Source organism: Taudactylus pleione, unplaced genomic scaffold, assembly GCF_031769625.1.
Source record: "Taudactylus pleione unplaced genomic scaffold, aTauple2 ptg000018l, whole genome shotgun sequence".
Classification (NCBI taxonomy): domain Eukaryota; kingdom Metazoa; phylum Chordata; class Amphibia; order Anura; family Myobatrachidae; genus Taudactylus; species Taudactylus pleione.
Window position 1 is genome coordinate 10,805,593 of NW_028284420.1, and position 996,908 is coordinate 11,802,500.

General features: G+C 44.3%; 5 protein-coding genes and 1 pseudogene across 12 annotated transcripts; 3 read left to right on the forward strand and 3 right to left on the reverse strand.

Annotated features, from left to right (window-relative positions):
* The first annotated feature begins 19,316 nt into the window (after positions 1–19,316).
* PHACTR3 (phosphatase and actin regulator 3) lies at positions 19,317–238,446 on the forward strand. 6 transcript variants are annotated; one of them, XM_088482751.1, is made up of 14 exons: positions 19,640–19,689; positions 87,170–87,313; positions 88,333–88,494; positions 91,987–92,064; positions 99,009–99,194; positions 113,007–113,192; positions 115,928–116,192; positions 120,615–120,859; positions 126,952–127,105; positions 231,534–231,589; positions 234,886–234,947; positions 235,383–235,523; positions 236,147–236,223; positions 237,938–238,446. In XM_088482751.1, exons 3-14 carry the CDS (start codon positions 88,338–88,340, stop codon positions 237,951–237,953), a joined length of 1,623 nt encoding a protein of 540 aa, XP_088338877.1. In that variant the 5' UTR covers positions 19,640–19,689; positions 87,170–87,313; positions 88,333–88,337; the 3' UTR covers positions 237,954–238,446. The 6 variants fall into 6 exon arrangements, with proteins under 6 accessions (XP_088338901.1, XP_088338871.1, XP_088338894.1 ...); XM_088482745.1 differs by lacking the exon at positions 87,170–87,313 and having other exon boundaries at positions 19,318–19,689; XM_088482746.1 differs by lacking the exons at positions 19,640–19,689; positions 87,170–87,313 and adding an exon at positions 21,300–21,386.
* Positions 238,447–242,369: 3,923 nt separating this feature from the next.
* On the reverse strand, positions 242,370–699,840 carry SYCP2 (synaptonemal complex protein 2). The gene is made up of 44 exons (XM_088482789.1): positions 699,655–699,840; positions 697,646–697,692; positions 697,315–697,446; positions 680,337–680,465; positions 680,118–680,222; positions 638,167–638,191; positions 637,993–638,078; positions 637,172–637,260; positions 618,718–618,752; positions 616,975–617,117; positions 616,820–616,872; positions 578,955–579,000; positions 578,745–578,846; positions 578,579–578,639; positions 576,893–577,041; positions 576,707–576,781; positions 575,677–575,832; positions 570,025–570,124; positions 534,677–534,801; positions 534,531–534,600; positions 534,361–534,418; positions 512,883–512,989; positions 446,875–447,257; positions 438,886–439,010; positions 411,169–411,205; positions 401,507–401,580; positions 399,431–399,488; positions 399,159–399,214; positions 387,985–388,033; positions 385,524–385,692; positions 385,364–385,419; positions 380,485–380,658; positions 344,883–345,081; positions 319,758–320,002; positions 312,752–312,895; positions 311,481–311,568; positions 296,033–296,197; positions 288,370–288,485; positions 247,085–247,179; positions 246,908–247,007; positions 246,561–246,619; positions 246,404–246,482; positions 245,284–245,340; positions 242,370–242,505 (listed from the first exon to the last, which is right to left on the reverse strand). Exons 2-44 carry the CDS (start codon positions 697,667–697,669, stop codon positions 242,434–242,436), a joined length of 4,470 nt encoding a protein of 1,489 aa, XP_088338915.1. The 5' UTR covers positions 697,670–697,692; positions 699,655–699,840; the 3' UTR covers positions 242,370–242,433.
* Positions 547,846–547,963, reverse strand: LOC148540670 (5S ribosomal RNA; annotated as a pseudogene).
* Positions 699,841–726,004: 26,164 nt separating the features above from the next.
* PPP1R3D (protein phosphatase 1 regulatory subunit 3D) lies at positions 726,005–729,551 on the reverse strand. Its single transcript, XM_088482802.1, has one exon. The coding sequence runs from the start codon at positions 729,118–729,120 to the stop codon at positions 728,218–728,220; it is 903 nt and encodes a 300-aa protein (XP_088338928.1). The 5' UTR covers positions 729,121–729,551; the 3' UTR covers positions 726,005–728,217.
* Positions 729,552–730,170: 619 nt separating this feature from the next.
* Positions 730,171–737,177, forward strand: FAM217B (family with sequence similarity 217 member B). Its single transcript, XM_088482814.1, is given in 6 exon segments — positions 730,171–730,415; positions 733,006–733,110; positions 733,207–733,248; positions 733,649–733,731; positions 734,682–735,721; positions 735,724–737,177. Coding segments are annotated over 6 exon segments (1,386 nt in total). The 5' UTR covers positions 730,171–730,382; the 3' UTR covers positions 735,807–737,177.
* Positions 737,178–800,243: 63,066 nt separating this feature from the next.
* CDH26 (cadherin 26) lies at positions 800,244–962,412 on the forward strand. 3 transcript variants are annotated; one of them, XM_088442571.1, is made up of 20 exons: positions 800,244–800,497; positions 904,177–904,236; positions 914,676–914,792; positions 915,549–915,707; positions 920,604–920,751; positions 921,443–921,609; positions 924,787–924,915; positions 925,543–925,728; positions 933,346–933,617; positions 933,933–934,075; positions 940,470–940,700; positions 944,149–944,367; positions 944,448–944,575; positions 946,454–946,513; positions 948,809–948,877; positions 948,976–949,044; positions 949,896–949,958; positions 950,203–950,265; positions 954,043–954,138; positions 960,923–962,412. In XM_088442571.1, the coding sequence occupies exons 1-20, from the start codon at positions 800,459–800,461 to the stop codon at positions 961,106–961,108; spliced, it is 2,604 nt and encodes an 867-aa protein (XP_088298697.1). In that variant the 5' UTR covers positions 800,244–800,458; the 3' UTR covers positions 961,109–962,412. The 3 variants fall into 3 exon arrangements, with proteins under 3 accessions (XP_088298697.1, XP_088298713.1, XP_088298708.1); XM_088442587.1 differs by having other exon boundaries at positions 954,055–954,138; XM_088442582.1 differs by having other exon boundaries at positions 946,457–946,513.
* Positions 962,413–996,908: the final 34,496 nt, after the last annotated feature.

The following is a 996,908-nucleotide window of genomic DNA, read 5'->3' on the forward strand; positions in this document are numbered from 1 at the left end:
TCCTCGAGCCAAATGGAGCCTTCTGCTCCATCCCCACCACTGATTACTCACCTGACCTCCCGGCAGAGCTGTTCCCTAGTCCCCTCATCAGTGTCACGGATGTGATGAGGGGACTCGGGAGCCGCTCTCCACTGTATGACTGTGCTGCTGCATGCAGTAGATCTCAGATGTGGCAGCTGTGCTCCCATCCGGGAACAGGTGGCACTGGACACCTGTCCTCTGTCATCCCTCTCTTAATCCGGCTGTGCCTCATTACACAATCTCCCAGTGATTGCATGCTGAACATTATTATTACCTAGCAAGAAGGATGGGTCACATCCAGGGGAGTTTCAAGAGAGGACGGGGGCCGTGTTATGTCTCCGTCATGGGCCCCCTCCTCACTGAGCGCAGCACCGCACTGATAGTCTCTGCCCAGACTCTGCTAGAGTGTGCCCAGATTCTATAGTGCATGCGCAGGCCATTTTCCCTGTACTGCGCATGCACAAAAACGACGGGAAAATGGCCGCGGTGGCCATTTTCCAGGCATTTTCACAGCGCTGACATCGGCACTGATGTGGGACTCCGGAAAGGTATGTATAATATGGGTGCAAGGTGTGCGGTGCGGGCCCCCCCTGGACCCAGGGGCCTGTGTGCACTACACACCCTGCACCCATTATAAATACGCCCCTGGTCACATCTTACATAGCTTCATTTACTGCTGGCATATCTTAGCTTGTAACTTCAATAATATGCACATGTAGCAGTCTGTAGCTGGGTTGATGCACTCGATCCAAGTTGGCAGAAGGACCTTTGACGCATTTTCTCATAGCGCAGGGTAAAACGGAGTCCTGTGTTACAATGCAAACCCTCTCCCCACCCCCGCAGCTCCTCCCCCTGTAGTGTACACTCCTGCCCTCTCCCCCCGCCTCCCCCCCGGGTGAGGGGGTGCTGGAGAGGATTGCTGTATGGGAGAGAGGTGATGGGTGGTGTTGGTTGCCTCTGTGATTTGTGCTGCTGGGTGATTGGTGCTATGCTGGGAGACAGGGAGAAAGGTGCTGGGTCAGAGGGGTAACTGACCTAGCGGTGGTACAGCCAGTACATATCACCGATCTGGGCCCTCTGCAATGAAGGTGCCCGCAGCAGGCAGCAGTATAACGAGTCTGACTGACACATTTTATGCGGTTCACTTCTATGCTGCGGGCCGTTACAGAGGAGGATGCCTGGATAGTTGTGTGGTTTGTGCATTTAGCACATGTATCTTTAACAATAGAAAATAAGCCATAAACCAATGTGTTATTTTTGGTGTCCCTGTATAAACATTAAGCTTGGTGGTGGGATTATTTGCTAGGGGATAACAACAAAAATGTTGCCTAGGGCATCAAATTACTTAGGGCCAGCTCTAAACACCAAGGATGCATCTAGGGGTCTGAGCACCCCAGGCAAGGACACTGGTGCCCCCCGCCCATGTAACTCCAGGCTCCCCTGTGTCACTCCTTGCCCATCCTGTGTCACTCTAGACTCCCTCTGTGTCACTCCAGGGCCCCATGTGTCAATGAAGACCTCCTCTGTGTCTCTCCAGGCTACCCCTGAGTCTCTCCAGGTTCCCCCTGTGTCATTCCTGGCCCATCCTGTGTCTTTCCAGGTTCCCCCTGTGTCTCTTCATACTCTCTTGTGTCACTCCATGCTCCCCAGGTCCCCTTTATGTCACTCCGTGTCTCAGAGAGACACATAGGAGCCTGAAGAAATACAGAGCGGTGACATGGGGAGCCTGAACAAGCACAGGGGTATATTCACTAAAGTGCGGGTTTATAGAAGTGAAGGTGTTGCCTAAAACAACCAACCAGATTCTAGCTATTATCTTCTAGATGGTGCTAGATAAATAAGTAGAATCTAATTGCTTGCTAAGAGCAACATCTCCACTTCTAAAAAAACAGCACTTCAGTAAATACACCCATGTCTGTTCAGGCTCCCCATGTCACCGCTCTGTTTCTTCAGGCTCTCCTGTGTCTTTCCGAGGCCTCCTGTGTTACTCCAGCCCCTTACATCCCTTTCTTTATACTGCCCCATCCTCATTTTCATTATACTGCTCCCATGTCCGCCTTTTCTTTATTCTGCCCCCATGTCCACATTATCTTTATACTGCCCCCCAGTCTTTATAATGTCCCTTTGCCTGTATTTTCTGTATATTGCTTCACTAGTATGTTCGTTGTTGACTTCATCACCCCCTATTTTTCTTTTTGTGCCCCATACATATTCCCCCATTTTTATTGTGTCACTTTCCCCCAAAACCCTTTTCAGGATGTTATTACCAGCCCCCCCTTTCTTGTTAGCATTATGTGTCTGCTCCACATATGTTCTCCCATCCATGTACCGCATTGTGCCTCCCCATGTAATTTTCACTCACCACGCAAAATACTAAGCCTGCATTCTTCTCCTGACGCCTCTGTCAGGCAGCATTGCATCCTTAGATTTCTCCTGGGAGCCTGGGACCGGCTCTTCTGTCTGCTGATGCCAAATGGGAGAGGACACCAGACATTTTTAATAAGGCTAAGCTCTGCCAGGGCAATGGCGGGTGGCAATCTGCCACTAGAGAGAAGTATGTGGGACAAGAGAGAGGGGACCATAAGGATTATGTGGACAGTGGGCCAGCTCTGACCCTGTAGTCAAATACCCTCAGTTTCCAACGGGATGTTGTCAGCTTTCGGCACCAGAATCCCGACCGCTGGCACCTCGAAGATATCATGCATTAGAGGGAGGGTTACGGGTGCAGGGTTAGGCATTAGGGGGAGGGTTAGAGTTAGGCACTAGGGGGGAGGGTTAGGTTTAGGGTGCAGGGAGAGGGAGGTTAGGTTTAGACACCGAGGAGGGAGTGTTAGGTGTGTAGGGTGCGGGGAGGTTAGGTTTGGCACTAGGGGGAAGGTTAGGTTTAGTCACCGGGGTGGTGGGTTAGGGGTAAGGGGTAGTCTTCACTGTCGGGATTCTGACTATCGGGATGCCGCTGTCAGAATGCTGACCAGCGTCATCTCGACCGCCGGGATCTCATACCCAACCCTTTTATCGGCACCCCCCATTGAGTCAGCCTCCGGGAGTCATGCCCCACCATTGTTATGCCTCTGGGGAGGACTCCTCTGGCTGCGGGTGGCATCTTTGGGCGGCACCCCCCTCCCCTCGATTGGTGCCCCAGGCGAGTGCCATCCTGGCCAAGTGGTAGATACACCTCTGCTGAGCACACCCCCATTTTGTAGAATGGTGCCAGTCTCCATCCCCCAAACGCAGCAGCTTGTCAATCATGCTACAGCTAAGGGTGGACTATGAGCTATCACACAGGACCCGTTCTGCACATCCGCAGACCGCAAACATCGGATAGGTACATAAATCATCAGGTTTAAGTACATATCTGAATCAGTTCCATTATCCACATATGGTGGCAAAATAAAATGGGAATCTTACCAAGTTTCTTTAGCGTATATGTGAAAGATTTCTGGACTGCACACCCTTAATATATATATATATATATGATGGGAGGTGCTACCTGATGAGACAAATTGCAGGCACAAAAACAGACAAATCTCAGGTGCACAACTCCAAATTATTAATAATATATAAATGCAATAAAATTTTGCAATCAATAGAGGTTTTTAGCATAATCTTGGCCAAGGTTATGGGCCTACCCACCTTATCCAGGTAACCTCTGTAGGGTAGGTCCCTAACATACTACGATTCAAATCCAGAGCGCGGGACACCCCCAAACTAGCCCAGCTAAGCCGCCCCAGGGCACCGCCTTAGTAAGAAAAGTGCAGTGTGAAAGAGATAGTTAGGAGCAGCTACTGCTGCATATAAAGAATGAAAATAAAAAGTGAGGTACATATATAATAAACAAACAGTGAAGGGTTAAAATGTGTTATAACAGAAAAAAAAAAGTTTCTTTAGCTACAGAACCTAATCATTTTACTGCGTCAGTAAGTACTGTAAATGCATATATCTGCAATCAAAATCCAGATTGGCTTCATTCTAAGTAAAACATAACTCGTTTAGTGTGCACTAGGTCACGTCTATTTTTTTATTTTGTTTTTGCAGACTGCTTCCAGTGACAAACTGTTATGTAATACAATATAATATCTCTGAGGAACAGTGTTTGCGGATATCTGTAACGCTCCTAAGTGAGATGCGCCATTTGCATGCACCTTCGAGGTAGGTTGGCTGTCCAGAAATTCCTTTAATGGGTCATGCTTTCATCTCATGCTTCCCTTTGAGATATGGTTGCTGAGCACAACCTTTAATACATATGATCTTCACCTCTGCCGGGCTTCCACTGTTGGGATTTGAACCGCAGGCCGCAATACCTACTACACCCCGTACATTGTGTCCCTGATTTTTAATATACAAGTATATAATACTAATTAAGATATTATCAATTAAAGAGCAGATCTTAAAACCAGTGTAGCATCTTGTGTCAGCATGCACAAATATTTTATTAACGGCTTTATAGTAAATATGTGTTAAAGCAACCATATCTCGAAGGGGGTGTAATAGGAATTAGCCTGACAGCGGAAGCCCAGTGAAGATCCCTACTGCTAATTAGGTAAGTATCGCTAACCTAATTCCTTACCATAACCCTAACCCTCCCTTAGAGGCGCCTAACCCTAACCTCCCCCCCAAGTGCCTAACCCTAACCCTCCTCTAAGTGCCTAAACCTAACCTCCCCTTCCCCACAGCCTAAACCTGTCTTCCGGGGGGGTGCCTAACCCTAACCCCCCTTCCCCTAGCCTAAACCTAACCCTCCTGGGGGGGTGGCTAACCCTAAGTCCCCCCGGGAGCCCTAAAACCTAACCCTCCCCCCCGGCTATCCGCGCCTGGCTTACCTTCGTTCGGTATGCCGGGTGTCAGGCTCCCGGCGTAGGTCTAATGACAGGCGGTGGGATTTCGACACTTGTCATTAGTAATTAGTACCCTGTCGGGATTAGACAGTCGGGAAGCAGGCGGTCGGCATTTAGACCGTCGGCTTCCTGACTACATCCCCAATGTACAAACAGTGATTAGAATTGCTGGCTCAACACAACCCTGGGGCCATGAGTTCAATTCCTGACTAGGGCCGTATCTATGTGGAGTTTGTATGTTCTTTCCATGTTTGGTGAGTTTCCTGCAGGTGCACCGGTTTTCTCCTACAATGCACCCTTTGAACTATTGAGATAAAATCTGATGGTAGCATATTGGATCTTTTCATTGAATGAGATACAAATGTAGGGAAACTGAGGGTTAAAGATGGCTGCAGAATTTGATCTTCTAGAAGGTGCTAGATAAATAAGTAGAATCTGATTGGTTGCCATGGGCAACATCTCCACTTCTATAAACACGCACTTTAGTAAATATCCCCCTAGGTTCTCTCACCCTTAGAGAGGGAGACTTGTTTAGTTAGAACCAGCCAGGCTAGGATTTTTTTGTTAATTTTGCTACACAAATAAAACTAGCTATGGATACTTGTACCAAGACCCTGGACTGGTGTGATAATGATTGGCTGCTGCATGCAGAGTGTATCCATTTTCCCCAGGAAACAGCACTCCTTAATTAACCTGATCTTGCGACAATATAATGTGACTGTGGTGATTCTATGCCCATTTAAGCTTGACAGAGCCTATCAGTTTCTATGGGTCCAAATCCATTCTGTACATATTTCTGTCTTCATTAGTACAGTGTTAGGCATATGTTTTAATCTATGCGGATTCCTTATCGCCGCAATTCATGGCAATAAGGAAACCTTATTCACCTAAAAGTATTATTACTGAGTCCCCAGGATGGGCTCCTATCCTATCAGATTGTCCATGATCACTTTGCTCTTTGTTTCAGCCAGCTGTGCATGCACTGACATCTGGTGACACGTGCAAGCAGACAGAAGTGGGGAAAACTGTGGAGTGCACCCCATGGGCTAGAACGGACTAGCAGCTAGCTGCCGGGGCAAAGCTTGGTAAATCAGGCAGCTTTGCAGCCTCCATAGAAACTTATGGGGGCCACAGCTGCAGTCGGAAATGGAGGGACCGAGGCAGATTTGTAGATTGGGCACCTTAATGCTGAAGTCTGCTTGAGTTCTGAGAGATTCGCACCAGAACAGAGAGTGAGAGAGAGACCAAATGACTGGAATGTGAGGTTGGAGCAGGATGTTGCTAGGATGAAATGCACATGACTCAAGATTTTAGTGTGTGGATACTCACCAAAAATACACCGAGAGGCTTTCCAGACTACACCTCGTATTTCAGACCTGAGGGTAGTCAAAAGCAATAAAACCAGGAGCAAACAAGTCTGCTAATGTCACTACAGCTATATAGAAATAAAATCAGAGTGATGGTGAATACATACGGACAGATAAAAAGGACGATAAAAATGATAACGATATAGTTTATCGCTTGACGCCGGACCGAACGAGGGAAGTCCGGGGTGCCCTTAGTGTTAGCCGTGAGGGGGGAGGAAGGGTTAGCTTTAGTCATCCCTGGGGGGACTTAGGGTTAGGCACCCCTTTGGGAGGGTTAGGCTAGAGGAAGGGGGGGTTAGGGTTATGCGCCACTGGGGGGAGATTAGGGTAAGGCACCCCCCCCCCAGGAGGGTTAGGTTTAGGGTGTGGGAAGGGGGGGGTTAGTAATAGTACTTACCTGCCCCAGTTGGAATCTTCATCCTGTAGTCGGTATTTGAACCGGCAGCTAAACAGCCGCCGGCATTTCAATACCATTCCCTGCAGAACAGTGCCTGAAAAGTAGTGACTGTCCCACCAAAATTGGGGTATTTGAGGGGTAGTCCCACTACCAAACCGCAGCAAACGCTGCTAACAGTTTGTGGGTCTTTTTAAGGGGGCTGTTCCCTGCCACTCTCTCTTCAACTCCATTACATATTCTTGCAGCCTTTGCTGCACAGGGCAGTCTTGCACTTATGTAAGCTTTGCCAGGAGGCACCTTGTTTATTTGCCCCCACCTTTTTTTTAGCATTCTCCAATGACCAAACGACCATCGATGCGTGGGCACGGATGGTCAATATCGATATTGACCATCGCCCATGCATGCAGGCCAACTGGTCGATATTGAGTGATCTCCTCACTTGCAGGTGTGTGAGTTCTTCTGCCAAGTGTTGAGTTCCAAATATGACTGTTGGGATATTGTGATTATTATTCCCAAGTGAAGAGAAGAGACGCCATGATTTAAATTGTTAAATTACTAAAAGCAGCCACATGATTTGTGCTGGAGAGATGGGAATATTGGAAAGCTGTAAATAAAATAAATCTACCACTTGTATCTTATCCATAAAATATTGTCCTACTGCTTAGTAGAACACACTCCTACCACCCCCACAAACAGATAATAAACATATATTTATTAATTGTATAACCCCTATTTAGATTGATTTTAAGTAAGACATTTTCCGATCGTATAATGACCCTTTGAACTATTGAATTATAATCTGATGGTAGCATACACTTGGATCTTTTCATTAAATGAGATACAAATGTAGGGAAACTGAGGGTTAAAGATGGCTGCAGAGTTTGATCACAGGTCGGGTTATTGAGTAACTCTTGCAGCAGGATAATGGGCTGCACTCAATCACTCCTTGGGGGGCACTCAATCATTAGCTTGTGATCAATAGACTGGAGGCAGCTTTGCACACTTAGCTTATGTTCAAAGAAACCTTTGTTTATCATGCAGTTATGTTATAAATTAATTATTAAAATGTTTCACCATATTTTACGAAGTCTTCTCCAGTGTCAATACTGGGAACAGCTATTAACCCGTAGATGTCTATAGCCACCTGTACAGGGACCAACATTAGATTTCTTGATAGAGAAAGATAGAGAAACTTTACTAAACATTCTATCTCCCATCAGCCTTCTCTTTAATGTCATTTTCTTAACCAAGGTAATCTTATTACACCATGCTGTAAATTGAGGCCTACTTGCCTATTCTCCTGAAACATCCAGAAGACTATCAAATCTATGCTGGCTCTACTGGACTCTGGAAGGAGCAGGCAGTGGACGGAGTTAAAGCACCAACCACTGAGCTCCTAACTGTCATTTTTCAAACTGAGGGCTCTATGTACTAAGCAGTGATAAGAGACAGAGTGAAAAGTGATAAGTCTGTGATAAGGTGCCAGCCAATTAGCTCCCAACTGTCATCTCACAGGCTGTGTTTGAAAAATGACAGTTGGGAGCTGATTGGCTGGCACCTTATCACAGACTTATCACTTTTCACTCTGTCTCTTATCACTGCTTAGTACATAGACCCCATAGCCTGTAAAGTGACAGTTAGGAGCTGAAAGGTTGACACTTTAACGCCATCCACTTTATCTCTCTCCATGGCTTAATCTTCAGATGTTACTGAAAACAATATCGCCACAGTCACACAGGATGAAATAACTCACATTACCATCCCCTACACTAGGCACAACTATTTGCATCTCCCAACCATTCCATTAATCAGTGGTTAACATATAGTTAGGCTGCATAGTTGTTTTTGGGGTTCTTTACTCTCAACTGGTGTCACATTATCACCTCCATTCAATTAGCTTAAGAAAACCTCCCAACATTCTGAAGCCTGTAGTCAGGACCATCTTTGTGCGCCTTCGGCACGTGCATGATCAATGGCATGGCCTTGTGACACAGGACATGTCCGTGCATCATGCCCCTGTTACATGTTACTCTGCTTGGCTCTCTCTGCCCTACTCAGCAATGGGAACGTGATGTAGTTAAATGACCGGCGGACGCGATGCCGCCGATTAAAACCTCGATGGCTAATGCCCGACGGGGGATTTAAGATAGGCGTCAAAATACCCACCCCTATCTCCAACGCCATAACACAGAAGGACGCCGGACCGAACTAGGGAAGTCTGGGGTGCCCTTAGTGTTAGCTGGGGCGGGGGGGAGGGTTAGCTTTAGGCACCCCTGTGGGGGCTTAGGGTTAGGCACTCCCCGAGGAGGGTTAGGCTAGAGGAAGGGGGGGTTAGGGTTAGGCGCCACTGGGGGGAGTTTAGGGTTAGGCACCCCCCCCCAGAAGGGTTAGGTTTAGAGTTTGGGAAGGGGAGGGTTAGGATTAGGCACTCCCCGGGAGTTTTAGGGTTAGGCACCTCTAAGGGAGGGTTAGGGTTAGGGGGGAGGGGAGGTTAATAGTACTTACCTGCCCCAGTCGGGATCTTCATCCTGTCGGGCATCCGCAGTTGGTATTTGAATCGGCAGCTAAACAGCCGCCAGCATTTCAATACCATTCCCTGAGGAACAGTGCCTGAAAAGTAGTTACTATCCCACCAAAATTGGGGTACTTGAGGGGTAGTCCCACTACCAAACTGCAGCAAACGCCCCTAACAGTTTGTGGGTCTTTTTAAGGGGGCTCTTCCCTGCCACTCTCTCTTCAACTCTATTACATATTCCTGCAGCCTTTGCTGCACAGGACAGTCTTGTACTTATGTATGCTTTGCCAGGAGGCACCTTGTTTATTTGTGCTCCCTCTCCTCTTCATGACTATCAGGGTTATTCCCCAATTAATTTCTGAAGAATGGGAGCTCTCCAACAGGCAAACTGATTGTAGGGGCTACCACTGGCTTCTGGCTGCATGCCTCTCCCAAATTCTGGAGTCCTCGTTGGATGAGGAACACTCTGCCACTGCCTCCATGCTCAATGCAGACAGGTAAGCTGAGTAGGCAGTTTCTAGGACTTGCCGGAGCTCAGTAAGAGGTCTAACCTCTGAAATGCACTAATGCGCATGTGCAGCATCTCCGCTGGTCTTTCTCCCTGGTATTCATGCTGCTTACACGTGACTCTAAAACTCTCCAACATACTAGCTATACAGACCCTATACAAACACTGCAAGTACACTATATCACTAACGCCATAGTGTGTGGGTATATAGCTAAAATCCACCGATGCATTTACCGCTCAGACGCCCTGTGCACTACATTGCTCAGTGCTACCCTGAAGCTCCAGGCTGTTTCTACATGCTACTATTATTCTTGTCATATTCCTCTGTCTTATGCTACTTTAGAGGTGTCACCAGGGAGGTGCGAGGTGTGTGGGCCGCACCGAGTGACACCATCCGAGGGAGTGACACCAAAAAAGCAGAGCTGCTCTGCTATTTTGGTGACACCACCTTGGATAGTGTCACCCAGGGCCGTAGCTAGGGTAGTGCGACCAGTGCCGTGGCACAGGGTACCGCAAGGCAGGGGACGCTGTTTGGGCCTGTCAATTTTCCTGTTTATTATCATTCTCACTTGTAGCTTCCTCTTCTTTTATCCCCAGCATCTCCTGACCTCCCCTATCTCTTCCCTGGCCCTTCCCCATGAGGCCATGGCCCTTTTTCAGGTGCACTATCTTATGTCCCTATTTAAAAATTAGAGGGGGGGGGGACACCAATGCTCTCTCTGGCACAGGGCACCAAAAAGTCTAGTTATGGCCCTGGTGCACCAAGCAGAGCTGCAACGGTGATCAATGACGTGTTCATGTGAATGTCATCCACACTGTGCTGTGGGAGGCTGGTGTCTTCCCAGCAGCTCACAGAGCACAAATCAGGGATGTAGCCTCATGGGTACAAGGCCACGGCTCCTTTTCACATGTACAACTGGTCTGGAGGTGCTGTATCAGGTGTTACCACCCGTTGTGATGCCTCTGGCTACTTGATGTTCTACCTGGTTCAATAAACCTCAGAACTGGTTAAGCTGTACCACTTGTGGACTAACTGCCACTAGCACCAAACACCTAAGCAACATACTCAACGTCTTATATACTTTGGTCAAGTGTATTCCCTTCTGGTGGGTAAATTATCTGAAGGACTACTACATTTTGGAACCACTGGTGTGCATCGTACTGTTACACAGTTCTGCTAAGTTTTTATAAGCCCAGCAGTATCAATGTAATAGGCTCTGGATCCCATACTCTGGATATACCTACTGATACTTTGCTAATAGTCTTGCTGTCCAAGAAATACAACCACTTGCTCTCTAATAGCAGGAAACCCAAGTATATACTCTAGTGCCCACATGATGCACATTGGAGCTCCACAGGTCAATTTTGCACCCTGCTGCATGTCTATTCATGGTGATATGGCTAGTATACATCACTGCCAGCACAAGTTTTGTGAGGCCCCCATCTCAATTCATAATGCCTCCCATTCACTTCTGGCCTGAAGTCACCGGGACCTGGGAAAACTTAGTACCACCACCACTTGCGTTACACTTCTATTGCATGCTATTACACAGGATTGTGAAGGTTGATTTCTACTGCATGGCAGCGCCTTTACATAAACAATGTTTTGCAAAAGGATATATAGCCCACAAACCATGCCTTGTGAGGCAAGTATATATACATATACATATATCTAATTATATATATATATATATATATATATATATATATATATATATACATTACCTGTGTGCAACAGTTTACATGGGTGCGACAACACATTATTTATTGCATATTATGTATATTAATAAGAATGTACTACACATAAAATTACACATTTCACAGATCTGGGATCTAACAATTACAAAGTCTTGTGTACCAATTCCCACAGTTCGTGAAATTTCACTGGTGGCAGCAGGTCCTGGACGTGTATGTAAAAGTGTCTGCAGTAGATGGACCAGACATCCTGTGCCATAGAGGCCTACTTCGACTCAAAACATCTGTGAGCACTAACTTACAAAGTTGGATATAGCATCTGTTAAGGCGCACATCCACTACCCGTTTAAAATGAGCGATTGAACTATAAGGATATCGTTCAATTGTTCATTAATCGTTCGCAAATCGTTCATTAAAATGTCGAAAACGACCAGTGATGCACGCTCCCGCTGGTCGTTTTTGACATCTATCATCGCTCGAACATGCTGGTCAATCTGCCGATGATGACAGATTGGTCATGTTCGGGGATGAGGGAGGGTGCCTACACCGAACGACTGATCGTTCAGTGTAGGCACAGCACAGACTGTGAAACGACTGCACAATTACAATGTCGTAATCGTGCAGTCGTTTTTTGGTCTGCTAGTGGATGTGCCCCTTTAGGGGTCATCTCTGACTGCTGAATCAAGTTTCAAAATATTGTTATAATAAACATAGATAACACATACTGTATACAAGCTCATTATTATTTAATGAAGTGTGTGTAGTCCATCCACGTTCTGCTTCAAACATCTCAATACTAAACTCAACAAAGCCACTACTGGAGGTGATTTAGCTGAATGAGTGTTCAGCACATCCAATACTGCCTCATTATCTGAGCTGAATAACATCTGTTTATCCTACAGATAAATACTATGCAACTCCAGTGCTACCAAGGGCAGAAACTGTTCTAGTAGAACTACATTGCTGGCCAGACCAGCTCTTATATAACCTAGTGGCCCCACTCTCCACACCATTTTTCGTCAAAACAAGCTCTTAACCCCACACTAAATGCTGTGTCTGTAAACAGTTGCAGCTAAGAAATTTAAATCCATTCCTCTCTGTGCTATGAATATCCATTATATTCCTTCACAAAATAAAAAAAAATCTTTTTCCAGTTCAATGAATTGCTGAGGCCAGACTACACCACTTATAGTTGATATGCCATGTCTGCGAAGGACAGCCCATGGGCATAATCCTACCTGCAAAAGCTAATTGGCCAAGAGTGACTGCATTTGCCTATGAGTGATTATTACTATTTATTTTATGGCTAACAAGGCCCAAACAAGTATGCTGAAATATACAATTTCTGGTCTGACAATTGCTTCTACATTTCATAACCATAGTTAAGTCCACCATTATCTCTGGTGCTAGTCCGAAATCTCTAGATACATCTTGGAACTTACACATGCTGTTTGTGGTACAGAGGGCCATGTAGAAAGAAGTTATCCAATTAATGGCACATCCTAGTTTTGCCACCTCATCCCTTTAATAAGGGACACATATGAATTACACAGATCCTGTGGCTGGCTGACTTTGATTCCCTATGTCACCTAGTCTTAATCAGCCACAGAACCTGTGCAATTCATATATAGTCCCTTATTAAAGGGATGTTCTGGCAACCCTATGCATATACTTGTCACGCATCTGGGTCCGGGTCCCTGTTACCGGGTCCATTGGGGTCACTTTATTGCCATTTCTGTGCCTGCTGGCCACCTGCGGCATCCTTGAGACCTGTTGTCACTCATCTATAAATGTGCAGTTCCTGCTGCTCTGCATCATGGGCGCCATCATCTTGGACAGTATCACATGATTCACTCTGACAAAGCAGTCCCCAGCAACTCTGGTCACATGACTTATCCAACCTATCATTTCTAAGGGTGTCCTATTTAACGTAGGAATTGCCATTGGCATTCCAAATAAAATGGGATACATCTTCTAGAATCACCAGTCGCTATCACCCTTTATGGCTCACCCAGTCCAGATTGGGAGCTAGAGGTTGTTCATGCTGACCTACCTTTGCTTGTGACTGTGGGCCTGATTCAGCAAGGAAAGCAAGTGAGAGAACGCACGCACTCGGCAGATGTTTTCGCACTGCGCATGCATCACACTGTGCGTTGCGCAAACTAGCAAGTGCAATCGCTTAAGGGTACGCAGACTATACACAGGGTGTACGCAGACTCTTCCGATATTGATTGACAGGAAGTACCGTTTGTGGGTGGTGACGGGGGGGTGGTTGGGCGAATGCAGGCGTGCCTCTGCATTGGGACGCCATTATAGGGGTGTGCATTTATTTATTTTTTTTGCATTATATTTTTTATTGAAGACCATAACAAAAATACAAACACTAATTCTTTCACATATGCAAATATCAATTGAAAACCTGACAACGGAATCAGCATTTGACATATCCATATAATTGAAATTGTTACACAATATGGTCGTATTTTCCAACTAACAGGGGTATTCAATATGGGAGCGATAACATAGTTTTTGCGTTAATATCGCACTTTTGACGTCATTATCGCAGGTTTGACTTTTACACCGTATTCAATTTCAAAGACTTATCGCAGTTTTGAAAAGTCTTTGATAAAAAACGGGGATAAATTTTCACCATGGAATAGGTGTCGAAAAAAAGTGCAGAATTGGGGTTTAGGGGTGCAGGCTTAAAAAAAATAGCCTGCACCCCTGGGAATGACATTTAAAAAAGAACTGCGTCAAAAAAAGTAGAAAAAAATAAAAATAGGGACACCCCAAAAAATGTATTTAAAAATTGGGGTGAAAAAAAAAATGGGAAAAAATTGTTTAACAATAGGGAAATAGGTTCAGGGCTATTCTGCATGTATGCGGCAGGTGTTTTCTACAATAGAATTATAGCGGCAGGTGCACAAATGCAGAATTTAAAAAAAATTACTTTAGGGACATAAAAATATGCTTGTACCCATTTTCATGTACCCCAAATTTGATGGGACCACTTAAAAAAATGAAAAAAATAACCTAAGTGCTCTTCTGCATCACTTCTTCAATGTCGGGAAAAAAACACCTGCTGCGGCTATTTAAATCCCCGACTTTCAATTGAAGGCTAAAACGGGGGTACCCATAGTGTTCCCCCATGTTTTTACTACTTTAGGGGGGTCTTACAATTTTTTTAAGGAAAAATTAGTAACTACGGAAATCCAACTTCGGAGTTTCCCGTTTTCGTTAATTTTATATTGCGGGAGCGCGCCCGATACTTTAACGCAGGTAAAAACTGATATGAAATGTTAACTTCGACAGTGAAATTAACGTTTCATTGAATACCCTCCTAAATCTTTATCAAACACAGTTGCATCAGAATAAATGAAATATAAAAAATAATAAAAAAATTAAATGAAAAATGAAAAATAAAAGATACACAAAGGAAGAAGAAAAGGAAAGGAGCCTCTTACCATATCGTAAGACTACTAGGTCTGATCCTTTATTTTAATGTGTTATTAAATATATCCCCTGAGCCTGTTGTGCGCTTCTTTAATTAAGACTAAGCATTTTATAGTGGTCTGATTCCTTATACTTCAACCAGGGATGCCAAGTCACAGTAAAATTATTACTCCTGTCTGAGTGGGCTAAAATCAAATCATCCATAGTCATATAGTGATTAAGACGTGTACACCACTCCGACATGGAGGGGGCCAGCCTGGATCTCCAATGAACAGGGATCACAGCTTTGGACGCACTTAATATATAACGGAGTAGCGACTTTTTAAAATATGCATAGGGCTTCCGAACAAGTTCAAAAGCCAAAAGCTAGGGCATGAAGGCAAATCCTCATGGAGAATAAGATTTGCCGTTTCAATTACTTTGTCCCAAAAGGGTCTAATAGAAGAGCATTCCCACCAGATGTGTAAAGGTGTTCCTATTTCTGTCTCACACCTCCAACAAATGCTAGGAACTCCTGGATACATCTTAGAAAGCTGGCTAGGGCAACGGTACCAGCGTGTGAGGATCTTATAATGTGTCTCCATAGTTAACGCATTTGCGGATGCAGCAAAAGTATTTCTAAAAATCTCCGGCCAATCATCCTCCCCTATTAATCCCCCTAAATCCAATTCCAAATCATAAATAAATTTTGGTTTACCAGAAAAAAGCCTTTCAATTAACAGAGTATAAATATGGGACAGCGGGTGCATTGGGGATCCCTGAACTACACACATATTCTCGAACGGAGTATTACCCCTCCCATAAGTTTTAAGAAGTCCTAGAGTCGAGAGGAAATGTTTTATCTGCAAATATTTCCAAATCTCGCTGTTTGGTAAAGCCCATCTAGCTTGAATAGAGGGAAAACTCATGATTTCCGAACCTTCAAATTGTTGGTTGATTTTGAGAATCCCCTGTGACTTCCACAATCTAAATGAGTTTGCTGGGATCCCCGGCGGAAAAGCCGGATTACCAAATAGAGGTGTTAAAGGGGAAGGGGTGGGGGAAAGAAGGGGAAGTGAAGGGGTGTGCATTATTAATTCAGTGTGGCGGCATACGCAGCCAGATGACTCGATGCACGCAGGAAGTGGCCAAAATCCTGCGCCAAGTCAGGTTATCCTGACTTGTGTCTGGGTCCGATGGTTCTCAATGTTACCGATGTTTGTACTATCCTGCGTGCTGATTGAGCATTGAGTTAAGGGAGATGGACAGCACTATCTATTGCTGGGTGTCTGCATCCTTGTGCTGTGGATGCCGTGTGTATGCATTAATTAGCATATATTCGCAGCGCCCGGTCCGTGCAATCTCTCACATGCGTCCCTTGCTGAATCAGGCCCAGTATTCCATAGCACAGCTGTGAAACCAGCCATTCTAGAACTTTCTCCTGCAAAACCTCTTTCACCGTCTCCAAAGCCATATCCAATGTATTCCCAGCCTGCTTAATAATCTCACTTCCTGATACATTGTTTTGGGATCTTACTGCACTGAGTAGTAGAAGCAGCAACTCATCTCTTTTCCTGCTTCTCAGTCTCACTGCTTATCATACCAATTAGCCCTTGCAGTACTAACTACACACCACTGTATTCCAACAGGGGACCAGTATACTATACTGGGACTGCATGTGTATTGTGCATGTAGAGTATAGATCGACCATATCTGTATATATACCGTATGTGGAGAGTATAATCTATTACTGTGCTATGCAACACTGCAGAGTATAGTCAGGGCAGATGCAGTGTACACTCTGGTGTCCTTTATCTATAGGGCTCAAACATAGAGGGACTAATTCAGAGGTGGACGCTAATGCAGCCATAACTGCAACTTATTTGCAAATGCTAGATTCAGTCTTCCTCTTGTGTACTAAGGTGCGCTGGAATTTGCAAGTCCTGAGACTCCCACTTTCCATCGCACATCATTGTGTTCACCATCAACACTTGCACCAGCCTATAGCAGACGCAGTGTTTCCTCCTGAGTTCTGTCTAAGCATGGCCTCTGTGGCTGCGGCTCTGCATCTAAGAAGTTTTGTCACTTACACGGCCATGACACTCCCATTACACGCCTATGCAACAGATTTTTTTTTCCATTCATTTCAGGCCACTTCCCAGAAACCGCCCATGGTTTTACATTGCCATTTCTAACACCAGCAGTTCTGTACCCAACAGCGCATTTATGAGTACACTCTGTGTAACCCATGCACATAGGGCTTTCAGAATAATTTGTGCATGCGCAGCAGTAAATAGTCGCTCAACTATGTAAACATTAGCATTGCGTGGAACTTAGAATCAAGCCCAGTGTTCAGCCCACATTACCCTCTGCCTCAGCTTGTTCAATCCAGAACTAGATGCAGAGGAAATTATAACAAAATAAATGATCCCTTATAAATAGTACCACAGAACTAAATGTCCAAATGCATGCACCTAAATACAGATTGTTCTGCTAATACTCATTCATATGTGCTTTCTTGATTGTATCAATATATACAAAAGATGGGTTTCCAACTGCAGATCACATTGATTGGCTTGTTCATGCTTTTTTAAGCTGGGTACACACTGAGATGATGTCGGCACGATATGTCGTTTCCGGGTAAATCGGAGCGACATATCGGCCTTATCGCCAGGGGCATATCTATAATAGGTGCAGGGTGTCCCGGGCCCACGGGGGCCCCGCACCCATATTATTTACAACTCACCTGTCCGTGGTCCAGTGTCGGGTGTCAGCGCTGCAGAGAACACCGGAAAATGTCTGACGCGGCCATTTTCCCAGCGTTCTGCGCATGCGCAGTAGACTCTGGGCACACTCTAGTGCTGAGAGTCTACTGCTTCTGCGGTGGCTGGCCAGCCGCGTCAGTCGGCTGCCGGAAAGGAGGGGGCCCTGCACGGGGAATGAACACGGGCCCCCTCCTCTCTTAAAACTACCCTGCTTATCACTCAGTGTGTACGGCCATTATGCGCGCTCCCGTGGCCACTTGCGACATTGTCTGGTCGGCCGTGCTGCAAGTCCAACCAGACAATACGGCAAGCAGACCCATTGCAGGTAATGTAGGACGTAACGAGGTATCGTTCCATCATTCATTACCTTGTTCTGATGTGTACCCATGATCCGATATGTCGGCCCGACTCAGTGTGTACCCAGCTATACAGATTTTGTAAGTTGTTACATTGTTCTATTATTGTAGCCATTTATTTGTGTCATCAGTCACTATCACTGACACAAATGCTGGTCTCTAGCAACAATTGTAGCCAATGCATTTATCACAGTAGATCTGTGTGGTGTTCATGTTTAACTTAAAGTGCCCACACACATACCGATCTGCACACGATCCCACGATGTGTGCGATTTCCCCTGAACTCTCCCCCGGCAGCTCCCCGGCAGCTCCTACACACGATTAGTAGGAGTAAAAAGCATAAGATCTATCGTGCTGCTTAACTTTTTTTTTTTTTCCCCAGTGCATTTTGTCCCAGATTGTCAGATCTGCCCTACTGCACGGCAGATCTGACGATGCGATGTGCGACCAGCGGGGACGCGCATCGCATCGTGATCGTGAGTTAGGACTCACGATTTCCTCACGATTTGGCCATATTTTACACGATCTGTCGTCACGATTCGTCGGAATCAGCCAGATCGTGTAAAATATCGCTATGTGTGTGGGCACCTTTACTGTATTTGTATCCAATGTAGTGATCACATCTGCTCTACAGTATGTCGCAGGAAAATTGTTTGGAGAGACCAGATTTTGTGTTATACTTTGTATGTTAGGACAAGGAAAACGACAACTCTACCTGGTGATTAAAGAAACATAAGTGAGTACACAAAGGAAAGCCAGACAGACAAATAAACTGGTCTATTAACATTACATGAGGGCACATACTGTACACACCATAAGTCATCTGAACTTTGAAACACCCTTTACCTGTATAGACTTCTTGCAGGGTAAATGCTTTACATTTTTTATTTTGTATACAGTATATGAAGCACAAGTATCACTGTGAAAAAATAATAATAGTGTTGAATACATAGGTTTCTTCTAAAATGTAAAGACATGCATTGCACAGAGCTCATTGTCAGGTCTCCTCTATCCATATGCAGATTGTGCCATACACATGCAGTACGTCCCTGCAGTACTTCTGTATAAAGCATATACACTGTACACTCAGGTAACTGCAGCAGACAATTAATGTACAATCAGCTTCACTCTCTGCAGTCTGTGCATACAGTATGCTGTGCACAGCACAGACAGGAGAGCTTTGTGCAGAATACTGTAACTACAGTATGTACCATCCAGAGAGCACGTAACAATGCACTCCGAATATAACCCGTTGGAGGGCGTGTCATAGAGGATTACTGGGGACTAGGACGCATCACATTAAATGTTCTGTCTTCTGTTGCAGTGCAGGTATTTCTTCTGATGGGCACCGCTGACGTCAGCATGGTGCATCCCTCTCGCAAGGGATGATGGTAAAATCCCAATGTTTTCTGCCACTGCTTTAGGGAGAACATTGAAGGGGAGGATTTTGGGAGGGGGACCTGGTGTCTCCCAGGCCTGACTGGATGATGTGCAACGGTTTATGGAGCTCCAGATGATGCAGGGATCTCAATTTGCTGCCGAAGGTAGATTCCAAGTGATATGCACACAGTGAAGTGATGCCTACGATCCTTCTCTGGATTGGATATAACTAGCTCAGCTAAACCTTTTTTTTAATGCAACCTGCTCAAGTGTCAGCGCACCTGAAGGCTCATGGCAACATCACAGGAGCTCCACGGGTCATTTCTGCCGAGAGGGAGATCCCACAGTGACCCCAATATCATCCACAGTGACCCCTGCACTCCCACAGACCCTGGTTCCGAGTCAGAAGATTACACAGGTATTGCACAAAGCCCGGGGGTTGCCTGCTGCCTAGATATGTGGAGAAGGGGGGTGTGTATGGGGGGAGGTGTGCTCCTTTTACCATTGGAGAGCTTGGTCTGAATGGGTTAATATAATCTGTGACATCACTATTGCTGAGTTTTCATTTTACAGCAGCTTAGTCAGATTCTGAATGAAATCAGCCATTATTAATTGCACAATTCAGATAATCCCACCCACACTTCCAAGTACAGTGTATATAGTCTTTCTATATATAATACTATACTCTTTCCTCTTATTACACGTCATTAATGGAAGAACATAGCACGGTATTTTTTTGTTCTGTCGTTTTAGTTGTGTGCTTTATTATGTCTATCCTGATTGTAGTATGATGTTGTATTGAGTAGTTTATGTATGGTCATACTTATGTGACTGTTGTAATAGTGCTAAACAGGATATTACAGCAATACCAAATGCTTTGCTCTGAATACTCATTTTAGGAAGTGAAAAAAATAGTATTTCTAAGTAGGGAGAGGAAAGATGTTTAAAACATGAACCATAATTTTATATATTGTTGCAGATTGGTGAGGAAGGAGAGCAAGGGTTATAATTATATCAGTCTATTATATCAGATTTTGGGTCAGTAAGCAGGGGGCTATTGTACAGTGTATGATTAGCAGTGCATGCTAATTTATTTTCTGTAGGAAATTTTGAATGCTCCACATGTAAATGAGGGGTCATCGTAATAATGTGGTAGGCATGCTTCCCGTGTATTTGCTAATCACAGATTGCAGGTTTGCTACATTTACATGAGATGCTGTAATGGAACAGGGGGGTGTGGGTGTCATCTCTATGGAAACGGGTACAAGCCGAGTAATAATTACACCCCTTGAAATGTCTCCTAGCCGGGCAGCAATTGGCATTGGAGACGGTAAGAAGTATGCTGGGCTGTCACATGTGCCCACTACGATTAGTGTGTTGATGATACCTGTGTTAGAGAGTGCACATGTAGCTGCTTCCCTGTGGATCCAATCAGCAATGTGCAGGCTGTCAGCACTGTCACTGGATTGTCTGTAGCCTTTGGTGATCATCTCGTAGTTTTGGATGGGGGAAAGGTTTGTGTGCTGCTGTACAATGCACAATAGGCACTACGCCTGGCTACAAGCCACAGCATGATTATGTATAGCTATATGACTGTCAGTCTGCCAGCATAAGTGACAGTCACAGTGGCGGATCAGAAAGGGGTGGTGTTAGGTACTATACAATATAATGACCACATAAGTCCCCTCCCATGTAATGTATTGCCACTTCCTATGTCATAAGCCTGCAGCAGCAGCGACTCCATTGTCCTGCTGTGATCTGGTCGCAGCGCTCACTAATTAAACATAGTAAACAAGAAGAGTATTTTTTATATTTGCCCTGTGTTCATAAGATAATTATCTCCCCTTACACATACATAAGACGTTAGGATGTGACACTGTCTGTCAAGAAGGTGCCCACTCAGCTAGTTTTGCTGCTTCTACTAGTGGGGGATGGATGCTGTCAGCTAGGACCTCCAATGAGATCACCTGATGTCACAGCAGCACCAGCAGCAGCAGCATCTCCCAAACTGCTGCTTCTTTGTCAGGAGAAATTCCATTGCTGAGTGAGCTCCAGCCTGTGCTCCTGCACAAAGAACAAAGGCAGAGGGGACTGCACTAGGCAACGTCATGCCAGGTGATTATACTGTGGTGGTGGTTATTATTATTATTTGTTAACATGGTGCACAACTAATTTATCAGTGACTATATTATTATTTAGTAGAGTGTATAACTACCCCATTTACTACAGTGTCACAATATTATTATCTACCAGGGTGCATAACCAATTCTCTGTAATGCAGGGTACATACTTGGCTGACAGATCAGTCGTCTTGCCAACCGATTTGGTAAATATGTGCCTGTGCATACACACTTACCAATCAGCTGGCTGATATGTCTGACCAGAGGAAACAGTGTGCACGTCATTTTAACTGCTTCCTGTGGCCAGCATATGGGTTGTTGCTCGGTTGTGTGTACACAATGGCAGATGTGAACGATATATCTGCAAGATATATCGCATCTGCTATGCAGTAATGCCGATGCGATATATATGTGAATGATGTCGTTCACAGATATATCGGGTGTGCACACGAGCCGACGGACAGGGCGATATATATCATTCAATGGCTGTACGAACAATATATCGTCCAGTGTGTACCCAGCATAAGGTGACAGTATCATTATTGTTTTATTATTTACCATTCGCTGTCACCTGAACATAACATTATTCTTTATCAGAGTGCATAACACATTCACTGCCAAGTGACTTATAGTTTACTAGGATGCAAAACCCATTCACTTCCAGGTGAATCAACATACCTATTACCATGGTACATAACCAATTCACTGTCAGGTGTCCATACAAATATTAATTTTCAATGTTCATAACCAGTTCACTGCCACTATATTATTTTTTAAAATAGGTTCTTGTACTTGCAGGTGTCTATATTTCATTTACCCGATGGATAACACTCACTGCCATGTGATTGTATATCTATATAATAAGCTAGAAAGAGTGTATATCGATCTGTCTGTTTGTCCTTTATGCTTGACAAGTGTTTTGGACCTAGCTCCACCAAATTTGGCATGGTGGCGTAGTTTGACCAGGATTAGGTTTTTGCCTAGGTTTGAACTTCATCAGGGCTGCACACTGTCACATAATCCCTAAAAATGGGGACACTCTTAAATTACACAGGTTCCGGCACTGGCTCCAGTGTAAACTGGCAGTCTGTCAAAAGCCTATGTGAAAACTATAGAAGTATAATTTTACCTCACAGTCTGAGCAAGTATCAAACTTTATGACTCATGCAAGTTCATATTAAATCCAAACAATTTGTTTAAACAACAGTTTTTGTTGATTTTCCGGCATTTGGGAGCAAATTGCTGATTGTCATTTACGTGCGTATGTACCTTTAGTCTTTTTTTAAAGTGACCATATATATTAGTCAGCCCTCTGTGTTTGCATGCAAGGGCGTAACTAGAATTTTGTGGGCCACATAGCAAGATCTTAAAAGGCCCCCCCCCAGAGGTAAAAAAAACACATACATTTGCCCCCAGAAAGAGCCCATTCAGGTTATGCCACACAGTAATACCTATTATACATATTATGTCACGCAGTAGTAGTGCCCCTTATACATTATGCCACACAGGTTGTGAGGGAAAAACCTCCGCACAGGATTAGGTGGACAATAAAAAATGGTTATATGTAGTGAACCAACGGTACAAAGAAAGCAAAGTAATAAACTGAGATTGTGGAACAATTATCAATGTTGGTGGTGCTCCCCAGAATCAAAAATTACATCAGATACAGGCATTGTGTTCTCTGCCAAAGAGCAGAAAAAAGAGAGAGATTCCTTTGTGGGGTCACTCTTGTCAAATATAATAAAGTAGTTAAAGTTGTTAAAACATAACTTTTAATAGTTCAATTTAAGATTTTATATGCAGCATAAATCCTTAAGGTAATAATTCCTGTATAACAAATGTATCCAAAGCTTCATAATTGTAACTGGTTTGTATATTTTGAACCAGATATATTCCTAGTATGTACAATGATACCAGAAAAAATCATATGTAATAAGGTAATCAAACACTCTATGGTGCTCTTTGAGACACAATAGAATCACTCCAATTAATAATATGTAACTTAATCTTGGAGACTGACCTCAAAAGTAAAGAGAAGAAAAAGACTCAGAATTATTGAGAAGTATATTAGGAAATAAAATTGCAAATAAATCTGTCTATTATGATCCTGTGGGGGATAAAGAACCAACCTACCATTTCAATCATAACAATACATCAATTGTTCTAGATCATATATAGTAACAAACATAAATAAGCAAGCAAAAAGGGTTATACACTGCAGTCTCCTACGTAGAGATTATCATGTGGGATATTCACAGTATAATAACCAATAGAATTGAAAAAAACCCCAGCAAATCCCTCGAATGTACAGTTCAAGCAGTGTATGTACAGAATAATAAATCACATAAGAATCCCCCCACCTATTATGTGAGTCTAACTAGCAGAAGTGTCCTTCTTTTTCTATATTTCTGCCCTGGAACAACTGCCATAAATTCTCTCATCTATCATCCACTGTCCCTACGACACATGATCAGAAAGCAGAAACTCTTGGCAGAATAGTACAGGATATCTCTGCTTTTTTATTTAAACAAATCAACACTGCTGACACCCGGGCCAACCTCGGTGGCCACCTTGTTTGCGTAACTGGGTGCAGGGGGAGCGGCGGGCCACAGATGCAGCTCGGGCACCATAGCAGCCGCACCCCTTGCACCAATGGTAGTTACGCCACTGTTCGCATGCATGTTTGCAAACAGTGGGGTACTTTTCAGGATTAATGGAATGGGGTTATATTATAGGTGAAGAAAATGTAAACAAATAAAGGCTGCAGGTGTACTTCAGGGTCCAGTCTTTAACACCGGGTATCCCAAATATTATTATTATTTACCATGGCATAACTTATTTAATACCAGGTGGCTGTATATTATTATTTTCCTTAGAGCATAACTTATTTTCTACCAGGTGGTTCTATAATATTATTAACCAGGATGCACACACTGCAAGTTGACTATATTATTATATTCTGAGGTACATGGCTCATTAACCACCAGGTCACTCTATTAACATTTACCAGGTTACTTAACACATTTTTGTCAGGCGACTATATATAGTGACTATGTAGGGTTCACCGCTGTCACAAGACTCAGAGTACCGCCTCTTTCCTTGCTGTATATATATATATATATATATATATATATATATAGTAGCTGTGGTCCATCACTCACACCTTATATCTTGTAATTTGCTGGAGTGGGTGACCCAAAGATAAAGGATATCACCTCTACTATACGTATAGATAAAGGCACTCGCCAGACTTTTGAAGTCAAAAACATACTTTAAGCTTTATTAGCATGCATATAATTCATAGTGCCAACGTTTCGGTTCCACTCCGGAACTTTTGTCAAGCAAGGCTTCATAAGAATACAAAAGACTTTGGAGCTGAAAAAGTGTGTGTGTGCATGCTGGCATTTCTTTGTCAAGCCTGGATAAAAGAGCAAACTTTTAACTTTGATAAAATAGCATCCATGTTTTTGGGGACAAAGGCGAAAGTGTATTATACATGATGTATTGATTTGAAAAAAATCTCCAACAGTAATCTGACATTAGTTTTATGTATTTAGGGAGACATTGTGGGGCCCATTTATCAAAGTTAATTTGAGGTAAATTTCCCGGAAAACACCTGCGAAACATTCCCGATTTTTGGCCCCAGCAGCTAACGCTATCTGAAGATAGCATTAGCCGTGTTAGTCTATGGGGACTTACCGCATTTCAGCCGGCGGAGGGATCTCCCAGATCCCTCCGCCGGCAATGGGCGCCGCTCATGTGCAGTCCGCGGGACTGCGCATGCGCAGCAGTCCCGCATGCACTCCGGCCACATCGCAGGGACGGGCTCCTTGCATGTGCCGTCTCCCTGCATGTGCCGGATAGTACATTCAGCCGGTATGATCGCATTTTGCAATGCGATCATGTGCGGTACTGGATGCCCTGATCGCATTGCAAAATGCGATAATTAATAAATGGGCCCCTGTGTCTGATAGTGTAGGGAGTGTACACACCCACATGGCACTGACCACACATACACAGCACTGGTCACACTTCTCACAATAGCCATTGATAATTTTCAGCCGCAGGCCCACTTGGGCCTTAAGCTGGGTACACACCTATACAATCACACATTCGATGCGACGGTTCGATCGACAATGTTCCCATTCGGAAGTGCCGATCACAGTCCCGATACGCGCATACACACATATACAATCCAAGGTGCGACCTTCCATACCGCACTGCCGAAATGTCGCAGGCAAATGATTGTACCAGCGTACACATTTTCCCGATTTCAGGCTGCGCTCACAGTGGGTATACCTAAAATTAGCATAATGGGCAGGAAGGGGGTGTGATTATGAGACCAAAACAAGCCTACGTGAACATTTTCAGAGCTATTATTATTATTATTAAAGGAAGGATGTATGCTTGTGTCCACTATCAATTGCAGTACAACACAGCCCAGCAAGTTGTGGAACTAAACTATCCAGCAAGCCAAGCCTTGCAGTATAGCTGGTGGGGTAAAGGTATTAAGGTAAAGGAAGGATATATGCTTGTGTCCACTATCAATTACAGTACTACACAGCCCAGCAAGTTGTGGAACTACACTTTCCAGCAAGTCAAGAATTGCAGTATAGGTGGTGGGGTCAGGGGCGCCAAGAGGGAGGGGGAGCGGGTACAGATTACCCGCGCCCGGGCTTCCTGAGGGGCCCGGTGGGGGCCCGGGTCAGGCGCCACTCCCCCCTCCTCACAGCAGCCCAGCACACAGCGTGTGCTGAGCTGCAGTTGGAGACTGCTGTGGCTGCTGAGCAGCAGCCACAGCAGTCTCCTATGCCTGTGCGGGGGAGCGATCACACTGATCGCGCCCCCCCTGGCTTTGCGCCGGGCTGACTGGGCTCAGAGCGCCCCCCCTCCCCAGCGCGCGCTGCAAATCTTTTTTTTTGTTTCTCGGCAAGGGGGCATGGCCACGCCTCCCGCGATTAGGCCACACCCCCTATTACCGGGGCCCGCCACGGCTCTTGGCGGGCCTGGGTGGGGTAAAGGTATTAAGGTAAAGGAAGGATGTATGCTTGTGTCCACTATCAATTGCAGTATTACACAGCCCAGGAAGTTGTGGAACTACTCTGTCCAGCAAGCCAAGCCTTGCAGTATAGGTGGTGGGGTAAAGGTTTTAAGGTAAAGGAAGGACGTATGCAGGGGTGGATTGGGAATTTAAAGTGGCCCTGGAAATAATCCTGTCAGTGGCCCTATGTGCGCCAAAGGCGTGCGCCCCGAAAAAGTGGGTGTGGCTTTGATGCAAGGGGCGTGTCATTGTGTGAAATGCCATGCCTGCAAGCTACTCTCCTTGTTTTCATCATGCTGGGGGCATGCCCACCGCTCCAAGAGCAGATGGATATGCCCCCAGCCCCTCTCTGCAGTGAATAAACACAGCGAGCATGTGAATGAGTATTCTCTTACCTTTATGATTTCTCTGCAACAGGGAACCTCTGAAGAAAATGATCCTTCCTGGACAAGCCGTGTCTTGGTTCAGTATTCACTACTCATGCAGGAAATCACATGGTCTGGAAGCCGCCTGTTTGCATAGGAATAAAGCCAATGTCTTCAACATGCAACAGAGGTTCAATCAGATAATACATAGTAACATGCGTTTTGGTTCAGGACAAAATAGAAGTTTCCCTGATAAAACAAATATATATAAAATATATTTGCTAATTTTGTATAATTTATAATATCAATAATATGGTTTCTTTAGAATTGTGTCTTACTGAAGCTTACCATTTCCCAGCCTTTTCTTTTAAACCTACCAGTGGTCCTACCTGTGAGTCTCCAGCACCATCCCCCCTGGGTCTCTCCAGCTCCTTTCCCGTGGATCTCTCTCTAGTACAATCCCCCATGTGTCTTTCAAGCACCATCACTGTGTCTCTCCTGGACCATCCCCATGACTCTCCTCTGTGCCCTCAGTGCCATCTACCCAGGACCCCCAGTGCCATTTCCCCAGGACCCCTAGTGCCATTTGACAGGGCCACCTGCGCCATCTCCCCACTACCCCTAGTGCCATGTCCCAGGACCCCAACACCATTTCCCCAGTGCCCTAATATATTACACTGTGACCCACAGTCACCTCTCAGAGGGCTCTATTTACTACAATCCGCATATTGAATGCGTATTGTAGTGTGATATTACCGAGTGAATTCGCATTGCGAATTCAGGCAATATCACAGGGATTTACTACAAATCCCTTACAGGGACAGAGCTTGCGATAAAGCTCTGTCCCTGCAAATCCCCTTCGGAGCCTTAGCACGGTATTTTCGCAAAAAATACTGTGATTAAGTGCCCGCGCATGCGCCGACCGGTCGCCGCTGCTACCCCCCCTCCGGCGCTAAGCCCCGCCCCCCGTGATCGCGGAGCCCCTGCGACCCCCCCTCTCCCCCCTGCGACCACCTTCTCTCCAGATCACCGGTCCCAGGAGTCAGGTAAGTACATTTTTTTTTTACTATTTTTTTTTCTTTTTTTACCATTAATCAGCTTGCTGTCTGTTTAGACCACACAGCTGATTACTGGGACTGACTCCCGGCTCTGCTCATCCCGTTAGAGCAGGGCAGGAGTCCGGTAACCGGGGAGACCTCCAGGTGGCGTTATTATCACAGGGCTTTCCCCGGTATTTTTTCACATTTTATTTTTAGTAACTCTGGTTGGATCACATTTCCCATTACAATTATGGGAAATGCGATCTGCTTTACTAAAAATAAGTGATAATTAGGGGTTGGAGTAGAATTTTACGAATTCTACTCCAATTGCCCTGTAATAACTGTAGGTCATACTAAAATAATGTGAAAAGGGTGTGAAAACACCCTTTTTCACATTATTTTAGTAAAAATAATGTTGATAAATAGAGCCCAGAATATCATCTCATTATATACTCGTACACTGTCCCACAGTAACTTGCTCCTGTATCACCCACAGTAGGTGCCACCCCCCCTGCCCCTATATAACCCTCAGTTAGTGCCCTCCTGGCCCTGTTTCACCTGCAATAAGTGCCCCCTGCTCCTATATATCACCTGCAGAAAGTGCCACCTGCTCCTATATCACCCGCAGAAAGTGCCCCTGTTCCTATATCACCCGCAGAAAGTGTTACCTGCTCCTATACCACCCACAGAAAGTGCCCCCTGCCCCTGTATCATCCACAATTAGTGTCCCCCTGCTCACGTATCATCCACACTTAATGCCCCTATGCCCGTTTCACCCAGTTAGTGCCCCTGCATCACCCACAATTGGGCCGGGTAACAGGGGGCGTGTCCTAATCGCGCGAGGCGTGGCCAAGCCCCCTTCAGGGGGTGCTCTGAGCCCCCTCCGCCTGGCGCAAAGCCAGAGGGGGCGCGATCAGTGTGATTGCACCACCCCACAGGCATAGGAGACTGCTGTGGCTGCTGCTCAGCAGCCACGAGCAGTCCCCCACTGCAGCTCAGCACACGCTGTGTGCTGGGCTGCTGTGAGGGAGGGGGGCGGCGTTGGACCTGGGCCCCCTCCAGGCCCCTCAGGAAGCCTGGGCCTGGGTAATTTGTACCCGCTCCCCCCCCCCTCTCGGTGCCCCTTCCTCCACCATGATGCTGTTGCGTGCTGACCCGGCTCCACCCACCTCCGGCCTCCTTCTTGCTGCTGTCGGAGCTGGACTGCTCCGTTCTCCACCAATTGCTGCTGCGCTCAGAGCCCGGCTCCACCTGCCTCCCACACTGTCACACGCAGCCCCGCCTCCCACGCTGTGATACGTGGCCCCCCTCCCACTCTGTCATCCACGGCCCCACTGACTTGTCTGTTTGTTTTTAATAGAAACTAAAGTTAAAGAATACAAACTGGCTGGTAGGCGGCCCCACAGTGTGTTGGCCCACTGGGAATATTCCCGCCAAATTTAATGGCCAATCTGGCCCTGGACGTATGCTTGTGTCCACAATCAAGTAGGTGGTGGGGTAAAGGGGAATAAAATTGAGAATATGTATATGAAGAGGAGAGAAGCACACAGAATGATTCCTGAACGTATGGAGTTTAAGTATGCACGCCCAGAGAGGCAGCCCCAGGTTTGGTGTACAATAGCACGAACGGTCGCACGAATGGTCGAAGGTGCATACACATAACACTTTCGGTACGACCATGCCCCGTTGAATCGGATGAAAATTAAACTGCACAGAAGATGCAATCCGTCGATTCGACCAGTTTTCATTCAAAACAGGATCGATCGTGCATACACATCCTTTCTATATCAAACGAACAGATCGAAATAAAAAGAACGGCCTTACGATTGTATAGGTGTGTACTCAGCTTAAATCCTGTTCTGCAAATATAAATATTTTGGTTAATTCCAGCGGTCGAAATCACTAAAGATGCAGTGGCTTTAAAAAATTACACCCCCATTTGTTCATTTTATCCTATTGCTCACTGCATGTTGCCATATCTCTGATAAAAATATAAATAAAAAATAAGCAGACCTAGCAGATGCAAGCTAGGTTTCATAGAGATGACCCGGATATGGTGGAGTAGCAGCTGGTAGGTTCATAGGTAAGAAGAGACTGCTGTTTGTTGATCAATGCCACATTTTTTCTCCTAGCACCTTAGGCGGCCACGTAGGTATGTCTGCCCTGAACATGAGCTTTGGACATGGTATCATTTTATTCACAGCCGTAATAAAAGTTTTTTTGTATGCCAGTTAATATTTTAGTGGTCAAAGTGGGAATTCAGAAGTGCTGTTATGGTAATTTTAAGTGAATCTAGGTACCCAGAATCTCTATGGATTTTGATAGTGTGATAGAGAAATGTTCTATAACATTTATCACAATGGGTATCTTTCCCCCCGCCGCAGGTTCCTAATGGGATACTAGTGTTTGTGCTAAGTGTGGGTCTTGTGATGCAACCTTTATACATTGTATGTGGGATTGTCCCCTTATATATAGATTTTGGTCATCGGTCAACAGATTTGCATCCAGGTGTCTAGTTAATTATCTTCCGCTATCGGCGGAGTGGGCAATTTTGGGTATTCTGCCACGGTCTATTTCAGGTAGGAGAGATAGTAAAAAACTATTATTGGTTATATCAGAGGTGGCTCGTAAATGTATATTAGGTATGTGGACCCATGCAGATCCCCCATCTGTTTCTTTATTCCGGGCTAAACTATTTTTTGTTTTCCAAATGGATTGGCTAAAGCCCACTCTGCATAAGGAGACTAAGGCCCCCATTTACTAACGAGTTTTATCACCAAAACGAGTGATACATTTCACTGTGTATGATAAATGGTGATCCAGCCAATCAGCTCCCAACTGTTATTTTTCAAACAGTTGACAGTTCAGACCTGATTGGCTGGAGCACCATTTATCATACACAGTGAAATTTATCACTCGTTTTGGTGATAAAACTCGTTAATAAATGAGGCCCTAAGATGGCTTATGTTTTCTAGCTGTGGGAGGGTTTTATAGACTCCTTTATGTTGGCCTTAAGACGCCAAATCTATTTGTGCTTCCGTAGTACTTCTTGGTATGAAACCCGGATTTTACTGGGTGATCCGCCCATTTCTTTTCCTGTTACAGGCTGAGGTGGGATCTATTTCTTTTTGGGTCTCCTTTCCCTTTTTTTTAATTGGTAAATATTTAGGGGGCTGTGCTTGCCATGTTTAGACTGCTTTTGCTATTATGAGCCTTTTTTTGTTTTTGCCTTTTGATGGAAATATTTTTCTATTACCATATTGTATTATTTAGATATTGATACCAGGCTTGGCGACAATCTGGCTGCCTCTTCTGGCAGGAGGCAGCCAGCTCGGCAAAGCAAGAAGGGCGTTACACGGTTTTGTGGCATGACCGCGCAATCATGGCCCCGCCCCTGCTACACAATACCGAGATTACTGGCACTGTGTAGCTGGGGGCAGGGCCACAATGACGCGATTCAGCGCAAATCGCGTAATCAGTTCCCTCCGGGCCGGCCACCTAAGCCAGGTGAAAGAGGACGCCAGCGGGGTTTGCGGGGGGTGGTGCCAGCCGGGAGATTTGCCCACTCTTCCGGGGGGCCCGGGAGCGACACCCCATTTTCAGGAGGCTCCCGACCATTTCGGTTGGAAGAGTAGGCAAGCAAGTATAATTGATACCCTTAATGGGCCTATGTTCTAATTATTATTTAATTTGTTTTATGATATATGATGTGTAATGTATTATTGCTCTGGTGAATAAAAGAAATGTTAAAAAAAAAAAAATTTTAGATGCTTTTTAACAATCTGTAATCGGGAAAAAAACATTAAACATTATGTGAGGCTGTCACCTTCTGTCTCCCATGTTCTACTGTGTTCAATTAAGTCTCCTAAGTGTCGCTCACCCACTCCCTTATGTCTCCTGAGTTACTTTTTCTCCAATATCTCCCATGTACCTTCATCTCTCTCATCTCATCTTTGTGTACTCACATATTCACTTATATCTTTTGTGTCCCTTCGAATTCCAATTAGAATTCTTCCGTGTTTCTCTATTTCATCCGTGTTTCTTCCATGTAACCCTTCTTTCCCTTAAATATTTATTTTGGCCCAGTTGGGTTGGGGAAACCCCTTTTTTGCTATTTGTGGCACAAAATACTTACAAACTGGTTTACAAAATGACAGTCAGTGAATAAGAATGTTTTCATTACTTAAATGTTGCTGCCACGTTGTGTTATTCTGCTTTGTACTGTTTTGTATCAGCTAATGGTCCTGATTCAGAGGTAGATGTAGTGTAGTTAAGTTTATGTTTTGCTACTGCGCATGCACGCTAAGTCACTGCAACCCTTACTGCGCACGCATGAACCAAGGTGTGCGATGCCGTAACACAGTTGCATATGACATCATTATTACTTGAGTCGGTATCTGCGATCCCTGGGCTTTTATGGGTGGAGACTGAAAGGTGACCTAAAGTCCTCGCACAGTGAGGTTTCATGGGCGTGTTATGGCAGTGTCATGGGTGTATTTCTGCAGCAATGCCACCTCAGTGGCCATATTCAAGAAAGTTACAAGGGAAACTGCTCCAGACAGGGGCTGCTCAATGAGCCAATGTTGCAACTGGTGGTGGGTCTACGGTGGAGAAATCAGATCCATTATCAGCTTTGAAGTCTTGGTTCTGTTTTACATTAGTTATGCCAGAATGCATTGTCATGTATTTATTATATTTGGTGGCACTGTAGGCAAAATATTGCTTTTTCAACGTTTAATGAGAAATATTTTATATAAGATATAAAATATAAGAACATACCTCAGTACTAGATACTTGTCTACTGGAAGACTCACAAATTTCTGTGAACTCTCCCCGACTCTGACGAGAGTAGATCACACTTCCGAATGGCACTCACTTGACCATTGAAGTGGGAGTTCTGGGGGTTTGGAGAAAGATGCGTTTCACTGTGAATTGCGCATGCCCAGTCGCAGCAGCTTACTCTGTCCTCCCTGGTCGCCAGCATGTATGTATGTTTGTGTGTGTGTGTGTTTTCATGTGTGGGTGTGATTGTGATATATTTCAAAAAATATATATATATTTGATATATATGTGTGTGTGTGTGTGTGTATGTGTGCTTGTGTGAATGCATGTGTAGGTGTGATTGTGATATATTTAAAAAAATATATACAGTATATATTTGATATATATAGCTAACTATATATATATATATATATATATATATATCAGTCTTAATGCTATGACAGCATTTGTTCTACATTTAAAGTCCCTTGAGTAGCGCCTACTTTTGTTGTTTTATTCATATATATATCAGTATACACATGGACCCCTCCCCTGTAAATCCTATACTTACCCCTGCAAGTGGCCCCAATTTTCTGGAGACCAGAATTCACTAAGGGGGCAGTACGCTCGCAAGCGGGTCGATGTTCCCCACTGCGCATGCGCACGACGGAGGGAGCTCCGTCGTGCGCATGTGCGAGACCCGGGGAGCGACGTGTTTTCCATCGCTCCGAGTCTCGCACCAAAGGGGGCGTGCTGTCGATGTTGATTGACAGCACGCCCCCTTTGGTGGGCGTGCCTGCCAGACGGAGGCGTTCCCATGGGAACGCCTACCGTCTGAAGCCGGCCCCACTGACATCACTAGTGATGTCAGTGGGAGTGATTTTGGCTCTGATAGAGCCAAAATCACTCCAGGGCTTGTGGCAGGGAGACCCTACCGCAGGGTCTCCGTCGCAAGTCCGATGGCCGCGATGGTCAAGACCATCGCGACCATCTTTTTGGCCACTCGCATATGCTGTGGGTGGTCACCCACAGCTATGTGAGCGACCAGGAGGCCGCTCCATTTTCATGGAGGAGGGCCCTGATTCAGAGCGAGCGCTCTGGTCAGAGCGTTCAGCTCTGAATCAGGCCCTAAGACCTGTGTGTCTTCCACTATGGCTTGTGCATTGGAGACAACTTTGTTTGTGAGTTGCTCACAAATATGTGAGTTAAGCCAGCCATATACTGAACAATAACCGTTCCAAATTTTCAGTGTCTGTGAATGAATGATAATTGTTTAATGCTGCAACCGTCAGACAAATAGTTGGGATTGTTTGATTTGACTATCCAACATGTTAGATAATCTAGATCATCGTTTGGGCAATTTCACTAATTGATTGTGTCCAACCATATACATTATTAAGCATGCAAAATGTTTTCATTGCTAATGCTGGGCATACACTATACAATTATCTGTCAGATATCTGTCCAATCTGGCTGGTTGGAATGAAAATCTGGTAATGTATGGGAGCAAATGACAATCGACCATTTGCTCACAAACACTGGAAAACAGACAAATTGGTTAAAACACATGAATTTAACCAATTTAAACAATTTTTTTTTGTCTGTTTTCCAGTGTTTAAGACCATATGATCGACTGTCATTTGCTCCCATACATTACCAGATTTTCATTCCAACCAGCCAGATTGGACAGATATCTGATAGATAATTGTATAGTGTATGCCCAGCATTAGCCCGTTATCCCTGTTGGTCTAATTGTCTCCTTTGCGTAGTGAAGCACTAGAGAAGTGGTGGGGTAAAAGCACTGGTGGCATACTATTATATACCAGTCCACATCGACCACTGATTTTACCTAAATTATCAAAATAATGTATATCTTTTTAGTGGAATCAAGCTCAGAGTATGTATGTTGAAGTTTGGTTCTTATATGTGAGCCTATATGTGGATGCCCCAATTCTCGGGGTTAGGACACTTTTTCAGTTTTCACGAATGGTATCTGATATAGCATTGTAGACTGAACATTTTATATTGTTAGAAATTCTGTAAATAACATAGTTTTACATCTTAAACTATGAGCCCAGTGGCAAATGTATTATTTGATAAGCCTAACATTAGTTATTTTATAGGCATTTAACATTTACTGTATTGTATAGTGAGCCAGCCCAAGTAATGATGCATTGTCTTGTCTAGTATTGCCTGGATTATGCAAGGAGTCTACTACCAAATAACCTATGTTCCCACAATTCCCATGGATTTGCACTAAAGTGTATTAGTTTATAGAGTGAAATTGTAGCATTTGCAGAATTACAGAAGTTGACAGAATTAGTTAAGTGGCAGCAGTCAGTGGCACATCCAGGGGCAGTTGACGATTGACAAGGTCTCTGTCTAGCATCTATCCCTGTACTTAATAAAAGAACAAGTTGCTATTAGGCAAACAGCCGGTGGCACTGTTGTTAGAACAGAAGGTGTATGCATACTAAGAAAGCCATGTGCTCTTTCTCTCAAAGCAGCTCATCCCTCTGCCTCTAGTCAAGATGTGTGATTTAAATGCAGACATGCTTAGTGATTTGTTGACACTTGAAGTGACACTCACAAGCCTGTTTCTACTGCCTCCTAAGCAATCAGAAGCTCAGACCCCAGTCTTAACACATGTGCAGAGCAGGTCCCAGGCAATTTGATTAAGTCAGGAAAGGAAGAATATACTGTGTTGGGGGGATTAAGGGGCATATTTATCTCAGTCTGCAAATCAGATGCAGTTGTGATGTGATGATGTCACCTAAATTTGCATTGCGACTTTAGGAAATTTCGCACGAGTGTATTAAAATTTGCATGCAGGGACAGAGCGTGCGAGAAAGCTCTGTCCTGGCGATGAGTCCGCATCAGGCTTTCACAAAAGGCTGATCACTAAAGTCATCACTTAAGGGGGCACACTCTGCACATGCCTAGTAAGACAATGCAGAGTGTGGAGACGAGCATGTAGCATGTGTCGGATAGGACACTGGCTGCATGCATTTATAATAGCACAACAAATGGTAGAAAAACTACCCAGCTCCCGGCGCTATTTAGTTAATTATACTTAGAAGGTACATAACAAACTAGCAGCATGTGTGGGAAGCCAAGTGTCATGCTTAAGAAATACACAATATACAACAATAAAATGGTACACAGCGCTTTGTTTTAGCCCAATAAATGACAGAGAATAAATTGGTCTAAAATATGCTTTATATAATTAGGCAATAGTAAGCTGACACAATCTAATAACACAATGTGCAATTTTGATATATTCAGTACCTCTCACATGCAAAAATATACCTGATCAATTTATGAATGATAGCAATGTTGCGCAATAAAATATGCAATATTTAAACATATGTTTATTGGTTTTTCAAATAGAAATAACATATATCAAATAAAGCAGACATACATGTTAGGAGAAGAAAGAGAAATAATCTCTTGCATTTGTTTCTTGGTTAGAGCAAAGTACAATAATCAATTGACTATGTTATATATACGCTTACATTCCAACATGTATATCATAATCAAATATATTGTAAGTATATAGTATGGGGGAGACATCGACAAGGGAAAGAAGGGGAGGTTAAGGAAAAACAAACAAAATCAAAAACAAGGAAGGAAGACATTAAACATAGTCAAAGTATGTCTAGTCAGATTTCTTGAGTTTCTTCATTTGGAGCAGTCGAGGCATTCCTGCCTAATTGTCGAAGCAAGAACCATTCGGTACTCTCAAAACCCCTAAACACATCGGTTTGTGTGTCTGGGTCTAGCGTATCTATAAAGACTCCCCATTTACAGTAGAAACGCAAAATCCCAGTCTCTACTTCTGGGATAGAGGAGTATCGATCAAAATACATCAGCTGAAGTAGGATTTGTTTCACCTCGGAGAGAGAAGGTTTGGATCTAAAAATCCAATGTCTTAAAATCACTTTTTTTGCTACCGTTATTGCGATAGTGAGAAATGGTATTAGATGTGTAATAGCTGACCTAGAGACCCAGGAAGTAAAGTTAACAAACAAAAGTGCTATTAGGTCAGGGGTAAGCTTCAAGTCAAATAATCCATTAAAATATGAGATGAGCTTGTTCCAAAGTTTCTTTATCACCCCGCATTCCCATAAACAATGTATAAATGTTGCCCTGGAGTGAGCACACTTCTTACAGACTCCAGATTCGGAGGGAACCATAAATGAACGTTGATGAGGAGCAATGTATGCTCTGTTAATAACTTTAATATGTATTTCTTGTAATGAGGATGAGTTTAAAATTCTCAATGTGTTATCAATCCTATGAAGCAAAACATTCTCAGAGTCAACAACAGCCAAATCCGAGCTCCAAACTTCTATTGATTTACTCCAAATTTTTGGAAATAAAGCGGTAATCAGCTCTTTATATAAGCTGCTAATTTTATAAGTCATTTTGGTCGCAAGCCTAATCAGTAACATCAAGACGTCTGGACTCCCCGGGGTCTCAAAGGGGGGGGGGGGTATTGATTGTACGAAGTGTCTGATCTGGAGAAAATTGAAGAAACAAGATTGGGGAAGATCAACCCTATCTCTTAATTCTGAAAAAGTAAATAAACTGCCCCCAGGATCAAACACATCTGTTGTCGAACGTATCCCCTTAGTTTTCAGACGAAGGAAGGACGCATTTTCCATGGCTGGTCTAAATTGTGGGTTTCCCCAAAAAGGGATATAATCCGAGTGTCTAGGATTACGTTTAAGAATTTTATTAATCGCCCACCATGCTAAATAAGTGTCGTGAAACATTATGTTTTGTAAAATATTCGGGGGTATACTTTTCTTGGGAGAATGTAATAACGCTCCCGGAGAGTAAGGGGATAAGAGGGCACAGTCTATGGGGGAACATGTATAGATGTTGCGATTGAGTAGCCAGTCTAGAATATACCTAAAATGAATAGCATTAGTAAACTGAGTCAAATCCGGGAAATTTAGCCCGCCCTGTGTTTTCAAAGATCGTAATTTATAAGACGCTATCCTAGTTTTTTTTTTTGACCATATAAATTTATTAAACAATTTAGAGAGGAACAAGGTATCTGTTCTAGTTAACCTAATAGGGAGCATTTGGAGAACATATGAAATTTTCGGGAAAATTACAGTTTTTATTAAAGCTACCCTTCCCAACAGCGAAAGAGGTAATAACATCCATCTATCTAACATGTTACTTATTGTTTGAATTAAAGGGGAATAGTTTAGAGAATATAACTTAGAAAGATTTTCCGAGATCTGAATTCCCAAATACTTAATATGGGTCGACAAGATTTTAAATTGTGTTAGCGAGGGATTTTGCGATATAGAGGGTATATCACCTGAAATAATCAACAGCTCTGACTTGGAAACGTTTATTTTATATCCTGAGAATATGCCAAAATCCGAAATTATGGACATAATTATAGGAAGAGTTATGGATGGGGACGACAAAAAAAGCAACATGTCGTCCGCAAAAAGGGCAACTCTCAGATCAATGTTACCCACCATTAAACCCCTAAACATGGGAGAGTTACGCAGTGCAATTGCAAGTGGTTCAAGAGCAATTGCGAACAATAATGGCGATAGTGGACAGCCCTGTCGGGTACCTCTTTTAATGTGAAAAGGGTTTGATATATACCCACTTAGAGCAATCTGAGAGCTAGGATTGGTGTAGAGTGTTTTAAGTGTTCCTATGAATTTGTCCTCAAAACCAAATATTCTCAAAGTTTCAAATAGATGAGGCCACAAGACCATATCGAAGGCCTTCTCGGCGTCTAATGATAATATTGCCTTATCCAATAAATCCTTCGAAGTATTTGCAGCTATAATAGTTGACAAGACTCTGCGGATGTTAACCACCGAGTGTCTGCCAACTATGAAGCCAGTTTGGTCTTCATGGATCACTAAGGGCAGGGCCTGTTTCAGACGCTCTGTGATTATTTTAGTTAAGATTTTGTAATCTAAGTTTAAAAGCGATATGGGTCTATAAGAGCCTGGATCACTTAGGTCTCGATCCGGCTTTGGTAACACCTTGAGAGTCAGGCAGACTCTCATTGGCTGGCTGCTATTACAAACATGTATGTTTGTAAACTGTGTAGGGCAGACCACTCTCACTGCGGTCTGCCCTACACTTGTTGGGACCGGGGGACTTGTCCACCCCTTGGCTACTGGTGGTACTGCCGGGCGGCGCCCCCCCTTTGGTCAGCGCCCCTGGCGAGTGCCATCCTGGCCAATGGGTAGATACGCCCCTGGAAGAAAATACTTAAATTTCCCTAAATCTGCAGGGCCAGAAAGAAAATTTTCCCATAAGTCCCTGCAGGATCTTGAAACTCCGCCCATTCTCTGTCCCTACTTTGCGGTGACTGCCGATTGTAAGTACATCTCCAGCCTATCAAAACTGCCTAAATTGATTGACTTGTGTACACAGGCTTTATATTAGTCTGTATACAATTATATTTATGTGATTTTATATTTAAAATGTACTTATAAATTTTAAATATAAATAGCACATAAATATAAATGTATACAGACTAATATAAAGCCTGTGTACACATGTCAATCAATTTAGGCAGTTTTGACAGACTCTAGTCAGACTTACCTGTCGGCGGTCACCGCAAAGCAGGGACGGAGACTATTTGAAAGAGCATTCACAAAAGAAGAATCAGAAGGTATTGTTTTCGGAATCCCGAAAACAATCCCCTCTGTAACATCGCAGGGACAGCATGTTAACGCAACCGCTGTCCCTGCACTAAAAAATGCTGAATAGCTGACATAAAATGTAATAATAGATAAAAAAATCGTGACGATGTTGCCCGATAATATTCTGAGCAACATCCTCACTGTTGCTGAATAGACCCCTAAGTACCGCTGCATTTATGTCCACATGATTCCGATGTGAATTGAAATGCCAGGCCCCTGAACCGTAATGTTCCACAAAAAAAAGCTTCTTTCTATTACTGTTGTTAGACCATACTTCTGATAAAGCTTTTCAGGGAGATTGGAGAAGCAACACTTATGAGCACAGCGATAAAGTGGACGTGTACTGCTACATCTGAGAGGGGAAGCCAACAGTCGCAATGCTGACTACCGGCTTCCCGACTGTCTAATCCCGGCAAGGTTCAAATGACAGGCGTCGAAATCATGACACCAGTCATTAGACCTACACTGGGAGCCCAACACCCGGCTTACCGATCGAAGGTTAGGGGCTCCCAGGGGTGACTTCGGGTTAGGCACCCCTGGGAGGTTAAGTTTAGGCTAGGGGAAGGGGGGTTAGGCACCCCCGGGGGAGGTTAAGGTTAGGCCCCCCCCCCCCCCCCGGGAGACTTAGGGTTAGGCTGCGGGGAAGGGGGGGTTAGGTTTAGGCACTTAGAGGGGGGTAAGGGTTAGGCACCCCTAAGGGAGGGTTAGGGTAGGGGGAATTAGATTAGCTATACTTACCTTAATGGACGATCGGTATTTCCACCTCTGCCGGGCTGCCGCTGTCGGAATTAGAACCGCCGGCCATGCTGATTCCTCTGAAAGGGGTGTCATGAAATTCACTTTCATCCAAATGTAAACAAGTCCCAAAGCAGTCAGTAAAATCTACTTGTTAATGCAAACACACTGATACTTTCAAGAAACTGCATGTAACCATAGGGATCATTGGGCCTGATTCAGCAAGGATCGCAAATGCAAAGCTGCACGCAGGCAGCTGCTACTAGTCTGGCCGTCGCTGGCTGGTTCCCTGCACCTGCGCAATTAATCTGGCAGGCGCCGGGACTAGCGCATGAACGGCGGTGGCGCCACGCATGCGCATAACACTGGCTTCTGGAGACTGCATTATTTGCAGCCCCGAGAAGCTCTGTAGAGCTGCCCGAAAGAGCAGCGGTTTCCAATGGAAGCCGCTCTTTGCTAATCGCGGTCTGGAATGGCAGTCCCAGCAGTAGGCCACACCTCCCCCTGGGGCTGCCTGTCCTGTGCATGACTGGCAGGTGAGGCTTCCAATGGGAAGCCACCTCCAGTCACAGTGCAGCACACTGGCTCACTGAAATGGAGGACTTTACGGGGGGAGCTGCAGCCTTGCAGACCCCAGGTAAAATCCGCCACTGCATTTGAATGTATACATCTCTGCTTTACATATACATATAAACATATAAAAGCTACATAATGATGGTAAGGTGCAATCAGGGAGATTGCTACTATTCAGGGAGTCTCACTGACAATCAGGGAGAGTTGGCAAGTACAGTATGTGGTAGATCCATGCACTAGCCTTGGAGGTTGCACATGCCCAAAAGAAAATGCAGAAATCTCTAGTTCAATGAAACACCTTTGAATTAAATAGAAGTATGTTTATGAATACAGTTCACAAATGCTTGTCTATGAAGTTGCTTGGTTGCGATTCACCATACCTATGCAGCTTCGCCGCAGACTATTCTCCAGATAATTTTAAATGCACTTGTCATTGATCTTTCATTACAGTCCAGTGTCTGTGCATGATTTATTCCTCTTTCTGTTGCCGTCTCTCCTAGGAGAACTAGTACAGTAAGTGCTGGCTGTAGACTGTAAATACAGCTGGTCAGCTTGATGCTAAACCACTGCTTGGGTGCAGAGAGAATACCGATGGGCTATAGCTCATTTGTATTATATTGCATCTATTCTAAATAGGTACTGAAATGTTTATGAATTCATTCATTCATTCTTATCTGTGTAAATAAAGAAACATTACATTGCTCACAACTAGCAGAATATACCACTATAAAAGGACTCTCAAACTTGTCACAATAAATTCCTATCACTGCTTTTCTAAGTTGGATATTTTGAAAGAGACAATCAGGTTGCAGAGGGTTGGCCAGCAGTTAGAATCTGATGGGCATCTACGGCAATTTGGAATGCCAAAATACAGTATTAACTAAGCATTGGTTTAGGAGCTTCTTTGCAAATCACCAGTGATGTCCATTGGTTTCTAAACCCTGATCCGACCAGTGCAATCCCACCTCCAAAACGGGGCAAAAATTATGGGAATTAGATCTATATGGATCCATGGAACCTTTTCTATCTTTTTTTTTTAATGTTAAAAAGTAAAAAAAATACATGTGCCCCATCCCCCTTTGATATTGATCACTAGAACCAAGGCTTTGAAGTCTAGCATGTTGGTGCAAAATTGGGATGAGGAAAAAGCATGGGGTTCCCGCGGTTTTCAACTAACCGACTGTCAAAAACCACTGGACCATGGCGCCTACTTACCGGCTCCCTCCTTCTCTTACAGCAGGGTTTGTCAATCTAAGGCTCCTCTCTGCCGATGCCTGCCAGCGGCTGCTGCCTCAGCATCTAACCCTTGCTCTGCACTACAATGCTTCACATATACAAGTGTGCATTCAGTTACTCTCTAAAGTTTACAAGTGATTTTACATCTCTCACCAATCTCAGCGGCCATTTTGCCTTACAGCTATTCTTGCTGAACACCAGGGTGCTCGTTAGACTCCACACGTCTAGACTAGCAGTGTAAAATAAGTGCAGATTAGGACAAGAGTCCACTACAAATCCTAATGTCATGATACCAACACTATACTTTACTAACCAGTGCTGGTGACACTATAGCAGTGGGGACACATGGGAAATGAGGAAGGGTAAACAATTTTGTTCCTGTGCTGATAGCACTAGGGCTATTCTACACCCCCTTTGGACTGTGCACGTGGGGTTAAAAAATATGGTTTAAAAACAGAAATAATATTATATTCCACTCTGTGGAGAACCACAAGTGTTAGTATGCACTGGCAGACTGTGCCCGCTGAAACCTGCTGTAAACCTGTATAAAAAAAATTATAGGCCTCCCCCCACATCCCCATCTTTATTTATTTATAACATCCATAGAGAATGGTCCTTTTTTTCCAAATAGGCATCCACGAACTTGAAGAAAAAAAAAAACATATGGAGCCCATCGTGAATGATAGGTTACAAACAGTCATCCCATAGAACTCAATGGAGTGCTCAGATTGGTCAGAGTATGGCTGCTCTTGCCTGGAAATTGTCATAATCATGCCTAAATTACCACGTCTTGGATGGAAAGCAGCACATAAGACAGAGGTGGATTAAGAGAGGAGAGGGCCCGTGTGCAGGCTCCGTCCAGACCCCTCCTCTATGACTTTGTGCCAGAGTCTACTGCGTATGTGCAGGTCTCTGGGACATGGTATTCGTGCGCCACTCTCAAATCTTTTTTGACCCAATCACTGTAATAAAAACCTACTGATCTGTTAAGGTTATCCACCAACAGGTAGCCTTGGATACTTTGTAATCACAGAGAACTGTTCACTTATTCTAGGGCAACAACAATAAACAGCTGAGAATTATGGTACAGAGAGATGACCAATAAATTAGAACTGAAAGAAAAAATAAAAATGTACTTATTTAGTTACATTTTTAGGAGGGCCTGGGGAAATCAATACATGAAAATCATCTGAAGATTAGAACATTCCCTTTAAGTTTCCTTAGTAAATATCATGTCTAATTCTACCTCTATTCTCAGCTTCCAAAAAATATCCTGATACCTGGGTTAGCAGTTAAAGGACCAATGACAACCTAGTAATTTACAATGGGATTATCTCCCTAGCATATGAAATACTAATACAGACTCATTAAATCTGCTCTCTGCACATTAAATTTAAATACATGTAATTACTTATATTGCTACCAAATATAAAACTTGATAAATAGATATCAGTTACAGTACATGTCTGATACTGTATATCCATGATGGGCAAAGTAATACAGTTCAGTAATAAGATTACACAATATATTTAATAAAACAGGACATATTGATGTAAGTTAAAATGTTGTTACAAGTTATAACAAGCAAATCTAACAATAAAACAGGAGTTGGGGGCCACAAGTGAAGGTTCCGTATTTTCCATATCACTGTTGTATAGACACTGAAGTGCCAAAAGTCAAGTGCCTAGTATTGTGTAGAACCCCCTCTAGCCTGGTGAAGTGCAGCAACTCAACGTTGGATCGATTTCAGAAGTGTACGGAAGACCTCTGGAGAGATGTTGACCCATGCCATTTGGATAGCTTCCTACAGCTTCCTGATATTTGTAGGTGCAGGATCCTGGGTGCGAATGGACCTCTCTACCATGTCTCATAAATGCTCGAAAGGTTTCATGTCGGGCGAATTTGGTGGCCACACCATTCATCAGAACTCTCCAGAATGCTCCTTGAACCAATTCTGGACAACCGATAACACAGTGCATTACCATCGTTGTGGGGGTACATGATGTCACACTCATGACACTTAAAACCACTATGCCTGTCCAGGGTAGCACTGAGGTCCGCTCGCGCTGTACATCAATCTAGGATAGCACAGAGGTCCGCTCATGCTGCACATCGCTACCGGCTGGTGCTGAGATCTACTCCTGCCCCGTCTGCTCAGTGTCCTGTCACTGAGCATGGAGATGCCTCTCCGCAGTCACTTACTTACAGTGTGTCTCCCCAGCATGATGGTATACAAACTACATGCCAGAGTTCCCTCCAGGACAACAGTATGGGCGCTGCCATGATGGATTCTGTCACCTGACTCTAGTGCTGCTCCCAGACCTGCTGATCGCAGCATCCAATCACTGGGGATCCTCACCTATAAATTCCATTTCCTGACTGGCCTCTGTTGCCAGTACAATATCGCTTCTTGGTGAAGTTACAGCTCAGTACTGAGCTCCCAGGTACTCTGTATCTGAACGGTCCCAGGGCCTGATTCAGCAAGGATCGCTATTCTGCTAATACGCACGCTACGCAGTTGCTAATATCAGCGGTGAAATGCAAATGCTTGCAATCGCATTGCGATCACAGCCTAACATAAGGACGCCCACTTCCCCATACTCACATCTGTATACTTGGGCAACATATCGAATAAATCGGTAACATCGTGTAACATTTCACCCATACGAACAGTTAAGGCAGGTCAGAACTCACTAAGGAATTGCTAACTTCAGCGAACGCTATGAGGCCTCAGGCTGCATATGGCCACGAAGTGGATACTTTATGCATGCCCCTGCAGCGGATTCTCGCATTAGCACAAGCTAGTAAGTATGCTGCCGCGGCTATATGAAAAAGGGGCCACCAAAGCATCTGACTCAGATTCAGCCCCAATATAACAATGTTATATGACTAGAATTTTTTTATTATTACATGTAAACATCATATTATATAGTTCTACATATTATTGTCAATGTCCTAATCCTTAAATTTAGAATAATCCTTAAAAATGTATAATAATTATTGAATATGATCTCTTTATTCATATTTGAAATCTTGGACACTGTATTTCATCAATAATTGCATAGCTTTAAAATAACACACTGGAATGGGATTGAAATACCGGCGGCTGTAAATCCTGACAGCGGAGGTAAGTAATTAACCCTCCCCTCTCCCTCCTTTAGGGTTGCCTAATCCTAATCCCCCCTCCCCGCGCCCTAACCCTAAATCCCCCCGGGAGGGGTCCCTAAACCTAACCCCCATCCCCGGCTACATCGCTACACCCCCGATCGGTCTGGCGTCCTGTCTGGGTCCCGGTGTTGGGATTAACATATGCGTCGTTATTTCAACGCCTATGTTAAATCCCTTGCCGGCATTGTAGCGTTGGATGGCCGTCGGTCTCATAACTACATCCTGCCAATATACTGTACCACTGTTTAAGAATTTCTGAATAATGGGAGAAGGCTATATACTAATACATTTTAAGAAGCCCGAGAATATGTCACCTCTTATTCCAGTAGTGATTTTGTTTTGTTTTTATTACTATTGGGGCAACTTCTCCATTTGGAAACACTCTTTACTGTGACACTAAAAAAACAAACAGTATAAATGAGGGCAGCACTAGTAGCTAGATCAAGAATAGCTAGCCCCTACACTATAACAATAGAGACACCAAAGAAATATTACTGCTAAATGCAGAGCATAACTACTGTGGGTGCAGTGGCTACTACGGGTCCGGGACTACCTACTGCATAACCGGATGTTTGATTAACAGCGCCATTTTGCCGGATGGCTGCGGCTACCGGGTCCGGACGCGGCGGTTGGACAGGCGTGATGACGTCACTATTTGTACAGCGTAGCAGAGGGAAGGTCTATATAAAAACGGCCATCGCGGAGCTTCGTTCACTGTCACTGACTGCACTCACTGGTAACGTTGGATTTTGTTGACACGTCCTCACTGTCCATGGACCCCCTGGCTGAAGGCTAAACCATTTATACTGTAATATTATATAGTGTCATATGCAGTTGTTAACAATGGGGTATAAAGCGTGAATCATACAAGCTGTACATATTTTGAAGCAATCAGTAGTTTTCAGATAGACATCACCACGTTGTTACTTTAGTTCTGTCTGATGGAAGCCTTATAATATCAGGGAGTGTCTCTGTAATTGTGTTATCATCTTGGCTTCCCATACAAATGTTGCAGAGAAGTTAAGGATTAGCATTTATCCATGCTATCAGATGGTGGGAAACAGATCTATTTATGCTCTAATGGGTATGGTTTTACACTGTTACAGCAAGATCCAACACTGTATATGCAGACGTATAACATATATATGTAGGTGGAAATCCTATGTGGCTTTACATTTGCTTAGCTGTATCTAGTGCTAAGTATATAAAAAAATAAATCAAAACCCACCATTCTTTGGGCGCAATTCAATTGATTTTGCGGCCCGCATCTCCCGTCTAAAGTGACAGGAGATTGCGGACTGCTATGCAATTGTGCCAGCTTTTCACGCTGATCGCGCCCATAGAGGTGAGGTTTAGCCGCGTAAAGCAGCTAAACCCGACCAAAGTGCTGGGCGCGATCGCGAAAAGTGATGTTTGGGCGCCCAAACATGTCACTCTTCGCACATTTCAGCTCTCATCCCCTTGGGGCTGCGAGCTGAAATGTAGCGCTTGGCAGCTGATCGCGCCCGACAGGAGCAAGAATAGAATAGCTCCATCGGGTGCGTTAGGGGCTGGAAAGAATTGAATTCCGCCCTTTGAAGGATTTTCTTCCTCCCCCACTCGCCTTGCAACACTGTACAGAGCAGCAACTGAACAAATATAGGATAACCAATCTATATAGTGCTTCTTAGCAGCGAAGGTCCACATCCAACAAATGAACAGTGCTACCCTTCAAGTTCAGAAATCCAACCACGTGTCAAGGTTTAAAGTGCAAATGCTTACATAGAGCTTACATATAAACCGTATTGTAAAAACACGTAAAGGTTTCTTTAGAAATCCAAACCTCGAGCGTCCTTTTCATATAGGAGATGGAACCCCAGGATTTTCTTTTCTCTGGACCTAGTGGGACTATAAATCTGTCAGGTAGTAGATGCCACTAGTCACTTGTACCAACGCATTTTGACGCAACGGTCATATTTGTCAAGCATCCTTGATAAGAAACCTTTACGTGTATTTACAAGATGGTAAATATAGCAAAGACTATACTGATATGTATTGGTCAATATATACTGTACAGAGCAGCGTTTAGAGACCTTGGGCCATATTTACAAAGTGGCCATTTCTCAGTGGGTTGTAGCTAAAAATGTTAAGCGGCACTAACATTCAGTGTTCATGCTTTACACTGAATGTTAGTGCTGCTTTACATTTTCAGCTCCGACGCGCCGAGAAACTGGCGCTTTGTAAATAGCCCCTCGTTCAGTTTGTTATGGGGGGGGGTGACATTATTCCTGTGGGCTTATTTTTGCTGTTAGGGTTTGATCAGTAGCATTTGTTTACTCTGTACTTGGGTCATTCTACATTCTTCCCCAGGCTTTTTGTTTTCAAAGGCTGTCAAACAGATACCATTTATATTAGTGTTTTTTTTTGGTTAAAAAATGTAATGGAAAAAATTTCTTAAATTTATAGAACAGCACGGTGACAGCAGGTGTGGGTAAAAGCCGGAAACATAGTAAATGCATTGAAAAAGCCGTAAACCATGTAATGTGTATTGAAAAAGCCGGAAATCTTATTAAATGCATTGAAAAAGCCAGAAACCACATTAAATGTATTGAAAAAGTCGTAAAATCATATTAAGGGCCATATCCAATTAGTTGTGAAAAGCTGCGGTTTGACAAAAAGTTTTCACTTGTGAAAACTTTTCACCAAAAATGCGTATCGTGCTATCCTATTAGCCGCGGCTTTTTGCTCAAGCGAAATTTGCGCAGCTAAAAGCAGAAAATAGTTTTCACCATCTCAGAGCAGGTGAAAAAATATACAAAACCCTTATTTTGTGCTAAAAATGTGGGGGCTTGGTTCAGAACCCTTTGGACCCTCCCTAATGACTAAGCAAAAATATTTTTTTAATTAACTTAATTTCCCATAATAATGACGTCATTTTGGGGGTCAAAATTTAAAAAGCATTAGAAAATGGGTTTTAAGTAGTGTGGTAGGTATTTTGGGGGCTGTATGGATGGGAAAAGTGTTTTTTGGGATTGCAGATGGCTGCAGCCTGACACAAAAATATATTAGTACCCAGTTTTATGTACCCCTAATATAACTGCAGCATTTATTTTGCCCAATAAACTTGCTTTCCATAATTTTTCCGCTGTTAAAGAAAAATTAACAAATAACAGCCATTTGACTCAATTTAAAAACTAAACTATTACCCAATGTTAATTTACCTTTTTTGGGGGATACAGGCACATTTCCCAATTTCAGGCACGGTTTTTGCCGTATTTTTTTTAAGGCAAATGCTGCATTGCGTTTTTTGTAATAGGATTGCCCGAAAACCTGCATATGCGATAGCAGCGAAAAGTGACACATTCGAGCGAAGGGTGGAAAAAGCTTGCACATGCGAAAACGTAACCATGTATGATTTCCGGCTTTTCTAACACATTTACTATTATTTCCGGCTTTTCTAATACATTTACTATGATTCCGGCTTTTTCAATACATTTACTATAGATTTCCGGCTTTTTCAATACATTTACAATGATTTCCGGCTTTTTCAATACATTTACTATAGATTTCTGGATTTTCTAATACATTTACTATGATTTCCGGCTTTTCTAATACATTTACTATAGATTTCCGGCTTTTCTAATACACTTACTATGTTTCCGGCTTTTACCCTCTTCCGTAGAAATATAATTGGGGGTCACCAATACCAGTATGTATTCCTATATCGTTATTGTTCCAAAATGTCCTGCTCAATGTAATATGTAAATAATGAGATCCAGTAGCTTACTACAATTCAATAACTGATATACCGTGATCTCAACGGCAGATGAAGGAGTCTTCCAACGTGAGCTTGTGCTTGTGGATGGAAACTCACACTTCATGCAGTAGGTCTATATACAGTACAGCGTCAGACTGGGAGATCATTAACTATCCATGTTGGCTCATTTGCAGACTGATGTGACGATATGTAGTGGAGTGATTTCTGTTAGTTCATCATAATGCACAATTTCCTCATTATTATGAAATATTCCTAATAATGTAGCATATTACTACTCTTATGTGACATTACTGATTCTTAGTAAATTGAACTCACCACAAAATGACTGTATCTACTCTGTATTATATTTAGAGGTATTTCAGCCCTAGTCATATGTGTTCACATAATGATGTCCAATCTCTTATTTCTGTATTAGTAGCTGTATCCTGATTTAGTCTCGCACGGTCATCAGTATTGTTGAATTTGAAATAAAAATAAGACCGAGCCATATCAAAATTAATTGAGGCCCTAGGCATAGTAGAATACCTGTGCCCTTTCCTCTGATCTCAACAGTGCTTTCTACATATGCTTATGACATTAATCATAGTGTAATAGCAGTTATTATACTAATATTGCATTACTCCCAAATTGAATATGTGACCTTTGCCAGGAAATTGATTTATGCCTCCCTTACCCATAAATTGATTATGTTGTTGCTGTCATCAAACTATATACTACCATACAAATCCCCTGTCACGTTTGAGTTAGGGAGTTCTCCTACTGAGGAGCTGGAAGTCAAGGTCCCGGTTGGTGAAAAAACCGTAGACGAGGGGCCTGGATATATGTCCTCATCCACACGTACCGGATGTTGGCGACACCTGACCAAAGGTGCGGAGTCTAGCCTGCTGGGAGGTATTCACCAGTGACCTCTCCAATTGGGATTTGGTTTAAACTTCACCCAGCAAGCAGGTCGCATCCCAGTATCCGGTACACGTGGGAAATGGAGGAACACAATTACAGGAGAATGTAACTTTGAATATAGCACTGGAAGATATCCTGAATTCTCACACTAAAGATACAGCACTGGCACACTAGAAAAGCACTTCGGAGTTAGTACATATATAGCGTATTGAGTACGCACACTGCAGACTCAGATGCAACACGGGCACATGGGAATGTCACTTTGGAGTTATATTCAGATGGCGTATGGAGTATACACGCTGTGGATTCAGACACAGCGCTGGCACAGGAGAATGGCACTTCAGAGTTGTACTCAGATGGTGCATGGAGTATACACGCCGTGGACCCAGACGCAGCGCTGGCACAGTAGAATGACACTTCAGAATTGTACTCAGATGGTGTATGGAGAACGCAGGCTGTGGACCCAGACGCAGCGCTGGCACAGGAGAATGACACTTCAGTGTTGTACTCAGATGGTGTATGCAGTACACATGTTGTGAGTAAAACACAAGGAGTAGCCCATGAAAAAGAGTATGGAACCTGGAATGCTGCAACGGCAAGAATGCACTGGAGGTAACGACGTTGTACAGGCAACTTCCTGTTGTCCAGAGCCCAGCTAAATGCCCTAAGGTAGCGGTCCATTGGAGGACAGTGTCAGCTGACAACGACCAAGCTACCATTGGGTAAAGTGCCAGTCAGGTGATGAAGACTGTCATGGCTGCGCCCGCAGGAATCAAGCAGTCCCTAGGCATAATCCTCAGCACGTCACCCGCTGCTGCACTTGGCGTCTGACCGCTCGAGAAATCAGGGGAAGCCGCCGCTGGGGTGAGTAACAGCCGATCCTAGGCCGCAACCTGACATCCCCTTATTATTCCTTCATGTTCTCCCTACTTCTCATTTGGTGACTGCAGGCAAGGGGAGTGGCAAAAAGTGAACAACAAAAATCAGTTTTCAAAATATTCTCAATATGTATTTTTCTAAATAAAATAGCGGTTTTGTTCTAGAGGGAAAAATGTAAATATAAAAGTAGCTTGTGCTGGATATGAAGAGATTAAATAAAAGACGTGAAAGGGAAGGAAGGTATGGGCTATTAGTAATGGATAGGCGAAGGAGAATGGAGAATGGGGAGGTATATGGAGAAGGTGGCGTAAGAGTAATAAAACAGAGTCAATTTTGATTTTAGCTCTCCGTCTTGTGAGAGCTAGGAGGACCAAATGCTGGTGAATTATGTAGTTAAGATCTTCATGTTGGATTCTTCTAATGTGTTTTAGGTGGTAGGTATGCTATTTGGAGTTGCAGTGGTTGATGAGGGTTTCACTTCTTTCCAGTGCACAGCTATGTGGCAGTTAGAGGCATTTAGGATGCTGCAGTCAATATCTTAGGTATGTTTGGGATAGGCCTAGGCAAGAGTGTGAATGAATAAGCAGGGAGCTTTCGCTCTTCATTATTGTCAGCCACATCAGACCAATAAGACTTTCTTCTAGTCTCCAAACTTTCAAGCGGCCCTTGAAAACTTAACCACCCACATAACCTCCATTTGCTATTTTACCCAATTATCTCCCCTCTACACAGTTCACACAAAACTTACAGTATATATGTTTACGCTTTCTACACTTGCATGCTTATCCCAGGCCAACATTGCTGTGTGACCTGATCATATAGCCCACTGGAACCTTTTACTTTTGCAAATTGGCTTGACCTACTGTATAGGAAATATGTAGCAATTATCTTCATGTATCAAATGCCTACTTCGCCATAGATTGTAATCTTGTGAGCAGGCCCTCTTTTTTTCTTTGTCTGCCTGTTATTACCCATTCTCATTTTATTGCTGTTTGCTATATGGGTGGCCGCCATATAGCCTCATCCCCTCTGTCCTGCCCACCCATCTCCCTCTCATCTCTGTCCTGCCCACCCATCTCCCTCTCTCATCTCTGTCCTGTCCACCCATCTCCCTGTCTCATCTCTGTCCTTCCCACCCATCTCCCTCTCTCATCTCTGTCCTGCCCACCCATCTCCCTATCTTATCTCTGTCCTTCCCACCCATCTCCCTCTCTCATCTCTGTCCTCCCACCCATCTCCCTCTCTCTGTCTTGCCTATCCACCTCCTCACTATAATCTGTCCCCCACTGCGCATGAGGAGGAGGCGTGAGATAAGCCTTGCTAAAAGCACCTCTGTCAATCAACTAGGCGCCAGTCGTGAGCCAATTGGAGCTCCAATCAGCAGCGGCTGCCAATCCGCGAGCTCTGATTGGCTCGCGCATGGCGCCAGATTTGTATGACAGCGGGGCTGCACTGAGTGCCGTGGGCTGTTGCGGCTGCCTGCTGATGTGGGCACGGGGGGCCTGGCGGCTGGTGAGGTCTGCTTAGGGCCGGCAACAGAAGTGTTGGGGCCCAGCACAACAATGTCTTTGAGGGACCCCCCTCGACAGAAAAGTGTGTGTGCGCTCGTGTGCTTCGTACCAACTGCAGCCATGAAGGTGGGAGGACCCAGCAGCAGCGTTCTCGGCCCATGCAAGGGCCAGCTGCCGCCTCTCCATCCCGGTGCTGTTTCTTCACCCGACAGTGTGCAGTGCAGGCAGCTCCAAGCATAGTAAGGTAGGGAGAGTCTCTCATCACCTGGCAGCAATGTCACATACCGGGGTGTTACCATCCACACTTGGAGGGGCCCCTAAAACATTGGGGCCCGGGACAGGAGTACCCTTAGTACCCCTCTGTCGCTGGGTCTGCTAGAGGGACAAAGTTAGGTAAAAGGCTGCTGAGGAGGGGGAATGCATAATGTATAAGAGGCATTACGGCTTGGTATAATTTGTAAGGGGTATTAATGCGTGGCATAATGTGTAAAGGCCGGGCACTGGTGTGAGGCATAATGTGTAAAGGGCATTAATGTGCGACAACGTGTAAAGGCCGGGAATGGCTGTGTGGCATAATATGTAATGGGTATTACTGCATGGCATAATATGTAAAGACCGGGCACTGCTGTAATGGCCCATACACACGGGTCGATCAGACAACTATCAGATATTGTCTGATCGACCAGCATGTGCTGGATGATCGTTATCGAACATCCAGCACATGCAGCATTCCCCAAACGACTTAACGCGTTGATCGCGGGTCGCTATATTAAACAGGCTAACCTGGTCAATATAGACTAGGTTGACCTGCATGCATGGGTGATGGTCGTTATCGATATTGATCATCCGTGCCCGCGCATCGACCGTCGTTTGGTCGTTGAAAGGGGTTATATTCCAGTCGATATAAACGATCGAATGATAAACTATATCGTTATCGTTTATATCGACCAGAATATCTGACCGTATGTACGCACCATAAGGCATAATGTGTAAAGGGCATTAATGTGTGGCATAATGTGTAAAGGCCGGGCACTGCTGTGAGGCATAATGTGTAAAGGGCATTAATGTGCAGCATAATGTGTAAAGGCCGGGCATGGCTATATGGCATAATTTGTAATGGGTATTACTGCATGGCATAATGTGTAAAGACTGGGCATTAATGTAAGGCATAATGTGTAAAGGCCGGGCTTGGCTGTGTGGCATAATTTGTAAGGGGTATTACTGCATGGCATATTGTGTAAAGACCGGGCATTACTGTGTGACATAATGTGTAAAGACCGGGCATTACTGTGTGGCATAATGTGTGAAGGGCATTACTGCATGGCATAAATGTGTAAAAGGCGTTACTGCGTGGCATTAATGTGTTATAAGGGGAACTACTGTGTGACATAACGTGAATAAGGCCTACTATACAGTGAAAAGCTAAAACAGCCATCCCCACTTGTGGGCCGCAGTGACCGGCGTGGGATGGCATGTATTCACACTGCAGAAGAGCTTGAGGGCAGCCGAGCATCTCCTTGAATGCAGGGCACGCCCCCTACAGTGATGAAAAGGGGACGCATCTCAAGGACACATCCCCTTTTCTAAATGACCACACCCCTTTTTCGGGCGCACCCCAGAGGTGCGCAGAGTGTCCCTTTCTGGAAGGCGCCCCTGCCTGCCCTAACAAGACTAGGGCATTGCAGCAGATATCTGGAATACTTGCTGTGCTCTCCTGTACATACATCCTGGTAGTTTGTAATATTTATATACCACCTCAGAAAATGATTGCCTTCTAGGATATACCAGATATATCCTTTGATAAATATACCTCTTATTACCTAAAGCGTTATTCATAGGCTAACCATACTATCCCTTTAAAACGGGACACTCATGAATTAATTACACAGGTTCTGTGGCTGGCTGACTTCAAGCCTGGATTTCACCTGGTTTTAATGGGCCACAGAACCTGTGTAATCCATAAGTGTCCCAGTTTAAAGGGATGATATGGTAAGCCTACTTATTCACTATGGGTTTTGTGTACAGACAAGTCATATCACCTGTAAGATCATGGAGGCATTAAACGTGCATTTAAAAGGCATGTGGGGATATCTGATGCTTTTGGGGGTATCAGATGGGCATTTTAGGGGCATATGGGGATGTGTGGTGGCATGTGGGGAGGTCTGAGAGGCATATAAGGAGCTCTATGATGGGACCCAGAAATGGTCAGGTAGGACCCAATTTTTGTAAAGTGGAGGGTCCCTGGGACCCACATATTTTGTCACTCAGTGCGATCACTGGAGATAGGGGCCGGCTGCAGGAGAAGAGAGGCTGTGTGTGTTCGGGAGTGTAGGAGGATCGCTCCATCTCCATCAATGGACACAAAAGAACTGGACTAGAGCGCAACATGCGCACTTGGTTAATGACACACACATGCTCACATTATAATGCGTGTGCCCATGTTATGACCTGTGCATCATTACATGAGCGTGCACATCATTATGCAAGTGTGTATCATTACACAAGTGCGCATCGCACATTAGTCAAGTTCTGCTCTGTCCGTTGAGGAAAGTGGGTAGATCCTCTTACACTTCCAAACACATCAGAAGAGATGGTGGTGTTTGCGGCTTGGGCAGATTACATTATTGGCCTGGAGGCTGAAGTTTAAGACTAGAAGGCAGACCAATCAGTGACATTGGCCGGGAGTGCTGTGTAGTGGCCTGGAGGCTGGTAAGGCGGCGGGCACTATGGGCCTGATTCGGGTTGCTTCGCAAGGCTGCGTTTGCACGCAGCCGGACGATGTTTGCGTTCTGCACATGCGTATGCATCACAGTGCGCGTGCGTGAACCAACTGCTGCGATCGGGAATCGATTGCAGTAAGCACGCAGTCCCATGACACAGTGATTAACAGGAAGTGACCGTTTGGGGAGTGGAGAGGGGGGGTGGTCGGACGAACGCAGACGTGCCTGTGCGTTTTAATGCCATTACAGGGGCGTGCATAATTAAGCCCCTGCGATTGTACACGTAGCCAGAGATCTAGTTGGCGACGGGAAGTTTAGCAGTTTGTGCGGCAGGTCATGGTCAACCACAACTGTGCGTATGGGTTCGATGTTACTCCATGTTACCAATGTTTTTGCTGACTTACGGATGCATGTCATGGGAAGTGGGCGGCTGTATGCGATTTAATTCATTAGCATATTTTCACAGCGAGCGGGTGCGTGCGAACGAACGCAGCCTTGCAAACCAACCTGAATCAGGCCCTGTGTGTCTTTCTCTGCAGCTGCCACTAAGAGCTCTGATGGGGGACAGGGCCTTTAGCTCATAGCTGTGGAGACAGAAGTTAAGGGCAATATATAATAGATGATGATAATTATTGAGAGGGCAACAGTACAGACAGACGGAATGGCTTACTGCAGTGCAGTGGATGCACCATGGAAAGCTATTTAGTTTTGAGGGATGTACTATGAATGAAATAAAAAGTGAAAACCAAATAATACACCCTTTAGCAACCAAACCCATCCTGAAATCAACTATTAAACCCATAAATTAGGCAGGCCGAGAGGTAGAATACAAGCAGAAATAATAAAAGCTAAAAAAGGAAAATAGCATCTTTTCCCCCAACGCGACTGTGTCTTTATGTTAATACTGCAGCCCATGGACTTCATACAGAAATGCCCACCGGCTGTGGCGCTAATCCACCGGTGTGTGTATTAAGATGCACCATCGGCGCACCATTGAATATTGCACTAGCCCTATGGAGGGACTGATTATTATCCGTCTGGACATGGAACTGTGGAAAAAGACGCAGTCGCTGACCGTGACACGCCCGCTTCTGGCTAGCCACCCCTCCTCTGTTATACCACTCAGACACACCCACTGAAATTGCCTCTCTCTGCATCCAAATTTGTTCCGTGGCTCCCGATAGGAACCATCAGGATGCATGTGAGGACTGAAAACATCGACCACTGGCGTGCGGCATCGTCAATGCATCCACCACTAAATCAGGCCCATAATAATAATTTGAATGTTTGCAGTTGTGGGTGCTGCTCTGGATTTTCATTCAAATGAACGTGGAATACAATTACAATGTCATACCACAAATGGAAAGATCTATTATCAGGAACCCTTTAGCTAACTCTCTACCAGCCCCTGTCTTAATTCAGGTCCTGTGACATTTGTCAACTCCTAACATCATTTATCAACCCATGCAGAGGAAGTAATATTCCTTCTATTTCACATGCTACTTTATAGCACATTTACATTAATTCATTAATAGTTGGAAGATGAGAGGGAACACTATGAAAATGACATAAAGATATGAATTTATGTGTAATTATCACCAGCTCAGGTCACAGTGGGGTTCTTGTATTATTAATTGTCTTTTTATGATTTGAGAGAGCTACAGCTGATATTCATACTGTGAAACTGAGACACAAATACACCAATAAATCTGGTAAATAATGTAAAGACTAACATGCAGCTGAAATTAATTAAAACATAACAATACAATGAAAGTACACTATCAACACCAGAATGCCACAAATTGCTTAAACTTGAAAATAAATTATTCTGATTAGATACAGATGGCATGTTATTTATTCTATTAAAGAACTTCAAAGTAATCTGAAACACTAGATGCTGCATTGGAAGTGCCTAGGGTGGATAAACTGTATGCAGAACCATACCTCTTCATTGATCAAATTTGTTAGATAAAGGTGCTGTTTACTGTATATTGCATAAAGAGAATGGCACACGTACCTCTGCACATTATACATGTATGTTCGCAGTGAGTAAGGTCTGGAAATGGGGCGCACGCAAACACGAAAATACTTTGTCTTATGCATTTTGATCACATCTACATTTATTACCGAAGGGGCAGAATGTGAAGGGGCTTTCTCATGTAGGCAAAGGTCAGGAAATCCATGTTCTCTTATTCAGACTGAATGTAGACAAATGCATAGGAGGCGTATGTTCGCACCTAGTATAGGGTGGGTGCAAATACTCAGTGATGATGATGACGTAGCAAACCATGTGCATATACTACACCATACTTGCAGCCCCCGATGGGAGAGTCACTGAGGGGGCTTCTCTCTCCAAAAATGCTCTTATTGGATTTGTGTCATCATGGCTTTACCCACTGCAGTTTAAATACGCAATTTGTGTCATTTTGCAGCAGAGGGTGGGGCTACATGTCATCATGGCCCCACCCCCTGCCATTAAAACATGCATTTGACAGTGGTGGCAGGGTTAAGATGATTCCATTCAATCTGACTTGCGTCATCTAACCTCCGGACTGCCCACTTCAGTCAGGAAGTTGGAGAAACCGTGAGATTGGCAAAATGTGGAACTCTCATAGACCTTCTGGGAGAGTTGGCAAGTATGTAATACACATGGATATGCGTACAGCTTTGTAGCTTTGTATGAATATGGGCGTATTTTCCATGCATGTTTCTTTTGAGTAATCTACTCCCAATTTACTTCTCATGGGGCCCATACATCAGTAATCACAGAAACAATAACAATTCTCCAATACACCATGCTCTCATACATTGCCGATATGTTTCAGTGATTTGCACATCTTTTTCATCCCAAGATCAGACCTGTGAATATTAAAAGTGCCATTTCACTATTAACTAGTCTGCAAATCGACTGACTGATACCATACACTACCAATCTACGGCCTCGATTGGTCGGTCAAATCCAACATGTTGAACAACTTGATTCACCGATTCTGACACTTTTTGGTAGGAATTGGTGAACCCCATATTTTGCCAATTTGTTTACACAATCATCTGCAAAACGCAGAATTGCCCCAATTGATTGCTGATGTATTGGGCCTCAGTCAGCAAGGAACACAGATGCTAATACGCATGCAATCGGTCGATGTTTGTGATCTGCGCATGCATCGCAGTGCGCGAACTAGCAATAACAATCGGAACTGTGATTGCAGAGGCTACGCAGACCCAGAGCAGAGTGAATGACAGGAAGTGCCGTTTGTCGGTGGTGACGGGGTGGTGGTCGGGCAAACACAAGCGTGCCAGTGTGTTGGGACGGCATTGCGGGGGAGTGCATAGATTATCCACTGCGTGGCAATATGCAGCCAAAGCACTGACAGCGTGCGTGGATGTTATCAGTTTCTGAGTAAGGTCAGGGCTTGTGCAAGTGTGCATATGAGTCCGATGTTACCGATTGTTTTGCTATGTTGCTTTAGTACATGGATGTGAATAAGGGGAAGTGGGCGTCCTTATGTCAGGCTGCGTATGCTATGTGAATGCAAACATTTAAATAGCACTGCTGATATTAGCAACTGCGGTGCATGCGTATAAGTAGAATTGCGATCCGTAGAGAATTCACAGTCCCATTGATCTACAGCAGAGGTTCTCAAACTCTGGGGGTCATTCAGACCCGGTCGCAAGCACCGATGTGCTCGCAAACGGGTCGATGGGTAGCCCTGCGCACGCGCAGCGGCCGCACTGCGCGTGCACAAGCCCCGGAGCGAGAGAGAAACTCGCTCCGGAGCTCGCTACAAAAGGGGCGGCTGTCGATGTTGATCGACATCTCGCCCCTTTTTGTAGGCGGGCCGGGGGGGTGGTTTCCAAAACGGAGGCGTTCCTTAAGGCTGTGATGTCAGTGGGGAGCTTCCTGCTCCATCAGAGCAGAAAGCTCCCTGGGGCTTGCAAGTGCCCAGACCCAACCTTAGGGTCTGGTCGCAAGCCCTAGCTGTGGGTGGTAACCCACAGCTTAGCTTGCGACCAGGAGGCCGCACCAAAAAAAAAGAAGCGCCCGCCCTCATTCAGAGAGAGTGATAGCTTCTTGCGACCGCCTCTGAATGAGGTCCTCTGTCCTCAGACCCCACACAGTTCACATTTTGTAGGTCACCCAGCAGGTTCACAGGTGTAGTCATTACTCCCTGACACATTTTAAAATTTCCACTCTGATGGAGCTAATTATTTCACTTGTGATTCTGTTGAAGAGACCTGGAAAACATGCACTGTTTGGGGTCCTGAGGACCGAGTTTAAAAACCTGTGATCTACAGATACATACATAGTCATAATACATAAATTGCTAAACTCAAAAGGAAATAAAAAAGCAGACATTTGGAATCACATACAGTATAGCATATCCAATTAAATTATATAAAGCTGAGAGATATTAACTGTTGACATATTTTATTAACAATTCTGTATTACAATGTAAGGCCCATCGCACTCTGCTTTATGAATGGGCTGTAACACAGAAAAAGGTTGGGGTGCATATACATTTAATTATTACAGATGCCATGCCAATATGATTAAAGTAATTTATAAAAAAAATATATATCTACAAGGAGGCACTTTTGTATGTTTTGTAATGAAATTAGATTTTTTTTATTTTTTTTATTCTTAGAATAGTTAGATAATGCATAAGTTGCAGTTTTTATAGGTTATGAACAGTTGCAGATGTTACCTAGATGCTGCAGGGCTGCATCTGCCCAGTAAAATCCTCCACCTCAGTGAGCCAGTTGTAGTCCGTGTCTGTACTGGCTATATTCTGTGATTGGCAGTGGCATCCCATTGCAATCGCTACCTGACAGTCATCTGCGTAACTACCGTAGGTGCAAGGGGTACAGCTGCTATGGAGCACAGAGCTTAGGGGGGTCCATCCTCCTTGTCAAAGTTACATGTGTTATATATATTTTTCACCAATGGGTGGTACATAGGGGCTCTTTTGGTATGGGGCCTTCAAATACCTGCTGCCAGTCACACAGAAGACAGGCAGCCCCAGTAGGAGGTGTTTTATCCCACTGGAAATGCCAGTCCAGACTGTGATTAGCAGAGATCGTACTTCCAGTGCAATGCCGCTCTTCTGCCTGTCAGGTAGCTGTACATGGCTTCTAGGGGCTGAAGCCGATACAGTCCCTAGAAGCCGTTGTTTCGTGCATGTGCGGTGCCACCGTAGCTTGTGCGCATGCGCCAGTCGTGGCACTTGCCAGATCCATTGCACATGTGCCGGGACATTCTGCCCTTCACCTTTGCCAGTGGCAGCCCCCTCATCCAAGAGGGTAGGATCCGCTGCTGGTTTTACCAGAATGGGCAAGCAGGGCATTGCTTAGGACAGCACTGTTCAGTAAACTAGACTTGAGCCTTCTGCAGCAATGTTCAGGAAACTAGATTGGTACCTAGGTCATCAAACTAACTTCAAAGAAATCTGAAACAACACCATTCTGACTCAAATACCCCTTTTCCAGCGCCGCAAAAACCTGGGTTATTGCCGTGTCAACCCTGGTTGTGGCTCAGTGGAAAAGGCTCCTATGAAAAAAATCCCGGGTCTGGGTGATTGGGTGTTTGGGTGAAATCGGAAGGTGTCTGTGACAGCTGTCACCAGGGAGGGAGAAATGACAGCCTCCCAGTATGGTCCGGACCGTTTTTACTCCATCCCCGCTTCTTACATTGAGGCTGTATGGTATGAGTATAGGGCAACATTGTGCAGAAAGGTTGGGACGACTCTGGTGCAGCCCTGTTTAGGAAAGTAGGCACAAGTCTAGGGCAGCACTCTGTAGTAAATTGGACACAAGCCTAGGGCAGCAGCCACAATTATTTTTTTTCTCTGATTTCTATACTTCCTAGTAAAAGTAATATACTGGAGGGGTATTATATACAGGCCTTGAATTTGCCTCTTACCTATGGCCCTCATTCAGAGCCGTTCGCTATTTGCGGTCGTTCGTTCAAAAACAAGGGGTGGCTATTCAAATGATCCGTTCGCAAATTGCAGTCTGTTCACACCTCTAAGTCTGAACGAGCGAGCAAAACATACGCTCGTTTATTTGTTAAAAACGCCCCCTGGCCGCTCGCACCATACGTCATGTCCGCTATTTATTTGATTAATCGAGTACATCGACCAGCGTATGAACTGCTCGCTATTCTTGTGGTTGGTGTTTGCTACCACAAATTTGCGAGCAGTTCTGGCTATAAAATAACCCAGTGACGTGGTCAATGACGCTGCTGTATTAATTATGCACACCCATAATACGCCCGTTTTGACCTTTAAGCACGCCTGCGTTCGGATCTCCACTCCCCATTTTCAAGCACCTTCCCCTGTTACCACCCACATACGCCACATTCTGTCACTCAAAATAGCAGGCACTCGCTATATAGCGTACAAACGATTTTTGGCCGCACTGACTGGTTCGCGCATGCGTACTAAAAACCGTACGCATGCGCAGATGTGCAAACATCGCTCGGAACGAGCGTACTGCCGCTAACGAGCGGCTCTGAATGAGGGCCTATATTCCTAAATTATGGCTTTTTTCCTACTGAGTATAAAATATGTTTATTATAAGGCTAAAGGTTATTCAATCAAATTTGATAACAACTGCCTCTATTCATATGCCTGGTTTTATACATGTCTTCATCAGTTCTAGGTACAAACTGTCTGTCTAAAAGCATGCATCTTGGCCCTACTGCACTTTACATTGCCTTATGTGAACATAGGCTATGTGAGAATGCCCCTTTACAGGCCAGTTGCACCACTGAGCCACAAGGGGAGATGCGATTGGATTGTATATGACTCTGCATCGCCAGTAGTTGCATACGCTTGGTCCCTGAGCATACCCTGGGGGATATGTATCAAGCCTTGTAGAGAGACATGTGCCTCTCCTTCCCTTACTCATACTATTATCTACTCCTAACTCCCGACAGGGGCACCTAACACTTGGTTGCTAACGCCCTGCTGCTTAGTAGTGTTATGATTGCTAATGCAGCAATGTTTATAAACCATATTTGCTCATTTCTTTATGTACTTTGTAAGGCGCTGCGAACCCTTGTGGCACCATATAAATGAAGGATAATAATAATAAAGAGCAATAAAGTACCAACCAATCAGCTCCTAACTGCAATTTTTCAAATATGGGGAGATGTATGAAAGGGGGTGGCTATCAGGCTATCATGCAGCAGCGATAGCTGTTAAAATCTATAGCTGCAGGCTGCAGCTGTCGGAAATATCAGTGCCACTGACCGTTTATACATCTGCCTGCACATCGGCACCCTATCTTTAAATAGGAGTACCGATAATGACGGGAGCATAGCAGGCCTGTCATTCTGCTTGCTTCCCTGCATTACTACATGCAGTGAAGCGGTAACTGCAGCACTTAATGTGTGTAGTTACCGTTTTCCCCCTATTGCTCCTTCTTACATATCCTCCACAGCCTGTAAAGTGACAGTTAGGAGCTGATTGGTTGGCACTTTATCTCTCTCCAAGACTTGATGCATCTCATCCCCCAAGAGTGGGAACACACAAGATACAAATGGACTTGCGTTGAACTCTGTATCAGCTTCAATGTGCTTCTTAAATATAGACTTATATAATGCTGTATGTGATATACAATAGATAAAACTACATTACACAAATTACCTGGATTTCCAGGAAAGGCGAACAGATAACATAAGACATTTATATGCCATGTTCTCTGTGTCCAGAATGAGAGAACATGGGATTTTGGCTAGCACGTCGTTGCACTCATGAGGAACAAGGGCTGAGGCCATGTGATGCACTGCAGGAGTTATTTGGCTAATGATAAAAGGTTGTCCAGAGATGCATGGATAAGAGATGATTCCTCTCTAGTAAGACAATCACAGATTGGGCGTCTGGAAGCGTTATTTTGGCTGCAGTCCTCTCCGTACAGAATTCTGCAGCACTGAGCTGACAGCCCCGTGAAATAAATTATTCTGCAGGATGGGACGACCGCTGCAACTGTCTAAACATCAACGAGCTGCTGCGCGCTGGAGGCTGTAACGCTGGCTGATCTGCTGCTCTGTCCTGCTTTCCAGGATGCATAGGCCTGATTGATTGGATTGCTTGGCAGCTGTCACAAGATCAACACAGGGGTTTCCTCATGATGCCCCTGGGGATATCTACATTCAGCTTGTGCCATTCTGGAGAGCTGCAAATGTCTTACTGAGGTTAGTGCTAGGGTAATGCAATACACATGTTATATGTGCATATTGTCAGATCAAATCTATGAAATCCAGATGATGTATTACTGCTAGTGGAGGACACACAGATTGCATGATATACTAACACTCAAGAGGAAGGGAGATAAGATGCACAGCCTTCTATAGCATCTAGGTCAGTGCTCCACAAGCCTGGGATCATCTACGCACTGCTGAACTGGTATATGTTATAAAGGCAATGAGAATTATTATCCTTGCTGCAATACTGAAACCCAGCTGCATAATTCGAACATCGTTTATATTTCTGGGCATTGGAAAAACATAAAAAGGGTAACTTACAGCATTGGCCTGCCCTCTGTTTAGATTTCAATTCGGGGTGACGAGCGCTAGCAAAATGGGTCTCTTGTAAAAAAATAACGTCGCCTTGGAGTTGGCGAAGAGTATGGAACAGGGTGGATCGACGTTGTGGGCTGTTCAAACCTCTAACGTTAAATGTGATGAGTTTGGTGGTCATGGGGGTGTGTATAAAATGGTTATCAAGTAGTGGTCAAAAGAGAGTAGGTGAGTAGTGTACCAGAAAGTCCGGACTTCGGTCTCAGGGAAAGAAGAAAAAAAGAGAAGGGGGAAGAAAAGGAGAGAAGAAGAGTAACGGGGAAGGCCCCGTCCTTGTGGTCAGACCCACGGAAGTAATTGGCTAAAAAGCCTAGAATGTCCGAGGCCGGTCATATGTCCGCTTGGGGGTGAGTGGTCAGAGGTGCCAAAGGAGTGGCACTAATCTACAAGGATATAGTAAGGTGGAGAATAAGCTCCAGGTGTGAATCGATAGCAAAGATGACACGAGAACAACACGGTGAGTTAGGGGAAGGGGAAAGCAATATAACCACCACTGGGAGGGTGGTTAGGAGAGGTCGGTGAATAATACAGTTGTTTAAGAGAAGGGGAGAGAAAGGGTGAGGGGAGGGGGGGGGACAACCTACAGAGGCCATATAAAAATGGTGTGGTCGATAAGGCAAAAATGGAGTACAATAGAAATAATAAAGCTCTATAACAGTAAGTACAACAATAAAGCATTCTGCCTATTTGCAGCAGCAATTTAAAATAAACATAGCAGTAGACAAAACAATAAGTATTCCTAGGAGCCACATTTATAATTAAAATACTATATGGAAGGGCATTAGCCAGGATAGGTCAAAAAAATTGTCCGTCATCAAAATATACAAGTTTGACAGCATAGAGCTTTTATGAGAAATTCTAGAAAAATAGACACGGCAGATAATAAAATTTGATGTCCCGTAGGGACATCAGTGGCAGAATAGTATACCTCCGATCTACAGTATATATTGCCCCAGAACTCATAAAAATAATTGGGATAAGGCTATGGGGGATATTTGAAGTAACACGTTAAGGGGATAACTGACTCCATAAGAGAGCAGCGAATCTAAGAAATATAGTGGTTTACACAGGAAGACATGGTAACTGAAATAAAAAACATTATTTCTAGAATATAACGAAATAAAATATTGCAAAACTAGAAATATAACCTGAGAACTGCATCAGTAATATGAATTCTTGAAACGTGATGAATTTTAGAGTCCAATAAAAGGACCTAGTTCCCAAGTAGGGAAAAGTATTAGATAGCAGAGAGGGAGCGGTAGATAAGTCAGGTCACTGCGGAAGGATTAGGGCTATCGCTAACTGTATGCCAAGTATTCTTCGAGGCTCGTTGAGGTAGGGGCCCCACATCCTTAGTCGGGGGTCCGGGGACCTTTGAGGGTGAGGGCCTCATATCGCTCTTAGGAGGAACATTTGTGGTGGGAGGATCAGGGAAAGGGAGGTGTAATTGAGAGAGTAGACGTAGGGCTTCATCTGGAGACCTTGCAGTGAGAAATTTGTCTCCCGATCGAACCTGCAGACTGAAGGGGAAGCCCCAGCGATAGCAGACGCTGTGGTCACGTAGTATTCTGGTAATGTCCTTCATGTCACGTCGTTTTGATAAGGTGAGAGGAGAGAGATCCTGAAAGATTAACAGCTTAGCACCTTCAAAGGCAATATCTGGGGAACGTCTGGCCTGGGAGCAAACCTGATCTTTCGCCTTAAAATAGTGGAAATGGAGAATTACGTCTCGGCGACTCAGATGTTTGGGAGCGAGGTCGGAGGGCCCGGTGAGCTCTGTCGAGGAGGAGCATATCATCCGGAATGGTAAGGGCAAGGGAGCGGAAGAGCCGTAGGAGATAATCTTCGAGATGGGCAGGCTCCACGGACTCAGGGATATTACGAATCCTGATGTTATTTCTTCGCCCCCTGTTATCAAGGTCCTCCTGTTTGTCAGCGAGCAACACAAAGTCCCGAGTCAGTTGGATATTATCTTGTTCAGACATCTGTTGGAAATTGATAATCTCTTCTTGTTTTCTCTCAAGAGCATCCACACGGGAACCTATGTCAGTAATTTCAGACTGGAGGCCGGAGATTGCCTTGTGGACTTCGTCATGAATTGTTTGACGAAAACTACGCATCTCAGTGAGAATTGCAGCAATATCTGCTTTGGTAGATGGGGCCGCTAGGTCATCTGCCTCCGATTCGACATAAGAAGCACCACCCAGAGACCGGGTAGAGGGAGGTCTTTGAGAGTCATTGACCTGGTTTGCTTTAAAATAGGACACAAGGCCTTGAGAGCCCGATTTTTTATTTCTAGGCATATTGACGAAGAGGGACATAGGGTATAGGAACACGTAGGGAGGAGGTCGGGAGCGGTTGTAACTTCTTGTGAGCAGAGCACACCTGGAGGTCGTATGGTTGGAATTATCCCATTATATAGCGGATCTGATTAGCTCTACAGCATATTTGGTAGTTGCAGATGGGATGCAATCGTAGACAGTGGCCACTAGGTGGGGCTTCAGCACAAGAGAACCATCTGGAAATATTCTGCAAGGCAGCTAATATTACTATGAGAGACCAGGTGGAAAGCTGCTTCTTGCAATAATTATAAAATATATGTGTAGAAAGAGTGGTCTCCAATTTAGCTTTGCAATACAGACCTTAGTAGAGGCAGTCCTGGTCTGGTATATGACTATCCCCAGGGGAGGGTTGCAGAGCTTCTAGGAGGAGGTATGCAGCTGGAACAGCAGGGAGCAGGAAGCCCGGGCCACCAGTATGAGCGCCACTGGGAGGATCTGCAAGGGGGCAAGAGGTGGAGATAATACGCCCGCTAACCACTGCTACTCAGCCGGACCCAGCCAGGAGCGGCAGCAGGAGCTCCAGGGCGCGAAGGCGTCAGGCGCCGACTGCAGCACTCTGTGAGGAGGGAGGATGGAGACGCGGCTGTGAGGTCCCGCGGCATCCAGCCGTGGCCGCGAGCAGGAAGGCCAGTCACCTCGCCGGCGGCGCAGATCCGGACACAGATGCCACTCCAAGTCAGGTGAGGAGGCCGTAATGCGCGGGGTAATGGCGTCGGGAGGCTCCTAATGCAGGCCTCTGGTGTGGGGTAGCGGGATGAGACGCCGTCAGGGGGTCCCACAAATGCACTCAATAGGACCCCTGTGTCCTCAGCGGGGCTCTGGGCGGTAGAGGTTGGTGATTTTGTCCCCCAAGATTAGCAGGGGAATCCACTTGGAGATGCTGGGTGTGGAGCTCTATGGAAAGCACCCACCATCTTAGGCCACCAAGCCACGCCCCCGCCTGCCCTCTGTTTAGATATATAAAAACAGACTGAAACTTCATAACTGTGCTTCAAGGTTGCTTGTAATATCTGGGTTGGGTACGGGATGCTGGTGGTCACAATACCAACAGTGGCATCCCGACAGTCTGAATCCCCAACTAGGTAAGTCCCATAACCCTACCCCCGCATCCTAACCCTCCCCCCACTCCGCAGCCTAACCCTCCCCCTAACCCTAATATCGTCAGGATTCTGGCGCTTGGATTCCAACTGCTGTTGGGATTCCGGCGCCGGTATTCTGAGTGCCGGCATGCCGACCACCGGGATGCTAACTACATCCCGTAATATTTATATATATCTATTTACATGTGGGGGTAAGAACTGATCTCTGTCATGAATTTATGAAGAGTTAATAGCAAATAAAATAAAAAAAACATGCTGCACTGCAGGTTGGACAGACTTAAAATGTTCAGTGATATTTATAGTTGGGAAGGAGCGTGTCATAGCTTTTATTTTTTCTAACAATATTTTTATTGAGACAGAGATTTAGATACAAACGTGTATGCAGGATGCACACAATAGCACAGTATACATAGTTGATGGCTAACAACTCAACATATTAGTATACAAATACATAAATCACAATAGATGTCATAACTGAACAATATTTTGTTAATTTGTAATTATAATATAATAAGGAGCACACAGATGCCGAAAAAGAATAGAATGAATAGAAATAAATCATTATGAGAAATATATGAAAGTTATATGAAGTATGAAGAGGAAGGAAATAGGGGGAGGGAGAGAAGGAAAAAGTGGGGGAAGGGTGAGAAGAGCAGCAGAGCCGGAACACCAGGGGGGGGCACCGCATCCCCCAGTAGCCAGACACACCTGGTAGATACCATCAGGTAAAAAAACGTATATCTCATGTCTAAGATTGGGCAGCCGCACGGGTAACGTGACCTTCGCCATTGTGTTGAACTAAAACATCTATATATCATGTCTCTAATATCACTATTTTGAGAGGCTATATATCTCTCCCATACGGTGAAAAACTTTTTAACTCGAAATTCTTTCTGGAGGGAGGCCTCCGTCCAGTCCAATTTAAAAATACAAAACAATTTTTCCTCAAATAATTTAAAAGAAGATGGGAGTGGGGATATCCATTGCTGCAGGATACTCTTGCGGGCCACATTGGATATTATGGTGAGGATTTTCCTGTTTTCTGAAGGTGGATATTGACTTGACCCCAAGGAGCCCAGAACGCTCATTCAGGGGTTAGTATAAATGACTGGGTATAATGGAGATGTATGTAGTCAGTGATTTTTGCCCAAAACGACTGGATATGGGTACAACTCCAGAGACAATGAAAAAGTATAGCGGGAGATTGGCCACACTTAGGGCAAGAGAAAGAATCCGACAACCCCACCACACTCGCCCGAGAGGGGGAAACAAATCCCCTATAGAATTATTTGTATATAATTTCTCTGTATGTGGTTGCCGGTAAAGTGCTCAATGAGTATGAGAGAGTGGTTATAATATCTGATACTTGAAGGTGTGGAAATTGTTCCTGCCATGTCGATATGCCCGTGTGATGTGGTTTAGAGAAGCAAGGTGAGCGAGCCAGTGAATAGAAATGGGAGATCATTTTAGACGTTTGGTCTGATCTAAGAAATGATGGATCCAAGCCGTTGGACCAATCATCATCACTCAAATTTTGTATAGACGTGGTTGCATAGTGTTGTGATGTGTGTCCTAGCTTAAACACCTGGCGTGGGCGCATCAGATGCGTCCACGCCGGGCTAGGCTTTACCTGACATGGTCGCATCTTCAGCGGCTGCTGGCCCGAGCTCACCCAGATGGCACCACGGTGGTCGCAGCAACATCTCCTCAACCCTCCTCCTGCTGGTCGTGTGTCAGAAAGGGGGAAATCCTAAACGGATCACCCACCTGCGGCTGCATGAAGAGTCTTCCTGCACTTGAGCTCAAGAGGATTAGGAAAGCTGCAGCTTCCCTTCTCTCCCCTGGCTACGGTCACTGCTGGGGGGGCAGCTGGGATGACCTGGGCTGCTAACTGCACTGCAGCAAGCCCGCCTCCCCCTGCCCTCTCGCCCTCCCTGCCAGCAGTCATGGGTGACCTTAAGATTGCCCCCTGCTGCTGGCTGCTCTTGCAGTACTATGAAGTCCTGTAAGAAGTGTATGTAATAAAAAATTTTTATAAGTTAAAAAAAAAGTTTAATATATATATATATATATATATATATATATAATCATAATTAACTAAAACTTTCCCAAAAATTTCCAAAATTTGTTGATATTTTTTTTAATGATCAATTCATGTATATAATATCTATTTAACTCTTATTCAGTATACCAAATTGGCTTATGTGTTCATTAAATTCTACTGAATCAGGTTTATAAAGCTATTATTTACATAATCTGATAATAAAAAAAATCAACAATTTTCAGGTCATTTTTTGGAAAAAAAATATTAGCCAGTTAAGGAGGGCCGTATTCAATTAGAAGAGAAAAGTCCGTTTTGGCGATACTTTTTTGCCGATGACGTCATTTTCGCCGGTTTCAACTTATCCCCATATTCAATTCCAAATGCTTTTCGCCTAGGCGGAAAGTCCATGCAATGGACCCAGCGAAAAAGTTTCGCCTATGAATAGCAGGCGGGAAAAAGTGCAGCATTGGGGTTTTGGGGTGCAAACGTGAGAAAACCACCCAGCACCCTTTGGACAGTCCCACAAAGGTAAACTGTGTCTAAAAATAATTAAGAACTCCCAAAAAAGTACTTTAATTTTGGGGGTAAAAACCCCCCAAAAGTTGGGGTACAAAGTTAAAAACTAGCGAAATAGACTCCAGGGGGGTCCCCAAGTATGCGGCAGGTGTTACTAGTATTGCAGGTGGTTGCCGCAGGTGGATTTTCCACGTTTTTTAAAACGTCACATTAGCAACTTAAAAATATGCTAGCACCCATTTTCATGTACCCCAAATTTGATGGGACTAGTTATTTTCTCCAAAAAGAAACTACAAAATGCTATTCTTCACCACTTTTTAAAACACGCAAAATAGCACCTATTGAGACCATTTAAAATGGGCAAATACCTTCAGCAGGGCTATTCGGGGGTTTCCAGAGTGATCCCCCATGTCAGTGCATCTTTAATGGGTAGTCAGGCTGATTTCCCCAAAACTGACAGAACTTTTCGCCAATTTAAGTTTTGCCGGGTCCTGTTTTTGCTGATTTGGAATTGAGAACGGGGATAAGCAGGGATGAGTGCAATACTTTTTCGCACCCAAAACCAGCGATGACGGCGAAAAGTCCGGCAACTGACTTTTCGCTTTTAATTGAATACGGGCCTGAGTAGTTAATTCCTAATTACGGTGTAAAAACAAAGCTGTCCAGTATTTGTTCACTACATGCAAAGGCAGGTCATATTTTCCCAGCATGCAAAAAAATAAATAATGCGTATTCACAACTTGCATAGCAACATGGTTTCAAATGACTCCTTTCAGCCGACACCAATCAGGGGGTGTGGCCGCAGCTAGTCAAATGCATACGCAGCAGAAGCGGTTCCAGGTGCTGAGGTAGGAGCCTGAGTGTAACTAAAAGCGGTTCCAATCACCGCTGAAAGGAGCTTGGTGGTGGCAGCTTCAGTAAATGCCCACGGCGCAGTGGGCGGAGTCAGTGACAGGCGGTCACTGACGGTGAGTGGGAGTCCGAAAGTGCTAACCCGTGACCAGGGCCGGTCTAGATGAAAGGCGTCCAGTCACAATGCTAATGCCTTCCAAAGCACAGCTGAGAGTAGGAACGCCCACTGCTGCTTTCTCATATCTGTCTGACAACGTACAACAGTGTAAACATTGGTAACATTGAGGCAGAGCAGGCAGCCGAGCTGCATATGCGGCAAGTATGGCCAGCCACAAACACTGCATTTCTCCTAACATCCAGAGAGCTCTCACGCTGTGATGGAGATTGCAATAGCTAATTTATGCATGCCCGTGAAACGGCGTTTAAACGGTCAGACATGCCTGCGTTTGCCTAGCCACCCCCGTTACCTCCCCCAAGTGTCACTCACTTTGGTGCAATTGCAAAACAATCGCTGCACATGTGCAGTGCGGCTGATACACACGCGCAATGGCAAACAATCAGTCTGAGTAATAATCACCATTGTGTACATCTCTGAATCAGGCCTTGTGTCCATTGCATAAGATGTGGGGTTCAGAACTGTGTCTCACATGTGTCCCCTGTACTACATATGCGTAATGAGATGTGAGATTCAGAGCCATGTTCTTTGTACAATATAATGTCTATCTAATAAGATATGAGGTTCAGAGCCGTGTTCCTTGTACTACATATATGTAATGAGATGAGAGGTTCAGAGCAATGGGCCTGATTCAGAGCCCATTGCGGTAGGAAAAACCAACCAAAAGAATAGCGAGCAGTTCATACGCTGGTCGATGTACTCGATTAATCTAATAAATAGCGGACATGACGTAGGATGCGAGCGGCCAGGGGGCGTAGTTTCCCAAAAAACGACCGCAAGTTTTGTTCGCTCGTTTAGACATAGAGGCGTGAACAGACCGCAAAGAGCGAACGGTTCATTTGAATAGCCACCCCTTTTTTCTGAACGAGCGAGCGCAAATAGCGTCCGGCTCTGAATCAGGCCCAGTGTTCCCTCTACTACATATATCTAATGGTATGTTAGGTACAGAGCCGTGTTCTCTGTACAATATATATCTAATGAGATGTCAGGGTCAGAGCCGTGTTTCCTGTACTACGTACATACATATAATGAGACTTGAGATTCAGAGCTGTGCTCTCTGTACTATATATATATTTAATAAGATGTGAGATTTTCAGACCCATGCTCCTTGTACTATATATATCTAATAAGATATGAGGTTCAGAGCCTTGTTCCTTGTACTACATATATGTAATTAAATGAGAGGTTCAGAGCAATGTTCCCTATATTACATATATATAATGAGATGTGAAGTTCAGAACTGGGGTTTATGTGCTACATATATCTATTATCTAATGGGATTTGTGGTTGAGAACTGTGGGGGTCATTCAGACCCGCTCGCGAGCGCAAGACGCTCACAAGCGGGTCGATGGTGCCGAATTGCACATGCGCACGACGGAGGGAGCTCCGTCGTGCGCATGCGCGAGACCCGAATAACGACGGCCAAGCTGTCGTTATGGGTCTTGCACTAAAGGGGGCGTGCTGTCGATGGTGAGTGACAGCACGCCCCCTTTGGTGGGCGTGCCGGGGGCGTGGCTGCCAGACGGAGGCGTTCCCATGGGAACGCCTACCATCTGAGGCCGGCCCCACTGACATCACTAGTGATGTCAGTGGGAGTGATTTTGGCTCTGATAGAGCCAAAATCACTCCAGGGCTTGCGGTCACCGAGACCCTACCGCAGGGTCTCGTCGCAAGCCCGATGGTCGCGATGGTCTTGACCATCGCGACCATCATCATGGACGCTCGCTATAGCTGTGGGTGGTAACCCACAGCTATGCGAGCGTCCATGAGGCCGCTCCAAGTTGAGGGAGGAGGGCCCTGATTCAGAGCGAGCGCTCTGGTCAGAGCGTCCGGCTCTGAATCAGGCCCTGTGTTCCCTGTACTACATATATCTAATGAGACATGATATTCAGAGTCCCATAATTATATACTCTATATATAAATGAGATGTGAAGATCAGAGATGTGTTCCTTGTACTACATATATATAATGAGATGTGAGGTTCAGAACCAGGTTCAATGTGCTACATACTGTGTATCTAATGAGATTTGTGTTTCAAACGTGTTCCCTGTGCTACATGTAGTACACTCGAGTGCGTGCAGAAGCTGGAGAGGATATAAGCACCTGGTCTTTTTATGGAAGCAAAGTGGGCTGTAATTGGTTAGTCTGTTCTAGGGGGCGGAGCTGATTTGTGTGCTAGGTTGTCAGGGCGGTAGCTAGCCAATCAGTAGCTCTTGGTAGGAGGGTTTCAGTTTTGATTTATATTATTATTATGCTGGTCGAGGATCCATCTTCCTCTTTCCAGTTTTGTGATCCCTTCCACCCACCCAACAGAGTTGGTTTGCGTTATACAGTGTTCTCCCCAGAAATTTTTTCCAGCTGGGTGGCATCCAAAAGTAGCCGGGTGGGCGCGCTGGGAAAAGGGGTATCTCCAAGACCAATCCAACCCGACATGTCTTAGGCTGCTCCCCCACTGGCTCTCAGTTAAAAGTCCCCATTATGCAGTGCCCCCTGTATTTGTGCCTTTTATACAGTGCCCCCTGTAGTTTTCCCCTTTATGCATTGCCCCCTGTAGTTTAGCTTTGCCCTTATGCAGTGCCCCCTGGCTGAAGTAGTGCCCCTATTTGGTGCCCGCAGACTGGTCCCTTATGTAGTGCCCCCAGGCTTAAATAGTGCCCCCAGGCTGGCCCCTTATGCAATGCCCCAGGTTTAAAGTGTCCCTTATGCAGTGCCCCCAGGCTGGCCCCTTATGCAGTGCCCCCAGGCTGGCCCCTTATGCAGTGCCCCAGGCTTAAATAGTGCCCCCAGGCTGGCTCCTTTATGCAGTGCCCCCAGGCTGGCCCCTTTATGCAGTGCCCCCAGGCTGGCCCCTTTATGCAGTGCCCCCAGGCTGGCCCCTTTATGCAGTGCCCCCAATTATGTGCGCGCTGGGAAAGGGGTATCTCCAAGACCAATCCAGCCCGACATGTCTCAGGCTGCTCCCCCACTGGCTCTCAGTCAAAAGTGACCATTATGCAGTGCCCCCTGTATTTGTGCCCTTTATGCATTGCCCCCTGTAGTTTAGCTTTGCCCTTATGCAGTGTCCCCTGGCTGAAGTAGTGCCCCAATGTAGTGCGCGCAGACTGGTCCCCTTATGTAGTGCCCCTAGGCTTAAATAGTGCCCCCAGGCTGGCCCCTTATGCAATGCCCCCAGGTTTAAAGTGTCCCTTATGCAGTGCCCCCAGGCTGGCTCCTTATGCAGTACCCCCAGGCTGGCTCCTTATGCAGTGCCCCCAGGCTGGCCCCTTATGCAGTGCCCCCAGGCTTAAATAATGCCATCAGGCTGGCCCCTTTATGCAGTGCCCCCAGGCTGGCCCCTTTATGCAGTGCCCCCAGGCTGGCCCCTTTATGCAGTGCCCCCAGGCTTGCCCCTTTATGTAGTGCCCCCAGGCTTGCCCCTTTATGCAGTGCCCCCAGGCTGGCCCCTTTATGTAGTGCCCCCAGACTTAAATAGTGCCCCCAGACTGGTCCCGGTCTCAGCACTTACCTTTACTTGCTGGCCACTCTCCCGCTTGCCGCTGCTGCGCGCTGACTGGATCTAACTAGATCCAGCAGGCGGCGGGGCAGGCTCCTCACGTCGCGGGTGACGTCATGACGTCACCCGCGCAGTGCATCACTGGGAACGCTGGCCTCTGAAGTGATCAGAGGTTTCTTTAGCCTCCGGTCACTTCAGAGGCCAGCGTTCCATAGCGGGGGTCGACGGGGAAAAGTGCCGGGTGGCAGGCTGTTTCTGCCGGGCAATGCGCCCGCAGAAAAAAGCCTGGGGAGAACACTGAGTTATATATACATTTATTTAATTTAGAATGCGTTGGAATATTTTATTGTTCTCTGTGCTCCTCGGCAGCTCAATTTCTGCACAACTGGCCTTGACTAGCCTTTTCCCTAAGGTAGCCGCGAGTCGGTCACTACCATAAAGGGGGTACCAGGTCTCCATCTCATGAAGGGACCAGTACTGGGCCAATTGGGAGAAGTGAACTGTTACCTGTACTACATATATCTAATGAGACATGATATTCAGAGCTGTGTTCCCATAATTATATACTGTATATCTAATGAGATGTGAAGATCAGAGCTGTGTTCCTTGTACTACATACAGTATATCTAATGAGATGTGAGGTTCAGAACCAGGTTCCATGTGCTACGGTACATACTGTGTATCTAATGAGATTTGTTGTTCAAATGTGTTCCCTGTGCTACATATATCATTATCTAATGAGATGTCAGGTTCAGAGCCGTGTTCCCAGTACTATAATGAGATGTTAGGTTCAGAGCTGTGTTCCCAGTACTATAATGAGATGTTAGGTTCAGAGCCGTGTTCCCAGTACTATAATGAGATGTTAGGTTCAGAGCTGTGTTCCTTGTACTACATATATGTAAAATGTGAGGTTCAGAGCATTGTTCCCTATACTACATAGATCTAATGAGGTTCAGAACTGGGTTCCATGTGCTACATATATCTATTATCTATGAGTTTTGTGGTTGAGAACTGTGTGCCCTGTACTATATATATATATATCTAATGAGACATGATATTCAAAGGCGTGTTCCCATAATTATATACTGTATATCTAAATGATATGTGAAGATCAGAGCGTTCCTTGTACTACATATATCTAATGAGATGTGAGGTTCAGAACCATAGTCCATGTACTGTGAATCTAAATAAATTTGTGTTTCAAATGTGTTCCCTGTGCTACATATATCATTTTCTAATGAGATGTCAGGTTCAGAGCTGTGTTACTTGTACTACATATATCTAATGAGACGTAAGATTCAGAGCCATGTTCAATGTACTATATATATCTAATGAGACGTAAGAGTAAGAGCCATGTTCCATGTACTACATATATCTAATGAGACGTAAGATTCAGAGCCATGTTCCATGTACTACATATATCTAATGAGACGTAAGATTCAGAGCCATGTTCAATGTACTATATATATCTAATGAGACGTAAGAGTAAGAGCCATGTTCCATGTACTACATATATCTAATGAGACGTAAGATTCAGAGCCATGTTCAATGTACTATATATATCTAATGAGACGTAAGAGTAAGAGCCATGTTCAATGTACTATATATATCTAATGAGACGTAAGAGTAAGAGCCATGTTCCATGTACTACATATATCTAATGAGACGTAAGATTCAAAGCCATGTTCAATGTACTATATATATCTAATGAGACGTAAGAGTAAGAGCCATGTTCAATGTACTATATATATCTAATGAGACGTAAGAGTAAGAGCCATGTTCCATGTACTACATATATCTAATGAGACGTAAGATTCAGAGCCATGTTCCCTGTGCTACATATATCATTATCTAATGAGATGTGAGGTTCAGAGCTGAGTTCTTTGTACTACATATATGTAATGCATACATGTCAACTCTTCCTCATTGTCAGGGAGACTCCCTGAAATAGTGGCAATCTCCCTGTCTCCCTGAAGAGTACAGCAATCTCCCTGATTGCATCTTACCCCCATTATGAAGCGGTTATAGTAAAAAAAACCAGAGATATATACATTCAAATGGGATCATTAGTATAATTTGCCTGCATTGGTTATAAGTCACAAGGATCCCTATGATTACATACAGTTAGGTGCATAAATATTGGCACATTGACAGAATTTTCATATTTTGGCCTCTATTCACCACCACAATGGCTTTGAAATGAAACAAACAAGATGTGCTTTAACTGCAGACTTTCAGATTTAATTTGAAGGTAATTACATCCAAATCAGGTGAACAGTGTAGGAATTACAACGGTGACAATAAATAAATGACAACCATTCAATGCGCTTTTTTATAATCATAATTAGATTCTAATATGACAGGAAATCTGCGTCGGACTCGTCCCTGTTTTCGGGGACGCTGGCCGGCCCCACCCACTCTCCGACCCCAAACGGCTGTAGCCTGTCAATCAGGCTGCAGCTTACACATTCTATTTCAATATTCGTTTAGAATTATTCCCAAAAATATTTTGCGTGCTTTCAAATAGTTTTTTATAGCTTATCTGATCTGTTTAAAGGAATTCCATCTTTATAACCCAGTGGATAAATATCTTCCTTCTCTCTGCAATAATAGCCCAGCACCAAAATTACCACAGTTTTTCGGCATAGTGTAGTATATGGGTATTTATTGTATACTAGATACAAGACTGAAAACTTCTACATAATATTAGTAAGCCATATTACATAGTTACTGAACTGCTCTTGTAGAGGTTCCCAAACGCCGTCCTCAGGCTCCCCAACAGTTCAAGTTTTAGAGATATCCATGGTTAAGCACTAAGAAATTCGACTCCTAAGGGAGTGAAAATGTCTAAAATGTTTCTTGCCCCTGTGCAATGTCCTGCCTGATTGACTAATCGTGGCTGTAGCACAGTTCATATTCAGACACCAACTGTCATCCCAAGTGCTGCCAATCATCACTGGCAGTTGGTGTGGCTCTCCTATTTGCATAGTGAGGGAAGGGAATGTGTTACTACAGAGGTGAGAGAGGAAAATGTGTTACAACAGCAGTTAGAGGTGAGGGAGGGGAATGTCAAATTTGTTACTACGGGGTGATGGAGGGGAATGTTACAACACGGACGAGGGGGGGAATGTGTTACTACAGGGGTGAGTCGGGGTAATGTGTTACTACAGAGGTGAGGGAGCTGCATGTGTTATTACAGAGGTGAGGTAGGAGAATAAGTTACTACAGGTGTGAGTGTAATGTCTTATAACAGGTGTGAGGGAGGGTTTGTATTTCTACAGTGGGGGGGAATGTCGAATGTGTTACAACACGGGGTGAGGGAGGGAAATGTGTTTCTACAGAGGTGAGAGAGTGGAATGTGCTAGTACACAGGTATGGGAGGGTAATGTCTTACTATCGTAGTGACGGAGGGAATGCATTACTATAGAGGTGAAGGATTAATGTGTTACAGGAGTGGTGAGGTTGAAATGGAAACAGTAAATATCTAAGGTCTACCCGGGTGAAACCGGGTACATCAGCTAGTGTATAAATATATATGTCATCTATTTAGATTGTCATATGACAATCTAAATAGATGGCCGCTTTGGCTCCACCAACATGACAGACACCCGCCGCGGCCCGGCCTTTGTATGACCTGGAGGAAGAGGTAAGAGGCGTGGATCAAGAGGAGCAGCAGGGAAGAAGCAGACAAGAAGAAGCTGAAGAAGAAGGAAACAATGTAAGTAAAAAAAAAGCGCGGAGGGAGGGTGGTGGTGGGGGGGGGTTGCGGTGTGAGGTGGTGAAAAAAAGTCTGGGCAGCAGGACAGGCACTGGATTTACTGACTTGGGTGTGTGAGGTGGTGAAAAAAATTGGCTGGGCGGGGGGTGGGATGATGCTGCGTGAGATGGTGATAAAAAAAGGGTGGGCAGCAGGACAGACTGGATTTAATGATGGGAGGGGAGTGAGACGGTGAAAGAAAAATGGCTGGGCAGCAGGACAGACACTGGATTTACTGACTGGGGGTGAGTGAGGTGGTGAAAATTGAAGGCTGAGTTTGTGTCATATGTTGAGGTGTGGGGTGCCAGAAATTGGGAGGGGTGCCAAAGCATATTCTTGCACCTGGGCCCACCACTCTCTAGTTCCGCCACTGCACAAATAGGAGGCGGTATGATTTACCGCCGGACCCCTGCCTGGTGGTTGGAATCCCGACACCAGGAGGCCGGCAGAGGAGGAAATCCCGATCGTCGAAGGTAAGTATTAGTTAACCTATTTCTGACCCCCTAACCCTCCTTTAGGGTGCCTAACCATAACCTTCGCCCGCAGTGCCTAACCCTAATCCCCCCTGTAAGTGCCTAAACCTTACCCCCCCTTCCCCACCGCCTAAACCTAAATCCCCCAGGGGGGTGCCTAACCCTAAGTCCCCCCCGGGGGTGCCTAACCCCCCCCCCCCAGCGGCTGTCTGCAGCGGCGCCCGGCATCACATCGATCAGGATGCTGGGCACCGGTCTCCCGGCGTCGGTAAAATGACAGGCGTCTACATTTAGACGCCTGTGATTTAACCCTCGCCGGGATAAAACAGTCGGGAAGCCGGCTGTCGGGATTACGTCCGCCGGCTTCCCGACTGCATACCCACAAATATATGATATTATTCATAGCAGTTTTCATTTAATGTTTTTAGATGTAATCATGCAGATTTCTGTAAAATATGGACTCCGGGCCTGATTCAGGATGGATTACAATTGCCATCGCAGCTGAGTAATCGCACGCAATGATTCTACGAAAATATGCTAATGTCTGCCACTGCTCAGTCAGCATAGAGACGCCCACTACTGCCTTCTCACATCCGTAATACCTTGCGTATACATTGGTAACATCAGAGAAAATTGGCCCGTCACGCACAATTACAGCAGGTCTAACCTGTCTCAGAATTTGCATGGCTCGTCGCACGCAGTGAGTACTCCGGCTACATAGGCGATCGCAGTGGCTAATTTATGCACGCCCATGCAACGGCGTTCAAACGGACAGGTACGCCTGCATTTCTGCATACAACTTCCCCATCACCACCCCCAAACGCTCACGGCCTGACACTCATTCTGCGATGGATGTCACAATGGATCCGTAATCTAGTGCGATCAATGTGCACGCGCCATGCGCAACAATCGGCGATCTGCATACGCGGTTGCAATTGCAATCCATGCTGATTCAGCCCCTCAGTTTGGAACATTTTCTTGATGTAAATAGAAATCTGATGACATATGGATTATCATGTTTAGGGGTATCAGGTTGTTCCCCAGGGATTAAAGTGTGCAGGAACGGGGTGGAACTGAGGGCCTGATTTAGACCCGCTCGCGAGCGCTGAGCGCTCACAAGCGGGTCGATACTGCCCAAGTGCGCATGCGCACGACAGAGGTGGCTCCGTCTTGCGCATGCGCGAGACCCGAATAACGATGGCCAAGCCGTCGTTATGGGTCTCACACCAAAGGGGGCGTGCTGTCGATGGTGATTGGCGTGGCTGCCCAGACGGAGGCGTTCCCATGGGAACGCCTACCGTCTGGGGCCGGCCCCACTGACATCACTAGTGATGTCAGTGGGAGTGCTTTTGGCTCTGATAGAGCCAAAAGCACTCCAGGGCTTGTGGCAGCAAGACCCTACCGCAGGGTCTCGTCGCAGGCCCGATGGTCAAGACCATCGCGACCATCATTTTGGCCGCTCGCTATAGCTGTGGGTGGTCACCCACAGCTATGCGAGCGGCCAGGAGGCCGCTCCAAAAAGGAGGAGGGACGGCCCTGATTCAGAGCGAGCGCTCTGTCAGAGCTTCCGGCTCTGAATCAGGGCCTGAGTTCCGTCACCTCTAATGGTATTCCCTGCACAGAAGTCCCACAGACAGAGAGCCACTCTTTGTCTGCCTGGGGAGTTTCAATTTCTTCAGAGGTCTCTCATTTCAGAGAAACCAGCATATAGGTAAGGGAAGAATCAAGCGAAGGCAATATATAGGGGTTTCAGAAAAACATTAGGCATCCAAGTGACATAGGCTAGTTTGTGGGCACAGCAGAAAAATAACACTGATGATATAGAGCTTTTTTTCCTTTTTAAGTGATCTAACATTGTAGTCAGCTGATGGCAGGAGTGCTAATGAAAAAAAAAAAAGCATCTAAAATGTATTTCACACTGTCATAGCCCCAAAAACTTCTTCGCGGCCCCAGGCCCTCCGCCAGTCACTTTACAGATTCCTATACACAATAGTGTGCGTGTACAGAACAGTTTTCACACTTGTTTTGGCCTGTCAGACTACCATGGCAGGAGGGTGGGGAGTAGACGGTGGGGGAAATCAAATAAGAACTTGGTAGGTGGGTATTTTACCCTCGTGTCTAGAGGGGAGAGCAACCTCTCTAGAGTTATTTTATCACTTACAAGTTTTTCTATAACTATTCAAGCATGCAGATCTAAAAGACCTAGTTAAATCATTTCACTGCTTTTTTTTTATTTAAAAAGGCCCCATATAGTATATACTGTACTTAATTTAAGAATTTTTGATGAATTTATGAATAAGAAACTTCAGTCCTAGGGCTGCCATGAAAAACAATGCTGATACTCTAGAGGGTTGGGTATGGGATGCCGGTTCTCGGGATCCAAGCTATCAGAATCACGGTGCCGGCATCCCTGTCGGTAGGTAGCCTAACCCTACCCCTAACCCTCCCTTCCCACAGCCTAAATTTTAGATGTAGTCAAGAAACCAGCCGTCGAAATGCTGATCGCCGGCTTCCCGACTGTCAAATCGCGGCATCGGACTACTGACAGGTGTCGAAATCCCGATGCCTATCATTATCCACCCACCGAAATCCCGATGCCCGACATACCAAACGTAGATAAGTCGGGCGTCGCGAGCGGACAGCTATGCGGGGGGGTTTAGGTTTAGTCGCCTCGGGGGGACTTAGGGTTAGGCACCCCCCCGGGAGGGTTAGGGTTAGGCTAGTGGAATGGGGGTTAGGGTTAGGCACCCCCGGGGGAAGGTTAGGGTTAGGCACCTCCCCCCGGGAGGGTTAGGATTAGGGTGTGGGGAGGGGGGGTTAGGTTTAGGCACTCCTGGGGGAAGGTTAGGGTTAGGCACCCCTAAGGGAAGGTTAAGGGGGGAGAAGGTTAGGGATAGCTTACTTACCGTCGGGATTTGAACCGCCGGGCTCACGTCCGCCGGTCATTCATACCAATCCCCCTAAATTTACCCCCTTCCCTTCCTAGTTCCTACACCTAACCTCCTTCCCCCACAGCTTAAACCTAACCCTCCCCCCCTAGTGCCGAACCCTCCCCTTTAGTGTCTAACCCTAACCCCTCTACTTACTGTCGGGATGCCGGTGCTGGGATTCTGACTGGTGTTGGGATTCCGCCATCAGCATTCTGAGCGCCGGCAGCCCAACAGCCAGGATTGAAATTACACCCCATTGTAGGGCACTGTGATTCCGGAAAGTTTGGGAAACACTAAGGTAGAAACTCCACAAGCACTGAAAACAACATGTTATGCCTTCTAAAGGGGCTATAGAATGGATTTCAATGATTTAAGTAATATTGTGGAAAAGTGTGGTGTGGTTCAACTGGGCGCTTCTTCTGAGCAAGCCCTCAAAGACTAGAGTTTCCCTAGGGACAGATAGAAAAAAGAGTGGGGATGTCCAAGAGATGGCACTACTCAGTGTTCAACACGGGAAGATGGTGTGTGAGAATATACACATAGATAACTCAGTGCAAATTTGTATGGTTTTCATAAAAGTTTAACATTTATTATTATACAAGCACAATCTGATGTATATGTACAAATATTTAGGGAGTGGACATGAAATCTAGACCACATATAACATATACAAAAGTATACAAATTACTAGAAATCCCTCCAATAGGTAAGAAACATATGCTATATGGCGATAGCATATGGGTTGATACTAAACGTGGAGTGGTATAAAAACTGAATAAAACGAATGCCTAAAAATGGTGCTCAATGGCACATGAGTCTTTATACAGATAAAAATAATATGAAAGTCGATGGTATCCTACCCGTCTGGTTGAGGAGGAGCCGTAGGTGTAAGAAAAATGTAGAGGCTTAATGTGCCCGTACACGGTGCGATTTGCAAACGATCCTATGTCATATGCAGTGTCCCTTGAACTCTCTGCGACAGCTGAAGTGATTGATGTGCAGCAAAAGCTGCACGATTTTCACCCAATCTATTGGGCACGATCTAATGATTTGCATATTCATTAGATCGAGTGTGATATGACACAGATGCAGGCTCGGATATGGGAGATCCTTGCTACATGCATCTGTGTCATTGACCGAGAAGCACAGACGGGATCAGTGAGACCCGTCTGTGCTGCTGTGCATTTCAGTGACACAGATGCACGCACGGACCAGGGAGATCCATGCTACATGCATCTGTGTCATTGAACAGAAGCATGGACGGGATCAGTGAGACCCGTCTGTGCTGCTGTGGTTAAAAAATAAAAATTATTCATGTGTAAAAAAAAAATGGGTTGCCCCCCCCCACCCCCCCGAAAGAGCAACCAGCCCCCGACTTTTAGTGACCCAGTGCTGGTTGTGCTTAAATATAAATACAGGGGACAAATGACGTAGGGGTCCCCCGTATTTAGGCACAACCAGCTCCGGGCTAGTCAGAACCAGCCCTGGTTGCCAAAATACAGGAGACAAACAATGTAAGGGTCCCCCGTATTTTGCGCAAATAGCACTGGGCTATGATCCGGTTCTGGAAATACAGGGGGAAAAAATGAGTAGGGCCCCCCTGTATTATCCAGAACCAGCACCAGACTTTTTGTAGCGGGGGGGGCTAATACCACAGCTAGGAGAGCCCTTTCACCTGGTCCCCCAGCAGAAGCATTAACCATGACTGCTAGTCAGCCCAGGCCGGGGATCCCTGGGGAGCTGGGGACCCCATTAAAGGGGTCCTCGTCTCCAGGGCACACCAGGCCTAGGCTGATGGCCCGGGGAAATCCCCGTCACCCCTGGGCGGTGGGTGCCGGGTTGATTATGTAGTGTAGTGCATTTGAAAGTGTTGAAAATATTGCTGAACTGCAGGTCCCAGCAAGTCTCCCCCGCATGCTGTTACTTGGAAAAGCAAAAGTACCAGCATGCGGGGCATTACGGGCCCGCTGGTACCTGTAGTTCCACAGCAAAAGAAATATTAAAATTAACACAGGACACACACCGTACAAAGTATAAGTTTATTAAACACATGCACTCACACATGTACACACACAGGAACACATGCTCACCTGTGTATCCCTGTAGCCATCAGTCAACCGGGCCGAATATTCAAAGTCTTAAAGAGTGTGTGGGCTGCAACAAAAAAAAGTATGCAATTTTGAAAGGCTTATTATTAATAAAAAATCAATGCAGTGCCCCCTGTAGTAGTGCCTCTTATGCAATGCCCCATGAATTTGTGAGCTTTATGCAATGCTCCTTATGCTGTGCCCCATTAATGCCCCTTATGTTGTGCCCCCAGTAATGTCCCTAGTAGTGCCCCCAGTAATGCCCCTTCTGCAGAGCCCCTTACGTTGTGCCCCCAGTAATGCCCCTTATGCTGTGCCCACTCCCAGTATAGAACAGGCCCCACTCACCTGTGCAGTGCTTATCTTTATTCACGATGGCCGCTGGGCACCTCTCTAGTCCACGCCATCTTCACTCCTACAGTCCCGCATAGACGCTGACGCTGACTGGATCTAATTAGATCCAGAGCGGCAGACGCAGGCTCCTCTCATCGTGGGTGACGTCATGACGTCACCCGCGCACTGCCTCACTGGGAACGCTGGCCTCTGAAGCAATCAGAGGCTTCTGATCGCTTCAGAGACCAGCGTTGCCAGCTTTAAATAGAGTAAACACTACCCGATCGGAGCTCAGCTCCGATCGTGGCAGGGGTGTGGGCCGCATATTATATATATGTGGGCCCACACGGTCGGGCCTCATAAAATGTTTATTCGGGCCACATGCCTCTCAGCCAATGAGCGGTTCTCACCATTGAAGTCAATGATGAGAACCATGAAAGTAACCTCAAGTAATCAACCCGGCACCCACCACCCAGGGGTGACAGGGATAGCCCGGGCTATCAGCCTAGGCCTGGAGAGCAGGACCCCTTTATTGGGGGTTGCCCAGGGATCCCGGCCTGGGCTGACTAGTGGTCAGGGTTAATGCTTTGGCTGGGGGGCCCGGTGAAAGGGCTCACCTGGCTGTGGCATTAGCCCATCCTGCTAGAAAAAGTCTGTTGCTGGCTCTGGATAATACAGGGGGACCCTACTCATTTTTTCTCCCTGTATTTCCAGAATCAGGACTGGATCAGAGCTCAGTGCTGGTTGCGCAAAATACGGGGGACCTCTATGTCATTTGTCCCCCGTATTCTGACTAGCCCGGTGCTGGTTGTGCTTAAATACAGGGGACCCCTACGTCGTTTTTGTCCCCTGTATTTAAGCACAACCAGCACTGGGTCACTAAAAGCCCGCGGCTGGTTGCTCTTTGGGGGGGTGGCCATGCCGTTTTTTTCCTTTTTTTTTTTACACAGGAATCATTTTTTAACCACAGCAGCACAGATGGGTCTCACTGATCCCATCCGTGCTTCTGTGCCAATGACACAGATGCATGTAGCACGGATCTCCCTGGTCGGTGCGTGCATTTGTGTAATTGAAATACACAGCAGCACAGATGGGTCTCACTGATCCCGTCCTTGCTTCTCTGTCATTGACACAGATGCATGTAGCATTGATCTTCCTGGTCTGTGCTACATGCATCTGTATCGTGCATGACATCTTTCCGTGTGCACACACACGGAACAATGTCATTCAATTCGTAGAGGATAGGTCGATATCTTCCTGCAGGTTCAGTTGATCTGCGACGAAGATGTACGAAGGCGGGGGTGCACATCGGCATCGATATCATGCCCACACATGGCACTTTTAACACGATTGGTCTTTCCAATTGATCGAAAACGGACAAATCGTGTAAAAAATATCACCGTGTATGGGCACTTTTAGCCTTGAAGAAGAGACCAAAGTGTCTCGAAACACGTCGGCAGTCTACACCTGTGCCTTTTGGAGAACTCATCATTCATCTTTATTGGATTCCCCCCCGCTGGGTATAGCTTTGGAACCTATGTAGGGTATACCCGGGTACTCTGCATTCTTCTTACGCCACGGACGCCGTCGGACCCTCCCGCACCCCCAGGTATTATACACACACCTGCCCCTCGCTCCGTCTATCCCCAGCTTTTTTTTTTAAACTAGAAAGTCAGTTTTTTCAAAAAGGTTACCAAATGGTAATTTTTTTTATTATTACATTATGTAATTAATAGCTATATAAACTTTGTTTAACATTTTTCGACAATCTTGGGAATGTTTTTTTGAAATAATATTAGCCAGTTTAGTAGTTAATGTTTTTTCTACTCATGCTTGAATAAAAGTGCTGTTATGGCAGACAACATAATTTTTACCACAGCCTCTGACCAACTGCACATGCTGGAACTTGTAGTTCCACAACAGCTAGCCAGGGGTCACTGTACTCTTCTCTGAGGTAGAGTCTATAAACCTGGGTAAAAAGGGCACACACAATTCATATTGCTTCTGTAATTTGCTGTGAAATACAGCACTCTGTACAGACTTACTCTCCAGACATCCAGCCATAGATTTAATGGACGCTTCTGTTAGTTGTTTCAGGGCTGTTACATTATTAATACCACAGCTGTGCATTGTTTAAAATCTGCTGAGTTTTATTTCATCCTCTTTGTGACAGATGAGCATGTTATTAAATAGAAAAGCTTTAGCCTTTTAACACTAGTGGTTTTCTAAAATCGATGACCAATCTCCGACACATAAATAGAGAAAATATTGTAGCCTCAAGCCTTTTTAACTCATGTATTATCCGCACCACTGATGGCTGTCAAATCGCATGAACAGGTAGACAGACTATGGATGACTGAGAGATTATGAATGACAGCTGGGGGTAGGCTCTATACTGTATGTTGGTAAAGAGGAAGTGATGACATTTTCAGATCTGTTGCTGTGTAAATGATCTTTAACACAGTAGTGTAAACTGTCTTTTATTTCATACTCTTATTTACTGAACAGTGAAATATCAGTTCTAGTGCAATCCAATAACTCTGTAGGACCACCCTAATTATATAAACATTGCAGTTTTCATCTCAAATACTGCTTGGTTTAACTTTATTAATGTCTTGAAATGGAGGGTATATTGGGACCGTCTTTATTAATTGTGTCATCTTTGTGTGTTTGACTTTATGTAGTATTACGTTTGTATTGTACAGTATTATGTTTGTATTACATTTTCTTGAGGGAATCCTACAAAACTGCTTTCATTCAAACATTTAGCTGCAGGATACAAAACGGTATCCCAGTTGTAGTATACAACTGGACTGATATTCACCATTTCAGTTAGCAATGCCCATCACATTTTTCATGATCGTTCAATGCAATAATTGTAAATATGGATAAAATGTAATAGATGTTTAATATGTAAATATTTTAAAGATTTGAAGACTTTTGGTCTCACCATTGCTCATGCTTATGCTATAATTATATCTAGGTGCAAATGTCAAAGTAAATCCAGTGTGCACGGGCAAAGCAACACCAGATGAGTTTAAAATCTAGGCTTCATTTGTTTGTGGGTGGACTTTATATTTACCCATTATTGGGCCTGTTTTTCAGTTGGATGTATGACCTGTTACAGGTGCAAATAGTGCGTTTTATAATAGAGTGCATGCGCAGAAGCACGCTAACGCATTTTTGCATAATTCGGTCTCACTGGCCTGAAACTTAGCAGAAACTGGGTGGCAACATGACTCGTGGCAGTGTCAGGGTTGTGTAGCTAAAGCTCTGTGGTATTCTGAGTCGCACACACGTAGAAGGGAATTTCAGAGGGATCTCTTGCCCTTAGCATGGAGTTGGTACGAGTGCAGATACTAATGATGGCGGTTGCAGCGGTTAGCATAAAATCAGAGGGCTGCATGGCTTCCCACGTGAAGAAGCATATTAGCTGAATGGAATCAGGATAAGCATAAAGCAGTAAATCAGGCTACCGCGGCTCCACGTAAAACTAGTTATTTTGTGTAACTCAGGATCAGGCCCAATGTGTTTACAATACAAAGTCTATTGTCACATTAGGAGATTGGATTTTAAACTTGCCCTGTGCTGTTTTGTCTTGTTTCCTTTTCTTGATTGTTTACCAGACTCAAGACCTCTGCATTCACCTTGTTGCATGGCATTAAGATTATTTCCACCATTCCAGAGCCCTGCTTTCCTCTTTCTTTATAGATCTAGATGCAAGGATGTCTTTGAGAGGTCTCTAGAGCTATATAAGAGAGGTTGTGATCTATTACTCCTTTTCTGAGCAGCCAGACAGGTGAAGGTGACGCTGCTATAGACCCTGTGAGGAAGCGGAAATCCTGCACAAAACATGTAAGGGGCTGGACGTGTCCTCTAAATATACCACATCCCATATCACCATAATAGCACATGATTTGCTTCCAGTAATGGGCACCTGTTTCCTAATACTATTGAAGAGTTAAAGACTCCTGTTTATGCATATTGATAAGCTGTTTTCTAATTTACAATTTGAGTGTATTTTCTATAATCTTAATTTACCATTACTTCTAAATTTTATATCTGTATGCCACTGATATATCTCAAGAACTGCAAAAAATCTAACTGTAGCAAAAAAAATATGGCATCTTGACATAACATCCTCCCTGCAATCCTAAAGCTCAAGTATAATTCCAGCTTTTCAGTGGAAATCTCTTTATTCCTCCTATATTCCCCTTACTTACACTGTGGGAGTGCCTTTTCTGTGAGCCCCATCCTCAACACTGTAAGAGTCCCTGAAGACACCCAAGCCTACACGAGGCCTAATGTTGAGTAGGCTGCAAGCAGATTCCCATTTTGGTCCATCCATCTGCTCCTTTTCTATTCACTAAGACCCCTTGTCTTGTGCATCAGTGGCTCAATATGGTGTGATGGTTATAGGAAATGGGACCAACACATTGCTCTGTGTGTGTCCTACTAAAGATTCTTTGTTGGGGCCTGATTTTCTTTAGGTACCTCTATCTACAATAAAGATAAGGGATAGCAAGGGCAGTGTGGTTTCTCTTTCCCCCTTGAAGATGGAATTATCCCTTAAGATTGAGGAATGCACAAAGGATACTGTAAGGTGTTTCTGTTTTGTTTAATTATTAAAGACCTACAATGTTGCCTAGCTCATAATTAAATTGCTTATTCCTCACTTTGACACTTAACATTGTGGAAGGATTTCAATTACGGCGATATTGCAGAAAATGTTAATAAATCCTCACACATATGCCACACTGTGGCAGGAGTGTGGCCCACGGTGAGTATATGATCAGGCTGCATTCTCCAAGTATTAGGGTGGTGTATCGTATTAATGCTATGGTTTCTTTTTCCTCCCTTGTTTTGCCACACAGAGGAGATGGCTCAGTCCCCAGCCCTGCGTACAGAGTATCTGATGTCTGGGATGCGAACTCCCCCTGCTAGGAGGAATAGCAAGCTGGCAACGCTGGGCAGGATTTTCAAACCCTGGAAGTGGAGGAAAAAGAAAAGTGAAAAGCTGAAGCAGTCATCTGCAGGTAGGAGTGAGACTACCCCTTGTATCTCTAATGTCATACCTAGGGAAGCTTAGCATACAGTAGAAGGAGGGTAGTTTTCCCCTGGGCTTTTCTTTTAAAAAATAGCAAAGTTCTTTTTGGCAGCTGCAGTAAACTATCAAATCCTTTTTTGAGTAGCTTGTGATTTTAGGAGAGGCTGATGCCCCGCAGTGATTCAGAGATAGAGGTGTAAAAAACATAAATTTACAATCTGCTTTATACCCATCTCTCACTGACGACTGCACAGCGGTCTCCTGGGGAACGTATGATACAGGCCAAGAGTATAGATCATATGGAGAGCTAATCCCTGAAGGAGAAGCTGATCCCCCGCAGTGAATAGGGACTGAGGTAAAACATTACATTTACTTGGTAGTATTCCTATTGATGACTACACAACAATCTTTGTGGGGAAACGTGTGCTAGACGCTCGAGAGCGGAGACCGCACGGAAGCAATCCCTATGGGGAAAGGCAGACACCCTGCATTTGCTAAAGAGATGAAATACCACCATCAATTTTAACAGGTGCCTGTGAGTTAGAGATATTAATTCTGATTGATTTCAATTTTATGAATAAATACTGTTATATATTGTACACCTTGGATCTAGGCTATTATTAACACCATATTGAAATATATACACAACAAGGTTGAATATTTGAGCGCATTTTTCCTTTTAAAGTATTGTGGTTTTATAGCTGAAGAAACAGTATGCTGGGACATCTGGTTCTGCAAGATCTGGCAAGACATGTCAATTTCTACTGATCTCAGTAAACACAATAGCTCCCATTTGGCTGTGTAGCTATTTGCTGGGTCTCATTGGTCAATCTAAGAAGAAGCTTATTAGAAAAAAAAATTAAAAAACTTATTGAGACTTACTGAATGTAAAATATCGTGTTATAATATTAACTTTTTTACAGTTTATTTTCGTAGACATTGACAGCAATTATTTGCAGTATGGGGATATGTTAGACACTGCTGGCTATTGATAAATATGATTATTATATTCTTTTTTTGCCATTGATACTCATGTAAGCCAATTCCAGACCCCCTTCATAAAGCCACATTAATTTACATAATTAACCTCAGATTAAACCACTATGCATTATACGTTCCGTAATTTGTTAGATCAAATATTGGTAGACCTAGTGTGTACCCGTGTATGACAACAGATGTATAAATAGGGGCCTTCACAGAAAAGATGCACTGTATGATCGTATTCTTTCTGATTTATCATTAGTCCTGCTTTTATTTCCTTATAACTCTCAAATAATACATGTAAAGAGTGAGTTCTGACGTCAGTTTCAATGTTAATTAAGTCAATTTGGCTTTTATAAGATAATTCACAGTTTTGGCTGAAACATTCTAGCTCCATGTTGCTCCTACAGGCAGTATGTTGCTGGTGGACAATATTGCCTGCCTAAAAACAACAACAACAACAACAACAACTTATAACTGCTTGACATAAGCAAGGAGAATCCAGAGATATTTTACCAATTCTCCTTGCTCCAACACCCTGCAATTGGGAGTGTACAGTAACGACAGATGTCTCAGTGGGCAAGCGGAAGATATTGGGGAACCCTCTATATATCCTGGGAGTGACATTTTGGACCTGGGTTACAATTAGGATACTTCACCCAAAACTGAATATCAATCATTCTCCATTTACGTTGTAAAAGGTATCTAAATATCTTATAACAATTATACATTGAAGACATACCTCTCAATTGTCCTGGAGGTAATCAAGGCCAAAAAGGGGCAAAGCCATACTACGTTGAGGGGCGTGTGTGTGGAGCATGCCTTGTGGGGCAGCATATTGGCAAAGTGGTTAGTATTGATGTCTCACAGCTGTGGTGTTATGAGTTTGATTCCTGACCAGGACCTATTTGTGTGGGGTTTGCATGATTTGCCTGTGAGTGCCAGGGTTTCTTCTGGGTGCTTCAGTTTCCCTTCCACAATACAAAAGATTAGGCCTCCCCCAATGCACCTCTCCTACAGACACCTCTAAATTGATGTGTGCACTAGAGGCACCTGCTCAATGTGTTGATGTTTATTATAATAAAACACTTATAAGGAGATACCTTGCAACTAAAACACACATTCACAAACGGACAACCTATTTGATGAGGTTAAACTCTATCCAGATATGTGTAATCAATACTGGAATATAGCTGTAAAATCCAGTGCATATTTGCATATAAATCAATATAATAAGATAAAATGTACATTATAGTGGCTCTTCATTTTCACTCCTGTTGGTTATTGCATTGTAATGGGATGTCTGTGGGAATGCAGAAAGCTGGCCAGCCAGCGTTTGCTACACCAGTCAGTTAATCTCATTTATGCTGTGTCACATGGTAGTTCATGTTATATGTTATTTTTCTAGCTGCATCCTCTCACAAAATGTGTTTTGTGTGCAGGGGTGTATCTAGGGGTCCGAGTGTAAGGGACTGGCACCCGCCCTGTGGTACTCCGCCCCCCCCGTGGTACTCCATGCCCCCCATGTGTCACTCCGCCCCCCCCCCCCTGTGTCACTCCGAGCACCCTTTATGTCACTCCAGGTCCCCTCTGTGAGACTCAAGGCCTCCTACCTGTGCCTTTCCAGGGCCCCGTGTCACTCCAGCCCCTTTCATTCCTCCGGCTCCAGCTCAGTTACTTACCTTACCTTATTTTCTTCTGGCTGCTGCTCCTCTTTGCGCTGGCCCGTGGTTCCTTGGTCACGAGGGGACACTTTTGGCCCCCCATTTGGATCCTTGCTCCTCCCCTTTTGGTCGTGGGTAACGTGGGTGTGACCTCAGAGGTCCTCTGCAGCCTCCAATACTAGAACTAACCATGGTTCCTCTGTTTCTCAGTGGTGCAGCGCAGCGTGACATCATGATATCACTCGCACTGCGCCGCAGTAACAATAACAAAAACTTTATTGAGCCAAATGGGGCCTGTGAATCGGCCCAGTGGGGGAAGGGATAACTCCCCTGGCCGTGGGTGGCACCGCCGGGCTGCTCCCACTCTCAACGGCCGGCACCCCTGGCCAGTGCCATCCTGGCCAAGGGGTAACGTCCCTTTGTGTGTGTGTTGTTCAACAATAATACTAAAAATAAATACATCTGAATGCAAAACTATTTATACTTTGCAATCACTTTTAAAATAATACCACCCTTAATGTAATGTGATGTGTGACCCATGTTCCAATTGTGTGTTCAAAGACACAGCACTGTGCAAACAAATAAATGGAATATATAAATGAAGAAATTGGTGGTACAAATTGGGTTCAAGGATTTAATCCATTTAAGTACTCTGCAAATAAATGTTTACTTGGACCTGTCTATAACATTTCCATGTATAAAATAATATTTTATCTGGAAACTTAAGATTTGGTAAAATATTATTTACTAACAAAGAAGCACCACAGAAATAACATGGTATTTTGTACTGGATCTGAATGGATATATACCTAATGGGTAATTGCTTCTGCTTCCAGGCCTGGAGAAGAAAATCAGCACCAGACAAAGCCGAGATGATCTCATCAAGAAGGGGTTGTTAGAGATTATAGAGAAAGGTAAGAGTTGTCTCCATGATCCATTCATGTTGGCTGAGCCGACTTAGTGATAATTTATTAATCTGTCATATTTCCATCATTATTAGCCATACACAATACAATAAGAGTCGACATAATAAAGTGCACTCGCCATCTAAAACAGTGGAGGTCAGTAAACAAGTACAAGCCATGCCGGTGCAGTGCAACACTAGGTGTGGACATGCTGAGCACCCAGGGTTTATGAAAATAAATCTAGATTTACAGCCAAGTGCATAGATTTGTGAAGGCAATGTCTGTGCAAGCTAAAGGGAGGGTTGATGTGCCTTATGGTATTTTAGTAAAGTGTGCAGTAGGCACACCAGTGCACTTTATTTTATGTACCAATGCAGAAGTTAGATTTCCTTCTATATCTTTATCTGCACGATTGCATCTAATAAGTACAGTTAGCTAAAGGCAGAGGTTCCTAAACTGTTTTGAATCACCGCGCCCTAGAGTATCAGCATTGTTTTCACGTCACCCTAAGCCAAAAGTTTCTTATTGAGAAATTCAGAAAAAAATGTTTTAAAGTGAAGTAAATTGTGCTCCCGCGTCATCCCTAGGCTCAGTTATGTAGTAGGTGACAGGTTTGCACTTCTGTTTCTCCACATATTTACATTACACTGACCATAAAAATGTTGATTTGGTGCTGGACCACCAACCTGAGGCACCCCTGCAAGTGTCCCGAGGCACCCCATGGTGCCGCGGCGCACAGGTTGGGAACCACTGGCCAAAGGGATACAACGGGCGCTTTTATAGGGACATTCCATGCCGTGAAAGGGGGCATTTCTCCAGTTCTATTTTAAGTACTTGAATGTTGTACCAAGTCACAGCTGGTAGTCTTCAGGTTTCATCCTATAAGTTTAATGGGACTCATTCTGTGCCTTCAGTTGGGAGCACATTTCCAGATATAATAATAATAATAATAATGATATTTACAAAGCACTTTACTCCTAATAGGACTCAAAGTGCTATACATTTGCCTTTACAGCACAAAGTACAAAACAAGCTTAACAAGGGACATTAGTGAAATGCTTGGGTGAATAGGGGAGTCTTGAGTCTATTTTTGAAAGATTCTAGAGTGGAGGCTTCTCGAACTTTGCGGGGAAGCGAGTTCCATAGAGTCAAAGCCACAAAGCTGAAAGCTCAACCCCCAAATTAATTCAGAGAAATTTTAGGTACTGTTAATAGTCCTTCGTCAACGGATCGCAATAATCAGGTGAGACTGTAAGGGATCAGAAGCTGCTTCAAGTACTTTGGGCCCTGGTCATGTAGGGCTTTGATAGTCAGTAAGTCAATCTTGAAAATAAATCGCCATCTTACAGGCAGCCAGTGAAGTGAATAGAGAATGGGTGTTATGTGGCTGGAATGGGGCTGGTTGGTTAATAGCCTGGCATCTGCATTTTATACCATCTGCAAGCGGTGCAAATCTTTGCTGGGAGACCCAGGTGGAGGCACTGCAGTAGTTTAGGCATAATGATATAAATGCGTGTATGACTTTAGGCAGATCTTTGGAGGGAATTAAGGGCTTGATTCTGGCTATGTTCCTCAGATGAAAGAATAAAGATTTCCTTGTGGTGGATACCTGCTGTTTAAGTGTCAAGCACTATCCAGGACAACACCAAGATTCCACACATGTTGAGTGTTTTGTAGTTCTGAACTTTCAAGAATAAGTTCTGTTAGTTGGCTATGCTGCAGTCTTGCCCTGTGACTAATCATGAGGACCTCTGTTTTATCAGAGTTCAGTCGCAGCCAACTGGCACTCATCCACTTCTGGAGTTCAGCTAGGCAGCCATTTAGGGTTGTCATTGGGTTCTCACTACCTGGAGCAAAGGACAGGTACAGTTGTATATTGTCCTCATAGTAGTGGTAGACCAGGCCATGACGTCTGATTATTCACCCAGTGGTAACATGTATACTGCAAAAAGCATGGGAGATAGTATAGAACCCTGTGGGACACCGCATTGAAGTGGCACTGATGACAGAAGAAACTCTCTTTGACTTGCCGGTGACAAATGATTTGAACCACCCAGTCCACAGAAATTTTTTTAGAACTCAATTAGAATCCCATGGACCACAGTATCAAATGTTGCAGAGAGATCCACAAGGATTAAGTTTGAACAATCCCATGGACCACAGTATCAAATGTTGCAGAGAGATCCACAAGGATTAAGTTTGAATAGTCACCTCTGTCTCCTGCTATCAAAATATCATTATCACATATACCAGGGCTGTTTCAGTGCTGTGTCTTCTCCTGAATCCTGACTGGAATGGACATATATATCATGGCTTGACAGGCGGGTTTCTAGTTGAGTTGCCACTGCTGTCTCAATAACCTTTCCTAGAAAGGGAAGGTTTCATACCGGTCTGTAGTTGGTCATGCAGTCGTGGTCTAAAATAGGTTATTTAAGAAGTAGTCTATCAATTGCTTATTTTAGTGGTTCAGGAAAAATGCCTGTCTGCAACGAACATTGAACTATTTTAGCAAATACATGGCCAATCATGTCCATACACCCTATTAGTAACTTGGTTGAGGCAGGGTCCAGATCACAGGTGGTGGGACGCAACCTTCGGGTAATTTTAGCAATGTCTTTTACATCCATTATGTCAAAGCTGTTCCATGGAGACAGGTGGCTTACCTTGGCAGGCTTGGCAGTTTGGCACTCCTTTGATAGTTTGGCACTCCTTTGATGGCACTGTGGGGATTCCAGCCCGGATGGAGGATAATTTATGTGCAAAGAATTTTGCAAACTCTGAGCAATGTTATAAAAAGTACCACACACACAAAACTGACAGCTGTAATAAATAAAGATAGCCCCGATATTCCCTCACTCACATGATTAATACATTAATGATGGATAAACCGAGCATTATTTTATGAGAAAAAATAGAAAGGTTTGTCTAATTAAAAGTGTGTGTAGGACGGGTACTTTGATTGTATAAGATTGAAGTGTGAGGTGACGTTTGCACATATACAGTGTGCATTTAGAATACTTTCCTCCTCTTCACGGACCTAGGCACACATTTAGATTGCATAGGTTACTTCTATGACTGGAGGGTAGATGCAAATATTGATGTGTTCTGGGCATATATACATGGCTTACTGTGTGTAAGTCAGGGGAGCACTTTACCATTTATTTACTCTCTGTAGTGCATGAGAGACTTAATTGTTCAGACTAATCCGCACAAGCACAACATTTAGATATTTTATGGTAGTTTATGAAGTGCAGTAAAATTCAGAGTCGTGGGTTCACTCAAGTAAAGACGTATTTACTTGTGCTTACGGTTACGCCTGTGTGCACGCTTCCACTGAACAAAAGTGTGCCTAATGGAAGCAGCTGGTTTGTGACAGTAGTTGCCATTTTGGCTTTAAGCAATGCTCTACTGTTGTAGAGTCTGAATATGCTATGTGCAGATTGTAGTGACTGCCTTATGAGGAAAGTGTGCTTTATGCTTTAGAGCAATATAAGGTACTGTAGAAAGGGGCGGAGGGTTGGGTTATTATTTTAAGGAAAAAAAAGACACCACATTTTGGCTGCTAGGAGGCAACAGAAGTATAATTTCTGTAAAGTCAATTTTCAACTGGAATCAAAATACTTCTTATGATATGTAAAATTATAGCTGTACATCGGGGAAGGGACGGCGACGGGCAGAGTCCTAGGAAATGGGGGTGGACTTTAGAGCAGACAAAAATGGCAGACATCATCGTCGGGTTTCAGTTGACACTGAAACACGACGGGTACTCTTTTTTTTTTTTTTTATACAGCAATATGCCGTCGATAATGGTTGGTTTTCAGTTGGTTTAGAACCAAAACTGACGCATAGTAAATGTACCCCAAAATGTGTTCTCTGTATAACCATTGACTACGCTAATGCATCTAATAGTCCCATGCAGGGTGCTGTAGGACAGTTGGATCCACCAAAGATTTCCCTGCTACCCTGGTGGGCCTTTTATGACCTTGCTGGACGTTTTCTCTATGCTGCATCTTTAACATAAGCCTTTTTAATTTGAAAACAATTCCCTGTTATACGCAGCTACGGCATACTGCAGTTTTTGCTGCCATGGCTCTAGGAAGAATATATCTTCCAAACGGATTGGGCATGAATAGCCGGTGGCTGAATTGCCGCCTGCTCAAATCTGGATGCCGGAAGCTCAAAGTACCCAAACCCTCCCCCCCTAACCCTAACACTCTCTTGGTGGTGCCTAACCCTAACCTACACTGGTGGTACTTAACCCTAACCCCCCCTTCCCACACCCTAAACCTAACCCTCCCTGTGGGGTGCCTACCCCTAACCCCCCATCCCTGCAGCATAATCCTAACCCTCCCCATGGGGGCCTAACCCTAATCTCCTCCTGGGGGGCCCTAAACCTAACTTCCCCGGGCTAAGGCGGGGGTTGGGATGCCGACATTGGTATCCTGATGCCTTCGGGATAACGACGTCGGCCTTATGCTGGGTGTCAGGATTCCAGTGTCGGTATAAGGACGCTCCGGGATCCCGTCCACCGGCATTTTGAACGTATCACTTTCCCAACAGCTCATCTCAGCCTTGGTGATGGCTAACAAGCCCTTACTCCAAAATATTTCCGAGTGGCACAGGTGAATCACATATGTCTGAATATACTGTAGTTTGAGGACTAACCCACCAGTAAAAGCACTAACACTTCCGAGACATTTATATGCCTTTAAACACATTTCTGAAAGCATCTAAAAGTCTATTTTTTAAACATTCCAACTGTTTTTATTCATTGCAGATATTAGATTATTTTCTTTCTACAGACTTCTAGTTCAGCTTCAGTTCATAAACATGTAATCACAGTAACTACAAAGACAATTAACATTTTCAATTAAAAGAAATGTGCAAATCCCACAGAGTTTTACAGTCACGCTGCTCCAATTATTTACTGCTGTTCTGTTACTGAAACTCATGGATTTTACGTGGGAGCGTTTAGAATCCAGTTTTCTATCAATCGCCCACCTGGAACTGCATGATCTCCTAGTTTAGGTTCCATGTCACTTCATGGCTTGTCTGTGTATTCTTCTAGGCAGATACTGTCCTCTTGTGGTGAAAAGTGAGATGTAATGATCATCAAAATTTGCTGCAGTTTGTAGATGGGTTGTTTTCATACTGTGGAGAAGCTATTAAAGGGAAATATATGCCACTCTAAAAACATTGTATTCTACATTTGCAAGATGAGGAAATAGCAGCCACATTGGAGTATAATTTGCTGGTTGTGGAGTGCATTCTTGTACATGTCCTTGGTATCACTAGAAGGGACAAAGACACGTATAGAACTATAGATATACAGAAACCTCCCTTGAAAATATATATATAAATATATATACAGTATACACACACATTTATAATTTATAGCATTCTTACACATACTTTCAGAATACTCCAGGCAAGGTATTGAACACCAACCCTCCACTATCATATTCATACCTGAGCTTGTGAGCTATCAGCCATGGTGTGATGTGTGTCCACCCTGTAATTCAATGACTTCCTCCTTATTTAAAACACACATTTCTCAGCATTGTCATACCCAGTACTTGAACTCACAGCCTCATACATCACTGTCAGAAACGTAATACATGGATCTTTTTGCATCTGCATAGGCAGACTGGTAATTGCAGAAAGTCTGGTAATTCTAATTATATGGAGCTGCAATGGTTTTAATTTGACCATTACAACTAGCCTCATATAGTTAGTATTACATGACTGTCTTCAAGTTGGGGAAGTGGCTACCTCACCCAACTTATCCATGGTGGTCACTGATCATATCCTTTATGCTTTAGAGATGTACAATAACAGTCAGACTGGATATGTACAGTGTCATGTTATGTACCATTAGAAAAAGTTTGTAGTACAAATTATATGTAAGTTATTTACCACATGCAACCTTCCCATATGAGGGTGACAGAATCCTTACATCACTAGTCTGCACTGTTGGCTGGGGGCCCTGCTCTGTTTTATTTCTCAGTCTTTGGCTTTCTGGTCACATCCTAGCACTTCCTGTCACATGGCGATCTTTCATCACAAAGATAATCATATGAATGGACACGCTCACCACTTCTTAAATATTGTGTGCTGATGTGAATATTTTGATGATCTAATTGGCTACAGATTACGTTATCCCTACGTACTTCAAAACTAGTGAAATAATGAACAAGCATGAGATGAAGAAAGTATTCACTATGTGTATTCTGACTCTTGTCAACGCAACATTAAAAACCACCCAGGAGACCTGACTTTTCCTTAACTCTTTACCATGCAGTGGTGGAACTATTTCCACTACTGGGTGTGCAGCTGCAATGGGGACAAGTGGTGGGGGGCCCAGCAATGCGTGATCCCCCGTCCGAGGCCATTGCTCAGCTCTCACAAGCACGCATTGCTGTACATATCTTGGAAATACTTCTGAGAGCAGAGCAGTTGCATAGGGGGGCGGAACAGCTTCCATGGGTATGTATAGGTAAAAAACAATTCCCATCCAGTGTCAACATATCTGTAGCATCTCATGGTGTGTCAGTAGTCCATATTTGAGCATTGTAAAATGGCCCTATTCAAATTAACTTTAATTACAAGTTCCAGCATGCCCCTTTAGTCTTAAAGCTAATTGTTTTCTCCTTACAGTTACATAATAACTGTAGACTGTTCCTGAACCTCTGATGTTCCTGCACCCGGTTTATCACAATCATTATAAAATTTGTGTGCTGAACTTAGTGTATAGCAAATTCTAATTCTACGTATATATTTTTTCACATTTTTGTTATGCCATAATGGTCTAATTAAATATTTACTATGTTTCTGCACTACAATGCTAGCTTTTTCTTATTCCACTATAGTTCTCCTTTGAAACATTATCATTGACCAATATTCCACCATTTACGATGGTCATTCACTACAGATAAAACCAACTGATTTTTCAGATCCTGAACCTAAAGTGTGTCCAGTAGAAGATGCCACAAGAGAGAGCCTCGGAGACTCACCACCCCCAAGCCAGGCACCTTCACCTTCCCCTGAAGAGACACTGCAAGAATCTTCTACAGCAGCCATAGGGAATGTCAGCTCCTTGGGCGAAGACCGTCAAATAGAGCAGACAGAAGAGGAAGAAGGTATCGCACTTTAGAGATTATTGGGATCAGCAATTCATCTAATTTTCATTAAGAGAGATTAGGAATCAAAGACTGGGATTTCAGATAGAACCAATCAACATTCTATGTACACAGTTGTTGATTCAGTAGTATAAATCAAACTTGCAATCTACAGTATTATCTAAAAATGTCTGTAATTTGTGTAGTTACATTTTTTTATCATCTGCTGCAGTATGGAAATTAGAGCGGTTGAGAGATTAAGATAAGTAAAAACAAACAAGACACCTTTCATTAGCTGTGGGGAGAGGATAGAAAAGTCAGTACTTATTTATTTACTGATAACTATGATCTAGAAAAAGAAGACTTATGTGCGTGATAGGCTTTGGAAGCTAATGTGAGTAGCTCTCCTGTGTAGCAGCTCTGTCTTGAGCTTGTTCCTGGGCCTTTAGCTGCTTTATATCATGGTGTATTTATATCTTCCTGATCACAAAGTCATCTGGAAGCAGGAAATGTATTAAAATTTATAAGCCTTTACTTATATAGCGCCAGTATATTCCATTGCACTTTTCAATTTGGGACAAAACAATAATAAAACAAAACTGGGTAATAACAAACAGACAAAGAGGTAAGAGGGCCCTGCTCTCAAGCTTGCAATCTTTAAGATGGTTTAGTGTCCCAGCCATCACAAGGATCAGCCTTAGTCAACACGTAACTATTTTAGATTGAAAAAAAAAAAGTTGTACCCACTGCATGCTGATGTGCTCACTAATACAGACCTTGATGTCAGCTTGGAAAAATGACTTTTAATGATACAGGCTGCATTTACAGTGAGTGACATTACCAAAGACCTGGCCTCTATGGGCAGAAGTGATATCTTAGAGACTACCTATGAGAATTAGCACCCAGATAATGCTGTATTAAGCATCAGCTCACAGAGGGGGAGCATAGCTACAGGCAGATGGCTCTATGCAGTATGTGGAATATTTGGACAACAGAGCTACGATGAATAACATCCAAATCCACAACTTTTCTTAGAGAATTCCTGAATAACAGAAGTTTCTCCTACGGTACATATTTCCTGCCGTTACTACTGAATAGAGAGGGTGAGTCCGCTTGGGATAGAGCAGACCTGGGAGATAACTCGTGAGATGTTGTGATTAGATTGCACTACTATGCTACTAAAGATGCTATCTGAAAGTGCCCGGAAAGAGCTTCGTATTAATTATAAAACTGCCAGTGTCTACTCAATCTCATCAGTGTGGGATCATCACCTCATCAGCTGAAGACACACTAGCCTTTCCCAGGAGAATCCAGACGTGCAGCCGATTTGGAATTCAGCCAGAGCATCTTGCTCGGGAAGCAAATCTACTGCCTCTCCATCATTATCTCCGGAGCAGAGTGGTTGACCGCATTATTTATCTGATAATGGATAAATAGATGTGAGCTTTAAGGATTACGTTTCATTATTGATATTTTTTTTTGGCAGTTCAACTGAACTGTCCACTACTCCTCCCTTTTTTATTTTCTTTGTACTGCTTTTGGCCAGGACAGCTGTGACTTCCAGTGTGTGGTGTTGTGGATACAGCAGTCACCAATGCAATCCCATGGTTTGCTACAGTATAATGCTGGACAACGAAAAAAATGTCTTTCTTGGATTGCTGATGATGTTATTGGAAGAAGATAGCTTGTTTTTGTTTTACAACCAAGGACTGGACTACACTCTTCTGTAATATGTTTTTTTTTTGTTCTAAGAACTTAGAGCTCCATGTTGCTCAGGAAGTTTATTTCGGCAAAGGGTGGATGTTGCTATGAATGTGACCCTTATACTAAAGTATTACTGCTATTTCTGAAATCAGGACTAAAGGTTACAGTTTGCCACTGTGAATATCCTATTTTATTCTGTTAAAGGCTATAATATGACTAAAAAAATGTGTTTTAATAATATAGTACACTAAATGTTGATTATGGTTGCAACTAACTCATTTTAAAGTTTTGTCCATTTTTTTTTCAATAGGCAATGTTTCAGGAATGTTTGCTGTGACTTGAGGACTAAGCAGAGAGCAGGGCCCATGCTTGATAATAAAAAAAAACTGCCCTTTGCTTTGTGCAGTGTTATCCAAGATGAGGATAATAGATGATACAGATGTGTCCTCCTCCATCTAGCCTCAATACGCCATGCAGGGCGATATGAGTGAGCCGTCTAAGTTGCAATGTGAGGCAACTAGGACGCACCAGGAGACTGTGCTGATTAATATGATATGTGACACTTGTATATCTGTGTCCGACTGAGACTGCAAACAGAATTTGCCGTGGAAAAAAGCTCTTTTTTGCAAATTGGGAATTTACTATCATTAAATTCGGGTGATTTCTTCATCTTTTGGTGTTGAAATTGGGTGGTTTAATGCCACAAATTCGTCCGTTTTAAACAATATAAATTATATCACCATCGGCTCATATCGGAAGTACTTTTCACTTATTTCTGCCTAAATCGGGAATTTACGATTATTCATTTTGCTAAAGCCGGGCGTTTTACACTCAAATCGGGGACTCAATAGAAGTTTTAAATGCACCACCTCCTGAGCTGCGAGTTGTCATCCAACATACACAAATCCGAGAGATTTGTGTATGTTTATTAATGGAAAGTGTGTTGTATGGTTTAATTTTTAAAACAAAATGACGTAGGGTCCCTCCCCAGAAGCATAACCAGCCCCGGACTTGTCAGCCTGTCCTGGTACCTAAAATTACGGGGAACAAAACGAGTAGGGTTCCACCGGAATTTAGTTACCAGCACCAGGCTGCAGGGCCAATTCTGGTTTTGATGACGGGGAAAAATGCGTAGGGGTCCCCCTATAATTCCCATGAGCTGTCATTTGCGTACTGTAACTACATGCATCAACATGTAGTTAGTGAGTCCATGGTCCATAATGGATTTCTGTGGAGAACATCGTGGGACAAAAACTAACTATTTATTTTACAGTGGAGATACAGGTGCTGCACGTCAGCTGGCACTTGTAGTTCAAAAAGTGCAAAATGGCAGGCATGCTTGCACCTGTAGTTCCATGGTAAAATACAATAGTCACACTTTATTTGGTCCCCCATTACCCCCATACCCACCGCTCCAGGGGTATGAGAAAGAGCCCCAGGTTTCAGCCTAAGCCTGGGGTGCTCGAGATCCCTGGCTTGGGCTGACCGACCATGGGTCCTAATGCTTTGGACCAGGAGCCCCGTGATTGGGTCTCCTGGCTGTGGCATTGCACCCCGGTCGGTTGGGTCTGGTGCTGGTTTTAAATATAGGGGGTACCTCAACGCATTTTTTTTTCGCCTATATTTAAAATCAGCACTGGCCCTGCAGCCAGGTGCTAGTTCTTAAATTATGGTGAAAACTTACTCGTTTTGTTCCCCGTAATTCTGGGAACCAGGACTGGCTGACTGGTTAGCCTTTTGGGGGGGGGCCCACGTTGATTTTTTTGAAAAAAATAACCATTACGATATTTAAAAAAAAAAACAAGCAGCCTGCACATATTTCACTGATATGTGCAGCCTATTTGTTTGGTAGAGAAATTCGGCCGGTTAAATGGGGACTTCAAAACGGACAGGATTGACCAAATAAACCATCAATCAAACGGTATGCAGTCGGGATGCCGACAGTCTAAATGCCGACTGTCGGCGTCCCGACAGTCTAATCCCGGCAAGGGTCTAATGACAGGCGTCGATATCCCGAGGCCTATCATTTTACCTACGCCGGGAGCCCGGTGCCAGGGATCCCGATCGAAGGTAAGCTGGCCGCTGGGCACGGACAGCCGCGGGGGGGAGGGTTAGGTTAGGGGCTCCCGGGGGGGACTTAGGGTTAGGCACCCCACCCCGGGAGGGTTAGGGTTAGGCTAGGGGAAGGGAGGGTTAGGGTTAGGCACCCCCGGGTGGAGGCTAGGGTTAGGCACCCCCGGGAGACTTAGGGTTAGGCTACGGGGAAGGGGGGGTTAGGTTTAGGCACTTAGAGGGGGGTTAGGGTTAGGCACTTGGGGGGAGGTTAGGGTTAGGCACCCCTAAGGGAGGGTTAGAGGTGTTAGAAAGGTTAGCGATACTTACCTTATTTTACGATCAGGATTTTCACCCTTGCCGGGCTGTCGGGATTCCAATCAAAACGATCCTGTCAAAATTGGGACCTTGGTAAATTCCCGATTTTAAAAGTGAAAAAAACGGCCGTTTTGAATCGATCCAGTCCGATTTGAAAATCAGGACAAATCGATACCAACAATCTTAATAAATGTACCCCTAATACAGTGATTTCAACCTTTTTCAAACCGTGGCACACTACGCAAGATTTAAAAATTGCCAAGGCACACCATCCGGAGATGCGGCGTGCGCGACCTATGAAAAAACACACTACATTGGCTCCCACATAAAAAAAACACACTACATTGGCCTCCACAGGAAAAAAACACTCTACACTGGCCTCCACATGAATAGAACACACAGCATTGGCACCCACAGGAATAAAATGAACATACCTTGGCCCCCAAAGAAAAAATAACATTGGCTCCCACAGGAATAAAATGCCCCCACAAAAACAAAAAAAACCCCAAAACATTGCTCCTCTCAGGAAAAAACAATCACATCGATAGGCCCCACAGAATAAATCTAAAACACATTCACACAAATAAATGAAAACATTGTCTGACCTCACAGAAAATATCATCCACATACCTGTCAGTGCAGAGCTGTCAGCAGGGTGCAAGCATGCAGGCGAGCAGGAGAGCAGTCTGTCTGTCCTGCGGGGCGGGCATGGTGGTCAGGTGAGTCAGTGACCGGGCTGTCTTGCGCATCGGGTATGGCGGGCGGGCTGGCTGACAATGCGCGTGCGTGACCTGTGATGTCACAACGCCGCATCCATGCAGGTCACGGCCCGGGCACGCCTGAGTCTCCCAGAGGAGCTCAGCGGCAGCACTGCCCGGTTCACAGATCTGCAATGTGACCGGTGTCCCTGTCCACCGTTCCTGACCGTGCTGCGGCACACCTCACAACTGCCCACGGCACACTACAGCGGTTAAAAACCGCTGCCCTAATATATATGCAAGTGTCACATATCAAATTTATCAGCACAGTCTCCTGGTGCATCCCAGATACATCACATTGAGACGTAGATGCATTTTTTTGGCAACTGGCGCATTCTAGTCGCATCACATTGCGACTTAGACGCTAAAAAATATGCCTGGCGCTAGCAGAGTCTCACGGGACCAGGCGCGCCAAGAGGAGCTGTTTGACACGACTGCAGAAAAGCCAAGTGGGGACACATCTGTACACTTGTTACTGTTAAACTATATGGGTCTATTATTATTACTGTGAATACATACACTCAGTTAATTAGACATACTTTTTTCATTCCTCATCATCACATATATAATATTTACATACTTATGAAGGTTATAATTATAAATATTGCATAAGTTTACCATGCAGTGCATTGGAATCCTAAACCTTCCACCCTTCACTATAAATCACCACAAAAGAGCGAAGGACAGACTACTTTGAAAGAGTGTACTCCCTTCTTTCAAATATGATTTCTTCCCCATTTTTAAAGTTATATGGGGATGTGTATCATTATTATTTAAAACAATATCCTCTCCAAACTATTTTTCTTATTTACATAATAGAGTAAGATAGGATCCCCTGTGCGACTCGATGGGGGATCCGATGTCCGACATATCGGGCGATCCCCACACACGGAGCGATCGGGTGGCCGACAGGCCGATATGCCGGCTCCCCCACCTGCATAGCGCTGCTTGGGATCGCACATCGCATCCCCAGATCAACTGAACCTGCAGTAAGATCTGGGGATGCGATGTACGAACAGTGTATCATACCGTGTATGGGCTCTGGGCCTGATTCAGACCCGCTCGCTAGATGCGGCTGCTCGCTTCCAGCGTATGGAAATTCAGCTAAGTGTGACGTCAAGGCAGCCGCTCGCACGGCAAGGCATAAACACGCCCACTATGTCTTGGCGAGCGATCACTTTGTGTTTACAGATGTCCACCAGCCTGTCTTTATCCGCCCACTAGTGTACGTCATTTCCAGGAAGTATATACAACCATCGGTACATCGGGTACCATCGGATCTGATCGCAGAGCTTGCGGTTGACTGTACCCTACCGCAAGCACTGCGAGCAGTTCAGTGTAAAAAACAACGAGGTGCATGTACGCTGCCTGTTAATTATGCACGCCTCTGAAACTACTTTGAAACACTCTAGCACGCCTGCGTCCGCAACTCCACTCCCCCGTTACTACTGCCCTGCCTCTGTTACCACCCACAAACGACCTCTCCTTTCACTCATTCCACTGGGCTGTCTTTGCAGGGCGAGCGAGCACATTCTGATCGCTCGTACTAGTTTGCGATCTACACGCATGCGCACATTAGCGAACATCGTCTGCAACGAGCGGCCGCTTGCTAGCGAGCGGGTCTGAATCAGGCCCTCTGTCCGATATCATGCCCATATATGGTACGATAGAGCAGCCAAATTGTACCTATCCATCAGATTGGCACCTTTAAGATGCCCATCCACTAGCAGACATGAAAACAACTGCACGATTACGACATTGTAATGGTGCAGTCGTTTTGTCAGTCTGTGATGAGCCTGCACTGAACGAGCAGTCATTTAGTGCAGGCTCATCAATCATCTGCAAACATGCTCAACCTGACGTCATCGTCAGGTTGACCAGCATGTTTGCACGATGATAGATGTCTAAACGACCAGCGGGCACCCGCATCGCTGGTCGTTTTGGACATTTTTGCAAACGATTTGCAAACGATTCATGAACGATTGAACGATAGTTATCGTTCAATCGCTCAACTTAATCGTCTAGTGGATGGGCACCTTTACTCTATTCTCAAATCTGAATCAGGCCCAAAGTTCTCTTTCCCTACATAGTGTACTCATTGGGGTCCCTTTGGCAGCTCTGTCGATGCCCGTCCCAGCACAATCCATTTTATGGGCTGAAACAGCTATTCAATTAAGTAGAGCTTAGAATGCATCTGATTGGATGTGCTGCAACATTCTGCAGCTTGTCCAATCAGGTGCATCACTACAACCAATATAAACACCCTTCAAAAAGTCTTAGATCTAGGAGGCACCCTCTTTATTTTACTAGATACAGGGAGTTAATATTCTCCTTTTTTTAACCACCAGTATTTTCTCCACCATCTCTATGACATGGAACTGTTCTATAGTATAATAACCAGTACTGGTCTTATCATAATTTTCTACATATCTTGTAAGTTTCCTTTTTACTTTCCTTTTACAAAGTAACAGAACTGAGCCCTCCAGCAAGTCACACAATACTTTTAGATTATATTCTGTCTTATGCTCAGAAATCCTCAAGGACTTTCCTTTCCACCTGACTAACCCAGCCTTGTAATTATCCACATTAATCATTTTGTGTGTAACTCATAGGGCGCCCTGGGCTAGTCACACATCAAATGACAACAGCCTGTAAGATCTTAAGAGGAAATAGTTTTCTCACAGCCCACTTGAGAAAAGGGGAAAGGAACTGATCTTTTTTACGCTGGGTAATTTGTCTATATATTTAATCATGATAACTGGCTCCGGCCTGATGTGAGCACGCAATACTTGTGTACACAAATATTAGAGCATATTTATTAAGCAATGCACAGCTCCTTCCCTGGAAAAATGTCTGCTTTTCAGAAATAAGGACACTGAATTTGTAGAATCACGGGACCTAATAAGTGTCTCTACCTCAGAAAAAAAGATGATATATCAGAGGGGGTTTCTGGGTGCTCAGAACCCCCCCCTGCGTGTGCCACTGTACTGTAGCTGAACATTGCTAGGAATCTCCAGCATGGGCAATCCTATTTAACGAAACAACTATGGTACAAGTACTGCCATTGTCCACTGATAACTAATAATAATGCTTTATTAAAATAAAGTTCTTTTTTTTCTTAAAGTAACATGGAAAAAATAGTTTTAATTTTAATATTTTTAAAACTATTAATTTTATTAAACAAAGTGTAACTGCGCAGGTGTAGATGTCTCCGAGACTGGCTGGCAATTGGTTAGTGTATTCTTACTGCTGTGAGGCAGTATCGCCAAGAGACTGAGCTACTTTCATTGATACATATAAATAAATACACCCCATGGTACATTTGGTTACATGAACAACATGAACAAGTATTTGTTACACCTAGGGGTAAATTTACTAAGATTTGAGTCGGATCGAGTTTTTTTTTTTTTTCAATTCGATTAGCATCGCCGAAACTCGGGTGAATTGAGGCTCCTGAAACTCACAAATTTACTAAGAAGTGAGTTTGGCTGAGAGTGAGTTGGCCGATGGTGAAGCAGATCGAGATATCTCCCCCGAGTAGCAAGCTTTGAAGGGGATTACTCACCCGAGATTGCAGTGTCTTTTCTCTGCCTAAAACTCTCCCGAACAAGCAGCCTGCACATATCAGTGAGATATGTGAAGGCTGCTTGTGTTGTACTTGTAAAAAAAAAAGGGTTAAATCTTTAAAAAAATATGACGTAGGGTCCAACCCCAAAAGCATAACCAGCCCGGGGCTGAGCAGCCAGTCCTGGTTCCTAAAATGACAGGGAAAATAACGTGTAGGGTTCCCCCTAATTTAGGAACCAGCACCTGGCTGCAGGGCCAGTCCTGGTTTTAAATATAGGGGGAAAAATGCGTAGGGGGTCCCCTATATTTAAAACTAGCACCGGACCCAAACCGACCGGGGTGTAATGCCACAGCCAGCAGACTCTTATCACCGAGTCTCCATGGCCAAAGCATTAACACCCCAAGCCGGTCAGCCCAAGCCGGAGATCTCAGGGGAGGTGGGGACCCCCCCAAGAAGGGGTTCCCCCTTTCCCAAAACCCCAGGCTTAGGCTGAAGCCCGGGGCTCTTCTCTGCACCCCTGGGCTGTGGGTACGGGGGTAATAATGGTGAAAATAGTTAAAAACTAATGTATTTTACAGTGATACTACAGGTGCCAGCATGCCTGCCCATTGGCACTTGTGGAACTACAAGTGCCAACAGGCCGCCGGCACCCGTACCCCCACTGTAAAATAAATAGAATAGTTAACCACAGTACACACACTCAACGTATACAGTATAACTTTAATACATACACCCACTCACACATACTTACCTGCTACCAGATGTTCACGTCTGCTTCTCCACGTCCACGTCTCCACGTCTCCACGTCTCCATGTTCACGTCTGCGTCTGCTTCTCCATGTAGAATCCAATGGGAGTACCTGGAATAAAGATCCCATACTCACCTACATCCTGGCGCCGGTCTCCGTAGTGGGGGGGGGGGGTCCCCACCTCCTCTGAGATCCCCGGCTTGGACTGACCAGCTTGGGATGTGAATGCTTGGTCGCGGAGACCCGGTGATAGGGTCGCCTGGCTGTGGCATTACAGCCCGGTCGGTTTGGGTCCAGTGCTGGTTTTAAATATAGGAGGACCCCTACGCATTTTTCCCCCTATATTTAAAGCCCCGCAGCCAGGTGCTGGTTCCTAAATTACAGGGGAACCCTACTCGTTTTTCCCCCCCGTAATTTTAAGGACCAGGACTGGCTGAGCAGCCGGGAGCTGGTTATGCTTTTGGGGGGGGGACCCTATGTCATAATTAACCCTTTATTTACTATTTACAAACAGAAACATACATGGATCACACTGATCTGTATATGTTTCGCATCTCACAGGAAGGTGAATTGATTTCACAAATTTTTACAGGAGTATTGTCTGTTCTCATGAGAGTTTAGAAACTCTCATCTTGGTAAATTCCTGAATCCTGTCTTCACTAGTGAAAAGTTACTCGAGTTTGGCCGATGGTGAAGTGAAGAGAATTTGCTAACTCTTCAGAAGTTTCCTGTAGCAAAGGAAATTTCTCTCTCGAGTTTGAAAAAAAATGCCTAAACTCTCCAGAGTTTGCAAACTCGACCAAACTCGAATCTTAGTAAATTTACCCCTTAGCCTCAATCGCTCAGTGCACCTTTAAATATTCTGCATTTCAATAGTGTTGTTATTAAGTGGGTAGGGTAGGTTCATGCAATCCGGTTTATGCAACACAGCTCAGGATACGGATTGTACCGCTTGACATAAACGTGTGCTCGGTCTGCATGTATACATACATACATACTTGTGAAAGGTGAGGTGTTGTGATGTTATGTGTAAATATGTAAAACAAAAAAAGTGTATTTGGCCGCCTCTACTATGAAAAACTGCACGTGTCTGAAGAAAAATATAAGAAAAATAGGTATAGAAAGTGCCACAAAACATCAAATACAGCTACAGTACATGCAAACGAATCTAGCACACCAATAAACAATTTCTTACACTAAAGGCAAGGGGCGTGGGGACTTTCCTGCCAAAATCGGGACAGTTGGGAGTAATGCTTTTTGGGGCTCCGAGCCAATTAACCGTAAACTAAAAAAACATATCACGTAAGTACTGCAGTCAGTAAACCAATGTCCACAGTATGAAAAATAAAGATGCTGCAGATAGAAATCATCAGTAATCTGGTTGTTAGTAATTGCTGCATGCACAGAGATGTTAGTCACACAGGTGACAGTGTATTGAACAGTGATCTGATAAGTCTCTCACCCACTCTTAGTCCAGTATGTCGCCTTTTGATTATCCAGCTTGTGCTTCGGAAGCCTGGCACTATATGTAGCTCAGAAGCGCTGTCTCAATGCGGCTGTAGTTATAGATGCAGAAGTGCCAGGGCCGTAGCTAGGGTAGTGCGGCCGGTGCCATCGCACAGGGCACCACAGGTCAGGGGGCGCTGTTTGGGCCTGTCATATTTCTGTTTATTATCATTCTCACTTGTAGCTTCCTCTTCTTTTATCCCCAGCATCTCCTGCCCCCCCCCCTATCTCTTCCCTGGCCCTTCCCCATAAGGCCATGGCCCTTTTTTGCGTGCATTATGTCCCTTTGAAAATGAGGGGGCGCCAATGCTCTTTCTGGCACAGGGCACCAAAAAGTCTAGTTATGGCTCTGAGAAGTGCTATCTAGCAGCATGCGCACTGTGGGCGGAATGTGTCCCAAATGCAGAGTGGAGCCGCCGATGGTGGTGGAGAGAATCATGGCTGTAGAAACTGCAATTGCTGGGTGCAGGTCAGCTACAGCCAATAAAACTTAGCCTGATTCTGTACCTGCCTCAGGGGTAATGGCCGTGTCTTCTGTCCACCAGAGAATGCTTCAGGAAACCTCTGCCCCAACACATCTAATCTTTTAACTCAACCATTATAAACCACACAATGTTTGTTGCCAAAACCACAAAGGTATTTTTATTTATATTAACTACTAGCGCCCCGGCTTCGCAAGGGAGCAATTCTGAATTTACAGCGATAGTCTGTTTTAACCAAGGTCTTACAAACTTGCCTTGGCATAAGTCATTTTTCCCCCGACGTCAGCACGAAAAGATTTAGTTTTGGCGTGACACGCAAAAGGGCCACGTAAAGGTGTCCATGAGAATAACAGTCTCCATTTAGGTTAATTTCAGCCACGTTAAGTGTCTGTCCCTGTGCCTTATTTATTGTCATACCAAAGCAGACTCTTACTGGGAATTGGATTGATTTGAAATGAAAGAGTCGTTTTTCACATAAATGAAATATAAACGGTAAAAAATGGCAAACACTGAAATTTTGTATCAGTAAACAGGGCTTACATCAATTTTTCTGGAGAAACCGGATAATACTGTACCTATCAATCTCTACATGGTATATAATAAAGTCCATTGTGATATATCTGTAACGGTTTAGGCACAGTAAGCCAAGAAAGCTGCATCAGGCAAAAGAAATCAGTCAATACACATGAAACAAATCTCTGGCATAGTTATTCACAAGGCAATATTGATCTTTAGCATGAATCTTCAAATATGTAACACAGAAAATGGAATAGAAGAGAATGTAGACAAAGAACCAAATTGTAGCAACAATCGACACACACAATTTCCACCAATGACTCCCTAAACTCCAAAACCACAAAACAGTCCCTTAATCTTTATTATCCTTCCTATACGGGGCAGCCAGATTGGCATAGCAGGGGGTGTGTCTGGTATTTGGGGGCAGAGGGGTCGTGGCCATGCAATAGCATCATTTTGGCCCCGCCCCCGCTACACAATGTCGAGATTACCGCCCCCCGCTGCAGGGGGTTCTCTTATAACCACGGAGGGGTCGGTGGCCACCAGGAGGCTTGCCTGCCTTTCCGGAGGGCCGGGAGAGGCCCAATTGGGAGGGTAGACAAGTATGCCATTAGGCTGATTAGGCTACAGCCGAGGGCGCCAGGATTTGTGGGTTTCCTCTGAGGTGGTAGCCAGAGAATTAAATGGAGGTCTAATTAATTCCATGCTGGTGGTGACTGCAGTACTTAACTAAAGAAACTTTAAAAGCCGCTGGCTGCAGCACTGTCCAGAGACGTTGTTGAGTGGAAAGACTTGCAGTTCTCAAAATGACTGCCAGATGGATGTGCCAACGTGACTATACTGATATTCCTTACATGTACTATGAAAAACTCTACCTGATGCACATTGTGCTACAGTGCCATCTTTAGAGTCTTCCACTAAAAATCATCTTGTCTGGGCAGATAAATATTAAGGGGCATATGTATCATTATTCACAAAAGAGACCTGTCATTTTCAGACTTTTTAATGCCTGTTATCACGTCTCTGATTTAGATTTTTTGTTTCGCAATATGTGTCAATGTTGAGCTGGCTTAAATGCAAATGCGATAAACTATAGTTTTTGCTATTTTTTTTCCTGTATTTTTTGCATTGTTGTCATATCTGACTTTAGGCAAATGCCATAACAGTGTGATTTCTGTTCATGTGCTAAGCTTGGCATATTGGCGTAAGTACCAGTTTGTGTCCAGTCCTCCCTGCTATATATATATATATATATATCACAGAGAAGCACTTGAGATCCGTAGCACTCGTGCGTATGTTCGCAAAGATGTATATGCAGCCTGGGACACGTGAAGACTCACTGGATGTGGCCGTATACGAAGCTGCATGCAACTCAGACCCTAAAACAATAATTAATGTTACTTATTGGATAGATAAATACTTGCTTTAGTAATGTGACAGAAATATTACATACAGTATTACCTATAAGTTAAGCATGCACACATACTATGTCTCACGTTCCACCAATAAAGTCATGTATACATAATGGCTATTTGGTGTGCTTAAAATAAATATATATCCATTTCTTCAAAAACATTTCCACTAAACATACGGTTAATTATGAGAGGGCCTTAATCCTGTAACATTTATACAACGACATGCATGTTTGTTGTATGCCAGTTTGGTTTATATTGCTATCGTTTTATCTTTTTCTTGTCTTTTAAATTAGTATGCTTTTCACCACATTATTGTAATGTTTATAATAAGCTAAATTAAGTGATTATATTAATTTAAAAATATTGTTCTTTTGTCAGGTTCCAAGGATAAGTATGTATTCCTGCAATAAGGAATTTTGTAGAGGATTTTAGGATATACCTACGGTGACAAGGAGCTTAGTGGACAGTGATGACCAAGGGCCTATTTACTAATTAGTGTGACATATATGGTATACTGTATGCATTAAGTTATTTCCATTTAACTTATTCCCTAGTTTAACCATTTGATTGTTCAAAATCCCTCCCTGCCATTTCATCCCCTACCTTTCATCACCACAGTGTAGTGTTGGAGATACTAGAAGGACATCACGAAGTAGTGATACTGATAAGGGGATGTCTTACATTTAATTTATAGTATGCCCGTCTCTAATGTTAGAGAACAGCACCCCTGCCTGCTTCTCATGCTCCCATGTATCCATGATCTCAGGAAAAGCTCAGATGCTGTTGGAAGAAGAGCTGAAGGACTCTGTGGAGAAGACATTACAAGCCTTACTGCTCACTGAATCTCTGGAATCCCCCACATTGGAGAGAAACACAACTCTAATCAACAACACTCCACTACTTCCAATGCCCCAGCCAAAGGGATCTTCTTGGGGGAACCAGTGTGTGGCAGGTATTGAAGCCTCTTATGTGTCACCCCGAAAAACCACCTGATTCAATATGTTACATTAATCAGGGGTGCCAAAACTTTCATATTTTCATATTCTCCATCAATGTCTCATTCTACAAATATTATACATTTCTGTAAAAATAAGTTTGCATTCATTAAGCTTTGTGCCTATATTTAAAATTACTTCCAACTCTGCATCGGCCCATGGGGTAAAATCTACTAGCCGTGAGGGGGGGCGAGTTGCTGCTGCGTAGAAATGGCAGCAGCGGCACCCTAATTCGCCCTCCTCACGGCCTGATATCACTCCGGACTCGCAGATAAGTCTCAAGGTACTGTAAGTGCCACATATAGCCGTGCTTACTCACAAGGCAAGGGAACTAATGACTAATAGGATTGACCCCGTCATTTTCTGTTAGTGAATCCTGTGTTACAGTAGGTGCTCCTTCTCTCCTTCACCCTTTTTACATCTTAGCTCTTCCAATTTGTATAGATAGAAAATTAAACACTGATAATATTTTTTCTGTTTTATTAGTTTTTTATACTTATATTCGTGTTAAATTATTGAGCATTTTGTATTACTCATTTATACTGTGTGTTATTTCAGAAATAAAGAAAGCAGCCGAATAACTAGTGTAATAACCTTTTTACACCAAATTCCCAGGTCCAGCCCGGGTCACTGAACATGGGTTTTAAACCGTTTACACACCGCACGCTGGACCCGGGTTATTGCCGGGGCTTCTCCTCTGCCGGCGCTTGGAGATGAAATCACCTACAAGTGCCGTGAGCCAGCTGTTCCTATGCTGTGAAATGACCCGGGTCACTTGTTTACACTGCCCCGTAACTTCGGTCCAACCCTGCTTGCTACCTGGGTTGGATTGCTGGGTCACTGGACCTGGGTTATTTTCCGGGGACCCATTTACACTGAGCCACAACCTGGGTTGATACGGCAATACCCTGGGTTATTTGGCTAGTGTAAAAGGGGTATTAGTTGACTAAGGGCCTGATTCAGCAAGGAACACTGGCCCTGATTCAGAGCCGGACGCTCTGACCAGAGCGCTCGCTCTGAATCAGGGCCCACCTCCATAATAATGGAGCGTCCTCCTGGACGCTCCTATAGCTGTGGGTCACCACCCACAGCCTATACGAGCGTGCAGGATGATGGTCGCGATGGTCTTGACCATTGCGACCATCGCCAATGCGAGCAGAAGCCTGCGGTTGAGTTTCTCAACCGCAAGGCCAGGAGTGATTTTGGCTCTATCAGAGCCAAAATCACTCCCACTGACATCACTAGTGATGTCAGTGGTGCCGGCTTCTGACGGTAGGCGTTCCCTTGGGAATGCCTACGTCTGGCAGGCACGCCCACCAAAGGGGGCGTGCTGTCAATCAACAGTCCTTCGCTCGTCGCGTCTCGCGCATGCACACGGCGGAGCTCCCTCCGTCGTGCGCATGCGCAATGCAGACCATCGACCCACTTGCGAGCGGACAGCCGCTCGCGAGTGGGTCTGAATCAGGCCCGCAGTTGCTAATATGCATGCAATCGGTCGATTAATTCTCACTGCACATGCATATGTATTGCAGTGCGCGAGCCAGACGCTGTGGTCAGAACTGCGTACACAGAGGCTACGCAGACATGACAGAGTGATTGACAGGAAGTGCCATTTGTGGGTGGTGACGGTGGGGGGGCGCATGAACGCAGGCGTGCCAGTGCATTTTAACACCGTTGCATGGGCGTGCATAATTTAGCCACTGTGATACCAGACGCCTCTTGAGGTCTCATAGCGAGCGCAGAAGTTAGCAATTTCTGAGTGAGGTCTGGGCTTCCTTAACTGTGCATATGGGTCCGATGTTACTCAATGTTACCAATTGTTTCGCTATGTTGCCCTACTATACGGATGTAAGTAAACGGAAGTGGGCGTACTTATGTCAGGCTGCGTATGCAATGTGAATGCACACATTTAAATAGCACCGCTGATATTAGCAACTGCGGTGCGTGCATATAAGCAGAATTGCGTTCTGTAGTGATTCAGGCCCTAAGACTGACGTAAGACTTTTGGGGTATTATCAAAGCTTGGAGAGTGATACATTTGTAAGCGATAAAGTACTAACCAATCAGCTTCTAACTTGTTTGGTACTTTATCTCTCACAATTTTATCTCTCTCCAGGCTTTGATAAATACCCGCCGGAAGGACAACCACTGTTTCCTTTTTACCATTCTCCTTTTAACTTCCTTTTCTTTATGTCTTTCTCTTTCTCCTGTCTGCCTGATTTCCATTTGTATCATTTCATCTCCTTTTTTTTCCCTTGGATTCTGTCCATTCATCCTGGTGTACCAGAATTTTCTAACACTTTCCATCTTCCGATTCCTGTTCATCTTTATCTCCTTGTTTGCCTATCATTCCTATTACTTTGCACTGACTTTCCTTTTTTTTCAATGCTCTCCTCTCCATCATACTCCTCCCCATCACACGCATCTCTTCTTACATAAGGTTTAGGTTATCATATATCTGTATTAAAGGAAGTACATCTGTAAAAGGGGAAGCAAGGTTTCCATAGGTGAACTTGCAGTAGGATCATTAATCTTGAGAATATTTTCCCAACCATGTATAATATAGAAACATGCCTTTGCCAGAAATTCTGTTTTAGAAATAAAGAGTCTTGCTTTGTTAAACTATTTTCTATGTAGTCTCATAACTAAGCAATTACTAACATTCAACCTATCTTCTCTGCTCTCCCAACAGGTGTAGAAATTAAAGACATCACCTCCCCTCCCGCCAGCATTATGAAGAATTCTGCCCCTATTGGCTCCTCCCATATCTCAGGACACACCAATCTCTTCCAGCCGTCTGGCCAGAAAGCCACGGAAAACAACAATCAAGTTGTGAGGGGGCAGACCCCCACCCCAACAGGCTCTCCTCACCTGCCTGCCATGCATATGCCTTTACCCCCCAGCCGAGTCATTGAGGAGCTCCATCGGGCGCTGGCTACAAAACATCGCCAAGACAGGTAAATATATAAAATGCAGCATAGGGCATTTTCAGGAAGGTCAAGCAGGGCTTACAACCAATACAATTTCCATGTAAATATTCATGGAGTGAAGTCGCTCTGTTTCATATTAGAAAATCACCCTTGATCTCGAGTCTTTATTTGTATAGTGAAGCTGGTGTAACATTGGTCGATATTTCTGGGGAGAATTGCTGTCATTTTGGATGGTGATAATGTGAAACATAAAGTTCTATTTATCTCCAGTCTGGTGGGTCCCTTGTAAGTTCCAATGCCTCACTCAAAGAGGCAGTGATGTTGTTGATGTCCCTGAATGGTAAGTTGATGGGAGAGAGGCATCAGTCTCCAATAGCAACACTGCTTTGGTTTGAAGAAAATGTGCATTAGTGGTATAAAGGGTGGCAGCACATAGCTAGCAGGGCCGTAGCTAGGGTAGTGCGGCCGGTGCCATTGCACAGGGCACTACAGGTCAGGGGGCGCTGTTTGAGCCTGTCAAATTTATGTTTATTATCATTCTCACTTGTAGCTTCCTCTTATTTCAACCCCAGCATCTCCTGGCCCTTCCCCATGAGGCCATTCCCCTTTATTGGGTGCCTTATGTCCCTTTAAAAAATGAGGGGGGCGCCAATGCTCTTTCTGGCACAGGGCACCAAAAAATCTAGCTACAGCTCTGATGGCTAGTGTATCCTTTGGGGCACATGCTGGGTTGTGGGTATGGCAGGACTAAGATAAGGACTTTCTATTTTATCTTATCACCCAATAATAATTTTCAGGACTTTTTTCATTTTTTTTTCTATATACTGGATGAGTTTCACTTCCCACCTGGCATTGTGGCCTATATTGCTTGTTATCACCAGTCTCTGTACTCAATGAACGCATGTTTCATACTGAAAGGATAACATGAAGTTAGGAGGGAAGGGCCAGGTGGAGGACATAAGATTGTGCTGCAGGTGAAATCAATTTTGCAAGATGCTAATGTAGCTCATGTTACCACCATCACCACCACCACGCGGCAGGGAGGAGAGAGGCATTACGCTGACATCAGCACATGACGCCGCAGTGTCTGGTGACTCTCTGGCTCTGCTAGAATGGCGGTAATTGGGAGATCGCCAGTCACTCCTATATTCAGCAACTTCTGAAGTCAAAATGTTCTCATTATTTACATTCAAATAAATGGGTAATGTATTGGTGTAATATAGAAAAGTGCATAAAGACAACTTCAGTAGTGTATAAAGACATTGTCCACTTTATATACTGACTCATCCCCCGACTGCAGCCAAGAGCTGTACCGCATTCTGTATGTCAATACGGGTGCTGCAGCTTACAGAGCCAGATGACTCACTCCATGCAGTCTGATTCATTGCAACAGAGTGATGAATCCTGCACTGATTGTTTTCACATAAACAGAGTGATCCCGCTATGTTATAGGTAACTGCATTGTTCCCAGGGGAGGCTCCTCCCCGCTGCAATGGGACATAGGACAAGCCATCTGAAATCAAGTAGCACTTTGCTATGCCCTCTTTTTATTGCTTTTTGCCAATGTAAACAGTTTTTCTCTGTCACTGGAAAGCATTATCTTAGGAGTCTTAATTGTCCAATAGTCTCTTCATATATCTGACATTAGGAGGAATAATGTGAGAAGCAGAATAGGAGCTAGGCGAGTCTGGCAAGCAGTTCCATCTCCTTTCTCCTGTCACCAGTGATGCTCCTCTAGGTGCTAACATGCAATAAATACGTTGGACCAAGTCTATTATGCAAGGAGCAGCTTATAACTTTCATCCCTTCCCTGTATATTCTGCTCTAAGTACCTGCTTCTCACTTATTATCTGAGGCACTGAGCAGAAGCTCGTTGTATGCTTTATAATGCTGAACTGGTCACAGATTTGACCTGCTCCGCACTGGTAGTGAATACACCTGGGCTATGCCAAGTAATCATTATCAGCAGCAGCATGCATTTGCACCTGCCATATTGCACCTCCTACTAGGTGTATATGTGTGTTTCTTCAGGCCTGCCTGGCCCGCATTTTTGTGAACACGCCTCTTACTGTACTCGGCATGCACTTGCACTTTCTTTTCCTTCCCCATTCAGTCTCTCCAGGCATAAGGAAGTTTAGCTGCCAGATGGCACAAGTCTGCAGTCACACAGGTGCCTGTGTTTTCTTGTGGACATGTGCAGTTTGTGCTACACAAACTGTCATAAGTTCAACTCTGCATCAGGCCCACGGTACTCAGACACATTGAGAGTCTATAAGTATATCTTGATTTATTCACTGATTGCATGGAATTCAGTCTGGTTAATTGAACTTCCCCTGAAATCAACAGAGGCTGGTACTACCATTATGAGAAGCTAAGCTGGCATCTGGAGGCTCCTCAAGCACTGAGTGGCCAATGTAGAGTTGAATGCAAGTCGGATGTTGTTGCACCGTTTTGCTTACACTCATTGTTGCCTACATTCCATCGCCACGTTAACATCCAGTTACGCATCTTCACCCGCAAGTTGAGAAGTGATTGAGTTGCATGTGATGTATTTACATAGTGTCACGGCCAGGGTATTTCAGCATGGCACTAGGCGGGTGTTACCTGTGAGGTCGTTGTGGCGCGGGCTGTCTGGTGGCGGAGCTGGTGTCTGGCGGGGGGCTTTGGCTACGCGCGTCGTTGTGCGGCCCTGTTGTCACTCTGCGCTGGTGAGGCCTGGCGGCGTCTCCGTTCCGTTTGGCATGGGCGCCGCCATCTTGCCTTCTGGCCATGTGATGCGGCTGGCCAATCCTGGTGAGTCACATGTTCCCTCCGGCCAGTAACAGCACGGCATGGGGTATTTAGGAAGGGTCAGTGCCTTCCTTCTTTGCCAGTGCAACGTGTATCTCAGCCTAGCTGAGAGGGAGTTCTCTGTGCTTTCCTGTTCCTGTGAATTCGCTGTCTGCCAGTCTGCCTGTCAGCTCCTAGCTCCCACTGGACTACCCCGCTTCCTCCATCACCCTTGCCCATACCTGAGTGCCTGAGCCTGCTGACATCCTGCGCTTCAGTTCACTACCTGTATACCTGGTTTGATTATTTTCAGTTTCACTACCTGCACACCTGGACAGCTTTAATTGTTTCTACTTGGACATTAACCCTTTTACTCCCACCACAGAACTCTTGTGCACATTTATATATTCCTGGACTTTTATTTACTGCCATTATATGTCTACTCAAGCACTTATTAAAAATTCTAGTTTTATTTTCAAATCTGCTTCTGTGATCGCTCCTGCTACCACCCCGGGTCCACAAACAACCCAGAACATCACACATACATGTTTGACTTCAGGACATGTGCAGTAGGAAAACATTCTGCTGCATTCAAAGCAGCAATACTTATCCGGTATCCGGTCAGCATGCCGACATTTTCCAAGTTTTGATAGTCAGAATGTTGACATGGACATTAGGGCCCGTATTCAGTTAGACACGAAAAGTCAGAAACCTTTCGCCTATTGCACTTTCCGCCGCATTTGCCTGTTTGGGACGCAGATTCGCGGCATGCACGTCCCCACGATTCGCCACTTCAATTGCAGAACAGGCGAAAACGCTAAATATGGCGAATGCATAACGGGCGGAAAGAATGACAGAAAACAATATTTTTCGTGGAAAATAAATAGTTCAGTCAAATTTGGGCTACTTGAAAATGGGTGCTAGCATATTTTTGTTTCTACAGTGTACTTTTAAAAAAATTTGAAAAATCCACCTGCTGCACGCACCTGTAATTCTAAAATCACCTGTCCCATCCATACAGACCAACAAGAAACCAATTTCGCTACTTTTTATTCTTGTCCCCCTACTTTTTTTATTTTCGCACCAAAAATTGTCTTTTTTGGGGTGTTCAGAGGTAATTTTTATTTTTTTTGGCTGATTTGTCCTTTGAGGGGGGTATCCAAAGGGTTCTGAATCAATTCCCCACATTTGCACCCCAAAATAGAGTTTAGCGGCAATAGGCTAAACTTTTTCGGCTTTTCGCGTCTAATTGAATAGGTCAGCAAACAATATGTCGACATTCACAAATGGTTTAAATGTGACACCAGAATGTCTTTTTTTTTTTGCATATTTTAGCCTAACCCCTAAACCTTACAAGAATACAAAAATATACTGTCAATATTTTGGTGACAATATTCTGACCGGATACCGGTGAGGGACTCGCTTCATTCAGGAATAGGAGAAAGGGATTTATTTATTTATTTTAAAAAGTGTAATTAATGAGCTTCTTATTGTATTTCTAACAGAACTCATAATGTTTGTCTGCAAAGATAAGCTTAATTCAAGAATTTATATAACCTTTCCAAATAGCCCATTGTGGTTTAAAACTCAGAAGACATTTGCAGCCGTTACAATGAACAGATGGCGGCATAAGTAGGAGCCTCAGTATGGAACTGTGACAACTTTGCTATTGTTTTCCAGCTTTCATAGTCGAGAAGTTAAAGCTTCTCCAAAGAAGAGGGTGGAATTCCGAACATCTCGGACCTCTAGCATTGAGAAGAGCAGGGAAGGCTTTATTAATTCCCTTTTTGGTGACTCTGAGAATAGATGTGGGTCTGTGAAGGAAGCAGAGGAAAATAAAGAAAACTTGATCAGGGATTCCAGCCATAAAGACAACGTGCTGTTATATGAGGATGAAGATGAACTAAACAGCTCAGTAATCTCTGGTAAGAAGTCAGGAACTGTATTGTAGTATGTGAAGAACATCTTGTGGGGAATTCAGTCCAGCATTCCAGTTATTAAACTGATGCTTCCTCCGGCTTATAGCGCTTACTTGGTAATACACTTTGATAAGGCATGAACCGGTGCAGATGAACTTTTCATGGTGGGGATGATGCAGAATTGGATGCAAAATTACCATCATTTATGGTGAAAAACAAAACACACACAAATAGCATATTTCCACCTATATGCTGAGCATACACATATTTATTTATTTTTAACCAGTTATTTAAATAGCGCACACATATTTCGCAGCACTGTACAGAGAATATCTTACCATTCACATCAGTCCCTGCACCAGTGGAGCTTACACTCTATATTCCCTACCACATGCTCACCAGGGTCAATTTTGTGGGAGCCAATTAACCTACCAGTATATTTTTGGAGTGTGGGAGGAAACCGGAGTACCCGGAGGAAACCCACGCAAGCACAGGGAGAATATACAAACTCCACACAGCTAGTGCTGTAGTGGGAATCGAACCCATGACCTCAGTACTGTGAGGTAGTAACGCTAACCATTACACCATCTGTGTTGAGATGGGTATGTCTTCACATCGGCAGCATATACAGTACACCTTTACATCAGGCATAAATCACATACACCATGTATTTGTTTTGCTTGCAAAATACATATTGGCTATTAGGCATCAATGAAAACCTCTGTAGTACATCACAATCTTCTCTCTTGATTACATCAAGATACGCTACCCTAGCTTTTGTAGTGCTCACTGCACCAGCCAAGTGTGGCCATCTTCCTGATTTATCCTGGAAAATGGCCCCATCTTGTGGACAAAAAACAGATAGCTTTCACTTCAATAAAATTGTGTCCAATTTATATTATTACTATTGTTATAATTATATATTTATATACAGCGTTGTACAGAGAATATTTGTCCATACCCCATTAGAGCTTACAATGTAAGTTTCTTTTACACACAAGCACACACATACACATACAAGTATTTTTTTTCTTTTAAGTATTGGAGGAAATCTGGAGTACCTAGCGGAAACCAATGCAAACATACAAACTCCACATACATAGAGCCCTAGTAACTTATGACCCCATCAGTCAACATGAAAATAAGAAAAATAAATTATATTTTCCTAGATCTAGTAAAGTAAATATATTGACTAAAGCCTAAAAATGAATCTGGGTCATGCGCCTGAGCTATTGTTCATGACACAGTTTGTACACAGGCTTTCCTGCGAAAATGTTGCTGATATAGGGGCATATTCAATTAGGTGCATATTCTTTTCGCATGCTGGACTTCTCACCAATATCGCTGGTTTTCCATGTGAAAAAGTATCATGCTCGTCCCTGCTTATCCCCGTATTCAATTAGAAAATGGCGAAAATGGGACCCAGCGAATTCGAACCTGGCGAAAAGTCCTGTCAGATTTGGGGAAATCAGCTTGACACCCCCCAAAAGATGCCCTGACATTGGGGATCACTATAGATACCCCCGAATAAGCCTGCTGAAGGTATTTGGGGTTACATAAATTCTCTCAATAGCTGCTAATTAGTGTCTTTGCAGAAGTGGTGAAGAATAGCATTTAGCAGGGTTTTTTGCAGAAAATAAATAGTCCCAGCAAATTTGGGGTACATGAAAATGGGTGCTAGCATATTTTAAAGTTGTTAAAGTGAAGTTTTAAAAAACCTAAAAAATCCACCTTCCGCAAACACCTGCAAACTTAAAAACACCTGGGGCATACTTGGGGACCCCCTGGAGTCTATTTTGCTAGTTATTAAGTTTGTCTCCCAACTTTGTACTTTTTCACCCCCTTTTTTCAAACTCATTTGTGTTCTTAAGTTTTATTTAAACATTTTTTGACACAGTTTACCTTTGGGGGGCTGTCTCAAGGGTGCAGGGTGGTTTCCGCAAGTTTGTACCCCAAAACCGCAATTCTGCACTTTTTTTCAACAGCTTTCATAGCCGAATCTTTTTCGCCGATTCCAATGCATTGACTTTCCGCACCGGCAAAAAGACTTTGGAATTGAATATGGGGCTAAGTTTTCGACTGGCGAAATGACATCACCAGCGATACTTTTCCACAGAAACGGGCTTTTCGCACCTAATTGAATACGGCCCATAGTCTTGGTATGTCAATTATTCAGCTCATGCAATAGAGAGATCTGGCTGGTCAACTGTTCAAAAGTTGGAAGACCAGCACCAATTGATCGGAGTGACCAAATGGAAAATAGTGATATGTAATATCATAGTTTCATGGTCATACTGTATTTGCCAACTTGGCTAGCACAAAATGAAGCTTATAAAACAGTAGAAGACAGTCAAAATGAGTCTCTTGGTGCACCTAGATTATCATAACTTGAGGACAAGTGATCTGTATACTAATTTAAGGCATCTGGAAGAACATATTGCATGACTTATGAACTGAATGTTTTTCTATTTCCTAAGAGAAGTGTTTTAAACCTAGTAAACACCTCACTACAAAAAAGTGGCAGGAATAAGGCTGTCATAGAGATAAGTGATGTGCCTGCAGAGCTACTGTATACATTTTGAAGAGTGTAACATGGTACAATATTGATTTTTGATGATCGATTTATACTGCAACAGAAATTCTATAAGCATTGATTTTATGTAAATGTTCCACTCTTTGCTGCATTCCTTTAAATCCAGAGTGTATACCACTGATATAAATAATTCATTTATTCACTTGTACACACATGGAAAAGGGTGAGATGGCCATATGTAACACTCTTTTATTGTAGATTGAAATTCGAAAACAGAATAGTCTGATTCTGAGCCCCTTTTGGCCCAATTTTTCTCTGACTCACTTTTCTGCTTCAGAAATGATCACTCTGTATGAATACCTATTTATTATTAGGTGACAATGTGCAACCTACTGTAGCAGAATTCTGATTAAAATAACAGTTACAGTAATTTCATCAGTTTTTTATTTTTCATTTTTAACAAGCAAAAACAGTCCAAAAATGTAAATAAGTTCAGCTGTTGATTAAATATTAAAGTGACAATATTTGTCTTTTATGTTTACACTGGTCATGTACAGAAGTTTTTTTTAAGGTAAGAGAATGGTGCAGTTTCCATTGTTCTAGAGGGAATTGGTATGAAATACCGATAGTTGGGATCCTGGTGGTCAGAATCCCGACGCCGGGTTCCCGACAGGGTTAACATACCGACACTTGTTGGTCGGTATGCTAACCCTCCCCCTTCCCTAACCCTAACCCTTCCTCCCTCTCTGGTGCCTGAACATAACCTCCCCCCCAGTGCTTAAACCTAACTTCTCCCTCCCCGCACCCTAAACTTAACCCTCCCAACTTAGTGCCTAACCCTAATTCTCCCCCTAGTACCTAACCCTAACCCTCCCCCAACCCCGTTACTTACCTTTGGCATCCCGGCGGTCGGGATGCCGGCACCAGGATTCTGACCTGTGTTGTTATTCTGGCGCCGGTAATGTAAGCATACCTGCTAGAGGTATCAGAAAGACTAAGGGCATGATTCAGAGATGGACGGAATTGCAGAGCTGCACACAAGTTGCTGTGCAATTCCGTCCATCTAAAATTCAAATGCAGCAGGAGATAAGCTGTAGTAAACAGACACCTCCTTACTGCATCTACGATCCCAGCGCTGTGACCGAGGTTGCAGCCTGGGATCTGGTTGCCCCTTTGTCGAGATTGCAGCAGCCGAAGCTTATCGCAGCCTGCCCGGGTTGTGGCAGCTAGCGAGACCAGGAAATCTGTGTCCACTGGCGCAGACCCTGGCTCGTCCCTCCCGGAAAACTGGGCCCGTCCCTGTTTCTGGGAATGCTGCCCAGGAACGCCAGTGCTCCGCCCCCAAATGCTGTTGCATGTCAATCACGCTGAAGCTTGGTAGGGCCTACGGGAGAGATCGCGGGATCCGTTCTGCACATGAGCAGAAAGAGTCCTTCGCATGCGCAGACCACTCACCATCGGAGATGTACACTAACCATCTTGTTTAGCGTACATCTCTGAATCAAGCCTTAAGCTCACCCCTTGTCTGAGAGTAGAGGTTGGCACCAGTCATTTGAGCCAGCAACTATTTTCCCACTCTGATCCATTTGGTACATCTACATGAAGACAACTCATAATTTATATAGTAACCAAGGTAAGAAAAAAGACAGAAGTCTGTCAAGTTAAGAATATTTAGCCCTTGAACTGTAGACCAAGAAAAGGACAAAGCAGCATCCCAATTAGATAGCTGCCAATATAACATTATGGTGTATTTTAAAATAAAAACCTCCTTGACCCAATTCTATCGCTCTTTGTATGCATCCCAATGTATTATTAACCTTTGAGCAGCTACCTGACATTGGCCACTCTGGTTACTGTCTGAATCCTTCTCCATCTCTTATTTCTCCATATGTCTATCTTCCTGTGTGTATTGTTATCACAGTCTAGGTGCTTTCATGTTTATCTATGTAAAACGTCATCTGATATTTTTCTGCCCAACTTTCCTATTTCTCTAAACCTTTCTATAATGAGTTAATATCCTTTTGGTGTTGATAGCCCTACATAGTTTTGCAGCATCTGCAAATGTGGACAGCTTTTCCTTATTATATCAAACTCAAGCAGATGTAAGGGCCACCCAACTGCATTTGGCCAAGGACTGCATTACTTATAAAGTAAAAAAGTGCTCCCCCACCTTCCCTTATATCTATAGTTTTAGTGATTTTGACCCATTTTATGTCCTCCACCTCCACTTTAATATTTTTTTTTAGATGATTTAGCGCCATTTTCCCCAGACTTCCATTTACTCAATATTTTGTTACTCATGTCCCCTTCCTCCATCCTACCCCATGCACCTAAAATTTTTATTCTAGACGTATTCTCTAGTTCCCCATCCCCTCTCCTTGCATTCTGATGGGCAGCCGGTGTGTCTTTTATTGTGCCAGGTGCTTCTGTCAAAAATGTTTTCACAGAGGCACCTAGCAAGGATAATCGCTGCACACCTCCTGGTCCACATGTCTGAGACCCCTGCTCTTGGCCATATGCAAGGTCATGAATATTAATAGGACAGCATGTAATACTAAACTGTGGTCCACCATTAGTAAATAATAATAGCCCATTCTGCATATGTTTAATTTCTGATGAGTTTCCTTTACTTAAATCTGCTTTCTCAGGGGTCTATTTACTAAGCAGCGTTAGGAGACAGAGTGAAAAGTGATAAGGTGCCAGCCAATCAGCTCCCAACTGTCATTTTTCAAACACAGCTTGTGAGATGACAGTTGGGAGCTGATTGGCTGGCACCTTATCACTTTTCACTCGGTCTCCTAACACTGCTTAGTAAATAGACCCCTCAGTGTGTAAAAATCACCCTTCCCACCACTTCCCTTGCCAGAGGCCTGTATGCTGCTCCATGCAGCAGTTTTACCCAGAGGTACATCATTTGTTTTGCAGCCGTGCCCAAAAGTGGTAACTGTATGATAATGTGGATTGTTTGGATAGGATCAATTTAAAGGCTATTACAACAAGATGAGTTATTGTATACATTATTAATAGAGAAGTAATTGAGATGTCAGTGATGGGTTAGGTGATAAATATGTACAATCTTGATAGATTGGTTCACACTTGGAATGAACCATGGCAGAAAGGCCATAGAGAATGTTTGTAAAAACCATCACTTTATTACAATCCAATTATAAATTCACTAAAATAACAGAACAAGCACAGGAACGCTGGTATGCTAGATAGAAAATGTGTAGTGCTTCAATAATCACATATAGTGATTTCAGATTATGCCGTAATTAGCTCAAATAAAAGCGAAACAGTCTGTAGGTGAGATTGTGTCTCAGCACTGATCGTATTCACACATTAAATGCCATGTAGGCAAAATCATTGACCGAGAAGGCCGCCATTTAAATGGCATAAACATGAGACTGCGCCCTAGAAGTGAAATATCTTAAATTTTAAATGTAATTACATTTTTAATACCATATTGGTTATCTGCTTGCGTCTAAAGTTTATGAATTAGTTTATTGAAACAAATCATGAATGAAAGAATTTCCGCTGGAAATAAATTGTACTCCGCCATTTTTAGGGACTTTACCAAGAAAATACAAAAAGGAACTGCTAGCGGTTAAATTGAGAAACAGACCCAGCAAGCAAGAACTGGAAGACAGGAACATCTTCCCTCAGAGGACAGATGAGGAAAGACAGATGATCAGACAGCAAATTGAAATCAAGCTTTCAAAGTAAGTGCGGAGAGGTCTGGGGAGAGTTGTATGCGCTTGGAACATATTGATAAGTGTGTCTCTGAGGTTGGAAGCTGCCAGACTGCACATGAGTAGGCATTCATTGAGATGTATGGATAATTATAATTTAAGCGATTATTCATGAGGATCACCCAGACCAGCACTTGGCAGGTATTTAAGTAGTGATTAGTGTCACAGTGTTAATGGAGCTAGTAATACATTTATTAATAGATATGCATGACCTACACATTAAATATGTTGGTCATAATTTAATATCACAAATAAAAAAAACATATATACATATGTATACATATAAACACCATTACTCTACACATAGCACAGTATATCTGTCTTTAGAATTTTGACTGGGTAACCTATGGCAGCTTCCACATCAGAGTTCTAAAGCCCAGTGTCGCTGTATTTCCTGCTATTGCAAAATTCCATTGGTTTTATATATAACAGCCAAATTAAAATGCATCTTTGGCTATTATGAGTTTGTTTAATGATAGTTCTCCAAAGGTTTAATGCGGGCTGAATAATTATATGTAACTATTTAGCCTGAATGAATTGATTTTGGCAATAGTTTGCTACTAGCAGTTCTATGAATTTATCTTGGTGACATAAAAGAGTAGGCGGGTCAGACAAATATCTCATTGGCAGATAGAAATTACAGTATGATCAAATTGGGACCCTAAAACTGATGTAACAATTTGCATTAATCAATGTCACTGTCCCTTTTTAGTAATAATATCTGAGTTCCTTTAACAATTGAAAATCTATTGTTTCATCTAAAAAAATACTAAATGAATGGATTCAATGCGCTGTACATTAATCTCCATTGGAAGATGTCAACACTACGTTGCTGCAATGTCTATTCATGATTATTTCCAAAGAGTTTGCTTTTCATGTTATGGCAAGATCTAGCGGGACTGTTTTATCACCTGGGTCTGGGGCTTCAACTCTGTTTCCTGCCTTGTTGAGCTGGCTTTGAGTAAGGACCCTTGAATAACAAAGATGGCTGTGATGGAACCTGCCCTGGTAGCTCTTGTTATTGTTTCTGTGTAGGCTAAGTCAGTGGTTCCCAGTCTGGGTACCGTGGCACCATGAGGTGCCTCGGGGCACTTGCAGGGGTGCCACGGGTTGGTGGTCCAGGACCAAATCTAATTATTATTTATGGTCAATGTGATAGGTAAAACTAGTGCTGGTGTCTGCCAATCATAAAATATGTGTACAAACAAAAGTGCAACCCTGGCCATCACCACATAACTGACTCTAAGGAAAGGTAGTAAGCAAAATTTACTTCATTTCATAATTTTTCCTTCTTTCTCAATAAGGAACTTTTGGTCTAGGGGTTCCGTGAAAACAAATCTGAAATTGTAGGGCGTCATGATTCAAGAAAGTGTAGGAACCACTGGGTTAAGTACTAAGCCCTAACGTGTATTCCCATTTATTGCACTTTTCATTAGTTAGTAAGTGCATATAAAGGGCAATAAAATTGTAAAGAGTAACTGCTATCCTTTACACTATTGTCGTCTAAAATGTTATAATACAGGACGCTTTATTAATAGATCGAGCTAATTCACATGGACAAAGTCCATAAAATGGATGACAAAGACAAGCCTAAAGCATGGTTTAGTTTTCATGAGCTCTTCTCCATTCCTCCAGCACATGTGAGAATGCTCCTTCAAAGATGATTCCTCTTTTTTCATGTTACAAACTGACCTCACTCATGTGTATAACAGTGCATTGACAGGCTCCACAGCAAGAGCAGAGCGGGGTACTTTTCTGAGTATGCTCGCACTGGCATAAGCGCACACTGTACACATGCACCTGCACAGAAGAAGCCTCTCAAAAGAACTGTGAGTTGAAGCTGTGGCTTTTTAAGGGACGGGGATGTGACATTGCCAGGCCCATATTGTCATACTCCCATTATCAAATGCAAGGTAACCACATCTGACCAGTAGCCTCCATTGGAGACCACTATAATATGTACAGCCCAATCTGGTGGCTAATATATACAGTACACACTCTGGTTACTAATATACAATATAGACCTCACTCTGAAGGGTGTGATGCAGTAGAGCCCCCAACCGATGAAGCCCACCAATAAGAAGGGTACAGCATTATCATTTTCAAGAGTAGATTTTATTGTGAGAGCCTATGTGTAAAATGTATAGAATCCATCTTTTTGCTATTTTGGAAAGTTGAAGTAATACTAAAGGAAATACCACAGTGTATTTCTTGGTGGTAGGTTTAAAAAAAATACACAGTTTTTGGGCAATTTTGGGTACATTGGACGATATTCAATTGATTTAGCGCGCCCAAACGGGTCACTTTTCACGCATTTCAACTCACACGCCTGTGGGGACTGCGAGCTAAAATGCTGGTGCAGGCAGCTGATCGTGCTCGACAGGAGCAACAATTGAATAGCTCCATCAGGCGTGAGGGGGGGTTGAAACAATTGAATTCCGCCCATTGTGTTTGCCGTATGAGGGGAAAAAAATCAAACTATTGCTATTTTCTGGAAATTCAAAGAGCAAGTGATAATTTGTCTGGATACAGCCTAAATAATGACTGGTATTGGTGTTGGAATGTGACCAACCCAAAAAGTGACAAAATACTGTAGGCTCAGCAGTGACTGGGCTATACATAGAAAATTAGTCATTTTGGACTGAGTTTGAATTACTTTTTTATCTGTAGATGCGGAAAGAAAGAGGACTGTGGCTCCGCAAAGGAGAATGGGGCTGACACCTAAAATGTTGAAAAAAGCATTTGGGGAAATACTGGGCAAGACTTGAGTGGCGAGGGATAAGCTGATATCTATGATCTATAACGATATCGTTCAACAATAAATTGTTCATATCGTTAATTTTTATGCAGTGAACGACCAATGAGTGACCAACAATGCGGATTCCCGCGTAGACAATAACGATATCTATGGTCGCCTGTACATGCAGGCCAACTTGGACGATCTCATCAAGATTTGCATGTTCAGAGATGTGGCAGGATGACTTCACTAAAACATATCTATCATAGATATCTTTCAGAGTGTACACCCAATATCGTTTGCCCTGCACTACAGAAAAGTTGTGCAGATTGTACCGTGTGTATGCAGCTTTAGATGCACATTTATAGAATGACAATTTGAACATGTCCCCTTAGAAGTCAGGGGAGAAAATTCAGATGACCCTCTCCCATTAAGGTGTCCTCAGTTTTAGCCTATCTTTTTAGTTCTGGCTTGGTATGTTAGAAAATATGTGAGCACACTAGTACTATATCGGGAATACGGGTGAACCTATGCCTCTGAGGTTGTGGCTTTAAGCTTCATCTTCAAATTTGCGGGGATTTCTTACTTATCATCATACATTTGTTACATTGAGTTGGCAAGAAGTGGAGATATATGCCAAGAAATAGAAGTGTTTGAGAAAAACATAGCATTATGTATATTATGGTCATTTTAACTGCATTAAGTCTACTCACCCAGGAAATGTAGAGTGTGCTCTGAGGCTGCTATATCTTATTGAATGTCTAAGTTGTGGAGTGATTTTCATCTGAAACAGCTTGAAATATTTTTTGGTAGTAGTGGTTTCTCTTAAGAGGGGCATCCACTAAACGATTTTAGTAGGTGATTGAACGATAACGACATAGTTATCGTTCAATCGTTTAAAAGCCCCCACCTCTCTCAGCCAATGAACGCTCAGATACGGCTCTATAAAGGCAGAAGCCGCATCTGAGCGTTTCATTCGGGAGATATCAACCATCCTGGTTGGTATCAGTTGCGTGGATCACGATTTTCATTGTTTTTGTTTTCTGAAGACCTTGGATGCCTACTTTGGACAAGGGGACCACTCCTGGTAATGTAGGTGAGTATGTGCCACTGCCTGTCTGCATCGACGGAGCTGCCGGGGGGACACACTCGCAACTGTTTGCAGTTCGCATGGGGTCCCCGACTACAGAGACCACTGTCACTAAAAAGGGGGTTCCACATGCTCCTGCTTGCAGTGCGCATTGCAGTCCCCCACTAGTCAAGCCGCTACTGGCAGCAGAGGCAGCTACGTGATTATTTCCCTGGCTACCCAACTAGCGGGGTAGCCAGGTTCACATAATTGGCGGTGTACTGGGGCAGCCAAGTGGCATCTCTGTGTGAGGTCTCCCTCACACAGCGCGCTTCCATATCCAAGTTAAGCGCCATAGCGGAGGGGGGGTAGAGCCTAGCTCCGGAGTCCTGTTCCTTCCTCCCAGCGGCCTCAGCGCTTCTCTGAAGCGTGCTGGCGGCCATTACACGGAGGACACTGACTGCTGCAATAGAAATAGCTGCTGCATGAACACTGACAGCCTGATCTAAACTGTGAGTGAACAGTGGGGTTTAGGCTTGTCAGGAGAGCATTTATGGCAGAAAGGAACTACTTTCATTTCAGTGGTTACTTGTTATCAATGCCTAGCGTTTTTTAGCACTGCTCGGAGCGCTGTTTGGGCAAGTGTGTTACTCCTTATCTAAGCCCTTCTCTCCTGCCTCTCTATATCTCAGTCTCTACCTGTTGACTTTTTACATTACACTATCTCAGTCTCTACCTGTTGACTTTTTCCACTACACTTTACTGTTGATTGTGTGGGGTCTGTATGTACCATGGCTGGAAGGGGCTCTAAGGTGTCTCAAAAGTTTACACAGGGGCAGTCATCTAACTCCCTATTGTGTGACAATTGTGATCCTGAACAACAATCTTCACGGATTTCAGATCCGCCTTCCTGGTCGGCGCAGTTTGCATCTGTTATGTCGCATCTCTCTGCTGAGTTGGAGGATTCTGAGAAGGAGAGAGAAGCTTCCAGGTTAGCTACTCTAGGGGAAACGGCATGGGCGTGGTCCTTAGCTAAATCGATAGAAGGGATCACAAAAGCCATGGCTTCTTCCCATGCCACGGCAAAGGGACCCTCTCCACAGGCCTCAAAAAAGAGACTGTTACCCTCAGTCCTCCAGTCGGACGACTCAGAGGAGGAGGGTATGCCAGTTTTAGAAGAGGGCCAATATGCTCCAGATTAGCCTGGAGAGCTCCAGGAGGAGCCTGAGCCTGTGTCCGAAGGGATAGAGACGTTAATTTCTGCAATCCTCCAGGTATTGCAGATAAAGGAAGAGGACAAGGGTTCTGCCCGGCAGTCTTTCTTTTTAAAGAAACAAAGACAAGCTGCTGCTTTTTCCAACTTCAGAAGAACTGGATTCTCTTCTGATTTCAGCTTGGGAACATCCGGATAAAAGATTTCATATGTCCCGCGGCTATTATCTTCTTATACTTTTCCTGCAGATAGATCCTTCGGTCTCGCGTCTTCCTGGAGCCACGACTTTGAAGGAGAAATCAGACAGGAGATTAGAGAATACTGTCAAGTCCATTTATACAGCTGCAGGTGTAACTCTGCGTCCTGCGATTGTAGGCTGCTGGACTAGCAAAGCTATTGAGCTTTGGGCAAGACAATTGGCTGATGGGATGAGAGACCAGCTACCGGTGGAGGAACTTATTCCTTTAGCAGAGCATATAGGTGAACCTGCAGCTTATCTTGGAGAGTCGTCCAAAGACGTTTGCAATCTTTCCTCCGAACATCAGCTCTGGTGGTTTCAGAGCGCAGAGCGCTTTGGCTTAAACAATAGCAGGTGGATGCAGAATCAAAGAAAGCTGTGGAAGCTCTTCCCTTTATCGGAAAGGTCTTATTTGGAGTGGAACTAGATACATTTATTTCTCAGGCTACTGGGGGTAAATCCACTTATCTTCTTTCTGCGGCTCCGCCTCATAGAAGATCTTACTCTGGACCCTCGTTTTGGTCCTTTCATGCCCCGGAACATTCCCAGGGTCGCTTCAGTGGAAGACCTACAACTTCCCGTGGTTCCAGAGGACGTGGCAGAACTGCAACAACATCTACATAACAGGAGGCTAAGTCAACTAACAAACCTAGTGCATGAAGGGCTTCCCTCTCACCTGGTGGACCCCAGAGTGGGAGAACGTCTTTGGGACTTCAGAGAAGTATGGATGAAATCTTGTACGGACACTTGGGTTTGAGACCTCATCATCCACGGATACAAGGTCGATTTTCAGTTTCAGCCTCCCCCTCAGTTTTTCACCACCGGTTTGCCAGTTTTCTACGACAGGAGTGTCGTATTACAAGAGGCAATAGACAAACTTCTATCCGCATGTGTTTTGGTTCATGTTCACAAGTCTCAGACCGGACAGAGGGCCTGATTCAGACCCGCTCGCAAGCGCATAGCGATCGCAAGCGGGTCGGTGGTGGCCCAGTGCACACGTGCGAGCCCCGGAGCGAGTGGAAAAAGCACTCACTCCGTGGCTAACTACAAAAGGGGCGACTGTCAATGTTGATCGACAGCTCGCCCCATTTTGGAGGCGTGGTGGGGGGGTGGCTTCACAAACGGAGGCGTTCCCATGCGAACGCCTGCCGTTTGTGGGCGGCCCCACTGACATCACCAGTGATGTCAGTGGGAGAGCTTCCGGCTCTATTAGAGCCAGAAGCTCTCTGGGGCTTGCGGCCACGAGACCCTACCACAAGGGTCTCGTCGCAAGCCCGATGGTCGCTGATGGTCTTGACCATCGCGACCATCATCCTGGCCGCTCACAATAGCCGCTCCAAAAAAATAAAAAACGCCCTGATTCAGAGCGAGCACTCTTTCAGAGCGTCCATCTCTGAATCAGGCCCAGAGTCTCTATTCTTGTTTGTTTGTTATTTCGAAGCCGGACCGCTCGGTCAGACCTATTCTGAACTTGAAGGATCTCAGGGGGTCATTCAGACCCGCTCGCGAGGGAAGTTCGCTTGCAAGCGGGTCGATGTTTGGCGAATGCGCACGACGGAGGGAGCTCCGTCGTGCGCATGCGTGAGACCCGGCGAGCAACGAGAAATACGTCGCTCGGGGTCTCGCACCAAAGGGGGCATGCTGTCGATGGTGACTGACAGCACGCCCCCTTTGGTGGGCGTGCCGGGGGCGTGGCGGCCAGACGGAGGCGTTCCCATGGGAACGCCTACCATCTGAGTCCGGCCCCACTGACATCGGTAATGATGTCAGTGGGAGTGACTTTGGCTCTGATAGAGCCAAAATCACTCCTGGGCTTGTGGCAGCGAGACCCTACCGCAGGGTCTCGTTGCAAGCCCGATGGTCGCGATGGTCTTTGACCATCGCGACCATCATCATGGACGCTCGCATAAGCTGTGGGTGGTAACCCACAGCTATGCGAGCGTCCATGAGGACTCTCCAAAAACAGGTAGGAGGGCCCTGATTCAGAGCGAGCGCTCTGGTCAGAGCGTTCAGCTCTGAATCAGGCCCTCAATCCCTACTTGAAGATATTCAAGTTCAAGATGGAGTCCCTTGAGTCGGTTATTGCAGGACTGAAGGAAGCCGGATTCATGGTATCTCTAGATATCAAGGACTCCTACCTTCACATCCCTATCTGACCACCTCATCAGCCGTTTCTGAGGTTCGCCATTCGGAACTCACATTTCCAGTTTCAGGCCTTACCCTTCGGCTTGTCATCAGCCCCCAGGGTACTCATGAAGGTCATGGCAGTGATGAAGGGGTCTCTTTCAGCAACAAGGGATCATGATTGTCCCTTACCTAGACGATCTCCTGCTGAAGGCTCACTCTAGAGAACAATTATTGCTGAACATGGCTGTGACTCACAAACTTCTCGTAAGTCATGGGTGGATCTTGAATTTCCCCAAGTCTCATCTGCATCCGAAACAGAGACTCCGGTTTCTGGGAATGATCCTGGACACACTATGTCAGCGGGTTTTACTTCCTCAGGAAAAGGCAACCTCCATTCAGGAAATGGTGAGGACGGTTCTTTGACATCGTCAGGTATCGGTACATGTCTGCAATCGACTTCTGGGAAAGATGGTGGCGGCATTCGAGGCGATTCCTTACGGACGTTTTCACTCCAGACCGTTCAACTCGACCTCCTCTCCCAGTGGTCAGGATCCCATCTTTTCCTTCACCAACGCGTGAGATTTTGTCCCAGAACTCAGATTTCCCTTGTCTGGTGGCTGAACTTAGAACACCTATTGGAGGGCAAGAGATTCGGAGTGTGGAATTGCACTCTCCTCACCACGGACGTGAGCCTGAGAGGATGGGGGTCTGTGATTCAGAAACAACACTTCCAGGGCCGCTGGACCTCACAGGAAGCGAGCCTGCCGATAAATATCTTGGAATTACAGGCAGTGTTCTACGTTCTTCAGCTAGCACATCACCTGTTGCAGGGCCGAGCAGTCAGAGTTTAGTCAGACAATGCCACTGCAGTGGCGTACATAAATCAACAGGGCGGCACCCGAAATCGGATGGCAGTGAAAGAAGTAAGCTGCATCCTGATCTGGGCAGAAAAGTTTGCACTGGCGATTTCAGCAATCTTCATAGCAGGTTTCGACAACTGGGAGGCAGATTACCTCAGCCTACAGGACGTGCACCCAGGGGAATGGTCGCTCCATCCTCAGGTGTTTCAACAACTTGTCCACTTGTAGACCTCATGGCATCCAGACAAAATCATCAACTAACTGTTCTCGGATGAGAGACCCCGAGGCAGTGGCAGTGGACGCACTGTCAACACCTTGGAGGTTCCAATTTGTCTGTCCATACCCACCTTTTCCCCTCCTCCTTTGGATTCTACAACGCATCAAAAGGGAGAGGTGCAAGGTTCTCTTAGTGGCTCCGGATTGGCCTCGCAGAGCTAGGTATTCCAACCTACGTCATCTACTGATCGACGATCCGTGGCTCCTACCTCTGAGAGACGATCTTTTACTACAGGTTCCGTTAGTCTATCCAGACTTAAAGTGGCTACGTTTGATGGTGTGGCTGTTGAAAGGAGCCATCCTACGTCGGAAAGGGATCCCATCCAGGGTACTCCCTACTATGCTTAGAGCGCGGAATGAACTTACTTCAAAAGACTACCACCGTATTTGGAAAGCCTACGTTTCATGGTGTGAACGACGGGGGTCGTCTCCTATACAGTAGCGTCACAAAGGGGGTGCGGGCCGCCCCCGGGTGTCACCCGCCGAGGGGTGACACCAAGGTGCAGACTCCCTCTCAGTGACCGGAGCCGGGTGCTGCACTGTATAATTAAGTGCAGCACTCGGCTCCTCACACTGTGAGGGAGACAGCCGTCACTGCAACCTCTGGCAACCCCCCCTGCCTCCAGCCTCCCAGTGATAACGGGACCGGGGGTTTGGCCGCAAGGACATGCCCCTTCCCGTGAGGTCACTGCCCTTAATGCCCTTCACCGAGGCCACTACCCCGGCCCGCGAGGCCCTTTTGGTGCCGCTTGGCTTTGACGCGCAACACAGCGTCCCTCCCTGCACTGGGTGACATCGTGGGGAGGGACACCACTGCTCCTATAGTTTTCAAACTGACCAAGCTCCTACTATTTCTGCAAGTAGGCTTCTCAGCCGGTCTACGTCTGGGTTCACTCAGAGTTCAAATTTCGTCTCTGTCTGTATTTTTCCAGAAGAAGCTGGCCTTAATTCTGACCTTTTATTACAGGGGGTTGTCCGTTTACAGCCTCCCTTTGTTCCTCCTATGGCTCCATGGGATCTGGGTCTGGTCCTTTCCTTTTTGCAGTCTTCTCGGTTCGAACCTCTGGATCTGTGGAGCTAAAATACCTTTCATGGAAGGTGGTACTTCTTCTTGCGCTGGCCTCAGCCAGATGGGTGTCGGAACTTGGGGCTCTATTCTGCCGTCCTCCGTACTTGGTTTTTCACTTGGTTAGGGCGGAACTCTGTATGAAAATGGACTTCCTTCCCAAAGTGGTTTCAGCTTTCCATATCAACCAACGTCTCGTTGTACCGGTTCTTCCTCAGGATTCACCGGCTTCAAGATCCTTAGATGTTGTTCGAGTTCTTCGGATCTATGTGGATAGAACTGCAGCTATACGTAAGACGGATGCTCTGTTTGTCTTGTATGATGCTGCCCATCCTGATTGGCCAACCTTCAAGCAGGCACTTGCACATTGGATTCGTCTGACTATTAGTCAGGCATATGTGGCTTCCTCAAGAGAGCCTCAGTCTCTATTACAGCGCACGCCACTCGCTCAGTGAGTGCCTCGTGGGCGGCTGCTCGCGGGGTTTCCATGGAGTTACTTTGCCGAGCGGCCACTTGGTCAGGCCAGCATTCTTTTATTTGTTTTTACAAATTTGACATGTTTGCGGCCTCGGCAGCTCAGTATGGCCGTGCTGTTTTGCAGGGTTCTCCGGCCCGTGATGGGAGCTCTGGGACGTCCCCACTGTCATGAAGTCTCCAGTGTCCCCTAGTGGATGAAGGAGAAAATTGCATAGGGGATACTGGACCCTCACCCTGTTCTGTTCCTTCCTGCCATAGTTGTATCATTATCTATTATGACTGTTTAAGGTTTTCCTTGGTTTACGGTTATTCCAATCTTTCTACACTTCCGTGTTGTAATTATGTGTACTCGTTTCACCTCCTCCTCTTCCGTTTGTTTTTTCCAGCTCTCCTTGGGCACAGTTTCCTATGACTGAGCTTGGAGGGGGGTATAGAGGGGGAGGATTAGTCACATTTTTAAAATGTAAAGTGCCAGCTCCCACTTAGCACACGTCTATACCCCACTGTCATGAAGTCTCCAGTGTCCCCTATGGAATCGGAGAAAGGGATTAATTGGTAAGTACCAAAATCCTTTTTTTTTTTTTTTAAGTATCCCCCTTATGTAGGGTACAGCAGCAGATAGCTCCTATTTTCGGTCAGCAGAGCAGTCCTATCGTTCCCATTAGGCTGATTTAGCAGGGTGCCGCACCCTGCCCGATTCCAAAATGGCAAACTGTGCCCTGCCCTTAATTTGTTAATAGAGTTAATAAAATAGCAGATTAAGACGCATATTTTAAGTAAAAGTTGCAAGGCGTGGTTAAATTGCAAAGTTTGTGGCGCTCCAAATAGCCCAGTTTTAAGCATAAGTGTACACATCTATACCTTTCCATTTCTCTTCAATAATAGCCGCTTGTACATGCTCAACCTAATAGACAGTAATGAGCAGTAGCTATGCCAGGTACGATCCTGAAAGTAAAGTGATCAAGAGCTCGTGTCCCTGCAAGACTTTTTTAATACATTGACACAATCAATAATATTCTATTGCTGTGATATGCACCAATAAAAAAAAGAGTCTTATACGGGCTAAAATGAGGCCTATTGTAAATCGGCCCCTAAACATGGTACTGGGGAATAAGAAAACATAATGGACACTGGCCCTCATTCAGAGCCGCTCGTTAGCGGCAGTACGCTCGTTCCGAGCGATGTTTGCACATCTGCGCATGCGTACGGTTTTTAGTACGCATGCGCGAACCAGTCAGTGCGGCCGAAAATCGTTGGTACGCAATATAGCGAGGGCCTGCTATTTTGAGTGACAGAATGAGGCGTATGTGGGTGGTAACAGGGGAAGGTGCTTGAAAATGGGGAGTGGAGATCCGAACGCAGGCGTGCTTAAAGGTCAAAACGGGCGTTTTATGGGTGTGCATATTTAAAACAGCAGCGTCATTGACCACGTCACTGGGTTATTTTATAGCCAGAACTGCTCGCAAATTTGTGGTAGCAAACACCAACCACAAGAATAGCGAGCAGTTCATACGCTGGTCGATGTACTCGATTAATCTAATAAATAGCGGACATGACGTAGGATGCGAGCGGCCAGGGGGCGTTTTTAACAAATAAACGAGCGTATGTTTTGCTCGCTCGTTCAGACTTAGAGGTGTGAACAGACTGCAATGTGCGTACGGATCATTTGAATAGCCACCCCTTGTTTTTAAACGAGCGACCACAAATAGCGAACGGCTCTGAATCAGGCCCACTGTACAGTATTAATGATGTGATAATAATTAAATATAACAGGAGAATTTAAACATGTAATGGAGCACAAACTGTATAAATAAAAGTACAGAACACCTAATGATTGCTACATTAGCCATTTTTAAAAACAACAAGATAAAAATAGCAAATTGTTCCTTTTTTGCAGTAGCAAATTGTCCCTTGTGGATTGCAGAGATCTCCCATCTGCAGTTACTGATTGGATCTAAATCTACAGTTTGACGTCTGTTCCTGGTGGCATGTCCTTGCTGATAGTACATTGACTGACCCACAAGGTGGGCCTGGTATCTCGGGGTGGCTAGCGGCACTACTGGAAATAATAATCTATTGATCCTTTAGTTATATTGCTGTTTAGCAAAGATGATATCGTTGAATGTTATCACTGGATGTAATAAGATTGTTTCTACATTTTGTTTTTCTCACCATCGAGGCCAAATGTTGTGTCCCCATCCACCACCACATTTCATACACAAAAATTGTTGAATCAATTCAGTCATTAATGTGACAATATTTTTTTTTTATGTTAGTAGCAGGTCTAAGTAAGCCAAAAGATATGCAATAATATAATGAAGTTAAGAGACTGTCTGCCCCCTTGCAACTTGACCTTGGATAGAGCATTTTATGTGTCCTTTCCATATTCAGCCCTGAATGTAGCCATCTTATTTAGATTTTTCTGATTGAATTTGAGAATGAGAAAATCAGCATCTGCATCATCCAGATATTATCGCTGAAATCACCAGTATCCCTAATAAAAGAACATAGGAGCTGATTCAGAGCCGCTCGCTAGATGCGATCGCTCGCACGATGTGTATGCAAATAGCGTAGGCAGTGCAGCATTAGCACGCCCAGTATTTCTTAGAGAGCGATCACATAGTGTATGCAGACACGCACCAGCCTGTCTTAAGACGCCCGCTTGTGCACATCATGTCCAGGAAGTGTATGCAACCATCGGTACATCGGATGCTATCGCAGCGCTTGAGGTTGACCATACCCTTCCACAAGCACTGCGAGCGCTTCAGTGTAAAAACAAGCCAGGTGATATGTACTATGATGTTGTCTTTTAATTATGCGCACCTCTAAAACACCGTTGAGATGCTCAGGCACGCCTGCGTTTGCACCTCCACTTCCCCGTTTTTAATGGCCAGCGCTTGTTACCACCTACAAACGGCTTCCCCTGTCAATCACTCTGCTGGGCTGTCTATGCGCAGCGAGCGAGTGCATTGTGAACTTTCACTAAGGTATGCGCACTGCGATACATACGCACAATACATACACACTGCATACCATTGGCAGCAGTGAGCGTTTGCATCTTAGCTAGCGGGTCTGAATGAGCTCCATAGTGCGATAATACTGAGCAGAGCAGAGAAACAAACTATACTGTTGGCTTTAACATAGAACCAATTGCTAATACAATTGCATGCCTAGTAGTAGAGACAGTTGTCTTGTGGATTTCTGGAAATGTATAGAACTGCTTAACTTATCTTAGTTATAACTGTTTGCTTTGTTTGGGGCTAACCCTAACCCTCCCGGTAGGGTGCCTAGCCCGAAGTCCCCCCGGGGGTCCCTAAAGCTAACCATCCCCCCATGGGCGACTACACGCCAAGACACCCGGCTTACCTTCATTGGGGATGCCAGGTGTCGGGATTTAGTAGTGGGGCTAATGATAGGCATCGGGATTTCTACACCTATCTTTAGTCCCATGTCGGGATGTGGGTGTTGGGATATCGGCGGGCGGGATAGCGGTATCCTGACTGCATCCCATCATGAAAGGGCACACTCCTAGGTATTTTTCCCATTGCACAGAACACCGCACCTGTGCATGAATCACATAATATCTACACTATTCTACCCTCCCGCTCTACCTATTATACTTGCTGCTCTTTAGTTGGGGGTGTGTCTGTCAGTGGGAAGGAGCAAGGCAATTCTGCGCAGAAATGGGCGTTTCTGGGCGGCAACAATGAAATTGCAAGGAAATGCCTCATCTCACACTAGTGTCATGGGAGTGTAGGACGACTTCCATGCATGTTCATAGCATGTGGTCGGAGATAGCACACCTGTATAGATCTCTAGCACCCTATATGGGTTGGGTGCATGTCTATAAAATATTTGGGCGTATTCTCGCATAAGCACAAGGAAATAGAATGCCACAGCCAAACGCAAAAGCGTCCGCATATTCCTCAGAATCTGGCACACTAGCTGCAGCAGTAGAGGGCGCTGTGGAGCAGCGGCACTGCCTTAGTGCTAACCCTAAATCCCCCCCGTGGTGTCTAACCTTAACCCCCCCTCCCCCTAAACCTACTCTCCCCTAACAGCTCCCGACAGCCGGCTTACCTGCGTTCAGTATGCCGGGCGTCGGGATTTTGTCGTGGGGCTAATGATAGGCGTCGGGATTTAGACACCTATCTTTAGTCCCATGCCGGGCTTTCATTGTCGACATTCTGGTGGTCGGCATTCCGGCCTCCGGCATCCTGACTACATCCCGTTGCGGGTTGGGTATGAAAGTTATAGAGACAGCAGTGCTGCATTTCCTTCTAAAATGTAACCTAACTTTAAGTAATGAGTTTAAAAGTCAGGACATACTGTATACTCGTGAGCTGCATTCATACAGTAGTTTGGGCTGAGAATGGTATACTACTGCAGTAAGACATAAATAATCATTTTTGTTGTGACCTGCTTTTCGGGGTGATGAATATGTGCAGGAGATTATTGTGGTGTTAAATATGTCTATATATTATGCTCGAGAACAGTAGCGATAAGTGACTTTATTACTATTATTATTATTATTATTACTGTTATTCAACATTCTATATCTTTATTCTATGTGAACCTTGCACAGCTGTATGGGAGAATTATGCTCTGCATGCATTGTTATGCAGCAACACACATTAGGTTTGAATCGTGGCTGCTTGTTCCTAAGCAACAGAAACATTGGTACATTTAAGAGCTTGGCCTTTTTGGCAGTGTTTCACAATATTGCTTCTGATGTGCTCAGTGAGAGCATTTCCTTGTACAGGCCAGGCAAAGCTGTTTTGTTGTCTCGTGTTATTTAGAGAAAATCTAATTTTTATTCATTGCAATTCAGACTAAGGGCCTGATTCAGAGCCGCTCGTAAGCGGACGCTCGTTCGTTCCGAGCGATGTTAGCCCAACTGCGCATGCGTACGGATCGTTATACACATGCGCTAACCAGTCAGTGCGGCCGAAATTCATGTGCTCGCAAAATAGCGAATGCCTGCTATTTTGAGTGACAGAAAGAGGCGTATGTGGGTGGTAACAGGGGAAGGTGCTTGAAAATGGGGAGTGGAAATCAGAACGCAGGCGTGCTAAAAGGTCAAAACGGGCGTTTTATGGGTGTGCATATTTAAAACAGCAGCGTCATTGACCACGTCAGTGGGTTATTTTATAGTCAGAACTGCTCGCAAAATTGTGGTAGCAAACACCAACCCCAAGAATAGCGAGCAGTTCATACCCTTGTCGATGTACTCGATTAATCTAATAAATAGCGGACATGACGTAGGATGCGAGCGGCCAGGGGGCGTATTTTTCCAAAAAACGAACGCAAGTTTTGCTCGCTCGTTCAGACATAGAGGCGTGAACAGACTGCAAACAGCGAACGGTTCATTTGAATAGCCACCCCTTGTTTTAGAACGAACGACCGCAAATAGCGAGTGGCTCTGAATGAGGGCCTAAGATTCTGAGGGGCAGATGTACTAAGCTCTGGACAGTGATAAATTGGAGAGTGATAAACGACCAACCAATCAGCTCCTAACTGTCATTTTTCAAACACAAGGCTCTATGTACTAAGCTTTGGAAAGAGACAAAGTGGACGGAGATAAAGTACCAGCCAATCAGCTCCTAACTGTCATTTTTCAAACACAGCCTGTGACATGGCAGTTTGGAGCTGAGTGGTTAGTACTTTATCTCCATCCAAGGCTTAGTAAATAGACCCCACAGCCTGTAGCATAACAGTTAGGAGCTGAGTGGCTGGTACTTTATCACTCTCTAATTTATAACTTTCCATAGCATATTACATCTCCCACTCAGTATTTTGGACAAGGCATCAGTCTGAGATTTTTCCTCCAGTTTCAATCACATTGGAGGAGTTTTGCTTTGAGTGGACAATCAGGCTACAGTTGGGTTCGGGTTTGCTTGTTTGCCGTTTCAAAACCAATGACAATCAAATGAAATTTAATTAGAGTGATTTATTCCAAAATTGAAACCAGCATCCAGGTTATCACAGTACACATCTTTCTAAGAGCTAAAGCCAGTCAGACACATCATATCAATTTTTCACAACTCCCAAAATTGATTGTTATTATCTATTAACAGTTATTTATATAGCACATTCATATTCCACAGCACTTTACAGAGAATATTTGGCTATTCATGTCAGTCCCTTACCACATATACACCCAAATACACTAGGGTTTGTTTGTTTATTTTTTATTTAATTTTTATTTTTGGGGGGGGGAGGGGGCGGAGGGTACCAATTAATCTACCAGTATATTTTTGGATTGTGGGAGGAAACTGGAGTACCTGGATGGAACCCATGAAAGCAGGATATACTGTAAAAACTCCACACAGTTAGTGATGTGGTGGGAATTGAATCCAAGACCTCAGTGCTGTGAGGGAGTACTGCTAAACATTACACCAATGGTGCTGAATGTTGTGGAACAAGGACAAGTGCTACAGAAATGTGGTGTTGATCCTCTTAATGCCCCCCTCCTATTCCCCTCTCATGAAAACACAGTTTGTATGCAGCGCACAGCTTGATTGGTGTGCGTGGCATCCAGGGCTGGTGCTACCATTAGACAGCTTTACGTGGCTGCCTAGGGGCGCTGCCCACTGGAGGGCGCCACTGAGTCCACAAAATAGCAAGAATATCTCTTTCAGTCCCTGCCGGATCTACTGATAACCAAGGCTGATGCACTTGTGTGTGTGTTAGATTTTGGGGCACATGTGTGGCATATGTATTAGGGGCATTGTATAGCATAATTCATGTGGCATACAATACATTTTGTGCACAGTTGTGTGACATATGTATTGGATGTGTAGCAGAATTATGAATTGGGAATACAGCTGTGTGGCATATAATGAATTTGTGGCACAGATATATGACATATTATGAATTGGGTAAAGTGTTATGATACAGAGTATAATTTTGGGGCTCTGCTCTGTGGCATATTAGTTGGGGCATTTCTTTATAGTATATTATGAATTTGGGACACTGCTGTGTGGCATATAATAAATTGGCATCAGTAATGTGTGGCATAGTATTGGAGGGAGCAGGGGAGGTAGATGAAATGTTGCTTAGGGAGCCCAGACAGCTTGCACCGTCCCTGGTGGCACTAAATCATTGCTTTGCATATATTACCTTCCTCACTACCTGCCAGAAGTTGTCCCAATAGAGAAGGAGGGACAAAACCATGACATTTTCCCTCATCTAAAGTGGGACAGTTCGGAGGTAGGCTTGTGCCTCTGTCTCCATATTGTCTCTATATCCTAGTGAATTAATAGGCTGAATATTTTATTGATATTTTATTTCTGTGTGTTCATTTGCTAAATGTTAGATACTGCAGTTTGTGCTGTGTTAATGAAAGGCTTATTTTGTTCAGCTGTTTACAACCTTGGATTGATAGCTGCTGTTCTCACCATGCCGTCTGTACCCACACGGGATGCAGGTATATAGTGGGCATAGAAACTAGACATAATGGAGACCATGAACCTTGAGAGATGAGAATGAAAATATGGCAGGACGGAGATGAAAGCAGCGGTGGGAGGAAAGTTTAGTAAGCATGGATTTAAATTCTCTGTGCTACACCATATGTTCTCCCACGCTATCCACATACTGTAACGCTCCATGGCTCAAGCCCCCACAGCATCTCTGCTTTATAAATAAAGATAATTATTTCAGAACTGATTATACTGAATTCAAATAGTTATTAATATCAAATAGTAAAGTATTAATGTCTCTACACACCTACTCCCCTAGAGCCCCTCCTTAAGTGTGCGTTCCACAGACCCGGGTCTGAACTAATCCTAAACCATCACCTGGTAGGCTAATGGGGATGTTAATTTGCTACCTACACAGAAACCTCTTCTTTACATAATCATATCTCATAACATTCATCCTGTTATATTATGCATTATCCCCTGCAGCATCACCCCAATATACTGCACCCAATTATGCTAACTTTTTCTCAAGGCCCACACCATGTTCCTGTAAGCATTACCACTTTTTGATCTGTGGACTTTGGCAGTCCAACAAATGAGGGACTATTTGGACGTATATATAACCTGGGTGGGTTAGTATGTTGTGGCTTTGCCGATCTGCTGCTGCCGATGGGTGGTTTGTGGAGTTCTGGTTCTTTATGACAATGGGTTATTGAATCGCGGTGCATGCAAGGTTAGGGTACCTGTAGTGTGGGGGAAGGGGTGGGGAATGAGGTGATATGTGTTCCTACTTTCTATTGTGGAGTTCTGGTTCTTTATGACAATGGGTTATTGAATCGCGGTTCATGCAAGGTTAGGGTACCTGTAGTGTGGGGGAAGGGGTGGGGAATGAGGTGATATGTGTTCCTACTTTCTATTGTGGAGTTCTGGTTCTTTATGACAATGTGTTGTTGAATCGCGGTGCATGCAAGGTTAGGGTACCTGTAGTGTAGGGGAAGGGGTGGGGAATGAGGTGATATGTGTTCCCACTTTCTATTGTGGAGTTCAAAACAAAAAGTTGGGGGAGATGTGTTAAAAGGAGGAGTAAAGGGAGGGCAATGATATTATGAACATAGAAACATTGTTAGGAAATGGGGAAAATGTTACTGATATATTATGAGCATGGAAACATGTTAGGAAATGGGAGAATGTTACTGATATATGTTATGTACTAGCTTGCGAGAGACAGAGATAAAAGTCACAGGTATATTAAGTTCACCCTATAAGTAATTCTAATTTTTTTGATCTAAAGGAAGGCAGTACAACCAGTCTGACAGTGTACATCCTGACAGAGAGACTTAAATTATTCCCTGACCCCCAACATGGAAATCAGATACATCCCTGCACCCTCATTCTAACCTTTACTAATTATAACTGCTTGTACATTACTACTGTAGGAAAGAGTTTTACATTTTTAGATTCATTTTAAAGTCTGTTTGAATTTGCCATCACCATCCAGTGTGGTATGACATTTGAAGCTTATTCACCCTTGCAGTAAAGAATACCTTTCTGTGCTAGTGGTGAAATCATTATTCCTACATTCAATAAGTCCACTGTATGTTCTTTGTAAGTAAAGTTTGTTTCCAAATCTTTGTATTGACCATGAAGAAAAGAATACTTATTATTTATGTTACATCTAGTGCATCTTTTCTCCCATTGTACAATTAAATAACTTCACTTTAGAGCTTAAGGGGTCTATTTACTAAGCTGTGTTAGGAGAAGTGAAAAGTGAAGAGTGATAAGGTGCCAGCCAATCAGCTCCTAACTGTCATCTCACAGGCTGTGTTTGCAAAATGACAGTTGGGAGCTGATTGGCTGGCACCTTATCACTTTTCACTCTTCACTTCTCCAAACACTGCTTAGTAAATAGACCCCTAAGTCTTCCCTCTATGACTGTTGTTGACTGTATCTGAACCTTCTCAATGTACATATTTGAGATGTGGTCCTTTTAGTGGCTTATAAAATGGTAATACTTTGCTTCACATGCATAATTAGTTTTGCCCATTTTTATTCCATTAAATGAGTATGCTTGACAAAGTAAACCTAGATTGTAGTCTGTTGGTACGAATACTTTAGCACAGTTTTAGGTGATTTCAGTATAGGCTTAATAATGTTGGTAATGGAAGCAAGGAGGGGAAGACAATGAACAAAGAAAGACAGACTGTCCAGGTAGGGCTGCACGTAACCGGATGCAGGTATAACATGCACTGAGTTCAGAGCTGGTGTTGCATATCCACATGAATTATCATCACCAAGCTTAGACTGAAAGCAGAGACAGTGATTACAAAAGAGGCAGACAGTCAGGGCCAGTGGCGTAACTAGGGTATTTGGAGCCCAGGGCAAATTTGAAAAGGGAGCCCCCCCCCACCCCAACATCCCGAGCTGTGGTCACTTAAAAATGGGGCGTGTCAACATGACACACCCCTTTATTTTCACGCTGAACATTCCTATCCATATGCACCTTAACCCCAGTAGTACCCCTTATACAGTACCCTCAGTATGCAGTTGTGGTCCCTCTTATGCAGGCCCATAGTAGTGCCCCTTATACAGTATCCCCAGTAGTGGTCCCCCTTATACAGCCCCCAATTAGTTCCCCTTACTCAGTACCCCCAGTAGTGGCCCCCCCAAATGCAGTGCCCCACGTAGTGTTCCCCCTTATGCAGTGCCCCCAGTAGCAGTCCCCACAATGCAGTGCGCTCAATAGCGGTATCCCCTTATGCAGTGCCCTTTATATGGTGCCCCCAGTAGTAGTCCCCCCCCTATGCAGTGCCCTTTATATAGTGCCCCCAGCAGTAGTCCCCCCCATGCAGTTTTCCCAGTAGTGGTCCCCTTATGCAGGCACCCTGTAGTGATCCCCCCTATCCAGTGCCCCCTGTAGTGGCCCTTCCTATTATTGCCCCCAGTAGTGGTCCCCCGAGTGCAGTGCCTCTTGTAGTAGGCCCCTTTTATAATGCCCCCAGTGGTAGTTCCCCCCCAAGTAGTAGTCCCCAGTAGAGTAGGTCCTCCCAATGGCGCCTCCAGTAGTAGCCACCCCTCCCCCAGTAGAGGTCCTCCCAGTAGTAGCCACCCCTCCCCCAGTAGAGGTCCCCCCAGTGGTAGCCACCCCTCCCCCAGTAGAGGTCCCCCCAGTAGTAGCCACCCCTCCCCCAGTAGAGGTCCCCCCAGTAGTAGCCACCCTCCTCCCCCGTTGTGCAGATAGGTTTAAAAAAAATAAATATATATATATATATATATATATATACAATAGAACAAACCGGCACTCCGTGTTAGCTTGCTATATACCTTGCCTGGGTGCCCTCCTCGGGGGTTGTTATCCTCCGTAACAGATAGAACAGAATACAGACGGCGGCACTCACAGGTCTTTCACTTCAATTAATGCACAAGACTCCTTAAGTCATATTCCAACGTTTCAATCTCATTTATTCGAGATTTTCCTCAGGGATCAAGAATAAAGTCACCAAACATGCATTTATATAACTTAAGACAAACACTCACCCATGTGCAGCACCAACTGAGGCCGGCTTCGGGGGAGGTGACGTCATCAGACCGCGTCTCGCTTACGACACGCATGACGTTCTCACACACCGGGCGGCGTCCAGTAACCAAGGTGATTAACCCATCACCACCTACACAGAATAAACAACCAGAGACGAACAACAGCTAACAGATAAAACTCCTGACATAATGTGCTCTGACAATCAATGTGCATAACAATGTAAAACATAATTAATGGCCTTCATTATAAGCCTATACTATCAAAGTAAAGCAACAAAATGTCACGCAGGAGGAATCACGGAACATATGAGGAGAAGAAGACAATAGAAAGGTAAGGAGGTCAGAGCTGTATTTGAATGAACCACCCGAAGATCGGGAATGAATGAAGAAAATATGTCTAACAGACCGGTGATGCATGAAGTTTAAAGAACAGACAAGTAGAGAGGAGATTATGGAGCATAAAGCACTACAGACAGCATGAAACAATCACACACAGAATAAACTGAAATGTTATATAAGTACATAGAGAAAATAAAGAAAACTCCCTAGTGGATACCACAAGAGCCCCGCTGTATCAAGGGAATAGAAGGTATATAGCTTATCACAATCCCACATGGTTACTGGACGCCGCCCGGTGTGTGAGAACGTCATGCGTGTCGAAAGCGAGACGCGGTCTGATGACGTCACCTCCCCCGGAGCCGGCCTCAGTTGGAGCTGCACATGGGTGAGTGTTTGTCTTAAGTTATATAAATGCATGTTTGGTGACTTTATTCTTGATCCCTGAGGAAAATCTCGAATAAATGAGATTGAAACGTTGGAATATGACTTAAGGAGTCTTGTGCATTAATTGAAGTGGAAGACCTGTGAGTGCCGCCGTCTGTATTCTGTTATATATATATATATATATATATATATATATATATATAAATATACTTACCTGAATTTCTGCTCCTGGTCCTGGTCGCGACGCCACTCCCGCCCGGGATGGCGCGCTCAGCATAATGGGACAGACGTCATGACGTCAGTCCCATTACCCACTGCAGGAGCCGGACGGAAGTCCGGCTCTTGCAGTGGGTGCTGCAGCAGTCAATGAGAGTCTATCTGACTCTCATTGGCTGCTGTTTAACACACGCATCGCCGCCAGCACTGGCGGCGATGCGTGTGTTATGCACAGCCTGAGCCCGCCTCCTGGAGCTATTGGGCAAGCGCTTAGGGGGAGGGAACGGGCTCAGGCGTGCAGCACAGGACCGGCGCTGGAAGCCTAGCGCCGGTCCTGTGTAAATGTGTAGCGCTGACCGCACTCTTTGCGGTCGGCGCTACACTGGCTAACTAGGGCGGGCCGGTACCGTGGCCGGCGGCGCCCCCCCGCGCCGCCGGTCCAACGGCACCCAGGGCACGCACCCCGCTCGCCCTGCCCTAGTTACGCCACTGGTCAGGGCTGCTGACAAACAATGGATGTCAGGGCAGGCAGTGTTCCAACATGGTCAAATAATCAGCCAGGAGTCTCTACACAGAAAACAGAACACCCTGGATACAGCAGACCCTTAAGCTGCAATGGGCATTACAGATAATTATCTTTTATTTATGAGGCGCCACAAGGGTTTTGTACCGCCTTACAGAGTGGACGGAATAATCTCAACAAATAAACAATAATATGTGTAGTTATTACCCCAGGTGCATAGCTCTAAGTTTATCTACATAATACTTTCTCCGCAATGTTATGGTTTTGTTGACCATTTTGCCTTAATCGTTCTGTAACAAGTCACTATCCTGCTGTTTGATAATAACTCTAAATAAATTAATGGACTAAAACATTGAATTAAGACACCTCATTTTCTAGATCTTATTCAAGTTAATAATAAAATTATTAAACAGGACAGGGCCCATTAATTATTCCTGTTGTATATCACTAATAACTGTAGCCCAGTCTGCATATGTTCCATTTATAAATAACCTTTGTCTTTTATTCTTCAGACAGTTTTCTCTGTACTTATGTAACAAGTTTGTATGTGGTACAGTATCTAATCCAAATCTATTGTATGAATTGCACTTGAAACAGGAGACTATCTTCAGCGCTGCGAAGGGTACTTTATAGATCAAAACTTCATTGTGGCACTTCCACTATGCAAAAAGTACCCCCTTTTTCTCCATAAATGGGAGCTGAGCAATATGGGACTGTCAGAGGTAGTGTCAGTACTTAAGATATAAGTGGTCAAACACCCTCTCACCCAAACATGAAATATGGGCTGAAATTGGCAAATAAGGGATGACCCAACACAACCTTGATAATCAATAATCAAATGATGTATTCGTTAGATTAATGGCATCATATTACAACTCACTATTTTCATGGATAAACGAAATGTAAAAATAACAAAATTGTTTTCACTATTCTAGACAACAATGGTTAGAGGAATATTTTAAAACACAAATTTAAAAATCGCTTAAAAATACAGTAACACAAGCTAAAAATCAGGCTTAAAAATACAGCATAAAAGAAAATTTAAATTCTCACTTAAACCTGCAATGCGTTTCATAGCAGCTGGCAGCTTCCTGTGATGAATGTGCCATTGCACTGCCAAGATCCAGTTTGAAATTGACCTCTGTCATGATAGTCTGTCGTCATACTGGCACACCCTCAGGCTACCTGTACCTCTCTGTGTACCTGTATTTACTGTATTTATGAACAACTTCTGTACCAAGTCAGCGCTTACTGGAACACCCATCGTCTTTTCCCCCGTCACAATACCATAGATATAGGAAGTATGATCAGACTGAGGGAAATACGTGAATAAGAATAATGATGTATATTTAATCAAAAATCGTTCAGGAGCAGAGCTATATTTCTTTTCTATCTTCCTCTTTATCGTCTACAATTACTTTTGCTATTTTATCATGTAATAGCCCAATTTTGTATTTTTGGTATTATAAATGTAAATATTTGGGGATTAGATTCTCTTTTCTATGCAATCTGTTTTTCTGTAATTACGAATGTGGTTTTTCTCTTTCAAAATTGTACGTTTCACTAAGGAGCTGGTGATCTATTAAAGGGCAAAAACCCTACTGCCAGCAGAAATGGGTGTTTTCACCAGTGATTCGGTTTACATGGGGAAGTCTATTACTGTAACAAGTATTGCAGAAATACGCAGATTCCTATGTATGTGGTAAAATGTGAGAGGACTATCTCCCCTGGATAATGACCTTCTATAGTCCATGACCTTCAAGCCTGTTGCTTTATGTTGTGCTGTTTAGTCACACTACTGTATATTGAAGGTTCTTTAAAGATCAGACGGCTATCTTAGCATGCGACACGTGAAACAGGACAGTCTCCTCATGTGCCCCCATCCATTTAAAAAAGAACAAAAACGTGAGCATGTGACATATTCTGAAAGCAAATGCTATAATTTGATTAGACATCAGCATGATGCTTCTACAGTATATCCAGCTCCCACGTGGATACCAGACTCCTATGGATCCTCTGCATTAATCTTTCAGTGACATTGATCATTTGAAGTTCTATGTAGATTTTAGAAACACACCATCAAACACTGTTTATAAATATTTGATGTCCGCAGACCATTTATCAAGGGCTAGACACATGTCTGATACGAACAAGGGACACGGGTCTACCAAGGAACTTTTTCCTTGTGCTTTATCAATAGCTAAGCAACTAAAGAGCATTTATTGGAACTGGAAGTTCACTCATATGCAACAATAGTCCACTAACATACATCACAAAATAACGATAATATATATTTAAAATGTTCTCTTCTTCCCCATAAAAATGTGGCGAAATACACAAAGTATTCTCACACTTTATACACAGAGATCTCATAGTATTAACCTCACTACCTCCAGCAGAGGCATTAACGTAGCTTGGTATTTAGAATAATTACATGTGAAAAGCAGTCAGAGAATGGAATACGGTATTTTAGAAGATGTTTGCTCCTGCGAATGATCAACATTATATATGATTTAAGTGACATTATGGATGCGCTTTTGCATTTGTTTGCTATGAAGCCTAATGCAGATTGCAGGATATAAAATGCGCAGGCAATTTATTGTGTATGGAGTAATTGTGTCTGCCGGTTAAAATCGACACACACAGACGCACAGGCGTTCTGCCTGGAATATAAAGTGCTCTGCCAGGAATACTTTCAAGAGCACACTGACTTCACACTGTACTCATGCAAAGTTCTTAAGGGTCTCTCCAGACTTTGACCAAATTAAAGAGAGCTAGTTTCTAGGTCAGGTGTGACATGTATTCACCATGCAGTTTAACTCCCGTTCTTGAGCTTCCAGGTGCATATATACAGATGCGCCCAGTTACACTGTGGCTGTTTGCACCACAAACTTGCGCACGCATTGCACCATGCAAATCCCCGTGACTGCATACGCCATGCTACGCAATGGCACGCACTGCGATCGCACCATGCATTCCTATGGAGGTGCGCCCCCATACGCAGTGCACGTATTCGCTCACGAATGCGCATCTCGCGCTATGCGTGGCGCGATTCGCTCCACCATAGGCAACAACATAGTTGGGCATCTCTGTACATTAAAAGACAAACTTTTATGAAAATGTAAATTGACAAAGCATTTTTAATTGTCACCCCGTCTGCTATTGAAATCCTGAAATGGTGGTAGCAATATTACACCCCGCTGACAGGTACTATTGCTTTCCTTCATAAATATGTAGTAATAAAATAACTTTCCCTGGCTTTGTATGGGGAAGCTATATTTCAGGAGAGCCCCTGTGATGGCCATCACCAGCAATATCCAGTGATAGCAAAGAAGGTGAATTGATAAATATGCCACTTAGAGAAGAGTTTCCCAAACTCCACTATTACAGACCAGGTTTTAAGGATATCCAAGCTTGAGCACAAGTGACTTAATTAGTACCTCAGTGAATTTGATTTAACCATCTGGACTCAGCATGAAAATCCTTAAAACCTGGACTGTAAATGTCAGAGTTTGTGAAACTCTGCCTTAAAGTGTTTTCTTTTGAATGGATATGTTTTTAATTGCATGTGAAAGAATATGTAAAAGGACTGAGAAAGGGAGCTATTGGTGTCAGAAACATGACTCTAGGTAATATAATTTGGGGACAGAATAGAGACTGTATATTATGATGCCTACATAGATCATACTCATTTAGAAAAATCAGATGTTTTAAATACAAAGGGGGGTATTCAATTTTGAGCAAAAAGTCCGTGGTTGACTTTTCGCTCCACATTGGAGGTTTTCCGGGGATAAAGTATTGGGCGCGTACCCGCGTTATCCCCGTATTCAATTAGAAATCAAGAAAAATGGGTACCGGCGGAAAGGTATCGTCAAAAAACTGGAATTTTCGGGAAATGTTCCAGGGACCCCCCTAAAGATGTCTAGACATGGGGGATCACTATGGGTACCCCCATTTTTACCTGCTGAAGGAAGTCGGGTTTCTTTTTTTTATTTTTAAATCTGATAGTTTTTTATAAAATTTTCCAGAGTTCAAAATTAAAACAGTACAGAAACAAAAACCATTACATTTGTTAATAAACACAATGGTATGTAAATAATAAAAGATATTTATACAAATATCAATAAATGCGTGGATTCGTTCTTAGATACATAAATATCCCCGTATCAGTCTTACAATACTATAAATCAGAATATATAAAAAAATTACAGAGAAAAATAAAGTGTGGCATATATATATATATATATATTACCATAAAGGGACAGATATCTGGAATAACAGTAAATATTTCCAGTACAAAAGCATAGACAAGTCTATCCTATTCCACCGATAGTATATAAATTATGATCAGAGATGACTCTCCCTTGATGATAATGAGTTGAGTCTAACCACCGTGCCCATATGTCAAAATATCTTTTCTCTGATTTCCTAGCCACATATACATACTTCTCATGAGCAGCGACTGCATTAACCAATGAAATCCACATCGCTAAGTCTGGGCCATATGTCGCCATCCACAGTCATGCTATACACACTTTGGCAAGCATGCAGAGATTAATAACGTAACGTTTGGTACATATATCTACTATTTCATCATCTTTTACAGCCAGTATACATGTTAGAGGGGTAAATATATCCTGAGGTATGCCCGTGGAAACAATGATACAAAATACATCTTTCCAAAAAGAATTAACTAAAGGGCAAGTCTGTAATAAATGCCAAAAAGTTCCTTCAGACTGCATTTAGGGCAGTTCGAATCCAGCCTTCCCCCTATTTTTAGCAACCGTTCAGGTGTCATATATACCCTATGGACTAAAAATAATTGAATCTGCTGGTATCTCACAGCTGTGGTGGCTAACCTGGGACTAGCTAAGGCTTCTTTCCATACATCTTCAGCAATTACCCCTATATCAGCTTCCCATTTCAGCTTAATAGTTAGCAAATCAGTAGAATGATGCATATCCAATAAATTAGAACAAATCCCTGAAATCTAATGTCTAGAACCAGCAGATTGTAGTAGATCTTTAACAGGGGACTCCGATATAACCAGAGAGGCATCTGCGAATTGGGCACCAATAGCTATTAAAAAAATGTTTTGGGTATATTGAACTCTTGCTGGAGTTGCTGGAAGGACTTCAGAATCCCTGTATGATACAATTGTCCAAGCGACACCACCCTCCACCTACCCCAAACCTCTCTAACTTGCAGCAAAGAAAATTAAGTCCGCGAGCATTAGAAAGGGGAGTATCTGGGTCAAGGCCTTCTGCTTGCATTATACGCGAGACCTGCCTCCAAATAAGAATGGCCTGTCTAACCAGTGGGATATTAACTACCTGTAAATTATCACTTAAAAGTAATTGACAAGGCGAAAGCCCCGATGAAGATTTCACCAACAAGAGGGCAGGTAATGATTCAGGTGCATTATTATTGACCCATTCATATAGATGCGTTAATTGTGCAACATAATAATAAAATTTGAATAGGGGAAGCGCCATACCTCCTAAATCACAAGACCTAGTGAGAGTGTCAAACTTGATTCTAACTCTTTTATTAACCCAGAGCAATGATGACAATAGTCCATCTATCTGCTTAAATACCTTCTGAGGAATATATGTCGGGGAGTGCTGGAGCACATACAAAAGCTTGGGCTGCAAAACCATTTTGACAAGATTAATTCTGCCCGATAAGGACAAAGGTAATTTACCCCATACAGAAACATTAGATCTGAGATAGTCTACCTGCGGAGTATAATTCTGCGCTATATAATGTTGGGGAGCATTGGATATCCAAACCCCCAAATATTTGAACGAATCCACCCATTTCAGAGCCACAAGGGGATTAATAGGGAAGGCACCTTTGATGGGAAGAATACACGATTTATTCCAATTGATCAATAATCCTGAATACTGGCCAAATAAATAATATCCAGGACCTTAGTCATAGAGATGTCATATTTTGTAATAAAAAGTAATATGTCGTCAGCATATAGTGCAATTTTATCAATTCGAGAGCCCAACCGGAATCCAAAAATATCAGGACTAGATCTAATAAGACACGCTAGAGGTTCTATGGCTATAGCAAATAGAGTGGGAGAGAGTGGGCAGCCCTGTCGGGTTCCTCTAAATAATGGGAAACATAAGGAGATAAAGCCATTCACAGATACCGTTGCCATTGGATTTGAATATAATATTTTGACCCACTTGACAAAACTTGGACCAATGCCAAAGCAGTCCATAGTCTCCCACAATAACGCCCATTCCACAGAATCAAACGCCTTGGCGGCATCTAGCGATACAATAATAGAGGTCTGAGCATCCTCATGGGAGACCTGCAACTGAGTAAACAAACGACGGAGATTAATCGGGGTGGACTTACCCAACATGAAGCCCGTCTGATCGGAGTGAATCAACTGGGTTATATGGTGATTAATTCTAGCTGCCAGGACTTTTGCAAGTATTTTAACGTCCGTGGGGAGAAGGGATATGGGGCGATAAGGTCAGTCCGTGTAGGATCTTTACCTGGTTTCGGTAAAACAACTATTAGTGCCTCTGACATGGAACTCGGAAGGGTGTTACTATCATAAATTTTATTAAACAGCTCAAGCAGACGGGGCCCATAAAAGGTTTTATGCTTTTTATATAACTCCAGAGGAATCCCGTAAACCCCCGGAGCCTTTCCATTGGGAAAAGAATTTATAGCCAATTCAATTTCGTCAAGAGTTATAGGGGAGTCAAGAAACTCTCCTGCCTCTAGGGAAAGTGTCGGGAGAGATATATTCTGCAAAAAGGTACGCAGTTCCTGTTGAGTACAAACTAATTTACAACTGTAAAGTTGTTGGTAACATCTTACAAACTCCGCTGCTATATAGGGAGTCTGCACATGAGTGACATTGTCGGAGCCAACTATTTCCAGCACCGTATTTGACGAACATTCAGCTCAGGCCAGATGGGCCAAGTAAGATCCAGGTCTATCACCAGATGCATAAAACAAATGTGAATTAAATAATAATTGATATTGTGTCTTAGCCATTAAAGAGTCCTTCCATGCCTTCTGAGCAGCTAACCAAGCCTCTCTATTTGAATCTGAATTATCAGAGATGTAAGCTATTTCTAAGGATCTGCAAGAAGCTTCCAGTTCCAACTCATGTATTTTATAAAAAGATTTCAGGCCAGCTACTCTCTGAATTAGAGTCCCTCTAAGGAATGATTTAAAGGTATCTCATAAGATAGAAACAAAGGTGGTGCCACTATTTAGCTCAAAAAATGTATTCCAAGTGGCTTCTAGCTCCACACCTATGCTCATACGAGTCAGCCAGAACTGATTGAGCTTCCAAAAAGGTTGGCCCCATTGTCTCTCTAAGTTCAAAATAACCGTCAGTGGGGAATGATCGGAAATACCCTTAGTTTCATAATGAACCTTAAGAACCCTCGGAAACAGGTTGCACGTGGGCAATGCCAGATCAATCCTATTGAAGGAATGTCTAAATCTTCCATTAACGTGTTCATTTTAAACATTTTATAAACTGCTGTATTTATGGTAATATATCCTGTTCAGGCTCCATTGCATTTACCCTGGTACCTAGGACTCCTGTTGGTGGAATTGCAATCAGACTGGTTCCGTTCTGCACATCTGGTGGAGTTGCCCTAAACTCCAACCATTCTGGAAAGGGTAACGTCCCTGGCCTCCCCGATCCTTAATCTGCAGATTTCACATGATCCATATAATTGATTCTTGCTTTTCCTCTACCTGTTCCAGACTTCTGCAAAGATGCCCTCAAACTATGTAGATATATTATGAGTGCTATTATAATCACTGCTGCCTGGCAGATTGCCTCTCCCCCACTATTTCCTAAGTGGAGTACATTACGAGCTTCCTGCAGAACACCGCCATATCTTTTCTTAAAGTGTGGGCCCCTTGGACCTCGAGGTTTAACCAGCCTAAAGGCCCCCATACATCAGCAATTGATTGCAGCAATCCTGCAATTTGCAATCGATTGTGTATAAAAAATCTTTCCCTTTTTCAATCGATTGCAGATTGCAGAATTGCCACAATCGATTGAAAAAGGGAAAGATTTTTATACACAATCGATTGCAAATTGCACGATTGCTGCAATCAATTGCTGATGTATGGGGGCCTTAAGATGTGGGGTTTTCATGGCATCAACTTCCAATGGAGCTTTTCTTGTTCTGCTGTTACCTGCATGGACAACCTACCTCCCTCTTTCTCCCCTTCTGGTAACACATTGACAAAAGGTGCACGGCTACTTCATATCTGTGTTTATATTATTGATATAAGGTTACTTCTCATTGTTACATGATATTCAACTGCTTCTGTTAACTTGTAACCTACTGTTAATATTGTTTCGGTGCATTCAATAAATAATAAAAAAAAGGTAAAAATTTGTATTAAAGTATATTATTAATTTGTAAAACACATGCAAAACAAAATATATTTGCATGTGAATAAATTAAAACAAAAATAATAAACACTGAATATTCAACCAAAAAATAAACACTGCAAACTGAAGAACCATACATGTATTAACATTGCGTGTGCATTCTAGTATCTATAAATTCAGATACAGACAGCGCCATTTGACATTCCCCCCGCTATGTTTATATGCTGGCAAATACTTCATAAAGGTTTGTCAGATATAATCTCTAGGTGTGCAGTAAGATATATACTTTTATATATACCCTTGTAGCCGCAGGCCTCAATTTTATGCTCCCCGCTGTCATTAATCCATATTTGTCTGTATTCAGCCATAAAGCTCATCGGGGGTGGCTGATTTGCAGCCTAACTATTTGACAGACACCCTCAAGCCTCAGAGGGAATTCGATTTCCATCTAAGCTATTTTGAGAATAGGGCCTAGAAATATGATTTGGAGAACTCCCTGTGGGGAGGACTCCATAATCCTTCTTTGCTCACTATGCAAATTCCAAATATTGCTGGGGGAATCCTCCAGTCGCTGGGGCACAGTGTCAGATATATGCAGTTCCTACTTCTTCACAGTTTTTGTATTGATCAGTGGAAAATGCAGCAGGAATGGAAAGTTTAGGATTAACCCCATAACTTCTAGAAAGCTGGACCTGGATCTGTAGCCATAGACAAATATTATGTGCTCATAAGTGATATCATTTATCAGTTACTTGTCTCATTATACCTGGGTAAGTAAGATTAAGGGCCTGATTCAGATATGTATGTAAGTCCTATAGTTTATGTACATATCAGATGGTGGGGCATCCAGGCATGTGGAGAACGAGTTCTGCAATTACGGTAGTAATCCGCCCTGAGCCGCAGCCTGATTGACAGGCTGGTGGCCATGGAGGGGGCGGCGCTGGGCTGCGTTCCTGGACATGCCCCCATTTCCTAGGACTGCCGAGGCCAGGGTCTGTGTCGTAGGGTGCAGATTTCCTGTCTCACAAGTGGCCAGGAGATGGGCAGGCTGAGTAAGCTTCTGCTTACGCAGTCTGAGCAAGTGCTTACGCAGTCTGGCCAAGGCAGCAACCATCACAACTGATGGTCACAATGGTAATCCTATGCAGAGTCTACGGACGCTGCACTCGGATCGCAGATGCATGCAGGAGGTGTCTATTTCCTACAGGCACCTCCTGCTGCATTAGCATATTAGCTGTACAGTATTGCACAGGCACTTCCTTGCGGCTGTACAATATCGTCCACATCTGAATCATCATAAGTTTGTATATGTATTATACATGTCTACTTTTTTTTATCTCCTTATCCATGAGATCCAAGTGGTACACCACCATCATCGCCCCACCCCCTGCTGAGCAATGATGTAGCATTTTAAAGTGTAATGATGTAATTCACTGCCAATTTCATTGGAGAAAAGCGTAACATAAGTAAGCATGATCTGCTCTGATATGTGAGTCTCCTAGATGTTCTAGGAGAATAGGCAAGTAAGACATGTATAAAGTCCCGTCTTGGACCAGTATAATTTACTTTTACATCTGTGCAGAATAAAATTTAATTGAACTCCCTGGATGGCATTTACGCCTCTAGATCTGGGGGTCTCAACCCTAATTCTCAAATACCACCAACAGGTCATGTTTTGCAGTTTTCTTTAATGATGCACAGGTGAGTTGCGCTACATTGCTGGGTAATTTTCCCACCTGCTGCCACAGACAGAAATGTCAAAACACAGGACGGGATGTATTAACGGGGAAAATGCGGTAAAAACTCTGAAAATTCAGTTTTCAGGGGTTTTACCGCATTTTCCATATGTACAAAGCACTTGAATGCGATACATTCCTGTGCTTCGTCTTGTGGATAATGCCACCTTCAGGTGGGGTTACCCAATTGAAGCCTATGGGATATGGGACGCTCCCCCTTGAGAGGACACTCCCCTCCCATCACCCCCCCACTGCACGCGCAGAAGGATGCCAGAGAGACTTCTGGGTGTTAAACCTGGAAGTCTCTCTGTCCTGAGCCATCGCAAAGGACAGCTCTTATTGGGAGAGTACATATCCCCGCTAATTGAATAGGTCCTGCGTGGCAGTTAGTCACGGGGCAAACGCCTCGGCTAATTGAATAAGTCCCTAAATAGCCCCCAACTATCCTTATTTCATCAGGTAGAGTGTTGATTAAAGGGGTATGTCCCACGAACCCTACATTCAGAGCCGTTTTCCCAATTTTCAGAACATTATTCTGCACAGCACATCAGTACTGAGCTGGTATACGCTCATCTATAACTGCTGTGTGCGCCACTGCAAATGAGAGTTTAGGGAAGGTTGTGAGAAATAGAGTTGACCTAATACTACAGAAGTACTAGGCAAACCCCTGATAGTGTGCTCACATTCCAATGATATGTCCCTTCCCTGTATAAGTGGGTGTATGCTACAACCACTTACTGGTGTTTACCTATGATCTAGGGTTACCACCTGCCCGGGATTACTCTGGAAAGTTCTGAAATCAGCTACGCTGCCTAATGTCTGTTGGTTGTGTACGGGTGGTGTCCAGGAATCCCGCAACAGGGCGGGTGCAGCGCCAGTGATGTCACTGTCAGTGCGTCACCGGCTTGCCGCCTCTTCTGCTCCAGCCCACTGCCTAGACTGACTCTTCCTCTCTATGCTGATATCAGGTGCAACCACAGGTAGATGTGCCTGACCAGGGGTGGTGGGGGCAAGTGTTCTGGTCCAGAGTGTTGGGCCTGGGAGACAGACCTCCAGAAAATATGCAAAAGGCTCTGTATGGAAATGTCACAGAGAGAGAAGACCTCTATTCCTACTGGGAAGATTTTCCTTGGGGATCAAGCAGATATTCTTATGAAAATATTAATTAAACACAAAAAACACATATAGCGTATATTGTTAGATGAAATTAACCCCCAGGTGACAATCCAGAACAGGATTATCCCTTCTTGCAGGATTAGTTTTTTCACTTGTTCAGTTTATAATCCCTTCCAAAATCGAACCTGAAATCCCCAATAAAATCGAATGCAAAATTGAACTCAACTTTCTCATTACCTCCTATTGGGCCAAATGTATCACATGCACACTACATAACTGGGGGAAAAATTGGAAACACTTGTGCACACTCTAGAAAAGTGAGAGTGTTTTATATTTTTTTCATAAATATAATATGCTCATCTTAAATAGATATAAATATATATATATATATATATATATATATATATATATTAGGGATGTGCAGGCTCGGATAGGTTCGAGTTTGCACGTGGAGTTCGGATTTTTCCCTCCAAAAAAACGGAACTCAGAACGAGGCAAAACGTCATCTTACATGGACGAACATCATCATTCCTGGACTAGGGAGCCTCCTAGGTTAGCAGGCTCCCTGGAAAACCAGGTCCAACGTTATGTTCAGAGATGGAAATTGTTGGAACCTCCTGTGACCTCTACTAATTGTGTCATTCATACTTTCTTATGGGAAGGGGAATAGTACAATAGATCTGATTGGTAGTGATTGGTTGACCATGTGGCCAATCAGGAGACTGCAATACTATGCTCTGTGCTGGACAACTCAGCCATCACTGCAGAGGAATGCCCAGTGCACATAGTTCTGCAGTGCAACAGGCAGCTATCAGCAGGCATCACTGTGTACTGTAGCAACTGCCCAGTGCCCACTGTATACTGGAATATATATCTACCCATAACTTGATATGCAATGTAATGCTCTGCCTAGTTCCCACTCTCTTCTGGAATATATCTTTGCTCACACATCACTGTGTAATGTAATGGACCATATATAGCGGATGACTGAGATAGGGGTGAGTGTGACTGCACCTGCGCCATACGTAGGTGGTGACTGCTCCAGAGTTGCCTACCCTCCCGATTTTCGCGGGAGTCTCCCGAATAAAGGTGGGAGCTCCCGCTACCCCGTAAAGTAGGTTGAATCCCCCACATTCCCTCTGCCCTGTGTAAAAATCCGGACTGCACATGCGCGAGTCCGGAGGTAAAGGGGGCGGGGCCCGAGCTTAAGACGCAGGGGCGTACTCACCGGGTGCAGGGAGGCAGGAGTGTGGCTGCTGCTGGCCGGGAGGTCTCCTGGGCACGCCTTCCCCTGCTCACAGACCGCTGCTGGGAGAGACTGATGCTCCCAGCGTTCCCTGGCCAGCCTGTGATGACAGAGGACGGAGGACGGAGGAGCCGACACCAGAGGAGCTGCCTGGGACTGTGAGTGTTAGAGCTCACTGCAGCTCTTGCCAAATGTATAACTCATGTCAGTGCCATGGGGGAGGGAGGGAGATCTATTACTGTGTGTTTGTATGTGTGTGTGTAGTAATGTGATGTGTGTGTGTGTAGTAATGTGATGTATGTGTGTGGTTAGTAATGTGATGTATGTGTTTGTGTGTAGTAATGTGATGTATGTGTGTGCGTGTAGTAATTTGATGTATGTGTGTAGTAATGTGATGTATGTGTGTGTAGTAATGTGATGTATGTGTAGTAATGTGATGTATGTGTGACTGTGTGTGTGGGGGTGAAATCTTCATATGATGTGTGTGACTTTAGCCATCGGGAATTAGACCGGCAGCATCCTGGCTGTCGGTCTAATAACTACATCCCACCATCATATAGTCAACAAGTACCAAAAGAAAAGTATTAAGTATGATTTACAAAGTAGACATTTAAATAAGTTTAATCTACTTTAAAAAAACTAATTTCAAACATATAATAACTAGTATAACAAACCTGACATATGCCTCAGTCTCTGCCCCTGATTGGCGCCGTTCTCTCTATGTCTGGCTTCATCCCCCTCTCTGCTGACCCTTCCCCTCCCATCGGCAAATGCCACAGGAGGCATCTAGTGGAAAAAGACGCCTACTGCTGGCATCTCAGATCCGAGGACTGCGTCCATACATTGCGACCATCATTTGCAGCCTAAGGCTATGCAGAATGACCACCTCATCTCCGTGGCCAGTAAATCTGCACTCACACAATGAAAATTACACTCCTCCTTTTTGGGAAACGGTCCCCAACTTCACAGGGTAAGATCTGAACATGTGCAGTGTGGCTTCTGTGCATGCGCATATATCAAACAATCGGAGATGTACGTGAACATCAGAGTTCTGTACATATCTGAATTAGACCCTAATATCTTTATTGCTGCAATAAACAGCAATACAGATTGTTTGTTTGCATCAATTATTAATAAATAGACCCCCTTACTCATCTCTAGAAAACAATTATCTTAAGACCAGGAGAGAGTCCACTAAGTTCTGTTCAATTACCTCACAGGGATGTAGTTGGTATCCCGGCGGTCGGGATGCCAGCAGTCGGAATCCCGGCACCACCATACCGACCACTGACATCCCAGCGATAAGTATTAGGGTTAGGGAAAGACACTAAGGGGAGGGTTAGGGTGGGGGGCGGTTAGGGCTAGGCTGCAGTGGAGGGCAGAGGGTTAGGTTTAGGCTCCAGGAGGGGACAGTTAGGGTACTTACCAAGAAGTATCAGCATTGTCACCCATTCGGGATTCAGGCATTGGGATTCTCAGCGCCGGTAATCTGTGCGCTGGGATCCCGTACTCGACCCGTAAAGTTATTACAGAGTGCCAGATGGACTTTTCCAATGATTAGTCCCTGTTTGGGCAATAGTTCTGAGTAAGCTTAGGCTTACTGAGATGGCTGATGCTGCAAATATCACGACCGATGGTCGTAATGTTGATCTCATCCTGCATCTTCAGACGCAGGCATCAGATCTGAGATGCCGTCAGGAGGCGTCTTTTCCCTTCAAGCGCCTCCTGCAGGCATAAGTATATTTTTGCACAGCAGCTGTGTCCAAAGAGGCTAATTTTAACATGATCTGCAGGCTATAGGTTAATAATACCGTATCCTGATACACAGCCTCATTAACGCATGTCCTTTTGAGCAGTGACAACAAACGTACTGACATCATACAGTCTCATACACTGTATATGAACAAAGATACCAAGACCAGACACAAATGATGTAAAGCAATTAAATGTGCTAATATGTAATTTCTTTAAATAAAACGTCTTCAGACAAACTTTCTGACATATTCACGTAATTACTTAATCTACGTCTTGTCAACAGCCGGCACATAGAATGACAGGTTAACACCTCAAACTGAGCTGTGTGCGTATCTCCTGTCTGCTTTGATGCCTGACTTTACTCAAATGACATAATTAGCAGAATCTCAGGAACAAAACTGGGCACATGTTCATATTAATGAACCAGATGGGAGAGGAATGATTCGCTGTTTTCACTTGTACTTGGCCAGTATCTTAGAACAGATTATCACTCTCATTATATGAGCACATTAGATCAAGAATTAGCTCAGGCCTTATAATGGAAGCATGGCTGTATTGAGGCAAACCAGGCTGCTATACCAATATGTTTTATTTCTTCAGGGTCTATAGGGCTCCACAGGGAAACCTTGGGGTGTAGGTGGTACTTGGAGGACCGGACACCAACAGCAAAGCTTTTTGAATCCCAGGATACTCCGATCCTTCCCCCTATACCCCGCCCACAGCCTGAGGGCAACTCAGTCTCGTTGGTGTCCAGCAGGAGCTGGATCACCATTAGAACAGTGGGGCTGCTATTAAGCAGCCCAAGCTTTATTTTTATGAATTATTTAAATTTTTGTACTTCAGGGTCCATAGGGTATCCACAGGATACCTTGGGGTATAGGTGTGACGTCAGTCATCGGGCACCATAGAGTTAAGCTTTCAGCCTCCCAGGATGCACTAGGGTCCCCCTCCTATACCCCGCCCCCGAGCCAAGGCACCTCAGTTTCGTTTGGTGCCCGGCCGGAGTCGGGTGCACCTGTTGGAGTGGGGGCTAGAAGAGCCCCTGAAGCTTTTCTTCATGCAGCTGTGGCTGCACATCTGGATGTACAGCATGGACAGTCAGTCCTGACGTCCATGCTGTCTTCCCTACACCCCCGCCGGTACCAGAACGCCGGTACCGATCCGGGGATGCTGGTGAGCATCTGGGGTCACAGCTAGCGGTGACCCTAGATGTTCCGGACCATGGCCGGATTCAAGGAGGACAGCAAGGTAAGCAGCGGGGTCCCGCGGTGGGTCCCCGCTGTTACATGGTCCAGAGTCCCCAGGCAGGGGGCTCCCTGGGGACTGGCTGCAGCGTGGAGCCAGGTAAGAACCTGCGCTTCCACTACCCCCCTGGGACAGCGGACCGCAGCAGAGCGGTAGCGCTGCGGCGTCCCGGGGGTTAAATGCATGCCAGGGGAGTGCGCCTTCCCTGTCTCACAGCCATCGCCTCCCCCGCTGCACACAGCCCTCTCTGCACACTGTCGACTGGTCCTGTAGCAGCGCTACTCCCCCAGGCCAGCCTCCTCTCTGCTCCTCGGCGGCCATCTTTCCTGAACGCATGGTGAACGCTGCTGGAAGCACTGGACGGAAGCATCGTGGTCTGGGTCCCCCCGCATACCTCTCCTCCACTGTGGCAGGTCTGTGTATGCAGCGCTGTGTCCTACCAGGCCCTGTGTCTGCGTAGTTGAGTGATCAGCGCTGTTAGTGCAGGAATTGATTTTTCTTTGCATTGTATGTGACTGTGCTAGCGCTGCTGCCTGTAACTTTTCTTCTGACTGTCAGCTTTATTACTGTCCCTGTCCTTTCTGCTAAGCCCTTGCGGTGCGGTGCTGCAGGGTGGTCTCTCGCCTATTTAATATATAATTAGTGAGAGGGGTCACATACTTGGTGCCATCATGTCTGAAAGTGATTTTCCTCTCCGGCTACAGTGTACTACGTGTAAAGTACCGTTAGCGGAGGGGGAGGGTAGTGCGGAGGGCCTCTGCCGGCAGTGTTTGTCAATGACGCGGCCTATTACGGTTACAGCACCGGTACAGGAGCCGCTCTGGGCTTGTTTCACTCAGGCGCTTACGACCTTAGTGGGCCAGTTAGCTCCGCAGCCCGCGTTTACGCAGATGGGTTTGTCCCAGCAGTCAGTGGTGTCGTCACCCAAGCAGGGTTTCCCACGACAATTGGTGGTACCCCACAGTCTCCCTATTTCCCCGCTCCCGGTTTCTCAGGAGCCAGCGTGGGTTAACTCCCTGACGAGTTCTGTACAGCACTTGTCGGATGTGTTGCAAGGGGAGTCTGTGATGCGGCCACATAAACGGCCGGTGGCGTCTGTGTTGGCTCCTTATGAGGATGACGAAGGGACGTCTGATGATGGGGAGATTCTGGATCCTTACGATCAGGAACCTCTCCATACTAAGGACGCTGACGCTAAGTCCAAAGTATATATTCCTGGACTTATTCGGGCAGTCCGCACAGCCTTGGTGATTGAGGACGAAGTTCCCCCAGCGGCTAAATCCAAGTATGCCTTTTTTAAAGATGTGAAGGGCGATGCCACAGTCTTTCCTCTTTCGGGTCAGTTAGTGGACCATTTAGAGGAGGCGTGGAAACAGCCTGGCAAACGTTACCAGCCGCAAAGGCGCCTGGCGGTGGCTTATCCATTCGCGGATAATTATTTTGCAAAGTGGGAATCCCCTCCACAAGTGGATTCTCACGTGACCCGTCTTGTCCGTAGTGCCACATTGCCGATGCCATCCATGTCCTCCCTTAAGGATGCTACGGACCGCAAGGTGGAGATCTGCCTGAAGTCCGCTTATTCCCTTGCAGGGGGGGCAGCACGGCCGGCTATGGACATTTGCTGGGTTGCCAGAGCGATGGAGCGCTGGGCGGATTCATTAGAGGCGTCTTTTGATTCCGACTGTCCGGCCGATCAGGCGGAGTTGATTGGTAATCTCCGTGATTCGGCCACTTATATCCACGAGGCGGCCTTAGACATTAGTACCCTGGTGTCTCGAATTTTTTAAGCAGCGGTGGCTGCTCGTCACACCTTGTGGTTGCGATCATGGAAGGCGGACGCTGATTCCAAAAAGGGTTTGGAGGCATTGCCATTAACTGGAGAAGTTCTCTTCGGTCCGGATCTGGACAAGATTGTGGCCACGCTGGCGGCAGCCAAATTGGCATGTCTCCCGTCGGCCGCTGCTCCTTCTGGTTCTGGACCATCGTCCTTTCGGTCTTATAGGGCCCAGGGCAGGCCCAAACCACAGTCTTTTCCTCGACAGGCTGGTCCTAAGAAATCGGCCAAGCCCCGGAAGCAGGCATGGAGTACCAGACGTCCGGCCCCTAAGCCAGATGACAAGCCTGCGGCCTGACGGTCCGGGCCTCCCTTTAGGGGATCCCAAAGTGGGAGGCCGCCTGCTGCAGTTCGCCCGGTGTTGGTCGGTTACCACGACAGACACTTGGGTTCTGGAGGTGGTCTCCCAAGGGTACGCCCTCTCTTTCCGGCACAGACCCCCGGCTCGATTCTTCACCACGAGCCTACCATCAGACCAGAACAAGGCCACGGAGCTGCGGAAGGTCTTGCACACTATGCTCCAGGCTGGAGTTATAGTGCCTGTTCCATTCTCCCAGAGGGGCCAGGGTTTCTATTCAAATCTTTTTTTGGTGCAGAAACCCAATGGGTCGTATCGTCCGATTCTAAACCTCAAAGCTCTCAACAAGTCTTTGCGGGTGCCGAAGTTTCGGATGGAGACCCTACGGTCCATCATTCTGGCGCTGGAACCTGGGGACTACATGGTGTCATTGGACATACAGGACGCTTACCTGCATGTCCCTATTCTTTCGCGCCATCAACAGTTCCTCAGGTTTGCAATCCGCAGCGACCACTTCCAGTTTCGGACGTTACCTTTTGGTCTGGCGACAGCATCACGTGTGTTCACCAAGGTGATGGCGGTCATGGCGGCTTCTCTGCGGCTGCAGGGAGTCCGTATGTTGCCGTACTTGGACAACCTTTTATTAGTGGCAGGATCTCCCGAGCTCCTTCTACGCCACTTGGACCTGACCATTGCACTACTGCAACGGCACGGCTGGTTAATCAACTGGCAGAAGTCCACTCTAATCCCGTCTCGGCGGATTCTGGACCTCGGAGCCTTATTGGACTCAGGACAGCAAAGGATCTTTGTGACGGGGGAAAAGATCTCTGCTTTACAGTCGAGGGTGCGCAGTTGTCTGCACAGCCGCCGGGTGTCTCTACACTCGGCGATGAGGTTACTGGGCTCCATGGTGTCGGTGTTCGACATGGTGGAATATGCCCAGTTTCACTCCAGACCTCTGCAGCACCTGATCCTGTCCAAGTGGAACGGGCTGCCTCAGTCTCTGAAGTCCCAAACGATTGTGCTCACCCCGGAGGTTCGCCTGTCCCTTGCCTGGTGGTTACAGACGACCCATCTCAGCAAGGGACGTCCGTTCTGGGTTCCAAATTGGGTCCTGTTGACAACGGACGCCAGTCTTCGGGGCTGGGGAGCAGTTTCGGGTCCACACTTGTTCCAGGGCAGGTGGACGCCGACAGAAGCAGAGCTTCCAATCATTATCTTGGAACTCCGTGCGGTCTTCAATGCTCTCCGGCAGGCACATCGGGTTCTCCAGGGTCGTCTGGTACAGGTCCAGTCGGACAATGCTACCACCGTGGCCTACATAAACAGGGAAGGAGGAACCCGAAGTCGGGCGGCTCTCGTGGAGGTCTCTCGGATCCTGGTATGGGCGGAGCGCAATCTTCTGGCCATATCAGCGGTCTTCATCCCGGGAGTGCTAAATTGGGAGGCGGACTTTCTAAGTCGCCAGGACATTCATCCGGGGGAATGGTCCCTGCACCCGGACATTTTTCAACTGCTGGTGGACAGATGGGGTCTCCAGAGATCGACCTCATGGCGTCCCGGCACAACAACAAGTTGCTGGTGTACGGGTCTCGCACAAGAGACGAAGGGGCGTCTCTGGTGGATGCTCTGTCCGTCCGGTGGACGTTCCGGTTCGCATACCTGTTTCCTTCGATTTCCCTTCTTCCACGGGTAATCCGGAAATTCAAACAGGAAGGAGGGACGCTCCTGTTGATAGCTCCCGCGTAGCCCAGACGGCACTGGTTCTCAGACCTTCAAGGTCTGTCCGTGGACAGTCCTATGCGGTTGCCGCTACGACCGGACCTTCTGTCACAGGGTCCCTGTCTTCACCCGGACCTGACTCGGCTGTCTTTGACGGCGTGGCTGTTGAGACAGCCATGCTGAGGTCCAGGGGGTTTTCCAGCTCTGTGGTGCGTACCATGTTACGAGCTCGGAAGCCGTCTTCCGCGAGGATATACCATCGCGTGTGGCATACGTTCTTCCAGTGGTGTCGACCGAGAGGTTATGCACCGCGGGAATTTCGTCTGTCTCGGATACTCGCCTTCCTACAAGCGGGACTAGATCATGGGCTTCGCCTTGCTTCTTTGAAGGTACAGGTTTCGGCCCTGTCTGTCTGGTTTCACCGTAGGATTGCTACAATCCCGGATGTGCGCACCTTTATGCAAGGTGTTCTCCGCATTCAGCCGCCCTTTGTTCCACCTGTGGCGCCTTGGAATTTGGCTGTGGTCCTGAGGGCTCTCCAGGGACCGCCGTTTGAACCACTGGGCTCAGTGGATCTTAAATGGCTTCGGCCAGACGTGTTTCTGATTTAGGGGCTCTCTCTTGTAGACCCCCTTTCTTGATTTTTCATGGGAACAGGGCAGTGCTCCGCACTCGACCTGAATTTCTTCCCAAAGTTGTTTCCCAGTTTCATGTTAACGAGGAAATAGTTGTTCCGGCCTTTAACTCATCTGGTCTTTCAGTGGGTGAGGCCACTTTGGATGTTGTGCGGGCCTTAAGGACTTATGTTGACCGCACTTCTTCCTTTAGGAAGTCGGACGCCTTGTTTGTCCTCTATGGCTTCCGTAAAAAGGGTTGGCCTGCTTCAAAGCAAACTTTGGCAGCCTGGATCCGTATGGCTATTTCTGAAGCTTATCTTCATGAAGGTCTGCCGGTTCCTCCTTCTGTGAAGGCTCATTCCACTAGGTCTGTGGGTCCTTCGTGGGCAGCTCGACGTGGTGCCTCTGCAGTCCAGATCTGCAAGGCTGCTACGTGGTCTTCTGTCCATACCTTCGTGAGGTATTACAGGTTTGACACCTTCGCCTCTCAGGATGCTTCCTTCGGGCGGCAGATTCTCCTTTCAGCACAGGAGCGTCCCCACCCTTAAAGGATACTGCTTTGGGACATCCCCAAGGTATCCTGTGGATACCCTATGGACCCTGAAGTAGAAAATATGAGATATGGTAAGAACTTACCTTTGTTATCTCTATTTCTACGAAGTCCATAGGGTTCCACAGGACTCCCGCCCTGTCGCACCTGTGCTGCAGATGGGCTTTGCTCTGGTCACCGGTTTTTCCATCTCCCTCTGGTGAGAATGTGATTCTTGTGTGTGTCCAGATCTTTTTTCTCTCTCTTCCTTCTCCTCCTCTGGCCTATGGCTTGGTAACTAACTGAGGTGCCTTGGCTCGGGGGCGGGGTATAGGAGGGGGACCCTAGTGCATCCTGGAAGGCTGAAAGCTTAACTCTATGGTGCCCGATGACTGACGTCACACCTATACCCCAAGGTATCCTGTGGAACCCTATGGACTTCGTAGAAATAGAGATAACAAAGGTAAGTTCTTACCATATCTCATATTTTTTCATAATAGAGCAAGCAGTGTTAGACAGTCCTATGGACATATGCACTGCTGCTCCATCACCCCTCCGCGGCGCTGTGACTCCAGCCCTCGGCTAGGTACTCTCGGCGGGGCTCTGGGGGGACCTAGCTAGCAGGGCTCCTTGGACCACAGACTGCGTACTCTAGGGGACAGGTCTATGCGCAGTCTTACCTCTGGTCTCAGGAGACAGCCCGGAGGCGCTGATGTTGACACTGGTTTGTCCGGGACTCCACTAGATACCCAGGGTATAATATACTGGCACAGGGGACAGAAGGTACTAAGGCCAGGGACCCGGTGGTTGATGTCAGCTCAGGGCGCCATTCCACTACGGTATTGCCGGCTCTGAGCTACAGTACTCCTCCCTCACCCTCCGCCACCTTTCTTTCATTATAACCTTGGAATATTGAGGTATAGCTGGTTCATTGTGCCTCACATCTACCTATATTTGTGAGGGCTATCACATACTGTTGTATATCTGTGTTGCGCCCTACAATGTGACAGATTGTTTGCTGCAATTATCCTTGCAGCTATGTCTAGCAAAGGCAAGAATAACAAGCAGCCTGCTGCTCCCACTCTGGTGTCTTGCAAGTCCTGTTTAGCAGGCTTAGCTTCAGAGGATATCTTTCAAGATGGTCTATGTGCATCTTGTTATATGGCACCTGGCCCCTCAGCCCCTGCATCCTCTCCTCAGGACCCCCCCATGGCTTCTTTTTCACAGGTGTTGGAAAAAATTGTGGACCACCTAGCGGTTGCTGTGGTAGATCCCTCTATTGGATGGACACAGCAGGAACTCCCTGCGAATCCTTTTCCTCCCCCATGGGTAGATGTACTTTCTATCTCAGTGCAGAGCGCTGTCAGCTACCTCTACAGCCTTTCAACAAATGCTGCAAAAGGAGAGACCCTTAGTGTGCTGTGTTATCTTCACAGTCCACACAGCTATCAGATTCTGAGTTATCATCTGGGGAGGCAGAAGACGCAGGCCTCTGTCACTCTGACTTCCCCTCAGGAGAGGAGGAGCCCCCCTCTAAATTAAATTTACCTGCACTTGTGAGAGCTGTAAAATCTGTTCTTCAAATAGAAGAGGCAGAACCCACTTCTAGGGCAAAGAGCCACTACTTAAGCGCCAGAAGATAGTTTTGCCAGAGTTTCCTCACTCGGATCAGCTATTTGATCACATGTGTGAAGCCTGGAATATGCCTAGTAAAAAGTTTCAGCTGCCTAAATGCTTGATTTCTTTTTCCCTCTTCCAGCTACTGATTGCACTAAATGGGAAGTTCCCCCTGTAGTGGATTCCCACGTAACACGCCTAGTTAAGAATGCTACTTTACATATCCACACTGCAACCTACTTAAAGGAGACTACGGATAGAAGTATAGTCTATATACTATCTTACAGGAGCTATTACTTGTCCTGCCAGGGCTACCGCCTGGGTGGTAACAGCCAATGAGAGTTGAGCAGAGGCCCTAGAAGATACATTTCCCTCTGATGCTTCGAGGGAACAGCTGTCCTACATATCTCACATTAGAATAGCAGCCTCCTATTTAGGAGAGGCGGCTTTGGATACTTGTCTCCTAGCTTCCAAGGCATCTACTACTTCCGTGGTAGCCCGCCGTATTATTTGGCTTCGCTCAGCAGATTCAGACTCTAAAAAGACTTTGGAACCTCTGTCTTATTCTGGGGAGATCCTGTTTGGCCCAGAATTGGAAAAAAATGTGACTACCTTGGCAGCTTCCAAGACAGCGTTTTTACCCTCTGCATCTGCTACGAAGCCTAGGATGTCATCATTTTGGTCCTTTCATCCCCAATGAAAAGCTAAAGGTCAGTCCTTTCCACGACAGTCAGCATCCACTAAGGCCTCCAAGCCTAGGACCAAATAGACCTGGGCAAGAAGACGTCCATCTACCAAATCTGAGGACAAGCCTTCAGCTTGTTTATCAGGGTTCCCAGGTTTTGTATGGAAACCCTACGCTTTATTGTCCTGGCTATGGAGCCTGGGGACTCTATGGTGTCTCTGGACATTCAGGACGCTTATCTACATGTACCTATAGCGCCTTCTAATCAGCAGTTTCTCTGGTTTGCTGTCCTACAGCAACATTACCAATTTCAAGCACTGCCTTTTGGGCTTTCTACAGCTCCTTGGGTCTTTACCAAGATCATGGCAGTTATGGCAGCCTATCTTCGTCGTCAGGGGATCAGACTGCTCCCATACTTGGGCGATCTCTTGTTATTAGCAAGCTTCCCAGAAATTCTTCACCGTCATCTACAAGTAACCATTGTCTTCCTACAATCGCACGGTTGACTGATCAACTGGAAAAAGTCTTCCCTGACCCCTTCTCAAAGAATGGTACATCTAGGATCCTTCCAGGACTTTCAGGCTCAAATAATCTTCCTGACAGCTAAGGATACTGGCTATATACCTTCCTACCTATACCTTCTAAAACCTTCCTATAACCTCTAAGATTTACGCTATTTGCTTACGCAGTCATACAGTAAAATGAAGACCTTAGACCTTGAACATGTGTTTCCAAAGCACAAAGTATTATTCAACCAAAGTACAGATAATACACGCTGTGATCTAAGTACAATTTAGCGCAAAGAAATTATACAGACCCAAGATACAGTCATACATACTCAAGCGCTCTGGGACCAGATTCCGGCATCAGCAAGAGACCTCCGTCAATCAGCAATCAGCAGAATAGACTAGAAACCCAGGGTCAGAGCACACATATTTATACCCCCCCAGAAATAAGCTGAACAAAAGAGAGGTCTTGTTACGATTCCATTGGCTCTCCTTCACGGTGCGTTTGTTACAAGGCACTTAACAGGTTGATTTAATTGGCCACAGTCCAGCCTCCAACAGCTGGTTGCCTTCGTTTTCCCACCTCATGCAAATCTAGACTGTTGGTTTTACAAAGTACATTTTGGTTCTTTATGTATTTACGGTCCATAAGTTGCGAACGCATGTTCCGATCTTCACACCGATGATACCAGAAAGCTGTGGATCAGTATAATACCAAACACGGTTTATGTATCATGTATTAAACCTTAGATATCAAATAGTCTTTATTTCACAGCATTTGTAATAAATGAATAAAACTTGGATCTTTTACTTTATAGCTATGGAACCTTTTGTATAAGTGTGCATTATGTAAGTATTAGGGATATGAGAAAAGACGCTAGTTAGGTTTATCTGATTTGGGGCAGATGTGCACGCATGCAGCTAATAAACAGCGTTCGCATGCAGGATATTGTGCATTCCCTACTGTGCGTCATGTTAGCAGCGCAACTGTGCGTAGTGTGCGGTGTTTATGCATGAGATTCTATTTATGATGGATTTAACATATATATATATATATACACACATATCTCATTTCTTACTAACAGTTTCAAACTGAAATGCAAATCTGTTATGGGCAGTGAGCTTCACTTCTCAAACAAGGTGGAGACGCTCAGATGTGAAGCTGGGGCCATTCTGTCTGGGAGTGAGACTAAAACCTGTTTAGGATTCAGACAAATTCAGTTGTGTAGATCAATGTCTGGGTTATATTACAATTGCCACAACTATACTTGTCTATATACAGGGATTCCCAATTTGTATGTAAAACACTCACAGTATTCTGGTGTATTGTCTATTCTATTTACTTTTCTCAGGAGGCTGTTTTTCTATTTGTTTTGTTATTTCTCTATGCAAGGTTGTCCCCAGAATGGGCCTGTCATGGCTTCTAAAAAAATTATCAAAAACATTGCCATCTGTACTGAGCTCATGAGTTGTAACTTAAAATGGCTCTGGTCGCGAAATGGCGTCTTGCAGATTCTTGTTTCTAAAATGGAGTCTAGCTGCCATTCACAATATGGCGTCACGCACGCTAATTTTTTACGCTGATTCCGTCTCAGCCACTAATCCAGCTTCGACAGTCCACCCTTTGATAGCTAACAACATGCTATCACATCCTGATGTTAAAATTAATTTTAGGCATACATACATATATTCTTTTATGTTATTATGGGATGGCATAAGGTGGTTCTTAATCCATTAATAATGTGTCTCTAGGAGGGGACATAAAACTACCATTATACGCACACCGCGGACCTTGAGAGATCATGTGAAAGATGTGGGGATGCACCAGTCCTATAAAGGAAGTCTTGAGGGGGATCAGGGACTTAAATTATTTGAGATGTCTGAAAATAAAATTTTAATAATAATACATTTAATGCACGTCTAAACATAATACATTATATGATGGTATTCCCAAGTTCAGGGTTGTAATGCAGTTCTATAATTACCTCAGTATTCATATTGTCATTACTGACCACCATCATAATTTCGTTCCTTCGTTTTACCTTATTCTTACATTTTCCACACTTCAGCACAATAGGAGCACACCGGACACATATGCCAATTACTATGATGATGACCAGTATAAGGATCAGGAAGTTACCTACGCTTGCGATCATTTCCTGGGTCCATTTACCTAGGCCTGAGAACCATTTTACAGGGTTCAACCATGACACCCATTCCTCTACCTTTTCCTCTACTTCAGCCACTGAAGCATTATGGTTCTTCCGAAATTCCCATTTCAGCTGCAGAATTTCATCCATCTTTCGATCTATTACCTCTTTGGGATCGCTGGTATCATTGGTGAAATAAGTGCAACACTTCACTCCAAATTGGGTGGCCAAGGTTACGCAATATCCTCCAGTGACAGCGGTTAAATAATTTAACTCTAGTCTGTGTTGCACCAGTTCTTTCTTGTACGCTTGCAATTCTCTATATGTATACCTGAAAGTGTCATCATACATCTCGGTGATATTATCTATCAATTTAGCAAGATCCTGAATATATCTAAAATTTAGTGTACCCCAAGCGATCCTGGTGGGATCCAATGCTACTAAAACTTGAAAGCCAGTTGTCTCACTAATTAACTGAGTGGCTTTATGCAAGTCACCAGGTATCATATTTCTTTTGCCTCTGTGTTCATACTGTGTGTGAAGATATGGATGGTGTGTTTTTATGAATACCGAGCATTTCAACATGTGTGAGGGTCATAACCTCTGGGACTACTCTTCCCAGGTAACACAAACCTTCGGAACTCAAGGAGAGCCATTTATATGCTTTTCTTCCACATATAAAATATACATTATCGGGGAGAACATAAGGGATAGAATGTATCATTATCATTAAACACATTTCCCTTGCAAAAAGTCCTATTTCAGGCTCTTCTATCTGGTACATACAAGTTTCTGGTTGTATTATCTTAGCACAATATCCATCTGGTACCTTACCAATAATTTTTTTGGTGGTAACGATACCTAAAGCTTCTCCCATTAGATTTAATCGAGCGTAACAGATCATGATTCGTAGATTCATTATCAGCTCTCAGTGAGAAGGTCATCGTCTGATTATTCCCTGTCACTTCCCAATTCCCTGGTTTATTGGGGTTGGTTATGTTCAAACACAGAAGTGATCTATCTGCTTGGAATTGATATAATTTGAAATGAGGTGGTTTGGATGAGAGGAAGTTTCCGTCCAAGGTTTTCCCTTTTTGCAATTCTAAAATTTCCGTGATATTCAGCAGAAATGGCACCAACCCTACATTATGTTGACCCTGTGGCACATGTGAGCACACCCAACAATCACTTTGATTTAAAACTTTGCCTATCATACTATGATAATCCTCTAAAGGATACCCACCCCAGTACGGGTTATATTTAGGTTGGCACCTTTGGATACAGTTCTCATCAACTAGGTACCCACAAAACTCACAAATACAGGAATCTTCAAACGATAAACCTCCACACCGTTCCCGAGTATCCGAAATAACAGCTCTTTTAACAATTACAGTACTAAGATTGGTCAAACACTTCCCTGATTGGCATAGCACTCCTCCTGACTCCACTCCATCAGCGCTGCCATCAGCTCCCATCTCCTTTATCGGTCCCCCGTCACAGAAACCGGACATTCCCGAACCAACCAGGATGGTGAACACTCTAGAAGAGAATATGAAAATGAACACAGCAGGCCAGTCCATTGTCACAACAAAGACCTGCAAATTTCTTTTAGTTCAGGTATCTCACTACGACCTTTTCAATCCTCCCGGAACAAGCTTGCGATCGACAGGTCCACGTTATCAGCCTTGTCTTCGCCTTGTTTCTCCACCGGTTGGTTGACCTTTTTGCAGTGAGTGGAATGGACACAGGTATCTCTCTCAGCAACCTTCATAGATGTAGTACTTGTCAGCAGCACCTGGTACGGACCTTCCCATCAATCAGTCAAACAACCTGAACGCAAGAAATTTCTGATCATAACATATTCTCCTGGTGCAACATCATGACAGTTAGTTTCAGGCATATCATGGGACAACAATTTCAGTTTCTGCTGTTGCTGTTTTAACTGTTTACTCATTGATAAAAGATACTTTACAGTTATCTCGTTGTTACTCTTCAAGTCTTCCTGTGGACTTATAATCAAATGAGGTTGTCTACCAAACAGTGTTTCAAAGGGGGACAGATTTAGAGGTGGTCTAGGAGTGGTCCTTATACTATGGAGGACCAACGGTAATGCTTCAGGCCTTCCTAGTCCAGTCTCTGCCATGATTTTACTTAACTTATTTTTAATAGTCCTGTTCATCCTCTCTACCTTGGCGCTGGCCTGCGGTCGGTAGGGGGCGTGAAGTCGACTATTGATACCCATCAGTTTACACATATTTTGAAAAACATCACCTGTGAAATGGGTACCCCTGTCACTCTCAATAATTTTAGGGATACCATATCTGCATACAAATTCCTGTACTATTTTCTTGGCAGTAAACGCAGCAGTATTAGTGGCCACTGGGTAGGCCTCGACCCAGTTAGAAAATACGTCAGTACACACTAATACATACTTGAGATTCCTGCAGGGTTGTAATTGGATGAAATCAATTTGTATTACCTGGAAAGGTCCATCAGTCGGTGGAATTTGGGATGGTTCGGTAGGGATCGCTTTCCCTATGTTCTTCCTCAAGCAGGTCAGACAGGACATTGCTCTCTTTTCTGCTTGTGAAGAAAAACCCGGTGCGCACAAGTATGCTTTCACCAATTTGCACATACCTTGCTTTCCCAGATGAGTCAGACCGTGTGCTGCCTCAGCCAGGCTGGGGTAATATGCTTTGGGCTACTGGCTTACCTTGTGCGTCCCTCCAGAGCCCGGAGGACTCTTGCCCACATCCCTTGGACTTCCAGATGGACTTTTCCTGGATTGAACACAAATTTTGCATCTCAATTAGTTTCAGCATATCAATTGTTTGGAAAGACAATTTGTTCTGTTGGTAAAACCATTTTTAACCCTGCTGCCCATTTTGCAGCTTCATCGGCTCTGTTGTTGCCTAATGACACCGGGTCACTCTCACATGTATGGGCTTTGCACTTAATTACTGCCACCGTTTTGGGCAGTTGGATTGCTTTTAAAAGATGTTTTATGTGTCTGGAATGTGCAACTGGTGTGCCTGCTGCTGTCATAAAATTTCTCAGATGCCATAGAGCTCCAAAATCGTGCACGACTCCGAACGCGTTCCTAGAGTCAGTGTAAATGTTAGCAGATTTGCCTGCTGCCAATTCGCACGCTCTTCTTAGTGCTACTAACTCTGCCACCTGGGCTGAGTGAGGAGGACCAAGAGGTTCAGCTTCTATGATGTCTGTGTCATTTACAACAGCATAACCTGTACATAACTCACCTGTCTCTGTTTGTCTATGACAACTCCCATCCGTGTAAAATGTCACATCCACATTCTCTAATGGTGTGTCACGTATGTCAGGTCTAGCAGTAAAGGTCTGATTCAGATATTCCATACAACCGTGTGTATCATTATGTCTGCTGAACTCACTTCCCGCCAGCAACCCATCTCCTTCCACCCTTTGTACATCATGTTGTACATATGGTAAATACGTTGCTGGATTCAGCGTACTGCATCGTTTAACAGTGATGTTTGCAGGTGCAATTAGAGCTAGTTCCCATTTGGTAAACCTAGCTGAAGAGACGTGTCTGGTTTGGGCAGAGTTCAGCAGAGCAGATACAGCGTGGGGAGTGTAGACAATCATATCATGGCCCAATACTATGTCCTCACTTTTACTCACCAATAGAGCTGTCGCTGCTACACTTCTTAAACATGTTGTAAGTGATTTTGCTACAGTGTCCAATTGGGCACTGTAGTATGCTACGGGCCTGCTGGCATCACCATGTTTTTGTGTGAGGACACCTGCAGCACAACCATCGGCTTCCGTACAATACAAATCAAGGGGTTTTTCATAATCAGGTATTCCCAATGCAGGTGCTTTTGTCAGACTATCCTTAAGATTGCTCTGATTCCTCTGTGTGTATGACATGGTCGGGCTTTCAGGAAGAGACTAAGAGCTTTATTCAGAGGCGGCCGTACGGTCTACGACCGCACGGCCGCCTCGATGTTTGTCTAGTGCGCATGCGCACGAGAGAGCCGGCTCCTTCGTGCGCATGTGTGAGACACGCTACGACCGACAGCGTCGAGATGTCGATGTTGATTGACAGCTCGCCCTGTTTGGAAGGTGGGCCGGGAGGGTGGCAGCCCAAACGGAGGCGTTCCCATGGGAACGCCTGCCATTTGGGGGAGGTCCCACTGACATCACTAGTGATGTCAGTGGAGAGCTTCCGGCTCTGACAGAGCCAGAAGCTCTCCGGGGCTTACGACAAGTGAGACCCTACCCTAGGGTCTCGTCGTAAGCCCCGATGGTCGCGATGGTCAATGACCATCGCGACCATCACCCTAGCGGTTGTTAGAGCTGTGGGTGTTAACCCACAGCCTAACGACCGAAACAGAGGCGGCCGGTCAGGATGCAAGCGGCCGCCCAGTTTCTGAGGGACCGCTTGCATCCTCCGACCGCCTCTGAATGAGGGCCTAAGTCCTGTAAAGGCAAGGTCAGAATAGAAAAACCTGGGATCCACATTCTAGAGTATCCACACATTCCCAAGAAGGTACAAATTTGCTGTTGGTTCTGTGGCAGTGTCATGTTCTGTATGGCCTGGATTCTGTCATTTGTGAAATGTCGTAACCCCTGAGTTAGGCAGTGTCCCAGATACTTTACTCTGGATTGGCACAGCTGTAGTTTGTCCTTAGCAACCTTATGTCCTGTGTGCGAGAGGTGAAGCAACAAAAGTTTAGTATCATTTAAACATGACATAAACGAATCAGAACATAGCAATAAATCGTCCACATATTGGATTAGAACAGACCCATTGGCAGGTTGAAAAGATTGTAAACAGTCGTGGAAGGCCTGGGAGAAGATACTGGGGCTGTCTATGAAACCCTGGGGCAATCGTGTCTATGTATATTGTACACCCCTATATGTGAAAACGAAAAGGTACTGACAGTCAGGATGAAGAGGTACAGAGAAGAAAGCAGAACAGAGGTCAATGACAGTGAAATGGGTTGCATTTGGTGGGATCTGCATAAGAATGACAGCTGGATTTGGCACTACATGAAATTGGCTTTCTACCACTTTATTAACACCTCTATGGTCTTGTACCAGCCTGTAACCCCTCCCACAACTCTTTTTCACCGGGAAGATGGGACTGTTGGCTACACTAGCTGAACGAACTAAAATTCCCTGTTGTAATAATCGTTCAATTATTGGATAAACTCCTAATTCTACCTCCTGTTTTAGTGGGTACTGAGGAATTTTTGGAGCTTGCCTACCGCTTTTTAAGTTTACCATTACGGGGCTTAGGTTTGCCATTAATCCAGTGTCCTGTCCGTCCTTGGTCCAAAGTGAATCTGGAATTTGGGATAACATTTGATCTACCTGAGATGGATTTCCATTTACACTGGTAGAGTGGTACATTATCCTTTGGGGAGTGTCAAACATATCCCTCACCTCGTGCGTAACTCTCTCTGGGATATCTAGAAATACACCGTCAGGGGTGCAATATATGACACATCCCATCTTACATAACAAATCTCTTCCCAGTAGGTTAGTAGGAGCTGCAGCAGCCAGAAGGAAAGAATGCCTGGTATGCAATGGCCCGATAGTAACCTCTGTGGATTTTGTTAAAGGATAATGTTGCACTTTACCCGTTACGCCCATTGCTGGTACTGTCTTGTTGGTTACCTGTAAATTAACGGGAGATTTTATCACTGACCTGGTCGCCCCTGTGTCTACAAGAAAAGGATATTTAGTACCAGCTACATCAACCATCATGACCGGCTCTTCCCTAGTACTTCCCGTTAACCTGACTATCTGTAGACTACAGGTATGACCTGACCCCTAGCGTTGGCTCCCACTCTCCAATAAAGCATTAACGGCCACGATTGGAGCTGGTGCCTGTTGGACAGTTGCTGGTCTCTGTGAATATCCCTTATGGGGATATACAGGTTTTCCCTGATATGGGGGTCCTACCCTTTTTGCCGTACAGTTTCTACTTACATGTCCTGGCTGGTTACAATTAAAACACGTTCGTGGATTGGATGAAGAAAAGGGTTGTTGTGCGAGTTGTGCAGGAGGAAGAGGTGGTGGGTGTGGGTAAGGACATTGAGGGAAAGGATATGATTGCGGATATGTAGTTTGTGGATAGTATGGGACTTTTGGTTGTGCAGGGTAAGTGGGATAGGGTTGGTATGGGACTAGTGAGGGCGTGTAACTGTTCAGGTGCAGGTGTGGGTGCAGGTGTATCTGCTGGCTGTGATGTTACCGTCATTCCTTCCAGAGCTTGAATACTGACAGCCATTAGTTTCTCGCTGTGGGTCTCTCTCTTCTTTGAGATGTTATCATGTTCTGTGGCGGATTCTATGAGGGTATCTATTGTTACTCCCCTCCAGCCAGGCTGTGAGGTCTGAACCCGAGTTTTTAGGTTCTCTTTAAGGCCAACCATGAGTATGGTGACAATCATACCCCTGTGGTGAATGCTATCTTTAATATCCTCTAACCCAGTGTACTGGGTGATAGCCTGCAGAGGCCGGTCGCAATAATCTTCTGCAGATTCACTCTCCTTTTGCTTTATGGTGAAAATTTTGTTCCAGTTAACTATTACTGGAAAATATATACCCAATTGAGTTATAATGCGGGAAATATTACCTTGGTTTACTTGGTCTGTTAAAGGAACGTCACCATCCAATACACAATCCGTGATAAATTTTGTCACGTCGATATTGCGTGGTAGACAGGCCCTTAACACCACCCGCCAATCTTTATTGGTGGGCTCATGAGAACTACCCAAATTTCTCAAAAATTTTTGACATTTGGCTAATTCCTTTTTGAGATCGGGGAAATCATTTATGATGGAATTTAGCTCTGCTCTTGTCCAAAGACAATGCATTACCACATCCCTTGTAGGTACAACTCCGTTCGCGTCCGCATTCCCATTCGGAACAGTGATTGTCCGAATGGGATGCAGACCGGCCGCAGTGCTACCTTTGACCTTATTACCTGGCTGGGGGTTTAGTCTGTTGCTGCAACGTATAGTATTAACAACTTCTTCCACGGGCGCAGAGGAGTTTAACAATTCCCATGCTGTTACAGATGGAGATGGTGGCACCACTTGAGCTTGTCGTGGTGTCGCATCTAACATGTGCACAGCATGGGAAACGGCAGACATAACAATAGGCTCATCACCCACATTTTCTTTATGGTTACTTAAGAGAGGGTACAAGTTGCTTGTTACATTTTTATGAGTTTTTTTCATGACTGTATGCACCTCCATCCACATAAGGTGGCAGTGGTGCACGTGAACTACTGGCAATACCTTCCGCAACGCTACCTTGCCGCACGTGTGCACCATTTTGCGGCTCGCACGCATTGCAATACAGCACCGCAGGTGTATTTGCTGGCAATGCGCTCGCAACGCTAGTTTGTGTCGCTTGCACATTTTTAAGCCATGCATCCTATTCATGCTGCCACAATTTTAAACATTCATAATATTTTACTTTTTTCTCTCGAGAACGCATCAGAATGATGTGATCCCGGACATTATTCAATACATCTTTATCAAAACTACCAATCCTGGGAAACGGTCTATCACTCTTCATCGTTATTTTAAACCATACGTCCCAATACCTTATTGCATAAGCACCGTACTTAGTATGCATAATACGACGGGCCGATCCAAGCGGCGCTTCCATAAGCAGCACATCATTGTCTAACATTTCTATTGTTTGCGTGGCTCCCATCTTGGGACAACTCCCACGTTTTTCAATAAAAATTTAAACTGGTGAAAGACAATTAAGATAATTTCACTTACCTGCGGACGCCTTTGAAAAAGGGTGTATCCGCATACCCTATGGAGGACTTCTAGACGCTTCCACTCACCTACGGAAGTAAAGGCCGCTTCCGCTCAGCAATCCCTTTTTGACTACCTTTCAACTGCTAGGGGGCAGCAAAGTACCCTTTGTGTTCCAGTTGATTTTGTCCACCCTCCCACCAGCTCACAATCAGAATTTAACCAAAATTATGCAGTTCAATTATAGTGTTCAAATAAGCCTAACAGATCACACACATTGATTACTGAATGCTATAATCACGCTGGGGCCGAACCCTAACAAAACTAACAACCCATACACCTGCTTTGTGTAAAGTAAACGGTAAGCTGCTACCGAGTCACTAGGCCAACTCCTGCGCCTAGCACTTAAGGGTCCTAAGATACCCTTAACATTTAGGTCCCGTATTACACCCTAAACAAATACTCACTGATACACACTTTTTTCCTGCGCAGAAAAATACACGTTAACCCAGATATTAGCAACAATTGATAATGTAAACTCAATGTCTTTGGTGGCAGCACAACCGGAAAATGCATATACGCTATTGTGCAACTAGTCGCATACATAATGATGCGACTACCACACAACCGTATGACGTACCATTAGCTGCGTACGCAAAAGTGTGTCCCTATTGTGCGCAAAAATGCGACTTAGCCGCGTGCGCAATACTGCGACACCCCTTTTAATCGCAAAATACTATCAACAAAGGAAAACAAACTTCTTCCTCTCTTGTCCCTGGATTCTAGTCAGCGTTTCTTGGTCACACGATAACGGGTAGCGATCTTTCAGCACCGAATGGTTGCAGGTAAGACTGCTTGTAGCCACTATCCACCCTTTGCTGAGATATAGATATCCGTGTATATATCGTGTGATTAGGTACGTGACTTCACTATGAGCCCCCAACTAAGGATACTGGCTATATACCTTCCTACCTATACCTTCTAAAACCTGCCTATAACCTCTAAGATTTACGCTATTTGCGCACGCAGTCATACAGTAAAATAAAGACCTTAGACCTTGAACATGTTTCCAAAGCACAAAGTGTTATTCAACCAAAGTACAGATGATACACACTGTGATCTAAGTACAATTTAGCGCAAAGAAATTATACAGACCCAAGATACAGTCATACATAAGCAAGCGCTCTGGGACCAGATTCCGGCATCAGCAAGAGACCTCCGTCAATCAGCAATCAGCAGAATAGACTAGAAATCCAGGGTCAGTGCACACATATTTATACCCCCCCAGAAATAAGCTGAACAAAAGAGAGGTCTTGTTGCGATTCCATTGGCTCTCCTTCACGGTGCGTTTGTTACAAGGCACTTAACAGGTTGATTCAAATGGCCACAGTCCAGCCTCCAACAGCTGGTTGCCTTCGTTTTCCCACCTCATGCAAATCTAGACTGTTGGTTTTACAAAGTACATTTTGGTTCTTTATGTATTTACGGTCCATAAGTTGCGAACGCATGTTCCGATCTTCACACTGATGATACCAGAACGCTGTGGATAAAGTGCAGATCAGTATAATACCAAACACGGTTTATTTATCATGTATTAAACCTTAGATACCAAATAGTCTTTATTTCTACATCATGGTCCATAGGGTATCCACAGGATACCTTGGGGTATAGGCGATGGCGGCAGACATCCAGGCACCACAGAGTTAAAAACTTCTCCATCCTCCCAGGATGCACTGGGGTCCCTCTCCTATACCCCGCCCCCGAGCCTCAGGCACTCAGTTTTCGTCGGTGCCTGGCCGAAGTCGGATGCACCGTACAGAGTGGGGGTCTGCAGGCCCCTGAAGTTCTTCAATGTAGCTGTGGCTGCACATCTAACGAGCAGGCAACATGGACAGTCTGTACTGACGTCCATGTTGTCGCTCCTACACCCCGCTGGTACCAGAACGCCGGTACTGATCCGGGGATGCTGGTGGGTGACTGGGGTCACAGCTAGCGGTGGCCCCGGTTACCCGTACTGTGGCCGGATTTACGGGGGTTCAGGTAAGCGGCAAGGTCCCGCAGTGGGTCCCAGCCGAATAGCACAGTCCTTAGTCCCCAGGCAGGTGGCTCCCTGGGGACTGGCTGCAGTGTGGAACCAGGCTACTGATCGCCTGCGCTTTCCGCTACCCCCTGGGACTGAGGACTGGACAGAAACAGTAAATGTCCAGCGTCCCAGGGGTTAAATGCATGCCAGGGGAGCGAGCTTTCCCTGCTAAGCAGCCTGCGCCTCCCCCGCTGCACACGGCCTCTCCACAAGGTGGTTAGGCAGCTGCATACTCTCCGCCCCCGGACCAGCGCTCCCACTGCTCCACGGTGGCCATTTTAATATATGTGGCAAACACTGCTGGAAGCTGTTAACGCGGGCATCGTGGTCTGGGTCCCCCTGCATACCTCTCCTCCGGTGCAAGGTCAGTGTATGCAGCGCTGTTTCCTACCAGTCTGAGGTCTGGTTAGTTGATGAAGCGCAGATACTTCAGGGTTTTCAATATTCTGCATTGTATGTGACTTTGGGCTAGCGCTGCTGTCTGTTACTTTCACTTTCACATACTGTCAGCTATTTTCCCTATCCCTGTTTTTCTTCTCTGCTAACAAGCCCTTGCGGTGCGGTGTTGCAAGGGGGATTTATACCTCACTATACAACTTGTTGTGAAGTGCGGTGGTCACATACAGCTCCAGGTCACACACTCAGTATGTCTGACAGTGAGCATGATTTCCCCATTCCGCCTCAGTGTACTGTATGCAAGGTACCATTGGCAGAGGGTGATGGTAACTCTGATGGATTATGTAAGGCGTGCCTGTGGTGGCACGGCCGATTTCTGTCACTACACCTGTGCAGGAGCTACCATGGGCTTGTTTTGCTGCGGCACTTACTATCCTGGTGGGCCAGTTAACGACAACCTCTGCGTGTCCCCAGATGGGGGTCTCACAGCAGTCTATGGTGTTGTCCCCTATGCAGGAGTTTCCTAAACAGTTAATCGTACCTCAGAGTTTCCCGTTGTCGCCCCCTCAGGTCATCCATGAACCTGCGTGGGCTAATTCACTGTCTACCTCAGTACAACAGCTGTCAGAGGTGTTACAGGGCTAGTCGTCTGTGCGGGCGCAGAAGCGTCTGCTGTAACCTCATCAAGATCAGGATGCTGTGACGACAGATGATGGCTCATACGTGCGGTGCGCACGGCCTTGGTTATTGAGCATGGTGCTCCTCCTGTAGCTAAATCAAAATATGCGTTTTTCAAGGATATTAAAAGTGATACTACAGTGTTTCCCCTATCTGATCAGCTAGTGGATCATTTAGAGGAGGCGTGGAAAACGCCGGGTAAGCGTTACCAGTCCCCTAGACGGTTTGCGGTGGCATACCCTTTTGCAGATAATTATTTTGCAAAATGTAATAACCCGCCACAAGTGGATTTACACGTCTAGTAAAGAGTGCTACGTTGCCTATGCCCTCTATGTCCTCCTTAAAGGATCCAACGGATCGCAGGGTAGAAATATTCCCTTGCAGGAGGCGTGTCCAGGCCAGCTTTGGCCGTGTGCTGGGTGGCAAGAGCTATGGAGCACTGGGCTGATACCTTGGAGGCATCCCTGGACCCAGACTCGTCACCTGAACAGGTGCTGTTGGTGGGTAATTTAAGGGACTCAGCTACCTACATTAATGAGGCAGCTTTAGATATGGGCTTCATGGCATCCAAGATCTCCTTGGCAGCAGTGGCGGCTCACCGTATCCTGTGGCTGCGTTCTTGGAAGGCGGATGCTGATTCCAAAAAGGGCCTATAGAACGCAGAACAGACCCAGGGTACAGTCCTTTCCTAGGAGGACTGCCACCAAGAAACCTGCAAAGCCCAGGACGCAGGCCCGGAGTTCCAGACGACCCACTCCCAAGTCCGATGACAAACCTTCGGCCTGACGGGACGGGCCTCTCTTTGGGGGACCTCAAAGTGGGAGGCAGACTTCTGAAATTCGCCCAAAAAGCTGGTGTCTGACCACTTTAGACACATGGGTCGGAGAAGTGGTCTCTCAGGGGTACGCCCTCTCCTTCCGCAATTGGCCTCCCCGCCGGTTTTTCACCACGGGCCTTCCGTCCAATCAGGACAAGGCCCAGGAACTCAAGAAGGTAATGCACTCGATGCTCCAGAATGGAGTTATAGTGCCAGTTCCTTTGTCTCAGAAGGGATTGGGGTATTACTCCAATCTTTTTCTGGTGCAGAAACCCAATGGGTCCTACCGGCCAATACTCAACCTCAAATCCCTCAACAAATTTCTGAGGGTTCCTCGGTTCAGGATGGAGACCCTGCATTCCATTATTTTAGCAGTGGAACCTGGGGATTTCATGGTGTCGCTGGATATTCAGGATGCTTACCTGCATATCCCTACTGTCCCAGCACACCAGTGCTTCCTCAGATTTGCAGTGGTCAAGGACCACTTCCAGTTTCAGGCTCTGCCCTTCGGTTTGGCTACAGCACCTCGGGTGTTCACCAAAGTTATGGCCGTTATGGCAGCTCACCTGCGGTTGCAGGGAGTCCGCCTGTTACCTTATCTGGATGATCTCCTGTTACTGGCGGAGTCCTCAGAGAAACTTCAGCACCATCTGCAACTGACAGTCTCTGTATTGCAGTCTCGTGGCTGGCTGATAAATTGGAAGAAGTCCTCCCTGGTACCATCTCAGAGGATGCTCCATCTAGGAGCTCTGTTGGATTCCCAACATCAGAGGATCTTGGTGACGGGAGAAGAGATCTCTGCGTTACATGCAAAGGTCCGTCTTTGCCTGCAGAGTCGCCGGGTGTCTATTCACTCGGCAATGAGGTTACTGGGACCCATGGTATCCATGTTCGACATGGTGGAGGTTGCCCAGTTTTACTCGAGACCTCTGCAGAAGCTGATCCTCTCCAGATGGAATGGGTCGCCCCAAAGGATAAAGACACAGACTATGGTGCTTTCCCCGAAGGTGCGATTATCTCTGGCCTGGTGGCTACAGACGGTTCACCTGAACAAGGGGCGCCCCTTTTGTATCGCAGACTGGGCCCTTCTGACGACGAATGCCAGTCTCCGGGGCTGGGGTGCGGTGATGGGTCCACACTTCTTTCAGGGAAGGTGGACATCGGTAGAAGCTGCTCTTCCAATAAACATATTGGAACTGCGGGCAGTATTCAAGGCTCTCCAGCAAGCAAGACAGGTCTTGCAGGGAAAACCTTTGCAGGTACAGTCGGACAACGCCACCACGGTGGCATACATAAACCGCCAAGGAGGGACTCGCAGTCAGGCGGCTCTGACAGAGGTGTCCCGCATTCTAGTATGGGCGGAAAAGCATCTCACCGCAATATCAGCAGTGTTCATACCAGGAGTTCTCCACTGGGAAGCAGACTTTCTCAGCAATCAAGACGTGCATCCAGGAGATTGGTCTCTTCACCAGGAAGTGTATCAGCTACTGGTGAACAAGTGAGGCCTTCCAGAGATAGATCTCCATGGCCTCACGACACGACAACAAACTGCCGATGTTCGGGTCAAGAACAAGAGACGCAAAGGCTTGTCTAGTGGCTGCTCTGGCGGTCAAGTGGACCTTCCAGTATGCGTACCTCTTCCCTCCGTTCTCCCTTCTTCCTCGAGTGATACGCAAATTCATGCAAGAAGGCGGCATGCTACTGCTGATTGATCCAGCGTGGCCCAGGCGGCACTGGTACACGGATCTTCAGGGTCTCTCAGTGGACAGTCCGCTGTTGTTGCCTCAACATCAGGACCTGCTGTCTCAGAGTCCTTGCCTTCATCCAGACCTGAATCGGCTGTCTTTGACGGCGGGGCTATTTAGACTGCCCTCTTGAGGTCCAGAAGTTTCTCCAGCTCTGTGGTCAACATCATGCTGAGAGCTTGGAAGCCTTCATCTACCAAAATCTACCATAGAGTGTGGCGGGCTTTCTTCCAGTGGTGTCGCACTAGAGGTTATGCTCCTCAGGTGTTCAGATTGTCCAGGGTTCTGGCCTTCCTACAGGCGGGTTTAGACCAGGGTCTACGCCTAGCTTCCCTGAAAGTACAGGTGTCTGCACTTTCAGTGTGGTTTCATCGTAGGATTGTTATGCTTCCTGATGTCCGCACCTTTATGCAAGGGATGCTTCTTATTCAGCCTCCCTTTGTTCCACCTGTGGCACCATGGGATCTGGCTGTGGTCTTGAAGACTCTTCAAGGACCGCCATTTGAACCACTGGGCTCAGTGGATTTGAAATGGCTACCCATTCAGACTGTATTCCTTCTGCCTACTGCTTCGGCCAGAAGTGTTTCAGAATTGGGAGCTCTCTCATGCAGTCCTCCATTTCTAATTTTTCATAGACACAGGGCTGTGCTGCGCACTCGTCCTGGGTTTCTTCCAAAGGTGGTATCTAGTTTCCATATCAACGAGGAAATTATTGTACCATAGTTTACTTCACTGGACCTTTCGGTTGGTGAGGCCACCTTGGCTGTAGTGCGGGCCTTGAAAATCTATGTGGACCGCACTTCTGTCTATAGCAAGTCAGACTCTTTGTTTGTCCTTTATGGCTTCCATAAAAGAGGTTGGCCTGCCACTAAACAAACATTGGCAGGATGGTTTCGACTGGCTATCTCTGAAGCTTTTGCTCACGAGGGCATTCCTGTTCCATCTTCTGTTAAGGCTCATTCCACTAGGTCTGTGGGTCCTTCGTGGGCAGCTCGATGTGGCGCCTCAGCTGTTCAGCTTTGCAAGGCGGCCACGTGGTCATCTGTCCATACATTCGTACGGTATTATGCTTTTGATACCTACGCCTCTCAGGATGCTTCCTTTGGGCGACGGATTCTCCTCTCAGCACAGGAGCGTCCCCACCCTTGAAGGATACTGCTTTGGGACATCCCCAAGGTATCCTGTGGATACCCTATGGACCCTGATGTAGAAAATATGAGATATGGTAAGAACTTACCTTTGTTATCTCTATTTCTACGAAGTCCATAGGGTTCCACAGGACTCCCGCCCTGTCGCACCTGTACTGCAGATGGGCTGTGGTTCTGGTCACCGGTTTTTCTGTCTCCCTCTGGTGAGAATGTGATTCTTGTGTGTTCCAGACTTTCTTCTCTCTCTCTATTTATCCTCCTCTGGCCTATGGCTTGTGACGAAACTGAGTGCTTGAGGCTCGGGGGCGGATATAGGAGAGGTTTTTAACTCTGTGGTGCCTGGATGTCTGCCGCCATCGCCTATACCCCAAGGTATCCTGTGGAACCCTATGGACTTCGTAGAAATAAAGATAACAAAGGTAAGTTCTTACCATATCTCATATTTTCACAGCTTTTGTAATGAATAAAACTTTTACTGAGATATAATAAAGAGATGTTTTTAAGAAGACTGGTGAGTGCTACCCCCCCCTTTTTTTCTATTCTATATATATATATATATATATATATATATACACATATCTCATTCCTTACTAATAGTTTCAAACTGCAACTGCAAATCTGTTATGGGCAGTGAGCTTCACATCTCAAACAAGGTGGAGACCCCCAGTTGTGAAGCTGGGGCCATTCTGTCTGGGAGTGAAACTAAAAGCTATTTAGGATTCAGACAAATTCATTGTAGATCAATGTCTGGGTTATATTACAATTGCCACAACTATACTTGTCTATATACAGGGATTCCCAATTTGTATGTAAAACACTCACAGTATTCTGGTGTATTGTCTATTCTATTTACTTTTCTCAGGAGGCTGTTTTTCTATTTGTTTTGTTATTTCTCTATGCAAGGTTGTCCCCAGAATGGGCCTGTCATGGCTTCTAAAAAGATTATCAAAAACATTGCCATCTGTACTTAGCTCGTGAGTTGTAACTTAAAATGGCGCTGGTCGCAAAATGGCGTCTTGCAGATTCTTGTTTCTAAAATGGAGTCTAGCTGCCATTCGCAAGATGGTGTCGCGCACACTAATTTTTTACGCTGATTCCGTCTCAGCCACTAATCCAGCTTCGACACAGCAGACAAAATCTCTGTATTACAGCACGGAGTGTCCACCTTCGACATGGTGGAGTTCGCACAGTTTCACTCCAGGCCCCTACAACACCTGTTCATCTCTAGGTGGAACGGGCTCGCTTCATCTGCTCAGATTCCAGACGATGGGACTCTCCCCGGAGGGTCGCCTGTCCATATCCTGGTGGCTACAGACGTCCCACCTAAACAAGGGTCTCTACTTATGGTTCCCGGGCTTGGCACTCCTCACCACGGACGCAAGCCTCCACTGGTGAGGCGCAGTGACTGGCCAGCATTCCTTCCAAGGATGCTGGACTCCAGCCGAGGCGATCTTACCAATCAACGTCCTGGAACTCCGAGCCATTTACAAAGCCCTCACTTTGGCTCAGGATATTCTACAGGGCAAGCTAGTACAAGTGCAGTCCGACAATGCCACGGCAGTGGCCTACCTCAATCACCAAGGAGGCACTCAAAGTCGGTCAGCATTGGCAGAAGTGTCCCGCATTCTCACATGGGCCGAACGCTATCTCCAAGCCATCTCTGCAGTGTTCATCCCAGATATTCTCAATTGGGAGGCGGATTTCCTCAGCCTTCACGACGTGCATGCAGGGGAGTGATCTCTCAATCCAGAAGTCTTTCATCTCCTGGTGGACAAATGGGGTCTACCGGACGTGGACCTCATGGCCTCATGACACAACTACAAGCTTCCAGTGTACGGGGCCAGGATGAGGGACCCTGACGTAGCTGTCGTTGATGCATTATCTGTGAAGTGGATCTTCTAATGGGCATACCTCTCTCCTCCAGTCTCTCTTCTGCTTCGAGTTCTTCGGAAGTTCAAGCAAGAAGGGGGCACGTTCCTGTTAGTAGCTCAGGCTTGGCCCAGACACCATTGGTACTCCGATCTTCAAAGTCTCACCATAGACATTCCTCTCCAACTTCCTCTATGACCAGACCTGTTGTCTCAGGGTCCCTGTTCTAGAAACATCCCACCTATGGTCAAAACACGTAAACCGGCCTCTGTCAGGATTTATCACCGGGTGTGGCATACATCTTTCCAGTGGTGTGCTACTAGAAACTATGACCCTCAGGTTATTAGGGTTTCTATAATCCTTGCCTTTCTTCAAGCTGGATTGTATCTTGGACTCTAGCCTCTCTGAACGTACACATCTCTACTCTGTCCATCTGGTTCAAGCGCAGAATTGCTCCTCTACCGGATGTTCACACCTTCCTGCAAGGTGTTCTACGAATACAACCTCCCTTTGTCCCTCCTGTGGCTTCGTGGGATTTGCCAGTGGTTCTCCATGCACTTCAGGAACCTCCATTCGAACCCCTGGATTCAGTAGATGTCAAATAGCTCACTGCGAAGACTTTGTTTCTGGCTATAGAATCTGCCCGTAGGGTATCGGATTTAGGGGCGCTTTCCTGTTGCTCCCCATTTCTAATCTTTCATCCAGATAGGGCTGTTCTTCAAACGCGCCCTGGTTTCCTTCCCAAGGTGGTCTCTCATTTCCACCTCAATGAGGAAATTGTGGTTCCGGCCTATCAATCACCATACCTCTCCGCAGGTGAGGCCTCTTTGGATGTAGTTCGTGCTCTGAGGATCTACGTGAACCATACTAGTGCCCTCAGGGAATCGGACTCCCTCTTTGTACTATATGGATTCCACAAGAAGGGTTGGCCATCTAATAAACAGACTCTGACCAGATGGCTTCGCATGACTATCTCACAGGCTTACACGCAGACTGGCCTTCCTGTTCCAGCTACAGTATCTGCTCATTCTACTCGCTCTGTGGGTCCCTCGTGGCCAGCCTGCCGTGGTGCGTCTGCTGAACAACTATGCAAGGCGGCCACGTGGTTTTCTGTCCACACCTTTTTTATGTTCTATGCCTTTGATACATTTGCCTCTCAGGATGCTTCCTTCGGGCGCCGGGTTCTCCTCTAAGCTCAGGAGTGTCCCCGCCCTTGAACAACTACATCCTATTGTCTCCCTATGGAGCTGTATGGACCCTGAAGAAAAAAAAAGGAGAGTTATGGTACAATTTACCCTTGTTAATGCTCTTTCTTTGAAGTCCATAAAGTCCACAGGGCACCCGCCCTGACGCACATGGCTTCTATGGGTTTCTTCTCTTGGTCGCTTGTTTCCTTCTTTGTGTGATTCTTCAGTATACCAGTCTTCCTTCTCTCCTATCCTGCTCCTGCCTTGGTCTTGTTAACAAAACTGAGTTGCCTTCAGGCTGTGGGTGGGGTGTAGGGGAAAGGACCGGAGTATCCTGGGATTGAAAAAAGCTTTGCTGTTGGTGTCCGGTCCTCCAAGTACACTTACACCCCATTGTCTCCCTTTGGACCCTATGGACTTTGAAGAAAGAGAGTTAACAAGGGTAAGTTTTACCATAACTCTCCTTAAGTCTGCCTGTGCTGCATATGCAATATATTTTATGAGTTGGTTACGTTGGTTTTTATGTCGTTATATGCTGCATTTGAGTTCATAGCACTACTTGTAGTTATCCTTCATCTTCCCTGTAGTCAATTACTGTAGGTCATAGTATCACAAAGTATATCAGAAGATGAGTGTGTTGACTTGTCCACAGGTGAATTTGCTAATGAGAGCAGAACTGCATGTGACAGATGTGAGGAAGGGAATGGAGGCAAGCAGAAAGCCAACGACTGAGAGCTTAATATTGGAAGGAGCTGGGTCTAGAAAATATCATGTAAGGTTCCTAACATTTGATCTGGTAGGATTTGTGCTGTCAAAACACCGTAATATAGATTGTGTGTGGTGTTGTAAAAAAAATGTTCTTTTTGGGGAGAGCATTAATTGGGGATTTAGAATGCTGCAGAGAACACTTCTGACAGGAAATTGTCAAATACATTTATGTAAAGGCAAATAGAGTAAATAAGTGTAGGATCCTGAGGTTAACATTAGTGTAATAGTATTCTGGATCTGTTATTCGATGGAATGCGAGCATATCGCAGTGTGACAATTATTGGTTGCCTCAGACATGGCACTGTTGTTGAGATCTTGGTAGTTATCCTGGTCCTCCTTGCTGGTAGGGTGAGGTGGCTAACACACAGCAGGCCAGAGGCACAGTGTGTTGTGCTGTACCTGGGGGTGTTTGGTACTGAGCTGGGGCCTGTCATTCGGAGCACACTGTTACCCATATTGGCCACTTCCCAAGCCACTTGGAAAAAGGCTGTGATGTTCTGACTTGACATCCTGGTCCTACAGCTTAGTGGAGAGGACGATGACCGGCGGTTTGGGAGACAGGAGCGAGGTGTATTGTGCTGTCTCCGGCAGGCATGCTGGGCTGGATGTATGTGTGTTTGGTTCTGCGCACACTGTACTCTGGCTCCTTTAACCATTCAGAGTTGGGAATAGAGTAAGAAAGAGCAAGTAACTGTGCATTGTGGTCAAAACCATGTTGCACTGCAGGTGGGGCAGTCGTAAAATGTGCTAAGAGATTTAGACTTGGGAGGGGCGTGACCAAACTGAAATCTGTATTGCAGTGTAACAATAAAGCTGTTCAGCATTTGTGGGCTACATGCAAAAGCAGCCAGTATTTACCCCACATGCAAAATATTGTATGTATTTGCACCCCTTGCATTGTAACATGGTTTGTCCAGATACACAGTTACTTTCTGATTCTTACTCTAATCCCAGTTCTGAATCAGGCCCAGAGTACACTAGGCTACTGACTACCACTTTGGTGTAGGACATCACTGAGAGAATGGAAATCGGCAATTGATAGTTTACCAGTGATGGTTAATAGTTTTGCCATCATTGGCGGAAGTTCAATGGTTCTCCGCCATAAATGGTAGAAAGTGTGGAGATGTTTGTATTTCCACCGACACGGGGACACTGCATAGCTCCACCACTTCAATGCACTCTACATAGCCCCACTCTCCTTCCCTGACCACCACCTGCCATGTCCAGCCTCCCACTCAGTCAGGGCTGCTGCCGTAATGGTCATTGACAGTGTAAACCATTGATGATTTCCTGTCGATGGTTTTCTGCCATCAATGTTATTCACTAATGGCACCATCGATGGTCATCCCTAAATGGGGCCACCCCACCATGGGGATAGCTTCCCTAAAGAAGAGTGAGCAGGGTTTGGCGCGTTTCCCGGGGGATCGGAACACTTGGACAGATGATCCCCCCACCCAGTGCACTGTGCCTAGACAGTACCTGATTGGATAAGTGTTGTGGAATTGGTTTGGGATGCATTGTGCCTGTGCTCCAAGGTAGAGATACTGTATTTAGAAGAAGCTTTAGGAACAGAGAATTTTCCATAGATGGAAAGAGGGATAAAAAAAATAACCAGGTTGTTGTTTTTTTTTGCCTTTTGAATGATTGCCCATTTGAAACATTGGGAACTTTTACCACACTTCTCTCCAAAAGCCTTGTCTCTCTCCAGGAGCATATATCTTCATTCCTTACCATTATTTCATCTTCACTAATTCCATCCTTTCTAATCTGCAATTATGAACTGTTTTTTTCTCTTACCTCTCTCATAGGCCTACAGTACAGTACCTAAGCTGAATAAACCTCATCCGTTTCCTCCCCCTGTTCTTCTCATGACTGCTGGTGACATTTCACCCAGCGCCTGACCCTGTGCATTGCCCACTATCTACCTACACTCCTCGTTCCTCACCAAAACTTCCCATCCACCTCATGTATCACTCCCTCCAATCTTATCCACATCTCTCCACAATCCTTACACCTCTAGTCCTCTGCACTCTGGAATGTTACATCCATGATAAAATAGTAGGGGGCTTTCGTCAGCCTGGCATGGTACTTGTTTCCCCTGTGTCCACTGTTATTTACCTGGTGCATATGCTGCCCAGCTGAAATCACTTTGAGGGAGTATGTGTGCCCATCTGTTTGGAGCAGGCACATACAGTGTAGTGACTGACATGAAGTTGCTGTTTTATTCACCACTATTGTGCCTGATTATAGCTCACATACTGTACTATTGTTTTGAATAACAGCCCCCTCACTGATATTCCAGAGCTACTAATAGCCACAGGTCGCATATTATTCCCCTGGGCTGCTGCGGTGATAGTTATGCCATTCCAGCATCAGGCCTGGTAGCAGCTGCACCACCTGCTTCTACAGTCATTCTGCCTATGGCCCCGTGGGTCCTTGTGCTACTTTTAATATTCATAAAGTGTTCTCAGCTCTATGTTCTTTTTCAACTTCTTAAAAATGTTAATTCTTAATAATCCACCACTTCTGAAAAGAAGAATAGTCGGGTTCAATTTAAGCAATACAGTATATAGAAATGTTCCGCTGCCAAGTGAATATTCTTCCTCCACTTAGCACCATTTGTGTAGCGTCTGCACGGCACATTCTCAATTGTTACTGAGCATTTTACACATTAGCCGGCCTCAGGTGGGGGCGTCTGAATGGTTTTCTGTCTTCTCAGCATGAATATATATTACTTACAGCTTGTTGTGTTGAAGCTGCGGTTTGACGACGTCGGTACAAAGTGTCCTGTGTACGAGATGTGTGAAGAAGACGCTGATCTCACTGTGGTGATTAGAGTTGTCAATCCTACTATTGAAATATCACATCTGGGGGCTGATTCAGAGGCATCTTTTGACGTAACGCGACTGATTATCTTTGCTAATGTTGCTGCCGCTGGGATTCGTACAGACACTCCAACCAGCTGCAGCGCTAATTGGCAGCTGTTCGCATCAAGTCGTAACCTCAGATGCATTGGCGCACCATTGGAGATTGCATCAGCCCTATTATAGCAGGTGCAATTTCTCTGCCTGCATCTGGGTAGTCAGCCCCTCTTACCACCCAGAAACGCCCACTGAAATTGCATTTCTCTGTGTCTAAAGGGTCTATGTACTAAGCAGTGATAAGAGACACAGTGAAAAGTGATAAGTAAGTGATAAGGTGCCAGCCAATCAGCTCCCAGCTGCCATCTCACAGGCTGTGTTTGAAAAATGACAGTTGGGAGCTGATTGGCTGGTGATATCACTTCCTTATCACTTTTCACTCTGTATTTTATCACTGCTTAGTACATAGATCCCTAAATTTGTTCTGCAGCTCTGGACGGTAACCACCAGGACACATGCCGCAAAGCAATCTGTATGCATGCATAGACTGAAAACATCGCCCACTAGCGTGTGACATCAACAGTGAGTGGACCTCTAAATCAGGCCCCTACAGTTTCATAGGCAAATGCAGGGGGGGTTTCCGGCTGCCTGGAAACCCCCCTTCCCAGCCCACACCATGACCACAATAGAATAGAATTTTACTAGTGAGTACTGCATCTTCTTCTCAGTATCACAAATGAAATAATTAGCACAATCTTTTAACATGTATCAGCCAGTAATAAATAACCTGTGCACCAACTAGGAGATCTGGAAACCATGCACTGTTAGGGATGTACTGCTATAGAGCCCAATATGTACATATATGTCCAGAGGAGTGCTAGGTTATTATGCTGCTCCCCCAGACTCCCAGACTCTCTCCAATACTCTGGAATGGTGCCCATATCTAAAATAAAAACATTCAGCTCAGGCAAGATGGGCCTACTACCACATCTAATGGCTTACTGTGATCACTGGTCCTGTATATGCTGGAATTATGACACACAATATACTTTGTATGACGCATATTAAAGCTGGATAAGTGCTAATTCTGCCATATTCATGGACTGGCCACACTCACTCTAAAATCAAGCATTTGGAAACCCCCCTCTAGAAATCCTGCGTTTGCCACTGAGTTTACTATCACACTCTTTAAACCTGCTCTAATAGTGTACACTAAATAGTGAACAATCCACTTAAATTTTTTTATGCCTGTAAAAATTATGTCATAATGGAATACAGCTTTCCGATTATTCAGTTAAGGAAGAATGATATAATCTCACAGGATAGGAGACTAGAAATCACCCATCAAGAAATATGCAGTAAATAATAATGTTAGATTAGAGCAGTGTTTTTCAAACTCAGGGCCTGATTCATCTTAGGACGGAATTGCAAAGCTGCACGCAAGCAGCTTTGCAATTCCGTCCTTGCAATTATGGTAATGCAGCAGGAGGCATCAGCGTGCTAAGTGACCCACGGGGTCACGGAAGCCAGCCGCCGCAGATCAGAGAAAGAGGCCAGGAAATCTCCGTCAGCCAACGTAGATCCTGGCCTCTTCCCTCCCCTCCAAATGCATTGACACACCTCCGTTTCGGAAAACGGAGGCGTCGCCACACCATCCTGACCATAAATGGCAGCAGACTGTCAATCACTGACAGTCTGCTGCCGCTATGCGTGCGAACATGCGGAACCATACTGCACATGCGCAGTACGGGTCAGGCGCCTGCGCAGATTCCCGCACATCTGGAATTTGCGTTCAGCAGTGCACTGCTGAATCAGGCTATCAGTGTTGCGTGTTTCCAAGGTATCCTCAGGAATAATTAGTACCACCTGTCGATCTATTGTGTTAGTCAATTAACACTCCTGTGCTCCAGCTAAGTTGGTCTGGAAAACATGCACTGTCAGGATTCCATGAGGACAGTGTTTAAGAAACACTGGATTATATCATAATTTAACGACAATCAGATCTGACATAGGCGTGAGGGGAGAAATATATATATATTTGCCCTGTGCTGGGACTGGATTATCACACCACAATGACTGATGTGCCACATGTTGGCATCCACCCCTCTATTGTTCCAAATTTTCCTTTTGAGTCTGGGGGCCTAATTCAGAGGTGGACGCAGTTGCAGCCGCGCCTGCGTCTTTTGGCTGCTGACACTGCATCTTTATGAAAATGCTGCGGCCGATGGTCTTCCTATTGAGACACCCACCGGCTGTGGCGCTAAGGTGGCGCTGTGTGTTTTAAGACCCAGCATCAATCACACCATAGGTGGCTTCATTGAAGATTACACCAGCCCTATGGAGGAGCAGAATCTCCATCTGAACATGGCCACCTGCGTCAGTGTAACTGCATCTTTAGTGACACGTCTGTGACTGGCCAGCCATGTTACCTCCCACAAACAACCACTAAAATCCCCAGCTCTTAAGTCCAAATTTGTTTTGCATCTCTCTGCAGTAACCATCAGGACGCAGTGCAACTCGGAGCAAGCTTACAGTATAGCCCTGAGCCTGAGTTACAAATCTCAGTGGATAGAAGTCCCCATTGGCTATTATGTGCCTGATTGGTTTTCATTATAAACTAAAAGAGCAGTAACCTTGTTACTTATATAAAGAACTACTTGTACAAAACTAGGAAAATGTGTACAAATCAGAGAGAGCCCTGACTCACTCTTGTCATGTAAGTTACAAGGCCAAAATGTTTGTTCTCTATTAATCATGACTTCTGAGATGTCTGCTAAGAACATGGACAGAAATAACTTTCCAGAGCTTATCAGAATCATTTGAAGTGATAGTATGGGAAGTCATTTCCCATGCACAGCATACTACCATCTCCTGTAAGTCAGTCATACAGCAATGTAGTCCACATCTCCTGGTCTGTCATACAGCAATGTAGTCCACATCTCCTGGTCTGTCATACAGCAATGTAGTCCACATCTCCTGGTCTGTCATACAGCAATGTAGTCCACATCTCCTGGTCTGTCATACAGCAATGTAGTCCACATCTCCTGGTCTGTCATACAGCAATGTAGTCCACGTCTCCTGGTCTGAAATGGCTGAAAAAGAACAAGAGTTTGCAGTCAGCTACATATGTAAATACAATGTCAAACATCTAAAGTTCTGTCAATGTGTGAAAACCTTTACAAATATGTGTTTGGTTTTTATAATTTAGTTTTTATAATTTTTTATGTCATGCACATTTCAGATTAAGTTAACTTTTTATAAATCATATCTAATCCTCTTTGTATTAGGAAACATTGTAATGATCTCTATATATCCTCCTGATAGTCTTAAAAATATGGCACTTTGAAAACCTTCTACATGGGACTTTATGTAAAGGCTTCAAGACACCAGACCTTTTTGTTCAGCTGTTTTCAGAGGGTTTAAGTTTGGGTTCTATTTAACAAGTGAGTACCGCAGCAGTTATCTATAACAGTCCCTCTGTTTACAGTCACGGACGAGAATGCGCATTTAGCAAGTGGCAGTATTGTGATGGCGCAAGTCATCACTTATCTGTTTGTCAGGACAAGCTCTTCGAAAATTGCCCCATAAAATAACATCTGCGATATGCAGCTATAAAAAGTAGTCGTTATCGTAACAAAATTGTAAGGGTCATAAATTGGCCACTATACTTCACCTCTCTTTTACACCGCAGATGACACATCCTGTCATTGGTTAAAATAGCTCAAGTAGAGATATAAGTAGAAATAGTTGGATCTACCAAATAAACTTAACTTGAGACCCTGGTGGCCCTTTCTCAAAGCCATGTAATTACACACAACCACAAGAGATCTTCCACATAACAGCACACTACACCTGCGGTTCCACACCCCAAATTGCTTAATCAGTGGTTTACTAAACCATTGCAGTAATGTGTCCATCCCACTGTCCAAGTCCCCTAGTACCTAATTGTGTTCCTGGACCTGGTGTCCAAAATTACAAGAATATTAGCATTCATAATGAATATAGTTTATGTCCATTAGGTGTAATGATTTTATATTTTTAAACTTGTTACCTTAGGGCAGTATGTATTGTCTGAGAATAAACAAAATCAACTACAGTCGTGCGTGGACAAGTTTAAGATGTGTCATTATTGTAAAGTAATTAGAAAAACAGCAGAAAGTTTTTTCACCAAAGTACAATAATTGCGCATTTTAATATTCAATGATGAGGATTTTTCCCCATGTGTAATAGCAGCATTTCATTTCAGCTTATTACACTGAACAGCATTACTGGAACTGGGTAATAATAGAAATCACGATGTTTATTTTACTACATTTACTTACCAGGACACAATACTGACATGCTGTGATGTTACCTCCTGCTCAGCCAGTAATAGGTCAGTAATATTCCTTCTAAACCGCATGGACAATATGGAAACATAACGACATCCATTCTCTCCAATAGCCCACTCTCTACATGAAATAAAAGTAAAGCATTTCTGATGGAATCTGGTAGCTGCATTGCGGTTACTATGCTGTGCTTTTTGTGTAACAGATCTCACACCAACGCTTCCTCCTTGTGATCTCCCAGTTCCCTCACCATGGGGTAAGCCTCACATACATGAGACCAGCTCCTCACATGGCTCCACAGTTACTCGGAAACAACTCTAGTTATCACACTACTGTATTCTATGAAGCCGAAATTTAGAACACAACACACCTATACCAAATTTACATACAATGAATTTACAATACCTGTTTTAATGTCATCTTTTTGAAGGATATAATTTTCTTCTATTACCATTTGACACATTGTTTATATAGAATGTATGTCAATAATAATGCATTTTTTTTGATAGTGGTAGTGAATATATATATATATATATATATATATATATATATTGAAATATATTATCGTGGATGACCTGTCCAGTCTCTGTTATGTGAAGTAGGACCTGCTCCAGCCGCAGTGACGCAGATGGGACAGACCAGGAGGGGAGAGTCCTGCAGCACCAGCACAGGGTATATATAGCAGATTGGGGATGGGGATGGTGGGACCCGGGTCCATATTACAACAGTATATAATATTTAAGAAACCTTACTATTCATCATTCAAGTCTAACTCCTACGTTTTTTGACAGCTCGGGCAGATGTAAATGAAAGTGTCTTCTTGACTGTAGTTTCTCCAGCAAGTGTATGAGGAGTTGGGGTAGATTGTGTGTATTTAAATAATAGTATATATATATATATGTGTATATATCCATGAGGTGGCTGATAGACCGTTTGAGATGTTCAGGAGTATAAAGATTACTCTTTGGGGTAAATTTACCAAGATTCGAGTATGATCGGGGTCTTTTTTTTCAACTCGATTTGCATCGCCGAAACTCAGATGATTTGAGGCTCCTGAAACTCACAAATTTACAAAGAAGTGAGTTTAGCTGAGAGTAGCAAGTAGCAAGTTTTGAAGGATATTACTCACCCGAGATTGTAGTGTCTTCTCTCTGCAAAACTCTCCTGAGCAAGCAGCCTTCACATATCAATGAGATATGTGAAGGTTGATTGTGTGTTGTCGCTGTAAAAAACAGATTAAATGTAAAAAAAAAAATTATGTAGGGTCCCCCCCAAATAGCATAACCAGCCAGTCCTGCTTCCTAAAATTATAAGGGAAAAAAGTGTAGGGTTCCACCGTAATTTAGGAACCAGCACCTGGCTGTAGGGCCAGTCCTGGTTTTAAATATAGGGGAAAAAATGCGTAGGGGTCCCCCTATATTTAAAACCAGCACCAGACCCAAACTGACCGGCACTTGCACCCCAAGCCGGTCACCCAAAGCCTGGGATCTCAGGAGAGGTGGGGACCCACCCCCCAAAAAAGGGGTCCCCCCTCTCCTGAAACCCCAGGCTAAGTCTGAAGCCCGGGGCTCTTCCCCACAACCCTGGGCTGTGGGTACGAGGGTAATAATGTGGTAAATAGTTGAAAACTATTGTATTTTACAGTGGATCTACAAGTGCCAGCATACCTGCCCTTTTGCACTTGTGGAACTACAAGTGCCAGCAGGTGGCCGGCACCCGTACTTCCACTGTAAAATAAATAGTTAAAAAAAACACAGTACACACACACCGTCTAAAGTAAAACTTTATTACACACCTACCTCACTCACACATACTTACCTTTTCCAGCTGGTCTGTCCCCTTGTCCCCGTAGAATCCGTTTGGAGTACCTGAAAAAAAAATCTTATACTCATCTCCATCCTCGCGCTAGTCTCCTTAGCATCCAGGGCTCTTGGCAAAATAAAAAACAGAACCCGATCCATATACTTACATTAGCGATGTATGTGTGTGACCACATACACCGCTAACCGGCTTCTGACTGATCAGTGTGAACTGTCAGGAGCCGCCAGCCCAGAGGTGTGGGGTTTCGAGGGAAGGGGGACCCTTTTTTGGGGGGGGTCCTCACCTCCCTTGAGATCCCCGGCTTGGCTTGAGCAACTTGAGGTGAGAATGCTTTGGCCCTGGAGACCCAGTAATAGGGTCTCTGGGCTGTGGCATTACATTATTACCCTTGTACCTACAGCCCAGGGGTGTGTGGAAGAGCCCTGGGCTTCAGCCCAAGCCTGGGGTTTCGAGGGAAGGGGGACCCCTTCTTGGGGGGGGGGTGCTTGGGGTGCAAATGCTTTGGCCATGGAGACCCGGAGATAGGGCCTCCTGGCTGTGGCATTACACCCCGGTCAGTTTGGGTCCGGTGCTGGTTTTAAATATAGGGGGGCCTCTATGCATTTTTTCCCCCCTATATTTAAAACCAGGACTGGTTCCTAAATTACAGGGAAACTCTACTTGTTTTGTTCTCCGTAATTTTAAGAACCAGGACTGGCTGAACAGTTAGGGGATGGTTATGCTTTTGGGGGGGGACCCTATGTAATTTTTTTTATTAATTTAACCCTTTTTTTTTACTATTTTTAGGCAGAAACATACATGGATCACACTGTTCTGTGTATGTTTCTGCCAAACTCACAGCTCACAGGCAGGTGAATTTAACAAATTTTTACAGGAGTGTTGTCCGTTCTCATGAGAGTTTATAAACTCTCATCTTGGTAAATTCCCAAATCCTATCTTCACTAGTGAAAAGTTACTCGAGTTTAGCCGATGGTGAAGTGAAGAGAGTTTGCTAACTCTCCAGTATTTTCCTGTAGCAAAGTCCCGAGTTTGTCATTAGTAAATTTGCGAGTGGAAAAAAATGCCCAAACTCTCCAGAGATTGCTAACTCGACCAAACTTGAATCTTAATAAATTTACCCTCTAGAGTGCAGTAGTGTACATCAAGGGGGCATGATGGCACCATAAAGGATTTGCTGCATCTTGGCCATTTTGCACTTCACAAAGACCTTTGTGTTTTTCAGCTATTAAAAAATTATTCCAGGCAGAATTATTATGGTAATGATGATTTTGTGGCAATATAATATTATCCTTTAGCTCCAGAAGCCCATAAAATAAAAATAGATGAGGAGAATGCTAATTAGTATATAGATTAAGATAACTAATACTGTACTGTTGATCAACACTGAAATATAGTAACATTGTGAGGTATATTACCTTTGAACAAAAATGGTCAAGGAATCCTGTACGACTAGCTATGCACTCTTCTGTCATTTTATTCTGTGGGAGCTGGATGAGAGTGGCTGCGCTCATGCAACAGGTCCTTATGGCTCCTCATCTTCTTGATGTGTGAGAGGCATAGCTGGGGACAAGTGTAGGAGGTAGGAAGCCGAGCACAGGAGTAGGAGATGGGGAGCTGGGGACAGGAGTAGGAGGTGGGGAGCCGGGGACAGGAGTAGGAGGTGGGGAGCTGGGAACAGGAGTAGGAGGTAGGGAACCAGGAACAGGTGTAGTAGGTGAGAAGTGGGGGAAAGGAGTAGGAGGTGGGGAGCCGGTGATAGGTGTAGGTGGTGGGAAGTCAGGGACCTGAGTAGGAGGTGGGAAGCCAGGAATAGGAGAAGGAGGTGAGGAGCTGGTAACAGGAGGAATTGGGGAGGGGAGCTGGGAGCAGGAGGAGTAGGCAGGGACAGGAGAAGGGGCTGGGTGCCACTGGGTATTAGAGGGCCGTAACTAGACTTTTTGGTGCCCTGTGCCAGAGAGAGCATTGGCGCCCCCCCCCCCCTCCATTTTTTTAACTAGGGACATAAGATAGTGCACCTGAAAAAGGCCATGGCCTCATGGGGAAGGGCAGGGGAAGAGATAGGGGAGGCCAGGAATTGCTGGGGATAAAAGAAGAGGAAGCTACAATTAGAATGATAATAAACAGGAAAATTGGCAGGCCCAAACAGCTCTTCCTGCCCTGCAGTGCCTTGGGTCGCACCATCCTAATTACGGCCCTGATAGAGGGGGTGAGCAGCCACATACAGAGGAGGTGGAGAGGAGCTGGGGATAAGAGGAGTAGGCAGGAACAGGAGAAGGAGCTGGGTTCCAGATGTTAGATGTTAAGGGAAGCCACATACAGGAGGGGGAGCTAGGAACAGGAAGAGTAGGCAGGGACAGGAGAAAGGGCTGGGTGCCTCCTGTATTAAAGGGGGTGAGGAGCCACGTACAGGAGAAGGTGAAGGGAGCTGGGGACAAGAGGATTAGGCAGGGCCAGCAGAAGGAGCTGGGTGATACTGGGTATTAGGAATGGAGAGGTGGGGATTAGAGGCAGAAAGCCAGGGACTACTGGAGGCCAGGTGCACTGCGGTACTCTCATCCTCATTCGCAGCAGACACCTGGCTGGCTATTCCGAAACAGGCTAACACTTTAGGCTATGGCCGTGCTGTGCTCAGGCAGGGGAGAAGAGAGACTTGGGGCAGAGCCATAGCGGAGGGAAAGGTAGGGGGTTATTGGTTGATTTGGCATGCGGGACTCAGGGGCCAGGCAGCAGGATCTGGGCTGACAGGGGGCCGTTACCTTGATTTGTAAGGGGCGGGTCTGGACGCCGCAGTGCTGCACGGGCAGATGTCATACTGACTAACACAGTCTTCCCAATGGATCTTTACTGTGCATGTCGCTGGCGCGGCCGGCCCAAAGTGCTGAAAATGGGACCGGCCCGGGAGGCATCTGTCACCCTGTCTCCCGACCCAGCCCGCCTCTGCTTATATACAAGGAGCTTTATGGAGCCACAGTAAAGGTGTATTGAAAACAAATCATACCCACATTTCATCTGATGTTATCATAGGCTTTTTTACTTGCCGTTTGATAGGTTATGTTTTAAATTTAATATAAATACTAGGGATGTGCAGGCTCGGATTTACTCGGTTCTTATCGCCACTTTACCGCAAGTTCAGATTTATTATATTGGCTATCCAAAACACATGATAGGCGATAGCCAATAAAATGCTGTTTTGAGATCCGAGTAAATCCGAGCCTGCACATCCCTAATAAATACCCCAAACTAAAATTGAGAATGAGCTGTTTATTTCATTTACAACATCCAGTTGCTGTACCTTTTACCCATATTGCTTTCTGTTGTTATATAGTACTCTGTTTGAAAACATACCTTGTAACATGATTTGTTTGATGTTTTTGGATATGTTTAGTTATACACTTCCACACTCTAGAGCCGCCTTTACATTTTTCTGCTTAGACTGATATATGTCTCCCAAATGTATCTTTCAGCATGATAAATCAAATATAATATTATTCCGTACATGTTTTGTGGCCTTATGTAAAAGCTGTGTTTTCAAGAGTCAGTAAACACTAGACAAAAGTACTTTATTGTTATTTCCCTTGTTACTTTGTAGTACTTACAGAGAAGCTCTTATCATAGCTTTGGACACTTACATTTATAGCAGTTGGGAACACTCAAATATTACAAATGTACTGGTGAAGTAAAAGAACATATTAACAAGAAAAGTGTACATAACAGTTGCTTATATCTGTGTACTGCACATTACTCATCATTAGTCCATAGTTTACTAGGTGGATCAGAATACTGAAACATTAGCTATCTCTTTTACTGTCCTAAGGAGTCTAATATGAAAGCTCTTTCTTTTGACTATGGACCTGATTCACTACGGATCGCTATTCTGCTTATACGCACGCAACGCAGTTGGAAATATCAGCAACAATCGGTAAGATCGAGTAACACCAGACCCATAAGCACAGTTAAGGCAGGTCAGACCTCACTCAGGAATTGCAAACTTCAGCGCACACTATGAGGCCTCAGGCTGCGTATGTTATCGCAGTGGCTAATTTATGCACGCCCATGCAACGCTGTTGAAACGCACTGGCATGCCTGACCACCCCTCCGTCACCACCCACAAACGGCACTTCCTGTCAATCACTCTGCCATGGGTCTGCGTAGCCTCTGCGATCGCTATACTGATCGCAGTGGCTAGTTCGCGCATGTGCACTGCGATGCATGAGCAGTACGCAACAATCTGCCGATTTTGTGGGTATAAGCAACTGCGTTCCTTGCTGAATCAGGCCCTATTTAATTTAACTCAGTGTTTCCCAAATCCACTATTCACACACAACCAACAGCTCATGTTCTCAGGATATCTTTAATTATGCATAGGTGAATTTCAGTCTACTTGGTAGGCTCAATAATTATCCTGTTTTCACAGACAGAAATCCTCAAAACATGAGCTGTTGTTGGTGTTTGAGGACCGGATTTGAGAGACACTGGTTTAGTTCTGCTTTCTAAAGTTATCTTCTAATACTATGGGGAGAATTCAATTAGCCACAATAAATTATCAGGGTGAACAAAGGTGGTAGCCTTGGGCTTTAACTCCCAGAGCTATTGAATTAACAGCCCTTTTTTCTCGCCCGATAAATGATCTATTATCAGGCGTTAATATATAGAATTCGGGAAAAGTTCCCGGACCTATGTGTTACTCACTGTGTGCGCCTGATACCAGACTAATTTTTGCATATATCTGCTCAGACCTGCAAAGAAATAGGTGTAAATGCAATGCTGTGGGCTAACTTCGGGGCTACTTGGATAGCCCCAGGGGATCAATTAGCCCACGGCAAATTACCACAGGTAACTGAATTCCCCCCCATGATACATTTCATTACAGCAGACCTTGTTTATTTACCAACCTTTGAAAAACACTTTTAAACGAAAGGGGAATATCCACCTCCAACACCACTATCAGTCAGGGGCTGGCTGGCAACTTTTAGCCTGGGGGGCAAATGCATGCAGGCGGCCCTTGCAGAGGAGTAGCGTGTAGCCAGGGTGCCCGAAGAACGTGCGTGCTCAAGTGTTTCAGGGAGGAGGCGGGTCCATATGGGATTAATGTAAGGTAAAAATAAAGATTAGGGGCAGCCCCCTGTCGTAGTGCCCCCATGTGCTACAGGAGATAACACCCTTATGCAGGCCTCCAGTAGTGCCCCCAGTAGTGATCCCCCCCTATGCAGTGCCCCTTGTGCCCCCAGTAGTGGTCCCCCCTGTTCAGTGCCCCTTGTACCCCCAGTAGTAAGCCCCTTATATAGTGCCCCCAATAGTGGTACCCCCTATGCAGTGCCCCCAGTAGCAGTCCACCCCCCCATGCAGTGCCCCCAATAGTGGTAACCCTTATGCAATGTCCCTTAAATAGTGGCCCCAGTTGTAGTCTCCCCCCTATGCAGTACCCCCAGTATTGCCCTATATATAGAGCCCCCAGCAGTGGTCCCTCGCAGTGCCTCTCCCTATGTAGTGCCCCTAGTAGTAGTCCCCTCCCCCCTATGCAGTGCCCCTAGTAGTCCCCTCCCCTTGTAGTGCCCCCAGTAGTAGTAGTCCCCCCTTGTAGTTCCCCCAGTAGTAGTAGTCCCCCCCTTGTAGTGCCCCCAGTAGTAGTAGTCCCCCCCCCTTGTAGTGCCCCCAGTAGTAATCCACCCCCCTGGTAGTGCCCCCAGTAGTAGTAGTCCCCCCTTGTAGTTCCACCAGTAGTAGTAGTCCCCCCCTTGTAGTGCCCCCAGTAGTAGTAGTCCCCCCCCTTGTAGTGCCACCATAGACGTCCCCCTGGTAGTGCCCCCATAGTAATCCCCCTGGTAGTGCCCCCATAGTAATCCCCCCTGGTAGTGCCCCCATAGTAATCCTCCCCTTGGTAGTGCCCCCATAGTAATCCCCCCCCCTTGGTAGTGCCCCCATAGTAATCCCCCCCCCTTGGTAGTGCCCCCATAGTAATCCCCCCCTTGGTAGTGCCCCCATAGTAATCCCCCCCTTGGTAGTGCCCCCATAGTAATCCCCCCCCCTTGGTAGTGCCCCCATAGTAATCCCCCCCTTGGTAGTGCCCCCCCCCCCAGTAGAGACTTGAAAAAAATAAAAACACTTACCTGAAACTCCCGCTCCTGGTCCCGACGCTTCCACCGGCTCCTCTGGCCGCTTTGCATTATGGGAGAGACGTCGTCATGACGACGTCTCTCCCATTACCCACTGCGGGAGCCGGAAGATGGCTCCCGCAGTGGGAGCAGCAGCAGCCGATGAGAGTCTGACAGACTCTCAGCGACTGCTGATTACAGCAAACACACAGCTGCCGGCTCCGGCGGCTGTGTGTTTGTGCTGTGTAGCGCTGACCGGACTCCGTCCGGTCAGCGCTACACATGCGGTGCAGTCTGTGTCACAGTGACACAGACTGCATGGCCCGCTGCCCGCATGACGCTGCGGCCCGGGGGGCACATGGCACCATGCCCCCCGGCCCAGCCCTGTTACATCATATTCTGCTGCTCATCACAGTCACATATATCCTATGGACCCATATCTTCTAATAATGCTAGTTCTATGGTGTTACGACAGTGTAAAATGATAGGCATTTGAAAGCCTCGTTTCATTAAAACCATTTTGTCCCCACTACCACCTTTTATCTCACACCTGCCACTCAGTTTGTTTATTGAATAAAAAATATTGTTAAAATCCAGGATTGTACATTTTTTATTGACCAGCTGCTAATCATAGTTTGCTGTAACCTACCGTATATATTCACTAAAGGAAATACAACATAAATGCAGTAACTACGAGGAGTGGTTATTAAATAATGAGACTGTACTTCATCAGACTGTTTGAGTTAATAGAGACCTTGGACTATCCCAAAATAGTTTAGCATGTTTCACCCCTCTCGCACAGATAGTTTGCTGTCACACAGGTTTCGAAGAAGTTGTGTTTTTCCTGTGCATTGTAAAAATGCTTAGTTTAAAAGTAGAGCAACTTGTTAACTTAAAATTTTATTTAAATTGATCAAAACGCCCACCAAATCTTTCCATATGCTAACCGAGGCTTATGGGGCACATTGTGTATCACGTGCACGTGTGTTTGAGTTGCACAAAAGATTTAGTGATGGTCATGAGCATGTTGAAGATAATGAATGTCCCGGAAGGCCTTGCACATCAAAAATCAAATGAAAATGTGGACAAAATTGAGAAAATTGTTTGAATTGACTGTCAACTCAGTATCCAAATAATAGCAGAAATGGTGAACATCGACAAAGAAACTGATAGGCAAGTTTTGCTTTAAGATGATAAAAGTTTGGGTCAAGGTTGTTCCAAGGCTTCTCGTTACCGAACAGAAAGAAAATAGAAAGCGAATTTGTACATACATTTCGGAACTCAAGCGGATTCGATTTTTTAGATAACGTTATGACCTGTGATCAAATATGGATCTTCCAGTAAGATCCTGATATAAAACGCCAGTCATGTCAAAGCGAAACCAAATTCAAAGACATATTAATTGTTTTCTTTGATATTAACGGTGTTATTTTGTAAGACTGAGTACCAAAAGGTGCAACAGGGAATCAACATTACTACAAAAATGTTCTAGCAACTATGCGGGAAAGAATCAGAAAAAAAGGCCATAGTTGTGGAAGAATGGTTTCATCCTCCTTCAGGACAACAGTCAAAGAGAGCTGTTTTACAGCAACTGAAAAGAGTTTAACACTTTGCCAGAGGTGACAAGTCATCCCAGTTCCAAGACCCTCCTTCTATCCTCCTTGCCCCCGCGGATCAAGACAACTCTTTCTCCCTCATCCTTTTACTAAGAAGGATGTTCTGGCTCTCCATTCCATCATTAAGGAATTTAAAGATTCTCTGGAAACTAAGCTTGATAAAGCTTATCAAATATCTCATCTCTGGCTTCCAGGACTTCTGAACTGGAGTCCTGATAGGACAGCCTTCAGAAAGCTCAGAATGAAACTACCAGACTTGGACTATATTGTCAGTGAACTTTCCAACCTCTGCACTAAAAATGAGGTCCTAACAGACCGGGAGCAAAAGAATAATATTCGTACTGTACCCCTAATATAGTCAATTGTCCCGAATGCACTGGAATCCTACCAGAACAATCTGTTTTCATTCCTGTTCCTGGTCCCATCTGCTGCTCTACAGTGAGTTCATTATGCCCTTTGGCCTAAACCTTGGGATAATGAACCTCAGCATAATGGGCCTAATTCAGAGATGTGTGCTAACCCAATGATTAGCGCACAACTCTGACTGTGCCAGTCTGCGCCGGCGCAAGACCTGAACTGCGCATCTACTGTGTGTTCGCACACTGAGTGGCAGCAGACTGTCGTTGATTGACAGTCTGCTGCCATTTCTAGGTGGGGAGGCGTCGGCGACTCCACTTTCCCAAATGGAGGCATGTTGCTGCCATTTGGGGGGAGGGAAGAGGCCAGGATCTCCGTCGACTGATGGAGATTTCCTGGCCTCTTTTGAGCAACTGCGTTCACTGGCTTGAGTGACAGAGTCGGCAGAAGATCACACAGATGTTCCGATGCTGCGTCCATAGACACAGCTTGGAACAGTAATGCAGTAGGAGGCGTGACACCTCTTGCTGCATTATCATAATAGTGCTATCATAGTTGCTACCATGGTAGCAGCTGTCATAGCTATAGCGTGGGACTTTGAATCACCCCCAATGTCATCATGAAATTCCTCAGTTAGAAAAATAAACTTGTTCAGGCTCAAATAAGAGGTAAACCCCATGTAGTCTTTGATAATGTCAAGCTCCAGTTCTTTAAGGACCTTGCTCCTGTGGCAATCATTAAACAAAGAGAACTTCTGGACTTAACCAAGGCCCTTCGATATTGGGGCAAATGCTGGCGCTGTGATATACACACATATATATACAAGCGTTGCATGTCAAATTAATCAGTGCAGTCTAGTTAAACTGTCTGTCCCATCTGATTGCGACTAAGACATATTTTCTAGCAAAAAATACATTTGGCACAAGCTGAGTTCCACGGGACCTGGCGTGCCGATAAGGGCTGTTTGGCGTTACTTCAGCAATAGTGTATGAGGACACATTTTTAAGTAACAAGTTGCCCTTTGTTCAGCATTCTATTTTTACAGACTTGGATAGATGGTTTATAATTGTGACTGGCAAGCTGGGATGTTTGGACATTACTATTGCTAGTATTAATGATCTCAAAACACAGGCCAGCAGCATCGCAGTGCGCATGTGCAAACTAGCCACTGCGATCGGAACAGCCACCGAGTGATTGACCCAGAGTGATTGACAGGAATTTCCCTTTTGTGGGTGGTGACGGAGGGTGGTCGAACGAACGCAGTCGTGCCAGGGCGTTTCAACAGTGTTGCATGGGCTTGTATAAATTAGCCACTATGATACCACACGCAGCCTGAGGCCTCATAGCATGCGCTGATGTAAGTCATTAGTGAGTGAGGTCTGACCTGCCTTAACTGTGCGTGTGGGTCTGATGTTACTGATTACTTCGCTATGTTGCCCGAGCACACGGATGTGAGTAAGGGGAAGTGGGTGTCCTTATGTTAGGCTGCGATCACATTGCCAATGCAGACATGCAAATCACCGCTGATATTAGTAACTGCTTTGCGTGCGTATAAGCAAAATAGCTATCCGTAGTGAATCCCGCCCTGAAATAATAATTAAGTCATCTGTGCTCAAGTATGGCTATCCTTAAAACCTGGACTGTTAGTGTGCCTTGAGGATTGTGGTTGGGAACCCCTGGTCTAGACACTATAAGTTCTTCCCTCCCTACCTCTTTCATGAACTGTTCCTCTATGGACGGCTATCAGTATATAAGGTCAACCATGATATCCTTTTCATCTCCCAGAGCCTTTTAAAAAATACTACAGTTAAACTTTGACCTAACATGTTGGAAGGACTCCATTAAGTACCTTGAAGTCCAAATAACTAAAACTATGTTCAGCTACATTATATATGACTAATTATCCCCCCTTGTTTAAGTTAATTGAGCAGGATCTATTACCCTGGAGGAAGTATTTTATATCCTGGATGAGCCGTATAAATGCAATAAAGATGAATTTTCTTCTCAAACTTCTGTACTTTTTTCAAGCGCGCCCTGTTGCAGTGCCAACTCGGGTACTCACTCAATTTTCCTATTGCTAATTTATCTGGAACAATAAAAAAAACCACATACTGTACCTAGGGATATCTTGGCTAAGAGATCGATTGAAGGGGACCTGGGTCTACCTATGATTTCTAAATATTATCATGCCTCCTGCCTCAGTCAACTGGTTGCCTGGCATTCCTGAGTGGCACTAAATGCTGGGTGGATTTGGAAAGTGGTCTTGGAGGGGTAGACTCAGCCTGTTACTTACCCTGGCTTTTACACATAGACCTTTGTCTGCCCTTCAGGTCCCCACGATCACCCTCACACTTTTCACCTGGGATAGCTTCAACAAAAATGATGCACTTTCCAAATATCCCTCCCCTTAAACTCCTCTATGGTATCTTTCATCCTGGTCAGTCATCCTCCATGGTGTCTCTGTAAACTTCAGTCGGCATTAAATGTTTCCGGCACATTGTTGATAAGTTCGCTCCGTAATCATTTGCGGATATTCAAGACAGATATCATCTTCCTCAGTCTTAATACGCATACACACTTAATGATATGCTCCTTGAGCGATATCGTAAAGTGTTTTCCCTGCACTGCCGGGCTCAATGACGTTAACGATATTTAGCATACACACTGAACGATATCGTTAACGATATTGTTCAGTGATGGCACCCTCCCTCATCCCCGTACTTGCAGAACCTGACGATATCGTCAGGTTGCCCTGCAATTATGGGCGATGAAAGACATCGTTAACGATCCGTGGGAGTGCACCTCATTAACGATGTCTCGCATACATACTGGACGATATTGAACACTATGAATGATAACGATATCGTTATCGTTCATATCGTCCAACTTATTGTCTAGTGTGTATGTGGCTTTATACCAATAACTACACATTCAACATTTTGTATGCGCCTTGCTTCCTGATGCCCTCTCCTCTCGCAACCCTTCACAGATGGAGTGACTCTGTATGTACCGACCCAATTATAGGGGAACAGTGTCCTACCTATACCATTTCATCATATTGTTATTGGAGTCCTCTCCCTTAGCCACCCACCAACTTTCTTGGGAAATGGACTTGGGCTCTGTCCTGGGTAGCAATACATGGGATGTGATTATAACTGCTATATCTAAATACTCTCTTAGTGTGGCCATTAAAGAGAACGCAAAGTATTTACCAGGTGCCTACACCAAATGTACTATACAATACAGGATTTGGTTAGTGTAGAAAATGGAACATATAACTAGTCTTCAAAACAATACAGTGGACAAGTCTCATGCTGTCTGGTCTCATTTCATAACGTGACTCTTCCTGGATAGACTCCCAATCTTGTAACCACATTACCCTTGTTTGCCCCCCCCCACCCACCCACCAGGACACATACTGTATTTTCAGTTTTAATTTATTTTATTTTCATCTTTACAATTTTAATTTATTCTTTTTCTTGCCCTACAGTATTTATACAGTAATTGTAGTAATTATTTTGTCCATTTCTTTTATAGGATTAACTGCCACAGTGTACATTTATTTATGAATTAAAATTGTCTTAATATTTATTTCATTTAGATTGTTTTCTGTTGTTGAATTTTATTTCGTTTTTTTCAGTAACACAATGCTCCTTTATTCCCTGTATCCTGGTGCCAGTACTTTTGCAGTTACTCTGATTTGATGTTTGGAAGAATTGGCAAATTTCATTTTAGTACATTTTGGCTGCAGAGCGACAGTTATTTTATGTTCTTTTTCGGATACTGACATTTCTGAGCACCACATCATTGTTTTTTTTCCCATTCTCGCTGTACACCTCCTCCATTGGGAATCTCATCATCTACTTCTCCTTCCCTGACCACTCTCCCTCCATCCTCATAAATCTAAATGCCTATCTGCCATCTCCTCCTAGATGTCCCAGAGCTTTCTGAAACATGCCCAAGTGTGAAGTCATTGTTTTCCTCTTTTCCAGATCTATCTCCATGGCATCCCGGATTCCCCTCTCTCCTCCGCTCCCCACATTAGGCCATATCTCAGTCTACCCGCTAGCAGTTCTGTAACATATCCAGGATCCAGCACTTCCTTATCTCTGATACCACCAAAACTGCTGGACCTGAACTCATGATTTCCTGTGTAAACCACTGTATCCTCCACCTTTCTGGCCTTTCTCTCACTCTCCTCTCCTCACTTTAATCCATCCTTACCACAGCTGCTTGTCTCATTTTTCTCTCTCGCCATATGATATCTGCCTCCCTCCTGTGCATTCTGCTTTACTAGCCCTCTGTTGACCCTCAAAATCCAGTTCAAGTTCTTCGCTCTCATACAAAGTTCTTAATCACTCCTTCCACAGCTATATCTATAACCTTCTGTCTGTCCACACTCCCTCCTGCTCCCTCTCTTATTGCCACCTCACCTCAACACTGGTTGCTTCCTCCCACGCCTGCTACCAACATTTCTCCCACAGAAACCCCCTTCTCTTGAACTCAATCCCTAACCTACGCATACTCTCTGCCGGTCTCCCCAGCTTTAAACGTGCCATTAAAATAAACCATTTTTGCCTTCCAGCCCTTCTCTTAACTACTCACTCTCTTAACCCCTCCCACCTTGTTTCCTTCCCAGTTCACCCCTCCCTATAGTATGTAAGCTCTGAAGCAGGGCCCTCTTTCCTCTTGTTGTCCCCTCATGTTCATGCTACTCGTGTTCCTTGTTGCTTGTCTCATTTTCTCCTAGTGCTCATTTTGTTGGCTTATCCATATGATGGGTACAGGATTGTCGAGAGACGTTTTGCGTCCCCCTCCCCCACTGCAACTCTTTACTGCCTCGTCCTACAAACCACAGTGCCCCTGTACTCATCCCTCCCTGTTACGGCTTTACCATAATGTTTTGTATTCCCGATACTGCATGTACTTATGCACTGTTTAGCTGTTACGTGTTGTACTCATGCGGTTACTTGTTTTATGTTTACCCCATACCTAATAAAGACTATAGTAATTACTAGAGATGTGCGGGTTCAGTTTTACTCAGATCTTTTTGCCACATTATCGCAAGTTCGGATTAGTTTGGATTTATCTTATTGGCTATCCAAAACACGCAAGAGCCGGATAGCCAATAAGATAAATCCAAACTAATCCGAACTTGCGCTAATGTGGCGAAAAGATCTGAGTAAAACCAAACCCGCACATCTCTAGTAATTACACATAACATGTAGAAATATATAAATGTTGTTTTGTAGCTGGTCAATATTAGAAAACTACCAAGCAACACAAGGCCTGAAATGTGCATTCTCCAGCATGTTTGCCTTAGCTGTGTAATGCAATAAACACATTTCACTGCAGGTGATTCCAGTCCATCATTATTTTTGATATTTGTTGATGTCCTGCACAAGGCATAGGTGTTTCCATATGGTAGCAAAACTATATACATATCATTAATGTGCAAGGCATATGCTGCGGTATATAAAATGAATAGTATGGACATACTCTTTGTATATAATGTGCATGAAACAGTCTGTGCTTATGTTAAGTGTCCTGGGGTATGGATTGTGGTTTTATGTTATAACATTTTTAGAATGTGGAGCCTTTTACTTTTACTAGAGAATTCATAACCGAATCACAAAACTCCAATATGTTTTATTCCATAAACCATAGCATCATGTACCTGCTTGAATACAAATAGCAAGATACAGTATCAAGGGACGCATGGGGAGGGGTCTTAATGAATGTAAGGGAAGCCCCAGAACACACTCTCCTGCATACTGTTGGCTATATATCCTGCCTAACAACAGCATCTCTGCTTCTTGCTGTTACAGGGAGAATCCAGGGTTCAGCCAATCAGCAGACTCTCATTATTGACAGATGATTTAACTCTTTCACTGCTGGAACTATGCCTATATGCAAATAAACATCACCTCATTAAACATTGTAGGCTATCTTACACATTTTCTCTATTATTCGAATTTTTAAAGGATGAAATAAAAAAGAAAAACCATTTTTTATCTGGTCTATTTTTGACAGTATATGGACTGTTTAATAGATCTGCCTATCTAATATTTATATATTTATCTATCTCATAACTTTCACATTATCTACCTGTCACATATATTATCTATCTATCTATCGCATATACTGTACATATATAGCTATAAAAACAAATGACATCCAATGACCGGAAAGAGAAGTAAAGATGGCCCTACAATCTAAGGGATTGGGGGACCACTTGATAGTGTAGATATAGTGTCCTAGTCTATATCACATCTATAGGTCTGATATGGTTTTGTATGCATACCAGATGGTCTACGTACAAATCCGATGGCTCTGAGTCTGCCCGGGACCTATCCTGCGCATGTGCAGAATGGGACCATCGTGATCACTAGGAGTCCCTTCTTAGCCGCAACATGATTGATATGTTGCAGGGGTTGGGGGCGTGTTGTCCCCAGTTTGTAGGCATGTCGAGCTGAGACTCTGTGTCGGGGGACGCAGATTTCCGGAACGTGGCAGAGGGGTCCCGACGGCCAAGCTGAGTAAGCTTCAGATTGCGCAGAGTGACTGAGGGCAGCAACCAGCACAACCAATGATTGCGATGGTGATATGAAGCAGAGTCTATGGACACTGCACTCGGAACGCAGAGGCGTACAGGAGGCGTTTATTTCCTACAGGCACCTCCTGCATTTTAGTTTGACAGTATTGTACAGCAGCTACCCTGTGTCTGTGCAATACTGTCCACATCAGAATACAGTAAGGTTTATCTTTGGGGGAAGAGCCTTAAATCTGCTGAAGGAGTAAAAAAAAACTGTCACCGACTTAAGCTTCCCCATACTTTTTATATTTATTTAGAGAATTATCACATCTCTTTATTTAATGCAATAATTTAAATAAAAAGTAGTTTTGATTCTCTGAAACGTTGCTCCTAAGCCTTCACTATATTTAAGATAAGATCTCAGCAAGTCCTATATGAGATCCTGCTTCTTTTCTTTATATTTCCTTGAATGAAATCAGCAACTGAAAGGACGATACCTCGGAATACTTTGGAATTCTGGTTTGTTAATAGAATCTCCATTTGAGTCTGAGTGTTTGTCTCAGTGATTGGAAAAGACTTGCTAACCACCGCATAGTAAATCTATCCCTGTGCACAGAAACGCTGCTGTTTATCCGGGCGCACACTTATTGAGTCTTACTACTAGATCTGCTCCGCGAGGGAACTCAGGTCCTCAGCCCTTGCAGCAGCAGATGATGGGACCAAAGAAAAGGTAATCTCCTGCACTACAGAAAATAGCAAACACAAACTGACCTACCTACAGTATGATAGTGATAGGAAAAAGACACAGATGGAAAAAGAGCTACATTATATACCATCCGGGAGCATTATTTATATATGGACACAGGAGTCTGAAATGCACATGATTACAACAGTGAAAAAGACACTTCAGTCAGACCTGCAATCTAGTAGTCTCAGAGTCCAATGTACTACTAACTCTTTAACATGGTTGAACCTAGAAATGTCATTTCCCTTTTACCAAGAAGTTGCAGAAGTCTTCTCATTAAAAGTACATGCTTCTCATCATCACATCGTTTATAAGAAGGTACAAAACTGTACAGCATCAGACAGTTGGTGTAACAATCATAGATAGAAACAGACCAAAACCATATGAGGTTCACGTATAAGGTGCAGACATAAGAGGGTACGGAGAGCCCTGCCCCTGACAGTTATATTCTAAACGCTCAGTTTCCAAAACGTCAAAGAATGTAAAATTCTAATCATGCTGCTGGGAGAAAAATGCTCTATGGCCCCCTCATTGTCTTGTCCCATAAAATGCAGGTTTTTCCATGCTGTGCATAAAAAGGATTATCTTATATCTGAGCCTAGTCTATGCTCAGCTTGGGATTCCACAATTCAGTTCCTCCTTTAGGTCACCAATACGGTTATGTATAAATTTGATGCATGTTGTTTAAGATTGGATTTATTTGCTCTGAAACAGGCAGAAGTGGTTTGTACAGGGCAAGAGGTGTGCTAGATGCATGATATGCACTTTTCGTAATTGCCCTTAATGACTAGAACCCTTTTGCTAGAATTTAAATTTAATAGTTGGCTTTGAGGAATCTAGATTAAACACAAAAATGTCTGAACAGGTCTGTCCTAATGGGCTTAGGGCCTGATTCAGAGCTTGACGCTCTGACCAGAGCGCTCGCTCTGAATCAGAGCCGTCCCAGCTAATGTGGCCGTCACAGCTTATGCGAGCGGCCAAAAAGATGGTCGCGATGGTCAAAGACCATCGCGACCATCGGGCTTGCGACGAGACCCTGCGGTAGGGTCTCGCTTCCGCAAGCCCAGGAGTGATTTTGGCTCTATCAGAGCCAAAATTACTCCCACTGACATCATTACTGATGTCAGTGGGGCCGGACTCAGACGGTAGGCGTTCCCATGGGTAACGCCTCCGTCTGGCAGTCATGCCCCCAGCACGCCCACCAAAGGGGGCGTGCTGTCAATCAACATCGACAGCACGCCCCCTTTGGTGCGAGAGCCGGAGCGACGGAGAGCCCTTCGCTATCCGGGTCTCGCGCATGCGCACGACGGAGCTCCCTCCGTCGTGCGCATGCGCAGTGGGGCAACATCGACCCGTTTGCGAGCGTCCTTTGCTCGCGAACGGGTCTGAATGACCCCCTAAGATCATGTTGATGCAACCAGTAAATGAAATGTAACTTTTTGTACCAAATAGATGATGAAAGGACTTTAAATATTTGACGGTATGCTGGAATTGGGTGAGGATTTGGATGTTTGATGTATACATTTTAAGGAGGAGTAGTTTGTGATTTAATTTATTGATAATTTAACCAATATGTTAAAGGTGTCTAGATCCAGGATGATCTGCTTCAGCAGTGTCCACATAGGAACTGTAATGGTTCAAAAAGCAGAGTGCAGCCATTTTAGTGGCGGTGACATGAGACACTTCCCCAGCCTGCGAATGACCAATACACACAGCATATCTAGGCAGAGAAATCTACCGGGTCACCGGGTGTGACACGCCCCCTAAACGGTCAGGACACGTTTGCGTTCCTTGCCACCACTCCCAGTTACCTCCCCCAAACGCTCCCTGTCTGTCAATTAAACTGAGAGTAAATTGCCGCTGCGCGTGACTACAGTAAATGTACCTTGGCACATTCGCAGTGTGACCTAGACGCATTCACGGTTTACTGATAATCGCTAAACTCCGTACAACACTGAATCAGCCCCATTGACGGTGACTAATGTAGACAGTAATATCTATTCTAACTGGCACTATTTATATATAGTTGTTCTGGTGAGCAGAATCTCTAGATGCCTCTAATTTATAAAGCAGTACATGGTGAAAGTACGCTGCCGCACTCAATGCTTTATTTGCTGAAAAACACTATGTACAAGGTATTTTCTTTGTCTCACCGATGTTTGTACACACAATGTACGTGAGCTTTTGCTGAAGGATGGGAAGTCTTTGTGCTGGCTCAGTGTGTCCCTCTGGAGCACTCTCCTTGCACTGCTGCTTTTTAGCTTCAGATATGTAAGCCATCCAAGGGTCCATACTAAGTATTCTGTAATTAACTGTGTTACACTGCCGCAGATACCTACCTGATCAGGGAGCTATATTGAATAATAATACTTTACAACAACTAAGGCATGACTTCTTAAAAGAATGCCTGAGCTGCAGAGCTTGCATTCTAACAGCTGAATTACTGTTCAGTGTTTGTGGTTCAAGTATAACCTAAATCTGTACAGTAAGTGATATTTATGTAGGGTATGACATCTACTATATGCATATTTATGGGTCATAAAGATTCATGTCCACAATGAACAGCCATGCGATGTGCCTGAGCATTGAGCTTTGGAAAGCAGGTACGATAATCCATTGCAGAAAGTTAAAGGGCGCCCTCCAAAACACAGCTGAATGGTGGCTGGCAGCTATCCTAGGGGTCCGCCACCACCCAAAAGCCACAAAGCCAAATTGATAAATAATAGCGCCAATAGCCTATCCCAGACCAAAGAGAGAGAGAGTACAAATATAGCATAACAACAAATGTATTTATAGTAAAAAGGATAAATGCATTAATAAGCAATTTTCTCAAAAGGGATCATAATAATCCTGTACTTATATCATATAAAGTGCAATACCATCATTTAAAAAACTCAGGGTCTCATTCAGACCCAGGGTCTCATTCAGCTCCATCGTGCGCATGCGCAAGACCCGAATAACGATGGCCAAGCCGTCGTTATGGGTCTCGCAAAAAAAGGGGGCGTGCTGTCAATGGTGATTGACAGCACGCCCCCTTTGATGGGCTGGCCGGGGGCGTGGCTGCCCAGACGGAGGCATACCCATGGGAACGCCTACCGTCTGGGGCCGGCCCCACTGACATCACCAGTGATGTCAGTGGGAGTGCTTTTGGCTCTGATAGAGCCAAAAGCACTCCAGGGCTTGCGGCAATGAGACCCTACCGCAAGGGTCTCGTCGCAAGCCCGATGGTCGCGATGGTCTTGACCATCGCGACCATCATTTTGGCCGCTCGCTATAGCTGTGGGTGGGTGACCCACATCTATGCGAGTGGCCAGGAGGCCGCTCTTAAATTCAGAGGGACGGCCCTGATTCAGAGCGAGCGCTCTGTCAGAGCGTCCGGCTCTGAATCAGGGCCTCTGACCTTTAGTTCTTTCCATAGATTTTCAATTGGATTCAAGTCAGGTGATTGGCTGGGCCATTCTAGCAGCTTTATATTCTTCCTCTGAAACCAATTGAGAGTGTCCTTGCCTGAGAGTTTGGGATAATTTTCTTGCTGAAATGTCCACCCTCGTTTCATCTTCAGCATCCTGGTAGATGACAGCAGATTTTTATCAAGAATGTCTCAGTACATTTTTCCATTCATCCTTCCTTCAATCACATGAAGAATGCCAGTACCATATGCTGAAAAACAGCCCCACACTATGATGTTCCCACATCCAAACTTCACTGTTGGTATGGTGTTTTTGGGGTGATGTGCAGTGCCATTTCTCCTCCAAACATGAAGCGTATTATGGTATCCAAAGTAAAATTTTGGTCTCATCTGACCAGACTATATTCTTTATAGGAAGGGGCTCTAGACTGCACACCCTAATAGTAATGAAAGGTGCCATCATGCTGAGATTTTAAAATAATATACACAGAAAACAGAGTTGCAGATGCACTATGCGATCATTACTGTTCACATTTAAATGTATTTTGCAATTAAATATAATTTCAGAGGTAGTTAGCATATCACTGGACAATGATACGGGCCTGCCCACCATCGTCAAGGTCACCTCATTGAGCAGGTCCCTAACACTCTGGGGTTCACATCTGGGATGCAGGGCACCCCAATAGATAGCCCAGCCAAAGACCTCCCCAGGGCATCACACAAAAAAAAGTGACAATGAAGTGTTATAAAGTATCAGGTGTGTAAAGTAGCTAATAAGTGTTAAAATAGGGACACATCTGGGACTCAGGGCTGTCTTTTGGGCTCGAAAAAGGCTACAGTGGTAGCCGAAACGCGTTGCTGCTCTCATACATAGTTTTTTTGGGTACTCTACCTTCATGGTTAACTATCCGCTACCCTCCTACAAGAAGCCACTGACTGTTCTCCTTATTACTGGCGTTAATTTCTGTACTGCTAGGATACCGCTGAGACAGAGGCAGGGCCCTATAATGGAGTGAGTACACGTGGTCACGTTGATTGCTGATCACCTCCTGCTTGTACTCCACGCCGCAAGCCACACAGAGATGGAAGCCACCTGTCACACTAGCAGTGTTCAGCTGCTCCGTCAGGTTCACTACAAGGACGGAGATCAGCTTTTAACTACGGAGCCACCACAAGTCGCTGCTTGGCTGTCGGGCACCTTAATGCCATTTGTATTTCATCCCACGTTAACCGGCTGGACAGTGACGGGAGCCATTTGTGAATGCTATTTCCCAGTTTATCCAGGTAATCCTCTGTGCCAAGCTGATCCACCCACAGGTACAATATATACCTTATCCATCAAAGTGCTATATATGGGACTGTCACATATTAACTGGACTTAATTCAAAATATACGTCTGGAATGCGATATACCGATTGAGTATCTACTAATAATAAAGCTCATTTCAATCATCGTGACAGGCATAATTAAACTGCTACTAATATTCATCATCTACAGGGATAGTTGCAAATCAATACAGACATTTGTTTCTGTTTACCAGAGAATCCCCAAATAATCTTTATATCCTTGGATATAGTATCCATTACATGGCTTTTTACTATCACAGTCTGGAATTGTTTACACATAATAGTTTTTATGTTGCAATTTGTATCTGGCTATTGGGATACAAATCTTTTTATAGGAGTCTGATCAACTCAGTTATATTCAATGTGATACTTATGTGTTCCATTATAGACATGCATATGAGGCAATAGAAGAGTTATATGTTATTGTTTTTGTATATTTACGCTAATTGTCTATCATTCTCTTATAAACTCCAATTTAAGGTGCAATAAATTATGATTTTTATTCTACTTTTATATGTGTTATTACCTTATGTCCCAACATAAGTATTAGAGCGCAGTTTATAAAAATATGTTTTGTATCCGTTAGTGAGGTTGACAATCACCTCCTTTTTACTGCTGCATTAATATTTGATCTTCCTGCTTGATTAGCACTAGGTTATATGTGTGTGCTCATGAGTTTTGTGTGACCAAAATCACAGATTTACTAAGAATCGTGTTTGCCTATTTTGATCCGATGGTGATACTAATCGTGTTGTATCATGTGCAAGTTCAGTTATATTGGCCCCTTCACAACAGAGAAAAAGTAAAATAGATTCCGGCAGTAATTGAACCACTTGTTATTTTCAATTTTCATAAGTGGGATTTAGGGCTATTTGAATATATTATGTTGGTGTACAGCCATGGCCAAAAGTTTTGAGAATGACACAAGTATTGTTTTTCACAAAGTTAACTGCTTCAGTGTTTTTAGACCTTTTTGTCAGCTGTTACTATGTTATACTGAAGTAAAATTACAAGCATTTCCTAAGTGTCAAAGGCTTTTATTGACAATTACATAAAGTTTATGCAGAGTCAATCTTTGCAGTGTTGACCCTTCTTTTTTGATTGACAGCAATTTGCCCTGGCATGCTGTCAATCAAATTCTGGACCACATACTGACTGATGACCGCCCATTCTTGCCTAATCAATGCTTGGAGTTTGTCAGATTTTGTGGGTTTTTGTTTGTCCACCCGCCTCTTGAGGATCGACCACAAATTCTCAATAGGATTAAGGTCTGGGGAGTTCCCATATAATCCCATAGCAGGGGTACTCACATCACGGGATTCCCCTTCCCAAATTATTATCCAGCCCCAATCTGGTCACCTAAGCCCTGGGTTTCCCCAGAAAGTCGGTCCCCCCTCACGATGACACCCCAGGACTATTCCCTGTACCCCTGGTGGTGGCGAGTGCGGGGTTAATGGGGTAAATATAGTATTTAATATTGTTTTCCCCAATGGGATTACAGGTCACAGCTAGCCTGCCCCGGCATGGCGGCACTTTGAGAACCTCAAGTGTCACCATATCCTGACAGTAAGGGTTGGTGGCACCTGTACCCCTACTGTGAAGAAAATATACTGTGTCCCCGTACTGTTCTTTTTAAAATATTTTGTTCACAGTGGAGGTACAGGTGCCACCAGGCCCTTACTGTCCGTACATGGTGGCACTTGTGGCTCTCCAAGTGCAGCCATGCCAGGGCAGACTTGCTGGGACCTAGTAGCCCCACTATAAAGAATAATATTAATTATTATCTTTAACCCATTATCTCTGACCCACCGCCACCAGGAGTGCAGGGACATGTCTTCTAATAGCCTGGGCAAGCAAGTTTTTCTTTGCAATGTTGATTTTTATTGCATTTTTGTTTCACTGCTCTTTTTCTTTGTTATTTATTATATTTTTTGTCCTCATAATCAAACCAATGCAACCACCCCCAATTCATATTTGTGTAAAGCAACAGACTAAAATGTTATTACCATTTTCATATTAGTTTTTATCAGTGCTTCAAATGGCACAAAAACTTATGAAACAAGATCTAGTGTGTCCATCACCTGGGAAGGACAATAATCAGAACCTGTCCTACCACGTTTCATGTGCCCCATTATCCTTTAGTCTAGAATTCAGTGGAAAGCAGCTCTCATACTAAAGCAGTGGGTGAAATAGACAGCGAATGGTTGTCAGGGGTAATGTCTGAGGAAGCAGAATAACTACGCACATTTCCAGCCGTGTCAATTCTTCTTTGGATATTGTGGGTTTCCATAAATAAACCTTTTTCGTAAAGATAATAGTTCTTCTACAAATAAACTGATAAATATAGATATGCGACTCATGATGTGCATATTGAGTTTTGAAAATTAGTATTTATCTCTTTTCTTTTAGTATAAAAATAATTTTCGAGAAATATAACATCGTAAGCTTTTCAGATGTTGTCACAGAGCTTTAAATAGTCTTCTAATTCAGATCCCTCAGACTACTTGTCACAAGACTCTGACTCCCTTTGTTACATTATATCATCTATCTAAGAGCTGTCACCCTATTTAATGGCTCTTTTTCTTAAGCCATTATTAAGCTACTTGAACTTGACGCTTCATGTGTCTAGTAAGGACTCTCTTCCAGCAATCACAGTTGGGAATAGAGTAAGATATAGTAAGTAACTGTGCATCTTGGTAAAACCATGCTGCACTGCAGGTGGGGCAGATGTAAAATGCACTGAGAGATTTAGATTTGAGAGGGGTTTGTCCAAACGGACATCTAAATAGCAGTGTAAGAATTAAGCTGTCCAGCATTTGTGGGCTACATGCAAAAGTACAAAAAAAGACAGATCACAGGTGCACAACTCCAAATTACTAATTATATATAAATACATTTTGCAATGACATTTTGCAATAAATAATCATGGCCAAGGTTATTGGCCTACCCACCATATCCAGGTAACCTTTGTAGGGTAGGTCCCTAACATACTGGGGTTCAAATCCAGGGCGCAGGACACCTCCAAATCAGCTTAGCTGAGCCACCCCAGGGCTTCGCTCCAATTACTTCTTCCCATATACTCTAATTAGTGTGCATGAGACACCTTCAGCCTGGAGTAGCACACCTAGGACTTTTTCCCATATACATGCAAGCAAGGTATATATTTGCACCCCTTGCATTGCAACATCGTTTGTCCAGGTCCACAGTTACTAGCTATATGTTACTCTATTCCCACAACTAGGATGGCCATTGTTGTGGTTACCATCAATGGCAAAATAGCAAGTGGCCATCGATGGTAACCAACTATGCAATGGATAACCATTAATGGTTTCACCAACCGATGGTCATCCCTGTTCTTTGACTGACTGGCCCATGGGCCATTCAGAACCAGGGTGTGGGGCTCCATGGGTGTCAGGGTTGAAGCTATGCTCCGTGTCCCGGCACCTTATAAAAAAAGAAAGAAAAACATTTGGTTATGCTGTTCCATCTATGGAGGAAAACCATCTGCTTCTCCCCTATCAATGGTAAGAACATTCAACATTGACCATAAACCATCGATGATTATGAATCATCGATGGTCGATGGCCAATCCTATCCAAAGCTGAATCAGGCCCACAGTAAGCTGTTGGCCCTGCATATGTCTGATGTATTACATACACAGCACTTTGTATGAGGCAGACTATAGCTTGTTATGTACTACAGATGTGTCCTCATACATCTAGACTCAAGACGCCACGCAGCACGACTTGCCTGGTGTGAGTGAGCCGTCAGGTCCCATGCTACTCTGCTAGTGTTGGGCGTCTTTTTTTGCTTAACATATGATTAGTCGCAAGGCGATGTGACTAGGACGTACCAGCAGACTTTGCTGATTAATTTGATATGTGACAATTGTATATATGTGTGCACCTGAGTCTGTATATGAACCACAACGGAACTTGGAATAAAAAAAGCTGTGGCCGCTACATTGTAGCACTACTTATACAGATTCAGAGACTCAGTCGCACACAGATATACAAGTGTTGCATATCAAAATAATATGCATCGTCTGCTGATGCGTCTTAGTCACATCACATTGCAACTTAGGCACAATTGTGGCAAAAAAAATTGGGCAAAAAATATACCTGGCGCTAGTAGAGTTTTACAGGCGTACTGCTGTCTCCATAAAATGTATGGGGACAATGCAGTCATGACATTTAGCAGTAGTAATTTGGCAGCAGTAGGGCAGTACCCTACATAAGCTGAATTTGGCACCATTCCAGAATCCAAATCTCTGCTTTATGGAGCATTGGAGCAAGTCCGGGAGTCTATGAGACTGGTTGAAGAACCTAGCACCAGTCCTGGACATATATTTGGACATTGGTCACCTTATACACTGGCTAGTGTAATACACTATTAATAATTACTACTATAAATCATACATACTTAATTTCCCAAAATCAATCCTCATGCATGTTTTACATATCTCCTAGTAATTGCAAGGATGTATGTAGTGAAATCATGTTATATACTTCTGCTATTGTGGTCATTATATGAGCCACTGCCTGGGGAAGGAGTTTTCTGTGCACCTGGAACCCTCCCCCTGCGTTTGCCATGCATCCATATTAGTAATAAAGCATTTTATGAAAATTGCAAAATAAATATTAACCTACTTTTAAATAAACATTTTTATTGTGATCAGCATTTAAGAGAGGTTTTTGCTTTGTCAGCATGCTATATATACTCAAGATATGTGTCTCATATACAGTAGAGGTGTGCACTCCCTTCATGTTACCTCACATTTCTATTGCCTGACACATAGACATCTTGTATGAACAGATTCCCTGACACAGTTCTTGTTTTGCTGTCTTAATCTATAGTGTCTGAGGTTACCATGGTAACATCATAGATTGCAATCGGCTCAAGGGGACATCCATGTTAATCCATGCTGCTCTTAATATCACAGATCGTATCCAGGGAAATTATATAACCTCCTCACCCTGAGATGATCAGGAAAACTGATGGTAAATGTTTAAGTCCTTCCCTCTAACAGCAAACTACTGTATACATTGCAGATCAGACGGTCTATAGTCAATTGATCACAACAAATCCTGACAGTAGCATGCTGCTCTATGGGTTTATCCTGAAATATTGGTGGTTCTGGGGTCTAGCAGGTTACCCTTCAGAGAGAGTGATGCCTCTACTGATTGTTATTTTACAAAGATGCTATAGAGTATGTCATTATATGTGCAGGCGCCCTCCCCCCCTGCATAGGAACACACACAGCTACAAGTGCAGTCACGACGCTTAATCTCCTGCTCTTCACATGCTTTTACTGAGAGATTTGTAGTATTCAGTCATGTTCTGCTGGGTGGGAAAGAAAGGAGAACATTGTTTATGGCTCAGATCTCTTGATTGGAACCAAATATGAAACAGTAAGACGTTAATTACTGAATACACATTTGACATAAATCAGGGGGATTAAAAAGCATTGGAATACCCAGGTAAAACCATTGCTTTTACTAATCCTGCTAATGTAAGACTATATTGTCATTAGTAATTCTCTACCAGAGATTACACAGATTTTGCTGAAAACAATACAGTGTGCAAGTCTTATAATGGCCACGTGAAAGGTGAGAATATCAACTTAACCTTACCAAAATATTATTATGTTGTCCAGTCTGTCTGACAACATTATGGGGCTCATGTAGATTTGGAGTCAAAAGTAATTTGCCTTTATTCCCACTAAAATTGCTTTTGTTTCAAATGTACATGCATGCTAATATTCATACATATCCATTCCTATACCGACTAGGGCACATTTTGCGCTAATGACCCTTTGCATTTAGAAGGGGCAAGATTAGGGGGCTTGGTGTAGTAAGGACATACTATGCTATCTATAAAAGGACACATATGTGCCTCTCAGGAGATGGATCACGTGCACGTGCTCGACCTCTGGTGCAATATGCTGTTTATGCTATTACTGATGTATTGTGGCTATGCAAACTAATTTAAATATTAAAGTGATATTTAAAATGTATCCACAGCAATAAATAGATTCTCATTTGTTATTTTTTTAAGAGAGAGCGATGGACATATGTGTTGCTTAATGAAGATTTAAATTTTATCTTTGCATCTTGTTTCATTTTACATGGTAAATACAACTTTATTAGCTATTAATAACACTGTCCCATACTTGCCGACTTTATGGCTCCCCCCCCCCCCCCCCACCGGTAGGGGCAGCCAGTTCGGCACAGTAGGGGGCGTGATAGCGGCATAGGTGGACAGCGTGGGTACATGGTGGTGCAATCGCATTATTATGGCCCCGCCTCCACTATGCAGTGCCGAGATTACAGGCATTGCAAAGCGGGGCAGGGCTACGATGAGGCGCAGATCGCATCATCACCACCCCCCTTTCCAGGCAGCCCACTTTTGCTCTGTAAGTGGGCAGCTGTGGAGGCACTCCATTAGGCATCCCAGACCAATTGCCAACCCTCTGTGAAGTTTTCAACTAAATCCATCCAGTGGAAGACCCAGAACGTGCTCCCCGGGTCAAAGTTCTGCCCAGCATACACCAATGGGAGGTCCGACCAGGACCTCAACCCCCCTAGTATGTCTTTTGGGATCCAATGTTACCACTCTGTGAAATTTTTGTTCAAAATCCATCTATTGGAAGGCTCAGAAAAGGCTCCCCGGGTCAAAGTTCTGCCACCGTACACCAAAGGGAGGTCCGACAGGGACCCTAACCCCCTAAGACATGGCCAGGATCCAAATGGACCACCTCACATCGGTTTCATCCCAATCGGTGCAGGGGTGTCTGAATGCATAACCAGACAAACAAACAGACCAATTCATTTTATACACAAGATTATGTATGAATTATGTGCTGTAATTTTAGTATCTACAACTATCAGTGTCATGCCATATCTCCTGATGTAAACCAGGCAGACATACTGCTGTTCTCTCCTGGAGTAAAGCAGGCACATAGTCTACCCTTACTGAGTTGCACGCACCTTGAAATTGATTTTCACTATAACTATATCACTATGATACAGTTAAGGCGCACATCCACATGCTGATAACACTGAGCGATTGCACGAATACGACATCGTAATCGTTCAACCGCTCAGTAATCGTGCACAAAGTCGGAAACGTCCAGCGATGCGCAGTCCTGCTGGTCATTTCTGACATCAATCATCGGGTGAACATGCCGGTCAATCTGTCAATAACGACACATTGGGTATGTTCACAGATGATGAAGGGTAGAACGATCAATCGTTCAGTGTAGGCACAACACAGACTGTGAAACGACTGCACGATTACAATGTCGTAACCGTGCAGTCGTTTGGTCTGCTAGTGAATGTGTAGCATAAGACGCAATTTCTATCCAACTTAGCATGAGCCACATGCACACAAACACACACTGGGCCTGATTCAGACGCGCTCGCAAGCGGGTCGATGTTGCCCAAGTGCGCATGCGCACGACGGAGGCGGCTCCGTCGTGCGCATGCGCGAGACCCGAATAACGACGGCCGAACCGTCTTTATGGGTCTCACACCAAAGGGGGCATGCTGTACATGGTGATTGACAGCACGCCCCCTTTGGTGGGCGTGCCGGGGGCATGGCTGCCCAGACGGAGGCGTTCCCATGGGAACGCCTACCGTCTGGGGCCGGCCCCACTGACATCACTAGTGATGTCAGTGGGAGTGCTTTTGGCTCTGATAGAGCCAAAATCACTCCAGGGCTTGCGGCAGCGAGACCCTACCGCAAGGGTCTTGTCGCAAGCCCGATGGTCGCGATGGTCTTGACCATCGCAACCATCATTTTGGCCGCTCGCTATAGCTGTGGGTGGTCACCCACAGCTATGCAAGCGGCCAGGAGGCCGCTCCAAAAAGTAGGACGGACGGCCCTGATTCAGAGCGAGCGCTCTGTCAGAGCATCCGGCTCTGAATCAGGGCCACTGTACCTATCCTAATAACTCACTTGCATGCTTTCTATGTTAATTCTACCATCTAACAACTTCAAACTATAGAAGCATAAAGAAAATATCCACGTTGTGGACTTAATGTGTACATTTCTGCATTATACTTTAGCATTAAGCTGGAAATGGAAGCACAGTACAGCAATACATATTATATAGAAGTCTTTTCTAACGGGTAACATGTAAATATATTTGTTAATAATCCAAGGATTACAATGTTGCTTTTTCCTAAAAGTAGTGTAGTATGACTGTAATTTATGCCCTGCTCATGTAGCTGATGAGATGTGTTTATAGCAGGTTTCATATCAGTAAAATAAATTCAACTTTTTTGATCATACCCGTTTCTTATTATACAAACTCTCAGTGTATAAAATGTATACTTTAGAAATATCGCAGTGCATTAATGAAAAATACTATTTAATACACAATGATAATGATCAGTTAAAGATTACTGTATCTGATAATATATTTAGTCAGAAAGACATTCAGTAAATGGGTTAACAGTTTGTACTAGTCTGAAAGTCATAATTATATTGAATAATCTGAAGAAGACGATTTGTGCTGTGTGTGACTTTTGTGTGTACAGTACAGTGAAGGGAGGGGGAGTAATAGTAGGGGAAAGCCTCATTTATTATGTGTGCAGCTTGCTGATTGGTTAGGCAGTGCAGGTGGGAGTGACCGAGTCGCTGTATAGAAGGCTTGCCTGTATCAGTGCTGGGAACACCACACAGCACTAAGCAGTTTCTGTACATGGGGAATCCAAGAGAAGATCTCTGCTCCTGATTACTCGCTGCACCTGTAGCACAAGCATCACTCTACACATCTTCTCAAGGCTTCAGCCATCCAGCAGAACTGTTTATTTCTAACAACTATCCTGTGCATGAAAGACCTCTATCTACAAGCATGGTACAAAACGTGATTCTGGTGTTTTTCCGCAGGCGACTGAGCCAAAGACCAGCTGTAGAAGAACTAGAAAGAAGGAATATTTTAAAACGTGAGTATTTATTGTGTTTTAATGTGCTTTGTGTTATTGTATTAAGCATATCAAATTAGCTGTCAGTTTTAGCATGTACTGTACTCTAAATGTAGAGTTGTAGGGATGTAAGATGGGAAGCTAACCTGACTCTAGGCCTGAAGAAATTATGGATATCTATGCACCAGTTGCAGTGTTTGGGATGTGTGCCCTGTGTCATAGCAGGGTTCGGTAGATTTGGAGTAAGTAGGATGTGGTCTGCACTGAGCCTCCATTCTAAAGGGGCCTATCCATTAGCAGATGTTTTTCTGAACGATGAAAGACAAAAGATATCTATTGAAAATTCCGGTGGCTGTGCTGAAAGATATCTGTCATGTACATGACAGATTTTTGCAAAAGACGAACGATGAACGATATTGCATGACCTCATTCAGGGAGTGGATTTTTTTCTCTCCAGTGCTTTGTAGCTGCTGTTAATATCGTTCGTCGTTTACCGCATATAAACTGCCAGATATTTCTAATATCTGGCAGCGATATGCGATAATTGACCAACATGTTGGAGAGACGAAAGATGAAATTTATCGGCAGTGGGAGTGCGCTTCTGTCATCGATAAGAGCCTATCCATTAGCAGATAAACTGAACAATATATCGTTCAATCGTTCAATTTATCTGCTAATGGATAGGCCCCTTAATCAGATGCTTATAAGAAGCAACATGACAGGACCTTGCTTTATCGCAAATGTAGGCATGAAACTGTCGAAGAAACAGTGAAATGTCAGAAAATAACAACAGGTCCTAGATGCATGTCAATCCAATGTTAATGAAGTGTCTGCCAACCCAAATCATCTACAATTTGCTGTATCAAGACACCTCACTACTATTCTTGCATTGAAATTCAGTGGTACTCTTAGCTATTTAAATGGGGTTTACAAACTAAAAGCTTTGCAGAATCAAATAAGTACATATAGTTGGTGAGATTTTATAAATTATCTTTTTTTAATGAAATCATACAAGTACTGGGGATTATTCCCCAATTCAGCACTTTCAGGTCTCTTCTATGAGGTTTCCTTCTTATTTGCACCTGTTTGAATGAGGTTTTGTTTTGACAGCTATCCACAGCCATGTGCCCTATGACCTCTCCATGCAAACTGAAACTTGTATTAATTCACAATGCCAAGCTATAAAGCTGGAAAGCAACATTGCCCCTGGCTAATCCTGAAAGTGGTATTCCCCTATTAACAGACACTGTGTATTCACAAAGGAATCTGGCCTTTGCAGTGTGAAACTCAATGCTATTCCAAGTGGTATATTAATAATATCTAAATTACTTCTTGTGACATTTCATTAATATTGTAGCACTGACTTGTTCAAGATGAATTGTCATTTAAATGTACAGGAAAGAAGAATCCTTGCTAAAAAATTTTTGTTTTTGGTTCCGTTTAAATTCAACTTTTAAGTCATGTGCCATATTAAGTAAACTAATAATTAACTACGTCTGTTAACAACTACTTCTAGTTAGAAAACAGAAATTCTTAGTATTATCAAATTGATTATGCAAAATAATAATAGCTGGTTAAAAATCCACAGACGCTGCATCATGAGAGTCAGGGAAAAGCCTTAGAAATACACACACACTATCTCTCGCTGTTTTGATTGTTGTCTCAAACTGCCACAATTACCAATGTCTATGCTATGTGCTGTTATGTGAATTTCAGGAATGAGCCTAGTACACACACGGTTACTCATTGCTCTGATCTTACAGGTGGTAATAGATATGATGTGAGAAGCACTACACTTGCTGCCTACATAGAAATACTGAGTAGACACAGCATACCACACAGACAGATGCACAGCTTTCTAGGCACATCTATAATAAAACCACAACACAATTTACAAAATGATATATGCCAAGGGCTGAGCCAGCTGTCCCTGGTAGGGGGTAATTGTCCACAGAAACAAATACACACTCATATTACAAAATAATTAATGGCAGAAATGATCAAGCAAATAAATCATGAGGTTCATCATAACGTATGTAGAATGTATGCATGCATCCTGCTCATCTATTGCTCAATAATGGGGAAGAGTGTATATATAATTTTCTAACAATTTATTAATCTGATGTTATTAACTGGCAAAACGTGGTGTTATTATGATGTTATTAGCATGATGGATTGTGCAAATATGTTTTGTAATTTTCATCAGATAATAGTTTTTATATTGTAAAATATGCCCAAAAAGTTTCAGGTAGAATATGATCTAGCTGCTATGGGTTAGACCACATTCGTGCAAAAGTATCTGAATAATAGATAAACTGAATTATGTGAATCTTACAATGTGTCATTTGTTCACTAATAAAAGTGTCTGGTAAATAGAGTCCAACCCCCACTGCATGTTGTCACAGTAGATAGATTTGAGATAAACTCTGGTGATGGGCACCTGGGTGTTTTTATACTCGCATAACAGTGTGGCATTTCAGGGGGGTTCCCCAAGCTCAATTCCTGAACATAGTATCCCCAGATAACTTGATACAGCCCTCGTAACACTGACCTAAATCTTTATTTAGCTAACTGCTCTAAAAATAGAAATCTCGTTTACTACCATTCTGTGAGAAATAATGAATTCCACCCACCAGCACTGCAGCAGAGCTATTTTCAGCTGCTGTGCAGAGGCGTTCCGTGGAATCTTAATGCTGTTACAGCCATGAGCAGAGTCTCCAAGGAAAAGTCCTTGCAAGATAAACCAGTGCTCAGGTCAAAGGCCAGTCATCATCTGATACGGTCTCTGCCGTGTTTTTTTTCTGATTCTGTAGTTGTTTTCATGTATCAATATACACTTTAATCCACATGGTGATGAAACGCTATAATAAGTAATCTGTGTAAAAAAAAGTGAATTGTGCTTTTTGCTCATAACAGACCATAACACAAGATGTGAAAGGTCATATAGTACAGGCTGTAGGCTTGGGTGGGCTGCCTTTGTACAGTACATTGCACTGAATGCCGCAGTCATGGTGATGAACATAAAAACTCTCTTTAATTGGTCACTTGATGTAATGAGAAATGCCATTCGGAAACTGCTGTTAAGTACAGGAATACGTAATAAATCCAAAAAGTCTGCTCTGCTCCAAGTCAGCGCATATGGAGTTAAACCAAGAGATAGTTCAGAAAGTGTCTCCTGTAACACTCAGCCAATTAAACTATGCCTATTATTCATGCACATTAGATATGGAGAACAGTTTTCTATTCCTAGATACAGATTGGTATAGACACTTGACATGAGACCAAGAACTTACACCATGTATCTTTTAATTTCACAGAAAGAAATGACCAGACAGAACAAGAAGAAAGAAGGGAAATCAAGCAGAGGTTAACCAGAAAGGTGAGTGATCCGGCTTCCTTATGAAACCAGGCGCATTTGGGAATACTTAAATGAAGGACTCTTTAATACCTCCTTCCCAAGTAGTAGAACTCAGGGTGTCACAATTGCCACTGCCAACACTGCTCTTTGGCTAAGACCATCTCTGTTCCTGGTCAGTCAGCTGCACTTAAATTGGGCACAGTTTACTTTCACCTTCACCTAGGTGTTAGCCTGGGAAAAATATTGGGGCAGCATTGGCAGTATCGGGTTTCCATGCATGGACTTCTACTAGCTGGAGGCTTATTGGGAAACATGACCTGTAGTTCCCATAATAGCATAGTGGAAAAAAGACGATACTATAACCCATAGCAGCCAATATACAACACTTGTAATACTGATGCCATACTTTAAAGGAACTTTCATTGAAATGTTTATATTTTTTTTTTTATCATATAGCTGAATCAACGGCCGACTGTAGATGAACTAAGAGAGCGGAAAATCCTGATACGATTTAGTGATTATGTGGAGGTGGCGAAAGCTCAGGATTATGATAGGAGAGCAGACAAACCATGGACGAGATTATCTGCAGCAGATAAGGTACCAGTAATATGATGTAACAAACAAATGTGTATTAGACATTGTGCAAGTCACGATAACATGAACTGATGCTAATGCCATTCTATATGAAGCTGTAGGGAGGAGGATTCATAAAGCAGGCATTCTAGTGATTTAAAAAATAGACTATTACATACAATTGATTTAAGCATATTTAAATACATGGGATTAGCATGTATAATTACAATATAATATGAAAGTAGACAAGTTGTGGCCCTTTAGCTGTCAGTTGGCTGTGCCTGATATAACTTATCAGATATAGTCGCATATATCTTGTAAATAAAGCTTTAAGAAGGCTAACATAAAAAACAAATCTATTTAATACATTCATTTTGTTTGTGTTTTTCCCCCCATCAAAAATTGTAATGACCACTTATCTGCAACTACTAATTCACATATATTACACTGGCAAAGTACTGTAAGTAGTTTGTCATTGTGTGGACATTCAGCAGAGGGGATGATCATATGCAGGGTCTCTCTGTTACAAAGCCTGTAGTGGACAGTAATATGCAGGGTCTCTCTGTAGTGGACAGTAATATGCTGGCACCTGTATGGGTTAGTTTGTTGCTCTATTTGCTAACAGTGCTCTGTTTTTATATTTTTAGGCTGCAATACGAAAAGAACTTAATGAGTATAAGAGCAATGAGATGGAAGTACACGCCTCAAGTAAACACTTGACCAGGTTTGTATAATATAGATTGGCATAAGACCTGGAAGTGAGAGTGTTTATATAATGTACAGTTAGAGAACGAGCAAAGTTTTATAAAGAAATGGTATGGATGAGAAACGAACATCTTACAGCTTAGAAAACAGTAACAGACAATACGATGGCATGAAGAAACCAATGGCTGCACAGATTAATGCCAAATACATTTCTTCATTGACTTTTTGAATATTTTATACAATCTCATGATAAGCGCAAATTTGTCTAATGCATTTGTTATTATTATTATTATTATTATTATTATTGTAAGCCAATACCACATGCGCTTGGAATTTAAGGATACATGGACCAACTGCAACAAAACACCTATAATGCAATTTTTGGCTAACAAATTGTATAGTAATGATGGCATGTGTTATCTATAACACACTTAATGATTTAGAGATAAACTAGCCCAGAGAAGTACCTTAGTGATGTCCCTGGTTACTAGCTAAATGATTGGCTGCTTTCTTATGAATTTTAATTCAGTCCAAAAAATGCCTGCCTTCACTTTATGTAGGAAACAGGTTCTTTTCAAAATACAAGTCACTATCTGCAATTTATTCAGTAACTTGATCAAATACATTTTATGAGAAATGGTAGAAAATGGCTTTTTCCCACATATGATATGTACCCCAGACTTCCTGTTTATTGAACAAAGCAATAAGTAATTACCAGCTGGTAATGTCAATGCACAAAGCAACTGGATGTTTTTGAGCTAGATACTAGCACTTGAGTACTTACAGCATTAAGCTTTGTTAGCGCACTATGAAGTCAATCCAATTAGGTGCGAATTTCGAGATGCTATTTTCTCTTCTAATTCACATAGCGAATTCATTTTGCAATCCAATTAGCAACTCGCACTGATCAGTCAGACTGAATTTGCATTTTTCCATCCGCACCTCCCTGAGGCAGAGAGATGGAAAGGAAAATCTTTATTTTAAGGTAAAAATGTCGGGACACTGAACTCCTTGGAACCGCCCCCCCCCAATGACTAATTAGGCAACTGGAAGCTTAATGAGTCCAATAATTTCATGTAATTTTTTGTGGTAACAAAAAAAAAATTCCCTCAGATTACCCCCAAATCAACTTTTTCGTTAGTTTACGCAACCCAAATGTAATTGCAATATTTTTTAAATTGAAATCTATTTTTTTTTATTTAAAAAAAAAAAAAGAAAAAAATGTTCAAGGTACCCTCTAAGTACCCCCAAATCACCTTTTTTTCCTACTTTTTTTTTATTAAACGAAAAAAGTTGGTTTTTGATATTTTTAAAAAATAAAGCACAAATCAGCCATTTGACACCATTTATATACCTACAGTACCATCCTAATGCCCACAAACAGCCTTCTATGCGGTCCTGCTAACGAAATGATCAATTTTGGAGGGTCCAGGATGGTCTCCCCACTTTTTCATGCACTTGTCTCAAATCTCATTTGGTAGTTAATTTGCAAATCTCCGCTGCAAGTAGTGCGAATAGGCATTTTTAATTGGATTGGAGAATTCTCGGGAGCGCACATCGATGCATAGTCTGCGGGTTTCAAGAAGCAAACTCGCTACTTGCTGTTCGCACCTAATTGGATTGACCCTTATAGCTCTGTATTTTTTGTTGTTATTGTAATCTTTCAATATAATACATTTGTTATCAGTTTACATGTTAAGTATTTTAAATACACCTGTTATTTTTATTTCTAGGTATCATAGACCGTAAAATGTTTTGTTTGGAAAAAGTATGGTCCTACTTTGCAGTTAACCACTGAACATGTTCCACGAGGAGCAATGGCGTTCAGTTGTGAAGTTGAGCGCTTGGCGCTCTGATATTGAGAGTGGCTGTGAGCAATATGGAGGGATTGTCTGCTACTCTTCCTAAAATGGGATGGAATCGCAATGAGTTCAAAGCACGTGTCTGGAGACTGATCAGCCCCAAACAGGGAGAGAATCCAGCTCAAGGATACACATGAAAAACAAAGTGGGTGTCGCTGATAGACACTGGATGGAAACTTTTATGAAGCTGTATTTTGCAGCGAGATGCTGTGCATGGTGACATCATAATGGACACACGGCCAGCACATATTTCAGTATTACATTGACATGTCGCCTAATCACACTTTCTTTGTAACTCTTACAGATCATGCCTCGGCAAAATATTTTCATGTTTTATATTTTATTTCTTTTTTAAAAGATGTCTTAAAAACTGTTACATTTTCCTGGTTAAGCTAATCTTATTAAAAAAATGAAAAGCTTCTGAAAATGTTGACCTGAGTGTTTGTATATACAGTGGTGGCATAAATCAACTAGATATCCCCCACATAATATAGAGAGGTGTAGAGTGCTGGGAGTAAAGTGTAATACGTGACATACTGTGTATGTGCCAAAGGGGTGACGAGTTGTTGTTTCATGTCATTTGCCTTTATATTTGTATAGTGCTTAATAGTTCTTTGGTAAAAACTGGCATTAATGGTCACACTGTAACATAAACAGGAACTAAGACTAAGGCCAACCATTCCTCTGGTATGTGGATAACAGTGTAAGTAAGTGGTTCCCAAACTGTGTGCCATGGCACCCTGGGGTGCCTCGGGGCACTTGCCATGAAGCCACGGGTTTGTTGTCAAGGACCAAATCAAATTATTTATGGTCAGTATGATAGGCAAAACCAATGCTGGTGGCTGCCAATCATAGAATATGTGGACAAACAAGAACAACCATGTCCATCACCACATAACTGACTATAATGACATATAAGCATAATTTACTTTGTTTAATAATTTTTGCAGAATTTCTCAATAAGAAACTTTTGGCCTAGGGGTGACATGAAAAAAACGCTAATAGGGTTCCGTGATCCAAGAAAGTTTGGGAACCACTGATGTAAGTGAATAAAACAGCTGAACATTCAGAACAGGCTGATTACAGTTTAACATTAATGACTACAGTCACTTTAAGTGGTTCTTTTTGGAAAAAAAGCATGTGTTGAACAGTGAGATGTACAGGCAGGAAGTGCTTAATGCTTTTTTCAGGGTCAGGCTGGCATGTCTACTCTCTGTTTGCTGCACTGGATTCTGAAGTGGCTGCTCACGGAAGTAATTTTCAAGTTCTTTGAATAGTTCACCATTGTACCAGTTATCTTTGGTGTGGATTGATGTCGGCTCCTTTGAAATGGGTTGGGTATGGGATCCCGACAGTCGGGATGCCACCAGTCAGAATACCAACAGCGGCATTCCGACAGAATCCAGACACTAGAATGTAAGCTTCCCAACACTAACCCTTATCCCTAACCCTCCCTCCCCGGAGCCTAAACCTAACCTACCCTCCTAATGCCTAAACCAAACCTCCCACTACCAGCACCCTAAACCTAACCCTCCACCTAGTGCCTTACCCTAACCGACCCCTAACACCCAATACTTACCTTCGGGATGCTGGGTGTCAGGATTCCGGCGCCGGTATTTAGACCGTCGGCATCCCACACGCCGGGATGCTGACTACATCTCCTTTGAATCATGTAGTAATTTTGACATTTCTTATATTTTTTATCTGTCAGAAATGTGTATTTTTGTCAGTGAGGTAGTGATGCTTTTCTGTGATAAATACTGTATTATTGTTTACACTTGTGGAGTGATACAGCTGTGGCTTTGGAATGAGGTAGTGATGACAGTGGGAAGTCGATCAGGTGTGTGGTTACGCTGGAAGGTGTGCGGTCGTTGGGAAGTAATGCACGGACATGTGATCTAGTGTCTCCATTATCTCACACCATTATATATATATATATATATATATATATATACACACATACAGTATATATAGTTCAGAGAAAAGGGCACTCACCAGGTTTCTTTATATATAGAAAGCAGACATTTATTTCTTACTTGATGCATGACAAAAAAATTTTCTTTTCTCTCAAACGTTTTCGGACTGCTTCAGTCCTTCCATCAGGAGACATATCACCAAGCCATATGCAGCATATACACCACACACCAGCAGCAGTGTGAAACCTGTGAGTGCCCTTTTCTCTAAACTTTCTATACATAGCACCTTCACAATAGGGTGTGTGAGGATACCCCAGTCGCTGGAGTATTATTTGAGATGTGAGTGCTACCTATATCTGGATATATATATATATATATATATTAGCTGGTGGCCTGCCACCAAATCCACACCTGCTGGCTGCTGATGGCACACAGGGGAGGCGAAAGGCTGCTGGAGGGACACGGGGAGGTGAGTTGCTGGGGAGATGGGCATAATATGTAAAATGCATTACTGTGTGGCATAATATTATAAGGGGCATTACTGTGTGGCATATTATGTAAGGGGCACTACTGTGTAGTGAAAGGGGCATTACTGTGTGGCATAATGTATAAGGGCACTATTACTGCATGACGAAATGTGTATAAGGGGTACTACTGTGGCATAACCAGAATGGGCTTTGTGTGGCATAACATGAATAAGCTTTGTGTAAGGGACAACTGTATGGTTTTTTTTTACCTCTGGAGGGGGCCTTTTAAGATTTTGCTATGTGGCCCACAAAGTTCAAACACAGAGGGCTGACTAATACATATGGTCACTTTAAAAGGACTAACTCTGGATTTAATATGAACTTGCATGAGCCATAAAGTTTGACACTTGCTCAGATTGTGAGGTTAAAAGGATACTTTTCTAGCTTTCACACAGGTTTTTGGCAGACTGACCATTTCTACTTGAACCTGTGTAATTTAAGTGTGTCCCCATTTTTAGGGATTGTGTGACAGTGTGTGGCCCTGACGAAGTTCAAACCATAGCAAAAACCTAATTCTGGTCAAACTACACCACCCTGCCAAATTTAGTGGAGCTAGGCCAAAACTTTGGCAGTGCATAAAGGACAAACAGACACGCTTTTATGTTTATTATATAGATATATACATGCTATATTATATATAATATATAGCTAAATAGAAAATATCTCAAGATGTTAATTTTTACTATCAATTAAACATCCTGGGCAGTACATGTCAGACTGTACTTAACGGAATGAAAAGTATTGAAAATTCAAGCATTGCTACCAACGGAATCGGTATGACATACCGCCGAACCTAAGTCCGGTGGATGAAATACCGATACAGGAAGTCCGGCACATGAAGATCCAGACGGTGCCTGGTAAGTATCCTAACCCTCCCCTCTCTCCCCCCCCCAACCCTCTCTTAGGGGTGCCTAACTCTAACCTCCCCCCTGAGTGCCTAACCCTAACCTCCCCACAGAGGTGCCTAAACCTAACCCCCGCTCCCTAAACCTACTTCTCCCAGTGGGGTGCCTAACCCTAACCTCCCTTCGGGGGTGCTTGACCCTAACCCCCCCTTCCCCTAGCCTAACCCACCTAGTCCCTAAACCTAACCACCACCCCCCGCGGATAACCTAACAGGTCCCAACGTCTGGCTTACCTATGTTCAGTATACTGGGTGTCGGGATTTCGGCGTGGGGCTGATGATAGGCGTCGTTATTCAGACGCCTATCATTAGTCCCATGCTGGGATTTCACAGTCGGGAAGCTGGCAGTCGGCATTTCGACCGCCGGCTTCCTAACTACATACCCTACCAACAAATGTAATGGAAGTAAATAATAGTGCATTCCGGGAATAATCATATCACATAAATGCAAGCCATTGTCATTACTTAGTCTAAACAACATGGTCATGTTCTTGTGATCTATGTATAATGAAACCAAATTATATTTAGAAAATATACACAAACTTTCAAATAAAGAGAGATATAATATACAAAAGTCAGTAGTAATTAGGTCTAAAGTTTAATTTCAAGGATCTCTGATGACAAGTGAATATTGCCTACATTGCCTACTGTACATACTTGTTGGAAAGGGACAGAAAACTGATGTTCATTACTACATGAAATCTGTTTTTATTTGTAAACAATTTAATTGGAACAAGAATCCTTATAAACTATATTTCCAGTAGGGTTGTAAAGGAACATGGCTTGCAATGCAGTATCAATCAATGCATAAAAGGTGTTTTCAATTTATACACATCTTAAAGAAAATACTGGTAAGTTATACTAAAAGTACACTTTTCTAATTAACAATAATGAGCAAAATCAACAAAAAAGACAAGAATGAAACAAAAATCTATCATTAGTGGATAAAACTGCACACATTCTGCTTGTTTAGAACCTTGACATGTCATTGCATTTCTAGCACAATATACTGTATTGGTTTTAAAAGGGACCTGCTCCTGTCATGAAGAGAGATTGAAGTCCCCTTCGTACACTGAGAAGTTCCTCTTCTTGCTGTTACAAAGTAAAGGAAATATACGTGTCTCATTATTTATAGCTGACAAATTTCAATTTCAATTATCTTTGGCTGGCAGAATTTTACCATAACCTGTTCCATCCCAATAATTTTAGTAGTAGTTAGCTTGGCACCATTTTGCTTGGAGACCCACTATTCACTGTAATGAACACCAAATTCTGAACAAACAGCCCCACATTGCTTCATGCAAGTGGCCAAAACGAATGTTTTGTCTGAATGCAATTCAAAGAGGAGCAATGAATATGCTAGAAGAACTAAGGGACTGACACAGAGTTGAATATATGCCCATTTGTGAAGCATATTTTGCTTTACTTTGCAGTGCTCATATTCAGAACTGGGCCCATACAAGTACATGCAATACAGAGTTGTACACATATCCATTGTATTCCATCTAGACAAAGTTCAGTCAGGGTGTACAAGCAAATGCAAGGAATGTAAACTGGGGCATATGGTAGGTGCGTACACACTGATGATTATGATGACTAGTAGTAAGGTGTATGCATCTTGAGATGCATACAACTCTGCATATGGGGGAATATACACAGTTTTTTAGTGCATACTTTTCAGCAGTATAAAACCAACTTTGCATCATGTTCCTAATCTGCATATATACTCAGTGGTAGAGGGTCCCGCAGTTTTGGTAGTTTTGTGATCTGGCTTAATGACCAGATCTGCAATTCTGGGGCCAGCATTGCTACTTTTTTAAACCACTCTAAAAATGTTTCAGGCTGGCTTATTACAATAAGGGGTAGATTTACTAAAGCTTCTGAAACAGACAAATGGAGGTGTTGGACCTGACATGGGGCATAGCCAGAACTTTGTGAGTCCATTAATAACATTTTGAAGGGGGCCCATCCCAATGCTTCTAGAGAGATACCTCTGTCCACAGTCGTTCATTTTATGCCCCAGTATTGCCCTAGTTAATTTTATGCACCATACAGTAATAGTGACCTAGTTTAATTCTCCATAGTAGTGCCCTAGTTCACATTATACCACAGTGCCATAAGTTCATATATGACACACTGTACTGCTGCCAGTACACATGCCACACAGTGGGAATTGACCAACCAGCTACTCATTGAGGGGGATACTTCCTAATGTAGGAAATTCCACTTTGAGTGGTGATCTTCTTAATTTAGGCCCACTATCCCTTTCTGGGACAGTCCTAATCTCGTAGCTCAGTTCCCATCCCCCATCTTCACAAATGCTGTAAACAAGGAGAAACCTAGTCTCTGACAGTGCTGGGCTTACAGATTAGCTCAGCTGTGTCTGTGAACATGAAACAGGAGTGTGGGAGATGGATCTTATCAGTGTGAAACTTTAATGAGAGGGAGAGATCACTGAGTCCCCTTTTCAGGCCTGGGCAATGGACCAGACAAAATTTCTTAGAAATTTCTAGAACTTGGTAGACAACTATATGAGCTCATTCTAGGGCCCCATAGCAATAGCACCTCTTGCATCCACTGTAGCTACGCCCATGTCCATGACAACCAATGAGCTTCTAGCTATCATTTCTCTATTAACTTCTAGAACGTGATAGACAGAATCTTCTTGGTTGCTATGGATAACACTTGACTGTTTACGAAGCTTTAGTAAATCTACCCCATAATGTGATCTATTGCATAGTTTCAATGATCTAAACAGAGGGAAATAAATCATATTAAACAATGCCTGAACTTGTTGGGAAAGCTTCCCCACCAGAAGAGTGTAATGAGCATGTGGTGGCATTGTCTTAAGCATAATGGCTGTGCCTTCGACTTTACCTCAGATTTGCAACCAGAAGACTATAGCGACGTCTTACATATACAGGCGTAGATGATGTGAGGCTGGCTTAATCTCTGAGCAGTTTCTACATTGGCAGCTACAGGGGCGTTTTAAGAGGAGGGGGCAGTGTGCAGCCTCCGTTTGGGCCCCCTCCTCTCTTACAGCACACAGGGTGCAGTAGATTCTGACTTAATGACAGAATCTACTGCACATGCGCAGGTCTCCGGAAAAAGGCGCCTGCACCTTATTCCCGGAGACCTCTTTGTTGTGCATGCGTGAGTCACAGGGAAAATGGCCGCCACCATGTACCCTGTGATTTTTGCTGCTCTGCAGAGCAACACTCTGAAGAGGGCAGAGAGGTAAGTATAAACAAATCTGGGTGCAGTGTGGGATCCCCAGGATCCAGGGGCCCGTGTGCACCACACACCCTACACTCACTATAAATACGCCCCTGGGCAGCTGCACCTGAATGTCCCTATGTTCCAGATTCTACCTCACACATTTGTTTCAAAATATTTCTTAGAGAGCTGTTACAACAACACCCTGTCATTGTGTAGATAATAAAGTGTTTCAAATGCAACTGTCAATTCACTGTGCCTGGATAAATGGGCATGAGTTAAAACGTATTCAGATAGTCATGTAACATTCTAGCATTTCGCACACTGACTATTAATCACTCAATATGGTCACTCACTTGTGCATACAAGAAAAAAGCTATTAGGCGCCACCTAGAGGAAAAGTGTTGGTGATGGGATCATTTAATTTGAAGGTCGTTATTCAAACCACATACAAGAAGAATAATATGGTGTTTTTTTTATAGCACATGTCATATTCCTCGGAATACAATAGATTTATTTTGCAATGACATTACATCTACAAGCAGTGACTGGAGGAATACAGCGGTATATTTCCTCTGCACAATGGGTAGTAAAAGTGTGCTACAAGTTTATTATTATTACTAACGAACAAATATTTCACATTGAGGAAATTACCATTTCTTTCAAAAGTCGTTCTTGGACGGTCCTCATATTCTCTTTCATGATATGCATCTATGTAAAGAAAAATAATACAATAGTATTACAATTTGTAATAAGCCCTGTCTCTCCCATGTACACAGCTAAATACATTTTATTTATAGGAACAATTATTAACTAACCAATAGGCTATAATGATAAAGGCACGAAAATATCATAAATGAAGCAAAATCAGAGTGGACAAAAAAAATAATTGGGAAATAGACTAATAATGTTACATAATTTCAGAAAGTGTGTTGAAATGGCAATGACAGGAAGTTCATGGAGTATTTAGCAACCAAATTGCACAGTACACATACAGGGAAATGTAATAAATATGTTCAAAATAGCAATCAATCAGTATCTGCAAGATGCATTTTTATTCTGTGTTAATGAATTGCTTAAAGTGCTATGTATAGACATGGGTAGTTTGTAATGGGTGCATGGGCTGGCTTCTTAGATTGTCCTCACATTAGTACTTTGGAGGCGGTCCACTACCTGTAGATTCCACCTTATGCTCAATTCAGCAGGATCCCAGTATATTTAATTAGTGGGAGCCTCTGCTGGACAGTCTTATGAATCACCTATTTAGGGTGAGAGAGGAAGCCTGCTGAATTAAATACCGTTGGTGATAAAAGAGGTAGGGAACGCCACCAAAGTATTAGTATGGCAAAACATTGAGGTCGTGTTTAAAAAATTTTAATATTGCAAGGAGCAAAACCCTTCTAAAAATCCTAGTATTCTATTTTATTATTACTTATATATTGACATACATTTATAGAATTGTGTTCTATATTTCCATAAGAAAATATCCCTTTGATTAATTGCTTTTAATTTTGTATATTCCAAAAATCTTTCTCCTAGGGTTTTTCCATAGCAGCACCTTGTCACATAGTGCTGCTTCCTATACAGAACATGACACAAATAAGCTGCTATTAAAAACAGTAGGATATTCCTTGAGGTAACCCGCACACCATACGATTCAATGGATCCCTAGTACACTGTGAACAGGTGTTTGTTTGGACATTGACTACATTTTCACATTTAAAGGAAGTGGAGTTTGAGAGTTATTTTTAGTGGTATATATAGTGTTACATACTTCAGAGTTATAAATCTTCTCTTCATAGTCAGTACTGTGGGAAACATTCTTTTGAAATGAAGCCTTGAGACAATGCATCCTAAAATTAGACCATATTAGTATAGTTAGTGGTGGAAAATACTTAAACCTTTACACCACAGCATGGAAGCTTACTTACCTTCTTTGTTCATTTTTGTGATAGAAGCTTAACGTTTGTGTCTGTTTGTTCCAGAAATTCTAAAAGAAATAAATAAATGAAGGATGAAAAGCTGCTGATATGACCAGAGGTCTCATCTTATCACTGTAGTGGCATATTGACAAAAGTGGATGTGGGTTATGGAGGAGAGAGATCTGTTTTTTTCTTTTTTTACCATAGAGGTTATGTGAACATATTTATCTATAATCTTACATTATTAGCTTGTGTAAGCAGAACCAGGAAAATAATACAATGCCAGCTTTTCCGTTAATGGATGCATACGAAAGTGGATGCGTATGAGGGTATTTACTTTTTAAAATATTTCTTACTGTGAATTCTTTTTCCATCTGTTTTAGAGTCTGGGAATCTTTTTCAAAGCTCTCGAACTCTTCTAACACAGTCTGTTGAAATAATTCCAGATGCGTAGTTCTAGAGCAGGGAGAGTGGAAATGAGCTTTACAGTCCTGTACTCAGCGCAGAGAAAAAGGCCCCAGGCCAGAACTAACCTGCATTCCTTTACTTGGACATCCATTGAGGTCAGGTGTTTCTGAGCGGACTTCAGTGAATGCTTTGTGAAGCAATCCATTTTTTTGGAACGATTCTGAAACAATTCAAGAAATTTAATGTCTTTAATATAGATTTTAAAATCAATAAATTAGAATGGCTCAGTGGTACTGGGTCATAGTTGATCATAAAGGGAGTCTATTGTGCTAAGCTGTTTCCCATGTAAAGCTCTCAACACTTAGAGCCGGATTCAATTAGAGACGAAAAGCCGCGATCGGCGAAAAAGTTTTGCCTATTTGCGTCTTTTCTCCAAATTCAATTCCGGGACCAATTCGCCTAAGCGGAAAATCAATGCACTGAAACAAGCGGAAAAGTTTCTCCAATGAATGGCAGGGTGCAAATGTGGGGGATTGTTTCAGAACCCTTTGGACACCCCCTGTATGGGGTCTGTATGGATGGGACAGGTGTTTTTAGAATTGCAGGTGCATGCAGCAGGTGGATTTTTCACATTTTTTAAAAGTGCACTTTAGAGACACAAAAATATGCTAGCACACATTTTCAAGTACCCCAAATTTGACTGGACTATTTTCCGGAAAGTACAATAGGCGAAAAGTGTCCGACTTTTTGAGTCTAATTGAATACAGTCCATAGTCAGAATCATTTACCAGTGGATACTACTGTTCAGATTATGCAAAGATGGTGCAAAACCAAATTAAATAATTTATCTAATTGCTTAAACTTTGCAAAGTGTTGCATTTATATTTCACATTATAATGAATTGGAGATTTTAATTAGAATTTTGTATTTTTCATGATCAAGTTTTTGTTTCCGTTGCCTGGCAGAAAATGTTTCTCATCTCTGTGCTAAGAATGCAAATTATTCCAACAGTAGAGATGGGGAATTCCCTCAGGGCATCTCTTCATCAATTAACATTTTGTCATATATACGTTTCAATACATATCTCTGGACTAAATCTCATTTTTGTGTATCATAATCAGAGAAAAACATATTTAAATATATCCGATGCACTTATTACTTTTATTTTACAGTATCACTATAATAAAAGAACAGTTAAAAATAATCTATTGAAAAGATTACAATACATTGTTTTAATCTGTCACACCTTCAGCTACTGTCACTATAATGTGCCTACTTCTGCTGTGCGCTGTGAACCCTGACTCAGGATCACTTTGTACTGTCCTTGTTCTGAGCTACTGTAATAGCCTGAGCTCTGAGGGACTAGCTTGGCGTACATTACTAGGTGCTGTTTGCCCATACCTGTAGTATGGGTGCTGTACCAGGACTGTCAGCATTATAAATGGCATGATACCTCACATGAAGATCATTAGCAAGGGTGTGGAAGCAAGATGCTAATGTCATAAGTGCTTTCACTGCACTAAACACTACTTTCGCATCAGTCCCTGAGAGAATACTGTATAATAAGAGAATCCCGTGTTGTGTTCTAATCTCTCTTGGTGATGTTTTCACATCTCAGTGACTGCAGTGAACTTAATAAACATCTTTGCAACCTCATCAACTATTTGATTAATTATTTGGCGGGTACACAGAACATAAAATTAAAATTATGCATTTTCAGCATTACATGTGTTACAGAAAGTGTAAAAGCACTTTTGCTATAAAAAAAATAACACAAATAAACAAAATGTGATCTCTCCAAAATAGGCTACTAAAATGCCTGCACATTTTCAAGGCACAAGAATGAATGTTGCTGAAAGGATATGTGATATATGATGTATACAGATAGAGCTAACTAGAGTGGTGCGGCCAGTGCGCCCGCACAGAGTGCACATGCCCTGTGGGCGGAACCAATGCTCTTTCTATAAAAGCTCTTTATAGTGTTGTCATGGTGATGGGGTGCACTCTGATGACGCTCCGGTCGGACTGAATTGGTCCTATCGTGATGACGTCATTATCACTGTGGAAGGTCTCATGTCTGGCAGACGGCATCCACATGGTGCTGATACACTTAGTGTAGGTGCTGATACACTATAATGTTTGTTAGACCTGACGAAAGTGCCACATTAATAAAAAGGGCACGGAAACGTTGTCACTCATGCCGTTGATCCTGTGATTATTGTGAGCCAGGAGTGCTGCATCGTCTGGTGGAGTATAGTTGTTTATTTATGTGCAGGCACCCGGCCTAGAATTTTTTTTTTTAAGGGAGAGCCGGACTCTTGTGTAGTTGTTATCTTGTATATATATGTGTATATATATATATATTAGGGGTGTGCACCGGCCACTTTTCGTGTTTTGGTTTTGGATCTGGATCTTTCTTCGTGTTTTGGATCTGGATTGGTTTTGCCAAAACCACCCTTCCGTGTTTTGGGTTCTGAGTTTTGTGTTTTGGATCTGTATTTTTTTGAAAAAAAGCATAAAAACAGCTAAAATCACAGAATTTGTAGGTTTTTCTGCTCCTATGCTATTATTAACCTCAATAACCTCAATAACCTTAATTTCCACTAATTTCCAGTCTATTCTGAACACCTCACACCTCACAATAGTGTTTTTATGTCCAAAAGGTTGCACCGAGGTAGCTGGATGACTATGCTAAGCGACACGAGTGGGCGGCACAAACACGTGACCCATCTAGGCGTGAAACTGCAGTGGCAGACAGGATGGCAGTTTGAAAAACTAGGCCCCAAACAGTACATAATGCAAAGAAAAAAAAGAGGTGCTAGATGGAATTGTCCTTGGGCCCTCCCACCCACCCTTATGTTGTATAAACAGGACATGCACACTTTAACAAACCAATCATTTCAGCGCCAGGGTCTGCCACACAACTGTGGCTGAAATGATTGGTTCGTTTGGGCCCCCACAAAACAAGCTGGCAATTAATCTGTCCCTGCACAAACTGGCTCTATGGAGGCAAGATGTCATCCTCATCCACCGATTCCTCACCCTCTTCAGTGTGTACATCCTCATCCTCACAGAGTATTAATTCGTCCCCGCTGGAACTACAGGTCCCTCTGTACGTTCTGGAGGCTGGTCTCCCTGGAAGAGTTGATAATTCATTTTATGAACATCATCTTCTCCACATTTTGTGGAAGCAACCTCCTACGCCTTTCGCTGACAAGGTTCCCGGCTGCACTAAACACTCTTTCGGAGTACACACTGGAGGGGGGACAACTCAGGTAAAATAGAGCCAGTTTGTACAGGGACCTCCAAATTGCTTCTTTTTCCTGCCAGTACAGGTACGGACTGTCTGACATGCCTACTTGGATGCTGTCACCGATGTAATCCTTTAACAGACAGACGCACGCTTGTCGCTGCTGCTTTGAGGATGCAAGTGCGGCTACAGCCCACACAATTCACAAAGACAGAAAAAAGAAGAATATTTTTATTGTTTGTGTAGCACACTTTGAGGGTGTCACCACCCTTTAACAGACAGACGCACGCTTGTCGCTGCTGCTTTAAGGATGCAGGTGCGGCTACAGCCCACACATTTCACAAAGACCGGAAAAAAAGAACAATATTTTAATTGTTTGTGTAGCACACTTTGAGGGTGTCACCACCCTTTAACAGACAGACGCACGCTTGTCGCTGCTGCTTTAAGGATGCAGGTGCGGCTACAGCCCACAGAATTCACAAAGACAGAAAAAAGAAGAAGAATATTTTTATTGTTTGTGTAGCACACTTTGAGGGTGTCACCACCCTTTAACAGACAGACGCACGCTTGTCGCTGCTGCTTTGAGGATGCAAGTGCGGCTACATCGCACACAAGTCACAAACACATTAAAAAAATAGATTTTTTATTTTTTGGAGCACTTTGAGAGTTGCACCACCCTTTAACAGACAGACGCACGCTTGTCGCTGCTGCTTTGAGGATGCAAGTGCGGCTACAGCCCACACAATTCACAAAGACAGGAAAAAAAAGAACAATATTTTTATTGTTTGTGTAGCACACTTTGAGGGTGTCACCACCCTTTAACAGACAGACGCACGCTTGTCACTGCTGCTTTAAGGATGCAGGTGCGGCTACAGCCCACACATTTCACAAAGACCAAAAAAAAAAGAACAATATTTTTATTGTTTGTGTAGCACACTTTGAGGGTGTCACCACCCTTTAACAGACAGACGCACACTTGTCGCTGCTGCTTTGAGGATGCAGGTGGAATCTAGACTGGATTTGGAACCGGGGACACACTACCTCCATCAATTGTCTAAATCCCACTGCACTAATGGCGGATACCGGACGCACGTCTAACACCAACATAGCAGTCAAGGCCTCAGTTATACGTTTTGCTTTAGGATGACTGCTGTCGTACTTCATCCTCATCGCTAGGGACTGTCGGAGGGTCAATTGTTTAGTAAAAGTAGTGATGTTCCTACTACCTCTCTGGGATGATGAACAACTCCCAGCAGCAGCAATAGCACTAGGAGGAAGTGGTTCTTGATCTTTCCCTATTATATTATTATCGGAGAAAGTTTGGTCCTCCATTTATGTTATATTGATATATACGTGCGGCTAAAGCGCACACAAACACAGAAAATATTTTTTTATTTTTGCTGGAGAGTAGTGCACTTTGAGGGTTACACCACCCTTTAAGAAATGAGCCAGCCGGCTCTTTACTTATGGGACACAGGCGCACGCTTGGCGCTGCTCCTTTGTTGATGCACGTGTAGCCACAGTGCACACAAGTCACAAACACAGAAAACATTTTTTTTTTTTGGTTTGGAGTGTACTTTGGGGGTTACAGCACCCTTTAACGGTCAAGCCAGCCGGCCCTTTACTTATGACACAGGCGCACGCTTGGCACTACTTTGTTGATGCACGTGCGGCTACTGCGCACACAATTCACAAACACAGAAAATAATGTTTTTTTTGGTTTGGACTGGAGTGTACTTTGTGGGTTACAGCACCCTTTAATGGTCAAGCCAGCCGGCCCTTTACTTATGACACAGGTGCACGCTTGGCACTACTTTGTTGATGCACGTGCGGCTACTGCACACACAATTCACAAACACAGAAAATAATTTTTTTTTGGGTTTGGACTGGAGTGTGCTTTGGGGGTTACAGCACCCTTTAACGGTCAAGCCAGCCGGCCCTTTACTTATGACACAGGCGCACGCTTGGCACTACTTTGTTGATGCACGTGCGGCTACTGCGCACACAATTCACAAACACAGAAAATAATTTTTTTTTTTGGTTTGGACTGGAGTGTACTTTGGGGGTTACAGCACCCTTTAACGGTCAAGCCAGCTGGCCCTTTCCTTATGACACAGGCGCACACTTGGCACTACTTTGTTGATGCACGTGCGGCTACTGCGCATACAATTCACAAACACAGAAAATAATTTTTTTTTTTGGTTTGGACTGGAGTGTACTTTGGGGGTTACAGCACCCTTTAACGGTCAAGCCAGCTGGCCCTTTACTTATGACACAGGCGCACGCTTGGCACTACTTTGTTGATGCACGTGCGGCTACTGCGCACACAATTCACAAACACAGAAAATATATATTTTTTGGGTTTGGACTGGAGTGTACTTTGGGGGTTACAGCACCCTTTAACGGTCAAGCCAGCCGGCCCTTTACTTATGACACAGGCGCACGCTTGGCACTACTTTGTTGATGCACGTGCGGCTACTGCGCACACAATTCACAAACACAGAAAATATTTTTTTTTTTGGTTTGGACTGGAGTGTACTTTGGGGGTTACAGCACCCTTTAACGGTCAAGCCAGCCGGCCCTTTACTTATGACACAGGCGCACGCTTGGCACTACTTTGTTGATGCACGTGCGGCTACTGCGCACACAATTCACAAACACAGAAAATAATTTTTTTTTTGGTTTGGACTGGAGTGTACTTTGGGGGTTACAGCACCCTTTAACGGTCAAGCCAGCCGGCCCTTTACTTATGACACAGGCGCACGCTTGGCACTACTTTGTTGATGCACGTGCGGCTACTGCGCACACAATTCACAAACACAGAAAATAATGTTTTTTTTTGTTTGGACTGGAGTGTACTTTGTGGGTTACAGCACCCTTTAATGGTCAAGCCAGCCGGCCCTTTACTTATGACACAGGCGCACGCTTGGCACTACTTTGTTGATGCACGTGCGGCTACTGCGCACACAATTCACAAACACAGAAAATAATTTTTTTTTTGGTTTGGACTGGAGTGTGCTTTGGGGGTTACAGCACCCTTTAACGGTCAAGCCAGCCGGCCCTTTACTTATGACACAGGCGCACGCTTGGCACTACTTTGTTGATGCACGTGCGGCTACTGCGCACACAATTCACAAACACAGAAAATAATTTTTTTTTTTGGTTTGGACTGGAGTGTACTTTGGGGGTTACAGCACCCTTTAACGGTCAAGCCAGCTGGCCCTTTACTTATGACACAGGCGCACGCTTGGCACTACTTTGTTGATGCACGTGCGGCTACTGCGCACACAATTCACAAACACAGAAAATAATTTTTTTTTTTGGTTTGGACTGGAGTGTACTTTGGGGGTTACAGCACCCTTTAACGGTCAAGCCAGCCGGCCCTTTACTTATGACACAGGCGCACGCTTGGCACTACTTTGTTGATGCACGTGCGGCTACTGCGCACACAATTCACAAACACAGAAAATATATATTTTTTTGGTTTGGACTGGAGTGTACTTTGGGGGTTACAGCACCCTTTAACGGTCAAGCCAGCCGGCCCTTTACTTATGACACAGGCGCACGCTTGGCACTACTTTGTTGATGCACGTGCGGCTACTGCGCACACAATTCACAAACACAGAAAATAATTTTTTTTTTGGTTTGGACTGGAGTGTACTTTGGGGGTTACAGCACCCTTTAACGGTCAAGCCAGCCGGCCCTTTACTTATGACACAGGCGCACGCTTGGCACTACTTTGTTGATGCACGTGCGGCTACTGCGCACACAATTCACAAACACAGAAAATAATTTTTTTTTTGGTTTGGACTGGAGTGTACTTTGGGGGTTACAGCACCCTTTAACGGTCAAGCCAGCCGGCCCTTTACTTATGACACAGGCGCACGCTTGGCACTACTTTGTTGATGCACGTGCGGCTACTGCGCACACAATTCACAAACACAGAAAATATTTTTTTTTTTGGTTTGGACTGGAGTGTACTTTGGGGGTTACAGCACCCTTTAACGGTCAAGCCAGCCGGCCCTTTACTTATGACACAGGCGCACGCTTGGCACTACTTTGTTGATGCACGTGCGGCTACTGCGCACACAATTCACAAACACAGAAAATAATTTTTTGGGGGGTTTGGACTGGAGTGTACTTTGGGGGTTACAGCACCCTTTAACGGTCAAGCCAGCCGGCCCTTTACTTATGACACAGGCGCACGCTTGGCACTACTTTATTGATGCACGTGCGGCTACTGCGCACACAATTCACAAACACAGAAAATAATTTTTTTTGGGGTTTGGACTGGAGTGTACTTTGGGGGTTACAGCACCCTTTAACGGTCAAGCCAGCCGGCCCTTTACTTATGACACAGGCGCACGCTTGGCACTACTTTGTTGATGCACGTGCGGCTACTGCGCACACAATTCACAAACACAGAAAATCATTTTTTTTTTTGGTTTGGACTGGAGTGTACTTTGGGGTTACAGCACCCTTTAACGGTCAAGCCAGCTGGCCCTTTACTTATGACACAGGCGCACGCTTGGCACTACTTTGTTGATGCACGTGCGGCTACTGCACACACAATTCATAAACACACAAAAAATATAATTTTTTTAGCACTTGGGGGGAGCACCCCTGATGGACAGAGCACCCCCTGGACAACACTACAGCACCCCTTTAGGACTGGGACACTGCACAGGACTTTGGAGTGGACACAGCCCCTATGGAGAACTGACTGCACAACACAGTCCAGCCAGCCCCTATGGACTTTGAAGTAGTGGACACAGCCCCTATTAACAACAGCAGCACAGCTCAACACAGCCAGCCCCTATGGACTTTGAAGTAGTGGACAACAGCAGCACAGCGCAGCACAGCACAACACTACTCTGCACTACACTACACTACACTACACAGCCCAGCCAGCCCTAACTCCCACCCTCCCTCTTCACTCTCCACAGCCGAGTGAGAAAATGGCGCCGACGCGGGTACCTTATATAGGTTCCAAAACCCGCGAGACTCGGAAGGCGGGATGATGACGTTATGCCTCGATTTCAGATCCGAGTCAGGCGGGAAAAGTCGAGCCTGACTCGGATCTGCCTCGGATCGGGGGGGCTCGGGGGGGGTTCGGATTTCAGAAATCCGAACCCGCTCACCCCTAATATATATATATACATATACATACACACACACACACACTATTGTTCAAAAGTTTGGGGTCACCCAGACAATTTTCGTGTTTTACATGAAAACTGACTTATCAAATGAGTTGCAAAATGAATAGAACACATAGGCCCTCATTCAGAGCCGTTCGCTATTTGCGTTCGTTCGTTCAAAAACAAGGGGTGGTTATGCAAATGATCCGTTCGCACATTGCAGTCTGTTCACACCTCTAAGTCTGAACGAGCGAGCAAAACATACGCTCTTTTATTTCATAAAAACGCCCCCTGGCCGCTCGCACCATACGTCATGTCCGCTATTTATTAGATTAATCGAGTACATCGAACAGGATATGAACTGCTCGCTATTCTTGTGGTTGGTTTTTTCAACCGCTATTTTGCGAGCAGTTCTGAGTTAAAAAAAACCAAGTGACGTGGTCATTGACGCTGCTATATTAATTATGCACACCCATAAAACGCCCGTTTTGACCTTTAAGCACGCCTGCGAACGGATCTCCACTCCCCGTTTTCAAGCACCTTCCCCTGTTACCACCCACATACGCCTCATTCTGTCACTCAAAATAGCAGGCACTCGCTATATTGCGTACAAATGATTTTCGGCCGCACTGACTGGTTCGCGCATGCGTACTAAAAACCGTACGCATGCGCAGATGTGCGAACATCGCTCGGAACGAGCGTACTGCCGCTAGCGAGTGGCTCTGAATGAGGGCCATAGTCAAGACATTGGCAAGGTTAGGGATAAAGGGCCTGATTCAGACCCACTCGCGAGCGGCTGTCCGCTCGCAAGTGGGTCGATGTTATGCACTGAGCATGCGCACGACGGAGGGAGCTCCGTCGTGCGCATGCGCCAGACGCGACGAGCGAAGGAAAGTCCTTCGCTCGTTGTGTCCGATCAAAGGGGGCGTGCTGTCAATGTTGATTGACAGCACGCCCCCTTTGGTGGGCGTGCCGGGGGCGTGCCTCCCTGACGGGGGCGTTCCCACGGGAACGCCTCCCGTCAGAAGCCGGCCCACTGACATCACTAGTGATGGCAGTGGGAGTGATTTTGGCTCTGATAGAGCCAAAATCACTCCGGAGCTTGCGGTTGAAAACCTCAACCGCAGGCTCCGGCTCGCAATTTCGATGGTCGCGATGGTCTCGACCATCGCGGCCATCAAAAAGCACGCTCGTATAGCCTGTGGGTGGTGACCCACAGCTATACGAGCGTCCAGGAGGACGCTCCATGAAAATGGAGCCCGGCCCTCATTCAGAGCGTGCGCTCTGCTCAGAGCGTATGGCTCTGAATGAGGGCCAATGTTTTTTATTTGAAATAATAATTTTCTCCTTCAAACTTTGCTTTCGTCAAAGAATGCTCCTTTTGCAGCAATTACAGCATTGCAGACCTTTGACATTCTAGCTGTTAATTTGTTGAGGTAATCTGAAGAAATTTCACCCCACGTTTCCTGAAGCACCTCCCACAAGTTGGATTGGCTTGATGGGGCACTTCTTGCGTACCATACGGTCAAGCTGCTCCCACAACAGCTCAATTGGGTTGAGATCTGGTGACTGTGCTGGCCGCTCCATTACAGACAGAATACCAGCTGCCTGCTTCTTCCCTATATAGTTTTTGCATAATTTGGTGGTGTGCTTTGGGTCATTGTCCTGTTGGAGGTGGAAATTGGCTCTAATCAAGCGCTGTCCACAGGGTATGGCACGGCGTTGCAAAATGGAGTGATAGCCTTCCTTATTCAAAATCCCTTTTACCTTGTACAAATCTTCCACTTTACCAGCACCAAAGCAGCCCCAGACCATCACATTACCTCCACAATGCTTGACAGATGGCGTCAGGCACTCTTCCAGCATCTTTTCACTTGTTCTGTGTCTCACAAATGTTCTTCTGTGTGATCCAAACACCTCAAACTTCGATTCGTCTGTCCATAACACTTTTTTCCAATCTTCCTATGTCCAATGTCTGTGTTCTTTTGCCCATATTAATCTTTTCCTTTTATTGGCCAGTCTCAGATATGGCTTTTTCTTGCCACTCTGCCTAGAAGGCCAGCATCCCGGAGTCGCCTCTTCACTGTAGACATTGACACTGGCGGTTTGCAGGTACCATTTAATGAAGCTGCCAGTTGAGGACTTGTGAGGCGTCTATTTCTCAAACTAGAGACTCTAATGTACTTGTCTTCTTGCACGATTGTGCACCGGGACCTCCCACTTCTCTTTCTACACTGGTTAGAGCCTGTTTGTGCTGTTCTCTGAAGGGAGTAGTACACACCGTTGTAGGAAATGTTCAGTTTCTTGGCAATTTCTCGCATGGAATAGCCTTTTCTAAGAACAGACTGTCAAGTTTCACATGAAAGTTCTCTTTTTCTGGCTATTTGGAGAGTATAATCAAACCCACAAATGTGATGCTCCAGATACTCAACTAGCTCAAAGGAAGGCCAGTTTTATAGCTCCTCTAACGAGCAAACCTTTGTTCAGCTGTGCTAACATAATTGCACAATGGTTTTCAAATAATCCATTAGTCTTCTAACATGATTAGCAAACACAATGTACCATTAGAACACTGGAGTGATGGTTGCTGGAAATGGGCCTCTATACACCTATATAGATATTCCTTTAAAAACCAGACGTTTGCAGCTAGTATAGTCATTTACCACATTAACAATGTATAGAGTGTATTTCTGATTCATTTACTGTTATCTTCATTGGAAAAACAGTGCTTTTCTTTCAAAAATAAGGAAATTTCGAATTGACCCCAAACTTTTGAACGGTAGTGTGTATGTGTGTATATATATATATATATATATATATATATATATATATAGTAAATGGAGATGGCACTCACCAGTATAATGCAGCTTATTTATTCCAAAAAAGTCATTAGTAGGCTTACATACAGGTAGCGACGTTTCGGTCCCCAAGTGGACCTTTTTCAAGCAATCAAGCCTTTACTTGCATAATGGCAAACGGGTATGACTCCCCTCAGCGTAAGATCCTAATTACCTGGTGCCCGCCTCGCCCTTAAATACCGTCCTCATGGTGCTCTTGCCGCTTGTACAGTGACACTTTGCTGTAATAAGTGTTAGCCCTAGGATCGCTAAAAGGGCGTGGCCAGTAGTTGCCCTGTATCATAGTCTGAGCTCATATACTTTACTTACGCTGATCACCTGATAGGAAGCAAGGTGACTTCCGGGTGATGCGTTCCACCGCGTGTGGACTAATCCAGCATTGTCAGCTGGATATCACATGTCCGGAAGTGGAGCGACTTCCGGGTGATGCGTTCCACCGGGTGGAACGCACGCGATGTGTGAGCGGCAAGAGCACCATGAGGATGGTATTTAAGGGCGAGGCGGGCACCAGGTAAGTAGGATCTTACGCTGAGGGGAGTCATACCCGTTTGCCATTATGCAAGTAAAGGCTTGATTGCTTGAAAAAGGTCCACTTGGGGACCGAAACGTCGCTACCTGTATGTAAGCCTACTAATGACTTTTTTGGAATAAATAAGCTGCATTATACTGGTGAGTGCCATCTCCATTTACTATATATTTGATGAAGAGCCCTGGACCCAGGAGGAACAGCTGGTGTGCACCCCATTGCTGTATTGATGTTTGATGTGAGTGCTGGACATTGGACTTCTATATATATATATATATATATATATATATATATATATATATAATATATATAAATCCAAAGTCCAAGAATAGACAATCCGCACACCTTTTTCAAATTCGAATAATTGTATTCATATTTGTAATCCAATATATATATGCCAACAAATCACATTGAATAAAGTGTCATAGTGCAAAAAGTGCCATTTGAAAGAGAGACAGAGTACTTATCCAGTCACATATGAGGATTTGTGGCAGAGGACCGGCAGCAATACGCCCGACAGCCGTTTCGGTGCTAACAAGCACCTTCTTCCAAGGGCAGCGCAATAATACTGAATCCCTACAGGGTTCAAGTACCTGTTCGGTCACCTGTCACCACTCCCACAATCACTGATCACCAATCCCCACTCTGCACTCACCTGTAACCTAAGGTGCAGCATCGTCACCAACCCACGGCAGCTGCTCCGGCTCACCACTAAGTGAAACCGGAAGCAGCGTCCGCACACCTATTACGCGTGCGTCTCACACAGACCACGTGTGAGTTCCACATAGGGAACATCCTCCCACAGTGGAGCGCACATCCGCATCCAGTGCGTTCCACACATAGAAAAAAGGTTGTCTCCGGAACGCATAAGTCAAAACTAGTAGCAATTAAATCATATTACATGACTTGTCCAAATAACCATTGGTTGAGGAGACCGATGCTGCAACCTCACAACATCAGGGTACCGGGGAATCAGTGAATGTGAAAAGACAAACAAACATAAATCCTCTTATATATACATAATGCATGTTGATACATTAACTCAGATTATATCAGTTCACTATAAGATCATTCGACTAGAGAAAACATGTCAAACGCAATTCCTCATTGAGACCAATGGTGGAAACAGATTGAAGATCATAAATCCATCTACTTTCACGTTGCAACAGAGTTTTATTGCGATCACCTCCTCGTTTAAACGGCGGAATGTAGTCAATGGGCATGACTTTAAAATCAAAAGGGTTATGACCCATTTCAACTAAATGCTTTGCCACAGGTGGAGTGTTACCATCGATTTTTACAAACGCTTTCTTTATCGAGGAACGGTGAAGTGCCATCCTTTGCTTTAGCATGCGGATAGTTTTCCCGATGTAAAACCGATCACATGGGCACTTAATCATGTACACCACGTATTTGCTCTCACAGGTTAAACAATGTTTAATTTTATATGACCTATTGGTCCTTGGATCTATAAACGCATGTTGTTAAGACTCCCACACAAGGCTACAACTCCTTCAAACTTTCGGCATCATAGATGATCTTCCTGAGGCCTTACGGAAACAGATTGACTTTCCCAGTCTTTCCGCACCCACTTCAGAATAGTCTACAGCTTGACAACTCCCTACACTGGATGTTATACACATAACTATGCCTTTGAGATAACGAACTTGCCATTATATACTGTGTACCATTTGGTATTGTATTTCTAAGTTCCGATTATATGCTTTCTTCATCATCATACGATGATCTACTTACAGTGTTTTATATATGCCATTGTTTGTTACTAAATACCTGTTAACTCTATATATATGTCTCTTTATAATACACTTTAAGTAGTGCGAAATACAATATATAGGCTTATCCTTAGGTCACACTTTATATAATTGAACGACAACCTAATTATACTGTATTGCATATACAATTGTTTGACATTGCATTTGTTGACACTATCTAAATATTTACTCTTATGCTACACTCTTTAGTTAACTCCACTTTGTGCTTTATTAATGTTTTCTATGTGTTTTTATGTATTCAAGAGTACAAAGTTATGTTTGTTTCATTTCATTTTAATATGTCTGTTGTCACTAAGCCATCATTTTTATTTCTTTATTTATTCTATTTTTATTTATTCTATATTCTTTAAGGCGAGTCGTTATTCTGTCACACTTGATGTTCTATTTTATTTGTTCCTTTCAGGAGCTCCCACACTATGCCCTCTCACCACTTGGTCACCATTCACAACAACACCCCCTAATGCTTTTTCTTCTCTATTTCCTACTGAGCTTGTGCCACGCTCCCCTCTGAAAGGAGTGTCTCCACGACACCTTCCCTTTCCGTGATAGACCCAGCCTTTTCTTAGGAACGGGTCCTCTACCTCCCCTTATTCTCTTTTCTTTTTCATATGTTTTTTATTATATCTCCTTTTTGCTCCCATCTTTTTCTATCCACCAGTCGGTGTGTGTCCCCATATCTCTTTTCTGCTCAAACCTCTTTTATTCACCATGAAATTAAACATCCTTACTCTTAATGTCAATGGCCTCAACTCCCCTACTAAACGTACCATGGCTATCAAATATTTCTCACGCCGCAAGCCTGACATTGTCATGCTGCAAGAGACCCACCTAAAAGCCCCCCATCCTTCCTTAACATGTAAACAATATCCCCATTTTTATTATTCTTCCATGTCAGCCAAACGTAGAGGCACTGCTATCATGTTACACCGTGACCTTCCTATTGTTATCCAGGATTCCATCACTGATCTACACGGTCCCTTCATCATACTTACCGGCAGTGGCGTCACAAGGGGGGTGCGGGGGGTGCGGCCCGCAACGGGTGTCACCCTTCAAGGGGGTGACACCAAAAACAGCAGCACACACACCCGTGGGCTGCACCCCACCCACAGAGACGTCTGCCCCCTTCCCCGGCACCACCGCCGATCATGGCCTTGAACGCCGCCGCTGCCGGGGATCACTTCATTCCCTCACCGCAGCCGGCGTCCAGAGCCACACATAGGCACAAAGCACAGAGTATCTCTCTGTGCCTGTGTGTGGGTCCGGACGCCGGTCGCGGTGACGTCATCAAGCATGCGGCAAGCCGAGAAGACGAGGAGCGCGCCCGGACACCTCACTGCAAACCAGCCTGGACATCTTCAAGAAAGGTAAGTAGTAATGCACAGTGGAGGAGGCACAGCATAAGGGGCATTATTGGGGGCATTCTGGGGCTACTGCATAGGGGCACTACTGGGGGTACTTTATAGAGGGCACAGTATAAGGGCACTACTGGGGGCACATCATATGGGGCACTACTGGGGGTAATGTAAAGGGGGCACAGTAAAAGGGCACTACTGGGGGCACTGCATAAGGGGAGCTCCTGGGATAGTCTATAAGGGGCACTACTGGGAGTATTGTATAAGGCGCACTGCATAAGAGCACTACTAGGGGTACTGTATAAGGGGGCACTACTGGAGGAGGTATTGCATAAGGGCACTACTGGGGGTACTGTATAAGGGGGCACTACTGTCTGGATGCACTAATGGAGGTATTGCATAAGAGCACTACTGGGGGTACTGTATAAGGGCACTGCATAAGGGGCACTACTGGGGGTATTGTATAAGGGGCACTGCATAAGAGTAGCTACTGGGGGTATTGTATAAGGGGCACTACTGATGGCACTGCATAAGGGGGCACTACTGGGGGCACAGCGTAAGGGGCTCTAATACAGGAGGCATTGCAAAATGGGCTTTAATATAGGAGGCATTGCATAAAGGGCTATAATACAGGGGGCATTGCATAATGGGCTCTAATACAGGGGGCATTGCATATTGGGCACAACTATAGGGGGCACTACTAAAGGGGGAACTGCATAATGGGCACAGCTACAGGGGGCATTGCATAAGGAGCACTACTACAGGTGGCATTGAATAATGGGCACTACTACTGTGGGCATTGTATAAGGGGCACTACTACTGTTGGCATTGTGTATAAGTGTCAATAATGTGGGTGTTGTGTAAAATGGGCACTACTGTGTGCCAGAACATAAATAAGGGACACTACTTGATGGTGTAATGTGACTCAGGAGCACTATGTGCGGTGTAATGTGGATACGATTGTGCTACTGTGTGACATAATTTGAATTGGGGATAGTATTGTGTGACCATGCCCCTTTCTTTCGAGATCACGCCCCTTTTTTGTGGCACAGGCCTTAGGCGCACGCTGTCCTTTTTTTGATAAATCGTCGGGGGAGAGGGGGGAGGGGGTTGTTCCACCACGTCTCAAGGACCAATTTAAGCACTGCTACCCAGAATATCGGGCGTGGCATCATCACGCCCGCCGGGTGTGCCTTGCATTCTGGGAGGAGCACAGTGTGACTGCTAGACTGGTAAGGGGGCAGAGTTCGCGGACCTGCGCACCTTTGTCCCAACTTTTTTTTTGTGGAGGGGGGTGTCACTGTGCATTACAGCACCGGGTGACACCAACCCTAGTGACGCCTCTGCTTACCGGCACTTATAATCAAACCACCATTATACTTGCCTCCGTTTATGACCCAAATGTGCAGCAGGGTTCCCTATACTCCTCTTTCTTTAGCCAAATAGCTCGTCTTCCAAAGTGTCTTACAATTATAGGAGGTGACTTTAACACCACTCTCAATCCCTCCCTGGATAGATCCCGCAGAGGTGCCTCCCTCCCAGCCCATGCTAATCTTTCAAAAAGTCTCCATTCACAGCTTTCTCTCCATGATCTCTATGACACATGATGGGTCTTATACCCCTCAGCAAGAGGTTATACTCACTATTCCCCTCCCACGAATTATACATGCGCATTGATTATTTCTTTGTAGACCGTGCATCCACTCAGAAACTCCTCAGGGCTCAAACACTCCCCATTTCTTGGTCCAACCACTCGGCAGTGGAAATACAAGTAACCGTCCCATAATCGCCAAGTCCCACCCCTCAATGGCGTTGCAATGACTCATTATTGTTTAAAAATCCAACTTAGATTACCTCAAAAAAGCCCTGACCGACTATTATACCATCAACGCCACTCCTGACATAGCTCCCTCTACCCTCTGGGAGGCCCATAAAGATACTATCCGTGGACACCTTATTAGTATGTCAGCTGCCCAACGGAAAGCTGAAATTGCAAGTATCTCGGAACTTGAACATGCTCTCGCTTCCTTGACTCAACTCCATCAATGTAAACCAAAGAAACGTACATATTTGAAAATTCTAGCTACCAAAGGCCAACTTTCACAAATTCTATCTAAAAAAGCTGCAAACACACTTCTTTGGGTCCGACAACGGTTTTATGAGAGATCCAATAAAGCAGACTCACTTTTAGTGCACAGGCTCCGTGCCAAACGCACCCGTAATCGTATACATGCCTTGAAGTGTCAAGATGGTTCCATTACCCATGACCCGCAAGAGATGGCTAAACAATTTCGCAACTTTTATGCATCACTCTATAACCTCTCATCTACTCTCACTAATACCCCCCATCGGGATATTATATTCACCAGTACCTAAGCTCTTGCTCTCTTCCTAAATTGTCTATGGCTCAACTTACCGCACTTAGGCCTGATTCAGACCCGCTCGCAAGCGCTATGCGCTCGCGTACAGGTAGATGTTAGGCCACTGCGCATGCGCACGCCGGAGCCGGCTCCGACGTGCGCATGCGCGAGATCCGGCTAGCAACGGGCGCTCCGTCGCTCTGGGTCTCACACCAAAAGGGGGCGGCTGTCGATTTTGATCGACAGCTCACACAGTTTTGGAGGCGCGGCGTGGGGGTGGCTTCACAAACGGAGGCATTCCCATGCGAACGCCTGCCGTTTGTGGGTGGCCCCACTGACATCACCAGTGATGTCAGTGGGAGAGCTTCCAGCTCTATTAGAGCCAGAAGCTCTCTGGGGCTTGCAGCCACGAGACCCTACCATTGACTTGACCATCGCGACCATCATCCTAGCTGCTCACAATAGCCGTGGGTGGTCACCCACAGCTATACGAGCAGCCAGGAGGCCGCTCCCGGAAAAAAAAAAAAAAAACGCCCTGAGTCAAAGCGAGCGCTCTTTCAGAGCATCCGACTCTGAATCAGGGCCTTAATTCCCCCATTACAGAAGAAGAAATAACTGAGGCCATTAAGCAGCTCTGTCGCAATGCTGCACCAGGTCCAAATGGTTTTACTAGTCTCTATTACAAAAAGCTATCTGAGCATCTACTCCCTATGCTTCAATCATTATTTAACTCACTTTTAGAGGGTAATTTGCTTGGAGAAGCCACCACCAGAGCTAACCTTATTGTGATCCCTAAACCGGATTGTGACCCTCTGGAAATGGGTAATTATAGACCGATCTCCCTTCTAAACGTTGACATAAAATTGTTTGCCAAAATACTAGCTATCTGTTTGGCTCCACTCTTACCCTCCCTGGTTCATCTGGACCACGTGGTGTCTATCCCCAAAAGACAAGCTGCAGACAATACTCATCGTCATTGATCTTATTCACCTCACACAGAAACGCTCTTTGTCGGCACTGGTGGTGGCTCTCGATGCCGAAAAAGCCTTTGATAGAGTAGCCTGGCATTTTATACATCAAACCCTTCTCTGTAATGGCATCTCCTCATTATACCGTAATCCCTCTGCTTTGGTACTGGTGAATGGCCTATCCTCTGAAGATTTCACCATCGGCAATGGCACATGTCTAGGATGTCCACTTTCTCCCCTCCTATTTGCTCTGGTGATGGAACCACTAGCTGACAAAATCCAATTAAACAACATCTCAGGTGTCACCGTTGGTAGATTGGATCACAAATATATGCTGACGATGTGATCCTGACTTTAACTGACCCTCAACACTCACTTCCCAGCTTATTTGAAGAAATAGATACCTATGGCCGATACTCTAACTACAAAATCAATGCCGACAAATCTGAAATATTGGATCTTAATATTCCCTTAGCAGACGTCACATTTCTCCAGCAACATTACACATTCTGATGGCAGCCTCACAAACTTAAATACTTAGGGGTTTATCTCAGAATTATATGCAGCCAACTTCCCTCGGTTGTTTTCCTCTATCAGAGCTGATCTCTCTGTCTGGTAAAAACAATTCATATCTTGGTTCGGTCACATGGCAGCAGTTAAAATGAACATTTTACCCTGTCTTCATCTTTGGCAGACACTTCCGATATCTATCCCTGTGAAGACACTGAGACACCTTCAAAGAAACCTCTTAGATTTTATCTGAGTGGAAAAAAACCACGGGTCAAGCTGCGCCTCCTTCAGAAACACCATACATCCGGAGGTGTTGGGGTTCCTGACCTCATCAAATATTTTCGGGCGGTGCATCTTGTATACAGTGGCACGCCCCTCCCGCACAAAGGGTTTGGACTACTATAGAGGCTGATATTTTATCGGTCTATTCCCCATCCAGCACTCTATGGTGCTCACCTATAAATCGCTCTACTTCCGTTACTTTGTTGCCGACTGTCCATTTCACTATACGCATATGGGACTTTTGTACTAAATTTTATAGTTTTCGCTCTCTCCATCCCTTACTAACCCCCCTCTGGAACAACCCTGCATTTCCCCCTGGTATCAGTCACCGTTTATTCCATTCCTGGACCTGTCAGTACATTCTCTTTCCTCTCGATATTGCTCCATTGCGTACCTTTCCTGATTTTGCTAGTATACAGACTCGGTTCTCCATCCCACATAAAGTTTTTTATCAATACCTTGAAATTAGCCATTTCTATCACTCCCTCTCGACAAACTCTCCACCCATCACTTGTCTTCTCATAGAATCTTTATGAAGGCACTCTCGAGCCTCTAGAGGTCTTATCTCAACCATTTATAAGTTGCTACTATCACACAACCCAACCTCCAAAGGAGCCCATGAGCTATCCTGGGAACGTGACACAGGCGAGGCTTTGGACCTCATTCAGAGGCGGTCGCAAGAAGCGATCGCTCTCTCTGAATGAGGGCGGGCGCTTCTTGTTTTTTGGTGCGGCCTGCTGGTCACAAGCTAAGCTGTGGGTTACCACCCACAGCTTAGCTAGCGACCAGGGTGATGGTCGCGATGGTGATCACCATTCCGACCATCGGGGCTTGCGACCAGACCCTAAGGTTGGGTCTGGGCACTCGCAAGCCCCAGGGAGCTTTCTGCTGTAATGGAGCAGGAAGCTCCCCACTGACATCACTGATGATGTCAGTGCGGCCGCCCACAAAACGGTAGGCGTTCATTAAGGAACGCCTCCGTTTTGGAAACCACCCCCGCGGCCCGCCTACAAAAAGGGGCAAGCTGTCAATCAACATCGACAGCCGCCCCTTTTGTAGCGAGCTCCGGAGCGAGAGAGTTTCTCTCTCGCTCCAGGGCTTGCTTACGCGCAGTGCGGCTACTGAGCGTGCGCAGGGCTACCTATCGTCCCGGTTGCGAGCACATCGGTGCTTGCGACCGGGTCTGAATGACCCCCTTTGACCTCTGAGGAGTGGTCCGAAATTAGGTTGGAGATTGCCAAGAGCTCCATATCTGTAAGAATAAAGGAAAACACTTACAAACTCTAGTTTCGTTGGTACATGGTTCCTACCTGTCTACACGCAATTTATACTTCCACTTCAGATTTATGTTGGCGCTTATGTGGTCAACAAGGAACCTTGCTGCACATTTGGTGGTCCTGCTCTCACATTCAACCCTTCTGGAGAAAACTTCATGACTCAATTAAGTCTATTACTGGCATTTCAATGCCTAACTCTCCGCTTCACTCTTTGTTATCCCGGCCCATACCACAGGCTCCATGCCCACTTCAAAAGCTAATAAAACATATTCTGAATGCAGATAAATGTCACATAGCCTCCAAATGGAAATCACCCTCTCATCTACTATTAATGTGATCTGGTCAGTTTACAGAATGGAAAGGATCACCTCTGTATTACACCCCAAGCCACCTAATCAAGGTCTGGACACCATGGACCATTCACTTTGAGGCTGAAGCCCCATTAAACACGATTTAGCTCTTTGATTGTTTGTTCTGGATATTTGGACTGTGGCGACTCACATCGACTGGCCCCCTCTACCCTCCTTTCCCCCCTCTCTATATCTTCACCCCTGCTCTCTTCCTATTCCACACTAATCACCCTCCATCTTTACATAGTTTTTGTTTTTAGGTCAGCAATAAGATTACCGCTATATTTGAGGGATTTTCCTCAGTCACTCTAGCCATTCACTTATTCACATCTTCTATTTGTGTATTACTCTCTATTTTGGATTATTTCTCAGTTTTATTGTGCCATACTGGCCTTTTTGCAGCTTATGTTGTATTTTACATGTAATTTTGTATACTGTGTTAAAAAAATATATATCTTTCAATAAACAAATTATTAACAAAAAAAAAAAGTTATGCACAGGGGACGTGAAGCCTCCTGCTGCATTACCATATCTGTAAAGGATCGCAATTGCAAGGCTGCCTGAGTGCAGCTTTGCAATTACTATCCTTACAGAATCAGGCCCTGTGTTAGTTGATAGAAGATGTGAGGCTAGGCAAAAGAGCTAAGGTGAAAAGACATTGGGCCTGATTCAGACCCACTCGCGAGCGGCTGTCCGCTCGCAAGTGGGTCGATGTTATGCACTGAGCATGCGCACGACGGAGGGAGCTCCGTCGTGCGCATGCGCCAGACGCGACGAGCGAAGGAAAGTCCTTCGCTCGTTGTATCCGATCAAAGGGGGCGTGCTGTCAATGTTGATTGACAGCACGCCCCCTTTGGTGTGCGTGCCGGGGGCGTGCCTCCCTGACGGGGGCGTTCCCACGGGAACGCCTCCCATCAGAAGCTGGCCCACTGACATCACTAGTGATGTCAGTGGGAGTGATTTTGGCTCTGATAGAGCCAAAATCACTGAGGAGCTTGCGGTTGAAAACCTCAACCGCAGGCTCCGGCTCGCAAATTCGATGGTCGCGATGGTCTCGACCATCGCGGCCATCACAAAGCACGCTCGTATAGCCTGTGGGTGGTGACCCACAGCTATACGAGCGTCCAGGAGGACGCTCCATGAAAATGGAGCCCGGCCCTCATTCAGAGCGTGCGCTCTGCTCAGAGCGTACGGCTCTGAATGAGGGCCATTATTTCATAGTGTAAAGAGGTAAACTGACACTGGAACAGATTCAGTATGCCTTCAGATGTTTGTGAAAACCTGCAGTGAGCAAACCAAGGGCCTGATTCAGAGCCGCTCGTAAGCGGCCGCTCGTTCGCTCCGAGCGATGTTTGCCCAACTGCGCATGCGTACGGATCGTTATACGCGTGCGCGGACCAGTCAGTGTGGTCGAAATTTATGTGCTCGCAAAATAGCGAATGCCTGATAATTTGACTGACAGAAAGAGGCGTATGTGGGTGGTAACAGGGGAAGGTGCTTGAAAACGGGGAGTGGAGATCCGAACGCAGGCGTGCTTAAAGGTCAAAACAGGCGTTTTATGGGTGTGCATAATTAAAACAGCAGCGTCATTGACCACGTCACTGGGTTATTTTATAGCCAGAACTGCTCGCAAAATTGTGGTAGCAAAAACCAACCACAAGAATAGCGAGCAGTTCATACCCTGGTCGATGTACTCGATTAATCTAATAAACAGCGGACATGACGTAGGATGCGAGCGGCCAGGGGGCGTAGTTTCCCAAAAAACGACCGCAAGTTTTGTACGCTCGTTCAGACCTAGAGGCGTGAACAGACCGCAAAGAGCGAATGGTTCATTTGAATAGCCACCCCTATTTTCTGGACGAGCGAGCGCTAATTGCGTCCGGCTCTGAATCAGGCCCAAAGTTCAGTGATGACAGCAGATGCTTGAAGAGAAGAGATTTTGATTAAACTTTGTCCATATATTGTTTAGGTTTTTGAGAGTTTGAAGTTAGAGTATTCTCTTCTGTTTCACTTCGGGTTAACGCTGAAATTATTTATAAAGTTTAAAATCCATCCAGTGGAAGGCCTAGAACAGGTTCCCCAGGTTACACCAACAGGAGGTCCAACTGGGACCTCAACCCCCTAAGCATGTGTTCTGGGATCCAATGTTAACACTCTGTGAAGTGTTCATCTAAATCCATCAAGTGGAAGGCTCAGAACAGGCCAAAGTTTTGCTCAGCATACACCAACGGGAGGTCCGACAGGGGATGCCGGCTTTCGGGTTCCCGGAAGTCAAAACCCTGACACCGGCATACAAACGGTTAAGATACCGACACCTGTCAGTAGGTATCCTAACCCTTCTCCTACCCCTAACCCTCCCCGCCCACTAACCGTGCCTAACTCTAACCATCCCCCTAGTGCCTAACCCTAACCCTCCCCCCTAACCCCGCTACTTACCTTCGGATTGCCGGCAGTCAGGCTCTACTCACCGTTGGTCCCGAATGCTGGCAAAATGGTGTGGGTTGATGGGGTTGGTGGTTATAGTATTTTCCTTGTGTTTCACTTCCGAGCCCCTACAGAAGCCTGGGTAATTTGTAGCCGCTGACCCCTCTCAGTTCCCTATTCTAATTCGCATTTATTTATACAACCATACTGCACAGATCTTTACAATTTGGAGAAATAGTAATACAGGAAAATAAGTAAAATAAGACAGGGTAATATGCCGTAATACAGAAAAAGAGGTAGGAGGACCCACGTAGCCAGGGCCGTCTCTTCCATTGGGCTTTTTGGGCAGCTGCCCAAGGGCCTGAAGCTTCAAGGGGCCTGCCAGCTCCCCTGCAGCTGTGGCCAGTTTGTGTTTTTTTTTTTTAATCACTGTGTTCCGATCCACCAGATGCCTGCCCCAATGGCACTTCGATTTGCACAGACAGACCTGGAACTTGCTGATAGAAGTATGTCTATGTCTGTAGTCAGTACAGTCAATGGCTGTACAGTGGGAGAGTGGCTTGAACACTGCAAGTGCATGGCTGCAGGAGTCACACAGCCACATACTCCGGAGCCCTGCAGTGCCGCCCGCCTACCCTGTATAACGCTGTGTTAGATCTGAAATTCTGCTGCTCTCAGGGCTGGATGGCCCTTGACTGCTGCTGCTCCTGGGTTGCTGCTGGATGGAACTTCTTCGGTCTCCGCTCCCTCTGTGCTTCTCCTCCCGATTTCCGACCTCCTCACTTGATTGATGCTGCTCCTGGCTCTCATAGGGCTGCGGGTGGGCAGTCCCTGCTCCCCCCCCTCCTCTCCTCTCGACTGTTGATACGCCCCTGGGAAGGAGATTGGTGACAGCGGCTGCAATGGATCAGCAGCAGGAAGCACGATCAGTAATAGAGAAGGGCCAGGGCATTGCAGAGGCATGGACATTGCAGAGGCATGCCGTGGGTGGACAGAGGAGGCTGGCTGTGCCTTTCAGACTACATCGCACTGGGCAACGGTACTGTCAGTTTCCTGTGGAGGCCTAAAATATGTGTGTGTTTCCTGTGGGGGCCTATGTGTGTGTGTGTTTCCTGTGGGGGCCTACTGTATGTGTGTGTTTCCTGTGGGGGCCAACTGTATGTGTGTTTCCTGTGGGGGTCTGTGTGTGTGTGTATTTCCTGTGGGGGCCTACTGTGTGTGTGTTTCCTGTGGGGGCCTATGTGTTTGTGTGTGTTTCCTGTGGGGGCCTACTGTATGTTTGTTTCCTGTGGGGGCCTATGTGTGTGTGTGTTTCCTGTGGGAGCCTGTGTGTGTGTGTCTCCTGTGGGGGCCTATGTGTGTGTGTGTTTCCTGTGGGGGCCTATGTGTGTGTGTGTTTCCTGTGGGGGCCTATGTGTACGTGTGTTTCCTGTGGGGGCCTATGTGTGTGTGTTTCTCATACCCCCACTTCAAAATTTCCACTTCGACCAATGTATGTATATGTATATACAGTCAGGTGCATAAATATTGGGACAGTGACAGAATTTTCATATTTTAGCCTCTATTCACCACCACAATGGCTTTGAAATGAAACAAACAAGATGTCCTTTAACTGCAGACTTTCAGATTTAATTTGAGGGTAATTACTTCCAAATCAGGTGAACAGTGTAGGAATTACAACGGTTTCTATATGTGCCTCCCACTTTTTAAGGGGCCAAAAGTAATGGGACAAACTAAACAATCCTAAATCTAACTTTCACTTTTTAATACTTTGTTGCAAATCCTTTGCAGGCAATTACAGCCTGAAGTCTGGAACGCATAGACATTACCAGACGCTGGGTTTCATTCCTGGTGATGCTCTGCCAGGCCTCTACTGCAGTTCCTGCTTGTTCTTGGGGCGTTTTCCCTTCAGTTTTGTCTTCATCAAGTGAAATGCATGCTCAATCGGATTCAGGTCAGGGGTTTGACTTGGCCATTGCATAACATTCCACTTTTTAGCCTTCAAAAAAACTCTGGTTGCTTTTGCAGTATGCTTCGGGTCATTGTCCATCTGCACTGTGAAGCACAGTCCAATGAGTTCTGAAGTATTTGACTGAATATGAGCATATAATATTGCCCAAAACACTTCAGAATTCATTCTGCTGCTTTTGTCAGCAGTCACATCATCAATAAATACAAGGGAACCAGTTCCACTGGCAGCCATACATGTCCACGCCATGACACTACCACCACCATGCTTCACTGATGAGGTGGTATGTTTTAGATCATGAGCAGTTCCTTTCCTTCTCCATACTCTTCTCTTCCCATCACTCTGGTGCAAGTTGATCATTGTCTCATCTGTCCATATGATGTTGTTCCAGAACTGTAATGGCTTTTTTAGATGTTGTTTGGCAAACTCTAATCTGGTCTTCCTGTTTTTGTGGGTCACCAATGGTTTACATCTTGTGGTGAACCCTCTATATTCACTCTTGTGAAGTCTTCTCTTGATTGTTGACTGACACATATACACCTACCTCCTGGAGAGTGTTCTTGATTTGGCCAACAGTTGTGAAGGGGTTTTTTTCACCAGGGAAATAATTCTTCTGTCATCCACCACAGTTGTTTTCCGTGGTCTTCCGGGTCTGTTGGTGTTGCTGAGCTCTCCGGTGCATTCTTTCTTTTTAAGAATGTTCCAAACAGTTGATTTGGCCACACCTAATGTTTTTGCTATCTCTCTGATGGGTTTGTTTTGATTTTTCAGCCTACTGATGGCTTGCTTCACTGATAGTGACAGCTCTTTGGATCTCATATTGAGAGTCGACAGCAACTGATTCCAAATGCAAATGTTACACCTAGAATCAACTCCAGACCTTTTACCTGTTTAATTGATAATGAAATAACAAGGGAATAGCCCACACCTGTCCATGAAATAGCTTTTGAGTTGATAGTCCCATTACTTTTGGCCCCTTAAAAAGTGGGAGGCACATATAGAACCCGTTGTAATTCCTACACCGTTCACCTGATTTGGATGTAATTACCCTCAAATTAAATCTGAAAGTCTGCAGTTTAAGCACATCTTGTTTGTTTAATTTCAAAGCCATTGTGGTGGTGAATAGAGGCCAAAATATGAAAATTCTGTCAATGTCCCAATATTTATGCACCTGACTATATATATAACAGAAAAATAGGGGTGTACTCACCAGTCTTCACAAAAAGTTTTCTTTATTCCAAAGTTAAAAAAAACTATTACAACATTAACAGGATCAACGTTTCGGTCCTATCTGTGGACCTTTGTCAAAATGTATATATATTGTGACACAGTCGGGATAGGAGTCCCCCTCCTAGGGTAGACGGACTCCCTCTTTACACACACCGCAGTCGGAGAAACAGGACACAATTCTGGGGTTCTCGTACAAGTTGGTCGGAGCCAGTCTTTATTGTGCCAGGTACATAAATAAAACAAAACAAACAAAATCCTAACCCGTCTGGGTTCTAACTAGACAGTAAGTTCCCTCACACTACACTAAACAAAAGTTCCCTCACAGAACACTAAACAAAATCCCCGTCCACAGTACCTTCTGGTTTACAGCCAAGAGTGTCTCCGAGCAAGGTAACCTGCGGCCTGCTCTCCCAGGTATGAGACACTCAGCTACAACTGAACACAGCTTAAATCAGCCAGTTCCAGGTGTAAGCCCTAATGATCCTGCTACCAGGCCGAAAGGCCCAAAACCTGGAGTGGCCTGTGGATGGAGCCCTCCCTCTCCTCACATCCACACCCCCAGGACCCAAACCAGCTTTTCCAAAAGCCAATACTCTGGTCTGTTTACAAAACAGACTTCTCCTGGGGGTTTTTAGAACACATAGGCCAAAAATCTAGGACAAACGTACCTGCCATTGACCAATTTACCAGTGCTTCTATCACTATATATATATATATATATATATATACACACATATACACAAATAATTTCGGTGCTAGGCCAGTGCATGACAATGTGAAATAAAACAATAATAATAAAAATAAAGAACACCCTATATGGGTATAAGTCTTTTGAAAAAGTCCGTGTTTCGTGCCTAGAAAAATCCACTCGAATTGGACGGCCAAAGCTCCTTGTTGTCAAGCACACCAACTCCTTCAATCTAAAAAATACCAAAAAACAAGGGCGCCTCCTAGGGCAATAACTGTGAAACACCAAAAATGTGTGAAGAGGGCTAAGAGTGAACCCGCACCATGTGCATCAGAGTAAGCCAGCTTAACTCGTGTCCTTTGTGAAGATCCTCATAAGGTCACTGACATCAGTAGTGTTTTTCACAGTTTTAATGGCAATCCAAAAATATAAAAATAGACATACCTAGTGTAAAACTGTTTAAAATTTCAGAGCTTCAATATTGCAAAATGAATGCCCGTACATTAGAGATAGTAAAAAACAGCTTATCTGAGAATCAGCATACAGTAAAGTACCCAACGCCTTTCGTCCAGGTGGAACTCTGTCCTCTCCTCTAGACTTTCTCAGGGGTAATGATTACAGATAAGCTGTTTTTTACTATCTGTAATGTACGGGCATTCATTTTGCAATATACATATATATATATATATATATATATATACACATACACACCTACCTATACAAATGCCCAGCCTGTCCCTGAAGGAGTACTGAACACTGCTCAAAACTGATATCAGTAAAGGGACAGTTAGTCAAGATTTAGAGAAGAGAAGGGGTTAGGGAGCATGGTTCTGCACAGTATATGGGGGGTGATTCAGAGACGGACGCAGTTACAGTAGCGTCTGCGACTTTTGTCACAGCTGCTACAGCATCTTTATTTTAATGCAGCGGCCAATGGGCAATCTATTGAGACACCCCCCAGCAGCAATGTGAATCCGCTGATATGCGAACAATAATGCATATCAGCCTCGCCAACAGATATTGCACCTGCCTATAATCAGCGCAACTGCTTCTTTAGATCCAGTCACCAGCACGTCTCCGTCTGTTAGCCACCCTCCCAGTTACCACACAGAAAAGCCTACCGAAATTGCATGGATCTCCATGCAATTTAATTGGTACGTATGCGCAGTTATCCTTGATACTTTTCCTGCGTCCGACTCAGTCACCCCCATAGTGTTGAGATACAATATAATTGGTGGGAACCCCACATTTGTTAGATAGAACTAATTTACTTTAACAAAGGTATATTTTTTTTATATTTAAACTGATTTTGTTGAAAGTACTACTAAATGTAAAGGTTTCATTTTATTGACCATTTAAATTTTTTTCCCGTGAATTGGTAGGTAGGGGCCCCAGTGCATTGCTTTGCCCAGGGCCCACACTGCTGTTAAGACAGCCCTGCATGTTAAGATTACAATACATAAAATGTTGGAGATATTTTGAGACAAGGGAAGGGATGTATAGAATGTTGGTGCCTTTTCATAATGGACTGTATATTATATGCAATAATAGTAAATGTGAATAAATACATACAACTAAAGGATGGAGCAGAGTGGCAGAGCAGAGCTGCAATAGAAGAAAAGTAATCTAGACACTGCATTCAAAATACAGTATATTGTAGGGGTGAAATTCTGGTTAGAGGAAGCTTAGTACAAAGGGAATTGCAATGGTCAATATCGACCGGAGTTTATGATTGTAATAAAGTATTTGCAGCTTCTTGTTTGAGATGAATGTGGATGTTTCGCAGTTCTGAGTCAAATGGTGATAACCAGGCAGCGAGCATAAGCCCTATTGTGCTGTCAACAGAAATAGAGATGTCAGATATGCAGCTTCTGCTGAATGTTAGAAAAATTTACTTAACATTGGCCAACAAAGTTGGTGAGAGATCTGGAGAAATAGATACATTTGGGGATCGTCCTCATAGAGGTGATATTGAAATCCAAAGCAGCTTATTAGTTTTGAAAGATAAGTGAAACAGATAGAGAAGAGTAGATATCCTAAGACTGACCATAGTGGTACTTGTGGATCTCCAACTCAGGGAATGCAGAAAGGACACACCCACAGAAATAAACACTGAAATAGTGGTTTGATAGTAGGATGAGAAAAGTCACACGAAAACCTAAGGAACGCAGTGTTTATGAGTGGTTGACATTGTCTAATGTAGAAATGAGGTGAGCTACTAGAGGGCTTTAGATTTAGCAGTGAGCAAATCTTGGACCACTCTACTGTAGTCAGTACAGTCTTTGTGGAATAAATGCCTGATTGAATAAAGAGGTCCAAAATATTGTGTGAGGAGAGAAAACTTGTGAGTTGACTGTAAATGAGCCTCTGAAGAAGCTTGGAGGAGCAGATGGAATGGGAGTTTGGATCCAAATTTATTTAAAAGAAATTACTTGAATAATGTTGGAAATATACCAGTGGAGAGAGATACCATATATCATTTAGGCTGGGATGAACATAGGAGATAGCAATAAACTGATTTGTGAGGTAATAGGGTCAGTTAAGAGGCAGTAAAGTAAGGTGAAAAGACAAGGGTAGATACTCGCTCTTCATTTCTGTGATCAAATAAAGAGACGTTACAGTAATGGTGCATGAAAGGAACTCACGGAAAAGTCCCATTTTATATTGAATCGTGTCAATATGGTAATAATAGTGGTCAAAGAAGTTACCATAGTATGGAAGGGTTGAGAAGAAATTAAAAAGCATTATGCATGAATTTCTGGGTTAAAAGACTAAACAGAGATGGGAAAGTGAAGTATATTCATGTGGCTGTGTACAGAGATTTTCAGTAGAAGTAATAGATAAAGAAGCAATATATTTAAGAATCATGGGAGGTACAAAACTTGTGCCATTGATATTTTATGTTGTGGGTGAGTTTTTGAAAACAAATTGTTTCTTTAGTGTACCATAGCTGAGATCTCAATAAGAAGGGACGTCTGGAACCATTGGAATAAGAGCTGTTATTAAGATGTGGGACTACCAGATCAGGAGAGTCTAAAAATTGGGAAGAGAAGTTGTTGCAGAAAGTTGAAAAGTTATTGAAAATTAACAGAACTAAGATGTTTGAACTTTGAATATGCTTGGTAGAGAGCCAAGAAATTTTAAATGGTGAAGGAGAGGTTGCGGGTAATGGTTTCAGAGAGGAAAAGGACTGTTAAATAAATCAGAAGATCAACAAAGTGTGCAAAAGAGATCAAAGCAATGATTTGCTGGGAGAAAAGGATGAAGGAGACTGTGGCTCATTAGTAATTGGGATGTGGAATTATGTTGAATTGGTAATTAGTACACATAAGAAGTTTATGTCATATTTGAGACCTGACTTGTAACTATCTGTTTCAGGTCAAATCAAATTGATAATAGGTAAAGTTCAATTAGCATTTTTCTTTTTCACTTAATTTTTTCGCATTACACAAGGCAAGATCTCCAATGCCTAATTTAATGTTCAGAGAGATTCGTCACTTCAGGCAAATGTAGCACAAAGAAGTGGAATGTTTAATTAAATCTTCTTATGATTGCTGTATTGGACTATAAAACCACAATTGCAATGCAGATGATATACGCTTTGAGAAAAATTACACATATCGAAATGCGCCACGGTACATGTTCCAGCTGGACTATAAGAGAATATGTTTCCATCTGCAAATACAAATATCTATGTTCCAATTGCAATAAATAGCCCCATTTAAAAGCCCTCAATGATCCTGTACCCATCATCAGATAGTGTCATAGTCACTGAAGGTGAGAAGGAGACAAAAGAGAAGGGGCACTGGTCAGGATAGTGCCAGGGAATGGACAAGATGATAGAGGGCCCAATCTGAGAGCTTACATTCTAAAGCAAAAATTAAATGAAGTAAATTGTGCTTATATGTTACCATTAGATTCGGTTATGTGATGGTTGACAGGGCTGCGCTTCTTTTTGTCCACATATTTTTTGATTGACAGTCATTGCACTGGTATTGCCTATTACACTGCTTAGATCAGTTTGGGAACAACTGTTCTAAGCAATGAAAAGTCTCAGTGGAGAACCTGGAGAATAATCAAAAAATAACATATACTTATTCTACAAAGTTTCAAGAAAACAAAACAGTTGAATCAAGTTAATGCCTGCTATACAGTAGCTCATTAAATTGGATCTTAACACTCATATTGCCACAGTGTATTGGAATTGTAGCAGTAAGTGTTGCAGTAATGCTGTTATACTTCCGTTTGCGTATTAAAAGTTAATGAGACAAGTTCATCCATTTGATAATTTTAAAGTATTATTATAGGAATATAGAATAGACAATTATATAGTATTATTAGCACGTCTGATTCGTTACATATATGTGTATAGCATGTGTTTAAATATATTTTTTGTGTGCGCATTTATATGTTTTCTTATATACTGTATGTGCATATGTGGGTAGTACTATTTTTTGAAAGGTGTATGGATCCTGCATATCCCAAAGTGTATTGACCTGGAATAGATGTTTTGCCTTTGTAGAGACACACTGTTGCAGTTGCCTTAATCTATGGAGAATTAATTAAACCTGTCACCACTAATTGATAGTGCTATTTAACTGGAACCAGTTAGACCACAAGCTACCTTTGCCTTTTGAGAAAGCCTCCCAGTTAGGAGAAACGCGTTAAGGATACAGAAGGAGTTTGTTTAACTTATACTCTATAGACCTGGGAATCGGTGTATCCCCTCGTGTACCTTGGGCGCTTAGCAAAGAGGGTGTATACCATCCTATCTGAGGGTGAGAACACAGCCGTCACACTCAGGACTTTGCAGCTCTGATTACCTTTCACTCAAACAGATCTATTGCGGACACCGCTCTCAGAGAGTGTACATCTTTACAGCTGAGGGTGAGAATCAAGACGCCGCGCATAGGACACTCTTGCTCTGTTTATCCTTCACCATGAACAGATCCACTTTGTCAGAGACGCCGGGTATTTGCTGGAGCACGCTGGGTCTCCTGACAGAGAGCCGCACAGTGTGCTTATTGTACACAGGTATTCTGGACGCTGCAGCTCATCTACTTACCCAGTATAAATTCATGAGGAGCTGGGCTATCTATAGTTATCCACTGACCCAGGACTGTGAGTATATGGAATCCATATAGGAGGTTCATTTTTCAATTTAGTTATCATAGACTTGTCTCATTGGTACTTTTAATATGCAAACGGAAGTGTAACAATATTACTGCTACACTTACAATACACTGTGGCAATGAGTGTTTCGATTATTCTCCAGGTTCTCCACTGAGACTTTTCATTGCTTAGATGTTTTATATGTGCATGCACAATTTTTAGGAAATGTATTTTATTATTGTTATATTGTGATTAAAACAAGATATTCAATCTCTATACTGTTTGTGTCCATCAAGCGCCACCTTATATTATTCTTTGTGTTGCTTTATTGTTAGAGGATTGCCGAAGCATCTCATATAGGTGTGCAGCATTTGACACTCTTAAATTTATTATACACCACTGCTGGCGCCAGGTCATTATTATCTTTTGTCACTTAACTGACATATTTTTTGTCAAAATAGCACAGAAATTATATTTAAAAAAAATAAAAATAATAAGGTTTAAGAAGTACTTTTTAAAATATATTTAAATATTTGATATAAAAAAATATACATCGGTTGATGTTCTGCATCCCCCCAAACCCCTTGTCCATAGGCCCCCAACAACAAGAAAATATTTTAAAGGCCTGCATAACCCCCCCCTTCCACCCCAGGGCCACAAGATGCTCCCGCCCCACCCCCACCCCGTTACCCCTCCTTTCCTTGCCCCGACCCCTCTCATTTGCAGGACGCAGCGGAGCGTGGGGCAGGGAGGACTGATCATCAGTCCCCTTGCTGCAGCTGATCTCTGCACACGCAGAGATCAACATACTGCTGCTCGGGGGGAACTATATTCCCCATCTTGCACTGTTACTATCGGCGCATGCCCCCCGGAGCGCAGTTCGCACGGCATTCTGGGGGGCAATTCTGGCAGTGATGTTCACTGCAGGGGGTCCATGGAGACAGAGGAGATTCACTCTACAATTGTGCAGAACGGATGTCCTCTGCTAAAGTCAGGGGACAGAGCGGGCTGGTGTGGTTCCATGTAATGCGACCTTGCCAGATGAACACTTCTAGCTCCGTTCGGTTTACCTGCAGCCACGCCAGTTAAGTGGTTAATTGTATAAATTTTCATTCTGTGCAATAGTTCTTTCGGAAATATTGCAGCCAACTATGTATATTTATGTAACTTCTCCTAGGAAAATATACGTACATAACAGGTTGCAAAAAACAAAAGAAAGAAAAAGGGGGCGTCTTGCAGGACAGTAGTTTCCTGTTCATGAATATTTGTTAAATGCACACTCTTTCGAAATGCAAAAATGACTGTTGTTACTGAGAGAGCATAGTTTCAAAAACAGGTTGTCGAACATAAAGTGAAAAACAAACAACCAATGAATACCCCTGGTGCAGTGTCCCTCACAGATGACGTCAGAATGCATATACAAAATTTTAACAAAAGCTGCAAGTTATTGAAAAAAAGGGAAAAGAATTTCTAATAACAATAAAAGATTATAACTGGTGCTGCAGCAAAAAGTCACTGTATAACTACTTAGAAGTTCCTAACTTATATTACATAAATGTATTCCTTGTACACCTATAGACAAATAAAAAATTACATATATGTATTCCTTGTATACCTATAGACAAGTACAAAAATGAGTGTACAAATGTTGCATCATATTAAAAATCACAAAAAGCAACTAGTGGCATCATATTCACTCTTTGCATAGATCAATTTATGGCTCTCACACATAGTATTGGACCGGGGCATGAAGGGTCCATCAGAAAATACAATGGTGGGGGCGTGGCTTGCTGGCTGAACAGAGCAGACGTGATCCCCTGCAGCTCCTCACATTTCCTTTAAACATACCTGCTTTCTGCTGGACCCCGCTGCTTTTCTTGGTCCTCTCTGCCAAGTTGGACCACCTGCAGCCCTCCTGGCCTCCTGTCCGGACCCTGAGAACGTTTTGCGGCCCCGGAGTGACCGAGGCCTACACCACCTCCAGAAGCCCCGGCCTGGATTTTGGAGCTCCACGGACTGGAGCAGTCGCGGTTGCCGCTGGACAGAGCCGCGACCCCTCTGCACCCTTCAGACCCTCGCTGGCTGCTGGGACCCAGGGGGCCCCCAGGCATACATGCAAACGGACCCGCGAATCGCTGGAGGCGGCCATCTTCTCACAACTTCCCCGGCCCTGTGACCCTCACTGCAGCTCCCTCACTCCCCAGCGCTGACAGGGGATCCAGAGGCTACCCAGGAAATCAAATCACATATAACTAGTAGCCCTATGTAAGGCCAGCCTACACTACAGGGCACACTGGCCATCTCTTATCTGCGCTGACTGCCTCCCTCCTGCTGGATTTGGTCCCCCACTGACGGGCTACTCCCTCGCCATCTGCTGTGGCTGGGACTTTGCTGCTTACCACAAATTGAACCCCTTGCCGCCCCTGTGAAATCTCCCTGCATGGGACACCCCTCCTGTCATCTAAGTGGTACCCATCACGCCAATCTGCAAGCCTGCTGTGTCACACTTCACTATTCCTGAGCTGGCAGTGTGCCCCTACCCTGCACACTCCCTCCTACCTCACCTGAGCCTCTGTCCCCTCGACTGCCTCTGACTCCCAGTACAGCACCTGCGCTGGTTTATCTTAAGTCTCTAATCTGCTGGACCCTGGCTCCTACTGAGAGATTGATAAAATATATTGTTTACACTCCATCCTGACAGCTACAACATGTACTATGTGAAACCTCACCCCCTCCCACCCCTAATTAGTACAAGTGGAGTTTCCTATTTTTTAAATTTTATCCCCTTTTCTATACCCACATTCATAATGCCTAGAACGAAGAAACCCCTTGCAGGAGACCTTACAACATACCTCACGAAACCTAAAGCCCTGTCTGATGCTAAAGATATTGCACCAGAATCAGCTCCTGACCACTGTAACTCGGAATCAAAAGAAGACGACCTCTCTCCCATTACTCTCAGGGACTTTCTTGTACTGTTCAAAGAACTCAAAGATGTGAAAAAGTCTGTTCAGGCTCTTCCTACCATGCAAACAGAAATTTATGCTATAGGTTCTAGAACAGACTGGTGGTATCAAGAGGTGGTTACATCCCAGCAATCTTACGACACCCACCTCACACAGCTACACCAAGATGTTGCTCAGCTTCAAAAAGGCCAAGAAGACCAAGATAACAGGGCCTGACTTAACAACATCCGCATCAAAAGAATCCCTGAAGAAGTCGAGCTCCCCCACCTTGAGCTCTATCTCAAAGGCCTGTTCATGCAACTCTCTCCCTCCACTCCGGAAGATCACCTGCTCCTAGACCAAGCCCATCGTACGCTAAAACTGTGCTCTCAATCTGCTTCTCAAATTCAAGATGTTATACTACGTATGCATTACTTTACAGCCAAGGAGACTATAATGAGAGAAGTTCGCAAGCTCCATTCGGTCACCTTTAGGGATGCTACTCTCCAGATCTTTCAGGATGTTTCCCCTTTGACTCTTGCTAAACGTAGGGACTTTAAGCCTCTTACCACCCTGCTTCGCCACCATAACATAAGATGCCATTGGGGTTACCCCTTTCACATTCTAAAATGGCACCAGAACCAACTACATACGGCTCGGTCTCTCCTTGAAGCTCAACCTCTTCTTTCAACACTGGGTATATCCGAAGAGCTTGTCCCTACATCGGCCGCCAACCCCCCCGAAAGATCTCGAAAAGCCGACTTGACACCCCCCTCGATCTGAATGGTCTACTATTCCTGCGTCTTCCACTCTGATCCCTGAAACCTGAGATGCTCTAAAAGGTTTATTGTTGCATTATTTCTGTGTTTCACGATGGGGCCCCTCCATTTGTGAGGACCTCCCCCATTATGAATATTTTATATTATAGTCTCACTATTTGTACCTGGAATTCATCTAGCCTATTTTTGATATTTTTATAGAAGTTTATGTAATTATGTTTTGATGAAGCTCCATTACAATGAGTATAAGAAATATCTATACATGTTTATATCTTAATTGTTCGCTCATTACAGCCTTACTGAGACTCTGTTGAATTGTTTATATGTATAAGTCCATGAATATACAAATATTGTTTATTAATCTGTATTTCAGCTGTGTTTGGGATGATTTATCCCTCGATTTATTGCCATTTCTCGGTTATTATTTTTTATGTTGTTGTTTCTCTTGTATTTTATTTATTTTTATTTTTTCCCATTTATATGTTCCCCTTCTTATATTGTCTTCCATTTTTGCACAATATTGGCTCACCTATATTTTCTCCTACCTTTTGTAGCTTCCTTCCCTTTTTTTTATTTTCTTTCCCTATACTCCAGATGTACGATATAACACTTTTTTCTTCCTGTATATTTATTATATTTAGGGCTTGTGGGAGAGCCCTACATATTCTTTTTTTCTGCCCTCTCTATGATATCACTATGGATATGCAGCCCACTTCTGCTGCGCCCCCCACAGGGTCATGTACCCATCAGCTGACCTATGTGCTTTATTAGTGCATAGTTCCCCTCCCCTCTGTCAGCAACCATGGCCTTGGACTCTTGTGCCATTTGGCTGACCTACCCTCCTTTTCCCTCACCGGTGGCCCTTTCTTCTCAAACAGGACAACCCCCTCCTTCCTATGTGCCTGATGACGTGTCACTTTTGCTTACTTCTCCATCTTCAATTGTTTTTTTTCTAGCTTTCCTCTCGACCATCGCGCATGGGTCTTAAGGTACTTTCCTTCAACGTGAAGGGCCTCAACAGCCCCCAAAAGCGTAGCAAACTCTTTACCACTCTTAATTTGTATAAAGGAGATTTAGTGTTTCTCCAAGAAACCCATTTTTTGCTAAATCTCCATCCAGAACTTCGCTCTAAATCCTATCCCAACACATATCATGCTTGCGACTCTTGGCAGAAAAAACGAGGAGTTGCTATCCTTTTGCCGGTCACCTCACTTTTGAAATGATTGACTCTTATGAAGATAAAGAGTGCCGTTTCCTTAGTCTTGTGGGAAATCTCAACAATACTCTCTGTACCATTGTTAATATATATCCCGCTAACCAGGCCCAGCCAGCTTTTTTTCACTAGACTAGATAGCCTCCTCTCTCGTAAACGGCAGGGCTCTCTTATTGTATCTGGTGATTTTAATGCAGTACTGAACCCCTCACTAGATAGGTCTACCTCGGGGACCACTAACTCCAACAGAGCAGATCTCCATAACTCCAAGGCGCTGCTTGATCTCATGAAGTCCCAGCTTCTCTATGATTCCTGGTGGGTTTGAGAGCCCCTTACTCTGGACTACATCTTTTTCTTCCCTGTACACAACTCCTATTCCCATATAGACATGATCCTGCTCAGCCACGACCTAGCCCTACAACTTGTGGATGTTCGTGTCCATCCTTTGATATGGTCTGATCACGCTCCTGTTTCAGCTGACCTCTCTAGTATCACTGAACGTACTCGTCCAACGACATGGAGCTTAAATGATACTATCCTTCATTCTCGCGATATGATTATCCGTCTCAATACCCTTCTTACGGATTATTTTCAATTAAATGCTCTCCCAGACACTTCTCCCTCCACTCTCTGGTTGGCCCATAAAGCTTTTCTACGGGGACATCTGATTAGTATAGCTTCCAAAGCTAAAAAAGATTTTCTAACCCGTACTATCTCCCTCTCCATCCGCCTCCAACAACTAGATCACAACATAAACAGTTCCCTAGCTCTTCCCTTCAACAAGAACTTCTTTCTGTTCAACACTCTCTCACTCTCCTTTTTTCCCAACACACAGCTAAACCTCTAAAATGGTTGCTCCAAACCTTTTATGAAAAGGGAGATAAGGCTGATAAGATTCTGGCATCTAGGCTCCATATGACACAAACCCATAGAAACATTTTCATGATTAAAAATTCCAATAATCACCTTCTTCACGACCCGACAGCTATTCGCTCTGAATTTCAGAGCTTCTATAACAATTTGTACAACCTACACTCTGCCTCATCCCCTACTTCTGTCCCACCCTCTGAGACGGCAATTCAAGAATTTCTTTCCGCTGCCAATCTTCCTCAGCTATCTCATGAAGCACTTCGGGGTTTGAGTGAGGAGATCTTAGAAGAGGAAATCATAATTTCAATTAAACAACAGAAATCTGGCAAGTCAATTGGACCTGACGTCTTTACAGCTGCATTCTATAAAATATTCATGGAGCATTTGGTTCCCAACCTGCACTCCCTTTTTAATACTGTTTTACAGGGGGGGTCTCCTTTCCTGCGGATATGCTAGAGGCCAGAATTGTCGTGGTACCTAAGGAGGGTAAGGACCCGCCCAATTGTGCTAGTTATAGGCCTATTTCCCTACTCAATCTAGATATTAAAATATATGCTAAAATTTTAGCCAATAGACTCAACTAGGTCCTTCCCTCCTTGGTCCATTATGATCAGGTCGGCTTTGTGCTGGGTCGTCAGGCTCGGGATAATATCCGTAGGACCATAGACTTAATCCATACCATAAATTCTAAGAGATCCCCAGCTGTTGTCCTTTCTCTCGATGCTGAAAAAGCATTCGATAGGATCTTCTGGACCTTTATGTCCCAAACCCTATGATCATTTGGGATATTGGGAGACTTCCTGACTGGTGTCATGGTCCTCTATTCCACTCCCTCTGCTACTGCTTCCATCAACGGAATCCCCTCCAACCGTTTCCTTATTTCAAATGGCACCAGACAAGGCTGCCCTCTGTCCCCTTTGATCTTCGCCCTAGTAATAGAACCTCTGGCCTCCCTCGTCCGACTAAACCCTAACATCCAAGGAGTGCAGGTTGGGAATTCATCTTCCAAAAATGCTGACAACATTCTGCTTACCCTCACTCAGCCCCGGATATCTTTACCCAACCTTTACAAATTATTAGACCGTTATGGTGTGCTCTCCGGATATAAAATAAATTTTTCAAAATCTGAGGCCATGCCCCTCCATATTCCCCACCAGGATGTTGAGGCTCTTAAATCCTCCCATAGTTTTAAATGGCAACATAGAAAAATTAAATACCTTGGGGTCTTTCTGACATCCAGTTATGATCTTTTATATTTTCCCCAACTTTTTACAAAACTACAAGCGGATCTGACTTCTTGGAAATGGCTTATACTCTCGTGGCTGGGCAGGATCATCACAGTGAAAATGAATATTCTCCCCAAATGGCTCTACCTTTTCCAAACCCTCGAAGTGGCAGTTCCCCTTACCCTCCTTCAAAACCTTCCGAAATTTGTCAACCGTTGTATTTGGAATGGTAAACCCCCTCGGCTATCTTCGTCCATCCTTAAAAAAACCTATTTCCAAAGGAGGTAGAGGTCTCCCGGATTTTAAGCTCTGCTATCTAGCTTCTCACTTTTCCCAAATAGTTTCCTCCTACTCCCCCCATGGAACGTCCTCCTGGCTTGATATTGAATCTAGCTATATCAATTCCCCAGACTTATCTTCTCTATGGGGCCTACAAAAGAAACACCATCCTCCTCCCTCTAACCTTCCTCCAACACTAAAATTCCTCCTGCACATATGGGTCTTATACTCACTTAAATTTGATATTACCACTTCTATATCCCCCTTACACCCATATGGTGTAACCCCAATTTCCCCCCAGGTTTACATGTGACCAGCATGAAGTCGTGGATAACAGTGTCCCTCAAATTTCCTGTTGATTTTTGTTCATAAGGGCTCTGTCTCTCTCAGACTTACAACTGCAATGTCCATCTCAACCTCTAAATCTCTTTGAATATTTCCAAATACGAAATTTTTTAGGCTCCCTACCACAGTCCAAACTTCTCCGCGACCTCACTCCTTTTGAGCGACTCTGCAAATATTGCCCTATGTCCAAAGGGATGATCTCTCAAATATACGGCATCCTCATTGACACTGCTCTGCCTACTAATACTAATAATCCCCATGAATCCTCTTGGGAGATAGATCTTGGCCCTCCACCTGACGAAGAGGCTTGGGACGACATGAGACTGGCAATTGCTAAAACCTCTATCTCTACCCGCCTTAAAGAAACTTCCTACAAATTGTATTATCGTTGGTACTATACCCCAGTACGGCTCTCCCATATGTTCCCTTCTGCCTCACCCCTCTGTGGCCTCCGAGGTACCCTAACCCATATCTCGTGGATCTGCTCGGCTCTTGAGCCTTTTTGGACCTCGGTTCTGCTCTTCTTAACACTGTTTTTGGAGACTCGATTCCAAAAAACCCATGGACCTTCCTTTTAAGTTACCTCCCTCCTGATCTCAGCAACCGCTCTGTTAAATTGTTGTCTCACATTTTAGTTGCTGCTAGAAGTTTGATTGCCCGTAACTGGAAAAACCCTCTTCCACCAACCCTCTCTGCCCTAAAATCACAAATCCGACATATAGCGGAAATGGAAAATATTATTTACTATCTTCATGATAGAGGCCACATGTTCTCTCAAGTTTGGGCTCCATGGATCTGAAACGACAACGCTTCGCTGCCTCTGCTCCCTGCGCTTACTACCCATGTGTGATTCATGCGCGGTGGTCGAGTCTGCACTCCCCAATTCGACTTCCCTATGCAAACCTCCCTAATTATCTGAATATTCTTCTCTCCCGTTCTCCAAATGGCACATTTTTCTTTCTACCTTATAATGCCTCTTGCACAGCATTTGGCATTTTCTATGATATTTTGCTTCCTTTGATAGTCCTGTTCCCATCCCCCCAATACCCTCCCACCCCCTCTATTGACCCCCCCATATGCTTATTGCTACTTATTTTAATGGCTCATTTACATTGTTTATTATATCTGTGTTTTTCTATGTTACTTCTTTATGAGTTTATTAAATAAAGAATAAAAAATAAAAAATGCAATGGTAGCGGCCCAAGCTAAATGGGAGTGGTCAGTCCCCAGAGGGGCTGTGGCCAGCTACTACAGAAGGATATGGCCAACAATTAGAGGACATGCAAAGAACAGGGCCCCTTTATAAAGAAAGGGACAAGAGTGTGTCAGAACCACCCACTTTGATTGGCAGGAGAGCTAATCTTGGTGTAGTTTCCATAGAAATAAACCAAACACCCAAGTTCATCCATGATCCTGCTCCAGCCCTAGAGGACGATTTCCCATGTACACCTGCAGGTCAGTGCGACCCTGTTTATTGTACACAAAATATAAAGAGCAAAAAACATATTGGAAAACAAGCACAAAGTACAAAGGCAAAAACAAGCACAAAGTACAAAGGCAATCAGAAATGGGATTACCCTCAAATGGAGCTCAAACCCTAGGAAAACTCATGGCAGGCAAGACACACCACAGATTTTGTATGTGCATAAAAACATACAAATACCTGTATTTTTCTGGTGAATTCCTTACTGATTTTTTGGCACATCATACCAACGTTGGAGTCACTCCCATCTATTGTGGACAAATCATTTCCAGACACAGTGGACACACTTTCTGAAACTTAACATACACAGAAAAGACACAAGTACAAAAATAATTATTAATAATTTGCTACTACATCTACAGTATGTATTCTCTGGTAAGCTTTAGATATACAGTAATGTATTTAGGTAGTTTAATATAGACACTCCTTACCAGTACACTGCACATTTACTCAGTACTCTGCATACATACTTTTACTAGGGCAATACCTTATATCAACTAAACAGTAAATGGGGATCATTTTTCATGTGGCACAGTGTGAAGACCATTTCTTCTTATGACTTTACATGGTTGCTGTGGTGGCTTGAAGCTGGTATTTACAATCTACAGATTGTAAATACCAGCTTCAAGCAGATACACAAATCTATCTGCCTACACCAGACCCTTTCATTCTTCTTGTCCCTCAACAGGCATGTGTGAAAAAGAAAAGAAAAAATACATCCAGACCTTATCCACTCATCACTCAAGCAATCTCCATCAATAGACTTCCCTATCACAGTTAGTGATACAGATTTTCACCCTGTTCCTCATGCTTGGTGTACTGTACAGTATATGAAGCAAGGGGCTAAGACTACCTAAGAAGGAAGTAAAAGCTTAAACAATAAAACATTGTTTTTGGAATGGGACCCATAGAGTTAGCCTGGTTAGCAGGAGAGTGAATGAAGTTTGGGCCCTTGATCATTTGACTTCTCATAGGCTGGTGTCTCAGTATAATATGGAGCATGATGGAGTGCCGGTAATACTAGTGGTAGTCTACAGGGTACTCAGAACTGGAGCCTGATACAGAGAATTCAGACCTGGAGAACCACGGGGGGGGGAAGGGTTAGGTTTAGGGCTCCCGGGGGGGACTTAGGGTTAGGCACCCCCCCGGGAGGGTTAGGGTTAGGCTAGGGGGAGGGAGGGTTAGGGTTAGGCACCCCCGGGGGGGACTTAGGGTTAGGCACTTAGAGGGGAGATTAGGGTTAGGCACTTGGGGGGGGAAGTTAGGGTTAGGCACCCCTAAGGAGGGTTAGGGGGGTTAGGTTAGTGGATACTTACCTATCCACGATCGGGATTTCCAGCGTTGTCGGGCTTCCGCTGCGTCGCACTCTGCTCCTGTCGGGCTGCCGCTGACGGGAATCATACCCATTCCCCGGCTACAGACGCCCACTGCTGCTTTCTCCCATCCGTCCACTGTTGCTCTTCTGTTTAAACATGGGTACGATCAACGCATATCGTTCACTCACGCAGCATTTACACCAGGTCTGACCTGCCGCAGACACTACAAGTCTCTACGCATGCAATGGGCTCTCAAGCTGCGTATGCAATTGCAGTAGCTAATTTATGCACGCCCAAGCAATGGTGTTCAAATGGGTAGGCACGCCTGCATTTTTCCTACCACTCCCCCAGCACCACCCCCAAACACTCACAGCCTGTCACTCACTTTGAGATGGATTCTTCTGTGCGTGCATAATCGCAGAGCGATAGCAGCGCAGTGCAGCTTATACGCATGAGCAATGGCTAAAGCTGGGCATCCACTATACAGTTTTCAGTCAGATATCTGTCCAATCTGGCTCGTTGGAATGAAAACCTGGTAATGTATGGGTGCAAATGACAGTCGATTATATGGTTTTAAACACTGAATAGAGGACAAAAAAAATTGTTCAAATTGGTTAAATTTGTGTGTTTTAACCAATTTGTCTGAACAACCATTTTTGGCTATTTTCCAGTGTTTGTGAGCAAATGGACGATTGTCATTTGCTCCCATACATTACCAAGTTTTCATTCCAACCAGCCAGATTGGACAGATATCTGACAGAAAACAAGAGATATGGTAAGACCTTACCTTTCTTATCTCTGGGCCTGATTCAGAGTTGGGAATAGAGAGAGAGATAGCACTTAAAAGTGTACCTGGACAAACCATGTTGCAATGCAAGGGGTGTAAATACATATATTTTTTTTGCATGTAGGGTAAATACTGGCTGATTTTACATGTAGCCCGCAAATACTGCACAGCTTTATTATTACTCTACAATTTAGATGTCAGTTTGGACACCTCCTTCCCAAATCTAAATCTCTCTGCACATTTTAAATCTGCCCCACCTGCAGTGCAACATAGTTTCACCAAGATGATCAGTTGAGAGAGATATATCTCTCTATTCCCAACTCTGAATCAGGCCCTCTATTCTACGAAGTCCATAGGGATCCACAGGAGATCTTGGGGTATAGGTTGATGACGCAGTCATTGGGCACCTTAATAGTTAAGTCTGTGCTCCCAGGATGCACCGGGCCTCTCTCCTATACCCCGCCCCCAGGCCAAGGCACCTCAGTTATGTAACAAGCCAATGGTCAGAGGAGGAGAAGAGAGAAGGAAGAAATTCTGGAACACACAAGTATCACATTCTCACATTCAGAAGGAGACGGAAAAACCGGTGACCAGAACACAGCCCATCTGCAGCACAGGTGCGACAGGGTGGGAGTCCTGTGGAGATAACAAAGGCAAGGTCTTACCATATCTCTTATTTTCTACTGCAGGGTCCATAGGGCCCCACAGGAGACCTTGGGGATGTCCCAAAGCAGTCTCCTTAAGGGTGGGGACGCTCCTGTGCAGAAAGGAGAATCTGCCGCCCGAAGGAAGCATCCTGAGAGGCTAAGGTATCAAATACATAATACCTTAAAAAGGTATGGACAGAAGACCATGTGGCCGCCTTGCACAGCTGAACAGTCGAGGCGCCATGGGCGAGCTGCCCATGAAGAAACCACAGACCGAGTAGAATGAGCCTTAACAGAGGCCACACCAGGAAGGCTCTCATGAATGTAAGCCTCTTAAATTGCCAAGCGACACCATCCTGTCAAAGTCTGCTTAGTGGCAGGCCATCCCTTCTTACAGAAACCATAAAGGACAAACAATGAGTACGACTTCTGTAATTAATTGGTACGGTCAACATAAATCCTTAGAGGACGTAAAACATCCAAGGAAGCCTCACCAGTTGAGAGATCTGGGGAATTAAAGGCCGGCACTATAATTTCCTCATTAATGTGGAAACTAGATACCACCTTAGGTAGAAAATCAGGGTGAGTCCGAAGCACCGCCTTGTCCCTATGAAAAATCAGAAAGGGAGGATGACATGAGAGAGACCCCAAATCTGACACCCTTCTGGCCGAAGCAATGGCCACAAAAAAAGCAGTCTTAGCTGTAAGCCATTTTAAATCCACTGAGCCCAGTGGTTCAAATGGCGGTCCTTGGGGAGCCCTAAGGACCACAGCCAAATCCCAAGGAGGCACAGGTGGGACAAAGGGAGGCTGGATGTGAAGTACATCTTGCATAAAGATGTGTATATCAGGATGAGTAGCAATCCGACGCTGAAACCACACTGACAGGGCAGAAACCTGAGAAGCAAGGCGAAGACCGTGATCTAAGCCTGCCTGTAGGAAAGCCAAAACCCTGGATATTCCAAATACCTGAGGATCATAACCTCTGGGACGACACCATTCAAAGAAGGTGTGCCACACTCTGTGATAAATTCTTGCAGAAGCAGGCTTGCTAGCTCTGAGCATGGTGTTAACCACAGAGCTGGAAAGACCCCTGGACCTTAAGAGGGCAGTCTCAACAGCCACGCCGTCAAAGACAGATGACTCAGGTCCCGGTAATGGCAAGGACCTTGGGACAACAGGTCCGGACGCTGAGGCAACAGCATCGGAGTGTCTATGGAGAGACTCAGAAGATCTGAGTACCAGTGACGTCTGGGCCACGCTGGAGCCACCAGCAGCAGCGTGCCTCCTTCTTGCTTGAATTTTCGAATCACTCGAGAAAGAAGGGAGAATGGAGGGAACAGGTACGCGAACTGGAAGGTCCAATTGACCGACAGAGCATCTACCAGCAGAGTCCCCACGTCTCTTGTCCTTGACCCGTAAACTGGCAACTTGTGGTTGTGTCAGGATGCCATGAGGTCTATTTCGGGAAGGCCCCACCTGTCCACTAGGAGTTGAAACACTTCCTAGTGAAGAGACCATTCCCCTGGGTGCACGTCTTGACGGCTGAGGAAGTCCACTTCCCAGTTGAGCACTCCCGGAATGAACACTGCCGAGATGGCTGGGAGATTGCAGACCACCCAAGTCAGGATGCGGGACACTTCCACTAGTGCCGCCTGACTTCGAGTGCCTCCTTGGTGGTTTATGTAGGCCACTGTGGTGGCGTTGTCTGACTGGACTTGCACGGGTTTTCCGTGAACCATGAGCCTTGCTTGCTGAAGAGCTCTTAGAACCTTCCTGAGTTCCAACATGTTTATTGGAAGAACAGACTCCTCTATTGTCCACCTTCCCTGGAAGAAGTGTGGACCTGTCACTGTACCCCAATCCCGGGGACAGGCGTCCATTGTCAGGAGGACCCACTCCGGGATCCAAAAGGGGCAGCCCTTGGTAAGGTGACTTGTGTGAAGCCACCAAGTCAGAGACAGACACACCTCTGGAGACAGTACCAATGTCTGAGTTCGTATCCGGCATGGAGATCTGTCCCACCTGGAAAGGATCAGAGTCTGTAGAGGCCGGGAATGAAACTGGCCATACTCCACCATGTCGAATGTCGACACCATGGAGCCCAGTAACTGCATTGCCGAGTGAATCGACACCTGGCGATGAAAATCAGTCAGACAGCGCTAGCATCAGAAACATACAATGCACTATTTTGCACCTTAATCAACTACTAGACCTACAGTTAATCAACTACTAGACCTACAGTCTAGTAGGAACAGTGCTACATACACTGACCTGCTGGAGGAGAGGTATGTACAGGGACCCAGGCTCCGCAGTTCCCGGTAAGACCAGTGTCTTATGCACATAAAATGGCTGCTGGAGGACTCAGAGGAGGCGTGCCTCAGGGAGGAGAGCTACCTGCAACTGCCAGATCTCAGTGGAAATGCGCGCAGTGCAGCGGGTGAGGGGCCGGATGTGCCTTACAGGTGAAGGCCCGCTCCCCTGGCGTGCTGTTAACCCCTGGTATGCCACAACGTCCGCACGTTGTGGCATACCAGGGATAGGGGGCACGTTGTGGCCCCCTATCCCTGGTGGTCTAGTGGCAGAGCAGGCACTGTGCCTGGTGCCACATGCAGCCGCTTCCCATGGGGTCCCCATCACTGGGAAGTTAAACAGACTGTGAGGTCAGTGGGCGCCCACCGCGGATGCCAGCTGCTTACCTGAACGTCCCCCGTGAAGTCCGGCCGCAGTCCTGGGCGTCTGGGGGTCTTTGCTAGCCAAAACCCCCAGACACCCGCAGCGATCCCTAGCGCAATGCCAGCGTCTCGGCGCCGGCAGGGTGTTGGAGTGGCAGCATGGGCTTCTGCTGGACAGCCCATGCTGACCACTCTGCAGGAAAAAACTATTTTATGGGGCTGATACGCAGCCCCTCTTGAAGTGAACCGACTCCGGCCGGACACCTACAAAACGCAGGTGCCTTGGCCTGGGGGCGGGGTCAAGGAGAGGGGCCCGGTGCATCCTGGGAGCTGAGGCTTAACTATTGAGGTGCCCGACGACTGCGTCATCAACCTATACCCCAAGGTCTCCTGTGGAGCCCTATGGAGCCTGCAGTAAAAAATTGCATAGTGAATGCCCAGCTTCACAATCACTCGATATGCGTACATAGTTGCATTTGCAAACACTGCTGAATTAGGTCCAGAGTCTGCAGCAGAATACACTTGTTATATGCAGATAATAGAAGTTTGGAACAGCAACAGAATGCACTAAGCAAAGCAGATACTGTAACTGAAGTCTGAAGCAGAAACGACAGAACTGCAGCCAGGATACTAATCTCAGGGAGAATAGTGTTCTCCTGGCAATGAGCAGTTCTCAGTTTAAATAGGACAACCTGTGCACTGATAGGGTGACTGCATCATGTGACCTGATTAAATGAAGATTGGTTTGCTTGGAAGGGTCATGTGATACAGTGCCAGATGGACACACACATGAAGCCGAACAGCAGGAACTGCATGTTTGTAGATGAGTGACACAGGTCTCAGGGATGGTGTAGGCAGCCAGTGGGGACACAGATGGCAGTGACATGACACCGCCATACCCAGTAGTGGGTGCTAAGACCACTAAGACCATGATGTGTGACAGTACCCATTCCCTTATGAGTGGTCACTGGACACTTAACATGGGCTTTAGCTCGGAACTTCAGGTGGAATTTATGAACCAGTCCTGGAGCGTGTACGTCGGAGTCCTTAATACGGGCCCTCCCTTCTAAGGTCGTAACCCATCCAAACAATGAGATATTTGAGGTTGCCATATCTGAAATGGGAGTCTAAGATGTTCTGGACTTTGTATTCTTCCCTGTGTTGAAACTAGTTCTCAAGATAGCCTTGGTTGGGAGAATTGGTTTAAAATCAGAGTCTTCAGAAGGGAAATGTGGAATTGGGTACCCGGAGATATGGACGTAACTGCAACTTATAAGAACTGGGTTAATGACCTGAGTGATGCTGAATGACTTGAAGATGTGGGAAGAAACCCCCATCAGAGGTTACGGGTAGACAGCCAGACTGTCTACAGGCCACAGGCTGGGAATGGCTCACTGTTTCCCACCGGCTTGTGTTTTGTAGCGTTGGGATGCTTTCAGTAGAGAGGCTCATACTTGTTGCCAGCTTTTAGCAAAGTTTCAGAGGGCTAAATTGGAAGCTGGAACGGGAGTTGTAGGTAGTGGAGTGAATGCTTGTACCCTAGAGTGCAGACCATATAAAGTGTGAAATTGGGTTTTTGCAGGGGACTCGTGGTAATTATTATTGTGTGTGAATCTGCCCAATTATCCTGAGAGGAGGAACTGTATAGTCGGAGGAAGGTCTCCAGATCCTGATTAACTTGTTCAGTCTGGCCGGTGGACTGCGGATGGTGAACTGATGAGAAGTTGAGCTTAATCTGGAGAACCTTGCAGAGAGATCGCCAGAATTTGGCTACAAACTGAACTGATACATTTTCCTTGAGGCATCCATGGAGTCGGGATACCTCCTTGACAAAAAGTTGGGCCAGTACTGAAGCTGATGAGAAACCATGAAGAGGAACAAAGTGGGCCATCTTAGAAAACTGGTCTACTATGACCCATATTGTGGTGAATTTATTGGTAGAACACATATCGGTCACAAAATCAGTGAAGGTACACGTAACAATTGGAACAGGCAGAGACAGAAGTTAACCCGCAAGAGACTGCCTGGAGACTTAAGAACCTGTAAGAAATGAATGCAGCTGACCAGCAGGTGCTCTCTGGGAAAGCGCTCATTATAGATACACCACTGTTGCTGTTTATAAATTGACCTGCGCTGTCCTTGGAACAGAGGGTGTTTTTATTTAAAGACATATACTGGTACTAGCTGCACATGCACATTTTTCTGGCGGTACATGGAACCGCAACAACCTTTAATATAAGGCCACAATAATGACACAACATGTGAAATATTACTGCTAACAGTTTACATAGATCTTAATTATGTGGCAGGATTTTAGCATGTGTAAATAAACCCTGATAATTATAAAATACAATATGATCAGCATGGGGACAGATTAAAAGTAGAATTTGGACGGATCTGCAACAAGTGTCTACTCACCTCTAGTCTCCTTTTTATCTGTAGATGAAAATAACCTACGAGGAAGTAGCTTTATTTTCTTGGCTTTCACTTCATGGCTTCTTCTTTCTGCATCAATGTCCTCATGTTGGCTACTTCCTTTGTTAAAGAGTTTGAGGTATGACATGGTGTTATTTAATGTGGCGCCTGTATTTAGTGATAATAGGGTTAAAAAAATATAAATTTCTTATTCTTATAACACATTATTGGTAAATAATTTCTGAAAACCCTACGGTGCATGTGTTACACAGAATGTATGTAAAAAGGTGATGGACACTCCTGGGGAGTGAATGGGAGGCAGCTAGTAGCGCACACAAAAATGTACCATTCAGTGGGCTTATTATGGGAGTGTCACAGGTGTGTCAATGAAAGCGGCTGCATTTACAAACGCAAAGTCGCAAGCCTAGGAGGCCATGGTCAGCCAGAGAAACTGCACCTGCCACAAGGATGGTGCAGGTTTCGACGGTGTGACCGATGATGGCATATAAGGATGCATCAATTGGTATTATAGCATGCATGGACAGTAAAAGTGGGTATCTCATTCAAGTGAACGGATGTACACAAGTTTGTAGGGCATTTGCATAAACTTGTAGACAGGTGACTGCCAATAGACGCTGCTGAGTGCGACTTAACTATTCAAGGTGAGGTTAGACAATGTGTAACCTTGTTATGTGCACATACATAATTTCATTGTGCGAAGTTTGGACAGAGGTGTTTGTTATGTGATAATGTGAATAATCAGATAGCAGATTTTAAGTTGTCTATTATTTGCTGGCATGTTATTATATTGTATTTGACTTTTTATCAACTAAATAGGAGATGGCCCAGCAAACAGTGGGCCTGATTCAGAGATGGACGGAATTGCAGAGCCGCACACAAGCGGCTGTGCAATTCCGTCCATATAAAATGCTAATGCAGCAGGAGGTGTCTGTAGGAAACAGAAACATCCTTGCTGCATCTGCGTTCCCAGCTGTGCGACCGAGGTCGCAACCTGGTATCACCATCGCAACCGTCGGTCGCGATGGTTGCTCCTTTGGCTAGGGTGCAGAAGCTGAAGCTTACTGCAGCCTGACAGGGTCCTGGTCACTTGCGAGGCCAGGAAATCTACTTCCAACGACGCAGACCCTGGCCTCGTCCATTCCGGAAAACACTTCCGGGAACCATGGCCAGCCACGCCCAAGCATGTCAATCATGCTGCGGTATGGGGGGGGGGGGAGGTTTGAGAGCAAGATCGCAGGACCCGTTCTGCACATGCGCAGACCCCCAAGTATCGGAGATGTGTGCCATCAGGTTAGCATACATCTCTGAATCAGGCCTAATATATTTAACTCAAATATCTAGTAGGTTGTATATGGTTCAAATTATGGTTGTTTTGTTTCAGTTTAGTATTTAGCCTGATTGTAATTATGTATTATATAATATAATATGATTTGATTGTAAACAATTAGCTCCATAGCTTACATTTTGAACTACACTTTGGACAACAATTTAAAGACTGTCAGCTTATCAAAAGCTGTGAAAGGTGTGGCTGCTACTTAATTTGTACCATTGATTCTTTTTCGAAGAGGAGCAGAAATATTATTATTATTATTTACTTTCTTACACTATTGGATTCTTGGTAACCTAATTACATGCTGCTTAATTACATGTAACACATACCTGAAAAATTGAAAACTTACAGGTTAAATGTAACCTGTTACCTACATTATGTGTTTTTATAATATCATACTTACCTACTTTTCTACTTTTAGTATTTTCTTCCTGGGAGATGTCTGGAGGGAATGGGTATGTAATGCCAGCTATCGGGATGCCTCCTGTCAGAATACAGACAGCGGCATCCTGATGGTTGGTATCTCAGCTAAGTATACTTACCCTACCACCCCTTCTTGTGGCCTAACCCTCCCCCCCACCCCACACCCTAACCCTTCCTGTTAGTGCCTAAACCTAACTCCCCCTTCATGCCTTAACCTAACCCTCCCTCCTTAGTGCCTAAACCTAACCCCCCCTTCATGCCTTAACCTAACCCTCCCTCCTTAGTGCCTAAACCTAACCCCCCCTTCATGCCTTAACCTAACCCTCCGCCCTTAGTGCCTAACCATAACCCCCCAAAACCTAACCCTAATCCTGCTACGCTCCCTAAACCTAACCCTCCCCACCACAGCTAATGCTAAGGGCGCTCCGGACTTACCACGTTCGGTCTGGCGTCCTTCGGCGCTCCAGCGTCGGGATTAAGATAAGCCTCGGTATTTCGACGAATATCTTAAGTCCCTTGTCAGGATTTCAGTGTAGGTATTGAGACCGGCAGCATCACGGTCACATAACTACATCCCGTCCGGAGAGCATACACAGCTGGCCACTTTGGCTTACTATGTCATTAGGCCCCACCCCCATCACTTACTATGACATGAGGCCCTGCACCATAACTGCAAATTGCGGCGAATCACGGGAGCATGAAGGGGCGTGGCTAAATGATGCATTTTTGTGTCATTTAGCCCTGCCCTCTCCATATGGAGCCACGATTTGCAGCGAATATGCGGCAGTTCCTGGCAATTATCTCCCCATCCTGCCCACTAGGAGATCCACTTGAATGGGAGTGAATGGGAGGCAGCTAGTAGCGCAATTCCGTCCATATAAAATGCTAGTAGTAGTGGGCTATTGAGTCTGATATTATGACAGTTATTCACATGGGATCATATTAATGTATATTTGTCTGCCATGTGTTATATAAAAAAAATTATGTATCTGTAGTTATTTTCTCAAAAAAATATCCCTGAAGCACTTTATTTACAGTATATTTGGGCATTATGCTGGTTAGCCACAAGATGTCCCTGTTTCTCTGATTTGTGAAGATATCAATTTTCCTATGACTTTTGTTTACTAGTATAGCCATGTTGAAAACTACACAAGGATTACAATGTAATCTGAGTTTTGTAGACGAAACAAAATTCATAGCAAAACATAATTGTATACTGAGACTGTTTTCCCAAAAGTTTGATTAGCAAATGTTTTAGCCTTATTGAATGACACAACAGTCCTGAGGAAAAAGCTTGTGAACTATTTACCTATATGCCTGCACTAATCTGACCTAACATTTAGTCTAATCATTATCACTTAGGACCTTAATTGCAATTTGTGATTTTTTAAAAAAAAAGTCTAATCTGCCAAACTCAAGTTGAGGCTCCCTCCTCTTGCCTGCAACTCCTTCCCCTTGTTGTGCCTTGCGGAGTTGAGATTGGATTGTGACTGGAGGCCAAAATGCTAAAAATTGCAGCACACAATAGAAATATATTGAAGTTAAAGGCCAGACTGTGCTCCTAATAAATACCCAAGTGACTTGGAGCATCAGAATTGCTCCGTGAATCAAAAGCAATTTTTTAGTTCCCTTTCATTTTAACACTTATGTGTGCAGCATCTCTCCCTACACAATTGTGCATGAAGCACTGTTTGGGCTATATTTACAAAAGCTGCTACTTCTCGGTGGGTTGGAACAGAAATTTTACAGTGGCACAGGGCCAGGGGTGTTCGACCTGTGCAGTCGCACAGGGGCGCCACCCATAGAGGGTGCACCCCTCCTCAACATCCCGATTTAATCGGGCCAGTACTGTCCATCTGTTCCACCCGTGGGCCAAAGTGCCGAACCCCCAGAGTGTAAATGGATGCTGCACGCATGCCGGGGGCGGGTCTAGACTGTTGTATTAGGGGGGGGCGAGTTAATGATTAATTCCGCCCCCCCCTCACAGCAAGCCGCTGCCCCCCTGCGGCAACCCCCCTCCCCCACTTTACTTTCACTTACCTCTGCTGCTCCAGTGATGTTTTCCCTCCGGGCTTCGGTCAGCTGCTCTCCCATCCTGCACTGTGACCCAGTCAGCTGTTTAATGCAGCAGCTGACCAGGGTCACAGTGCAGGAGCCGGGAGACCAGCTGACTGGAGGGAGGACATCACCGGAGTCAAGATCTTCGGTCCCTGGACAGATGTAAGTTGTTTTTTTGTTTTTTTAGCAGTGATCAGCATGTGGTCTGTTTAGACCACACAGCTGATCACAGGGTTTGAGGAGCCGGCTGTGATTGCTTCCTCCCCGGCTCCCGGGTCAGGTGACAGCCTGTCACTGACACATCCCCCTAACTGGGAGACAGGAGCTCCGATCACAGCACAGCCCAGCCATTATCATCTCTCTCCTCTGAACTTAATGATGCAGAGGAGAGAGGTGATAATGGTTGGACAAACTGTGCTGAAATCGCCCCCCCCCCTGGATCCGCCACTGGCGCATGCGTGCGGCATTCATTCACTGATGGAAGAGGGCTGGGGGAAGCCTAGCCAGTGACAGAGGTCTGGACCTTACCCCCAGCCTGACGTTATTAGGAGGCGTGGCATGCGGGCACACCTCCAAATAATGTCACTTAGGGGGTATGGCCTATGGTAATTAGGCCACACTCCCCATTTTGATAGGGTGAGCGTGCATCTTACCGGGCTGGCACAGGGGGCTCTGACCCCTGGAGCCCGCCCTGCAGTGGCAATCATATTCAGTGTAAAGCATGCTGAGCTTTACAATGAATGTGAGTGCTACTTTATACTTTCTGCTCCAACCCACCGAGAAGCAGTGGCTGCTTCGTAAATATAGCCCATTATTTTTTGAAAGACTAAAGTTCCTTGCAATGAAGTTATTGCAATGATAGTGGTGGCTGAGGTGTATTTCTAGTGGTGTTCATTGCTGTTGTGCATGAGACACTTCAGAGGTACATGGCCGCTGCTGTCGCAGGCAGATGCCTGAGAGTCTTCAGTTCCCTACTGTCACTGGACTACTTGGGACTCTTGACAGTGCAAACAAAGGACACAGTGTTCAGAGGCTCTCATTCCTTAAACCAGGGATGGGGAACCTCAGGCCCGGGGGCCCCGGAATCATTTGGTATGGCCCGTGGAGCTTTTTTCTGCTAGCCTCACATGGCTAGCAGGGTGCCAAGAATGGCACACTGCAGCCAGAATCTATGCAGCAGTGCCACCTGGAGCATCCCTTAGGGCACTTCAGACAGTCACACCGCTGCCCTTCCAGCTCCCCAGACCATCCTCAGTATGCTTCGGGCATTGCTGTAATCACCAGAGATTGTGGCCCCGTCCCCATGTGATGTCACACAGAGGGGGCATTGTCTGCACCGGGCCCAAAATGGCCCTCGGCAGAAAAAAGGTTCCCAACCCCTTCCTTAAACAATAGTGAGCCGCATTTGAAGTTGCAGCCTTTCACTGCTATTTAGGGGAGGAGAAATGTTTACTTAAAATTAGAGATACAGATATGTCCAGTTGCATCATTGCGGCAAATCACGCCACTCATGATGCAAGTCCGCAAACAAGTACGCTCGCTGCGATCACACCCGCAACCCCATAAGATTGCATGATGTGAACGCAGCGCGCAGCATAGCATACCGTGGTGCACGTAGCCATGGCTAATTGCATGGCACAATGCGTTCACATGTTTGCAGCGTGAGTGGCAAGGATGCAAGAGGACACATCTGTACAGATTTCTGCAGGACTAGCTGAGTTGGTGCTGGGGAGCTTCACTATTTAAAAGAATCAAGAAACCATTTTTTTTTCTATCATGTTCTTAGTTAGAAGATTTTCTAAGTGAAATGTGGTTGCCTGTAAACCAAAAATGTCAATTCTCCAACTGCTTGATTTCTTTTTATCCTTTCCCAGCTGCTGTAAGGACTAGATTGAAATCCCCTCCAAATATCTTTGCTCCAAATTCCCCCAATGCAAACATGACATTTATTCCAATTCATAATTCAAATACCTGCAGAGATAGGTAGTGATTATAGAAGGTATTTTCACTGCAGCAGATGCTTCACTTAGACCTATTTTGGCCTGCAAGGTTAATTAGGCTTTGATAAGTTGGTCAGATCTCCTAAATGAAGGTATAAGATCTGTTCGCCTGAAATTGGAATTACACACCTTGGTAGATCAAAGAGTCCACTAGCTATTTAGGTGAGGTGTTCCCATATGGAACAGTCACCTAAGGTTTGCAATCACTTTCAATTTTGAGCCCTATATTTTGCCCTCTCCACGGTGCTAACCAAATTAATGTCATTCATGGCAACAGTACTCGGGAACAGAGGAATAAAAAAATTATATGTCCAGCCTTATTAAGGTCCAAAGTCATAGAGACATTGGAATTTCTGGAATGACACAGATGAATGATGAACTTATGAAAAGTCAATCATGGCACCATCATAAAGAATGATTTTTCTAGGAATTCTGTTTCACTCATTTCAACAACAGGTATTCCTGCCAGAAGTAAATATTTTTGCATTAACAGTATTAGTGAGATTTCTTCTCAGCAGGAAATAGCTATACAGTACATTTCTGCAAAATATTCTTGGGGACAATGGTATACACCTTCGAGGTGGTACAGTTCCCTCAATTCAATTCCAGGAAGTTCCAGAATGAGATTCTCTCCAGTTGGAACAAGTGTCACCTTTAGATAAAATAGCAGTTCATCAGACTTTCAACAAAGACTCAGCACTCACTGATTTGGTGGTAATTCCGGCACAATCTTAATACGCGTAGACCCTTAACCCTCTGAGATTGGATCATAGTAATAACAGATGCCAATCTAATAGCATAAGGAGCGGCAACCCTTTAAACACAACTTTCAGGGTTGTTGAAATTGCCTGGAAGCCACATTAATAAATGTCCTGTAACTCAGAGCAATTTTCCAATATTTACTGCACTCTCCAGGGCCCAACCTTTTCTAGAGGAATGACTTGTGAGTTCAGTGGGGCAACTTCACAGCTGTGGCATATCTAAACCACCAAGGTAACACAAAAAGTGGCTAACCAATGAAAGAAAACACCTGGATTATACAGTCTGTGCAGTGGAAAATTCCAGCCAACTCATCAGTCTTCAATAGTTGGTAGACTGATGGGGCCAGCCAGACATCAACATGTATCTCAGCTCCAAATTAAAAAGGTTTTGTGCCAGAACCAAGGATCCAACAGCGCTTCTCATAGACACCAATGCCAAAAGCATTCCTCTTAGTTCCCATGGAGTACCCTTTGATTTAGCGTTTCCCTCTGCTGGCAATGCTACAGAGGGTCCTAAAAAGTCTAAGAGGGAAAGTCCAGAATCATTCAGCTGGCTCCAGATTCTCTTAGCAATAAAAAACACTGGAACTTGGAGCCCTTTTTTGCAGATCACCTTTTTTGATATTTCATGATGATAGGTAATGCTTGGAACTAAGGATTCTTACCAGCCTAATGTTTTGTCTAGATTCCATATGAATCAATAAATCACCATTCCAACTCTACCACAGCAATGGAAGGAAATGATCTTCAATTTTTGGATGTGGTCAGAACACTCAAAATCTACATTATTAACATAGAGTAGGACTAAGGAGGTGTATCATATTGATGGACCTCTTTATTTTATATGATTCTCAAAAAAAGTCTGACCAGCTTCAAAACAGACTAATGTACATTGGCAAACCTGTTCCAGAAAATGTGGGAGCCCACTCCACAAAGTCAGTGGGGACTTCATGGGAGGCAAGGACATGTCTCTGTGGATTGCTTTGCAGAGCAGTCAGTCTTCCATGCACACCTTTGCCAAATTATACAAGCGTCCAAAGATGCTAGCTTGGTTGCAGGGTTCTATGTACAGCACACATAAGTTCCCTCCCTTGAGAACAGCTTTGGGATGTTCTCAGTGTCCGCCATAGGAAGAAATAGAAAACAGGATTTTTCAACTTAACGTTAAATCCTTTTCTCTGACTCCATGGAGGACACTGGATGTCCTCCCTTAAACCCCACTGTCCTGTTTTTTTTATGGTTGGGTGAATTCCTATACAGTTTGTAGACGGTTATTGCTTTTTTTGTTAGTCACTGGGGCACATTTAATTAGCCATGGGACTTACCGCAAGGTTGCAGCTCCCGGGTTTTAGCGATGGAGCTATTCAATTATTTGGTAATTTCCTACTGTTAACATGTGTTAACTCATAGCTCCCTGGTTGAGTGCCCGGAGCTATGGACTTACCCCACGCAGTAAGCCCAAGAGGATGCACTTAACATGGATGTTTGCTCATAGCTCCTGAGGCTGCAAGGAAAAATCTGTGTTAAGTGCAATTTAGGGGCTTACCACACGAGGTAGCTCAGGGCAGAGTTGCAGCTGCGCGGTGAGTCCCATGGCTAAATTAATCTGTCCTATTATGTTCTCTTTCTCCTTCTAAAGTCCACTCATCCTTTTGGGCTTCATTGGTAAAAATAAAATGAATAGCTCAACAGTCAATCGGGTAATATAGGTTGATGAGCGTGAATTAAATTAGTTATTTTGAAAGCGCCTAGGCTCCTTCCTCGCACTGCAAACTATGGCCCTCATTCAGACCCGGACGCAAGTGGCCGTTCGTACGTTCGGCGTACGTAAAAAAATATTTAAATTCAAGCACTCGCTCGTATTTTCGCTCGCAGCCAAACATCCTCCCCAAACTCATGCGACCCCTCCTCTAACTAACGAGCGTGTCAAATAGCGAGCGTACATCCCCGAAGTGGCTTGAAGGGAACGCACGCACTAGTACTACCCGGAAGTTGGACTGTCAGATTTCGATTAACTGCTCGTTTATTCTGCCTACCTCCCTCAATCGTATCATGCCAATCAATATATCAATTAGCTTAATTGTTTTGTTTTTTTTTGTAACACAATGCTATAGACTTTATTCATGTCCGTGTTTGTGTTTACCCGCAGAATACGTACGGCTTAAACATTCGCTTTTAATTGTCAAAATACATGTTAGCCCCAATTAAATAATAGTTCTATTTGTTTTTCTACCCGCATATTTCCCGAAGTTCATTTCTTTATTTAAATTTGCTTACGCATGTCACTGCATCAAGCCTATCATAAGTCTCAAGAGATTTCTGGCCCTGTCGAACACATGACACATACACTAACCAATAGAATTGGTCCTGTTAATTACCCAAATACATTAGCTAATCAAAACTTTTTTGGGCACTTTATTAAAAATTATTTTTCACAAATACACCATTGCCATCATGAGAGCCTCCGCATTCACCAGGCGCGAGCTGCTGGTGCTAACGGAGGTCATGGATAGGCGGATCACCAGCCAGCCTCCACCCATCACCAACCGTGAAAAGCGTTCCGCATATGCGGAGGTATGGGCCCGCCTGCGCTCCTTTGGCTCACGCCGCCAGATCGGGCAGCTGGAGCGCAGGTGGTCGGACCTGCAACGGCGGACGCCCCGCTTGCTGGCATGCTTTCGCATGCAGATCGCCGAAAGTAAGTTTTATGGACTGTGGTTTTCATGTTTGTCTTTGTGGCCCTAACTGCGTGTGCATGTTTTCCCTGGATTTCATATTTATTCATTGTACTCATATCTGCATGGCCATGTTTTCCATGTAGTTCATATTTATTCATTGTACTCATATCTGCATGGCCATGTTTTCCATGTAGTTCATATTTATTCATTGTACTCATATCTGCATGGCTATGTTTTCCATGTAGTTCATATTTATTAATTGTACTCATATCTGCATGGCCATGTTTTCCATGTAGTTCATATTTATTCATTGTACTCATATCTGCATGGCCATGTTTTCCATGTAGTTCATATTTATTCATTGTACTCATATCTGCATGGCCATGTTTTCCATGTAGTTCATATTTATTCATTGTACTCATATCTGCATGGCCCTTTTTTTTGGGGGGGGGGGGGATTAGAAAATGGTGTTTTTCACGGATTTGTGTTGAAACTAACCACAATTTGTTTCACATCTTTTAGGGGCCCAGCGAAGACTACGCCGTCATCATCCGGCCAGATGGCGCTCACGGCCACTCTCCCCAACCCCCAGCCAACACTCCACAACCACTAATTCCCCTATTCCCCACTCCTCCCCAGCCTTCCAAGACCCTCTGGTTGAATTTTCGGGGCTCCTTCCCCTCCGTCCCAATTCCCCCTCTCCTCCAACCACCCCTCTTCGAATTACCCCCTCCCCGGAGTCGGTAATTACCCCGCCCCGATCATTGGGGAATGGAGGCACCTCCGAGGAGGACGATGGAGGGCCTTCCGGAGATGGCGTTTTATCTTCCTGTATGTTTTTCTTTGGGTTTTTTTTTCAACACAAACTGTTTGTATGTAATCATGTGTCGTTCCTTTTTTGGGGGGTTTTTTGCTAGACTTTTGGGGATTTTGCCGATTGCCTTTACCTGTTTCTGCTGATTTCAACATACACATATCACACCTGTCGGAATTTGTACATTGGCCTTGTATTTTTGGCCTACAACATTTTTGGTTGATGTTTTTTAATGGTGTAATTATGTTTTTTTTTTTTTTTTGTTGGGTTTTGGTTTGGGCTTGTTTTTTAATGTGGTTTCATTATTGTTGTATTAATCCCCACACTTTTCTCACCCACAGAGGAACAGAGGCGTCGGGCCGAATTAGCCGCCTGTGTGGCCCGGATGCGCCACAATATAATCGGTGTGCTGGTGGTCCTTGACCATATGTCGGTCCTCCTTAGGGACTAGTTTTTTTTGTTTTTTGCCCATTTTATAAATAAAGTGTTATTTTCTAAGTAATGTTCTGGCTCATTCGTTTGTTCTAAATCAAAGATTGTTTACCCTGACATAAGTAGACTGTTCCTGCAAGGATTACCAATTTTGGACACTAAGATTGTGTGTTGTATTTTTATGTAAAAAACAGCCACAAGAAACACCTAACAGTAACAATCTCATTTCCCTTTTTTGGTGTAGTCACAATTAGATATTACTACATTTTACAGGTTCCTAGTTGGGGTGCAAGCTGCTTAGGCCAATATTACGAAGCCAAATGATTGTACAGGATTCCTTTGGGTGTTGGTTTGGACCCTGAAAACATATTACATTTTAGCTCAACTGGCGTCAGTACTGGATTACCCCTTAGTCAAATGTAACGTGTGTGAAACTGGTTACACTTGCTTGTAATGTTCCAAAAAAGGTACAAAATTTCACTCTCAAAACATTTATTCACAACATAACTGAAAAATCAAAGTGGTCACTCACAAACAAAACACACAGTGATAATCACAAATACAACACATACCAACCAAACCAAATAAAAAAACAACAAATCAAGAACTGGTTGACGAAGGACCATGCCAACATGATTCCACAAATATGGCGTTGCAATATGGGTTCCATAATATATCCCCAAAATGTCCACATACAGGTTTTTTAAGGGTAGCAGGAAGTAGTCATCGTTGGAGTGCCAAAGATTATGTGAAAAAACAGAAGATGGAGAAAATAAAAAAAAATAATTAGATGTTCTCAAACAAACCCTACCACATTAGGTATAAACACTGTTGTTTTGTCAATAATTACCTAAAAAATCTGGCCACCACATCATCGCGTATGGCCCCCCCACATACTGACCTCCGACCAACCTCGGGGGGGCCATCCTCAGGTAAGGCATCCTCTGGCTGCATTGGGACACCACTCCTTTTGGCGATGTTGTGAAATATCCCACACAGGACCACAATTTTCGAAACCATATCCGGCAAATACATGAGCTCGCCACCAGAGTGGTGGAGGCATCTGAATCGGCCTTTTAAAAGGCCGATACAGCGCTCCACCACTTGCCTGGTGGCTGTAAGTGCGGAATTATACTCACTTTGTGGCCCTGGTGTGGGAGCCAAATAAGGAGTGAGCAGCCAGGGCGTGCAAGGGTAGCCACTGTCTCCTGTGAAAAAGAATAGACAACATCAGGATCACTCTGTATGAAGCTTAACATTGTTATGTACTAAAGGTCTCCACTTACCCAGAAGCCACGCATCACCAGCTTGTAGGTTGGTTAATTAGTGCCATATCCCTGATTGCCGGATGACGAAGGAGTCATGTGCACTTCCTGGTAATTTTGCATTCAGGGACAGGATCTGGAGGGAGGCATCACATACCACCATTACATTGAGGGAGTGATAGTGTTTCCGGTTTCTAAATATTGCCTCCAGCCGTGCTGGAGGCTGAAGTGGTATGTGAGTACCATCCACAACCCCTATGATGTGTGGGAAGCCAGCTATTTGGTAAAAATAAAAATGCGCTAATTAGTTTGCAAAGACAAGTCACAATTGAAAGTAATAAAAATGCGCTAATTAGTTCGCAAAGACAAGTCACAATTGAAAGTAATAAAAATGCGCTAATTAGTTCGCAAAGACAAGTCACAATTGAAAGTGATAAAAATGCGCAAATTAGTACGCAAAGACAAGTTAAAAAAACGCAGCGAAAATAAACAAAAAATAAACACAGATTTCGGATTTGGAAAAACAAAGGTTACATGTGTAAGGCCAACCAAAGTTGCGTAAAGACAGACAAGAACATTTACAAAACAATTTAACAAATGAACTTACCAAGAGATAATATATAAGAATCCGGAACAAAAGGTCTTTGGGGCAGAGCCAAAATAAAACCTAAGAGAGATGAAATGACGGAAACCAAAAATTAGAAAATTCTTAAACAGAAGGAGACACAAATTGACCCAAAGTTAGACTTCCCAAAACTTACCAAAACTGGAAACGACCAAAAAAATTACAAGCGAAAAAAAACGAACGCAAATAAAAAAACGAATATATCCAAAAAAACGACTTCCAAAAACACAAACTCCTACACCAGCCAACAATCAACTCCAACCAACGTAACCTCCAACATTCAAAAAACGCCACCTCAAATCGAGACGCCCCAAGCCATAAATAGTGTTTCGTTTCCCGCACAAATTAAGGAGGGATCATAGGAACGCACAATCAATGATGCGGCCGCAAAATAAGGACGCATGTATAAATACGTCACGAGACAAAAAAAACATTCTGGTGTATTTCTTGTTTGGAGCTCAGACATGGCTACAGACCAGGGAAACAATGGACAACAGTCTGGCGGTAAGTATTTCAGGCATTTTGACTCAATGATTAATTAGAAACATAATATTGTGCAAGTTGTGAAGTTGTGAATTCTCCAAATTTACCCAAATAGGTGAGGAGGATGACATGGAAGAGGCTGCTGGTCCCAGTATTCCGGGCAAAGCTGCCAAAAAGAAAAGGCAGCCACAATTCACAAGAAAGGAGATGGAGGTTTTGATTCAGAAGTGTGTGGACATCCTGCCACAGGCAGACAGGAATATGAGTTCAAGCCAGAAGTGGAGAATGTGGGAAGAGGTAGCCGTTGAGGTCAATAGGGTGGGTGATTATGTCCGTCTAGCCCGGGATGTCAAACGGTGGTAAGTAAACACTTGACCACCCTAAAACCAAAAACAAAATAAAATAATAAAAAATGGTTTCTTTTTCACCCACAGATGGGGCGACTTCAAATATCGCCTGAAACAAAAAATGGCGGACAGGGCTAGGCATGCAAGGGGGACAGGTGGAGGTCCCACCCCTGTGTCATTGGAGTTGACTGATTTAGAAGAGCTGGCACAGGGGTGTGTGCAGGCTGTGGAGGTGTTTGGCGTGTCCAACATGGATACAGACATGCCAGACTTTGCGGCTCCTCATGTTGTCCCAGGTAAATATTGTGATGTCACCAACTCTGAAATGTTAGTGTGCCAATATGTAGATTCTAATGTGAGTCTTTTCTCATTTTTCCAACAGAGACACAGGTGGATGACTCTGCTACAGAGGGGAGCCTTGGCCGCAGAATTTCGGCAGGCTCTGCAGGGGATGAACCAGTACATCCGGCTGAGGACCCTGCAGAAGCCAGTCCTGGGCAATCCCCCTCGCAGGCAGTGTCCCTCCTCACAGAACTCAATTTTAAATTGGATTTCCATACAGAGATTCTGCAGAGGATGGACGCCAGTCTGGTACGGGTGGCTGAGGCCCTGGAGCAAAATGCTGCGGCCAACGTGACCATTGGTCAGGCCCTGGCGGAAAATACCAGGGCCAACATCCGCATCGCCAATGCCCTGGAGCAGCTCATTCGCCAGCACATGGTGGAGCCGACTTCCCTTCCTGCCGGAACATCAGGATCCTCCACCTCTGGCACAACATCAGCCAAGCCTCCAAATGTGCCTAGCCCTGTGCCTAGTCCAGAGGCCACAACATCTGCCTCTGGACAGGCCAGCCCGATGACATCCCGGACCCGGTCTGGCGCCCTCCCTCCCCCAGCCAAACGGCCGAAAAAACGGTGACAGCATTGGCTACTTTTCCCACACTCCTTCTGTGCTTGCCTCATATTCCTTTCTGGCCAAAACTTCCCTCTCCTTTCTTGTGAATTGTTTTTAATTTTTGCATTTACGTTTAACAACAATTTATTGTTTGCACAATTAATAAATATTGTGGAATGAACACTGCCAAAAATATTTTGGTTAAATATGTGCATTAATTTTTTTGGGGATACCAATAAATTTACATCAAATGTACAACTTTGTATTCTGACATTATTGTAAAAATGGGTTACATTTAATCCGGGCCCACAAGCCAACAACGTTCAAACGAAAAAATTACACATTGGAAAAAAAGGGCTTGTTAAGGAACATTTAAAACATTACCTAAGGTGGAAAAATCACCTTGCAAACACAAAATGAGGCACCAAACCTAAACATGATGACATTATTGTTACAATAGTCCAAAAACAACACATTGCGGCCAAAATACACCCCCACAAATGTACGCTAATTGATTGTGTAATCCAGACATTAGCAGCTATGATTTCCACCTGCGTTCGGTTTTGTGCTATCCAAAAAAACTGCTTTCAAAACACATACCAAGCCGGTTTTCAATCCAACACTAATTGCTTTTCTGACAAGCCGTGATTAATCGATGCAACATCGTGGAGTGCCGGGACGGAGGAGAAGGCCATCGCCACTGTGGTCGAGTTATCCAGCCCCTAAGCTGTGCGAGCATTTTGAAGGGAAAGAGGATCATCCAGTGACGTATGAGTTGGTACGAACACATTTGACGTTCGCATTTGTTAATGTATGTACGCCCAAAAAACGCCTAGCCACGCCTGCGTTTTTCCATCTCCTCCCCCGTCAACACCCAAAAACGCACTGTTCTGTCAATCACATTTGACATGTCACTTCCTGTACGCTATTTGACGAACGAGACAAAATAAGCTCGCAATCTGCCGTACGCACATGCGCAGTGTAACACCGACGCATGCGCGGTTAGTCAACATCGGAACGCAACGAGCGTACTGCTGTTAACGAGCGGCTCTGAATCAGGGCCTATACCTCAGTGTCCTCGATGGAATCAGAGAGAAGGATTTAACTGTAAGTCATAGAATTTTAATTTTTTTGTTGTTATTATAAAAATGTAAAATTGTTGCTTTCCTAGCTAATGATTATAGGATGCTTCTAGTAACGGGCAGGCAAGTTACATCCCACCAACAAAACCATATCTCATTATTTAGTTTTACTCTGCAAAAATCAAATAACTAAGCAACTAACTATTACGAGCAAGACAATATTATATACAGGACATACCAGATTCATGGATATTTACATGAGTAATTTCACAGCTAGAAGTTCTGCTCATATTTGATTTTGAATGGAAAGAGTCACAACTGTTGTCCTGGAAAGAAATAGGATACAGCTGAAACCCAATATTTTTATGGGGGAAAAAACAAACCTTCAATTACACGCTGCACAAATGTTTCTAGTTTTGTGCTACATTACCTATTCTTGTGTAAATGCAACATGATCATTGCACATCCAATAAAACTAGGTTATTACTTTGAACCCCTGAAGGTGTGTGCATCCCAAGCAATTAAGGTACAATACAAAGTCTAAAGGTGCATACACACACACAACGATTTTTTTGAACGATTATCGTTAACGACATCGTTTATCGCTCAATCGTTGAAAAAAATCGTTCACTTTCTAATTTAAAACGATGAACGATTATCGTTCATGCGCGTTCACGTTTGTAGTTCAATCAGACTGACCAACTCAACGATTATCATTAAGAGAATATGCAAAAATCGTTTGTAGTTCCAAAAAATCGTTCATTACACTTTAAAAAAATCTGACAGAAAATCGTTCATAAAATCGTTGGTAACAAAATCGTTGTGTGTGTATGCAGCTTAAGCATTGAGCCTACATGTAAAACTTTGGCCTACCTTATCCCAGTATTATATTTTAAAACCCAACCTAATCTTCATATTAAACACCAAGAACTGCCCTACTGATTTTATGCTTTTACACTGTATATTTTGCAAAGTATGTACAAATATGGCATGACATTAATGACCCATACATAATACTCCTTTCAGACCATTATCCCGGGTGTACATAAGACCCCTTTCAGACTGGTGACCCGACCTGGCTAATTGCCTAATAGATGAAGTCACCGCCATCGCGTGCCGAGCCGGAGATCATCTCCAAGCTCCGGCTTTTCCTATGCTGAGATCGGAATCCGGATTACATTGACCCGGGTTACCTGTTCACACTGCACCGCAAGCCAGGATGAACATGTAATCAACCCTGCTCGTTACCCGAGTTGAAATGCTCTACCCGGGTTATTTCAACCCCTTTCACACTGAGAAATAACTCGGGTTGCTGCGCATTCACGTGCAATAACCAGGGTTATTGCTGGTAGTGTGAAAGGAGTATAAGTAAGTGTAGGTAGAAAGAAATCACAATAAGGAGCTGTTAACTGCAAATATGGTTTAATTTAGGAGAATAATAGGAAATAAACAAAAAAAAGTATTGCACAAAAGCATGTACAACTAATTTAATAAGAGTACTGTTTTCACCTTTTTATCCCGATGTGTTTGAATCCCAGTTTTGCCTGTGATAGGTGAGGATATTCTCAAATGCTGCTCATTATATTCATCTACTACTGGTATCGCTAGAATATTTACACCACTTATAGTAGAGTGATCCAGATTTAAAGCGGCCTACAATAAATGTACCATAAATTACATAAAATTATATAAATTGCATACAAATAAATTACACCATATATAACTTGTTTAGTAAAACATTTAACTTGCAAAAAAATCAATAAGTAGGCACTACACAGATCAGCACTTATGGAATGCCCTACCTCACCTGACCAGACTCTTATGCAACTTTAAATCTTTCAAACGCTCTCTTAAACCTTCCCCAGTACACTTTAGTGTATCCTTCCACTGACACTAATCCCTCTGCATCTTCTATCAACTCCAGTCTCATGGCCATTCTGTCCCACTTGCTCCTATTGGGGCTGATTCTGAGTCACACGCAAAGTGGCTGCATTTGCGGGCAGCTGTAACAGCCAGATTTACTACAGTACGCTAATGCGAGATGCCAATCATCTAATGCGAAGGTCTGTACGTGTCTCCAAGCAGGAAGCTGTGACACCAATTCATTTTATGCCAAACACTGCAACCATCATTTTTAGTATATGCAATTGCATCAGCCCTATGCTAGCTACAAGAGATCCGAAGAAACAGGCTTAACTTTCCCATACACAAGTCTCAGAATCGAACAGAGCTTTTGATAAAAGCCCACAATACACCCACACGTCAGGGTAATTACATGGGATCATTTTGCCACTGCCCAGTTCCTGCCTTGACACACCCTATTTCACAGAAATACAGATCTGGCCAAGTTCCGTCTGCCCCAGAATAGGACAGACAAACGCTGTATGCAAAAAATAAGAGTTATGGTATGACATACCTTTGTTAACTCTCTTTCTTTGAGGTCCATGGGGTCCACAGCCATTACGTTGTGGTATGAATCCCGGTCACCAAACAGTTAACACAAACGAGCTCTCTGCTCCCAGGATGCACCGGGGTTCCTCCTCATATAACCCACTCCCTGCCTCAGGTAGCCAGTTCGCTACCAAGCTTAAGCAGGCGGAGACAAACAAAGGGTAAGAAAGAAAAGACCCATACTTACGAGTCCAGACTCTCAAGAGAAGAAATTACGGAAACCTCCCCCAGAACTACAGGTGCGTCTGAGTGGGTATCCTGTGGACCCCATGGACCTCGAATAATAAGAGTTAACAAAGGTATGTCATACCATAACTCTTATTTTCTTCTACGGGGTCCATGGGGTCCACAGCCATTACGTTGGGGATATCCCAAAGCACTAACCCTACGGGCGGGGACGCTCCTGACTCTTGGAGGAGAGAAGAATCCTACGCACGAAGGAGGCATTCTGAGAGGCAAAAGTGTCAAAGGAATAACATTTGACGAAGGTATGGATGGAAGACCATGTGGCTGCCTTGCATAATTGCTCAGCAGAAGCACCCCGGCGGGCCGCCCATGATGGACCTACCGCCCTAGTAGAATGTGCCGTCACTGAATCCGGCACCCTCATACCAGCCTGTGTATAAGCCAATGAAATTGCCATGCGAATCCACCTGGCCAGTGTCTGTTTATTGGCTGGTCTGCCACGCCTATGACAACCATAAAGCAAAAAAGTGAATCAGACTTCCACCATTTGCTCGTGCGTCTCACATAAATTCTCAACGCACGGACCACATCCAGGGAAGCCTCACCTGGTGAGAGACTAGAGCCCTGAAATGCTGGAACTACTATTTCTTCATTAATATGAAATTTAGACACTACTTTCGGAAGGTAACCCTCCCTCACGGCTCACGGAAGGAAAGCGCAGCTAAATCCGACACTCTACGTGCAGATGCCATAGCAAGAAGAAACACCGTCTTTGCTGTTAGCCACTTGATGTCTATTGAATTTAAAGGCTCGAACGGAGGAGCCTGTAAAACCTTTACAAATAGAGTCAAGTCCCACGGAACAACCGGGGAAACAAAGGGAGGCTGAATCCTCAACACCCCCTGAAAAAAGGTCTTTATATCTGGTCTCAGAGCAATTTTATGTTGGAACCAGACTGAAAGAGCAGACACCTGTACCCTCAAAGAGGCCAGGCGGAGCCCTTTTTCCAGACCGCTTTGAAGAAAATCAAGCACTCTGGATATCAGAAATTTCTGTGGGTCATACCCTTTCAGTTCACACCACTGAAAGAAAGTATGCCAAATTCTATAGTATATACGGGCTGAAGATGGTTTCCGTGCCTTCAGCATCGTCCGTATAACAGACTCGGAAAACCCCTTCTTCCTCAAGATGGAGGCCTCAAGAGCCATGCCGTCAACGATAGATGATGAAGATCCGGGTACCAGCAGGGACCCTGTAGCAACAGATCCGGTCTCAATGGCAGAGGCCATGGAGTGTCTATGGAGAGAGACCGTAGATCTGTGAACCAGTGCCATCTCGGCCATGCCGGAGCTATTAATATCATGGTGCTGCCCTCTTGTTTGATCTTTCTGACCACTCTGGGAAGAAAAGCAAATGGGGGGAACAGATATACCAGCTTGTAACGCCACTTTACTGTCAGTGCGTCTACAAACTCGGCTCTCGGATCTCTTGTCCAGGATCAGTACCTGGGAACCTTGTTGTTCCTTCTTGACGCCATCAGATCTATTTCTGGTAGACCCCACCTGTCCACAAGGTTCCGAAAAACCTGTGGATGTAGGGCCCACTCTCCTGCATTTATCTCCTGCCAACTAAGAAAGTCGGCCTCCCAATTTAGGATCCCCGGAATGAACACGGCAGATATCGTGGGAAGATGAGTCTGTCCAGACTCCAGACCAAGATTTTTGATACCTCTGCCAAGGCCGCCTGACTCCTTGTACCCCCTTGATGATTTAGGTAGGCAACCGTGGTGCGATTATCCGACTGCATCTGCACCGGCCTGCCCTTTAAGATTTCCTGAGCCTGCACTAAAGCTTTGAATATAGCTCTTAGTTCCAGGATATTTATCGGTAGCTGACTTTCCGCCACTGACCACTTTCCTTGGAAAGTGTGTGACCCCGTCATCGCCCCCCAACCTTGAAGACTGGCGTCGGTTTTGACCAATGTCCAATCCGACACCCAAAAGGGGCGACCCTGCCCGAGATGCTTTGTCTGCAACCACCAAGCCAGGGACAACCGCACCTCTGGAGAGAGACGCAGCAACTGAGACCTGATCGAGCGATGATCCTTGTCCCAGCAAGACAGAATTAATTGCTGAAGTGGTCTGGAGTGGAATTGAGCGTATTCCACCCTCCTGAAGGTGGCCACCATCGACCCCAGGACTTGCATAGCCACTAGAACGGATATCTGCCTGTTGCGAAGCAACCTGTGTATTCGTGATTGTCACGCAAGAATCTTCTCCTCCGGCAGATATATTTTCTGCACCACGCAGTCCAATCTTGCTCCCAAATGACACATCTGTTGTACCGGACAGGGTGGCGACTTTTGCCAGTTTATGATCCAGCCGTGACTGTACAGACATGATACTGTCAACCTCAAATGATCCTGTAACTGCTGCGGGGACTGCCCTAGCAACAGGAGGTCATCCAAGTAAGGCAAAATCCTGACGCCTTGGCGTCTGAGGCAAGCCATCACCTTGGTTAATACCCGAGGGGCTGTGGACAGGCCAAAAGGTAGTGCCTGGAACTGAAAATGTTCCCCTCCTACCGCAAAACGAAGACATTTTTGATGAGCCTGTGTGATTGGTATGTGGGGGTAGGCATCTCGTATATCTAAGGATACCATATAGTCCGCCTGCTCCATTGCCAACACAATTGATCGCAATGTTTCCATCCTGAACCCGGGGGCTCGAACAAATTTGTTGAGCTCTCTCAGATTCAGAATAGGCCGGTACGACCCGTTCGGTTTTTGAACCAAGAACAGATTGGAGTAAAACCCCTCTCGGAACTGATTCTCTGGCACCGGAATCACTACATCCGATGCTAGTAAAGCAAGAATTGCTTTCTGAAGGGCCAAAGCTCTTTCTGAGCCCTCCTGTGGGTTTACACAAAAAAACCTTTGAGGAGGAGTCCTCCAAAACCTCAGGGCATACCCTCAGGAGACAACTCCTCGAACCCAGGCATCCTCCGTCGTGAGGTGCCAGGGCTCCGAGAACCAAAGCAGTCGGCCCCCCACCCTGGGATCCCCCAGGGGGAGGCCCGTCCCATCAAGCCAATGGTTTATCCTGGACCCTAGATCCTGGACGTTTGTTCTGCCAGGGCTTCCTGGGCCCTGCCTTTTTTGGTGAAAATCTCGCTGAGGGCTGACTCTTGGCCTTGCCCTGCGGCCGAAACCCCCGAAAGGACGCCCTTCTCAGTTTAGACGAGGTTGCTGATGGCAAACCTGCCATCTTTGAGGCTGCCATGGAGGATACAATTTTATCCAATTCTGGACCAAAGAGAACACCCCCTGTGAATGGAAGGGATTCTAGGGCCTTTTTGGACCCGGCATCTGCCTTCCAATCCTTTAACCAGAGAATCCTACGTGCCACCACGGACTCCGCTGAAACCCTGGAGGAAAGGAATCCTGCATCCAAGGCGGCATCTCCCAAATAAGAGGCCCCTTCTCTAATAAAGGAGATCATATCCAGTTGCTCCTTAGAGGCATCTGGTAAAGACTCCGTTAAAGTTTTGGCCCACTCCTCAATAGCTCTTGCTACCCAGGCAGTGGCCATAGCTGGACGGGTGGCCGTTCCTGCCAGTGAGAAAATTGATTTGAGTCAAGTCTCCAGTCTCCTATCCTTCAGAGAAGCCGCTGGGATTAACAGAGTGGTACGTTTAATCAGCTGCGCCACATGTGCATCAACTGACGGTGGATTCTCCCACCTGGCACAGTCCTCTGCTGGAAAAGGATATAGAAGCGCCATTCCATTCCATCAGAACTTATGGAGGAAGACCCACGCTTCCTCCATAAGTTCTGACAAATGTTCAGACTTTGGGAATTCTGCCTTAACCACCTTCTGGCGCTTGAACAGGGGGGCCTTCCTAAGCGGAGGATCCCCTTCCTCGATTTTTAACACCGATTTTACAGCCCTTATTAGAAAGGGGACATCGGCTACTGGGAAATGATCATCACCCTCCTCGGAGCTAGACTCCTGTGAAGAGTCCTGTGCCTGTTCCTCCTCAGAGGAGGCACTGGAGTACTCATCCATGTGAGAAGGCAAATGGCGCCTAGATTTAGGCTGCTTTGGTTTGACAGCCTGAGGCTGAAAAACCCCCGTAACCTTACCAGCACCAGGGTCCATCCAAGGCGGCCACATCATGGGCATAGGATGCATCTGCTGAGGCAAACCCCAAACCGGTGGTACTGGGGCAGCCAGCCGCTCCGCCACCTGAGTCATAACCTGAGAAAATGATGCCCAAGGTGGCTCAGGGCCTGTAACAGGCAAACTTAATTGGTGTGGTGGCTGTCTAAAACAGTTCCCACAAAGCCCATTTTGTAGAAAGTTCTGCTGGGACAAGCCTGCCTTGCAGGCTATACAGGATATCAGCAACGGGGCTCCTGCCACCTGACCCTCAGACTCCTTAGACATGTCAACTATGCCAATGGTTCTGAGTGTATATGTGCTGCTTTCCACTCTCAACCCACACACCTGTAGCAAGGGAAGGGGAGAGACAGTGACAGTATACAGGAATTACAGTTCTTTTACAGAAGAAACAGTATCCATAGACAACAATCACATGTCATGCATAAACACTTCTATGAGTCATACGCATATAAGCTCTTACTACCAACAATTAGCCTAGGCTTAGGTAGGATAGAGCCCTGTAAAACCTGAACCAGCAGTAGGAAAGGTATACAGGGAGACTGCCCAGCGTCCTGCAGCAGCAGTGATCAGAGAGCAACTGACATACACGCTGGCTGCCTTATATGGAGGCTGGGAGGAGCAACCCACAATCACTGCGCCAGTGTACTGAACTAGCATATGGATCAGGGGAGGGGCCGCCGGGGAAGCGTACCGTGAACTTCCTAAAATCTGGTCTGATTTTTGCGTGCTCATTTAGATTTACTCTACTGGATAGGTTTTCACTATTCTATACGGGTTGGGTATGGGATGCCAGCGGGCAGAATTCCGACGCCGGCATCCCGAAAGGGTTACGATACATACACGATACATACTACACCTGTCGGTCGGTATGCTATCCCTCCTCCTCTCCCTACCCCTAACACTTCCTCCCCGATGCCTGAACCTAACCTCCTCCTCTAGTGCCTAACCCTAACCTCCCCCCTCCCCGTACCCTAAACCTCCTCCCTTAGTGCCTAACCCTCACCCTCCCCCTAGTGCCTAACCCTATCACTAACCCTCCCCCTAACCCCGCTACTTACCTTCCGGATTCCAGCGGTCAGGATGCCGGCGCCAATATTCTGACAGGTGTCAGCATTCCAGAACCGGCATTCTGAGCGCCGGAATCCCTGTGGTCGGGATTCCATTTTACAGCTATCCTTTTGTGCTGGTAGCACCGAAGAAGTGTTAATTGATAGGTGTCTAAGAATACTGGGATCAAACACACTCATAGATGTTATATATTTTAAGCTTGCAAGCAATCAACCTCTTTGTTTCTAAATATCCAATTTTGTTACTCTGTTTGTTACCAATTGAAAAGCATTGCTGACGCTATAGAATAAAATATTAACAAAAATAATCTACAGTCAACAGCTGACTGAATGTTCAGTCTCGTCCAGTCACATCCTGGCTGTCATTTCTTGTACTGTTGTGTGACCGATCTAAGGGCATGATTCAGCTTGGATTGCTATTGTGATCGCAACTGCAATTACGCATGCAGTTCAACTGCAATAGTATGCTAATCCATTGCAATCGCTAAAAAACTTGTCCGTTACAAACTCCTTCATTGTCAAATACTAAACAATGGTGTATTTAACAAGCAAAGATGCTAAGTAGACATACCACAAAACACTCAATAAAATAAATTATTCTCTGGTCTGAAAGAAATAGTTATTTTACCAGTGACAAATTGCTGGGAGGTGTAGATAATGAGTCCTGGTCAGTCTCACATGCATCATGTTCTTTCCCAGGCTTGTGTGTTGACCTGTCACTACACTGGGCCCACTGTTTGCTTGCATTCTTCATGGTTGCTGAAATGTTTACAAACTTCTTAGGAGTCACTTGTGGAGGAGAGGCCGACAACGAGGGCGAGAAATGAGTGACATTTTCATGTGTGGATGTTAAATCTGTATCGGAATGTTCAGCTGAAAGGTGAAAATTGTAATTAAGTTTGTAATTAATTTTCAACATTAACATATTGCACAAAAAATAACTAATTCTGGATCAAAATGATCCTGATTGTTCCTTTGAAAACAATTCAGAATTACATGCAGACAGACAATGCATAAGTTGCTGAGTGGCTGATGCCCCCTACCCTTGGGTTTTGCCCTCACCTGCTACTGGAATAAGGGTTGAGGGGTAAATTTACTGAGCAGCACTTTTTGAAGCTGCCACATCAGCAGTTTCTGACGATAAGACTTGGTTTTGGCAAAAATAGGTCACACTGTTTAATGAATTACAAAAGAACATGATGAGAGGACGACATCATTGCTCACACCACTTACACTGGGGAAGCCCATAATGTTCTCACCCACATAACCATGATAAGGGAGGAGGAAGTAGGACACCACTCTACTCCCCATCACCTGTGTCACGGTCAGGGTTTCTCGGCATGGTGGTCACCGGGTATTACCTGTGAGGTCATTGTGGCGAGGGGTCTCTGGCAGCGTTGCTGGTGTTTGGCGAGGGGCATTGGCTGCACGTGGTTCTGTGCGGGCACATTGTCACTGAGGCCTGGTGAGGTTTCCGTTCCGTTTGGCATGGGCGCCACCATCTTGCCTCAGGTCATGTGATTCAAGCTGTCCAATCCTGGTGGGTCATGTGCTCTTTCCAGCCAGTCACAGCGCAGCACCTGGTATTTAGGATGGTCCAGAGCCTTCATTCATTGCCAGTCAAAGTGTTTCTCAGCTGCGGCTGAGAGAGAGAGTACCTGTGCCTTACCTGTCTGCCTGGAAGCGCTACTAGCCTGTTACCTTGCCTGCTCCAAACCTGCTGGACTCACCCTGCACCCTCCATTTACCTTTTCTCCTGCCTGAGTACCTGAACCTGCTGTTTCCCTGCACCTTGCCTCACACTCTAACTCCCAGCTGGACTCTATTACCTCTGCCTGCACTTCGTTACAGCTCACCAAACCTGCATACTGGACATTTCCTGCCTGTCACTATCTGGACATTCTCCCATTTGCTTCACCACAGTTATCAAGTGCACTTTAGTGCTAAACCTGGACTTTTTCTTTTGCCATTCCCATGTCTGCTAAATCACTTATTAAAAACTCCACCTTTTTATTTAAATCTGCTTCTGTGTCTGCTCCTGTCACCACCCCGGGTCCACAACAAATCCAGACCTTCACAACCTGGCTCTAACAAACCCTTACTTTAAGCCTTCTTGGTTTTGATCATGTCCCCACTCCTCATGCAGAGGTATCTTCTCATGGCGCTGCAGACATAAGTGGAGTGTCCTCTTGCTCACCACAGGATCACCTATCATGGCTAGAATCGGTATGTATTAAGCCGGCGGTTCAAATCCTGACGCGAGAGGCCCGGCGGGGTGAAGATCCCGACAGGGGGTTTTGTTAAGTACTACTAACCCTGCCCCCCCAACCCTAACCCTCCATTAGGGGTGCCTAACCCTAACCTCCCCCCGGGTGTGCCTAACACTAACCCCCCCTTCCCCAAGCCTAATCCTAACCCTTCCAGGGGGGTGCATAACCCTAAGTCCCCCCGGGAGCCCTGACACTTAACCCTCCCCGCGGCTGTCCGCGCCCGTCGCGCCCGGCTTACCTTTGTTCGGTATGCCGGGCGTCGGGCTCCCGATATGACAGACATCGGGACTTCGATGCCTGTCATTAGTACCCTGCCTGTAGGGTCATTAGTTCCCTGACTGTAGGGAAGCCGGCAGTCGGCATTTCGACCATTGGCTTCCTGACTGCATCCCTCGTGTCTGGCCAATAACCAAAGTCCCTTCCCAAGAAATGTTTTGAAGTAATCAAACAAATCCATGAAAATATCCATACTAAGGGGCGTGTTTATTAACCACTTAACTGGCTAATATTGTTTTCCAAAAACCGCTCCATAATGGTTGGGTTTTTTTGTATTATCAAATGATAGCTCTTTAAACATAAATCAACAGGTTTTTTTTTAACAAAAATGCTAAATCAAGTTTAAATAGCTCTTATTTACATAATGTGATCATAAATAGAAAAATCGTCAATTTTGGGGACGTTTTTAATAAAAAAAGTTTTATAATTTCAAAAAACTAAATAATTTACTGTGTTAGTGGTTGGGGGAATGAGCAATATGGAGCAAGGGTGTACCGGATGGATGGGTGGGGCAGGATGTAGCTGCAGAAACAAATGGGGGGTGGGGGCTTAGCAGGATAGAGTGAGGGTTAGAATGGGGGCAGAGAAACACGATATATAATATATATACACATTTATATATATATATATCTATATATATACATATATATGTACATATACATACGGGATGCAGTTATGAGATCGGCGGCCGTGAAGCCCGACAAGGGAATTTACCATGTTACGCATATTCATTCATTGATGTCTGTCAAGCGAGCCTTCCATTTGCACATATAGATTTAATAAATGACTAGCCACAAATCTATTTTGAGTAAGCTGCTACAAATATTGAGAGTTATGGTAAGAACTTACCTTGGTTAACTCTCTTTCTTCGTAGTCCATAGGGTCCACAGGGAGACCTTGGGGGTGTAGGTTGGATCTGGATTCCGGGCACCACGCAGTTAAAGCTTTGCTCCCAGGATGCACTGGTCCATCCTCCCTATATCCTGCCCCCGAACCTAGAAGCAACTCTGTTGGTAAGTTGCCAAAGGCCAGAGGAGGAAAAAGAGAGAAGGAATACTGGAACACTGGAGAATCACACTCACAGAGAAGACGGGAAACCAGTGACCAGCAACATAGCCCATATGCGTCAGGGCTATGTTGCTGGACTTAAAAGAAAGAGAGTTAACCAAGGTAAGTTCTTACCATAACTCTCATTTTCTTCTTCAGGGTCCATAGGCTACACAGGGAGACCTTGGGGATGTCCCAAAAGCAGTCCTTTTAAGGGTGGGGACGCTCCTGCGCTGAGAGGAGAATCTGGCGCCCAAAGGAAGAATCCTGAGAGGCGAAGGTATCAAATGCATAGAACCTTAGAAAGGTCTGAATGGAAGACCACATGGCCACCTTACAAAGCTGAACAGCCGAGGCACCACGACGAGCTCACAGACCGACTAGAATGAGCAGTAACAGAAGCCAGAGCAGGCAAGTCTTCCTGTGTGTAAGCCTCTGAGACAGTCATACAAAGCCATCTGGCCAATGTTTGTTTATTGGGGTAGGGGGGGGTAAGGTGCGCTCTTCCTGCTAGTAATGGTGATGACTTGTGTGTGTTTGTGAGTGGTGTTAATTAGAATGTTTCTTCTGGTGGTGGTGATGTTTTGGGAGTGACGAGGGTGTGATTGGGTATGGAGTGTAGTTTGGAGTAATGTGAAAAGGGGAATGGAATAGGATCAAAATGAGGCCAGCGAGACACAGTAATTTGATACTGATTAAAAAAAAAAGCCAGGGAGGAGGGGGGATGTGGAAAGTGTGACCGGGATGGAGCTGGTCACTGGCGATGTTGGCTGGGCGGACTTGCGGCCGGATGTGCGGGATGCTCTTATCACTGATGGTCCCTCGTGGAAATGGGGATCGATGGTGGAGACACCCCTGGCCAGGAGTGAGTTGCTGAGCACGCCTGGGAGCAGGGGGGGAGAGGGGCTGGTCCGGGGTGGAGCCGGTCACTGGAGGTGTGAGCGGTGCGGACCAGCAGGCGGGTGGGCTGAGAGCTTTCTGCACTGGTGGTCCCTGGTGGGGATGGGGATCTTTAGTGGAGGTCAGCCTGGATCGGTGTCGGGTTTGATGTGAGGGTCTCCAACGCGTTTCGGCACAGGTACCTTCTTCAAGGAGGTGTTTTTTTTTTTTTTTTAATCAGTATCCCGGGCAGACCACCCCCAGGGGTGGTCCCAGCACACACGCTGCAACCCAGCCTCCCAGCAGCTCACCCATCCACACCTCTGGCTCCACACCACCAGCGGCACGACCATGAGCCAATTTCAGCTGCATACTACGGTCGCTGACCTCCGCAGACCAATCAGAACAGCCGTGCACTTGCAGCACACCAGCAACACGCTGATCCAGCTCACCAACAAACCTGCAGCTTCCAACCTATCTGCAACGGCCGCAATGTCGACCTACATCACCATAACAAAAAACCTACCGGTAGGTAAGTCCTGCCAAGACTCACACCAACACGCGGGACGCCGCACAGGTGTTCCAACCCACTCTGCAAATCCCCCCACCCCCCGAGACTTCCTAGACTGTCGACCATAGGTCCAGCAGGGGTGACGTGCAAGGTCACTGAACCGCACGGGAAGGATCCCCCTAAAAGGGTCCACCTACCTCCCCAGTCTCATCACCACTCATCACTGAACCCCACCCACCTGCCCGGGTAACAGAGCAGCATTGTGACTACTCAATAAAAGATTTTGCCCAAAATTACTGTGTCTCGCTGGCCTCATTTTGATCCTATTCCATTCCCCTTTTCACATTACTCCAAACTACACTCCATACCCAATCACACCCTCCTCACTCCCAAAACATCACCACCACCAGAAGAAACATTCTTATTAACACCACTCACAAACACACACAAGTCATCACCATTACTAGCAGGAAGAGCGCACCTTACCCCCCCTACCCCCATACGTTTTCAGTGCGGGAAAGGTACTCCCACACAAAGGTGCAGCTCCCCGAAACCACAACACACCACCCCCTGGTCAACGAGAGCGCAGTTCTACCGCCCATCTTCAATGTTTGTTTATTGGCTGGCCATCCATAGAGCACAAATAAGGAGTCTGATTTCCGAAGGGAACTGGTCCGGTCCACATAAATTCAGATAGCACAGACCACATCTAATGAGTCTCGTATAATAAGAATAACTAGAAGACACTGTAGCTATTCAATGTCCTTATGCAAATCCCAAGAATGTAATTCTCATGCCACACTGTTCCTTCAAAATATTGTCCACACGGTCTACCTTATATACTCCTCCACGGATCCATTCCAAAATTCAGCACCTTCAGTAACAAGGATGGGGACAGTATCACTTTCTTATAGACACTATATGTGCAGAGAGGTGATAAGAATAAACTTAGCCATGATGTCCTTCTCTGCTGGTCTCTTCTGTCCAGATCAGCTGGTGAGTGAATGGGGGTGTGTGGACCTCTGTGTATGCATACGTTGTACTGAATCTGCCAAATGAAGTATTATTGGCTCAATAAACTCAATTTAATAATATAGAAATAAATAAAAATACTTAAGTTCAAAGTCAAAAAATAAAAACCACAATATGATATATTGAATGTCCAATGTACCCAACGCGTTTCATCCCGTTTGCTGGACTTTTTCAAGGGTGTTACCTGACTGTAGTTCATATGCCCTTTAAATACCTTGTTCCAACACCGTTTGTTGTTACTTCCGGGTTCCGTCTTTCGCGCCTGCGCATTGGAGTCAGTTCCCTATCTGGAGATATTGCGCTTGCGTGGGCTTGTATTCCACGTGTAGTCTTGATGCTGCAAAGTGTCCTCTATCTTTTGCTGCATATCCGGACCTCTGCGCATGCGTCAAGACTCTTCTGGGGACAATGCAATTCCTTATGAATCATGTCTGTTAGTTCCGCTTTCCCTTACTTTAATCCTGCATATTATGTAGTTTTTGTCTCTTGTAAGTGGAGGAGGCATTTCAGAAAGGTAAAAAAATGGATAGAAAACAGCTACTACAGTACAAGCATAAACAATTAGAAGAACCCAATAAACAAAATAACGTATACTTTATAACTGAATACACTGAGGCAGCCAAAAAAATCAGTAGTTCAATACGTAAGCATTGGCATATTTTAAAATTGGACCAACAACTACAAGAAATGTTACCAGAGAAACCAGATGTAGTATTTAGAAAGGCTCCAGATATAAAGAAAAAATTAGTGACAAATCATTTTAGAGACAACACAACATTAACACAAAGAAGTATTCTAACAAATGAAAGTAGAAAAGGCTTCTTTTGGTGTGGGAGATGCAGTAATTGTAGGAATACAGGAAAAAACACCACGAAACCAGCCATGAAGTTTCAGTCCAATCAAACAGGACAAATGTTTCATATAAAACAAGAATTGACGTGTGACTCCAAAAATGTGATCTAGAATGTGGGTGTCACTTACAATATGTGGGAAGAACAGTACGACCACTGAAAATAAGAGTAGGAGAACACATTAGAAATATAAAAAGAGGATTTGAGCAACATAGTGTGTCCAATCATTACAAAGAGGTACACAACAATGACCCTAGATGTTTGAAATTTCTGGCAATAGAACAACTAGTACCGAATTGGAGAGGAGGCAATTTTGATGCATGGGTAGATAAAAACGAGAGTAAATGGATCTTTAATTTTAAAACTTTGCAACCTAGGGGGCTGAACATAGATCCATAAGACATGATGGTATATGAATATTCTTCAATTATGGGTTATATAATGAAGACAGGATATGATGATTTATGTAATATACCAGATTTCCAATCAAGTTAGTATTCATGACAATATAATTAATCCTAATGTATTAACAAGATATGCGATTTAATATCTGAATGTAGTGGCAAGTTAAAGAGGTGATTGTTATTATTAATGAAACAATGAGCCAAGAATTGTAAGCAAATAGCGATAACCATTAGCACAATGATCAAATGACCACAACAAAATGGCTTACAAAAGACAAAAACTACATAATATGCAGGATTAAAGCAAGGGAAAGCGGAACTAACAGACATGATTCATAAGGAATTGCATTGTCCCCAGAAGAGTCTTGACGCATGCGCAGAGGTCCGGATATGCAGCAAAAGATAGAGGACGCTTTGCAGCATCAAGACTACACGTGGAATACAAGCCCACGCAAGCACAATATCTCCAGATAGGGAACTGACTCCAATGCGCAGGCATGAAAGACAGAACCCGGAAGTAACAACAAACAGTGTTCAGAGACTAATGGAACAAGGTATTTAAAGGGCATATGAACTACAGTCAGGTAACACCCTTGAAAAAGTCCAGCAAACGGGATGAAACGCGTTGGGTACATTGGACATTCACTATATCATATTGTGGTTTTTGTTTTTTGACTTTGAACTTATGTATTTTTATTTATTTCTATATTATTAAATTGATTTTATTGAGCCAATAATACTTCATTTGGCATATTCAGTACAACGCATGCATATACAGAGGTCCACACACCCCCATTCACTCACCAGCTGATCTGGACAGAAGAGACCAGCAGAGAAGGACATCATGGCTAAGTTTATTCTTATCACCTCTCTGCACATATAGTGTCTATAAGAAAGTGATACTGTCCCCATCCTTGTTACTGAAGGTGCTGAATTTTGGAGTGGATCCGTGGAGGAGTATATAAGGTAGACCGTGTGGACAATATTTTGAAGGAACACTGTGGCATGAGAATTACATTCTTGGGATTTGCATAAGGATATTGAATAGCTACAGTGTCTTCTGGTTATTCTTATTATACAAGACTTTTTTTGAATTGGATTGCTGCGGGACTCATTATAGGAATAGAGTCAATGGATTTATTTGGTGCAAGAGACTGAGTTGCATTACAGAATTCTACAGGACTAACCATCTAAATATTTACTTTCTGATTATATACCCATAGATATTTATTTACTTATCTATATGCTATATACAATATTAATATAGAGTCCACCTGAGCGCCGCATGTGTGTATATATATGTATTGATCAATTATAAGGTTTTGGGATACCTTTAGTTCATGCAAGCAGCTTTCTGTTGATTCAAACACATCTGCCTCTGGTTAGGACTGAGCGCTGATATTGTATTTGTCAGGTGACTGAAAGGCCGGTACAATAATTTCCTGATTAATATGGAAATTAGAGACCACTTTAGGAAGAAATTCAGGGCGAGTGCGAAGCACAGCCCTGTCCAGGTGAAATATCAGAAAGGGAGGACAACAGGAGAGCGAGTCCAATTTTGACACCCTCCTGGCAGAAGCAATCGCCAGGAGAAAGAGAGTTTTAGCTGTTAACCACTTGAGATCCACCAAATCTAGTGGTTCAAAAGGAGCCACAGGAGGGACAAAGGGAGGTTGAATCCGGAGAACACCCTGTAGAAAGGTGTGGATATCCGGGAGCGGAGCAATCCTTTGTTGGAACCACACTGACAGTGCGGAGACATGTACTTTCAACGAGGCCAAGTGAAGGCCGAGGTCCAATCCTGCTTGAAGGAATGCCAGAATCCTGGAAATACGAAACACCTGAGGGTCATAATCCCGAGAGCGACACCACCGGAAATATGTATGCCACTCCCTGTGGTATATCCTGGCCGAAGCAGGTTTACGTGCTTGGAGCATCGTGCTGATGACTGAGCTAGAGAATCCCTTGTACCTTAGGATGGATGTCTCAAGAGCCATGCCATCAAAGACAGATGATCCAGGTCCGGGTAAAGGCAAGGACCCTGAGACAACAGGTCCCTAGTTGAGGCAGCAGGAACAGCGTGTTGATGGAGAGACTTTGAAGATCTAAGTACCAATGACATCTAGGCCAAGCTGCAGCCACCAGCAGGACAGTGCCCCTGTCTTACTTGAACTTCCGAAGAACCCGAGGAAGCAGGGATATCGGAGGAAAGAGGTACACAAACTGGAAGGTCAACCTTAACTCCACGAAGCTTGCTTCAGCATCCCTTGTTCTGGACCCATACACTGGTAACTTGTGATTGTGTCGGGAGGTCATGAGGTCCACCTCCGGGAGGCCCCATTTGTCCACTAGGAGTTGAACATCTCTTGGTGAAGAGACCATTCCCCTGGATGCACGTCGTGACAGCTGAGGAAGTCCACTTCCCAACTGAGAACTCCTGAAATGAACACTACCGAAATTGCCGGGAGGTGGCACCCCGCGCACGTCAGAATGTGTGACACTTCTGTCACGGCTGCCCGACTTCGAGTGCCTCCTTGATGGTTGATGTAAGCCACTGTGGTGGCATTGTCGGACTGAACCTGCATGGGCTTTCCTTGAAAAACGTTACTTGCCATCCTGAGGGCCCTGTACACTGCCCAAAGTTCCAATATGTTGATGGGCAGGGCTGCTTTGACTGCTATCAACAGCCCTGAAATGAGTGTGGACCGTTCTCAGCCCCGGAGACTGGCATCCGTCGTGAGGAGTACCCAGTCCGGAATCCAAAAAAGGCGACCGTTGGTAAGATGATGTGTCAGTAACCAATAAGACAGAGACAGGCACACCCCTGGAGAGAGCACCAATGTCTGAGCCTTGATCCGGTGGGCTAAGCCGTTCCATCTGGAGAGGATCAGCCCCTGCAGGAGCCTTGAATGAAACTGAGCATATGCTACCATGTCAAATGTGGACACCATGGACCCTAGAACCTGCATCGCCGAGTATACTGACACCCGGCTACTGCAAAGGAATCTGCACCCTCGCAGTTGCAGCGAGGAGATCTTTTCTGGAGTTAGGAAGATTCTCTGCTGGTGAGAAGACCCTTGGAAGGAGATCAGAGAGGGTGCAGCATTCCCTCACCAACTACAAGTCCCTGGGGGTCTAGTGGAGCGCAGGTTATTGTGTGCCTGCTTCCACAGCCAGCACCTCCGGTCTGCCCCTTGAGACCAGAGGTAGGACTGCTAATACCTGTCGCCGTACGTCCGTCCGCAGTCCGGGATGTCCCACTGGGCCCAGCTAGCACAGACTCCAGGGTCCCGCCAAGATCCCCAGATCGGTACTGGCGTTGCGGCGCCGGCGGGGTGACGGAGCGGCAGCACAGACATCCTATGGACAGCCTGCTGCTGCGCTTTGAAGATAGAAACAAAACTACCAAATCATAAAATAAAATCAGCTTTGGGGCTGCTAAACAGCCCCCCTACGTTAACAGTGACCCGACTCTGGCCGGGCACCAACTATAACTGAGGGGTATAGGGAGGATGGACCAGTGCATCCTGGGAGCAAAGCTTTAACTGCATGGTGCCCGGGATCCAGATTCAACCTACACCCACAAGGTCTCCCTGTGGAGCCTATGGACTCTGAAAAACAAATACCAAGTTATAGATTTCAATATTTTACGTTGACATTTATTGACTTATATGGCTAGAATTGTATAAGGATGACAAGAACATCATCTTAAACACGTGTTTTAGCAAGAACCAAAAGATAGACTTAAATGTATTAGTAATATTAGAATTAGTGGTATCTGGAAGAGATTTTAAGAGGAATTCACATTCTACTCTTTTTTTCACATAAACAAGAGCATCTGTCATGGAGTCAAGGAGTTCAGGCTTTAACTTGCCTATTGAAGGAGCAAAATTGTATTATCCATTTACCCAACAGCACCTTCTTTGCAACTCTGACAATAATTATATGAAAGGGTTGATATGTTTAATATTAGAGGCTGAAAGCCACACATCAAAATGAGCAAAGAGCAATGGTTCAGGATTTAAGGGGAGCATAGTCTGAAAAGTGTGATTAATTAAAATAAAAACAATAAAAACACAATACTATATTCCAAAAACATTTTTTTGGACATGATGGGGTAAATTTACTACGAATCGAGTCTGGGAGAGTTTGCTTTTTTTTCAACTCTATTAGCTTCACCTAAACTCGGGTGATTTGAAGCTCCTGAGACTCTCAAATTTACAAAGAAGGGAGTTTGAGAGTGAGATGGCCGATGGTGAAGCAGAACCAGATTTCTCTGCCGAGTAGCAGGGTTTGCAGGAGATTTCTCCTCCGAGTAGCTGGTTTTGCAGGAGATGACTCACTCGAGATTGCAGTGTCTTCTCTCTGCAAAACTCTTCCGAGCAAGCAGCCTGCACATATCAGTGAGATATATGTAAGCTGCTTGTGTTGTACCTGTAAAAAAGCCGTGCAGTCCCGTCAGCTGGCATTCGGGAGGTATCAGTATGTGTGGCAACGCACATACTGATACATGGTGCGTGGTGCGGTAGGAGACCAGCGCCAGGATACAGGTGAGTATGAAATCTTTTTTGCAGGGCCACTCAACACGGATTCTACTGGACAAGGCGACAGAAACATCTGGTATAGATAAGTATGTGTGTGTGTAATAAAGTTATACTTTGCACGGTGTGTGTGTTTTGTGTTTATTTAACTATTTTTTTTACAGTGGGGATACAGGTGCCACCCGACTGCTGGCACTTGTAGTTCCACAAGTGCCAAAGGGCAGGCATGCTGGCACCTGTAGTCCCACTGTAAAATACAATAGTTTACATAAATATCCCCACTTTATTACCCTTGTACCCAACGTTCCAGGGGTGCGGGGAAGAGCCCCAGGCTTCAGACCAAGCCTGGGGTTAAGGGAGAGGGGGAACCCCTTTTTGGGTGGTCCCCACCTCCCCTGAGATCCCCGGCTTGTGCTGCTAATGCTTTGGACCCGGAGCCCCGGTGATAGGGTCTTTGGGCTGTGGCATTACAGCCCGGCCGTTTTGGGTCTGGTGCGGGTTTTATATATAGGGGGGACCCTACGCAATTTTTTTCCCCCTATATTTAAAATAAGGACTGTCCCTGCAGCCTGGTATTGGTTTCTAAATTACGGGGGAACCATACACATTTTGTTCCCCGTAATCTTAGAAACCAGGACAGGCTGGTAAGCCTGGGGCTGGTTAAGCTTTAGGGGGTGTTGACCCTATGTCATTTTTTTTCGGATATTTAAATTTATTTTCTATATTTACAGGCAGAATCATACATGGATCACAGCAATATGTGTATGTTTCTGCCAAACTCTCAGATCACAGGCAGGTGTATTTTTTTCACGAGTTTTTACACGAGAGTTTGCCCATCTCATGAGAGTTTCGAAACTCTTTGCTTGGTAAATTCCAGAATCCTATCTTCACCAGTGAAAAGGTTCTCAAGTTTTGCCGATGGTGAATTGAAGAGAGTTTGCTAACTCTCCAGTATTTTCCCGTAGCAAAGGAGATCTCTCTCCCGAGTTTGACATTAGTAAATTTGAGAGTGGGAAAAAATGCCCAAACTCTCCAGAGTTTGCAAACTCTCAGCTTAGTAAATTTACACCGACATGACAAACACATTCTGTGGATTTAATTGGCACCTTGCATTATTTTTTTCAGTTTGAGAAACAGGCTGTTTAAATTCTTTAATGTCAGTTAAATCTCTGTTGCAGGCAGACCCAAAGTAATCCACAGCTGGTCAAGCTCCCTAAGAACAATGTATGTACCGTATTTTAAATTTAGTTGTGGCCAGGAAATGTAGTAGAGAACTAAGGCGGGGTACACATTAGGCGATATATTGGACGATATGTTGTTTTCAGACAAGTTGGAATGATATGTCGTCCACATCGCATAGTGTGTGCGCTCTATCGCGAGTTCATCGCATCTTCTCATCTGATGTGGTGTATATTGTACAGTGTGTATGCTCAATCGGAAAACCACAAGATGTATTGGCCCAATCTTTTGTCTGAAGACATCACCTGAACTGCCCGGGATCTACATGATGATTGCATAGTGTGTACAGGAGAAAAGATTAATTAGATGCAATCCAAAGATTCAATATATTGTGCTGTCTTTGTAGGATTTCATAGTGTGCATGCTCTGTATCGTTTGTTTTGGGATGATGGGAAATTGGAACGACTATCGTATCTTTTCAACGAGGTTCTGATGTGTGTATCAGAAATAAGTGTAAAATGGTCATGGATTAGATTGCTGCCAGTAAATTGATGAATTTGCAAGGACATAAAAATGGATCAAAGACATCTTTGATGATAATTAGACCTTTGCTTTTCCACAACACGAACCAGAAGTTGTGAAGAGGGGTTCAGGATTACAACAGATAGGAACATAGGGCCTGATTCAGAGCCGCTCGCTCTGAATCAGGGCTGGGCTTTTTTTTTTTTGGATCGGCCTCTTGGCTGCTCGCATAGCTGTGGGTGACCACCCACAGCTATTGCGAGCGGCCATGATGATGGTCGCGCTGGTCAAACCATCGCGACCATTGGGCTTGCGATGAGACCCTTGTGGTAGGGTCTCGTGGCCGCAAGCCCCAGAGAGATTTCGGTTGTAACAGAGCCGGAATCTCCGGTCAGTGGGGCCGCCCCCAAATGGCAGGCGTTCTCATGGGAACGCCTCCGTTTGGGCAGCCACCCCCCCCGGCCCGCCCACCAAAGGGGGCGAGCTGTCACTCAACGTCGACAGCTCGCCCCCTTTGGTGCGAGACCCGGAGCAACGGATTGCCCGTCGCTAGCCGGGTCTCGCGCATACGCACGATGGAGCCAGCTCTGTCGTGCGCATGCGCTGTGGACCGCCATCGACCCGGTTGCGAGCGCTCATCGCTTGCGACCGAGTCTGAATCAAGCCCACAATCTGTACTTTTGTGATCTCTCCTAAATTTTCTGTTTATTGTTTTCCAAGCAGCATACAGTATGTTGAGCTTTGTGGCGAATAAGTGATTTTTGTAAATGAAGTAAAGCAGCAGGGGAGTACAGGTGAAACAGATCATCCAGAAGAGGTCTGTTAGTAAGGTGCTCTTGGCAAAGTAACCAATCTGTTACGTATCTGAACAAAGATGCCTGGAAAAAAGCACAGATATTGAAAAGACCCATACCATCCAGTCTTATTGATTGTATTATTTTAAACCTGGCTATTTGTTTTTATCTTTATCGCCATATAAATATGTTAAAAACCTTAGAGAAGGCAACTATCAGTCTTAGAGATGGCTACCAGCAATGTTTATATAATACATAAATTTGGGAAAAATAACACTTTTAGTAAGGGTAATCTTGTCCAATAGGGAAAGAGGTAGAGGCTTCCAATAGTCTAGTTAGGTTATTATTTTCTTTACAGTGGCAGAAAATTACTTTATATAGGAAATGGAGACTATTAGGAATGTAAATTCTCAAATATTTTAAAGATGGAGATGTTACTTTAAACTGTTTAGATAATTGTAAAATATCTAAGGAAGAAGATGAGAGTGATAAAAGGAGAATTTGAGAGTCATTTATATTAACTTTATAGCCTGCAAAGGAACTAAACAATGAGATTATATCCATTATTGCTGGAATAGATCTGATAGGGTCAGAGAATTGAAGTATCATCATCTGTAAAAAGAGATCATGTTAATTTCAGAGAACGAACTCGTATACCTGAAAACAATGGGTTACATCTTAGTGCTATAGCTAGGGCTCAAGGCCAAAGCAAATAGTAATGGCGACAGGGTTCCCTGTGTATTTAAAAGGGAGATGACAGAAATCCATTTGTTAATATGTGGGTAGAAGGTATATAGTAAATTCTCTGAATCATTTGAATGTATTTAATGGGAAAGCCAAATCTTTGAAAAGTCTCAGAGGTCAAATCAAATACTTTTTCTGCATCCAGTGATAATAAAAGGCTGGGATCACATCTATTCGATCTCCCTGCGTGAAATAGTTTCCAGAACCTTGTGAATATTCATGAGTGAATGCTGTCCCCATATGGACTCAGGACCTGATTCAGAGATGTACATTCATCCGAGGATGAACGCACATCTCTGATGTTTAGGGAACTGCACATGTGCAGAACGGGTTCTGAAATCTTGTTCACAGACACCCCAAGCCGCAGCATGACTCACATGCAGTGGCACTTGGGGGACGAAGCAGGGGTATGCCTGGTCACCTTTCCCAGGAAAAGGAGGCATGTCGCTTCCATTTTCTGAGAGGGATGAGGCCAGGGTCTGCGTTGGCGGACGCAGATTCCTGGCCTCTTGAGTGACCAGGCACCGGCCAGGCTGCAGGAAGCTTTAGCTCCCGCAGCCTGACCGAAGGAGCAACCATCGTGAGAATGTGAATGGCTACAGGGATTGAGTGAGTGCATATAAAATGAAATATTACAACCTTTGGTGTCCGTGTCCTGTGTTTATTTTAATATTTATTTTATAGGTGAACTAGAGGTACCAGCAGGCCCTTAATGCCTCGCATGCTGGTACTTGTGACTGTCCAAGTACCAGCATGTAGGAGAGGCTTGCTGGGAACTCTAGTTCTACTGTAAAACACATTATTATTGATTCTATTTTTTACACAATCAACCAGGCACCCACCGCCCAGTGGTGCAGGGGATATCCCTGGGGTATTAGCCCAGGCCTGGGGTGTCCTGGGGAGCGGGAACCCTGTTATTCGAGGGGTTCCCACCTCCCCAGGAATCCCTGGCCTGACTAGCGGTCAGATGATAATGCTTTGGCCGGGTGACCTGGTGAAAGGGTACCCCAACTGTGGCATCACACCCCCCGCTAGAAAGAGTCCGGTGCTGGTTGTGGAAAATACAGGGGACCACTACTCATTTTGTTCCCTGTATTTCTAGAACCAGTACTGGATCACTGAGCCTGCTGCTGGTTCATGAAAATACGGGGAACCCATATGTCTTTTTCCCCCCGTATTTTCACAACCAGGACCAGCTCAGTAAAGCCTGGTGCTGGTTGAGCTGTTAGGTTATGTTCGATTTTGAATTCTCCATTCAAAACCGAATAAGAAATCATCAGTCAAATAGAACAAAATCTAATTCGATTTGAAAATCGAACTTCAAATCAAATTTTAGTGTACAGTATGTGGAATTTGCACTGTAAAATCTAATTTTGATTGGATTCGATTTCTTTTGATTTTATATAACTTAAAATCAAATTTAAGATTGAATTTTAGTAAATACACCCTGAAGGCCCCTGTAGAGAATGCCAGGATAGATGTTCAAAGAAAAGTATGGGAATGGCAAAAGCGTAAAAGGCTTTATTTGAAATGTGTTAAAATGGAGAAAATGTTTGCGAAAGTATTGTCGCACAACTGCTGGGCAATTTACAGAAGCATGAAAAGTACGATGAAGTCAGGAAAAAGGGAAACCCAAGAGTCTGGATGATCTTGGATGCTGTAGATGGCCGTCATAAGAAAAATTAATAGGGACTTCACCATAAATATGCCTTGTCCCAAATTGCACAACCAAGGCATTGTGAGCTGGGGAGGGGATGTGAGGAAATATCAAGATAGGTGGCGATAATGAGCCATGTATTCTGTGCGAGTCTGGAGGGACATGCTCACAGGGAAGAAAAAGGAGGTGTGACACCAATTGGCTGCCTAGTGACTTCAGTCCAAAGGAGGACTGAGGCAGACAAGTGTGTATACAGCCCAGGTGGTGTTGTGGAAACCAGTTATGCTGTCTGTGGAGAGTCCAAGTGGGACTGTGGCAGCTATAGAGCCCAGTGTGCCAAGCCAGGCAAGTGGGAGGCCAGGAGGCTGTGTCCAGACTTGCAGCAAGGCAAGAAGAACCACAAACCTCTGACTGCGTATGTGAATATGTAGCAGCCAAGCTACAGGCCAGGAGACCAGTGTCCATACTTGCATGCGGTGCAGCTACAACCAAAAGAAAGACTTTGCTGCCACTAGAGGCTGTGTATCAACCTGTGAGAAACAGGACTAAGACTGTGACTATATTAATGCCCATTATTGAGGGGGGCCTAGAAGTGGGTTAGTACCCTGCACGGGTCATTTATTAATTTGTCCCTGCAAGATGACAGTGAAGCACCATTTATTTCATTTAACCTGAAAGCTGCATGTGGCCCCTTATTACTCACCTAGATACTGCACCACTGACCTATTTCCTGAGCTAAATGACCCCAGTATATCACTGTGTGTGTATGTGTATATATATATATATATATATACAGACAGAATACATGTGGCACTCAGGGGTCTCAATAAATCACACAATACCAATTTTTCCTGGGGTCAACGTTTCAGTGACTGGGCATTTTCATCAGGACAGTCATTGAAACGTTGACCCCAGGAAAAATTGGTATTGTGTGATCTATTGAAACCCCTGAGTGCCGCATCTATTCTGTCTGTTTAACCAGTTTATAAAGGAAAAGGGAACGGGGAAAAAACTTATGCACCAGTAGGTATAGATATATTTATGATATAATTGCCCCAATTTAATTAGTCTCAAATTATATTATTTGTCAAATTGCTGGGGGTGCTGCCTAGGACAATGGTGAAACACAATGCAAAAAAAGAAGAGAAAAAATGTCCTCTTTGTTGGCGCACTGAAAGTATATATAAAATATAACTTTTATTTCATAACAATAAAATGTACAAAAACTACTGACGTGAAATATGAAAAAAGAAAAGTATGAATATTAAAATGAATAAAATGGAATTAAATAAAACTAGTAGATGTGAAACGTACGTCGGCATTAGAGTAGTTTTTACTACTCTGCTGTGTGTCTCCCAGAGCAAATTAGTTACTTAATAGATACACCTATCTTCGTTGTGTCACAATAATGTTTGGTTATAAAACTTTGTGTTCCATATATCTAATATGATGTGGATGTCAGTAATCGTTATATGATTTGATTAGACTATATTATTATGCTTTCCAGAATTCATTGGCAGTAACTTAACAGGTATACCATCTGTACCTGTTACAAAGCTGAACACTTTAATGAGGCATTAATATATAGTGCATTCATTTAGCAGCACTCTGTTTCAGAACTGTCAGTACTTAATATTTAAACTTAGAGTGACATGCAGTGTGCATGTGGGTAAAACTTAGAAATTAACAGCGCTGAATATATTGATACAATTAATTTATGGGAATGTGCACCATGTGTATTACGGTTTGAATAGATTAGCATTAATGTGTTTGTGTGCACTGTTCAGAACAAATAGCACCGAACATATGGTTTGCACCGTGCATGTGAGCAGCACATAGTAACCATAATGACATCTTGGTGCTTTTCATAACAAAGCACAGCACAGCAATAAAGGTACACTCCAGTACATTATATGCTAACATCACTCCCAGTAATTACTGGAATATTCAGATCATACCAAGACATCTATAGCAAACTGATATAATTATTAATCCTGCGTATGATATCAGGTTATAAACAACGTTTGATTTACTTTATATAATCCACATATTAACAGCGCTATAGCTGATTCAGGGCACTTGATTTAGGATCGATAGTGCTTTATAGAGACTGTACATGCATGCAGTGTGTATACCAATAGTCTTGTAGTTAATAACTCTTAATACACCATTACAGTGAATGGGAAGTGCACCGCACGTTTCATGGTTGGAATCAATCAGCATGAATTCGATTACATGCACTATGCAGAATCAATAGCGCAGAATATATAAATATATAGGACTAATGAGACAGGCATTTGATATATTATTATCAGTACCAATTAGCAGGAAGCTTTAACTCCTCCATGCTGTTCGAATAGTCAGATATTTTCTCTATATATTTAATTTAGCGCTCCTGTCAGCAGCATACTCATTTAGAATTAATCGTGCTTAACGCATAGAAGCTTATATATAACATAATTTTCAATTGTGCATTTCAGCGGCACACAGCAGTCTTCGTGATATCTTTGTGCTGTTTATAATATATAATATAGCGCATCGATATCATTATCAGTTCTATAAATGTCGTTAGCTCTTTTACCAATGCCCAATTCATCTTGTATATTGTATGCATACACAGCTATTCACTGATCAAATTTTCAATGGATTATATTTTCATGTTAGGACAGTAAAATCTAAGGGATGTCAGTTTGAGCTAACATCATTCATTTATTCAAACTATATTCAATATTTCTCTAACATTTAATGCCATTATAAGTTATGATTATTTAAACAATAGTGACATCTATTGGTGTAATATATGGTAGCACAATTTAACCTGAAGTGACTCGAATTGCAACATTGTTTCATTACCAGAGAACTGATATATAGTGGATACTTTTTTGTAACACAGTTATTACGACTTTTGGATACATTATTCCACACAGGCTGAAAGGTCTGCCTGTTTTACTGTCAGGATCTCAGTGTAAAATGAAAGCATAATAACAACGAGGATTGTTGATCTACTGTACCCTCAGTATTATTGGGTTAATAATGACACACATATTTATTTAATTCCATTTTATTCATTTTAATATTCATACTTTTCTTTTTTCATATTTCACGTCAGTAGTTTTTGTACATTTTATTGTTATGAAATAAAAGTTATATTTTATATATACTTTCAGTGCGCCAACAAAGAGGACATTCTTTTTCTCTTCTTTTTTTGCATTGTCTGTTTAACCATGCTGTTGCTGGCAACGGGGTACAGACATAATTATTTTTTGCAGGGAGTGCCGGATCCATGGACATTATTATGTATATATATATATATATATATATATATATTTATTACTGTATGTGTGTGTTTTTCATTAATAAACGTGCTATATATGTTAACTGACCATGTCTTTTGTTGGTGTCTGTCGCAATGGATTTAAGACTGCAGTCGTAGTGTGAATTTGGACGCAAAATGATAAACGGTAAACGTTTGAGAGAGTGGGGTAAAATGCAGGCATCAAAGGATATATCACAGCCTGGCGCTAATAGAGCTGAGTAATATAAATAATACAAAGAGGCTGCACACACCTATGGGTCTGTATAAACCCAAATAATGATCGTAAACGAAGAAACACAAAATGGTAATTGTGTTGTGCTAATGATTATATAATAAATGTTAGCAATAGCTTAACATGGCAGAAATGAAATTCAAGATATATATTGTGACACAGTCAGGTTAGGGGGTCCCTCTCCTGGGTAGAAGGACTCCTTTCTTACACACACCCACAGCAGCAGGGAAGCAGCACACCAGTCTGGATGCAAGTACAAGCTGGTCGGCACCAGTCTTTATTGTACAATGTCAGAAATAACATAAAGAAAACATAAACATAAATCCTAGCCCTGTCGGGGCACTAACTTCACAGGTAGTTCCCTCACTACAAGAACCTGGCAGGGCCTAATGCCCTCGCCAGCAACAAAGCACAGCACAGTACTTACAAATAGGTTTTTCAAGTGTCTCTGAGCAAACTCCCTGCCTGCTCTCCCAGGTGAGACACTCAGCCCTAAACACACTAGGCTTATATTGGCCACTCTCAGGTGGAAAACCCTAACAAGCCTGTTACCAGGCTGCGAGAACCAAAACCTGGAGTGGCCGTGGGTGGAGCCCTCCCTCTCCTCTCACCCACAACCCCCAGGTCCCAAACCGGCTTTTCAAAAAGCCGAGACTCAAGCCTGCTACACTGCAGACTTTCTCCTGGGGATTTAAAACACATAAGACAGGAATCTGGGATAAATGTCCCTGTCACAGACCACTTTACCAGTGATCCTATCACATATCCCCCCCCTTTGTTTCGACCTATGGGGCAGAACAACTAAAGCCCCCAAACAATGAACGCGTGACAACGGGTCTGCATTAAACAACAGGCCCCCTGGCCTGTGTTCCACTGAAAATTTAAAAGTTTGTAACGCCAAGAACCATCTCGTAATTCTCGCATTACTGTCCTTATTTCCGGACATCCACTTCAAAGGGCATGGTCAGTGATCAATTTGAACTTTCTTCCAACCAAGCAGTACCTGAGAGCCTCTAACGCCCACTTTATGGCCAACGCCTCCTTCTCCACTGTGGCATCGGGTAGGCATCGAATTTTGAAACACTGTTCAACTTTCGGAAGTCATTGCAGAAACGCACACTCCCGTCGGGCTTTGGAATCAACACAATGGGACTTAACCATTCACTATGTGATTCTTCAAAAACCCCTAACTCTAGCATATTTTTAATTTCTTTCGACACCGATTCCCTTTGTGCTTCTGGTAACCTATAGGGTTTTAGATTAACTTTAACCCCTGGGTCAGTGATGATGTCATGTTTAACGACCGAGGTTTTCCCAGGTACGTCAGAGAACAGCACCCTATTTCTGATCAGAAACTCCTTGACTTCTCGTTGTTGAATTGCCGACAGGGTTTTTGCCACTGTCACTTCGGGAACTAAGGGCCCTGGATTTACTGGAGGGGCTCGGACGGCCGACAGTACCGTTCTATCTTTCCAGGGCTTTAACAGATTTATATGGTATATCTGTTCCGGCTTTCTTTTCCCCGGCTGGTAAACTTTGTAATTGACCTGTCCCACTCTTTCTAAAATTTCAAAGGGGCCTTGCCATTTAGCCAAAAGTTTATTTTCCACAGTGGGAGCCAACACTAACACTGTCCCCAGGAGCAAAGCTGCGTAACCGAGCATTGCGGTTGTATACCCTCTGCTGTGCCTGTTGAGCCTGTTCCAGGTGCTCTCTCACTATTGGCACCTCTATAATAGGCAATGCAACTAGTGGACCCTTAAAATGTGGTCTGGGAGCATGATACTGACACTCAGGGCAGGATGCGCAGAAGTCAGATACTTCTTTATGAAGCCTGGGCCAGAAAAACCTCTGCATTATTCGCTCAGTGGTTTTCTCTACCCCTAGATGGCCTGCTGTTATATGACCATGGGCCAGATCCAACACTGTTCTTCTGTAGGCTTTGGGAACTATTAGTTGTTCCACAATATCTTCCCCCTTCTTAGTCACCTGATATAACAAATCCTGACACATTACCATGTGGGGATAGGACAAAGGACTATCAGGGTCTACGGGTTTACCATCAACTACTTTTACATTCTCCCTGGCTTTTACCAAAGTAGGGTCATTCAACTGCTCCACGGCAAAGACCTCTCTTCTGACCTCTAAATCAGGCAGACGATCCACTGGCCCAACAACACTTCCCACCTCAATGGGAGGCACATCAGTTGGCGGGCCACCGTCACGCTCCGCATTCTCTAGTTCACCAACCATAGTAGGAAAAGGGAATAACTCTGACTCAGAAGAAACTCCCTCCTCCACTATATCGACAACCTTCTCAAGTGGACTGGGGTTGTTCACTTCTGGAACAAAACGGCTTTCCCACAATTTCCAGAAGTGAGCAAAGTCTCTCCCCAATATTGCATCGTACATCAGACCAGGCACCAAACCCACAGAAACTATAGCAGAGCCACATGGTGTCTCGATGTTCACCTCGGCAGTAACATAATATCGATTATCCCCATGTATGCAGGTCACACCAACAGTTTTCCCCTTATGCCTCAAGGGGTTCACCAGCTCAGCTTTTATAAGTGTCACCAAGCTACCAGAGTCTAACAGTGCCTCTACTCGGTTGCCATCTACAGTGAGTACACACATGTTCTTATCAGTCTCAGCCTGCCGGTCAGCCGTACAGGCTGTCTGTGCAAAGAAAGACCCCCTGCGGAAGACATGAGCAGTATCACATTGCATAGGTTCAGTTGTAAGTGAACAATTAGCGGAAATATTGCCGAAGTCACCACACCGGAAACACTGAATCATATTAATGTCTAGTCGTTTATGGGGCAAGAACCTTCCTGGCCTGGCAGGCCTGTCTCCACGTTCTACACCCTCAGTCTTAGGTACATCCCACCGCCCAGCACCCTTCTCCCCTGGAACAGTCTTACCAGTGTCTGTGGGAGTTCGCCGGTGTGCCATCGGGGCTTGGTGGGGCATACTCCTCAGCTCCTCAGCCGCCACGTACCTCTCCACTAGCTCGACCAACTGGTCCGCGGTCTTAGGGTCTGCATGGCTCACTCACTTGCGCAGAGTCGCGGGTAATGATCGCAGGTACCGGTCCATCACGACCCTTTCCACGATCTGTGGTCCCGTCAGCGTCTCGGGCTGTAGCCATTTTGAGGACAGATGGACGAGGTCATGCATCTGTGAATGTGGAGGCTTGTCCTTATGGAACTCCCAGCGGTGGACCCGTTGGGCACGAACAAAGGTGGTGACTCCCAAGCGAGTTAGGATCTCCTGTTTTAGTTTTTTATAGTCCTTGGCATCAGCCAGGCATAAGTTGAAATATGCTTTTTGTGGCTCCCCAGACAAAAAAGGTGCCACAAGACTTGCCCACTGCTCCTGGGGCCAACTCTCCCTTTCGGCCGTTCTTTCAAATGCAGCGAGATAGGCCTCCACATCATCGCCCGAAGTCATCTTTTGGAGGAATAGACTGGCTCGTACGGAGTGAGTGGTGGTGGGAGGACCAGTATTAACATCTCTGGGCCGGGCGACCAGGTGCTGTCCACCTCTCTTATGGCCTGGCTGTTTTACGCTAAGGCCTGGTGGGTTTCCTCAATGGCGACCTGTTGAAGTCTGTTAGTCTCCTGCTGAGCTCTGGTAGATTCCTGCTGAGCTGCTGTAGCTTGGAGCAAGGCCTTAATAATTTCCTCCATTTTGTCCTGGGGTGTAGATTGGAAGCAGCACACCAGTCTGGATGCAAGTACAAGCTGGTCGGCGCCAGTCTTTATTGTACAATGTCAGAAATAACATAAAGAAAACATAAACATAAATCCTAGCCCTGTCGGGGCACTAACTTCACAGGTAGTTCCCTCACTACAAGAACCTGGCAGGGCCTAATGCCCTCGCCAGCAACAAAGCACAGCACAGTACTTACAAATAGGTTTTTCAAGTGTCTCTGAGCAAACTCCCTGCCTGCTCTCCCAAGTGAGACACTCAGCCCTAAACACACTAGGCTTATATTGGCCACTCTCAGGTGGAAAACCCTAACAAGCCTGTTACCAGGCTGCGAGAACCAAAACCTGGAGTGGCCGTGGGTGGAGCCCTCCCTCTCCTCTCACCCACAACCCCCAGGTCCCAAACCGGCTTTTCAAAAAGCCGAGACTCAAGCCTGCTACACTGCAGACTTTCTCCTGGGGATTTAAAACACAAAAGACAGGAATCCGGGATAAATGTCCCTGTCACAGACCACTTTACCAGTGATCCTATCACAATATATATATATATATATATATGATACATCAATATTACAATAAAATATACAATAAAAAAGCCTTTTTAACTAAGAAGTCTGTACAGACTAATCTAATAAGCACACATAAAAAAGAACCCCCTGATTTCTATTCAGTCACTGCAAAAAGTTTCACTATAGAAGATTGAGAACTATATGGTTTTTAGATAGATCAATTCATATGTGATCTTCTATAGTGAACCTTTTTGCAGTGACTCAATAGAAATCAGGGGGTTCTTTTTTATATGTGCTTATTAGATAAGCTGCAAAGGGCAGTTGATGGAATGTCCCCCAATACACGGACCGATAGATGGGTAATCCAAAGGTAGGAAAATCCTAAGGCTGTAATGAAGTCAGCACGTGACCACCTTTTACCTTTCTCCGTCCCTGTCCAAGTCAGCAAACTCAGTCACAGCGTATTTGAATAGCGCTTATGGCTCTCCGTGGAATTGAAACAGTGTCCGGTACCAAGAGAACAATAGTAACACTTTGTAGCAGTCCTCTACCTTGTAGCAGTCCCATAACGCATTTCGCTTCCGTTCTGTGAAGCTTTATCAAAGACACACATCCTACAGCTATAGCCAGCAGTGAAAAAATTGATACAATAAAAAGAACTGAGTTTCCTATAGGGAGTAATTGCTAACATTAAACAGAGTCCATACTACTAGTTGAACTCTCTGTACCCAGCATCATTGTCTCCTATAGCATGTAAGAAAAAATATTTATCTAAAGAATGATGTTAAAACCTGCATATAAAAATACAAGACGGCACAGAAGATTGAGTATGACTTGTCCACGTTTACTGGATCTCAATACAGTGACAAAAAAAAATCAGATAAATTGCTGCAGTAAATGAAACAGTTCAGAAGGACAAAAGATGACTTAACAAGAATTATTGTATAACTAGCTTGCCATCACCACAAAACTGCTGGCAGTCTCAAAAGTGAAACTTTAGAATTGTAATAACTTAAAAAAAAAAAAAATCTATCATTTTATACGACAAAACTATAAAATTTCAGTTGCTTGCTTGGGTAATTCTTATTTCTAGGGTGCAGTGCCAAATAAATTAACATGCCCACACACATGCATATATAAAGTATACTGTATATATTAATCATAAAAAGTAACACTGTGTTATATAGAAAACCTATAACTAGAAGAATATTAATATTGTTTTACTGGTATCATTCAAAATGTAAAAATTTTTGTTAAAACAGGTATTTGTGCTCACCTCTAATCTGTTCAATAGATTCAGGACTTGAGCAGATAGGAGATGCTGGAATTTTCTTGTACACAGGCTTTTCCATCTTGCTAGTAACTGAGTTGTCTTCTGTTTTTGATGGGTTCTTCCGATGTTTTTTAGAATTGTGATTTTCTTGCTTCTTCTGCTTTTCTATGGATAGTGGCTTCTTAATAATTTGCAATTCATCCTGAGAACAATAAATAATGTTTCAAATAAGGGCATAAGAATACAACATAACTCAACAGCTTGCTGAATGCATTTTCTCAGCTTCTGGCCTTTTTAAACAAAAGATCATGGATTATTGCTTCATGCTGGCGGTATTTACATGGGTGTAAAAGCTTGCATTTTCTGGGAGGATCTGGCTGAAGCCACAGCCACTGTTGCTGAATGAGGACTAGGTGAACTTGCATGTCTCATATGGTGCTCAAAAGAACTGTGTTGCAGGATGCAATATTTGAGCATCACAAGGTAAAAAAGCACATTTAGTGGGTGGCTGCCAAGTCATTTTCTCCTGCAAAAGATTTTTTTAAAGTTCTTGGTGAAGATTGTGCTTTGGCCTAAAGTTTCAGTATGAGGAAATACATTAATAATACACAAAGATGTTATATATCACAAAGGTGGTTATGGTCCAATATATCTGAATGTGGTGTATCTCCGGACATTGCTGCCATACTGTAGAATTTAGAATACATGGGAATATAAAGGGGTAGAGGCAACTCTACCAAGGTAATAAAAACAATGGCCCTCAAGAAACGAGCGCTCTATCTGAATGAGGGCGGCCGCTTGACTTTTCAAGTGCGGCCACCTTGTCGCTAGCTAAGCTGTGGGTTACCACCCACAGCTTTAGCGACCAACCAGGTTTATGGTCGCCATGGTCAAGACCATGGCAACCATCGGGGCTTGCGACGAGACCCTAAGGTTGGGTCTCGGCAACCGCAAGCCCCAGGGAGCAGGAAGCTCCCCACTGACATCACTACTGATGTCAGTGCGGCCGCCCACAAAACGGCAGGCGTTCCTTAAGGAACGCCTCTGTTTGTGAAACCACCCCCCGCCACACCTACAAAACGGGTCGAGCTGTCGATCAACATCGACAGCCGCCCCTTTTGAAGTGAGCTCCGAAGCGAGAGAATTTCTCTCTTGCTCCGGACTTGCGCACACGCAGTGCGGCAGGGCCTAAACATCGACCCGGTTGCGAGCGCTCAGCGCTTGCGACCGGGTCTGAATGAGGTCCAGTGTCATTTAGATAGTGATACATATCATAAAATTATTCTCAATATCCCTTCACTTTCTTTAGTTACAGGAGACATATGAGACTACAGTACAGTGAGTAAATATGATTTTAATTTTGACTTTTTTACTCTTTCCATCTTCTATCTTAACTGGCAATCCTGCAGTGACTTAATATTTTTACACAGGCAGTACCCCAACAAGGCCTACCAATTTAAAAACTAGACACATAAGAAAATATATAAACAGGGCTAATAAGGTTTGGAAATGGTAGATAATATACCAGTCGAGGAGCAATTTTACATAAAAGTTTAATCTCCACAAATATAAAAACAATAATATTGAAATAACTCTTTTTATAAGATAAAAATACACAATTCAATATAAAATTGTATCACATCTCGAGAATCCACTATGACAGAAATGCTACATCAGGCACACAGTTTCTCCAATTGAATGTTCTGCAGGCAGAACGTATTATAATCCTTTTCCCAGTATATTATCGGTTGCTTGTGAGTCAAATAGCATCTACATTCGCAGGAATCATCTTATAAAACGGCAGTAAACATAGTTGTTGAAAGAACCATATGCAAAAGGTGTTCTTCTTATAGTGCAGATATGCCCTCCGGATAGTTATCCACTCTTAGATGATTAATAGGCTCCCGATGCAGGTACCGCTGCAGTCGGGACCCTGGATAGCTTTCGGCTGCTGTATAGTTCGGTCTCCTTAGATTGCAATAATGAACATTAGTCCAGGTGCAGCAGTCAGGTTCTGAGAAACCTCCTGGGGTAATATGCCATCCGTTAAAATAAGATGCTGATGAACACGGATTGCTCCATCAATAGCTTACTGGATTCACAAATAAGGGGTGCAAATATCGCATGTCCACTGATGCGTTTCTCCCCTCCAATATGTGAAAGAGTTAAAAACTAGACAAACTACAGTATTAAATGAGGGATCACATGGGGGCGGAAAAGGCTTTAGAACCCCGTCTGTGGAAAATGTTATTGTTTGTGTACTGTTTCAGTAACTGTCTAGTGATCACCAGACAATATCTACTAAGGGCATACTTACCGACATTTCAAATGTCCTCTTCTGGAGAAGCCCGGAGAGCAGATGCAGGTGGGCAGTGATGGGGGTGGGGTCGGGCTTTTGCATCATTAGACCCTGCCCCTGCATGATGAAATGCCACTAATCACTCATATTTGAATAAGTGCGGTGCCAAATTACGTGATTATTATAGAATAGCACCATTAAGCTGCACTCCCTCTCGATGGACCATTGATTCCCGGAAATATTCTCCCCACTTCACAAGGAAAAGGGCAGAATGCGGGAGAAGTGACTACTCTTTTTGGGGTGTGGGGGGCTACACCAAAAAAATCGGGAGCCTCCAAAAGGTTCCAGGAGAGTAGGCAACTATGACCAAGGGAGCACATTGTTTGAAAGAAAGACTTCACTCTTTAAAAGACAGGGTAGACCCATGTGTATGTGGGCCACTATGGGGAGATAGGGCACAACGTACTCTTCCCCCATTTATGGAAAACTATTTTTTTCCATAGCGCTGTGCGTTATTTTCTGGTGATCACCAGACAATAGCTGCTAAGAGGGCCACATAATTTGAAAGAGGAGACTCCTCTCTTTCATATGCCACCACATTTACAATGTGCCTAATAGGGCACATTAAGCCTGCTTCAGAGTTGACTGATATTCCAATGATCATGCAGTTCAGCGATCATCAGTGGTTTGTGAATGTGTCACAGCCGCATTGCACACCATGCAATGAAATGCGCTCGTGCTCGCTGAGAGGATTCACTCTCAATTGATTGACAGAAATAAGACCATTTTGTGAGTGGTTACAGGGTGTTCCGGCTAGAACGCAGGCGTGTCGGGGCCGTTTCCAGGGCATGTACTGGCCAGCATCTGCGATCGCACATGCAGAGAACAAAGCTCCATTGTCTCAGTTACAATGTCCTTTCTGAGTGACCATAGACTCACTCGATGAGTCGATGTTTTGAGGATCTACGTCAAATGCTGCATTTGTGGGCAGCTACGAGAGTTCTGGTGGGCGTCTCAATACAAATTCTGCTGCTGATGCATTAGCGTACAACTCTAAATCAGGCACTCCCACCCATTTAATAAAAACTTTTATTTTCTGTAGAGCAGGGTGATATTGTCTGGTGATCAGTAGACGATAACTACTAGTGGACCACATAATTTGAAACATCAGACTCCCCGCTTGTCATCTACAGTGAAGGGGTTAAGACTTGTATGCCATCTCCCTAGTTAATACTCAATCTAGTTTAAATAGTGGTACTTACAATAAATATCTAAATACTCTTATCAACATCTTTCCCGTTCTTATAATATAGATTATGTATTTTAAAATTCAGTATTATGAAGTCGGTCAATCATTTATGCTTACCTTTTTGGTGTATGGTACACTGATGATTTCTCATATTTAATCCTTCAGTTGAATCTAGAACGATCATTTATTGTATATAGGCCCTCATTCAGACCCACTCGCAAGCGGGCGCACGTACGTTAGGCGTACGTACAAAAATATTTAAATTCAAGGGCTCGCTCGTATTTTCGATCGCATCTAAAAATCCTCCCCAAACTCAGACGACCCCTCCTCTAACTAACGAGCGTGCGAAATAGCGAGCGTACATCCCCGAAATGGCTTGAAGGGAACGCACGCACAAGTATAAACCGGAAGTGGCCATGTCAGATGTCGATTACCTGCTCCTTTATTCTGCCTACCTCCATCAATCGTATCATGCCAATCAATGTATCAATTAGCTTAATGGGTTTTTTTTTTCAACACAATGCAAGAAACTTTACTCTTGTCCGTGTTTGTGTTTACCCGCAGAATACGTACGGCTTAAACATTCGCTTTTATTGCTCAAAAAACATGTTAGCCACAATGAAACAATTGTTCTATTGCTGTGGATCCCCGCATATTTCCCGGGGTTCATTTCTTTATTTAAATTTGCTTACGCATGTCACTGCATCAAGCCTATCATAACTCTCCAGAGATTTCTGGCCCTGTCGAACACATGACTCATACACTAACCAATAAAATTGCTCCTGTTAATTTCCAAGATACATTAGCAAATATCGCATGTCCACTGATGCGTTTCTCCCCTCCAATATGTGGGGACTTTTTGAAAGAGTTAAAAACTAGACAAACTACCGTATTAAATGAGGGATCTGAGAAATGAGAGATTTCTGGCCCTGTCGAACACATGACTCATACACTAACCAATAAAATTGCTCCTGTTAATTTCCAAGATACATTAGCCAATCAGAAATTTTTGGTACACTTTATCAAAAATGAATTTTAAGAAAAACACCATTGCCATCATGAGAGCCTCCGCATTCACCAGGCGCGAGCTGCTGGTGCTAACGGAGGTGATGGATCGGCGTATCACCAGCCAGCCTCCACCCATCACCAACCGGCAGAAGCGTTCCGCGTATGCGGAGGCACGGGCCCGCCTGCGCTCCTTCGGCTCAAGCCGCAACATCGGCCAGCTGGAGCGCAGGTGGTCTGACCTGCAACGGCGAACGCCCCGCTTGCTGGCATGCTTTCGCATGCAGATAGTGGAAAGTAAGTGTTATGTATTGTGGTTTTCATGTTTGTGTTTGTGGGGCAAACTGCGTGTGCATGTTTTCATGTCTGTCCTATTTTTTCATTCTCATCATATCTGCGTGTGCATGTTTTTATGTCTGTCCTATTTATTCATTCTCCTCATATCTGCATGACCATGTTTTCCCTCTATTTCTGATATATTCATTCTACTCATATTTGCATGTTTTTTGTTGGTGGTGGGTGATTTTAAAATGTTATTTGGCCAGGATTTGGCCAGAAACTAACCACAATTTGTTTGACATATTTTAGGGGGACAGGCAAGACTACGCCGTCACCGTCCGGCCAGACGGCGGTCCCGCCCACTCTCACCCACCCCCAGCCAACACTCCACCCCAAATAATTCCCCTATTCCCCCCTCCTCCCAAGCCTTCCAAGACCCTCTCCCGGAACTGTCGGGCCTCCTTCCCCTCCGTCCCCCTTCCCCCTCTCCTCCAACCACCCCTCTTCCAATTACCCCCTCCCCGGAGTCCGTGATAACCCCGCCCCGTTCTTTGGGGAATGAAGGCTCCTCCGAGGATGAAGATGGAGGGACTTCTGGATCTGCCGTTTTGGCTACCGGTATGTTTTTCTTTTGCGTTTTTTTTAACCACAAACTGTTTGTATGTAATCATGTGTCGTTCCTTTATTCGTGAATTTTGGGTTGTTTTTTGGTGATTTAGCAGTTTGCCTTTACCTCTTCCTGCTGATTTCAACATACACATATCACACCTGTGGGTATTTCTACATAGGCCTTGTAATTTTTGCAGCACCCCTTTTTTTTTAATTTTGGTTTTGGAGTGATTTCATTGTGTTTTTTGTTTTTTTAATGTGGATTCCCTATTGTTTGATTAATCCACACACTTTTCTCACCCACAGAGGAACAGAGGCGTCGGCAAGAGGTCGAAGATTGTGTGGCACACATGCGCCAAAATGTAATTGGGGTGCTTGTGGCCCTTGACCGGCTGTCTGGCATCCTTCGGCAGTAGTTTTTTTTGGTTTTTATCTTTTTCAAAATAAATTGTTTATTTCTAATATACGTTCTGCCTCATTCGTTTTTTCAAAACCAAAGATAGTTAACCCTGACATAAGTAGACTGTTCCTGCAAGGTTTTGCATTTTTTAAAAATTAGATTGGGTTTTGTATTTGTATGTAAAACACCCTCAAGAAACACATAACAGTAACAATGTCATTTCCCTTTTTGTGTGTAGTGTAAATTAGATATTTCTACATTTTACAGGTTCCTAGTTGGTGGGCAAGCTGCTTAGGTGAATCTTACAAAGCCAAATGATTGGACAGGCTTCCTTTTGGTGTGGGTTGGGAACCTGAAAACATATTTAATTTTTGCTCAACTGGCGTCAGTACTGGATTACCCCTTAGTCAAATGTAAGGTGTGTTAACCTGGTTAAACTTGCTGGTAACGTCCAAAAAAAGGAAGAACATTTAACTCTCCAAACATTTATTCACAACATAACTGAGAAATCAAAGTGGTCACTCACAAAAAAAACACACAGTGATAATCTCAAATACAACACATACCCAATAAAAAAAAACCAAAAAAAAACAAATCAAGAACTGGTTGAGGAAGGACCATGCCAAAATGATTCCACAAACATGGCGTTGCGATATGGGTTCCAGAATATATTCCCAAAATGACCAGATCCAGGTTTGGTAAGGGTAGCATGAAGTAGTGAGCGTTGTAGTGCCAAAGATTATGTGAACAAACCGAAGATGTTGAAAAAAAGAAAACAAAATTAGATGTTCGCAAACAAACACAAACACATTAGGTTTAAACACTGTTTTGTTAAAACTTACCTAAAAAATCTGGCCACCACATCATCGCGTATGGCCCCCCCACATACTGACCTCCGACCAACCTCGGGGGGGCCATCCTCAGGTAAGGCATCCTCTGGCTGTATTGGGACACCACTCCTTATGGCGATGTTGTGAAATATCCCACACATGACCACAATTTTCGACACCATATCCGGCAAATACATGAGCTCGCCACCAGAGCGGTGGAGGCATCTGAATCGGCCTTTTAAAAGGCCGATACAGCGCTCCACCACTTGCCTGGTGGCTGTAAGTGCGGAAATAAATGCACTTTGTGGGCCTGGTGTGGGAGCCAAATAAGGAGTGAGCAGCCAGGACATGCAAGGATATCCACTGTCTCCTATGGAAAAGAATTGACAACATCAGGAACACTGTGTATCAAGCTTAACATTGTTATGTACTAAAGGTCTCCACTTATCCAGAAGCCACGCATCACCAGCTTGTAGGTTGGTTAATTTGTGCCATATCCCTGATTGCCGGATGACGAAGGAGTCATGTGCACTTCCGGGTAATTTAGCATTCAGGGACAGGATCTGGAGGGAGGCATCACATACCACCATTACATTCAGGGAGTGATAGTGTTTCCTGTTTCGAAATATGGCCTCCAGCCGGGCTGGAGGCTGAAGTGGTATGTGAGTACCATCCACAACCCCTATGATGTGTGGGAAGGCAGCTATTTGGTAAAAATTGGCCTTGGCCACACTAAGGGCACCCATATCCAAAGGCATTTGAATAAAATGATGGAGGTGCTTGAAAAGTGCCTCCATCACTGCCCTCAGGATCCGGGAAAAGGAGGATTGGGAGATGCCCGCCACTATTCCCACCGTTGTTTGAAACGATCCTGAGGCACAGAAATGTAACACCGCCATAAATTGCGTAAGTGGTGGTATTGCTGTTGGACTGTCAATTTGCCGCTCAAGATCACTTTCTATTAATGAGAGAGTGTCTATGATGATTTTGGGAGGTAGACGGTAGCGTCTTAAAACCTCATCATCGGGCATTCCAAAAAGGGTGACACGTGTTCGAAATATCTGGGGCCTTGCATGCCTACGATGCCTACGCCTGGGACGAGATTGAGGTTGGTCGGCTTCCGGGAGCATGGCCAGAACAATCCGCCCCAGATCAACCTGAAATTCAAAGATTTCAAAGTAAGGCTTTTGACCCACCCCAAAACTATATTAAAACAACTTAGCTTGATGATACCATCCATTGCTGCTTACATGCCGGGGTATTGTCATGATACGTCCAAACTGAAAATAAACACCAAAATTACTTGACACATTTCACTCTGTGCATTTTTGTTTACAAATTTTGTGCTAGACCAAAGTTAAAATATGCCAAACACCCATTTAGCAAAACAGCAAAGCGACATTTAACACAGTACATCAAAATGGGTAGAAATGTTGGCACAAAAAGCGAAAGAGAAACCACCAAAAAGTTAGAATGATTATTAAGCTGTTAAAAATGCGCTAATTAGTTCGCTAATACAAGTCACAAGAGTAACTACTAAAAATGCGCTAATTAGTTCGCTAATACAAGTCACAAGAGTAACTACTAAAAATGCGCTAATTAGTTCGCTAATACAAGTCACAAGAGTAACTACTAAAAATGCGCTAATTAGTTTGCAAATACAAGATAAAAAATGGACTTACCCAGAGCAAATATATAAGAGTCAAAATCAAAAGGTCTTTTGGGTCGAAAATAAACAAAATCTAAAATATAAGAAATTATGGATCCAAAAATTACAAAAAATAAGAAACACAATGAAACAACAATTGAACAAAAGTTAGACTTCACAAAACTTACCAAATCAAGAAACGAGGTCCCAAAAATATAAACCAACAAAGATAACGGAAAAAAAAAACGCAAATCTAACCAACAAACGAATCTCCAACCGCCAACTCCTTTCTACGCAATCAATAAACTCCAGCCAAGATAACCTCCAACAATCCAAAAACGCCACCTCGACTTGAGACACACCAAGCCATAAATAGTGTTTAGTTTCCCGCACAAATTAAGGAGGGATCATAGGGCCGCACAATCAATGATGCGGCCGCAAAATAAGGACGCATGTATAAATACGTCACGAAAACACATTCAAATTCTGGTGTATTTCTTGTTTCGACCTCAGACATGGCGACAGACCAGGGAAAAAATGGCCAAGAGTCAGGCGGTAAGTCTTTCATGCATTTTCTATCAATGATTCATTTGAAACATAAGATTAGGCAAGTTGTGATTTTGTGAATTCTGTAAATTTACACAAATAGGTGAGGAGAATGACATGGAAGAGGCTGCTGGGCCCAGTATTCCGGCCAAAGCGGCCAAAAAAAAAAGGCAGCCACATTTCACAAGAAAGGAGATGGAGGTTTTGATCCAGAAGTGTGTGGACATCCTGCCACAGGCAGACAGGAATATGAGTCTAAGCCAGAAGTGGAGAATGTGGGAAGAGGTAGCCGTTGCTGTCAATAGGGTGGGTGATTATGTCCGTCTAGCCCGGGATGTCAAACGGCGGTAAGTAAACCCTTGCCCCCCCTAAAAACAAACCCCATTTTAAACCAAAGGATAATGGCTTCCATTTTTTCCCACAGATGGGGCGACTTCAAATATCGCTTAAAACAAAAACTCGCGGACAGGGCTAGGCATGCAAGGGGGACAGGTGGGGGTCCCACCCCTGTGTCATTGGAGTTGACGGATTTAGAAGAGCTGGCACAGCCTGTGGAGGTGTTTGGCGTGTCCAACATGGATACGGACATGCCAGACTTTGCGGCTCCTCATGTTGTCCCAGGTAAATCTTTGTCATCAACTCTGAAATGTTATTGTGCCAATATGTAGATTGTAATGTGAGGCTTTTCTCTTTTTTCCTAACAGAGACACAGGCGGATGAGTCTGCTCCAGAGGGGAGCCTTGGCCACCGAATTTCTGCTGGCTCTGCAGGGGAGGAACCAGTACATCCGGCTGAGGACCCTGCAGAAGCCAGTCCAGGACAATCCCCCTCGCAGGCAGTGGCCCTCCTCACAGAACTCAATTTCAAATCGGATTCCCATACGGAGATTCTGCAGAGGATGGACGCCAGTCTGCTACGGGTGGCTGAGGCCCTGGAGCAAAATGCTGCGGCCAACGAGACCATTGGTCAGGCCCTGGCGGAAAATACCAGGGCCAACATCCGCATCGCCAATGCCCTGGAGCAGCTCGTTCGCCAGCACATGGTGGAGCCGACCTCCCTTCCTGCCGGAACATCAGGATCCTCCACCTCTGGCACAACATCAGCCAATCCTCCAAATGTGCCTAGCCCTGTGCCTAGTCCAGAGGCCACAACATCTGCCTCTGGACAGGCCAGCCCGATGACATCCCGGACCCGGTCTGGCGCCCTCCCTCCCCCATCCAAACGGGTGAAAAAACGGTGACAGCAATGGTGACTTTTCCCACAATTCTTCTGTGCTTGGCTCATATTCCTTTCGGGTCAAAACTTCCCTCTCCTTTCTTGTGAAATGTTTTTATTTTTTTGATGTATGTTTATGTCAACAGTTATGTTGGGCCAATTTGTTTGATTTGGGAACATATCTTTGGGCAAAAAAGATGTCCCCAAAATTTTTAAAATAAGTTTTTTTGTTTGAGCAATAAATTGGAAATGAAACAATGACATTGGATTGTGAAATTATTGTACAAATGGGTTACATTTAATCCTGGGCCAAAAGGCAAAAACTCGGCCAAAACAAAAAAAAAAAAAAAGGGCTCTTTAAGGAACGTTTAAAAATTCATATAATTCGGCAAATTCAAGAGGCACAAATAAAATGGTGCGAAACTGAAAACATGATGAAATTATTGTTACAATAGGCCCTAACCACCAAATTGCTGCCCAAATAAACCCCCCCAAATGTACGCAAATTGACTGTGTCATCCTGACATTAGCAGCTCTGAGTTCCACCTGCGTACGTTTTGTGCTATCCCAAAAAACTGATTTCAAAACACATACCAAGCCGGTTCGCAATCCAACACTAATTGCTTTTCTGCCCTCCCGCGATTAATCGCAACAACATCGTGGAGTCCCGGGACGGAGGAGAAGGCCATCACCAATGTGGTCGAGTAATCCAGACCCTAAGCTGTGCGAGCATTTGGAAGGGAAAGAGGATCATCCAGTGACGTAGCAGTCGGTCCGTACACATTTTACGCTCGCATCTGCTAATGTATGTACGCCCCAAAAACGCCTCGCCACGCCTGCGTTTTTCCATCTCCACCCTCGTCAACACCCTAAAACGCCCTGTTCTGTCAATCACATTTGACATGTCACTTCCTGTACGCTATTTTAGGAACGAGTCCAAAAAAACTCGCAATCTGCAGTTCGCACATGCGCAGTGTTACACCGACGCATGCGCGGTTATTCAACATCGGAACGCAACGAGCGGCTCTGAATGAGGGCCATAATTTGTAATGTATTCTCATAAATAGGTCTCTCTTAACTTTATATGGAAAATTTATTTTCTACAGACACATAATCATAATCAGGGAAACTCTTTTGAGCACTAACTTGGTGAGAATGCTCTCTACCAGTATTGGTGATTAGTTACCTAGCATCATTGTCATTACAGAGTAATTTCTGGAACATAATATTTTAAATTATGTGATTCTAAACATTATGGGGTAAATTTACTAAAGTTCGATTTTGAGTTTTGAGTGATTTGGCATTCGATTTACATTCAATTTTGCATTTAGGTATTTACTAAAAGCCAAATCGAATGTAAAATCGAACTTAAAACTGAATTTTACTCAAATCGCACTCAAATCACACATTGGAAAAACATTTTACATAGTCCAACACACAAATTCCTTATTTACTATTATTCGATTTGAAATCGAACTCAAAATCGAACTTCAAATCCCCAAATGAATAGATCTGCTTCATGTTTTCGATTTGAGCAAGAGCAGGTCGGATTGACACAGATACATCCATACATCAGTGAGATGCATGAATGTATCTTACTGTAAAAAGCTTAGAAAGAGTTAAATTTAGAAAAAAAATTACGTGGGGTCCCCCCCTAAAACAGATCCAGCCCTGGACTTTTCATAGCCAGTCCTGGTTGTCTAAGTACAGGGGAAGAATTGCATAGGGTTCCACTTTATTTAGCACAACCAGCACCAGGCTCTGATCCGGTCCTGGTTCTGGAATTACATGAGAAAAAATGCGTAGGGTTCCTCTGTAATCTCCAGAACCAGCACTGGACCTTTTCTAGCAGGGGCAGAAGCCATAGCCAGGGGAGCCCTATCATCGGGCCCCCCAGCCGCAGCATCAGCCCTGACCGCTAGTCTGCCCAGGCCAGGGATCTATGGGGAGTTGGGGAACCCTCCAATAAAGGGGTCCCCCTCTCCAGGGCACCCCTAGCCTAGGCTGATAGCCCGGGGCTATCGCGCCACCCCTGGGTGGTGGGTGGCGGGTTGAAAGTGTAATGTAAAAATAGAAGAGTAAAAACATTGTCTTTACAGTAGAACTGCGGGTCCCAGCAAGCCTCCCCTGCATGCTGGTACTTGGGGAACCACAAATACCAGCATGTGGGGCATTAAGGGCCCACTGGTACCTGTAGTTCACCTGTAAAGAAATGTTTAAATAAACACAAGACAAACACAGCAAAACTAAAATTTTAATACATACATACACACTCACACATACTCACCTACATTACCTGGAGTGGTTCACTTCTTCCTGTAGGCATCCATGGTATTCTTAAAATAAAAAAAACACGATGTTTGTTACTTCCCGAATGAAGCGCTCAGACGCGGCTTCTACCTTTGTAGAGCCATTTCTGAGCATTCATTGGCTGAGAGGTCAGCCCCTGCCTCTCTCAGCCAATGAACGGCTCCCTCCATTGAAGTCAATGGTAGGAACCGCAAAATAAACTTTAGTTACCCTGCGGCTCTCCATTGACCTCTCTCAGCCAATGAACGCTCAGATATGGCTCTACAAAGGCTAGAGCCGCGTCTGAGCTCTTCATTCAGGAGATAACAACCGTTGTGGTGGTTATCTGTTGCGTGGCTCGGTTTTGTTTTTTTATTTTAAGAATGCCCATGGATGCGATGCTACAAAGATACATAGGTGAGTATGAGTACATGTGTGTGTGTGTACATGTGTAAGTGCATGTATGTTTAATAAACTTATACTCTGTACAAGTGTGTCCTGTGTTTTTTAATATTGCTTTTGCAGTGGAACTATAGGTACCAGCGGGCCCATAATGACCCGAATGCTGGTACTTGCTGTTCTCCAAGTACCAGCATGCAGGGGAGGCTTACTGGGACCTGCAGTTCCACAGCAAATGACAATATTTAAAACTACTTAAAATGCACTACACTTACACTATCAAACCGCCACCCACTGCCCAGGGGTGCCGGGGATAGCCCCGGTCTACCAGCCTAGGCTAGGGGTGCACTGGAGAGGGGGACCCCTTTATTGGATGGGTCCCCAACTTCCCAGAGATCCCTGGCCTGGGCTGACTAGCGGTCAGGGCTGATGCTGCGGGGCCCGGTGATAGGGCTCCCCTGGCTGTGGCATCAGCCCCCCACTAGAAAGGGTCTTGTGCTGGTTCTGGAGAATACAGGGGGACCCTACGCAATTTTTTCCCCTGTAATTACAGAACCAGGACAGGATTAGAGCCCAGTGCTGGTTGTGCTAAGCAATTTTTCCCCTGTACTTAGACAACCAGGACTGGCTATGAAAAGTCCGGGCCTGTTCTGCTTTACGGGGGGACCCCACGTCATTTTTGTTTTTAAAGTTTAACAGTTTCTAAACTTGTTACAGTAAGATACATGCATGCATCTCACTGATGTATGCATGTATCTGTGTGAAAACGAACTGCTCATGCTGAAAGTGAAAGCATGAAGCAGTTCTATTCAGTCGGGGATTTGCAGTTCGTTTTGAAGTGGGATTTGCACTTCGATTCGTACATGAACATGCCAAATCGAACAGCAAATCACTGTTCAAGACCGGACCAAATCGAATTCGATTTAGAAAATGCTTCTAAAATCGGATTTTAGTAAATAAGGGTTTTGAAGAGGGACTTGAACTTTCGATTTGATTCAGTTGGAGGTGTGCTAAATCGCACATCAAAACAAAAGTAAAATAGAATTTTGATAAATATACCCCTATGTCTTCAACAGCTACACTAGTTTTGTCTTAAAGGAAGATGTCAGGATGGACCCGGATAGTCTTAAAAATGTCCAGATACCGCAACTATCTTGAACAGTCCTGAGCCACCAAAATCAAATGAATGCCCTTTATTTTTCAAAACTCATGGAAAAAAAGGGAACAGTCAAATCATACAAAAGTCCCACAGACTGACATAGCTTCTACCAACAATGACTTCCAACCTTCTGTCTTTGTGCAGAAGTGCTACACCTAGGTGGTCCACTGATGTCATCAAAGGTGGTTGACCCCACTTTTTCTCAATCTGTGCAAATATTTACTGATGAAGATACATTCCCCAGGTTGTAGGGCAGGGGTGGGGAACCTTTTTTCTGCCGAGGGCTATTTTGATATACAGTCAGGTGCATAAATATTGGGACATTGACAGAATTTTCATATTTTGGCCTCTATTCACCACCACAATGGCTCTGAAATGAAACAAACAAGCTGTGCTTTAACTGCAGACTTTCAGATTTAATTTGAGGGTAATTACATCCAAATCAGGTGAACGGTGTAGGAATTACAACGGTTTCTATATGTGCCTCCCACTTTTTAAGGGGCCAAAAATAATGGGACTATCAACTCAAAAGCTATTTCATGGACAGGTGTGGGCTATTCCCTCATTATTTCATTGTCAATTAAGCAGATAAAAGGTCTGGAGTTGATTCTAGGTGTGACATTTGCATTTGGAATCAGTTGCTGTCGACTCTCAATATGAGATCCAAAGAGCTGTCACTATCAGTGAAGCAAGCCATCATTAGGCTGAAAAATCAAAACAAACCCATCAGAGAGATAGCAAAAACATTAGGTGTGGCCAAATCAACTGTTTGGAACATTCTTAAAAAGAAAGAACGCACCGGAGAGCTCAGCAACACCAAAAGACCCGGAAGACCACGGAAAACAACTGTGGTGGATGACAGAAGAATTATTTCCCTGGTGAAGAAAAACCCCTTCACAACAGTTGGCTAAATCAAGAACACTCTCCAGGAGGTAGGTGTATATGTGTCAAAGTCAACAATCAAGAGAAGACTTCACAAGAGTGAATATAGAGGGTTCACCACAAGATATAAACCATTGGTGAGCCACAAAAACAGGAAGACCAGATTAGAGTTTGCCAAACAACATCTAAAAAAGCCATTACAGTTCTGGAACAACATCATATGGACAGATGAGACAAAGATCATCTTATACCATAGTGATGGGAAGAGAAGAGTATGGAGAAGGAAAGGAACTGCTCATGATCTAAAACATACCACCTCATCAGTGAAGCATAGTGGTGGTAGTGTCATGGCGTGGGCATGTATGGCTGCTAATGGAACTGGTTCCCTTGTATTTATTGATGATGTGACTGCTGACAAAAGCAGCAGAATGAATTCTGAAGTGTTTCGGGCAATATTATATGCTCATATTCAGTCAAATGCTTCAGAACTCATTGGAAGGCGCTTCACAGTGCAGATGGACAATGACCCGAAGCATACAGCAAAAGCAACCAAAGAGTTTTTTAAGGCTAAAAAGTGGAATGTTATGCAATGGCCAAGTCAATCCCCTGACCTGAATCCGACTGAGCATGAATTTCACTAGATGAAGACAAAACTGAAGGGAAAATGCCCCAAGAACAAGCAGGAACTGAAGACATTTGCAGTAGAGGCCTGGCAGGGCATCACCAGGGATGAAACCCAGCGTCTGGTGATGTCTATGCGTTCCAGACTTCAGGCTGTAATTGCCTGCAAAGGATTTGCAACAAAGTATTAAAAAGTGAAAGTTAGATTTAGGATTGTTTAGTTTGTCCCATTACTTTTGGCCCTTAAAAAGTGGGAGGCACATATAGAAACCGTTGTAATTCCTACACCGTTCACCTGATTTGGATGTAATTACCCTCATATTAAATCTGAATGTCTGCAGTTAAAGCACATCTTGTTTGTTTCATTTCAAAGCCATTGTGGTGGTGAATAGAGGCCAAAATATGAAAATTCTGTCAATGTCCCAATATTTATGCACCTGACTGTATATAACATTATTTGCTGGCCCGATGCAGGCCACGCTACCTCCGTGTGATGTCACATGGGGAAGGGGCCACAATCTCCAGTGATTACAGCAATGCCTGGAGCATCCTGAGGATGCTTTGGGGAGCTGTAAGGGCAGCGGTGTGATTGTCTGAAGCGTCCTAAGGATGCTCCAGGCGGCACTACTGCATAGCTTGTGGCCACAGGGTGCCATTATAGGCACCATGCTATCCAGATGAGGCTAGCAGAAAAAGACCAAATGACTCCGGGAGCCTTGTACGGCCCCTGGGCCTGAGGTTCCTCATCCCTGTTGTAGGGCATGCCTGCTGTGAGATAATGTTTACAGGTTTTCCACCCCTGGTATAAACAACTCTGGTAAATTATTTTGCGGAAATTACAAAGTTAACTGATTTGAATGGATTAATTTACATCAGTCTAGATTTGAGATGGCAAAAGAACCTAACCAATTCAAATTGGCAGGCTACACAACTGTAATGTTGCTAGCCTTTTACACCTAACAAAACTGTACATCCACCCTGGATGGGGGAGGGACTCAAGAGGTAGCATCACAGCTGGCTGCAGAAGAAAGGTCCAAAGACCGCCGGACACGAGATTCGGAGGTGCCTAATAGCCGATCTCTCCCTCATAACAACATAGCTTTTGGTGCATCCTTGATACTTGATGTATGCCACCGCCGTATCATTGAAAGGAGTGGAAAAGCCTCACTAGGAGAATGAATTGTATTCAGGTCAACCCACTATATACAGATTTATTTAGATATTAGTATATGCTTATTATAACTCTTATGCTAGTTCTAGACTTATGGCAATATTCACAGGAAACACAGGAAAGGTAGAAACCTGAATCAGAGTGCTAAGTGCGTGCAAAGCCGATGTTCACATAGTTAAGCGAATATTATTTGCTACTGCACATGCAGGAAAAATTCATAAAACCCCTACGGCGCTTGTACATTGTTGGGTATTGGACCAATGGGATCAGAACTGGCGAGGGAAATCATGGGCGTTCCTGGTGGTAACTGGGAGGTGGACTGAAGAGCATGCAAAATATATCTGTTGCATGGGTGTGTTATGGGAGTATTGCAGGCCTGTCAGTAAAAGCTGCTGCATTCTCATATGCAGAGCCACAGCGGCCGTGTTCAGACGGAGACACCGCATCTGCCATACGGTTGGTGCAAGTGTTGATGGTGGATTGCCTAGAACCACCGGAGGTACTGCAGCATGCACTAAAGTGGGCGTCTCAGTGCTTGCATATTCCGGCACATGATAGTACGCAAGGGGAATGCTGAAACTAGCAGTTGCTTATTATCACCACCTCGGCTCCGCAAAATGAAGCAGGCGTGGCGACTACATTCACCTCTTGGAATGCCGCGGAGCGGGGCTGTAGCAGCGGCCGCTAGACGGAGCCGCGACTCCTTTACAGCCCCCGGAGCTGCATGGAGTGCCCGGACTCAAGGAGGGACCAGTCTTACTCACTGGGGACCCCCAGAAACGCCCGCGAACGGACCCGCGAAATCGCGGGAGGTCGCCATATTACCTGTTGCTGTGACGCAGAAAGTTGGACCTGCGACCCCCTCAGCATTTTCTGGACCCTCACCGTCAGACGGGACCCAAGGTGAGATAAGTAATATCACCAGGGGACCCCCGGAGGTAACCGCAGACGGACCCGTGAATCGCGGGGGGGCGCCATATTGCCAAATAACACTGTCTGCGGCTGCCTCATCTTTTAGTGCTGGCAGGGGACTCAGAGCCATACAGGAGTACTTATTTAATCTCTGGCCCTCTGTAAGGCCAACTTGCATTGTGAAACTCACCGACCTGGGGCGAGATCTGGAAGCAAGGGGGACCAGACGCACTGCAGGGTGACTCCCGACCTAAGCTATTCTGAGTCCGGATAATTAAATAGCCCTTAACCCTGTCAACTGGCCTGTATTATCGGGCAGACCCTGAGTTATAGAGGCTTGAACCACCCTAACATCTGACCTGGCTGACTGGCATTACCAGACGGAGACATTCTATATTACATAGCCGCTCCTTGTGTTGAAAACTCTAACGACACTTTCCTAGACATCATCATCAGCCTCTGCCCTAGCCTGCATTTTGTGAATTAGGGGCTCCCAACAGCTCAGGAACCTTGGCACACTGTCAAAAGCTAATCCATTTCTGCCAGAACTACGTCTATGAAACTGACAGGCTACCTTCCAAGTAATAAATACCATTGTTACGAAATGTTGGCTCATCTCCACTAATTCCAACTTGACCCTCCGTCACCCGTCTATTTATTGAGCACAAGTACAAGCTTCCGTATCTGATATCTAGTACATAACAGCGGGCCTCCAGCTTCTTTTATGATGGCACCTAAACGTCCAAAGCCTTCGACTGTTCCACCAGTATCGTTCTTCAAAGCATCTCCTTCCTCACAAATCGATAAAGCAGGCCCATCGTCTAATAAAAGCAGTAAACACCCGTCTGCTTTAGGCGCCCCATCTGACGACCCCCCACGAGCTGCCTCCAAACAACTGGAAGTTGCAGATGATGCCCCACTCACAATGGGCTCCATGAGGATGCTCTTGGCTTCCTTTAAGGACGATATTACTTCCGAATTTAAATCAGCTTTGCAATCTTGTCAACGCTCGGTGGACGAGTTGGGGTCCCACACAGACCATTTGGAGAACAAGTTAGAAGAAGTAGTAAAGTCACATAATGAACTGATCAATCTTCATGAAGAGTTACAGTCAGAGGTCACATCCCTGAGGATTAAGGGCCTGATTCAGAGCCGCTCGTAAGCGGCCACTCGTTCGTTCCGACTGTTGTTCGCACAACTGCGCATGTGTATGGATTTTAATATGCATACGCAAACCAGTCAGTGCGGCCGAAAATCGTGTGGTGCTTGAAAACGGGTAGTGGAGATCTGAACGCAGGCGTGCCAAAAGGTCAAAACGGGCGTTTTAAGGGTGTGCATAATTAACAAAGCAGCGTCATTGCCCACGTCACTTGGTTGTTTTATAGTTAGAACTGCTCGCATGATTGTGGTAGGAAAAACCAACCACAAGAATAGCGAGCAGTTCATACGCCGTCCGATGTACTCGATTAATCTAATAAATAGCGGACATGACGTATGATGCGAGCGGCAGGGGGCGTTTTTTCAAAATTACATTCGCATGTTTCGTTCGCTCGTTCAGACATAGAGGCGTGAACAGACCGCAAAGAGCGAACGGTTAATTTAAATAGCCAGACCCTTTTTCTGGACGAGTGAGCGCTAATAGCGTCCGGCTCTGAATCAGGCCCTAAGGCCGCAGACCTGGAAGATAGGTCTAGCCGAAATAATCTCAAGCTCCGTGGGATTCCGGAGACAATTGCAAATTCAGAGTTGACAGCATATGTGACGGATTTATTTACGAAACTTCTACCAACTACACAAATATCGGACTTTCTACTGGACCGTGTGCATAGACTGCCTAAAGCCCGTAATGCTCCTACTGATGCTCCTAGGGATGTTCTGATGTGAGTACATTTTTTCCACACTAAAGAGGCAATCCTTCGTTCGGCAAGTTCAGCAGATGCTTCCACTATGGGAAAAATCCAAATCTTTGGAGACCTCTCTGCCGCAACGCTAGCATCAAGAAGATTATTTCTGCCAGTCACCAGAGCCCTACAAAAGGCATCGATTAATTATAGATGGGGCTTCCCCACTAAATTGATAATCAATAGGAATGGCTCTACCACAGTCATATCGGATCCAGCAGCCGGTATCCAGCTTCTAGTGTCTTGGAATCTAGAAGACATTTCACAGAAGTTACCAAGCAACCTGCATATAAACCAGGAATGGTCTTAACTGCTTTCAGAATGTCTGTATCCTTTCTCACAGCAATGTGCCCACCTAGTGTTTCTATATTCAACTGACTATTTGTTGTAAGATGCTCCTTTTCTGTGACACTTTATAATTAGGGCGACTTGCATAGAGGTAGTAAATTATAGAATAGAGCTGCCTTTTCAGTTTAAGCCGCAAAATTGAGCGTCATATTCATGTACCATTTATTTCACAGTTTGGAGCACTGGGTGTGTACCTATTGTTTTTTTTTTATATATATATATATATATATATATATATACACACATCTGAGACCTTTTTTTGTGTTCTCTATTTAAGTGATAGATATAGGTCAGACAAAATGTGTGTCACGGATAAGTGATAGTATCGGATGGTGTAGTGGTGTCACCTATCTAACTCACAGATAATAACAATATGAAAGATATCACCAAATGATTCCACAGGGCGCTCTAATGGAAACTTCTCTCCCAAATATCTCACTCTGGTTTTTTTCTTTTCAATAACACTCAAAGAAAAGAGAGAAATATTCCATAGTGTGATACAGTAAACATTAAATAACACAGTCTTATGTACGTAGAGATGGATTCCCTACCAAATACGATGGTCTACAAACAAGGTAGACAGTCATGAATCAGGATAATTTTTTCTGTATGGATGTAATCCCCTCTTAACACTCTTCCTTTCAATGTATTCGTTCCATATGCAGTCAATAAAATTTAAAGAGAAAAATCTCCATAGTGTAACACTGTTTTTAATAACAATTTAAAACATAAATCACAAATTACATAAAAAATAGAGAAAAGGTGGCCTCTCACCAAATGTCCATGTCTACCAATGTTGTAACAGTAGACAAAAAAGGCAAGTATAAGAAAGTCCACCGGGCGTCCCAGGTGTGCTCTCAAATCCTGGTGCAGGTGCCACAGTCCTCTTAAGATAGGTCTCTCTCAGCCAACGCATTTCGATACTTTAAATATGTATCTTTTTCAAGGCATACTGAGAGACTGTCCTGGAAGGGTTTAAATACCCCTCCCAAAAACATGCATGCAAAACCTAATGCCAGACATGGATCTGCTAACTTCTAAATCCTAACTTTAACCCCTGATTTCCTCCAGTCCATTTAGGGTCAGAACACCGTTTCCGCTCACTCCAATTTCCCGCTGCCCAGATAATAATTGCGGGACTTCATATCCATCTGTTGCCGTCTGTTGACGAATACGTACTTCCGGCGGGACCGGATGTATGTCACGCGGCGCTTAGGGATGACTACTTCCTCCTGAGTATTTAACACATGGCTCCGCTTACAACTTCCGGATAAAACACGGACCGTTCTGTCAGATGGTTTAACATCCAGCTCTGCTGTATTTGCGGCGGCCATTTTATTGTCGATTCAACTCGGTTTTCACTTGCAGTGGCCATCTTAATGTAGCACTTTGACGACCATTATTTTATAAGCTCCCACGGAACTTGTACTTGCAGTGGCCATTTTGTTGACGATATCCCTGATATTCCATATATACATATGTGGAAAAAATAAATAAAAATGTCTGAGAAACACCATAAATATTATACTGATCCCATCAATAAAACCATCACATCAGTAAAACCATAACATTATAAAAACATTTATAAGAACCATTTTACTTCAAAGTCTTTATTAAGACCCATAAGGATAAGCGTTTTAAAATCATAAATAAAATGCATCTCTTCCTGTGCCAATTTACATGAAGTATCTTTAATTCTAGACCCCGGCATAATCTTTTTCAAACCATAAAAATTCTTTACGTTTCTGACATTACATTGATGTACATCTTTGAAGTGGGCTGAAAGTGCATGTGTGTCTAAACCTTTTTTGATGTTTTGCAAATGTTCGCTTATTCTTACTTTTAAATGTCTACTTGTTCTACCGATATAGAATTTCTTACATGTACATTCAATCCCATAAATTACATCATGGGAATGACAGGTGATAAAATCCCTAATACGATGGACCTCGTTATTAATTTCCACATCTACTTTTTTACTCCCAAAATTATTTGGTATGTTTTTACACCCTATGCATGTTCCACATCTAAAAAAGCCTTCCGAAACCACAATATTCTTTTTAGGTGAGGGTGGACAGAGGCTTTTAACTAACTTGGATTTCAGGTTAGGTGCTTTTCTAAAGATGCATACTGGATTATTGGGTATCTCATCTCCTATTATCGGATCTTTTTTCAATTATTAAGCCAGCAGATAAGGGAGGAGGTGTGGTGCTTTTAGATCTGAAAGATTATGAAACCGAAATATATAATCAGTTGGGGGATAAAGAAACTTATCGAAAGATGAGAGGTGATCCGACAAAAAAATTCATGTTACAATTAAAAAATCTCATCGATAAATATAATAAAAAAGGAACTCTTAATGATAAGGAATGTAAGTTTCTATTTAATGAGACCCCAGTGATTCCTACGATATACATCTTACCGAAAGTCCATAAGGACCCCCTCCACCCTCCTGGGAGACCAATTATATCGGGGGTGGATTCCCTTACAGCACCACTCTCGGAGATGATAGATTCATATCTTCAACCACTGGTTTTGAATAATCGTTCACATCTAAAAGACACTAGAGATGCCCTTAAAATTCTAGACACTATAACGTGGAATGAGGATCAATTCTTAGTAACAGCAGATGTTACTGCGTTATACACCATCATTGATCATAAACAGGGTATTGATTCAATTGAAAAAGTTTTAATAGAATCTCCTCTACAACAAGATCTGCAGGAGTTTTTATTGGAAGGGATAGGTTTTATTCTTTTTAATAATTATTTTATATTTAAAGATTAATTTTTTATCCAGAGAAGAGAAACTGCAATGGGCACTAGGTTCGCCCCTAGTTACGCTAATATTTTTATGGGTCAGTGGGAAAAAGAATTTATTTGGAACAATAACCCATATGGGGCGAACCTAGTGTCCTGGCATAGATACATAGACAATATTTTATTTATCTGCAAGGGAGATCAGGAGCTTTTAAATCAATTTTGCATCTTTCTCAATGAGAATGATAGAAATATTAGTTTAACTTTCAATATCAGTAATGAAAGTGTAAATTTTCTGGATCTCAATATTTATATTGAAAATAATCAAATAAAGACATAAAATTAGATTAAATCTACAGACTCACAAGCTTATATTGATTTTAAAAGTTGTCATCATATTAATTGGTTGAATACCATCCCTATGGGACAATTTAAATGTCTTAAGAGGAATTGTTCCGACCAGAAAGTATTTGTTTCACAAGCGACAGCTATGAGTAAGAGATTCGTTGAGTGTGGATATGACATAGATAAAGTTGCTTTGTCATTAGATCAAGTTACACTTATGGATAGAGAAAGTTTGATAGATAAAGTTCAAGACTCCGATAAAAATAGAAAAGATTCTGATATCATGAAGTGGGCTTTTGTCACGGATTATACCGCTCAACATCAACAAGTTAAGAAAATATTAAAACGTCATTGGCATCTCTTGAAAAAAGATCCGATAATAGGAGATGAGATACCCAATAATCCAGTATGCATCTTTAGAATAGCACCTAACCTGAAATCCAAGTTAGTTAAAAGCCTCTGTCCACCCTCACCTAAAAAGAATATTGTGGTTTCGGAAGGCTTTTTTAGATGTGGAACATGCATAGGGTGTAAAAACATACCAAATAATTTTGGGAATAAAAAAGTAGACGTGGAAATTAATAACAAGGTCCATCGTATTAGGGATTTTATCACCTGTCATTCCCATGATGTAATTTATGGGATTGAATGTACATGTAAGAAATTCTATATCGGTAGAACAAGTAGACCTTTAAAAGTAAGAATAAGCGAACATTTGCGAAACATCAAAAAAGGTTTAGACACACATGCACTTTCAGCCCACTTCAAAGATGTACATCAATGTAATGTCAGAAACGTAAAGAATTTTTATGGTTTGAAAAAGATTATGCCGGGTCTAGAATTAAAGATACTTCATGTAAATTGGCACAGGAAGAGATGCATTTTATTTATGATTTTAAAACGCTTATCCTTATGGGTCTTCATAAAGACTTTGAAGTAAAATGGTTCTTATAAATGTTTTTATAATGTTATGGTTTTACTGATGTGATGGTTTTATTGATGGGATCAGTATAATATTTATGGTGTTTCTCAGACATTTTTATTTATTTTTTCCACATATGTATATATGGAATATCAGGGATATCGTCAACAAAATGGCCACTGCAAGTACAAGTTCCGTGGGAGCTTATAAAATAATGGTCGTCAAAGTGCTACATTAAGATGGCCACCGCAAGTAAAAACCAAGTTGAATCTACAATAAAATGGCCGCCGCAAATACAGCAGAGCTAGATGTTAAACCATCTGACAGAACGGTCTGTGTTTTATCCGGAAGTTGTAAGCGGAGCCATGTGTTAAATACTCAGGAGGAAGTAGTCATCTCTAAGCGCCGCGTGACATACATCCGGTCCCGCCGGAAGCACGTATTCGTCGACAGACGGCAACAGATGGATATGAAGTCCCGCAATTATTATCTGGGCAGCGGGAAATTGGAGTGAGCGGAAACAGTGTTCTGACCCTAAATGGACTGGAGGAAATCAGGGGTTAAAGTTAGGATTTAGAAGTTAGCAGATCCATGTCTGGCATTAGGTTTTGCATGCATGTTTTTGGGAGGGGTATTTAAACCCTTCTAGCACAGTCTCTCAGTATGCCTTGAAAAAGATACATATTTAAAGTATCGAAACGCGTTGGCTGAGAGAGACCTATCTTAAGAGGACTGTGGCACCTGCACCAGGATTTGAGAGCACACCTGGGACCTCCGGTGGACTTTCTTATACTTGCCTTTTTTGTCTACTGTTACAACATTGGTAGACATGGACATTTGGTGAGAGGCCACCTTTTCTCAATTTTTTATGTAATTTGTGATTTATGTTTTAAATTGTTATTAAAAACAGTGTTACACTATGGAGATTTTTCTCTTTAAATTTTATTGACTGCATATGGAACGAATACATTGAAAGGAAGAGTGTTAAGAGGGGATTACATCCATACAGAAAAGATTATCCTGATTCATGACTGTTTGTCTACCTTGTTTGTAGACCATCGTATTTGGTAGGGAATCCATCTCTACGTACATAAGACTGTGTTATTTAATGTTTACTGTATCACACTATGGAATATTTCTCTCTTTTCTTTGAGTGTTATTGAAAAGAAAAAAACCAGAGTGAGATATTTGGGAGAGAAGTTTTCCATTAGAGCGCCCTGCGGAATCATTTGGTGATATCTTTCATATTCAGATAGATATAGGTCGTTGTATGTGTTTTCTGTTTCTTTTATATAGAATACTCAAGTTTAATGCAATGTATTTTGACCCCAGGTGACGGGGGTTAAATGTTCTACTGGCCACTCACCCCAATGTACCACCTAAGAAGGTGGTCCCTGATAGTTTCTTTATGGAACTATTCATTTTTTCTTATTACTCTGTTTTCTTATTTTTTTTCATATTTCACCAATTTAACTAGTTTTCAGGTACTTTTCATAACCAGCAATCAGTTCTTATCTTTGGTACACTCAGGTTCAGAACAATTAATGCTAAGCAATGTTATCATATTTCCAAATGGTTAAGATATTGCCTGTTAACGTTCCGGGGCTCAACTCTCCCAATAAAAGACAACTCGCACTGCAATATTTTGCTAAATGTAAGGCTCATATCATCGCTATTCAAGAGACCCATTTCCAAAAATCCGCCCGGCCTCAATTTTCTAATTTGAAATTTCCCATTTGCTATACCTCCAATGGTCCTTGCAAAAAAGCTGGAGTGGCAATTCTATTTTCTAATACAAGTAATTTTATTTTAGATAAACAAATAAATGATAAGGAGGGCCGATATCTTATACTTGTAGGTAAATTAGATAATGTTCCAGTGACACTTGCATCAATATATGCTCCAAACATGAAACAAATATCCTTTATTAGGAAATTTTGCACGGCTCTTCAAACATTTAAAAAAGGGATTTTACTATTATTGGGAGATTTCAATATAGCTCCGGATCCGCTATGGGATAAATCCTCATCCAAATCAAAAATTAATCCGCAATCCTCTCAAAATCATTCTCAGGGCTTCAGATGAATCCTTAGTGAATACGAGTTGTACAACGTATGGAGGGCAGGGCATCCAGGTGAGTGGGACTACACCTATTATTCTCAGGTGCACAAATCCTATTCCCGCATTGATCTGGCCTTGGCAGATAAATGGTCCTTACCGTATATTAAACAATCATCAATCCTACCAGTTGCCTGGTCAGATCATGCGGCATTGTCCATAGATTGGGATATCAATAGATTGAGGTCTCCCCCGGGCCCCTGGGAGAATTTCTTCTGGCCCATACGGAATCTAAACAATTAATATCCAATGCCCTATCCCTATTTCTGGAAACCAACAAACCAGAGGATACCTCCTCATTTACTTTCTGGTGTTCGCTAAAGGCAGTGCTTAGGGGTTTAGCTATTCAGGCAGCGGCCCACTTACATAAGGCGTCTATTCTCCAACAAGTAAATATCGAATGTTGACTGGCAGATTTAGATGTTAAACATAAACTTAATCCGAATGACGACGCAATTTATAGGGAACTACTTAATGTCAGAACAGAATGGAACAATTTGGCTCTTAAAAAAGTCCATCAGACAATGTTTAAGCTACGCCAAAAGTTCTATACTCAGGGAGACAGGGCAGGGCAAATGCTAGCACGAAAGATAGGGAAAAGAGCAAAAGAAAGTATAAGAATGATTTCCAATATCAAAGGTACCAAAATTACAGATCCCTATGCCAGAGGCGTCACTACGGTTGGTGTCACCCGGTACTGTAATGCATGGTGACATCCCCCCCCACAAAAAAAAAATCGGGACCATGGAGCGCAACTCCACGAACTCTTCCCCCTTACCAGTCCAGCAGTCACACTGTGCTCCTCACGGAATGCCAGGCGCACCCTGCAGGCGTGTCGATGCCACGCCCGATATTCTGGGTAGCAATGCTTAAAGTGGTCCTAGAGATGTGGTGGAACGACCCCCCCTCCCCCCGGCGATTTATCAATAACAGGACAGCGTGCGCCTAAGGCATGTAGCGCAAAAAGGGGTGTGATCTTGAAAGAAAGGGACATGGCCATACAATACTATCCCTAATTCAAATTATGCCACACAGTAGCACAATCTTATCCACATTACACCGCACATAGTGCTAGAGATTCACATTACACCATAAAGTACCGTAGTGTCCCTTATTTATGTTCTGACACACAGGAGTGCCCATTTCACACAATGACCACGTTATTGACACTTATACACAATGCCCACAGTAGTAGTGCCCCTTATTCAATGCCCCCAGTAATAGTGTCCATTATGCAGTTTCCCCTTTAGTAATACCCCTTTATGCAATGCCCCCTGTAGTTGTGCCCAATATGCAGTGCTTCCTGTATTAGAACCCATTATGCAATGCCTCCTATATTAAAGCCCATTATGCAATGCTTCCTGTATTAGAGCCCCTGATGCTGTGCCCCCAGGAGCTCCCCTTATGCAGTGCCCCCTATAGTGCCCTTATACAGTACCCCAGTAGTGCCCTTATACAGTACCCCCAGTAGTGCCCTTATACAGTGCCCCCTATAGTGCCCTTATACAGTACCCCAGTAGCACCCCTTATACAGTGCCCCCTATAGTGCCCTTATACAGTACCCCAGTAGTGCCCTTACACAGTACCCCCAGTAGCACCCCTTATACAGTGCCCCCTATAGTGCCCTTATACAGTGCCCCCTATAGTGCCCTTATACAGTACCCCGCAGGAGCTCCCTTTATGCAGTGCCCCCAGACAGTAGTGCCCCATATGCTGTGCCTTCCATAATGCCCTTATACTGTGCCCCCTATACAGTACCCCCAGTAGTGCCCCCAGAACACCCCCAGTAATGCCCCTTATGCTGTGCCCCCTCCCCTGTGCAATACTTACTTACCTATCTTCAGGATGTCCACTCCAGGCTGGCTTCCACCAGGAGGGTTCCGGGAGCGCACCTTCTTCTTCCTCATGCCGCGCGAGTGATGACGTCACCGCGGCCGGCGTCCAGAGCCACACACAGGCACATAGAAATGCTCTGTGCCTGTCTGTGGCTCTGGACGCCGGCCGCGGAGAGAGAACTAAGTCACTCCCGGCGGCGGCGGCAGAGTGCAGGACCTCGGAGGAAGGGGGTGTGCTGGCAGCAGGTGCGGCCCGCGGGTCTGTATGCTGCTGTTTTTGGTGTCACCCCCTTGAAGGGTGACACCCGATGCGGGCCGCACCCCCCGCACCCCCCTTCTGACGCCACTGCCCTATGCTATAGCAGAATCCTTTGCACAGTATTATTCCTCCCTTTACAATTTGAAAGATGACCCTATGACGCCCCAACCCTCACTAACCCAGATAGATGATTTCAGTGGCAAACGCAGGATTTTTAAGGGGGGGGTTCCATTATATATATATATATATATATATATATATATTGTGATAGGATCACTGGTAAAGTGGTCTGTGGCAGGTACATTTGTCCCAGATTCCTGTCTTATGTGTTTTAAACCCCCAGGAGAAAGTCTGCAGTGTAGCAGGCTTGAGTCTTGGCTTTTTGAAAAGCCGGTTTGGGACCTGGGGGTTGTGGGTGAGAGGAGAGGGAGGGCTCCACCCACAGCCACTCCAGGTTTTGGTTCTCGCAGCCTGGTAACAGGCTTGTTAGGGTTTCCACCTGAGAGTGGCCAATATAAGCCTAGTTTGGATAAGGCTGAGTGTCTCACCTGGGAGAGCAGGCAGGGAGTTTGCTCAGAGACACTTGGAAACCTAACTGTAGTGTTGTGCTGTGCCTTTGTTGCTGGCAAGGGCATTAGGCCCTGCCAGGTTCTGGTAGTGAGGGAACTACCTGTGAAGTTAGTGCCCCGACAGGGCTAGGATTTATATTTATGTTTTCTTTATATTTCTGACATTGTACAATAAAGACTGGCGCCGAACAGCTTGTACTTGCATCCAGACTGGTGTGCTGCTTCCCTGCTGCTGTGTGTGTAAGGAAGGAGTCCTCTACCCAGGAGAGGGACCCCCTAACCTAACTGTGTCACAATATATATACACACACATACATACTGTACTTTACACACAAGCTTGTATGCATTCACACATAGCATACATACACACTTAGCAAACATACACACAGCATACATACATTCATTCATGCATAGCATACATACACACACACATAGCAAACATACACACATGGCAAATATACACAGCATACATACATTCATTCACACATAGCATACATACACACACTCACACACTCATAGCATACATACACACACAGCAAACATGCACACACACACATAGCATACATACACACACACATAGCATACATACACACACAACATGCATACATTCATTCACACATACCAAACATACACACAGCACACATACATTAATTCACACATAGCAAACATACACACAGCATACATACTGTACTGTACACACAAGTTTGCATGCATTCACATATAGCATACATACACACACAGAATACATATATACATTCACATATAGCATACATACACACACAGAATATACACACACACATACAGCATATAGTACTTACATAAACCCAGGGCTGAGGAGGAGGAGCTCATCGCCGCGGCTACCCTAGCAGATAGTATGCTGCACATGCACCTCAGCTCCCTCGGCCATCCGTCTCTTCTGTATCCAGTGCAGACTGCAGAGAGCTCTTCCGATCAGAGCTCTCTGCCTGAGGAGCTGCTGCAAATGTGCGGCAGCTCCAATCGCGGCCGCGGGTGGCCCGCTGACTCTGCAGAGTCAAGGTTCTCCCCGTCGTTAAAAAAAAATTGATTCGCCTGGGGGGGTTTCTGTGTGCTCGGAAACCCCCCCTGCGTGCGCTGCAGGATTTTCTTAGTACAGTGGATCTTCCATCCCTGGATGCTGACGCTTTGACTGCACTAGCTGATCCCTGGTCCGAGGAAGAAATTTTATCAGTTATTAAATCCCTTCCCTTGGATAAGGTTCCGGGACCTTACGGTTATATAAATAAATTCTTTAAATGCTTTCAAGATACTTTGTCTCCAATCTTAGCACACATGTTTAATGATGTTTCGTCAGGGGGCTCTTTCCCGAGAGAAATGCTAGAGGCGAGAATAGTAGCATTCCCCAAACCAGGTAAGAATCTGACATCCATGGCTAATTACAGGCCGATTGCAATTCTCAATACGGATATTAAAATATTCGCCAAACTCTTAGCAAACAGACTTAATTCATTGCTACCGATTTTAATACATCAAGATCAGGTAGGATTTGTGACAGGGAGGCAGGGACCTGATAATATGAGGAAGGTGATCAATATTATTGAATCATTCTCCAGTCTTGACCAACCTCTCCTACTGCTATCATTAGACGCAGAAAAAGCATTTGATAGACTGAATTCGAAATATTTAAAAGCAGTATTGGTTAAATTTGGAATAAAGGGCAGTTTTCTTACGTCAATACTTGCATTATATTCCTCCCCTTCGGCCAGAGTCTTTGTCAATGGCATACTATCCACCCCATTTCTGATTACAAACGGTACGAGGCAAGGGTGTCCCCTATCCCCACTGGTGTTTGCCCTGGCGATCGAGCCATTGGCAGAAGCCATCAGACATGACCATAACATTGCAGGCCCCATCCTCTTTGGCAAAATTTACAAAACAAGCCTGTTTGCTGACGACATCCTGCTGACTCTAACAGATCCGATTAACTCCCTAGCAGCTCTACATAGTTTGTTGGGAGAATTCTCTGGGGTCTCTTACTATAAGTTAAACTGCTCCAAAATGGAGGCTCTCCCTATTAACTTCCCACAACACTTATTGGCATCCCTTAAAGCGAATTACACATATGCTTGGCAGGATCATTCTATTAAATATTTAGGAATTCACTTAACGGCCACTACCAATAGTCTAATAGCAGCTAATTATCTACCATTGATACGACAACTGTCGTTACTATTTAAGGATTGGATGATGTCCGATAAATCATGGATGGGCAGACTTTCTGCCTTAAAAATGGTTGTATTACCAAAATGATTATATTTTTTTCGAACATTGCCCATATTAATCCCTCAATATATACTCATTAAGATCCAAAAACTCTTTACTTCCTATATTTGGAAGGATAGGAAACCTAGGCAAGCAAGGAAAACACAGTCCTTACCTAAGACGGATGGAGGCCTGGGATTCCCGGATCTTCACAGGTACCAAATAGCATCCCTATTAGCACAAGTGAATCCTTGGTTTTCAAAGGGGAAATTGATGCCATGGGTCCAGTTGGAATGGGATATGGCTACTCCATTCCCACTCACAGATTGTCTCTGGTTACCATCTCATGTTAGGATCCCGTGGATCAAAAAATGTACGACGATATCCACAACCAGGAAAGCCTGGTTTGAAATGGTTAATGCGTCACCAGAAGTTAGCCTTCCTTTCACAGGTTTCTCACTGGAGGGACTGGCCGCCTTAATACCAAATTTAAGTTTTGAGACTTGGAGATCCCAGGGTATTTTTTCCCTTAAAGAAATAACAACATTCGGCACTTTCAACCATTTACCCAAATTAATGCACAATTCCACACCTCTTTTAGAGAGTTTTATAAATATTTACAAATCAGACATTGGCTACAAAGTATAACTCCACCCCCATACATCATCAAAGATCTCCCTAAACCTTTAGTCAATCAACTAAATAAAGTTAATAACAAAGGAGCCATTACATGGTGGTATTCTCAATTAACGACTCCCACAGAATTCAACAAACCTGTAACATTCTTGAAATGGGAAACAGATCTCTCTTGTATCTTCTCGGAAGAGGACTGCCGTCTAATATATAAAACTAGTTATAAAGTTTCAAAATGTATGTCGCATATGGAACAATATTATCGGTTGCTTCACCGACAATATTTAACGCCTAAACTAATGCATATTATCTCACAAGCCCACTCCAATTTATGTTGGCGGAACTGTGGCCATGTCGGCTCTTTACTCCACATATTTTGGACTTGCCCTTTTATCACTTCACTATGGAAAGAAGTGTTTATTTTAATAAAAAAATTGTAAAGATCACTATCCCTCCACACCCGGTTATAGCTATCTTTCATATATACAAAGACGATATGACCTCCAACGATCGTTATTTAATGGGACACGTCCTGATAGTCACTAAAATAATGTTAGCTCAATGCTGGAGATCTCCTATAATCCCCACTTTGGAAGATATAGAAAAAAAAGGTCCAAACTCATTTTGAGTTTGAAACGGCTGGAGTAAGTTATTCCCCAACGTCATCCAATCTGCTAATTCAGTGGCAGAACTGGTTTGAATACTGGTCCTCAAAACCCAAACCCTGAGACCCAAAATATTAAATTTTGGATAAATAACCGAGCTTAAGTAGATCAATGGAGGCTACGGGGAGAGTTGCCTTGTCCCTTCTATGGCGTTGACCATTAGTAAGACCTTAATATAGCTAGTAGTCTATATCTCGTCAGTTTAGTTGTTCGCAATTTGTGATTACTAGATCAAAATAATGTAATTCTATATTAATTGATGAAAACGGTTTCCTGTTCCGGACTGTACTATTAATATTACCAGGCTATATTTGTTAGTTTCTATGCAAATATTGTACCTATTTCTTTATTTCTGTTTCCCTGATCCCTTCCCTTTTTTATTTCTGTATCCCAGATCCTACCCATATAATTTTGAAATAATAATAAAAATTGAATGTATAAAAAAAAACCCTTATTAAATATACCCCTGCATCTGTTCTCCAAAACTTAAGCTAAAGTTTCTAGTGGACCAAGATCATGGAGCTGAAATCCTCACACCCTATAAACACAGCTGCCAAGATTTTTTGGTATTATTTAATGTATTGTAACTTTATTGTTAGCCATGATGTCTTGTATTCTTGCATTTCTAAGGATGTACTGCTTGTTGCTGATTCATGCTTTTTTTCTGTCACCTACCTTTACAAATAAAGGCCAGGCAGGTGAATTGTGCCTGACATATATGGTGGTCAGGCACCGGTTCGTGTAATGTGTACCGGCCACCTGATATATCGGCCCACCCAGACATAACTCATTTTGATTTATGGGTGGTCTGAATCTTTATACAATATCTGTGACATTTCCAAGAGCCACTGCATTAGGAATGAAAATAGTGGTGGTCCTTAATAAACTTGCTATGGTGGCATCCATTTTGTGTGGTGATTTTCATGTCCTCAGTGGGGTTAGGTTAAAGGGTCTGTAACCTATATGGAACATGATACTTATGTCCCAGCTTGATCCACACCTCACAAAACAAATCTTCTAACTGAGGGGAAGATAGGAAATCAATTGTTTTGTATTTTATTTAAAGCAAAATGTCAGGAAATTCATATGCTTCACTGTCCGGAATGTTTAGTAACACCCTGTGTCCTAGAGGAATCTTCTCCCAAACACATGTACAGTACTGTAGTCCTCATTGTCTAAGTTATCCTCCCTTTCCTCTTGGGGGAACACTATGACTAGGATAATACATTGAGACATTTTCAGATAAAGCAGTAGGGATCTCACTGCCTTCAGTTTCTCTGGGACAGGCAACTAGCTGAGATACAGTACTGCAGCTTAGCTGTGCACTATGCCAAAGACTTAGCCCAGACTGATTATGCTAGATTGATACCACTACCACTTGCTCAGTAGCTGACCTGCCAACTGGTAATTTGGAGTGATATTTTACAAGTAAATAGTTTTACTGATGTCATCCTCCCAGCCTTAGCTAAATGTATTACTTCTCTGTCAGACAGTGTAAAGAAGGGGATAGTTGGAGACACAAGTATGGCTGTCAGTTCCAGCAGGTTTCTCTCAGTGAGTTAAAGCTCACCAAGAAGAAGATGCTGGCTACAAGGAAATAAACACCTTCCAGCAGGGCCATAACTAGGGTAGTGCAACCAGTGCATGGCACCACAGGGCAGGGGGCGCTGTTTGGGCCTGTCAATTCCTGTTTATCATTCTCACTTGTAGCTTCCTCTTATTTTATCCCCAGCATCTCCTGGCCTTTCCTATCTCTTCCCCATGAGGCTATGACCATTTTTCAGGTGCACTATCTTATGTCCTTATTTAAAAAATGCTCTCTCTGGCATAGGGCACCAAAATGTCTAGTTACAGCTCTGCCTTCCAGGGCCCAGCAAATACCTTAAGGACAGCCCCAGAAAATCCACACTTTGCCTAATATGGGGTAAAGTGGCAGTAACCAGCATCTGACCTGGATTCTACAGAGGGCCTGCCCGAGCTCAATTTGCTTGTTAAGTGAATATATATTTCAGCACCCCATGGAGCACTTTTGCACGTACCAAAGGCGCACACCCGAAAAAATTGAGGGGACGTGGTCTAGTGGGGAAACTCGTACTCAGAAGCCACACCCCATTTTTGTCACGCTGGAGGTATGCCCAGCGCCCTGGGAAAGAGAAGGCAGACAAAGGGGCCAACAACAAAGGGGAGAGAGACTGTAGACATGTTCAAGATGGAGGCAGAGAGTGGCACAGAGAGGAGAGAGAGAGGCAGATAGAGAGAAAGGGGAAAGAGGCAAAACGAGGAGAGAGTGAGGCAGAGAGAGGAGTTAAACATTTCCCTTTTGCCAGAAAGTAAAGAGAACCCCATGCATGACTACACTATCCATCATCCGGGCATATACCAAGTATAAACCACAAGAGGAACAACAGTATACTTATTTGACTTTATCAATGTCACCACTCACTACAATAATACTGGACTGAAATCAGATCTTCAGGCTTCCTATCCAATATGCTTTATATGTGTTCTCAGTTCTAGTTGTACATAAACACACAAATATACAGACAGGGTTACATATAGAGACATACATATACACACACATACAGTGTTACATGTAGAGACATACATATACACACACATACAGTGTTACATGTAGAGACATACAGACAGGGTTACATAAAGACATATACACACACATCCAGGTAGAGTCACACACAGACAGAGTGGAGGACACAAGCAATATGTTCCCCTGTGGTCTCATCCCCTCTCACCTTGATGTGGAGCCTCCAGTAGTTCCCGTATCCTCCATGCTGCCTGGAGCCCTGGACTGAGGAGTTGAAGAACAAGCTGGTGTAGCCCGGTCCCCCTGCACTGGTCAGAAGAACATTTTTGCCGGGCTCCTCCAATCAGGGCTCAGCACAATCTACTTTTACCCCTGGGGTGTCTCACCATAGAAAAACAACAGTAAGGAGCTGCCTTCTGTGAGTAATGCATGCCGGAGCACAGTCATTGCTCCTTCCCTGATGCTGCCCTGGCCCCCCTAGGACCTGGCCCTGCCTGCCACCCCATCGCATCCCCTCACTGTCGGGCTGCGGGATGGTGGCACCCTCCTCACTGTGGCACTCTACACAGCCACGTAACCGGCGTAATGGTCAGGCTGGCCTTGATTCTACAGCATAGGAGGCTCTGCATCCACTGTAGGTAAAGAAATTGATCATTGCTCGGTCTTAGATGTTCATGCTGCATCCAATTATGTAAGCAGCACGGGATCCCTGGCATACATTACTAGTTGACTGGCTCACCCCCAGAAACAATACATTGTAGGAAGGGGGTGGGGCGACTTCAAGTATCTCTTAGCAGCCTCTGAACTACCACAACTATTACATTTAACAAAATAAAATAATAAGATATAAGGAACAATATAGGAAGTCATGCAGAAAATCAAACCACTCAGGTGGGAACTTTGGCAGGTGAGGGGTACAGACTTGCTGGCTTGTATAATAATTTAAAAATACTACCTGATATTTAGGGACCTCTTTTCTGTTTGCTGTGGTAGGCTCCTCTTCTGATTCAGAATTGGAATTTTCTCTATAGTTTTTCCTCTTCACAGTTGCTCTCTGTGGTCGCTTTAGCTTTATTTGTGTAGTACAATCTTTGGTATCCTCATTGTCTACATCAACATCACATGATTCCTTTAAGTGCACAAAAACTTGTTGTAGCTAATATATGCCTAATTGTTGTAGCTAATGCTGCCTAATATACAAGTTATAACACATAATAGAAATGTAAGACACTATATTTTACCGGTATATCTAATAAACAATTGTTATTATTTTCTTTCATTATACTATTAGTTTACAGTGAAATATATTTTTTGTCTAAACAAATACATTTAACATTAAGTATATTGCATTGAGCAAAAAAATAAAAGGTAATGTTACTGTACTATAAGTATGAGAATCAAAATAAAACAGGGGTTTTAATTAAGAAAATAAAGGTGCACACTGTAAGCAATAAGAATACTGCTAGCCAAAATAATTTTGATAAACTCTACAATTAACATGGGGTATAAGTGAGGTTCTTAGTACATACTGTATATGGCCAAAAATGCTTGCCCATCCAGCACGTCAAGGTGAACCTTATCAGATGAGTCGCTAACATCCCTATTACTAACAGATTGCATCAATTTATCTAGGACTTCCCTATAATAGTGCCCATTCTATTATGTTGACTACAGTTTAGGAACCTGTGCTGATTAAAATCACCTAAGGGCAGATGGAAGAGTGCTAATACCAAGCAGAAGGAGTCTAAACCTCCAAGTGTACATTAAGGATCTCAAATAAACAGTGTTTGAAGGTATTATTGTCAAATTAGAGTATTAACAGATGAATTTACAGTTTTCATAAAATTATCTGTTTATTATGCAAAAGATCCTGAAAACAAAATATTCCACAAATTGCACCACCAATGTTTGCTGAAATTAGATCTGCCCAAATATATTTTTCAAAATCAAAGACAACCACTTATCTGCTTAAATATCTAAATTCATACCTCCCAACTGTCCCAATTATAAATGTTCTGAGGTACAGATGTGTCCTCATTCACCTAGCGTCAATACACCATATGCCACGAGACACCATGAGCGACTGAGCCTCTTTGAGAGGTGTAGCGTACCGTCTTTTTCACATTGCAGACGCAGTGAAACACCACTCAAAGTGTACTAGAGACACTGTAACTGCACAAGAATTAGTTTTAAACACTTACAAAGTCGCAGATGAAGCACGATGGAACATAGCGCAGCATTGCAGCACTTTGTATACAGATTCAGACTAATTTGCAGAAAGATGTACAGATGTCGACATCAAATTGTTCAGTGTAATCTAGCAAAGTAGTTTGTCGCTTCCAATTGTTTTATTTATACAAATAGGATGCATATTTTGAGCAAGAAAGACGCTAAGCGCAGCGGTGTTGCCTGGGACCTGCGTGCAGAGATAAGCTGTTGGGCACGACTGAAGCCACAGTGTATGAGGACACATCTGTATGTAAAATTAAAAAAGTTGTTTCATTTTACAGTTGAGAAACTTGGAGGGTGGCATGCTAATCAAAATAAAATGGGTGAAGGGAGAGGAGCTGATCTACACTGCAAGCAACACAATGTCTTTGCGTATGTGTGTTCTCTAATCCAAATGTGTACAGTGTGTGTGTTTTATGATCTAAGGTAACATTTCAAATTTAAGAATGGAAGCGCCAGTCTGCATCAATACTATGGGCCAAATGTAGGACCTCATTCAGAGCTGGACGCTATTTGCGCTCGCTCGTTCAGAAAAAAGGGGTGGCTATTCAAATGAACCGTTCGCTCTTTGCGGTCTGTTCACGCCTCTAGGTCTTAACGAGCGAACCAAACATGCGGTCATTTTTGGAAAACTACGCCCCTGGCCGCTCGCCAGGGGCGTAGAGAGCCACGCGGGGCCCCGGTAAAGAGGGGGCATGGCCTAATTTCAGAAGGCGTGGTCACGCCCCCTTGAAAGAAAAAAGGGTGTTTTGCAGAGCCGCAAGCAATCTCCAGCTGCAGCCCAGCACACGCTGTGTGCTGGGCTGCTGCAGAGGGACGGAAGGAGGGAGGAAGTGAGGGGGGGGGCGGCGCCAGACCCGGGCCCCCGCCGGGCCCCTCTGGAAGCCCGGGCAAACTGTACCCGCTCCCCCCCCCTCTCGGCGCCCTTGCCGCTCGCATCCTACGTCATGTCCGCTATTTATTAGATTAATCGAGTACATCAACCAGCGTATGAACTGCTCGCTATTCTTGTGGTTGGTTTTTCCTACCGCAATCTTGCGAGCAGTTCTGACTATAAAATAACCCATTGACGTGGTCAATGACGCTGCTGTATTAATTATGCACACCCATAAAACGCCCGTTTTGACCTTTAAGCACGCCTGCGTTCTGATCTCCACTCCCCGTTTTCAAGCACCTTCCCCTGTTACCCACCCACATACGCCTCCTCCTGTCACTCAAAATAGCAGGCATTCGCTATTTAGCGTACAAACGATTTTCAGCCGCACTGACTGCTTCGCGCATGCGTATTACGATCCGTACGCATGCGCAGTTGTGCAAACATCGCTCGGAACAAACGAGCGGCCGCTTTCGAGCGGCTCTGAATCAGGCCCGTAATAGGGTGTCTGTTTTGGTAAATTGCGAGTTTTGTGGTAAGCTCGTACTTTTTCACAACTCTCCAATGTAATAGGGTGTCAGTTCAATAGAACTCGCATTTTTTCAGTTACTAAAAATCGCCATTACCAAATTCGAATCCAGATGTTTTCCCATTTAAAACAATCAACTCGCCCAATGTAATAGGGTGCAAGTTTCAAACTGATGAAAAAAAGTTTGCCAAAAGTCCCCAAATAATAGGCCAGCTTCAGGATATCCTGAGCAGGTCAGCGTAACAAAGAACATGCACAAATCCCTGAGATACGTGCATGTTTCTGTGTGTACATATGAAAATAGTTAAAAAAAAATAAATAAAATGAAGTCCAGCCCCTTCCCAAAAGCATAACCAGCCCCGGGCTTTATAAAGCCTGTCCTGGTTCTAAAAATACAGAGGCCAAAATGCGTAGGGGGCCCCTATATATTAAGTACCAGCACAGGGCTTTGCTGAGCCGGTCCTGGTTGTGGAAAAACACGGGACAAAATGAGTAGGGGTCCCCCCGTAATCTCAATAACCAGCACTGGACTCTTTTTAACTGGGGGGTAATGCCACAGCCAGGGAAAACCTTTCACCGGTTTCCCCGGCCAAAGCATTAACCCTGACCGTTAGTCAGCCCTGGCTGGGGATCGCTGGGGATCCCTGGGGAGTTGCCCCCCCCCCCCAATAAGGGGATCCCCCTCTCCAGGGCAACCCAGGCCGAGGCTGATAGACCGGGGCTATCCCCGGCACCCGTGGGTGGTGGGTGCCGGGTTGATAGTGTCAAAGTGTAGTGTAAAATAGAGGTGTAAATATTTTCTTTAGCTGTGGTACTACATGTCCCAGAAAACCTACCCTGCATGCTGGTACTTGGAGAACCATAAGTACCAGCATGCGGGGCATTGCGGGCCTGCTGGTACCTGTAGTTCCACAGCCAAATAAATATTTAAAAAAAGACAAGACACCGTGAAAGTACAATTTTATTAAAACACACATGCACACTAACTGACACACATACTCACCTAGTATCCTTGATGCCATCATGTCCCCTTCTCCAGTAGGCATCCAGGGGGTTAAAACAAAAAAATGGAAAAAGCTGAAACCATGCAGGACATGAGGAAAGGTATGTTTCCACCTACGTTTCCTCCGCGCGAATGGCTGGGGCCAACGTGTTCCCCCGTCATTGCAGGATCCGCCAGCCAATCAGCGAGCGTCTCCGTCGGAGCTGCTCGCTGATTCGCTGTGTGCGGTCAGCCCTTCTCCTCCATAGGACTTCAATGGTGAGAAATCTCCATTGAAGTCTATGGTGGAAACCGCGACATTGTATTCAATGATGTAACCACAAAGTTACTTGAGGTGAACCTTGCGGTTACATCATTGGATACAACGTAGCGGTTCCCACCATAGACTTCAATGATAGTGTAGTATTGTGTAAAAATGAGAATGTTATTATTGTCTTTGGCTGTGCCAGGGATAACTCCGAGCTATAAGCCTAAGCCTGGGCAGCCCCGGAGAGGGGGATCCCTTTATTGGGGGGCTCCCCACCTCCCCAGGCCTGGGCTGACTAGTGGTCAGGGGTAATGCTTTGGCCGGGGAAACCGGTGAAAGGTATTCACTGGCTGTGGCATTACCTCCCCGCTAGAAATAGTCCGGTGCTGATTATGGAGAATAAAGGGGACCCCTACTCGTTTTTCCCATTTTTCCACAACCAGGACCGGCTCAGCAAAGCCCTGTGCTGGTTCTTAATATACAGGGGCCCCTACATATTTTGGCCCCAGTATTTTTAGAACCAGGACAGGCTTTATAAAGTTCGGGGCAGGTTACGCTTTTGGAGAAGGGCTGCACGTAATTTTTTAAAAATAAATACAGACAGAAGCAGTCACGGATCTCACTGATCTGTGATGGCTTCTGTATAACTCGCACCTTTTAATGCTAGAGACATTAAAAAGTGTCAGTTTACATAGTCCAAAACTTACCTAGATTCACATAGTGTAGTAGCCTCTAGCTGAAAAGTTTGCAGGCTATTACATTTGCGAGTCCAAGCATAAACTCACACCTTTAAAAAATGCGAGAAGGTGCGAGTTTGTACTGTTACTAAATCAGACACCCTATTACATTTGTCTCTATATCTCAGTTCAAAAGCAGAAGACATTTTCCTAATAATGTTATATTTCAACCTATAGGTACTTAGATAATAAATACACTGTTCTTCGATGATTACCTTGCACTGCCTTGCCTTCGGTTTTTGTCTCTGTTTAAAGTTGTCCACTACTTTGCCTACAAAAAATAAACCCAACACCAATGTTGACTAGGTAGTACATTAGGAAGGAAGCAGCATGGCCACTAAATACTAGATGATTTCACATAGCAAAACCACTTACATGGTAAGGTTTTTTCTGGCTGTTTCCCATGCCTCTGTCTGCTGTACGAAAACATATTGAGCTTTCTTTTGCTGGCAGGGTCTTGTAACCAGCTAATATCTGTTTTGCTATCATCACCGCCTCTGTCAGTATCAGTGTCACTAAACAGATGCTTAAATGTGCCTTTAAGCTATATAGCAGAAACACAAGATATGATTTGCCATTTCATACATGAAGAAAAATACATAACACGCAAACACCATATTATTGGGATTAAATGTGGGAAGGCAGCAGTATGTCTTAAGATATTGGGGCATTTCAAAAGCTGAGATTTTGACAAGTGTAAATACGGGTAACTCTAATATCTCCACTTTCTAGCTACGTTACTTTGTTTAACATTTTAATGTTTGATGTTATTTCATGCATTTATTTAGTTTTTTTCACATTTAATACCGAATCCAATTATACCACAAAATAAGTTACATAAGTGATTGCTAAAATGAATCCTCTCCATAAATGTATGGTAAAAAGCAATTACCCCTCTATTTGTAGTTTGTCCTGTTCACCGGACATGGAATAAAGCAAAAATAGATCTAATGGTGCATACACAAGGTCAGATTAAAAGTACGATATAAACAATGATATACTGTAGTTTGATCATTAATATCGTCCTTTTTTTAACCCCTCCAAAAACCAAACGATGGTCGATGAGCGGGCACGAATGGTTGATATCGATCATCGCCTGTGCATGCAGGCCAACATGGTCGATATCGATAAGGTTAGCATGTTTACTGAAGGGACCCGCGATCGTTGATCGTGGCTCGTTACGTCGTTTGGTGCATGTTGCTGGATGTTATCTGATCGTTGTCTGATTGTCCCGTGTGTACGGGCCATAAGACAGACCTCAGACAGTGTGTGCAATATGCCAGTGAGGCAGGCGAGGCACACCGCTCAATGTGATTAGAATAGAGGACCTGAATCAGAGATGTATGCTAATATAATTGCAGCTGTGATCCCGCACGCAGCTGCTGTGCAAAAATATTATAGTGTTGTAGCTGTCTGGAAATGTATTGAGATGCAGATCCAATCAAGTGTGTACAAACACGCAGCGGTGGTTACAGATCCTTCGATAATCGACCATCTGAGTAACACTATGGTTGCACAGAATGGGCGCAGGAAATGAGACACTGGCGCCATGTTTTCTACTTATGGGACTGCAGCTGTAGGCTACGACATGCCCCCCAAACGGTCGGGACACGGCTGCGCTTTTGCTGACACTCCCTGAAACTGGCCTCAAACAGTTCCTGACTTTATGAAGAAATCCTTGTTGTGAGCGGCATCGTTATATTACCTCGGCGCAGGTGCAACCGTGATGCATGCGCAGTTGACCGATAATTGCTCAACTAAGAATATCAGCATTGTGTACATCTCTGAATCAGGCCCAGAGAGAGGGTCAATCTAGTAAATTGTCTGAATGCATGCGCCCTAAGACGAGGTTATGCAACACCTGAGTTGCACAAACAGGGCCTGATTCAGAGGTGTACGCAGTTGCAGCCATGATTGTGGCCCATGGTTTTCCTACTGAGATGCCCACCAGCTGCAGTGCTAATCCATCACTGTGTGTATAAGACGCACCAGTCGCGCCACTGAAGATTGTACCAGTCATATCGAGGTGCAGAACCTGTCTGAACATGGCCACCAGTGCGACTGCATCTTGACTGCGCCAGCCCGCATTTGGCTAGCTAAGCCCATGTTACATCCCAGGAACGCCCACTGAAATCCCCAGCTCTTGCGGCTCCTGGTGGTAATTACCGGGACACATGCGAGACTTAAAACATTGGCCGTCTGCATCTGACATCAACACTGCGTCCAACTCGGAACCAGGCCCGCAGCATCCATAGTATAGTCCTCCAGCACACTGTAAACCCTTCCAATCAAGGCTGTTGCTTGCACCTTGGGTGTCCCCACTCCCACAGTCGTTGTAGTTCCTCAAGATTCTTACCTTCTGTGGAGCGGAAAAGAGCAGCAACTACTCCTCTGTGGCGTGTGAGGTTGGGCTGTGACATCATAGCCCAATACCGTAATCCCAGCGCATTACTAGCATTGAGGAGCAGAAGTAGCCGGCTGATTTACAGATAAGAAGAAATTATTTTTTTTTTTTTGCGTAGGCAGTGGATTGGGAAACTGCTGCTTATACATGGGATGGATTGTGTACATTCCACAACTAAATATCAGAATTGTGTTTTGAGACCTTGCAGTTTGAGAAACGCACTTTGATTGGCGATTTGGACTTTATTAAACTGTATAGTCTAAAAACTTCACATTAAAGCTCATGAAAACCTGCTGTTTGGCAAAACTGCCATTTAGTAAGTAATTCTCTAATGTGCATGATTATGGAAATCCCCCAAAAAAACTCTGCCTGTTTGATGTTCATGAGGATTCATTTTCAAAACACTTTAAAAAAAAAAAGAGCACATTTTACCTTTTGTTCATTCTCTATTTTACTTTTTTGCTTCTTCTCAGACATTTTCCTGGAGAAACACAAAACACACACACACACACCATGGTTGTGAGAAAAATAGAACTTAATAATCCTATTCTCTACTCATATGCTAAGACACCAGTGAGTATAGCTTGCTCTGATCGAAAGTACCCACTAAACATATAAAAGAAGCTTAAGCCTTCAGGTCTGTCATTGTGCATTCCTTGGAGCAGAATCAGTTTATTACAAACTAGAGAAGGTATATAATAACAAAGACAAAAGCTATATCCTGTATGAAAATCTTCCCCAACAGTGACTGATTAATATCAACTGTGTTAGCAGGCCTCATTAATTTATCTTTATGTTTTGGGGGGCTGTTGTGAGGGGGAATGTAATAGGTTGAAAATTTGCAAACTTGACGTTATTCTAGCATAATTCCAGTGACTTTCAAGTCACTATATGTAATAGAATAAGACTAGATGCAAAATCGGCATAATCACAACTCAATCAAACTCGCTGCAATGCAACTCAACCACCAGATGTTTCTAATGTTAAAGATGGAAATTGCCATATGTAATAGCCAGTAGCAAAAGAGCCATAATAACTTGCAAAACAATAGACAGGGCAGAAAGATCAATGAAGTACGACATCTGAGTCCTACTAGCTCTCATATATGGCCTATTTCAACAGATTTAAAGCCTACAAAAACAAGCCCACAGGCAATTTCACTACGTACTAGAGGTGTGCACCGGCCACTTTTCGTGTTTTGTGTTTTGGTTTTGGATCTGGATCTTTCTTCGTGTTTTGGATCTGGATTGGTTTTGCCAAAACCACCCTTCCGTGTTTTGGGTTCTGGGTTTTGTGTTTTGGATCTGTATTTTTTTAAAAAAAAGCATAAAAACAGCTACAATCAAAGAATGTGTTGATTTTTCTGCTCCTATGCTATTATTAACCTCAAAAACCTTAATTTCCACTCATTTCCAGTCTATTCTGAACACCTCACACCTCACAATAGTGTTTTTATGTCCAAAAGGTTTCACCGAGGTAGATGGATGACTATGCTAAGCGACACGAGTGGGCGGCACAAACACGTGGCCCATCTAGGAGTGACACTGCAGTGGCAGACAGGATGGCGGTTTGAAAAACTAGGCCCCAAACAGTACATAATGCAAAGAAAAAAAAGAGGTGCAAGATGGAATTGTCCTTGGTTTTATAGTGTACTTTGGGGGTTACAGCACCCTTTAATGGACAAGCCAGCCGGCCCTTTACTAATGGGACACAGGCGCACGCTTGGCGCTGCTCCTTTGTTGATGCACGTGCAGCCACAGTGCACACAATTCACAAACACAGAAAAAATGTATTTTTTTTTGCACTTGGGGGGAGCACCCCTGATGGACAGAGCACCCCCTGGACAACACTACAGCACCCCTTTAGGACTGGGACACTGTACAGGACTTTGGAGTGGACACAGCCCCTATGGACAACTGACTGCACAACACAGTCCAGCCAGCCCCTATGGACTTTGGAGGAGTGGACACAGCCCCTATGGACAACAGCAGCACAGCGCAGCACAGCACAACACTACACTGCACTACACTACACAGCCCACACTACACAGCCCTAACTCCCACCCTCCCTCTTCACTGTCCATAGCCGAGTGAGAAAATGGTGCCGACGCGGGTACCTTATATAGGATCCAAAACCCGCGAGACCCGGAAGGCGGGATGATGACGTTTTGCCTCGATTTCAGATCCGAGTCAGGCGGGAAACGTCGAGCCTGACTCGGATCGGCGGGGCTCGGGGGGATTCGGACCAGATTGCAGTGATACGGCGAGTTTGTTGTATATATACACAGATACTCATTATTTATACAGCAACACCGATTGGAATATTTTCTCCATTTATTTGCTCCTACTCCTAGTGATTGACTATTAATGAATTACTTGAACACTGGGGTAGAGAAAAAAGATCTTGTCATTTCACGGCAAATAACCCTAAGGATCAGTGGATTTATTGCACTTTTTACCACAGTCACATTATAAGGGAAAATAATAAACTAGCTCACTGTTTTTTTTTCCAGAAATTCGTTTTATAATTAACTGATACAATGTACTAATGTATTAATGTCCCAATTATTTGAATGAGTTTTTAATTTCTATGTGTATATATTATATATGTTCCAAAGAAAGTGTTGAGAGTTAATGATCAGATTATTCTTTTTTATACATAAATATTAAAAGATTTTCTTACCAAATATCACATGATGCTGTTTTTTAAGGTATAAGAGCGTGATTATTGTTGTGTGTTTTTTTCCCTCCAAATTTTAAAATCTGATTCCACATTAGCAAAGAGAAATGGGAAGTTTTCCTTGTATAGAGACCTATAAGAGCTAGTAATATAAATCCCAAGGTATTTTATCTTTTTGGAACGCCAAGCAAATTGAAAATTGTGTTCTAATAGTTGACTGGTGTCAGAGGATACATGCAAGGGGAGGGCTTCCTATTTAGAATAATTAATTCGGTTTCCAGCAAGGGTAGAATAAGAAAAGTTTGAAAAAGGATGGGGATAGAGGTGTGAGGGGAGGAAAGTGTAAGTAATACATCATCCGCGAAGAGTGATAATTTATATTCCCTCTCACCAACTTGAATCCCTTTAATATCAGGGGAAGATCGTACTAAACAAGCAATGGTTCTATGGTTAATGCAAAGATTAAAGGGGAAAGGGGACAGTTCTGCCTGGTGCCATTACTAATTCCAAAGAGATCAGAGTCCCTACCATTTACTCAAACCCTCGCTGTCGGGTTGGAATACAAAATCGTATACCTGTCAGAAGGTTCCCTCCCAGACCGAAACTCCGAAGAGTTGCAAACATAAAAGGCCATAGGATTTTATCAAATGCCTTCTCAGCATCTAGTGAAAGCAGCAGAGAAGGCATCTTTCTTCTATTTATAATATGAATAAGATCAACTGTTCTCCTTGTATTATCCCGGGCTTGACGGCACGGGATGAAACCTACCTGATCAGGGTGGACAAGCTGTGGTAGAACCTCACCCAGCCTAGTCGCTAAAATTTTGGAGAACAACTTAATATATAGGCCTATAGCTATAGCAAATATTAAGATCATTACCGGGTTTATGTATAACAACAATTCTAGCCTCCAAAGTACGAGAAGATAGTGTCTCACCCTTAAGAAACCCATTGAAAAGTCTGCACAAGTGTGGCAATAAAACTGATTTAAATTTCTTATAATATAATAGGGAGTAGCCATCTGGGCCAGGGGCTTTACCAGATTTTTTAGATTTTAACGTCTCCTCCAGCTCTTCTAATGAAATATTGTGAGCTTAATTGAGCGACCCTAGAACGACGTAATCCTAGGGAGATGACACTTTGCTAGAAAAGAATCGATAACTTTGTCTAAAGAGGGAGATGGAACAGAATTTTGGTAGAGTTATACAAATTTTGCTAAAAGGTTTCAAATTCCTTCACTATCTTCCCAGGGTCATGCGTTAGATCACCCACTCTAGTTTTAATCGACAAAATATTTTTAGATGAAATTTTAGCTTGTACTTTCCGAGCCAGTAGCTTATCGGCTTTATCCCCCTTTTCATAATACCTCTGATTGAAACGACGGAGGCAGAGTTCTCTTATGAGATAATAACACATTAAGTTCACCTCTAATTTTAACAAGCTGATCTAAGTCAGATTGAATAAGAGTAGATTTATGTTTTAATTGTAATTGGTGTAGCTGTGTAGTTAAATCTAAAATGGCTTGAGTACGTTGTTGTTTAATTCTAGAAGTGATTTGAATAAAATGGCCACGTAGAACTGCTATGTGGGCTTCCCACAGAGTCATTTCTTTGATATCAGGGGTCTTATTTATGGAAAAATAATCTTTGAGTAATTGGGAAATCTGTACGAAAACATCATTATTTTGTAAAAGAGAGTCATTTAGGCACCAGGAGGGAGGTAGAGAAATAGGAGAAAGACAAGACAAAGTAGAGGAGACTGGGGCATGGTCGGACCATGTAATGGAGTGTATATTTACCTCATTAATATGAGGAGTCATGGCCTGACCAACAAATATCATATCAATGCTGGTATATATTTTATGCACTTGGGAGAAAAATGTATAATCTTTGGTAAGAGGGTCTTGCACCCGCCAGGTGTCACACAATAAGTGTTTTTTAAGTAGGGATAGTAGGGCTTTAGAATTACGCTCTCCAACATAGGTCAATGAAGGTGGCAGTTGGTGGGATCTGTCATATGTTTGATTAAGAACTGTATTAAAATCTCCTGCTAAAATAACCTCTCCCTTACGGTAATGAGAGATTTTTGAATCTAGAGCAGCAAAAAAAGAAGATTGATTTATATTCGGGGCATAAACATTCACCAATGTATTATTTAACATACCCACTATAATAATAAACCTACCCCTCCTATCTCTGAACACAGGGCCTGATTCAGACCCGGTCGCAAGCACTGAGCGCTCGCAACCGGGTCGATGGTGGCCCAAAGCACATGCGCACGATGGAGCCGGCTCCATCGTGCGCATGTATTAGCTGCTCGTATTAGCTGTGGGTCCAGCTCTGAATCAGGGCCACGGTTTCTGGTTCCAATTGTAAATGACCTGCAACCAGAACTGCCACTCCCCTTTTTTTCTGTGAATGATCACATGCATTAAATACAACAGGATACCTTGAGGAACGAAGTTCAGGGTGGGAAGAACCTCGGAAATGCGTTTCCTGGAGAAATATCAAATCACCGGACATTTGCTTTAAATCAAAAAATAATTAGCAGATGGGGTCTTGAAGGGCGCACAGATGGTATTTAAGGCAAATTAGGTGTTTGTTTCTAAAACTAAATATATAGGAAATAGTCAACGTTTAAATAAGAACGTATTTAATATGTAATAAATTGTATATATAGATAAAATAATAGCATGAATAAATAATATTTAGACGTGCATGGGTATAAATGAAATGGGCAACATTTTAACAGATGTGGATGTTACCCAATTGAGAAAAAGAAAACATATTGAAAACACTGATATGAATACAATTTATTACATATTAAATACGTTCTTATTTAAACGTTGACTATTTCCTATATATTTAGTTTTAGAAACAAACACCTAATTTGCCTTAAATACCATCTGTGCGCCCTTCAAGACCCCATCTGCTAATTATGTTTATATCCTAGTGATTCAGGAAGGGATCACTAAGGTCTGTGGCAGCCAAAGAGTTACACCAAACCTAACACTGTTTTCCATTTACTCTGCCATTTTCTAACCCCCCCCCCCTTTTTCTTTCCCTCCTCCCCGTTTCCCATTACAACTAAGGAGATAGCGCAGGTACACCTGCATTTTTCTAATTAAATCAAAAAATAACTTGGTCCGCTTTTGTGGGCTATTTAAACCCTTAACATTGTAAGTTACAATACGAATTGACATTTATAATAAAAATAATAATAATCTATCAAATATAGCAAAAATTGCCTTCCCGTTCGACGTAACAATCAGAGAGAAAGGAAAACCCCATCTATACTTAATATGATTGTACCGAAGAACCTGGGTATAGTCCCGAAAGTCAAAACGCCTTTTAAGGGTCATAGGAGAGAGATCTTGAAAGACCATTAGGTGATGAGAGTCGAAGACACAATTGTCCCGTTCTCGTGCTGCGACCAGCAACCTCTCCTTCATCTTGAAGTAGTGGCAATGTAACACCACATCCCGTGGAGGAGTAGATGGTGCCAGCTTTGGCCGCAATGTGCAGAAGGAACTGCACTACTGGAGTGGCAGGTAGCAGGTGTTGAAAGAAGCGAATGAGGAATCTTCTATTTGGGCCGGTTCAATGGATTCAGGAATATTCTTGATCCGCAAGTTGTTCCGTCGGGCTCTATTCTGGATATCCTCCTGCTGATCTTGAAGCAAATGAATATCATCCTGCATAGCGGACAAAGAATGCTCCACCTCCTGTTGGAATTGGATCACTTCATCCATTTTATGTTTTATCTCGTCAGTGCGGGTTCCAAGCTCTGAAACCTCGGCTTTGAGACCAGAGACCGCTTTTTGAATCTCAGAATGAAACGCATTTGTAAGTAATTTCATCTCAGAAAGAATGGAGGCAATGCTATCTCTCATAAAGCCAGCCGGAGTTTCCGGTCCTGAAATATGAGCAGAAATGGAGGTAGCCGTAGACTTCTGAGATGTAGTCTGCATTTTATTTATAAAAGATGTAGATCAGCAGGGGGAGCCGACCTGCAAGGTTTAGGTATAATGAAAAGTCTGCAGATTTAAGATTAGGTCACGAAGCAGTGTGAAAACAACCAGAGTCAATAATATGACATCCATATATAGAGTAACTGTACACTCAGGGCCCGATTCAACCTGACTTCACTTCAGCAGGCAAAAACGGGAGTACCCACAGTGATCCCCCTTGTCTGGACATCATTAGGGGGGTGAAAGGATGTTTTCCCGAAAATTTCCATTTTTTTCACCGCTCCCAGTTTCGTCGGGGCCCGTTTTCATGTCCTTTGAAATTGAATACGGGGATAATAGGGTACGTGCGCGATACTTTTCCACCTGGACAACAGGCGAAGGAGGCGAAAAGTCTGGACTATTCGCCTCAAGTTGAATACGGGCCTATATATATGGATTAACATCATATAGATACCAGGATGTGTGCTTTATTGGAGTGTTTAATTCAAACAGCGAAGCCTCTGACAACTCAGGACACTTCTCATATTGTAACTGCGATATTGTGTTGGACAGACTTAACCTAATATAATATGTTTCAAGGGATTTTTTCAGTTTGAAATTTTATAGGTACTAAATAATTTAATTGTTTTTATATATGTAGTTTTAATAAATATTGTTTGTTTCTGGGAAGAGAAGCCATCTATCTATCTATCTATCTATCTATCTATCCTGACTGACTCATTGACCCAATAACACCCAGCCCAAACTTGTGGACCTAGAAACATGTAATTTGGGGAGTATATGCCTTCCATGACGTAGGCACCCACTTAGCAGAGATTTTTCGAAATTCGACTCCTGACAGGGGCTAAAATGTTTCCTTCCCCTGTGCAATGTCCTGACTGACTCATCAACGCCCAGCCTAAACCCCTTGACATAGAAACATGAAATTCAGGCAGTATTTTCCTTCCATGACGTAAGCACCCACTAAGCAGGGATTTTTCTAAATTCAACTCCTCAAGGGGGTGAAAAGTGGTAAAAATGTTTCCTCTTGACTGAGGTGATTAGGTGACAAAGCAACATGTCCCAAGTACTGTGGGACTGTAAGCTCATTGTCTAGGTCTAGTGGCGACTCCAGAGGTGGGGCTGCAAAGCAGTCCAATATTCAAATAGGGGAGTGTTTGACAGCATTTGGGGTGACAGTTGGTGTGGCTACCCCATTTGAATATTGGACAGCGCTGCAGCCTCACCTCTGGAGTCTCCACTGCTAAGGACTAAAAGAAATGTAATTTACTTACCCTTGATACTAGCACCAGAGGCATAAAATAAACTAAGCATATAAGTTAAATTAAGATGGTATAAAGGGAATGAAAATATGTAAGATCTACCCGGATGAAACTGGGTAAATCAGCTAGTATATCATATAGCAGTTATTTCTATTTTAATTGACATAAGTATTCCTAATACTCTATATCAGTGCAGACTAAACCTATCCTCTCTTTTGCTAATTGATTTACCAGTTGAATTAACAACCAGCTTTTTTAAACCTGCAGCAGATTTTAGTTTAATATACACTATACAACCCGTAGCATCAGGAATAAGGAGTATATTTATTTGTATACTCCCCACAGAGTTCTGTCTTTCTTTGGTAATTTGAAAATATACTCAAGAGGAATCCACACTACACCAAGGAGTCTCTCCTCGTTTGCTGTCCGGATGGAAAAGTCTCTAAAAGGAAATTCTGACTCATTCTGTTTATTGTTACCCTCAGTCTCTGTGGCTATATTTTTTGTAATTGTATTCTTATTCTTGACTTATTTTCACACCTTATATGCGATGCCTCTCATATATGTCCTCATGATTGTAAGTTTCCTTTGTCCCAATAAAAAATATTGTTAAAAAAAGAAAATCTATAATAAAGATATAATACAATGTGAAGCAATCGAAAATAAAACTGGGAAGGGGGTTAATATTTATGTTGCAGATGTAAAACTAACACAGGACTTAGTTAACAGGAATGATGACAATCATGAAGATATAATACAGTAGTTACTGAATGAGGATGGAGGGCTGGCAATCAGATGGAGGATTATTAAACCCCAAGTCTGTCCTGCAGTGAGCTCAGTGGCATCAGGGTTAGGTTGCCCCTTTCAATAAATATGTATGGGGCGAGTGACAGGTTTTCTGACCACTAGTTAGCCTTGATGTCATAGGGTGAGATTTGTTATTAAAGCTCTACCTCTGGTAATATGAGGCCTCTTTGTTTCACATTTTTCCATTCCTCCCGTTTGTTTGGTTTTCTTGTGTTTGGCGTGCAAGTAAGAACAGCATATGTTTGCTGTTGATAAAGCTATAAAGTTTTATTGGGTGTGCTCTCCTCATAAAGTTTGACATTACCCTTGCGGGAGTGAAGACACCATCCTCCAGTTGAGAGTAGAGTTGAACACCAGTGAGTAGGTTTGTTGTATGTGTGTTGTTTCCCTGCCCATTTTTCTTTCGACGCCATATGCTGTATATTTAATTGATTACCATTCAGACTAAATTTAAATTATTGTTGAAATAAAATGTAATAAATTTGAATGACGCAAAGTTGCCTGTCATTATTTTATTATACACTGTTTTAAGGTTGTATTTGAAGCATGTGGCTCAGGGCATTATCAGCCGTTAGGAAGTTTAATGTCTGCCAAGCAGTGCTCGAAGTGTGCCGGCATGAAACGGTATGTCATACCGGCACTTCACTTTGGCACCCGGCGCTGAGACTGTCACTGTCCCAGCGCCAGTTAACAAGCGGCTGTGCTGCCTGTTTACACTTGGCTCCGGCCACGAGCCAATCATGGCTTCGCGGACCGGTGGCCAATCAGCAGCGACCTGCAGCATATTGAATTTGGCCCCGGCCGCAAGTCAATCGGGGGCGGCTATGTGGCCGCCCATAATTGGCTGCCAGTCCGCGGCTGGAGCTAAATTCAATATGCTACGCCGACAAGGAGTGAGGAGAAGAGGCGGGAGTAGCGCCGGTCAGAACTTGAAGGTTGCAGAGCGGCACTGGTCAGCAGAGTGCAGTGCCGGTAAGCAGACTTCAGAGCGGCACTGGTCAGCAGGGTGCAGCGCCGGTAAGCAGAGTGCAGAGCGGCACTGGTCAGCAGGGTGCAGCGCCGGTAAGCAGAGTGCAGATTGGCACTGGTCAGCAGGGTGCAGCGCGGAGTAGTGTGTGCTGGAAGATGACCTAGGAGGGACTTGGAGGTGAGCTGGTAGCTGTGGCGTGAGGGCAGGTGAGCGGGTAGATGCAATGGGAGGTATGAGGGTAGGTGAGATGTGAAGGCAGGTGAGCTGGAGCTGTGCTGTGAGGTGGGAGGGCTGGTGAGCTGGGGCTGTGCTGTGAGGTGGGAGGGCTGGTGAGCTGGGGCTGTGCTGTGAGGTGGGAGGGCAGGTAAGCTGGGAGCTGTGATGTGAGCTGGGAGGGCAGAGGAGCTGGGAGCTGTGATGTGAGCTGGGAGGGCAGGTGAGCTGGGAGCTGTGTTGAGGGTGCAGGAGAGCTGTGCTGTGAGGTGGGAGGGCAGGCGAGCTGGGGCTGTGCTGTGAGGTGGGAGGGCAGGTGAGCTGGGGCTGTGCTGTGAGGTGGGAGGGCAGGTGAGCTGGGAGCTGTGATGTGAGCTGGGAGGGCAGGTGAGCTGGGAGCTGTGATGTGAGCTGGGAGGGTGGGTGAGCTGGGAGGTGTGAGGGCGGGTGAGCTGGGAGTTGTGCTGGGAGGTGTGAGGGCAGGTGAGCTGGGAGCTGTGCAGTGAGGTGTGAGGGCAGATGAGCTGGGAGCTGAGGAGTGAGGGCAGGTGAGCTGTACTGGGAGGTGGGAGGTGTGCTGTGAGCTGGGAGGTGTGCTGTGAGGGCAGGTGAGCTGGGAGCTATACTGTGAGCTCGGAGGGCAGGTGGGCTGGGAGCTGTGCTGAGAGATGTGAGGGCAGGTGAGCTGGGAGGTGTGAGGGCAGGTGAGCTGGGAGGTGTGAGGGCAGGCGAGCTGGGAGCTGTGCTGGGAAATGTGAGGGCGGGTGAGCTGGGAGCTGTGCTGTGAGCTGGGAGGGCAGGTGAGCTGTGCAGTGAGGTGTGAGGGCAGGTGAGCTGGGAGGGGAGGAAGTGGGGTTATGGAAATATAAGGGGGGCTCAGGATTGGGCCTGCCTAAGTAAAGCCTCCCTGATATTTCCATACCCCCACTTCAAAATTTCCACTTCGACCACTGCTGCCAAGCATATATTTGTAAGAGAAGAACAGAACAAATGGATAAGGTTCTTGTGTGGTATTAAGACCAGCCATCAGGGATGCCTTTTACAGTAAAATACAACATTTCAGATACCTTCTTTTTCATTTCAATATCAAATTGTGCAAAACAAAATCTCGCTTTTGCAGACTCTGCGTTCCCGCAGACATCTTTTGCATCTAACAGTCATCTACAAGACTATCATCCTACTGACTTGTTGAATGCATCAATCATCGATTCCTTGAGGAAGTTTGCGAGAACATGTGTGTAGGGTCTGCATGCGCTGAAAACAAGCTGTTGAATGTCCTTTGACCAAATTGAGCACCTGTACTTCACCACCAGTAAAGCAGGAAGTGAAAAGATGCATTAGGAGACTGACACCTCAGTCTATCACAACTCCCATCACCCGCTGATTAAAATGGACTACTGTGTCCAAAATACACTAGGTCATCTATACCACAGTATAACTGGTAATTTTTTAGTGGTAATTGCCAGAATAAATATTGTTCCTTATAACAATACATACTGTATGCATTTATTTTGGATTACAATATTATATTGAACAGCAGCAATAAATAAATTTTTGCATGTTTAATATCACACAAGAATTTTATCCACCTGTATTGGTCTTCTCTTAAAAACCATATCCATACTGTCATGCCAGGCCACCTATTGCCCACCGCTGCAAGATATTATATTAAAATGCAGGACATATAGTAAAACCAAAGGGCTTACTCTGCTTTGGACATTGCGTTGCTGCCTATTTGTTCTGACAGAACAAGTGATGATACCTAAAACAAAACAAAAAAATTGCAATTTAACATTTTAAAAATAATCATGTATTATTAACCACTGAACAGCCCCTTGTGTGTTTAACAAGTATTACAACTTCATCAAAACTGTTTATGCTAGGCAAACAAAACAGTTATTACTCTTGAGTTACTTCAGTTCATCTTCGATTTGAACAGCAATATTTGTATCCACTATAAGCTCATTATTTGACTTACCCCAAGTTCTACTGTAGGATCATCAGATTCTATAGAGTGAAAGCTGTAAACATCATCCCTGCCAATGAAATGTACAGTACATATTGAAATAATAATCTTATACTTTTTAATGACATTCATGCCAAATAATATTCAAGTTACTACTTTTAGGCATTGGAGGCATTGCAGCTATGTATCTTGCAAGACTGCCGGCCACAAATTTGCATGAGGAGCTCTGGGCAACTACACAATAACACAAACACACCACCGTCGGGTAGTACACACGTACTACCCGGTGGCGGTGTGTTTTTTATTTTAGCAGCCAATGAGAGTCTGAGAGTCGGACCACTACGGGGGGCACTGCGTAGAGGGGACCACCACTGGGGGCACTGCATAGAGGGGACCACTACTGGGGGCACTTTATAAGGGGACCACTGCTGGGGGCACTCCTGGGGGCACTGTATAGGGGCACTTCTGGGGGTATTGTATAAGAGTGCACTACTGGGGGCACTACTACAGGGGGCACTGCATAAGGGGTACTTCTACTGGGGACATTTCATAAGGGGCACTACTACAGTGGGCACTGCAAGAGGGGCACTACTACTGGGGACATTAATGTGCATATGGAATGGAAAGGAATGTTCCCAGAGTGGCGAGAAACAGAGGTGTCAGGTTGACACGTCCCCATTTTCAGTGGCCATGCCCCTTGTGGCATGTGGCCACGTCCACTTATTAGGCGCAAGCCCATACTTGTTTCTTAACTTGCCCTGAGCTCCAAATACCCTAGTTACACCACTGGGTACATGTATTGTAACAGAATATAAAAATTAAGGTCACTAAACATTTAACACCAAAATAGTTGCAGGTACAGTGGTTCTCAAACTTGCACACAAACAAAAGTAGGCGCTGGACTAATTCCACCTCAGTGGACTGAGAGATAGATCTGGAATGGATGGAGGACCAGGGGATTAATTAAATATAGAGCAGCCGTCATAGGATGGAGGAATCTGGAACCTCCCAAAAGTTACCAAAAGATCGAGAATAGAAAATGACAGGCGCTATAAATATTAATAAATTAATGTAAGAAAACCACAATATAAAATTAAAATTAAACACAGAACCAAAATTTAATAAATGAAACAAAAGATACAAGACAATGGATAATATAATAATATAATAATATGAATTAATAAACCTAAGACAATAAATAATGAATGTAAAAAATGGACAATGCTTATTGTAGATATAAATGTATAAAATCTGCACTGACCAGGAAAACGGATCTGTAGGATAACATGTGAGTAATGTAGCAATACACACAAAGTACATATGCTAACATATACACAGTAACAGATATCCTTAAATTATATCGTTAGTGGGTGACTCTTGAATGGTCCATAAAGCATAAATGTATCAATCACTCTCACACACCTATGGAAGAATGTTAATTAGTACACCAATATTGAGCATAGTTCAGCCTATATGGCACAGTGTGAATATGAAAAAGGACTCGCAATGTCCAGTAGTATTCTAAAAAAAAGTTAAGATATATAGTGTAGATTTAGCCCTTAGCGTTGGGTTGAGAGCTAAGTTTAGCAGATTTTATACATTTATATCTACAATAAGCATTGTCCATTTTTTACATTCATTATTTATTGTCTTAGGTTTATTAATTCATATTATTATATTATCCATTGTCTTGTATCTTTTGTTTCATTTATTAAATTTTGGTTCTGTGTTTAATTTTAATTTTATATTGTGGTCTTCTTACATTAATTTATTAATATTTATAGCGCCTGTTATTTTCTATTCTCGTTCTCAAACTTGGTCCTCAGGACCCCAAACAGTACTCATTTTCCAGATCACTCAGCAGGTACACAGGTGTATTCATTACTCACTGACATTTTAAAAGTTCCACAGGTGGAGCTAATCATTTCACTTCTGAATCTATGAAGAGACCTGGAAAACATGCACTGTTTGGGGTCCTGAGGACCGAGTTTGAGAACCTGTGCTTTAGTAAATATAATGTTGAACTACATAACTCATCATGGTGATGCGTAAAGGAATAGAAAACAATCAAATGAAAGACGGACTTACCAAGGCTCCTCTCCTTTGACCATGCATGATTCTTTATTTCCTTTGGGTTTTAAGTTTTTATTTTTCCCTTTCTCCTAGATATGCCAACACACAAATACTCGTACTTTAACAAAAGAGCAATAATTTTTTATTTAACAATAAAATGAATTGTTAAATTTGACATATTTTTGTTTCTGATCCCAAAAAACTTTTCCAGTAAAAACATCTATCAACACATAGCTGTATATATATCAGAAAACAAATACTTGCCCCATTATTATAGAGGTGGATGCATCCGATAAAGCATAGGATGAAGATAATTATACACCCTTGTGCTTTCTTTTCTAAAAGCCCCTTCTCATCAGAATAGAACTATGCATTAAGAAATTACAATATTTTAGCCATCTGCCTAGCTTTCAAAGAATGGCAATATCTACTTGAAGGACACAAATCTCTAGCACCATCTTTATGGATCATTGTAATTTGGAATTACTTCAAGACATTTAAAATGCTAGAGAAGCCAGACAGACCTTGGTCTTTGACCAGTTTAACTGCATTTACAATGTAGGCTCATTCCATATTAAAGCAGATGTCCCTCTCAGCTGTTTGACAACCAAGAGATGCAAAAACACACCACAAGGTCAGTTCAGAGCTACTCCCATACTCTTTTATTTTAGAGAAGACATGATGACCCGACAAGCCCTTTGCTACTCCATATGCTAGAAGGTTTTACTACATTTGATGTTACAGCTTAATGTTCATTATACCACTCAACTAGTTTTTCCTACCCCAAATTTCAACTTGAAATCTTTTGACATCACTACAATGGAAATACTGCTGGCATGGGTGTAGAAAAAAAGACTGCAAATTTAATAAGCTGGAATTACTGGTGGCCAACCATAACACATCATTATTCAGCACTATGTTTTAGATTTCTCTATATGCAACCTCCCAACATCAGCTGGTGGATTTTCCTCATGTTACCAATTCTCTCTTACCAATGGACCTATGAATTTCTTATTGTGAGGGTTAGTGTCAAGACATTTTAAGCCTAAATCTAGAATCAAGGTTGTCTATTTAACTCAAGATTTTGGAAAGCTTTTTGAACAAGCGCTTTGAGTAATATATGCCACTGGGATCCATTCTCATATTTTCCAAAATTATTGGCACAAAAGGATCTTATTTCAACCGATACTGCGGGATGCTAAATGTTTTCAGTTTTACAATAAAGGCAGAAAAAGTTATATTTTGTCATTGATGTGTCACGATACGTGGAAGCCTGGCTCTCACTTACCCGATCCGGTTTGTGCTGGTCTCCCAGGCCAGCGGCAGTCCCACTGTGGGACTGTGGGCCTGATTCAGTGGTGCTCGCTATTTGCGAACGCTCGCTCTGACTCAGGGCAGATTTAAAAAAAAAAAAAAAAAAATCCGCCTCCAGGCCACTCGCATAGCTGTGGGTGACCACCCACACCTTTTGCGAGCGGCCTGGCGATGGTCGCAATTATCGGGCTTGCGACGAGACCCTTGTGGTAGGGTCTCGGTTCCCACAAGCCCGAGGGAACTTCCTGCTCTAATAGAGCTGGAAGTTCACTACTGACATCACGAATGGTGTCAGTAGGGCCGCCCACAAACGGCAGGTGTTCCTTCGGGAACGCCTCCGTTTGTCCAGCCATCCCCCCTCCCAGCCTACAAAACGGGGCAAGTTGTCAATCAACATTGACAGCCGCACCGTTTTGTAGTGAGCCCCAGAGCGAGTGAAGCCCCGGAGCGAGTGAAGATTTCGACGCCTATCATTAGACCCCTGCCAGGATTAGACAGTCGGGAAGCCGGCGGTCGGCATTTCAACCGTCTGCTTCCTGACTGCATCCTGCTTTGTATGCTCACACGTACCATCCACATGTGATTTATTTACATATTTATTTTTAAAAGAAATAAATTCACCACCCGATCTGTCTCAGTGCACAGACCACTGTCCTATCTTTCAGACAATCATGAGCAGCAGTACTGTAAATCAGAATTTCATATAGATTGTTTAAAAGTAGTGTCAATAGGGAGGAGGGGGGGCAGCACTCTCTCCTGCCCAGGGAGCTAAAATGCCTAGTTACGGATATGCTCCACACTAACCAAACATTATAGTATTGTGAAATTGGATATTATTATGTATTATTAAGAGAACACAGACTTTCTGGTAGACCTATTTTTTGTTCAATGCATGAGAGCATTGTGCTATGCAATACATGACAGCTTTCTTATACCAATGACGTGCCTAGTTTTTCAGATGCTATTTGAACAAAAGGATGTTTAGTTAAGTGCAAGATATTTTGTTCAGTTACATTATTATGTTTAAAATGTTATATGTTTAGAAATCAATACAAGCTTGCCATATACGTTTTAGATATTTTCTTATTTTGGATGATAAATACTAATTATACCTTATTTTGTTTGGTTTTATTTGTGTGCGGGCTGACTGAAAAGTAATGAGACTGCCTCTGTTTTTCTGTCCCATAGGGGGACGTGGTAACACTATGCTGGATATTGAGAAGCGTAGTCTACTTTGTACGTTTCGTCATGGTGGATGAGGAAGACGTGTCTGTGAGATTACGTCAGAGATGTGTGATTGAATTTTGTGTTAAATTTGGAAAAAGCGGAAATGAAACTCATGAAAGGGTACGGCAAGCATACGGTGGAGAAACAATTAGCCGTGTTGCCATATATCGGTGGTGAAAGTACTTCAAAGAGGGTAATACGCGAGTGACTGATGAAGCACGTTCAGTTACAGATGTCAACATTGCCAAATCCGCGGAGATAATGCAAAATGACAGAGAGTTAACTTTACACAAACTATCAGCTTCACTTTGAAACGGGTTCAAAATATTGTGACAAAGGAACTGAAATGCATCACGTGTGTGCCAGGTGGGTACCCAAAAAATCTCACAGAAGAGCAGATGCAACGACGAGTTGAATCATGCGAGAACACCGTTGAATAGGATACCCGATTCCTGACATTGATTGTGACTTGTGACGAATCGTGGATTCGTCATTATGATCCGGAATCCAAACAACAGTCCAGTGCATGGAAGAATTCGCCTACGCCCCCAAAATTATGTGATTCCTTTGGTGTGTAAAGTCATGCTTCTGCTGTTCTTTGATGCGCATAGTATGTTCCTACAGCACTGGGTTCCCCATGGACAGACAATTAATGGTGACTACTATGCAAATGTCCTGAAAACCCATCTGTGTGGAGCCATGAAGAAGAAAAGACCACATTTGCTGAAGAAACAGCGGTTTTTGCTCCAAGACAATGCCCGACTACAAGTTGCTGCTGTTGCACTGGCAGCACTGACTGAAATTAATGGGACAGCATTGGAACACCCAGGGCATTCCCAGCCCTGAAAAAACAACTGCGCGGAAAGAAGTTCTCAACAGATGATGAAGTGAAAAATACCACGTCTACAACACTAAAAGTGATGTCACAAAACAGTCTACTGCATGTGTTTGAATCATTGTTGAAACGCTGCAAAAATGTATTGAATGTGAAGGACGCTACTTTGAAAAATAAAAATGTTCAGATCCTGTGGAGTCATCTGATTCTGAATAAAAAAATCAGTCTTATTACTTTTCAATCAGCCCTCCTACTTAACCATTCTTTTTTTTTATATTAACCTTTCTTTCTCATATTGCTTTCTTTGTATGTGTCTCCTTCCATATTATGGTGTATGATAATATTATGAGATACTGACATTGTATATAATAAAAATGTTTTTAACACACTTGAGTAATATATAAGATAAGTAGAACACTAAATAATAGTGGGAAATAAATAACAGGGAGGTAGGACAATGTGTCAGAATACTGAGCTCCCTTGTCAGGTACTGTACGGTACATTGTTGAAATTAAATGAATTCGTAATGATTAAATTATAGCTGTTACTGTTTGGATTGTGACTGACCTCTTTCATCTGTGAGATGTCATGATAATGTTACCATCTCATTTCTAGAACACTTGTGAAATGTTTTAGGTCAAAGTATAGAGACCATTACATTATAAAAACGTGGCAATATACATCAATTAATCATGAAAGCTCATTATATCAGATATATCCCATTTCCCATATTGTACATTTACCATATATGCAACCAAAGCATACAAATATTTTAAAAGGCAAACCACTCCTGAAGAACTGTAGACATAGCCAATACAGTCAAGGGAGGTAAGGGGACAATACTATATTCACCAATCATTACATATAGAAGGAAATCTTGTGAAGCTATCAGGAATCCATGATAATGCCTGGCTAAACATACTGAATTGCATCTTTTTACCCCAAAGCAGTTTATAATTATTATCTCCAGGGGTTCACTCAAAATAATCAGTATCATACCTCTTTGAACTCCTATTTTTTTCCAGCGTTTACGCCTTTACCATAAGCTCCATTACCTGCATCCGATACCTGTCTTCGTCAATTTACTAGGAACTGGAAAAAAATTCTGTCCTCCCTCCTGCATGCCTTCTCCTCCTGGTCCTATGCAGATCACAGATGTCAGGCCTTTCCCAATCTTAACCCAGAGGATCAGGTCTGGCTCTCCACCTGGAATTTGAGGCTTAAGGTGCCCTTAATGAAGTTTGCTCATGCTTCATCATCCATTTCCCATTAAGCAAGTAATCAATCCTATGGCCTACAAGTTACAACTACCATCTTAACTACGGTTGCCCAACTTATTTCAGATCTCATTGTTGAAGCCACTCAACCGGTTTCATTCTACTCTTCCTAAATCTTCCAAAGTTCAGACACAACGAGGAATCGAATATGAAGTTAAGAAGATCATAGATCCTTGCTTGTGTCATGGTCACTTGCAATACCTGATCTACTGGAGGGGCTAAGGACCAGGGGATTGAGCCTGGATAGATTCATTGGATGTAATTCACTGGATACTGCACCCAGCAACCATTGTGCTGGGCGCAGTATCCAGCTCTACAGTATTCAGTACCTGCAAGCACTACCTTGCAGCACCAACAACCATTGTGCTGGGTGCAGTATCTAGTATTTAGCTCCACAGTATCCAGTACCTGCTAGCACTGCAATGCAAGCAACCATTGTGCTGGGCGCAGTATCCAGCTCCACTATATCCAGTACTCGTGAGCACTACCTAACAGCACCAGTAACCCTGGTGCTGTGCACTTTCCACAGGATTTCGCTTGTCGCATCTTCCATATGGCACAACTCCCGAGTCCGCAAAGCATTACCACATGCACCGTTTCCATATGAAACCTAATCAAGCTTGCCAGTTTCCTACATGCAGCCTCCAGTCCAGACCAACCCAAGGGTCCTGCTCCGAATCCAGTAAATCCTCTTGTGCTGACAGTTTGTTCTGGTCCATACAGAGTCTAGCAAGCCGGTTGAAGAATCAGAAAAGAACCCAGAGGAAAGTTTCTCCAGGAGCTTTTATCCCACCAGTAAATCCTCCAGTTCCGATATTGCCATAGGACAATGCGAGGTAGAATCATTGAACCCTGATGCAACATTTAAACCATAATATCCTGGATAAAATTTAAAGCAGTGGGAAAATTTCACAAAATGGGGTATTAATAAATAATAGGTTATTGTGATATTTAATCCAATAAAGTATAAACCACTATATGAGGTGTAAAAAAAATAACAATGACATTAAACAATGAACATGTAAAATCAAGACTAACTGTAATACAAAAAAAGACACAAAAATAAAAGTAAAAGGAAATAAATATTCTTCTGCTCCAAAATTGCTACGTGTTTTTAGGACACTTTGTTCTCTTTCTCAGGCAATACTGAAAACAGATTACACTATTGTTCACACAACCACCAGCTGACAATGGTGTTATATTTCCCAATACCTATACATCGGGAATAGGTGATTAAAAATGCACCCATTGTACCCTAATACCGTTTGTCTGGCATACATAAGCACAAGTTCTTTTAATTTTTGGTACCCACCTGGAGGAAAATTATAACAGAAAAGATCATACCCAGAAATAACACATTTTGGGGGCTAAGAATAGTGCCAGACCATGACACTTCTTCGACACATCACTTTCAGGAGCTTGGTTGAATGCGCCCCTGATCCTTAGTTGCAAAATTTTGGACTCTTACACCCCTTCTCCATTTCACACAAGTTCACCAACCCTTTTTTAGATATATGGGGAAATGTGAGAGCCCTCTGTGGTTGAGTTTTTAATATTCAACCATATCAGGGCATGATCTGATATGGCAATTGTCTCTATCTCTTTGGCTCTATTTCAATCATGTAAATAATGTAAGGAGGAAGATACTAAATGATAGCATAACCATGAGGCAGACTGGAAAGTAAAGTAAAAGCTAGTGCATTCAAATGTCTAACTCTCTATAATTGTGATATACTTGATTCCAATAGTCACATGTGGCGGTATGTTTAGCGTTGGTGGCTCACCTGTTCAGAACTCGGAGCACTTACTTTGAAAAATTGGTTTAGGGATATGGGTACTGGGCATTCGCAGTCAATGTCCGTTGATGTAGAGGAGAGGATGGAAACAGATGGAGAGCAGTGAGCACAGGTGCAGTGGCTGATGGTGTTTCTGACTCCTGAGTTCAGCCTCCTGATGCTAGAAAAGGCATCTAAACCTGGCATTCTTTGCTAGTTGATTAGTCTCTAGTTCCTGAGATGGTGGAGCATCTCGCTAATCTGTTTGTCTGCTGGTTTAACTATACCTTCTGTTCACAATTACCACCCAGCTCGGTTTCTTCAGTAAACTCTGTTTGATAAACTAGTTAGTGCTATTCGGAATCCATCTCTGCTGGAAGATCCCATCTGCTGAATGAGCTATGTAACAACTGTTTGGACTTGTTAAACCGACAGAACATGGGACTTTGTAAACAGAGTTGCTTCTGCTTCTCCCTCGCTTGACTGCTGGATAACCTACAGTATGCAACAGATCATAGGACTTTCTAAATAGACTTAGTTCTGCTTTTCTCCTTGCCTGGCTGTTGTATAACCTGTGTAACAGACCTTTGGACTTGCAAAATGGACTTGTTTCTGCTGTGACCTTATTTGGTTCCTCCTATTGCATTTGTTTACAAGTGTTCGACTCTGATGACAATTATGGTAACCCTTCACACAGGTGAGCAAATTATTACTAATATTGCTCACCATTATAAAGTAAGTATTGTTTTTTTTTTGTGTAAGCGGCACTATGGGGGCATTACCATATAGGCACTGCTATAGGGGCATTACCATATGGGCACTACTACAGGGGCATTACCATATGGGCACTACTACGGGGCATCACTATATGGGCACTACTACAGGGGCATCACTATATGGGCACTACTACAGGGGCATTACTATATGAGCAGTACTGCAGGGGCATTACCATATGGGCACTCTAGTACAGGGGCACTACTGCAGGGACATTACCTCAGCGGGCATTACTATAGGGGCAGTGCTTCAGGGGGCATTACAATGGGGGAATTACTAGGGGGGGGCGCGCCAAATTACTGTCTTGCCCAGTGTGACAAAAATCCTAGTTTCGGCCCTGATCATTATAACACCTACTGTATCTTGGTCTGAAGCTTAACACCTGAATATGCCCTGCTAATATCCAAATAGGTTGGTGTAACTTTGTTACAATTATCTGAAACAAATATGTAGAGTGCTTTTCATATATATATTGTGAACACAAATTACAAAATAAAGGGGCCAATACATCTAATGCTCTGATTCCCCGTTCTGCCGATCCGACCCAATCCGCCGATTCTCACCATTTTGGTGTTGGGAATCAAAATTTTTCAACATGTTGAAAATTCCTGATTCCCCGACCCTGCAGTCGTAAAACGGGGAATTGCTGCGATAGTGGCTAGACGTATGAGCCCCTTAAGCACCCATGTGATCTTAAAAATGGGAGTACACAACTGTTCAAATATATTTCTCAATTTTATTGAGAAAAGAGATATTTTTTACCAGTTTTATGGAGGAGTACATATCTCTAATATTAAGCTAACAAATTAGAATTGTGAACATGTCAGCTCGCTAGGCTATAATATGCAGAGAACAATAGAAGACCAGAAAAGTGCTCTCTCAATAAGGTTATTTATCACCTCCTTCAGCCAACTGCCACAACTAAAAACCCACCTCAGCATGTACCCAAAGTGAATACAAAAGTAAATGTACCAAGGTGAACAAAAATACTTTTTTATTGCTTACCTGCAAATATAGAAAAGATTTTGGGACAAACTAAACTAACATTTACAGACAAGGTGACTATGAGCCGCAGTTAATTATTAGGATAGTCTCCAAACTATTAGTTCAAATAGAAATGACTGCCTTAACGAGTAACAAGTACAGCGGAAAGGAGACCAATTTTGTACTAACAAACACCAACAACATAGTGGGGCTGAACATGTGGGCCTACTTAAACAGAAGGGCCCCTGTCACCAAGAAAAGCAAGGAGTTTCGGCAACTTTGAAGAAAATAATTTTTCTAGAGCGGCTCCTTTGATCTGGTTTTGGAGAGCTACAGACAACATCATATTAATACACAGGGTTTTGAGCATATTAGGCATTTTCAATACTGCTCGGACTATAATTGATTATACCCTTCACCTCATGTGATGCTCTTGAAACAACAGGTTCTAGAGTAAAGCAGAGTAAATAATGAGCAGAAAAAGACGGCTTTAGGCTGTCAGAGCTGGGACTTCTGTATTAAAAGTTTCCTTTTATGATCAATTATGAGGAGAAGACTGCAATTCAGATGCAAACATCTTTTCAACCTAAGGTGGTTTCTAAATTTCATTGCAATCAGGACATTGTGATTCCAGTGTTATGAAGGAATCAGATCATGGAGGAAGATAGTCATTTTTATTCATTAGTTGTTGTTAGTACACTGTGATCTGTGAATAGTAAACAAATGTTTAGGAACACAGATGGTATATTAGTGGTAAGGTATGGGTGGATTGGCATGGTGCTTCAACTGAACAGCTCAGTTGGGCCACTATTGGACTTCTGTGAACAATTTTACAAAGGTTTAATGATTTTTTTTGCATCCAAATATGGCATATTTGCCCAGAAGGTATCAAGCACAGCTGTCCAGTGAGCCTACCCACCAGGAATGGGCAAACTTGAGATATCTCGTCAGTTCAGTGTCACCCATGAAACTGCATTTGTATACTTACTATACATTTTGTTTTCTGAATTGACTAAGGGTGCACTGAGAGTCGACTCTGATTAGGCTTTAATTTTTTCAGAGGTAATGACATTACTCTCACTGGTTCAGCCGTCTGGAGCTTGGTTAAAAAAGTAACAGTGCCTGCAGGACGGGAAAATAGAGGAGGGAGGAGCAAAATGATTGCGAATATTTTTAATGTGCCAAATAGAGTATATAGACCAGTGGTCCAATGGCCCTCAATGGATTAAAAAAAAAGAATTTAATGCAAGTGTAAAAATCACTAAGTGATTTTGCAGTCTTTTTCTGTACAGTAAGCATTATGACTTTCTTTGTCATATTTAACTTATGTCTTTGTGTTCTTAACAAACTCACATGTCAGTAAGGCTTGATGGTTACACTTCTGCATTTAAAGCAGATAACTGTTGTGTTTACAATAACTCTGATTACATTAGGGTGAGTTTGTATTTGGAGGTACATCATTGAGTAAAGGGATAGAAAAAATAAACTTACCTTCTTTGTATGACTGTTGTTTTTACTTAGAATTTGCCTGAAACATGACAAAAATGAACATTAGTCTTCATTCTAAATTATATATAGGCCACTCTTGCAGGTAGGACTATGGTAGACCCATCCTGTGGAAGCAGGGGCGTATTTCCCTATTGGCCAGGATGGCACTCGCCAGGGGCACCAGCCAGTTGGGAGGCGCTGGCACGACCCGGCAGTGCCACCCGTGGCCAGCAGTAGCGAAACCCCCCTGACGGACCAAATTGTTTTCTTAGAGTCAGGCCACCCACCCTAATCAGAGCTGCCCGGCCAATGCCTGTTTAGCTGTCAGTGCTTCCGCGTCATTCCACCTGACGCGGAAGCACTGACAGCTGAGCTGGCAGGGTCCGGGAAGCGCGCCTGTGCTGCAGTTCAAGACCTTTCAGAGGGAGCATGTCATCGTGGGAGAAGGCGGATCATGGTCGCCCAGCAGCCGGCACCTAGGAGGAGGTCCAAGTAGCAGAGCCCACACGTGTGTGTGAGTTTGTAAATATGCTTTGTGAATGCTATGTGTGTTGTACTGAATGTTGTGTGTGTATGATCAGTGTTTATATTTTATATATATATATATATATATATATGTGTGTGTGTGTGTGTGCTTTTCCTCCTAATTAATACTTGCCTCTGCCACTATAAGGCGCCTGTCCTTGTCCTATATATATATATATATATATATATATATATATATATATATATATAGGAACCCCCCAATAAAAATTCATGCGTTCGCCACTGGTCAGTTCTGTCAAAAGTCTGATCTCTCAGTCATAAGCATCATTGCAGGACAGTGAGGGAGGGGAGGGGGGCCATTGACACTCGTACAGCCATTACGGTGTCTGTTTACTAACTGCCAATGGGATGGGGGGCACCAGGGGCGCTCTAGATACACCCCTGTGTGGAAGGTACAAACTGGAAGGGCAGGGCCACAACTTTTTTTCTGCGATTCACATTAAGAGTCATGACGCAGTGCTACACTAATATGATTCCTGTCATCATACCCACATCCCCATCCACTTTAAGAGAGAAGTGGGTGGCATGCGGAGAGTTGTCAACTAACTCAGGAGCTTGGGGAACTCCCCCCTATTCGTGTGTCTCCCTGAAATTCTGGGAGGGTAAACAAGTATGATATAAACTACACAAAACTAATTTCCAGGGACACTTGGATTTAAGCACACCAGTAATGCCAAGTGTTCTTTTGTATATTGCACTGATAAACTCTAAAAGACCCAGCTTCCAGAATAATGTTTTAAATGCAAAAAAGACACAAAATTTTCCTATTTTGCACATACAGGGACAGATTTAAAATTGGACGTCCATTTGCTGCATGTAAATATTAGTTTCACATAAGAAGTCACACATTAGATGCGCTCAACATACAACTGGATATCGAATTACAGTATCTTATACAATACTTGTGTTAGCATGCGCTTTAGTGAGGGCATTTACATGTAAGTTTAGTACAGAAAGGGCATTGAAATGCAAGTCAAACACACTCCTTCGAGATTTGTCATAAATTAACTTAAATGTATCTAAGATATAAGCGGAAAGAGGTGATTCTACATTAAATTAATTTAAATTCATCAGAAGACTTTATTAATTTTCAATTTATGTGAACCAGCTATATGTGGGTGATATGTCCCTTATTTGAGGACAAAGGATATTCCACCGGTATTTTTACCTCAGTGATACTGAGAACGTTACTGCTCTCTATCAGAGGCAATATAGTTTATTTCTGCATATAGGTATTTTCTTAACTTTGAGATATTTCTCTAGCATACAATCAAGAGTAGTGAGTTTCTAAAGCCACACACAATATAATTATGTGTGAATAATCTAGCTATACTAATTAGTGTTGCAGACACCAGGAGATAATATCAATCTCTCATCTATATCAAAGATTGCTTTAAATATTTTGCCACTTTTTTAAAGATAGGATATAGTTACATTTTATAAGTATATATTTTTTTGTAAGTCTGTCTTTTTTTTGTACAACTACTCATGCACAGATGTGTCTTAGCACATCTTTGCTGCAGTCACGCTAAACAGCCCCCTCTCGACGCACAAGGTCCCGTCAGACTTTCCTAGCACTGGGCATCTTAAGTGATGCTACTAGGATGCACCAGACTGTGCTGATTAATTTGATATGCAAAACATAAATATCTGTGTGCGACTGAGGGGCTGCTTTAGCAGAGGACGGAATTGCAAAGCCACACAAGCAGCTTTGCAATTCTGTCCTTGCAAATATGCACATGCAGCAGGAGGTGTCTGACACCCCCTGCTGCATTTGCGATCCCAGCACTGCTGGATGGCACCTGCCAGCTGAGTAAGCCTCAGCTTACACAGGCTAGCCGGCTTGCAAGGCCAGGAAACTGAGGCCCTGATTCAGAGCCGGACGCTCTGACAGAGCGCTTGCTATAAATCAGGGCCATACCTGCTCCTTTTTGGAGCGGCCTCCCATAGGAACGCCACCGTCTGGGCAGCCACGCCCCCTGGCACGCCCACCAAAGGGGGCGTGCTGTCAATCACCATCGACAACACGCCCCCTTTGGTGCGAGACTCTTAACGACGGCTTGGCCGTCGTTATTCGGGTCCCACGCATGCGCACGACGGAGGCGCCTCCGTCATGCGCATGCGCACTTGGGCACCATCGACTCGCTTGCGAGCGCTCAGCAAACGCGAGCGGGTCAGAATCAGGCCCTGAGTCCGTGGATGCAGATCCTGGCCTTGCCACTCTCGGAAAACGGGGACAACACGCCCCCGTTTCTGGGAACGCAGGGGGTCCCCGCACCACCTCGTAAATACCTCTGCTGTCAATCAGGCAGAGGCATAGCAGGGGCTGCGTGCGATCACACAGGACCCGTTCTGCACATGCGCAGAACGGGTCTTGCGCATGTGCAGATTCCCGATAATCGGGAATCTGTACTTACGTGCAATGCTGAATCAGGCCCTGAGTCTTTGAATCAGCATACAAAGTACTGTGATGCAATGGACGCAGCATATCAAATTAATCAACACAGTCTAAAAAGCAGAGCCGTAACTAGACTTTTTGGTGCACTGTGCCAGAGAGACTATTGGTGCCCCCCCCATTTTTATATAGGGACATAAGATTCTGCACCTAAAATGGGCCATAGCCTCATGGGGAATGACCAGGGAAGAGATAGGGGAGACCAGGAGCTGCTGGGGATAAAAGAAGAGGAAGCTACAAGTGAGAATTATAATAAACAGGAAAATTGGCAGGCCCAAACAGCAGCCCCTGCCCTGTGGTGACCTGTGCCATGGCACGGGTCGCACTACCCTAGTTACGGCCCTGCCAAGTAGCATTTTCAGCAAAAAAATAGATGCCCAATGCTAGCAGAGTTGCATGGGACTTGGCAGCTCACTCATGCCAGGTAATTTGTGATGCGTGGCGTAATGAGGATAGATGTAGGAGGACACATCTGTATCTGAGATGTGCCTTTTATGAAGCATACATGCCAATAGGCCTGTGCCAATTTCAATTATATTATAACTGCCTTGTTTTTCATGGAATGTGTATGGTGAGGCATTTTGTAGAATGCTGAGGCATTTTGTAGATTACCCAGGACATAAAGCAGAGACGGAATAAGGGAGGGGCACAGGCAGCAAATAACCCCGGGCCCCCCTCTCACAAGAGGCCCTCCTAGACCCGTAGGAACCTGTCGGCCCCACAGTCACGCAGCTGCATTGCGGCAGTCATCGGGGAGCGAGCCAGCACTGTTGCTGCTCTGTGGTGTGCTGCGGTGAGAAAGCCTCTAACTCTCCCCTCCCGGCCGAGGCTCCGCCCCTTCTCCGTGAAGCCCTGCCCCTTTCTCTCCTTTTCCCTATGTCTGGACTCCTCCTCCCCTAGTCTAAACCCAGTCCTCTCCCCTTCTCACCCTTTCTGTATCATCCTGTCTCTCCCCTCCTCCAGAGCTCTACAGTCTTCTGAGACCAGGCATGCTACTTCCAGATGAGGGAAATATACAGATGTGCCCACACACATCTATCCTCCATGCGCTACAAGTTGCGCCACACATAACGCGGGAGCTCAGTGTGACTTGGTAGCAGCAAGCTCCTTTTTACCTTCAAATGCCTCTTATTCGCACAACGATGCGAGTAGGTAGCACAAGCTTCTGCTGATTAAAATTATATGCAGCATGCCTATATTCTGTGTGTGACTACGGGCTAAATGCTATGTTACAGTGTTACAGCCACTAACACTATATAATTTTAATCAGCAGAAGCTGCTTGTGCTATCTATTCGCGAAACTTTGTGTGAATAAGACGCATTTGATGATAAAAAGACACACAAAAAGACGCTCACGCTACCGAGTCATGCCACAGCATGGCGCAACTAGAAGGGCTGTTTAACGTACAAGGAGGCTAGATGTATGTGGACCCATCTGCATACGGGGTGTTGTGGGGGGCATATTAATGCAGTCTAGGGGTGGGGTGTATTAATGTTATCGGTGGGGGTAATGTTAATGGGATGGGGAGGTGTTTAAATATTATGGGTGGTATATTAATTATGGGCGGTATATTACTGCGATCTGGGTGGTGGGGTGGGGGTGTAATAATATTATTGGGGGAATATTACTGCTATCTGGGTGGTGGGGGTGTAGTAATACTGGGTCTGATTCAGAGGTGGATGGATCTGCAGTAGCAGCTGCGGTCGGTAGGCATCCTATTAAGACATCCACTGGCCACAATGCAAATCCACTGATTGAACATCGGCTTCACCATCAGACATTAGAGCAACCCTGTGGTTGCTCAGAAGATCTGCTGGATGGTGTCCTTGACACTGACACGCCCTTCGTCTTTAAAGTCACCGCCCAGGAACAGCTATAGAAATTACATAGATTGCTCAGATCTCTGTGCAGTTCCGATATGCATCCCTGGAGGTAACCATCAGGAAGCTTGAGCATGGCGCCCAATGTTTGACTAGCTGCGTACACCTCTGAATTAGGCTCACTATGTGGACTGAGGGGTATAATAATACCATCTGGAAGCAGATAATGTTGTACGTATAAACTTATATATATATATATATATATACACATTAGGGATGTGTAGGCTCGGATAGGTTCGAGTTTGCACGTGGAGTTCGGATTTTTCCCTCCAAAAAAACGGAACTCAGAAAGAGGCAAAATGTCATCTTACATGGACGAACATCATCATTCCTGGACAAAGGTCCAGGAATGATGATGTTCGTCCATGTAAGATGACGTTTTGCCTCTTTCTGAGTTCCGTTTTTTTGGAGGGAAAAATCCGAACTCCACGTGCAAACTCGAACCTATCCGAGCCTGCACATCCCTAATACATATACACACACAATCATACACAGCCTATGGTGCTTATTAATTACATTGGTCCCACTAGACATGATGCTAGGATTCACACCTTTACATCTCATGCAGATCTTGTGACGGACTTAGAAAACCAACTATACAGAAAAGGGGATCGGTGGATTGGAGCAGATGTACTCAGCAGTAAGTAACTGTAAAAAAAAAAAAAAAATATATATATATATATATATATATATATATATATATTTGTACACACACACATACCTCTTTAGCAGGGACCCCCTGTCTGAAGTGCCCCGGGCCTCCCATAGCTTTAATCCGGCCCTGATATAAAGTTTGCTTGTGACATACAGTATTTAACAAAAGAGTAGGGGCCAAATGTAATGGGCTGCGATTTTGTTTTTTTTGTTAGTTTGACAGTAAATTTGCATGTTTTGGCTAATCACATATGTAATACAGTGTGATAACAGGCTTTTTCGCTTTTTCCACCAAATCGCTAATTTCCAACTCGCATCCGGATGTTTTCCCATTCTAAACTTACAATTCTCCAAATGTAATAGGTCGCGATTTTCAAAATCGCAACCCAAACTTGACTAAAATTCGCCAGAACTTTAGACCAGGCTCAGATACGCGAGTTTAATGACACTCCAAAAAAAAAAAAGTGGCTAATTAACCCATGTGAAGTCCATAAATCATCATCACATGCCTATATAACCACACCTACAGCCATTGCACCTGTGAGGGTTGGAGAAATGGAGTTTGTACAGTATTTATTGGAGCTGAATGCTTGTGGCTTGCTTTCTATGGAGGAGCTGCGCAGGAGGAGGGCGCAGGAGCATCACCAGATCCAGGTCCTTATTCTGCTTTGTGCCAGGTAAGGTTATCGACTAAGGATGGACCTGGCCTTAATCTCAGATCATGAGGTGGTTCAGTTATTTAGATTGAACTGTACAAACCTCATGACCCTATATGAGCAGTTGAGAGATGATTTGGAGCCTTTCGCTGGTACTGTAGCAACTATGCAGTGCCCGGGCTGCATAAATTAATGTGTGCCCTGCATTTTTTTGCCACTGGCTCATTTCAGTCAGTGAGTGCTAGACTGCTTATGATTACAAAACCCACTTTCTCTAGGCATTTATCTCAAGTGTTATGTGCCCTGAAGAAGTTGTGGCGAACATATATCTCATTCCCACGTTGTGAGTCTGAGTGGCTAGACCTTAAGGTAGCTTTCTATTGGCTCTCAGCATTTCCTAATGTGCTGGGAGCCATAGACTGCAGTGGCGTCACAAGGGGGGTGCGGTGGGTGCGGGCCGCACCGAGTGTCACCCTCCAAGGGGGTGACACCAAAATCTGACTCATCCCCGCCCCCCGCTCAGCAGAGCCTGCACTGCAGGGAGACGCCAGGCTGGAGAGGTGCTCTCCCTGCAGCAGCTGCTGAGACAGCTTTTACTTCTGCCGGCTGCCGCTGTGCCTGTCACACTGAGACAGCCAGCGGCAGCCTACTATACAGTAAGTGGCAAGTGCGGCTGTGCTCTTCATACAGTCCCCTACATGTGGGGGGGAAGCGCTAAAGGCACGGGGCTGATTACCTACTGTCAGTGTAAAGACGATCAGCCTGACTGAAGCCGCCGCCGTGGTGGATCATGGCAGCTGAGCTCCTGCTCCTCCTCTCTTCAGTGAATCAGCTCACTCCCTGCCTGACAGATCGTCACGCTGGGAGCAGGCAGGGACAGTCTACAAAACATTTGCCAGTTTACAAGTGTATTCAAATACTGTTGATTACACTTGAATACTGACAAGTAGTTTGTACACTGTCCCTGCTTCTTCCCAGCGTGACCCTCTGACCTCCCAGTCAGAGCGGATGAGAAGGAGCTGGAAGACAGCATGCAGCCAGCACAGTGACTATGGTCTACTGTATACAGTAGGTGTAATGGGAAGTAACTAATTCAGTGAGGAGAGAGTGTCTATGCTGGGGATGGTGTATTAATGTATATGCGTTGGTATACTCATTGTGTTTCTGTGTGTATAAGGGGTGTATTCATGTTATGGGTTATATGTGGGTCAATGATGGTCTCTGCATTATCTGGCGGTTACTACGATGCTCTCTGTATTATCTGGCGGTTACTACGATGCTCTCTGTATTATCTGGCGGTTACTACGATGCCCTCTGTATTATCTGGCGGTTACTACAATGCTCTCTGTATTATCTGGTGGTTACCATGACGCTCTCTGCATTATCTGGCGGTTACTACGATGCCCTCTGTATTATCTGGCGGTTACTACGATGCTCTCTGTATTATCTGGCGGTTACTACAATGCTCTCTGTATTATCTGGCGGTTACTACGATGCTCTCTGTATTATTTGGCGGTTACTACGATGCTCTCTGCATTATCCGGCGGTTACCATGACGCTCTCTGCATTATCTGGCGGTTACCATGACGCTCTCTGCATTATCTGGCAGTCACTGTTACACTCTATGCAATACAATAGGGGTCATTACTTCTGGGGGTAATATTATAGGGGGGCATTACCACTGCCATTGTGGGCACTATTAGGGGGCATTACTAATGGGGGCACTACTACAGGGAGCATTACTTTTGATGGCACTACTACAGGGGGCATTACTACTGAAGGCATTACTACTAGGGGCACTACTAATGGGGGCATTACTACTAGGGGCATTTCTACTAAGGACATTAATACTGGGGTCACTACTATAGGGGGCACTAATACTATAGAGGGCACTACTATAAGGGGCATTACCACTACCGCTGGGGGCACTATTAGGGGGCATTACCACTGGGGACATTGCATAGGGGCACTGCATAAGGGGCACCACTACTGTGGGCACTACATACGGGACACCACTACTGGGGGCATTGTGTAAATGTGTCTGCTGGACTGGTATTTGGGGAGAGTTTGCGGAGCTGCGCATCAATTTTATTTATTTTTTTTGGTGGGGGGGGGTGTCACCATGAGTTATAGCACCGGGTGACACCAACACTAGTGACGCCTCTGATAGACTGCACCCACATTGGGATCAAATCGCCGCACTTGAGGGGGTATTTCTATGTCACTAGACATGGCTACCACTCCCTCAATGTGCAGGGGACATTGCAGCAGTTGTGGAGGAGCCGGACCCTTTACCATCAGAGGGCGTTGTCAATACAGAGGGCGGGAATGAGGTTCGACAGAGGATCATACAAAATACAAATAATGTTGAAGCGCTTGTTTGAAAAAGACCAATAGATACTATGAAAGCAATTTAATAAAAACAATAGACATAATATAGTAAATAACAGAAATGTGGTATGCAGTGTTCTTGAATAAAACGTATTGACTCACAATGTCAATACAGGATAAATAGCTCTCTGTAAAGTGGGACAGTGCACAGGATTTTAGAGCAGTGTTTGACACAGCTGGTGAATGTGTATCCAGATAAAAATGATTAACAGTGTAACCAGCCGTACCCGTTATGGCACAATATCTGTTATGCACACACACACTCACCCCAAATGGTCCTGTGCGGGGTGCAGCGTTTCACCGTCCAGCAACAAGAGTGCAGATTCTCTGTGTGCGTGATGGGTGCTCTACCGCCAGTAAGCGGGAACGTCAGCCTAATCAAGGCGGCTAGCAGGAATTCCGTCTCGATGTCACGGTTCAGCGGCTGCCTGAGGGCCTGTGATAATCCGGCTGTATAGCAACCACCTGTTCCCAGGGGGCTTGTTGCTGGGTGGTTGCACGGCTGGTGCAGAGTTCCAAGGGCTCAATAGAGAGACGGCAATCTCATGAACTTGAACAATGTAAGTCAAGTGCATAAATAGTCCAATAGAGCTATTGTAGTGTTCCTTTCCTTGACGTGTTTCTCCGGGTTTGAGGGTCACGGTTTCCTCAGCATTTATCATGTAAGTTTTCCAGGACACAATGTAAGAGAATGTATATGTGTATAGATGTGTTAAAGTTGTATGCCAACAAACACAAAATGTATGTACAACTCCCAGAGGAACACCCTAACGGGTTGAAATGCGTTGGTGACAATTATACTTATACAACACTGTCCTCGCATTGCCTATTATTACGGACTGCACTCTGTTTGAACTGAAACAAGAACAGATCACATGACCAGACGCGATCACGTGACCAGGAAGTAACGGAGCTTCCAGACACCAGAGCAAGATACCCGTAACCGCCGACAAGAGGACTCGGAGCTCAGAAAGGAGGAGGAGAGATGCAGCCACACATAGCGACGGGAGGCAGGTGAGTCTCTATAGTGGAGGGAGAGTGGGTCAAGATCACCATGGTCACGTCCAGCATTCTCCTCCAAGGCAGAGGCAAAGGACTGCATGGCCGGTTAGCCAGAGTGCTATCTTTAAATAGACTTACCACTCACTCGGGCTCCAGCCACTGTAGTCTAGGTCCGGAACCCCTGCCTCCTTAGTCTAGTGGTTCTCCTCGTACCTGCGCAGGATCCATCCCGGGCAACCCCACCACCAAATATTAACAACTGGCCATTCCACGACTAGAGACTGTTTTCACATTTCCCTAGGAGAGCGCAGGACGGCGCCTCCTCCCAGATGCAACTTTAACATTATTACCATCTATCTACATTTGACAAAAGAGACTGTTTGCAGTTCAATACTTGTATTATTGCTTATATATTGTTGTATATTTAGAAGCAGAGTTTGTTTTCACGATTTTTATATTGATATGAGTAATTTCCATCTTCTATAAAGTCAGATTTGACCATCCACTTCTGTATACCACAACCACATACCCATAAGTCAAACCAATACACATTACAGAGAGGGTTTGAGCGCTGAATGCCTAATTTCTTTGTATTATCTATTGTGAAAGGATGGACATCTTTCATATTCAGCAGCTCACCCGGCACAGAAAGATTAGCTTCCCAATGCGCAGTGTCCATCTGTTTGTATAAATGTATGTACATAACACAGAAGTCTGAGCTGGAACCGGTGGAAAAGCTGCATGACATACCTTTTTTTTGCCCATGAGTGTCTGGTAAGTGTTTTTGTTTTAAATTTTCAAACACCATTACAATTAATATTGTATAAATTTTTTTAGGATTAAATGATTAGGAAATCCAAAAATATAGCATTTGTTAATGTACTGTAACATGTTTTTATTTGCAAAAACAACAATATTGCAACTTTTACATTATCAAACATGTCTTCAAATATATATATATATATATATATATATATATATATATTAGGGATGTGCAGGCTCGGATAGGTTCGAGTTTGCACGTGGAGTTCGGATTTTTCCCTCCAAAAAAACGGAACTCAGAACGAGGCAAAACGTCATCTTACATGGACGAACATCATCATTCCTGGACAAAAGACCAGGAATGATGATGTTCGTCCATGTAAGATGACGTTTTGCCTCGTTCTGAGTTCCGTTTTTTTGGAGGGAAAAATCCGAACTCCACGTGCAAACTCGAACCTATCCGAGCCTGCACATCCCTAATATATATATATATATATGTATATATGTGTATATATTTTCAATATAAACAAATTGGCATTTACAGAAAAAAAAATGCAAAACCTGATTTGGAAACATACTGTAACATAAGTAATATTTACTTTATTTCCACTGAACCAACTGCACCTCTAACTGTGCATTTAACTACACCACCACGTGTGCATAGACTGCGCCTGGGTGGAGTGGTAGGTGATGGACTTAGTGAACTCGTGCACACACTACTAATAGTGGAACCTGATGAAAGCTTCATTAGGGCCCTCTGAGTAAGGTCAAGCAGCCTTAAATCTATATTGTTAACCATTCTAATGCGTGTGCCACTGTGTTAGCATTAGAATTTTTTTTAAGGACATATTTAATGGTTTCCATTTGTTTTGTTTTTCTCTCCAGAAAGTAAAAATGCTTTGTTCTAAAATTGTCAAGGGACAAAGCTATCTCATCAACAGAAGGGGGTTTTGGAGGTGTAGGCTCTGCTGTTGTATGGGTCATTTGCTGGTTGTTGTTATCAACCACTTCTGTATTTTCATCCACAACCATGACAGTCTACTGTGACTAATACAATTTCGTGAGCTTCTTCCAGACGATGTTGTTAAGGAGTTGGTCGATGTGGACGTGATGGACCTAAAAAAAAGGTAAGGAATATTATTTTGCTCTTTGAAATGTTGGGGGGGGGGGGGGGCGGAGGGGCGCTGCACAGCTTTTTCACACCAGAATTGAGTTTTGATTGTGGCAACATGAGAAACATGTGTAAGGATTAGATGATTTACATATTATTCTAGTCGCCTATTGAAAGCTTGTTTGCTTTGAGGCTAATTCCTCAATACATGCTAAGGTACATACTAATGTGTTGGGTTTCCTGCATTTCTATTTTAGCACATACCTGCAGGATGTTTTTCCACATGTGCACAAGGCCTTTTTGAAGAAGAAAGCTTCCCCCGTGGAGCAGCTGTGGAACAATTCAAGACGTTATTCTTTGAACAATTACAATGTTCATCTTAAAAATGCACCAGTAAAAATACTCGGGTTTGGAGTGGAACAGTGCAAAGGCCCTTCTGAGCTAACTAAGGGCCTGATTCAGACCCGCTCGCAAGCGGGTCGATGGTCCCCCACTGCGCATGCGCACGGGCGCTCTGTCGCTACGGGTCTCGCACCAAAACCGGGTGGCTGTCGATTATGATTGACAGCTTGCCCCGTTTTGGAGGCGGGCAGGGGAGGTGGCTACACAAACGGAGGCCTGCCATTTGTGGGAGGCACCACTGACATCACCACAAGGGTCTCGTCGCAAGCCCCAATGGTCGCGAGGGTCGCGACCATCACCTGGCCGCTCGCAAAAGCTGTGTGTGGTCACCCACAGCTATGCGAGCGACCAGGAGGCCGAAACAAACAAAAAAAAAACCCACCCTGATTCAGAGCGAGCGCTCTGAATCAGGCCCTAGGCTCACAAACATAATAATACGAAGTTAAAAACTATTTACACTTCCTAAAATTATTGTTTAAAATGTAAATAATATTATATTTTTTTGTTTAAAAAAGTGCTGTAGCACAACACATCCCAGCATGGCCAATCATTCCAACAATTGTACTCCGTGCAATCTATGTCATAGCATTCTGGTATGTGCTGTTCTACAGCAGAAGATGATTGTACAGGAATAGAGCATTACAAAGAGCAAAGAAAAATATGCATGTACAAGTATGTAATATGAGTATTGTTATGTTACTCACCAATAGGGGCTAGGTTTGGAGGTCTGTCTGTATCCTCAATATGAGTCCCAGGTAGGATCTCTGTGGGAATGACTTGTTTGAGCTCTTGTTCATAAGATATGTAGTGTATGGGGATGTGATGCCCACCACCGGTATTGCAGGACTGCTTCAGTTCATTTGCCATTTTGCCCTTCTACACACATTTTATATAGTTGAACCACTTCTGCAAGTTGTAAATGTCACGTTTGGTATTAACAGCATCTGTGATGCCAAGCCACATTTGTTTCTTTCTGGCCAGAGGGGTACAGTGTGCGCGTACTCCCAGGAGCCGTGTGAACACTGGTACCATAGCATGTACCACTGCAGAATTTTCTTCATAGGTGAAGCGCATATTGCGCCCACAGCGCGTCTTTCCAGGCAAAGGACCAGCAGACTCAGCCTCCTCCACCTCATCTTCATTTTCCTCCTCCACCTCTGTGTCATCATCCTCCTCCTGCGCTTCCTGGTCTGACAAAGCTGCCTCCTCCTGACTGTATCTCCTGCCCGACACTCACCTCGTGATCCTCCTCCACCTGCCTCTGCTGAGCTCCCCCAGCTCTCCTGCCTGCCATGCTGCATACAAAATTGGCAAAAATCCTCCTGTCTCCTGTCGTGCATCCAGCTTCTTACTCCCCATCAAAGCACAAAATGATGCCTCAGGTCCTTATATAGTGTGTGTGATGCATAAGTCATGGGACTTTGCCCTGCCAATGGGTGAAACTGTTTGTGTCAGTATACTTGGAGAAATGCAATTCGCGTTCCGGTTGGTATAAAATTTGCACCTTTTCCTGTGAGTTTCATCACAAGACGTTGCATACGAACTGCATAGGTAGCTGAAATATAGCTACCTATTACATACGTAAATTTAGAGTCATGTTCGCAACTTTTAAAGGCGCGAGGAGGTGCGTATCCATATGTGCGAAAAAACTCACACCTATTACATTTGGCCCTAGATGCAGAATATGGATTATATTTGCTCATGCAACCGAAAGAGTAAATAAAAAAGTAAAAAAAAAAAATAGCCTACTGGAGAGGGGAAGCTGCAGTGCCCAGTGGCAGCCATATCTGTTCTTCCCCAACAAGAATGTTGCTGCATCTGGGACATTGGTATTCATTTCCCTAGGATGGGGTCACTGATTTTTCTAGTGCCATCCTATCTCTTATGTCTTTCCAAATGGTGAGCTGCTTCCTAGCCCTGGGTCAGATATCTTTCCCTGATTACATGCTTATGACTGCTTTGTTTGGGGGCATAAAAGCAACTGATCACTGCTGACATGAATGTAGCAGAGAAATATTCTCAGATTCTCCAGTTCGTCTAGTCTGAAAGGGTGGATAAAGACTTTGTACACATTTTAAATGGGATGAAACTCCCAAATTTGGTAACATTTATAAACCCTGTGTCTTAACAATAACTCAGACATCTTGCTTTCCTCCCAAATCAGATGTTCTGAACCGACCCCTGTAAATATGTCGTTGTGGGTCCCAGAGACGGTGCCTGGTAAAGGCTCTTAATGCAAGCTGCTCCTCAAGTCTTGTATGTTTTTTGAAAATTGTATGTTATTACAATTTCCAGCATTAATTACACATACATAAAACAAGAACAAGAGTGTATAGGTGAAACAGTCTGATAAAGGACCATTCAATATAAAATATTTGCAAAACATCTCTTTTCAAAAATCCAGAAATAATACATAGTCAAGTATAAACAGGGCATCATGTACAGATATCTGAATTTTATAATTCTTTTATATCTACATAATCTGATATCTATACTACAATATAGTATTTAATTGGATTTAACTGACTATAATTTTATATTTTATATTAATATCTAAGAGAAAAGAAAATGTAATCCATCAGATTTAGCCATAACCAACTATAAAACATCAGACAAGACAAGGGGGAGGGAAGGGAGGGGGTCTCCAACTCTTTATTTTATCTGTAACGAATCTCCATAGATTGTCTCCAGGTTATATTAAAACTGCAAGGAATCTAAATTTTTCATTGTATATTTCTCAAAAGAAACCAAGTGGTATTTCCAAAAAGACTCATTATTCGATTTTGAGATAATATATCCAACAATTCTATATAATCACCCCATTTTTTATAAAATTTCCTAACACCTTGTAGCTTGTCTTTCAAAGTATAGAGTTTTAAGCAACATCAATTTAACCATTTCTACCAAAGGAGTCTTTTTTGAAGTCCACTTCTGCAAAATTGTCTTTCTTGCAATAGTAACTATAATTGTTAAAATAGGTATTAAATGTGTAATTGGATGTGAGACCTCCCAATTTCGAAAATCTGCACACAAAAGTGCTGATGGATCCAAAAACACTTGTAGTTTAAAAGTTATATTTATAAAATTAATTATTTTATGCCAAAAGCGTTTGATTTTGGAACAACTCCAAAAGTTGTGATAGAAAAGTGCTCTTTGAGCAGTACATTTTGGACACTCTCCAGTTTCCTCTGCAACCATATACGTTGCCCTTGAGCAATATATGCCCTATGTATGGTACGAAAATGAACTTCTTGGAGATTGGCCGAAGGTAGATATTTTAGTGGAAGTTCCATTGAAGTCAACAACTCTGCAGAAGTAAAGCTCCCAGGGAAATCCTGTATCCATTTATCATTCAACATTTTCCACAATATTGTTTTGTCTATAGACATAAGATCCCAATAAAGATATCTTGTTTTATAGGGAATAGATGTTACAAGAAATAATAATTTTTGCAAAACCGAGTCATTATTTATCATATTAATCATATTAATGGGTACAAAGTCTTGTATGTTTAAACCTGAAATTGTGAATGTTATAGAAAATTACTTGGAAAACAATGATAGACCAGATATTAACAGGAGAATCCTCTGGGAGGCACATACTGTAAATGTGTCCTTCAGGGCTTGCTTACCCAGCTTGGCTCTTTGGCTAAATGACAGAAGGTTCACCGGAGGCAGGTGTTGTTGCTTAACTCAAAGATCTTGAAACATGCCTTAAGGCCACCTATGATGTCTCTCTGTTGCCTGAACTTGGGAAGACTCGTGCAGCTGTTGCTAAACTTCTATCTGATAATGATAAGTTTCTCCATGTCACAGTGCGCCGGACCCCGGCTTCCACTTAACGGGTCCAGCAGCACTGGAATCTGCAGCGAGCGGGGAGTCCCCGGCGCCCGCTGCCATGTCGTCTCCCCCGGGTCCCCGCATGCCGGCTGGAATTGCAGGCGGCCGAGGCTCTCCTAGGAGCGTGCGCGCGGCCCTGCAAAATATTTAACGGCACTGGCGCGCCAAACATGAAGTCACGTTTGGCGCGAGATTTGAACTTTCTCTATAAGAGGAAGTCTCTGGCACCAGACAGGTGCCAGAGTATAGGCTCCATTCCATACTCCAGCGTTCATTGCACTTACCTGTTATCCTGATCCTGACCTTGGCTTGTTGTGACCGATTTCATCTGACCCCTTGTACTGCTCCTGATAGCTGGTTCTGACCTCGGCTAATTCCTGTGACCCGTTTACGTCTGCTCCCTGGTACCATCTTGTCAATTTGGTTCTGACCTGGCCTGTCGACTACGTTTATTCTTCTGCACCTGATCCTGTGTCCACCAGTGCCTGTATAGGGGAACCTTACCTGAGGGCTACGACCTGTCTGTCGGACGCAACCAAGCCCATACCTTCTTGCGAGGGTCCCTGGTGAATACCGCCGGCACATTAGACTCCGGGCCTCAGGTATAGGTCTAGCCAATTCCCTAAATACCGGCCACATCCACATTCCATCCGAGAGTTGTGACAGAATACTCTGGCTGACAACATGGATGCTACTGGTAATCCATCACCACGAGACCAGCTCGAGAACCTACTTTCTAGAGTCGAGAAGCAAGAACAAGACCAGGCTCAGATTACGCAGTGTTTGCAGACACTGATGCAGCAAGTCGGTGTCGCTCAAGCACCCTCGGTACAACCAGGTCCATCTACTACGGCACCAGCCGATGGGGCTTCCTCACCCATACGGATTCCGAATCCAACAAAGTATGATGGGGAATCGACAGGCTGTCGTGGTTTCCTGAACCAGTGCTCGATCCAGTTCTAAGTCCAGGCAGCAAGTTTCTCTTCAGACAGAACTAAAGTGGCTTACATAATCTCGCTATTGTCAGGTCAAACATTGGCTTGGGCCTCTCCATTGTGGGAAAGAAATGATCCGCTTGTTCACAACAGTGCTGAGTTCCTTAGAGCCTTTCAGAAGGTCTTTGATGAACCTGGGCGAGTATCCTGAGCAGGGTCAGCCATCTTGCAAGTGAAACAGGGGAACCAATCTATGGGACAGTATGCCATACAGTTCCGAACCCACGCTTCAGAATTTGGGTGGACCAATGAAGCCTTGGTTGCGCATTTACGCAAAGACTGTCGGATCAAATTAAAGATGTCCTTGCATCCAGGGAATTGCCAACGTCCTTGGATGACTTGATCTCCTTGTGCATCCGAGTAGACCTTCGCCACAGAGAGAGAGCATGAGAAAAGGAACAATCTCGTCGCTTCATTTTTAAGATGGCTCCACGATTCACGGCACCTATTGAGTCACCAGAAGAACCCATGCAGATTGGAAAGTCTCGTCTTCCTGCCGCAGAAAGAGAAAGGAAGTTCAAGAATAAACTTTGTTTGAACTGTGGCGAATCAGGCCACCTCCTCTCTGGCTGTCCAAAGCGTCTGGGAAACGAGAAGACCTAAATAATCCAAGGGTGGTCAGTTTAGGTGCATTGAAATACACCCCAAAAAATCAAGTTACTTCCCAGTTTTCCATTAATGTAACCCTGGTCGTGGGAGATTCCTGTGAAGAAGTCAAAGCCTTTTTAGATTCAGGTGCCAATGGCAATTTCATCACGGCTAAAAAGGTCCAAGAGTTAGGTATTGCTAGCATGCCGCTGCAAAAACCCCTTGGCATCATTGGCGTGCATGGAAATAAACTTCCCATGGCTACCATTCATTCTCAGATGACATAAATCACCATGCAAATAGGGGCACTTCATCGGGAATCAATAGCATTCTATATCCTCCCGTCAGCCGAAAGTCATGTTATCCTGGGTCTTCCTTGGCTTCGCAAGCATGCCCCTGTCCTGGACTGGAGAGAGCCGCAAATCCTGCCATGGGGTTCTCAATGCTGAGGGGGTCTTGTTTATAGTCTGTCAAACCACATCATCGCATCATTCGGACCTCCGTTGTCTCGTCGGAAGATCAGCTTCTGGCACCATACCAGTCCTTCAGAGATGTGTTCAGCAAAAAGGCCGCTGAGACGCTTCCTGCCCATCGGGAGTGGGATTGCGCTATAGATTTATTGCCTGGAAAGGTCTCACCTCGTGGTAGAATTTTTCCCCTCTCACTTCCCGAATCCCAGGCAGTTACTGAATACATTACAGAGAACCTGGTACGTGGATTTATCAGAGAGTCTAAATCTCCAGCTGGAGCAGGTCTCTTCTTTGTTAAAAAACAAAGGATGAGGGTTTGAGACCATGCATCGATTACCGGGGCCTGAATGCAATTACCATCAAGGATCGGTTCCCGCTACCCCTGATTTCAGAACTCTTTGGTCGAATTAAGGGGGCAAAGATCTTCACTAAGCTAGATCTTCGCGGGGCCTACAATTTAATCAGAGTCCGATCTGGAGACGAGTGGAAAATGGCCTTTGACACGCGATGGCCACTACGAATACTTAGTTATGCCTTTCGGATTAAGCAACGCCCCAGCTGTATTTCAAAATGACATGAATCATATTTGCCGGGATCTGTTGTATAAATTTGTAGTGGTGTATTTGGACGATATCCTAATATTCTCTTAAGATATACTGTAGCAAGTCATCATCAACATGTTTGTGAGGTGCTGTCTTGTCTCCGAGCTAATCAGCTTTTCTGCAAACTTGAGAAATGCTCTTATGAACAAAATGAACTGACATTTCTGGGGTACATAATCTCGGGTTCCTGCCTTCGAATGGACCCAGAGAAGCTTGCAGCTATTGTCAACTGGTCCCGCCCAGTTGGATTGAAAGCAATACAACGCTTCCTGGGCTTTTGCAACTTCTACCGCCAATTCATCAGGAACTACTCTTCCATCGCTGCTCTTACCAGGAAGGGTCAAGACACTCATGAATGGTCAACACTCGTGAATGGTCAACTGAGGCAGAGGAAGCCTTTGTCCATTTAAAGCAGCACTTCCTTTCAGCACCCATCCTGAGACAACCTGATTGTGACCAACCATTTTTTCTGGAGGTGGACGCTTCCACATTGGGGTTGGGGCAGTCCTGTCACAGAGAGACAAAGGAAATAAGTGGTACTCCTGTGGGTTCTTCTCCCGAAAGTTCTCTACATCGGAGAGGAATTATGCTGTTGGTGACAAGGAACTACTTGCCATCAAACTGGCTCTACAAGAATGGTGATACTTGTTAGAAGGAGCCAAATTCCCCGTAACAGTCTACACCGATCATAAGAATTTGACGTACCTCCGGACAGCTCACTGTTTAAATTATCATCAGTCCAGACGGTTGTTGTTCTTCGATTGATTTAATCTAGTAATTACTTACCGGCCGGGTAATAAGAACATCAAGGCTGATGCCCTGTCTCGAGCATTTAGTTCTGCTGAAATGGAAGAAGTAAAGGAGGATAAGGCCATCCTAAACCCTGCCTGTTTCTTAGCAGCCACCAAGAGAGTCAAGATTCCACTAGGGAAAACATTCATAGCCTCAGAATTTCGAGCTAAACTACTTCAGTGGGCGCATTCATCATGTTTCAGTGGGCATGCAGGCGTCAAAAAAATCTTGGAACTCATCTTCAGCTGGTACTGGTGGCCGACGATCCATCAGGATGTAAAGGACTTTGTGGCAGCCTGTCATATTTGTGCTCAGCATAAGATTCCACCGCACTCTCCATCGGGTTCCCTGTTGCCACTACCAGTGCATGATTTTCCATGGACTTTGTGACTGATCTGCCTTCATGCCAAGGGTTCAACACAATTCTGGTCGTGGTGGATAGGTTCTCCAAGGCCGCTTACGTTATTCCTTTGAAAGGTCTACCCTCAGCACCGAAGTTGGCAGAGATTTTTGTAAAAGAAATCTTGAGGTTACACGGGTTTCCTAAGGACATTGTTTCTGACAGAGGGGTACAGTTCAGCTCTAAGTTCTGGAGGGCATTATGCAGGTGCTTTGGCATCAATTTGAGCTTTCCTTCGACCTATCATCCCCAGATTAATGGCCAGACTATACCATGAGGCATCGGGACATTCTCCATTCTTTGTTCAGTATGGTCTGCATCCAGTGTTACCCGAGTTACCTGGCCTTCAGCCAGTATCACTCCCAGCCGTACATGCTACAGTGAATCGATTCTTTAGGTTCTGGAAGATGGTAAAGAGAAATTTGTGTAGAACCTCTTCACGTACAAGCTGTTTGCAGATAGGAGAAGGAGGAGGGGTCCGATGCTGGCTCCTGGTGATAAAGTTTGGCTGTCAACCAAATATCTGAGATTAAGGGTTCCGACAATGAAATTCGCTCCCAGATTCATTGGTCCTTATCCGATCTTACAGGTGATCAACCCAGTGGCATATCGTTTGAAACTTCCAAACACTCTAAGAATACCCAATGTTTTTCACGTCTCTCTTCTCAAACCATTGGTATTCAATCGTTTCTCAACTCATTGCTACCCTCCTCCTGCGATTCCGGTAGACCAACCAGAAGAATATGAAGTGAAACAGATTCTGGACTCTAGGGTTTCTAGAGGAGCTGTTCAGTTTCTAGTAGATTGGAGGGGCTATGGTCCTGAGGAACGTTGCTGGGTCAAGGCCTCTGACATTCATGCGCCTCAGCTTCTTCAGAAATTCCACCGGATGTTTCCCAACAAACCATTTGTGGTGTGTTCGATGCCCACCCCTAGAAGGGGGGGTAATGTCACAGTGCGCCGGACCCCGGCTTCCACTTACTGGGTCCGGCAGCACTGGAATCTGCAGCGGGCGGGGAGTCCCCGGCGCCCGCTGCCATGATGTCTCCCCCGGGTCCCCCGCATGCCAGCTGGAATTGCAGGCGCCGCGGCTCTCCTAAGAGCGCGCGCGCCGCCCTGCAAAATATTTAAAGGCACAGTCGCGCCAAATGTGAACTCACGTTTGGTGCGAGATTTGAACTTCTTCTATAAGAGGAAGTCTCTGGCACCGGACAGGTGCCAGAGTATAGGCTCCATTCCATACTCCAGCATTCATTGCACTTACTTTTTATCCTGATCCTGACCTTGGCTTGTTGTGACTCCGATTTCGTCTGACCCCTTGTACTGCTCCTGATATCTGACCTCGGCTGATTCCTGTGACCTGTTTACGTCTGCTCATGGTACCGTCTCGTCTGTTTGGTTCTGACCCGGCCTGTCGACTACATTTATTCTTCTGCACCTGATCCTGTGTCCACCAGTATCTGTATAGGGGAACCTAACCTGAGGGCCGCGACCTGTGTGTCGGACGCAGGCAAGCCCATACCTTCTTGCGAGGGTCCCTGGTGAATACCGCCGGCACATTAGACTCCGGGCCTCAGGTATAGGTCTAGCCAATTCCCTAAATACGGGCCGCATCCACATTCCATCCGAGAGTTGTGACACTCCACCAAAAGTGTCTTCATAAATTCTTCTCATGGGCTAATAAGCTGGGGCAAATTATAGCTATGATGCTGCACTCCCAGTGCTCTTCTTTGTTCATCCTACAAATAAGAACCCACAATGATTGACTCACCACAGATGCTATTGCAGTGATCTTTCATGAATTCTTCTACCAGCTTTATAACCTCCATGCCCCTCTTCTCATTGCTTAGTTTGAATCTCATTCAGCATTTATTGATGCCTGCTTACTTACATTCTTATACAACACTCTCCTGTTTGTGCTTCCCTGGAGAGATCCTTCACCCTCAAGGAGCTAGAGGCCCTGATTGATGCAACTCCCTCTGGGAAGAGCCCAGACCTGATGGGTTCACTAACAGTAGAAGAGAAAGACACTGCGCTCTGTTATTTATGTTGGGACATAAGAACAACACATCAATGTATTAAAAGAATTTAATGCTTAAATTATAATAATAATAATAAAAAACAAAGACACATGTATAAACACAAAGATAAATATGAAAATTGTAAAAAATAAATAATGAATAATAAGCGAGCCTGCTAGAAGCTCATAACCAGCAGGAAATTAACAAGCATGCAAATGTAGTAGTTGATAAGGCTCCTAGATCTAAACACACTCTCCTGTGAGAATAGCTACACCATATGTCTGTGCAGAATGAGCTATATACTGCTGTAGCAAGTGAATTGTTAAGGCACTGGTGGAGCCTGTAGCCACTGATAGCTATCCCCAACAATGTATCAGTAATGATATTAGTGGAACCCGTTGAAAAAATGCCAGTTTTGTATCAAAGTCACAAGTGATATAGCCAATCTCAAGCGTGATTAATGAGGCTGACCATATGTTCCCGAAGTTGAGCCTGTATATAACATGTAGAATAGTACCCTATTGTGCAATAAACAGTCAAGCAAAGTTCTGCTGGGTACTTAAATATTTAGGCTGTCAATAAGTACCTGTAGATAGGGACCTTGCCGTCCTTTTCACAAAGGAAATAGTAACTGAAAATTCCCAGTGTATTTCAGCAAGATGTGCTAAACATTGATGTCCGACAGGTCTGCAAGCTGCTTGTTGGTCTCTTATTCGCCGTCAGCACCCGTCCTGTGCTTAACAGCCGCCGGGACCTCCGTCAGCGGCCACGTGACCCGGATCCGTAACTGGAGTGGGCACCGGAGGATGCTGATAGGGCAATGGTCTAACGGTGGTTCAAATCTCGCAGGAAAAAACTTACAGGCTAGTTTTCAATGTGGCGGCACCTGGTTCCAGATGGTTAGTAGCTTCAGTGGCTGGTATGGAGAGCAGCAACGCGTTTCGGCTACTACTGTAGCCTTTTTCAAGCTGTAATGCTCCCCTTCATGGCTAGATGATATATATAGTGTATCAGGGTGGAACCCATTGGGTAATTAGATAATTACTTTACTAACCATCCAACTCTCCTTAACCCTTAACGGTCGGTCCCAAAAAAATGTATCCATATCATTTACCAATATACTGTTAATATTCCTTACGACATCTTAAACACAAAACATTCAATAAATATAGAAAAAGAAAAATGTTTATTAAAACAACTAAAATCAATTAGTGATAAGCGTATGATGATACACATAGTATGCATATATAACTATGTGCATATAACACGTATGTATGCATATATAAGCATACCTATTTCAGCCCCCATATGTCAACAAGTGTGACCATATGTTTGGCTGTCTATCCTTATGTCCCAACAATAAACATGACAGAGAAATATAGACCATCAGAGAATATAAATTATATAGTTAGAACTTCATTAATAATGAGTAATTGAAACATCGCCTATGCTGAATCAGCTACTTTGCGATATCCTGAGTAGTGTACTAAAATAAAATAAATGGAAAAAAAGAGAAAGGAAAAAATAGCCTATCTATATCTAACAAACATGTAGCTGACCATCGATGATCACCATCGAACAATAGCATCTGAATTCCAGTATATCGTTAACATAATAAGTTGGACATGAACTGGAATAAAGTAAATAAGTGAACAACTGAAAATGTCTCTCAACATTTTTCAGAGGCACATCATAATAATCCTGATTGTCTCAGAGTTATGGGGGTGGAGATTATAAAGAAAACTTTAAGAGGAGGTGATAGATATAAACTTCTTTGTGAAGCGGAATCCAAATGGATCTTCAGACTTCAATCACTATCTCCAGATGGCTTAAATGAAGCCTTGGAGTTCTGTGATTAATTCCTCCGTTGGGTATGGAGATTCAGCTGGTACTGGTCCATATGTACTGTGCGGTCAGTGGACCGGTGCCAGGAAAAAAGAAAAAAGGGAAAAAACCTTAATTTCTCTTGCCAACCTCAAGAGATTTTTAGACCCCTCTTCACACACATGTATATGTATGTGTGTATATGTATATGTATTTATGTGCATATATATGTGTGTGGGAATGTATGTATATACATGTGTACATCTACCTCTGATCGGTATACCGAATATGTTAATTAATATAACTTTATTATGTAAGGCTCGCTCTTTCCTTTTATCTTATCTTATCTTTTTGCTTGCAGTGGGGATGTGCATTATCTTGCTCTCGGTTAGCTCACCCATATGCCCGAGTTGCTCTGGGCTACCAGCATATGACCAGACATAATTTTCTCCGTACAGTGTTTCTCCCTGATATATCGGTTGGGTCTCATTAGAGATAGCCCCATTCTCATATCTTTAGCCACATTGTATAATATCAGGTGTCTCTACTCGATAAGCCAATTCTACTAGGACCGATATTGATATTTGGATAATTGGTGCTCTTCCATGAGTCTAGTACTATTACGGATGCTAAAATATATCATCAGTATTACCATTAGCATTATACTATATTTACATCATTCAATAATAATAATATATATATATACATACGTGTTATATGCACATAGTTATATATGCATACTATGTGTATCATCATACGCTTATCACTAATTGATTTTAGTTGTTTTAATAAACATTTTTCTTTTTCTATATTTATTGAATGTTTTGTGTTTAAGATGTCGTAAGGAATATTAACAGTATATTGGTAAATGATATGGATACATTTTTTTGGGACCGACCGTTAAGGGTTAAGGAGAGTTGGATGGTTAGTAAAGTAATTATCTAATTACCCAATGGGTTCCACCCTGATACACTATATATATCATCTAGCCATGAAGGGGAGCATTACAGCTTGAAAAAGGCTACAGTAGTAGCCGAAACGCGTTGCTGCTCTCCATACCAGCCACTGAAGCTACTAACCATCTGGAACCAGGTGCCGCCACATTGAAAACTAGCCTGTAAGTTTTTTCCTGCGAGATTTGAACCACCGTTAGACCATTGCCCTATCAGCATCCTCCGGTGCCCACTCCAGTTACGGATCCGGGTCACGTGGCCGCTGACGGAGGTCCCGGCGGCTGTTAACGACGGGTGCTGACGGCGAATAAGAGACCAACAAGCAGCTTGCAGACCTGTCGGACATCAATGTTTAGCACATCTTGCTGAAATACACTGGGAATTTTCAGTTACTATTTCCTTTGTGAAAAGGACGGCATGGTCCCTATCTACAGGTACTTATTGACAGCCTAAATATTTAAGTACCCAGCAGAACTTTGCGTGACTGTTTATTGCACAATAGGGTACTATTCTACATGTTATATACAGGCTCAACTTCGGGAACATATGGTCAGCCTCATTAATCACGCTTGAGATTGGCTATATCACTTGTGACTTTGATACAAAACTGGCATTTTTTCAACGGGTTCCACTAATATCATTACTGATACATTGTTGGGGATAGCCATCAGTGGCTACAGGCTCCACCAGTGCCTTAACAATTCACTTGCTACAGCAGTATATAGCTCATTCTGCACAGGCATATGGTGTAGCTATTCTCACAGGACAGTGTGTTTAGATCTAGGAGCCTGATCAACTCCTACATTTGCATGCTTGTTAATTTCCTGTTGGTTATGAGCTTCTAGCAGGCTCGCTTATTATTCATTATTTATTTTTTACAATTTTCATATTTATCTTTGTGTTTATACATGTGTCTGTTTTTTATTATTATTATTATTATAATTTAAGCATTAAATTCTTTTAATACATTGAGGTGTTGTTCTTATGTCCCAACATAAATAACAGAGCGCAATGTCTTTCTCTTCTATTGTTTATGCTTGTGAGGTTGGCAATCACCTCTTTTAACACTGCTGCACTGGTATTTGAATCACTGGCTCATTAGCGCTGAGGTGTTTCTTGTGGGTTCACTAACAGGTTTCATACCAGACCCTAAATGCACTTTTGGACACTCATATCTTTTCTTCCCAAGCTATTGAGGCACATGTTTCCATTATCCCTAAGGAGAGTAAGGACCCATCCCTGTATGCTAGCTACAGATCCATCTCCCTGTTGGCCACTCATCTAAATCTGTTACTTACTGACTTAATCTATACTGACCTAGGTAGGATTTGTTCCTGTCAGGGAAGCTTGGGACAAGATGCAACCTGCACAAATGCGTCCATGGTATTACTGTCTATTTTTGACAAAAAAACCTTTAATTGATTTAACAGGCAATTTGTGCATTGGGTGCTGGTTCACTTGGGTTTGGGTCCTTCTTTCGTCTCAAAATTTCTATGCCTCTACGATAAACAGTGCGCAGGGATCAGGGTGAATGGCATTCTCTTAGACATTTATTTTCTGCACAGAGGCTAAAGCCCAGGCAATCCAGCAGAGTCCTAATATCTCAGAGGTGCAGGTAAGAAATTTTAAATACAAATATACCAACTTCGCTGATTATTTACTGGTCACTGTGTCCAAACCTTTCATTTCTCTCCCTAAGCTGGTGCCTGAGTCACTTTCAGAGACCTTCACTACTTTAAAAATAAATTATTCGAAATGTATCGCCCTAAACATAAATGCTTGTGCCCTACAAAATGCCTTTGACTTCCAGTGACATTTATCATATTTTAAATAGTTAGGCACCTATTTCACCTAGTTTGTGGATCTCCTCTTTAATGCTAATCCCCCCCAAACTTAAGGAAATCTCTGCTGACCTCCTGGCCTGAAGACAGAAAGAACTATTGGGTAAGATTAATGTTATTAAAATGACAAACCGACCTAAGCTATTTTACCTCCTACAGACCTTCCCTATATATACCTACTGTTTTCTCCTGGAAGTACAAGATTCAGTTCAAGACTTTGTTTTGGACAGGAGGAAGCCCTGATTCAAGCACAACATATTATACACGTGCAAGTATCCAGGTTGTTTACAGTTGACAGTTATAGGTCATTTGTAATTGGTCTGGAACCTACTCGCTTGTAGTTAGGTTATTTTTCCCTCTAATGGGTTTTGCCTTCTCTTTGCCAGACAGGGACCATTGGACCTATCGCCAGTAAAAACACAACTGTACCTTCGGAAGCTGAATCGTACCAACTCCCTTGGCAGTGTCTTAATGTAGTTTGAGATCACCTGTACTTCTCTCTAAGACTCTTTCAATGCTGTATCCACAATGTATGGTCTACTTGTGGGGGACTCCTGCATTCCCTCCTTCTCTTAGGTTTATGTCAACCTGGGAGCCTGGATCATGCCCTTTGGAAGCCTATCAGTTCACTCATGCTTCCAGGAGAAAGCATGTCAGTCTTGGAGACTCAAGCTGGATACACACTGACAGATACATTGGCCTATCAATTGACCAGCCAATGTATCTGCGCCCGTCGGACAGTGTGTACCTGCGATATGTCGGTGAACGTCGGCGTTCACCAAAATATCGCATTGGCTGTGCTGCACAGCCGATGGACAGATATGTCTGAAGACAGGCAGCAGAGGCGAATAAAACTATCCCACTTCTCTCCATCCTCCATGATCATATTCTACGTTACACCTTGTGTTTCATTTCAGTTTTTTTTTGTTAAATCTTTTTATTGAAATTTTATAATAGTTACATACAAAAGACTTAGATGATTTGTGTTAAGTACAAATAGATATTATGGTAACAACTCGACATATATGGAAATTATGACCAGAATATAAAATATATATAGTCAGACAATTAACTTACTATACAGCAGTAACGATATCTGAAGTGATGATGCACATAGGGGTCTTAATACTAGTTTGAGAAAATATGAATATCTGTACTCAGAGGCCTGCTCTGAATTTTTCCCCATTCGTGCAATTTGAAAAAAAACATCAAAAGAAAAAAAAAAGGAAAGGAAAGATAAGATCATTTCAGTTTGTTATGCTGTTTGTATTAAATGCTAAATCATGACCAGATGTGGACACTGTAACTGACTCTCTACTTTTGCACTGACATTTGTTGTATTGCCTTTTTGCGTTGCTAATAAAGTTTGTATTAAAACAGTCCACAAAAGGTGGATTAATCCTTTAATTTATAAAACCTTGAGAACAATAAATTAATAAAATTCTGCTATACAAACTGCCTCTAGTGTTCATACACAGTACAATTCCCCTTAGGAAATAAATAGAAATCAAAACAATAAAATTAGAGAAACACACATTATGTTATTGTACCTCACTGACGTATCTTCTTGCTTTCTCTTTAAAGCCTCTTTAGAGTACTTGCTTCCTATTTTACTAATTAGTGACCGCGCTGCATCTGGAATACCTTTGGCCTTTTCATCCTGTGAAAAGCAAAATTCAAAATAGTTATAACCTAATCAACATGTAAATATCATGTATTCCTACATGGGTTTCTGTATTTATATGAGAAATGCTAGATTGGATGTAATCATTATGCAGAACTTGCACTTTCTATTTTCACTACACGTGATAGTAGCACTATTTGGACAGTCTTTTTATTACTGCCTTCCATCAACATAATTAGGGTTTATATGTTAATACCATTTGTTAATACATCCCAGCCAGTCTGATGTGCACGCATGCATGGTGCTGTATTTTTGTTTTGGATTGTTACTTGGTGAATGCATTCTTCTTGAGATTCAAGCACTTCCACGTGATGGCTTTTGTTTTGACATGTAAAAAGCTGTATAAGTATGATGATGCTGATTGTCTACTTTCAGCTGTTTATTTTCATTAGGTATGTTGGATGACATTTTTCCCCTATTTTATATTAAAACAAATTGGTGCAAGTAATATTAGGTAATTCAGTAGACCACGTTGCTTTATTATAATGACAGTCCTCGATTTGTTGTTTAATTAAAGGGGTAGGCCCTTATACATTTAATGATTGCTTTACTTGAGACAATAATGTAGCCTGAGAAAAGTTTCTAAATATATTCCCAGACTGTTGCAACACATTTGTGGCAGGTAAAAGCTATATTGAGGAAATGTGTGTAACAATGAATTATTGAGATTAATGTGGAATTTCCAAATAAATACTTTATGCCTTCTAACAGTGGATTGTTTTTAATGTTACTGTATCGGATATTCCGTGATATTTTTGTTTTTGAGCATTTTTATTATTTTTTGAGATTTGGTATAGGGCTCATACTTAGTTAATATTTTCTTTGAAACTAGTGTGCAGTATATGTAATATGAGTCTGTTCATTTTAGCTACAGTATATGGTTATATAGTTAAAATTCTGTGTATGCACTACTTAATGATAGTCTAACATAGGATATAATGCTAATTTGTGTGTGTAAAGGCTACCTTGAAAGAGTCCATCATGGGTTCAGAATCAACCATATTCCAAATATTGGTAGGATGAGCTCCTACTTTTCACTATTGAGGAGGTAGGTGGTGTACTAAAAAAAAGATCAGAACTTAGCTTCGATACTGATGACCACACATTCATACCATACTGGCCATAAACAGGGAGATCCAGGTGGATGGGGTGGAGCGTGGTACGGCGAATCACACGGTTTTGGCTACATCCCCTGCAATATTTATTTATTTGTAGTGCTTAACAGCATTACAACGCTTGCTGTGGGGCTGCGATTACGCTATTTATAGTGAATTGCATAATTATGTTTCCTGCTCTGGCCACTTCAAATGAGAATCGCCAGAATACGGGAGTCATCCACTTTTCCCGAAACCTCTCTCTTAAATTCTGGAATCTCCCACAAATTCCCGGAGTGATAATGTATTTTGCTACAAGGATGAGGCAAACTTAAGTAAATGAAAATGACTACTAAAACCATACTGTATACAGATGGCTATCTGGCGATGGTCCTAAACCATGCAATTTTTTCAGGACACCAACACAAGCTAACCAATCTGTCATGAACTGTCAGACTGACTGTCCATGTGCTGATTTGTTCCCCTTCAAGTTTCTGCAGCGTTCTCTGGGCTACATCCACCTCTCACCAGAGCCAGGCAGAAAAAGCTACCACAGCGTTATATGGGGCAGCACACCATGGGCGCCGCCATCTTGGATTCGCTACGTCCAACAGTCAGTCAATCCCATTTTAGGATTTAGGAAAAACCTGAGCGCCGCTGACCAATTTTATCACAGCATTCATCTGTCTATTTAAACTACTCCAGAAGAATTCCTAGTTATCCGATTTTCAGCTCTCCCTCAGTGGATTGCTGCTGTAGGCTCCTGGTAGTTCTACTGGACTCTACAATTGTTCCTGCCATACTTCCTTGAAATCTCCAGTCTGCTGCATTACACTGTCCCTGTAGTGTCTCTTCAGTGTTTAGCATTATACTGTTCCTGTAGTGTCTCTTCGGTTTGCTGCATTACACTGACCCTGCAGAGTGTCACTTCAACTCACTGAATCATATAACCCAAAGCATCTTTACAATTGCATACAGTTTCAGCAAAAGCTCCTATGTTACAGTTTAAGTGCTTCACCATCTTCTCAAGTTACTGTCTGCTTATATTCAGATCATCCTGCCTTTCGTCAGTTCTTGGTAAAAAACAGAGGACTCCTTAGACTCTGCGTACCTACAGTAGGACAGCTGTATCAAACCAGAATTGGATAGGGCACGAGTCCACAATATATTTTTGCTATGCGATACAATCTTGGTATCAATTCCTAATTATTTCCCTCCAAAAGTAAATCTGACATTCTGTCATCTACAGGGCATTTTTTAGCTGTGGCTACAAGTTCCTGACAGGCACACAGAGGAAGGGGACACACCTGAAGAGGGGTGGGCACAATGAGCCATCCAAGATAATGCAAGGGATTCCTTCAGAACTGATTTCCAACCTTTCAATTAAAACCTGCTTAGGAATAGTTTCTGATTAAAGGGTTAAGCTTAAATCCCACATTTACATTTGACTTTAATTGACCAATAGCAAATAGGACACAAACGGTAGGATTTTTGATTATTGTGATCCATATCGTTTGGGAAGTTTGGTTACTGAAAAAATAAGATGCCTGGAGGGGGAGATTTGAAGTGTAAGTTTTTTGGGCAAAGTTGGGCTGGAAGTTTGTGAGGTGGCCCATTAACTATATTTCTTTATTTAAAATGTTAGGAAATATTCCTGCTTGCTCTAACAATAAAAACAGCACCATTCAGTGACCAAAATGTCACAAAAAGGGATACTGTAAGGCCCTTGTATTCATGTAGCATTACAAAATACTGGTATCCAGTTTATGCAAATTTAGAAATACTGTAATCTATAACAACTGTCTGAGCATGATAATAATTCCCTCTTAAAATACTTTATTTTCCTTTGGAAATCAGTTGTAAATACTTTTATTTAAGTTTTAATTCTCTTAAAAATATATATACACATATCTATTATGTAAAATTATGGCGCTCTGGCCATTGTTAGTCTGCACCCCACTAGGGATACTTGCTGAGGTCACTGACATAATTGGCAGCAGCAGTGGGATTGTGGAGATACTTCATATCTCCAAAACTACCTACAGTGTCTGAGGGATATCCAAATCGCACCCAACCTGCGAAATGATTTGAGCTATTTTTTATGGGATTTTACAAGCTCCCGCTATAATTGAAATATACATTTTACATCATAAACCATATGAAATATGATTTGTCTTTGATCTGCCTACTGTATATCTAATTACACCTGGTGGCCAGGCTGAATACACTGGTAATGTAATTTATTTATTATTTATTAAGTTTCTTATATAGCGCAGCATATTCTGTTGTGCTTTACAATTGGAAACATTTATAGAACAAAACTGGGTAATAACAAACAGATACTGTATATAGGTTGGAAGGCCCTGCTCGCAAGCTTACAATCTATAGGGAAATAGGCATTGATTGCCTCCAACTGGGTTTGGGAGACAGTCTGATAACCTCATTCCATTATCTGCAAATGCAGACACAGGCTGTATTTGACGCAGGTCCCGTTGGTTCTTCTTACTGTCAGTTATTCCAACTGTACTGTATGTACATACAGATGTGCCCACATACATCTATCCTCTGTGCGCTACAAGTCGCGCCACACTTAACACGGGAGCTTAGTGTGACTTGGTAGCACCGAGCGTCTTTTCGAGCATCTTATTCACGATGCGAACGGATGGCACAAGCAGCTTCTGCTGATTACATGCCTATGTTCTCTGTGCGTCTGCGGGTGTATCTGCATACTAAACACTACGTTACAGTGTCAGCGGCTGTAACACTGTAACGTAGTGTTTAGTATGCAGATACACCCGTGGATGTACAGAGAACATAGTTGTGTTGTATATCATTTTAATCAGCAGAAGCTGCTTGTGCTATCTATTCAGATTGTTGTGAGGATAAGACACATTTGAAGGTAAAAATACATATGAAAAGACACTCGGCGCTACTGGGTCATGCCACGACATGGAGCGACTAGAATGGCTGTTTAACGATCAAGGAGGTTAGATGTATGTGGACCCATCTGTATAGATTAGATTTACCCCAGGCAGCTTGCTCAGGATTTCCTGAGTTTAGTAACAAGCTAATGAACAGTTGGCCTGGTTCTAGCACTCACAAAACCAGTTATCTTGCAAGTTATCTGAATTAACATCCAATTGATCTGTGTGGGCACAGTTTGCTAATATTAAAAGACCTAACCAAAACATTTCTATTACCTGTCCTCTGTGTGAGGCACATTTTTAACAGTGCAGCAGAAAACAGGAAAACATACTTTCAATATTTAATATCTATATTCTGTACATGTATATATTACTAGTTATAACTATATCATTCTATAAAAAGCAATTACTAAGTAACTGACCTAAATGAATACATGAACTGCTATGTTATCAGCAGTGTTGTGCTACATCAGACATTTCTAAACCATATTTCCGTCTTGTTCTAGCATAGTCATGCTGACCACACACATGAAAAATTTAAGGTTTAGATCAACAAACTAATGGCAGATGTTGTCCAGTTTGTCAGATGTACACTTACACATGAAAACTGTGCAAAACACTACATGGAAAAATCTTGAAAGAAAATATCTCGTTCTGAACACAAAATAAGTAGAATATAAATGTCACACAGCGGGCCCCAGACCATCTCATCGTACCCGGCCCTGCCAGTTCATCAGCTGCCTGGTGGTCAGTTTTTCCAAGCTGCACATGCTGTGACAAACATTTACTCTGAGTAATGGAGTTTCTCCTGAAGCCTATGCTGCATGGGCACTGCCATCTTGCTTTGACCAGCTGACTTCGGATTTGGCCAACCAGTGAGGAATTTGTTTCCACATGACCTGTGCAACCATTTACTGTAACCCTAACTATCGGGGTAGGTGCCTGTAAACCCATAACTTGCACATTGCCAGTTCAACTTGACTTCAAGGAGTTTCTGTGTCAGAAAATTGTATTCAACCTGTTCCTGGTTCCAGCGTCAGAAGCTCTGCTCTCTGACCGCTGCATCTACTGATAGTTCTTTTCATTGTGCACTATTAATCCTGTGCATTCCGGCTCAGCAGTGTGCTCCATCTCCAGTCACTCACTACTGTCTGCCCTGTGCACACTCCATTGTGCACATTAGTGAATCTGACTCCTCTGGCTTAGGGATGGCCATTGACCATCAATAGTTAAGAACCATCAATATTTAACTACTGATGGTCGCATAGATCCAATGCTTCCCTGCCATCGATGTCAGACCGGGAAGTGATTTTTTTGACTTGTTACCAACGTCACGGGGCTTAGCCTCATCTTTTGGCGGCCAGCTAAGCTGTGCCCCCAAAGCTGATTGGCATGCTGCCTGCCATGACCCCCAGAAACAGTAGCCATTGGGGTTGCACACCATCAATGGTTTACCATAGATGATTTTGTGCCATCAATGGTAATCACAGATGATTCCATCGATGGGCAGCCCTACTCTGGCTTCTAGCATTCCTCACTGTGCTCTGAGCTCCCGTGCTACATCAGAATACATCTCCTATTTCTCTGTAGTTTTAGCTTCAGCTTACCAAGTGCACATCAAGCATGTGCAATTTAACCATTGCTGTTCTGAGCAGTTTTCCACTCTATTATCATTCAGCCTGCTGCTCAGCCATTCCTACTCACATCAGTGTGCTTCTCTGCTCGGCCTGCATAATCCTGCGTGAGGTACTAATCCTGCACATTCCTGCCTGTGGACTCAACCTGTATTCTACTGTGTGCAGTCTTTACCAGTATATTCCAGCATGCTAGTCAGCCTGTCTCAGCCTGCATGCTTCCAGCATTCTAAACCAAACATTCCCTGAAGAGGGAGCATTTCCTTAATGTGTATTGACTCTCTGTATTTATTCCACCATGTTCCAGCACTCCGGAGATATCTGGTTCTAACTGTATACTTCAAGTCTTCTATTTGCTTCCAGCATTCTGTGTCTCTCTTCCTGCAACTCTACAATATTACTACAGACTATTTACTAATGTGCTGTATCATCTGTTATCACAGTCTGCATACATCAGTGTGCAGTTTAGCTACTATCTGCTGTTACAAGTTTGCAGTACTTATTACAGATAGCAGGTTCCAGTGTGTCTGAGACATTACAGTACCTTTACGAGCATTACCTGTATTCCCGTAAACTAAGTTTAATTTATTGTTGCTGCATTACACCAAAGCATGCCATTTCCCCAACCTAGTATTTAATCTGTTATCCTTTCTGTTCATATATCCTTAAGGTAGAACTGATTGTAGAGGATCCTCATGTGACCACTTCACTAATACCCCTTTTACACCGGAGCTAAAACCCGGGTTATTGCAGGGTTAACCCGGGCAGCTCCTTGGTGTAAAAGGGATGATGGTTGGAACGCCGGGTTCTTGTGACCCGGCAATCCAACCCAGGTAAATAGCAGGGTTTAAAACGGGAGTAACCCGTGAAACCCTGCTGTGTGTACGGCGCACTCCGGGTTTTGATGACCTGCAGTGCGCCGCAAGCCGGCCGATTGGTCCGGCTTCAGTGGCGCTTGGAGATGACGTCATCTCCAAGCGTCCACTTTCACGCCGTCAAAGTCTATGCAGACCCGACTGTGGTGTGAGCGGCGCCGACTCGGGAATATCCCGAGTCGGCACCGGCTAAATTCCGGGTCTGATCCTGATAGGAACCCTGTTCCAACTCTGGGTCAGACCCGGAATTTTGGTGGAACAGGGGTATAAATTACTCCAGCAACTATTCTAGCTCAGTGGTCCCAGAATCTGACAATAAACAGATAACTCTCTTAATTCCCCCCCTTAAAAAAACATACACACTTACTACTGTGTTTTCAATTAAGTTAATGGACAAAGTAAATTACATAGATGATATAGAGATCTATCTAGCATGATAAATTTAGTAAGGATTACAAGTGTCTGCCATATTTCAAAGCCTTATTTACATATTAAAATCAAGCAGGAAGGTCGGGATTTGAATTGCCGGCCATAGGGCTGGCGGTCATTCATACTTATTATATTTTAAGGTTAAGGATTGATAGATCTACAGTAAAAAGGTAGACAATGTCTAGATAGACACCAGATGTTAGACAGGCAATAGGTCGACAGGGAAAAAATGGCGACAAGGACAATATGTCGACACACTCTAGGAAGGCATGTAAGAAGGTCGACAGGTACAAATTATCGACCGGGTCAAAAGGTCGACATGAAAATGGTCGACACATGGTTGTTGTTTTTCTAACCCTAATCTTCACCCTAACTCTCCCCTTGGTGCCTAACCCTCCCTCCTGGTACCTAACCCTATCTGTCGGGGTAGGTGCCTGACCCTAACCGTCCCTTCTAGTGCCTAACCCTAACCAAACAAAAAAAATAAATAAATCATGTGTTGACCATTTTCATGTCCACCTTTTGATCGTGTCGACCATTTGTACCTGTCAACATTCTTACATGTCTACCTTTAGTGTGTCGACCTATTGTCCCTGTCGACCTATTGCCTGTCTAACATCTGGTGTCTATCTAGACATTGTCTACCTTTTTACTGTAGATCTATGGACCGGATACCATATTTTAAGTTCCTGAATTAATAATTCTGTGTCTAATTAAAGCCACAGGAAAGACAGGTTTCTGGAGATTTGGACAAATTTGAATCTTACTAAAAATATTTAAGATTCAGCAAATCCCAGATTTAGTGCATCCCTCTTAAAAAAGTACACAAAAGATGGCCAATTTGGAACTAAAATGGCTCCCACCACAACAGTTAAGTACACTACCATTTCTTTTTCTGTATCTTTCTGCTTGGCTGCATCCCGGGAATTCTTGAACTTTGTTACATTTGTAGTCCCCTTCCGGCCACAATCTGGTTTGGGTTTCTTAGCAGAAATATCTGGATGTAAGTAAATCTGTGAGTTTTGGACACTTGTGTTTAAGGAAGTATCCATCGTTGAAAAAATACTCTTGTATTTTTGGTTTACAACATTTCTTTCCTTAACCTTAACCCTTAGGCCAATTTCTTGATTTGTTGTTTTTGTCTCTTGAGGCTGCAGTTTTGTCTTCTGGTTGCTGGTAACTGTTGTTTTTGTGTTTTGTGCACACTTTTTATCCTCAAATACTGCATGATAGGCTTGTTGTTTGACAATATCACTGGCAACTTTTTCTAAAAACAGAAAATGTAAAGATTGGTTATCTGCAAATATTTACAATTCAAATTTTAAATTATGTAATAAAACATATTAAATAATAACTGACATTAACCCCTGATCATCACAGGGGTTGCTTATGTAATAGTAAACATTAACAGTGGTCATAACTGTTTTGCAAATATACAAAAGTGGTAATTGTGATAAAAATATGATGTTTTATCCAGTGTACTGTACAAAGAATTTATTGTATTCAATAGATAATTATGTGATACAGAACCAAAAGGAACAGATGGCATATTATGAAGTTGCCACAAAACAAAAAAATCACCACAAGGCTATAGGTTGAACCATTAGAAATTAGTGCTAAAGCTGTTAAAAAAAAAGATCAAATATAACAAATAACAATGTAAATAGCAGCAACCTAATAGTCCAAAAAAAGAGGATTTTGGTACTTACCATTAAATCCATTTCTCCAATTCCATAGGGGAAACTGGAGTATAAACAGTGGGGTATAGATAGGTGTGAGAGTGGAGCCTGGCACTTTAAATTTCTTCAGAAGAGTAGCTGGCTCCTCCCCCTCTGTACCCCACCCAAACTCAGTTAAGATTAACCAAGCCTGAGTGGAGCCAGGGAGCATAGCCAACAAGAAGGAAAAGACAACAAGGAGGAGGAGCCAACCAAGAAGGTCTAAGACCGGGAACAGTCAATCCAAGTGACAACCGAACTACACACCGCAGACAATGAAGCTGCAGCAAGAACCGCCAACACTGCAGCAAGGCACAGCGCTGGGAGGGTATCCAGTGTCCCCTATGGAATCGGAGAAATGGATTTAATGGTAAGTATCAAAATCCTCTTTTCTCCTTCATCCACTAGGGGACACTGGAGTATAAACAGTGGGGATGTCCCAAAGCAAAGACGCTGAGACCTGCAGACGTCTGCGACCATGAAAAGAAAAGTGGGGCCAGAAAACAACCATTAACCTGCATGAAGAATGTCCTGTACAGTCATATCTCAAACTGACAAACGCAAATACTGCCCTGCCCTGGACACCCTGTGGAACCTTTTCTGAAAAAGTAGAAGCAACCAAGAGCACTAACAAAAATTTGTTAAAGCCTGCAATGAATATGAGACATTACAAAATGAGACGGTGAAAATGCAGCTGCAGCCTACCAAAGAAGAATCACAAAAATGAGCAACCCGGGAGGCTAATAATGGCCACTACAACAGAGTTGAACAACCTGCAGCGCTCATATCAATCAGAAGAAAATATGAAACCAGAAGGGAATTAAACAAAGTTCCAAACTCTGACAAAACGTAACAACGACAAGAACCAACTGTCGAGGAGGACCTAGAAGAAAGTCCACATTTTCTAGGAGCACAACCCCAACCAATTGGAGAAATCAGCAGGTTATCACCACGAGGTTGAGAATCCAGAAGCAGGAGCATCCGGTAAGTAGAACTCCCCTCCCCGCAGGAGGGTAACCAAACAGGTAGCAGGGCAACAGATCCTGAAACTACCGGGAATACAACTGTCTGCACCCAGAACGAGTCCAGACAAAAAAAACAGTAACCACTGGTGGGTTGAGGAAGAGAAGACGGAACAGCTGGAAAACTTATTATAGTATATTGTTGAAGTGTGGGAGGAACACCCACAAGCATAGGAAGAATATACAAACTCTAAACAGTTAATGCTGAACCATCACACCATCTGCGCTGCACCTGAGAACCACGGTGTGGCAAACAGAGCAGCAGCAGACTTCTAAGCGAAGAAAGCACCACTACAACCGCCCATGTCAGGTAGGTAATAATAATGAGCTATGCAGACGAACAACGACCAATGCAGCAACAGCAATGGGTCACCTGTAGGATAAAAGAAATGTAAAAACCCATAGAGCCAGGACAGACGTGGAACCATGATAAAATCATATGGCCTGTGCCACAGACCTCTGAAGAGGGCGTAGAATAGCTGGATCCCCCGGCAAGTATCAATAGGCCAATCTCCAAAGGAAGTCACAAAGAAACCGTGGGCTACGCTAAGGCATGATAGCAACAATAGATTATAAAATTGTCGCGAAAAGGACCTGGAACACGCTAGGGAACCTTGAAACCTAAGCAAGACTACCTGCGAAGCAGAGCAGACTAAAAACTTTATTGAATAAACTCCAAGTAACAAATGTTTAAAATTTGTGAACAGAAAACCAGAAGGCAACTAAAGTAATGTAATTAGAAAAGAAGGGCCTAATCAGGAGCAAAATATATAATCCAATGCAACCTGGAGATGTAGACTGATATAAAGAACACGCAAAGACTGACATTCCTTCCTTTGTCAACCTAGTAGACAAAAGGGAACATATCAACCATTTGCGGTCTCCTAAAAACCGTACAGCGAGACCACTTCTTTATACTCAAAAGATCTGTCCTGCTTAACCATCTGTCGATTGAGACTGGACACCTATCCAATAGAGTCTTATCTATGTAACACGAAAGCATAAGTACACTGGCTAAGAGAGTGTCACGTCTGAGGCTGAAGTGTTGGAAGCTGTGGATCTGGGTTGCGGGAGGAAACGGAGACGAGGGGCCTGGATATATGTTCTCCTCAACCAAAGATCTTGGGTGTTGACGAGACCTGGGCAATGGCGCGGAGTCTAACCCACAGGATGGTGTTCGCCAGTGACCCCTCCAAGCGGGATTTGGGCTTAGTTGCACCCTGCAGGCAGGTTGCAGTCCTTTGACCAGGTACCCAAGCCCAAGACACAAATACCAGTGGCCCTGAGATGGTGCTCCTAACACAAGGCATGAGAGTACGGGGGGTCTCCTTAAGGGATAGAACCCCTTGAGGGGGAATACCGGGCTGAGCCGCTGGTACTGGAGTACTTTTCCACTGGTAGCGTAGGGACGCTGTTTGCACTGGAGGTATGCAGGTAATGGGAACTCACTGCAGCACGGGAGATCACTGGAGATGTTTAAAGCACACAGGTGGAGGTGGTAACACATTGTAGCACAGGGGATCGCTGGAGAGGTTTTAAAAGCAAACAGGTGGAGATGGTAACACACTGTAGCACAGGAGATTGCTGGAAATGCTTAGAGCACACAGGTGGAGATGGTAACACACTGTAGCAGCCACGAGAGAGCACAGGAACGTGGACCGGGAACTCACTAACATGCACTAGGAGACAACCGTTGTTCAGGCAACTTCCTGCAGACTGAGAGCCAAATAAGTACCCATAGGAACCCTATGATAGGTGCACAGCATCAGCTGACTACTCACCTATCCCGGACCGGAAGTACTGTCACCGCCCGGGATGTCAGAGGAAGCCGGCGGGACGGTAAGGAAGTGCCGACCCCCGGATGAGCTCTGACAGAGAGCCAGCAGGCGGCGATAGTTAATGCAACATAGTCGATCCTTCTGAATAAGGAGAGAAAAATGGAACCTGCAGCCTGGGCCGTCCCTGGAGCAGGACTAATAGCACACACCGCTGTGTCAGCCTATGGTTTGTTTTAATATTTTTAATTGCCAAAGCGAGCATGCATATGAGGTCTGGTGAAAGGCCGCCTATCATGAGTAAAATAATACAGCGAGTTATGAGATTAAAGGAATCTCATACTACCAGAGGAAGAACATACAAACACCACACAGATTAGGACTTTTGTCATTATGTGAGAGTTATATACACACTACACATATATGCATACACATACATAGTATATATACAGACAAATACACACACCTGGACAAACATTAAATTAGGAGCTATAGCTCAGATCAATAGTATTAAGGAGACTTTACTATGCCACAAGAGGGTATTGTGGGTATAACAATTTGTGTATTAGCTGGTTAAACATATATGCAGTTTTCTGTGTAATAATGCCCTAAGAAGATTGGGCAAAAGCCTCCCCAAACCCTCTGACGCATCCCAAAAAGGAACATCTGAAAAGATATATAGCTACCTATAGCTATGACAGCTGTTCTGTATCTACAAAGAACAATTCATGCATTAGGATGCAGAGTTGTGCCCAGGTAAAGAGGGTTAACGCTCTAGGCAGTCACCTATACATAACCCACTAAGGACCTATTACCAGCGCCTATAATATAATGCTGGCATTACAGGAAGTGGGATGCTGAAAACGCTGATAGAGACATGCGCCTCCTATACCACACGCGGACGGCTGTCATTTTGTCGTGCTGATGCAAGTCTCGCTATGGCAGTCAAGCCAGTACTATAATGAACCCACCAACGGATGCCATAAGTCCGGTGGGTCTGGGGCGGGAGCCGCGCGCTGTTTGTCTCCCCCGAGACACATGCGGATGTGCAGCTCATCGCTGTCTGCCTGCTGCTAGGGGAGGCAGGCATGTCTGGGGAGCAGCCTAAGCCCGTTCCCAGGTGGCAATGTAGTTACCTAACAGATCCCTGCAGGAATTTCCCTGGGGCATCCACACTACATCACCCACTGTCCTTGCTAACAAGGAGGGTGGGGCATACTTAGCAGTCCTGCCACCGGTGCGTGGTAACGGAGACCCGGACACTAGCGCATAAGCCATGTCGAAGTTGATGATTGGCTGAGACCGAATCTGTTAAAATCTGCATGACGCCATATTACGAATGGCAACAAGACGCCTTTTTGCGAATGGCCGTCCAACGCCATTTTAGCGAATCTCACACAATATCAGTACATGCGGCGATGTTATTATTTAGCGTTGTGCGAGTCCCACGCAATAGAACACTATTAAAAGTCCTCATTATATAAATACATACATTTACTAAAACATATAATATGAACAACCCTGCAAAACACGTGCCACGGTGCCCTCCACAAACACGTAGACGCACAACGCTAACTAGCGTCTTTTCTTAATATCCTTACACTTACGCAGGGCCGTAGCTAGGGTAGTGCGGCTGGTGCCATCGCACAGGGCACCACAGGTCAGGGGGCGCTGTTTGGGTCTGTCACATTTCTGTTTATTATCATTCTTGCTTGTAGCTTCCTCTTATTTCATCCCCAGCATCTGCTGGCCTCTCCTATCTCTTCCCTGGCCCTTCCCCATGAAGCCATGGCCCTTTTTTGGGTGCATTATGTCCCTTTGAAAAATGAGGGGGGTGCCAATGCTCTATCTGGCACAGGGCACCAAAAAGTCTAGTTACGGCTCTGCACTTACGTATTACACACTTACATAGAAAGGTTCCCTAGCATAAAGGTTAATATTAAAGGTTTTATATGTTATCAAATCTATTGTGAAATGCAGGTATTTTGATATCTAGGGTTTAGTACATGATAAACAGACCATGTTTGGTGCCATTCTCAACCACTGTTTATTTGCAGATTTCCGGTTCCATCGGCGAGGAAATCGTAACATGCGTCTGCAAATTATGGATCATAGAGAGATAGGCATTGAAATGTACTCTGCAAATGTAATGTAATTAGCCAGTTTAGACTTGTTCTTCGGCGGGAAAAATGGACACAAAGAGCTGTTGGAGGCTGAACTATTGCAATACAAACTGACCTATGAACTGCATCGTAACAGAAGAACCACCAATGGAATTATGCCAACTTGTTCTATTGTATTGCCTATCTCTGTAAGGGTACATAAACAGGCACTCTGAATCTGATAGTTAGTCGTCATTTCTTTGCTATTGACGGAGGCTTCACCTTTGATGCCGGAAATCTGGATCCAGAGCGGATGCGTATGTATTCGACTGTACCTAGTGATTGTATAATTTGTTAGCGCTAATTGTATTTAGATCACAGCGTGTAACTATATGCTTTTTGGTGAATAATATCTTTTTGTGCTTTGGAACCACAATCAAAGTCTGGAAAGCAATTCTACTTACAAAGCTAAATAGCGACATTTAGGGTGTATAGATCTTTAGGAGTTCATAGTTGGGGGCACATAGAGTGAGATCACGCTACCATTTCACACGGTAACACACGGTTATCGATCTCTCAGCAAAGGGTGGAGGCGCCATAAGCAGGAAAGAACGCATTGTGCCTTCGAAAACCTGCTACCACTTGATGCTGAGAGACCGCTACCTGTTATTGTGTGAGTTCAAGGAGCGCTGATTAGAATCCAGGGACAAGGAAGGAAAAAGTTTGTTTGCCTTCGTTAATAAAGGTTAGTGTTAAAAGGGGAAGTCGCACAATAGCGTACGCACATTTCCTGTATTGCTGCCACGTGTTCAACGGTCATTGTATGTATAGCGTGATTGCTTGTTAAAACCACTGAATTATACTGCCATATTAAGGGAAAAAGGTTTTTATTTTCTGCGCAGAAAAGGTGTGTATAACTGAAACGTGTGATTGCAAAGTAGAGGCTACTGTCTGTTAAGCCTAAGTGTAAGTGGAGGTTACTGTCTGTTAAACCTCAGTGTAAACTCGGTAGGTGCCCGATGGGGCAGCATAAACTACTGGGTCAGTGTACAAAGAAGGTACATTGTGGTTTAGGTTATCGAGAAACTAAGGGGTTTCTTTGTCCAACATCCATTAATCACAAAGTCCATTGATCAGTTAGGATCTTTGGGCAATGCGATCGGACCGCATGATTATATAAATTGTGATTGTGAAGTGGGTGTCGTGGGAGTGAAACTGCTGGCAAGGGTAGGGGTTATTGGAACTTCTAAATGCTAAATGAAGCTTGGGTTAAATTTACCACAAGTAAAATAATTTGCAAGGCGGTTACTTTACTCCTCGTGCATACACATGGATCATAACGTAGTGGTGAAGTGGGGTATAGCGGGAAGGAGCGAGCGGCTGAAGCTTGGTTTAATACGGCTGCAAGTAGAATAATTTACAATAGGTGGTTAGTCTGCTCCTCGTTGTGCAGGCCGACTGTAACGCCAGGTGGGTCAGCTGGGTATAACGGGAGGGAGTGAGTGAACGTTACTCTCTGAAAATCGTTCACCAGTCGAAATTCTCTAAAATTGCTAAGCGTTTTCCCAGATGGGTGCAAAGCCATCTCTAGTAATGGTCGATGATGTGTTGCAGATGGAAGGGCCATTAGGATCGGCCAGGTATGTTATGTTTAAAAAGTATGGTGCGTACACTACAGCGTACTGTGATATATGGGTCAAAATAACCAAGAAAACTAGAACACCTATTCCTAAGATTGGTAGCTTTGATTCGAAGGTTCTGAACAATCTCAGAGACAGTATATGTTTAGTGAAGTCTCTGAAGAAAAGGGTAAAGTTTAACGATTGCTTGAAGTTGTGGCAGCACGAGGGGGATATGTGGCTTAGCGGTGTGCACGCGACGCAAACTGGCGTCTCATGCACGATGCAAGAGAGCGCGCATGCACAGCAAGGTAGCGTTGCGGAAGGTAATGTCAGTAGTTCACGCGCACCACCACTGCCCTATGCGGATGGGGGTGTAGGTACAGTCGATCTAAAAACTCATAAAAATGTAACAAGTAATTTGTACCCTCATCTAAGTAACTATAAGGAACATGCTTATGATGCATATGATGAACCTGTTGTGATTTCCGCTCTTTCCCATGTTGCCGAAACGTTAAATGTACCATCACAGCAAGCACAGGTAGCTGCCCCACTAGTACCAGAAATGGAGGTAGCCCCACCAGTACAGGCAGTATTAACACCCACTTTAACAGTAGCGGAGATTACTAATACCATACGTAATAGCAGTAGGCTGAACCCTCAACTAGGTAACCAGGCCAAAGGTAGCATCATGGAAGGCATCCATGCCATCCGTACAATAACTGTTCCCAATGGGAATCCAGACGCGCATGGTGTAGTGTCCACAAGGGATGTAACGATGCATTGTCCATGGACAAGAGCAGAACTACATTCTACAATGACAGATTTCCACGACCCTAGGAAAGAACTAGCAAAGTGCCAGAGATTTGTAAAGGATTTAGGTATTGCTCATGAGCCAACCAATAAAGATTGGCGAGTGGAATTACGGGCATGTCTTCCACACAATACCGACGTGAAAAAGTTTATCACGGCTTGTGTATTGGATGGAGATAGTCCCATAACTGATACAGGTAATCAGGACACTATAACTCACAATGTCATCCAATTGGCTGTATTTTTCCCATTAATTGTTAACTGGAGTAAAATCTTCATGATTAAGCAGAAAGAGAGTGAGTCTGCAGCAGATTATTTTACCAGAGCGCTGCAGACTATTACCCAATACACAGGTATAGAGGATATAAAAGACAACACCCATCACAGAGAAATGACAATCACCATGCTTATGGATGGTCTTAAGGACACTCTAAAAGCCAGGGTTCAGACCTCATTTCCTGGGTGGAGGGGAGTTACAGTAGACACACTCAGGGAATCTACAATTGAACATGATAAAAACATCTTGAGGAAGAGAGAAATGCAGAGCGAGAAACTAATGGCTGTCAGTATTCAAGCTCTGGAAGCAATGCAAATAACACCGCAGTACTCTTACCACACTCAGCCACAATATACACATCCCATACAACCTCCAAACCCCTATCCCTATACAAAACTACAATCTTTCCTCATTCCCCAATCCATACAACAACCACCTTTTACAACACGTCAACTACGAAGGTGTTATAGATGTAACCAGGAGGGCCACATAAGTTCTGTAAGGCTAGGAAATGGGAAATGCCAAACCAGGGAACACTGACATACCCTCATGTCGCAGCAATGAATGCTTTGCTGGAAGAAGATAGTCAGCTCTAGGGGTCAGGTCACACCTGTAGTCTACAGTCAGTCAGGTTAACTGGGGATGTTAGTGAAGAAACTGTAATGTTAATTGATGTAGCTGGTACTATACATTCTTTTCTTGTAGACACAGGGGCGACCAGATCAGTGATAAAATCTACATCTAATTTACAGGTGACCAGCAAAATAGTACTAGCAATGGGTGTAATGGGTAAAGTGCAACATTATCCTTTAACCAAATCTGCAGAGGTTACTATCAGTCCATTGCATACCAGGCACACCTTTCTCCTGGCAGCAGCTGCCCCTACTAACCTACTGGGAAGGAATTTGTTATGTAAAATGGGATGTGTCATTTATTGTACCCCTGATGGTATATTTCTAGATGTCCCAGAGAGAGTTGCGCACGAGGTGAGGGATATACTGGACACTCCCCAAAGGTTAATGTTTCACTCTACTGTTTCAGATAAATATCCATATCAAGTAGAACAAATGTTATCTCAGATACCGGGGTCCCTCTGGACCAAAGATGGACAGGACACTGAATTGATGGCAAACGTAGCTCCCGTAATGGTAAATCGACAAAGCGGTAGGCAAGCTCCAAAAATTCCCCAGTACCCGTTAAAACAGGAGGTAGAGATAGGGGTTTATCCCATAATTGAGCGGTTATTACAACAGGGAATTTTAGTCCATACAGCGAATGTAGCCAACAGTCCCATCTTTCCTGTGAAGAGTGGTGGGAGGGGTTATAGACTGGTACAGGACCTTAGAGGGGTTAATAAGGTAGTAGAGAGCCAATTCCCTGTAGTGCCGAATCCAGCTGTCATTCTCATGCAGATCCCACCAAATGCAACCCATTTTACTGTCATTGACCTCTATTCTGCTTTCTTCTCTGTCCCTCTTCACCCTGACTGTCAGTACCTATTTGCACTTACGTACAGCGGGGTACAATGAACATGGACACGATTACCCCAGGGCTTCATAGACAGCCCCAGTATCTTCTTCCAGGCCTTATACGACTGTTTACAATATTTTCAACTTGCCAATGGATCTGTTCTAATACAATATGTGGATGATTTATTGTTGTGTTCTGATTCATTTTTGTCATGTTTAAATGATACTAAACTTTTATTGCTCCATCTCTCGCAAATATTACACAAGGTTGCTAAAGACAAACTACAGTCATGCCAGTCCAGGGTTAAATACTTGGGACATTGCCTAACCCAGGGGTGATGACATCTGACCACTGACAGAATCCATGCCATACGGACCGTGACACTGCAACAGAACCAACAGCAAATCCGTACCTTCTTGGAAATGTGTGGATACTGCAGAATGTGGATCCCAGGTTTTTCTATTTTGGCTTTACCATTACAAGACTTAGGGTCTCATTCAGACCTGGTCGCAAGCGCTGAGCGCTCGCAACCGGGTCAAGGTTAAGGCCCTGCGCATGCGCAGCGGCCACACTTCGCGTGTGCAAGCCCGGAGCGAGGTAGAAACTCTCTCGCTCCGGAGCTCACTACAAAAGGGGCGGCTGTCGATGTTGATCGACAGCTCGCCCCGTTTTGTAGGTGGGGCAGGGGGGTGGCTACACAAACGAAGGCATTGCTGACGGAACGCTTGCCATTTTGTGGGTGGCCGCACTGATATCAGCAGTGATGTCAGTGGGGAGCTTCCTGCTCGATCAGAGCAGGAAGCTCCCTGGGGCTTGCGGTTGCCGAGACCCAACCTTAGGGTCTCGTTGCAAGCCCCGATGGTCACGTTGGATCCCAGGTTCTTCTATTTTGGCTTTACCATTACAGGACTTAGGGTCTCATTCAGACCTGGTTGCAAGCGCTGAGCGCTCGCAAACCGGGTCGATGTTAAGGCCCTGCGCATGTGCAGCGGCCACACTGCGCGTGCGCAAGCCCGGAGCGAGAGAGAAACTCTCTCGCTCCTCCGGAGCTCACTACAAAAGGGGCGGCTGTCGATGTTGATCGACAGCTCGCCCTGTTTTGTAGGTGGCTACACAAATGGAGGCGTTGCTGACGGAACGCTTGCCGTTTTGTGGGCGGCCGCACTGATATCAGCAGTGATGTCAGTGGGGAGCTTCCTGCTCGATCAGAGTAGGAAGCTCCCTGGGGCTTGCGGCTGCTGAGACCCAACCTTAGGGTCTCGTCGCAAGCCCCGATGGTCGCGTTGGTCTTGACCATCGCGATCATCAACCTGGTCGGTTGCTAAGCTGTGGGTGGTAACCCACAGCTTAGCTAGCGACCAGTAGGCCGCACTTAAAAATAGAAGCAGCCGCCCTTATTTAGAATGAGCGCTTCATTCTTGCGAGCGCCTCTGAATGAGGGCTTTAGTCTCTTCCTCAAAGCCCGATCGTGTCGTACACACAGAGGAAACAGAGCAGGCTTTCCTTAACCTTAAGGATAGTCTGACAAGAGCACCTGCAGTGGGAATACCTGATTATGAAAAACCTTTTGATTTGTACTGTTCGGAAGCTAATGGTTGCGCAGCAGGTGTCCTCACACAAAAACATGGTGATGCCAGTAGACCCGTAGCATACTACAGTGCACAATTGGACACTGTGGCAAGAAAACTCCCAACAGGTTTAAGAAGTATAGCAGCAACTGCTCTATTGGACAGTAAGAGTGAGGATGTAGTATTAGTCCATATGATTTTCTATACACCCCATGCTGTATCTGCTTTGCTGAATTCTGCCCAAACCAGACATGTCTCCTCAGCTAGGTTCACCATATGGGAACTAGCCCTAATATCACCTGCAAACATCACCATTAAGCGGTGCAGTACATTAAATCCAGTAAAGTATTTACCATATGTGCCTCAGGATGCAGAAAGGGTGGAGAGAGGTGAGTCGCTGGCGGAAGGTGAGTTCTGCAGGTATGTTGATGCACATAATTGTATGGAATATTTGAATCAGACCTTTACTGCAAGACTTGACATATGGGATACACCTTTAGAAAATGTAGATGTGACATTTTACACTGATGGGAGCTGTCATAGACAGACTGACACTGGAGAGTCATGTACAGGTTATGCTGTTGTAAATGACGAAGACATCATAGAAGCCGAACCTCTAGGTCCACCTCACTCAGTGGTGGTGCTGGTGGCACTAAGAAGAGCGTGTGAATTAGCAAAAGGCAAATCTGCTACTATCTACACTGACTCTAGGTACGCCTTCGGGGTAGGCATGATTTTGGTGTTCTATGGCGTCTGAGAAATTTTATGACAGCAGCAGGCACACCAGTCGCACAATTCCAGACATATAAAAGGACTACTGACAGCAATCCAATTGCCTAAGGAAGTGGCCGTAATTAAGTGTAAAGCCCATACATGTGAGGATGATCCGGTGTCACTGAGCAATAACAGGGCAGACGAAGCTGCCAAATGGGCAGCAGGTTTAAAAGTGAACATGCCAATTAACCAAATGATGTTTCAAACGATTGATATGCAGAAATTCAGATGCAAAATGTGTGTTCCATTCAGGAAAAGGCAGTCTAGACGTCCAAGGGATGTGGGCAAGAGTCCTCTGGACTCTGGAAAGATGGACAAGGTAAGCCAGTGGCTCCCAAGGCGTACTACCCAAGCCTGGCTGAGGCAGCGCATGGTCTGACTCACTTGGGAAAACAAGGTATGTGCAAATTGGCGAGAGCATACTGGTGTGCACCGGGTTTTTCTTCCCAAGCGGAAAAGAGAGCAATGTCCTGTTTGACCTGCTTGAGGAAAAACATTGGGAAAATAATTCCTACCGAGCCATCCCACATTCCTCCGACTGACGGACCTTTTCAGGTAATACAAATTGATTTAATCCAATTACCACCCTGCAGGAATCTCAAGTATGTATTAGTGTGCACTGATGTGTTTTCTAATTGGGTTGAGGCATACCCAGCAGCCACTAATACTGCTGCTTTTACTGCTAAGAAAATAGTACAGGAGTTTGTATGCAGATACGGTATCCCTAGAATTACTGAGAGTGATAGGGGTACTCATTTTACAGGTGATGTCTTCCAAAACATGTGTAAGTTGATGTGTATTAATAGTAGACTTCACACCCCCTACCGACCGCAAGCCAGTGCCAAGTTGGAGAGGATGAATGGTACTATTAAAAATAAATTAAGTAAAATCATGGCAGAAACTTGTCCTTCATAGTATCAGGACAACCCCTAGACCCCCTCTCAATCTGTCCCCATTTGAAATACTGTTTGGTAGACAACCTCATTTGATTATAAGTCCGCAGGAAGATTTGAAAAGTAACAACGAGGTTACTGTAAGGTATCTTATAACAATGAGTAAACAGTTAAAGCAGCAATAGCAAAAACTGAAATTGTTGTCACATGATATGCCAGAAACAAACTGTCATGATGTTGAACCTGGAGAATTTGTCATGATCAGGAATTTCTTGCATTCAGGTTGTTTGACAGATCGGTGGGAAGGTCCGTATCAGGTGTTGCTGACAAGTACAACATCCTTGAAAGTGGCAGAGAGAGATACCTGGGTCCATTTCACTCACTGTAAGAAGGTCAACCAACCGGTGGAGAGACAAGGCGAAATCGAGACAGATAACGTAGACCTGTCAATTGCGAGTCTGTTCCGGGAGGGTTAAAGGTTACAGTGAGATACCTGAGCTAAAGAAATTTGTAAATCATTGTTTTCAGCAATGGAGTGGTCTGCTGTGGTTATCTTTGTGTTTTCTCCCAGAGTTTTCATCATCCTGGGTTGTTTCAGGATCTCTGGTTTCTGTGACGGAGGACAGAGGGGAGCTGATGGTGATATCGATGGAGTGGTGTTGGGAGAAGGAGCAATACAGTCACAAGGGTGGTATCTGACCAAACCCAGTACATTACTTGTTAAGAGATCTGTTATTTTAGAAACTCGGAGACAGTGTGAAGGTTTATCATCTTAGGATTATTGTACTGGTATGTGTGAGTTTTGTGGGTCCCAAATTGATGAGAATTGCATTCAACAGTGTCAACCAAAGTATAACCTGTATTGGGGTGGGTATCCTTTAGAGGATTATCATACCATGGTGGGCAAAGTTTTAAACCAAACTGACTGTTGGGTGTGGTCTCACGTGCCTCAAGTACAGCATAATGTAGGGTTAGTGCCATTTCCATTAAATGTCTCTGAGGTTTTAGAATTACAAAGAGGGAATGCACTGGATGGAAAGTTTCTTAAGTCCAAACCACCTCATTTTAAACTCCACCAGTACCAAGTAGATAGATCACTTTTATGTATGAACCTCACCAACTTCAATAAACCAGGAAGTTGGGAGGTGATGGGGAATAACCAGACAATGACCTTCTCACTAAGAGCTGATAATGAACCTATAAATCTTGAACTTTTAAGCACAAATAGACTAGGTGGAAGACACTTCCGGTATAAATATACACTAAGTTCCACCCACCAAAGAAATGATTGGTAGGGTATCAGAAGGATATTGTGCCAAGATATTACAACCAGAAACTTGCATGAGTCAAATGGTAGAACCTGAAATAGGATCGCTTGCTAGGGAAATGTGTGGGTTAGTGATGTTTACTATCCCTTATGTTCTCCCCAATGATGTACATTTCATATGTGGTAGAAAAGCATATAAGTGGATCTCTCCGAGTTCTGAAGGTTTGTGTTATCTGGGAAGAGTAGTTCCACAAGTTATGACCCTTACACATGGTGAAATGCTTGGTATTCATAAAAACACACCATCACCATATCTTCACACACAGTATGAACACCGTGACAAGAGAAACATGATACCTGGTGATGTATATAAAGCGACACAATTGATTAGTGAAACAACTGGCATCCAAGTTTTGGTAGCATTGGATCCCACCAGGATCACTCGGGGTACTCTGAATTTCAGATATATTCAAGGAGAGTGGGTCCAGGAAATAGTTACTAGCATAGGTAAACTCCTGATCCTCATTTTGTTTGTCATCATAGTAATTGGCTTATGTGTCAAATGTGGAAAATGTAAAGATAAGGTAAATCGAAGGAATGAAATTATGATGATAGTCAGTAGTAACAGTATGAATACCAAGGTAAATGAAGAACTGCATTACAACCCTAAACTAGATGACGTAAAAATTTAGCCATGCATGAAATGTGTTATTAAATGTTATTTCAAAACATCTTAAATAATGTAAGTCCATATCCCCTTCAAGACTTCCTTTATAGGTTAGATGCATCCCCACATCTCTCCCATGATCTCCCAAGATCTGCAGTGTGCGTATAAGGGTAATTTTATGTCCCTCCCAGAACCACCTTTTGCCATCCCATAATATAACATTGAATAATATGTCATAGTGTAAGCCTAAGTTAAATTTAAGACCAGAGTGTGATAGCGTAGTGTTTGCTATCAAAGGGCCTGATTCAGACCCACTCGCGAGCGGCTGTCCGCTCGCAAGTGGGTCGATGGTCTGCACTGAGCATGCGCACGACGGAGGGAGCTCCGTCGTGCGCATGCGCCAGACGTGACGAGCGAAGGACTTTCCTTCGCTCGTTGTGTCTGATCAAAGGGGGCGTGCTGTCAATGTTGATTGACAGCACGCCCCCTTTGGTGGGCGTGCCTCCCTGATGGGGGCGTTCCCAAAGGAACGCCTACCGTCAGAAGCCGGCCCACTGACATCACTAGTGATGTCAGTGGGAGTGATTTTGGCTCTGATAGAGCCAAAATCACTCCGGCCTTGCGGTTGAAAACCTGAACCGCAGGCTCCGGCTCGCAGTTTCGACGGTCGCGATGGTCACGACCATCGCGGCCATCAAACTGCACGCTCGTATAGGCTGTGGGTGGTGACCCACAGCTATACGAGCGTCCAGGAGGACGCTCCATTTTTATGGAGGGCGGCCCTCATTCAGAGCGTGCGCTCTGTTCAGAGCGTACGGCTCTGAATGAGGGCCAAAGTGTGGACTGTCGAAGCCGGATGATTGGCTGAGACAGAATCTGCTAAAATTAAAATCTGCACGATGCCATTTTACGAATGGCAACAAGACGCCATTTTGCAAATGGCCGCCCAGCGCCATTTTAGCGAATCTCACACAATATCAGTACATACGGCGATGTTATTATTTAGCGTTGTGCGATTCCCACGCAATAGAACACTATTAAAAGTCCTCATTATATAAATACATACATTTACTAAAACTATATGAACAACCCTGCAAAACACGTGCCACGGTGCACTCCACAAACACGTAGACGCACTATGCTAACTAGCGTCTTTTCTTAATATCCTTACACTTACGTATTACACACTTACATAGAAAGGTTCCCTAGCATAAAGGTTAATATTAAAGGTTTTATATGTTATCAAATCTATTGTGAAATGCAGGTATTTTGATAGCTAGGGTTTAGTACATGATAAACAGACCATGTTTGGTGCCATTCTCAACCATTGTTTATTTGCAGATTTCCGGTTCCATCGGCGAGGAAATCGCAACATGCGTCTGCAAATTATGTATCATAGAGAGATAGGCATTGAAATGTACTCTGTAAATGTAATGTAATTAGTCAGTTTAGACTTGTACTTCGGCGGGAAAAACGGACACAAAGAGCTGTTGGAGGCTGAACTATTACAATACAAACTGACCTATGAACTGCATCGTAACAGAAGAACCAGGAAGAAGAACCAATGGGATTATGCCAACTTGTTCTATTGTATTGCCTATCTCTGTAAGGGTACATAAACAGGCACTCTGAATCTGATAGTTAGAGGGGTATTCAATATGGGAGCGAAAAGTCCAGCATGGACTTTTCGCTCCACATCGGAGCTTTTCCTGGCATAAAGTATCGGGCCGTATTCAATTAAAAAGCAACGAAAATGGGAGCCAGCGAAATAGGATCGGCGAAAAAAAACGGGATTTACCTGGAATAAATTGTAGGACCCCCCTAAAGCTGTCAAAACATGGGGGATCACTATGGGTACCCCCGTTTTAGCCTGCAAATGAAAGTCTGGGTTTTAAATAGCCGCGGCAGGTGTTTTTTTCCCGACATAGAAGAAGTGATGCAGAAGAGCACTTAGGTTATTTTTTTCATTTTTTTAAGTGGTCCCATCAAATTTGGGGTACATGAAAATGGGCAATAGCATATATTTAAGTTCCTAAAGTGTTTTTTTTTAAATTCTGCAAAAATGCACTTGCCGCTAATAATCTTTTCTAGAAAACATCTGCCGCATATTTGCAGAATAGCCCTGAACATATTTCCCTATTTTTAAACACTTTTTTTCCTTTCACCCCAAATTTTTTTATTATTTTTTTGGGTGTCCCTATTTTTTTTTTAAACTTTTTTTGACACAGTTATTTTTTAAATGTCATTTCCAGGGGTGCAGGCTATTTTTTTAAGCCTGCACCCCTAAACCCCAATTCTGCACTTTTTTTCGCCACCTATTCAGTGGTGAAAAGCTATCCCCGTTTTTTTTCAAAGACTTTTCTAACCTGCGAAAAGTTTTTTAATTTGAAAACGGGGAAAATTGAAATCGCCGAAAATGACGTCACCGAAATTTTCGCTCCAAATTGAATACCCGTTAGTCAGAATTTTCTAGCTATTGACGGAGGCTTCACCTTTGATGCCGGAAATCTGGATCCAGAGCGTATGCGTATGTATTCGACTGTACCTAATGATTGTATAATTTGTTTGCGCTAATTGTATTTAGATCACAGCGTGTAACTATATGCTGTTTGGTGAATAATATCTTTTTGTGCTTTGGAACCACAATCAAAGTCTGGAAAGCAATTATTTCTTGTGCGACTTACAACGCTAAATAGTGACATTTAGGGTGTATAGATCATTAAGAATTCATAGCCATGATCCCCGATACACTAGCGCGTGCGCTGTGGCGGAACCTCAGAGGCAGTTGACCAGGGACCCGGACACGAGCGCGTGCGCTGTGGCGGGTCCCCACTCTGACAGTGGCCAGTATGTGTGGGCCAGACCCAGACACTAGCGCGTGCCCTGTGGCAGGTCCTCAGAGCCCAGTGGCTTCCAATGTTGCAGGCAGACTGTTGGTCATATAGTCTGTCTGTAGGACAGAATAGACAGAATATAAAAATAAATTAAAAAGTAAAAAAAAAAAATAAAATAAAAAGGGCTGGAGACAGCCCTCAGTGCACCAGCTCCTCTCGGGCACAAATTGAAACTGGGTTCAGGTGGGGTATAGAGGGGGAAGAGCCAGCTACTCTTCTGAAGTGCCAGGCTAGACTCTCATACCCGTCTATACCCAACTGTTTATACTCCAGTCAGGGGTGTCTTAAGAGAGGAGGGGGACCGTGTGCACTCCCCGTGCGGGGCCCCCTCCTCTCTCCCGGAGTCTGGTAGCCGACTGACGCGGCTGGCCAGCCACCGGAGCATTAGCAGACTCCGGGCACTAGAGTGTGCCCGGAGTCTACTGCGCACGCGCAGAACGCCAGGAAAATGGGCGTGGCAGCCATTTTCAGGCGTTCTGTGCATGCACAGTAAACTCTGGGCACTAGAGTGCGCCCGGAGTCTGCTGCACATGCGCAGAACACCGGAAAAATGGCCTCGGCTGCCATTTTCCAGTGTTCTTAGCAGCGCTGACACCCGCCGCTGGACCACGGACAGGTAAGTTTAAAATAAAATGGGTGCAGGGAGTGCAGTGGCCCGTGTGCCCCGCACACACTGCACCCATTACAGATACACCACTGACTCCAGTGTCCCCTAGAGAATGAAGGAGATACAACTGCTAATAGGAGGTTATGAGCAGGGATGTATAGCAAATTGGCTCACTCAGCTCACTGCATCTGTGATGCCTGGTCTTGTGCCAATACTTAATACATATATTAAAAGGGATCTGCAGTCTCGGATTAGTTCTGATTTTCCCGCCAAATTAGGATTTTTCCCGCCAAAAATCGGGTCTCAGAGAGAGGCAAAACTTCATCTTTCATGGATAACCTTTATCTTTCTTGGCATGAAAAATCCGAATTTGGCGGGAAAATCCAAACAAATCCGAGCCTGCACATCCCTAATTAAAAGTTATACAGCACTTTCACAAGGAATCTCTCTTGTTTTCTCCATTTCTGGTTCTAAAGTTGGACACATAAGGCCTGATTCAGGACGGATCGCAACTGCAACAACGTACGCAGACGGCCAATTGCTGCGTACTGTGTATGCATATGCATCGCAGTGCACGAGCGCAAATGCCCTACTGCGATCGGGACTGCGATCACAACGACTATGCAGACCCAGGGGCATGCATTAATTAGCCACTACGATGGCATAGGCAGCTTCAGTCCTCACTGCAAGTGAGGTCTGACCTGCCGTAAATGTGCGAGCAGTTACGATGTTTTGGCTGGATTGCAAGGTTTTACGGATCTGCGAGAGGGGAAGTGGGCATCTGCATGTTGTCCGTGCAAGTGCTTTGCGATTGCGCATATTAGCATCCTTTCGCAGCAGACCTACGTATGTGGTTGCAGCTGCGATCGCATCAGTGATCTGTCCTGAATCAGGCCCATAGCTTTAGAAATCTTGATACTTTTGTCAATTGGTGTACTGACTAGTTTAGCACTCGTCAGTCTAAATTTTTAAAGCATTCCATCAATGTACCTTTAGTGGTCAAATAAAATGGTACCTGCTTATCTTTTTTGAATTATTCTTATTTCTAACAGTTGATGTACTGGTCATAAACCTTTCAACTTGAATTTCTCACACAGCTATCCTTTTACATGAGTAATTTGGTCATCTTCATCAGCAAGCAATAAGTTGTCATTGTAAACAACTTTCATAAACAGTTTTTTTGCTAACCAACTTGTAGTACAAGCAATTGTCAGTCTCTGAGTGTATAAGGTCCATGTGTTAAATGTAATAGGTTTCAATTTCTTAAAACATGTGCTTTTCTGCAAAAAACATGCAAGTTTGCATTCGTTGTATGTGATATGCTTCGAGAACAACCATTATTGTGTCTGCAAAACATGCCATCCAGATGTTGTCCATCTAAAACATACAACTCTCCAGATGTAATATATGTAATAGGCTGCAAAAGGCTAGAAAGGGTGCGGCGCTGGTTTTAATTATAGGGGGACCCTTATGCAATTTTTCCCCCCTATAACTAAAACCAGGACTGACCCTGCAGCCTGGTGCTGGTACCTAAATTACAGTGGAACCCTACTTGTTTTGTTCCCCAGAATTTTAGGTACCAGGACTGGCTGAAAAGTCCGGGGCTGGTTTAGATTAATTTATAACATTTAACGTTTTTTACAGGTCTTAACACACAAGCAGCCAGCACCATATCTCACTGATATGTGCAGGCTGCTAGCATGGGAGAGATTTGTAGAGAGAAAACACTTTAATCTCGGGTGAGTAATCTCATCTTCACTTGCAACCTGGGGGAGATATCTCGATCTGTTTCATCACCGGCCAACTCACTTTCAGCTAAACTCACTTCTTAGTAAATTTGCGAGATGAAAAACGGGAAAATCACCTGAGATTTGGCGATGCAAATCGAGATAAAAAAACTAAACTTGACCGTTCTCGATTCTTAGTAAATTTACCCCCTAGTAACACAGAAGATGGCCATTAACACTAATCAATCCCCTATATGTTATATATAAACCACGCCACGCCTTTCAGAGATGATTTAGGACCTTTGTCTGGCAGTAATTATGCAGTGTCTGGCCTTCATAAATTATTGTGTGCAGTAAAGTGCAGGACTTTACTGCAACAGGCTCCTATCAGTCTGTGAGCTGTAGAGTGTTGGGGATTACACAGGCCACTTTATCCAGGCATTTACAGAAGTGTCTCTATACATCTTTGCTGCAGTCATGCTAACTAGCTCTTCTCGGCACGCCAGGTCCAGTGAGACTCTGCTAGCGCCTAGCGTATTTTTAATGCATCTAATGCTGGGCATACACTATACAATTATCTGTCAGATATCTGTCCAATCTGGCTGGTTGAAATTAAAACCTGGTAGTGTATGGGAGCAAATGACAATCGACCATTTGCTCACAAACACTGGAAAACAGACAAAAATGGTTGTTCAGACAAATTGGTTAAAACAAACGAATTTAACAAATTTGAACAATTGCTTTTTGTCCGTATTCCAGTGTTTAAGACCATATGATTGTCTGTCATTTGCTCCCATACCTTACAAGGTTTTCATTCCAACTAGCCAGATTGGACAGATAGTGTATGCCCAGCATAAGTCGCAATGCGATGCCACTAGGAAGCACCAGCAGACTGTGCTGATTAATTTGATATGCAACACTTGTATATCTGTGTGCGACTGAGTTTCTGAATCTGTATACAAAGTGCTACAAATGAAGCATCTGCAGCTTTATTCATTCCAAGTTTCGTTCATATACAGACTCAGGTGCACACTTGGTGCGTCTTAGTCACAACGCTTTGCAACTTAAGACACATTTTCGACAAAAAAAAGATTCCCAACGCTAGCAGAGGTGCACAGGACCTGGTGGCTTACTCACGCCAGGCAAGTCCCACTGCATGGTGTAATGAGGCTAGATGTACGAGAACACATCTGTAACCTCAAGTATTATGTTCCTTGAAGAAACTATGGCGTACACATCTCATTGCCCAGTACTGAGTCAGAGAGGCAGGACCTGGAGATCAACTTCTATAGACTCGCAGGATTCCCAAATGTCCTTGGAGCAATAGTTTGTACCCACATTGGGCTCAGAGCACCACACTTGAGTGGGGAAGTGTCTGTGAATAGACATCACTTCAACTCCCTGAATGTGCAGGTAGTCTGATGTTCACCTGTGCATTCTCAGTGTAGTTTCAGGTTATCCAGGTTCTTGTCATGATGCCTATATCCTGCGCCAGTCATCGCTATGGGAAAATTTTGAAGGTGAAGACATGCTGGAGGGCTAGTTAGTAGGTATGTAGAACTTGTTTTTTTCAGATAATTTTTTCCTGCTGTAGCAGCTGTCTGAAAGTTTGTGACTGCATAGCCCCTTACAAGTATGTCTTTAAAGTGAAACAGACAATGCTTCACATATACTTTGTTTATATTTGCTGAATGTGTGTAGGGATTAATGTTTGGCCACCTAATTACCCTTCCTGTGATGTGTCTTGAAACAGATTACAAGTTAACCTTGTGTTTTTTTGTTTAAGTGCAACCTTAAACTTGGCTGGTGTTTTATGAATTCAATGTAAAGGCAACACAGTTGAAGTTGGAATGTTATCCCCCTGTTATCCCCCTCTTTACATCCCCCAGGTAATTTGGGATAAGGGTGTCAAACCTAGCTCATGACACCTCTTTCTAATCCATGTGATGTTCATCAACATAAATACAATGCTGCTCACATTGCTACACACAAAATTATAGTGCACACCTTTAGACTTTTGAAGAACAGGTTCCACTGTTTGGATAGGTTGGGGGGAATTCTTCTATATGCCCCACAAAGAGTTGGTGACATCATTACTGCCTGCTGTATGCTACACAACATTGCCCTTGTACAAGATAGTTCTGGTCTTGGGGGCAGAAAGGCATACAGCGAGGGGATTTCTGACCCATAACCATCTCAGAATATTGTAAATACACAAGGGGGGAATAAGGTTCGTGAAAGGATCATAAGCCAGTACTTACATCTTCCCATGTGATGTGCTGGCATACATTTGCTATAAAATGCATATGGTAAGTTTAGTTAAATTGTACACTTTTACAATAATAGGCTGTTTTTTTTGGTGTAAATTTACAGTACAGCATTTCCATAAGAATGTTTTTCCTGTGGACAATATATAAAATACAACCCATGTTTTAGTAATCACTAATTTGTTGCAAAATTAGAGGATTTATGGTCTTACCTTATTAAATCCTTTTCTTCGACTCCATATGGGGCATAGTAATCACTCTGGGTATAGCCTGGAGAGGGAAAATACGGGCACCAAATAGTTACTGATTTTCTTCCCAGCAGCCACCTGGCTCCCTTTCCACTATACCCTGCTCTAACCACTGGCCAGCAATTTAAGTTAGCAAGCCAATGGCAGGAGCGAGGAGAAAAGGGAAACGGAAAACCGGCACATACTCAGTACACACATCACAAAGGTGCACCAAGAACCGGCATCAGCGGAAATAAACCCACAAGGCAGGTGTGTCAGGGTGGGCGCCCTGTGCCCCCTATGGAGACAAAGAAAAGGATTTAAAAAGGTTAGGCCATAAATCATCTTTTCTTCTTCCTCCACTAGGGGACACAGGGATCAGTATGGGATGTCCTAAAGCGGTCTCCCAAATGGGAGGGGACGCTCCTGGGCTGCACTGGGAACCCACTTTCTACCCGCAGGTAGCGTCCGAAGATTCGAAGGTGACAACTGCATAGAAACAAATAAAAGAGTGTGGGCAGATGACCACGTGGTGGCTGTACAAAGTTGTACCATAGAAACACCACGGTGAGTCCCACACAAAGGTCCCACTGACCTGGCGTAATGAGCAGTCACCACAGCAGGGGCAGGAGATCCACCACAGAGTGTGGCAAATAGCAAACAGGGCCACCAGGATAATCTGTTCAGAAACCGTCCAGCCCCTCTTGTGAAAATCATACAGGATCACAAAGAAACTGAACTCCGGGTCTGTCCATGGAAAAATTACCAAAGAGCCTACATTCCTAGATGCGTCCTCTGGGGAGGAGTCAGGTATGTGGAAAACCAGAACAACAGATAGGAGAGAAACCGACACACAACTGGGTAAGAACTCAATCGAGACCTCAGAATGGCCCGATCTTAGGAAAAGATCAGACAGACACCCATCGCGCCAAGCAATGGCCGTTAGTAAGAAAACTGCTCATTTATTGGTTTACTGAGACAATGTGCACCGCAAACAAGGAATCCAGTACTCCTCTAAGGGAGCTTACCAAAGTGAGTGTCCCAAGAACCAAGGAAAGGTTGAAAGGAGCCAGCTGGTAAGAACAAATGGGTGATAGCACACAGAGGACACCCTGAAAAAACTGTCCGAACCTCAGGTAGGCATTGAAGTAGACGTTGAAGCAGAAACAACAGGTCGGAGACCGGTCTCCCCAGGAAGAGGGCCAAAGGCCCCAATTCACAGAAAAGAGAGGATTCAACACCTGGAATGATCTGGGGAGGAAGCCTCTAAACAAACTCCCGAAGAGGTCCTCTAAATCGGTAAGAAACACTGACCGAAGAGGGCCATGTAATATGGTACAACAGATTCCATTGGAAGAAACTCCTCTATCTTTTAGGAAGGGTGACAAGAACCACTCTAACAAAGCGAGGCGGGCCTGAATCTGATGGAGACCAAGAAACAACCGTAGAGGAAGACGCATGGAAGCACAGAGAGATAGAAGGAGTTGTGTCCTACGGCCACCATGGCTAAGCTAAGCCACGAAGATCACAGTGCTCTCTTTTAACTGTGACCCATTATGAACAGTAGAGGAACAATAAATAAGAAAGATCCACAGTACCACAGGAGCAACCAATAGGGGAGCTCCTAGAACCCTGGAGCAGAACAGTATCAAGGTAACTTGTGGTCATGTGAGACAACATAATCTTGATGTCCCTCAGGGCCCAGCGATCACAAGGCAGAATGTAGAGCCTATGTACCCTAGTGAATGACCTGGCAGCCTAGGAGTTCTCTGCTCCAGGAGAACTGCGGGAAGGAAGGCTGCCTACAGAGCCATAAAATTAAGCTGTGCCCAACTGGGAGAACGGCTGACAGTGTTAAAGGAACAGCAACTGAAAGTGCCACCCTGATGGTTTATGTGGGCAATGGGAGTCATGCTGTCGGGACAGACCAGGACTGGACGATGCTGAAGGAGACATAGAACCAGAGAGCTCTGAAGACAATCCAGGACAGCAAAATTAAGGTTTGCTCCCCTGAGCCACCCACCGATCTCGAAGATCTAATGACAGGTTACTGCCCTCCCCCCATTAAGATGTGCACTGGAGGTGAGAAGAACCTCTGTCCTGGATCCCAAAGGGAATGGAGCATAGGAATTGAATCTGTGACTGTGAAAATTTGTGCACTAGTGCTTTGAGACACCACAAAAAAGGTGTGAAAGCTTGTATCATAAAAAGCAAACTGGATCTATGTCATAGGGCTAAAATTTCCCTGTGAAGAGTCAGGGAATGAAACAGTGCAGTAAGTCCACCCTGTCGAAGGGGTAGAATAGAGAGCCCAAGATCTGCCTGCAAGAGTGTAAGAACACTCGGTAGAGATGCCAGAATAAAGACAACGAAACCAGAACCCTTAGTCTAATGGCAGGAAGAAATACCCACCAAACCCTGGAATGCAGCACAGCCCTCCCCCAAGGGGAAAACTTCCAAGTAATTATCCATCCATAGGACCACCGAAGATCTCGAGACAGATGAATATACAGTGACTGAGCCCTGAAGAGCAGGTCAAGAGGAGCTGCAATGACTGTCCTGATCCTCATGAAAAACACAAGGGGCTGAGGACCTACCATAACGGTGATACCGGAAACTGAAAGTGATTGTACTGCACAGCATACCCTAGGAAGTGCTGGTGACTGATTCAGATGGCAATAATGTAAATAGGCCTCCTATATGTGAAAGGATGTTCTGAAAACCTATAGTCTGAGCGTATGATGGAGCAGAGCGACCCCATGTGGAAGCTGAGAATCCTGGATTCCCTGCAAGCATCCAGAGAATTATGGGCTGGAACAAGCAGTCTGACATCTGACCAGTAAGAGACTAGTAAAGTAATTTGCACCTTCAGAGACAAGGACCTGGACAATAACCGTGGAGGTCAGAGGGGAGCGAACATCGTCTCCCAGAGGGCTTGCTTGGAAACCCGCATATATGAATCCCTATGGGACTCAAATCTGGGTTGTGCTGGTCTCAAGATGGGAACACTATCCCTATGTAAAAAGGACCAGAGAGCGCTAGTGGGTTTCGAACCCAGAAGATTGCAGAAGAAATTAATTGGAAAATGAAGAAGTAACCGCTGAGCTATAGGCTGGCCCTCGAAGTGGTATCGGAACCCACGTCTCCAGTGGAGACTGCGCCCTAGACTACTTGGCTATTCTGACCCACGTTATGGTTCCCCAATTGGGAACCCACCCCAACTTGTGGCAACAGACCTACCAGCTGTATGGTGGACTAAGGTCACCTACGTGAGGACTCATAGAGGAAGAACTCGTTAATCTAGAAGGTAGACGGCCTGGTACAAAAGGCAGACAATGTATCTGGGCACTACCTAGAGACTGTCTCCTCCAACCCCAGACCACGAGGACCTTCCTCTAAGTACTTAGAATCAGTGACAGCATGCCAGGAATTTAGGCCATAGGACTGTCCTGGCCACCCCGGCAGATGTTCGCGCTTAAACGGTTAATATGACATCAATGACATCCTAATCAACTAGGTAGTAGCTTGAATGCCTACAAGGGACAATACTCTGTCCCGGAGCTGAGACCGTCCTATCGGGCTTCTGCCCAGCAGCCCTAAGCCTTAGCTGCCCAAGCAAAAGCGAGGGAAGCAGACAAAACTAGATCATTCTGGGGAAACTATAGATCTGACAAGTCAAAGAGAGACAACCAGGAATTCCCACCTTGACAGATTCGTTGCTGGTAGTGGACAAACTAAAGCAATGTGCTAGGAGGCCCTCAAGCTACCTAAAGGAATACTATTGTCATACCCTCAGCTTTAAGTACCTGGGCTCTAGACCAGGGGGCTACTATGTTTAAAGGTACAGAAATAATCCAGAAACCTCCGTCCTTATCAGGGAGTCTACCTTTTAAGGGCCTGGAGACTCCAGCTTTCTGTACCAAGGAGTCACAACCGACAGGACCTCGCTGTTAGGCCTGCAAGGTCTGTGCTGAGCCATGGCACTGCTGGTTAGCATCTGCCACCCCTGTACTGTGCAAGTGAAGGAATGCTACATTTACCTGGCTCAATGGCAGGTGTGATCCATCTTTTAGGAAGGAGACCTGCGTATTAGTCTGCCGAACCATGGTAGACTCTAACTGTCTGGGAGCTATAAACTGGCAAGTTAACATCCACATTACCTGTAATTGAAAGTTTGTAACGGCTTCCGTGACTGGTAGCCATGGACGAAGGAACCCTCACACAGCGTAGCTATGAAGCAGGGGCACCGAGGCTTGTGATAGGAGAACACAAGGGTCTGTGGAGAAAGTACATTAGTACACAGCTCTAGAAAAAGGTTCAACAACTATGTAGGACATGAGCACCCACCTCCCTGGGTGCTACAACCTTGGATTGGAAACCATTTAAAAGCAGTCCAAGTGGAGGGGGCGTGGCCAAAGCTGCAATGGAGTAGGAAGCTACTTGCTGGAGCTCACTGACCAATTATCCTGAGCCCAGATACCTGGCTGTCTGTTGGCGTGCAGTACTTCTATCCTGTGCTGACAATGTTGGAGTGTCCTGGAGCTGTTTAGAATAAGTGCTGAGCCTGTGCAGAACCCCTTTCCTCTCCCCTGAGTCCTCACAGCCGCCATACTTGTGGAGCTGCCTGTCTCCTCCCTCCTGCCTGTTTTTACTGCTTGCAGTGCAGAACAACCAGCTCCCTCTCCTTGTTATCAAACACTGCAGCTAGTAATATAACTACAGGGCTGCTTGTCTTTTATTCCCTCTTCCTGTGATTATTAATGGCAGCATAAAAAACTTTGCTCCTTCTCCTCTTCACACTGTGCTGCTAGTACATATATACTAAACTGCTTTCTTGTTCTCTCCCCTTACTGTGAACACTGTTGGCAGGACTGTGCACCAGTACATGCTACAGCTGTGACCTGAGATCAGTGTGTTCACATACAGTCTACAGTACATAGGACTGCCACCTCTTCTTTCCCTCTTTTGCGAAATCTTTGTTTATCTCCTGATACTATGGGGAAGTTTGGGCAAGCTGCTGCTACTAAGCTGGAAAAATATGCAAGCTCCTCTGCCCCCTTGTTGCCCCCTGGAAGTACTGCCCAAGGCCCCTCTTCACCCCCTAGTACATCTTCTGGCTCTGAGCAGAATTCTACACCTGAAGTTACCCTGAAGCAGATTCTAGAAGCTGTCACCTCCGAAAAGCTCTGTCTGATAAAATGGAGAAGGTACAACTGGATCTTTCGTTATTAAGCCAAGATCTTCAAAGCGTTTGGAAAAGGGTTGGGGAGGCTGAGACACGCATCTCCACATTGGAGCACTCTCACTCTCCAGTAAAAGAGAGCAGGTCACCACCTTGGCAAATCAGATGACTGCCACACACAGTAACATTTTGGATATGGAAGGCCACCTAAGGCAGAACAACGTGCGCTTTATTGGTCTTCCTGAAAAAGAAGAAGGTTCTGCCCCAGAGGATTTTCTGGTGAAATTGTTGGTTGATACATTTGGCCGTGAATCTTTTCCTTCTCAACTGGATGTGGAAAGAGCACATTGATTACATACCAGGACTCTCCCGCTGGGTGCTCCTCCGCGTACTATCATCGCAAATTTTCAACACTACCAAGATCGGGATATGGTGCTTCAACTGGCCAGCACCAAGGGTCCACTGGAGCAAAAAGGAGTCCGTATATCTCGGTCTTTCCTGATTTTGCAATGTAGGTCCAGAAGGACAGGGTCCAGTTTCTTCCTATAAAACGATGTCTTCGTCAGTTGAACTTGCCATATGCCATGTTGTTCCCATCCAAACTTCGTGTGGTATTTAGTGGTGAAACCAAGTTTATTGCGACCCCAAGAGAAGCATCGGCATGGTTAGATCGATAGGCACCACAGGAAGAAAGCAAATCGCTAAGGACTGATCCTCTGACTCTACTTGGGAATACTTTTGTATCTTGGGATGGTGTAGCTGAATTACGGGTTTACCTGTCTTTTTACAAGGCTCATGCATTTCTCTATTGCCTGATTGCTGTATATACTAGCTGCTTAACCAAAATTTTTTCATTTGATGTTGTATATTATGTTTGCCAGGTTTTTCTACTTCAGGGGGCTCTCCTTGCAATGGTGGTTATTATAATTCATCGACACTTAATTATTTTCCTATTTTTGTCTCTCCATTCTGTTTTTTTTAATGTCTCTATTTTGGTAGGCTGATGTTTAGTCCAATGTGGGTTATAGGATTTAGGTGTTTTCTAAGTTTTTTTTTGTTTAAGGTTACAAGTATGCCTAGGTTGGGGAAGGTATACAGGGTGTGGAAGTTTGGGGGGTTTTCTTACTTCATGTCCTTTTTATTATGTTTTTTCCTTTTTATGTTGTATGGCATGTGAGTGGATTGCAGAGCAAACATAGGATAGGATTGTATACACTGTTTTTTTATTACATGGGAATTATCGAATAGATGTACAGTTAGTGCATTAGAGGTAGCCATCCACACCAGACTTTCATGGTTAAATTGCTAACTTGGAATGTTCGAGGAATAAATTACAAGCTGAAACGTTCCCTGCTCCTCAAACACTTGAGGCGCTATGACCCTGATAGTTTGCCTTACTGAAACGCATTTACTTGGGAGTAAGTTGCTTTCTCTCAGAATGCCTTGGGTGGGTTGGGCATATTATGCCTCTCATACATCAGCTGCCTAGGGTGTCTCTATATTGATTAAAAAAAGCCCCTTTTGTTTTAAACTCAGTCTGTACTGATCCAGGGGGACGATTTGTGTTCCTAAACTGTAAGATTAATTCAAATTGCCTTTTTATTTTAGCTATATATATTGACTTTCCTTTTTCATATGATGTATTAAAAAAGGCTGCAGGTTTTGTGGCGCATTCCCCATCTACATCAGTAGTATGTTTAGGGGATTTTAATAACGTGTTTAATTCAGCTCTTGATAGATGGCGTTAGTCATATGTACCTCAGAATCAAAGCGGTAGTGGCTTTTTTATGTGGTTGACCTAGGTTGGCATGATGTTTGGAGACTCAAACACCCCAATTGTCATGTTTTTCCCATTAGTATTAGTCTTTTTCAAGAATAGACCTAGCTCTGGTCTCTCATAATTTACTCCCCGTGGTCTCCCATATAGGATATGAAGCAAGAGGTATCTCTGACCATTCCCCGCTCATTACGATGACCTGGCCTGTCCTAAAGGTCAGTCATTTTGGAAACTCAATCCATTCAGGCTACAACAGATGGGAGTGGGTTCAGAGTTAGAAGCACTTTGGAAGGGGTTTTTCACAGATAATATAGGTTCTGCTTCGGTGGCGATGACATGTGATGCCTTCAAGGCCTATTTAAGAGGTACATTAATAAACAAAAGAATATCTGAACTTAAATTGTTTCATAGAGAAAAGGAAATAGAACTTGAGACCGAATGTAAAAACCTAGAATTGGCATATTTGAGCAATAGCCTTGAATCATCAAGACTTAAATGGTTGGCCTCACAAGCTGCCTGGACGACACATTTGCAGGATAAAGCCAGTCGCAGGCTGTTAATTTCTTCACACTCACATCACACAGACAGGACGGGGAGCTACTTAGCTCATTTGATTAATTTTGATTGTCATTCAAATACAGTGGCTGAAATTATAGGCGACAGCGGCTCTGTGGTGTCCACTACCCCTGACATAGCTGCGGTGTTTTTGTCTTATTTCATAGCTGTGTATTCTTCAAGATTATCTTGCAGCCATGCTGAATTGGTGTCTTATGTTGCTGATATAGGATTGCCTTCCCTCTCTTCGGAAGATGCAGCCTTCTTGGATGCTCATTTTTCAGAAGAGGAGGTTGGGGCGGTTACAGGATCTCTCCCAGGGGCAAAGCTCCGGGGTTAGACGGCATTCCAATAAAGCTCTATAAAAAACATGCTTCATTATTTATTCCACAATTGTTGGAAATGTATAATACATTTTTTGAAGACGTTATTTCCCCTCCCTCTATGTCAGAAGCATTGATGCCAAGCCTGGGATGGATTCTAGGTTACAGGATTCTTACCTCCCTATATCACTGATTCCTGATGCCAAAATACTGGCAAAGATATCAACTATAAAATGAAACAAAGTCATAACTACTATAGTCCACCCAGACCAGACTGGATTTATGCCTGGACAATCCACAGCAGTGAACATTAGATGTCTTTATACCCATATTCAGGCCTCCCATGGAGCAAAGTCCTCCTCGGCTATTGTTTCTTTAGATGCAGCTAAAGCTTTTGCCTCCATGGAGTGGCCTTTTCTGTGGGAGGTCATGAAAGGTTTTGGGATAGGTCCGGTGTTCATAAAATGGGTGAAGTTACTGTATTATGCTCCTCGTGCCAGTATATCTATTATATATATATCTCCTTCTTTTGCCCTAGCCAGAGGCATGAGACAGAGATGCCCTTTGTCTCCAGCCTTATTCGCACTTGCTATAGAATCTCTGGCATGTATATTACGCGCCTACCCAGGCTGCCTCTTTGTTGGGTGGATAAGTTTAAGTATTTAGGAGTTTGGATAAGCAACTTCTCATCGGATCATATTGCCCTAACTGTCCAGCCACAGTTGACATACTTAAAGGCCAAAACCCAATCTTGGAGTAAATTACCCCTTACATTAACTGGTTAAGATGGTGATCCAGCCTAAGCTTCTATATATTTTCCTCCAGTCCCTTATTTATCTTCCAATATCATTATTCCGCAAAGTGGAGAGCTTGGTTTCCTCTCTGGTCTGGGTGGATCAACGAGAGCAAATTAGTTACAATACTCTTACTAGAGCCAAATCTAATAGAGGTCTGGCATTGCCGTATTTTCAGTTTTACTACTATGCGGCTCAACTATCACACTTGAGTCTTTGGCTGCAAAATACCTGTCGCAAGCTGCCGTAACTTCTTGTTTGACATCAGTGCTCCAGGCTTATCCCAAAGAAACCAGAATATCCCGCACAGGAATAATAACCACTCTTATATTTCACATATAAAAGTAAAACCAGCAATAGGTACCATATATATCATATCTTATGTCATAATTTTATCATAAGATAAATTTTATATGCTGGAGGTGCTCCCTGGAATCGAGTAACTAGAACTTAAAAAGTAACAATAATTGGAAAAATCAATCATCAGTATAGTGATTCCTTCATGGGACACTCTTTTGTACATAAATGATTTGTTAGTATAATTAAAAATTTGCTTTTAATATATTTCCAATAAAAGAATAGTGATTTGTTGTGCTCATTTATAAAATATCTAATCGAGCTCTTTTAGCAATTAATCTCAAAAACTTATAAAAATATATCTATTATAAGAATTAGCATAAAGTATGTGGTGACTATGCTTGTTTGAAATCATATGCTCATATAGCTCCTAATGGGTACATAAATATATTATAATAGCAGGGTCAGGTACAGTTCGTATGACATAAAAATTGTAAATAATAATTGTAAATAACTCATAAATTAGAACTGTATGTAATAATAACCACTTGGTCATTTGAGATAAATCTATACATTGAGTGTGATAATAGTGTGTCTGCTGAGTATCATCCCAAATTCATAAACCATGTATGGCCAAACACAAACACATATGCAAATGATCCCCGGCTTGCAACAAATTATTTAATCCTATTGTCGGGTTGGGTACTACCTCAATGTAACCAAAAATATATAAATATACACATGAAATGCTAGCAGAGTACTCTGAAAAAAGGGGAGAACAAAGACCACCCTGTAGGCATAAATATCCCAGATGACCTGATACTGATTTATATCAGGATAGCAATCCCGGATGACATTCTATAGACAGATATCATGTTGTGTCACATAACCCCATAGAAATTTAAATAGTAAGTACGGATCACAAGTACCTGGTCCCATCTGCTGTCCAGGGTCCTCTATGAGCGGACACCTGGATGAGAGAGGGATCAGGAATAACTCAGATAGAAAATAAAGGGAGAGGTGGGGGACACCGATCTGTACGTGGTGTTAGGCAGTGTCTGTTGCTGAAAACATTGCAGAAATCTGAACGCGCCACCGAACCAGGTCACGACCCACCCGAAGAAGAGTACCTGAGTTAAAATGACCAAAGGATTGTGCCTGACACCCTGCTACCGTGCAGCTCCCTCCTGCAGTGGGGAGTGACTGACTGGACACGTGTTTCACCACAACGGGCTGGTTCACCATTTACAGTCAGGTGCATAAATATTGGGACATTGACAGAATTTTCATATTTTGGCCTCTATTCACCACCACAATGGCTTTGAAATGAAACAAACAAGATGTGCTTTAACTGCAGACTTTCAGATTTAATTTGAAAGTAATTACATCCAAATCAGGTGAACGGTGTAGGAATTACAGCGGTTTCTATATGTGCCTCCCACTTTTTAAGGGGCCAAAAGTAATGGGACAAGCTAAACAATCCTAAATCTAACTTTCACTTTTTAATACTTTGTTGCAAATCCTTTGCAGGCAATTACAGCCTGAAGTCTGGAACGCATAGACATCACCAGACGCTGGGTTTCATCCCTGGTGATGCTCTGCCAGGCCTCTACTGCAAATATCTTCAGTTCCTGCTTGTTCTTGGGGATTTTCCCTTCAGTTTTGTCTTCATCAAGTGAAATGCATGCTCAATCGGATTCAGGTCAGGGGATTGACTTGGCCATTGCATAACATTCCACTTTTTAGCCTTAAAAAACTCTTTGGTTGCTTTTGCTGTATGCTTCGGGTCATTGAATATGAGCATATAATATTGCCCGAAAAAACTTCAGAATTCATTCTGCTGCTTTTGTCAGCAGTCACATCATCAATAAATACAAGGGAACCAGTTCCATTGGCAGCCATACATGCCCACGCCATGACACTACCACCACCATGCTTCACTGATGAGGTGGTATGTTTTGGATCATGAGCAGTTCCTTTCCTTCTCCATACTCTTCTCATCACTCTGGTACAAGTTGATCTTTGTCTCATCTGTCAAATAGGATGTTGTTCCAGAACTGTAATGGCTTTTTTAGATGTTGTTTGGCAAACTCTGATCTGGTCTTCCTGTTTTTGTGGCTCACCAATGGTTTACATCTTGTGGTGAACCCTTTATAGTCACTCTTGTGAAGTCTTCTCTTGATTGTTGACATTGACACATATACACCTACCTCCTGGAGATTGTTCTTGATTTGGCCAACTGTTGAAATAATTCTTCTGTCATCCACCACTGTTGTTTTCCGTGGTCTTCCGGTGTTGCTGAGCTCTCCGGTGTGTTATTTCGTTTTAAGAATGTTCCAAACAGTTAATTTGGCCACACCTAATGTTTTTGCAATCTCTCTGATGGGTTTGTTTTGATTTTTCAGCCTAATGATGGCTTGCTTCACTGATAGTGGCAGCTCTTTGGATCTCATATTGAGAGTCGACAGCAACTGATTCCAAATGCAAATGTCACACCAAGAATCAACTCCAGACCTTTTACCTGCTTAATTGATAATGAAATAACGAGGGAATAGCCCACACCTGTCCATAAAATAGCTTTTGAGTTGATAGTCCCATTACTTTTGGCCCCTTAAAAAGTGGGAGGCACATATAGAAACCGTTGTAATTCCTACACTGTTCACCTGATTTGGATGTAATTACCCTCAAATTAAACCTGAAAGTCTGCAGTTAAAGCACATCTTGTTTGTTTCATTTCAAAGCCATTGTGGTGGTGAATAGAGGCCAAAATATGAAAATTCTGTCAATGTCCCAATATTTATGTACCTGACTGTATATATGTATATATATATATATATATATATATTTATCTAGGTATGTTGAGGAGAGGTGGGAGTCGCACACACGATATTGAGTGTTATGCCAAGAGTTTATTGATGCAATTCGTGGTAGGTGTTTCTGAGTTAATTCACTACACTTTTTTAGCTCATCTAAGATGTTGAATTATTGGTTATTTTTTATAAAAAAAATATGAGGTTAAAAGAAATAAATATCTATTAAAATGTATAAGATAAAACGCTGGGAAATGCTAACTTTATAATTGTGTGACACGAAATGTAATTATTGCACATGAATGGATCGTATATTGTTTCCTTTTGATGTCTCTCTCAGTGTTTTAAAGTGCAATACTCAAGCCAACTGTTTTAATTGAAACAATTTGTATCACATTAGTCTAATTAGGATCAATTTTTATACCGAGATCTGATTAGTATCTACACACCTTGACAAAGACGCCTGTGACGTCAAAACGCGTAGGTGATTCCCTGGTCCTTGATTGCAAGAGTACGGCTCAACACTTCTCTCTGAGCACGAAGGACCCTGACGCCGGTTCTCCTTTTCTCCAGTTACTCGCCACAAAGACATCCGGGTGCCGATCGCTGTGACTCCCCACATACGGAGGCACACAATGCCGTGCTGGTGAATCATCTGGACTCCGCAAGCGTCCAAACACCCGGCAGCTTCTGGAATATAGGACCAGTGATACTGGGAAGTGTTCCTTGGAGCTTGTGGATCCCTCGTTTCTTGGAAACTCAATGCTTTAAAGAGGCAATTACCCTGACGGCAGCTTCTTTTATTCCATCTAATACAGCTCCATCGAGTTGCTCCCCGTCATTTGGGTTGAGCGCAGCACCATACGGGTACAGATACCTCATCTTTATTACACTCACTGCTGCAAAGGACTGGAGTCCAAAGGTAACTTTGTTTCCACAAGGATTACTCGATTACCCTGCTCAATTCATTTTAAAACTCACCTAAGAGACAGTTTGTATAACTATTACTTCCCTTGGAGAGAATTTACAATTTTGAGTCTTGACCGCTGATTAGGACCTTTTTAAATGATTCAATGTAGATATGTGTATATCTGTATTGGTTAATTAACCTTATTTTTTATTATTTCAATTGCCTAGATCAAATATGTGGTCTTTCTAAATACATTACTTTTATAAACAATAAACGTTATTAATTTGATTTGTTGGCTTGAGTATATTCAGTGTAAGCTCCAATCTTTGCGACTGTTCTTTGTTTCTTATTTATGTACAAAAGAGTGCCCCACGAAGGAATCACTATACTGATGATTGTTTTTTCCAATTATTGTTACTTTTTGAGTATCAGTAATCCAGGCATCTCTCGTGCGCCTGCTGCTAGGAGACGAGGATGCCAGGCTGCTACTCCATGAGGTCCTCCTACCTTACTGCTCCACCACCTCCTCCCTGCACCGATTGGATCTTCTTTTTTTTACCCCCACTGGTTCTCTGCTGATGCCGGCTATAGCATTCCGTTCGTAGGTTCCTGTGAGTGAGATCATGTTCTTGTATGTTCCAGCTCCTCATGTCCAGCGTGTATCTCAACTGTCTCTGCTGCACTTCAGCATCTGTGCAGACTATCTGCTAGTAACACCACAGCAGTCTCTGCCGCACTGCAGCGTATGTGTGGACTATCCGCTAGTTACATCACAGCAGTCACTACCACACTTCTGTGTCTGTGTGGACTATCAGCTAATTACATCAGCAGCCTCTGCCGCACTTGTGTCTATATGGACATTTTGCTAGTACACCACAGCAGTCTCTGCCGCAATTCAGCCAAATACACATCAGTCCTCAAGGCTGCCACCGGCCAAGTTTATATCAGCCCTCAAGGCTGCAACCTGGCCACAAGGCCAAATCCCAGTCAAATACACAACAGCCCTCAAGGCTGCAACTCGACCACAACTCCAGTCAAGCACATATCTGCTCCCAAGGCTGCAACTTGGCCATCAGGCCACACTCCAGTTAAGTACACTCCAGTCCTCAAAGCTTCTTTATTAATTGACTCCTCATAAATCGATTCCTCAAAGCTTCTTTATCAATTGACTCCTCAAAGCTTCTTTATCAATAGACCCCCTCAAAGCTTCTTTATCAATCAATTCACACCTCTAATTATGAACTTTTAATTCCTGATAAACCATTCTTCCTGTGAATCTTCCCAGTGATTCATAACATTATAGCTGGCCAAAAAGATAATTCATAGAGGTACTATTGCATTGTCATGGATCCCACTCAAAACCCGCCACAAGTCCTTGCAGCACAAATTCAAGCCTTAACCCAAAAAGTTCAAGAACTGCTTCTCCGGGTTAAGGATACTTGTTTTTTCTGCTCTAACCGCTGTTAGAGAACCTAAGTTGAACCTTAGGTTGTGCCCCCAGTAATGCCCCTTATGCAGTGCCCCAAGTAATGCCCTTTTGCAGAGACCCCAGTAAGGCCCTTAGTAGTGCCCCTTTATGTTGTGCCCCCAGTAATGCCCCTTATGCAGAGCCCCCAGTAATGCCCCTTTATGCAGAGCCCCCAGCAATTCCCCTTTATGCAGAGCCCCCAGTAATGCCCCTTTATGCAGAGCCCCCAGTAATGCCCCTAATGCTGTGCCCCATCCCAGATAGAACAGGCCCCACTCACCTGTCTGTGCAGTACTTACCTTTCTTCACGACGGCCGCTGGGCACCGCTCCAGTCCACACCATCCCGCGTAGACGCTGCCTGGATCTAATTAGATCCAGAGCTGAAGGCGCAGGCTCCGCTCGTCGCGGACGATGTCATGACATCACCCGCGCGCTGCATCACTGGGAACGCTGGCCTCTGAAGCAATCAGAGGCTTCTGATCGCTTCAGAGACCACTGTTGCCATCCTGTAAAGTAAACACTGCCCGATCGGAGCTGTGCTCTGATCGTGGCAGAGGTGTGGGACGCATATTATATACAGTCAGGTCCATAAATATTGGGACATTGACAGAATTTTCAGATTTTGGCCTCTATTCACCACCACAATGGTTTTGAAATGAAACAAACAAGATGTGCTTTAACTGCAGACTTTCAGATTTAATTTGAGGGTAATTACATCCAAATCAGGTGAACGGTGTAGGAATTACAACATTCAATATGTGCCTCCCACTTTTTAAGGGGCCAAAAGTAATGGGACTATCAACTCAAAAGCTATTTCATGGACAGGTGTGAGCTATTCCCTCATTATTTCATTATCAATTAAGCAGGTAAAAGGTCTGGAGTTGATTCTAGGTGTGACATTTGCATTTGGAATCAGTGTCTATCAACTCTCAATATGAGATCCAAAGAGCTGTCACTATCAGTGAAGCAAGCCATCATTAGTCTGAAAAATTAAAACAAACCCATCAGAGAGATTGCAAAAACATTAGGTGTGGCCAAATCAACTGTTTGGAACATTCTTAAAAAGAAAGAATGCACCAGAGAGCTCAGCAACACCAAAAGACCCAGAAGACCACGGAAAACAACTGTGGTGGATGACAAAAGAATTATTTCCCTGGTGAAGAAAAACCCCTTCACAACAGTTGGCCAAATCAAGAACACTCTCCAGGAGGAAGATGTATATGTGTCAAAGTCAACAATCAAGAGAAGACTTCACAAGAGTGCATATAGAGGGTTCACCACAAGATGCAAACCATTGGTGAGCCACAAAAACAGGAAGACCAGATTAGAGTTTGCCAAACAACATCTAAAAAAGCCATTACAGTTCTGGAACAACATCCTATTTGACAGATGAGACAAAGATCAACTTGTACCAGAGTGATGGGAAGAGAAGAGAAGGAAAGGAACTGCTCATGATCCAAAACATACCACCTCATAAGTGAAGCATGGTGGTGGTAGTGTCATGGCGTGGGCATGTATGGCTGCCAATGGAACTGGTTCCCTTGTATTTATTGATGATGTGACTGCTGACAAAAGCAGCACAATGAATTCTGAAGTGTTTTGGGCAATATTATATGCTCATATTCAGTCAAATGCTTCAGAACTCATTGGACAGCGCTTCACAGTGCAGATGGACAATGACCCGAAGCATACTGCAAAAGCAACCAAAGAGTTTTTTAAGGCTAAAAAGTGGAATGTTATGCAATGGCCAAGTCAATCCCCTGACCTGAATCCGATTGAGCATGCATTTCACTTGATGAAGACAAAACTGAAGGGAAAATGCCCCAAGAACAAGCAGGAACTGAAGACATTTGCAGTAGAGGCCTGGCAGAGCATCACCAGGGATGAAACCCAGCGTCTGGTGATCTCTGTGTGTTCCAGACTTCCGGCTGTAATTGCCTGCAAAGGATTTGCAACAAAGTATTAAAAAGTGAAAGTTAGATTTAGGATTGTTTAGTTTGTCCCATTACTTTTGGCCCTTAAAAAGTGGGATACACATATAGAAACCGTTGTAATTCCTACACCGTTCACCCGATTTGCATGTAATTACCCTCAAATTAAATCTGAAAGTCTGCAGTTAAAGCAAATCTTGTTTGTTTCATTTCAAAACCATTGTGGTGGTGAATAGAGGCCAAAATCTGAAAATTCTGTCAATGTCCCAATATTTATGGACCTGACTGTATATGTGAGCCCACACTCTGGGGCCGCAGAAAATGTTTATTCGGGCCGCATTTTTGACATGCCTGTTCTAGATGTACAGGGGGAGATACATCTGGACTTTGCATTTGTCTCTCCCAGTAAAGCAGTCCTTATTCCTACAGTCATCCAAGTTTTTGGTCAAGAATAAAACATTTCTGGACAGTGTTTCTGCAGACAATTTCATGGACATTTAATTTCTTAATTCTTTAGGCTGACTCCTGAGTCCTTATCTCAACCTGTCTCAATTATTGGTTTGGATGGAAATCTTATTACCAAAGGTGTAGTCAACTCTTGATCACCTCCCATCCGTCTATCTATTGGATTTTTACATTCCGAAAACATGACGGTCCTGCTGTCCTTCGGTCGGGATCCACCTGTTCCGAACGATGTCTATCTCAACCAGTACAAATTGCTGCAACCAACCAGTCAGAGTCTTCATCTGCTATTGCTGCTTCCTATCGTGATCTCTCCGAGGTCTTTTCTAAGAAAAAGGCTCATACTCTACCTCCACATCGTCCATATGACTGTGTCATTGAGCTCCAGCCTGAGCCAAACTTCTGAAAGGCAGGTTATATGCTTTGTCCCTACCCGAGAGTCAGTCTATGCAGAGGTACATCCAAGACGCTCTTCAGAAGGGCTTTATCCGTCCATCGAAATCACTGGTTGTGGCTGGATTCTTTTTTGTGCAGAAGGACCGATCACTTCGACCGTGCATTGATTTTCAGGGTTTAAATAATATCACCATTAAGAACTCTTATCCATTACCATTAATATCAGTTCTTTTGATCAACTTCGTGAGGCATCCATTTTTTCCAAGATCGGTGTGCGAGGGGCCTATAACCTGATCCGGATTAAGGAGGACGATGAGTGGGCGACAACCTTCAATACTCATTCGGGACATTATGAATATCTTGTCATGCCTTTTGGTCTTTCAAATGCTCCTGCCGTATTTCAAGATTTAATTAATGAGGTTTTGAGGGAGTTCCTTGTGGTTTTTGCCTTCGTATACTTAGACGATATCCTCATCTATTCTAAGTCTTTGGAACAACATCGCCAACATGTTGTTATGGTTTTCCTAGGATACCCTGCATAAACCCCCAGAACTCAATAGACGAGGTCTTCTGCCACTAACTGCCACCTATTGTTCCCTCAGATCTAGGTATGTTCACCGGAACTTAGGTGGCCGCCTGGATTTAAACTCATTGTAGTAGGGGTTTACATAGATCACCTAGGAGTACCAGAATAAAAGGTGACACCAACGAGTGCTGGTAGCCGAGATGCGGCTAGTACAGCACTGGTGGTATGGATGTGGCTAATGTAGCACTGGTGGTATAGATGAGGCTAATGTAGCACTGGTGGTATAGATGTGGCAATTGCCGCTGAAGGAATAATGCGGCTGGTACAGTCTGTGGTACTGATGCTATTTGTAGCTGGTAGAGTTAATTTGGCTGATATAGCCTGAGGAACTGATGTAGCAATTAGCTGGTAGAATTGATGCAGCTAGTCGCTGGGAGTATTGATGTGGTTGGTATAGCCTATGGAATTGATGCAGCTAGTTGCTGGTAGAATTGATGTGGCTATTATAGACTGTGGAATTGATGCAGCTAATAGCTGGTAGAATTGATGTGGCTGGTATAGCCTGTGGAATTGATACAGCAAGTAGCTGATAGAATTGATGTGGCTGGTATAGCCTGTGGAACTGATGCAGCTAGTAGCTTGTAGAATTGATGTGGCTGGTATAGCCTGTGGAATTGATGAAGCTAGTAGCTGGTAGAATTGATATGGCTGGATGTCGGCTTGGAGAGCCGTGGTGTGGCTACTAGAGCCAGAGATTATGATGCAGCCTGGTGAACGAGGTGCGGCTTGGAGAGCCATGGTGCGGCTACTAAATGCAGCCTGGTGACCGAGGTGCGGCTTGGAGAGCCGTGGTGCGGCTACTAGAGCCGGAGGTTTTGATGCGACCGGGTCACCGATGTGCAGCTTGGAGAGCCGAGGTGCGGCTACAAGAGCCGGAGGATATGATGCAGCCTGGTGACCAAGGTACGGCTTGGCTGGATGCAACAAACTCCAGCAACAGGACCCAGAAAGGCACGTACTGAGACACTATAGCCGGCAAAGCCATGAGGATACTGTCAGGTATAAAACAGGAAAAATAACCAAATAGAGCTACGGACAATCATCCCGTGTTCCAGTAACTCTTGGCATCGTCCGGCGTCCAGATCGCCTAGCAACCAGTGGTGCAGTGACCACAAGGCAGGTTGCAGCGGTAGATATGGTCACTGAAGTGCCGGAGAGTGACAAGACGCACTGGCGACTTGTAACACATGTAAGACAGCTGTTAGGCAAGCTCCGATAGAATAATCTGTATGCAAAACTGGAGAAATGCAAGTTCGAAGTGAAGGAGGTCTCTTTTTGGGATATGTCATCTCTTCCCAGGGGTTCTCTTTGGATCCAAGTAAAGTGAAAGCAATCTCAGAATGGGTCCAGCCTTCCACACTAAAAGCCATCCAACGCTTTCTTCGATTTGTGAACTATTATCGCAGATATATCAAGTCTTTTTCTTCCATTGTAGCTCCTACTATAGAATTTACTAAAAAAAAGCGCAGATACGGCAAAATGGCCTGTCAAGGTGGTAAAGGCCTTCAATTCCCTGAAGTCAGCTTTCATCACTGGTCCTGTTCTACGTCATCCTGATCTTCCATTTATTGTTGAAGTGGATGCCTCCGAAGTTGGTGTTATTTTGTCGCAAAAGGATCCCCAGGATAACATGTTTCATTAATGTGCCTTCTCGCGAAAATTGACTTCTCGCAAGAGAAATTATGACGTCGGGAATTGAGAGTTGTTGGCCATCAAATGGGCTTTTGGAGACTGGAGGCACTGGTTGGAAGGAGCTAAACACCTGATCACAGTCTTGACCGACCATAAGTACTTGTCATATATTGAAACTGCAAAGAGATTAAATGCTAGACAAGCACGTTGGGCTCTATTCTTCACCCGTTTTAACTACATTATTTCTTTACGACCTGGCTCCAGGAATCTCAAAGCAGATGCTCTTTCACGAAGCTTCCAACCCACTCAACCTACCACATCTTCTGAAGAGACCATCATTCCTGCTTCTCACATTCATTTGGCCTTGACCAGGAACTTAGCTGATGCTCTCCATTCCTCTCAGTCTCAAGCTCCTTCTGGAAAGCCGCTGGAATTACTCTTTATCCCTGAAAGATTTTGCAAAGCTGTTCTGATGGACTTTCATTCTTCTAGAGCCATTGGTCACCCGATCATCTCCAAAACTGCTGAACGTCTCTCCCGCTCAGTATGGTGGCAATCTTTATTCCAGGATGTTCATGAATTTGTCATAGCCTGTGATGTTTGTGGCACACAGCAGCGATCTGGATGCAGGTCCTGGCAGTCCAACAAGATGTTAAATATTACGCAGCCTGGTCAAAGCTCTGGATACTCCAGCCAGTTTACCAGGTAATTACTCCCAGTGCGGTGAATTCAGCCAAGAGATGAACCAAAGTAAACAAATAAAGCCAAGCTTAACGCATTTCAGACAGTCAATGTTCTTCGTCTGACAAAGGACATTGACTGTCTGAAACGTGTTAAGCATGGCTCTATTTGTTTACTTTGGATCATCTTTTGGCTGAATTCACCACACTGGGGGTAATTACCTGGTAAACTGGCTGGAGTATCCGGAGCTGTGACCAGGCTGCGTCCTATTTAACATCTTGTTCGACTGCCAGGACATGCACCCAGATCGCTGCTCTGTGCCACTATTGGATCCCATTTGATATGCCTGTATTACATCTATTTTTGTGAGTGTAACTTGTATATTAAAACCTGTTTATTCAAAAGGTTTTGCACTATGGTCTGTCTTCTATCTCTTGCCTCCCTAAACCTGTGTAATTGAGTTTGTGCAGTGGAATGGGAGACATGTCTTGCAGATCATAAATACAAAGAGGAGAGAAGCAATCTTGTCATTCTGACTGGATATACCGATGATTTTCTTTTCCCTTTAAAGACAACAACCTCATTTGAAAGGAAGGGGAAAGTAAATAGGTGCTGTGTTATGTCCAATAATTTATTTACAAAATTTTTTTATATATTAGAATAAATCACATATAGAATACACATATCACATATAGTCTAAAAAACATAAAATATACCAATTGGTCAATAAAATATCTAATATATAAAAAGACAAAAATAAAAGAATGAAAAGAATAAAGAAGCATAGGTGGGTATTCTGTTCAGTATGAACTGTCTGTTCCAAGGGTATTTTGCAATATGATACTCTTGTATCTATTCAATGATGGTACTGTTATAAATTTGTATCCCTTTGTATATATAAACAGCACTTCTACCGCTGAATTGTTTGTACTAAGAAACAGTCTCTATCCCACTGGGAGATACACTAAAAAATATATATATCCATATGCGGGTGTTAATTGTCCTTTAGAAAGATTACCACACATATATGGGACATTAGGAATAGTGTCTTAGTGTACATCAGGCTCCTGTTAAGATTAATACGGCAATAAATAGCTCCAAAAATCTTTTGTGCAGTTTGCTCGTAGGTGTCTAGAATATATTGGTCCCACAGGAGTGTCACCTAATGGGCTCACAGATATTTTAAATCGATCCTGGTGTCACTTATCCACAGCGGTGTATAAAACTGCTGATATAAAGAGGTAAAAACAAAGTTGGTCTCACCGCTGTTGTTTTTTCCCCCTTCTCCGGGTATGGAGTATATGGCTCAGTCGGCGTTTGGTAAGGCAGGCGTCTTTTTCCTGCTCCCGTATTATGGTCTGTGGCACCAAGTAGAGCATGCAGTTCAATGTAATAAGAGACCAAATGGAGCCGGATAACTGTGACTCACTCGGCGTGGGATAGGGCGTCCGTCTCTCCTGCCGCCGTGGTCTGGTCTCTGTCCCGGTATCGTACAGCCCAGAATGGATATGTAATAGAGTAGACCGCTCAGCACAGAGCAGGTAGCAGCATATTGCAGGTGAAAAAAAGAAATGTAATGAGTCTCTACGCGTTTCTCTGCCTCCAAAAAATCTCGGCGGCTTCCTCAGGAGACAATGTCTCCTGTCTTTTCAAAGCATCATTCCACTCTAAGACATTGGCTGACAGGCACCGCAAGCCATGCAGGTTCAAGGTTGGAGATTTGGTCTGGCTGTCCTCTAAAAATATCAATATTCACCAACGTTAACAGAAGTTGGGTCCTAGATACATCGATCCTTTCAGAATCATCTCTCAGATTAATCCTGTTGCCTTTTGGCTGAAGTTGCCTAACACACTCAGGATTAACAATAGCTTCCATTGCTCCCTACTCAAACCATTTTTTTCTTCCTCGAGGATCAGTTCCAGACGTCCAGGTACACCTTCTCCTGTACTCATCCAGGGTCATCAAGGGTTCATTATGGAAAAAACCTTCAATTCCAAGTTTTCACAAGGAGGTTTACAATTTTTGGTTCACTGGAAGCGGTACGGGCTGGAGGAGCGTTCCGGGGTCTCTGAAAAATCTTTACACGTTCCTGTTTTGAAAAAGTTTTTGACAACATCCCCAATAAACCTGGTTCTAGGGGTTCCTTAACCCCTTGTCAAGGGAGGGGGGGGTACTGTCACCAACTGCTGTAACATCTTGTTTCACATCAGTACTCCAGGCGGCTCTCTCGCTCCTGTTGCTGGGAAACAAGGATGCCAGGCTGCTACTCCATGAGGTCCTCCTACCTTACTGCTCCGTCACCTCCTCCCTGCACTGATTGGATCTTCTTCCTTTTTTACCCCCGCTGGTTCTCTGCTCTGATGCCAGCTATAGTGCAGTTCATAGCTTCTGGTTCCTGTGAGTGAGTTCACGTTCCTGTATGTTCCAGCTTCTTGTGTCCAGCGTGTATCTCAACCATCTCTGCTGCACTGCAGCGTATGTGTGGACTATCCGCTAGTTACATTACAGCAGTCACTACCGCACTTCTGCGTCTGTGTGGACTATCTGCTAATTACATCAGCAGCCTCTGCTGCACTTCAGTGTCTATATGGAGTTTCTGCTAGTACACCACAGCAGTCTCTGCCGCAATTCAGCATCTGTGTATACTTCCTATTATTAGCATCACTGCAGTCTCTGCTGCACTACAGCGTCTGTGTATACTTCCTATTATTAACATCACTGCAGTCTCCTGCTGCACTACAACGTCTGTGTGGACTTTAAATTATTTACAACACTGCAGTCTCTGCCGCACTCCAGCGTCTGTGTGGATTCCCTGCTATACATCAGCCCTCAAGGCTGCTACCAAACAAGTATACCTCAGCCCTCAAGGCTGCAACCAGCCAAGTACACATCAGCACTCAAGGCTGCTACCAGCCAAGTATACCTCAGCCCTCAACCTGGCCACCAGGCCAAATCCCAGTCAAATACACATCAGCGCTCAAGGCTGCAACTCGACCACAAAACCACAGCTCCAGCTAAGCACATATCAGCTCCCAAGGCTGCAACTTGGCCATCAGGCCACACTGCAGTCAAGTACACTCCAGTCCTCAAAGCTTCTTTATTAATTGACTTCTTAAAGCTTCTTTATCAATAAACCACTCAAAGCTTCTTTATTAATCAATTCACACCTCTATTGAAGAACTTTTAATACCTGATAAATCATTCTTCCTGTGAATCTTCCCAGAGATTCATAACAATACCTCAGTAAATGCCCTTCACACTTTGCTAGCAGCTCAGGCAACGCCAGCTACTTTTACAAGCTGTTAAAATATGGGTGCTGGTTAATAAACTCCTGGGTTTCACAAATTTTGACCCTGATATTCCCTTATGGCATGCTAAAGTGTTGCCAGAACTATCATCCTTAGAGGCGGAAGCAGTATGAGGTAGCAGAGGAATTACTGTGTGGAGACAGTTCTATGATGATAATGTTCTAAAACCATTTACCCAATTACGTAGTGAATGCAATCTTCCCAAACACTATTCTTCAGATATTTGCACGACACGCTTTAAATGCACAATTTGCGGGCGCACCTCTGATATTACAGGATTCTGTGCTCAAGATGTTCCTAAACGCTTGTAGAGCTCTCATGTCTTTACTCCTTTATTATGAATGCTGACCATTCATCTAACCTTCCAAGTCTTAAACAAAAGTGGGAGGTGGAGGTTGGCCCAATGTGTGATGAATACTGGTCTCTGGCCCTTGGTAGTCCAAGAGAATCCACGGCTGCTATTAGATTCCAGCAAATTCAATTATTTCCACTACACAGGACTTACCTCACCCCTGTAAGTCTCCTTCAAATTGGGGGGCGTGCTGATGATATTTGTCCTAACTGTGGGTTTTCTCAAGGGACATTTTGGCATCTTTTTTGGTCCTGCCCAAAGGTGCCAGGTTATTGGAGTGATTGCAGCATCAAATATACCCCAATCTGCTTTGACTCTGGCAGTTTGTACTCTTGGTATTTTGGCTGAGGATATTTTTGATAGGTACACTAGACAATACATCGAGAGCGTGGATGGTTACTACAGGTCCTGAGTTTCAAATGTGGGTTGTTCTAGTTAATACCACAATATCTCATGAGCGGTATTTATATACTGCTCGTAAAGCTGAATCTAAGTTTGACCGAATTTGGCAGAGATGGTTACAATCTACATATGCTAAGTTGCCGCTGCATCAGCATACTTTGCCTTGACTCTAAATTTTATGTTATGTTTATTGATTGGGAGTTAGACTGGTTGGATCTTGCTCAATGTTGTTTATATATGATTATCTAATGCATATTGGGAAAGGAGGTTTCTACATTATGTGCCCTAACATTTAAGTGTTAATGCTCTAGTGTAAAATATATTGTATATTCTGTACTGGATGATTTTGATACTATTCTGTACTGAGTATGCAGTATTATTCTCTTTTTTCATATACTGATAAAATATGTTTATTTCTGCTTTAAATGTTGTTTTGTTTTGTTTTGCTATGCTCTGCAGTTTGAAAATATGTTATTTATAGGTGTTCTATATTCGCTGGATGGATATGTTTTACGATTTTGATGAGTGTGATAATTATTGTGGGTTTTTTTTTGTTTGTTTTATTGTATTGTGCAACTGGAAAATATTTTCAATTAAAAATATTCAATTAAAAAAAGAAAAAAGCAGTATCCCCTACACAAAAGTTATAAAAACAGTGATGTGTATACGGTGGTTGTGCCATGAATGATAAAGCACCATAAATAGAGAAATAAGTGAAATAAGAGGGGCTATAGAGAGAAAATCCGGGGTCATACTGATGTTAAGTAATTTCTCTATGACAGAGACATTTAACAGCCCCAGCACTTTTACCAATAGTACACTGGCATCCTTGCTTTACGGATGGGGTAGATAGACAAATATAAACATATCCATAATCATATATACCCATATATAGATATATACCAGTACACACATATACATCCACAAATTATTAGTACATAAATATAAAGTACATCAGTAAATTTGCACACATAACATTCAAGGCACAGCATCAATGGGCAATAATAGTGCTCAATAAACCAGCCCTAAATAGAGCAGGAAGGAGTTAAATGTATACCAGACTAGCTACAGTGAGGTATACATGGAGACAAGAGCCAAACTACTCTCCGAAGGTGTGCTGGCATACATTTTGCAAAATGGCTGCCCAGCATCGCTCTATAGGAAGGGAGAATGAGAGTTCAAACACACCGGGTCAGGTTGTCTGCATAGAGCGAGCTCCCAGGTGCAGGGGATGGGTGAACAGGAAAAGCCTGAAAACTGGTGTGGACCCCAGGGACTTGGCCTTCACCGCTTGTCCTTTTAGCCGGCGCCCTGGTGGTTTGGTTTATGGAATGGGGACACCCAGGACCAACACTACCAGAACCGCCGGTGGTCTCCACATCGGCGCTGTTAAGCCATGAGCATGTGGCTCTCTGTACGCGGGGAGCCACTCTTACCTGCCCCCATTGGCTTCCGGCTGTGGGCTCTGGGATCGGTGGTGTGCTGTCCCTTCCCAGAGACCTGCTGTCCCAGTAACAAGGGTCCACTTAAAAGCAGCCTCTACAAAACGGTGCCTACTCCTGCTCGGCACCAAACTAAAACCTGCTGGACGGTGGCTGGGTATAGTGGAGAGGGAGCCAGGTGGCTGCTGGGAAGAAAATCAGTAACTATTTGGTGCCCATAGTCTCCCTCTCCAGGCTATACCCAGAATAATCCCTGTGCCCCTTAGTGGAGGAAGAAAATAAGATATAATAAATATACACACATTAGTTAATTATAAAATAAAAAATAAAAAAAATTTTAGCAAAAAAAATTACTAAACTGACAATTGTGATTAACAAAATGTAACATTCACACACAAATTCTTTGGATTTTTCTTAGGGCTGGCTTGAATGCCTGCCTCTGCCCACCACCACTTGTACATGCACTGGTCCTAGGGGGAATGTTGGGAGCAGAGGTTAGAGGGGTGGTGGTTTGGCTGCAGTGGATGTGGTAGGAGCAGCCAATGATTCTCTTATGGTCATATTTTTTCTTTGGAGGCTTTTTTTTAGAGCCTCTGTTTGAGCCCTAATTGACTGGGTCATGTCTGACATATGGCGATCTAGATTAGCCGCCATTCTGGTTCTAGTACCTTGTGCAACTCTATTAGTGTGTGCAATTTTACATAATTGTGATGTAATGCTGCTTAGTTGTGTGGTTTTCACCTTTATGAATTCTATCTGCACCTTCCAGGAAGTATCCAAGGATTGTGACATCTCTTCCACAGCTGGGATAGGTGGGGTTGTGGGCTACTGGCATTGCTCTGTGTGCTCAAAAGTGTCTTCTGCAAGCTCTATTGTATCGACCTTGGTGAAGATTATGTGGGTTGGGCCACCAATATCTTCTTCAGTTTCCCACGCCTGTTCCAACCCAAACCAACCCTCAGACGTGACACTCCTTTTAGAGTAGTTGGTGCAGATGACCGGTATAATCAGGAACAGTTTTAGAAGCTCAAGCTTATCTTGTCTTTCCCTACATTGTTCCTCCCGTGTTTTGTGTGCCTCAAGCAGTATTTTTGTTCCTGCGGTACTTTTCCTCCATGAGTGCTCTGTACTGTCAGATTCGGAGTGTGTATAGTACCCGGAACTGGGGCCGCAGGGGAGGACTAACTAGAACCAGAGTTGATGAAACTAGGAGGTTGAATTACACTTTTCCTTATTCATTATACCTGTATGATATAGTAGAACAGAGAAAATCTAAGTCTGCTGCAAGCACGCTAACTGGCAGTGGTAGCTACACCTTTAGCAGTTTAGCACATGAGTGCAAATGAGCACTGGATGGATCGGTATGTAACACACTATTAGTATGTGTGTCTGCATATGACAGCTGAAGGAATTAACAGTAGCAGTTCTTGAACACAGGTGGTAAAGGTGAAAGAGACTGCATGCAGGGGGCTAGGTACAGTAAATTGTAGTGATGATTGAATCCTTGCTGCTGGGCAGGCAGAACACTGTTGTAAGGTAGCGCTGATTACAAGTGCAACTGAAAACTAGAATCCATTGGAAGGAAAAAGCACTCAGGCGAATAGTGGAGAGAGTAGTACAGATGCTGGAACTTGGGAGCTGGGAACCACGTCTGTCACAGTAGACAATGAGTCCTAGAAGACTTGTTGTACTGGCAAAGGACAGGTGGCAGTAAGCATTTTAAACAGAAAGCTCCAGCACACGATTGGCTGTGAGAGTAATGTGCAGTGCAGAGACGCTATGGATGGTTAAAACAATTCAGCTGACTTCAGGCAAGATGGCAGCGCAATTGCTGCGACGGACCACAGCTGCATGTGTATCCTGACATTACTTGTCCAGAAGACATGCAGTGAACCGGCAGCGCCGAGTAGGGTAAGTGGGTCTAAGTACTAGATTTGTGACACATATCCAATGTGTTTCGTACAATGTACAGTGCTTTGTCAAGGATCCTTGACAAAGTACTATGTGCGAAACGTGTTCGGTACACAGTACATCTCAGCTGGTACTGCAAACACGGACTTCCCTATACGCCACTTCCGCAACTCCACTTCCAGTCCAAACACCAGGTGGTGCGTACGTAGATCTCGTGGAGAAGAACCAGACGAATTAAAATATAACTGGAGGCACATAAAAAAACAGAGGAACAGGGTTAGGATACAGACACTTGTTGATAGGTACCCTAACCCTCCCTCACTGCCTGAACCTAACCAGAGTGCTTAAACCTAATCTCCCCTTCCAGCACTCTAAACCTTAACCTCCCCCCTAGTGCCTAACCCTTACTTTTTGGATGCTGGCGCAGGGATTTTAACAGGTAACAGGATTCCGGCGCCGGTATTCTAAGCACCGGCATTCCGTGTCGGGATACTGAACATATCCTGTTTCTTGTACATAAGTTTATCAGACAATTTAAGCCCGAAAGCAGCCATCTGTGTCTCCATGTGAGCCAGATAACCCTTTGTGGGAGAAGTACAATCTTCCAAATGCACACCTCTGGCTCTCACAGTCACGCTCTGATTTTTTGATAGTCCAGGCGTAACAGGGCCACATTATGCACTGCACTATCCCAATGTGATCAGATAGCCACTTATGTGAGGTGGTTAAGCAAGACCTCTATGTCTAACACTCTGCTGGGCACTAGCGGAATTATGAAGGAGGCCTGCTAATCGGGGCCCTGGCAAAATGGTCTAACTTGCCAGCAGTGTGATTAGTTTTACCCATACTAAAAACACTCCCCTTGAAAGACAATGGGCAGTATTCAATTTGGCTGCGAAAAGACGTTATCGGTGATAATTTATCACAGATGACGTTATTTTAGCATGTTTCAATTATCCCCGTATTCAATTACAAAGACTTTTCGCCGGTGCGAAAAGTCTTTGTAAAAAAACAGGGATAAGTTTTCAAAATGTTTTACATGGTGAAAAAATATGCACCCCTGGGAGTGTCCTATAAATATAAACTGTGTAAAAAAATTTTTTTAAAAATCTTCAGGAGCCCCCAAAAATGTATTTTAATTTTGGGGGTAAAAAAATAGGGGAACAAAGTGCCATACTAGATAAATTAATTCAGGTGGATTCCCCAAGTATGCGGCAGGTGTTTTCTTCACAGCGGGTAGTAGCGGCAGTTGCATTTTTGCAGAATTTAAAAAAATTACTTTAGGAACTTAAAAATATGCTTACCCCCATTTTCATGTAACCCAAATTTGATAGGAATAGTTATTTTTACAAAAAAAAAAATTCTAAGTGCTATTCTTCACCACTTCTTCATAGCAGCAAATATGCACCTGCCGCGGCTATTACAAACCGCGACTTCCTTCAGCATAAAAAAATGGAGGTACCCATAGTGATCCCCCATGTCTGGACATCTTTAGGTGGGTCCCAGGCACATTTCCAGAAAATTCCCATTTTTTTGCGAAACTTAACTTTTCGCCGGCCCCCTTTTTTGCTGGATCCTAATTGAATACTGGGATAAAGTAGGCACGCGCCGAATACTTTATCCCCGTCAAACCTCCGATGTGTAGCGAAAAGCTCCAAACTGAATACCCCCCAAAGAGTCCAGATTATGTATTACAGAAATGGAGAGATAACTCTGTAGAAGCATAATATAAGGGCTGTGTATAGGAGAAAGCAGGCTGAAAAAAATTGAGCAGGGATAAACAGGCAAAACTCTCAGTTCAACCAAATCAACAACATAGCATTTAGTAGGGATGGACATTGGACGCCCAGCATTGAATGGCTTCTGTTTATACCAATTAGATAGTATAAACAACGTTTACTATATGCGCATGCACAGAAGTCGTCAGAGCTTCAAGCATGCACACATAAGATGTGCTGTGGACTCTACTTACAGGTACGCACGCAGCTGCATACAAGCTTTTCAGCCATCAGATCGACATCAGAAAGCTGCATCCGATGGCTGACAACCATCAGGGTTTTCTGTCCTGTGGCCATAATTCTTTCAATAAATAGTAGTGTGAAATAATTGTGTGGTTGGAATTTTGTTTTTAGTGTATTTAGTGTGACAAAATTAATAAAATTCATTGTATGCCTATCAGAGTAGGGTTTGGGTATTATAATAATTCTTTATTTACAGGGTGCCACAAGGTTGCAGCCCCATACAAGATGCATACAGTCAGGTGCATAAATATTGGGACATTGACAGAATTTTCATATTTTGGCCTCTATTCACCACCACAATGGCTTTGAAATGAAACAAATAAGATTTGCTTTAACTGCAGACTTTCAGATTTAATTTGAGGGTAATTACATCCAAGTCAGGTGAACGGTGTAGGAATTACAACGGTTTCTATATGTGCCTCCCACTTTTTAAGGGGCCAAAAGTAATGGGACAAACGAAACAATCCTAAATCTAACTTTCACTTTTCAATACTTTGTTGCAAATCCTTTGCAGGCAATTACAGCCTGAAGTCTGGAACGCATAGACATCACCAGACGCTGGGTTTCATCCCTGGTGATGCTCTGCCAGGCCTCTACTGCAAATGTCTTCAGTTCCTGCTTGTTCTAGGGGCATTTTCCATCCAGTTTTGTCTTCATCAAGTGAAATGCATGCTCAATTTGATTCAGGTTAGGGAATTGACTTGGCCATTGCATAACATTCCACTTTTTAGCCTTAAAAAACTCTTTGGTTGCTTTTGCTGTATGCTTCGGGTCATTGTCCATCTGCACTGTGAAGCGCCGTCCAATGAGTTCTGAAGCATTTGACTGAATATGAGGATATAATATTGCCCAAAACATTTCAGAATTCATTCTGCTACTTTTGTCAGCAGTCACATCATCAATAAATACAAGGGAACCAGTTCCATTGGCAGCCATACATGCCCACGCCATGACACTACAACCACCATGCTTCACTGATGAGGTGGTATGTTTTGGATCATGAGCAGTTCCTTTCCTTCTCCATACTCTTCTCTTCCCATCACTCTGGTACAAGTTGATCTTTGTCTCATCTGTCCATAGGATGTTTTCCAGAACTGTAATGGCTTTTTTAGATGTTGTTTGGCAAACTCTAATCTGGTCTTCCTGTTTTTGTGGCTCACCAATAGTTTACATCTTGTGGTGAACCCTCTATATTCACTCTTGTGAAGTCTTCTCTTGATTGTTGACTTTGACACATATACACCTACCTCCTGGAGAGTGTTCTTGATTTGGCCAACTGTTGTGAAGGGGTTTTTCTTCACCAGGGAAATAATTCTTCTGTCATCCACCACAGTTGTTTTCCGTGGTCTTCTGGGTCTTTTGGTGTTGCTGAGCTCTCTGGTGCTTTTGGCCACACCTAATGTTTTTGCTATCTCTCTGATGGGTTTGTTTTGATTTTTCAGCCTAATGATGGCTTGCTTCACTGATAGTGACAGCTCTTTGGATCTCATATTGAGAGTTGACAGAAACTGATTCCAAATGCAAATGTCACACCTAGAATCAACTCCAGACCTTTTACCTGCTTAATTGATAATTAAATAATGAGGGAAAAGCCCACACCTGTCCATGAAATAGCTTTTGAGTTGATAGTCCCATTACTTTTGGCCCCTTAAAAAGTGGGAGGCACATATGGAAACCGTAATTCCTACACCTGATTTGGATGTAATTACCCTCAAATTAAATCTGAAAGTCTGCAGTTAAAGCACATCTTGTTTGTTTCATTTCGAAGCCATTGTGGTGGTGAATAGAGGCCAAAATATGAAATTTCTGTCAATGTCCCAATATTTATGCACCTGACTGTATATACATATCAGTCCATAAGTACACATGTATGCAAATATAATTACAATATCTAAAAAACTACTGCTGGCTTAAACTGTACTACTATCAATCATCGCAGCAAACCAATTCATAACCACTGACTGAAAAAAAGAATGCCAAGACGAGGAGATGATGGCATAGGAAAGGAAAGAAATGGTACACAAGGGAAGAGGGCTCTGTTTATGAGCATTTACAATCCATTCGGAAGGGGCAGTCAGATATAGGCGACAAGCTTTTATCTAGGGGAGTTGGAATTTGTCAGTCTCATGTAAGAAGACATGGGTTTAACACCTGTCAATCAGGCTAGATGTGAGGATTTGCTTATAAAGAGGCTTGTACAGTATTTCCTGTGTGTGGAACAAGCTGGCCAAACTAATAGAGAGTTGAACTATTTTTGAGTAGTGCTACAGAACGCCATGGGAGAATGTCACTTTTTTTTTTGTTATTGCTGTTCTGACAAATAAACAGAAGACTATATATGTGAAAAATGTTCTGAGCATATTTTAGAGGTGTATAAAAAATGTATGATAAAAGATGTAGCTAATGCATTCCAATGGCATCATTGGTAGCTGTGTACTGCTTTCTTATATGTACAATCATTGCATTCAAACAATGCTTCTGTACGTTACAATAAACTGTAACATGGTAAACTTGTGCTGTTGATATGGTAGTAACTTAAATGCCTACACAAGAAAAAGAAGAAATGCTATGGGGGAAATGTAGTAGATTACCATTTTCTGCGCAAGTTTGCACTCGCATAAGCTCGGTGCGAATTTCTTCCAAAACTCGCAGCATGTAATAGGCTGCAAGTTTCAAGATGCCTACGTAACTCACATGCGACAGCATGCGGGTTTGCTGGTGAGAAAACCCACAAAAATCCCGCAAATAACAATGCAAGTTTCACTATATGTGGGTTCTTGCCTTTCAAAGTGGTGTAGTAATTGATCTTTCAAAGCCGCATGATTTGCCCTATAAAAGTATCACTTTTGCACTGATCTCACTGATAGGTTAGACAGTGTGGTGTGTTTGGTTTGTTGCAGGATGGCTACTAGGAAGAGGATGGAAGGTCAGGAGAGCAGTGAGGAAGATGTTCATTTTGATCCGCCAAAGTTAGTCGAGGAGGGTGAAGAGGAAGATGAGGTAGAGGCTGCAGCATATGCATCAGGCAAGACTAAAACTGGGTGCAACGTGCGCTTCTCTTATGATGAAAACTGCGCACTGGTGCATGCAATTGTACCAGTGCATGAGAGACTGCAATGGGCAGAGGCACATCGCACATCCCTGGCCCGCAAGAAAGCTTCATAGCAGGGGTTTTTTGAGGCAGTGAATGCTGTGAGTTCCTGCAAACAGTGTCTTAACAACTGTAAGAAACCCTTCTCCGATGTCAAGAGGGTTTTAAAAGCTAAAATGGCAGAGGAGCTATGTGACAGCAGAAGACAGACAGTGGCCCAGCAGTCCGCGTCCACTTCACTATGTTTGAGGAGGAGCGGAATCAAGTCATCCCACCTCAAAGCCTCCCAGGGACACAAATTGAGGACACGGACCATCCATCCACCCAAACAGCAGCTGGTAAGTAAGGATAAATTAATAATGTTTAAATTGTTTTTTACTACATAATTCTGAAATTTACAAATTTACAAACAGCTTTGCAAAATGATCAAAGTAATCAACAATTAAGGTTGCCTGTTCCTTCAATGAAATTAAGTATTTTGGTACAGATGTCTCTATTTAAATCAAAGAAAGGGCATTTTAACCCTTTTTTTCTTTCCTTCCTCAGCTGATGCACACCGGAAAAAGGCACCACCCAGAAGGCGACGCACCCAAGCTGATGATGATGCTGGTGAGTGCTAAAATAAAAAAAAATTAAAAAAGTGTATCAAAAAAAAAAATCAGCCTATAGTTTAGCAGGCATGGGCTATTCTGCAATATTGTCACGTAATAGTTCACACATCAACATTGTGACATTTTTAAGAGCAGACATTCTGCAATGTAAAGATTCTGTAGTGACCTAAACAAAAATAAATATAAAATATGTAGAGTTATGGTACATTTACCTAGATAACTCCTTTTCTTCGAGGTCCAGAGGGTCCACAGGTATACCATAGGGATATTATGGTTGGATAGATCCAGGCACCAAACAGTTAAAGCTTCAACTCCCAGGATGCCTTATGTCCAACTCCATATATATCCCACCCCTAGCCATAGGTCTTCAGTTTAGTTAGCAAACCCCAAAGCAGGAGAAGGAAAGAGAAGGAAGAGCAATCGTACACCAGAAACAAAATGAGGGAATCTGTGACCGAAATAAAAAATTAACCATACAGCCAGGTGCGTCAGGGTGGGTGTTCTGTGGAGCCTATGGACCTCGAAGAAAAGGTATTATCTAGGTAAGTTATTATTAGTATCATTTGTTTATATGGCGCCACAAGTGTTCCGCAGCGCCTTACAAAGTACATAAAGAAATATGTGACCAGTGACTTACAGAATACAATACAATACAGGACATGGATAATATACATGGCTACATTAGCAACCATAACACCCACATAAGCAGCCGAGCATAATCAACCAAGTGTTAGGTGCCCTAGTGGTGAGTAAAAAGTAAATGAAAGTGAAATAGGGAGAAGCACAAGAGGGTAGAGGGCCCTGCTCGTAAGAACTTACATTCTAAAAGGGAGTGGCAGACAAACAGGTGTGACACAGATGGGGTAGAGAGGGAGGAAGGAACATGTAGTAGTAAGTTAGGATGAGAGCTGGAAGGCTTTAATGGAGTAGTGGGTCTTGAAAGACCGTTTGAATGATTGTAGAGAGGTGGACAGTCTAATGGGGAGAAGGAGAGAGTTCCAAAGGAGGGGAGCAGCACGGGCAAAATCTTGGGACGCGGGAGTGGGAGGAAGTAATCAGTTGGCAAGAAAGGCGGCATGCATTAGTTGAGCGAAAAGGGCGAACAGGAGAGTGAAGGGTGATGAGATCAGAGATGTAAATCGGAGAAGATTGGGTGAGGGTTTTTGAAGCGAGCGTGAGAAGGGGAGCCAGTGGAGGGCTTGTAGGAGAGGGGAGGCAGATGTAGAGCATTTGGAAAGGAAGATGAGCAGAGCAGCAGCATTGAGGGCAGACTGGAGAGGAGAGAGATGGGAATTGGGGAGGCCAGATAGGAGCCGGTTACAGTAGTCCAATCTGGAGATGACCAGTGAGTGTATGAGGGTTTTAGTAGCATCCTGGATTATAGGGTCTGATCTTGGAAATATTTTTGAGATGGAAACAACAGGACTGCGAGAGGTTCTGGATATGTGGTTTGAAGGAGAGGGATGAGTCCAGGATAACTCCAAGACAGTTAACTTTGGGGCTGGATGAAAAAGTTGTGCCACCAATTGATAAATAAATCGTGGGAAGTGAGGTTATGTGGGAGGGTGGGAAGACGAACAGCTCTGTCGTAGACAAATTAAGTTTAAGAAATCACTGGGACATCCAGGAAGGGATAGCAGAGAGATAATTGGAGATACGAGTCAGAAGAGAGGGGGAGAGATCAGGGAAGGAAAGGTAGATTTGAGTATCATCAGCATAGAGATGATAATGGAGGTCAAAAGAGCTGATGAGTAGGTAAGTCTACCATAACTCCAATTTTCTTCTTCAGGGTCCATAGGGATCCACATAGATACCATGAGGATGTCCTAAAGCTGTTCCCCTAGGGTGGAGGACGCTCTTGAGCTGAAAGGAGAACTCGTCGCCCAAAGGAAGCATCATGAGAGGCATAGAACCTAAGAAAAGTATGGTCAGAAGACCACCTAGCTGCCTTGCACAATTGTTCAGCAGAGGTACCACGACTAAATGCCCACGATGGCCCTACAGACCAAGTAGAATGTGCTGTCACCGTACTTGCAACAGGGAGATCAGCCTATGTGAACACCTGAGAGATAGTCATGAGTAGCCATCTCACCAGAGTCTGCTTATTAGCTGGCCATCCTCATTTGAGAAACCCACATAATACAAAAAGAGCATCTGATTTTCTAACAGAGTTTGTGTGCTCCACATAGATACAGAGAGCACAAACTACATCCAGGGAGGCTTCGCCTACAGAAAGACCTGGAGCCTGAAAAGCTGGAACTACAATTTCTTAATTTACATGAAAACAGGACACTACCTTAGGAAGGTAACCATCCTTTGTACGAAGAACAGCTCTATTCTGGTGAAAAATCAAAAATGGAGAGTGACAAGAAAGCGTTGCCAAATCAGAGACTCTGCGAGCAGAAGAAATAGTGAGAAGAAAAAGTGTCTTCACTGTCAACCACTTCAAATCTACAGTCTAGAGGTTCAAATGGGCTTGTAGCCCCTTAAGAACCAAAGACAAATCCCATGGTGCTACCGGTGGAACAAAAGGAGGCTGAACTCGCAGAACTCCTTGGAAAAAAATTCTAACATCTGGTAATGAGGCAATCTTCCTCTGGAACCAGACTGACAGTGCAGAAACCTGCACTCTCAAAGTGGCCAGCTGGAGACCACTGTCTAACTACGCCAGAAGAAAAGCCAGTACTCTGGAAATTCAGAACACCTCAGGATCCTACTTCCTATGGGAACACCATTGACCAAAGAATGCCATTGTTGTCTCCTTTCCCAGCTTCTGTATGTACTAAGCGGGAGGTACCTCCTACTGTGGATGCTCATGTCACGCATTTAATCAGAAATACTACATTGCCTATTCCGTCAGCATCTTCTCTGAAGAATGCCACAGATAAGAAAATTGAAGCCTGTCTTAAGGTGATATTTTCATCATCTGGAGCTGTTACTCATCCAGCTACAGATGGATCCTGGGTAGCCAAAACTGTTGAAGAATGGATGGGGGCATTGGAAGACTCTCTGCCAGATGCTACCAGAGAACAGAGGATGTATATCTCCCACATACGGGAAACGCCTTCCTAGCTGGGAGGAGCTGCAATAGATGCTGGAATTTTATCTTCTAAAGCATCAGCAGCTTCAATAGTGGCACGCAGGGCCCTTTGGTTAAGATCCTGGAAAGCTGATACAGGATCAAAGAGGGTGCTGGAAGTTTTACCTTCCTATGGAAAGGTACTTTTTGGAGCAGAGTTGGAAAAATAATAGCTACTCTGGCGGCTTCAAAATCAGCAGGTCTGCCATCTACAGCGACTATAAAGTGTTTCTCTAGGTTGACTAGTTTTCACAAGATAACAACGCGACAAACTAAGAGGTCTGGCTCAACAAGACATCCAGCTTGTAAACCAAATGACAAACCTTCGGCCTGATGGGATGGGCCTCCTCCTGGGGGATCCCAGGGTGGGAGGCAGACTACTTCAGTTTGCGGATTATTGGCATCAAACAACAACAGATGCCTGATTCCGAGAAGTGGTCAATCAGGGGTATGCCCTCACTTTCAGGAGGCATCCTCCCCAGAAGTTCTTTTGTACAGATCCTCCATCAGACCATCAGATGCGGTCAAGGCCTTGGCCTTTCAGGAAGCTGTTCACTCCATGCTGCAGTCAGGGGTAATAGTCCCGGTTCCTGTGTCAAAACAGGGAAGGGGTTATTATTCCAATCTATTTCTGGTTCAGAAACTGAATGGGGCCTATCGCCCTATACTAAATCTAAAAACCCTCAACAGGTCTATCCATGTACCCAAGTTTCATAAAATCGTTTCTCTAGGTTACCCCATGCCTCATCCATAAGCTGTTCAGATACAGGAAACTATGTTTTGGCCACCTGCTGGTGGTGATTAAACATTGGTGCCTTCTTACTATGAGCTGGTTCATCATCCTGAATATGTAGGACTGAATTAACTGCCCTCACTAAAGAAGGAACATCCACTGCGGACGGATGGTCCTGCTCCCCCAAGCTAGACCCTGGAGAGGAACCCTGCGCATCATCTGATTCCTTTGATGATGCGTCTGAATCCATATGTTGAGCAGACTGATAAAAAGATACCTTGCGCTGAAGCACCTTAATAACTAACGGTCTGCTTTCAACATTAGATGGTGCCATAATCTGACTAGAATTGCCATAAACATTCTTCCAGGAAGGATGCATAAGAGGTGCAAACATAGCAAGCTGTGGACACCCCATCCAAGGAGGCATTGTGGGAGCAGCCATACGTGATTTACATGAAACCAGCAGAGGGGGCTCCCCCTCCTGTTCCCCTTTATCCTTTGAAATGTTCACAAAAGTAATAAATGCAATGCTATGTGACAGCCTTCACAAAAACTCAAATGAATGCAAAGTGCTCACAGAAAAACCTCCACCCCAAAGGATGGAGAGAAAAATAGTGATAGTTATAATTGATAGACAGAAATAAAAGACAATGTCAATAGCGGCTAGCAAACAGTCACATATAATGCGTATGTAATGTAATTACAATGGACTCTAAATCAACTACACAAACACCAGGCATGGTAGGATATAGAGCCCTGTATACCTTAACCACGGGAGAAGTATACAAGGAGACTGACCCAAACCCTCCTGAGACCAACAGCTACAGCAGCGCACTGATAGTGGACCATGAGCATCTCATATACATGTGGAGGGTAGGCGGAGCAACCCAGACGCGCAAAACCCTTCGTAGGGACTGCGTCTGGAATGAAGCTGCCGGGGGAGCACCTACCTCCCCTAAGCTGCGTCAACCAGCTGGGTACGCTGGCCTCATGGCAGCAGAAGCGTCTGCTGCCGATCCACGGCGTCTGATGATAGGGCCCCGGCGGTCTTGTGAGGACGCGGACAATCCCGGGCATTGACTGCAGCGGCTTCTGGTGCATCTGACTGCAGCACGCGATTCCCCGTAAGCGAGGAACTGCCTTACCTGACATCTCCGCGCGTCCGGTTGCAGTCCGGGTCGCATCATTGCTGCTAGCAAGCTCAGTGGCGACACGCCGAAATCACCAGCCCAGTTACTGCTGTTGCGGCCCGGCGGAGGCAGATGGAGGTCACAGTACATGCATCTTAATTCAGACGCTAAGTACTGCCAACCCGAAAATATAGAAATAAAATAAAAGCTTAGGACTGCCCGAGCAGTCTCCTGGTTCAAAGGTGTGTCTTGATCCTGCCGCACGAAACGAACAACTGAAGGCCTATGGCTAGGGGCGGGGTATATTTGGAGGAGGACCCGAGGCATCCTAGGAGCTGAAGCTTTAACTGTTTGGTGCCTGGATCTCTCCAACCATAATATCCCCATGGTATCCCTGTGGACTCTGAAGAAGAAACATTAAATTAATTGATTAAGTACATATATTTACCTCTTTTCAGGACTATCGCAAACAAATCCACCAATAGCATCACCAATTCTGATTTAAGATATTGGTGGCTCAACCCACATTAAATGCAGAAGACACTAGGCCTGATTCAGAGACGGATGCTCTGAAAGAGCGCTCGTTCTGAATCAGGGCTTTTTTTTTTTTGGAGCGGCCTCCTGGCCGCTCGCATAGCTGTGGGTTACCACCCACAGCTATAGTGTGCAGCCAGGTTGATGGTCAAGACCATCGCGACCATCGGGCTTGCAACGAGACCCTTGTTGTAGGGTCTCGTGGCCGCAAGCCCCAGAGAGCTTTCAGCTCTAACAGAGCCGGAAGCTCTCCCACTGACATCACTGGTGATGTCAGTGGGGCCGCCCCCAAACGGCAAGCTTCCGTTGGGAACGCCTCCGTTTGGCCGGCCACCCCCCCGGCCCGCCCACCAAACGGGTCTCGCGCATGCGCACGACGGAGCTGGTTCCGTCGTGCGCATGCCCAGTGGGCAAACATCGACCCGGTTGCGAGCACACAGCGCTTGCGACCGGGTCTGAATCAGGCCCACTGTTCAGCACACAGAGCAATGCCAGTAACCCACAATCCCAGCTATCCCAACTGTGGAAGAGATGTCACAATCCTTGGATACCTTCCGGAAGATGCATTTAAAATGTATGAAAGTGCAAACCACGCAACTAAGTATTACATCACAATTATGTAAAATTGCACACACTAATAGAGTTGCACAAGGTACTAGAACCAGAATGTGGTGGTCAGCCTAAAGACCAAGGCAGGAGTAGACATACAAGCCAGCCTCAAGAAAAATATTTTTTTTTTTGTGTGAATATTACATTTAGTCAGTTTAGTAAATTTTTTTGCTAAAGTAAATTTTGTCTGTTTTTATTTTCACGAACATGTGCGTGTATATATTTTGCAACAAATTAGTGATTACTGAACCAATAAAAATTCTTATGGAAATGTTGTACTGTTATTTTACACTAAAAATAAATACTTATTTTGTCAAGTGTGCAATTTCACCAAACTTACTATATGCACTTTTATTAAAACATTTTTATATGCCAGCACATCACATGCGAAGATGTAAGTACCCTCTGTAATCACAACAAATACAAAAATATTTAATACAATCATACCTGGGTAACATATCACCATTTACAGATTTAGAATATCACAAACTCACATGTGAAGTACTGGCGTATGATCCTTTCATGGATCTCAATCCCCTTTGTATATTTACATATCCTCAGATGGTGATAGGTCAGAAGTCTCCTCGCTGTATGCCTTTATGTCCCCAAGATCAGACATATCTTGTACAAGGGCAATGTTGTGTAGCATACAGCAGAAGGAAGTGGTTACTGCGCTCAACCCCTAGATGGTGTGTTGAATGCTTAGTGTGTATAAATCAGGCTGGTGCACAGGTTATGTGATACAATTTATTAATGCACTAACAGTATAAACCTTATGTGCCTGAATTAAAGTCACAGTGTTACACACATATAAAAAAATACAAATACGAATACATTCTGAAGGGTACAATTTGAGTAATGCAAAAAAAAAATAAAAAAAAATGGTAGTTGCTCAGATCAGCTTAATTGCATAACACAGGTGCTTGTAAAGGGCGGGGTTTACTCTGAATCGCTATTATCATGTAGGATTTAAGTATTGTTTTTGCTGCAGTGTGCTGGGGGGCAAATCTCTTTTTTTCTGTGTTCAGAGTAAACCCCGCCCTTTACAAGTGATGTCAGTAGGGCCAGCCCCAAATGGTAGGCGTTCACATGGGAATGCCTCCGTTTTGGGCAGCCACCCCCCCGGCCCGCCCACCAAAGGTGGTGTGCTGTCACTCAACATCGACAGCACGCCCCCTTTGGTGCGAGACCTGGAGCACTCTTTAAGAGCCAAAATCTCTCTGGGGCTTGCGGCAACGAGACCCTACCACAAGGGTCTCATCGCAAGCCTGATGGTCGTGATGGTCTTGACCATCGCGACCATCTTCCTGGCCGCTCGCTGTAGTAGTGGGTGGTCAGCCACAGCTATGCGAGCAGCCAGGAGGCCGTTTAAAATTAAAAAAAAAAAACGGCCCTGGTTCAGAGCGAGCGCTCTGTCAGAGCGACCGGCTCTGAATCAGGGCCAGAGTGTGAATCAGTCTCGGCAGAAGTGGATCAAGTACCTATGCAGATTGCCTCAGTTCCGGGGTGCATTTTTCGAAAATGGCACTGGATTGTTATCAGCTGGGGTTGTATGCCGGCTTCCCTGCAGTGTGGGCTGGATCGTTGGGCACACTGGGCTGCCTGAATGTCGGCTGGTCGGTTCAGTCTGGCCACGGCTTTCCTTTTGTGGGTTAGTCGCGGGGGGGGGGACCGTTCCTTCCTTCCCTCTAACTGGTGGTGCTGGGACCGCTGGCCTGCGTTCCTCCTTCACTTCCGGGTAGGCGTCCGGAAGTCCCGGTCACGTGACGCCGGGGGCTGGGGCTGCTGGGTGGTACTTATCGTGTCCTGCTCGTGTGATTGGAGATGTGGGTGGGTCCCAACGCGTTTCGGCCAGACTGGCCTTCCTCTGGGGGTGTGGATCATTACTGCCTGCATACAGCAGGCAGTAATGATGTCACTAACTTTGTGTGGGGCATATAATGTCGAGCAATACCATGTGGATTTGAATGAGGTGTCATGAGCAAGGTTTGACACCCATATCCCGAATCACCTGGGAGATTTAAAGAGGGGGATAACACAACAAAATGAACTGTGTAACCTTTACATTTAATACATAAAACACCAGCCAAATTTAAGGTTGCACTTAAACAAATAACACAATTTGTAATCTATTTCAAGACACATCACAGGAAGGGTATTTAGGTGGCTAAACATTAGCAGGGACGGCTCCAGACATGCTCCGTGCATGCAGCCGCACAGGAGCGTCGGGGTCCGCCTGTAGAAGTTTCCCACCCTTCACCCACCTGCTCAGTGAGGAAAGGGGCGTAGGGGGAGCACGGGACAGCGATTGGTGCAGAGTAACCTAGCATCGGCCCTGAATATTAGTGTTGGGTATGGGATCCCGCCAGTCAGAATCCCGACAGGGTTAGCATACAGACACCATTGGGTCAGTATCCTAACCCTACCCCTCCCTCCCCGCAGCCTAAACCTTAACCTCCTCCCCTGCAGCCTAACCCCCCCCCCCCCACAGCCTAACTCTCCCCGTAGTGCCATATGCTGGGTAACAGACCGACATATCGGGCACATTGTCTAGTATGTACCTGCTATGTCACTGACGATGTGCACTACAGCAGGTCGTCAACGTCATCCTCTGTCGGCCCTACATTATGAGCCGACGGGGCTATGCTATGTCACTGACGAATCGCACTAACGCAGGTCGTCAGCGTCAATCTCCGTCGGCCCTAGATAAAGGGCTGATGGGGGATGTCGTTAGCGAGGGCCATGCTGCCAAATGCAGCAAGGTCCTCACCGTCGCTCCCAACAATGGCAAGTGTGTATGCACTTGCCGATGCCGGCTTCCCTGCCGGAACCCGTCGCTGCAGAAGTCGGGCTGGGTACACATCGTCTAGTGTGTACCCAGCCTAACCCTCCCGATAACCCCAATACTTACCATCGGGATGTTGGCGCCGGGATTCTGACTGTTGTCAGGATTCCGGCACCGACATTCTGAGCGCCGTATCCTAAACATTAATCCCAACACACATGCAGCAAATATAACAAAGTATATGCGAAGCAGATTTAAATATATACTCGTGAGTGGCCGAGCCTTCACAAACTTTCATACAGCTGCTACAACAGAGAAAAAATTATATTATGAAAAACTATATACATACTAGCCAGCCCTCCGGTAAATCTCCACCTTCAAACTTCTACCATAGAAATGAATTGCGCAGGATATAAGCATTATGACAAGATATTGGATAACCTGAAAACACACTGAGAATTCTCAGATGAACATCACAGACTACCTGCATATTTAGGGAGTGGTAGTGATACCTATTCATATACACCTCCTCCCACATATACACCTCTCCCAATGTGGGTACAATATATGGCTCCAAGGACATTTGGGAATCCGGCGAGCCTATAGAAGTTGATCTCCTGGTCCTGCCTCTCTGACTCAGTACTGGGGAGTGAGATGTGTACGCCATAATTTCTTCAAGGTACATAACAGAAACAGCATAGTTACTGCCACACAAAGGTTCTAAATCATCTCTCACCTGCTCATATAAGTTCAGGTGGTTTGTGCGTTCAGCCTGAAAAGCTGCTTCACCTCCTGATCTGAGAGGGAGTGCAGGCCCATGTGAAATCTATAGGTTCATCTAGCATGTACCCTAATGGGCTGCTGGATCTGGTGATGCTACTGCGCTCTCCTCCTGCTCCTCGAGAGTCAGGAGCATAGGGGTTCAGAAAATATAACATTTCTACACCCACACAGGTGAAATGGTGGTAGGTGTCTTATATATAGGGGTTTGATTAGTGTTAATGTCCATCTTCTGTGATACTAGGCCTCAGATGTTGATTTACAGTAATGTCGCACATGAAACTCGCCATCCTAGGATCAGTCTATTTCATGAGTTTATTTTTGCGAGTTTTGTGAAAGTTTACGACTCGGAGCCTATTACATCTTGAGAGTAGTATGTTTTACATGGGCAACATATGGATGGCATGTTTTGCTGGTTGTTGCGAGTTTATTGAACATGTACATGTTCTCGAAGCCTATTACATACGACAAATGCAAACTCGCATGTTTCTTTTTAGAAAAATCGCATTTTTTAAGAAATCACAACAAGTTGGAATACATTCAATTCGCTAAAAATGCTCAAATGCCTTACAATAGACAAAATAATATAATGCTATTGAAGTAATCGTTACCTTTATTACATATAAATTCATTTGGTACACTTATTCTCTCATTCTGATGTGTAGAATTTGAATTCTTCTTAATTAAACCCATGTATCCCTCTGTGAGACAAGGCAATCTATAACCAAAAATCAGAAAGTCTTGGTGAGATACCAGCAATAAATCAGCAGCTCTAACACTTCACATTTAAAATGCTCACCAATGTCATAGTTTAGTCATTACAATTTTACTTTGAAAGAAATCACAAGATTTGTGATGAAAAACATCAAGCAATCAAGTCAACTCATCATATTGGTCGTAAGAGAATTATTGGATTTACATCTAGCAAAACTTTGTCTCTATTGATTACAGGCAGGGATGGACTGGGGCTGCCGAGCAGCCCTGGAAGTCCCTGTTTGCGCGCGTCCGTAAAAGGGGCGTGACCTTGTCTTAAAAGGGCCATGACCTCAGCTCACGGGGGCATGCCGCGAGTCACAGCATCGGGAGGCGGAGCTGTTTGGCGGGGTTTGACGCCGAACTGATCCATCTGGCCATTGGCCCTTCTGGCATTTGCCTGAAGTGCCAGTTCGGGCCTGATTACAGGTGATGATAGCCATTAGAACAGCATGTAAACAGATGAATTGTAACCCAGGAGCACTCAGTAAATTCTTATTAATTAAAAATAAGAGCTATATCAGATCTTCACTATTTTATTCAAAGGGCTACCAGCGGCACTTTAATTTTTCTTGCTATCATGCTGCATGAGATTATTTTAACATCAGAATCACAGTAATCAACAGCTGTAGAGGTAAGGGAAAACAGCAATTTATAATAACCTATAATTCATTTTCATCTACAGTAAATGCTCAATTATGACAGTGTTAATTTCTTTTGAAGTTAGAAATAGCTAGATAAAAGTTACTCCCCAGATATATATATACTATATTATCCTCTCCTGTAACTGAATGACATACCTGAGCAAAACAATAGTGAGGGTCACAGAAAAAAAATGAAGCCACATATGTTGCATAATCAAACTTTTATTTAAGTGGTTGCGTCTCCAATTCATAATGACAGGAGCCTGCTATCTTGCAAAGCTGTTACCGATGCCCTTTTTTGGCCAAGAGGTTGCTGCCACTTGAGCTAAACAGGATTTTCGTATTTTTTGCACTGTATGGATACTTCTTTAATTTACCTGGAAATAAATTGTTTGGAAGGATCACAACCTTTCTGAGGTCCTGCCTGACTCACAATTGTTCTATATTCCTAAGACTCATGGTCCAGGATAAATACATAGTAATTGCCCTCGCTAAATCTAGTAAATGCAGTTTCTTCTCTCTACTATCCACCAGTTGTGGGTAAAAAGATAGTGAAACAGTCTCATGGTTAATATGAAATCTAGAAACCACGTGTAAAGGGTTCTTTGTACCTCAGTGCTTGTAATTCTCCAAACCTTCTGGCAGAAGAAATCACAAGGAATGCTACTTTCAGTGCCACCCATCTAAATGATATGTACATCCTGTATAGTTGCAATCATTAAGTGCTAGATTGGACACAAAGGACCCAGTGGGCAAATTATCATCAACGTTTCAAAAAAAAAAAAATAATAATAATTATATATATATATATATATATATATATATATATTGTGACACAGTTAGGTTAGGGGGTCCCTCTCCTGGGTAGAGGACTCCTTCCTTTCACACACAGCAGCTGGGAAACAGCACACCAGTCTGGATGCAAGTACAAGCTGGTCGGCGCCAGTCTTTATTGTACAATGTCAGAAACAACATAAAGAAAACATAAACATAAATCCTAGCCCTGTCGGGGCACTAACTTCACAGGTAGTTCCCTCACTACCAGAACCTGGCAGGGCCTAATGCCCTCACCAGCAACCAAGGCAAAGCACAACACTTACAGATAGGTTTTCAAGTGTCTCTGAGCAAACTCCCTGCCTGCTCTCCCAGGTGACACACTCAGCCCTAAACACACTAGGCTTATATTGGCCACTCTCAGGTGGAAACCCTAACAAGCCTGTTACCAGGCTGTGAGAACCAAAACCTGGAGTGGCCGTGGGTGGAGCCCTCCCTCTCCTCTCACCCACAACCCCCAGGTCCCAAACCAGCTTTTCAAAAAGCCGAGACTCAAGCCTGCTACACTGCAGACTTTCTCCTGGGGGTTTAAAACACATAAGACAGGAATCTGGGACAAATGTACCTGCCACAGACCACTTTACCAGTGATCCTATCACAATATATATATATAAAATTGTTCTGATGCCAATTTAGCCTCCAGGCAAACACAAAGGGCTGATTCAGAGTAGCACAGAGCTGCAACCACTTTAGAACATCCTTTCCTGTAGACGCGTCTGTGACTTTATGCTAATGCTAGTACCATCCTTTCCCCTGGTGTACAAGGGCGTGTCTAAATGCGCATGGATTGAGACACACACCATGAGGGGTATTCAATATGAAACGTTAACTTCACTGTCGAAGTTAACGTTTCATATCGGAGTTTTTACCTGCGTTAAAGTATCGGGCGCGCTCCCGCTTATACCCGTATTCAATATAAAATTAACGAAAACGGGAAACTCCGAAGTTGGATTTGCGTAAAGTTATGAATTTTTCCTTAAAAAATTGTAAGACCCCCCTAAAGTAGTAAAAACATGGGGGAACACTATGGGTACCCCCGTTTTAGCCTTTAATTGAAAGTCGGGGATTTAAATAGCTGCAGCAGGTGTTTTTTTCCGACATTGAAGAAGTGATGCAGAAGAGCACTTAGGTTATTTTTTTCATTTTTTTAAGTGGTCCCAACAAATTTGGGGTACATGAAAATGGGTACTAGCATATTTTTATGTCCCTAAAGTAAGTTTTTAAAAATTCTGCATTTGTGCACCTGCCGCTATAATTCTATTCTAGAAAACATCTGCCGCAGAATAGCCCTGAACCTACTTCCCTATTGTTAAACATTTTTTCCCATTTTTTTTTTTCACCCCAATTTGTAAATTAATTTTTTGGGGTGTCCCTATTTTTTTTAAACTTTTTTTGACACAGTTCTTTTTTAAATGTCATTCCCAGGGGTGCAGGCTATTTTTTTTAAGCCTGCACCCCTAAACCCCAATTCTGCACTTTTTTTTGACACCTATTCAATGGTGAAAAGTTATCCCCGTTTTTTATCAAAGACTTTTCAAAACTGCGATAAGTCTTTGAAATTGAAGACGTTGTAAAAGTCAAACCTGCGATAATGACGTCAAAAGTGCGATATTAACGCAAAAATTATGTTATCGCTCCCATATTGAATACCCCTGTTTGTGTGTCTTTAGCCGCAACAATCCCGCTTGGTGCATCTATTGACACTGCCATTGGGCGCAACACAGAAACTTTCTCCCGCACTATGTTAGGTGCATTCTTCATCAGAGTATGGCTTTTAATGTAAGTAATTAAGCCTTTGAGTTCACAACCACTTCTGCAACACTCCCATAACACGCCCGTATGATGGTTGTCAGGACTGGGGACTCAGGACTACTCAGCAGAGGCTCAGGTACTTGCTCACTGATGGTACGAGAAGTTTGCAGTAGAGATGGTCGTATATAAGTCCTCCTCATAGATGGAATAAGCCACAGGACAATATATGTGGGTGTTATCAGATAGCAAATACTAAGAGCAGCATTTGTGGTAGGCACTGGGCTGGACTGCGACCGGAGTGGATCCGGACTTTGAGAATACACTGGTAATTGAATAAGACCAGACTTGGAGAAACCCGAGCCCCCTGAGACCACCAGAGCACTGAGGACCCTCCAGAGAAACACCTAGCCAGACAGGAGCCACCATGACACGTGGTACTGGGGACCTGCCGGCAGCACTCTTCATGAGACCCCAGGCCGGGACCCCCGCCAAGAAATTGCAGCTGACAACGGTAAATCTCTGTGTGTCTAAATAACCATTTCCTAGTCATCACCCTGAAAGCCCATTACCTCTGCAATACATTTCTGAGACAGTGCATCTCCATTGCAACTGCGTCTGCATCAACTTTTTTGTCTTTTAATCATAAGAACATATTATTTATTTATCTTATGCTGTGTGTTTACCGTAGGTTAAATTTTATTGATCTATGATTCTGAATAAGTAATACAAAAAGCCACTGGTTATTGTATTTAAAGACACAGTAACATAATATCATTTATAAGTAGTCGCGGCAGGCTACCTACTTCCTTATGCTAATTCGAGAATTAACCCATATATGCCGAAGATCCGTGTGTCTGCATGTGGAAGCCTATCCCGCCCACTGGTTTTAGGTATGCAGTCACTTTAATATCTGAACTTGCACCTACCCGATGCTAAGTGCAAAAGAACCTTCTGAAACAGGCATCCAATTCCCATATGCCATGATCGAGTACAGAAGCCGTTTTACACACCCACAAGAGGGAACAGCTCCGCCACCCAGTAACCACCCATTTGTCTGACAGATCAATGCATGTGCCCTACCTACTGTATTTTCATCCATGTGTGTATGCCTGAATCGGCACATGCGCAGTTGCTGATGTCTTACTTTGGCACATGCACAATATGCTGAAATCTGTGAGATCCATATGTCACAGCTAATGCTAGTGAGTTACCTGTATCAGGTGATGAACTGGAATCACTGGAGGCCGACTGGACTGGAACCATGGGTAACATGAATAGCTCTTTTAATGTAAGAAGTGGGTAGCAGTGAGAACTGCCTTTGGTGATGAGTGACTGGAACTGGAAACTTGAGACGTTGGAATGAGACCAGAAGGAACTTGGAGGGACCGGACTGGGAACGGCAGGTAGGCTGACTGAGCTGGTCGGGGTACCAGCAGATGAGTTTGCAGATAGATGGTAGCTCGGAAGCTACTTGGTGCAGCTAATGAGCCGTGAGGTGAGTGGACTTAGAGGAACCGGACTGGTACCGGCAGGAGGGCTGACTGAGCTGGTTGGGTTACTAGTAGATGGGCTTGTAGACGGATGGTAGCGTGGAAGCTACTTGTTGTGGCTTGGGAAGCCGTGGGTAGACGTTGGTAGCTGGGTGGCTACGTGGAGCGGCTGGATAGCCGTGGGTAGACGCTGGTAGCTGGATAGCTACGTGGAACGGCTGGATAGCCGTGGGTGGACGCTGGTAGCTGGGTGGCTAGTTGGAGCGGCTTGGGAGCCGTTGGTGAGAGATGGTAGTGTGGAAGCTACTTGGTGCGGCCTGGGAGCCGTGTGGAGAAACTGGTAGTGTGGAAGCTACGTGGAGCGGCCTGGGAGCCGTAGGTGAGAGATGGTAGCGTGGAAGCAACTTGGTGCGGCCTGGGAGCCGTGGGTGAGAGATGGTAGCGTGGAAGCTACTTGGTGCGGCCTGGGAGCCGTGTGGAGAAACTGGTAGCGTGGAAGCTACGTGGAGCAGCCTAGGAGCCGTAGGTGAGAGATGGTAGCGTGGAAGCTACTTGGTGTGGCCTGGGAGCCATGGGTGAGAGATGGTAGCATGGAAGCTACTTGGTGCGGCCTGGGAACCGTGTGGAGAAGCTGGTAGCATGGATAGCTGAACGCAGCAGGCTTACGGATAGCACTGGTCACAGCGATTGGTGGATACAGACAGGTGGTCGGCAGTGGCATTCAGAGTGGAGCAAGGCACAACATGCAGAGGGAGTAATCATCTCTGCAGCCCTTGAGAATCAGGACCACACCTGTGATTCCAATTAAGACTAGCAATGCTCACAGACAGGGCAGAGTCCAGGTGATTAATCCGTGTGAGGAGGAGAGCAGTCTGCACACACAGGGTTGTCTCAGCCAGCATGATTCAGCCAGAGCAGATCTCCCAGGGGAATTACAAACACAGATCCATGGAGCAGCTGGCAGAGGTAAGTCTCAAAAGGTAAAAACTAGCCAGGATTGTGACAGTACCCCCCTCTTCATGGGTGGACTCTGAACACCCAAACAAATACATAGGAGAACATGAAAAAATTAGACACCCTGGAAACTGAAGAACTTTCTTCCAAACATGACATTACAGGAGCTTCAAATATAGGGACACCATCTCTCTTGAAACATCTCTTTAGACGTCTTCTAAATTCTTACATTTATTGGGATACCAGGAGTGGAAATTCTTCAAAGGGGATGATTCAAGACCTTCGTCGATTCTTCTTTCTGCTGCGAGAATGTTTTGTGCCAGCCAACGGACATGGGACCTCTGGTAATTCCCGTGGAAATATGACTGGAAAGGACAGGGTCAAATGACAGATGGCTTTCAGGGAATGGAGAATTATCATATGCAGGATCGCGTTCAGACTCCGAGTCAGTATCTAAAGGTAAAATGGAAGGTTTAGTAGGACTTGACCAATGATAGGACTCCTGGGAGGAACTAAGTGAAATATAACCATTTTTGATGGTTTCCTGGGAGGTACCGCAGTATGAAGAGGACAAGGAGGTGGACGCACATCTCATGTTCAGGGATGCCGATTCTATAGCACCACTCCTTGGATGCTTCGAATTCAGCACGTTGGCCCTTGAAAACTTGACCTTGTTCGAATTTCAGGGAAGTGGAGGACTCAGCAGGGGGTGATTCCTTAGTAGAACCAACAGACTGCTTGGACTGATTTTCAGAACTGAGAATTTCACTAGAATTTCGTTTGACAGGTTTAGGAGGAAAATCTTTAATAAGAGCCACACTGAAAGTTTTTATACTTTGAAGCTCAGGATCTTTTGACTCGATAAAAGGGTTGGCCCAGTCCAACGCCTTACCTCTAAAGGAAGCGAAAAGGTATTTAGTAAAGTTGGTAGGAGTGATACCACAAGCTGGATCTGCTTCCATGATTGCAACATAATGCTTCAGTAATGCAAAGTATTGCAATATGTCCCCATCGAAGTATATGCATTCTGGAGTATCCGATGAAGTTTGTGTGTTCGAGGATTGTGAAGTTGATAGCTGTTCAGTACTTGGACTAACTAAAGGAACTGGAAGGAGTCCTGAGGAGCCAGAGACAGCAGCTTCAACAATCGAGGCTGAGAACAGACTACAGGAACTGTCATCCTCTGGAATATTTTCAGGAGATGCTGAACAGGAGCCATGATCAGGATTAGTAGTACATGACACTTTTCCCTGGGAACTGGAACCTGGAACCCACTCCTGGGGCATGAGACTTGAGACCACCTCCTGGGGTGCGATACTTGAGACGCCCTCCTGGGGTGCGAGACTTGAGACCTCCTCCTGGGGTGCGAGGCTTGAGATCCCCTTCTGGAATGAGGCACTTGAATTCTCCTCCTGGGGAATAGCACTAGAAACCTCATCCGGGGGTATGAGACTTGAGACCCCCTCCTGGGGTACGAGACTTGAAACCCCCTCCTGGGGTGCGAGACGAGACCCCCTCGGGGTGTGAGACTGGAGGCCCCTTCCTGGGGTGCGAGACTGGAGGCCCCTTCCTGGGGTGCGAGACTGGAGGCCCCTTCCTGGGGTGCGAGACTGGAGGCCCCTTCCTGGGGCATGAGACCTGAGACCCCCACCTGGGGTGTGAGAACTGATACCCCCTCCTGGGGTGCGAGAACTGAGACCCCCTCCTGGGGTGTGATACTGGAGGCCCCTTCCTGGGGTGCGAGACTGGAAGCCCCTTCCTGGGGTGCGAGACTGGAGGCCCTTTCCTGGGACATATTTCTTGTAACCCTCTCCTGGGGTGAGAGACTTAAGGTCCCCTCCTGGAGTACAGAACTTGACACTCCCTGTTGGAGTATGGGACCCAAAATCCCCTTCTGGGGAAGCTGACTCGACTTTTCCTTTTGGGGTATGGAACATGAACCCCCCTTTTGGGATGCGAGGACAGAGACTTCCTCCTGGGATGAGTGACTCAAAACCCCTTCTTGGGTTACGAGACTTGACGACCCTCCTGGGGTTGAGACTCTGGAGACCCCTCCTGGGGTTGCCAACTGGAGTCCCCTACCAGAGCAGGCAGAATCCGGGCTGGGACCAAGACAGGTAGAATCCGGGCTGGGACCGGAACAGGCAGAATCCGGGACGGGACCGGAACAGGCAGAATCCGGGACGGGACGGGAACAGGCAGAATCCGGGACGGGACCGGAACAGGCATTGAGACGTTGACACATTGTTATACTGCTGAAATTGCAAAGGGGACAGCCTTTGATAAAGTGGTCAGAAGCTCCACAATAGCGACAGAGATGTAAATCTTTACGCCGCTGGCGTTCAGCCACAGAGAGCTTGGAGCGCAGGTAACTTCGATGTCTCACTTTACTTGGCATGGAAGAATCTTTGGTTCTTAGAGATTCCAAGACAGAGTTTTTAATTGAGACAGAGGTAGCTCTAAGAAATTCAGGAATGATCTGAAAGATTTTGTTGAGTAGAGCCTGTAGCTGTTCCAGGTGTTGATGGAAAGTAGTTAGGGGTTCAGGTAAGATTTGGGTATCATCTAGCTGGTTAGTCAGAATTTGCAGAAGCTGTAGTACTTGATACTGTACCATCTCCTGTGAATCCAAACAAGTGATTAGGTTACGGAAAGCACTTGATCCAGGATTAGGTGCTTGATCCGCCACCATCGTTAGGCTTGAACATACTGTCACAGTTGGTGCTAGTGAGTTACCTGTATCAGGTGATGAACTGGAATCACTGGAGGCCGGCTGGACTGGAACCATGGGTAACATGAATAGCTCTTTTAATGTAAGAAGTGGGTAGCAGTGAGAACTGCCTTTGGTGATGAGTGACTGGAACTGGAAACTTGAGATGTTGGAATGAGACCAGAAGGAACTTGGAGGGACCGGACTGGGAACGGCAGGTAGGCTGACTGAGCTGGTCGGGGTACCAGCAGATGAGTTTGCAGATAGATGGTAGCTCGGAAGCTACTTGGTGCAGCTAATGAGCCGTGAGGTGAGTGGACTTAGAGGAACCGGACTGGTACCAGCAGGAGGGCTGACTGAGCTGGTCGGGTTACTAGTAGATGGGCTTGCAGATGGATGGTAGCGTGGAAGCTACTTGTTGTGGCTTGGGAAGCCGTGGTAAGACGTTGGTAGCTGGGTGGCTATGTGGAGCGGCTGGATAGCCGTGGGTAGACGCTGGTAGCTGGATAGCTACGTGGAACGGCTGGATAGCCGTGGGTGGACGCTGGTAGCTGGGTGGCTATGTGGAGCGGCCGGATAGCCGTGGATAGATGCTGGTAGCTGGGTAGCTACGTGGAGCGGCTGGATAGCCGTGGGTAGACGCTGGTAGCTGGGTGGCTACTTGGAGCGGCTTGGGAGCCGTTGGTGAGAGATGGTAGCGTGGAAGCTACTTTGTGCGGCCTGGGAGCCGTGTGGAGAAACTGGTAGTGTGGAAGCTACGTGGAGCGGCCTGGGAGCCGTAGGTGAGAGATGGTAGCGTGGAAGCAACTTGGTGCGGCCTGGGAGCCGTGGGTGAGAGATGGTAGCGTGGAAGCTACTTGGTGCGGCCTGGGAGCCGTGTGGAGAAACTGGTAGCGTGGAAGCTATGTGGAGCGGCCTAGGAGCCGTAGGTGAGAGATGGTAGCGTGGAAGCTACTTGGTGTGGCCTGGGAGCCATGGGTGAGAGATGGTAGCATGGAAGCTACTTGGTGCGGCCTGGGAACCGTGTGGAGAAGCTGGTAGCATGGATAGCTGAACGCAGCAGGCTTACGGATAGCACTGGTCACAGCGATTGGTGGATACAGACAGGTGGTCGGCAGTGGCATTCAGAGTGGAGCAAGGCACAACATGCAGAGGGAGTAATCATCTCTGCAGCCCTTGAGAATCAGGACCACACCTGTGATTCCAATTAAGACTAGCAATGCTCACAGACAGGGCAGAGTCCAGGTGATTAATCCGTGTGAGGAGGAGAGCAGTCTGCACACACAGGGTTGTCTCAGCCAGCATGATTCAGCCAGAGCAGATCTCCCAGGGGAATTACAAACACAGATCCATGGAGCAGCTGGCAGAGGTAAGTCTCAAAAGGTAAAAACTAGCCAGGATTGTGACAGTACCCCCCTCTTCATGGGTGGACTCTGAACACCCAAACAAATACATAGGAGAACATGAAAAAATTAGACACCCTGGAAACTGAAGAACTTTCTTCCAAACATGACATTACAGGAGCTTCAAATATAGGGACACCATCTCTCTTGAAACATCTCTTTAGACGTCTTCTAAATTCTTACATTTATTGGGATACCAGGAGTGGAAATTCTTCAAAGGGGATGATTCAAGACCTTCGTCGATTCTTCTTTCTGCTGCGAGAATGTTTTGTGCCAGCCAACGGACATGGGACCTCTGGTAATTCCCGTGGAAATATGACTGGAAAGGACAGGGTCAAATGACAGATGGCTTTCAGGGAATGGAGAATTATCATATGCAGGATCGCGTTCAGACTCCGAGTCAGTATCTAAAGGTAAAATGGAAGGTTTAGTAGGACTTGACCAATGATAGGACTCCTGGGAGGAACTAAGTGAAATATAACCATTTTTGATGGTTTCCTGGGAGGTACCGCAGTATGAAGAGGACAAGGAGGTGGACGCACATCTCATGTTCAGGGATGCCGATTCTATAGCACCACTCCTTGGATGCTTCGAATTCAGCACGTTGGCCCTTGAAAACTTGACCTTGTTCGAATTTCAGGGAAGTGGAGGACTCAGCAGGGGGTGATTCCTTAGTAGAACCAACAGACTGCTTGGACTGATTTTCAGAACTGAGAATTTCACTAGAATTTCGTTTGACAGGTTTAGGAGGAAAATCTTTAATAAGAGCCACACTGAAAGTTTTTATACTTTGAAGCTCAGGATCTTTTGACTCGATAAAAGGGTTGGCCCAGTCCAACGCCTTACCTCTAAAGGAAGCGAAAAGGTATTTAGTAAAGTTGGTAGGAGTGATACCACAAGCTGGATCTGCTTCCATGATTGCAACATAATGCTTCAGTAATGCAAAGTATTGCAATATGTCCCCATCGAAGTATATGCATTCTGGAGTATCCGATGAAGTTTGTGTGTTCGAGGATTGTGAAGTTGATAGCTGTTCAGTACTTGGACTAACTAAAGGAACTGGAAGGAGTCCTGAGGAGCCAGAGACAGCAGCTTCAACAATCAAGGCTGAGAACAGACTACAGGAACTGTCATCCTCTGGAATATTTTCAGGAGATGCTGAACAGGAGCCATGATCAGGATTAGTAGTACATGACACTTTTCCCTGGGAACTGGAACCTGGAACCCACTCCTGGGGCATGAGACTTGAGACCACCTCCTGGGGTGCGATACTTGAGACGCCCTCCTGGGGTGCGAGACTTGAGACCTCCTCCTGGGGTGCGAGGCTTGAGATCCCCTTCTGGAATGAGGCACTTGAATTCTCCTCCTGGGGAATAGCACTAGAAACCTCATCCGGGGGTATGAGACTTGAGACCCCCTCCTGGGGTACGAGACTTGAAACCCCCTCCTGGGGTGCGAGACGAGACCCCCTCGGGGTGTGAGACTGGAGGCCCCTTCCTGGGGTGCGAGACTGGAGGCCCCTTCCTGGGGTGCGAGACTGGAGGCCCCTTCCTGGGGTGCGAGACTGGAGGCCCCTTCCTGGGGCATGAGACCTGAGACCCCCACCTGGGGTGCGAGAACTGATACCCCCTCCTGGGGTGCGAGAACTGAGACCCCCTCCTGGGGTGTGATACTGGAGGCCCCTTCCTGGGGTGCGAGACTGGAAGCCCCTTCCTGGGGTGCGAGACTGGAGGCCCTTTCCTGGGACATATTTCTTGTAACCCTCTCCTGGGGTGAGAGACTTAAGGTCCCCTCCTGGAGTACAGAACTTGACACTCCCTGTTGGAGTATGGGACCCAAAATCCCCTTCTGGGGAAGCTGACTCGACTTTTCCTTTTGGGGTATGGAACATGAACCCCCCTTTTGGGATGCGAGGACAGAGACTTCCTCCTGGGATGAGTGACTCAAAACCCCTTCTTGGGTTACGAGACTTGACGACCCTCCTGGGGTTGAGACTCTGGAGACCCCTCCTGGGGTTGCCAACTGGAGTCCCCTACCAGAGCAGGCAGAATCCGGGCTGGGACCAAGACAGGTAGAATCCGGGCTGGGACCGGAACAGGCAGAATCCGGGACGGGACCGGAACAGGCAGAATCCGGGACGGGACGGGAACAGGCAGAATCCGGGACGGGACCGGAACAGGCATTGAGACGTTGACACATTGTTATACTGCTGAAATTGCAAAGGGGACAGCCTTTGATAAAGTGGTCAGAAGCTCCACAATAGCGACAGAGATGTAAATCTTTACGCCGCTGGCGTTCAGCCACAGAGAGCTTGGAGCGCAGGTAACTTCGATGTCTCACTTTACTTGGCATGGAAGAATCTTTGGTTCTTAGAGATTCCAAGACAGAGTTTTTAATTGAGACAGAGGTAGCTCTAAGAAATTCAGGAATGATCTGAAAGATTTTGTTGAGTAGAGCCTGTAGCTGTTCCAGGTGTTGATGGAAAGTAGTTAGGGGTTCAGGTAAGATTTGGGTATCATCTAGCTGGTTAGTCAGAATTTGCAGAAGCTGTAGTACTTGATACTGTACCATCTCCTGTGAATCCAAACAAGTGATTAGGTTACGGAAAGCACTTGATCCAGGATTAGGTGCTTGATCCGCCACCATCGTTAGGCTTGAACATACTGTCACAGTTGGTGCTAGTGAGTTACCTGTATCAGGTGATGAACTGGAATCACTGGAGGCCGGCTGGACTGGAACCATGGGTAACATGAATAGCTCTTTTAATGTAAGAAGTGGGTAGCAGTGAGAACTGCCTTTGGTGATGAGTGACTGGAACTGGAAACTTGAGATGTTGGAATGAGACCAGAAGGAACTTGGAGGGACCGGACTGGGAACGGCAGGTAGGCTGACTGAGCTGGTCGGGGTACCAGCAGATGAGTTTGCAGATAGATGGTAGCTCGGAAGCTACTTGGTGCAGCTAATGAGCCGTGAGGTGAGTGGACTTAGAGGAACCGGACTGGTACCAGCAGGAGGGCTGACTGAGCTGGTCGGGTTACTAGTAGATGGGCTTGCAGACGGATGGTAGCGTGGAAGCTACTTGTTGTGGCTTGGGAAGCCGTGGTAAGACGTTGGTAGCTGGGTGGCTATGTGGAGCGGCTGGATAGCCGTGGGTAGACGCTGGTAGCTGGATAGCTACGTGGAACGGCTGGATAGCCGTGGGTGGACGCTGGTAGCTGGGTGGCTATGTGGAGCGGCCGGATAGCCGTGGATAGATGCTGGTAGCTGGGTAGCTACGTGGAGCGGCTGGATAGCCGTGGGTAGACGCTGGTAGCTGGGTGGCTACTTGGAGCGGCTTGGGAGCCGTTGGTGAGAGATGGTAGCGTGGAAGCTACTTTGTGCGGCCTGGGAGCCGTGTGGAGAAACTGGTAGCATGGAAGCTACGTGGAGCGGCCTGGGAGCCATAGGTGAGAGATGGTAGTGTGGAAGCTACTTGGTGCGGCCTGGGAGCCGTGGGTGAGATGGTAGCATGGAAGCTACTTGGTGCGGCCTGGGAGCCGTGTGGAGAAACTGGTAGCGTGGAAGCTACGTGGAGCGGCCTAGGAGCCGTAGGTGAGAGATGGTAGCGTGGAAGCTACTTGGTGCGGCCTGGGAGCCGTGGGTGAGAGATGGTAGCGTGGAAGCTACTTGGTGCGGCCTGGGAGCCGTGTGGAGAAGCTGGAAGCGTGGATAGCTGAACGCAGCAGGCTTATGGATAGCACTGGTCTAGGAACCAGCAGGAGCCTGGGACATACTGGTACTCAGAAGTACAGCTATAGCACAAGTTGTACACCACGGGATGTAACGAGATGTTCAAGCACTGAGTGTTATTAGAGGAGGATCTATATACCTAGAGTCTGGCAGCGATTGGTGGATACAGACAGGTGGTCTGGAAGTGGCATTCAGAGTGGAGCAAGGCACAACATGCAGAGGGAGTAATCATCTCTGCAGCCCTTGAGAATCAGGACCACACCTGTGATTCCAATTAAGACTAGCAATGCTCACAAATAGGGCAGAGTCCAGGTGATTAATCCGTGTGAGGAGGAGAGCAGTCTGCACACACAGGGTTGTCACAGCCAGCATGATTCAGTCAGAGCAGATCTCCCAGGGGAATTACAAACACAGATCCATGGAGCAGCTGGCAGAGGTAAGTCTCAAAAGGTAAAAACTAGCCAGGATTGCGACACCATCCACATTTCCATTGGCTTCTGATAGGCATTTTATATGTCTATGTGTATTTTGGTTATTTTGGAATTAGTAACTTTTTTATAAAACATTCTGTATGATGTGAAAAAATTTACATAGTGCAGCTCACTCAAAAAGTGCATTGGGTGGCAGCTCACAAAAGGTAATTACCAATTCCTTTTAAGCTAATAAATGTTTCAAATATAAACTATAAAAAAGAGCACCTATACTCCAACATTGAAAATTTTAAATGCATATATAAGCTAAAATAACCTAACTCACATTTTCAAACAGTAATTATTTAATAACATTTAAATGCATTACAAACGTCATAATATAAATTGTAACTAGAGGGACAATCCCTCAAAGATTATATAAATCAATGCTGTTCGATTCAATTGCAATATAAGATGAAAACTGGTAACTGTTTGTAGCTTATAATAACAAAGTACGGTATTCCTTATTAATTATTAATTGAAACAGTCACAAATCAAAAGCTGGTGTATGCTAGACGTTGATGAGTCTTAAAACTCTTGCAGATCTCCAAAGTCAGACTTTGTCTAGTAACTTGTAGTGTAATAGTTACCAAACCGTTGGGGCTTCATTGCGCTGTGGTGTCCCAGTCTGTCCAGTGAGGTAGCCGCACTATGTACTTTCATATAGCGCCCAGCTGAGAGGCTGCAGACTCCGATGAGGCAGCCACACTATGTGTTTACGTGTAGTGCTCAGCTATGAGGCTGCCAATTCCAATAAGGGGACTGTGGCGGGTAATGATGGTGTTTGTCCCGCTACATTGTAAAACCAACGACTGTAATCACAAGTCCCAGCTCACAGCTCTACCGCTCTCCTGACTGTGCAGCACACGTGATATCAATGCCAGACCCACTGCACTAGTCTTTAGACTGGTGATGAATTCATCTGAGGCTTTCTATGAGGGAAGCACGTTCAGAGGGCTGGTACGTTGTGTACTGCAATTGTAAAAGTACAGGTAATCTCCCTGCTCCCATGACGCATTTCTCTTTCTTAGAACGTTTCTTCAGAATGATATAATTTAAATTCTGTATTATGTATTTATTTACATGTACTTTGATTGTATTTCATTTTTGAAAAAGTGAACTTGTAATGCTCTTTTAAATTAGAAGTCACCACAGACATACGACTTTGATGAGCTGTATAAATAATACTCAAAACAAATGGTAGGAGAGCACTAATAAATTATTTTAGTTAATATAATAATATCATAGAGTAATCATGAGTTATACGTTATACACAAGAGACCAATATTATACAACACCCACATATATATGTATGTATGTTTATATAAATAAATATATAAGAAAAAAGTACAATGCACATAAAAGCTAGTACAGATAGAATATCCTATCTGTAAATCATGTATATCATTTTATCTGTACTAGATTTATGTACATTGTACTTTTTCATTAAATATTAATATATATTGGTCTCCTGTGTATCATTCATGTTACTTTTATGAAAAATGTATTATATTAACTAAAATAATTTTTTTTTAGCGCTCTCCTACCAATTTGTATTGTTTATTCTTTGTATTAGCAAAGGTAACCATCTCCCTTTCCTTTTTTGTATGAGCAGCTTCATAATTATACAATACGGCTATTTTTATATATACTTTGTACAATATGTATATGCACATTTATATATATTTCTTCTTAGCACCTGGCTTTTTTTCTTTTTCTTTAATGTAAATAACTAGTATAGGTAAAAATAAAACATTTAGTTAAGTGAAACTTTAAATATACAAAAATTACCAATTAGAGTGTATAGGGAGAGTTAGAATAGAAAAAAAGAAAACAGAATATGTCAAGGTGTGTAGAATATCATGTCGTGGCAAGAAACCTTACACTTTGTTACCTACACGTGTCCTTATTCACCCATACTTTTGGCACAAGATGCTCCACCATGGCTAGCGATTCTCGTACTTACCTTAATTTAGCGTATGTGTCACATCACAGCTGCATCCAAAGTCTCTTATAGTGTACTGGGTTTTTAGGATTAGTATTTTTGATGTAATGGAGTTGGTATAAAGTCACGGATCCTACTGCTGCATGGTGGGATGTGTGCCTGGGCTCACTAGTATCAGTCCTCGGTCTTTTACATTTTTTCCAAGGTTAGTGTCCGAGTTGCACACAGCTGCTATATTTGTCACATTAGTGATACAAATAAAATGTACAAATTGTCTGGCAGGACACAAGGTGTGGCTTAGTCGCATAATCTGTGGCACTATGTGGAGCAATTTGAGAATAGGATAATCTTGAAACATTTGTACATTTTTACACTATTGCCTTTGGTCATATGAACTTAATTTAGGGAGGAGCTAATGCAGAGTTGCTCGCAAACTGGGCATACTTGTCTTTTTTTAAAAATGAGCAAAATATTGTATTTCTGTCCATATGCGGAGCCATACACATCTCTGGATGTGTACGACTCCGCACTGACAGCATATGTGCCTTAATTATGCCAGGAATACATCACATACATTTCCATCAATTTTCTTAAGTATTTATTTTGCTTGCAAAAAGAAGAGTTATGGTAAAAACTTACCTTGGTTAACTCTCTTTCTTCGAAGTCCATAGGGTCCACAGGTAGACATTGGGGTGTAGGTGGGACCTGGAGGACTGGACACCAACAGCAAAGCTTTTCAATCCCAGAATGCTCCGGTCCTTCCCCCTATACCCCGCCCACAGCCTGAGGGCACTTCATTTTTCTTAACAAGCCCAATGCAGGTGCAGGATAGGAGAGAAGGAAGACTGGTACACTGAAGAATCACACTCTCACACAGAGAAGGAAACAAATGACCAGGAGAAGAAAACCCATAAAAGCTAGGAGCGTCAGGGCCCAGTGGACCCTATGAACTTTGAAGAAAGAGAGTAAAAAAAGGTAAGTTTTACCTTAACTCTGCTTTTCTTCTTCAGGGTCCATAGGGCTTCACAGTGAGACATTGGGGATGTCCAAAAGCAATTGTTCAAGGGCGGGAACGCTCCTAAGCTGATAGGAGAACCCGCTTGAAGGAAGCATCCTGAGAGGCAAATGTATCAAAGGCATAAAGCCAAAGAAAGTTGTGGACAGAAGACCAGGTGGCCGCCTTGCATAGCTGTTTAGCTGAGGCACCACGCTGGGCTGCCCACGAGGGACCCACAGAGCGAGTAGAATGAGCAGAGACTGTAGTCGGCACTGGAAGGCCCGTCTATGTGTAAGCCTGTGAGATAGTCATGTGAATCCATCTGGCCAGAGTCTGTTTGTTAGCAGGCCATCCCTTCTTGTGGAATCCATATAGGACAAAGAGGGAGTCCGATTTCCGGATGGAGGCAGTACGGTCCACGTAGATCTGGCACCGTAGAGCACGGACCACATCCTAAGAGGCCTCACCTGCCGAGAGGTCTGGTGAAGACCAGAAACCACAATTTCTTCATTCAGGTGGAAGCGAGAAAGCACCTTGGGAAGGAAGCCTGGGCGTGTTCGAAGATGAAATATCAAAAAAAGGAGCAACATGAAAGTGCCCCTAAATCCACTATGGGCAGATGCTATAGCCAGAAGAAACAGAGTCTTCGCAAAGAGCCATTTGACATCCACTGATTCCAGGGGTTTGAATGGAAGATCCTGAAGTGCTTGGAGCACCACTGACAAATCCCATGGAGCCACAGGACGGACAAAGGGAGAGTGTATTCATAGAACACCCTGTATGAAGGTGTGAACATCCGGTATAGGAGCAATTCTGCGCTGAAACCAGATAGACAAAGCAGAGACCTGCACTTTCAGAGATGCTAGGCAGAGGTTTAGATCAAATCCAGCTTGAAGAAAAGCAATAATTATAAAAACCTTAAGGACCTGAGGATCATAGTTTCTTGGAGCACACAATTGGAAATACAGTATGTATGCCATATTCTGTGGCAAATCCTGGCTGAGGCTGGTTTATGTGCATTTAGCATAGTCTGGACCACAGAGCTGGAAAAACCCTTAGCTGTTAGGAGGGATGTCTCAAGAGTCAAGCCGTTAAAGACAGACGGGCTAGGTCCGGATGCAGACATGGACCCTGAGACAAACAGGTCTACTCGTAGAGGAAGCTGAAGAGGAACGTCTGTGGAGAGCCTTTGAAGATCGGAGTACCAGTGACGTCTGGGCCAGGCCGGAGGTATTAACATGACTGTGCCTCCCTCCTGTCTGAACTTTCGAAGCACTCGAGGCAGCAGGGATATTGGAGGGAAGAGATACACTACATGGAAGTTCCATTTCACCAACAATGTGTCTATGAAGGCCGCGTTAGGGTGACTGGTTCTGGCTCCATAAATTGGAACAGAGATAATAAGAAAAAACACTTGCGCACTAAGGTAATCTGCGGGTGAGCTCCAAATCACAGTGGTTTGTCATCCTCTATATATACATACAGAAAGGTCCTATCACCATTGGTAATCAGGGGGGATTGAGCCTCAACCTTATAAGATGACTGTGGGTTGTGGTGTAATGAAACTAAAATGATGCAGAGTAATAGTCAAAAATCATTTACTTGATATTGTCAAGTTAAACTGACAAAATAATCAGTTGGTGCATGTACCAAACAGAATGTATAATATAAAACATCCAATCAAAAGTCAAATCAAAATGATGAAACTTATACTGTAAAATGGATAAATCCTAGTGGATTAGAGCTGCTCAACTTTCAACTCAAAAATGGCCAGTCTTGTGTGATCCTCTTGGACAGGATGGAATCACTTAAATGTCATTGAATGACCAGTGGGTGGGCAAAATGTTGACTTGTAAGTACAGTACAGATAACTGGATTGCGCCGTCCCGCAGTGTCCAGTGCTTGGATATGCTAATCCATGTCCTGATAAGAAGTGCCGTCCCTTGGTCTTCTTTACAGGGTGAGTGATGCGGGGAGAGTAGCGGCTGAGAGCATATGGGAATTCCTGTGTCGGACCTCTGAGTCCGATCAGGACCTACGGAGGTGTGCAGCTGTAATCCTACAATCCCCCGGGTGCCTGTAAAGGACTAGGGCGCAGTCGTCTGGGGAGGGGATATGACAGCATCGGCTTGATAAACCTGTGCAGCGTACCCCCTCCACTGTTGTGGAACTCATCTTGTGTCTCTCTTGCCGTCTGTCTCCTGCCTCACACTCCTCTGTAGACGAGAGCTCCGTAGCCGCGGTGTCTGCCTTGATCCTTCTTCCGTGCGTGTCACTTCCTGGTCTGGAGCGCTGTCCAGCTCGACCGCTGGTGAACTTTCCAAACGAAGCAAACAGTTAAAAAATGTGAAAGGGCAATAGTGGTAGATGCTGTGTAGCTGTCTCCAACGCGTTTCAATCCTGGTGCGGATCTTCCTCTGGGAGATATTAGGAGTGATTGATCATTTTAGTTTCATTACACCACAACCCACAGTCATCTTATAAGGTTGAAGCTCAATCCCCCGATTATCAATGGTGATAGGACCTTTCTGTCTCCATAAATTGGAAGTTTGTTGTTGTGTCTGGAGGCCATGAGATCCACCTCCGGAAGACCTCATTTGTCCACTAGAAGCTGAAAGACTTCTGGATGTAGCGACCATTCTCCTGCTCGCCCGTTTAGTGAAAAATAAAAAAGTAAATGAAATCATAAAATTAAAGCTTGGGCTGCTTCATGCAGCCCTCTGTTATAATGGTTGTCCAGCTCCTGCCGGATACCAACAAAACTGAAGTGCCCTCAGGTTGTGGGCGGGGTATAGGGGGAAGGACCAGAGCATCCTGGGATTGAAAAGCTTTCCTGTTGGTGTTCGGTTCTCCAGGTTCCACCTACAGCCCAATGTCTCCCTGTGGAGCCCTATGGACCCTGAAGAAGTACGCATTTTCAATAAGCCATCAATACTTACTTTACTGTCAGTGTTCTCCCCAGAAATGTTTTTCAGCTGGGTGGCATCAAGAAGTAGCCGGGTGGGGGCCTTGGGCAAATATGGGCGCGCTGGGAAAAGGGGTCTCTCCCTTACCATTCCGACAGGTCTCAGGCTGCTCCCCCACTGGCTCTCAGTCAAAAGTGCCCATCATGCAGTGCCCCTGTAGTTATCCCCATATGCAGTGTCCCCTGTAGTTTTCCCCTTTATACAATGCCCCCTGTAGTTTTCCCCTTTATACATTGCCCCCTGTAGTTTTCCCCTTTATACAGTGTCCCCTGTAATTTTCCCCTTTATACAGTGTCCCCTGTAATTTTCCCCTTTATAGAGTGTCCCCTGTAGTTTACCCCTTTATGCATTGCCCCCTGTAGTTTTGCTTTGCCCTTATGCAGTGTCCCCAGGCTGAAGTAGTGCCCCTATGCAGTGCCCCCAGGCTGAAGTAGTGCCCCTATGCAATGCCTCCAGGCTTGTCCCTTATGCAGTGCCCCCAGGCTGAAGTAGTGCCCCTATGCATTGAATGCCAGGCTGGTCCCTTATGCAGTGACCCCAGGCTGACCCCTTATGCAGTGCCCCAGGCTTAAATAGTGCTCCTTATGCAGTGCCCCCAGACTGGCCCCTTATGCAGTGCCCCCAGGCTTAAATAGTGTCCCTTATGCAGTGCCCCCAGACTCGTCCCAGGCCCAGCCCAGAACTTACCTTAACATGCTCGGCGCTCACGCTCCCACTCCCGCTGCCTCGCTCTGATTGGATCTAATAGATCCAGCAGGCATGCAGGGGAGGCTACTCACGTCACGGGTGACGTCATGACGTCACCTGCACAGTGCATCTGAAGCGATCGGAGGCTTTTTTAAACTCCGGTCGCTTCAGAGGCCAGCGATCCACAACAGGGGTCGGAGAGGGTGACCGGGAATGCGGCGGGGGAAAGTTCCGGGCGGTAGGCTGTTTCTGCCGGGCGCTGCACCCACAGAAAACAGCCTGGGGAGAACACTGACTGTATAAAAATAACTAACACGACACAAACTATTTACTAAAATGCTAACACAAAGCTAAACGTCCTTACTGTACTCAGATTGTAAAGAAAGTCACTTTCCTCCCCAGTCCGTCTGTCCAGGAGAAGGCTGGCAGGGCGCACTATCAATGAAGTCTAAATAGGCACATATACCTGTGGCCATTTTCTGGGCATGCGTAGCACTTTTATATAAGCCACTATGCAAACCGGAAAAGTTTTCACCCTGCATCAGCCCCATAGTGAAAGCAAGTTTTGGATAGTAATGTATAAATTTAGAAATCTAAAAACTATAGATTTATAGTACCAACATCTCTGACCTGCATCTCCAAACCCAGTAAACTAAACAATGTTCAAGATAAACAATGCTTGGACCAAAGTAGATACAGACTAATGACTATTATTCAATTTACTATGTTAATTACATTAATGATATGGTACATACAGAGGTGAATTCTTTACATAAGTAAACTGTGTTTCTGGAACAATCTCGGTCTGCTCATCTGGAAAACAAAACAGTAAATCCCCAAACCGTTTAGTATTATGATACAATTTGAATAGCTTAGTTTTTCTTGAACTTGTACAATCAACCAATGTAAAAAAATTGTCCATTACCTCCCTTTGGTATGCTCCCAATATTTGCTTCGGACTGCACATGTCCAATGTCAGCAGCTGTATATATTTGCTAAGTAAATATAATAAAAACTGCAGTTACTGAAGGCAGCTTGAAAATTAAAGTTATTTTTTTAAATCTACAATACCTTCTGAAAGTTAGTTTGATTTGTGCAGTTTGTGTTGTCCTTTTTGTTTGGTATAGGAAGTGTGTTTCTTTCAGACGAGTTTACTATTTTTAACAGTGGTTTTGTCTTTGCTTTCTCCAATGTTGCTGCAAAACATAATGTACTGCATTTATTATAGTCGTATCAAGGTTCAATATTTACCATTACAACACATTGCATGCCAGACCTAAAGAAGCACATACAGGAATGACTGGTGTGGTAAAAAAACATTTAGGTGGCACACCTGCTTTTACTGTATAAATTGCTCTAGGCTAAAGTAAGACTGCAGGTTGCTGCACAGAAACATGTGAAAATAATTTGCACTTACACAATATGAAATTCATACAAACTCATGATAAATGGCTTAACATTAATTCAAAAAATTACTTTCAATCACGTGAGAAATTATATTTCAGACAAAACACATTCTTATTTTATTGAAAAATGTAAAATTGTTATTTGTTTACCATTTAGCTATGTAAGCAGCACTGTTACATAAAGTACTGTCCACATATTATTCATTCCCCTTACTCCTTTTAAAGAGCAAATCTGGTACTTATTCAGAGCATTGAACGTAAACCATTGCTCCACTCAACAGGTCCTTTAAATATAGAGACCATAGTGCTCTCTGAAGAACTTGTGACTGATTTTATTTTCAATGTAATATAGAACTTCCACAAAATATTTAAGACAATTGATATTTTCTTTAAGTATAGTAAAAACATGTTTTTCTAATAACCATTAAATTGTGTTTGCAGATGTTTATAGAGGGATAATTCCCACAATTCTCTGTAGCTACAATGCTTTCCCCAGTGGTTGAAAAAAAAAATAAGGAGCAAGCTGCAAAATCAAAATTCATATTTCATAAAAGTGAACAGTGTGAGAAAAGTAAATTTCTCTCCCTCATATGGAGACAAAAACAATTTATCTCCCTCATATTCTCCTAGGGGTAACTTTACTAAAGTGAGAGTTTTTAAAGTGAGTTTTAGATTCTACTTAACATTTAACTAGCACCTTCTAGAAGATAATAGCTAGTATCTGATTGGTTGCTATGGGTAACATCTCTTCTAAAACTCACTTCTAAAAACTCTCTGTCAGGGCTCAGCCGGGGATCGGCTCCCGCTTACCGCGCCGCCGGCTTCCCGTCATCCTGGGTGGTCGGGCAGCTGGCGCGGCGGCGGGGGAGAAGCTGAGTATTCTCCCCGCATGCAGTGGCTTCCTGGTGGGCTGGTGTCTGGCATCACAATTCTGGACATGGGCGCCGCCATGACAGTCGGCCCATGTGACAGCATCTTCTTCCCAGGATAGGTGAGTGATCAGCTGACGCTGTGCACCTATCAAAGGGTTCCCCTGGGTATATAACTGTTCCACAGGTTCCAGGAAGTTGCCTGAACAACGGTTGTCTCCTAGCGTGCCTTAGTGAGTTCCCGGTCCAGGTTCCTAAACCTTTCTTACAGCAGCAGTGATACCATCTCCACCTGTGTGCTTCCTGTCTCTGGTGAATATTGTGCAGCAGTGTATACCATCTCCACCTGTGTGCTTCCCGTCTCTGGTGAATATTGTGCAGCAGTGTATACCATCTCCACCTGTGTGCTTCCAGTCTCTGGTGAATATTGTGCAGCAGTGTATATCACCTCCACCTGTGTGCCTCCCGTCTCTGGTGAATATTGTGCAGCAGTGTATACCACCTCCACCTGTGTGCCTCCCGTCTCTGGTGAATATCGTGCAGCAGTGTATACCATCTCCACCTGTGTGCCTCCCGTCTCTGGTGAATATCCGTGCAGCAGTGTATACCATCCCTACCTGTGTGCCCTCTGTCTCTGGCGATTTCTCAAGTAACTGAGTCTCCACTTGATATTTGATCCACATGTCAAGATATAGTTATTGTACGGTTAGGGTATTACTAGTGCCTATCCAGGCATCACCTCTCTGGGCCACGGGTGTTGGGTCTCTATTCCCGCAGGGCTTGTGTACCTGGTCAAAGGACCGCGACCTGCTCACGGGGTGCAGCTAAGCCCAAATCCCAAAAACCCATCCTGTGGGTTAGATTCCGCACCTTTGCCCAGGTCTCGCCAACACTCAAGACCTGTGGATGAGGAGAACATATATCCAGGCCCCTCGTCTCCGCTTCCTCCCACAACTTAGGTCCTCCACGTCTTCTACTCCAGTCTCAGACGTGACACTCTCACTTTAGTAAATCATCCAAAAATATAAGGAAGGAATGCAGAATGTGATTTCTATAGAAGACTTTGTTATCAAAACCATCCTCCTCAGAATCAGTAATGTGAACTTTTTAAATTTGGGGAAGATATGAAGAGACACGAAGACGGCCTACTTACAGAACCTGGGGGTATATTTACTAAAGATCGATATTGGATTCTGTTCGATTTGCCATTTCATTTTGGTTGGATTTCCATTCGATTGTGATATTGGAGATTTTCTAAAGCCAAAATCGAATGTCAACCAAACAGAAAGCGGAATTTCACTCATATAAATGTATGTATATAAATGTATGTATGTATATATATATATATATATATATATGTATATATATATACAGTCAGGTGCATAAATATTGGAACATTGACAGAATTTTCATATTTTGGCCTCTATTCACCACCACAATGGCTTTGAAATGAAACAAACAAGATGTGCTTTAACTGCAGACTTTCAGATTTAATTTGAGGGTAATTACATCCAAATCAGGTGAACGGTGTAGGAATTACAACGGTTTCTATATGTGCCTCCCACTTTTTAAGGGGCCAAAAGTAATGGGACTATCAACTCAAAAGCTATTTCATGGACAGGTGTGGGCTATTCCCTCATTGTTTCATTATCAATTAAGCAGGTAAAAGGTCTGGAGTTGATTCTAGGTGTGACATTTGCATTTGGAATCAGTTGCTGTCAACTCTCAATATGAGATCCAAAGAGCTGTCACTATCAGAGAAGGAAACCATCATTAGGCTGAAAAATCAAAACAAACCCATCAGAGAGATAGCAAAAACATTAGGTGTGGCCAAATCAACTGTTTCGAACATTCTTAAAAAGAAAGAACGCACCGGAGAGCTCAGCAACACCAAAAGACCCGGAAGACCACGGAAAACAACTGTGGTGGATGACAAAAGAATTATTTCCCTGGTGAAGAAAAACCCCTTCACAACAGTTGGCCAAATCAAGAACACTCTCCAGGAGGTAGATGTATATGTGTCAAAGTCAACAATCAAGAGAAGACTTCACAAGAGTGAATATAGCGGGTTCACCACAAGATGCAAACCATTGGTGAGCCACAAAAACAGGAAGACCAGATTAGAGTTTGCCAAACAACATCTAAAAAAGCCATTACAGTTCTGGAACAACATCCTATGGACAGATGAGACAAAGATCAACTTGTACCAGAGTGATGGGAAGAGAAGAGTATGGAGAAGGAAAGGAACTGCTCATGATCCAAAACATACCACCTCATCAGTGAAGCATGGTGGTGGTAGTGTATGGCTGCCAATGGAACTGGTTCCCTTGTATTTATTGATGATGTGACTGCTGACAAAAGCAGCAGAATGAATTCTGAAGTGTTTCAGGCAATATTTTATGCTCATATTCAGTCAAATGCTTCAGAACTCATTGGAAGGCGCTTCACAGTGCAGATGGACAATGACCCGAAGCATATTGCAAAAGCAACCAAAGAGTTTTTTAAGGCTAAAAAGTGGAATGTTATGCAATGGCCAAGTCAATCCCGTGACCTGAATCCGACTGAGCATGCATTTCACTTGATGAAGACAAAACTGAAGGGAAAATGCCCCAAGAACAAGCAGGAACTGAAGACATTTGCAGTAGAGGCCTGGCAGAGCATCACCAAGGATGAAACCCAGTATCTGGTGATGTCTATGTGTTCCAGACTTCAGGCTGTAATTGCCTGCAAAGGATTTGCAACAAAGTATTAAAAAGTGAAAGTTGGATTTAGGATTGTTTAGTTTGTCCCATTACTTTTGACCCCTTAAAAAGTGGGAGGCACATATAGAAATAGTTGTAATTCCTACACCATTCACCTGATTTGGATGTAATTACCCTCAAATTAAATCTTAAAGTCTGCAGTTAAGCACATTTTGTTTGTTTCATTTCAAAGCCATTGTGGTGGTGAATAGAAGCCAAAATATGAAAATTCTGTCAATGTCCCAATATTTATGCACCTGACTGTATATATAATTCCAGATGGGTCCACACTCACGAGAGTATATATAATATGCTGGCGTGGCAACCCAAAAAAAAGGACAAATAAATAATCCTCTTTAGATTCAAAGAAATCAATCATGGGGGTGCACTCACCAGTCTTCCAAAAAAGCTTTTAATCCACCTTCTGCATATGGGTACATGCAGTATAGCATCTAAATGCTGTACTGCATGTACCCATATGCATAAGATGGATTAAAAGCTTTTTTGGAAGACTGGTGAGTGCACTCCCGTGATTGATTTCTTTATATATATATATATATATATATATATATATATAATGAGTATATTGTATTTATGAAGAAATTATAAATCACCTTCACTTTTCTAGAGTGTGCACAAGTGTTTCCAATTTTTTCCCCTGTTAATTAGTGTGCATGTGACACATTTGGCCCAATAGGTAGTAATGAGAAAGTTTAGGACCTGATTCAGACCTGCTTGATAAGGCGTGATCGCTCACTCTGAGTGATTTTTGGCCACCTGCGCATTCGTATAATTCGCAGTGCACGTGCGCAGCCATTAATTGCGATCTGCTTTAGGTAGCTCGTAAGCCACTGTCAGGTCGCTGCTTTGAGTGACAGATAGTGCCGTTTGTGGGTGGTAACAGGGGAAGGTGCATGTGAACGGGGGAGTGGTGTTGCGAACGCAGGCGTGTCTGGCCGCCAAAACGGCGTTTAAAGGGCGTGCATAATTAGCAAAGTAGCATCATTGTACACGTCACCTGCATGTATTTCAGGCCGCACTGATTGCAGTGCTTGCGGCGGGGAAAGGCAACCCCAAGGGCTGCGAGCAGCTCCGTTGGCTCATGATGGTCCCGATTAATCATGCATTTCCCAGAGATGACGTGTGTTGCGAGTGGCAAGGGGGCGTCTTCAGACACTTGCTAGTGCAATTTGCCGTAGCTCGCTAACACACAGTGGGCGTCCTTACGCGACGCAGTCTGAGCGCTTAATTTAAATATCCGGCCCCTTTTTGCCAACGAGCAATCGCGTCTTGCAAGCGGGTCTGAATGAGCTCCTTAGTTCAATTTTGCATTATATTTTGCATTCAATTTCAATGGGGATTTGAGGTTCGATTTTGGAAGGGATTTTATAAACTGAACACAAAATCCCTTCTTAAAATCGACCAAAATCTAATTCGATTTGAAAATCAAATGTAAACTCGAATATTAGTAAATGAGGGATTTGTTAAGGGATTTTGCAGTTCGATTTAAATTCGTTACCCCCTGGTGCCCTACCCACTACATGGCGTGAGATGCCTGGCCCGAGTGAGCCGCCAGGTCCTGTGCGCCTATGTTAGCCCTAAGCATCTTAGTTGCAATGTGATGTGACACTGTGCTGATTAATTTGATATGTGACACTTGTATATCTATGTGCGACTGAGTTTGTATATTAAGCTCAGCGCAACATGGCGTGAAAAAAGTTGCAACTTCTGCTTCGTAGCATTTCGTATACAAATTCAGACTCAGTGACTCATATCAAATTAATCAGCACAGTCTCCTGGTGTCCTATTCACATCACATTGCGACTAAGGGCCGGGTTCAATTAGAGGCAAAAAGTGCAGTTTGGAGAAAAGTTTCCGCGGATTCGCACTCCACCTGTTTTCAAAGTATCTCCATATTCAATTCCAGGATGATTTCACTTAAGCGGAAACTCAACGCATTGTAATAGGCAGAAAAGTATCTCCTATGAATAGCAGGTGAAAAAAACTGCAAAATCGTTATTTTGGAGTATTTTGGGGTTATAACATGGAGAAATGACTCAGAACCCTAGGGACAGCCCCTCAAAGGACAAATCAACCAAATAAATTACCTCAGAACACCTCAAAAAAGTACTTTCGTTTTGGGGGCGAAAAAGTAAAAAGTGGAGGGAGAACTATATAAACTAGCGAAATAGACTTCTTAGGGTGCTGTAAGGAGGGGCCAAGTGTTTTTGGGAGTGCAGGTGCATGTATGAGGGTGGTTTGTCACGTTTTTTAAAAGTTCACTTTACAGACATAAAAAGTACCCCAAATTACACTGGACTACTTATTTTCACCCCAAAATACTGCTTTATGCCATTCTTCACTACTTTTGAAAAGACGCTAATAAGAAGCAATTTAAACTACTTAAGTACCCCAAACACTTTTATTAGGGCTATTAGTACACATCTACATTGATTCCCTATGTTAGAGCACCTTTTTCTGTGGTACAGACTGAATTCCCCACTTCTGACAGTATTTTCCACCTGTTCAGCATTCGCTGCTTTCCGTTTTCGCCTGTTTAGGAATTGAATATGGAGAAAAGGGGGGACGCATACGTAAAGTTTCCGCCTCTGAAACAGGCGAAGGAGGCGGAAAGTCGGACAGGCAAAACTTTTCGCCTCTAACTGAATACAGGCCTAAGACACATTTTCGGGCGCAAAAAAGGCCCGATGCTAGCAGAGTTGCACAGGACCTGGCGCACCAAGAGGGCCTTTTTGGCATGACTGCTGGAAAGATGGCACATCTGTACCTTGAGAAATATATGAAAATTAAATATACTACAATGGGGCCTTCAAAAGAAGGAAAATCACTCAACCAAACACCTGCATACATGCAATGTTAATAAAGACTGGTATAAATAGAGCTACAAAAGCACATCATCTCCATCCTTGACAAAGGGCCCAGCGAGGTCCGAAACGCTTTGGAGAAGTAGGAGTCTTTGGAGCCACATCAAGCGTACCCTACCTTTAAGTCCACACTTCACCCGGCGGCTGACGTCATATTTGAGCGTCACATCTCATCGCTGCATGTGAAGTCAGAACCCGGAGGAAGAGCACCCCGCTAAGCAGGAAAAAGACCGCCACCATCAGGAACCGTCAGGTATAGTAAGGGACAGATAGGGCATTAGTTTCACCATACGGACTGTCTTTGCGGACATTATTGGGGAACACCGCTACACCTCCAGCCCTACAATTAGTCGTAAAAGACTATAAACATTGAAGCATAAGTGCAATTGTTTGTTTATTTGTTTATTATGCAGCCTTCATGTCATGAGCGCTCGATCATACCTTAAATTCTATCCAATTAATTCTAGGGCAGCTCTTAGTCACAGCGCAGTAACTATCTCTTTCTATTAATATTTACCAAGTGGAACTGCAGCTATGACATACATTTCACAACATATCACACACAATCACGTGAGATAAATTAGAAGAGATTTTTCCAACTTCAATAAATATAGAACCAGAAATAGAAGAGGAATGCTTTTGTAGCCAGTTCATTAAATTAGAAAAGCACTATATACAAACAATGGTGGGAGATCATCACCCTTTCCAAATATTTGGAACAAGGAATAATTCCTAAAGGATTAAGAATATTCAAAAACCCCACATTTGAACCCTGTAAAATCGACTTCCAAAAACGATTGAACGAGATTCTGGATACATGTTCCAAGGAACGAATCAGTTATTGAGGATCGAAAACTTTCACTAGGAAATATAAATGAACAAATAGAAAAATTGGAGAAAAAAATTGAACCTCTCCAAAATATGGACGACTATATAAGATTGACTGAAATGACCAATAAAAAGATAAAAAAGTTTGAGAAAAATATAATACAACAGAAAAAAAGAAATTCCTGAGGGATCAAGAAGAAAAAGAGAAATATACCCAGACAACAAACGAAAAAAGGTACCCAAGAAAAGCATTTGAGTATATAAAACAAACCCATTGGAATACAAAAGGCGATAAACAAAGACCAAAAATACAGACTCAAAATAAGAAAATAAGAACCATTGTTGAAACATGTACCGCTAACACAAAAAACACAAAGGAATTATCAGCCTTACAATTGGAAAAATTTCACCTACAATAAACCCAACCCATATAAATTAATCAAAGAATCTTACCAACAGGGAACACAGGAAGCAAAACAAGAGGAACATAACAATTAGCACACACTAATCCAGAACATAGAAAAAAAGAAAGAAAGAACACCAATAAAGAGGACACAAAAGAGAAATATACACAAAAGATCTAGAAAACGACGATGAAAACGTTTTTTTAGAGATGATCTGGGAATCAGAGAAACCACCGGATTGTATACAAAGTACAAAAAAAGACGGACCGACCCGATACACGAAAGAGGGGCTCAAGGGGAGGAAGAAAAAACAAACACTCCATATTAGAAAGAGAGGAAGAAACAAATATAAAAGAAACTGTCTTTAACTTGAGCAAAAAAGAACTAACAACTGATCAAGTTAATGTCTTAAAGAAAGGACAAAATTTTTCTTCTCAGTCTAGTACAAATAAATGTAACTTATTCATAGACACACACAAATTCATCAGAAAAGTGTGTTTAAAGAAATACTTCCTCAAGGATGCCCCTACCAGAACGATAACACTTCCAATAAGAAAATATTAACCTACGTCAACTTTTCACCCTGCATACATTAAAAGGTCCACATATAACCACTTTCCAACGCCTAGTGGAATTAAGAGATTTCAAACCTTCCAGACAAACCAAAAATACCTTACAATTTTTCAAAACAAGAAACAAAGAGTTTGAAAGAATTGAAAGAGGATAACACAATTGTCATCAAACTGGCGGACAAGGAGCAACCAACCTCCTTTTCAGATACCAAAACAAACATTTAACTTCAAAGAGACCCAACCAAGGAATTCCAGAGAACTCTGCAATCACAACTTGAGGAAGGGCTACAATTAGGTATCCTTACGAAGAAAGAGTATGATTTTATCAATAAAGAGCATCCATGAATACCCACATTCTAGCACTTGCCCAAAATCCATATATGTCTAGAGAAACCACCGGGAAGACCTATAGTTTCAGAAATAGGATCCTTGACCTCAAATTTATCCAAATATGTCAATTTTTATTTACAATCCTTGGTATCACAACAAAGAAGCTTCCTCAAAGATACCATGCAAATTCTACAAATATTAGAAAATCTAAAATTGAAAGATACCTATAGATACCTATAGATTATGCACGAGCGATATCAAATCGCTTTATACAGTGATCAATCATCAAGATGGATGTACCACCACCCGGCATTATTTATCAACACTAACAGAAATCTCAAACAGTCAGATTAATTTTATCATGGATAATAGAGAATTAATTGTAACAAATAATTATTCTACAGGTAAAAGAGACTGCCATGGGGACATCCTTCGCACCAAACTACGCGAATCTCTTCATAGCTTGGTGGGAGGACAACCATATATGGCATAATAATCCATTTCTAGATAAAATCATCATATGGCGTAGGTATATAGACGACTTTTCATATGGGACGGCTCAGAAGAAGAACTGTCAGAATTTCTTATACTGATGACTACAAATACTCTGAACTTAGAATTTACATCAACCCATAGTAAAGAGATGGCAATTTTTGTAGACCTGGAAATTCTAGTGCATAACAACCAGCTACAAACGAGAAATCATGTCACAGTAGTAAATGGTAACATTTTACCCCCCCAAAGCAACCACCATAGAAGTTGGTGTTACGATCCTCTAGCAATTGCTAGGACCAAGATGGAGGTGTTGGAAATACGTGGCACATCGAAGAACAGACACAAGAAGAATATTTAAATCATGGCAGTTTACTAAATAAATGATATAATGGACCAGTGAAAACACAACATGTCAATGGTGCAATAAGGAGCTGAAACCATAGGACAGTCAATAGAATATACTGTAGGTTTACAGTCCAAACTAAAGTTGTTAAATGGCCAGGAGGCCTAGAAGACAGCAATCCTTGAAACGTGGTGAAGAAGCAGGATTGCTGGATGGCCTGGAGGGCCTAGCAGATAGCGATGCTTGAAACGTGGTGTAGAAGCAGGATTGCTGGATGGCCCAGCAGAAAGCGATGCTTGAAACGTGGCGTTGAAGCAGGATTGCTGTATGGCCTGAAGGGCTTAGTAGACAGCAATGCTTGAAACGTGGTGTTGAAGCAGGATTGCTGTATGGCCTGGAGGGCCTAGTAGACAGCGGTACTTGAAACGTGATGTTGAAGCAGGATTGCTGTATGGCCTGGAGGGCCTGGTAGACAGCGTTGCTTGAAACGTGGTACAGAAGCAGGATAGATGTATGGCCTGGAGGCTCTATAGACAGCGATGCTTGAACTGTGGTATAGAAGCAGGATAGCTGTATGGCCTGGAGGGCTCAGTAGACAGCGATGCTTGAACCGTGGTATAGAAGTAGGATAGCTGTATGGGCTGGAGGCTCTGTAGACAGCGATGCTTGAACCGTGGTATAGGAGCAGGATAGCTATATGGCCTGGAGGGCCCTGCAGACAGCATTACTTGAAACGTGGTATAGAAGCAGGATAACTGTATGGCCTGGAGGGCCCTGGAGACAGCGTTGCTTGGACCCAGGGTACTTGGGTCACTTAGAAGTCGGTGAGCAGAATACACGCAGCACGTACAAATTATAGCTGGAAGTCTGGATGCACAGAGAGCAGGTGCATAACCAAAAGTTCCACATGAAAACTCTATAGCCGACAAGGCGGCGACAGTCCAGGAAGTTCAAATAGGATCAGCTGCCAATCGGGCAACACTAGGAGGAAACATGTGAAATGCTCTGACGTCTGGGTCTCCTAGCAACCGGCAACCTAGAAGCATGGTCAGGAGCAGGAGGAATACTGGCAGGAGACAAGTCCTGGACTGGGCTTGTAACAGTAGCCCCCCCCCCCTTGATGCGGGGTTGAAGAACCCCCAGATCCAGGTTTATCAGGAAACTTCTGAAAGAAAAGTCTTTTCAGTCTGGGAGCATGGAGTGCATTTTCCGAAACCCAGGAACGTTCCTCTGGGCCGTAACCCCTCCAATTAACCAAAAACTGTAATTTACCTCTGGAGAACTTGGAGTTCAGAATTCTTTCAACAACAAATTCCTGTTGACCATGGACAGTCACTGTTTGGCACTAGGCTTACTTCCAAATCTCGTGAAAAAAAGAAAAACGGTTTGAGGAGAGAGCAATGAAAAGTGTTGTTAATACGTAAAGAATTGGGTAGTTGCAACTTGAAAGCGATGGGATTCACTTGAGCAATGATGCGAAAAGGCCCGATGAATCTAGGTCCCAATTTATGAGTAGGTTGGCGCAGCTTGATATTCTTAGTAGAAAGCCAGACCAAATCTCCCTTTTTCAATAAACATGGTCTTCGATGCCTGTCAGCAATACTCTTAGGTGTAGACAACGGAAGAAGAAGACCAGGAGGAGCTGTCCGAGGAGTCTTATTACGGGCACAGACTTCACATGCTAACACAAACTCATGGACATCTTTGGCTAAGGATGGCCACCAGACAGAACGGGAGAGAATGTCCATAGTCTTAGTAATGCCTGGATGACCAAAGGCTTTTTTAGAACGAAAATCCAAAAGGACAGTTTTCCTAAGTCTCTCAGGAACAAAAAGAAGATGAGCAGGAACATTCGATGGAGCTTCAGATTGGCATCTCTGGAGTGTCTCAGCTAGAGTCCGGGTTAAGGCAAAATGAATGAAATCTTTAGGAATGATGGGTCCTTCAGAAACGGAGACTTGTTGGTCAGAGAAGAAACTTCTGCAGAGAGTGTCAGCTTTAACATCTTTAGAACCAGGAACAAGATTGATGGCGCAATCATATGGTCGATGTGGAGGCAATGCATTAGCTTTTTGTTTCGAAAACACATCAGCAAAATCCAAATATTGAGGAGGAATGCTACAAGTGGACGAAACTTCAGGACCTTGTAGCATCCACACAGGGAGTGAAAGGCATGAGGACTGACATTCAGGACTCCACTTAATAATCTCCCCAGAGGACCAGTCAATGGAAGGATTGTGTAATCTTAGCCATGGAAGGCCCAAAACAATTGGAACCAAAGGACTATGCATAAGAAAAAATGAAAGGGGTTCTATATGTGAAACACCCACGGAAAGCTGAATAAAAGGAGTCTTAACTTTAAGAGTTCCTTTAGGGATTAAGCCTCCATCCAGGCCACAAATGGAAACTTCTTGCTCTAATGGAACTGCAGGAATCTTTAACTTCTGAAAGAACGCATAGTCCATAAAATTAGCTGCTGCTCCACTATCCAAAAAAGCCTGTGTCTTGAACTCTTTATTAGCTGAATGAATGGATACAGGAACAAGTACTGAATTCTTGGAGGAAATTGAGGCTAAACCTAAGTGTAATCCCTTCTGTACACTTAGACCCTGTCTTTTAATGAATATCAAAGGACAGTCTTTTATGGAATAAGCCTTGTCTCCACAGTACAGAGACCTTGTGAACGTCTTCTACGCCTTTCACCCGGAGACAGACGAGAAGCTCCATTTGCATAGGTTCCTCGCGATCCAGTGACGGAGGCAACAAAGAAGATCGGGGAGACCTAGTAGGCAACTGCTGCTCTCTCCATCTTTCACGTAAACGATGGTCAATACGTATAACTGCCTGCATGAAGTCATCCAGAGTCTTTGCTGGGAAATGTTGCACAAGAATGTCCTTTATTACCTCAGAGACACCAATCCGAAATTGGTTACGCAAAGCCGAATCATTCCAGCCTGATTCCACTGCCCATCTACGAAATTCAGAACAATAATCCTCAGCAGCTTTTTGTCCCTGTTTAAGAGAGCGTAGCTTGGATTCTGCAAGTGATACCTTATCTGGGTCTTCAGGTAACAAAGGAGAAAAAAGTGTGGCTATTGTCTGGGGCAGTCTTAATGATTAATGATAATTAAATTAAGACATAACTTTTATTTCCGACAATAAAATATTAATCATGTACCATATTTGTCTTTTTTTCTTCAAACATTCAGATGGTATAGATCCATCTTGGAGAGACAGACTTCGTGAATCATAACGAAGTCTGAAGGCGAATTGACAATTTATTACACACTCAGAAATTGGGTATATTATACAATATCAAATTAGTATTGCTTGTCCTGATGCAAAATCACTCCCAAAAGTGTGTTTTAAACTACAGCACCTGGTATTCCCTGGGGGTCACCCTACCAGGTACTGACCAGGCCAAATACAGTTTAGCTTCCAAGATCAGACGAGTTTGGGCAATCACGTATTGTATGGCTGTAGTACTATTTAGGGAAAATTGCATAATTGTCAGGTCAAGACAATAAATGTAGGACTAGTGTTGTTAATAGTCCATTTTATAATGAATTACAGCTTACAAAAAAAGGAATGCACAAGCAAGCCTTAGTTGTACCACATAAATCAATCTGAGGAAATTGCCAGACTTGATCTGCATATAATATCATGTGCTTCTAAATCCACATCATTCAAGTAATTATGAACATTAATGTATAAATTAGGCTATATGCAAAGCAGATAAAGTTGGTCCGGCAGAGTAACTTGTAATGAACTCTAATATCATGTGGTAAGCTGCGATAACATCATCCATCACAATCAGAACGGTATTGTATATGCAAAACAAATGAAAGCATACATTTGTCACAATCTGATGTTTCTAATTAGTATAATGAAAAATGACACAACCAATGTCAAATCAGACCATTAATGGATGAACAAGAAAGATTCAAAATCACTGTCTCTGTGAAAATTATTAAGTGCTTAATAATAAAAGATCCATATGAATTGAAAATAAAATAAAAAAGAAACCCATTGGTGAAGATTCACAGCATATATATAACAAATTCTGGACCAAAGATTTCTATTGCACATATATCAATTGGTCAATTGAACCCAAAATGAAAAGAAAGGGGTGGAAGTTTTTGTAGAAGCGAGAACAATAGTATAATCATGAATAATACATATTATCTCTCCAAGGTGAAAGGGATAATTGAAAAAGTGTGTAGCTATAGATTAGCTTTAAAAGTAAGATACACATAGGAGAATAAAAAATGAATCATAACCAGTCATCACATATATCAATTAACATGTGATCATATGAGTATAACAGAGACAGATTTGACAAAACATAAGAGTCTAGTCAGAATTGGCAGATGATCTCTAAAATGTGTATACACATGTATGGATATTTTTAGTGCTGTAATCAGCAAAAATTATTATAGAGAGATCCCATATGGTTCAATAAGTGATCAATATAAGCAGATCCTAGGACACAAAGGTCCTGCTGTGTCAATGTAAGTATAAAAAATAAGTTTCCTGCATCCAGATCCCCGCAAATGAAGCAGGTTCAAGGACACGGAGATCCTATAGTGACTGCGTGTAAATATATACAATACCGCTACTGTATCCCAGTCTAAAAAATAAGTTTCCTGCATCCAGATCCCCGCAAATGAAGCAGGTTCAAGGACACGGAGATCCTATAGTGACTGCGTGTAAATATATACAATACCGCTACTGTATCCCAGTCTTCAAACAACAGGCCCAGCTGAAGGAAAAAGGCATCCACAGTCTGAAGGGCAACATGCGAGGAAGGCAGTCCAAATGCCCATGTTTGCGGATCACCCTGAAGCAGGGAAATAATAAGTCCAACTCTTTGTGTCTCAGAACCAGAAGAGACTGGACGCATGCGGAAATAAAGTTTACAACTCTCACGGAAATTCACAAACAAGTTTCTGTCCCCAGCGAAACGATCAGGCAAGTTCATTTTGGGCTCCTTAAGTGCAGCTTGTAACGAGGAGGTACGGACATCTTCAACCTTAAGTGAGAGTTCATTAACTTTTTGAGTAAGAGTCTGAATTTGAGCTGCCAGAATTTGTGCTGGGTTCTGCGTATGCTCCATCATAGTCCAAAGATTTGGTCGGCTATAATGTTACGATCCTCTAGCAATTGCTAGGACCGAGATGGAGGTGTTGGAGATACGTGGCACATCGAAGAACAGACACAAGAATAATATTTAAATCATGGCAGTTTACTAAATAAATGTTATGATGGATCAGTGAAAACACAACATGTCAATGGTGCAATAAGGAGCTGAAACAATAGGACAGTCAATAGAATATACTGTAGGTTTACAGTCCAAACTAAAGTTGTTAAATGGCCAGGAGGTCTAGTAGACAGCAATGCTTGAAACGTGGTGAAGAAGCAGGATTGCTGGATGTACTGGAGTGCCTAGCAGACAGCGATGCTTGAAACCTGGTGTAGAATCAGGATTGCTGGATGGTCTGGAGGGCCTAGCAGAAAGCAATGCTTGAAACTTGGTATAGAAGCAGGATTGCTGTATGGCCTGGAGGGCCTAGTAAACAGCGGTGCTTGAAACGTGGTGTTGAAGCAGGATTGCTGTATGGCCTGGAGGGCCTAGTAGACATCAGTGCTTGAAACGTGGTGTTGAAGCAGGATTGCTGTATGGCCTGAAGGGCCTAGTAGACAGTGATGCTTGAAACGTGGTGTTGAAGCAGGATTGCTGGATGGCCTGGAGGGCCTAGTAGACAGTGGTGCTTGAAACGTGATGTTGAAGCTGGATAGCTGTATAGCCTGGAGGGCTCTGTAGACAGCGATGCATGAACCCTGGAATAGACTCAGGATAGCTGTATGGCCTGGAGGGCTCTGTAGACAGCGATGCTTGAAACGTGGTTTAGAAGCAGGATTGCTGGATGTACTGGAGTGCCTAGCAGACAGCGATGCTTGAAACCTGGTGTAGAAGCAGGATTGCTGGATGGTCTGGAGGGCCTAGCAGAAAGCAATGCTTGAAACTTGGTATAGAAGCAGGATTGCTGTATGGCCTGGAGGGCCTAGTAAACAGCGGTGCTTGAAACGTTGTATTGAAGCAGGATTGCTGTATGGCCTGGAGGGCTTAGTAAACATCAGTGCTTGAAACGTGGTGTTGAAGCAGGATTGCTGTATGGCCTGAAGGGCCTAGTAGACAGTGATGCTTGAAACGTGGTGTTGAAGCAGGATTGCTGGATGGCCTGGAGGGCCTAGTAGACAGCGGTGCTTGAAACGTGATGTTGAAGCTGGGTAGCTGTATAGCCTGGAGGGCTCTGTAGACAGCGATGCTTGAACCCTGGAATAGACTCAGGATAGCTGTATGGCCTGGAGGGCTCTGTAGACAGCGATGCTTGAAACGTGGTTTAGAAGCTGGATAGCTGTATAGCCTGGAGGGCTCTGTAGACAGCGATGCTTGAACCGTGGTATAGAAGCAGGATAGCTGTATGGCCTGGAAGCTCAGTAGAGAGCGTTGCTTGAAGCGTGGTATAGGAGCAGGATAGCTGTATGGCCTGGAGGGCCCTGCAGACAGCGTTACTTGAAACGTGGTATAGAAGTAGGATAGCAGTATGGCCTGGAGGGCCCTGGAGACAGCGTTGCTTGGACCCAGGGTACTTGGGTCACTTAGAAGCCGGTGAGCAGAATACATGCAGCACGTACAAATTATAGCTGGAAGTCTGGATGCACAGAGAGCAGGTGCATAACCAAAAGTTCCACATGAAAACTCTATAGCCGACAGGGCGGTGACAGTCCAGGAAGTTCAAATAGGATCAGCTGCCAATCAGGCAACACTAGGAGGAAACATGTGAAATGCTCTGACGTCTGGGTCTCCTAGCAACCAGTAACCTAGAAGCATGGTCAGGAGCAGGAGGAATACTGGCAGGAGACAAGTCCTGGACTGGACTTGTAACAGTTGGATTGGAAACATTCCAGGGGGACAATTTTGGCGACACCACCTTTAGGTAACAATGCACAGAAATGAAAAGGAATTTCATCAAAAAAGGTTACAAAGAACGTTTAGAACAAGAAATCGACAAAGTAGCTAAATTCAATAGGAAAGACCTGATTAAGTACAAACCAAAGAATTCTGAAGACCATGGTCCAATCTCCTTTATTACACAGTATAGTAGCAATTACAAAACCTTTGAAAATATTCTGAACAAATATTGGAAAGTCCTACTGTTGGATGAAGAAGTAAAAAGGATAGTACCCGAAAAACCACAGATAATATATACGAAAGCCAAGAATTTAAAACAACTAACCAGAAGCTTTCTACCAACAAGAACAACTATCAAAAATGGTACAGAAAGAATTGGCTTCCATTACTGCACAGCATAGGATGTGTAAACCAATCAGCAGGCACTAAACCAATTCAAGAATTCACTTAAAAAAGAACAGGAAAACAACACAAAATCTTGAACCCAATTTCATGTGAAACAGAAGGTGTAATCTATTTATTAGAGCGCCCGTGTGGAACACAATACGTGGTACAAATGAAAAGAAAAGTCAAAGTGAGAATATATGAACATATTAACAATATAAAAAAAGGATGAATGACCCACAGTGTCTCAGCACATTTCCACGAACATCACAATAGTAATCCAAAAGGCCTCAAATTCCTAGGCATCCAGAAAGTGAATCCAAGCTGGGGAGAAGATATAATAACCTTGTTTAAAAAAACTGAAACCAAGTGGATTTATACCTTTGAAAACTTTGGAACCATATAGACTAAATATTGATTTCGAACTGAAAGCCTTTTTATAATAATAATAATGAAAAAAATATTTTAGCTATACTAATTCAATATATATATATATAGATTAATTCATTCACTATTTAACTATATATTTTTATTGATATATAGATATATATATATACATACATACCAATTTTAAATAAACACATAATTATGCATAATAAACAACAAACTATACAAATTGCAAGAAAACATTTTTTATTTTATTTTTAGAGCACATGGTTGCCACCAAAATAGGAGGAAGTTCCAGTCCTGGACTTCCATTTTTTGACAATGTTGTTAATAAAGACTAGTATAAATAGAACTACAAAAGCACATCATCTCCATCCTTGACAAAGGGCCCAGCGAGGTCTGAAACGCATTGGGGAAGTAGGAATCTTTGGAGCCACATCGAGGGCATCCTACAGCTAAGTCCACACTGCACCCGGCGGCTGACGTCATATTTGAGCGTCACATCTCATCGCTGCATGTGAAGTCGGAACCCGAAGGAAGAGCACCCCGCTAAGCAGGAAGAAGACCGCCACCACTGGGAACCGTCAGGTATAGTAAGGGACAGATAGGGCATTAGTTTCACCATATGGACTGTCTTTGCGGACATTATTGGGGAACACCGCGACACCTCCAGCCCTTCAATTAGTCATAAAAGACTATAAACATTGAAGTATAAGTGCAATTGTTTGTTTATTTGTTTATTATGCAGCCTTCATGTCATGAGCGCTCAATCATACCTTAAATGCAATGAAAACTAGCAGTGAAAGCAAGACATTAAGAAAGTTCCTATGCAGGAAGGGGGCAGAAACATAGATGTCAGTACCATTTCCTGGTTTATATGGAATTTACTTAGGATAAAGTTTCCCAAACTCCGCCATTACAGTCCAGGTTTTAAGTGGTTGCGAATCAGATGCTTAATCAGTACCTAATAAGGTGCAAAGCTCGATGGGACGACAGAAATCCTCCAGAGGTAGTAATGGTCAATTGTCCGAGCAGAGCAATAAGTATAACTTAATTGTCCTAATGTGCTTCATTGGTGCAATAAAATGAAATATTTTTTTTTTTATTTTTATGAAAAAAACACCACCAAGAAATAATTTTTAGTTTCAGCATTAATCCACCTTTCCAAAGCAGCAAAAAGCAGAATTCTACACCAGTTTACATAATAAAATCTGCACTTGAAAATTATAATGTATTTAACTTTTCAACTAGTTTGAAAAAAAATGCATAAAATGTGTGTAAATAATAAGGTAGTGCGACAATACATACATACCATTTTGTAAAGAAGACATCATACCTCATCAAATGATGGCATTCTTTGTTTATTAAAGCCATGGAGGGGGAGATTGTTGCTTTAAACTACCTTTATTTATAGACTGAAGGTGCGTATCCACTAGACGATTAAATTGAGCGATTGAACAATTACGTCCATAAATCGTTCATTAAAATGTCGAAAACGACCAGCGATGTGCGCTCCCGTTGGTCGTTTTCGACGACATCAATCATCGCCTGAACAGCAGGCCAACCTGCATGTTCAGGAGGTGCATGCTCTAGGATGAGGGAGGGTGCCTGCACTGAACGACATATTGTTCAATGTAAGCACAAAGGCAGTACGCTCGCAAGTGGGTCAATGTTCCCCACTGCGCATGCGCACGACGGAGGGAGCTACATCGTGCGCATGCGCGAGACCCGGCGAGCGACGGGCTTTCCATCGCTCGGGGTCTCGCACCAAAGGGGGCGTGCTGTCGATGTTGATTGACAGCACGCCCCTTTTGGTGGGCGTGCCTGCCAGACGGAGGCGTTCCCATGGGAACGCCTACCGTCTGAAGCCGGCCCCACTGACATCACTAGTGATGTCAGTGGGAGTGATTTTGGCTCTGATAGAGCCAAAATCACTCCAGGGCTTGTGGTTGGGAAACCCGACCACAGGGTTTCCCTCGCAAGTCCGATGGTCAAGACCACCGCGACCATCTTTTTGCACGCTCGTATATGCTGTGGGTGGTGACCCACAGCTATACGAGCGTCCAGGAGGACCCTCCATTTTAATGGAGGAGGGCCCTGATTCAGAGCGAGCGCTCTGGTCAGAGCGTCTGGCTCTGAATCAGGCCCAATATCCACTGCACAGAATGGAGAACGATTGCACTATTACAATGCTGTAATCGTGCAGTTGTTCCACTCTCGTCTAGTGGAGACGCACCATGACTCTTTCTGAAGTGAAAGTTATAACTCAAAACCAGAGCGCCAATGCACTGCTACTTAAAACAATATTTCAAAATAGTGACACTCAAAACATTGATAAAATTACATATATAATCAGGGCTGCCATCAGAAATTGTGGGGCCCAGTACAGGTAAAACAGACATGGCCACCCCCCCCTTCAACTATATATATATATATATATATATATATATATATAGAGAGAGAGAGAGAGAGATAGATGTATATATATATATATATATATATATATAGATTCATATATATTAGTCCACTCCTTGCTGTACATAGCAGCAGACTGTACATTAACACACAGCAGCAGCACGCACTGATGTAATACGATACTGTGCCATTACCGCAGCAGGGTGCCGGTCTGTCAGGAGTGAGCAGGGGTAGAGGGGCTCCTCCTTCTCGCTGACCATGTCATCTGTTTAATGGGGCTGATCGTGTTGCTGGAGGGACAGACGCGCCGGCGGCTCCACCGCCGAGGACCAAGTGTTCATTCCTCACACAACATCTTAAAGTGACAGAGCCGATGTCTACTGTTGCTGCTGTGCCACTTCCATCAGTGCAAGCAGTAGTGCGTGCGAGCACATGCCACAGTCAGGTAGGCCCACAGCACTCCAATGATCCTTTCCAGACACTATTTATCAGCACACTGATTATCAGCACACTGCCATGCTCCACAATGAACCCGCGCCCGGTACATTAGTACTGGTCGTACCCCCCTGATGGCAGCCCTGTATTTAATGAAAATGATAATGCATGTGAAAAAAATATAAAACAAACAAAATAGTGTAATATTAAAGAAATGAACACACCCTTGTGAAAAAGTGAATAATTGTGTTCATTCCACCACAGGAGAATGACAATATAGTTTTTCTGATGCTTTTAATATTCACTAGATACTCTTATGGTGCGTACACACTGGGCGATAAAGTGGACGACTGAACGATAACGATATTGACCATTTTTAACCCCAAAAAGATGAACGATGACGACGTTCCCGCGGGTCGTTCGTCATCGGGCTGACAAGCAGGCCAACCTGACGATCTCGTCAGGTTGCTGCATGTCAGGGAATGGGGGAGAGAGCCCGGCGCTGAACGATATCGTTAATGATATCGTTCAGCGGCTGTGCTCAATGTCATGAACGACATTGAGCACAGCCTGCCGGGGACACACTACACGATATCGCTCAGGGAGCATATCGTGTAGTGTGTACCCACCATCAAGGTGCGTACACACGTAATGATTTTTTGAACAATTAGTCGTTAACGACGTCGTTATCGTTCAAAAAATTGTAAAGTTTCAGGGGCAAAACAATGAACGATAACTACCAATGCGCGCTCCCGTTTGTAGTTGGTACTTATCGTTCATCGCCCATTCTGACTGTCCTACATAACGATTTCAGCTAAGCACAGCCATCAGCCATGAAATGGTTGTAAAAATCGTTAATTTTATTACACAAGTTCGTTCTATTTTTCAAGGGAAAATCTGAAGGGAAATAGTTAACGAAAATCGTTAACTACACAAATCGTTACTTGTGTATGCACCATTACTAGTTATGCAGGCATAGCACAGTGTTACTCTATCGTCTTCTTCTGGATAAACATTCATATCCCTAATGTTTCCAGATGGTGTATAGCATGAACAGAATAAAATAAGCAATATTGAAATACTGTATGGTATTACAGTTAAAACCCCTTTAATATGAACTTACAATAAAAAAAATATATAAAATAACACACTGCACATAACTCCAAAAGGATCCAAATCTGGAGAATCATAATATGTACAAAAATAATCACATAACATATAAAAAAAAATTCTAAATACATATACAGTAGATATAAAAAATACTCAATGTCATTTTACAGAATGCATCAGCAAAGTAAGTACATAACTCCTTGAATAGTTTGGAAATACTTCACTATCATATGACAATATAATACATGCTCAAATAAAAAGCATAGAATATAAAAGCAAGTGATAATCCAAACAAGCAGCGCTAAATGTAGAAATATAAAAATCTATTTTTTTATAAAAATAAAACATAATAATACAGAATAACACACATTTACACATAACAAACATCAAACTGATGAAGAATAAAAATAGCTGATTCAGAAAAAAAATATTTATCCCCTAGAGGAGATCCCCTCTGCAGTAGGTGTCTCCCAATGAACATCAAAAAGAAAATGGATTGATGTACATAAACAGTGGAGTAGAATTTTAATTGAGTCGGGGTTTAGTAAGTGCTGGAGCTGATTTAGAGAAGTGTTCACTTTTTAAGTCATTCCATTTCTGCTGTTTAGTTCCACAAAGTACAATGTCTGTAGACCTCACAGTCCAAATATATGGTCTAATAGAGCATAAATCAGATGCTTAATACTCCAGGGGGTAAATTTACTAAAGTGAGAGTTTTTAGAAGTGAGTTTTAAAAGTGATGTTGCCCATAGCAACCAATCAGATTCTACTTAACATTTAACTAGCACCTTCTAGAAGATAATAGCTAGAATCTAATTGGTTGCTATAGGCAACATCACTTTTAAAAACTCTCACTTTAGTAAATTTACCCCCAGGTCTTTCTGAGCTGATTCCATGCAAGTGTGTAGAGCAGCAGACATAGATTAGCAAATTCAAGCTAAGAAGAAAGTACCTTAACGCCGGCCGGCTAGAAGGGAACAAGCAGACGTCTGTAAATCCCAAAGAACACACAGCTTGCCAGCGTTATAAGGTAAAGGGTGGATACTAAAAGCCGCTGATGTTCTAAAAAGCTCCCGATTTCAGCGGGTATACACCAGCACTATCCACCGCACTCCCGACTCCTTAGTAGGTCATCAGTTTGACAAGTAGAGAGACTCTTACACGTTTCTCCGCTCCATGAACCAGCGGTTGCGTCAGAGGGTACATAACTCACATGAGGGGAGGGGGAGAGAGCACAAATGTAAAAAAAAAAAACACTTTCTGTGTTACTGTCTTGTGATCATCAGACAATGGGGCTGATTCAGCATTGCACGCAGGTGCAATGCTGAACACAGATTCTCAATTATCGGGGATCTGCTCGTGCACAGGACCCATTCTGCGAGTGTGCAGAATGGGTCCTGCATAGTCAGCCAGAGGCATGATTGACAGGCAGAGGCATTTAAGGGGCGGTGCGGGGACGGGGTCGGCCGGCGTTTCCGGAAGTGGGGCCATGTCTGCCCAGTTTTCCAGGACTGGCAAGGCCAGGAACTGCGTCGACGGACACAGTGTCCTGACCTCGCAAGCCGACCAGCCTGAGGCTTACTCAGTTGGCTGGCGGCCAGACACTGTCCACCAACGCGACCATCGACCACCAATGGTCACTACAGTGATGCCAGCCTGCCACCTCGGTGGCAGTGCTGTGATTGCAAATGCAGCAGGGGTGTCATACACCTCCTGCTGCATTTGCATATTAGCAAGGAACGGGTACACTGTTTAAAAGAATGGTAATTCCTTCTTTCAAGCGAGTATGACCCATAAGTGTGTAGATGCAAAGATATGGGAGATCAAGAACTTTAGGTGCCCTACACAACCAAGTGGCTCTGCTAGTATGTTGGCAGGTTAAAAGACAATAACCACTAATTGATCAAATCATGTGAAAGAGGATAGTCTCCTCTTTTAAATGAGTGTGCTTCTTAATGTAATAAAACAAGGCTGGAGGAGACCCTTCCAAATCCCTGGACTTCGTAATGATTTCTGTAGTGGGGTGGGGGGGTAATTGTCTGGTAATTACATGGATTACCAGGCAACACAGTTTTAAAGCTACCAGAATGGAGGAGATATGGCACTGTAAGTGAATTTCTCCTCATCCCATTGGTCTGTCCTATTTTATCTAACGCAGTGGCATAAACCAGTGATGTCATCGCGCAAAGTCATAACATTATCATTGTGCCACTTCTGCCCCCAGACTCCCCAGGACTGGTAAGTATGTTTTTCCCCACTTTGAACATCTTATACACTATAGGGGATAACTTGGAGACAAAGTATTAGATAAAAAAATATTTAAAGGACACGAGCATTAAAAAAGTAAATATTATATTGGTATAATAAGTATGAGTATCTTTATGTGCATTATACATGGGAAAACATAACTTTTTCCAGTTACGTTTTTAAACAGTTATTAATGCCCCAAATATTTACAGTATCTGAAAATTTAGGGCCTGATTCAGAGCTGAACACTCTGACCAGAACGCTCGCTCTGAATCAGGGCCCTCCTACCTTTTTTTGGAGCGTCCTCATGGACGCTCGCATAGCTGTGGGTTACTACCCACAGCTATAGCGTGCGTCCATGATGATGGTCGCGATGGTCTTGACCATCGCGACCATCGGGCTTGCGACGGAGACCCTGCGGTAGGGTCTCGCTGCCGCAAGCCCTGGAGTGATTTTGGCTCTATCAGAGCCAAAATCACTGTCACTGACATCACTAGTGATGTCAGTGGGGCCGGCTTCAGACGGTAGGCGCTCCCATGGGAACGCCTCTGTCTGGCAGGCACGCCCACCAAAGGGGGCGTGCTGTCAATCAACATCGACAGCACGCCCCCTTTGGTGCGAGACCCGGAGCGATGGTGAGCTTGTCGCTTGCCGGGTCTCGCGCATGCACACGACGGAGCTCCCTCCGTTGTGCGCATGCGCACTGGGGAACATCGACCCACTTGCGAGCGCCCTGCCGCTCGCGAGCGGGTCTGAATGACCCCCTTAATCAGCTAGTTCTCATGGGTAAAAGGATATTAAATTTCTATTGATCCCTGCCGGGGACACACACTATACCTTGTGGTGTAGAAGGTGCCATTTGAGCAGTGGGAACATCATTAACCTAGAATGATTTGAAAACTTAAATTCCTCTCTCTGGGATGTCACCTGTGTCTAGCATCCAATAGGAATTCAGGTCCTGATTCAGAGCCGCTCGTAAGCGGCCGCTCGTTCGCTATGAGCGATGTTCGCACAACTGCGCATGCGTATGGGTCATAATGCGCATGCGCAAACCAGTCATTGCGGTCAGAAATCGAGCGCTCGCAAAACAGCGAGGGGCTGCTAATTTGATTGACAGGATGTACCGTTTGTGGGTGGTAACAGGGGAAGGTGCTTGAAAACGGAGGAGTGGAGATCCGAACGCAGGCGTGCCTAACGGTAAAAAGGGCGTTTAATGGGAGTGCATAATTAGTAAAGGAGCGTCATCGACCACGTCACTTGGTTGTCTTTCAGCCTGAACTGCTCGCAGTGATAGCGGTAGGATAAACCTACCACAAGAACTGCGAGCAGTTCAGATGCCTTTCGATGTACCCGATTAATCAAATAAATACCGGAGATGACGTGTGATGCGAACGGCAAAGGGGCGTCATTACAAAATAGCAAGAGCATTTTTTGTTCGCTCGCTCAGACATAGAGGCGTCAACAAACCGCAATGAGCGAGCGCTCAATTTAAATAGCCGGCACCTTTTTTGGAACGACCGTCTGCAAATAGCGTCCGGGTCTGAATCAGACCCTGAGTTCAGCTCGGAGGAAGGAGGAAATCCCTCATTCATAGAACAACAGTCAAACAATAGGAAAAAGGAAAACAACAGATGGTTGAAACGCAGTATCCCCCGGCTCAATTCAGAGAAGAGAATTTAACAGTGAGTTCCGGAAAAACAGGTACGGCTGCCAACAGGGGATGACTGCCATCCAAGGCCCGGACACTCAGACACAGAAGAGGGGCCCATTTGCTCCTTCCACCCGTTGTGCAACAAAGTCAGGGAGGGTGGCCTGTCCACTCCTACTGCCTGCCCGCCCACAGGGGGACACGCTCCTACTGCTGTGGCCATGCAATAAAGTTTGAGTTTTTATTGCAAGCCGGCACGCGTGACGTCATGCCACGCCGCTAAAAGAGAGAGGAGCCGCGGTGTGTGAGGAGCAGCAGCCATGCCAGCAAAAACAGAAGAAGGCAACTGTCAGTCATGCGGATTTGGGTGTTAGCTAGGGTTGTAGAGTGGTGACTAGAGGCAAAGCAGGGCTGCAGAGACAGAAGAGGTGGCGGCTGGGGAGACAGAAGGTGGCTGTAGAGACAGAAGGGAGCAGACTGGGGAAGCAGAAGGGGTGCTGACTGGGGAGACACAGGTGGACTGTAGAGACAGAAGGGGGCTGGCTGGAAATGGAGAGACATTGCAGGGTTGGAGTTGCAAAAACATGAGGGGGGGTCTGCCTATTTTGTCAGTACCGGGCCCCACATTTTCTGATGGCAGCCCTGAATACAGGTTTATGTGGAATAATGATTGTCAGGCACTCACAAAACGTTATGTGTTCCATTATTTATGTTGTTTCTTAGAGGATCTACTGGAATACCATCTCAGTTAAGCTGCTGAACACAGAAAGTTAACTGTCATTGCTGTAGGCCTATTATAATCTTTTGGAGGTCTCTTTGCAACCCTTAACCACTTGCCTGGCATGGTTGCATCATTTGCGACCACGCCAGTCTGTGCACTAACTAACATGGTTGCTAACGATGCGGAGTAGCCGCTGGGAAAATCAAAGTCCCGATGTTCCAAACATCGACAGTCTGATATATCAATAACCCATATAATAAAATTTTATGTTAATGTTATGTGTTTAAAAAAATAAAATAATATATATATATATATATATATATATATATATATATATATATAAAATAAAATCATGTGGGATAAGTGTGCTCTTGACTTAATTCAATCATAAAAAACAGAATTTTTTTTTTTTGTCAATTTAGTGGTTAAGCTAGGTACACACCTATAAGAAGCTGCAGCTTCTGTGATCTTGTCCTGTGTCCAGCTCCAGCAATCATAAAACCAAAGGAAAATATCGAGCACAAAGTTACTCAGAGCTGGGGGATAAACCATGCACCACAAAGTCAAATGCCTTCTCCATAAGAGGATCAAGTTTCAGTTAATAAAAATGATGAAAGACTAAAAATGATGACTGACAGACAGACCAGATTGTCAGCAAATTTATTTATTAGCAGTTATTTTTATAGCGCACACATATTTTGCAGCGAATATTTGGCCAATCACATCAGTCCTTGCCTCAGTGGACCGTACAATCTATATTCCCTACCACATGCTCACACACATACACACACTAAGGTTAATTTTTAGTTGGGGGCCAATTAACCTAGCAATATATTTTTGGAGTGTGGGAGGAAACTGGAGTACCTGGAGGAAATCCACGCAAGCACAGGGAGAATATTCACACTCCACACAGTTAGGGCCTTAGTGGGAGTGACCGTCTGAAGATTTCTACAAAGTCTGGGGGTATATTTACTAAACAGCAGGTTTTCAAAGATGCCGATTATCAGCAGCTTTGACCTCAGGATTTAAAACGGTAATAACAATAAATGCAAAACAAGTCTGATTTACCATTTATTACTATAGCTGTTTTACGTTGGTGACTTTGAAACCCTGCTGTTAAAACACTCCTAGATCAGTGGTTCCTAAACTGGGTAATAGAAACAGGAGACTTGAAGGGGTGCCACGGGTTGGTGGTCCAGGACCAGATTAAATAAGTTACGGTTCATGTGATAGGCAAAACCAGTGCTGGTGGCTGCCAATCATAAAATAAGTGCAACACAATCATTTAATGTAATAATTTTTGCAGAATTTCTCAATAAGAAACTTTTACCATAGGGGTGCCATAAATTAATTAAGTTGGGTACCACTGCCGTAGTAGTGTCCACTTTTTACAGTTTCTCCTTATTCGAAACGCATCACACTACTGAAACCTGTACAAAAAGGCCAGTTACCCATGGCTGCTTTAATATTATGCCCTAGAGTAGCCATCCAGACTTTCCCGAACAACAGCTACACATGTTATTCTGTTTACTTATGTAATAATTGTCACATATACTTTTTAGGTTGTAAGTTAATTTTAGCAATACCATCTTTACTTTCTAATACATGATGATTCTTTTAATGTACTGCTGCACAATATGTTGGCACTCTCTAAATAACAGATGACAATTTATTAAAAATCACAAATATACATATAGGGGTGGGTGCGAGTTCTAAGAACCAGCGTGATCTTGGCAATTAAGGCTATAGATTTCACAAGGAAATAAGTTAAATTTACAGCCTTAATTGCGGAGATCACACCAGTTGACAGAACTCATGGCCTATTACATATACCCCATAGACTCAACATATATTTCTTCTTCAGGGTCCATAGGGCTCCAGGGAGACAATGGGGTGTAGGTGGTACTTGGAGGACTGGACACCAACAACAAAGCTTTTTTCAATCCCAGGATGCTCCGGTCCTTCCCCGGCAGGAGCTGGATCACAAATAGAACAGTGGGGCTGCTGATTTATGATTATGATTTATTTTTTCATATAAAGCAAGCAGAGCTAGACAGTCCTCTGGACGTCTGCGCTCCTGCTCCATCACCCCTCCGTATCGCCGCGACTCTAGCCCTCGGCTAGGTACTCTCGGCGGGGCTTCAGGGGACCTTGGACACCAGACTGCAGGCAGGACTCAAGGGGACAGGTAAGACAGGTCCCCTCCGCATCTATGCGCAGTCTTACCTCCGGTCTCAGGAGACAGACCGGAGGCGCTGATGTGGACATGGTTCGCACGGGACTCCAATAGACAACCAGGGTATAGCCTATACTGGTGCAGGAACAGCTACGGCCAGGGACCCAGCAGTTGATGTCAGCATAGGGGAGAAGGTTCTCTCCCTGCAGCCTCTCTGCCAGCTCAGGGCGCCATTCCATTGCGGTCTTGCCGCCCCTGAGCTGCTCCTCCCTCACCCTCCGCGGCTCACGGCAGCCATTTTCTGCATCAGCCTCAGGTCTCCGGGAATGCTGGGTCCAGTCTCCCTGTACACCTCTCCCAGGAGCCAGGTCAGTGGCGGAACTCCGAAGACAATGGAGTAAATTGTCGTCGGGCGCCAGCCCTGAAGGGGGCATCTGGCTCCATTGTCACCTGCCCGTTCCGGGCACTGCTGAGAAGGAGCTGCATGGAGAAGGAGTGCCGCTGATCGGCGCTCCTTCTCTCCCCACCCCCGGCACCAGCCGGAGGACGGAGGGAATGAGATAGATCCCCATCCGTAAATGTACCCCACTGACGTCATCGCAGGTAGCCAGACCATGTGATCATACCACGTGACTGCAGTTGCACTTAGCGTCACATGCTCTATTTTCCGCGGGCTTAGTTGAAGGAGTGGAAGGTGCCGTGTTCCACTTATTGCGGGCGGCTGGTGCCGGGCAGGTGGTGTTCCCGATGATTGAAGGTGCTGTGCTCCACTAATCGTGGGCGGCTGGTGCCGTGCACGTGAGGTTCCCAGTGATTGAAGGTGTGGGCAGGTGGGGGCACTGATTATGGGGGGACAAATACGGGTGGGTACTACTACTGGGGGCACTACATCATGCGGGGGACTACTACTGAGGGCACTGCATCGGAGGGGGGACTACTACTGGGGTCTACTACTGGGGGGAGGACTATTACTGGAGGCACTACATGGGGGGGGCTACTACTGGGGGCACTATATAAAGGGCACTGCATAGGGGTGACTACTACTGGGGGCACTGAACAGGGGGGACAACTGCTGTCCCTGGGGCACTGCATAGGGGGATCACTACTGGGGGCCTGCATAAGGGGGATCACTACTGGGGGCCTGCATAAGGGGGACCACTCCTGGGGACACTGTATAAGGGGCACTGCATGGGCGGGATCACTACTGGGTGTCTGCATAAGAAGGGGCACTACTGGGGGCCTGCATAGGGGGATCACTACTGGGGGCCTGCATAAGGGGGACCACTACTGGAAGCACTGCATAGGGGGACCTCTACTGAGGGCACCGCATAGGGGGACCATTACTCTGGGCACTGTATAAGAGGAACAGCATAGCGGGGCAGCGGCAGGTGGGGCTAGCACAGGTGCTGCGGGGGTGGTAAATTTAAATATAGGGGGCACCAACATTTATCTTGCCTCTGGGCACTTGGGATGAAGTTTTACCACTGAGCCAGGTTATACATCGCTATTACCTACCAGCCACTGCGGTCTGTGTAGTTGAATATAGTGCCCACTGCAGTTATATTGTATGCTCTGCATTGTATGTGACTTGTGCTAGCGCTGCTGTCTATTTTTTTTCCAACTGTCGGCTTATACCTTTCCCTTTCTTTCATTATAACCCTGGAATACTGAGGTATAAGGAGTTCATTAGCCCTCACAAATATAGGTAGATGTGAGGTACATCACATACTGTATATATCTGTGTGGCGCACTACACTGTGCCATATTGTACATACAGTATATCTGGGTTGCTCTCTTCACTTTGCCAGATTGTGTGCTACAATTATCCTTGCAACTATGTCTAGCAAAGGCAAGAATAACAAGCAGCCTGCTGCTCCCACTCTGGTGTCCTGCAAGTCCTGTTTTGCAGGCTTAGCTTCACAGGATCTCATTCAAGATGGTCTATGTGAATCTTGTTATACGGCACCTGGCCCCTCAGCCCCTGTATCCTCTCCATGGACCCCCCTGGGCTTCCTTTTCACAGGTGTTAGAAAAAATTCTACAGATAGAAGTGGCAGAACCCACTCCTAGGGCAAAAGAGCCACTTTTTATGCGACAGAAGGTAGTTTTGCCAGAGCATCCTCATTTGGATCAGCTATCTGATCATATGTGTGAAGCATGGCAAACGCCAAGTAAAAAGTTTCAGCTGCCTAAACACTTGATTTCCTTTTACCCTCTTCCAGCTACTGATTGCATTAAATGGGAAGTTCCCCTTGCAGTGGATTCCCACGTGACACGCCTAGTCAAGAACGCCACCTTACCTATCCATACAGCAACTTCCTTAAAGGAGACTACGGATAGAAGGATTGAAGCTTGCCTGAAATCTATATACTCTCTTACAGGAGCTATTACTCATCCTGCCAGGGCTATGGCCTGGGTGGCAAAAGCCATTGAGAGTTGTAGAAGATACATTTCCCTCTGATGCTTTGATGGAATAGCTCTCCTACATATCTCACTTTAGAGATGCAGCCTCCTATTTAGGAGAGGCGGCTTTGGATACTGGTCTCCTAGCTTCCAAGGCATCTGCTACTTCCGTGGTAGCCCGCCGTATTGTTTGGCTTCGCTCATGGAAGGCAGATTCGGACTCTAAAAAAGCTTTGGAGTCTCTGCCTTATTCTGGGGAGAGCCTGATTGGCCCAGAATTAGATAAGATTGTGACTACCTTGGCAGTTTCCAAGACGGCGTTCTTACACGCTGCATCTGCTACGAAGCCTCGGATATCATCCTTTCGATCCTTTCGTCCCCAAGGAAAAGCTAAAGGTCAGTCCTTTCCACGGCAGTCGGCATCCACTAAGGCCTCCAAGCCTAGGACCAATTAGACCTGGGCTACAAGACGTCCACCTACCAAATCTGAGAGGACAAGCCTTCAGCCTGACGGGGCAGTCCTCTACCTGGAGGCTCCCAGGGTGGGAGGCCAACTTCTTCAGTTCGCCGAGTTCTGGCGCCAGGCCACCTCAAACGCCTGGGTAAAAGAAGTGGTCTCCCACAGATACTCCCCCCTAGCAGTTCTTTTGCAGAGGACCTCCATCGGACCCAAGCAAAGCCCTGCTCCTCCAAAAGACCATTCAGTCCTTACTGCTCTCGGGAGTAATAATTCGGGTACCCTCAGCACAGCGAGGGAAGGGCTTTTATTCTACCCTTTTCTTGGTTCAGAAGCCCAACGGGTCTCATCGGCCTAATCTCAACCTCAAATCTCTGTACAAATAAACATTTGAGACACGCTGTCACAAAAGCCTCTGATAAAAGGGATTGTCAGTCCCAATGATATAGAAAAAAAACACATACAAAAAGGGAACCAGCGCTAAACAAATGTTAGGTATATAAAATAGATGACGGACAGTTTTATGAATCAAATCAGTTAAGATTATGTTTAATGAGTTAAAATGAACACATAAATGAGCAAATAGGTTCCACACCTATCATAATAAAAAGAATCAACAGATCATAAATCAATTTAAAACATGAAAAAACAATATTAATAGGATCCAAAAAATTAAATTAAATTAAATTAGCAGCAATGCAACAAGCACAATTCATAAGGAAACATCCATAGCTGCAAATAGTTCAAATTCCAAGGGAGAGTGGGAGTCCAATATAAGTCCAACAGGTAAAGAATCCAGGTGGGTAGTAGTAGTAAAAGTCCTGTGCTTCAGCCTTTATACCATCACTGCTGGACTCCCTGATAGCTAATTCAGCCATCTATTGGTAAAGTTGCATTGCTGCTAATTACCCCTCAATTGGGACTGAGTGGAAAAAGCCATAATCCAACATCATAACAATCTCTAGGTGGATTCTCAAGATTTCTATTTTATATTATTTTTTGGTTCCTATTAATATTGTTTTTTCATGTTTTATATTGACTTGTGATCTGTTGTTTCTTTTTATTATGATAGGTGTATAACCTATTTGCACATTTATGTGTTTATTTTAACTCATTAAACATAAACTTAACTGATTTGATTAACAAAAAAAACTGTTTCGTATGGAAACCCTACGCTCTATTGTCCTGGCTATTGGGCCTGGGGACTTTATGATGTCTCTGGACATTCAGGACGCTTACCTACATGTACCTATAGCGCATTCTCATCAGCAGTATCTCCTGTTTACTGTCCTACAGCAACATTACCAATTTCAAGCACTGTCATTTTGGCTTTCTACAGCTCCAAGAGCATTGTAGTTATGGCGGCCTATCTTTGTCGTCAGGGGATCAGACTGCTCCCATACTTGGATGATCTCTTGTTCTTAGCAAGCTCCCCAGAAATTCTTCACCGCCATATACAGGTAACCATTGCCTTTCTACAAACGCACGGTTGGCTGATCAACTGGAAAAAGTCTTCCCTAACCCTTTCTTAAAGAATGGTACATCTGGGAGCCTTCCTGGACTCTCAGGCTCAGAGAATCTTCCTGGCAGCAGAGAAAACATCTGTATTACAGCACTGGATGCGCAGATTACTCCACAGTCGCCAAGTGTCAATTCACTCTGCAATGCAGACCTTGGGATCCATGGTGTCCACCTTCGAAATGGTGGAGTTCGCTCAGTTTCACTCCAGGCCCCTACAACACCTGATCCTCTCGAGGTGGAACGAGCAGCCCCATGTGCTCAGATCCCAGACGATGGGCCTCTCTCTGGAGGTTTGCCTGTCCCTATCCTGGTGGCTACAGACGTCCCACCTAAACAAGGGTCGTCCCTTTTGGATCCCGGATTAGGCACTCCTCACCACGGATGCAAGCCTCTGTGGATGGGGCGCAGTGACCGGACAGCATTCCTTCCAAGGACGCTGGACTCTGACAGAGGCGATCTTACCAGTCAACGTCCTGGAACTCCGAGCCACTTACAAAGCCCTCACTCTGGCTCAGGATATTCTTCAGGGCAGGTCAGTACAAGTACAGTCCGACAACACCACTGCAGTGGTCTACCTCAATCACCAAGGAGTCGAAGTCAGTCAGCAATGGCAGAAGTGTCCCACATTCTCACATGGGCCGAACGTAATCTCCGCAGTGTTCTTCCCGGGGATTCTCAATTGGGAGGTGGATTTCCTCAGCCATCACGACGTGCATGCAGGGGAGTGGTCTCTCAATTTAATGGACAAATGGGGTCTATCGGACATGGACCTCATGGCCTCACAACACAACCACAAGCTTTCAGTGATGAGAGACCCAGACGCAGCCTTTGTGGATGCATTATCTGTGTGGTGGACCTTCCATTTGACGTACCTCTTTCCTCCAGTCTCCCTTCTGCCTCGGGTTCTTTGAAAGTTCAAGCAAGAGGGGGCCACGGTCCTGTTGGTAGCTCCGGCTTGGCTCAGACGCCATTGGTACTCCGATCTTCAAAGTCTCTCCATAGACATTCCTCTCCAACTTCCTCTACGACCAGACCGGTTGTCTCAGGGTCCCTGTCTACATCTGGACCTGGCCCGTCTGTCTAATGGCAGGGTTCTTGAGACATCCCTCCTGAGGTCTAATGGGTTTCCTGGCTCTGTGGTCCAGACCATGCTCAGAGCATGTAAACCGGCCTCAGCCAGGATTTATCACCAGGTGTGGCATACATATTTCTAGTGGCGTGCTACTAGAGGCTATGACCCTCAGGTTTTTAGGGTTTCTAGAATCCTTGCCTTTCTTCAAGCTGGATTGGATCCCGGACTCCGCAAAGACTCTGGGCTCGATTCAGACCCACTCGCTAGATGCGTTCGCAAGTAGCGAAAGCATGCAAATCCGAGATCGCACGGCAAGGCATTAGCACGCCCACTATGTCTTGGCGTGCGATCGCGGTGTGTATGCAGACGTCCACCGCCTGTCTTAAGACACCCACTTATGCACGTCATCTACAGGATGTGTATGCAACCATCGGTAAAATCGAGTACCATTGGAAGCGAATGCAGCACTTGTGGTTGACCATACCCTACCGCAAGCGCTTCAGTATGTAAAACAACCATGTGACGTGTATTGTGACGCTGCGTATTAATTATGCACGCCTCTGAAACGGCGTTAAGATGATTAGGCACGCCTGCGTTCGTACCACCACTCCCGTTTGCAGCGGCCAACCCATGCCAGCACCCACAAACGGCTGTCACTCAATCTAGCGAGGTGGCTATGCACAGCGAGTGAGCACTTCGCGATCGCATGGACTGGTTCGCGCACTGCGATGCGTATGCATGCGCAGAATGCAAACATCGGCAGGTTGCGTGCGAATGGGTCTGAATCAGGCCCTCTTTTTCTTCTGGCTATAGCATCTGCCCGTAGGGTATGGGATTTAGGGGCGCTTTCCTGTCGCTCCCCATTTCTAATCTTTCATCCGGATAGGGCTGTTTTTCGAACGTGCCCTGGCTTCCTTGCCAAGGTGGTCTCTCGTTTCCACCTGGGAGGTGCACTGAGATCAATGCCTACTGTTTAAAACAGTGACATCATCAGGGGGAGCGGACTGCACCAGGTGTCACCCTCCAAGGGGGTGAAACCAAAATGCCAGCTCCTCATCAGTGACCAGGAGCCGCACTGTGATGTTAGTGTACAACGTCTGGCTCTCGGTGACTGAGGAGGAGCCAGCACTGCGGGGTGAGTCTCTTGGGGGCAACTGGCAACTCCGGGAGTGCAGGAAAAGGGGGAGTGACGCAAGGTGCGAAGAGGAGATGCCATATATTTCAAACGGCATCTGTGTGATAGTATGCCGAGGACTGCTTTATGAGTGCAGGCTGCAGGGGTAATCCAGTCAGCTGCTTACAAGTGGCATATCTTGTATTAGATGTATTTACTGGAATTTGAAAGGAACATTTTACACATGCTAGCATGAGCATTTTCATGTGCACTCACAATATGGTAAAACTAGGTGCATCCCCATATTATGGGACAGTTCCCACAAGCAGAATGTGATCATACTCCTATTTGAACAAGGAGCAATATATGCCCAGAGCTAAATATGCTTTGCTTCGGCATAGCTTCTAGTTGGTAAATTATTATTGAATTGAATGCACTATTGCAAGAATTTGAGAGAAGCAACAAATAAAAGTTACTCACGTGTTGAAGTTGATGCAAAAGAGTCAACTGCTTTGAAGCCACCAGTTATGGTAATATTCATTGATGCCTCTGAAACTTTATTTCGACTTGGTGTAACCAACTATAAAAAAAAAAAAAAGTGGATCACTAAAATACTTTTAGCAGTAAGAAAGAGGAAAGAATTGTCATTTGCAGATGCACTTGTATTAAAATATAACTTTTATTAATTGCTTTTTAAAAGTCCATATGCAGATAAATAAAACAGTGAAATATAAAAAAATAGTAAGTGTTTTGAAGAAAGGAAATAAAGTGTAATAAAAAGACAACCAAGAAGGTACGAACATCCGGCATCTAGGCAATCTGTCCCTGAAAGAGATCCAAAAGTGCAGAGACCTGCACTTTTAAGGAAGACAGACGAAGACCCAAATCCAGACCCGCCTGAAGAGACGTGAGGACTCAGGAACGCTGGAAGGATCTGGAATTAAGAACCCTGGAAGAACACCAGGAGAAATATGCACGCCAAATCTGATAAACTCTAGCAGATGACGGCTTCCATGCAGATGAGGGCTTCCATGCATTCAGCATGGTGCGAATGACCGACAGCGGGTCCAAGGGGAAGCACGGGCCCTGAGACAGAAGATCCGGCCGTGGAGGAAGACGTAGTGAAGAGGCTCAAAAGATCTAAGTAACAAGCCCTCGGCCGCCAATCGGGAGCTACCAGAATGACGGCGCAACCTTTCTAACTTCAACTTGCGGAGAACTCTCGACAGAAGCGAGATCGAAGTGAAAATGTACATGAGAATGAAAGGCCACCAAACCGCCAAGGTGTCCACCAGAAGAGCCCCATGGTCTCTGGTGCAAGCCCCGTATTTTGATATCTTGTGGTTGTACCGAGATGCCATCAGATCGATGTCCAGCAACCCCAACAGTGAACTAGAAGCTGAAAGACATCCGGATGAAGGGTTTACTCGCCTGAGTGGACGTCCTGGTGACTTAGAAAGTCTGTTTCCCAATTTTGGACCCCCACAATGAAAACCACGGACAGAGCTGGAACATGACGCTCCGCCCAACAGAGAATGCGACTCACCTCTTTCATGGCGCTGCAACTGCGAGTGATGCCCTGATGGTTTATGTAAGCGACCGCCGTCGCGGTGTCGGATTTTACCAGGACTGGGCGATGATGAAGGAGTTGCTGAGCCTGACAGAGAACCCTGAAGACAGCTCAAAGTTCCAGGATGTTGATCGGGAGACGGCTCTTCTAAGCCATTCATCGACCCTGGAAGGATTGCTGGCAGGTGACCGCTCCCCACCCGAGAAGACTGGCATCCATGGTGAGGAGAACCCAGTCCTGAATCAAGAAGGGGCGACCCCTGTCCAAATGGGAGCTCTGGAGCCACCACGCAAGGGAGAGACTGACTTCCTGAGACAGGACGATTTTCTACAACTTGATTTGGAGATGGGATCCGTTCCAGCAAGGCCTGGCGAGGCTGGCAGTGGAACTGGGCGTATTCCACCATGTCAAAGGTGGAGACCAGAGACCCCAGGATCCACATGCAGGCGATGAAGTAAGAACCCTTGAATCATGTCCTGCGGATCCCGAATCTTGTCTACTATGAGGAAAACTCTCTGAACCCTGGAATCTAACAGATGGAGCATTTCCTGAGATGGAGTCAGGGAGGACTTTGTAAAATTGGTGACCCATCCATGTGATTGGAGAAGATCTATTGTCATACGGAGGTGCTCCTTGAGCATGTCCGGAGATCTGGCCAGGATAAGCAGATCGTCCAGGTAAGGGAGAATTCTGATACCCTTGTGCCGCAAGTGAGCTGCCATGACCTTCGTGAACACACAAGGAGGGTGGATGTCCATGGGGACCATGAAATCGCCCAGTGCCAACGCCAAAATGATGAAGCGCAAAGACTCCATGTGAAACGGGGAATCTGCAAATACTAGTTGAGGGACTTGAGGTTGAGGATTGGGTGGAAGGAATCGTTTGGCTTCTGAACCAAGAAGAGACTGGTGTAGAAGACCAAGCCCCTCTGAGCCAGTGGGACAGGAACTATTACATTGGAGGCTAGTAGAGAGAGAATTGACTCCCACAGCGCTTTTGCTTTTTCCTGGATCCCCCTGAAAGCCTGTGGTAAAAAACTGTGGCGGAGGGCGCCTCCGGAAGGTCAGAGCGTAGCCGTGCCAAACCACACCACGAACCCAGGCGTCCAACATGGTCACCATCCAGGCATCAGAGGAAAGCAGAAACTGGCCTCCCACACTGGGGTCCCCCAGGGAGAGGACTGTCCCATCAATCTGTAGGCTTGTCCGCTGGTTTAGCAGCTGGGCGCCTGGTAGGCCAGGACTGCTTGCTTCTGAGCTTGGAGGTCTTAGAGAAAGAACTCTGGGACCTAAGAAAGTACTGTCCCTTGGCCTTCCATTGTGGACGTAAGGAGCGAAAGGAGGACACTGTGCTCTAGGGGCTGCTGTCGAAGGCAGAAACGCTGTCTTGGAATCCGCCACAGTGGCTACTATTTTATCCAATTCTGGCCCGGAGAAAGGAAGAGCCTCAAGGGCCTTCTTAGAATCCAAGTTAGTGTGCCAGGAGTGCAGCCAGAGGGCCTTTCTAGCTGACACAGAAGAAACTGACACCTTGGAGGTTAAGATACCGATGTCAAGAGCCGCTTCGTCAAGATAGGAAGCGGCCTGCTTAATATGCACCACCAGAGGTAATAGCTGGTTGCCATAGGCCCCCACGAATGGCCCTCCTCTAGAGCCAATCGCCTTAGCCACCCACACATGCCCGGACGTGCGATAGCACCTGCATGAGCATAAATTACCTTAAGGAAATTTTCCAACTTCCTATCCGTCAGATCCTTAAGGGAAGCGTATTTGGGTTAGGGAGGGTAGAATGCTTGATAAGACGGACAATATGCACATCAAATGAAGGAGGAGACTCATATTTGCTACGCTCCTCGGTAGGGAGCGGGTAAAAGGATGCAATGCGCTTGGAGACCTGTTAGGAGCGGTCCAAGCTATCGCTAGTACTTCCTCAAGTTGTTGCATAATAGGGGCGGAAGGACAGGCGCGGGAGCTGTCAGGCAATCCAACAACTAGATGGAACATCTCGCTGTGTGCCAGAGACCATCATGGAAAACATCCTGTGGGAAGAGACCAGCAGAACAGTTTCTACATGTACACAGCAGAGGAGCCTTCACCTCCTTGGGCGCTGTGTTCTTGGAAGATAAGACATCTTACAGTATTTCAAGGAAAGTCCCATACATCAAGTTATAGAACAGAGGTATGCAATAGGGAACAGTGCACTGAATGTAGGGGCCACACAAATTCAACAATGAGTTGGGCTTAACAGAGGGGGAGTTAACTCCTTTCAGAGCAACAGTAAGAAAGATAGAACAAAGTTTGAATATGAGAACACACACACACAGTCACATTCAATGCAATATAACAGGCAGATAATGTTCGACAAACCAACCCGTCGCCTGGATGGAGCTGACCTGAGGGGAGGTATACAGGGAGACAGGAGCCAACCTCTGAAGACAAACTGTGGCAGCATCTCAGTGAAATGGCTGCTCAGTGGATCACACCATGGGCCGCTGCCTGCGTGCCCTGGTGGTCTTATCGGGAAAGCTGTCCTTTGCGATATTTTTGGTACATACCGTAGATATGAACCGGGGTATGTACCCGAAGTCAGGGGGTGTTCCGGCCTCCGCTGTCACCACCGGCGGCGGCTCCCTACAAGCCTTCTCGCTGCCCCCGGTGTCCGGCTGTGGCTGGGGTCCTCAGTGTGCTGTATCAAATTGATACTAGGGGACTGTTCCCCTAGATATAAATCCTTCACACATATATTACATCCATTAGTGGTTTTCCCCTTTGACTTCAATTATGGGAACCCTGAGGTTACTAAAGTGCATTCCCACCATTGAAGTAAATGTGGGGAACTATCAGCCAATAAATGTTCTGCCAATGTTCTATGTGAAATGCAGAGGCTAGAGCATCATTTGCTAAGTACCCTCCTTAAAGGACGGTACTATGTCTGGTGGGTCCACGCTTCTCGTTTTTTTATTTTAAGAAGACCGTGGATGCCGACAGGGAACAAACAGAATCAGAACCAAGGGGGTAGGTGAGTATGTTTTTTTTTTTTACAGGAACCGATCTGGATTCTACTGGACAGACCAGCGCTATGGACAAGTTAAGTACCAGCAGGCTCTTAATGCCCCGCATCTGGTGCTTGTGGTTCTCTAAGTATAGGAAAATATTATTTGAACTATTTAAACTATCAACCTGGCACCCACAACCTGGCTATCAGTCCCGGCCTGGGGTGCCCTGGAGAGGGGGAACACACCTCCCAGGGGATTCCCGGCTTGGGCTGACTAGTATGGGGTGCTAAATGATTTGGCTGGCGGACCCCATGAAGCGGTTCCCATGGCTGTGCCATATTACCCTTGCTAAAAAGAGCCCGGTGCTGGTTGTGGATAATACGGGGTGCCCCTAATCATATTATCTCCCATATTTCCGCAACCAGGACCAGCTCAGAGAGCCCGATGCTGGCTGTGCTTTTGAAAGGGGGAGAACCCACATAATTTTTTTCTTGATTTTTACACTTTAATCAACTTTACACACAGAAGCCTTCAGGTATCTCACTGATCTGTCAACGCTTCTGTGAAACACAAACCTGCTCAGGCTAAACTCGCTAGCCTGAAGCAGGTCTATTATTTTATTCAATACTATTACCAAATATGGCAGAACCAAATAAGATCAAGACACCAGAATAGTTTTAAATATATTTATATTAAATAATTTAATTCATAAAAAAACATTAAAAGCATGCATATTCAGGTGTACTATACACTATAACATGCTAAAAAATCTGCACAATTATATGTAGAGGTGGGTGCATCCAACAGTTAGTTCTTTTCCTCAATACAATGTTAATGGAGCAAAGTATGTCACTTTAAGATCTCACCACATTAGACTGTAAAGGTACAGTAAGGTTGTTTGAGTGTCCGCTCTTCCGTTTAATAAGCTCCGGTTCAGGTGTATTTAGATCCCCGTTGGGCTAAGGTGTGCAAGCGGTTCTCCTGGGCAGTAATTGTGAAGGAGAACCGCTTGCATACCTTAGCCCGACTATTCTGGCATCTTGATCTTATTTGGTTCTGCCATATTTGGTAATAGTATTGAATAGCATTATTATATAATTTTTACATATAACAAATTAGCACATAACCCGTTCATTTTCTAGTGATTGGCTTTGTTGTTTTTTGTGAGATTCACAGGTTCACAGGTGGGTTTGCAACTTTATAAAATTAATTTGTGCTCTAAATATATTGGTATACATTATTTTAAGTATTAGGGCCCTGCTAATTAGTGTGTTTAAGGTCTATTATTTTGCAAGTTTTATGTAAGTAATTCTGTGCGAGTTTAAAACTCGCACTCTATTACATTGGCCAAGTTGTATGTTTTCCATTGGAAAACATCTGGATGCGGGTTTGGCCATTGCAAGTTGCAGGACTGTGAGAAATATGTGAGTTTGCATGGTCTCGCACCCTATTACATGTGTGAGTTATAAATAAATGTGAGTTCAGCATTAAACTCACATTTATTTTACAACTCGCACCCTATTACACTTAGCCTATGGTCTCTAAATGACAATTATAATAAAGTTACCTTAGCATGGCTTTGGACACTATTCTCCTGGGAAGTATGCAGACTGTGGCATGGTGTTGATAATGGAGGCTGTTTTTTCTTGTTCACATCACTATCATTGATCACAGTCACATTCTTTGAAGAACTGATGGATCCCTGGCTTTCAGGAATGAAGATCTAGAAGTTTAGCAATGACGATGAAAGCAACAGAAAATTGTATTTTATTAGTTTATCTTTATGTAACTGAAGACAGCACCAGTAATGCTTCTATACTAAACATAACTTGGAGATTCTGGGTTCCAAGCCTTCGTGGTCCTCAATGACATGTTAGTAAATATTGTGTTCAACGGTTGCTACCTTACTAATACATGACTTGTAGGTTACATGCCCAATTAAAAATGTAATACATTTATTTGGAAATCCCCCACACTAAGATAAGGAATAATGAGGCTAATATCATAACCGTTTATATATATATATATATATATATATATATATTTATTAAGGATGCACATGAACTACAGTAATGTGTCATGCCAGGCACAGTGAAGGGGCAAGTTGTCTTAAAATGGAACAGAATCTGCTTGCTACACTGTAGCCCAGATCTAAAGTAAGCAGTAAAAATTAACCACCAACAAAATGGTGCTACAGCAACTACACATACCACACAGAAATAAACAGAACCAAGTGTCAGTTAAGGAGCCTGGCTGTGGCGAACACTATACCTACAACTGGGGGCCTCACGTTGTGCAGTTAACAATTACAGACAAAGAGTGTTTTGTGTCAAAGAAACACAATACAAGTGAACAGTAATGGAAGGTATTGGCACTTCTATACTGTCTGAGGTTGAGGTTTGAGTACAGATAAAGATATATTGTGGACACTAGTTGGTATGCAAGGGCACAGCAGGGATGTACAGTCATTAATCTGAACAAACAGAGCAGAAAATGCTTAAAGCTCACTCGAGCTAATAAACTGAGGTGCAAAGGTGTTTCCTAGAGATGATCTTGCAAAATTTCATATAACATTTTCTGTTTAGAATTCACATTACCTGAGATCCACTTTCGTCAAAAACAATGTGCACTGCTGTTTTTGCTACTGAAATACTTTGCTTCTTTGTAAAATCCTGAGGTCAAGAAATTAAAAACATTTTTGTTCATGACTTTATGTAATACTCATTCAATTTCGAATAATTCAATACAAAGGAAAATACATCAACATGAAAAAAACATCATACCTTAAATTTATTTGCGCTAAACACCTTTTTGGCTACATCAGAAATATCCAACGCAGAGTCAAAATATATACGTATCTGAGTCCCCCTTTTCTGACCAACAATAACTGGTGTATTTAAATTGACTGTTAGCAATCTCTTATTGCCTATTGCTGTACAAAACAAAAAGTAAATACAGTGAAAATAGCTATTCTCACTAAACACAATATATAGCAGAGGTATTAAAACACCTTAGGGCCTGATTCAGCTTTGCGAATAGAGTAAGTAACTCTGAACCTGGACAAACCATGTTGCAATGCAAAAGGTGCAAATACATACATTTTTTTTGCATGTGGAATAAATACAGGCTGCTTTTGCATGTAGCCCACAAATACCGCACAGCTTTATTTTTACACTGCAATTTATATTTGTTTGGCTACACCCCTTCCAAATCTTAATCTCTCTGCAGTTTAAATCTGCCCCACCTGCAGTGCAGCATGGTTTTACCAAGATGCATAGTTACTTGCTATATTTTATACCCCTTTCACACTGCCAGCAATAACCCGGATTATTGCACGTGAAAGCGCAGCTACCCAGGTTACTGTGCAGTGAAAAAGGGCCAGGTTTAAATAAACCGAATCGAGGGACCCAGCATTTCAATCCTGGAATTGAGCAGGTTTGAACACGGGTTTAACCTGGGTCGCGATGCAGTGTGAACGGGTAACCCGGGTCGATGCCCGATCGCACCCGTGATGGACCCGTGCAAAGAAAACCGGCATTGCAATGTGAATGGGGTATTACTCTATTCCTAAAGCTAAATCAGGCTCTTAGTCCCATCCATTAAGATTGTTGTTTAGAGCAGCCCCAATTATTCCAGTTTTCACAGAAATTTTGGCAGTTTTATATCTCAATGTATTCTGAAATGAAAGCATAGAACTAATAAACAATTGGATAACAAAAATAAATCATGGAATCATTTTGTTAGACAAAGTTTAATCTAATCTAAATTATTGATTCACCTTTTGCAGATGTAAATGCCAAACACACGTGGTATTCTTTCTACAAAGGAAATCAAATATTGTTTGGAAAGTTCTTAACAATGCTTTTGCAGATGTTCCCACAAATGTGTTACACTTGAAGGTGTTTTGATTTCTCCCTTCTGTCCAGTTTACCCCTACCTAGATGGGGTTTAAGGGCCTGATTCAGAGATGGGCACAATCGCAATAATATGCTAATTGCATCTGGAGATGTCTTGTGTACATAGATGCCTCCTGCTGCCTTCTCTAATCCGCTGCTGTGTCTAAATATGTAGCTTCTGATCATGGGCGTGAACATTGGCCATCTGAGAAAGCCTCAGGTTGTTTTCACACTGCCAGTGCCAGTGAAGCTGCATCAGAAGACTCAGACACTGGGCTCGGTGCACCTCAAAAACTATGACAAAAGACGGAGGGATGTATGGTTCACTATACCATCCAGGGTGTGCTTTCTTTCCTGTCCTGAGACAGGTGGATGGGTGGATTAACCCCATTGGTGTATGCTAACATGGAGGTATTCAAAGGGAAGCAGAGTGTAAGGTGGAATGTAGGCAGACCATCATTTAACACCCTGCAAGCTACACAAACTATTGCACGTGCCTCTCAAACATGCAACATATTCTGCAAATTGGAAGTCGTACCCACAAATTACTTTAGCTTATTTCACACAAAGTACCTTCTATGCTGTACATATCCACTTCGCTTGCTGTCATGCACACCGTTTCCCACTGGTGATCCTGTGAAGTCACATGACAAACTATAAGTAACGACAATGAACGATGAGAGACACTAGTATAGTAATAATCTTTGAGAACAATAATACTTGGAATTAAACACTTTACCTCATTGTTGTTATCTGTAGAAACATAGAAGGAAATGCTTTGGGTCCCAACATTGAAATCAATCCAGAACTCTTCTAGCTTATCATCAGAAGGTATATGGAGCTACAAAATGTGATTATAACATTTAAAATGTACATGATTTACAACACTGACCAATTAAGAATTTGCAAGCAAGGCTTTCACCTAATAATGTAACAATATTTCTATTACCTTGTGATTGTCCAAATATGTTGAGAGACAAGGATATGTAAAAACTCTGCAAAAAGATTCATATTAATGTGATTTACAATAAGTCAGGTGCTAATATCATACAAATAATAAAATGGATACTAATACTTACAGGGAGAACTCACTGTGAAATCTACATAAGTATTTTTGTCTTCCTAAACTGAAAAAAGTAACTTAAAACAATGTTCACTAAACTCTACCATAACAACTCAAACCCCGCTGCAAAATAGGAGTTCTAGTTAGTAGTTATTAATAATTTAAGACATAGATAAAAATAGCAAAACAAGTATACTAGATGAACATCAAATATAAAATTCAAATCAATAGATGTAAGTTAGTTTAAACCAGCACAAATGTTACTAAAAACACATTAAAAGATAAGTTAAAGAGAGGGAGTGTGTGAGGACCAATCAGACGTGGTAATTATGAACATGTTAATAACTTATGACACTACATATGCTGCCATTATGAAGTGGCAAACAATATATATATTGTTGTATATATATTATATGCAGATCCACAATTGGGCATTCCTATATTTAAATGTTCATCTGCCTGGGTGCCTTTGCTGTAAACAAAAATAATCCACATAAGTACTGAGAACAGTACTAATAAGGCATGGCAATTCCAGGAAACTTCCTTTAGATGCTTTTATCTGTTCCCTGGGTTTCGTCAGCGATGCACGTCAAGATGTTGTCAAGACTCGCGCTCCGGTTATCAGCTGAACACTAAAAACATATTCTGGACGAGGTGTATCCTATCACGCTAAATAGAAAGCTACAAAACTCAATGTTTATTCAAAGTGAAACTATATTGATGAAGTGTTTAAGTCCCATTGCTATATAATTTATACCTATGAAAACGTTGCACCAAGCTGTATTTGCAAAAAACGTAATGTTATGTAATAATAGTATTAAATACTCTGTTACTAATCATCGGAAGCCTATTAACATCGATAAAAATGTATTTGATAGATTTGATACAAATTTAGAACTCGTGGTTACTCTGAGAAGCAACTTACCTGTGTTAAAGATAAAGTCCTGTCTATGGATAGAATAATAATATTATTGCTATAGCGCTTTTCTCCTAAAGGACTCAAAGTGCATTACATTTGCCTTTACAGCACAAAATACAAAACAAGCTTAACAAGGGACATTAGTGAAATTCTTGGGTGAATAGGTGAGTCTTGAGTCTATTTTCGAAGGATTCTAGAGTGGAGCCCTCTCGATCTGTATGGGTTAGTGAGCCACAAAGCTGAAAGCTCGACCCCCTGATGAATTCCGAGGGATTCTAGGTACTGTTAATAGTCCGTCAACGGATTGCAGTAACAGAGTGGGATAGTAAGGAATCAGAAGCTGCTTCAGGTACCTTGGGCCCTGGTCATGTAGGGCTTTGAAAGTTAGTAAGCCAATCTTGAAAACAATTTGCCATCTGACAGGCAGCCAGTGAAGAGAGTAGAGTATGGGTGTTATGTGGCTGTAACGGTTGGTTAATAGCCTGCCAGCTGCATTTTGTACCATCTGCAAGCGGTGCAATTCTTTTGCTGGGAGACCAAGGTAGAGGGCGTTGCAGTAGTCTAGGCATGATGATATAAATGCATGTAAGACTATAGGCAGGTCTTCTGAGGTAATTAAGTGCTTGATTCTCAGATGAAAGAATGAGGATTTGATTGTGGCTGATACCTGATGTTTAAGTGTCAAGTCACTATCCAGGACAACACCAAGATTCCGCACATGTTCAGTGTTTTGTAATTCTGCACCCCCAAGTGTAAGTCCTGTTGGTTGGCTATGCTGTAGCCCTGTCCTGTGACCTATCATAAGGACCTCTGTTTTATCAGGGTTCAGTCACAGCCAACTGGCACTCATCCACTCCTGAAGCTCAGCTAGGCAGCCATTTAGGGTTGTTATGGGATCATTTGTACCTGGAGCAAAGGACAGGTACAGTTGGTATCATCTGCATAGCAGTGGTAGACTAGGCCATGACGTCTGATTATTTCACCCAATGGTAGAATGTATACCGCAAAAAGCATTGGAGATAGTATAGAACCCTGTGGGACACCGCATGGAAGTGGCACTGGTGATGAATAGTTTACTCCAGAAGAGTCTCTCTGTGACCTGCCGGTCAGAAATTATTTGAACCAGCTAAGGACTGTGCCATCCAGTCTACAGAAATTTGTCAGGCGCTCAATTAGAATTCAGTAGTCTACGATATCAAATGCTGCAAAAGGATTAAGAATGAACAATCACCTCTGTCTCTTGCCATCAGAAGATCATTAAGCACACATACCAGAGCTGTTTCAGTGCTATGTCTTCTCCTGAATCCTGACTGGAATGGATCATAAATATCATGGGTAGACAGGTGGGTTTCTAGTTGCATTGCCACCACTTTCTCAATGACCTTTCCAAGAAAAGGAATGTTTGATACTGGTCTACAGTTGGTCATGCCACTCAGGGTCTAAATTAGTTTTTTTAAGAAGTGGTCTAGCAATTGCTTCCTTTAGTGGTTCTGGAAAAATGCCTGTTTGCAAAGAGCATTGAAACTATTTTTGCAATTACAGGGCCAATCATGAACATACACCCTATGAGTAGCTTGGTTGAGGCATGATCCAGATCATTGGTGATGTGTTGCAGCATTCTGATAATTTTAGCAATGTCCTTCACATCCATTATGTCAAAGCTGTTCCATGAAGACAGGTGGTTTACCTTGGCAGGCTTGGTAGTTTGGCACTCCTTTGATGGCACTGTGGGGATTCCAGCCCAGATGGAGGATACTTAATCTGCAAAGAATGGGAGAGGGTTTCATCAAGCTGCAGGCATGCTGGTTTGCAAAGCATCTCCACTGTACGGAAAAGCTGAGCTGGCCTATTGGTTGGTGCCTTGATCTCATTTGAAAGGAACTCTTCTTCTTCCGGGAGACTGTTGATAGATATTCTCCAATATGTTTGATTAGTGTTAGTCTTCCTCCATCGTCTATGAACCCTTTTCTTCAGTTCACTAACACTACTGTCAAACCAATGGGCTTGACTGTGTGGTATGCAGGGTCGTATACACACTGGAGCAATAATATCTATTGCAGCTGTCACATCCCTGTTATAGTAATGGACTAGGGAACATGGATCTTCACAGACCCCCTTTACAACAGAAAGATCCAGGTTTGCTGCAAGAGCCTGGGGGGTCATGCCTCTCCTCGGATGATACCTTGTGAACTCCATGGGTAAAGTTCTATTTCGAGGGGTTGCGACTGAGAAATTAATTGAGTGATGGTCTGACCACGTGACTGGGTTTATATTTAGGTCAGAGACTTATAATCGAATCTGGAAGACAAGATCAAGAGTGTGACCACTTATATGTGTAGCAGAAGGAATGACTTGTGTGAGGTCCAGAGCATTCATTGTGCACAGGAGGTCTTGGCCAAGGTGTGAGAGCTCATCAACCCATGGATGGAAATCCCCAAGGATGAGCCATCTTTGATGCTCCAGAACTAGTCCAGCAACAATATCTGCAAATTCTTGTAGAAATATCTTTCCATCTCCAGGGGGATGGTAAATGAGATGTACTCTGAATCCTAATTCTGTAGAACTCCGAGCAGCAATGCACTCAAATGAGTGAGTCATTTCCATTGGGTGGACCCTAAGTTTGAGAGCTTATTTAAAGTAGATGGCCACTCCCCCTCTCCTGCGGTTAAGTCTTGGGTTGTGAATGACAGAGTAATTTGTTGGAACTGCAGCTTCCAAGATAGGTGCTGCATTTTCATCTAGCCAAGTCTCTGTAATACAGGCAAGATCTGAAGATTCAATAAGGTCAGCAATTGCTGAGGGCACTTCAGTTTTGTTAAAAAGCCCAAGGCAAGAGCAGGATAGGAGAGAAGGAAGACTGGTACACTGAGGAATCACACTCTCAAACAGAGAAGGAAACAAGTGACCAGAAGAAAACCTATAGAAGCTAGCAGGGTCAGGGGTGCCCTGTGGACTTCGAAGAAAGAGTTAACGAAGCTAAGTTTTAAGATAACTCTCCTTTTCTTCTTCAGGGTCCATAGGGCTCTACAGGGAGACATTGGGAATGTGCCAAAGCAATTCAAGGGCGGGAATGCTCCTATGCTGATAGGAGAACCCTACGCACGAAGGAAGCACCCTGAGAGGCAAATGTATCAAAGGCATAAAACCTAAGAAAGGTGTGGACAGAATACCAGGTGGCCGCCTTGCATTGCTGTTCAGCTGAGGCACCATGCCGGGCTACCCACAAGGCACCCACAGAGCGACTAGAATGAGCAGAGACTGTAGTCGGTACAGGAAGGCCCGTCTGCGTGTAAGCCTGTGAGATAGTCATGCAAATCCATCTGGCCAGAGTCTGTTTCTTAGCTGGCCATCCCTTCTTGTGGAATCCATATAGGACAAAGAGGGAGTCCGATTTCCGGATGGAAGCAGTACGGTCCACGTATATCTTTAGAGCAGGGACCACATCCAATAAGGCCTCACCTGCTGAGAGGTCTGGTGAAGTAAAGGCCGGAACCACAATTTCCTTATTCATGCAGAAGCGAGAAACCACCTTGGGAAGGAAGCCTTGCCGTGTTCGAAGAACAGCCCTATCCTGATGAAATATCAAAAAGGGGGAGCGACATGAAAGCGCCCCTATATCCGATAACCTACTGCTATAGCCAGAAGAAACAGAGTCATCTCAGTGAGCCACTTGACATCCACTGATTCCAGAGGTTCGAATGGAGGTTCCTGAAGTGCTTGGAGCACCACTGACAAATCCCATGGAGCCATAGGAGGGACAAAGGGAGGTTGTATTTATAGAACACCCTGCATGAAGGTGTGAACATCCAGTTTAGGAGCAATTCTGCGCTGAAACCAGATAGACAAAGCAGAGACCTGCACTTTCAGTGATGCTAGGGGGAGGCTTATATCCAATCCAGCTTGAAGAAAGGCAAGAATTCTAGAAACCTTAAAGACCTGAGGGTCATAGTTTCGTGGAGCACACCATTGGAAATATGTATGCCATAGTCTGTGGTAAATCATGGCTGAGACTGGTTTACGTGCTCTGAGCATGGTCTGGACCACAGAGCTGGAAAAACCCTTAGCCATTAGGAGGGTTGTCTAAAGAGCCAAGCCGTTAAAGACAGACGGGCTAGGTCCGAATGTAGAAATGGGCCCTGAGACAACAGATCTACTCGTAGAGGAAGCTGAAGAGGAACGTCTATGGAGACTCTTTGAAAATCGGAGTACCAGTGATGTATGGGCCAGAGCAATTAACATGACTGTTAGCACTCGAGGAAGCAGGGATATTGGAGGGAAGAGATATGCTAAATGGAAGTTCCATTTCACCGACAATGCGTCTATGAAGGCTGCGTCGGGGTCCTTTGTTCTGGCACCATAAATTGGAAGTTTGTTGTTTTGTCTGGAGGCCATGAGATCCACCTCCGGGAGACTCCATTTGTCCACTGGAAGCTGAAAGACTTCTGGATGTAGAGACCATTCTCCTGCATGCACGTTGTGATGGCTGAGGAATTCCGCCTCCCAATTGAGAATCCCCAGGATGAACACTGCGGAGATGACTGGGAGATTGCATTCGGCCCAGGTGAGAATGCGGGACACTTCTGTCATTGCTGACTGACTTCCAGTGCCCCTTTGGTTATTGAGGTAGGCCACAGCCGTGGCATTGTCAGACTGTACTTGTACTAACCTGTTTTTCAGATTATTCTGAGAAAGAGTGAGAGCTCTGTAGATGGCTCAAAGTTCCAGGATGTTGATTGGCAACACTGCCTCGACTGGGAACCATTGGCCCTGGAAGGAGTGTTGGTCGGCTACTGCGCCCCACCCTTACAGGTTAGCGTCCGTGGTGAGGAAAGCCCAGTCCAGGATCCAAAAGAGATGACCCTGGTTCAAACGGGAAGTCTGTAGCCACCAGGCTAGGGACAGGTGAACCTCTGGGGGGAGGCTCATCGTCTGGGATTTGAGCAGATGGGGTAGCCTGTTCCTGGAGAGGATCAGGTGTTGGTGGGGCCAGGAGTGAAACTTGGCGAACTCCACCATGTCGAAGGTGGACACCATTGATCCCAAGGCCTTCATTGCAGAGTGAATCGACACACTGCGATTGTGAAGCAGTCTGCGTAGTCTGTGCTGTAGTGCTGAAATCTTGTCTGCCGTTAGGAAGATACTTTGAACTGAAAAGTCCAGGAGGGCACCCAATGACGATGAAGAGAGGCCGCCATAACTACCATGATCTTGGTAAAGACCTGTGGGGCCATTGAGAGGCCAAACAGCAGAGCCTGGAATTGGTAATGTTGCTGCAGTGTAGCACACTGGAGATATTGTTGATGAGAAGACGCTATAGGTACATGTAGGTTAGCATCCTGAATGTCTAGGCATACCATAAAATCTCCAAGCTCCATAACTAGGATAATAGAACATAGGGTTTCCAAACGAAACCTGGGCACCCTGTTAAACTTGCTCAGAAATTTGAGGTTGAGGATAGGCTGATGAGACCTATTAGGCTTCTGAACTAAGAAAAGGGTAGCATAATAGCCATTGCCCTGTTGTGAGGAGGGGAACCAAATTATTACTCCTGAATTCAGTAAGGACTGAATGGCTTTTTCGAGCAGCAGGGCTTTGGTTGAGTCTGATGGAGGTCCCGTGCAAAAGAACTGTTGGGGGGTTGCCTCAGGAAGGAGAGGGTGTATCCGTGGGAGACATGGTTTGATGCCAAACTTGGGCAAATTGAAGAAGTTGGCTTCCCACCCTGGGAACCCCCAAGGAGAGGCCCGTCCCATCAGGCTGCAGGCTTGTCCTCAGACTTGGCAGGTGGACGTCTAGTAGCCCAGACTTGTTTGGCCCTAGGCTTAGAGGCCTTGGCTGATATCTGTTCCCATGGAAAGGACTGACCCTTTACATTGCCTTGAGGGTGAAAGGACTAAAAGGATGTAGTCCACGGCTTTGTATTAAATGCAGAGGGCAGGAACACCGCCTTGTTAGTCGCAAAAGTAGTCACAATCTTGTCTAATTCTGGGCCAATCAGGATTTCCCCAGAATAAGGCAGAGACTCCAAAGCCTTTTTAGAGTCTGAATTTGACTTCCATGAGCGAAGCCAAACAATACGGCGGGCTACCATGGAAGTAGCAGATACCTTGGAAGCTAGGAGACCAGTATGCAAAGCTAAATCTCCTAAATAGGAGGCTGCATATCTAATGTGAGATATGTAGGACAGCTGTTCCCTCGAAGCATCAGGGGGAAAAGTCTCTTCTAGGGCCTCTGCCTAACTCTCAATGGCTTTTGCCACCCAGGCCGTAGCCCTAGCAGGACGAGTAATAGTTCCTGTAAGAGAGTATACAGATTTATGACAAGCTTCTATATGTCTATCTGTGGTCTCCTTCAAGGAGGTTGCAGTATGAATGGGCAAGGTGGCATTTTTTTACAGGACGAGTTACATGAGAATCCACCGTTGGGGGAACTTCCCATTTAGTACAATCAGTAGCTGGAAGCGGAAAATAGAAACTGAACCGTTTTGTAATTTGAAACCTTTTACAGGGCATATTCCAAGCTTCACTCATGTGATCAGATAGCTGGTCAGAGTGAGGAAACTCTGGTAAAACAACCGTTTGTCGCTTAAAAAGTGCATGTTTTTTCTTAGGAGTGAGTTCATTCTCTTCTATTTGTAGAATAGTTTTAGCAACTCTCACAAGAGCATGTATATTTAATTTAGAGGGTGGCTCCTCTTCTTCTTAGACGGAGTCAGAGTGAGAGAGACCTGCATCTTCTGCCTCCCCAGATTATATCACAAAATCAGATAACTGTGTGGATTGGGAAGATATCATAGTATGTTTATTAGGCTTAGTAGGTAAAGGTTAATCTTTTTGCAGCATTTGCTGAAAAACGATAGCGGTATTAGCCAAACTCTGTCATGAGGTAGACAGTAAGTGTATCCATGGGGGAGGCAAAGGATTTGCAGGGGGTACCTGTTGTGGCCATCCCATACAGGGAGCTACCACAGGGACTGCTACTTGGTCCACAAGTTTTGCCAGCATTTGTGAGGGAGAGACACCAGGGCTGATGGACCTTGGGCTGTGTAACAATTCTGCCTTTCCTGTCCCCTGGATTCCGGGCTGCAGTCTGGGGTCCGGGGAGCCTACTAGCTAGTCCCACTTGGAGCCCTATTGGGAGTACCTAGCACAGGTTTGGTGTCACAGCGCCGCGGAGGGGTGATGGGGCGGCAGCACAGATGTCCGGAGGACAGTCTGGTGCTGCTCGCCCTTTTGGTAAAAAATAAAAAAGCAAATGAAATCATAAAATGAAAGCTTGGGCTGCTTAATGCAGCCCTCTGTTATAATGGTTGTCCAGCTCCTGTTTGACACCAACGAAACTGAAGTGCCCTCAGGCTGTGGGCGGGGTATAGGGGGAAGGACCGGAACACACTGGGATTGAAAAGCTTTGCTGTTGGTGTCCGGTCCTCCAGGACCCACCTACACCCCAATGTTTCCCTGTGGAGCCCTATGGACCCTGAAGAAGAAAAGTAAATAAGTGGTTGAATTAAAAAAAAAAGTGTGGGATTTCCCCCCAAATCAATAACCTCTCATCTTGAGCTGGTATTTGGAAAATAGGGGGAAAAATATAAGAGATATGGTAAGAACTTGTTATCTCTATTTCTATGAAGTCCAAAGGGTTCCACAGGATACCTTGGGGTATTGGTGATGACGTCAGACATCGGGCACCACAGAGTTAATTTTCAGCCTTCCAGGATGCACTGGGGTCCCTCTTCTGTACCCCGCCCCCCTAGCCAAGGCAATCAGTTTTGTAACAAGCCATATGCCGGAGAAGGAGAACAAAGAGAAGAAAGTCTGGAACACACAAGAATCACATTCTCACCAGAAGGAGACGGAAAAGTCGGTGATCAGATCAAAGCCCATACGCAGTACAGGTGCGACAGGGCGGGAGTCCTGTGAAACCCTATGGACTTCGTAGAAATAGAGATAACAAGGGTATGTTCTTACCATATCTCTTATTTTCTATATCAGGGTCCATAGGGTATCCACAGGATACCTTGGGGATGTCCCAAAGCAGTATCCTTTAAAGGTGGGGACGCTCCTGTGCTGGAAGGTGAATCCGCCACCCGAAGGAAGCATCCTGAGAGGCGAAGGTATCAAATGCATAATACCTCACAAAGGTATGGACAGAAGACCACGTGGCTGCCTTGCACAGCTGAACTGCAGAGACACCACGGCGAGCTGCCCATGAAGGACCCACAGACCGAGTAGAGTGAGCTTTAAGAGAGGATGGTACAGACAGGCCCTCATGAATGTAAACCTCAGAAATCGCCATGCAAATCCATCCTGCCAAGGTTTACTTAGTGGCAGGCCAACCCTTCTTATGGAAACCATAGAGGACAGAGAGTCCGATTTCCTAAATGAACTGGTACGGTCAACATAAATCCTAAGAGCCCGCACCACATGCAAGGAGGCCTCACCAGCAGATAGGTCTGGGGAATTAAAGGGTGGTACTATAATTTCCTCATTGATGTGGAAACTAGATACCACCTTAGGTAGGAACCCAGGGCGAGTGCACAGCACTGCCCTATCCCTATGAAAGATTAGGAATGGGGGGAGACATGAAAGAGCCCACAAATCTGACACTTCTGGCCGAGGTAATGGCCAGAAGAAACACAGGACCTCATTCAGACCCGCTCGCAAGCTGGTCGACGGTGAAGGCCTGCGCACACGTAGCGCTCGCACTGCGCAAGCCCCGGAGCGAGTGACAAATGCACTGGCTCCGGGACTCGCTACAAAAGGGGCGGCTGTCAATGTTGATCAACAGCTCGCCCCGTTTTGTAGGCAGGGTGGAGGGGTGGCCGGACAAACGGAGGCCTTCCTGAAGGTACGCCTGCCATTTGTAGGCGGCTCTACTGACATCACCAATGATGTCAGTAGGGTGCTTCCTGCTGTTAGAGAAGGAAGCAACCTGGGGCTTGCGATAGACAAAACCCTACCGCAAGGGTCTCGTCGCAAGCCCCGATGGTCGAGACCATCGCGACCATCACCTAGTCACTCGCTAAAGCTGTGAGTGGTAACAGCTGAGCGAGCGGCCAGGATGCCACCTTTCAAAAGAAAAGTGGCCGCCCTCATTCAGAGCGAGCGCTCGCATTTTGCGAGCGGCTCTGAATGAGGTCCACAGTCTTAGCTGTAAGCCATTTTAAATCCACTGAGCACAGTGGTTCAAAAGGCGATCCTTGGAGAGCCCTAAGGACCACAGCCAAGTCCCAAGGAGCCACAGGTGGAACAAAGGGAGGCTGTATGCGAAGTACACCTTGCATAAAAGTGTGGACATCAGGAAGTGTAGCAATTCTACATTGAAACCACACTGAGAGGGCGGAAACCTGTAAATTCAGTGAAGCAAGGCGAAGACCGTGATCTAAGCCCGCTTGTAGGAAAGCCAAAATCCTGGATATTCTAAAAACCTGAGGAACATAGCCTCTAGGTCGACACCATTCAAAGAAAGAATGCCACACTCGGTGGTAAATTCTTGCAGAAGCTGGCTTCCACGCTCTGAGCATGGTGTTAACAACAGGGCTGGAAAAACCCCTGGACCTCAAGAGGGCAGTCTCAACAGCCACGCCGTTAAAGACAGACGGCCCAGGTCTGGGTGATGGCAAGGACCTTGAGACAACAGGTCCGGACGTAGAGGCAACTGCATCGGAGTGTCTTTGGATAGGCTCCTGAGATCTGAGTACCAGTGCCGTCTGGGCCACACTGGAGCTATCAGCAGGAGCATGCCGCCTTCTTGCTTGAATTTGCGAATCACTCGTGGAAGAAGGGAGAACTGAGGGAAGAGGTACTCAAACTGGAAGGTCCACCGGACCGACAGAGCGTATACCAGAAGTGCCCGTGTCTCTTGTTCTTGACCCGTACACAGGAAGCTTGTTGTTGTGTCGGGAGGCCATGAGGTCTATCTCTGGAAGGCCCCACTTGTTCACCAGTAGCTGAAACACCTCCTGGTGAAGAGACCACTCTCCTGGATGCACATCTTGACAGCTGAGAAAGTCTGCTTCCCAGTTGAGGACTCCTGGTATGAACACTGCCGAGATGGCAGGGAGATTGCCTTCCGCCCACACTAGAATGAGGGACACCTCTGTCAGGACCGCCTGACTGCGGGTTCCTCCTTGGCGGTTTATGTAAGCCACCGTGGTGGCGTTGTCCGACTGCACCTGCACAGGCATTCCGTGGAGGACATGTCTTGGTTGTTGGAGAGCTTTGAATACTGCCCTTAGTTCCAATATGTTGATTGGAAGCGCAGATTCTGCTGGCGTCCACATTCCCGGGAAGAAGTGTGGACCCGACACTACTCCCCAACCTCGAAGATTGGCGTCCGTCGTCAGAATAACCCAGTTCGCAATCCAAAAGGGGTGCCCCCTGTTCAGGTGAGTAGTCTGCGTACTCTGACCTTATAGGAGGAGAGGTATGCAGGGGGACCCGGACCACTAAGCCACCTTCCAGCATCCAGCAGCGTTTGTCACTTCCTAATGAAAGAAAATGCCCGCCGAGGAGCAGAGAGGAGGCGGGCCCAGGGAGGAGCGCTGACACAGCCCGCCAAAACGCTGTGGAGAGGCACTGTGCAGCGGGGGAGGCACCGGCTGGCAAGAATTTAACCCCAGGGACGCTGGAGCCTGTCCGCTCTGCTGCAGCCCACTGTCCCTGGGGCCTGTGGAAGCGCAGGTTAGTACCTGGCTCCACTCGCAGCCAGTCCCCAGGGAGCCCCCTGCCTGGGGACTCAGGACTGTGTATTCCAGCGGGCACCTAAGCGGTACCCGCCGCTTACCTGTCCCCTTGGATCCGGCCACAGTCCAGGGTCACCGCTAGCCGTGACCCCAGACCCCCACCAGCATCCCCGGATCGGTACCGGCATTCTGGTCCGGCGGGGTGAAGCAGCGACAGCATGGACGTCTGTACTGACTGTCCATGCTGTAATGCTCTAGTGTGCAGCCACAGCTGCCTTTAAAAATCTTCAGGGGCTATTAACAGCCCCACTCTGTAGAAGGTGATCCGACTCCTGGCCGGGCACCGACGAAACTGATTGCCTTGGCTAGGGGGCGGGGTATAGGAGAGGGACCCCAGTGCATCCTGGGAGGCTGAAATTAACTCTGTGGTGCCCGATACCTGACGTCATCACCAACATCCCAAGGTATCCTGTGGCTACCCTATGGACCCTGATGTAGAAATTGTGGGAGTGGCACTCTCTGCCAATAAGCATACTAAATGAATTCAATGGATAGTGACCATTCGCTGTGACCCTGCAAAGGAAAAGTTGCTTGTTTTTTTAATTTGCCAAGATTATGGATACCTACGTGGATCTAAGAGGACTTCATCCAAGGATTTTGAGAGTATTAACTTAGAAAATGAGGGATGTGTGGGGGAGTGGTTACAAAAATATGCAACAGTCGGTGTGTGTCTCTGTGACTCAGGCTCCGGAACCTTCACAACTGCGCACGGAATCGAAGTTGCAGGCTGAGGCACCTCTCAAAAACTGTTGTAACACATCTGTGTTTCAGTCGCTACCTCTATTGCCACCCACAAACGGTCCTTGCCTGTCAATCACTTTGCTAATAAATTCTCACTGCAACCGCCTTTTCAAGACCTTCGCGGCCTCAATTTTCAATTTGCCTTTAGTAAATCTTTGAAATGCAAAATCGATGGGTAAAATAAACAAACAAAACCCCATAAACAAATTGATATAAAAGAAGTTTGTTGAAAGTCTGGTAAGTTTAAGTTCTAACAAAGGATAGTAAAAATATATGACTATTGCACATGCAGCAGTCCTTGCAAAATAATCTTTCATTCCGGCAAGTGCTTTCGATCTTCTGACAAAAGACCAACAGTGAAGAGATCTTAACTTTTAAAAGAGTATGCCCACAGTAACCAGGCCAAAAGGTTAACTATATGGTCCTCACCAAGCCCTTGTCAGTTTCTGAGTTACAAAGCCCCGATTTATAGGGGTAAACAAAAAATACAGAACTCAAACACTAGAAGCGAAAAGGGTGTGATTGCAGTGTCCCACCAAGCTGCAATGCACTGTGTTCTGACCACCTTTCTATCATAGCCAGTAACTACTGTATATCCAGCAATTTATGCTACAGTAGCTCTAGCCTTCGCTCCACATTCAAATCAATGAGCTTTGGGCACCCATGACCCTGTCGCTGGTTTACCAGTGGTCTTTCCTTAGACCACTTTTGGTAGGTGCAGGTTGAGTCTCCCATATCCAAAATATTCCGAAACACAGAATATTTTCAGCATGACTGAGATAGTGAAACCTTTGCTTTTTGATGGTTCAATGTACACAAACTTTGTTTAAAGAACAATATACTGATCGCTTTTTTAATATATGGGAGAGTTATATTGACACTCTTTCCCCATTACTTAGGGAACAACTTTGGAGATGTTTCTGAGGTACAGAGTGGTATGAAACATGTATGTGTTCCCAAGGCCCCCCATATCTATTGATGTCATCTCTATCTGTAGTGCTGGTGGTATGCAGGTTCGAGTCTAACTGTTTTGATTGTATATTTCTCTTCTTTTTGCAATATATGAAAAGTATTAACTCTTTGATGTTAATTTATTTTATTTTTTTGTTATACAATGTTGATATTTTTGTCGTATCTCTACTGTTATTTTTGACATGTCGTCAATTTTAATTTCATTGTAATTTGTGTTAACGCTTCAATAAAGAAAATTTGTTGGGGAAAAAAAATGAAAAAGCACTGGTCCAAGTACAGATTCCTGGTACTCCAATGGTAACCTTTCCCTCCTGTGAGTGCACTATACTGTTTTTACTGCAACTCTGTTTTCTATCCTGTAACCAAGATCTTATCTGTTCAACTATCTTAGAATCCAATTCCAAGTTTGAGTTTATTTAAGACTGCGATGTGAAAGTGTTAAAAACCTTACTAAAGTCTAGAAAAGATAACTTTATTGCCCACCTCTGTGATCTATTACTTTATCACCAAGCCAACAAAGTCAATAAGATTTGTTTGAAATTATCTTCCCCAGTAAATCAATGCTGTTTGGGATCCTGTAAGTTTCTGGATTTGAGATATTCTACAACTCTTTCTTTTAAGATGGTTACCATCAATTTCCCTACTACTGATCACTGGTCGGTAGTTGCTTGCCTCTACCTATTTTCCACCTTTGTGCAGTGTGACTACATCTGCTCTTTTCCAGTCCTATGGAATTACTCCTGTAGCTAGTGGCTGGTTGAATAATTCTGTTAATGGTGTTACCAGCACCCCTTTAAGCTCTTTTAGTATCCTAAGATGTCTCCCATCTGCTGCCATTGATTTATCCAGTTTGAATTTTGAGAGTTGTTAGGACTAGGGGTGTGCACCGGCCACTTTTCGTGTTTTGTGTTTTGGTTTTGGATCTTTCTTCGTGTTTTGGATCTGGCTGGTTTTGCCAAAACCACCCTTCCGTGTTTTGCGTTCTTGGTTTTGTGTTTTGGATCTGTATTTTTTTTAAAAAAAAAGCATAAAAACAGCTAAATTCACAGAATTTGTGGTTTTTCTGCTCCTATGCCATTATTAACCTCAATAACATTAATTTCCAGTCTATTCTGAACACCTCACAATAGTGTTTTTATGTCCAAAAGGTTGCACTGAAGTAGCTGGATGACTATGCTAAGCGATACGAGTGGGCGGCACAAACACGTGGCCCATCTAGGAGTGACACTGCAGTGGCAGACAGGATGGCAGTTTGAAAAACTAGGCCCCAAACAGTACATAATGCAAAGAAAAAAAAGAGGTGCAAGATGGAATTGTCCTTGGGTCCTCCCACCCACCCTTATGTTGTATAAACAGGACATGTACACTTTAACAAACCAATCATTTCAGCACCAGGGTCTGCCACACATCTGTGGCTGAAATGATGGGTTCGTTTGGGCCCCCACAATACGAGCTGGCAATTAATCGGTCCTTGCACAAACTGGCTCTACGGAGGCAAGATGTCGTCCTCATCCTCCTCATTCACCGATTCCTCACCCTCTTCAGTGTTGTGTACATCCTCACAGAGTATTAATTCGTCCCCACTTGAATCCACCACCACAGGTCCCTCTGTACGTTCTGGAAGGTGGTCTCCCTGGAAGAGTTGATAATTCATTTTTATGAACATCATCTTCTCCACATTTTGTGGAAGCAACCTCCTATGCCTTTCGCTGACAAGGTTCCCGGCTGCACTAAACACTCTTTCGGAGTACACACTGGAGGGGGGGCAACTCAGGTAAAATAGAGACAGTTTGTACAGGGGCCTCCAAATTGTCTGACATCCCTACTTGGATGCTGTCACCAATGTAATCCTCCACCATTCTGTCAGTGGTGACAGTATCATATGCAGTGACAGTAGACATGTCAGAAATTGTTGCCAGGTCCTTCAGTCCGGACCAGATGTCCAAACCGGCCCTTGACTTGGGACACAGGCGCATGCTTGGCGCTGCTGCTGTGTTGATGCACGTGCGGCTACTGCGCATACATTTCGCACACAAACACAGAAAAAAAAAATAATTTTTATTTTTTGTGGAGCGCACTTTGGGGGTTACACCACCCTTTAACAGACTTATGGGACACAGGCGCACGCTTGGCGCTGCTGCTTTGAGGATGCAGGTGCGGCTACAGCCCACACAATTCACAAAGACAGAAAAAATAGAAGAATTTTTTGTTTTTTGTGGAGCGCACTTTGGGGGTTACACCACCCTTTAACAGACAGACGCACGCTTGGCGTTGCTGCTTTGAGGATGCAGGTGTGGCCACTGCGCATACATTTCACACACAAACACAGAAAAAAAGATTTTATTTTGTTGGAGCGCACTTTGGGGGTTACACTACCCATTAACAGACAGACGCACGCTTGGCGCTGCTGCTTTGAGGATGCAGGTGCGGCTACAGCCCACACAATTCACAAAGACAGAAAAAATAGAAGAAGTTTTTGTTTTTTGTGGAGCGCACTTTGGGGGTTACACCACCCTTTAACAGACAGACGCACGCTTGGCGTTGCTGCTTTGAGGATGCAGGTGTGGCCACTGCGCATACATTTCACACACAAACACAGAAAAAAAGATTATTTTATTTTGTTGGAGCGCACTTTGGGGGTTACACTACCCATTAACAGACAGACGCACGCTTGGCGCTGCTGCTTTGAGGATGCACATACAGTGCACACCATTTAGAAACACTGGAAAATGTTTTATTTTTGTTGGAGTGCACTTTGGGGGTTACACCACCCTTTAACGGACAGACGCACGCTTGGCGCGCTGCTGCTTTGAGGATGCAGGTGCGGCCACTGCGCATACATTTCACACACAAACACAGAAAAAAAGATTATTTTATTTTGTTGGAGCGCACTTTGGGGGTTACACCACCCTTTAACGGAGAGACGCACTGTTGGCGCTGCTGCTTTGTTGATGCACGTACAGTGCACACAATTCAGAAACACAGACGAAAATGTTTTATTTTTGTTGGAGTGCACTTTGGGGGTTACACCACCCTTTAACGGACAGACGCACTCTTGGCGCTGCTGCTTTGTTGATGCACATACAGTGCACACAATTCAGAAACACAGAAAATAATTTTTTATTTTTGTTGGAGTGCACTTTGGGGGTTACACCACCCTTTAAGAGATGAGCCTGCCAGCCCTTTACTTATGGGACACAGGCGCACGCTTGGCGCTGCTCCTTTGTTGATGCATGTGCAGCCACAGTGCACACAATTCACAAACACAGAAAATAATTTTTTATTTTGTTTGGAGTGCACTTCGGGGGTTACAGCACCCTTTAACGGTCAAGCCAGCCGGCCCTTTACTTATGACACATGCGCACGATTGGCGTTACTTTGTTGATGCACGTGCGGCTACTGCGCACACAATTCACAAACACAAAAAATATATATTTTTATTTTCTTTGGAGTGCACTTTGGGGGTTACAGCACCCTTTAACGGACAAGCCAGCCAGCCCTTGATTTATGCAACAGGCGCACGCTTGGCGCTACTTTGTTGATGCACGCAATTCACAAACACAGAAAAAATAAAAAATTATTTTTGGAGTGCACTTTGGGGGAGCACCCCTGAGGCACAGATCACCCCCTGGACAACACTACAGCACCCCTCTAGGACTACAGCCTTTATGAGACACTGCACAACACAGTCCAGCCAGCCCCTATAGATTTTGGAGTAGACACAGCCCCTATGGACAACTGACTGCACAACACAGCCCAGCCAGCCCCTATGACAGCAGCACAACATAGAACAGCCAGCCCCTATGGACAACAGCGGCACAACATAGCCCAGTCAGCCCCTATGGACTGAGTGGTTACAGCCCCTATGGACAACAGCAGCACAACACAGCCCAGCCAGCCCTAGCTCCCACCCTCCCTCTTCACTGTCCACAGCTGGAGTGAGAAATGGCGCTGAAACGGGGACCTTTTATAGAATCCAAAACCCGCGAAATCCGGAAGGCGGGATGATGCCGTTTTGCCTCGATTTCAGATCTGAGTAAGGCGGGAAAAGTCGAGCCTGACTCGGATCGGGGGGCTCGGGGGGGTTCGGATTTCAGAAATCCAAACCCGCTCATCCCTAGTTAGGACCTTCTCCTCTGTAAATGTACTTGTATCTGCCTCATTTTTATCAACATATTTGCAATTAAACTGTGGTCCCTTCCCCACTCTTTCTGTAGAGAATACTGAGCAAAAATAATTATTAAGATGATCTGCTATTACCTTGTCTCCCTCAATGAGACTGTCATTTGTCTTATTATTCCTCCTTTTGTTTTCTCCTTTCCCTTGTATACCTATAAAAAGTTTTGCCACTTTTACATACTGACTATGCCATTTTATTTTCAGCTTGTGCACATCTGATTACCTTCTTAGCCTCCTTCTGTCTTCATTATTCTTAGTCTGCTTATATTTCCTAAAGGTCTTCTTTTTCACAGACAATTCAGGAGAAATTATTTAATGGTAGTTGCTCCCATCACAGCTCTAACTAGGAAGTCACAGTACACCAAGGATTGGCCTCCTGAGGCTGAGAACACATTCACTCAACTAAAGCAACTTTTCACATCTGCACCAATTCTAAGGCAACTATATCCTGATCAACCTTTTTTTTTTTTTTTTAAGAAATGGATGCCTCCATGGTTGGAGTTGAGGTTGTTCTCTGAATCTGACTTGATTCTTTTCTGTGACTAATAAAAGTAAAATTACCCTCTGGAAAGTAATTTGTTCCAACTGAGCTTTGGCTAAAACTACTCCAATGGGCACACCTGATTATCATTTCCCGGGCATGCAGGGTTCAAAAAAATGGTGGAACTGATTTTCAGTAACTTCTGGTGGCCTTCAGTGATTCAGGATGTAAAAGATTTTGCCACTGCTTGCTCTATTTGTGCTCAGCATCAAACCCAACCACATGTTCCTATAGGGCCCTTGCATCCTCTTCCAACTCCTAATCGTTCATTGACACATATTTCCATGTACTTCATTGCTGTTCTACTCTCCTGTCAAGGGTTCAATACCATCTGGGTAGTGGTGGACAGGTTTTCTAAAGTAGCTCATTTTGTACCGTAAAGGGATTGCCCAAAGCTCCAAAGTTAGCCAACATCTTTATTAAAGAGATCTCTAGGATGAAGTGAACTGCACTCCCCAATCTGAAAGCATAGTTTCAGATTGGGGAGTGCAGTTCACTTCCAAGTTTAGAAGAGTTCTCTGTAAAGCATTTCATCATTAAATTAAACTTCTCCTCAGCATATCATTCTCAGAGTACAGTCAAACTAATGTATGTGTCAGCCAATCAGGATGATTGCGTTTCACTGTTAATCAAAAGTTCACCCATAATAATCTTCCACGAGACTTAATGCGCATATCCATTACACGACTAATGAACGATTGAACGTTAATGACATTGTTATCGTTCATTATAGTGCAGTGGATATTGAGCCCACACTGAACGATATATATCGTTCAGTGTAGGTACACTCCCTCATCCCCGAACCTGCACAACCTGAAGATATCGTCAAGTTGGACAGTGGGTTCAGGTGATGACAGATGCCGACAATGACCAGCGGGAGCGCGCATCGCTGGTCGTTGCCAGCATATTCACTGCACGAATAATGAACGATTGAACGATAACAATGTCGTTATCATTTATTTATTGTGTCTAGTTGATATGCGCCTTTAAGGCTTTTCTACCTTCAACACCCAGAATGGTTTCCATCCTCAATTGCCAAAACCGCTTTCCTGTCAATCAGTTCTTCATCCAGCAGTTCATGACATCATTAAATATTTTCTTGAAGTTTGGAATAAGGTATAGAGAAATCTACAAGAAGCCTCTTCTCGTTACAAGTCCTTCTCTGACAGGAAAAGAATGAAGGTTCCTTTGCTAAAGCCAGAAGATAAGGTCTGGGTTTCAACTAAACATCTACATTTAATGTACCTACGATGAAACTAAGACCTAGATTCATTGGGCCATTCCAAATTCTACAAGTTACAGTAGCAATCCAGTTGCGTTCATATTGAAACTCCCATCAACACTCAAGATCCCTAGTGTCTTTCATGCCTCTATTCTGAAGCCTATAATTCTTAACTGGTTTTCCACTTCTAAATGCTCTCATTCTGCCATCTCGGGTGACCACCAGGAAGAATATGAAGTAAAGCAAACCCTGCACTCCAGAATCTCCAGAGTAGCTATTCAGTAATTGGTGGATTGGAAGGGTGTTAGCCACAATATCTCATTTTTATTGTACTTATTATATATCCCTAATAGACTCTCCATCCTCCCCTCCGCAGTTACTCTAACTCCCCCCCCTTTACCATTACAGTGTACCACCTATCCAGATAGTAACAATATCCCTATACCCCTCACCTCTGGGCTCAGTTGCCACTGTTTAATTCAATCAATTATTTTCCCTCTGTCATTTGTTATTGCAATCCTTGACTAACACTAAACAATATATAAACAAAATACACGCACCACCACACATTTCTTACACAGACAAGATGTAGCGCTGCACCCACACACCTCTTTGATGCTACTTCTCAGGAGATAGCCTTCTTAATGAGCTCAGCAAAAGGGCATTGTTTAGGTCCAGGCCAAAACCCCACCCTTAGCAGTGATTCTCTGCAGTTTTCTCCAGGCTAGGAGATTGAAGACACTGATGTAACAGTGGCAAATGAAAATAATTTAAGACTAAAATTGAAAATAAAATATGAGAAAGCATCCTCTCTCTTACAGCACCTAGTCAAAATGGAATTTCCTTGATGGGAGTGGATATAAAAAGAAAGGGGCTTTCACATTTGTGCAGGATTCAAACTAAGCACCTTAGACCCAATCCGCCCTCTATTCCTATTGGTCACAGTTTCTCCCAACTGTAGGAAAGAAAAATTAGATTATGGTTTAGATAATGAGAGTTATGGTAAGAAATTACCTTTGTTAACTCTCTTTCTTCGAAGTCCATAGGGTCCACAGGGAGACCTTGGGGTGTAGGTGATGGATCTGGAATCCGGGCACCAAGCAGTAAAAAGCTTTCAGCTCCCAGGATGCATTGGTCCACTCTCTCTATAACCCGCCCCCAAGCCAGAGGCACCTCAGTTCGTAATAAGCCAAAGGCCGGAGGAGGATAAGAGAGAAGGAAAACTGGTACACTCAAGAATCACACTCTCACAGAGAAGGAGACGCGAAAGCGGTGACCAGCAACATAGCCCATATGAAGCCAGGTGCATCAGGGCGGGTGCTCTGTAGACCCTATGGACTTCGAAGAAAGAGAGTTAACAAATGGTAAGTTCTTACCATAACTCTCATTTTCTTCTTCAGGGTCCATAGGCTCCACAGGGAGACCTTGGGGATGCTCCAAAGCAGTCTTTTTAAGGGTGGGGACGCTCCTGCGCTGTGAGGAGAATCCGGTGCCCAAAGGAAGCATCCTGAAAGGCGAAGGTATCAAAGGCATAGAACCTTAGAAAGGTCTGGATAGAAGACCACGTGGCCGCCTTACACAGCTGCACAGCCAATGCGCCATGGCAAGCTGCTCATGAGGGACCCACAGACCGAGTGGAATGAGCATTAACAGAAGCCAGAACATGAAGGCCAGCCTGCATGTAAGTCTCTGTGATTATCATACGAAGCCATTGGCCAATACTTGTTTATTCGCTGGCCATCCTTTCTTGTGAAATCCATAGAGCACAAACAAGGAGTCCGATTTTCGGAGGGAGCTTGTACGGTCCACATAAATCCTAAGGGCGCGGATGACATCCAAAGAGGCCTCACCTGCCGAGAGGTCTGGTGATTGACAGGCCGGGACTATAATTTTCTCATTAATGTGGAAACTAGAAACAACTTTAGGAAGGAACCAAGGGTGAGTGCGAAGCACCACCCTGTCCTGGTGAAATATCAGAAAAGGGGAGCAACAGGTGAGCACCCCCAACTCTGACACTCATCTGGCGGATGCAATCGCCAGAAGAAAAAGAGAGTCTTAGCTATTAACCACTTGAGTTCCACCGAATCTAGTGGTTCAAATGGAGGACCCTGAAGGGCCCGAAGAACTACCACCAAATCCCAAGGAGCCACTGGGGGGACAAGGGGAGGTTGAATCCGGAGGACACCCCGGAGGAAGGTGTGTATATCCGGTAGCGAAGCAAATCTACGTTGCACCATACTGACAAAGCAGAGACATGCACTTTCAAAGAGGCCAGGCGGAGGCAGAGGTCCAATCCAGCTTGAAGTAAGGCCAGGATTCTAGAAATCCGAAACACCTGAGGGTCGTAATTTCTGAGACGACACCATTGGAAATACAGTGCATCCGGAAAGTATTCACAGCACGTCATTTTTTCCACATTTTGTTATGTTACAGCCTTATTCCAAAATGGAATTAATTTTTCTCCTCAAAATTCTACACACAATACCCCATAATGACAACGTGTAAAAAGTTTTTTTGAGATTTTTGCAAATTTAATAAATAAAAAAAAAAAACCTAATAAATCACATGTACAACCTTATTCACAACCTTTGCTCAATACTTTGCTGATGCACCTTTGGCAGTAAGTACAAACTCAAGTCTTTTTGAATATGATGCCACAAGCTTGGCACACCTATCTTTGGGCAGTTTCACCCATTGCTCTTTGCAGCATCAGGTTGGATGGGAAGCATCGGTGCACAGCCATTTTCAGATCTCTCCAGAGAAGTTCAATCGGATTCAAGTCTGGGCTCTAGCTGGGCCACTCAAGGACATTCACAGAGTTGTCCTGAAGCCACTCCTTTGATATCTTGGCAGTGTGCTTAGGGTCGTTGTCCTGCTGAAAGATGAACCGTCGCCCCAGTCTGAGATCAAGAGCGCTCTGGGGCAGGTTTTCATCCAGGATGTCTCTGTGTATTGCTGAATTTATCTTTCCCTCTATCCTGACTAGTCTCCCAGTTCCTGCCACTGAAAAACATCCCCACAGCATGATGCTGCTGCCACCACCATGCTTCACTATAGGGATGGTATTGGCCTGGTGATGAGCTGTGCCTGGTTTCCTCCAAACATAATGCCTGGCATTCACGCCAAAGAGTTCAATCTTTGTCTCATCAGACCAGAGAATTTTGTTTCTCATGGTCTGAGAGTCCTTCAGGTGAATTTTGGCAAACTCCAGGACAGTGCCTCCATCTTGTTTGACCTTCCAAAGAACTCGAGGAAGAAGGGAGACTGGAGGAAACAGGTACACAAACTGGAAGATCCACTTCACTGACAGAGCGTCCACCAAGGTTGCCTCGGCATCTCTTGTTCTGGACCCGTACACTGGTAATTTGTGATTGTGTCGGGAGGCCATGAGGTCCACCTCTGGGAGGCCCCATTTGTCCACTAGGAGTTGAAACACCTCTTGGTGAAGAGACCATTCCCCTGGATGCACGTCGTGACGGCTGAGGAAGTCCGCTTCCCAATTGAGAACTCCTGGAATGAACACTGCCGAAATGGCCGGGAGGTGACACTCTGCCCATGTCAGAGTGCGTGACACTTCTGTCATTGCTGCCCGACTTCAAGTGCCTACATGATGGTTGATGTAAGCCACCGTGGTGGCGTTGTCAGACTGAACCTGCATGGGTTTACAGTGAAGTATGTGCTTGGACAACTTGAGGGCCCTGTCTACAGCTCGAACTTCCAATATGTTGATTGGAAGGGCTGCTTCGACTGCTGTCCAACGGCCCTGAAAGGAATGCAGACCGGTCACTGCGCCCCAGCCCCGGAGACTGGCGTCCGTTGTCAGGAGTACCCAGTCCGAGATCCAAAGGGGCGACCCTTGGTTAGATGAGATGTCAGTAACCGACCAAGACAGAGACAGACGCACCTCCGGAGAGAGCACTATTGTCTGAGCTTTGATCCGGTGGGGTAATCCGTTCCACCTGGAAAGGATCAGCCCCTACAGAGGCATGGAATGAAACTGAGCGTATTCCACCATGTTGAATCCCAGAACTTGCATCGCTGAGTGGACTGACACCCGACAACTGTGGAGGCACCTGCATATTTGTAGTTGTAGTGTGGAGATCTTTCTTTTTCAGAAAGATTCTCTGCTGTTGAGAATCCAGCAGGGCTCCCAAATGAACCATCCTGTGTGAAGGGATCAGGGAGGACTTTTTCCAATTGATTATGCAGCGGTGCGCCAGTAGAACAGCAATTGTCAGTTGCAGATGGTGGCGAAAAACTTCTGGAGAACCCGCTAACAGAAGGAGGTCATCCAGGTATGGTAGGAGCCGGATACCCTAACTCCATAGATGGGCCGCCATGATAGCCATAACTTTGGTAAACACCCTTGGAGCTGTGGACAGGCCAAAAGGTAGCGCCCAAAACTGGAAGTGTTGCTGTAGTACAGCAAACTGGAGATTACGCTGGTGAGAGGGCACTATAGGAATTATGTAGGTATGCGTCCTGAATATCCAGCGATACCATAAAGTCCCCAGGTTACATAGCCAGTATGATGGAGCATAGAGTTTCCATTCTGAACATTGGCATCCTGAGGAATTTGATCAGGGATTTGAGGTTGAGGATAGGCCGATGAGACCCATTCGATTTCTGCACCAAAAAAAGAGTAGAATAATAATCAGTCCCTCGCTGGGATAGTGGGACTGACACAATTACCCCTGTTTGCAGCAAGGACTGTATGGCTTTCTGGATCTGTAAGGCCTTGTTCTTGTCTGAAGGGCCTGGGCAGAAGAACTGGTGGGGAGAACTTTGAAGGTACGAGAGAGCGTACCCATAAGAGACCACTTCTCTTACCCAAGCGTCCTTAGTGGTTTGACACCAGCAATGGGCGAATTGAAGAAGTCGGCCTCCGACTCTGGGATCCCCCAGGGGGAGGCCCGCCCCATCAGGTGTTTAGGAAGTAGGGCATCTTGTGCTCCAGGCCTGTTACTTAGGCTTGGCGGCCTTCTTGGCAGCAGACTGTCTAGGAATAGACTGTCCTTTGGGCTTTCCTTGAGGACGAAAGGACCGAAAGGAAGATTTGAGACTTTGAAGGAGCAGATGCTGAAGGCAGAAATGCAGATGTCGATGCCGCCAATGTGTCAACAATCTTGTCTAGATCTGCACCAATCAAGATCTCCCCATTGTATGGTAAGGCTTCCAGGCCTTTCGTGGAATCAGCATCTGCACTCCAAGAGCGCAGCCACAAGGAACGGCGAGCAGACACGGCCGCGAATCTGGAGGTCAGTAGACTGGCATCCAGCGCAGCCTCACTAATATATGCAGCCGCATCCCGAATGTGACCAACCAATGGCACATGATTCTCAGGAGCTTCCGAGGGGAAGGAGTCCTCAAGTGCATCGGCCCAGCTCTCTATAGCTTTAGCTACCCATGAGATAGCCATGGACGGGCGGGCCACAGCTCCTGAAAGAGAGCATATGGATTTCAGGCAAGTTTCCACTTTCCTATCTGTAGGATCTTTTAAAGAAGTAATGGAAGGCATAGGTAATATAGCGTTTTTAATCAAACGTGTAACGTGGGAAGCCACCGCAGGGGATGATTCCCATTTTTTATAGAGAGCCTCAGGAAATGGGTAACATGAGGCCAAATGCTTTTGAGGTTGATACCTCTTATCAGGTGATTGCCAGGCAGCAGCCATGTGTTCTACTAGCTGATCTGAAAGAGGGAATACTGCCAACGTCATATTTACCCTCTTAAACAGAGGGTGTTTGGATTGAGGTGCTGGCTCGTCATCCTCTATTACCAATATGGACCTGACAGCACGCACCAAGGCAGGAATATTAATATGTGACTTAGTCTTCACCTCTTGCTGAGGGGATTCGGGGTTAGAGGCATCAGCAATCTCTCTATCGTCAGATGACATCAGACTCTGAGAGCTGTGTGGACTGAGATGACAAAACAGTACGCTTAGTTGGCTTAGAGGTTTCTCACCCTGCGACATGGTCTTAAGGGCAGTAGAGGAAGCCGCCAAGCTCTGCACTGAAGTAGAGAAAACATCTACCCATGGTGGGGGTATAGCCTGTGGAATTCCTTGTGAAGGAATGACAGTCTGCTGTGATACAGGAGGAGTCTGCATAATCTGTGTTAGTCCCTGTGAGGGAATGACGGTCTGCTTCGGTAACTCCATAGGGGGAAAAACAGCCGGGACCACTAGGCGGCCCGCAATGGAGGCCAGGACCTGAGAAAAAGAAGCCCAAGGGGGCTCCTGTACTGATGTTGGGAGTGTCAAAACTGGATTATTGGCTGAGACAAGATCAGTTTAAAATTGGGTCCAGGAAGTGGTCGCCAACATAGGCAAATTCTTGATCCTTATACTAAATTGTCATCATAATAATTGGCATATGTGTCTGGTATGTTCCTATTGTGTTGAAGTGTGGAAAATGTAAAAATAGAGTAAAACAAAAGAATGAAATTATGATAGTGGCCAGTATGAATACCGAGGTAAATACAGAACTGCATTACAAACCTGAGCTAGGAAATACCATCATTTAATGTATTATATTTAGACATGCATAGAATGTATTATTGAAATGTTATTTTTAAAACACCTCAGATAATGTAAAGTCTAAATTCCCCTTCAAGACTGCTTTTATAAGACTGGTGCATCCCCACACCTTTCACATGATCTTCCAAGATCCGCGGTGTGCGTATAATAGTAGTTTTATGTCCCCACTCAGAGACACATTATTGATGGATTAAGAACCACCTTGTGCCATCCCATAATAACACTAAATAATATGTAAATGTAAGCCTAAATTAAATTCTAATAGCAGATTGTGATAGCATGTTGTTCGCTATCAAAGGGTGGACTGTCAAAACTGGATTATTGGCTGAGACAAGATCAGTTTAAAATTGAATCGCAGCGACACCATCTTGTGACTGGCCGCAAGACGCCATTTTGCTAAATGGCCGCCTAAGCGTCATTTTAGATAAACTCACACTTTAGTACATGTGGCGATAATACTATTAGCATCATGCGAATTAATCTGTGACCATCGCCATAGGTTAAGGCGATTCACCAAAAGCCCATTTCATTACTTTACGTATTATAAAGGATATATATTTCAGAAATGACTTTACAGTATGCCAAAATTGCATTAGAGCAAGTGGCCAGGTGACAACTGGCTTGTGTAGATAAGCTTCCTGGATAGTGTTTGCCCTCACTACAGGTGGTCTGGCTTGAATACACACCTTACATTAGCAAGCTTCCTGCAATGACATGATTTCAAAGATTAGAGTGTCATCTTAGGTCTGTCTCTTGTAGCTGGGTTATTTGCATTTCACACAAGAGACTGGAAGAATAAAGAGTTTTTCTTTTGAAGCCTGGGACAGGTGGGGGGGGACTGCTCACAGAGTGGGCATGTGGAACTATCTGGCTCAGCATGTCACACTGCTAAAATGTTCACTCAGTGAGAGTTAACTGCACCCTTCCTCATACACACATTAATATGTCTTTATACCAAACCCCGAATACTCACACATTACATATTCACACATAAGGTTTAATAAGCTTTAAAGTATATAATTTAAGTTGGTTCAGTTAGTTTAAATGCTGTCAAATAAAGATATTTGATAACTAAGGTTCTATACATGTTAAGACAGCAGTGTTTGGGTTCGTACTGATGCATACTCTTTCAACAGAATTCCGGTATTATCGGTGTGGAGATCGCATCATGCATTCCCAACTTGTGGACCGCAGAGACTACAAGCAACAAAATTTATATTTTAGGAACAACTGTTAGGATGTAGCATGGGGGCGGGGAGGGGAAAGACCCTCAGCTGTTAGAGGCAGGGAGAGTCTATTTGAACCGGCCTGTTAAATGCACTGTAACATATGCTTCTCCCCTGGGAACCAATGACATCAGCAACAAACTTCTCTATTGTCCGGTCTATTCTGGGGGGGGGGTATAAATATGTGCGCTCAAATGCTGGGATTTTAGTCTTCTTGCTGAATGACGACGGGGTTTCTTGCTGATGCCTATCACCGGGTCCGGAAGCGCTGCGTATGTATACTGTACTTGGGTCTGTATAATTTCTTTGCGTCTAATTGTGTCTGGATCAATAGCGTGTAACTTACTGTAATTTTACTTGAATAATAGTTGTGCTTTGGAACCACAGATTCCAGGTCTAAGTCTTTATTTACTGTATGACTGCGTACGCAAATTAGATCATCCTTAGAAGGTATAGGCAGGATATTAGAAGATACAGGCTGGGGTATATAAAGGTTCATATTAATATTAACAGATGGGGGCTCATCGAGTGAAGTCATTTACCTACTCACACGGCACATACGGCTAACGATATCTCAGCAAAGGGTGGAGTGGCCACATACAGGGTTTTCCTGTAACCGCTTTGTGCTGAAAAATCGCTATCCATTTTCGTGTGAGCAAAGAAAGCTGACTAGAATCCAGGGACAAGAGAGGAAAAAGTTTGTTTTCCTTTGTTGATAGAACCTAACGTTTAAAAGGGTGCCGCAGTATTGAGTACACGGCTGAGTCGCAGCATTGCGCACAGAAAAGACGCACTTTTGCATACGCAGTTAAAAAGTCATTATACGGTTGTGTAGTAGTCGCATTATTTTGTATGTGGTTGGTCGCACAATAAGCGTATACGTATTTCCGGTTCTGCTGCCACGTGTTTAAACAAAGCCGTCGAGGTTTACCTTTTTCAATTGTTATCAATATCTGGGTTAACGTGTATTTTTCTGCGCAGGAAAAAATTGTGTAACAGTGAATATTTGTTGGATAAAGTTATGGATATCGTATGATCCTTAAGGGCTAGGTGCAAGGGTTAGTCTAGCCGCTCGGTAAGTAGCTTTACCGTTCTATACACAGTAGCAGGTGTACATGTTGTCTTTGTTGTAGAGAGGTGCGTAGGAGCGGCCGACATATAAACTCCTATAGGTGTGGAAGTTGCCTTACTAAATCTTATCCGGGTGTGGAAGTTGCCTTTTTCAAATCTTATCCAGGTGTGTGGGCACCGCCGACTTAAATCGTCCAGGTAAGTGAAAGTATCTTGATTGTCTTTCACCAGTTTAAATCTTTATTGAAAAGCGTAGGATTTTGTCCCAGAATGGGAGCCATGCAAACAGTAGAGATGTTAGACAATGATGTGCTGCTAATGGAGGCGCCGATCGGATCGGCCCGTTATATTATGCATACTAAGTACGGTACTTATGCAATAAGGTATTGTGATTTATGGTTTAATATGACGAGGAAGAGTGTTAGACCGTTTCCCAGAATTGGTAGTTTTGATAAGGATGTATTAAATAATGTCCGGGATCACATCAGTCTGATGCGCTCCCAAGAGAAAAAGGTCAAATATTGTGAATGTTTAAAATTGTGGCAGCATGAGGGGGATGCATGGCTTAAAAATGTGCAAGTGACGCAAACTAGCGTCGCGAGCGCATTTCCAGAAAATACATCCGCGACGCTAAATTGCAATACGGGCGAGCCGCAAATTGGCTCGCACGTGCGGCAAGATAGCGTTGTGGAGAGTATTGTCAGCAGTTCACGCTCACCTCCCCCACCTTATGTGGATGGAGGTGCGAGTACAGTTACCATAAATACCCATAAAAATGTAACAAACAATTTGTACCCTCTCTTAAGTAACCATAAAGATGTTTATGATATGGATGATGAGCCTATTGTAATGTCTGCCATTTCCCATGCTGTGCAAATGATAGATGCTGCATCACCACAATCACGGGTGGTGCCGCCATCTCCATTGGTAACAGCAAGGGAAGTGTTAACACACTCTGCACCCGTAGATGAAGTTGTTAATACCATACGTAGCAGCAGCAGATTAAACCCCCAGCCAGGTAACCAGGTCAGAGGTAGCAACGCTACCGGTCTGCATCCCATTCGGACGATAACTTTTCCAAATGGAAATGCAGATGCGAACGGTGTAGTGCCCACGAAGGAAGTAGTAATGCATTGTCCCTGGACAAGAGCAGAACTAAATTCCATCATAAATGATTTCCCCGATCCCAAAAAGGAACTAGCCAAATGTCAAAGATTTTTGAGAAATTTGGGTAGTTCTCATGAGCCAACTAATAAAGATTGGCGTGTGGTGTTAAGGGCCTGTCTGCCACGCAATACCGACGTGACAAAATTTATCACGGATTGTGTATTGGATGGTGACGTTCCCTTAACAGACCAAGTAAACCAAGGTAACATTTCCCGCATTGTAACTCAATTGGGTATATATTTTCCAGTAGTAGTTAACTGGAACAAAATTTTCACAATTAAGCAAAAGGAGAGTGAATCTGCAGAGGATTATTGCGATCGGGCTCTGCAGGCTATCACCCAGTACACTGGGATAGAAGATATTAAAGATAGCACTCACCACAGGGGAATGATAGTCACAGTACTCATGGACGGTCTGAGAGACGACTTAAAGACTCGGGCTCAGACCTCACAGCCTGGCTGGAGGGGACTTACAATAGATAACCTCATAGAGTCTGCCATAGAACATGATAAAAATATCACAAAGAAGAGAGAGACCCAGAGCGAAAAACTACTGGCTGTCAGTATTCAAGCTCTGGAAGGAATGACAATAACATCACAGCCAACCGACACACCTGCACCCACACACACACCTGCACCTGAACAATTACACGTCCTCACCAATCCCACACCACAGCAAACACATCCTTACCCCACATATCATACACAACCACAGGTCCCATACTCATATCCCCCACAATATCCTTACCCTCCCTATCCTTACCCATACCCACCACCTTTCCCTCTTGCTCAAATCCCACAACAATCTTTTCATCCACCCCGTACAAAATTATGTTTTAACTGTCACCAAGTGGGACACGTAAGTAAGAACTGCAAAGTGAAGAACACCATACAGGAACACGAGTTTCCCATGGGTTCATAGGTAACCCCAGTATCTTCTCCCAAGCCTTATATGACTGTTTACAATCTTTTCAACCTGCCAGTGTATCTGTTCTAATGTAAAATGTTGATGATTTATTGTTGTATTTTAGGTCATGTTTAAATGATATTAAACTGTTGTGCTTTATCTCCCACTCATAGGACACAAGGTTGCTAAGGATAAACGGCAGCCATGCCAGGCTGAGGTTGACTACTTGGAATACTATCCAACCCAGTGGCACAGACATTATTTAGAGCAGTAGCTATTAATAACAAGATTTAATTGCAGGAACCTGTATGCAGATACTATATCCCTAGAATTATTAAAAATGATAGGGGGACTTATTTTACAGGTGATGTTTCCAAGAACATGTGTAAAATGATGGGTAACAACACTAAGATTATTCCAGACTGTCTTTTCCTTTATTTGCCTCCCTTTGAGATACTGTTCAAACAGGCAGCCTTATGTGAAAATATGATAATGAGGTTACTGTACAGGGTCTCACGAAGATGAATGAGAATAACCGAAATTTAAAGTGTTATTAACTAACATGTCTAATGCAACCTGTCATGATATCAAACCTGGAAGAATTTGTTATGATCCAAATTTTTTTTTAGCTCAGGTTGTTAGACTGATCAGTGGAAAGGTCCGTATCTGACGATACAACATCCTCAAAGGGTGGCAGGGGAAGATACGTGGGTCCATTCCACTCACTATATGGAGGTTAACCAACCGGTGGAGATACAAGGCAGAGACAAGGCCGATAACGTGGACCTGTCGATTGCGAGCTTGTGCCGGAAGGATTAAAAAGGTGATGGTGAGAAATCTGAGCTAAAGAAATGTGTAGATCAGTGCTTCCAGCAATGGAGTGGTCTGCTGTGGTCATCCTAGTTATTTTTCTTACCAGAGTTTTGTCGTGATGATCTGTTTGGGGATACTCAGTGTCTGTGATGGAGGACTGATTGAGGAAATGGGAGCTGATGGCAGTGCTGATGGAGTGGAGTCAGGAGGAGTGCAATGCCAATCAGGGGAGTGTCTGACCAATTTTAGTATCGTAATTGTTATGTTATTTGGGAAGAATACTTCCAGAAGTTATGACCCTCACACATGTAGCAATGCTTGGTAAACATAAAAACACACCATCACCATATCTTCACACACAATATGAACATAGAGGCAAAAGAAATATGATACCTGGTGATGTGCATAAAACCGCTCAGTTAATTAGTGAGACAACTGGCTTCCAAGTTTTAGTCACACTGGATCCCACCAGAATTGCTCTGGGTACATTAAATTTTAGATATATTCAGGAACTTGCTAAATTGATAGATAATATCACCGAGAAGTACGATGACACATTCAGGTACACAGGGAGAGAATTGCAAGCGTACAAGAAAGAACTGGTGCAACACAGGCTAGTGTTGGATTATTTAACTGCTGTTACTGGAGGGTATTGTGTAACGTTAGCCACCCAATTTGGAGTAAAATGTTGCACCTATGTCACCAATGATACCAGCGACCCTAAGGAGGTGATAGATCGGAGGATGGATGAAATTTTGCAGCTAAAATGGGAGTTTCGTAAGAACCACAATGCTTCAGTGGCTGAAGTAGGGGAAAAGATAGGAGGATGGGTTTCATGGCTGAACCCAGTGAAATGGTTCTCAAGTCTAGGGGAATGGGTCCAGGAAGTGATCGCCAGCATAGGCAAATTCTTGATCCTTATACTAAATTGTCATCATAATAATTGGCATATGCGTCCGGTGTGTTCCTATTGTGCTGAAGTGTGGAAAATGTAAAAATAGAGTAAAACAAAAGAATGACATTATGATAGTGGCCAGTATGAATACCGAGGTAAATACAGAACTGCATTACAACCCTGAGCTAGGAAATATCATCATTTAATGTATTATATGTAGACATGCATAGAATGTATTATTGGCAGATTGTGATAGCATGTTGTTCGCTATCAAAGGGTGGACTGTCAAAACTGGATTATTGGCTGAGACAAGATCAGTTTAAAATTGAATCGCAGCGACACCATCTTGCGACTGGCCGCAAGACGCCATTTTGCTAAATGGCCGCCTAAGCGCCATTTTAGATAAACTCACACTTTAGTACATGTGGCGATAATACTATTAGCATCATGCGAATTAATCTGTGACCATCGCCATAGGTTAAGGCGATTCACCAAAAGCCCATTTCATTACTTTACGTATTATAAAGGATATATATTTCAGAAATGACTTTACAGTATGCCAAAATTGCATTAGAGCAAGTGGCCAGGTGACAACTGGCTTGTGTAGATAAGCTTCCTGGATAGTGTTTGCCCTCACTACAGGTGGTCTGGCTTGAATACACACCTTACATTAGCAAGCTTCCTGCAATGACATGATTTCAAAGATTAGAGTGTCATCTTAGGTCTGTCTCTTGTAGCTGGGTTATTTGCATTTCACACAAGAGACTGGAAGAATAAAGAGTTTTTCTTTTGAAGCCTGGGACAGGTGTGGGGGACTGCTCACAGACAATGACATCAGCAACAAACTTCTCTATTGTCCGGTCTATTCTGGGGGGGTATAAATATGTGTGCTCAAATGCTGGGATTTTAGTCTTCTTGCTGAATGCTGAATGACGACGGGGTTTCTTGCTGATGCCTATCACCGGGTCCGGAAGCGCTGCGTATGTATACTGTACTTGGGTCTGTATAAATCCTTTGCGTCTAATTGTGTCTGGATCAATAGTGTGTAACTGACTGTACTTTTACTTGAATAATAATTGTGCTTTGGAACCACAGATTCCAGGTCTAAGTCTTTATTTACTGTATGACCGCGTACGCAAATTAGCGTCATCCTTAGAAGGTATAGGCAGGATATTAGAAGATACAGGCAGGGGTATATAAAGGTTCATTTTAATATTAACAGGAGGTTTGAGGTGCATGGAGGATTATAACACTGCACACATAACCCATCCCGAACCAAATCCTCCTCAGTTCAACCTGCAGCCCATAATGTCCAAGATAGTAAAATGGGTGCAGAAGCGTGCTCGTTACCATTATCAGACATATCTGCAAAGTAATATGACACACAATATGGCACTGACTACAATGCAACGAGTATATAGGATACTAGTAGGAGAGCAATACACTGGCCCTGTCTGATGCTTGGGTAAGCTGCAGGAGCCCACTACCGAAATATGGCATAGTGCCTTTCTATATATGTGAGGCATAGGAACCACCCTAACTACACCTGTTTAGGGCAAATTTAAAGAAAAGGTATAGCTATATACTGACAGTTAGGAAAAAGAGACACAGAAAGGCAGCGCTAGCATAAGTCACATACAATGCAGAAATCACACTACATTGGCACTACACTCAACTACACAGACTCAGTGACTGGTAGGCTATAGTGCTACATATGCTTACCCCAGGGACAGGTATGTAGGGGGACCAGACCACACGCTGTCCTGAGAGAGCTGCAACTGCACCATGAAGAAAATGGCCACCGGAGACCTCAGAGGGGGCGTGGCCAGAAGAGAACAGTTCATAGAAGCCAGACCTCAGTGGAAAGGCACCCTGAGCTGAGGGGAGGAGCCGCTTTAATGGGGAAGCTGTCTCCCCCTGCTGATTTTTAACCCCCCAGGATGCTGGTTCCCGCATCAATTGTCCCTGGTGGTCTAGTGGAGCGCGGTGGCTAGAGCCTGTGTCCACCCTCAGCACCTCCGGTCTGTCCCCGGAGACCGGAGGCACGACTGCTACCGTGGGTCAACGCGAGCGGTAACCCGCCTTACCTGTCTCCTTAGCATCCGGCTGCAGTCTGGGTCCTCCTACGAGGCCTAGGCTAGCACTGACCCCGGAATGCCAGAGCGGCAGCGCAGACGTCCCCCGGGCAGTCTGCTGCTGCGCGCTCTAAACAGCAACTTGTAAAATAAAGAAATCATAAAAATAAAAAGCTTAAGGGCTGCCTCCCGCATAATGGTGACAGACTCCGGCCGGGCACCAACGAAACTGAGGTGTCTATGGCTCAACGGCGGGGTATAGGGAGAGTGGATCAGTGCATCCTGGGAGCTGAAAGCTTTTAACTGCGTGGTGCCTGGATTCCAGATCCATCACCTACACCCCAAGGTCTCCCTGTGGAGCCTATGGACCCTGAAGAAGAAATTTTGTTTTCATTTGTTATCCAACACACAACTTCATTAGCTTGTATCACAGCATTTCTATCTCCAATTTTGGCTTGGATAGTCCACCATTAGCTGAAAATAATATAATATTTCCCCAATCACTAAGTCCTAATCTTCTAAGGTTAATAGAGTTTTCATGCCTGTGAATAATAATCACAACCCCTAAATCCCATACTCATGTTCTGGGGCAAAACATCAGCGTTGGCTTATATTTCCTATGTTAGATTCAAACAATGACCTCAGTAATTATGCAATTCTAAATTCTGTATTTCTTTCAAATTAAATAATTATGTATAGATTACAGTAACTTTTGGTTTATTGGCCTTCCTCTCCACACTGTCCCCCATTTCACACCATTATAAATACTGCTATCAGATTAATGACATCACAAGTACCAGCCTTAACGCAAAATGTCATACAAAACTTTGAACAAGTTTACGTGGGCAAATTCTGTGTCACTGTGATGTACAACTGTGCACATTAATGCTTACTATGTTAATCACTCTACGCTCATCTATGTGAAGCGAGGAAAACGAACAAAGATAAATCACTCCTGAGAACCATTCGTGGGGAATGGAATTGACCGCTACAGTACATGTGCAATCTGATCTCAAAGTTCTCTACTAATTGCTCACTAAGTTTGCCACAAAGACTGTTGTTGACCACCTGCCATTACCTCCACAAACGCATGTCTACACATCATTGCACTATGCTCCAGTTTCTCGACATTAGAAGTCTCCTAATACTAATCAAACTGTATATTGTTAAATCTCATGAACAGGGCCCTCTACACCATTTTACTTTGCTTGCACTGATATATAATGTGAACAAGCCTTACCTAACGAGGCGAAACGTACGTCATCACCCCCCCGCCTAATGATCCGACCGGCCGGGCACCATCCCGCAGACTACCTGAGGAAAGCAGCATGCAGTCACAGCCGCTTGTTCGTGAAAACAAATTACTCACCGCCTAAACAACTTGACCGGCCGGGCGTTATCCCGCTTACTGCCTGAATGATATAAACACGCAGCCAGAGCCGCTCATTGTTTGAAGTAAGAAGTATTTTACCTTTTTACCTTCCCCTCTCTTTTTTGTGATCAGGCAGCCGGATTCTGCTGTCTTCTCAATTGAGGGACCATCTCCTATTTTTTGCTGCTCTCCCGATCACGATGCACGAGTCCATTTCTCTATGCCGTGCACCTGCTCTGGAGGGATAACTAACGAACGTTGCTGGGAGAAAAATTCCCCCCAGTATATATTTATTTATTTACCCTTGACTAATCAGATACCACTCTGCATTATAACTGCGGGGAAGTGTTTTACTTATTATTTATTTACTTTTCCGGATGACAGGATCAGGGTGCTTTATAATCACCTCTGCTCCTGTATGACCCAATATTGACTACATAGTGGCTCAGAAACTTGCAATCTTAACCAAGAATTATAGATATTATTATGTATGTTTTATACTTCAAACAGTAATAATTTACATGTAAATTCCTCTATGTATGAGATTGCTAGGGGACAACTGCACATATAGAGAGTATTTTCTGCACTCTTTCATCAGTCTGCCTTTTGTACCTGTCCTGCAATGTCTTTTGATATCAGGGGAGTAACAACTGGTGCACACTGACAGCAGAGGTGCCCTTTCTCTTTCTTCCTACCAGCTGCCAACCCCGTTTTCTCATCCCGTGTCCTCTGTATTTACATGACACAGTGAAAGCAGAAACGGGGGAGACATTTGTCTGGGCCCCTTTTGGTACTGCTTACAGGAATTCATATGCCCCTGTGCAATGGTTTGCCTTATGATAACTATATGTATTTAATTCCCTGATCTAGGTGACACAGTGACTAAATGTCGGTTATAATTATACTAAATATTATGTCCTAGGCTGATCTACAGCCAGTCATTTATATACAGTAAACATTCTGTGTATAGCATCCTGAAAAACACGACGTGTGTATTCCAAAATAGTATGATTTTTGCTAAATAGATAGTATCAGATTGATATTCATTTAGGAACCTGCTGCGGAAACCCTTACAGCATAAAAATCAAAAAAATTTTGTTTTTTTCATTACATGTATGTGCTTAAACGATTATCATTTTTCGAAATTGTATAATAAGCTCTAATAATATAAATTGACAGATGTCATGTATATGCAAATTGTTGAAATTTCATGCAGCAAATTTTCAAACATATCTTGGTACAACTTTTAGCTATTATTTGACATACTGACTTAACATATACACCAGCTTCATAGGCAAACGCAGGGGGGGGTTCCGTCTGCCTGGAAACCCCCCTCCCCAGCTCACACCATGACCACAATAGAAATAGTAATATAATGAAATTTTACTAGCGCTGGCATGTTCTTCTCAGTATCATAAATGAAATAAATAGCACCAACTGTGGATCTTTTAACATGTATCAGCCAGTAATAAATACACCTGTGCACCAATTAGGGGATTTGGAAAACATACACTGTTAGGGATGCACTGCTATAGAGCCCAATATTTACATATATGTAAAGGGCAGTGCTAGGTTCTTCTGCTGCTCCCCCAGACTTTCTCCCATGCCCTGGAATAGTGCCCACATCTAAAATAAAAACATACAGCTCAGGCAGGATGGCCCTACTGCCGCATCTAATGGCTTACTGTGATCTCTGGTCCTGTATATGCTGGAATTATGACACACAATACACTTTGTATGACGCATATTAAAGCTGGATAAGTGATAATTATGCCCTCTTCATGGACTGGCCACACTCACTCTAAAATCAAGCATTTGGAAACCCCCCTCTAGAAATCCTGCGTTTGCCACTGAGCTTGACATTTTGGTGTACTGTTGTGCTAAATGTCTGTTATGGTGATTTTTGCATGCTCATTTGTGTGAGCAACTGATTAGTCATATGCAATATTAGGAGAATCCAAAAATAATATTTAATTACAGCCTGTTGATTCATTCTAACAAGAACAAAATTCGCCTGAACTTAGCTTAATTAGCTTATTTTCTCACATCATTTATTAGTGTCACGTGCACCATTTGTCCCACTTGCCTGAGTGGTTTAGTGGAAGATTTTTATGTTGTATGTAATGTATTGTTGATTATCTATTGTTTTAAAATCTGGAATATTAAAAGTTAAGTTTTAGTATCACTAGTTTTTACTATTGATACAGTATTTTGAGTGCCCCCAACCAAGAGTCTTCTTTTTTCTATATACTTTCATATACCTGATATATAATGTTTAAGTACAAAATTCAAATCGTAATATTAGTGTAGTGATTTGAGGATGTTAAAAAGAAAGATACCAACCCTTAATTCAAGTGACTCAATTACCTTCGTTTTTCACCCAGCATGCCATTCACAAGGTTAAGGAATTTTCTACAATCCTGAATAAGTGTTAAAAAAAACAAAACAAAAAGAAAAACAAATTATGGAAATATTTTTCTTTTATGTGTTTGTCTCAATAGCAAATAATTAGTTAGACATACGGTTTCAAAATCTGAGTCTTTAATTTTTTTGAATGCATCAGTGATGAATTCCATAGGAAACCAGTGGCTAGCCAGCTCTCCTCGTTGAGCCTCTGATGTCATTCTGCACAAAGCCTCTGTAATTGCCACTTGTAAATCATAATCTGTAAAAAAAAATAAAAAATAATAATATTCTTTAATATACAGTATATCAATATTGAAAGAGATTAATACACACAAGGGGCACAGAGAGCAACCACGGCCTGGGTACTGAGGGGGACATGGCCAAATCCCGGGAGAGGTGTGCCACGCCCCCTTTAAAAGAAAATAAACAGTACAGGGTGAGCCGATGGCCGCATACAGGGGCATCTATTCCCCTCAGTTGCGTTGCAAAGGGGACAAAGCCCCCGACCGGGCCCCTCCAACAAGACCGTGCAATTAGTACCGTTCGCCCCCTCTTGGTGCCCCTGTATGCACATCAGCATCTGCAAAGCACAGTAGCATCCATTTCCTCATATTGCTCATTCTCCCTTAATATCTGTGATAAATGGGCACTTTGTGCATGTTTAGCTTCGTAGTCTTCAAAGATCTAATTGCTTATACATAGCAGTGTGAATTTCTGACACTCTGACAAGTTCTGCAAAAACACCACTTTGAGTTTTTCTGTCCTTATAAATTATTGCGAACTTTGAGTTTGATACATCAATATTCAAAATGGCTGTGCCTCACTAGCCTACAGCTGGGTAAACACTATACGATGTGTGACCCAGCGACAGTGCGATGAGATGTAAAGATATAGGACCTCATTCAAAGTCTCTCGCTAGGGCACGCTCGCTCTCTGGGAGTGATAATCGCACATCTGCGCATGCGTATAATTCGCAGTGCGCATGCGCAAGTCATTCGTTGCGATCTGATTTTGCTAGCTCGCAAGCCACTTTCAGGTCGCTGCTTTGAGTGACAGATTGTGGGTGGTAAAAGGGGAAGGTGCTTGTGAACGGGGGTGTGGATGTGCAAAGCAGGCATGTCTGACCGTCAGAACGGCGTTTAATGGGCGTGCATAATTAGCAAAGTAGCGTCATTGCACACGTGACTTGGTTGTTTTTTAGCCTGAACTGCTCGCAGTGCTTGGGGTAGGTTAGGTCAACCCTAAGCGCTGCGAGCAGCTCCGATGGCCCTCGATGTTCACGATTAATCAGACACTTTCCGGAGATGACGTGTGCTGCGAGTGACAGGTGGGAGGTTTTATAGTCCAGCGTACGCTAACTGCCGTCGCTCACTAAGACATAGAGGGCGTCCTTACAGCGCAAAGAGCGATCGCTTGATTTGCATACCCGGCCCCTTTTTGCAAGCGAGCGATCGCATCTTGCGAGAGACTCTGAATGAGGTCCATACTGCACGCGCCATACATATTGTATGATCTGCTGTGTGATGAACATTCGTTGTGAATGGCAGATCAAACGTACATACTGTGTGCATTGGAGCAATATATCTTGCGATACATCGTATAGTGTGTACCCAGAGGGTACACAAAAAATGATTCCCAAAATGAATACAAGGTAACAGGTATATCTCTAAACTAGGTTGGACTTCACAAACACTACTGCCTTCTTACTAGCCTTGATCTGAACCTAGTTGGGGCTTTTTTTTTATACATATCTCTGCAAAATGGTTAATGTAACTCATATTTGGCATATAGCAGACACATATTACACTCAAGCTAATGGCCCAAAGCAGGCACTCAAGCAAAAACCAATACAAACTTACCTCCTGCATCTAAAATTCTTTTACCCATAAAAGACCTTAAAGACATAAAAAAAAAATGTGTTTGTGAAATAGTAATAAGTTACCAATATAAATAATTTGTCTCTAGTTTTATTTTACAATAACACCCTCCACTGCTAAATAAGATAGTGATCAACACAATCTTGCATTACCAGGTAAAGAAAAGTTTAGGTTAATATAGGAAACAATTAGTAACTAAATTAGCAGTGGTCACAGAGGTACACTATACAACTTTAAAAAAAGACATATATACTAACACTACATGTAGATATTCAGGATATTTAAAACAGTTGACATAGTGAATACAATATTTTTCTAATGCAAATATAACATTTAGAAGTGTGCATTCTAAAACACTGCAAATTAGCAGCGGCTTAATAAGCAAAAATAAAACCAGAAGGATCATTATAAAAACCTTAAACTAATAAAGATACATCTCATCTTACTGAATACTATCCTATTGGACAGTTTTTCCTTCTATTTTTAAGACATTATGGGCCTGATTGATTCAGAGGTGGACACACTGCCGACGTCTAAGTTGCACCACACATCCCAACTGTGTCCATACAGAGTCGCATTGCGATATGAGACAGACAATTGAATTGCTCCACCGGGCACCATCTAGAGGCCGCCAGCGCGCAATACAAATGATGAATTTCCCCCATAGAGGTGAGAAGCAGAGTTAGTCTTTATCTATCTATATATATATATATATATATATATATATATATATATATATATATATAGATTTTTTTATACTTTTCTATATCACTCTTATAAGTGCTATAATTTTGTGATATTACGGTCATGACACACTTTTTCAGACTCAATGACATTGGAATATTTGTACCTACAGATGTGTACACATACATCTATCCTCCATGCGCTACAAGTCATGCCACACATAACACGGGAGCTTCGTGTGCCTCGGTGACCCTGTGCGACTTTTTACCTTCTGCATGTGAAATGCTACGTTAAAGTTTAAGCGGCTGTAACACTGTAACGTAGCGTTTCGCATGCAAATACACCCGCTGATGCACAGAGAACATAGGCATGCTGCATATCATTTTAATCAGCAGAAGCTGCCTGTATTAACAATTCACATCACTGTGTGAATAAGACACATTTGAAGGTAAAAAGTCACACAAAAAGATGCTCCGTGCTAGAGAGTCACACAACAGCATAGCGCGATTAGAAGGGCTGTTTAACGCGCAAGGAGGCTAGATGTAGGAGGACACATCTGTATGGTAAATCCTTTTCTATAAATCCATTAGGGTACATAGATATAAGAGCACAGAGAGTTCATCTAGGACTTTGGAACTTAGAAATACTGTCAAGTCTGCAACACCCTCCCTCCCCACTTCTATATACGTGCCTGTAGGGGGCTGTTAGTTTGTTTCCACATGAAAACCAGAGCGTAAAAGGTGGTCCAGTACAGTATTCCACAATGGATTTACAGAAAAGAATGTAACATAAGTGCATCCTATGAGGGATACTGGTGCTGGGGTGTAACACTTTATGGAGTTCAAAGCCCTTATAACAACAGTGAAGAGTCACACAGATAGAGCCCAGGGTGCTCGTAACATTCCAAATGGTTTTGGTCCCTGCTTTCCTCCTATGATAAGCCGTTGCCTTGATCTACATCACTCACCCAGCTTTGATTTCCTTCTATCTTGCCGGTGTTTGGTTCTCCTCAATAGGACTGGGTGAATGGCTTCACTGATTATTTGTACTCTTGCAACCACTAACATCAAGCTGGTGCCAGATTCAGATGGCCCAGCCTATTTAAACAACTTTGAGTATTACAATTCATATCCTAATCACCAGCTCTACTTTATTATGTCTGCTGCATTATACACTACAGTACTGTAGATTGTTAATCCTGTACATTGACCCAGCCTGTTTTGGCTGTTGTCTCCATCTGCAGCCTTGGCACCACATATGTGATTCCTGGTAGTGACCAGCCTTGACAATTCTTATTGCACTCTAGGAACCACATACATAATTAAAGTTTTAACAATTCCACAGTCTGCTCCTGAGGATCAGTTTTAATCAGCAGATCTGTTGACCTATTTACTGAGGGAGGGCCGCAACCTGCAAACTGGGCACGGTGAAACGCAAACCTCCTTGCAGAGGTCCCAGGTGAAAACCACTGGTACATTAGACTCCACACTTCCCTGGGTAGTACCATAATAGACAGTACCAAATCCACTAAATCCCCAAGACTTTGTGAAATAAAAAGTGAGTCCCCTGTTCCGTTTTACGATCGATCTAGAAATCCCTCAAACTATGCAAATTTCCATTAACACCTTCGTGCAAAACAGACATCCTTCAGATAGCCAAAAGACTTAGGGCCTGATTCAGAGCCGGACGCTCTGACCAGAGCGCTCGCTCTGAATCAGGGCCCTCCTCCATGAAAATGGAGCGGCCTCCTGGCCGCTCGTATAGCTGTGGGTGACCACCCACAGCATATGCGAGCGGCCAAAAAGATGGTCGCGATGGTCTTGACCATCGCGACCATGGGACTTGCGACGGAGACCCTGCGGTAGGGTCTCCCTGCCACAAGCCCTGGAGTGATTTTGGCTCTATCAGAGCCCAAATCACTCCCACTGACATCACTAGTGATGTCAGTGTGGCCGGCTTCAGACGGTAGGCGTTCCCATGGGAACGCCTCCGTCTGGCAGCCACGCCCCCGGCACACCCACCAAAGGGGGCGTGCTGTCAACATCGACAGCACGCCCCCTTTGGTGCGAGACCCGGAGCGATGGAAAGCCCGTCGCTGCACGGGTCTCGCGCATGCGCACGACGGAGCTCCCTCCGTCGTGCGCATGCGCAGTGGGGAACATCGACCCGCTTGCGAGCGTACTGCTGCTCGCGAGCGGGTCTGAATGACCCCCTTTATTCGTTCCTATATGAGAATTTTGTCTTATGGAAAGCAGGAATCCACAGTTTGTTGTCTAGAAAAATTAGTATCTGGATAGGTATTAGGTTTGATTATTGTAGTTGATAGTTCACATGAGACTCCAAAACTCAGGGCAGGCTTTTGCACATGAGTCTAAAGCAATGTATGAGTTCTTGATATCCAGGAAAACTATTAACTTGTTTTGCTACACATTGTTTATGACTTCTGACTTCATCTTGAACTTGCCCATTTCAAATTGAGTATTTTGGAATTCTTGTTACAAAATGGGCAGAAAGAATCAATCTGATTTTAGGACCAAGAGAAGTTATAAATACATTCCCAACTTTGTTCCTTCTCTTCTGAAATGATTATTAATTGATTAGATTCTCACAGAGCCAGTCACCTTGGCTTCGCTCCAATTGGCTGGTGGGGAGAAAACATCTGGGAAGGGACTTCAGGAGATTAGCTATTTCTCTCACCCAAATATCTGAGGTGGAGTTAAACCAATGATAGTGTAAAAGACAGGCCCCCACAAAGAAACACCATATGGGCAGATTGCCAACTGTTTTTTTCTGAGTTTGCTGACCAACTAATTTTCCTTTTTTGCTGTCCAGTACAAAGAGCAGAGGAATGACTCCCATTGATTTTCATGCAGAACAAAAATTAATAAACCTAGGACTGCTAGGTATTGAAGTTTTATGGGTAGAAAAGTACTCTATCATTTTTGGGTGGTGGTTCCGATTTATTTGTGGTCCCCATGGGGAGATGATAACAGGATTTTTGTATGTTAACTACTTTTCTCAAAGTCCATTGGGAAAATAAGAGATATATGGTAAGACCTTACCTTTGTTATCTCTATTTCTAGTCCATAGGGATCCACAGGAGACGTTGGGGTATAGGTTGATGACGTCAGTCGTCGAGCACCTCAATAGTTAAATTTGTGCTCCCAGGATGCACCGGGCTCCTCTCCTATACCCCAGCCCCAGGCCAAGGCAGGTCAGGTCAGTTTCGTAACAAGCCAATGGCCAGAGGAGGAGAAGAGAGAAGGAAGAAATTCTGGAACACACAAGTTTCGCATTCTCACATTCAGAAGGAGACGGAAAAACTGGTGACCAGAACACAGCCCATCTGCAGCACAGGTGCGACAGGGTGGGAATCCTGTGGATCCCTATGGACTTCATAGAAATAGAGATAACAAAAGTAAGGTCTTACCATATCTCTTATTTTCTACTGCAAGGTCCATAGGGCTCCACAGGAGACCTTGGGGATGTCTCAAAGCAGTCTCCTTAAGGGTGGGGATGCTCCTGTGCAGAAAGGAGAATCCACCGCCCGAAGGAAGCATCCTGAGAGGCAAAAGGTATCAAATGCATAATACCTTAAGAATGTATGGACAGTAGACCACGTGGCCGCCTTGCACAGCTGAACAGCAGAGGCGCCGCGAAGAGCTGCCCACGAAGGACCCCCAGACCAAGTAGAATGAGCCTTAACAGAGGATGGTACAGGAAGGCCCTCATGAAGGTAAGCCTCTGAAATTGCCAGGCGAATCCAGCCTGCCAGAGTCTGCTTAGTGGCAGGCCATCCTTTCTTTCGGAAACCAAAAAGAACAAACAACGAGTCCGACTTCTGAAATGAGTTGGTACGGTCCACATAAGTTTGTAGAGCACATACCACATCCAAAGAGGCCTCACCAGCTAAAAGGTCTGGGGAGGTAAAAGCTGGTACTACAATTTACTCATTAATGGGGTAGCTGGATACCACCTTAGGTAGGAAACCAGTGCGAGTACGAAGAACCGCCCTGTCCCTATGAAAAATCAGAAAGGGAGGGCGACATGAAAGAGCCCCAAAATCTGACACCCTTCTGGCCGAAGCAATGGCTAGAAGAAACACAGTTTTAATTGTGAGACATTTTAACTTCACTGAGCCCAGTGGTTCAAATGGCGATCCTTGTAGAGCCCTAAAGACCACAGTCAAATCCCAAGGAGCCACCGGTGGGATAAAGGGAGGTTGGATGCGAAGGACACCTTACATAAAGGTGTGTACATCCGGAAGAGTAGCAATCCTATGGTGCAACAGTACTGACAGGGTAGAAACCTGCACATTCAGTGAAGCAAGGCGAAGACCATGATCTAAGTCCGCCTGTAGGAATGCCAAAATCCTGGATAATCCAAATTTGGGGCAACACCATTCAAAGAAGGTGTGCCACCCTCTGTGATAAATTCTCGCAGAAGCAGGCTTGCAAGCTCTGAGCATGGTGTTCACCACCGAGCTGGAAACACCCCTGGAACTCAAGAGGGCAGTCTCAAGAGCCACGCCGTCAAAGACAGACGATTCAGGTCCGGGTAGAGGCAAGGACCATGGAGCAACAGGTCCGGACGTTGAGGCAACAGCATCGGAGTGTCTATGGAGAGACTCCGAAGATCTGCGTACCAGTGGCGTCTGGGCCACGCTGGAGCTACCAGCAGTAGCATACCTCCTTCTTGCTTGAACTTTCGAATCACCCGAGGCAGAAGGCAGAATGGAGGAAACAGGTACGCGAACTGGAAGGTCCATTTGACCGACAGAGCGTCTACCAGCAGAGCCCCCACGTCTCTTGTTCTTGAGCCATACCCTGGTAACTTGTGGTTGTGCCGAGATGCCATTTGATCTACTTTGGGAAGTCCCAACTTGTCCACTAGGAGCTGAAATACTTCCTGGTGAAGTGATCATTCCCCTGGGTGTACATCATGACGGCTCCGGAATCGGTATGAAAGATTCCCAGCAGCGCCTGGCCGACAAAAGCAGAGTTCCCGGCAGCGGAAGCCCGGCAGCGCTGGAAATCCCGATCGTCGCTAAGGTAAGTATAAACTAACCTAACCCTCCTTAGGGGTGCCTAACCCTAACCTCCCCCCCAAGTGCCTAACCCTAATCCCCCTCTAAGTGCCTAACCCTAACCCCCACCTTCCCCGCTGCCTAAACCTAAGTCCCCCTGGGGGGTGCCTAACCCTAACCCTCCACCTAGGCTAACCCTAACCCTCCAGGGGGGGTGCCTAACCTTAAGTCCCCCCCGGGTGCCCTAACCCTAACCCCCCCCTCGCGGCTGTCCGCTCGCGGCGCCCGGCATCCCTTCGATCAGGATGTTGGGCGCCTGTCTCCCGACGTCAGGGAAATGACAGGCGTCTAGATATAGATGCCCGGCATTTCACCCTCGCCGGGATATGACAGTGGGGAAGCCGGCTGTCGGTATTAAGGCAGCCGGTTTCCCAATTGTATACCCCGCTTCCCAGTCAGGACTCCTGGGATTAACACCGCCGATATGGCTGGAACATTTTCCTCCGCCCAAGTCAGGATGCGGGACACTTCCATTAGTGCCGCCTGACTTCGAGTGCCTCCTTGTCAGTTTATGTAGGCCACTATGGTGGCGTTGTCTGACTGGACTTGCACGGGTTTTCCGTGAAGTATGAGCCTTGCTTGCTGAAGGGCCCTTAGAACCTGGGTTCCGTGGACAATCCAAATGGCAGGGCCTGAAACTGGAAGTGTTGTTGCAACACTGCGAACCTGAGGTACCTCTGGTGAGCTGAAGCTATTGGGACATGCAGGTAGGCATCCTGAATGTCCAGACACACCATAAAATCCCCAGGTTCCATAGCCAGCATAACTGACCGCAGGGTTTCCATTTTGAACCGAGGTACTCGGAGAAACTTGTTTAGGGACTTGAGGTTTAGGATAGGCCTGTATGCACCATTTGGTTTTGGAACCAAAAACAGAGTGGAATAACAGCTCGTTCCCCTCTGGGAAGTAGGTACTGGAACTATAACTCAGTGTAGGAGCATAGATCGTATAACTTTCTGCAGTTCCAATGCCTCTTCCTGGTCCACCTGAAGTCCCGTAGGGAAGAATTGATGAGGTCTGTATTGGAAGGAAAGGGCGTACCCTAGAGAGAACACTTCCCTTACCCAAGTGTCTGTTGTGGTATGCCACCAACACTGGGCGAACTGAAGAAGTCGGCCTCCCACCTTGGGGTCCCCCAAGGAGAGGTCCGCCCCGTCAGGCTGAGGGTTTAGCGTTGGGCTTGGCAGCTGGACGCCTGGTACTCCAAGCCTGCTTCTTGGGCTTTGTGACCTTCTTAGCTCCTGACAGTCTGGGAAAGGACTGAAACTTGGCCTTACCCTGAGGACAGAAAGTCTGAAAGGACTGAGTTCCAGATCCTGATGGCATTGGGGCCGCAAATAAACAGGCAGACTTGGCAGCAGCCAAAGTGTCCACGATTTTGTCCAAATCTGGCCCAAATAAGACCTGGCCATTAAAGGGTAAACCTTCTAACCCTTTCTTGAAATCAGCATCCGCTCTCCAAGATCGCAACCAAAGAGAGCGTCTAGCTGACACCGAAGCCTATGAAATGCGAGATGTTAGGAGACTAACATCCAAAGCAGCCTCATTCACATATGTAGCCGAGTCTCTGAGGTAACCTACCAATTCAATTTGTTCACTGGTAGCCTCTACAGGCAAGGACGCTTCCAAGGCATTTGCCCAACGTTCCATGGCCCTGGCCACGCAGCATATAGCCATAGCTGGCCTAGCAACCCTCCCCTGAGAGGGAATAAATGGACTTTAGGCACACCTCCACTTTTTCTGTCCGTAACATCCTTTAATGATGACATGGATGGCATAGGAAGTGTCGCACTTTTGACTAGGCGTGCAATATGAGAATCCACCTGAGGAGTTTCCCATTTAGAGAAATACTTCTCCTCGAATGGATAAGTGGCTTCCAAACGTTTCTGCCGTTGAAACCTCCTGCTTGGAGTTTTCCAGGCTTCTTCCAGATGTTCAACTAGTTGATCCGACAGAGGAAAAGCCGTTGCTGAACTTTTCACTTCCTTAAAGAAAGCATGTTTGGATTTGGCTGCTGGGGTATCCTCATCCCCAATATCTATAGCCACACGGACTGCACGAATGAGACAGTGTACATAAATTTTGGACTTAGGCTCCGCCTCCTTTTGAGGGAGCTCTGTATCAGATAATTCCTGAATTTCCCCATCATCATCAGTCGACACATCATCTTGATAATATGTGGACTGGGAAGACAGTACCTCCTTCCTAGCAGAGCGCTGGAAAGACTCCCCCTGTAAAACCTCCGGCAGGTTTTGCACCGTATTGGAGAGAGTATTGACCCAAACAGGTTCAGTCTAGTAGGGAGTAGGATGTAAGGGCATATCATGAGCCACAACCAACTGTCGGGGAATCCCCTGTGACGTAGATGGCATAGCACCCTGCGGAGCATACCCCAATTGTGGGGCCACTGGAGGTGCAGCAAGCCGACCCATCAGGGTAGTTAGTGCTTGTGCAAAACAAGCCCAGGGCGGCTCTTGAGAAGAGCTGGGCCCAGCAGGTAATCCTGCATTTCTGGTTCACACAGTACACAATCTTCCCACAATAATCTCTCCCTCCTTTTGTCCAGCAAAGCACCTGTTGCAGGACTGTGTAAGGGGGATATCAGCCTGAGCAGAATCACTTCCAGACATAATGAATGTATGTGTCAAACTCCTCAGCTCAACTTAGGCTCCGCCTTCACCATTGAACTGTGAAGTAATTTGATCCCTCAGCAGCACTGTCACCGCAAGTGCTAGTGAAAGAGTAAGTATAGGGATAGCTAAAATGGCTGACAGAGAAAAAGAGTTTTACAGTCAGACAGCGCTAGCAACAGACACATACAATGTCAGGAAAACCTGCACTATACTGCACTATTATCAACTAACTAGACCTTGTGTCTAGTAGGAATATTGCTACATACACCGACCTGCTTGGAGGAGAGGTATGTAGGGGGACCCAGGCCTAGCAGCTCCTGAGAGACTAGCGTTTTATGCACATTAAAATGGCCGCCGGAGGACTCACAGGGGGCGTGCCTGAGGGAGGAGAGCTGCATGCAACCGCCAAACCGCTGTGTAAAGGCGCGCAGTGCAGCGGGGGAGGGGCCGGCTGTGCGATACAAGGAAGGCCCACTCCCCTGGCATGCTATTAACCCCTGGAATGCCACAACGTGGCCCCCTATCCTGGTAGTCTAGTGACAGCGCAGGCGCCGTGCCTGGTACCACACGCAGCCTTTTCCCAGGGATGCCCCAACCCTGGGAAGTAAATGAACTGTTTTATCAGCGGACGCCCCCGCCGCGGACGCCCGGTGCTTACCTGAATGTCCCCCGTGACGTCCGGCCACAGTCCTGGGTGTCTGGGGGCTTTTGCTAGCCAAAACCTCCAGACACCCGCCGCGATCCCTAGCACAGTGCCAGTGTCTCGGCGCCGGCGGGGTGTCGGAGTGGCAGCATGGGCATCCGCTGGACAGCCCATGCTTGTCACACGCCGGCCTGGAGACCCCAGAATCAGACCCCGTCGCTTACCTGTGCGGGCGCTGACCCGCGCTGTCTTCCGGCTCCCGCGCTGTACGCTGTTGTCCTCTGGAGGGTCCCGCTGCTGTGCTGCTCCCACGCCGGCTCCTGCTCACCGCTGGTCCCCGCTGACTACCTCCAGGAAGCGCTGTCCTCCGGTCCATGGGCGCGGCCATCTTGGATTGCCCATGTGACCCCACTTCCACCAATGAGGAGCCTTCTCCTTCTCTCTCAGCCTGTCAGCTCCCAGTGTCCACTATAAAAGGATCCCCAGTGCTCACACAAGTTGCCAGTGCAACTAGTTTCTTAGTTTAGCTAAGTAGCCTTCCCACTGCGCTCCAGCCGCTCCACGTAGCCGCTCAGCTACCAACGTCTACCCACGGCTATCCAGCCGCTCCACGTAGCCGCTCAGCTACCAACGTCTACCCACGGCTATCCATCCGCTCCACGTAGCCTCTCAGCTACCAACGTCTACCCACGGCTATCCAGCCACTCCACGTAGCCGCTCAGCTACCAACGTCTACCCACGGCTATCCAGCCGCTCCACGTAGCCGCTCAGCTACCAACGTCTACCCACGGCTATCCAGCCGCTCCAAGTAGCCGCTCAGCTACCAACATCTACCCACGGCTATCCAGCCGCTCCACGTAGCCGCTCAGCTACCAACGTCTACCCACGGCTATCCAGCCGCTCCACGTAGCCTCTCAGCTACCAACGTCTACCCACGGCTATCCAGCCGCTCCACGTAGCCGCTCAGCTACCAATGTCTACCCACGGCTATCCAGCCGCTCCACGTAGCCTCTCAGCTACCAACGTCTACACACGGCTATCCAGCCGCTCCACGTAGCCACTCAGCTAACAACGTCTACCCACGGCTATCCAGCCGCTCCACGTAGCCTCTCAGCTACCAACGTCTACCCACGGCTATCCAGCCGCTCCATGTAGCCTCTCAGCTACCAACGTCTACCCACGGCTATCCAGCCGCTCCACGTAGCCACTCAGCTACCAACGTCTACCCACGGCTATCCAGCCGCTCCACGTAGCCACTCAGCTACCAACGTCTACCCACGGCTATCCAGCCGCTCCACGTAGCCACTCAGCTACCAACGTCTACCCACGGCTAACCAGCCGCGCCACATAGCCACTCAGCTACCAACGTCTACCCTAGGCTATCCAGCCGCTCCACGTAGCTTCCTAACTATCTCGTTACTGCCGCATTCCTCAAACTCCTGTCAGTTCGCTGCACCCTCTCATGCGGAGAAACTTCATTAAGCCAAGCCTCCTCCAGCGAGCGTCTGCGCCAAATAATACAGATCCAAGGCCCAGTCCAGGAACACAGCTCCCAAATTCCACGTTTGTGACAGTTTGCACTGGCCCGATGGACTCGGCAAGTGGTCAAGGATCTGGGATAGAAGCCTCGCAGGATGTACTATCCCGTCTGGAAAGACAGGAGACCTCTCAGGCTCAGCTGATCCAATTTATCCAAGATATGTCGTCACGCCTGGACAACATCCAGTCCTTACTGGCTCATCCCGCTCCCGCTGGCTCCCAAGCCGCCTCTCCTCCTGTGGTGTCACCTGCTCCTCCGGTTCTACCTCCTGCTCGTCTTCAGCTCTCCCCTCCGAGCAAGTTCGATGGCAACCCCAAATTATGCAGGGGTTTTTTAAATCAATGCGAAATCCAATTCGAGCTACAATCCGCCAACTTTCCGACGGCCAGAACCAGGGTGGCATATATCATCTCTCTACTCTCTGGCCAAGCACTCGATTGGGTCTCGCTCCTTTGGGAGAAGTCGGATCCCCTGCTCTCCAACTACCCCGAATTTGTTGCTACATTTCGCAAAATCTTTGATGAACCCGGAAGAACCACCTCCGCATCAGCTGATATTCTACGCCTCCGCCAGGGCAGCAGGACCGTCGGCCAATACGTAGTCCAGTTCCAGACTCTGGCTTCAGAACTCAATTGGAATGAGGATGCCCTCATCGCTGCCTTCTGGAGTGGCCTTTCTGAAGGGCTCAAAGACGACCTGGCTTCCCGTGACCTTCCAACCAGTTTGGATGGGTTAATCTCCCTCTGCAACAAGGTGGATCTACGTCACAGGGAGCGTGCCTTGGAAAGAGGCAGATTTGATCATGGAAGGCCACGTCCAGTTTCCCGCTTACCCTCTCCTCCTCTGGGCGAAGAACCCATGCAGGTCAACCGCTCTCATTTATCGGCTGAGGAGCGTCAAAAAAGGCGGAGGCAGAACCTCTGTATGTACTGCGGATCTCCTCAACATTTAGTTAAAACTTGTCCCATTCGTCCGGGAAACGCCTCCTCCTAACTTATGAAAGAGAGGTTAAGTTAGGAGTTGCCATTGAATCACAAAGGAAGTCTGATTCCACCATCCAGGCTCATTTAAAGTGTCCTCGAGGTTCCAAAGCTGTATTAGCTCTCCTGGATTCCGGAGCGGCAGAGAACTTTGTCACTACTGAATTTGTCCAGAAGCATCAAATCCCCATGGAAGCGTTGCCTCGAGTCATCACTTTAACCGCCATCGATGGTAGTTGCATTTCTAGTGGAACCATCACCCATCGTACAACACCACTTAAACTTACCATTGGGGTGCTCCATTCCGAACAACTATCCTTCCTAGTGATTCCCAAAGCCTCTCATTCTTTAGTCCTCGGATTACCCTGGCTACAGAGACATTCACCTCAAATCAATTGGACCACCATGCAAATAATCTCCTGGGGTTCCAATTGCTTCAAAGGTTGCCTTCAGCGGGTAATACCTATCAGATCTTCCATTGTACGGGATTCTACAGACCTGCCCAAAGCCTACGATGGGTTTCAGGACGTCTTTTGCAAACAGAGCGCAGACCTGTTACCTCCCCATCGTGATTGGGACTGTCCCATAGATCTGATTCCCGGGAAGAATCCTCCTAGGGGCCGAACCTATCCTCTATCTCTCCCTGAGACTCAGGCCATGTCGGAGTACATTACGGAAAACTTAAATAAAGGCTTCATTCGACCTTCCACGTCTCCAGCAGGGGCTGGATTTTTCTTCGTAAAAAAAAAAGATGGTGGCTTGCGCCCGTGTATTGACTACCGGGGTCTTAATGAAATAACTATTAAGAATCGCTACCCTCTTCCTCTCATTACAGAGTTATTTGATAGAGTCAAGGGAGCCACAGTTTTTTCCAAACTCGACCTAAGAGGAGCCTATAATTTAATTCGTATCCGTCCAGGCGATGAATGGAAAACGGCCTTCAACACCAGGGATGGGCACTACGAGTATCTCGTTATGCCCTTCGGCCTCTGTAATGCTCCGGCCGTCTTCCAGTTTTTCGTCAATGAAATCTTCCGGGACCTCTTGTACAAGTGTGTGGTCGTTTACTTAGACGACATTTTGATTTTTTCTCAAGACCTCCAAACTCATCGAGACCAGGTCAAACAAGTCCTTCTGAGGTTGCGGTCCAATCAACTGTTTTGCAAATTAGAGAAGTGTCTGTTTGAGGTCTCAAGTGTACCATTCCTGGGATACATTATCTCCGGAACAGGCCTTCAAATGGATTCGTCAAAACTACAAGCCATTCTTGATTGGTCTCTTCCTTCTTCCTTAAAATCCATACAAAGATTCCTAGGATTTGCCAATTACTATCGCAAGTTTGTAAAAGGTTTCTCGACTCTGGTAGCTCCGATTACAGCCCTCACCCGCAAGGGAGCAGATCCAACTATATGGCCCGTCGAAGCTACCTCCGCATTTCAACTTCTTAAGCAAGCCTTCATCTCCGCTCCCATCTTAAAGCAACCAGACTCCACCAGGCCCTTTATCCTGGAGGTGGACGCATCCTCTGAAGGTGTCGGTGCAGTGCTTTCCCAGCGATTTAAAGATGAAAAACTTCATCCCTGTGGTTTCTTTTCCCGGAAGTTTTTGCCTGCAGAGAAGAACTACACCATTGGAGATCAAGAGTTACTCGCCATGAAACTAGCCCTCGAAGAATGGCGATATCTTCTAGAAGGAGCTCATTACCCCATTACCATTTTTACTGACCATAAGAACCTCCTTTATCTTAAATCTGCAAATTGCTTGAACCCTCGTCAAGCCCGGTGGGCAATGTTTTTCTCCAGATTTAATTTCAAAGTCTCCTATCGTCCCGGTTCACAAAACCTCAAAGCCGACGCACTCTCCCGTTCCATGACGAGCAACCCTGATCTACCCATGGAGCAGCCCCAACCAATCTTGAATTCCGCTTCCTTCGCCTCTACTCAACTATCTTCTATACCCCCGGTTGGGAAGGCTTTCGTCGCTCCGGAACTCCGCAAGAGGTTACTGCATTGGGCTCATGCTTCCCGGTTCTCTGGTCACCTGGGCATGGATAAAACCCTAGAACTTATCCAGCGGTCCTATTGGTGGTCTTCGATGAAAAAGGACATCAGGTCTTATGTGTCTTCATGCATCAAATGTGCCCAACACAAGATACCTCGGCGGGTTCCACACGGTCAACTCCAACCTCTTGCAATTCCATCTAAGCCATGGACTCACATATCTATGGATTTCATCTCTGATCTTCCTCCATCTCGGGGCCACAACACAATTTGGGTTATCGTGGATCGTTTTTCTAAAATGGCTCATTTCGTACCTCTTACTGGGCTTCATTCTGCACCTCTACTCGCCCAGAGCTTTATAAAAGAGATCTTCAAGCTCCACGGCCTTCCTCAAGAGATCATCTCCGACAGGGGAGTACAGTTCGTAGCGAAGTTCTGGAGGTCACTCTGCTCAGCCCTTCAGGTAAAACTCAAATTTTCTACCGCTTATCATCCCCAGACCAACGGTCAGACCGAAAGGGTCAATCAAGACCTGGAACAGTTCCTGCGCACTTTTGTCTCCTCCTCCCAAGATGACTGGATTGAACTTCTTCCTTGGGCCGAATTTGCCCACAATAATCATTATCACACATCCACCAGCTCAACTCCTTTTTTTACAGTTTTTGGTCAACATCCTCGAGTGCCAGATTTCCCTCTTCTTCCCACATTAGATGTGCCTGCGGCCAAAATGTCCCTTCAACGATTCTCCAACATCTGGGAAAAGGTTCGTTCCTCTCTGACTAAAACGTCAGCCCGGTACAAGAGATTTGCTGACCGCCAAAGACGAGCGATTCCAAATTTCCGACCTGGGGATATGGTCTGGCTCTCTACCCGAAACCTAAGACTCCGAGTACCCTCGATGAAATTTGCTCCGCGATTCATTGGTCCATTCCCAATCATCAAAGTCCTGAATCCTGTGGCTTACAAGTTAAAGCTTCCTCCATTTCTTCGCATTCCAAGTTCCTTCCATATTTCTCTTTTAAAACCACTAGTCTTAAACCGATTTCAGAAGGTCCTGCCTAAAGCTTCTAGTGTTCAAACACAGCAGGGAGAGGAGTTCGAAGTTGACAGAATCTTAGATTCCCGTTGTCGATACAACCGTCTTCAATACCTTATCGACTGGAAGAATTATGGTCCGGAGGAACAAATCTGGATAAATGCCTCCGATGTCCATGCACCCCGTCTGGTCAAAGCATTCCATGTGAAATTTCCTCATAAACCAAGGAAGTGTCCGGTGGCCACTCTTGAAGAAGGGGGTACTGTCACACGCCGGCCTGGAGACCCCAGAATCAGACCCCGTCGCTTACCTGTGCGGGCGCTGACCCGCGCTGTCTTCCGGCTCCCGCGCTGTACGCTGTTGTCCTCTGGAGGGTCCCGCTGCTGTGCTGCTCCCACGCCGGCTCCTGCTCACCGCTGGTCCCCGCTGACTACCTCCAGGAAGCGCTGTCCTCCGGTCCATGGGCGCGGCCATCTTGGATTGCCCATGTGACCCCACTTCCACCAATGAGGAGCCTTCTCCTTCTCTCTCAGCCTGTCAGCTCCCAGTGTCCACTATAAAAGGATCCCCAATGCTCACACAAGTTGCCAGTGCAACTAGTTTCTTAGTTTAGCTAAGTAGCCTTCCCACTGCGCTCCAGCCGCTCCACGTAGCCGCTCAGCTACCAACGTCTACCCACGGCTATCCAGCCGCTCCACGTAGCCGCTCAGCTACCAACGTCTACCCACGGCTATCCAGCCGCTCCACGTAGCCTCTCAGCTACCAACGTCTACCCACGGCTATCCAGCCGCTCCACGTAGCCGCTCAGCTACCAACGTCTACCCACGGCTATCCAGCCGCTCCACGTAGCCGCTCAGCTACCAACGTCTACCCACGGCTATCCAGCCGCTCCACGTAGCCGCTCAGCTACCAACGTCTACCCACGGCTATCCAGCCGCTCCACGTAGCCTCTCAGATACCAACGTCTACCCACGGCTATCCAGCCGCTCCACGTAGCCTCTCAGCTACCAACGTCTACCCACGGCTATCCAGTCGCTCCACGTAGCCTCTCAGCTACCAACGTCTACCCACGGCTATCCAGCCGCTCCACGTAGCCTCTCAGCTACCAACGTCTACCCACGGCTATCCAGCCGCTCCACGTAGCCGCTCAGCTACCAACGTCTACCCACGGCTATCCAGCCGCTCCACGTAGCCTCTCAGCTACCAACGTCTACACACGGCTATCCAGCCGCTCCACGTAGCCACTCAGCTACCAACGTCTACCCACGGCTATCCAGCCGCTCCACGTAGCCTCTCAGCTACCAACGTCTACCCACGGCTATCCAGCCGCTCCACGTAGCCTCTCAGCTACCAACGTCTACCCACGGCTATCCAGCCGCTCCACGTAGCCACTCAGCTACCAACGTCTACCCACGGCTATCCAGCCGCTCCACGTAGCCACTCAGATACCAACGTCTACCCACGGCTATCCAGCCGCTCCACGTAGCCACTCAGCTACCAACGTCTACCCACGGCTAACCAGCCGCGCCACATAGCCACTCAGCTACCAACGTCTACCCTAGGCTATCCAGCCGCTCCACGTAGCTTCCTAGCTATCTCGTTACTGCCGCATTCCTCAAACTCCTGTCAGTTCGCTGCACCCTCTCATGCGGAGAAACTTCATTAAGCCAAGCCTCCTCCAGCGAGCGTCTGCGCCAAATAATACAGATCCAAGGCCCAGTCCAGGAACACAGCTCCCAAATTCCACGTTTGTGACAATGCTGACCACTCTGCAGTAAAAAACAACTATTTTCTGGGCTGTCAACGCAGCCCCTCTTGAAGTGACCCGACTCCGTACCGAGCACCTACGAAACTGAGGTGCCTTGGCCTGGGGGCGGGGTATAGGAGAGGAGCACGGTGCATCCTGGGAGCACAAATTTAACTATTGAGGTGCTCGAAGACTGACATCAACTAATACCCCAAGGTCTCCTGTGGATCCCTAAGGACCCTGCAGTAGAAATACTGGAATGGGCTATAGAGGTGTGTGAAAAAGACCTGGCAATATAAGAAATCTGAATGACGTTGGAGCTCCTCCCCGTCTATATCACCTAGATGGAAAGTCATCTATTATTTAGCTGATCCCTAGTACAGGTGACAATTCAAATGTAAATAAGAGGAGAGAACAAGAGGACAACAAACATTAACACCAGACAATAAATTAAAGAAAAGATGGACGCAGCCACGTCTTTGTCTATTGGCGGTCGCCGTCTGCGACTTTATGATAATGGCACTACAAAGTCCTTCCTTGGAGTACAACCGTGCATCTGACTGTGCAAGGACGGAGACGCCCACCATGACCGCCAGTAGGAGCTAAAATGCAAATACACCATCACATCATTTTTACACACCATCAAAACTTACGGCAGGTGCATTTTTTCCGTCCGTGTATGGCTTCTATGTGATCGGTAGAGCATCTGTGTATGCACTTTCACCGACACGCGTGCGACACTCCCATAAGCCAGACCATCTCCGTACGTGGACTAAGCCACCTCCCAGTAATCTTCCATCACTTTTCTAAGACATTTCTGATACCGTACATCTCCATTGAAACAGCATCTTTGTGCCTACACTCTGTAACGCATGTACTACACACGTTTTTAGGGATGAACATTGGCATTGTATGCGACTCAAAATCAGACCAGATGTGTAAACATAAGGCTTAATTTGCTCACAGTCAATGTGTTTGCAGGCAGAACCAGTCTACTGTAATGGGCAGAAAAATGTGCATTACAAGCTGTGAACAGCAGCTCACGTTGAATTGAATCTGGCCCTTGTTTTCTACGGGATGTAGTCATGCGGCTGCCGGTCACAATTCAGACAGTGGAATGCCGGCTAGGGATTTATGATAGGCGTCGAAATACCGTTGCCTATCATAATCCCGACGCTGGAACGCCGAGGACATCACGGACAAAGGTAAGTCCAGGGCGCCCTTAGCGCTAGCCGCGGGGGGGGGGAGGGTTAGGAATAGGGAGTCTAACGGGGTTAGGGTTAGGTTTGGGGGGGGGGGGGGGGATGATTAGGGATAGGCACCCTGAGGGGGGGAGGGTAGTGTTAGGCACCCCCAGGGAGAGGTTAGGGTTAGGGAGCAGTAAGGGAGGGTTAGGGTTAGGCACCCCCGGGGGTAGGTTAGGGTTAGGCACTAGGGGGGGGAGGTTAGGCACTACTAAGGGAGAGTTAGGGGGGTAGGGGAGGTTAGGGTACTTACAAGCCTCTGTCGGGATCTTGATCCTGTCGGGCATCCGTTTTTGAACATCATTTCAATCCGATTCCGTTTTCTACACAACCAACACAATATCATCCACACCTTGCCATCTAGCTGAAACCTCATCAAAATACAAGGAATCCTCCAGATTAGAATCATCAGCCACCTCGTCTGTAACAAATTCCTCCCAGGACTGAATTGCTACAGGACTCTAAAGAGGAGAAAACCTTAACAAGCCCTAGGATAACCTTGTCAGGCTTTAAAGTCAACGCTCCTCAGGAAGAGCTGTCATGGAGCTAATCATACAATGTAAAAAGTGCTACTCAACAGTGATAACCCTACACAATTGTCTAAAATTGCATCTGTCTGACCAACAATAAAACAATCTGATTAAGCAAATTACTTAACTAAAGTGTGGGTTTTTAGAGGTGGAGATGTTGCCCATAGCAACCAATCAGATTCTACTTAACATTTATCTAGTACCTTATAGAAGATAATAGCTAGAATCGCCACTTCTAAAAAACCCCACTTTAGTAAATATACCCCCAGGAGTAGTTTTCAATACATATACTATATATTGCATATATTTTTACATAGTAGATATCATCTCTTTAGTAAAAATTAGTTTTTTTCTGGCCTCCCGAGGAACTGTGTCCAGCAACAGGTTCAGTTTGCGCACAGCCTGAAAGAGAGTGAAAGATAGAACAGTTTTTACAACACAATCCCTTTTTTATTGTTATTCCTTAAGTCACATACCCACTGGTATTAGTTACATTTTTCATGTTAGCATAATGCATGCAAATGAGTTTAATGGGCTCAAATACAATGCACATTTTGGTGCTTTGTGCTTCCATGAATGCATATTGTTCCATCTGCTTACATTTACATAGGGTGGGCTGTAATACTATATAAGGCTATAAAGCATTGGATAAACACAGTGCTAACACTTAGGGGTATACAGTGCATCCGGAAAGTATTCACAGCGCTTCACTTTTTCCACATTTTATGTTACAGCAGTATTCCAAATGGTATAAATTAATTTTTGTCCTCAAAATTCTACACACAATACTCCATAATGACAACGTGTAAAAAGTTTTATTTTGAGATTTTTGCAAGTTTAATGAAAAAAAAAAACACCTAAGAAATCACATGTACATAAGTATTCACAACCTCTGCTCAATACTTTGTTGATGCACCTTTGGCAGCAGTTACAGCCTCAAGTTGTTTTGAATATGATGCCACAAGCTTGGCACACCTATCTTTGGGCAGTTTTGCCCATTCATCTTTGCAGCACCTCAGCTTGTTCTTTTAATTACATAAATAAGACATATACACCTATGATAAGGTTATTATAGTACTGAAATTTCATATTACATATAACATTGCAAAACATAAATAGAAAACCATAATTTACCTCCTGTTTGATGAATGTATTTATATTTGTATCCGATACTAAAGAGCAAGTTCTTGAAATAAAGTGTCGAAGCACCTGGGTTTTACCTACAAACAATGCAAGAAAAATACTTAATATGAAAAAACTCAACATACTGTCCAAAGATCACATAATAAAAAAAATATTTCTGCCTACCATCACTATTGTGGTCATGTACAACCTGCAAAACAGAAGTGTTATATTTTCTGAGTTATTGAATTTTTAATACATTTTAAAATCTACTTTGGCACATAAAGGGCTCATGTTGGACTAGACTCTCTGAAACAATTCGAAGCTCATAAGCTCCTCCCACCTGCAGAAAAACAACTCCACTGGACAATCACTTATTAAAAGTCTCACACAATGAAGCCTGCTTACTTTGTAGGAACTTTTAGGACTGATCCCATCCTGCACTTGCCCTTGAGAAGTTGGCTGGCAGATATATATACACACAGACACACACAGTGCCTTGCAAAAGTATTCACCCCCTTGGCTTTTTACCTTTTTTTGTTACATTACAACCTGTCATTTATTATTTTTTTTTATCTGAATTTATGTGATGGATTTGCACAAAATAGTCTAATTTGGTGAAGTGAAGTGAGAAAAATATATATAATAAAGAATATTTATAAATAAAATTCAGAAAATTAGCATGTGCATATGTAATAACCCCCTTTGCTATGAAGCCCCTCAAAAGTTCTTGTGCAACCAATTACCTTCAGAAGTCACATCATTAGTGAAATGAAGTCCACCTGTGTGAAATCTAAGCTTCACATGATCTGTCAATATAAACACACCTTTTCTGAAGGCCCCAGAGGCTGCAACATCACTAATGCTGGGCATACACGGCCAGATAAAATGTCTGTCAGACCGACAGACATTTTATCTGGCAGCCTGCCAGCCGCAGATGTCACTGGCATACACTGTGAAATTTCTCTCACAGTGTATCAGCCCGACATCCGCGCTCCGCCCCTGGGGGAGGAGACATTTCCCTGTTCCTTCCTTCCACACTGCCCGATGCGGCCGACAGTTTACCAGTAAATATAACATCGGACAGGCATGCTAGATAATCCGGCATGCCCGACCGAGCAGTATTTAACCCTCGGTCGCCCCCCCACACGCTACAATTATAGGGGCGATCCGCCGATATCAGGCGGATCGCCCCGATAATTGTAGCGTGTATGGCCAGCTTAAGCAAGAGGCATCACACCATGAAGACCAGGGAGCTCTCCAAACAAGTCAGGGATAAAGTTGTTAAGAAGTACAATTCTGGGTTGGGTTATAAATATCCAAATCTTTGATGATCCCCCGGAGCACCATCAAATCAATCAGCATCAAATGAAAAGAACATGGTACCACAATAAACCTCCTATCAAAACTCACAGAACAGGCAAGGAGGGCATTATTCACAGAGGCAGCACAGAGACCAAAGGTAACAAACCTGAAGGAGCTGCAGAGTTCCACAACAGAGACTGGTGTATCTGTGCATGTGACCACAATAAGCCGTACACTCCATAGAGCTGGGCTTTATGGAAGAGTGGAGAGAAAAAAGCCAAAAATAAAAATAAGAAGACACGATTTGAGTTTGCCAAAAGGAATGGAAGGTGATCTGGTCAGATGAGACTAAATTTTAGCTTTTCGGCCACCAAGGAAAACGCTATGTCTGGCACAAACCCAACACATCCCATCACCCCAAGAACACTATCCCCACAGTGAAACATGGTGGTGGCAGCATCATGCTGTGGGGATGTTTTTCAGCAGCAGGGACAAGGAAACTGATTCGAGTCGAGGGAAAGATGGATGGTGCTAAATACAGGGATATTCTTGAGCAAAACCTGTTTCAGTCTGCCTGTGATTTGAAACTGGGAAAGAGGTTCACCTTCCAGCAGGACAATGACTCGAAGCATACTGCTACAGCAACACTCGAGTGTTTTAAGGGGAAACATTTAAATGTGTTGGAATGGCCTAGTCAAAGCCCATATCTCAATCCAATTGAGAATCTGTGGTCAGACTTGAAGATTGCTGTTCACAAGCAGAAACCATCCAACATGAAGGAGCTGGAGCAGTTTTGCCTTGAGGAATGGGCAAAAATCCCAGGGGCAAGATGTGGCAAGCTCATAGAGACTTATCCAAAGCGACTTGCAGCTGTAATTGCCGCCAAAGGTGGCTCGACAAAGTAATGACTTTAGGGGGGTGAATAGTTATGCACGCTGAAGTTTTCTGTTATGCTGTTCTAAATGTTGTTTGATTCACAATATAAAAAAACACACAACTTCACAGTTGTAGGCATGTTCTGTGAATGAAATGATGCACACCTCCAAACAATCCATTTTAATTCCAGGTTGTGATGCAACAAGACATGAAAAAAGCAAAGGGGGTGAATACTTTTGCAAGGCACTGTATATATATATATATATACATACACACACACACATACTGTATATGCACACACATACTTCATTGGTCTGTTTGTTTGGTTATGCGTTCAGACACCCATGCACTGACTGGGATGAAACGAACGCAAGGTGGTCCAATTGGATAATGGCCAGGTTTTAGGGGGGTTAGGGTCCCGGTCGGACCTCCTTTGGTGTACACTGGGCAGAAATTTGATCCGGGGAGCCCGTTCTGAGCCTTCCATTGGATGGATTTGGATGAAAACATCACAGAGGGGTGGCAATTGGTCTGGGATGCAGGAGTGGTTGGGGTCTCTTCTGGGCCTGGGCAAAGGTCACACCTAGTATATGTATATAAGCAAGAAAGCATGTCTGTCTGTTTGTCCTTTATATACGGCCAGAGTTTTGGACCTAGCTCCACCAAATTTGGCAGGGTGGTGTAGTTTGACCAGAATTAGATTTTTGCCTAGGTTTGAACTTCATCAGGGCCACACACTTGCACAATCCCTAAAAATGGGGACACTCTTAAATTACACAGGTTCTGGCTCAAGTGGAAATTGGCCTAAAACCTGTGTGAAAGCTACATGCAGGTATGCATCCTGAATGTCCAGAGACAAAATGAAATCCCCAGGTTCCATAGCCAGTATAATTGACAACAGGGTTTCCATTTTGAACCGAGGCACTCGGAGAAACTTGTTCAGGGACTTGAGGTTTAGGATAGGCCTGTATGCACCATTCGGTTTTGGAACCAAAGAGGGTGGAATAATACCCCATTGCCCTCTGGGAAGTAAGTACCGGAACTATAACTCCCTGCAGGAGCATAGAATGCATAACTTTCTGAAGTTCCAATGCCTTTTCCTGATCCATCTGAAGTCCCATAGGGAAGAATTGATGAGGAGGTCTGTAGCGGAAGGAGAGGGCGTACACTTGAGAGACCACTTCCCTTACCCAAGTGTCTGTTGTGGTGTGACACCAACACTGGGTGAACTAAAGATGTCGGCCTCACACCTTGCGGTCCCCCAAGGAGAGGCCCGCTGCATCACCCTGAGGGTTTAGCGTCGGGTTTGGCAGCTGGACGCCTGGTACTCCAAGCCTGCTTCTTGGGCTTTGTGACCTTCTTAGTTCCTGACAGTCTGGGAAAGGAGTGAACTTTAGACTTACCCTGAGGACGGAAGGTCCGAAAGAACTGAGGGCCTGATTCAGAGCCGGACGCTATTTGCGAACGGTCGTTCAAAAAAAGGGGCCGGCTATTTAAATTGAGCGCTTGCTCTTTGCGGTCTGTTGACGCCTCTATGTCTAAGTGAGCGAACGAAACATGCGCTCGATATTTTGTAAAGACGCCCCCTGGCCGTTCGCATCATACGTCATCTCCGCTATTTATGAGATTAATCGAGTACATCGAAAGGCGTCTGAACTGCTCGCAGTGCTTGTGGTTGGATTTTCCTACCGCAATCATGCGAACAGTTCAGGCTAAGAGACAACCAAGTGACGTGGCCGATGACGCTGCTTTGTTAATTATGCACACCCTTAAAATGCCCGTTTTGAGCATTTGGCACACCTGCGTTCGGATCTCCACTCCCCGTTTTCAAGCACCTTCCCCTGTTACCACCCACAAACGCCTCATCCTGTCACTCAAATTAGCAGACACTCGCTATTTTACGAACACACGATTTCCGACCGCACTGACTGGTTGGCGCATGCGCATTATGACCCATACGCATGCGCAGATGTGCGAACATCGCTTGGAGCGAACGAGAGGCCGCTTACGAGCGGCTCTGAATCAGGCCCTGAGTTACAGATCCCGACGGCAGTGGTGCCGAAGGTAAACAGGCAGACTTGGCAGCAGCCAAAGTGTCTACAATTTTATCCAAATCTGGCCCAAACAAGACCTGGCCATTAAAGGGTAAACCCTCTAACCCTTTCTTGGACTCTGCATCCGCTCTCCAAGATCGCAACCAAAGAGAGCGCCTGGCTGATACCGCAGCCGATGAAATGTGAGATGTTAAGAGACTTGCATCCAAAGCAGCCTCATTCATAGCCGAGTCTCTGAGGTAACCTGTTACGATCCTCTAGCAATTGCTAGGACCGAGATGGAGGTGTTGGAGATACGTGGCACATCGAAGAACAAATACAAGAAGTATAGTTAAATCATGGCAGTTTACTAAATAAATGATATGATGGACCAGTGAAAACACAACATGTCAATGGTGCAATAAGGAGCTGAAACCATAGGTCAATAGATTATATTGTAGGTTTACAGTCCAAACTAAAGTTGTTAAATGGCCAGGAGGCCTAGTAGACATCAATGCTTGAAACGTGGTGAAGAAGCAGGATTGCTGGATGGCCTAGCAGACAATGGTGCTTGAAACGTGGTGTTGAAGCAGGACTGCTGTATGGCCTGGAGGGCCTAGTAGACAGCGGTGCTTGAAACGTGGTGTTGAAGCAGGATTGCTGTATGGCCTGGAGGGCCTAGTAGACAGCGGTGCTTGAAACGAGGTGTTGTAGCAGGATTGCTGTATGGCCTGGAGGGCCTAGTAGACAGTGGTGCTTGAAACGTGGTGCTGAAGAAGGAATTCTGTATGGCCTGGAGGGCCTAGTAGACAGCGGTGCTTGAAACGTGGTGTTGAAGCAGGATTGCTATATGACCTGAAGGGCCTAGTAGACAGCGTAGCTAGAAACGTGGTTTAGAAGCAGGATAGCTGTATGGCCTAGAGGGCTCAGTAGACAGCGATGCTTGAACCGTGGTATAGAAGCAGGAAAGCTGTACGGCCTGGAGGCTCAGTAGACAGCGATGCTTGAACCGTGGTATAGAAGCAGGATAGCTGTATAGCCTGCAGGGCTCTGTAGACAGCGATGCTTGAACCGTGGTATAGAAGCAGGATAGCTGTATGACCTGGAGGGCTTAGTAGACAGCGATGCTTGAAACGTGGTATAGAAGCAGGATAGCTGTATGACCTGGAGGCTCTGAAGACAGCGATGCTTGGACCCAGGGCACTTGGGTCACTTAAAAGCCGGTGAGCAGAATACACGCAGCATGTAGAAAATATAGCTGGAAGTCTGGATGCACAGAGAGCAGCATGCATAACCAAAAGTTCCACATGAAAACTCTATAGCCGACAGGGCGGCGACAGTCCAGGAAGTTCAAATAGGATCAGGTGCCAATCAGGCAACACTAGGAGGAAACATGTGAAATCCTCTGACATCTGGGTCTCCTAGCAACCGGCAACCTAGAAGCATGGTCAGGAGCAGGAGGAATACTGGCAGGAGACAAGTCCTGGACTGGACTTGTAACACCTACCAGTTCAATTTGTTCACTGGTAGCTTCCAAAGGCAAGGATGCTTCCAAGACATTAGCCCAACGTTCCATGGCCCTGGCCTCCCAGCATATAGCCATAGCTGGCCTAGCGACCCCCCCAGAGAGGGAATAAATGAACTTTAAGCACACCTCCACTTTTCTGTCCGTAACATCCTTTAATGATGACATGGACGGCATAGGAAGGGTCGCACTTTTGACAAGGCGTGTACAGTAATATGAGAATCCACGTGAGGGGGAGTTTCCCATTTAGAGAAATACTTCTCCTCGAACTGATAAGTGGCCTCCAACCGTCTCTGCGGTTGAAATCTCCTGCTTGGAGTTTTTCAGGCTTCTTCCAAATGTTCAACTAGCTGATCCTACAGGGGAAAAGCCGTCGCTGAACTTTTAACTTCCTCAAAGAAAGCATGTTTGGATTTGGCGGGGTATCCTCATCTCCAATAGCCATGGCCACACGGACTGCACGAATGAGGCCGTGTACATAAATTTTGAACTTAGGCTCCGCCTATTTTTGAGGGAGCTCTGACTCAGATAAGTCCTGAATTTCCCCATCATCAGTCGACACATCATCTTGATAGTACATGGACTGAGAAGACAGCACCTCCTTTCTAGCTGGACGCTGGAAAGACTCACCTTATAAAATCTCAGTCAGGTTTTGCACCGTGTTGGAGAGAGTATTAACCCAAACAGGTTCAGGTGACACCTGGTAGGGGGTAGGTTGTAAAGGCATATTATGAGCCACAACCAGCTGTCGGGGAGTCCCTTGTGAAGTAGATGGCATAGCAACCTGCGGAGGGTACCCCAATTGTGGGGCTACTGGAGGTGCAGCAAGCCGACCCATCAGGGTAGTTAATGCTTGTGCAAAACAAGCCCAGGGCGGCTCTTGAGAAGAGCTGGGCCCAGCAGGTAATCCTGCATTTCTGGCACACAGGGTACACAATCCTCCCACAATAATCTCCCCTTCCTTTGGTCCTGCAAAACACCTAGTGCAGGACTGTGTGAGGGGGATATTGGCCTGTCCAGAATCACTTCCAGACATAATGGATGTATGTGTCACACTCCACAGATCAATAAACACCTGAGCTGTGAAGTAAAATAACACCCTGTCAGTATCTGTCACTGCTGGGGATAGTGAGAATAGAAAGTACAGGGATAGTAAAATGGCTGACAGAGAGTGAGAGAAAAATCAGTCAGACAGCGCTAGCATCAAACACATACAATGCAAGAATAACACCTGCACTACTTTGCACTTTAATCAACTACTAGACCTACAGTCTAGTAGGAACAGTGCTACATACACCGAACTACTGGCGGAGAGGTATGTAGAGGGACCCAGGCTCCGCAGCTCCCAGTGAGACCAGCGTCTATATCCATAAAATGGCTGCCGGAGGACTCATAGGGGGTGTGTCTGAGGGAGAACTGCCTGCAACCGCCAGACCGCTGTTTAAAGGCACGCAGTGCAGCGGGGGAGGGGCCGACTGTGCCTTGCAGAGAAGGCCCACTCCCTTGGCGTGCTATCAACCCCTGGGATGCCACAACGTCCGCACGTTGCAGCCCCCTATCCCTGGTGGTCTAGTGGCAGCGTAGCCGCTTCCCAGGTGGTCCCCATCCCTGGGAAGTAAAATGGACTGTGAAATCAGTGAACACCCGCTGCTTACCTGACGTCCCGTGTAGTCCGGCCACAGTCCTGGGCGTCTGGGGGACATTGCTAGCCAAAACCCCCAGACCCCCGGCGCGATCCCTAGTGCGATGCCAGCGTCTCTGCGCCGACAGGGTGTCGGAGTGGCAGCAGCTGACCACTCGTGCAGGCAAACAACTATTTTCTGGTGCTGACACGCAGCCCCTCTTGAAGTGATCCGATTTCCGGAAGGACACCTACGAAACTGAGGTGCCTTGGCCTGGGGGCGGGGTATAGGAGAGGGCCCAGTGCATTCTGGGAGCACAGACTTAACTATTAAGGTTCCCGACGACTGACGTAATCAACCTATACCCCAAGGTCTCCTGTGGAGCCCTATGGACCCTGCAGTAGAAATGTTGAATTTCAGCTTCATTTTTGTGAGTAGTGCATTAAACTTCAAAAAAATAACATGAAATGTAACACGAGTCACATGGAATGACCCTTATATATTTTTGGTTTTGCTTTTATATTTGGTGTACACCAATCTGTTTTCCTGTTGGCACCTATTATTCACTGTAATGGTTGAAAATGTTTTGAAGCACTTACCCCCCTTCTCTCTCCTTGGCCTTGTGGAATGTAAGTGACCTCAATTGCCCAATCAAATGTAGGAAGGTTCTATCCCATTTGAAAAAAACTGAATATGGATATTGCCTTTCTCTAGGAGACAGTTTGGAGAGACACTGATGGCTCTACTCTATGGGATCTGTGGCTAGGAGACTGCACTTCAGAATGAACTGTTTTGAACACTGTTTTGGGTGTTTTTGGATTGTGGCTATGCAAATTGACACCATTAAAATATACCTTAGTAAATATAAGTGCTCCATCTTTTCTTTCAGAACACCACTCAGATTCTTGCTCAGAGAGACAAGCCTAACCTTATATTGGATGGTGACTTAACGCAGTGGACAATCACTTGATAAACAGATCCCCAAATCCCAGGCCATACTTCACTTCAGTCTTTGCGTTCCTGGTGACTTTTCTATTGCACTGAACACACATTCACTTTCCTTCTTTGTTTTCGATCACTTGATCTCGGAGGCGACAGGGGCGAATATACCGATTCCTAACCATGCTGTTGCCAGTGTCTTGCTATGTCTTCCCTTTCCTACTACTGGTACGAGTACTTGGAGATTCCCAAACTTTCATTACCAAGCAGACCAACTCAAATTAGATCTCCAACATAAATGGTTCGGACATCTGTACGATAATCTTAATCACTGTGATAACCCGATTTTATTCTGGGAAGCCTCTAAGGTTGTAAAGTGAGGCAATTTTATCACTTATGTGGCAAGTCTGAAAAAGACTAGCAAGGACTGGTTTGCTTCCCTGCAGCGCAATATGGCTTCTTGCTTTCCGCATTAAGTATCAGATCCAAGTGATGACCAGTTAGTGGCTTAAAAGGAATCCTGCTCTTTTCTTGACCTACCAGGCTAAGCCTTCACTAATAATATTTTAGATGGGGCAAACATGTTGGTAGACTCTTGGCCAGCATATCAATATCTCGGTCTCGTAGAAGTTATATAGTAATCTTTCGCTCCTCTCCTGCCTCATCTCTGCTGACCAAATCTGATGGCATCTGATGATTGTTGCACTCCAATTACTCTGCACTTTATACACAATCTAATCCCCTCTGTCGAAGACTAATTTACATAATTCCATATTTACATATGCTTTATGCTGTATAATGAAGCAGTACATGAATTTAACAGGGCATTGGTACTTCCATTTTGTTTCTCTGTCCAAACTCAGTTTTAAATGGAAGCTAGTGTTTAAGGCCACACCCGAGGGAAACTGTTTATCTAACACAGTGAAGAGATCATGCCCATATATGTGTCCTTGTGCTGGGGAAACTATTCAGACTAAATATGGGATGTAATACTCCATGAGTATCACTCAAAAGGAATTCAGTTTCGAGTCTGATTGTCAAGGAGGAGTTAACAAAAATAAGCTTTGTCTATTATCTGATAATGGTAGTGGGCGTTAAAGGGGCGTATAATCTGAATATTGTAATAATGTATAAGTATTGTGTGACAATGTCAATCGTTGTTATTCCTGCATTATAACCCTGGGAGAATATGTCCCAGTTAAAAGGGCTTGATCTAATTATTTAATTAATGAATAAAATGACAAATTCTTAAGTATACTGGTTTGGAGAATATTACTTATTATGGAACAACACCTGTTAAAGGTAATTTTAGACAGTTTTGGAGGCACTTGCTTACGACTCTATGACATCCATCATCTACCTGTGCACCTGTCAGGTTTCCTCACTACCTCAGCAATGGGAGAGGAGTGGCTGTACCTGCTGTCTGGCCAGCAGCTGGGACATCCAATCTCCAAAATCTTCGCGAGTATCAGAATTAATTATATATATACATTATGTGTATATATATATATATGTATGTTTCTGTGCTCCGAGATGTTATGTAATGAGAGGAAATGGTGTACCACGTGATGAGAAGGGTGTAGCTAAAGTTGAACTCAGAGATGATTTTATATTGTGTGTTGTTGCATTTAAGTAATATTGCTAAAAAATAGAGTTAACTGTATTAAGATGCTTTAATAATTTAGGCTGTGAACTGATCACTCACAGTCAAAGGTTTATTTCATATTTGTGTAGTGAAGAATGTATGAATTATGAATGTATGAAATGTGGAGATGTACCTGTTTTTCGACAGACAGACGTGTCGCAAGAGGTAATACAAATGTGTTTGTATTTGCTTGGAGAAAAACAGGTGATCATAGAAAGCTTGTTCTGACTATGTGCATTTCTATGGTGAATGTTAAAAATTACAAGACATGATAAAATGTGTATTCCAGTGGATGGCACTAAAAAAAAAAAAGTGCAGCGTAAAGTGTTAATTTGTAATGTTTACATAATTAGTATAAGTAATTCTAAATTAAATGCAGAGATCAGTCCGCGCGCTTGCGTAAAGTATGTCATGTTAAAACTCTATAAAAAAAATAAATGTATGTTGTTGGGAACACAATGGCAGGCTGCAGCTGCTATTGCTATTTCTATAGTTGTGTCAGTAATGTTTAAAAATATTCTTAAAAAAAATCTTTAAAATAGTGTTTAGTATCTGGGAAACAAAACGCTCTCATTGAATCTGAAAAGTACAGGCAGAGTTTACGTTATTGTTTGACAAGAAAAGTTCTTATAAGTTCAGAATGTCCCAGACAAAAGACAGAGTTTACAAAAGCAAGAGAACAATAAAGGCTTATGGAGTAATTACATTATCATTGTTACATAAACCAATAGAGAAATTTGGCAACAGCTAATTTTTAGAGAAATGTGATTTTTGAGATAGTGTTGATGTTATTAATGACCATAAGCCAAATGTTTAATGCTATGTTATACCAGACTAACTAAGAATAAGGCAGTTGCTGCTAATCATAAAGGTTTCCACATGATTACATGCTTAAGGGACTTTTTAAGGCTAGGCTGAATGATGCATAACGTAATAGGGCAGCATTTTAATATCTACAGTGGGAAGAACTATACTTTAACATAATTGCCAACTTAACAAGGAGAGGACAGACGCAGATCTTGTGCAGAATAGAGATGTTGGGTTGGAAGATATTTGGATATAAGTGAAGAGATGTATGTTGGTTTGGTTAATAGCGTCATTCGTGAGTGTAAGTATTTTAAATTGAATACGGTAGAAGACCGGCAGCCAATAGAGAGCCAGACAGAGTAGATTAGCAGACACTGAATGTTTGTTGAGAACAATCAACCTCGCAGCTATATTCAAAATGCCATATAGTGGGGAAAACCAATAATGAGACTATTACAATTGTCTATGAAGAAATAATGACTCCATGTGCTAGATTTGTTGCATTGTCTTGTGTAAGATATGGTCGAATTTTGGCTATGTTTTTTTAAGATGTATGTAACAGGATTTAGAGACAGTTGAATGTGAGAAACATTAGACAGTTTATAGTCAAGGATGACACCAAGGCAGCGAGCTTGTGAAGTGGGGTTGATTGTCGAGTTGTCAATAGTTATAGAGATATTAATATGGTGACTATTATTGGCTGGTAGATATATAATTAATTCTGCTGTGGATACATTAATTTTGAAGTGGCAAGATGACATTCCAAGATGTAATGGTGGAGAGATATACAGTGACACAGATAAGCGCAGTTAGTGACAAATCTGGGGAGAATAGGAAAATTTGAGTATTGTCTGCATACAGATGATATTGAAAATCAAAGGAGCAGATTAGTTAGCTAAGAATGGAGGTAAAATCAGAAAAGTGCACAGTATAAGAATTATTATATAAGTAGGATGTCAATCAAGAAGGGATGTGTCTTGAAAACCTGGGGATTATAGTGTTTGCATAGGAAGAGAAGGCTGTTTCTGTGGAGTATTAGGAATGAGATAAGAAGAGTGTAGATACTTCATCTATATTAGAGGGGTCTAATAAACATGATCCTATATACTTCCTATGTTCAGAGCAGGATTGTAAACTTTTGTAATGACAAACTGTTTAACTTGTTCTTTCAATGTTTTCAGAGGGAGAAACTGTCTCTCAGTGTAACTTTGTGCGTCAGTGTGAGTTTCACTCTCTCTATACCCCTCCCAAATCGAGAAGCTGCACGGAGGAGGAGAGAAAAAAAAAAATAATAATAATACAGTTTTGTTTCAGACAAATACTTTAACTATCTCAGAGCATGAAACTGTGTCTGGATTCTTACATCATAGGTTTCTTTTGTACCTCAGCTAGGGTACTAATAAAAGAAGGTTATGAAACATACTTTTTAGTATATACGTAGTATCTACATAATATTTTAATAAAGAAAAAGGATATATTCTGAAAAAGTTTACAAACAGTTTACAATATTTTCAAAATAATCTGAAATTTTTTATGTTCTTACAGATGACGCAGTCCTTATCTAACAGTGATCTATGGTTATATTCAAAGTTATTTTAAACTTCAATAAGAGATGCTAACAAACAATTATGTTTCTTTTGCAGAAGCAAGTTGAAAGTTTAATGGGAAAAAAATCCAACAATATAATGATAATTTTGAATGTACAGGACGTTGTTTACCATCAGCTCGAAGACATTTATATCCTTAAAGGGTGGCATTAATTGTTAAGTTGAATTGCATCTATTGGTTTTACATATTGGTATTCAGATATTTAATAATGCTCAAATTAAACATGTTCCTACAGTCAGATTTTCTCAATGGGAGATAATATCTTAGACTCATATCAATGTTACATATGTCATAATTTCAATTGTGCTACATTGATCTTCTTTATCCTCAACAGGGGGGAATATGGTTGATTATGGTTAATGGTGAGGAAAAAGGAAGACAATGAACATGTTTGCAATAATGAAATATAAAAATATTTTTCAGTAATGGGAAGTTCCATTAGATAATCTTGACTTAGTTCTCTTTACTGATGATAACTGTTACAGATGGATACATAATGTTTTTTTTTGGTTATAGGGAATGCATTAAAGCAACTACCACATTCAACGTAGTTAGCTGAATGTAATGTACAGTATTGATTATAGCATTTGGAAGCATAGGGGTTACAGCATAGCTTCTGGGAACTACAATTTTACATGTACAAACAGTTAAGGAACTGAAAGAAGCAATATGTTTACTAATAATAACTTGTAGTAATTAAGTGTCGGGTACAAACTAAAGAGATTGATATTATTGTCATGGGTAACATATTAACGGACAGGGTAGTATGAAAATATGAGATATGGTAAGAACTTACCCTTGTTATCTCTATTTCTACGAAGTCCATAGGGTTCCACAGGATACCTTGGGGTATAGGTGTGACGTCAGTCGCAGGGCACCAAAGAGTTAAGCTTTCAGCCTCCCAGGATGCACTAGGTCCCCCTCCTATACCCCGCCCCCGGGCCAAGGCACCTCAGTTAGTTACCAAGCCATAGGCCGGAGGAGGAGAAGGAAGAGAGAGAACAAAGATCTGGACACATACAAGAATCACATTCTCACCAGAGGGAGACGGAAAACCGGTGACCAGAGCAAAGCCCATCTGCAGCACAGGTGCGACAGGGCGGGAGTCCTGTGGAACCCTATGGACTTCGTAGAAATAGAGATAACAAGGGTAAGTTCTTACCATATCTCATATTTTCTACTTCAGGGTCCATAGGGTATCCACAGGATACCTTGGGGATGTCCCAAAGCAGTATCCTTTAAGGGTGGGGACGCTCCTGTGCAGAAAGGAGAATCCGCCGCCCGAAGGAAGCATCCTGAGAGGCGAAGGTGTCAAACCTGTAATACCTCACGAAGGTATGGACAGAAGACCACGTAGCAGCCTTGCAGATCTGAACTGCCGAGGCACCACGTCGAGCTGCCCACGAAGGACCCACAGACCTAGTGGAATGAGCCTTCAGAGAAGGAGGGACCGGTAGGCCTTCATGAAGATAAGCTTCAGAAATAGCCATACGGATCCAGGCTGCCAAAGTTTGCTTTGAAGCAGGCCAACCCTTTTTACGGAAGCCAAAGAGGACAAACAAAGCGTCCGACTTCCTAAACGAAGAAGTGCGGTCAACATAAGTCCTTAAGGCCCGCACAACATCCAAAGAGGCCTCACCCACGGAAAGACCCGGTGAGTTAAAGGCCGGAACAACTATTTCCTCGTTAATATGAAACTGGGAAACAACTTTGGGAAGAAACTCGGGCCGAGTGCGGAGCACTGCCCTGTTCCCATAAAAAACCAAGAAAGGGGGTCTACAAGAAAGAGCCCCTAACTCAGAAACACGTCTGGCCGAAGCAATGGCCAGAAGGAAAACAGTCTTAGCTGTTAGCCATTTAAGATCCACTGAGCCCAGTGGTTCAAACGGCGGTCCTTGGAGAGCCCTCAGGACCACAGCCAAATCCCAAGGCGCCACAGGTGGAACAAAGGGCGGCTGAATGCGGAGAACACCCTGCATAAAGGTGCGCACATCCGGGATTGTAGAAATCCTACGGTGAAACCAGACAGATAGGGCCGAAACCTGTACCTTCAAAGAAGCAAGGCGAAGCCCATGATCTAGTCCCGCTTGCAGGAAGGCGAGAATCCGAGACAGACGAAACTCCCGCGGTGCATAACCTCTCGGTCGACACCACTGGAAGAACGTATGCCACACGCGATGGTATATCCTCGCGGAAGACGGTTTCCGAGCTCGCAACATGGTACGCACCACAGAGCTGGAAAACCCCCGGGACCTCAGCATGGCCGTCTCAACAGCCACGCCGTCAAAGACAGCCGAGTCAGGTCCGGGTGAAGGCAAGGACCCTGAGACAGAAGGTCCGGTCGTAGCGGCAACCGCAGAGGAATGTCCACGGACAGACCCTGAAGGTCTGAGAACCAGTGCCGTCTGGGCCACGCGGGAGCTATCAACAGGAGCGTCCCTCCTTCCTGTTTGAATTTCCGGATTACCCGTGGAAGAAGGGAGACCGGAGGGAACAGGTATGCGAACCGGAACGTCCACCGGACGGACAGAGCATCCACCAGAGACGCCCCTTCGTCTCTTGTGCGAGACCCGTACACCGGCAACTTGTTGTTGTGCCGGGACGCCATGAGGTCGATTTCTGGAAGACCCCACCTGTCCACCAGTAGTTGAAAAACGTCCGGGTGCAGGGACCATTCCCCCGGATGAACGTCCTGGCGACTTAGAAAGTCCGCCTCCCAATTGAGCACTCCCGGGATGAAGACCGCTGATATGGCCGGAAGATTGCGCTCCGCCCAAACCAGGATCCGAGAGACCTCTACGAGAGCCGCCCGACTGCGAGTTCCTCCTTGCCTGTTTATGTAGGCCACGGTGGTAGCGTTGTCCGACTGGACCTGCACCGGGCGACCCTGGAGAAACCGCTGTGCCTGCTGGAGAGCATTGAAGACCGCACGGAGTTCCAAGATATTTATTGGAAGCTCCGCTTCTGTCGGCGTCCACCTGCCCTGGAACAAGTGTGGACCCGAAACTGCTCCCCAGCCCCGAAGACTGGCATCCGTTGTCAACAGGACCCAATTTGGAACCCAGAACGGACGTCCCTTGTTGAGGTGGGTCGTCTGTAACCACCACGTAAGGGACAGGCGAACCTCCTGGGTGAGCACAATCGTCTGGGACTTCAGAGACTGAGTCAGCCCGTTCCACTTGGACAGGATCAGGTGCTGCAGAGGTCTGGAGTGAAACTGGGCGTATTCCACCATGTCGAACACCGACACCATGGAGCCCAGTAACCTCATCGCCGAGTGTAAGGACACCCGGCGGCTGTGCAGACAACTGCGCACCCTTGACTGTAAAGCAGAGATCTTGTCCTCCGTCACGAAGATCCTTTGCTGTCCCGAGTCCAATAAGGCTCCAAGATGCAGAATCCTCCGAGACGGGATTAGAGTGGACTTCTGCCAGTTGATTAGCCAGCCGTGCCGTTGCAGCAGTGCAATGGTCAGGTCCAAGTGGCGTAACAGGAGCTCTGGAGATCCTGCCACCAATAACAGATCGTCCAAATACGGCAACATGCGGACTCCCTGCAGCCGCAGAGAAGCCGCCATGACCGCCATCACCTTGGTGAAAACACGTGGTGCTGTTGCCAGGCCAAAAGGTAACGCCCGAAACTGGAAGTGGTCGCTGCTGATTGCGAACCTGAGGAACTGTTGATGGCGCCAAAGAATAGGGACATGCAGGTAAGCGTCCTGTATGTCCAATGACACCAAGTAGTCCCCAGGTTCCAGCGCCAGAATGATGGACCGTAGGGTCTCCATCCGAAACTTCGGGACCCGCAAAGACTTGTTGAGTGCTTTGAGGTTGAGAATCGGACGATATGACCCATTGGGTTTCTGTACCAAAAATAGATTTGAATAGAAACCCTGGCCCCTCTGGGAGAATGGAACCGCCACTATAACTCCAGCCTGGAGCATAGTGTGCAATACCTTCCGCAGCTCCGTAGCCTTGTTCCGGTCTGATGGGAGACCCGTGGTGAAGAAGCGAGCCGGGGGTCTGTGCCGGAAGGAGAGGGCGTATCCGTGAGAAACCACCTCCAGAACCCAAGTGTCTGTCGTAGTGGTCGACCAACACTGGGCGAACTGTAGCAGGCGGCCTCCCACCCTGGGATCCCCCAAAGGGAGGCCCGGACCGTCAGGCCGCAGGCTTGTCATCTGGCTTGGGGGCCGGACGTCTGGTACTCCATGCCTGCTTCCGGGGCTTGACCGATTTCTTAGGGCCAGCCTGTCGAGGAAACGACTGTGGTTTGGGCCTGCCCTGGGCCCTAGATGACCGAAAGGACGATGGTCCCGAACCAGAAGGAGCAGCGGCCGACGGGAGACAGGCAGATTTGGCTGCCGCCAGCGTGGCCACAATCTTATCCAGATCCGGACCGAAGAGAACTTCTCCGGTAAACGGCAACGCTTCCAGACCTTTCTTGGAATCTGCGTCCGCCTTCCAGGATCGCAGCCACAAGGTGCGACGAGCAGCTACCGCTGCTGAAGAAATTCTAGACACCAGAGTACTAATGTCTAGAGCCGCCTCGTTGATGTAGGTGGCCGAATCACGGAGATTGCCAATCAACTCCGCCTGATCGGCCGGACAGTCGGATTCAAAAGAAGCCTCTAATGAATCCGCCCAGCGCTCCATCGCTCTGGCAACCCAGCAAATGGCCATAGCCGGCCGTGCTGCCCCCCCTGCAAGGGAATAAGCGGACTTCAGGCAGATTTCTACCTTGCGGTCCGTAGCATCCTTAAGGGAGGACATGGATGGCATCGGCAATGTGGCACTACGGACAAGACGGGTCACGTGAGAATCCACCTGTGGAGGGGATTCCCACTTCGCAAAATAATTATCCGCGAACGGATAAGCCACCGCCAGGCGTCTCTGCGGCTGGTATCTTTTGCCAGGTTGTTTCCACGCCTCCTCTAAATGGTCCACCAACTGACCCGAAAGAGGAAAGACTGTGGCATCGCCCTTCACATCTTTGAAAAAGGCATACTTAGATTTAGCCGCTGGGGGAACTTCGTCCTCAATCACCAAGGCTGTGCGGACCGCCCGAATAAGTCCAGGAATATATACTTTGGACTTAGCATCAGCGTCCTTAGTATGGAGAGGTTCCTGATCGTAAGGATCTAGAATCTCCCCATCATCAGACGTCCCTTCGTCATCCTCATAAGGAGCGGACAGAGACGCCACCGGCCTTTTATGAGACCGCATCACAGACTCCCCTTGCAACACATCCGACAAGTGCTGTACAGAACTCGTCAGGGAGTTAACCCACGCTGGCTCCTGAGAACCCGGGAGTGGGGAAATAGGGAGACTGTGGGGTACCACCAATTGTCGTGGGAACCCCTGCATGGGTGACGACACCACAGACTGCTGGGACAAACCCATCGGAGTAAACGCGGGCTGCGGAGCTAACTGGCCCACTAAAGCTGTTAACGCCTGAGCGAAACAAGCCCAGGGCGGCTCCTGTACCGGTGCTGTAACCGTAATAGGCCGCGCCATGGACAAACACTGCCGGCAAAGGCCCTCCGCGCTACCCTCCCCCTCCGCTAACGGTACTTTGCACGTGGTACACTGTAGCCGGAGGGGAAAATCACTTTCAGACATGATGGCACCACGTATGTGACCTCTCTCACCAATTAAGTATTAAATAGGCGAGAGACCACCCTGCAGCACCGCACCGCAAGGGCTTTAGCAGAAAGAACAGGGACAGTAATAAAGCTGACAGTTTAGATGAAGAAAAGATTACAGGCAGCAGCGCTAGCACAGTCACATACAATGCAGAGAAATAACAATTCCTGCACTAACAGCGCTGATCACTCAACTACACAGACACAGGGCCTGGTAGGACACAGCGCTGCATACACAGACCTGACCACAGCGGAGGAGAGGTATGCGGGGGGACCCAGACCACGATGCTTCCGTCCAGCGCTTCCAGCAGCGTTCACCATGCGTTCTGGAGAAGATGGCCGCCGAGGAGCAGAGAGGAGGCTGGCCTGGGGGAGGAGCGCTGCCACAGGACCAGTCGGCAGCATGCAGAGAGGGCTGTGTGCAGCGGGGGAGGCGCCGGCTGTGAGACAGGGAAGGCGCGCTCCCCTGGCATGCATTTAACCCCTGGGACGCCGCAGCGCTACCGCTCTGCTGCGGTCCGCTGTCCCAGGGGGTAGTGGAAGCGCAGGTTGGTCGCCTGGCTCCACGCTGCAGCCAGTCCCCAGGGAGCCCCCTGCCTGGGGACTTAGGACCATGTGATCAGCGGGGACCCACCGCGGGACCCCGCTGCTTACCTCTGTCCCCCTTGAATCCGGCCATGGTCCGGAGCATCTGGGGTCACCGCTAGCTGTGACCCCAGACGCCCACCAGCATCCCCGGATCAGTACCGGCGTTCTGGTACCGGCGGGGTGTAGGGAAGACAGCATGGACGTCAGGACTGACTGTCCATGCTGTACATCCAGTTGTGCAGCCACAGCTGCATGAAGAATAAGCTTCAGGGGCTCTTCTAGCCCCCACTCCAACAGGTGCACCCGACTCCGGCCGGGCACCAAACTAAACTGAGGTGCCTTGGCCCGGGGGCGGGGTATAGGAGGGGGACCTAGTGCATCCTGGGAGGCTGAAAGCTTAACTCTTTGGTGCCCTGCGACTGACGTCACACCTATACCCCAAGGTATCCTGTGGATACCCTATGGACCCTGAAGTAGAAAGGTAATTTTAAGTACATATGATGAATCAGTTATAAAAACTCAGTTGATGTTGTTTAAGAATATCACATTTGACCAATTAAGGCAATATCAGGAAAATACTTCTCACAATGAGGTCAATGTCTGGAAATTAAAGCATTGTTACAAGAGAAGATGATAATGGGTATTTGAGTAGAATTGAAATTATTACCAGCCATATAGAGGATGTTCATGGGTTAGTACATTTAAGAGCAGATAATATGAATCACATTGTCCAATCTTACTGGTATGCTCGAGCCAGAGATAAAGTGAAAATGTGAATGTTTATGTAATTCAGATGATAAATAATGAAGAAAAAAATGATACCTACTAAAACATTTTCAAAGTACTATTGATAATTGATTTTATTCAGTTACCAATGAAGAAAAAAAATGATTTAAAGTATGTCGATGAGAAGGATTTGAAGTATGTCGATTAGAAAGGAGTGGGGCATGTCGTTTAAGAGGATTAAAGTATGTTATTATTAAGGTTTCAGGATGTTGAAAAATATAGTGTTAGCATGTTCTTGGAGTTATAGCTCCATAATGCTAAGAGAAGAGATTTTGGAGGAATTTGTATGTAAGGTATAGTTTGCTTACTGTAAGTGTTATTGAAAGTGACAAGGAAAGTTTTTCAAATAAGTGAAAAGATGGGAATAAAATGAAAGGTACACACAATGGTGTTATAAAAAATAAATGAGTTAAACTTACAAAAGAGACAGGAATGGCATTGTTTGAAGGCCTACATTTGGTGCTTCATAGTAATAGAATCACACCTGAGCCTTATCTCAATCTCTCCTTATTATTAATTTTTTTGAACTACAATCAAGATGTGTTACTAAACCAAAGACTGATTTGAGATTACAACATGATTTGACTGTTCAATATTTTATACAATTGTCTAAGCAGCTACAACAAGAAGACTTTTGGGGAAGCTCAACAGGATATTCAATCAACATCAGCATTTGATGCAGAAGATGAAATACAGTCTAGAGACTATGATGGTATGATGAGAAGTTTGTTACATTCTGGTTCCCTTACAGATCAATGGAATGGTCCTTGGCATGGCAAAAGTGATGCTGACAACAGATACAGCTATAAAGATTGCTGAGAAGGACACCTGGATCCATGGCTCACATTAAAAAAGGTCAGAGAGAGATCCGAGCTTAAAGGGGACTTATTCTCAGACTCAAGTGCTGATATAGAGACTGAGCTATAAAGACTGTGATATAAGACTATGAGAACTCTTCAATCAAGATGGAGATTATTGCTCACAATAGACTATGATATAGACTGATGACAACGGAAGCAAAATTTTTCTTAGCTGCGTGATGGAAACAATCGTGTTTATTGCAACATTGAGACTTATTTTTATTTTGGAGAGAGGGCGAGCAAGGGTTCATGGTCTGGTATGACTACACATCCAGTAGTGTGGATGATGGGGTTATTCTAATAAGTCCTTTCCTTCCTCTTTTCTAAGCAGGGAAAATGATCGGTATCAGAAGTCTGATTTATCATCTATTGAAAAGTGCATTGGCATTTACTGTACTAAACCAGAAGAAAGATGTATACTATGATGTATGGATATTATTCAAAAGAGTATCCAATTCTACAAAAAAATATTTATTGATGGGTAAAGTATTAAATGCTACTAATTGTTGAATTTGTGCCAGAACCATTCTTGAGTTGAAATATACTGAAAATACTAAGATAATTAACATAAAACCATGTGAGAATTGTGAAAAAAGGTTGTAAACAGGAAAAGGGGTTACTGATAACTATAACTTGACAAAACCACTAATAATTATGTTATTCTCATATGTAAGTGAAAGTATTCCATTTTGTTTTAATAAGGAAATATGAAGCAGACTACACTTCAGATCTGAATAACTACAGGAATATTTACTAATCCAATACAAGTAGAAAAATGTTGAGTCATAATATTGTAATAAAATCTTTACTGTGTACAAACCTTAAATTCCTTGCTATAATGAACAATGTAAGGAAGATTTTAAAAGGACTAAATGCTTATTATGTACAATGTTTTTTTTACAATGAGACATTTGATTATACACTGCTAGGGATTAGTTCCAATATTGAGTGTTCCAAATAGTGATACAGATCATATAGTTCAGACATATTAGGAATGCTAATTACTACCATATTTGGGTTTGATGTTATTTTCTTGTTACCAGATAATCTTTATTACCTATGAGGAAAGTATGCTTACAAATTATTGCCAATTAATTCTGAAGATATTTCCTTTTTAGGCAAACTGATACTACAATTTTATGTTATAACTCATAATAATTTGTGATAAGTTCTTTTGCAGGATGCCAGACGTTTTACAAGAGATATTGATCCAGTGAATAAAAATAAATTTCTCTGATTGATACTTCAGTGAGACATCATGTTGAAAACAACTTTGCTAACATCCTTACGTATGATAATTGGGGATATTTATATAATCAACATGAAATTATTGAACTGGACAAATTTATTGACAATGATACTGGACTTTATATGATAAGACATTCATATATGTTGGACATTTATTAAAATATTCGAAATGAACTATTACTACAACAATAATTGATTGCTTAATTGTACAGACTGGAGGATATTATAGAACTTTTTATACAAATCTTGAAATTCAATGTTGACAGATGAAGAAGCCATTATTATCAATTGCATAAATGAGGCTTATACTATAAAAGAAGAATTTCTATGTATACATTGTAATAGAGACTCTAAAGTGATTTATGATGATCATGATTAGATACTAACTTTTGATTTTCAGGTTTACAAATGTTTTTTAAACATGTTTTATGTACAAAGTTTATTCTTGAAATCTTAATCCTGATTTTTTATAGTTGGCCTATGCTGTATTCAGATGGCTACTTTAAAAAATGAAAACATAGAAGAGATGGAGATGAGATATAGCACATGTAATTAATGTGCTTATCTAAGGGTGGAGCTGTCGAAGACTAATTTACATAATTCCATATTTACATATGCTTTATGCTGTATAATGAAGCAGTACATGAGATTTAACAGGGCATTGGTACTTCCATTTTGTTTCTCTGTCCAAACTCAGTTTTAAATGGAAGCTAGTGTTTAAGGCCACACCCGAGGGAAACTGTTTATCTAACACAGTGAAGAGATCATGCCCATATATGTGTCCTTGTGCTGGGGAAACTATTCAGACTAAATATGGGATGTAATACTCCATGAGTATCACTCAAAAGGAATTCAGTTTCGAGTCTGATTGTCAAGGAGGAGTTAACAAAAATAAGCTTTGTCTATTATCTGATAATGGTAGTGGGCGTTAAAGGGGCGTATAATCTGAATATTGTAATAATGTATAAGTATTGTGTGACAATGTCAATCGTTGTTATTCCTGCATTATAACCCTGGGAGAATATGTCCCAGTTAAAAGGGCTTGATCTAATTATTTAATTAATTAATAAAATGACAAATTCTTAAGTATACTGGTTTGGAGAATATTACTTATTATGGAACAACACCTGTTAAAGGTAATTTTAGACACCTCTCTAATGGTTCTTTTGCTGGATGAAGACCATCTCCCACAGTTGAATCCGGCCCAAAAACACCTCCTCAATGTTAACATTACATCTCACAACACTCTCTGGTATGAAGTTAAATAAGGCCCAAGAAAACAACGGTTTTACTGCTAAATATCACAGTATTCTCAATGTTGAAACCATTCCTATACTGTAGGAATGGTTTCAAACCTTTCACAAACACAAATCCCCTTACCCGTCTTTTAATTCTGCCCACACCATTCTGTTTTCCACAATCATGGCATCTCATTTACAACCCTTTTTCCCATGTTTGCTCACTATGCAACAGCTGTGGTTTGTAGCTGGTCTTCACTAAGTGAACGGTGTGCATGCAGCATTGGTGGCAATAGTGGAGTTCTCCTATTCAATGGCTGATACTATGTTTTTTACCCTTGCTGCAAATAAGGCGTTTGATCCTGTATCCTGGATTTTAACTTTACAAAATACTCTTTCGTAGGTGCTTTGGTGACCAATTTATCAATTTAAAACACAATGGGGTACAATAGACCAACAAGCGCACCTTAAATCAGCAGCCTAGAGTCGAAAAACACCGGGGTCACCCTATAGGCCCAAAATCAGGATGCGTGATTATTATAATGGTATCACGGCAGGTGTCGTGATAACATTATTATATTCGCACATCAATTTAATACTGTTCTTTGACACTTTGCCGCCCACCACCCTTAGTTAATGGTCATCTGGAAGATTAGATTATCATGTCTAGGGGAACTCGCCATAGATGCTCGCTTTATCCTCTCAGTTCAATATAGTCTTGGACCCCATGCTGCAAGTATTGAAAAACTGGACACTATTACAGGGAATCAAAGGTGAACCAGAGAGAAATCAAGCTTAATGCTTTCACAAATGATGTTATGGTCTACATCTCAAACCCCTGTGAGTTCTTGTACCCACTGCTTTCTAAATTGACTGAATTGGCCTTGTTGTAGGGTTTGTGAGTAATCTGGATAAAACCACTGCGCTGTATCTGACACGCAATGTGACCTGTCATTGCTGGTCCTGACACCTGGGCCTCACTTGGGCTAGGCGATTCATTCTTTACTTGGGCATACTAGGCCCTAAAAACAAAAAGTCTTATCTATACTCTGAATATCATCCCGGTTATCTTGAAGGTTGAATCTGAGGAGTCTGTGTCTTTATTCTTTATAGTACGTGTCAAATGTGTTTAAAATGATCTTCCTCCCTAAATTGCTTTACCCTCTCCAATTCTAACTGCTCTTCTTATACTTGCTAACTCCCAGTATATTGATTCTACGTTGCACACATTTAGTTTGAACAGAAGGACACAGAGAATAGGATTGATTCACTGGCAGCAGTTTTGGTTGTGTAAATGACTATATAAACAAGCGGCACATTAGGACATTTACACTGACACAGCAATAGATCAGGCATCTCTCCCAAAAAGGTCTTTAAGAACCCTACTCCATGTGCATGATAGTGAGGTCCCGTCTACCACTTTTAATGGTCCCCCGTACATCAGAAGGCTAAATTGAACCCCTGTGTCTCTCTGTATCTGCCCTTACTGAGTAATCCCTCCTTACAAGACTGCATGGCCTCCTACCCTTTTACATTACAGGCAGAGAGGGGTATCTGCAAAATTAGGATCTTTGTCTCCACATGGAAACCTATGACCTTTCATCAGGCTTTTTTCCAATTTTAACACTAAACAAGCACAACACTTTGTATACTTTCTGCAGTTGATTGGAACAACCCTCTAGATCTATTGTTTCTCATCACCAACCCTCCTTGTAGAGCTATTTCAACGCATTATCACTTTTAGGCGACTTAGATAATGCTGCTTACACTTCTGGGTCATTCCATATCAGATCACCCAATAAAAAAATTAAATGTCCACCACCCATCTCAGATTTTTACGATTCTTTTTTTTGATAAGAGGATATCACAAAAAACGTTTCAAGTCACAGCAAAAATTCAAGATTTTGAAACAGAATCAAAAATGCAAGGTTAAATCAACATTAGATATCCCTATATTTTTTAGGTGCTTAACAAAGGTATACATTACTACCACAAAAAAAATCAGCATGGTACTCTGTTTCAGAGTAGAGAAAAAAAAATAAAAATTTTACATTTGATTACTGTTGTGCCGTATACATAATTTACACAAGAAACCATGAAATTTAAAAACTTAAAATATAACTGAAGTTGAGTCAACAATAACATTTTCCCCTTGTTTGCAACCTGTTGTAACAGTCTGTAATTTTCCTTAAAGTGTCAGCAGACAGTGTATAATGCCTTTCAGTACTTCCTTGTACAGTAGGTACTTCCGTTACATTGAGGACATGAATAAAACTTAAAACTACTAAATGGTTATTTTAACAAGAGCTTTTTTGGAATTTTTACGTGTTTATACTGGAGCAGAGACATTTTCTTTCATAGTTGATATACAGTCTGATCTATGAATTAAAGCAAAAGTGTGAAGAGGTGCCAGAACAAGAAGTAATAGATATGTTAACTCTAGCACCAAACTAAACAACAAATGTGTTATTCTGGCCTTCAGGAGAAGTGTTTTGATCCTTTTTTTCATGTCCTCTGTGTAACGGAAGTGCCTACTATTCAAGGAAGTACTGCAAGGCAATATACACGGTCTGTAATATTTCTTAGTGTCAGCAGACAACTACAACAGGTTCCAAACAAGGGGAAAAATTAGATATGGTAAGAACTTACCTTTGTGATCTCTCTTTCTTCGAAGTCCATAGGGTCCACAGGGAGATAGCTGGATCTGGATCCCGGGCACCACGCAGTTAAAAGCTTAGCTCCCAGGATGCACTGGGTCCACCCTTGTCTATACCCTGCCCCCAAGGACGGAGGAGGAAAAAGAGAGAAGGAAGACTAGAACACTCAAGAATTATACTCACAGAAAAGGAGACGGAAAACCAGTGACCAATACTAGAGCCCCTATGAAGCCAGGTGCGTCAGGACATCGAAGAGAGATATAACAAAGGTAAGTTCTTTCCATATCTCTCATTTTCTTCTTCATGGTCCATAGGCTCCACAGGGAGACCTTGGGGATGTCCCAAAGCAGTTATTTTAAGGGTGGGGATGCTCCCGTGCTGAGAGGAGAATCCAGCGCCCAAAGGAAGCATCCTAAGAGGCGAAGGTGTCAAATGCAAAGAACCTCAGAAAGGTCTGGATGGAAGGCCACGTGGCCACCTTACACAGCTGAACTGCAGAGGCGCCACGGCGAGCTGCCCATGAGGGACCCACAGACCGTGTAGAATGAGCTTTAACAGAAGCCAGAACAGGCAGGCCTGCCTGTGTGTAAACCTCTGAAATAGTCATACGAACCCATCTAGCCAAGGTTTGCTTGTTGGCTGGCCATCCCCTCTTGTGAAATCCAAAGAGTACATATAAAGAATCCGATTTCCGAAGGGAACTGGTCCGGTCCACATAAATCATTAGAGCACGGACCACATCCAATGAGGCCTCACCTGTCGAGAGGTCTGGTGACTGAAAGGGCGGTACAATAATTTCCTCATTAATGTGGAAATTAGAAACCACTTTAGGAAGGAACCCAGGTGAAATATCAGAAAGGGAGGATGACAGGAGAGCTCCCCAATTCTGATACCCTCCTGGCCAAAGCAATCGCCATGAGCAAAAGCAACTTAGCTGTCAACCACTTGAGCTCCACCGAATCTAGTGGTTCAAATGGAGGACCCTGGAGGGCATGAAGAACAACTGCCAAAACCAAAGGCGCCACCAGGAGGACAAAGGGAGGTTAAATCCAGAGGACTCCCTGGAAAAAGGTGCGGATATCCGGAAGCGGAGCTATCCTTCGCTGGAACCACACAGACAGTGCAGAGACATGCACTTTCAACGAGGCCAGGCATAGGCCGAGGTCCAAACCAGATTGAAGGAATGGCATTATTCTAGAAATACGAAACACTTGAAGGTCGTAATCGCTTGTGTGACACCACTGAAAATAGGTATGCCACACTTTGTGGTAGATCCTGGCTGAGGCAGGCTTGCGAGCCCGAAGCATTGTGCTGATGACCGAGCTAAAGAATCCCTTGGACCTTAAGATGGATGCCTCAAGAGCCACGCCGTCAAAGACAGACGACCCAGGTCCGGGTAAAGGCAAGGACCCTGAGACAAAAGATTTGGGCGTTGAGGCAGCAGGAAAGGAGTGTCGATGGAGAGACTCCGAAGATCTGAGTACCAATGACGTCTGGGCCACGCTGGAGAAACCAGTAGGATCGTGTCTCCATCTTGCTTGAACTTCCGAAGAACTCGAGGAAGCAGGGAAACAGGAGGAAACAGGTATGCAAACTGGAAGGTCCACTTCACTGACAGAGTGTCCACCAAGCTTGCTTCGGCATCTCTTGTTCTGGACCCGTACACTGGGAACTTGTGGTTGTGATGGGAGGCCATGAGGTCCACCTCTGGGAGGCCCCATTTGTCCACTAGGAGTTAAAACACCTTTTGATGAAGAGACCATTCCCCTCAATGCAAGTCGTGACGGCTGAGGAAGTCCGCTTCCCAATTGAGAACTCCCGGAATGAACACTGCCGAACTGGCCGGGAGATGACAAGTCAGAATGCACGACACTTCTGTCATTGCAGCCCGCCTTCGAGTGCCTCCTTGATGGTTGATGTAGGCCACCATAGTGGCGTTGTCAGACTGAACCTGCACGGCTTTCCTGTGAAGAACTTGTCTTGTCATCATGAGGGCCTTGTACACAGCCCAAAGTTCCAATATGTTGATTGGAAGGATCCGCTGTCCAACGGCCCTGAAATGAGTGCGGGCCGGTCACCACACCCCAACCCCGGAGACTGACATCCGTTTTCAGAAGTAACCAGTCCGGGATCCAAAAGGGGCGACCCTTGGAGAGATGAGTTGCTTGCAGCCATCAAGACAGAGACAGGCACACCTCCGGAGACAGCACCAGCGTCTGAGTCCTGTGACGGTGAGGTAACCAGTTCAACTTGGATAGTATCAGCCCCTGCAGGGGCCTGGAATGGAACTGGGCATATCCCACCATGTCGAATGTCGAACCTGCATCACCGAGTGACTCGACACCCGACAACTTCGCAGGCAACTACGCACCCGCAGTTGTAGAGAGGAGATCTTTTCTGGAGTTAGAAAGATCCTCTGATGATGAGAATCCAGAAAGGCTCCCAAATTAACCATCCTCTGTGAGGAAATTAGGGAGGACATCTCTCAATTTATCAGCCACCCGTGCGCCTGCAGACAAGCGATCGTCAGGTGCAGATGCTGCTGAGTACTTCCGGAGAGCCTGCCAACAAGAGGAGGTCATCAAGGTATGGGAGGAGTCATATACCCTGACTCCGTAGGTGGGCTGCCATGACAGCCATAATTTTGGAGCCTTGGAGAGACCAAAGGGCAGCGCCCAAAACTGGAAATGTTGTTGCAGTATAGCAAACCGTAGATAATGCTGGTGGGAAGGCACTATGGGGACATGTAGGTACGCATCCTGAATGTCCAGTGATACCATGTAATCCCCAGGTTCCATAGCCAGTATGATGGACCGCAAAGTTCCCATCCTGAACCTGGGCACCCTGAGAAACCTGTTCAGAGATTTTAGGTTGAGGATAGGCCGATGAGACCCATTCGGTTTTTGAACCAGAAACAAAGTAGAGTAGTGAGCAGTCCCGCGCTGAGATAGCGGAACTGGAACAATTACCCCTGCCTTCAGCAAGGACTCAATGGCGTCCTGAAACTGCGAAGCCTTGGTCTTCTCCAGAGGAGGGCTCTTGCAGAAAAACTGGTGGGAAGGTATTTGCTGAAAGGAGAGAGTGTACCCCTGAGAGACCACTTCTTTTACCCAAGCATCCTTGGTGGTGTGACACCACTATTGGGCAAACTGAAGAAGTCGGCCTCCTATCCTGGGATCCCCCAGAGGGAGGCCCGTCCCGTCAGGCTGAAGGTTTACCCTCTGACTTAGAAGCAGGGCGTCTGGCATTCCAGGCCTGTTTCTTCGGCTTAGAGGTCGACTTGTCCGCTGATTGTCTAGGGAAAGACTGTCCTTTGAGCTTTCCTTGAGAACGAAAGGCCCGAAAGGAAGAGGTTCTAGCCTTCGAAGGCGCAGATGCGGAAGGCAGCAAAGTAGACTTAGATTTTGCCAGTGTGTCTACAATTTTGTCCAGGTCTGGACCAAACAATATCTCTCCATTGAAGGGCAAGGCCTCCAGGCCCTTTTTGAAATCAGTATCCGCCCTCCAGGAGCGTAACCACAAAGAGCGGCGAGCAGACACAGCTGCGGCAGAGACTCTGGAGGTCAGTAGACTGGCATCCAAAGCCGCTTCACCAATATAGGTGGCTGCATCCCTCATGTGGCCCACTAAAGACCTTTGAGTCTCAGGGGCCTCCTAAGGGGAAGGTGTCCTCCAGCACATTTGCCAAGCTCTCAATGGCCTTGGCCACCCATGAGATAGCCATTGACGGACGGGCCACAGCTCCTGAGAGAGTAAACCGAAATCAGGCATGTCTCCGCCTTCCTGTCCATAGAATCCTTCAGGGAAGAAATGGATGGCATAGGCAGTGTAGCAATCTTAATTATGCGAGTAACATGAGAATCTACCGCAGGTGGTGATTCCCACTTTTTGCAATGACCCTCAGGGAACGGATAACATGAGGCCAAACACTTCCACCATATGATCTACCAGCTGGTCAGAGAGAGGTAAAGCTGCCAAAGTCACCTTTGCCTGTTTAAACTCAAGATATTTGGATTTATGGTCTGGAACATCATCCTCTATATCTAATATGGATTGGACCGCCCTTACCAACGCTGGAACATTAATAGTGGATGTAGGCTCCACCTCCCGCACAGGGGAATCCGAATCAGACCCCTCAGGCACTTCCCCATCATCTGATGACACGTCAATGTCTGATAATTGTGTAGAGTGTGATGACATTACAGGACGTTTAGATGCCTTATGAGGTTTTTCATTCCGCAACATGGTCTGAAAGGCCATAGATGTAGTTGCCAAACTCTGAACAGAACTAGAGAAAACATCCACCCAGGGAGGTTGTACGGCTTGCGGAAGTACCTGAAAGGGAATGACAGACTGTTGTGGTACTGGAGGGGATTGCATATAGAGCTGTAACCCCTGATAGGGAGTAACAGTCTGAGGCCCAGGAGAAGACTTCAATAATTGCGGGATACCCTGAGAGGGAAGGATGGCTGTTTGGGGTAACCCCATATGGGGCAAAACGTCCGGGAACGCCAGGCGATCTGCAATGGAGGCCAGCACCTGAGAATAAAACCCCAAGGGGAATCCTGTCCTATTGTTGGGGGGTTTGAGGGACCAGGCAACTGATAGCACCTCACAAATAGTCCATCCCGAGATAAATCCTCCTTTCCTACTCCATTGCCTGCAGGCAGGAGAGCAGAGTGGGTGCAGCAGTGCACTCAACCTCCTTATCAGACATGTCTGCCTATATATATATATATATATTTCCAAAGTAATCCGGCACTCTCCTGCATCAATGACAACACACTGCGTGCTCGTGCTCTGATCCGTAGAAATTATAGGCCAAAGTGCCTTGGTTGCTCGGGGAATAATGGGACTAGATGTAGAAAATTTGGTAGTCCAAATAAATCTATCCTCTTTTGTAGTTTTCTGGTTTGGTAACAAATTTGCTCTATCTAGGTTCAGAACTTTGGTCGTTGTGTCCATCAATAGTCGATGGCTATATCCTCTTTGTACAAATTTATTAGCTACTATATCAAGAGCTCCTGGAAGTTCTGCTGGATCACTAATGATCCTAGCTGCATGCAGCATTTGTGAGTATAATGCCTCCTTAAGTGCCTTCGGATGATGGCTGCTCGCGTCCAATAAAGAATTACGGTCTGTGTTCTTGTGGAACAGAGATGTACTCAGACGTCCCTCTTTTAGTTGTACTGTAACATCCAAATAATTAATTGTCACATTACTGCAATTATAGGTAAATAGGCGTTGGTAGCTGGTTAATTTCTTCAACCATAGACACAAATAGGTCCTTCTCACCCTACCAAATCATGAAGAGATCGTCAATATATCTAATATACTGTACCAGACTATATGTTTCTTGCACTTATCGTTATCAAGGAAGAAAATTATTTTTCAAACATAAATATGTTTGCATATGCCGGAGCTACACTAGACCCCATGGCACAGCTGCTCTTTTGCCTATAGTATTTGCCATCATACCAAAAATAGTTATTCATAAGAATAATCTTGAGTAGCTGAAGAAACAAATTTTTATCCAATTCAAACTGGTGATCCAAACTGCCTAGAAAATTATGTACCGCAGTAAGACCTTCTCCATGGGGAATCAAAGTATATAAAGAACTGAAGTCCAAAGTACAATGTCATCCTTCAAATTTTGAAATCTAGTCAGATGATTAAGGAAGGTGGTGGTGTCCTTAAGATATGTTGGTTGGCAGGTTACATGGGGTTGAAGTAGCACATCCAGGAACTCTGCCACTGGTTGAAACAGAGATCCCTGGCAGAGATAATCAGCCTGCCAGGTGGATCTATCAGACTTTTATGCACCTTCAGTACTGTATATATCAAGGGGATGATAGGGTTTTCTTGAAGAAGAGCTTGGAACATCTTACTGGTGATAAATCTTTTTTCCACTGCTCCCTTAAGGACCAACTCCAATTCCTTGTGGTATTTGTTAGTTGGATTATATTCTAATTTCTCATATGTGTTTGAATCCCCCAGTTGTCGGTATCTCTCTTTTTTGTATTGTGACATATCTTGGATAACTATGCTGCCCCCCTTGTCGAACAAGGGGGGCAGCATATCCATTGTAAAAAAATAATGTATACAATATGTGTATAAATAAGAAGGAATATTTCAAGTAGACAAAAAGATAAAAATTCCTGGGGTGCCTGGAAACTGGGAGTAAGGCTCCTCCACATGCAAATAATATGAGATATGGTAAGAACTTACCCTTGTTATCTCTATTTCTACGAAGTCCATAGGGTTCCACAGGATACCTTGGGGTATAGGTGTGACGTCAGTCGCTGGGCACCATAGAGTTAAGCTTTTCAGCCTCCCAGGATGCACTAGGGTCCCCCTCCTATACCCCGCCCCCGAGCCAAGGCACCTCAGTTAGTTATCAAGCCATAGGCCGGAGGAGAAGGAAGAGAGAGAAAAAAGATCTGGACACATACAAGAATCACATTCTCACCAGAGGGAGACGGAAAACCGGTGACCAGAGCAAAGCCCATCTGCAGCACAGGTGCGACAGGGCGGGAGTCCTGTGGAACCCTATGGACTTCGTAGAAATAGAGATAACAAGGGTAAGTTCTTACCATATCTCATATTTTCTACTTCAGGGTCCATAGGGTATCCACAGGATACCTTGGGGATGTCCCAAAGCAGTATCCTTTAAGGGTGGGGACGCTCCTGTGCAGAAAGGAGAATCCGCCGCCCGAAGGAAGCATCCTGAGAGGCGAAGGTGTCAAACCTGTAATACCTCACGAAGGTATGGACAGAGGACCACGTAGCAGCCTTGCAGATCTGAACTGCCGAGGCACCACGTCGAGCTGCCCACGAAGGACCCACAGACCTAGTGGAATGAGCCTTCAGAGAAGGTGGGACCGGTAGGCCTTCATGAAGATAAGCTTCAGAAATAGCCATACGGATCCAGGCTGCCAAAGTTTGCTTTGAAGCAGGCCAACCCTTTTTACGGAAGCCATAGAGGACAAACAAAGCGTCCGACTTCCTAAACGAAGAAGTGCGGTCAACATAAGTCCTTAAGGCCCGCACAACATCCAAAGAGGCCTCACCCACGGAAAGACCCGGTGAGTTAAAGGCCGGAACAACTATTTCCTCGTTAACATGAAACTGGGAAACAACTTTGGGAAGAAACTCGGGCCGAGTGCGGAGCACTGCCCTGTTCCCATGAAAAACCAAGAAAGGGGGTCTACAAGAAAGAGCCCCTAACTCAGAAACATGTCTGGCCGAAGCAATGGCCAGAAGGAAAACAGTCTTAGCTGTTAGCCATTTAAGATCCACTGAGCCCAGTGGTTCAAACGGCGGTCCTTGGAGAGCCCTCAGGACCACAGCCAAATCCCAAGGCGCCACAGGTGGAACAAAGGGCGGCTGAATGCGGAGAACACCCTGCATAAAGGTGCGCACATCCGGGATTGTAGCAATCCTACGGTGAAACCAGACAGATAGGGCCGAAACCTGTACCTTCAAAGAAGCAAGGCGAAGCCCATGATCTAGTCCCGCTTGCAGGAAGGTGAGAATCCGAGACAGACGAAACTCCCGCGGTGCATAACCTCTCGGTCGACACCACTGGAAGAACGTATGCCACACGCGATGGTATATCCTCGCGGAAGACGGTTTCCGAGCTCGTAACATGGTACGCACCACAGAGCTGGAAAACCCCCGGGACCTCAGCATGGCCGTCTCAACAGCCACGCCGTCAAAGACAGCCGAGTCAGGTCCGGGTGAAGGCAAGGACCCTGAGACAGAAGGTCCGGTCGTAGCGGCAACCGCAGAGGACTGTCCACGGACAGACCCTGAAGGTCTGAGAACCAGTGCCGTCTGGGCCACGTGGGAGCTATCAACAGGAGCGTCCCTCCTTCCTGTTTGAATTTCCGGATTACCCGTGGAAGAAGGGAGACCGGAGGGAACAGGTATGCGAACCGGAACGTCCACCGGACGGACAGAGCATCCACCAGAGACGCCCCTTCGTCTCTTGTGCGAGACCCGTACACCGGCAACTTGTTGTTGTGCCGGGACGCCATGAGGTCGATTTCTGGAAGACCCCACCTGTCCACCAGTAGTTGAAAAACGTCCGGGTGCAGGGACCATTCCCCCGGATGAACGTCTTGGCGACTTAGAAAGTCCGCCTCCCAATTTAGCACTCCCGGGATGAAGACCGCTGATATGGCCGGAAGATTGCGCTCCGCCCAAACCAGGATCCGAGAGACCTCTACGAGAGCCGCCCGACTGCGAGTTCCTCCTTGCCTGTTTATGTAGGCCACGGTGGTAGCGTTGTCCGACTGGACCTGCACCGGGCGACCCTGGAGAAACCGCTGTGCCTGCTGGAGAGCATTGAAGACCGCACGGAGTTCCAAGATATTTATTGGAAGCTTCGCTTCTGTCGGCGTCCACCTGCCCTGGAACAAGTGTGGACCCGAAACTGCTCCCCAGCCCCGAAGACTGGCGTCCGTTGTCAACAGGACCCAATTTGGAACCCAGAACGGACGTCCCTTGTTGAGGTGGGTCGTCTGTAACCACCACGCAAGGGACAGGCGAACCTCCGGGGTGAGCACAATCTGGGACTTCAGAGACTGAGGCAGCCCGTTCCACTTGGACAGGTGCTGCAGAGGTCTGGAGTGAAACTGGGCGTATTCCACCATGTCGAACACCGACACCATGGAGCCCAGTAACCTCATCGCCGAATGTAAGGACACCCGGCGGCTGTGCAGGCAACTGCGCACCCTTGACTGTAAAGCAGAGATCTTGTCCTCCGTCACGAAGATCCTTTGCTGTCCCGAGTCCAATAAGGCTCCAAGATGCAGAATCCTCCGAGACAGGATTAGAGTGGACTTCTGCCAGTTGATTAGCCAGCCGTGCCGTTGCAGCAGTGCAATGGTCAAGTCCAAGTGGTGTAACAGGAGCTCTGGAGTTCCTGCCACCAATAACAGGTCGTCCAAGTACGGCAACATGCGGACTCCCTGCAGCCGCAGAGAAGCCGCCATGACCGCCATCACCTTGGTGAAAACACGTGGTGCTGTCGCCAGGCCAAAAGGTAACGCCCGAAACTGGAAGTGGTCGCTGCGGATTGCAAACCGAAGGAACTCTTGATGGCGCAAAAGAATAGGGACATGCAGGTAAGCGTCCTGTATGTCCAATGACACCATGTAGTCCCCAGGTTCCAGCGCCAGAATGATGGACCGTAGGGTCTCCATCCGAAACTTCGGGACCCGCAAAGACTTGTTGAGTGCTTTGAGGTTGAGAATCGGACGATATGACCCATTGGGTTTCTGTACCAAAAATAGATTTGAATAGAAACCCTGGCCCCTCTGGGAGAATGGAACAGACACTATAACTCCAGCCTGGAGAATAGTGTGCAATACCTTCCGCAGCTCCGTAGCCTTGTTCCGGTCTGATGGTAGACCCGTGGTGAAGAATCGAGCCGGGGGTCTGTGCCGGAAGGAGAGGGCGTACCCGTGGGAGACCACCTCCAGAACCCAAGTGTCTGTCGTAGTGAACGACCAACACCGGGAGAACTGCAGCAGGCGGCCTCCCACCCTGGGATCCCCCAAGGGGAGACCCGGACCGTCAGGCCGCAGGCTTGTCATCTGGCTTGGGGGCCGGACGTCTGGTACTCCATGCCTGTTTCCGGGGCTTGACCGATTTCTTAGGGCCAGCCTGTCGAGGAAACGACTGTGGTTTGGGCCTGCCCTGGGCCCTAGATGACCGAAAGGACGATGGTCCCGAACCAGAAGGAGCAGCGGCCGACGGAAGACAAGCAGATTTGGCTGCCGCCAGCGTGGCCACAATCTTATCCAGATCCGGACCGAAGAGAACTTCTCCGGTAAACGGCGCTTCCAGACCTTTCTTGGAATCTGCGTCCGCCTTCCAGGATCGCAGCCACAAGGTGCGACGAGCAGCTACCGCTGCTGAAGAAATTCTAGACACCAGAGTACTAATGTCTAGAGCCGCCTCGTTGATGTAGGTGGCCGAATCACGGAGATTGCCAATCAACTCCGCCTGTTCGGCCGGACAGTCGGATTCAAAAGAAGCCTCTAATGAATCCGCCCGGCGCTCCATCGCTCTGGCAACCCAGCAAATGGCCATAGCCGGCCGTGCTGCCCCCCCTGCAAGGGAATAAGCGGACTTCAGGCAGATTTCTACCTTGCGGTCCGTAGCATCCTTAAGGGAGGACATGGATGGCATCGGCAATGTGGCACTACGGACAAGACGGGTCACGTGAGAATCCACCTGTGGAGGGGATTCCCACTTAGCAAAATAATTATCCGCGAACGGATAAGCCACCGCCAGGCGTCTCTGCGGCTGGTATCTTTTGCCAGGTTGTTTCCACGCCTCCTCTAAATGGTCCACCAACTGACCCGAAAGAGGAAAGACTGTGGCATCGCCCTTCACATCTTTGAAAAAGGCATACTTAGATTTAGCCGCTGGGGGAACTTCGTCCTCAATCACCAAGGCTGTGCGGACCGCCCGAATAAGTCCAGGAATATATACTTTGGACTTAGCATCAGCGTCCTTAGTATGGAGAGGTTCCTGATCGTAAGGATCCAGAATCTCCCCATCATCAGACGTCCCTTCGTCATCCTCATAAGGAGCGGACAGAGACGCCACCGGCCTTTTATGAGGCCGCATCACAGACTCCCCTTGCAACACATCCGATAAGTGCTGTACAGAACTCGTCAGGGAGTTAACCCACGCTGGCTCCTGAGAACCCGGGAGCGGGGAAATAGGGAGACTGTGGGGTACCACCAATTGTCGTGGGAACCCCTGCATGGGTGACGACACCACAGACTGCTGGGACAAACCCATCGGAGTAAACGCGGGCTGCGGAGCTAACTGGCCCACTAAAGCTGTTAACGCCTGAGCGAAACAAGCCCAGGGCGGCTCCTGTACCGGTGCTGTAACCGTAATAGGCCGCGCCATGGACAAACACTGCCGGCAAAGGCCCTCCGCGCTACCCTCCCCCTCCGCTAACGGTACTTTGCACGTGGTACACTGTAGCCGGAGGGGAAAATCACTTTCAGACATGATGGCACCACGTATGTGACCTCTCTCACCAATTAAGTATTAAATAGGCGAGAGACCACCCTGCAGCACCGCACCGCAAGGGCTTTAGCAGAAAGAACAGGGACAGTAATAAAGCTGACAGTTTAGAGAAGAAAAGTTACAGGCAGCGCTAGCACAGTCACATACAATGCAGAGAAATAACAATTCCTGCACTAACAGCGCTGATCACTCAACTACACAGACACAGGGCCTGGTAGGACACAGCGCTGCATACACAGACCTAAGCCACAGCGGAGGAGAGGTATGCGGGGGGACCCAGACCACGATGCTTCCTTCCAGACTTGCAGCAGCGTTCACCATGCGTTGCAGAGAAGATGGCCGCCGAGGAGCAGAGAGAAGCTGGCCTGGGGGAGGAGCGCTGACACAGGGCCAGTCAGCACAGTGCAGAGAGGGCTGTGTGCAGCGGGGGAGGCGCCGGCTGTGAGACAGGGAAGGCGCGCTCCCCTGGCATGCATTTAACCCCTGGGACGCCGCAGCACTACCGCTCTGCTGCGGTCCGCTGTCCCAGGGGGTAGTGGAAAGCGCAGGTTCAGTACCTGGCTCCACGCTGCAGCCAGTCCCCAGGGAGCCCCCTGCCTGGGGACTTAGGACCATGTGACCAGCGGGGACCCACCGCGGGACCCCGCTGCTTACCTTTGTCCCTCTTGGATCCGGCCATGGTCCGGAACATCTGGGGTCACCGCTAGCTGTGACCCCAGATGCTCACCAGCATCCCCGGATCGGTACCGGCGTTCTGGTACCGGCGGGGGTGTAGGGAAGGCTCTTCTAGCCCCCACTCCGACAGGTGCACCCGACGCCGGCCGGGCACCAAACTAAACTGAGGTGCCTTGGCTCGGGGGCGGGGTATAGGAGGGGGACCCTAGTGCATCCTGGGAGGCTGAAAAGCTTAACTCTATGGTGCCCAGCGACTGACGTCACACCTATACCCCAAGGTATCCTGTGGATACCCTATGGACCCTGAAGTAGAAATTTTCAAAGTAATCCGGCACTCTCCTGCATCAATGACAACACACTGCTTGCTCGTGCTATAAAAATAAATGTCCTGGTAGGTGTATGCAGAAAAAGACACACCATGCTCAGCACAGCAATTTGTTCCAAAAGTGTATTCAAATATCAAAACATATTAGCAGCAACATTTGTGGCCCGCTCAGGGTCCTGTCCTCAGGCTGTCGTATAATACTCACATAAAAAGAAACATGCAAAAGGTCTTACCTTATATCCCCACCTGTTGTGAAGCACGCTATCCCGGAGACTGTAGACGCCCAAACATCCACCAGGACGCGTATCCATGACGATATATATATATATATATATATATATATATATATATATATATATATATGGGAATGACCGTGAAGCAGTGGCCAGCTTAACAAATTATTGCAATATTTTGGAACCAACATTCCCTATGTTCAAAGGAGTTGCAGTTTGAAAAGCATGTGAGTGCCGAGTTTGTATGATATTTTTTATGTAGATGGTGTGGTCACATACCAAGGGCACTCCAGATGGTTGAGTGCCGTGGATTGAGCCTGTCGTTTATTTAAATTTTGTGGTCACACTTGCTAGGGCACCCTGTTTTTCAAATGTAAGACAAACTTTTTTCTTTTTCCAGGTGCTTATTAATTGATAGCCCTGGGTGTGGTCCTGTCTCTTTAAGGCAGGACCCAGTTTCATGTTTAAAATGTATGCAAGCTTGAGCCCAAGATGGCAGATCAAGTTCATTTATCTGAGAATCAGTGTAGGGACTGGCTAGATGGGAATGACCGTGAAGCGCTGGCCAGCATAACAAATTAATGCAATATTTTGGAACCAACATTCCTTATGTTCAAAGGAGTTGCAGTTTGAAAAGCATGTGAGTGCCGAGTTTGTATGATATTTTTTATGTAGATGGTGTGGTCACATACCAAGGGCACCCCAGATGGTCGAGTGCCGTGGATTGAGCCTGTCGTGTATATATATATATATATATATATATATATGTATGAAGCAGGAAGCGCAAAACTGGGTACCCACAAGTATGCAAAACACTGGTCCAACAATATGGCACCGTGCAGCACACCACCGTATGTGACAGACCTCACAAATACTTGAGTTTATATAAGTGAGATCATGGAAACCTCCCTACACACACCTGTCAGGGCTGTAGGAAAAGGAAAGGAATATAGACTGACAGAATCGGAAAAAAGACACAGACATTCAGCGCTAGCATAAGTCACATACAATGCAGAAGGAAATTACTTACTGCACCTTGGCACTACAATCAACTGCCCAGATTCAGTGTCTGGGAAGGCTATAGTGCTGAATACACTGACCCCAGGGGAGAAGTATACAGGGGGACCGGTCTGCACGCTGCCAGAGAGATCTGCGATGCACCAGTAGAAAATGGCCGCCGGAGACCTCAGAGGGGGTGTGGCCGTAGGAGGAGAGCAGCTCAGCAATGCCAGACCTTAGAGGAAAGGCCCACTGAGCCGAGGGGAGGAGCCGCTAAACAGGGAAGGCTGCCTCCCCTGGCCAGCAATTAACCCCCGCTGCAGCTGCAATTCCCTGGTGGTCTAGTGAACGCGCAGGGTATGGGGGGCCTGCCGCCACTGCCAGCACCTTCGGACATGGACAGTCCACCGCTGCCTGCTCTGATGAGTCAAAATAAGAAAAACTAATAACTCAAAAAAATTAAAATCAGCTTAGGGGCTGCTAATCAGCCCTCTACGAAAAACGGTGACCGACTCTGACCGGGCACCAACTAGAACTGAGGTGCCTGTGGCCTGGGGGCGGGGTATAGAGGAGGATGGACCCAGTGCATCCTGGGAGCTAAAGCTTTTAACTGTGTGGTGCCCAGGACCCAGATCCAGCTATACCCCCAAGGTCTCCCTGAGGAGCCTATGGACCCTGAAGAAGAAATAATCTTATTGTTGTCAGTTATGTTTTTAAACTTCATGGCTTCTTGTGTAAAATTCTGTATGTGGTACAACAGTAATCGAATGTCAACTTCATTATTTTTTCAATCAACTATGAAACAGAGTACCATGCTGATTTTTTTGTGGTAGTAACGTATACCTTTGTTAAGCACCTAAAAAAAATTGGGATATCTAATGCTGATTTAACCTTTTTTTTAATTGTGTTCCAAAATCTTACATTTTTGCTGTAACTCGAAACATAAGGCAGATAAATTAATTTGGCTTGGATTCTTGGATTCGGGAGGAAAAGTTACCTTAGGGGTCCAAATTTCATGATAATTCCTTAATAAACACCCGTGATACTTCAAATAAACAAGCTGCAATTATTAAATAGTTTCATAAATAAAAAAATCAATATTTCGGAAAGCAACAGTTAGACAGTTGAGATATTTGGCAGAAATTGGTTTTTTTTGCATCCTCTCAACTATAATAAAATTCAAAAAATCTGAGATGGGTGGTGGACACACCTGCTTGAACTGTCGTGAAATTACCCTTCTGTTATTGCCCTCTGGTTATGATGCTTCCCAGCGTTGACAACCTATATTTTGCTTCACTTTCTAACACTCTCAACTCGACTTCTCCCTGTGCCTACTTATGTTGAATTGTTTCTAAATGTGTATCATAGTGTATATTTATCCTTGTTCGGTCAATTCAAATCTATTAAGATGGGCGACCACTCTTGTGCTAAGTGCGGAACTCCTTGAGCTGACTTAGAACATTGTCTGTGGGATTGTCATCTTATCAAGCAGTTCTGCACCCAAGTCTGGAGGTTCACTATTGCCCACCTAGTGGACATTTTTTTGCTATCCACTGAAATGGGCAATGTTGGGTTTCTTGCAGTCCACTTTTTCTGTATTTAGAGGTTGTAGAAAGTTGCTCTTGGCTGTTTTGGCCGCTGCCAGTAAGGGTATTTTCCAGATTTGGACATAGACTTCGCGCCACCCGTCTTGATAAAAGCCTTTTCATCTTTTTAGGTTGGACTAGATCAAATTTGCTCTGCAAAAACAATCAGGGGTCCAGTCCTATTTCACCTCCTGTCTCACTGTCATCATTATGGTCTGAGTGTTGTCTACTGGTCTGCATGTCTTTCCCCCAGTTTTGTGTGTTGATTTTGTGTTTGCTTTATATCATTGATGTATCATGATGAACTCTGTAATTCTTTTACTTTGTGCCTGTATGTAATACATTGGAAAGAAAACAATTAAGTATTTCAACAAATTACAAGAGAAGTGGTGGCCAAGGACTGAGCCTCAGAAATGGGGAGGAAGCCTTGGCTATTATACTAGTGAGGATTGTCGGGTAACTGAGCTCATGCTCACGGACCACAAAAAAGCATGTCTGTCACTGATCGCTGTCAAAAAGTGCCAAGTCACCCTGTGCCCCAGCCATTACTGAAATTATTTGTGTACCAATGAATGTTTTAGAAAGTATCCCTGGGAGTACTTGTACTATTAAATGCCACCTGATATTATTCTATCTGCATGTTACACTTACTGTGCTGTCCCTTGTGTGCAAACACCAATCAGTCAACAGTATTTCTGTTACAGAAAAGAATGCAGAAAATATTATACTGTTTTTCCCCTTTTTCTGGTTCTTCCATCTCTCTACAATTCTCTCACTTTTGATAACATTTCATTCTATTCTGTCCCCAAAGTCTGCTACAGTACCTTGGTGTTATCATCAATTCTGCTCTCTCCTTTGCTCCCCACATTAAGGCCACCTCTCAATCTTGCAGTTTCCAGTTCTGGAACATCAGCAGAATCCAACCCTGTCTTAACCCCGATGCTTTCAAAAAGGTAATTCACATGCTCACCAAGATTTTGCTTGGGGTGACCCCAACCTCTGGAACCCACTCCCTCACCCAATTAGACTCTCAATCAGTTTTCTCAATTTTAAATATGCCCTTAAAGAGTAAGTTTAAAAAATTAAAAAAAAAGCGTACCAGCCCTCCTGATTACTCAACTCTATTCTCCTCCAGTATATATCTTCCCCAATTCACTCTCCAAATGTTCTCTCCTTAACTATGTAAGCTCCACTTTCTTGTTCTTCCCTAGCACTATTATTGACACCACTGCTCTGCTCCCTTGTCTCCTTCTCCTATCTGTTTCCTCGCCCATATACTGTATGTACTGTATGTTAAGTTCAGCATCACTGAACCGATCAGTCTGTGGTGTGCTCTTTAGTAGCTTTTCTATGTACCTATTCTTTTATCTGCCACTGCATATTACATATACTGTATGCTTTGATACCCATTTTCTATGTATACCAGGGCACCTTAAATATAAAAGATAATATTTTCAGATGCAGGGTTCACAAAGATATTCTTACAACCTTAGTTTTTTTTTCTCATCATGAATTTCTATTTGAACAGAGCTTGTCTATCTCATGTGTGCAACCTCCTCAGATTTGATTGTATGTGTACTGAAAATCAGTGTTCTATTTACACATTAACAAGCTTTTGTGAAGAGCACTGCCCAATCAACTCACTGGAAGAAATACAAGACACAAGAAAATAAGAGCTGAATTTCAACTTTCTTCTACTAATGGCAGCAGGAGAATCATTCATTAGCTGCAAGGAGGGCGTATACCTTGAAGATTTGTAAAAAAAATTCCTAGTAAATTCACTTTGTTGGTAAGACACTTTTTTTTTATTTTTTTTTTAAGTCAACTCATGGAAATTGAATAAATACTGACTATTTTCAGTTTAATATACACTTTCTTACCATGACTACATCAAAGTAATCTTCGCTCAGAGTGAGCAAAGCTTCATTCTTCACATTTCCTGCATTAATTAAAATGTCTCTGATCTTTTCAAACCAAGCTACCATGTAGAAAAAAAAATATAAATATTCAATATTTCATCTTTATTCTAGTATCACTGGTAAGATAGAAGACACACTAAGCAGGATAAAGGCTGTAACAAACATATTTCAAGTACTTATCTTTTCCACTAGTCCCTGCTTAATCACTGTAGTAAGCCACTCTTCACCATCTGTGGTCATACAGTTGGCAAACTTAGAAATAACATTAAGCACAAGCGATACATTCTTCAATTCTTTCTTTTCCAGTTCCTGAAACAAAAGCACAGTATATGTTTATATGAGTGTTATCCATTTAAAGTCTACCAAAGCAACATTCACCACACAATGGACTTAATACAGATTAGAACTGGACTCTGGGGCTAATTCAGCAGTGCGCGCAGGACCCATTCTGCGAGTGTGCAGAATGGATCTTGCTTTATCGCACACAATCCCTTGAATGCTTCTGCCTAGGGGTGTGCACCGACCACTTTTCGTGTTTTGGTTTTGGTTCTGGATCTTTCTTCGTGTTTTGGATCTGGATTGGTTTTGCCAAAACCACCCTTCCGTGTTTTGGGTTCTGGATCTGTATTTTTTTGAAAAAAAGCATAAAAACAGCTAAAATCACAGAATTTGTGGGTTTTTCTGCTCCTATGCTATTATTAACCTCAATAACCTTAATTTACACTCATTTCCAGTCTATTCTGAACACCTCACAATAGTGTTTTTATGTCCAAAAGGTTGCACCGAGGTAGCTGGATGACTATGCTAAGCGACACGAGTGGGTGGCACAAACACGTGGCCCATCTAGGAGTGACACTGCAGTGGCAGACAGGATGGCAGTTTGAAAAACTAGGCCCCAAACAGTACATAATGCGAAGAAAAAAAGAGGTGCAAGATGGAATTGTCCTTGGGCCCTCCCACCCACCATTATGTTGTATAAACAGGACATGCACACTTTAACAACCCAATCATTTCAGCGCCAGGGTGTGCCACACGACTGTGGCTGAAATGATTGGTTCGTTTGGGCCCCCACAAAACAAGCTGGCAATTAATCTGTCCCTGCACAAACTGGCTCTACGGAGGCAAGATGTCGTCCTCATCCTCCTCATTCACCGATTCCTCACCCTCTTCAGTGTTGTGTACATCCTCATCCTCACAGAGTATTAATTCGTCCCCGCTGGAATCCACGACCACAGGTCCCTCTGTACGTTATGGAGGCTGGTCTCCCTGGAAGAGTTGATAATTCATTTTTATGAACATCATCTTCTCCACATTTTGTGGAAGCAATCTCCTACGCCTTTTGCTGACAAGGTTCCTGGCTGCACTAAACACTCTTTCGGAGTACACACTGGAGGGGGGCAACTCAGGTAAAATAGAGCCTGTTTGTACAGGGGCCTCCAAATTGCCTCTTTTTCCTGCCAGTACATGTACGGACTGTCTGACATGCCTACTTGGATTCTGTCACCGATGTAATCCTTTAACAGACAGACGCACGCTTGTCGCTGCTGCTTTGAGGATGCAGGTGCGGCTACAGCCCACACAATTAACAAAGACAGAAAAAAAAATGTTTTTCTTTTTTGTGGAGCGCACTTTGGGGGTTACACCACCCTTTAACAGACAGACGCACGCTTGTCGCTTCTGCTTTGAGGATGCAGGTGCGGCTACAGCCCACACATTTCACAAAGACAGAAAAAAAAAGAATTTTTTTATTGTTTGTGGACCGCACTTTGAGGGTTACACCAGGACTGTTGGAGGGTCAATTGTTTAGTAAAAATAGTGGTGTTCCTACTTCCTCTCTGGGATGATGAACAACTCCCAGCAGCAGCAACAGCACTAGGAGGAAGTGGTTCTTGATCTTTCCCTATTTTATTTTTATCGGAGAAAGTTTGGTCCTCCATTTATGTTATATTGATATATACGTGCGGCTAAGGTGCACACAAACACAGAAAATATTTTTTTATTTTTGTTGGAGACTAGTGCACTTTGTGGGTTACACCACCCTTTAAGAAATGAGCCAGCCGGCCCTTTACTTATGGGACACAGGCGCACGCTTGGCGCTGCTCCTTTGTTGATGCACATGCAGCCACAGTGCACACAATTCACAAACACACAAAAATATATTTTTATTTTGTTTGGAGTGCCCTTTGGGGGTTACAGCACCCTTTAACGGACAAGCCAGCCGGCCCTTTACTTATGGGACACAGGCGCACGCTTGGCGCTGCTCCTTTGTTGATGCATGTGCAGCCACAGTGCACACAATTCACAAACACAGAAAATATTTTTTTCTTTTGTTTGGAGTGTACTTTGGGGGTTACAGCACCCTTTAACGGACAAGCCAGCCGGCCCTTTACTAATGGGACACAGGCACACACTTGGCGCTGCTCCTTTGTTGATACACGTGCAGCCACAGTGCACACAATTCACAAACACAGAAAAAATATTATTTTTTTTTGCACTTGGGGGAGCACCCCTGATGGACAGAGCACCCCCTGGACAACACTACAGCACCCCTTTAGGACTGGGACACTGCACAGGACTTTGGAGTGGACACAGCCCCTATGGACAACTGACTGCACAACACAGTCCAGCCAGCCCCTATGGACTTTGGAGGAGAGGACACAGCCCCTATGGACAACAGCAGCACAGTGCAGCACAACACTACACTACACAGCCCAGCCAGTCCTAACTCCCACCCTCCCTCTTCACTGTCCACAGCCGAGTGAGAAAATGGCGCCGACGCGGGTACCTTATATAGGATCCAAAACCCGCGAGACCCGGAAGGCGGGATGATGACGTTTTGCATCGATTTCAGATCCGAGTCAGGCGGGAAAAGTCGAGCCTGACTCGGATCGGCCTCGGATCGGGGGGGCTCGGATTTCAGAAATCCCAACCCGCTCACCCCTACTTCTGCCTGATTCTGTTCAACAAAACATGATCAACTGAACAAAATAAAAACTCAATTTGTAAGGCCAAGAACTAAATGAACAAATCAAGCCATATAAACTCCACTTCAGCGGCCTAAACCTGTAAGAAAAGATTTGATAAACCTAAGATTGGATGACCCCTACATAAACAAATGCAAAGCCCATTACTGAAGTAATCAGGGCTGTTGTGACACAAATATAAAAAGTATAACAAGATTTAATGTCTTAAATATGTAGACCCAATACTAATATTTACTCTAGGTTTTTTTAGGGTAGGGTTCAGATCACAACGAGAGCACAAATGTGTGTGCCAAAAAGGGGTATGTTCGCATGGCATGCCTCTCTTTCCTGTACTCCAGGGGGCATGCCCAGCACTCCCGCAGATGCTGGGTTACTCCCAGGCTCTGCCCGCACTGTGTGGTACATTATGAATAGGGGGCACTAAAGTCAGTGGCATCACTAGGGGGCTGCGGACCGTACCGGGTAGCACCAAAATAGCAGAGCTGCTTTACTGTCACTCCCTCTGATGGTGTCACAGAGCAGCAGTGACTCTTTACCAGGAGTCAGGAGACGCTGGGGGAAAGAAGTCCACAGTGGAGCATTGGGTGATACTATTCACTGACTAAAGTGTAGCATAATATTAAATTTAATATTTAAACTCTTTGCCATTTGACCACCCCACATGCCGAATCAATTCCCAACAAGCCACAATGCATTTTCATTGACACATTACAATTGTGCAGAACAATCCATACCTACTGTATTATAAGCATTCCAGACAGCTCTATTAGAATACACATATAATACACAGCCCCTTAACACAATCATTGACCCAGCTTTCGCTCTGCTGCCACCATAATTGTTTCCCAAATACAGATCTCCCTTCTCTGTTCCCTCCTCAAACACAAAACCCACTCACTGCCCTCATACTCCCACAGCCCAATCATGGCAATTTTCCCTATGATCATGACCACTTCAGAGCAACCACAATACCCTAATCCTATTCCTTCACCCTGCCAGCCACCTACCTATCTGCAGGTTACTTGCTGAGTCCAGCTACCCACAGGTGTGAGGGGGGAGGGTTTGGGTGGGATTGTCAGGGAAGGGCAGCTGATGTGAGGGCTACAGGTGCTGCCGCGGCCTCCACCATACCTTTGTATCCCCGATTCCTTCCCTTCACAGCACCAGAACTTCCAGGATCACATGCTTCTGGCAGGGGCGGGCACCGTCACTCCAAAACTTCATTAGGTCAAGTGCGGCAGTTAGCAAATTCAGTGAGGGGAAGCGGCGCAGGCACGCCAAGGTCAGCGATGCACATCCAAAAGGGCAGGGTGCATTTTGCCAGTTTAAAATTGGGCAGGGTATGGTGCCCCGCTATAGCAGCCTAGTGGAAACGCTACCCAATACATTTTATTATGGAATAGTATAGCCTGTGTTCCTACATAAAAAGTAATGAAAAGGTTAAATAATCAGAGTAGTCTTTGATCAACTAGAGGTGGACAGCAGCTCAAAGGTTTTAGGATGCAATAAATCTTCGATCTATACTTAAATTGCTATTTTTTATTTAAAAAATGTATCAGGCTATGTTTGACGGATATAAAGACCTCTTCTTTTGGTCTAATATAATATGGAAATAGGCCTGTGTCTAAAAGGTATTGCACCTGTTTAATTAAAATCATGAGGGGTTGATCTAAAAGTACCCACTTACAAAAAAAAATAAAAAAAAAATATGAGAGTTATGGTAAAATTTACCTCTGTTAACTCTCTTTCTTGGAAGTCCATAGGGTCCACAGAGAGACATTGCGGTGTAGGTGGGACCTGGAGGACCGGACACCAACAGCAAAACTTTTAAATCCCAGGATGCTCCGGTCCTTCCCCCTACACCCTGCCCACAGCCTTAAGGCACTTCAGTTTTCTTAACAAGTCCAAGGCAGGAGCAGGACAGAAGGAAGACTGGTACACTGAAGAATCACAATCTCACACAGAAAATGAAACAAGTGACCAGGAGAAGAAATCCAAAGAGGCCAGGTGCGTCAGAGTGGGTGCCCTGTGGACTTCGAAGAAAGAGTTAACCAGGTAAGTTTTACCTTAACTCTCCTTTTCTTCTTCAGGGTCCATAGGGCTCCACAGGGAGACATTGGGGATGTCCCAAAGTAGTGTTTCAAGGACGCTTCTAAGCTGATAGGAGAACCCTACACCCGAAGGAAGCATCCTGAGAGGCAATGTATCACAGGCATAAAACCTAAGAAAGGTGTGGACAGAAGAGCAGGTGGCCTCCGTGCATAGCTGTTCAGCTGAGGTGCCATGCAGGGCTGCCCACGAGGGAACCACAGAACGAGTAGAATGAGCAGAGACTGTAGTCGGCACAGGAAGGCCCATCTGCGTGTAAACCTGTGAGATAGTCATGCGAATCCATCTGGCCACAGACTGTTTGTTAGCTGGCCATCCTTTCTTGTGGAATCCATATAAGACAAAGAGGGAGTCCGATTTCCAGATGAAAGTAGTACAGTCCACATAGATCTTTAGAGCACAGACCACATCCAAAGATGCCTCTCCTGCCGAGAAGTCTGGTGAATTATAGGCTGGAACCACAATTTATGCATTCAGCTGGAAGCAAGAAACTACCTTGGGAAGGAAGCCTGGACGTGTTCGAAGAACAGCCCTATCCTGATGAAATATCAAAAAGGGGGAGCAAAATGAAAGCGCCCCTAAACCGATACCCTACGGTTAGATGCTATAGCCAGAAGAAACAGAGTCTTCGCAGTGAGCCATTTAATATCCGATTCCAGAGGTTCAAATAGAAGTTCCTGAAGTGCTTCGAGCACCAATGACAAATCCCACGTAGCCACAGGAGGAACAAAGGGAGGTTGTATCCGTAGAACACCTTGCATGAAGGTGTGGACATCCGGTATAGAAGCAATCTTGCGCTGAAACCAGATACACAAAGCAGAAACTTGCACTTAGAGAAATGCTAGGCGGAGGCCTAGATCTAGTCCAGCCTGAAGAAAGGCAAGAATTCAAGAAACTTTAAAGACCTGAAGTTCATAGTATCATGGAGTACACTATTGGAAATACGAATGCCAAATTATGTGGTAAATCCTGGCTGAGGCCGGTTTACATGCTCTGAGCATGGTCTGGATCACAGAGCTGGAGAATCCCTTAGCCGTTAGGAGGGATGTCTCAAGAGCCAAGCCGCTAAAGACACACGGGCTAGGTCCGGATGTAGACATGGACCCTGAGACAACAGGTCTACTCATAGAGGAAGTTGAAGAGGAACGTCTATAGACAGTCTTAGAAGATCCGAGTACCAATGACATCTGAGCCAAGCCGGAGCTATTAACAGGACTGTGCATCCCTCCGGTCTGAATTTCTGAAGCACTCAAGAAAGCAGGGATGTTGGAGGGAAGAGATATGCCAACTGGAAGGTTCATGTCACTGACAAGGCGTCTATGGAGGCCGCGTCGGGGTCCTTTGTTCTTGCTCCATAAACTGGAAGTTTGTTGTTGTGTCTTGAGGCCATGAGATCCACTTCTGGAAGACCCCATTTGTCCACCAGAAGCTGAAAGACTTCTGGATGTAGAGACAATTCTCCTGCATTCACGTTGTGACAGCTGAGGAAATCCACTTCCCAATTTAGAATCCCCGGGATGAGGAGATGGCTGGGAGTTTGTGTTCGGCCCATGTGAGAATGCAGGACACTTCTGTCATTGCTGATTGACTTCGAGTGCCCCCTTGATGAACTACCCTACTCTTGAAAAAGTCCCTACAGGGGACGAAACGCGTTGGGGGCACTGCAGCGACTTACCTTTCAACCCTTGAACTTTCACATATTACCAGTGAATGTTTGCTTGATTTTATATATTGCCCCTTCATATACCTGTACCACAAGGAGCACTTGCGTGTGTGGACAGGCATTAAAACCATTCTTTACTCCCATTGAGTCCACGTGATAGTGTATATACGGTCTAGCCAGACCGACATCCACCCTTATACCACACACACTGGACCGTCGAGCAAAGACTGCAGGTGAATCAGCGGACCCGCGGCAGGATCTGGGTAAGTCTACAATAATATGAGATATGGTAAGAACGTACCCTTGTTATCTCTATTTCTACGAAGTCCATAGGGTTCCACAGGATACCTTGGGGGTATAGGTGTGACGTCAGTCAACGGGCACCAAAGAGTTAAGCTTTCAGCCTCCCAGGATGCACTAGGTCCCCCTCCTATACCACGCCCCCGAGCCAAGGCACCTCAGTTAGTTACCAAGCCATAGGACGGAGGAGGAGAAGGAAGAGAGAGAAAAAAGATCTGGACACACACAAGAATCACATTCTCACCAGAGGGAGACGGAAAAACCGGTGACCAGAGCAAAGCCCATCTGCAGCACAGGTGCGACAGGGCGGGAGTCCTGTGGAACCCTATGGACTTCGTAGAAATAGAGATAACAAGGGAAAGTTCTTACCATATCTCATATTTTATACTTCAGGGTCCATAGGGTATCCACAGGATACCTTGGGGATGTCCCAAAGCAGTATCCTTTAAGGGTGGGGACGCTCCTGTGCTGAAAGGAGAATCCGCCGCCCGAAGGAAGCATCCTGAGAGGCGAAGGTGTCAAACCTGTAATACCTCACGAAGGTATGGACAGAGGACCACGTAGCAGCCTTGCAGATCTGGACTGCAGAGGCACCACGTCGAGCTGCCCACGAAGGACCCACAGACCTAGTGGAATGAGCCTTCAGAGAAGGAGGAACCGGTAGGCCTTCATGAAGATAAGCTTCAGAAATAGCCATACGGATCCAGGCTGCCAAAGTTTGCTTTGAGGCAGGCCAACCCTTTTTACGGAAGCCATAGAGGACAAACAAAGCGTCCGACTTCCTAAACGAAGAAGTGCGGTCAACATAAGTCCTTAAGGCCCGCACCACATCCAAAGAGGCCTCACCCACTGAAAGACCCGGTGAGTTAAAGGCCGGAACAACGATTTCCTCGTTAACATGAAACTGGGAAACAACTTTGGGAAGAAACTCGGGCCGAGTGCGGAGCACTGCCCTGTTCCCATGAAAAACCAAGAAAGGGGGTCTACAAGAAAGAGCCCCTAAATCAGAAACACGTCTGGCCGAAGCAATAGCCAGAAGGAAAACAGTCTTGGCTGTCAACCATTTAAGATCCACTGAGCCCAGTGGTTCAAACGGCGGTCCTTGGAGAGCCCTCAGGACCACAGCCAAATCCCAAGGCGCCACAGGTGGAACAAAGGGCGGCTGAATGCGGAGAACACCTTGCATAAAGGTGCGCACATCCGGGATTGTAGCAATCCTACGGTGAAACCAGACAGACAGGGCCGAAACCTGTACCTTCAAAGAAGCAAGGCGAAGCCCATGATCTAGTCCCGCTTGTAGGAAGGCGAGAATCCGAGACAGACAAAACTCCCGCGGTGCATAACCTCTCGGTCGACACCACTGGAAGAACGTATGCCACACACGATGGTATATCCTCGTGGAAGACGGTTTCCGAGCTCGCAACATGGTACGCACTACAGAGCTGGAAAACCCCCGGGACCTCAGCATGGCCGTCTCAACAGCCATACCGTCAAAGACAGCCGAGTCAGGTCCGGGTGAAGGCAAGGACCCTGAGACAGAAGGTCCGGTCGTAGTGGCAACCGCAGAGGACTGTCCACGGACAGACCCTGAAGGTCTGAGAACCAGTGCCGTCTGGGCCACGCGGGTGCTATCAACAGGAGCGTCCCTCCTTCCTGTTTGAATTTCCGGATTACCCGAGGAAGAAGGGAGACCGGAGGGAACAGGTATGCGAACTGGAACGTCCACCGGACGGACAGAGCATCCACCAGAGACGCCCCTTCGTCTCTTGTGCGAGACCCGTACACCGGCAACTTGTTGTTGTGCCGGGACACCATGAGGTCAATCTCTGGAAGACCCCATCTGTCCACCAGCAGTTGAAAAACGTCCGGGTGCAGGGACCATTTCCCCGGATGAACGTCCTGGCGACTTAGAAAGTCCGCCTCCCAATTTAGCACTCCCGGGATGAAGACCGCTGATATGGCCGGAAGATTGCGCTCCGCCCATACCAGGATCCGAGAGACCTCCCCGAGAGCCGCCCAACTTCGGGTTCCTCCTTGCCTGTTTATGTAGGCCACGGTGGTAGCGTTGTCCGACTGGACCTGTACCGGGCGACAATGGAGAACCCGATGTGCCTGCTGGAGAGCATTGAAGACCGCACAGAGTTCCAAGATATTGATTGGAAGCTCCGCTTCTGTCGGCGTCCACCTGCCCTGGAACAAGTGTGGACCCGAAACTGCTCCCCAGCCCCGAAGACTGGCGTCCGTTGTCAACAGGACCCAATTTGGAACCCAGAACGGACGACCCCCGCTGAGATGGGTCGTCTGTAACCACCAGGCAAGGGACAGGCGAACCTCAGGGGTGAGCACAATTGTCTGGGACTTCAGAGACTGTGGCAGCCCGTTCCACTTGGACAGAATCAGGTGCTGCAGAGGTCTGGAGTGAAACTGGGCATATTCCACCATGTCGAACACCGACACCATGGAGCCCAGTAACCTCATCGCCGAGTGTAGAGACACCCGGTGACTGAGCAGACAACTGCGCACCCTCGACTGTAAAGCAGAGATCTTTTCCTCCGTCACGAAGATCCTCTGCTGTTCCGAGTCCAATAAGGCTCCGAGGTGCAGAATCCTCCGAGACGGGATTAGAGTGGACTTCTGCCAGTTGATTATCCAGCTGTGCCGCTGCAGTAGCGCAATGGTCAGGCCCAAGTGGCGTAGAAGGAGCTCTGGAGATCCTGCCACCAATAAAAGGTCGTCCAAGTACGGTAACATGCGGACTCCCTGCAGCCGCAGAGAAGCCGCCATGACCGCCATCACCTTGGTGAACACATGTGGTGCTGTCGCCAGGCCAAAAGGTAACGCCCGAAACTGGAAGTGGTCGCTGTGGATTGCAAACCTGAGGACTGTTGATGGCGCAAAAGAATAGGGACATGCAGGTAAGCGTCCTGTATGTCCAATGACACCATGTAGTCCCCAGGTTCCAGCGCCAGAATGATGGACCGTAGGGTCTCCATCCGAAACTTCGGTACCCGCAAAGACCTGTTGAGAGCTTTGAGGTTGAGAATCGGACGATACGACCCATTGGGTTTCTGTACCAAAAAAAGACTTGAATAGAAACCCTGGCCCCTCTGGGAGAATGGAACAGGCACTATAACTCCAGCCTGGAGCATAGTGTGCAATACTTTCCGCAGCTCCGAAGCCTAGTTCCGGTATGATGGTAGACCCGTGGTGAAGAATCGAGCCGGGGGTCTGTGCCGGAAGGAGAGGGCGTACCCGTGGGAGACCACCTCGAGAACCCAAGTGTCTGTCGTAGTGACCGACCAACACTGGGCGAACTGCAGCAGGCGGCCTCCCACTTTGGGATCCCCCAACGGGAGGCCCGGACCGTCAGGCCGCAGGCTTGTCATCTGGCTTGGGGGCCGGACGTCTGGTACTCCATGCCTGCTTCCGGGGCTTAGCCGATTTCTTAGGGCAGCCTGTCGAGGTAAAGACTGTGGTTTGGGCCTGCCCTGGACCCTAGATGACCGAAAGGACGATGGTCCAGAACCAGAAGGAGCAGCGGCAGACAAGCCGATTTGGCTGCCGCCAACGTGGCCACAATCTTATCCAGATCCGGACCGAAGAGAACTTCTCCGGTAAATGGCAACGCCTCCAGACCCCGTTTGGAATCTGCGTCCGCCTTCCAGGATCGCAGCCACAAGGTGCGACGAGCAGCCACCGCTGCTGAAGAAATTCTAGACACCAGAGTACTAATGTCTAAGGCCGCCTCGTTGATATAAGTGGCCGAATCACGGAGATTACCAATCAACTCCGCCTGTTCGGCCGGACAGCCGGAATCAAAAGATGCCTCTAATGAATCCGCCCAGCGCTCCATCGCTCTGGCAACCCAGCAAATGGCCATAGCCGGTCGTGCTGCCCCCCCCGCTAGGGAATAAGCGGACTTCAGGCAGATCTCCACCTTGCGGTCCGTAGCATCCTTAAGGGAGGACATGGATGGCATCGGCAATGTGGCACTACGGACAAGACGGGTCACATGAGAATCCACCTGTGGAGGGGATTCCCACTTTGCAAAATAATTATCCGCGAATGGATAAGCCACCGTCAGACGCCTCTGCGGCTGGTATCTTTTGCCAGGCTGTTTCCACGCCTCCTCTAAATGGTCCACCAACTGACCTGAAAGAGGAAAGACTGTGGCATCGCCCTTCACATCTTTAAAAAAGGCGTACTTAGATTTAGCCGCTGGGAGAACTTCGTCCTCAATCACCAAGGCTGTGCGGACTGCCCGAATAAGTCCAGGAATATATACCTTGGACTTAGCGTCAGCGTCCTTAGTATGGAGAGGTTCCTGATCGTAAGGATCCAGAATCTCCCCATCATCAGACGTCCCCTCGTCATCCTCATAAGGAGCCGACAGAGACGCCACCGGCCGTTTATGTGGCCGGATCACAGACTCCCCTTGCAACACATCCGACAAGTGCTGTACAGAACTCGTCAGGGAGTTAACCCACGCCGGCTCCTGAGAAACCGGGAGCGGGGAAATAGGGAGACTGTGGGGTACAAACCCATCGGTGTAAACGCAGGTTGCGGAGCTAACTGGCCCACTAAGGTTGTAAGCGCCTGAGCGAAACAAGCCCAGGGCGGCTCCTGTACCGGTGCTGTAACCGTAAGAGGCCGCGCCATGGACAAACACTGCCGGCAGAGGCCCTCCGCGCTACCCTCCCTCTCCGCTAACGGTACTTTGCACGTAGTACACTGTAGCCGGAGAGGAAAATCACTTTCAGACATGATGGCACCAAGTATGTGACCCCTCTTACCAATTATATATCAAATAGGCGAGAGACCACCCTGCAGCACCGCACCACAAGGGCTTAGCAGAAAGAACAGGGATAGTAATAAAGCTGACAGTTTAGAAGAAAAGTTACAGGCAGCAGCGCTAGCACAGTCACATACAATGCAAAGAAATATCAATTCCTGTACTAACAGCGCTGATCAATCAACTACGCAGACACAGGGCCTGGTAGGACACAGCGCAGCATACACAGACCTGACCCAAATCGGAGGAGAGGTATGCGGGGGGCCCCAGACCACGATGCTTCTGTCCAGGCTTCCAGCAGCGTTCACCATGCGTTCAGAGGAAGATGGCCGCCGAGGAGCAGAGAGGAGGCTGGCCTGGGGGAGGAGCGCTGCCACAGGACCAGTCGGCAGCGTGCAGAGAGGGCTGTGTGCAGCGGGGGAGGCGCCGGCTGTGAGACAGGGAAGGCGCGCTACCCTGGCATGCATTTAACCCCTGGGATGCTGCAGCGCTACCGCTCTGCTGCGGTCCGCTGTCCCAGGGGGTAGTGGAAGCGCAGGTTGGTCGCCGGGAGACCGGCGCCCAGCATCCCGATCGAAGGGATACCGGGTCCCGCGAGCGGACAGCCGCGCGGGGGGGGAGGGGGATTAGGGCACCCAGGGGTGACTTAGGGTTAGGCCCCCCCCCCGGGAGGGTTAGGCTAGGGGGAGGGAGGGTTAGGCACCCCCGAAGGGGACATAGGGTTAAGCACCCCCCCGAGGGACTTAGGTTTAGGCAGCGGGGAAGGGGGGGGTTAGGGATAGGCACAGGGGGGGAGGTTAGGCACCCCTAAGGAGGGTTAGGGGAGTTAGGTTAGTTGATACTTACCTTACCACGATCGGGATTTCCAGCGCTGTCGAGCTCTGCTGTTTTGTCGGGCTGCCACTTCCAGGATTTCGAACTCCCGGCCATGCGGCAGCCGGGATATCATACCGATTCCGTGTACCTATATAACACACATAACTTGATTGTGGTAGACTGTAGATGTAATAGGTGTAGAGAATCTGGGTATATCAGGACATATCACAAGATATGTCCCTTTGATTCTGTAATAACGCTGCCCATATGAAAATAATACAGCTGTCAATTACATTCAGGATGCGTGCATGTAGGTGATAAAGAGTGTGGGATCGATTTGTTGCATCAGATTTTGGAGATCAATCTAAGAGACTGCACCTTTTATTTTTTCTAACTAAGTATTATACGCCTTTACTTTATTAGTATTTTTTATATAACGGGTATTCAACATGCGGCCCTTCAGCTGCTGTGGAACTACACATCCCAGCATGCCCTGCTGTAGTTTGTCTGTTAAGGCATGCTAAAACTACAGCAAGACATGCTGGAATGTGTAGTTCCACAGCAGCTTGAGGGTTGCATGTTGAATACCCCTGCTCTAGAACCTTATTCTTTGAAAAAGCTAATGACCACTTAGACTATCCCTTAACTAATTAATATTGCTATAAGTATTGGCAGACTAACTAACTGAGTGCTAGTTTGTGTAACAGAGACTACTCAATTGCACTAAAGTGACTTGAGGGATCTGGCTCTTTCTCCACAGGTGATGGCACACTGCTGAGTTATAGATACAGTACATACCTAGAAGTGTGTATGGTCTAACGACCAGAGTGAAAATATTATTTGTAGGTATAATATTAAGCCCAGCTCCATCTACGTCAGGACTTGGGGATCTGTCTGACTGCAGTCCTGACCCTATAAAGTACATGTTATGGTATTACAGTATGTGATCCCTGACATATTTAGTGGCAGACAATGATATACAGCCATGGCCAAAAGTTTTGAGAATAACACAAGTATTGGTTTTCACAAAGTTTGCTGCTTCAGTGTTTTTAGACCTTTTTGTCAGATGTTACTATGGTAGTATACTGAAGTAAAATTACAAGCATTTCATAGGTGTCAATGGCTTTTGTTGACAATTACAATAAGTTTATGCAAAGAGTCAATATTTGCAGTGTTGACCCTTTTTTTTCAAGACCTCTGCAATTCGCCCTGGCATGCTGTCAATCAACTTCTGGGACACATACTGACTGATGGCCGTCCATTGCCTAATCAATGCTTGGAGTTTGTCAGAATTTGTGGGTTTTTGTTTGTCCACCCACCTCTTGAGGATTGACCACAAGTTCTCAATGGGATTAAGGTATGGGGAGTTTCCTTGCCATGGACTCAAAATTTCGATGTTTTGTTAGCCGAGTCACTTAGTTATCACTTTTGCCTTATGGCAAGGTGCTCCATCATGCTGGAAAAGGCATTGTTCGTCACCAAACTGTTCTTGGATGGTTGGGAGAAGGTGTTATTGGAGGATGTTTTGGTACCATTCTTTAATCATGGCTGTGCTCTTATGCAAAATTGTGAGTGATCCCACTCCCTTGGCTGAGAAACAACCCCACACATGAATGGTCTCAGGATGTTTTACTGTTGGCATGACATAGGACTGATGGTAGCGCTCACCTTTCCTTCTCCGGACAAGCCTTTTTCCAGATGCCCCAAAAAATCTGAAAGGGGATTCATCAGAGAAAATAACTTTACCCCAGTCCTAAGCAGTCCAATCCCTGTACCTTTTGCAGAATATCAGTCTGTCCCAGATGTTTTTCCTGGAGAGAAGTGGCTTCTTTGCTGCCCTTCTTAACACCAGGCCATCCTAAAAAAGTCTTCGTCCTGTGTCATGCCAACAGTAAAGCATCCTGAGACCATTCATTTGTGGGGTTGCTTCTCAGCCAAGGGAGTAGGATCACTTTTGCCTAAGAACACAGCCATGAATAAAGAACGGTACCAAAACATCCTCCAAGAGCAACTTCTCCCAACTATCCAAGAACAGTTTGGTGACGAACAATGCCCTTTCCAGCATGATGGAGCACCTTGCCATAAGGCAAAAGTGATAACAAAGTGACTCGGGTAACAAAACATGGAAATTTTGAGTCCATGGTAAGGAAACTCCCCAGACCTTAAACCCATAGAGAACTTGTGGTCAATCCTCAAGAAGTGGATGGACAAACAAAAACCCACAAATTCTGACAAACTCCAATTGCAGAGGTCTTGAAAAAAAATGGTCAACACTGCAAATATTGACTCTTTGCATAAACTTAATGTAATTGTCAATTAAAGCCTTTGACACTTATGAAATGCTTGTAATTTTACTTCAGTATACCATAGTAATATCTGACAAAAAGGTCTAAAAATACTGAAGCCGCAAACTTTGTGAAAACCAATACTTGTGTCATTCTCAAAACTTTTGGCCATGGCTGTACATTACTACCCATTTTCCACCAAATTAATAACCCGGGTTATTGCCGGGACAACCCCGGTCGACATTTGGTGTAAAAGGGTCTAAGAAAAATAACCTGGTTCCAGTTACCCTGGAATCTAACCCCGGTAGCTACCAGGGTCGAACCTTGGAAGGACCCAAGTAATGAAGCGGTGTGAACGGGATGACCCAGGTCATGCCTCAAACGAGCGGATTGGTAGGCTTCAGTAACACTTGGACGCCTAGAGACAACATAATCTCCAACTGTAACGCCGAAGACCCTGGTCCGGTGTGAATGGCTGGTCCCAAGAATAACCCAGGTGCAGCCGCCAGTCTGAGAGGGGTATAAACCCGGCTACAAACCATGCTCAGTGTCCCGGATTGGAGCCGAGTGGAAAAGACAAGTTCTGACAGGATACTTGTATGTGTAGCATTGTAAAAATACCTAAATGTTTCCATAACAGGAGAGACACAGTGTTGAATACTTACAGTAAGCATGTGTATATTTACATTTCTTAAATGATTTACCTAACACTAGATCAGGGCTTGATAAATTTTTCTAAGATCTAGGAGCCAGGATGAAATTGTAGGAGCCAAGCCACTGCCTCCCCAAAAATAATTACAGGAGTAAGGAGCACAGCTCTGTGTGTTATACACACTATACTAGCCCACAAAATGGTCATAGTGAATGGATACAGTAATATGGAGGCCCCCTCACTGCTCTGCACAGCTCCCCTGCTCCACCCTACAGTAATAACGGACCACATTTCACATAAAACAATGGTGCCAGAAAGTACATCAAAACCCCCCTCCCCTCATGGTCAAACCACTATCCCTCTGAAGCTGCTCCGCAATCCCTGGTAACGCATAGACCCTACTACCGGAGAGCTCTATGCAGCCGGAAATAGGAGACAGTTGGGACGTACAGGAGGATCAACTCAAACTGGGACAGACAGCAGGAACCAGAGCAGCCCAGGATGGAAAGGAGTCGTCAGCGCAGGCCGGGACGGACACAGGCACAGCAGTCACCGCAGGCGACACTCAGCACATGCACTCCTGTGCATGATATGAACACCGCAATACTATAGGCATCAAACTCCACCAGAGCTGATGAGGATCTGCTTCCTCCCTCACTGCAAAATCTGGTAAGTCAGGCAGCAAAATCTGGTAGCCATGGCGACCTGGCCCCCGGGATTTGTTGGGCCCTGCACTACATACTGAACTAGTTTATAAAATAAAACATTAAGCCATGCATATTTGCATATTGCATACTGAATAATATATTGTTGACACTTTTTGGTGCTTTACACAATAAATATTTGTTGGAAGAAAAAAAAAAAAAGTATTTTTTTTTAAAGTAGACTGAAAGAAAATCCAAGGTCCTTTTTTGTCTCACTTCTTCTATACCCCTTTTACACCGACCTGAAAATCCTGGGTTGATGCATGTGACCGTGCATCAACCCGGGATTTTTGTCAGTGTAAATGGATCCCCCCGGGTCCAGGGACCGAGAGATCCAACTCGGGTAGTTTGCAGGGTTGACCACGGGTCGTTCCTGTGTCACTCTGCAGTGTAAACGGCGCGATCCGGGTCACGATGACCTGGTTCGGGCCGCATGCCGCCTGATTGTCCAGCTTCATTGCTGCTTGCAGATGACATAATCTCCAAGCGTCCACTGCAACCAGCGCCGGCCCGAGCAGCGCATCCCACCCTCCCTCTGGATCGCTGTAGAGTGAGGTAAGAGGCTCGGGAGGGGGAGGAAGAAGCGCTGCTCATCTGCGCTAGAAGAGCCAGGTCAGTGCTGACCCAGCTCCGATGTCAACGGTGCCCGGGTCGGCGCCGCAGTTGAAAAGGGGTCTGTCCCAGATCTGATCCGGGTTGGAAATGTGTTTCAAATCCCGGGTCAGACCCAGGACTTTGGTATAAAAGGGGTACTACTCTCTAAAACCACAATACTTATATCACACACCTAATAAATAATATACAATAGATGCCATGCACAGAACCTAAAATACAATAAATACAAAGCAGATACCCTGCAAATGAGATTGTCAATTTTCAGAAGCAACTCCTTGCTGCATTTTTGGGAACTGGATTGCTTCTGTAGAAATCCTTCGAGGGGATAAAATGCATGTCTTCTCAATGCATTGTCAATGTGTGCTTCCAGCTAATAAAGAGAAAGATTTTGTAAACCATTAATACTATATCTTGTTATTTTTTTTATAATGATTTTATTTTGGAAGGAAAAGCATAACACATACATTGTTAGTGCATTTATATATAAAAACAAGAAAAGAAGAGCAGTTAGAGAAAGCCACTCATTTAAATACAAACTATATATTATCTTTTTAGGTGTTAATACATACCTTGATATCTTCTTTTGGTGGCATAGCTGTATAAGCAAAAAAACAGTCTGAAAAAGAAAAAAAAATAGTTTTTTTTTTGTGGCCCTTTTATAGTGCTTTCTTCACTGCTGAGGGGTTTCCCAGTCCTGTGCTGAGGCCGTTTTTTGACGTTTGTGCAGTACCCACAAAAATTATACCTTGTTTTTTTCAGGATACATTGCAGTATCAGAAAATACCACAAGTATAAGTAAAATAAAATATAACAAATATTAAAATTTTCATAAAATAAATTTTAACTTAAAAATGCAACGTGTCAGAATACGTACTGTAACCAACCAAGGATCCACAGCTTGCAGCAAGTCCAGTTGTGCTGGTGGGAGAGGTAATTAAATATTTTTTTTTTCCTCTGCAGTATTATTATTTGTTTTTAATTCCTCTTAATGCATCCTAACACACCTACACTGTGTAAATCTTTTACTTATAACAGTAAAAGTTCTTGCAGACAACTTTTTAATTACAGAGGTAATACTGTATTTCCCTATGGTGGTCCTTCTCGCTAGCTGGAACACTGGAGTCTGCTATTTTTCCAGAGTCTCAAGCTAGACAGAATGGCTACCTTAGGAAAATATTTGCCTAGGAGTTAATGCAATTTAAGGACAGAAACAGCACAGCCTCATACAGAACTGGACAAATACAACTGCTCGGTCAACATTGCGACAAAACAAAACATGTCCAAATGAATAGCGCAAAAACACTGGCACTCATGGATACCATCATGCAACCAATGTCCACACTTAGTCATTGTCAGCACTTAAAAAATGGTAGGTCCAACAGGATTTTAGTGCAACAACTCCTTTATGCCAGCGGCTGGAAGTATCAAGGAACGGGTACCAGTGTGAAGAAGCTTACTGGTCATGCCAATGCTCAATATAACTAGAGACACTGGGAAACAAGCAAGGGGGTATACTTCTAGGTATGTGGAGGGATTCCAGCTACAGTTTGCCATCGATGGTCTGATGCAGGAGTAGCTAACCAGTGGTCCTCGAGCGCTACTAACAGTTCACGTTTTCCAGACCACCTATCTGGTGCACAGGTGTATTCATTACTCACTAACACATTTGAAAAGATCCACAGGTGGAGATAATTATTTCACTTGTGATTCTGCGAGACCTGGAAAACATGCACTGTTGGCAGCTCTCGAGGACCAGTGTTGGCTATCCCTGGGTCAGATGGGTAGTGTTATCACCATTGATGGGAGGCGCTGATCCTCATTAATGAGTGCCAACCCTGTTATGTACAAAAAAATTGTCCGAGATTCAATTCAAAGCGATGCTGAATAGCCCCAGGAGGGAGCTCCCAGAGCTATTCAATTCACCGCGCTGTTTGGTCCAACTAAATGATTTCATCAGGAGGGTGCGAGGAGAAATCCGACTAAAGTGCCAGCTGCACGGCACTATCAGCCTCGCAGCCGGCACTTTAGTAGGAGAATGCCGGTTCTTGCAACTAAACACTTAGGTTAAGTAGAGAGAACTGGCATTCTCCAACTTAACATCGTGCTGAATTGAATAGCGCCAGGAGCTCCCTCCCTGGGCTATTCTGCATCGCTTTGAATTGTATCGCGGCCTTTGACCATTGATGGCAGAGCGGTTGATGGCAATTCCAAATTCTGCATTGGTGACATTTGTTTTTGATAAATTAGGGTGAAGCTAGACTTTCTATCACAGAGAAAAGTGGCAATATAAAATCTAAGTTATCACCCCATCTTTATAAATAGACCAGACATAAAGTGGTCACGTGCCATATCTCCTACTGTCTCATTATAATCTTCTATTTATTGTGGACTAGCAGATATATTTACCAAGATTGTACGATAACAAAGATTTTCAAGTCTACCATCCTGGGCACTTTAATAAGTAGGGTAAGGCCCAGTTTAGTATATGGACCAACAGTAAACCCTTTAGTAAATAGAGCTGGATGCTTTAGTGACAAAATGGCCACATCATTTATTATTTGTATCAAAACACACGCACTTCGACTACCACTAATCAGTAGCAGGCTCCACCGTCATTTGGATGAGTCTTTGGCTTGCACAGAGAATGCGATTACCCCCGTTGTACAGATAAGCGCTCTCTCCCCCGCCGGCAGATGGATGACGCAATGCGCCCACCTCACCGCCTGCCTGGGCCTGTATGTGGCCGCGTTGCCTCAGCTGAGAAGGTAACTGATTTTCCCGCCATTCCACGGGCGCAGTAACCGGCTGCTCCATACGGGTATCATCATCACGTGTTCTCAAAGACCCGCCCCCTCCCCGGGCACCTGATCCTCCGGTCAGGTTACCCAATCCACGTCGCTGGACTCGGAGTGCTGTTGATGAGTTGACCAGTTACCACTGCACTGTAATGGCGCAACAATCGGCAGATGCCAGAGAGAAGCCTCCACACCTCTACTGTATATAGTGTGTGGCTGCCAAGTGTATGTAAAGTGACTGAGAAAGGAAGTGCCTGACATTAATGCTGGGTACACGTGACATTACACGATGTGTGTACCCAGCCAACAGCAGATGCAAAAGACATACTGGACCTCATTCAGAGTCGGTCGTTGCGGCCGCACGCCACCGATGTTCACTATACTGCGCATGCATAAAGGTCGCAATGCGCGTGTGCAAACTAGCCGCTGCGATCAGAAATTTCTCTCTCCTTGAACACAGCCAGGTCAGTAGTTTGAGTGACAGATGGAGGCGTTTGTGGGTGGTAACGGGAAGGTGCTTGAAAACGGGGGAGTGGAGATCCGAACGCAGGCGTGCCTGATTATGCGAATGGCGTTTTATGGGAGTGCATACGGATTATGGGAGTGCATAATTAACAAAGTAGCGTCATGGCACATGTGACCTTGGAGGTTTTTACACTGACATGATCGTAGAGCTTAAGAGAGGGTATGGTCAACCTTAAACTCTACGACCAGTTCCGATGGTCTCGATTAATCCTTATATGCCCGGAGATGACGTGCAATGCATACGAGAAGGGGGCGTATTTTTTTTGTCTTCCGACCGCTTCCTCCCCTTGGTCGGCCAACTACCGATCCGAACTTAGGGACGCAACTTGCGAGGCAATCATTTGCATATCCGGCCCCTTTTTCCGTGCGGCCGCTTCGACCGACTCTGAGGTCCACTGTGTGGTCGTTTGACGACTGCATGTTATGTCGTTCACCAGCCGCATCCGGAAGTATGGGGTCTTTCGTCAAATTGACAGATTGAGCAGCATGTAGACTTGATCTGTCGATGCGATGGTCCGACATAGTTGATATACATTTGCCGATGTGGACTATATGTCGTCCCAATCCACCGGATCGGGCAACATTGTCTAATGTGTCCTCAACTTAAGAGCAGATGGCACCCGTCACTGCACTAGATGATGTAATTTTCATTTATTTATACACTTTAGAGTAAATAATACCATCAGTGGGCACCATCTGTAATGTTTTCTAGCATTGGCAGTAAATAAGGCTTGTAGGCGGTGCCAAAACTGGTCTAAGGGCCGTATTCAATTGCCGGCGGAAAGCCGAGATTGTAGAAAAAATGTTCTCACCGGTGACGTCCTTTCGCCAGGTGAGAACTTTTCCCCGTATTCAATTCCAAAGACTTTGCCGGTGTGAAAAGTCTGTGCCTTGTAACCAGTGGGAAAGATTCGCCTCTGAAAGGAGGCGGAAAAAAGTGCAGAATTGGGGTGCAAAGTTGCAGGAACACCCCTGCAGCCTTGGGACAGTCCCCCAAAGGTAAACTGCGTCAAAAAAGGTTAAAAATTACATTAGAAAACCCCAAAAAAGTACTCTCGTTTTGGGGGCAAAAAAAACAAAGTTGGGGGACAAACTTAAAAACTAACTAAATCGACTCCAGGGGGGTCTCCCATGTATGCCCAAGTTTTTTCTTGTTGATTGCAGGTGCTTGCTGAAGGTGCGTTTTTTTTACCTTTTTAAAAATGCACTTTAGCGATTTTTAACCATGCTTGCACCCATTTTTATGTACCCCAAATTTGCTGGGATTACTTATTTTTACAAAAAAAAAAAAAAACAGCTAAATGCTATTCTTCACCACTTGTGCAAAGACACTAAATAGCACCAATTGAGAGCATTTAAGCACCCCAAATACCTCCAGCAGGGCTATTTGAGAATATCCTTAGTGATCCTCTGTCAGTGCATCTTTTGGGGGTGTCAGGCTGATTTCCCCAAATCTGACAGGACTTTTCACCTGTTTGAGTTTCTCCGGGACGCGTTCTCGCGTCCTTTGCAATTGAATAGGGCGAATCACGGTGACGTGCGATTCTTTTCCGGAGAAAAAACTAGCGATGACTGCGAAAACTCCAGATCTTTTCGCCGGCAATTGAATACGGCCCTCAGTTCGTATACTTAGGGGAAGTACTGATGTTCTCATGCCTTAGCCATGTCAGGAGAGACTGACAGCCTTTCTGGTCTTGCCTACCACCAACCAACTCTCACTATTTAGGACACATCTTCCTTACAATGACTTGTGAAGGGTCATATGGGGAACTCCCCAATCGCCCTTTCGTTATTGGCCAAACCAAGTCTCTTTTTTTATTATATTAGCAAAAATCTGAAAAAAACCTTTTTACACGTCATTATGGGGTATTGTGTGTAGAATTTTGAGGACAAAATTTAATTTATTCCATTTTGGAATAAGACTGTAACATAACAAAATTTGGAAAAAGTGAAGATACTTTCCAGATGCACTGTATATTGGCTACAGGAGTATGCAAGACACTGGGTGGAATTTCATTCTGCATGAAGGACGCAATGTGGTATGGCACATTGTATCCGCCAGTATCGCAAGTTTTCTCTCACACCCCTTACAGGTGCAAGGGAAAATGTTCAATTTCGGCACTACTGTTTTTGGCTAAAATGTTTGCAGCGCCCGTCGTCAGCACATACTATAACTTTGAATTAAATCCCCCCCCCATAGGTAAGTGTTTTGCCCGTGCACTGGTGTTATGTTGGTATGTCAAGCTATATGGAGTTACTAGCTGTTGCCTCTGGCACTGTCTGGGTTTTTTCTCTCTTTCCTCCTCTCTTCAGCACGTCCCCTTTTTTTCTCCTCCCCCTCGTACCTCTTACACCAGGAATGGCCAACCCAGTCCTCACATTTTCAAGACCACCTACCTGGTGCACAGGTGTGGTCATTACTAACTGTTATATTTTAAAAGATGTGGTGCCTTCATTCATACTGACTGTTGCTGGGTACACACTTATCCAATCCATGGCAGATCAGACCGCTGATCAGACTGTTTATACAATCCTACTGCAGACCTGCTCGCCCAATTTTTTAGCAGACCTCCAATCTGTCTGCTGAAAAATTACATTCACTGTGCAGGAAAGGGTATTTATTAATGATGAATTTAATTATAATGGTGAAGAGGGGGAGGTTGAGAATTAATAACCTGATAATTGGGATAGGATTTCATGTTTCCAAAAAAAATAAATATGAGGCATAACCAGCCCTATGGCAAAATTAACTAAGCGGCAAGTTCTAAACCCCGGCGGTTTGATGACGGGTTCTAAATCCCGGGGATTTTGGTGGCAGTTTGGCGGTGGTTTCTAAATGACAGCCCTGTTCTATTCTAAAATTTGTTTTGACGGCGGTCTTGCAGCGGTTTTGACCTTAGTAAATCTGTGGATAGCAAAACCGCCAGGGTTTAGAACCTGCCGCTTAGTAAATTTTGTCCCTAGGCTCTTTGAGCTGGCCCTGGTTCAAAAAATACAGGGAGCAAAATGTGCAGGGGTCCCCCATATTTGATGAACCAGCACCAGGCTCTTGGAGCTGGCACTAGTTCTAAAAATACAAGAACAAAACAAGTAGGGTCCCCTGTATTTTCAGAACCAGCACCAGGCTTCACTAGCAGGGGGTAATGCCACAGCCAGGGGACACACTTGCCGGGATCCCACCGGCCAAAACAGTCATTCCCCTGAACTAGTCAGCACAGGCCGGGGGTTCCTGGGGGAGTGGGGACCCCTCCAATAAAGGGGTCCCCCCTCTCCAGGGCTGAAGCCCGGGGCTATCCCCGGCACCCCTGGGTTGTGGGTGCCGAGTTGATAGTGCATTATTAAAAGTAATACTGTCTTTTACAGGTGGAACTACAGGTCTCATCAAGCCTCCCCCGCATGCTGGTACTTGGAGAACCACAAGTACCAGCAGGCGGGGTATTAAGGGCCCGCTGGTACCTATAGTACCCCTGTAAAAGAAATAGTAAAATAAAAACATAACACTGAATATTTTAATAATTTATTTTGCTTCACCTGGCGGAGGCACTGGCCTTTAAGCTCTTTTGCATGGCTGCCGCCCATCCAGGACTTCCCCGGCTCTTCTTCGCTCCCCCTCCGCCGTCGGACTGACACCCGCTGCCTCGCGCTGGCTTATATAAGTCAGCATAAAGGGGCTGGGCGATGAGCCATGATTGGCTCGCCATGGCCATCTTGAATTTCAAAAATGGCGCTGCAGTGCAATTTTTTAAATAGGAAGCTGCGCCGTTGCCTGCTGCCGAACTCTACAAGGTAAGCCACCTCCCGCATCGTCCTGCCGCTGTCTCTTGCGCTACCATACCGCCGTTCCGCAGCAGTAGCAGGCGGTGCGAGATCCCACCAGTTCCCGCACCGTCTCCAGGCTGATGGTGTGTTGGGCTGCAGGGACAGGAGATCAGTCGCCAGCTCCGGTCTCCGCAGCCTACACACTTCAACATTAGTCACCAGGTCGGCGGTCGGGTCTCCTAGTTTTTAAACGTGTAAAAACCAGGAGACCCGACAGGTGACCAGGATCTAGTCTGTGGATCTGTCAGCGGTGGGTACACACTTGTCCAATATTGATCTGTAGTCGGATCTCCCGAAGATTGGACAAGTGTGTACGCAGCTTTAGGGGTCCTTGAGGACCGGTTTAGCCACCCCTGTCTTACGCCATCTCTCTCTTCTGCATCTCTCTCTCCCCTGCTTTGTTGCCTCTCTCTCATCACTTTGTCTGTCTTGTTCTTTTTCCCTCCTGTCTCTCTTTCTCTCCTGCTCCTCTGTTTCTTGTTCTTTTCTACCCTCTCTTACTTTTTTTTCTTTTTTTAGACTTCAGTACCTCCTCCCTTGCAGTTGATAAAACTTTGAAATATATGTTCAAATGTTTTTTTTCCCAATCTATTGGATGTGAGAAAATGTAAAAAAAAACCAATAAAACCCCATAAAAAATAGTTTTCCATCATTTTTTTTCCATCTTTTATATTTTTATAACAATCTCAAGAAATCACTCTGAAACATTTGTAAAGTACTCTATATTATATGTTAAATGTATATGTGTGTGTGTATGTATGTGTATGTATGTATATATATATATATATATATATATATATATATATATATACACACACTGTATATGGTGTCGTCATGTTGGAATGTAATGACAGTCTCAACTCTGATCCCCTTCCACTTGTCGGTGAATAGAGCGATATGGAGAAAGAGGAGGAGACAAAGAGTGGGGGAGCGAGAGGAGGAATGTCTGGGACAACATGCAGTGTCTCATATTTTCGCTACTTTAGAGCCAATGCAAGCTCTATCTATTAGTAATTATAATGTCAGATACTCTTTGCTCCATGTTACAGTGGTGATATATGCATTCTGATTCAGCTAACCCATGCTGGCCTTGTTACAAGAAGGAACTCCCTAGGATTGGAAGCACTACACATCAGGGCCGCCATCAAGCGGGGGGGGGAGTTTTGGAGTCAGCGCGCGTGATGTCACGACGTCACACGCGACACTGGAGGGCGAGGTCGACGTTGGAGGAGCAGCGGATCAAGAGGAGCTGCAGTGGATCGTGGAGGAAGTGGCCGCTGCCGGATCCTTCTTATCGTAAACAAGGTTGATGGAGGAATGGCGCACAATAACCGGGGGGGAGAGGGGGGTAATAGAAAAATAAAAAAAGGCAGGAGTTGGACGTACCGCGCACAGACTGCTCTCAGTAGAATAACGGTGGGGGTAGTGAGGTGTGTAAATAAATAAAAAAGGAAGGGGCACAAACTGCATTCAATAACGGGGGGGGGACCTGCCTTTTCTGTCAGTCCCGGGCCCCACAATTTCTAATGGCAGCCTGCTACACATTATAGGGGCAGGGTGAAGCTTCATCCGATGGCTGGCACTGACAGTTACTGTCTTTCCCACCTCTTTGAAGATGGTAAAATACATCAATCTGCAGTATATTACCAATAGATATGACGTTTCTAAACATTTTTTGCAAATACACAAAGTCCTGTTCTGCATCAAAAGTATGTTAATGTTGAGCTGCAATTTGCCACAAATATATTACAGATGTAAAGAGTGTCAAGTGTACTTAGCAGTAAGTTATCTAGAAGCAGTCTAATATTGAAAAGTATATTTGCTTTATTATACAATTGCAAGTTATAGGTTCTTTGTTGCTCTTGCACTTTGAATTTCTACAGCTACCATTTATTGAATTAACTAATTATTTATATATGTTTTTAAACACACAAGATTCCTCTCCTCATAGCTCAGGGTTATTTATATTCAATATTTATGTGACCTTCTCTGTACAGGCAGTGAGTAAACATCTTAGGACATTGTAAGTGACTGTCCTCTGCTTACTTCTGCTGCACAGAGCAAAGGAAGTATGTAGCATTGCCAGTGCTATTCATATCAATTTCACTTTACAAGTGCAAGTACAAATGTATTACTTTAATAAAAATACCTATAAACACTTGATAGGTCAAGTGCATTCTTTATACATTACTGATCTTTGTACCTACTTACCCGACTAGTGGGATGACATTTATAGGGTTAAATCTCTAGTCGAAGTGCTAGTGCCTGGGGTGAACTGGCCTGCTTGCTATAATTGTCGCATATTCCAAGTATATCTTTCCCCCAGACAGACTTTGTTGTATTGTGAGTAAATGATCGCACATGATTAAGATTGACAAAAGTTCTATGAAACATCCGTGAGAAATATATATATATGTATATTACATAAATTTTTTGGTTTATTTTTAGACTATATGAGGGGAATTCAATTGATTTTTTTGGGTGCCCGTCAGAACAATTCAATTGTTGCTCATATTGGGCTTTCATTACTTTTGACGCACCCAATAGGGCTGGGTTTAGCCATGCAAAGTGGCTAAACCCGTCTAAAGTCCATGTTAGGGCACCCAAACCATGGACTTATCACACATTTCTGCTTTCCACCTCAGGTGGCTGAGAGCAGAAAGTTTGCAGCCGTGGCTATTGGCGCCCAAACGACAGAACAATTGAATTGCTGACAGTGGGCGCCATCTAGTGGCTGGCCGCGAGAAAACAATTGAATCGCCCCCTATATCTTTTTACAGATATAAAAGAAAATTATAGGGTTAAATTGCTTTTAAATTGCACAGTTAATTGACCCCTTTAAAGCTGAACTGTCACCTAAAGTGGTGAACATTTTTATTCACCACCTTAAAAAGGTTGCAGAATGGGATGATCAATGAAAATCTGCAGTGTTCATAATTGCATGTACTGATTAGTCCTCCCCTTCACACACCATCTTTATTGTCAAACAGCCCCGTTTTTCATCGGGGTCTGGTAGTTGAAACGGCATCACGGAGCAGCCCGCTTAAAATGGCGAGGGGACTGTGGTATAAGGCTTTGCTCACCTCCTAGATAGTAGTGGAGCTCTAAATAAAAGTCAAGTATCAAACATACCTCATAATCAGAAAAATGTGCATGAAAACCAATTTATTTTGTTACATAATTTCATATACAAGTATGGCCCGTATTGAATTAGGAGAGAAAAGCCGTGATCCGCGAAAAAGTATAGCCAATTGCGACTTTTTGCTAGGTGGAAACTTATCTCTGTATTCAATTGCAAACACTTTTCACGTACGCAAAAATGCAATGCAATGTAATAGGCGAAAAAGATTAGCCTCTGCATAGGTGGAGAAAAAAAGTTCAAAATCGCTATTTTGGGGTGCAAAGGTGGGGAAACCACTCTGCACCCTTGGGACAGCCCCCCAAAGAATAACTGTTTTAGTCTTTTTTTACGAACACCCCAAAAAAGCACTTTGAAAATGGGGGGGAAAATGTGCAATGTAGGGGTACAAACTTAAAAACTAGCGAAATAGACTTTTGGGGGGTCTGCAAGTATGGGTGAGGTGTTTTCTTGATTGCAGGTGTTTCCCTAAGGTGCGTTTTCTACGTTTTGTTTATAACCTCACTTTAGCGACTGTTAAATATGCTTGCACCCATTTTCAAGTGCCGCAAATTTGACAGGAATACTTATTTTCTCCTAAAAATTACTGCTTTATGCCATTCTTCACCACTTGTGCAAAGACGCTAATTAGAGGCAATTGTACCAACTTAAGTACCCCAAATAGTTTAATTAGGGATAATTGGACACTACTACATTGATCCCCAATGTTTCTGCATCTTTTTTGGGGGTTCAGGCTGATTTCCCCGAAAACTGACACCACTTTTCGCCTGTTCTGACTTCGCGTGTCTCCGTTTTCATGTCCTTTGAAATTGACTAGGGCGAATCACGGGTACGCGCGTGATAAGTTTCCGCAGCTAAAATACGCAATGTAGGCCAAAAGTCCGGCAGGCGAAACTTGATCACGTACTCAAAACTAATTGAATACGGGCCTATATAGGAATTGGAAAACATACACATTTTGTGCTCGGACATGTTTTCTAAAAAAATATTACAGTTACTTGTAAAAATAGCAAGGTTGTGTTATAAAATTATTAACAGTTATTTAAAGTATAATTCTAAAGCCACATGTATTTTCCTTATAACCAGTGTATACTGATACAGATAATACTGTACATAAATGTTTGGCAAAAAAAAAATTAAAAACAATACAAACCAATCAGGTGTTATTTTTCCAATCCTAAACTGTAGGGCAGATTCAATTAGGCACCAGGTGAGGTATTGACACTCGCACAATGCAAATCATATCGGGAAGAAAACCTTGCTTGTATTTGCTTGCAGCTCTATGGGGTGCGAGCAGAAATGGCTAAAGGTTATCTTGTTGCAACAGAACCTCACTGCTAATTAAATCGCCCCTATATATCACTTATTTACATGTGGCACAATTTATAGTACTGACATACACAGCAGGGCCGTAACTAGGGTAGTGCGGCCTGGGCACCACAGGTCAGGGGGCGCTGTTTGGGCCTGTCAATTTTCTGTATATTAGCATTCTCACTTGTAGCTTCCTCTTATTTCATCCCCAGCATCTCCTGTCCTCGCCTATCTCTTCCCCATGAGGCCATGGTCCTTTTTTGGGTGTGTTATGTCCCTATTTGAAAAATGGGGGGGCACCAAAGCACTTTCTGGTACAGGGCTCCAAAAAGTCTAGATACAGCTCTGATACTCAGTGCAACACAACCTGAGGAGATAACATACTATGTAGGCTTTATGCAAGACACATTTGCATCTTTAGATTACACCCTGACACAAGGTATGTATGGAATGTCTCCTTTACATCATGTTCAAGTAGATGATTAATTAGTAGTAAGTGAGTGCGCTCTCCATTGTTTTTTACATTACTGCCTCATTCATTTTCTAAGCCTGGTTGGCAGACAGAGAATCTCAGCAGTGCTGCATGTGATGTACTGTAGAGAAGAAATGTTTCCCTATGAAGAGGAATCAATGATTAACATTCACAGTTGTGAAACTCTAACCTCTACATCTGTGTGGCACCAGCTGTGTTGCACGTGTTTATATAAGGATCCGTCCCAAACTTTGGAAAACAAAGTCATTTTCCAGCGTTAAAGATTGGCCCACAGTCTCTTACTGTTGTATGGATCAATGATAAAGCATTGCTGCATGTCCTGTTCTAAGCACCACAGGCCTAACTCAGAGGTGATAAGTCAGCCACTTATGCATACTCAAAAGTACATGCAGATTGTTGCCTGTTTGCAGAGTTGCACTCATCTATGTAATCACACTGCCAACGTCAATCTAGTTGTGAAATTAGCAGTCATCACTATCTGCGTGCATTTGCACCAACCCCATATCTGGTGCAAGAGATCCATCTAAAATCAGACAGATCTCTGTATACGCTCATCACTAATGCTGGGCATACACTATACAAATATCTGTCCAATCTGGCTGGTTGGAATGAAAATCCGGTAATGTATGGGAGCAAATGACAGTTGTCCATTTGCTCACAAACACTGGAAAACAGACAAACATGGTTGTTCGGACAAATTGGTTAAAACACACAAATTTAACCAATTTGAATAATTGTTTTTGTCCATTTTCCAGTGTTTAAAACCATATGATCGACTGTCATTTGCTCCCATACATTATTCATTCCAACCAGCCAGATTGGACAGATATCTGACAGATAATTGTATACTGTATGCCCTGCATTATTAGTGTTTACTCTAGGTCTGGCGCCGGGCAGGGCGCTGGACCTATAGAAAGTGCCCAAAAAGGGTGTGTGACCAATGAAAAGGGGGCGTGTCTTTAGACGCGTCCCCTTCTCATCACTCTTGGGGTTGTGCCCGGCACTTAGGGACATGCTGGGCTGCACCCAAAGCGCTGCTGCCAGTGTGAATGGATGCTGGGAGCATCTGCCTGGCATCCCTTCACCGGTGGTTACCGCTACACCGCAGTTTTCCCCTCCTGCGGGACACTGCGACCCGCGGGTGGGGTCGGCACCCACAGGCTGTTTTCCGCTGGGTGCCGCGCCGGAGGGCAGGGTGCTTTTTGCCCTTTAGACAGAGGACAGGGCGCAGCACCCTGCTAAAACAGCCTAACGGTATAGCCTGCAATTCACCTACATGTCTGACAAAACATTTAGCCGCAAGTGGAGATGTGACTAAAATGCGTACGAATAGTTGCATAGTCTTTGTTCAGATGCATGTTCAGTGCAAAAAAACCCAAAATGGACTGGAGTGCAACTCTGAATCAGGCCCCACATGAGCAGAATTCTATTAAACCAGAGGTCCTCAAACACTGTCAAGTTCACCCTAACGGTCCAGGTTTTAAGGATAACCATGCTTGGGCACAGGTTACTTAATTAGTACCTCAGTCTTTTGATTTAACCAACTGTGCTCAACCATGGATATCCTTAAAAGCTGGACCGTTAGGTTCCCAAATTCAGTCTTTAAGGCACCCTATGTATTAAACATTCATTTACACTTATGTGATTTAAACATGCCTTTCTACTTCAGGGTCCATAGGGTATCCACAGGATACCTTGGGGTATAGGTGATGACGTCAGTCTTCAGGCACCACAGAGTTAAAGTTTTCAGCCTCCCAGGATGCATCTGGGTCCCTCTCCTATACCCCGCCCCCGGGCCAAGGCATCTCAGTTTCGTCGGTGCCTGGCCGGAGTCGGAGGCACTGTGCAGAGGAGGGCTATGAAGAGCCCCTGAAGTTTCTTTTAAAGGCAGCGCTGGCTGCACATCTGGGAGTACAGCATGGACAGTCAGTACTGACGTCCATGCCGTCTCCCCTACACCCCGCCGGTACCAGAACGCCGGTACTGATCCGGGGATGCTGGTAGACATCTGGGGTCACGGCTAGCGGTGTCCCCAGATGTTTTGGACCATGGCCGGATCCAAGGGGATGCAGGTAAGCAGCGGGGTCCCGCGGTGGGTCCCCGCTGGTCACATGGTCCTGAGTCCCCAGGCAGGGGGCTCCCTGGGGACTGGCTGCAGCGTGGAGCCAGGCGACCAACCTGCGCTTCCACTACCCCCTGGGACAGCGGGCCGCTGCTGAGCGGCATGCGCTGCGGCGTCCCAGGGGTTAAATGCATGCCAGGGGAGCGCGTTTTCCCTGTCTCACAGCCGGCGCCTCCCCTGCTGCACACAGCCTCTCTGCTCTGCCTGATTGGCCACAGTGTGTCAGCTGTCCTCCCCAGGCCGGCCTCCTTCATCTTCTGCTCCTCGGTGGCCATCTTTAAAGCATGGTGAACACTGCTGGAAGCCTGTGAGCGGTGGCATTGCAGTCTGGGTCCCCCAGCATACCTCTCCTCTGTTTGTCACAGGTCAGTGTATGCAGCGCTGAGTCCTACCAGCCTGAGGGTCTGAGTAGTTGAGAATCAGCGCTAATAGTGCAGGGATTTGTTTCTTCTGCATTGTATGTGACTGAACTGCTAGCCTGCTGTCTGTACTTTCACTTTCTACTGTCAGCTTTATTACTGTCTTTCACACTGCACTTTTCTTACTATGGCGGTGCCCTGGGGCAGCTTAGCTGGGCTAGTTTGGGGTGTCCTGTACTCTGGATTTGAATCGTAGTATGTTAGGGACCTACCCTACAGAGGTTACCTGGATATGGTGGGTAGGCCCATAACCTTGGCCAAGATTATGCTAAAAACCTCTATTGATTGCAAAATTGTATTGCATTTATATATTATTAATAATTTGGAGTTGTGCACCTGAGATTTGTCTGTTTTTGTGCCTACAATTAGTCTCATCAGGTAGCACCTCCCATTATATATATTCAGGGTGTGCAGTCCAGAAACCTTCCCATAAGCTTTATTACTGTCCCTGATCTTGCTCTGCTCAAAGCCCTTGCGGTGCGCGGTGTGCAGGGTGTTATTCACACTATACCAATACGTATAGGTGTGAGTGTCACATACTTACCATCATGTCTGAGACTGATTTTCCTCTCCAGCTCATGTGTACTAAATGTAAGGTACCAATAGCGGAGGGGGAGGGTAACGCGGAGGGGTTATGCCCCCAGTGCCTGGCACTGTCACGGCCGATTATGGTCACGGTCCCGGTACAGGAACCTCCCTGGGCTTGTTTCGCTAAGGCGCTTACAACCCTTGTGGGCCAGCTAGCTCCGCCACCTGCGTTTACCCAGACGGGTTTGTCCCAGCAGTCAGTGGTGTCGTCACCCATGCGGGAGTTCCCGAGACAATGGATGGTACCCCACAGTCTCCCTGTCCCTTCCCAGGTTTCTCCGGAGCCTGCGTGGGTTAATACTCTTAACTACATCGGTTCAGCATTTGTCCGATGTTTTACAGGGGGAGTCTGTGTTGCCGCCTTATAACGGCCGGTGGCGTCTTTATCTGCTCCTTATGGGGATGATGATGAGACGTCAGATCATGGGGAGATTCTGGATCTATCTGACCAAGAACCTCTCTGTACCAAAGAGCCGGACGCTAAGTCCAAGGTGTATATCCCTGGTCTTATTCGATCGGTCCGCTCGGCTTTAGTTATTGAGGATATTGATCCTTTGGTGGCCACATTCATATATGCCTTTTTAAGGATATTAAGGGTGAGGCTACGGTGTTCCCTCTTTCTGATCAATTAGTGGATCATTTAGAGGAGGCGTGGAAAAATCCAGGTAAACGGTTTCAGCCCCGGAGACGCTTAGCCGTGGCTTATCCGTTTGCGGTCAATTATTTTTCTAAGCGGGAATCCCCTACGCAAGTGGATTCACATGTCACACGCCTAGTCAAAAGTGCCACGTTGCCTATGCCTTCGATGTCATCCTTGAAGGATGTCACTGACCGCAAGGTGGAGATCTGCCTCAAATCCGTTTATTCCCTTGCAGGGAAGCATCCAGACCGGCTCTGGCCGTGTGTTGGGTAGCCAGAGCTATGGAGCGCTGGGCAGGTAATTTGGAGGCGTCTTTGGACTCTGACTGTTCGGCTGAACAGACCGAGTTGGTGGGCAATCTCCGAGACTCGGCCACTTACATTAATGAAGTGGCCTTAGATATTTGTATGCTCACCTCTAGGATCTCCTCTGCAGCCGTGGCTGCTCGTCGCACCTTATGGTTGCGTTCTTGGAAAGCGGACGCGGATTCCAAAAAGGGATTAGAAGGTCTGGACAGGTACTATTTGGTCCAGATCTGGACAAAATTGTAGTTACGTTGGCAGCAGCAAAATCTGCATGTCTTCTGTCTGCTACGATTCCTTCTAGTGCTGGTGGGTCGTCCTTTTGGCCTCACGGCCCAAGGTAGGCCTAAAGTACAGTCCTTTCCACGGCAGGCTGGGGCCAAGAAATTGTCCAAGCCCAAGAGACAGGTCTGGAGTACCAGACGTCCGGCTCCTAGGTCAGATAACAAACCTGCGGCCTGACTGTCCAGGCCTCCTTTTGGGGGACCCCAAAGTGGGGGGTGCCTGCTTCAGTTCGCCCGGTGCTGGTCGCAGTGCATGTTCCAATTTCCCAGAGGGGCCTGGGTTTCTATACCATTCTATTTTTGGTGCAGAAACCCAATGGGTCTTACCGTTCAATACTAAACCTAAAGGCCCTCAGCAAGTCCTTGAGGGTGCCTCTGTTTCGGATGGAGACCCTGCGGTCCATTATTCTGGCACTGGAACCTGGGGACTACATGGTGTCATTGGACATCCAGGACGCTTACCTGCATGTCCCTATTCTTTTGCGCCATCAGCAGTTCCTCAGATTGGCAATCTGCAACGAACATTTCCAGTTCCGGGCACTGCCTTTTGGCCTGGTGACTGCTCCACGGGTATTCACCAAGGTCATGGCGGTCATGGCGGCTCTCCTGCGGACGCAGGGAGTCCGACTGATGCCTTATCTGGACGACCTCCTGTTGATAGCGGGGTCTCCAGAGCTTCTTTTACACCATCTGGATCTGACGATTGCGGTACTGCACCGTCACGGCTGGTTGACAAACTGGCAGAGGTCCACTCTCACCCCGTCTCAGAGGATCCTGCACCTCGGGGCCTTATTGGACTCCAGGCAGCAGTGGATCTTTGTGACGGAGGAAAAGATCCTTGCTTTGTAGTTGAGGGTGCGCAGTTGTCTGCAGTGTCGTCGAGTGTCGATACACTTGGCAAAGAGGTTATTGGGCTCAATGGTGTCGGTATTCGACATGGTGGAGTACGCCCAATTTCACTCCAAACCTCTGCTGCTATTGATCCGGTCCAGATGGAATGGATTGCCTCAGTGTCTCAAGTCCCAGACGATGGGGCTCACTCCGGATGTTCGCCTGTCTCTAACCTGGTGTTGGCAGACGACCCACCTCAACAAGGGTCGCCCATTCTGGGTGGCGAACTGGGTCCTGTTAACAATGGACGCCAGTCTCCGGTGCTGGGGAGCTGTCACGGGTCCACACTTGTTTCAGGGCAGGTGGACTCGGGCGGTAGCAGAGCTTCCAATAAACATTTTGGAGCTCCATGTGGTGTCAAGAGCTCTCCAGCGGGCACAGCCGGTTCTCCAGGGTCACCCTGTGCAGGTCCCGTCGGACAACGCCACCACGGTGGCCTATTTAAACCAGCAAGGAGGAACCGGGAGAGTGGTCTTTATACCAGGACGTCTTTCGGAGTCTGGTGGACAAGTGGGGTCTTCCAGAGATAGACCTCATGGCGTCCCGGCACAACAACAAGTTGCCGGTGTACGGGTCTCGAACATGAGACGAAAAGGCGTCTCTGGTATATGCCCTGTCCGTCTAGTAGACGTTCCAGTTTGCCTACCTTTTCCCTCCGTTTTCCCTTCTTCCGCGGGTATTACGGAAATTCAAATCAAGAAGGAGGTACGCTACTGTTGATAGCTTCCGAGTGGCCCAGACGGCACTGGTTCTCCGACCTCCAGAGTCTGTCAGTAGACGTTCCTCTGAGGTTACCATTATGACCGAATCTGCTGTCATAGGGTCCTTGTCTTCACCCGGACCTGACTCGGCGTGGCTGTTGAAACGGTCATGCTAAGGTCCAGAGGGTTTTTCTAGCTCCGTGGTGCAAACCATACTAAGAGCTCGTAAACCTTCCTCGGCAAGAATCTACCATCGTGTGTGGCATACTTTCTTCCGGTGGTGTAGACCTAGAGGGTATTCCCTTAGGGAGTTCCGCCTGTCTATGGTGTTGGCTTTCCTACAGGCTGGACTGGATCATGGGCTTCGCCTGGCTTCTCTGAAAGTGCAGGTGTCTGCCCTGTCAGTCTGGTTTCATCGTAGGATAGCTGCGCTCTCTGATGTGCACACCTTTATGCAAGGTGTTCTTCGCATTCAGCCACCTTTTGTTCCACCGGTGGCGCCTTGGAATTGGGCTGTTGTCCTGAGAGTTCTCTAGGGGCCGCCGTTTGAACCACTGGACTCAGTGGACTTTAAATGGCTTACAGCTGAAACCATATTCCTTCTGGCCATTGCCTCGGCCAGACGGATTTCGGATTTAGGGGTTCTCTCTTGTAGACTCCCTTTTCTGATTTTTCATAGGAATAGGGCGGTGCTTCGCACTCGTCCGGGATTCCTTCCCGAAGTGGTATCCAGTTTTCACATCAATGAAGAGATTGTTGTGCCGGCTTTCAATTCACCTGGACTTTCAGTGGGTGACGCCACTTGGGATGTTGTGCGGGCATTGAGAATTTATGTTGACCGCACTTCTTCTTTTTGGAAGTCGGACGCCTTGTTTGTCCTCTATGGCTTCCGTAAAAAGGGTTGGCCTGCTTCAAAGTAGACTTTGGCAGGCTGGATTCGTATGGCAATTTCAGAAGCTTATCTTCATGAAGGTCTTCCAGTTCCCTCCTTGGTGAGGGCTCATTCCACTAGGTCTGTGGGTCCGTTTGCAGCTAGACGTGGTGCCTCTGCAGTTCAGATCTGCAAGGCTGCTACGTAATCTTCTGTCAATACCTTTGTGAGGTATTACGCTTTTGACATCTTTGCCTCTCAGGATGCTTCCTTCGGGCGGCGGATTCTCCTCTCAGCACAGGAGCGTCCCCACCCTTAAAGGATACTGCTTTGGGACATCCCCAAGGTATCCTGTGGATACCCTATGGACCCTGAAGTAGAAAATATGAGATATGGTAAGAACTTACCCTTGTTATCTCTATTTCTACGAAGTCCATAGGGTTCCACAGGACTCCCGCCCTGTCGCACCTGTACTGCAGATGGGTTTTATTCTGGTCACCGGTTTTTCCGTCTCCCTATGGTGAGAATGTGATTCTTGTGAGTGTCCAGATTTTTTTCTTCTCTCTCTTTCTTCTCCTCCTCCGGCCTATGGCTTGTGACGTAACTGAGATGCCTTGGCCCGGGGGCGAGGTATAGGAGAGGGACCCAGATGCATCCTGGGAGGCTGAAAACTTTAACTCTGTGGTGCCTGAAGACTGACGTCATCACCTATACCCCAAGGTATCCTGTGGAACCCTATGGACTTCGTAGAAATAGAGATAACAAGGGTAAGTTCTTACCATATCTCATATTTTTTATGTTGATTTTGTTGAGTGCTTATATAAGTAACTACTTACAGCCTCACATTATCACAACTAATTTTCTAAATTGTCCTAATTGAAAAAAAGATGATGAAAATGTTTAAATATAGGGTAAATTGATGACAAGTAAAAAACAATACTTGCTAAACTCCTGTTTGGTTATACAGTTGCCTGCTTTACTCAAGCGGTTATCAGACTACTAGAGATTCCCTGCTTACTGTATACATGGGATATTTTAGTGCCTTGGCTGCAGTGCAGCCCGCTTTACTCATTGCATCATATCAACTCTGAACAGCTGTCTGGCAGTGTCTTTGTAATACATTATATTGCAAAATCTCCACATAGTGCAACAAACTATAAAAGTAGTTTGTGACCGTCTATGGTGAGATGGTGCAAAACTGAGTTACTTGTCTAATGGGATATTTGTGTTTGACTTGGCTAAGAAAACTCAGTAATTGTAAAAGAGCTTTATACGAGAGCTGTGACTTTGTACGTCTCAGCTGTCAATGTTGTTGTGTTTCATTAGATAAAATTGATTAGTTGGTTAGCATGTGGTTTTGACAGATTTTGGGTTTTTACTGTAATGGTGCGTATACACGGTCAGATAAGCTGTCAGATTTGTACGATAACAATAACGATCGTATAATTGTCATTTAAATCTGACAGTTCCTGGCCCCTGCAAACGACCAAACGATGGTCCATGCGCGGCCACTTATGGTCATTATCGGATGTTCGTGCAAGCAGGTCGATATCAACCAGGTTAGCCTGTTTACTATAGGGACCCGCGATCGTTAATCTCGGGTTGTTATAGTTGTAAGGGGCTTGCAGCATTTGTTGGATGTTCGATAACGATCATCCAACACATGCAGGACGATCAGATAACAATCGTTATCTGATCGTCCCCCCTTCGTACCGTGTGTATGTACCATTACACACACAGTATATGTGTGGTTTATTTGTTAGTGGTTGCTTCCAGTAGCTGATGCACCTGCAAAATACAAATATTTTTTACTAGTGTAGGTGGTGTACTTAAAAATTATGAAAAGGATCGAATGAATGCAGTAAACTGAATATCCTGTGAATTTTAATGTGACATTATTTTTAATGCAGTAGTCATTAACATGTTCCTTGTACTGCATAGTAGTACATGAACTATATAAAAAACTTGCTTAAATTTCTATACAGTGTACAGTATACAGAAAAGGGAAAGTACTCTCTTTTTTGGGAGCACACTAATCTACCTTGTTTAGTAAAACTTAACATTAAAAGTTATGTCATAAAAGAATCATAGGAAACGAAAAACTTAAATTATAAACATACAATAATATACATACAATAATTGCACAACGTTATATTAAAAAAAGCTAACACTTTTATTATATCAAACCGCACATCAGAGAGTGGTCAAGATCTATATAAATAGATTCAATAATCCAAGGTACCAATACCACAATACAAAATTTAAGGGAAACCACCCCTAACTGGTTCTGATGCAGCTGTAGCCAAGGTGAAGTTTATAAGTTTGTATATATATTTTCTAAACAAGGGAAAAATATCCCAATATTTGTAAGACAGGCACAATCCAACCGCATATGAATAAATAGCAGATGATTAACAGTTAGTAATTTATAATCTTCTGAGGAGGAAAAAAAGCAAGCAAATGAATATTCAGATCCCAATTTAAGACAGTATTTTTCCTTATACTGTATATTATCAATCATCTCAACATAGTATCTTTTTTATGCATCTGTAAAGTAAAAAAATTTTCAGACTAGGTGCAAAAATATTCTTGTAAGAGTCAAAAAGTGCATACACGCGTAACGATTTTGTAACCAACGATTATCTGTCAGATTTTCCCTTGAAAAAGTGAACGATTTTTTGAAGTGTAATGAACGATTTTTACAACGATGAACGAAAAATGTTCTTTCCCTTAATGAAAATCGTTATGTTGGACAGTCTGAAATGAACTACAAACGTGAACGCGCTTGAACGATTTAGGTTCATCGTTAGAACTCAGAAACTGAACGATTTTTTAAACGATTGAACTATAGCGACGTCGTTATAGTTAAATCGCAGTGTTCTCCCCAGAAATTTTTCCAGCTGGGTGGCATCAAAAAGTAGCCAGGTGGGGGCCTTCGCAATTATGTGCGCTGGGAAAAGGGGTATCTCCCTTACCAATCCAGCCCGACAAGTCTCAGGCTGCTCTCCCACTGGCTCGCAGTCAAAAGTGCCCATTATGCAGTGTCCCCTGTATTTGTGCCCTTTATACGTTGCGCCCTGTAGTTTTCCCCTGTATGCGTTGACCCCTGTAGTTTAGCTTTGCCCTTATGCGGTGCCCCCAGGCTGAAGTAGTGCCCCCAGACTGGCCCCTTATGCAGTACCCCCAGGCTTAAATAGTGTCCCTTATGCAGTGCCCACAGGCTGGCCCCTTAGGCAGTGCCCCCAGTAGCAGCCCCCTATACAGTGTCCCCAGTAGCAGCCCCCTATACAGTGCCCCCAGTAGCAGCCCCTTTTATACTGTGCCCCCAGTAGCAGCCCCCTTTATACAGTGCCCTCAGTAGCAGCCCCATTATACAGTGCCCTCAGTAGCAGCCCCATTATACAGTGCCCCCAGTAGCAGCAACCCTTTATACAGTGCCCCCAATAGCAGCAACCCTTTATACAGTGCCCCCAGTAGCAGCCCCATTATACAGTGCCCCCAGTAGCAGCCCCCTTTATACAGTAACGCATACTCACAAAAGAAAAAAAATAGACAATTACCTGATCCCCGCTCCAGTCGACGACCGCCGCTGTCCGCTGCTCCTGGCCCGCTCTGCACTATGGGAGAGACGTCATGACATCAACCACTGTGGGGGGAACCGGAAAGGGAGCTCATGAGTGAGCTCCAGCCGGCTCCCTCTGTGGCCGCAGCAGCCAATCAGAGCCTGTATGACCTCATTGGCTAGCTGCGCTGCTATGACAAACACACAGCTGCCGCTGGCGGCTGTGTGTTTGTTTCTGTGTAGGGCAGACCGCTACTCACTGCGGTCTGCCCTATACTTGTGGGGCCCTGGGGACATTAGCAGCGGGTGCGGGCCCTGGTGCAATGCATCGGCTGCACCGCTGCTAGTTCCACCCTGGGCGGCAGTGCTCAGTGCAGCTCAACTCTCAGGATGTTACAGTGGCGGGCGGTGGGGGATTTTTACCGGGCGGACCGCCCGACAATTAAAGCGTGGGGAGAACACTGAATCGTTCAAAAAATCGTTACGTGTGTACGCACCTAAATTGTGGATCAATGTAGTTTCTCTAGTCTGGATTAATTTAAGGTGTGGTAAAGGACGTAATTAAATACCACAGTAATTAGTATCAGGTGAGTACCAAAAAGGATAGTGAAAAAATATTGTTCAGTATAGTATGGTGCAAGTGGCTGTTGTATCCCATATATAAGTGTAGTTAATGGGGCATGAGCGGACCTGCCTCCTATACCCTGGCAGTATGAAAAAAGATATTGGCATCTGCTGCTTATCCAGTCTAACTCACTGGGAGTCTGGTGAAATCAGCGCAGGCTCCCTGGTGCAGTGTCCAGTAAATGAGAGTGCCATATGTATAAGAAATAAACAGAAAATCATGAGGAGGAAATCCTGAATGCTGCTGCCCTATATTTGAGATATAATCTCAGAGAATATGAGGTGAGCGGTTCAGGAAGCTCCAATCCCAAAAGAAGAAAGATACAGGGAGAGAGCTGGTGTGTATAGGGCACTCTCACCCCACTGTTGTCTGAGGCAGCGCAGTGGGTGTCCCAAAATTAGTATAGGTGATACCACCCAGCGATTCCCTGAAAAAAAAAAGGTACCTGATGTTGAGTCTGCTATAGCAGTGGTGTGCTGTCAGTGGAGTCCCCATGTGCACAGCGGGGGCTCCATGGTCAAGACGTACGTTTCACCAGAGAGTGGCTTTGTCAAATGAAGTTGACAAAGCCACTCTACAGTATACATCTTGTACAGTATACAGCAGTAACTTTGCAATAGGATCCTTCACCTCTATACCAGTAGTTCCAAAACTGGTTGCCATGGGTCACTTGCAAGGGTGCTACAGGTTGATGGTTTAGGACCAAGTCAAATAATTTATGGTCAATGTGATAGGTTAAACCAGTGATGATTTCTGCCAAAAAATGCTGGCAAACAAGTACAACCCTGTTACCACTACATAACTGAACTTAAGGATGACAGGTAATAATTTTTACTGAATTTCTCAATAAGATACTTTTGGCCTAGGGGTGTCTTTAAGAATATGCTGGTACTTACCGTGATTCAAGAAAGTTTGGGAACCACTGCTCTATGAAATGTTTCTTACTAGTGTTTTCTGGGGAGATTGAGGGCATGTCCCCATGTACTGTACAAGTAAAATGTACAGAAAATTTAACACTGTTTAGTGGTGTATTTATGTATTGTCATGTGCTTTTCATGCATTGTGTTTTTACCATCAGAACCTTTTTTTGTGTAAATAGCATTCTTTAACTCATGATGGTACGCTGTGTTCTAAAGCTTGAAATGTTGCGTACAAAGTTAAGAATGGTGTCTCTCATGGACGTATTTTTTAATGAATGTTGCAGATGAGTGTAAATGAGCTCTAAAGGAAAAAATATACAAAATATATTTTTGCACTTTGCCATTCATTTATTTCATTGCTGTCTATTTGCATTAGGGATCATGATGAAAAATTAAATACTAGTCCAGTAGAATACATGGAATTTTATTATATGGCTGGCAGCCACAGAAAAGCATGAAATGCCACTCCTGATCTGTTAACCAACGGTTTGATAGTTCTTGTTTCTGTAAAGCATGTACCACATATGCTGCATTACATTATTCTGTGAACTTTAGGCACTATAAGCTTGTGGATAAGGAATGGATCTCTCTTTGAGAAGATGGTCTCATTTCTATACAAGTTAGCTGCAGCATGTACAGTCAAGTGAACTGAAAAGCTTTCATTTGCGCCTGTGCACATAGGAGTTGAGTCTGCAATGCTGAATGTAGATTTCTAATTATCAGTAATCTGCGCGTGCGCTGGACTCGTTATGCGAATGTACAGAACAGACCCTGCATGATTGCACTCAGCTCCTGCTATACCTCTGCCTGATTGACAGGCAGAGGCATTTAAGGGGTGGTGCAGGGATGGACAACATTTCCTGGTCTCGCAAGCTGGCCATCCTGCATCAGTGGATGCTTACGCAGCTGGCCGGCACCGTCCGCAATCGCGTCCACCTCTGTCGCAGTGCTAGGATCGCAAATGCACCTCCTGCTGGATTTGCATATTTGTAAGGACAGAATTGCAAAGCTGCTTGTGTGCAGCTTTGCAATTCCATCTGCTGAATTAGCCTCATAGATACCCAACCTTCGCATCTCTTCTCTTAAGCTGGATACACACTTCTCGATATATATCGTTTGTTTGATCGATGAACGATATATCGCGAGTGCATCATCAGGTATTCACACCCGATATGTCTGTGAACTCCATAGTTCACAAACATATCAGTTGGTCCTGCATCAGCCGATGCAGATATATCTGTACATCTGGCTGTGTGTACGGGTGACCCGCCAATCGCACATACACTGGCTGCAAGGATCGCCAGCAAATTTAAATGCATGCCCAGTTGGAATGTCAGGACATACATATTGAGCGGTTGATATGCAAGTGTGTATAGCTTACAAATCGGCTGCTCAGATGGCTTGCTGGTCTGCTGCATTCTCAGAAAATTAGTACACACAAAGCAGCTATTCTATGGGGGCTATTCAAATGTTCTGCGCACCCCCTGCTGGGCTTCTATACGAATATGCACCCGACGGAGCAATTCAATTGTTTCTCCATTCAGGCGCCCATTAGTATTTAACACGGCTAAGAGCACCAGCTAAACCCATCTAAAGAAGTAGTTAGGGTACCCAAACCACCATTCGGATACCCAAAATAACAGGGTTTGCACACATTTCTTCTCACACCTCAGGAGGCTGCAAGAAGAAATGTCTCCCCTAACCCCCCCTCCCCCCCGGGCGCCCAATCGTATAGACATCCAAAGGGGGCGTCAAAAAATTTGAATTGCCACCATTGTGTGTGCCATTTGGACATATCCTTTACATCTGAAGAGGCAGAACATTCTTATGTAGGCAAAATTGCATGCAGACCTGGACATAAGTGAAGGTTTGCCTGTTAGGAGGCATATAGTTTGCGTTTATTATAGGGCAGGTGCAAATACAAAGTGATAATGATGAACAGTAGTAGTAAACCAGGCACATGTAGATGCAAGATGCATACAACACTCCATATGGGCGAAAATACGCATTTTTCCATACATGTTTCTGTTAAGAAATTTACACTATTTTCTTCCAACTTTGCTTTATCCTGTATAGCAATGTGCTTCTGTGCGGAAGTACAGCTGAAGAGTACAAAAAATGAAAGTAAAGGCTGTGACCCAGTCTTATCAAGCTCAGGGTTAAAGTCCTTTTACAGAATGTAAATGAACATGTGTCAATTCTACTCCTTTCCAGCAATCTCTCTCCTTAAGTTGGGCAAACACTATACAATTTTCTGTCAGATATCTGTCCAATCTGGCTGGTTGGAATGAAAACCTGGTAATGTATGGGAGCAAATGACAGTTGATCATATGGTTTTAAACACTGAAAAAGGACAAAAAATAAATTGCTAAAATTGGTTACGTTTGTATGTTTTAACCAATTTGTCTGAACAACCATTTTTGGCTATTTTCCTATTTTCCAGTGTTTGTGAGCAAATGGACGATTGTCATTTGCTCCCATACATTACCAGGTTTTCATTCCAACCAGCCAGATTGGACAGATATCTGAGAGAAAATTGTATAGTGGATGGCCAGCTTTAGATTGAAATCTAATTTTTGCAGTGCTCTACAAAAGGGCCATTCCATGAAATGTTCCATACATGACCCTGTAAAAAAAATCTGTAGCTGTGTATCTTTTGAGTTTTCAAAATAGGTTGGCAAGTTAAGTTATAGATCTTTCTCATTGGTTTTCTTAAAAAAAATAAAAATAACACAGGCTCTTAATACTAACACAGGCTCTTAATACAAAGAGTTGAGTTGAATTATCAGTTTACTTTATGTCCCATAAGTGACATGAAATGTCCCAAAACTAGGAACTCTACTGTGCCTACTCTGTACGTCTGCAAGGAGTGAACTAATGACACTTGTCTTTATTTCTTCCAGTGCAACCTTCTTACCTGCACATTTTGAGAAATGTGACCTGCATCTCAGCGGTTTGTGCTTTATAAATAGATCCAGAGGTGTTAAATATGTCATTTTAAACATAGCAACAGGTTTCTGTTTGAATATATTTTTCCTGTCCTTTTATTTAATGATGGTCTTTAACTAGTTAATCAGTGGTTCTCGCTACTTGAAACTTCAATTTACTATAAAATTGTATAACGCAACTTATACCTGCATCTTACATTTGTATATCACAACTTACTGTAGATCTGCAACTTACATTTGTGTAATACCATCAGCACATGCAGAGCGGTGTTCTAATATTATATTCAACTTAGAAGGACAATAAGAATTCTGTACAATATATGTGAATATGCTGGTGATCATATTTGAATGCAATTTTTTAATGACCATTTTATGTGGGAGTCTCAATCACCTAATAATAAATACTTCAGAAATTAGATTTTCTTTATTACTTGAATAATTTTATTTTTAAAATATATAAATTTTACACATGTTTGAAACCATCTGGTTAGGAAACGGTGTCTTCCTTTACAACAGAAATGTAAGTTGTGTACTAAAATAAGTAAATACTCCTGTATTGAGGTCATATATGGAGTATGAAAGACTGTTTCCCTTTCATACAGAAGCACTTAAATGTGAAGGCTCTGCATGTATCAAGTTTAAGCTAGGATTCTCTAAAGTTGTTTCCCACTCAGTGTAAAGCTAGGTATACAGATGTCTTCATACATCTCAAAACACCATGCAGTGCGACTTGCCTGGCGTGAGTGAGCCGCCAGGTCCCGTGCTTCTCTGCTAGTGTCGGACATCTTTTTTGTGCCAAAAATGCGTACAAGTAGCAATGAGATGTGACTAGGACGCTCCAGCAGACTGTGCTGATTAAATTGATATGTGACAATTGTATATCTGTATGCACCTGAGTCTGTATATGAACCACAACGGAACTTGGAATGAAAAGAGCTGCGGCTGCTACATTGTAGCACTTCATATACATATTCAGAGACTCTTGTTGCATACACACGGTAGGATATCTATGAACGATAACAATATCGTTCAATGATATATACAGGTTGAGCCTCCCATATCCAAATATTCCAAAATACGGAATATTCCGAAATACGGAATTTTTTTGGCATGACTGAAATAATGAAACCTTTGATTTTTGATGGTTCAATGTACACAAACTGTGTCTAAGGCACAAATTATTAAAAATATTGTATAAAATTACCTTCAGGCTGTGTGTATAAGGTGTATATGAAACATAAATGAATTTCATTTCTGTACACAAACTTTGTTTGAACCACAAAATGAATGAATATATTGTATAAAATTACCTGCAGGCTGTGTGTATAAGGTGTATATAACACATAAATGCATTATGTGTGTTTATTTGGATCCTATTCCCAAGATATTTCATTATGGTATGCAATTATTCCAAAATACGGAATATTCCGTTATCCAAAATACCCCTGGTCCCAAGCATTTTGGATATCGGAGACTCAACCTGTATCGTTCTTTTCGATTATTTTTATGCAATGAACGACCAACGATGCGCACTCCCGCATGAACGATAACGATATCTATGATCGTCCAAACATGCAGGCCAACTTGCACGATATTGTCAACTTTCCCTGTTTAGAGATGTGGCAGGATGACTTCACTGAAAGGTATCTTTGAAAGATATCTTTCAAGTTGTTGGTGGTATAGATCGTACCCTGTGTATGCAGCTTAAGTAATATATCAAACTAATCAGCACAGTCTACTGGTGCGTCCTAGTCGCATCACATTGCAAATTAGAACCATTTTCGGCAAAAACATATGCAAAAAAAAACTGCCCAGCGCTAACACAGTTTCATAGAACCTGGCGCACCAAGAGGCACTATTTAGCGCAAGTGCAGCAAAGATGTATAAGGACACATCTGTACACCATACGATGTAACAATACATCGCGCGTGCTCTACACTGTACAATCTGGTGTACAGCTGCGTGATGTATCATTGCAAACTGCATGTAACAGCACCGCATCATTCATTGCATCGTCCCATCACTATACAATGTGTATGATATATTGTTTCGGTCCTCGTTGGGATGATATCTCTTATGATACATTATATAGTGTGTACCCAGCTTTATACTTTTACAACACAGCAGTTTTCTTGGTTGGAAACTGTGAAATTCCAATAACCCACTAACATATGTATCTTCATAAGGTAATTTTGAAAGACTTGTTTATGTGAACACTTGTGGTGCAGTTATTGGCTGATTGTAGTTAGCTTGGCCTGTGTTTAGCTGAGATTAGGGAAGTACAGAAATAAACTATCTTAAAATTGTTACAGTAAGAAAAATCACATACATAACTTTAAAGTACACCCTTGTATTCGTGCACCAAATGTGTGCTAAGCACACAAAACCCTGAAAGTGGGGAGAAACGAGGTAAATTGGATAAATGTGAGGATTCTGGAAGTACAGAAACCACAGTCTTTCAGCACATTTAAGCTGACCACAATGAGCTGGAAAATGCCAGCACTGATGTAATTATAATAGGAACAATACTTGGGTAGCAGGTGATTTTATTTGTTTTGGTTATTGCATAACAAATTATATAAGATTTATATATTTTATATAGATTTTTTTTCTGTTGTCAAACAAGCAATGGTACTTGGTGTAAGAAAAGTGCATAGTGTGTAACATTTCTTTGTCAGTGCAATATTGTAATACAACATTTGTTAATGTGCCATATGATTAAATATTACTGAAAATCGATACAGGTCAGACTACTACTATATTATGGGTGGAATTCAATTAGCTGTGATAATGTGGTAATTTTTTGTGCGCTAAGTTCTTGCAACCTTCACATGCGAATACTGCTTAAAGCGTCTGTGCACACACCCATTTATAGTGCAATTCAATCCCAAAGTTGGTTGTGAAACGGTATTCGCACAGAAATTCTTCCTACTTTTAACGACGACAAGTATAGGTGAAAATGGGGAAATCTGCCTGTACCCCAAAAAAGGCAAAGTGATATAGGATAACAATACAGAAGTGTATTAGTGGCCCTAATAAAAGTATTTGGGGTTCTTACATTTTGTCAAATGGCTGCTTTATGCATATTTCTAAAACAGCCAAATAATTATAGAAAACAAATTTTTTTTTTTTTGCAAAATAAATGTTCCTTTATAAATTGGGGGTGCATAAAAATGCATATAAGTATAAATATGTCTCATTCAAAGACACTTTAAAAAAACATCAAAATACGCCTCTAACACCACCTGCAATATTATAAACACCTGTCCCATTCATACAGCACCACCATACACCTGTCCCACATCAATTAAACCATTTCTTGCATTTTTCACTCCAATGTCATTATTGGACAAATTATACTAATTAAAAACTTATTCTTACCAAATTAGTCATTAAGGAGGGTGTCGAAGTGGTTCTGAACCAAGTCCAGTAATTTTTAGCTAAAAATAGGGGTTTTGCACAATTTTTCACCTACTCATGAGGTGGTGATAACTTTTGGAGAATTCGCACCCGTGGAAAAGTCGCGGCTAATAGAATTGCTCGAGAAGTACAAATTTGCACGATAAGCGGTTTTTTGTGTGGAAAACCAGCTTATCGCGGCATATTGAATTCCTCCTATGTTTTATACTGTGCATAGTTCAGTTTGATTACACTGTTTGACGTAACTCTCTACACTATCTAGCAGTGAGAACATTATGTATAGTACAGTGATAATGTTATAAACTTATTATTGCTAGCATAAGTCAAGAGACTGGTCCATTTGATTATTTTATCTGAAACACTGGCATCATATATAAACATATATCTTCGGATGAGGCCTATTTTACATATACTTTTTGGTATAGGATTTTTTTTTTTTTTTTTCTATCAAACTTTGGAGCACTACTATTTAGCACACATTGAATATTTAATTAAAGTACATAACCTTCAGCTTCTCTCTTCTTCTTTGTCTGATATGCAACTAAACAAAGCCATTCTATCAGACATTTTCTGAAAATGTAATATACGGCACTCATGTAGAATCAAGTGTAGATACAGATTGCCTGTTTCTTTCCATAGCAAATATGACACAGACAATAATTGTTATCCTCTGCTAGGAGATTGACAACCGTGTACAAACCTGAAAATAGTTTTTATTTTCTTCAGTAATACTGTAGAATCCTGAAACCTAAAGACCATGAATAGTTTATATAAAGTGGATCCAGCTGTGTTCACTGTCTTTTGGCATTTTCAGTGCGTAACTCCTAGATATAAATGTATAGTTTCTTCCATGGTTATTATCCCAGTGATCTTTACCAGCTACCTGGTACCTTATGGCAAACTGTACCATGGGGCAAATTTGTTGAAGAAAAGATGGTAAAGGAATAGCAAATGCAAATACATCTGATTTAAGAAAACTGATGTCTTCACTGTTTTGCCAAACTGCATTCACCTCATAATGGGTTTTCCAGTCTGTGAATGAATATCTAACTGAAACTGATTTCTCAAAGGCAAAATTCAGCACACGAATGGTGCCAGAAATCCCCAGCTCCTCTGAAGTGGAAACTTGCTCCAAACAAACACAATGTTGCTGTAGACGGTCCAAGAAATCATCGCAGTCTGCAGGTTGCTTGAAGTCTGGTTCCAAATATTGGATGGAAACTTCCAAATCTTGGCTACAACACAAATCCGAATTGATAGACAGCCGTGAGAGAACATGAAGGGGGATGGATGGATTGTCACCAGAGTTGAAAACCTTTATCTCAGCCAAATCCAAACCAAGTGAATCTGCAAACCTAACTTTCTGGCACCGAGGCTGGCATTTAGTAACCGTTTTCCTCTCTGGAGAGCTAGGCAGAGATTTAGTTCTGCGGCGCATAATAGGGCGCAGTTCTGGGTCGCAGCTGTTGCACATGGTATTCTCTCTCCGAAGAGGCTGGCTCCATCTGTGCTGTTCATTTATTAACCCAGATTCTTGGCCACCAAATCCTTTTGCCAATTGCACGTTCTGGTAAAGGTTATTAATGTAACTTAAGCTGCGAGGAATACCCAGTTCAGAGTGCTCTTTACGGCAGCCAGGCATTATATAAGGATGCACTGTGTTAGACATGGTATTTTAATGGTGGGATATAAATGCTGTTAGTTCTATGTAATGCATTCAATCCATAATCAGTTCACCTATGTAATTGCTGTCAAACAAGATAGAAACAGCTGATATCTTTTCCCAGGCAACATATGAATAGAATCGATGAAAATCCACATTAATCCTTCATTTAGCAGCAGTGCAGGAGGTCTAATGCACCATTTCCCAAATTCCGGTTTAGAGACAACAGTCAGTTCACACCCCTTTGTATGGGAAGCACTTGAAAAGACATCTGACCTTTATGAATGAACTCTCCCACCTTCACACAGACGGTTCAGACAGCTAACAGCTCCATGAGAGAGTTCTGCGTCAGATAACCAGCACGCATTGTTGTGCAGTAATAGGAACAGATACACAACTGTAATGTCGCACACTCCTGTCTGACAGTGCATTTCCTTTCTGACCTGCAGCAGCAATAGGGGTGGGCATATTGATTTGTGTCAGATGTAGAACGTCCTTGCTGGTGATTGGACCAGTGTTTGCTATGTTCCTGTGCTGGCCCAACCTCTTGAGGTTTTCACCTACTGCTGCAATAAATGGGATCGTGCAAAGATTCAGAACACTGACATCAGAGCTAGGCTAGAATTGCAGTGTCAATAATAAAAATTAGACATTACTGAAACAGACAAGAAATGGTTAATTCTAGTGACTTAAAGCGAGAACGATTTTTGGGAGCATTTGTGCTTTATCTCTGTAATCATCCATGCATTTATGTATGTCTCTATGCATGTGCTCTAAGATGTTTTGCTTAAAAAAACATCAACAGCTGCATACCGAATGCATCTCTTGACATTTTAAAGCTATTTAAGGCTGCTGTCAACGTTACACTTGGGAAATGCAGCATAATATATTGTCTCAGACATACGTGTACAACAGTGCTGGCTTTTTAATGCTAGCCTTAACCCATAATGCTTTGCTTGTATAATGACAGCCCTGTCCCTTTGTGGTTGGAGAGGAGGAGCTATGTGCTGTATTTACTCACCTCACATCAGGAATTTCAACAGTAGCATCAAAACAAATACTGCAAGGGTGATTGTACACAACGGAAAGGAGTAGTGTGTGCATTCTCTGTGTCGATCAACCAGATTGCTGGCAGACGCATTTTATAATTATTTGTACTTATTGAAGGGATTAAGTAGATGCAGTGTAATTTGATTTTTATGAGGCATGGCAAACACTTTTAACAATTCTGTGATATGGTATGAAGTACAAGATTGTCGCTTTCTAAAATGAAAAGGAGCAGACAGCAGAGACATGGTAATGTAAGGATCACAGTCATTTTTAATTACATTGTCTGTCATACAGACCCTTGTATCTGTAATTATCTTTTTTTCAGTTAAGATATTATTGGTTAAACCAATATTACTTTCATATCAAATTCCATGTTTGAAAAATGTTAAATACATATATATTGGCATGGTTTTATGTTCTCAGGGTTATAAGAGTGATTTTAGCAAAACATTTATATTGATTATAAAAATTGATTCCTTTTGTTTTCTGGGTGTATTCTGATTTCTCTTTTCCATGTTTGCTTTGCTTATTGCATTATTGTTACTTTACTGTTATTGCACCACTAAATTTATGGGTCAATCCAATTGTCCGCAATGGATGTGAGTTGCTGTTGCCATGGCGTTAACACGCAACCAGGGCCGGCGATAGGCTTTGCTGCGCCCAGCGCCGTCCTGTATTGCCGCCCCTTCCCTCCTCCACTCCCTCCCCCTGAGCTTACATAATCAAACTAGCGCTGGGAGGGAGGGTGGGCGTTTATTGCGCCCCCCGGATACAACAGCGCTCCGGGCGACGGACCGGCTTGCCCATGCCTAGAGCCTCCACTGCACGCAACGGCACCTGAAATCACACCCATTCCGAACATAAATTTGCACAAATTTGCTCAGAGCCCTATGGGGCTGTGAGCACTTTTATGCGAGTTTGGGCTGCCATAAAGTGCCGCTGTTGCCGCGATTACATGCATATGCGAGATCATAGCGGTTAATTGGATTGAACCCTTAGTGTTGAAAGCATATTTGATCAAATGTATATGTCTGCAATTCAGTTTAGTGTGGAGTTCTCTAGTACAATAAAATGCACATACATATTTACCTTCGTTGTGGCAGTGTTCTGATCCTACTAGTACACCAAATGGTCTCCAGCACTACACTCCTCTAATTACTGCGCATATATATTTACCTTCGTTGTGGCAGTGTTCTGATCCTACTAGTACACCAAATGGTCTCCAGCACTACACTCCTCTAATTACTGCACGTATATATTTACCTTCGTTGTGGCAGTGTTCTGATCCTACTAGTACCACAAATGGTCTCCAGCACTACACTCCTCTAATTACTGCACATATATATTTACCTTCGTTGTGGCAGTGTTCTGATCCTACTAGTACCACAAATGGTCTCCAGCACTACACTCCTCTAATTACTGCACATATATATTTACCTTCGTTGTGGCAGTGTTCTGATCCTACTAGTACACCAAATGGTCTCCAGCACTACACTCCTCTAATTACTGCACGTATATATTTACCTTCGTTGTGGCAGTGTTCTGATCCTACTAGTACACCAAATGGTCTCCAGCACTACACTCCTCTAATTACTGCACATATATATTTACCTTCGTTGTGGCAGTGTTCTGATCCTACTAGTACCCCAAATGGTCTCCAGCACTACACTCCTCTAATTACTGCACATATATATTTACCTTCGTTGTGGCAGTGTTCTGATCCTACTAGTACCACAAATGGTCTCCAGCACTACACTCCTCTAATTACTGCACATATATATTTACCTTCGTTGTGGCAGTGTTCTGATCCTACTAGTACCACAAATGGTCTCCAGCACTACACTCCTCTAATTACTGCACATATATATTTACCTTCGTTGTGGCAGTGTTCTGATCCTACTAGTACCACAAATGGTCTCCAGCACTACACTCCTCTAATTACTGCACGTATATATTTACCTTCGTTGTGGCAGTGTTCTGATCCTACTAGTACCACAAATGGTCTCCAGCACTACACTCCTCTAATTACTGCTTCCCTGATACTGTCAGTAGTATTGCCAGCCTCTGTTAATTTTCCATCAATGCGAATAGAAAGATCACAGGGGAGGGGCAATGACACCTGCTCAACTTGTTGGAAACAGGCTTTCATTTTAGTAGGAAAGAGGACTGTGGATAATTGAATCATTCATGGGAACAGATCAGAGGATTACAGACCTGAAAGGCACAGTAACCCCATTCAGTCTAAAAGCTGTCCATACATTCTGTCAGTGCCTGCTACAACCAATAGTTAAACAGTTAATCTCAAGCACCTATATTGTTGTACATCCTTATCTTATATCTTTATACTGAAGATTCCAGCATTTACTTCCCATATCTCACTGTACCACTCCTCTCTGCTTGTAGGTCAAAGTACTTTACTTCATGAGACAGACACTTTTTTTTTTTTTTTTTTTAAGAGAAGATAATAATAATGGTTGTAAGTGAGGAAAGGGGGTGGCAAAAGGTGCAAACAAAGGCACTATCTCTCACATAAGTGCCTTTACCTGGAAATTGAATTCACCTGCAAAGTTTTCCCAAGGATCGAACATTAAAAATGGGATAATCTTTTTCACAATTACTGTCCTGCACTCAAATCTAAGAGAAAATCTGAACCTAGTCACTTTTAAAGGTTATCTTCCCTTGGAAATTTTGGGTATAGTTTTCTATTAACTCACTTTTGATAGAGACAGGTTACAGACCAGTTGTTATGTTACGCTATGTATTAAACATAAAAGTGGTCTACTAACTGGTTAAATATTTACAAGGGGCATGTAGAAACCTATTTCTACTTGTCATTTCTAGTTGAAAAGGAAGTCTCGTTCTGTCAAATCCACTACTGGCAAACCAGACAGACGTAATCATCCAATGAAGCCTGTGACAAAATCGACATTCAGCCATGCACCTAAGGTAATTTTAGATTTTATATAGGTTCTTAGCTTGTGATTTATTTAAATTAAAATTTTTAGTGTCCTTATTTAAAAATGCATCTTTATAATCCTGTAGGACAGCCATTCTTTATCCACTAGGCATACACCAGAAGAAATTGTGAGTATTTTCTCATTTTAATTTATTCTTCATACATTTCTTTAGATTGTAAACTTTAGTAAGCAGGACCATCTTACCTTGTGTTTAGATTTATTGTTAATTCTTTCATGACATGTTAATTTTGACTCTGAATATGCTTACTTTATATCAGTGGTTCTCAACTCCCGTCCTCAAGTACACTCAACAGGTCATCTTTTCTGGATTTCTTTAATCATGCACAGGTTAGCTGATCTATTTTTCTGTGCCAGTCCTTGACCCATCTGTTTCCACATACATAAATCCTCAAACCATGACCTGTTGAGGGTACTTGAGAACTGGAGTTGGGAACCACTGCTATATATGAACAAATGATCATAATGTCTAAGGTGAAATCTTCTTTTTTTTTTTTTTTTTTTTTTAGGTATTACTGAATACAAGCCAACCTCACTACAAACATTCTGTTAATGAGAAACTGTACACTGATAATCCTAGACTGCTAAAAAGGTACATTCTATTCCCCTCTCTCCTGGTGTCATGTCATGTTACTTAACTGATTGAACATTATTGAGGCATACATTACTTTTGTCATATAATATTCATGAAAGACAGGCCACAAAGCAATTTGTTTCGCTAGTTTATGTACCTGTAATTGGACAGTTGTTTTCTAAGCCATTAATACAGCTCTGGTGTATTGGTCCATGGAGATAATGACCGGAAATTAATTGTTTTATGCTATTGTGTGAACAGTGCAGGGCACATTAACAATGTAAATTGTAATCGGAACCAATGCATGTGTTTACTTTTTTATTAGACAATGTTTACTTACAATGTGAATCTGAAATAAGACCTGGATGATCCAGGTTTACTGACGACAGACTTGTCAAAGTCTTGAGAAATAATAGTAATTATGCTGTATTGTTTTACATACTGTATAGATGATGCCTCCAAAAGTGTCATGAATAGATAGTGTAGTGGTAATATAGGCGAAATAATATCGCATTTCCGTGCTTATAAGGTTGGGAAAAAGGCAACATTTGAGTTCAGCAGTTTGCTGTCTGTTTTTACGCTTTATATAAATTGCAGGAGAGAAAATAAAAATGAGCTCAAGTTCTTTGCAGGTCTTTCTTATTAACAAAATAGAACTTGGATCCCGTACTTTTTTTTTTTAAGGTCTAAAGCTGGTTTCCAAATTCAAACAGTTTTGCTAAATACTACATTGCTTTTTTTCCCTTATATTAGCAGGATAGACAATTTTGTTTTTGATGCCCTGGCATAAAACACAGCCTCAAGTATTAATTCTATAGTCTGTTGGTGCCTTGACACTTCTTGATATACAGGGGTGTGAATACTTTATTAACATTTACATATATAGAGCCAGCATTTTCCATTGCGCTTGGAATTGAAATGATCGTACATGTACTTATTACTGTAAACTGCCTGTGTGTTTTCTGCAGAGTGGCTGTTTGTCCAGCAAAATGTACTGTACAGAAAGTGAAAAAGGAGCCATTAGCAGAATGTTGTCAGGGCAGCCAACTTCAAAATGACACCTTTACTTCAAGAACTGAACTGCAAAGTATTTCCAAAGCTGCAGAACGTGACTTGCTGCAACCTGTTTATTTAAATGATCAGCAAGAATTAGCTGGGACCCTAAGTAACAAGTCATCCCATGAGAATGTGAAAGGCTCTATATATGAAAGGGAATCTTTGGAGAAACTATTCCTGGACTTTGAATCAGTTGGATTCAGAAAAGAAGATGAGGACAGTGCCAGTGACCTTTCTGATTCAGAGCGACTACCCATCCCACCATCCCCCTTTACACCTCCAGAGCTCAATCTGCGAGCAGAAGAGATCAAGCCTGGATATTTCAGCCATTATGTAGAGAATAACTGCAAAGGTTATGATTATCCAGATTTTCTCCCTCCACCATACAGCTCCTGGAACCTTAGCCAGGTCTCCATATTTGTAAACAAGGAAAAGAAGAATTCATTGCAATCAACAGAATCAGGTTTTTTAGATAAATATGTTGAACGTCTTCTCCATTTAGAATGGCTTCAAATGTTAACTGTGCAAACTGAAAATGCAAAAACAGCCAAGTTCAGACCTCAGACTGCTCCTGGCATGAGTCGCAATGGGAAATCGCCAAGAAAAAGCACATCTTGGCACAGTCCAGTGCCCAGGAAACAGATATCTCATCCAGATAATATTTCCAAAAGGATTTCTGGACAAGATAAAAATGGTCACAAACAATATCTTCACCGTGAGAGCCCTGATCCAACATGTGCTTGCAAGAACAGCCCAAACCCTCCTGGAACAGTCGAGGTACCTGGCGATATGCGACATGTCAGAAAAAAAACATTAATACCAAATTGTCAGCAATCAAAAAATCTGTGCATAATTGGAACTAATTCAAAGATCCAGAGTGCTGGCAACATTAGACCTCAAAAACAAAGCTCTCATTCCAGGTATACAGAAAGCACCCCAAAGCTGACAAAATCCCACAAACAATTTACAGTAGAACAAAACGTAACTGCAAACACAGTGAGACATCCCACTATAAAGTAAAACCAAAGGATATATAATTTTGTTTTTGCTCCCCGAACACTTTTGTAAACATTCTGATGCAAGTATGTTAACTTGTGTATGTAACAAATGAGGTAGTGGCGCTCGTTAAATAGCAGCTGTAGGAGGAGAGTGTTAAACTCCTCAAAGATAGTATATAACTGAAACAAAGTAACAGCGCTAATGGATGGAAAGATATTTTAAATAAATGTAAATCATATACACATGGCTTGGTCAAAATGAACACAAATTAATAGGAACGTCTAAAAACATAAATATGAAAGATAAAATGTGCAATATTGCAATAGGGATTGGCCCCACAACACTATAATGAGTCACTGAGTCCAGTATCAAGTGAATAGCCGGTGAAAGTCCCAGTAAGAGGAGTACATTACCAAGTGGGTACTGTAGCAGGAAGTCCTTGCATACAAAGTAAGTCCTTTAACTTGGATAAGCTGTTGCCATATAGCGGTTGACTCCAAATTCCTGGTCCGGAAAATTCAATAAGTGTCCTCCAAGTGCTCTGGTATGTGGGGGTCCGTATGAAGGCTCAACGCCTTTCCGTGCGGAAGTATCCCGCACCTTCGTCAGGAGCAAGGAGTATTTGTACTAATGTGTCCTCATACATCCAGCCTTCATACGCCACACAGCGCATCTTGCCAGTCGTGAGTGAGCCGCCAGGTGCCGCGAGACTCTGCTAGCGCTGGGCGTCTTTTTTTTAACGAAAATATGATGCGATTTGGACGCACCAGCAGACTGTGCTGATTAAGTTGATATTCGACACTTGTGTATCTGTGTGCACCTCAGTCTTTATATGAAGTACAACAGAACTTGGGATGAAAAAAGCTGTGTCCGCTACACTGTAGCACTTTGTATACAGTTTCAGGGTCTCAGTCACACACAGATATCCAAATGTCGCATATCAAATTAAAAAGGCGCCCGGCACTAGCACAGTCTTATGGGACCTGGCGTGCCGAGAGGGGCTTTTTGGCGTGACTGCAGCAAAGACGTGTAAGGACACATCTGTATCTCGCACGTACAATATGTATACTAAACCCTAATAATAGTGTATGGATGCTACTTGGTTTTAGTAGTAAATGTGAAAATCACATTATCATATCTTTACACAGCATAATGTGACAAAAGGTAATACATTTGGTTATTACGGACTCGTTTCCACCACCAGCTAATTGGGACTTTAAATCCAGATTCTACAGCTAAGGAATATAGGAGCCAATTATCTGCGAAGGATCTTCTTTGCTTATGGGACTCTACCTGGCACAAGGACTGGTATCTTTTCTCCCATATTCTTTGCTGGACATTATTTGCAATCAGTCTTGATAGCACTTCTTCGCTTACACCTATGGAATAGTGACCACTTATAGACATTATTTTATCTATTGCATATATTATTGTCTGAAATTTGAATGTTTATTAAAATTTATCATATATTTGAAGTTTTGAAGTTCACAGAGAGTAATTTATACATTTTAATGTATCACCACAGTGCTAATCTGTTTTTTTTGTAGTTCATGCTTACACCTATACTTATGTTGCATCTCCATGAGGCATGCTATGCTTACAGAATCATGGGGTAGATGTATTCTAGCGGCACAAATCATGTCGCTATAACGCTCCTGCATTGCCACTTTTCCGAGGCGAAGCAGGAAGCACTAACGATCAGATGTAAGAACATCTCATCTGCCGGAGTGGGGGAATGAAAACACCCCACTCTGGCGATCCCCGGCTGAGCCTAAACATTGTTTTTAGAGAGTAGTGTAATGGAATATAGCAGTATTGACCTCTGGATTTCTGATAAGCTTAACATATCAGTTATTTTAAGTGTATAATCTAGTCTATAGAGATCAGTTACAAAACAATTATGATTAGAGTTACAGAAATCCACTTTCCTGGAAAGAACAAACTTGGAAAGAACAAACTTGATTGGTTTGGCAAAACAGAAAAACCTCTAGCAGATATTACACCTGTAAGGGTAATGTCACATTGCAGTAATTGAATACTGCACGGTCCAGATGGAAAGCACTAAGGGCCTCATTCAGAGGCAGTCGGAGGATGCAAGCGGTCGCTCAGAAACTGGGCGGCCACTTGCATCCTGACCGCCCGCCTCTGTTGCGGTTCGTTAGGCTGTGGGTTAACACCCACAGCTCTAACGACCGCTTGGGTGATGGTCGCGATGGTCAGAGACCATCGGGGCTTACGACGAGACCCTAGGGTAGGGTCTCACTTGTCGTAAGCCCCGGAGAGCTTCTGGCTCTGTCAGAGCCGGAAGCGCTCCACTGACATCACTAGTGATGTCAGTGGGGCCTCCCCCAAACGGCAGGCGTTCCCATGGGAACGCCTCCGTTTGGGCTGCCACCCCTCCGGCCCACCTTCCAAACGGGGCGAGCTGTCAATCAACATCGACAGCTCGCCCCCTTTGGAAAGAGACCCGCTACGACCAGCGCTGTTGGTCGTAGCGGGTCTCACGCATGCGCACGAGGGAGCCGGCTCCCTCGTGCGCATGCGCACTGGCAAAACATCGAGGCGGCCGTGCGGTCGTAGACCGTACGGCCGCCTCTGAATAAGGTCCTAAGAGCTTAATTGCTCCTCAAGTTACACATTGGAGTCAGTTAAGGCTTAAGTTGGGTATACACTATGCGATGTATCGTACAATATATCGCCCTAACGCAGATCAGAAAGATATATCATACATACACATCAAATAGTGTGTACACCTGATCCGTCTTTCCCGACGGTCATTCATCGCATCATCCCATCTGCTGTCCTGCATGTCAGACGGGACGATGTAAAGAACAACGCGGTGCTGTTACATGCAGCATGTATTGTTGCATAACGCTGTCGTACACCAGAACGTGTAGTGTGTACAGCGCATGCGATGTATCGTTACATCACTGGGTCATACTGTCATATGTGTACTCAGCTTCACACCATCTTTATAGCTGAGGTGGTCTTGTGACACCACCCTAAACCTGAGTAGCAAGCATATGTTTGGCATTTCAAGTACGTAGGCGTCTATTTGCTATGCACTGGATGGAGACAAAGTGAACAAATATAAAGTACCAGCCAATCAGCTCCTAACTGCCATGTCACAGGCTGTTTTTGAAAAAAGACAGGAGCTGATTGGTTGGTACTTTATCTCCGATCACTTTATCACCATCCAAAGCTTAGTAAATAGACCCCAGAATGTGGTAATAGCTAGGGAAATTTTTGTAATTGAAATGGATTGTACAACTGTTCAGGTGTTTGTTACTTTCAAATAAAACACTGTATAGATTTCTGTTCTATATTATTATTGCTAATTAAATTTTGAACCAATTTTTTTATGTTTTCAAGTTTTGTAAAACTGCAGCTTAAAGACTTAAGCTGGCCACACACTAGACCAACTTTCATCCAACTAGTTGGCTGGTTGGAATGAAAATCTGGTAACGTATGGGAGTAAACGATGATCAGCAAGTTGCTGCGAAATGCCAGAAAACAGATGAAAATGGTCGTCAGACAAGTTTGTTAAATGTTTCATCTAAACAATTTGTTGAAACAACAATTTTTGTCCATTTTCCGGCATTTAGGAGCAAATTGCTGATTTTCATTTGCTTTCCTACCTTACCAGATTTTTATTCCTTACCAGATTTTCACTGCAACCAATCAACTAGTTGGATGGTTGGATGTAAGTTGGTCTAGTGTGTGGCCAGCTTAATTCTACCCAAAAGCTGAAAAATCCACTATGTGCAGAAGTTAAACATGAATCCAAGTTATTACTTAACTGGGTCTTTGCAATTCAACATGATTCTGTTGTCTGTCATAATTTTGGATTCTCTTCCATCATTTCCCATGATATCTATCATAATTTTGTATTTTCTTCTTACGCCTTCCGAAAATAATTTTCGAGTTAGGCAGTGTGTCTTTGATTGACTACAAGCAGCTGGCCGTAGCGATTAGAACAAGAGTATCTAGATGCATTGCTCTGTGCAGTGCAGTGAAGTCATATTGCGGCAGTAGCAGTCTGCTTTAACTTGCATTCATCTTTCCTCTTTCATCACGTGCAAGACAGATTTCCTCGATATCCTGGGATATGATTGTGTCAGTGAAAACCCAGATGCTACAGTCGCATCCCATGCAAATACAGGGCATGTGAGGAATTTGGGGGTAAATTAAGGCTCGTCCAATCTGCTGTCCTGCATGGCAGATGGGACAATACAAATCACACAGTGCTGTTACATGCAGCATGTAACATTGCACAGCGCCGTCGTATGCCAGATCGTGCAGTGTGTACGGCGCATGCGATGCATCGTTACACCGTATCGCTGGGTCGTACCGTCGTATAGTGTGTACCCAGCTTCACACCATCTTAAAGCTGAGGTGGTTTTGTGACACTTCCAATAAACCTGAAATTAACATTCCAGTAGAAAATCTGTGAAGGTGTTTATGTATTTTAATGCATAGCTTAGGAATGGGCACCACTTTTCTGTCTAAGAAACTGGTGGTCTAAAGTGAGAAATATGGAGATGTTCTGTAAGCAAATAATAAAGTGGATGTGAAATGCTGTCCTGTCACACCAGTTTTTTTCCTCTAACATGCTGATGACATTGCTTTCAGAGGAGAATCGCTGTGGTGTGGCTTGGACTCCTGTCTACTCAGATCTCATCTAGAGGCCTTATTTACACCCTTTACAGTTTATTACGTAATCACAATCGCCCTCTAAAAGGCCCACATGAATTAGCCTGGGAAAAGGACTTTGGAGAGTCTCTGGAACCTAGGGAGTGGTCCGAAATTCGTGAGCTGACGGCGAAAGCTTCTATACGTGTCAGAATTAAAGAAAATACTTATAAGAGGTTATACAGATGGTATCTAGTTCCCACGCGTATGCGAGCTATTTTTCCTCAAGCCTCCAGTACATGTTGGAGGAGCTGTGGAGAGGAGAGCACCTTTGCACATATTTGGTGGCACTGTCCTAGAATTAAGGCATTTTGGGCAAAAGTTCCCCACCTGATTCTCTCTATCACTGATATCTCTCTCCCTTCTTGTATGTCTTACTATTTGCTACCGAGACCTATTCGTAACTGTGACAAACACACCCAAGCACTCATACGGCATATTACTAACGCAGCTAATTGTGCAATTGGGGCTTCATGGAAGAAAACAGAACCCCCTCCCACACTGTCTTGCTTAACTCTATCTGGCACGTTCATAGTTTGGACCATATCATCAGTCAAATTCATGAAAGCTCTAATAAATTTTCTGAGGTCTGGTCCCCTTGGTTAGCTTATCACAAGACACATTCTTGAACTTGATTAGCCTCTAGATCAGTGTTGGCTAACCTTGACACTCCAGAACTATATACCCCAGCATGCCCTGCCACAGTTTTAGCATGCCCTAATAGCAAAACTGTAGCAGTGCATGCTGGGTTATGTAGTTCCATAACAGCTGGAGTGTCAAGGTTAGCCAACACTGCTCTATATGGATGCTCAATCAACCTTTCCTTCTTTATCCCCCTCCCTGCCAGACTCCCCTTACTAAGATTTCCCGGCTTCCCTCCTATTGTGGATTCTTTTCCCTTCCCTAGCTCCACTGCTCTACCCTAAACTCTATAAAACTTATTGGGTATTACTAATTTTTCTAAGCGGTGGTATACTCATTCAACATTAATACTGTCTGTACCTCTGACTTCGTACCAATTTGTATGGGCTTATTGTCATATGTTCACAGCTGTACCTCATGTCATATATCCACGAAAATGTAATACATTTCTTTCTAAAAAAAAAAAAAAGACACCCACACGGACGCGACCTGACAGCTGCAGCAGTAGCAGCATGCTGTCTCAGAGAAACGAGGCAGGCAGAGCTGTGACAGAAGGAGCAGTTGCCTGGATTTTACATAATTGGAACAGTGTGTGTGAGTCCAGGTACAGTGTTGCTTGTGAACAATGACTCACATACAAGTTAGTGCAAGATGCATGTAATTTCATAAAAGATTTAAGAGAACTGATTTGGGGTAGCAGCTGTTTGGTGGGATACAGGGCCTGATTCAGACCCGGTCGCTCTGACAGCGGCCTCCTGGCCGCTCACATAGCTGTGGGTGACCACCCACAACTACAGCGAGCGGCCATGATGATGGTCGCGATGGTCAAGACCATCGCGACCATCGGGCTTGCGACTAGACCCTTGTGGTAGGGTCTCGTGGCCGCAAGCTACAGAGAGATTTCGGCTCTTAACAGCCGGAATCTCTCCACTGACATCACTCGTTATGTCAGTGGGGCCGCCCCCAAACGACAGGCGTTCTCATGGGAATGCCTCCGTTTGGGCAACCACTCCTCCGGCCCGCCCACCAAAGGGGGCGAGCTGTCACTCAACATCGACAGCTCGCCCCCTTTGGTGCAAGACCCGGAGCGACGGCTTGCCCGGCGCTATCCGGATCTCGCGCATGCACACGTCAGAGCCGACTCCGTCGTGCGCATGCGCTCTGGGCCACCATCGACCTGGTTGCGAGCGCTCAGCGCTTGTGACCGGGTCTGAATCAGGCCCACAGTGCAATACAAACTGGGGGGGGGGGGCAGTTTACAGTGCAATACAAAGTGAAAGGAAGGGGAGATACCACATAATAGAAACCAAGGGGTGGGGCAGAGAATACCACATAATACAAAATGAGAATTGGATACTACATAATACAAAATGGGGGGGATAATACAACAAAATACAAAATGGAGGACTGATGGTATAAAGGGGCATTTGGAGGAGTTGTGGCATTAAAGGGGCATGTGTAAGGTGTTTGGCATAAAAGAGGCACATGGAGGGGTCTGGCTGCATAAAATGGGCATGTGGAGGAGTCAGGTGGCGTAAACGGAGCATTCGGGGCAGTGTGATGGCATATGAGGGGCAGTGGACAGTTGCACATGGTCTAGAATTTATCTTTCTCCTGCAAGCTCCTAGGCACTGGTGTGTGCCCGCAAAAAGAAACGTGAGTTTGCATGGAAGGAGCGTGGCCTCACGGCACACGGTATCAGTAGCGCCATATAATGCAGAGAGTGTTGCAGTGATCACCATATAATGCAGAGAGCATTAGAGTCACCACCATTTAATACAATGATCATTGCATCAGAGAACATTGCAGTGACCACTGTTTTATCAATTGCTATGCACAGGTACAAAAGTTAGATGCATTTGTCCTCCAGGCTAAAAGTTGGCAGCAAGCCCCTGGCAGAGGCGTGGCTTCAGCGCTGAGCTGGAAAGCTACATGCATCCACCCACTACACTGACGCTGCTTACAAGCTGTCAGTCACAGAAGGACAGCCCCTAAAGCCAGCCTCAGGAGGGAGTGACAGATGCAAAGGGTGAGAAAAGGAAGAAGGGAGTGAGATGTACAAAGGGTGAGAGATGGATGCATGACATCCCTCTGTTTTGAGTGGCCACACCCCTCATGACATGTAGCCATGCCCCTCGTGTCATGTGGACACGCCCATTTTTCTTGCACGCATTTGGCGCGCACACACAGTGTGTTTCCATACCCCCATTTCAAAATTCACACTTCGATCACTGTGTATATATACAGTACATCCGGAAAGTATTCACAACGCTTCACTTTTTCCACATTTTGTTATGTTACAGCTTTATTCCAAAACGGAATATATTCATTTTTGTCCTCAAAATTCTACACACAATACCCCAAAATGACAACGTGTAAAAAGTTTTTTTTGCGATTTTTGCAAATATAATAAAAAAACAAACTAAGATATCACACGTACATAAGTATTCACAGCCTTTCAAATAAACTTTTTTTGATGCACCTTTGGCAGCGATTACAGCCTCAAGTCTTTTTGAATATGATGCCACAAGCTTGGCACACCTATCTTTGGGCAGTTTCGCCCATTCCTCTTTGCAACACCTCTTAAGCTCCATCAGGTTGGATGGGAAGCGTCGGTGCACAGCCATTTTCAGATCTCTCCAGAGATATCTTGGCTGTGTGCTTAGGGTTGTTGTCCTGCTGAAAGATGAACCGTCGCCCCAGTCTGAGGTCAAGAGCGCTCTGGAGCAGGTTTTCATCCAGGATGTCTCTGTAAATTGTTACATTCATCTTTCCCTCTATCCTTGGACTTCATGCTTGGTTTGTGCTCTGACATGCACTGTCAAGTGTGGGACCTTATATAGACAGGTATATGCCTTTCAAAATCATGTCCAATCAACTCAATTTACCACAGGTAGACTCATATTATGCTGTAGGAACATCTCAAGGATGATCAGTGGAAACAGGATGCACCTGAGCTCAATTTTGAGCTACATGGCAGAGGCTGTGAATACTTCTGTACATGTAACATTATTTAACGATAATCGTTTGAAAAAATCGTTCACTTTCTGAGTCAAACGATGAACGATTATTGTTCATGCGCGTTCACGTTTGTAGTTTGTAGTTCAGTCAGACTTGTCAACTCAACGATTTTCATTAAGTTAATATGCAAAAATCGTTTGTAGTTCATAAAAATCGTTCAATAAATTTAAATGAACATAGTAAATGAACAACTTTAGTAAACGATTTTAGTTCATTTTTTCAAGGTAGAAATTCGTTTACTATAATCGTTCATTAACTCAATCGTTGTGTGTGTATGCAGCTAAAGTGTTATTTTTTTTATTCAATTTGCAAAAATCTCAAAAATTTTTTTTACATGTTGTCATTATGGGGTATTGTGTGTAGAATTTTGAGGACGAAAATGAATTTATTCCGTTTTAGAATAAGGCTGTAACATAACAAAATGTGGAAAAAGTGAAGCGTTGTGAATACTTTCCGGATGCACTGTATATATAACAAAAGATGATTGGCTTAATTAAAATTTGCTTTTTTCAGGCAAGTTCATGATGCATTTTGGTGTTATTATGCAGAAAGTTGCACATATGTTAAAATTATACCTTTGCAGGCTGAAATAATTTTTAGACAATGGGCCTGATTCTGATGTATTCACAAGCCTCTCTAGAGGTCTTCCGTCCACTTGTGGAATCTATGTCAACTACACTTGTGTGTTAAAGCAGTCGTTCTCAGCCTCATCCCTCAAGTTTCCCAACAGGTCATGATTTCAGGATTTCGGTCTGTGGAAGCAGGTGGAATAATTACTCACCAAGCAAAACAGATTAACGGTGTATCATTAAAGAAATCCACAGAACGTGACCTGTTGGTGGTACTTGAGGATTGGAGTTGAGAAACACTGCATTACAGTATATTATATATAATTAAAATACTTTAAACTATGCTTAGGCAACATGTGGCTCTCTTGCTGTTGTGGAACTACAAGTACCCCATTATACCATATACCAAAATGTCGACATGTGTGTTATGTCACCATTCACAATAATGACGTGGACATAATGTCCACATCGTGACAGTTGACATGGCATTTCTAGTGCATTTGAGCTGAAACCACAGCATAACTCTTAATCTAATACTAAAATTCACAATGTTGACATTTTGCCCATGTCGACATTCTGAATGTCAATTTTAAGACCATTTGAACATTCTGAAGTTCAACATAATGACTGCATAGCCTATTGTTAGACAATGGGTGGATTAGGCCCCTTGGAAAGCGTGAAAGTTCCCATCGGGCCGGTGCCATGCTCCCCTCTGTCGAGCCGGACCAATACATAAGTTTTCCTTGCCAGCTGCCGCACTTCCAGGATTTGCGTTCCACTGGTAAGCAAACCGGAAGTTGTCATCGGCTCCGGCCAGGGCCGGTGCCAGATGTCTGGGCGACCTAGGCAACATTTCATCCACCACCCCTGCTCCCTCCAATACTATGCCACACAATAGTGACGCCAATTTATAATATGGCACACAGTAGTGTCCCAAATTCATAATATACTATATAGAAATTCCCCAACTAATATGCCACACAGCAGAGCCCCAAAATCATACTGTGCTTCATAACACTGGCTCAATTCATAATATACCACACATCTGTGCCACAAATTTATTATATGCTACACAGCTATATCCTCATTTCATTATTATTCTATACATCAATGCCTCCAATACATATGCCACACAGCTGTGCACAATGTGTATTGTATGCCACATAGCCATGAATCATGCTGTACAATACCCATAATATATATGTCACACATGTGCCCCAAATTCTTTATATGCCATACAGCTGTGCCCCAATACATTTTGCCATACAGCTGTGCCTCCAATATATATTTATGCCACACATCTGTGCCCCAATATATGTCAGCACCCATTAACCTCCCCCCCACACACACTCACCCTGCCAACACTCATTAAACCTATACATACACTTACCCTGTCAGCACTCAATAAAACCACCGCACACACACGCCTGCATCAGCCTTGGACATCAGTAGACCCAGTCAGGACTGAAAGAGACAACCTTTTTTTTTTGTGGACTCAGCAACGCCCTCCAGTGCCCGGCGCCCCTAGGCAGCGGCCTAATGGTAGCACCGGCCCTGGCTCCGGCTAGCAGGCACTTCTGTGTGCCATTAGCTGGAAAGAGCGGCGAGCTCCAGGCCCTGGCTCCAGCGGGGGACACACAGTACCTGGCCTGCAGAACAAACCCGTAACCCACCCTACCCCCCCCCCAGCCTGCAGAACATACTCGGCCCCAGATACATACCCTACCCCCGACCCCAGGGATATACAATACCCCCCAGCCCCAGAGAGATAAACTCTGCACCCTAACTCTGGACCCAAGGGCCCAAAGACATACAATACCCACTGTAGTCCCCAGGCCCCAGAGACATAAACTCCACACTCTTCATCCGGCCTCAGGGGCATATAATACCCACCCTATCCCCTGGCCTCCAAGATATATGGAAGCCCCCCAGCCTAGGAACATACACTACCTGCCGTACAAGCCCACCCTACCCTGCTTGGCCTACCCCTGGCCCCAGAGACATACACTATCTGCCCTACCAACAACCCCCCCTCACGAGCACCCCAGGAACATACACTGTTTGTCCTAACCCCGGCCCTAGTGACATAAATTCCTCACCCTACCCCCCGAAGACACACAGCACACCCCTTGGCCTGTGGATATACTCTGACCACACTGCCACCCCCACCACCTCCCCCCACCCCCGGATACACTACCTTCACCCCCCCTTTTCCGTCCTCCAGCACATATACTAAACACATAGTGGGTGCTGCCCTTCCTGTACACATGCTACATGCATATCAGCCCCACATGCTGCCTACGCCCTGTCCCCAGACACATTTCTGTATTGGATGATGGGGCGTCATAGCATGTGCCTGCTTGGGGCACTGCAACTCCTCGCTTCGCCTCTGGCCGGAAGATTAGCCACCCGGGAGCCCTGCAGTTGCCTCAATGACAGTGGCCCTCAAGGAAATTGGGTATGGCCCGATTCATCCTGCAACACTGGTGTTGGTATTGTGCACATGTGCACGGCGTCTATTCACCCGGCAGTGATCATTCAATGCAACTTTTTCCACCCGCTGGACAGTGCGGCTCGCGGGTGGGGAAGGCTCACTGCAGGCTGTTTTAGCGGGACGCTGATAAAAGAGTAGGTGCATTTTGCCCTTTTAAAATGAGGCACGGCGTGGCGCCCGGCTAAAACAGCCTAATCCATCCAAATCCGCCTCTGTTGTTAGATCCTAGTTTTATGCATTAAGCCGCCCCCCCCCCCAGGAGTTCGTAAAGACTACTCCAGTCAGTTTAGTTAATAAATGTACAAAGTTGTAAAAGTTATTAAAATGCAATAGCTCAGTAAGCTGAAATATTTTGGTGTCTAAAAAACATATAGCATGAGTGAGCCCCACCAGTGGCATATAACTACTCATAATATCTGATTTCAAATAAAATTTTAAATAAATTATTTACGTCATCTTGTGAATGTGCCACTTGCTTGATCCATCTGGCTCCCTGATGTCTTTAAGCCAGTGATTCCCAACCACGGACCTCAAGGCACACTAACAGTTCTGGTTTTAGTGATATCCATGTTTCAGCACAGGTGGTTAAATCAAAATAACTGAAGTACTAATTGAGTCACCTGTGCTCAAGTGTGGCTATCCTTAAAACATGGACCGTTAGTGTGCCTTGAGAACTGTGGTTGGGAACCCCTGCTTTAAGCACTTAACTGACAATTTTTTTTCCAAAAACAACTCCGAAATTGTCGGGGTTTTTATGATTGAATTAGGTCAAGAACATCTATTTAAAACTATTCCAATGCAATTTTTTTTTAAAACACCTTATACCATAAAAATATTTTTTTTTATGGTATACTGTAGTGATGGCCATTGACAGCTGTACCATAGAGGGCTCAACGAAACATAGAAACAATTGATTGTTTGAGACAAGGTAGCTTGATACTGAGATCAGAGCACATCACTGTTTGGGAAGCTCTGCAGGTTGATTCGTCCATCATAGGGACAACAATTCGTAAATTCTTCCATATATATTCTTCAGTCTGTGATATATATACCCCTGATGAAGTCCTAACGGACGAAAAGCATTGGGTTGAGAAGCTAGTCCTTTGGTCAGAAGGGAGATACCTGTCTATTGAAATCTTGCCCTATGTGGGTAATTAGCAGGACCTGTATCATCTTCCTCTGTTAAAACAAATGGAAAGCTAATTGTGTAAGCAGTTTTTATGTATAAATTTTATGTAATTCTGACAAACAAATTAATCATTGTCTACTATATCTAATAGTGGGTAATTTTTGGGGTGTTCTTTTCGGTGAGTGGGTCTTTTCTAGAAAAAAATGGTAATCTACTATCAACATCTTTGAACTCAGGGCCTGATTCAGACCCAGTCGCAAGCGCTGTGCGCTCGCAACCGGGTCGATGGTGGGCCAGTGCACATGCGCACGACGGAGACGGCTCCGTCGTGCGCATGCGCGAGACCCGGATAGCGACGGGCACTCCGTCGCTCCGGGTCTCGCAAAACAAAGGGGGCGTGCTGTCGATGTTGAGTGACAGCACGCCCCCTTTGGTGGGCCGGCGGAGTGGCTGCTCAAACGGAGGCGTTCCCGTTTGGGGGCGGCCCCACTGACATCACGAGTGATGTCAGTGGGAGAGATTTCGGCTCTGTTAGAGCCAAAATCTCTCTGTGGCTTGCGGCAACGAGACCCTACCACAAGGGTCTCGTCGCAAGCCCGATGGTCTTGACCATCGCGACCATCGCCGCTCGCTATAGCTGTGGGTGGTCACCCACAGCTATGTGAGCGGCCAGGAGGCCGTTCTAATAAAAAAAAAAAAAAAACACCCCCGATTCAGAGCGAGCGCTCTGTCAGAGCGTCCGGCTCTGAATCAGGGCCTCAGTCTGGTTCATATCCAGGAGAGGAGTAAGGTTTTTTGTTTAAAGAAATTCCGATTGGACATTCTATACGAACTTACTTTGAAACATCCGAACTGACAGCTGCGCTGAGAGGAGAAGGGGGAGGTCGCAGGGCACAAAGCAGGGCGGAAGGAGGAGGAGGTGGACACACATCACCAACAGCCGCCGGGCCAGAGGAGATAGACACAGAGCAGCAGCTGCCGCCGGGCCAGGAGAAAGTGGACACCCAGCAGCTGCCGACGAGCCGAGAGGAGGAGGTGCGAAGGGCCGGCCCGTGGACACTGCAGCGCCGGGAGAAGGGGACCCAGCCGCGCCGGCAGTAGACAAAGTGGCGGCGGCTGCAAGGGGGAAGGTCACGCAGGCTGCCCGATCACTGATGGCCACAGTGATCAAGATACACTGGAGCCTGTAGCCACGCAGGGAGGGGGATGCCGCCGGATGCCTGATCACTGTGGCCAGCAGTGATCGGGACACACTGGAGGGGCAGCCACGGGTGCAGAGAGACCAGCAGGTCCCCCTGATGTAGGCGACTGCAGGAAGATTAGCTTCCCGCAGCCGCCCAGTGGGCAATTCCGACTGGTCGTATCAGATACGACCATGTCAGGTAAAGCCCAATCTGGTATGGTCGTATCTGATACGACCGTGCCAGGCAAGTGGTTAATTGTCCCATACCTCTCTCCTCTCATCAGCTTGAATGCAAAGAAGACATCCAGCGTGTTACTTGGACATGATGGGCCCCATGGGGAAATCAGTGGTAGAGGCCCATGCTTTACCACACATGCTTGGCTAACCATTAGGCAAATTTTGGTGTACTTTCTATAGACGGGAACCAAGCCGCCATGTTGATCAGTGGTACTGCTCCAACCGGTAATAGAGCAGTGGTTCTCATACTCGGTCCTCAGGACCCTTCACTGGTCACATTTTCCAGGTCACCTATCAGGTACACAGGTGTATTCATTACTCACTGACACATTTTAAAAGATTCACAGGTGGAACTAATTATTCAACTTGTGATTGTGTGAGGAGACCCTATAAAACATGCACTGTTTGGGGTCCTGAGGACTGAGTTTGAGAACCTGTGTAATAGAGTAACAATCTATAATTTAATGTCTAGAACCTGACACCTAGAGGAGGGGGTGGTGGGCCCACAGGCAGTACCCACCTGTACCCCTGTGGGTCAGTTCAACCCTGAAGACGTCATGGCAATGTTCCCACCATGTAAAGCAAGCTGAGAGGATGAATTGAAGTAAAACAAGAGACGCAGCTGGATAAAGTATGGATTCCATAGGATGGCAATTACCGGAATATGGGCATGGGAGAGATCCGGTTTTTCATATTAATAGGAATGATTTATACAATTTATGTAGTTTTATCTGAACTTGTATACTGGGTTATTTTCTTAATATGTAAATTGATATATGATATGTATGTATGTATGTAATTTCATTATAACTATAAATGTGGAAGGGATGCAGATACTTGGTAAAGATTGGAAGCAATGGGATGTTAATTTCTCAATTGAGGATTATGGGTAAGGGTATAAAGGACATTTCCTGTTTGGTCTGAACCACATCCTGAGGAAGCAGAGCCATAACGAGACTTTTTGGCGCCCCCCATTTTTCAAATAGGGACATAACGCATCCAGAAAAAGGGAATGGCCTCATGGGGAAGGGCCAGGGAAGATATAGGGGAGGCCAGGAGATGCTGGGGATGAAATAAGAGGAAGCTACAAGTGAGAATAATAATAAACAGAAAATTGACAGGTCCAAACAGCGCTACCCTACTTACGGCCCTGTGAGGAAGGACTTCGGTCTGAAACACATAGATGGTGGAAGACCGGGTTTTATTTTTCTGATTTATTGGTTGTCATTTCCATCTGACAAGAGTTGCAGTCCCACTTCCCGGGTAATGTGAAGAGCGCTCTCTTTTTGGCTGAATATTGTACAGACATTTAACTTTTACATGTACCATTTTTTATGGTTTCAAAATAAAATATTTCTACTTCAGGGTCCATAGGGTATCCACAGGATACCTTGGGGTTTACCTTGGGGTATAGGTGTGACGTCAGTCGCAGGGCACCAAAGAGTTAAGCTTTCAGCCTCCCAGGATGCACTAGGTCCCCCTCCTATACCCCGCCCCCGAGCCAAGGCACCTCAGTTTAGTTTGGTGCCCGGCCGGAGTCGGGTGCACCTGTTGGAGTGGGGGCTAGAAGAGCCCCTGAAGCTTATTCTTCATGCAGCTGTGGCTGCACAACTGGATGAACAGCATGGACAGTCAGTCCTGACGTCCATGCTGTCTTCCCTACACCCCGCCGGTACCAGAACGCCGGTACTGATCCGGGGATGCTGGTGGGCGTCTGGGGTCACAGCTAGCGGTGACCCCAGATGCTCCGGACCATGGCCGGATTCAAGGGGGACAGAGGTAAGCAGCGGGGTCCCGCGGTGGGTCCCCGCTGATCACATGGTCCTAAGTCCCCAGGCAGGGGGCTCCCTGGGGACTGGCTGCAGCGTGGAGCCAGGCGACCAACCTGCGCTTCCACTACCCCCTGGGACAGCGGACCGCAGCAGAGCGGTAGCGCTGTGGCGTCCCAGGGGTTAAATGCATGCCAGGGGAGCGCGCCTTCCCTGTCTCACAGCCGGCGCCTCCCCCGCTGCACACAGCCCTCTCTGCATGCTGCCGACTGGTCCTGTGGCAGCGCTCCTCCCCCAGGCCAGCCTCCTCTCTGCTCCTCGGCGGCCATCTTCTCCAGAACGCATGGTGAACGCTGCTGGAAGCGCTGGACGGAAGCATCGTGGTCTGGGTCCCCCCGCATACCTCTCCTCCGCTGTGGTCAGGTCTGTGTATGCAGCGCTGTGTCCTACCAGGCCCTGTGTCTGTGTAGTTGAGTGATCAGCGCTGTTAGTGCAGGAATTGTTATTTTTCTGCATTGTATGTGACTGTGCTAGCGCTGCTGCCTGTAATCTTTTCTTCTCTAAACTGTCAGCTTTATTACTGTCCCTGTTCTTTCTGCTAAAGCCCTTGCGGTGCGGTGCTGCAGGGTGGTCTCTCGCCTATTTAATACTTAATTGGTGAGAGAGGTCACATACGTGGTGCCATCATGTCTGAAAGTGATTTTCCCCTCCGGCTACAGTGTACCACGTGCAAAGTACCGTTAGCGGAGGGGGAGGGTAGCGCGGAGGGCCTTTGCCGGCAGTGTTTGTCCATGGCGCGGCCTATTACGGTTACAGCACCGGTACAGGAGCCACCCTGGGCTTGTTTCGCTCAGGCGTTAACAGCTTTAGTGGGCCAGTTAGTTCCGCAGCCCGCGTTTACTCCGATGGGTTTGTCCCAGCAGTCTGTGGTGTCGTCACCCATGCAGGGGTTCCCACGACAATTGGTGGTACCCCACAGTCTCCCTATTTCCCCGCTCCCGGGTTCTCAGGAGCCAGCGTGGGTTAACTCCCTGACGAGTTCTGTACAGCACTTGTCGGATGTGTTGCAAGGGGAGTCTGTGATGCGGTCTCATAAAAGGCCGGTGGCGTCTCTGTCCGCTCCTTATGAGGATGACGAAGGGACGTCTGATGATGGGGAGATTCTAGAGCCTTACGATCAGGAACCTCTCCATACTAAGGACGCTGATGCTAAGTCCAAAGTATATATTCCTGGACTTATTCGGGCGGTCCGCACAGCCTTGGTGATTGAGGACGAAGTTCCCCCAGTGGCTAAATCTAAGTATGCCTTTTTCAAAGATGTGAAGGGCGATGCCACAGTCTTTCCTCTTTCGGGTCAGTTGGTGGACCATTTAGAGGAGGCGTGGAAACAACCTGGCAAAAGATACCAGCCGCAGAAACGCCTGGCGGTGGCTTATCCGTTCGCGGATAATTATTTTGCGAAGTGGGAATCCCCTCCACAGGTGGATTCTCACGTGACCCGTCTTGTCCGTAGTGCCACATTGCCGATGCCATCCATGTCCTCCCTTAAGGATGCTACGGACCGCAAGGTAGAAATCTGCCTGAAGTCCGCTTATTCCCTTGCAGGGGGGGCAGCACGGCTGGCTATGGCCATTTGCTGGGTTGCCAGAGCGATGGAGCGCTGGGCGGATTCATTAGAGGCTTCTTTTGAATCCGACTGTCCGGCCGATCAGGCGGAGTTGATTGGCAATCTCCGTGATTCGGCCACCTACATCAACGAGGCGGCTCTAGACATTAGTACTCTGGTGTCTAGAATTTCTTCAGCAGCGGTAACTGCTCGTCGCACCTTGTGGCTGCGATCCTGGAAGGCGGACGCAGATTCCAAGAAAGGTCTGGAAGCGTTGCCGTTTACCGGAGAAGTTCTCTTCGGTCCGGATCTGGATAAGATTGTGGCCACGCTGGCGGCAGCCAAATCTGCCTGTCTCCCGTCGGCCGCTGCTCCTTCTGGTTCGGGACCATCGTCCTTTTGGTCATCTAGGGCCCAGGGCAGGCCCAAACCACAGTCGTTTCCTCGACAGGCTGGCCCTAAGAAATCGGTCAAGCCCCGGAAGCAGGCATGGAGTACCAGACGTCCGGCCCCCAAGCCAGATGACAAGCCTGCGGCCTGACGGTCCGGGCCTCCCTTTGGGGGATCCCAGGGTGGGAGGCCGCCTGCTACAGTTCGCCCAGTGTTGGTCGACCACTACGACAGACACTTGGGTTCTGGAGGTGGTTTCCCACGGATACGCCCTCTCCTTCCGGCACAGACCCCCGGCTCGCTTCTTCACCACGGGTCTCCCATCAGACCGGAACAAGGCTACGGAGCTGCGGAAGGTATTGCACACTATGCTCCAGGCTGGAGTTATAGTGGCGGTTCCATTCTCCCAGAGGGGCCAGGGTTTCTATTCAAATCTATTTTTGGTACAGAAACCCAATGGGTCATATCGTCCGATTCTCAACCTCAAAGCACTCAACAAGTCTTTGCGGGTCCCGAAGTTTCGGATGGAGACCCTACGGTCCTTCATTCTGGCGCTGGAACCTGGGGACTACTTGGTGTCATTGGACATACAGGACGCTTACCTGCATGTCCCTATTCTTTGGCGCCATCAACAGTTCCTCAGGTTTGCAATCAGCAGCGACCACTTCCAGTTTCGGGCGTTACCTTTTGGCCTGGCAACAGCACCACGTGTTTTCACCAAGGTGATGGCGGTCATGGCGGCTTCTCTGCGGCTGCAGGGAGTCCGCATGTTGCCGTATTTGGACGACCTGTTATTGGTGGCAGGATCTCCAGAGCTCCTGTTACGCCACTTGGACCTGACCATTGCACTGCTGCAACGGCACGGCTGGCTAATCAACTGGCAGAAGTCCACTCTAATCCCGTCTCGGAGGATTCTGCATCTTGGAGCCTTATTGGACTCGGGACAGCAAAGGATCTTCGTGACGGAGGACAAGATCTCTGCTTTACAGTCAAGGGTGCGCAGTTGTCTGCACAGCCGCCGGGTGTCCTTACACTCGGCGATGAGGTTACTGGGCTCTATGGTGTCGGTGTTCGACATGGTGGAATACGCCCAGTTTCACTCCAGACCTCTGCAGCACCTGATTCTGTCCAAGTGGAACGGGCTGACTCAGTCTCTGAAGTCCCAGACGATTGTGCTCACCCAGGAGGTTCGCCTGTCCCTTACGTGGTGGTTACAGACGACCCACCTCAACAAGGGACGTCCGTTCTGGGTTCCAAATTGGGTCCTGTTGACAACGGACGCCAGTCTTCGGGGCTGGGGAGCAGTTTCGGGTCCACACTTGTTCCAGGGCAGGTGGACGCCGACAGAAGCGGAGCTTCCAATAAATATCTTGGAACTCCGTGCGGTCTTCAATGCTCTCCAGCAGGCACAGCGGTTTCTCCAGGGTCGCCCGGTGCAGGTCCAGTCGGACAACGCTACCACCGTGGCCTACATAAACAGGCAAGGAGGAACTCGCAGTCGGGCGGCTCTCGTAGAGGTCTCTCGGATCCTGGTTTGGGCAGAGCGCAATCTTCCGGCCATATCAGCGGTCTTCATCCCGGGAGTGCTCAATTGGGAGGCGGACTTTCTAAGTCGCCAGGACGTTCATCCGGGGGAATGGTCCCTGCACCCGGACGTTTTTCAACTACTGGTGGACAGGTGGGGTCTTCCAGAAATCGACCTCATGGCGTCCCGGCACAACAACAAGTTGCCGGTGTACGGGTCTCGCACAAGAGACGAAGGGGCGTCTCTGGTGGATGCTCTGTCCGTCCGGTGGACGTTCCGGTTCGCATACCTGTTCCCTCCGGTCTCCCTTCTTCCACGGGTAATCCGGAAATTCAAACAGGAAGGAGGGACGCTCCTGTTGATAGCTCCCGCGTGGCCCAGACGGCACTGGTTCTCAGACCTTCAGGGTCTGTCCGTGGACATTCCTCTGCGGTTGCCGCTACGACCGGACCTTCTGTCTCAGGGTCCTTGCCTTCACCCGGACCTGACTCGGCTGTCTTTGACGGCGTGGCTGTTGAGACGGCCATGCTGAGGTCCCGGGGGTTTTCCAGCTCTGTGGTGCGTACCATGTTACGAGCTCGGAAACCGTCTTCCGCGAGGATATACCATCGCGTGTGGCATACGTTCTTCCAGTGGTGTCGACCGAGAGGTTATGCACCGCGGGAGTTTCGTCTGTCTCGGATTCTCGCCTTCCTGCAAGCGGGACTAGATCATGGGCTTCGCCTTGCTTCTTTGAAGGTACAGGTTTCGGCCCTATCTGTCTGGTTTCACCGTAGGATTGCTACAATCCCGGATGTGCGCACCTTTATGCAGGGTGTTCTCCGCATTCAGCCGCCCTTTGTTCCACCTGTGGCGCCTTGGGATTTGGCTGTGGTCCTGAGGGCTCTCCAAGGACCGCCGTTTGAACCACTGGGCTCAGTGGATCTTAAATGGCTAACAGCTAAGACTGTTTTCCTTCTGGCCATTGCTTCGGCCAGACGTGTTTCTGAGTTAGGGGCTCTTTCTTGTAGACCCCCTTTCTTGGTTTTTTATGGGAACAGGGCAGTGCTCCGCACTCGGCCCGAGTTTCTTCCCAAAGTTGTTTCCCAGTTTCATATTAACGAGGAAATAGTTGTTCCGGCCTTTAACTCACCGGGTCTTTCCGTGGGTGAGGCCTCTTTGGATGTTGTGCGGGCCTTAAAGACTTATGTTGACCGCACTTCTTCGTTTAGGAAGTCGGACGCTTTGTTTGTCCTCTTTGGCTTCCGTAAAAAGGGTTGGCCTGCTTCAAAGCAAACTTTGGCAGCCTGGATCCGTATGGCTATTTCTGAAGCTTATCTTCATGAAGGCCTACCGGTCCCTCCTTCTCTGAAGGCTCATTCCACTAGGTCTGTGGGTCCTTCGTGGGCAGCTCGACGTGGTGCCTCGGCAGTTCAGATCTGCAAGGCTGCTATTACAGGTTTGACACCTTCGCCTCTCAGGATGCTTCCTTCGGGCGGCGGATTCTCCTTTCTGCACAGGAGCGTCCCCACCCTTAAAGGATACTGCTTTGGGACATCCCCAAGGTATCCTGTGGATACCCTATGGACCCTGAAGTAGAAAATATGAGATATGGTAAGAACTTACCCTTGTTATCTCTATTTCTACGAAGTCCATAGGGTTCCACAGGACTCCCGCCCTGTCGCACCTGTGCTGCAGATGGGCTTTGCTCTGGTCACCGGTTTTCCGTCTCCCTCTGGTGAGAATGTGATTCTTGTATGTGTCCAGATCTTTGTTCTCTCTCTTCCTTCTCCTCCTCCGGCCTATGGCTTGGTAACTAACTGAGGTGCCTTGGCTCGGGGGCGGGGTATAGGAGGGGGACCTAGTGCATCCTGGGAGGCTGAAAGCTTAACTCTTTGGTGCCCTGCGACTGACGTCACACCTATACCCCAAGGTAAACCCCAAGGTATCCTGTGGAACCCTATGGACTTCGTAGAAATAGAGATAACAAGGGTAAGTTCTTACCATATCTCATATTTTTTATGGATATTATACCTGAAGATTATGTGCTGGGGTGACCCGGGAAAAAAAATAAACCTTTTGATGAATGAAACATGGTTTATCTTGGTGAGCACCTAGTAATTTATCCGAAAAGAGTGGAATTGAGACAGAATATTAAACCTTTCAGTGAACCTTATCCTCTGACTTATAGGTTTAGTACTAAGACAGAGTAAGGGATTGGGTGTGTTCATGTTAGCGATAAGGAAATTTTTTTTCTACCAAATTGTATTAGTAAGGTGTAATAATGTAATAATCTTTTTAAGGTGGAAATTAAAGTTAGAAACGCTAAGACAAATGTGTTTCCTGCTGCCTGGCACACTGGACCAGGGTGTAATAAGTACAGTATTCATCTGCAGCCAATGTGCCTGTACCTGGAATTTGCCAGATAATATAATGAAAGAGGTGTAAGATAGTGTATTGATTTTTTTTTTGTCCAATAGATTCCCCCTTTTGTAGCAAATGGCTGTATTTCATTTACTCAAATCATTATTGTTTTGTGGCCACAAGATGTCACTATAATACTTTCCATGTGGCAACACAAATTTTTACGCCAAAGGGTTAGATTACCCACTGCAGCCTAAACATATGAATAATATTTTTTTGTAGTGTGGAAGATATATGCCCAAAGATAGTTATCTAGCCATTGTTTTTTTAATATGAAGACAATATCTCAGGTAGAGAGAAAGGCCCCAGGCATTTTGGTACTTTAAATTTCACAAACGCTGGAGGGCCTTAAGTTGCCTACCTTGCTTCTAAGTGAAAGGCCATGATATTTGCACTTTCCAGGAATAAATTGTAATCATTTATTTAATTGTTGCCACAAAAATCAGTGCTGTACAGTGGAGCAGTAGAATATATACTGCACTTGAAAACACAAGCGGCCGCCCACATTCAGAGCGACCACTCGCATTTTGCGAGCGCCTCTGAATGAGGGCTACTGTCTTAGAGCATAGAGGCATTAGGCACTAGATAGGGTGGTGGACAATGTGGAAGTACACAAGAATCCCAGCCCTGCTCATGATATATGGAAATCTGGAGGGTTGGTAAAAAGGAGACCTTACTAAGGTTTTACAGCAAGAAAATAGTAGTCTGTACAAGATAATTACCATAAAAACATTAATTCTTTTTTTCCTGGAGACATATTTTAATGAGTTAGAATTTTTTGTGTATGAGTACTTTTGACAAGAGCAATTTATTACCTTTTTTGCACGACACCTTTGTTGTGCTTGCGTAATGTATGCTATTGTTATGGAGACTAAATGCATTGGAATCACTTAGTCTTGTTACAGTTTGTCTCGCAGCTACCTGAATCAGTGAGGAGATTAAAAGACGCCCATTCCTGGCTTATTGAATAAGCCCCCTATATACTTAAGTTTTGTTACACCCATGAGATTTACTGAGAGTTAAATAGAGACTCCACCCATAAATATGAGACTAGTAATTGTTCTCTTACTATTGTTTTTCATATATGCAGTTTGTATATTCTGATATTTGACATTATTAAATCTCTCACTTTATTGGGAATGTGGCGAGTAGCCTGAGTGTGCGTAACTTCTATGTGACATTTATAACATAAATATATCCCCTCTTCATATACTATATGAGCTTAAAGCAAACATGCTGGACTAAAAAGTACCTCAAAGTTTACCACTAGAATATTCTTTCCTAGGGCAAAACGGATTGATGAATATATATATAATGTTTATTAAGTAATTACTTTTTGAAGTCGCTGCGTGTCAGCGGTTCTGGCCGCAGGATATTAAAAGGCAGTAAGATTGTATGCAAAACCAGGAGTGTTTTGCATTTAAAAAATAACTTAAAAAACAAAATGGTTGCTTGAAAAAAGGAATGTGATTTATCTGAAACATCGCTGCTGAGGACTCTATTCCAAAGAGATTTAAAGAGAAGTCCCTGGAGTGCCTTTTTCTCTTCTGTTTATATTCATTACAATGCTTTTGATATTGGTTGTGCACCATTGCAGTACTGTATTTGCATTTTGAGTGCCATTTGTTTCTCTGTCTCGCTTTCTCTCTTAGGGCCCATTTATCATTCAATATTTGAGGTAAAATCCCCGAAAACACACGTTTTCGGGGGTTTACCTCAAATACTAAGTATCCCCAGGATGTATGAAGGAGGGACCGCAGCAGGTAACTTCGATACCTGCTGAGTTACCTCCATTGCCGCTGGCAGCCGCCTCCCCCATAGGTTTCTATGGGGGATGTGATGCTGCTAAATGTACCAATATCCGGAATGCAAAGCATTCCCGATATTGGCCCCAGCAGCTAACGTCATCTGAATATAGCGTCAGCCGCTGTAGTCTATAGGCACTTACCGCATATCAGCCAGCGGAGTGATCTCCCAGATCCCTCCTTCGGCAACGGGCGCCCCTCATGTGCAGTCCGCGGGACTGCGCATGCACAGCAACCCCGAATGCACTCCGGCCACATCGCAAGAACGGGCTCCTTTCGGAGCCCGTCACTCTGCATGTGCTGGTTAATACATCCGGCCACTATGATCGCATTTTGCAATGCGATCATGGGCGGTTCTGCATGCCCTGATCGCATTGCAAAATGCAATTATTAATAAATGGGCCCCTTAGTAGTAATAGGGTGTCAGTCTAAATAATAGTATAAAGTGAAGAAATGCACTGCACTTTTTTTTGGTAGCAGTAATGTGTGGCTTACAGCTTAATAGCCCGAAAAAGCAGTAATGTTTTTGTCTTTTATCAAGCTTGATAGAAGACAGAAGTATTCCGGAAACATTGCTGCTTTTTCTGGCTATTATGCTGTAAGCCACACATTACTTTGCTATTTCCTGAAAAGCTGGAATGCAGTGCATTTCTGCACTTTATATATACAGTATATATATATATATATATATATATATATATATATATATTATATATGAAGGATGTAAACAGCGCCACAGTACAACAGTCTTTTTCACACAATTTAGCAGAACTCAGTCGTGTTTGACACTCCCAATGGATATACTGGGCGTCAGCTTAACCTTAAGTATAATAGGCAATGGTAAGTGGCCTATATAAACAAATTGTAAGACAAAAAATAGGGTGACAGCGACCTCTGGTGTCCCAGGCCTGTAAAATTATGACTGAGCAGTGTTAAAAATATAACATCGGTTTTATTTAGTAAAAACAAATCAGGCAAAAAAAATATTCCATAAAATATAACTTTAAACGTAGGCTAGAAATAGGTAGAATAATAAAACAGCAGTAAAAGAACAGCACTAATAGTCAAATAAAAACGGCACTTTAAAAAAAAAAAAGATAAGAAATATATGTAAAAGATGATAAGATGCTTATCTTTCAGGAGAGGTGCAGTCTGGGAAGGCCCAACACGTTTCGTCAAATAGACTTTATCAAGGGTGTGCTAGTGTGAGTGGGACAGACCTCATATTTATACCCAGATCAATTTGTTAGGTAATTGTGACATCACTTCCTGTTTGGTAAACATGTGAGATGGATTCTGTATAAAAACAGTGGTAAGATACAGGCAAAGTTTGGAATACATAAAGTGCTGATGAATTAAAAATAAAATTGATATTCGTATATGAGCATATACAAGAGAAGACTTCCTTTCCTCAATTGCAGAAAGCTGTATGTGTCATTCGGTCAGTGCGGCTCTAGTGGTAGTGGCCATCTGGTGAAGTCCTCAGTCAGAGACAGTTTTTCTGAAGGTGTTTATCTTGCTGGTGGCCATCTTTGGACGGCCCTCAATAGTGAAAGCGTGCTCCCAGCATATATGTAATATAGAAAACAGTAGTGGAATGAGGCTAGAAAATCTATATATATAGGAAAACATGGGTAAAACCTCCTATAATAATAATAAATAATAAGAAAAGAAAAAAAAACAACTTATATACCATTTCACAGTACCAGGGATTCCCAGTGGTCTCCCTTCCTAGTACTAACCAGGCCTAGCACTGCTTAGCTTCCAAGATCAGAAAAGGTTGGACATGACCAGTGTGGTGTGGCTGTAGTTAGCAGTGTGGTATAAAGTAAAGCTAAATATAAGTAAAACAAAGTATGACTAAAATGATGCTGCACTTTTAAAGCTATAGAAATGAAGCTATTTCGTAGCTTTCGTTGAACCCATTCGAATGCAGTGTCTTCAATTCGTATATCCAATACATCTCTCTCCTAGAAAGTAAATTGGAGAGATCATCTTCTCGTTCCCCAAGGGTTACCAGTTCAATTACTTTGAAGGACATTTCTTCCAGATCTGAGTTGTGGTGAGACAAAAAATGTTTGGACATTGCATGTGTCTGTACTTTGTTCCGAATATTCCGGACATGTTCTTGGATCTGTAATTTGAGTGGCCTCTTAGTCTTACCCACATACTTTAGCTTACAAGAGCATTCAAGCAAATAAATAACTGAGGATGTGTTGCAGTTTATAAATTGTTTAATCTTATATTCCTTGGTTTTATCACTGTTGTGAAACATCTTCCTGACAGGGTGTAGAAACCTGCAAACATTGCATCGCCCACATTTGTAGCAACCTGTGCACTTTGGTAGAAGAGCTGACTGTTCCGGAATGGTCTTGATCATACTGGGAGCTAAAAGGTCTTTCAAGTTCTTGGATTTCCTAAATACCATTTGCGGTTGTGCTGGGAGGGAGTTTTTCAGAACAGGATCCATTAGTAGGATGTTCCAATGGTCTTGAAGGGATTTCCTAATAATGTGTTCATGCCTGTTGTATGTGGTGACAAATTTAATACATTCTTCCTTTTCATCCTCTCCCTGTAGTTCAACAGCTCAGTTCTATCCAATTGCCTGGTTTTGTTAAGTGCTCCATTTAGTACATGGGTAGGGTAACCTTTCTCTTTAAAACTATCTGTGTATACCTGCAGTTGTTGTTCACAGTCATCAGATTTCTTACAGTTTTTCTTTATCCAGTGAAATTGTGAGTATGGGATATTATTTTTCCATTTCTTCAGATGATTACTCTTGGGGGTAAATTTACTAAAGTGAGATTTTTTACAAGTGAGTTTTAAAAGTGATGTTGTCCATAGCAACCAATCAGATTCTACTTAACACTTAACTATCACCTTCTAAAAGATAATAGCTAGAATCTGATTGGTTGCTATGGGCAACATCACTTTCAAAACTCACTTCTAAAAACTCTCATTTTAGTAAATGTACCTTTTGTAGTGCACATAGCTGTTCATGTCGACTTTTTGAATGAATTTCTTTGTGGTTACCTCTTCCCGAGATCTCACAAGTACAAGATTCAGGAACTCTATGGATTCAGTGCTTGTGTTTGAAGTAAATACCAGGTTCATGTCATTGTCCGCAATATATATAAAAAATTGATTAAAAGAATCCAGCGTGCCTTCCCAAATTATTAAAATATCATCGATATATCATCTGTAAAAAATTATATTTTTCTTAAAAGGATGATCATTATAAATGTATGTATTTTCCCAACAGCCCATAAAAAGGTTTGCAAAACTGGGCGCAAAAATAGTCCCCATCACTGTTCCACAAGTTTGAAGAAAAAATTGATCCAGAAACTTAAAATAATTATGTTTAAGAACAAATAACATCAGATCACATATAAAATCTTTATGGGCTTCTGACATAGTAAAATCATCACCAAAGTAATTCCTGCAGGCTTTTACCCCTTTTGAATGTTCTATGCATGTGTACAGCGATTGTACATCTATTGTGGCCCACATATATGTGTCTTTCCAAGTCATATTTTCCATCAAGTTCAGCACTGTTGTGGTGTCTTTGAGATAAGAGGGTAGGCAAGTGACGTATTTATTAAGGAAAATGTCCACATATTCAGATAGATGTGACATCAAAGAATCTATTCCAGCCACAATTGGGCACCCAGGTGGATTTGTCAAAGATTTGTGGACTTTGGGTAAAAAATAGAAAATGGGGGTGATGGGGTTGGTTTACATTAGGTACCGGAACTCTTGTTTTGTGATGGTCTCACTTCTTAGACCCTGTAGCAAGATAGATCTGAGTTCTTCCACAAATTCTTCTTTGGGGTCCCCAGTTAAAGTCATATAGGAGCTCCTATTGCTTAGCAGTCTATTAGCTTCTGTAATGTACTCTTCACAATCCATAATAACCAACCCTCCCCCTTGTCAGCAGGTTTTAAAATAATCTCCCCATTCCTCTGTAATCTTTTGAGTGCTTCCCTTTCTCTATTTGTAATGTTCTTTTCCACAATTGGTTGCATGTTAGTGTCACATAGTTCCTTCTTGATCAAATCATAGAATATGCTGATGTGATTCCCTTTTGATTCCAATGGGTAAAATTTGGAAGTAGATTTCAAGCCAGACTTGGAACGTTGTTCATAGTTGGATATAACTGCATCCTTCTTTCTCAGGAAGTGCCTCTTAAGGGTTAATTTCTGTACAATATTATTCAAGTCAATAAACACATCAAACTTGTTCATTCCCATGGTGGGGGCAAAGGACAAACCCTTGTTAAGGAGAGAAATTCCTGGTTCTGTTAGGGCATATTTAGAAAGTTTGAATATACCTTTAGTCTACTGTTTATTTACTGTAGGTTTCGCCTTTTGTAGTTGCTTCGTCCGCCGACCGCCCGCCGTCCTCTATCTCGACAAAACGTCTTTTCAGTGGAGATGTGTGCGTGACGTTTTCTTTAAGGGAGGATTTTGCCGTGTCCTGTGTCCATATACTTAGTCCTGGGGATAAAAAAAATCATCATCAGCAGTAGTATTTGATCTAAGTCTCTGAAATGCTGCAAATCTATTTGTGGTGCATATAGGTTGAGCCTCTGTGGTCTCCATGTTTCTATTCCTAATTTGTTTCCTCTGTACAGGTACTGTTTGCCAATATTGTCTGTCTCTTCTGTTGTCATGCTTGCCAGGAGATTTGAACCGGCTTCAATTCTTTACTTTTTTTTTTTAAAGTGATGTTTTTATTTTACTACCAGTGCAAAGTGTCTGATTTTATATATATTTTTTAGTGCTGTTTTTTTAGTGCTGTTTTATTATTCTACCTATTTCTAGCCTACGTTTAAAGTGATATTTTATGGAATATATTTTTTGCCTGATTTGTTTTTACTAAATAAAACTGAAGTTATATTTTTAACACACTGCTCAGTCATAATTTTTTGGGCTTGGGACACCAGAGGTCACTGTCACCCTATTTTTTGTCTTTATATATATATATATATATATATATATATACAGTCAGGTGCATAAATATTGGGACATTGACAGAATTTTCATATTTTGGCCTCTATTCACCACCACAATGGCTTTGAAATGAAACGAACAAGATGTGCTTTAACTGCAGACTTTCAGATTTCATTTGAGGGTAATTACATCCAAATCCGGTGAACGGTGTAGTAATTACAACGGTTTCTATATGTGCCTCCCACTTTTTAAGGAGCCAAAAGTAATAGGACAAACTAACAATCCTAAATCTAACTTTCACTTTTTAATACTTTGTTGCAAATCCTTTGCAGGCAATTACAGCCTGAAGTCTGGAATGCATAGACATCACCAGACGCTGGGTTTCATCCCTGGTGATGCTCTGCCCGGCCTGTACTGCAAATGTCTTCAGTTCCTGCTTGTTCTTGGAGCATTTTCCCTTCAGTTTTGTCTTCATCAAGTGAAATGCATGCTCAATCAGATTCAGGTCAGGGGATTGACTTGGCCATTGCATAATATTCCACTTTTTAGCCTTAAAAAACTCTTTGGTTGCTTTTGCAGTAAGCTTCGGGTCATTGTCCATCTGCACTGTGAAGCGCCGTCCAATGAGTTCGGAAGCATTTGACTGAATATGAGCATATAATATTGACCGAAACACTTCAGAATTCATTCTGCTGCTTTTGTCAGCAGTCACATCATCAATAAATACAATGGAACCAGATCCATTGGCAGCCATACATGCCCACACCATGACACTACTACCACCATGCTTCACTGATGAGGTGGTATGTTTTGGATCATGAGCAGTTCCTTTCCTTCTCCATACTCTTCTCTTCCCATCACTCAGTACAAGTTGATCTTTGTCTCATCTGTCCATAGGATGTTGTTCCAGAACTGTAATGGCTTTTTTAGTTGTTGTTTGGCAAACTCTGATCTGGTCTTCCTGTTTTTGTGGCTCACCAATGGTTTACATCTTGTGGTGAACCCTCAATATTCAGTCTTGTGAAGTCTTCTCTTGATTGTTGATTTTGACACATATACACCTACCTCCTGGATAGTGTTCTTGATTTGGCCAACTGTTGTGAAGGGGTTTTTCTTCACCAGGGATATAATTCTTCTGTCATCCACCACAGTTGTTTTCCGTGGTCTACTGGGGCTTTTGGTGTTACTGAACTCTCCGATGCGTTCTTTCTTTTTAAGGATGTTCCAAACAGTTGATTTGGCCACACCTAATATGTTTGCTATCTCTCTGATAGGTTTGTTTTGATTTTTCAGCCTAATGATGGCTTGCTGCACTGATAGTGACAGCTCTTTGGATCTCATATTGAGAGTCGACAGCAACTGATTCCAAATGCAAATGTCAAACCTAGAATCAACTCCAGACCTTTTACCTGCTTAATTGATAATGAAATAACGAGGGAATAGCCCACACCTGTCCATGAAATAGCTTTTGAGTTGATAGTTCCATTACTTTTGGCCCCTTAAAAAGTGGGAGGCACATATAGAAACCGTTGTAATTCCTACACCGTTCACCTGATTTGGATGTAATTACCCTCAAATTAAATCTGAAAGTCTGCAGTTAAAGCACATCTTGTTTGTTTCATCTCAAATACATTGTGGTGGTGAATAGAGGCCAAAATATGAAAATTCTATCAATGTCCCAATATTTATGCACCTGACTATATAGTTTCTACTTGTCATCGGTTCCGGATTTAGGATTTAAAAGGGCATTAATATATAATCTATAAAAGAGTTTGTACCTTTGGAAGAGAAAAGGCTGATCTTATTGAGCATATTAATTAGAACTCAATTAGTCAGAGGACTATTCTTTATGAAGTGTCTCCCACTTGGTTGTATTGATTTTATTTTTAAACTATAGGGTGTTCCAACAACTATAAGGGTATATAATCCCTGTCAGTTAGAGACCTGTTCACAGCATGTTGCTCTGGGGAGTTGAACATTGAGGGGCTGATGCAGTGTGAGAATTAGACCAGTTTGTGTGATATCACTGCATATGCCAATAAAACTAGCTGTGCTTAGTCTGCCTACTGTATGCAGATTTGCCAGATTATGCCAGTTATGACCACTTTTGCCTGGGGAAGTGGGAGGGAAGAGGCAGTTTAATGTAGGCCAAGTACTGTAGGGAAATGTTTGTTCAATTGTTAATACATGTACACTGGCACACAGACACAGGGCCTGATTCAGAGATGTACACAAGCCTGATGGTTTGCGTACATCTCAGATGGCGAGGGGACTGTGCATATGCATGACTTGTTCAGTGCATGTGCAAAACAGGACCTGTAAGGTCGCACGCCGTGCCCCCATGTTTTCTCGGAGTGCTGAGGCCAGTATCTGCGTTTTTCTAAGTATGGAAACCAAATTGCTAGTGTATATATAACGTTTGTGTGCATGTTTTAGCTAACGTTAATTTTATCTTTTTCTCACACTGGGGTCTATTCAGCAAGAGTGACGATGTTGCCCAGAATATTATCGGGCAGCATCGTCACAAGTTTTTATCCATTAAGGTATTTTATGGCTGCTATTCAGAAATATTTTGTGCAGGGACAGCGGTTGTGGTAACATGCTGTCCCTGCGATGTTACAGACGGCATTGTTTTCGGGATTCCGAAAACAATACCTTCTGGGCCTGATTCAGACCCGCTCGCGAGCGCTGAGTGCTCACAAGCGGGTCGATGGTGCCCTAGTGCGCATGCGTCCGAATAGCGACGGCCAAGCCTCGCACCAAAGGGGGCGTGCTGTTGATGGTGAGTGACAGCACGCCCCCTTTGGTGGACGTGCCGGGGGCGTGGCTGCCCAGATGGAGGCGTTCCCATGGGAACGCCTACCGTCTGGGGCCGGCCCCACTGACATCACTAGTGATGTCAGTGGGAGTGCTTTTGGCTCTGATAGAGCCAAAAGCACTCCTGGGCTTGCGGCAGCGAGAACCTACCTCAGGGTCTCGTCGCAAGCCCGATGGTCGCGATGGTCTTGACCATCGCGACCATCTTTTTGGCCACTCGCATAAGCTGTAGGTGGTCACCCACAGCTATGCGAGCGGCCAGGAGGCTCCAATAGGAGGGCCCTGATTCAGAGCGTCCGGCTCTGAATCAGGCCCTCTGTTTGTTCTTCTGCGCATGCTGTCATGCGCTCGGGAATAGCCTCCGTCCCTGCTTGCAGTGACTGCCGACGGGGTAAGTACAACTCCACCATGTCCAAATAGATTGACATGTGTATACAGGCTTTATATTAGTCTGTATACATGTATATTTATGTGCTTTTATATTTAACTTTTATATATAAATGTTAAATATAATAGCACAAAAATATAAATGTATACAGCTAGTATAAAGCTTGTATACACATGTCAATAAATTTCATCAGGTTTAACATGCTCTAGGTGGACTTACCTGTCGGCGTCACTGGAAAGCAGGCACGGAGACTGGGCGGACTTACAAGATGCTACTGGGACTTATGGGAACATTTCCCTCTGTCCCTGCAGTTTTCAGGATATTTAAGTATTTTCCTCATATAACGCCAATCTGAGGTGGCGTTATATAAAGTAAATATTTTTCAAGTGATTTAACACTTTTTGCTTTGCTTCGCAAAAAGCGTTAAAGCACTGTAGAGATCAATGGATGATCCCTACAGTGCGGTACTCTGCGAGCAGGGAATTAATAGAGCAGATAATTGCGTTAACTTCTCCATTATCCTATTGCTGAATAGAGGATTTACATAAAAAATACATAAATCATAGTTTCCGTATTTTTTATGTAAAAAAAAAAATCATTGCTGAACAGACCCCACTGTACACTAAAGAGCCGGATCTAAAGTCTTAGAAAACCTTTTCAGGAGCGAAAAGCCGTGTTTTTGCGGAAAAGTATCGCGGATCGGGGCTTTTCGCGTGGTCGGAACTTATCTCCAAATTCAATTCCAGACAGTTTTTGCCTACGCGGAAAGTCAATGCAATGTAATAGGCGAAAAAAATTCGCCTAAGAATAGCTGGAGAAAAGAAGTGCAAAATTTTTATTTTGGGGTGCAAACGTGGGGAAATCACTCAGAACCCTTGGGACAAGCAAAGGGCAACTGCGTCAAACAATCCGGGGAACACCCCAAAAAAGTACTTTCATTTTCGGGGCGAAAAAGTAGAAAGTGGGGGGACAAGCATTAAAACTAGCGAAATAGCCTTCTTAGGGGTCTGCAAGGATGGGTCAGGTGTGTTTGGGATTGCAGGTGCATGCAGCAGGTGTGTTTTTCACATTTTTTAAAACTTCACTTTAGAGACATAAAAATAAGCTAGTACCTATTTTCAAGTACCCCTAATTTGACAGGATTACTTATTTTCACCAAAAAATACTGCTTAATGCCATTCTTCACCACTTGTACAAGGACGCTAATAACAAGGTTTTTCAACAACTTCAGTACCCCAAATAGTTTTATTAGGGCTATTGGAACACTTCTACATTGATCCCCAATGTTAGTGCATTTTTTGGGGGGGGTTCAGAGAGATTTCCCCAATTCCTGACAGTACTTTCCGCCTGTTCTGCATTCGCCGCTTGCCATTTTCGCCTGGTTTGTAATTGAATATGCCGAAAAGCGGGGGCGCACGATAAGTTTCCGCGTCCAAAACAAGCGATGTAGGCGAAAAGTCCGGCAGGAGAAACTAATTTAATACCGCCCCTAATAGTGACTGCATATGTCAAAAGCAAAATAAATTGTTAAAATTATGGTTGTAAGTGTATGTGATGTATGCCTAACATAACCCTAGTGCAACCTTGCACAAATTTTGCTAAAGTTGCATCTTTCACATATAAATGCAATTGCGGCTTTTTTAGTGAATGCATTTTACACATGCAGTTTGGGGTGCAACAGCAATCGGCAGTTTGGTTACTCCAAAATAGTGATATTAATCTTAATGACTGCACTTCTTATGCTGAATGTATTATAAGTGCAACCTGTGTTACGGCGCTGCGGACCACTTGTGGGGCCCTATAAATAAAATGGTAATAATACATCCGCCTCTTGAGAAATCCGCCAGGTGCGGAGAAACGCTTTGAGGACACGGTTGTGTTATCCGGTGGTGTGATCCCATCCTTTACTGCATGTTGCAGTGTGAGACTTTTGCCTGTTCATCCTTTCCCCCCCCAGCGGCTGACGCGCTGGTTGACACACAGCGGCTTGCCGGGATCCATGTGAGCAACGCAGGTGATATTTATCACGGGATCATTGCCTAGGAGGGGTCAGTCCCTGTTCCATCTACCTCTCAAGGAAGCCTTACGGCTACGGACGCCGCAGACTGCAGACCGCTGGAGCGGTTCAGAGAGAGGGAGACCCTGTCGGGCACCTGTTCCGTTTTGCCTGGGGCATTGTTAGTGGCCACGGAGGCTGCTTATTATCTATCACTACTGGAGTGGCCTGGCTCACTGGAGGACTGTGAGTACTGCTGAGCCCTTGTATAAATCTCATATTGCCCCAGTACTGCTTGACCATCAGCATATACTCCACCTGGAACTTTAGCTCACCTGCATTGTGCTTTGATATCTATGTTGCTACAATTATCAGTTTGTGGCCCGCTTGTTACATAGTGTCACAATTACTGGGAACATTATCTTTACCGCTGGATGTGGAGCCAATACTGTGCACAGTTTTTGATCCGGAAAGGGACTTTGGCACCCTGCACTACAGGGGATTGGAGATCATTATTCACCGGCTGCTATATTTATAATTCATTGTCATTTTGTGTATAATATATGTTTTCTATAATATATGTTTTTTTTAGGATTGTTTCTTTTTTAGGAATCCCATTTAGGGACTATTCACATATTATATGTGCTTATTAATAAATATTAATTTTTATATTGCGTATTTTTTCTACCTGCTGTGATTAATTAGCGCCGTCTATCTATTGCTTGTAATAATAATAATAACCTGTTGCTTCCAGAGTGTTTACAGTATTTGATTTCAAGACAGAGAGGGTGATTCAACAAGGACCGCAATTCCAAAGCTGCACACAGGCAGTTTTGAAAATACGTCCTTGCTATTATGCAAATGCAGCAGGAGGTGTATGACACCCCTGCTGCATTTGCTATGCCAGTCCTGCGACAGGCCACAGCTGGGATCACCATCGTTGGTCACGATGGTGGACGGTGCCGAGCATCAGCTTACTCAGGCTGGCCGGCTTGCGAGCCCAGATGCAGTCTTTGGGCTTGCCACTCCCGGAAAACGGGAACGCACCCTCCCCCGCACCGCCCTTTAAATGCTTCTACCTGTCAATCAGGCAGAGGCATAGGTCACACTCGCAGAATGGGTCCTGCGCACATGCAGATTCCCGATAATACAGGTCACACATGCGCACAAGATGTCCGGCGGAAGGAGCCACTTGCGTGCACTGCTGAATCAGACCAACAGACCATCATCAGTGCATTCCTCATAAACATGCATTCCTCATAATCATCACTAAATTTTTTATCTATGTGAAGCTTGATGCTGGAATATTCACTTCTTGATTTATAGGAAAATGTGACACAAACACCTCTACATTTGATAGTTATACAAGATGTAAGTGAAGGAAATTATTTCCGTAAGGTGTTGTTTAAATTCTTATTTAATTCCATGTCTGCAAAGAAGAATTAGTATGTGTTGCAAATGACAGTAGGGTCGAATGCTAGGAAATGAGCTCATGTAGGTCACAGACAAGTATCCATTACTCACCTGCATTCTTTTAAGGCATTGCAAGCAGGGCCGAGCCAGGTCTAGCCTTCCCCCAGCCCCATCCCCCTCCCCAATTTCCCTGTAACTTAGCCCCAGGTCTATAGCAGGGATGTGTGGCCAGGAGAGGCAGAGCTTTTCTTGTCATACTTAGGTATGCACAGTTTTTACTATAAAAATTATAAGAAAAACTTGTATTATTCTAATCATTTTTATAGTAAAAACTATGGAGTAAGAAGTGTATGACAGGTGAGGCACTGCCTCCCCTCTCTACCTTTTCCGCACATCCCTGATCAAAACACACCAAATTTCCAGTACTATATAGTGGTACTGCACCTTTGTATCTTGCCCACATAAACCCTCGGTACTATATAGTGGTACTGCACCTTCGTATAATGCCCACATAAACCCTCGGACTCATATACTGTATGAATGTGTAAGTCTGACTCTGATACTAGCCAGTGCCTCCTCAGCCATTTACCTCACAGCACGTCACTGGTCTATATACATATATATTATAGTGTTAATAGACCTATAAATAATTTGTAAGTTCATCATGACTGGAGACGTAGGGTAGCTGTCTTAGCAGAAGGCAGAAGCAATAAAGTTTCAGGCTGCAGGAGGAAGGTGGGTTTCAGGCTGTATGGAGAAGGAGAGATGGAAGGATTTTAGCAGCAGGAGGAAGGTGGGTTTTGGGCTGCAGGGGAAGGAGGGATTCTGTCTGCAGGGGGAAGGGGTTTTGGGGTTCGGGGGGGGGAAAAGGGGGATTTGGGCTGCAGGGAGGAGGGAGTCAGGGCAGGCTGCAGAGCAGGGTCTTGGTCTTGACAGAACCAGGTCTTGCGAGATGTTGTTGCAGCATACTGTAGCTTCGCAAAACCTACTCTCTTAGCTGAAAGTTCAAGCAAGTCTCTGCTGGGAGGACGGACCGTAGGCAGAAAAATACTACTCTCTAGCTCAGTCAGCAATTTATAGGGGCCCTCCGTGGGCCACTCAAACTCTGCATGGCTGCACTGCACCACCTATGGGGTGGTGCCGCCGTATGGCCACTCCACTCGAACGGCCCTTGAGCTGGCCCTGATTGCATGATACCTTCACATCATTCTGGAGGATCAGAGAAGACACAGTGGGAGACATATGGATGGATGATATTGTCTAGTAGATACCTTTTTCTATACAGTGTTAAAATATTCTTATTATTCATTGGATATCCATACAAAATAATGATTATGTAAAAATAATTTATTAATAAAATATATAAAGAATCTTAGCATGCGCCAGTCACAAGCCGCAGCGCTGCGAATGCAGGGCAAGGCAAACGCCGGGTGTGCATTCGCTGAAACTCCACCTACCTCCTGTCAATCATTCCGGGATCGATCTGGATTGGCTCTTGCATCTATGTCTTTCTGGTGCGAACGCTGCTCCGATGGCGCTGATAGCATTTCACATGTTTCCGGTTCTGGCATTGTCTCCTGTTATCCAGTCGAGATCCCAGTTCTCCTGCCTGTCTTGTTATACTGCCGTTTGTGTCATCTAGGTGGCACGGTTCGAATACCATCTACCTGCTGTTTGTGTCATTTAGGCAGCACGGTCCGCATACCAGTCCTCTGCCGTTTGTGTCATCCAGGTGGCACGGACAGCACTCCCTGTCCAGAGTGCGCAGTCCAGCGTCAGCTGCTTGTGTCAACCCGGTGGCACAGGCCGCACTCCATCGTCAGCTGCTTGTGTCAACCCGTGGGCACAGGCCGCACTCCTGCGTCAGCAGCTTGTGTCAAGCCAGCAGCACAGGCCACACTCCAGCATCAGCTGCTTGTGTCAACCCGGCGGCACAGGTCGCACTCCAGCATCAGACGCTTGTGTCAACCCGGCGGCACAGGCCACACTCCGACATCCAAAGTATGCCATCCAGCGTACCAACGCCAGTGTCAACCAAGCGACACTAGTTCTACATCTGCCACATCCGCAGCTAGCCAAGCATTCCAGCCCTCAAGGCTGTTGCAGGACTCTCTCGTAAAAACTTTACCCATTTCTTAACAGCGTTCTACAGATATCTTTATCAAGTAGTCCACATTTGAATGTTCTGCCAATTCAAGCAAGCTAAGTGGCCTATTCATGATGTTAATTATCTGGGTCCCTTCGGTCCCTCCGGCATGGAGACAGCTAATGCGAAATCAGTTGTCTCTGCAAACGGCTTCACTGTCCCTTTTCAGAGCAGTGATGGGAATGCGCATGCGCGACTTACAGCGGTCTGGCAGGCTGTGTCAGCGCTTGTCTCCCGGACCCGCCCCCTCAGCTCCTCGGCGGCCATTTTCTCAATGTGTAGACGCTGAACGCTGTTTCAGGGCGGCATCTGGGTACTGGTCCCCCTGAATACCTCTCCTCCATTGGCAGGTCAGTGTATGCTGCACTATGTTCTACCAGACTCTGTGTCTGTGTAGTGGATCATAGTGCCATTAGTGCAGGTGGTTTTTTATATTTTATGTGAATATGCTAGCGCTGTCTGACTGTGTCTTTTATTAACTAACTGTCAGCCATTTACTATCTCTGTTTTTCTCTGTCAGGGTGCAATGTTACCTCACAATTAATATTGTGTTTACTGTGTGGTGTGTCACATAAGTCATCTACACTCTCATTACTATGTTGGGAGTGTGGACTCTGCACTATATGATGTCCGTTTCTCCCTTTTCTGTGTACTGTGCATAGGGAGGATTGGAGAGGTGTAGTCACTGACTGCTTAAGGTAGCTGTCACTGTGCAAGGATAGCTACAAGCGCTGACAGCCATTGAGGGACGTTGATGGCCCCCCCTGCTTTCCCCAGTTGAGGTTCTCGCAGCAGGTGGTAGTCCCATCTCCCATACAGGGGTTCCCTCGACTGATGATGGTGCCTCCCTCAGCAGTTACCGCCACACAGCCTGTTTATGGGGGTACTCTCTGTCCATCACGGTTCAGAACCTGTCGTACATTTTATAGGGGGAATCTCTGTCATCCCAGTCTACTCATTATGATTATGATGTGACATCAGTTGACGGTGAGTTTCCTGACTTGTCTGACTCTGAGCCCCCTCTTTAGGAGGCTTAGTCTAGGTCAAAGATTTCCCCCTTAGGTAGTACTGGCCTAATAACCCTATTTTTCTAAGGATATTAAGGGTGACGCCATGGTATTTCCTCTCTCCGGTCAATTAATGGATCATTTGGAGGCAGCGTGGAAATTGCCTGGTACATGGTTCCAGTCTCACAGATGCCTGGCTTGTGCCTGCCCGTTTGCTGAGGATTTTTCTTCACTGATCTAGTGAAGAGTGCTTCCTTACCTGTGCCGTCCATATCCTCCTTGAAGGATGTTAAGGGTCGTAGGGTGAGAATTTGAGTCTATATACTCACTTGCTGGAGGGGTTTCCGGACAGTGGTGTGTCTCCAGACTGGCCATGGCAGTTGGTTGGGTGGCGGCCATGGAACGGTGGGCGGATGCCTTGGAGGCATCCTTTTCCCCAGTTGCTCCCAGTGGGCAAATTGTGTTAGCTGACTATTTGAGTCTCTATTGCATTTGAGCCTACTTACCTTTTAGAATGCGAGACTCCCCCCTAGGTGGATTCTCATTTGACTCGTTTCCGCGGCCGCGGTGTCAGAACACTGCTCACTGTGGTTGCTCTCTTGGAGAGCTGATGCTGAATCCAAGAAGGACTTAGCTTTTCTGCCTTATAATGGTCAGGTTCTATTTGGAAATAGTGGATAGCTACCTTCAGCTCCGGCTCCATCTGGGTCTGGGACCTCGTCTTTTGGTCCTTTCATATCCAGGGTAAGCAGTCCTTTCCAAGACCCTCGGGGGCTAGGAAGGCTGGTAAGCCTGAGAAACAGGCTTGGAGTAACAGACGTCCAGCCACCAGACCTGTCGATAGATCCTTGGCTGGGCGGGATGGGCCTCCCCCTGGGGGACCCCGTGGTGGGAGGCCGACTTCTGCTATATGCCCAATGCTGGTGTCAGACCACCACAGCACTCGGGTGAGGGAAGTGGTTTCTTACGGGTATGCCCTCTCCTTCCACAGAGGGACTCCTCATCAGTTTTTCACAGATCTTTGTTCAGACAAGGCCTTGGAGATCCAGAAGGTTGTGCACTCTATGCTCTCTATCACGGGTAATAGTGCCTGTCCCATTACCCCTAAGGGGGGATGGGTTATTATTCTGATCTCTTTCTGGTACAAAAACCAAATGGTTCCTACCGTCCTATCCTCCGCCTCACGTGCCTATACGTATTTGTAAGGTACCCCGGTTCAGGATGGAAACCCTGCGTTCCATTATATTAGTTATGGAACCTGGGAACTTTATGGTGTTTTTGGATGTTCAGGATGCCTACTGGCATGTCCCCATTGCCACAGCTCTTCAGTGTTATTCTCAGATTAGCTGTAATAGACCACCATTACCAGTTTCGAGTACTGCATTTTGGACTCTCTTTGGCACCGAGGGTGTTTTCTTAGGTAATGGCGGTCATGGCGGCCTTCCTGCGGATCCAGGGGGTGCACCTGATACTTTCCCTGGATGACCTTCTTCTGTTAGAATCTCCAGAAGTACTCAGCAGCCATCTGCAACTGACATTATCAGTGTTGCAGCCCCACGGCTGGCTGATAAATCCTCCCAATCATCATTTCAGAGGATGTTCCATCTGGGTGCACTGTTGGACTCTAAATAGCAGAGAATCGTCTCGAGGGTAAGAGGATCTCTGTGTTACAGACAAGGTTACGCACTTGTCTCCAGAGTCGCTGAGTATCCTTTCACTCAGTGATGTGATTACTGGGGTCCATGGTGTCGACACTCGACATGGTGGAGTATGCCCAGTTTTTAATTCCTGGCCTCTGCAGAGGTTGCTTCTCTCCAGGTCGGCTGGGTCGTCCCGTTGGTTAAAGACACAGACAATGGTGCTTTCTCCGGAGGGGCGACTGTTTCTAACCTTATAGTTGCAGACGTCTCACCTCAACGTTTTGGATCCCGGATTCGGTCCTTCTTACGACGGATGCCTGTCTTCGGGGCTGGGGAGCTGTGACGGGTCCACACGTCTTTAAGGGACGGTGGATGTCAGCGGAACCTGTCCTCCCGATCAATATTTGTACTTTGGGCAGTCTCCAGAGCGCTGCAACTAGTCAGACTCCTTCTGCTCGAACAGCCCGGGCAAATTCAGTCGTGTTCATTCCCGGAGTCCTCATCTGGGAAGCGGACTTCCTCAGCCGGTACGATGTGCATCCTGGGGGATGATCCCTTCACCAGGAGGTATCTCAGCTCCCAGTGAACAATGCCTTCCAGAAATAGACCTTTTGCCCTCCAGACACAAACGCAGGTCCAGAATTAGAGACGCTGAACGGTACGGTGAACCTTCCAGTTTGCGTACCTGTTTCCTATTTTCCCTTCTTCCTCAAGTGCTTCAAGGGTTAAAGCAAGAGGGGGTTCTATCCTGCTGGTGGCTCCAGCATGGTCCGTACATCTTTCTTACTCAGGTCTTCGGAGTCTCTCCATCGACACTTTGTTGCTATTGCCTCAACGTCCGAACCTGTTGTCTCAGGGTCCTGGCCTTTACCCGGATCATGGTCGTCTGTATTTGACGGCGTGGCTCTTGAGACATCCCTCCTAAAGGCTAAAGAGTTCTCCAGCTCTGTGGTGCAACACCAGGTTCAGTGCTCGGAATCCCACCTTTGCCAGGTTTTACCACAGGGTGTGGCATACCTACTTTGAAAGGTGTCCGATCCCCAGGTATTTTGGATATCCATGGTTCTGGCTTTCCTATGGGTGGGCTTAAATAAGAGTCTCCTCCTTGCCTCCTTGTGGGTGCAGTGTGGTTTCATAGGGGGATGGCTCCCATTCATGATAGCCACGCTTTTATGCAGGGTGTCCTTTGCATTCAGCCTCTGTTTGTCCCTCCAGTGGCTCCTTAGGTTGTGGCTGTGGTCCTTTGAGCTCTCCAGGGACCTCCATTTGGACCCCTGGGCTCGGTGGACTTCAATGGACTTTCAGCAAGGACTGTATTTCTGCTAGCTATTGCTTCACCTAAAAGGGTGTCAGATTTGGGGGCTTTCTCTCTTGTCACCCTCTTTTTCTGATTTTTCAAAGGAACAGGGCAGTTCTTAGGTCTCGTGCTGGTTTCCTTTCTTAGATGGTGTCTAGTTTCCACATTACCGAGGAAGTTCTAGTACAGGCCTTTAGCTCACTAGACTTTTCGGCAGGTGAGGCCTCATTAGGTGTGGTACAGACTCTCTGGATTTCTGTGCACCGTACCAGTTCCTTTCGGTAGTAGGACTCCTTGTTTGTTCTCTACGGTTTCCATATGCAATGGTCTGCCAACGAACTGACTTTGGCAAGTGGATTCGCAGGGCGATCTCTGAGGCTTCCACTCATGAGGGTGTCCCAGTGCTGTCCTCTGTTACTGCTCATTCTACTCGGTCTGTGGGTCCCTCGTGGGCAGCTCGTAGTGGCGCCTCAGCTGTTTAGCTTTGTAAGGCGGCCACGTGGTCTTCTGTCCATACATTTGCGTGGTATTATGCATTTGGTACTTTGCCTCTCAGGATGCTTCCTTCGGGTAGCGGATTCTCCTTTTTGCACAGGAGCGTCCCCACCCTTGAAGGTACTGCTTTGGGATATTCCCAAGTTACCCTGTGGATACCCTATGGACCCTGAAGTAGAAAATAAGAGATATGGTAAGAACTTACCTTTGTTATCTCTATTTCTACGAAGTCCATAGGGTTCCACAGGGCTCCCACCCTGTCACAACTGTGCTGCAGATGGACTTTGTTCTGGTCACCAGTTTTCCGTCTCCTTTTTGGTGAGAATGTGATTCTTGTGTGTTCCAGACTTTCTTCTCTCTCTTTGTTCTCCTCCTCCGGTAACTGAAGGTGCCTTGGCTCGGGGGTGGGGTATAGGAGAGGGACCCTAGTGCATCCTGGGAGCTGCAAAATTTAACTCTGAGGAGCCCGTATGACTACCGCATCCACCTATACCCAAGGTACCCTGTGAAACACTATGGACTTCGTAGAAATAGAGATAACAAAGGTAAGTTCTTACCATATCTCATATTTTCAATTTCCAAAACATCAACTGAGTGTTCACTGTTCACTTGCTGACAAATATATCCCACCCATTGACAGGTGCCATTGTAACAAGATAATCAATGTTATTCACTTCACCTGTCAGTGGTTTTCATTTTAAGGCTGATCGGTCTACAGTGTATCAAACATATTAAACTAGTGATTACAAAGTAAGTTCACAGACATGACAATATCTGCTCTATTTATCATTTTTATTTACAATTGTAATCAACAGAATAGACAATGCACAGTAGTGATACATATTCAAATTATATTTATCCTTCCATATCTAATTACATAACAAAAACACTAAACGATATTCTACAGACTTAACTAATTGCCTGGCATGGCAGCATCAAATGCGACCATAACAGACTGCGTTTTCCGTGACATGGTCGCATCTGAACCGACCAGTCAGAAATGCCCACTAGGCAGCTGCAGGAAGCTAATCTTCCCACAGCCGTCTATGTCAGAGGAACCTGCTGGTCACTCTACACCCACTGCTCCCCCTCCTGCATGTACTGATCACTGCTGGCCACAGTGATCGGGCACCCCCCTCCCGGTGGCTGCAGAGAAGAGCAGCCGCCGGGGAAGCCAGCCAGCTTATAACTGGGGTCTATGGACATGAGGGTGGTGCGAGACACCCCCTAGGAATATTTTTTTTTAATGAAATTTAAAAACATTTTTAAAAATACTTTTTAAACTATAATAAATGATAAAAACAATTTCTGACTGATTTTGTTGGTAAAAAATCATCAGTTAAGTGGTTAAACAATTACTACACATAAACTTGCAAGAATATATTTATAGTAGTCAACGATCACGAGGGAATATACATATCTACAGATGTGTCCTGTCCATTTTTCTGTAGTCACACCAAACAGCCCCTCTTGGCATTCCAGGTTCCATGCGACTCTGCTTGTACTGAGTCTCCGGTCAGACCCGGCAATTTGGTGGAAATGGGGTATAAGACATTTGAGCTCAATTAAAGCTGGATACACATTGACATATATCATTGGAGAGATATATCTGTAGTGCAGTGGCGGGTGTGTACACCCGATATGTCTGTGAATGACATAGGGCCTGATTCCGCAAGGATAGCAACTGTGATTACTTGCGCAATCGGCCGATTGTTGCGATCTGCGTATCCATAGCAGTGCGCAAATCAGCCACTGCTGTCGCAGTGACTATACAGACCCATCACAGAGTGATTGACAGAATGTGCCGTTTGTGTGAGGTGACGGGGGTGGTGGATGGAGAAACGCAGACGTGCCAGGGCGTTTGAATGCTGTTGCAGGGGCGTGCATAAATTATCCACTGCGATGCCATATGCAGCTCGAGTAGTCGTAGCGTGCGCTGAGGTAAGGTCTGACCTTGTGCAAGTGTGTCTGAGGCTTCGATGGTACTCAATGTTACCGATGGTTTCGCAGTTTGCTAAAAATTACGAATGTGTGTAAGGTAAGGTGGGCATCCCTATGTGGTGCTGCAACGGCATAGCACTCGCAATGGATTAGCATATCATTGCATTTGAACTGCATGCGTAATTGCAGCCGCGATTGCAGCTGCAAAGCAAAGAATTAGCCCAAGCGCCAGAGGGGGTGTAGAGCACTAAACTCGTCTGCTGGTGTTCAATGCTGCACACCTACCGAAGGCTATGCCACACCTCCAACAATAAAACAAACAAAACACAATAGGTAGGTAGCGCTTATCACTCACAGCATGGGTCAATATATTCAATTGAAAAAATATATTTATTAATAAAGGCAATCATCTGCCATAATACATCATATGCAATAAACAAAAAACACAAAAAAAATGTAATAAAACTCCCGGGAGTGGGGTAAATATAATTCTATTAAAAACTACATCAATATAGAATCAATGAATATTGATATAAAGCAGCCTGTGGTGAATAACCCTCTTGAATAGATAAACCACTAATGTAATGGTCTTGTGGTATAAATAAGTCTACAATGTAGCAGTTCTCTGATAAGTAGCAGCTTATAATGGGAGCTGTAATGTGATACAATGTTAGTAGCGATGAAGCAGCTGCTGTAAGCAAGCAGACTGTAAAAGCCGGTTACTCCATAGGCACAAACAAGGAGTAGCAGTTGCTGACGTGGAAGCCAAATACGGGACAGAGCTTAAAATCCACAGTATTCCATAGTACTCACAGTCCACCTGCAAGGCTCCCCGCTCCGGTAGTGCACGATCCAAAGGTGCTGTAAACCGGTAAAATCTGCAGGAAGAAGTGTCCGGCTGTTCGCTCCATGAGTCCCCCTGAGCTCAGTGAATACAAATCTGGCGCTCCCGGATAGCTCAGCTGTGTCTCGTTAGTGAGCCGGCAGTTGCGATCCGTAGTGAATGAGGCCCATAGTTCACAGACACATCCATTTGGCCCTGCAGCACAGCCGATGACGATATATCTAGCAGATATATCGTTTCATCTGGCTAGCTGTATGGCTGACCCGCCTGAACAATTTGTAAGTGTATATGCACTTACCAATCATTAAAAAGGACGGCCAGATGGACGACTCGTCGGTTAGGTGTGTACCCAGCTTAACTCTATTATACTCTATTCAAATTTAATATGACCATTACTAATGATGCAGTATTCATGAGAAAAGTTTTTGATCACTGCAGACATATGAAATACCATACCATGGGGTAAATGGGCCTGCGGACTGCAGGCATCTGCAAATTCCATGCGAGATTGCCAAGTGTTTTAAGGTAGCAGTCATTTAAAAGGCAAAATCAACCGACTTTAAAACATCCTGCAGTCTTATCATGGAATTCGCATTTACATTTACCCCCATATCTTGATTGTAGTTTTATTATTCTCTGTCTGTGTCCATATCTTAGGGCACATATTCTGTACTGTACCATAAGCAATTTGCTACACAGAACTGTCATCTGCGTGCAGGGGCGTTTCTAGAGAGGAGGGGGCCCCTGTGCAGTCTCCGACACGGGACCCCTCCTCTCTGCCCAACGGCCGGCAGTGCACTGAGCTGTGCGTGGCCAGCGCCGGAGTTATAGACTCTGGGCACTAGAGTGTGCCCAGAGTCTATAGTGTATGCACAGGTCACCGGGAAAATGGTTGCGGCGGCCATTTCCCTGTACTGTGCATGTGCAAACAACGGGAAAATGGCCACCGCAGCCATTTTCCAGTCGTTTTACAGCGCCGATGTGGGACTCCGGAGAGGTAAGTAATATGAGTGCAGGGTGCAGGGCCCGTGTTCCCCGCACACTCTGCGCCCATTATAGATACGCCCCTGTCTGTATGCCTTGCTTGCCTTTGGAGGTGAATTTCATTTTTGCAGTATGGAGACAGTAGAATTCTTTGTAGAAGCTGCCATTTTGCTTGCTGCACAGAGGGCTATGTATCTAACGAGAGCTGTGGTCTTCATCTGTTTCTTCACCACAATGCTGCAAAACCTTGTATCTGTAATGTGACATTTGGTTAAACATTTTTTAGCAGTTGCGACAAGTCCATATCTTTAAATCCATCTTTGTTGCTTTAGCTCAAAACAAGGTTCTGGCATTGAATAGTGAGAAGGTATATATGAAACAAAGTATTTTCTACTTCAGGGTCCTTAGGGTCCACAGGGAAGTTACCTTGGGGTATAGGTAGGCTGGGAACCAAACCGGGCACTACACAGTTAAACTTCTGAGCCTCCCAGGATGCACCAGGCTCCCTTCCTATACCCCGCCCCCCGGCCAAGGCACCTTCAGTTTCGTCGGTGCACGGCCAGAGTCGGGTGGTCCACACAAAAGGGGGCTGTTCACAGCCCCTGAAGATTTCTAAGAGCAGTGATGTGGACAGTCCGACGGATATCCACATCACCGCCCCGCCGGTGCCGAGACCCCAGATCTGGGGATCTCAGCAGGCTTTCGGGGATTTTCTTCTAGCAGGGACCCCGGAGGATCCCTGACTGTGGCCGGATCTACGGGGGACGGGTAAGTAACGGCGGACGTCCGCGGTGGGCGTCCGCCATTACACAGTAATTTCACCCAGGGCTGGGGGCTCCCGGGGGTGCTGGTCTGCAGGTGGAACCAGGCACTGAGTCCTGCACTCCACCTAACCTCCAGGGACAGCGTACCGGAGCAGCAGCGGTACCGCTCCGGCGACCCTGGGGTTAATTACAAGCCGGGGGAGGATGCCTTCCCAGTTTAATAGCCGACTCCTTCCCTCTGCTGAGCGCCAAAAGCGCGCTCTGTGCTGGGCTTCTCCCTCTATCTGAGCTCTGGCGGCCATTTTAACCACTCAGGAGCTACAGACAGCGGTGGAACCAGGTCCCCTTCCTGCATACCTCTCCCTCTGGGTTGAGAGGTGCAGGTAACAGCGCGGTCCTACCAGGTCCAGTGCCTGGATAGTTGACTAGAAGTGCTGATAGACACTGTCTTTGTTGATAAGTGTATGTTATGCTAGTGCTGCTGCCTGTGTCTGTTTTTCACTGTCAGCCATTTTATCTGTCCCTGTTTTTCTCTCTCAGAAAATAGACCCTTACAGTGCAGGTGCTGTTGGGGGGTGGGATATATTGTGAATAGATCCAGTCTATGTTTAAGTGTCACACACATTGGATCATATTTACTGTTTACTGTTTACTGTTTATTTACTGCCCTACTTTCCTGCATCAGATGTAAGGCAGGCATTGGGGAGGAAGAGGCTGAGAGGGGGGCCTATGTACTACATGTACGCTCCCAAGCCCTTCTCAGGTCGCCTGCTTGCTGCAAGAGCCTCCATGGGCAGAAAGGCTATCGGCCCCACTTGTGTACCCCTCTATGGGGTTCACACAGCAGCCAATGGTACCGGGCCCTTCTCAGGGGAGCCCAGGACAGGTGGTGGTGCAGGGCCAGCCATTACCTGCACCTCAGGTGTCCCCTGCCCCTAGTTGGGTGCACACTTTTTCTAAGGTGGTTAACTTCCTCACGGATTCTTAGGAATCCCCGCTCAGGCCCGTGAAGAGGCCATTATTATCATCCCAGTCTCATTACAAAGATGATGACGTTACATCAGATGATGGGGAATTTCTAGATTTGTCTGATACTGAAGCTCCCACCAAGGAGACGGAGACTATGTCTTCTATATATATCCCAGGCCTTATATGGGCGGTCCGGGAGGTCATGGTGATTGAGGACAAGATCTCTGCTGATAATGAGCTTACGCATGCTTTTTTCAAAAGTGTTTAAAACACTAATGCAGTGTTTCCTTTATCTGGCCAGTTAGTTCATCATCTAGAGGAAGCGTGGAAAGCTCCTGGTAAAAGGTTTGAGCCGCAAAAGCATTTGGCTTATGCCTACCCTTTTGCGGACGATTATTTTTCTAAATGGGAGTCTCCTCCTCAGGTGGATTTTCATGTGACACGTCTAGTGAAGAGTGCAACCCTGCCTATGCCGTCCATGTCTTCTCTAAAGGATAATAGGGACTGCAAGGTGGAGGTATGTCTGAAATCCATTTATTCTCTTGCTGGAGGGGTCGCCAGACCTGCAGTGGTGGTGTGCTGGGTGGCCAAGGCCATGGAAAAATGGGCCGATGCCTTGGAAGCTTCTCTATCTTCTGGGGCTACTAGTGAGCAGATCATACTGATAGGCAACCTCAGAGATTCGGCTACTTATGTAAATGAGGCAGCGTTGGATATCAGTTTGCTTACTTCCAGGATTTCTACGCCAGCAATGTCTGCTCGTCATTTATGGCTCCGGTCTTGGAGAGCAGATGCAGATTCCAAGAAGGGCCTAGAATGTCTCCCATACAATGGACAAGTACTGTTTGGGCTGGCTGTGGACAAGATTGTGGACACGCTGGCAGCGGCAAAATCTGCGTGCTTGCCTTCAGCTCCGTTCGCCTCGGGGTCAGGGACGTCGTCCTTTTGATCCTATTGGCCTCAGGGTAAGTCAAAGGCTCAGTCCTTTCCGAAGGTCATCAGGAAACAAGAAGCCCTCTAAACCTAGGAAGCAGGCCTGGAGCACCAGACGTCCAACTGCCAAGCCTGACGATAAGCCTGCAGCCTGACGGGGTGGGCCTCCTCCTGGGGGATCCCAAGGTGGGAGGCCGACTTCTACGATTTGCCCGGTGTTGGTGTCAGACCACCACGGACACTTGGGTAAGGGAAGTGGTCTCTCATGGGTATGCCCTCTTCTTCCGAAGAAGGCCCCCCCATTAATTTTTTACCACAGAGCTTCATTCAAATCCAGAGAAGGCTCTGGAAATTCACAAGGTTGTACAATCCATGCTCCAGGAAGGGGTTATTGTACCGGTCCCGTTACCCCAGAGGGGGACGGGTTATTATTCCAATCTCTTCCTGGTGCAAATACCAAACGGGTCGTACAGGCCTATCCTCAACCTGAAGTCCCTAAACAAATATCTGAGGGTGCCTCAGTTCAGAATGGAAACCCTGCATTCCATTATTTTGGCCATGGAACCTGGGGATTTTATGGTGTCTCTGGACATCCAGGATGCTTACCTTCATGTCCCGACAGCGACATCTCATCAGCGCTTTCACCGGTTTGCGGTAGCAAACCAACATTTTCAGTTTCAGTCTTTACCATTTGGCCTTTCTACAGCCCTGAGGGTGTTTACCAAGGTCATGGCGGTTATGGTAGCACATCTGCGCCTGCAGGGGGTCCACCTCCTGCCTTACCTGGACGATCTGCTACTCCTAGCAGGGTCTCCAGAGGTACTTCACCAACACCTACAACTGACTATAGCTGTGTTGCAGAATCACAGATGGCTGATAAATTGGGAGAAGGCGTCTCTAATGCCATCTCAGAGGATGCTCCATCTCGGAGCACTGCTGGACACTCAGCAACAGCAGATCTTTCTGACAGTGGAAAAGATCTCAGTGTTGCAGACAAGAATTCGAACTTGTCTGCAGGATCGCAGAATCTCTATCCATTCTGCAATGAGGTTACTGGGGTCCATGGTGTCAACGTTCAACATGGTGGAATATGCTCAGTTTCACTCAAGACCTCTACAGAAATTGATCCTATCCAACTGGGACGGGATACCTCTTCGGCTGAAGGTTCAGACGCTGGTGCTATCTCTGGAGGTACGTCTATCATTAACCTGGTGGCTTCAGGCATCTCATCTCCTCAAGGGAGGCCCCTTCTGGATCTCGGATTGGATCCTCCTGACGACGGATGCCTGTCTCGGGGTGGAGGGCTGTGTCGGGTCCACACGTGTTCCAGGGCCAGTGGACCATGGCGGAGTCTGCTCTTCCGATCAACATATTGGAACTTCGGGCAGTCTTTCGAGCCTTACAACAAGCAAGACCATTTCTACAGGGGCATCCTGTACAAATTCAGTCAGACAACACCACGACAGTGGCTTACATAAATCATCAGGGAGGAACTTGAAGTCAGGCAGCTCTAAGAGAGGTATCTCGCATTCTGATTTGGGCAGAAGACAATCTACCAGCCATCTTGTCAGTGTTCAGTCCCGGAGTGTTCAACTGGGAAGCGGACTTCCTCAGCCGTCACGACGTGCATCCAGGGGAATGGTCCCTTCACCAGGAAGTGTTTCAGCTCTTAGTGGACAGGTGGGGCCTTCCGGAAATAGACCACATGGCGTCCAGACACAACCGCAAGCTGCGGGCGCACGGATCCCGAACAAGAGATGCAGAAGCTCATCCTGTAGACGCTCTGTCGGTACAGTGGACCTTCCAGTTCGCGTACCTGTTTCCTCTGTTCCCACTTCTGCCACGGGTGCTTCGGAAGTTCAAGCAAGATGGAGGCATTATACTGCTGGTGGCTCCAGCGTGACCCAAACGTCACTGGTACTCAGATCTTCGGAGTCTCTCCATCGACGCTCCGTGGTTGCTACCTCAGCACCCGGACCTGTTGTCTCAGGGTCCGTGTCTTTATCCAGATCTGGGTCATCTGTCTTTGACGGCGTGACTCTTGAGACATCCCTCTTGAGGTCGAAATGTTTTTCTAGCTCGGTGGTGAATACCATGCTCAGCGCTAGGAAGCCGGCTTTGGCCATGATTTACCACAGGGTCTGGCATACCTATTTTGAATGGTGCCGACCTAGGGGGTGTGATCCTCTGGTTTCGGGTTTCCAGAGTCCTAGCCTTTCTTCAGGCGGGCTTGGTCTGCGCCTTGCCTCTTTGAAGGTGCAGGTTTCTGCTTTATCGGTGTGGTTTCAGCATTGGATTGCTCCGCTTGCTGCTGATTGCACCTTTATGCAAGGGGTCCTTCGCATACAGCCTCCCTTTGTCCCTCCGGTGGCTCCTTTGGATTTGGCTGTGGTCCTGAAGGCCCTACAAGGTCCCCCATTTGAACCACTGGGCTCAGTGGACCCCAAATGGCTTACAGCTAAGGTTCCTTTTCTTTTGGCTATTGCTTCTGCCAGAAGAGTTTCTGATCTGGGGGCTCTTTCCTGTCGCCCCCCCTATTTGATTTTTGATAAGGATAGGATGGTTCTTCGGACTCGCCCTGGTTTTCTCACTAAGGTGGTATCCAGTTTCCACATTAATGAGGAGATCATTGTTCCGGCCTTTCACTCTCCAGGTTTGTCGGTGTGTGAGGCCACGTTGGATGTAGTTCACGCTCTTCGCATTTATGTGGAGTGCACTTGTTGTTTCCGGAAACAACTCATTCGACGAAGTCTGTAGGTCCCTCGTGGGCAGCTCGGCGTGGCACCTTGGCTGTTCAGCTGTGTAAGGCGGCCACGTGGTCTACGGTTCAGACCTTTGTGAGGTGTTATGCTTTTGATACCTTTTCCTATCAGGATGCTTCCTTCCGGCGGCGGATACTCTTTTCTGCACAGGAGTGTCCCCGCCCTTGAAGGGTACTGCTTTGGGACATCCCCAAGGTAACTTCCCTGTGGAGCCTAAGGACCCTGAAGTAGAAAATAAGAGATATGGTAAGAACTTACCTTTGTTATCTCTGTTTCTACAAGGTCCTTAGGGTCCACAGGGCGCCGGCCCTGATGCCCTGTGCTTGAGAAGGATCTTGTTCTGGTTGCCAGTTTTTCTGTCTCCTTTCTGTCAGTATGAGATTCTTGTGCGTGCCGGACTGTCTCCTTTCTTTTTCTCCTCCTCCGGCCTCTGGCTTGGTACGTAACTGAAGGTGCCTTGGCCGGGGGGGCGGGGTATAGGAAGGGAGCCTGGTGCATCCTGGGAGGCTCAGAAGTTTAACTGTGTGGTGCCCGGTCTGGTTCCCAGAACTTCCCTGTGGACCCTAAGGACCTCGTAGAAACAGAGATAACAAAGGTAAGTTCTTACCATATCTCTTGTTTTTTCTTGCTTGTAGATAAAAATTGTAACGGTCTTTGGACAATAGTATCTCAAATTACTAGGGGTAGGAAAACCAACTGTATTTTCTCTATGCCATTTTCCTCACTGAATACATTATCATATTGTAAGGACTAATTATTGTTTTTACCATATTTCTATACAGCTGGCCCGGCCAAAACATTGATCACAATCTACCAGTAGCTTGCGGAGCTAGTAGATCGCGAGCAACTTACTTCCAGCAACTGGGAACACTGGCCTCTGAAGCAATGAGAGGCTTAAGAAGCCTCTGATTGCTTCAGAGACCAGTGTTCCCAGTGATGAAGTGCGCGTGTGATGTCACCCGTGATGTGAGGAGCCTGTGCGCCTGCTGGATCCAGTTAGATCCAGGCAGCGGGAGTGACAGCAGGAGCCCTGACGGCGTGGAACATTGCCAGCGTGAAGACAGGTAAGTACTGCACATGGGTAACTGTGGGCTGTTCTGCACTGGGATGGGGAACAATTACTGGGGGCATTGCATAAGGGGCACTACTAGTGGGGGCATTGCATAAGTGGCACAACTACAGGGGGCATTGCATAGTGGGCACAACAACTACAGGGGACATTGCATAAGGGGAATTACTACAGGGGGAACTGCATAATGGTTACAACTACAGGGGGCATTGCATAAGGGGACACTACTCATTGTATAAGCGGCACTACTACTGGGGACATTGCATAAGGGGCACTCACTACAGTGGACATTGCATAGGAGCACTACTGTGGGCATTGTGTATAAGTAGCACTTCTGTGTGTCATACCTAGCTGTGAGGTCACGCGCTATTTTGCATGTCACGCTCTGTTTTTCGGGCTTGGTAGATTACAGAAGGTTTTTAGCTTTAAAAGTAGATTACCGAGTCCAAAAGTCTGGCCACCCTTGCTATACAGTATCTATTTTATAAATTGAAAACTACGTCACACATCGCTCCAATGGTGTCAGTTTACTCCTATCTGTGTTCCCGTTGGCCGTCTGTGTCATCCATGAGACTTGTATTTACTCATCTGCAACTTGCAGTTTTTGCTGTTCTGCATCATGGACACCACCTTCTTGGACAGTATCTCATGATCTGCTCTGACAAACCAGTCTTCAGCAATTCCAGTCACAAGATTCATCTAGCCTATTAATTCTAAGGGCACCTATTTAAACCAGGAACTGCTGACTGCTCATTGCTAGAGCAGCATCTCTCTCCGAGAATCAGTACTGTCGAAGCTGGATTATTGGCTGAGACAAGATCAGTTTAAAAGTGAATCCTGCAATGACATGATTTCAAAGGCTAGAGTGTCACCTTAGGTCTGTCTCTTGTAGCTGGGATATTTTGCATTTTCACACAAGAGACCAGGAGAATAAAGAGTTTTCTTTCCTTTGAACACAGGAAAGCAGAGAACATGTAGAACTATCTGGCCCAGCATGTCACGCTGCTAAGATGTTAGAGTCAATCGCACCCATCTTCATACACACATTAATACATCTTTATATCAAACCCCGAATACTCACACATTACATATTCACACATAAGGTTTAATAAGCTTTAAAGTATATGATTTAAGTTGGTTCAGTTAATTTAAATGCTGTGAAATAAAGATATTTGATAACTTAGGTTCTGTACAAGATAAGAAAGCAGTGTTTGGGTCCGTACTGATGTGTACTCTTTCAACAGAATTCCGGTACTATCGGTGTGGATATCGCATCGTGCATTCTCAAGTTATGGATCACAGAACCTACAAGCAACAAAATGTTTTATTTCATGAACAACTGTTAGGATGTTACAGAGGGCGTGATTAGAAAGATCCCCAGCTGTTAGAGGCAGGGAGAGTCTATTTGAACCAGCCTGTTAAATGTGCTGTAACATATGCTTCTCCTCTGGGAACCAATGATATCAGCAACAGACTTCCCTATTGTCCTGTTTATTCTGGGGGGGTTTAAATATGAGTGCACGAATGCTGGTCTTCAGTCTTCATGCTGAATGCAGTATGACTGGGGGTCTCTTACTGATGCCTATCTTCGTGTCCGGAAGCGCCTGCGTATGTATACTGTACTTGGGGTCTGTATAATTTCCTTTTGCACCTAAATTGTGTCTCTCTGTGTGCCTCTCTCTCTCTTTGTGTCTCTCTCTCTCTGTGTGAGCCTCTCTCTCTCTTTGTGCCTCTCTCTCTCTCTCTCTGTGTGTCTCTCTCTCTCTGTGTGTGTCTCTCTCTGTGTGCCTCTCTCTCTCTCTGGGTGTCTCTCTCTCTCTGGTCCTCTCTCTCTCTGAGTGTCTCTCTCTCTGAGTGTCTCTCTCTCTCTCTCTGTGCCTCTTTCTCTCTGTGCCTCTTTCTCTCTGTGTCTCTCTCTCTCTGGGTGTCTCTCTCTCTGTGTCTCTCTCTCTGTCTCTCTCATTGTATTTATTTGCGCTTATTGTACACAGATCATAGCGTGTAACTGACTGTACTTTTACTTGAATAATACTTTGTGCTTCGGAACCACATGTTCTGAGTTTGGAGTCTCTATTTATTGTATGACTGCATACGCAAATTAGCGTCATCCTTAGAGGTTTATAGGAAGGATTTTAGAAGGTACAGGCAGGGGTATATAGAGGTTCTGATCCAGTTTTGTTATTGCCCTGGCTCTTGGTTTAGTATCTGCTGCTGTATTCCTTCACAGCATTTTACTATCCAAAAAAGCTGCTGCAGTATTGCTTCACAGCATTCAGGCCCTGATTCAGACGCGCTCGCTCTGAATTAGGGCCAGGCTTTTTTTTTTTTTAGAACGGCCTCCTTACTGCTCGCATAGCTGTGGGTGACCACCCACAGCTACAGCGAGCGGCCATGATGATGGTCGCAATGGTCAAGACCATCGCGACCATTGGGCTTGCGACAAGACCCTTGTGGTAGGGTCTCATGGCCGCAAGCCCCAGAGAGCTTTCGGCTCTAACAGAGCCGAAAGCTCTCCACTGACATAACTTGTGATGTCAGTGGGGCCACCCCCCAAACGACAGGCATTCTCATGGGAACACCTCCGTTTTGGGCAGCCACCCCCGGCCCGCCCACCAAAGGGGGCGAGCTGTCACTCAACATCGACAGCTCGTCCCCTTTGTTGCGGGACCCGGAGCGACGGAGTGCCTGTCGCTATCCGGGTCTCGCGCATGCGCACGACGGAGCCGGCTCCGTCGTTTGCATGCGCTCTGGCCCCCCATCAACCTGAATCAGGCCCTCTGCTCCATGCTATCCTGAAAACCTGCTCCAGTATTGCTTCATTGCAGCCTGTCTTAATTGTGATTCTGGCACCCAGTTCTAGTTTATTGCAGTCTGCCTCTGAACATTCTACATTCTGCTTCAGCCACAGGTAATCCTGCTAGCCACATCTGTTCTCAATACCATTCTCCAGCATTAGTCTTCTGCTGCTAGTATGCCTGCATGAGAAACAGCATTATTAAACCACTCAGTTTCATCCACACTTCAGCTCATACAGCTAGCGCAAGTGTTCCTACCCGAATCAACAAGTCCCTAATGCCGTGACACTTCTGACCACATGGATTCAGCAGGGAAACCAACAGTCCCTAAAGATGGACTCAGGGCCTTATTCAAACATGCTCGCAAGCGGGTCGAAGGCCAGGCAGTGCGCACGTGCGAGCCCCAGAGCGAGCGAGAAAATCATTCGCTCCGGTGCTCGCAACAAAACGGGGAGGCTGTTGATGTTGATCGACAGCTTGCCCCATTTTGTAGGCGGAGAGGGGGGGTGGCTGGCCAATCGGAGGCGTTCCCGAAGGACACTCGTGATGTCAGTAGTTGAGCTTCCTGCTCTATTAGAGCAGGAAGCTCACTGGGGCTTGCGGGAACGAGACCCTACCACAAGGGTCTTGTCGCAAGCCCGATGGTCACCGGCTCCCCCCCCAAAAAACTCCCTGATTCAGAGCGAGCGCTCTGAAAAGAGCGTCTGGCTCTGAATCAGGGCCTCAGTCCAATATTTAGCTAGCAGACTGGAAAGGCAAGAAGCTTATCAAGGTCAATGCATGCAAATCGTGCAGGACCTATCCACTAGCATGGACTTGATTTAAGTGTCTCTGAGCAACCAAGGCTCACCACAGTTGTTTGACCCAGTAAAGTCAAGTTCTCTGCCTTCAACATCCAGGCTCCGCTTACCTACTCCGAATAAGTACGATAGTAATCCCAGAACTTGTCGGGGAATTCTGAACCAATGCAGTATCCACTTTGAACTGCAACCTGAGAACTTCCCTACAGCAAGAACTAAGATTGCTTACATAATTTTGCTACTCTCTAGCATGGGCATCTCTGCTGGGAAAGATCTGACCTAATCCTGTCCGGCCAGCTTCTTAGCTACATATATGTCTCTATTGTGCTGGTCCTGGCCATATGCTTGGGTCTTGTCCCACAAAGTCGAGAAACTCCTGCTCTTAGCTGATGGTGGAGAGATCGGTTTAGGAGTGTCTACTTACTCTCCTCGCAAACAAGACTGTCATTCACGCAACTCTTTAACACCATATGGGGTCTGACTATTTACCTGTTCTTCTCAAATTTGGAACTTCATGATGTAGCATTGGCTAAGAAGTTGGCCATTGCATTAACTTCTACTTCCACTCCAATCTACATTACCACAGTAGATGGTACCACCCAGAATGCAACTACCATAACTCAGCAGACTTTCCCAGTGACTCTCACTGTAGGCATACTCCACTCTAAGACCATCTCTTTCCTAGTCATACCGAAGGCCACCACTCAGCTCATCCTCAGATTCCCTTTGGCTACAGCAGCATAATCCGCATGTTGATTGGATGACTCCTCAGGTCCTGACCTGGGAACCCTCTTGCACTGGGAGGACTCTCAGATGGATTCTTCCTCACTGCACTACCTCAGTCTCTGAGAATCCTGTCATTACTCTACCTTACAGGAAGTTCTAAAACATTTTCAGTAAACAAGCCGCAGAAACTCTTCCCCCAAACCAAGGCTGGAATTGCCCTATAGATATGATACCGGGGAAGCATCACCCAAGAGGAAGGGTATATCCTCTCTCTCTTCCCAAGACCCAACAATGTCTGAATATATAAAAGAGAATCTAGAAAGAGGTTTAACCACTTAACTGACAATTTTTTTTCCCAAAAACCGCTCCGAAATTGTAGTTTTTTTTTTAATGATTGAATTAGGTCAAGAACAGCTTTATAAAACTTATCCAACACGATTTTGCCTGCTCCTGTTTTACCAGGCTCTTGCAGGGCTGGGGGAGGGAGAGGAGCAGTGTTTCCTCTGAGAGCCCAGTGCTGTTCCGCCGAGTGTGGGTGTCACCAGGCTGCCGCTTATTGGGCAGGGGGGAGGAAGAGGGTGACAGCGCCTGAGCGCTGTGCTGTGAAAATTTTCACAGCGTGAGCTGTGACCTGTAGTGCAGCCGGAGGTGGGTCCCTCCCTCCGGGAGGTCCCTCTGAGATAGGCGGCTGCTAGAAGATCATCTACCAGCAGCAGCCCACTGAGCTTTTCTGACTGGTCGTATCAGATACGACCATGTCAGGGAAAGCCCAGTCTGGTATGGTCGTATCTGATACGACCATGCCAGGTAAGTGGTTAATCCACCCTTCTTACCTCTTGCCGGAGCAGGGTTTTTCTTTGTTAAGAAAAATGATAAGGGTCTATGTCTATGTATTGATTATGGTGACTTAAATTACATCACGATCAAAAATTGATATCCACTTCCACTGATCTCAGAATTATTTGAGTAAAAGAAGCAACCATCTTCTCAAAGTTAAACCTCAGAGGTGCATACAACTTCATCAGGATCTGCTAGGGTGGCAAGTCGATAACAGCCTTTAATACCAGGAACAGGCATTACAAGTATCTGGTGATGCCCTTCAGTCTGTATAATGCTCCTGCTGTTTTCCTGAACTTTGTGAACAAAATCTTCTGGGATTTTCTATATGTCACTGTGGTCATGTATCTGGATGACATCCTCATTTTTTCCAGAAATATTGAGTGTTGTCATAAACATGTAAAAAAGGTTCTTCTTTGGTTAAGACAATACAACTTGTTCTGCAAGCTGGAAAAATGTGTGCGGAATCAGATCCAGAGAAAGTTCAGGCAATACTCAATTGACCACAGCCCATCACTTAATAGTGGTACAACAGTTCTTAGGTTATCCCAATTACTGCCGCAAATTTATGCAGGGATATTCCACTGTGGTCTCTCCAATTACAGCTCACACCAAGAAAGTTGCAAATCTAACCAAGTGGTCTGAAGATGCTCAGTTGGCCATCCAACAACTCAACAGGCTTTCATTTTGGAACCTATATTAAATCAACAAGATGTCAAACTCCCATTCATCCTATAGGTGGATGCCTCATCTGTTAGAGGGGAAAAAATTATCTCCCAGAAAGCAAATTTCACCCATGTGAGTTCTTCTCCCATATATTCCAGCTTGCTGAGAGAAACTACTCTATCATTGGTAAAGAGCTGCTCGCAATTAAATTAGCCCTAGAGGAATAAATGCTTCTGTTTAGTGCACATTTCCAAGACTAACTATACAGACCACAAAAATCTCCTCTATCTCAAATCAGCACAGTGCATTAATCTATTTATATAGCCTATTGGGGAGGTGGTTGCAATAGGTGTAGGCAAAATAAAGATTCCTTAACCAGGATGCCGGTTTATTGGTAACAGCAGTGAAACAGCGGTAAGCAGCATTGCGATATTGCAGGGGTTAACAGCAGTATTTAGGTGTTTCACCTCATGAGCAAAGTACTGTGCATCCATTCAGTACTGTGACACTCTACACATTAAAGATGGTGTCATGAGCAGTAGCCCAGCAGTGACATCATCAGGTCAGAGGTCAAGCCTACCGCTGATTCTAGGTCCTAGTACCCAGCTAGAATGGTAGAGAGAAGAGACAGTGTCGGAGCAAACTGCTCTTTAACAGAATCTGCATCAGGCTCGGTGGTCCCTGTTCTCATGCTTTGACATCCAAATATCCTTCGCCCGGGGCACTTGAACTGCAAAGGAGATGCCCTCTCTTGATCTCTCTTGATTGCTCCAGTGCTAACCGGGAAACCTGCACCAGTATTGCTTCACAACTTTCACCTACAGTGCCATCCAGAAAACCTGCTCTAGTCTTGCTTCACAGCATATTTGATTGCAGCCTGCCTCAATTGTGCTTCCGGCACAAAGTTCAAGTTCATTGTAATCTGCATCTGAACATTCTACATTCTGCAGCAGAAAAATATGCATCAGTGTCACTAAGGTCTCAGACCCAAATCAACAAACCCTTAGGGCCATGACATATAATAACCTTACACCAGCTTAACCCTATCAAATTATTTTCTCAACTTAACCTATAATGTGACTAATAATACTACTTGAAATTATTTGATGTGTTTATGGCAACATCCTATCAATACAATAAATTATTATGTTTATGCTCCATACAGACACTAAATATATTTCAGGAATGGCTTAAAAATGTGTAACCCCATTCAGCATTATGTAATATGCTGTAATTTGTGTATAATTACAATGACCCTTATGTGTTACAATTATTCTGAATTTGTTAGGTTTTTAGAACACTGTGATTTTCTGACCAAGAAACCATGGTGTTCTATAGTGGTGAAGTGCTCAGAGCTTAAGTAAAGAAACACATTTTGCAGAACTGGACATATTTTAATAAAACACCATTAGTTTGTTAATTCCTTCTGGCCCATCAAATAAAATCTATCCAAAATTAGTGTATCCTGTATTCAGAGTTTTACATATCTACATAGCTGCACTTCCCCTATACGTAAATCCACTTGTGAAAGTATCCATGATAATTGTCAGTGCAGACTTGCAACAGCCCTATACTTGGATCAAGAGATCTGTCTGAAATCAGACAGATGTCTGTGTATGCTCACCTCTAAATATCACACAATTCCATCTACATGCCTTTGGAACACTTATTTTACATTTGAATGCAACGCTGCCATCTACTGTAGTTACACCCTTTCAACCTCGAGTGAAGATGCAGTTTAGATATACATACGACTGTAAATCACTTCTACTTGCTCAAAGCTAGGCATGCAGGCTCTGACGCATGTACAGTACAGTTGATAAAAGTCACAAAAACTGCCCTTAATATGTATACCAAAATCATTAAGATCAACTAATAATTAAAAATATACCAGCGCTACCGCTAGAACCATTGGGGCAAACAAGGAGATCAGTACTCCGATAAGAAATCTGTCAATAAGAGGATCACTGAATTTGATCCCAGATCTTAATCTTTCCCTATACAATCTAAAGATAGTACAGCACTAAATAAATTAAATGCAGATATTCTTCTATCTTACAAACTATTAGAAAATCATTACCAGCTACCTTCTAAAGATTTTAAAAATACTAGCAAATTTGGTACTGTATAAATGAGCAAACTAAACTAAAACATACTTTACGACTACCCCTTTCACTATTACTAAGCAAGGTAACAAAACCAGATGGGAAAGGTGGTACCACCTTTTGGTATACACACATAATAACGAACTGAAACTGTAAAAACTGTACAAAAATCAGCTGTTCACATTAGAGATGTAGGCCGACCCCCGTGTTTTGGTTTTGGATCTGGATCTCCCCTGGTTTTGGATTTGTATCTGGTTTTGGATTTTTCCCTTGGTGTTTTGTTTTTAGGTTTTGGTTTTGGATCTGTATTTTTTCCAAAAGATTATATAAACAGATAAAACCACATAATTTGGGCCTGTATTTGTTCCTACAGTATTATTAACCTTAATAACAATGATTTTCAGGCATTTCTAGTCATGTTTAACCACCTCACAGCTCACAATATTGATTTCACTATTTTTCACCAATACAGGCCAAAGGCTGCAGCGAGCTGGCTGGCTAAAGTAAGCAACAGAGCAGCGGCACAAACGCACGGCAGTTTAAAAAAATATAGGACATCTATGAAACATTGCCACACAGCAGTGGCAGACAGGATGGCAGTTTAATAAACTACAATAATGTCAGTCAGCAATGCCCCAAATTGTGCCAAATGTAAAGGAAAGAGGTGCAAGATGGAATTGGTCCCTCCCACCCACTCTTATGTGGGATATTAAAATGGACATGCACAGTTTAACAAACCAAGCACTTTAGCCACTAGGACTGACACTTTTGTGGCTGAACTCCTTGGTTTGTTTGGGCCCCCACAAAACATTTTTTGGATGGACTACCTTCAATTATTAAGGAGGAGGTTGATGATGAGGTTGTTGGTGGTGAAGATTGCATGTGCTGGTCCAAACTGCTGGTAGCTGATACTGGACTGCTTGTTATTAATTTACAAATTATAATTTTGTTAAACAAATTGCATGAACTCGTTGCAAATGACGTAACAGGGAGGAGGTGCCTAGATGGTTAACGTCCCTTCCTCTGCTAACTTTGGCTTTACAAATGGAACATATGCCTTCACAACTGTTGTCAGAATTTAGATTAAAATAATTCCACACCCAAGACGTTGCTTTTCTGGCTTTCTTTTTATCATTAGCAAGAGCTGCTGCCACTGGTGGCTGATTTACGCAAACCACATCCTTATCATCAACATCCACATTAGCGTCAGATAGGACACAAGTTTCCCCCTCATCCTCCTTTTGCACTTCCTCCACACTATCATCCTCATTTTTTATTATTTCACCATCTAATACTAGCACAGCCGTCATGGCGTCAGTGATCCGCTGTGAAACTGGGTGACAGCTGTTATACTTACTTCCTCTATCAAAGGACTGTTTAATAGTCAATTGTTTTTTTTAATTACTTCCGATCACGAATAAGGATGTTGATGATGATGCAGGTGTTGGTGTTGGAGATTGAAGGCGCTTGGATCCCACAGAGAGGGAGCAGGTAGGTAACTGGACTTGTTACGTTTTGAGTTTTGGAACTTGGCAACAGACACTTTGATATTTGATGAATGCGCTCCAAGTGACGTAACGAGGAGATTCCTAGGTGGTTTAGGTCCCTCCCTCTACTCACTCTTGCTTTGCAATGGTTACATATGGCTTGACAACTGTTGTCCGGATTGGGGTGGAAATAATTCCACACATGAGAAGAGGATTTTTTTGTCTTTTGCCCCGGCATAACAATGGGCTTTGGCTTTTTTAGTCCATGGGCAACAGCTGTTGCCTTACTTACACAAAGGACATCCTCGGCATCAACATCCTCATCACCAACATCCTCATCAACATCTTTTTGTTTATCTAAAGGCAAATTTCCTTTCAATTTTTCTTTCTTAACTTCAGTAAAAGTAGCTTTACCATATCAATGGCATGACTTAAGTCATGGTGTATGGGCCTTCATAGAGGACGAGGAAGTTGATGGCCTTGCACTGCTGGCAGCAGCTACAACATGTGGTTCTTGGCCTTGCTCTCGTGTCATGTGACAGCCCTCCATATTTTCTGTGGTCTTGAAGCAGTGTCACATCACCAATAGTGTAGCCAAGGTGCGGTTACAAAATTCACACACATGCAGTAGTGTGCACACAGAAAAAATTGACAAAAAAAATACACTGTTTTTTTTTTTGCCGGTCCACAACTTGGGCCCAGAGCACAGATTGATGATGACTGGAGTCGGGCTAGCACTAGGTTGCGTTGCTGACTTGTTAGATCTTGTGTGGTTAAGCCTAACACGCACAGACAATTATTTGAAAAAAAAGACAGTATGTTTTTAATTTTTTCCAGCTCCAGAACTTGGGCCCAGAGCACAGATTGATGATGACTGGAGTCGGGCAGCACTAGGTTGCATTGCCGACTTGCTAGATCTTGTGCGGTTAAGCCTAACACGCAGACAGACAAATATATATTACACACAAAAAAATATATATTTTTATTTTTTGGGGGGGTCCAGAACATGGATCAGCAACAGCCCAGATGGATACAGCAGCCAGCACAACAACACCATCCCAGAATGGATCAGCACAAGCCCAGGACACAGCAATCAGAACAGCACATCACCTCTCCCTAGCCCTACACTACCCACCCTCCCTGTTCAGTCTCCACAGCCGGAGTGAAATGGCGCCCGCCGCGTCCCTTATATATAGAGACGAAAGCTCGCGAGCCGCGACATTTCGTCTCTTTGGTTTTGCCTCGATTTGAGAGATCCGAGTAAGGCGGAAACATCTGAGCCGGCTTGGATCCGACTCGGATCTACAAAATTCGGGTGGGTTCGGATCTCTGAAAACCGAACCCGCTCATCTCTAGTTCACATACAATAGGAAGATTTACACAATCATCAGGACAGAACAATGGGAACATATATTTGTAAACACTTTCCGTAAGTCTAAATTCAAACACCACACAGAAATGATGAACAAATCACCAAACAGAATGTTCCTAGCCCTGGCTAGGCTTCAAAAGATGCAGCCCACCCAATCTAGGTTTTACTGATTGCAATTGTAATGAAGTAGGGGACATACAGTAATGTATGCTTCTTTGGTGATGCCAGTTATCGAAGCTTTGTGGATTAAAGTATTTGCTCTAGTTAGTAGAGTCACTAGACTAGTGCAATACCCATCTCCTCTCCAAAACTAGCATTCCTACACCTCTACCCACCCCAAGTATTAAAACATGATAGATCTATATTGGCTCACATACTAATCATTACCAGTTGAGCTATAGCCCAAAAATGGAAAAATGAATTGCAGCAAAAAGTAGTTGATGTGGGCTTTTTATACGCTGCTATTTCATTACCACCACTTGTCCTATTGTGTTGATTGGGGACTAAGCCGTGCCACACTTTTTTTAAAAATATGCACCGTTGTCACTAATACGACACAAGTACAATACATGGGTACCCCTGGATACTGGCATTGCCTGTGGCTGCTGTGTGCAACTCTGGTGCTAATACACGTGAGCCGTGCAACACATCACCTCACACATTGTTGTTGGAAAAATGCAACTTTATACCAACTCATTTTCATGAAAACATACTAATCCTAACCACTGACTACACTGTAAGCAATTATGTATGTGGCTATGATGCGAATAAGATGCTAGATTCAGGAAAAAGTCTGAATGAAAATAGAAACCCGTTGGTTCCTTTCTGATGAAACTTCCAGTTTTCCAACAATTGTAATTTGCTATCCTCCATATAAAATTTACAGAATGGTGACATTTAAAATTCACAGAATGTTGACATTTAAATATTTCAAGGAAATAGGGCTTAAAGCTCAGAGGGGCTTATTCAGACCCGGATGCTAAGCCCCGTTCGCTCGCTATGGACAATTGTCGCCCGTCTGAGCATGCGTCGCAGTGCGTGTGCGCAAGCCAGTCACTGCGGTCGGGAATCGTGCGCTCGTTGTACACAGACTGAGCGCTACTTTGAGTGACAGAATGTGCCGTTTGTGGGTGGTAACGGGAAGGTGCTTGTGAACGGGGGAGTGGTGCTGCGAACGCAGGCGTGTCTGGGCTTCAAAATCACGTTTAATGGGTATCCATAATTAGCATGGAGGCGTCATTGTACACATCACTTGGTTGTATTTGAGCCTGCAGTGATCGCAGTGCTTGCGGTGGGGTAGAGTCTACCTCAAGGGCTGCGTGCAGCTCCGATGGTTCTCGATGTTACTGACTAATCATACACTGGAGATGACGTGTGCTAAGAAAGAAAAGTGGGCGTCTTTACACTGGTGTGCGCTCACTGCCATTGCTCTCTAAGACATAGAGGGCATCCTTAAGCCAGACAGTGCGATCGCAGAATTTGCATACCCGGCCTCTTTTGGATGCGAGCAATCGCGGCTTAGTGTCCGGGTCTGAATCGGCCCCAGAGTGGGCACCTGCATTTTCTTTTTTCTGCATTTAAATAATTCACTAAAAGGGTTCTTTTACAATTTCTCCTGAACCTTTCTTTTGGCAGCACATTTACTTCCAGTAGATGAATAACAAAGGGAAGGACTTAACCAGTGTAACTTGTTCTGGCATGGCAGTAGTTAAAGGACTATTACGCTGACTGGGGGTTGTGCTCATACCAGTACACTAATGTGTACACTACAGGAAAGAAGGTGTGTCTGATTGACACTGAGGATCAGGTTAAGTGCAGGGGTGATGTTGTTGTTGATTGAGGGAATTTTGTAGCTGAGCACAGTGAATTAAAGAGTAGATCAGAAAGAAGGTGTAGAATCTGGTATAACTGGTCTGAATGAGGACCTCCAAGCTATTTATGAACGGTGCAGATATTCCCGGTAAGCACAACTCCAGGCTACAAGCAGGCGTGTGATCTCCTTACAGAGAGAAACAGAGAAATGAAGAGTCTTCAGCTGCTGCTTGTCTTACCTTTCCTGGTGAGTTGGGGAATGCCCATTGTCTGTTTCATTATTACCTGTAAGAAATTGGAGCAATATGCCTGTTAAGGCCCCCATACATCAGCAATTGATTGCAGCAATTCTGCAATTTGCAATCGATTGTGTATAAAAATCTGTCCCTTTTTCAATCGATTACAGATTGCAGAATTGCCACAATCGATTGAAAAAGGGAAAGATTTTTATACACAATCGATTGCAAATTGCAGAATTGCTGCAATCAATTGCTAATGTATGGGGGCCTTTATATATCATATTACAATGTATAAATGTAATGGTCAGCAAGATAACTGCATTCCATGTTTATATATGTATCACTTTTTCACTAGAAATGGTGGAAAATAACATTGGATGGAGGTTACAAAAAGCTGCTGAATCCTGCCTTTACATTAAAATTAGTATTATTATATGTGCATGTAATTAATTATGGATGTGGTGCACTGAAATCTAACAGTGAACCGTGAGCACTTCATTAATAAAGACATCGCCATGGAAATGATGCATTCAGTAATCGCTTATTGTAATGCATATTTATTATTAACCTTGCTTTTTATTGTACAATATAATGTAATTGTAAATTGGTATCATGGGCTTTAACATTAGACCTCTATTATACCAACTTTGAAAGTACAGTCAAATCCTTGTTTCCACTTTTTTCCACTTTCATCTTATCCAATATTACATTTTAATGTCTATTTTCTCTAATTTTACACTATATTTACCTGCGACTTATACCACTTTTTTCAACATTTTACACATTTCCCCTTGCTTTATTATCCTGCAATGTGTTTTATTTTCTATCAAGTTCCTTCCAGGATTCTATGCATTTTAAGTGTATTTGTACTTATGCTAGAGGTGGAAGAGTGGGTGTCGTAGACAGCATATAAAAACAACATTAATTTACTAGTGACTGCTAGAAACAATCCTTATTTTATAACTAAAACATTTTACTGGTTGCTATGTACAACATATCCTCAGATTCATGTATTATTCATTAATTTATATTTAAACAAAGCTTTTCTTAGACATACAGTAGTTTTCTATTGTGTTTGGATAAAATTGGGCATGTCACTAGAGTGTGAGCTCTTAGGTTAAATTTACTAAAGTGAGTGTTTTCCCATAACAACCAATCAGATTCTAGCTATTATCTTCTAGAAGGTGCTAGTTAAATGTTAATTAGAATCTGATTGGTTGCCATGGGCAACAGCTCCACTTCTAAAAAACTCTCATGTTAGTAAATTTACCCCTTACGGTATTATATCAATCATGACTAAAACAATCCTTTAGTCAGTCATTGCATTACAACATTCTTAGAGCTAGAATAAGCAATCAGGAATTTGGGGTCTTGTCATATGGCAGTTAGAAAAGTGTAGTGTTTATTACAGTGGAATTGCTTCTCTTCCCTGTCACTAAAGAACACTTCAGCTCTGTAACTGCTGCAGGAAATATCCTAAAAGTGCTTTTATGGGACAGGGAGCAGTTTTTTCTAAACTTTAAAGGTGCCGCTAGACTTGTTTTGCATTAAATATTACTGCCCTTTTAAATCTGACAGTCAAAAGTATTTAATTCCTATGAAATGTATGTGTATTTTTCTCCTTGTTATTTATTGTGTGATCTGAAATGTATTAATTTTAAACTATTGTTATTATTATGGATTAAATATATACTTTTTATTTAAGCATAAGCCCTGTCTTGGATATATTATTAAATCACCAAGCACTTTATGTGGGACAATAACTAATTATTTATCTATCTATTGTATTTATTTTTTAAGACACTTAGCACTTTAGTAATTGTCCATCTAAGGAATAATATTGTGTATAAAGCACCTTGGCCGCTCACTTTCAACCCCTGTGTACAATATATATATATAAATTTAGTGCACACATATTCTGCAGTGCTTTACAGAGAAGATATCAGTCACTCACATCAATCCCTGCCCCAGTGGATCTTATACTTTATTTTCCCTATATCAATGACACACATACAAACATTTTTTTTTTTTGCCAGAAGCCAATTAACCTACCAATATGTTTTTGGACTGTGGGAGGAAACTCATGTAAAAACTATAAGTACATACAAATTCAACACAGATGCATGACCAGTAACTCATGTTTTCAGTTCTGTGAGGCAGTAATGCTAACCAATACGCCATCCATGCTGCTCCTATGATAGTGATTCAACTATGAACAGGGAGGTTTTTTTTAACTGGAAATGCAGAGCCTAGTATTACATTATGGACTCAAAACATTCAAAATGCCTTATAATGATCATGAAATGCCCAATAATTGTCCTGAAATTACTAGATATCATAGTAAATTAAGTTGGAACATAACAGCTAATGGCTTGTGTGCATGCAAGTTATTTTCCACCCAAGTGAATAAACCCAGTGACCCAAAGTGATCCGATACCTGAGTTTGTCCAGTTTCACTTGTGTTGCCAAAATTCCAGTGATCCTGCCGCTCTGATCTTCATGCAGCACGTTTAGGCATGCTAAAATTCTAACAGACTCAACTGCTATAGAAACAGGAATAAAATATGTGAAAAATACTACATGAAGCTTGCAACAATAAAGTCATTAAGTCTCCCAGCACCCCAGTTGTAGATACAACACCACAGCTCCACTTGCAAGTCCCTCAATTTGCAAGTTTTCCCTAATCAGGAGAGAATTTGCATGTCACCACTGTGTAGTGGCATCATCACCCCTAGGTAGTGTCAAGCACTTCGTCTGATCCACACCCATCCCTTCCCTTAAAAATAGCCCTTGCAGGAACAACATTCAACACATATTTTATTCCTATTTTTACTATTGTGAGTTTTGTTAGATATTTTTATTGATGCTATAGATTCTACCTATTATATTCTAGAGGGTGCTAGATAAATGTTAAGTGGAATCTGATTGGTTGCTATGGGCAACATCTCCACTTCTAAAAGTCCGCACTTTAGTAAATATACCCTAAGTCACATTTTATTTTCCATCCAAAAATGGACATTGCACAGCAAACATCTTTTTATGTCTGAATACATATTTTATTTAAAAACATATCTGCTGTATATCTTGTTTAAACGTAGTAGTAGGATCCCGCAAGAAAACTCTATAATGCTTAATGTTATTTAATTGTTTTTGTCACCTATGCTACCTACTAATATTATTATAGTTATTAACATTTATGGGTCTTGCCTGCTTTGCAATTCGGTTTGATCTTTATTCTATACTAGCTGTTGTGCGCGGCTTCGCCCACGATGATATCGCTTCTGCCAACATTTTTCTTATTTGAGGTGTTCTAATCGTACTGCTTTGAATAGGGGCCCTGTCGCGAGAGTGGCCCATGTGACCAGTAGCGCTATACAGACTGGTGGCAGCAGCTCTCACCCACCACTCACACCAATGTCACCGTGTGCCCTGTACACAGACTGCCACAGTATGTAGCCTGTCCTATTCAAGTGAACGTGGGCCGAAAGCACCTCTCCCCCCACTCCTTACTGACCGCACGCATGGTGCCACACCGATCTCTTGCATTGATGATGTCAATAAATTTAGTTTTTGTTATTGCTCAGCTTTATCTTGACAGATTGAGATGAAATAAATTACAGGTTATTTCTAGGACTTTCCACTACAAAATGATGCAGTTTTCATGAAATTCAGTTCAGTAGTTTGTGCTCCAATTGGAATAGACAGAAACAACACTCTTATAATATTTATATAGATAACCTTTATGACAGCCTTATCTGCTCTTTATCAGGATGGAAATTGACTTGTTAAGATTTCATAAGAGCTTTTATGTTACTGATCTGCGAGATGCATAAATATCCCAGTGTACACATACATTTCGTCCACTCTTATTTGAATAAATGTTTCAAGAAAGCATTAGAAATAATAGGGACATCCTCATCCTTTTATTTTTGCTTCTTACACTTTTTAATCTCCAAATTAGTAATACTGCACATATATCTCCCTCAGGCAAAGCTCATGATATATTGTATATTGCTTAGTGTTAGAGAAATTCTATTCACTTTATAATCTAAAGTCTCCCTTCTGAATTTCTGCAATTTAATCTCTAACTGCCATCAGTCATTGATAGTTCATTTCCCACAAAATGTAGGACTCTAAGTACTCAATCATAGTGAAGTATCTAAGCTCGTCTGTCCTTTTATTTAGAATCTCCAGGATCTGCATCAAACTTATAATACCTAGTACTTTAATCAAACAAAGACAGCATGAAAATTCAGATGCATCTGTTATCAGTCTGTGACAACTAAAAAGTCTCTACATTTCGGAATTTCGGAATGAAACTCCGAGAGGAAAACAGTATGCGATGGTTCAGGGACCACACTGTCCTTTTCATCACATGCTCATTTCCATGTGTAATACAAATCACAAGAGCTGCTTTGTGTACAAATGTTAAGCCATTTAAAATTATACTGATAATGCATATATCTCATACTTACCTACTCTCCCGGAAGGTGCAGGAGACTCCTGATTTTGCGGGTAGTCCCAGGACCCCAGGAGAGTGGGTGGATCTCCCGCATCCCACCCACTTTTTGGTGAAGTGGGCAGGATGGGGGAGTTAATACAGAGAATCGCGGGTCTGTGGACAATGGACTGGGCTAACATTGTGCAAATCGGCCCAGTGCATCTCATTGCCGTGCTTTTTCCAGAGAGAAGAACATAAAGTCAATAAGTATGATATATCTGATACAACCTTTTTCTTTCCAACAAGTTAGCTTGTAAAGGTTCCATACCAACGTCCACATTTTCTATCATTGTTGCAATAACTGATGTCACAGTGTAGACATACAAGATCAGCTTGCATTGAAACAATATTGCATTATTCATTCAATGTCTGTGTTAGGAAATGAGGCAGATCTGCTTCAGAGACCACAGGACACTAGAACTGTAGTTAGCATGTATTTACACCACTGACACTAACTCAGATCTGAACAAACAGCATGGCCACCTGGAGGTTTCCAGGGCAAAGACTGGTTATCAAGAAGGTCACTTCAGCCAACTGCCATACATACTACAACCTGTTCTCCTATTGGACAGTGGCTGTATAAAAACCTTTGTAGCACTGGCGAGGTTGCATTTTCACAAACTGTGACAGGGTTTGTAACTTCAGAACAACGTTCTTTACTTGTGGGTCATAGCCGCAAAAGTTGCCTAATGATGTTTGAACTAGACCAGAGTAATTCTATTTTGCAGCACTGTTGTGCGATAGACATAAACATTATAATTATAAATCATTTTGTAATTTAGTTTGGCTTTTTATTAAAATGCTTTTTATAGTCATATATTTAGCACAAAGACAAATCTATTTCGAGTGTGGTAATCTCTGGCTCCCTAGTGATCCTTTCTGCTTGTGACTTTGTATAGTACATGTTGGTATTGTATTCAGTGGCATTCCAAAGTTTGTTTTAGTTGCTAAGCTTGAAAAAACTTTCAGTTGTTTTTTGTGGAGTGCTGTAATGTTTGAGAATTTCAGACCACTCAGCCAGCCTTCCATGGAACTGGTGATAAAAGAACCAGTGTCAGGACAGAATGAAGGCGTCATTACCCAACTCCCCAGGCATTGTTTGTAGACAGTTTTGTCCACAAAGGGGGGAGGAAAATACATGTCACATGTGCTCTAACCAGATATTTTACATTTCTCCCTAATGTATGTTCTTGTCATAGCTCAGAGGTTCCCAAACTTTTCTGAATCACGGCGCCCTAGAGTATCAGCATTGTTTTCACGGCACCCCTAAGCCAAAAGTTTGTTATTGATAAATTCTGAAAAAAATGTAGTGAAGTAGTAAAGTGAAGTAAATAGCGCTTACCTGTCATCCTTAGGTTCAGTTATGTGACTGAGACAGGTATGTGCTTCTGCTTGTCCACATATTTACATTACATTGACCATAAAGAATTTGATTTGGTGATGGACCACCAACCTGAGGCTCCCCTGCAAGTGTCCTGAGGCACCCCAGGGTGCTGCGGCGCACAGTTAGGGAACCACTGTCATAGCTAGTTTCTATAATAGTGCTAGTAAGATTGCTTCCATTGTTTGATACGACTTCCCAAGAATCTCATCATTTACTCCCAGATCTGTTCTGTTATTTTACTTAAACTTTGATAATAAAAGCAGTAACTTGGCCTAATGGCAAGCAGGCTTGACGACAGGGGAGTACAAGGGGTACACCCGTGCCAGGCCCCGAAGGTCCTGAGGGGCTTCAGTAAAGAGGGTTCAGGGGTACAAATGGCATCTTGCGTGGATCCGTGGCTAATAGTAAACAATAAATTAACCGTCCCTCCCCTCCCGGCGGCCGCACGTGGCACGTGTATTCTATGAAAGCCCCCCCACCCTCAAGTTAAACACGGTGGCCTCATCACCGTGTCCAAACCGAGTGCACTGTGGTGTGGTAATGGCGCATATCGCGTCGTGATGTAGTAACGTCACTGCGCATAACACTACGTGGCTGCGCTGCTCCTTCCCTCTCCCCGGACTGCTGCTGTCCATCCACCGAGGAGCAGCAGTGAAGGAGGAAATCGAACTGACCACCGCTGGGCACACACACAGACAGCACACTAGTTCAGTTCATGCTGTGCTGTGCCTGCAGCGCTGCAGCTCCACTGTCCCAGCGGCTGTTTGTGGGGGTTACATCCATGACAGGGTATTTTTTACTTTATTTTAAGATTGATATCGGTTATTGACATGAGAGTGAGTGTCCCTTTTCCTCATTTTACATATAGCTCCAGCCTCCTGCTCAATATGTGCATAACTAGAGGGTTTATATATATTTTTAAAGAAAACCCTCCCCTTATGCACATATTGAGCTGGAGGCTGGAGCTATATGTAATCTATCTATCTATCTATCTATCTATCTATCTATCTATCTATCTATCTATCTATCTATCTATCTATCTATCTATCTATCTATCCTGATGGCAAGGTATATACAGATGTGCCATCATACATTCTTGCTGCAGTCGTGCCAAACAGCCCCTCTTGGTGCATTTGACTCTGCTAGCACCGGGCGTCTTTTTGCATATTTTTATTCGAAAATGCGTTTTGCAATGTGATGTACTAGGATGTACCAGACTGTGCTGATTAATTTGATATGTATCACTTGTATATCTGTGTGTGCCTGAGTCTCTGAATCTGTATATGAAGTGCTACAATGCAGCGGCCGCAGCTTTTTTTCTACACCAAGTTCCGCTGTGCTTCATATACAGACTCAGTCACACAGACATATACAAGTGTCACTTATCAAGTTAATCAGTATATTCTCCTGGTGAGTACTAGTACATCGCATTGTGGCTAAGACACATTTTCGGGTAAAAAAGACGACCGGCATCTCACGGCACATGGCATATTTAGGCTATATGTATGAGGACACATCTGTATATGTTATCATTGGGGTTGGGGTTTGGCAGATCAGGACAGATCCAATAATAATGATACCAGAACAGGAAAAGATATGGGAGAAATAACTCCTTATGTTTGCTCATAGCCTGAACAGGAGGATAACATATTTAATAAATTAGCATAGCAAACATTTGGGCTAGTGTCATGTTAAATCTACAGTTCCTTTGGGCACAGATGTTCTTTGTAGTGAGATCCTAACACTCCCAAACTACTATTCCAAACACGGTTATTACACTTCTATGGACAAATAAATTAATTGCTCATTGGTTTTAGTGGAGTTTTGGTTCCTTAGAATGGATAACCCTTATAGGCTTGATCATAGCCCATATAGGCAGGTCAAACTACCAACAAAGGGCCTGATTCAGAGTTGTACACTAATGCCACGGCTGCTAATTTGTATGTAAGACTGCGAAAATATGCAAATGTCGCTGCTGCAAGAATTCGTATTAAGACGCTCACAGATGGCTTCTCAAATCTAAGCGACTCCGTACAAAGGTGCAGCATTTGTCGCAGATCAGTCGATTATCGGAGTTCTTGGTAACCCTATGGGTACTCAGAGTGGCTGCCGGAACAGAGACGGAGAAGCCATTTTACTGCATTTGGGATCGTAGTCGCAGGCTGAAACACCTCTGCATTTTATAGTAGCCACCCCTCCCATTGCCACTCACAAAAGTCCCTGCCTTGCGATCACTTTGCAAATAAATCCTGACTGCGTGCGACAATGGCAATGAAACTTGATGCATGCACAGTGTCACTCACATGCATGCACAGACCACTGATCACTATTAATATGTGTAACCATTGGCATTGCGTCCAATGAGACCCAAAGTACAAATCCTAAGTATGCATTAGTAAAGGGAAAATTTCCTATTTATGCTCTTTTTTCTTCTGTAATGTCCACATTGTAAACCAAAATAAACTATCCCAAGATAGGACCAAAAGCCATATAAATGTAGAGTACTTGAGTACACTCAGAAGTAAATCTGGTGTAACTAATCTATATCTACAGTACGCTGTATTTGCATAAAATAATGGTGCCCCAAAAGGTAAGTTTTGTAAGTTCTATTCTGTAAAACCCCATTCTAGACTGGGATCCTTTTAATAGAATTTCTATGACCATTATGCTGTTGTTATGGCATGTGAAAGCACACTGTAGTACTGACAAGGTAGACTTCTGTGCCCTGCAATCCCTATAACATACTTGCCTACTTTTCTTTTCTCCTCTACCCTGGAGAGTTTCCGTAGGGGACACGCAGGTGGCCATTATGGGGGTGGGACGGATAGTGTAATCACGCCCCCTCTCAGCCATACCATCAGGAAATGAATGGGATGCGGTAATGGAAATGGTAGCAAGGACTCTTCCAGGAAGTTAGCAAAATTCAGGAGTCACCTGGATGTTCTGGTAGCCAGTACAATTTTTTGCCCTGTGGGGAGAGAGAGAGAGAGATGTTATTTCTTTCCTTTCTGCACTAATAAATTTGAATAACCACATGTGCCAATCCACTGCACTTCTAGAAGAGACTTGCACAGCAGTTCGGTCACACTTCTAGTATTTCTTTGCTAGAATTACTCATGTGGGCTATCTCGGCCTAATTAGACCAGCACCAGCAACTTAATTCTGACCAATACAATCTAGACTGCTTTTACATTCCACATGACATGGCTGTAAAACAGACATTTCTTATATTAAGCATGTTTAAATGTCTGCAGGGTGTAGGTGATGTCAGTAGTAGTATTAAAAAGTCTGATCCCTGGAGCTATCATTATTTTATAGTCTTCTATACTTAATAAACAATTAAATAGAGACTATGGGCCTGATTCAGACCCGTTCGAGAGCGCTGAGCACTCGCAAGCGTGTCGATGTTGGCCCAGTGCGCATGCGCACGAGGGAGCCGGCTCCGTTGTGCGCATGCGCGAGACCCGGATAGCGATGGCCAAGCCGTCACTATGGGTCTCGCTACAAAGGGTGCGTGCTGTCAATGGTGAGTGACAGCACGCCCCCTTTGGTGGGCGTGCCAGGGGCGTGGCTGGCCAGATGGAGGCGTTCCCACAGTGATGTCAGTGGGAGTGCTCTCGGCTCTGGTAGAGCCGAAAGCACTCCAGGGCTTGCGGCAACGAGACCCTACCACAAGGGTCTCGTCGCAAGCCCGATGGTCGCGATGGTCTTGACCATCGCGACCATCTTTTTGGCCGCTCGCTATAGCTGTGGGTGGTCACCCACAGCTATGCGAGCGGCCAGAAGGCCGCTAAAAAAAAACAGAGGGCCGGCCCTGATTCAGAGCGAGCTCTCTTTCAGAGCGTCCGGCTCTGAATCAGGGCCTCTGTTTTCTTCCTTCCATATAAAAACAAGTCTAAGGAGTCTATTTACTAAGCAGTGTTAGGAGACAGAGTGAAAAGTGATAAGGTGCTAGCCAATCAGCTCCTAACTGCCATCTCATAGGCTGTGTTTGAAAAATGACAGACAGCTGGGAGCTGATTGGCTGGCACCTTATCACTTTTCACACTGTCTCCTAACACTGCTTAGTAAATAGACTCCTTAGTATCCTTAAGATCTATAAGTACTTAGTGATGTTTTGGTAGATTCAGAGGGCAAGCATATTAAGTGATGAGGGTCAGATGTATGAAGCTCTGGGAAGTTGGAGAGTGAAAGTGGAGAGTGAAATATCAACCAACCAATCAGCTCCCAACTGTCATTTTTCAAACACAGCCTGTAACATGACAGTTAGAAGCTGATTGGTTGGTCGTTTATCACTCTCCACTTTATTGCTTTCCAGAGCTTCATACATCTGCCCCAAAGGTGTCACGAGAGCAAAAATACATAATGTGTCTTAATAAACTTAGACCAATTGCATCATTTTATGTATATTTGTAAAATGTTTAGGTATCAGAAAAACATGATTTAAGGTATATACATATTTGCCCTCACTTTGCACCATGTCCTGTTTTTCGGATGTACATTCCAGTGGAATAAGGCTACAACACAAAGTCAAAATAGGGAAAATAATTTTCTGTGAAATGCCGCTGAACACACTTCAGTGTAGCAGATACATTAAAACCACCTGCCTAATATTGTGTATGTCCCCCTCTTGCGCCAAAACAGCTCCATGTTATTAAGAAAAAATGGGCAAGTATAAGGATCTGAGCGACTTTGAAAAGGGCTAAATTGTGATTGTTAGGTGACTGGGTCAGAGCATTTCAAAACTTGCTGCTACATACTCCTTCCTCCCTGCCTACCCCATTTGTTTCACCCCTGTTTGTCTGTCCCTCCCCCTGAGAATGTAAGCTCCTATAAGCAGGGCCCTCTACCCTCTTGTGCTTCTCCTTACTCTACCTTCACCTACTTCTTACTCTCTACCAGGGCACCCAACACTTGGTTGCTTTGCATTGTTGCTTATCTGGGTGTTATGGTAGCGAATGTAGCAATGTATATTATCCATGTCCTGTAATGTATTGTACTGTACTGTAAGTCCCTGTAAATCAATCTATTTGTTTATGTACTTTGTAAGGCACTGGGGAACACTTGTGGCGCCATATAAATAAACGATAATAATAATAATAATAATTTCTAACATGGCAGGTCTTGTTCATTGTATGCAGTGGTTAGTATCTACCAAAAGTGGTCCAAGGAAGGACAACTGGTGAACTGGGGACACGGTCGTGGGCACCTAAGGCTAAATTATGAGTGCCGGAAGCAAAGGCTATCCAACCATAGAGCTTCTGTAGCACATATTGCTGAAAAGATAATGCTGGCTATGATAGAAAGGTGTCAGAACACACAGCATAGTTGCAGACCAGTCAGTGTGACCATGCTGACCCCTGTCCACCATCGAAAGTGCCTACAATGGGCACGTGATTGTCAGAGCTGGACCATGGAGCAATAGAAGAAGGTGGCCTGGTCTGATGAATCACGGCAGGGTGCCTGTGCGTGATTTATCTGGGGAAGAGATGGCACTTGGATGTACTATAGGAAGAAGGCAAGCTGGAGGAGGCAGTGTGATGGGTCATGGAATTCATGGGGATTTTACTTTTGACACGTACCACCTACCTAATTATTGTTGCAGACCAAGTACACCCTTCATGGCAACACTGCAAAAATTGTTTGGGAATGGTTTGAGGAAAATGACAAAGAGTTCAAGGTGTTGACTTGGCCGCTAAATTCCACAGATCCCAATCTGATCCAGCAACCGTGGGAGGTGCTGGAAAAACAAGTGCAATGTTTTTTTATGGATCCTATTCTATTCTATTTATGGTTTCTATTCTATTCTAAACACCGGGGGTTTGGTGGTGGTTTTGCAGTGGTTTCTAAATGACAGCCCTGTTCTATTCTATTCTAAAATGTGTTTTGATGGCAGTTTTGCAGCGGTTTTGGACTTAGTAAATCTGCACATAGCAAAACCGCCGCCAAACCACAGTCAAAACACATTTTAAAATAGAATAGAACAGGGCTGTCATTTAGAAACCACTGCAAAACCGCCACCAAACCCACAGGGTTTAGAGTAGAATAGAAACCGCCACCAAACCGCCGGGGTTTAGAATAGAATAGAAACCACCGTCAAACCACCGCTTAGTAAATTTTGCCCAAAGAATCAGAATGACCAATGATATGAATGAAACCAACAATCAATTTTTCTCAGTTGTTAAGTTTTCGAAAATGCTTATCTCTAGCTTTAGGGCAGAACGGTGGCACAGTTTGTAGCATTGCTGCCGATCAAAGTAGTAGGTGTGTTAACTGGCTTCTGGCGAAATGTGTGTGTGTGTGTTAGGGAATTTAGAATGTAAGCTCTAATGAAACAATGACGAATGTAAATAGTGCAGTATTTATGGAAAAAGCTGCGTAGTAACGGTGATGCTATAGAAATAAATGATAATACATAATTTTTAGTCCATACCTGAAATAATCATTAAAGTATTACAATAATGTAGCAAATATCCTGAAATAATATACACGATTGATACACACACATATATTAAAAAAAAGTGAACACCTCTATTTTGTTTGTAATTTGCCATGACTGACTTGTTTTGTGGTGTCTAATGAAACTAGATAGTCTTGTTAAATGCTAAAGTATTAAACTGCACAATAACAAAGCAAAGACCAGCTGTAATATGAGACCTAATTATGTCACAAGGAAATACCTAAGCAAGCGTATACCTTCAATAAATGTGTGTAGAGTTATGCATGAGTGCCTGTGCAGAAACTTGGCTGGACAGGCAAACACTCAGGTTATAAAATTTGTAATTTGGCCAAGTAAAGCACTAAATGGACCAAATATGATTAAGGTGCAGGCAGCTTTTCCGGTTCCAGTGCTAACCACACTTCAGTTGCATCAGAAACCAACTCCAATTTTAATATGTTTTTGGACTGTGGGGAGAAATCCACAGAAACACACATAAAAGATACAGATGTACTAAGCTCTGGAAAGTGATAAATTGGACAGTGATAAACTACCAGCCACTCAGCTCCTAAAGGGGCCTGTCCATTACCCGACTTTGTGAACAATCCGACCAAAACCAGGAGGTTTTGGTCGCATTGTTCACAAAGTCGGGTAATGGATAGCCGGCAAGGACTAGCGATGTGCGTGCACGCTGGGTCCTTGCCGTCCCTGACTATCTACTGTACATGCCCATCAACCTGACAACGCTCGTCAGGTTCGGCATGTTCAGGGATAGGAGGTCGGGCTCTTTCACTGAATGATGTTCACTGAACGCCGCTCAATGTGGGCACCGCACCTTGACGACCTGAATGTCTGAAAGCTAGACATTCAGACTTCCAGGTCGCCTAAAGGATAGGCACCTTTACTGTCATTTTCCAATGACAAAAGCTGATTGGTTGGTAGTCTATCACTCTCCAATTTATCACTTTTCAGAGCTTAGTACAGTACATCTGCCCCACAGGGAGGTGTATCAAACATTGGAGAGAGATAAAGTGGAGAAAAATAAAGTACCAACCAATCAGATCCTAACTGTAATTTTTGAAATTCAGCCTGTAAAATCACAGGAGCCGATTGGTTGGTATTTATCTCTTACCACTTTAACTCTCTCAAAGGTTTGATATGTCCCCCCCACACACTCCATACAGATACTGTTGAAATTTATGGTTTTACAGTGCTGCCTGCATTTGAAATATGAATAGTTATTCATCTATTTGAATTGATTTTAACCGTTGATAAAGCTATTTCTGTTTTTCAGAACTGTAGTATTATCTATTCCTTGCTAGCTAGTGTTGTTGGAGCAATTTTATTTTTGTTTAAAGTGTTATTTAATGATGTTTCTATAAATAGCCTTACCCAGTGGGCTGCATATAGAAACTTAATGCCTGCAGCATACTTACTGATAAAGCCTGAACATGAGCAGCAAAAATGTAGGAAATGTACTGTGCATTACTTATTATTGAATGTTTTTGGTATAATAATTATAGGATCGCTGTTAAGATCGCAGCTGCGTTTACGCACGCAGACCCACTGCGAAAATATGCTAATGCTAATGAATGCTAGGCAAAGCCGTCACACAGCCAGCATAGAGATGCCCACTGCTGTCCATTACTGCTATCTCACATCCATAATACCTTGCAGCCCTGTGTATACATTGGTAACATCGGCCCCTCACTCACAATTACAACAGGTCTGACCTTACTCAGAAATTGCTAACCTCGTCGCACGCAGCGAGTACTCAAGCTGCTTATGCCATCGCAGTGGCTAATTTATGCATGCCCATGCAACAGTGCTCAAACGGACAGGCACGTCTGCGTTTCGACGTCACCACTCCCCCGCCACCACCCCAAACGCTCAGAGCCTGTTACTCACTCTGCGATGGATTCTTATCTGCATAGGTGATCACGGTGCGATTGCAAAACTTATGTCACGCACGCGCAGTACGGTGCATACGCATGTGCAGTACACACCATCGGCCGATCTGCATACGCTGTTGCGATCCGTAATGAATCAGGCCCTGTGTTCTAAACAACAGTATATCAGAGAAGAGAAAAAGGACTCCGTATGTGGGGCACACTCCTATAGAATTACCAAGCTATAAAAAATACCTTTTATTTAAATTCATTAAAAAGGAAAAGAGAAAAAAATGGCCAAAAATACCTATCAGATTGGACAATACAAACAAACAATTCTCCAATCGTAGGAGATACTCCTACGATTGGAGAATTGTTTGTTTGTTTGTATTGTCCAATCTGATAGGTATTTTTGGCCATTTTTTTCTCTTTTCCTTTTTAATGAATTTCAATAAAAGGTATTTTTTATAGCTTGGTAATTCTATAGGAATATGCCCCACATACGGAGTCCTTTTCCTCTTCTCCCTGATAAACTCAATTTACTCTGAGGCTGCACCTTCTACCTTTATTACTTTAAAACAATCTTTTTTACCCACCAATATTCCTGTGCAATCTAAACAACAGTGTCAGAACACCTACAATCAATATTAAGACTAAAGTGTACCCAGTGTCGGACTGAGGCATGAAGGGCCCACCGGGGGAAGGAAATGGTAAGGGCCCATGCTTAAAAGGTGTGGTTAGCTTCCAGAGGGTTGTAAACAGCCACCACAGAGGCTTGGCTAACCATTATAGTTGATATAGCCTGTAGACAACATGGATTCTACAATGCATGGTCTGTCTCTTAATGAATTCAAGTGGACTGTCTGAGACCTGACATTAGAAGAGGAGGTGGGGTCCTCCGGCAGTGGGGCCAACCGGGGATTTCCCCTGTACCTCTGTGGGCCAGTCCGACCCTGAGTGTACCCATTGCCTACACACAGTGCAGATAGTCATTTCGTAGACTGAACCAGTATTATTTAGAATGCAGCTTATCAATATCAGTTTATTAGGATTAGTGACTGAGGTAATTGCATGATGTTTTGAGGGAAATGCCAAATTTTGGAACAATTAAAAAAAAACCCGAAGCATAAATCCATTCTGCTCATTTTAGTAACTTAAAAATAATACTTTAAAATTAATACAACTCTACAAAATGAATGCTGATCAGCCCTCACATACAAGTAACATAAAAAAATTACAATTCATGTTACACAGTTGCTCATCCAGCACTTCATATCTCTCTCAGGAGTCAAGAAACTGAAGATCAGTCGCAGAAAACACTACAGCCAAAACATAAGTAAATAATACACTAGGGCAGTGGTTCACAACATTCTTGAATCATGGCGCCCTAAAGTATCAGCATTTTTTTTTCACGACACCCTTAGGCCAAATGTTTCTTATTATGAAATTCAAATAAACAAAAGTATGTGGATGCGTACAGCGCTATTTGCTGAATAATGTACTTAACTACAGATTACCCAATCCAATGGGATCACACACATGGATTACTCTTGAATCTAATTTACCCAAAAATCATTAGGACAAGACGATTAGACTTCAATTAAAAAGATAACACATTAATTATACACAATAGTTGAACATCAAAAGTTAGTGTCAGTAACACAATAAAATATATACAGATAAAATATACATGGATTCCCCTGACTCATACCATGTCTGGCTGGCGGTGTGTGCAAACGTATCCAGCAGATGAAACCATTATATTCAAGATCCTGACACCTTGTTACAGAAACACTTTAAATCAGAACTTTTGCATGATTTTTTTTTTTTATGCTAACGGGTAAATTAACCTATATTTTAATGTTTACAAACTAATAACCCAACTCCTACCTAACTGCAGATATAATCAGATTATTTATAGCCCACATGATTAGTTTCTTTAGCTATCTGACAACCTTTTCAACAGATCACAATCAACAATATTGAAGGGTAGACTGTCTATTAAACTGGTTTGCAACAACAAATTCTTGTAATTGTAATCAATCATTGTATACTCTGTTAGAGTGTCCATGAGACTCCAATATCAAGGTGACATTTCCTATCTCACCACAGATCAGGCAATTCCCAGTGAAAGTGGCTACATTTCTGTCAGGTAGGCCACAAATTGTTTCATTTGATCATCATCCTGTACAAAATATCAGTGGCGTAACTAGGGCAGGGAGAGCGGGGTGCGTGCCTTGGGCGCCGTTGGACCGGTGGTGCGGGGGGGCGCCGCCGGCCACGGTAACGGCCCGCCCGCCCTAGTTAGCCAGTGTAGCGCCGACCGCAATGAGTGCGGTCAGCGCTACACAGGACCGGTGCTAGGCTTCCAGCGCCCGTCCTGTGCTTCACAGCTGAGCCCGTTCCCTCCCCCTGAGCGCTTGCCCAATAGCGCCAGGAGGCGGGCTCAGGCTGTGCATAACACACGCATCGCCGCCAGCGATGCGTGTGTTAAACAGCAGCTAATGAGAGTCAGATAGACTCTCATTGACTGCTGCAGCACCCACTGCAAGAGCCGGACTTCCGTCTGGCTCCTGCAGTGGGTAATGGGACAGACATCATGACGTCATGACGTCTGTCCCATAATGCTGAGCGCGCCAGCCCGGGAGGACTGGTGGGCGGCTGCGGCGGGAGCGGCGTCGCGGACCGTAGCAGCAGCAGTGTGGATTCAGGTAAGTATATTTTTATATATATTTTTTTTTAACCTATCTGCACAATGGGGGAGGGGGGTGGCTACTACTGGGGGGCCCTTACTGGGGGTGGGGGCACAATGGGGGAGGGGTGGCTACTATTGGGGGCACCATTATTGGGAGGACCTCTACTGGGGGGGCTACTACTGTGGGCACTTAATCGGGAGGGGGAACCTCTACTGGGGACTACTACTTGGGGGGGGGACTATCACTGGGGGCATTATAAAAGGGGCCTCCTACTAGAGGCACTGCACTCGGGGGATCACTACTGGGGGCAATAATAGGAAGGGCCACTACAGGGGGCACTAGATAGGGGGGGATCACTACTGGGTGCCTGCATAAGGAGACCACTACTGGGGAAAACTGCATGGGGGGGACTACTACTGGGGGCACTATATAAAGGGCACTGCATAGGGGGGGACTACTACTGGGGGCACCATATAAAGGGCACTGCATAAGGGGATACCGCTATTGGGCGCACTGCATTGTGGGGACTGCTACCGGGGGCACTGCATAAGGGGGAACACTACACGGGGCACTGCATTTGGGGGGGGCACTACTGGGGGTACTGAGTAAGGGGAACTAATTGGGGGCTGTATAAGGGGGACCACTACTGGGGATACTGTATAAGGGGCACTACTATGGGCCTGCATAAGAGGGACCACAACTGCATACTGGGGGTACTGTAAAAGGGGTACTACTGGGGTTAAGGTGCATATATATAGGAATGTTCAGTGTGAAAATAAAGGGGTGTGTCATGTTGACACGCCCCATTTTTAAGTGACCACGCCCATTTTTTTTTCGGCACGCGCACATCGGGGGTGGGGGGGCCTCCCTTTTCAAATTTGCCCTGGGCTCCAAATACCCTAGTTACGCCACTGCAAAATATACCTCTGCATTTCATTGCACACACCCATGAGCAGTTCCGTATATGCATATTTAACAACAATTATTTTATGACTCATGCGTTACTTGCCCCGGTGCTTTTGAGTCGTAAATCTGACAGTGGGTTATAAGAGTAGATAATGCCGTTTTTAAATATATTTAGAGCTGCACTACCACATATGAAAATATTTCTAAGTTAGTTCCTCCCCAGGGCGACTGTTTCATAGATCTGTACGAAATCTGGTTTATGATAGGTGCTCCTACTCATAATTCCCTTCCCAGCATGTAATGTTAGCTATGAAAATGTATTAGCAGATTCTTTATAACAGAACCAACAGACAGGACCGCTGACAGCTCTGCCGGGCCCCGGTAATGAGAGGGTGCGTGGCCAACTCAGGGAGGTGAGGCCAGACCCACTCCCGAGTCCTTGCGACAAAAGAAAAACATAAATTTGCGGCCAAGCGAGTTGCATAGGGGGGCGCTGGTGTCTGGGGGAACGCTGCTCCCCAGCACATCACACAGGGACAGAGAGGACTGACAGCTGCTGCTGCTCCAGCAGCAGCCTCTCTCCTTTGCCCAGCACACAGCGTGACAGCAGAGTATTTGCTGGACTGGGGAGAGATGCTGCTACAGCAGCAGTCAGCTCTCTCTCTCCCTGCCTGAAGTACCGCATCAGGGGCAGAAGCTGAAGGATGTAGGACCCCACCGGGCCCAGGTAAAGAATACCCGCCCCCCCTTTCAGCGCCGCTACCGACAGGCCCGATTCACTATGGATCGCTATTCTGCTTATACGCACACACCGCAGTTGCTAATATCAACGGTGCTATTTAAATGTTTGCATTCACATTGAGATCGCATCCTGACCAGGGGCGCCGAGAGGGGGGGGAGCGGGTACAAATTACTGTGGCCTGGGCTTGCTGGAGGGGCCCGGGTCAGGCACTGCCCCCCCCTCTTGCATCACACAGCAGCCCAGCACACGCTGCTGTGTGCTGGGCTGCCCTGGAGACTGCTCGTGGCTGATAAGAGACAGCCACAGCAGTCTCCTACAGTATACCTGTGGGGGGAGTGATCAAACATATTGCGCCCCCCACTGGTTATGCACCGGGCTGAGGGGGCTCACTGCGTCCCCCCTCGCCAGCGTGCGCTGCAAAACTTTTTTACCTAAGGGGGCGTGGCCATGCCTCCCGCGATTAGGCCATGCCCCTTTTTACCAGGGCCCGGCGTGGCTCTTGACGGGCCTGATCTTGACATAAGGACACCCACTTCCTCTTACTCACATCCGTATACTAGGGTAACATAGCGAAACCAACGGTAACATCGGACCCATATGCACACTTGCACAAGCCATGACCTTACTCAGAAATTGCTACCAGCCACACCCGCTATCAGTGCTTTGGCTGCTTATAGCCACGCAGTGGCTAATGTATGCATGCCCCTGCAACGGCATTGAAACACACTGGCATGCCTGCATTCGCCCGATCACTCTCCGCCCCGTCACCACCCACAAACGGCACTTCGTGTCAATCACTGTGCTCTGGGTCTGTGTAGTCTCAGCAATCGCAGTTCCCAACGCAATTGATAGGTCGCGCACACGCACTGCGATGCATGCACAGAGCACAAACATTGACCGTTGCGTGCGTATTAGCATCTGCGTTCCTTGCTGAATCAGGCCCAGAGCCCCTGGGAAGACGTCAACCACGTCTTCGTCAACCTCTGGCTGGTGGAATTGCGTATGTTAAGAAAATATTTTCTTAAGTGGTAACTTTCAGTAAGCCCTGTCATAGTATAGCTTAATTTGAAATGTCTTATATAAGTCATCGACACTAAGCTTCAATCAGCAAGGGCACACATAAAGGTTCATTGTTCTTCAAGTACAAGTTAAAGGTTGGAAGTATAACAATGTTTTTACAAATAATTACCAAGAGTGTGTTTATTAATTTTGTATACCTACACTTGTATTAATACTGCTGGAATATTGCAATATATTCCACTTGTTTTATAGCTTATTATGCCTTGTTCATATTCAATATGGAGCTTACATTTCTTAATGTGTGTGTGTGTTTGGCTTTTTAAAGCCAACACATTGTGGATGTTGTGTTCTGGCAATCAGTTATTGTATTGTGTCATCTGTAATATTTAAGTAACATTAAAAAGAAAATTGCGATGTCTGTGACATTTCCTGTGAAGCCTCAGGCTTGATTATTTTACGTCCTTAACAACATAATTACTGCTGTGTGTTAACAGGTCATCTGTATATTTGTTTTTGGAACAACAATTTACTTGGCTGATGTTTAGTACGATGCAGGAGTCTTTGGCATTCAAAATTTATTTGAAATATAGTAGAGGCAAATTATTTAACAGAAGCATCAATAAATAGCTGACTTCTGGGACATCAACAGTGGCTGGTGTCATGGAGGAGGGCCAGAGAAAAGTTTTGGTTACAAAAGCAGTTGTATTTCATCCCCTCCTGACAGCCAGAGAGAATAATACACGTTTGGTCTACTTGTGGCTTAACCAATACTATACTGCTAGTTAAAAGTTAAAGCCTACTTTATTGGCTAATTGTATTAAAACAGCAATTTCCCCCAACTGACATTAAAAACAATATATTGCTTTTAACCTGTCTAGCAAGCATAGTGTGATTGGTAGTGGTGGTGATGGTGGTCGTGATGCCCTTTTGACTTTTCATTCTCCAGGTAAGTACAGTATATTATTGGAAAACAGATTGTGAATGCTTATAGTAGTGATTAGAAATAAAGTGATCTTACTCACACTACAATCTATGGCCATTTTCATGTTTAAAATTAGACACCCTTATAAGCAGGGCTGGACAGTGGCTTAACTATCATGGGTGCAAGGGGTGCAGCTACTATGGTGCCTGAGCTGCCTCTGTGGCCCTCCACTCCCCCTGCACCCGGGCAGGTCCAGTCAGGGCCGTAGAGGGGGGCCCGGGTATCAGTAATGCTGATTTGGTGCCAGCCAACTACTGATTACAAAGTTATGTTTTAATATTTTTATATTTTAATATTAGAATTCTCCAGTGCACCACTGTTGGACATTTCACTTTTTTTCTTGCTCTTCTGGTATCCATATCAATATGTCCGTGGTAGCATGCCCCTCTCTTTGATTATTAGATTCGATATTGTGGCGTTCTCATAAACTCAAATTTACATTAGACTTTATAACTCTTGTGCGACCAGGTTACAACTTTTCTGTTTTTCTCTAATGATCTGCAGTTTTGCTTGTTGTGACAATGTCAGTGACTTTGCTTGCTACGTATTTGCTCTGAAGATGTCAGCAACTTTTCTTGCTGTGACAATGTCAGTGACTTTGCTTACTCTGAGGATGTTTGCAGCTTTACTTCTTGTGAGAATGTCAAGTTCTTCAGGATTGCCGCGACTTTGCTCGCTTTGGGGATGTCAGTGACTTTACATGCGCTGAAGATATCAGTGACATTGCTTGCTTTGAGAATGTCAGCAACTCTGTTTGTTCTGAAGATGCTGACTACTTTGCTTGTTTTAAGGATGTCCACAGCTTTGCTTGCTGATGTGAATGTCAGTGTCTTACTTGTTGTGAGAATGTCAGTGTCTTACTTGCTGTGTGAATGTCAGTGTCTTACTTGCTGTGTGAATGTCAGTGTCTTACTTGTTGTGAGAATGTCAGTGTCTTGCTTGTTGTGTGAATGTCAGTGTCTTACATGTTGTGAGAATGTCAGTGTCTTACATGTTGTGAGAATGTCAGTGTCTTACTTGCTGTGAGAATGTCAGTGTCTTAGAAGTTGTGAGAATGTCAGTGTCTTACTTGCTGTGAGAATGTCAGTGTCTTACTTGCTGTGAGAATGTCAGTATCTTACATGTTGTGAGAATGTCAGTGTCTTACTTGTTGTGAGAATGTCAGTGTCTTACATGTTGTGAGAATGTCAGTGTCTTACTTGTTGTGAGAATGTCAGTGTCTTACTTGCTGTGAGAATGTCAGTGCCTTACTTGTTGTGAGAATGTCGGTGTCTTACTTGCTGTGAGAATGTCAGTGTCTTACTTTGTTGTGAGAATGTCAGTGTCTTACTTGCTGTGAGAATGTCAGTGTCTTACTTGCTGTGAGAATGTCAGTGTCTTACTTGCTGTGAGAATGTCAGTGTCTTACTTTGTTGTGAGAATGTCAGTGTCTTACTTGCTGTGAGAATGTCAGTGTCTTACTTGCTGTGAGAATGTCAGTGTCTTACTTGTTGTGAGAATGTCAGTGTCTTACTTGTTGTGAGAATGTCAGTGTCTTACTTGTTGTGAGAATCTCAGTGCCTTACTTGTTGTGAGAATGTCAGTGTCTTACTTTGTTGTGAGAATGTCAGTGTCTTACTTGTTGTGAGAATGTCAGTGTCTTACTTGCTGTGAGAATGTCAGTGTCTTACTTGCTGCGAGAATGTCAGTGTCTTACTTGCTGTGAGAATGTCAGTGTCTTACTTGTTGTGAGAACCACAGGTCAGGGGGTGCTGTTTGGGCCTGTCAAATTTCTGTTTATTATCATTCTTGCTTGTAGCTTCCTCTTAATTCATCCCCAGCATCTCCTGGCCTCTCCTATCTGTTCCCTGGCCCTTCCCCATGAAGCCATGCCCCTTTTTTGGGTGCATTATGTCCCTTTTGTAAAATGAGGGGGGCGCCAATGCTCTTTCTGGCACAGGGCACCAAAAAGTCTAGTTACGGCTCTGGTAATCAATGGCGGTCATTTACAGAGGGTATCAGAGGCACAGTAAAACCACCTAGTTTCGAGGCAGTGGACTTCAGCGGTCTAACCCATGTACTTTAAGGCGCATATCTCCTATTCAGCCTCTGCAAAATAAGAATGCTCCTCAGTGGGCATAGAGTTGGAAAAATCCTTAGACATTCATTGTGCAGAAGTATGAGCATTACCTCAAAACCCAGCCTCCTACTGCTTTGTTACCACCTGTTCCAATTTACTGTACATTTCAGTTTTCTTCCTAAAATACTGCATAGTTTTCATTTAAAGCATTTTACGGGTATTGAAGTGCACCTAGCAAGGGTAGGGGGATTGTGCAGTGTTGTTGTTTTTTTTTAACATCTTATTTGGATTGCATCAGATCAAGATTTTTCAAAAACATTTGATAATGAGGTGAAAGAGGGTTTTTCTTTTTTTGTTATAATGGCCAAAGTTACTACCCCAGAGGGCCCAATATTGTTAAATACCCCAGTACACTCAGCCCAGGGGTGCCAGTGAGAGCCCCAGTGCCAATAAGCTCTACGAGGGGAGGCATGATGAGACATTCACCCAACCTCTTTTACTGTGCAAATGAAACCATACCATACTGTTATACAAACCTTTGCACTTCAGTGGATAGCTAGGTGTATTTTGCTTTGCCAAGACAGCAGCATCTGTGAGGTTATTTTACCAATATGCAAAATCAACATTTTTTGCATAAAAGATGGTGAAGAGGGCACATGTATTGTCACCGTTCAATAGCAATTCTGGGATATATTTATATTTTATAGTCACTTCGATCAATTTAATAAAAAGAATCAAACACACAAAGTCACACGTAATAAAAAGGGTTTCAATTACTACACACTCATGATTCATTTAACACAAAATTGAAGCTAAATTGAGCAGTATTCTTGTAAAAAGCTGTAAAGTATAAATAAATGCAGGTGTTTTCCTAAAGTATTAGCCAATAAATGAAGGTGCAGATTGACTTTTCAGTGGCAGCTACAGTATATGAGCTGTGAAGTGCATTTTGAAATCTGCTATGCAGAAAAGTTAGAATGCTTGCACATAACTGTATGGAGAATTGTGGTTCCAGTTTTTTTCATTAGTAAATTTCTCATATTGACATGTTAATATTGAGGTCACCAGTGACTTCGCTAGCATTTAGTATGGTGGTGACTTTACTAGCATGCTGCATGCTAGTGACTTTGGGCCTGATTCATCATGTATCGCAATTGCAACCACGTATGCAGATCGGTCAATGGTGCATACTGCGCATATGTACGCATCGCGGTGCACGTGCTTGAGTTAGCATTGCGATCGCCTGCGCAGATACAAAGCTATTGGAGAGTGAGTGACGTCAGGTCAGCGTTTGGGTGTGGTGACAGAGGAGTGGTCGGAGAAGTGCAGGCGTAGCTGTGTGTTTGAACTCCGTTACATGGGCGTGCATAAATTAGCCACTGCAACATCATACAGCTTGTGTACTCACTGCGTGCGACGAGGTTAGCAATTTCTGAGTAAGGTCAGACCTGCTGTGAGTGTGCACGAGGGGCCGATGATACTCGATGGTACTGATGTATACACAGGATTACAAGGTATTACGGATATGCCAAAGCGGTAGTGGGCGTCTCCATGCTGGCTTTAGGCATCTCTATACCAGCTTTGCGATTGCAATCATTAGCATGTTTTCACAGCAGACCTACATGCGTAATCACAGAGATCATAGAGATCCATAGTGAATCAGGCCCTTTGCTAGCACTAAGGATGCCGCTTGGGCATCAGAAAATTAATTTACAGGTTTTCGATTCACTGGAAGAAACAGTCTCTGTCAAATAAGGTTATTTTTTTGTGTTTCTAGGAAGCCAGGTATCTGTCATGTAGTTCAACAACTTTCACACCTCTGTCACACTATGCAATAGAGATTTATGTATTTGGGGTGAGTGGGGACCTTATGTGAGTCCTTAATTTTGCCACCCTGCGGTCACTGTTCTGTATAGCATGTGATGTATTTGATAAACAAAAAAATACTTCACTTTGAACAGATCAGCCATGCCCTTTATATACTTTTGTCAGCGTGTGTCTGCTGACTGACAAGTTAATTAAAGGCTCTCGTGGATACCTGCATATTATAATGGACTTCAGGATTTCAATGAAACAGATTTTCTTTCCACCTCTTTAAAAAGAAGAATAATTATCCACATATGTTTAATTTCAGGCATATTCCTGAGGTAAGTCTGTTTTTCATGTAATCTATACAAACAGGTGCACACTTGGGGGGGGCGGGGGTTCTTGTTGCCAGTAACCCAGATGTGCATTTATAGGAATCTTCAGTTGCCCAACTCCCCCATTTCACATTTGGGGGTCAATCCTATTAACTGCTCATGGCGGGAGTATGTGCGGTTATATACCAGAGCGGTACTTTCGCACTCACTGATTTTTTTTCGAAGCCCCATATTGTGGCTTTCAAAATTTTGAGAGTCTTGAGTGAGATCTGGCCTCAAGGGGTGCGAGTTGTGGTGGCACCATGGCATCTCGCACCTAATAAGATTGACCTGGTAAAATTAAGTATCATTTAATTTTTATACTATTTTCGCAGTAGGTGGACATGCCAAATGTATAAATGATCACGTGAGCTGCTGCAGCACTGGCTATTGCCTCTTCCAGCACCACATCACACTTCAGGCCCAGTAGTACAACATTTTAACCTGTACAAAGGAGGGAAATAGCCACAGACTGTTATTTATTTTTAATATAAATATTAAAACAATCAAAAGTGTTTCTAGCATCAGCATTCATAGTCTGGGTCTGTAACAACAATTTTGAGGGGCCGAACAACAATGTGGGGTCCACTGAATACTTAGTACTATCAGCACTAATCTATGACAGACTGGTGAAACTTTAACGCCTTCGCTGCAGAGGACGAGTGGAACTCATCACCCACATATACATTAAAACTTAAGATAACGTATCCCACTCATTGTCTGCAACAAAGTGCCCCTATTTTGCTTACCTTCTCCCCACCACCACTAAAATACTGGTAGGATATCCAAAGGATCACTAGGGCTGGTCCTGGAGTAGTGACTTTGGTATGCATGCACATCGATGTCATTTTTTTAATTATATTTTTTTACTTTAAAAATATACTACATATATTATATTATATATATATATTATAATATATTATATAGAGATGGGTGAAGGGACTTTAAGTCCCCATATATCCCCAACCCTGGCACCTGGAGAGATGGGGATACCCTTGTTTGAAAGAAGTGAGTCTCTTCTTTCAAACTATGTGCCCCATTTTACATATTGTTCAGTGCGATCACCAGACAAAACCCCTTGCACTACAAAAATTCCAGCAGTCCAGGGATAGCGAAAGGTCTCCACCCAACCTGGAATCATTGAAATCAACCTCTTTCAAATGATGGGTCCCCTTAGTAATTATTGTCTTGTGATCACGTAGTGCCCTCTCAACCCCATAATGACATTTTTGGGGGCACACATACTTTTAAAGTGGGGAGTTCACTCCACTCCGGTCCACTAGTTGCTATTGTCTGGTGATCAACAGGCAATATTACACTGCGCTACGGAAAGCAGAAGTTTTCTGTATATGGGTCGGAGGACAGTACGTGCACTTTCACGCCCATAATTACATGTGAAAGAGGAGTGTCCTCTCTTTCAAATTATGTGGCCCCCTAGCAGCTATTGTCTGGTGATCACTTGTGATCTGGGGATTGCTGCATGGGGTAACTCCATAGCTCCAGGCACTTATCCCGGGAGCTATGGGTTAACACTCAATAGCCGCTGTCACTATTTGGCCAGTAATTGTATAGGTCCAGGCGTTAAACCCAGAGCTTTAGCTGAGCAGTAAGTTCTGTTGCTAATTGAATCTTTCCCATAGAATCCTTTTTTTTACTATTTTGAAAGGTGGATTATTGGCGAAACAAGAAACACAAAGTATTTCTTTGTGCTACTTATAAAACAAACAAAAAAAAATCACATTTGCTTTTGGTTCCCTTTCTTGAAATTTCAATAAAAAACATGTTTTTAGGCCATTTGGGTGAAATTTTTATGGACATTTTAGAATGAGCAAATAGACTGATAGTAATTTTTGAAAATACAAATGTACAAAAATGACCTCAGCACAAGGACGAGAAAACCCTCAGCATCCTTGTCATAATTCTTTGCAACCGACTTTTTTCCCTTGAGAAAACAGCCCAAAGCTGAATCACTAACTCCACTCTATACCCCTTGCTAGTTGGTTTTGGGGTAATAAATTGGTAAAAGTTAGCATCATGTATACTCTGGCACTTCTTGACCGAAGAAGCCATGGCAGCTTTGAACTACTTGGGTATGCACCATATGCTAATGTTTGGAGTGCCGGTATTCCCTTCTATTCCACTGGTACCTATAGTGCTTGGAATAAGATACCTGTTTAAAAAAAAAATATCCTCCTTCACACATACACTTCTTTAGTAGAGGCTAAATGGAAGTAAGGCTTTTTTTTTAGACTGAAATTATGTTTTTGAAATCCAGCCAGATAGAATGCATGTGAGATGAATACTCCATTTATTGCAGTAAGGAGCATATGAAATTATCTCAGCATTGTTGGGAGACTATACTGTCTGCTGATATGGGAAAAGCATAGAACTTTAAACATAGTTTTCTATGGAGGATGCTTTTTGCGGTCGAAAACTGCACCTGTAGCGGTTCCTTTGTAAATACATATTATTTGCGGGTGCCCCCGAAAATGTGTGTTTTGGGGGGATATCCCGCAAATAATAATAAATAAGTAGGCCCCTAATGTAACCAACACAGAGCAGTATCTAGTCATTCAGTGCAGTCATTGACACCCAGATCTAAAAGTATTGTGAGGGTAGTTCTAAAAGAAACAGGCCTCTGAATAATTAGAAATGATAATGGGATGAGGGGACAGAGATAACATAATGTTTGATATCTACCGATATCTAAGTTAAATAAATAGAATGAATAAAACAGCCAAAGTGTCCTGAAAAATATTCAGTAGAGGTATCACCATTAGTTTGTAGAATTGGGTAATAATTTTCTTTTTCAATAAATGACTGTAAAAGTAGAATATATATGTAAAATAATATTATTGTTTTAAATTCTCAGGGATATATTTACTAAAGTTCAGTAAGAATACTGGATTTCAACCTCTATATGCACCTACCTATACCTTCTAAACCCTGCCTATAAACCTCTAAAATTTACGCTATTTGCGTACGCAGTCATACAGTAAAATAAAGACTTTAGACCTTGAACATGTGTTTCCAAAGCACAAGGTATTATTCAAGTAAAGTACAGTCAGTTACACGCTGTGATCTAAGTACAATTTAGCGCAAAGAATTATACAGACCCAAGATACAGTTATACATTATGCACGCGCTCTGGACCAGATACCGGCATCAGCAAGAAACCTCCGTCAATCAGCAAGAATACTCCAGACTGGGGTCACAACACACACATTTATACCCTCACAGAAACAGACAACACAAAAGAGGGATTTGTTGCTAATCCCATTGGTTCCCAGTGCGGGTGCATCTGTTACAGGGCATGTAACAGGTTGGTTCAAATGGACACAGAACAGCCTCTAACAGCTTGTTGCCTCCTCTATTTCCCCTGCATGCAAATCTAGGCTGTTGGTTTCACAAAATACATTTTGGTGCTTTATATCTCTACGGTCCATAAGTTGAGAATGCATGTTGCGATCTTCACACCAATGATACCGGGAAGCTGTTGAAGAAATGAAGATCAGTACAATACCAAACACGGCTTACTTATCGCGTATTAAACCTTAGATACCAAAATAGTCTTTATTTCACAGCATTTGTAATAAATGTATAAAACTTGGATCTTATACTTTAAAGCTATGGAACCTTTTTATGCGAGTGTGCATTGTGTAAGTATTAGGGGTTTGGGAAAAAACTCTAATTAGGTTTATCTGATTTGGGGCAGATGTGAACGCATGCAGCTAATAAACAGCATTTGCATGCAGGATATTGTGCATTCGCTAATGTGCATCATGTTAGCAGCGCAACTGTGCGTAATGTGCGGTGTTTATGCATGAGATTCTATTTATGATGGATTTAATATAAATATATATATATATATATATATATATACTATCCCTTACTAACATATTTTTAAATCTATAATGCAAGGTGTTACAAACAGCTAGGTTCACTTTCAAGCAGGATGTGAACCCCCAGCTGATTGTCGTTGCCACTGTGTCTGGTAAGCAAAACGTAAGTCATTTTTTATGTACGTTAATCACTGTCGGTATGTGTCTGGGGAAGATTGTTGCTCTGTGGTTTTGACAAAATGGCGTTGTGTGATCTATTTCTAAGATGGAGTCTTGTCACCATTCGTGAGATGGCGTCGCGCAGATTCCGATTGTAAACAGATTCTGTCTCAGCTGATTATCCGGCTTTGACAGCAGGTTTATAGAAGTGCAGTTGCTGCCTGTAGCAACCAATCATATTCTACTTATCATTTATCTAGCACCTTCTAGAAGCAAGTAGCTAGACTCTGGTTGCTATGGACAACAACTCCTCTACTAAAAACCCGCACTTGCATTTTCCACGTGAACAATATTGTTTATTTAAAAAAATTATAATACATTCGTTTGAGTTTGAAATTCTATATTGTGTTGTAACATTTGTCCTGTAACATTTGAAACATTGTTGCTGACATGTTACCAGTTAGCATAAAATTTTTAAATATGATATGCTCTTGAAAAAAAGGTTGAATAAATCGAAACGTCTAATTCACTAGAGACAGTTCTCTGCTAATTCCTTGTAAAGTACCCAATAGTTCCGCCGCTGGATATATATATATATATATATATATATATATATATATATATATAGTTATATAGTACCACAGCTGTCCGTTATTACAAATACTCTGAATCCACAATATTGTTCTGAGATAATGCAAATTACAGTGCTATTACAGAATTTAAAGTATTAGCATGTCAATTGCCTTGTTTATACTTATACCGCATTTACACTAATATCCCGACTCTGGCCTGGGATTTGAAACACGATCCAACCCGGGACAGACACCATTCACATTGTGACTCTGATCTAGGTTTTTTATTACATCATCTCCAATCGCCGGTGTGCCGGCTGTTCCTATAGTGTAAACGGGACCTGGGTCCTGTAAACCCGGGTAGCACCATTCAGACATCAGCTGGGGCACTGACCTGGGTTACAATTCCTGAAAATAACCGAGGTCGATTGAAGGGGCACAGACGGGAACTGTCACCCTAGGTCTGACCCCTTCAGACATAAAAAGAGGAAAAAGGATTAAGGTCCTAGAACCAAATCCAAGACTATAACGACGCACTCTTATAGCTGGTAAGTATGTAACGGTAAATAAAATATAACTTTTAATGGATTCAAGCTAAAAACAGACTAACATTACATACAGACATATGAACTAAAAAAAGAAAATCGTGGTAGTGAAAGGTGCTAGAAAAAAGAATATTTCCATGAAAGTGGCGAAATATAGAAACGACAATACAACATAAATGAATACAAATAATACCCAATGCTAAACAGTATTGGTATATCACAAACAAGATAAAATTACACCCAGATCATAAACTAGTCAGGGATAGATAGTAAACATACATTAAATGGAGCAACATCTGTATTACTAAATCAAACTGAAAATACAATCAATGAAATCTCCAGATGAAAATGGCAAAACATATATGTCCTGTAACATGGACCGATCAATTTGTTAGAGATATACCGTGTAGTACAGAAAGAAGATGCAGAGAGGGATGTCAAGAGTCCCGATTGATCACAGAGTTCTGCAGCTTACCATCATGCCATAGCAGAGAATGGGAAGTGAGAGACCCGTGTGTCACAGTAACCCCTCGAAAGAAAGAAGGTCACGACCCTGTAGCAGGCATTCATTTAAATCCCTTCTTCTGTCATACCATAATAGCATTGGACGAAAGGAAGGGGGGGGGGGGGGAAGTACTGGGCTGCAGTCGGGAGGTGAAAGAGTGTATAGAACAGTGTACCGATAGTAAATATGAAATTATATACATCTCTCCACTTAGTATGTCAATATGAATACCATGTAGTACAGAAAATTAGAAGTATGGGGTATAAGAAGCCTGATCCATCAACGAGTTCTGCTGCTTCCCATCTTGCAATAAGCAGCGGCTGGGAGGTGAGAGACCCGTACTTCACAGTAATCCCAAGAAAAAATAGACAATATCTAACCCCTTTAACAGGCATTCATTTCTACCCCTTTATTGTCTTGCTATCATAGCATTGGACAATAAAAAAGGGGGAAGTTACTGGGCAGTAAGCGGGGAAAGATAGCAAAAGAAAAGAGAATTATCAACCTCTATCAAAGTAGTCACATGGGATGATTATCTCAATTTAGTGTATAGTGTCAAAGAGTTAAATGAAGGTTGAGACAATTAGGAGGTTAATCCTCAAAGAGAGAAAAAGATAGAGTTAGCAGTTTGTTAGTAAAAAATATATATAATTTTCATTGTCTCAGCGTATCATGACCTAATTAACAGGTACCCTGAAGTATATATCAAAGAACACTTGAAAATAAATAACTTCCTAATATAGAGAATTATAACATGAATTCAACAGGCACTGTTAATATAGTAATATATCGTATGCAATGCTGAAGCAGTCACCTAAAGAAGGAAAAAAGGGGGTGGATTCTACATATGGTACCTATGTGCTCACATACACAAACAAATGTACTATCTGATTATTATAAAAAGATGTAAATACAAGGGGGACTGCTAATCAGCAGAATGCAGTGACCTGTGCGTGACCCTAATAGGGCATCAAAAACCAGCAATAGTTGTTAAATAAAAATACTGTCAGGGCAGTATAATTACTGTGTCCAATATGGCAGCACAAATGTACAAAAGCTGCACAGGGAATATCAGTGTCATGAACGCTATTAAAGGAGAGAAGCTCCAACCTCTCGTATAATAGAAAAATTAAATCCCAAATATGACCTGAGTGTAGGGGTGTCCTACATCGTGCACATACAGGGCACCCTGAAGACCGACGCGCGTTTTGCCTTGCGAGGCTTGATCACGGAGGAATCGGCTGCAAAATAGCTAATCAACAGTGAGCTCAGTAACAAATTGACTGCCCAATTAAATAGCAGGGGCGGAGTCAAAAACGGAGGCTCGTGTGAATACATTAGTCGCTCATTATGAGCTGCTGTTTCTGCGTGTATGCAGCAGAGTGTGAATAAAGGAAAGCAAATGATTCTGCCGTACAGAATGATTACATATACGGGATAAGCAAAAAGTAATTATACATGCCCGCTCAGCCAAATCATTTGTAAAGGTATGTTAAGCGGGTAAAATGGGGAAAGAAGGGAGAAAGGGGAGGGGGGGGGGAGAGAAAGGAAAGAGAAGTATAGATTTAGAAATAATAATAAATAAATAAAATTAAATATAAATAAAAAAAGGGGGGGCAGAGACATGGGATAGTAAAAAGAAAGGGATATTATATTGTCAAATCAAAATAAATTAAAGTTCCTATATAAAGATATATTAATTATAAATAGTACTAGACAATTCATACCAAAAAATATTTATTATACTTTGAAGATTAACTACCAGATTGGAAAAAATTATTATTAAATTAATAATAGAAGTTAAAAGGCTGGACGGTATGTCATAAATGTGTAGTCCCATGATGTACTTAATTTTACCCAATAATTAGGTGAAACCTATGCATAGAATATATATACATACACATTCAAGTACACATATATACACATCCACATGCACATATACGTCCACATATACACACACATATCCAGAAGAGCCAGAAACAATAATTCAGAAGTCTCAGAAAAAAGATAAATAGAGATCATGTAATATATTATCAAATTCTGTGAGAAACAATATATATATTAAGGGTGAAAGGTAATGCATGTAAGTGACGTATGTAAAATAATTAATTGTAGTATGTGACAAAAGAGAAGTATGAAGAGAAAAATAGTACATATATAATAATTACTCTAACTGAAGTAGTATGGAATAATGTGTCAATAGTTAAATATTAGTGATAAATAACATTGTTAATAAAGGAAAGAAAAAAGAATGTGAATAGAGAAAAGAAAGAGGGAAATAAAGAAAGTGAGACTGGATTGAATATTATTATAGAGTATCCTGTCATAGTTGTGAAACAGCTTGTTGACAAAATTATATTCCAAAGAAAAAGGAAGAAGAAAAAATAAGAAGAGAGACAGATGTAAATAAAATAAAATAAAAAGTAAGATATCACATCATGTGTAATATAAAAGATTAATTGAAACTTTAAATAGGATGGTCATCCCAAATATTTAATTTTTATATTTCAATAGTCCAAAAAAAAAAAGGGGTAGGAGATACAGTATGTAAATTATTCTTATATCTATAAAAAGAAAAGAAAAAGATGAAAAAAAGGGGGAAGGTGAGGTAGGAAGGAAGAAAGGAGGAAAAAAGAGATGCTAGGAAGAAAAGGGGGTCAGAAAGTAAAAAATAGAATATTAAAATTATAAGGAGTATAATCAACTACTGGGTCAAAAAAGGACTATAACTATTATAGTCATTGAGGCCACGTGGACCCGTGGTCCCCAATCTGAAAATCCATTCAGTTTCTTTTCTCAGTAGAGTATTAGCAAGGTCTCCTCCTCGGATACCCATATGAATTCTGTCAAGACCAAAAACTTTCAAGTTCATGGATTCCCCATTATGTTTGAGATGAAAGTGTCGAGCTACTGACGAGATTTTCTTCATCTTTAACAAATCTGTTTTGGCGTTTCTAATATTACCAATATGTTCTAAGACACATACTTTGAGACTCCTGGTGGTCATTCCCACATATTGTAGGTCGCATTCACAGAATAAACAGTAAATAACTCCAATAGCCTTGCAATTCATAAACTTCCGTATCTGTAGGGTGTTGCCATATTTATCCTTGACTTTGTTGGTTTAAAGATGTGAGTGCAGACCTTGCATTCCCCACATGGATAAGTACCCATGAGTTTAGGGGTTTTTCTTTTTGTATTCTCAAAGTGGCTGTGCACCAGATGGTCTTTGAGATTCTTGGCACGTCTCCAACTCATAGAGACAGATGTGCCCAGATGTTTTTCCAAATCTGGATCTGAGAGAATAGACCAGTGTTTTTGTATAATATTTTTGATGTCACGCCATTCATTACAATAATCTCCTATAAATCTAATATTCTCGGTTTCTTCCGGAATTTTCCTAGGAGGGAATAAAAGGTTATCTCTGTTGGTCCGACTTGCAAAATATCTTGCTTTTTTGATCATACGATGACTGTATCCTCTCTTTCGAAGTCTGGTAGTCATTTCTTTGCTCTGTTTAAATAAGGTGGAATCATCAGAGCAATTACGCAGGAATTCCCCTTTCGGGAGGTTGGTTATTGTGGGAGGAAAGTGGCAGCTCGTATGATGTAGAGTGCTGTTAGTGGCCGTTTTCTTCCTGTAAAGATCTGTAGTGATCTCACCAGTGATGTTTTTATTTATTCTCAAATCAAGGAAGGTAATAGTCTCATCACTTATCTCCCAGGTGAATTTGAGATTCAATTGATTATCATTGAGAGAATGTATGAAATCTAAGAAATCTTGTTTACTACCTTTCCAAATGACAAGAATATCGTCAATGTAACGTAGCCACTGTACTATATACTGCGTATGTATATCGTTTACTTCAGCGAAAACCACTTCCCTTTCCCACCAACCTAAAAATAGGTTGGCATAAGTCGGGGCACATGTAGAACCCATCGCTGTGCCCCTTGTCTGTAGATAGAACTTGTTTTGGAAAGTAAAGTAGTTTCTGTGTAATACGAAATCCAGAAGATCAATTAGGAAATTAGAGAATTCTCCATCACCTCTCATGGTCAGAAAATATCGTACTGCTTTTATCCCATCTTGATGTTGTATAGACATATACAAGGATTCAACATCTATTGATATTAACAAATGATGTTGTTCCATCCTAGTGTCGTTTAGCTTCTGAAGAACATCCGTCGTATCTTTCAGATAAGATGGTAATGTCAGCACAAATTCTCTCAAATGTGTGTCAATAAATCGACTCGCCTGTTCTGTAAGACCATTAATTCCTGCCACAATGGGTCTGCCAGGAGGATTTTTGTTGTCTTTATGTACTTTAGGAAGTACATAGAATGTGGGAACCTTGGGATATTTGACTTGTAAAAATTCAGTTTCTTGTTTAGTAATGGCTCCTTTCTTCAAACCATCATTAATGAGTCTATCATAAAACCACAGATAGTTGTCTGTAGGGTTGAAGAGTAAGTGTTGGTAACAGGAAGTGTCCTGTAATTGCCTCATTACTTCTTTCAGATATAGTTCTTTGGGCCACAATACTATGTTTCCTCCCTTGTCAGAGGGTTTAATAATAATGTGGTCCCATTTCTGAATTTCTTTCAGTGCTGTTCTCTCCTCCCTTGTGATATTATGTACCGAATGATGAGTTTTACGGTTTTTCTCATAAAATGTGTCCAAATCCTTGGATACCATCCTCACAAATATCTGTACTGCGGGTGAGATATTGTCTTGTGGGAAGAAGCTGGACTTCTTCTTACAAGTAGGTCTATGTAATTTCAGGACGGAGTCTACATTATTGGAAGAGTCAGTTCTAAGTTCCTCCAATATATCAAGCATTAGTAGATCTTCTTCAGAATCCAAAGAGAGTGCATGGATAGTATCTGCTGTAATTTGAACATCAAGTTCATCTGATGTTCTCTTTTGAATGGAGAAGAACTTTTTAAGGAGTAATTTACTGTCGAAAAGATGTAAGTCTTTTTCCAAAGAGAATCTATTGAGACAGGTTGTTGGAGAGAAACTTAAACCTTTTTTAAGAAGTGAGATTTGCGGTGATGTCAATGGTTGATCTGATAAATTAATAATCTCTAATTCATCGTCCTTGAGACCTTGATTTACATTCATTTGTTCAGTCTCGAGGACTGTCTCTGCGGTAGTGGAGAATCCCACATTGATCGATCTCTTCCTCTTTTTGCACCCCCTCCTCATCCTCCTCCTATATGATACCTTCCCTTGACCTCTCTGTTGTCCCCTAAAAAGGGACCGTAGATTTAGATGGAAGTGGAGTCAATTCCTTGGAGTGAGAACCCTGATAATCATCTGTTTCTGAGGAGTCAGCTTCAGAAGAAGAATAGTGAGAATCATTATTTCGCTGTTTAAATTGATTCGTTTTATTTAAGCGACTCCATTTAAAAATTATACCCGTGGCAAAATCTCGTTTATCCCGTGTGAATTTTATTCATTTCCGTTCTATTATCTGTTTCTCAAATTCTTCAAGATCCTTTTTGCTCTTGTCAAAACATTTTTGAAAGTGGTTATCTTGTTCCCACTGAGTCAATTTTTTACCCAGATTTTCTATTTCCTTATCACACTCCTCCAAACCCAAAAGATTATGTTTGATAAGAATAGTCATAAGGTCTTGTGAACATTTTAAAAGGGACAATTCCCATTCCTTCTGGAGGTTATCAGTTATAAAATTAAAATTAGGGAAGATCTTGGGTCTCAGACCTCGTGGTGCAATTTTCTGTTTTTGATAATTCTACAGAGTAGTTAGTTCCCAATTGACCTTTAATTGTTTCTGTAGAAGATGTTTGAGTTTATTGAAATCCTCTTCCCAGTTAGTGTTGGGAGATTCATCTGATAGCTCGGTTGGAAAAATCAGACTAAGATCTTCTTGTGTACTCCATTTTGTTGTTAACTCATTTTTGAGAATAAAGGTAGCCATTATGCTATTTGATAGATATTTCGTCTTTCTAGAATTGTTTTCACAGTGTGTGTGTTAGACGTCAAAGCTTGAAATGATATACAATAGTTAAATATAATGGTATATAATGCCGTGCTGGTGAATATCTATATCTCTGAGTATAAAACTCAGAATCAATTAGTCAAATGAAGGACAAGAAGGGGGGGAAAAGGTAAAGAGATCCACCGCACAGGCAAACAAAATCACCATGAATTAAAGAAATATATCAAGGAAAATGTTATCCTATGTGTAAAGGAAAAAGGGCTATATCCACAGTATTCCTATGAATCCAGATATATAACTGGAGTAGTGGTGGTGCTGCTCAGAGTAAATCAGTACAGAACAAGAGGATAAAGGATTAAGGTCTTAGAACCAAATCCAAGACTCTATAACGGCGCACTCTTATAGCTGGTAAGTATGTAACGGTAAATAAAATATAACTTTTAATGGATTCAAGCTAAAAACAGACTAACATTACATACAGACATATGAACTAAAAAAAGAAAATCGTGGTAGTGAAAGGTGCTAGAAAAAAGAATATTTCCATGAAAGTGGCGAAATATAGAAGCGACAATACAACATAAATGAATACAAATAATACCCAATGCTAAACAGTATTGGTATATCACAAACAAGATAAAATTACACCCAGATCATAAACTAGTCAGGGATAGATAGTAAACATACATTAAATGGAGCAACATCTGTATTACTAAATCAAACTGAAAATACAATCAATGAAATCTCCAGATGAAAATGGCAAAACATATAGGTCCTGTAACATGGACCGATCAATTTGTTAGAGATATACCGTGTAGTACAGAAAGAAGATGCAGAGAGGGATGTCAAGAGTCCCGATTAATCACAGAGTTCTGCTGCTTACCATCATGCCATAGCAGAAAATGGGAAGTGAGAGACCCGTGTGTCACAGTAACCCCTCGAAAGAAAGAAGGTCATGACCCTGTAGCAGGCATTCATTTAAATCCCTTCTTCTGTCATACCATAATAGCATTGGACGAAAGGAAGGGGGGGGAAAGTACTGGGCTGCAGTCGGGAGGTGAAAGAGTGTATAGAACAGTGTACCGATGGTAAATATTAAATTATATACATCTCTCCACTTAGTATGTCAATATGAATACCATGTAGTACAGAAAAATAGAAGTATGGGGTATAAGAAGCCTGATCCATCAACGAGTTCTGCTGCTTCCCATCTTGCAATAAGCAGCGGCTGGGAGGTGAGAGACCCGTGCTTCACAGTAATCCCAAGAAAAAATAGACAATATCTAACCCCTTTAACAGGCATTCATTTCTACCCCTTTATTGTCTTGCTATCATAGCATTGGACAATAAAAAAGGGGGAAGTTACTGGGCTGTAAGCGGGGAAAGATAGCAAAAGAAAAGAGAATTATCAACCTCTATCAAAGTAGTCACATGGGATGATTATCTCAATTTAGTGTATAGTGTCAAAGAGTTAAATGAAGGTTGAGACAATTAGGAGGTTAATCCTCAAAGAGAGAAAAAGATAGAGTTAGCAGTTTGTTAGTAAAAAATATATATAATTTTCATTGTCTCAGCGTATCATGACCTAATTAACAGGTACCCTGAAGTATATACCAAAGAACACTTGAAAATAAATAACTTCCTAATATAGAGAAAAATAACATGAATTCAACAGGCACTGTTAATATAGTAATATATCATATGCAATGCTGAAGCAGTCACCTAAAGAAGGAAAAAAGGGGGTGGATTCTACATATGGTACCTATGTGCTCACATACACAAACAAATGTACTATCTGATTATTATAAAAAGATGTAAATACAAGGGGGACTGCTAATCAGCAGAATGCAGTGACCTGTGCATGACCCTAATACGGCATCAAAAACCAGCAATAGTTGTTAAATAAAAATACTGTCAGGGCAGTATAATTACTGTGTCCAATATGGCAGCACAAATGTACAAAAGCTGCACAGGGAATATCAGTGTCATGAACGCTATTAAAGGAGAGAAGCTCCAACCTCTCGTATAATAGAAAAATTAAATCCCAAATATGACCTGAGTGTAGGGGTGTCCTACATCATGCACATGCAGGGCACCCTGAAGACCGACGCGCGTTTCACCTAGCGAGGCTTGATCACGGAGGAATCAGCTGCAAAATAGCTACAGGCTTCCACTTGTTATCTAGAATCAGTGGACCAATCATATTAGCATGTCAATTGCCTTGTTTATACTTATACCGCATTTACACTAATATCCCGACTCTGACCTGGGATTTGAAACACATTCCAACCCGGGACAGACACCATTCACATTGTGACTCTGATGTAGGTTTTTTATTACATCATCTCCAATCGCCGGTGTGCCGGCGGTGTGTCGGCTGTTCCTATAGTGTAAACGGGACCTGGGTCCTGTAAACCTGGGTAGCACCATTCAGACATGAGCTGGAGCACTGACCTGGGTTACAATTCCTGAAAATAACCCAGGTCGATTGAAGGGGCACAGACGGGAACTGTCACCCTAGGTCTGACCCCTTCAGACATAAATCCTGGGCTTTTGCTTATGTCTGAAAGGGGTATAAAAGGGGTATTGTGCCCAGTGTTACTGAGCATTTGTAACACTGTTGCTGATAATATATGAGTTAATAGTTTGCAAATCCTTAATACTGAATGAAAGAGTACAGCTATTGTTGTCATATTATTGAACATCTTAAATCAATGATATTGCTACTGGGTTTCACTTATAAGGCTTGTATATAGTTGATATAGAAAAGGGGGCCCTAGACTGCACACCCTGAATATATATAATGGGAGGTGCTACCTGTGGAGACTATTGTTGCAAACACAAGAAGAAAAAGTACAGGTGCACAACTCCAACATTACTAATTATATATAATATATTATGCATTACATTATAATACATTATGCAATCGAATTTTGCAATACATAGAGGTTTTAGCATAATCAATGGCCACTGAAATAGTTTGCCAGTCAAAAAATAACCCCACATATTGATGCATACACACGAGATGACCGTCAGCGATAACTATATCGCTGAACGATCTCCTGGGTGTGCTGGATGATTGATATCGATCATCCAGCACACCTTCAACCCACCAACAACGGCCATCACGGGTCCTTATAGTAACCTTGTCGATATCGACCAGATTGACCTGCATGCACGGTCTATGGACGATATCTTTATCGTCCATACGTGCCCGCGCATTGCAGGTCGTTGGTGGAGGCACTGAAACATGCATGATATGAATGATAATGATATGATCGATATCATTATCATTCATATTGTGCATTTTAATCGTACCGTGTCTATGCACCTTAAGACTATCAAGATGATGAGATAAAACAAAATTATTTATATACATTGTTTCCTTCTTTTTTAATTCATTGTTGGTCTATTTAAAATAGGGAATGCAGAATTTAAATTTTAATACAATAAGCAGAAAGATTTGATTGTTCAAATGATGTTTGTCATTGAATGCTCTACAATAACAAGTATTTCCTCCCTGCATCTACTATAAGTCTGTATAATGGTTTATTAGAAGCACTTCATACAGCTAATACATTATATACAGTAGCATGGCAATTATCTGAACACATTGAAACCAAGGGTAATTTGAATAATTTGTTTGGATAATTGGATATGTATTAAAACTATGTCCCTCATTCAGAGCCGTTCGTTAGCATCAGTACGCTCGTTGCGTTCCGATGTTGTTAAACCACGCATGCGCCGGTGTTACACTGCGCATGTGCGTACGGCAGATTGCGAGCTTTTTTTGTCTCGTTCATCAAATAGCGAAAAGGAAGTGACATGTCAAATGTGATTGACAGAACAGGCCGTTTTTGGGCGTTGACGTGGGTGGAGATGGAAAAACGCAGGCGTGGCGAGGCGTTTTTATGGCGTACATACATTTTCAGATGCGTACGTCAAATGTGTTCGTACCAAGTCATACGTCACTGGCTGATCCTCTTTCCGTTCAACTTGCTCGCACAGCTTGGGGTGTGGATTACTCGACCACAATGGCGGTGACCTTGTCCTCCGGTCCGGGCCTCCTCGATGTTTCTTCGATTTATCATGGCTTGTCAGAAAAACAATCAACTTTGAATTGCAAACCAGCTTGTAATGTGTTTTGAAAAGACTTTTTTGGGTTAGCACAAAACCGTACGCAGGTGAAAATCTCAGCTGCTAATTTCAGGATTACACAATCAATTAGCGTACATTTGTTTGAATGTTTTTATTTTTGGATTTTGGTTTTGTGCTATTGTAACAATAATATCATCATGTTTGTGTGTATTTTACCATTTTGCTTTGGCAAGGAGAATTTGCATCCTTTTTTTAATTTTACAGTGTTCCTTAAAGAAGCCTTTTTTTAAAAACACATTTTTTTTCATTTTGGGAGGACGTTTTTGGCTTGTGGGCCAGGATTAACTCTAAACCATTTTTTAAAATTTTAAAATTTTTAATTTCTGAGACAAATTTTTCAAGTTTTGGGGTGCATTTTGCAAATACACTTTTTGGGCAGTGTTAGGCAATGATAACGTAAATAAATCTGTAAAACATATTACCAGTGTTCGCCAACTTAAACAAACACATTAAAAACAATTCACAAGAAAGGAGAGGGAAGTTTTGGCCCTAAAGGAATATGGGGCAAGCACAGAATGAGTGTGGGAAAAGTAGCCAGTGCTGTCATCGTTTTTTTCCCCGTTTGGCTGGGGTAGGGTGGGCGCCAGACCGGGTCCGGGATGTCCTCTGGCTGGCCTGTCCAGAGGCAGATGTTGTGGCCTCTGGACTAGGCACAGGGCTAGGCACATTTGGAGGAATGTCTGTTGTTGGGCCAGAGGTGGAGTATCTTGATGTTCCGGCAGGAAGGGAGGTCGGCTCCACCATGTGCTGGTGAACGAGCTGCTCCAGGGCATTGGCTATTCTGATGTTGGCCCTGGTATTTTCAGCCAGGGCCTGACCAATGGTCACGTTGGCCGCAGCATTTTGCTCCAGGGCCTCAGCCACCCGTAGCAGACTGGCGTCCATCCTCTGCAGAATCTCCTATGGTAATCCGATTTAAAATTGAGTTCTGTGAGGAGTGCCACTGCCTGCGAGGGGGATTGCCCTGGACTGGCTTCTGCAGGGTCCTCAGCCGGATGTACTGGTTCCTCCCCTGCAGAGCCAGCTGAAATTCTGCGGCCAAGGCTCCCCTCTGGAGCAGACTCATCCGCCTGTGTCTCTGTGAGAAAAAAGAGAAAAGAGGAACATTAGAATCTACATATTGTCACAATAACATTTCAGAGTTGGTTACATCACAACATTTAGCTGGGACAACATGAGGAGCCGCAAAGTCTGGCATGTCCGTATCCATGTTGGACACGCCAAACACCTCCACATCCTGCACACACCCCTGTGCCAGCTCTTCCAAATCATTCAACTCCAATGACACAGGGGTGGGACCCCCACCTGTCCCCCTTGCATGCCTAGCCCTGTCAGCCATTTTTTGCTTCAGGCGATATTTGAAGTCTTGCCATCTGTGGGTGAAAAAGTAGGCATTATTCCTGCATTATTTGACCCTGTTTTTTTTTTTAAGTTTTTACTTACCGGCGTTTGACATCCCGGGCTAGATGGACAATATTCACCCACCCTATTGACAGCACTGGCTATCTCCTCCCACAATCTCCACTTCTGGCTTACACCCATATTCCTGTCTGCCTGTGGCAGGATGTCCACACACTTCTGAACCAAAACCTCCATCTCCTTTCTTGTGAATTGTGGCTGCCTTTTCTTTTTGCCAGCTTTGGCCGGAATACTGGGCCCAGCAGCCTCTTCCATGTCATACTCAACACCTATTTACATTAATTTTAATTTAGATGTCAATCTTTCACTATATTCTGGTTCAAAATAAGCCTTGATTAGAAATGTGAGAAATACTTACCGGCCGCCTCTTGGCCATTGTTTGGCTGGTCTGTAGCAATTTTTCATGCAAAAACTTGAACTACACCAGACCGTTTGTTTTTTTCCGTGACGTATTTATACATGCGTCCTTATTATTCGGCCGCTTCATAGATTGTGCGTTCCTATGATCCGTCCTTAATTTGAGCGGAAAAGAAACACTATTTATGGCTTTTGGCGACTCGAGTCGAGGTGGCGGGTGTTGTTTGTTGGAGGTTACGTTGTTCGGAGTGGATTGTTGGAGGGAGTTGTGTTTGGAGGTATTTTGGATTGTGTTAGAGGCGTTTTTTTTTTGATAACTTTCCGTTCGCATTTTTTGGTGTGGTTCTTTTAGTTGTGGTGTTTTTTTTGTGTAAGTTTTTTCCCGTCATCTTTGTGTAAAATATGGAGCTCCTTTTTTTTGTTTTGGCCTAAAAATAATATTTTTTTTTAATTTTGTTTGTAGGTTTTTTTTGGCTGTGCCCCAACAATGTTTTTGTTCTGTGACTTATTTATCGTGTAAGTTTTGATTTTAACTTGTTTGTTAAATGTTCATGTCTTGTTCTTCGCATATTTTGGGGTCATTACATTTTTTTTCTGGGTTTTTGGGGATGTTAAAAATGCGAACCATTTAGCGCACTTTTGTACGCTTGATTCCCCTTGTAAAAATGCGAACCATTTAGCATTCAAATTCTTGGTTGTTTTTTTTTGGGGCCAAATTGTGGAAGTCCTCTCAATGTCGGTTTCCTATTGTTCGAAATGTGTGTTTACCCCCTTTATTTTTGTGCATTTTCAAAAAACAAGATTACAAAATGGCCACCCCAAAATCTTAACTTTTTTTGGTCTTTTGAAATGTAGGTTTTTGAAATCATGACAATACCCCGGCATGTAAGCATCTTTGGATTGTATCGTAAAGATAATTATTTTTTTGACTTTTTTGGGGGCAACATACCTTAACTACAATTCTTACCATTTCAGGTTGATGTTGGTCGTATTATTGTGGCCATGCTGCCGGAAGCCGACCAACCTCAATCTCGTCCCAGGCGTAGGCATCGTAGGCGTGCTCGGCCCCAGATATATAGAACACGTGTCACCCTTTTTGGAATGCCCGATGATGAGGTGTTAAAGCGCTACCGTCTTCCGCCCCAAATCATCATAGACACTCTCTCATTAATAGAGAGTGATCTTGAGTGGCAAATTGACAGTCCTACAGCAATACCACCACTTACGCAATTTATGGCGGTGTTACATTTCTGTGCCTCAGGATCCTTTCAAACCACGGTGGGAATAGTTGCGGGAATCTCCCAATCCTCCTTTTCAAGGATCCTGAGGGCAGTGATGGAGGCCGTTTTCAAGCACCTCCATCATTTTATTAAAATGCCTTTGGATGTGGGTTCCCTTAGTGTGGCGAAGGCCAATTTTTACCAAATTGCTGGCTTCCCACACATCATAGGGGTTGTGGATGGTACTCACATACCACTTCAGCCTCCAGCACAGCTGTAGGCCATTTTTCAGAACCGAAAACACTATCACTCACTGAATGTAATGGTGGTATGTGATGCCTCCCTCCAGATCCTGTCCCTGAATGCAAAATTACCCGGGAGTGCACATGACTCATTCGTCATCCGTCAATCAGGATTTGGCATAAATTAAACAACCTACAAGCTGGTGATGCGTGGCTTCTGGGTAAGTGTAGACCTTTTTTAGAAGGCAATGCAAAGCTTGATACACAGTGATCCTGTACCCTTGCACGCCCTGGCTGCTCACTCCTTATTTGGCTCCCACACCAGGGCCACAAAGTGAGTATAATTCCGCACTTACAGCCACCAGGCAAGTGGTGGAGCGCTGTATCGGCCTTTTAAAAGGCCGATTCAGATGCCTCCACCTCTCTGGTGGTGAGCTCATGTATTTGCTGGATATGGTTTTGAAAATTGTGGTCCTGTGCGGGATATTTCACAACATCGCCATAAGGAGTGGTGTCCCAATGCAGCCAGAGGATGCCTTGCCTGAGGATGGCCCCACCGAGGTTGGTCGGAGGTCTGTATGTGGGGGGGCCATACGCGATGATGTTGTGGCCCGTTTTTTCAGGTAATTATTGTCCAAAATGAAGTTAGATGACACAATGTAGACATGTAATAATGTAATTACCAATTTTAATTTTTGTTTTGTTTGTGTGTTTTATTCCATAATATTTTTCGGCAAAACCATGACTACTACCTGTTAGTAAAAACTGACTTCATGTGGACACATTGGATTTAACTTCTGGACCAAATTTTTCGTCAACTCATTTGTGGAATCATGTTGGCATGCTACTTCGTCAAACAGTTCTTGATTGTTTTGTTTTTGTATATTTTTGGTGTAGGCTGATTTTTGACGAGTGTTTTCACTGTGTGTATTGATTGTCCTTAATCACTTTGTGTTTCTAATTTTTTAATAAATACATTTTTGTTACGTTAAAAAAAACATTTCCATTTTAAATTACATGCAAGTGTAACCTGGTTCCCAAAATGGAAACTTGATTAAGGGCTAATCCAGTAATGATTTAAATTGTGCAGTATTTTTCCATGCTTAGTGGCTCAAATCAAACACCCCAAGGTATTATGGTGAATCAGTATGTTTTGGATTCTCGGCCTAAACAGGTTTCATTTAATATTTACCTTGCCCCCCCAAAAAATAAATGTATTTAAACAAAAAAAAAACAAACCTATTGGTATTGTTAGGTGTTGAATGTGCCAGCTTACCTAATTCAGCTTTCTGGAATCTAAGTTACATTACTTTAACAAACTTGCTGCAATAGTCGACTTAGGTAAGGTTAAACAATAAAATATTTACAGAGAAGGAATGAGACATCACACGAACCTTTTTTTTTTATTTTTTGAAAAACTGACTAAATTTTTGAAAAGCAAAAAAATTAATGCCGCAGGATCCCTGCCATGTGATCGAGGACCACCAGCATGCCTATAACATGGGCCCTCAGCCTCTGCACACACGCTGCTGCCTCCGTCAGCCGCCTCTGGTCCTCTGTGGGTTAAAAAATTGAGGTTCTTAATAAAAAAAACCATAATTTTGTTTGAGAAACAACTGCCAAAGGAAATGCAACTTTCAAAAAAGTGTCAATTTGGACAAACATTAAAATTCAAAGCCAACATTCTTTGCCCAAGTAAATTCGAAATAAACCCTACAAAAAGTAGAAATTGTAAAAAATGAGAAATACACCGAAAAACTACTTTGGTGGGTACCGTAAACAAGAGATACAAGTATGAGTGTTTGGACATGTGTGATATGTGTAAGGGCCAAACATCATAGACATTTATAAAACAAGATATATATAACAAACATGCACAGGCAAAGGATAACATCCCCCCCAAAAATTGGAAAAAACTCGGTAAAACGGAAACATACCGTTGACAATGACGCCTGGACCTGTAGCCCCACCATCGTCCTCCTCAGAGGTAGGCCAATGCAGGTCTGTAGGAGGAGGGGTGATTTCTGAAGGGGGGGGTGGTGGAAAAGAGAGGGGTGGTTGGAGGGGAGGGTGATGAAAAGAGAGAGGGGGGTTGAGGGGAGGGGGAATTTTGAGGGATGGGAAGTATACTAGAGGGAGGGGCGTCCGGGTCTGGCCATGCTGGGTTGGAGGGTGAATTAGGGGTAGGGTGGGGAGAGGAGGATTGGCTGGGAGTTGGGGATAGGGGTCGTGGCCGATGGCGTCACTGCCGATGACAGCGTATTCTGCGCTCTGCCCCTAAATGATGGATAACAATTTAAGGTTGGATTAATTTTTAAACTTGAAAACATCCTCAAAAAATATTTGGAGACGATAAAAAACAAACAAAAAACATGCACACGCAGATATGTAGTAAATAAACAAACAGGGCAAGAAGGAAAACATGCACACGCAGATATGTAGTAAATAAACAAACAGGGCAAGAAGGAAAACATGCACACGCAGATATGTAGTAAATAAACAAACAGGGCAAGAAGGAAAACATGCACACACAGATATGTAGTAAATAAACAAACAGGGCAAGAAGGAAAACATGCACATGCAAATAGGGCCACAAAATAAAAAAGGAAAGCGAAAAAAAACAAACTTACTTTCAGCTATCCGCTGTCTGAAACATGCCAGCAAGCGTGGCGTGCGGCGTTGAAGATCCGACCACCTGCGCTCCAGCTGGCCAATCTGTCGGCGTGAGCCGAAGGAGAGCAGGCGGCGGCGAACCTCCGCATAGGCGGATCGCTTCTCTCTGTTGGTGATGGGGGGAGGCTGGCTGGTTATCCGCCATTCCATTACCTCCGTCAGGACTAGAAGCTCCCGCCTGGTGAACGCAGAGGCTCTCATGATGGCAATGGTGGATTTAGGAAAAAACAGTTTTAATAAAGCCAAGAAAATAATTTTGATTGGCTAATGTATTTGGAAAATTAACAGGAAACATTCTATTGGTTAGTGTATGAGTCATGTGTTCGACAGGCTTAAAAATCTAATGTGAGTTATGATTGGCTTAATGCAGTGACATGCGTTAGCTAATTTAAATCAAAAAATGAAACAAGTAAAATATGCGTCAGACAAACCATGGAAAACAATATGAAAAATGACACAAACATGTATTTTGGATAAAGGAAACCATTGTTTAATCCGTACGTATTCTGCGTGAAAAAACAAACACGGACAAGAGTAAAGTTTATTGCAAATGAAAAAAAAAAAAAAAATGTGAAGAGCAATTAAGCTAATTGATCTGTTGATTGGCATGATACGATTAAAGGATGTATGCAGAATGAACGAGCCGGTAATCGAAAACTGACAGGCCCACTTCCGGTTTGGACTTGTGCGAGCGTTCCCTGCATGCAAAATTGGAGATGTACGGTCGCAATTTGGCTCGCTCGTTAGCTAGAGGAGGGGTTGGGAGACTATGGGGCGGAAGATTAGCTGCGTACGAAATTACGAGCGAGCGCTTGAATTTGCATTTTTCTGCACGTACGCCGAACGTGCGACCGGCCACTTGTGTCCGGGTCTGAATCAGGGCCTATGTATGTATGTTGTTGTTTTCGGACTTTTACAATACATTTTAATTTTTATGAGCTACAGTAATATACCATCAACTACTATTTCTGATTCCCATAGGTCATGTTCAAATAACTGGCATTTGGATAATCATCATTCTACTATATAGAACATTTTCAGAATTTAGCAATAATAATTTATAATTTGGTATATTACGTTCCGATTATGCTTGGGCAGATGGTAAAACAGCTAACTTTTTTATTTTACAATAATTGGAATATTTAATAGTCCATTTGAATTAATTGTTTTTCCAAACAACTGCATTTTTTAACCAGACTTATGTAATTATTTGCTGTTCTTGTCATCATCACCAGTAAATGTTGAAATCCTTATTTTTGCATGTTATCTCTCACTAGTAGCACAGAATAAGAGCATTTATAAGCAGGAAACTGTTTTGAACTTTATTGCATGTATGTGTAAAGTAGGGGTGTGCACCGGCCACTTTTCGTGTTTTGTGTTTTGGTTTTGGATCTGGATCTTTCTTCGTGTTTTGGATCTGGATTGGTTTTGCCAAAACCACCCTTCCGTGTTTTGGGTTCTGGGTTTTGTGTTTTGGATCTGTATTTTTTTTTTAAAAAGCATAAAAACAGCTAAAATCACAGAATTTGTTGGTTTCTCTGCTCCTATGCTATTATTAACCTCAATAACCTTAATTTCCACTCATTTCCAGTCTATTCTGAACACCTCACACCTCACAATAGTGTTTTCATGTCCAAAAGGTTGCACCGAGGTAGCTGGATGACTATGCTAAGCGACACGAGTGGGCGGCACAAACACGTGACCCATCTAGGAGTGACACTGCAGTGGCAGACAGGATGGCAGTTAGAAAAACTAGGCCCCAAACTGTACATAATGCAAAGAAAAAAAAGAAGTGCAAGATGGAATTGTCCTTGGGCCCTCCCACCCACCCTTATGTTGTATAAACAGGACATGCACACTTTAACAAATCAATCATTTCAGCGCCAGGGTCTGCCACACAACTGTGGCTGAAATGATTGGTTCGTTTGGGCCCCCACAAAGCAAGCTGGCAATTAATGTGTCCCTGCACAAACTGGCTCTACGGAGGCAAGATGTCATCCTCATCCTCCTCATCCACCGATTCCTCACCCTCTTCAGTGTGTACATCCTCATCCTCACAAAGTATTAACTCGTCCCCACTTGAATCCACCACCACAGGTCCCTCTGTACCTTCTGGAGGCTGGTCTCCCTGGAAGAGCTGATAATTAATTTTGATGAACATCATCTTCTCCACATTCTGTGGAAGCAACCTCCTACGCCTTTCGCTGACAAGGTTCCCGGCTGCACTAAACACTCTTTCGGAGTACACACTGGAGGGGGGGCAACTCAGGTAAAATAGAGCCAGCTTGTACAGGGGACTCCAAATTGCCTCTTTTTCCTGCCAGTACAGGTATGGACTGTCTGACATGCCTACTTGGATGCTGTCACCGATGTAATCCTCCACCATTCTGTCAATGGTGACAGTATCATATGCAGTGACAGTAGACATGTCAGAAATTGTTGCCAGGTCCTTCAGTCCGGACCAGATGTCCAAACTTGGTCCTGCCTGCCCTGCATCACCGCCAGCGGGTTGCTTAGGATACATAAGTTTTTTCCTGGCAGCCCCAGTTGCGGGAGAAAATGAAGAAGGAGCCGTTGACGTGTCACGTTCCGCTTCAGCTGACAGTGTGTTCACCAGCAGGTCTTTGCACCTCTGCAGGCTTGTGTCGGCCGGAAAGAGAGACACCACATAGGCTTTAAACCTAGGATCAAGCACGGTGGCCAAAATGTAGTGGTCTGATTTCAACAGATTGACCACCCTGGAATCCTGGCAAAGCGAATGAAGGGCTTCATCCACAAGTCCCATATGCCGAGCGGAATCGCTCCGTCTTAGCTCCTCCTTCACTTTCTCCAGCTGCTTCTGCAAAAGCCTGATGAGGGGAATGACCTGACTCAAGCTGGCTGTGTCTGAACTGACTTCACGTGTGGCAAGTTCGAAGGGCTGGAGAACCTTGCACAACACGGAAATCATTCTCCACTGCGCTTGAGTCAGGTGCATACCCCCTCCTTTGCCTCTGTCATAGGTGGATGTATAGGCTTGTATGGCCTTTTGCTGCTCCTCCATCCTCTGAAGCATATAGAGGGTTGAGTTCCACCGCATCACAACCTCTTGCTTCAGGTGATGGCGGGGCAGGTTCAAGAGTGTTTGCTGGCGCTCCAGTCTTCGGCACGCAGTCGCTGAATGGCGAAAGTGGCCAGAAATTTTTCGGGCCACCCAAAGCGTCTCCTGCACGCCCCTGTCGCTTTTCAGAAAATTCTGCACCACCAAGTTTATTGTGTGAGCAAAACATGGGACATGCTGGAATTTGCCCAGATGTAATGCCCGCACAATATTGGTGGCGTTGTCAGATATCACAAATCCCCAGGAGAGTCTAAGTGGGGTAAGCCACTGGGCGATGATTTCCCTCAGTTTCTCTAAGAGGTTGTCGGCGGTGTGCCTCTTACTGAAACCGGTGATACACAGCGTAGCCTGCCTTGTAACGAGCTGGCATTTCTGAGATGCTGCTACTGGTGACGCTGCTGCTGTTGCTGCGTAAGGTGATACATCTACCCAGTGGGCTGTCACAGTCATATAGTCCTTAGTCTGCCCTGTTCCACTTGTCCACATGTCCGTGGTTAAGTGGACATTGTGTACAACGGCATTTTTCAGGACACTGAGGACACTTTTTCTGACGTTTCTGTACAGTCTCGGTATCGCCTGCCTAGTGAAGTGGAATCTAGACGGGATTTGGAACCGGGGACACACTACCTCCATCAATTGTCTAAATCCCACTGCACTAATGGCGGATACCGGACGCACGTCTAACACCAACATAGCAGTCAAGGCCTCAGTTATACGTTTTGCTTCAGGATGACTGCTGTCGTACTTCATCCTCCTCGCTAAGGACTGTTGGAGGGTCAATTGTTTAGTAAAAGTAGTGGTGTTCCTACTTCCTCTCTGGGATGATGAACGACTCCCAGCAGCAGCAACAGCAGCAGCGGCAGCAGTAGGCGTAGCAATGCAGGATCCTCCAGAGGAATCCCGGATAGGAGAGTCAGTCATGCCAGTGACATGGCCTGCAGGACTACTTCCGATCCTGACTAAGGAGGAAATTGACGAGGAGGGAGTTGACGGTGTGGTTTGCAGGCGCTTGGATACAACAGGACAACGGGATTTAGGTGTCCCTGGACTGCTTACGGTCTTAGCCAAAGTTTCTGAACTTGACAGTAACTTTTTATGAACGCGCTGCAGGTGCCGTATAAGGGAGGATGTTCCTAGGTGGTTGACGTCCCTACCCCTACTTATTTCACCTTTACATATGGTACATATGGCAAGACAGTTGTTGTCCGGATTTGGATAGAAATATTGCCAGACCAAAGAGGTGGAATGTTTGGTCTTCTGCCCAGGCATGACCGTGATGGGCTTTTTCATCCCACGGACAACAACTGTCTCCCCCGGAGCCTGATTTAAACAAACCACATCACCATCAGAATCCTCCTCGCCAACTTCCTCCTCAGCGCCAGCTACACCAGTATCCTCATCCTGTTGTACTTCAACAGTGACATCTTCAATTTGCATATCAGCAAGTGGACTGTGGGTGCTCCTTTCAGCACTTGCAGGGGGCGTGCAAATGGTGGAAAGAGCCACCTCTTCCCGTCCAGTGCTGGGAAGGTCAGGCATCGCAACCACCACCACACTTGGACTCTCCTTGGGGATTTGTGATATCTTCTTAGAAAGCACAGTTCTTCGCTGTGCTTTTGCCAGCTTAACTCTTTTGATTTTTTTAGTGGGAGGAGGGCTTCCATCGTCATGTGAAGCTGAACCACTAGTCATGAACATACTAGGGATCGACCTTAGCCGTTCCTTGCCACTCCGTGTCGTAAATGGCATATTGGCAAGTTTACGTTTCTCTTCAGCTGATTTAAATGTCTTTTTCAAGGTCATTTTCCTGAACTTTGCCATTTGGGATTGTATGTGCCCTCTACTATGACATTGGGCATCGGCCTTGGCAGACGACGTTGATGGCATGTTATCGTCTATGTCATGACTAGTGGCAGCAGCTTCAGCACTAGGAGGAAGTGGTTCTTGATCTTTCTCTATTTTATTTTTATCGGAGAAAGTTTGGTCCTCCATTTATGTTATATCGATTTGATATATACGTGCGGCTAAACACAGAAAATAATTTTTTTTTTGGTTTGGACTGGAGTGTACTTTGTGGGTTACAGCACCCTTTAACGATCAAGCCAGCCGGCCCTTTACTTATGACACAGGCGCACTCTTGGCACTACTTTGTTGATGCACGTGCGGCTACTGCGCACACAATTCACAAACACAGAAAATAATTTTTTTTTGGTTTGGACTGGAGTGTACTTTCGGGGGTTACAGCACCCTTTAATGGTCAAGCCAGCCGGCCCTTTACTTATGACACAGGCGCACGCTTGGCACTACTTTGTTGATGCACGTGCGGCTACTGCGCACACAATTCACAAACACAGAAAATAATTTTTTTTTTGGTTTGGACTGGAGTGTACTTTGGGGGTTACAGCACCCTTTAACGGTCAAGCCAGCCGGCCCTTTACTTATGACACAGGCGCACGCTTGGCACTACTTTGTTGATGCACGTGCGGCTACTGCGCACACAATTCACAAACACAGAAAATAATTTTTTTTTGGTTTGGACTGGAGTGTACTTTCGGGGGTTACAGCACCCTTTAACGGTCAAGCCAGCCGGCCCTTTACTTATGACACAGGCGCACGCTTGGCACTACTTTGTTGATGCACGTGCGGCTACTGCGCACACAATTCACAAACACAGAAAATAATTTTTTTTTTGGTTTGGACTGGAGTGTACTTTCGGGGGTTACAGCACCCTTAACGGTCAAGCCAGCCGGCCCTTTACTTATGACACAGGCGCACGCTTGGCACTACTTTGTTGATGCACGTGCGGCTACTGCGCACACAATTCACAAACACAGAAAATAATTTTTTTTTTGGTTTGGACTGGACTGTACTTTCGGGGGTTACAGCACCCTTTAACGGTCAAGCCAGCCGGCCCTTTACTTATGACACAGGCGCACGCTTGGCACTACTTTGTTGATGCACGTGCGGCTACTGTGCACACAATTCACAAACACAGAAAATATTTTTTTTTTTTGTTTGGACTGGAGTGTACTTTGGGGGTTACAACACCCTTTAACGGTCAAGCCAGCCGGCCCTTTACTTATGACACAGGCGCACGCTTGGCACTACTTTGTTGATGCACGTGCGGCTACTGCGCACACAATTCACAAACACAGAAAATAACTTTTTTTTTGGTTTGGACTGGAGTGTACTTTCGGGGGTTACAGCACCCTTAACGGTCAAGCCAGCCGGCCCTTTACTTATGACACAGGTGCACGCTTGGCACTACTTTGTTGATGCACGTGCGGCTACTGCGCACACAATTCACAAACACAGAAAATAATTTTTTTTTTGGTTTGGACTGGAGTGTACTTTCGGGGGTTACAGCACCCTTAACGGTCAAGCCAGCCGGCCCTTTACTTATGACACAGGCGCACTCTTGGCACTACTTTGTTGATGCACGTGCGGCTACTGCGCACACAATTCACAAACACAGAAAATAATTTTTTTTTGGTTTGGACTGGAGTGTACTTTCGGGGGTTACAGCACCCTTAACGGTCAAGCCAGCCGGCCCTTTACTTATGACACAGGCGCACGCTTGGCACTACTTTGTTGATGCACGTGCGGCTACTGCGCACACAATTCACAAACACAGAAAATAATTTTTTTTTGGTTTGGACTGGAGTGTACTTTCGGGGGTTACAGCACCCTTTAACGGTCAAGCCAGCCGGCCCTTTACTTATGACACAGGCGCACGCTTGGCACTACTTTGTTGATGCACGTGCGGCTACTGCGCACACAATTCACAAACACAGAAAATAATTTTTTTTTTGGTTTGGACTGGAGTGTACTTTGGGGGTTACAGCACCCTTTAACGGTCAAGCCAGCCGGCCCTTTACTTATGACACAGGCGCACGCTTGGCACTACTTTGTTGATGCACGTGCGGCTACTGCGCACACAATTCACAAACACAGAAAATAATTTTTTTTTGGTTTGGACTGGAGTGTACTTTCGGGGGTTACAGCACCCTTTAATGGTCAAGCCAGCCGGCCCTTTACTTATGACACAGGCGCACGCTTGGCACTACTTTGTTGATGCACGTGCGGCTACTGCGCACACAATTCACAAACACAGAAAATAATTTTTTTTTTGGTTTGGACTGGAGTGTACTTTGGGGGTTACAGCACCCTTTAACGGTCAAGCCAGCCGGCCCTTTACTTATGACACAGGCGCACGCTTGGCACTACTTTGTTGATGCACGTGCGGCTACTGCGCACACAATTCACAAACACAGAAAATAATTTTTTTTTTGGTTTGGACTGGAGTGTACTTTGGGGGTTACAGCACCCTTTAATGGTCAAGCCAGCCGGCCCTTTACTTATGACACAGGCGCACGCTTGGCACTACTTTGTTGATGCACGTGCGGCTACTGCGCACACAATTCACAAACACAGAAAATAATTTTTTTTTGGTTTGGACTGGAGTGTACTTTCGGGGGTTACAGCACCCTTTAATGGTCAAGCCAGCCGGCCCTTTACTTATGACACAGGCGCACGCTTGGCACTACTTTGTTGATGCACGTGCTTCTACTGCGCACACAATTCACAAACACAGAAAATAATTTTTTTTTTGGTTTGGACTGGAGTGTACTTTCGGGGGTTACAGCACCCTTAACGGTCAAGCCAGCTGGCCCTTTACTTATGACACAGGCGCACGCTTGGCACTACTTTGTTGATGCACGTGCGGCTACTGCGCACACAATTCACAAACACAGAAAATAATTTTTTTTTTGGTTTGGACTGGAGTGTACTTTCGGGGGTTACAGCACCCTTTAACGGTCAAGCCAGCCGGCCCTTTACTTATGACACAGGCGCACGCTTGGCACTACTTTGTTGATGCACGTGCGGCTACTGCGCACACAATTCACAAACACAGAAAATATTTTTTTTTTTGGTTTGGACTGGAGTGTACTTTGGGGGTTACAACACCCTTTAACGGTCAAGCCAGCTGGCCCTTTACTTATGACACAGGCGCACGCTTGGCACTACTTTGTTGATGCACGTGCGGCTACTGCGCACACAATTCACAAACACAGAAAATAACTTTTTTTTTGGTTTGGACTGGAGTGTACTTTCGGGGGTTACAGCACCCTTAACGGTCAAGCCAGCCGGCCCTTTACTTATGACACAGGCGCACGCTTGGCACTACTTTGTTGATGCACGTGCGGCTACTGCGCACACAATTCACAAACACAGAAAATAATTTTTTTTTTGGTTTGGACTGGAGTGTACTTTCGGGGGTTACAGCACCCTTAACGGTCAAGCCAGCCGGCCCTTTACTTATGACACAGGCGCACGCTTGGCACTACTTTGTTGATGCACGTGCGGCTACTGCGCACACAATTCACAAACACAGAAAATAATTTTTTTTTTGGTTTGGACTGGAGTGTACTTTGGGGGTTACAGCACCCTTTAACGGTCAAGCCAGCCGGCCCTTTACTTATGACACAGGCGCACGCTTGGCACTACTTTGTTGATGCACGTGCGGCTACTGCGCACACAATTCACAAACACAGAAAATAATTTTTTTTTTGGTTTGGACTGGAGTGTACTTTCGGGGGTTACAGCACCCTTAACGGTCAAGCCAGCCGGCCCTTTACTTATGACACAGGTGCACGCTTGGCACTACTTTGTTGATGCACGTGCGGCTACTGCGCACACAATTCACAAACACAGAAAATAATTTTTTTTTTGGTTTGGACTGGAGTGTACTTTCGGGGGTTACAGCACCCTTAACGGTCAAGCCAGCCGGCCCTTTACTTATGACACAGGTGCACGCTTGGCACTACTTTGTTGATGCACGTGCGGCTACTGCGCACACAATTCACAAACACAGAAAATAATTTTTTTTTTGGTTTGGACTGGAGTGTACTTTCGGGGGTTACAGCACCCTTAACGGTCAAGCCAGCCGGCCCTTTACTTATGACACAGGCGCACGCTTGGCACTACTTTGTTGATGCACGTGCGGCTACTGCGCACACAATTCACAAACACAGAAAATATATTATTTTTTTAGCACTTGGGGGGAGCACCCCTAATGGACAGAGCACCCCCTGGACAACACTACAGCACTCCTTTAGGACTGGGACACTGCACAGAACTTTGGAGTGGACACAGCCCCTATGGAGAACTGACTGCACAACACAGTCCAGCCAGCCCCTATGGACTTTGAAGTAGTGGACACAGCCCCTATTAACAACAGCAGCACAGCACAACACAGCCAGCCCCTATGGACTTTGAAGTAGTGGACAACAGCAGCACTACACTACACTACACTACACAGCCCTAACTCCCACCCTCCCTCTTCACTGTCCACAGCCGAGTGAGAAAATGGCGCCGACGCGGGTACCTTATATAGGATCCAAAACCCGCGAGACTCGGAAGGCGGGATGATGACGTTTTGCCTCGATTTCAGATCCGAGTCAGGCGGGAAAAGTCGAGCCTGACTCGGATTGGACTCGGATCGGGGGGTCTCGGGGGGGTTCGGATTTCAGAAATCCGAACCCGCTCACCCCTAGTGTAAAGTGATATAGTTTATAGCCTGGTAAATAGTCCTGTTTATCTTATAGGATGTTTGATTGACCTTCCTGAGGCCACACTCCAACACTGCTCAGAGTTGCTTCTACAAGTTTGTGCACTGTTTGATTTTGCCCATCCATATGTAAATATTTGCATTGCATTCAGCTTATCTGTAGAAACAGTTACTACATTGCAACTGGTAAGGCTGCTTGTTTGCTTGCTTACTGTAATGAACAACAATCCATGGTTATTGACTTTGTTACTAAATTTAGAAGATGTGTTTAATCTGCCATATAATCTGTGTTATCTTTCTGCTGTAACGTACTAAACACTGCATGATTATACCATGACACAGAAAGTACAGAGACAATGAAGAATCCATAGAACATCATTGCAGTTCATCTTTTAACTCATCTGACCTAGTTTGCTTAAATGTCAGGTGGTAGCCAATGGAGGTGAAGGCACACTTTCCAACCTTTCTGCTTTTGGCTAGACAGTCATGATTTTTTCATCCCCTCCCAATGGCCATACTTACCATACTGCTTTTCAGTGGTTTAAAATGCCAGTACTGATAGATATCAAGATATCAGCAACTTTGCTCTGAAGATGCCAGGGGCTTTGCTCTGTGGATACCAGGGCTTTGCTCTGAGGATGCCAGGGACTATTTTTTTATTTATTTATTAACAGTTGCTTATATAGCGAAGCATATTCCGTTGCGCGGACTATACTGGATGCCAGGGACTATGCTCTATGGATGCCAAGGACTATGCTCTGAGGATGCTATGGAGTATGCTCTGGGGATGCAAGGGACTATGGGCCTGATTCAGACCCGGACGCTAAATTGCGACCATCGATGGTCGCTCTGAGCGATGGTCGCCCGTCTGCGCATGCGTATAAGTCACAGTGCCCGTGCACAAACTAGTACGAGCAATTGGATTTTGCTCGCTTGCCCTGAAAAGACTGCCCAGTGGAATGAGTGACAGATAGCACCGTTTGTGGGTGGTAACAGGGGAAGGTGCTTGTGAATGGGGGAGTGGTGCTGTGAACGCAGGCGTGTCTGACCGTCAGAATGGAGTTTAATGGGTGTGCATAATTAGCAAAGTAGCGTCATTGAACACGTAATTTGGTTGTTTTTTACCCTGAACTGCTTGCAGTGCTTGCGGGTCTACCTCAAGCGCTGCGAGCAGCTCCGATGGCTCTCTCTGTTACTGATTAATCCTTCAAATACCGGAGATGACGAATGTTGCGAGTGGCAAGGGGGCGTCTTTATACACTAGCGATTGCTTGTTGCCGGGGCTCGCTAAGGCATAGAGGGTGTCCTTACGAGACGCAGTGCGAGTGCTTAATTTAAATATCCGTCCCCTTTTTGCCAGCGAGTGTCCGCAATTTGCGAGCAGGTCTGAATCAGGCCCTATTATCTGATTATGTCAGGGACTTTGATTACTCTAATGGTGCATACACACAGTCATATATGTCAGATGAATGATTAAACGATTTTTCCAACGATTTGAACGAATAAACGATTTCAGCCTGTATTAAAATGAATGAAATCGACCAAATCTGACTGCAAACACATCAGATGTCAGATATCGTTATCTGACAAACGGGAATGCGCATTATTCATCGTTGCAGGCACACATGTCAGATTTTCTTTCAGATATGAACGATTGAACAATTTTTAAAATCGTTATTGTTCAAATCTGAAAGAAAAGCTGTGTATGCACCATAAGGAAGTCAAAGACTTTGCTTACTCTCAAGGATGGCAGAGTTTTATCTGGGACTGAATAAGCCAGTGAAAGACTTTGACAAATTGCTTTAAGGTACACAGCAGAAAACCTGGTTTTGCACTAGTGAGCCTCGATGGTCCAATAAATGTAGTTTAAGGTGCATGCTTCCTCTCCAAACTTGGAAGCAGCCGCTAGAATGTAAAAGTGCTCTACAGAAAATTCTTTAGAGCCAGAAAAATCTTTACAGATGCATCATGCAGTTGCATCAAAATCCAACCGCCTACTGCTTTTCTACTACCTCTTTCGATTAAATAAATTTTTACTTTTTTCCCTAAAATATCATACCACTTAAATAAATCATGAGGGTTAGGGTACATTGGCACTGTTTATTACATGTTTTTGTTATATGTTATTATTTATTATTATTAATATATTTCTCAGAATGTGCCTGTGTATTGTGCACGTAGGTGTATTTCATAGGGACTTATTGACTCCAACTTTAATAATGATGTCAAAGTTGGTTTTGTAGAGTATTTTATTCAGTTTATGTTGAAAACTGTGTGTGTTTTTTTGTCTGTTTCCTCATTTGTTACAATGGACAATGGGGGTCATTCAGACCCGCTCGCGAGCAGCAGTACGCTCGCAAGCGGGTTGATGTTCCTCACTGCGCATGCGCATGACGGAGGGAGCTCCGTCGTGCGCATGCGCGAGACCCGGGGAGCGACGGGCTTTCCTTCGCTCCGGGTCTCGCACCAAAGGGGGCGTGCTGTCGATGTTGATTGACAGCACGCCCCCTTTGGTGGGCGTGCCTGCCAGACGGAGGCGTTCCCATGGGAACGCCTACCGTCTGAAGCCGGCCCCACTGACATCACTAGTGATGTCAGTGGGAGTGATTTTGGCTCTGATAGAGCCAAAATCACTCCAGGGCTTGTGGCAGGGAGACCCTACCGCAGGGTCTCCATCGCAAGTCCGATGGTCGTGATGGTCAAGACCATCGCGACCATCTTTTTGGCCGCTCGCATATACTGTGGGTGGTCACCCACAGCTATACGAGCGTCCAGGAGGCCGCTCCATTTTCATGGAGGAGGGCCCTGATTCCGGCTCTGAATCAGGCCCAATGTTACCACTCCAAAGGGCCCAATCTTATGAATTACCCTACTGCCCTGTGGCCCTGTGGGGGACCAGCTATAGCTAGCGGCCAGGAAGATGGTCGCGATGGTCAAAACCATCGGGCTTGCGACGAGACCCTTGTGGTAGGGTCTCGTTGCCGCAAGCCCCAGAGTGCTTTCGGCTCTAACAGAGCCGAAAGCACTCCCACTAACATCACTTGTGATGTCAGTGGGGCCGCCCCCAGACGGTAGGCGTTCACATGGGGTCTCGTGGCCGCAAGCCCCAGAGAGATTTCGGCTCTAACAGAGCCGGAATCTCTCCACTGACATCACTCGTGATGTCAGTGGGGCCGCCCCCAAACAGCAGGTGTTCTCATGGGAACGCCTCCATTTGGGCAAAGGGGGCGTGTTGTCACTCAACATCGACAGCACGCCCCCTTTGGTACGGGACCCGGAGCGACGGATTGCCCATCGCTATCCGGGTCTCGCGCATGCGCACGATGGAGCCGGCTCTGTCGTGTGCATGCGCACACTGGGCCACCATCGACCCGCTTGCGAGTGCATAGCGCTCGCGAGCGGGTCTGAATCAGGCCCTCAGTCCATAAGTAGGATTAGGGTTAAATTAGGGTTACGGTTAAAATTACTAAAAATTACAAAAAAAAGTGTTGACCATTTGAACCTGTCAACCTTTTAACCCTGTCGACCATTTATCAGTCAACCTTTTGACAATGCCGACCCATTGCCTGCCGACCATCTGGTGTTGACCTATTGACTGTCGATCTACTTACTGTCGATCCATTATACCACACCGCCCACATCTGTACCCATTATTTCTGTGGTTACACCTTATCCACAGTACAGTACAGAGGTGTAGTCGAACAAGTATCAAGTTCTGCACACATTATTTGGGTAGTAATTAGGGGTGTGCACCGGCCACTTTTCGTGTTTTGTGTTTTGGTTTTGGATCTGGATCTTTCTTCGTGTTTTGGATCTGGATTGGTTTTGCCAAAACCACCCTTCGGTGTTTTGGGTTCTGGGTTTTGTGTTTTGGATCTGTATTTTTTTTAAAAAAAGCATAAAAACAGCTTAAATCACAGAATTTGTGGGTTTTTCTGCTCCTATGCAATTATTAACCTCAATAACCTTCATTTCCACTCATTTCCAGTCTATTCTGAACACCTCACACCTCACAATATTGTTTTTATGGCCAAAAGATTACACCAAGGTAGCTGGATGACTATGCTAAGCGACACGAGTGGGCGGCACAAACACGTGACTCATCTAGGCGTGAAACTGCAGTGGCAGACAGGATGGCAGTTTGAAAAACTAGGCCCCAAACTGTACATAATGCAAAGAAAAAAAAGAGGTGCAAGATGGAATTGTCCTTGGGCCCTCCCACCCACCCTTATGTTGTATAAACAGGACATGCACACTTTAACAAACCAATCATTTCAGCGCCAGGGTCTGCCACACAACTGTGGCTGAAATGATTGGTTCGTTTGGGCCCCCACAAAACAAGCTGGCAATTAATGTGTCCCTGCACAAACTGGCTCTATGGAGGCAAGATGTCATCCTCATCCTCCTCATCCACCGATTCCTCACCCTCTTCAGTGTGTACATCCTCATCCTCACAAAGTATTAACTCGTCCCCACTTGAATCCACCACCACAGGTCCCTCTGTACCTTCTGGAGGCTGGTCTCCCTGGAAGAGCTGATAATTCATTTTGATGAACATCATCTTCTCCACATTCTGTGGAAGCAACCTCCTACGCCTTTCGCTGACAAGGTTCCCGGCTGCACTAAACACTCTTTCGGAGTACACACTGGAGGGGGGGCAACTCAGGTAAAATAGAGCCAGTTTGTACAGGGGCCTCCAAATTACCTCTTTTTCCTGCCAGTACAGGTATGGACTGTCTGCCATGCCTACTTGGATGCTGTCACCGATGTAATCCTCCACCATTCTGTCAATGGTGACAGTATCATATGCAGTGACAGTAGACATGTCAGAAATTGTTGCCAGGTCCTTCAGTCCGGACCAGATGTCCAAACTTGGTCCTGCCTGCCCTGCATCACCGCCAGCGGGTTGCTTAGGATACCTAAGTTTTTTCCTGGCAGCCCCAGTTGCAGGAGAAAATGAAGAAGGAGCCGTTGACGTGTCACGTTCCGCTTCAGCTGACAGTGTGTTCACCAGCAGGTCTTTGCACCTCTGCAGGCTTGTGTCGGCCGGAAAGAGAGACACCACATAGGCTTTAAACCTAGGATCGAGCACGGTGGCCAAAACGTAGTGGTCTGATTTCAACAGATTGACCACCCTGGAATACTGGCAAAGCGAATGAAGGGCTTCATCCACAAGTCCCACATGCCGAGCGGAATCACTCCGTCTTAGCTCCTCCTTCACTTTCTCCAGCTGCTTCTGCAAAAGCCTGATGAGGGGAATGACCTGACTCAAGCTGGCAGTGTCTGAACTGACTTCACGTGTGGCAAGTTCGAAGGGCTGGAGAACCTTGCACAACACGGAAATCATTCTCCACTGCGCTTGAGTCAGGTGCATACCCCCTCCTTTGCCTATGTCATAGGTGGATGTATAGGCTTGTATGGCCTTTTGCTGCTCCTCCATCCTCTGAAGCATATAGAGGGTTGAGTTCCACCGCGTCACAACCTCTTGCTTCAGGTGATGGCGGGGCAGGTTCAAGAGTGTTTGCTGGTGCTCCAGTCTTCGGCACGCAGTCGCTGAATGGCGAAAGTGGCCAGAAATTTTTCGGGCCACCCAAAGCGTCTCCTGCACGCCCCTGTCGCTTTTCAGAAAATTCTGCACCACCAAGTTTATTGTGTGAGCAAAACATGGGACGTGCTGGAATTTGCCCAGATGTAATGCCCGCACAATATTGGTGGCGTTGTCAGATATCACAAATCCCCAGGAGAGTCTAAGTGGGGTAAGCCACTGGGCGATGATTTCCCTCAGTTTCTCTAAGAGGTTGTCGGCGGTGTGCCTCTTACTGAAACCGGTGATACACAGCGTAGCCTGCCTTGTAACGAGCTGGCGTTTCTGAGATGCTGCTACTGGTGACGCTGCTGCTGTTGCTGCGTAAGGTGATACATCTACCCAGTGGGCTGTCACAGTCATATAGTCCTTAGTCTGCCCTGTTCCACTTGTCCACATGTCCGTGGTTAAGTGGACATTGTGTACAACGGCATTTTTCAGGACACTGAGGACATTTTTTCTGACGTTTCTGTACAGTCTCGGTATCGCCTGCCTAGTGAAGTGGAATCTAGACGGGATTTGGAACCGGGGACACACTACCTCCATCAATTGTCTAAATCCCACTGCACTAATGGCGGATACCGGACGCACGTCTAACACCAACATAGCAGTCAAGGCCTCAGTTATACGTTTTGCTTCAGGATGACTGCTGTCGTACTTCATCCTCCTCGCTAAGGACTGTTGGAGGGTCAATTGTTTAGTAAAAGTAGTGGTGTTCCTACTTCCTCTCTGGGATGATGAACGACTCCCAGCAGCAGCAACAGCAGCAGCGGCAGCAGTAGGCGTAGCAATGCAGGATCCTCCAGAGGAATCCCGGATAGGAGAGTCAGTCATGCCAGTGACATGGCCTGCAGGACTACTTCCGATCCTGACTAAGGAGGAAATTGACGAGGAGGGAGTTGACGGTGTGGTTTGCAGGCGCTTGGATACAACAGGACAACGGGATTTAGGTGTCCCTGGACTGCTTACGGTCTTAGCCAAAGTTTCTGAACTTGACAGTAACTTTTTATGAACGCGCTGCAGGTGCCGTATAAGGGAGGATGTTCCTAGGTGGTTGACGTCCCTACCCCTACTTATTTCACCTTTACATATGGTACATATGGCAAGACAGTTGTTGTCCGGATTTGGATAGAAATATTGCCAGACCAAAGAGGTGGAATGTTTGGTCTTCTGCCCAGGCATGACCGTGATGGGCTTTTTCATCCCACGGACAACAACTGTCTCCCCCGGAGCCTGATTTAAACAAACCACATCACCATCAGAATCCTCCTCGCCAACTTCCTCCTCAGCGCCAGCTACACCAGTATCCTCATCCTGTTGTACTTCAACAGTGACATCTTCAATTTGCATATCAGCAAGTGGACTGTGGGTGCTCCTTTCAGCACTTGCAGGGGGCGTGCAAATGGTGGAAAGAGCCACCTCTTCCCGTCCAGTGCTGGGAAGGTCAGGCATCGCAACCACCACCACACTTGGACTCTCCTTGGGGATTTGTGATATCTTCTTAGAAAGCACAGTTCTTCGCTGTGCTTTTGCCAGCTTAACTCTTTTGATTTTTTTAGTGGGAGGAGGGCTTCCATCGTCATGTGAAGCTGAACCACTAGTCATGAACATACTAGGGATCGACCTTAGCCGTTCCTTGCCACTCCGTGTCGTAAATGGCATATTGGCAAGTTTACGTTTCTCTTCAGCTGATTTAAATGTCTTTTTCAAGGTCATTTTCCTGAACTTTGCCATTTGGGATTGTATGTGCCCTCTACTATGACATTGGGCATCGGCCTTGGCAGACGACGTTGATGGCATGTTATCGTCTATGTCATGACTAGTGGCAGCAGCTTCAGCACTAGGAGGAAGTGGTTCTTGATCTTTCTCTATTTTATTTTTATCGGAGAAAGTTTGGTCCTCCATTTATGTTATATCGATTTGATATATACGTGCGGCTAAACACAGAAAATAATTTTTTTTTTGGTTTGGACTGGAGTGTACTTTGTGGGTTACAGCACCCTTTAACGGTCAAGCCAGCCGGCCCTTTACTTATGACACAGGCGCACTCTTAGCACTACTTTGTTGATGCACGTGCGGCTACTGCGCACACAGGCCCTCATTCAGAGCCGTTCGCTATTTGTGGTCGCTCGTTTAAAAACAAGGGGTGGCTATTCAAATGATCCGTACGCACATTGCAGTCTGTTCACACCTCTAAGTCTGAACGAGCGAGCAAAACATACGCTCGTTTATTTGTTAAAAACGCCCCTTGGCCGCTCGCATCCTACGTCATGTCCGCTATTTATTAGATTAATCGAGTACATCGACCAGCGTATGAACTGCTCGCTATTCTTGTGGTTGGTGTTTGCTACCACAAATTTGCGAGCAGTTCTGGCTATAAAATAACCCAGTGACGTGGTCACTGACGCTGCTGTTTTAAATATACACACCCATAAAACGCCCGTTTTGACCTTTAAGCACGCCTGCGTTCGGATCTCCACTCCCCATTTTCAAGCACCTTCCCCTGTTACCACCCACATACGCCTCATTCTGTCACTCAAAATAGCAGGCACTCGCTATATTGCGTACCAACGATTTTCGGCCGCACTGACTGGTTCGCGCATGCGTACTAAAAACCGTACGCATGCGCAGATGTGCAAACATCGCTCGGAACGAGCGTACTGCCGCTAACGAGCGGCTCTGAATGAGGGCCACAATTCACAAACACAGAAAATAATTTTTTTTTTTGTTTGGACTGGAGTGTACTTTGGGGGTTACAGCACCCTTTAACGGTCAAGCCAGCCGGCCCTTTACTTATGACACAGGCGCACGCTTGGCACTACTTTGTTGATGCACGTGCGGCTACTGCGCACACAATTCACAAACACAGAAAATAATTTTTTTTTGGTTTGGACTGGAGTGTACTTTCGGGGGTTACAGCACCCTTTAACGGTCAAGCCAGCCGGCCCTTTACTTATGACACAGGCGCACGCTTGGCACTACTTTGTTGATGCACGTGCGGCTACTGCGCACACAATTCACAAACACAGAAAATAATTTTTTTTTGGTTTGGACTGGAGTGTACTTTCGGGGGTTACAGCACCCTTTAACGGTCAAGCCAGCCGGCCCTTTACTTATGACACAGGCGCACTCTTGGCACTACTTTGTTGATGCACGTGCGGCTACTGCGCACACAATTCACAAACACAGAAAATAATTTTTTTTTGGTTTGGACTGGAGTGTACTTTCGGGGGTTACAGCACCCTTAACGGTCAAGCCAGCCGGCCCTTTACTTATGACACAGGCGCACGCTTGGCACTACTTTGTTGATGCACGTGCGGCTACTGCGCACACAATTCACAAACACAGAAAATAATTTTTTTTTGGTTTGGACTGGAGTGTACTTTCGGGGGTTACAGCACCCTTTAACGGTCAAGCCAGCCGGCCCTTTACTTATGACACAGGCGCACGCTTGGCACTACTTTGTTGATGCACGTGCGGCTACTGCGCACACAATTCACAAACACAGAAAATAATTTTTTTTTGGTTTGGACTGGAGTGTACTTTCGGGGGTTACAGCACCCTTTAACGGTCAAGCCAGCCGGCCCTTTACTTATGACACAGGCGCACGCTTGGCACTACTTTGTTGATGCACGTGCGGCTACTGCGCACACAATTCACAAACACAGAAAATAATTTTTTTTTGGTTTGAACTGGAGTGTACTTTCGGGGGTTACAGCACCCTTTAACGGTCAAGCCAGCCGGCCCTTTACTTATGACACAGGTGCACGCTTGGCACTACTTTGTTGATGCACGTGCGGCTACTGCGCACACAATTCACAAACACAGAAAATAATTTTTTTTTGGTTTGGACTGGAGTGTACTTTCGGGGGTTACAGCACCCTTTAAAGGTCAAGCCAGCCGGCCCTTTACTTATGACACAGGCGCACGCTTGGCACTACTTTGTTGATGCACGTGCGGCTACTGCGCACACAATTCACAAACACAGAAAATAATTTTTTTTTTGGTTTGGACTGGAGTGTACTTTGGGGGTTACAGCACCCTTTAACGGTCAAGCCAGCCGGCCCTTTACTTATGACACAGGCGCACGCTTGGCACTACTTTGTTGATGCATGTGCGGCTACTGCGCACACAATTCACAAACACAGAAAATAATTTTTTTTTTGGTTTGGACTGGAGTGTACTTTCGGGGGTTACAGCACCCTTAACGGTCAAGCCAGCCGGCCCTTTACTTATGACACAGGTGCACGCTTGGCACTACTTTGTTGATGCACGTGCGGCTACTGCGCACACAATTCACAAACACAGAAAATAATTTTTTTTTTGGTTTGGACTGGAGTGTACTTTCGGGGGTTACAGCACCCTTAACGGTCAAGCCAGCCGGCCCTTTACTTATGACACAGGTGCACGCTTGGCACTACTTTGTTGATGCACGTGCGGCTACTGCGCACACAATTCACAAACACAGAAAATAATTTTTTTTTTGGTTTGGACTGGAGTGTACTTTCGGGGGTTACAGCACCCTTAACGGTCAAGCCAGCCGGCCCTTTACTTATGACACAGGCGCACGCTTGGCACTACTTTGTTGATGCACGTGCGGCTACTGCGCACACAATTCACAAACACAGAAAATAATTTTTTTTTGGTTTGGACTGGAGTGTACTTTCGGGGGTTACAGCACCCTTTAACGGTCAAGCCAGCCGGCCCTTTACTTATGACACAGGCGCACGCTTGGCACTACTTTGTTGATGCACGTGCGGCTACTGCGCACACAATTCACAAACACAGAAAATATATTATTTTTTTAGCACTTGGGGGGAGCACCCCTGATGGACAGAGCACCCCCTGGACAACACTACAGCACTCCTTTAGGACTGGGACACTGCACAGGACTTTGGAGTGGACACAGCCCCTATGGAGAACTGACTGCACAACACAGTCCAGCCAGCCCCTATGGACTTTGAAGTAGTGGACACAGCCCCTATTAACAACAGCAGCACAGCACAACACAGCCAGCCCCTATGGACTTTGAAGTAGTGGACAACAGCAGCACTACACTACACTACACTACACAGCCCTAACTCCCACCCTCCCTCTTCACTGTCCACAGCCGAGTGAGAAAATGGCGCAGACGCGGGTACCTTATATAGGATCCAAAACCCGCGAGACTCGGAAGGCGGGATGATGACGTTTTGCCTCGATTTCAGATCGGACTCGGATCGGGGGGGCTCGGGGGGGTTCGGATTTCAGAAATCCGAACCCGCTCACCCCTAGTAGTAATTAGTCCTTTATTTTGCCACCCTGCACTGTTTAGTATGTAGTATATTTGATTTAAAGCACTGTTCCTTGAACAGATTGGCCAAGCCCTTCAGATCTTTGTCGGAGTGTCTGCTGACTGAAAAGTTAATCAAAGCCTCTAACACATGACAGAAACCTACATAACATAAATGACTACAGGATCTCTATGAAACAGACTTGTTTTCCAGCCTCAAAACAAAAAGCCCATATTAACTTTTAGCTGTTGAAAAATAAAGTCACTTCCCTGGGTAATACCCATCTCTAACATCAGGGACAGAAGACACATAGTTGTTCGCAGACATGTATTTTCAGGCATGTTCCTAAGGTGGGGTTGTGTTTCTTGTACAATCTCTAGATATGTGTGAATAGAATAAATGTGAGTGGAATGTGAAACTTACATGAGAAAGGAGCATGTGAAATGAGCTGAGCCACACTGGAAGACTGTACTGGTCTAGGAAAAGCATAGGGCTTTAAAAATGTAAAGAAGACTTGCCTTATATAAACATTTTATTGCAGTTTTGTTTTAAGAAATGGCTCAACTGTATACATAAATAGGCATATTATAATAATATACAGATAAATTGCACTGGAACCTTGTAAGATATGAATCCCTTTTATACTTTGTAGTGCGATGTGTTAAGGTAGTGAGTAAAGACGGAAGGAAGATCCAAATGGGCTAATATTAAGTGTGCCAATAGAGAGCGTAATGAAGGTGCAAGAGGCTTTCTCCATGCTAGTTCCAGCTGGCAGGTGGTGGCCATTGTGACAGATCAGTTTATTTTGGTGACAAGAAATCCCAGTGGGAGGAATACAAAGCGGTGTAGTAGGTATTACCACCAGCTGCATGGCCGGTGGTTCAAATCCCAACAGCGGAAGCCCGGCAGAGGTGAAGATCCTACTGCTAATTAGGTAAGTATCACTAACCTAATTCCCTACCTTAGCCCTCCTTTAGGGGTACCTAACCCTAACCTCCCCACCAAGTGCCTAACCCTAATCCCCCTTCCCCGCAGCCTAAACCTAAGTCTCCCGGGGGGGTGCCTAACCCTAACCTCCCCCCGGGGGTCCCTAACCCTAACCTTCCTTCCCCTAGCCTAACCCTAACCCTCCCAGGGGGGTGCCTAACCCTAACCCCCCTCTATGTGCCTAAACCTAACCCCCCCTTCCCCGCAGCCTAAACCTATGTCTCCCGGGGGGTGCCTAACCCTAACCCCCCCTTCCCCTAGCCTAAAGTTAACCCTCCCGGGGGGTGCCTAAGCCTAAATCCTCCCGGGAGCCCTAAAACCTAACTCTCCCCCCCACGGCTGTACAATAAAGTTACCACTCACTAAAGGCAAAGTGATATGTAGCTTCTGTGTCCCATGTACAGATGTAGTGAATGGGACATGAGCGGACCCAACACATGTACCATGAGGGTATAATATGGTGTAGTAATTGGTATCTACTATCTTCCCATGTTCATCCAGTATAAGCCTAATATACTGTATAGGTGAAGGCTATACCAGTGGGACAGTGGGGGAGTGAGAGTGCCTGTAAATAATAGCTGAAGGAATAGTGGTGATAGCAGGGTAGTCAAAGAATCGCCAGCGGTGGAATTGTGAGAGAGATCTCTCAGTGAATACCCGGCCGGCGTCAATAGCATCCTGCACACACCTGAAAGGATAGAAAATAGACGGGAAAAACACTGGACCTGCAAACAGCGCAACTCACCCCACTGATGTATCATTCCAGCGCAGTGGGAACATTGGATGTACATAAGATTTCTGGTTATGTCATGAATTTTGAGTATATACGCATATATGTATACTTTTACAGTTGTTGTTGCTGCTGTGTAAAACCTGTAACTAAAGGTTAGAAATTCAAACCTTTAGAATATTATTATCTCTATAGCCTTTTATGTACAATAACTCATATTGGTATACAAACTAGCAAGCAATCTATTTTTTTGGAATTGCTATACCCTGACATTACCAAAAGATACTATAATATGAGGGATGAGGTGTCTCAAATACAATGATTGAATGCTTACTACATATGGGGGATAACCAATTCATTATGAAGTTAGACAAAAATATCTACTCACTCATAATAAATCTACACAGGTCATGCTGCATAGGATATCTAGTTGTGTCACATACACATATAACTGTATACCTTTATAGTTGTTGCTGATATATAACTCCTATATAGAAACACACTCATAGGGGCCTATTCATCAACACTAAAATAACGCTTTTAAGGACATTTTCCTTAAATAACGTTATTTTGGTATTCATGAACAGACTTAACACAGGAGATATCACAGATATCTCCTTGCTAAGTTCACCTGCGTTAATTTCCACACTCCCCATACATTAGTATGGGGATGTGGAAATTGTGGTATTCATCAAATTCCGAAAATTATCAATTTTCGGAATTTGATGCAGTTACTATTCGCCACTGTGAGGTGGCGAATAGCAGAATCCACTTACCTGTATCAGCGTGTGCAGGTCCCCCGACGAGTCCCTCCGGCGCTCTGCTCCGTCCTCAGGCTCCGGAGGCTGGTTGGACATGTGTGCTCCCCAGCAGAGCACAAGAAAGTTTTTTCTTCTAATCTGTCATGTGGTCTGCTGGGAAACCACATGACAGACCAGCAGGACGGAGCCGGAGGCTGCTGCGCGGACAGGTAAGTCGGGGGGGGGGGGGGAAGGTGAGCGGAGGGGGGGTGGGGGGGGGATCGGTGGGGGTACGAAACTTAACGCATCTGTAGGCAGTGCTGCGCATGCGCTGGTTTTACAGATGTAACAGCGCATGCGCAGCACTGTTTCCAGACACGATAAGGTAGTGTAGGCAGGGAAAAGTATCTATTTCCCGAAAAGCTGTCATCGAAAAAATGACAGCTTTTCGGAATAGATACTTATGGAGAGGTGGAATGATGAATTCCACCTATAATTAGCTAGAACTCCATGAGAGTTCTAAAGCCAATTATCTCCAGAGAATTTTAATGTTTAATGAATAGGCCCCATACTACCTCCACTTGAGAATGTTCTTGTGAATTTATATGGCAGAACAAAGAGATCACACCTCTACTAGTAAAATGATCTATAATTTGTTATAATATATATAATATCATAATATATAATATATTTGATATTATATAATATCAAATCTTTATTGGAACAATGTTATACAATGTAATATATCACAACAGGTGTATACACTACAGCTCATTAATTTCAATACACTATCCAAATCGTTGCTTTTTCAGAAAGTAATGAAAAAAATAAGCTTATTTGTTGTACTGATACACTGTTTAGAGAGAGAGGTGTGCGTATATACTGTGCTATTTTATATACTTTCCTGTGAACAGCCACGTTTCTGCTTCAATATTACTAAAGTATTGCAACTGTATATATCTGTTTAGATTGTTAGAAATTATCTTTGCAACAATATTCATTTCTTAAGGTGCCTACAAACTAGGCGATGTGGTAGGATGCGATATCCGATTTCTCCCCCGACAGTTCCTTGCAGTCGTGGTCACGATTTGGTGTTAAAAACTATCCAAATTGACCCACGATCTATCGTGCACCCTTACTATTCCAGTGCATTATGACTGAGATTTTCAGATCTTGCCTGCAGCAGACAAGATCCAAAGATGCGATGTACAACCAGTGGGTACGCGCATCAGCATCGTGAGGGAACACTCACGATTAGCACATATTTTACACGATCTGTCATTCTGATGCGTCGGAATCGGGCACATCGTATAAAATATCACCTAGTGTGTAGGCACCTTTAGATTCTTTAAACAAAAATGTTCAGACTACTAGCTGCTGGTTGATTCACTATGAAGTGCGGCATTCAATTGTTATAGCGCGCCCGTTTTCCCATCTAAAGTGACGGGAGATCGCAGGGCGCTATTCAATTGTTGCTGTTTTTCGCGTTGATCATGCCCAAAGTGGTCTGGTTTAGCCCCGTAAAATAGCTACCCCAGACCAAAGTGCTGGCGCTATCGCGAAAAGTGTTGTTTGGACACCCAAACATGTCACTTTTCGCCCATTTCAGCTCGCACCCCCATAAGGCTGCGAGTTAAAATGGTGCGCCACCAGCTGATCGCGCCCGACAGGAGAAACAATTGAATAGCTCCTGTTGGGCGCGTACAGGGGCACAACAATTGAATACCGCGCTTAGAGTGTATTAGAGCAATTTGGATTAGGACAAATAGCAATTTATAAATAAGACCTACATTTATGCAAAACTCAGTACTATATTTTTCTCTGCAATATAATAGGTAGCTGTTGTGTTACGAAAACATAACAATGAATAATTCCTGAACCATTAGGAGTGTACAATCTTTGGACCAAATTTTTATTTATTTATTCCAAGTGAATTATCACTATTTGATGGTCAGACTATAGGAGCCACTGGGGACCAACGTTATTATAACCAGGGTTTTTTAATTAAGTTCTGATTATTGTTCATGAAGGCTTTATGTATGTATTATCTTACACATAATCAGGTACCCCACAAGATAGGTCTCTTACATCAATACATATTTATTGAAGCCTATTACATACTTTGTATACAGTATATCAGACTGTATATATTCAGAATATGTTCACTCTATCAGCAAATATTAATTTTAAGACACAGTTTTGAGTGCCTATATATGAAAGCAGTCACAATTTAATAATGACCACACGTGTTCATGTAATATTTTAAAGGTGCATAATAAAAGTTATGTATTATTGTGAATAACAAACCATGGGATCTATTTACTAAGCTTTGGATGGAGATAAAGTGAATGGAGATAAGGTATCAGCCAATCAGCTCCTAACTAAATTTTCAAACACAGCCTATGATATGGCAGTTAGGAGCTGATTGGCTGGTACCTTATCTCAGTTTTCTTATCTCCATCTAATGATTAGTAAATAGACCCCTATATGTAGTGTTAAGTGTAGCCCCGGGGAGGGTTAGGCTGCAGGGAGGGGGGGTTAGGGTTAGACACCCCACGGGGAGGGTCAGGTTTAGGGTGTGAGAAGGGGGAGTTAGGGTTATGCACCACCGGTGGGAGGTTAGGGTTAGGCACCACCAGGGGAGGTTAGGGTTAGGCACCACCAGGGGAGGTTAGGGTTAGGCACCACCAAGGGAGGTTAGGGTTAGGCACCACCAAGGGAGGGTTAGGGAGGGGAAAGGGGGAGGAGTAGGGTACTTAGTGCCCCTTTCAAGATTCTGGACCTTCAGGCTTCCGGCATCGTATGTCCTGCACCTTGCATACACACCTTGACTTTGTACACAAAAGCAGAAGGTTTGCTCTGTGCTTGCCTGGATCTTTCTGCCCATGAAATGTAATTTCTGAGTAGCACAGAACAGAACCATCTCATGGGAGTGTCATGGACATGTAGTCAAACTTGCGTGCTTGTGTGAGGTGTATGGTTGAAGATGGGACACTTCCTTCAAATGGAACTTTTTGGGTGGGTGTAAGTGCTGATAATAATGAAGATGGCTGTGGATGGAAAAACAGTGAGTGGTGTGACTATAGTGAGAGGTGGGCCTACTCTCTTGTGAGTCTGCCAGACATTTCAGGAGAGTAAGTATGGCCTGATACTCAGGGACTACATATCACTGAACCACACTGAGATGTTTCCAGAACTGTGAGCACTCTGTCTAGGAGAGATGCTATGTAAATTTTAGTTGGAATAGGGCCTGATCCAAAGTTGTACACTTTTTGCATCGCTGCAGTGTCTTTGGACGCAACAGCGATGTGAAAAAATGCTAAAGCCTCAGGAGGTGTCTGAAGGCTAAAGATGCCCACGGCCAGCATTGCAGCTCCAAGTCCTGCAATAGAAGAGGCAGCATTGGATCATTATTGGGCAGCCATTGTCCATCTGAGTAAGCCTAAGCTTACTCAGAATAGCCACCAGAACTCCTCTGCCAGGGCCAGGAAATCTGCATCAGAAGATGCTGACCCTGGCCTTGACAATCCTACAAAATGTGGGTCACAAGCCCCCATTTTGTAAAACGGTCATTGGTGCAACCCTCATTGCACCCCCAAACGGCCACAGCATGTCAATCATACTGCAGCTTAGGGGGCACTACGAGCAATCTCGCAAATACTGATCGTCACATGCACAGTATGCAGCACATGGGCCGATCGGCCATCATCAGTGTTGTATGCAAACCATTTAGTTTGCATACCACTCTGAATCAAGTCCATAGTTAACAGTTGTGTCAGGTTGTTTTTATTTCCTATAAACTGCATTTATTTTTACCTATAGTTAAGTAAACATCATCAGTTACTGATGACAGGTAAGTCCAAATTGTAATACTGGATTTGTATGTTCTCCCTTGCTTGTAGCTCCATATAAGTATTTACAAGCAGGGCTCTGTTTTGAAACCTATTGGATTTATTGGAACAGTGATATAGTTTATAGCATATAAAATAGTTATGCTTATATGATAGGATGTTTATTAGACAGTTTGAATTACCTTCCTGGTGCCACACTCCAGCACTGCTCAGAGTTGTTTCTACAAGTTAGTGCTAGAGTCTGTTTGATTTTGCCCATCCATCTGTAAATATTGGCATTGCATTCAACTTTTCTTTACAAACAGATATTACATTGCAACTCATTAGCTGCTTTCTTACTTAATGACATGAGTAACAAACCATGTTTACTCTATATGGAGAATGGATTTAAAGTAACATTCTCATTAAAACATAAATCACTATAAGGAGAAGCCTGATAATTTTTCCTTTGTTTATTGCCACAGTATCATGTGACTACCAGGGCAGCCACAGTCTATTTACCCATGATGTAGTGGGCAGAGAGGCTTTGGAATGCCCCTTTGAACTTTGTCTGCATTGAAACCCACATCCCCCTTCCCCTTATACTGAGTGTGTGCGTGTGTGTGTGTGTGTGTGTCTGTCTGTGTGGCAGCCATATACATGTTTGCACTCCAAAGATATTTTTCAACACAACTCTCTTAGCTGACCTAATCCAAATCATTATTTCCTATCACATGCATGCTTTAAAAGGTGGATAAGTTGCCATTTAAAGAAAAAAGAATAATTGTTTGTGGTTTTGCTTATTTAATTGTCCATATAATCTGTATTATTTTTCTACGCTTAGACAATAGCACAGAAGGTAGGAAAGTAGAGAAGCAATGACAAATTAAGAGAAGGTCAGAGTCAGGGCTGATGCATGCATCCTGGCCAACCTAGCTCCAACCATCAGATGCTGCAATAATCCCCCGCCCCCAATTCTTGACCACCTTCATGAACAGCCTTCCCTCCTAGCACTGCCTATCGCCCCACATGTTACTGAGTGTGGATTGCCATTCATTTATGAGTGTGGCACTGGGCTGCGACATTATAAAATAGTAACACACCTCTAACCTATTGCAAAAATGGAGGTGCAGCCATTGCAGCTTCACAGGTATGAAGCTGCTGTCTGTTACCCCTTCATGTTAGCGGCCTCATCTCAGTGCATGGGGGCAACTCAGTTACAGTACAGTGATATTGTAATGGTTTGGGGAAATCATGCTTTCAATTCTGTACTGTTTGCTATTCAGTAATTGATAATTACATTTAACTAAGGAATGGGTTAGTCTGCTGTCTTTGTCATGAAATGCTGTACTCTGCATAATACTTGTGCCTACTTATTTAATATACTTATTTAATATATACAGCAGCTCCTTCCATGGCTTCAGTGTGCTTCACGCTAACTCTGAGGTTGGCGCCATTTCCTCCTGCTAAGGGGCGGACACGCAACACTTTCCTGGCTTTATCCTTGCGGTTATGTGACCACTGGCGTCACAAGAGGCAGGCTGTTCAAACCGAGGTTCCCTATTTAAATTCTTATCAGTCTGCAACTTGTTGCCACATTATTGGGCTCTCTAATTGGCTGCAGCATACTAAGGGGTGTATTTACTAAAGTGCAGGTTTATAGAGGTACAGTTGATCGCCCATATCAACCAATCAGATTATAGCTTTCCTGAGACCTTTTATAGTTTTCTTGAGACCTTGCAGTGTATCAGACCCCAATTTACTGACATCACTAAGTGATTACATTAATCTCTTTCATGCTAGTACAGGGGACCACGACCTGCTACTAGGCGCAGCTAATGCAAACCTCCTTGCGGTTGTCCCTGGCAAAAACCACCAGTGCGTTAGACTCTGCACGTTTCATACTGCTAGTGCAAATACTGGCTGATAGCACCAAATATGTTACTACTTGTAGGTACATCACACTTTGGAGTTGATTTAGGGTCAAGATTTTTATTATAATTAAGAAAGTTATATGATCTTAGAACTGGATAATGCTAAATGTATTTATCAGTGGTGCAAGTAGAGAGGTAGAATCTGAGTTTCCACTAGAATTATTCTTCTAACTAGCAGTGTTAACTTAAGATCTGCAAAAGTGTGTTTTCTACTCTAGATCAGGATCAGCTCCAGCTCAACTCTTCAACTCAATAAAGTAAGCTGACCAGTTACTTTTCGCTACAGACCATTCAATGCCTTGTTGTACTACTAATTGCAAGTGCAAATCAATTTGATTTTATGATTTCAAAAGTCTTTATTTGCTGGATGCGCCATGCTTTATGTTAGTACTTGTGATATACTATTGTGCCACAACAGAGGTTGTTCAATGATTTGTCAAAATTTTAAGTGCATATATTATATATACTGATTCATCACAAATGAAAAGGCTTGCAATGTATGTATTGGAGGATCCATCTTTCTGTTCCAGAACTCCTCATACTATAAAAGAGCACTCAGACAATGACAGAATAGGGCAATCAGACAATGACAGAATAGGGCAATCAGACAATGACAGAATAGGGCAATCAGACAATGACAGAATAGGGCAGTCAGACAATGACAGAATAGGGCAATCAGACAATGACAGAATAGGGCAATCAGACAATGACAGATCATTGTCATCAGCAAACCATATTTTTTACAGTCCTGCTTGACACCTGACAGGTCCCAATAAAATGTCAATCTGTCGGTATTTGGACCTTTGCATGGAGTCTGAGGGCAGTTTAGTCAAAATCATCCAAATTAGCCATCTTGTTGCATGTGTGGGTACTTTAAGACTCATGAAAGTCAAATTCAGTTTTATAAATATTGAATTGCTAATATCGTAACTTTGGCTGTCCAGTTAGTGTCTAGTGTGCTGTCTTCAGCTGACCTAGAAATAGACAGGAAACAATAATGCCAGATGCTCAGCGGGCACTGCTTACTTGACCTGCCACACAAAATACCAGAGATGCACAATATACACTGATGTAGGTGATTCCAGTAATAAGCTAGTAGGCTTTAAATGGCATCATTTTAAGATCAGTGCAAATCAGATTTTGGACATGGCAAAAAAGGATGTAGTTAAAAGACCGACGGCCGGGAAGCCGTCTGTCAAAATGCCAGTGTCTAAATCCCGACTCGGGACTAAAGACAGATATCAAAATCCTGATGCCGGAATCTCGACAGATGGCTTCCCGAATGAAGGTAAGCCGTCCACTGTTAGCTTGTAGCCGCGCGGGGGGAGGGTTAGGTTTATACACCCATGCGGGGAGGCCATTTTCCGGTGTTCTAAGCAACGCTGAGACCCGCCACGGGACCACGGACAGGTAAGTTTAAAATAATATGGGTGCAGGGTATGCGGTGCAGGGCCCCCCTGGACCTGGGGGCCAGTGTGCCCCGCACACACACTGCACCCATTATAGATACGCCACTGATTGTGATGTTCTTAATATCTTTGTAGCTCCCTCCTCATAAATGGGCATATGTATTAAAGCTTGATGTGAGATAAAATTGTGAGATATATATCACCAACCAATCAGCTTCTAACTTACATTTTGCAAACAGTGTTTTTTAGAAATGATAGTTTGGAGCTAATTGGTTGGTGATATATATTTCACAATTTTATCTCACATCAAGCTTTGATACATATGCCCCATAAACATATCTTTCTAGAGAAAACATACATTATTGCAAGGTCATCAATGTTCATTTGACTACATTGTCATATCAGAATAAGGAGTATCCTGCTATGAGGATTAACTATACCTCTTCAGTAGTGTTTATGTTTAGTGTCGTTTTCCATTCCTAAGCAGTAATGACTGCTGACAGGAGGAAGCAGTGTATACCCTATACCCTAAACTAATGTCTGTTAAACTAGAAGGGACAATGGATTTATCTGAGATTTCGCAATTACACCGACATTGTAATTGAGAGATATAGATTATGTGTAGCAGCAAGGTGGAGATGACTGATTTATGATGATGTTAATTACAAGTAGACAGAACCCCACCTACAGTATAATACTAATCTTTTTAAGGAGAGATTTCGAGACACAATTTGCCAAAGGCAAATAGAAAAATACAGAAAATAGTTTGTTTTCCAAAGTTCTTTGTAAAGCTAAAAAAATTATATTTTTTGAAACATAATTATAGGTGTATTTACTACTAACAGTGATTTGTGAAGAGGGTGTGGTACAGGCTAAAATCACTGTCGCATGAAATTACGCAGGAGAATACCGCACATGCTCGGACTGAGAGGTACACAACCTGCTCCAATGTAACCAACCAGATGTCCTCTGCCAATACTGTTATAGAATACATTTTTATTATAGTGCCTTTAATTTTTTTTGCACCTTACCAAAAGCTGCTTTATATTCCAATATTGCATTGTTTGTATAGGTTCATATTCATCCCACGCGAGTACAAAGGGCTCAAATACAGCAGTTTTTCATGGTTTTGAGCAGCCAAATTGTAGTTACAAACCTTAATATTATGCATAATAGTGGTTGTGAGACAGGGAAAATACAAAATTACATATAGGATATGGACACACACTTGTTGCCATTGATTTTAGCATTTTTTTATTCAATCAATCACATTTTTACTAATAAATCCAACCAAACTCTCAGGAAAGTAGCGGTCATATGCTCAGAACACCAGCTGTCCAGGACATACTCACCAGTCACCAACCACTCTCATCTCACAGCAAACGGCAACATGCAGAGAGTATGGGAAATATAGCCATTAGGGAAGGCACAAATGGGCAGGGAGTATTTATAACAATTCTAATGTTGTAATATTCTAAAATATATTTTCTCTCCCCCACCCCCACCTACATAAATAAGTGATCTTGATAACTTTGACTATATTTTCCTAAGTTGCCATATTTGCATAATGTCCAGGAGTGTCCCTGATTTGTTAGATTAGGCCATCCTCCCAAAACCTGCTTCACTTTATTAAGTCTTACATTGATGGCATAACCATTATTTTCTCATTCAGGGGGATTTGCATCATCCTGGCTCTGCTCCATGCTGCACAATGACTAAAATCGCATTGATGTGTGGTGGGGAGCGGGATTGTGACAATGCAAATTGCATCATCACATCTCTGTACTTGTCCCTTGAAACTCTCCCTCCGGTACATACTTGCCTGCTTTTTATAATTTCACTCCGTCTTTACAGCCTTGCCACCAATAACTACACCGGGCCACAAGTCCAGGGGCGTATTTATAATGGGTGCAGGGTGTGTGTGGGGGGCTCTGGGGGGGCTCTGGGGGGGGAGACCCGCACCGCACCGCACCACACCACACCACACACCCTGCATCCTGTAAAAACAGCTGGAAAATGGCCACCATTTTGTCAGATTTGATGTCTTATTAATTTACGGCATCAGCCTCTCTCACATTCCATAGACTACTCATGAGGCTTTTTTGGCATCAATTTTTCTACATTCCAGTTTCAGTGTGCTTGCGTGAGCCTATGTACCCAATTCTTTCTGGTAAAGCGGTAAATGCACTCTAACCACGGCCAGCCAGTATCAAAGGGCTGCTCCTGCTGAATTTTCTTGTTGGCTTGTATCTTGTAGCATCCCTGCCATATAGCTGCTTTTATGTTTTTGCGATACGTGACAATAGAAACCCAATACAATTGCTGCTTCTTCAATAAATAGGGGCCTAAGCCACTAATAACATAATAATAAAATAAAAAATTGTCAGATTGTTATGTCAAAAATTAGACCACATCAAAGCATTATTATTCTACAATGTTTTAAATACCTGCAAATAGAAAAATAAAATGTCTCCGTATTCTAACAACCAGAATCGCAAGTATTCCCAATTGCAAAGCGCAATGGAATATGCTTATGTTATATTAGTAGCTGTTTATAAATAAAATAAAGTAAAAAATACTGTAAGTAGTACAGCAATGCTACACCTAAACATTTATACTGTATATACGGTATGCGGTCAGGAAGCCGGTGGTCGAAATGCCGACCGACAAGATCCCGAATGTCAAATCCCGGCATGGGACTAATGATAGGAGTCGAAATTCCGACACCTATCATTATCCAGCTGCCGAAATTCCAACACCCGGCATACCAAACGAAGGTAAGCCGAGCATCGGGAGCGGACAGCCGTGAGGGGAGTGTTAGGTTTAGGGGCTCCTGGGGGGGACTTAGGGTTAGGCACCCACCGGGTGGGTTAGGGATCCCCGGCGGGAGGTAAGGGTTAGGCACCCCTCTCCCCGGCAGGGTTAGGTTTAGGGTCTGAGAGGAGGGGTTAGGTTTAGGCACCCCTGGGGGAAGGTAAGGGTTAGGCACTAGGGTGGGAGGTTAGGGTTAGGCACCCCTACGGGAGGGTTAGGGGGGAGAAGGTTAGGGTTAGTACCTTCCCCGTCGGGATCTTCATTAGCCGGCCTTCTAGCATAGGTATTACATCCGCTGGCCTCACGTCATACCGATTCCGTATATACATACACCTATAAATCTTGATTTGTACAAGTACAGTACTGTAAACTGCATCCAATGTAAAATGGTAAAAAGCTGTGCACTGTATATGGGATGAAGCTTATTCAATTTCACTATCAATTTTTTTTTTTTATAACTTTTTCATGTACCCGTAGGTGGTGGGAATACCCTTTAGCTGTTTTAAAAATGTGTTATACACATTAGTCATATGTCCTCAAGTAAATAGTTATGTCAGAAAGAATTTTCAGTAATATCTACAGTGTATAGTATTGCAATGTGTCATTCACATTGAGGAGGGGCTGAGAGCCAGAGGGTTTAAGTGAAGTTGTGTAGTTCAGCTATGTATTTATTAACAGTTTCTGGGAGTAGACAATTGTCTTCTTTGATAAATGAAAACATGAAGTGCACTTTTTATTCTGTACTTAAACACACTATACATACTGACTTACAACATGATTTTTCGAGTCATTTATTTTAGACTGTGAAAAAGATTTCCTTTTATATTTACACAAGTGCAGAATAGACTGAAGTTTACAAAACAAACACTTCACCTGCCTCATGCAATTTTTACATACAGAAAAATAGCCTTAATCACCATCTTCCTACCTGCGTCTACGTACTTTCCAGCACTCCCACTAACATAAGCCACACATTTAGTACATGACTCACTCTGATTTACTGCTGTCAGTGAGGAACTGAAATCCGTGCAATGTATCTCTGTGATGTATTCCCTCTCCTTCAATACTGGGAACTTTCATGTGATTGTGTAGTTCTGGACCCAGTTAGGGCCAGTGGCGTAAATTCACCCCAGACGCCCGGAGGCAAGTTAGAATCTGGTGCCCCCCCTCCCTCAGCTGCTGATGCTGTAACGTAGTATTTCACATGCAGATGCACCCGCAGTAGCACACAGAATATACTGTAGGTATACCTCATATCTGCTTGTGCATCCTGTTCGCATCGCTAAGAGGCATTTGAAGGGAAACATTTGCACGAAAAGATGCTCAGTGCTACTAAGTCACTTTGCGCTCACACGTTATGTGGAATGCGACTGCGTGCATGAGGCTCAGAGTCCACCTGGCGAAAGCTACCTGATGTGGGGTGGGGAGCCCTCCTGTTACCCCTGATGGAGTCAGATTTTTTAAGACTACCACTGTGGTGGGACTACAAATCACAAAATGCCGGGAAGTTGCTCCACCAAAGATCTTCCCCCCAGACTCAGTCGCTAGTGCTCCAGGTCCCGCCTCCCATGCTCTCTTACCCACAGCAACGTCCGGTGTAGCCTTGTTGAAATCCAGCTCCTGGAAGAAGATCTGCAGCCGCACTTACAGTATGCTCGGGCCAGCCACTCAGGACTCTGCTGCACGGCTCCGTGGTTAGAGCTGCCGCCAGGGAGGAGTGAAATGGGAAGTTGTGGGTGAGGGGGAGCACCGGGAGTGTTGCACGGGTTTGAGGCTAGGGCTGTCGACAGAGAAAAGTAAGACAGAGTTGTTGGTGAGGGGGCATCGGATGTGTCACACTGACATAAGAAGCTGCTGAGGAGCAGTGACACCAATGAATAGGAACAGGGCTATAGATAGACAGAGATGGCAGCTGGTGGTCTGACACGGAGCTCTACACTAGTGTATGGTGGCTTCTGAGGTGCCGGGAAGAGGTGCCATGTATTGAGCGGCCATGACGGTGCACTCCAGGTACATAGTTACAGCCCTAAGTGGGGTGAATATATTGTGGGCAATGTAGGAGGTGCCCCTTCAGTGCTGGCGCCCGGTGGCAGGCGCCTCCATTGTCTCCCATAGTTTTGCCCCTGATTAGAGCTAATGAGCCTGTCCTTATCGCACATAAAATTATATTAGAAAGAGAGCTTGTGATCAGAAAGATGCACATAGTGCTATAGGGACCGATGTAGAGTTGGATGAAAGCCTCTTTTTTGGAACAAATGTAGCTTTTTTTTGTACTGCACTTGTACACTAAAAATGATTCCACCTGCTTAGTAATTTGTTGTAATTTAGTGCTTACGAATAAAATGGCTGAACAGGGTAGGGAGGGGGTATGCAATTATGGGCCAATTCCAGTAAATGGTATTTGCAATTTTCATATGTGCTTTTTGTATTTTTTTTAAAGTTGAAGACAACAGATGTTTGTGTTTAATGGAACTTTTTATTACACTGTTTGATCCTCACGTAACCGTCCTGCATATAGTAATATTTTCTCCTGAGGCAAAACTGACACATACACTTCCTTTCACTCTGCAAGTTATGCAAAATTTATTTTTTGGAACGCATTTAATGCTTGTGTTTTGTACGTAAAGGAACCTCGAACTCCTCATCAGCTCCTGAGTGTCTGTACTGAAAGATGTTCACAGCTCTACATTGTCCAGAACCTTCCTAACAGTAATATGGAGGTTACAGGCAGAAGGGTACACAACACACTACCAGCAAACACAGCAGCATATCGGTGCTGCAGTGCGCCCTGTGCCACTCCACCTAAACCTGTGACATCATGAAGTCATGCCTAGTGAAGCACTGTCAGGAGCATCGTAAGGACGCTCCAAGCAGCTCTACAGGCTGCAGGGTGCCTGGCTGGATTGTCTCTTGGATGCCCCCGGCGGTTCTGCAGTACCACTACTGGCTGCAGGATACCATTACAGGCACCCTGCAAGCCACATGCATGTGCCATGGGGTAGCGACTGTGCAACCTAAAGGGCAGTGCTCCCTATGCAATGCACAGGTTGTACAACTCTAATTACGGCTCTGAGCAAACCTGTCAAAAGGAATGGTGATGGGGACAATACAGTTCCCACCCACAAGTGCATATTAAAGCCTGAACTGTGGCTGCATTTGGCACTAGGTCATGGAAGATGTGCATAGGGTTAGTACAGTCCTGGATCAGATATTGCTGTGAGGCACACAAACCAGTACATGCAAGTTGTATATTGATTTAAATACACAGTATAAGTGCTGGACTGGTGTATGTAGGTTCCACCCGTAAATATTGTTACAATTACCTTTTGCTAGAGTCTATAATTATGTATTTTATATCACTACCCAGTATGCTATAGGTAGGGGAAAACAATGCAAATTCCAGTATAAAGTCACTAAATAGTGGTGTCATGCCACAACAAGTGGCCTCTATGTGCCATACAGTCACCCATGTCTACCGATATCAGGAAATTTGCGGAAGGGGTACAATTCAATGCTTTCTAAGAACTTAACTAAACTGACTGCTAATTAATAGTGGAAAACACTGTTTCAGAAGTTGTTCCATAAGTGCTTAAATCAGCAGTGGAAAAGACCAGATATTACAGTACAGAATTTTGGGTAAATGTGTTTATTGGAGTAGACAATCATAAAACAAACTAAGGGGACAAACTGGTACTGTGGTATATTTTGAGGAAGATTTTACTACAGGTGCTAACTGAGAGAACTGACAGGTATCATTGCAGTATCTCCAGGGATAGAGAGGGGAATCGATCCAACCACTGTCCCAATCCTGTTTTAGTATTATCATAGACTAGCTAGATATGCAAAAAAGTTATACCGTATAGTGATTGTATTATGGGTGTATTAGAGAAAAGGACATTTTACAGATTATTTCAGTACATTTCTGTATTTTCTGATTATAGGGCCCGATTCAGACCCGCTCGCTAGGCTGTGTTCGCACGTAGTTGCTGATGGTTCACAATGTGCGCATACGTATGCATCGTAGTATGCGTGCGTGAACTAGTCCATGCGATCGGGAAGCGTTCGCTCGCTGCGCATAGCCAGCTCGCTAGAATGAGTGACAGGACAAGCCATTTGTGGGTGGTGACAGGGGATGGTCGATGGAAACGGGGGTGTGGTGGTGCAAACGCAGGTGTGTCTGAACGTCTTAACGCTGTTTCAGAGGCGTGCATAATTAAGATGCAGCGTCACAGTACACGTCACATGGTTGTTTTACACACTGAAGCACTTGCAGTGCTCGCGGTAGGGTATGGTCGACCACAAGTGCTACGTTCGCTTCCGATGGTACCGATTGATACATACACTTCCTGGAGAGGACGTGGGACAGTGGCATGCTGGTGGGTGTCTAAATACATACCGCAATTGCACACTAAGACATAGTGGGTGTGCTAATGCCTTGCCGTGCGATCGCGGGATTTGCATACTTTGGCTGCGTGCGAATGCATCTAGCGATCGGGTCTGAATCGAGTCCAGAGTCTTGGAATTTTGTATTCTGTCAAAAAGTCTTAAAAGAATAAATGCCGGCACAAAAATACAGTATATTAAAAGGGTTTTCGCCCTGTAAACCACTTTAGTTTTTGACTGGTATATGCCTTTCTAAAACGTTTTAAATACTGCTTTATGTTTAAACATCTAATCTTGATAATATAAATACCTGATTAAAAAAAACACAGACAGAGGGCAAAATGTACTAAGCGGCGGGTTTGACGGCAGGTTCCATTCTATTCTAAACCCCGGCGGTTTGGTGGCGGGTTCTATCCTGTTCTAAACCCCGGGGGTTTGGAGGCGGTTTTGCAGCTGTTTCTAAATGACAGCCCTGTTCTATTTTATTCTAAAATGTGTTTTGATGGCAGTTTTGCAGTGGTTTTGACCTTAGTAAACCTGCAGATAGCAAAACCGCTACCAAACCACAGTCAAAACACATTTTAGAATAGAATAGAACAGGGCTGTTATTTAGAAACCGCTGCAAAACCGCCACTAAACCCCCGGAGTTTAGTTCAGAATAGAACCCGCCACCAAACCGCCTGGGTTTAGAATAGAATAGAAACCGCCGCTTAGTAATTTTTGCCCTCTGTCTCTTTTCTTCTACTCCTCCCTCACTCAGCTGTTACATTATTTTCTCCTCTACCACCAGTTTTCACCTCTTTTCTCCATCCATAGTCCCCTCTACGTTCTCCCCCTCCTTCCCCTCCTCTGTCTCTCTTCATCACATATAAGTCTCTCCATTGCATCTCCCACAACTCCAGTATTATTCACTTCTCTTCCACCATGGTCCTGCTGCACCACCACTAAAGCCTGCACCCTCTCTTTTCTCCAAGTTACCTGTCCTCTCCCCCCCCACACCACACTAAACTTTCACCTGACCCAGCACCTGCTGTCACCCTTCCTCATTCAGAAGCCAGCCACATAACCCCACACTCCTTATCCCCCTGCTCTAGATCAATATCACCTCCACACTAAATCAACCCTAATAATCTCATTCTCCTCTCGCCTCTTAACTCTGTCACTCTCTCCTGTTCTCTCTGGAAAGCCAGTTTTGTCTATAATAAACTGGTCTCCGTTCATGAGCACTTCATCTGCAACGCCTTGATTCTCCTTGCCATCACCAAACCCTGGATTTACCCATCTGACACAACTGCTCCTGCAGCTATCTCCTTTGGGGGCCTCACATTCTCTCACACACCCTGGCCTGGAGGTTTCCAGGGTGGTGGTCTTGGGGTCCTGCTATCCTTGGGTCACTCCTACCAAGTCTTACCTTCTGAACCCTCCATCTCATTCTTTCCATTCAACACTAATGACATTTGCCTCTTCCAACTTCTTCGAGTAGCTGCCTTTTTTTGTCTCCCTGGCCTTCGTTCAAAATTCCTCGATCACTTGGCTTCCTGGCTCTTAATCTTCAAATGGGCTCTCAAGACTCATTTCTTCCTCAATGCTTTCCAGCACTCATCCTAACCCACTACTCTGCTTCTTCCTCACTATCTAGCCCATCTGTGTCACCCCTGTTTGTCTGACCCTCCCCTTAGAATGTAAGCTCTCGCGAGCAGGGCCCTCTTCGCTCACGTGCTTCTTCTTGCCTAACTTTTACTTTCATTTACAATGGCACCTAAAACTTGGTTACTGACACCCTGCTGCTTATTTAGGTGTTATGCAGCATTGTTTATAAATCATGTACTTGTCCTGCATTGTCTGTACTGTTAATAACTGTTGTCTTGTGTGCTCATTTGATTCTGTACTTTGTAAGGCGCTGCGGAACCCTTGTGGCGCCATATAAATAAAGGATAATAATAATAATAATCAGAGGAACCAAGTTGCTGCTGTCAACTCTACTAGATCCCACTCTGCCAGCCAGCCATCCATGAGAAAAAAGTGAATCGGCTGCATGCAAAATCCTTTAGAAAAATAAAGAGTGTCTGGTACATTAATCAGAATTTCATCACAACCCTTGGATGTCTTGCTGTTGTATAAGACAACCAATAAGGGGATAAATCCTCTGAGTTAGGGGCCTATTCATCAACACTAAAATAAAGTTTTTAAGGACATTTTCCTTAAATAACGTTATTTTGGTATTCATGAACAGACTTAGCACAGGAGATATCACAGATATCTCCTTGCTAAGTTCCCCTGCGTTAATTTCCACACTCCCCATACATTAGTATGGGGATGTGGAAATTGTGGTATTCATCAAATTCTGAAAATTATGAATTTTCGGAATTTGATGCAGTTACTATTCGCCACTGTGAGGTGGCGAATAGCAGAATCGACTTACCTGTATCCGCGTGTGCAGGTCCCCCGACGAGTCCCTCCGGCGCTCTGCTCCGTCCTCAGGCTCCGGAGGCTGGTCGGACATGTGTGCTCCCCAGCAGAGCACAAGAAAGTTTAGAAAAATAAAAAATTTTTTTTTCCTAATCTGTCATGTGGTCTGCTGGGAAACCACATGACAGACCAGCAGAACGGAGCCGGAGGCTGCTGCGCGGACAGGTAAGTCGGGGGGGGGAGGTGAGCGGAGGATATGGGGGGGGTCGGGGGGGTACACAAACTTACCGCATCTGTAGGCAGTGCTGCGCATGCGCTGGTTTTACAGATGTAACAGCGCATGCGCAGCACTGTTTCCAGATGCGATAAGGTAGTGTAGGCAGGGAAAAGTATCTATTTCCCGAAAAGCTGTCATCGCAAAAATTACAGCTTTTCGGAATAGATACTTATGGAGAGGTGGAATGATGAATTCCACCTATAATTAGGTAGAACTCCATGCGAGTTCTAAACCTAATTATCTCCATCGAATTTTTAGGTTTAATGAATAGGCCCCTTAGTATCCAAACAATGTGTACGATAGTCTAGTAATAGGCTATATAAATATCTCAAGACATATTAAACTAACTAACCTTAGTGATAGATATATGGCACGAATATAAAACAAAATATCAGAATAATGTAATAGTACCCTAAAAGGGGGAAAATATCAGAGTATTAAGGAACAGGCAGGGCCGCCATCAGGGGAGGGGGGACTGTTGGGACTGGAGTCCCGGGCCCGGACACTTAGCAGAAAGGGGGGTCCGGGTCGCTCCTACCCCTGTAGTTTCTGACTTTTTTATGGAGTGCAGCAACACTGCTACTGCTGGCTCCAGTAGATAAGTTTGAGCCGGCGGGCACTAGGACCCGTTGCGGCTTTAACAGGCCAGGTCTGCCCGGCAACGCATGCGCGTCAATGCCCGGGACGGAGAGGAGACAAACAGCAGTGGAGGCGGCACGCGTAACAAAGCCAGCAAGAAAGATGCGCTGCACTGTGCTGTATGAGGGAGGGGAGGTGACGGGAGGGGGACACATAAGGTGGCTGACTGGACATGTATTTCTGATGGCAGCCCTGGGAACAGGACCCATACTCCCGCCCGCCGGTATCCTGACTGCATCCCATCTCCCTAACTCCCTGAAGAGTCTAGCAATCTCCCTGATTATACCTTACCATAATTATGTAGCTGTTGTATATTTGGGAAGAAAAGAAACCTGAGATATACATCATATGGTATAATCAGTGCCACTTCCCTGCATTTGTTATAAGGCACATAATCCCTATGGCTACATGCATTTTCCTTTTAAGTTTCTCTTGGCCACTTATGTGGAACCCCTTGTATAACACAATACATGAGCAAGCCCTGAAAAGTATCAGTGTGTTTTCATCAACAATTAGATCTTACTAACTACTTTGGGGCTCATTTACCTTTGTATGTAAGTCAGTTTTATGGCAGTACATGTCCACTTTATCGCCACGCTCATAGATGTTGCTTTCACAATCTCCCTGAAATGCTTTTTCAAAAGTAGGCAAGTATGATTCAGTACTATATGCTAAGAATAGCTCTATCCTTTAAAAGGACACTATTCCATCTGTGGGCTTAGGGCCTGATTCAGAGCCGCTCATAAGCGGCCGCTCGTTCGTTCCGACCGATGTTCGCACAACTGCGCATGCGTACGGATTTTAATATGCATGCGTGAACCAGTCAGTGCGGCCGAAAATCATTTGTTCGCTAAATAGCGAATGCCTGCTATTTTGAGTGACAGGAGGAGGCGCATGTGGGTGGTAACAGGGGAAGGTGCTTGTAAACAAGGAATGTGGAAATCAGAACGCAGGCGTGCTTAAAGGTCAAAATGGGCGTTTTATGGGTGTGCATAATTAATACAGGAGCTTCATTGACCACGTCACTTGGTTGATTTATAGTCAGAACTGCTCACAAGATTGTGGTAGGAAAAACCAACCACAAGAATAGCGAGCAGTTGAGACGCTGTTCGATGTACTCGATTAATCTATTAAATAGTGGACATGACGTATGGTGCGAGCGGCCAGGGGGCATCTTTTTCAAAATTACGACCGCAAGTTTTGTTCGCTCGTTCAGACATAGAGGCGTGAACAGACCGCAAAGTGCGAACGGTTCATTTTAATAGCCACCCCTTTTTAATGAACGAGCGAGTGCAAATAGCGTCCGGCTCTGAATCAGGCCCTTAATCCTATTAGGTGCAAATTGGGTCCTGCGAGCCGTTCTCACAGCTAACACACACTGTGAATTATCTAATTTCAAACTTGCATTGATTTTTCAGAGAAAATTTTTTTGTGCGCACACACCAGAGCAGGTGAAAAGGTAGGGAAAATATTTGTTTTAAGTTAAAAATGTCAGGACACAGTGCAGAACCTCTGGTACACTCCTCCTAATGAAAAATTATGTACTTGGAGGGGTTTAAATAGCATAACTTGGACAATAAAGACATGTCAGTTTTCATGTGAATTTCTCTAAAAAGCTCAATAATAGGATAAATGATGTGGGACAGGTACAACATGTGGAGGTTTAAATGATGTGGGACAGGTATGTGGAGGTATAAATGATGTAGGACAGGTATATGGAGGTGTAAATTATGTACGACAGGTATGTGGAGGTGTAAATGATGTGGCACAGGTATGTGGAGGTGTAAATGATGTAGGACAGGTATGTGGAGGTGTAAATCATGTGGGACAGGTATGGGGAGGTGTAACTGATGTATGACAGGTATGGGAAGGTGTAAATGATGTAGGACAGGAATGTGGAGGAGTACACAATGTGGGGCAGGTATGTGGAAGTGTAAATGATGTAGGACAGGTATGTGGAGGTGTAAATGATGTAGGACAGGTATGTGAAGGTGTAAATGATGTAGGACAGGTATGTGGAGGTGTATAAATGATGTGGCACATGTATGTGGAGGTGTAAATGATGTAGGACAGGTATGGGGAGGTGTAAATGATGTAGGACAGGTATGTGGAGGTGTAAATCATGTGGGACAGGTATGTGGAGGTGTAAATGATGTAGGACAGGTATGGAGAGGAGTAAATGATGTAGGACAGGTATGTGAAGGTGTACATAATGTAGGACAGGTATGTGGAGGTGTAAATGATGTAGGACAGGTATGTGGAGGTGTAAATGATGTAGGACAGGTATGTGGAGGTGTAAATGATGTGGCACAGGTATGTGGAGGTATAAGTGATGTAGGACAGGAATGTGGAAGTGGAAATCATGTGGGACAGGTATGGGGAGGTGTAAATGATGTAGGACAGGTATGGGGAGGTGTAAATGATGTAGGACAGGTATAAGGAGGTGTAAATCATGTAGGACAGGTATGTGGAGGAGTACACAATGTGGGACAGGTATGTGGAGGTGTAAATGATGTAGGACAGGTATGTGGATGTGTAAATGATGTAGGACAGGTATATGGAGGTGTAAATGATGTAGGACAGGTATGTGGAGGTGTATAAATGATGTGGCACAGGTATGTGGAGGTGTAAATGATGTAGGACAGGTATGTGGAGGTGTAAATCATGTGGGACAGGTATGTGGAGGTGTATATGATGTAGGACAGGTATGGGGAGGTGTAAATCATGTGGGACAGGTATGTGGAGGTGTAAATCATGTGGGACAGGTATGTGGAGGTGTAAATCATGTGGGACAGGTATGTGGAGGTGTAAATGATGTAGGACAGGTATGGAGAGGAGTAAATGATGTAGGACAGGTATGTGGAGGTGTACATAATGTAGGACAGGTATGTGGAGGTGTAAATGATGTAGGACAGGTATATAGAGGTGTAAATGATGTAGGACAGGTATGTGGAGGTGTAAATGATGTGGCACAGGTATGTGGAGGTATAAGTGATGTAGGACAGGTATGTGGAAGTGGAAATCATGTGGGACAGGTATGGGGAGGTGTAAATGATGTAGTACAGGTATGGGGAGGTGTAAATGATGTAGGACAGGTATATGGAGGTGTAAATGATGTAGGACAGGTATGTGGAGGAGTACACAATGTGGGACAGGTATGTGGAGGTGTAAATGACGTAGGACAGGTATGTGGAGGTGTAAATGATGTAGGACAGGTATATGGAGGTGTAAATGATGTAGGACAGGTATGTGGAGGTGTATAAATGATGTGGCACAGGTATGTGGAGGTGTAAATGATGTAGGACAGGTATGAGGAGGTGTAAATCATGTGGGACAGGTATGTGGAGGTGTATATGATGTAGGACAGGTATGGGGAGGTATAAATGATGGAGGACAGGTATGTGGAGGTATAAATCATGTGGGACAGGTATGGAGAGGAGTAAATGATGTAGGACAGGTATGGAGAGGAGTAAATGATGTAGGACAGGTATGTGGAGGTGTACATAATGTAGGACAGATATGTGGAGGTGTACATAATGTAGGACAGATATGTGGAGGTGTAAATGATGTAGGACAGGTATATGGAGGTGTAAATGATGTAGGACAGGTATGTGGAGGTGTAAATGATGTTGCACAGGTATGTGGAGGTATAAGTGATGTAGGACAGGTATGTGGAAGTGGAAATCATGTGGGACAGGTATGTGGAGGTGTAAATGATGTAGGACAGGTATGGAGAGGAGTAAATGATGTAAGACAGGTATGTGGAGGTGTACATAATGTAGGACAGGTATGTGGAGGTGTAAATGATGTAGGACAGGTATATGGAGGTGTAAATGATGTAGGACAGGTATGTGGAGGTGTAAATGATGTGGGACAGGTATATGGAGGTGTAAATGATGTAGGACAGGTATGTGGAGGTGTATAAATGATGTGGCACAGGTATGTGGAGGTGTAAATGATGTAGGACAGGTATGTGGAGGTGTAAATCATGTGGGACAGGTATGTGGAGGTGTATATGATGTAGGACAGGTATGGGGAGGTGTAAATGATGTAGGACAGGTATGGGGAGGTGTAAATGATGTAGGACAGGTATGTGGAGGTGTAAATGATGTAGGACAGGTATATGGAGGTGTAAATGATGTAGGACAGGTATGTGGAGGTGTAAATGATGTGGCACAGGTATGTGGAGGTTTAAGTGATGTAGGACAGGTATGTGGAAGTGGAAATAATGTGGGACAGGTATGGGGAGGTGTAAATGATGTAGGACAGGTATGGGGAGGTGTAAATGATGTAGGACAGGTATATGGAGGTGTAAATGATGTAGGACAGGTATGTGGAGATGTATAAATGATGTGGCACAGGTATGTGGAGGTGTAAATGATGTAGGACAGCTATGTGGAGGTGTAAATCATGTGGGACAGGTATGTTGAGGTGTACACAATGTGGCACAGGTATGAGGAGGTGTAAATGATGTAGGACAGGTATGTGGAGGTGTAAATCATGTAGGACAGGTATGTGGAGGTGTAAATGATGTAGGACAGGTATGTGGAGGTGTAAATGATGTAGGACAGGTATGGGGAGGTGTAAATGATTTAGGACATGTATGTGGAGGTGTACACAATGTGGGACAGGTATGTGGAGGTGTAAATGATGTAGGACAGGTATGTGGAAGTGTACACAATGTGGGACAGGTATGTGGAGGTGTAAATGATGTAGGACAGGTATGTGGAGGTGTAAATGATGTAGGACAGGTATGTGGAGGTGTAAATGATGTAGGACAGGTATATGGAGGTGTAAATGATGTAGGACAGGTATGTGGAGGTGTATAAATGATGTGGCACAGGTATGTGGAGGTGTAAATGATGTAGGACAGGTATGTGGAGGTGTAAATCATGTGGGACAGGTATGTGGAGGTGTATATGATGTAGGACAGGTATGGGGAAGTGTAAATGATGTAGGACAGGTATGTGGAGGTGTAAATCATGTGGGACTGGTATGTGGAAGTGTAAATGATGTAGGACAGGTATGTGGAGGTGTAAATGATGTAGGACAGGTATATGGAGGTGTAAATGATGTAGGACAGGTATGGGGAGGTGTATAAATGATGTGGGACAGGTATGTGGAGGTGTAAATGATGTAGGACAGGTATGTGGAGGTGTAAATCATGTGGGACAGGTATGTGGAGGTGTAAATGATGTAGGACAGGTATGGAGAGGAGTAAATGATGTAGGACAGGTATGTGGAGGTGTACTTAATGTAGGACAGGTATGTGGAGGTGTAAATGATGTAGGACAGGTATATGGAGGTGTAGATGATGTAGGACAGGTATGTGGAGGTGTAAATGATGTGGCACAGGCATGTGGAGGTATAAGTGATGTAGAACAAGTATGTGGAAGTGGAAATCATGTGGGACAGGTATGTGGTGGTGTAAATAATGTAGGACAGGTATGTGGAGGTGTAAATCATGTGGGACAGGTATGTGGAGGTGTAAATGATGTAGGACAGGTATGGAGAGGAGTAAATTACGTAGGACAGGTATGTGGAGGTGTACATAATGTAGGACAGGTATGTGGAGGTGTAAATGATGTAGGACAGGTATATGGAGGTGTAAATGATGTAGGACAGGAATGTGGAGGTGTAAATGATGTGGCACAGGTATGTGGAGGTATAAGTGATGTAGGACAGGTATGTGGAAGTGGAAATCATGTGGGACAGGTATGTGGAGGTGTAAATGATGTAGGACAGGTATGGAGAGGAGTAAATGATGTAGGACAGGTATGTGGAGGTGTACATAATGTAGGACAGGTATGTGGAGGTGCAAATGATGTAGGACAGGTATATGGAGGTGTAAATGATGTAGGACAGGTATGTGGAGGTGTAAATGATGTGGCACAGGTATGTGGAGGTATAAGTGATGTAGGACAGGTATGTGGAAGTGGAAATAATGTGGGACAGGTATGGGGAGGTGTAAATGATGTAGGACAGGTATGGGGAGGTGTAAATGATGTAGGACAGGTATATGGAGGTGTAAATGATGTAGGACAGGTATGTGGAGATGTATAAATGATGTGGCACAGGTATGTGGAGGTGTAAATGATGTAGGACAGCTATGTGGAGGTGTAAATCATGTGGGACAGGTATGTTGAGGTGTACACAATGTGGCACAGGTATGTGGAGGTGTAAATGATGTAGGACAGGTATGTGGAGGTGTAAATGATGTAGGACAGGTATGTGGAGGTGTAAATGATGTAGGACAGGTATGTGGAGGTGTAAATGATGTAGGACAGGTATGTGGAGGTGTAAATGATGTAGGACAGGTATGGGGAGGTGTAAATGATTTAGGACATGTATGTGGAGGTGTACACAATGTGGGACAGGTATGTGGAGGTGTAAATGATGTAGGACAGGTATGGGGAGGTGTATATGATGTAGGACAGGTATGTGAAGGTGTACACAATGTGGGACAGGTATATGGAGGTGTAAATGATGTAGGACAGGTATGTGGACGTGTACACAATGTGGGACAGGTATGTGGAGGTGTAAATGATGTAGGACAGGTATGTGGAGGTGTAAATAATGTAGGACAGGTATATGGAGGTGTAAATGATGTAGGACAGGTATGTGGAGGTGTATAAATGATGTGGGACAGGTATGTGGAGGTGTAAATGATGTAGGACAGGTATGGGGAGGTGTAAATGATGTAGGACAGGTATGTGGAGGTGTACAGAATGTGGGACAGGTATGTGGAGGTGTAAATGCTGTGGGACTGGTATGTGGAGGTGTACACAATGTGGGACAGGTATATGGAGGTGTAAATGATGTAGGACAGGTATGTGGAGGTGTACACAATGTGAGACAGGTATGTGGAGGTGTAAATGCTGTGGGACTGGTATGTGGAGGTGTACACAATGTGGGACTGGTATGTGGTGGTGTACACGATGTGGGACAGGTATGTGGAGATGTAAATGATGTGGGACTGGTATGTGGAGGTGTAAATGATGTGGGACAGGTATGTGGAGGTGTAAATGATGTGGGACTGGTATGTGGAAGTGTTTTATTGATGGGAGTGGGGTTTTTGATCTTGCAGATGTGAGGTAAAAGTGTTAATTCTAACTTTTTACAAACTTGTATAAAAATACTGAAAAATCACTATATAGACATTTTTCTATACCCCAAACTGCTGGAAAGATTTTAATTTGATGGAAAACACTTGCTTGCTATGATTTTTCAACCCTTAATAAAAAGTGCAAAAATCAACCATTGGACACCTTGCAAGTCTCGGGTGTGCGCATTCGTGCGAAATAAGTTGAGTTTCTTGAAACAAACACGCATTCGCAAACTCGCACCTAGTAGGGTTGAGCCCCATGATTAAAACTGGCCACCTTGTACATGATAAGGTAAATATTCTCAGTTACCCTGGACAGAGCAGTCTAGGTACTTGTTTATCATCAGTGGCTTAGTGATGTGATGCAGTGATGCATTTTGTATCGCTGTTTATGACAGCTATACAGAATTCATTTTGCCCCCTGTTTATCAATCTGGGGCTCTTTGGAGAAAATCCCACTCCTCACCGGTGGTGTTCTTCCCCTAACTGGCAGCCTAATGCTGCTAATGAGGAGTTCATACTGTAGGTCCTACATTGAAGAGTATAGTTAACACTATCTTAAGATTGATAAATTAAGCATACACCTCTATCCTCAGCAGTGGCGTAACTAGGGGGGGTTGAGCAGGGCGTGTGTCCTGGGCACCGTGGGACCGGCGGCACGGGGTGTGTGTGTGTCGGGCGGTCACCACCAGCCACAGTCCGGCCGCCCTAGTTAGCCAGTGTAGCGCCGACCGCAGTGAGTGCGGTCAGCACTACATATTTACACAGGACTGGCGCTAGTCTTCCAGCGCCGGTCCTGTGCTGTACAGCTGAGCCCGTTCCCTCCCCCTGAGTGCTTGCCCAATAGAGCCAGGAGGCGGGCTCAGGCTGTGCATAACACACGCATCACCGCCAGCGCTGGCGGCGATGCGTGTGTTAAACAGCAGCCAATGAGAGTCAGATAGTCTGGTGTCGCGGTCCGGAGCTTCAGCGTGGATTCAGGTAAGTATATTTGTATATATATATTTTTTTAAACCTGTCTGCACTACTGAGGGCACAATGGGGGAGGGGGGTGGCTACTACTGGGGGTGAGGGCACAATGGGGGAGGGGGGGTGGCTACTACTGGGGGCACCATTACTGGGAGGACCTCTACTGGGGGCACCTAATCAGGAAGGGGAACCTCTACTGGGGACTACTACTTGGGGGGGAACTACTACTGGGGGCATTATAAAAGGGGCCTACTACTAAGGGCACTGCACTGGGGCGACCACTACTGGGGGCAATAATAGGAAGGACCACTACAGGGGGCACTGGATAGGGGGGATCACTACTGGGGGCCTGCATCAGGGGGACCACTACTGGGGACACTGCATGGGGGGGGACTACTGCTGGGGGCACTATATAAGGGGCTTACTGCTAGGGGCACTGCACTGGGGGGACCACTACAGGGGGCACTAGATAGGGGGGGATCACAACTGGGTGCCTGCATAAGGGGGACCACTAATGGGAAAACTCCATGGGGGGGACTACTACTGGGGGCACTATATAAAGGGCACTGCATAAGGGGATACCACTACTGGGTGCACTGCATTGTGGGGACTGCTACGGGGCACTGCATAAGGGTGTACACTACATGGGCCACTGCATTTGGGGGGAACCATTGCTGGGGGCACTGCATAAGGGGAACTAATTGGGGACTGTATAAGGGGGACCACTACTGGGGATACTGTATAAGGGGCACTACTATGGGCCTGCATAAGAGGGACCACAACTGCATACTGGGGGTACTGTATAAGGGGCACTACTGGGGTTAAGGTGCATATGGATAGGAATGTTCAGCGTGAAAATAAAGGGATGTGTCATGTTGACACGCCCCATTTTTAAGTGACCACGCCCATTTTTTTGGCACATATCCGGGGGGGGGTGTTCCCTTTTCAAATTTGCCCTGGGCTCCAAATACCCTAGGACGCCACTGTCCTCAGAGCAGGCTATGGGTACATGAAACCAATGAAATGATAGAAATCACAAGAGAAATCAGTGATTTCTCTAGAAGTCAGAGAAAGAAGTTGTCACTGCTTGATAAATAGACCCATGAGATGGAAAGTGGATTGACCCTTGAAACACTATACAATTTAAAGAGCCGAAGCAAAACTGGGACACACGAGTTCCTAAAGTGCTGTCAAGAAGAAATTGCTCTGTCTCTTTTGCAGCACATACAGTACTTTGCATATATATATATATATATATATATATATATATATATAATTTATTTATTTACATGATAGAAACCATGCTTTACACTGTGGATCATGTTTCCTACTGAGATTATTGATGATTGTGGTTAAAATTTTGATTTACTTGGCATTTGTATCATATTATTCTGCTTCCGTGGTTTAAATTTGTAGATGGTGTAGGTTTTTTTTACACATACATGTTTAGTTTTCTATTGAATAAACAATTGGTGCTGAAAGCCAATTGGTGCTGATTCAGAGTTAATGGCATGCATGTAAATAATTGCGAATATACACTTGTATGAAGATCTATCATCACTACCAGTGTGCATTTTAACTAAGCCTATACCTGGGAGATCCATACGAAATCAGGATCTTTGTATATTCTCAACTCAGCCTAGGCAGCAATTCCGCTTACATGCCTACGGCACGCCACCAAAGACTTAGCCTACATGCGAATGCACTGTTGCCACCCGTTAATGCCTATTCAGCCACAAATGGAGATGCAACAGTTTTGTAGGACTGAATATAAACAGTAGCTGCTAAAAGTTGCATACACTGGACTACGGAGAATGCACAATAGCAAGATTCTTTTGCAAAGCGGACATTCCATTGTGTGTTTTATATAGGATGCACTCATATGTTGATGATAAACAATGTTGACACTCATAATGTTGACCACAATGTCGAAAGTTATGATGTTGACATTGTTAAAAATATTCCAAGGAAGCCTTCTGGATCTTTAGAATCCAGACCTTAACCCTGGGTAGTTTTAATGAGACATTAGAGTTTAGGGATTTTTAAGGATTTTAATCATGGTTCTTGGTTTATGGATCTTTAGAGATTTCAATTTACAATACTGGTTCATGTACACAATATCACTTTTAAAGTTTTAGTCAATTCAATACAGGTAGGAATTATATAAGGAATATGTAGTAATAATATGATCAATGTTTTCCTTTTTTTTATACATATATTTTGTATAGATAGTTCTCATGATATGGAGATTTTTAACATCTCTTTCAATATGACACCAGTATTTTTATTAATGCAATAAATGGGAATATATATATATATATATATATATATTATTATAATAGATATTTCGGTCAGCTCTGTGACCATTTTTAAGACCACCAGCATCAAAATATAAACCATTCCCAACAAGATCATACACAACTAAAAACTTACTGCTGACACCTAAAGTGCTTGTTTGCATTGCAATCCCAATCCTACGCTCCCAGTCACTGACAAACAGTGACATCACTTCCGCGTTCCAACTCATGGAACACAGGCAATGCCAGTAGCACCAAAAGCCTGTCACGCAGCCTCACAGTTGCGAGCCGGTTCAAGACCACGTGGATTGGGGTCTCTCAAATAGCAACCAAAGTGCATCATAGAGGTAGACACAAGTAAAATACTAACCTCAGCACTATACAAAATAGCCTCAGAGGTTGTTTAGGTGGTGTTTAAGTGGATTGAACCGTATGTGTTGTATGTGTTATTGCCCAGCAGGGGAATATGTGAGTGACACGTCCATTAGACTGCTGCTTATATTGATGAAGTAATGTCCTTAGCATTTAAACTATTTTGTATAGTGCAGAGGTTGGTATTTTGCTCCTTTTTTGTATTTACCTCCTCTAGAGGTCTACATTACATTATACTGCATTCCCAGGATTATGGTGTATTCACAACAATGTATTGTAGTGATCGGTCTGGTACATTATCATGCATGTACTGTCAGTATTTACTATATATATTTATAAAGGGGCCCAGCACTCTCTAATAGTTACTAACATCCTGGAATTCATACATTGCACCTATGGATTTACACCCAAAGGAGGATTCAACTGTCTTGCAACCCTCCTCTTCGACTGAACTAAATCATCAAAAAAGATTTTTATTATACATATGAACTTAGGTTGTTTCTGAACTATTAAGAGATTTATTGTATCCACTTATTGAACTAATATCAAGTGAAAGAGATACTATTTGTTGTCAATGTGTATTATATTTTAGAATGTAATACCTTATTACTTTGTTTTTCAAACTTTTAGGGGGGAATCGAGTTACCCAAGATAAAAAACGATGACTTGACGTTATTGCACCCTTCGCAACGTTTTGTGCAATAATTTCACGTATTGTGGCTATGCGCGCTCCCGTTTTTCGCACAATCCAATTCCAAAAGCTCCAGTGCGGCATTTGCACATTAATTCTTTTTGGTTGTACCTGCGAAAAGTATAGATGAAAATGGGGAAATCTACCTGTACCCCTAAAAAAGCCAAAGTGATATAGGATAACAGTATATAAGTATATTAGTGGCTATAATAAAAGTATTTGGGGTTCTTAAATTGTATCAAATGGCTGTTATATACTGTACATATTTCTAAAACACTCAGTGTTTTTGGGCAAAACAAATGTTCTTTTTAAATTGGGGGTGCATAAGATGCCTATAAGTGTATTTTGGGTGAATTAAAGCCACTTTTAAAAAAACTTCAAAATACGCCTCTAACACTCACCTGTACTCTTGACTAAACGCCTGTCCCATTCATACAGCAGCTCCATATACCTGTCCTACATCAATTAACCCATTTTCTTGCATTTTGTACTTTCTCGCCCCAAAAATTACATATAATTATTGCCCAAATTAAGCTAATTAAAAATTATTGTGACCTAATTAGTCATTAAGGAGGGTGACTCAGTGGTTCTGAACCAACTTTTCACCAGGAGGTGAATAAATTTTGTGGCTTTATGCTATGGAGAATTCACACCCTAAAAAGCCACAGCTATTAGGATTGCGTGATAAGTATATCTAAGTATATATTCTTACGATAAGCCGTTTTTCACTGATAAGTGGCGAATCACGGCTAATTGAGTTCCCTCAGGGTGTATTCAATTAGAGGTGAAAAGTCGGAAAAGTTTCGTCTGTCCGACTTTCCGCCTCTTTCGCCTGTTGCAGAGGCAAAAACTTTTTGTGCTCGTCCCCGCTTTTCGCCCTATTCAATTCCTAAACACGCGAAAATGAAAAGCGGCGAATGTGGAACAGGTGGAAAGTACTGTCAGAAATGGGGAAATCAGTCTGTACCCCAAAAAATGCACTAACATAGGGAATCAATGTAGATGTGTACTAATAGCCCTAATAAAAGTGTTTGGGGTACTTAAGCTTTTTAAATTGCTTCTTATTAGCGTCTTTGCATAAGTGGTGAAGAATGACATAAAGCAGCATTTTTTGGAGAGACCAATACTCCAGTCAAATTTGGGGTCCTTGAAAATAGGTGCTAGAATATTTTTATGTCTCTAAAGTGAACTTTTAAAAAACATCAAAAACGCACCTGTTGCATGCACCTGCAATCCTAAAAACACCTGACCCATCCTTGCACCCCCCAAGAAGTCTATTTCACTAGTTTTTATGGTTGTTCCCCCACTTTTTACTTTGTCACCCCAAAAATGAAAGTACATTTTTGGGGTAATCTTAGGGGTTTTTTTGTGTGCAAGATTTGTCCTTTGGGGGACTGAGGCAAGGGTTCTGGGTCGTTTCCCCACGTTTGCACCCCAAAATAAAGATTTTGCACCTCTTTTCACCTGCTATTCTTTGGAGAAACTGTTTCGCCTATTACATTACATTGAGTTTCCGCTTAAGCAAATTCCGTCTGGAATTGAATTTGGAGATAAGTTCAGAACAGGCAAAAAGAGGCAATATAGCAAAACTTCTCCACCGATTACGACTTTTCGCCTCTAATTGAATACGGCCCTTAGTATTAAACAGTTATTTTAAATGATAGATTGTGTTGCCATTCTCCCTTCATACAGCTGAGTGACATAATATTTATTTCATTTTTATTTTATAACTATCGTGGGTTATTACACCTGTATGGCAATTTATTCTCCTACACTTGAACTTAGGGGCTGATTCAGACCCGTTCACTATGATGCGAATGCTCATAGCTGGCCGATAGTCGCTAACTGCGAATGCGTATGCATCGCAATGCTCGTTCGCAAAACAATGTGAAAGATCGGGATTCATTTGCTCGCTGCGTATAGACTGCCCAGTAGAGTGATTGACAGGAGAGGCCGTTTGTGGGTGGTGACACGGGCTGACCACTGGAAACGGGGGAGTGGAGGTGCGAACGCAGGCATGACTGAGTGCCTCAACGCAGTTTCAGAGGCATACATTATTAAAAGGCAGTATCATAGTACACATCATTTGGTGGAATTTCACTCTGAAGTGATCGCAGTGCTTGCAGCAGGGTATAGGCAACCTTAAGCACTGCGATCACATCCGATGGTGCTCGATGTACGAATGGTTACTCGCACTTCCAGGAGATGACGTGCACAAGTGGACGTCGTATGAATGGCTGGTGGGCGTCTACATACACAAAGTGATCACACACCGAGACATAGCAGGTGTGCTTATGCCTTGCCGTGCGATCGCCTGCCATGCCGTCACTTAGCCGAATTTGCTTACGCTGGAAGCAAGCGGATGCATCTAGCGAGCGGGTCTGAATGAGCTCCTTAGTTCTCTAAGATATTTTCACACTTTTTTTGAACATCTGCTGTGGTACAGTATATAAGCAAGATTTTCTTTTCTAAGTTACTTTATTCCTATACTGTATAAAAGAACGTAAACAACAATATATGGGCCTGATTCAGAGCCGGACGCTATTTGCGCTCGCTCGTTCAGAAAAAAGGGGTGGCTATTCAAATGAACCGTTCGCTCTTTGCGGTCTGTTCACACCTCTAGGTCTGAACGAGCGAACAAAACTTGCGGTCGTTTTTTGGAAAACTACGCCCCCTGGCCGCTCGCATCCTACGTCATGTCCGCTATTTATTAGATTAATCGAGTACATCGACCAGCGTATGAACTGCTCGCTATTCTTGTGGTTGGTTTTTCCTACCGCAATCATGCGAGCAGTTCTGACTATAAAATAACCCAGTGACGTGGTCAATGACGCTGCTGTATTAATTATGCACACCCATAAAATGCCCGTTTTGACATTTAAGCACGCCTGCGTTCGGATCTCCACTCCCCGTTTTCAAGCACCTTCCCCTGTTACCACCCACATACGCCTCCTCCTGTCACTAAAAATAGCAGGCATTCGCTATTTAGCGAACAAACGATTTTCGGCCGCACTGACTGGTTCGCGCATGCGTAGTACGATCTGTACACATGCGCAGTTGTGCAAACATCGCTCGGAACGAACGAGCGATCGCTTAAGAGCGGCTCCGAATCAGGCCCTATATTTGTAAGCACATACTGTAAAATAAAAATAAGGAACGGTTTTAAAACTGTACCTAGGGTAGGAGTTAAGCGCTATAACTCCACCCCTTTCCGCAGCCTGTGGGACTACTCCATGCAGTCATTTTCCCCCAGGCACCATGGTAGGGGTTGCCATCCATGGTCTGATGGCGATGGTGAGTGTTTTCACCATCAATGGCCACCATTGGTAAAAATTTAGTGTGTCTCCCCCAATGGCGACTGTTGGACCCAATATGTGCATGTACAAGGCTTTGTCTGCATATGCACATAACCTAGCCATCGATGGCTCACCATTGCTAGTTAAGTGCCGATGCTGAAAAACCATCAACCATCGATGATAGAGTCGACGATGGTCATCACTACACCATGGGTATTCTCACTACCCTTTTGAAATCTGTGGCTGTGTGATGATGTCATTCTGCTGCTACTGTTGTGCTCTCATTAGACAGTATCAGAAACGTTGTGGAAAAGTGATGGTCGTTCCTGGGTGGTGACTGGTAGTTGGCTAGTAGTGTACACAAAAATGGTCTGTTCAGTTGGTGTGTTATGGCACTCTCTGGCATTAATAGATGCACAGACACAAGCTTAAGAGGCTATGGTCAGACTGAGAATGACACACGCCATAGGGCTGGTGCAAGTTTTAATGGTGCAAAAATCGGTATTCCAGTGTGTATGGGCGCTCATAGTGGGCATCTCAGTTCTTGCACATTCAAATGCATGGATGTACACAAGGGGAGGCAAAACAGTAGAGGTGACAAATAGACAGGCCAGTGGTACATCTGTAATGGGTGTACGCTGTGCCGTGCACACAGGCCCCATAGTCATGGAGGGCATACACCTCACACCTTGCATTCATTACATTTTTTACCTTGCAGTCGGGCAATATATTTAGTAACGACATAACTGAGAAAATGTCACTGGTGACATTTTTCTGGAGATATGCATATGTGCAGTAGTTTATGGCACAGTACCAGTGTCTGCAGTATGCACTGGCATGAGGGGATGGGGGGCAGGCCTGCACAGAGACTGAACATGGGCCCCCTTCTATGATGAAATGCCCCTGGGACAGCTACTAGTACTTGAGGAATTACATTTCTTTCCCACACCCCAACACCCTCATGTGGAGTTTGGTAGCTCTTTCACTAGCTGTTTTGTTCTGCCTTCCTTTAGTTTAGATCAGCACAACTACAGTTTTGATCTTAAATGATGTTTATCAGCACCACTAACCAAGCATCTATCTGTGCTGACTAATTTATCTAATCTAGAACATATTACATACAGGTCAGGGGGCATCACCTACAGCACTTTGCATTGTATTGTATCAATATGCCCTAAATGAATTATGTTAGATTGCATACATTATTATTGGATACATTCTTGTTTGGTAAAGACCAATTATCAAAAAAAGAATATGATAGTGAAGAGAAGAAATAAATGAACACAAACCATACTATCCCCCAAACTGGCCTCAGGCTTGTTCCTAGTTGGCCTATATGGTTAAACCCTGGAAGAAGGAGACCTATAATTCCTTTGATATGGAAAGTCTGAAGTTTATTTGCTATAAAAATAAATATATTAATCATAAATTCCTACTTTTAAATCCTCCCCTTCCTGTTGCCCCTGAGTGGAGGGGCAGGGGCATAACAATGCGAGTTGAGTCATCGTGGCTCCACTCCCAAAGTTCAGAGCCACAATTTGCTGGTTTGGGCAGTGGGGGACGCCGCCGCAATGAAACAGTTCACTGTAAATCACATTGCCAAGCCCCTGTAGCCTAACTCTTCACTGGGGAACTGTGTGGGATCCAGGAGGATAGTCTACTCTCCCAGGAGTGCAAGACACCTCACCAAAATTTAGCACATTCTAGGTGGCATGTAAGTATGGTGTTAATTAATGTGTAAATAAACCAGTGAAAAATAATTGTATGTATAGGACAAATGCCTTTTTGCTGAAAAGATATCTAAAATTTATTTTTCTGTAATTAGCAGGTGATTGCAACCCAAGGAGAGAGTCCAAAGGGAGTGGTGCAGATACGCCCAAAGCGGGTAAGTATACTGCTACCTGGAAACGTGTAATGTATGCCTTGCAAGGTTAACAACTGCTTTGCAAGGCCAGCGACTCACAACCACCCCTACATTTCTGTACTACATGGATGCAAAGTACAGTTTTAGATCTATGGGATCTAAATGACAGAAATTGCTGGCGCAGACAGTGTGTAGATTAAAGTCCTCTGTTCACATTTACATTTTAAGAGTCCATGTATGAATACAGTTGTTGCAGTCAGCTGCTCAATTTTTAATTTTAATCTATAACTTTTATGTAGTTCTTTACAGTTAGGAACGGGCTGATTTTTAATAATGGGCTAGTTGATAATTATAAAAGAATACTAGAAACCAATGTTTTATTGATTGGCTTAGTCCACTGATTATAGTGTATTCACCTCCTTTGCAATTTTAAAATTTCATTGAATCAAAATGAATTTGGGAATTCTTACCACAAATTCTCATCAATACAAAATAATCAAACAGTATAATTTCCCAATAATTGATTACATAAGTATGCACCCCTTTTATTAAAATACATCCGAATTATCGTTGGACTGATTAGTTGTCTTTAGAGGTCACATCATTGATTGGAGCCCATCTGTGTACAACTAAAATGCCTTAATTGATTTAAAAAAAAAAAAAATACACCTGTCTGTGAGATGTCCCAGAATTCATGTAATTCATGTATAATATAGGAGATTCATGTGCTGACAATATTCCATAATACTAAAACAATGTAATCAAATAATAAAACATAAAATTGGTAAATAATAGCATCTACAAATGTTAGACCTAAATGGATCACAGTCTGTTGAGCCTTATTACAATAGGTATTTATTTTCCACTTGTATAATTATTCAATTATGAATTCTTTAGCATCAGTCTTATTTCTCATTCTATGATGTCTAAATGTGTTACATTGCAGTGACTGTTTCTCAATCTGTGATTGGTAAATGTGATACATTGGAGTGACTTAAACACAATATGAGTTTCGGTCAAACCACAGACCTCTGTTCCATCAAGAATCTGTGGCATGATTTTAAAATTGCTTTTCACCAATTATTAACTTTAAACCTGGTGGAATTTAAGCAAGAAGAATGTAAAAAAAATTGCAGTGTCCAGATGTGCAAAGCTGATAGAGACTCGTTGGTGTAATTGCATCAAAAAGTGCTTCCACCGAATGTACACCCACGTCCCCATTCTCTTGAGTGTTAACCTCACGAGTGGCCCCATGGACAGCGAATAAAGTGTCCTCTTTACTTCTTTGTTTCCTCCCCCAATGCTGTTGTTTCCTTTTATTTTTGGATGCTTTCTGTGTATTTGCCCTCATCATACTGTTTCATGCCCCCCATCTCCTTTTCTTGCCCTCACCTCCCTGTACTCCCCTCTCCCTTACATTAATGACCTGACTTTTGTTATTTTTCTTTTTCTTACCATGGTACTTAAAATCTGGTCTGTATTGAGCTCTTGTTGCCCCTTGTTTTTGTGTTTAAAAGTGCTTCCACCAAGTATTAAAGCAAGAGGATGCATTCTTATGTAATAAATGATTGTTTTTTTTTAAATATGATTTTATTAATTTTTTAATGAAAAACAATTGGTATTGAGGGTGGGTAACAGGAAAGAGTACAAGAGAGGGATAGTATACAAGGAGTTGGGTACGGAATGTTGGTGCTCAAGATCCCGGCAGTCAAAATCCCAATGCCGGCATCCCATCACCGTTAAGTTACTGATACCTGTTGGTTTGTAAACAAAAAATATGGTGGTTGCTCATATCAGCTTAATGACTTAGCACAGTTGCTTGTAAAGGGCGGGGTTTACACTGAACACAGAAAAAAGGGATTTGCCCTCCTGCACACTGTAGCAAATCCAAACAAAAAATACTTAAATCCTACATGATAATAGAGATTCAGAGGTATTAGTTACATACAGTTGCAAATATATGAATAAGCGCCAGGCCAATCGTCAAGGCTCCTCTATGCTGGCATCCCTAACATTAAGGGGTTCACAACCGCGAAGCAAGGTACCCCCAAAAAATTCCAGCCAAGGACCATCCCCAGGGCATCACACAAAAAGGGGAAAAAAGGTGATAGTGAAGAGAATCAGTTCCGGGATTCTGACAGGGGTTGGGATTCCGGCTCCAGTATTCTAAGCGCCGGCATCCCACATCTCCAAGTGCTCCTGATCAGTTCAATCAGCAGCCTTTAAGGCATGACCTGGGTCAAATGACATGGATCATACCTTTCACACAACCTACCACGTTTGACACGGGAATAACCCTGCTCGTGACCCCGGATGCCCATCTGGGTTAACCCTCTCACACCGAGTCACAGCTTGGTCTGGAAATAGCCCTGGCTCTCCACTCGGTATGAAAGGGGTATCATTTAAAATCTCCCCAACTAGTAGAACCTCAACACAGGCACAGGTAAACGTTTAGGAGCTGCCCAGAGTTGGGAGCAAAGCAAAAAAGCAAGTAACTTCGCACCTTTATAAAACTATGATGCACTGCAGGTGGGGTAGATGTAATATTTGCAGAGAGATTTATATCTGGGAGGGGTGTGTCCACACTGACATCTAAATTACAGTGTAAAAATAAAGCTGTCCAGCATTTGTGGGCTACAGTCAGAAGCAGCCAGTATTTACCCTGCATGCAAAAATAAGTGTAATTGCACTACTTGCCTTGCAACATGATTTGTACAGGTGCAGAGTTACTTGTTTTTTTGGCTTTGCTCCCAACTCAGAATCAACCCCTTAGTATGGAAATATTGGGAATGATTCGGTTTTGAACACAAATGTGATGTTTTACATACAAATCAGATGTTTTGGGATCTGCGCATGCAGTCCCCCCTTAGCTGCAGCATGATTGACATGCTGCTGCATTTGGGGGGGCAGAGACCAGGATCATTCTACAAAACAGGGGCGTATAGCTTTGGATTTGTAGGCGTGGCCAGCCCATAGTTTGCATTTTCAGACACAGACTTCCTGGGCACAGCTGACTCGTTGTGATGGCCAGTCTGAGTAAGCTTCAGTCACAATGGTGATCCATTGCTGCATCTTCGAATGTAGTATTCGGGATCGCAGATGCATGCAGGAGGCATCTGTTTCCTACAGACGCCTCTTGCTGCAATTGCATTTTAGTTGTACGGTATTGTAAAGCCCAGGGGCATAACCAGAACTTTCTGAGCACAATAGCAAGATTTTAAAGGGGCATCTTATCTGCCCAACTGCTTCTAGACACCTCTCTTTACAGCAGTTGTTCATTTTATGCCCGTTTGTAGTGCCCTAGTTTATTTTATGCCCCATAGTAGTGCCCTAGATCACATTATACCACACACACACCCTCCAGTTCATATTATGCCACATTGTAGTGCCCACAGTTCACCATACGACACATTGTAGTGCTACCAGAACACATATGTACACATATTCCATCTAGGTTATATTATTGCAGAGTATCGCCAGTGCATATTATGCCACACTGTAGTGCCCCAGTTAATTTTTAGCTACACTGTAGTGCCCACAGTTCATATAATGCCACACTGCAGTTCCCCAGTTCATACTGTGGGCCTGATTCAGAGCTGAACGCTCTGACCAGAGTGCTCGCTCTGAATCAGGGCCCTCCTCCATGAAAATGGAGCGGCCTCCTGGACGCTCGTATAGCTGTGGGTGACCACCCACAGCTATAGCGAGCGTCCATGATGATGGTCGCGATGGTCTTGACCATCGTGACCATCGGACTTGCAACGGAGACCCTGCGGTAGGGTCTCCCTGCCACAAGCCCTGGAGTGATCTTGGCTCTATCAGAGCCAAAATCACTCCCACTGACATCACTAGTGATGTCAGTGGGGCCGGCTTCAGACGGTAGGCGTTCCCATGGGAACACCTCCGTCTGGCAGGCACGGCCCCGGCACGCCCACCAAAGGGGGCGTGCTGTCAATCAACATCGACAGCACGCCCCCTTTGGTGCGAGACCCGGAGTGATGGGAAGCCCGTCGCTCCCCGGGTCTCGGAGCTCCCTCCGTCGTGCGCATGCGCAGTGGGGAACATTGACCCACTTGCGTGCGTACTGCCGCTCGCGAGCGGCTCTGAATGACCCCCTGTGCTCCCAGTTTATATTGCTATATTACAGTGCCCCAGTTCATATTATGTAACATCACAGTGCCCTCCAATTCATATTATGCTAATTACTGTGGCCCAGTTCAGAATACGCCCAATTACAATGCCTCCAGTACATTAGAAAATTCACTACACAACCATCTTACCTTTATAACATCCATACACACACCACTCACTTAAAATGGAATGTCTCCCAAACAGGCAGCCTTATCCTACATAGGAGTCTGGTAAGAGATTATGGGTCTCATTCAGACCCTGTCGCAAGTGCTGAGCGCTCGCAACTGGGTCGATGTTAAGGCCCTGCGCATGCGTGCGCAAGCCCCGCTGGACGATAACGATATCGTCCAATGGGCATGCATGCAGCCCAATCTGGACAATATCGTGCATTTTCCATAGGGGTTTGCGATCATTGGTCGTTCATCGTTGGTGATATCTTTGGTGTGTGGATGAACAATATCATTCATCCAGCAAACCAGGAATTTCAAAGGATATCGTTCAGTGATATCGTTCGCTGAACAGATCGTCCAGAGAATTTGTCTCGCTCCGGAGCTCACTACGAAAGGGGCGGCTGTCGATGTTGATCGACAGCTCACCCCGTTTTGTAGGCATGGCGGGGGGAAGGCTACACAAACGGAGGCGTTCCCAAGCGAATGCATGCAGTTTTGTGGGCGGCCGCACTGACATCAGCAGTGATGTCAGTGGGGAGCTTCCTGCTCGATCAGAGCAGGAAGCTCCCTGGGACTTGCGGTTGCTGACCCCCAACCTTAGGGTCTCGTCGCAAGCCACGATGGTCGCGATGGTCTTGACCATTGCGACCATCACCCTGGTCCGTCGGTAAGCTGTGGGTGGTAACCCACAGCTTAGCTAGCGACCAGGAGGCCGCACTAAAAAAAAGAAACGGCCGCCCTCATTCAGAGAGAGCGATCGCTTCTTGGGACCGCCTCTGAATGAGGGCCCATATCCCATTTATCTCTTATATTCACCCTATTTGCCAATGACGATGATTCTGGAGCTCCATACCTATAGACAGTTTTGATATTTAGGTGCATACACATGGAACAATAGATCATAATTATATGAACGATAACAATATTGTTCAATTATATATTGCTCATATCGTTCCGTGTGTATGCAATGAACGATGCGCGCTCCCGCTGGACGATAACGATATCGTCCAATGGGCATGCATGCAGCCCAATCTGGACAATATCGTGCATTTTCCATAGGGGTTTGCGATCATTGGTCGTTCATCATTGGTGATATCTTTGGTGTGTGGATGAACAATATCATTCATCCAGCAAACCAGGAATTTCAAAGGAGATCGTTCAGTGATATCGTTCGCTGAACAGATCGTCCCGTGTGTACCCAGCATTAGACATAAGCCCTACGTCTGCAGGGCCTGCTGACAAGATAGCAATTTATAGTGAGTGCAAAGACAGTGGAGGAGGGGGCAGTGACCAACCAGCTCCTACTTCCTAATACAGAAAATACCACTATGGATGGAAATCATCTTAATTTCTGGCAGTGGCGTAACTAGGGTATTTGGAGCCCAGGGCAAATTTGAAAAGGGAGCCCCCCCCCCAACATACCGAGAAAAAAAATGGGCGTGGGCGGAAAAAAAATGGGCGTGGTCACTTAAAAATGGGGCGTGTCAATATGACACACCCCTTTATTTTCACGCTGAACATTCCTATCCATATGCACCTTAACTCCAGTAGTACCCCTTATACAGTACCCCCAGTATGCAGTTGTGGTCCCTCTTATGCAGGCCCATAGTAGTGCCCCTTATATAGTATCCCCAGTAGTGGTCCCCCTTATACAGCCCCCAATTAGTTCCCCTTACTCAGTACCCCCAGTAGTGGCCCACCAAATGCAGTGCCCCACGTAGTGTTCCCCCTTATGCAGTGCCCCCAGTAGCAGTCCCCACAATGCAGTGCGCCCAGTAGCGGTATCCCCTGTTGTGCAGATAGGTTAAAAAATATATATATATATATACATAAAAATATACTTACCTGAATCTCTGCTCCTGCTCCTGCTCCTGGTCATTATGGGACAGATGTCATGACGTCAGTCCAATTACCCACTGCAGGAGCCGGACGGAAGTCCGGCTCTTGCAGTGGGTGCTGCAGCAGTCAATGAGAGTCTATCTGACTCTCATTGGCTGCTATTTAACACACGCATTGCCGCCAGCGCTAGCGCCTCTCCTGTGTAAATGTGTAGCGCTGACCGCACTCATTGCGGTCGGCGCTACACTGGCTAACTAGGGCGGGCGGACCGGTACCGTGGCCGGCGGTGCCCCCCCGCGCCGCCGGTCCAACGGCGCCCAGGGCACGCACCCCGCTTGCCCTGCCCTAGTTACGCCACTGATTTCAGGACACAGGAGCTCATTCAGACCCATTCGCTAAGATGCATACTCTTGCTGCTGCCGTTGGTATGCATTGTGAATGCATTGTGCGCATGCGTATGCATCACAGTGCACATACCTTAGTGAAAGTTCACAATGCATTCACTCTCTGTGCATAGACAGCCAAGCAGACTGAGGGTCTCATTCATACCCGGGCGCAAGCACTGAGCGCTCGCAACCGGGTTGTTGGTTAGGTCCTGCGCACGTGCAGTGGCCGCACTGCGCCTGCGCAAGCCCCGGAGCGGCAGAGGAACTCTCCTGCTCCGGAGCTCACTACAAAAGGGCCGGCTGTTGATGTTGATCGACAGGTCGGCCCGTTTTGTAGGCGGGTGGGTGGGTGGTTTCACAAACTGAGGCGTTCCTTAAGGAACACCTGCCGTTTTGCGGGCGGCCGCCCTGACATCAGCAGTGATGTCAGTGGGGAGCTTCCTGTCGATCAGAGCAGGAAGCTCCCTGGGGCTTGCGGCTGCCGAGACCCAACCTTAGGGTCTCATCGCAAGCCCCGATGGTCGCGATGGTCTTGAGCTTCGTGACCATCAACCTGGTCAGTCGCTAAGCTGTGGGTGGTAACCCACAGCGTAGCTAGCGACCAGGAGGCCGCACTTCAGGGTTGCCTACCTTTAATATTCTCTTCCCGGGAGAAGCCCGGGTAAGAGAAGCAGCAGGGGGCCGACGGGGGCGGGGCTTGACGATTCGCGTCATTAAGCCCGCCCCCTCGTGGTAAAATTGCCGCGATTGGGCACAATTTACATAGGGGGCGGGGCCAAAAGCTGTGATTCATGCAGAATCACAGCTTAAGCCCCGCCCCCTTCATGGAGACCCGCGATTGCCGCGGGTATTCTCCTAATTCTGCCCACTTCACTAGGAAGTGGGCAGAATGCGGGAGAAATGCCTACCCTTCCGGGGGTGCGGGGGGTTACCCGAAAAATCGGGAGCCTCCCACGAAAACCGGGAGGGTAGGCATGTATGCCGCACTTAAAAATACAAGCGGCCGCCCTCATTCAGAACGAGCGCTCGCTTCTTGCGAGCGCCTCTGAATGAGGGCCTGAGTGACAGGGGAAGCCGTTTGTAGGTGGTAACAGGGGCTGGCCATTACAAACGGGGGAGTGTAAACACAGGCGTGCCTGAGCATCTCAATGGCGTTTTAGAGGTGTGCATAATTAAATGAAAGCATCATAGTACACATCACCTGGCTAGTTTTTATACTGAAGTGCTTGCAGTGTATGATCAACCTCAAGATAGCAGCCGATGTACTGATGGTTGCATACACTTCCTGGACAAGACGTGCACAAGTGAGCGTCTTAAAACAGGCTGGTGGGTGTCTGCATACACTATGTGATCGCTCTCTAAGAAATACTGGGCGTGGTAATGCATTTCTGTGTGGCAGCACTGCCTACGCAATTTGCATACACATCGTGCGAGCGATCGCATCTAGCGAGCGGCTCTGAATCAGGCCCACTGTCCCTTTGTGATACAATTCTAATCTTGGACTACAATCCCCGCCCCCAGCTCACTTCGCAAAGGCTGAAATCAGGGGTGGATTCAGTGGTAGAACTCCCGGAGACAATGGAGTCATTGTCCCCCGGCTCCATTGTCCCCCGGCCATTCCAGGCACTGCATGGAGAAGGAGCGCCGCTGATCGGCGCTCCACCTCCAGTGGCATAACTACGGGCGGTGCAGTCACACCCCCTGCACCCTCCATTTGCTAGGCGCCCACTGAGTGTGTTACATGTGGGCAACCGCTACTCCTTCCCTCCCTCACCCCCCCCGGCGCCAGCGGCAGCTGAAGCTCACTCTTGAGTTCCGGCTTCCGGGCCCCGCAATGCACTATGGGAGTGACGTCATGACTGCATAGGGGGACAACTACTGGAGGTACTGCATAGGGGGACCATTACTGGGGGGCACTACATAGGCGGGCACTGCATAGGGGGACCTCTACAGAGGGCACTGTACAGGGGGACCACTACTGGGTGAACTGCATAGGAGGGCAGGGGTGGCGGCAGCTGGGGCTGGCATAGGTGCTGGGGTGGTTGGTTAATTTTTTGGGGGGGGCACCAACATTTATCTTGCCTCTGGGCACCTGGGATGAAGTTACGCCACTGGGTGGATTGGCAGGGGGATAGGAGAAACCCCTGGTGGGACCCACTGCCTGGCAGACCCTCTTCCTTTCTCAAAGGTCTGGTTCAAGATTACACACTCAAATACATTGGTTACTCTACTACTGGGTCAGTTACTTAGGAGAGCAGAAACATGGACCGCTGGATTCCCAATAGTGTAGTCTTTCATGCCTCACACCAACACTCTCTGCAATCAAGGAGAAGCCTACTCTAAGACAATGCCAGGCTCAATGATTAGCTCAGCTGTGCATGAGAAGGGGGAAATGGGAGTGCGGTAGATGGATCATCTCAGTGTGGTGCTTTACTGAGAGGGAGAGACATAGACCTCCACATATATGAGCGCTGACGAGTCCTCTTTTCAGGCTGGACAAAGGGCAATTGCTTATCAGGCAATTCTAATAACTTGGTAAATAATAACTTGGGTCTGGGACCCCATAAGCCTCTAGGTCCCATAACAATGGCACCCTCTTCACCCACTATAGCTACGCCCACGGCACAGCTGATTCCCTGCAGCTCTGCTATACCATCCACATCAGAATCAGGCCCATTGTCTGGGGTTTCCCTTTAACATATAACAGCTAAAACGGAATAACAATAATTAATGAGAATGGTATGCAGTCACAAAGTCGACTATCACCAGGTTGACATTGATGATGTTGACATGCTTAAAATATCAACATTATGAATGTCGACATCTGCAAATATTAACAGCTAGCCAGAAGCAAGGGCTGCAAGATGGTGATGGTGCTGTCCACAGAGCCCTGTGCTCTGTACAGCGCACTAGTCTGTGCATACCTTAGCTAAAGATCACAATGTACTCGCTCGCTACGCATAGACAGCCCAGCAGAGTGAGTGACAGGGGAAGCCGTTTGTAGGTGGTAACAGGGGTTGGTGTTTGCTATTCAGCAAAGTAAAAAGTGTTAAATCACTCAATAAATATTTACTTTATATAACGCCATTTCAGAATGACGTTATATAAAGAAAATACTTAAATATCCCGAAAACTGCAGAGGAAATTTTCCCATAAGTCCCTGCAGCATCTTGTAAGCCCGTCCAGTCTCCGTCCCTGCTTCCCGGTGATCGGCAGCAGGTAAATCCGCCTAGAGCCTTTTAAACTTGGCAAATTTGATTGATATGTGTATACATTCTTTATACTAGCCTGTATACATGTATATAGATTTATGTGCAATTATATTCAACATTTATATATAAATGTTACATATAAAAGCACATAAATATACATGTATACAGACTAATATACTGTAAAGCCTGTATACACATATCAATCAGTTTCGGGAGGCTGGAGCTGTACTTACCCGTTGGCGGTCACCACAAGCAGGGATGGAGACTGTTCCCGGGCACATGGCTGAGCATGCGCAGAGGAAAAACAGAAGGGATTATTTTCGGAATCACGAAAACAATACGCTTATGTGACATCGTAGGGACAGCGTGTTACTGCAACCGCTGTCCCCGCACAAAATATTGCTACATAGCAGCCATATTGTATCATAATTGATAAAATCTTGTGACGATGTTGCCCGATAGTATTCTGGGCAACATCGTCACTCTTGCTGAATAGATCCCTCAGGGAGGCCCACAGCGCGCCGATGATCCATTCCAGACACTGATTATCAGCACACTGTAGGGTCTGATACATTAGTTCCGGCCGTACCCCCTGATGGCGGCCCTGATTGTAACTACTATTTAAATGTTATTACTTCTCATCTCTGGGTTTTTATTATGTTATGATTCTGACAAGGGCATAGTAAGCTGAGATATTCATATTTCCCATTCTTCTCACACAGAATGTAGATCTGGCAGACAGCCACCGTCCACTCCGCCGTTCCAAGAGAAGATGGGTTCTCACAACTATAGTCTTAGAGGAGAACGATTCAGGACCCTTTCCAAAACTTGCTGGCAATGTAAGAAACAGGACAAACTAAGCTCACTGGTGAAGACTGTTGCCTTATGGTTTAAAAATATATCTGTACTGTACATGTTTTTGTGCGTTATTCACCTAGTCATATTCTGGTTCTTATTGTCTGCCTAGAGGAGTAAGGTAATACACATCATTTACAACACTGAAAATATAATGCTGTTAATGTGCATTCATAATACTTGTGTGTTATAGGAAATTACATACCCACTCATCTGTTCTGTGACCAGTATAAAGAGTTTATGGTGACCGTACATAACATCTAATATCTGTAAAACATTGCCTTACATAGGGGGAGATTTAATAAAGCTTGGAGAGAGATAAAATTGGAGGTAAATAGCACCAACCAATCAGCTCCTAACTGTCACTTTAAAGTCACGCAATATAGATATAAAAAAATATTTTTAGAAAGGATTGATCCCTTCATAGTTATGTATTAGAAGCAACAACATAAACTTTACAAATGTAGCTCCTCATGCCTCAGTAAGGGTCTCTTGTAACTAGTGACTTGATAGGCTACTTTCACAACATGACTGCCTTCACTGTGTGTATAGGATACAGGTACACATTACAAGGATATTCACATGTAATATGAGAGAATCCTTACAATAGTTCTATCCCATTAATCATCAGTCATTGTCTTCTTTTTATGAGTTTATTTTATTAAATAAAAGATACAGAGACTAGAATATTTACATTGTGTTTTATGTTGTTCTTATTTCGAATTGTTAAATATTTCCAGCTGTTCAACGACAGGGCAGACAACTTCTCCATCAGGTATCTAATCAGTGGTCCTGGGGTCAATGAGGCACCTGAAATTGGCCTATTCCATATCAATGATCAGACTGGTCAGGTCTATGTGAACCGCCCGATCGACAGGGAGAAGACACCTCTCTTTGTGGTGAGTATGGGAAACACAACACTTTATGCCTCTCACAAAACACTGCCCTCAGGCTATGTCCCATTACAAAGTAACTGGAACCTAGACAATAGAGCTTTCTCCCCAATACACACAGTACACATTTTCTATGATCACAAGTAGAGTGACACATTCATTAAACATAAAGAGTGTTCTTTCATATAAAACATTCAAGCTTTCTCACAGATTTTATATATACACTGTATACACATACTGTGCATGTGTATATATATGTGAAAAACAGAAAAGAAATATGCCTGCGCTCGGTTTTACCCATATCATACATGGTACCAGCAGCATGGTAATATTAATGCCATAAATGGATAAAAAACAGAAAAACTTTTGCTATCGACGCTAACAATAATATACTGCAAATTTATGTATATGCAGCAAATAAAACAATGGGGATTTTGTCATGATTTGATCAAAGCATTTAAGCCTGCAGCCCAGCATCAAGGGACCCCATTTTCCTGCCGGTCCATAACACTAGCATATATGCCTAGCACATCATTACATTAAATGTACTCACCTCCTAGATATAAAGGGATAGGGTCAGATTAAGGTATGTGGTGGCCCCTGGGCAACAAACATGTGGGGGCCCCTATTAAATGTGACGAACTGGGGGTATGCGCAATAGGGTCCTTATGAAGAGTCCCCAGTAATGTCAGTGCCCACAGTGGTAGTGCCCCATATGCAGAGCCCACAGTAGTGGTGCCCTTTATGCAGTGCACCCAGTAGTAGTGTCCCTTATGCAGTGCCCCATATGCAATACTCCCATTAGTAGTGCCCCCTGTAGTAATGCCCTCTGTATAAATGCCCCCAGTAGTAATAACCCTGTAGTTGTGCCCCCAATAGTAATGCCCCCTGAGTGTTCCCAATAGTAATGCCCTAGTAGTAATGCCCCATGTATAAATGCCCCCAGTAGTTTTGCCTCCAATAGTAATGCCCCCAGTAGTAATGCCCCTGTATTAGTGCCCCAATACTAATGCTCCCTCTGTAGTAGAGCCCCCAATAGTAATGCCCCCTGAGTAATGCCCACAGTAGTAATGCCCCCCCCCGAGTAATGCCCCAGTAGTAATGCCCTCCCCCAGTAATGCCCACAGTAGTAATGCCTCCCCCTTCCCCGAGTAATGCCCCCAGTAGTAATGCCTCCTCCTCCCGAGTAATGCCCCCAATAGTAATGCCCCAGTAAGCCGCTTGCACTACAAAAAAAAATTAAATAAAGCTCATACTTACGTTAAGCTAATCCCCGCCTCCGCTGCAGTCCGCTCGGCTGCTCCTCTGCACTATGGAAGAGACGTCATGACGTCTCTCCCATAGTGCACTGCGTGAGCTGGAAGCCGGGGCTTACAAGTGAGCTCCAACCTCTGGCTGCTGCTGCGGGGAGCCCTGGTGCCCGCTGGTTACAATCTCAGCGGGCGCCTGGCAAATGGTGCCTCCCTGCGGCGCCGGGGTTCGGTTGGCCGGAGGAGGCGGAACTGGTTCCGTCTCCTCCGGTCCACTTTAACCCCAGATGGGTGTGGGGGCCCTTTTCGTGTGGGGGCCCAGGGACGATCGCCCCTGTCTCCCCCACGTTAATCTGGCCCTGCAAAGGGACACATCTATACGGGGGCTGGCTGTTAGCCATACCCAACTAGGCCTTTTATAGCCTTAAATGAAAGCTGCCATGATAGCTCAAGGGAAATTGTTTAATCGGAACAGAAAAGACATAATTATAATATATCTGTATATATATATATATATATATATATATATATATATATATATATTTAGGGGTGTGCACCGGCCACTTTTTGTGTTTTGGATCTGGATCTTTCTTCGTGTTTTGGATCTGGATTGGTTTTGCCAAAACCACCCTTCCGTGTTTAGGGTTCTGGGTTTTGTGTTTTGGATCTGTATTTTTTTTTTAAAAAAGCATAAAAACAGCTAAAATCACAGAATGTGTGGGTTTTTCTGCTCCTATGCTATTATTAACCTCAATAACCTTAATTTCCACTCATTTCCAGTCTATTCTGAACACCTCACACCTCACAATAGTGTTTTTATGTCCAAAAGGTTGCACCGAGGTAGCTGGATGAATATGCTAAGCGACACGAGTGGGCGGCACAAACACGTGGCCCATCTAGGAGTGACACTGCAGTGGCAGACAGGATGGCGGTTTGAAAAACTAGGCCCCAAACAGTACATACTGCAAAGAAAAAAAAGAGGTGCAAGATGGAATTGTCCCTCCCACCCACCCTTATGTTGTATAAATAGGACATGCACACTTTAACAAACCAATCATTTCAGCGACAGGGTCTGCCACATGACTGTGGCTGAAATGATTGGTTCGTTTGGGCCCCCACAAAACAAGCTGGCAATTAATCTGTCCCTGCACAAACTGGCTCTACGGAGGCAAGATGTTGTCCTCATCCTCCTCATCCACCGATTCCTCACCCTCTTCAGTGTTGTGTAAATCCTCATCCTCACAGAGTATTAATTCGTCCCCACTGGAATCCACAACCACAGGTCCCTCTGTACGTTCAGGAGGCTGGTCTCCCTGGAAGAGTTGATAATTCATTTTATGAACATCATCTTCTCCACATTTTGTGGAAGCAACCTCAAACGCCTTTCGCTGACAAGGTTCCCGGCTGCACTAAACACTCTTTCGGAGTACACACTTTAGGGGGGGCAACTCAGGTAAAATAGAGCTAGTTTGTACAGGGACCTCCAAATTGCTTCTTTTTCCTGCCAGTACAGGTATGGACTGTCTGACATGCCTACTTGGATGTTGTCACCGATGTAATCCTTTAACAGACAGACGCACGCTTGTCGCTGCTGCTTTAAGGATGCAGGTGCGGCTACAGCCCACACATTTCACAAAGACAGAAAAAAAAAGAAGAATATTTTTATTGTTTGTGGAGCGCACTTTGAGGGTTACACCACCCTTTAACAGACAGACGCACGCTTGTCGCTGCTGCTTTGAGGATTCAAGTGCGGCTACAACCCACACATTTCACAAAGACAGAAAAAAAAAGAAGAATATTTTTATTGTTTGTGGAGCGCACTGTGAGGGTTACACCACCCTTTAACAGACAGACGCACGCTTGTCGCTGCTGCTTTGAGGATGCAGGTGGAATCTAGACGGGATTTGGAACCGGGGACACACTACCTCCATCAATTGTCTAAATCTCACTGCACTAATGACGGATAACGGACCCACGTCTAACACCAACATAGCAGTCAAGGCCTCAGTTATACGTTTTGCTTCAGGATGACTGCTGTCGTACTTCATCCTCATCGCTAGGGACTGTTGGAGGGTCAATTGTTTAGTAAAAGTAGTGGTGTTCCTACTTCCTCTCTGGGATGATGAACAACTCCCAGCAGCAGCAACAGCACTAGGAGGAAGTGGTTCTTGATCTTTCCCTATTTTATTTTTATCAGAGAAAGTTTGGTCCTCCATTTATGTTATATTGATATATACGTGCGGCTAAAGCGCACACAAACACAGAAAATATTTTTTTATTTTTGCTGGAGAGTAGTGCACTTTGTGGGTTTCACCACCCTTTATGAAATGAGCCAGCCGGCTCTTTACTTATGGGACACAGGCGCACGCTTGCCGCTGCTCCTTTGTTGATGCATGTGCAGCCACAGTGCACACAATTCACAAACACAGAAAATATTTTTTTATTTGGTTTGGAGTGTACTTTGGGGGTTACAGCAGCCTTTAACGGTCAAGCCAGCCGGCCCTTTACTTATGACACAGGCGCACGCTTGGCACTACTTTGTTGATGCACGTGCGGCTACTGCGCACACAATTCACAAACACAGAAAAAATATTTTGTTATTTGGTTTGGACTGGAGTGTACTTTGGGGGTTACAGCACCCTTTAACGGTCAAGCCAGCCGGCCCTTTACTTATGACACAGGCGCACGCTTGGCACTACTTTGTTGATGCACGTGCGGCTACTGCACACACAATTCACAAACACAGAAAAAATATTTTTTTTTTGGTTTGGACTGGAGTGTACTTTGGGGGTTACAGCACCCTTTAACGGTCAAGCCAGCCGGCCCTTTACTTATGACACAGGCACACGCTTGGCACTACTTTGTTGATGCACGTGCGGCTACTGCGCACACAATTCACAAACACAGAAAAAATATTATTTTTTTAGCACTTGGGGGGAGCACCCCTGATGGACAAAGCACCCCCTGGACAACACTACAGCACCCCTTTAGGACTGGGACACTGCACAGGACTTTGGAGTGGACACAGCCCCTATGGAGAACTGACTGCACAACACAGTCCAGCCAGCCCCTATGGACTTTGAAGTAGTGGACACAGCCCCTATTAACAACAGCAGCACAGCACAACACAGCCAGCCCCTATGGACTTTGAAGTAGTGGACACAGCCCCTATGGACAACAGCAGCACAGTGCAGCACAGCACAATACTACTTTGCACTACACTACACTACACTACACAGCCCAGCCAGCCCTAACTCCCACCCTCCCTCTTCACTGTCCACAGCCGAGTGAGAAAATGGCGCGACGTGGGTACCTTATATAGGATCCAAAACCCGCGAGACCCAGAAGGCGGGACGATGACGTTTTGCCTCGATTTCAGATCCGAGTCAGGCGGGAAAAGTCGAGCCTGACTCGGATCTGACTCGGATCGGGGGGGCTCGGGGGGGTTCGGATTTCAGAAATCCGAACCCGCTCACCCCTAATATATATATATATATATATATATATATATATATACTGCGTATATGCAGCGAATTGCTTCCCCATCCAGGATTTTTGCCACAGTGGAAATATAATATTGTAGTCAACTTTGCTAATTTATTTTCCAATTTAACAACTGTATTTTGTTTTTGTGTATTTTTTTTATATACAGATCTGCTTTGATGTAGCCGATAGAGCATCAGGAAACATACTGGACAAATCCCTAATATTTAACGTTGAAGTAAATGATAAAAATGACAATGCCCCAGAATTCTCAAAAACTGTTTATGATGTGCCATTGAAAGAAACCGCAAATCTTGGTTAGTGGCATTTTACTGTACGAACCACAATCATGGAATACACAAAGAACAAATATAGCATCTGTTAAATGTTATACTGTGTGTTATAATTGAAACATGGCATACTTACTAATACTTAAGGGTAAAATTACTAAAGTGAGAGTTTTTAAAAGTGAGTTTTAAAAGTGATGTTGCCCATATTAGCAACCAATCAGATTCTACTTAACATTTAAGCTAGACTCTGATTGGTGGCTATGGGCAACATCACTTTTAAAACTCACTTCTAAAAACTATCCCTTTAGTAAATTTACCCCTTGCTCTTCTCTGGGAGACTCCCTAGTTTTCAGGGAGTTCCCTGGGCTAATGAAAGCTTTGGTGATCCTCATGCATCCTGCCCACTTCCTAGTAAAGTGATCAGGATGGGAAGAGTAATGCTAGGAATTGTGGGTCCATGGGGAGGTGGCAGGGACAATATTAAGCGATTCTATGAAAAACTTGTCATGTGACCCATGATCCACTGCATTTTGTTGCAAGGGGGCAGGGTCTAATTATGTGACTAGTCCAGTCCGACTTCTCCTGGAGAGGACATTATTAAAGCAGGTAACTATGGAACATGGGCCAAAAGTGTTATAGAGAAGCAGTGTAACAAATAGTGTTATCATCAGAAGACTCCACTACAGAAATTGACAATATTCTTTCTCGCTCTTGGCAGATAATCCGGTTTTTCAACTCACAGCAATAGATAATGACAAGGAAGACACCCCAAATTCTGAAATCAAGTATTACTTAATAAACCAGATTCCTGAGATTCCTAATGTGAAATTTAAGATTGATCCTAAAAATGGACTGATTTATGGAAAAGGATGCTTGAATTATGAGGTGAGTGCTTTGTGATATTAAGCAGATGTATTACAACACAAATAAAGGTGCTTGTCATGCAACAATCATTGTAAAACTATAAAATTTCCTGGAAAACTTTTTAATCAAAATTGTATTATAAGGTCAAAATGGTGTACAGTATTTTATATATGGGGTAAGATCGCATGGGTATGGCCTGATCAAGTACTGTATTTCACACCCTTTTCACAGTAATTTAGTATCACATTAATGTATTAAAGGACTTTTAGAGCAGTTGTCATGAAAAACTACTCCAAGCCCTTCAATTCTCAGATTTTTTAGTAATCAGATCGCATTTCCCATGGAAATGTGATCTGCTCAGATTTACAAAAAATATATTGTGGAAAAATACAGGGGAAAGCCCTGTGATAATAATGCCATATTTGTTATCCAGGCTTTCCCACTGAGAGGCAGAGCAGAGCTGGGAGCCGGCCTCTATGATCAGCTTTGTGGTCTAAATAGACCATAAACTGATCACTAACAAAATAGTTAAATAATCCCACTTACCTGCATCCAACGACTGGTGATCGGTGCTTCGGTGAAATCCTCTGGGGCTCCTCCGGTCAGCTGGTATACTGGCTCCTGCACTGTGACCTTGGTCAGCTGCTCTGTCCTGGCATCTCAGTTTGCAGCACAGAGCAGCTGACCGAGGGTGTATGGTCACCTTCTCACTGTATTTTTTTTGAGCCCCTATTTACTAATATCTGCATTTAAAATGCAGTTGTAGTGTGAAATTTTTGACTAAATTTGCATAGCAAATCTAGGAAATATCACTTGAATGTACTAACATCCTCCTGCAGAGAAAGAGCTGTAAAAAAAAAAAAATTGTTAAAAAAAACCCCACTTACAGGGACTGGTGATCGGTGCTTCGGTGAGGTCCTCTGGGGCTCCGGTCCGCTGATCTCCTGGCACCTGCACTGTGACCTTGGTCAGCTGCTCTATCCTATACTAAAATCCTCATGCAGGGACAGAGCTTGTGATAAAGCTCTTTCTCTGTGAATCCCCTCTTCACACTTCTCACTGCGATCATCCCTCCCCCCCGTGACCCCTTCTTCTCGCTCAGTTTACACTCACCTCAGTGATTGGTACTCCAGTGAGGTCCTCTCTCTGGGGCTCCGGTGAGCTGGTTTCCGGGCTCCTGCACTGTGACCCCGGTCAGCTGCTCTGCGCTGCAAACTGAGATGCTGGTATAGAGCAGCTAATAAGTGTATAATAAATACACCTATGTACCAACTAGGAGATCTGGAAAACATGCACTGTTAGGGTTGCACTTCTATAGACCATTTATAGGGTTAATTATTAATACTTGTATACAGTGCATAAGAAGACCAATATGTATATATATATATGTCGAGAGCAATGCTAGGTCCTTCTGCTGCTCCCCCAGACTCCTGTTTTGCTCCCATGCTCTGGAATGGTGCCCACCAGTGGTGGATTTTACCTAGGGGCTGCGGGACTGCAGCCCCCCCCAGTAAAATCTGCCACCCACAGTGACTGCCTAGCAGTGGCAGTAACTTCTCATTGGAAGTCCTCTTACTGATCACAGCCAGACAGGCAGTCCCATGGGGAGGTGTTTTCTTCCCCTGGGACAGCCAGTCCGTACTGCAATAGCAGAGAGAGTGCTTCCCATAAGAAGCCATTCCCATGATGCAGTCCCTAGAAGCCAGCCTGTTTGCTAGCAGCGCCGAACTTAAGCCATGTCCCCTTATTTAGGCTCCGCCCCTCGCTGACATCAGACTTAAGCCCCACCTCCCGGAGACATCAGCTGTCAATCACCGGGATGGCAGGGAGGAGAGGGCTGCATATACTGCAGCCATTGACGCCCAAGCCCGCCAGCCAGGCTGGTAAGGAGCCGCCACTGGTGCCTACATGTGAAATTAAAACATTTAGCTCAGCCAAGATGGTCCTACTGCCTCATCTTATGGATTAATGTGATTCGCTGGTCCTGTAAATGTTGAAATTATGGCATACACTACACTTTGCATGACGCATATTAAAGCTGGTTGTGCTAATTATGTCCTCTTTATGGACTGGCCACACTCGCTCTAAAATTGAGATTTTGGAAATCCCCCTCTAAAAATCCTGCGTTTGCCCCTGGGCACTCCCAATCATTTGTAAAAGTAGCTCCTATGATTGATTAAAATTGTTTAGTTCTACTGCACAGAAGTGACAGGTGCACATTATTTTACAGTGAACATTATTACAGACGCAGTTGAGCATCTACTGTATAACACAGCCCCAACAAAAGAAAATTAAGCTGCCTAGGGTATTTGAATGAATGTATGGTATTTTGGGGTTTCTGAGAAAGTAGTTTTTTCGAATTAGCTCTAGGTCTTGAGATAATGGATACCCTAGAGTAATAGGGAACTTAGCCATAATACATGCATATGGGAATATATAGAAGGTGAGACACACAGATATTCTAGTTGTTCACTCCGTGATCATTCTAGAATATTCCCCCTCCGTATATATGTGATCGGCCACCCAGCCAGCAGTCAGTTGACAGTTGTCTATTGTGCTTTTCTTGTTTCTCGTCCGTGTATCTAAAAAATTTGAGCCAATTTAGCAAAATTGATGTCATATTTGGGATCAGCACCACAAGGTTACACTAAAATCACTCTAATATGAGCGACAATAGAATGAGTGTTGATCAGTCTTATGGGTGCACCCAGGAGAAATTCGCCATTGTGACCACGCAGTGTCTCCCTCTTATACTTGCTCTTGGCTACACAATCTTTCTGGCTATGACATGTATTTCTGCCAATTTAATTGATGGTCACCTTTTGCTATAATCACTTCAGTGCTGTTAGCAAATATGCCTGTCTATGGTAGTTCTGCATTAGATTTTCTTTACTAATTAAATATATTAGATCACAGGTTCTCAAACTCGGTCCTCAGGTGCATGTTTTCCAGGTTTCCTCACAGAATCACAAGTGAAATAATTAGCTCCACCTGTGGAACTCTTAAAATGTGTCGGCAAGTTATGAATACAGCTGTGCCCCTGTTGGATGACCTGGAAAACATGACCTGTGTGGGGTCCTGAGGACAGAGTTTGAGAACCACTGTATTAGATTATATGAAATGCCCACTGTAGGTATATCAAAAGAAGCTGCTGCTGACAATGAATAGCACACTAATATACTGTCATCTGTCATTTAGACCTCACATATGATCAGACTAATTGTGGGCGCCCGTGACAATGGAGTTGAAAGTTTGGCATCAACAACTACCGTTAATTTCATGATAGAAGATGGAAATAATAATATGCCAGTGTTCACCAATGATAGCGTGAGTATTATTCAATTTGGGAATCTCATGGATATTTTAAGATTTCAGATTCTTTCCAGATTGTATCCTGGTGATCAGGACCTTACTCGTTTTAAAAAGCAGCCCACATATCACGTTAGTCCCTGTTTTAGTACACAACCAAATGTTATTTTGTTTTATTTTGCTAATGCCACAGAGATTACTTAATTGATTCAGGGCACTCCATAATGTTACTGCCATCCATGTACAGTCCTGTAGAGGGAACTGACCACAGCTAATTCATTGGTTGCATCTATATACTACTGTATTAAACAAAGCAAGGCTGGGAGACTGAAAGACAATAATTCTCTCAGGTGCACCAGTCATTCTGGCAAATGGCCTGTCCAGGCCTGCTGGTGACACAAAGATTTAATCATGTGTGTATTTAAATTCTCTGCCATGGTGCCTGGCTGCGCACTTTACACCATTTTCACTCAAATTCCTGCACTCCTCTATGGGTGGGGGCAGAGAAAAATGAGTAAAATGACATGGTTGCAGATAGCACATTGCTGAGAATTTTATTGCCCCCATGACATGACATTTCTCCATGGCATATGTGTGAATTGTGCATCCATTTTGTGACTAAAGTGATAAATTGTTCCTTTTCAGTATAAGCTGTCTGTGAAAGAGGGTGAAATAAAGAATGCTTTGCTGCGGTTAAAAGTAGAAGACAAGGATTTGCCAAATACTCCAGCTTGGAGAGCCAAGTTTAAAATATTATCTGGGAATGAAAATCAAAATTATAACCTGACTACAGACCCAAAAACAAATGAGGGTATCTTCAGCATTATAAAGGTAAGCACCGGCAGAATGATGTGCCTCCTGAATAGACATGATTAACACCCATTTTCAGGCCCTCAAAATCAATAATTGGTCATGTACAATTTCATAGTGGAGGCAACCATTTTGAAGCAATGCTTATGAGCATATTGCCTATGAATTCATGGTGAACCAGTGACAACACTAAGGCTTGAGACATTTTGGGCATCATCTATGGGTTTCTAGAGGATTGATAGGCTAAAAATTGGTCCAGTTAATAAATGGCTGCTTTCTAGGTGTGTAAACAACCGGTATACTTTATAACATGGTATGATGTGCTTTAGTGTTATACAGAATACAAGGCAGGAACTGGTGTCCACATATTGCAGCAGTGGTTAATGGAGATGTCCATCTTTAGCTGTGTATAAACCCTGTATCCCATAATCCCCTGTCCAAATAGGTCCACAAACCATGGACTGATTCCAGCAGCTGCCTGTCTGAACAATTATGTACAACACAGACAGTGTGCTATAATGGAAGATACATATTCCTATCTCCTATGTAGGAAGAAAATAGGCAGCTGTTTTAAAGCTCCCAAAAATCAACATCTTCTTTAACTCCTGCTTGTCTGCCCTCTGTATACATACCCCCAACTGTCCCGCTTTAGGTGGGACAGTCCAACCATTCCACCAGCAGGCTACAGTGTTCGGCAAAGGGGGGAAAGGTTGGGGAGCACTAATTACCCTTGCTCTAAACTAGGGGTGAGCGGGTTCGGATTTCTGAAATCCGAACCCCCCCGAGCCCCCCCGATCCGAGTCCGATCCGAATCAGGCTCGACTTTTCCCGCCTGACTCGGATCTGAAATCGAGGCAAAACGTCATCATCCCGCCTTCCGAGTCTCGCGGGTTTTGGATCCTATATAAGGTACCCGCGTCGGCGCCATTTTCTCACTCGGCTGTGGACAGTGAAGAGGGAGGGTGGGAGTTAGGGCTGTGTAGTGTAGTGTAGTGTAGTGCTGCTGTTGTCCACTACTTCAAAGTCCATAGGGGCTGGCTGTGTTGTGCTGTGCTGCTGTTGTTAATAGGGGCTGTGTCCACTACTTCAAAGTCCATAGGGGCTGGCTGGACTGTGTTGTGCAGTCAGTTCTCCATAGGGGCTGTGTCCACTCCAAAGTCCTGTGCAGTGTCCCAGTCCTAAAGAGGTGCTGTAGTGTTGTCCAGGGGGTGCTCTGTCCATCAGGGGTGCTCCCCCCAAGTGCTAAAAAAATAATATATTTTCTGTGTTTGTGAATTGTGTGCGCAGTAGCCGCACGTGCATCAACAAAGTAGTGCCAAGCGTGCGCCTGTGTCATAAGTAAAGGGCCGGCTGGCTTGACCGTTAAAGGGTGCTGTAACCCCCGAAAGTACACTCCAGTCCAACTCCAAACCAAAAAAAAATTATTTTCTGTGTTTGTGAATTGTGTGCGCAGTAGCCGCACGTGCATCAACAAAGTAGTGCCAAGCGTGCGCCTGTGTCATAAGTAAAGGGCCGGCTGGCTTGACCGTTAAGGGTGCTGTAACCCCCGAAAGTACACTCCAGTCCAAACCAAAAAAAAAATTATTTTCTGTGTTTGTGAATTGTGTGCGCAGTAGCCGCACGTGCATCAACAAAGTAGTGCCAAGCGTGCGCCTGTGTCATAAGTAAAGGGCCGGCTGGCTTGACCGTTAAGGGTGCTGTAACCCCCGAAAGTACACTCCAGTCCAAACCAAAAAAAAAATTATTTTCTGTGTTTGTGAATTGTGTGCGCAGTAGCCGCATGTGCATCAACAAAGTAGTGCCAAGCGTGCGCCTGTGTCATAAGTAAAGGGCCAGCTGGCTTGACCGTTAAAGGGTGCTGTAACCCCCAAAGTACACTCCAGTCCAAACCAAAAAAAAATTTATTTTCTGTGTTTGTGAATTGTGTGCGCAGTAGCCGCACGTGCATCAACAAAGTAGTGCCAAGCGTGCGCCTGTGTCATAAGTAAAGGGCCGGCTGGCTTGACCGTTAAAGGGTGCTGTAACCCCCGAAAGTACACTCCAGTCCAAACCAAAAAAAAAATTATTTTCTGTGTTTGTGAATTGTGTGCGCAGTAGCCGCACGTGCATCAACAAAGTAGTGCCAAGCGTGCGCCTGTGTCATAAGTAAAGGGCCGGCTGGCTTGACCGTTAAAGGGTGCTGTAACCCCCAAAGTACACTCCAGTCCAAACCGAAAAAAAAATTATTTTCTGTGTTTGTGAATTGTGTGCGCAGTAGCCGCACGTGCATCAACAAAGTAGTGCCAAGTGTGCGCTTGTGTCATAAGTAAAGGGCCGGCTGGCTTGACCGTTAAGGGTGCTGTAACCCCCGAAAGTACACTCCAGTCCAAACCAAAAAAAAAAATATTTTCTGTGTTTGTGAATTGTGTGCGCAGTAGCCGCACGTGCATCAACAAAGTAGTGCCAAGCGTGCGCCTGTGTCATAAGTAAAGGGCCGGCTGGCTTGACCGTTAAAGGGTTCTGTAACCCCCAAAGTACACTCCAAACCAAAAAAATATATATTTTCTGTGTTTGTGACTTGTGTGCACTGTGGCTGCACGTGCATCAACAAAGGAGCAGCGCCAAGCGTGCGCCTGTGTCCCATAAGTAAAGAGCCGGCTGGCTCATTTCTTAAAGGGTGGTGTAACCCACAAAGTGCACTACTCTCCAGCAAAAATAAAAAAATATTTTCTGTGTTTGTGTGCGCTTTAGCCGCACGTATATATATCAATATAACATAAATGGAGGACCAAACTTTCTCTGATAAAAATAAAATAGGGAAAGATCAAGAACCACTTCCTACTAGTGCTGTTGCTGCTGCTGGGAGTTGTTCATCATCCCAGAGAGGAAGTAGGAACATCACTACTTTTACTAAACAATTGACCCTCCAACAGTCCCTAGCGATGAGGATGAAGTACGACAGCAGTCATCCTGAAGCAAAACGTATAACTGAGGCCTTGACTGCTATGTTGGTGATAGACGTGCGTCCGGTATCCGACATTAGTGCAGTGGGATTTAGACAATTGATGGAGGTAGTGTGTCCTCGGTTCCAAATCCCGTCTAGATTCCACCTGCATCCTCAAAGCAGCAGCGACAAGCGTGCGTCTGTCTGTTAAAGGGTGGTGACACCCTCAAAGTGTGCTACACAAACAATTAAAATATTGTTCTTTTTTTTTCTGTCTTTGTGAAATGTGTGGGCTGTAGCCGCACCTGCATCCTTAAAGCAGCAGCGACAAGCGTGCGTCTGTCTGTTAAAGGGTGGTGACACCCTCAAAGTGTGCTACACAAACAATTAAAATATTGTTCTTTTTTTTTCTGTCTTTGTGAATTGTGTGGGCTGTAGCCGCACTTGCATCCTCAAAGCAGCAGCGACAAGCGTGCGTCTGTCTGTTAAAGGGTGTTGTAACTCTCAAAGTGCTCCAAAAAATCAAAAAATTTTTTTTAATGTGTTTGTGACTTGTGTGCGATGTAGCCACACTTGCATCCTCAAAGCAGCAGCGACAAGCGTGCGTCTGTCTGTTAAAGGGTGGTGACACCCTCAAAGTGTGCTACACAAACAATAAAAATATTCTTCTTCTTTTTTCTGTCTTTGTGAATTGTGTGGGCTGTAGCCGCACCTGCATCCTTAAAGCAGCAGCGACAAGCATGCGTCTGTCTGTTAAAGGGTGGTGTAACTCACGAAGTGCTCCAAAAAATAAAAAACTATTTTTTTAATGTGTTTGTGACTTGTGTGCGATGTAGCCGCACTTGCATCCTCAAAGCAGCAGCGACAAGCGTGCGTCTGTCTGTTAAAGGGTGGTGACACCCTCAAAGTGTGCTACACAAACAATAAAAATATTCTTCTTTTTTCTGTCTTTGTGAATTGTGTGGGCTGTAGCCGCACCTGCATCCTTAAAGCAGCAGCGACAAGCGTGCGTCTGTCTGTTAAAGGGTGGTGACACCCTCAAAGTGTGCTACACAAACAATTAAAATATTGTTCTTTTTTCTGTCTTTGTGAATTGTGTGGGCTGTAGCCGCACCTGCATCCTTAAAGCAGCTGCGACAAGCATGCGTCTGTCTGTTAAAGGGTGGTGACACCCTCAAAGTGTGCTACACAAACAATTAAAATATTGTTCTTTTTTTTTCGGTCTTTGTGAAATGTGTGGGCTGTAGCCGCACCTGCATCCTTAAAGCAGCAGCGACAAGCGTGCGTCTGTCTGTTAAAGGGTGGTGACACCCTCAAAGTGTGCTACACAAACAATAAAAATATTCTTCTTCTTTTATCTGTCTATGTGAATTGTGTGGGCTGTAGCCGCACCTGCATCCTTAAAGCAGCAGCGACAAGCGTGCGTCTGTCTGTTAAAGGGTGGTGACACCCTCAAAGTGTTCTACACAAACAATTAAAATATTGTTCTTTTTTTTCGGTCTTTGTGAAATGTGTGGGCTGTAGCCGCACCTGCATCCTTAAAGCAGCAGCGACAAGCGTGCGTCTGTCTGTTAAAGGGTGGTGTAACTCTCAAAGTGCTCCAAAAAATAAAAAACTATTTTTTTAATGTGTTTGTGACTTGTGTGCGATGTAGCCGCACTTGCATCCTCAAAGCAGCAGCGACAAGCGTGCGTCTGTCTGTTAAAGGGTGGTGACACCCTCAAAGTGTGCTACACAAACAATTAAAATATTGTTCTTTTTTTTTCGGTCTTTGTGAAATGTGTGGGCTGTAGCCGCACCTGCATCCTTAAAGCAGCAGCGACAAGCGTGCGTCTGTCTGTTAAAGGGTGGTGACACCCTCAAAGTGTGCTACACAAAGAATAAAAATATTCTTCTTCTTTTTTCTGTCTTTGTGAATTGTGTGGGCTGTAGCCGCACTTGCATCCTCAAAGCAGCAGCGACAAGCGTGCGTCTGTCTGTTAGAGGGTGGTGTAACCCTCAAAGTGTGCTCCACAAACAATAAAAATATTCTTTTTTTTTTTCTGTCTTTGTGAATTGTGTGGGCTGTAGCCGCACTTGAATCCTCAAAGCAGCAGCGACAAGCGTGCGTCTGTCTGTTAAAGGATTACATCGGTGACAGCATCCAAGTAGGCATGTCACAGTCCGTACCTGTACTGGCAGGAAAAAGAAGCAATTTGGAGGTCCCTGTACAAACTGGCTCTATTTTACCTGAGTTGCCCCCCCTCCAGTGTGTACTCCGAAAGAGTGTTTAGTGCAGCCGGGAACCTTGTTAGCGAAAGGCGTAGGAGGTTGCTTCCACAAAATGTGGAGAAGATGATGTTCATAAAATGAATGATCAACTCTTCCAGGGAGACCAGCCTCCAGAACGTACAGAGGGACCTGTGGTTCCAGCAGGGACGAATTAATACTCTGTGAGGATGAGGATGTACATAACACTGAAGAGGGTGAGGAATCTGTGGATGAGGAGGATGAGGACGACTTCTTGCCTCCGTAGAGCCAGTTTGTGCAGGGACAGATTAATTGCCAGCTTGTTTTGTGGGGGCCCAAACGAACCAATCATTTCAGCCACAGTTGTGTGGCAGACCCTGGCGCTGATATGATTGGTTTGTTAAAGTGTGCATGTCCTGTTTATACAACATAAGGGTGGGTGGGAGGGCCCAAGGACAATTCCATCTTGCACCTCTTTTTTTTCTTTGCATTATGTACAGTTTGGGGCCTAGTTTTTCAATGCCATCCTGTCTGCCACTGCAGTTTCACGCCTAGATGGGTCACGTGTTTGTGCCGCCCACTCGTGTCGCTTAGCATAGTCATCCAGCTACCTCGGTGCAACCTTTTGGACATAAAAACACTATTGTGAGGTGTGAGGTATTCAGAATAGACTGGAAATGAGTGGAAATTAAGGTTATTGAGGTTAATAATAGCATAGGAGCAGAAAAACCTACAAATTCTGTGATTTTAGCTGTTTTTATGCTTTTTTTCAAAAAAATACAGATCCAAAACACAAAACCCAGAACCCAAAACACGGAAGGGTGGTTTTGGCAAAACCAATCCAGATCCAAAACACGAAGAAAGATCCAGATCCAAAACCAAAACACAAAACACGAAAAGTGGCCGGTGCACACCCCTACTCTAAACAGAAAAGCAACGCCAGTGGGTGAATAGATACTGTGCACATGGGCACAGCATCTAAACAATGACGGGTGAGCCTGGGGCAGCTAAACAGCTTGGAGAGTGCTGGGCATGCCCCAGAGTGCTATAAACGAGGTTATGGCGTGAGGATATGCCCCTTTCACCTGAGGCCACGTACCTTTTCCAGGTGCACCTATGGCGCAAGTCCCTACTTCATCCTCCCAGATGTTGGGATGTATTCAGTGGAGTGATGGTTGGCCTTTGAGAATTAGCCAATGGTGGACTTTACCTGGCAGTTCCAGGGAGAAGTGTACTTTTCCCATGAGAGTTAACGTGCTTTTAGCTGCTGCAGTCGAAACAATCACTAGAAGGCGGTTTGTTTTGTTTGCGTGCATGCGTACACTTGCAAGATATACAAAGAAACTATTAGTGCTAAACATATGGAGACATTTTGGCATCAGAGATGACTCCTGAAAGTCTTCCATGGTAAAGAAGAAAGTAAAATAAACAATACTATTATTTCTGATTTTATCAATACCTTAAACCTTAAAATAAGTATATCCGGATATCAGGAAGGAGACGTTTGAAATTTAATTTTCTGGGTTAGTGCCAATTGTGCAAAAGTGACCATGGAAACGGGAGAATCAGGGGAGGGCCTGTGTGCAGCCTCCATGCTCCCCCTCGCTCTCTCAGGCTATTTGAGTAAAGTCTACTGCGCATGCACCAACCTCCTGAAAAACGGCACAGGTGTTATTTTACCAGTGATTTCTTTGTGCATGTGCAGATCTCAGATATCTGAGTCGCGGATGGAGAGGCAATGTAAGTATTTTGAATGGGTGCAGGTTTTGTGCTGTGCCAGTGCACCAAACACCCTGCACACATTATAGATATGCCCATAGATTGAAAGAATACTGGGACAGTATTTTTTTGTGATTTTTGTAAATTTTTCCATATCGAAAATCCATAAAAACAAATGTAATCAATAATACTGAAAATTAAATGAAAGCCCTATCTTTTATGAAGAAAACAACAACAAAAAAAACTCAATATAAAAATCACCTTATTAGACATAGAAATAAAAAAATGTTACTCCCGTAGAGTCAGGGCAGCACATAAATGGAAGCTCCTCTGGTTTAGGTGAACACTACTTCCAGCAATTCTTTCTAATTTGTAATGTACTGTAATTAATTGCCAGGAGGAGAGCATAACAATTCTGCATATACAAATATAATTGTAATGATGCTTTTTGGTGCCCTGTGCCAGAGAGAGCATTGGAACCCCCCGATGTTTTTAAATAGGGACATAAGATAGAGCACCTGAAAAAGGGCAAGGGAAGAGATAGGGGAGGCTGGGAGATACTGGGGATAAAGGAAGAGGAAGCTACAAGTGAGAATGATAATAAACAGGAAATTTGACAGACCCAACAGCGCCCCCTGCCCTGCGGCGCCCTGAGTAGTCTTTCATGGAGTCGCACCACCCTAGTTACGGCCCTGAGTAGTCTTTCATGGACTGGTTAGTCTTGTTGTTTATAGCTATACTTTTTTAATTCTATTCATTATTTGCAGCCTTTGGATTATGAGGGACTCTCCACAGTAACAGTTGTCATATCTGTTGAGAATGAAGAACCATTCTACACATGTACAAATACTAAACTACGGATGGATAAAAAAGCAGCTCAGGGCAACATAACTGTCTTCATTTCTGTGATAGACAAAAATGATGCTCCCGTTTTCAGTCCTGCAAATAAAACCATCAGAGAAAAAGAAGGTCTGAAGGTGGGATCTACTTTGGGAACTTTTACTGCAACTGATCCCGATAAGGTGCCAAATAAAATCAGGTACAGTCAGATACCTGTGCAATGATCTCAATATGCAGTAACAGCCAGTGCTTGATCATATATTTACACAATTCAGTACTCTACAAGTTTCTTTATTTGTTAGTGAGCATATGTGTTATACTATATACTGTATGTATGCTTTACAGTCATTTATTGTTATTATCATTTATTTTTAAAGCACCTACTACATTTTTAGACCAACTTGGCTGCAGTAAAGCATAGAAGCCACACATTTTGTCAACGCTGCCAAATACATTCATACAGTCTGAGGAGTCAATTGCTGATGATTACCACTAATTCTCTCTTATTTCATAGATACAAAATAGCCGAAGATCCGGGTGGCTTTGTGACAGTGGATGAAAATACCGGAGTAATTACAACAATAAAAGAACTGGACAGAGAGTCCCCTTATGTTAACAAAACTCTGTATAAAGTGACCGTCCTTGCTATAGATAATGGTGAGATAGCACTGGGTATTGGGTTATTTTACTAGTTTTTTAAGATCACACCTATAAGCTTGTATTGTTACTAGTGGATTACTATATGTTTTAGTCCTTAGCCTACTTTAGAGATGAATATAAAGATGCCCAGTTTATACATGAGCATAGATGCAACTTGCATTACCACAACTGTATTATTATGTGTACCCCTTCATCTTTAGGAACATACAACCACAAGTCCAGTCCTGGAACAAAAGATGCAACAGTCATAATCATAAGCCCCAAAACATGTATTTATCAATAACTATTTATATAGGGTCTACAGCTTTACATAGAATATTTAGTAATTGACCTCAGTCCTTGAACCAGAAAAAAATTACTATCTATGGGCCTGATTCAGAGAATTACACTGTGCCTAATGTTTTTGCAGTTGAGCGATTATTAGTAAACTGCGCATGCGAAAAAGTACCTTACTGTAGATGCTTGCTGCAACTTTTCACATGCAGTGTGATGGACAGACTGGCAGTATTTGGGGGAGGTAATGGGGAGCGACTGCTAAATGCAGGCGTGTTGCGCCCATTTTTGGGGTGTCGTTGTCTGCGTCTCACTTCCCATGGCCATTCTGTGGGAACATGGATTTAGGACTACGACATACAAATGATCTGCGACCAATGCTGCATCTGTGTACGCAGATTATGCAACTTTTTATGCAGATGCTTGGATATTTAAAGCCACAGGTCGGCGTGTCCATACATCTGCCGATGACTGCAAGATTTGCATATTATCACATAGCAGCTGCGTACTTAGACACTAGTGTACTTCTCTGAAACAGGGCCTATATCCTTACCACACCAGGGTTCATTTCCTTATAATCAAAATAACCTCTCTCTCTCTCTCTCTCTCTCTCTCTCTCTCTCTCTCTCTCTATATATATATATATATATATATATATATATATATTTATATTAGTGTGGGAGGAAATCAGAGTACAAGGAGAAACCCATGCAAACTAAATTAAAGTGTTGTGAGCCAGCAATGCTAACCATTATGCTAGCATTTTGCTCACACTTGTAGGCAATGTATTTCAAGCAAGATCCTTGTAACTGAAAATATGGATGTCTTTGCATGGACGCAAATGCACATTTTTGTGTATCGCCGTCCTATACTGAGTCGGAAGGATCTTTGCCAGATCTATCTGTCATATGGGAGTTCCGGGGCGGGAACTGGGTGGCGACAATGTTATTGCTCTGAACTGTTTTATCTTGTGGGTGTGACATAGCAGTATTGTTTGCATGTAGTTATGTGTATGGACAAGGGAAGCTTGTTTCAGGTGGATCTCTTGCACCCAGTATATGGGGCTCATCAGTGGCGATCCTCCCTGCAGTGTCACCCGGGGCGGGGAGGGATGCTGTCTGCGAGGGGGCATGGCCTCGCGTGCAGGGACATGGCCACATGGGAAGCGGGCATGGCCTCATAGCCAAACCCCTGTGGTCTCATTATTACTGGGGGGCAGGGGGGGTGCCGGAGGTGCGGACTGCCCTGTGTGCAGTGCTGGCCGGCTCCCGCACAGTGTCAGGAGCCGAGTGCTACACCTAATTATACAGTGCTGTCAGTGAGGCGGAGTCTAACCTTGGTGTCACTCCTCGGCGGGTGACACCCAGGTGCGGCCCGCACCCCCCTTGTGATGCCACTGGGGCTCATGGGAATATTTATCACCAGGAATATAGGGGCTGCAAAAGGTTTCCACAGATCTGTGCATGATATGCACTTAAGAAATCCTCAGGATGATGGCTCCCCACCATTGTCCTGGAGATTGTTCATGCGCAGTAGACTCTGGCATACTGCAAAAATTAGCCAGTGAGAGACTAGGGGGCCACGGAGGCTGCATATGGGCCCTTCTCTCTCTTGATCCCCCCTGATGGTGCTGGTGCAAGTGCCAATACTATTGATGATTATTGTGCCTGTGGATAGAAAATTAGTGTGCGGAGTTACTTCCCGTTTGAAGCCGCACGATTCCTCATATTAACCTTATGGAAACTTGCATTAGCATAAGGTAGTAAAGGTAGGTAGGTAAGCTTATGTGCTATCACGTAAAAACAGCGACTTTCCATCCAATTTAGAATGAGCTTCTCAGTGTGTTCATTTTGCACCAAAGCCAGAGGAGTAGCGTGATACCATGGTGCCCGGAGAAAGTGCATGCTATACCACCCCCCCCCTCCCTGTCCTGAACTGTGCCAGTGGGGTATGGCCAGCCTGCGGAGGAATACTGAAGGGAAGAGAAAAAGAGCAAACAGTGGGGGAATGGAATGCTTCGGTGAAGCACTGTCTGACATTAAGGGGTAGCTCCTTTGGCACTGCTTTATTTATGTATAGCACCTAGGATCTGACTTTTAGCTCCTTTGAATCATTGTTATTAGTCAAGTAGAGGAAATTGTATTATATATTCTGATCATTTTACTTAAACTGACAGAATACATGTGCTAGAGTGAAATTCCACAGGGTGCACAGCTTATTACTGCAATTACTGCCCCAAGGAGGTTTCAGTGGAGTGGGCACACCTATAGGAAGCTCCCTTCTTAGCTATACTTCTACTTCACAAATTTACATTGCACCCATATTAATGTGAGTACTACTAATCATGTTCTGTCTACCACCATTATTATTACTTCTCCTAATATTTGTTAAAAGACCTTTCAGATAATACTTTGCGGTCATGCCTGGGAACACCTCATTACTTTAAATAGCAAAGCAGTGACTTTGTTTAATCTAATACCTTATAATTGAAGTTTAGGACTTTACCTCAGATGTGTCATTTTTAAGTCCATTGAAGCACAATGGAGAGAGGGGATCAAAGAAGAGAGGGGAGAGGAAAGTGCCGATCAGAGAGGGTAGGTGACAGAGGCCAATAAGAAAGGAGAGGACAGGGGCAAAGAGCCAAACACAGGGTAGATAGGGGAGGGAATTAAAGAGGTGAGAGGTGAATGTAATCAATCTGACAGGAAAGGGGAGGTGACAAAAGATGATCACAGAGGAGTGAGGGCTGGATATGAGGCAATCTGGGCAGCTTGAGGGAGTATGAAATGTAGAAACGGATCTCCGATCCGTAACTTATTTAGGATATGGAGCAAACAAACCGAGATTAAACTAACAGGTGGACGTCATAAAGAGTAGCAGCCATGAATTCTGGAACCCTGGATGGCTTCCTCTGTCCATTTTGGCGCCCGGAGCTCATGCTTCACCGCAACCACCCTCGCTACTCTGACCAAAGCACATCTTTATTTTGTTTTTGTGCAATCCTAAACCAGAGTAGGGGGGAATTCAATAGCAGTGGTAATTTACTGCTGGTAATTGATTCCCCAGGGGCTATTCAATTAGCCCCGAAAATGGCAGCTGTCTGGAATTTTTTTCACCTGCCTGAGGCAGGGGAAAAAAAATCCCTGATCAGCCCCGTTTTTTGCAATCGCGGCCACGAAAACACATAGGATCAGTGATAATGTCACAGACTTATGTGTATTCATGCAAAAAGATAATTTTCAGGTGAATAAAGCAGAATCTAATTGCCCAAAGGCAAAAAAAATGCGGTAAGTCACGTTTTTATTTGGCCGAAAAATTATCGGGGCTTATTGAATTCACCCCTTAATGTTAAAATTGTAGGTTGCAGTTTTGTGTTTTCACAAACGCTGTAAACTGGTCATAGCTTATGTTGTTTTTATATTTCTGCCAAGAAAGAAAGAACATTTCTCTCTGTGCATATACTGAGATCAGTGGGTTAATTTACAGATGAATGACCCAGTACTTAAGAGTGTCTAAGCCATTTTTTTCTCTGTCTTTGTCCCCCAAGTGCAAAGGATTTACAATGCTGCTCACAACTCTGCATGGCAAGACAGTTTCTTTTGTGATAGGGAATATTTCTGTACATATTAGAGCTGGACATGTTGTGTGTAAACACTCTAATTTCAATTCTGTGCAATACATATGCATTTAGATTAGTGCACATCTAAGACTTGCACTGTTACATATGGAGATATGGGCTAGGGCAGTCAAGCGATAGTTGAGTATATTAAGGGTGTGTAAGATGGAAATTTAGAATGCTCTGTAGGATGCATTTCCAGGTAAACGTTTTAAGAAGCTAAACTGCTCAATATAAAGATATTCTACCATGATGATAAAGTGAGCGGCTATCTAGCTGCTACTGATTGGCTTTTTACAGTACATGCAAACAGTTCCAGCGAATAGTACTTCATTCATTATCTTCCCAGCTATATTATGTCAAGTTACGGCCATCTATTCACATTTCCGCTTGACCAGGTGGATTACGTCAAGAAAGAAGATTTGCACTGGCTTTATTAAGTGGTAAACAACATTTATGTGGGGGTGTTTGCATTTCATTATATTTCATGTGCAATATGCATTATTTTGCACTTATATATGACACGTCAATACATTATTATAGGACTTACAAATAAGGTAATGCGACTTTAGTATTTTATAAGTAACATACTCAAGTCGAACTTCTGTAAAATCTTTGGAGGTAAGTATACCCATTTGTACGTCTGATGTTCAAGTTCTTCTGTGTTTTGAGTTGAATGAGTCATACAACTCAACATTTACATGTAAGACTACAATTCGTGCAAACAATAGCCATTCATTCAGGGGGGCAAAATGCATCAATCTCTAAATGAAGGCAGGGCCTAAACTAGAATTTTCGTCACCCGGGGCAAGACAGTAATTTGGCACCCCCTCTGGTAATGCCCCCTGCAGCAGTGCCCCTATAGTAATGCCCCCTTCAGCAGTGCACCTATAGTAATGCCCCCTGAGGTAATGCCCCTGTAGTAGTGCCCCCATTGTAATGCCCATATAGTAATGTCCCTGTAGTAATGCCCTTATAGTAATGCCCCCGTAGTAATGCCCCATTAGTAGTGCCCATATAGTAATGCCCCTGTAGTAGTCCCCATATGGTAATGCCCGCATAGTAATGCCATTGTAGTAGTGCCCATATAGTAATGACCCCATAGTAATGCCCCCGTAGTAGTGCCCATATAGTAATGCCCCCATAGTAATGCCCCTGTAGTTGTGCTCCCATAATAATGCCCCTGTAGTACTGTCCTTATGGTAATGCCCCTGTAGTGCCGCTTACACGCAAACAAAAATACTTACCTTAAACCCTGCCCCTGCGTCAGCTGCCATCCGGTCCGCCCAGCTGCTCCTCGGAACTATGGGAGAAACATCATGACGTCTCTCCCATAGTGCCCGTGAGGAGAGCCGGAAGCTGGAGTTCAGGAGAGAACTCCAGCCTCTGGCTACCGCGTCGCTGCAGGGAAGGAGACGGGTGCCCGCTGGTAATAAAATCTCACTGGGCATCTGGCGTGGAGCCTCCCTGCGGTGTCGGGCTGGAGGACAATGGCGGCGGGTGCAGCGGCCCACCCGGCGCACGTGCACCTCCAGCCCCCCCCTAGTTGTGGCCCTGATGAAGGCAATGACATCTAAATTAACTAAAATGGGCAGAGAGCAAATAAAAAATGCTACCGCTATCTGCTGTAGGGCATAGTTGCAATTAAAAAAAAGAAAAAAAATTACATTTCCCATCAAGACTTGTTTAACTTGGTTGTGTTGTGGAATTTTACTGCACTACATCAGAGAAGCAGACAGTGGGCGTCCTTTTACAAAGGATAGTTTCTGCGACTGAAGACACTAAACCGATCCCTCTTGCGTCCACCTTAGTTCTGAAACATGGGGATATATCCAGATTTAAATAGTTACCTGAAACAAGTCTTTAAGACCTAAGACTTTCTTTGAAAATTAGGGACATTTGCCAGGTATGTGAGGGTACAATCTCAGTTCTAAGATAATAGAAATTTAAGGCTGCATTATCACCTAAGCAGCAAAATCTTTATGTTCTGCATTTTAAAATGACTGCGGAATGGGCGTATTTGTGGGAGGACTGATCAGAAGCAGCAGTCTGTGTGATTGTGAATTCTAATTAGTTCTCCTGCTCACAACCACCCTCTGCAACAGTATCCCAGCTCTGATTTTCCTTCAGAGCTGTTACACATACCACTTCACCCTGGGCAAAAGGTTCCCAGCAAGAACCCTTGTGGTTCATGGGAGGTGAAGAGACATATTAGTAATGAGTTGTAAGGAAGCTTTAAGTTTGTGAAGAATATAGCAATGGATCAAAGCAGAGATGTTTTTAAGACGTATTCGGGCAAGTTCACATTCAGTTTACAATAGGGCACTCAATGCCATCTCAGGCTATCGGCATAAAGTTATGAACAGAATAGGTGGTATACATATGTGTGCTTGCTCCAAAGGAAGGATACTGTAACTATTTTCAAAAAATGTTTTAATGACCCTTCTTATGTTTTTACATAGCATCACTAGGCCAACTGATTTAGTTTTTAACTCTCTCTAGGTGAACCGCCTGGAACTGGAACTGGTACAGTACTTCTGTACATGTCTGACATCAATGACCACACACCACAACTGGTCACACCATACGTGGAGACATGCGAGCAGCAGAATCCGAACTCCTTTATCATTGGGGCTGAAGACAAAGACTTGGATCCGTACGCTGGACCATATACATTTGAAGTCATAGATCAGTCTAGAAATAAGAAGAATTGGCAAATCAGACAAATCTCTGGTTAGTTTCAGCTATGAAGTGTGTAAATAATTGTGTAGTGACTATTCTCAGCTTGTTTGGCACTCAGGGCCTGCTTCAGGGGTGCACGCAGTGTTAAGGCCGCATGCCAGTATGCAATGTTTTCGGTCTGCGCATGCGCCCTTATGGTTTCCGCCAAAAGAAGCAGAATGAGTTTGGATGAAGAGAGAGGCGATTTCATTGGACATTTCCATGTTGCAGTCAAAGACTGCACCTTTTGCCGCAGTTGCACTGGCACCGGCAGCCATGTTAAGGTAACATGCAACTCCATAGAGCTGGTGCAATGTTGGCTGGTGCAGCTGATGGTGCTTCTTAATGCGCACAATGGCGGATTAGTGCTGCAGCCAATGGGTGTCTGTGTATGAAGTCCATTGGCTGCAGCATTAGCATAAAGCCGAAGTAACTGCTGCAATAGCATGCACCTCTGAATCAGTCCCTCAGCTGCATACAATATGATATTACATGTAAATGCCGTAATATTTTGAAGACCTATCAACCCTATTTGTACTTCATTGCTTCCATTAGCATAAAATGCTATTGCCATAACAAGAAACCTCCAGCAACACAGCTGTAAAAGAAAAATGAAAGAAGTTAAATGGCATTGTTTGAACAAATGACCAGCAAAATATGTGGTAGATGTTTCATTTAATTTATTGTGATTAATATAATTGTTTTATTCCTTGCATTTTAAGTAAAACTATCCATTTAATTTCAGAAATGCTTTGAAGCTTATGATTGTAAATGGACAGAACAACAATGATTTAGACAAGTGAAGAAAACACTGGGCCTGATTCAGAGCCGCTCGCTCTGAATCAGGGCCGGGCTTTTTTTTTTTTAGAGGGGCCTCTTGGCCGCTCGCATAGCTGTGGGTGACCACCCACAGCTATAGCGAGCGGCCATGATGGTCAAGACCATCGCGACCATCGGGTTTGCTGACGAGATCCTTGTGGTAGGGTCTCGTTCATCGCAAGCCCCAGAGAACTTTCGGCTCTAACAGAGCCAGAAGCTCTCCACTGACATCACTCGTGATGTCAGTGGGGCCGCTCCCAAACGGCAAGCATTCCCTTGGGAACGCCTCCGTTTGGGCAGCCACCCCTCCGGCCCTACCACCAAAGGAGGCGAGCTGTCACTCAACATCGACAGCTCACCCCCTTTGGTGCGAGACCCGGAGCGACGGATTGCCCGTTGCTAGCTGGGTCTTGCGCATGCACACGACGGAGCCGACTCTGTCGTGCGCATGCGCTGTGGGCCACCATCGACCCGGTTGCGAGCGCTCAGCGCTTGCGACCGGATCTGAATCAGGCCCACTGTCCTTAGAACGGCCTAATTTGTAGGAATGTATCAGAAATTCCGATTGATAAAAAATAAAGTTTTGTATCATAATATAAAGAGGTCAAATAACACAATCTAATAAAAGTTAAATGTAGCCAATACATCTTATGCCCATATAAACAGGCCCAAAAACATTGAGTTTAGAGGTCGCATTTAGTTAGCAATAGTGCTGCTCTTCTATTAAAAAGGAGCTAGTATAATCATCAAGTTCAAATGCAGTCCTACATTTGTAGTAATTTTGGGTCTATCCAGGTGTAAAAAATAGGAATATATGTAGCAGCCAGTCACAAATTTAGGGGCATATGTATCAAAGCTTGATGTGAGATAAACTTGTGAAATATATATCTGCGTTTGCCTATGGGTGCACACTGCTCACCTCTCCGAAGTACACTTTGAGCCAATTAGATATTGCAGACACAGGACGTTTGACTGGCTCACAGTGCATCCTGGAAAGGTGAGCTGATTGTTGTCCGCAGCTGCAGTTACGGGCACCCCGACCAGTACACTGCGGACTTTGGAGAGGTGAGTGGGTATATCCCCAGTTGTGATCGCGGGAACTTAACGGGCCCTTATCATCTTTAAGGAGATTATTTGAGAAGGGAGCTGATTCCGGGAATTGACTATTGTGCTTATATGTACTAGTGTGCGTGCTGGGACGCCAGCACAGATTCTGGGCCATATTCAACTAGAGGCGAAAAACCATTTTCATCTGTTTTTTTGTGAAAATTGCGCCTAAAAACTTTTCGCCTAATTCAATTCCAGGACAATTTCGCCTAAGCGGAAACTCGATGCATTGAATTTGCCAAAAAGATTCTCCAATCAATAGTAGGTGAAAAGAAGTACAAAATCTTTATTTTGGGGTGTAAATGTGGGGAAAGGACTCAGAACCCTTGGGACAGCTCTCCAAAAGACAAATTTGCAAAAACAAAAAACCTAAGAACACCCCAAAAAAGACATGTCATTTTTGGGGTGAAAATGTAAAAAGTGGGGGGATAAGCATAAAAACTAGTGAAATAGGCTTCTTGGGGGTCTGCAAGGATGGGTCAGGTGTTTTTGGGACTGTAGGTGCATGCAGCAGGTGGATTTTTCACTTTTATGAAAAGTTCACTTTAGAGACATAAAAATATGCTTGCACCCATTTTCAAGTGCCCCAAATTTGACTGGACTACTTATTTTCACCAAAAAATACAGCTTTATGTCATTCTTCACCACTTTTACAAAGACGCTAATAGCAAGCAATTTACACAACTTAAGGACGCAAAATAGTTTTATTAGGGCTATTAGTACACATCTATATTGATTTCCTATGTTAGTGCATCTTTTTCTGGGGTACAGACTGACTTCCCCAATTCTTTCAGTACTTTTCGCCTGTTCCGCATTCGCCTATTTATATTTTCGCCTGTTTTGCAATTGAATTAGGCAAAAAGCGGGGACGCGCATGGAATGATTTTGCCTCTGAAACAGACTGATGAGGCGAAAAGTCGGACAGGCGAAAATTTTCTGACTTTTCGCCTCTAATTGAATACCCTTCATAGAGACACATTTTCTTACCAATTAAATCAGTGACTGCTACCTGTACATATATTCCTATTTTTTTACATCTGGATAGACACAAAATTACTACAAGTGTAGGACTGCATTTGAACTTGATGATTATACTAGCTCCTTTTTAATAGAAGAGCAGCACTATTACTAACTAAATGCGACCTCTAAATTCAATGTTTTTGTGACTGATTATATGGGCATAAGATGTATTGACTACATTTAACTTTTATTAGATTTTGTTATTTGACCTCTTTATATTATGATACAAAACTTTATTTTTTATCAATCGGAATTTCTGATACATTCTTACAAATTAGGCCGTTACTAAGCGCAGTGTGTTTTCTTTTCTTGTCTAAGTTTTGTACTTTTTTTTACGTCTGACACTCGACTTCCCACATATGCTGCTAGTTTTATACATGCCAATTATTTTACATATTAAGTAATCAGTGCCGGGAGCTAGGTAGAGTTTCTACCACCTGTTGTGTTAGTAGAACAACAATGATGTCTGGTTGTCTAACTTTCTATGATTGATCTAATTGACTTTTATTTGCAGATTATTCCATTGAAGTCACAGTGCCAAGTCTCTTGAAGGGGAACTACACGGTACCTATGAACATTTATGACAGACAGGGTTCTTATAGCGAACAAGTCCTAAATGTGATGGTGTGCAGCTGTCCAGATGGAGATACGTGTGAGAAGTTGAAGCCTGCATCACACCAGATGGGTGGAGGGGCCATTGGGGCTATCATTGGAACTCTGCTTCTGTTTCTATGCAAGTATAACATGCCAGTTACGTGCTATATTGTCTGGATGGTGCTTGAGCTCTGACATATATTTGTTGTCCTTTGACAGTGGCTTTATTGTTGCTCATCTTTCTCTGTGGCTCTGGCGGAAGGAAACATAGACCCATACTGGCGCATGAGGAAGGAAATCAAACCCTGATTCAGTATAATGAGGAAGGAGCAAGTGCACTGACTCAAGTAGGTGTGATAATAAAGTTGTAACCTATCCTCATGATGAGTTAGCAATCATAATACTGCGCCTGATTCAGAGGTGTACGTAGTGTCGATGTTGGAAGCAGTGGAACGATTTTTAACTACAGCACTTGCACTAAAGTTGCATTGCGCATGTTCAGCAATGGGTTTGAGACGACTGTTACACAGAGGATTGTTGTGACCGAAATGCAGCCTATGTTACAGATGTTTCGTATGCAAGCGGCGTATATGAGATGCTGGAGGTGGGCATCTCTGTGCAAATATCAGCTAGATCATGAGAATATTTTTGCAGCAACACTGTTTATAGAGTCACAGTTGCAACGTGATTTGCGTGCACCTCTGAATCAGCCCACAGTACCAGTATGTCTTTTGAGAGAGCTCAGATTTTGGTGTAGTAGTGATAAAATGTGAGTGGTTCGGTTTTGCTTAAAACTGGACACACCAAAGGTTTGTGGTTCGAGTCGAATCTGGTCCCGACTTGGATCACTTTGAGTTTCAAAGTAGAACTAAGTCTTTGCTTGGGTCTTCCCACAAGTAGGATCTAAAAACTGGATCTTGCGTGATTTTGATTGCATGTAAATTCCTCCCTCATTATTTCAGGTGACAAAATTGGTCATAATTGACCGGAAATAACTGGAAATTAATGTTATTAATTTTATTAATACTATAAGAACAAAAACCGGTCCAAGTTACATGATTTTTTGACAAAATCACTTGAGGTGGTTTTGCCAAAAATAAAACACGGGGGTCCGCGCACATCTCCAATAAAATGTATATAGAAATAATGTATTTTTTAAATGTATTTATTTATTTTTATTTTGTTTTATATTTCAGTCCAGTAAGATGTCGCCCTGCCTACTATTTTATTCCAACTATAGAAGATTTTTTTGAAACATAAAAAAACAAATAAAAATAAGTTAATAAATATCATATCTTTCCATGAAAAAAAGAATCTACCTTCTCTCATTACCTGAATATTCCTTTAAATGATAATGCTACCATTAACAAAAGTCTAATACCATTGATCTCAGTGACTTGTGCTGTGGGGGCCCCTCTTCTTTCGTGCTATTGCAGAAATGAAGCCCTTTCAAAGTGAGGCCTGATTCAGCCGTGGACATTTAAAGTTCCTGCTACAGCTATCACAGTGCTGGTGTGGTTGTGTTGGTGGCCCGAATGGTCACAGGAGAAAAAGGATTGTCCAACACTGAAACGTAATCCAAATTAGACTCTCCTTTCGGGAAGGGAGGGGGGTGGGGCTTATTTCTTCAGGGAATATAAAAGTACAGAGGAAGGAGATTCCATAGTTTGGGCAAGAGGGTGTGGGGTTATGGTCACCAAGAACCGATGACTCATGCCTTAGCAGTGTTACTAGTTCCTAATGAGCTGATTTCTCGTGAACAACAGTTGAGCCCACAAAATGACTGCATCCTCAGTGTATGTTTCTGACCCCCATGTTACAGAACAAAATATATTTTCAGTAGCAACCTACTGTATGTTACTATTTCCTATTGGATGAAAAGTGTGAATTGTAGAAGGTCATCCATTACAAATAAATTATCATGAAACTAATTTATTTTCAAAGAAATATTACTTCTACATGAACAGGGGTGCCGGGCTGTGGTGGGGGAGTGTGTACTGTTTATCTTGGTTTCGGGCTTGTTGGAGGTGCTGGACGGGGGCACGGGTCAGCTGCTGAGTGGACAAATGCACCCTTTGCATTGCTGCTGAGGGGAAGACAAATGCACATAGAGCCTGGTTTAGTCATGCTCCTCTCCATACCCGGATCCTGTTCAGCTCTCCGCTGCACTGTACATGATGTTGAAGCACAAATAAAAACACAATATTCATTTTGTAATGTATCAGCAGGCAAGCCCGGCTACTCTCTTCAGCAACGGAAATGGAAACATTGACCTTACCTCAAAGGTAACGCTGTATGATCTCTGTCAAATTACACTATTTACAAAAAATCATGACTTGTTAAAGTGCCACTATAAGGTGCCAAATCCATTTAAAATGTTTTTGCATGTAGATGAAAAAGTTGGTGCACTGATGCACCAAATCTGCAAGGAATGATTATAGAGGAACAACGCTTTTAAAAATCAAAACAGATTAGAGCACCACATCTGATAAGGCAGATAATAAAAATATCAGGACGCACTATATTTAAAAATTAGGGATAAAAACATGTACTTAAAATAGAATTAAAGTAATCTACAAATAATAATCCCACTAATCGAATGCACATATGTATCGTACAAATGCATGCAAACTTCAAGAATGGAATATATCTTGTAGAAGTGTATCCACTAGCAGATACCGGCACAAATGTACGTACCTTCGTTCCCCTTCCCCCTGCAGTGCCTACACTGAACGATTGATCGTTCAGTGTAGGCACATCAATCATCTCTGAACATGGGCAATCTGTCGTTATCGGCAGATTGACTAGCATGTTCAGTAGATGATTGATGTCGGAAACGACCAGCGGGAAGGTGCATCGCTGGTCGTTTCCGACATAATAGTGCCCGATTTGTACATGATTATTGAGTGATTGCACGATTACGATGTTGTAATCGTGCAATCGCTCAGTAATATCATGCCGTGGATACGCGGCTTAAGACACACCTGCTGCAGCTAAAAAAAAATATTTTATGCTCTTTGATAAAGTCTTTGCAAGAGCGTATCTTGATATTTTTATTATTATATCAGATTGATTTTTAAAAGCACAGTTTCTCATCAGATATAATTTTGCTTTTTATTTTATTTCTTTGGGATTCATGCGCTGATCCCAGTTTGGAATGTGCTGCTGTGATTATTTACACATTTATACTTATTGGGTTCAATTCAATTCAACGCGAATTGAATAGCGCCGGGAAGGAGCCCATGGAGCAATTCAATTCAGCACGCTGTTAAGCCCGACTATGGATTTCTTCTCGCATCCTTCCTGGGGTGCAAGCAGAAATCCGACAAAACTCCTGGTGCGTTGCTGTTTTCTGCCCTTAGCGCGGCGGAAACAGCATCACGTGTCGGAGAATGCCGGTTCTCGCGACTAAACACCATGTTTAAGGCACAAGAATGGGCATTCTCGGACATAACACCACGCTGAATTGAATAGCTCCGGGAGCTCCTTCCTGGCGCTATTCAGTTATCGTTGAATTGAATTGAGCTCCTTGAGTAATCAATTGATTATTAAATCACATTTGCTACATGCAAAAGCAGCAAGTATTTACCCCATATGATAAAAAATTAAATAAATGTGTTTGCACCTCTGTATAGTTACTTGCTCTTTTTTGCTTTACTTACACCTCAAAATCAGCTCCATAATGTCTTTGAAAGCACTTAATGGTGTTTGTGTAGAAAGTATGAAAGCTTAGCTAATACTTTTTTATTTTGTTTATTTGGTTCTCTGCTTTTCATGCTTAAAGCCATATCTTCCTTCCTTTAGCTGGCCACACACCCACAGATTTTCTAGTTGCCTGGTTGGAATGAAAATCAGATAAATATGGGAACAAATGAGAATCTGCCATTTGCTCCCAAACACTGGAAAACGGATTAAAAGCTTAAAACGGTCGTTCATGCAAGTTGGTTATATTCATTTGTTTTAACCAATTGTATGAACAACTATTTTGTGCATTTGCTAAAAATCGCTCAACTAAGTAAACATCGACCTTGCGTGCGGATTACATGTGACTCAGAATCAGATTCCCATGTGTGCATTAGATCAGACTGTTCACAGTACCACAAATATTTTTTTTTGCTAATCTCACATTTTATTAGGGATGTGTAACAACCAATCAGATCACAGAATTGTTCACATCAGCACAGATTATTTCAGGAGATGGTCCAGTAAAGTGACTCTGTGATTGTGTTAGTGAGAACATATTGTGTGGGGGTGTAAGGAACAAGTAGAGCCACATACTTAACTGATAGTCAGAATTAGAAGGAGCAGGATGCCAAACAGCAGGGTTGGGGATACAAGGCTCCCAACTAATTATTTAAGGTGTCAGATGCACCCCTACATGAAAAATAATTTACACTGGCACATATATCTTGTCTGATGTGTATGTTGTTATTATGTCTGAGTCATTTTGGAAACTTGATACACTATAGTATTTTTTATCAGTGGAGTTCTTTGCTAATTGGTTTCTAGAAAAACAGCCAGATTATATAATAACATGTTAAATAATATTTGACAATGTAACAAACATATTTTGGTTTCAGGATAAGGAAGCAGTTGGACGATCCATCTCTAATACAATGCCACGGGCACAATACCAGTCCTGGGAACATGTGAGTATTACTTATGTTCATATAAAACTAGCTAACTTCACAGAATACAGTACTTGACAAGTCACAGACAAGATATGTAATATGTAATCTGATTTCAGGATAAGGAAGCAGCTGGACGATCCATGTCTAGTACAATGCCACGGGCACAATACCAGTCCTGGGAACTAGTGAGTGTTAACTGCCTTTATGTCACAATAATACGAGCATTGCTTCTTTATCCCTTTATTAACTGTATGACTTTCTAGCACTGTGACCATATATATTTAGTATCCTATTTTCCTATTGAATGCTGTGTACAGTTTAACAGGTAGTCGCAACCATTGTCTGTGGAACACTGTATGGTGTTAGTCCCTAAGTGTAATGTTTTTAGAGCACATAGTTTCAAAACCCATGCCTGATTAGCATATTAAAAGGCATTGGGCATGTGTTAATGGGTTAAAGAGAATGTAATCACATGCCTTCCCTTACTATGAAAAATAGCTTTGCCACCCTAAAAAGAAGTTATTTAAGGAATTGCGGGTGTTCAGACATTCCAGTCACTCAATTTATTTTGATGATCCATGCTGAAGATAGATACAGACGGATAAGGTCCATTGTATTTATTTTGCAAATAATTATATTGTCAGAAAATATGTTTATAGTTGTCTATTGCTTGAGTTAAATCTGGAATGTTTTTCTGAGTCTTACTAAATATTGTTGCTTCGAAAAATCTAATTCAGGGTTGTCCAGTTTCCTTAGAGTTACCAGATCTGCTGCACAGGCTGCAATTGAGGTTCCTTCACACTTCATCTGCAAGTCCTATAAATGTAAAAAGCCATTCCAGTGTGTGTATGTCATATGTTCATTATACACTATGTAGGAACCATGTGCCCTCTAAATAAAATACAGTAGATTAAAAAAGTTGGCGCCCTAATCTGTTTCTAGCAATATCACTGGAGTGATCCTCTTGAATAGAAAAACAAGGGAAGGCAGCTGATTATCTGATGAGCAATAGTGAGAAATATTTTTCTGTTAACAGGATGGTGCTGGATTCCCAGGATCTGGCACAAAACGCATGGTACAAAATCAAGCTATGACACAGGTAAGATAGTGTTCCTTTACATGTTCTCTTGTACTGTATGTAGCTTCTAGTGTGTATGTCATATGTTCATTATACACTATGTAGTAAACCATGTGCCCTCTAAATAAAATGCAGTAGATTAAAAAAGTTGGCGCCCTAAACTGTGTCTAGCAATATCGCTGGAATGATCCTTTTGAATCCAAAAACAAGGGAAGGCAGCTGATTATCTTATGAGCAAGAGTGAGAAATATTTTTCTGTTAACAGGATGCTGCTGGATTCCCAGGATCTGGTACAAAGCGCATGGTACAAAATCAAGCCATGACACAGGTAAGATAGTGTTCCTTTACATGTTCACTTGTACTGTATGTAGCTTCTAGTGAGCTAGGGAGGAGGGATTAATTCTTAGGCCAATGTCCTAAAACAGAAACAGAAAAAAGACAGCGCTAATATACAAGAATTTTTTATAAAAATATATATTACGCTCAAAATAAATGAGAATAAAATCTAATCCAATATACCAGCCAGTATACCACAAACATATTAAAATTTAATGATGCATCATTGATGTATTTAGCAACATAACAAATAAAATTCAAACTTGTACTTATAGTGAACCTAACACCTGAGTGCTTACAAAGCTTATTGTTTCCAGAATAGGAACCCTTATAGGTTCCTTATTTTGTAATTAGTAAGGATCCGTTTTTACTAATATATAGCACATAGAAATCAAGGTCAGCTGGACTTGTAATTGAAACCAGCTTGTGAATGTCTTTTAAAACAATCATTCAATTTAGAACAACATGTAGTCCGTCAAGCCTATTCGTAGAACAGTTAACAGTAGTTGGTATTTCAGATAATGAGACAGACTTCACTTTTTAGGCAAATAAGACAAAAATATATTTTTGGCAGTTCATTTGGCAGAAATAGAAGTGTTATTAAGCTTTGGTTAGTAGGAAGCCCTGCAAAAATGTTCCTAGTATATGTTATCTTCTTCAGCATGCATGCATAGTTTTATTGAAAACATAGCAGGACATCCAGATTCAACAATCCTCTATTTATTTTCCAACTTCAAATAAAAAGCATCCACTGCCTTTGTGAGTACTCACAATTCACCTTGCCAATACGAGGTGGTGTAAACCTGCTGGTAAGATATGGAGCAGGGTCCTTTACGCGTTGCTCCACCTATGTGGCTTGTCAGCGGCGAGAAGTATCATGCATCACATATTGCATGCGATACATCCCGCCACATCCTTTGCATAGCAGTGCTTATTAATGCGTATGCATGAATAATTGCAATTATGAACGCTAAGGACAGCTCTTCCAATAAGAGCTGTCCTTTGCGTTGTGAGTACTTCCAGATTTATGAGTCCTACTGCACATGCACGGCCGTTGGTGCAAGCTCTGTCAAATTTTGCTTTCCGGAGCATGATACATATGGGAAATGCGGCAAACCTTGCAAAAGTGCAGTTTTTGGAGGTTTGACTAAATTTTTCCCTTAGTACATCCTGCCCAAAGAATGATTAGTTACTCAGAAATTATCGAATTGCAACAAGTCCATTCACAGCTGCCACACTATTGTCACACAGCTGCAGCCAGACATTGTTATATAAAAGGAGAAAACTATCCAGTGCTTAAATATTCATCACTGCATCATATAGTCATTAGTGACATTGTATGACTACGAAGGTCAACTTTATGGCGTGCATTTACTTCTCACAGCCTTCAGGTGGCACTATATGCACGTTTAGATATCCAGTCACTTGCTTGATGATGATAAAACACAATATAGAACATAAGAACTGTTGGTATTCCCTTCCAGCCATTTAAAAAGTAGAGGAAAGTTAAGCATATTTAAGTTTTGAGAATATACTTACCGGCGGTTTTACAATTTCCGGTGGTTTACCAGCAGGATCGTACTATGATGATTTACTAGCACAATCTGCCAGGAAACCTGCCGAGAATCCAGACTTTAGAATACAATAGAACATCAATGTTTTGCCCATCAGAAGTATAGAAACCCCTGAGTGGTATGTTTAGAACAAATCGCATGCCCTCTGACAAACCCCCTGACAAAACTGAGGTGGTTGTTACAGACTATGGGCCAGATGTACTAAGCTCTGAAAAGTGATAAACGGGAGAGTGATAAACCATCAGCTAATCAGCTCCCAACTGTCATTTTTCAAAAACAGCCTGTAAGATGACAGTTGGGAGCTGATTGGCTTCTCGTTTATCACTCTCCAGTGCTTAGTACATCTCCCCCTAGTAGATATCTCAAACTGAATGCTATGTGAGCTCTCTGTCTAATCAGATGGAGAGGAATGGCGATACACTTATAATGAGGGCAATTAAGGTGGCAGACAACATTGATAATTTGCTTATGAGGAAAATACTATTTTATTAATATATTAGTGGGAAAATTATTTTATTTAGAAAGTGATATTTATTAATTATATTAATGGGGCAATATTAATTAATCGTTATAGTTGTTTTTTTGTACAAATATTTATATGGTAGGACAATATTTATTATTTTATGATGTGGAAACCTATAGCCATAAAATAAAAAATATTGCCAATGCCATAAAAACCTTTTTAAACACCAAATAACAATTAATTAATATTGACACTTTAATATTATCAATTATTAATACTATTGCACTTTTAATAAAATGAAACCATTATGGGGGAAATCATTGTGATGATGCAGTGTATTCTTAAAGAAGTGTATGGGTTTTTCTCTGTTGATATACATGATCAGAGGCCATATTATTTGAAATGAGGAATTCCTCTCTTTCAGATGACGGTACCCATGAGCCTGTGGGTGCCAGGTTTGTAGAGATAAAGCATTTTTAGTGCACTCCCCTACTTCCTGCATCTTCACTTTTGAGTTCAGTGTAAAGGGGGTATGGCTTCATAATGTAATGGCACTAATAAAGAGATGAGTTATTAAGCATAGTCCCCCCAGAGCTGCAGCAGCAAGAATAATGGACACACACCTAGGTAAGCTTTAACTGCATTGAACTGCTCCAGTACTTTAAAGAGTGGGGCTCTTCCTTAGTTTTAATGTGCATTTCACGGATGAGTCCTTAGCAGTAATGAGGTTAAGGAATCGGTATGTAATGCCCCTGGATCTATTCCCAGCGGACCAAATACCGACGCTGGAAGCCCAAACAGTGAAGATCCCAACTAGGGCTGGTAAGTACCCTAGCCCTTCCTTAGTGGTGCCTAGCCCTAACCTCCCCCCAGTGGTGCCTAACCCTAACCCCCCTTCCTGCACCCTAAACCTAACCCTCCCGGGGGGGTTGCCTAACCATACCCCAACCCCAGTGGTGCCTAACCCCCCCTCCCCTAGCCTAACCCTAAACCTCCCCAGGGGGTGCGTAACCCTAAGTCACCCCAAGGGTGCCTAAACCTAACCCTTCCTCCCTGTGGCTAACAGCTAGAAAGTACCGGCTTACCTTCATTATGGATGCCGGGCGTCGAGATTTTCGGCATGGAGCTAAAGATAGGCGTCGGGATTTAGACGCCTATCTTTAGTCCCTGGTTGAGCTTCCAGCATCGGGATTCCGACGGGCGGTATTCCAGGTGGCGGTTTCTTAACCGCATCCCGAGGTAATTCATTCAGCGAATTCCAACTGGCCTCAAAAAAGTTGTTGAGTTGACCAATTCATAGTTTATTACATTCTTCCCAAGTTTGTGGCCTCCTTCTTGCCTCTATTCCTCTTCTCAAAGCATGTCACTGCAAACAGTTCCTCATAATCACGCAAGTGGACAGGTCACTGCATCCCAACAGATCAGCACATTCATCTCCTAAAATACTTTGTGCTGCTATGAACATTCTGATGATCTGATTAGCTACAGGTTATTAAACCAACTTACAAACAGGGAACACACAGACCAACAGGAGCTGAAGGCTGACACAAAAGGAGGATATCAAACACAATAGCTAACCTCATGAAAGGATCTCTTTGACATGGGGTGAAAAATTAAACACTGATGATGTCATATCAAATGCATTGATCATAATATACAATCATTTTAGAGCTACAAGTGGAAAATATCAATATTGTTGATGTATATTCTTTGAGCATTCATTTGTTTCCAGTTTGCTTCACAGAACAGCAAATATATAAAAAATGCAATTCTAAAGAACCGGCATGAAAATGTTTTTGTAGAGAAAATTGGAGAGTTGCTGAGCCATGTAAGTGAAAAGACTTTAATTATCAGTGCTGTTGTCCATTTGGTTTTGGAGGGTTAAAACTGGTGATGTCAAAGCCCCAAATTGCAAACGGCATATGTAAAACCGTAGTCTTTCTGAGGGGGGTGGGGGGGGGCCTGCACCAGGGCCGAAACTAGGATTTTTGTCACCAGGGGCAAGACAGTAATTTGGCGCCCCCCATGTAATTCCCCCTGCAGTAGTGCCCATATTGTAATGCCCCCATAGTAATGCCCATATGTTAATACCCCCATAGTAATGTAGTAATGCCCCTGTAGTGCCCACCATACAGTAATGCCCCTGTAGTGCCCATGCTCCCATATTAATGCCCCTGTAGTGCCCATGCTTTCATAGTAATGCCCCTGTAGTGCCCATGCTCTCATAGTAATGCCCCTGTATTGCCCATGCCCCCATAGTAATATCCCTGTAGTGCCCTTACAGTAATGCCCCTGTAGTGCTCATGCCCCCACAGTAATGCCCCTGTGGTAATGCCCCTGTAGTGCCCATGCCCCAATAGTAATGCCCCTGTAGTGCTCATGCCCCATTATTAATGCCCCTTATTGCCTATGCCCCCATAGTAATGCCCGTGTGGTAATGCCCCTGCCCCCATAATAATGCCCCTGTAGTGCAGCTTATTAAAAAAAAAAAATACCTTGAACCCCGCTCCTGCATCCAGCGTCGCGTCCGGTCCGCCGGCTGCTCCTTGGAACTATGGGGGAGATGTCATGACGTCTCCCCCATAGTGCCCGTGGGGAGAGCCGGAAGCTGGAGTTCGGGAGAGAACTCCAGCCTCCGGCTCCGGCTACACCGCGTCGCTGCAGAGAAGGAGCCGGGCGCCCGCTGGTCCGGCTGGTCCGGCTTGGAGCCTCTCTGCAGCGCCGGGCTGGAGGTCACTGGCACCAGGTACAGCGGCTCACCCGGTGCACGTGCACCTCCAGCCCCCCCTAGTTGCGGCCCTGCCTGCACCTAGGTTTAACATTGTCCACCTATAGGTATCCAAGGCCATTTTTGGGTACCAGGGAATTAAAAAGAAGTTAATGCGTTTCCTTTGGTTTAATAAATATTTACTGTTACCCTTGAATAATAATACATTAAATATGTGTCCCTTTTAACATCCGAATAAATAACATGTGTGGCCCCTTTAGAATACTAAATATTTAGTATAATAATAAATAATATATGGGCTGCCTTTAGTATAATAAAATATAATAAATGTTCCTGCTTTAGTAAAATAATAAAAAATATTTGTGGCTCTTTTACTATAGTCTTGAATTAAGGTGCATACACACGGTCAGATTTATCAGATGTGTCCGATTTTCCTTCAGATATGAACGATTGAACGATTTCTAAAATCGTTATCATTCAGATCTGAAGAAAAATCTGACCGTGTGTGTGCACCATTATACTGTATAATGCTGCATACACACGGAACAACTTGAACAACCATAGATATCGTTGATAGATTTCCCTCCAACTTTCTGTAGTGCAGGGCAAACGATTTTGGTTGTACACACTGATAGATATCTATGATAGATATTTCAGTGAAGCTATCTTTTTACAGGCAAATCTTTACAAAATCGTCCAAGTTGGCCTGCATGCATGAAAGACCATAGATATCGTTATCGTTCATGCGGGAACGCGCATCGTTGGTCATTGCCAGGTTGGTGACTGCAAAAAAGTGAACGATATGAACGATATAATTCAAATCGCTAATAAAAGTCGTACCGTGTGTATGCACCATTAGTGTTCGCTTTTTTAATTAAATATTTATGCTGTTATTATTTATAATAATATTTAATTTAGCCCCATACTATATGTAGTGAAGTGGTTATATTACTTACACTTAATCTGCTTATCTTGAGCTTTCATAATGCATTGGATAAAATCAAATCCCATAAGAGTAAACCCGACTGCTCAGTATGAGCTCCATGATACAAATAGGTTGGCAAGCTTTATAGTTGGGCTGCCAATCTGGACCAGTCTCCAATTGTGAAACTATTGTGTCGCCACACTTAAGAGGACTGGTGATTAGCACTGGGCCCCTTGTGGTACCGAAATAATAATGAGAATATGTATTGTGTGCACCTCTGTCACTAGGAGTGCAATCTCACTTATCAGAACCATGGGCCTGATTCAGAGCCGGACGCTCTGACCAGAGCGCTCGCTCTGAATCAGGGCCCTCCTACATGAAAATGGAGCGGCCTCTTGGACGCTCGCATAGCTGTGGGTGACCACCCACAGCTATAGCGAGCGTCCATGATGATGGTCGCGATGGTCAAGACCATCGCGACCATCGGGCTTGCGACGGAGACCCTGCGGTAGGGTCTCGCTGCCACAAGCCCTGGAGTGATTTTGGCTCTATCAGAGCCAAAATCACTCCCACTGACATCACTACTGATGTCAGTGGGGCCGGCTTCAGACGGTAGGCGTTCCCATAGGGATGCCTCCATCTGACAGCCACGCCCCCGGCACGCCCACCAAAGGGGGCGTGCTGTCAATCAACATCGACAGCAAGTCCCCTTTGGTGCGAGACCCGGAGCAACGGCTACCCCGTCGCTAGCCGGGTCTCGCGCATGCGCACGACGGAGCTCCCTCCGTCGTGTGCATGCGCAGTAGGGCACCATCAGCCCGCTTGCGAGCGTCCTGCGCTCACGAGCGGGTCTGAATCAGGCCCCATGTCTATAAAAATATGCCTTTTTTTCTGGCTGCTTTATGTGCATTTTTGCAAACTGCTAGCCCAGTGGTTCCCAGACTTTCTTGAATCATGGCGCCCTAGTGCATCAGCATTTGTTTCATGACACCCCTAGGACAAGAGTTTATTTTTGAGAAATTCGGCTAAAATTATGAAATTAAGTCAATTGTGCTTGCGTGTCATCCTTAGAACCAGTTATGTGGTGATAGACAGGGTTGCACTTCTGTTTATTCACATATTTTATGATTGGCAGCCACCAGCTCTGGTTTTGCCTATCAATTGACCATAAATACTTAAATACAGTCCTGGACCACCAACCCGTGGCACCACTGCAAGTGCCCCAAGGTGCCACGGCTCCCAGTTTGAGAACCACGGTGCTAGCCATTTAAAAAAATCATGATGGCAGTATCAAACCATGCATTTTATTTTTAAATTGCAGTTTGACTTTTGATATATCTCACATTTTTAAACCATACATAAAATTGGCAAAAAAATATAACCACACCTTGGAATGTCACAGTTTGGCTGTACAACAGAACTCCACCTATGGCAGGCCTCCTTTGCTGTCAATAAGAGAGTAAATAATAATTTCCAGTATCATCATAAAACTGGGTGAACGTATAGAATTTGACTATTGTGGGTAAGAAGGAATATGCAGTGTCATGGTCCAGGTAATGTGTAAAAATTATTTATTGCATTTATTGAATAGACTACTAGTAGTTATTAAAGTTGACTACTGTAAACAATTTAACAATTTAATAAACCTTTAAATATTACAACAGCAAGAATGGGATTCAAAGAGGTCATGGCAGCAAGTTTCAATAATGTGTGGCAGTTTTTATATATATACAAAGTAGCATAGCACATAATTACACGTTATAAAGCTTTAATTGCTCAATTACCAATTATGGCTTTCAGAGCCAAGACACATCTGACTTATATAAACTTATCACCCAAACAACATTACACGTGTTTACTGTGCCAAAATGGCACTAAATGTTACACATAATGCCACACCCATTGCTCTCAGGGCAATAGGCAAAACTTGTATCATGACAAAATAAGAGACATCATTCATCAGTTTTGGAACACATCCAAGTCACAGGAATGCACAGCTGGGAACTGTAATAAAACCATCAAACCAGTTGTCATGTCATTATAACCGGACACATACATGCGTTCTACAGCGAAGCACACGCGTGTCAGGGCGTGCTGCGATCAATCACACACTGTAATTGTTATATATCTTGTTGATATCCTGCCAATATTCCCATGGGCGCAAACAGGATCGCTGACGCCTGCTTTTCAGCACTGAAACCGATAATGGTTCTATGTCCTACCCTCACTGTTTCTTGAATATAGAGCTGGAATGTGAGCTGAAGCCAGGGCTGTTATGTCGGTACACCAAAACTTTGGCACCAACTGCTCTATTTACTACTGCCCGACTCCTTCAATTTATATTAATGTATGTTAATTAGTGATAACAAATTAACTTTTGTAAACTGGTATATTCATCATCGCCATGTAAATCATTATTTTTTTTTTTTTAAAGTACATTTTATTGAGTAGATCAGTGGTTCTCAAACTCGGTCCTCAGGACCCCACACAGTTCACATTTTCCAGGTCACCCAGTAGCTGCACAGGTGTGTTCATTACTCACTGACATATATTAAAAGGTCCACAAGTGGATCTAATTATATCACGTGATTCTGTGAGAAGACCTGGAAAACATGCACTGTTTGGGGTCCTGAGGACCGAGTTTGAGAACCTGCGGAGTAGATCACAATAAACAAGACAATAGAAAAAACTCAATAATAAAAATCACAAGTAGAACAAATATCAGGTCAATACAAAAAAACAGATCATTTAGAAATTAATTTTGTATTATAACTCTAATAATAAGAAAGAGTATTCCAATATGTACGACCAAGGGTAAGGTGGTATAGGAGAGAGAAAGATGGAAGAAAAGATAAAAAGAGCAGGAAAAAAGAAACTAAGGGAAAAGAAAAAAGAAAAACCTCTGGGGTGGGTCTTAAGGCTAGAAACATTAAAAATAAGTTACTAGATATGGGTGGCTATTATAAGGCAAAAGGAGAAGGGGCATTTTGAGAGGCTAACCAAGGGTTCCATATTTTGTCAAATGATTTAGAAGAACGATTAATAATGCTAGTTATATATTCCATTCTGTAGATATACCATATAATCGGGATAAGATAAACTGCATACATGGAGGAGCAGATTGTTTCCAGTCTGCCACCAACTGATACGTTGTGACAATAACTATATGGCGCATTCATTTATTTTGATGCTTAGTCAACGTAGGGAAGTCTAGAGGGAGAAGAAAATATTTAGGGTCGTAGGGGATAGAGATATTAAGTAAACATGTAATAAGCCTAATGATTTCCTTCCAAAGAGGTACTATATTTGGACCGGACCTCCATATATGAAAAAAGGTGCCCTCCCTGGCACATTCTCTCCAGCAGCTATGGAGTATCAGGGTATATTCTGTGCAGCCGAGAGGGCACATAGTACCATACATATAATAACTTATAGATGTTCTCCTAAATTCTGACAAATGTAGAGCTAGAGACAGCATTATCCCAGACCTCACCCCACTCCTCGTCATCCAAAGCAGTACCCAGACCCACCTCCCAGGCCCTTTCATGGGATTGCGTTGAGAAGAAGATTCCTCAACAAGCAGCGTGTACAAATGGGATATCAAGCCTATAGTCGAAGCGTGTCTCATACATAAAGCCTTGAAGATGGAAAGGGGTCTACCCGAAAAGAGATATTTCACTTTATGAAAGTGTCTGAGCTGTAGAAATTGATAAAAATTCCTAGAAGAAAGAGCTGTGTCATCCTGAATCTGAGAACATTTAAGAAATCTACATCTCTAGTAGTATTTAGAGTTTAGATAAAGAATACTTCTGTCTTTCCAAGCACAAAATGAAATGTTGTTCTTACCTGTAGGAAAATCTGGATTATGGAAGATTGGAATAACAGGTGAAGGATTAGGGGCTAATTTAAATTTCTTGTTAGCGTAATCCCATATGGATAATGAGCAGGGGACTATTGGATGAGAAGCAACAAGTTTGGGGCGATGAGGCCTCAGAAGCCAAAGTAGGGAGTAAACCATAGATAAACCCAAGTCAACAGCCTCAATAGTAGACCAGACTTTCTGAGCACCAGGGTTGCACCATTAGACACAGTGAGACAATTGAGAGGCTAAATAGTACCATTTAAAGTCAGGTATTCCCCACTCACCATTATGTGTAGGATGTTGTAGGAGCTTCAAATGTACCTGAGGACATTTGTTTGCCCAGACAAATCGTGCAATAGAGAACTGTAGAAATGTAAAAACATAGGGGGGAACAAATATTGGAAGATTCTGAAAAATATAGGGGAGCCGAGAGAGTACGCTCATCTTCACCGAGTTCACCCTGCCAATCCAAGAGATGAAGTGGCTGGACCATGAATTTAAATCAGACTTCATTTGATCTAGAATACGGGGATAACTAGCTTGGAAACATAAATCATTATTCTAATTACAGTATCTTGAACATAAAATATATTTATTTTATTAACATTTCTAAAAAAAAACCTGAGAAATTAAATATGCTACAAACTATACATTAAATGTTTTTTTTTTTTTTTTTAAAAAAGGGTTTAACAGAATCATAGCTGGATTCAGTGTCGGTACATCTCCACCGACTCCACCTAAAATTGCCTCCGACTCCACGAATTTGGCTCCTCAGGTCTAGCTGAAACACGAAGATTAACCGCTTCCTGCTTTTGTTCTAGGCAGCAGAAGTTGTTTTGCATATAACTGTGGATTGTGGAACCAGTGTACCTCTAAATAAACTCTAAAGCTACGGTTAGGCAGGAAGCTTGGCACTTCCCATTCTTGTTACAAAAGTAACACTGTATGAAAAAAATTAATCCAGAATGTAGTCTAACAAATAGGAACAAAAAATCTCAACTAACACATCTCTTACTGTTATTGGGACATTTAATAACATAACAGTCATTACAGGTTCATTATGATGCCCCTAATCTTTCTTCCTTTCCATCCATCAGAGGTTGCAGAGAATCACTAATGCGGAGGACACAGCCACATACATGCCCCGGGTATATGCCTATGAGGGGGAACTGGAACAAATGGATTCAGTGTCTTTCTCCTATCCAGAAAGCAATGTGGACTTTAGTTTTCTGGACGATTTTGACCCAAAGTATGCCAAACTCGAGAAAATCTGCCAGCAGTAAGAATGGACTGTGGACTACGTCCTATGGCATCTCTGCCAGATATTGCACTGAACAATTCTGGGGAATGCATATCTCATGTTATTGTACAAATGCTTTATTTAGTATGGTATTGAGGGGAATTATCGCTAGGCTGCAGTTGCTTTATTATATGCTGTGTATAGTACTGTTAGCACATATACGTTGAAGGTTGACAGGTATGGAACCTGCAACTTCTCTTACTGGGTTTGTATTATATGGTAAAGGTGACCACTCAGGTATCAGCTCTGCAAATGTATATACTGTACACTGACAGAGCTCGTGATTTGGCACACGTGGCTGGCCACATTGATCTCATACCAACATTCCTAACTTGCCTGAATAATAGGATCCAATTAATGTGGATGGCCAACTGCATTTCCCAGCATACTCGGTCAAAATTTCCAAATTAGCTACTGGTTAAAATTGCTGGCAGTTTTGGACCTCCATATACACACAAATGATAACTTGTTCAACTAAAAGTTGACAGAATGCAGTAAAATCTTTTCCTGGTCATATACTTTAACTCACACTTCTTAAATTATTCAAATTATTGAACAACTTTGCATAGTTCATAAATATTGCCAGATTTAAAAGTAGACGGTGATCAGTAATTTAGAAAGGACTTTCCTTATTATTGAGGTAAAATTGCTGTCCTCTTCTGACTTCACCAATAAAATGGCTCTGCTGTTTATCTGCCCTGTATCCAGTAATCCTGTGCTGTTGTCCAGGATAAATGGAGCACTGTGCAATGCCACACCAGAATAAAGTGACTTACTACTATAAAACAACAGTGTCTACCTCAACCCGTCTAGCTGACAGGTACTCCTAAAAACCATCTGGCCAATGTTATCAATAACAAATGAATAAAAGTATCAGGCTCATACCGTGGAAATGTTTAATTGATCTATATATCTACTGTAAGAAAATCTGTAGCCAAGCCTTGTTTCCTGCTCTCCCTGATGAAAGTTCAGCAGTTAGAGCTATCATGTTTGGCACCTTGAATATGAACTGTTGTTAACAACCTAAAGCCAATGGGACTTTGTAAGAGTATACAATTTTGCCTATTGCCATCAGAAACCCTTACTCCTTGCTAGTTCCTGGTAACAGGTGACTAACACATTGGTCAGACTATTTATATTTCTATAGCATAAATGAAAAATTACTTTTTTTTACTGCATTGTACAAAATGAAATCTTTATTTTGCAACTTGTACACATTTAAGCTGTTATAATATTTCAGACTTTGCTTCAGCTCTTTTTTTTCTTAAATAAATGTTGGATACAATATGGCTTTTAAAGGAGAGTTAACCTTTACATTTGCGTGACAGCAGTAGCAAAGTAACATGCAGTACCTTATATAGTTCTCTTTCATTCATTTTCCTATTGTTCCTAGTTGTGTTTAATTATTGATATGGAAACTAGTTTTACAAGGAGACATCACTGGACTCTCATCACTCTAGCAGATTGTAACTTTTTCATAAATGCAGTGGTAATCCGCCTCAGGTAAGTAGACTTTTAACATGGGATATAAATTCAGTATTGGGCATAAACCTTAAAGAGCCTGTTGCTGAAGTGGAAGGAGAAGGGAAATCCCAGCAGAGGGAGCCAGATGCTCACTAATAAATCAGTTTACATACTCAGATCAATGTTCTAAATCATTCTAAACCATAACAAGCTGATCTATATTATGTCAATTTAAGCTTATTTAAATGCTTTTAAGTCAGTGCAGTTTTAATAAAATGCTAATTAAAGATGTTTTCAGGGATTGGGGAGACGGAATATATGCACAGCTTTTTAGGAGTGAAAAGAGAACTGACATTTGCATGGTTAAAGAAGGTATAAAAAAGATCTCATCCACAGTTTGCAATATTTTGCTCAGTCTAGGAGCACATGAGAACGCATAGGCAGTAATATACACAAGTGAACCAATGTACTAACATGCTAATGTTATAATACTAAAAAATAAACATATGCCAGACTGTTAGAGTTGTATAACACATAACTAAGAACAGGTAACTATTTTGAGCTTCCATTTTCAGACATACATGTTGTATTCTGAGAAAAGTGCATATACAGATCAAGAAATGGCAGAATAGCAAGGTCCATCTGTGTATACATGGTTATTAGGGCAAATGCACATGGGGTCCAGGCCTTTTCCTCAAAAGGTCCCTTAAACCTCTGACCCTCTATAATCATAGGTTCTGTAACTTCTGTAACAGCTTTAAGCTGGGTACACACTTAACGAACTGTGTACCCAGCGATGCGGTGGATGACCACACCCCTGATGGGCTCACAGATTGGGTGGCCGGTACACATTACACGATCCAGTGCCCGGCCCCCTGATATGTGGGCACCAGGGCCAGATTAACAATGGGGCGGATGGAGCTACAGCTCCAGGCCTCCACATAAAAATAGGCCCATTGTCATGACAACATGATGTTGACTGGCCATCTGCTCTCCACATGGTCAGCCATAAATCATAAGTAGTAATATTGTATTTCTATTTACCTCACAAAATGAAGGATTTTTATTCCTTTTACATATTTATGTAGACATTGGGGCTGAGAGAATAGGGGTGTACACACCCACATGGCACTGGCCACACCCACACAGCACTGATAACGCCTCCTCTGCTTCTCATAATAGGCCCTTTGGTCATTTTCAGCTCCAGGCCCATGTGGCCATCAATCCGGCCCTGGTGGGCACCAGCTGAATCCCGCTGATGGGGTCGTCAGTGACATTGTAAGATTGAGCTGCATTTAGGGCAGACCTGACGATGCGACTGACCACCAAATGGGAGCGCACTTGGTCGTTAGTAGTGCGTACACACTGGCCGATATTGACGATGTGCCGGCCCGATCCGTTGGATCGGACAACATATTGTCTACATATAGGGTAATGTGTACCCAGCTTTAGGGAAGTGAGTCTTAAGGCCTCCTTTTACAGCAAGGCTAGCAGAGGCCCTTTTGTCCCTGGTTTCTGGGACAAAGATAAACAGGTACATGCCACACACAAAAAAGCAAATGTCGTTAAAAGTGAACAAACATTTAACTGCCTAAGAAAAACGCAGTCTTCCAGGTAGAATTACAGAATGAAAAACATTTTGCCTAGAACCAGTTACAACCAAAAGTGAATTTCTTGGAAAAAATAAAGTGTTAATAGTGCAGATGCACAGCTTCAGCCCAGGTCCCCCCTTTCTCAGTAGGGTAGGGTTTGTATACTAGCTCCTCAGGATCCTCCACCTGTCCCCCCTCTGGCACTGATACCAGAAAAACAGGATTAGGTGTTATGTATTCAGAGAGAGTCCAAGGGCAGAGATTTTCTAAGCAAAAAGCATTTGTGTACAAGGCAACATTATATGACTTATCCAATGTTATATTACATTTATTAGCCTACACTCCTCCCTCTGGGTACAGTATATTCCTTAACTAATGTACAAGTGAATGTAATCTTAAAGGCCAAATAACCACTGCTGTTTTTCTTGTATTTCAAATGCTAGTAAAACACATGTCAAAGCACATTTTTAACTAGTTTTTACCATTATTAAAAAGATCATTGTAGGAATTCCTGATCCATTTACCTATGCTAAAGGGAAAAAAATAAAACATGTAGCTTTTAAAAAGTTAAAAAATAAAAAATAAACACTAATGTGTATAGTAAAGTTAGAATGGTTTCTAATATCAGATCTGTTTATTTGAAAATAAACTTGTGAAAACACAGTTGAAAGATGCCAGGGAGTACACATATGATATATCGTTTGTGCAATCAACGAACGATATATCGCGAGTGCATTGGCAGGTGTGTAAACCCGATATGTGACCGATGTCGTTCACAGATATATCAGGTTGGCCCTACAGCACAACATCTGCATGTGTGTCCATGTGGCCCGTCCATACACTGGCTGCAGGGACCATCGACACTGACATCAAAACTGCGTGGCAAATTTAAATGCACACCCAGTTGTGATATCAGGCCAGACATATCAAGCGGCCGTTTGGTAAGTGTGTTCTGCTGACCGATCCGTCATGTAAGTGTGTACCCAGCATGAGCCCTAACAAATTCAATATGGTAATCACCTGTCAATTGCAGACTATTATCCATAATCTGCTGAACACTACGTGAAGGTTTATTGTGGGGCGTGACCCCCATATTATCGGGACAGACAGACTTGGGACACTGGGGATCGATGTCCGGCTGCATATATTAGAGCTGACTTGTGAGCCGCACAGGTTTCTCTTCACAGACACAAATGCTGATTTTGTACATACAGCACAAGTGCAGATGCTAATCTACTCATCTTTCGTTGTCCAACCTGTTCTGAGTTGGACACAACTTGGCTAGATCTTTTTTCCATGAAATGGGGCATTTTCGGGGTGTTAACTGGGTGGTGACAATGTGATGTCAATTAACTACCCTGACTTGTGGGAGTGTCATGGGCATGTCCTGGGTGTTTATTAAAAGCTTGGTGCAATTCTGAGCCATGTGTACAGAGATGGAAAACCTGTTCCAGGGGAAAATCTACAGGTGTATGACGGTTGCGGCAGCCGCCGTACAAATCAATGAGTGGCACGGTTTCCACTTGCTCACAAAGAACCTCTGCATTAATCGGATACTCGCATTAGTATAGAGTATAAGCTAATAAGTCAGGCTACTGCCTCTGCCCATAACTACAGCCACTTAGCATGTGATTCAGAATCAGCCCCATTACTTTCTATTACGGTATCTTACCAAATGTTACTGCACACTGCTATGGCATGTGTGGAAAATTTTGTAAAGATATTGGTTGAGGAGTTCCTACACCAGACGATTCCACAATTTGAAACATTTTAATTTACTACAATTGAATCTAGAACCTTGTAAGAAACTGTGTTCTTCCCAGTGATATACAGGGTATATCACTGGGAAGAACTAGGGTAGTGCGACCTGTGCTATGGCACAGGGCACCGCAGGGCAGGGGGCGCTGTTTGGGCCTTTCAATTTCACTGTTATCATTCTCACTTGTAGCTTCCTCTTCTTTTATCCCCAGCATCTCCTGGCTGCCCCAGAGTACCCCTATCTCTTCCCTGGCCCTTCCCCATGAAGCCATGGCCCTTTTTCAAGTGCACTCTCTTTTGTCCCTATTTAAAAAATGTGGGGGGGGGGGCGCCAATGCTCTCTCTGGCACAGGGTACCAAAAAGTCTAGTTACGGCTCTGGTGATGTATGCCACTTACTGTATATATACTAGCATTATTAGCTTTTCTATCTGATCTACTACCCTTTCCTAAGCTCATTACAAGAAAGCTGTTATTGTTTCTATAAAAAACTATCCATTAAAATGTCAGGATGTTTATTTAAATCTAATGTGTTTGAAAAAATCATCCTGATTAAAATGGGTTTTCCCAATTATGGTGAAAACTGCTGCCATCTATGTATTTAAATTATGTATACCGTACATTCATTCTAAGGACTCTATTTAAGAATCAGCCATAACCCCTTTAGAACTCACTAAAAGGGATATGACATCTGCTGTGTTTTTAGCAAACACTGTCAGTGACAAGGCTGCTTATGCCATGTATAGGAGACGTTAGTAGTATGGTCCCAAAAGCCGTTCTGGCTTCAGTGTATATAATAGATATAATATAATAATAGCTTATTGAGTGCTGCGAATATGCTGCTGGTATTTAACGTCACTTATCTCCGTGGGGCCCCGCCGGAGAGGTAAGTTAAGTTAAATACTGGTGGCATATTCATTAGTATCATTGTAATACTAAACAAAATATGCTGCCAGTAATACGGATCATTATTAAATTGAGCCCTAAAAATAATACTGCTGCCTGTTTTGTGAGTAAACCTCTGAAAATTAGGTGAAGAGATTACCAGGGTTGGTGTTTTGTTATCTATACACCATGAATTTTGTCCACAAAAATAAATTAACAATAAAGTATGCAGTGTATCACAGTGCTACAGTACCTCTGAAATATAATAGTTATAAATCAAGAAATGTGAGCAAAACAGAAACAGTTTGAAAGACATAAAACAAATAAGTGGGCAGTTCATACTGCCAGCTTATTTGCGAAACACTGCATACCATCACACACTATGAGGAAAGTGAATGCAAAAGAGGAAAAAACTCACCAACACATCAAGCTTTGATTGTGTAAACTCTTGTATGCACAAAAAACTCAACAATAGATGAAGCAGTGACTGTATTAACCCCTTTGCTTACTCAGGACTTTCTCTCCCCTGTACTGAGGCCATTTTCAAAATTTGCACTCGTTACATTGCAACATCATTGATTTTTTTTATGCAGTGCCCACACAAATTATATCTTGTTTCTTTTTCAGACTTTGGGCTAGATGTACTAATCTTTGGAGAGAGATAAAGTGGTTGGAGATAAAGTACCAACCAATCAGCTCCTAACTGTCATTTTTCTAGCAGAGCCTGTAAAGTGCCAGTTAGGAGCTGATTGGTTGGTACTTAATCTCTCTCCAAGGCTTAGTACATCTCCCCCATTTGTATTTCAGAAAAAAAAACTTGTCTTTTTGCTTATTCTTTCTAACACGTCAAATAAAATTTAGCCAAAATGGTCAAAAAATGGTTGTTTGTTTTTTTCTTATTAGAAATTCAAGAAAGTGATCCAACAATAAACAGCAGCAAAGAGCTTAAATGAGGTATAAATAACTCACATTATATGATAAGACTTCATAGCATAACCTGTATACCGTACATTGCCTAAGCCTGCTGAAGAGATTACGGGTCTTTCTGATTGATCGTGCCATGTGCCTTGTGTGGTGAGGAGCAGCCCTGTCATTTAAATCTCTAGATGCTGTGATGACTTCTTGTAAAACGTGAATGTAGTTTTATTTCTAAAACAAAAGATTAATGACATCCCTTGATCTTTTTATGAAGCGCCCTCCAGGTGGAATCCTTTTCCACTGCGCAAGAATGGCAAAAAAAGAATATTGTTTACATTTATTTTTATTTGTGATTCTATCTACTATCAGCTGCAGAGGTCAAAAAGTTATCAGGCAAAAAGGAGCAGCTAGATAAGTGATGGCCTCAGAGCCTTAGCCTGTATCCCTCAGCGCCTTCCTGCTATATTGTCAGATTTGTATGTTATACTGTTGCTTGTCACTCTTGTTTATATTGTCTCTTTTTAAAGATAAGTGTCTTTATTTCATTTAATGTATTGTTTTTAAATATTACTGAGAGTAATGTTTATGTTGCAGCTCCTGAAGTGTATCATGCTGGCTATAAGTGATCTAGATAGTGCTGATAATCGTCGTCATTGTCATCATGTAGCTTTGCACCAGTCTTCCAGTACCCACAAGAGAGATATCTGGGGATGTGCAGTTATATGAACCTACCCTTTCTGTAGTCAGATGCTTGTCTGTCCCTGCCAAACCACGTAAGGGGATGCCATAATAAAGTAGCATACTTAACTACTCTCATGGAAGTTGTGGGAGGCTCCTGAATTTTCGGGTAGCCCCACGCACCCCCTGCAGAGTGTTCCGATCTCCCACACCCCGCCCACTTTCTAGTAAAGTGGGCAGGATGGAGAGATAATTATCGGAATCGCTGCGCCATATGGAGAGGTGCCAATAAATGGCGTTAAAATTAATAATTTAGCCCCCCCTCTGATCTCGTGGTCCAGCGTTTCGCAGCAGTTTGTCATGATGAGGGCAGGGCCTAATGACATACAAGCCCTGCCCCGTCCCCGAAGTGGCCAGCTACATCTCCTCTCCAGGTATCTCTCACAGAGGAGAATTAAGAAGTCTGCAAGTATTAATTTAAATTACAAAAAAATGGTGCATGCTTAACTATCTATGGTTGAGCTCTAATTTGCACATTGCTTGATGTCACTACAAATAGTTCAAGTTTGTGCATGTAGGCAAGAGCGCCGAGAGAGGGGGGGAGCAGGTGCTAATTACCAGGGCCCGGGCTTATCAGAGGGGCCCGGCGGGGGCTTGAGTCCGGCGCTGCCCCCTTCCTCTTACCTGTCAGCAGCCCAGCATGCGCTGCTGTGTGCTGGGCTGCAGTGGGAGACCAGGGAGACTGCTACCGCTGAGTACCCTCTGACTGCTGCTGAAGCAGGCTCCTCTCTTCTGCCTGTGGGGGGGGAAGTGATTACACCGATCACCCCCCCTCCTGGATTTGCGCCTGTCTAGGGGGCTCACAACACCCCCCTCCACAGCACGCAGCTCCAGGTGTTTTACTTTTTCTAAGGAGGTGTGGCCATGCCTCCTGTGATTAGGCCACACCTCTAATAGGAATGGGGCCCGGGCCGGGTCTCTACGGACCTGTATGTAAGCATTGTAGGAACTTACATGTACCCTAGCTAACAACTATGGCAGCAAGAGCATTGCTGTTATTGTTTAAAAAGATAATTTTTGCTGCACTACAAAGCTAAATGTGTACCACATAACATATGCTACAGTTCAAAGACCTATACAATTGTGCACTGTAAATTGATGTTACTGTACTGTATATGACTTATATATCACCTTGTGGCTAGACAATAAATGGAACTGTACAAGAAATAGTATAAAATCCTTGTGTTAACAAATTGATGCTGTAAAAATTCCTTAACCAATTATGTCAACAAAACCAGATTTATATCAAAATCAGTGGAAGAATTGTAAGAATGACAAACACTATCAGGTCTATTTACTAAGCTGTGTTAGGAGATAAAGTGAATGGTGATAAGGTACCAGCCAATCAGCTCCTAACTGCCATTTATCAAACACAGCCTGTGACATGGCAGTTAGGAGCTGATTGGCTGGTACCTTATCACCTTTCACTTTATCTCCTAAAACAGTTTAGTAAATAGACCCCTATGTCACTTACACCACAGAAATATTGTGTGATATTGTAAGTCATATCACATTCTAATAGGTTACGACTAATACTTTTGTTCGTGTATGAAGCATGCATAGTGTAAGCAACTGAATTCTAGATGGTCAGTCGCCTAAACTGATGGGTACATTTCTGCATTTCAGTAAACCAATCAAACAAAAATAAGCTTTGCCCTTTCTTATTAGCTTGAAATTTTTGTACCCACAGAGGGCAGCAAAGATTGCAAGACACATCTGAAATTCAGCTGTACTTTCTTATGGTTATCGAAGGAGCAGAGAGGAATCTGCAGTAGCTGTTTTAAATCAGGTCAGCATTGAAAATCAGCACTAGTTTACTAAATATAAACCTTTAAAGTGGTGATAAATATGTGGAGCTGCGTAGGATTATATTGAGTAGACCTACTGCCGGAGAGGAATCAGTATGACACACCGCCAGACGTGAGGCCGGCTTACCACCTTTGTTCGGTGGCCCGGGCGTCGGGAATTTGGCGGGTGGATAATGATAGGAGTCGGGATTTCGATGCCTATCATTAGTCCCATGCCGTGATTTCACAGTCGGGAAGCCGGTGGTCGGCATTTTGACCGCTGGCTTCCTGACCGCATACCACTGGGGACATGTGCAGACAAGACTGGTGGAACACGATAAGTCTGGTAAGGATGGCGGTTTGTGTCAAATAAGGAAAAATTTTGGGTGGGCCGGTTGCCAATATCCATCTTAACATTCAACCAAATGGTAACAAGTAAGTGGCAGCGCTCAAACACCCCCACACTAAAAGTTCTATTAAAAACTTGTACGTCCATGTCCAGGTGAATTACATAACATCTAAAAATTCCTAAACAACAACAAAAATGACAAAGTAAATGATATAAAGAAAAACTGAGACTTGATAAAATAAGCCACTACTCCTTTATTACAGTAATAAATTTATGTTACCATCAGACCTATCCTTTTCACAGAAAAGTTATTCACTAATAAGTTTGCATATTGTTTCTAGAGATGCTGGAACAAGCTGTGATTTATTTCTCTAGCCGCTTCGATAAACTGGTACAAATTGTCGAAGCGGTTAGAGAAATAAAATATATAGAAGCATCCTAGCGCTGAGGTCCACTAATTTTTTGTATTTATATTGTATTCTTGTATCCTAACAGAGAAACGAGCTGCTGAAAAGAATTTTTTAGTGCAACTGTCAAGATATATTTAAACTATTGATAAAGCAGATGTGCTATGTAGTTGGAGACCAGGCACTGGGAACCCAGCTTGGAGGGGGCAGGCTGGTCTTCAGCAGGGAGAATACCTTGCTCAGCACCTGCATGCAGGCTCTCTCCCGGGCATTGAGCGCGTTCCTCTGGGACTGCTTGCTCTCCTTGGAGGAGCATGAAGGTTGCTTCCTATCCGGGTGCTGCTAGCTACCCTGCTTCCTTCTCCTGCTGTTGGTCTCCACAGTGACTATGTCTGTCAGTGCCCAGGCCTGATGCCGCCCCTGCGCCAGGAGAGCTCTAATACCACCTGTTGAGATCTGATGACACATCCGACCTCGGCTCCTCGTGCCAGTCTTCACCCAGTGAGTGGCTGCACAAGATAACGTCATGAATTCACATTGCAGCTACGTCTTACAGAAACCCTGTCCGGTGAGCAGAGCACCGGGAGGCATTGCCAGAACTGATAGCTGGCCAGTCCGGTCCTGGCAGTGAGAAGCCTTGGGCAGCACAGACGGTGTAATGGTTAGCATTACTGCCTCACAGCAATGAGGTCATGGGTTCAATTCCCACCGTGACCCTAACTGTGTGGAGTTTGTATATTCTCCCTGTGCTTGCGTGGGTTTCCTCCGGGTACTTCGGTTTCCTCCCACACTCCAAAAATATACTGGCAGGTTAATCGGCTCCCCTCAAAATTGACCATAAGTGTGTATGTGTGTGAGCATGTGGTAGGGAATATAGATTGTAAGCTCCACTGGGGCAGGGACAGATGTGAATGGCCAAATATTCTCTCTGTAAAGCGCTGCGGAATGTGTGTGCGCTATATAAATAACTGGTAATAAATAAATAAATAAATCCATCTTAGCACAAAGATCTTGATGCAAAACTTGGCTAACAGTTTCTTTGTCAATGTTTAACATTTCTTTCATTCGGATGCTGAGTTGACGGTCTATTAGAACTCTTTTCTACATTTTTTTTCACATTTTAATTTATTTTTGATGCACAAGGCCTTCTGGGGACGTTCATCATCTTCAATATCCTCACGACCAGCACTAAGTCTTTCGTGCCACTCAAACATACATGCACATAACAAACAACCTGACCCATAAGCCTCGGTTGGCATATGGAAAGATTTGGTGGGTGTTCTGTTTAATTTAACTAAAAATGTTATGTTAACATGTTTCTCTACTTTTAAACTAAGCATTTTTATGATGGAAAAACACAACTTCTTCAAATGCTGTGTGACAACAAACTATCTGTGCGATAGAGGTGAAACTTGCAAAACTGTTTTGGGACAGTCCAAAGTAATGGTTTCCCCACTCCCAATTAACTCATGCAGTGTGGTTTATTTTTTTACAAGTCTCATTATTTAATAGTCACACCTCACATTCTGTTCTCAAACATTTAAACTCATCTAGCTCACAGCATTCCCAGTGACACCCATCTAGCTTACAGTGACCAAGCCCACCTCAAAATCAGCACTGCTAGTGACTAAGGCTATCTGGAACATAGCACTACCAATGACTAAGCCAATCTGGTACAAAGAACGACCAGTAGCTAAGTCCATCTAGCACACAGCATGGATAGTGGCTAAAGCTGGCCACACATCTAAAGATTATCTGTCCAACCAGCCAACTAGTTGATTGGTTGGAATGAAAATCTGGTAAGGAATATAATCAGCAATTTGCTCCCAAACGCTGGAAAATGGACCAAAACTGTTGTTTGAACAAATAGTTTAGATCAAACATTTAACAAACTTGTCTAAACGACTATTTTCATCTGTTTTCTGGCATTTAGGAGCAAATTGCTGATCATCATTTACCCCCATCCGTTACCAGATTTTCATTCCAACCAATCAACAAGTTGGCTGGTTGGATGTAAGTTGGTCTAGTGTGTGGCCAGCTTAAGTCCAGCTATAATGAAACAGTCAGTGATGAAGCCTAACTATCAAACAGCACTCCAACGGGGAGATTTATCAAAGCTTGAAAATAAATAAACTGGAGAGAGATAAAGTACCAACCAATCAGCTTCTAACTGCCATCTTACAGACTATGTTTGAAAAATGACAGGAGCTGATTACTTTGTACTTTAACTGTTTCCACAACACTGCCAGTGACCAAACCCATCTAGAACACAGGACTGACAGTGACTAAGCCCACCTAGCACACAGCAGTCCCAGTGTAGGGGTCTATTTACTAAGCAGTGTTAGGAGAAGTGAAAACACAGCCCGTGAGATGACAGTTGGGAGCTGAGTGGCTGGCACCTTATCACTTTTCACTCTGTCTCCTAACACTGCTTAGTAAATAGACCACTTAGCCCATCTAGCACACAGCAGTCCCAGTAACTAAGCCCATCAAGTACACAGCACTGCGAGCAACAAAGCCTAAGTACAATACTGCATTACTAAGCTCGTCTATCAGTTATTAAGGACCTGATTCACAGTTGTATGCTATGCCAGTGTTCACGCAGTTCAGCGATTATCGGCCTACTGCGCATACGTCACAGGTGCAGTGCATATGCGCAGTGATTGAATTGCAAATACACTAGCCCAGCTGTTTTATTAGCAAGTGATTGACAGGTGGGGCCATTTTGTTGGAGGTAACGGGGAGCAGGGACAAAAACATGAATATTGCAACCATTTTCGGGGCATGTACCAGCCGCCGACTGTGATCCTTTATGAAGGAAACATGGCTCCGGCATCTCAGTTACGGCAGCCATTCTGAATGACCATAGCCTCATTCAGGAAGTTGATATATGCATGATCTGCGTCTGATGCTATGTATGTGTATGCAGACAGCTGCGATGGCTCAGGCTGGGGTCTCAGTACAAATCCTGGCCGCTATTGCATTAGCATATTTTCTCACATCCACTGCTGCAAAAATCACTCAGCATTAGTGTACAGAATTAGTGTACAACTCTGAATCAGGCCCTACACCCACAACACTGCCAGTGACCAAGCCCACCAGTAGAGAGTGTAGCCTTCTCACCTACAGTATTGCTGGAGATTACTCATTGTTCCGTGGAGTCTATCACTTTTGCTGCCCTATAGTTAAGCTACCTCAGCTATCCAGAGAGGAATTTGCAACTTAAATAATTATTAGCAACTAATAGAATGCCTCAATTAAACATGCACAAACAAACTCCTTGTAAACAACCACAACATGTTGTACATACAGTAGGGGTGAGCGGGTTCGGATTTCTGAAATCCGAACCCCCCCGAGCCCCCCCGATCCGAGTCCGATCCGAATCAGGCTCGACTTTTCCCGCCTGACTCGGATCTGAAATCGAGGCAAAACGTCATCATCCCGCCTTCCGAGTCTCGCGGGTTTTGGATCCTATATAAGGTACCCACGTCGGCGCCATTTTCTCACTCGGCTGTGGACAGTGAAGAGGGAGGGTGGGAGTTAGGGCTGTGTAGTGTAGTGTAGTGTAGTGCTGCTGTTGTCCACTACTTCAAAGTCCATAGGGGCTGGCTGTGTTGTGCTGTGCTGCTGTTGTTAATAGGTGCTGTGTCCACTACTTCAAAGTCCATAGGGGCTGGCTGGACTGTGTTGTGCAGTCAGTTCTCCATAGGGGCTGTGTCCACTCCAAAGTCCTGTGCAGTGTCCCAGTCCTAAAGGAGTGCTGCAGTGTTGTCCAGGGGGTGCTCTGTCCATCAGGGGTGCTCCCCCAAGTGCTAAAAAAATAATATATTTTCTGTGTTTGTGAATTGTGTGCGCAGTAGCCGCACGTGCATCAACAAAGTAGTGCCAAGCGTGCGCCTGTGTCATAAGTAAAGGGCCGGCTGGCTTGACCGTTAAAGGGTGCTGTAACCCCCGAAAGTACACTCCAGTCCAAACCAAAAAAAAATTATTTTCTGTGTTTGTGAATTGTGTGCGCAGTAGCCGCACGTGCATCAACAAAGTAGTGCCAAGCGTGCGCCTGTGTCATAAGTAAATGGCCGGCTGGCTTGACCGTTAAGGGTGCTGTAACCCCCGAAAGTACACTCCAGTCCAAACCCAAAAAAAAATTATTTTCTGTGTTTGTGAATTGTGTGCGCAGTAGCCGCACGTGCATCAACAAAGTAGTGCCAAGCGTGCGCCTGTGTCATAAGTAAAGGGCCGGCTGGCTTGACCGTTAAGGGTGCTGTAACCCCCGAAAGTACACTCCAGTCCAAACCAAAAAAAAAATTATTTTCTGTGTTTGTGAATTGTGTGCGCAGTAGCCGCACGTGCATCAACAAAGTAGTGCCAAGCGTGCGCCTGTGTCATAAGTAAAGGGCCGGCTGGCTTGACCATTAAGGGTGCTGTAACCCCCGAAAGTACACTCCAGTCCAAACCAAAAAAAAAATTATTTTCTGTGTTTGTGAATTGTGTGCGCAGTAGCCGCACGTGCATCAACAAAGTAGTGCCAAGCGTGCGCCTGTGTCATAAGTAAAGGGCCGGCTGGCTTGACCGTTAAGGGTGCTGTAACCCCCGAAAGTACACTCCAGTCCAAACCAAAAAAATAATTATTTTCTGTGTTTGTGAATTGTGTGCGCAGTAGCCGCACGTGCATCAACAAAGTAGTGCCAAGCGTGCGCCTGTGTCATAAGTAAAGGGCCGGCTGGCTTGACCGTTAAGGGTGCTGTAACCCCCGAAAGTACACTCCAGTCCAAACCAAAAAAAAAATTATTTTCTGTGTTTGTGAATTGTGTGCGCAGTAGCCGCACGTGCATCAACAAAGTAGTGCCAAGCGTGCGCCTGTGTCATAAGTAAAGGGCCAGCTGGCTTGACCATTAAGGGTGCTGTAACCCCCGAAAGTACACTCCAGTCCAAACCAAAAAAAAAATTATTTTCTGTGTTTGTGAATTGTGTGCGCAGTAGCCGCACGTGCATCAACAAAGTAGTGCCAAGCGTGCGCCTGTGTCATAAGTAAAGGGCCGGCTGGCTTGACCGTTAAGGGTGCTGTAACCCCCGAAAGTACACTCCAGTCCAAACCAAAAAAAAAATTATTTTCTGTGTTTGTGAATTGTGTGCGCAGTAGCCGCACGTGCATCAACAAAGTAGTGCCAAGCGTGCGCCTGTGTCATAAGTAAAGGGCCGGCTGGCTTGACCGTTAAGGGTGCTGTAACCCCCGAAAGTACACTCCAGTCCAAACCAAAAAAAAAATTATTTTCTGTGTTTGTGAATTGTGTGCGCAGTAGCCGCACGTGCATCAACAAAGTAGTGCCAAGCGTGCGCCTGTGTCATAAGTAAAGGGCCGGCTGGCTTGACCGTTAAGGGTGCTGTAACCCCCGAAAGTACACTCCAGTCCAAACCAAAAAAAAAATTATTTTCTGTGTTTGTGAATTGTGTGCGCAGTAGCCGCACGTGCATCAACAAAGTAGTGCCAAGCGTGCGCCTGTGTCATAAGTAAAGGGCCGGCTGGCTTGACCGTTAAGGGTGCTGTAACCCCCGAAAGTACACTCCAGTCCAAACCAAAAAAAAAATTATTTTCTGTGTTTGTGAATTGTGTGCGCAGTAGCCGCACGTGCATCAACAAAGTAGTGCCAAGCGTGCGCCTGTGTCATAAGTAAAGGGCCGGCTGGCTTGACCGTTAAGGGTGCTGTAACCCCCGAAAGTACACTCCAGTCCAAACCAAAAAAAAAATTATTTTCTGTGTTTCTGAATTGTGTGCGCAGTAGCCGCACGTGCATCAACAAAGTAGTGCCAAGCGTGCGCCTGTGTCATAAGTAAAGGGCCGGCTGGCTTGACCGTTAAGGGTGCTGTAACCCCCGAAAGTACACTCCAGTCCAAACCAAAAAAAAAATTATTTTCTGTGTTTGTGAATTGTGTGCGCAGTAGCCGCACGTGCATCAACAAAGTAGTGCCAAGCGTGCGCCTGTGTCATAAGTAAAGGGCCGGCTGGCTTGACCGTTAAGGGTGCTGTAACCCCCGAAAGTACACTCCAGTCCAAACCAAAAAAAAAATTATTTTCTGTGTTTGTGAATTGTGTGCGCAGTAGCCGCACGTGCATCAACAAAGTAGTGCCAAGCGTGCGCCTGTGTCATAAGTAAAGGGCCGGCTGGCTTGACCGTTAAGGGTGCTGTAACCCCCGAAAGTACACTCCAGTCCAAACCAAAAAAAAAATTATTTTCTGTGTTTGTGAATTGTGTGCGCAGTAGCCGCACGTGCATCAACAAAGTAGTGCCAAGCGTGAGCCTGTGTCATAAGTAAAGGGCCGGCTGGCTTGACCGTTAAGGGTGCTGTAACCCCCGAAAGTACACTCCAGTCCAAACCAAAAAAAAAATTATTTTCTGTGTTTGTGAATTGTGTGCGCAGTAGCCGCACGTGCATCAACAAAGTAGTGCCAAGCGTGAGCCTGTGTCATAAGTAAAGGGCCGGCTGGCTTGACCGTTAAGGGTGCTGTAACCCCCGAAAGTACACTCCAGTCCAAACCAAAAAAAAAATTATTTTCTGTGTTTGTGAATTGTGTGCGCAGTAGCCGCACGTGCATCAACAAAGTAGTGCCAAGCGTGCGCCTGTGTCATAAGTAAAGGGCCGGCTGGCTTGACCGTTAAGGGTGCTGTAACCCCTGAAAGTACACTCCAGTCCAAACCAAAAAAAAAATTATTTTCTGTGTTTGTGAATTGTGTGCGCAGTAGCCGCACGTGCATCAACAAAGTAGTGCCAAGCGTGCGCCTGTGTCATAAGTAAAGGGCCGGCTGGCTTGACCGTTAAGGGTGCTGTAACCCCCGAAAGTACACTCCAGTCCAAACCAAAAAAAAAATAATTTTCTGTGTTTGTGAATTGTGGCCCTCATTCAGAGCCGCTCGTTAACAACAGTACGCTCGTTCCGAGCGATGTTTGCACATCTGCGCATGCGTACGCTTTTTAGTACGCATGCGCGAACCAGTCAGTGCGGCCGAAAATCCTTTGTACGCTATATAGCGAGTGCCTGCTATTTTGAGTGACAGAATGAGGCGTATGTGGGTGGTAACAGGGGAAGGTGCTTGAAAATGGGGAGTGGAGATCCGAACGCAGGCGTGCTTAAAGGTCAAAACGGGCGTTTTATGGGTGTGTATATTTAAAACAGCAGCGTCATTGACCACGTCACTGGGTTATTTTATAGCCCGAACTGCACGCAAATTTGTGGTAGCAAACACCAACCACAAGAATAGCGAGCAGTTCATACGCTGGTCGATGTACTCGATTAATCTAATAAATAGCGGACATGACGTAGGATGCGTGCGGCCAGGGGGCGTTTTTAACAAATAAACGAGCGTATGTTTTGCTCGTTCGTTCAGACTTAGAGGTGTGACCACACTGCAATGTGCGTACGGATCATTTAAATAGCCACCCCTTGATTTTAAACGAACGACCGCAAATAGCGTGCGGCTCTGAATGAGGGCCTGTGTGCGCAGTAGCCGCACGTGCATCAACAAAGTAGTGCCAAGCGTGCGCCTGTGTCATAAGTAAAGGGCCGGCTGGCTTGACCGTTAAGGGTGCTGTAACCCCCGAAAGTACACTCCAGTCCAAACCAAAAAAAAAATTATTTTCTGTGTTTGTGAATTGTGTGCGCAGTAGCCGCACGTGCATCAACAAAGTAGTGCCAAGCGTGCGCCTGTGTCATAAGTAAAGGGCCGGCTGGCTTGACCGTTAAGGGTGCTGTAACCCCCGAAAGTACACTCCAGTCCAAACCAAAAAAAAAAATATTTTCTGTGTTTGTGAATTGTGTGCGCAGTAGCCGCACGTGCATCAACAAAGTAGTGCCAAGCGTGCGCCTGTGTCATAAGTAAAGGGCCGGCTGGCTTGACCGCTAAGGGTGCTGTAACCCCCGAAAGTACACTCCAGTCCAAACCAAAAAAAAAATTATTTTCTGTGTTTGTGAATTGTGTGCGCAGTAGCCGCACGTGCATCAACAAAGTAGTGCCAAGCGTGCGCCTGTGTCATAAGTAAAGGGCCGGCTGGCTTGACCGTTAAGGGTGCTGTAACCCCCGAAAGTACACTCCAGTCCAAACCAAAAAAAAAATTATTTTCTGTGTTTGTGAATTGTGTGCGCAGTAGCCGCACGTGCATCAACAAAGTAGTGCCAAGCGTGCGCCTGTGTCATAAGTAAAGGGCCAGCTGGCTTGACCGTTAAGGGTGCTGTAACCCCCGAAAGTACACTCCAGTCCAAACCAAAAAAAAAAATATTTTCTGTGTTTGTGAATTGTGTGCGCAGTAGCCGCACGTGCATCAACAAAGTAGTGCCAAGCGTGCGCCTGTGTCATAAGTAAAGGGCCGGCTGGCTTGACCGTTAAGGGTGCTGTAACCCCCGAAAGTACACTCCAGTCCAAACCCCCCAAAAAATTATTTTCTGTGTTTGTGAATTGTGTGCGCAGTAGCCGCACGTGCATCAACAAAGTAGTGCCAAGCGTGCGCCTGTGTCATAAGTAAAGGGCCGGCTGGCTTGACCGTTAAGGGTGCTGTAACCCCCGAAAGTACACTCCAGTCCAAACCAAAAAAAAAATTATTTTCTGTGTTTGTGAATTGTGTGCGCAGTAGCCGCACGTGCATCAACAAAGTAGTGCCAAGCGTGCGCCTGTGTCATAAGTAAAGGGCCAGCTGGCTTGACCGTTAAGGGTGCTGTAACCCCCGAAAGTACACTCCAGTCCAAACCAAAAAAAAAATTATTTTCTGTGTTTGTGAATTGTGTGCGCAGTAGCCGCACGTGCATCAACAAAGTAGTGCCAAGCGTGCGCCTGTGTCATAAGTAAAGGGCCGGCTGGCTTGACCGTTAAGGGTGCTGTAACCCCCGAAAGTACACTCCAGTCCAAACCAAAAAAAAAATTATTTTCTGTGTTTGTGAATTGTGTGCGCAGTAGCCGCACGTGCATCAACAAAGTAGTGCCAAGCGTGCGCCTGTGTCATAAGTAAAGGGCCGGCTGGCTTGACCGTTAAGGGTGCTGTAACCCCCGAAAGTACACTCCAGTCCAAACCAAAAAAAAAATTATTTTCTGTGTTTGTGAATTGTGTGCACTGTGGCTGCACGTGCATCAACAAAGGAGCAGCGCCAAGCGTGCGCCTGTGTCCCATAAGTAAAGAGCCAGCTGGCTCATTTCTTAAAGGGTGGTGTAACCCACAAAGTGCACTACTCTCCAGCAAAAATAAAATAATATTTTCTGTGTTTGTGTGCGCTTTAGCCGCACGTATATATATCAATATAACATAAATGGAGGACCAAACTTTCTCCGATAAAAATAAAATAGGGAAAGATCAAGAACCACTTCCTCCTAGTGCTGTTGCTGCTGCTGGGAGTTGTTCATCATCCCAGAGAGGAAGTAGGAACATCACTACTTTTACTAAACAATTGACCCTCCAACAGTCACTAGCGATGAGGATGAAGTACAACAGCAGTCATCCTGAAGCAAAACGTATAACTGAGGCCTTGACTGCTATGTTGGTGTTAGACGTGCGTCCGGTATCCGACATTAGTGCAGTGGGATTTAGACAATTGATGGAGGTAGTGTGTCCTCGGTTCCAAATCCCGTCTAGATTCCACCTGCATCCTCAAAGCAGCAGCGACAAGCGTGCGTCTGTCTGTTAAAGGGTGGTGACACCCTCAAAGTGTGCTACACAAACAATTAAAATATTGTTCTTTTTTTTTCTGTCTTTGTGAATTGTGTGGGCTGTAGCCGCACCTGCATCCTTAAAGCAGCAGCGACAAGCGTGCGTCTGTCTGTTAAAGGGTGATGACACCCTCAAAGTGTGCTACACAAACAATTAAAATATTGTTCTTTTTTTTTTGGTCTTTGTGAAATGTGTGGGCTGTAGCCGCACCTGCATCCTTAAAGCAGCAGCGACAAGCGTGCGTCTGTCTGTTAAAGGGTGGTGACACCCTCAAAGTGTTCTACACAAACAATTAAAATATTGTTCTTTTTTTTTCGGTCTTTGTGAAATGTGTGGGCTGTAGCCGCACCTGCATCCTTAAAGCAGCAGCGACAAGCGTGCGTCTGTCTGTTAAAGGGTGGTGTAACTCTCAAAGTGCTCCAAAAAATAAAAAACTATTTTTTTAATGTGTTTGTGACTTGTGTGCGATGTAGCCGCACCTGCATCCTTAAAGCAGCAGCGACAAGCGTGCGTCTGTCTGTTAAAGGGTGGTGACACCCTCAAAGTGTGCTACACAAACAATAAAAATATTCTTCTTTTTTCTGTCTATGTGAATTGTGTGGGCTGTAGCCGCACCTGCATCCTTAAAGCAGCAGCGACAAGCGTGCGTCTGTCTGTTAAAGGGTGGTGACACCCTCAAAGTGTTCTACACAAACAATTAAAATATTGCTCTTTTTTTTTCGGTCTTTGTGAAATGTGTGGGCTGTAGCCGCACCTGCATCCTTAAAGCAGCAGCGACAAGCGTGCGTCTGTCTGTTAAAGGGTGGTGTAACTCTCAAAGTGTTCCAAAAAATAAAAAACTATTTTTTTAATGTGTTTGTGACTTGTGTGCGATGTAGCCACACTTGCATCCTCAAAGCAGCAGCGACAAGCGTGCGTCTGTCTGTTAAAGGGTGGTGACACCCTCAAAGTGTGCTACACAAACAATTAAAATATTGTTCTTTTTTTTTCTGTCTATGTGAATTGTGTGGGCTGTAGCCGCACCTGCATCCTTAAAGCAGCAGCGACAAGCGTGCGTCTGTCTGTTAAAGGGTGGTGACACCTCAAAGTGTTCTACACAAACAATTAAAATATTGTTCTTTTTTTTTTGGTCTTTGTGAAATGTGTGGGCTGTAGCCGCACCTGCATCCTTAAAGCAGCAGCGACAAGCGTGCGTCTGTCTGTTAAAGGGTGGTGACACCTCAAAGTGTTCTACACAAACAATTAAAATATTCTTCTTCTTTTTTCTGTCTTTGTGAATTGTGTGGGCTGTAGCCGCACTTGCATCCTCAAAGCAGCAGCGACAAGCGTGCGTCTGTCTGTTAAAGGGTGGTGTAACCCTCAAAGTGTGCTCCACAAACAATAAAAATATTCTTTTTTTTTTCTGTCTTTGTGAATTGTGTGGGCTGTAGCCGCACTTGAATCCTCAAAGCAGCAGCGACAAGCGTGCGTCTGTCTGTTAAAGGATTACATCGGTGACAGCATCCAAGTAGGCATGTCAGACAGTCCGTACCTGTACTGGCAGGAAAAAGAAGCAATTTGGAGGTCCCTGTACAAACTGGCTCTATTTTACCTGAGTTGCCCCCCCTCCAGTGTGTACTCCGAAAGAGTGTTTAGTGCAGCCGGGAACCTTGTCAGCGAAAGGCGTAGGAGGTTGCTTCCACAAAATGTGGAGAAGATGATGTTCATAAAATGAATTATCAACTCTTCCAGGGAGACCAGCCTCCAGAACGTACAGAGGGACCTGTGGTTCCAGCAGGGACGAATTAATACTCTGTGAGGATGAGGATGTACACACTGAAGAGGGTGAGGAATCGGTGGATGAGGAGGATGAGGATGACATCTTGCCTCCGTAGAGCCAGTTTGTGCAGGGACAGATAAATTGCCAGCTTGTTTTGTGGGGGCCCAAACGAACCAATCATTTCAGCCACAGTTGTGTGGCAGACCCTGGCGCTGAAATGATTGGTTTGTTAAAGTGTGCATGTCCTGTTTATACAACATAAGGGTGGGTGGGAGGGCCCAAGGACAATTCCATCTTGCACCTCTTTTTTTTCTTTGCATTATGTACAGTTTGGGGCCTAGTTTTTCAATGCCATCCTGTCTGCCACTGCAGTTTCACGCCTAGATGGGTCACGTGTTTGTGCCGCCCACTTGTGTCGCTTAGCATAGTCATCCAGCTACCTCGGTGCAACCTTTTGGACATAAAAACACTATTGTGAGGTGTGAGGTATTCAGAATAGACTGGAAATGAGTGGAAATTAAGGTTATTGAGGTTAATAATAGCATAGGAGCAGAAAAACCTACAAATTCTGTGATTTTAGCTGTTTTTATGCTTTTTTTCAAAAAAATACAGATCCAAAACACAAAACCCAGAACCCAAAACACGCAAGGGTGGTTTTGGCAAAACCAATCCAGATCCAAAACACGAAGAAAGATCCAGATCCAAAACCAAAACACAAAACACGCAAAGTGGCCGGTGCACACCCCTAACATACAGTAAACTTAATTGGCATCCATACATGTGAGGTCACGCCTGACTGCTCTAATGCCAAATGCCAATAGGGGCACAACTATGGCAAGTCTATAATGAACACTACTGTGGCCTACTGTGTAAAAGGAACACTACTGTGGCATATGTAAATAAGGGGCACTATTGTTCGGTATGTATAATGGGAATAAGGGGCACTACTGTAGCATAATGTGAACTATTGACATTACAGTGGCATAATATCCACTGTGGGGACTACTGTGTAGCATAATATGAAAAAGTAGACAAGACTGTGACATAACGCTAAAGGGGCACTACTGTGGCGTAACATGAATAAAAGACACTACTGTGTGGCCTAATGTGAATAAGGGGCACTACTGTGTGGCATAATGTGAATTGTGGGCACTACTGTGTGGTTTATTTTTAATTGGTGGAATTAATTTAGTGGGTTGGAATGTATCTAGCCCTCCATGTCACAGTTTGATACTAACCCTAATGATTATTTTTAGTCTCCCTTTAATTTGCCCCTACATTCTGGACATGCCCCCCCTACCTGACACACTTGGGAAGTGGGAACGATGGGTCAGCACACACATGCTCCGGGCACCATGATTACACGCTACACCCCTGCTGACTGGTTAGGGTTTAGATAGAGAAAAAACTTTGGATTCTCCCTGCATCCTGGTGGGCTACTCCAATTGAGGAACTTTAGGTTTTATCTGGCTGCTCCCATTTCTTCCAACAGTGTAAAACTATACTGGTAGTTTAACTGTGGAAAAATGGATCCTAGTGAGTGTGTATCTATCTAATCTATCTATCTATCTATCTATCTATCTATCTATCTATCTATCTATCTATCTATCTATAAGTCTGTCACCATCTTCGTAAGATCATGTTAAGGGCACCATCTCCTGGGGGTAAAGGATAGCAGGCAATTAATAGCACACCAGTCCAGTGCCTTTGTCCCATTAACTGCAGCTATGTTATATTTGGCAGCCCAAAATAAAATATAGAAATATGTCTCGCCTGTCCAGCACTTACTAAACACAGATATGCCTCTCTACAGGTGAAAGTACCTAATATCCAGCACAAAAAAACCCAGAATTTAAACCCAGCACATATAGTAGTAACAGTATATCTCAACAGACCTGCCAACCCGCTTCCCAGGCAAACTGACACACCTTTTATTAGCCTCTCAAAGGTGATGTGACAATCAAGGCTGTTCATTAACTCGATCACTACCAGACATAAGTCAGAAACCTGGGGCATATATACCTCCCATCAATAACTTCCCTGGCACTTTTTTAAGAATATATATATAAATCCAGCTGTATCCGGCACTCCAATTGATGCAAACAAATGCTCCGGTGCCCTCCTAGGGCTGAAGGCCCATCCACATGATACCAATATAGGCGGCACTCTGGAGACTGTAGTTATAATGTATATAAAAGTCCTTTAATATGCCGACGTTTCGGGAGTCACCCGTCATCAGGGACAATATACAGACATACTACAAACAACATACATATATACATACACAAATCAATTACATGGACACATAATCACACTCACCTGGAGGACACCGGTGCCGACTGCCCTCCGGAGCGCGCTGGGAACATGCTGCGCATCCGCATGACGTCAACACGCCGCGCCTGCAGTCTGAGTGGACAACTGACGGCTGTACATGGTTGCCTAGCAACCAGCCGTCTCATGTAACAACACTTTAAGATAAACACATAAAAATGACACATACTAAAATAGAGTGCGCATATGATGTTACTATGGTATTTATACAAAGCATGTTCAATAAATTTGGCATACATATACTTCATTATCAGAGATGCCTATGTATGATACATCTTGAAATTATCGATATATACTAACCCTAAAGTCATAGGTATAAACCATTATTATAAAACACATCATAGCATGTGACCCACATAGTAATAATAGGTCACAAATTTCCAAAACTATACAGCTAGCAAACAGTACTATAATATACAGTGTTAAAGTTTTTAGAAACGAAAAATGATTAGCCACTAGGGGATGATATATAGTGATATGCCTTATATTTATAAGAAACATTGTAGGCCTAGCGTTTCATTAAGACCTTTGGGGAATATTGTATTTAGCGTAAATATCCATTAACTTTCTATTTGTAACAAGATTTTAGCTCTGTTACCCCCTCGTCTTAATGGTGGAACATGATCAATCAGAATGGCTTTGATCATTGCCACCCCATGCTTGGCCGCTATCCAGTGTCTGGCCACAGGTTGATCTGCCTAACCAGTTTCAATCGCCTGTCTTATAGCACTACGATGAAGGGCCATACGCTCTTTAAATTTTCTCTCCGTTTTGCCCACATAGCACAAGCCACATGGGCAAGACAACATGTAAACAACATAGGTAGATGTACAAGTTAATGCATAATTAATTTTGTATCTTTTCCCTGTATGAGGGTGCGAGAATGTATCTCCCACTAATAATGACCTAGAGGTTACACAGCCAAGGCATCTACAACACTCCATTCGATGGCTTAAAAAGTGGGTGGGTGTAGTTGCCGACATGCCAGTAATATCTAATTTAACTACTTTATCTCCTATATTGCGACTTCTAGTGTAGCAAGGCATAAGTCGAGTTCCAACCAATGCCGGTAATTGTTGGTCAGTATTCACAATAGGCCACCACTGCTTGGCTTTCTTTGCTATACAGTTGCTATTGGTGGAGTATCTATTCACCCAAGGCAAACATTTCACTTGATTATTAGTGTTCCTCATTCTATTTGATATCAATACTTGTTCTCTCGTCATATTAAGCACTTTATTTTTAATTTTATCCAATTCATGTCTATGATATCCACGTTGGACAAATTTTTCCAGCATGTCGTTTAGCACTGGTTCCACTTGGGTTTCATCAGAGGTAATGCGTTTGACCCTAATGAATTGAGAAAAAGGTAAGCCCTTACGCAAGGGCAAAGGGTGAAAGCTGTTATGTTGCTACAAAGTATTACGATCTGTATTCTTTGTGTATAGTGAAGTAACAATTTAATATCCACATCCAAAAACTGAATATTTTTCTTATCTATTTTATAAGTGAGTTTTTACAACACTATCAGTTTGATTATGTCCATTTAATAATTCCTCCAATTGTGTTGCAGTACCCGACCATACCAAAAATAAGTCGTCTATATAACGAAGGTATGTTACAATAGGAGCATACAAATGACCATCGTCATAAAAGAGTTTACGTTCCACTTCATACATAAAAGCATTGGCGTACGATGGGGCCACATTCGACCTCATCGCACACCCCGCCTGTTGTAAGTAATACTTTCCATTATATAAAAAATAATTCCTCGTAAGTATTAATGTTAAACGTTGCAGAAAAAATTCTATCGGAGGACCATTGTAGTGCGGATTGTCAGTGATCAATTTACGTACTGCCTCCACATGTGGTATGCAGGTGTAGAGGCTATTAACATCCGCGCTACATAGGACTATCTGGTCTGATAGGGTACATTGTACATTCAAAGATTCAATAACTTGTAATAATGAAGTTGTGTCTTTTAGATAAGAAGGTATCTGTTGCACACATGGGTTAAGCAGCGAGTCTAGATATATAGATTTGGGCTGATACAGCGATCCTCTGGCCAATATTATAGGACGTCCCGGCGGATTATTCATGTCCTTGTGTATTTTTGGCACTGTATAAAAGAGGGGTGTGATGGGATGTGTTGTAATAAGAGCCCTGGACAATTCTGGAGTAATTATGCCTTCATTAGATGCCTGTATGATAATGGCATCAAGTTCCTCTTTATATTTGACAGTTGGATCTTCTCTAAGTAGTGTATAAGTGCCTTGGTCTTGCAATTGCCGGAGACACTCTTTGTCATATACTGTAAGATCTTGAATGACTACTGACCCTCCCTTGTCCGCTGCGCGGATAATTATATCTTTCCGAGTTGATAACTCTTTAAGTGCTGCTGATTCTTGTTTGGTAAGATTGTTATATATCCCATGTGGAACTTTAAAATGTTTCCCTTCATCCTCCAGTAGCCGAGTATATGTTTTAATGGAAGTATTCTGTGTATGAGGATCAAATTTAGACCTGTCCTGTATTTTACGAAGTTGTAGGGGAATAGTTCCTTGTTCTCTAATGGATGATGATGGCGTGCCGAAGTGCTCCTTCAGTCTAAGGGATCTACCAAATCGGTAAGTATCAATTTTCCACTGAAATGGATCGGGATAGTTAGTAGGCACAAAAGAAAGGCCTTTCGACAAAATTCTATGTTCCACATCAGTTAAAGGATATGAGGACAAGTTGAAGACTGCATCACTTATTTGCATGGTGGTTTTTTGTTTAAATTGCCTTTTGTTTTGCTCCGACCTCCTCGTGTAGTGATGGTGGGACTGTATGTGGTTGTGCGTGTTTTTAAGCCTAAAGGGTAGGCACCTTTCGGTAGATGTTGTAGGTACGGATTCATTGTCACTAGCTGAAGTACTGGTGTAAGTAATTTCACGCCCAAAATGTCGTTGCCGTCTATATCTCTGTTACGGAGGTTGGTAGGTATTATAATTAGTACTGTTACCTAACCAGGGATAAACCCTTCTTTGTTCATAGTCCAATATAACTTTTTGTTGTTTCATTTTTTTGAAGTTAACCAATTCCCTTCTATATTGGTCCATCTGTATTTGGAGTTTTTCTGCCCAGTTATTATTGGTATCATGTGAAAAGGTTGGTGTGTACTTTAATTCAAAGTCTTGCAATTTCACCTTTGTAGTGTTCAGCTCTTTCGTGGACTCCTCTATTACCAAAAGTATGAGGTCCATAGAACACTTATTGAGTATGGCAATCCATTTTTGGCAAAAAGCCACATTATATCTTCCGATAGTCGGCATGTTTTTTATGCGAAAGCCTCTGGGTAATTGTTTGTTTTCATAGTATTCAGATAGGCTGTGCGATGGGGTCGAATGTGGCCCCATCGTACGCCAATGCTTTTATGTATGAAGTGGAACGTAAACTCTTTTATGACGATGGTCATTTGTATGCTCCTATTGTAACATACCTTCATTATATAGATGACTTATTTTTGGTATGGTCGGGTACTGCAAGACAATTGGAGGAATTATTAAATGGACATAATCAAACTGATAGTGTTGTAAAACTCACTTATAAAATAAATAAGAGAAATATTCAGTTTTTGGATGTGGATATTAAATTGTTAGGTAGCAAATTGGTTACTTCACCATACACAAAGAATACAGATCGTAATACTTTGTTGCAACATAATAGCTTTCACCCTTTGCCCTTGTGTAAGAGCTTACCTTTTTCTCAATACATTAGGTTCAAACGCATTACCTCTGATGAAACCCAAGTGGAACCAGCGCTAAACGATATGCTGGAAAAATTTGTCCAACGTGGATATCATAGACATGAATTGGATAAAATTAAAAATAAAGTGCTTAATATGACGAGAGAACAAGTATTGATATCAAATAGAACGAGGAACACTAATAATCAAGTGAAATGTTTGCCTTGGGTGAATAGATACTCCACCAATAGCAACTGTATAGCAAAGAAAGCCAAGCAGTGGTGGCCTATTGTGAATACTGACCAACAATTACCGGCATTGGTTGGAACTCGACTTATGCCTTGCTACACTAGAAGTCGCAATATAGGAGATAAAGTAGTTAAATTAGATATTACTGGCATGTCGGCAACTACATCCACCCACTTTTTAAGCCATCGAATGGGGTGTTATAGATGCCTTGGCTGTGTAACTTGCAGGTCATTATTAGTGGGAGATACATTCTCGCATCCTCATACAGGGAAAAGATACAAAATTAATTATGCATTAACTTGTACATCTACCTATGTTGTTTACATGTTGTCATGCCCATGTGACTTGTGCTACGTGGGCAAAACGGAGAGAAAATTTAAAGAGCGTATGGCCCTTCATCGTAGTGCTATAAGACAGGCGATTGAAATTGGTTAGGCAGATCAACCTGTGGCCAGACACTGGATAGCGGCCAAGCATGGGGTGGCAATGATCAAAGCCATTCTGATTGATCATGTTCCACCATTAAGACGAGGGGGTAACAGAGCTAAAATCTTGTTACAAATAGAAAGTAAATGGATATTTACGCTAAATACAATATTCCCCAAAGGTCTTAATGAAACGCTAGGCCTACAATGTTTCTTATAAATATAAGGCATATCACTATATATCATCCCCTAGTGGCTAATCATTTTTCGTTTCTAAAAACTTTATCACTGTATATTATAGTACTTTTTGCTAGCTGTATAGTTTTGGAAATTTGTGACCTATTATTACTATGTGGGTCACATGCTATAATGTGTTTTATAATAATGGTTTATACCTATGACTTTAGGGTTAGTATATATCAATAAGTTCAAGATGTATCATACATAGGCATCTCTGATAATGAAGTATATGTATGCCAAATTTATTGAACATGCTTCGTATAAATACCATAGTAACATCATATGCGCACTCTGTATTAGTATAAGTGTAATTTTTATGTGTTTATCTTAAAGTGTTGTTACATGAGACGGCTGGTTGCTAGGCAACCATGTACAGCCATCAGTTGTCCACTCAGACTGCAGGCGCGGCGTGTTGACGTCATGCAGATGCGCAGCATGTTCCCAGCGCGCTCCGGAGGGCGGTCGGCACCGGTGTCCTCCAGGTGAGTGTGATTATGTGTCCACGTAATTGATTTGTGTATGTATATATGTATGTTGTTTGTAGTATGTCTGTATCTTGTCCCTGATGACGGGGTGACTCCCGAAATGTCGGCATATTAAAGGACTTTTATATACATTATAACTACAGTCTCCAGAGTGCCGCCTATATTGGTAGCATATATATACATATATATATACATATATATATATATATATATATATATATAAGTTTATCCATCTGCTTGTTGCTGCATGTATATAATCGGTATAAACAGCCAAGCAGTTCAGTTGTTGTTCAGACCATATATATATATATATATATATATATATATATATATATATATATAATGGTGAGTGCCGTGGATTAGTGTTTTTTGTTTATTTGATTAATTTCCTTAATGAATAATGTTGTGATCGCATTTTCACATGCACCCATTTTAACCTGTTTAATCTAGCTTTTGCCAGCTGTTTTCCTAGGTGCTTTTCAACAGGTGTGCTAGGTGACTGTCTCACATTTAAAGGCAAAGTTGCTGTGAGCCTTAAACCTTGATAGCATACCCTGAGTTTAACACAATTGTGATAGCTATTTCCATGTTATAATTCTAAGCAATAGAGTAGCAATAAAGTGTGACTTATCTGAGCATAAAAGAAACGTAAGAACCAGGAGTATATATATTATAAGGCCACGACATTAAGGCTGAATCCAAAAACCCCCCCGCAAATCTCCATAAAGAAATCTGGAGGGGGGGGCATGGTGTTTAAGGGGCTACACCTCAAAAGCTATTGGAGGTACCAAGCTGAAATTTGGCACGGGCGGGTAGAACTGTCGGCTCAGTGCTACATGCCAAATTTCAGGGCAAAAAAATATAAAAAATTAGGATTTGGGAGTAATCTAAAAGTTCCAACTGTCAGTTTTATCTGACACTTTCAGCTAGGACGACTGTTCTGTTGTTCTCTATGGGGGATATTTGGGAAGCCATAACTTAGGGTAGGGGGTGAATTCAGACTTGGGGTTTGTTTTATTAGGTAGCTATTGTTCCAGGGTAGGGCCTTTTTGGGGTCAGGTAATTGAGAAAGTTACAGTTTTTAAACGATTACCTCACAATTGCACCATTAAAGAGATCAGAAAATTCAACTCCTTGCGCAGCCTCAATAGGAGCCTCCAGCAGGTGTACTCATTGTGGCTTCACTTGGGTGCACCAAGATGGCTGTCTTCTGTGGGCGGTAGCAGGGGCCAGGACCAGGGAGAAGGAAACATAAAACAAAAAACAGCATCGACCCCCCCAAAAGCGCAACCAGCACCGGGCTTTTAGTGACCCAGTGCTAATCAGAACCAGTCCTGGTTGCCAAAATATGCGGGACAAACAATGTAGGGGTCCCCCATATTCAGCGCAACCAGCACTGGGCCCTGAGCCAGTCCTGGTTCTGGAAATACAGTGAAAAAAAATTAGTAGGGTTCCCCTGTATTTTCCAGAACCAGCACCAGACTTTTTGTAGCGGGGGGCTGATGCCACAGCTAGAGGAGCCCTTTCACTGTGCCCCCTGGGGAGCTGGGAACCCCCCCTAATAAAGGGGTCCTCCTCTCCAGGGCACCCCATGCCTAGGCTGATAGCCCGGGACTATCCCCGGCACCCCTGGGGCAGTGGGTGCCAGGTTGATAGTGTAAATGTGGTGTAAAAAATAGAATTGTTATTATTGTCTTTAGCTGTGGTACTACACATCCCAGCAAGCCTCCCCCACATGCTCGTACTTGGAGAACTACAAGTACCAGCATGCGGGACATTATGGGCCCACTTGTACCTGTAGTTCTACAGCAAAATAAATATTAAAGTAAACACAGGACACACACACCGTACAAAGTAAAAGTTTATTAAACATACATGCACACACACACATGTACACATACTCACCTATGTATCCCTGTAGCCATCGGTCCCCTTCTCCAGTAAATTATCCATAGGGTACCTGAAAAAAAATAAAAAAATACTCACCTTCTACTATGCGTGGATCTGTCCTCTTCGGTCCAAAGTAATTCCAAACTCTGGGCTTGGCAAAACAAAAAAACGTGATATGCGACCCACGGACATCCCGAATGTGAGCGTAGCGTAGGGATTGCACTATGGAAACCCCGCTGCTGAGTCTGATTGGCTGAGAGAGGCGAGCCTTCCGCCTCTCATCCAATGAGCGGTTCTCACCATTGACTTCAAACCCACTAGGCCAAGGAATGTTCTGAACTGGGATTTACATTTGGGTTTAGGTCATGTGAGGACAACCTCCACCTTACTGGGCTGAGGTTCTACCTGTCCTCTGCCTACAATGTATCCAAAATATTTTGCCTCCACCATTCCAATGGCACACTTCTCAGGATTAGCGGTAAACCCATGTGCCCGTAAAGATTGCAACACTACTTCTACTCTTGGTAGGTGTGACTCCCAGTCGGGGCTAAAGAGGACTATGTCATCTAGATATGCAGCTGCATATTCCTTGTGAGGTCGCAGCAACCTGTTTATAGCCCTCTGGAAGGTTGCCGGAGCCCCATGCAGACCAAACAGAAGCATTTTATATTGAAACAAACCTTCTGGGGTAGAGGAAGCTGTTTTGGCTGGTATACGTTTAGGAAGCCGCCGGCTTCCAGACATTTTAATCCCGACGAGGGATGAATGACAGGCGTCTAAATTTAGACGCCTGCCATTTTACCGACACTGGGAGACCGGCGCCCGGCATCCCGATCGATCGGATGCCGGGGGCCGCAGCGGACAGCCGCGCGGGGGGGGATAGGGTTAGGTTTAGGGCTCCCGGGGGGGATGACTTAGGGTTAGGCACCCCCACGGGAGGTTAGGGTTAGGCTAGGGGGAGGGAGGGTTAGGGTTAGGCTCCCCTGGGGAACTTAGGTTTAGGCGGTGGGGAAGGGGGGGTTAGGTTTAGGCACTTAGAGGGGGGATTAGTGTTAGGCACAGGTGGGGATGTTAGGCACCCTAAAGTGGGGTTAGGGGGAAAAATAGGTTAGTTTATACTTACCTAAAGACGTTCAGGATTTCTTCTGCTGTCGGGATTTGAACCGCCGGCCAGGGTCCAGCGGTAATTCATACCAATTCAGTTTTGGCCTTAGCAGCCTCAGTTAATGGAATCTCTCAATATCCTTTTGTCAAATCTAGGGTGGTGAGATACTGGCTGTTTGCTAAATTCTCCACCAGCTCGTCCACCCGGGGCATCGGATAGGAATCAAACTGTGACACTTTATTTAATTTGCGAAAATCATTGCAGAATCTTAAAGCACCTGAAGGCTTAGGCACTAAAACTATGGGATTATTCCATTCGCTATTGGATTCCTCTATGACCCCTGAAAAGCATTAAAACCTTAAATTTATTGTTTTCTAGCTTTCACTCAGCTCATTTCCTGTCCTTCTATTTTCCTCACCCTCTCCCTGCCTCTCTCTTTCCTTCACCTCAATTTTTCCCTCTCATATCCCCCCCCTTGTTGAACATGCCCCGTCCCCGCCGTAATGCCCCCCCACCACGCCGCCTTGTTGAAGCAGCTAGACCTTTAGCGGTCACTGCGGCCTCTCCTTTGGCCCGGGGTGCATGCCTGCCAGCAGTGGCTGCAGCGGCAGTTGGGCCATGCACAGTCACTCCACTGGCCCCTTCCCCATCTAGCCTGCAGGCTTGGTTGGCGAGGGGTGCGGCCGGCACCCCCGCTTGATTAGTTCCCTGGGCATTGACGGGGCTGCGCGCCGAGCTCCCCTGGCTGCTAGCCATGCCCCCTTATCCCCGGTGGCCATTTTAGGCCACGAGTGCCCCCGTCCGATGCTGCGGCTGCAGAGGCAGGCGGGCCCTCCACACTCACCTCGCCAGCCCCTTCTGCATCCGGCCTCCAGGCTTGGTCAGCAAGGGTTGCGGCGAGTGCGCCAGGCACCCCCCGCATGACCAGCTACATAAGTGTTGGCGGGGCTGCGCGCCAGGCTTCCCCAGCCGCTAGCCATGCCCCCTTGTCTCCAGTGGCAATTTTAGATGCTGAGGAGGTTTTAACCTCCTCAGACTCCCCCTTCTCTGTCCTAGGGACTGGAGGTCTCCCCTAGGAGACAGGAGGGCAAGCCATCAAGTTTAATGCACCAAACCACTACCATTTCAATTCCCTAGGCCGTTTTCACAGCAGGATAGAGCAACCCCTTACAGGGGCTCTTGGCCCAGGTTGCTGGCACCAGTATTGACCACCCCCCAACCTGCTGCGGCTTACACACATGCAAGGCAGCAAGTTTGGAATTATGGGTCTGGTCCCGCCCCCACTACTGCGTTTGGTTTCTCCACTTATTTTAGTCAAGGGCTGTACCAGCAGCCATTCACAAACCCATTCATGGGGTTGTGCCAGCAATTTTATGCCACCTCATACGCACAGGCGCCAGGTCTTTTTCGCCAGCAATTCACGACCGCACTGGGCAATTTGCCCCCGTGCCCCAACAGGTTCAGGTCTTCCCTGGTCAGCACCCACGCCAACAGCCGGTGTATCAACCCCCCTTCCACAAACCCCGTCCCTGCCACCTACCCCAATGGTGTGTCAAGCCCCCCTACACAAGCCACGCCCCAGCCACCAACCCCAATGCTTCCTTCACCTGCGCAGCCCCCATTAACTCCCTCGCCACAGAGTGCCCCCTCCATGCCCGTTACTACATGTGAACCTTCAGCTCTTGTCCCTAATGCAATTGCCTCAAGCCCACAGGTTTCCTTAGCTCAGCCGATGGCGTCCACATCGACTTCAAGGGATGTCATCGCAGATGATCACTTGTCGTGGTGTCAAAGTGCGGTGGGCACGCTGCACAGCGAGGGACATGCCTCCACCTCCAGGGATGCTCCTGCGATCCTGTCGGCAACTGGATCAGGTGAGATGAGAATTGCAGTTCCTTCCATTTCTCAACTATCACATTCTGATGACTCTTCAGACTCCTCAAGTTCAGGGGAGAGGCCGCGCAAGCTCATGAAGTATTTTGTGCAGCAAAAAAAACTTGTGTATGTGAACGTAATTCAATCGGCGCTAATCTATACAGGATCACCTTATGTTTTCTGTCAGAAATGTATGTCACTTTCATACATGCAAAACTTAGTTACATTTTAGCACATAATGAATCCACATTACGTCAGAATTCATAATGAGTAAATATGCATACATTTATTGTAACAAACAGAAAAATTACAATAGAATAAAATTAATAAAATAATTATGCCGAGTAGGCTGCTTTACCAGATGGTTGAAAAACACAGGCCTTGGTGGTATAATTGGAGAGAGGTGGTCCGGATCACCTAACTCCTGTGTGCCACTGTTTCTACCATCCAGGTGTGCAGCCCCCTTTAACCTCCTGGTTTCCAACGCATTTCGGGACTCCCTTGTCCCTTTTTCAAGGCCGATTGAATTACGTTCACATACACAAGTTTTTTTCCCATATCATTAAGGTCTAGGGCAGACCAAGAACGTTTTTTTCATAGGCTGCTCTCCCCACACCAGTGCAGTTGTGTATCCCGACATACATTTGACATTTTGTGCAGCAGTTGAAGGGTAAGGGCAAAAGTCCTAAAAGAGCAGGTAGTGTAGCGGGCAACTTGGTTCTGGATGCTTCGGGGGATGGGGTGCATTGCTCCAACAAGGTAATATTGAGGGGCGTTAGGTCCAAGATCAGGGAGCGGATACGAAGAAGTTATGTCGACATGTTCGCTATCACGCAGGGGGAGTGGCAGCGGAGGAGGCCAGGAGGCACTAGCGCACGGAGGGAGGGTTTCTAAGTACCCAGAAACCCCCCCTGACCAACCAATATTTTTGTTTATTCAGAGATGGAGACAGCCTTGTCTCCATCTCTGCACCATCCCCGGGCCACCGACGATCAGCTGCGCGGCGCTGCCCGGCCAGGCCCCTGCCAGTTCAGATGTCAGCGCTTCCGCATCAGGTGGCTTTCATACCACCTGACGCGGAAGCGCTGACAGCTGAATCGGCAGTGGATGGGCTGTGCGCCATGCTCACAGCCCTCCCAGAGGGAGCTACACAGAGGGAAGCATTGCCGGAGCCGGGCTCCACCTTCCGGCTCATGGACGGAGGCGGGCACAGGAGCGGGGATTCAGGTAAGTGTTTTTTTTTGTGTGTATTTTTCGTTGTATATGTAAGGGGCACTGCTGGGGGAGGCACTACTGGAGGGCACTATATTGGGGGCACTTCAAGGGGGGACCACTAGTGGAGGCACTGGCACTACTGGGGGCACTCGCACTGCTGGGGGGAGGCACTACTGGGGGCACTGGCACTGCTGGGGGGTACTATCTAATGGGCACTAAATAAGGGGCACTGCATAGGGGGGACTACTACTGGGGGCACAATATAAGTGGCACTGCATATGGGGGACCACTACTGGGGGCTCTGGCACTGCTGGGGGAGGCACTACTGGAGGGCACTATATTGGGGGCACTTCAAGGGGGGACCACTACTGGGGGCACTGGCACTGCTGGGGGGAGGCACTACTGGGGGCACTGGCACTGCTGGGGGGTACTATCTAATGGGGACTAAATAAGGGGCACTGCATAGGGGGGACTACTACTGGGGGCACAATATAAGTGGCACTGCATATGGGGGACCATTACTGGAGGCTCTGGCACTGCTGGGGGGGCACTACTGGGGCACTATATAAGGGGCACTACTGGGGGCATTATATAAGTCGCACTACATAGGGAGGACTACTACTGGGGACAGTATATAAGGGCACTGCATAGGGGGAGGACTACTACTGGTGGCAGTATATAAGGGGCACTGCATAGGTAGGGGACTACTTCTGGGTGCACTATATAAGGGGCACTACATAGGGAGGAATACTACTGGGGGCCTCTGTCGCGCGCACCTACTTATATATATGTGTGTGTGTGTAGACATATATAATGGAAACCCCTCCCTGAGAATCCTGCGTTTGCTCCTGGGAGGAGCTATCAAAATTGGCTTACTGGTATGTATGTGTTTGGTGCC

What these genes read in the sequence shown, in the direction of transcription:
- SYCP2 (XM_088482789.1), bottom strand. Translation starts at nt 697,669, where the DNA reads ATGCCACCAAAAGAAGATATCAAG. An exon ending in AAAGAGATGATATCTACTAT is followed by an intron (nt 618,753 to 637,171) that starts GTAAAAATATAT and finishes TATGTCTTTAAG; the next exon opens with GTCTTTTATGGGTAAAAGAA. An exon ending in AAGACTCAGATTTTGAAACC is followed by an intron (nt 616,873 to 616,974) that starts GTATGTCTAACT and finishes ACACTTATTCAG; the next exon opens with GATTGTAGAAAATTCCTTAA.
- PPP1R3D (XM_088482802.1), bottom strand. Translation starts at nt 729,120, where the DNA reads ATGTCTAACACAGTGCATCCTTATATAATGCCTGGCTGCCGTAAAGAG.
- CDH26 (XM_088442571.1), top strand. Translation starts at nt 800,459, where the DNA reads ATGAAGAGTCTTCAGCTGCTGCTTGTCTTACCTTTCCTG. An exon ending in TGCTTGTCTTACCTTTCCTG is followed by an intron (nt 800,498 to 904,176) that starts GTGAGTTGGGGA and finishes TTCTGTAATTAG; the next exon opens with CAGGTGATTGCAACCCAAGG. An exon ending in CAGTGTTCACCAATGATAGC is followed by an intron (nt 924,916 to 925,542) that starts GTGAGTATTATT and finishes GTTCCTTTTCAG; the next exon opens with TATAAGCTGTCTGTGAAAGA.
- PHACTR3 (XM_088482745.1), top strand. Translation starts at nt 19,563, where the DNA reads ATGGCAACATCACAGGAGCTCCACGGGTCATTTCTGCCGAGAGGGAGA. An exon ending in AAACAGCTCAGTAATCTCTG is followed by an intron (nt 120,860 to 126,951) that starts GTAAGAAGTCAG and finishes CGCCATTTTTAG; the next exon opens with GGACTTTACCAAGAAAATAC. An exon ending in AAGAAGGAATATTTTAAAAC is followed by an intron (nt 231,590 to 234,885) that starts GTGAGTATTTAT and finishes TTAATTTCACAG; the next exon opens with AAAGAAATGACCAGACAGAA.